This window comes from Podarcis gaigeae, assembly GCF_964106915.1.
Source record: "Podarcis gaigeae genome assembly, chromosome: 6".
NCBI classification, from domain to species: domain Eukaryota; kingdom Metazoa; phylum Chordata; class Lepidosauria; order Squamata; family Lacertidae; genus Podarcis; species Podarcis gaigeae.
In genome coordinates this window covers 54304046-55457478 of record NC_139682.1, presented here as the reverse complement: position 1 = coordinate 55457478, position 1153433 = coordinate 54304046, and the positions used below count along the sequence as shown (strand labels likewise).

General features: G+C 41.2%; 4 protein-coding genes and 5 long non-coding RNA genes across 29 annotated transcripts in view; 4 read left to right on the top strand and 5 right to left on the bottom strand.

Annotated features, from left to right (window-relative positions):
- LOC310846287 overlaps window positions 1-35541 on the bottom strand; it is a 55837-nt gene extending 20296 nt beyond the window's left edge. Inside the window, exons 1-3 of one of the 5 annotated variants that reach the window (XR_014565213.1) lie at window positions 34647-35541; window positions 29413-29460; window positions 19015-19127 (exon numbers count right to left, since the gene is read on the bottom strand). This is a non-coding gene — a long non-coding RNA (uncharacterized lncRNA). Of the gene's footprint in view, window positions 1-19014; window positions 20084-29412; window positions 29461-29684; window positions 29777-34108; window positions 34240-34646 lie in introns of those variants that run through there. The other 4 variants (XR_014565214.1, XR_014565215.1, XR_014565216.1 and 1 more) reach the window with 4 other exon arrangements.
- DMRTA2 (DMRT like family A2) lies at window positions 30517-35543 on the top strand. The gene is made up of 3 exons (XM_083742444.1): window positions 30517-30645; window positions 31182-31666; window positions 33294-35543. The coding sequence occupies exons 1-3, from the start codon at window positions 30617-30619 to the stop codon at window positions 34379-34381; spliced, it is 1602 nt and encodes a 533-aa protein (XP_083598570.1). The 5' UTR covers window positions 30517-30616; the 3' UTR covers window positions 34382-35543.
- Window positions 35544-157384: 121841 nt separating this feature from the next.
- Window positions 157385-247289, top strand: LOC310846293. Of its 4 annotated transcripts, XR_014565226.1 has the most exons (5): window positions 157385-157576; window positions 177345-177442; window positions 224466-224542; window positions 245207-245381; window positions 245799-247289. It is a non-coding gene; the product is annotated as an uncharacterized lncRNA (long non-coding RNA). The 4 variants fall into 4 exon arrangements; XR_014565225.1 differs by lacking the exon at window positions 224466-224542 and having other exon boundaries at window positions 246029-247289; XR_014565227.1 differs by lacking the exons at window positions 157385-157576; window positions 224466-224542 and adding an exon at window positions 173226-173350.
- A 1575-nt stretch (window positions 247290-248864) lies between these two features.
- On the bottom strand, window positions 248865-345088 carry ELAVL4 (ELAV like RNA binding protein 4). Of its 8 annotated transcripts, none has more exons than XM_083742517.1 (7): window positions 344818-345087; window positions 300015-300255; window positions 276857-276960; window positions 259645-259798; window positions 256671-256896; window positions 254714-254752; window positions 248865-249688 (listed from the first exon to the last, which is right to left on the bottom strand). In XM_083742517.1, the coding sequence occupies exons 1-7, from the start codon at window positions 344914-344916 to the stop codon at window positions 249361-249363; spliced, it is 1191 nt and encodes a 396-aa protein (XP_083598643.1). In that variant the 5' UTR covers window positions 344917-345087; the 3' UTR covers window positions 248865-249360. The 8 variants fall into 8 exon arrangements, with proteins under 8 accessions (XP_083598643.1, XP_083598647.1, XP_083598642.1 ...); XM_083742521.1 differs by lacking the exon at window positions 344818-345087 and adding an exon at window positions 330604-330843; XM_083742516.1 differs by lacking the exon at window positions 344818-345087 and adding an exon at window positions 330136-330267.
- An 11667-nt stretch (window positions 345089-356755) lies between these two features.
- Window positions 356756-1093306, top strand: BEND5 (BEN domain containing 5). Of its 5 annotated transcripts, XM_083742456.1 has the most exons (13): window positions 356756-357325; window positions 365155-365277; window positions 389962-390086; window positions 530882-530976; window positions 618134-618350; window positions 714640-714679; window positions 920423-920512; window positions 958248-958362; window positions 983676-983787; window positions 1027166-1027318; window positions 1039916-1040078; window positions 1087096-1087192; window positions 1092090-1093306. In XM_083742456.1, the coding sequence occupies exons 1-13, from the start codon at window positions 357283-357285 to the stop codon at window positions 1092208-1092210; spliced, it is 1494 nt and encodes a 497-aa protein (XP_083598582.1). In that variant the 5' UTR covers window positions 356756-357282; the 3' UTR covers window positions 1092211-1093306. The 5 variants fall into 5 exon arrangements, with proteins under 5 accessions (XP_083598582.1, XP_083598586.1, XP_083598583.1 ...); XM_083742460.1 differs by lacking the exons at window positions 920423-920512; window positions 958248-958362; window positions 983676-983787; ... (2 more) ...; window positions 1087096-1087192; window positions 1092090-1093306 and adding exons at window positions 772199-772332; window positions 779176-779551; window positions 788135-788283; window positions 789075-789288; window positions 796196-796386 and having other exon boundaries at window positions 357151-357325; XM_083742457.1 differs by lacking the exons at window positions 356756-357325; window positions 365155-365277; window positions 389962-390086; ... (8 more) ...; window positions 1087096-1087192; window positions 1092090-1093306 and adding exons at window positions 758249-759397; window positions 772199-772332; window positions 779176-779551; ... (1 more) ...; window positions 789075-789288; window positions 796196-796386.
- Window positions 501316-566174, bottom strand: LOC310846302. The gene is made up of 3 exons (XR_014565240.1): window positions 566104-566174; window positions 562374-562509; window positions 501316-501411 (listed from the first exon to the last, which is right to left on the bottom strand). It is a non-coding gene; the product is annotated as an uncharacterized lncRNA (long non-coding RNA).
- On the bottom strand, window positions 1064437-1073280 carry LOC310846297. 2 transcript variants are annotated; one of them, XR_014565233.1, is made up of 3 exons: window positions 1073215-1073280; window positions 1071004-1071053; window positions 1064437-1065961 (listed from the first exon to the last, which is right to left on the bottom strand). It is a non-coding gene; the product is annotated as an uncharacterized lncRNA (long non-coding RNA). The 2 variants fall into 2 exon arrangements; XR_014565234.1 differs by lacking the exon at window positions 1064437-1065961 and adding an exon at window positions 1069717-1069973.
- Window positions 1093307-1112018: 18712 nt separating the features above from the next.
- On the bottom strand, window positions 1112019-1123094 carry LOC310846294. Its single transcript, XR_014565229.1, has 3 exons — window positions 1122985-1123094; window positions 1114071-1114193; window positions 1112019-1112427 (listed from the first exon to the last, which is right to left on the bottom strand). It is a non-coding gene; the product is annotated as an uncharacterized lncRNA (long non-coding RNA).
- Window positions 1123095-1123146: 52 nt separating this feature from the next.
- SPATA6 (spermatogenesis associated 6) lies at window positions 1123147-1152452 on the top strand. Of its 2 annotated transcripts, XM_083742464.1 has the most exons (14): window positions 1123147-1123401; window positions 1126153-1126290; window positions 1127303-1127351; window positions 1129662-1129703; window positions 1131988-1132112; window positions 1134012-1134092; window positions 1135409-1135684; window positions 1136714-1136801; window positions 1139764-1139804; window positions 1142819-1143000; window positions 1148281-1148380; window positions 1148886-1149010; window positions 1151520-1151710; window positions 1152105-1152452. In XM_083742464.1, the coding sequence occupies exons 1-13, from the start codon at window positions 1123351-1123353 to the stop codon at window positions 1151689-1151691; spliced, it is 1470 nt and encodes a 489-aa protein (XP_083598590.1). In that variant the 5' UTR covers window positions 1123147-1123350; the 3' UTR covers window positions 1151692-1151710; window positions 1152105-1152452. The 2 variants fall into 2 exon arrangements, with proteins under 2 accessions (XP_083598590.1, XP_083598589.1); XM_083742463.1 differs by lacking the exon at window positions 1152105-1152452 and having other exon boundaries at window positions 1151520-1151888.
- The last annotated feature ends 981 nt before the right edge of the window (window positions 1152453-1153433 follow it).

The window sequence follows — 1153433 nt, the reverse complement described above, 5'->3', positions numbered from 1 at the left end:
AGAAAGGCAATAGTAAAAAGATAAGATTTAAAGGCTTTATTGAATACCAAAACTCAGTGGGCCAAGTAAATGTTAACTGGAAGAGAGTTCCATAAAGTGGAGCCACCACTGAGAAAGCCCTGTCTTGTGTGCTCATCGACCATGCTGATTTCACAATAGGCACACATGGCAAGACCTCTAATGCAGATCTTAGATTACAGGCAGGGAGCGATGGATGTAGGCTCTCCTTAGGTAACCAGGTGGCAAACTGCTTTAAGTCTCTAACTGCCAGGAAATGAAGGATGAAAATAGATCAAATCTAAAACCTATCAGCATTGTTTGGGGGCCTTTGTCTTTTAATGAAGGCTTTATAGTCCATGTTCACCCTGAATGTCAATGATATACACCCAACTTGCAGGAACATATTTGTATATTAAGATTTATTTAAATCATTTTGGGAGGTTTTCGTGGAAAGAGCCTGTTGCTTTCAATCTTGCTCAGTTTCATGATGTTACTTTTGTTTATCCATTCAGTGTGGATGTTTCAATTTATATTTGTATCTAAACCAATAGGTTTGGGGCTTACTGTATTTGCTGTGCTTTTTTTAAAGGGTTGGGCTGAATAGAAATTAAGGTGGTATGTCATATGGGTCCCATCTGAATGCTATTAATAATCTTATGAAATGCAGAACTTACTTGTATTTCCTCTAGATGCTCAATGTAACCCCAAAAGTCCATTAGTGAAGAGGCCTGTCCAGACTGCAGGTCATTTATTTCTGTTGGCTAATAATACCAAGTGCCCATTTGAAATCTAAACAGCAATGTTCCATTTTAACTGTGATGGACCTAATCTCAAAAGGTTTCCTCAGTCTCTCAGAAAGGCCAGATGGCTATCTGAACCACACAAGACACCCTTCTCCTTTGGATGAAGTCTGATCAGTCTCCATACCCCAAAGTCTCCATACCCACTGATCTGTCTATTTTTGAACTACCAACACCCTTAGAATTTTAACCTCAGTCTGAAGTACACTCACTCAGGGTGACTCTCCTACAGTTCAAACACCCCCATCCGACTACAGCAAACCTACAAAGTTTGCTACCAAGCCGCACAATCCTGATATTACACTTGGGAACCAGGAAGAAAGGAAATCTGAACTCTACAAACCTGGCTAAATATGTATATGGTAAACAACTAGGGTTGGCCCAAAAGATTTTACTGCCAGAGATGGAATGGCAAATGTAACAGCTACTTCCATTACTAGAAAACATTTCCTCTGAGTTCTTTATCACATAGTAAAAATCAGAGATACCGGTAAGCTCTTCCTGGCCCAATTTGTGTGCCCTTTGAGACATTTGAATAAATTACAATGGTTAATGGTTAAAGTTAATGGTTGATGTGGGGGTCACTAAATAAAATATTTGTTTCCCTACAGTTGCTTAAACAGATAGAGGGGCTTGTGCCAATTTTAAAGATGATACAAATGTATTGTGTGAAACATGCTCTACAAGGGACTGCCCTTGAAGGCTACTGAGAAATTGCAGCTAGTCCAAAATGGAGCAGCCAGATTAATGTCTTACATTAGCTGCAAGGGGCATGTACAATTTACTTACTTGCTTACTTCTTATTGCTTCCAAGCTAAACTCAAAGTGGTAGTGCACACCTTCAAAATCTAGGCTCAGGATAGTTCCTTATGTTAGTTCCCACCCTTTAAGAGCTGGGAATATTAACTAGGGCTCCACAAGGACCACTGTGTTTACCCCCAAATGGACTTGAGCCCTTTTGCATATACTCCTAGCAAGGGTACATGAACATGAATGGGTGCTTGAGCACCTTACCTTGCCCCTCCCCAGTACCTTCTCAAATTTCCTAGGTCAGAAGAAGGGGAAAGTGAAGGCAGTAGAGCTTCCTTTCCTGCCAAGAAGTGCACTGAGACTACCAACTACCATGGAACAGGAAGTTTGATTTTCAAGGTCCCTTCCAATTATACAAGTGGAATTCTAGTAATTATAGCCACCTCTGGCCTCCCAGAGTAGAGGCAGCATGCTTATTGTCAGGGGTTCAGAAGGAGAGACACAGGAGGGGGAGCAAATGGAGAGTGAGGAGGAGGAGTACGAGGGGGGCGCAGGCAGTGACAGTGGCCAGAGTTATTCCACAAGCCTCTCTAGCGAATCGGAGGACTCACAGAAGGGAGCGCCGGTGGCCAGAGCAAGGGAGATTCCAAGGGAGAAACCTCAAGAAGGAGGGGCCAGCGGGGAGTCCCTGAACAGCAGCTGGAGATCAGGGCCAGCGTTTCCACCAGAGCGCAGTGGGGAGGGGGAGTCCCAGGAGTCGGGACCAGTGTCCTCACCACCAGAGGGAGGAGAGGAGTCAGGTTTGGCAACACCCACATCAGGAAGCGGGGAAACGGTCAGAAGGAAAGTCACCGGCTGGGCGCGCGCGCCAAGTTCAAATGTACAGGAGCGCGGCACAGCGGGGAGCCCGGGAAGGGAGCCAGGTCCTAAAGCCCGCCGGAGGGAGGGGCAAGACTCAGGAGGCTCCGCGTCAGAGGAGTCCAGGAAGGAGGGAACCCCAGAGGGCAGAAGGACCCAACGCAGGAAAGAGCAGCGCAAGAGGTGGAGCCGGGCTAGAATCTTAAACTGGTGTGGGTGGAGCAGTGAGTCAGAGGGGACTTAGCCGGTCTAGCGTTAAGACGTGGGCCTGCGCGCCCAGAGCTTGGAAATGGAAACTAAACTTCAATAAAGACTTTTGTATATAATATCCACTGGGCGTTGGTCCTCTGTGAGCTGGGACCTAGCGGCAGTCCTGACAGTAAGTCCCCTCTCCATTTTCACCAATTTTGCAACCTCGTGGAGTGCGGGAAAGCAGCGAGGGGTGAAGATTGGTGCTTCGCGAGCTCACGAAAAACAGGGAAATGACTACCGAAGAGAGGATAGCGAGTTTGCAAAACGCAGTGACGCAGTTGACTGCAGAAATTGCGGCTTCCAGAAAGAAAGAACAGGAAGCAGCTGCTGCCTGCCAGGATCTGCGAACCAGGTTAGAAGTGCTAAGTACACAGAGGCTACCCGCCACCAGACCAGAAGGGATTGGGCTGGGAAACAGAGGAGGGAGCCTGGTATCTCACTTCAATGGGGACCTGCAGGAGTATCCTAACTTCAGAGCAGATGTAATTTATGCATTGCAGCTGCTTGACAAAGACTTTAAAAATGAGGAAGAGAGAGTGGGATTTATTATTTCTCATTTACGGGGGGAGGCAAAATCGTGGCTGCGCAATCTATGGAGAGACAAGGATCCAGCCCTCCAAAATGCGGCTGCCTTCATTAAAGTGATGGATGCGTGTTTTTTATCTGAGATTGATGTGGATATCGCTAGGAGGGAGATTCACGGACTAAGACAAGGTAAAGCCACTGTGAGGCAATATCATTCACGTTTTTTCGGATTGGTGAATGTACTAGCCTGGGAGAAAGAATCGCCTGCCGTCAGAGACCTGTTCTGGGAGGGGTTGAGCGGAGCTGTGAAAGACGAGATCGCAAGGGGGGGAAGACCCCAAACCACCAAGGACGTGGTGGAATGGGCACTCTCCATTGGGGTTCGGTTGGAAGGACGCCCTTGGGGCAAGGAGGAAGGGCATTTGGGAAGCACGCCAGCGAGAGGACTGCCTCCCTTCCCCAAGGAGGCGGCGCGCGCTCGATCCATGCCTCCGCTGGGAGGGGGAGAGGAGCCGATGGAGATAGGTGGTGCTAAGGCTCACTCCACAGTCGGAGCCCTAACTCCGGGAGCAGTCAAGATGAAGCCTCCTAGAGGAACCAGGAAGTGCTACATCTGCGACAGTGCTCAGCATATGGCAAAAGAGTGTCCCCAGCGGTTTCACAAGCATACTGCAGCCGCAGCGACAGTAACAGACGCAATTCAGCAGAGGGAGTCGCAGCAGGAAAACTCCACTGTCTGGCTGGAGATGGCGTCTCTGGGGACCAGCCAGACAAGTCAGTGAAGCAATCCCCAGGGATCTTACAGCCCACCGACCCCCTCCCACCCAAACCAGTAGTGCAGCTCACCGCATCCCTTCAGCTCCCCAATGGGCTACTTGTGGAAATTCCCATCACCATCGACTCGGGGAGCAATGCAGATTTTATAGACATGCAGTTCATCCAGCAACATGGCATAGCCCTTCTGCCAGCGGCGGTACCTCTGAAAGTCGTCACAGTGGACGGCAGGGAGCTACTGGGAGGGCAAGTGCTACAGCAGACGCCGCCAATGGTGATGCGCATTGGAAACCACCGTGAGGTCATCAGCTTCAACGTCACCCGCCTGTCAGACACGCCCATAGTGTTGGGAATGAGTTGGCTGGATAGGCACAGCCCGGCATTAGCTTGGTACCAGCGGCAACTGACCTTCGGTTCCTCTTACTGCGCAGAACACTGCATCCTGGCGGACTTGGAAGATGAGGGGCACGAGGATGGACCACAGCTGAACTTGGGCATGTTGCAAGCGGTGCCTAACAAATACAAGGAGTTTTTGGAGGTCTTCTGCGAGAAAGAGGCGGATAAGCTGCCACCCCACAGACCCTACGACTGCAAGATCGACCTCCTGCCCGGGGCGACGCTCCCGACGGGGAAACTGTACTCCATGTCTGAGGATGAATTGCAAGAGCTCAGGGAGTTCATAGATCACAACCTGAAGCGGGGATTCATCCGGGAGTCCAAGGCGGCAGGAGGCAGTCCCGTGTTCTTTGTAAAGAAGCGGGACACGCCCCAAAAGAGGCTGGTCGTTGATTTCCGCTTCTTGAACCTCAAGACCAAGCCCTCAGCCTTCCCTATGCCCAAGATCGATGACCTGCTGGCGACGGTGAGGAAGGGTCGCATCTTTACCAAGTTGGATCTGCGCGGAGCGTACAATCTCATTCGCGTACGGGAAGGCGACAAGTGGAAAACAACCATGTTTACGCCGCTGGGCACTTATGAATACAGAGTTATGCCTTTTGGATTAAAAAATGGTTCCCACTGCTTTCAAGCCTTCATGCATCATGTCTTGGCGGGTCTCCTCTACAAGAAGTGCGTCTGCTTCCTGGATGACATCCTAATCTTCTCGGAATCGCCGGAGGCTCACGAGAGAGATGTTAGGGAAGTTCTGCAGAGGCTGCGGGAGCACAGGCTGTACGCCAAGCTGGAGAAGTGCCAGTTCGACAAGACGGAGGTGGATTTCTTGGGCTACAAACTGTCCGACAAGGGACTGGCTATGGACGGTGCCAAGGTACGTGCAGTACTGGATTGGAAGAGCCCACGCAATAGGAAGGAAGTACAGAGGTTTGTCGGTTTTGCCAACTTTTATCGCAAGTTCATCAAGGGTTTCGCCATGCAGACAGCGGCCATCACCGACACCCTCAGTTCCAAGAAGAAGAGGTTCATCTGGACGGAGCAGGCAGAGCAGTCCTTTCAGAAGCTCAAGCAGCTCTTCGCTTCCGAAGAGAACCTACTGCACGTAAATCCCAGCAGGCCCATGAGAGTGGAGACGGACGCCTCAGACAGGGCCGTGGGAGCCGTTCTGTTGCAGCAAGACCACCAGGGGGACTAGAGGCCGTGCGCTTTCTACTCCAGAAAACTCAGCAAAGCGGAGCAGAACTACACCATTTGGGACAGGGAGTTGCTGGCCATACATGCAGCCTTCAAGGCGTGGCGGCACTTCCTCGTCGGAGCCAAGCACACGGTGCAGGTCCGCACAGACCATAAGAACTTGGAGTACTGGCGCACGGCGAGGTTCCTGAACCAGCGGCACATCCGCTGGGCGGAGTTCTTTGCAGATTTCGACTTCAGAATTGAGTACATCCCAGGAAACAGCAACGTCTTGGCGGACGCGCTGTCCAGAAAACCGCAGTATCTGGAGGCAGAGGCACCGGCGGCGGCCAAGCACATTTTCACACCACAGGCGTGGGCATGCGCGTCAGCCACGGTGGACCTGGACGCGGTGCGCCGCGCGCTGCAAACGGACTCGTTCGCCCGAGCCAAGATGGAGGAGGTGTGCAGTGGCAAGGCGAGGGGCGACGAATTCCAAGTGCACGACGGCCTGCTCCTACGCAAGGGAGTCCTCTACGTACCAGGAGACACCCTCCGCGCGAAGGTCCTGCAACAGCTGCACGACGCGCCCAGCGCGGGGCACTTCGGCAAGGAGAAGACGGTGGACTTAGTAGCCAGAGACTTTTGGTGGCCTAAGATGCGGGGGGATGTCGCGGACTATGTCAATAGGTGCGACACCTGCCAAAGGGCTAAGCCTGTGCACCAGCCGCCGGCGGACCTGTTGGAACCGCTACAGACACCGTTCGTACCGTGGGAGAGGGTGGCCCTGGACTTTGTCACAGATCTACCCAGCTCAAGGGGCAAGACGGCAGTGCTCGTGGTAGTGGACCTGTTCACCAAGATGGCCCACTTCATTCCGTGCGCGAAGGTGGCCACGGCCGAGCAGACCGCTAAGATGTTCATAGACCACGTGTTCAAGGTGCACGGCCTACCACGGTCTATTTTGTCCGACCGGGGGCGCCAGTTCATCTCCAACTTCTGGCAAAAGCTGATGGGATTCCTGAACGTCAAGGTCAGCCTGGCGTCGGCGAGACACCCGCAAACTAACGGGCAGGCGGAAAGGGTCAACGCCATCATGCAGCAGTACCTGAGATGCTACGCGAACCAGCAGCCATCCACCTGGGTGGACTATCTACCGTTGGCCGAGTTTGCCTACAACAACACGAAGCACGGGTCCACGGGGGTGACACCATTTTTCGCCAACTACGGGAGGCATCCCAGAACCTTCCCGGGTCTGGACACAGTGCGGGAGGGGGAGCCACAGGGAGCAGAGGACGTGGCAGCGGAGTTGCAGGAGATCCACGAGCAGCTCAGGAGGCAGTTAGAGTTGGCAAAACAGGCTTACAAAGTGCAGGCAGATCGACACAGGAGGGTTGGGGAGGACATCCAGGTGGGAGACTGGGTCTGGTTGGCAGCACAAGCAGTTCCAGCCAGATCGTTAGCCAAGAAGAAACTAGGGCACAAGCAGCTAGGGCCTTACCAAGTAGAGGCGCAGATCAACCCAGTGGCCTTCCGGTTGACACTCCCGGAGGGTTCCAGAATGCACCCGGTCTTTCATAGATCAGTGCTCACGCCCTACAGAGAGCCCCACAGGTTTCAAGCACCGGGGAAGGCGCCAGACCCGCTCAGAGAAGCGCCCAAAAAAGGGGGGTCGCCGAAAGGGGAGCCACTTAATGAAGCCACTGAGATTTTAGACTCAAGGTGGGGGGAGGACGGGATTGAATATCTTCTCGCCACAGAGGACACCCCGGCCAGCGCCAACAGGTGGGTGCCGGATTACGCAGTGGAAGAGCAGTTGCTCAAGGAAGAATTCCACACTCTTTTCCCGCACAAGCCTATGCCGGCGGGCTTTTTCGAGGATTGTTTGTTCACACCCACACTCTCGGCCAGCACTTTCCGGGGTTTCTCGTCAGCTGAGGACTCGGCTCCGGGAGGCAGCTCTCCGGAGGGATCACTTTCAGGTTTTGGCACGGGGGGATCTTATTGGTGGGAGGACCAACCCGAAGTGGGCTGGCGCAGAGACATGCCGAAGGGGCCCTGGGAGGTGGACCCCCATCAAGCAACAGGGGGAGGAGGGCTCTTGGGTGATTTGGGGTCGAGCGCAGATTTCGAGCACACCGCGCAGGAGATGGAAGCGGAGGAGGTCGTCGTCGACGAGCCCATGGGGGACTTCCCGGACTTATCTCGATGGTTGCAAGCCTCAGGGGACGAGCTGTATCCTGGACTCACCCCTACAACAATGGAGCACCTGGAACCCGCACCGGAAGAGGGGGAGGGGGGAAGGGGGGGCTTCGAGGGGGGGATGGATGTCAGGGGTTCAGAAGGAGAGACACAGGAGGGGGAGCAAATGGAGAGTGAGGAGGAGGAGTACGAGGGGGGCGCAGGCAGTGACAGTGGCCAGAGTTATTCCACAAGCCTCTCTAGCGAATCGGAGGACTCACAGAAGGGAGCGCCGGTGGCCAGAGCAAGGGAGATTCCAAGGGAGAAACCTCAAGAGGGAGGGGCCAGCGGGGAGTCCCTGAACAGCAGCTGGAGATCAGGGCCAGCGTTTCCACCAGAGCGCAGTGGGGAGGGGGAGTCCCAGGAGTCGGGACCAGTGTCCTCACCACCAGAGGGAGGAGAGGAGTCAGGTTTGGCAACACCCACATCAGGAAGCGGGGAAACGGTCAGAAGGAAAGTCACCGGCTGGGCGCGCGCGCCAAGTTCAAATGTACAGGAGCGCGGCACAGCGGGGAGCCCGGGAAGGGAGCCAGGTCCTAAAGCCCGCCGGAGGGAGGGGCAAGACTCAGGAGGCTCCGCGTCAGAGGAGTCCAGGAAGGAGGGAACCCCAGAGGGCAGAAGGACCCAACGCAGGAAAGAGCAGCGCAAGAGGTGGAGCCGGGCTAGAATCTTAAACTGGTGTGGGTGGAGCAGTGAGTCAGAGGGGACTTAGCCGGTCTAGCGTTAAGACGTGGGCCTGCGCGCCCAGAGCTTGGAAATGGAAACTAAACTTCAATAAAGACTTTTGTATATAATATCCACTGGGCGTTGGTCCTCTGTGAGCTGGGACCTAGCGGCAGTCCTGACGCTTATGAACACCAACTGCTAGGGAGCAATGGTGGGAGAGGGGTTATTGCTCTCTTGTCCTGCTTGTGGGTATCTTGCCATTGTGGAAAAGAGGATGCTGCACTAGACAGGCTTTTGGTCTGATCCAGTAGCACTCATGTTTTTAACACTTTCCTATAGGAATGATGGGATGTGCAGTCCCAACATCTTCCTTAGCAGAAAAGGCCATTCCACTAAGTTGCTAGAGCTGCTTCAACTACCAAGTCTTCTTTCTCCTGCCTCGGGTAAATTGAGACAGCAGCTAAAAGGGGAAGACAATGGGCCCCTGCTTTTAGCTCGATATGAACAAGTCCCTGCTTGACTCATGCTTCCTCTCAAGTAATTGAACAGGCAAAGTTGCCTTTGTGATCTTTTCTTTTCAGTTACTTGCCATATCTCGAATGGGCAGTCTCAGCATCTGTTGGGTTAGAGGCCACTGCCAAACAAGCATTTGGGATAGAAGTTCCTAAGCTTTCAAATCAACTTCCTATCACAGTGTGACAGATCTGGGAACCTAACCCTTTTCAACAAGTGGTTAAATATTATTTAAATCTTATTAAATGATATGAATCTTACTGTGCCCTGCTTTGGGAAATGATATGAATGAAAAATGGGTTCAAAATAAATAAATAAAAGTGGTGTCACTGCAACAAGGAGAAGAAGAAGAAGAAGAAGAGGAGGAGGAGGAGGAGGAGGAGGAGGAGGAGGAAGTAAAACAATAAAAGCAGGAGAGGGAAATGATGTTTATGACAGGTAACAGGTAAATCTGCAAATGATTGCCTGAACATCCCCTGCTCCAGATAATGTAAAACTAACAACTGCTTTGGTTATGTCCTTATTTGAATGCACCATTAAAAATAATTATTATTTGAAAGTCTGACCAATGAGAAAGTCCCTGCAGAACCTGAGCATGAAACCAGCAGCCAGTTTTCTAAGAAATACAGGATTTCAATATGTCATGGGGCATATCTTCTACCAACGAAAGGAGAGAAATATACTAAACATTATTCAGGCTCATGCTTATATTTAAAGTTAGCACAACATGAGGGGATTTTTAAATTGCAAACTCAGTATAGGTCACTCTAAAAAAGGAGGTAATGGACTCTTATTAAAGACTCACTTTGCAACTCTTGGATTTGTGCTAGAAAAAATGTACGTAATTTCAGATCATAACACAACTGGAACCTACAAAAAACATTGAGGTGTAGTTCTCCTGCTCACTATTCCAGTCAGGTGATGCAGCCATGCCCCTCTCTATTATACTCCATTTGATTCCCCTTCTTATCTGGTTCTTCCACACGAAACAAATAGTCTGCATTCCATGGCCACCTCACAGCCCTTTCCCAACAGTTTTGTTGTACTTTGGTGAACCCTAGGACTTGGCTGAGCCTGCTAATACCTCCCTTTTGTGGGGCTGTAGGGCTGTTTTGGCTATGTAAGCATCTGCACTCACACTTGGATGTCAGAAATAGATGTAATGATAAATCTGTCCCTAAACTGTTCAGCAAGAGAGATTTGTTTTTCTTTTGTTTTTATAGCCTTTGCTTTATAGCCATGTAGTTCTGGGAGCTTGACAATGGACTCCCCCTTGACCAACCTGGACCCTGCATTTATCATTTGAGGTCTTCCTCTATGTGCCCTCTCTTGAGGGAGGTGTAGACTGACAACACGAGAATAGGCCTTTTTAGTGGTGGTTCCCTACTTACAAAGTGCTCTCCCCAGGGAAGCATGCCCGGCACCATCAATGGCTGCTTTTAGGCACCAGGAAAAAACATTGCTTTTCAGCCATGCTTTTGGCCTATAACTTGTAAAGTTTTAGATATTGTGGCCTCCTTTAGTTGGTGGGATGTGTTGGACTGCCTTTTATGTATATGTATATGAATATGTTTTGCTTTTCTGTTGTTTTAATTTTAAATTGGATTTTTTTTTTGTATTTTATTGTAAGTCACTTAAGCTTACTTTTTGTAATAAAGAAGGTGACCAGTAAGTGAAGCAAACAAACAAACAAACTTTATTGTTGGAGTATGGCGACTCCATACTTCAGAGCCAGGCTCCAGTATGAAGCTGCCATTTTGGAACTGATTAACAACTTTTACACTGTGGAATTTAGTCTCAAGAGATCCTGAAAATTACTCACTACAGGAAGTCATTATCCTTCGTTTGGTACTTGTTTATACTGTTGATCTTGCTATTCCTATGAAGATGAATCACTACTGGCTGCTAGTTTGGAGTGAGGCCCACCCATGCTGATGGGTTCCTGTTCTTTTGCTTGGATTCTGTATTCTTTCTCATGCACTGTACAGTGGTACCTCGGGTTACATACGCTTCAGGTTACATATGCTTCAGGTTACAGACTCTGCTAACCAAGAAATAGTGCTTTAGGTTAAGATCAGAAATCGTGCTCCGGCAGTGTGAAGGCAGCAGGAGGCCCCATTAGCTAAAGTGGTGCTTCAGGTTAAGAACAGTTTCAGGTTAAGAACAGGCCTCCGGAACGAATGAGTACTTAACCCGAGGTACCACTGTGTAACTGCTGTTTAAAAGAGAGCTACTTGTTTTAGCACTATTTCTCCCATGACAGCCTCAAACTGCAGGCAGTGTGGATATGGCCTGGGTGCTGAGTGGCAGGGGGAAGTGGGACCTTATCAAAGAGACAAAGTTATGCAGGTTATCTTTCAAAAATCAGTCCAGTGTAGGATATCATTCAGGTCCTTGGTATAGATGAACTGCGGCTTCAGGTAGCATGCATTTGTTTAAAACCATTTTTAAAGCTGTACTTCTATATTGCTGTAACCCACCCTTGGATTCTTCAGTGAAGGGCAGGTAAAAGATCTAGTAAGAATAATTGCTACCAACTAGGTCCCTGTGGCTGCTGGGATGAGGGTAGGGAGGCAGAACGCTGAGATCGGGAGAAAGGAATGCTGACCCAGTTGCTCAAGAGCATAACAGACCAAAAGGTGAACGTTTGCCCTCAAATTTTAATATAACACGTAGGAAAGCATGCTGTCTGGCAGCGCCTTGTGTTTATATTTTAGCATGGACTTCTGGTCATGAAATGACACCCTCAGCCTACATGTGCACACATTTTTGATGGGTGGATAAGGAGAGGGATCAGAAAACACCCTGCTTCGTTTTATGCTCTGCTGTGCTAGGAGAGAGCAGGCCTTTCTCTGTGCATTGCACAACTATACAACAAGATGTGCCTTGTTCCTCGCTCCTGGGCAGCCTTCCCTGCTGGAAGAAAAGACTTCTGTCAATTTCTGCTGGGTGGGGGGGTGGGCTGCCCAGCCCTAAAGATAACACACATTTCCAGGGGAAGTGATACGACACCCACCCCCACCCCACCCCCACTTTGTTGGCGGGAAAACCCATAGTCTGGTTCTACCACCCTTCAGCTCTCAGATCCCAGACTAAACTAACCTGGAGGGTCATTCAAAGTTTACTTTCTCAGAGCTATAAGCAGGAGCTCCCAAATGCTTAAAGGGTCTTTACATCTTAAACAGCTGTGCCCCAAATAAGGGTGTCTCATCTTCTCAACTTCTGTTTGTGTTGGGGGGTGAAGGGTGGGAGGGGGGCGGAGAATGCCTCCAGCTCACCCTCTATGCCTCAGGAATGCACAGGACAGCAATCCTCTTAGAAGAGCTGATCTAGAGAGCCACACACCCAATGTGATGATGCTGAGAAACCAAGCTTTCAAACCCCCCCCCCTTTCCTAGAGTATAGGATTACAAATATCCATTTGCTTCAAGGGAGGTCTCATTTAAGAACCTCACCGTTCCACTGAATATAATGGTGCTCCTTAGTTCAGAACGAAATTGCATTACACAGGGAACACTGTTCGGTAGTGTCTGCTATTGTTGCAATGTTGATCTAGCAACTGCTGTCAAAAATTAGGCAAAAACACTGAATTAAGTTACTGAACAATTCATTAGCTTACTGAACAATTATTTAGCTTATCTTTACTTGTATTCTATTTAAGGTTACTGGCATTTATGAGGAACTCTGCACCCAAATTATTATAGTGCTTGCATAACACTTCTTGTAAACTGCAGCCTATCTTGTTTAAGGCACCAGGAGTTAACTGGATATTTCAAATGCCTTCACCCTGGGACTCACATCTGAGGGAACCAAGAAGTTTGTATTCACAAAGAACTAAACTTTCTCAGAAACCAGTGAGTGTGTGTCTGAAAGAGCAAGGAACCCCCAATCAATACTGATGCTAAGCAATCGTTGGATTAGGTAGTGGATTGCCTCGCTCTTTCAGACAATTACCTGTGGCTCCCAGTTTCATTCATTCATATCATGTTTATTCTGCCCATCTATCGAAATTTGCCAAGTTTACAAAGACAATAAGATACAATGCACAATTGTTAAACCCCTTAAACATAAACAACAAAACAAGAGGCAAAGCAGAAAGTCCAACGAACAACTGAAACCAGCATTAAACATAGCAATGGAGAGCATGGTGCAAAAAGTGAAGCACCTAATGGGTTCTAATTAAATAAATAATTCTCCCCCTCCCCCCCCAATATGCACATGTACAGAGCTACAATCTACCTTCTGTAAAGTGGAACCAGATATCTGTGCAGTGGTTTCCTCAACACCACCCCCCACTTGGCATATGAGGATTTTAAAGAGAAGGAGCTACTAATTCTCAGGTGCCCCGAGCCCAAAAGGATTTAGTATAATTGAAAATAAAATGATCAGGGCTGTGGTGTTCTGTATGTTTCTGTGTGCTCCTCTGTTGCACAGAATCTAGACCACAGCACAGAACCTGGCACTTTGCATGAGCCACTGCCCACAAGCAAAGATAGGTGGTGGTGGTGCTGCATCAGCACCACTTGCAAGGCAAATGAAGCAAGCCAGCCTAGCATCCACCCCAACAGCAGCCACACACACACACACACTCCATTGTGCCCCCATCAGATCAAATTTCCCTTTCATTATTGCCTTCAACTTCCCCATCTTTCTGAAAACATTCTCGCTTCTGCCTCCACCCTTGCAAGCAAAATAAACAATCTCCTCTGTTAAAGGACCATCAGATGAGAGTCAGCTATACATGCGATGAACTGGAATGATTTATCTAACTCAGAAAGAACGGGCTTTTCTTAGGGTTTGGGAAAGTATATGCTCAAAAATGATGTTTTACATCTGCATCTTCTAGCAAGAAATTCTTATTTAAGTGCACATGGTGGTGATGTTTATCCATCACATTCCTGGAGAATGTTTAATGCCCTGAGAGTTACTGGGGCAACAATTACTATGTGAGTAGGTGTGCTATGAAGAGACGCGGGTGGCGCTGTGGTCTAAACCACAGAGCCTAGGGCTTGCCGATCAGAAGGTCGGCGGTTCAAATCCCTGCGACGGGGTGAGCTCCCGTTGCACAGTCCCTGCTCCTGCCAACCTAGCAATTCGAAAGCACGTCAAGTGCAAGTACGGTAGATAAATAGGTACCGCTCCGGTGGGAATGTAAACGATGCTTCTGTGCGCTGCTCTTGTTCGCCAGAAGTGGCTTAGCCATGCTGGCCACATGACCCAGAAGCTGTACACTGGCTCCCTCGGCCAGTAAAGCGAGATGAGCGCCACAACCCCGGAGTCATCCGTGACTGGACCTAATGGTCAGGGGTACCTTTACCTTTAGGTGTGTTATGTAGAATAGGAACAAGAGAGGCTCTCAAACTCCCAGTGGAATTGCCTGGAACAAGTTATTATCAGCCCCCTATTTTAGTGAATAGCTTCACCATCACTCTTAAGTTTTCATTCAGAAGTCCCTGATGTACAGGCACTGATAAACATAGGAGGCTGCTTTATAACATCAAACCATTGGCCCATCTTTCCCCAGTCTTCTGACTAGCAGTAAGTAAACCTTCAGGATCTCAGACATAAGCTGCCTGGGTCCCTTTTAAATGGCGATGCCAAGGATCAAACCTGAGACCTTCAACCCTCAGTGTCCACCAAGTTGTATGTGAAATTCAGGTTCCAATTCTACCATCCCAACTTGTCCTTCTCTACTAAGTTTTTTACTTCATAAGATTTATATACTGCTTGGTTATAATAAAACCTCAATGTGGTTTACAAAAAGAGAACTATAAAATTATCCGTAAAATACAGTTTAAAAAAAACTATTTAGAATATTTAAAAACATTATCAACAATAAGCTTAATAAACTGATTAAAACACACATCATCATTCTATATCTCTGGATAGGCTTGCCTAGACAAAAATGTTTTTAACAGACTTCAAAAAGAGCACCTGCCTAATGTCAACAGGCAGGGAGTTCCAAAGTATGTGTGTTGCCACACCAATAGATTTCTTACAACCTTGTTGCCACTGTGAAATCAACTAATTGCTAATGACAAACTGCCCATCCTTCCTTTGCTGCAAATTAAGTAACTGTTGGATTCCATAAATTGAGGTGAACTGTAGTGCCTAGATGCCTGTTAGGATACACCTGCTCCTTCATAAACATTTTAGGATGGAGATACAATCTGGCCTTACTCTTTCAACTTTGAATAATAAGCCCAGTTCCACTGCTGTCACCTGAGTAGTGAGAAAGGCTCACCTTGTCTGTGTGTGTGCGCATGCACACATGCATGCCAAGAGTCAACTGGGGGTGGGGAGTTGCTACTGGCTAGTCATTGCATTGGGAGATGCATTTTGCACATGCCTAGAGTTGCTCTCTTCCTTTCTTAGTGTTGCATCTCCTTCAGGGCTGGCTCATATAAAGTCCTTTCAATCACATTGCCTTGCGAATCCTGTGAAGAATGTCCTTTAAAGGTAGGGTCATTGTCCTTTGGTCAACTTTGACTCAAGCATTGGATCCCACTTCACCCAGTTCCTACCAACAGGCCATGGCCTGGCAATGAAGGGGAAACTTGTGCGTGATGATTCTGCCCTTCACTCCCCTCGATTTTGCTGCCTCCACCCAATTTTTTTTTTTAAGTGAAAGAGACACACTTGGAATTAGAGTGGTTGTGACATTTAGGTGGCAGGCCATTGTGTGAGACCCTGAAAGTTTAAAAAACAAGTGCCATAGAACTCGGAGGGCTTAAAGCAACCTCCTTTGTGGAGCAAAGGACTGAGTTTTGATTCGGGACAATGGTGTTTCTCAAATTTCTTCCAAAAACCTGCACCCCATCTGTGATTTGAATGCAATCGCTTTTCTCTCACCCTGCAATTCATTTGGTAAAGACGAAGCAGATGCAAGAGACGGGGGCTGAATTTTAATGATTGGGTTTTACCTGAAACAAAACAAAACAAGCAAAAACAAAACAAAACAAAAAAAGAGAACCCAGCGGATCCTTTTAAGAAACAAAACAAAACACATGTTTGAAGTTAGCAAGAAGGGTAGGGATAATATAAAATATCATTTAAAAGGGCTCCGTTCATTAGACTCCAAGAAGAGCTCTGCTAATGAGCCTCTCACAAATGAGGGAAGTGCTGCTTTTCCTCCGTTTTCTGCTTGGCTTGCCACAAAATTGCCTACCTGGGGCGGGGAGGTTGAGTTATTACACAGTATGGACTCACATGATAAGATGGAGGTCAGCCGCATTTGGATTTCCCCGTAATGTCAGCACACTAGTATCACAGGATGTTTCAGATCTCTGTCATTAAATATATATATCTAATATACATATGTATTGAGTTCACTAAGGGTGATCTTCCTGTCCTATGCCTGACCACTTACACTACATTGTATCCTGATTTTGAGATATTTGATCTGGCAACAGTGATCCTGTAAAGAGGCATATTGTGGATTTTAGGGTGACTCCTGTTGTCATGAGAGGCAGGCATCCAGTGTCTAAGTGAGTCAGATGATACCAGCTCTCTCAGTCTAGTATTTTATTTTATGGGCGGAGAGGGCAGGATTCAGACTATGTGAACTAATAATAGAAGTACTCGTGAGTATATACAAAACACACACACACAGTGTAACATGCCTCTACTTAGAGTGAAGAAATTCCAGGTGGGTTTCTTACCCTAACCTCTTCTTCTAAGAACCTCCTTTGTCTAATAGCAGAGTGGTTGGGGGAATTGACTTATCACTGCAGTGCAAGTTCAGTAAGCAAATGCCTAGGGGTTTTTTAACCAATGAATTCAAAAGTGGATGGCACAATACTGACACCTGAGAGTTATATAAGGGATAGAGAATGTTGCACTGTCATTTTGCAAATACGTGGTGCATCCACCCACAGAACAATAGTTTCCTGTTCTAGTCTCCCTCGTCTTAAACAGGATACAGCTGTAAAGGCCCAAAATTAATCAGGAATATGGAACTGCTTCAGTACCAACAGAACTAAAAAAATTAAGAATTCTACTCGGACAGCATATACCTAATATGTGTTATCTGGATACGTCGCATAATAGATGCATAAAACCATTAATATGGCACTCCTTGTTGTGTGTGTCTGGATTAAAATAAATTCATGTTTTTTTGTTCGCTTTCAGGAAATATGGACTCAAGTGGACTTACTGTCGCAACATGTGAAGAGATGGCAGACAGTGTTTAAGTTGTTCCTTAAACGGCTGAAGTAACTGACAAAGTGATATTAGAGAATGTGCATTCAACTGAAAAGTTTCAAACACAGCTTAGTCAATATCCGTTGCTTCCTGCTGGAGATCATGCATAGTTACAGGACAGCGAGAAAGATACCCTATTTCCAACTCCCTTTCTTTCACATTTCCTACGCCTTTGCGTGGAATGTGCAAGAATGCCAGTGTTTAGGCACATTTCCCCTCTAGCTGGCATAGACAAGGATCCAAAAGGCTGCTTTCCTATACTGAGTAGGATATTAGTCCACCTCACCCTTTAGGATTAATAACTCTGACAGTGGAGGTGTCCTTCCTTCCCCAGCTACCTAAAACCCTTTAGCCATAGATGCTTGGGAAACCAGGTCCTTCTACTACACAAACAGTAATCTCTCTACTTTCTTCCTCCCTGACTGCCAAACGTTATCTCCTTGCCCAGATGCCTTATTTTTCACACTTCAGTTTACTCTACAGTGTGGGAAGAAGCTCCCTTGCTGCATGTTGCGCCGGCCACTGTTTCAGACCGAAGAGTCGGCATGATGGGCTTGTGGTCTGACCCAGGAAAGTTGTCCTTAATGCCGCCTCTTAGGCTGCTTTGGATGCATCTGAGGCCTTTGCGGAGTAAAAAGAAGAAGAAGGGGGCGGGGGGGGGGGGGGGACGACCAAGGGCACTAAAGCCCACAGCCAATTCCCAGCCTTTGCTGTAATACTTTGTACCCAAACTGTTGCTTCTGTTCCACCTTCAAGCGTGGATAGCTTTGTAGTTCTCCCAAACACACACACTTGATTGTGTTCTCACAGAGCTCTCTCTCCCCTCCCCTCCTCCCCACTCCGCCCTATTCACATCACCTCAAAGTGCATTTAAGCATCAATAAGGTGCGAAGGGAAAATTGTCTGTCACTTTAATCCAGGCCCAAGGGGCTGGGAAATAAAAAGGGAGAGAAAGGGAACGGTTCTTTAAGAGCCTAAAAATCCATACAATAGCTGTGGGAATGCTGGTCAGGCCCTTTCCTAGCCCCTGCCTCCCTGGTGATCCCTCAATTAGCACGCAGGGCCTTATTCTATAGGAGCACTTGTCTTTAAAGGTGAGCCTGTTTGTTTAAAGGGGCTCTTTTAATATTTACCAAGTTGGCCTCCAGGGAAAGCCAATGGAGCCTGGAGACTGCAATGCCTGGAGAGGAATTTGGGGGAGCTCTGTGCAAAGGGCCCTGCAAACTCCACTGTGGCAGGTGGGACTTTTGTCATGGTGGCAAGTCAGAGGCAGAGAAAAGCCTGGAGCTTTCTGAGCCTAATAAAAAAATGGTTGGTTTTAAAAGACACCAGATAAAACTATGCCTGCGTGCAATCCAGCCCAACGCAAATCAATGGGTGTTTCATCACAAACTTCCCAAGATGGGGGTGGTATCCTACACACCTATTGTATTTTAGTCTGGTTTTGCACTGTTGGTGATGAACTTGTGTTCTGGTGCAGCAGAGAGGGGAGGCAAGCCGATTAATTGCTGTAGCTAATCCATTAAATTGTTCACTGCGTATTAATCAGATTGTAACCAGCGGTCCTCTGTGAATGGCTGTGTTAAGCACTGATAGTGCTGTCGGATGCAATCTATGTGCATCTCTTAATGATTTTCTATGTGATAAATGGGTTGCTATTTAATACTACCACCCTCACTACTGCTAATAAAGTTGGCATAATTCTAAAGACATAATACCATTTTGATGGTATTAAAACAGCAATTATCCAAAGAGGTACAGCAACTAAAACTCAATCACTTGACAAACTTTTTTTAAAAAGCAAGAAAAACTAAATGTTAAAGCAATTAATATATTAATAACACACCCAGGTGAATTGTGCCCTTACCTCAAACACTCCAGTGCTTGAGAGCCAGTCTCTGTTGCCTACAGGAAGTGTGCAGGGAAAGATTGTCTCCAGATTTTCGGCTGCGAGTTTATGGAATGAGGAAGGGCTTGCAGCTGGAGGGATATATAGAAGTGCTTCGATTTAAAGGAGCACTTGCTGAGGGAGGGCTGAGTGATCAAGGTCAGCATATGCTTTAGGAAAAAGCCTTACTGTAGGATGGGGAAGAAGGTGGAGTTGGTGGAAACAGGAGGCAGTGGCTGAATAAATAAACAGGCATTCAGGTGGGGAAGAAAATGTACAGGGGATCCTGGGGGAAGGGTGCTGGCGCCTCTATGGGTCAGGAAAGTAGCAAAAAAAAAATTGGGTGGGGGAGAGACGGGCCTTGGCCTGCCTCTTTCCCTCCCTCTCTCCTCTCCTTTTAGGAGGCGGGCGCAATAGGAGGGAGCCCGGGGCCAACTCTTCCCCCATGGCTCTCCATAACCTTTTATTCTGCTCTGCTCAAGGCTTTTTGAGGGGTGGGATGGGGTCAAGATTCACCCCTGACGCCGGGCAACGCGCTCCTCTTGGCCTGGGGGCAGCCGGGCTGGAGTTATACCCGGGCCGCCTGCGCAGGCCGGTTCCTTCGGCGCGAAACTGGAGGCGGCGCTCGCGTGGCCAGGCCAGGAAGCGAGGACGGGGCGAGGGGGCGCTGCCAACTCAGGCCGCGGCCCAGCCGAAGAGGCTGCAGGAAGGGCACGGCCGAAGGCGGGGTCCCCCGCCGAGAAGGGAGGGGGGCGGGAAGGAGAGGCGCCCCCGCCTCCCCGCCGCGGCCGGAGAGCCCAGGAAGGGGGCGCTTCGCCGAGGAGCCGCTGGCTTCTCCGGTTCTGGCTGCGGGGAAGATTTGCGCGCGGCGAGCGGGAGAAGCCCCTCTGCTGAAAACTGTTCCTTAGTCACTTTTAATTAGCCCCCTCGATTTAATTAGCGAAGTTGAAACATGCAATTAAAATTAGCTCAGTTTAGCAGGTCTTCAAGGGAAGGCCGGGGGGGGGGCGGAGGGAGGGAAGCGAGGCCGGGGAGAAGGGAGCGCCGCGGGGGACGGGCGGGCGGGAAGGTGGGGCCGAGAAGGAGCGGGCGGGCGGGAGGCAGGCAGGCGCGGAGGTGCTGCACTGGAGCCTGCCAGAGGGGGCGCAAGGCGGAGGGCACCATGGGGACCCTCTCCCTTCAAGACTTTCTGCCTCCTTTGGGAGCGCCGCAGAAAGAAAAGGCCAGTCTGATTGGCTGTTTCTGGTGACATTTCTTGGAGTAGCGCAGAAAGTTCAAGGGAGGCACCAAACAGTTCCCGACCTAGAGGCTTGTGCGTTGCCCCTGGAGGGAAGAGCGCTTGGCTCCAATGGAAGCCCGAGGCCCGCTGGAGGGAATGGAGGCGCCATCGAGCGATGGGCGCCCCCCCCCCCCGCGCGCTCTCTGCCCAGGTCAGCCCAGGTTCTCGCTTCAAGTGAGCGGAAATCAAACGGGCACGGAAGGAGGCATTTCTGCTGCCACGTTCTGGGAGAACCATCGCCTCTCTTTCCCCATCCCAAGGGGGTTTCTATAGATTGGCAAATGGAGGTAACCGGCTGTGAAGTGTAGGTCTAACATTTCCATTATCCCCAGAAATGGGTCTACGTGACATTGGCCCGAGCCCCGTTGTTGAAACGTTGTTGCCAACAGAGCAATATTTGTCAGAGTTTAGTTTAGTTTTTTAATATAGGAAGAAGGACTAAGTCAAACGTGAAATTGATGAACATGTAACGACCACAAAAAAGCATTCTAACACTAAAACTGGCCGCCTTGCCAGTGAACTGATAATCAAGCTGACGCCGATTTAAAAAAAAAATAGTGGTATGGCAGAGGATTGGGATATTACAGGCCTGCCAGTGTAAACATCTGTTCTTCGGGAAATGATGCGACCCATAATTCAAGATACAGAAGAATAAGCCTTGTGGAGGAAGAATTAGCAAGGCTTCTGCAAAAGAATTATTTGTGTGTGCCAACAAACATGTGAGTGGGAAGTAATCTGATAGAAATTGTGAATTTAGGCATGCAGAGAGAGAGAAAACTTTGGGTCCAGTCTTAGCCATACTTGGAGTAGACTCATTGAATTAAGGGAGTTGGAGATGATCATTTAGGTTTTTCAGTCTCCCGGTACTTCGGAGTAAATTTAGCAGCATGGGATAATAAGCTTGATCATCTCGCGGATTAGTCTCGGTTAAAGAACAGGAAGCGGAGGACTGGAATTAATGGACCGTTTGCACAATGAAGAGATGCGAACATTAGGATCTCTCAGGGATCTGTATTGGAACCGGTGCTATTTAACGTGTACTACAGGATCTGAAGTCAACAACGAGTAACTATTGAGGATCGGGAAAGCGCCGCCTTTTGATTTCTAAAGCAATCGTTAGAAACAGGACAAATGAACAGTAAAAATCGCAAATGAGATTTGCCACTAAATGTAAAGAGATGCACACTGGGGCAAAACCCAAAACTTCAAATATGACATCATATGATGACATCGAAACTGATCGTCACTTTCCAGAAAAAAAATATATTGGAGCTGTGGTGCACTGCTCAGTGAAAATATTAACTAAGCATGCAATGGAGATAGGGAAAAGATAAAATCCATCTCGGAAATGGATTGAAAATAAAGCCACCGGACTTACATAAGACCCTTACATAAAAATCATGCGACCAGGTATTTGATTTATTTCGTACAATTATGAAAAAAGCACATCCCAATTTATCGAGGTGTTAGAAAACATTATCTACAAGGAAAGCGTTTGGCTTTTTTTTTTTAAGAGAGTGCTAAGTGGGCGCATGGCAGAGGTTGATAAAATCATGAATGGTTTTGTAGAAAGTAAGGGAGAATTTCCTCTTCCTCTCTAAGAATGCTAGAACTCGGGGTCAACCAAAGACATGGTTGTTTGACGGTAGAGCAAGACAACGCTTCTTCACACCACACATAATTAGCTGGTGGAATTCGCTGCCACAGGATGTGGCCACAACCTCTGGCTTAGAAGGCGATTGGGCAGAGGCCTGGAGGCCTGCCAAGGTTTTCAGCCAGGACAGTTAAACCCAGTTCAAAGGCAATGTAGCTCGGAATAATGGTTGCAGGGTGGGGTGGGCCAGCTTGTGAACTTCCTTGATGCGCTGGGTGAAAGCAGGTGTTGGACCAGAATGGTTGTTTGCTGTGCTGGGTTCTAGATTAAGTGAAAGGCTAGGCTCTTTGAAGGGCTGAGGCTACCTGCAACTACCCCATAGACTATTTTACGCAGAGCTATTCCGGGTACAGTCAGCCAGTGGATCTGCTTGGGCAAAGATTTCTCAGGGCTGTGCGGGAGAAGCGGATGGCTCTGGGTAGGTTTCATGTTGGAGGGGGGCAGGCTTCATGTTAGGGGTGGCAGAACCTCAGTTAAGTATTTTTACTGATTTACTTGATTTGCTACGGCTCTGGAGCAAACATCCTATCTTGAGTTCCCGATCTAATTGCTCTCCCGTGGGCATCCCAAAACCGATGGGGTTAGCAAACACACCTCACCTGTACGGCTCACCCCCGCCCCAAACATATAGGGAAATGACCTGAGAGGGAGATTTCGAGTTGTGTTTGGGGGGAGGGGCTTGTGACTCCTAAAAGTCAAGGAATCCCCTTTAAAACGGAGGGTTGGCAACCATAAACCATGTCTAACTCAAGTCAAAGGCGACTGGCTATCCCCGTGCGAAGCAACATTTGTCCGGAAGTCTGGCTGGATGAAGAGTTGGAGGGTTCATTCAGAGCCAAGCCACTGAGGGTGCTAAGGTTTCGGCGATCCTACGCATCCCAGTGGAAACGTTTCTAGTCCTCATTGAGATCAGATGGTGTCTGTGGTATTTTGCCAACATCAAGTCCAAGTTTAAGACCGGTTGCCTGCCTATCAGACTAAATAGCACCATTATCTTAATGGCCCTGTGGTCGGGGCTTCTTGAGAAGAAGAGGAACGTCTGGCAGTCAGAAAGGTCATAGAATCATCGAATTGTAGAGTTGGAAGGGACCACGAGGGTCGTCTAGTCCAAACCCTTGCAGTGCCCAGCGTCGTCAGCCGGATTGCAGGGGGGGCACGGGCTCCGCTTCCCACGCTGGTCCCCTCCACACCTGCATGCGCCGATCCCTTCCGAGGTCACCCCCATCTTGCAGTCACCCACCCATTTAGGGCGGAGTAGGTAATGCTTCAGGAACTTGAAAACGGGCTTTTACAAATTAATTAATTAATCCATTTATTTTGCCATATATAGAAATCTAACATTAAACCAAAAATGTTTCCAATCTCATGTCTGTGTTAGATTAACTGAACTTCCAGATTGGAAGAAGCGTCGATGGGAAAGGTTATTTATTTATTTATTTAGAAAGACGCGAGGGAAAGGAGGGGGGCGGGTAGGGTAATTTTCATTCTTGTAATATTGGTTTGGGGATAATTACTTTTAATGTCAAAAAGATTTAGTTTAATATCATCTCTATTAGGCTGCTGGGCGGATAATTAAAAGTGAAGCGGATAGCAGGAGGGAAAACAGATGGGATTTGCTTACTTTGATTCAGTAGGTAAATAATGAAAAAGTCAGTGGCAAAAACCCCTCGAACAATTGAAACCTTAAAGATCACTAACATTATTGGAAGCACTTGCAAAGTGCCTCCTTGAAGAGTAGCCGGATAAATATATACCAAACGAGAACTATATTTCTGTAGAAAGCTCGTTTCTGCTCCCCGCCTCCTGTGGAAGAGATGCCCTCCTCCCCCCACCACGATTAGACAGCAGAAATAATATTTTAATTACGATTTTGTTCTCGTAAATAAGAATTTGGTTCCATGATCGGAAATTCTGTCCAAAATGCTAACTGGTACTTTTTTAAAAAAAGTATTATAATAAATCATAATTTCAGCTTTCTAGGCTCTGTATAATGGAAAGTTCAACAAAAGCACCAAAAAGAAAAAAGAAAAGAAAAAGCAGGACGGCGGAGGATATTTTTAAAAGGGCTGCATCTGTAAGTCCTGGCGAGAAATAATTGGAATGATGACGGCGGCGGCGAAAATCACCACAATAATCATAATCGAATAAGAACCTGGGAACGGCAGTATTTTTGCTCGGCCCTAGTTAAGGCAACCGGCTTGGGCGTCGGCAATGAACAGGACTTCCCTAAAGAAAATATGTATACTAAGCGGACGTTCGATCGTACCCCAGAGAGGGGGAGAATGGAGAAGCATATACATCTGCTTAACGCGATTTATAAAAACATCAGAAACGCACGTGTCTCTCAAGTGCTTTATAAGCGTGATAATGCTTTGCACATCAGCTTAGAGGTATTTGGACCGTGGATAAAAACAAAATAAACCCTAATAATAATCCAGATGTTATTCATGAGTGTGCTTAAAAAACAACAGCAATATGACAACAAATAGAATATTGCATAATACCCCATTTTTATTGTTGACGAATGCGTTCGTCTACGTTCATGTGAAAAGCGAAAAACGTTTTATTTATTTGTTAAAAATGAAATCCAACTCAGTAGCCTGTCTTTTTCAGCTGGCACCCGCCCACCCCAATATCAACGCAAGAGTTATATGTTTGTCTTCCCGACTGGACTTTTCTCCCAGCCCTTTCCGATCCAGTCCACCGGATACCATTTTTTTAATTGCCTGAAATCGGCCCCACTGGCAGGAGCTCCGGAGAGACGCGGAGGCTTCGTTGGGTTTTGTTCTCCCCGAGACCAACCCGCCCCCGTCCGCCCCCGGGGACTCCCCCTCCCTCTTTCACCCGAGGAAGCATAGAGCCGGCCTGTCTGTCCGTCTTTCTGTTTGTTGCCGCCCTGCGAAAGCTCCTGCCTGGATCCGCCAGGGTGCTTTCCGCACCTTCTTGTCAAGTTCAATTAGCTCCCGATCTTTTCAGCTAAAAGGACCAGCTCTGCTGCCCGGCAGGGATCCGGGCGCTGATTCATCCCGAGAGCGAGCGGTGTAGTCGCCTCTGGACCCGCACTTTCTCGGCCTCCCCCTAGCAGTCCAGCCCAGCCCCTGTTCCTTTTGCTCGGGGTCCTCATTGCAGGCATGACCAAGAACGAGCAGATGAGGAGCGGGCAAAGGATGCTCCTAAGGAAATAAGAAGGGTTGAAGGGAGAAAAACTCAGCCACACACCCAGAAGCCAATGATTTTACGCCTCCCCCCGGAAGCTCCTAGTGAAGGAGCGCTCCATCTTTTTTTGCGTAGTGTTGGTGTGTGGAGTGGCTGAAAGAGGGCTGCTTTCAGGCTGAGGGGCAAGATCTGGTGTGGGGCAAAGGAGTCTACGCCTCCTGTGCCTTCTCTAGAGACAGAGATGGTTAGAGAGCCAGCGTTAGTCCTGCTCAGAGCAAACTCGTTGAAATCAATGGGCATGACTGAATGAGGGCCGTCGATTCACGAGGTTCTGCTCTGAGTTGGATGTAACTCATTAGCTGGAAGGATGAGAAACAGCAGTGAGAGCAAAGAACCACAGCGCCAAACCAGCGCCCGGAGAGAAAGGTCAATTTCCTGCGATCCAAAGCGATACTGCCGCCGCCTCCCTGCTTGTAATACTAGCAGATTTCAAACTTTGTGCGCCTGTTCCCAGCTCTGTCACGCGGATTTTTAAGGGACTCGAGCCGCCGAACGATGTCACAGGAGGAGCGTGGCCTGAATTCGACGGTGCTTTGGGAAGTGACACGGGTTAGTAAGACGTTCAGGGTGGTGAAAACAAGCGCGAGAGCCAGCCTTTGTGTAAGAAGACCCAGAAGCGACCCAAACCGGAGTCCCTCTGGTTTAAGCTCGCTGAGGACTTGGCATGCAGTGGTTTGTGGATCGCACCCTAAAGGGGTCACATTTCCTTAGAAGCAGCTCGTTTGTTGGGATATTGAACGATTCGCTGCGTCGCTAAGGTTCTGGGTATTAACGCTCAAGTCAAGCGCTTGAAAACTCTCCTCGCTTGAGTAACTGCAACTAACGACAAGTTTGCATAAGATGGGAAGGACCAATAATGCGTTAAGCTCCTTTTGTGGGGAAGGGGAGGAGGCGTGTGCGTGGAGCAGAGGGAAGAGGCGGGCATCGCTGGTTTGTGCGATAACCTTAGCAGGGTCTCCACGATCCTGACGCCTCGGAGACTAGGAAGGGGGAGGTCGGGGCTCTTTCCACTCCAAGGCGCAGGAAGACTGCACCCGAGGACCAAAGAGACGCCTCGAACTGCTTTTAAGTTTCCTTTAAAAACAACACACACACACAAGCACAGCACGCCAAGTTAGCTGTCACATAAACAGTAGTTGTGTCAGAGTTGGAAACACCCCAGTCCAAGGAAACTGCACACATGCGACCAACATAACAAAAAGCAGCAGGAGCCTGTTCTTGCTTGTTTGCTTGTTTGCTTGGCGTTTATTACAAATTATTTATTGGTGGTCACCATTTCTTCGCTTCCTGAGAGGAAAAAGTTAAAATGCGGGTCGAAGAGACGCGGGACGCACACTTCAGTTAGGTCACTGGTTCCCACGCAGAGCCCACTCCAAGGGACACGCGTGCTGTGGGGCCACAAAGTGGGGAAAAGAACTGAGGGTATCTTGAGAAACAATCAAATCCCTCTGAGCGGTTCCTTCTGGGTATTCCTGAGGATTTCATCGCAAAGTCCCGGTGGTAGAATATTGTGTCAACTCCACTACCCAACCTCGCACCCCTAAAAGCGAGTCTGATTTCAGAGATTTGCATTAAAATCAATGATGCTGACTATTTCGTCTAAAGTATTCGGAGATAAACATTTTTAACACTGAAACATTCAGATTTTATATTGTTCGTGCCTCGGGGCAGGGATCTCTTTTTTCTTTTTCGTTTGTTTGTTGTAAAGTCGTAGCAGCGATAACAAAATGAGACGAAATGAAAAACAGAAAACTGCACGTAGACGACACTGTATCGTCTGGTAACGGTAAAAAACGCGTAAATATATCACACACACCCCAGTTTTGTACCAGTAGGAAGGTGCGCGCGCGTGTGTAGAAAAGCCAATTAAAGTTTTAACGTCTATTCAAGCACGTAAGAGTGATGGGTAAGTATATCAGTGTACATATATGAAAAAGGAAAACACACACGTGCGCCGGCGCGCGCGATCGGTATACTAGTTAAGCGTGGTGCTTTAGCTTCAAAAGTGTCTTAAATCCAAGGCCCTTCCGCCTTTTTGTTTTGGTGGTGGATCGCGTGACAGATCGTTCAGCTTGAGATCTAAAACACTTATTTGGAAACAATTTCAATGTCAATCAGCGTGACTTGTTCCAACCTGACATGTTTAGCACCGGTATGCCATAAAAAAATTTCCCTTCATTATTCTTTCTGGTTAGCATATTGATTTAGTGAAGACATGCATAATTTCTTTCTTTTAATATACCTCATTTCTGTTATAAAATTATATTTCACTACATATAATGCCATGAGCTTTACATTTCTCACAGTCAACAGATCTATACATCTATGTCTTAATAAAGTTAGCTTTTCTGTTGCATGTACTTTTGTGTGCACGTATGGTTTAGCCTAGCTATAATTATAAAACGTATGGTTTAGCCTAGCTATAATTTTAAAAAGCCATGTACACAACTTCTCAAAAACTTCCCGGAAACCATGCACTTAAAAATAAAAAATAAAAATCAAAGTCAGATCCTAACTCCTCTTCTAAACACAAGATAATGAGAAAGTGTGTAAAGTCCCCGAGCAACGGAAACTCTCTTCGCTCTGTAACTGAACCAACCTAGAGGAGCATTGCACAGATTTCAGACGTTGCTTACAAGCCTTAATTAGGAAATTCTTCCCCGGAAACCGCCTCAAGTTTGTACTAGACATCTCCTGAGGGGAAAAACTAGGGAAGCACGCCGTGCATGCGAGAGACTGGCTGCCTGGTCCAACTCAGCAGCTCCCCAGAACAGATCCATTTAACTGATCCACGAATCTTGTCGCTTTCCAAAAAGCGCCGCGCCTTGATGGAGCAGTTAACTCACTCAGGCCCTTGAAATGACAAGTAGGAGGTCAGCAAGAAAGCGCAGCCCCAACTTTGCTCCCCCCGCCACTTCCAACATACACACTTTGGAGGTGCGGGCAAGCAGGGCGCTGAGAACTTCCAGCAAAAGAGAGAGAGACAGAGAGAAATAAATGACGGGACGGGGCGTGAAAAAGACCGCTTTCTCCTGCTGGAGAGGAAACACAATGGGAACTGCCAGTCCTTGCTAGCCAAGCGAATTCTTGCACCGTCCCCAGAAGCCAAGACGTCTCCTTCGGCGGAAACGAAAGAGGAGCTCTGGCTTGAGCAAACGGATCCTGGGCGGAGGGAGGCCTGAAATCGAGACCGAAGGAAGGTGCTCTCAGCAACACCTCTCACCCCGCTCGTGCAACGGGTTGGGGTATTGGTTCCCTAAAACTGGGGGTTGCTTCCCCCCCAAACGGGATTTCAGGGGGAGAGTTTTGCCGTCATCTAATTTAGATCATTCTAAAGCTTCTTGAATGAAGGCAGCAGAAGAGCGGGTTCAGCGTTACAAATGAAAGAGGAGCGCCTGAACCTCATTTTGCCAGGACAGATAGAAACAAACATTGCCTGAAACAAACATGTGCGGGACACCGCGTTTTCCGAAAAGCGGGTGGGGAAAAAGTTCCATCCAAAGCAGTCGGCTCTTTCCCCTTTCTCTTAGTAACTGAACAGGGCTTTAAAAGATACTTCCCAAAGCACGCGAAATGCAGGTTCCCACCCGCCCCACTTTGCAAATATTTCAAAAATATTCAGTTATATCCCGGCGGGATTTTTAAAGGGCGTTGCTGCCAGGCCCACTCTAATGTCTCAAACGGTTTTGGTGGGTGCCTGATTTATTGGAGTTGAGCGTAAAGCAGCAAATGACATAAGGAGTCGGTTCAAGGGACTGGGGTTATTGCTGTGAACGATTCCAAACCCTTCTTCCCCTTGGGATGGCGAGGACCGCTGCCTGGCCTAGCGGAGCCTCGACAGAGATCCAGGTGGGAGCAAGTTGCATGGCTTTCACGCAACTTCCTTCCAGGAACCTCTCTTCAAACCAAGCAGGTCCCAAGGAGTGTGACGTCAGCCACCGTCGCTTAAGTCGACGATATTCGGAAACAAAACAATATTATAAATGCGAACGACTCCGGTGATAGCGGCCTTAATTGCTCACGGATCGATTCCCCGTTTTAATTGTCCCAATGGAAAGTCAGAAATATTTCTGATTGAATTTTTAATTAAACAAACAACCAATAATTGAATCTGAGGAAAGAAAAAAAGAGACCTTCCAGAAATATAAAGTTGCTAGTGTCGCCGGCTCGTCTCACCCCCCAATTTATTTATTTTTGTTTCCCAAGTAATAAAACATAAAAATCGTACCTCTCATATACCTCCTTGCGCTGCAGTCGCCTGGATAAGGAAAGGCACCTGCGAAAGTAGAATGCGCAAGAGAAAACAAAAGTTAGTCTGTGCTCTCAGATAAAATCACCAGCAGGACTATCAATTGAACTGTCAAGTTTCCACAAGCGACTTCCTCCCTCCTCGCCACCTTTGACAAGTGATACGGTGCACCCCTAGAAAACCTGAAGCGCAGAGCGCACGATCGTTTGGCACAGCCAACTACTGCTTTTAAGTGGATTTTAACGAAGTACCAGGCAATGAGGTATCGGGAAAATTTTACACACAGACACAGCACGCGAGAGAGAGAAGGGGAGAGAGAGAGAGAGAGAGAAATGGAAACTATTTGTCGGCGTTTCCCCCCAATGCTACTCCCCACCCCCACTTTTGGACCCTTCTAGCCCTCCCCCCCTCCTTCTTTAAAACAGTTTATTTGAAAGAAGCTTCGGGTGGACACTGTAGACATCCGGCTGGCCAATCAGAAAGGCGCTTTCTTCCCCTGGCCAATAGCGGGCGTCACATTGTTGTCAAATGTTGTCTAATGGAAACGTAAGGAGCAACAATAGAGCGAGCGCTCGCGGGCGGCTCGGCGAAGATTTCTATCTCTTGGCAACTCTCGCCCTCTTTAGTGTCACACATGCAAAGTTGCGGCTAAGGAAGGGGGGGACCTCGCTGGGCTCTGCCGTCTGCAGAAGGCAGCTCTGGCCGACGGGCCGACGGGCTTTTCTTCCAGAGGGAGGGAGAGGCGGAGAGAGGGGACGCGGGGAGGCTGAGCGGCGCTGCTGGGCGCGGGTCGGGAAGTTGGAAGTTGCTGCGCTCGGGAGCGCGATCCCCGGGCGGTTGTGTCTCCCTGGCGCTGCCGGTTGGGGCTGTGGGGCTGCTGCTGCGGCGAGGGAGCCGCCGAGCTCTCCTTGGACAGGGCGCTGGTTTTGTTATGTCTCCAGGGGCTTGTGTACGCTTCAGACGGGACCGTGTTTTGTAACATTGGCAAGCGCTTGGGCGCAGCTGTCTCCTTTCGCACCAAGGCGCCGCCGCCGCCGCCGCCGCCGCCGCCGCTTGTTAGAGGGGGCGCTCGCTGTTGCCATTGTCCTGGCCGAGTCTCAATCGCAACTTTCCGCAGGAGAAGAAACCCGCAAGAACTAGGGGAACAGGGTCCGGCTGCGCTTGGCAGAGAGGCCGAGGAGAGATGGATTGGTTGTCATTTCGGTGGCTCAGGTACTTTAGGGCTTTATCGGAAGCCACGGTTTCCTCCGCCCGGGGATTTTAATTTGTGCTGTGGGGATTACGGCAGAAAAGGGAGGAAGGGCCGCGATCACTTTGTGTTGACGCGCACGAAAAGTAAACTAGATTTACTTTCGCCTAGAGTTAGTTAAGCGGATCATTTACTGGGGGAAGGAAAGGCTGAAAAGTTCCGGGTATTTTAGTTAGGAAACCTGCCTAGACTGTGCAAATTGCCCAGCACTGCATGACAGTTGCTGTCGGAGGGTTTCGTGTCAGGCTGTCTGTGTGGGAGTTATTGAAGGTTATCTGGAGGTTTATAAAACACCCAGGTTTGGTTTTTTGGAGGGGGCAGTGGCGGCGAGAGGGGCGCAATTCTGGAAAGGGCCCGGGTGCTGACAGAGCAGCTAGTCCGAGGGGCGTCCCGTCGCGTGTAACTCCGAGAGAGCCTTTGGGGAGCTGCTGCGCTTTTGCGCGCCTGGGGCTTCCCCGGGAGCCCGTCTCTGAGCGTTTCGGTTCTGCTTCCCCGTCAGGATGGAGCTGAGGTCTGAGATGCCCAGCGTGCCCTCGGCGCCCGCTCCGGTGCCGCCCAGCTCGGTGGCGGCGGCCGCGGCCGCAGCGGCGGCCAGCCTGCCGGTGAGCGTGGCCGGGAGCCTCCTGCGGGCGCCGCCGCTGCTCCTGCGCGCGGCCGAGAAGTACCCCCGCACGCCCAAGTGCGCCCGCTGCCGCAACCACGGCGTGGTCTCGGCGCTCAAGGGCCACAAGCGCTACTGCCGCTGGAAGGACTGCCTGTGCGCCAAGTGCACGCTCATCGCCGAGCGCCAGCGCGTCATGGCCGCCCAGGTGGCGCTGCGCCGGCAGCAGGCGCAGGAGGAGAACGAGGCCCGCGAGCTGCAGCTGCTCTACGGCACCGCCGAGGGGCTGGCCCTGGCCGCCGCCAACGGCATCATCCCGCCGCGGCCCGCCTACGAGGTCTTCGGCTCGGTGTGCAGCGCAGACGGAGGCACGGGGGGCTCAGGTGAGCAGGCACCGAGAGAGCGCACCCCTATCCCGCCACCTTGGGGGCCACGAGCGCCCGTCCCCCGCGGGGCACTAAGGGAGTAAGCCAGGGGCCAGGGAGTAAGTCTCGCTGACCTCAGGGGGGCTTACTTCCCAAGAAAGACGCTCGGAATCTCACTGGTTTACGCGGGGCGGAAAAGGGGAGTCCGCTGAACCTCCATATAATGTCCAGAACACAGCTGACTTCAGCCGAGCGCGCAGAAATATAACTCGGCGCTCATCTCAGCCACTTTCATCTGTCCAGCTACTCAAGCACCATTTCTCAAATCCTTCCATTCTTTGCTGTTCCTTCGCTTTTTCTACCATTGCCTCTACACTTCTCCAAGTCACTCCTGTACATACACGAACAACAGTTCTGAATCTCCCTCCTCCCCTCCCTATTTCCACCACTTAGCACCCTTTGCTCTCATGTCTCCATCCATTCTCACTCCATTTCGCTCTCCACACATCGCACTTATCTGTCCTATGCACCCACGAACAACGCATATTTCAATACTGTACTACTTGTTGGAATTAAGTCCCAGTGATTTCAGTGGGAGACAATTTTACTCAAGCTGTTTATGATAGACAGGATGTTACCAGGTTGCTTATAAATATGGTCCATTGGAAACAACGGGTCTTATTTCCAAGCCAAAACTGAGGCATATATATTCCTCTTGTCTTTTATATACTCTGTCAAGCTCAGAAACTCTTTTAAACTTTCCTTCTCCATACTTATTCCCTGTCTACCCATCTGTACATGTATTTACACCCCACCCACAATTCCTTCCTTCCAGACCCATCTATGACCAGGGGTTACGGTCTCTATTGTGGACCCATTTTATGGCTTGATGCCTCTGTTCATGCAGAAGCAAACAGGGGTCAGTTGGACTTCTTTCCAGGTAAGTAGGTTTAGGATTGCCACATTGTAAGCTCTGGGACAGGGAGCTCCGACAGCAACGCGCATCAGCCTCGCGTTAGTTCTTTGCTCGACTTCTAGGGGAAGGCTCTCCTGCCGCCTCAGCCAAAGGAGATTGCGATAGAGAATGGCGCCCTCTACCGACCCCCCAGCGATCCGACCCTGCTAAAGAGGTGCCAGGTGGTGTGGCGAGCAGGGGCCTGGTTTGCTAAACGGGCTCGGCTAAGGGGGCCAAGGAAGGTGCTTTGGCTGGTCACCAAGCGGCGTCTGGCAAACTGCGGGGTGGGGATGAGGAATAAGAGCTGCAAGATAGGCAGCAATTTATGCACCCACTTCCCCGGGGTGTGGGGTGTGTGAGCCCCACATAACTCAGTGGGGCTTATTTCTATGTTGACACGTATAGGGTTGGCAGGGCAAGTGCTGAAGTGAATTAATCAGGCTGGTGGGCAGATGCCTGGAGACGTGCGTGCCCCCTTGAGGGGTGTGTGTAGTGAGTCCAGTTTGGGCAGGCTGCATACTTCTCCGAATGGAGCTCCCCGGCTGCCGCCAAGCACGAGGAGCGGCTGAGAAGTTCTCGGCCTGACCCCCAAACCCAGCTCCACCCCGTCGAGGCTGAGAGCTTTTCAGGCGATGGTCAGCAGTGGGGCTCACGCGTCTCTCTCTCTCCCTCTCTGTCTCCCCTCTGCAGAGGTCAAGCTGCAGAAGTTCGACCTGTTCCCCAAGACGCTGCTGACCGCCCGGGCCGCCACCCCGCAGCAGGCCAAGCCCTTGTCTCCGGACGGCACGGACGGCGCACCGGGCACCTCGTCCCCGGAGGCAGCCCGCCACGGCTGCGGCTCGGGCTCCGAGAACGGCGACGGCGAGTCCTCGCTCAGCTCGCCCGTCTCGAAGGGCGCCAAGGACGGCTGCGCGGCCGAGGAGGAGAGCCCCGGCTCCATCAGCCCGCTGGGCTCCGACTCGGGCTGCTCTGAGGCGGAGCGCGAAGAAGCGGGCGCCCCTTCGCCCGGGCTGGCGGCGGCCGTAGCGGCGGCCGGAGGCAGCCGGCAGCAGCGGACGCCCTTGGACATCCTGACGCGCGTCTTTCCCGCCCACAAGCGCAGCGTGCTGGAGCTGGTCCTGGCCGGCTGCGGCGGGGACGTGGTGCAGGCCATCGAGCAGATCCTCAACAACCACCACCACCACCGCGGGGCCGGCAGCCCCGGCCAAGGCCTCGCCGTCGCGGCGGCCGCCGCCGCCTCAGGACTGAGCTCGGCGGGGCCCGAAAAGGCGAGCGACGAGAGCTGGGCTCGGGCTGCCGGGGACACGACGACAGGGCCTCTGGGCGGCCTGCAGCCTTCGCCCGCCGGCGCCGCCGCTCACCACCGCCCCCTGCTGGCCGGCGCCATGACGCCCGCCATCGGCGCGCTGGGCAGCCGCTCGGCCTTCTCGCCCCTGCAGCCCAACGCCACCCACTTCGGCGCGGCGGCGGCGGCCGAGGCCAGCGCCTACCCTCTGGGCACGCACCTGGGGTTGAGCCCGCTGCGCCTGGCCTACTCGGCGGCGGCGGCGCACAGCCGGGGCCTGGCCTTCATGACGCCTTACTCCACAGCCGGGCTCATGCCGACGCTGGGCTTCCGGCCGCCCATGGAGTACGCCTTCAGCGACCTCATGAGGGACAGATCCGCCGCCGCCGCCGCTGCAGCCGCCGCTGCTGCCGCCGCCAGTGCGCACAAGGAGCAGGCCTACCCCAACGGGCTCTACGGGCCCTTAGTCAACAGCGCCCCCGAGAAGCAGTAGGCCAGGACAAGGCCGCGCACCCCACACGAACCCCGGGCCTGCTTATTATACACGTGTATATAGACATGCTTCGAAGAAAGAAACACCAACGGAAGGGAGAAGGAGATCCATGCCTTCAGCCGACGGGCTGAGTGACATAGGCCTGACCAAGAGTTTTATATCCCGCAGGGATCGCAGCAGTTCTTAAAATATAATTTACACTCGGATGTTAAACGCATTGCTCAGAAAGTAGTTCTCTGGGAAATAAATCAGCGGAGTTACTTACAGGTTTAAGCTTGGAGGCGAGGCTGCCATAGGAATCCTGGCACGTCCCGTTTCGTCTACGTAGAAGCCAGTATAAAGAAGGCAGTTTGGGGTGGGAGGTTTAGGAAGCGATTTAGAGCAGGTGGGGTTGTTTTCAAAAGATTGGCGGCTGCAAATGCCAGTAAAATGCATACGGACACCAGTTGCTCGGAATTATTTCCATTGCCTTTTCCCCCAAGCCCTGAGTTCCGAGTGGTTTCTGGGTTGTCAGGATTTCGTTTCACCCTGTTCGTTGCAACGAAAACTGGTCAAATATGTGGGAGATACTTCTAGGTGTACTGAAGTTTTTTGTCCCCCCCCCCCTCCAGCGCATTTCCATTGTTATAAAGTTGTCAGCCATTTTTATCTTTTTGCTTATGCCCATAAATAAGCATGGATATTCCTCTTGGTGCGTTGTGAGATTGATATATATATGTATATACATACCGAGATATATACACATATATACCAGCAAGTGTATAGTATAATGTTATCAAATGGAAATCTTAAGTTATTAATGTAATTTGTAGGTGATTTTAGTATTAACGGTAAATTAAAAAGATAGTTTTCAGTTTAAAACACACCAAGCATAGAGATTAAATATATTGTAAATAATCTTAACGCTACTTTTTATTCACTCACTGAGAGGGGAAAGATACGAATTGTAAATAAATAAGGTTGAAAAGTAGATATATTTGCAATTGTTCTTTGGACTCAATCCAAAGCCTGTGCTTGACACCGTTTTAATGTGTGACCCGCAAGAAAAAAGATATTGGTTCCAGTGTAGCAAACTTCTTGCTGTTTCAAAAAGTTTTTGTCTTTTTCGCTGTTTTCATTTCATATAAATCCTAGAAATAAATGTTATTTTGTATTAAAAGTAGCCTTCTCAATAGCTCCTGCTGTTTTATTTTTTATTTATTTTAAGGGTGGTTTTTATTTTATTTTTTTGCAGTATTTTGGTATGCTTTCCTAATGCGAGTCAGTGCAATGTTGTAGTCATTTCTGACCCTTAACTGACCGATTTAAAGCGATTGCCCTGAGCGGACTCCCAGACATTCTTCCAAAACGGTTAACTAACATACCATACTTGCAATAGACGTTCACAGGAAAAGCTGCAAACCTTACACTCCAGTACACAGTTCGGCGGTTAAACACACACGACCAGAAATAATATATTACCTTGGTTCTCCTTTTTAATGGATTTGGGACGAAGTAACGGGTGCTGTTTTGAAAAGGTATTTTAAATTTTATTGATCTGTTTCGAATGCTAAATTCAGAGACTGCGATCCTAAACACACGCGCTGGGAACTGAATCGGATTCAATGGGACCCTCTTAATGTCATTGTCCACGCGCCTTGTGCACCCAACTTCGCGGTGGATTGCGCATAATTTTCCTTTAATCGTATTGCCGATTTCTATAGAAGTTGGTGGTTAAATTCTGCCTGTTAAAAATGCTAATTGGATTGACTGTAGTAAGAGGGTAGATACTCATTGTTTTTATTTACTTTTTAAAAAAATAAATAAATGCGCCTATACTTTTAGTGTGAGAATCTTCCGCAGCTCAAGGAGGAATATCTGCTAGATTTCAGGAGAGAAAGCTTCCCTTTTCTTTGATCGACCAATCGCCTAGTTATTCTTCGGGTGAAATTGACCAACACCGGGTACAAAGCACGCTTAACTTGGAAGTTTATTCAAGTCAGCCGACAGTGTATTTAGTGGGAAGCAAAAGAAGTGTGAAACGAGGAAACGAATTTAGTTTTCAGTCATTTGTTGAGGAGTGGGAGTTTTTGGGAAATATACACAAATCAATCCTAACTGCAGTTCTTGGGAAGTAGATTTAGTATTTTATATGTTCTAAAACTCACGGAGGAATGAGGAGACCTGGAAACCGGACTCTGTTTAACTGGCAGGCAAGGATGACGACGAGCAACAGAGCTCTTAGGAATTTCTTACTGTACCTCTAGAATGGCAATGCTTATATAGGAGGGATTTTCTTTTCTACCCTGGAGAGTGTTTGGCCCAGGAAAACTATTACTCACAAAGAACAAGTTCAGTGCATGGTTGAATTAAGACTGTAAAAGCTCCTAAAATTGGTTGGTATGGAAACCTAATCCCACCCAACTGTTCTGTAGCGCAGCTGGACTGTTTACTTTCTCACTTCAAATATAACTGTGTAAACATTGGCTTAAAACTGACAGCTCTGCTCCTATAACCAGTTAATATATTGGGGTGGAGGGGTGAAAATTTGGATTCCTTAGTGGTTATTGGAAGAAGACATGGTAATAAATAATAGTGATGATGATAATAATAATAATTATTATTAGTGGTAGTAAAAAGGGGGTTAAAAGAAACACACCTCCAGTCAATTGCATTTCTCCCCCTTCTTCCGTGATTTCCTAAACGCGGTTGAACGGCCTTTGTTGTGTATTTAAAAATTATATTCGAGTTAATTCTTTGACCCCTACGCCAACCCTTAACGGCGGCCAAATCAATAGCACAAGGGAAAGGTTTATTTCCCCCTTTTTTAAAAAAAAATAAAGTCTCAGGTTCCGAAAGTGGTTGAAACGTAATATTACTACACCAAAACGGTTTAATAATGAAGGGCTTTAATAGTGAGCTAATTTGATTGAGTTTCCTAATTCCACTTTAATTGGAAAAAAAGGAGTTGTCTGTTCGGTTATAATGTGACAGGGTTATGGGAGGGGATGGGGCGGGCGGGGACCAGAGAGAAAAAGATGGACTTCGCGCGACAGAGTAAATCTCTGCGCGCTCTCTCTCTCTCTCTCTCTCTCTCTCTCTCTCTCTCTCTCTCTCTCTCTCTCTCTCTCTCTCTCTCTCTCTCTCTGTGTGTGTGTATAGGGAGCCGTCTGATTTTTCTGGGGTCTGGGATTAAGAGGAGTAGGGCTAACAGAGGATTTTTCTACTTAAGAAAATGAGGTGGACACAATTGTCACTTTCCAGCTGCGGAGAGCGAGCCCCAGTAGCCGCTCACGATTTAGGAAACTCCTCCCGCCACACACGGCATTCCTTGCAAAGAGAATGAGCTGAATATATTCTTTGAGTTTCTTTCTCCGAAACACTTTTTCCTCAAGTTTCTCAGTGAGGCATCTCTACAAAGTTTCGAAGGGACCTCCGAGGTCATCTAATCAAACCTTTTAAATCTGGGATTTCGTGGGATTAAACTGCCTAGACGTCTATAAATTTACAGCGGTCCCAAGGGGTCAAAAGCCCCTCCAGTAGCCAACGTGGCGCCCTCCGCGCATGGGCGTTTCCAGGATCTTTGTTGGGGGGGCAGAAGCGACGTGATTGGTCAGCTAGTTAAGTATTTCTATTGTTTTACTTTACCCCCGTTGGCTACGCCCATACCTCCGCATGTTGTGGATCCCAACTTCCAACATCTCCAGTCAGCACCTTCGCTACCCCTTATCTATTTATTTGGTACATTTATACCCCATCTTTCTTCCAAGGAGCTCACGATGGTGTGCTTCTCCTCTCCTCCATTTTATCCTAACAACAAGCTTGTGAGGTAGGTCAGGCTAAGCCATAGTGATTGGCCCAAGCAAGGTCACTCAGTGGGCTTCATAGCTGAGGGGAGATTTGAACCCTGGTCTCTCAGGTCCTAGTCCAACACTTTAACCACCACACCTCACTGGTTCTCTGCCCTGCTCTAGTCATACATCCTAGAGCCAGGGGTGTGGCCAACTTGAATAAAATATTGGGGGGGGGGGAGGGACAGGTAAGCCCTGCTTGCATAATCAAATCACAAGATGTGGTGGCATGCACACCATTTGAATGGCAATGCCCATCTGCTTTGGGCAGGGGAGGCTTTGTCAAATATTTTATTGGGGGGGGCAAAGGGGAGTTGGCTCCTATGTCCAGAGTCCCAATACAAGCAGAACCCCACAACAGTGGGCTAGGAGCAGAGAGGCAGCTGCAGGGCAAACACTTCCAATTAGTCAAGAAGGAGCCACTCCACTTGGTGGCGTGAAATACCCTTCCTCACTCTTGAATTTGAAGGGGCGTGAGTGGGATGGGTGACATGACAAAACCCACTCCACACCACAAACATGACAGCCAATCTGATCCTGAACATGAGAACAAACACAGTCCCTGCCCCCAGGCTGCCAAATAAAGGAGACTTTGCTGCCTGGCCTTGCAAAAATCAAGCAAATTAGAAACATTTTCTCTCTGTGTCCAAATTAAAATCCTTGTCCTTCCTTCCAAAGTCTTGCTCAATTGTTGTCCTCTCCATAGTTTGAATGGTTCCATGAGCAACATTAAATAGTAGTCTATTTTCCTCTCGATTGGCCAGTATAAAGAGCAGATGCATTGCTTGTCTCCCCTTGGGATCCCTTGAGTCTCCTAAACTGTAAGGGACATAAGAACATCATTCTAGGGCAACACACTGGGGTAAAGGACAATGTGGTGTTGAGAACCAGGCTATGGCTAGAAGGCAGGAAAAGGGAACCTGTGCCCCTCTCAAGGTTAAAGTAAAGGTAAAGGGACCCCTGACCATTAGGTCCAGTTGTGACCGACTCTGGGGTTGCGGTGCTCATCTCGCTTTACTGGCTGAGGGAGCCGGCGTACAGCTTCCGGGTCATGTGGCCACCATGACTAAGCCACTTCTGGTGAACCAGAGCAGCGCACAGAAACGCCGTTTACCTTCCCACCAGAGCGGTACCTACTTATCTACTTGCACTTTGACGGGCTTTCAAACTGCTAGGTGGGTAGGAGTTGGGACCGAGCAACGGGAGCTCACCCCGCCGCAGGGATTCGAACCGCCAACCTTCTGATTGGCAAGTCCTAGGCTCTGTGGTTTAACCCACAGATCCACCCATGTTCCAGCCTCTCAAGGCTACTGGACTGCAATTCCTATCACCCCTGACCTTTGATGATGCTGGCTGGGGCTGATGGGAGTCCAGCACCATGTAGGGAACAGTTCCCCCATCCCTTGATGGAGGGTATGAGCTATTTCTTTATCACATTTATATACCAGCTTCTCTCCCCCCCCCCCAATGATCTCAAGGTGGTGTACATGGTTCTCCCCTCCCCATTTTATCATCACAATAACCCTGTGGGATGGACTAGGCCGAGAGACAGCGACTGACCCAAGGCCACTGATTGAGCTTCATGGCTGAGTTGGGATTTGAACCCTGGTCTCCAAGGTCACAGTCCATCATTCTATTACATCACACCAGTCATGTCATAGGACCAAACCACGGGTCACATCAGTTGCTTATCTCTCATATTTATCTAGCCAGTAGTTTATGTATATTTCTTCTTGCTCTCCATCTCGGGGGGCAGGGGTGTATCTGAAGGTGTTCTTGGTGGGCAGGGCAGGTCATTTTCCCCAGGGATGTAGTCTAAAAGCTACTAAAATTCCTCCTCTGCTCCCCCCCCTCATAAATAGATTGCTGGCAGTTGAATAAAATTAAACAAAGCAAGTATAAATAATTTGTAAAATGGAGAGGCAGTGTGCCAGCATTTGCAAACTTTCTGTTAATTAAAATCTTAATCCGTTCAGTTGCATTTTCATTGTTTGGCTGTGTATTGAGAGTGGGGCACGTCCAGGAGGTTTATTATCTGCCCTGGTTGCTTAATAGAAATCAACCCTAATCCACAGCATAATAAAGATAACATTATACTAACAATTTAGTGGCAAAACGACATTTCTCACCAAAGCAAACATCTTTCCTCCTCACCCTCAAGTTGGTTAAAGGAGGAAAGGGCAGAGGGTAACCACAGCACAGGTCCCCTTCAGAGGTTAACTTGTACAATGACAAGTTTGGGGAAACCAATTGGCCTGTCCCCAAGCCCAGATTTTTATAGGCTAATTGTTGTTATTTACTAGTGAAAGGCCACAACTCAGCATATGCTCAGAGTCACCCCCCTTTCTATACTTTATTAAACACATGGAGCAGCCCAGTCCAGAACAGAATGGCCTGCTTGTAAGGGATTTCTATATTTGGGCACATTTATTTATGAATACAGGATTTACTCCATGATTTTTAGAAAAGAATTCAGAATAAATGATGTGTGTTTCCTGGTTTAAGGTGTTGTCCTCTCCATAGTTTCATTTTCTTCTGTGAGCAACGTTACAGAGTGCTTTCCTACTGTATTTGCCCTGCAGCTTCATTTTCCATAGGAAAAAGCATTTGCTAACCTTTGAATGCCCCCTCAACCAACACTTTGACTTACTGCTAAAGTATTGCTAAATTTTGAATTTCCATGTCATAGTTTAACAAATGCAATGTAATGCTTTATACTGAAGTGTAGGAAACATGGATAAAACTGCTGATAAACAACAAATACATAATATATGAAGAAGTCCTTGCCCCAAAGAAGTGCTTAAAGGTAAAGGGACCCCTGACCATTAGGTCCAGTCGTGGCTGACTCTGGGGTTGCGGCGCTCATCTCGCGTGCTTAGGAAGAGCTAAAAAGCTACTTATGTGAATATGGCATCTCGTTCTCCCACCTCCTATATAACCAACTCAGCCAATTGAACATCAATATATTCAGCTGCCTGTCTCTGCACAGGCTCTCCAGAGTTTCAGCTGGAGGTCTTTCTCATCATCTGAAGCTCAGGGATGGGGATCCTATTATACTTCAGAGGTTGTTGGGCTCCAACTCCCATCATCCACAGCCCGCATGGGAGTTGTAGTCCAACAATATCTGGCAGGCCACAGGTTCTTAACATCGGCTTTGACTGGAGATGTTAGAGACTGAACCTAGGACATTTTGCATGAAAAGCCTGTGCTCCACCCATGGGGCAACGGTCCCTTCCTCTAGAGCAGGCATGGTCAAACTTGGCCCTCCAAATGTTTTGGGACTACAATTCCCATCATCCCTGACCACTGGTCCTGTGAGCTAGGGATGATGGGAGTTGTAGTCCCAAAACATCTGGAGGGCCAAGTTTCGCCATGCCTGCTCTAGAGCATGGCGGTCCAACTTTTCATACCAAGTGGGACCCAAGAGTACTTCAACATAGAACCTGTGGGCCACACACTGCCTTATTGTGTGGGGTAGGGGGAGCAAGGTCAAAATTTGCGGCACCTCCTCATATTTTGCTGCCTTCCCAAAGCTGGGTAAAGGAGGTGCTGGGCTTTGGGAAGGAGGTGCAAAGCTCTGGTGGGGTCCTCCAGCCCTTCCACCTCATTCCAAAAGCTGAGAAAGTGCTAACTAGTATTAACTAGGCCTTGGAAAGGAAGATAAAGGACTCTAGGTCCTTGCCAGAGCCCTCACATTGTGAGGACTCAGTAGGCCAGTCCAGGGCATGCATACTGCCATCAGCTCTTAGGAGAAAGCATGGGTTATTAATGTAATATTGAATGTAATTTGGACTGTGGTGATTCACTCATGCTCATGATTTACAACACTGATCACCCACAATAAAACTTTAATTTGGAATCACTCTTAGAGAACTGTACCACTGTTGAACAAAGTACAGTTTCAAGTTTTCCATGAGCATATATGTGTGGGAAGAAAGTCTGTTTTTTTACACATTGCTGTAAGCTTTGGTGTGGGTTCTACGGATCAGTCCAGCCTCTGTGAACAAAACTGCTTATTTTTTTTTGGGGGGGGGCACAGTTTGTAATGGCACTAGCAGTTGTCATGCCATCACAAACATTACCGTTAATTCTGATGTAACTGACAATAGTAGACAATTGTAGATGTAGCAATTGTATAATTTTGCATCAAGTAAATTGTAACTCATGATATGTTTTCTAGTTTAGCAAGCTTCTTACTCCTGACCACAGGAGAGAAGGATATATCCATTTTGTAATAAAAAATAGCTCTGTCTAATTAACACTTCAAAGTGTTAATTGTGCGTCCATCTTCTGTGTTTTTCGGGGACATTTATTTTCCAAATGCTGTTGATGAACATGTCAGAAGGAGGTTATAATGTCTGTGACTCCTGCTATGTTAACATTTATAATAGTTGTAGCTATTATAAAAAGATAGATGGCAATCAAAAGAGGATTAAGAAAGATTATACTGTACTATACTGTACCATTTTTAATAAACTTGTATGGTAGTGAACTATGCATCATAATTATACAGAAGAGTACAGTAAAAGCCAGCAAAGCCACTGATGTATTGTGATCCAGTGTGAACACAAACAATACACAAACATTCTGAAATGAAACAAATTAGGACTGTAAATATGTGATGTTCCAGGTTATAAGGTTTCCCACGGCCACAAAGAAACCAAACACAAAATGAATTGGGGGGAAGCCTTTGACTGTAAATATGTGCACATGCTTTCAACCATATCGTGTTCTTTCATGCATTTTCTTTGTTTCTTCTTTGGACATCACTTTACATCAGATTGAAGGTAAATAAAAATCAGCAATGACAATGCAGCCTGATACAAACCTATAAAACCACAGCCTGCCTGACTTTAGGACTGCTTTTTATGTTACAATTCCACATATGCACATTAACACCCATGCATACACATTAATGCATGTATGTATTAATTCTAAAATGCAAATTTTATGCAAATATCTATCTATTTCCATTTATGGGAGAAAAAGCAGAGATCAGCACCAAAATGCATGGGCCTGTTCAAAGTGAGACATGCAGCTATTATCAAATATATGTGTCTGCTGGGGTTGCCAACTTCTTTTTCTGGCAGAATCATACCCTCCAACATTTATCTGATGAAAATAGGGACATCCTATTCAACAACAACAATTTATTAATATTATTAGTATTAGTATTAGTATTAGTATTAGTATTAGTATTAGTATTAGTATTAATATTTTATTTATACCCCACCCATCTGACTGGGTTGCTCCAGCCACCCTGGGCAGCTTTCAACATATATAGAAACATAATAACACATTTAACACTAAAAATACTTCCCTATACAAAGCTGCCTTCAGATGTTTTCTAAAGGTTGTACAGTTACTTATCTCCTTGGCTCGGGGGTTGCATAACTCCATACCATACCATTTATCTGATGAAAATAGAGACATCCTATTGTACCCGTCAACATTACTTCAAAGAAAATAGGGATGTCCTAAGAAGAAGCGGGATATTCTGGGATCAAATCAGAAACTGGGATGGCTTCTGTAAATCCGGGACTGTCCTTGGTAAATATGGACACTTGAAGGTTCTGCAGGGTTCCTCTAAACAACTTTTAAAATGGCTGACTTCAGGCTTAAAGAGGTGTGTAAGTTGCCTGTGTTGGGCTCCCTCTTAGGTTAGTGGCAACAAGAGTAGCAGAAGTCCTGCAACAAATGCCAGGTGACTTGGAGTCACCATTCTAAATTTCTAAGAGTGCTGTTACATCAGGGACATTGTAGGAAATTTAAAATGACAGGCAGCTCAAAGATAATCGGAACAGTGATGGCTGGTGCCCATTAAGACTGGTAGAGTGGGAGCTTCTGTTTCCGGCGGTGAGAAATGGCTGACTCCCACACGATTGGACCTCAGCCGTGCCGGTAATTCAGGGTTGATATGGGGGTAATTAGCCCTGGCAGACTGTACCCAATGGATGAAAGGATATATGATCTCTGATATGATGGAGCATTGCACAGCCAGGGACGGGGAACTTTAAAGCGTTAAGATCGGAATGTGGAAAATATGAGAACAAGAAGAAGAAGGCAGAAATGAAAATATTGGAGATATACTTCAGAGGTCCAGAGTATGGGAAGCTCAAAAAATTAATACAGTGGTACCTTGGGTTACGGGACGCAGGTGGCGCTGTGGGTTAAAGCCTCAGTGCCTAGGACTTGCCGATCGAAAGGTCGGCGGTTCGAATCCCTGCGGCGGGGTGCGCTCCTGCTGCTCGGTCCCAGCGCCTGCCAACCTAGCAGTTCGAAAGCACCTCTGGGTGCAAGTAGATAAATAGGGACCGCTTACCAGCGGGAAGGTAAACGGCGTTTCCGTGTGCGGCTCTGGCTCGCCAGAGCAGCGATGTCACGCTGGCCACGTGACCCGGAAGTGTCTCCGGACAGCGCTGGCCCCTGGCCTCTTAAGTGAGATGGGCGCACAACCCCAGAGTCTGTCAAGACTGGCCCGTACAGGCAGGGGTACCTTTACCTTTACCTTTTACCTTGGGTTACAGACCCTTCGGGTTACAAACTCCGCTAACCAGGAAGTCATTGCTCCAGGTTAAGAACTTTGCCCCAGGATAAGAATGGAAAATGCGCGCCAGCGGCGCAGCGGCAACAGGAGGCCCCATTAGCAAAAGCACGCTTCAGGTTAAGAACTGTTTCAGGTTAAGAACGGACCTCTGGAACGAAGTTCTTAACCCGAAGTACCACTGTAATTAATAATTTGGATTGTAATTTGGCTGTTTTTTTATTTTATTTTCATATTTTTAATTGGATTATGATTTGATGGATTTGTTAATTGCATGTTCTTATTGGAAAACTAATAAAAATGATATCTATCTATCTATCTATCTATCTATCTATCTATCTATCTATCTATCTATCATCTATCTATCATCTATCTAATGAGACTGTTAGGGTGGAAGACAGGAAGATCAACAATAGGTGGATCCAGAACCAATAGCAGGCAGAGCCAATAAATTCCTATTTTCTTCCTATCCCCCTTCCTCCTGCATTCTTTACAGGTAACGCTATAATTAAGGAAGAGGAAGTTTGCAGGCTGTGCCCTTCTGTGGATTTGTTGTAAGTAAGAAGACAGCTGATAAGGGCCGGCTGAGGGTAGACTGAAGTTGGTAGGGCAGTGCCTAATTTGCCATAATGGACCAGCCTCCACTGTAGCCAACTGGTGTCAAGGGAGACATCCCAGGGGTTGTGTCAGCATAATGATGAGCCTTGTTGGGACACTGGAGCCCCAGCAACTGTCCAAGGATATTGTTCAACAGCACTGAGGATGCCTTAGGGAAGCGCATTTGGTAGACTACAAGTCCAATCCCCGTCATGCCCTTGTAGGGCTAGGAGATAACCCTGTTTTGTTGTTGGTGGTGGGGAGGTATAAAAGGAGAATTCCTGGATGCCAAGATCCAAGTTTGGGGCAAGTACTCTTTTGTAAAAGTACCCCAGAATTAAAACCACAAAATATTCAACAAAGTAAGCATGGAAATACAGGCTGTTAGACCTCTAAAAATATGCCCTTCTAAAGTTTCCCTCTTGTCCTTGCAGAGAAAAAGGTCACATGTTTGATAAGTTAAAAATAGTTTACTTACAAACACTCCAAAGGTCAGATTCATGTGCTTTCCCAGACAGCAATCAGAAAACACAGGTAGTAAAACCTGGTTTAATTACAGTGGTGAAAGTTCCTAAATTATTGGTATAGGAACACAAAAAAGGCTTATTAGAGCTATGCAGTCTGAGCTTGCAGCAATCATCTGTGTTGATCTGAAAGGTGAGCTGGTACGGAAGCCTGGTCTGAATCCTGGTACTTGCCCTGGCTGTACAGATATTGTAATTGTTTGCTATTGTCTAATCAACTTTTAAAAGAGGTATTAGTCCAGTGGGACGAATCGTTCCTAAGCTAAGCTGCCATCTGGTGCAAATGACATCGCCCCCTTAATATTCCAGCTCCCTCTTTCACCTAGGAGTTGAAAAACCTATACTTTTCTAAAGTTCAGGCTGCATCAAGAATACTAGATTCCACCAAAAGATATGGGGGGGGCACACAAACCTGGGCCCATGGGCATAAATGCATTGGACACCAATCTTCCATAGTTTGTTGGAAGTCATTAAACTGAACAAGGAATCATCTTGCGCATATCTACTCTAATCATTATTATTAAATATATTATGCATTAAATACATAAATTATTAAAAATCATTTAAAAATTACAGCTTGTGCAAGAGAGTGAAAGATATATATGACGATCTTGGGCTTCTTGTTAACGGGGGAGGATAGCTGAATTTATCTTAAACTCTTCAGCTGGGTGAGGAAGGGAAGGACAGGGGCCTCCAAGTCACCTTCCTGGGCTAAGGCCTAAATAACAGGGTGACCCCATGCAAATGAAGACAAGTCTCTTACACCTTTCATACTGGTGTTGATGAGGGGACTCCGCCTACTTTTTGGAAGCTTCAGCTCAGTGTTTGGGAGGTCTCTTCTCCTTCCTTCCTTCCTTCCTTCCTTCCTTCCTTCCTTCCTTCCTTCCTTCCATTCCATAGTTGAACATAAGAAGATCTTGCTGGATTAGGCCAATGGCCCAACTAACCCAGCTTCCTCATTTCAGAGTATCCAACCAGATGCCTGTGGGAAATTGGTTGCACGTCACCCCAATCTCCAAGAAGTGTATGTTTCCAGGCACTTACCCAGGATTCATGTTTCCTTTTGGAAAACGAGGCACAGTGGTGACTGTGGTGTCTTTATGGTATATGGTTTATTCACACATATATACACCCTGAGCCCATGATGGAAGATTTCACAGCATCAACAATCCCAAAAGGTCTTGTTTCTCTAATAACCACAGCTTTGGATCCGAACTGAAATCAAACATTGCTCTTAAACATTGTTCCAACTCTCTCCAGCTTGATGCTTTACTTTGAGGTCACATCACTGCCAAACTCTGCTCTCAACTCTGGCTTTTTCTGTTGAGGGAGGGCCCCCCACCCATTTGCCATCTCACACCAAGCCACCTAACTCCCAATTCACCTCACCAGGAAGCTATGTTGGCTATTGCCAGGAATTAGAAGTTTTGATTACATTTTAATACTAGGGATTGGAGGGGTCTGGCTCATGGCATAACACCCCAAACTCATAACTCATCACGGCAATGTCCAGTTTCCAATCGACACCAGACTGAAATACTTGGATCCTAAGAGAAGTTAACTACAGTAAAGGCAGGGCATGGAAGGAAAATTTCCTGACCCTCTCATGAGCCACCAGTATCCTTGAAAAGCCTCTACAGAGGGGTGGGGACTGCTACCCAGGGAATTGGGAGGGGGGCTTGGATGCTAAGGTGTTCATAGACTGAAAGCTTCCTATTCCCTCTACATGTGAAAGGGAAACAAAGGCTGGATCTAGACACATCAAAAAACTGTTTCAGGAAAACGCGTTGTAAACCTTGTAACAGGAAATCATGTTGCCGAATGACCAAACTCTACAGCGCCATCTGGTGTCACAGTGTCATAACACATTTAAAACACACACGCACTAATGTAGCTGAGTCCGAAGTTTATCCTTATTCATGATGATATAATATTGTGACCTGGGGTAGGCAGGACTAATATTGTCACAAGCGCTGCTGAAGTGCCTGGGACCCTTGAACACCCGTATCTCACACAACCCTCTGAAGGACAAGAGAGGTGTATGTGGGGGACAAGTGCATTTTCCAATTTCCAGTGTCAAACATTGTGGTTTGAGTGCTTGGAGAACATGACTTCCTTTCAGTGCTTTATGGGGAAACATCTTGGATTCTCTGGAGCAAGAGAGTAACAGAAAGCTAACGGAACACAGTTTGGCAAACCCAAGATTGCTGGGGGAGTGTACACACCAGAGAAGTTCATAGCCATCAGAGTAGTCAATGCACTATATTAAGAATATCTAAGAGGGAATCTCCACAAAATGAAGTTGTGCTCCTTCATGACGATCATCTCTGGTGCGCATACTCCCCCAGCAATATTTTTAAATATCACAAGTAGGAAAGCTTCTCTTTTCCAATATTGCTGACCCCCCCCCGCCATGTTCATAATTCTATAAATTTAATCAGAGTTACGGTAGACCACTGAATATGAATTCCTGGTGAGTCCCTGCTTTCCCATGAGTATTATTATTATTATTATTATTATTATTATTATTATTATCAGTGCTTTTTTCTGGGGGGACACAGGGGTATGCATTTTGTCAATCTAGGTTTGGCCTCATTGAGGGGCAGTATTTCAATATGAGTAGGAAAATGAAAGTACCCATAAACATTTTTCAATAAAAAAGCACTGATGATGATGATGATGATGATGATGATTATTATTTACATTTATATACCACCTTTGACTTCCAAGGATCTCAAGGCGGTATACATGGCACTCCTCCTCCCCATTTCATTCTCACAACAACCCTGTGAGGTAGGTTAGGCTAAGAGGTGGTGACTGAGCCCAAGTCACCCTGTGAGTTTCTCGGCTGAGTGGGGATTTGAACCCTGCTCTCCCAGGTCCTAGTCCAACACTCTAACCATTATGCCACATTGGCTCCCATGTTGTTTGTCACCACGAGAACAGGGTGCTAGACTAGGTGGGACTAGGTGATCCAGTAGGGCTGTTTTTATGACCTTATGATCACGAACAAGAGAGGGCTATTCCACACAAATCCTGCCTCTGGGCTTCCCACAGATACCTGGCTAGTCACCGCTGTGAGAACAGAATGTTGGTCTAGATGGGCCTTTGGTTTGATCCAACTAAGCTCTTCTTAGGCTCTTAAGTGCGGAAACGCAGCAAAAAGCAGCAAAGCAATCCAATAGAGCAATCCAATATCCCCTGCTGTTGCTAGATTGGGGCTTGCAGCTGGGGCACTTCAGTGAGTTTCCAGTTGGGAGATGGTGAGAGAGGCACCCTCCTCAATGACACAACTTGTGGGACTGAGACATAAATAAGCCTAATCAAAGTACTATTGGAATGACGATAAGGTAAAGGGAAGCTGTACAACAGATTTTGGGTTTTGCTGCCACTGTGTGGCTGAATCCTGCCAGTTCTGCCAAGCTGGCTCTGTAGAATGAGAGCCTGAAAACCACATGTTCTTCAATTAGTATAAGTGATCTAAAAATGTATCTTATCTTCCATTTGTATATCCCATGTTTTTGAGAGAAGCCCATTTCTATTCCCTTTCTTGTTTTGTATGGGCCAAGCAGCAATGTGAGATTTATCAGTAGCAGAAAGTGGGGGAAACCTGGGAAAAATATATTTCTTGCTCATTGACAAATCAAGGTGCTTACCAGCGAACTTCAGAGGCATATGGAAGGCATATATTATGGGCAGTGTTTTTAGGCTGCCTTTCAGGGTAAAAACCATCTCACGGCAGCTTGTAATACATAAAATACAAAACAATTCAGAAATAGAATAATAATAATAATAAACTCTATTTAAAATACCACCAACTGACAGTAGCTAAACGCTTATTATAGCAAAAGCTTTAACAATATTTTCTGCAACACCATCCCAGAACTGTCATAAAAATATAAGCTGGAATAAGTGGGTTTTCAAAGCCTAGTTAGAAACCTGAATGCAGGGGGCCAATCATACATAGATGGGCAAAGAGTTCTGAAGACATAAGCAACTATTGAAAAGGTCCCATCTCCCATGCCTGCAAACTTAATTGATCTTTCTAGCAGGCATTTCAGGACCTCTGAAACTGATTTCAATATGTGGGCAGGTTCACAGCAGTGGTGGTGGTTTTCCAAGGAACCGGGTTTCAAGGCACTGAGGACTTTAAAACCAGCACTTTCAACTGGGGCTGGAACCACCCGGGCAACTGTACAACTGCTAGAGGATAAGCGTCATGTGTTTCAACCACCTGGCATCTGGACATCCGCATTCTGTACCAGCTGAAACTGAACCTTCTTTAAAGTAGTCCTAGGCAGAATGCCTTGCAGGAGTCCAGAGTATCAGCATAACAAAGACAAATCCAGGGAAGTAGTGAGTGGTTCAGTTGCCCCGGGTGCAGAGCTGTTGGGGCGCCGCAGCAGGCACCGTAACTATGAAGTCCAACAGAAGGTAAGAGGTGGTGGAGAGGGGTGGATTTTGGCATTGCACAGGGCTCCCCTGACATATGAAATACCAAGGTCTGCTATTGAGCATAAGCTGGTGAAAGACATTCCTAGTCATGGCTGCCACCTGTGCTTGCACAGCTAGTGTAGAGTTCTCCAAACAGCAAACTTGTTTCTTCAGGGCAAATGTGTTCCTTTTTGTTCTTTGCATTTGGAGTTTTTTTTTTTAAGGAAGCCATTTTTTTGCTTCTAATAGCAGTTTTGGCTCTATTCATTAATCCCTCTTGGCCCTCAGGGTATATACACCAGTTGAGCTTCTAATTTTGTGGTTTTTTTCAAAAAAGGTAAAGGACTCCTGACTGTTAAGTCCAGTCATGAATGACTCTGGGGCTCATTTCGTTTTACTGGCCGAGGGAGCCGACATTTGTCCACAGATAGTTTTTCTGGGTCATGTGGCCAGTATGACTAAGCTGCTTCTGGCGAACCAGAGCAGCGCACGGAAACACTGTTTGCCTTCCCATCCAAGTGGTACCTATTTATCTACTTGTTCATGCTTTCAAACTGCTAGGTTGGCAGGAGCTGGGACCGAGCAATGGGAGCTCACTCCATTGCAGGGATTCGAACCGCCGACCTTCCGATTGGCAAGCCCTAGGCTCAGTGGTTTAGCTTTTAACGCACTCTAAAACATTTTGGAGTGAAATGACTCTCTTGAATTTGCCTTTCAACTTTCCTTTTTTGAAGTCAAATGTGACCATGTTGGATTTTCTTGGCAATTGGCTGTTTACATGTATATTTAATTTAATAGCACTATGGTCATGCTTTCAATTGGTTTGACAACACTTACATCCTGCGAAACACTCAAAATTAAATCTAGGGTTGCTGCCCCTCTGTGGTTGGTTCCATGACTGGCTAGGGCATAGTCACTTGGGATACCTAGAAATTTTACCTCTCTACAGTGAATGGAACACATGGGTAGCCAGCATGTGTGAGGGTAGTTGAAGTCACTCATTACTGTAACAGTGCTTTTTAAATAGAAAAATAGGTGCCAGTACTCACCATGAAGTTGTTACACTAAGTGCCACACTTTTTAACAACAACAACAACAACAACAACAAAAAGAGGTGTCGGTACTGCATACGCTTGAGTACCTCTTGAAAAAAAGCACTGACTATAACATTCCCTTTTTGGGGTGCTTCCTTGATTTCATTCTTGATATCAAGATCACACTGAGGATTTTAATCAGGGAGACAATAACACCACCCACAATGATTCTGTGGAGGAGTCTTGCTGGCCCTCTTTGACATAAAGAGTAACATCATTTCTGGTTTCCCCTTCCCTGTCCTTCCTATAGAGTTTATATCCAGAGAACATGGTGTCCCAGTGGTTCTCCTCATTCCAACAGGTTTCTGTTATGTTATCAATGTGGTCTTCTAAGACCAAGCACTCCTGTTCACCCATTTTGGCCCAGAGCCTTCCAATTGAGATTTCCAGTTAGATGGGAGTTTCATGCTATGGAGAAAAATCCTCTACCCCCAGATGCTGGTAGTTATTGACAATGGACTTGGATACTTAGAATCCTCTAAACAGGGGTGCCAACTTGTCCCCCACATTGAGGGGGCTCGGATGCTGCCCAGTGTGTGCCGGGCAGGGTGGGATGCATGGAGGGTGATCTCCATGGTTGCTCATCCCAGTTCCTGCCCAGTTACTGGGCTGCTGGACTACGGCTGAGACAAGTGAAGGAAAGATGGCTGCACTCATCCCAGCCACCGCCTGGCTCCTGAGCTCCTAGACTATGGATAGGCAAACTAAGGCCCAGAGGCTGGATCTGGCCCAATAGCCTTCTAAATCCGGGCTGTGGATGGTCTGGGAACCAGCATGTTTTTACATGAGTAGAATATGTCCATTTATTTAAAATGCATCTCTGGGTTCTTTGTGGGACCTGCCTGGTGTTTTTACATGTGTAGAATGTGTGCTTTTATTTAAAATGCATCTTTGGGTTATTTGTGGGGCATAGGAATTCATTCACCCCCCCCCCCAATATAGTTCGGCCACCCACAAGGTCTGAGGGACAGTGGACTGGCCCCCTGCTGAAAAAGTTTGCTAACCCCTGGTCTAGGCCCCTGGGACAAGTGTGGGTGATCTTTGCTTCACTCGTCCCAGCTGCAGCCCAGTTCCTGGGCTGCTGTGCAGAGGCTGGGGCACGCAGAGGGTGCCCAGCGGCAGCGGGGTGGCGGCAGCCCCTTCAATATTGGGGGGCATTGCCCCATGCCCAAAAATATTGAGGGAGCTGAAGACCCCTCTGCACTCTATACTCGGCGCTGCTGCCTCTAAATATGCAAACATTTTTTTCTATCCTAGTAAAAGGTGGCCCATTATCCCATGAGAGTTTAAAATGCTTCCTTTCCTCTGTGGTTCGAAGCAGTATGTGACACCAATCTCTGTTGAAACAGATCTATGTTCCTTTTAACCACAATACTCTATAGTGCTTTGGATTTAGCCTAGTCCACTTTCGTTCTAATGGTCCTCCAAGCTATCAAGGGCACACTTATCTATCCATTTGTTAAAATATTTAGATACTGCTTTTCCAAAAGGTTCAAAGCAGTTGAACGAAAGTACAATATAAAAAGATCAACAGCATAAAAATGACCTAATATCAGCCGTAGCATAAGCGCAGCCACAGAAAACAATGCTGTCAAGCAAAGACTTGGCAGAAAGAGATGTGCCTTAAATTTAACCACTTCTGAAAAACTGTCAGAGATCCTTTCTCCCCACCTCTGCATTAAGGAGGTTCCGCAACCATGAGGCATTTACCATGAAGACCTGGTGCTTGGCCATCACTGTCCAAACTGAGGCCCCAGTTGTTCTATACTGGCACCCCCCCCCCACTCACACATGCTACTTGCACACAACCGTGTATATATGCTGTGCCGGGAAATAAAGAAATAGAATCATATCAGGAAATGGCAGGACAGCGCTACAGAGTTCTCATGGGTTCTGATGAGGCTCTCCCCACAGCCTGAAGAGGACATCACTGAGGGAGGAGGAAGCTCCAAAGAGACCAGAGGTGCAGTGGAGCTTTGGTTAGGCTGCCCAGCCTCCCTGCCTAACAGCTGACTGGCAAGGTAGCACAGCAGCAGTAGCAGCCCCTTTCCCAAGCATTCTCCAGCAGGCCCCAGAGCTTCATCTCTAGCTGAAGAAAGAATTGTGTGGAGAGAGAGTAGGAGAGCAGGGAAAAATAGGCATTTAGGGACTTTTTAGAGGGTGATTCCCACTTTATGTGATTTCACTTATGTGCACGGGGGCCCAGAATATAACCCCTGTTTAAGGTTGGGGATGCATGTACATTTCATGCAGCATTATATCACTTTAAACCGTCATGGCTTCCCCCAGAGTCCTGGGAGCTTTAGTTTGCTAAAGGTGCTGAGAATTGTTAGGGGACCCCCATTTCCCTCACAGATCTGCAGTTACCAAAATTCCCTGGCAAGAGGTATTGGTTCTTAAACCGCTCGGGATATGAGAAAGGAATAAAGACAGGACTCTATTTAAACCTGAGCTCTGTTGAGTCTTGTGGAGAGTAGTTCGGAAAGCCCTTTAAGAACATGGTTTCAGCTTCTGAGCAGGCGACAGAGGCTTTCTCTCTCTTGAAACTTGCCTCATGAGCATGAAGTCTTATATTATGCCCAACTTAATTCATGGCCACTGGTCCCATCACCTCCTGGCAAATAGAAGGGGAAGAAATGGAGGCAGTGAGAGATTTTACTTTCTTGGGTTCCATGATCACTGCAGATGGTGACAGCAGTCATGAAATTAAAAAACGCCTGCTTCTTGGGGGAAAAGCAATGACAAACCTAGACAGCATCTTAAAAAGCAGAGACATCACCTTGCCAACAAAGGTCCGTATAGTTAAAGCCAGTAGTTATGTATGGAAGTGAGAGCTGGACCATAGAATTGATGCTTTTGCATTATGGTCTGGAGGAAACTCTTGAGAGTCCCATGGACTGCAAGAAGATCAAACCTATCCATTTTGAAGGAAATCAGCCCTGAGTGCTCACTGGAAGGACAGATCCTGAAGCTGAGGCTCCAATACTTTGGTCACCTCATGAGAAGAGAAGATTTCCTGGAAAAGACCCTGGTGCTGGGAAAGATTGAGGGCACAAGGAGAAGGGGATGACAGAGGACGAGGTGGTTGGACAATGTTCTCGAAGCTACCAGCATTAGTTTGACCAAACTGCGGGAGGCAGTGGAAGACAGGAGTGCCTGGCGTGCTCTGGCCCATGGGGTCACAAAGAGTCGGTCAGGATTAAACGACTAAACAACAACAACAATTTAAGCAGCAACAGTATCATATGAATTACCTACCATCCACATTCCTCCTTTTTTAGCTTTTGAATTCAAAACGCTGCTTTGCATCTATATTATGTGAATGCAGTATGTTTTAGTTTGGTCGGGTTACTGTTTCGATCCTGCAAAAAATTGGCTTGAATGATAAATTGACGTATTTTGTTGGATAATTTGCAAGACCACGAGAGGGCAGCAGAGACTGTGTTAAAAGCATGTCTTGAGTTATTAAAGCATTCCTAGACAAGATAAAGCACACTAGTTTCCCTTCTTTGGCCTGCTGTTTCATCACTTCATCACTCTGTTTTGGATGGGGTGCAGCAACCAATGTGCCAGCATAATCTCACAGCCCATTGCACTGCACTGGCATCAGATACCAATCCAGAATAAAGCTGAGACAGTAGGGTGGATTAAGCACAGCTGTTTCTAAGAAAGCACTTAAGATGTACTAATTGCAATTTGATGTTGAGCTGTTGTGCAGCTCAGAAATGAATGGAGACGATGTATAGAAGCAGTGGGGTCAAGAATGTCATGTCTTATGCATTTTATCCAACCCACAATCTTGCATGGCATAAACCTGCATACTGCTTCTTAAATTAGCAAGAGGTTAGATTGATCTGTCCCATTTGATTGCATGGGATTTTGCTCTGCCAAGTTTGCTCTCCACATCATGTGTCAGTCTGCAAGAAATGAAAGCTGTTTCTTTTTAAAGGCTAAGCAGAAGCCCCATTCATTTCTAATGGGGGTCTACTCTAAGCATTACAAAGACTGGATCTAACCCACTGCATTGCATTTTGTACTCTCAGGTTGTTTATTTTAAATGTCACCTATATCTCTTCTGATTAAATGTTTCATTGAAATTTTGTCTGTGGTTATAAAGCAAAAGTCACAATATTTATATAAATTATTATATAATTTATAATTTATATAATATAAATTTTTATATAATTATATAAATTATATAAATATAAATTAGACTGAGGTTTTCTGTGATGAAAGTGCTATTTTAAAAGTTGCCCTTTATAGCCATCTGGGCAATTATCATTGCTCCTCTAAGGTAATTCCTTCCATTCAATTTCAGCAAACCAAATTTATCTAAATGGTAGGAGACAAAGAATCTATTTGGAGGAGGGATATTCACTGTGTATAGCTGAATCAAATAATGTACCTAGCTAGACAAAACCATGAGGTAGTTGGGAAGGACCATGTCACAGTCAGAGACCAGATCACAATAAGCAACAGGGAACCATAGGGCAGTGGCTCCACCCATCAAACAAGTTGCTTCTGCTGCAGCCCATTGTTCTTTTTCACTCTCACCTACTCAACCTCCTCTCCCTGACTATGGAATGTGGGGGTGTCTGTGTGGGAGGAAGACAAGCATGCAGTTATCCCCAAATGACTCTCAACCTTCCAGAAGAGTCTCCAGCTGTTTCCTAGTCATTGCAAGTAATTTATCTGTATTTTCCCCAACAAAGGAGCTGCTTGGCAACATTGAAGGCAGTCTCCAGCAGGACTCCTAGATTCATTAGCCATCTTCTCTTCTCCAAATCTTGCAGAATTGATTCCATCAAGATGGAAAACCTTGTGAAACGTCCCATGCTGACCTCATAAATCTACTCCTCATGTGAGGCATGTAATCTACCGATTACAATCTCAGGGGGAACAGAAGTAAACAAGAGAGAGAGAATGAGTACGAGAGTGCAATACAGTACGTTTCACTAGTGTTCAGATTTCTGAGCTCTATCACAAAGTGCCCTTTGATCTAGAATGGGAAAAACTATATAGATTCTGCCAGTCAAGAAGAACATCAGCTGGTACCATGTAGGGCTCCTACAGAGATATAGAAAGAAAAACCTGGCCACAGCTAATTAAAGCTGCAACCCTATTTACACTTGGAGTAAATCCCACGAAATACACTTTGGTACTTACTTCTGAATAAATGCAGATAGAACTGTCCTGAATTTCAGCCAGTTAATTTTCTGCTCCGACAATGGAAGTCCACTGTCTTTTTAGGGAGCTAGTCACCCCTTTTCTGTTGCTAATGCATACAAGAAGTTGCCTGCAGTCCAGTCCCTCTGTTTCTGAGTTTGGAGACTATTTTGCTCCTACTGTCAGGGTCGTTGTATTTCTGGGGTTGACCGTACCCAATGGCGACTTTGAACTCCACTGTATTTTAACTTGGAAAGGTACGGATCTGCATGCCTTTCAGTGGTCTCGTTCGCACAACACAATAAACCAAACAATGGCTTCCTGGTCCTTTTTGCTCCTGTGCCATGCTGAGCTAAGCCAAGATTTGGTTTAGCCAGACCCTCCAAGTGTCTCTATTTTCCAGGGACACCCCTGATTTAGAGAAGCCATCCCAGTTTCTGATTTGATTCCAGAATGTCCCACTTTTCCTTAGGATGTCCCTATTTTCACTGGAGGAATGTTGGAGGGCATGTCACCTGAGTCCAAATACTGAATTCACAGGATATTAAATTCCAATATCAAATAATTGGTGAGCAGGTGGAAAATATTCAAGTATTGAAAGACATTCTGAAGAATATTCAGAATCAAAGTTTACAGAGGAGAATTCTCTGTAAGTTTAATAGTTTAATCACTTAAAATAATTTCAGGAGCTTTGCTTCTGTTTTATCTCCAAACCACATAAACACCAATAGTAACTCTGAATTCTCTGGACTTACTTGCTTTTCATGATCATGGTTTTCAGCACCAGTACAGGATTTTCAACAGTGCTTAAAACAAAGCAGCTTTTACTGGGAAGAGCTGTTTACAGAATCATTAAAAACAAACCTGTACTGGGAGCAAGTGAGAAAGCAGCACGAGAAGAAAATGATAGAACTTTATATGCTTTATCCAACTGCATCAAAATAAGATCACTCAAGCACAGAGATATATTTGCAGTAAATGCTTCCTTTTCAGCATTTATCTAATCACAAAAAAACCTTATTGCTACAAACACTTCAGTGTTTCAAACATTATCCCTTAATTATTCATCAGCAGTTTATATCTACAGCTAATTTACCAGCTGCACTTTTCTAAAGCCAAAGACTGTTTCTTAGTTACTTGTGGATTGGTCTAGGGGCTTAGCAACCAACATACTATAGGCTAGAAATGCAAGGGAATACACACACACACACACACACACACACACACGGACACTGCTTGGGTCAGTCCTACAAACATCTTCCAAAAGCAATGGGCAGTGTCACCTCTACCAGAGTAAATATGGTTTGCTAACTAACCTATTTTAAATCAATGACATTTTTAAACTAGCTGGATTTTTTTTGGGGTGCTAGAAGTGAACTATCACATTTGTGGGTTGACTGGAGACCTCACAGCAATAATGAGATATCAGAATGGGATTTAATTACATCCTCGCAGACATAGCTCAGAGGATTGTGTCTGTAGTGCAGGGGTGGGGAACCTCAGGCTCAAGGGCCAAATATACCTTTCCAGGCCTCCCAAAGACCTTCCCAGGCTACATCTCCTCCCCAGCCACATGCCATGGACTGGCTGAATGCCAAGAAATGGTGGAAGGAACCAGCTGGGGCACCCCCAACGGAAGAAGACTCAGAGCCAGGGGATTGGTGGTGGGACAACAATGAAGGGTCAGATAGAGAAGAGAAAGCAGACTGGGAGTAGGGGTGTGTGTTGGAAGCTGTAGAGGTAACATGGTTTAGTGAGAGAGGAGATTTTGTGGCAGAAAGTACTCCAGAATCAGAAGCGGAAGCAGGAAAAGAGGGAGACCAAGAAGCAGAAATGAGTCAGGCTGATGAGGTGTCTCCTCCTGTTGCTGCAAGCTCCCCTCATGCTGGACTCCCAAGACCAGGAGAAGGATGAAGTGGGAGGAGCAAAGGCAGGCACACCAACATAGTCTCAGATTGCTTGGGAAAGACCTGGGAGAGAAGGAGACTTAGACATCTGTGGGAAGGTGGGGACTTTCAGTCTCTACAAATGTCTCATAGGGGCAAGACCTATTGAAGAAGTGCTGCTGTGCTCATTAGGCCTGGCACTCCCGAGCAGATCCTGTTTCTTCCAATAAAGAGTTAACTTCACTTACTCTGTGTGATTTATTGCTGGCTTGCTCCTGATACCACACCTTCTCCTTCTCCTCCCCGCAGACCACACTCCTCATTGGCCCTGCTTAGCACCTTCCCTGAGTGGTTTAGCCTGGCTGGAATGTGTCCTTGCATTCTGATTATGTCCCTTACTTAATCAGAAAATTTACAGAATATCTGAAAAATATATGTGATGATCAAATAACGCTAGCGGGGTTTAAAGAAGCTCTGTGAGAGTTTGAAGAGTATTGTAAAAAAGAGAGAAAGATAGGAAGGGTATATTAAAAGGCAATATTAAATTTAGGGAATGCGTAATAAAATTTTTTAATATGGAAGATTGGCAGAGAAGCTGACGGAAGTCCAAAAGTTGAAATTTGTGAAAATGTTTGATATGGTTATATGTGTTTAATGGAAAATTAATAAAAATTATTATTAAAAAAAAAAAGATTATGTCCCTTACTTGCCTGGAAGGACGACAGGGGGAGTGTGTGTAGAAACAAACTTGCTGTACAAAGGTAAGATGAACAATCATTGCTTTCCCCTACCATCTGCAATTGAATTAAAGACTTTCTGAGGGACTGAACACAAATAGTAAGGATTGGGCCTGTTACATCTACCTCTCTGAAGCTCAGCACTGGCACCCCACAGGGATGCGTGCTGAGTCCCTACCGGTACTCGCTGTATACATATGACAGCATTTCACATGATCCATCCACTGCAATTATTAAGTTTGCAGATGATACTACCATAATGGGTCTAATTACAGGTGGAGATGAATCCGCGTATAGGGAGGAGATTCAAAAAGTCTCCACCTGGTGCCTAGAGAACAACTTGCACCTAAATATCAGCAAGACAAAGGAGATGGTGTTGGACTTTTGGAGGAAGAGGGAGGAACTAGCCCCATTGTATATTAGGGGTGTGTGTGTGGAGTCTCTTCCTTGAAATTCCTGGGAGTTTACCTTAGTGAAGACCTCACTTGGAAAATCAATACAACCCAGGTGGTTAGGAAGGCCCAACAGAGACTCTATTTCCTCAGGGTCTTGCGAAAGAACAATGTCAAACAAAAGTTGATGATCTTCTTCTACCGGTCCACAATAGAAAGTGTCATTTCATACTGTATCACAGTGTGGTATGCTGGTTTGACAGCCACGGACAGGAAGTCCCTACAGAGGGTGGCGAATACAGCACGTGACATCATGGGCTGTCCTCGGAGTTAGCTAGATGACATCCCTGCCTCAGGAGAGCGAGGAAAATTCTTAGGGATGACTTACACCCTGGCCAGCACTTCTTTAATCTCCTACTTTCGGGCAGGAGATACAGAAGTACAGTTAGCTGCATCAACAGGTTAAAGAACAGTTTTTATCCATGGGCTGTTGGGCTGCTGAATGGAAAAAAAATAGTGGTGTAATTGACTTCTGACAAACACACAGAGCGAGAACAAGACTGAGTGTGTGTGTGTGGGGGGGGGGGCTCGTTTAATTTCACTGCACACAGGTGGTGTAGTGACAATAAAGGTTTATATTTATTTATTTATTTGCTTGCTTGCTTGCATATTTCTCTGCCCAACATGGGCATGTGGCCCGTGAAAGGCTCCCTAGAAACAAACACAGCCTTTGGTCTGAAAAGGGTTCTCTACCCCTACTTTCATGGCTGCGGGGCCAGCTACAAGGTGTCTTAATCCCTCGGTTCCTCAGGATTCGATTTTATCCCTCATATGCTGTTTAACATATACATGAAACTGCTAAGTGGGGTCATCCAGAGTTTTGGATTATGTTGTCAGCAATATACCAATGGCACACAACTCTTTTTCTCCTTTACATTTGCAGGTGTGGCAGTAGATATGCTGGACCATTGTCTTACCTGAATAATGGACTGGATGAGAGCCAATAAACTAAAGCTCAACCCAGATAAGACTGGGGCGCTGTTAGTGGATGGTTCCCTAGACTGAATGGGTAAGAAGTTGTCTGCTCTACACTCCCTCCACAGGAGGGGATATGCCACTTGGGGGTGCTTCTGGATTCATTGCTGTTGCTTGCGGCTCAGGTGGCCTGAGTGGTGTGGAGTGCCTTCCAATAGCTTTGCCTGGTGCACCCCTGTTTAGACAGGGATAGCCTAATTTCTATTGTCTATGCTCTGCTAACCTCCAGGTTGGATTACTGCAACACATATGTGGGGCTGCCTTGGAAGATGGTTTGGAAAGTTCAGCTGGTGCAGAATTAGACAGTCAGCTTGCTCACTGGGGCAAAACAGTTATGCATGCAACACCAATCCTGGCCTGACCTCACTGGCTGCCAGATAGTTTCTGGGCTCAATTCACAGTGCTGGTTTTGACCTTTATAGTATTAAGTACCTAGTACTGACCCAGACCCAGGGGTGTAGGAAGGGGGGGCGGTGGGCCGCCCCAGGTGCCATCATGGAGTGGGGTGACAAATTATCAAGGAATAATTACTGCCCTACTAAAGGTAAAGGTAAAGGTACCCCTGCCCGTACGGGCCAGTCTTGACAGACTCTGGGGTTGTGCGCCCATCTCACTCAAGAGGCCAGGGGCCAGCGCTGTCCGGAGACACTTCCGGGTCACGTGGCCAGCGTGACGAAGCTGCTCTGGCGAGCCAGAGCTGCACACGGAAACGCCGTTTACCTTCCCGCTAGAAAGCGGTCCCTATTTATCTACTTGCACCCGAGGGTGCTTTCGAACTGCTAGGTTGGCAGGCGCTGGGACCGAGCAACGGGAGCGCACCCCGCTGCGGGGATTCGAACCGCCGACCTTTCGATCGGCAAGTCCTAGGCGCTGAGGCTTTAACCCACAGCGCCACCTGCGTCCCACTGCCCTACTAGGGTGGTTCATAAAAAACTTTTTTTTGAAAATGCCTGCTCCAAAGGTCTTATCTTACTACACTAGGGATTATTTAGCTACATACGAAATTTCATGCATATCTTCACCCTCCTCCTCAGAAATAGCTGTTTATTTGGCCGTTTTCCTATGTCATGAAGGCTGAAATTTCAGCAAAGCATGTTCCTTTGCTAGACTTTTTTTGGGCACCTGCTAAAAGCATTCTTCTTTAGGCAAGCATACCTAGATGCTTAGGAAGTTGAAGTAATTTTAATCTTAATATTTTAGCTTTTCTATATCTTAAAGTAGGATTCTTAATTTTTCTTGATTTTACTGCTGTGGTTTTTTGTGGGTTTTTTTTTTTTTTTTGGTAAACCACTTTGCAGGTTTTTAAAAATAAATTTTATTAAATAAACAATAATATGAATAAAATAACACAAGCTAAAACACAATCCATCCTGTAGATTTAAGTATCTGTCCATAGTCGCCTACTTGTTATCAGAGGCCCAGAATACACATTCCTTTGTAAGAAAATATGAAATAACATAAAACCATTTTTGCAGGGGGGAGAAAAATTAATGTGTGGAGGGGTGACAATAAATTTTCCGCACCGGGTACCACCTGACCTTCCTACTACTCTGCCTAGACCATGCAATAATCATCTGAGGCCCTTCCTTGTGTGCCTGCTCCACAGGAGCTCCAGAACTTAGCAACACAAAAATGGGCCTTTTCTGCAGTGGCTCCTGTCTGTGGAATGCTTTCCCCAGGGAAGCTTGCCTGGTGCCCTCATTAAATATGTTTAGGTGACAATGCTTCACTGCCAGGTGAATATGAATGTGACCAAACACTTGGCTAGCTGCATGGTGGGATTAACCTGAGTGAAACTATTCTTGGAAGCCTTCAAACCCACTTTGTAATTGGCACAAGCTGGTCAATGAAGCGAGGTTTGCAGAAGGCCTCACTTTTGGGGAAATCACCTGGCCTGGGCGTGCTCAAAATGGCTATCCTGGACTAGCAAACTTCCTTTCTGTATTGCACAGCTGTGAGTGACAGTTAGAAGAGACAAGAAAAGAAAGTGGCACTAATTTAATTTACTTTCTGTCAGGAAAATAACAACATAGAACAAAACATCTTTTCTCCTGAGGCACACACCTTGAATTGATGAACCCCTGCAGTGATTTAGACAATGCTAATAATTTGCTTTGCTTTTATTTCCAAATCACATCAACTGTCTGCACTGACATTTAAGTTACATATGTGAAAGGATTGGCATTTTTAGATTGTCAGGAGCATTACTGGAAGGGGGAAAACTGTTTGTGTCACGGGACATCTGTTTTATTGTTAATTAGATGAAATAGGAAAGGCATCACAAGCGTACACTCCGAAACTATTTCATAGTTCCTGTTTAAAATCTTACTTTGATCCCTTGAAATTAATGATGCTTTGCAGATTTTCACATTTTGATGTGAATTTCATTTAGGAAGTTTCAGGAACAAATGAGAAAGGGAGTTGTTATCCATCTGTGCTTCTATCTATACAATTCAATTACTTGCTGCCATCATAACTGTTTCCCCCCCCTTTCAAAATTATTTGGAGAGATAAAACAAGCAAGTAGTTCACTTATCATCCTCCTCCCCCGCCACCCCCACCCAGCTCCGGAAGTGATGTGTATATAGCAACTCATGCCTTACATCCCTTGATTTTGCAAACTGTGAAGCTGAAAATGATCTGAAGTCATCTAATCTCACCCACACTGTTGAGAAAGGATCATTCTTCTATGCGCTATATACCACCTTTAAAAGATATGTTAAAGTGCACATCCATTTTCATATCATAAAGTGATATGAAGTGCACATCCATTTTCATATCATAGAAGAAGGGCTGGTGGGCCTTGGAAGAAATCCATAGACTTAGCTCTGCTCCCCCCCTGCAATTTTAACCAGATTAATGTGCTTTTTATTATTAAATCCCTAGGGCAGAACCCAAGATGTGCAAGCAGATTTCCACTCATACAATGGGACTTAACTGATCTCTTCTTCTCCAGCGGGCCTTCAAAGTCTCTTCAGGAGGGTCTTCCATCCATTTGAAGCAGATTTTGAGAGTGCATGGAGGGCCTCAGGGGAGGAAGAGAGAATGGTGAAGTCCTTTTTTGTATGAGCAGAAGTCCATTCCATGCCCTTCAACAGGTTGCAGCTGAAGACCAGGACATGCTTTTTCTGGGCTGTGCTCCTGCATGTGTCACGTGACCTGCAAGAGAGCACAGAGCCCCAAAATGCGATGTCCTGATTTAATCGGGACAGTTGAAGGGTAGGCTGCTCTGCTCACTCTCAGAGAGCATTACATACAACCTGGTAGCTGCTTGGAACCAAAATATCTCCGCCTAAATGAGCCTCTCTGCATATTGCAGCCCACAGGGAAGTCCCTTTTGCATGTCCTTCTGCCCAGTGAGAAACTGAGGTTTGCAACTCACAATCAGACCATTTCCTTAGCAGCGCTCAGAACTCCCTGCCCAGGAAGATCCAGCAATCCACCTTGTTGGCTCCATTTGCAGTTTTGTTCTGAGGGCGCTTGTTGTGGAGTTGCTCACGGATGACTTTTACTGCTTGAATTTTCTCTGCTGTCACTGCTCTGTCTTTGTCGTTTGCTTTCTTTCAAGTCGTTGCTTTATTGTTGTTTATTTAGACCTGCCGTAAGCTGCTCTGGGGATCCAATTTTGGGTGGAAGAGACGGATACAGAATGTTTGTAAAAACACACAACAAAACAAGTGAGTGACTGTAGAGGATAAAGATTAGAAAGCATGTTATCTGTGGTAGCCAGAAGAATGACTGAAGGTGGCTGATTGAGTTCTGTTCCAGAAGAACTCAAGGGTGGGAAAGCTACCCCTGAGAACTGCATGCAAGCCGTTCTGAGCACTTTTGGGGGAAGACTGAGCTCTATCTGTCTTATGCAGCCCATACTTATTACTTTGTGCCCTATTTCAGTACAAGAACAGCACTGCTATTTCACAAAATTGGTACAATATTCCTAAGTCTTAACACAGGCATTTATTTTGACAAAATGTATTATAACACCTTGCCTCCCAGTCTTTTCCTCATCCATCCTTCACAACTTTATAGATTTTATTTTTAGGTTTGTTTGTTTTTTAAACCTGTTGCTGTATATTCAACAATCTTCATAATGGGAGGCCTTTCCAATATTTGCATGGGTTTGTTTTTCTACTTCTGCACCAATGGCCAGGGCTTTATCAGAAATATTAAATTGGGCATCTCTGGCAGGTGCTAGACTGCATGCTGTACAGGGGCAAAAAGGAAAACATGGATAAAGGAATAGCTACAAAAACATTTACCTAGCAAAAAAAAAAAAAAATTCCTTCCAGTAGCACCTTAAAGACCAACTAAGTCAGTTCTTGGTATGAGCTTTCGTGTGCTGCTGAATTGCAACTTATCACCAAGCTTAAAACCATGGAGAAACCTGGCCTGAACAAAGACCTTGGATTCTTATCTCATTATACATGACAAAACCATTTTTCACCTTTTCACCCCTTGCTTTTTCCTGTAAGACCTATTGCAGTCGTTAAGAGTCGTCAACAGGCTCATCACAGCTATCTGCCAATCACCCATTCCCGCCACCCTTCTGAGTAATACCCCTCCCCACCTTCTCACTATATAGAAGGGTCTGGAAACTTCTGTTTCAGTGTATCTGAAGAAGTGTGCATGCACACGAAAACTCATACCAAGAACTGACTTAGTTGGTCTTTAAGGTGCTACTGGAAGGAATTTTTTTTGTTTTGACTATGGCAGACCAACACGGCTACCTATCTGTAACATTTACCTAGCAGTGAGTCTCACCGAAGTTAATTGGGCATAATTTTGAGTTGACATGTAGAGGATTGCGCACTGCTTGGGTTGTAACAGAAGTATGTCAGGTACACCTAGAAAGCCAATGCAGATGAGCCATGGCTGTGTTTTCCCTGAGTGAAAATCCAAAAGTAGTAGTTGGATAATAACTTCTAAGTAGCCAACTTTTTAATTTCACAGAATAGGTTTTAGAATTCTGGATAACTGCTGGCTTTTATATTTTCAAATCAGAAACAGCTATGATGTCTCATTTTTCAGTAGCATTTGCTGTAATCTGAAACCCATTTTGCATCCAGTATAATATAATTAAGTTTGGGCAGGACCATTTGAACTTCATCTAAAAGACAAAACTACACAATGTGTTACTTGTTATGGATACCATATATGCCCTGTAAGGAAGAAGAAGAAGACTGGGATGAAGGAAGGCACAGACAACATCAGGGCCTGATCCAGTCAGATTGCCTCTTTCTCCCCCTTCCCAATTTTGCATGTTTGCCTTAGTAAATTGTCTTAGTAACTTTAAAATTGAAAACTGCCTTGGGTGCCTTGGCAGAAAAGTGGCATGTAAATGTAATGAACAGTAAAGATAAAGGGACCCAAGAAATGCAGTTTACCTTCCCGCCAGAGCAGTACCTATATTTATCTACTTGCACTTTGACATGCTTTCAAACTGCTAGGTTGGCAGAAGCAGGGACCGAGCAACGGGAGCTCACCCCGTCGCGGGGATTCGAACCACTGACCTTCTGATCGGCAAGCCCAGGCTCTGTGGTTTAACCCACAGCGCCACCCACATCCCAAATGTAATGAATAAATACTAATAATAAATAAACAAGCGCTTAGGTGCTGAGTTTTTCTTTCAAAAATTTTCAGCATGTGACCCCTCACCCAGATTGCAATCTTGCTATGAGGGTTCTAGAGGGTTTTACCTTTTCTTCCCAACTGTGGTCTTGATCTGAATTGGGTCCCCCGTACCTGGGACTTGCATGGGAAAGAAGCTCCACTGTACTGGCTACTTAAAGCAAGCCATGTGTCATTATGTGTCATTTGATCCTAGAACTCTTACAAACATTTGCATCTTAAAATGTGCACATGAACTGCTTTCACTCAAATTGTCTTTGCATCTAGTTTGGTCCTTAAAAACTGTTACTTAGATTCATTGCAATATACTTCTACACATATTCTGTTGCCTTGGGTATTCTGATTATATTCTAACAATGTTCTGTTTGACAGGCTGCCATATTGACAAGCTGGAATGTGTGGAGAGGAGGGTGACCAATATGATAAAGGGTCTGAAAACCAAGCCTTATGAGGAACAGTTGAGGGAGTCAGGTGTGTTTATCCTGAGAGGTGATAAGATAGCCATCTTTGAATATCTGGACTGTCACATGGATGATAAGCAAGCTTGTTTTCTCCTGCTCTAGAGGATAGGACCTGAACAAATTCAAATTACAAGGAGATTCTGTCTAAATGTCAGAAAGAAGTAAGAACTGTTAGACCGTGGAACGAACTATCTCAGAAGGTGGTGGACTCTCCACTGGAAAATTTTAAACTGGATTTGGATGGCCATTTGTCAGGGATTTTTTAGCTATGATTCTTGCATTGCAGGGGGTTCGACGCAATGACCCTTGGGACTTCTTCCAAATCTACAATTCTACGATTCCATTGCACCTTCACAAAGAAGCTACCTGCATGCTCTAAATTTTCTTAACTGAAGGTGCTCTGCACTGTAATAACAGAATGATGTGTTTTCTCATCTTCATTTACCATTCAATATATGTTACAGCAAATATACACATAGTCAGCTCTAAAGGCACAGTGTTTACCAAATGATAATACTACAATTTTCTTTTAGAAATATCTTGGAACTAAAGGCCTGTCCTGGTGATTTAGAAAACTGATCTTATCTTTAGCTATATTCACACAAGCCCTGAGCAATTCCTGTGGCATGATACTTTTTCAAAGGGCATTATTTTCTTCCCTTATCCGTAAAGAAAGACATCTAAGGCCACATTCAGGAGGACCCAGATGTCAGATGCTACTGCTGTCAATTTCAGCTTAACATCCTGCATTTTTACTGCCTTGAATATGAATATTTTTGCTACAGTTCTGTGAAGCATAACATCTGCTTCATAAGACCTGTCTCTTGAGAAGTGCATGCTTACTCAAATATAGACTCCAAGAGGAAAATGAAGACACTTCAGAGCAAGACAGAATGAAATATTAAGGTCCTGACAAAGAATATTGGCTTCTACCAATATTTCACAGCAAGATCCAGTTGTCTTCCTACAAGCCAGGTCTCCCTCCTCAGCTGTGGAAGGAGCAATGCCTTATATCTTCCTTTGACTGAATGCTGTGCGCTTATAGTGTCAATCAAAATTAAGAAGATCCCAGGTCAGCCCACCACACAGTTATGAAACACACTGTGTGACACTGGACTCGTCTCTCTTAGCTCATCATCCCAGGGTTGTTGTACCTGAGAGCAACATGGGGAGCAAGGAAGTGTGTACACTGTTTCGAGATCCTTGGGAGAAGAATGGGATAAACATGTATGCAAATATCTAAATAAAATTGATAGGCACCTCCCAGAGGTAAGGAACAGCAAATTTGCAGCGGCGTAATTCACTGCTCCTTTAGTTGTATTCCAGTCCACTCTTACTTCATATAGCTTGACAAAACGGGTGGTTACCTCAATCTGAAACTTACTAGTTGAAGGCTAAGTTTAGAGAAGTTACTCCAGGTGGTGGGTCTTCAGGCTTTGCCTTGCCTTAAGACTCCAGCTGGAATTTCTGCTGCAGTAACATTTTGATGTTACTGTTCTGCTTTCAGAGATGTCAGTTTTATCTATGATTGAGGGGGCGAAGCATTCCACTGGTATTTCAACAATATATGTTATATAGAAGAATGTATTGTTCATGAGGCTTGGCAATAATCTTCTTGGAATATACATGGGTGTCCACCCCTGGAACATTGGCTAATAACGGGCATGACAAGTGAACATCTAATTTACATGTGTAAATGTCAGGCTAAACAGCTGCGTGTGTATGCAAATACAGATGTCTTTAATTCTCAGAGTTCTTTAAAATGCTATGCAACCAGAATATCTAAAAAAATAATACTGTGTTCCGTCAGAAGTGTAAAATGGAGAATAACTGTGAGCAAAAAATGAATTTGTCTGGACTGGAAGGTTCATCAACAAATTGCCATAATTTAAGACTTATTTTATAATTATGTACACAACCTGTGTTTTCTAGCAGTAGAAGCATGGTGATTTAGAGCGCGTCTCTGACAGGTTACTTTTGAGTGGGCCACCTCTGAGAAAGAGTTTCTTACTTCATGGATTATATAGAAGGGCCAGCTGCATGGGGCCCAAAGGCAATCTATTTCTTCCACACATCTGAGGCAGGTTCCTTCTTATTCATTATTCCACATGGATCAACTCTCATAATCCAGATTATATGCTCTAGTAAAATGAAATGAACCAATCTGTTAAGAGACAGGTGAAGGGGGAAAAAGAAACCCAATTTAAATTTCCTGCTTCATGCGCTACACATTCTAGGTACCGTATATACATAAGATATTTTAACATGCACATTTGTCCAAAAATATGGAATGTGACAAATGTGCATTATATGTTCATTGGGACTGGCCATAGGATCATCCTATGTCTTCACAGGATGGTAAACACATTGCCACTATGCAATGTGTGAAATGGACTTTCCCACTTGCAAGGTATGATGATGAGGTCCATCTAGTGCATGGGTGAGAAATCTGTGGCCCTCCATATGTTATTATAGAAGAAATGGCTGGTGAAAATGGATAAATAAAAACATAAACTATCCAGCTCAGCTCTAGAAATGTTCAGTCGAATCAGTGGTGGACTGTAAGCTTTCAAATTTTAGCAGTGCCCTGTGTGACACTGAAATTCAGCACCTCCTGCTTCTCACCTTCCATTGTTAGTCATTGTTGTGGTGCCCCCTGCAGTGCCCACTGGCTTGGTGCCCAGTGCAGCCAAACCAGCCCCGCTCCCCTAAATCTGCCTCTGGTTTAACTCTCTAGTCCCTTCCAATATGTGTCTTGCTCACACTAAGTCTAAACATACAGATTTGATAGAAATGTAGGTGTTTCCATGCTGCATCAGACCAGTGACCCAAAAGGGTCAGTCAGTATTAAGGCGAAACTATGCAATATTGTGAAAAACAGGAGACTGCATTTCATAGAACTGTTTTTGAAACCAAAATGGTAGTCCAGGTGTGTGAAGAGCAGTGGCCGGTCTTGGTGCCTCAATTTTCAACAGCAAAATTTGGCATCCACAGCCTTTCACCTCCATTGGACGTCATTGCCGAGACGCCTGCTGATGAGCCCCAGAAGCCCTGTGCCTGGTGCAACTGAACTGGTCATGCTCCTCTAGATCCAACCTCGTGAACAGGATGAGGCTGGTGACATATAGAAAGCTGCTCTTTAAACTTTTCCTCCTGTGCTGCAGTTTCAGTGAATACCTATTCCTCCAAAGTTTATTCTATGAGGGGCTAACAGGAGATTCACAGAGTGTGTGTGTGTGTGTGTGGGGGGTTATTCCTTGGAAGGAAACGGTTAATTGACTTCCCTGTGTATCACAGTCATTATGCAGTTTGGGGTCTCCATGGCTGATAAGGAAAATGCAATCACACATTTCCTCTGTTGTCTTATTTGGCCTCCAGACTCTGGGAACGGGGCTTTCTATAGCAGAGTGCAGAAATCCTTCCATGGTAATAGAAAATTGAATCCAGTGACAGTTCTTTTTTGAACTCTGACAGTATTTGCCAGAAGCCCTGAATCATGAGTTTTGTACCCTTCCAAGCTGATTATAATAAACAAGGCATTACTTCTGGCCTAATTAGTATCTGGACCTGCAGGTAATGAATTAGAAGTTTGGAGAAGGACTGTACATCTGTCTCATGACTGACAGTTCTAAGCTTGGGGGCCTCTTTGTGAAATGATGGAAGTGCCATATATATATATTTGTCACTTTTTCAGTCAACTGAGGGTTATTTTTTAAAACGTGTAATACCCTTGCTTGGGTGAAAAGAAAAACAAACAGGGCTGAATTTCTCCTTGCTGTCATATTGACTTACTAGCATTGGCTAACATGGAGGATGAATTTTTGCAAAACGCATTTTATTAGTGAGACTAAGATAAATGTTCACTATGATTCCTTTATGAGAGAGAAAGATTGATATCCTTTCCTAGTTGTATAGAGAGCAATTCCATATCTATTTGCTTGAGAGTTTGTGTTATGGATGGATTGGCAGCTGATTTAATGGAGAGGAAAATGTACACATTTTGGTGGGAGGACACCAAAAAGCAAAGTGAGGAGAAGAAGTAGGATCAATGAATTTGGAGAGAAAACTTTGCTCTCTTCCTCTTCTCTTCCAAGGGAGAGGAAAAAAGAGGAATCAATTACTGTAAAATAGACTTTAAAAGGTACGGGATATTTAGAAATCAATGTGTAAAGCGCATTGGAAGAGCAGGGGGATTACAATATGCCCTTCGGCTCTAATTCTTGAATATTTGATACTGCATCTCTTTTTAGATTCAGGGTTGCACTTCTCTCTGGCCTGTTCATATTTACCAAATTTACTCATAGCCTTGTGATTAAAACAGAACAATACAATGAAATGATTTTGTCTTGCCTTTAAGTGATAACTGCAATGTATACACACACACACACACACACACACACACACACACCAGCAACCTTTATGTTTACCCCAAAGCCTTCTTATAATGGATTGATGAAATGAGTGTAAAAGAAAGCTTTTGTGGGAATATTCCTTCTTTTAATTTCCTGCCTCTTAAGCTGTGGAATCCCCAAATGGCTAGGTAAGGAGAATCTCCCATGACCACCAAGTATTTTACCATTTACAGGTTTTCCTTTAAGTAAAATTTGATTAATCTATGTGGGTTTTTGCTGGAGTTTTAAAAATTATTTTAAATAAGCATTCGGGAAGGTGTAGAAATCTTGAAAGTGTGCTGCTATTTGTGAATAATAATAATATAATCTACTGCAAATTCAGGAGGAAATACACTATAAAACTCATTCTGAAACTGGCATATTTTAATGGATAAATATCAAATGGACTAGGAGCATATTATACATGTAATGGTGGGCATCACTACTAACAACAGAAAGAAAAATAACAGCAAACACTTTTGTTCTTCCCTAAGATGTATAGGAGGCTCTATGAAGAATGAGTAAAACAGCCAGAAGATGCTCATTTTAAAATGCAAATGGTTTTATGTATACTGCACAAATAGCTTCCATATTATCTGTGCAAATTCCACATTTAGCACAGTGAAATCATTTTCTGGCTTGCTAGTGAATTGCACCAAGCCAGTTACTCCCTGGAACTGCCAGTTCATTTTCCTGTGCTTGGAGAGGGAAGTTGAAGAATTGGTTTCTAACGCTGAACCTGTGCAATGATAAAATCATACAAGATCATGCAGGCCAGGAGATAGTCACTTTATGGGAGCTATAGGGCATTCTTTCCCATTTACCAGTGAATGCATCTGTATTCTGAGAAAGGTGTCCAATGGTTCACTTCGGAAAGTGTGAATGCACACTTTTCAAAAGGCAAGCATCGTATATTTCCAGTTGGCCAGGGCCAACCACTGGATTACAGAAGCCCAGTAGCTTGATTTCCATGCCAGAACTACATGTTGAGGGATTACAGAGGATAAGTGGTGGAGGTGAAAGATAGCAAGCTGTCAGAGCTGGCCAGATTCTAAGTCTGTGGGCATAGTCAACCACAGCCAGTCTCTTTAAATCTGCACCCTGATGCCTCTGCTTGTAAGCCATTCCAGTCACATGAAGGATGGATGAGGAGTAAGTATTCTCCTCCACAGGCTTCTCTATGTGTGTTATTAGAAGGATCCCAGCTGGTCCTCTCTGACCTGGCCTTGGATATAAATAGTATACAGTGGTACCTTAGGTTACATACACTTCAGGTTACATACGATTCTGGTTACAGACTCCGCTAACCCAGAAATAGTGCTTCAGGTTAAGAACTTTGCTCCAGGATGAGAACAAAAATCGTGCTCCAGCGGCGCAGCGGTAGCAGGAGGCCCCAGTAGCTAAAGTGGTGCTTCAAGTTAAGAATAGTTTCAGGTTAAGAACGGACCTCCAGAACAAATTAAGTACTTAACCCGAGGTACCACTGTATACTGTAGCCCTGAGAGGGGTAAACATTTTTAAGTGTGTGTGTACTTTATATGTATGCTGTACACACCATCTTAAGTCACCGGGCAATAGGACACCTCAGTTCTACATTACCAACCTGGCGTTATACAACTAACCACACACTTAAGTTTTCTCTTAATCCCTACAAATATTCCTACCAATTTCCTCTCTCTTTACTGAATCTAAAAGAATGTCTTTCTGGCCCATTTTCTCTCAAAGCACAATGGGTTAAAGGATGGATTGCAAATCCAACCGTTCCACAGAGCAAGAAGTCCTGGCATAGATGGATGGCAGCCTTAGCGGAAGATGCAATGGCTGTGTTCCATATTAAATAGAATCTTATGTGGGCAGCTTAAATTTAAACAGAAAGGCTATAAGTCTTTAACGGTAGTCTTGCATAAACATCTAAAACTTATATGCTACGTTTTAAACCCCAGTTTTATCACAATGAAGTTTAACATATATCTTCTATTACCTGCACCAACTTTACAGCTATCTCTCCTTTATGTATCCCCTTAAATATGTATAAGACAGTTTTACTTTTTGTGTTTATGCATATTCTCTCTTTGGGCATTTGTCTCGATCACCACATAGCATGTTTATGGTAATTTACTATAATACATGTATATCAGAGGCAGTTTAAATGACACTTAGCCTTGAATATATTTAAGATGTTTTCCTTGTAGCCACGGAGAAGTCAAAAGATGCATGGAAAGCTATTAATTTTAAGGCGATGGGAGCGTAAACAATATCGGGATGTGCATGTATTGTTGGAACAGCCAGGAAGAAGTATGGCCAACTTTTGGCATTATGTGATCCGTAATTTTTTTTTTAATCTGACAGGAGCATTTTTGTCCATTCAAGCAAACTTTTTAAAATAGCCTTGTGGCTACAGAGTGCGAAGCAATATTTCATGCCCTTTAGGACAAATATTACTAGTCAGAAGGTCTTGGAACTCCAAGTTTTTCATTGAATATTCCTTTTACCTACCTTTGCTTAAAGGTGGAACTGACATATTTCTATTTCCAGTAGTTATATAAAGACTGTGATGTCAACTTTTAGTTATATAAATACTATGATACAGGATCAGGGCCTGATATTCCTAGAAGCGCATTGGACTCAGTAATAAGGGATCCTGCCAAAGCACTCATTGGAAGCAAAATTATAGGAATGTGTTATTTTATTTACTAAAAAATATTTTTATCTTGCCTCTAAAGCTTTAGTTGTCAAGGCAGCTCATAGCAATTAAAAAAAAAACCACATGCAAGAAAACAGTAATAAAAGCAATGGGCAGCATCCAGCAAAGTATTTCCACTAGTGCATGGATTTCCATTGGTATAATGGCACATCCTTGCTCTTCCTCAGTGCTCCTGGACCCCCCAAATCTGCTCTGGAGGCTTCGGGGAGCCATCAGAACAGATTTAGGGCATGTGCATATGGGGCTAGGAAGGGGAGGGGAAGTTGCATTGTGCAGCCCAAAATCCTTGCACTAACCGAACTACAAAATTTTACATGTGTTAGCCTGGTGAGAAAAATTTCTAGTCTCCATGAAAACAGCATTTTAAACATGCTGACAAAATGAACTCGGGAAGGGCATTTTACAACAGAGGTGCCACAGCAGAAAAAGTCCTGTCTTCAGCTACCATCAACCACATTTGTGAAGGAAGGGGGCACTGAACAGGGCCTCAGATGAAGGTCCTAATAGTCAGGCAAAGAAATGAGGTGAGAGGAGGCAAGAAGAGCAAGGCAACAGACGTTCAGGTGTGCTTGACAAATTACAATGCTCCTAAAAATTTGGCTGAGGAGCAAAAAGAGAGCATAAAAGTGCCCTTGTGGCTTGACCAGGCAGTTGAAAGAACAGGGTGGGGTGGAGATGACCACCTACCGGTACATGTAGATTTGCTGGTGGGTAGATGCTCCAGCTTGAAAAAGGGTCAGTGTTCCCCCTAGGATTTTTCCTTGTGTTGTGCTTACATTGTGGGAAGGCTAGTACCTCTTTTATGAGGTAGTGACTTTCCTATTACAAACTCCAGAAGTGGAGCTGTACTCAGGATCAAGAACTGACTTCTGCACCAACAAATAAACTTGGATGCTGCTAAAAGAGGATTGGACAAAGTGGTGGAGGATCTCATTGGCTGCTAACCATGAATCCTGTGTTCTACCTCCACTTCTGCAGGCAGTATGCCTCTGTATTCCAGCGGGGAGGTGCACAAAAATGTCATAAAGGGATTGAACCTCCAGGGATGGGCTGAAAGGCTGTAGTACAACCTGAAATTAGTCAATGGCTATTCCACTGGCTTTTATGGCAACACGAGGTTCAAGTCCCATTGTTCCTAAGGGCTCTTTCCCCTAGATCATCAGATACCAAGGCCATGGATTCTACTTTAAGAAACTTGATGTAAGAAGAAAGTACCTGAGGCAGGTTCTCTTGGATTTAGCAAGGAGGTAGTGGCATTCTCCTCCTCTTTGTTCATTCTCTGTTAAGAATGTAAGTGAGCAGAATATCAACATCTACATTTCCATGCAGCAGAACTCTCCACCAGACCTGATCTACTGATGCATGTAACAGCTCAGTATTGCAAGGTTTACTTTAATTTCCTCCTGCCTTTGTTCTTTTGATTCACTGCTTTGTAACAGGATTCTCCTCTTCAGCTGCTTAAAGGGGTAGAGGGTGGCTAAGAAAGTCATTGTGCTTTTGGCTCTAAAATTAATTCAGAGAAAGTTAAGCGAGTTTACTTCACAGTGGATGTTTAGTGCACATCTAAGTACTCAACTCCCATGGTTTTCAGTGGGGCTGATGCACAGTCTCAGCTGGGTAGACCTGGGGGTGCCTTTCACAAATGTTTGACTGTGTTTCTGTAATTTATGATTAGGGAAGCAATTTGTTCCTTATCATTAGTATTCAAAACTCTGCTGCTGATCCTAAATACACCACGATACTGTTATGCACCACCCCAATCCCTGAGTGCTGTGAGATTCCAGGGATTCCAAGGATACCCAGGATTTGTGTTTCCTTCAGAATGAGGCACAGTGGAGACTGTGGTGTCTTTATGATATATGGTTTGCTTACACATATATACAACCTGAGCCTTTGATGGAGGGGTTCACAACATTAACACCTTACTTCCCCTGTAGTTGCAACCTTGGATTATAACAGCCTAATCTTTTTCACAGGTTTGGTGTTGGAATTTTTTTTTTAAAAAAGAAGAGGGAGCCATGTGCATTGCCTTTAGCTTTTTGGAGGAAAAAAGTCTATACATACCTATAACTTTGTCATAAAAGCCATACAGAAATAGTCATTGATTCATTTCAGTTAGTACTGGAACCCTTCAGTCCAATCATAGACTCACGGTATCTTTGTGCTGCTTTTTTCATCCCAGAATATGTCCCAAGACATATCAGCAATAGTAATACAGTAATACAGTAATAATAGTAATACAGGCAATGGCCGTTTTGCATTGGGTTTGTGTTTCTGACCCATGTGCAGATTGGTGGAGTGTGTCTAAGCCCTCCCTGCCTCCTTTTCTGTCCTCCTCTAGGTTGCAGCGATGCGTGCACGCACACTTTGAATGTGCTCAAAGTGCTCAAAGTTTTGAACGTGCTCAAACATACAGGTTGTTGCCTGTATGTTTAGGACATTCATGCAATGTAATGTGTGTGTGTATGTGTGTGTGTGTGTGTGTGTGTGTGTGTGTGTGTTTGTACCTTTGATAGCTTTAGCAAAGTGGGAAGCCTTGGACTAAATGTGGCCTTATAATGATCTGAAGGACCACAGTGTCATTTGAGACCCACTGCTTTAGTGTAACAGATCATGTGCTATAGGTCAGGTAGCATGTGCATAAATATTCTTCTAAACTGCACCCTCTTTCCTCTTAAACTAAAATGAACAGCTTGTGCTTAGGATAGTAGCGACTATTTCTGCCAAAACCAACATACTGACTAAAATAAATTAATTAACTTTTTCATCAAATCCACTTACATTCCCTGTCTGCTTCACTTCAGATCACCCTCTGGGAATTTTTTTTACCTGCTACTCCTTTATCATCTTCATCTATAAACTAATAAGCTGCTGGCCCCTTTGCTTTTTTGCTTTCTTATGCTGCCGTCTCTCCAACTGTAAATGCACGCCAGCTTGTTATGACAACGACTTTTCCGCAGAGACATCGGAACTCACTCCAGTGCTATGCAATGTGGCTCCATTCCCTTAGGCTACATTTATTTTCTCTGTGCGAAATATATTTCCTCTTTACCTGTATTTTTGTTTGTTTGAAAGCACACCTGAATAGCATTTGTGGGTGAAGAGCTCAGTTGTCATAGGTGGAAACTTGTGGGAATTTTGTGCTTCAGAAACGAACATCAGACATCAAACCCTTTCTGCCCTCCAAGCAGTGCAAACCAGATGACTGACAGCCTCCAGTGTAAACCAAACCATTCCTGCTGCGTAGGCTGGTTGACTAGGGTGAATAGGGCCCCACCAACTTCAGCCTGCCCTCAGCCAGCCCCCAGCTATCTGCCTTTGTACTTAGAACCACTCCAGGGGGCAGTAATGGTTGTCAGCTTCCAGCTCCTTAAGTCTCAGTATTGCCTTATAGGGAGAATGGGGATGGAGGACTAGAATTAGTAGGGTGTGCCTATCGGTGATTCTGACTCCGCCCACCTTTCGCCTTCCTGCCTCCTGCTCTACCAGTTCTAATGAGTTCCAAACACCACTGCATTATTGTGATCTCCTAGCCACCACACCCAATTTGGGTGATTCCACTTTCCCTTTTTTTGAGGAGGATATATCATGTGAGTGTTGCCTCTGTGCAACTGGGGTTGCCTGGCTCACATGGGAGGTGACTTATGTATTGAATAGGAAGAGTCCTGCAGCTCCCTTATGCTATGACACTGCTGGTTGTCTGCCAGGGAATGGACTGCCCCACTGTCCTGGCACATGAGAACATCTCCCAGGTTCTGTCATCTTTGTCACTGTTCCACCCAGAAATGTGAACTTAACTTTAGCGTTTGAATGGACTCAATGCTAAGTTCAAATAACAATTACCTGCATGCCTTGCAGTTCAACCATTGCAAAAACTGAACTGAGCCACCATACTCATTCTGGGTCAAAGATACCTCTCAGATTTGTTGTAATTGCATCACAAATACTGCTAAGCTAGTGTTGCTTTCAACACATATGCTAGTGCTAGTTTGGGTTGTGGGTAAGGTAAAGGGAGGTAAAGGGACCCCGGATCATTAGGTCCAGTCGTAGCCGACTCTGGAGTTGCGGCGCTCATCTCGCTTTATTGGCCGAGGGAGCCGGCATACAGCTTCCGGGTCATGTGGCCAGCATGACTAAGCCACTTCTGGCAAACTAGAGCAGCGCACGGAAACGCCGTTTACCTTCCTGCTGGAGTGGTACCTATTTATCTACTTGCACTTTGATGTGCTTTCGAACTGCTAGGCTGGCAGGCGCAGGGACCGAGCATCGGGAGCTCACCCCGTCACGGGGATTCAAACAACCGACCTTCTGATTGGCAAGTCCTAGGGTCTGTGGTTTAACTCACAGTGCCACCTGTGTCCCTTGGGTTGTGGGTAGTGGGTTGCAAAGGAGATCTTAGGTCAGTTTGGGGCAGCATGTCCTGTTCTGCCACTTGAGGCAAAACAGGAAGTGCCGCCTAGCTCTGCCTCTGCCTCGCCCCTGTCAAACATGCCTTACCTAGGTTGTGTGGAGGTGCAAAGCAGAGCTAATGATGGCAGGTTCCAGCATCATCTCAGTGGAAATCAGCACCAGTGCTTCACCCTGCCTCATGGGTGGGCCAAACGTGGGTCAGTTAGCCTTCAACATACTTCTGGGCATAAGCGCCATTGAACTCAGTGGGACTTACTTCTGAGTAGACCTGCACAGGATTGTGCTTTTAGCTTTTCATTTTACATTTCACATAAGTGGCAGTTGTTCCCGGATGTTTAAGTTGCATTAAATAAGTGGGCTTCAGCTGGAAATCCATCTTTCAGTTTCTTCGTCTCTTTATTAATTCATCCCTTAGGTTTTGCATGCATATCCTTTAGGAATGATGCTTCCAATTTATCCTAGTTTGTTACTTTTCTCCTGAATTTGATTTTCATATTGCAACAGAACCCTTGCACGATTAATCAAAAACAAATCCCACTGTGTCCATTGAGGCTTACTCATAGGAAAGTGTGCAGAAGGTTTCAGCCTTAGGCTGCACTGACAAATAGGGTAGGGCTTTGGGAGGGAGCAGTGGCGTAGCGTGGGGGGTGCAGGGGGGGCGGCTGCACCGGGCGCAACATCTGGGGGTTAGGGTTAGGGGGCGCAAATCCACGGGTTAGGGGGCACAAATTACTTGCCTTGCCCCGGGTGCTGACAACCCACGCTATGCCACTGGGAGGGAGGTGTGAGGCTCTGGCAGGGTCTTAAAGCCTTCCCACCCATTGAGAAGTGTCCCAAAGTAGGGAAAACGCTAAGTAGACTTTGGAAAGGAAGAGGGGGACTCTAGGACCCTGTCAGACCCTCATGCCTCCTTCCCAAAGCCCAGTGTCTCACTTACCCACCTTTGGGAAGGCAGCAGAAGGGTTGTGTGCATGTGGTGGGCATCAAATGTTGCTGAGGGCCACCTAAAAAGGCCTTGACTGCCAGATGTGGCCCCAGGGTTGCATAATGGACCACCTTGGCTTAGAGAAAGAGGGAGGGATAGAAAGCAATGGTCTCTTAGAGAGTAAGCTAGAGTTATAGAAGGGAGTTAACAGGGATGTAAGCTGGAGAGAGGACAGGGCATATGAAATAAGCAGGGACTTTTTGGTGTGCCAATGCTGTGTGTCTGTGTATAAATAAATGTGTGTGTGTGTGTGTGTGTGTGTGTGTGTGTGTGTGTGTGTGGTGTGTAAATAAATCATATATCCTAAAGACACCACAGTCTCCTCTGTGCCTCATTTTCCAAAAGGAAACTCAGACCCTGGGACCCCAGAAATCTCACACACTCCCTCAGTGGGGATTGGGGTGGTGTGTTTTTAAAGGGGGTGTATTTTAAAAGGAGAATCCATTTCCTACTCTATATAATCAATATTCAGATTAGTTGCTCTTCATCCTAGGCCTTAAGAGGAAAGGCTGTACAGAATTTCCTTACAGTACCTTAAATACTTAGCTGAGGAATGTATTTCCGAAAAGCCCCACAGATTCCATTTTCCCTGGCAAACCAAACTGAAATGACCAGGCTTGTTGAGAGAAATCTGCCCTAGTGCAGTTTTGCAGCTCAAATGTTCTGCTCTGCAGCTGTGTAGAGACTCTTTTATGGATTATGAATGCTGCAATTTGCTGGTATACAAGTTTCTTTTCATAGCATTTTCAAAGCTGCTTTACAATTTGCAGCACTGGCAAAGCTGTCCCCCCAACATTTAACAAAAAAACCCTTTTACTTTGAGCTTGTGGATACTAATCCACTTAAAAACAACAACACCCAACTTATATATTTCCTGGAAAAATAATATTCTCCAGCTTCAAAGAAACAGACGTGAGGGAGCTGTACATTGTTCTTGTTTCATTAAGGCCCAATACAACCACCATTCCACAGATGTTTTAGCACATTGCTGAAAAAAAAGACTTCCCCATTCTTGAGTTCCAGGCCCTCAGGTTTTGCACACAACTGAATCATTCATAGTTTAGCTGGTCGGTTCCTTCTGTTTCATAATATGCTGTCCTTTTCTAATAGATTCTTGAAAGATTTTTCATTCATTCCTCCCCATTTTCCCTCAGTTATCCAATCAGTGTAAATGGTAACATTTTGTTTCTGGATTCACACACCGTTTTCCTTACCCTTTTCCGTAAAATGTCCTTTCACTCTTTGATGACTTTTCAAGCTCCTGTCTGCTTTAATTATCCAGCAGCAGTCAACTTTCAGTAGGGAAAACAGCCAAATTGCATGAGCTATGTAGCTTTCTGGCCTTACACCAGGCTAAATTAATTTATATAGATCTAATCCAAAAGACTGTCCAAACCCCTGTTTTCATCACATTTCAAAACTGCCTGATGAATTTCGAATGTATGCGTCTAACTAGTTCAAAACATTTGGTATTGTTCAAAATTCTTCCTGACCAAATTGCCTTGGGATCCCAGGATTGTTGCCTGTTTTTGGAGCCTGCAGTATGGCTCACTTGTCTGAGCCACCTACATTAGCTAATATCTTCACTGTCCTTCAAAACCTCTGCCAAGGAACACTAAATTCTATTTGATGCTATCAGCTTGATGTGCTGCTGTGACTTTGGATTACATGTGCCATCCTTTTAGGATTCTCTTGGTGCTGACAAATGCACTCTTTGTAAAGGAGTTGGACTGAGCAGTAGGCGAAAGTGAGCAGAGCAATGAATGTTAATTTTACCTTTGTACAGTTGACTTCTTTACACCCCCCCCCCCAAACCATCTCTATCCAGGCAAATAAGAAGATTGATTAGAGTTCAAACAAACATTACAGCCAGGCAAAAACACTCAGGGTACAAAGCAAGAGTGGTGAAGAGTCTCAACTGAGAATACGAGGAGTGGCTGGGGAGGGGATGTGGCCTTGGGGGAGCTTTGTGGGCCAGATAGAGAGGTATAGAGGGCCGTATCTGGTTCACCACCCATAGGACGCAGGTGGCGCTGCGGCCTAAACCACTGAATCTCTTGGGCTTGCCAATCAGAAGGTCAGCAATTCGAATCCCCACAACGAGGTAAGCTCCCGTTGCTCTGTCCCAGCTCCTGTCAACCTAGCAATTCGAAAGCATACCAGTGCAAGCAAATAGGTACTGCTGCGGTGGGAAGGTAAACTGTGTTTCCGTGTGCTCTGGTGTTCTGTTGTGCCAGAAGCGGTTTAGTCATGCTGGCCACATGACCTGGAAAGCTGTCTGTGGACAAACACCAGCTCCCTTGGCCTGAAGCGAGATGAGCACTGCATGCCACAGTTTCCTTTGACTGGACTTAACTGTCCTTTAAAGGTAAAGGTACCCCTGCCCGTATGGGCCAGTCGTGTCCGACTCTGGGGTTGCGTGCTTATCTCGCTTAAGAGGCCGGGAGCCAGCACTGTCCAAAGACACTTCCGGGTCACGTGGCCAGCGTCATGAAGCTGCTCTGGCGAGCCAGCACCAGCGCAGCGCACGGAAACGCCATTACCTTCCCGCTATAAAGCGGTACCTATTTATCTACTTGCACTTAGGGGTGCTTTCGAACTGCTAGGTGGGCAGGAGCTGGGACCGAACGACGGGAGCTCACCCTGCCGCGGAGATTCGAACTGCTGACCATACGATCGGCAAGTCCTAGGCACTGAGGTTTTACCCACAGCGCCACCCGTGTCCTAACTGTCCTTTACCTTTACCTTTTACCCCTTTTACCACCCTGTTGATGTAGATTTTCTGTTCTGGCTAGCCAGCTTAGTCTGTGCACTGACAACTGTACAACACAACAAGCTTTGATATTTTACTTCTGTAACAATTCTTGCATCCAATTGCATGTCCTTCTTTGTTTAAAATGCTACATTTAATGGAAGACTCACAAAACGTTCTTTGAAATGGAGTGTCTTCAGGTTCATTTTATCTTTCTGCTCAGCCTAATCATTCTTCTACATTCCTTCCCAAACAAAACAAGTGGCCCAGGCTTTAAGGGAAACTGCTGAAGAAAGTTCTTAACCTTGGCATGGTAACACTTAATCGACATGTGGCTGACACCTTGCAAATATCCCATAATCCACTGCTGGTGTGGCTTTCATTTACTCTGGAATGGGGCAAACAAACCATGTTCAAAGGCGCCTCTCTCATCCAAGTGCCTGTTTCATCCGGGTTTCCTTCTCAAATATTTCCAAATGGATGTAGAAGTGACCAAGGACTTTTATCAAGCCCACCGCATGCTGAGAAAAACCGAAATCCTATTTGTCCTCTGCCAATCTATAGCTCTCTCATCTCTTACCAACCCGAGGAACAGAAACTGCCAGTCGTATCTCCAAAAGCCAAGTAGCAAAATGTTTTGAACTACCAGCCTTCCCATTTGTATAAAGCAGCAGCGAGAGGCAAAAATTATACAGCAGCAAGAAACCTTGTCTCTCTTTTGCCTGGGAAAAGAACCATGCAAATAGTTAGCTTCTTTAGAGCACTATCACTTTACACTTATGATAGCATTTATAACAATTTGCTCTCTATTTTGAACTACCCTGGGTATATCCTTCTTATGCAGCCTCTTCTTCCACTTTCTCCTCTTCCACGGCTGCTATCTGTGGCCTTTGCTTTCACTTCCCAGGTGGTACCAAGGGATATCAATTCTTCAAGTCTACCTTTTTCCTCTCCTCTCCAATAACACTAAAACTCATAGGCATCTGATGAAGTTGGAGGATTCAGAACCGATAAAGTACTTCTTCCCACAGTGCAGTCAAACTGTGGATTTCACTCCTACAGGAGGCAGGGATATCCACCAACTACAATGACTTCAGAAGAGGATAAGACTCTCAATGCTCACTAGCCAGGATGGCTCTGCTTCCATGGTCTGAATATCATACTTCTGAATACCTAGGTGCTAGAAACTGCTGGAGGGGAGAGTGCTGTTGCCTTCAGATCCTGCTTTTGTGCTTCCCATAGGCACCTGGCTGACCTCTATGAGGACAGGATGCTGGACTAGATGGGTCATTGGCCTGATCCAGCAGGGCTCTTATGACTGTTTCCATAGTCTGCAGGATAGGCCAGGTGTGAGGAACATTTGGCTCTCCAGATGTTTTGGACTACTACTTCAATCAAGTCCAGTGAGCATGGCTAATGCACAGGGATTGTGAGAGTTGTAGTCTGGAGGGCATGAGGTCAGGGAGGTATAAAATATGTGTGTGCATCTATAAGAAACGGCAGGTCTTCAATTCCTTTTTCCTTTCTCCAGGCAAAGTTGAATTAAGCCAACCAAACTCAGATTCTCTGTCTCTATGTCTGTCTGAAGAGGGAATCTGTCATTGTGCCAGCAGCCCTGAACCCACAACCCTGCAAGTGAATCCAGCCCTGGTGAATAGCAGCATACCCTCCAACGTTTCTCTGATGAAATTAGGGACTTTCCATTCCTAAGGATAATCTTACTATTTATACCCCACACATCTTACTGGGTTGCCCCAGCCACCCTGGGCAGCTTCCAACATATATAACAACATAATAAAACATTAAACATTAAAAAAGCTTCCCATACAGGATTGCCTTCAGACGACTTGGATAACTCCATACCCTCCAACATTCCTCCAGTGAAAATAGGGACATCCTAAGGAAAAGTGGGACAGTCCAGGATCAAATCAGAAACTAGGACAGCTTCTCTAAATCAGGGACGTCCCTGGAAAATAGGGACACTTGGAGGGTCTGCAGCAGACGAGACAGGAAACCTATAATCTGGGCATTGTTGCCTCAGACTTCAGGTGGGGGTCTCACATATGACTGAATGTGCTCCAACACACAAAAACATTCCCAGCAAAGAGAAGCCAGCATCTGCTTGTTGGAGGAAACTGGGCCTAAGAGTAAAGGACTGGAATAAAAATAGATGTCCTTTTTAAACACAACATGTTGTCATTGGTGCCACGGTTTATGGAGTTCTCTTTCCAAGTGCCAGTTCTCGTTTTCCTGCCTCGTTATCCTGATGGAAAGCTGACATCCCTGCAGATGCATCCAAATGGCAGGCAGACGCTGGGATGGAGGGATAGCGCGGTCCAGCTGAAAGGACCAATTAATAACTGCACCTGCCTTAATGTTTTCTGCTAGCCACAGCTAGGCATTTTGCTCCAACTCCCAGTCCTCAGCACTGTATGTCCAACAGAGTATGTGTCTTTTTAATGAGGGCGTATCAAACATTTAGAATCCTTCCATTTCCTTTCTTTTCTAACGTCTCTGATTTATTCCTCACTCCCTTCCTTTATCCCTAGTAATTTCTGAGAAGTATAATGAAGAGGAAGCCACACACAGGGTGCATAAGAAGCACAACTTTAATGTCAAGCGCTTTATAGAGAGAGAATACCATGCTTTGGGCTGGTGGTTGTTCAATTGTAGAATTGAAACTAGAAGAAACACAAACAGTTCCTGGTATGGCAAGGCAATGTACTGCACTTCCCATGTGAAAACACACACATGAATGGACAGTGTCTAGTACGGTACTTAAGATACTGCCTTGGGACACAGATCTGTTTAGCCCTGAAGTTCACTGGTTGGCTTTTGGCAAATGAGCATTTCTTACCTTAATCTATTTTAAGTGTCCCTTTGCAGGGTGATTAAATATGGTAAAGAAAATTGTATACTTTTAGATGTTCAACCTATGCTGAAAATGTGGAAAAGTAGAAGGAACATTGTTCCATGCTTGGTGGAGCTGCAAAAAGAATCTAAGGCATACTGGGGTATGATTCACAAAGAACTTTAAAAAAATGTTTAAAACGCCTATACAAAAGAAACCAAAGGCATACTTATTAGGCCTGCTGGAGAAAGACATACTACAGAAAAAGAGAGAATTTTTCCTATACGCTACAGCAGCCACCAGGATTGTGTTTGCTAGCAAATGGAAGAGTGAGATAATACCTACAAAAGATGACTGGTTACATAAAGTAAGTGAATTTATAGAAATGGCAAAGCTAACTGCATATATAAGAATGCAGTCAAACCAAAAACTTAGACTAGAATGGCATGTTTTGAAGAATATATGGGTAAACAGTGTTCAAAAAAGAATATGCTGATATGCTTAGACTAAAGGAGGAAAGTGGAAAAGAAAGCATTAATAAGTCACGTTATAAAGAGATTAAAATTTTAAACCTAAAAGATTGGAATGTTTACATTTAAAATATATGGAAGTCGAGGTGTGGTGGAAGGAAGCAGTGGGGTGTGGTGACAGGAAGTCACAGGGGTAGGAAGGATTTTTGTTCATGTAAAGAGTAGTTTATTTTTGTGTGTTTTCTTTTTTCCTTCTGTATCATCAAAACTTTAATATTTTTTTTTAAAAAATAAAATAAAATTGTACACTTTTAAGCATTGTGTAAGCGAATACTTTTAATGTGAATAAAGCAGAGTTGTTCTTGAGGTAGAGAACTTGATCTTACTTAGTTGGTCTTTAAGGTGCTACTGGAAGGAATTTTTTTGTTTTGACTATGGCAGACAAACACGGCTACCTATCTGTAACTTGATCTTAAGGAATAGTCTTGAACTGGGTTCATTGAATAAATGTCTTTAAAGATAATGTATTGAAGATGTGTTTTATCACGGCAAACTCTTCCATCTGGCAGAGTGAAGTGACCATCTCAGGTGGTGGATGCTGAGGGAGCAGCACAAGCTGACCCCTATATATTCCCCCCTGGAGCTATTTCATCCTCCTCAGCTGGAAGTAGCAACGGTGGCTTGTTGCTGACCTGAGCTGTCTGCCTGTCTCAACTAGTCTCCCAAAATGTTGAGAGAGGCCCCTGGCTGATACAAAAGGCAGAGAGGCAGCTAGTTCAGGCCAGATCCTGCAACAGGCGTCATTGCACTAGATCAGTGTTTCCCAACCTTGTGCCTCCAGATGTTTTTGGCCTACAACTCCCATCATCCCTGACCACTGGTCTTGCTAGCTAGGGATGATGGGAGTTGTAGGCCAAAAACATCTGGAGGCACAAGGTTGGGAAACACTGCACTAGATGACCCCCAGGATGCCTTCCAACCCTACAGTTCTGTGATTCTATGACATATAGCTGCTCCTCTGTTAAAAAAACAAAAAAACTCACGAGAGGAGTGTTCTTTTAGGCTGCTGCCAATAGATGTCAGCAGCAGCTTTGGAAACAGCACGTTACACTGCAGGACAAAAGAATACATTTGGTCACTTCCCTTCACACTCAGCATCTGAACGTTTGACCCAAAAACAATGTTTGGAAGCCAAAACTCTGAACATTGCTATCTGGTTCAGTAGCCTCATGTTCTCGGTTCTTCTTAAAAGGATTAACACAAAAAATTAGTTAACTATATTGCTGAGTTTAATTTCCTTTCTTTAGCAAGGTTGCAGTTTCTGGTTGGGATGTTGTAGGCTACTACCTGATATTTAGAAGAATGTGATATATTGATATTTCCTCTTATTTTGAGGTACCTTGGGCAAAGCTCTTATTTCAAAAAGGTTGTACACTATTTCTTTTGTTTAAGCCTTCAGTTTCTCTAGCACCCACAGGTTCCTTTATTTTGTGTTAAATTCAAAAGACTAAAATAGTTTCTGTTTTGGAAGTTGACCCTGCTAGGAAATAAAAATGTTCTAAAGCAAACAGTATCTCTGTATTTTACAGAATGAAGAGCACTTATGTGCATGAGCATGCAAAATAATGAGGCTGGACTCACATGAACACTTAACCATAGCCATAGGCAACTGGGCTGGGCAACCATCAGATTTGTGCAATCTATCTATTTATTTTACTCGAGCACCAAGATCCACCACAGGACTCAAATACCAATGACAACCCTTGGAATTAATGAATTCTGAGCCCAGGAACCTGTCTTGTGTCTCAGAACTAAACTGAACTCACGGTCTTTCTACTCCTGCCAACCTGCACTCCCATTCCAGAAGCAGGGGTCATTTTGTTTTTTCCATTGTAAAACAACAGAGTGAAAAACTCTTGCTCAAAGCCAGTAAATCCCAAATTACTTTCTACCTGTCTCTGTAGTGGGCACTTTTAAATTTTCCATAAGAGATAGGTACATATACACATTTGTAGCCAAAAAACTAGAATACAAAATGTAAAATAACAGAAAGAAAGAAAGAAAGAAAGAAAGAAAGAAAGAAAGAAAGAAAGAAAGAAAGAAAGAAAGATTATCTGTAGGGAACACTTAAAGCTCTTATATCATGGCAGCCTTTACCATTTGGAAAGCTGCCATTTGTAGCACTGAACATGTGAAAATATGAGATGTGATAATCCATGTATTAGTTAGTGTGCTCTTGCATGCACTTGAAATCTGGGGAAGCCAAGGATCCTATACAAACCCAGTTAAGTCCCATTGAACTTAGTGGGATCTGCTTTTGAGTAAACACTCTCAATATCTGTCTGTCGGCCTCTCAAAGTAGTTTTAAAACCCTTGTGCATTCAAAACGTCTATTGAATTCACAGGGCTGTGCACTTTACATGAATGTGGTTTGGAGCTTTTATTCTAGGTACATTTGCTAGATCAAAATCCAATAGATAAAAGGACACAATAGCACTGTGAGGTCTAATTAAATTTAGTGCTGCGGATAGCAGTGCTCTGAAAGATTGGACATCTGTTATATTCTATAGAAAACCATGCTCTGAGCAAAGAGACAATCTTTTAAAAACAAGAGATGTTCCATTAAAAATGGAGGTCTCACAACCCTAAGTATGGGCCTGTATCATCTCTAGGGAGGGATATTTTCATTTGGTTGCCTTGAACAGAACCTAGACTTCTTTCTGGCCAAAAAGACTGACGTTGTTCCTCACTATGCAAATTCAAATATGTGTGGGCATGGACTACTTCAGTCTAATTTGAATGGGGGGGGAGTGGATTAACAGCTAAATACTGCTCAAGTGTGGACAAGCCCATTGCATCAAAGCAAGCATTATCTCACACTTTCTACAGCAGTTCTGTCACTTTCCTTACTGCAAAAAGTTGGATCGTTGGTTTGCTGAATGTCAAATCTGCTTTGATTGTGTAACCTGAATTTGCTAGAGTGTGATTGAATCCTAGCTCCAAATAGTGGCAGTCTAGAAGCACCCTAAGTCTATCAATGGCTACAAGTCATGATAGCTCTATGGAGCATCCATGTTCAGAGGAAGCTCGACACTGACTGCTGAGGAGCAACAGCAATCTCTGTCATACATATGCCATAGTTGTTTTGGTTTCGTATTCTCTTTAATTTTGAGCCCTGTACAATACAATGTTTGAGACGCTTTGTGGTTTCATTTCTAACTTCCTCTCAAACTATTGCTGTTACATTCCACAGAGAATAATTTTATGCTTGGGCAAAGAGAAATGGAAGCCACAATCAGTTCATTTTTTTGCAAAGCTGTTAATAATGGATCCAGGAAGTTCTGGATGAAGTTAGTTATTTGACCTGAAAGCTAGCTGTAACTTCCTACCAATAGATTTGACACCTGCATTTTAAAGGTATTTATTCCTTTTGTTTGTTAATACTATGGGCAGAAGAGCAGGTCAGGGTTGTACACTGCAGTCTGTGTCAGTTTTATCCCTCTATATACATGGGACATGTTTATGGCAATGGAGCTGGCTGTGAAGTGTGTTTCCACAGTGGCTGCCTGGGTGTGTGGGGCTGCCATATCTACGAAACCAGAGATGATATATAATGAAACCAGAGATGATATATAATGAAATAGGGGGGAAATGCTTTAGATAACTTTTGTTAAGAAACAATAAGCCTTTTTATTAGGAATTACAGGTACCAACATAACAAAGGAGCAGAAAAGACTTTTTATGTATGGAACAACAGCTGCCCAGATGTTATTAGTTCAGTCTTGGAAAGCAGACAAAGTCCCTACCAGAGAAGAATGGCAAACCAAGCTGATGGACTATGCTGAGATGGCAAAGCTGACTGGAAAAATCAGAAACCAAGAGGATTTTTTTTTTAAAAAAAAGAATGGAAAAAATTATAAGTTACTTAGGAGACCACTGTAAGCAGATGAAAACAAGAGCAGGATTTTGATTCACTTGTAGGGAAAATATCACTATGGATAATATGGTTTGATATAAAAACTGGAGTACGGATGAATATGCAGTTGTAGATGTTTAAAACGCGACCCCATGGAGAGAATGGAGGGGGGAAGTCTCGAGATTTGGAGAATCTCTTTATATAGATATGTTTTTGAGACTTCCGGAGGCGGCGCAAACGACAATGGCTGCCTTCTTCCAATTGTGAAGGGGGAGCTCCGCAGAAACGGGTCTTCCGCTACGGCGAAGCGGAGACCCACGTTGGAAAACCACAGGCAGCGAAAGCCTGTGGCCGTGGGACTCGGCGGGCACCAGAAGCGCCCCCCGAAACGCAGAAGAGACCCCGTAAAGAGTCTCGGAACGTGGAAGGGTCGGCGCGGTGCTGTGAGTCGATCGCTCTTTCTGAGGAGTGAAGCCACGTAGCTGCTGTCGGTGAGCGCTGACCTTTTTTCCTGGGAACATCCGATTTGAAAACAACAACCCGTGAGTAAGAAAAGAAAGAAAGATTTGGAGACTAAATTACTGCTAATCCGGCTAAAAGCGGGAGACCCAACCAGGAAGTCCGTCTCTCGTCTCTGCTTAAGACTCAAAGCAAAGGACTTTGATGTTTGGAGCCTTTGAAGAGGCGCTAAAAGGCAATCAATCTATACATCTATTGGAGCTGTGTTTAAGGAGACTTAGAACTTAACTCTTTGAGTGATTCACTTCTTAATATGAACTGTGCTTTACCTTTTCTGCTGGAATTACAAATCTACAGAGAAACCCAGGCAGTCGGACTGCCTATTTAACAGAACTGTCAGATTGCAAATTTTGACACTTTGTTGCTTTGTGCTGTTACAAGCTGAGTGCTATTGGAACTGTTATATTGAATCATTTTCTCTGGCACTTGCTGAGACATTGTTATGCTTTTAAGACCAACTCTGCTAACGAGTTGGATGTGGGGCATAACATTATGTTTGCAGACTGGGAAAGGTTATGGAACACCGGTTTGAAATTCACGGCTTGCACGGCCTTGAAGGAAAATATTATGAAAATGGTATACCGGTGGTACATGACCCCAGTCAAGTTAGCTAAGATATATCATCTGTCTGACAACAAATGTTGGAAATGTGGAGAGGCGGAAGGGACATTCTTTCATCTCTGGTGGACCTGCCCGAAAGTGAAGGCCTTCTGGGAAATGATCCATAATGAACTAAAAAAGGTACTGAGATTTACCTTACCTAAAAAACCAGAGGCCTTCCTTCTGGGCATGGTGGACCAGAGAGTGTTTAAGAAGGACAGAATCTTTTTTATGTATGCTACCACAGCAGCAAGGATCCTGATTGCAAAATATTGGAAGACACAAGATTTACCCACGCTGGAGGAATGGCAATCGCAGTTGATGGACTATATGGAACTGGCTGAAATGACTGGCAGAATCCGAGACGCGGGAGAAGAAACAACTGAGGAGGACTGGGAAAAGTTTAAGGACTATTTGAAAAAACATTATAAGCTGTATGAATGTTAAAAAATGCACCTTTCAGGAAATTCTAGCTTCAGCAAATGTAAGTTAATGATATGAAAATTAAGACACAAGAATCCAGAGGTAAAATAATGAAACAACTTTATTGTGTTTAATATAAAACATATAAGAATTGAGCTACAGTAAAATTGAAAATAGGGAACATGATAAAATGGAAGTTACAATAAGTTTTGAAATAAGTTAACAAATTGCTGATGCTTTATAAGACAGAGAACGCAGGGTTCGGAGGATGTGGGGAAGTCCTATAGAATAGATGGAAAAAGAATATGGAAACTTGTTATTTATACCCTATCTTCTTATAACCACTCTTTATTCTTTTTTCTGTATTTTTAAAAAAGCAATAAAAAATGTTTATAAAAAAAAAAAAAAAGACCAACTCTGCTAACTACAGGGAAACTGAAGGTTCTTCGGAAACTAAAGGCTGTATGGACATTGTTTTAGAAACATTGGAATTTGGAAAAGTTTGGAGTTTTAAAACCATTGACTTTAACAATTTGATTTCCTCCCTCAAAACATAATTGGGCTCCCTCTAGAGGATTTTGGATTTACATTTGCATGTGACTTTGCTTTCTTTTTCCTTTCCTTCTATTTGGCTGTTTACCCTCTGGGCTGGTGGTTTCCCATGGGAACATACTCAGTCTGACCTTGACCAGTAGACAGAACTGGAATGAGTGGCACTGGGAGATTAACAAGAGCGGCTAAAGCGAAAGCAAAACAAACAACTCTGACTTTAACTTCACAGCCGCGTAGATCATCTGTCCCTGCTGTTTTGAAAGTGGAAGAAGGAACTGAGCAACCTTTGTTAGAGGATATGGCAGCAGGAGGATCTGCTTCAGTATTAGACAAAATATTTGAAAAACTGGAAGCTCTAGACAAAAAAGCGGATGAGCAAACGGCAAAGATTGATCAAAATACAGCCAGTGTTAATAAATTAACTGAACAAGTCACTTTGAATGCACAATCAATTGGCAAATTATTTGAAGTCACCGCAGAAAACCGGAAATTGGCAGAGGAAGCTAATCAAAAAACTGAAGAACTGAGGCAGGAGGTAAAACCATTGCACAAGCAGGTTGGAGAACAACAGGCCTATCTGTCTATGACTGAACTACGGGCTCGGGAAAATAATTTGAGATTGAGGTCTATACCAGAACTTGAACAAGGGAACTTAATTGAGTTTCTGACAAAGGAATTTTCCAAGTTTTGGCCTTTGGAGAAGAAAGGGACTTTAAAATTGTGACTGCTTTCAGACTTGGAAAACTAACAAGGAAAGATTACTCTGAGAACTAAGGAGGAAAGGGATAAAATATTAGGTCTACATTACGATAAATCACTTGAAATTTCAGATAGAAGAGCAGAGATTTATAAAGACATCCCAAAACAACTTTTGGACCTTAGATCCACCTATACTGAATTAGCAAAACTGTTGAGGAGCAACTCAATCATTTATAGGTGGGAATTTCCCCAAGGATTATCTTTCACATTTAGAGGGAAGAAAGTGAAAATCAAAACAGCCGAGGATAAGGTAAAATTTCTGAGTACCTACGGAGAGGACCTTCAGAAAGGGATCGAAAGACCTTCAGGGTCTGGACCCTCGCCTGCACCTACACCTACACCTTTGGGGTCTGAAGACCAGGAGAAAAAGATACCACCACAAGAGGAATAACAGATTTATCCAGGATGTCTCTGCAACTTCTGAGTTGGAACATTAATGGCGCCAATTCTCCGGAAAAAAGGAGAATAATATTTCATATATTGAAAAAAGAACAATTGGACATTATTTGCTTGCAAGAAACACATGTGACTAGGCTCCACAGAAAAGTGTTAATAAACAAAAGATTAGGCCAAGAATTTACTTCTTCGGACCGAGTCAAGAAAAGAGGAGTGGTGATATATGCAAAGGAGAGCCTGTCACCAAAATTTTTATTTAAAGATGAACAAGGAAGGATTTTAGCAATTGAGATTCAAAACCAAGGAGAAAAGTTTTTGATATTAGGAATTTATGCGCCAAATGAGGGGAAATCGGAATTTTACAAGAAGCTGCATGAGATAATCCTGGACTACTTGAATTATGACAACATCATTATGATGGGAGACATGAATGGGGTGGCATCAACCAACATGGATAAGTCCCATAGCCAAAATGTGACAAAAGATGGCAGACTACCTAAAACATTTTTTGAACTGACTGACAACATGGACTTGATTGACATTTGGAGAACAAAGAACCCCCTGGGAAGAGAAGGACCATTTTTTTCTGAAGCCCAACTGACATGGACAAGAATTGACCAAATATGGATAACTAGAGGTCTGGCACCTAAGACAAAAAAAGTGGAAATCTGCCCAAAGACCTGCTCCGACCATAATGCTGTAAAGATGGATATGAGACTAACTCCAACCGGCTCCTTCAGATGGAAGATGAATGACAATTTGTTCAGAGATCAGGAGATTACCAAAAAGGCCCAAAAAGCTTTGAAGGACTACTTTGAGATAAATTTGAACACTACGGTGGAAAAAAGAACCGTCTGGGACGCAAGTAAAGCGGTTATGAGGGGGTTTCTGATACAACAGAACACCATAAAGAAAAGAGCACAGAACAAGAAAAAAGATAAGATCCTGGAGAAAATTAAAGAATGTGAGAAGAAGTTAAGATCGAGACCGAAGTCAAAGGAGATTTTAAGAGAAATTAAACTCCACCAAGCACAATATTCTAAATTGATAAATCAGGAAGTGGAATGGAAAGTTAAGCTAATGAAACAAAGATCTTTTGAATCGGCAAATAAATGTGGAAAGCTGTTAGCATGGCAGCTGAAAAAGAGACAAAAATTGAATACGGTCACAAATTTAGAGATTGAAGGAAGAAATATTCAGAACCCAGTGGAGATCAGAAAGTGTTTCCAGAGATACTTTAAACAATTATATACACAAGGGCCGCAAAACGAGGTGGAGATAGAACAATTTTTGATAAAGAATGGTCTACCAAGGTTGTCTCAGGAAAATAGAACAATCCTGAACTATAAAATAACACAACAAGAGATTGAAGAAGCCATTCAGAACATGCAACTGGGCAAATCTCCAGGGCCAGATGGGCTTACCTCCAAATACTATAAGACATTGAAAGACTATTTGATACATCCATTAATGGAGGTTTGCAATGAAATCATGGAGGGGAAGAAGGCACCGGAGTCGTGGAAAGAAGCTTTCATCACATTGATACCCAAACTAGAAACCGAAAAGACACAACTTAAGAATTACCGCCCCATCTCCCTCCTAAATGTGGATTACAAAATATTTGCAGACATTTTAGCAAGTAGATTTAAAAAAGTTTTAAATGAAGTAATCCATAAGGACCAGGCAGGCTTTCTCCCAGGTAGACATTTGTTTGCTAATACAAGGAATATTATTGACATTTTGGAGCTTTTGCAAACAAATATTAATACAAAAGCAGTGTTAATATTTATAGACGCGGAGAAGGCCTTTGATAACATCTCATGGAAGTTTATGAAGAAAAATTTGGAAGGGATGGGAGTGGGACGGGGGTTTGAGAATGGGATAGAGGCAATTTATTCGGAACAAAAGGCTAAACTGATAGTGAACAATGTGGTGACGGAAGAGTTCAAAATTGAAAAAGGAACACGACAAGGTTGCCCTATCTCTCCTTTGCTATTTATTTCGGTCCTGGAGGTGCTCTTGAACATGATTAGAGGAGACCGGTTGGTGGAAGGAATTCAGGTCGGAGCGAAACAGTATAAACTTAAAGCATTTGCAGATGACCTAGTTTTGACCCTACAGGAGCCAGAGTCTAGTACGAAAAGGGTATTACAATTGATTCAGGAGTTTGGTCGGGTGGCGGGATTCAAACTTAACAAGCAGAAAACCAAGGTTTTGGAAAAAAACTTGACACCTTTAGAATCAGAAAGGTTTCAGAAAGAGACAGAGTTAAATGTGGTTAAAAAAGTAAGATACCTAGGGGTAAACATAACAGCGAAGAATATGAGTCTATTTAAGGATAACTATGAAAAGTGTTGGTCTGAAATTAAAAGGGATTTAGAAGTTTGGTCAAGATTGAAACTTTCCTTGTCAGGACGAATTGCTGCTATAAAGATGAATGTATTGCGAAAGATGTTGTTTTTATTTCAGACTTTACAGATTGTGGATAAAATGGAGTATTTTGGGAGGTGGCAAAGAGATATCTCCAAATTTGTCTGGCAGGGTGTGGGAAAATGATTGCTTGTACATGAGAGCATAAGCAAGGTTCTTATTGTTACAGGGTGATTTCATAGCTAGAAGCATCCTTGGAGCATGAACAGTGCGTGGACAGCTCGTGCTGTCCTATATGATTGGCTAACGTGGCATGGCCTGATCTAGTGCGAAGGTCCTTATCTGCTTGCTAGAACAAATTGCTTGGCTTGTATTTTGTATCTTTCTGATTTCACACAATAAAAGCTGTGCTGCATGAGCCCTAGCGGCGGCCATATTTCGGAACCTACTATGGTGTGAGACTGATTTTTCCTTGAATGCCGAGCTGCAACTCGACAATTGGTGCCCCGTGTGACTGCCTTCGGACTTCACGTTGTCTTATTCAGCGCTCACCAACACGTCGTTCATCCACGTAGTGGATCCCTGATGAGTGCTCCCGTGTGATTTCTTTCGGACTTCATGCTGTTTTACAACGTTCAGCCTCACCTCGCCTGCCAGGACTGCAGACGCGTCGTTCATCCACGTTGTGGATCCCCGGTGAGAGCTCCCGTGTGAATGTGATTCTGGACTACGTTACGGATTTATCAGCACTTATCTCCGCCCGGACAGGGCAAAAGGCGCCTCCCTCATCCTCCTAAGGATCCCTCCGGTAAGTGCTCCCTGCTCTTTTGCAACTCTTGCAATCATGGGAAAGTCTCTCTCTGCACCACAGAAAAAATTTTATAAAGACCTTAAATTCCTTTTGGCCAGTAACAACCTTGCTGTTCAGAAAGCTGACCTTAAGTCCCTTATAATAGCCCTGGACACTCACTGTCCCTGGTTCCCCCAGGACGGAAATTATGCGTTAGACGATTGGAAAAAAATTGGACACTTCTTTCAAAATCATCCTCAGATTGATGTCAAAGTTTTGCATGCCTGGTCTAACGTCTACAAAGCTATGTCGTGCTTAACTCCTTCAAACATTCTTCTGGCTGCCGCAACAGCTTCTTCGCCTGCCCTCCCAGCTCCCGCTTTGCCTGCCTCAAACCTGCCTCCTAAACCACCGGACATTTGCCCTTCGGCTCCTCCTGTCACTCCCCTGCATTCTTCAAATTCTGCAGCACCCCCCGCTCTTCCACCTCCTCCGCCCAAGGCATCTGGCACCGCTTCCACCCCACTTCAAGAATCTCTTCGCGCCGCTGCTCCGTTGCTAGCTTTTGATTCTACAACTCCTAATCTTTTTCCTGTGATTGCTCCTGCCGCGCCAGGGGGAGGCCCAGCCCGGCACGAACAGTTTGATTTGAGATTCATAAAAGAACTGTATTCCTCTGTCCAGAACAATGGCTTGCAATCTCCTTACACCTTGGGCTTGTTTGCCACTATTTTTCAACAAAATTTGATACCAGAGGATGTTAAGCTGTTGGCCCGCACTGTAATGCAGCCTCATCAAATGATTTTGTTTATACAAGCTTGGCACTGGGCCTGCCAACGTCGTGCAGATGGGATTAGGAATAATCTTAATAATGTTGCATTGGCTAATCATCAGGCTGCTTTGGCTGCTGCCGCTGCTGGTGCCGCACCACCGCAACCCCCCGTCATGTTAACCCAAGCTGATGTCCTCGATGGATTAACGGGAGGAGGCAATTTTCTTACTGCTGCCCAACAACTAACTCTCGATCCTCAATATTGGGAGGCCACTACGGCTGCTGCTCAGGAGGCCTTGGCTTCTGTCCCTGATGACAAAACTGAGCGCGATGGCCGATGGGGGAGCGTTAGACAAGGTCCTACAGAGCCCTATGGACAATTTGTCGATCGCTTGTATAACACCCTTAAACGGCAAGTTCAGGACGTAGCAGCCCAAGCAGTGATTGTCCGCCAGCTTGCGTTTGATAATGCGAATGAGGACTGTAAGCAAGCACTACGCCCTTTGCTGGCAACTCCCAATGTAGCCATTGCAGATATGCTTAAAGCCTGCCAATCGGTGGGGACTGAGATACATAAAGCTCGCTTGCTAGCCGCAGCTCTATCCTCCACTGTGTCCAAAAATCCTGCAAAGGATAAAACCTGCTATGGATGTGGCAAAGTGGGCCATTTTCGTGCACAGTGCAGATCTAATACAGAGCAAAGTCGTCCTAGCACAAAATGCCCCATTTGCAAAAAAGGTTTCCACTGGGCCAATCAGTGTCGCTCCGCCACGCCTCAACAGAACCAGCAAAATCAACCGACGGGAAACCGGCAGTCGGGCCCACCCCGGGCCCAGGCTCAACAATAGGGGATCCAGCGCATTCTCCAGCCATCTCACCTCCGGCCTTGCCCCGCCTCCTTTTAATTCAGGACTTATACCTGCCAGTCCCCTATGTACCACACCAAGTCAGAGTGTCATTAGAGGCTGGTTTTTCTTCTTCAGCACAGTGCCTTGTTTTTCCACTGTCAGAGGTTTTGCAGCATGGGATTCACCTTGTTCCAGATGTTTTACATGGATTACAACAAAATGACCCCTATGTGACTGTATTTTCTGATCGCCAGGCACGTTTGCAATCAGGTTCTCCTATAGCAAAGCTCATATGCGTCCCAGGGCCAACCCAGGACCATGACCCCCTTGTTGCTGCTACCTTCCCAGTCACAGAGAAGCGTCCAAAGATCCAGATGACCCTTGGGGGTCGCACGATTGAAGGGGTTTTGGACACGGGGGCAGACTGTTCTGTGATTGCTATTAAGGATTGGCCCTCCGCCTGGCCACTTGAGCCAGCTTCTTCTGTTATTGGCGTTGGTGGCGCTGCAGCTGCCCGACGCAGCAGGAACCCTATTTTGATTCAAGGCTCACAAGGCTTTGAGATGACTATCTTACCACTGGTTCTGGACATTCCCGTCTCCCTTTGGGGGCGAGATCTGCTTGCTGCAGCGGAAACTACAATTTCTACAAATTTATGCTGAGGGCTGCCCCTGCCATGCCCCGGACTGCGCTTTCTCTCTGCTGGACCACAGACACCCCCGTATGGGTGGATCAGTGGCCCTTGCCTAGACAGAAGCTTGCAGTGGCAGCCCAGTTAATTACGGAACAACTTGAACTGGGGCATATTGAACCTTCCACCAGCCCATGGAATACACCCATCTTTGTCATCAGAAAAAAGGCATCTGGACAATACCGTCTTTTGCACGATTTACGAAGGGTTAACAACCAATTGTGCCCTATGGGGACCTTCCAACCTGGCATCCTAAATCCCAACATGTTGCCACAAGACCATCAGCTTGCAGTCATCGATCTCAAGGACTGTTTTTTTTTCTATCCCTTTGGCACCACAAGACAGACAGCGTTTTGCATTCACCTTGCCGGTCCTGAACAACTCCAAACCAACCAAGCGCTATCAATGGACGGTTCTCCCACAAGGTATGAAAAATTCTCCGACCTTATGCCAGTATTTTGTGGATAAGGCGCTTCAACCATTCCGTGAGCGCCACCTAGCGGTCATCTGTTGTCATTACATGGATGATATTTTGATTTCCTCATCACACATCCCTGACGCTCTTCTCGAGGACTTAATCCATACTTTGATGCAAGCAGGATTGACAGTGGCTAGAGAAAAAATTCAGCGGACCTTACCTATTACGTACCTGGGACACAAGCTGACAGCATCTGCAGCCATCCCAGTTACACCTCAACTACAGTTTCCTGGTCACCTTAGACTGGTGGATTTACAACAACTCCTTGGACAGCTGAATTGGATAAAGAGTTATTTGGACCTGCCCACCTCTACTTTGTCTCCACTATTTTCTGCCCTTAAAGGACATAAGGATCCAGCGGACAAGATCACAGTCACCTCTGCAATGGAAGAGGCTTTAACCTCTGTGAACAACCATCTCCGCAGATGTATGGTGGACAGGATTCCTTCTCTTTCCATGGCGCAATTATCACTTGCAGTATTTGCCACCCCGCTCCTTCCAACAGCTATATTGTACACCACAGGCCAAAAGCCTGGGACTGTGTCTATTGTGGAGTGGCTTCACTTGCCTCATACTCCTCCGCGGAACGTGTACGCTTCACACAACAGCGTCATGGACCTTGTTGTTAAGGGCCGACATCGAGCCCTTGCCCTCTCTGGAATGGACTTACAGTCAGTGTACCTGCCCTTCTCACAGGAAGAATTTCAGCATCTGATGATGACAGCCGTTTCTACCCAAGTAGCTTTTGCTGATTTCTTGGGAAATATCATTCACAATCCTCCTAGAGACCCTCGTTTGTCTTTCCTTACAGGGCTACGTTATGTCCTACGAACTGCCTTGTCCCCCTTACCCTTACCCTCCGCCCTTACTGTGTTCACTGATGGTAATAAATCCAGAGGGGTGGTGGTGTGGGAAGAGGAGGGGGGATGGAAAAGTTTGTATACTACTGAGCAGTCCTCAGCACAACGTGCTGAATTGGCAGCTGTAATTTTGGCATTTCAACAGTTTGCTAATATCCCTTTCAATCTCCTTGTGGATTCTCAGTATGTATATAATCTTTTGAATGTCTTACCATTGTCTTATATCACTCCTGCTATTGACAAAAATTTGTTTACATTGTTTTCCACTTTGCAGAACTTGGTACAAGCTAGAACTTGTCAGTTTTATGTTGCCCATCTCAGATCTCACACTGGCCACCCTGGGTATTTGGCAGAAGGTAATGCCCGGGCAGACCATGCTTTGAAAAATGGTATTTTTTCATTGTTTTCAGACCCATTTGAAAGTCATTCTGTATTTCATCAAAATGCTAAAGTTTTGGCGAAATCTTTCTCGCTGCCCATTTCTCAAGCTCGAGACATTGTGTCACAGTGCGCAGTATGCGCTAAATCTCCCATAGTTATTCCTTTTGATGCAGTTAACCCTAGAGGCCTGCATCCTCTGGCAATTTGGCAAATGGATGTCACCCACACGCCTTCTTTGGCTCCATTTTCTAGGGTACATCTCACTGTGGACACTGCCTCTGGCTATCTCTGGGCCACTCCTCTCAAAGGAGAGACCACTCGACATGTTATTCAACATTTAATGCGCTGTTTTGCTGTTATGGGAAAACCCCATACCTTAAAAACTGACAATGGCCCTGCGTACATTTCTCAGGCCTTTTCTGATTTTTGTTCTTTGTGGGATATACGGTTGACTCATGGCATTCCTTTCAATTCTACAGGGCAGGCGATAGTCGAGCGTTCTCATTTGACCTTTAAGACCCTTCTCAACAAGCAATTGGGAGGTCGATCGCCTACTGTATCTGAAATACCTAATGCTGTACATCAAGTATTGTTTACTTTAAATCATCTCTTGTATCCCCACAATAAAGATTTTACGCCTGCTGAACTTCATTTCCGGAAGGAGGAAGTATTGCAACGCCCTTTAGTGTCTTACAGGTTGCTTCCAGATCCACAGTGGAAGGGTCCAACTTCCTTGATTTCCTGGGGTCGCGGGTTTGCGGCAATTGACGTAGACGGAGTTCCCCGATGGGTTCCAGCCCGCTGCGTTCGACCCTGGCGCTCTTCTGTTGCCTCGTCTTCGCCCAAGGAGACACCAGCACCTTGAAACCGTATTTTACGCTGTTTGCCAGTGATGACCTCTCACCTGACCTCAACCCGCATTGCAGTTGGAGACATCGCCATATTGATGTGCCCTGGATAAAGTCAGCTTCCACAGCGGTTCCAGTGTTTCCTGGCACGTTGAAAGGCCGTCTTCAACCCTATCGCGTTGGCCCCCCTTCCCCCTGGGAAGCCACCGTTTCTACCACTTATCGTTACAGTTTTGCCGCCTCTTGTCTGGGAAATGAACCTGGCTTTGAAGGATGCCCTCGTCAGACCGGCATCGCTTGGGTTTTGCCCCCCAATAGCGACCATCCCATCTGTGTCTCCACGTTTCGTTGGGTTTGGATTTTTGGCTCAACAGTGCACGGAGCAGTACATGAGGCCTATTTACAGCAAATGGGCTCCTGTATCTGCAGGAATGGCTGTGTGGCTTCTCCTGGTTTGTGGTTTTTACATGCCAACAATCGAGCCACGAAATATCACGCAGGTTGCTCGGAAACAGCTATTGGAATAATTTACCATTCTCACCCTTATTGCCCCCCCGAGCAACCAATATGGCATCATCCTGAGTGGCCCCACAATTCCACTTCAAACGGATGGAGCCTCTCCGTGAACTTTGTAAAACGCCGCTTCCGTCGTGCTGCTTTTTTGCAGAAGGCCAGGAGGCCTGAACTTTATCATCAGATTTGGACTAACAATACTTACGTTAGAGACATTAATCATTTTGCTTCTATGCTTAACCTTTCTGATTGTTGGATGTGTATGCATATCCCTCCTCAATCAAAAAGATCTGGCATTCTATTACATGGTATTCCTATAAATGCTTCATATAAGATTAGCAATAATATGAAGGACAATCGCATAAGTTTACCTCCTGTATTTCTATCGCTTGTAGAATTAGCTCCTTATTGTTTTCATTTTAATCACAATAGCAAAAAATTTTTAGGTCATTATCCATATTGTAATTGGACACATGAATACATTAATGGATCTTCTTGTTTTCTTAATGTTACAACCATGAGTGGCAGACCAAAGGTTTTAATTAATAATGTCACAACTTACATGACCTATGAACAACAAGCTGCGTGTAGAGACTTTTATGTTTGGTTCGACTGGATGAGAAAGAGCAGCAGAACTACATGTTTGCTTCAATCTGATTTATGGTTATTTTGTGGCACACGTGCCTACAAAGAAATCCCCTCTGCCTTTTCTGGTACCTGCACGTTAGGTATAGTAGTACCCTTGGTATATAAAATAGATAAGCTCCCAGCGGTCCGTTTGCGTAACAGAAGGGAAGTACTATCACCTATTTCTCAATATACAGGGACGGCCATCTCTAGGTCCCTTCTGCCTTCTTTAGGTGCAGCCATGAATTACCGTGATTTGCATAAATTGGCAAACTGGACAGAAAATTTGTTTAATTCCACCATTTTGGCTTTAAAAATGATTAACAAAGAAATATCAGAAATAAGAAATGTAGTTCTTCAACATCATTATGCTTTAGATGTGATCCTTGCTTCTAAAGGTGGAATTTGTGCCTTAATTCATTCTCATTGCTGCATGTATATAACTGATCAATCAACCAATATCTCTGCTACTATTGATCATATGGAACAAATGATAGCCCATAATCCTTTGAATCCACCTGAAGGTTTTGATCCATGGGAATGGTTGTCTTCTTGGTTACCTAATGGATTATGGTTAAGAAAAATATTATTGATTGTAATTGCATGTGTTGCTGGTTTCATTATGGTGTGTTGTTGCATTCAATGCATACCCTCTTTGATTTCCCAATGCACTGCATGGTGGTACCGACCACGGCCCACCACAGGGATTACAAGAGGAATTTATGTTGCAAAGTGTAGACGTTTAGGCAATGAAGTGTACGAATTGGACTAATGGTCCCTCTTTTCCTCTAATAGTATAAACAAGAAAAGGGGATATGTGGGAAAATGATTGCTTGTACATGAGAGCATAAGCAAGGTTCTTATTGTTACAGGGTGATTTCATAGCTAGAAGCATCCTTGGAGCATGAACAGTGCGTGGACAGCTCGTGCTGTCCTATATGATTGGCTAACGTGGCATGGCCTGATCTAGTGCGAAGGTCCTTATCTGCTTGCTAGAACAAATTGCTTGGCTTGTATTTTGTATCTTTCTGATTTCACACAATAAAAGCTGTGCTGCATGAGCCCTAGCGGCGGCCATATTTCGGAACCTACTATGGTGTGAGACTGATTTTTCCTTGAATGCCGAGCTGCAACTCGACAGCAGGGCAAAAAGCCCAGAATTAAGTTTAAGATACTAACTGATGCTAAAGAAAGAGGGGGCTTTGCCCTGCCAGACTTAAAGCTGTACTATGAATCAGCAGCTTTCTGCTGGTTGAAAGATTGGCTGCTTCTTGAAAACACTGATGTTTTAGATTTGGAAGGATTCAGCAACATTTTTGGATGGCATGCATATTTGTGGTATGACAAGGTTAAAATTCATAAGGCTTTCAAGAACCATATTGTTAGGAAAGCAGTGTTCAATGTCTGGATAAAATATAAAGACTTATTGGAAAATAAGACCCCAAGGTGGTTATCACCAATGGAAGCTAAGGCCCGGAAAAGACTCAATATGGAGGTCAAATGGCCGAAATATTGGGAAATAATAGAAAAAGACAGAGATAATTGGAGGTTGCAGAGTTTGGAGAAATTAAAAGATAAAGTGCGAGATTGGTTACATTATGCTCAGATCAAAGAAGTTTTTAAGTTGGATAAAAAGATAGGATTCCAGGTGGAAAAATCAGAGTTAGAAACGGAATTGTTAGAACCTAAGACTAAGGTACTTTCAAGAATGTATAATTTGCTGCTAAAATGGAATACACAAGATGAAACGGTCAAATCGGCTATGATAAAATGGGCACAGGACATAGGGTATAATATTATGTTTGCTGACTGGGAAAGATTATGGACCACCGGTTTGAAATTCACGGCATGTAATGCCTTGAAAGAAAATATTATGAAAATGATATATAGGTGGTACATGACCCCAGTCAAGCTTGCAAAAATATACCATTTGTCTGATAATAAATGTTGGAAATGTAAAGAAACTGAAGGAACGTTCTTTCACCTCTGGTGGACCTGCCCTAGAGTTAAGGCTTTCGGGGAAATGATATATAATGAGTTGAAAAAGGTATTTAAGTATACCTTCCCTAAGAAACCAGAGGCCTTTCTTCTGGGCATCGTCGGCCAGAGGGTGTTAAAGAAGTACCGAACATTTTTTATGTATGCAACAACAGCAGCAAGGATACTTGTCGCTAAATACTGGAAAACCCAAGATTTGCCCACACTGGAAGAATGGCAGATGCAACTGATAGACTATATGGAGCTTGCAGAAATGACTGGCAGAATCCGAGACCTGGGAGAAGAAGTTGTGGAGGAGGACTGGAAGAAATTCAAGGACTATTTACAAAAACATTGTAAATTGTATGAATGTTAAGAAAGATGTAAGATTATCAACAATATGGCACCAATAAGTTAGTTAAAAGGAATATGAAGATAAATGAAAATATAAGAAAAGATAAATTTTGGATAAATATTATGTTAAAATTAAGCTTTTAAGGTTTGGGTTAAATTATCTAAAATTAGGGATACAATATCAGAAAATTATAATATAAGAATTGAAACAAGGTGATAAATTGCTGGGTAAAGTTCGAAAATTTGGAACGCAGGAACGAGAGATGCGAGGAAGTCCAAAGAAGTGATGAAAATGTGGATATTGGAAAAATTATATGTTATTTTGTTTGTTCTTTCTATTGTTCTAAGAAAATCTTTAATAAATATTTATATAAAAAAATATAGATATGTTTTTACTATTTGTACTTTGTATTTGTAAAACCAATAAAAATGATTTCATTAAAAAAGCAGAAAAAGGCATATGCCCATCCTCCATCAACTGCTCCAACAATGGGGGTGGGGGGTGGGGAAGGCACCTACATGAGCCACTACCACATGTTTGCATCTCTCCTCTGTTCAGAACAGACAGGAGATTGGGCACTCAATATTGGCAACTCATGAAATGCCTTTACATGTTTAAGGAGGCACTTTCAGTGTAGGAAAATCTGGGCCAGTGCAAACGGGATCTGAGCAGGATGGTCAAGTAGCATTGAATTGTATTGCAGATTTCTGAGGGTATATGTACCAAGACCTTCTGCAGGTGCTGTAGGAGGTACTGGTGGGCGCACTGGAACCCGTGGGCACTATGTTGGCAACCCTTAGTGTGACGTGATATTGGTAATGGCCTGTGTGAATTCAGATGCTCCAGCCATGGAATGTTTTTATTACTTCATCTTTTCTTTCAAGCACAACACCTTTTGCCCCGGCGGTTTGTACATGCTTCAAGACATTGAGTGCACACTAATCAAATGATGTTCAGGCACGTGAGAACTAAGGCAGTTCATGATAATCAAAAAGCTGGAGGGCATTTTGTGGTGCATCTGACAACAGAGATAGAGTGAGACCCAAATAAAGTGTGCCTGTGCTTCACAAGGAGCTTAGCCCTAGTGTGGAACTCAACACTTTTAACGCTGGACTGAAAAGGTGACTGCTGCAACACAGCGGCTTTAGAAATGGGCCGTGACAATTCCAAGTCCGTTTTGTGCTTTCAGATATAAGTATTATAAACACAGCCACTGTCATGTGTATCTATCTACACAGTCTATTTTACTCTTTGTGTCCTCTGCCCTCAGCACGACTCCTCCCAGTTCATCTGGGGATCTAGATTAATCAGGATTCTGCCTTTGGATAAAGGGCAGGGAGAGGGAAACTGGGCTCTTCTCGGTTCTTTCTGTGCCTGGCTGAGATAAAAATAAAGGGAACAGGGTTGTTGAACTAAATGGCTTTTTCCATTCTAGCAGTCTTTATGTCCTTGAAATTTCATTTGAAATGGAGCAGCCTGCTATTTCTGCTTCAAAAGGGGAAAAAATCAATACAATCAACACGTTAAAATGTTCTCAGTTACAATGAAAAAGTATCTGGGGAAAGAAGAGATGATGATATGCTTAACAAACATCTGTAAACTTAAAGGCCATCAGCAAAGAGGGCATTATATATAAAAGCTAAGGGGTGGGCAGCAGGAGGCAATCGAAACACGCCACCAAGCCCTTGGCCCCAGCAATGCTCTCTCATGGTTTTAGGCTTGGAAGACAAAATATTAATAGGGTACATTGTGCCTTTGGGTGTATGTAGAGTGTTTTCCACTCTTAAATGGGCACCTGCAGTTCATTCCACAAATCTGGGACCAGAAGCTTCAGACAAGTGAATGGCCTGCCCCCCTTTGATTACAGGAATGAAAATGTGCAGAAGGGGGCTGAGTCTGTAAGAGGCAATGTTTGAAGTCATGCAGGGCAGGGGCAGCCAGTCGGAGGGGATGTTGGTCTATTTTAGTGCTGTGCATTTTTTCAATATATTGGCCAAAATCAGTTTTGATATCACACCGCAATAATGATTTTGACCCAGCAATGCACAGCAATATATCACTCCTCAAGCAAGCGAGAGAAGAGCAGCTGACTTCAAGGCACCGCCGATAGCCATGACTGCTCCTTACCTCATCCCCATGCCTAATCTCCAATTTCAGACATCATGATATACCAGAAATATCACGATGTTTAGCTGATGATATATAATGATGTTGAAAACCAGATATCACTTTGCTCTAGTCCGTTTTTTAGTATACCTAAAATCCTTTGCTTATTTGGGGCCCCACATTTTGTTCAAAAAATGCTTTGCAGAGGTAACTACCATAGTTACCAAAATTTACAGACGTAAGGGGTCCATGGCTTGGCTTTTGAAAAATAGGGGGCCCTCAGTAATTAGCTAATTGGGAACCACTGCTCTAAACTTTAAATACAAGTATATTTCCTCTTATATGGGGCAAATAGTAATTTCAAGAAGAAAGTGTGTGATTTACTTTGGTAAAAGTATACAATGCTGCCCTCCTGATCCATTCATCACCCCTCCCATGGCTGCTTTAAGAGAAAGAGACAGGAGATCCAATAATGGATTTCCAAAGTAGCATTTATTTTTATTTTGCTGCTGCAACACACAATTTCTGATTTCCTTTGTAGGGCTGGGGGGTGGTGGTGGTGGTGGAAGGAAAAGAAAGTATAGCTAACAAAGAAGCAAATATCGATCAAATTTCACTTTCCCAATAAGCAACAAATAATCGATTACAGAAAGTCTGTGTATAAAAAGTCAGCATGGGAAAGACTGCATACTGCAGGGATGTGTAGTAAATCCAGATAGTTCCAGCTAATGTGAACATCTTTTGAGTTCATTAGTTTCATACAAAAAAATAAATAAAATCAATTTGGAGACTTCTAGTAAAGTTGAAAGTATTTATTTTGTTTCATAGACTGTTTGCTGCATACATTGCAGGCAGAACAGAGTGGGGGGGGAGTAATAAACCTATATTTTGCCTTTCCTCCCAAAGGAGCCCATAATAACAGCAGCAGCAGCAGCAGCAGCAGCAGCAGCAACAGACCCAATGGCCCAATCCTTGCTTCAGTTCTTGGTTAATAGAGCAGCACTCACACACAGAAAGTCAAATATTAAGTGCCCTCAAATGGAAAGTTCATAGATTAGACTTGAAGATAGTCAAGGTGAGAAACATTTGAACATGGAATTCGGAAAGTGCCTGCCTCATCAGCCGTAACCTCAACCAATCTCACTGCTTTGGAGGTATGTAAGTAGTGGATGGAGACATCTCCAAGGAGCTGATGGCATTAACCTCTGTCTGATCATTGGTTAAAGGGTCCTAATGCGGCTAAGGTCAATGACTGAATAATGTTCTGATCACATTAATGCACTTCCATAGAGACATCTTTAAGACACAAGTTGACTTGCCCGGGGAAAAAAAGGCTTTCCTATTCTGCTTGGACCTGTAGTTTTCTGGGACACTCCAGTCTCTCCTGTTTTTAAATCATTTTTCCTATTGGTAGTACTTGCATTTCTCCTGAATGATATCAGCTATCATTACCTTACGTTGTTTTTATAAGAGTGTTTGGGATGAATGCTTTCAAAAATGTGTGCCTGTGAATAACTTTTGTATGCCTGCCTTGAAGCATGAGTGCTGGTAAAGGAATGTATTGTATAGGTCAGAGATAATATGGGGCCCTTGTATTTGCTTTGACAAATAGCCCCACGTACAGTAATTCAGTGCTGGCTGCAGTATCAAAAAGTTAACTTAAAAGTTTTCTGCATTGCACTATCAAAGAGTTTGACTCATGTTACCCTCCCTGCCTGGATTGTCCCCAGAGTGAGAAGGTTTGTTATTTCCCTACTCTGTTATCTTTTCTGTGTTGACTTTTGAATGCTGATAATAAGAGAGCTCTATTTGGCTATTGTCAATCAGGCACATATTTTCTGGTTAAGATTGGCTGGATGAAGCTGCCTTTTGTGAGATGTACGAACCTGGTATCAGGATCATATATTTTCAGTCTTAACTTCATGCTGCCTAAAATGCCCATATAAATGCATCAAAGATTTAAAGAAAATATGTTTTGCATCAATCCAATCTCCTCTCTTACAAATTGGCTGCTATGAATTGGCAGAGATACTTTGTCAAGACAGCTTATTTATGGATTTCAGTAATCTAGGGAGAGATCATTGTTCTTCTTAATTTAACCAATTGAGAAAAAAGATGTCCTGCCAGCTCAAGAGTAGGTATTATTTGGCATGAATTACAAACAGCACTGCATCTTCCCTGGAGGAAATTTGGCTGGTGGAGTGCACAGTCCCAGAGTAATAACAACAGGGGGAAATTTATCACGTACAACATCATATGCAGCCATTTTTTTAACTTTACATCAGGATATCTCAGTGTAGACATGAGTGAAAAGCTCACACCTGCAACTAACATATCCATGATTTCATCTTCCCATTTGGCCCAACATATGGGACGCAGGTGGCGCTGTGGGTTAAACCACAGAGCATAGGACTTGCCGATCAGAAGGTCGGCGGTTCGAATCCCTGTGACGGGGTGACCTCCCGTTGCTCGGTACCTGCTCCTGCCAACCTAGCAGTTCGAAAGCACGTCAAGTGCAAGTAGATAAATAGGTATACCGCTGCGGCGGGAAGGTAAATGGCATTTCTGTGCGCTGCTCTGGTTCACCAGAAGTGGCTTAGTCATGCTGGCCACATGACCTGGAAGCTGTACGCTGGCTCCCTCGGCCAATAAAGCGAGATGAGTGCCACAACTCCAGAGTCGGCCACGACTGGACCTAATGGACCTTTACCTTTACCTTATGGCACATGAACACAACAGACAGCCATAAGACAGGGGGAGGGAACCTGTGTCCCTCTAGAGGTTGTTGGGACTCAAATTACCACCTGCACCATCCAACACAACTAACAATCCAGGATGATACGAGTTGTATTTCAGCAACTGGAGGGCTGCAAGTTTCCTCCTGTGACAGAGGAACTGATCTACTGCATTCAACCAATGCTCATATCTCCTAGCACCCTGTCTCTAGCAATAGCTGGCAAGATGCCCCGGGAAGCTTTTAAGTGAGGCATGAAAGCGAAGGCATGGTTTTTTGTTTGTTCTTAACACCTGCACTTCAGAGGTATACAGAGTCTCCATATAGAGGTTCAATTTCACTATCATGACTAATAAAGAGCAGAGCAATTCTAATCCCAGCCAGGCAGTCACAGGGCATAGCCACCAATGCATCCACAGCCCCACCATGTTGGCCAGGGTGGAAAGCAGGGGGCGCCCCTCAGGCTGATTTGTGGGGGTGCCAGGGGAAGAGGGGGAAGCCTCATTGTGCTAGTGGGGCTTGTTGCTCTGGCTCCCACTAGTGCAATTGTTTCATTGAATCTGGACCAATTGTCTCATTGATTTGAATGGGAGAGTTGAGGACAAGTGCTTAACTTTGGTCAGTCATGCCCTTTGTGTTTAAAGTGTGATAAAAACTGAACAAGCAGCAAAGTAATGACTAAATTTGGGAGAATGAAGAAAATCAGCTTCTAAGCTTCCTGTCTGTTCATCTGGATGACATTTCTCTAGAATATACAGCAAATCAATGAAGTAAGTGCAGAGTGATAGAGACAGATAACATTTAATTATATTGACATAAACAAATAAGCATAGCAGTATGAGGGAAGATTATAAACCAGACATCCTTCTGACTTTTAAAACAACTATTCTACATTTTTTATTTACAGCCATTCACATTTTCTCCATACAGTTGCTTTTTGGCTGGGCTGGAGAAAAAAACATTGCTATGAATATTTATAACAAATCCCTTCTACCAGAGGACACATTAAATCTTGCAGCATAACAAAACTGAATTACCATGAAATAAACTTTCTTAATTAAACCAATTAAATTTCTTCCCAGTATGTAATTTAGAAACTCTGATAAACCCTGGTTGAAAAGGTTTGTTTTAGCCTTAAGCTGGCCTAAGAAAGAGTGAACATCTGGCCTGTATATGAAAAGACTCATTCAGGCCTTAGGCGGTTTGTCGAAACATTAGCTGCTGTCCATGGTGCTGATATAGTTTGGATGGCTTCAGGGCTTTGCTAAAGGACACTAGTATCATTATGGTATTATCATGCTTTTGGAAATAAGCTAAATCTCCAATGTGAATCTTCAAACTGCTACCATATCCCCATCTATATAGTAACTTAACTTTTTCCTAAAGTAGAATGTGCATATTTTTACCTCTAGATTTTCTGAAGCCTGGACAAATGTTTTAACCACTTTGCATATATCACACTCATAATTTGAATTTTCTGTTTGTAAATGCCTACAACAAACATCAGGATAAAGTAAACATTATTTTCAAACTTTAGCCTGCTGACACATCTGCAAATAACTGGTGTGGAACAGACTGATGCAAAAGTGTTGCAGGCCTTTTAACAATTAGTTACTTGGGTGCTTTTTTAAGAAGAAAAGCAGTATCTAAAAGTTGTAAGGGGAGTGACAAAGGCAGGCCTTTGATAAAGATGGTACAGTCCTATACATAGAATTGTAAGGGGCCATGAGAGTCATCTAGTCCAACCCCCTGCAACGCAAGAATTTTTTGCCCTATGTAAGGCTTGAACCCATGACTCTGAGATTAAGAATCTCATGCTTTACCAATTGAGCTACCCCAGCTATCTAGAAGTAAGAACCACTGAGCTGAATGGGTTTTCCTCCAAGGTAAGTGTACAGCATTGCATTGTGGGTAAAAAGATAAAGGTATTTTCAAATAGCCAAAAGTAACTCATCCTGTACAGAATATGGTTTATTTTATGCAATTGCAAATTAACTTTGCTTTAGCTCCCTATGAATTATTTGTTATGTCAAACAATTGCTGCTTACACTAATCTTTTGTGCTAAAAATATAAATAACCAATTAAGAAATAAATAAATTGCCAATACTAGCTAAATTTGGTGATTGTTAAAATTCTGTAATTATTAAAATTAAGCTAATGCTTATGTACTTCTGTTATATAGTTAATTCTGCTACACAGGACACTAAACTCTATCCCTTGACTATATTTTACACTTTGACAATATTAAGCTTTCGTCTCGCCTTTCTGCAATTTCACCAGCACAACTTGTTACTCACCAAGCTGAATGAAACTCACAAGCCATATATATTGTGCCTGCCAGGTGCTTAACACACACACACACACACACACCAATTTTTGCAATCCAGGCAGGCAACAAAAACAAGGGTTTATGAAGCCTCTGGTGGGCCACCAGTCATGGCTGATGGAGAGAAAATCTGGACCAGATAGTGTAGCTATTTATTTATTTTTGGCATTCACAGGGGCTAGAGACTTGCTGTTTAAAAATTAATTTGTGACTAGGCTAGTAAGTAGCATATGTCCCTGAACAGAATGTTTCTAGACATTTAATATACACATTAAAAATCAGTTTAAAAAGAAGCCCAATCAAACAAATAGCAAGAAGAGAGAGACAAATGGTATCAAAAATATATTGAAAAGAGAAAGGAATGGCATATGAAGTAAAGCTGAGCCATCACCCCTAATCTGACATTTTAATGTTTGCTTGGGGACAACTTTAGGTCAAGAGTGAGAGCGGAAACTTAAAGGCAAAACCAGGGACATTTGAAAAATATGTTGTCAGCTAAGACTGAAGCATAACAATATGACAACTGGTAGCTCGCTGCCTCAGGATGGAGTTCTGGGAAGATGTAGCTATTTAAAAAATGAAGTATTAATACATGAAAATGCAGTGTGGGCACAATTTATTGTAAAAACAGTTACACAAGCACAGGCACAGCCTGGCCAGATAGTTAACAAAAACAGCTTTTAGAAGAAGCCAGCATTAGTCCATTAGGATATGGTTGTGCTTGGAAAAAACTAGTATGTCAGCATGTCAAAGAATATCAGGGAAAAGCTATGTACTCATGTCTTTTTATTAAACAGGAGAACAAAGAGATGGATCGTATTCTCTCAGCCAGCTGGAGGTTCAGGAAATGCAAATATTTTGTGGATACTATGGAAGCGCTCTGTCAAAGCAGTAAGGGAATAGGCACTCCAGTACCAAGCATTTGCCCTACTTTCGGTGACACTAACAATGGTCTTTGCTGTGACTTGGTTTGCACATAAGGGCTAGGAAACTTTGGTTTATTGGGAATGAGCAAGCATTGCTCAGAATGACGCCACCCTCTCCCTTTGCCACACGGAGCACACTGTCTTGTTCTTCTGGGGATTATTTATTATTATTATTATTATTATTATTATTATTATTATTATTATTATTATATTTTAGTAAACAAGTGTTCACATGTAACACTAAGCCAGTGTTCTGGTTTGTCTCCCCCTGGTGTGGCAAATCAAAGAGAACGGCAGGCACAATTTGAGCAAAACACACCAGTGCACTTGCTTGTTTCTCGTAAATCATCCTTTGTTTAACTCTGGTTTACCATTATGTGCCAAGCAGCCCCAAGGCGGGTAAAGCAGAATTTTACACTTGGCATTTGGGGTGAAAGAGGCTGCAATCCCTACACATTTATATGGAAATAGGCTCCATTGAATTACAGTGGTACCTCAATTTACGAATTTAATCCTTTCCGGAAGTCCGTTCTTAAACCGAAGCTGTTCTGAAACCAAGGCGAGCTTTCCCTAATGAGGCCTCCTGCCGCCGGTGCCCTTCCACCATTCGGATTCCATTCTTAGACTGAGGTAAAGTTCGCAAACCAAGACACTACTTCCGGTTTTGCAGAGTTCGTAAACTGAATAGTTCGTAAACAGGGCTGTTCTTAAGGTACCACTGTATATGGGACTTACACCTGAGTAGCCATGTATAGGGTTGTGCAGTTTATTTCTTTACCGTGTTGCTATCCTGCCTCCCCCCCTGAGAAGCTCAAGATGGCATACATCCTTGTCATTTAATCCCCCCAACTCTGTGAGGTAACTTGGGCTGAGAGGCAGTGAGTGACTGGTCCAAGGTCACCCAGTGAGCTTCATGGTCAAGTGGAGATTCAGTCCTGCTCTTCTAGGTCCTAGTCTGATGCACTGACTTTGTTTGCTGTGTCTCTTGTCAAAAAGGTCTTTCACTTCAAAAAGAAAGCATGACTCAAATACCTGCATATGGGCTGATGCCTCTTCCTGTTTGGCTCATTTAGTACTGCACTGCAAAATGGCCCTTCTGTAAAATGTATGTTTTACAGCATTTTTGCAACAACTCTATTGCCTGTTGTCACTATGACATATGCTGACAAGGTGGGGAAGGCCCATATGACTGCCCTACTCATTTCACTAAAATGTTTCCATACATACCACAGTGGTGTGGTTTTGCATCAAAATGAAACAGCTCCCACACTACTGGCTGTACACGCGAAGGGGACTTTGTATGTACGCAATTTTGCTCTGGATTAGGAACAGTACATACACATGCTAGAGCTGTAGTCCTATGCACAATTAGGAGGAAACGTTGGTCAATTCAGTGGGACTTAATACACACAGGATCAGGCTATGTGGCTGCAAACTTAAGCACCATTATGTGGAAGTCCACTGGATATATTTTTAGCCTTTGCCAGCCAGAGAAGCAAGTGAAATCAAATGAGAAAATTCATATTTTAAAAGAATGCCAAACTGCAATGCCTTTAACAATTACATCATCTTCAATTTGTTTATATGAGCATGAAAGGAAAAGGAGTGGAATTGCTTTCCTATGGGAAAGCAAATGGCACCTCCTGCTGTGGTATCAAATTCAACATTGGCAGCCTCCTGCGCCTCTCTGGTTCCGTGCTTGGAGGCTGGCGTCTGATTTCCTGGCGCCAGCAGGACCGCAAAGGTGTCTGACAGATGTGGACAGAAAGATGAGGATTGCTTACTTAACCTTGCTATGCATCTTTTCCATGGGGTCCTCCACCTGCCCCATGAGAATAGGGGAGACTCCAGAAGCTGCTTAAGGCTTCAATATTTTACATATATCCAATTAATCTTCCTTATATGTAGCTAATTAGCACGGGAGTAAACATCATTCTTTGACTGGGTTTTTTTTTTTTACATCGATCAATTTGTGGGAAAACAATGAGGTCACAGAACGGAGGGGTAAAATCCACATTCTTGCAAAAACAACAACAGGCAAATCATCATTTTTATAAACATCAAGTGGAAATATAGATTACTGAGTACCTGCTGGACCATTTATTTCTACTTTGCTAGATTTTATTTTTTTAAGATACCATAGCACAGCTTTTAGCCCAATGTCTGATATTGATTTGTGCTCATTAAAGACCTAATTCTGCAAAGAGAGACATTCGGACTGAGTGAAGGGCAGGTCTGAACCTGTGACTAAATTTACTCAGGAGAGCATTTGCAAATCTGAGCTCTTAATTGACATGTCGCAAAAATGCCTTTTAAAAATGTTTACTCCCTGGCACCTGTGTGATGGCAGCAGATCCTGTAAGAGCATCATTAGCTACTTAACGTACCAGCTAATGACTGGAACAGTTTAAAGGAAGCAGCTGCATTCTAGGATCTAGGTACATGGAGGGTTAATGACACCAAATGGTTTAAACAGCCTGCAGGAACACTTGCAAAAACTTTAGTGGTGACCAAGATTTTAAGAAGCATTCTGTCACAGTTTTGAAGCAGATATTCATGTACTGTAAAGAAAGGCAAAATAGGCACACATAAATACACACAAACACGCATACAGACAGAGAGAGGCATAAACATATTTAAGTGGAAAGCTGTCCAATTGGCTTGGTGAATCATGCCTAAGTTAAAACAAACCAAAAACTTGCCCTGTAACAGAGAAGGGAAACCTTGGGTCCTTCAGATTTTACTACATCCCAACTCCCACCAGACCCAGCAAGCACCCTCAACATCAGGAATGATGTAATCCTTGTCTTATCAACCTAGTGTGGTACAGTGGTTAGAGTGCCCCAATAGGATGTAGGAGACCAGGGTTCAAACCTTCACTTGGGCATGAAGTTCACTGGGTGACCTTGGGTTAAACACCATCTCTCAGCCTAACCTACCTCAGTGGCTCAGAGTTGTGGTGGGGATGAAATGGAGAAGGGGAGAGGGCCATATATGCCAACTTGAGCTCCTTGGATGAATGATAAATAAATAAATGAATAAATAATTCTGGAGGAACACAAGTTCCTTTACCTGCTATAAAGTGTGAAGAGGGCGCATTTGTGGATGGGAGAAGGGTCATAGCTCAGTGGCAGAGCACACACTTAAGGCAGCATTCTATATTCCTAATTAGGCATGGTTTTCTTAACCCTCCCACCCCCATAAAAGTGGAAGTAGTTTTTGGAAGCACACTCAACCACTGCTGCTGTTTGGGGGTTTTGTTTTGTTAGGTGTCATTCACGTAATTCTACACGAGCAGCATACCCTTCATACTTGGTAGAGCACACAGGTATTTTGTACCTGGGTATACATAGCTGAGTAAGAAAAAGTAAAGTGATGGTTGTTCCAATACACATAGGATCTAAGCCTCTCCCACAAGAGGCAGTGATGGCCAGCAACGTGGATGGGTTAAAAAAGAGAGGGGATTGGACAAATTAATGGAGGATAAGGCTGTCATTGGCTGCTAGCCATGATAGTTATGTTCTGACTCCACCGTGAGAGGCAATATTCCTCTGAATACTAGATGTCAGGAACTGCAAGTAAGTAGAGTTTGATGTTCTCATGTCCTGCTTGCAGGCTTCCTACAGGCACCAGTTTGGCCACTGTAAGAACAGGATGCTGGACTAGGTGGGTCATTGGCCTTGTTTTTTTCCTTCTTCCTGGGGGGTACTCAAGGGTACGCAGGAAAAGCACTGCTCATTGGCCTGAGCCAGCAGGGCTCTCCTAATGTTCTTAAGCAACCACCGCACCTTTAGTAGTATATACAGATACACGTTACCTTGGATTTTCCTACCAACTGAACAAAGAACATCAGACCATTGCTTAAGTGGTGAGCAGTGCAAGTGACACACAGTTTCAGCTTCCAGTTTAAAGAGCTGCCACATTTTTTCAGCAGGGTTCCTGTGCCTTAAAACACTGCAAGACAGCCAAATCTTTTCCTAGATCAGAGATTCCATAAGGGAGAAAGCCTCACCAATTAAAAATTTAGCCCTTTGGGAAGCAGTCAAGATAGGAGAGCACTGCAGGAAAAGCTCAGCATCTTTATTTTTGCTTCTCCCACATTGCAAGGGTTAGAATCCTCCTCCTCCATCTAAAAGCACAATTTCACATGCAACTGTGTGGCAGGTAAGACTTCAAAAGATGAGGTGTGTAGCATATGTTGAATTTCTACCGACAATGCAGTTCTTAAAGGCATCGCTGCAACCTTATATAAAACACACATGATTTGCCCATTTTTACTGTTGTTCACTGAGCTGCAAAGCAGGGAAGGAGTTAAAGGCACAAGTATTTTCTTATTCTGTCTCCCCTGGCAATATAATTAGCATCCAATGTTGTAAAGCCCTTAGTCTAAATATAAACCTTAACTTAAAAAAGGAAGACAGGAAAAGAACAAAACCCCTACACCAGCTACTAACACTATAGATTTTTTAGATGCATATAGAAACATTCCAGTGCTACAGCTCCACTCATCTTCCCTCCGGATGTGAGCACAATGGGATTGTTGGAAGTAAAGGGGGAGGGATGCCATTTGGTAAAGACCTGTGCAGGAAACGGAACACAGTATGTGGAAAACATACTTAAGAAAGAAATTAGGATCAAGTGGCAAGTCTAGCATTTACCACAAAGCACCAAGCTGATTTTTCATAAAATAAAGAAGTCCCCGAATTGAGAAATATGTGTGTCTTTTAGATTGGATTGTGCAGTGAAGAGTATCAAGAACTAAGCAATAATAAATCATTGGGCTGTATGTCAGAGTAAATGGTACAAGATAAACCCCCTGTTGGAATTGTCAAGAAGGTGACCTTAGGAGTTGCAACAGAGGTCCTAAAAAAAAAAAGATAGAAAACAAAAGATCAATGTTTTCTTTTTAAACGCTGAAGGAAATCTATGTAGGCTTTGTCTTCACTCAGTTTTGTTTATTTTCTGTTTTAATTTTCTGTTTATTAAATGAATTATGGCCCTATCTAGGGAACACTGCATGACAAAATTATTGAAGATGCTGGTGGTGTAAAGCTATTTGTAGCAAATGAATTCCTGCTGTGTGCTATTCAGAACATTATATTGAACCGGCTAGAGAGGAGCATTTGAATATAGCTCTGAAGACTTCAGCACTGCCTCAGTTAGCTTGTTTTTCGTATTTTCTCCCCACTCCATGATATTGATTCAGAATGCATCATAAACTGGTGCAGAGACAGAATGACTTTATGGATGCTGGGTTCAGATTTGGAAACAGGTCAAGGAAAAGCAACAGGCATAAAATCTGCTGATTCTTTGAACGTATCAGTTCATCCCAGAAAGAGCTAGCAGAGATGAAGATCTCTCAGCACTAACACTTCCTTGAAATGTGCAGCATAAAGAGAGATACAGTGTATGTACTATAGATTGTGTTTCTTCTGAACAGGGACGAACATATTCATTTATTCAAAGCAGGTTTCCTATCCTATTCCTGAAGCCTTGGGGTAGATAAATATTCAGAACACTAAAATCCACTGGTCATCACTGCCCTGCTCCCCCCAAATCCTTAGGTAAGTGGTTTCTGGAAAGTTAGGCATTTGTGAACTCCTAAAGAGAATGAGTTCCAAAATGGGGTGAGGTCCGAAAAAGAACAACTTTGAGGTGGTATTCGCTTCCTCCCCACATACCAATTTGGTATATAGAGGGCAACACCAGAAGGCTGCTCTTGGCTAACTCTATAGATGGGATACAGGAAAGGAGGTCTTGTTTTATATCTTCTTGTATAATATCTAGAATGCTGCTGCAACATCAGGGGCAACCCCAGTTAAGACAAGAGAGTCTCCTTTGTATACACCGCCAACATTCTGTCAAACTCTAGGGTGACCAAGAAGCATAGAGAGCTACACTGAAATAGAATAAGGAGACCCAGCCCATAGTTTCCTAGTTGCTGATTGAGCTCTCCAGGTTGTAAGTGCAGTATCCACTGAGAACATGTGCAAGAGGGAAGCCTGTATGCAAGAAGGCTATACATGTGGATGTCAGGAACTAAGAAATTGATGTGTGTGACATCAGGAGTGAGACTAGTCAGTACATCCTTGCTCCTCAATCCCACATAGCTTCAATGTATGAGTGGTTCTTCTGGTGGTAGTTATTGTTTCTCCATACAGTCCAATATGGTCTGAAGGTCTTCTGATGATCAGGCAGAAGGTTTTCCTTATCACCTAATACCTGACCCTTTTAACTGGAGATGCTGGGGTCTGAACTAAGGCTTTCTACATGCAAAACATGAGTATTACCACCGAACAGGAGTTCTTCTCAAAGAAGGAGAACCCTGGTTGGGTTCCTGTAGAATAAGAGGTAGGGCTAGTAGCATGCTAGATTCTCAATCGTGAGGGACACTGGAAGCAGGTAGCAGGTTTAGCTTTCATAGCATTGGGTGCCCTGAGAGTGCATCTGTTAAGTATATCACTGTACTTGGTGACACTGTTGTCAGGAGAGCAAAACCTGCCCTCCACCTTCGGCACTGGTGGTCTGGTTAACTGTACACATAGCATGCAGACTTTTCACTTCATACCACATACCGTATTTTTCACTCTATAAGACGCACCAGACCATAAGACGCACATAGTTTTTGGAGGAGGAAAACAAGAAAATTTTATGCTGCTCTTCAAGAAAACCTTTCAAATCAGCTTACCATTTTATATATACTCACACAATAGAAGTATGAAAAAAATTACAAAATTTTCCCATGGAAGAAGACATGACATTTCTTTATAAGAAAATCACTGCTCCTTTAGTTGAAAAACAGCACAAAATGGGTTCTTCTCTTGGCTCCTGGGAAACCTTTGGTATAAAATAACACAATTTCCCAGGGATGGATAAATGTTGTATTTATTTATTTTTGAAAACCAAAACCACCATACAATAGCAGGATCCTTCCTCCAATGAGCTGTCCAAGCTATACAGGAACATGATGCCATACAATACCTGTTCCTTTTGTTGGGGTAAAAAGGTAAAGGTAAAGGGACCCCTGACTGTTAGGTCCAGTCACGAATGACTCTGGGGTTGTGGCGCTCGTCTTGCTTTATTGGCCGAGGGAGCCGGTGTACAGCTTCCAGGTCATGTGGCCAGCATCACTAAGCCGCTTTTGACAAACCAGAGCAGCGCACGGAAACGCCGTTTAAGACAACAATTTGAGCCTGAGAAGATATGATTGGGGGCAGGGGAAAGTTACGTGCAAGACCAACCTAGCAAAGTACATGGACCTCTCCATTAGCTAGTTGTTTCTTGGTTTCAGTAGCTGAGCAGCATGAAGGGACTAAGTGGGAGGGTAGCATATGGCTGATAGAAAGCATTGAGAAGAGAAGGCAGGGGGGACAACAGAAATGTGGAAGGAAATTTCCCTTCTAGTTAGCATCACCATCTTTTCTAACAAAGGCCCTGTGTTGTTAACAACTGCATGCCACACCACAGGCAGAATTTTAGTTGCTATAGCTCTCTCAATTCTGTCTGAAAATACCTTAACCTTGCTCAATGTCTGCCTGTCACACAGCTTTCAAAGACTGCTTCAGTCATGTCAAATTACACCCCGGTCAGTTACACACACACCCTCCAATCATGTGCACACACAATTTTCCTGAGTATTGCAAGTACAAACTCATTTATTGACACACAGTGTCTTTTCGAGTCTCAAAGTACGCTGGATGATTCTTCACTATTAAACAAGGCCCAAAGGATGAGTACTAGGAATGAACTGAGGAATTATAAGTATTTGTCTTACCAAGTGCATTTAATCTGGGGAAAAGAAGAAAGAATAGTCCGGTATTCAGAAAGCATTTGAATAAATGTTTTTAAAGAAACATAGGCCCCATTGCTTTAAAGCAATACTACTGAATGAGTTCTTTTGAAATCCGTACAATATGCGTTCCTCACAGTTTTGTGAAGTTTTTCTACTTGAATAGTAAAGGACTGGCAATTTGGTGAGCTGAAGGGCTCTCCTTCTCTCCAGTCCAGCTGGAGCGGAGACAGGTGCTGTTCAGCCTCTCAAATGGAATCTCTTTTTGGTCTCGTTCCTGTTCTCTCTGCCATGAATGCTCTCCACACCAGCTCACTCCAGCATCACATGACCACACATGTGACAATGCTCACTGCAGCAAAGCCTCTCCATAACCAGTTCATTTTACATTGCAGAGCACACAAAGCAATGGCTGGAATAGGAAAGACACCCAACAAACCTCTTAGCATTTGCACTGTGACTATTCTCTCAACATTGGCTAGTCTCTCAACAGGAAAAAAAAAGATAGATCAGGGAATTATAATTTATGTAATGCTTCCCTTTGCAAGTACTTATGCCAAGCCACACTGTTAGGGTCCTGAACATATACCGTAATCCCACTCAGTAAGCTAAATTTGTTCCCAGTCTGCAAAGAAGAGGAGAATAGGTCCCCTCTGTACTATACATTAAAAGTTGAAACATAGCACTTTAAACAGTCACAGCTTCCCCCAAAGAATTCTGGGAGCTGTAGTTTGTCAAGAGTGCTGGGAATTTTTAGGAGAGTCCTAATCCCCTCACAGATCTACAGCTCTCAGAGTGGTTTAATAACCAATCCTTCTCAGGGAACTCTGAATTGTAGCTCTCTGAAGGGAATAGGGGCCTCCTCATGAATATTGATCAGAATTTTAGTGCAAATTTCTCCTAATAACTACATTTTTACCAATGTACACATTTTTGCAAGCAATTTACTCATATATTGCATTTTTGTATATTTTCACTAGCATCTTCATTTTTATGCACACTTTCTCCTAGTATCTGCACTTTTGTAAACAGTCAATGGATACAACATTGCAAAATTTGGATAAGTGTGTTTTTGAAGGTTAGTGGTTTTGGTTTGCATTTTGATTTGGAACATGTGAATTTGATAGGTTTGACTTTAAATGCATACTGGGTCAAATTTCTCCTTCATCCCTACTCCAAACTGTCTTTAGTTATTCTCTTCAGTGTTTCCTCTAATCTCCTTTTCCCTTCTTCGATTCGTTCTATAAACCTTATCTTCAAAACTATGGACAATGGCACCAACTCGCCTTATGCATAGATCTGAACAATTCCTTTCTGCTATCTCCCCACCAGTCAGTATGCAGTATCTCCTGATATGTTTCCATTTGGTATGGCATAAACATGATAATAATGCCAATGTATTTTCTTTGTAAAGAATGTCATATGCATTTATGTACTTCTCAATAAAATGCACACATTCTCCAATAATGAAAGTGATAAGAATGTTGCTTGGTGTAGTGTGCCATTTAATCTTTTCTGTGTCATTTCTGACCCAAGTTGGTGAACAGCCAGCAAAAAAAGTAATCTACCTTTCATTGTTTAGTTCATTCATCTTTCCACATCAGATTTAAATTGTTTGCATTAATTACTTCTAAACCTCATGGGATCCAAGTTTTTTTTAAAAAAACCTTCTTTGTTAAATACATTATAAATAACTATATAAATAAACCTTTCTTTTCTCATCACCACCTGGATATTGTGTTATCTTGCACTGAATGCTCAGAAAAAGTTTAAACTTCATTGTAGGAAGTGTGAAATCTTTTAGCAATATAATTCCCCATGTATCCTGAAGCTGAATAAAAGCAATTCCTTTGGCTAGAGCAGAAGATACAGATATATTGATTTTTGTTTCCAAACAATGCTAAATATATTTTAACAGACAGTAAGCACGTTTTGTGTTAGTGAAAGACTTAACAAATAAAGTTCATTTGTTTTTAAAGCAATAACACACTCCAGGGTAGCAGAAGTATAAATTAAAGTCAAAGCTATTTTTAAGTCATAGAGGCCATTAGATTGGCTTGGCAGAGGTTTCCCAGGGTCTAAGGCCACTAGCTGAGGCTCCAGTACTTTGGCAACCTCATGAGAAGAGAAGACTCCCTGGAAAAGCCTCTGATGTTGGGAAAGATGGAGGGCACAAGGAGAAGGGGACGACAGTGAACGAGATGGTTGGATAGTGTTCTCAAAGCTACCAACATGATATCTGAAGAAGGTATCTGAACAACAACAAGGTATCTGAAGAAGTGTGCATGCACACGAAAGCTCATACCAAGAACTAACTTAGTTGGTCTTTAAGGTGCTACTGGAAGGAATTTTTTTATTTTGTTTCTACCAACATGAGTTTAACCAAACTGCGGGAGGCAGTGGAAGACAGCTCTGGCGTGCTCTGGTCCATGGAGTCACGAAGAGTCAGACATGACTAAACGACTAAACAACAACAACAAATGTAGTCACATATCTAACCACCTATAACTTCTCCAGAATAAAGGATACAGATGTGTTTGAAGGTGGGTGAGCTACAACAGCGGGCAGTAGGGGTATGCAAGAGTCCCTCCTACCTTTTTATTCCACTTGTTTTCATGATTAAAGACTACTTTCATTTAATTATGTATTAGTTAAATCATATTCCTTTGATTATCCATTCACTCAACTTGTATTTGTTTTGGTACTTACACTTGGTTGTATCCAATGTAGTGTCAAAGTGAAAATTCTGTGAGTGCAATAATTTCTGCCAGCGCAATGGAATTTTATCTGCTTCTCCTCCCCCTGTGTGCCCCTTAAATCAATTCTTGGGGGCCCCCTAATGCTCTGGAGCAAATTGAGGGAGGGCAGGGAGTGTGCACATGGGTGGACAAGAGAGGGGGGAAAGTCCCATTGTGCAAGTGGAAATCCTTGCACTGATGGGATGCATCTGTTGAATACCACCCATTCATTCTCTTTCTCCACTCCTTTCCCCTTTGGTTTCATTGGCGGTGGTTGTTTTGTCCATTTGTCCTTTTGTCACAATTGCAGGATGACTTGGACCTTGTGTTGCACAAGGACACATCTGGGAACAAAGGGCAGCCTCCAGAAAGGATGTTCCTTTTGTGTGTGCGGCACATGTCATCCCACCATGGCAAGCAGTGTAATGTGCAAGAAGTTATGAGAAAACAAAATGGCAGCTGTGAGAAGCTTGGCTGAAATTTGCTCCGCTGCCATCTGAAACAAGGAAGCCCCTTTCCCCAATTTTTTTACTCAATTCATTTCAGAAAGAATAAATCTCAACACACCCGATTTAGTTCTGTTCACTAATTCATTGTGAAATGATTGCAGACATCTATGAGGCAAGAGTTTGCAGAGTCAGGGAACACTTCTTCACACAGCACATAGTCCAAACTATAGAATTTGCTCCCTTAGAAGGTAATGATAGTCACCAACATGGAGAACTTAAAAAAAAAAAAAAGAGGCTAGGACTATCAATGGCCGTAATGGCTATGTTGTCCACTGTCAGAGGCATTATGCATTTGAATACCAGTTGCTGGAATCACAGGTGGGAAGAGTGCCCTTCTGCTCCCTTTGTGCTTGCAGGCTTTCCAAAGGCATCTGGCTGACAACTGTGACAACAGTGCTGTACTAGATGGACCTTTTGCATGAACCAGCAGGACTCTTATGTTCAGTTTCCATCCCACTTTATCAGGCATTCCCCACCCACTTTGAAGCTTATCTTCGGAGCAAAATAATTGCTTTATTTTTAAATGAAAGCTGGCATTTTCAAGGTGCCAAATTATGTGTCCGTTTCCAAATCCAGCACTCAGGCTGTGGCATAGTTAAAAAGCAGGCAGTCCCAGCTTGTAGTAGCCATTCCTTAGTGCTCAATATATTAGATTACTGAGGCTGCAACCCTATACACTCTTATCTGGGGGAAAGTCTCGCTGAATTTATTTCTGGGCAGACATGGATAGGATTGTCAGTCTCAACTTATGCCGTGTTTGCATTTCATCGTGAAAATTAATCTCAATGCAAAGTGGATTTAATCAGGGTTGCTAATGTGGAATAGATGGCAATTTTATTTATTTATTGTTAAATGGTTTCCCAACCAGCCAGCCTAAAAGGTCCTTAAGATGGCTGACAATCATATTAAAGTTGTCTAAAATCCACTTTTAAAAACCACATTAAAATCGCCGATACAAAAGCAGCAAAAAAGAAACCATGCAAGCAGCATTAGTCAGTCAGCTAAATGCTTTATTGAACAGAGAGGTCCTGCCGCCCAGCTTCCTAAATCAGCAAGCTAGCCACCCAGTCTCTTTAGAGCAGGAAGACTGCTCCACAGAAAAAAGGCCCTGTTCCTTCATTGCCCCAAGGCTTCTTTATTTCCAAAGAATGGTCCTTGGAATGTAGCTTTGCTTGATTATCTTAAAGCTGAAGTATGGACACATATGGAGAAGTTGCACCTTCAGGCACTCTGGTCCCAAACCACTTTGTTGGGTCTACACCAAGGAAGCCAACATGGTGCCCTCCAGATGCTGCACACACCAACTCCCAACAGTCCCAGCCAGGATTGGCCAATGGTCAGATGTGACCGATGTTGTTCAGGGTGGGAAATGGTGACTTAGACTCAGTTCTTCAACACAGCAACACCTCCCTAGCAGTGTACACTGCACTGAAGTTAGACAGGCTCTGACATTGTGCATATGGCATCCAACATGAAAAACTTTTTATTTTTATTTTATTTTACAGACTTTCCCAGAAGGATCAGTTGTGGGTTCAGCTCCTCCCTTGGGCACATGGCATAGCACCAATTCCATGCTAAGCATTCTCTTTGCAGTGGTTTTACTTTTCTGCAGTGACTCCCCATTCAAACGTTTGTGAGATACAGCCAGAAGTATTGGGTTCAGAGGAAAATAGAAGGAAACAGAAGCAGGCCTAAAGTTGTAAGCCTTTGATCAGGATTGGAACTGCTAGATTCCCATACATGAGGAAGGTTTCTCCTTAATCCTCCCAACTGCAGCATCATTCAGACCCTATGTGCACATTATGGGGACCAATCGTGTACCATACACCTCCCAGTCTGAACCTCCCAGCCTTATTGACTGACACTAGAAATGCAGCCAAGGAACAAAAATATCCACCAAGTGCTCAAAATAGTCTAAGTGAATCCAGTGTCTGATGCATTCAGAATCACTCTAGTTGTGACAGCTTTGTATTACCTGACAATTTTAGGTGTTTATTTTCATTTTTGTTCTCCCAGTTAGGAGACGGGAAAGAGGCAAACATAGAGGCTTTTGAAGTAAATTACTCCTCTGATTTATTTCTGCCTTGCTTCTACAGGAGGCAATGTTGTTGCTATTTTTCACCGTATTTTGAAACATTAGAGACTTAAACCAAGCATTTTAGCTCCAGAAAGCTTCACTCACAGAGAATCAAGGATTCATTTATTTCCTGGACACTAAACTCCTTTCTTACCTGGCTAAGAATGAATGATCACAAAATACCTCCCAGCTCACATGTGAGGGCTAGGTGGCTAACATTTACCAGAAGATACAAGTGTCCTGAAAGCAAGTGTTTCATTTCTGCAATATAGCGGACTTATTCACACCAACCAAATTGGCAGTTTGACAGCATGTCGACTGAATGAATCTAAGTGGCTTTGCAGAGTACAGTAAGGTTAAGGTGGCATTGCAAGCTGGGTGTGTGGCAGATCAAACCCACACCTGCTTTGCTACATGTTTGAACTCTGCAAGGATCTAGTCAGCCCATATTTTCAACAAGTCGGTTGAGTGGTTGTGTGAATTAGCCAGAGTTGGCCCACCTCAGGCCAGTGGTGTGACAGGGATTTGCACCAGCTTCTCTTGAAGGGAGCAACCAATGCAAAGTGTCACTGGCAGGTAGGAAGTCAGATCCATAAAGGATCTCCTCCCCATGTCCATTGGGGAGACTAATTATGAAATTTGCGGCCACATTGTGTGGTGGCAGCAGGGAGTTTTGCCTCAAGTGCTGAAATGCCTTCCTGGGGAATTGGCTCATACAGCGTGCTAAAAAATACTGCTGTGCTCCTTTCCAGTGTATGAGACCACACCCACACGCAAGCCACATAATTCTAGAAAAATGAAGATGAGACACTAGTTTTAAAAGATGAGAAACCCAGTGATAGGTTCCTAGAACCAGGCCTCCTTGTAGCAGATGGGAAGTCAGTGCAGTGCTCCCAGTATCTACCCAACAGAGCAAGTCTAGCAGGATACAGTGGTAACTCGGGTTAAGTACTTAATTCGTTCTGGAGGTCCGTACTTAACCTGAAACTGTTTTTAACCTGAAGCACCACTTTAGCTAATGGGGCCTCCTCCTGCTGCTGCGCCGCCAAAGCACGATTTCTGTTCTCATCCTGAAGCAAAGTTCTTAACCTGAAGCACTATTTCTGGGTTAGTGGAGTCTGTAACCTGAAGTGTATGTAACCTGAAGTGTATGTAACCTGAGGTACCACTGTACTGTGGTCAACGGCATTGAAAGCTGCCTAGAGATAGAACAGAAGCTGCAAGGCCAACCTCCCCATCTCTTTCCCATCTAGCAGGATGGCTAAGGCTGATTCAGCCCCCCTCACATCTGGAATACTCTGTCCAGTTCTGGGCACCACTATTTAAGAAGGAAATTGACAAACGGGAACATGTGCAAAGGAAGGCAACCAAGATGATCAAGGGTCTGGAAACTGAGTCTTATGAAGAATGGTTGATCAAGTTGGGTATGTTCAGAATGGAAAAGGGAAGACTGAGAAGAGATATGACAGCCATCTTTAAATATCTAAAGGGCTGTCACATGGAAGATGGAGCAAGCTTGTTTTCTCTTGCTCTAGAGAGTAGGACTCAATCCAGTGGATTCAAGTTAAAAGAGATTCCCACTAAACACCAGGAAGAACTTTAAAGGGAAGAACTGTTCAACAGTGGAACAGACTCCTATGAGATGTGGTGGACTCTCCTTCCTTGGAGGTTTTTAAACAGAGGTTGGATGGCCATCTGTCCAGTATGATTTAGTTGAGATTCCTGCACCTCTGAGTCCCTTCCAACTCTACAGTTCTATGGAGAGTATTCTCTGGAGCCATTATGTAGCTCCACATCTCACCATTCAACAGCAAAGCCCTCAGCACTATTCACTGGCTCGTTCTACTGAAAAAATTGACAGATCATTCAGGACTCTTTCAGAATCCCTTAGTCTCTAGAGGTTGGCTATCCTAAGTGGCCCCTCACCACTGCAAGAAGGTCTACCACTACCTTTTGAAAATTGCCACCCTTTCACAGCAATTGGTTCCCCATCAATTCCACGTGTCCTGTTTTTATTTTCACCCTTGTTTGAATTGCACTGCACTGCACTCACAAGCAAGGCCAAACAACTCATGATTCAAGAGACCTGTGATCTGATTTTGGGTGGTTAATCCTACCCCCCCGCATCTTCCCCAGGCCAAACAAACAAACAAACAAACAAACAAACAAACAAACAAACAAATGTTTTATTATTTCTACCCCCCCCACCTGGCTGGGTTGCCCACACTAGGGATGTGCAGGGTGGGGTGGGGGAGGCTAATGGAAGCTTACTTGGGAGGACTCTGATTTAAATCAAGGCTGTGAAATTTGGAAGAGGAGTTAAAACCATTTCCTCCAGCATCATAGCCACAGCCCAATTCAGGCATCCTATAGCTACTTTCAAATCTCAAAAAAGGTGGCTCTCTTGCATTTGGCCCTTGATTATATTGAGATCTCCGCTGCGACTGAGCTGATGAAGCTCATTTTCCTCCAGAATCTCCCCCGACGAATAATTAACGACCTGAGCCTTTGATGAGGCCTCAGGCACATTCCCGTTCAGCAGAGTTTCCAAAGCAGCAAAAGTGATGAGATTTATGGCTACATGCTATGCTTTATTACTAAGCTACGCAGAGAGCAAAGAAAAATACATCCTCTCTCTGTGATAGCAGAGAGGAACTGAACAAAGGAACAGGAAACCACTAACGTCACATCCCGTCTTCCGTGAGACTTCCAACAGCCTGGACTGTCTCTGGAATGTAAACAGAGTCATGTGACTCTAAGCAGCTGCACAGTGGCAAACAGAAACTAACAGGTTACACCATCACTTTTAATGTGTTAATGTTAAGGTATCTGACTGGTTATGTCAACTTCTTCAATATTATTAAATAATGACTGAGGTTGTCATCATGATATACATCACACCTTTACAGGGCAGGTACAGTAGACATTCTATTCAAAAGTAACTCCCACTGAGTTAAATGGAGCTTATTTCTAGGTAAGTAGGTGTAGGATAACAGACTCAATGGCAGCTTGTTTTCTACATGGAATTGGAAGGAGACACCCATGTTACCTGTGGATATTATTGTTAAAGATAGGGAACATTTTATTTTTTAACGGTTTTAAGAAAATTACATTTTTGCATATTTTGACAGCAGGTTAGGGTTTTTTTTTTTAAAAAAATGTACCCTGTAAAAATGTACATTTTGATATGAAAGTCAAGAGCTGCAAAAAATTCAATACAGCTCTAAGGATTAATTATTGAGGTTTTGGAGCTGACTCTCATTTCTCACTCTGCATTTATGTGTTGCTGCATAACCTCATACATATAATGCATTAAGCTGAAAGTAAAATTGTATTACATTATGTGTGACCCGAGTACAAAGGTTCATATCACATTTTTTCTTTAACACTGCATTTGTGATTATGTTTCTGATTATACAGTCTTTTAATAAAAGTCAAATTACTGATATGACACATTCAATGCAAAGGTTAGGTAATTAATTCCCACATCATGCCACTTTCCTTGGCAGCTTTCAAACATTACTATGAGTTTATTATATGTGCTGTTAAATGGCCAGTTCCATGATGACCTTTAAGTTTGTGAATAGTTGCGTTCAATAGGTCAGTATTTTTGTATACTCTAGTACAAATCCTGTTCCAGATTGTGTGGCTTGTGGCATTTTACCTTCTTATTACATATTCTCCCTCTCTCTCTCTGTGTGTGTGTATACACCAGCAATACGTATGTGAATGTAGTGCCTTTTACATAATTCAAAGAGTCAAGGATAAACAACCAAAAGAACAACAAACAACTTATCCTTATTTCCCCCCTGCATTATGAAAACACTTATGAAAGTAAGATGGACCACAAAGAAAATAACATGACAGGATCCAGTGAGGCAGCAATAGAAATAAAATGACTCGAAGATACCAGCAAATAAAATCATACTTGATACATTCACAGAAGGATCGAGTATTGATATATTTAATGAATTTGATATATTTAATGAAAGGCCACCAAATGGTTGCCAAGACTTCCATGTCCATGGCTCCCCAAAGACCTTAAGATGGTGGGCTCCGCTCCCCCACTTCCCAAATAGCAATATACAAGGCTTTCTTCTACCAGCAGTCCAGTGTAATTGGCCCTTCCAGTCTTCAGGTATCCCTAAACAGGCAGTTACAATATATCAATAGATATTTCAAAATAATATCAATAGATATTTCAAAATTAGATTAGCAGTAGCAGCTGAGAATAGTGAGAGAAGACAAAGTGTAGGATCTGATTCTACTTGTCGGCCACTAATTAAGCTGATTTTCTGCAATACTCTCTCCCAAATGTGTGCTTATCTCCCAAAGGCGCCAGTAAGGTCCAATCTCTCTGCACTCCCTCCAACATCGGGTGTTGCCTATGTTGTGAATACGCACCAATCAAATTGGATTATTAAACCATCAATGAGTAGTTCTGAGGGAGTTTTGCCCAATATTGGTGGAAACCAAGGGAAATTACCTGGTGAACCAAAGATTTTTCTACAAAGCTGGCTCCAGCTCCTCACCCAAGTCTCATTCCCAGATCAACCAGACCCACAGAAAAATCTATCATAGTTCATGTCTTCTCAGCTTTCCTGTGCTCATCATAATGATCCACGTGTCTTGGGATGACCTTTCCGTGGCAGCTCATAGGTTTGGGCTGCAGCACTGTGCAGAATTATATTTAGTACGTGTTATATAAAGGGTGTTTACCCTGCATTAACATTGGAATAAATATTTAAACTGTAATGCACACAGCCTGTTGAAAGTGAGCTACACTAGCAAAGTGACCAAAGGGTCACTTAGAACTGGCATTTTTCAAATGCATCTGCAAACAGTTCTGCTATTCTGTTGTCTGCGAATTCAGGAAAGCATTGCTCAGACTCTATATGGTACAACACAAAATATAAAACATTCATTCCTTTCCAAGTCATTCCAATAGTTACCCATTCAACCAGAAGAGCAGAAGTAGACTTTATTTTTAAATGAATATCATTATAATGAGGGAAACAGGCAGCTATAAGGCAGAGCACTGATCAGTAAGACCCACTATTAAATATACATAGGAAATGTATTTCCTGTTTAAATCATTGGTTCAAGGTCAAGCCAGTCACTCTAAGCTACCCTCAAGGTTGTTGTGGGGATAACATACAGGGGAAAACCTTGTAGAGCACCCTGAGCCCTTTGGGGACAGTGCTCCAGGTTATTAAACCTGTATCCACAACAGATTTTGTCTACCCATTGTACAGTGGTTATTGGTAATTATTTGTCTGTTCCAGATCCAGATATGACAATAATAAAAAGCCTGAAACTTCCCAATTCAGAATATTCTAATCTCCTTTGCTCAAGTTCTTCCAAAATCACTACCTGTGACCACCTTATGAAATGAACAAAATGCTCCCTACAATGGATACTTGAAACAGAATTTGGCAGAGGTCAAGGCCTAAACGCATAGGATATTATGCAGTTGACTAATGAGTACACTGGCACACAGTCTGCCAAAACAAATTACTGGAACAAGGGTGTGAACGAAATTATCTGGCGAGTTACAGTATGGTATCTCCTTACACCTACACATTCCCAGTAGTGCTATATGGGGAGCAATATTAGGTTTTGGATCTGTATTTGTATTTGAGTGTTCATGCACTCCAATACAAGCATACATTGTGGAGGTACAGCTGCACATGACACATGGTAAAGAATCAGGTGGCAGTAGGAAAAAGAGGCAGAAACTATATTGAAATGGGACCCAGCAAGAACAGGAATTGACCCACTGGGACTGCATTGAGACTTATCCAAAGCTGTATGTTCAAATCCAGTGCAAAAGCAATTACGAGAGCCTTGTTCCTACAGTAGCATTTGTATTTCATTAGTAGAAGCCCACAGTCAACCAGCCATATGTTACACAAACAAGATGCATAACCCTACAATTATGAATGTCAAACGACAAACTGCTAATCAGGGAACCATATTGCGAGTTCTGAATTTACCAAATACTGAATTAAAAAGTCATAAACACCTCTGCGAAAAGAAACAAGCGTGCCTCTAAAGATAATTTATCAGGTCTGTGAAATTCATTGGTCATTGCAAATATTTGACTCAGCTTTTTGTTTTAACCCTGTTGAACAATGCAAGGTCAAAAACAAGTCATGAATGCCTTTTGGATAAATGTTTAATAATCACCGAGATTAATGATTTTGCTCCAACCTACAGCATCCTTTGTCTACTCAGATTGTTAAAATCAAAAGTCACAACATGTGCTGTTCATCCATGCAATTAGAAATATCTGATGCTACCAGACCCATTTCCTTTGTGATATTTTTATAGAGCTGGAGTTAATGCTGAATATAATCGCCATCCAATCAATGGTATTGTGCTTTGTCCAATGAAAACCACATTCAACATAACTGCTGCTAGTTCCTGTTTAAAGTCCTAATCAGAGATGCTGCCAACATGTAATCACATTGCATAATAAATTGTTATAATATAAAATGAGTAAAGCAGATTCTTCTTTGCACACCAAAAAATGTAGTGCTTTAAACACAGTTATCAAAGGGTTTATTTTTAAATGTCTCAAAGTAAGGGCCAAGTGGCTATAAATGTGAGGGCTGAGGAGAACCAGTAAACCCCACAGAGTCTTTAATGGATTTATATGGTTCATGTTGGGATAGTCTTCATCAGGAAAGAAGAACCAAGGTAGTGTCTGTTGAACTCTGTTACCAGAGATAACTGTTCTTGGTTAACAGCATAAACTCTCTCCTGTTGAAGAAATTATATTGCTTTTCCACCAGTTATAACCAGCAGCATTCTGTGAGGGTAGTGGAGTGGCTAATGGGAAGGGGTAAGGTGGCAGTGAGGTTGGTGGCAATGGTCTGCCACTGCCACTCCACCCTGTCACTCATGTATTCAGAATGTGGTTGCAGATAATCTGGTCAAATAGCTGAGACTGACCTGGGTAGTTGCAGATTATCCTGTCATAGTCTCATTGCTGGGCATCAACGTGCAGAAGTCAGTGGAGTGGGAGGCCAGCCAACCAGAAGAATCACTGAGGTGTATTTGTCTAGAGGCAGATTCAGCATCCAAAGTCAGTTCCAGTCCCAGGGTTGGGCAAACAGCAATTTGCATAACCAGACAGTCCAGGGGTCAGGGAACATGATGATCATGGGGTCAAGATGAGCAGGAAGCAACAAGGTAGAGCCAGGAACTACAAGCATTGTTATCAGCACCTGACTGCTGCTAGAAGCTGTGCTTAAGAAGGCTGAAGCCAGCTGGTTCTCATCAGTGCCTTCTCTGTGTCCTTGAAGGCTGATCAGCTGCAGGTGGAGTCACTCCACCTTCTCGCATTTCAGACTGCTGTTCAGAAGGCAAAGCTGACTCCTGGCTCATATCCTTATTTTCCCACCATGAATTTTAATGTGCATTTTATTTGTTGTATACGGTATACGATCGGATCACTTGGTAGTTCCACCGCCCTCAGAAGTTCAGGAAGTTGTGAGCCAGGAGAGGGCATTGTCTGTGGCAGCCCCTAAGTGGTGCAACTCCTTCCCCACAGAGATGCATCTGTATTCCGCCGAAGGTTTTGTTTGACAAATGCAGCAGTTCTTCTGGATTCAGATAGGCAATGTAGACCAATAAAGTTGCTCTTTAATAGGTTTTATTTACAGGAAGAGGAAAATAAAGAACAGAGAAAACAAATGGCCCCATCCCTTCTTTTTTTGGGCAGGCAACAGGTCAGACCTCCACTCCATCCATCATATGGTCTTACTATAATAAATGCTGATTTTAGCAAACTTATTGACGCCTTTACAGAACTCTAGTGTACAAGCAAGTCTAAGTAAGGCCTGTGACTGAGTACCTTTGAGGGCATCCAAAGGAGTTAACTGCAGAGTATCACTTCTTACTCCTTGTGATACAAATATATTCTGGATTTATTCCCAAACAATCTGACCCCTTCACTATACAGTTATTGTCAAATTCTGAAGACACACTTCTTTAATCTGGCCTTTGACACTTGAGATGCATATTTTTGCGATTTGTTTTAGACTGTTTTTAAAATATATTTTATATTGCTATGTTGTGCTTAAAGTGCTATGTTAGGACTTTAGGGTGAATACTAGTAAATAATACTAATACTAATAGTACCAATTATTATATTTTTATTGTTAGGAGCCAGCCTGAGTGGTGTATTGGCACTGGAATGGCGGGATAGATTTACAAAAGATATAAGTAAGTAAATAAAAATGAAATGTCATAGGACACAGGTTAATATCAAGGATTTGTTTTACAAGGGGAAACTGTAAAACAGGCCACATAGCAGCTGTTGTTTTCCTATTCTTCCCAACAGAGATTCTCTTTTGCATTGCTTGGGGAGGGAATGAAGCTCCCTGCTCATGAGGTGTATGAAGTTTGGGTGAGATTATATTATTCGTTCCCGAAACATCAGGAACAGATGTGGATTTTAGTCCTTATGGGTGGTATCCAACAAAGTCATACTCAGAGCAGACCCACTGATATTATGTAAGTAGACTAATTTCAATGGGTCTACCCTGAATATAATTCAGTCAAATATCATTATATGACTTACTCCAAAAGCCTCATGTTGGCATCCATTTTGAAAATCCAGCTAAAATATATACACATTTCAAGGTGTCTACAATCTAAGTATAACACTGGAGACCACAGGAGGTTTAACAAAGGGACAAGTAGATGTTCATTATGCATTACTTATCCTCCCTGTAAAGAGGTAGAGGCAGATTGTTACAGTCCAGCTCCACTTATGCTAGAAGTCTCTAGTCAGATCTTCAGCACAACTGATAAGATGGCTGCCACCTCACATAAGATAATTTTGAAGCAGCTGTGAACAGTATGATAACCAAGAGCCAGGACATGCCAGTTGCCTAGACACTATTGATTTCATTTCTTAAAACGCACAGCAGTACAGAGAAATCTAACACAAGTTGTTTCACAGAGCGGGGGTGGGGAGATCCTTTCTGAAGCAATTTCAAATCAAACACAGGCAGAAGGATTGACTTTTGCTCAAATAAATTGTAGGACAATCCGATGGTATGGTGAGGCAGTTGTGGCATGGCATGCCTTCTAGAGTGTACTAGGGTGATCTGACTAAGTACTGCCCTGGCCTTTGGCCTGGAGAATGCCAGGCTTTGTAGCTTCTCTGAATTCAGTCACATTAGGGACCTTCCTCTCCTTGTCAACAAGGGGCAGTTGGTGGGAAGTTCTATACATGCTCCTCACCAACCTTCCTTCCATGTTTCCCATTCCTGATCCCATGAATTAACACAGTGAATTAACAGTGCCATTGTCCTGGAGGATGAAAGAGCTTTGAATTCTCCCTGGCATCTGCACCAACTCAAAAAGTCTCTGCAGGATTGAGCACCTTCAGGTAAGAGCTCTAATTAGTTCTGTTTTTGCTCTGCTGACAGGTGATGGAGTCATTAGTCAGCTAGTCTATGAGATGCAGAATCGACGCTATCAGATGAGTCCCATAGTGCAACATTTACTGGGCTGTACCAGTTTAGGCTGGAACTGGGGGCATCCCATGTGTTGATTCTTTCCCATATATAGAGAGATATTAAGAAAACCACCACATGTAAAACTAGCACATTGGATTTGATACCCCCCAGAATCTGGAGTGCTTCTCCCTCTCTCAATCTCTCTCTCCCTTTTCCAATACCTGTTTAGGAAACCATGGAAAATTATGGTCAGCTTCATTTTATATGCCTGTTTCTACGAATACTGGGCCAAAGTATGTGGCTTGGACATTGTCATTGCTTGTCATTGCTTTTGGAGGAAGAGTGAAGCCGTGCAATGAAGATAGATTAATCTTTCAAGGTAGTCATCTTTTCCCAGCAAGAAAGTCCCTTAGAACACCACTGCGTCATGACATGGCATCATTCCCAAGGGACTCTGTCCCAAATTATGAAGGGAATGCCTTTGGGTTGTTGTGTCAGCCAAGCTGTTGCCTGAAGTGGCAGCAAAGACTGTGCCTTTGCCTGTGCCTGTGTCTGTGCCTGTGTCTGTCTGTCTGTCTGTCTGTCTCTCTCTCTCTCCCTCTCTATGTGTAAAAGTCCTTAGCTGCCTCATCTTTAAGGTAAGCCGCCCCCCCACAGTTCTTTGAATTCACCTGTTACCCTGAAAACGACCAATAATCCCCTTTCATTGAAGATGAATTATCCTGTGAAAGTGGTATTTGGCTTAACCTCAATGACAGTCTGAAAAATCATTTAAATAAAACTATGTTTGCCTGAACACCTTTTCTGGATTTGTCTGGGTTGCAGAAGCATCCTACACCAGGAAAAGCAGTTTATGAATTACCCAGTACACTTCAGCTAACTATATAGGGGAGGGGGACTTTTGTAACATACAACCAGCATCCTACTGTAGTCCCATAGCAAAGATGTATTTAGCTCACAGAATCCATTAAATTCTGTAATCATGGCCTCTTAGCATTGCTGCATGCTTGTGTGTACACTAAAAAGTGTGTGAGATTAGGTTTACCATATCACATCCGGCCACACCCCTGTGTGAGGGAAAGCATTTTTAGAGCATTGTTACTAATATGTGGGTCACTAGAAGAATTACCTCCCTTGGAGGTAAGCTATTGCACGATTTTAAAATGAAATTTACAGCCTTTCCCAATCAGTTGTGTCAGCAGATTTAGTTCATCTTTGAGGCCCAGCAAACCTGACAGTCTATTTGTTATTAGGGTAATAAATAAACAAGAAACTTGTCAGAAGCAAAACTGGTCTGTGTGCCTATGTGAGATAAATGCTGCTGTTGAGGAGACAAATATTTATGAACTTGGAGGGCAGTGTTGTCAACCTAGCTAAAAATCTTATATTTGCCATTAAAAGCTAAATACATAAATAAGCTATTTTTGGCTTCCATACCCAAAAGAAGCAGAGATGAGTTGACTAATAAGAATTTATCTGTAAATTTCACAGTAGCAGGTGGAGCATAATTCAAATGCTACAACTCTGTAGTCTTGGCTCCATAATAAAATGCAATATAAATATTCCCGAGTAGATTCCAGCAGAGATTCTGTTTTAGCCGAGCAACTGAACACTGAGTTTTTGCATAAAAATAGGGTTTGTGCTGAATCTTTGAATCAGTATTTCAGGTAATTCTCACTATTCATTCACTACAGCTGCATGATAGGAAGAATAATGTGCACAGTATGAAAAGCCCAAGATGCAGAAGGATATCAGACATAGTGCTATTGCCCTCTCCTTGTCTTCTTATCATTGCTCCTGGACAAAGTACACCCTGGCATCAAGCTTCCAACATTCTCACTATGGTAAGCTCATTGTTAGTTCCCTCTGTATGTTTTGGATTCCAGCCCCCAATATCCTTGCCCATTGTCCATGCTAGCTGGGGTTGATGGTAGTTGGAGTTCAAAACATATACATGGCACAATACTGGGGACAGCTGCTATACACATTTACTAGGAAGTAAGCCCCATTGAGTGGGATGCAGGTGGCGCTGTGTGTTAAACCACAGAGCCTAGGATTTGCCGATCAGAAGGTCGGCGGTTCGAATCCCCACGACGGGGTGAGCTCCCATTGTTCTGTCCCTGCTCCTGCCCACCTAGCAGCTTGAAAGCATGTCAAAGTGCAAGTAGATAAATACGTACCACTCTGGTGGGAAGGTAAACGGCATTTACGTGCACTGCTCTGGTTTGCCAGAAGCGGCTTAGTCATGCTGGCCACATGACCCGGAAGCTGTACACTGGCTCCCTTGGACAATAAAGCGAGATGAGCGCCACAACCCGAGTTGTCCACAACTGGACCTAATGGTCAGGGGTCCCTTTACCTTTACCCTTTAAGCCCCATTGAACATAGTGGAACTCAATTCCAAACAAATGTGCATAGGATTGTAGTGCAGGACATTGCACTGCAATTGCATAATTCACCTAAATTAGTTTGCTGCTATTTTCTCCTTCCTTCCTTCCTTCCTTCCTTCCTTCCTTCCTTCCTTCCTTCCTTCCTTCCTTCCTTTCTCTTCCTACTCATTCCCTTTTCTGAAGAAAATTCTAAAAGCTGAAATGATATTGAGATATCATTACACTGTATATTGAAACATTTTAAATTAAAACATCTTTTGACTTAATATCTCCCTGTTTCTAAAGCTGTTGCTTTTGAGAGAAACCTAAGGAGCTGCTGTATAAATCACTGCTGTCTTCCATATGGGATTGAGACCACCAAGATTAAACACCAAACAATTCTGCTTCTATTCTCACACATGGTAGACAGAACAAGATCTCAAAGGGGTTTGACTGAGCCACTGTCTGGCAGCCTGGGTGGTAGACAATATATTATTTATCATATTCAATGGAATGAGGTGGGCACGGAAGCTACTTAGTCGAGCAGCTGTGAACCTCCAGTCTCCTCCATTTCCCAAACAGGTAATTAACTAGAAAGTCATTTATAATAACTGCTGACATCTCTAGAGATCACAAAATGGTCAGTTAAATTTGCAGCATTGTTGTAGTGGTATGTTTGATGACTACTCATCTTTTGAATTTGTTTGCATTGCAAAAAAACACATATTTTTGTATTTCTGATGTTAAAAGTTTGATATGCAAGAGAAATGATTCATGGCTTGATGGTTTGGGATAAAAATAGGTAATGAAATGTCAGCTTTGGTGGCTGCTAAATGGAGATTATTTTCAAATAGTTTATTGTTCTAGTGAGTGGCCCTCACAGTTCTATAACTTGATCCTCTGAATCTGGGCTTAACTGAATCTTTGCAAATTTGCATGATAACAGGATTTAAAAGAATGCTTGCAGGGCAACCATTGTATCTAACACCATAATAAGAGCCGTTAAAGTATGACCACTCCAGTATACTAAAAATTCTGATTATCTAATTATTTTGGGTGTCCCACTTGATTGCTGATAAAGTTGTGGTATATTCAAATTTCAAAAGCAAAATTTATGTATGTTCTTTCTACAAAACACAGTAACTAGTTTGAATGTAATAATTATTTACAAGAGGAATAGTCAGACCTCTGCTATACTTCAGTGAAGTATTATGTCTTTCAGGGGCGAAGCTAATTTGCTGATGTCAAAAGACACTACCAACTGTAATCTTAATTTTTTTGAAGCATTGGCCTGTTACTATTTCCACAGAATTCACTATTAATAACTTCAACTAGGTCAGCCATTCAACAGTCTGTGCCCACCCACTACCACAGAATTATCAGGAGATCCCACAGCTATTTTCCAGATCTTCCAGATCTTCTAGATCTTCTAGCTTCAAATAACTCCAGAAAGCATAAATGCAACCCTATGCATATTTTCTCAGAAACAGATCCTATTCCATTTAACAGGACTGAGTTGCAGATAAGTAGGTATGGGATTGCATTCTTGATTTTGGTTCAAAACTGGAATAGTGTACTACATTCTGCTATCCTCTTACTTCCCATGATGATCCCACCTTCATCATTCTCACAAAAGCCCCTCCAGCTCACTATGTGCAAGCAGAATGAAGCTCCTAAACTTCTTTTATGTACTAGAACATATTTTTTGTTTCCATGTTTTCAAGTTTGCCTAATTTAATTGGTTTTTGCCTATTGACACAGGAAGCACATCTTCCTTCTTTGCTGAACATAAAATTAGCTTTCACTGCTGATTCGTGTTTGTTTGGCTCTGTATAAACTCTGTCTAAATGAGTTTGTTCTTTCGAAAGCAAATATCGCTCACATATTTTGAAAGTGCAGGAAAAAATGGTAATCTCCTTTCTTCATTCTCCTTAGTATACATTAGCATGTATTTGCATGATTTATTCATTTAAAACTCTATGTGTTTATTTGTATAGTGGCTCAGCAAGCTTTATCACAAAAAGGAAAGACTAAGTTTCAGTACCATTCATGGATTATGGTCTTGGATTTTAGCCACAAAAAAGAAATGATTCTGAGGCTTTGTCATTGCAGTAAGAATGTTTCCAAGCAAGATGTTTTCACTCTTTTAGTAGTACAGAAGCTTAGCCCAATAAAAATGAGTCCCTAAGGTGAAACCACAAGGCAAAGGAACTCCTCCAGAGAGTCTGTGAGTGCTTTCTCTACTAGTGATATGTAGGTCTTTATTTCAAATCAAGGCATGGGCTGAAGGTACATGATTCATGCAACTATTCCACCTGGGAACCCAAAATTTAGTGCCTTCAGCTCCATGGAGAAAGGGATGGAATATAAATAAATAAATAAATAAATAAATACCATCTAATTAAATAAAAAATTATGTCCTATCTACATAAAAACTAACAATAGATTGAAAACCACTAATGCTATACATTACTACAATAGAGATGACTTTTTTTAATTGATTAAGGTAAAGGTAAAGGTACCCCTGCCCGTACGGGCCAGTCTTGACAGACTCTGGGGTTGTGCGCCCATCTCACTTAAGAGGCCAGGGGCCAGCGCTGTCCGGAGACACTTCCGGGTCACGTGGCCAGCGTGACATCGCTGCTCTGGCGAGCCAGAGCCGCACACGGAAACGCCGTTTACCTTCCCGCTGGTAAGCGGTCCCTATTTATCTACTTGCACCTGGGGGTGCTTTCGAACTGCTAGGTTGGCAGGCGCTGGGACCAAGCAGCGGGAGCGCACCCCGCCACAGGGATTCGAACCGCCGACCTTTCGATCGGCAAGTCCTAGGCGCTGAGGCTTTAACCCACAGTGCCACCTGCGTCCCCTCTTTAATTGATTAGATATAACACTAATTATGTTCATAATTTTAATAAAAATGGACGTTGAGGCAAATGAATTAATAAATCTTATATCCATTGTTCTAAAAGCTTTTGTGTGATACTGATACTGTACTATTGTTGATTAGATTGCTTTTCTTCCAATAATGTACACTTAGGAGACTATCTAAAATTGACATTTTGCTCAATTCATCAAAGGGTACAGTCAGGGTAAGTTAGCTCACAAACCTTTCCCCCTCTGTCCCCATCTTCATATTTATGTTTATTTCCTCTTAGAGTTAACCATGCAATTTCTGGACTGATCTGTACATAATCTTTTTATAAATTGTTCAGTTACCCCCACCTCCAGAAAGCTCCAGTGCTTCTATTGGTTCACCACCATTCTTGGCTCAGGACCCAAACACATCTTCCTCTTGTACTGTGTAATCACTGACACATGTATTTGCGAATATGCACTAACAAGATCAATAGTATGACACAATACAAGGCACCTCAGAGCACAATAGCGATCATGTCAGGTCAAACCAGTATCAATCTAGTTAAGTAGACCATGCCTGACAGCGGCCTTGAGACAATTTTGCAATGTCCACTACCTGTCATTCACGACTGAAGTCACAGTTGTTTGGTATTCCATCCAATATTCTGAATTGGAAGAATGCTTTGATTGACGCAGTCATATAGCTACACATTCATATTAATTCTATACATTTTTAGGAGTAGGCTAATGTGCTTATCAGAAGCATATAAGAAGAACCCTGCTACGTCCATCTATCTAGCATCCTGTTCTCACAGTGGCCAACCAGATGCCTATGCAAAGCTTGCAAGCAGGATCTAAGTACAACAGCATTCTCCCCAGCAACTGGTATTCAGAGACATAGTGCCCCTGGCATTGGCTGATTATATATATGTAACAGTTTTTCAGGAGTAAGACCACTATTCTGAATTTTCTCTTGCTAAAATCAGCAAGAGGGTCCTGGCTGGGCTCTCAGATGGCATATAACGTAAATATAAACAAATTTTGCCTCTAAAATGTGATTTTTTTTTAAAAAAAAGGATGTCCACCCAACTTCTTTAGTTTCTGCTCTGCTTTTCCTGCATAAATCTACTCCTCTAATGTGACTAGCGCCATATATTTAATATCCTAAAGAGCTATTACCACCTCAAGTCCATTCTGGAACTTCTTTCAAAGATTTGAAAAAGTGCCAAATGTGACATATACATAGTGAAGTTAAGTGGAAAATGGAAAAATCTGTAGCACTGCATGGCACTGTGTTGAATAATTGACATTAATTGCTGTTTGGAGCAGGAAATCTGTAATTTTCAATTGATGCTAAATGGAAAAAATCACTTAATGACAATTGCTATTAAATTGACACAATGGTAGAGAAATATAGTTTTAGAAAAAGAAAGATTTGGTGCATAGGAAAAATGGCATTAAGAAGGATTTTTCCAGTAAATGAATTGATGATAACCAGACTCACCAATATATCACAGTAGTATCTGATGTAGCTCAATAGCACAGTCATTGTTCTGGCCAATGTTTTAGTCTACTTTCAAAACTGAGCCAAGTGCTACAACAAAAGGTAACACTGGGCAGCTTTAATGGACACAGCACAAATTGCTATGAATCAGCTTTAAAGGATTGGCCTTAATGGATGGAGTACAAGCTGCTGTTTGTACCTTGGGAGCATTCCACCTATAACTGGGTTCAAAGCCAGCCCATCCATGAGGGAGACTGAAGCAGCCACCTCAAGAGGCGGAATCCAAGAGGCACCTCCATGGGCACACACATCCCACCAGAGAAGTGAAGAGAAGCGGCTGTGGTGACTTCTGGAGTCCTCCCCATGACCTTGTAGAGTTCTTGCGAGATCTCACTAGAACCTGGAAGACACACCTGCCCAACCCCAGTAAGCGAGGCCGGCAGGGGCAGTAGCTGGTGGCAGGTATGTGAAGGCCTGTTTTGCTTCAGGTGGTGAAATAGGATGGGTCGCCCCTGACTGGGTCACAGTACTTCAAAATGAGTCTATCATCCCTGTCAATCCCTGAGCATACCTCAGGCTGGAAGAATGAACAATTCATTTTCTATACAGTTGTACCTTGGTTTTTGAACAGAATGTGTTCTGGAAGTCCATTCGACTTCCAAAATGCTCAGAAACCAAGGCGTGACTTTGCGACGTTTGCGTTCCGAATTGTTTGTGAACTAAGTTGTTGAAAATCCAAGGTACAATTGAATACTGTAAGACTTGAAACTGTGACAACTCTTGCTTGGAGGAGGGGCACCTAAAATTAATATGCAAATCTATGGTAACCAAATGCTTGCGGAGAGAACTCCATGTCAGGCTGCATCACCAAGCTTTTTGGGCTTATAGGCACTTTAGAACCACACACATGCTCAAACCAAAACCCTTTTTCAAGACTGATATCAGCAGGAGTGTGGCGAGGTCCCTGTGGGCAGCAGAGGTCCCTCTGTGGATGCATGTGTGCCTACAGCGGCCATGTCGGTGACCCTGCATTAGTGAATGCCCATTGTCTGATTGTGATTATAATATGCTGCAGTGCTCTTAAGTGAAGTCTAGCAGTAAATACTCCCACGCTTTATAGCAGATCTAATTCTCTATGTCAATGTGCTACAATCTGTCTTCTGGCCTGCCTCTTCATAACATCTGCTATAGTTTGTGGTAGCAGTTTGATTTCACTCCCATCTCTCCCCCCCCCACTCTAATACAATATGCAAAAACAATACAAAAAGGTACTTTAAGATCATAATACTACAAGAAGGACATCACAAAGCAAAACTATTTAACTGAGAGATTACAAACGTTTAAATAGAAGGCAAGACAAATGCTTGCCTAAAGAAAAACTTGGAGCTTCTTTACAGAAATCCATGTCCAAAACATATGAATAGCACTAAGTCTGAACTGAACTCTCATTTGCAAAATGGAGGATGGGAATAAGAAAGGCAAGAATGATTTATAAGGATACCAAAAACCAATCTGGTAAATAATACTGGAACTAACGTCTCAAGTTATCCAACAGCACCCCCATATATATTGGGCAGGATGGTAGTGGAGTTGTTACTAGATTTGTTTAGGTACCAAAAAGAAAAAAGAAAAAGGTAAAGGACCCCTGACAGTTAAGTCCAGTCGCAGACAGCTCTGGGGTTGTGGCACTCATCTCGCTTTGCAGGCCGAGGGAGCTGGCGTTTGTCTGCAGACAGTTTTTGCAGGTTATGTGGCCAGCGTGACTAAGCCACTTCTGGTGCAACGGAACACTGAAACCAGAGCAGCGCATGGATACTTACACTTTTTGGCATGCTTTTGAACTGCTAGGTTGACAGGAGTTGGGACCGAGCAACGGGAGCTCACCCTGTCGTGGGGATTCAAACCACTGACCTTCTGATCGGCAAGCGGAAGAGACTCAGTGGTTTAGACCACAGCACCACCCACGTTCCTTTTAGGTACCTATATATGTGTACCTATAAACCTGTATTCTGAGGCGGCACAATCCCATTTTACTGTTTGAGGTGAAACAGGAAGTGCCATGCTCTCACTGCACTGCCACTCTGCCACCTCTGCCACCAGTGGAGAAGCAGCACTGACATTAGTGCCCATTTTGGGTCAGATGGTCCCAATTTCTGGTGCGAGCTCACCAAAATTACACAAGCTCTCATATGACGTTGATGAGATTGCACCCCAAACCAGCATGATCTTACTTCAAATCGGCACCAATTCAAAATCCTATGGAGATCGTGGTTTTGACATGTGGAAGGAAATGGTGAAACCCTGACTAGTCCTTAAACCTAGCTAGGAAAATGTACCGACACATTATGGTGTAAATCCACACAATTGCTTCTTCATGATCATTTTATTTCAGGCTGGATAGCTCAGTTGATTAGAGCGTGGTGCTGATAACACCAAGGGATAGCTGCATATTCCTGTGTTGCAAAGGGTTGGACTAGATGATCCTCAGGATCCCTTCCAACTCTACAAGTCCATGATTCTGTCATTCTAAGACAAATAACCACTGTGTGCCAACCCTTTCACTTTTATTTACATTCCTTATTTTATGGGTCTTGCTCACCTCTTGCTCCCATGAGAATTGGACATTGAACCTCAATGATTTGCACGTGAACTTTTCATCTTCTAATTCTCCTTTCAGTTTTGCTTGGTTTAAATACCAACCCCAGAACGCCATATGAGGCTTGTGTCCACCTATCTTTACCTCTCTATTGGTTCATGTTGAAAGCATGTGGTCCAGACAACCTGAGGTGTGTAGCCTTTGTCAGATGTACAAACTAGCCATGGCCTCTTTCATATTTGTGTAAGTGCAAAACCATCTTATTCTTCGCCAGCCATTTCTTGTGAATAAATATGATACTTATAACTGTGTGTGTGATCATTACAAATTCTACATAACAAATAAGATAGTGTTGGAAGTTATTAGTCATTGCTAAATTCCCCAAAAGTAAACAAGGTAACTTTGGATACTGTCAGGGAACTGCCATCGGTTCCGGGGTGAGAGGGGAAAAGCCGGATGGATTACAGAGAGCCCCCAAAGATCGTGGGAAGCAGCACCTCCTCTGCGGAGAACAGTAACCACGCCTCCAGTGGAGAGTAGCATCAGGGCTCGGAGGAGGTGAGGCAGTGCCAGGACACCTTGCCTTGGCAAAGCGGGGAGGAGAGAGGTCCTCCGTTACCCACGCCCTCCCTGCACAGTAGGCTTCCGCGCCGAGAGGGGAAGCGCAGATTGGGCGTCAAGAAACTACTCTACTGGGGAAGATTTAAGGACCGCCCACTCACAGATTCTGCCAGTGAATGAGCGTGCCACAGAATAGTGGCACTCTGCATGGTGAAGGGTTTTTGGCACCAATAACGAGGCTTTACAGCTGACCAGAGAGGCATTTGCCTGATTGCTCTTGAGTAACCCCCTGATATCCTTACAGGTATGTCCCAAAAAGTAAGTGCTCAAGTTACTTGACAAAATAAATTCTCTCTCTCTCTCTCTCTCTCTCTCTCTCTCTCTCTCTCTCTCACCCCCCCTCTCTCTCACACACACAGTCTTGAATACTGAAGGAAGCTTCAAGAATTTCATTTTAAACTGCACAGCTTGGAGTTCACACATGCCTACTCTCCTCATGCTCTTGATGTTCTGCAAATAAACAAAAGAACTACCCCAGTAGTGAGTGGGTGAACAGAAAGCCTTACATTGCATGGGAGTTATGTAGGCATGGAAACTTGGAAGGGGGTGGTCTGACAACATCTGGAAGATACTAGGTTGTGACAGGCTCACCTACAGGAGCATGGCTCCCATTGTTTTTATGCAGCTGTTTGCCCATGTTCCAACACCTGGAAGGTTTAAAAAATGTTATCTGAAAGAGCCTCTGCTATTTACGGATTTCTGCAAAATACACCCAGGGCTGCAGTCAAGGTTTTGTCTTTATTTTAAAACATTTTTAGGGAGTGATAAAAAAATTCCTGATTAAGCTTTCTAAATAAAATGTAAATGGCAATAGCTCCTGTAGGAACACATGGGGGTTTGTTATTTCGCTTTTAATGTGCTTTCCCCCCACAGCAGAGATGCCACAGCCATTTAGACTGTGCTATGAAACCCCCCCCAACCTAATTTCTGCTTTCTTGTGCCTACATAGAGCTAGGTCTGCCACACCTTTAGATGCTTAATTAGTAATTTCTCCTGACAAGAAAGTGTGAGTTAGCTATACAATATTTCATCTTATATTCCATTTCTGAGAACATAAGGAGAGCCTACTAGATCAAGCCAATGGCCCATCTAGTCCAGCAGAATGCCCCCACAGTTGCCTGTGGGAATACTGAGGGAAACCTGCAAGCAGGACATGCATACAAGAGTACACTTCCCTTCTGTAGTGTCCAGCAACTGGTATTCAGAACCATACTGCCTCTGACTGTGGTAGCAGAGTATATACTTATTTTCTAATTTGGTGGGATTATTACTAACAGTTTCTATCTGATCTTTCCTCTGGTTACCCATTCCTTGGTTACATCCAGATAACGCAATTGTTACGTACCTTCTGTAGGACTGCCTTTGATTATGCTCCAGAAGCAAAACAGGATTGGAAAACAAAACTAATCACAGGAGCTAGCGAATGAATGGAGTCTTAGCTCCAGCCCAAAGCAATGGGAGACAGTGTTTCACTCTTATCATTACCCATTGCTACAAAGTTAAATTAAGTCAGTCCAACTTGGCTCTTGAGTTTCATGAGAAAAGGTGTGTAATGAGGGATGTGATACAGGTGTATAAGATTATGTGTGATGTAAAAGGTAGAAATAGATTTTTCTCCCTAAATAGTAGAACCCGGGGCCATCCCGTGAAGATGACTGCTGGAAGGTTCAGGACAGGCAAAAGAAAATTCTCCATGCAGTTAAGCTATGATATTCACTCCCTCAAGATGCAGTGGTGGCCACAAAGTTAGATGTCTTAAAAGAAGAAGAAGATTTAGACAAATTTATGGAGGATTATAAGGCTATCTGCAGCTACTAACTACAATGGCTATGTTCTGTCTCCACTGTCAGAGGATCTGCGGTCTGTTTGTGAGCTTCCCATATGCATCTGGTTCAGAAGAAAATGCTGGGCCAGATGTGTGGGCCTTTGGCCTGATCCAGGAGGGCTCTTATGATGCTCTTCACTTTTTAAGATTTGGCCATCAACTTCTACCCCTCTTGGGCTTTGCTCCCCACTTTTCTTCCACCTCCGCCCTGGAGATAATCTCTTCTACAGCATTTTCAAGCATTTCCTCCTCCAAATTGATTGAGGTCTCTAGGATCACATGCTAAAAGCTTAGCTCTGTTCAAAGTGCTATAAAATTACCGCAGCAGTAGCAGCAAATGACAACAAAGTGCCTTCCTGTTCTATCTGCTTCACCCTTGGCCCACATCATCCCTCACAGACTCCACCTCCACAATTCCCTGTTTCTGTCTCCATCAACTGGCACGCACTGCCCAAATTTTCTGTTCAATTCACCTTTCACAAGGTTTATCAAAAGTGGCCATGCATTCCCTAGTTACTTTTACACATGACTATGCCAGCCCTAAGAGCTTGATTCTTATTAAGAAATCTAAAAGGGTGGGATTTATGTTCTCAATTTTAACTTTAATAATAAAAAACTGGTCAAAAGCCATTTCAGTCGTTTGTTAAAGCTGCTCAAAACTGTGTCTGCCAGACAGACCCCTTAAAACGACTGCTTCCCTCTTTCTCCCATAATAGTTCCCATTTTCAAAGTTAAATCACGGGGGTATAGTATCATCCCAATGACAGAAGGGACAGTAAAAAGTGGATGATTCCCTCCCCCGCAAGGAGTGCTTCAGAAATGTAAAGTAACTGAAGATCAGTACCTTTTCACTGCTGGCCAGGGCTTTGATTTTGGAAATGCAGCATTTTGCTGCTTCTGTGCCCAGGATCAGAAGCCTAGAGCTTTCTATTTTCTCTGCTCTGACTCAGTGGCTTCCTTTATTTAAACCATGTCAGACTTCAGTTCAACAAATCTAAGATCTCTAGGCACAGGCTACGTGACATACAAGAAATGGAGCAACCTCTCATTGCCATTTTGCACTGAGAACTTTCTGCATGTCCTCTGCTGAGATACCTCCCCAACAGTGGTGTTAGCCTTACTGTGGAGTCACAAATAAGCATATCTTTCCATGAATTTGTAATTGTTGTTTGCCAAACTCCTTTCAGTTTCCTGATGCTCATATATTTTGCAACATACTCTAGTTTGGGATAGATGTTTAATTACTCTATTCTACTATACCTGGGACATTAACCATCATTTTACCCCAAATGACTAATTCTCCTGTTCTGACTACAAAGCATGGGGCCAGTGTGGTTTGATCCATGCCTGCCCCACTTATTATGAACTACAGCACTTCTATATATTCAAAGTTATTATGCAGCCTCAAAATGCCACTTCAGTACAGTGCGCTGTTGAAAAATTAACCTTTTCATTACACTTGGGTCTGAAGCAACCTGCAACCATCGATAGAAAACCTTTATGTCTTTTTAAGTGCATCAGAACTGAACTTTCTCTGGCTGGGATAGTCAAAGTAGTTGCAATTTATTTCCTCATTATCGGATGTAATTGCTCTATTAATATGGAAATAAGGCTGTCCTCTATAGATTCATCAGGGTGTTTAATGCAGTAAAAGTAGGAGAATTGTTTAGGTTAAAGCAGAACAAATGAACATGTTATTCATTATTATATCTAGGGTAAAGATCAAAAGAAGATTTCTATCTGCAAGGGTGAAATTCTGGAAAAAGGGTTCTTTCATCAGCCATGGAAACAAAGGATCCCATTTGTTTTAAATATGGATGGTATAAGTGCAGAAAAAAACATTTAAAAATGGGGTAGGGTTTTATTTTGCTTCATGTACAGTTGGGAAGGGTAATTGTTTCCTAAGATTCTGAGTTGTTTCTTGTGTCCTCTGAGGACTGCCTTATATGTTACTTTTTCTGACAATGAGGCTCAAACCAGTGTTTGAATAACACATGCAATCTGTAATGCATAAAAGGCAGCACACATGCTTCTTCCAGCACTAAACTCTCAACCTCTCTCATGAGCATCACAGAACCATTCTGAGAACTTTCCATGTGTAGACTATGAACAGTTCAGTGAGTGTGAATTTCCTGGTGAATATTATTCATGTCTGCTCTAATGAATAGCAGTTTACCCTGTTGAAAAATCAGATCTCAAAACAAATGCCTGGTTATGAAAAACTTTTTGTCTTGAAGATGAAATGTTATTCAATATTAATGGGTGGAGGATTTGATCCTATATAAATCCTTATACAGGATGATGGATATTACATGGTCACCTTGGAATATAGTCCATGGTGACACCCACACCATACATTTAAAGCACTCTCTTACCACTTTAACAGTCATGCCCCCTCCCCCAGAATCCTGGGAACTGTAGTTTGTTATAGGCGCTGAGAGTTGTTAGAAGACCCTCCACAGGGCTATAATTCCCAGCACCTCCTGTTCCGTCTGGAGATTTCTCTCTCTTTCTGGATAGGATCAACACAACTCCACAAAGCTCTCATACAAAGATTTATTGAAGAAAATCAAGGCACATGTAGAAATATTACTCACATTCCAAATGGCTGTTCTATGACTCTGAATGAAGATTGTTAGAAACTTTTTATGAAGTTCTCTGTGGAGCTCTGTAAGGACAAAGTGAATTCGCCCTTTTTCTTGGGTTTGCCATAACTAGACTGCCACTAGATTGCAAGGGAGGAAGGGAGGTTTCTTTCCGCTCTGGCCAGAGCCAATAGAAGGGAGGTCTTTTCCTGCTATCTGACAGAACCAATAAAAAGTAGAATATTGTGCCTACATTTCCCATTCTGCCTTGGGGTCTAAGAAGGAGGAAAGGCACTATCTTTTCTTAAAGGACCAGCAAGAGGCAGCATTGTGATTCCTTCTACCTAATACTAATACACAGATTTTCTATCACTAAATAACTAAACCCTGTGCGGGCAGAACACCTCCAACAAACTATATTTCCCAGAATTCTTTGGGGGAAGCCGTGACTGTAAAAGTGATATAGGAGTGTTTCAAATGTATGGTGCAGGTGTGATCCACATGATAGGTCCTCCAGTACTTGTAGCACCACTACAAGAAATGTAACATGAATTACCGGAGAGAAGAAGCAAATCCAAATATAGGAGTGCTGCCATTAGGCAGAGTGAGGTGCCCACCATGAAAAGCAGTTGCTTGGGAACAGGAAGTGGCAGTGAGGTGCTGATGAACATAGCTGGGTGTGCAACATAGCCTGTCCTGCAGCCATTAAGCTAGTTGACTACCGTCACCTGCAGTGTGGAACATTGTCCCATCACTAGCGCTGACATAGGATTGGCTTCTTTATGTGGAATAGAGGAGGGAAGCCACCCTGTTCTTTGCCTCAGGCGGCAAAATGCTCTGGTTCACTTTTTTGGTGTTAGATGTACAATATCATTTGCAAAAGCAGAATCTCCCTTACAAAGTATGACATCTACCTAATGGTTGTGTTGCTATAGACTAGGCTTTGATCCACATCAAAAAGGCCTTCCCTTTAGTATTGGTTTCATTAACCAGAGATCCAGAAAGTTGTACTGCAGAAGAGGGATACAAAATCGTACAGGAGAGAGAGAGATTTTCAGCCACAAGGAAATGGCTCATTTGGATTGGATCACATATTGTAGCCTGGCAAGTCTTCTGGTCTGCATTTCGGACTGGGGATGGACACAGTCCTGTGTGGCAGGACAACTGAATCAGCACCCTTTGCCCCCATCTATATTTGGGGAACTGCTTCTGTGCTGACAGCACTTTTAAGCAAGCAGCCACTGCTTACATTTGCACACATCCTGAAGATGTTATATAGGCTCACTCCTGGTTTCACAACAGCAGCTCATACTATTAGCGCATTAACATAACACCAAAGCTGTGAGGCTGGGTGATGAGAATGGCAGAAGTATCAGCTTCACACTACAGCCTTGTTCCTCTGCTTCTTCAACTCTCTGTGACTCACATTTGAGTCCTGAAGTCAGACACATAGCTCTCGGCTGTCACTTTGCACCTATGAACAATCTCTGTGTATAATAATTTGTAAAATGCTTTGGGATTAGGCTGGATCGAATGTGTAATATAAACATCAACTAGAGTTTTTACCTTTGGGACAGCAAAGAAATCTAAAAACAGAAACCTGAGGCCAATAAATTAAAAACCGAGTCAAGCACCTGAGCCTGTATTTAGATACCCAATGGTAATCTGAGAAGTGTTACATTGTGGGCTGGAGCAAAGAACTTCCAAATTTGTCCTTCTCCATCCTGCTGTACAGACAGGTTTTTAATTTGCTAATAAGGGTGATTTTCATCCCCCTCAGCAGCCATAATGCTTGCATGAGTTATCATACAGTGTCCCCAAGGAGCACTGGGAGCTTTTGCTCTCTTTAGAACACTGTACAAAACAGAGCGGGGGTGGGTGGGGAGAAGTTCCTGTGTGATAAAAGGGTAGCTGGAAGAGCAAGGAAATCTATGTATGTGAACAAGGGTAAACAAACCTTTTTGTCATGGTCACCACCTCAAATGCCTACAAAGCTGTATCACCTTGGTGCTGATATTTTTTTTGGGGGGGGGGGGATTGTTCCGATTCAGTAAGGCTGCTCTTACATCCATCATTCTCACTTGTTAGCCAAGCCTGGCTTGGTGTGTGTGTGTGCGCGCATGCCTCCCACTGTGAACCCATAGTTTGCTTACAGGCAACAATGATTTCTTTCTGCCCATCCAATCATCCTTTTGGCATTCCCCACCGTGTTCTCAGCTGCTGTCCCCTTATGACAGCCATGGGGAATTGGATCTGACTGGTGGGCTAGTTACTGGGATCTCCCATTCTTGGCTGGCCTTTCTGGCAGATGGGTGGGGCATTTTCCTCAGGCTTATGGTCTGAACCTTCCTAAATCCCAAGCTCTGCTTTCACCATCTCTGCTAGCCTCTCACTTCCCCAGCTTCCTCAAAGTTATCAATTCCTGATTCCCATTCCCTCCATTTTCCTATCCTCCTTTTACCTTGCTTGTTGTGTCCCGTCTTCTTTCCTCCTTTAGAACAAGGTCTTTCATTCACCATGCACCTTCAGGCAGTCTGGCTGCCCTGCCTTTGTAGTTTTCCCTCTAGGCTTCTCTCATCACCATCTAGACAATTAGCAAGGGGATTTGCTTTATGGGATACCAAGAGAGGCAATCCTCACTTCACAATCCTCACAATCGTCAGTCATATATTCACTCACTCACTCACTCACTCACTCACTCACTCACTCAGGGTAACCATGTGTCCTACTTTACAGAGGTCCTGTTTCCTCCTTCATCATCATCATCACCATCAACTGTTCCTATAGAACCCACATTGTGATACTGTGAAGTGAATTTTTTTTTGACCCTCCCAAGCCCCTTCATTTGCTAGTTTATATATCACTCTAGGCCCCCTGCTGTGATTCTGTGATGAAAAAAGGTATTTGTGGACCTCCCCCAAACTCTGCAAAATGTTCCATGTCTACTTTACACTTGAGCCTCTTCAAGCCTGACCACGAGTCAATGTGGCTCTTGGCCTGAAAGAGGTTAGCCACCCCATGCAAGGTCAGGCACAGCAAAAAGAAATCCCAATGGCCTCCTTTGGAGCCCAGCTCTCCTAGATTTATTTTACTATATTTTGTTGACAGATTGACAGCCAAAGCAATTTTCAACAACAAAAACACACACAATAAAGAGCATCACAGCCACAATAAAACCACCACAAAACAACCATGAAATACTCTCACTGTGTAAACACTTGGTTATTGCAGGGCCAAGAGAGCAGGTTTATTTCTTTTTGGTTCTCTTTTGTACTGTGTTTCCTAGACAGCTGGTATAAAGGGCCCTTTAAGAGTCCTACATGCCTCTTTCAGTGCCATCCACACACCAAACGGTTGGCTGCATAGTTTAATTTGAAGTTCATTTCAGTTCAGTGAAGATCATTATGGATTACTGAAATTCGTGGTCAGCAGGTGCAGGTCAGCAAATGGAGAAACAACAACTGGAGCCATACCAGTGTGGGGAGGGTGGGCAAGCATTGCTTTCTGCTAATATAGAAACATATAGGAAGCTGCTCAGTATGCTAGGTCAGATCCTTAGTCCACCTAGCTCAGTATTTTCTGCAGTGACTGGCTGTGGCTGCCCAGGATTTCAGAGAAGGTCCTCCATGAGGTCTCTGGGAATTGATCTCAAGACTGCCTGAAGGCAAAATTTGCGCTCTGCAAGTGATCTACCACACTTTGCCTGAGCAAAATGTTTCCCGTCCTTTGACCTACAATAGCAGCAGCACATCTAAGCATAGGATAATTAAGGAACATTACTATTATCAGTGCTGTTTATGGGACTACAAATGAGACATTTCACTATGAAGGCATAGATAACTTAAATCAAAAGGATAACCATGGGGGTGGAGACAGTAAGCAGTATAAAAATGTAGGGCTTGAGGGTTTTTTTTTGCGGGGGGACTGGATGTAAAATCAACACAAATAATGTTAACTAATAAATTGATGTAAACAGTGCTTTTTTTCTTAAAAAATGTTTAGGGGTACTCTCATTTTGACTCAAGAAAATCACCGTTTTATAGTTCAAATTGGGGAAAATAAATACAGTAAGTGGACAAAAGTACAAAGATTCATAGAATGTTTAGGGGTACGCGTCCCCCCAGAAAAAAGCACAGGATGCAAAAGCAAATGCCAAACACACCAGGATACCTGGTTGAGAGACAATGGGTTCTATTGTCATTACGGACCCAATAACAACAAAGGGTATTTTGGGTCCTAGTCCTACAATAATATAGCCCTGTTGTCCAATGAAATTGTTGGAGTTTATTGATTTTCACTGGTTGTAACTGGAAGGCTGTTTGGTGGGCAGCACTTGTATCAACTCCAGATTCAATTTAGAGACTGAGCTTAACATGAATAACCCACTGGGTTCGCAACTATAAAGGGACTCAAATATTTACAACAGATAGGGACCCAGAAGTTTAAAGGATGCTTCAAAAGATGGAAATGCATTTTATGTTGTTTGAGATAGAGCCATCTCTGAATTGCACTTCAAAAAAATTGCACGCATCTTTAAGGAGCATTTGCAAGGGCATAGATAATTATGTGCAGTGTTTAAATGTAGACAGTGCATGCTCACTAGTAAACTTTCATCATCTTGAATAATTTAAGACAATATGTGCATTATTATCTCATTGCAAGTTAAAGAGAAAATTTGAGAAATGAGTAGATCCCTGCTTGGGGCTGATGACTGTGTAATGCTCTGAATGATTAGAGGTGTTCTTTGGGGAATCCGTGAGGAGTTATTCTTGTATATTTATCAGAAACTGGGGTTATTAAAGATGCTACTTTCTCTCTCTAGAAAGCTGCAGAAAAACAGGAGCCCCGGAAAACGAATGCAGTAGTATTTGCTAATGTTTCAGAAAATGGAATTATTAACCATGACACACTGACACACAGAGGCTGCTGGATGTTGCCAACTGTTCAGTCCACCTTGAAATTATGTTTATTTGCCTACGTTGTTTTTTTGTTTCATATTCTTTGGAAGAGGGAATTTCTCTATGCTTGAACCCAAAATTAGGCTGTGTCCTTTTTACTGCTGTTTGTGATACCGCGGCAGCGGCAACAGCAGCACACACAGTTGCTAGCTAGGTAGCTTATTATTGTGGTCACACTCCAGCACACAGCTTACTTGTTGGAACTTTCCAGAAATATTGCACTGCAGTCATTTTCCTCGCCGTTATGCTAATGGAATCAGGAAAATCAATTGTCCTTAAGGAACAGGGGAATGAGATGTGCTGTAAATGCCACAGGATGAGTGATTGGTTGATTGCAGGGATGGTGATTCAAACGCGTCTCATCTCTACATTATCCTGATGAATTTTTATGGCCCTGCCTTTTCTCTCTCTTCTTCTTCTATAGCTGTGGAGGAAGGTTTATGGCTTGCAGCTTTTTAGTTGATTGAATGCAGCTGGCATTGTTGCAGTGCAGAACAAATAGGTGCTTTTTCTTTATGGCCTTAAAAAAATAGATGGAAGTAATTGCACACCAACATTTTTGCAACAAAAGCATTATTTTTTCTTTTAAAAAATTGCAGATATTTTATGAAATTATATGGGTTCTCTTTGCTGCTAGGAAAAAAAACATAGCAGAAGAAAAGGTAAAAATTCTAAAGGATCATGACACCATTATATATGGGAAAGATAGCTGATGTTCTTTAATTAATTAATTTTCATGTGTTGTTTTCTATTAACAAAGAAAGGTTCTCCAACCTTATCATGTGTGGCTTTGCCCTTAGTATTTTTCTGTAGCTATTTCAGTCATTATAGGCAAGGTAGTAAAGATATGCGATTCAGCTCAAATCATAATAACCCATATTGCATACTGTACCTGGTATTATAGGGTGGAATTAAATAACACAGGTGATTGACTTTATGAGGGCTCCTGACAGCTTAAGCAGGGCATCCAGGCTCCTTCTATTTGGCTCAAATTAAATTGCTGATAATTTATTCTTCTATTCATTTCTTTGTACACCACATGTGATGCTTGGGCTGCACATAAGAAATCTCTGTTTTTAGGAAGAAGTCCTTATATAAGAGGTCTTCTCTGCTTCACATAGCATTCCTATCTGTAATAGCCTTTTCTTTCTTTTTTTTTTTTTGAGGTGGCAGTATTTTCTGACCCAATTTCCAGCTGTGATGTGTTCATAGCTTTGGACTTCCTGTGGCAATATTTTATCTTCACCTGAATTTATTATTATTTATTAAATTTAAATACTGCCCTTCATCTGAGGATCACAGTAGAAAAACACAAAAATACACAACAGAATAGCAAACAAAACATTTACAATACTTCAGCATTATTGAAGTGAGAATCCAGAGGCTGGCACATTCCAGGATTGCCTCTCATACACACATGTACTGGATTCTAGGGCTTCTGATGGACCAAACTGCTAAGAAAGGTACTTACCACTATGTGGGCTAATATTATCAGTGGTCATTTCTCATAGTGAGGCATACAATGTATTTTCTGTGATCCATGAGCATAGATGTTTGCTTCCTCCCAGATTTAGAGGCATGAAAATCTCATGGCTGTACCCTCCTATAAAGTGAGAGAGCTTCCCGAGAATAAGGAATTATGTGGACACTGTACATCTTCTTTTTGTCAGTTGTTCAATAACAAGCAGAGGGGGTTTGTTTCCAATGGGCCCATCCTGCATATAAATCTTTCTCCCATGCGCCATTAATACATCCATAGCTTTGTGTGAGATAATTCTGGTTTGTGAAAGAGAAACCATTTATTTCTATAACAGTCACATCATGAATGATGATTGCAATGAGCATGGCACTCGGATTTCTGATCGAACCTGCAAATAACACAGTATTTATGTTTAGGTTGGAACTCTTTTTGGTCAACATTTATTCATTCATACATTTATTTATTTCAAATTATTTCTATCTTTTCACCTAAGTAAAACCTCTCTCTTTCTCTTTATACTCCCCCCCCCCATATAGCAAATAAAAACACAGCAGCTCTAAAACTATTTACCTATGAAAAAGGTAGAGATCGTTTTTGTAATTCCTACCAGAACTAAAAGTAAAGAAATAACTAGGTGAGAGCTGTTGCAAGGAAGGCAAAGGATCATGGGAAGAAACCACTTAGGCCTTCTCCAGTCATATTAATCTCCTGCACACCTCTCATTAATTTGGATGAGGCTTGTGCAGGAGACATCTTTGGTGGAATGCTTCTGATATATTGAGTTCCAGTCTTCAACAAAATTCTACTATCATAAAACACGGGGAAGGGGGGAAGAAGCACTGCAATAGCTGTCCTAATTATCTACTCTCTAAATCAGTGGTGGCACCATTGACTTAATTTCCTCCTGGTGGTGGGTGAGAGGAACAGAGAGACACAGACAGGGAAGGTGCGGCCCACACTTTTGGTTCTTACTCTACCCAATTTAGCCCAAGCCCACCCACCTTTGGGTCTAGCAGATTCACCCTAGGGAGTGTGCCCCTTGACAGAAAAAAAAGTTGCCCGCCCCTGTTCTAAATGGTCCCAAAGCCAAATAGATTTGCACCATGATCTCAATTATGTTTACCCAGAAACAAGTCCCAGTAAATTCAGTAAGACTTCCTTCCAAGTAAGTATACAGGATTGCATCCTTAAACTTGTAGAAGCATGCAAACAACAAGGTGTTAGGAGGCCCCCTCTTGCTTTGTCAATTGTTTCTCAATGACTTGTGGGGTTAGTAATTCACTACCTTTATAAATTAATGGTGATATAAGAATGTAAGCACTGCCTTGCTGGTCCATCTAGTTCAGCATATGGTTGCCAACAGCAACCAGAGAGATATTTCTGGAAGCTTAATTTCATAAGCAGATCATGAAGGCAACAGCCACACCGCATTCCTGGTTCCTAGTATCTAGTAACTCCAAAGGCTACAACATTCAAGTCTTGAGTTTTCATTTACCTATTGATGAGCCTATGCTCTATGAATTTGTCACCACTTGTGACATGACTGTGGCTGTATACAATGTTACCCACACCCCAATCTCTGAGGGTCGAGAGACTTATGGAGTACAAGCACATATCCTGAGTTTGGTTTCCTTGAATGAAACTGGTCTCATGCCTGAGAAGGAAAAGCCTGTCCTTTTCTTTTGGAAGCACCACTAGCTAGTCATTTCTCTGGCAACACATCTGCATTGGGTCTTCCTTTTAGCCAAGCAAAAAAGATACTTAACAAACTTGGCCAGAGTTTTGCCATTTCAGTAGTTCCTTCTACTACAGAATTTCATCTTACAAATTAAGCCACAGGCATGGATGAAATGGTTAGAAAAACACTGGGGCCTAATTTGAATAGTAGAATGTTTGGCATCTGGTGGGCGGGGCTTTTGTGTTCTGCTCCAGAATCAGCCCCTCCCTTCAAGTGTTCAGTTAAGTTCAGTTAGAGAGACCAACTGTCATTCTTGCTTCTTGCCTCATGATGTTGTTTTAGTTTTTCTCAGACAGTTTGTTATTGTGTTACAATTTTCTTTATTATTAAAGCTTTGTTTGACATACACATGAGCCACTTACTTTGCTGAAAGAAAAGAAACTCTGCTGAAAAATGGTGGAATATCCTAAACTCGGTAAGTGAGAGCATATTCCTAGTCTGACAGGAAGATTTATTTTTTAAATCACCCCACCCTCCACAACAGAAACCCATGGATGATATCCAGACTAACTGCCCAGGCCTATAAAACTTTTTATTCTCAAGCCTCCCAGGCAGTAGGAAAAAGAAACTCAAATAATTCACATTTGTATATCTGAAAGCTGCAAATGTTTTGGATTGGTTTTACATGCATCGCTCAGATTTAAAACTGTATTCCAAGGACTGGACTTGATTCTTACTTCATAAAACATTTTAACTGTTGGCTTTTAATTTTGTATTATGGTATAATAATAAAAAAATCCCTGGATGTCTAGACCCAGGTTTGGGGTAACAACTCTTTGTTCAGAGAGCCCCAGCAGACATTTAAAATCATAAAACATGCAGCAAAGTAAAGTGTGGAAATATAGGCTGTTAGACCTTTAAAACCTTCCCTTCTAAATTGCTTCCCACTTCCCTTAGCATAGAAAGGGACCACACATTTGATAATTTACTTACAAGCTTTGCTTACAAACTCTTCAAAACAAAAAGACCAACTTAAAGACCTTAAAGACCAACTAAGTTAGTTCTTGGTATGAGCTTTCGTGTGCATGCACACTTCTTCAGATACACTGAAAGGAATTTTTTTGTTTTGACTATGGCAGACCAACACGGCTACCTATCTGTAACTGAAACTCTTCAAAAGTCAGATTAATGTGTTTTTCCATACAGCAGCAAGAAAAGAGAGGCAGTTTAACTTATTTTTAAAAAGATAAGAGTTTCTAAATTACAGTATTTGTATAGAAACACAAAGATGGCTTGCTGAAGCCATGCAGTCTAAACTTGGAGTATCCAGCTTAGACCACCTTACTGGTAGAGTTCATCTTGTGGAAGTGAGAGAACAAAGAGTTTGGTAACCCTTCCTCCCAATGTAATGGGCTGTGACCTAGCTAAGCTTTGAAGGACTGGTTATTCTATGGTCTTAACCCCATTCATGCATTAATTAGGTTAATCATGTTGGTTATACAGGGTGAGTCCTTAAAAAGAGGCCTGTGAATACAGAGTACACATGTTCCATGGGGCCTCTTTTAAAAGACTCACCCTGTATAAGGCTGTATATATCCTACAATAACTTTGAATCATATTTTCTTTGCATAAAACATACACTGGGAAACTATCAACGTAGGTGAAATAAATGGCACACGTAGCTTGTGTTTCTATGATTCTGAACCATCATCAGCAATTCTCTGGAAAGCAGCACAGGTGAATGCTCTTCAGGCTTAGGAGAGACAATAATATCATGCTTTTTATTCTGTCAGATCAGATGACACATAGGATATTGATGACACTAACAGTTGTAAGGATATGGGAAATTATTTGCTCTCTCTTTCATTTTGCTATGCCTTCCTCAACACAGTCTTATGTTTCTTCTGTTTTTTGTCAGAAAATGATGCTAAGGGGAAAACAGTATTTTATATTTTATTTTCTACATATTATTATTTGCTGGTTTTCAACCTGTTGCTGTTTTTGTTGTTATTGTGTGTGTGTGTGTGTGTGTGTGTGTGTGTGTGTGTGTGTGTAAAATCTACTTTGGACTATCAAGAAAAGTTTATGGTGGTGGTGAATTTAAAGAAATAAATATTTTTAAAATGTAAAAAGTTAATTTAGACAAAGGCACCTTTTAAAAACAAAGCACGTTATCTCTCCAAAAGTTATGCACTTTTGTATTTCATCAATTTCAATATTAAGAGTTCAACACGTGAGGAAGATACCTGCATGTGATTAATTTCTTCCATTGAAATATGTAGGTTAGGGCCAAACAACACATTCTGCAGGAGATCTACGGTTGATCTAACTCCTCTGCCCCCAGCTCTCCCTGAAATGCTGTCATGGCAGGCTGTCAATTTGTTCAGAGCAGTGGTAGGCAGGAGGAGGGAAGAGGTATAATCTCTACCTCCAGAGGTGTTTCTCTGAACAAAATGACATCCCTTCACTACTTTACTTTGTCAATGCAGCAAGCTGCTTCCCCTGCAAGTCAGACAGTACCTTAACCTTGGATGGTTTGGACCCATATTTCCTATAGGTAAGACTGAGCAGTTAACCTCCCCCCACCCCACCGGTAAAACAGTGGTTTCTGTACTCTAGGCTGCGGACTTTTGTAGGGATATTGTACCGTACCAATCCTGTGTGATTAAGAATAGAGCAACTGATTATAACTGAGTTGTGCTTGTGCTAGGCAGCATCCCATGACATTTGAAAGTATCTCATTAGCAGTTTATGAGCAGAGGGCTGTATGTATCCAGTGTGCCTACATGGGGTGCCATTCAGCAGAGTATCTGAGAGAAAATCTTGTTTCCCGAGAATCTTTGTTTTCCTTTCTTTTTAAATCAAACATATGTCTGGCCCTCATTCCCATGAACAAAGGTTTTTAACTGTGAAAGACAAACGACACACCATGTGGTAACTTTTTTGTGTGTGTGGGATGCACCACTTCAGACAACAAGTGGAAGCATTGCCTGATCAAATGCTCCACTGTAGGAAAACTCCAAGCAACATCCTGCACAGAGAAAACCCAGCCAGAGGAAAGGAGTCTAGGTAATGAGGTTGACAAAACTCATTATTACTTGGTTCAGAATATGAATTATAGCTCATAATGCTTCCCTTATTGCAAATTGAGCAGCATTTCCCCCAAAAGTTGTCCCAACCTCATGGTTTGGAAGTGTGCAGGGTTCACAGTGGACTTTGGAAGCTTATTCCAATCATCCAAATCTTTATTACGGACATAGATCAGCAGAAGGTAAGAGCACCTCCATATGTAAATAAAACATGTTAGAAGGGCAATAGAGTAACTGCAGAAGTAGAGGGTACACATACTCATATTCTCACAGTAGACAAGCATAAGATAAAAGCACACAAAACATGTAAATCAAACATTCAGTTTTAGAGCTGCTGTGTGGCACATACCACCCTCTGACGTATGTCAACCATAGCAATACAGTGGCGTAGCGTGGGTTGTCAGCACCCGGGGCAAGGCAAGTAATTTGTGCCCCCTAACCTGTGGATTTGCGCCCCTAACCCCCAGATGTTGTGCCCGGTGCGGCTGGCCCCCCCCTGCACCCCCCACGCTACGCCACTGTAGCAATACAATATCTGGCCACTGAATGTGTTATATCAGGATTTATATCTTGGAGCAGTAAGGAGATATTAAGCTTATTGGAGGAAGCATTCGGATCTCATGTTTACAATCATGTAATAAAAAGTGCATTGAACTTTTCAAAGTTTCGAATGGACTCACAAGAAATGGGTTTGTTCATTTTGGAAAACAGCTTAAATTATCCGAGATGATTTTGAACTGAGCTGTGGGGAGTTTTTACCGGTATATATCTAGAACTAAGGCAGCCTCCCCCCCCAAAAAAATCTGAAATGGACAAACATTCAAATATGCAACCCAAATATATATTCATGGTTTACCATGCAATGAGCAAATTGTCTTGCCGAGGCTCACAGTTTAGGGCTAATCTTATAATGTACACAATTGACTCTTTAAAAAGGCATTATTGTTGTGGATTGCCAAGGTCTTGTGTTAGTGAGGTCGGTAAAGTATCAAGCTTGATTTTGCAGACTTTTCATGTGGCTATTTTTATACAGAATACAACCATCGTATCTTGAAAGGCAAATGAACTAGCTTCATGAGAAGGACATTGGGTTTTTTTGGGGGGGGGGTTGGGGGGGTAACTCAAGTTTTAAAATACATCTAAATGCAAAAGATCAGCTAGATATCTGCTTGCTTCTTCTTGTCGCCCAGTATCTGAGATTGTTATGCATACCCTGGTACATTAAATCACAGGAGCAGAGAGAAGCATGGTGATAGAACTTGCTGTGCATATTTAATATAATACACCGTGTCAGCAGAATTTGCATTAATTATCAAGGGGGTGACTGCAACTGATTAGATTTCCTTCCCCCCAAAAGTTGCATAGACTTGGTCAATGTGTGTATTATAAATGTATAATAAACCTGATCATGTGATTTGTTGAATCAGGATTTACCATATGTAAAGCAAGGTGTATATTACTGTGGATGAAGGGAATGTGCATGTGCAGAATCAATGCAATGGACAAAATGAAATGAGATTGGCTTTGCAGTCTTAAGGTGTCTGTTGTGCTCCACTTAGCTGGAAACAATTGGCTTTTGCAATTGTATCCTACTCTTCTTCTCATGAGCTAACAGGGGCATCCATAGGGTGGCCTCCCATCCAGATATAGCAGGTGCCTTCAGACCATTCTTCCAACTACTAGTGCAACTTCATCTCCACTTCTGAAGACATGGATGGGATCAAACTGACATTAAGAACACTACTGCTACTTCATTTTTTTCACCTGTAAATATGGATAATGCATCACAGGGTACAGGAGACAATTCATCCCCCAAAATATGACTCTTTGATTGGAATGTATTTGTGGATCTGCATTTTCCTGTTCTAGCCAGTCATGACCTACATGTGTGAATCATCAGTTGAGGTCACCTTTGCAAGCTTCAGAGGCTGGTTTATACGTGGCCTTTTCAATAGGTTCTGGTATAGCATTTTCCATATACATGAAAACATGGTAAATACATGACAAGTGACATGATCTCAGATTTCCTATGGCTCCTTGTCATGTGTTTATATCATGGAAACCTGTCTGCTGCAGTGACATGTTAGAGACTTCACCATGCACGATGTTACATAACCTCTGTCGTGTTTTTGTGTCTTTCCTTTCTCACTTTTTCTAAACTAAAAAGCCCTGAGCACTGCAATCCTTCCTCACAGGAGAGTTGCTTTAGCCCTTTGATTATTTCCTGGAATCTTTTCCAGCTCTACAATATACTTTCTGAAGTGTAGCAACCAGAACTGTACACAACATTCCCAGTATGACTGCACAGTAGCTTTGTGCAAAGGCACTGTAATCACAATAGTTTTACTTTTGATCCTTTCTCTAAAGATATCTAATATGAAGTTCGTCTTTTGGCCTTTTCCACAACTACTGCATACTGGGCCAACATTTTCACTGAGCTGTTCAAGGTAACCTCATGAACCATCTCCTAGCCAGTCACTGCTAACTCAGACCCCCATTAGCATGTTTGAAATTCGGATTCATGTATTTTTTTAATTTCAGGAGTTGATATATTCTTTTCTATTTCCACTTCTCTTTCACCTTGCCTTCCTAGGAAACCACTTAAATAAAGGACAAATTTAGGTGTGTCAGCTGTGGCTCTGCAAAATGACTTTATTTTTGCTTGCTATATGCAATTCAGTTTTCCTGTGCCATTTCCATTGTCACTGTAGTCCAGCATAAGAGGCCCTGACTTTGGAAGAAAGCTTGAAGAAATTATAAGAGAACAAGCCAGGATTGTCACAAATGGCATAGAATTGATGCACTAAATGGCTGAATCCTTTTATTGCACCATGTGTTCCTTCCCCCCGTTTTTGTCTCTTTTCTTTCTCCTTTGTTATCTTCAGCTGCATCAATTTAATTGCTACTTTTTAAGCTAAAAGTTTGATAAATGGAAGTTTTTTTTAATGAGAGTTCATCCTGTATATATTGCAGATGTCAACCAACATGGCAAAGCATAATAGCCACATGGCAATTAAGAAATAGTGGTGGAATGTTCAGACAAAAGTAAGAACAATTCTTTGTTAAAGTATTTAAAGTGTTGCACATTGAGAGTATGGCAGTGGTTTAACAGACAAAAAAAAGAGGAGATTAAGAAGCAACCTTTCACACCACTGACCACGTATAAAATCCACCAAAGTTAAAAATACACACACCACTTGCTCAAAACCAGTGGCAGGATTGCACCATGAAGCCTCTGAAGAAAAGGTATTTGTATTAATCTAAAGGAATCCACTAGAGGGTGCAAGTGAGTGAATTATATTCTGCATGCAAATATGCTAAAATGAAAAATTGCTTTTTGTCAGAAAGCAGTTTCTAGAGTGAAATATGAAATGTACTAACCTTCTATACCTGAATTGCCTGGGGGATCTCTAACACATTTGGATAATCAGAGGTTCGTGCAAAAGGAAAAGCTGTTTGCCCAGGGTTACATTAACAAGGGTCTGCATAGAAGATGCATTGTGAACACCCCTCTCACCTGTTAGTTCTGCTCACTTGCCAACTTTGGGCTGCAATCCTGCATGCAGCTCAACAACACATCAGTCCCATTGAAATAAATGAATCTTAAGCACATGCAGCTGTGTGGCAATTCCCCACTGGGGGAGGAGGATCTGGCAAAAAAATCAATCAATCAATCAATCAATCAATCAATCAATCAATCACATAAAGCGCAATCTGTACTGTTGCTCATAACATGGATGTCCACAATTGGAAAATGGAGCAGAACCATTGTATTGTGACAAAACCCACACTAGCTGATTTTTTAAAATGTCAGTGCTGGGATGGTGAAATAGCATGTAAGATTTACCCTACAGCGTCAGTGCCATATCACGACAACACTTGCATAATATACTGGAGTCAGTGTGCAAGACTGGCAGAGCTGTAGCAATGCTGGTGCTGTTAGTGGGACTGCCCAAGTTGTGCTCTGAAGATTCAAAATATGTGTTGGTGTTGTTTTAAAAAAAGTATTATATCTGGACAAAGAGAGTTGCACTTAACAACAACAAAAAAAGACCTACTCTAGATAATCAGTAGGCAAGACGCATCGAGGAAGATCATGTTGCCATTTTAACAGCATTCTCCTTTTTTTTGCATTTACTATGCTCAGTTTCTGTGCTATATTCTGATAGTAACTGTAGGTTACGTTTAGATCTTTATTTTAATATAGGGGAAATGATTCAACCGGATACTTCTTAATTAACAATAAAAACCCATCTATGAACAATCACAGTATAATGACATTCTTAGCTGAAGGAAATTTACAGATGTGTGCAGCTTCTGCCAATACAATAACAGCTAGCATTAAGCCAAAGAGTTTACTGTAGGAAGCATTCTAGCAAGAGAAACCATTTTATGTAGAAATGCAGCAGATCACCCCCACCTCCTGCTCCTAAAGCAGAGATGAGCAAACTGTGTCCCTCCAGATGTTCTGTACTACAGCTCCAACAAGTTCCATCCATCATGATCGATGGTCACTGATGATGGGAGTTGTAGTCCAGTAACATCTGGAATGCCACAAGTTCTCCATCTAAAAAACAAAAACAATCCAGTCTTTGAAGAAACCAGGAAGGACACATTCACAATAAATTCACAAAAAATTATTTTGCCTGTATGAAAAGTCCTTGCTTAATGCTGTTTATTATTGTTTTCAATGGACTTAAATGTGCCAAATGCTGTGTGCTGGATTAGGACCAATGAATTATCTTTACCCTCTGATTTAGCTAGCCAATTCCATAATGAAGCATACAGTCATCTGGTCCATAACAAGCAGTCCTTGTTTAGCATAAGCCTTCTACCACTTTAACACCTATGGCTTCTCCCAAAGAATCCCAAAGTTTACCCTTCACAGAGCTACAATTTCCAGCACTCATAACAAACTGCTGTTTCTAAGATTCGTTGGGGGGAAGCTATGACTGTTAAAAATGGTATAAGAGGAATTTAAATATTTGGTGCAGATGCTACCTGCGTCCATAGACAAAAACCTAGCATGTTTACTCAGAAGTAAGCCCTACTGTTTCTAACAGTCCTTACACTCTAGTAAACATGCTTAGTGGGACTTTGGGGGTGTGTATGTTGTGGCTGATTTTATTATGCATGAATCGTGGTATACGGCACAAAGTGCATGGATTTAATTAATATGCTGTTAATACTAAGGCAGGTTTGATTAGTGTCAAGACAGGCTAGAGATGACTATTGGACAAGACACACAACTTTCAGTCTCATGGCAATGCAGTCTGGTGCCTTCCACATGTTTGAGCTCCAACTTTCACAGTCCCAGTCAGTATATGCTGGCTAGGGTTGATGGGAAGGTTACTCACAAGAAATAGAATAGATATTTTCCCTCCTGTGGTCATCTTGATGATGATGCTCAACCACTATGGTCTCATGCTTTAATAATGCATCATCTTAGGCATCTGAGCTACTGAACAACCATTAAGAAGCTTTAAAACTTACAGACATCCCTGCTTGCTCCCCTGAATTGGCAGAGGAACAACAAAGCATAGCTAGCATGTTACATTAATTTTGTGTTATCTTTAGGTATGTGTAGATACTCTAGAGGTAAACTGGCTTTCAGTTACCACAAATAACCTATTCTTTCTCCCTTTGGGCCATCACAAAGGCATGAAAACCATGAGTGGAAAGGTCATGGGTGGAAAAAAGGGGAGAGGGAAGAATGAATGAATGCTTTTATGCCATGTGATGGACCAAAGGAAGAAAGAAGTGGTGGTTATGTTGTGCATTCTAATATCATTTATTCTGTTGCCTTGCTTCCTTCAAGTTAATGAAGTTTCCTCCAAAATATGATAGAAATTTGTTCCTGGTATGCTAATGGTATGGTAATGGTGGGTCAGTGATGCTTCACTGAAATATTTGTTGTAGTGGTTTTGTTCCACCAGCTAATCCATCATGTGGTCCATTTTGGTTAAAATGGTTGAGATCTCTGTGGTTCAAGATAAGCTAGAGACAGGCTGGTCATTTATGGGTCTTTAACCTCCCTTAAATTGATTAGGTGACAGCTACCATATAGACTACTAGCCATTTATAGCACAACTGTTCCCTTCAGTTAACTATAGATTCAAGAAGAAAGATGTAGTGCAGACATTAGATGCCATGATAAGGACAGATCCTGCTCAGTTTTACAAATAGTGACCCATATGCTAGTGAGGCAAAGCAGCTGATAGGCACACCTTCTTCAGGGCTGTGGACTGCAGGGTTTGCACAAAGGAAAATGGCTTCTTTTCAAGCATCAACAGCACCAGATGGTGCCTTTTGTAGCACAGCCAGTATGGCCTGGGCTGAAACAATCAAGAGAATGAAAGCTGCTTGCAGCTCCTGGCACCTCAATTCCATGGTATTTGGATTTGTCTAAAATAAACTGACAATGAGACAAATAGACCCAATATTATGGAACACATTAATAATGTGTTCTGTTAAATAATTTTTTTTGAAAAAGTGAATTGTTAAGCCTATTAATAACTGCTAAATGACAGAAAAAAACCAGCTCCAACTATTATGTGGCCATATGGCTATGTGGAGAAATTAACATTTGCCACCAAAATGTCATATATCTTTTGCCCATCCTGAGGCTAAATTTAATAAACTCACTGTCACCAGCCCTATCACGAAGTTTGTGAAGGAAGAACATGCTGCTTTTCTTTTGGTTGAAACTTGCAGTAGAAATGACTTTGTTGAGTGCTTCCATGTTGACGATCTCAGAGAAGCGCTCAAATGGGACAGGCCCAAGACCCACCAGACTCCACATCCTGTTTCCTACAGTGGACAATCTCTTATACTATTGCTCCCTAGCAGTTGGTATTCGGCGGCATATGCCTTCTAAACCTCAGAGCAGCCTGTCACCACATCTTCTGGTACCAAATTCCACACTTTTATTATGTGTTTTGTGAAGAAATCTTTCCTTTTATCCTTCATCTCCTGCTAAATTATTTCATTTGATGATCCTGAGTTATACGCTTCCCCGAAACTTGCCACATTCCCATCTCAGTGACCACACTGCTGCTGTAGTGACGGGGGCACCACTGCCTCAGAACCTCTCAGAAGCCACCACTGTTCTAAACTAATAATTCCCAAATACATTAGATTGTTCTGGGGTAAATTTTTGAATGCAGAAAACAAAAACAAAAATGAGGAAAATATAGAAATCTGAAACAGTTCAGCCTTTCTTTTTAGAATAATGTCATTCAGTCCTCTGAATAAACTGAGAGCCCCCCTAAACAGACTTAGGACTCAGCTATACAGCTTCAAATAAAAAGTTTTAAGTGTGTTGTGAAGGGCAATATACAAAAGTGACACTAGGTGATGATGGGGAGCTATGGTAAATTCAATATATTTTTCAAAACATTTTTTCAAAAAAGCATTTTCACAGTGTTTCTTTATATGCGTGTAGATTCCACCTTTGTCTTCCCAGTGAAAGTAAACCATATCAGTATCACAGAAAACTGTAAGGGATGTTCTCTGCTTGAATGATAGGGCAACTAAGTTGAACATGATGTCATGTGCTTCTCCTAGAATGGCAGGCATCCTTTGAACAATGGTTCCAGTACAGACTTCCCTAGTTATTGTGGTACACACCTTGTGTCTTATTATATGGATCCAGAATCAATGTTCAGTTTCAAGTCACACAACATGAGATTATGTAATATCTGTCTTGTTATTGGGCCTTTTTGGAGTTCTATTCCTATTTGGTTTGAGCTTCCAGGGACAGCAGAAGACATCTAAGAGCTAACCACTCAACCCTGCAACACCTCATAACATCAGCAGAAGGCAGGGGAAGAAACAAAAGAACAGGAACCTGTGGCCATCCTGATGTTGTTGGACTCCCAACCCCCATCACCGAGCATGCTGGAGAAGGATGATTGAATCCAACAACATCTGGAGTGCTATAGGTTTCACATACCTGTTCTAGAAGATAATATACTAATACTAATACTAATACTACTAATAATAATTTATTATTTATACCCCACCCATCTGGCTGGGTTTCCCCAGCCACTCTGGGCAGCTTCCAACAAAACACTAAAATACAATAACCTATTAAACATTAAAAGCTTCCCTAAACAGGGCTGCCTTAAGATGTGTGCTGATCCCAGGGGGAGGGTGTTACCGTGCGGCGAGGTCCGTGTCCAGTCCAGGGTCGAGGGTGTGGTGTGGAGGCTGTCCGTCAAGGCTGAAGCGGGATCCAAGGCAAGGAGCCAGGCGAGGTCAGGAACTCTGACAGAAGAGCAGGACAGGGTGCTGGCAGGAACAGGTTACCAACAGTGTTGCTCCTGCAATCTGGGACTGGGGCTGACTGGCTTTTATCTGCCCTGAGGCATAGGTCGGCCCCGGTCCACAGGTGACTCGCATCTCCTGGCCTGGAGGCGAGCACTCCTCGTACAGGAGTTTCACTAGAGCAATATCCTGTTATATTCCAGAACACATCATGGATTTATACCAACATCTTCAAATGAGCAGAGCGTTCTGCTGCAGAGCATTGTGTTGCCAAGATACATAGGTTACATTATGTACAATACTGGTGAGAAAAGAAGGGTCATATAGCAGACTCACCCCATTGTAGTGCCTTGCTGAGATGGCATTTCAGAGTAGATGTTCATTGTAGGAGACTGACTGTGATTTTCAGGACAAAACCAACATAGAGATGGGAGACAGATTTTGAACAAAATTCTGAGAATGAAGAAGCCATTTTGTCTGGAGTAAGCTAAGTGGAAAGCTGTTTCTTGTGAGATAGGGCTCTGGAGAAATGGTGATTTTGTACCTTTGGGAACTTTTCTCTCACTTTGGTCTGCCTTTTCCAGTATTATTGAATGCTTTCTAGGCACTTTCCTCTTTAGGTAATGCACTTAGATTTGTAATTAGAAAAGAGAAGTTCATTATCAATTCATATGAAAATATTGTGTTTGTGCTGTTTTTTAAAAAGATATAATCACAGCACAACCATTTAGAGAAAACAAAGGATATGACAGTTCCCCACACAGATTACTCACCTATAAACAGATGGATCCTCATGGATCTTTCCCCCACTCACTAAAGATCAGTAAGAAGACATCAGTTTTTGTATTTGTCACATGCAGAGGTGTTTCCACTCCACTGCGGTTTGCCGTCTGCTGAAAACTTCTGTGTCAAAATTACTTAACTTACATAACTAATTATGTAAATTATGTCAGCATGACTCTATTCCACACTATTCATCTCAGTGTAAAGGAATGGGAAGGTAAAGGGGTGATGCAATCAATTACAAATTGTTTGCAGATGGAAAGCAGGCACATTAGTAAATACTGATCGTATTCCTTGCAATGATTTCTGTTCCAAACAAGGGATAAATAAACGAACACTGGCAATTTCTGCTCCTATTTCTGTTTTCATTTGACTTATCCAAAATACCTACTCTTTACCTCCATGTGTGCACATGAGCACAGGCATCAGCAAGACAGTGTGGAGAATGGATGGTTATGTGCACCTCTGGTATTGCACATCTTTCCCTTGGATGGAGCTTGCATAACTTTACTGAGCAGAAGAAGAGGGTCACATGAGGACTTGGGAAAAAGTGGCAACAGGGTTCAGTTCAGCCCCATGGGGATTGCTCTGTGCAGGGACATGGGACGTACATAGCAATACTGTATTTACTCTAACGTAATGCACACCTTTTCCCCACCAAATCACATCATGAAAATTAGGGTGTGCATTAGATTCGATGGCACATTTACATTCACCAGCAAATCCCTTTTTGGTTTCAAGGTTTTCAAAATGGAAGTGTGCATTAGATTCGATGGGACATTAGATTTGCGTAAATACGGTAGATTGCATCCCTAAATATCCCTTGAATGTAGATTTTTAAAAGAAACATTAGTTAGAACTTTTGAAAAAATAATATTGTCTTACTAATACATTTTAAGAGCATTTGTATATATTTTCCACTTCACCATCTGCACTGTCTCTACCCCCTCCTTGCACAGTGTCCAAATCCAAGCCTAAATTACTCATGCGTTTTCAGATTCTTTTGACAAAGGAGGAAAAACATTTTTGTATGTCAAAAAATGACTTATTTAAGGGCAATTTGTGACACCTACCCACCCCTTGGCATTTCTGTACCTGTTTTGAATCATGAAGCTTGTTCAAGTGACCTTGCCATGCCTCCCATCAGTACATGATGACATACAGTATACTATTTACTATAAAGCATTTTGTTGGCTTTCGCCATCTCATGCATCACAGTGCAACGTCATCCCATTTGCTACATGGCATCTGATTTGGCACAGAGATCCATTTACAGAAGTGTTGCCAAAGATGGAGGCAGAAGCAGCAACAGCTTTGGCAGCTCATGGCCAGCTTGACTGGAAATGTAGTTGGCGATGAGGGAAGGATCTGGCCTTTTTTGATAATTTGCTGAATGTGATCTGATGATGATGAAGTCTACCCAACTGAAATTGCAAATTTTAATATGACAAATGGAACCATGAAAATTTGGCACAGCCTCTTGAGTTTAGGCCACCATTTAAAGATTGTAGAGCATTTTAGAGAGCCGTTTAGAGACTTTAGACTGAGCAACCTTCAGGGAATCTTTGGCTTGTGTGCAATTGGGGAGGCAGAAGTGCTGCAGGAGACTCACCCTCTGAATCAGAGGATAGTTGCAAGACTGTGGCGTCTGGCTGGAAGGGCCCTAACTGAGGTACTGGTGGTTCTCTCCCCACTCCCTGGAAGGATCCTGAACCTCATCCTCATCAGAGTCCTCTGCCATGTACTGCAGGGTCCCCAAATTGTAGATCATGACAGCATAATCTTGTTTACTAGGGACTGCATATCTACAGTGTGTGTTCTGTGTATTTTTATGAATTGAATGTAGTTTTGTATGAATGTGTCAATTTTATCTACGTCAATGATTTTAAATGCAAGGTCACCTGGAGACTTTTGTTTAACAAGCTACTAACAAGTCTATCTAATAATAATAATAATAATAATAATAATAATAATAATAATAATAATGTATAAGAGCAGTTATCCAGCCTTCTGCTGTTCCTGCAACTTTTGAGTTTGGGGCAATTGCCTGTGGCAGTGAAAAGCAAGCACTCTTTATGTTTTTGTTAGCAGGCCTTTGATACTGGGCATTTGTTGTGAAGACTTCCCCTGCTGTCATTTCCCAATGCTAGAATTATCTATTTCCTTTTGCTTTCTCTCATATAGCTTCCATTTTCTCCTTCTAGAATCCTGGATGGTGTTTGGACACATAGACATTTGATAATGCCCTGTAGACTCTTGTAATAAGGGATATATGGTTTATGTCATCAAGACAAAAGAACAAGAAGGAATTAAATTGGATCTAAGAAGTGATTTGTTTTGCCAGAAAGGCAGTGTGAATTGGCAAGCAAAGACAAAGACAGAGTGATTACCTATGAGGTTGGAAACATACTAATCAACCTGAGCAAAGCAGCCTCAGTTCAGGTTGATAATTATCAAGTGTTTGACCTCCTTGTTGACCTGGCCAAGGAAATAAATCTACACAAGTTGAAGGGGTGCAAATAAGGAGATTACAACATGCAGCAGGAAAACAGGGCAGTTTGCAATTCAGAGCCACACAAGTAAAAGTGAATTGTTTAGAATAAATACTCCACAGTTAGAGGAATGAAAAAGTTAGGAATGGAGGGGGAGATGGAAGGAGGCAAAACAAGCAGCGGGAGGCAGGGAGCAGTGAAGGAGAAGTAGCAGTTTATGCACATCTCCTTGAAGACGGGGCTTCTAGTAATGGGGTTCAAACAGAGGAAGGTCTGACAGATAACATTTGAATTAATTCAACATGGAACAAGCAGCTGCACTGAAAGAATATATTGGTCTCATGGAACTGACAGATTTGTCTGGAAACTGGAGGTAAAAAAACCTATCCATTGTGAAAAGATAATGGAATACAAAGCCGTTTCTTCAAAAGTGGCTTCAAAAGCTGCTCAAAAATACTGTTCATTATTATAGACATGCTCCTGTATTGTGAAAGAACAGCCTTTAAAAGACGTGAACTTTTTCTGGGCCAACAGGAGAGAGGAACTGAAAAACAAATGGGACTGTGCCTTTATTTTAAATGTGGACCCCAGGTCTACCTCTGCTTCCTGCTGCTGTTGCAGCTCCTCTTCTTCATGACTGCAAGGGAGTTGCTATTCCTGCCCCTCCCTCTCTTGTCATCACCCCAGGAATTGATCTGGCTGAGTGTAGGTGGCACATGGCAGATGCTCTGCATGGACCCCAAAAGCTTTCTTTTCTGCCTCTGCCAGGCCAGCTGTTCCTTGACTCCAACAAGTCACAACTGGTGACTGAATTGGGCGGCCCCCCAGACTTGGCTACCGGTCCCCGGCGGTCTGGCAGAGTTTCCAAGCACCCAACTTATTTAAAGGACTATGTTGTCGGACATGTAACACTGTTGGTCTAATGGAAGTATGTGAAATGTAACCGATATGCTTTTGTGCCTAATTGAACCATTACGTGTAGTGCTGTATATAAGGAAACTATTACGATTGTAACTAACGCCTTATCTCGGTGGGGAGGGGTGTTATGTATTGAAGTTTTCACCCTGGGACAGCAGGGGGATACTGTAGATAGTTATGCAAATAAGGGATCAAAAGTGACGTTCAGTGATTGGATAGTTTTAGAAAATTGTTACAGTTATGTTGTACTGAAGCTCTATATAAGCAGGCTGACTGAACCCTTCAGTTCAGTTCTGTTCTGGCCTCTGAATAAACAAGAGCTGTTTGAAGAATCGCTGTGTCGTCTGATATGTTCACCCACAACTTAACAGACTTAATAGACAGAAATGCAACCTGGACCATTGCTGCACTATCTCTGACATGGAGATCTCACAGGGAAAGCTATACTCAAAGAAGCTGAATATTTACATGTGCCAGTAAATTATGTTTACAGGGTGCTACAACTCCAGGAAGAGCAGGTGACCCTGCTAGATTCTGTGATGTCTCATGGCTGGAAACTTGAGCAGCTACTAGCATCAGATCTTCCTGTGTCTGTGGGACTGAAGCCCAGGCTGAATTTCTGTGTGTCACCATCCCTAAGGAGATGCCTAATACTCCACATAGCATATGAGCCCAGTGAGAAGGGACAAGATCTTGAAGGTGTGAGGCTCAAAGGTGTAATTGCTCCAGTGCTGAACATTGGAAAGCTTTTCTTTCCAGTTGTTGCACAAATAAGCTTGACAACATGATAAAGTCACTGGTGTTAATCTGGATTTTGAATCCTTTTGAGGTGATGTAGGTGGAGCAGGTTGCTTGTGAATACCTGCTGTGAGAGGGTTTGTGTTGCCTCAGGTGTTGGCCTGTGCTGATCTTAATCCTACAAAGAATCAGCCCCACTCCAGGTCCTCCTGCTGAAGAGATGAAGCCTTTGGGCATGCAAAGGTGGCAGTTGGCAAGCACAGTGCTTTAGGGATGCTCGATCATAGCAGCAGAGTCAGGCCATTGTGCCATCTAGGTCAGTATTGTCTACTTTAGGGATCTGCTTTGAGCATGCCCCAAACTTGGATCTTAGCATGCAGGAATTCTTATTTTATACCATTTTTGTCATGTGACAAAGACACATTAGAGCAGAAGCAGCAAAGCAGGCTGGGAAGTGCTGGGACTGCACAATCATTTGGGCCTCCTAAAGTTATTCAAGCCTAACTGCTAACTGTTGAGTCATTCTGACGTGTGACGTAGTCGCCAGTTTCACTTTGTGCTCTCTGTAAGAGTTCAGTGAGAGTCTGTCTGCCTCAGCTGTGAACAAAGTCAGTATGTAATCTCAGTCAAACTGTTTGGAACCATGTTGTTTATAAAGAAGTTTATTTTAACTCAGTAAAGCTTTCATTCTTTAAAACTCTGCATTATTAATTTACGCTGCGCGTCAATTCCCCCCCCCCCAACCAACAATGAATGCACCAACACATCTCGCATTGGTGGTTTATTCTGTTCTGTGTTCACACTTTCCCCCTCCTGAAGGCATTTTGGTATATAGTTTAGACGTGTAGCCAGAGCCAGCTCTACCATTAGACAGAGTGAGGCAGGTGCATCAGGTGGATGATTCTGAGTGTCATGAAAGGGCAGCAAAAACTTATTAATTCATCATTATTCTGTTTTCTGCCAAGAAGCAGGAGATTTGTTTCATTTTTCATTTTTGGTTTTTTGCCTCAGGTGCCTAAATAACCTGGCTGGCCTTAGGTATTATTATGCAACCTGATTTGTGTGTGACATTTGCTTTTCCACATCAGGTAGCAAAATGTCTTGGGCCAGCTCTGTGAGCAGCATATATTTAAAACGTAGAAATCAGTATCCCAAAGCATTTCCCTCTTGTACCAAAAGGCCTCCAGCAAGGATTGTAAAAGCATAGGTGGAGAATAATATTTTAAAAGCAAAGCCACATATACATTAATTATTAAAAGCAAATTAAAATATGGAACTCTTAAGACCTCAACATCCAGCTCAGCTCTGGCTATCAAGCGCCAGGGTGGAGAGGAAAACAATACTATGGCACCTCTATTGTGGTGCAAGGCAAAATATTATAAAAACCAGAGTTTGGCATCCAGTATTATAAATGCCCCAAAGCAACTGAAACTGTAGAAGAAGCTCCTGGGAAATTGCAATGGCTAAGATACAGCCAGAGTATGTGGAGTATAAATAAGTAAATAAATAACCTTCTAAAATTCACTGGGGTATAGAGTCAAATATTTATTTCAATGATATTTGAAGTGGATATATATATATATATATATATATATATATATATATATGCACGCCTCTAGGGATAAAGCAAATAGCTCCATTTACTCTAACCGTTTGATTAAATTCCCAAAGTAGCAGAGTCACTGGGCAACACTAATAAAGTTTGTAGCTATGTAAGCTAAAATAATGATTAGCGTAATCAAGTCTAATGCTTCAAGGCATAAGTTGATCATCTGTGGAAATCAGGAAGAAAATTTTCTTCCCCCGTTCAGCAATGGATAATTTGCTTGGCATGTTCTGTAGCTTTTAATTTTACCGCCTTCCAAGCACCAGGTATTAGTTACCATTGTATTAATGTGGCTGGCCTCCCACTGATAAGAATAACTACAACAGCAATATGTTGCATCAGAAATCATATTTAGCCTATGCTAATTGTGTTTCTAGAATGGGCAAACCAAAAGCTAACAAATGCTGTTGCTGCAAATGCAAGTAGGAAATAAGGCTCAGTGCACTGGAGGATATGAACAGAATTACCTAGTTAAAGCTATCCTCATCCCCACCCATGACATGCTGATAAGAACTAGTCTTCCCCTGGCTGGTTCTCATACAGTATGCATCAGGGGAGTTGAGCCTGGTGCCTTCCAGACTCCAACTCCCATCATCCCTGACCATTGGCTATGCAAGCTGGGGCTGATAGGATTCCCTTCAGCGTCTGGCAGAGAGCAACAGACACAGTTTGTCACCAGCTGCCTCTCCTTGGCTATCAGAAAGGGTATAAAAGGTAAAGGGACCCCTGACCATTAGGTCCAGTCGTGACCAACTCTGGGGTTGCGGCGCTCATCTCGCTTTATTGGCCGAGGGAGCCGGCCTACAGCTTCCGAGTCATGTGGCCAGCATGACTAAGCCGCTTCTGGCGAACCAGAGCAGTGCACGGAAATGCTGTTTAACTTCTCGCCGGAGCAGTACCTATTTATCTACTTGCTTTCGAACTGCTAGGTTGGCAGGAGCAGGGACCAAGCAACGGGAGCTCACCCCATCATGGGGATTCGAACCACTGACCTTCTGATTAGCAAGTCCTAGGCTCTGTGGTTTAACCCACAGCAGCACCCGCCTCCCTTCAGAAAGGGTATAGCATTTATTAATTTGAAACATCTGCATAGCCATTGTTCAGCTCAGATTTCAGAGCAGTGTACAACAATATGCATGTTCTCACAAAATCAAATAACACTGGCAGCCCCACCAAAGTAGGGGACTGCATCTGATGTGCTTCCCAAAGGGCAGCGGTGTCAGATGGCCCTTTACTGCTTGAAGAGTTTTGGGATCAGATGGTACATCTCCAAAATCTCAGTATCTTTTGCTCCTCCTAAATCAGGCCACATTTAACACATTTGACTTTTGATCTCAAATGTTCATGTTGAATACCAGCTGGGCTGTGTCTCACAGTATTATTTAGCTGACAGTAAAGCTTCTTTTAGCAAAAGGGGGAAGGAATTTTTGGCAGTTTCCCCTTCTGAGCCCTCCTATATCTTTGGCAGAGGGCTGGGAGGTATGGGTGGGAGCTGCAATGGGAGAGGGAATCACTGGCAGTGGCTACCATCCTTCTGCTGACAGAAGCCTTGTTGTCAGCTGAGCAACATGACTGGATATAACCCATTAACTGTAGTATGGATTTTTTTTACAAGGGTACTCAAAATTATTTTAAAATATCAAGTAAACTGGAGCTTGGGTCAGGGGTGGGAGAAATGTGGTTCCTCAATTGTTGAACCCCAGCTCTCAACAGCTACAGCCCAAACAACCCATGGTCAAGGATGACAGGACTTGTAGTCCAACAAAATTTTTAAGGCCACATGCCTGGCTTAGACAATTTAAAGTGTGTAGATAAATAAACTTGCTTTGGAAAGGCAAGGATCTTGCCATCAGGCTTGCCATTGCGAGCCCCTTCCTTGTCATTAGGAAGGGGCTTGCAAAGCTGGGATGCCACTACTGAAAAGCTGTCTCCCTTGTGGGTGAATAACCACAGAGAATGCAATTGTAGAAAGACTTTGACAAAAGGTAATATGACATGGGCATCTGCTGGTAGCGGCCACTGCCATTATTTTCTGAAACCAAGCAGGCAAATTTTGCAGGTATGTTATTCAAGATAATTATTAGAATTGGGGAAAGTGCAATAAACCAGGCAAAAAACACGACGGTGGGAGGAGGAGGATCTGGATTGTGAATCTGCCATAAAGAGAAAGTTTGTATGGCTACATGCTATTTTCAAGATAGAGAAAATATTGTGAATAAACCTTAGTTTCTATAAGGACCTTTGAAAATTTAAATCTTTAGCCCTTTTCTTTTCTTTTCTTTTCTTTTCTTGGAAATACACAACATATGAGGCCAATGGCCCATCTAACCCAGCACCCTGTTTTTACAGTGGGCAACCAGTTGCCGATGTGAAGCCCTCATGAAGGACCCTTGTGGAATGCACACTCCCCACTTGGATTCTAGCAAAATGGTATTCAGAGGCCACTTGTAAGTAAGAAAGGTTGCTTTCATTTTTCAGTGTGCAGAGTTGTTAGACCAAGGTTTGGCAGTAAATATAAAACTGCTGTATAATGATAGAAACAAATACCAGATCCTTCATTTTTTATTCTTATGTATGTGGTGTACACTAATGGACTAAATGCATTCTTAAATACTGCTGCCAATTCCTCCCCCCACTTTCAATGGGACGTTTATGACTGCCCTTTGTTTAAGTGCACATTAGCAAATAATGATGTTTCAAGGGCTATTAAGATAATCATCTAAGTGCAGAAATGGCATTTGAGGCTATCACATCTCAAAATGGCTGAACAGGATGTGATGGGTGCAGGCATCTTTGCACTCTAAAAGTTAGCAAGCATACCCAAAGGAAACAAAATGAGAACATTGGAAGCAATTTGTATGTTGTGCACAGAAGCTATCTACACCCTCCTAAAAGAGAGTGGAAGAAAGGCAGAAGAGTAAAAAGAGCACTGCTTTTAAAAAGAGCAGAAATAAAGAGAAGAAAAGAGTCCAGCTGATCTAAAATGAAAGGTGCAAAATGAAGGGGATGCAGAAATGAACCAGCTTCATAATGAGGCAAACCAAGTTGCTTTCCTCAGGCAACAGCAGAAGAGATGGTGGCAGCAGCCCACCTGCCATTGCCCATCCCACTGCCTCCTGCCCTTCCCTCTCCAAGCTACATTTTAGGGTCAGGGCTGTGCTCAGACTCCGAGCTAAGATGCGCAATGTGTGATCTATCCTTTCCTCCATTTTCTTCCACTGCGCTGCTTTGCCCTTTTCCTGGCTTCTCTCAGTTGTTTGAAAGGAGAGAGGAAAAGGGGGGGGGGAGAGAGAGCAATATGGTGGTAACAAAACTAACAGCATGATTGCTGTGGCAAAAGAAGCATTATTGTTGGTGTGGCGACATCCCCTATCTTGAATTACCTGGGGATGCTAGCTGCAGCAGAAATTGTGTGCCTGACTGCCCATCGTCACCTGCACAGACCACACTGTGTTTTGGGCTGGCCAGCTGCAGTGGCAGGAGCGGTGGTTCTTGTCTAGTATGATTGGTCAGCAGTCACCTGGTGCTAGTAGTAGTATGCTTCGTTGTTCTCCCTGAGCTGATGAGTCAGCCCATTTACACCAGAAGCAGGTTAGCTGGTTAAGCAACATTACTTTGGGTCAAATCAGGCCACAACTTTACTGATTACAGGTGTAAAGGTTTTGGCATAGGCATTGGGTATGACCATTGACAACCATCCCACTTGCTGGATGTACGCCTTGGAGACATCAATCAAAGGTGAGGGGGTCCTATGACATACATCAAGTAAGAACCCCAACTCTTTCCGGACCCCTTTAACATGATACCCCAAAGTCTGGAGGGGCAGGCAACAGCTACAACATTTTGGGGCATTGTGGACAGTGCCAGTGAAAAGGCTCAGCAGCAGCAACCACCAACACTCCCTTTGGAAAAAAGAAATAAGCTGCACTATTGCCACAGCTGAAGGTGAGCATCACCTTTTAAGACACTGTTGGATAATTTTTCTTCCCCAGGATAAATTTGGTGAAACGGTACCTCTCCAACCCCATAATTTCTCTAACCAGAAATAGGTGGCTAATTTTGCAAGGCCACTTGCACAAGCCCTAGTGCCATACGACTTTTGCACAAGGAAGAAACCCCGGGGCCAAATCCATCCTTATTTTGATTGCCAAGCAACAAAAGAGTAAGCATGCAATCGTATAAACAGATAGCTGATAGTAATACTCACTGAAAATAGTGAAACTGAATTTTGAGTAGGCATGTATAGGTAAGATTGCACTGTAGTCCCTCACTTGGCCAATGGTGATCACAAGCACCATTGTAAATGTTGTGTTTTGAGATTCTGATCATAAGATCTCTCTGATCATAAGTTCTCTCTCTCCCTCTATCACACACACACACACACACACACACCTTTCTTTCAACCTTCCACTCTAATATGTATATATTTCTCTCACTTGGTAAGGTACCAGGCACTCACTGCATGCCCCAAATTCTGCCAATGTCTTATTACACGCATTAGGCAGCCCCCCAATACAGTTAGTTGTGATTTTTTAAAAATCGACACAAATACCAGGCATATGATTCTCTTCTTATCCACGGCATTTGTTTATACCATAGGAAATGAGCTGATGTTTTATTTTGTTCCCATAACCCTTCAGTAGTAATCTGTATCAAGCGAAGTAACAAAATTCACAAGAAGCAAGACTGAGCTCAGTCAAAAAGTCATTTATGACTCAATTCAATGCTTCAGCTTTCGAAGGGCAGCAGCAAATGTCAGCATGGTTACAGTCTGGAAACTCATCACTTGACATCAGGAAAGAATGGTGACCTGCCCAATAATGGAAGTTCTTTCTTTCCTTCCTTGATGGAATGGCACAAAGCAATGTGAGGAGTTTACTGGGCTTCACCTTGGCATTTGAAGAAAGAAAAGAAACGGTCTCTGCCCAAACTGTGTTAAATTAGGGGCCCCATGCAGCCCTGCCTGCGAAAAGCAGAAGGTGCAGGAAAAAGGAGCGGCGTTCCTGACATAAAACAGGCCATCTTCTGGAGGGGGAAGGGTTAATGAAACATTGATGCCCTTTGTGGGAAAAGGAGGCCTGAAAGCTGGCAAAGCCACTTGTCAGGAAAACTGAAGAAATGAGAAAAGCTCTCATGGAGTGTGACTTTTTGTCACCATTAACCTCCTACCACATGCTAAAGCAGATGGGATTTCTCTGAGCTTTTGCCAAACACTGAGTTCATAAGAGACTGGAAATAAAAAGCTCAGCACCAAATGCAGCCAATGATAACAGTGAGCTTATTCTCGCACATTTCAGTGCTTGTAAAATAAAGGCAATTGCTCCCAAAGTAACTGCAAGTAGCAAGCCTCATATCAGCTTTGTTCTCACAATCTTTTTTCTTTCTTTCCCCTAGTCCACAATTCAGTTTTTAGCACTGTTCTCCACTGTCTAATGGTGCCCTCCATGTGTGGTTTTTTTTTTTAAAAAAAATGGACTACAATTCCCATCATCCCCAACTATTAAACATGCTGGCTGTGCCTTATAGAAGTTTTTGTCCAATAATTTGTGAAGGGAACCACATCAGCTACCCCTGCAGTAAGGACCCATAGTGGGCTTATATTCAAAGTAGCACAAAGTCACTCATTCCATGTTTCTATACAAATAATTAAGAAACTCTTACCTTTTTGAAACTAAGTTAAACTCCACGGCTTTTCTTGTTGCTGTATGGAAAAGCACAAGAATCTGACCTTCGAAGCATTTGTAAGTAAACAGTTTTAACTTACCACATGTGTGCTCTTTTTTCTATGCTAAAAGAAGAAGAACAAAATGGGAATTTAGGAAAGATATTTGGAAGGCAATATTTTAAATGTCTAACAGCCCATATTTCCACTCTTTGCTGAATGTTTTGTGATTTTAAATCTCTGCTGGAGCTTTCTCTCACTAAGAGAATATTTGCCCCAAACCTAGATCTTAGGGACCCTGGGATTTCTTCTTTTGTTCTTTTAATCCAGTTACAACCAAACATTAAAATAGCAACTAAAAGTGGGATCAAATGCTTGGCCATCTCAGTGGTGAACCACCAGTAAAATCAAGACAGGTAACTGGAACCAAAAATCCACACCTCTTCTAATGTTTCCCCCCAAAACAATTCTCCTAGGTCAATTCAGTCCCTCAGGGTCTCAGGAGGTAGGAACAAAATAGTAAATGTTAGCCATGCTCCCATGGTCAACGGATACTCAAAAGATCCTGTATTCAAGACAGGACACGTCATGTATAGAAGGCAGAGTTGTCTAGGGTACTAAGGATGTGGTAACTTGATATATTATGATATAGGGTTACTTTTCTGAAACCAGTTTGTCATATGAATATAGATGTGGAAAATCATCTTGCCTCAAAATCTTGCCGGAATCTCTATGTACCATAATTGCCTTAATTTAAATATTAAAAACTCAGTTTTTCTGATGTCCTCTCCAAAATCCCAGGGTTTACTTCTCCACAAAGTTTAATTTTACACAGTGTAAAATTAAACTCCTTCTTCTCTCCCATCTTTAGCTGCTGTCTTCATTTCATTCAGTCGCTTCCTGTTAAAAAATATACATATATAGAAAAATATTCACAAATACTTCATCCATGTGAATGCAAATAAAATCAATAAATGTGCTGCTCCATTTAGCTGTCTTTTTTCTGACTCAAAGAACAGAAAGAGGAAGAATATCTAGAAACCCTGACCCAATGAGAATTGGCTGCTATAGAGATATCAGATGACCACTGCAGTCTTCCAGGTATGCAGAGCTCTAATGATGCAATAAGTGGCTTGATTTAGCAACATACTTCGTAGGGCAAACCTGTCCTATCAATCCTAGTATTAAAGCTCACTGCAGGTATACAGATATGTAGGTTCATTTATTTATTCCAGTTCTATACTGCCCAATAACTGGAGTTCTCTGGGCAGTTTACAACACACATTTTAAAACCCAAACTGTAAAACATCTGCATGTTAAATCTAAAACAAAACAGCAATGTTTAAAACTGATATAAAAATGTATGACAGAGGAAATGGCATTAAAAGCACTTTTTCTAAAAGGTCTGGGAGAATAAAAAGGTCTTCGCATGATGTTGAAAAGAATTCAAAATGGGTGCCAGGTGAGAATATCCAGGGAAAGCATTTCACAATGTCCCTCCTTTCATCCGTTCATTTGAAATATTTACAGCCTACCCTTTAGCCTAAGATTTCAAGGTGGGGAACAATAAAACTTTCATTTAAACAGCAAACTATTCCCCAATAAAAGCAGATAAATTCACACTTTAGTAGCCAGTGGCACCCGCTTCACTTCATTTAGTGGTGGCACCCGGAGAAGGACCCTAGAAGATGAATAGATATATGTGAGTAGGTCTATATTGGGAGAGAAATTCCTTCAACTTTTCTGGCCACTAGCCCCTTGTCCCAATCCTTCCTTTATTTTGCTATTCCTACTTTCATGGGCTCTAGTCTGAAAACAGAACATCTTAAAGACTCGGACAAGTGTCTTGCTCGAGGAATCATTGGGTGTATCCACACTTCACTGACCAACTAATGCTGGGTCACAGCAAGTAACAACTTGATTGTTCCTGGACATAAATTTGTCTCATTACAAGAACTCATTGTGTGCAATTGGTTCCCAGAAAATTGTTTCCACAGACTCTCCTCCATCGCTGTTGCCTATCATCTTGGTTCCATTTGTTTGTTAAGAGTGCTGAAAGTTGTTAGGAGACCCCTATTCCCCTCACAGAGCTACAGTGTCTGGCTTTCCCCAAGGTAAGGGTGCTGAGAGTTGTTAGGAGACACCTATTGCCCTCACAGGCCTTCCATTCTTAAAGTGGTTTAACAGTCAATCTCTGGGGAACTCTAGAAATTGTAGCTCTGGGAGGGGAATCATACTTCTCACTGTTTAAAGTGAGATAGTGTATGATACTGTTTTAAATGTACAGTGCAGATGGGGCCTAGTTCTCACTGGTGGCTTGTACTGCTCCAGATTTCAGGTATGACTAACCTGACTGAATCCTCCTCCAGACAAAATGTGTCCGCTTTTACCTATCAGTCCATTTCCACGTAGTTTGCTTCTCAGAATGTAATCACTGTGTAGATGGCAGCTTTATGCTTCTCATCTCCCTAGTAAATATTGCCTTTGGTCTTGTTCCAAAGGAGACATATTCTTGATCTGCTCATCCTAATCTAGCCAAAGCCCCCAACCACTCTGCCCACTTGTCTCCCACATACAGGCTGTATGTGATATCTCTGGTGATGATGGCTGTAATATCTGAAATGGCAAACTGTCCAAAATGACACGAAAGACAACGGAATCATGGAACAAGAACTGACGCTGTGCAACTCTCTCTTTTTTTTTACAAAATGGCTGCACCACTAGGTTTAACTGCCCTGCTGCATGTGCCCATCCACCCAGTCATTAAATCACAATCAGCAGAGTAGTAGCGGTTGGCAGAGAGGTCAAACCATAGTGAGATAATGGGCTAGCTCACAAGGCCACAGCAATGACCTGCTGGTGTCAGGGTCATTGTTCTTCCTCCCAAGTACTGCTTTACAGTACAATGGATAGTAGAATGAGGCTGTAAAACTGAACCTTCAATGGCCTCCATAAACCCATCCCCTTCAGAAGCTAAAATAAAGTGGACTAAATGATCACTTTCTTCCGGGCCTCACCTTATCACATCCCAGAGCAGAGAAAGTACTCTCTATACACAAATAACAATTTATTCACAGTTGTTTGTATAAAGTACAAAATAACCAGAGGAAGCTGATACATTAAAGAGCCCCAAATAAGTGAACAAGGCAGCCAGGCAAATATAGGGCACAAGAGAATATGAAAGTTTTAGCTCCTCCATATAGGCATAAGCCTATGCTCTCACTAAGATAATCATAAATAATAAACTTTTCATTTTAATAAAAAATGTGCTTCCAGAGAGATAAGAATGCATTGATGTTGTTTCTACTAAACAGTGCTTGGAATATTAAGAAACTGTGTTTTATAATTTAACTACAATTGTATTTTACATCCACAGAATGTTCTTAGTTCCTGTTGTTAATTAACACACACACACAAATTGAAATGAACTGCTGAATGAGAATTTGGTAAATTGCTTTGATGCTGATCTCTCACTAGGAAATGATTTAATTCCCAGGTATTTTGCAAATTCAGCCTAGTGCAATAATTCTTGGGAGCACTTAACATTTCTATATAGTTGGCCAAGGCTTCATTGCCAAAAACTCTTTCAGATAGATGGTAATATTGAAACTCCATTAATATTCATTTCAATTATTTGGGAATACAGCTAATAAACTATTCTTCTACCTTGTCCTCAGATCCAGCTGCAGTCAACTATTGGGTAAGGATTTGGCATGGATTAAGGAGTCCACCAGAAAGGCCTGCCCATCTGCGCATAACTCTGCATCCAGCGTTTTGGACTTAAATCAGACAGGTGAATGAATATTAAACCATAGAATCATAGACTCAAAGAACTGTAGAGTTAAAAAAGGCCACAAGGATAATCTAGTTCAGCCCCTGCAATGCAGGAATCTCAACTAGATCATACATGACAGATGGCCATCCAGCCTCTGCTTAAAAATCTCTAGTGGAGGAGACTCCACAACCTCCTGAGGGAGTCCATTCCACTGTTGAACAGCTCTTACTGTGATGATGTTTAGTGGGAATCTTATATTTTGTAAATTGAAGTCATTGGTTTGAGTCCTACCCTCTGGAGCATGAGAAAACAAGCTTGCTTCATCTTCCATGTGGCAACCCTTTTGGGATTTGAAGATGGCTACCATATCTCTTCTCAGTCTCTTCTTTACCAGGCTAAACATACCCAGCTTCCTCAACTGCTCCCCATTAAGGCTTGGTTTCCAGACCCCTGGTCATCTTGGTTGTCCTCCTCTGCACATGGTTCCAGCTTGTCTATATCCTTCTTAAATTGTGGTGCCCGGAACTGGACACAGTATTGCAGGTGTGGTCTGGCCAAGGCAGAATAGAGTGGGACTATTACTTCCCTTGATCTAGACACTATACTTCTGTTGATGCAGCCTAGAATAGCATTAGCCTTTTTTGCTGCTAAAACCTTTAGAACCTTTTCACGTGTACTACTGGCAGTTCTGCTGTCCCCCATCTTATATTTGTGCAGCTGGTTCTTCCTGCCTAAGTGTAGAACTTTGCATTTGTCTCTATTGAATTTATTTTTAATACCTATATACCTGCCAGGACGTAACGCCCATTGAATTTAGACTCACTTTTGAATAAACATACATAGGACTAGGCTACATGTCAGTAGTGGCAACAGGCAGAAATGTCAGTTCCCTTTCCCTTTTTTCTGTGTCATGTTCCTTCATTTCTATCCTTTGAGTTCTCACCTGTGAATTCAGTACTTTTGCATGTATGGTAGCTGATCCAGTCAAAACTCTCCTCCTTGATGAAGCCAAACTGTAAGGCCATTAGCTGAACCCAAATGATATTGGATGCAGTATTTCAAGGCCTGTAGGGCATTATTTTTATATTTAAACACATAATTTCCATATATAGACACATTTCCATGGAGCTAACATGCTCCATGATGGAAAAGTAATTGTTTTTATGGACATAATTTTTCATATGGTGAGCTGGAGTTACATGTAAAATCTGAAGAAAGCCCAAGTGGTTTATTGTATTGCCACAATGAGCAAAGTGAGATCATTTATAGAGCAAGTCACCATGACCTCTTTGGAAATGTACACTTTAGGGAAGAACCCTAACTTTTATTAAAGAACTGTCGTCCTACTCATCCTTATCAAACAATGTGTGTTTTTGCAATGAATCCGCAAACGGAGCTTTGGTGTTTTAATGACTAGAAATCATGAATATTAAACCCAAGAAAAGTTGACAGTATTTAAATGAGCATCATTAAGAGACACATAAATTAACAGGATTTTTAGTTCTTGTGGAACTGCCGTTTCAATGTTAATTAAACAACTGGAGTGCTCTTGTGCATTCCCAGCAAACTGTCCCTAATGTGCACTGCTGAATATCATTATGGGTGGCTGACTTGCTGTTTAATTATTTTCAAACTGATATTTTTCCCCCTGCTGCTGCAGTAGTTTTATGCTTGTCTTGCATTCAGAAGGTGATGGGGCTTATTCCCCAAGGAGTCTGTCAGTTTGATCTACATGTGGTGCTTATAGCGAAATACCCATTTTTGTAACTACTATAACATGCACATATAACATTGCTCCCTAACCCTACTGAAAAAAGGCTTGATTACTGACTGCACTATCTTTGTACATAACAGCCATTTGATGACTTACTGGGATTTAAGCAGACATCCTCCATCACAGTGGCAATCATTACTCATTCCATTCTCAACACGCAGGTGATAAAGAATCTGAATTTAAGAAGTGGGAGGGAGAGGGAGAAGTGAAATAAGCTAGCATCAAACTGATTGATCTCCTCTTGTTATTTCTCACATATGAGCTGAAATGGTATACTGACTGTTGAACCAAACCCAAGTAGCAGAACCCTTCATTGTTTGGATGCTCCCATTCGGTTAGCTATGTTATAAATGTGTATGAACAAACATGTACAATGATCACCCATGTGCGATTTCACACATACTTGTCTGCACTCTTTAGACTTGCTTGCGAGTGATTGTGTACTGTAGGTGAACACATTAGCCTAATTTTGCAGGGGTTGTGGGGATTACCCTCATTTGAAGACCTCTAAAATGGTTGTGGGAATCATATGATTTGAGGGTGTGTATGTCTGTGTGATTTGGTAAGATGACCCAACAAAGCCCACAAGTGACACCATCAGTTTCTATACTGGAATGGAGAGCATGGAGAGTGGAATAGGGGTATTTTAAAATGAAATATAGTTTCAGAAACTGAAACTGATCCCACAAAGTGCATTGGATGCTGTCCCAGACCTATCATAACAATGGTGAAGCTGACCTGGAAATGAGTGGTTTTATCCTCTGAGTGTCTTGCAAATCTGTCACAGCAGGCTTCTGGCTATAGAGTCCCAAATACTAAGCTAAAAAGGTAAAGGCAAAGGTACCCCTGACCGTTATGTCCAGTTGCAGACGACTCTGGGGTTGCATGCTCATCTCGCTCTATAGGCCGAGGGAGCTGGCGTTTGTCCGCAGACAGCTTCTGGGTCATGCGGCTAGCATGATTAAGCCGCTTTTGGTGAACCAGAGCAGTGCATGGAAACACCGTTTACCTTCCCACCGGAGTGGTACCTATTTATCTACTTGCACTTGACGTGCTTTTGAACTGCTAGATTTAATCAATTCTGAATCAATTCTGAACAACGCAGAATTGCTCTACTGGATGTCTTCTTGAGGACTCAAATTACAACTACAAAACTCTCATTTGGGTTAAGCTTTGATGCTAACTTTAAACCTGCTTTCAAACTCTGGTTAGAATAAAAACTCTATTTGGTAACAGCTGTGAGTTATATGCGTTCAGATGCCATGCTAAAGCATAGAGATTCAAATAAAGTTAAGGAAACCAACCAACGTTTCTGGAACCTTGCTATCAAGCTCAAGTTTGTGTGTGTGTATTTTAATATCTATGAATTACTCTCAGAAACATTTAAGTTGGATAAGAAGAGGGTTTTATGTCCAGAAACTTTTACCTACTTATAATTAATATGTTCCTTAAATATAGAAACACCTTGGGTAAAAAGGGCAAATTCGTGGGTGAATTTATGCAGGCTATAGAAGTGTGTAATGGAAAATTAATTACAAACACCTTGAACTAAATGACTCATATTTTTGTTGTGTTATAAGAATTACGGATTTTAATAATATGCAGTCACCCACAACAATCACTTTTATCCTTGAGTAAGCATTATACAAGTAACTCACTGGCTATACTTAGACAAACTATAGTTTAACACAGTTTTAAGGAACCTTTGTGGCCTAGTATATACCACAGAGCAGAATGATAATATTCAGCTGATTGGGGTCTTATTGTGAGTGTGTTGTAATGGATGGATCCTTCCCTAGTAAGGTTTGGGCTGAATTTCGCATTGCAGGGGTGGAGGATGTACTGAAGTGGTCCGCCCTTGGATAATTATGGTATATGATGGATTCCTGAATGCTCTGGGGGATTTTCTGGCTGATATGGATGGTGCTTCTGTTGAGACTGTGGTCATAATGTGAAATAGTAAGCGATAAGTCTTCAACACAATCACTCCTGAGTGTCCTCGTGTTCAATAAAACAGGAAGTTTGACAGGTAGAGTACAAACGGTGTAAATCTTGGTGTAAACCTGGCCAAACACATGTGAGGTTCCAGAATTGTCCCTACCACGCGACAGTGATGGCAAAAACTTACTGCTCCATTACCATTGCATCTGCAGTTAGCAGTCTGGAATAGTTTTTCTGTGTGGTGAATGGGCTTTTGTCACCTGGCCAAGAGAGAGTTGCTCGGATACCCTCAGCAGCTCACAAAAACAATGCTGAGAGGCACTTTGGGACAAAATTGCTCAGATTCAAAGAGTTGGATTTCACAATTAGATCAAATTCAATGGATGTATCCAATATACTGTCTGTTCCATCTGTTCCATTGCACCCTGATAATGCAAACAAATTGCTTGAAGAAGAGCAGCTGACCACTTGCCCCCTTAATCGTTGCCTATGTTGGCTTCTTAAAGCTAACCATTAGGAACTGCCTGAGTAGATCCAGGGAATGATCAATTCTACATTGGAGGGGAGCCGAGGAGGCACCATCTGCCTTTAATGAGGCAGCGGCTATGAGTGTCCATTTCTAGCTATGGCTGGTCTACCAGCTGTAGCTCCTTTTTGACAGAGATGGCTTGACAATGGTACTCCCTGTTGTGATAACTTCCAGATTGGCTTATTGCAATGTGCTCTTCACGGGGCTATCCTTGAAGACAACTTGGAAACCTCAACTGGTTCAAAATACAGCAGCCAGATTATGCCTCTTTATGCTAGCCTTTGAAACCCGAAATGTGCATTTTCAGGACCCACCCTATTCCTGTGACTGTAAATTGTTTTAACTATTTTTAGTATTGATTTTTAAATTGTTGCAACCTGCCCTAGAACCTGATGGCCAAGAGTATATACTGTGGTACCTCGGGTTAAGAACTTAATTAGTTCTGGAGGTCCATTCTTAACCTGAAACTGTTCTTAACCAGAAGCACCACTTTAGCTAATGGGGCCTCCTGCTTCTGCCGCCGCACAATTTCTGTTCTCATCCTGAAGCAAAGTTCTTAACCCGAGGTACTATTTCTGGGTTAGTGGAGTTTGTAACCTGAAGCATCTGTAACCTGAAGCATCTGTAACCTGAGGTACCCCTGTAATAAATATAATGATAATATAATTATCTACGGTAACAACAAAGAAAAGAACAAATCTTTTGTCTGTTGTTCTATGTACTTAATAGAGCTGAGATGCATTTCGCCTAATATATGAAGAATGTATATTGTGTGGATTCAACATATTCTGGTCCTGTGGGCTTCAGGATTATCTTTCACTCAGAAATAAGACTGTGGAAAGTTTTAAAATGGTTGTCAAGGAGACATGATCAAGCATTTGTTGAGATGGGAAAAATGTTTTGCAGCCATACATCAATTTAATTAACTAAAAAGTTGTTCCTGAATGTTCTTCCTTCCTACCTACTCATAGATGCCCATATTAATAGAAACAGTTGATAGATGTCTTTAGGGGAACTTCCTATCTAATTAGTGGATATTTCATACTGCATCTTGCCAATAGAAACAGGATTAAAATAACCTAACAAAACTAATTATGAGATACTATGAAACATCTATCATGTAGCAAAAGCAGTTTTTGCTCTTAATACAATATATTGATTAACATATATTTGCACATCTGTATTGTAGTGCATCAAAGCCTAAAATTATGGCAGAAATAGCATTTTGTATACTTTTTCCTATCTGTGCTTAGGGGAATATTGCTGACCAATTTTGTCTCATAGTTCTAGAACTTCAATTGTTGACTCAAACTAAATTTCATCAAAATGTTGAACGGGTCCTAGAAGTGCTTTTATGTTGGAGGTTCAAATTTTTTCAAATCACAAAGTACCAATGCTCTATACCAGGGGTAGGCAACCTAAGACTCGTGGGCCAGATATGGTCCAATCGCCTTCTCAATCTGGCCCGTGGACAGTCCGGGAATCAGCGTGTTTTTACATGAGTAGAATGTGTCCTTTTGTTTAAAATGCATCCCTGGGTTATTTGTGGAGCCTGCCTGGTGTTTTTACATGAGCAGAATGTGTGCTTTTATTTAAAATGCACCTCTGGGTTATTTGTGAGGCATAGGAATTCATTCATTCTCCCTCCCCCCATATAGTCCGGCCTACCACATGGTCTGAGGGACGGTGGAACGGCCCATGGCTGAAAAAGGTTGCTGACCCCTGCTCTATACAACCAGTTCTAAACTGGGAATTGAGCTGTTCTCGTCTCTGCCATGATGTAGTTCTCATTTCAGCTTTTCCATATGAAACTCATTGACCTTGTTTTTGAACAAAGATTATGAAATTTGGGGAGCCTGTGGTATTAGTTTTCTGGGAATTTGTATATTCCAACACTGCTTTTGCTTTCCAACAAGTATATTTAAGGACCTAAGTAGCTTTAGCAACTTCTCTTTTGTTCCACTGTTCGCTTTTGCCCCTTGTACAGGGATGTGGCCTTACTTGTGAAGCTTGAAGCCTGAATCAGTTGTGTGGCTTGCCCACACTGTCCGTGGTGCTGATCTGTTGCTCAAGGAGCTGCTTGCCTGCAGTCAAAAGTCAACGTTAACTCATTCTGCCCCTGAATGGCAATTAGCTATATGATGGAGTGTGGAATGAAAAGTGCAACCAAGCCACAAATAAGATGGGAGGTGGACGGAGGAGCTCTAACTGGCCAGGCAGTGACTGACTGGCTGGACCCACTTGCTGCAATGGGAAGATTTGAAGTGCACATGAGTAAGAGTAAGAAGTATGTCTCAGTGAGTGACTACCAGCACCAGCTGAGAAGTGCTGGTGCTGAAGAGAAGTTCTGCAGAGAAAAATTAAGAAAGGAAGAAGGAACAGAGCCAACTGATTTGCTGTGCGGTGCTAGTTGGTGTGTAGGATGATGAGACAGGCCTGCAAAAAGGTCTGAGGGATATTATAAGCCTGATAAAGACCTCCAAGAGATACGAATACCTATGAAAGGCTTTAAGGTGCCCTTGGAAAATGGGAGGGGAAAGGAAGACCTCTAGTGGCTTGTGGCCATGAGAGGGGCCTGGGGAAGAGAGGGGAGCAGGTCTGCTAAAGGCCTTGTGTCCTCTTGTGGAGGTAAGGAGCAGAAGATTGCCCAGGAGTGGCGCAATTTGCTGAATACTTAACTGGCCTGGTGACTTAATGGCTTTCCTTTATAGCTTCTCTCTTCCACCTTTTGAATAAGAAGGCAAGGTTGTGTTAAAAAAAATCAAGAAGAAACTGTGTGGAAAACAGACAGACCCCACAGCTCCCCTCCCTATTCTTCCTTTACCAACCTTCCTTTTCCGGGAGTGCAGATGTGGAAGGGACATGGGTTGATGTTGTTGTTTTGGCCACTTTAGTATTTGAAAATCTGAAAGGATTTAGTAAGGTTTACTAAACTAATAGGATTTTTTTTCTGCCTGATTTTTGTGACTGGATCTCTCTGTGATTTTGCCCATTGTGATAGGTCAGGAATTTGAAACAATAGCAAAGCATTATTGTTATTGTTGTTAAACAACTACGAGGGTTTTTGGATGGGTGGATCTGAGATGAGTTTGGCCCATTGGATTTGAACTGATTTCCTAGAATGGAACCTCTGGTTCATGGGCTACTTAGTATACTTGTTCTAATAAGCTGCCATGTCTTGGTCAGTGACTTCTGAAAAACAGGCCTTTGCTTGTTATTGGCTTTGATATCAGTGCCTGCTAAGAGCATGGAATCTTACACCTATAAAGATTTAGGTTGTACTCTCATCTGAGAACGCGGCCTGGCACTGCATGTATATACTCATACATGGAGGAATGAATCAGATGCAGGATAGAACCTAGGTATTTTTAGAGATCATTTGAATGTGATAAAATAGTAGCCATGATTGAAATGCTGACATTGATGAGTCTGAGCTATAAAGGAAAGACTGAGCTAATGATAAGATTGCATTATACATCCAACAACACAACTGTACTGATGATAATAATGTGTGAACAATCAGTCATAATCAGTGTGGCCTAAGATCTCTTGAAGCAAGAATGACAAGAGTGGTTCCAACTGAGTTAAAATTAAGGGTGTGCTATAGACCTGCAATCTTGGACAATATACCAATCTGCATTATGTTATCATGAATGACTTTAATTTTCCTGATATAGATCTGGAAATAAATAAAAGCCACCAACAAAAGAAGACCCCAACTACTCATGTATGTGATAACCAATCCTGTTCTCCATCATCTATCCTCCTACTCAACCAAGATGAGATGCTAAGTCAAATTTGGTTCCAGGAGAACAGCAAAATCACGAGAGAAAAGTGGTAAATTGGACATAACTTTGGCTCACATAATCATGAGTTGATCCAATTTCATTTAATAGAAAGGTCTCCTGGAACAGCTACCCAGTTCAATTTCTTAAAAGATATGCCTTCTGAAATATAAAAAGTCAACAAACAAAGAGAATTTAGATTAAAATCTGACAGAAAAATGGATTTTTAAAGAGTAAATCACTACTGTATATAGCATTCAAAATTTAGATATTGGATTTAAAAGTATCTCCCAGAAAAAACTTCACTTATTGCCAGACCATTGGTCCATCTGGCTATACATTAACTATACTGAGTAACCCTGGCTCTCCAGCATTTCTGACAGGCTACTCTCCTACCTTGTGCTTTTATGATATATAACGCCTCGAGGTGGCTTGCACATAACAGTGTCCAAAGTGTACATTAAAAAAGAGGGGGAAATGCTGTGATGCCTAAAAAAAATATTTTGGCATGATCCTTTGTAGTCAACAACCTATTATCAACAACCTACAGACTCTGAAGATGCTAGGTGCATATAGACTAGACTTCCTCAGCCTTGGCCCTCTAGATGTTTTTGGCCTACAACTCCCATGATCCCTGGCTAGCAGGATCAGTGGTCAGGGATGATGGGAACTATAGTCTCAAAACATCTGGAGGGCCGAGGTTGAGAAAGCCTGAAATAGACATTAGTTGATATACATAGACCCATAAAGTAAGACATGAATGTGAGATTTACCGATAACAGAAATGTCAAGCACATATGCACACACATAGCTGGCATGCTAAAAGTGAATGCAACCTGTTTGTTGGACTATGAAACAAGAATTCTAAACAATTCCCAATTCCCTGAATAATGCCATTTATAACAAATGGGAAATGGTTATTTTGGAGGAGATGTTATTCCATCTTTCCTAAAAGTCATGAGTTAGCTTAGGAAAGAATATGTCAAGGATTGGGAACCTTTGCCACATTCCCTTCTGGGTAACCTTGCAGAGTCAGATACAAATGTAGGTGGAGCAAGAAATGTATAAGACATCAAAGGATGTCAAATACATTCTTCTGGGGATCCTCTGAAAATGGTGTAGTAGGTGCCACTGGAGTTTATAGAGGGTAGGGGTATCAGAAAAGTTGTCTACCCCATCTGCCACAGATCACAGATCACCAAGTACAGAAGAAGACTCTCCATCCATAAAATCTAGATCCAACCCGATGACCAAAAACATTGGAAGCAAAACAACTTGCAAATGACATAATAAAAACAGGCTGGGTGTTGCTCCAAATTATGGTTCATTCTTGATGTTGATAAACTCAGATTTGTATATAATGTCTTGAGTCCACTATTTTAGCTACAGATTAATAACTTACTCCTGAAACATCTATGATATTATAGTCTAGTGTTTTCTGACAAGCCAGTATTTTGATGGCACAGAGTGCTTCTAGACAATTTGATTATTGAGCATTCATCCTGATTTGTTTGCAGACAATGTTGGCTAACAATAACAATATTTAATGAGCAGTCATTTGAATTTGTTGCAGAGAGATTAGATGATGTTGCACCAAAGTGTTACCCCACAATTTGCAGTGCATTTACCTGTCACTTTCCTTACTGCAAAAAATTCCAATGGTTTGGGAAGTGACTTTGTTGCACAAGACCTCTCAATCAACTATAACTGCTAGGGCTGGCCCAAGACATTTTGGCCCCTGTGGTAGACCCCCAAATGGCATCCAACTTCTCACCAAGGAAGAAAGGGGTCAGAGGTGCTCTACATCAGGAACAAGGGGAGGAAAGATTGACATCTGCATCTGCTGCCCCAGTTGCCTCACCTTGCTTCACCTTGTCTCACTGGCAAGGTAGAAATATGTAAAAATAAAGATTTACATTGGGATTTGCTGCCTCTGTGGATTCTGGCACTTGTGGATCCTTGCTGGTCCTGATAATTGCACAACCTCAATATGTTGGTATGTGACTGAATCCCACCCCAAAATAGCAACAGTCTATTGGCTTCTAGACTCATAGACATTTTCCCCAGCTAGTGGTTTCATTTTAAGATGGCTTTTAACCCCCCCACACAAAAAAAACCAATGACTTGTTTTTTGGTATATTTATTTTATACTATTCTGCCATTTGTCTTTTTGGTGTTTGTAATGTGTTTCTCCTCAGACAAATCAATTTCACAAAAATAATAGAAATACAAAAAGCAGCACAGTATAAAATGCATTTTAATCTGTGTTTTATTATTGTAAACCGCCCTTAAACAAAATGAATAATAAATAAAATTTCACATAAAAACCATGAAATAACTATATAACAGATATGTAAAGATGTTTTAATAGCTCTACTGAAGTGATGCTAATAATTTTGTATGGAAGTATCTTCATAATAGCATTTCTGATCACTATAGCTCCCATTGTTTTGCTGTTTTCATAACCACCATTCACTAACTATATGGGTGCTGGTTATAAGAATCCAGTTTTGGTGTATATGCATTAATTATTTCAGCTAGTTATGTAAATATGCTGTTTATGCATTAATTATTTCAGCTAGATGCAGAAATATAGTGCTTGTTGAAAATATATTCCATCATCAAAACTAGAGAATATATCATTCCCTTTAATGCTGTTTTCCTGCCTGTCTGATAGGTATATCTATTAATTTCCATATATGCTTAGTAGAATGTATGAATTTCAAACAATATGCCATTTCACGTATTACTCAGAATTTTCTAGAACAGTGATTTGAGAGAAGAGGACTCTGGGAGTCTTGATTTGTCCTTCTCTGTGACAATGGAAACTCAGTATGACATCTGAAAGTGTCCTAAACTGCTGCTTTCTACAGTTCTGATTCTAGAAAGCAACCACCCACATACCTAAGCAAGCATGTTCATCAGACTCCCAGACATGCAATCAAATGTTGTTTTCAATAACTTTTCTTTCTTTAAATTTTCTAATGTTTGTTTCCCCCTGTTTTTAATGGCAGGTCTAGTTAAAATAATATTGCATCATTTAGCTCAGGTTACCAGATAATTAGGGTGTCTTTAAAAGAGATTTCCACATCTAAGGTAATGGAGACAATTTATAGTAGAACAGATGGTTGGCCTTCATTTGCCTGTTGACAGGTAGCGTGTTGTCAGCATTTCAGGTTGTTATCATACAGAGAACAGCAGTTCAGTATCTTAATTGGGACCCTGAAGAATACACTGTGCAGCTATTGTTGGGCATTTTCAGACATAGGAATCTATGAAAAAGTTTATATATCTGTAAATATATAAATTTAACTTTTAAGATTTCCCCCTTTTCACCTTAGTTTGACTTTGAAGTTAGTAAAATTGCTTGTATTTGCCACAAGCAGCACTGTAGTTCAGATCTAGAAGTGTACAGAGTGCCCTTTGTTCAGATAGTGTGGGATCAGTTTCAGTTTTTGTGGCCTGGTGAAGTGTACAGAGTGCTGGGGGGAGTTTAGCCTACCATATGTGTTCTCAACCCTTGTCTATCTTTGCTGGTACGAGCCAGCTGGAGAGATTCACTTGGTGGGTCCAAAGAACGCTGGCACAGTTCCTCCTCAACAAGCCTTCCATAGTTCTAGAGGTTTGTGACAACTATTGTCAAGTCACAAATATCCCCTTTCTGGCCAAGGTGTCCAACACTGTTGATGGCTATTCAACTTCAGGTGTGCTTGGAGGAAGTTAATTATCTGAACCTATTTCAGTCTGGTCTCCTATAACCTGGTTTTCCTATATCAATGCCTTCAGGAAAAATTGTAACTCCAAAAGGGCACATTAAGGCCTCCTTTACAAATGCAGCAGAATTGGGGGATAACATGAGGCAATATAATTATGGTATGTACCATTTCAAATTTCAGGTGGGAGATACCCTTTTTGAATAGTCCCTGGTGTAAACAAACTCCCTGAAAGTTAAATAAAATAAAGAATTCCACACCAGAGAATAATATACTAAAGACATCTCCCTTATAACATGGTAAGGTAAAGGGACCCCTGACCATTAGGTCCAGTCGTGGCCAACTCTGGGGTTGAGGCGCTCATCTCGCTTTACTGGCCGAGGGAGCCGGCATACAGCTTCTGGGTCATGTGGCCAGCATGACTAAGCCGCTTCTGGCGAACCAGAGCAGCGCACGGAAACGCCGTTTACCTTCCCGCCAGAGCAGTACCTATTTATCTACTTGCACTTTGACGTGCTTTCGAACTGCTAGGTTGGCAGGAGCAGGGACCGAGCAACGGGAGCTCACCCCGTCCTTATAAAATGGGGAAACATTTAAAAATGGGATTCTATGCCTGCCTTCTGACAGTGCGTTCTGCCACCTCAGCAGCTCATTCCCACTTTCTTTTGCTGCTAATGGAGGCCACGCTTTGAGGACCTCATTCTGCTGAAAGAAAACATGAAACTCAAAAGGAGGACTTAATCTGGAAAGGAGCTATATAGCATACTATTCAGTTTTAACTGGCCATAGCAGGGGGAAGGCTATTTGGACATATTTTTGCAACGTGGGTAATAATGTGCATACCACTTGACTCTGACCTTCATCTCCTCTCTTCCCAGACTGGCACATGTGCTGTTTGTGGAGAGGCTTCATGGCTCAATACATGGAAGAGAATGTGCAGTGGATGGTTGTTAAGTGCAATATACAAAAGGCTAGTTTGAAAACGCATACATTTAAATATCATATTAAAGTCAGAGTGTGTTTGTTGTTATTTACTTCACTTATCAAGGTAATTTATACCGACTGGAAAAGACAGAGACAGTGGAGGTTAAATATTCAGGGTGGGGATTAAGCTGCATGAATCCCCATTAAGGTTAATGGGAGTCACACTGCTAAATCCCTAAACATAGCATGTTGAATAGTCTGCCACCCCTGTATGCCAGGATTTGGCAGGAACTAAGAAGTAAACATCAGCGGCAGCACTGGAAAGGCAGCTCATTGGATGAGTTAAATGAAACTGCAATTTTGCAAGACAGTGAGAAACTGGTTTTAATAATGATTACATTTGGAATCTGAGGTACACTGAAAAATATACGAGAGACAGAATCCTTTGCATACATACCTTCTACTGATACAGAACTTCTCTTCCTGCATATCTGTCAGCTTGCTTGTACACCAGTCACTAGAAACAAATTGGCCAAGTGGGTTTAAAACTTTCCGGTTAGTAATTTTAAGTGCTGAGCACCCAATATGAGCTTCGAAGCACCAACAAAACATCATGTAGTTTGAAAGGAAGGGAAAACATTTTACCGACATAGATCATTCAGTTCAGGTTATAGAAAGTTAGTTAAAGAAAAGCAAACATTCCATTTTCATCATTAAACTCAATCCTTGGACTAGGTCAGGTAAAGTAATTGGATTAGAAAGTTGAAGTATGCAAGACTTTGAACAGACCAAGCCCATTGTGTCATTCAAAAGCTTGCACGCTCTTCCCCCAAATTCACAACAAATAGCTCTATCTATTCATAAGCACTCACAGTCTTTTGTCTGTATCACTCGATTCAAATAAAGATAGCATCTTACCAATTTTGTCTCTCGCATTTTCCAGAACCTACATAACCACGACCCTCCAGCTCAGAAATTTGGGCCTTCTGCTTTAGAGCTCAAGTGAGATCTCATTATGAAATAATTAAAGGAACACAAAGACACAAGGGGGTAAAATGATACTTTTTTATTGGACCGGCATCTGTTGGTTAGGGAATGTGCAAGCTTTTAAGTGCTATTCTTCATGCAGAGTTCACTGGGGTGAAAAGCTTGAACTCTCTCACTAACAGATGCTAGACCTATAAAAGCCATTTCCTTACCTTTCTGGTGTCCCTCATCCTCTGGGGTCAATGTAGCAACAGCATTCTATTTGAAGCCATTAAAGAAAGGCTCCTATGGCCCAAAACACACCACTGGATTTCTGCTGCTTTTAAAATGCTATCTTTTTTGCAGCATATAAATGAAAAGAATTTGGAAGTTATGCTGTACTCTATGGAAACAGATCAAATTCTTATTTACTTGAAAATAATCCCCATCTTAAATGGGATTTAGGGCCAAACTATACAATATAATCAATCAATCAATCAATCAATCAATCAATCAATACATACATACATAGTTCGTATTTGCCTTTCTTTCTTTCTTTCTTTCTTTCTTTCTTTCTTTCTTTCTTTCTTTCTTTCTTTCTTTCTTTCTTTGACTGAGCCAGTGTGATGTAGTAGTTAGAGTGTCAGACAAGAATCTGGGAGACCAAGGTTCAAATCCCAACTCAGCTGTGACCTTGGGCCAGCCACAGTGTCTCAGCCTGACTTACCTCACAGAGTTGTTGTGAGGATACAATAGAGAGAGGGATGGCCATTTTGATCTCCTTGGAGGAAAGATGGAATATAAATTTAATAACAAATAAATAAAAAGAGCCACAAAGGAAGCCACTCAGAGTGGGACCACAGTCGGGGTAGAGTGTGGTTCACCACACTCAGAATACTGCGCTTCTAGTCATCACACTTTGGAAAGGATATTGCAGAGCTAGAAAAGGGCAACTAAATTATGACGAAGAGGGAGAGACTCCACAATGAGGAAAGATTATGACACCAGAGGCTTTTCAGTTTAGGAAGCAAGGCAAGTAAATGGAGACATGACAGAAGGATATAACATTATGCATGGGACAAGGGAAGTGGCTAGAGGTCATTTTCTATCTCATAATACACAGGGTCATCAAATAACTAAATATTGGAAGATGCAAGACAGACACTAAGAAAGCACATTTTCACAAAGTGCAGAGTTAAACCATGGCATTCTATCCTATGAGAGGTAGTGCTGGACCCTCAACTGGACAGCTGCAAAAGTCAATAAGACCAATTCACGGAGGATAAGACTATCAGTGGCTGATAGTCATGATGTCTATATTACTTCCAGTACCAGAGAAGGTATGCATCTGTCTATATTACTTCCAGTACCAGAGAAGGTATGCATCTGAATACTAGATACTAGAGATTGTGTGCATGTCCTGTCTTTGGACTTCCCATAAGCTTCTGGTTGGCCACTGTGAGAACTGACCGCAAATGATGCAGCAGGGCTATTCTTATGATCGTAACCTCCCCTACTTCCCCAACTATGGTCTCCACCCAAGTCATTCCCTAGTTGCTCTTTGCCCTGGGAGAAAAACAGCTACTGCATGTGTGATATGCCACTGCTGGTGTGTGTGTGTGGTAATTTTCATTGCTATAATGGCAAGGTGTATCCACACAACCACACCAAGCACACCTACAATCCCTGATTCAGTCAAGATCCAGACCAGGGCTCCTCTCCCTGTGGCAGCTATTTTTTTTAAAGATGCTACATATATTTAACATAACATAAGATGAAGTTATGAATGCAGAAAGGGGGAAAGTGAGCCATTTAAAATATATCAAAACAAAAATAGATATACAGGGTTTTTCACTAAATTTGAGTAAATGTATCAATAGGGGTTGGGGCAGAGAGGTTTGACATAACTTGTGAAAAAATGGCCTTGGTATTCGTAATCTTAAATGAATGATGTCATGTTGGAAATTCACTTCATATGTGAACAAATTCAGGTAGCTGCAGCTGACAAAATAAAATGCCCACAAATTATTTTCATCATTGCCAAATGTTTAAAGGTGCTCTGCTTGTTTTCTCAGAAATGCTCCAAATCCCTAGATCCGTAATGTGTAGTAAGTAAGCTTTCCTTCCTTCCTCCTTTATTTTGCTTTGTGTATTACAGTGCTCAAATATTGTGTTAATATTGATAAAAAGTGACAGCTGAGAAGTAAGTGCTACTCACAATTAGCAAGAAACAAGGAAGAGAATAAGCAACAAAACAAAACCTTGCATTCACCTTTGGCAACATCTTTTTTGATTGATGACTCTGTCACATTAAAGCAAGAAAAAATGACACGTGAGGGAAGTTGAATAAATACGCAGACATGACCCAAGATGACCCAGGGCAACGTAGATGAACATTCTGGAATCTAAATCTGTTACACTTGCATGCTCCGGGATGTTGCATACACCTGTGTAACTTAAATATCTGCCCATTGGTGCCACCGTAAACATCAGGGCTTGCCTGTGACACTTTTCTGGCTGATGAAGAGCTTCAAGCACCCACCCCCCACCCCCAATCAAGGAACATAGCACCCAAGGCCAGCCAAGTTATTTGGCATCTGAAAATTCTGCATGCACCTCTTGCCATGACCTCATACCCCAAGTTCTCACATGCAGAGTCCTCCATGAAGGAAACAGACCAGAACCATACTCAGAACCATACTGAGCAGATCCACTAGCACCAGCTTCTGTACCAAACACTCCAAACCCTGAGGCTGCAGCTTTGCTCCTGATGTACTGAGGAATGGATTGACTTCTCTGATGGTCAAGAAAACACTGTACAACTCTCACACACCAACTCCCCACTGCCAAGAAGAGCCAATGGCTTCACCAATGGCTACCAGCCTTCTAATAGGCAGCCGCCTCGCTCTGCCTAATGGTAGAGCTGGTCCTGTGTGATTTTTGCTTATGGCAAATGACATATTTCCTGCAAACCTAATCTGGAATTTCTCACATCACTGCTCAAACCCACACTGTGAACATAGAGAGGAGTTGTGCTGGTGTACAAAATTCAAGCTTCTGCTCAAGGGAAGCAAGTCAAATGCCTCTTATTCACCATGTGCAAAGAGTCACAGGGAATCACCAGGCATCACTGAGCAGGAATGAAAAAATGCTGCCACTCAGCAACAATGTTTAGGAAAACACACACACGTGCACACACACTTTTCAAACCAGAAATTCTCATATAATTGGATATAAAAATGTGTATATTGGGAGAAATACTTCATGAGGCTTTTAAAAAAATGCAAAGTCATGTGTGAATATGGAGAAATGAGCTTAAGAATGGAAAAATGACAAACCAGAACTGTCAGATTTGCCCATATGAAAAAAGAGAGCTTTTTCAGTAGTATAGCACCCCCATATGGGGTGAAGGGGGGAGAAGCTTGCATCCTCCTTTCGCTGCCTGCTACAGACCCTCCAAGTGTCCCTATTTTCAAGGGATGTCCCTGATTTAGAGAAGCTGTCTTGGTTTCTTATCCCGGAATGTCCCACTTTCCCTTAGGATGTCCCTGTTTTCATTAGAGAAATGTTGGAGGGTAAGGAGTTATCTGACCCCCAAACTGTCTGGAGGCAATCCTGCATAGGGAAGTTTTTTTAAAAGAGTGTTTAATGTTTTATTATGTTTTTTTATATGTTGGAAGTATATATGTGTGGGGTATAATAGTAAAATTATCATTATGGAATGGGACATCCCTATTTTCATTGGAGAAATGTTGGAGGGTATGCTGGTATGCTCTGCTCAAGATCAGAACCAAACATCAGGTGGTGATACAGAAGACCAGCAAACATGGCAAATGCCCCACACAAACCCAATGTGTGGTGCAGATCGAGTTGTAGAATCCTTGGCAACATGCTAACCTTTCTCAGCTGGGGAGCTGATCTCGAAAGGGATCCCTGAAAGTAAAAAGCTATTCATTTCAAATACCCAGGGGCATCTTAGGCATCATGATTTGTGAATATACCCTCAGTGACCTCGAAAAAGAAGCTGTTTTCAGTAAGCAAGAGGAAGACATGAAATCTACAAACATGCACAGCAAACGCCACAGGCTCTGCAAAGAGCAAGCTTGTGACTACCACATGTGTAGATTTTTTACCCCTTTAAGCTAATATGATGTAGCAAAGAAGATGTGAATGAGGGAACTCCGAGCCCAGGTAAATTCAGCTCACGTTTGAAAGGAGGTTTTGCTTGTTGATTAGGTAATCCTTCTCAAGGAAATGTGCGGCACCAACTGCTTTTCATGCTAGATTAGTGCTCCCGTGGTCAATTTGCTTTTACTAATGTCAGGGCCCTACGGTGCAGGTTCATCTGTCGCATAGCAACTGCATCAGCAGCAGTGGAGGTAGCCATGCATAAAAGATTACACATGATGGCAGGGCACAAGTGTGAAGATTTTCAAAATTAGATACAATCTCAGCATGAATATGAACTGCCGAATTGACATGGAAGGTTTTTTTCTCTCTCCAAGTCATCAAGTTTTCCATATTTATCAGTTAAAAGTCATTTAACTGCAGTGCACGTAAAACTGAGAAAATTCAGAGGGCAGTCATTTAGGTGGAGGAAAAACCAATAAGGGAATACAAATAAATGTAAACAGAAAGGGCCTATGCCTCTCCTGTAGCATGCTGTTGACAACAAGGTCTACTTGTGGTGCATTGCATTACAGATCTCCATGGCAGGGAAGATGTTTGAAAACATTTTCTCTCCCCTCCTTCCCCAAGAAGCTTGATCTCTTCAGCTGTTCCCAATGATTAGCAAGAGAGTAAGTTACTTAGATTACTTCAGTTACAAGCGGCACTTGACTTCAGTATGCAACTGCTCACACTGAAAACTGCATTAACATTGCAAGCTTTTTACCAGCATAGCTTTGAATACTCTCTTTTCCATGTTGTTGTTGTTTTTTTTTTGGGGGGGGTGTACATACACACACACACTATTGTTGGACCACTCAGCCACAGATGTTACCTTGTTTATCTGCTGACACAGAGCACAGGATCTTCTTCCACTTGACTTGAAAGAAAAGAAACTATGGAATTGTGGCACAAACACGGATTACGTACTGTAAGTTGAAGCGACCACTTGATCTGGGACTTCTATAGTGTTCAAAGGTACTTCTCTTCAAATGCTGCTTCATTATAAATATATAAAACAGATTGCTTTACTATTTGGGTGGCCACATGTTCAGTACAGTGAACTTTTGGGGTATGCAGCCCACAATTTATGTGTATTCCAGTTCACCAGGATCAAGGATTGCTCCACTCCAGGACTTACAAACTTTAAAGGATAGGTGTTGAGGCAGCTGAGGGCATCGATTTCTGGTGGGCTTTATCTCATGCCGAATGTTTGAGCTTGTTACAAATAATGTATGTTGGCCATTTTACTTTATTCCAAGAGTACATCTTACAAACTATAGCTTTGAGGCCCACCCTTTCTCATTTCTGTTTGCAAAAACAGTTGCTTGAAAAACAGCTACAACTGCAAAAAATGTAATAGTTTTGTGGACTTGGAAAAAAGATATAGAAAAGAGGTTGGCAACCAAAACCAGCAAGGTGCTGGAGTCCTTAGGAGGAAAAGCTGAAGTGTTTCGGGGGACCCTATAGCAGAGATCAGACTGAGGTAATTTTTTTGAACTAGTCACTATGTATGGGGCCATCCAATGGAACTGACTGGCAGGACACTTGTTCATTTGACGTGTCATTTATGTTCTTGCTATCACAAGATGAAGTAATGTCCACTAACTGAGTTGGCTTTAAAATGATTGGATATGTTTATGAAAAATAAATCTGTGAATATTTATTGATGGCTTAATGAAGTTTCCATTTTCAAGAGGAGCATAACTTTGAATAACAGGCCCTGGGGAGAAACAAGAGGAAGGCTGTTTTGGGAAGCCACAAAAAGAAAAAGGGGGGGAAAAGCTTGAAAATGAGGTTGATATCATTTGTATGTATATATATCCTAGCAGATACATATATTGAGTTTATAAGAATATAAATACTACCATATTGTTGTGTCCTTGTTATATGAAAATATTGTGGTCAAATCCTCAACAATGTTATTTACCCTCCCCTTTTAATCATGTAAACTATATTTTAAGACAGCCGTCCTCAAACTGGTGCCCTCCTCCTGATTTGGACTACAACTCCCAACAGCCCAAGTCCCAGTTTGGGGAAGGTTGTTTTGATGGATACAATGGAAAGTCTGCTATTTCATACTAAACCATGAGCTACTGAACTCCTGAGACTTGGTTGTTTTTCTGTAGTAGAAAAATCATTAGAATAGGCTGATTTTTTTTCTAAGAAAAGAATTCAGAATTATAGTGGGGTTGAATTTTAATGAACTTTGAAAAATAATAGAAATTGAATCTGAAAAGGTGGCCTTAAGAATGTGCTAGACCCATCCCCAGTTGTTCTAAAAGAGTCTTATTTTTATTTTGGTGTGTTTGAGTTCCTCTATATTGGCTGCACATATTGCTTTGATTGGAAGGACAAAAGACTCTGATAACTCTGGAGGGAGATTGTGCCTGTTTCTCTCTCACACAAGAGCAGCAGACTGCTGAAAAAAGGAACCTGGGAGGTAAATCAGACTAATGAAGCAGCTCAGGTGGTGCAACTTGCATGGCTTCATTTGTCACAATGCCTTGGAAGCCATGTTGCATATGGCAGTGAGAGTATGGAAGGCTAGGATACGTTGGGCGGGGGAATCTAAGAGAAAGCTGTTTCATCAGTTCCTCTGGGCTTTGGTTTAACTAGTAGTAAGTAATTAACTCCCTTTCTCATGAGTTAGAAAAGTAGCAGCCATTCCTGTCCCTGGACAAACTTGTATTTGGGCGAGAAATTATATTGTGACAGTTGCTGCCTTTTGATGCTAAGGTACTTTTATTAGGACAATTAGAGCTGCTTTTACTCTGGGGTGAGGAAGGCATTGAGACAATGATGCTTGCGCAAAGAAAGCAGTTTGTTAAAAATGGTGTTTTACTGCAAAGAGAGGAGGGCTTTCTAGATTAATTTTTGGATTACACAGATTTCCCAAGGATAAGCAGCTAAACCATTCTCCATCTCAAAGGAGGGCAAGGCAGGATCTGATTTGGCTAATCTAAAACAGCTTTCCCCTGGGAAGGTGTCAGTAATCTTCATGATTGGTAGATAAAATAATTGAAGTTCTCAGGGGTTGTGTTTGAATGCTAGGGACATTTCTCTTACGGAAGCGGTTTATTAAAGTGACAAAGTCGCACTTCAGTGTGGCTCAGTCCAACAGTCTCTCCAGCACAACTAACGAAAACATCATTTTCCCATTTGGATTTGAGCATGGAAAGTAAGTGGGTTGTTTGACAAGGTGGAGGTAGTGTGGAGAGGCAGCAGAAAGGAATGTAAAAGCCACAGTTCTACAGTAAAGGGAAATTGTCTGAGCTAATTTGAAAAATAAGGAAGACACCAATCTGGAGACATGGGTTGGCCATGTGTCCTACTTTGTAGAATAGAGTCTTCCATTTGAACGTCTGGCTAATACAAGTTGGACTTAGGACAGCAGCAGCCTTGAAGTTCCCCATCAACATGTTGCACCTGGAGAACAGAGCAGGCACACAGCTAAGTCTTCCCCACTATGAGGAGAAATACTGTATTTACATTTAAATTATAGTATATAATGTTGCTTCTGTGCATATATTTTAGCATATGCATATCTGTGCTGTTTCTTGTCCTTAAAAGATAACGCATGTGTCCATCCTAGGAAGTACACAAAATACTGTTTCTTTGGTCCAAGTTGGGGGGAAAATAGCCCCCAGGACTACTGCAAAACAAAATACCGTGCTCCCAAAATAAAGCAATTATTTATTTATTTTTGCAGATGAAGAGTCATTTAGGAAAGAGTATTGCTGGGACAGGGCCTCATTTGAAAGAGACTGCTTGCTCTCTGCCTGCTCAACTAAGAGCAGGATGAAAGGTCTAAATATCAATTTGCTCTGAGGAGGTACTGTGTGGAGTTTGCAGAAAAACAATTGTAGAAAATAACTTTTGGGTTGGATCCAAGAAAGTTCTACCAACTGGAATTAATAGACCTAAATTGATCTTGACAAAAAAAAATCCAAAGAAAAAGAAGCAATTATACCATAATTAGTGGTCAGTGTGGAAAGGCCCTAAAATTGACATTGTACCAGAGTGCTGTTTGTTGTGTAGCATTCATATTTCTTGGGATCTCCTAGCTATTCTAATTTCTTGTTTCATTTGTTCTAAGCCCTAGACCAATCATGTTTCTGTGAATGATCTCCTCTTTGGAGGGGGTGTAATTTCCCCCTTTCTTCTCTCTCATGAAAAATGCCCGTGCTCTTGATATTTTCTTACTGCACTCTTAACTTTAACATCCATTGCATATATGGGCTATCAGTTAAGAGAAATTTAAGTAAAAGGAAGTGTAGGGAAATTTTTCCAGTGTAATATGCTAAGGGAAATAAATGATCTCCCCACATGGAAAGCAGCCAGAAGATTGTCCAAGCTCCCAGAATGTCCCCATACTAGTAGGTTTCTGTTTAAAGAGAGAGAGAAAATGACTTGCTATTTTATCCCAAGATACAGCTGCTGCCTTCTGAATTGTACTTTTTAAGAAATAAAGCAAACTTTTAAGTTAACTAGCGCAATAAAGCCTGAATCAGATCTGTCTGAAATTGGGCAGAGTTAATCTCCTCATGATGGGCTACCAAGCTTCCAAATTTCATGCAGCTATGTGTAAAAAAAAAATAAAATGTTATGCCCATTTTGGTTACCCAATGTAAGTCAGTGGGTGGACTGAAGATCAAGATTTCTGAAATTTGATCCAGAAATTGGGGGCCAATCTAAAATGCCACATCCAACTCTGGAGACACCACCAGGTGGCTGAATAGTGGTTTCCCCCCACACCTGTCAGAGTGTACCTGCAGGGTTGGAGAAATCTGGCCCACTGGGCAAAAGGGTTCACCAACACCATGATGATGTCTGCTTTCTTTTCAGTATCTTTCCTAATATTCCCTTAACATTCTATCTTCTGTTTATCCCTGCTATTGAATGCTGAGTAGATGTTTTCAATGAGCTGTCCTTCACATACTCCTAATACCTCTTTCCTCCTGGAGAATCTCAGCCAGTTCAGATCCAATCAGCATGTATATAAAACTGGATCATTTGCTTCTGCGTGCATCCCCTTAGACTTACCCCAGTGATGAGTTGCAGTGAAACTTCACCATATGTTGCATTATTAGCATACCTATATTGGGACTGCGATTCTTATCAAAGTATCTACATTTCAGCGAAGGTGCAGCTTACATGTGGGATTCACCTCACAGCTAGCAGGATTTCATTATGATTTAGAGGGTTTTGTTTTTGGAGTGGAATTCATTTTAATTAAGTCCTCTGTGTCTTTTTCATCTTTTTACTGTGTTTTTCATAACAAATAATGTATTCTAGTTGTGTAATAAGTGGCAGTGGCATTGCTACTGTGATATTTCAAATCTAATGGGATGATTAGTGAATGCCAGTTACACAACCGGAACTGAACCTTGTGCATTTTAGGCAGCAAGCTGAATGCGACAAATGCATTATACTGGCTAAAGCTAAAGTATTTTCTTATGGCTTGTTTGCCATTACAAAGTTTTTCAGATGAGGAACCGTGATGCATGATTGTGCTGCTAGTCTTGGCCCCTGAACTTGTATGATACTGCATACAGGATGATTATGATCCCATGCTTGTTCACGGCAGAAGTAGAAAACCTTTTGTACAGCATTAACATGGAACGCCGGTCCCAGTTTGAGAAAACAATTGTGCTTTCTTGATAGTGCTAGCATCCTTAAATAATATTCCCATCAGAATAGTTCCTAGGATTAGGCTTTATGGCTCAGGTGCTGAACATATGGCAGGCTGTAGAACTGTCACAGATTTCAGAATTCCTACATTTGACCCTCTACATTCAGAATGGAGAACCTGTGATGCTCCAGTTGCTGTTCAACTCCCATTTCCATCATCTCTGAGCAATGGTGCCTGGGACTGATGGGAGGACCACAGATTCACCACCCCTGATCTACAGCCCAGTGGCGTAGCGTGGGTTGTCAGCACCCGGGGCAAGGCAAGTAATTTGCGCCCCCTAACCCTAACCCCCAGATGTTGCGCCCGGTGTGGCCGGCCCCCCCTGCACCCCCCACGCTACGCCACTGCTACAGCCTTATTAACTTCTAAACATGTCATACAATTCCATTTGAGAAACAGGCAAGAGACTATGCAGTGGTCAATTGGCAACTTTTATGAAAGCCACAATTGTCTCTGGATATATGTTTTGTTCAATTCTCTTGGGAAAGACCTACACACTTTTAAAACAAAAAAAATTTCTTCCAGTAGCACCTTAAAGACCAACTAAGTTAGTTCTTGGTATGAGCTTTCGTGTGCATGCACACTTCTTCAGATACACTGCATGCACACGAAAGCTCATACCAAGAACTAACTTAGTTGGTCTTTAAGGTGCTACTGGAAGGAATTTTTTTGTTTTGACTATGGCAGACCAACACGGCTACCTATCTGTAACTACACACTTTTAGACTTTTCTTTTCATCAGAGTGTCCTGGACGAAGCGTGTGCCAAATCAGCTTTCTAGGGAAGGGCCCAGATTTGCCTAACAACAAAAGAATAATCAGCTAGCAGCTTTAATAACACGTACCTGTCTTTCAGGTTAAGCTCTAGTGAACTCTTCCAATGGCAATACCTCTGTTTGCACATAGCACAGAAAATGGCATGTCTTCTTTCTCATGACATTTTTGTTACTTGAAAAATAAATACATTTTCTCTTAGGGTAAAAAGTGATGGTTTTGTGTATTTGGTTAAAAAAAGAAAAAGAGAATTTCGGGCAAGGACTTTGGTGAGAGAGCCCCAGCAGAGATTTAAAATCACAAAACATGCAGCAAAGTAAAGCATGGAAATATAGGCTGTTTGACCTTTAAAATATCCCCTTCTACATCGCTTCCAAAGTTTCCCACCAGCCTTAGCATAGAAAGAGACCACACATTTGATAAGTTAAAAATGGTTTACTTACAAATTCTTCAAAGGTCAAGTTCATGTGCTTTTCCGTACAGGAGCAACCTTTCCTCCCAAGGTGAGAGGGTATGACCTAGCTAAGCCTGGCAGGACAGTTTACTCTATGGTCTTAACTCCATCATACATTAACTAGAGTTAAGCATGTTGGTTATATGAGGCTGGAAATATCCCACAAAAAGTGGGAGATGGACACTTGGTCTAAGTTCTGCTCCTCACCTACCCATTAGAGTCAGTGTCTTGAATTATGAGGTATAGGCTATTCCAATTTATGAAACCACAGAGTAAGATGAAACTTGTGTCCTGGACTTGAGAAAAATCTTATCTCTGGTCAGATTGGCATCTTGAACATTTTAATTCAAAACTTGCCATCTAGCAGGGCTAAATTCCTTTTTAAAAAAGAGAAGAAAGAAAGTTCAGGTTCCAGGCCCCCTTGTAGACATGGGTCCTTGTGAAATTGCTCCAGTTACACCATGGATAATCTGGCGTTGCCCATCACTCCTGACCATTGGCCATGTTGGCTGAGGCTCATGGCACTTTGAGTCCAACATCCTTGCTTGTAAAAATGGTTTGCTAAAGTTATTGGAATTCCATTTTGGTAACAAGGAAATGTGTACTATACTCTGCTTCTTTGCTGTAGTATTTTTCTTATGCTATTTGTGCATCTTCCACATCCTTCCTATAAGAGTGTATCCATTCTGAGTAGATTTCCCCCCTACTTCACTGAATTTCTTGATTTATCCAGCTGAATTGTCCAAATTATAATATATTTCTTTTTGAACTCATATGCAAATAGGAAATGAAACAAGAGCATATTACAGATGCCTTATACAGAGTAGAAAGAAAAATAGCCTTCATTTATTTTTGTCAGGTAATAGCATTTTGCTGCTTGAAAGAACAATCATGCTTCCCTTTTTATCATGTTTTGTGTTTTTTGTCTATCATACCTTTTCAGCATAAGAATACTTTGCTATCTTCTCTTACCACATGATATTTTGCTCTTGCACTGAATATTCCATTGTGCAATTAGCATTTGCTAATTAAACAATACAATTTTTCAGTATTAATAGCTCATATATCTTTTTTCCTCAGTACAGATACCCTAACAGTACAATCCTATGCATGGTTGCTTGGAAGTAAGCCAAAGTGAGTTCAGTTGGATTTACTTCTAGGAAAGTGTATATAGGACTGCAGCCCTAATTTCTCATTAACAATTTCACTTTACACCAATGCAGAGTCCATAGCCTCTCCATCAATTAGATGTGGGAATTCTGATCATTCTGCTGCTAGTTTATGGAACAAAACCAACAAAATCCAGCTGTAATCTCTGACTGTGGCAATTATAAAAGTGTGCAATTTCATTCATCCAAATGGCTGGGACATCTAAAACATTAATATAACATTTTAGATAACAGTGCTTCTAGGGACATAGTCATTTGTGGATACATGGGGAATCACAGAATTATAGAGTTGGAAGGGACCCCAAGGGTCATGTTGTCCAACCCCCTGCAATGCAGGAATCTCAGCTAAAGCATCCATGACAGATGGTCACCCAACCTCTGTTAAAAACCTCCAAGGAAGGAGAGTCCACCACCTTTCGTGGGAGTCTGTTCCACTGCCAAACAGCTCTTACTATCAGAATGTAGAGAGATTCAATCCAGTTTTAGCTACATACAACAAAGACCCCTGAAAGGAAATTCACATTCCCTATGCAGATAAGCATTATGATGCAGATTGACACCTGTTGTTGCCGCCAGGTAAGCGTGCATAGGATTGCAGCCTAAATCACCCAAGATGGTTCTGAATTTGTTTCCTCATCCTACCCTATGCTTTTATGGATTTGTAGATTTGCAGCATTTGGTGTGTGATGTAGATATTAATTTTCTTAGTAAGCGCAAGCTACATCTGTTTTTGAAACGAGATAAGCATAGTTATAACCAGCATAATTTAAGTGGCTGAAACAATGAGTGAATCATTGTGAATACTGCCGCAGCAGAAAAAAAATAAGCAAAGCGGATTCAAATGCACAATTCATGGCAAATTGGTACTACGTAGACTCTCCACTGCATAGTAGTTTTGAAGTTCTCTCTAGTAACCTCTGATAGATTGATATTCCAGCTTGATATGATGGTCAAACTTTTTACATAGTTTGATAAGCTCAGCTCTCAGATCTTATGCTCCCCAACTGACTTTCCCCTCCTCCAGCAAAGGTGCCCCCGTAATCAAAACCATAATGGCAGTAGCTGAAAAAGCCCGATATGTTCTAACCATAACACATGTATAGAGAAAGCAATTGTAACAAACATATTCAAATATCACATAGTATTTTGGCATCAAGGGGCTATTCCATGTTCTCATATAGCAAGGGAAGAATGCACTCCTTCATGCACATGCCTAAATGCACTTATCAAAACCACCACCAAATACCAAGTGCTGAAAGAAGTGTCAATAGAAAAGGCCAAAAACAGAGCAAGGTGCCACAAACCCATCTAAAGACAGGTGGTCTAGCCAAAACTGGCAAAATGAAGAAACAAAAACACAGGGCAGGCAGAATCTTAGGTGTGGTAATCGTGCAAGCAAGCATAGATGCAGAAGACATAATAAGGCACAGTAGGAGCACTGGGTGGCTGAGGGACTCGTGTAGCCAAGGCCCTCTTAATGAGTTTGCAAGGTTTGTACTTATTACAAGTCAATCATATCAAAAGGGTATGATGCAAGTTTAATAAACCAACTCAAATCAAAAGTATTGCAGTTCCTATCTGCCACAAGGTCACCTTTGTTAATTCACGGTTGAATGGTACAGGGTGCCGCAGCAGCAGAGCGAGGGTCCGTGCTCAAGATGTGTAGTGCTGACAAGAAACAACTGCACTTCATAATAACAAGCAATCCTGGCTGGGTAGTCTGAGATTGTTGCAGTCAATAGTGTTCATAAGAGGCCATGGTTACAGGGCCTGAATCGATGAAGGAGACTTGCTCAGCACAAAATAGTGTATGGGAATCAAACTCCTAAAGATTCTTACTGGCAGGAATAGAAAATTTGTAATCTAGACAGAAAATATAAGTACCAGGTGAGCTGATGCTAAAGCAGCTTTTTTAAAAAAAGAGGAAAGAGATCCACAAAGGTATTTAAAATTTCCTGTCTAATGTTTCCAGTCCATTAGACTGTCTAAATCTGTCCATTTAAGGCACCAAGAATATTCTGTAATAAAACAGCTGCACCCTCCTTCATTCTAGCCACTGCAGTGTCATTTCATTATATCATCAGCAAATCTAATATAGTCATGTGTAAATCAAAGCAGGGGATGGAACGATGCAACTGACGTTTAAATTTCAGATGCTGTTAGTACACATACTTCTTGGAAAAATGATCTTAACCTTTAATAACAAGTTGCTATCTGATTAGTTCCAAAGAAAATCCTATTAAAGAGACATATGTACAAACCCCTTTTCTTGTTACAAACTAAAACGATTCTCCCCTTCTAATCAAATTCATGGGCATTTAAGCTTTCAAGGGCTTAATGGGGTCTCATGGCTAGATGGCACATTAGAGAGAGTAGAAGATATGCCATAAATGTATTATGGAAGCTTTTACTGGGAACCTCTCCCATGTCACAAATTAGTGCAGTTTTAATCTTCTCCTAATGCAGATAATAGAATCAAATGCTTTACCAGAAGAACATACAATGCATGTGTAGTATTGAATGACGTTCCACCCATTTCCTATTTTATTGCATTTCCAAAAATAGGAAGTGACTTCTATAATTCGACAATGCAGAAAGAAATATAATAGATGTATATGTCTGCAAGGTAGCAGTCCTACACACACTTGCTTGTAAGTCCCAGTGAACCTGATGGGACTTGCTTCTGAGTAGACCTGCAGTTCCCAGAGTTGCCTGTGACTTGAATGGTTATAAAGGTTTTGGTCTTAAAAACTCTTGGAGTTGGTTTGCACAGTGTGGTGAGTGAAACGATGGCTTAATAAGATTATGTGAACCTGAAGCCTTTGCTCCTCCCTGCTTCTTTTTACTACTGTGCTTTTCTGAGCAAAAGTTGGCTTAGCATGTCTTCTGAACTGGGACTTGTGGTTAAGCTCTCTTCTCACTAACTGCAAGCTGTAGCCAAGAACAAACCTTGGCTACAGCTCACAGCACATGAGAAGAGACCTCAATCACAAGCCTGGGTTCAGTCAACACTGAGTTCAATGTGGCGCAGGAGTGAAAGTGACCAGAGAGGAACAAAGCAGCAATAAGCTCTTCTCATGGTACCAGTAAACCATAGTTTGCATTATTATATCAAGCAAACCAGCTCTTATTAAGGAGTAAGCCCCACTGAACACAGTGGAATTGGTTGGCATGTAAACCTGGACAGGATTGTTCTACACACCAGTTTAACTTTGTGGTATAGGAGAGTATATCCCCTAAGTGATATAAGATTATTTTATTCACTTTATGAACAATAATGAGAAGGGAATTGTGCTAGTAGTTGTTTTTTTTAAGCAGCATTTTAAGATTTTTGTTCTGAATGTGTGAGTCATGAGGCACATTTGAGACTTAATTTTTTTTATTGTAAGGGGGGAAATTCAGGTTTTTGTTTTAAATTAGAACATAAGAACACAAGAGCAGCTCTGCTGGATCAGACCAAAGGTCCATCCAATTCAGGATCTTTTCCCCACAGTGGCCAACCAGATACCTATGGGGAGCCCACAAGCAGACTGCAGCCTACCTCATCTGTTTACCAGAAATCGAGTGACTGTTTCTATAGCCTTGTTGCTATAACTCCATTTTCTGACATCCAATGAAGTAGACTCAACGTGTATGAAATCTTACTGCCTTATAATATGACATTTGTCTCTAAGGAGCCACACAAGCTATACATTTTTTAAATATATACACCACTGCCACAGCTTACTACTAGCATTTTGATTGTGTTCTTAATGTTATATATCCCGAGACTTCAGGGATAAGGCAGAATAAGATTCCATAAATAAATACTGCAATTTTATCCTCTTAAAATTCAATGAACGTTGTACTTTTTAGAGGGCAGGGGGAAAGAGGTGTAAAAATCAAGTCTAGTCCCATTGCATCCCAACAACTGTCATTGAATATGACATTTTAAATTTCAGCAACATTTTTTGAATGTTTGTAATTATTTTTACCTTATTGATTTTTTTTGGGGGGGGAGGGGATTCCTTCTGGGATATTGTAGAAATGGCAAAGTGCTCTCCTTCTACCTTAAACTGCACTAGGACTAAAACTGGGCCTGGTGTCTGGCGTAACTGGAATGAATTTTAGCCTGGCATACCATTGCTCCCTCTCCCACAGAAGAGGGATAGTGGTGGTTAGGCCTAGCTAGAGTGAACTGAGGTTTAGCACATAAGCATAGCAAGCCTGGATAATTGCTGATGACCTATCAAGTTGAAGAGCATACTCTCCTTTCCATGGAGATAGTGGTAGTGCATTGGGCATGGAGTTAACAAGATGTAGCAGGTAAGAAATACTCTAAAACACCAGAGAACATTCAGCAAAACAAAACAATACCCTTAATGCTACAGAGTGAAGTTTAATTTGTATGACCTTTGATGCCTTCTGTCTGTGGGGACACACTGAATAACTGTTTGCAACCATGACAGAGTGCTTTGATAATTGCATTCCCAATGGGCACTTCAGCCAGCCCAGAAAGTAAGTAAACGATGCTGCCAGAGGTCATGTGACTCAGATGTGTATGGTACCTAACCCCCATTGGTAGGTATTCAGTCTTCTTGTGTGCAAACAAACACTGAGGAGAAGCTATGTTGTCACTCTCCAGGTTAGAGCTCTCCACAAGGCCAAATTCTGAAGTGGGGAGCCACCCTGAGTGATTTAAAACCTTGCACAATCAGCAAAGTTGGGGACTGTCCAGGATGGGAATTGGGGACACTGTGCTCCAGCCACCACACTATTATCTAAACAGTCATTTCCATAAGGACTACTAGCTCAGTGATTTGATCCCATGACTCTTATGCTCTGGCGTGCCATCAGTCTCTTTTGTCTTGTAAGCTGTTTTACTGTCTACATGAAATGGCTCTATGAGGTCATCTGGGGAATTTTAGGTGAAGCAGTGTTAAACAGATGTTACTCTGTTCCATCTCTCCTTTTCGTCTGCTTCAAGTGAGATGCTAAGTTTGTGTTTGGAAGCAGTAATGGGCTGGAACAGGACCAAGGAACTGAAGCTTGCACTATAAAAGATTGAGCTATTGTTAATGAGTGGTTTGTCTGATTTGAAAACGTGTTCAGTCTATCCTAGGCAGGACTCAAAGATGAAGCTCATGGATTGCGGGTCCTTTTGATTTAGCCTTATCTGGGGAGTCAAGTGGTTTCAATGGCATGATATACCTTCACTAGCATCAGTCACCTGAGACAGTTTCTGAATAGAGAATGCTAAGGCACATGCTCTGGCAATAGTTAATTTTAATTTAATTTAGATTACTGTAATGCATTGTCTGTGGGCTATCTTTGAAGACCCCTTGATTGAGACGAAGTGCAGAGGCAAGATCACACACTGGGACCAGTTGAAGGAAACATATCTCATCAGTCCTGAAACTAAAACACTGGCTACCACTGCATTTTTGAACGCAAATGTTGGTTAAAGCCCTAAATAGCCCTTTAAAGCTGTAAATAGCTTGAGACCTGGGAGGCCGCCTGCTCTTGATGGGGTATTTCTGGATCTTTTGTTGTCGTTTGAGGCTTAGGTAGCCTCAGTGGCGCAGAGTGCCTTTCACCAGCTTAGGCTGGTGGCCCAGCTGTGCCCCATCTGGATAAGGATGGCCTAACTTCTTTTGTCTATGCTCTGGTAACCTCTAAATTAAACAAGGTAAAAGGTAAAGGACCCAAGGGAGCCGGTGTTTGTCTGCAGACAGTTTTTCCAGGTCATGTGGCCAGCATGACTAAGCTGCTTCTGGTGCAACGGAACACCGAAACCATTTACATTCCCGCTGGAGCGGTACCTACTTATCTACTTGCACTTTGATGTGCTTTCAAACTTCTAGGTTGGCAGGAGCTGGGACTGAGCAACGGGAGCTCACCCCATCTCGGGGATTCGAACCGCCAACCTTCTGATCGGCAAGCCCAAGAGGCTCAGTGGTTTAGGCCACAGCGCCACCCGCGTCCCTTAACCTCTAAATTAGATTACTGCAATGCATTATATGTAGAGCTGCCTCTGAAGATGGTTCAGAAACTTCAGCTGGTGCAGAATTTGGCAGCCAGGTTGCTCAGCTGGGCAACTTGGTTTGAACATATTAAACCAAATTTTTTTCTGGACCCAATTCAAAGAGCTGTTTCTGACCTATAGAGCCTTAAATGGCTCAGGACCACTATACCTCAATGACCGTCTATTCCCATATAAACTGATCCAGACCCTATAATCACAATCTGAGGTCCTTCTTTGTATGCATCCTCCACGAGAGGTCCAGAGGGTGGCAACATGAGAGGGGGCTTTTTCTGCAGTGGCTCCCCAGTTGTGGAATGCTCTCCCCAGGGAGGTTTGTCTGGTACCTTCAATATACATCTTTAGGCACCAGGAAAAAAACATTACTCTTCAACCAGGCCTTGGGCTAATTAATAGTCTATGTCCTTATAAATATATTTGTGGGAGGTGTGATAATAATATTAATGATTATTTTCTATTACTTATACCCTGCCCATCTGCCCCAGCCACTCCAAGCGGCTTCCAACAGACTATAAAAAACATAATGAACCACCAGACATAACAAACGTCCTGATACAAGGCTACCTTCAGATGTCTTCTGAAAGTTGTATAGTGGTTTATCTCTTTGACATCTGATGGGAGGGCATTCCACAGGCTGCGCTCTACTACTGAGAAGTCGTTTGTTTTATTTCTGTCCTTGTTTTTATTATATATTTTGTGGTTTTATTCTGTATTTTAATGCTGGGAACCACCCTGAGATCTTTGGAGGAATTACAAATATTAATAATGTTAATAATGAATAAAGTGTTAAAATCATCACCATAGGCCCTTTTCTCAGCTTCTTAGGTATTTGTTACCATCTCTTTCCTTTGTTTCTTTTTAATATTTGTCAGCTGCTCTGGAAATCTTTTGTCTGAGAAAAAGCTGCAGTAAATAAGGGAGGAGAAATAAAGCAGTCTATTGATTACATTGTCATTTGCTGAGATAGCTTCAGCGTTCGTCCAGCTTTCATTTGACACTCAATAAAAGAAGTTTAAAAATGCATGTTTGCAAGTTTAATTAACTTGTTGTTCATTGAACAGAAATCCTGCAAACACTTTGCTATGTAGCCACCCGCCACACACCTTCACTCAATACTCCCAACAGCTATTCTGGAATTTGAGCCAAATGTCCTCAAATTTTTGATTTTAAATTGTTTTTCTACACTGCACCCGCTCAATTGGAAAGATGACTAAGAAGTGGTCTCAATAAATAAAAGAAAATATATAAAAAACAAGGTCTAGAAGACAATATTAGCGGATGCAGTGTTTTGTGCCTGCTTAGGGGAAATGTTAATAAGGCAGCATGCTTTTTCACTCGTGCCTTGTTTATACTTCCTGCATCTCTAGCTTTAAAAAAGCATAGGCAATTGATCAGGAATATTTTTACCTACAGACATTTACTACCATTATTCATATTTATTTTATACTACATGATTATTATTTTAAACTGCAGAGTATACCCTTTGTGGTCAAATAATAGCATGTATTTGCAATAAAACCAGACAAAGGTAGACAAAGACTCTCAGTACACATGTGATGAGCAAGTGCAATGAAGTGAGCCAACTGAAATTTAGGACATTGCTTACTAATATGAAAAGTCTCTAGGCTGGCTTGATGCTTCTTGGGGTAGCAATATGCATGCCCCCAAATGGTGGTAAGTAGAACTGGTGCTGCACTGGCATAGAGTTTCATATGGGGCTTTCAAGAGGATAAGTGGTGAGTTGCTGAAAAGCAGAGGAAACAGGGCAGCTCTGCTCCAGCCACTGTCCTTCTCACACATGACAAAGTATATACAGTGGTACCTCTAGTTACAGACTTAATTTGTTCTGGAGGTCTGTTCTTAACCTGAAACTGTTCTTAACTAGAGGCACGCTTTCACTAATGGGGCCTCTTGCTGCCACTGCGCCCCCGGCACACGATTTCCCTTCTCATCCTGGGGCAAAGTTCTCAATTCGAGGTAACTCTTCCAGGTTAGCGGAGTTTGTAACCTGAGGCATTTGTAACTGGAGGTACCACTGTATACATACAAGAGTAAATGTGTGTGGCATATGTCTGTCTGTCTCTCTGTGTAAAAGGGTGCATTCAGACACCACACTAAACGGTAAATTAACATGGCATGAACAAGCTGCAACAGGTCTCAAACTCTTTGTGGCGATCACACACAGGCCCCCGGACGTTTGACGGTCTATTGACCCTGTGCCGCCACTGTGATTACTTTTTCCGCTGCCACCACCCCGTATCTCATGGGGACACACAGAGTCCAGTCAGTTGTTAACATAAACAAATAATCAAGTTTATTTTTAAATGCAGGAACAAGCTTATGGTTTCAGTTAGTTTTTCTTGACAGTTAATTAATCATAGTTCCTAACAACTCCAAACTGATTATTCCAACTATCTATCTGACTCCACCTAACAATTCCTCTCACTCCCTCACAATACAACTCTACCAACCCACACCTAAACCTCCCTCTTCCTTCTTCAACTCCCAAACCTCAACTCAACTCAACTCAACTCAACTCAACTTTTATCCCCCCCCCTTGCATTCTCACTGGCCAATCACATCACACCCATTTTAACCCTTTCCTTATGACCCATCCGAGGAGGCAAACACCACACTCTTCTCTGCTTCTAACAATACCACAAGACATTCAGAAGTTTTTACTCCCATTTTTGCTTAACCACCACCTGTCATGTTGTCCAAACTGACAAACCATGGTTAATGGGACACAACCGTGAGCAAGTGTGAAGTGGGATGCGTGTGTTTGCATGTAATGTGTGTGAGAGAAAGAGGGAATGAATAGAGGAATAAGATATTTGCATGGGCTTTGACTTCTCACCATGGATTGCTTGACCTGAAGCTTGCAACTTGGTTCAGTTCCCTGGGAGATCTTCTTTACATAGGTTTTGAGTTCCTCAGTACTGACCAATTGTCCTTCAGACTTGAAATTCTCAGCTCCAGTGTTTCCTGCCTGTGAAATGAGTACATGGATTTCCAGAATTTCCTTTGAATGCTTAATTCCTTGATAACATGCTGCAAATATTTCTGTTATACATGTGGCTATGTAAGCTATGTATGCTTACTGGAGCAATGCAATTTTTGTTCTTGATTTGTTTGTGTGACATTGCTGCAAATGATGAGTGTTACAAACAGTATTTTGACCAGTCCACAAAGCCTGTTTGCAACAATTAAGATCTTTCTAACTTATTTCTGGCTAATATGGAATCACGTGACCTGATTGAACAGCTGTATAGGTCAACTAGATTTTGCCTTTCCATGGATATGCTTCAGCCATTTTGTTTGGTTTGTTCAGTGGTCAGTCATGAGGACCTGATAACGTCATTGGCTGGGTAAGTCTGCAATGTTTGATTGCATTTCTATCAATTCAGATATTTAGTGAAATATTGTGATGGTTGTAGGATAAATGCCTGCTAATAAACTGCTCTTCACAGTGACCAAGAATGGAGCTGCCCAGGGAATAAAAGCTTAGCCGATGTCACTGTAGCAGAAACACATTCTTGAAGCGTTAACAAAGGATTTTTGGGGCCAGTTGCCAGGTTCTTTCAGCTTACACCAAAAATGCGTTTTGTTGTAACGCTTTATATTTGGAAGTCAAACTCACAGCGTGAACTCAGCTATTGCTCTAAGAGATATATGTGATTATCCAGTGTAAGATTAGAAAAGCTGATTTGGGGATTCATAGAAAGGAAGCATGTACCTTCTCTAAAGGTTAACTTTGAGTTATACAAAATGCATTAAAGATGAATGCTCTCTGCCAGTATTAAGACTCTTCAGAATTTCACAATGAATGAGCTACATGTCATCAATTATTTACGGAGGGCTTCATAGTGTAGCCGTTCGAAAGTAATATCGAGATCCATGTATCCTGAAGGTTGCTGGAATGGAAAGAATATTGCCAGTGATATTTGGTGAAATAAGTACAGTAGAAAGGTCATCATGAGGAGGTGTAAAATTACAGGATATCTTGGTCATGAAATTCAGCTGAAACAAGATAAGAAATTATTAATCTGTCCTCGGAGTGAAACCATGCATTGGCAATTCTATGGTGAACTGAATTTCACTTTGGTTTTTGTTTTAAGGGGAAACCTGAAAGGGGAGGAGGATGGACTAAGATTTCAGAATTTCCCCACAGTATAAATATTGTTTTGACAAGGTTTTAAGTTTGATCTGGCAGCAGCTCCTCAAAGAGCACCCCCCCTTTACTTATACAAATACAGAGTTTAGTTTTCTTTCTTGCTCCTTTCCTCTCTGTGTGTGTTTGCCTGGAGCAATCAGAAGTAGTATGTTTTCCTAATAGCTATTCACATTTAGTTTTCATATTATTGCTCTTCAAGGTTTGCAATGGTATTTTAGTTTTAATTTGACAGAAATTAATAAGTAGATGGGGAAAGAAATTGTACATCATGCCTGCATGGCAGTAACTGTCACACTTCCTAATTTGTTAGACAATAGGAATAATCTACCACTTCCAATTTAGGCTCAGCAAAATAAACACATGTATATTAATGATCTTCAAATATTTCTGTGCAGTCAAGCATGTTGCCTTTATATAGAACAGCATCAGATCAATAATTAGTGACCGTACATTTTAATAATTCAAAGTTTTCATTAATATTGTTTTTGTTTTGTGCATTTTGCATTTTAATGTTTCACAAATTCAGGAAACTTATTGGATTTGAAGGGAAAACTATTAATAAATAAAAATCACTTCATTTTGTGTTAATGCCGCTTACCCAGTGTACTATGCAAATACCCGGTAGAACCTCTTTTTATAGTAATGGGAAGAGGCTCACCAAAAGCTTGCAGAAGAAGTCCCATTTAGCACCACTTTGTTCAGCATATTAGTATTCTCTGTGGTACTTAATTATTCACTGTTTTAGATTTTAAATTAAAAATAAATTCTATGCATGAATGATAATTTATGTTGAACAATGGGGATGCTCTCTTCAGTCCAACATAGAGTACATTTCCTTAAGGTGTGAATTCTGGTCAATGATATCTTCTCTTGACATATATTCTGATTGCTAGGGATTAAAATGTATTTCTAGGGATTAAAATGTATTTCTTAAAGCATTAAAACAGGAAAGATGGGGTAGGACAAGCTGCAATGGCTAGACTGTGAAAGTTGGCACAGACATTTTAATTCTAATTACATGTGCGAAAGACTTGTTTCCTTCATTAGGTGGGCAGACAACAGTTCAGAGTTTCCGTGCTGTGTTGTTTGCTTTTTAAAATGGGTTTCTGCCCTGATAGAACATAATGCAAGCAAATTGTTTCACTACATTCTTGAAAACATCACCTGAATTAGCACACAAAGTGTCTCTGTAACACTGAGAGCCATTCATATAACCACTTTTGAGCCGTGTTTTCCATTTGGCAATTAAAGTGACTCTTTATGTCAACTCCGAATTTAAAGGTGAGGTAGTAATGCAATTGTCTGAATGTTTCATCCTGAGTCCAACCCTTAATAGTGCAAACACTTCAAAAATATTGTGTCTAGCACTGCAATAAATCAGTGTTGCATGACCATGCTGAGATATTCAAACCATTGCTTCCACATTTGGACCAGGATGACAAAAGAAATAAGACTACAATCCTATACACATCCAGGAGTAAGCTCAAACAGAACTCAGTGGGGCTTACTTCTGAGCAGACATCTCTATACACTGTAAGTCTTAGAATTAAATATGTGAGTTAGTCCTTATTTTCTGTTTAGTAGAGAATTTTGACACTACCAGATTTCCCCAATAAAGGGCTGTGATTAGTAAATTTAGTGAATTTAACATTTGTTTACAAAGAATAACAAAATATTTCCCAAAATGGGAAATAAACTTTCTAAGAAGTGTAACTATCTACAGCACAGTTTGTTACATAGGAGGCCACACAGATTACCAAGGATGCAATATAGAAAGCAAGTTATGTTCTGCAGCACTCGCCTCTACCCACCCAACATTTTCCTGATGAAAATGGGTACATTCTATTCAACAACACCACCACCCCGCCCTTCTAACTGGGTTGCTCCAGCTACTCTGGGCAGCTTCCAGCATATATCAAAACATAATAAAACATTAAGCACTAAAAGCTTCCCTATACAGGGCTGCCTTCAGATGTCTACTAAAGGTTGTATAGTTGTTTATCTCCTTGGCTCAAGGGTCGCATAACTCCATACCCTCCAATATTTCTCGATGAAATTAGGGACATCCTAAGGAAAAGCAGGACATTCCAGGATCAAATCAGAAATCAGGATGGCTTCTGGAAGATAGGGACACATGGAAGGTATGCACATCTACACACACACACACACACACACACACACACACACACACACCCTATACCTATCTCTCTACCCGATTTCTGTTCAGGTTACTTGGGAGCAATGTTTACTGGACTGCACTGCCGATGACTATTACAATGGCAACAAGGGACAGATTTGACAGAAAACTATGTGCAGGAGCTGTTATGTGATGGTTTCATTCTCTCCGTAAGGACAGCATGGTTGGGTTTATCCCCATTGCTTCACATTCAGAGAGTTTAAATAAAGGGGGGGGAGGGAGGATAAAAATAATTCACTATTATCTCAGTAACATGGTCCTGTTAACTGGGGCACCAAATCTAGTGATCTGGTCTTAAATTAATAGCAGGGAACCAAAAATGTGGGACATTAATAATCCTCTTTATATATTAGGGTCATGGATAGCCTTTTCTCAGTGTCTCCAAAGTTTTATGCAAAGCAGCGAAAAACTTCAGTTGTATTTTTTAAGCTTCCTCCACTTTGAATTTTAAATAGTTTGTAAGCTGGTGATTTGCTAATATGAAAAAGAAATGAACTATAACACTAATAGATTGAAAACAGGGGCTTCTGAGTGAACTCCACATGTGAATATGCTGTTGGCTATTGCTACAACGCTTAGAATCTTGGGCTGCAATCCTCTACCTGTTTACCTGGTTGTAAGCCCGGTTCTTGAACGTGTGTGAGAAATGGTTTTACACTGTATTTCTACTTACTTTGGCACCTTCTTGAGTTCTTTTCCTGCTGTTTACAAGGAAAAACATCTGAACAAGGCTTAAGGCACCTAGTTATTTGAAAATGTGTCATTCTTTGGAAAAGGGAGCAAACTGTATTTCCCCACGAGCTGTATGATTCCGGCCTTGGGTTGGGTGGTGGACCCAAACCCTGAACAGATGTGCTTGGAAGGGAGGGGCCACCAAGTAGCACTTACTACTTCTTGGGAATTTTGCTTGGGATCACTGCACAAGTAACTAGTCCTGAGAATGACAATTGTTCCATCAGGGTTAATATGAAGTAGGCCACTTCTCCAAAGCTCTTCTGCTATTAACAGTGGTGTGACAGCTAGAAGTACACCAAGTGCAGGTTTCCCATTCTCAATAAGCAAAAAAGTATTGCATATCTTTTTGTTCACCTGTAAAAGTTGAAATAACCTCTGCGAGAGACAAAACAGGAATCATTGTGACATTTACCATGCAGAATCCTGAGGAGAATGCAGCTCTTGGTACAAAGGAACGCAGTAAGCACTATTAATCGGGAGAACAGAATTGTCACTTTCCAATACAGAGCTCATTTGCAGAACTTAATTAAGTTACGTACAAATTGTAAATAGCGCTAAGGCTGATTTTTTAAGAAACTACCAATGTAAACAAAAAAATCCCAGTTCAGGTTGGTTTAGAACTGGCCAGGTGGTTCCTAACAACATCTTAATTTCATGCAATCTGTTCCAGTGCCAAATGGTCCAATGTTATATTTATAGGATCAAACACCACACTCGAAAAAGTCCTCATCGTTCTCAAAGCTGAAGTATACTGTGTGTAAAGAATATGAGCAGTAAAATGGGATATTTTTTCCCTTATGAGAAAGTGTTCTCTTGTAATCTTTGCCGATCTGAGAAATGTAACAAGTACATGAAAATTACAAGCTGCTATCAAAATTACTGAGACTAAAACTGCCATTTTATCCTGCATTAGACCCATTTTACCATTGTTAGAGGAATACATCTCAGCAATTTTAAAATTATTTGAGTCATGACAGAAAGACTCATAACTGCAATATTTATCTTTCAATTTCAGATTAGGATGTTCCTTAAGGCTTGGAAAGATGACACATGATGGTGTTTTTTTGTAGGTACTGCAGAAAAGTTTCACTAGTAAGTAATGTATCGAGATTGGAGCTACTGATGATGTAGGATTTAATTTTATCTGTTTTGCATTCATAGTATAATAAATAAAAAAAGACTTTAGCTGTTGCTGAAGAGCTGTGCCAGCTACTAACAGAAATTCAATTTATAGTTGCATATTTTTTAACAGTGAGCTTTAGAATGCATTTGATTAAATTCTGCTTTCCCGTGGACTTAATGAGAATTTTAATTCTCCAGAGATTTTCAGCAGACCCAATGGTAAAATGAGACTATCGAGTCTCAGCAAGTGCAAGTAACTGACTTCTTTGAACATAAATAAAATCCATAAGTGTGCCTGCATATATTACAATATTGCTGTGATACATATTGGCAGAACAATAAATAGCACAAAGATTTACAATCCATTCACTCTTCCCCTTTCTCAGTATAGGAAAAAACTCTATTGTGTATACTCTCCAGAGAGCCAACATGGCTCCCCCCCCCCCCCAGGAATCCATTATTAACAGAGTGGATTAGGTGAATTAGTTGGTTAAAAATATGCAAAAATCATAGAAGTTACTGCCAATGGCCTATCAAATGAGCTATCTCGGGTGCATGTTGTCAAGACTGTTTATCTTGGATTAGTATACCCTTGAATGTGATTTAATCATCATTAGCCATCTTTTGTTCACACAATCTGAGCAATTAAAGTGTGCAAGGAGGCTGATCCTTTCTTGCAAATTCTTTTCATGTATGTCAATTAAAGGATTTTCATATTCCTAGGTTAATCATGGTATTTTGCCAGTGTTGTAGCATTGATTGATGATATTTTGGCATTCTACCAATTTAGGATTCAAATATCTACCTGAGTTCAGTGATTAACTCCGTTTGGTGCACCTGGCCTCGATTGCATCTCAAGTAATTGCCCCCTGCACCCTCAGCTGTACGCAGCTCCAATTTCTCCTCACCACTAAGACACAACAGACATGTTGGTTAACAATTGCTGTGCAAGTGCATGCTGCAATTAGGGTTTCCACCTTTTCCCCCTTATATGAGGAAAGCTTATCTCCATCTCCTTATTCTGCAGTTGTCAAAGGCAGAGAGAGCCACACAAGAAGAGCATAGGCAATCGTGTACAGTTTATGATTGCCAGAAGTAAAAAAAGGAGAGCCTGATTGTGACAGGGTGATCTTTGTTGTTGACTGACATGTGATTTGAACTCTCATTTAGCATGGTGGACCACCACAAAACAGAAAACATGATAAAACCCAGGAGTGCCTGTCTTCTAGCTCCTTTGCTAATTTCCCATAATAAGATAAATCCTTTAGACCAGTCTGCCCCAACCGTTGGTCCTCAGATGTTGGACCGCACACACCACCATCCCTGGCCACTGGCCACGTTAGCTAGATGGGAGTCGGAGTCAAACAGCATCTGGCCACCTGCCAGGAGTGAACTAGCAATAAATCATATGGAGTAAGTGAAGTTAACTCTTTATTAGAAGAAACAGGATCTGCTTGGGAGTGCCAGGCCTAATGAACACAGCAACTCTTCTTCAAGAGGTCTTGCCTCTGTGAGGCAAGTTGTGGAGACCGCCTTCCTACAGCTACCTAAATCTCCTCCTCTAATGGGTTTTCCCCAGCGCAATCAGAGACTACATCATCGTGTCTGCCTTTGCTCTTACCACTTCATACCTCTCCTGGTCCTGGGAGACCAGAAGAGTGGGGAGCTTGTTGCAGCAGGAAGGCGGAGACACCCTTGCTTCTTCACTAGCTTGACTCATCTCTGCTTCTTGGCCTCCATTCTCTTCTGCTTCCACTTCTGATCTCTGCCACAGATTCTCCCTGCTCACTAAACCCTGTTGCCTCTGGTAAGATTCACCTTTTGTTGTGTGGGCAGGGCGGTCCCTCCCCTTACCTGGCCGATCCCCTGGCAACGCCTCCCAGGCGGGATTGGGCGATTGGCTGAGGTAGGCGGAGACCTCCAGATATTCAGCCTGGGGAGGGTGAAGCCAGCCTGAACTACTGGGAGCTGCACTGGGATCTGGGGGGCTGTGCATGACCACGCAAAAGGCCCCCCCATTTCATGGGGTGAGCGGTCATTCCCTCTAAAACTCATTGTCATCCTACCACCAGTCCCTGGGCTCTTGAGTCTTCTTCTCTTCAGCATTCCCCAGCTGGTGCCTCCCACCATTCTTCTGCCCAGCCGGTCCATGACACCACCCAATGTAACCATGTCAGCAAGTTGCCTCAAGCAAGCTCACTTAGTATGGCTCTACACATCATATCCGCCATCCGTGGCATATTTCTCACCCCCCAGCCATGCCGTCTATTAAAACTAATTGTGTGATCTAATATCGTCATGCATAGAGTTTCAGCTGCAGCAGAAAATTAGTGTATAATTTTGTTCCAATAAACAGTGCTTCAGGATCCATCTTCACATGGCTTTAATCAGAAATGTATCAAGCCAGTTCCAAATGGGAGGGCTTTTCCTAAGTGTGCATTTTTAGTTCCTGCAAGAGATTAAAAATAACTTTCCCAAGCAATAAATTGAGCAAGACAGTAACAGGACTACAATCATAGTGAATTCTAGGCAATGAAATATTAATGCTACAATGTTAAGCTGAGGGAAATCATACAAAATCATTTTGCAGAGCTCTGTAAATCAGATTAACTAACATTTTAACTACATTTTAATGGTCAGTGTTTTCACCCACTGTCCTGCTCATGTCTATGTGTACGTTTCTTATTAGGAGCATGGGCTGACAGATTTTCCACCTAAATACATAACAGCTTCCGGAATCAGAGAAAATGAGAGTATATACAGCCATAACTGACTAAAACAAGGAGTCATGTGGAGAACAATGCAAGAGAGCTGCTCTGCTCACATTGGAGTTTTTTGCAGAAATAGATTTATTTATTTCTAAGGTGACAGCATTTCCCAGTGGAAGTGAAGTGAAATAAAAACAGGTGGGAGGGAAGGGATGTTGGCATTACAGTTAGTGCTTGATCTTTGCATGCCCCAAGGACCTACTCCAAGCGTGGGGAATCTTTGGTTTTCCAATGTACTATAGTTCCCATCACCTTTGGCCATTAGCCATGCTGACTGGGGCTGAGGGGAGTTGTAGCTTCTCAACCTGGCCAAAACTATCCAGCGGAAGGGCTTTACTTCAGGCAAGGAAATACACCAAAGTCAGACCCAGTTTAAAATTTCTGTATGCCGTGGCTTAATATAGGCTGTATGAAAGCTTGCTTGGTAAACAGGGAATGTATTTATAGATTTGTTATATTTTTATCTCTTCCTTTCCCCAAAGCATCCATAGTAGCATAGACTGCCCCCCCCCCCCCCATTTATCTTTACAACAGACTTGTTAGGCTGAGATATGGAGATCAGCCCCAGTTAACCTTCAGAGAGCCTTATGGCCTAGCAGGGATTTGAACACAGGTCTCCCCAGTGAAACTCCAAAATGTCTGCGCAGCTCAATTTTGTAGAGCTGGGTCAAATCAAATGTTAACAGGACAAAACATAGTTGTAACTGAAATACAAATTATGAACCTTAACGTTGACGCTGCTCAATGTGCACTTTGGAACTTTAACTTTGCCTACTAATCAATCCGGATAGGGTATCTAGAGTATAAACAGTGTCTGTGAATGATATTGTCTTTTTACATATGTGATTACATGTGTGGTTTTATGATTGCAAGCCACTTGGTGGTCATGTTTTTGTTAGGAAGCAGATGTACATATGGCATATTTAAGAAATGTTACGTTTATTGAAGGCCTGACCTAATTGGGTGCTTCTTCATAATTATAATGGAGCAGTAGTGACATCTCAAAGAAACCACATGGGGTTAGTTGTTGCTGTTGTTTCTGCACAACATTTAATGGCATAACTACAATATTGACTCAACACCTGCATTGTCTGACTTACACATCCCCTTTATATTGACAGACAACCAGTGCCGTTATTTAAGCCCTGGGTTTAAATGCTTCATGCTTCTGGTCTCAGTTTGTAACCTCACAGCTGTATTCTGATCTAAGTGACATTTCTGGGCACTCTTCAGTTTTTGCTCAATGTGTGAAGCATGCATGTTTTTATAACATATGTAAATATAGTTATGATTGGGCTCATAGTTGGCAGGAATTGCCAACATGTGAGCTCCTCATCTCTCTAATGGATTCCTAAACTTTGCAAGGAGAACTCTTATCATTTGTAGATGTTAGATTATCTACAAATAGTCTGGTTATTCTGCTTGATTGGTGGTGGAGGGTTGCTCTAAGCAAGTCTAGTCTGTCTTTTGGTCCCTTCCAAATCTATAATTCCCTGAAAACAATTCTTTATTCAGTATGTGTCTAGTGCTGCCTCCAAAAGGACTTGTGCAGATTTTGATGGAGCAATTTTAGCATAATCAATCTTAATGGGCACAAGCTACATCCAGAAATATATTATAATAGGAAAGTGTCATCTCACTTTCAAAGTTATAAAACTTCCTCATGCAGTTTCAATTACCCAAGATCCTGCTCTGCTCATACTTAGTTAAAAGTGACACTAATAGCAGCACCGTAAATTAATCCAGTTGGGAAATCTGAGTTTGAATTACAGAAAAGCTGTGTCGTACATAAATCTTTGTCTTCAATGCCATTGTCTTCAATGTTCTATATAATGGTGAATTTGGGGGTTTGTGAAAATGGAATGTAGAGTGTATCTCAGCTGCAAGTGTCACCTTTCAGGAAACTATGTTAGCTGGCAGTGCTTTAAAAATAAAACAATTTTATGAATAAGTGGACAAATTATGACCTTGTCCTCCAGAATGCCTTCACTGGGCCAATCCTATGGTCCTGAGCCCCAGAGGCAGTGATGCTTGTTGCTGGATTTGGCTTGCAGGTTACCTTACCATGTTGCCTTCTCCCAGTGTGTTACATACTTTGAAAGGCTCCTAAATCCTGACCGAGTGAGCAGGCAGAGAGCCTGCCAACTCTGGTCACACACTCCAGCAGCCGACGTGTGTGTGCATGTTCCACTCTGCTCACACAACGTGTTTGAGTAGGCAGCAAGCAGGTGTCAGGTGAAGCAGTGAGCAAAGCAAGTGTTGGGAGGATAGAGAGCTGTGTGTGCCATGGGGCCTGCTCTGCACCACTGAAGCTGCAGCTACCTTGCTGCCTTCAGGTGTTGGGGAGGGCACTGTCCTGCTGCACATGTTAAAATAGGATCCAGCTGCCAATCCAGTTGCCTTCTATATGTAGAATGTGGTGGTGGCAGGGGGTACTGACTATCCTTCACTTCAGGCAGCAAAAAGCCTTGCCCATTTCTGCCTGCAGCAGTGGGGCAGAAGAGACCCGCCCCCCTCCAAATATCTGGTTAGGTTGGCCTGACAGAACACACATTTCTGAAAGGCTGAGAAACAGGTGGGTAGATCTTGATGCATGGCACCTCATACTAAGAGATGAGAGCCTGAATCCCATGTGAGGGCACTTTGGATTTGAGTATCTTGAACCACGGAGCCTCATGCTGCAAGTCAATTTGCTGTTGAAACTTAGGAGAATTTTACAAGTAATTGACACATGTGTTTGTGTGTGTGTGTATGTAAGAGAAAGTTTCAGAAACACAAGCTTTTTTTGCGCCTAAAATAAGCTCTTTGTATCTCGCTGTAGATATTGTGTAAATTTGAAATGCCTATAAGAAAAAAGAGCAGTTGCACAAAACTTGGTGGGGAGAGGCCTGTTAAAAAAGCTCTGCTCCGGATGCATTTCAAGAGCAAACAGTTCCCTCAAATTGTGTGTAATAAATAAACCAAACATCCGAAGGACACACAGTGTGCTTGCTTGTTCCTGCTCTAGAGTGCTTGGCACTTTCAGAAAATGCTTGCTCAGTGTTTGCCTTTGAATAATGAAACAAAAACCTGATGGTCAGCAAAGTGAAGTCATTAAGAATAAATCAGCTCTGTTTCCATCCAGAAACAGCTTAACGTTACACTTTGCAGTACACCATTGCACCCGTTCTCAGCTCTCATATTGATTCCCCCCCACCCCTCCACAGCAGTGAACATACAGAATCAGCAGGCTCTCTCCTGCACTCAGCCACATTAAAAAAACCAAACAAAGAAGCCCTCCACAACTCCCCCATCTCCTGGCTTCCGGTATGTGTACGTGCAGCTATGACACCTGGTCCTGACCAATGCATAAACATGCACAAGGAAGGCAGGAGCTTGCTGATTCTGCATGTTCACTGTGGGGAAGATAAAATCAGCAGGGAGCAATGACCCGCATCCTTTCTGCAATGCACAGTTGTACAGAATCCCAGTAGAGATTAAAAAAAAAAAAATCTCGATTTTTTTTTTTTTTTTTGCCAAGTACACATTGAAACTGGAAGGTCTGAATCCATCTCTGAAATTAAAAACAACCTCTCCATATTTTAAAATTAGCTGAAGTCGGAGAAAAGCATCTGTTTCCCAGAAAAATGCTGCTTTGGCTTTTTAGATTGATATATTTTGTGGCATTTCTGAGAAAATTCCTATGTAGATTCTGCAGTGCCTAATTTCCATTCAGTCTAATTTTGTTTGCCATGACTGAAGACTAGTGGTAATTCCATTTGCATTTGAGATTTCTGATAGACATAATCCATTAGGGTTTCAAATGTTTGAAAAGAGTCTTTACTTTCACACCTCTCAGCCAGCAGTGTTTTAACAGCAAATGACAATTCCTCTATCACTCCTTTAATTAGACACTCCAAAAAGTGAGGAATAGCAGTAATGAATGTGAAAGTCCCACTATTAATAACTCAGCAACTAGCTGTATATTTAGACACTTTTAAATCTTACTAAGTTAAAGATCAGTAACAAGTGCTTTTCACAGCCAATGGTTTCTTCAGATTCCCAAGTAAGCTGGCAGCCTGGTATCTATAAGTGTTATGCTGACACAAATGCCTTTTAGAACTTTGCTAGTTCATAAACTCCAGATTAATATGCATTCTAGGGACTCAGCTACATTGGTAAAGAAAAAGTGCTTGATATGTCTTGTTTATGCATTCTAACACTGTGACACCAGATGGTGCTTTGGAGTTCCGTTTTTGCTAACCCGATTTCTCATACAAAGTTTGCAACGCGTTTAACTGGAATGCTTCTTTGATGTGTCTAGATCCACCCTAGGTTACAGATGGAGCTCAAAAATTTAGAGCTCTTTCCTGCAATACTCTGAAAATTTTGCCCTTTAAAAAGTAAATCACCATACATATACTCAAATCTGCAACCAGATTATTTGACTAGTCATTTCAAATCAAGGAACCAAATTCATCCTTCCTTTGGTCTCTTTTCCCCCCGTGTTCCAGACCTATGAATCTGTGTGATTTATCTGCTCTGCTTCAGTCAAAAAGCACATCTATCTCTGTTTCTAAGCACTGTGTGGAATTGTTCCTCCTACACAACATTTTCAACAACTCATCCTTCCTACAATTCCCTGCCTCCTCCTCACTATTTCTTCATTCCTTCTCCATTGATTCTCCCATTTGGTTCCTGCTTCAAAATTCAAATGTCTATGTTTGTCTCATTTTATTGATCTATGGGGTGATCTGGGCCCTTGCTCCTCAGGTACCTTCCTCCAAGCTTTCCAGGTATGTGTTTCCACACATTTCTGCATCCTGCCTGTGTCCCCACATTTTCCCCTACAATGAATTGCCAGTCTTCTGCGTCCAGTTTTGCCAGCCAAACTGATATACATTGTTTGCTTCATAATTTCCAAAGGAACTGGAAATTCCTTCCTTCATAGAATCTGTTCTGCTTGCTGATGTTCTGTGATGGAACCTTTCCCCTTAGCAGTTAAAATGTTTGTGAACATTTCGGGACACCAGAAATTCAGAGACTGGCTGGATGGGTTTTACATGGGACAAGCAGCTTTGAGCCAATTATGCAGAAGATTAATTGTGTATCATAAAGAATTATGATGCAGCTGTGGATAAGAGGCAGGATCCTCCTGCTGCCATCAGTAGCTCAACATTATAGTGTGCTCCTGGCAACATATACGATGCTGGAGGACAAAGGATTACCGTGAACAATTAATTAAGGGAAAAAAGACTGGATGGGTTAAGCAAATGAACTGTTCCATAATATTAATTCTCAGAGTCAGGGAAGCATAGTGCCCTCCCCAAATAGAATGCATTTCCAATATATTTCAAGATTCTTTCAAGGCCCATGCATCAGACAATATGGTTCAGTATGAATCTTCTAAGTTTAAGGTGGAAAACATTTGTCATGTAAAAAAGAAGCTCACAGTGTTGTAAACATGCTGTGAGATCTCTCTTTAGCATTAATATCCATCTCTAGCAACCCAGAGAATCAAACAAACTTGCCATTGGCACTCCTCACTCACTCTTTTACCCAGTTGCTGCTACTGGTATCACCCTCCATCTGGGTAGCAGGGCACCCGTCAGCTGAATGCCTCTGACTGCAGGAGGCTGCACTACTCCCATCTTTGTCCCCTAATTGCTTTATTTCCCAGCTGGATGAGGAGGTGGACAGCAGTAGGAGATGGGTGGGGCAAAAATGACATAGTATTTGACTGGCTGATACACTAGACAGGTTTGGGGGAGTCCTTTGTCAATATGTCCTCAGTAGGTCCCTTTCTTGTTTGTCACAGTGACAACTGCTCATTTGTTTGTCCTCTCCCAAAGGGCCCAATTTGCACCAGCATTCAAAGGGCAAGGCAAGTAGAAGCTGCTTCTCCTTGATGTCACTGTTGCTCCCTCCCTCAGAGAAAGGCTGACAAACTGGCTGCAGTATCAGGGGCAGCAGTCCAGAAGTTGGCTGCCCTGCTGTGGACTGGGCCTCGGTAGGTGCCCAATGATTCTGACCTCTGATAGCAGCACAGATGCTCGAGGCAAAGCTGGCAGTGTGTTCACAGCACAACAAGCTCTCCTTTTTTTGTATTTCAATTGTCTTCTGATACTTCTCTATGCATAAAAAATGTTTCAGCAGCAGCAGCTTGCTGGATGAGGTGGAACTACTATGCTAACTTCCTGGCAGGTGGGTTACTTACCAGGAGAGCAGGGAGACATCAGGCAATGCAGAGAGGCCACCGTGGTGCAAATGTGGCAGCAGAGGCAATCAGACACTCCTTGCACTGAGCCAACCTCCCCACCACCTCTCCCTTTCAGCAGGCAACAAGGACCCACCTGCTTAGAGGTTACCATACTGGCCCTACATCACCGCTCCACCCTCAGGAAGCTATGTCTGGCATCAGGTAACAACTTGAAGGAGCCAATGCTCCACCAGTTTGAAGACAACTTTTGTGATCTCCATCAGTTTGAGGACAATGAACTTCATTGTCAGTGCACAATGTCAGGTTCTTATTGACTTGTGTATCCTAGTTTGATTTCTCTGTCTATTTATTTTACAAGATTTATCTACCACTTGATTGTAATAAGACCTTGGGGTGGCTCACAAAAAGGGGGGGGCAATAAAAATTTCAGTAAAAGTAATTCTTTACAACATTTGAAGCATAACAGTGTATGTCCTAGTACCCCACACTGGCAGCTGTTGCTTTGACCATAACTTTAGAATCAGTCATTTGGTTGTTTTATCATGTCCGCTTGAAAATATACTGGAACTCTCTAACCTTTGAACTAACAGCACTCTTCCGACATGCTTGATACTTGAATGGCAATGTTCATGCCACACCATTGTGATTAAACCAACTGAAGGGTGTCATAAGGTTTTGATACTAAGAATAGGCTCTAGCTGCTCTCAGTAAATTTCACTATCCTTTTTTTTTTTTTTAATAACAACTTCAGAATAGTTTGACTGAAGCTAAAGGGACTACCCAAGTAAGGAATCCACTCATCCTGGGAATGCTCTCATTTGGTAGAGCACGATACTCTTCAGGGTCTTTGGTTCAAGCCCCACACTGGATGAAAGATTCCTGTATTGCAGGGGTTGGATTATAATCCTTGTGGCCCCTTCCAACTCGACAAATCTATGATTCTATGAATGCCCATAAGATTATGTTGTCCCATATAGGCTTAGCTTTCATGTCTCACAGTGCTTCTTGAATGTGGGTCCCCAGTTGCCATTGCACTACAACCCCCACCATCCCTAGCTAGCAGGACCAGTGGCAGGGATGATGTCCAACAACAGCTGGGGACCCGTGTGAGAAACACTGCCAGCCTTCCCCCAGAAATAATCCTGCAAAAGCTCTTCACATTTGATACTTTGGTTCTATCACTTGTGCTATGCATGTATCCTCTACTGTGTGACCTAGTAAACATATTTTTCTTTTTCCAATTGTATATCGTGTGTACCTGCATGAGTTCCACTGCAGTCCTGTGTAGTGTGTACACATTGCGTAAACATGGAGGAAAAGCAGCAAGAAATCTTCTCATGTGTTACAAGATAGTTCACACAGTGAACCTGCTAACTTTTGAATATGTGAAGAGGCTCTGCGATTATTCTAGGGCAATGGACTTGTTGACGTCAATCTTCATTTGCTTAAGTGGCTTAGTTTGAGATGGATACTATTCTTCTTCATAATGGTGCTGGAGAGCTAGTACTATTTCAACAGCTCCAATCTCTCAGCACTAGCTAAATCAGCACAATGGCCCTGTATAGAGGCCAACTTAGAGTAAGAACTCATCAATACTTGTCCCATGCCTAGAAAGCATGGGTCCAAGTGGTTTTCTGCTTGACCCACAGTTTCTAGGCACAGGTCTGAGTGATTTTTCCCTTGCCTGTTCCTTTGCCATGGAGAACCCACTCTTTAGTGCTAAATTGGAGCAAATGTGAATCTGGAAAAAACCTGTATTACTGTTTGCTCCTATTGAGTGTTAAAGAGCAGTTTTCCCTGGGCGGAAGCAGTGGGACAAGAGGAAGTGTGGATGAGCCCTTAGCAGATATTTTTGACCAGAGTGGAAGGACAGAAGGCTGTTGAGTTGAAAACTAGGTCTAAGACTTTAAGATTCTTTAAGAATCTAGTGAGAAAACACAGTACACATTTATTGAGTTTTTTAAATTGCACCTCCTATTTCCACTCAAGGCAGTTTACAATATGCAATTTAAATCCCATATATAAGCCAGAGAACACAGATGATGTTAAGAGTATAGGAGGAATAGAGAAGCATTAGTTAATCCTACATGGAAAAAGGTTTATGCATTTGCTTACTATTTTTGTGAGGTGTTCTGTTTATTGCTGCTTTGCATTTATTTTGAAGCTGTCTTAAATAGTCACCCACACCATTCATTTTTGAAACTAAAACAGGTGAGATCATGAAGTGTTTAGAATTATGCCTGTCTTGGGATATCTAAGAAATTAAACCATATTTCCATACATACTTTCAAACTGGCTACAACTTGTATTAGAATCTAAAATTTTTGAAACACATAATTTCATTTTATGATGTCCTTTTGCTAAGCTTATAAAAACATACACATACATACACATGCATAACCCCCATAATCTTATTTATAATAATGTTAGAGAAGTAATCTTTAGCTGGAATTCTGTTTATACCTCAAAAATTTCCCCTTTAATATTTTTCCACCCCCTCATCTGTCCGCATTCCTAATCAAACAGTTGCTTGACTATATTTATTTCCTGTGCAGTCAGAGCAAATATAAGTCCAGGATGATTTGGCATTGTGCAAGAAACTGAACTGTCTGATTCTGATTAATGATGCTATCCATCTCAGAAGATAGTAATTCTCTCCTTCAGAGCTTAAGGGGGTGGGGGTGGGGAATGAGAAAACCATAGAATTCATACTTCACTGTTTTTCTGGGGCATTTTTAGCATTTCATAAGCTGCCGGACTGTCACTGTGACTGTGCCTTTTGTGCTAGAATACTTGGTGGCCATCCCCCAATGTTACTCCGGTCACCAAGAGCAATGAAGAAGAAACAATTCCAGACAACCGTAAGCAAGTCTCAAAATGTCTACGAAACTCTTAGAACAGCGAGAGGCCGTCTAACTGCATGCCACATAAATACCTATTATTGTTCCTTCTTGCCTGCTCTATTATTGTTCCATACTGTCTGCTTGGATTGGCAGAAGCTCTCCAAGGTCTCAAGCAGGGGTCTTTCCCAGCCTTCCTACCAGAGATTGTGGAAACTGTATAAAGTCTTAGGCTACTGAATCTGGAACTCAGGGCAGGGGGGGGGGGGAAACCCATGTACTCTACCATTCGGCTTCAACCCTTCCTGGATCTGATTGCAATTTCCCCCCTAAAGAAAAGATTGCTGACATGTCCAAGCCAAACCACATGACACACAGCCCATAGATTCAGTCTGTGTGGGCTATCTGCCTCTCCTCCTGATAGGAGCAGGAACGCATCGTCATATCCACACAATTTGAAAACAGTGACCCTGGCCACCTCTGTTGCCAATTCTGGTTATTCATAGTATTATAGAGTTAGGAGAGATATTGGGAGATCATCTGTTGCTTGAATATCTTCATCTGAGAACTTACCACCTCACAAAGCTGTTTGTCCCACTCCTTTAACAGTAGTCACTGCCAAAGGTTTCTTTTAAACAGCTTTAAACAAGGTGTTGGACACTTGGGCCCTCCAAATGCTGCTGAACTACAACTCCCATCAGTCTCAGCAAGCATGGCCAACATCAGGGGAGAGCTGTATTTCAGTGACATCTGGTGGGCCAAAGGTTCCCCATGTCAACTTTAAACAATCTGAGTCTCATGTACCCTAGGGATTGCCCTTTTCCATCTGGCCATTCCTCAATGTTACTTCGGTCACCTAACCTTTAAAATATGGGAAGAGGGCAGCAAATAAAAAGGGGCAGGTTGGCAGGGACTTGAGATATGGACTTCTCTATTGTTCCGCCACTATGCAAAACAGATTACCTGCTGAGATCTGTGAAAGTTATTGCCTGTTATTTGTAAAGCATTTCAGTTTAGGCATGCTGTTAAACTCAGTTTTAATTAACATGTTTGATTTGGGGTAGCTTCAGATTTATTATTTTTTTGGTATGTTGGGAGTTAAGTTTTTCCCCCCTTTTAAAGAAATTAGTTGAGTTAAAAATGCTACAGACTCTGTCCATGTTGTCAGCTCTGGGCTGCTCACCACTGTTGTTGTTTAGGCTCTCTCCCCCATCCATGCTTCAGTTTGTGGTGTATGTGGACATGTATTTGCAGGTACTAGTCACACTTCCCATCATTTATCTCAAATGCAGAAAAGCAAAAGTAAAAGTACATGGCAAAGTCTAGGAATATTCGAGACAGAATCCTATGTTCTTTAACCAGTCTAAAAGGCATGTTCAGGGATGATAACAGAATCAAAATAACTAAATCAGTTCTAATGGAAGTGTCTTCGCAGAAGACAAATATTTCTAAAGCAGGTGTTTTTACAGCAACCTTCTTAAAAATGTGGAGAATAGAACTCTTAGGCTCCACAAGAAATTTTAATTGTTCTGAGCTTGTAGCCTTACCTATTGCACTGTGGAGGCTACTAGTCTGGCTGGATGTTTTCATGTTTGTGTCTGTGGAGCACAGCAGTTGTCTCTGTGTTGCTCTAAGACTTTTATGATAGTGGTTATTTTAATTCATTTGGTTTGCTACGCTGTGGCTAAAAATGAGGTGTGGCATGCATAGGAAACTAAAATGAAGGTGGATTGCTGGAAATAGTCACCTTTTTTCGCAGTCAGGGGACAAGATCAAAACAGAAAGGATGAAGAAAAGCAGGCCTGCTGTTCCCTGTCTCTCTGTCATCTTTGGGACTGTTGGCTACCACTATTGGCAAGCAGTGATTGAGGTTTAGCTCTGAAATGCATTGACTTATAGTTCCACTGTTTTCTGGTCCAAACCGGCAGAGTAAGGAGTTGCATTTCTTCGAGGAAGCCTATCTCACTTGGGAAACAATTGCCCTTGAGAAAAATAAAAGCTAAACTTAAAAGCTTCACCCCCAGTGCTTGTGTAACCATAGAACCCTGAAGCCAGTGTAGTTTTGCACTGCTTTATATTTAACTTCCCTAAGCGCCTAAAACTAAATGGAGCAAGTTCATGGCTGGCACATCACATTGAATTACCTGTTTGGTTTATCTGGTCAAAAGAGCAGCAGAAATCCCTCTACACCATTTGAAGGAATCTGTCAGCATTTCCGTTATGAAAAGTCCTGCCTCTCCTGTGCTTTTAATTACGCTGAAAGAATTTGCATCTGCATATAAATGCAGTTTAATATATAGCACAAGAACATTTTATTTCTAATAATGAAAAGGAACAGTTTTGCAAGCTCAAACTTATGCTTGTTGCAACCACATTCATTTGAATGCCCAGGGGGTGAGGGGTGGAAACTCAAAACACTTGGATAATCTATGGTTCTTCTCTCTCTCAGGAGGACCACTGAAAATGAGAATTCATTAAAACGTTGGCAAATATTTAAAATTCCCATTGACTAGCTCTGAGGGAGAGCTGCAGTAAAGACTGTCTAGGGGGGCAAAAGAATCTTTCAAACTAGTTTAAAAATCAGCAGAGTAGTAACCATACAACTGTAAGATGTATGTACATCCAGTATTATTTACATCAATGCTTACATTACTGAAACAGAATGTGAACTCAGCAGAGGTTAGTGTATCTTTATTAACATTTATGAGCAGTCCATGGTGCAGTGCCATGGGCTGGTGTGGTTGGGCACAGGTTGAGACCCAGGTTCCTGACTGAGGGCCAGCACAAGAACCCTGTCCAGGGTCTGATCCTTTACAACATGGCTGCCTGCGTTCTGGTCCAGAGGAGGCAAATGAGTGACCAACAGAGCAAGCAAGGCACGTGTTGCTAGGGATGATGGGAGTTGTAGTCCAAAACATCAGGAGGGCACCAGATTGGCAAAGGCTGAACTACACCATGCCTTCCTATCACCATTATTCATATAACTTGTCTTGGCCTTAGGAATACAATGAAGACACTTTTTTGATACCTGTGCAAATGTTCCTAGACCAAGGTCATCTCCAATGATCAGCCAACTGTTGCTGAGCAGGAGGCATTTCAGGTACCACCAAACAGCTGATTGGTGGTACCTGCAAACGCAGCCAAGTGGCACTTTTATGCTTCCCCATACTGGCAATTAAGTGTGGCTGGGCCAAAATTGTCTGACAGGATCAATTAAGCCTGTGGGTCAGAGATGCTTTAAAATAAACATCCACAATTAAAACGTACAACAAACAATTCCATTAAAACAGTATAATAATCAAAACAGTTAATTAAAGCAGTTTCAAGTCATGAGATCAGTAGAATGGAGTTACAAGAGCCCCTGCTTAAGGGTGTGTTGGATTTTTTAACTTTTCAAATTCCGAAAATGAGGACTGCTAAAAAGTTGTAACATGATTTGGGAATCCGAAACATATATTGGTTGATATAATTTACTTTTGCTTGTAAAATTGCATAGAAATCATTAAAAATGATTTCCAGGTAATTGCTGTTATATTATGTATATTAATATTTGTTGTTATTGTTCAGCATTACCTGAGGTTTTCATAAGGTAAAATTAAACTTCTTTGCTTGTCTCAAAGCAGTTTATGTGCTTTTTTATCCAATGTAGACTTACCAAGATAAATGTCCAATCACAAAAAAAGCAAATGTGACTTCATCACACCCAGAAACATATTTTGAAGACCGCCTCACTGAAATTTGCAAAAAAAGGTCCCACCCTTTAAAATAACACACCCTACCTGCAAGAACTAAATTGCCCTCCCCCACTATTGCTGTTAATCCGACCTTGGCAAGGCAGGGCGGGGGGGGGGGGAGGAAAGTATTGGAGGCAGGTTGAGGGCAATTTCCCCTTGCAAACTGAGCCCATCCAAGGGCAGTCTGAGCAGCAATACCCATATTTCTCCTATTACCTGTACTTATGCAGCCAAAATGGTACTCTCCATGCAAAATAGGAAACAAGCAGGCCTGGGGAGACCACAATGTTTGCAGACCTGCAGATCTAGGAGGGAATTCCACCAAATAGTGCAAACTGGACTGATCATACCAAATGGGCAAAGAATGCAGACTGTTTGGAAGGAACAGAAAATGGAGTGGGTGGAAATATTCAGAAGCACCCTGCCTTCTACTGTGGAATCAGGGTTAGTAGCCATTGGTAGCGCTATGCTCCATCCATTTGTCTAATCCTCTTGTAAAGCCATCCAAGTTGGTGACCATTATGCCCCTAGTTTAACTACGCATTGTGTGGAAGTACTTTCTTTTGCCTGTACAGTCTCCCAACATTCAGCTTCATTGGCGGTCTATGAATTCTAGTGTTGTAACAGATGGAGACAAGCATTCTCTCCATCTACTTTCCCTATACCATATATAATTTATACTTTTACCATCTCTTACTTGCGTTTTCTCTGAACTTAAAAGCTCTAAAGACTGCTAACAGTCCCATTTAGTGGCATAGTGTGGGATGGGCCGTGGGGGCTGTGGCCCCGGGTAGAAAATCGGGGGGGGGGGGAGGCATGAACCAGGCACACCCTTGAGACCCTCTCACACCCTGCTGGCAGCAGGGGCTGGAGAGCACAGAGGGTGAAGATCACCCTCTGCGTGTCCTTCCATGCCTGGCACACCCAGCTGCCGCGCCTGGCTGCAACTCGAGTGTGGCTGTGGTGTGCCCGGCTGAGGCTCCTCCTTCCCTGGGGGCGGAGAGCGCCTGCCACCCACTCTCCTGGACTGGGGCACTCCTGCACAGGTGCCACAGCAAGCTCCTCCTCCCAACCCAGGCACTATTTAGATATGCTCCGCCACTGGTCCCAATGAGCATTCTGGCAGCCCTTTTCTGACCCCTTTCCAACCCTACAATATCCTTTTTGAGGTGAGGTGACAAGAACTGTTCATATAGTATTCCAAATGCAGTCACACCATAGATTTGCATAATTGCACTATATTGGCGGCCTTATTTTCAACTCTTTTCCTAATGGTCCCTAGCACAGAATTTTGCTTTTCCACAGCTGCCACACATGGAGCAACATCTTCATGGAGCTATCCACTACGACTCCAAGTTGTTGTTCCTAGTCAGTCACCACCAGTTCAGACCCCATGAATGTAGATGTGAAATTAAGTTTACATTTAATTGCACTTGCCATTTTACTGCCCAGTTTGGAGAAGCCCATTTGGAGCTCTTCACAAACTCTTGTTTAAGCCACCCTGAACATTTTATGAAAAAGTTAAAAATCACAGGTCTTAATACTTACCTTGGAAGAATCCCCTTTCTACATCCTTGTTGGAAGAATTGTCCATTCATTCCTATTCCCCGCTTCCTGTTTACTTAACCGGTTCCTGATCCACAAGATGACCTCTCCTCTTATTCCTTAACTTACTTGGGAGTCTTTGGGGAGGTACCTAGTCAAAAGCTTTTTGAAAGTCCTAGTGTACTATGCCAGCTGGATCACGTCTGCTTGCTGACACTATTGAAGAACTCTGAACAGATTTGTGAGACAGGATTTACAATTTCCACATCTGCCAAATTTTCAAATGGACAATCTCAACTTTAAAATTTGACAAGATGTTTCATTGATAATGTCTAATCCAGCTTAAATTGATCTAATAGGCACAGGTACGGAAATGAAATAATACCCAGGTAACACTCAGAAGAATGGTTTAAAAATGACAACTTGGTTTTATGGTAAATAACTTTATTACTTTCTTAACTCTTGCTTACATTGCTGGGCTAATCATAGACTTAATATGTTTGAAAGCTTTGGCAAAAGCAAGGCAGTACAATCAGAAGCTGAAGCAAGAATTTTGCATATGGAAAATTAGCATCAAGTGCAAATGTTCTTGCAACAGAACCAGTATATGAAAAACCACTGTGAGAATGACTCACTGATGGACACATTTGTTGTTGTTTTCATGATCTTTTGCAATGTGTTTGCTGGTTTCCACAGCCTTGTTTAAATTCAAGCAAAGACCTTTTTGCACCAGCTCTGTAGGATTTCATTTGCGAGTTGTACATTTAATTCTCCACAGCAGATGGTGTTGAGTGGGTGAAGTGCTGTATATTTGCGACAGATTCCTTATCCTACAAAATTAATTAAGTGCTTCATACTGAGACTTAAAATCAGAATTGTATTATTTGTTAAAAGCTAATTCATGCTTGTGGGTTTTAAGGATGTACACAACACAAGATTTGGTGTTTTGAGTATTTCCTTTAATTAGTCAGTAAATGCAGCCATGTCTTCTAGACTGAAATGCTACTGCTGTTGTAAATTTGAAATTCACTTGTAAATAAGTGTCATATTTTTGGCTGGAGTATTAGTTTTTCCAGATGTTGCTATGCAGAAGGTTGCTAAGGAAATCAATCAGTGTTCAATTATATGCAGTACAATGGAGCTCTCAGAATGCTTGTTTTCCACAAGCTTCCATATCCTACAGAGTTCTTTGAAATAAGAAATGAAAATGTAAAAAGATAACTTCTTGCTTTTTACAGAGAACTTAAGTGTGCTTGAAAATGTTTGGAAACGGTCAATACCAAATACGTGGTTAAAGCACCACCATACTATTAGGCAAACAGGCAACTCATCTAGCCAAATGTATTGCCTACAATAGTGACAAATGCCGAATCTCAGAAAAAGTTTAGGAACATGAAAAAGTAGCAGGATTTAGTTTTCATCACCCATTCCAATCTCTCCTCATCCTTAAACATTAGCAAGATATCCTCATGCTCAAGATGGGACTATAGTAATCTTGGCTAACCATTCTTGGGAAATACACACACACACGCACCCCTGGGTGCAGAGCTTCATATTAAATATACATTTTGGACAATCCTGCTCTAATAGCTGAAGTAAATTATAGGCACTCACATTACTGCAAATATTTATTATAAATGTAGCAATTTATGTCAGAAATAAAGCACCAAAAACTGACATCAGGGCCATCAGATGAAACGGGTAGGCAGGAAGCACTGAATGAAGACAGGGAAGAGCTGATTGCAGAAAAAACTGGTGGATGTGAAGTACTCTTATATTCACTGCAGAAGTTGTTGGAAGGATGCCCATATCCAAACTATTTTTTTTCTGGTAGTGCAACTGAAGCTGTGTATCAAATACAAGTGTCAGGATGAAATATCTGACAAGTTAACAGTATCCATTTTCTAGAGCTCTGTGGTCATGCAGATGTTGTTATTGAACTATGAACATACCTATGCATCATCACAATTAAAATCAGTCTCCTTACCTAAGGAAAGTGTCAGCACCAGGCTGTAACACGAGCAGGTATCAACAGAAATCCAGCGGAGGGGAAGTCTAGAGTAGGCTAGTTATCACAAAGGAGTCTGCCTACATGAATTCTTGACAGCTCAGTCATAGTAGTCATCAGAGAGCAATACCTAGATCTGTTCCGATGCAATGGAAACTGGGACCACCAAGCAGCACTGATTAGACTGGAAGTTAAGCAAGGTTGGGAAGTAAAAGAGAATAGCGATGGGTACCTGTTCTCTGTCACATTTCTATATCTAATGCTGGAAACTTCTAGACACTGAGGGTCAACAGGAAACAGTGAGTTTTCATGAGACTAGCCAGATTTGATGTCCCCTCAGGAGGCTGTCTTCAGTGAAAGGTATCTATGTCTCTGAGCAACTATTGCAGCAATTCTTTTTTTAAAAGATTGGAGAATGAGACAAAGCTGACTAGAATTGGGGATTCCAGTAGTCATAGTCCAGAGGGCACACAGTTATGTCTTCTTCATAAGGAAAAAAGATCAACATTTGGGGACAATATTGCAGTTCCCAACCTCTGGTGGACATGTTTCCACTAATTAGAACCCATAAAATACATGGATAAAGAGTTTCTATATTCCACTCTCCCTGGAATACAAGCAACCTCCTTCCACACATAATCCACAATCATCATTTGATCAGTGATCTACAATGCACACATAAAGAAACTTGATGATCTTGCAATGTTAAAATGAATACTCAAATTTATTTAAGACGGCTGTAAGCTGCAAAAACTCATCCCACAGCATGAAACTAATTATTGTCACCATTGTTAATCTCTTGCAAAAAAGAAATATTTGTTATTAGTAAAAGTCCTGTAGAACTGCACACCATCAAGCAGATAGCTGATATATTATTCCAAAGCTTGGACATGAAGAGCAGTGCTGCAGTTTTATGTATTTCCAATTAGCAACAGAACCTGAAGAAAAGATAAATGTGGAGCAAATTTTTGTATTTATGAGATTCATATAAACCTCTAGGAGGCTGTCCGGGCTATAAACAAAATGGAGAAATCTGTTTAAACTGCAAATGAATGTCAAAATATTGTGCTACTCTTTAAAGCAAAGGGGAACCTGTGATACTCCATGTTGCTAGAATCCAACTTCAGTCGCCCCCAACAGTTGGTCAGCTGATAGAAGTGGGAGCCCAAGCATACTTTGAGGGCCACAGGTTCCTCATCTCTACTTTAAAGGTATACATGGGAAAGTGCAGAAATCTAGGACAACCTAGAGGATCATAATTCAGCAGACACTACTGCTATGCAAGTTCCAGTAGGGTTTAGAAGTATGAGGGAAATGAACTGATTTCATGCAGCCACAGCGTCCAATTATTTATGCACATTAGAAGCAAACAAAGGTTGCTGAAGACAGTACTGTAGCAGAGATGCTGAACAGAGCGACTTCTCTCTGGACTCCAGATGCTTACAAAATATACAAAAACTTGGGGATTCAAAATGGATGGCCAACTGGTCATTTAAACTATTTCATGCTATTTGAAGTGATTCATTGCTTCTTTACACAGGTTAGAGATTATCACTGGACGGTTAAGATGACTACATCATTTGAAACAGGAGTTCCAGGTGTTCCAGATTCAACCTGCTTTGGCTTGTTTGTTTTCTAGATCCCTTTACCAGTTTCTGTATACTAGAGCCAATGCGTCTTGTGTGTATGGCCACTTAATCAAGGATACAAGGCAGGTGAGTCAAAAGTCTAAATGTTACCAAGTGCTCTTGATTCTTTCTGAAGAATTCTTTCTTGATTCTATCTGAAGAAGTGTGCATACACACAAAAGCTCATACCAATAACAAACTTAGTTGGTCTCTAAGGTGCTACTGGAAAGAATTTTTTTATTTTGTTTTGATTCTCTCACTAAGCTTAGAGACTGATTCACTCTTGAAATTCTAATTCCAGGCCATTTAAGGTGCTATGATTATAGGTTGGTTGATCACTTAAGTGAGTTCTCTGATGCCATTCAAATCGCCAGGTTTACTAAATCCTGTGAAATTGTTATCAGCAACATCTTCATTGAGCTATCCACTACGACTCCCAAGTTGTTGTTCCTAGTTAGTCAGTCAGTCAGTTATCAGATTTATGTTGTGGTTTCTCATTGTCAGGATATATACAAAGGAGGTAATAATCATAAGGGGCTCAGCCTGTATTCTGTTCAGCTTTGATTAAAAGAGAGAACTGCAGGAAAACCAGTGAGGTGGGGAAGAATCCATTCAAGAGGCCCAAGTGGATCATGGATACTCGCTGATCCCTACAAACACTTAAAGGTTAGGAACAAGATTTGGTTGCTATGATTCCATTTTCACTGTTGTCCCTCCCACATTTTATTTTCCAGCTGCCACACAGTATATTTGTTTCTTCTGACTGGATTATTCAGCGGCACTCTCTCCAAAACTGTGATTACTAAGTAGGAAGTAGTATTTTTCTATTCTGCACTAGCAATGTAGTTAATCATTAACAAAAGCCATGAGAAATGCCTTTCACTGCTAGGGCTTCTATGGTTATGACCCATAGAAGCATCACTCAGACAATAAAGACTTACAGCTACATCATCACAGCTCCTGAGGAACTGACACTGTTCCACCTTATCCCAAAGAGAATCTGGTTTTGGTTGGCAGCTTATAATTATGAGACAAAAATGTATACATTCTAGATGAGGAAGAGAGACTTGGGCATTATGTAGGAAACCGGCTCTCTTTTAATTCCTATAAAAACATCCCTGGAACTATTTGTCTACAATTTGGGAGGCTAAGGCCACTCTTGAGAGACTTCCCTGTACCTGTAAATTTCATTCACTTTTTTTTTAAAAAATGGTAAATTTGTTTAGATGTTTTTAGATTCTTGCATTACAGTTAATGGGAAAACACACAACTTTGTTTTATACAGAATGGTTTGGGACTCAAAACACAGATTGAAGCAGAGCAAGTACAGAAACAGACAGATTCAAGGCAAATCTTGGTGCCTGCATACACCCCTAGTAAGTGCATTGTTAACTGCATGCATGGAAAAGATATAAGGGCTGGAAAGATGAAACCAGAATTTTAAAAATGGGATCTACAGGATTAAAAACTATTAAGATATATGGATGAAGCTGTGGTTATGAAAACAGCTGAACACTTTTTAAAATATGGCAAGTCCATAGCCATTCTACACACTTTCATTTATTGTCTGGACAATTTAAATACAAATAATTCAAACACAACAAGGTTATGAAAAAAAACATTTACAATACTTTCCCTCAGAAATGATCTAAACTAGCAAGTTAAACATGAAGTAATACATTATAACTAAAATATACAACTGCCTGGTCCTAAGAAATATTTTTTTATTTTAAATTTCAGATAGTAAAACACATTGTAGAGAAAAGATTCTGACATGCCTTCCCCACTAATGCTTAGAAATTGCATCAAAACTTTCCCAGCAAACTGCGCTCATTCACAGCAGATGGTGTAGAAAGGTTTTCCCCAAACATTGAATGAGGGCATTTTCTGTTTTTTTTTGTTTTGTTTTGTTTGAAATTTAAAATCATTTCAAAATGTAAATGAACTGATGACATTTAGGATGCACAGCCTTTGCTGTTGAATTATTCTTGTACTACAAAATGTTTGCTGCTTCAGTGTGGAAAATAAATAAATGAAATAAAACCAGTATGTGGTTTACATGCAGTTAGTGGGTATAAGCATGGGGCGGGGGGGGGGGGAATGCACAAAATAAGCACAAGTTATAAAGAACCATAACGTTTTATTACCATTAAGACTAAACTGGTATTGAAAAAATTGTATATAACAAGACAAGAAAAGCAATAGCAAATTTAACTATCAACTAGATTATGCATAGCGAGTAACTGTTTCTAGTACTCAGGGAAGAGCATGACCTTTTTTTTCCTTTTAAATATATAACCATACAAAGCACAAACATACGAAAAGGATCAGTGCACTGAACATGGGAGAGGACTCCCTCAGTCATTTTGTTCCCTTAGCTCTGTTTTCCCCAATCTGAATTACATTAAAATAAAGACCCAGTTGTTGTTGTTTTCTACTGTGCAGTAAGAAAAAAATAAAATATTCACGACAAACATGACAATATATCAAACAATATTTCTACACAGGTTACCTTGATACCTCTTGCCACTTAAGTATCATTAAGAAAACATTTTAAGACATATACAAACGAAACTAGCAAAGTGTTACAACTTAGAATAAGTTAACCAAAAGGAAAAAAATAACTTCTTTATATATATATATATATATATATTTATATTATATATACACATACACACACAACAAAATGACACAATAATATGCTTCTTCCCATAGTTTAAGTAAACAAATAAGTAGACTAGCCAAACTAGCAATATTTGATTTTGGCATATGCGTCACATCAGCAATTAAATAAATAAGTGTTTCAAGCAACGTAAAGAGTGTTTCAAATGTGCCAACACAGCCCAATTTATATCAGTATGGGCTAGAAAGTGAATCTGAAAATTCTTAACAAATTTAAAGCAAATGTACTTTTCCCCCCTCTAAACACATTACATTTAACTATGATACTAAGATATGTAAATAATTTTGTAGCACCTACTGCTCAAAGAAAGGAACTTTTTGATTCAAATTAATTTTTTTCCAAAACTTTTGTTCTGCTGATATCCCATACTGATGACTTAAAGAAAAACCATCCTGCAACTCATCTCCTTGCTTTTGGGTTTTGACTGTGGGTAACTGTGTGCCTGGGAAGAACACTCTCCCGTTCTGTATTTAATATTTTTATTACATGCTATGAAAAGATACGAAGATCATCTGTTTGTAGCCCATCCTTCAAAAAACAATCTACTTAATCCAGTTTAAAACACACATCTTGATCTCTAAAAAGTTACCAGTGCAGTATGAACATGACAAAGTTGTCAATTTCCCCTAAATTAGCCAGTCAAAATATTTTTTCTCAAATCCAGATTCTCTTGTAAAAATTCTTTATATTTTATAAAAATAGATTTTTCTTGAAACCCATTTTCAGCAAAGAGACCACCTCTTTGGCAACATTGTTAATGTTATTTAAACTGTTATGTCATCAGGTATCCCCCCCTTTTACCCTATCCCTAACAGAAGACTGTTTAGTTCACATGATATAAAATAAAAAAGGAAAAATAAAAAAGTTGCAAAATTATGTTTCTCATTTTTTTCATTTTGCAATTTTTATTGTTCCTCTTTAATTTATGTTGGGGGTTTACCAATCTGATTGGATCAAACATTTTGGAAAAAAAGAGAGCAAAATCTGCTAATCCCATTAGTCTGTAAAAATGGTTTTAGATTTTTTTCATTTATTTATTTATTTTTCAAATGAGTGAATGGTCATCTTAAAAAGACCCACCTTCAAGGAAGGTAGTAAAACTAGCTGGCCGGGTAAAAATCCCTGCACATTGTTATCTATGTATATTATATTCAACAACGACAGCTATGAAAGAACATTCAATGCATCAAAGGTTTTTTGTTTTTTTTTTCTAAGCATTATAAAATCCTTTCCTGTTCACAGGATATCAACGTTTTAATACTTAGGCAACACTGGCTTATAAAAGTCCATGGTTGAGTATAAGCCTTGAAAGTTTTTTGTTTGTTTGTTCGTATATATATTTATATATATATATATTTATAATAATTATTAAGGATATGAAATTCAGGATTTATGGGTTTTATTGGTTTTAAAGGAAACTTGCAATACTCTGTCTCCTAAGCGATATCCGTTAAGGCTGGCAATTGCCATGGCAGCTTCATCGTAGTTGGTCATGGTGACAAAGCCAAATCCCTTGCACTTGTTGGTGTTGAAGTCGCGAATCACCTTGACGTTATTGACTGCCCCAAAGGGGCCAAAGAGCTGCCACAAGACACTTTCGTCGGAGTCAGGGGACAAGTTGTAGACAAAGATGCACCACCCAGTCCCAGTATGGCCAGGGATGTTCATTCCTACAAGGCTCGTCATCCCATCAATTGTGATCGGAGAAAACCTATCGGATTAACAAAGACAAAAGACAAAAAAAGAGAGGGCTAATCTACAGATCAGTTTTCAAGCATACGTTACATAAAACCAAGACTAAGAAAAGAAAGAGAGCCTGTTAAATTCTCTGCAGTGAAGAACGCACATTCAGCACACGGCGTAACGTTCAGTTTAAAAAGCACTACTAAATGCCTCTGAAATAACAGCTGCTGAGCTCAATATAAGGAACTGAAATTGAGTGTGTATTAGTGGTTCCCTTGGAGAACTTGGCTGCACCCTGCAATCACATGAAGTCTCCTTTATGTTGTGATCTAGTACATGGTTTTATCTGAGTAGGTTGTAGCTACTACCTTTATTGCCTGATGAAAGCTTAATTGGTTCGATCAAAGTTATCTAAAGGGCTGCCACATGGCAGATGGAGCAAGCTTGTTTCCTCCTGCTCCAGAGGCTGGGACCCAAAGCAATGGCTTCAAGTTACAAGAAAAAAGATTCTGACTAAACATCAGGAAAAACTTTCTGACAGCAAGAGCTGTTCAACGGTGGAACGAACTCCTTCGGAAGGCAGTGGGCTCTCCTTCCTTGGAGATTTTTAAGCCAAGGTTGGACGGCCATCTGTTATGGATACTTTAGATGAGATTCCTGCATTGCAGGAATCTAGACAAAATGACCCTCAGGGTCCCTTCCAACTCTACAATTCTATTGTATTTACACAGGCATCAGTGAATTACCAAGTACCTTTATTTGAAACTACTGAGGCCCAAGAAAAAGCATTGCTATCCTGTCTGAGATGTTGTGTGCAATATCAATGTGTATTACATGTGTGAGTTCTGTCTCTTTACATAGATATATTTAAATCTGTGTGGGGCTAGCTTAGCTGAACCACAACTATTGACCCCCACAGAGGGCAGCAAGCACTTTTGTTTTCTGTAATTTACTAGACTTATTACTTACTATACCAGGGGTCTGCAACCTTTAAGACAAAAAGAGCCACTTGGACCCGTTTCCGAAGGAAAAAAAAGCTGGGAGCCGCAAAACCATTTAGACATTTAAAACAAATATATCTCTGGAGCCGCGATCTGACAGCGGGCGGGAAGGTGACGTCAGGACGGTGCATGACTAACGCACGCACCGCCCCCATGCAACGTCACAGCCAGTACAGCGCCCGCCACAGTGGGGAGTGTAGGGGTGCACAATGCGCCTCCTCCCCTCGCTAGTATCCGCCCCGGAGCCACGGCAAAGGTGTAAAAGAGCCACATGCGGCTCCGGAGCCGCGGGTTGCAGACCCCTGTATTATACCATTAACATGACAAGTTATGAAAACTAAAGACTGCTTCATGCAAATCTTTGTCCTACATGGATATAATATCTAGGTCCTGGTAGTCAGCAGGACACCCTCCAGTTGTTGTGGACTCTAGTATTTGGGAGGCCCAGCCATGGTGGTGAATGGTCAGGGATGATGGGAGTTTTAGTTCACATTAGCACCCTGATCTAGATGGATTCCAGTGTCCAGAAACTATATGGTAGCTGCTTAAAAACTTACCACATGGTCACCTGAAATCACATGGGGAGGTAGTATTCAGTAGCATGCAATTTAAGCCGATTGTAACTGGTGCGCCACAACCACCCCAGAAATCAAGGGAAGCGGGGAGGTAAAAAGGAACAAAGTTTAACACTGAGATTATTCAAGCAAAATTGCTTAACCACCCTAGTTTAAGTTCATCCTTTCAAGCACCAGGTGGTAAGTTCTGAAGTGACCACTCTCAACTGAATCTGTGCAGGGAAAAATAGGTACTGTTACTTCTATTTTTTAAAAAATAATTTTTATTAAGATTTTCCAAATTAAAACAAATTAAATCCAATTTATACACTTCTTCCAATAACCAGGACTTCCCCCTCCCCCCCTCTTGTGTTCCACATCTTCTAAATAAACAATTAAATTCAACAAGTTCTTATCCCCAAATTACACTCATCGTCAATAACCCAGTTTTTTCAAATTCCCATCCCCTAAGATCTGTCTTCCCTTCCACGAGTTCCCCCTTTTCAGATATAGTGCAGATGAAAAGAAAATACAAAAAAAAAAAGAAAAAATAATTTTACAGCCTTTGGATTCCAAATTTCCCTCCCCTCTTTCCCTGTTGCGTTCCTTATATCCCTCCAATTCTAATATCTTCCTGGTGTTCCCACATTTCACTAAACCCATATCTCTCTGATTCTTTACCAGTCATTTTTAATCACAAGTGTCCAATCTTAGAAGGAGTCTATCTCAAAAAGGGGCTCATTTCTTCTATCCAGATTTTTGTATCCAGGAGTAAAAACTCCAATTTTATTTCCATAAGCTTGTCAAATCTGGATATCCCAAATGTCCCCACTACCAGTTTTGTCCAGTTCTTATTGTTTTCTTATTCTTGTCGATCACTCTCCACCTTTTTGTTTCCCTGTTCTCCCGCAGAAGGGTTCTTTTTCCAAAAGCTTCTAATTCCTCTGCAGAGGCTTGTTATTCAGGAGCAAAACATTACGTCATGTCCCTTTCATTTTCCAACAGATAAATCCATTGTTTCTTGTAGTATGTAGACCTCTGTAGACAAAATAATGTTCCATTTCTGCAGTTTCCCAGGAGGTTGAAAGTTCTGTTCAACTGTTCAAGTTTCCTAGCAAAAACACATGCAATATCCCTCAGCTCCTCTAGATGGATTACAGTAACTGAGTTCCCTTCCAGATCACATCCACCAGTCCAAATAGCTTGTTAATCCTTATTTGAAACAATTTGTATCCAATTTATATCCAAATGTAACTGGCAAAGTCCTCAAAACACCGTCTCTATTTTGTTCTTCCGTTTTGACAGCTCTTTGACAGCTGTCAAAACCTCCATTACTCTTCTCCAGGTATTCTCACAGATCGCTCCAGGGATTCCGGGGGGGGGGGGGGTTGCTTTTTAATACAAATTCTCCTTTTCTCCTCCAGCTCAAACTTATAATTTTCCCTCGCGAAGTTGTTAGTTCATCAAGATAGGGTTACACTCAATCTTAGTTGTCAAGTCCTTTGTTTTGTCTTTTCTACAATAAAGGGGGGGCTGACTTCCTTTTTCCACCTCCCCCGTTCGCATCAAATTTTAAAAAATTTATCCCTCTTTTTAATCCATAGTCCAATTACTCACGGGTTTTTCTTTTGGATCCAAATTTTCAATAGAAGAAGCTAGCGCTCTCCACCGAATGGCATGCGGCTTCGCTCGGCAGGGGAAGCGGCGGACTCAAAGCACCACCCCCCCCAGGCGCCCGTTCCTTAGCCTTTAAAAAGGCTCTTTCGCGGGCCGGGGAGGGGCGCAAAGGTGCCAGCCGAGTCACCATGTCCATGGGGCTCCGTGCCCATGGCTTTTGAGGGTCCCCGCGTCGCCGGCGCGGTAGACCCCGACCCCTGCCGAGCCGGCTCCCTCCGGAGCACGGAGGGAGCCCGCCATTCGGCGATGGCGCCAACCCGGAAGTCGGTACTGTTACTTCTAAAGTGCAGTAGGAATGTTTTTTACTCTGCCAGGAGTGGGGAATGTATAAAACAGCTGAAAATCTCTATATGATGGGGAGCATGGCTGCCCCACCCTGTTTGATTTCATAAGGCAGACCAAGTGCTGGTTCAAAGCTACAATCCAGAAATATTGTGTGTGTGTGGCTGCACCTACACTGTACATACAGTATTGACAGCATGAAATATTATACCTGCAGTCTGTGGGTGGCATTCTATATTTCTGATACCTACACCCTGTAATAAAAAGCTAGCCCCCAACCCACCTCATGCTGTCCCTTTAAGAAAATATCTGCAGAAAATATCTGCACCCAGAAATTTTCTTGTCATTAACTAGGAGAGATCAATTCACATCAAAGGAAGTCAAAATTTTATGTTATTTATCCCCCCCCAGTTTTATTGTTGTTCTGATGTATCAATAAAATCTATTTTTTAAAAAAGCAAAAGCACATCCAAAGCATCTCCCTCCTTGGGCATGTCCCCTCCCGTGTCTGCCATCTGGAGGAGAATGGCCCCATTCACACCTCGCAGGAATGTTGGCAAATGCTAATGATCAAATTCTCTTCTGTGGATGTGACAAATGTGGTGTCAAGGAGAGGGGGCTTCCCCACTGGTGAATTTCTGTCCTACTTGGAAATCCACAGAGTGCCTTGCAGCCCACCCCATCTCAAAGACTGGAGTGGGCGGGCCTGTTTTGTCACACCCTACTTTTTCAACATGGATGGATCACAATTGGACATGTGTGCACACAGCTGTGTATGTTCCATGTCATGATACGGTGAGAGGCTATACATACAGCATTTTTGGATTATAAATGTAAGAAACAGTCCTTTAACCTCTGTGCTGATGTATGTGGATTATTAACAGAGAAGTCATACAAATGTAACAGTTTCATGCCATCAGGACAGTATTTTCAAATTTCCAGTAGTGACACTATGAAATAAAAATCAGAACAAGCAATTTAACTTAAAAGAAGGCAAACCACAAGCTCCAAATTACTGGAAACACTTGTCAAACCTGCAACAAAGAAAATAAGAGGCCTGATTAAGGTGCACACAGTTACAGCGTTTTATGAAACTTGGGCAGCTCCCTTACATTTCTAAACAATACTGGGTTTGAGTCACATTTTCAGTGACAATTTCACACTATAAGCCCAGTGACACCAAATCTTTGTTATAATAAACTCTGATTGAGTGAGACTTTTAAAGAGTCATTTAACAATACACTTGGGAAACCAGAATGCTTGTAGCTGTTGCACCTAAACCATCTTAGAAGACCTGTAACAAAAGAAAAAGTAGAACATGCACACAAAAATCACACACTATTTGTGTGTGTGTGTTTGTGCATGGTGTTAAAGAAAACGAACTGAAGTCCAAACGAAAAGACAGAAAACATTTGGCATGCTGGTGGGGGGAAAAAAAGGAAAGAATTAAAAACAAAATAAAGTTAGTGATTAAAAAAAAAATTATAGCACCAATCTGTGCCAACATGGACATCTGGCAATCTGTTCAATTCTAATTACCTCTTTACGCCATAGGCCATATTAAGCAAATTGTCCAGCCTGAAAAGAGAAGGAGGGTCTCTGGGTTAATGTCTCACAGATGGCAAGATTGCTCAATGGAACTTTTATTAATAATGCTCCATTTTCAAAGAAGAAATTCGTAACATCAACTCCTGTACATCTAGCGGGTCTAATGAATCAGCAGCCAGAGCTGTTTTTACTTCCACAATAAACAAATGACATTTAAAAATGTGCTGGTAATGAAGAAAGGTAACATTCCACCATCTTACAATTTGATTCATCACAGAAGAATTCCCTTGCAGTTTTGCACACACTATATTAGCCTGAAATTGTAACTATTGCTATGATTTCCACTATTTACCTTTCCATTGTCATTAAACCTGTAAATAGAAATAATAATAAAAAATACGCTGGTGGTAGCCGTTTAGGATTGTACTAGTATTGTGAATTGTAGACATTTTTCTTTTGTTGGGAGAAATTATTTTTGATGCCTAAAAGCCAGAGCAGATTATCCTAACATTTTTCAGATCAGATCATTAAACAAAGTTGACAATGTTTAGTATGATGGGCAGTCACAATGTAGCATGTATAAAGGCCTCCCCAACTTTAAAAATACGGAACATTCCATATTAATGTATTAGGCAAATGGGTTTTTGTTTCCCAAGGGGTCAGGGTTGTTGGCAATAAATAACGAACTGAAATTAGCTACATTGTTCAGAAGAATTAATTTTAAAATAAAAATGTAACATCCATCACACTTCATCAGAAAAACCAGGAAGTGTTCTGTAAATGCTTTCAATGTGAAACAATTTGTGAATATTCTGTTCAGAAATCTGTATCTGCACAGAATGCTAAACTGTGGTTCTGTTTTAACCTTGGTTAGTTTAAGCAGATATCAATTTGTCTCAACTGACAAGTAAACAAGGCATGGCTTGTTTCCCCAGAACTTGGGTTTACATTCCAGCTGCTCTTGCCGCCACAGTTCGGCAAGCATCTAGGAAAGGTGGCCAAACAAACCATCATTAGGCAAGACTGTTGAGAGAGAGAGAGAGGACATAACATTGAACCACAGTTAAAACAACCTAGGATTTGTGTAGTCAACAACAAACCATGGCTTCACATTGTGATGGTACCAGAAAAAAACCATGGGCTGACACTCAAACACATCCCACTTTGGTTAAACTAACCATGGTTTAGTATTATGTGTGAGGGAGGCCACTTTATATTTATTTCTATCTACATATGTATTATACTGAATGAACAGATACTGAAATAAAGCTGTGTGTTCTTTGCACTTTATCTGAGCACTTCAAAAGGAGGCATTTAATGCCAATAGGCACTAATGCTTTCTCTATGGAAACCAATCCAAATGTAGAAACAAGTTTACGCAAAAGGCTGCCATGAATAGGGAAAGTCCCCATAACGGTAGTTCATAAGCAGGGCAACTATACTGTGTTAGAGACATCTAACAGGTGATCAGTACTGTCAACTTTGATTGCCAGAGGAAAAGATCTAGTATATAACCTGCTTCCTGCACCTTTTGCTTAACAAGGGATTGCTGCAAGCTAATCATATCCTGGGGCACATGGCAACAATTATATAGTTTATATATATATATATATACTGTATCTCTAGTTCCCTCGACTGGGGCTTTTATTTTTAATTACCCTACTGCTATGTTAATCTTTTGTATCTTTTTGTATCAATGCACCATGTATAAATGAAAAATGAATTTTGTTTCTCATTTTTATGTGGGGTAATAATTCACACATATTCCCTTTCTTCTTTACATGATCGGCCTATCATTCCTTTGCCTCACAAAATCTGGTCAAACCACAGTTCTGTCAACTCAGGAACCTGCAAAAAGATGGCCCACCAAACTCCCAGTCATAAGATACTGAAAAGTAACCTGTAACTTGGTACACAACAATAAAATAAATTATTTGGAGAATGTTACCTGAATCTCTGAGCTTGGTGGTGGAGAGGTCCCGGATAGCGTCTGTTGGGAGACTGGTACAGCTGGGAAAGGAGGGCTTGGCTTGTTTTCTGACTGGGGTTATTAGCAAACTTCACAGTAATCGGTTCTGTAGCACCACTAGGCTTCTGGCCATTTAGTCCCTTTATGGCTTCTTCTGCCTCTATTCTCTTATCAAAACGGATAAATCCTACACCACGAGAAACACCTGGGAAAAGAATATTGCATTTAAATAACCAGAAGAAGAAAGGGGGAAAAGTTTCAAGAACCTACTACACAAGGCCACAGGAAGTTACGTAACACCACAGGAAATAAAGTGTTGCATACACTGTTGTTGTTTAGTCGTGTCCGACTCTTCGTGACCCCATGGACCAGAGCATGCCTGTCTTCCACTGCCTCCCCCAGTTTGGTCAAACTCATGTTCGTAGCTTCGAGAACACTGTCCAACCCTCTTGTCCTCTGTCGTCCCCTTCTCCTTGTGCCCTCCATCTTTCCCAACATCAGGGTCTTTTCCAGGGAATCTTCTCTTCTCATGAGGTGGCCAAAGTATTGGAGCCTCAGCTTCACGATCTGTCCTTCCAGGGAGCACTCAGGGCTGATTTCCTTAAGAATGGATAGGTTTGATCTTCTTGCAGTCCATGGGACTCTCAAGAGTCTCCTCCAGCACCATAATTCAAAAGCATCAATTCTATGGTCCAGCTCTCACTTCCATACATCACTACTGGGAAAACCATAGCTTTAACTATACGGACCTTTGTTGGCAAGGTGATCTGTCTGCATTTTAAGATGCTGTCTAGGTTTGTCATCACTTTTCTCCCAAAAAGCAGGTGTCTTTCATGACTGCTGTCACCACCTGCAGTTGTCATGGAATCCAAGAAAGTAACATCTCTCACTGCCTCCATTTCTTCCCCTTTTTATGTGCCAGGAGGTGATGTATTATATATATATATAAATAAATAAATAAATAAATAAATAAATAAATAAATAAATAAATAAAAAAGGTACATCACGGCTGGCATTTGTGACAGTTACAGCCACTGGAGCAATCTTCTCCCTCCACCCCCAGCACATATTTACCGGTTGACAAAGCCCCTGGTTCAGCATTAGCTGAGTAGGAAAAGGAAGATGGCAAGAAAGCATGAAGGATCCAGAGGATCTGTGGTGGCAGAGGAATAAGAAGGAGCAAGGGTTATGATCCCAGCCTCAAGCTTGGAGTCAGTCAGTGTATTTAACTATACGGACCTTTGTCGGCAAGGTGATGTCTCTGCTTTAAAAATGCTGTCTAGGTTTGCCATCGCCTTTCTCCCAAGGAGCAGGCGTCTTTTAATTTCATGACTGCTGTCGCCATCTGCAGTAATCATGGAACCCAAGAAAGTAAAATCTCTCACTGCCTCCATTTCTTCCCCTTCTATTTACCAGGAGGTGATGGGACCAGTGGCCATGATCTTAGTTTTTTTGATGTTGAGCTTCAGACCATATTTTGCGCTCTCCTCTTTCACCCTCATTAAAAGGTTATTTAATTCCTCCTCACTTTCTGCCATCAAGGTTGTGGCTTCAGGACATCTGAGGTTGTTGATATTTCTTCCGGCAATTTTGATTCCGGCTTGGGATTCATCCAGTCCAGCCTTTCGCATGATGAATTCTGCATATAAGTTAAATAAGCAGGGAGACAATATACAGCCTTGTCATACTTGAGCCCATCCATATCCAGGTCTAACTGTAGCTTCTTGTCCCACATAGAGATTTCTCAGGAGACAGATGAGGTGATCAGGCACTCCCATTTCTTTGAGAACTTGCCATAGTTTGCTGTGGTAGACACAGTCAAAGGCTTTTGCGTAGTCAATGAAGTAGAAGTAGATGTTTTTCTGGAACTCTCTAGCTTTCTCCATAATCCAGCACATGTTTGCAATTTGGTCAGCACTTGAGTGCAATTGTGCGGTAGTTGGAGCATTCTTTGGTATTGGGATGTAGACTGATCTTCTCCAATCCTCTGGCCACTGCTGAGTTTTCCAAACTTGCTGGCATAATGAGTAGCACCTTAACAGCATCATCTTTTAAAATTTTAAATAGTTCAGCTGGAATACCATCACTTCCACTGGCCTTGTTATTTGCAGTGCTTTCTAAGGCCCATTTGACTTCACTTTCCAGGATGTCTGGCTCAAGGTCAGCAACCACACTACCTGGGGTATACGAGACATCCATTTCTTTCTGGTATAATTCCTCTGTGTATTCTCACCACCTCTTCTTGATGTCTTCTGCTTCTGTTAGGTCCTTACCATTTTTGTCCTTTATGATGGTAATCTTTGTACGAAATGTTCCTTTCATATCTCCAATTTTCTTGAACAGATCTCTGGTTTTTTCATTCTGTTGTTTTCCTCTATTTCTTTGCATGCATTAAGTTGGGCTTTAAAGAAACCTATTGCAATTGCAACCCTTTTATTTTATTTAAATAATTCATACACTATTTAATTATGTAATCTCTGTGCTGTTTACAAAGATACAGCCTTAATAACTCCACCTATATACGAACATTTATGGTCCTATACACAGTTAGGTTAAAAAAAAAGTTTAAAAATTGATATAGAGTTGTAAACATATGGCTGTTTTCCCTCTTATAAATGTGGAATATCATATTTGTCCAAATGTTTTTTCTGATGAAACCATGTTTATTTCAGCCTGAACCAGAATTCCCTGCCCCCATTCCAACTGATCACACATTTACAAGACTTCCCCAAATTACTGATTTGTCCCCAACCCACCATTTGGAAATTACAGCTGATTATCAACCTACCCTCCCTTTGTCAGCAAATCTAAATATGCAATTTCCTTTATATATATTCCTGTGTAGAAAAAGTAGAGCGAAAGCACTTGAGAGCTTTAATTAAAACAGCAATTGAAGGACCTTCCAAACAAATTCAAGTTTAGAAATGTGCTTATAAATAAAACGTTTTTCAACCTGTGACTTGATCAACCAGAATTCTTGAGGTGATGATGCGCCCATATTGCGAGAAAAGCTGCTCTAGCTCTTTCTGGGTCATCGTTTTTGGAAGGCCGCTGACATACAGATTAGCATCTCTGATTGATGCCGAACTTGGACGGGCATAGGAAACCTAGGAGTTAAACAACACGTGGTTAAATAATGTATTATGTTTTAAACATAATAAGAGCCTGCTGATCAGACCAGTGGCCCATCTAGTCAAGCATCCTGTTCTAACAGTGGCCAAAAACAGATGCCTGAAAGCAGACAAAAACACAACAGCACTCTGCCCATTCTCAGCAAGTGGTATTCAGAAGCACTGCCTCCGACAGTGAGGGAGGAACATCACCATAGTCCTCCATGAATATGTCTAATCCCGATTTAAAACCATCCAAGTTGGCCATTAAATGTGGGAACGAGTTCCATAGTTTATGTGCTTCATGAAGAAGCATTTTCTTTTGTCTGTCCTGAGCTTCCCAACATTACTGGATGTCCTAAGTTCTGGTACTATGAAAGAGGAAGAAAAAAAAAACTCCTCTCGACCCATCTTCTCCATGCCATAATTTTATAAACTCCAGCCATGTCACCTCTTAAATGCCGTTCCTCTAAACTAAAGGCTATAACCTTTCTTCATAGAGGAGTTGCTCGAACCCCTGAATAATTCTGGCTGCCCTTTCCTGAACTTTTTCCAACTCTACAATATCCTTTTTGAGGTGAGGAACCAGAACCGTTCACCGTCTTCCAAACGCAGTTGCACCAGGGATTAGTGCTTTTTCAAAGCTGCCACACACAGGTCGACTATCCACCATGACCCCAAGGTCTTGTACCTGGTCAGTCACTGAGTTTCTCATGAGTTTTAAGAGAAATTAAGACCTTTTTGTCCCAACACGCATCACTTCACACTTGCTTACACTGAACTGCACTTGTTATTTTGCCACCCATCTTTTTTGTTTTAATGACCTCGAACAATTTACTGTTATTGGCAAACGTGGCTGCCTCACTACTCACCCCAATCCTAGATCATATGTGGACAAGCTTAAAAGCACAAATCCCACAAAGACCTTTACATCACACACTTGGTTAACAGACTGTTTTCAACCTTTTGAGTTCCGACAGCTTGTTTAAAATAACCTTCTCACTTGATTCTACCTGCTCTTACTATAGAAACTGAGAAGTAGAAAAAATGTTGAGAACAAAAGGAAAGCTGGAAATAATTTTAAAACACATGCAAGGATAAGGTCCTTAAATGCAGGAATAAAAACAGTGACTGAAGATAGGCAGATTAATGTGCAGCCTCCCACACATCAGCTTTGTAAATTTACCCCTTTGGGCTGTGGGTGTATAAAATGATTTACTGTATCCAGCACAATCTGAACGAACCTGGTATGTACAGGTTCAGTGTTGTTTTGCTTTAATGGTTAGAAACAGATGAGGCTTTCTACAGAGAGATATTTTCTCTTTATGTATTCATACTAAACTGGCAGGATCTGCCCTGATTGCATTACAGAATAACTAACGAAACATCTGCTTAGTGAACCCATTCTCAACATCATGCTATTTTCAACTCAGTTCTAACTGCCCCTCAAACTGGAAAAACATCCAGCTGATGCCAGTCAATACATATTAAAATATTATGCAAAATTCTAATAATGCTTTAGCAAAATACAACACATTTCGGTGAAAGAATGATTTAATATTCATTTTAATAACTGCAGTCAACATACAATGTATGATTTATATATAGAGGTCTGTTTGATTTGTCAATATTGTTTCTTATTTCCACCAGCTCCAGTTTGAAAATATGTATTTTTCATCTTACAAAAAGCCATTTTGCCAACCCATTCCTTGAACTGCTAGCAATTCCACACAGAGTATAAAGAGATTAAGCTTTCCAGCACACTATAATACTCGAATATACAAACCCAACAACTTTGTGAAGCTTTTCACTTTTGTCTAAAACCAAGTATTTAAAGTCTAGCTTATCCATAAAATGCTGTATTACATTCACGCAACAGCATGTGTGGAGGGGGATCAAGTCAGTAACATGACAAGCAACACCTATCTCTCAAAAAGGCAACTGATAGATGTATGTATTTTCTCCACTTCTAAAAACAGATGAGTCAACAAAGAAAATATCAGAGAAAACTAATATCTGCCTCCACAATCTTCATTAGAAGAAGATAAACACGTTACACATGTTTACACTTTCAATATTTAGGAGTCAGACATAACTTATTTTCTAAAGTATCCCAGTGCATATAAATATAAATGTTAAAAAGAATTGTGATAAAAAGGGAACAAACAATTAGAGGGACTGGTTATAGTGTATGACAGTGGTTTTCAAATTTTAGGTTCAGGGAAGATTGAGTCTTTCACAAAACTCTACAGAGGCATAGGATACTGAGACACAGTGTCTTCAAGCCCCATCAGCTATCATTCGTCATCAGCAAAGCCTGTGATGTGGCAAATGTACACTTATCCACAATGGGTTTGTGAAGATAACATTTCCTTACTTACACCTCATCCCAAATTGTTTTGGGGAAAGAGCTACTGCTCTCTTCTTTTATTTCCCCATGCAAGGTTGTAGGTGGATGTCAAAGATATATTGGCTATTCCTCTTGTAATACTTGCACAATATTATTACCCCAGTCAACAAGTCCTCATATGCTGGAAATGGGCATATCTGCATGTGAAACAGATTATAAGAGTTTGGGTTGAGGGGCCATTAGGTAGCAAAGGTTTGGAAGTCTGCCTAACTTCAGCATTTTAAAAACACCTGTGTATGTATAAAACTAGCTGCAATAAACATATAAACATAGCTTGTCAAAAACATGTTTATTTTTATCAAGTTAATTCCTATTTTGTTTCTGCAGCGATTACAATTTTTTTAAAGAGGCTTACATACAAAATACAGCTATCAGTTCTATTCCTTTGTGGGATGTAATCAAAAAATCCCAATATTTAGTCGGGCATCAGACATATGGAAGACTGCCTGCAGTGATCCTGTAACTGCCTACTCACTGGATTTTCTTCCTCTAATATCACATGATCTTGCAGATAAGCAAAAAAATGTACTAGGCCATGTATTGTGAAGAAGGATTGGGGAGCAAAAGGAGAATTAAAAACATACTGGTAAGGCGTATTAGCAGCAAAGTACTCACTATATTTCTTCTGGCAATAAAACAAATGAGCCTGGCTACTCACCACCACCACCAATGTAGGAATATTGCCAGGGTACTATGATTTGCAACCTAGAGGCAATGGAGTGCCCAGGTAGAGTTTGATTTTATCTTGAAAAAATTTGATTCGTCATAGCAATGTAGCAAACACCTACTGTTATCCCCTAACTGTAATGACTTTCTGGCTCTACTATATACAGACTTTTTCACTTCTTCTCAGCACTTGTGTGAATGTAGGATTACATGGCATGCATCTGATAAAGTGTGTTGTAATTCACAAAAACCAATGTCACAATAACATTGTGTAAGGAGGCAAAGGTTCTTTTTTATTTTAACTATACCATACCAACACAGGTGCCACTCAAAATTTCATAGCCTAAATAATACATGCTATTTTTTTAAGTCCTAGTGTTTCTATATAAACTGTGTTTGTGAACATAATTTCATGCATTCATCTGTATATAGTAAAACTACTTGTTGCCATTGTAGTGTCTTCAAAATATGTGGATCATAAAGGTAATGGTACCCATGACCGTTAGGTCCAGTCGCGGACGACTCTGGGGTTGCGGTGCTCATCTCGCTCTATAGGCCGAGGGAGCCGGCGTTTGTCCGCAGACAGCTTCTGGGTCATGTGGCCAGAATGACAGAACTGCTTCTGGCAAACCAGAGCAGTGCACATAAATGCCGTTTACCTTCCCGTCAAAGTCTACTTGCACTCTGACATGCTTTCAAACTGCTAGGTGGTCAGGAGCAGGGACTGAACAACGGGAGCTCACCCTGTCGCGGGGATTCGAAACGCCGACCTTCTGATTGGCAAGTCCTAGGCTCTGTGGTTTAGACCACAGCGCCACCCGCATCCCTATATGTGGCTCATAGGTTTGTCCTAATTCTGACTCCTAAGACACATATAAGACCGCAAGGAGTGAAAGGGGGGGGGGGGAATGGAAAGTACTCATTCAGGTGACATGCACAAATACATCAGATGTAAGACTTGGAGAATGAAAACTTCAATACCCAAGCAACCTGAGCCTTAACTTTCTTGGAAGCTGTCCTCCAAGTCTAATATTCTAATAATTATATGAAGCAGCTAATGCCTCTTTTACATTCAATGTTACTAGCCTCATGGTACTCTTCCTTTTCTCGTTTACCAAGACAAGTTGAACACTGGAAAAACAGGAAACCGGGAGAAAGCAAAATGGACAAATTTTGTTTATGGTGGGTAAGCACCTTCCTATTCACATAACAAGATAATTGTAATGGCTAAAGTCAGGCATGGGCAAACTCAGGCCCTCCAGAAGTTTGGGACTACAATTCCCATCATCCCTAGCTAACAGGACTAGTGGTCAGGGATGATGGGAATTGTAGTCCCAAACATCTGGAGGGCCTGAGTTTGCCTATGCCTGGCTTAAGTGTTAAGTTACTACAGGAAAAGTGAAGGAGGCAGTAGCTCTGTCTCTTTTGGCCATACTGGTCACCATCCAACTTGTGGAGGGTGAATGTCTCAATTGCATAGCTTCCTATACTCATTGGGGTTCCCTGTTTGTTTCAGTACCCTGGAAAGTCAGGGTCCTAGAATGTGCAGGACAGTGTCGGATAAAGTGGTGGAAGCAGCAGCAGCAGCACGCAGAGCTGCGTGAATGTTTCTTGCTGCTCCCTTCACTTACTTGAAATGGGGGGGGGGGGAACATAACTGTGGAATTTAAACACAGTGGTAACTGGGTAGTTGTGTAGATCATATTAAAGGATGCAGATAAGAAACAGGGCTTCAAATAAGAGCAGGGTAGGTCAGAAGACCGCACTGTAGTTCAGCTGCAGAGACAGCAAAGAGAAAGGACTCAGGAGACAGCTGCAAATAAAATGTTTCACTCCAAAGAGAGGTGGGAATTATTTTCTAAGCCTTGTAGCCATGCAGCGTCTGTGTGTTTTGCGGCACCGGAAGACAGGGATAAACCTCCTCTCCCCACATGCTGCAATCCCAATAACAGAGCCCCCTGAGCATGCAGTTAAGGACAAACAAGCAATGTAGCTGCACACTATGTATTAAGCGCTAACATGCAGTTTGACCAATACATCACAACTGGAAAGAAAAGCCTAGAGTAGTAGTTTGACAAATCCTAAAATGAAGGCCAAAACACACATTTATTTACTAAGTGCGGTTAGCAACTGCATATTTTTTTTTTAAAAAAAATAGATACCAGGTGTGACGGTCATTTCCAAAAGGAGGGAAGATTTAGCCCTCCCTTCCCGAACCATGATTCCCAATGATAACCAGCCCCTCTTGCCCACAGAGTTACAAGACATAGAAAAGTACAGTGGGAGCTGTTTTTCAGACAGAGCAATCCAAATACCTTTATGCTGGCATAGAGCGCTCACTACTGCCCAGTGAATTTGTGTGTGTTAACGTCCTGCTGGAAGGATCCAAAATGAAGTGTTGCAGGGAGGGGCTCAGTAAGTAGTGCATTAAACTTTTAATCTTAGGATTGTGGGTTCAAGCCCCATGTTGGGCAAAAAGATTCCCACATTGCAGGGGGTTGGACTAGATGACCCTCGTGATCCTTTCCAACTCTACAATTCTTTGATTCCCTCCCGCATATATTGAAGCTTCTATATTTATAAAGCCACTTTTTAAGGCTCATTTTCAGTGGTCACTCTAGATGGCACAATTACTTCTGATCGTCATTCAATTTTCTGCCATTTTCTTATAACATCTATGCTCTATTCCAGATGTGGGAGGGATATATAGATACGTGGGTGTACTATTTAGTTAGAATCATGGGTCTGGAAAGTTTGTTGAAATGTCTTTTAAAAAACAAGAGGGATCCCTGGGAATGCACGCAGCCGGAGCCTTTTCAGGATCTGCCCTAAATCCCTCCACAATCCATCCAGCAAGAACACAAATTATATAAGCTGTAGGGATCGGAACATATTTGGTTCAGGTCACATTTAAAGGCGAATCTATCAAACCTGCGCTTTCCAAAACAATATGAGAACCAAAACACAACCATCCCTTGAAATTCACTTAACCAAATTTTGTGATATAGGTACCCAATGAAACAATGGGTAGAAATCAATATAGTGCTAAAGAGACTATTCAGCTCAACTATTTCTGCTTTCTTGACAAAGCTAACTCCCCTCTCCTCTCCCTATACAGTATGCTGTTCTGGGGCTTCCTCTCTCTTCCCCTTCCCAAGCAATGGCTATTAGTTACACCCTTTGTATATTTATTCTGTATCTGTTAACTCTGAACTTCCACAGAGCGTAAGTACTAAGTATGTTGGAGCTTAGTAAGTGTCTTGCTGTGGTACCCATGGTACCCATGGAGGCAGCACAGAAAAAAACCGAATTCATGTGCAGACAGTACTTTCCAGAATGCTTTGTTTACCTTTCATAACAAGCTGCACAGGGGGATTATGTAATTCAAGTGAAATAGGAGCATCAATAACTATTAAGTCAAGATGTTCTAGGGGATACAGATAATGCTTCAGGATATACCTAAACCAGGAAGTTCAATGAAAAGGAAAAGAAATAGATCACTCCATTTGTCACCATTTGCTCTTGGGTTTCATCAACTGCTTGAGGTGAAATATGCTGCAGGAGTTGGGCCATTTGATCACGTCACCTTTATCCTAATGTAATGTTTATTACCATGTTCATTATTAATATTTAAGTTGTGCCAGTCAGTAGCACAAATAGGTAATTTAATATGGAGGTGACTAAGTAGCTTCTGAGGGTGCACATTAAGGAGTGTAGGTAAGATGCAAGTGAGAGAGAAAGATTAGACTTGATGAAAAAGCAACAAGGAAGGAAGAAGGGAATGTGAAGCATTATGTACCTAAATGAATGGATGCACAACAGTTCAGGAAGGGTTCTACAGGGGAACACAGAGAAACCTAAAGAGATCTGCTCATGTTATGCATATTTTCGGGATTAAAGAACCCTAAAACCCAGGTGCTTGTTTTCATGCCTGAAACACAAAACTGGATGTGGCATTTATATAATACACCATGAATATTCCTTCTTGTACAGCATCTTTTTGGTAACACCGTTAACAAATGGGGAAATGTTATTGTTGGGGAAGCAAAGAATTCCCCACTTACCAAAGAGCTACTTTTGAGAAAAGTGAAGAAAAATGTGCTCTTAGCAATTTAAAAAAATGTGTGAATCCAAATATATGTGAGAAGCAAGATAATAATCAACTCACTCCTTTCCTAAGGAGAAAAAAAAACCAAATTGGATCCTATTAGGAACATCATTATCAGTATTATTTATTGCTAGGGGCTGTGTCCCTGCTTGCTTCGTTCATCACCCCCCCCCTCAAGACCTCACCAACCCCCTACACTAACCCCTTTAGGTCCACAAAGAAGGTCCTCAGATGATGAACACAGGGTCTGGGTAGGTTCATGTGTGAGGAGCTGGTCCTTAAGGTACTGGAATCTTGACCAGCACTTTGAACTGAGTTTGGAACTTAATTAGCAGCTAACTGTGCCAGGAGTAGTATGGTATCACCAGATCACCTAGCCTGCCCTCTGAATCCTGCACTATGTGCCGTTTCTGAACTGTATTCAAATGCAGCCCGAAGTATAACACATTGCAGTAAGCTAAAGCAAGAAGTTAGTACAGTGTTTATAATAGAAGTTAGGCTACCCCTGTCAAGACAGCGTCATAACTGTGCCACCAGTGAAAGCTGATGGAAGGTACTCTGTGCCACTGACGTCACTTGTGTCTCCACAGACACCTGCTGTGTCCCTAAGCACCCCCAAACTGTATTCTTGCTCCATTAGGAGAAGCTCAACTCTATCCAGAACAGGTAATGAAAAACAGATTTGTGTCTCATCTGATTATTGATGACAACACAGTCCAAATCCCTGGATGAGCCCAGCCAGTGGTTTCATGTAGATGCTAAACAGCCTGGGGGGACAAATCTGGTCCGTGTGGCGTCCCACACTGGAGAATCCATGGGGCCAAGCAGCATCTCCCAACACCACTCTCTGGAGATGGGCATCTAAGTAGGGTAGGAACTATTTTAAAGTGGAACCACCCACTCCCAAATTGGACAGCCACTCTAAAAGAATACCATGGTCAATCAACACTCTCCCTGTTTCTCATCCATCCCTAACCCAACAAATACAGAGCGACCAAGGCAGTTTCTGTGTCAAAACAAGGCCTAAACCCCAATTTAAATGGATCTAGAAAACCAGACGGGATCCAATAGAACCTGATTCTGGTTAGCAACCACCCGCTTAAGGACTTTGCTCAGTAACATCAGATGATTAGCTTTATATTGCTATTTTCAAATTAATTTGCTATTCTAATTCAACATCAAATGGATTAGAATAACTGCTTGGCTGAAGTTATTCAGTTGGTCTGCCATCTGGTAATTCAGTCCTAGGGCTTAGAACATAGTAAGGAGGAGGCAAGAATTACATGAAGCCCTAAAGCAGGTGTGTCTGGGCTGAATTTATTTTAAGCTAGATATAAAACTATGATGCAGGATACTAGCATTATAATTATTTAGACATCGCAACTGTTTATAGGTTAAGAGATCACACTATCTTCAGGAGGGGCAGTTAACACTAATTCACATGGACCTCACACTGAGCCAGTGTAGTGTAGTGTATTAAATGCTGGTTTTGGCCCAGATCACTCTCAGGCTACCTACTTCACAGTAATGGTGTGAAGATGAAATGGGGAAACCCCATGTATGCTGCACTGCACTGAGATCCTCAAAGGAAGGATAGTGTGTTATTACTAGGATTGTTTTCATGTAAGAATCATTTACCACGAAACATGCCAAAGCAGTTAACAATAAATAAAAACAAACATACATCAACTATAAAAAGATATATAAATACAATTTCCAGTTCAATGCAGATAAAGATTAGGTAAAAACCTTCACTTGAAAGGCTTGTGACAAGAGGAATGTCTTTATTAGGCACCCAAACCACACTAAAGGTATGATTCCTATATCATACCTCCTGATGAGAAGACATGCGCAGGGTATAGTGTTCAATTGGGTATGTGTGGGTGAGTTAATCTTTTAGATACCCTAGCCTTAAAATCTCCCAGTGTTCGAAACTCCTACTGTTCTAGGCACATTTTGTGACTGGGAATTTCATTAGTGTGAGCAGTTTCTGAGCTCTGGGCGCAGTACTGCACCAAAGGTATCAGATTAAAACTGCAGAGTGGAAGGAAAGGAGGACCATTTTCTGCCTCCCCACTTCTAGCTACTCTTTGAAGACTGGAAGAGACCCTCCTAAAAATTTAAGAGGGGTGGGCAGGAGAAGGACTAGACCATGTGAAAAATGAACACAGTATTTTAGCTGCAGTTCATTCATTTTCAGCTTTGCATTCTTGTTATTAAAAAAGTGCACCTAGACATTCTGTTGTTGCACCCATAACCTAGGTTTAAGGTGCCATTTAGCTCCTAGCTTTCATGTCTCAGTTTCTAACACTGAAATCTCCTAATGATAGCTCCCAATGGCTTCATACACGCTAAATGACACCGGGGGGAGGGGGCAGGATGGTACCTTGCAGCACCCCACGGCCAGGGGGCTGAAAAACCACCAGTCTATTCTCTGAAACTGACCTCAAAGAAAGGATCAGAACCACCGTAAAATAGTAATAATTTATTATTTATATGCTGCCTATCTGACTGGGTTTTCCCAGCCACTCTGGGCAGCTTCCAACAAATTAAAACAAATTAAAACACAATACAACATCAAACACTAAAAACACTGCTCATCTCATCAGTTCCAGACCACATCGTGTTCAATGGTATCACACACCATTACAGGGTCACACATCCCTTGTACTCCTGATAAAAGCCATACGCTAGGGTGCTCACTGTTGATTCAGTCCCCAAACCAAGCTTGATTCTTGACTGGAATATGTCAATAACTCATATCACTCAATAATACTTGTTACTGTCCTGTCATAGCCCCCTCAATCACCTTCCCTCAAGAATTGGTATTTGTGAAAGGGCAGTGATTGTCACAAACGAGGGGGTCCAATGTAGGCTTTTCCAGGAGTGGTTGAATCAAAGCATCTTCCAAAACTGCCAGGACCATTCCATCCTGCAAGGATGTGTTGGCCACACCCAGGGCCCACCCGGTCAACCTCGCTTGGCGTGCTTTAATAAGCCAAGAGGGAACAAGGGCTGAGGAAGCAAATGGTTGGGTGCATTGTTCCAAGCATCTTGCACACATCTTTAGGTGACATCAGCTGAAACCTATCCATGTCACAGCAGCCACTGCACTGGATGCCTCACTGGAGGCTGAAATAAATGCGGTGTGAAGATTGTGACAGAAGTGACAAATGTGATAGTTATATAGATCTCTGAGTACAAGGTGGACGACAACTTCGGGCATGCTGTTATTTTTCAGTGCATGGTTGGCACCTGACAGTTAAACTGTGAGACCTGACTTTGCAATCAGCTCCTCGTGTGCACAATGGACATCTATCACGGCAGCAAAACAGACAGGTGCCAACGGTCTCACATTGTGGACTCAGCCCCCCCCCCACTCCAAAAGCTACAGCTTCCTCTCTGACAAAACTGTGTTTTAAGAAAATTTGAATTAATGCATTTCTTCCCTGGCCTGATCTCCCCGAGCCACTGCTTTTATACTGGTCAAAAATTCTGTCTGTGTTCAAACAAAAGGTTGATAACTTCTCCACTTGTTACGCCTCCAAAGAGGAAGACCAAAAATTTAAATGTTGCCCAATGGCCAAGATGTTTGAAATTTGATGGGCATAACAGGGTGACCAACACCATGACACACACTATACGATGTCAAAATAATTTCTGTAACAAGGGTATTTGAAATTTGTGTTGTCTCATGGGAATGTTCTTATATATGGTGATCATTATTCCATTAAATGTGTGATTATTTGCTAGCATCTTCCTTTTTCTTAAATGCTTGTCATTGCAAGAGCTAGGGCTGCAGATAGATGCTCTGGTCATCTACAGTGGTCTCTGACATCATGTCAAAGATGACACATGAGAGAGTTTAAAAACCTAATTATACCGGACACTAGCAATGTATTTCCTTTTAATGACAACCATTTATGTGACAAAATTTAACTACTTGCCCTCATGCAATTACTTGGCCTGCTGCTGAAGTGGAAGGAACAAAATCACTCACTTAGGTCACCCAAAAGCAGTCACTTAAAAAAAAAAGCAACAATACTGTTGACAGGCCAATGACTTTAACTAATGCTAAAAATGTCAAGAATATTTATATAACTAAGCATCATAGCAACTATTACTGATTGTAAAAGCAACTGTGGTCCTGACAAGCAAAACTTACACAGTAACTTATTTTGGCAATACCATGGGAATAAAATTCGCAAGTGGGTTAAAGCACCACAGCCAACAGAACGCTTCCCATTGGTTACTGTAAGGCGGCAAATTAACTTTGCCATTAACTTCAGTGGGATGTGAATCACACCTCTAAATCTGCAATTTTCTACTTCCACATCCTGAGACAAGTATGGTAGAACAGCTATGGTATTCAAACAGCAAAATAATAAAATTTATTTCCCTGCCCTCTCCCTTTAATAATAGGAAATGTTTGAGAAAGAGGATTCCCTCCTTCCCCCGACACTTTCTACCAATTACTTTTCCTTACAGAAGTTTCTAGGGCTACAGTATGTCTCAAAAATTCAATTTTGTTTCCCCCCTGCTCCCAAGCCTTGTACTTCCCATGTATTTTCTCACTTGACTGTTTGTGAACATTATTTCATTATTTCAAGTTTGATCTCTCTGCAATCACATCCCAATGCATTCCTGTTTGTGGTCTTTGCTCTTCAAGCTCCACCCATGTCAAGTGTGCAAACATCTTCTGCTCCCTCAAATGCTGTGCCCCTTTATCCACTGCTGCCCCTGAAGCCCAGAATGGTGCTAAATCCACTCTACTTCCCAGTGGGGAGGGGTTGCAGTGGATCACATGGGGGCGGGGGGCGAAGTCCCATGTCACTCAGAGGTTACCGGCCATCACTCAGAGGTTACCAGCCAGCCAATCTGTTGGCTGGGGGGGGGCATGGGACGTGGCCGGGCCACATTTAAACTGGAGAGCTTCCTCTTGTCTCGCTTCCTCGATCTTCCTCCTGCCCTCCCTAGTTTCAGGTTTCAAAATTGGCCTTGCTATGGACATCGGTTGGTTGCCGTTGAGGGGCCTGGTAGGAATTTTTCCACTTGGCAAATTGGCATGGGTCATTTGGTTTTTGCCTACCTTGTAGCAATCGTCACAACTTTGTTAGGGTTGCGGTTAGGCATTGGTTGGTCTTATGATGGGGGAGGTGAGGTGTGGCCATCACCCGCCCCTCTAAGCTTAAGGGTATTCTGTTAAAGGAATTCGGGGGTGTGGATCTTGTCCAAAGCCCGGGGCAGGGCTAGGGCCATGCCATGACCCTGTCGGGAACCCAGGGGGAGCTTGAGTTGGTTTGCATCAACAGGGCTCCTCCTACCAGTGGTTGACCCTTACAGACTCCCTGCGTGACGGGTAGGAGTCAGATATAGTCGGGTAAATTCCAATGCCTAAACCAATACCGCTCACATTCTGTAACCAATAAAGCTGTGGCCTAAATTTGCCCAATAACCATTAACCGAATATACATGTTCTTGTGTCTTATTCATCAACGAGGGGGTGGTTTTGGGGTCTCAACATGCAACATCTCATCTCCTTCAAATGACTTCTCGAAACCCAGCTTTTCCATTAAGCCTTCAGTGCAATATCCTACTGTACAGTGGTGCCCCGCAAGACGAATGCCTTGCAAGATGAAAAACCCGCTAGACGAAAGGGTTTTCCGTTTTTCGATGCGCTTTGCAAGACGAATTTCCCTATGGGCTTGCTTCGCAAGACGAAAACGTCTTGCGATTTTTTTCGCCCCCCCCCTTTTTCTAAGCCGCTAATAGCCTTTTAGCCGCTAAGCCGCTAAGCCTTTAATAGCCGCTAAAAGCACTAATCCGCTAATAGGGTTGCTTCGCAAGACAAAAAACCGCTAGACGAAGAGACTTGCGGAACGGATTATTTTCGTCTTGCGAGGCACCACTGTAATTAAGACTAAGCATGTGCCACTGAAATGTAGACCCATTCCTTCTCTCTCTCTCTGCAGCTTGACCAGCATCAGATTTCACACCTTGGAGTAGAAACCTATCCTCTTATACTTAGAAGTGTTATGCACACTGTCAGTGCAATAAAATAAAAATAAAGATTTCAGATTCGTTGATGCCATTTGCGTTGTTTCATCTTCTAGCCAATCAACTTTGTAATTCAGTACCAGAAGTATGATAAAATGTAAACTTTATTAAAACTAAATAAACTGTCAGAAAACAGTGACAGTTGTGTAATTACACTTTTTATCGTGGTCATGGATGGACAGAAGGAGCCATCTTAAAACTAGACAATATTGTTCAGTGGCTGTATTTCTTCAGGAAGTATTTTCATTCATTCATTCATTCATTCATTCATTCATAATTTTACATGAAGTTCAAAATTATGAGGACACTAAACTTACAGCACTGAAATGCCTCTGAATACCAGTTGCTAGGAACCAGAGGTGGGCAGAGGGCTCTTGTGCTCAGATGCTGTTTGTGGGCTGCCCACAGGCATCTGGTTGGCTGCTGTGAGAACAGGATGCTGGGTTACAATGACCGCTCCCCGCTTAAAACGGGGGGCGCCCTTTGCGTGGACGCGTGCAGCCCCTAGATCTGGAGCGGCTCCAACAGCATAGGCTAGGCTTTGCCTTCCCTCAGGTGGGATACATGGAGGTCTCCGCCTACCTCAGTCAGTTGTCCAATCCCACCTGGGGGAAGAGTTGCCAAGGAGACCAGGCCAGGTAGGGGAGGGATTACCTGCCCACACAAAGGAGGGAGGATCTTACCTGTGAATTCTCACTTGGCTCCAGAGCTTCTCCCACCCTACCCACCCTCAGTTAATGTCTTCTTTTGCAGGTTAACTTTTCTTCATAGGTTTTGCAGGTTAACCTGTCTCCACAGGTATGCGGGCGCTGCTACGTTAAGGTCGCTGTTAAAGGGCCGGAAAGGAATTTCCCTGCATTGGCAGGTTTCGCCTTTCCCGTAGCAAAACGTCACAACTTTGGCGGTATCAGGCCTTGGGCGGAATCCTTTTGTCCATCTTCCTCTTTGCGGCGGCGATACCAGGGTTCCCCGTTAAAGGGGTTTTCTGAAGGGAGGCTTTGACCGTACGCCGGAAGGTCGTCATTGCTCTCCCCTGCGGCGGCGGCGTTACGGGGGCGGCTATCTCTGCTTGAACGTATGTTCTCCAGAGCCGGCCCATCCCCCCCCCCACACTGGATAACCCTGATGCTCCCTAGGTCCCCGGCTGGGGACTGGGGAGGGAGAACGCCCAATGCCTGAGCCAAGGTCTACCCACATTTGAAATTTAATAAAGTTGTGGCCAATTTAATCCCATAGCACGTTGTCTTGAGTCGTTATTCCACATGACGGGGGGACCGCGCGGGATCTGGGGACTCCGCCTGTCCACGCAAAGGCCACTGGCCTGATCCAGCAATCTGTTCTTATGTACTATGATTATAACAAGATGACTAACTGTTATCTCATTATCTAGCACAATTTACATACAGATGTTTTATCCTGGTTCTGTAATTCTACATGCAGATCACTAACTACCCTTGTTTTGAGAGTAACTTTAGTTAATCAAACCCCACCATAGTTTAATCAAGCATTCTACCAATCAGAAGGAATTAAGCAAGCTCTATGTCCTTATTTCACGCATCTATGGTGTTTTAAGTACTGGTAATTGTGGTGGTGTCCGTCCCCCCCCCCTTTTTTGATTATATGATAACAAATATAATTCTTTAACATGATCTTTATAAAATTGTGTCACTCCAAACTGCAGTTAGGTGATCCTGTTGTCCCTTTTTTTATTAAAAAAAAAAAAAAACACAACCCTGCCCACAGAGTGTTAGTTTTTGAGGGAATTCTAGCATTCTTCACAATATATTTTTTCCCCATGTGCAGAGAGAGAGTTTAGGCTTTCTTTCATGTGAAGAAATGCGAAAACAAATCCCTGTCTATTTATTGTTTTCCATATTCAGTGCACATGTGTGGGAGGCACTTTAGTGTAGGAAACAAGAAGGTTTAAAACAAAGAAGCAGTAACATTTCTAGGCCATAATAATAAAATAAGTAATTGTTAAATTATTAAATTTCAAGGTGAAGGTGTCCCATTTAACACCAAGGAGATCAGCCTGTCATTTTACAAAGCAGATACTAAGAAGAAAAGAAAACCTTCAATGCTATAGGAAAAATTACGGATGAACATAATCCTCTCTAGTGTGTTTACACAGATCAGAACATATCACAATCGAAAAATAAACAAGGACACAGTACGAGTTATACATAAACAAATGAGTTGAAATGGCTGAACATTCTCTTTTACTTTCACACCCTAACCAGCAAAACAAACCTTTAGGGAAGAGATAGGATGCATATTATTTCATACCTTTGCATAGCACAGTTCTATTGGGTTTTTCCTTTATTATTTCTTCGCTAACCACCTTGATGTACCCTAGACCAAAATCATACCCATAATCTTTAAAAAACAATAACTATCCAAATTTGATATGGTAGACATATTTGAATTAAAAGAAGTTTAGCCTTTAGATCAAGACCACCCCTGCCCCTCAAAATACACACTTTACTTTAAAGAGTAAAACTAGAGATAAACACCATTAAAATATAATGGTTTTTTAGTCATTAACTGGTTAAGTATGAAAACCTATTTAAATGCGTGCATCTAAAAGTGGATACTAGAGTCCTAGTCAATAAATTCTGGGTTTCTAGGATCCTACTTATCATGGTTTCTCCCCACCCCGAATTTGAGTCTATAGCACTATGATAATAACACGAGAAAGCAACTTATAAAACAGCAAAGATGACCAAGCTTTCAAGCAGAAAAATAATACAGAAAGTGAACACGGCACTAAAAATCTCTACCTTGAGGATAAATTTAATGCAAGTTGGACTATTTAAGACACATACAATCTATTTTTCTTTCTTAAAAAAGTGAAGCCCCCCCCCTTTTTTTTGCTTATGGGCTTTCAGGTGAAGCCAGCAATTTCTTCCTTTAATTTGGAAGCAGACAAGGAAGCTGCTGACTCAGTACTACACTGTAACGATAAGAATATTTTTGTTTTGTTTCCTCATATTAACTCACTGAAGCAAAATGTGTAGTAATTGCAGGGAATCCTATAGTAAGCATTTTCTTAGTGTAAAAGATATCAAATTTGATACTATGTTAAGTGGATTTAGAAGGAGTATGCTAAAAATAGAATATATATTAAATTACTACAACGTACATGTAGCTATATTATGAAAGAATTTGCATGGAGTTTTTCCTCTCTGAAATCAGGAAGACGTTACAGCCCAGTACTCTAGTTCCCCCCATAAAGAACTACAGTACCAAAAATGCTAACAGAATGCAGACAAATGCTTTAAGATCACTTGATCTTGAGTTTCCTTCAGAATGTTCTGCTTTCTGGAAAACAAACTTAATGCTAAAAACTGGTACCTGATCACCATTTACTCTAGGGTAACTACAGGTGCATCTTGACAAGAGCATCAGTCGTATGCCCAGTTATCTCATGGCAAGATAATGATAGCCGAAATAAGCAACCAAACCCCATGTAGTAGCCATTTCGTAAAAAGCCAATTTCCCCCCCTAATTTGCTGCTATGATTTTTGTGGATGACTCTCTAAACGCTGTGCTTTTGATATGCTGACTTGAAATCCTGTAATAGTCATTTAAAGATTTTCTGCTTGTTTTTTTTCCCTTTTTATAAACAAAAACAATAGGCAGTTTGAAAAGAAGAAGAAAGTGCCATCTGCTATACACCTTTCCTTTGTTCCAAAGTAAGAGCTAGTTGCACCCTTTGGGCTGTGAAGAATGCAACATTGATGAGATAGCCAGACACTGTCTTAACTACACTCTTCCTCCTGAATTTAGCAAAATACTCTTTGTATTCTCTTACCTTTATGGTTTTGGTCTGGAGTCTGAGTCCATTTAAAGTGTTAATGGCTTTCTCTGCATCCTTTGGATCAATATAGTTAACAAATCCATACCCTAAACTCTGCCCTGTTGAAACATAAGAAACAAAAAAAAAGGACTCAGTATTCTTTGCAGCACACGTGTACGATTTCCAAATGGGGGAATGAAATCCTTTTTCTCTGATAAACTTTTTCACCTAACACTTCCATTCCAATCCAGAAAGCATACCCATACAGCCAACACAGCTTTCAGGAGGACTGCTTAGAAATATTTTTATCCTGAGAGTCTGTCATTAACAGGTGCTGATTCTTCTAGATTCCATAGTGCCCTTAAAACTAGGAAAACTAAACGGATATATTAAGAATTTACTAGTGGCCACACTTACTGAAGCTTTTCCCTACAGGAATCACATTAAGAGAATAAAAGACAAGAGAGAGGTAGCAGCAGCATTACATGCAGAATTTATAAACGATTTGTGTTATTTTAATCAACAGACAGAATTAAAAAAATAAAAATTAGTTGTACAAGCAACTCAACTGCAATTTAAAGTGAAATAAATGAAATGCTTAAACTAAAACACATATCAGTAGCTAACCAAATTCTTACAAATAAGAAACCTTTCTTACAAATAAGAAACCCTGCATTTATTTTACCTGATTTGGTTGAAAATAGTATTTATTTACAATATTTATATACTGCATTTCAGCAGGGAAGGGCTCTTATTAATAAGAAGCTTAAAGAAACAGAAAGATTATCTAAAAATCAGGATGAACTCTAAAAATGAACATGTAAAAGCCAATAAGTTAGCATCTATGTTACTGCCTTATCTGTGACAGCACATACACCATCGGAAATGACATAATATCATATGGCAGGATAAATGATTACTTTGTGCTCTTTGCACTGTGCTCATGTGGTGATGCTAAGAAGAACAAAACAGTAAATCTGCTTCTGCATTCGGATGGCAGGAGCCCATTTTAGCAGCCAAAATTTCAACAGCTTCTGTTTTATTGTCGTGTTTCGTGTTTACGTTTCACAGATCAACTTTATCCAGTACAAACAGCTTAGCTTTTTAACATGGTGCTAACTACATACCATAGGGATTCACACAGGTCAGGGATAATCTTGGCCTTGCAACGCAGTAAGAACATTTGACCAAGCAAAACCTTTGTCACACCCCCCCCTATAATCTATCAGAACCCACCCCTCGTTAATTCAAAGGTAATGAGTATAATTACAGTAAAAATGACAACCAACGCCAATCAACACCATGCACATGCAGCTTACAGGTTTGCCCAAGTTCATATTCAGTTCTTCTGCCTCAATATATCAAGTTTTTCATTGTTTTACATATGCTATGTCCCCCCACAGGAGGCACACACCATCCAATTAAAGCGTACCCCCCTTGGTCAAAAAATATATCATGGGAACTGCAGTTTAACCCTTATAGCTCCCATAACAAACTACAGTTCCCAAGGTTCTTGGGAGCAGTGGTGGCAAAGCTTTTAAATGTAGGGTGTGTACACAGACTAAATGCCCCTTTATCTCTATATAGCATCTTCCCCATTTGATTTGATTCAACAGCTTTTAATACACACAACTGATTTTAATGTACATGGAGAAACTGGTTGACTAAACGATAAGCGGAGGCAGCTTTCCTACATCTAGTGGGAGATCTCCATCTTTTTCCATTATGAGGCAAGAGAATGAGAGACTGAAATTCAGAAGGAGATGCCATGTTTTCTGCCTGTCTTAACACCCTGAATTTACAAAATGCCTGACTACCCACTGGGGACTAGATGCGGACAAGGCAGTGAAAACTGCACCCAGGCAAGATGAAAGGGCGAGTTTTCAGGTTCAAACTGAATTCGGACAGGGAACTTTAAAGCATGAACGAAAGGTAAGTGTGAAACAGCCATGAGTTACAACCAAGGAAACCTAGATCAAATCTCACTAGGTGGCTAAACGGCTCTCTCTCTCCCCAGCTTACTTCCTGCAATATGGAGTTAATACTAACCTACCTTGCAAGATTGTTTTAAAGGCTGCAACAAGATAATTTACGTGATTGACTCACTGCTAGGATTTCTAAGCACTGCCACCGTCATGGGATGCATCACTGTCTCTTAGCAACGGGTCTCATCATGCACCACAGATTCCCAGCTGATAACCACAATCAAGGTGTGAAGAACTTGAAGAACAAATTCAGAGGAAAGTAATCATGGTTAGAAAGTCCTGTCAATGGGAACGTCAGCAGCCAAAGCACTCTACATGCAGTGGAATGAAATTCAGTGATCTATTTCCTTTGCTACTGCCGTCTCGGCGCAAGCAAAGAGGAACAGAAGTGCTGGTTCAACTTCCAATCAGCTGCAACATTTCTGCTGCAGCGGAAGGCAAATGACATTTCCCCTACAGTGACAGCTACTTAACTAATCTTTTAATTAAACTACGAAGTGAAGAATTTGTCACCTGCCTCCTTTAGAACATCTGTAGCATTCAGTAAAGGGTGAAGAAATAGTTTTCACACTTCTATGCACTCATGCCATAATTTCCAGTGCAATGCTGTGTAGCAGAGAAGGGAAGTTGGAAACATGGCAATTTTGCTGCCCATGAATCGGAAATGGTCAAACAAGCAGTGCACAACAGCTCAGTCCTCCATTAGTGTTCTCTATCACCAAACTTCAAACTTATTTTTAAGCATGCTCTCTCATAAACTCCCAGGAAGAGAGAATGAACATGGGGAAGAATTGATTGTCCAAGAAAACAGAAATAATGAGTGCCTGCCATTTGGTTTCGCATCTCCCCCAGCCTAATGAACTCACATGGAAATCAAACAATAGTGTTTATGCTTAAAATGGGCTTGAAAAGGCTTGGCTTTTGTTTTTCTTTTAAAATAAAGGAGTATTTTTTTTGTTTGCAAAGGTACAATTAAAATTATTTAAAAATTGCCTGCCCTTCAATATTAATCCAATGGGGGGGGGAGAGTGGGCAGCTTCAAAATATCTTGGACCAGCACTGGTCTCAATGAAATGTCCAAAAATTCCCAACCGGTGCTACAATGTAAACTCTCAAGAAGAAAGAATAGGAAGAGTAATAGAAATAGCAAGAAAGGTCTTCTCAATATCTTGTGATATATTCCAACGTTTCTGCAGTTGGAACAATTTGGACAGTGCAATATTGAAGGAGTGTGAATACCAAAAAAAATGGCTGCTTTCAGGAATAAAGTACATGTTAAGGTGAAGCCCACATTTTTAAAGCAAAATCAGCTTAGACAAGCTGTGTAATAGGGAAAGGAAGCTTGCTTAATTCTTTCCCCTCTGGCTACTCTGTTTAAAATCACCGATTTCCTGGTGCTTTTCACCTACAAGAGGGGTGGGCAACCTGTGACCACCTAGATGTTGTTGAACTACAACCTCCATCACCCCCAGCTCTCTCACAGTCATATGAACAAAAAGATCAATTTGGAAAGGGTGATTTTGAGCTGAATTATCAATAAGTATAAGTAGGCCTATATTTTCACTGCCTTGCAGCCCGATTCCTGAAAGTATCTTGTTTTAAAAAGACATATAAAATTGCCAATGAAGTAGAGGCAGCAACCATTTTGCACGAGGGTTCTGTTCCTGACTCCTGTGCGCATGGGCAAAATAAGCCCACAATGTTTTGGGGCCTCTTCTAGGTCGGCAGCAAGGAGCATGCGCACGATCAGACACACGTTAGATGGTCTCTGCCTGTAATATGTACCATATTTTTTGCTCTATAAGACTCACTTTTTCCCTCCTACAAAGTAAGGGAAAATGTGTGTGCGTCTTATGGAGCAAATGCAGGCTGTGCAGCTATCCCAGAAGCCAGAAAAGCAAGAGGGATCGCTGCTTTCACTGCGCAGCAATCCCTCTTGTTCTGGCTTCTGAGATTCAGAATATATTTTTTGTTTGTTTTCCTCCTCCAAAAACTAGGTGCGTCTTATGGTCTGGTGCATCTTATAGAGCGAAAAAAACGGTAATTTGAGCCTCAGTCCAACTTGGTCCACTTGGTTGCTATCTTAGATGACTAGTAATTTTTCTTTGGTGGTGAGTGAGCAAGAAAGCCGAAGTGGGATCAAGTTTCCAGTCCCTTCTCCAGGTACTTCCAGCATTTTTATGCTGGGTGTGGAGGAAAGTACTTTGACTCCTCCATGCCTGATGCAGAAAATGAAAGGCCCCCAAAGGGAGGATGAAACAATTGTGGCCTTCTGTGGGTGGAATTCAATGTTGCACTGTAAAAATCATCCTGTCTGTGCAAGCATTTCAGCTTGCAGATGGAATGATTCCCCCTCTCCTCCCTGCCCCCTAGCTGCTCTGGGGGTTCCCCTGACCTCCCCAGAGCCATTTTTGCAGGAGTGGTGGAAAGCCCTGTTGCACAAGACGAGGTCCTTGCATGGGGCTTCCGCTGATAGGGCTCATTGGGTGAATCCTGCCCTGTGTTTTGAGAATGGAAAGATCCATGCTTTCTACCCAGCCTAGAAACCAACCAGGCTGCTGGTGGAGCTATGAATCGTTCCATCCTTCTGCTGGCAGCCCTTTAATGCTTCTATACTGAAGACAGAAGAGGTGAAGCTCTTTCTTGTGTGATAAGAACAGAAAGCAAGAGGAAAAGAATGCTCTTTCGCTCCCCTGCCGGCTTGCTGTTTTCCTACGAAACCCAGAGGACCTACTGTGCATCTAGCCTAGAAACCCTGCGGTCTGGGTGTGCAGGAAAGTTTCGCTTCCTGCATATCCAGCACATAAATGCCAACTTAGGTGGATAGCAAAGGGATTGAGTGGTTTTGTGCCACCACTTGCCACATGAATGGTTTCTATGCTGGATGTACATCTAGCACAGGTGCACAGTGGGTGAAGGGGTACAGTAATCTATGCAGAGTTTTTTGTGCTGAATGTGCGAGAGCTGAAGCCCTCTCCCATAGAAATAAAATGGCATGGATCACTTCACCTCTCATCTGCTTCAAGGCTGGATGTGCAGGAAGCAAAGCCTCTTTCTGCACGGTCAGCACAGAAACCAAGTGGGCTGTCAAAAGAGGCACAGAGTGCTCATTTCTAGCTTACAAAATGTTTTATTCATCCACTATTTACTCATAAGAGGGACTGGCAAAGGAGGAACAGAGTGATCTGTCCACCCTCCTCTGCCCTGTTATATAAAAAGCAGATGAGTAAAACATTTTGTTGGCTAGTAAACCTTAATAGAGGTTATTTTCCAAGGCTACCTTAGCTTCATACGACATGTCACAGGATCGACTGCCTTTAAGTATTACCAACTGTAAGGATGACCAGACACAGCCATGTTTGGATCAGAAGTAAACAACTCGATTAAAAAGAGACCATATACTGAAACTTAAGTACATTAAGAAGAGCCTGCTAGATCAGGAAAGTGGCCCATCTGACGAAGCATCCTGTTCTCACAGTGGCCAGCCAAGACCCCTATGAGAAGCCTGAAAACTCCCCTGTGAGGAAAGGTTACAGCAATTGAGGTTTTCAAGCTGAGAGAAAAGGCAACCAAGAGGCAACACAATAACTTGTGGTTGCTCTTTTCTGAACCTTTTCCAACTCTACAATATCCTTTTTGAGGTGAAGCAACCAGAAGTGTGTACAGTATTCCAAGTGTGGCCATACCATAGATTTGCATAATGGCATTATGACATTGGCAGTTTTATTTTCAATTCCTTTCCTAATGATCCCTTAGCATTGAATTTGCCTTTTGACATCTCCTGCTCCAGAGGGTAGGACCCAAACCAGTGTATCCAAGTTACAGGAAGGGAGAATCAGACGAAACATCAAGAAGACAGCAAGAGCTGTTCAACAGTGGAACAGATTCCCTACGTAGGAAGGTGGTGGTGCAATCTCCTTCATTGGAGGTTTATTAGCAGAGGTTGAATGGCCATCTGCCATGGATGCTTTAGTAGAGATTTCTGCACTGCATTGGACTACAATTCTAGGCACTCATTTCTAATCAGTAGTGCCAGTTCAGACCCCAGGAATGTACATGTAAAATTAATACATTTTTGTCCTGACGTACATCACTTTATGGTTGTTTACACTGAATTGAATTTTCAATTTTACCACCCATTCATTCAGCTTAGAAAAATCTTCTTGGGGCTCTTAGCAATCCCTTTTTGTTCTAACCATGTAGCCTCAACAGAAAACTTGGCTACCTCATTGCTCACCTCCAACTCTAAATCATTTTAAAAGCCCAGGTCCCAATCCCCCCGCCCCCCCGTGACTGACTCCACTTTTTACACCCCTCCATTTGGATAACTCTCCATACAGTCCTACTCCACAAGAGGGCCTCTCCTCTTAGTCTATGACTGTTAAACTTAGTCATGGGTCTATGGTGATGCTGAAAGTTTTTTGAAAGTCCAAGTACACTATGTCAACTGGATCATTTGTACAACTACGACAGCATTAGTTTAAGAGGTAATATTGTTTGGGAGAGTCCTAGGGTGCAAATAGATAAGAATGTAGGAGTCCCCAGCTTTTCAAAAGAAAACACAGCTGGGGGAAATTAGACTGAAGCTTCCCTCCATCACTCCCCCATCTAAACTGCCCCTTACAAAGGTATTTGCTGCAAGTAAGAAAACATATTTTTTTTGCAAGTAGCACGGCACATTTTCCAGTTTGATAACAGCTGCGGATGTGGGGAAATTAGCCACTCCTCCCACACCAAAATGACCCCTCACACAGCAGTTCAACTATCACACAAAAAGAGATAGGCCCCTTTAAAGTCATTTGGCTACTACAATTTAAGTGAATGTTAAATCTTTTCCTTGCCTAATTCCTTCCCCTCTACTATTTCCCCTGTGTGAAGACTAAGTTCCTCATGGTGGAAGGCAATATAGAAATAGCCAAACAAGCTAACAGCTGATGTGGAAGAATCCAACCATAATAGCTGATGTGGAATGAATTGAGTTAGCTTCACTAGGAGCTCAATTTATATTCTTCACATAAAATTAAAACAGTATGGAGCTTGCTTCATGAAAAAAGGACCTCTCAGTTGTTATCACTGAAGTGTTTCCACAACAGCTAAAGTAACTACAGAATTTCAGCAAAATATTGCCATCCTTATGTTGCAGAACACTGTATCCTGCTAATTTTGATAAATGGAGTGGGGATCTTGAAATACATGACAGCATGAAGTGTGCACAGTATTCCCCTGAAGTGGGAAGCACCCTACCTTAAGCAAGGCAGGCTGACAGCTACAGGAAGTCAGCAAACATCAGTGATGATGACTAATAACTGATGATTCCCTATAAGAATTAGGGAAAAAATCTTAGGACAAAAATTGTAGTAAACTGTAAGTAAGATGGGAAAATATATTTAAGCTTTAAATGCAAGGAAATGTACTCCGGAAAGTTGCTTTTTGGCTGCCGAAAAACATTTCCTTCAGTAAATGAGAAAGGTCAGTAACAAATCTATAACAAATGCACCAACATTATCTTGCGAGTATAATGCCATTTACAGTTTCTGGTCCTGGGCTCTTCTCTCAAATCTGTTTTCCAGCCACAGCCCTAAACTGCTTTTGTAATATTCAAAAAACCAATAATGGATTGTGCTACCAAACTTGGCAGGTCTAGTGATGAGAGCAAATTGGTTTATATGGATATGTCATATCACTGAAATGCTGGAGTACTGGAGTGTTAATTGTGCTAGCAGGTGTAAAAACTGCCATTAAATACTTACGCCAAGGCTTGAAAATATCATTGGGTATTTGAAGATGATTTAGGTTTTGGCTAGGAACAATTCTGCAGGACTGGTTACTAAGCCATGATTTAAAAGGACATCCTAATCCCGTGGTTCTCAAAGGGTATGGCAGGATAGAATGGCAAGTGTGGTGGGAAGATTCAAGGACAATCAAAGAAACAGTTAAACATTTCAGTGTAGTGTAGTATAATATATTTTTAGAATTATTATTTGCAGGATATATATTATCAAAACAAGTGCAAGAGAATCACGTGATACTGCAAATTCACACCTCTCATTGAGTTTGTATACATACCTAAGGTACATATGTAAGAGGTTCATTTATAATTATATTTTGGGAATGATTCATGTTATTATGTAGCTGCATTGTTTTATACTTTCTGGATGTCCCATGATCGTAATATAAAGTAGCCGTGCTCCACATTATAAATCAAACACTGCTAGTTGTTGTTTCTTTTTGTTTTCCAATGCGGAACGAGCAAATTTCTATTCTTAAAGTGTGGCCCAGAGAAAAAAGTTTGAGAACCACTGTCCTAGCCAATATAGGAGTATGTATCAAAACAGCTTTCCAGATACAAGAAAAGAATGTCCCTTAGTTAAAGCATATTTTGTGAGATCTACAGATGAAGGGCGGTATACAAATTTAGCTAACAACAACAACAACAACAACAACAACAACCAGCTTATGTAGATATCTGGGCATTAAGTGGTAAATTAATAAATAATAATTAGTTGCGTGGTCAGCTGGAGACTACGAGTGGCCAACTTCTGACAACAAGAGTCTCAAGTTAACACACTGCACTCCATGTAACACTATGCAGACAGTCGAAGAAAATGTAAAAAATATGTTTGGGGGAATGGTCTGTTTTGCAAAAACAGGATTGCTTCTGACCAATATAATAAAAGAACAGCATTGTAAGAGAAAGAAAACTTTGAAAATAGAACGGGCCAGAGGACTCTAAGGGTAGCATTCAATGTTAGTTTAAAGTAAGCTGAACCCACTTATTTCAATGGGTCTGCTCTGAATTAGCTCTTACAGTGGGGCAGAGTCATCTATAAATAAGGAAAACAATGTTGGAAATTCTGAATACAACTATATAAATTATATATTTTGCTCCATTTGTTATAAACATTTAGAATGTACCATAATGCATGCCCTAGAAAAACATCAACAGATTTCCCCGCCCCATATCTTTGTAGCAAAGTAACAGCCAGAAAAAGTTGCCTCCCTACACATCCAACTTCTTTCATGAAACCAGTGAGCTAGAAAGACCTATCCTTGCCAGATGTTATTACTCCTAATCGCTTCTCCTTCTTACTAAGAAACTAGACTGCAATTCTATACACATTTACTACGGAACAAGTTCCACTGAAATTAAATCATACTGTTGGGTAAACATGCACAGGACTGTGTTCCATATCTGCATCTAGGAATGCAGGAATTCTCTTTGAGAACCCACCATGGCACTCCTACAATATAGCAGTATTATACAGAGAAAACAAGCGGGACAGGCTTGATATGTCAAACAAATTGTAGTAACGAACTGATGCTTTTAAACATCATGCAGGAATTCAACTGTTCATTTTCTTCTATCTGGACAGCCCATGAATAGAAGAAAATACAATGAGAAGAATCATGCAAACAATTCATGGTTGGAAGAGATAGCAAAACATCTCAGGACCGCAGCTCCCTATATGAACTGACCCAGACCCTGTGCTCATCAACTGAGGACTGTCTTCAGATGCCCCCTCCATGAGAGGTCTGGAGGGTGGCAACACAAGAGCAGGCCTTTTCTGTGGTGGCTCCCTGCTTGTAGAATGCTCACCCCAGGGAGGCTCGCCTGACGCGTTCTTTACATCTATTTAGGCACCAGGCAAAAACATTCCTCTTCTTCCAGGTCTTTGGCTATTTAAATAACCTATGGTTTTTGAAACTGTGAGAAGGGTATGTTATGTATATGTTATGTAAAATACCATTTTATGTATTTTTATGTTTTTATATTGTAATAATAATAATAATTTATTTGTACCACACCCATCTGGCTGGGTTTCCCCAGCCACTTTGGGCGGCTTCCAACAAAGACTAAAAATACATTAAAATGTCACACATTAAACACTGCCTTCAGATGTCTTCTAAATGTCAGGTAGTTGTTTATTGCTTTGACATCTGATGGGAGGGTGTTCCACAGGGTGGGCGCCACTACCGAGAAGGCCCTCTACCTGGTTCCCTGTAGCTTTGCTTCTCACAGTGAGGGAACCGCCAGAAGGCCCTCAGCACTGGACCTCAGCGTCCGGGAAGAATGATGGGGGTGAATACGCTCCTTTAGGTATACTGGGCCGAGGCTGTTTAGGGCTTTAAAGGTCAACACCAACACTTTGAATTGTGCTTGGAAACGTACTGGGAGCCAATGTAGGTCGTTCAAGACCAGTGTTATGTGGTCTCGGCGGCCGCCCCCAGTCACCAGTCTAGCTGCCGCATCCTGGATTAGTTGTAATCCGCCCTGTGATCCTTGGATGAAGGGAGGTATAGAAATTTAATACACAAATAAATTACATAAATTGCCCACTCAAATGTTGATATTCTGAATACAAGAAATAGATCAGCAAATACCAAATATGTTGGATTATGCACTTACTGAAAACACACTCAGTCATCTATCTTACACACATACACAGGCAACTCCTAACTAGTGCAGGAGTTCCGTTCCTGGCCCCTATGCACATCAGCAGAACATACATAAGCCCACCCTGGTCATCTTCTGGGTCAAAAATGACCTGTGGGTCAGTGGTTATGTGTGAACTGAACACAAACAAAATGGTCGCCACCTGGACTCACGTTTATACTGAACCAAAAAATCAGGACAGTAAGACTGCAATCCTAACCTCCCTTACCTGGGAGCAAGCCCAAATGTAAGTCTCAGAAGTAAACTTGCTTCTAAGTAGAGATGGTTAGGATTGCAGCAACCAATGGTTTTGTAATGGGCCATCAGCCCCTTCATAAACGTTGTCCGTAAGATGCCACAAACTCTTGTTTTTGCTGCAAAATAGTAACAGGGCTACCCCTCTGGAAATGCATCAACTTTGAAAGGGGATACAGTGGTGCCTCGCAAGACGAAATTAATTCGTTCTGCAAGTTTTTTCTTCTTGCGAGTTTTTCGTCTTGCGAATGTCTGCCCCACGCGAGGGGCGCTCTGCTTAAGAGCGCCCCTCGCGCAGGGCAGCAGGCTGCTATCCGCAGCCTAGGCGGGAACTCTTCTGAAGGCTGGCGGGGGAGAAGGGCTTTTCTTCCCACTGCCAGCCTTCAGAACAGCCTTCTGAATGTTGGCGGTGGGGAGGAAAACCTTCCTCCCACCGCAAGTCTTCAAGATAGGTCCGGGAACAGAGGAGAAGCGCTGCGCACCTTCCCCTCTGTTCCCGGACCCGTCCTGAAGACTTGCGGTGGGAGGAAGGCTTTCCTCCCCACCGCCAACATTCAGAATGCTGTTCTGAATGTTGGCAGTGGGGAGGAAAAACCCTCCTCCCACCGCAAGCCCCGGGAACAGAGGAGAAGCCCTTCGCGCCTTCTCCTCTGTTCCCGGACCTGTCCTGAAGACTTGCGGTGGGAGGAAGGCTTTCCTCCCCACCGCCAACATTCAGAATGCTGTTCTGAATGTTGGCGGTGGGGAGGAAAAACCCTCCTCCCACCGCAAGCCCCGGGAACAGAGGAGAAGCCCTTCGCGCCTTCTCCTCTGTTCCTGGACCTCCCAGCGCAAGCCTTAGGACAGGTCCGGGAACAGAGGAGAAGGCGCGCTGCGCTTCCCCGCTGTCCCCGGAGATTTCCCTATTGGCTTTCGTCTTGCGAAGCAATCCCATAGGGAAATTCGTCTTGCGAAGCCGCTAAAAATCGGAAAACCCTTTCGTCTTGCGGGTTTTTCGTTTAGCAAGGCATTCGTCTTGCGGGGCACCACTGTCACCACTGTACAGTGGACGATGAAAAAGAAGAAAAAGTTGTACAAAATAAACCAATTGCAGGGGAACAGAAAATGCCAGGTGAAAGTGCAAAATGTCGGAATGGATTGAGGAATATTCACACATCCTTAATACGTACACACACATGCGAGAGGCTACAGAATTATTTTTGGGAATATACTAAAAGTCATAGCAGTCTACGTGTACTTGAATTCTGCAAATACTAATGGGGAACAATAGCAATTATTCTACACTATAACTGGATATAGAAGACATAAGGATTCAAGTGGCATTTCTAATGGGAACTCTCCTCTTTGGGTTGCTTTTGCCAGCTACTTAAATTCTCTATAAACATCTGATCCATTTTGTGCATCGTGTGCTGAACAAACAAAATGCAACCATTTATAAAATATAAGCAACTTGCAGAAGAGAAATTAGAAGGCAAGCTCCCTCTTCATCAAATGCTATAAAAGCACTCTTTATGTAGACATCATGAATTGAAAGGTAAAAGCTGAACATGTCTTTGTGCCCTATCTACTTCTACAACTTAAATGGACACAGTCCCCAAATTGGAAAAAGTAACTGGGGTGGGTTGGAAGCAATGCAAACTCTACAGATACCTAAAAATAACTGATAAGAGAAATCACATCTATCAATAATACACCATCTTAACAGAAATAAAACTGCTATTTAGATGTCATTAAAAATTATTAAACTGCAGAACTTTAAGCAGTGCATGTTTCGAAAAACAGTGTTTATGTTTGTAGGAAGGGCAAGATGCATTTGCAGAAATTAATAGGGGAAAAAATGAGGGCAACAGCAAAAGACACATTTATTTTGAAACATGAACAAAACCAAGTGCAAGCACTTGGCTTTCTTGAAGTCCATAGAGCTAGGTGTGATCTCACACTCTGGTGCTTAGATTTTAAGAAAAGTGTTTGCAATTTGATCGTTTGACAAAATCAAAATCATTTCACAAAATACAAACTACCTTGTACACAAGCATTTATGCCCCACCCAAGCAATCCACCACTGAGATTTCTTCTCATCCCCAATACTAGCAGACATGCAACCATGTACATATCCTTAGATGGAATATGCAATATGGGCATTGCATGTGGGGTCCCCCTCTCAGTCACTTAGCATCCATTGCTTAGGAAATGGAAACACACTTAAAAAGCTAAGCTTCCACTGATGTTGTTCAAAAGAAAAAAGGTGTCTTCCCTTCCAAACTAGTGATCAGACAGATTTCAGCCTTTTAAAAGGGTTCATTGTGAGCTCCATTGGGACTGAAGAGGTGTCATTTGAACCATGTTTCAAGACAGACTTCTTAAGGGCAAAGTCCTACTTAATTTTTAAAAAATAAAAAATGGTGCAAGCTCAAGAAGCTAGTTTAATTCAGAAGCACCCAGTAGGATGTATTCAGTACAGGCAGCCCCCCGTTTACGCACGTTCAGTATGTGCATGACAGTGAATACATGTATTGCGCTGAGCCCATAAAAATGTCACTAAAAGGGTAGAATGAAGGAGGGGGATATAACGGGCTGTTTGCAGGCTTTTTCAATGGGATACAGTGGTACCTCAGGTTACATACGCTTCAGGTTACAGATGCTTCAGGTTACAGACTCCACTAACCCATAAATATTACCTCGGGTTAAGAACTTTGCTTCAGGATAAGAACAGAAATCGTGCTCCGGCGGCAGGCCCCATTAGCTAAAGTGGTACCTCAGGTTAAGAACAGTTTCAGTTTAAGAACGGACCTCCAGAACGAATTAAGTTCTTAACCCAATGTACCACTGTACAAGTATATGCGATTTCACTGATGGGCATGGTGCCTTGGAATGTAATACCTGTGTAAACAGGGGGCTGCCTGTACTTCAATTCACCTACTCAAGACATCAATTAAAGGCAAACCTAGGTAATATATATTAAACTCCTAAAACGTTACCCTTGGATAGATTTCCAAAGGGCAAATCCCCAACCCTAATTCCCCCCTGCCAGAATCCACCCTTCTTAAACTCAAGCCAAGTTAGTACCTCAAATAACTATCGATGTATTTCAAGATATTTGTTTTATAGTATACATTATTTGAAAACCTTCACAAGATACCTCAAGCCAAAAAGAGCCGCAAAATAATTTAAAAAGAAGTAGCTTCTGAAATTTATTTTTTATGTCCAGGAAGCTGAATCTACAAATTCAAATTTGTAAAGGATCTCATACTTGGAGCACTTTGAAAAACCTTTAAAGCTGTGCTGGTTGGTGGAGAGGGGGGAAATCAGCTGAGGAACCCAATTCATAGAGCTAAGTAAAAAGGACACCAACAATTCCTCTTGCGTGGCTAGGTACAATAAAGAATCAGTTCATTTTAAACTACAGGCACCTGCCCTCAAAACTGTCGGGAGAAATCAAATGAGGAGAGCTAGTGGAAAATGTAACTTTCTGAATACTTATTCATCCCCAGTCCACAGATTTTAATGTGCAACTGCAGATGTGGAATTTTATACATTAATCTGCCCAACGGGTGAATGATGGTGGATGGGCAGAGAGGATATGGAAGATAATGGGATTTCCTAAGGAGAGCCCAAGTTCAAAAAGTGAACTTTGTGACCAAAAGGTAACAGATCACAACTGTCAATGGCTCAGGACTGCCATTGAGTCAACTATATCTGAAAGGTCTCCATGTACATGGAGCATGAGGTTCAGTGAAATTTCTGGAAGGGTCGGCTATCCTTTTGAAGACAGCATTCACTTGTATTTAATACTGTTGTAGAAAATTAATGTTTAAGTACTTGGCTATTATTTGGTAATATTTCTCTAAGGTTTTTTGGGTTGTTTTTTATACTGCTTAAATGCCAATCTTAGAAACACTATATGCCGAGCAGTATGTGAAGGCCATATGGGGTTGGCACGAGCACAAAATCTCTCTCTAGCAAATCTACAAATGGGAAGAAAAAAACCCATAAAAGGGGTATTTTTATATTTCCTGGTCCTCGTTTATAACACATTTTATTCTTATGAGCACACCTGGTATGCAGTCAGAGCTACATTTAATTACTTCCAAAAACAAAAAGAAGTGAGTTTCTAGGTGCATGTATTTGGCAAATATCTGGTATTTCTAGTATCTTGTTTACAAAATTGGGAGATGGGGAATGACACATGTAATGTGCCTAATAGTGATCAATTTGAAAGGGATTCAAGTTTCTATTTCCTAACTAGTCCCTGAGGAGAAGATAGCATGAGAGATAACCATCTGTATTTCAAAATGAGGCATTTAATCACTTCCTGCTAGTTCACATCAAATCTTACCCTTCTAAAAAAAGACAAGGGGAAAAAAGACTGTGTACAGCAGTTCAAAGTCTTAAGTATTCTTCCTCAATAAAGCTGACCAGAGCAACTGGCAGTGAAATGACAGGGTGCAGGCAAAGGTGACAGAGAGATCCTCTTTTCAATCAAGCCCCTTTAGGAAAGTATTCCATAGAAAAGGGGCTACTACTGAAAAGGCTGATTACCTTGTTGCCACTGTCTGAACAGCCGCAATTCAGAACACAAACATAAAGGCCTCTGATGCTAATCGTTGGGCTTGGGAAATGGGGTCCTGAGTTGTAACAGGCTTTATCAGCACAACTTAGAAACAAATTGACAGCCAGGTTTTCTTGATGGCATTAATTGATAAAATAAATGAGGACTGCACGGATTCTTTCTGATTAGAGGTTAGGATACATCATCTTATCTGCTCAAAACACAAGGCACACGTTAAAAGGAAATGATAAAACAAATACTAGAAGGGCACTTAAAAGACTTCCACAAAGCTGAGCCTAAGCACCGCTAAAAACCTCTTCCTGTGAATGAAATACCTCTTACCCCCCAATAACTCTTACCCCCCAAAAAACAAAAACAACAGTGGATTAAGTAGCAAAAATAATGCACCAAGCTAAAAACATATTTAGTAACTCTAAGCTTCACAGAACCAACATATCCATATTTCAGTGTCTCTTTGAATTTCTGCTTCATGGCTATAGTGCAGCAAAAGGCAGGCACTGTTAAGAATGTAATAGCAGCCTGCTAGATCAGACCAGTGGTATGTATCTAACAGTAGGTGGCCGGATGCCTTTGTGAAATCTACAAGTAGAGTAAAAGCGACATCACTCCCCAATTGTTTTGCTCCCTGGCAACTGGTATTCAAAGTTACGCTACCTCCAAACAGGGAGGTTCCGATTAATTATTATGGTTAGCAGCCACTGAAAGAACTAAGAAATTTGTCTCAATTCCCCTTAAAAGCTATTAAAGCCAGTGGTAGTCACAGTATCTTGTAGCAGCAAATTCCAGGAGGCTTTCCTTTTCTCATCCTGACTCCACTGCTCATCAATTTAACTGGGTGACTCTGACTTCTATTATTACGCAAGAGAACAAGAAATCAGATATGCTCACTTCCTCCATGCATTCTTTAAAGGCCTCCTCTATCATGACCCCTCCTTAGATATAATTTCTAAAGTGAAAAGCTTCCAAGTGCTTTAGAAACCCCCGTGATAATTTTGGTTCTACAACATCCCCTTTGTGTTGGATGTCTTTCTGGCAGACATTTATCTGGTTGGTGGGACAAGGGAAAGGCATTTTTCAACACAGCATCTGAATTATGGAATACTCCCTTCAGAGAGACTTGCCTCACCTTTGCTCACTTTTAAGCAGTGATGAAAACCTTATAGTTCTTGTTTATTTCCTTCTCTCTCTTGAGGTTTGACGACATTACTAAATATAAATTTTAAGATAATATTGTACACAATAGTCCAGATGTAGCTACACCATCCGTTTGTTTTAATGTTTGACGCTTTATTATGTTTTTATATGTGTTGCAAACCACCCAGAGTGGCTGGGAAAACTCAGCCATATGGGTAGGGTATAAATAATAAAATTATTATTATTATTATTATTATTATTATTATTATTATTATTAACAGCAGCACTACAATACAGGTAGTATTAACTTCCATCCCTAACATGGAAATTTCCTAATTCACTAAGTACGTATTTTCACTGAGCTATCTACCATGAACTCATAATCTACCGTATTTTTCGCTCTATAAGACGCACAAGACGCACCTAGTCTTTGGAGGAAGAAAACAAGAAAAAAAATATTCTGAATCTCAGAAGCCAGAACAGCAAGAGGGATCGCTCCGCAGTGAAAGCAGCAATCCCTCTTGCTGTTCTGGCTTCTGGGATAGCTGTGCAGCCTACATTCGCTCCATAAGACGCACACACATTTCCCCTTACTTTTTAGGAGGGAAAAAGTGATTCTTATAGAGCAAAAAATACGGTATTTTCCCATGCAGTTAATTATTTAATTTAATTTACACAAATGAATTAATTCCTCACAATGACTCTTCGTGGCATTCTAACATCCAGTTACATAATGGGAAAATGTCCTTGTAGAACTCTTTACAATAGGACTGGGAGTCCTGGCCAGCGACTCAAACCATTAAAAAAGAAAAAGAAAAAAAACTACCCACTGCTAGATGGAAGCTACTTCATTACATCATTCAGAATAAAATGGGCTCTCCCCCACAGTTGAGGAAACCAGATGAAAACCAAAGCAGATATACCACTTTAGCCAAGAGTTTGAGAGAACCACGTGGTGCTGAGCTCCAGACAAAGAATCACGTTGTACTTTTATGTGCAGCATACAGCTCTCTGTCTCTTGTTTTTCTTAAATTAAGTACAGCTGCGGGAGCCCAATGTTATTAGGTTGCAGTTTACCCCTACCTTCCCCACCACAACCCCCTGCAAACCGGTGCCTATTGGAACATTTTTTTATAAGCCTGATATCCATGCTGAGGAAGAAGGATTTTCAGGTGTGCATGTGTGCCATGTCCAGAGAGGTCAGGGATCCATGCACTGTGACCTCAGCAATACTCTCCCTTCCCCCATGGCTGTAATTAATTTAAAACAACAACACCACAAGAGACCTATCTGGATGCTGTGCATTAAGCACCATGCTTGGTTTCAAATTATTCAAGTATGTACACAGGCTATTGGAGAAAGTAAGGTGCACAGTTACACAGATTTCCCCCTCTAATTCATGCCTCAGCCCTGTGTTTAAGCACTAGCCTGGTAGTTACAGGCAACTAGGAATTACATGTAGGTGACTGAGTGGACTGACAGCAGAGGAATGGTGCACTCTGTTCCTCTTCTGTGCCCAGCACGGAACAAAGAACTATCTCCTATATGTTCAGTATAAAAAGGGAAAGGAATATTACCAGAAGGATGAAACTTTCTTTCTGTCTGTCCCTCTTCTGCCAGCCTCCAGCAGGCTATGGCTATTTATTTACTACAGGCCAGCAACTGTCTTGGGTTTATCTACAAGGCTTCCATAGGTTTTCAATTGTTAAGATGGTACTACTTCGCAACTGCTGCTTCAAGTTTATATGGAAAAAATTAAAAAGTCCTGAATATAAGGAAACTAGATCAAAACAGGCATAATATACTTCTTAGGAATGCACAGAAAACTGACTTGTATTTTAATTATTGGCCAAAATACTCTGGCACTATTGCTTATCTGTAGGAAGAATCATATCTTGTTTATCATACATGAAGAGTAATATAATTTAGGAAAATAATTTGCTTCAATTAAGTCTCAATTTAAAGCCCTAGGTTTCAAACCACACCCTACCCAAATGAGAAAAGTATTTCCTCTTTCTGATATTGTACCTTCTCTGTGCAAGATAGTTCACTGACTCAAGGTTCCACTGTTTTGTTTTTGTTTTGGAAGAGCAGCTGATTAAAACTCACAACTGGGTTATTGGGCAAAATATGCTGCAGCTTTGAAATGATACAGCAGGGACCAGTTTCAGTGTTAATTTAAAATGCTAGAATTAATTAGGTAGTGTAAATGAAGAATTTAATAAGCACACTTTACAACTAGAAGTTATGCTTTTATTAAACATCTCTGCCAAACAAAGCTAAACATCTTTGGCCTATCCTGCCTTCCTTTTCTTATGGGCTCATTAAAAACTCTGAAATTAAGGCATTTCCCCTATTGCAAACTCTGTCACAATTAAAGTTTGTCCTAAGTTATAGCAAATATAGATCACTAGCATTTTATGCCTGCTCTAGGAAGCTACTAAACACAACTGAAGTTTACAATTTTGGTTTTGAAGTCCAAATTAAAGGCTGTCTCAGAAGCTGTCATTCCCAGTCAACTTGGTTTGATATACTACCAAATTAGCATTTTTTCTGTAAAAGAATATGCTTGTTTAAAAGCATATTCAAAAGCAATGTGCAACATTATGAATCAGATTCTAAAGTCTACCTACCTAAAAGCCAGCATGAAGACTCTGAACATTATTATTAAGTTAACTGAAAGCTGGAAAAATATTTTAAATTCTGTTGTGTTAGCACCCCCATTTTAGGTACTCCAGCAGGTAGATATCTGGGATTTATTCAGCCCTACAATAGCCATTTAAATACTTGTCTAAAATATCAGAACTGCACACACCCTGAATTTATCATCAAATTATTTTGGATGTTAAGTGTTAGCCTATTAAAATCTACTTCCTTTGTAGCAGTGGAAGTACTGAGGTTTTCATTATGCCAGTCACTCTAGACTATAAATACTGTGGGTTATAAATATGAACAGTTTCATATAGTACAGGTGTGAAACCCACAATATAAACTAATTCCTCAAAGGGAATGCACATGGCCATTCCAACATAAAAGCCACTGCAAGTTGTTTTGACATAAGAAAGAAGTTACATGAATGCTTCCAGCACCTATCAATACATAACTTCAACACCTATCAATATATTACCCAAACATGTCAAACTGTGTAATGCAAATCAGTCACAATTTATGAAACTGAACTAGAACTCAACAGCATCCTGGAAACCAAGTTTTGGGGTATATAGGAATCTGGGTCAATACCTGCCCTGGAATGTCCCAATCTCCAGATACTGCAGACAGCAATCCCAAAGTATAGGGGATCTCTATGGATAAAGGCCAGCAGGTGCTTGCCTCAAAGCCAGAATGAAATCTAAGGCAATGCAGAACATTGTAAGACCGGGGATTCTCTCAAAAAGAGAACGAAAATGTACAGCTCCACGAACTCAGTTACAGCCCAAGACCTATCATTCCCTCTAAATTGCTGGCAGAGAAGAGAGAACGCTCACATGGAGACTAGCAGGCAATGCTTGAGCATAGCTGTCAACGTTTTCCCCTTTTTAAGGGAAATTCCCTTATTCTGAATAGGATTCCTCACAAGAAAAGGGAAAAGTTGACAGCTATGTGCTTGAGTGAAAGGCTCTACCCGATTCATTGTCTGGTGGCTCTTCGCCAAAGAGAATGGATCTTGGGGCTCATGAGGCTGCTTTGCCGTTTAGATTATGAGCTTAGCCCCCCCGCCAAAACAATGCCTGCTGACTCTTCCAGAATCTTGAGCTTTCCATGCTATATGGAATTGGCTCCCAAGAATGTTGCTCAATGCCCCCTAATTGATACCATGCAACTCCAGCTCCAGCTGAACCTTGCTTGGCTCTTAGTACAGTTGGGACAGGATAAGCATGGGCCAACAAGGACCAAAAAACAAAATTCTTATGAAGGCTCACTATATCAAGAGCAGCAATGCAACTTAATAATTAGCAACTTGAGTCTACCTTGAATCTCTTCAGATTTATTCTGTCCACTGCTGCATTGCCTGAAATGTAGTGCAGCTGGTGACAGCGTCACAGCTCAGTGGTACAGCACTTGAGATGCACACGAAAGATCCCAAAGCTCAATCTCTGACTTTGCCTGGTAGACAATACTAAGCTAGATGAACCGATGGTCTGATTTGAGATATAGCAGCTTCTTGTGTTCCTTCCAACAAAGTATCATTCACAAGGGTGAGAATTCATATATAGCTCATATATGTAGAAGTAAACATCCTACCAGGAAGGATGCTGATGTTGCAACCAATGTGATTTCTCAAGCCATCTCTCTGTCCACAGAACTGCACAGCGACTAACAAATGCAGTTCTTTCACTAAGATGCTGATGAGAAGGCCAGGTGCCATACCGCTTGTGCTGCATATTATACTTTTTTGAATTCAGCACATTATATGGCAGGGCTTATTTGCTAAAATATATACGAAGCATTTAACATCAGAATCTCAATAGAAATACAAATGAGCACTGTTCACCTACTAGACCCATAAATTCATCTTCCATATAACATAAAACTTCCCCTTAACCCACAGGAAATGTTGTAGCCAAGCAGAAGTGTACACAATCCAGTTAAAATTTCTATCTACTGTACATTCTCCAATCCTCCAGATGATCTTCTTCGGTCTCTATTTTCCAGCTTTTCCAGCTCTGAATCAGCTTCAGTTCCATTACCTGCATCCCATCTCCTTTGGAGTTTTTTCAGCTTCAATTTTCTCATCTACTTGCCTTCAGCCTTTTCTACTTACTTCTTGTTAGCATGTCTACAGGTAGATGATATTCATTCTCATTGCTTTTCCCACTAACTGTATACAGATATTTTTGGTCACTCTTTGAGATACCAGTTATTCCTTGACTCCTTCTGTTTTTTTTCCTTTTCTTACACTCAAGCAGCCTCTAAATCTCTTTCAATGTCCTGTATTCAATTTCCTATTTATCGCTGGGATGGAGATTCCCACGGATAACCCCAATAAATTTTTGGCTCCAGCTTCAGTTTTTCACGGTATATATATAGGGTGACACTCTGGAGAGTCTCATGAGTTTTGGAATTGGGTTTTGAAATGATGTACAGGTGATACAGGGAGGTTTAAGCTCCAGTGTGCACATCTAAATTCCACACACAGCTATTTAGTCTCTAATTGTTCTTCATTCTCTGGTCACCTCTCAGATAACCAAACTTCCCCTTTCCTAGTCCTCTTCAGCCACTTCTACTCTCTTCAACCAAGTCAAAATGTGTCACTTCAAGCCTTTACATTGGTTCCTTATCATGTTCTATGCTTCCTAGTTCTTACTTTTAAATGTTCTCAATTACTGCACTCTCAACTAGCTCTTCTCATCTGCATTTTCTTGCCTTCTCCATGATCATCTGAGCCACCACTGTTCCCCTCTGCAGTCTCATCATTATTCCCTGTCTACAGGTCTTCTGTGTTTCCCCTGAACCTTCATCACTGTTCCCTATGTCTACAAGTCTTCCCTCTTCTTCAAGCCATATCCATACCTGCTTCAGCTGATTTTATAATACCCTTCTTTCACCAAACCCTTTCCTGAACCTCCCAAACTTACCAGCCCCTCCCAAGACACCATTCATCCTTGACCACATGCTCCTGCATCTGTCAATCTAATACAGTTCCTAAACCCTCTGGATTACAAGGCTTGCTTCTTTACAATGTGTTGTATATTATTGTTGTTACCATGAAATAAATGGATCAGTAAAGAAATTAAAGCAGGAAGTTTGTAAACTCCTCTGCACATTTTGGCAGCAGTCATCTCCTCTCAATAACGAATGAAGCAAACAAGATGAGCTGCTTTACCAAGCTAATTGGGCAACCCTAGCTTGTTAACCCCAACAAACTATGCCCAGAATACACCAAATTTAGTCAACCTTTCTGGTACTGGGAAAACGTTGATTACCATACTAAGCTAAGCTGTACCAAACTGTCTATAGAAAACAATCCATAATGATGAACTAAACTGAACCAACCTAAGAACCATATTTTATTTATAAAGTGGAGGGGAGGGGAGAGGAACAGGATGATAACTTAAAAGAGAATACATATTTTGATTACCGTAAAATAAACTAAAATGGTCCTAATTTTGAAAGGGAGCTGAAATTATGAGTTAGTTGTGTGACCTACTTGCAAACAGGTTCACCTCCATGGCTCCAGCCCTTCCTGTGTTGATTTAGAAATTCAGTCCCCATGAGAACCCCTGCATCTACTTCCACCACCTAGGCCTCAAGGTACTACATTCACAGTAAGCATCTATATGTATTCATCAGGCAGTCTGTAGGCGTGTTGGTGGGAGGGCTGGACTGGCTCCACCGCTATATCCACATATTGCTGACATCCCCACTGTCTTACCCCTCACCCCCTTGGTAAGTTACAGTGTAGCCTGGAGGTGAGATGTGCAGCAGCGCCCCTCCTTGTGTGTTACATCAAAGCTATAGTTAATGCCTGGTCATATGGATGATAGTACTTTCATCTAGCTCTAAGGCATCTCAGCTTCCTCATCCTGTAACTTCACACACAGGCGCTTGTGCGATTTCCTCTTCTTCAGAATATCTAGCATAACTCATGCCACTGGTGTTGGATGACTGAGGGAAGTATCGTAATGAAACATGGACACGTGATTTCTATATTGCTGGGCAATGTAAAGTGTTTCTATAAAAAAGATGTAGTAAACTTTGGCAACTTGTAAAGACCTTGTCAGAAGTCAAAGAAAAAGAACCCCACGGCATGCAAGTCCCAATCTCAAGAAATAAGAAAACAATGAAGCACTTTACCTGTAATTTTGTCTCTCACAAGCTTGCAGGACTCTATTTCACCAATGCTCCCAAAAAGGCTCCTGAACTCTTCCTGGGTCATATTCTGGGGTAAATAGTTGACTATGAGGTTTGTTTTGCTGTCATCTGTAGCAGCCCCCGTCTGCATAGGGGAAGGGCAGTTCCTACTGTTACTGGCAGGTCCATTGGTTGTATTGGATGTTGGGCCATTTGACACCTGAGGCTCCATGGTGCTAATTATCTAGAACAGAAAGGAAAAGGGAGGGAAATACCATCTTAAAAGTCTGAGATACAGTTGCTATTTTTAAAAAGATACTTACAAATGAATACGTAGGTAACATTCATGGCCAATTTAAGACAGTTAACAAAAAAACCCAGCTTGATTCTTCTGCTATTGTTGTAAAGTAGGTCATGCTAGTCTTTGGCAGAGAGCACATACTAAGATGCAGAGGCAAATAAAACCTCCCCGTCTATTTTTTCTCCTCCTTTTTTTGTTAATGAAAAGCTAATTTCTCTTTTCCTGGTGTAACCTTTTTCACAAATGTGTATTTACACCACACCAATTTAATTGATTTAAGGTATAATGACTATGATTAAAATCATAGTTCCGTTTAAGTGGAAGAGTCCCATATAGAGGTAGAAACTGAAAAGGTAAAAATACATTAGCTATTTAATTACTGTAACACCCAGCGCTGTGACAGGTTTATCTAGGGCATTCAAGCTACAGAAAGATGTGACTGTGATCAGCTTGAAGCAATAACCTCTCAAGTCTCTACCGAACACACTTACTTGTATCACTGAAAGGCCTGGATTCTTCAGTTACATTTATCACCAAGGGCTTCTTTTGATTTATTCTTACACTAAAGGCCTGAAACTGCAAATACATATATATTTGAGCTAATGTTCCACAAGTAAACAGCCCCACTTTAGCTGAAACTGGAAGAACCTCTTCATTTTCTTTGTTTGTTTGTTTGTTTAAAAAGGGGGTACAAGATAAGGAATGTAAACTCTTATTAAGCCAACTTCTTTTAAGGCTACGTGAGCTTTAAAATCATACAGAATTATTCAACATGATTCATTAAGACATAAGAAATTACCTGTTAGATCAGACCAAAGGCCTACCTAACTCAGAATTCTGTTTCCCAGTGGCCATCCAGAAGCCTCTGGGAGCTATGCAAGCAAGACATGTGTGCACTAGCCCTCTGAATAAAATAGGCGGCGTGAAAAAGTACTTCTTGCTGTCTGTCCTGAATCTTCTATCATACACTTATGCTGATTGTGATCTAGGGATGTTTGCTTTTCTTAACTTGAAAGAGGTGGGGATTGGAAAATGCTATCGTTATTAGGGAAATGCTATCGTTATTTCCTTTTACCAACTGCAAAACCTGTGTCCTATCTTCCACAGCAGATACGAGACAAAGATGAGCAAAGGAACTGAAAGAGGAGGGCAGAAAAGTTGTGCCCTCTTTCAGAGTCTTAAAACGATTCAAATGGAGAGCTACCACCTCTAGACCTAGTGTCCCCACCTGGTCCTAAAGATGCTTTAACTTTATTTCTGAGAACAATCTCTCACTGTTCCATTACACTATTATTGGGTATGTCATAGTGAGTTATGAAAGCAAACTGATGCATTTAACATTTCTATTCTTATCCTAGAAGAGAAAAAACAAAAACGTGGTTCTGAGCATAACCTACAATTTTCAAATGCTATAGATTTCAGAGTTGTCTTCTTACATAAGGCCAATAGTAATGAAACTTCAGAAATAAATTTTACATATGAATAAATGAAAGGAAATTAGTTAGGCTTTAATTACGCAAGATATTGTGCAAAAGGAACATAAAATAATTGGGGGCAAACTATTGATGACACAAACTACTCTGCAACAACCAATTAACAAATTGTATTTGTTCATAGACAGGTTTGTGAATGCTGCCTTATGTGAAATTCTCACAAATATTCACCAGGACTGCAAATGTTAGGAAGCAGGAAGCCACAGCAGTGTCATCATCATCTTTTGATGCATGCATAGACACATCCTTTGCCGCATCAGAATCTTCTTGATGCATAGGAGTAGGAGAAAAATCGTAATACTTATTGGTTCCCAAGGAATCCTTAGTCATCAATGGATGGTTACCCTTTGAACTGGACGGCCACTTTACAGGAAGGTTCACTGCATCTTTTGAAATACAGAACTACCATCAGGAAGATGACACTTCCTCTTGCAAAAATGGCTAGGAGAACAATTTTCTTACAAGCCTCGGAAAAACTATCTTAGGGTCTTTTTGGGGGGGACTTGCAGACTTGGTAGAAAAAGTAAAGACACAGGGGTGGGGAAGTTAGGCAAGGCATGGGTCCCAATCTGCCCCTCCAAAATATACACACCTGCCTAATATGATATCATATGTGACATCAGGTGTGGGGCAGAGGCACGAGTTCCCTGTGGGGAACTTTATCATGCAGCCAGTATATGCACAAAGCAGGGTTGAAGTCACCACCTACCAGCTGGTGGGCAATGTCTTCAAGTCTGCCGGATAAAATATGCAAACTAGTTCCCTGTAGGAAACTCTAGCACAGCTGATCCTTGCAGAAAGTAGCTCTGCCAGCCGTGTGTTCAGCACTTGGAAAATGCCAAGCACAGGGCTGGCACAAACCCTTACACTGTCATTCCCAAGTGCCTGGCAACCAGCTGGCTGTTGGATGCTTGGGAAGCACTGGGCAAGGGACTTGGGCAGGTGGGTAAGCTGCCTCGCAGGGGCGGAGACCAATGTATAGTTATGGCAAACTCATTCTCAACCTGCCAACTGTTACACAGCCAAAGCAACACCATTCATGCAAATAACATTGCCTAATGTCAATGGCTCAGCAGGCATGGAATGCTGACTGGCAGGGCGAGGATGGAAAAGGGGAAGGGGCTGAAACTGGGTGAGGGCACAGCTGGCTGTGATCTTAGGCAGAAGCACTCCACATTGCAGTATTTTGTTTCATGCACCACTTGTAATCAAAAGCTTTTCTCAAGAGCTTTCTTGTTTCAGAAAGACCACATACATGATATTGGAAGTTGTGGAAGTAAGGGCGGATTTAGCCTACTGCTTAATACTCTGCTTCAAATTCTAAGAGTGCTAGCAAAATCAAAATACGATTATTCTCGGTGTTTAACTCGATGTTGGTTTTTGAATTTCTGGAATGCAATCTTTGCTTTAGTATTCTAGATATAAACACAGGAAGCACATATATCTCAAAGTGCAGTTCTGAGAACCAATTTGTAAAGACCACTTTGCAGACCTAAGCACAGTGGAGCTGGCGGTGCAGGAGCAGGTGGCAAATAATGAGAGACATAAACTGTTATTGGATTAAATTGGGCCACAACTTCATGGACTACAGAGGAATCCTGGTTATGCAGGGGAGTCTGTTCCTGGACATGCGCAAGTCCACTCTGCCCCCACCTCCCTTTTGGCACTGAAAACAACGCATGTGTCAGCAGTCACACATGTGCTGATCATGTGCAAGTGGGGAGATGCCTATACAGTGCAACAGGTATAGCAAAGGCACTGGACATATAGCCTTATGATCTAGCAGTGCACGTTGTAATAGCTGCAACAGGCATAAAAAACATTAAGTGCTCCACCAAGACCCTCAGTAATTTTCAAGCCATTTCTTGGTGGTGGTGGTGTTTGTGTTGGGAGCCACTGATGTAGAAGATCGAGGTAATGGCTCCATATTACTGCCAGTACACAACCGAAATACATAACCAACGTGAATAAATTTCCACATAAATCAGAACAAGATCTAAAATAAAGACAAAGCCAACAGCAAGAACCTCCCTCAACAGAAAACGCCTCCCAAACATAAGCCCAGCCCAAGAGTCTGTTCAGCAGCTTCAGTTTTTGCAGCTGGAATCAGTCAGGGTCCCACCCTCCCAAGTCAGGTAAGAAAAGACCTGAAAGGCAGGAAACAGGTCTCCCAGGTCTCTCATAGCCATTCAGGAAATTTCTGCCTTGGCTCTTTCTCCTACAACTGTATGTTCATGGAACATGGAAGATTCAGAAAAAGGCTATGGCAATATGAGTGGCTGCTAAAGCAACATTCCCCTTCTGCTCCCACCCACATTTCAAACCTTAAATCTCCATTTGTATTCTAGAGTCCCAATTCAACTGAACATATCCCCCCCCCACTACACAGTGCTCACACAGCTGCATCAAGCAGATTTCAAATCTAAATACTGATGGATGCTGTGGACCAGCAAAACAATTCAAGAAGCAAAAATCCGCATTCCTTTAAATAAGACAGACAAGTCAACAGTCAGCCTGTATATACTTCATGTAGAGTTGCCACTTTTTGACCCATGTTTAAAGAGCTATCTGTGCAGAACAGTTCCTCTCCTATCCCCTGACCATCAACAAAAAGTTTGGACTAAAAGGTGAGAAGAGGAAATGGAGCTCCATTTGCCTTATGCAAGTGCTGCACCTAAGCATTAGCCTCTAAATCTCTGCCCTTTCCTGGAACACCCTTCCTTTTTCTTCAAGCAACGCTCAGCAATAAAATGGTGGGGCAGAGGCAGCATGCTGTTCCACAGAGCATTAAGCTCTCCCCAGACCAAAATATTGTAATTCAAAGCCTAACACCCAGACACACATAGAGCTCCTGAAAAGTGGGCTTTCCTATTCCCGTACATCATGTTGCACACTTGGTAGAGCCTATCCCTCTCTATTTAAGTTATCAGGAAAGCCTTCAGGATGCACAAGCAACATGTGCATATTGGAGTTTCCAAACCTAGATGTAATAATAAAAAAATAATAATATTTTATTATTTATACCCCACCCATCTGGCTGAGTTTTCCCAGCCACTCTGGGCGGCTTCTAACCAAGTGTTAAAAACAATACAGAATTAAATATTAAAAACTTCCCTAAACAGGGCTGCCTTCAGATGTATTTTAAAGAGAAGATAGCTGCTTATTTCCTTCACATCTGAAGGGAGGGTGTTCCACAGGGCGGGCGCCACTACCGAGAAGGCCCTCTGTCTGGTTTCCTGTAACCTCACTTCTCGCAATGAGGGAACCGCCAGAAGGCCCTCGGTGCTGTATCTCAGTGTCTGGGCTGAACAATGGGGATGGAGACGCTCCTTCAGGTATACAGGAGTGAGGCCGTTTAGGGCTTGGTGGAGCTGAATTGGGGCACTGCCGTAAACTTTGCAGTAGATGGAATCTTTCAGAGACAACACACCATTGCAAATATGCCTGAAATCTCACAGGATATACAACTATATGTCTGGAACCCTGCAAGGGAAGAGTGGCTTGAGGAACAATCACTTGGAATAGTATAATGGCAGGTGGATAGGTGGTTCTCCCTGTTACTCTATATCCACCCTGTTACTCTTGCCTCTTCTGTTTACATTCCCTCTTCCCGTTATCTCCACTTATTTGGCAAAGTGGTGGTATCAACAAGGACAACTTAAATTACAATAACCTTTATTGTAGCTTCTAAACTCAGTTGCCCCAAAGCCTAAAGAAGAGGTTGCCAACGTGGCTTATTCCAGACGTTATTGGACTACAACTCCCACTGCCTTTGATCAATACAGGGAAATGTTCATTTTCTTAAAAAAATGTTAATATTCCCAGATGTCAAGCAACATCTGGGTATTGAACTGGAAAGAACCTCACATTGTAGAAATAAAATCTTTTAAATCCCAATCTGACTAGTGCAAGTACATGAAAACATCTATTTTCAATAGGGAAATATGTTTGAATGAGCAACAAAGTTAAAAAAACAAAAACACCCAAATTATTAAAACAAGTTTGACCAGCATTCACAAACTAGCAATTTCTAAGTGAGCAAAGGGAACTGGGAAATATGGTAATAAAATGGAATCACTTTCAAATTGGTTGGATGGGTTCTGAAACTAAAAGCGAGGGGAAATACTCAAAGGGACTGTGAAAGTTTATACTGGCAAAGAAAGTCGCTGTGGTAAAATACAACTTATCAAAAATTCATTAACTATAATTTCATATTATTTCTAAATGTTAATTAATGAACAGAATTAGAAAATTATTTCATAAAATAAACACTGATAAATAATGCAGCATTCTGTTGTCAAAGGCAATTCTTTCATTATCATTCCAACATGCTTTTGCATGTCACAACAAAGTGTCAGAGGGGACCCATTGCAAACTTAAGACTTGTAGAAACGCACTCCTTTAAAATAATTATTTTCAACACTGTGCTCTATTCTGCAATTGCAAACTACAGCATGTATAGCATCCATGTTTCAGAACCTGACTTGTTGCTGACAGATTATGGTAGCTAGTCTATGCATCTAAAACAAAATACAAAACAGTTATACTCCAAAATATTTTTTAAAATATATAAAAAATTGTCCAGTAGCACCTTAGAGACAAACTAAGTTTGTTCTTGTTATCAGCTTTTGTGTGCATGCACACGATACCATGCACACAAAAGCTTATACCAAGAACAAACTTAGTTGGTCTCTAAGGTGCTACTGGACACAATTTTTATTATTATTATTTATATATTCTGACTGTGTCAGACCAACACGGCTACCTACCTGAATCTACAGTTATACTCCTTTCTTGATTATCTGAATCCAGTCTGAATCCCTATATTAATTCAGTCCAAGTTACAGCTAATAGACAGAAAACCCATGTCCAATTAATCAAGTATTTTAAACACACACTAAGTAATTAAGTTAATATGATAAACTCAATCTAGGGGTATTAGTTCCACCCATCATGACTTTAGTAGTGTCAACTGCCAAACTGTGGTCCCTTGCATGCTCCTTTTACAAACAAACAAACAAACAAACAAACAAACTCCCTTCTTGTTTATACAACACCTGGCATCATAGAGGTCTCACTCCGAATATACTTCTAAAAAGCTGAAATGAACTTTGCCAATAATATTGCACTGGGAGATTGTATTCTTGATTCCCCTCCCCCCAAAGTCTTCAGATTCCAATAAATTAGGTGGTGAGATACTCCTAACTTTTTGTGCCACACACTTTGGCAGCTTCTTGATTCTTCCTTTGTGGCTGATAGGGATGTGGGAGAAAATGGATTCAGTTTGCATTTAAAAGCAAATTTTCCCAATTCACACTTTTTGAAATAATATGCAAACAATAACACAGCCATCCTCCACAATTCACATCTCCAATGTTTGCAATATTGTTCTCCAGCCGTGTAATATGTAAAATATCCCTACAGTGGTGTACAGTGTGCATATAAATGCATTTATTAGTGGAAAATACAAATACTTTGCAAAAAAATGTGCATGTTAAAAAGAATCCATGCAAAAAATTGTATATTAGGAGAAATTTGCATTTTAAAAATCACAACCTGATTTGAAAATGTGAAGAATCGAACTGAATATTGCAAAAAAAAAAAAGCCAAAAATTAACATAGTCACCCATCCTCAGTTGCTGGTTTAGCATTACTACTCCAGGAAATGAAGAATTAAAATGTGAGGCCCCAAATCCTTCATCTTGTGCAGACATGATAAACCCATATTTCCACTAGCCAAAATGTTAGAAGAATACTAGAAGAAAGCAAGAGGATATACTGATGATCCTTGTGATCAAATCACACCAGTTAATGTCTTCTCTCTTACTTCCAGCCTATCTCTCATGTCACACTTGGACCAAGACAGAAATGCCCCTCAAGTATAAGGGAAATCCAAATCCAAGGTTTTCACAAGTGTTGATTTGAAAGGGTGAGTCACAACACAATCTCATACATGCAAACTCAAAAGGAAGTCTCAATAAGATGATTGGAGCTTATTCCTAGAGAAGTGGACATAAGGTTACAGCTTTCAACAAATACTTAATTTCTTCTATTTAAAACATTGGGATAAATGCTTAAATTTGTTTAGATTGTGCATTCAATGTCTTCTTGATATGTGTTAGCTATTGCATAGTTTTAGTATTTTATTGGAGGTAATCATGATAATGTGCTTCAAGGACAGGGCATAATCTCTTAATATATCAATCAATAAACTTATTCTTGTTTAAGTAGGCTGGTATCTGAAAAAACGCCGTGGAAATAATATAAAAGCTTATCTGTGGGACCTTCAAAAGTGTATTTGCTTCTCAATAACACAACTGCCAAGTTTCAATGTCAATTACTATTTTTATTAAAACTTCTGTACTGCACAACAAGACTTGCTATTATTTACTTAATAAATACATTTTGAACTCAAAATAAAAGAGGAAAACTAAGTTTCAGAGTATCTCTGCCTCAAGGCAAATCCAATATCCCCGAAATAAATCTTTAACCCTCTGCATTTTGACACAACAACCTGCAAAAATGTATGAGGGTATCATCAACATTTTTCCAAAGAACCTTGGCGAAAAACAGACCTTCTTAGTTGCAGAAATAACTTGTCAAGAAAAATTAAAAGCTTCTGGTCTAATGGATGCTTATCAATGTCTAAATTTTTGAGTGACAAAACGTTACAACTTTTATATAAAATGTAAGATTCAGCCTGTAACATGAGTAAGTTAGAAATTGGCACTTTTATGGTTTCATACTACTGGGCACCGTAACAGGCAAAATACCTGCATAATAACTGAACTATAAATAACAAAAATATATTGAAGTTTATGTTTTAAACGTTTACAGGGTTTTATATTGTATTTTATGGGGAAGTATGCCTTCATATAATTGTAAATTGCTTTCTAAAATCATATATAATAGTGTCAAAGGCCATGGCAAATAGGTGCATCTTCAGCCATGATATACACTGTGTAACAGATGCACATATGCTAGGCAGAAATTCCACAATTTCAGGGATGCTAGAGAGAATCTTCTCTCCTGGGCTAACAACCCCCAAGATTTTGAGGGCATATGAACCACTTAAAATCCAAGAAGATCTGTAGGGAAAGAGGCCATCTTTCAGCTATTGGGACCTAAGTCATTTAGGGGTTTAAACATTAGCATGAGCATCTTAAACTGGGCCAGGAAACAGGCAATCAATGCAGCTGTTCTAAAATAGGGTTTATAAGCTCCAAATGGAAACCGAGCCAGTAATCTGGCTGCTGCATTTTAGACCAACTGAAGTTTCCAGGTCATCTTCAAAGGCAGCCCAAAGTAGGTAATAACAAGTGCCTTGAATTGGAGCAAGAAACAAAGTGGAAGCCAGTGTAATTTAAGCAAGACCAAAGTAATATGGTCAGGAAAGTGAGCAGTAGAAATTATTCTGGCCAAAATGTTTTGTACCAGCTGGAGTTTCTGAACACTTTTCAAGGACAACCCCACATGTAGTGTGTTTCCGTAATCTAATATGGATATGATTAATGGCTGTGTAACAATGGATGATCTGCTTTCTTCAGGAATGTGTGCGCTTGTATGCTACCCAAAGCTGGGAAAAGGCATTCCTAGATATTGCAGCTGCCTTTACATCCAGAAACCCCTCTAAACTGATCCTTTAGAAAAAGTACCAGAACAGGTTGTAATTCTGAACACGGACTCGCATTTCTACCTTTGCATTTCTACTTCTGTCTCAGTTACATTAGTTGGTTTTTGACATACTGCATGAGAGAAATGGACTGGTTTGCACATCATATTAAATCAAGAACAAACTGTATCTTAATGTACATGCTTCTGAAAAGTTATTGCTCTGCTTCTGCTGCGCTGCCAGAAACAAGCCAGAGTCTGGTTTGTTACAACAATCCAAATCCAGGCTCTTGGTTTGTTTCCATCAAACCGTTGGGTTATCACTTTTGGTTTGTGAGTCTGCCTGGCTTCAGATGCAACAAGCCAAGACAACAAGAGTAGGGTCCAGAGCAGAATGAGTGTGTTCCAGCAGCAGACCGCACGGTCACATGAAATGACCATTTGTTTTTACTATACTTTAGTGTGGTGCATGAAATTAGGCCAGTGATGGCCAAACTTTGCCCTCCAGCTGTTTTGGAACTACAATTCCCATCATCCCTGGCCACTGGTCCTGTTAGCTAGGGATGATGGGACTTGTAGTCCAAAAACAGCTGGAGGGCAAAGTTTGGCCATCACTGAATTAGGCCAGTGTCAATTCCCAAAAAGAGAGAAGCATGTGCTAATGGCTACGACTTTCTTTAAAAAGAATCTTAGCATAATGTTAGGGCCAAAGAAGACTTGATGAGATCTCCTTCTGGTTTTTATTTTTCCATAGTATAACAGAAGTCATTGAAAAGGGAGAATCCAATCAGAGGGGCAGTAGCTCAATGGTATAGCCTGTGTTCTGCATTCAGAAAGTCCCAGAATTTTAAATGATGGCTGTGCTTCAGTTTGAAAAGTGCAAATTAGGTAGGTCTGCCTTTAAAAGAGACTCATAGAACAGTGTCCCAAGAGTCATTGGACTGCAGGTATCACAACTAAGAACTGAATCAGACATAAGAATTGAATAAAACTTCTGCTCCATCCCTATCTCACACGATATTACATTTGCTTTAGCCCTTGCTCTGCTACTGAGCCACCCAGACAGGAGCGGCTCTATCTGATGGACAAAGCCATATTAGCCAGTAGCTGCCTACAAGGTAACAGCATGGTTACTGCTGCATGGGCACACCGGTGAGAGCACCAAATTGGCTCCGCTGGTGAACCAGCAGAGACACAACCTTACCAGGAGGGCGAGACAAATGGAAGCAATGTAGATGCTGTGAAGCTATTGCTGCAGTCGTGGTCACAGAGCAAGTCGAGACTGGGACTAGTGAGTCCTGAGGGACATGTTGGAAACAAAGCAGAGCAGGAAGTGTACAAGTACCATATTTTTCGTTTCATAGGACGCACCTAGTTTTTTAGGGGGGAAATAAAGGAATTTCCCCCCCAAAACCAGGTCGGGGAATCCAAAGCAGGTCGGGGAACAGCGGGATGGCGCCGCTCCACCTCCCCGCTGTCCCCCGAGCTTGTGGGGCTGGCCGATGTCTGTCCAAAGCGCGGGGCACTGTGCTTCAACGCTCCCCGCGCTCCGTGCAGCAGGCTGCTATCCGCAGCCTAAGGAGCCCTGCAGGAACTCCCGCGGGTTCCCCAGGCTTGCTGATAGCTTCCTGAAGCCTGGAGAGCGAGAGGGGTCGGTGCGCACCGACCCCTCTCGCTCTCCAAGCTTCAGCGAAAGCCTGCATTCGCCCCATAGGACGCACACAGATTTCCCCTTCATTTTTGGAAGGGGAAAAGTGCGTCCTATAGGGTAAAAAATACAGTAATTTACTTATATACAAGCTTCATTTACTCATCATTTTCATTATCTAGAAAGATACAAGACTATATCTGTAAGGTATGCCCAACTTACTGTATGCTGTTAGGGGCCTGCAACTATTACCTTCCAAGTGTGAAAAATCCAAGATGGCTCTTAATGTGTAAAATTTGTGAGAATTAGAAAGCAAAAATTATGTGCCTTCTGATAATCACCAGTGCTCCATAGCCATATGCAACCTATCCTTACATAAATGTTTCTGAGCACAATAAACTTATTTTAGTCAAAATGCTGACAAAATTCACAATAAAAGCCTGTTTTCACCAAGGTGTCACTCACAGAAAAAGAATTATCCCAGAAACTACGACAAAGATATATTTGCCAAATTTACTCCAATATTTATTCTAATTAAACAGTGTTAGCTATAAACCTCTACATAAATTGCACTCTTGAGCTAGTTCTAGCATAACCACAGAGCTATGGCTTTTAAAGAGTTTGTTCCAAGACAAAAATAGCACATATATTTTTAATTAACCACAGCAAAATGACCACTGTCTGTATAGTCTCTGTTCACATTAGCAAACAGGTATTCTTGTGCTGTTGAGTTTGCTGCACTCATCATAGGTCAGGAACCCTTTTCTGTCCAAGGTTAACATTCCCTGGTGATTAACTTCTTGGGGGACACATGCCAATGATGAGTGGAACAATCTATCTCTCTCTCACACACACACACACACACACAGTCATGGGCTGGTCAGATCAGGACGATGCAGTTACAGTGGTACCTCGGGTTAAGAACTTAATTCGTTCTGGAGGTCTGTTCTTAACCTGAAACTGTTCTTAACCTGAAGTACCATTTTAGCTAATGGGGCCTCCCGCTACCGCCGCCCGATTTCTGTTCTCATCCTGAAGCAAAGTTCTTAACCTGAGGTACTATTTCTGGGTTAGTGGAGTCTGTAACCTGAAGTGTCTGTAACCCAGGGTACCACTGTAGATGGTTTGTAGGGACCCTGGGGAGGTGCCCAACTTGGGGGAGCCCGACAGTGAGGATACTGGAAAGGAGCCAAGTGGAGGATCCCTCAACCTGCTCGCCTTGCCTGTCTCTGCAACAAGAACCCCACGCCCTTCCTCCCTCTTCAGCCCTGCTTTCATCTCCAACACTTCCTCTGTGCCTCTAATGCCACCCATCTCAGAGCTGTCAGTCACTGGGTTGAGCTCTGCCTCTCTAGAGAGGTTAGACACACCCATCACCTAGGTTCTGAAAGTGGCCCAAGGAGGCATGAACAGATAGAGCAGAACCTGTCTGCCAAAAACCTATCCCAGAACTTCAGGCTTGGGGTGGGGATGGAGAGGACACCACAGAATGCAGGAAGAGTAAAATCTTCTCTTACTATCTACTCCCTCAGAAATTCCAGTAGCAATTAAGTTTTTAAAACTGCCTGCCAATGGCAGCGTAAATGCCATGAGGGGGCGAAGCCAAGAAAGATACAGTGCAGGCATTAGCAATTGTGCCATTACTCTCTCAATGTGGCTGCCCTGCATGTGCTAGAAGCTGCTGGGAGTGTGCATGGGGTGAACCTTCTCACAGCTCACATACCTTTCTGCTGTTATCTAGTTTGCATTCGAAAATAAACTTGCTTTCTAGCAAAGAAATTCATTTTCTGTTTAAAATTACAGTGGTACCTCAGGTTAAGAATTTAATTCGTTCTGGAGGTCTGTTCTTAACCTGAGGCACCACTTTAGAGTTAATGGGACCTCCCGCTGCCACTGGAGCACAATTTCTGTTCTAATCCTGAAGCAAAGTTCTTAACCCGAGGCACTATTACTGGGTTAGTGGAGTCTGTAACCTGAAGCGTATGTAACCTGAAGTGCCTGTAACCCGGGGTACCACTGTATTAAGCATTCTTTTGCTGTTTTTGTTTTGTTTAACTACAGTGTTCCTTATACTTGAAGCAAGTATCTGCAGAGATGAGAGAGGCTGAAGAATGACATATACGAACAGCATCACAATGCTGAGAACGTCTATCTTTAAAAATAGGATTTTATGCTTTGCTTCCAGTTTGAGGCAGTAATGCTTCTGAATACCAGTGGCTTGAAATCACAGGAGGGGAGAGTGGTCCTGCGCTTGAATCTTGCTTGCTGGCATCCTATTGGCCCCTGGTTGGCCACTGTGAGAACAGGATGCTGGACTACATGGCCCACTGGTCTGATCCAACAAGCTCTTCTTACGTTCTTATGATCACATCTCTCATTGCTTTAACTCCTGAAATCTCTCCAACAAACTATGCACAATGGGAAGGCGAGCTTTCAATTTCCGCCACCTATCTAAAAAAAATATAAAAATTTAAATTTCAGAAATGTATGAATACATAGGCCATCTCTGCAAACATTTTGCAAATGGCTTAGCCCGTGACCAGCTAGAAAATGCTGAGGTTGCTAAGGACGCAAGAGGCAATCTCGGTTGTGAGTCTTGGGGTTTTATTAAGTTATTTTTCGTTTTATATCTTTATGTTACTATCTTCAGATAGATAGAAAAGAGCAAGTAAGTAAGTTAATTTTATAATGGTTGCACCATAACCTATCCTCATACAGGGTCAGTGTTGCTTTCCTAAGTACTTGGGGGATGATAATTTAACTATCTGTTGTAATCTTCTACTGCTAGGAAATAAAGGACATAAGGGTCATAGTTCAATGACAAACAGTTTAATAGCAGAACATGTCATTCATATATTTAGATTTCAGATTTAATTCCTCCAGTGTAGTAGGCCAGGGGGAACACCTCCCTCCCACCTCCACCAGAATAACAACCCAACAAAATTCACCGTCACAGAATAAAGTGATGATTACGAGGCTAAATATGTTTCAGAGGACATAATCAAGGGATATTTGCCGTCAAAGTCAGAAAAAAAATATACATGTGCCAAGGTGATAAACCTCTACTGCCAGTTGCTGGGGACAAATAAGAGGTTGACAATCATTCTGTCCTGTTTGCAAACATCTTTGTGACACGAGACTGGCCACCATCACAGACAATGCTATTCTAAACAGACCTCTAGTCCAATTAAACAAGACCATTTTTATCGGAGAAAATGGGTTTTCTTTATCCACAGTCAAGTATGAATGGGTGGTGAGCCCATGGATTGTATCCAAGTAAACTATGCTCAGAGAAGGCCATTACTTTCAATGGGTGTATTCTGAGTAGGACTGGATACAACCTTGAGGCAGTACACATCCACAAAGCAATGGGCAATGCTAATGATCTATTTCTGCTCCCCCGTTACCCAGTCCTAAAACACACTTTCATTTGATGACACTGAAAACAGTGTGATTAATGATAATGTATTTGATTCTGTACAAGTAACTATCTTGAGAGAGAAAAAGAAAAAGTAGCGCAGAACAACATCAGCAGTGATTTCTTAGGAAGGGAATTGGGGCTAGAGTAAAATTTGCAGAAAGCAGTGCAAGCGTATAATGTACGGCCATCTAATGTTTGAGTCGCTCCTTTAGTGGGTACTTAATACTAAAAGCTGGAAATAAAAACATATAATCCTGTCTCACCAAATACATATCTTTTTATCTCCTATATCCAACCTTAGAATGGATTGTGGCCTTTAACAGGCAGGCACCAATTACCAGTTTGCAACAGAATAACAAACCGTTCCTTGGGAAAGTATTTACAACCAGCTTATCTGGCAGATCTAGGATGAAGATAGAAAGTATTTTAGTGTTTCCTACTTGTGGAAGAGGCATGGCCATCTAAAGTGCTAATTCACTGTAAAATAAATAAAGTCTCATGTATGGACTGATGTGAGCATGGTTGGAAGGGAATGAACAACTTTGCTGAAGCAGCATCTGATGAATGCTCTGGGTGGGAGCTCACTTGAGACTCCCTTCAGTGCCACGATGAAAGGAAGGTAGGACATAAAAATATATATTATTAAAATAGATCCTTAGAAATGAAACATTTGATAATACTGAAATGTTTGTTTTACAGGTATGATTCTTTGGATATACAAGGGTGCACACTTTGACATGTAATCTAGGTGTGAAATAGGGGTCAGCAAACTTTTCCAGCAGGGGGCCGGTCCACTGTCCCTCAGAGCTTGTGGGAGGCCAGACTATATTTTGAAAAAAGAAGAAGAAGAAGAACGAATTCCTATGCCCCACAAATAACCCATTTTAAATAAGAGCACACATTCTACTCATGTAAAAACACCAGGCAGACCCCCCAAAATAACCCAGAGATGTATTTTAAATAAAGGGGCACATTCTACTCATGTAAAAACACGTTAATTCATCTGCAGGTTGGATTTAGAAGGCGACTGGGCCGGATCCAGGCCCCGGGCCTTAGTTTACCTACCCATGGACTGAAACATATTCACAACTATTTTTAAAGGGGGTGGGGAGAGCTGAAATGATGGAAAGTTTAGAAATCAAAATTTAGAGGGAAAAGGTGTGCCAAAATGTTAAATTGTGGAAGAAGCTGAGAAGAGGGCACAAATGACACTAAATACTTCATGTAGTCAGATATTACTATCACTGATATTACCACTACCTGGATGAATACAAGGAGTATTTATTTTCTACTTCTATCAGTTGAACATCATGGCACTGTTACTCAAGTTCCCCCAGCAAAACTATACTACTAAATCAGTTTACATGTTTTGTTTACAATTAAGTAGTATTTTTTTGTTTTGTTTCTAAATGTATTTTTATTAAAGATTTATTAGTTTACAAAAGTATGTGCAATGTCTCTTTCCAAGTTACATTTTCTACAGATCAGTTGATATGCTTTGCCTTTGAAAACATTTCTGGTGATATATGGTTATATTTAGAAGTTTTAAACCTGTAATTACAGCTGCTCACTAAAATTCCAGCAATATTTATTTAATAGATGACATTTTTAAAATACAGTGCCTCAACTCCTTGAACAGAAAAACTAACAGTGACAAAAACCCCTTTGGGGAATGTGGTGGAGAGTGTTGTGATAGGGCAAGCTGCAAGCATTCTGGGATAGCACTTCTATTGAAATCCATTTCTATTTGGGTCATGGTCTGTCCATGGAACCTTTACAGAGAACACAACCGGGGGGTGGGGGTGGGATTGCGACCTGGTTCTCACTTCTGGACCTTGCTGTGGTGTTTGATTTCACTGAGCATGGTATCCGCAGCTTGGCTAGAGTAGCTGACAGAATGAGGCGTACAAGGACCATCCAACCATCTTAGGGACTCTACTGTGGATTTGTGTAGGCTTCACTCCTTAGCCTTTTCGTCTCCCAAAGATATCCCGCAAGGCAGAGGAGTTTTAGGATTAGTTTTCCTTCTCCTAGGTGAGCTACCTTGCCAGGTTGACATCTGCCACTCACTTCCATCTACAGCACATGCGGAAACTGCTCTGAAGGGATTTTATCAAACTTGACTGTCTCATTTTTACCTCTGAATCTAGTCTCAATACTACTTTTTATTTCTTTATTAGATGTATCAAATAAATGCATCTACCCTCCAATATTAAAACACAAGATCTAACACTTTTTTTAAAAGGAAAACCCTCACATTAAATTTTAAAAAAAGAACTGCCAGCAAATAAAGGAAACTTTAAAACCAGGGATCAGTGCGCTAATATTATATTATACTGCTTGGCAAATGCCTGCGGGGAAAGAACTGTCTTCAGCTGGTGGCACAAGACCAATAAAAAGAGGCTAAGGTAAGGAGTTCTGCTATTTAGGTACACAAATGGAGAAGGATCTTTTCCATGTCCCATTGCAACCAACTGTGCCTAGGTCATTGCTGCGACATGGAGAATCCACTCTAGAAGGTCTGAAGGAATAGGCAGGATGGTATGGCAGGAGAAAACCTTTAGGTAACCAACAATCAAGTCACTTGGGGCTTTTAAAAGGTCATCATCAAGACTCTGAATTGCAGTTGCAGCAAAATGAAAACCACATGTCCCAACAACAAACTCCTCCAATAAGTTTAGCTGCTGCATTTGAACAAATTGGAGCTTCTGTAGACTCTTTAAAGACAGCCCCATTTAAGGATGTGGCAGCTATCTAGTCCCGAGGTAACTAAGGCATTTCTCAGCAGTCTGAGATGCTCAGGAGCAGGTGCAGCTGAATAAAAGAACAATACATTTTTGGTGCTTTGAGGTGCACCATGTACCACGGTGAAAAGAACACTAACCAAAGCAAAGGCATGGTATACACATGGTCTAAGGGTCATGACTCCAGCATAGCTCTAGGTATGAAAAGTATATTCCAAGGGCAAAAAATGCACAAGATCTGCACAGAGATACCAAACACCTACTGCTGCAACTTTTCAGTTATTCTAAAGCTTTTGAAAGACAGACAAGATGCTATATTGCTAAACAAGCAAGTTTTGCAAATATGAACTTAAGTTTGCACGTGAATAAAATACTTCATTGCTGTCAAATGTGAGCATCATGTAACAACACAGGCGAATGCTACACTGAAGAACAAACAGCAGATGACATATTACAAATGGAATATACTTCCTGCATAAAACTCTAAATGACCAGTTACAGTCAGCTGGACATTTAAAGGAAGTAATAAAGCCTTCTAATATATACGTTGACAGAGGAAAATAGGAGCACTGTTGTTATGTTATGTTATGTTATGTTATGTTATGTTATGTTATGTTATGTTATGTTATGTTATGTTATGTTATGTTTTATGTTGTTATGCAAACAAGGTTTCATCATTGTGAACAAGTCAAGCCAATAAACTATTTTCAAATATAGGTTATAAATGTGTATAGTAATTGTCATGCAAAATTTCACCCTGAAAATATTAAAGTATACAAAATTCATTATATTCTATCAAAGCCAATATCTGATTCCCAAGACAGCTGAGGTTGTGACAGTCAAATAGGAAAACTTGAGATATTCAAGTTTAAACTACAGTTGTATCCAATATAACCATACAATATAAACAGTGTTTCCTTTCTTTCTATGTGCAACTCATCCTACAAAGAAATCTCAGATTAAAATGGTAAAATATAGATTATAGGATTATTATTGTTTTTTAAAAAAACACAAATTGGTTACCCTAAATTAACTGAAGTTTCCTCACCTGAAGTTGAGCATGGCACTGCATACCATAACAAAATAATTGTGTAGAGAACAATTGAGATTAAATTCTGGTTACAAAACAGCTCTGCCCCTACAGGATTTGTAACACCTCGCAAATGGTGCATGATGTTCAATTACTGTCCACCTGCATTCATACTGTCTCCTACTTTGTTCACAAATTGAGAATAATCTATCAGTTCATTTCAAGTGTATAGGACATGACAATGAAGTGATAATACAGGGAGCTAGCTATGTTGTTATGTTCAACCTACAGCCGCAGAAGGGCAGTTTAGGTCTGGCCTGCATATTCAGCAAAACGAGGCGACAGAGACAGGTCACAGGAGGGGCTGCAGGCATAAATCATTTTTTTTTTTAAATATTAAAAAATCCCCCTATGCAGAAGTTTCTCTAGGAGTGGAAAACTAGCATCTTAGGGCCTGGCACTCCCTATCACCTGCAGGTTTAAGTGGGTACTGCCTCATTCTACCATCTCATTCTGTTGCATGCGTATACCAGGACTTGGACCGCTGGGATCCAGACTGAAGCCTTTTAAAGACCAAAACTGTGGTGGAAAAATATTGTTTCCTCCTCCTTCACTAAAATGTGTTGCTAACTCACACCTCATGATTTCCACACCTAACTAAACTTCCAACTAAAGTTGTATAAGAAACACAGTGTTAATTTCAGCTTTTATTTTCCACTTCATCAAATATTCAACTTACAAATATTTTTTTCAGATCTAGTGCTGGCAAAGAAAAGATACTAAAAATATACTCATTTTACGGAAATAGCAGTTCTACTGTTAAATATATACCACACTTTCTGAATGATCAAACATGATGTCAACTCATTAACCACATTCAAGATTCTCTGAGTAGGTTAAACTCGCAGTAAAGTTTTTGAAGTGTTCCAAACACATATGCTACTATGCAGAGCTACTGAATTGGTTCCTTCAAATGGGCACATTCAAAGCCGTTTTAGTTGCTATACTAACACTGCAATCCTAAATACACTTACCTAGGAGTAAAGATGTAATCTAAACCCCTCTTAATTGGGACTAAGCCCCACTGAATTCAGTAGAATGTGTATTGATGTAGCCATGGCCAGGATTGTGCTGCAGGTCAAAATGATTTCAATGAAGCTTACTTCTGTATAGATATGACTAGGATTGCATTATAAGTTTGCCTTTACAATGCATGAATCTGTCTAGACCTGGCTAATTCGCTACAATAGCTGTTCTTACAGAAAGAACAACTGATGCTCCACAGCTGTAGCCCTCCTTAAGTAGGATTAAGCCTCAATGAATTCAGTGGAGCTTGCTTCTTAAAAGACTCCTGCAATGTGGCACTGTAAAAGCTGCACCTTAACAGCACACCTGGCACACATTAGAAAGAGATATGGATATTTGTGTAATAAAAAATACATGCATTTCAACAGCAGCACAGATCAATACAGGCCAAAAGAAAAAGGGGGTAAGAGAGACATCACTGTATATGTTAATTATAAAATATAAATTATAAAATCTACAAGTTCAAAGTTGACACTGAAAATGAGCTGTTAAAAACTGCTCACTGCATTCAAGCAACATTTTATCTGGATCCCATTTCTATTTCTGAAATACCACGTTTGTTTCAGAATAAATGTAAGACCAAAACCTGTAGATAAAGTTGGACCAATATGTTATACCATTGCTTCCCATGCCTTTTGTGCAGGATGCCGCTGTCTGGTGGATCAGCAGCCGCCAGGCTGCGGCCTCCCCAGCCAGTTCTTGCAAGGTCCTACAGGCTCTGGCAAGAGTACTAGGTGGGCAGGATGGTCAAGGTCACTCTGTTACGCATTCTATACTTTGTGATGACCTTGGGTGGAATGGCATTGGGCAGGATCTAAACATAATGAGAACCTCCATAAGAGGTCTTGGGATGGGGGGGGGGGGGGGATAATCAAGCCACACCCCTAGATCAAAAGGGGCCCGGCCTCCCTCCCCCAGCTGCCCAGTGGGAACCCAGATGCCTGGTCTACACCACATCAGAGTCTAATGCTGGCCCACTCTCATAGGTGCTTCCCAACTGCCTGTCAGCAGTATTTATTCCAACACTGATTCAAATGAAGACCAGCTCCTGGCCCGACTGCCACGCCAACACCGCTTATCTGCTGAACAATCCAAAATAAATAAGTGGCCTGCTTCATCCCAAAAGTATGTATTTGTTGCGCTCATTCCCACTGCACTAATGAACCGCAACTGCTGCACTAGGATTCCCTTCAGTTCAATAACTAATTCAGTACTAAGAAATGCTTATAGTTGGAGCATACATTGATGGCAGCACCAGAAAAGTGCCAGTGTTAGATGGATGGTGGCAGAAGAAAAGACCACGAATGCTTCTTCTTTGACTTTATGAGCAGACAGTTAATGTAACACATTTTAGATGGCGGTTCAACCTTCAAAACACATGTCTCTTTCAACTCCCAATAGCTGGTGGGCATACCCTGTTCTAGCTTTTTTATTTTATATGGTTCAACCTTCTCCCTTTGTATTCTACTTGAAGGTTTCACCTTAGCTCAACTACTAGCACCTTTCAAAATATCCTAAAGGTTGCAGAAGATTTTGGAAAAGGTATCTGAATGTTTCAGTGGGCATTTCTATCTGACTCCAGAGGGAATTAAAATCTAGAGTCTAGGTCTGCAGGTAAACAGAATACTGTAATTCAACTGTCTTTAGGCCCAGATTTTGAGAGGAAATTCTGCAGTTAGGCTTCTTAAATTTCATTGAGGTCACTAAGATTTAAGCAGCTTGAATGCAGAATCACAGCCTTTGTCTTTTAAGCTTGTGATAAACACCAGACTGATTTCCATTTTTATATGCACTGACAGGAAGCTTTCAAGGCCAAATGTATGTTAACACTATTCTCATATGAAATATGTCTAATCTTAATTATCAGTGTGCTTTAGTGATGATAAACATTAACAGAATAAGAATACCCTTGTATTCCACAAAAAGTAGAACACAAGTGTAGGGTGTTGTTTTTAATGGAAAAGCTGTTTTAGGGTTAGGTTTTTCTTACGACAACCAATATGTCTTGAAATCCGTGGGGCAGAGGCTTCTGTAATTCTTATGTAAGCTGATAATACACTAGGGTCTTAGCCATTAAAAGGCCAGCTCCAGTTAGAACTAACTGGTGGGGAAATTTGCCCCATTACTACTTACTTCTATGTTAATTCCAAAATACCTTTGTTAGAGAAAGCGATGGAAAAGACAACACTCCTTTATTAACTATAATTCAGCTTGGAGAGTTTTTAAACAAGTTTGACTGCTACACTTCATTTTTCACAGCTCTTTCCCACTGCTAAGTCTGCTTACAGAGGGCACTTTATGAAGATGGAGCCAGTCTGCTATTTTTCAGGTGCAACCTGGAGAATAAATACACTAACCAGCAGAGTGAATATCAAAAAGGCTATTCTGCAAGGCCAACTTACATTACCAGCCAGAGTGAAGTACTGCTTATTGTTAAAATACAAGTGAATTTCTAACATTGCCTATAAAACTTCTAGGTTACAACGCAGGTGTATTTCTGGTCAATATTCCAATCTACAGGGAGTTAGAAATAACAAGTGTCTACGTATCATATCAATCAAAAAGCAAATATGCCAAGGGCAATGCAAAAGTGATCAGAATTTAAAGATGCTATCTACTGGAAAGGATCCAGTGGTATCACAGTCCAAAGCCAACACTCAGAAACACTTAAGCACGCACAGAAGCGCTTTGCAAGGATTTTCCTTGAAGTGTTACAAATGACTACAACTTCTACATTCATGTGCATCAGTTTCAAGTAAACAGGCAAACAGAATGTCCCCTGTAACATCAAGGTTTAGGATCACTGAAATGACACACAACACATTGGATCAACACCCAATCCAGTGCTCCTGCATGTGCAGATAACCACATATACCCACAGCATTGTCTCTGCTGGTTTTAATGATACAAGCTAATTCAAAATTAAAGTACCTCTTAAGAGGCCAGGCCAAGGACATCTCATCTGCCCATCACGGTAGAGTACTGGGCATAATTGTGTTCACCTTAGCAACAAAGGAACATTTCAGCATTTTATATATGTTCTCATTCCCAAATATAGCCCCAGCCAGCCTTGCATAGAGCATTTCTAAAAAGCATGTTCAGCCTTTAACTGACCTTGTTTCTTCAATGTTCTCTCTGCCTTTTTATCCAATTTAATTAAGGGTTTCTCGCTGCTTCTTGGTATTTCCTGGCTCTTCTAGATTACTACTTCATATTAAAAGGTACAGTTAAGGGAAGAATAATGGATGGGAATTATTCTCAGTTTCCTCTTTACTTCTACAGGGCCCCATGGGCACAAAAGCTGTGCCATGGCTAAAGCAAACTAATGTAGTTATTAGAGAAAATAAATAGCCCTGGCCATGGAGGTAATTCTTAATGAATTAATACATAAATGATTTCTAGTTGTGGGAACCCCATCAAATTATTACAAATATTAAATATATGTTCGCCATATACAGCTACACGGCTTTTTAAAAACACTGCTGCTCCAAAACTATTGTCAAAACAATTAATAAGGGGATGTTTTTGCTGCCCCATGCTATCATTTAAGAAGAAACATAGATAATAATTAAAGCAAAAAGCATACGAAGTCAAGCTATTGACACTTCTACTACACGAATTCAAAATTTGTCCATTATCTCTCATACTGGATTGGTACATTCCCTCCTCTGTTTATCCCTTCATTTTCCCTTGACAGCTTAGTTTACACAATTTTTGCAATGGCATATAAATTTACTACCTCTGCTTTCTTTTCTTCAACTCTAAGCTAGTGACCTATAAGTCTTCTACACTTTAAGGTGTTTAGGAGATCGCCTGAAGGAATACCTAAGTAAATTTTGAACATTGCTGATAGCTCTACTGTACATAGTAAATCTGTGTTTAATGTAAACGAACATATTCTTCACTGGTTATAATAAACTAAAAATATAGGATAAGTTTAGCCAAAGTACTTTTTAGAAAGGGATGAAAAGAACAAATGTTTTCACTGAATTATGTATTTTTCTACCATAGGATTATGTACATCTCATGCATCCTTGTCTGTTCTCACAGAAGACCAAATGTGTTTAGCTTAACTAAACCAAAGCAATAGAAGCATAAGTGCGCACATGCTCACATGCATAAACACGCAGACACATACATCCCACACACTCATCTACCTCTGAGAGAAGAGCAGAAATGGCAGAAGATGGGCAATTGCCTTTCCAAAAGGTACTGGCCAATTTTACAAAATCTGATGCCATCAGTGATTCAGCCCTGCATAAAATTTCTTGCAATTCTTTTCTCCCTAAACCCCAATGACATTGAAAAAAATACTGCATTGCAGTATTTGCCAGTGTATCAGAGGGTATTCTGTCAGATGCCCCAAAGTCAAACCAAATAAGAAGGCATATAATCACATATAGTAAATGCCACACAACAGAGAAACTGAAAAGTGTGACAACGCTGCGAGTGCAATTAAATATTCAAGCTGTACTCCATGCCCACTCTGTATCTTAAGGTCCTGGATTATGTACAAAAATATCAAGGATTTATATACTCCTGAAGTTACTTTATGTGGGTAATCATGCGCAGCCTAGAACCATAACCTCTCCACAAGGTCATGCATACACAAGACTTAATATTACATATGTAGTAACTCCTAACAAGCTTTCCCAGCGACATACTAGGCATTCAAAAGTTTTTAAAACATAACTTATGGGGCAAAGCATGTGGAAGATTGAAAAAAGAAAAAAAAGAAAAGGTATTACCAAAAAATAATTTATGAAGATTCCATAACACTAAAAAAAATAATCCATTGAAGTTTGAACTCTTCTATGCCTATTAAGAACAGAATATAACCAAGCCCACCACTGGAAGCATCCTTTTGTTGTCATTCTTTTCTTGGTCACCCTTTTGTTGTGATTCTCTAATACAACATGTTAGTTCTTCCTTTACCAACGCAGCCAAAAGAGGCAACAAAAAGAAAGGAGCCAAAGGAAAGATGTCCACCTTAGAAGAGCATCTTTCTACGTAACGTGCCAGTTTCATTAGTTATTTGCACTGCAATAAGAATAATTATAAATTAAAGGATGGAGTCAATATTTAAGCAATCCATAAATTGGACTATTTGTCCTGATAGAATTTTGTAAACTATAGATATTTAAATAAAATGCTTCACACATCTCACCTGCTTTAGGTATCCAATTAAAGGTTCAGTGCAGAAACAATCATAAATAATCTGCTGGTTTTAAATATTTTCTTCTACAAAGGTTCTATTCATAAGCTTTCATGTTATCCAAGAAAATCTTATGTGTATAAGCTAACAGTAAATAAAGAGCCACATATACATAGAAGCTATGGATATTACATCCATCTCTGGCACCAAAAATCTAATAGCTCAATGCCAATGAGATATATGTAAGGAGGAAATGAAAATCTACACTAAAATTGTGCAGAGTAGATGAAAGGAGAACCCTAAAAAAAACCTACCAAAATGATTCAAGAAAACAATAGAGCTGTATGCCGATACTCTTTGAGAATGGGGAGGGAGACACTCAAGTCTGAATGTGGAATGAAGATTATGAACATAATATTGCATCTGAAAATGATTTTTTAAAATTCATCAGAGTTTCCATATATGAACCCATACAACTTTCTTTTTCTATATAGTGACATGGTCAATTTCGTCTACCCTGAAGTCTCCAAAAGAATTAGTTAAGGAATGAAATCCAAGCAGACTTGATTTCTCGTCTTTTAATCCTTCTAAACACTAGCATTATCATTCTAACTGATCATTCAAATTATGTGCCAAAGAAAGGGAATGCGAAATTTGGCAAGTATAAAAGGTGTGCCCCTGTATTTCTGGTATGCTTCTCTTTTATCCTTGCCATACATTCCGGGCATGTGCATCCTTAGCCTTCTGTATTATATTTACCATCACCTGCCAACCAACAAAGTCTTCTAATGCTTTACATGCCTATTACCTTCTTTTAAGAGGTGCTATGCTATTATATTGTGCCCGACAACATATGGCACCATAAAAATTAGCAACAGATACTTAAGTTTGTTCTTAACAGCACCTAGCTTATATTTTTGTATTTTAAGTACTGCTTCACAAAAGACAGATAACGTATTGCGATAAAAGATCTGTAAGACTGTGGAAATTAAGTTGGGTAGGAAAAAGAATAGTTTCATTATATTTGAAATCTGTGATTCCATGCATAAACTAAATGGTAGGCTGTATTTGCATTAAATAATGATTCCACTACAGAACCATGGCATTTCATAAAACACACAACAAACAGCACTTCCACATAAAAACCTTTACTTAGGGTAAGTTTGTGCACAGTTCTCACCCTGACATTTGATGAATACTCTAAGAGAGCATTTGCAAGTCTGCTAGTTCCATTCAGCATCCTGTATCCTTATAGTGTTCTGCTTCCCTTGCGCCTTGTACTTTCTTGCACATGCAATTTCACATCAGAAATAAAATGGTTAAAGAGCCCCCACCCACCATATGCAGAAAAAGAACAGATGCAGGAAAAAAAAGGATTCTAGAAATCACTGTAAGCTTGAGCCAGAAATGTAATTAACACTTATTTATAAAGAATAATTAAAGTTGTGACTGCCACAAAGAACACCAAAGATAATTGAGGTAGCCCCAGAATTTTTTTACGCTGTTTGCAGAATTCCCACATGACTGCCACCTGCTCCCCCACTCAGCTTCCCCAATGCTCGTTTCCCCGGCAACCTTTCATTGGCTTTTCCTCCCAGCTATCGCTTTCAGTTCGGCTGCTCAGTCTAATCTTATTTGTTTTACACCCATCAAAACAAGCAGCTAGACAAAGAAATCCTATAAGAATAGGGAAAAGACCATAGCTTTGTTTCCCAGTTTATAATAAATATCCAGAGAGAGAAGAGGGAACGCCTGCAAAATGTTTAATTGAAACAAAAGTAGGAAGAATGAGGTGAATGTTAATGCCTTTTCCCTCCCTCCTGCTGCCCCCCACCTCCGTGATTTGCTCTGTTCTGAAAGATTCAAAAGTCCATATTTGATAGAGCCATTTTGCACAATCTATAAGGAAAGCACAAGAAACAGCGAGGGGGGTGGTGGGGAGAATGGGGGGGGGGGGTTAGAGAGAACAAGTCATGTAGTTTCTGATTTTTCTCTGCTGGAAGAATGCTCCAAAAATAGAAATACTACTATCACACCAATGGATTTAACTTCCTTCGGCAGAAAAGAAAGCACCCTTGTTTCACAATAGCGTTCGGATTCTACGGCAACAGTACATGCAGTCATTAGATTTCAACTTAGCAATCGTGTAGCACAAATGAAGATTAAAAGGCGTCTTGTGCTGGGGACACACTACAAAAGCACCGCGACTGTCAGCGGAGATCATCCAAATGCATGCTCACTGGATGAAACACTCAGTGCCACGACACTTGACTATATTTATATAATAGTTGTACATACACATTACATACACAGGTGCCCCCATTAAAAGCCAAAACGACCTGTAATTTTATTTATGGCTCACAATCTGCCACCCTAAACAAGCATAATTCACAAGGCATAACAACTGCACCAAGCCTATATGGACAGTTTGCTGCCGGCATCCACTTACCATTTTCAAGCCATTCCACTCCATCTGTGATCACAAAGATGGACCCTTACAGCCCCGCACAGTGTCAAAAGCAAAAAGAACGTTATGTAAAAGCTGACATTCCTTCTTACAGAACTCCTGCCCAACGATGCAACAAATCGGCATATACTAGGCGCTGGTACACATACAAGCCGCCTCCTCTTTTTATGAGGTCATGACAGGAAACTCTTTGAAATACAATATGCAGCATTTACTGAAGCTCCTATAAATCACTCTCTTAGAAAAAAAGGAAGGAAGGAAGAAATACCATGCCTACTGCGCAATACACCAAACCAAAAAGTATCAGTCCCAAGGCAATTGCCTCCTTATTTTATTTTTTTCAAGGATTCCATTTTGCGTGTGTGATGCCCGTGTGTGAATGTGGGGGAAATAACCACCCCAACCCCCGCCTTCAGCATTTCTGTTGGCCACACGCAGCCTCGTGCTGGAAACCAGCCTTTTCTTTATTCCAAAAGAGAAATGATAATGACCTTAAAATGGCAAAGTACATTGCGGCTGCCCTTTATTAAAAGCGAGGCAAGTATATCAATGCGAGAGAGAGCAGGAGAGAGCGAGAAGGAAGATAAATGAAGGGAGAAAGACATTTAACAAGCGAGCCAGCGGGAGCAAACTAAACTCATGTGACAACACAGACTGATCAAAATGCAGACTTGGGGAAAGCTATATGTTCTATACACAGACTATGAAAGACTGCTGTAACAAACAGATTTTAAAAACTACTAATACCTACCATAACCATTCTTAATGGCAAATAATAGGTCTTGCAAGGCTTCAATTCCTCTAAGGATTTGATATGGTTTCAGGGAACTAAATGTGTTAGAATGGTATCTTTTTTTATAAATTAAAAATCAAAATCAAAAATCCACAAAACACACAGTGCGGTTGTAGGGTGCAGCAAAATGAGGAAAACAAAACAAAAACCCAAGCACTGTGATGAAGCCCCCTGATTTTAAAACGTAACTAACAACTGAATAGAGCCTTGATGAAATTGGCTAGCAGCTTCTCCTTTTTACATCCATTTATGGGACCATCTGTCAGCTGAAAGCAAGATCCGATTGGCTAGGGAAACTAAAGGAGGCGTTGCAACATCAGGTGCTATTGAAATTAGCTACTGCCAGATTGACAATGTTAATGATTTGGTGACCTCTACAACAACAGAGACCAGATTTCTGAACTGCTGCTTGTGTCTAGTAATTAAGGGCCAGTTTAGGAACATCACACATGCATGGATTTTACCCACACCTCTTTCCCCCTTCCTCCATCAGTCACTCAGAGAGAGGGGCAGTTTCAGGCCACACCTTAGAGTTTCCAGCACTTTGACACTCAAGTGTTACACCTCAGCCATGCTCCACTGACTCCATCCTCTCACCTCTTCCATGCAAGGCTGTGAAGTCTAGACCATTTAAACCACCTTATCTTTCTCGACAGTTGCTTTCCAGAGAAATGCATATTTAATGATCTGCCTCTAGGCTTAAAAGATATGACAAAAACACTTTAATGCGCATCTTAACTGTATTTATTCATTGGTGCTATAGTGTTTAGTCTCTACGTAATTCCCGAAGATCTGCCCATAATAAAGGACGTTCGTGTATTTTGTAAATTTGATTTACAAAATTACAGTCACGGGATATTTCTCAGGACAAAAATTTACTCAGAATGTTTAGGTAGAAAATGGGGAGGGAAGATTTTAGGGATTTGTTTTAGGGACTGTTCTGTTCTGGTTTAAGACAAAAGACAGTAATGCTTTTCTACACTATACAAGAGAGTATTTTTAAGTCTTGCTATGGTTGTGGAAATTTCTTTGCTTATTTGCATCTGAGAAAATAAAAATCACAAATGTCACACAAAATGTCACAAACTTTTCACTGTCCACCCACTTAGTGAAAACACTTTCGATAAGGATATTTTCATTTACATTTGCAATAGAAAAAGAGTTTGTTTCCAAACGCATTCACTATTCTTATGTTTGCTTCAAGAAGCCTAGTCTATAAACTAGAACCTGCTCATACTATAGCCAACTCAGATTAACAATTTTACACACACACAAAATATGCTCTCACTGAATGTTCTGAGCAAAACTATTCTGTGTGCCATCTGAAATTAGTTAAAACATTTCCAAGCTATTAGAAACTGATTTGTTTGTCAGTTTCTAATGCAGCCACATCTGAGTAAAACACTACCATGGGCCATACAGCATACACATCTTCCACTGAGAGCACAATATTACTATACAAAGAGCAAACATAACCCATAACGAAAATAAAGAAGTGAAAACTGAAATAAAAGCAACTCACTGAAAAAGAAAATTGTACACTGTTTAAATAACTGTAAGCTTTCCTTTTGCTTCTGGATCAGATTGCTGTCTACTTAAAACTAAGAGATTCCACTAACCCATTTCAAAACTTAAAAACATCAAGTAGTACGACGGTAGAGTAAATGGCTGGGCAAGAGGATGGTGAACCCCAACTGTAACATGCGAGTTTCATTTGTAATAGTGATTTTGAATTAATATCTGAGAGGTTAAAAAAAATGAAACAGAGTAAAGAAATCCTTTCTCCATCATTTTCTCCGTATCAACGCACTTCATTAGCCACCGTTTTTTAAATGTCCAGAATCATTATTCAGCTCTTTGTCTTAAAATACAATTGCAGATACAAGCATAAATTGGCTGTCTTGCCAACCTAAAAATCCATGCATTTTGTACAATGTGCACCAACACTGAGAACCACACAAGAAAAATATTTAAGAGAATTGAAATAAATAAATAATAAAGCAAGTGGGGGGAAAAACCACAAGGCAAATACACCAATGTCCACAGAGGCCTCTCTCTATAGACAAAGGCAGAATCCTATTGTTGGGGCTGGGGGAAACAGTCTTATTATCAGATTTCCAATAGGACCATTCATCTTTCGGGGGTGGTGGGGGCGGCTGACCAGTGCATCACCAGCAGTGACACAATTTGTAAAGCATCAAAATTTTCAATAAAGTCTCTCAACCATAAACTGAGAGAAGCCTCCAAGTGGAGATGCTATTTTCATGAAACCCCCTTTATCTCCCCCTCCCCCCAAAAACTTGACTCAAAATGCAGCTAATCCATTTTCAAAATGAAACCACACGAGTCCTTTTGCCCTCCCTCTTCTTCCTTACCATAAATGAGCAGTTTCTTGACTCATTAATGACAGTTTCCCTTAAAAGAAGTGATCTCATAGCACTGTGTCCCTCTCCACCATGCATACATCCCAAAGGTTGCGGGTATCTTAGCATCAGGAACCGCCAGCAAGCTTTCTCATACAGAGTCCAGATGGACTATACTAGAAGCCAATTCAGCGTTAATAACTACCTACACTGTGCAGTTAAGAAGGCTTGCGTGGCATAATGTCCTAGGCAACAGCAGCTGATTAAAACCACAAATAAAAGAGAATCCTGTTATCCAAAATGATTGATGGGAGGTGTTGTTTAAAAAAAGAAAAAAGAAAAATAAAGCGAAGGATTTCTATTCCCCCCCTCTTTTTTCCCCTTTTAAATCTCTCACTTTTGAGGATGGAATCTTTTCTAAACATATGGAGAAGAAGAAGAAAAACCAAACACTGCCCAGAAGATGTGACAAAATATTACCTCATTATTTAACAAAGCAGCACTAAGCGTCCTGGTGATTTCAAACATCTTGCCACAGATTTTGGTTTTAGAGAAACGGAAAAGAGAATCCTTTGCAAATCCAGTCCTCTATCAGCACAGGGGAAGTCAAATTTCCTGCACACAACAATGTTTTCTCCCTAGATTTAACACATTAAAACACCTAGTCAGTGAGCTGCATTTTCCCTCTTCGCATACAGAGCAGACTCACTCCTGTAACATGTACTGCTCTCTTTTGCCTGCTACTCCAAAGCATGGTTGTTACTTAAACTGTTCTTTAAAGTAACAGTTCACTCTCTAGCCACCAGGTGGGCAGCGTGGAATGATTCAAAATGAACATCTTGAGATTGCAACTGAACAGCTCCTAACTGTGGCTCCTTATACAAATAAAATGCCAAGTATTTATAAGGGACAAAGGTGTGGCTTGCATGATTGTATCATCTGCTTTGTCAAAGAATCATGCACAGCTTTTGTGGGGGGGGGGGGGAAATAAATGAGTGATTTCAAAAATTACTTACCAGGGTCCCCCCCCCCATAAGAAAACAAGGCATCTTAAATGAAAAGCCCTAATTACCACAATTGAAAGGGTTTAGTAAAATGTTCATTAAACTTCAGCACTGTCCCCTTTGCTCAGTTTAGCGGAATTCTACAACAATCCCATTTAACTCGTCTAGTTGCTTGGAGTACAGTAACCCTGCAACTTATGTGCATTTTACCTTGTGCGCATTCAGCTGTACATGGTTGGTAAATAAATAAATAAATAAATAGGGAGGGAGGGAGCGGAAAGGGGGTGGACTTCCAGGAAAACAGACTTTGGCAATCCACCCACCACTGAATCCAATGTATTTTGACTACACACGATTTTGGCTTTAGATGCGATCGCTGGAAAATGACCCCCACGTAAATTGCAGGTTTAGTGTAATGTTTGGATGAAAAATTTACAATGCCTACAGAAAAGCTGAGCATCCTAGCTTTTATCCCACTTGCAAGTTCTTGCTTGATGTTTATAGTCCTTGTGACTGAACGGATAAGCTAAAAGTGATGATTAAAAGTGATGATTAAAAAGCACCCTTGATTTAAGATTGTGGTACTGGGAACAAAACAGTACCTTTTCTAAACAACTGCAAGGCCCCGTTCAGCTATCTACAATTCAGATTTGTGTATGACATTTCATGGAGAATATAAAGAAGATACAGAAGACTACACGGATACTATATTTATTAGTAGCAGTAGTTGTTGTAGTAGTAGCAGTAGTAGTACTCCATAAAGTTTAAAAGGACTGCTCTCCGTCCCAAGGAGCTTAAAATCTAAACATGAGCTCAGAAAGACAGCAGATGGAATGAAGAGATATTGAGAATAATGTATGTTCATTCAGTTGCATATACTTCACCTTATGCTGTGTGCACATGCAACCCATTTGTAGCACCATCTCATTTTTCTCAATCCATAATTGTCCTCAACATGCTGTTTTTGATCTACATTAGTCCTGCCTTCCACAAGAGTGGGTGTGGTTACTTGATACACATTGGTACCCATTTGAAAATCCACCATTGTATACGCCCACCCACAACATCACTAGGTAAGTGTGGATACAATCCCAGTGATGCAGAATCAATGATATTTTAATTTGGGCATGAAACAAGTTTTTCAAGAAGAGCTTTTCAAGGGCAAAAAATATGCAGTGGATCTAGACAGCATGTGGACTACCATCTCCATTAATTCTAGAATGTCATGTGTATGCAGCCTTAAGTTTCAGTAGGGGCTGGAGATTTCAGGAATTCTGTCAAAAGCTTAACAGAAAACATTATTTTTGGGGAAAGGACTAGGTAAGATTCAATACGAGAGAGTGCTGTAATGATCCAGTCCATATGCACTAGCAGACTCAACTGTGTGCTGTAATCTACACTTGGACAATTCATAGGAAGACAGCTTCTGAGTCCAATGAATGATTGCAGGACCTAGGGGACTGCTGAGCAAAAAAGTCTACAGGGCCTCTTCTTGATACCTTAGGGATGCAGGAGTATGTGGCTTATTGCATCTAAACTATACCCCCTTAAGGAGAGACACTCCCCTTCCCTACTCAGCTATAACGAAGATTTCCATTTCCACCCCCATTCAGCAGGCACCTACCTAAGATGTAGCCTAGGAGGTTGCCAATTTTAGAATGTGGCTTAATAAGCTGCGATATGAATGAGCCTCACACATATGCATCCACTTTGCTGCTTCTTTTGTGCAAGCAAGAAAACAAGACAGGGCGTATATATATATATATATATATATTGCCCATATGTCCACCTCTGCACTTACACTGATTCACCAATATGGAGGTCCATATGGAACTCCTTGCCATATTGATTTGGCTTTTCACTTTCCTGAATCATTTGGTGTCATCTGTAAACTTGGCCACATTGCTGATCACCGCTGACTACAGTGCATTTATAAATTAATTAAATAATTCTTAATCAGATAGGTCAAACAGGCAAGTCCTTGTTTGTTTCTGTATTTCTCAAACATTAATATTGTTGTATGTAATAAAACAAAACAAGCAAAAATAACAATGGTCCTAATATAGATCATTGCGCAACCTTACCACTAATCAAGTTACCTACATTATAAAAACTATCCCCATTTTCTCCTATTTTCTGCCTCTGGAAAACCAGCAACACAATGGCAATCTAAATTGGGCTACTGCTCTTTTCTCAATACTAATAAATCTACTCAGGTGACTTCGATTTTGAAAGCCTAAATATGAAGGTACAGAACATTGAAATCCAGGTATATAAAAGGCTGCATCCAATTAATTGTCCAAGCAGAACAACTTTCACTTGTGCAAGAGGATGTGCACTCACTCTTCCTGCCCCTGAGCCCCCACACTCATCCAGATCTGCTCTGGGTTTCTCTTCAATCCTCCAGAGGAGAAGGCAAAGGTCCACTGTGCAAGCAAATTTAACTCCCCTCACATAGTGACTTAGTTAGATTCAACACAGAGAATTCCAGACTCAACTGTGGTGGTTGAAGAATATGTCTCCTAATGTTATTAAAATGTAGTGCAGTTTCCTTTGAGAGGCATACCCTCACCTGACACAATTAGTATTTCCCAATGAAATAAATGATGATCCCAATCATTTTTTCTTCACATAAACATCACATTTCTTCCGGCCTGCTGTTACTATTTCCCCATATTTACATTGAAAATAAATATATCCCTTTTCCAAGGAAGTATTGATATACACATTTTCTTCTGTTCAATTAGGTCCCTCTGTTAATCTCCCAAACATTAATTTTAAAGTGTAACTTCAAAGCATAATTACTGTTTTGAATAAAATATTCATGGCTTCCTAGATTTTCAAGATTTTTATTATCCTGTTTGTTAAGAGCACTGTTTTATAATGGAGCCAAACAGCAAAGGGAAAGTGGAGGTGAGCAGACATAAGACACATTTTTAAGAAGCCGAAATCCCCAGAGCGAAACGCAGCCAATCAATATCAAACAACTGACATACCACCATATGCCGTACTGCACACCAGACCAATGTGACTGAAACAGATCTCCAACAAAAAGAGCAGTACTCTCATTTTCAATCTATTAATGAGGGAAGAAAGCTTTCATGTGCAAGGAGTCAACACTACAGATCAGAATACGACCACACACCTTTCTCAAACCCAATTCAGATGTTATAGGGACCCATCAAATAGATCCTCAGCTTCAAAATATGCAGGCAAGTATGTGAACACACCTAAGGCGGGGGAAGGAAGGAATGTGTCAAATGCCATACTGTACCCCATTATGAAATAGAAATCCTGTTAAGATTCCAAGCTAATTGTAAGTTATTTTAAAGATGTACTGAAAACTATGAAAACCACTTTGAAACGACAAAATTATGCAGCAACCACATACACTAGTACAGTGGACACTCGGGTTGTGAACGTGATCCGTGCTGGAGGCACGTTCGCAACTCGCAGTGCCACGTCTGCGCACACGCGGGTTGCGATTCAGCACTTCTGCGCATGCGCAAAGCGCGATTTAGTGCTTCTGTGCCGAAACCCGGAAGTAACCTGTTCCAGTACTTCCAGGTTTGGTGCAATGCGCAACTCAAAAACACACAACCTGAAGCGTCTGTAAGCTGAGGTATGACTGTACAGTGGTACCTCCGGTTGCGGAAGAAGAGGAGGAGTTTGGACTTGATATCCCGCCCTTCACGCCCCTTAAGGAGTCGCAAAGCGGCTCACAATCTCCTTGCTCTTTCTTCCCTCAGAAAGGGATCCGTTCCGGAGCTCCTGTTGGATCCCAAAGTTTCTGCAACCGGAGGGACTGCTTCTGCGCATGCGGCAGTAGAGCACTTCTGCGCATGGCGAAACCTGGAAAAATACTTCCAGGTTTGCCACGTTCGCATCCTGAAGGATACGCAAGCGGAGGTGTGCATATCCAGAGGTGCCACTGTACAATTAACGGACACTACTACAGAGCAGTCATTTGGAAGAGAAATATTTTTTAAGGCAAAGATCTAGGTACAAAAAGTGGCTCAGAGGACCTCTTGTGTAACCAAAGTTTGTGACATAACACTATTAAAGCTTTAATTGTATAGTAAAGAGGCCTTTGAAGAAATTCTGCAACTTCCCTGCATCTCTGTTCCTCAGGAGTTCCAAGCTGGTTCTGCTCTAAATCTGGGACTCACACTCACATAACAGGACATAAAACTCAAATGGGAAGTCTTTTTCAAAACCCCTGAGAAGGATGAGCCTTTACCCTCGTGGAAACAATACCATTTGGGTCAGAAGAAAGCAAGCAAGCTAGCTGTGATTTTCTTTTATCCTCCATTTATTGAAGTCGTTTTTATTCCGCCTTGAATAATAATTCTTTTCAAAGGCAGCTTACACAATTAAAACAATGGAACAGTAATAAAACTACGATTAAAACTGTATCGAGTAAAAATAATAAAGAAATCAAACACATATATCAACATTAAAAATTTATAGAGTCAATCACAAGTCACTCATTAAAAACCTTATGAAATAAAAATGTTGCCAGAGCCCTTCAAATGCAGAAGATAGTGGGCGTGGTAGATCTCCCTAAAAAAGGGAATTCCTAAGCTCACCTTCCTTTCTCCACCTCCCCTCCCCGAGTATAAACATTTCACATTTTCAAACCAAGAGGTTTCTTAGAATATTCTAGCAATGAAAGACAATTGACATTAACTGCAGAAAAACTAGCAGCACAGAGATCTACACTGCCATATGCTACTAACTTCCAATGTAACATATTCCAACCCAGAAACAGATTTATGGTTCTCCCCACCTGGCACTTCCCCTCACGTTTTTTAAGGATTCTTCAACGCAACAAGCGCTCTCTCTTAATATCACTACGTGCTTTGTTTACCTGTGTCTAGAGACACCCTGCTCTGTTCAGATAAAACTTAATTGTTCTTCTGACACTGGACAATAAGGGACCTTTAAACTACCCTAATAAACTAGCAGTGCTTTGTTTTTAGAGTTGTTCCGGAACAAAAACAATTACACCAGATTACCTGCTCCTACACTGCACCGGGTGAAAAATGTGGTATTTTTAAAATCCTGCCAATTTATAGTATGACAAGCATTAAGGAAATAAACATTCAGTGGTACCTCAGGTTACATACGCTTCAGGTTGCATACGCTTCTGGTTACAGACTCCGCTAACCCAGAAATTGTGCTTCAGGTTAAGAACCTTGCTTCAGGATGAGAACAGAAATCGTGCTCCGGCGGCGCGGCGGCAGCAGGAGGCCCCATTAGCTAAAGTGGTACCTCAGGTTAAGAACAGTTTCAGTTTAAGTACAGACCTCCAGAACGAATTAAATACTTAACCCGAGGTACCACTGTATACTTTAGGCGAGGCAATCCTAACTGGCAGATTCACGGGCAGGAGGGGGTTAGGAAGAAACACAGCTGCTGGCAGAAAACCTTTGCTAGCAGAGGAGTCTATCAGGTATGAAAGAGCAAGACCTACTCACAGATAGGTCTGCAGTACAGATCTATTGCTGGCTTTCCTTTCACTGGGGCTTCCTAGTGTTAGGCCTTGAAACAGGCCTTTCCAGAAAAGGGATAGGATCCCTTGGACCCAAGGCCCCTTCATTCATTGCAGAAGCCCTAGGATAAGGTTCCTCCCTCTACAACACCTTGGAGTTGGCATAAAAAATAATGCCTGCCCCCACACCACTGGAGCCAATGTGGGAGGGGAATTAAAGAAAGAAAAATCGGCATAAAAGAAGGAAGTTAAGTGCTGTTAGACGAACACTATCCCTGAGGCAAATTTTTAGTTGCTGTTTTTAAATTAGGTCTCACTGTTCTAAAAACCAGTGAAAAATAAAAATAATTCAGTAATCCCAGGAAAATCCCATTTCAATTACACTCACATATATTACTACAAATCCTACTAAATGTGAGCCATTCTATTCTGATCCTGAATTACTGAGTTGCGTATAGCATGTAGTGATTTTAGCTCTAGTGAAGGGAAATTTGGAATGTTCATTTACACAACCCAACTGACTAAATTATAATCCTAAACAGTGACGTGGACTTTTAAGAAGTATTTGAAACGGAAAATGTTATGATTTACATAATGATCTAATTTAAAATGTTTATTTTACCTGTATTTAATCAACAAAGCAAAAAAGCTCAGTCAGTAGGGCTATGAGGCTCGTAATCTCAGGGTTGTGGGTTTGAGCCCCACAATGGGCATCGCAGGAGGTTGGACTAGATGACCCTCAGGCCCCTTCCAACTCTACCATTCTGATTCCATGAACTTTGCAACTGCCAGATATTTATCAGCAATTGGCATCCATTTCCCACAAAACAAAGCACTGGAAGAAGGATCATCTCCACATCACTGAAAAATTCAAAAATAGCAAATATAACAACAGGAATTAGAAATGAATTCACCATAATTTCATTCCAGATACTCAGCAACTCCTTTTTTTAAACAATTATGCTTTTTTTACATTATCACTACAGTCGAACCTCCGTTTATGTAACCCTCTGGTTACATAAACTTTGAGATGCGCGCGCGACAAACCCGGAAGTATTTTACCAGGTTTCACTGTGCATGCGCACAAGCAGTCCTCAGGTTGCGGAAACCTCGGGATCCGACCCGACCTCCAGAACGGATCCAGTCCGCAACTGGAGGTACCACTGTATACAACAATCTTGTTCAAAAAAACTTAAAATCAAAGTTGTAAAAAACTTGCTTTAAGTCGTTCTCTCTAGGAAACACATACATTTGTTGCACAGGTCCTCAGGCATGCGAAAACTGGTATGTATGTTTTCAGTGCCTTTATATTCCTACCAACATCTGAATAATAGAAGGGATCTATATGCTATTGAATGATCTTGTCTTCAAATATTTACAAGTAATCCAATAAAAATAATTTCCAAGTAAAGCTTTGAATTTCTTATAATACATTTTTTATACCACTTTAAATGTGCTTCATTGATTTTTCCTAGTCTAATATTTCAGATCAACTACTTCTGGCTTTTGGGGAAAAATGAGATATTTATACAGCACATAAAAAACAAAGATGGCATACTTTTTTTGTTTTGTTTGCTAAGGCTTCAATAGTACACACATGTAATAGGAATAAGCTCCATGGTGCTCAATGGGACATACTTCTGAATAGACATGCATAGGGTTGCACTGTCTGCTTAACTTCATTACATGTTAAATCAGATCTCAATCTATTTACTGTAAAACTGTATTAGCATCTTTATTTGCTGTCTCCTCCATTTTTAAACTCTGTTTTCAATCATTTTATGGTTTTGCTTTTTACTGTTATTTGATGTAAGTGCTGATGAATGTCTCCTTTGAGACAAAATGTGGGCCATAATTAATATAAATGAATTAGAGACAACGAAAACTTTCCAGTTTCAGTATTTTCTGGAAAACTTTCAAAGCTGGAAAAAAGCATGTTTGATGCAAAGTCCCGTGAAAACAACCAATCTCAAATACTGTATGTGATAAATGCACACATGGACAGGAGGCAACTGCAAAGTGTGGATAACTCAAACTCTGGATTATGGCATCACAATAAATCTCCTGACTTTTTAAGAGAAGTAACAGAGAAACCACTAAAAGCCATACAAAGATTACTTTTAGGCCATATTTTTAAACATATGTTTTATTTTGTGAACCGCCCTGAGATCTACAGGTATAGGGTGGTATACTACCGTATTGGCCCGAATATAAGCCACACCAGAATGTAAGACTCACCTTTAAAATTGGAGGGGGGGTAGAGACAGAGAATATAAGCCACTCCCTTCCTCGCTACTCCCGGCTGCATATTTTTTTGGGGGGGCACCGTGCTGTGTTGCTGGTGGCCTTTCCCTTTCCTCGCTCTCTCCCTTCCCAGCCTTGGGGGAGGGGACGATGGACCTGGCGTGGGCTGGGCGCCGCTTTGTCACACGCCTGCCACTGTTTGCCCCACGCTCCTGCTGCATACTGTAAGGTCGCGAATATAAGCCGCACTTTAACTTTTCAGTCAGAATTTGGGGGGGGGATGTGGCTTTTGGGGGGGCCAATACGGTACTACTACTACTACCTTATCCATAAAACTATATTGTATTTTAAAGGACATTTCAAAACAACAGTGAAAATTTAAAATGTTGGACTAAAATGTGGAAGGATTTCAAAATTGCCTGATGGCTGGAGGTCTGTCATTATAACCGCTCCCAATTCACCACCCCCACCCCATAATTGCTGGCCTTTGGTGGACCACTTAATTTGGGGGGGGATTGCTGCTATAGCAATTGTGATGCACTGTACTAGATACTGTATGATTCTTAATTGCATTTTATTTCTTCTTTTATTTCTTATATTCTATTGTACTGCATGACAATTTGCATTCCCTTGAGTGTTATAAGATTAAGGGGTCAGTCTGGATAACATCCATGTGTCGCTTCCAGGACTGTGATGCTGTGTCTATGTTTGGAATCTAATAGAAGCTTATGAAATAAGTGCATGAGAAAGACGACTAGGGAAGAACAAAGCAGCCACAATCTGCTCTCCTGCACACCCACTGCTAAGCCATGATTTAACATGCAAACTAAGCCTCAGTTTAATTTTGGTCAAATAAATATATTGGGCTAAATCCAATGGTCTCTCCAGGGACAATTCAGGGAAGATTTAGGGGAGACACGGGGGGGGGAGGGGGGAGGCTGGGGAATTACCTCCCTCCACTTTCCGCTGACAGAAGGCTTCCACCAGCAAAACGACACAGCTGGGCACAATCCATTTACAGTGGAACCTCTACTTACAGACGTAATCAGTTCCGGAGGTCCGTCCGTCCGGGTCACTGGTAGAAGCACTGCTGTGCGCAGACGCATTTGGCAGCAGTGCACTTCTGCACATGTGTAGACGGTGGCAGCCGCATCTCATAACTTGGATCGGGACCAAGTAGAGGCAGTCGTAAGTAGAGGTTCTACTGTACTTCCATTCAAGTATTTCAAAGAATAGCATTCATTTATTTCTACTCAACCATACAGTGGTACCTCGGGTTAAGTACTTAATTCGTTCCGGAGGTCCGTTCTTAACCTGAAGCTGTTCTTAACCTGAAGCACTACTTTAGCTAATGGGGCCTCCCGCTGCCGGAGCACGATTACTGTTCTCATCCTGAAGCAAAGTTCTTAATCCGAGGTACTATTTCTGGGTTAGCGGAGTCTGTAACCTGAAGCGTATGTAACCCGAGGTACCACTGTACTTATAAATATACCGTATTTTGCGCCCCATAGGACGTACCGGCCCATAGGACGCACCAGTTTTTTTTTGGGGGGGGGGGGGAAATAAAGAAAAAAAACTTATCTCCCCCCCCCCCGGTGCGGGGCTGGAAGAACCAGGTCGGGGAACAGCGGGAAGGCGCGCTCCGCCTCCCCGGTGTCCCCTGAGCTTGTGGGGCTGGCGATGGGGAGAAGTGCGCTGAGCCCGGGACTGGAGGCAGCTCTGCGCAGCCATCAGAGCTGGTCTCCCGAGGTTTGCGCAGAGCTTCCTGAAGCCTGGATTCGCCCCATAGGACGCACACACATTTCCCCTTCATTTTTGGAGGGGAAAAGTGCATCCTATAGGGCGAAAAATACGGTACTTACTTTCATAAGAGAAGCCTGTAGAAAAAGCAGAAATAACTCAATAGCATTTAACTCAATTTTTAAATACATGATACTCATATAAACACAACATCTCCGTTTCACCTTTTAGAAGAAAACTGCAAAATATTTTGCATAGCACCGTGGTGAAGGTAAGTAATCCAGAAGACTAATAGCTTGCCTCTGAGCAGCAAGGGAAGTAAAAGCTTTTTTCAGGGTTGTTATTCTGAGGCCTTCCATCCTCACTTTATCTGGCTGCAGAGGTTGCAATCCCAGGGTTATCATGAATTAGCACCTGTCTACATACACAAGGGTGTTTCAGCCACACTTCCTCTCTAACATTCTTGGGTCACTGACTTCACATTTTATAGTACTGTACAAGCAAGGTATTAATTAACACTTGCTCTGTATGCACTTATATCCTGTAACATATGAGTAAGTCACATACCTCCTATTATGAGAAAAAATGTGGAAAAACTTAGAAATGTAGCCACGCCACATGTTAGAGTAGAAGTGGGCATGCATGACTTTAAACACCCTGCAAAAAATCTTCTAGAAACTCCAGTCCTGGGATTACTTTCAGACACACAAATGCCCTTAAAAGCATTGCAGAAGAGACCGGATGGAGCAGCAATGGAAACACCAACTTTGCTGAAATGTATGACAAACTGGGGAACTGATCTTGTGAGGAACTGATTGATGATCCACTTTCAACTCATGTCAACTTTAGTCCCTGAATGTCCAAGTAAGTCAGAGATTCAGCGAATGCACTCAATCTGACCTCAGCATTTTTTAAAGGAAATCAGCTACAAAGAGAAAAGAGAGCTCCAATTCTCTGTCCGCTTTAATTTTTATTACAAAATCAGAATGTTTTACAAACATCATCATCAACATTTATAATAGCAAATATGAGAAACAAACTTGGGTGTCTCCATGGATATGTTTTTCTGAGTCCTCTATGGACTCAGTTCTGTCTACTTTCCAAGGCACAATGGGGAACAAAATCTAGTCTACTGTATAAAACAAGCAAGTTTCAGATAAGAAGTCAGCTTCTATGTTTTTATCCAATCTCATACTCCCTCCTCAGACATTCAAAAAGAATGTGAAAGGGCTCAAACTGAGGAAGGAGATGTACACTCTGCCACTGCTCCCACTGTTCCTGCACATGGCAGACTTGCCTGCTCCATGCTCTACCTTCCTATGTTGAGCTTCTAAACAGGTTCAGCTAAACACACTTGGTAGCTTCCCTAAGATCTGAAACCCTATACTCTAAGTGTTTCATATTGTGAAAAGCCTTTCTACTTCATTTGGGGAGGCTGAGAGTGGAACAGGTACCTATGGTCTGAGACCCATAAGACGACAGATATTCTCAAAAGCGTTATGGGTTAAAGCATTTGAAGAGAAATTTAAACGTGCCAATTTTATAGAAAAATTAATGGTGAATAGCATGGAGAAAGTGAAATTATTCATCACTTATTGTAATACCAGAGCTAAGATCACCTAATAACACTGACTGAAATCTATCAACAGCTTTAAATTATGATAACTAAAAGGAACTTTCCCTATATATACAGTTTCTAACATTTCCTAAATTAAAATATTAAGGTGAGGAACCTGAGGCCATCCCAATGTTCTTTAAGTCCAAATCCCATCATAAGAGACAACTTTGGGATTGGATCTTCTGGACAGAACCCAGAAGGGATTTTCATTTAATTAGGAAATCCAGATTCTTACCATGGCTCTCATTTCTGAAAACAGCATTTCAGAGCATATTATTTGACCCAACTCATCCCTGGTGCCTTAAGAAACGCATTTATAGAGCTAAGATTCAAGGTGATGCCCATAGCGGTCTTGGATAGCAGCTATCATAGGGTTCCAAATGACAGACTCAGCATATGTGGTCAACCACAGGTGGAAGACATCAATACAATACAGTGGTACCTTGGGTTAAGTACTTAATTCGTTCCGGAGGTCCGTTCTTAACCTGAAACACCACTTTAGTTAATGGGGCCTCCTGCTGCCGCCGCGCCGCAAGAGTCCGATTTCTGTTCTTATCCTGAAGCAAAGTTCTTAACCTAAAGCACTATTTCTGGGTTAGTGGAGTGTGTAACTTGAAGCGACTGTAACCTGAAGCGTATGTAACCCGAGGTACCACTGTATGTTAATCTGCCCTTTGTATAGGGATCGAAGAGATCGATTCCTGAAACTTTTGCTAATTCCTGGAAGCAGGTTTACTATGTCAGAAATGGTTCACTTTCTTTTGAGTGACACTTACAGATTTGTGACACATAAAGTGACTGCAAGAAATATAGGAAAGGGAGAGAAGGACAATATTGCAATAAGTTACATTGGAGATTTGGAGGTCTAACGGAAAGTAAGATAGGTATGAGCTAGCACATGACACTAATGAACTCTTGACTCCCTTTCCTTAAATCCTTGATGCCTTCTATTAGGTAATTGATGTATGCTGTATGTTATGGTTTGTAGTTTGGCAAATTGTAATGAAATTGTTATTGCCTTTGGCTAATAAAATAAATTCTTTGGTTGGTTGCTATCTAGGGTAGTAATTTGTCTTACTACAGTCCAAAAATGAATGCTGCAATAGACAGACTGATCTAATCCAGTAGGACAGTTCTTATGTGCTTAAGTACTGTATTATCAACAAAATGTTAAGGTTTCATTCCTCAGCTGATCCACGTACTGTACAGATATATCCAATAACATAAGCGTGGGTTCAGGTTTGCAGTGGAAACTCTCATCTACTTCTAATGAAAGCAGTACTCTCACTACTACTTTTAATCGGCAATTAGGGGTAACTAGAAAATTGTAAGCTTCCATTAAACTGCAATTTGCAAAAGGAAAAACACTTTGTATGGGAACATATTTTGTAAAAGTAGAAAAAAATATTTTGCAAATGTTTATAAAGCGTGTATGCAGCTGCCCTTTTTTATACAATTGACTTGCAAATTATTCTTCCTTTAGATGTGTTATCTGTAACATTTTTCTGCGCCTTTTGTAAAGAGTGGGGGGGGGGTAAGTAGCAGCTTCCAAATAAATATATATTATTGGGAAACTGTCAATTGCATTTTGATAGGTTTGTTGCTCTTTCATAGACAGAAGCTGTGTGCCTTCAGCAGGTGAAGTTGTTCCCTTCACTGCAACAAGGAGCAGCTCCATCAGTTGATTTCCGGTATGCAGCTTTTAAAGGCACTGAGAAATTGTCCATAAACAGCAGTCCCTGATATTACCATCTATATTGCATATACTTGAAAACATCTGACATATATTAATTTAGTGAACATTTTAAGGATCTTGTAATGCAGATCTTGCAGATGGGAGGCCGAGACAGCATTTCCATTTGCAAAGGCCCCTGAAAATGCGATTCTAACCTGCTCAAATTCTTAGCCACCACACTACACTGAGATTTTCATTATCCACCCAGCATTGACAGAAACTTCAACAAAACAAAAACCAGTGCTAAGCTGAAGAGCAGGGGAGGAATGGAGACCACAGAACTATCTATACCCCAAGCAGCAAATGTGGAGATTTCAAATGCTATGTTGTGCAACAGCAATGCCTTTATTTTAAAAGGGGGAACGGGACTAACTAGGAAACTATTATTAAATACTTGGATTGAATTGTTTTCATATTTGATCTTGAAGTAAACTTTACACTGAATATTTCAGAGAGTTGTCTGAACTTCCCTCAGGACCTGGGAAACACTGATTTACTCAGAAGGCCAGAATCCCAAACACACTTCCAGTGGTCTAAGCCACAACGTGCAGTGGAGTTTACCTGAGAGTAAACATGCTCTCACTTTAATATTGTAATCCTACGCTTACTTTCATTGAAGCAAGCCTCACTAAATTCAATTCACGGTGTTATAAACTTGAAATAAATCTTATATCCGCCTAGGGAGTAACCTCCACTGAATTCAAACGGGACTTACTTTTGAGTAAGATACTTATGCTAAGGTTATCTCCAAAAGCAAAGGAAATCGTCAGCATGGGGCCCCTTCTGCCCCTGGCAGAATTTTTTTTTGGGGGGGGGGGGTCCCCGACCTACAAAAGGGGCTTTTCTAATCCGCAAATACCTGAGCGGATGAGATCCTGGCCGCATTCTGATCCCGGCAGAATCGGCCCTGCTGCACGAGGCGTGGAGGGGTGGCCGTTACTTTGCCTTTCAGGCGCATTTTCCTCTCTTGGAGCAACGGCCAGGAGAAAGAAAGCGATGGACGCGCTCTCCCGCCCAGGAGAAGGCAACCCGCCCTGGGAAGAAGAAGCTGAGCTCCGAAGCCTCGGCGTCTCAGCAGCAACGCCTGAGCACGACGGAACGCTCCTTCGAAGGCGGCAGAACTTTCCAAAACGCGCCACGTGACGGCGGCGTGCCAGTAAAGGGCAACGCAACGTTCCACGCGCGCGCGGCTCGCCCAATGGGAACGCAGCGCTGAGCCTGGGGAAGCGGGAATCGCTAACACGAGGCAGAACAGGCGGGCGTTGCAAGCGCTTACGTATCTTCGGCAGGCGTTCCGAGCAATTCCTTTGGGCGTTAGATTTCTCCTTCAGGGGGCTGGATGCAGCGCGGGGCCTGTCTTTCTTTGTTTAGCTGGAACCAAAAGCCTACAGCAATATTATTATTTTTTATTAATTATTAAATTTATATATTACTCTTCGCCCGAAGATCATAGGGCGCTTTGCAATATTAAAAAATGTTAGAAACAGCAACTACTGCCCCGTGTTCCATCGTGCCATTGCCACGCTGCTCAGAGGCACGGTATGGGCGTGGAACTAAGGGTGTGGACGGAAGAACATCGGTCCCAATAAAGCAAGGAACTTATGTTGGCGAGGAGCCCAATCGGGGCGTGTTGTGAATTAACCCTGAAGGATCTACCAGAAAGCACGATCGGGGCAAAGCGGGTGGGAATGGGTGACTAGGGCTGCGCACTCAAGCAGACAGGATCTCGCGCAGGACAGTCCTGCGACCAAAGCCTAAACATACAACGCAATTCAGGGATTTCGCCCCCGTTGCCGCCACGTAGATCGGCGATTGTGCAGAACTCCCAAAGAAGGCCAGACATTTCCCGCGCTCCCCTGACACCTTTACTCCTGCTTGTGCGCTAAGAGGGATGGGGGAGTTTTCAAGCCAATCCAGAGGCTTTGCTTCTAGGTTTCTATAAATACTAGAACGTGGCTTTTGGGGAGGAGCTCCTCATAACCGCAAAATACGAAATAAGCCCTTAAAATTCTCTCCCAGCAGCCGGAGCGCTTATATAGCACCGATGGGAGGGCTTTCACACATGCAAAACGCGGGGTTCTTGCATTTACAACAATTGGACAGATACTGTACTAGATAGTGGGGATAGAAAACGTTTGAATGCTATTAGAACTTGTGCATTTGGAAAACAACATATTTGCATATGGCACTCAAGGTGTGTGCTCGCTTACTTGGGTAACAAACGTCACTGAACACGCAGGAACTTATTTCTAACTAATTTTGCCCAAGTACATTTGGGCTTGTCAGAAAATGCACGTGTAGAAGGTGATTAAAGCAAAACGTACCGAAGCCCCAGCTGTCAAGACAGCCTGTAATTCTAGCTGTTATGCTTGAACAGAAAATATGGCTGCAATATACAGTATAGCCAGAACAAATAAGAATGGACAATATAAATATTTTCTTAAGTAAAGAAATGAAAAAAAAAATTATAAATTACGTTTGGAAACAGGTTGCAGCCCTCAATTTTACCATGCAGAAACAAAATGCGATTCAAAGTTTCTGCAACAGAAGAACTCTCACAATCTTTTTATCTTCATTTGAAACCTATGAAAATAGTAAGAGTGGTGGATTCCCTACCCTTCTTCATTTTTCCTTAGACTTGAATATCTCTGTCCAACAATCAACAATATTGTAAAATGGAAAGTTGAGGTGTTAGAAGCTTAGGCCTTCCCTAACAATTCCCAGAGAGTCTCGCTGGAACCAGAAGCATATACTGTACTAAAATACATGGCACTTATCCTATTAATATTTTCTTCTGAAGCCATTCTTTAGTTTTTCAACATTTACAAATACCAGATACTCCTGTGATTTCAATGTCTTTAACAGAACTCTGCTAGTACAGTACAAGTGATCTCTGAATTGTCTCTGAATGCTAGAAAGTGGTAGAATTATCTCTACCAGTGTACCAATACTAAATTGCTACTTTGAGTGTTGCTGTAATTCGTTTTAGTGGGGTTTCTATCACAAAGTGAAAATAATCTAACATTCATTAAGCTGTTTAAGATTTCCACAGGAAATTTCAACATTGATCTGATCTGTCTGGATGGGATTAGGTGGCACTACTGACACTTGATTCTGTTAATTGACTTTCACACTGCTCTGTATTATCATTGAAACTAAGGAAGGTACTAAAGACATTTTTACTCCCTATGCCCTGTACTTGAACAAAGGCAGATTAGCATTGAATTACACTCAGTGTGTATAATATGAAAACCCATCTGTTTCTAATATTAGCATATGGAAGTCTGATATCTGCCAAATCTGTTCAGTCCAAATGGACTCAGCTTTATATATATATATGAATAATCCTGGTTGCATATGATTTATATGATGATAAAATACAAAAAGCTTCCAATTCATTACGTAGGCTGTTTTCAGTTCATTAATAAACACTTAAATACAAAAACTGGATTGTTATTAATAATATGGTTCTGATTGCTTAAGTGTGTACAAATAAAATACTTGCTAAAAGTTTCTAACATATGCAGGGCTGTTCAGTCAGTTTGAAGGGAATGTTCATTTCCTCTAGCTCTGTGAGAACTTCTAATAACTTTTTAAATATACAAATACTCCCCAAAAGAAAGAAAGTGTCTAGAAGTGATATAAAGCATAATCTTTGTCACCAGAACTGATGAACAGTCATCATAAAGCAATCTAAAACAATACTAAAAATAAGAAAAGGTAAAATGAGTTGTAAAAAAACAAGTAAAAATATCAAGAGTATCAACCTCCCATCACAACACCTTCCGGAACAGCCAGGTTTGTCCTGCTGAAGATACATCCCCAACCAATCACTGCTCTGCAGGAGAGAGCATCCTGCAGATATCAAAAGTGTATCAAGCCATGTGTTATGATATTGGAGTTGGGCTTTTAGTGTGATGACACCTGCCCTTTGGAACTCCCTCCCATTACATATCAGGCAGGTACTATTTCTAGTATTTTCAATGCCTGTTGAAGACTGCCCTTTCAACAAGTCGAGCTGTTTATCCCCGTTTAACCATGTTTATCCCAGTTAAGCTATGTTGCAATTTTTTTTGTTAAATATGTAATGGTTTTAGCTGTTTGTATGTAAGGTAAGCAATTGTTTTACACATGTTTTTTATTGTATTGTGAAATTGCTTTGAGATGCCCATAAGAAGTTGTTCATAACTTAAATAAATAAATAAATGACAAAACCCAACAGAGATTGAGCTCGCTAAATTGAGATGGGTGTTGACTGCCAGATGGGTGTTCCTCACGCATTCACATTTAATCAATTTAATCTGAATTCCATCATTTTGTTTTTTAAAAAAACACCTTGTTGGTAATTTCCTGTTTGCAATATCTTATTAAGCCCCTGAAACAAATATACTTCAGTGACCAAAGCATTTCAGCATGTGGGCACCACTACTCTTAGCAGTTTTAATGACAGACATCAGACAGACACAGAAAACACATGCATCTTCCTATGTTTTAGGGTAAGTGAAACAGAAATTTCAATGATATGTAATTTTGTATACATTCAGTGTGGTTAGGATTTTAGACAACACTTTCTGCCATGAGTCTGATATTAATTTTCCAGTCTAAAACCATTCCCACTCATAGTGTGTCTCACATGTAGGAATCTGATAGTTACCATTTCCCCCAGCCTTTCACTTGCTGAAACTATTTTTTAAAATTTAATATAGATTTGATGCTTTCACATTTCATTTCTTCTAGTACAGTAGTGTTTTACATTCAAAACAATAATAACCACACACACCAATTATTAATAGAGCAACTCTTTCTATATAACCTATTTTGAAATATGTCCAATTCAGGATACATCCCTTTGACAATGCATCCTTCATATTTACTGCCTGAGCCATAATCCAGTTAAACCAAGGTTCATTGATTTGGGATTATAATGCGTCAAAAACTGTTGTTATTCTCAAACATCATTTCTGCAATAACCTATTTAAAATTAGTAAGAAAGTATATCATACCAAAGTTGTTCACTGTTTAGAAATCAGCTACTATTCAAGCAGTAAACACTCATATTAGCCCTCTGAATATAGTTATAAATTTCATTTAAAACAGAACAGATTATGAGCTGTTGCTGCAAATTGAATGCTTCATATTAATAATTTCAGAAAATTAATGATTTTAATGTTAGAATAATTTTGCCACAAACAAAATAGCAATCTTCTTAAAATTAGTAGTAGAATGAAAACTTACATTGTTCGCAGGAAAAAGTCTTGTATGTGTTGTATGAAATTCTTAATCAATTGCAAAGGTTCATTGTATGTATGAACTGAAAAAAACACCTGTTCTTACTTTGTCTATATAGCGTCCTCTGTACCTGAGCATGTAATTTGTGTTACTCCGCCCACAGACCGCCCTGTTTCTTTGTCCTCCAACAATAACAACCTCTGGAAGAAATGGATATGAATAGACCTGGCCCAATTTATAGAAAACTGCACACTCAGAACAAAAATCCAAAAGCAAAATAATGAACTTTTGCTAATAGTGTCTCCTGACTAAGTGTAGAATCTGAAATTTGACAGTGCTGTTAGAGTACAGCAGGCAAATTATTTTGTGAACTTACACCCCAAATCATTTTGTCATTTAGATCTACTTCACATTTTTTAAAATTGAGACTAGACAACGGAGTCTTAAAATAGCTGTTTGGTAAGAAGAGAAAGAATACTATGCACATTTTTAAGATGTGCTAGGGAAGCTTTTATAATACTCTTTTTTAGACGACAACGATAGTACCATTACTGAATAAAAGGGATGGCAACACCTGTCTTTAAACATTCAGAATTTCCATTGATTCTGGTGTGGGTGCATTCATTTTTAGATAGCAGATCAAAACATATTTATTTGATCGGGTCTTTGGGCATGAGAGATGTTGAAATGTTGCAGTACAGTGGTACCTTGGGTTAAGAACTTAATTTGTTCTGGAGGTCCGTTCTTAACCTGAAACTGTTCTTAACCTGAAGCACCACTTCCTGCTGCTGCCGGAACACAATTTCTGTTCTCATCCTGAAGCAAAGTTCTTAACCTGAGGTACTATTTCTGGGTTAGCAGAGTCTGTAACCTGAAGCGTCTGTAACCTGAAGCGTCTGTAACCCGAGGTACCACTGTATGGATTTTAACTCCTGCTGTTTCACATGTGGCTATGGTTTTTATAGTTTTAAAATGTTTTATTGGTTTTTTTAAATAATATTTTAGCCCTGAGATTCTCCAGCAGTTTGGCTTCACTCTATTGTCTCTCGAGAAAGACAGATGTTAACCACTGTTGTGAGTTTAGGTGGGGAAGGTAGACTGTATTCCTGATTCCCTTCTAATTCCTGGATCCATCAAGGGTTAAAATCTAATGGGGGATCCCATGTTGAAGTAGGCAGGCCAGCTTCTTGGTAGTGTCCTTAAAGCATGGGTTGTTAGTTTAATATAGGAAGTTGCCAAAGGACAAATGGGTGGGCCCCTTCCCTCACCTGTCTGGTAGTGAGAAGATGAATAATGAGAGCTGAACTAAACTAGAAGCAGACTTCAGGAAGGAGCTTGAGAGTGAGAGCAGATTGATTTCTGCTTGAATCCAAGGCTGTGGCTATGGGGAAACAAGATCTTCTGAGGTGTTAAAATTGTGAGCCCTTAGGCAGTGGCGGAGCTTCATGCTCTGGCACTGGGGGTGGGGTGGGGAGAGCAGACGGGGGCGGGGCTGGCGCGCATCCTGGGGGCGTGCTGTGTCTCCTGCAGGGGCGTGGCGCCCAGCGCAGGCAGGGGCAGCCATGATGGCACCCCACCAGGATTGTGTTGCCAGGAGTGTTGAGCTCCCCGCCCCCCCCGCACTCCTCTTCCGCCTGTATATACAGTGATACCTCACTTTTCGAACATAATGTGTTCCGGAAAACTGTTCGACTTCCAAAACGTTCAAAAGCCGAAGCATTTACTTCCGGAAGCATTTACTTACAGAAAACTCAATACGGAAGCCGCGTGGCATGTTTGACTTCCAAAAAGCGTTTGAAAACCAGTTTTCGGTGTTCGAAAACTGAAGCGTTCGGCTTCCGAGACGTTTGAAAACCGAGGTACCACTATATGTGTAAATAACCACATATCAAAAAGACACCACAGTTTCTGCTGTCCCTCATCCCAAGGAAACCAAATCCTGGGTAAGTACTTGGAATCCCTGGAATCTCATACCGCTCTGAGATTGGGATAATGTACAACAATGCACATAAATAGCATCATAGTGAGAAACTATATCATGAAGGGGCGTAGACCCTTTACCTCTAAATACTCACCTGGGATTAAGTTCTGCTGAACTCAGTTGAGCTTACTTCAGGGTAACTGCATAGGATTACATTGTTAGACTCGTATGACGATCTGATTCTCAAGAGCAGTTACCCGTCTATAAGATGGGAGCAACAGGGTTGTTGGGAGCAAAGCCAATACAGACCGAATGAATCTTTGCGGATTAAAACACTTTTAAACAACTGAAGGGGATAGCTTTTATTGGACATACTAGATTACTTTATCTTCTAATGCCTCTTCTTTCAGACACATGCAACAATGCTTCGGTGGAAGATACTACCATTTTCTATATTTATAGTCTTCACATCAGGAAACAGGAAACTAAATTTATCAATAGCTTTTATTAAATTGGCCCAGAAAATGAAATCCCTTTTATTGACAGCATTCTTCAAATTGCTCTACTAACACACCACCCTTTCATATAAATTAGTACCTTCAGTAGCTGTCCCATTGCTGCTTCTGTCCATGCTGTGAAAAAGCCTGGCTGAATAGTTCTCAAGTAGCAAGTGAGTCAGTCTGCGGCTGCAGTGATGCTTGTAATGAGCATCTGAACATATCTTAGAATAGCTGCAGAGGCACTTTCAGTTTGTGGCAGAGATAGCATTCTCTCCCCACATGTGATTATTCCTCTGAAATAACAATGCTTCTAGTCTCTCAGTTCTACACACAGAATAGCTAACCTGTGGTTGCTGTTCTCCAACTCCCATGATCTCTAACACCATGCTGGCTGGGGCTGATGGGAGGTGGAGCTGAACCTCATCTGGAGGACTTCAAGTTCCCCCTCCTGTTCTACACACTTACTATTGATATAAATTTAATAGGCATATGAATGCAAGAGCAATAATCCATGCTTTTAAAGTGTGAGCTATTTGGCATGTGTTGATTAACACTGATATAGTTATTATGAATTACAAGAGAGTGTCTTCAAACCTTGATGAGAATCTGTGCCTGCCCTTTCACACTGAAATAGCAAAAATGGTTTTTAGGCATACTAATTTGGAACTAGACTGAACAAAAAACTATTAGTGAGTGAAAATAAAAATAATGGGACGGAATTTTGCCAATATAAGTTTTTCATTCTTTCTAGCAATATGATAAAAAAGGAACTGCGGAGGTAAGAATCATTCGAAACCTTTTGTGTGGTTGTGAAGCCTGATATTTAAGCTGTTCCTAATCAAACAGTATAACACCTGCTGAATGCTGCAAGACAGATTGTACTTAGTAGAAAATAAGCAGTTATTTGAAGTATAGGTGTGAAAGGTATCATAAGAATTGAATAGGGACCATATGTGAAATGTGTGCTAAAATGTCAACATAGCAAAAACCATTCTAATCTGCTATTATAGGATCATGCATTTTAGTTGTTCAACAGAAGTAGGTCAAAATCCTTAGCAGATAAATGTCTAATCCAAGATAAACATTAATAAATCCAAAAATAAGATTAAGTCTTTACCTTAAATACCCAACAATCCAACTGAAGCGAAAACCTTTGTCATTTCATAGTGCGCCACTGGCGCAAATATTTGGACCACTCTTTCAAAATATAGAAAATAGGTGTTGTAGAAATGAATTATGTTATGAAGACAGCCATTGAAAGACAAGCAACAGGAAAACAAGTCTGGCACAACAGGTTTCACTAGACACCAGCCAGGATTGCTTTAGGTTTGTTCCAAAGTTATCTTCAGTCTCTGCAGAGTCACAATATGTGGTGACTGACTGTGCATGTCGTTGGTGTTAAGAGATGTATGCAGGCTCCCTTAGCCCCACAGATATGTCTGCCAATAACCTATCGGTCATGGTTATAATGTATGCAATAATAACACTTATGTTCTTTAGAGCATCCTTTGCCCTCCTGGTGGCTTCAGATATTTAGGATTACAACTCCCACCAGCCCCAGCCAGGAGTTGGTGAAGGTTCCTTTAAAGCAAGGGTAAGCAATCTAAGGCTCGGGGGCCGGATCCGGCCCAATTGCCTTCTAAATCCGGCCCGTGGGCGGTCTGGGAATCAGTGTGTTTTTACATGAGTAGAATGTGCCCTTTTATTTAAAATGCCGCTCTGGGTTATTTGTGGGGCATAGGAATTCGTTCATCCCCCCCATATAGTCTGTCACCCCACAGTGGGGGTGGACCGGCCCCCTGCTGAAAAAGTTTGCTGACCCTTGTTTTAAAGCATTGGTTGCTTCTTTTGAAACCTGGCCTTTTGCCTATATTGGACTACTACCTGCCAGTGGCTGCTTGTTTGCAGTGTCTGGATCTATGCCTGCCCTGGATTCATTCAGTCATCTCTAGTTCTTTGGACTGACAGCCAGTATCCCAATGCAGCACACACACACCAGGTTGCAACATCTGACCACTTGTGGTTATAACCACAATGGGAATACTAATACTAATACTAATACTAATAATAATAATACTGCAATAATAATACACCAAATCATAGTTTGGACTATTCCACTAGAGGCACAACCACTTCTGTTGTGTTGTTAATGTGAAAAGATGAACAGGAGATACACTGGGCAGTTATATGGACTTTTGTGTATATATTCAGGCTAGATACCAACACCTCAACCAAGTGTCATTTTGTTGGAAACTCTTATAAAACATAAGACTGTTGTTTATATAGTTGTCCTGTTGTACTGCCTGGGATGAATTACTTTTTTGTATAACTGCAATCAGATTAAACCACTGATTCCAAAGAGAGAATGGTAATTTCTGTGCTTACCCAGCCATGAATTTATATTTTTCTGACTTGTTTGGAGGCAATCTATATCTGGAGACCATTTGGCTGTTAGAGAGGAGCCACTAGAGAGGGTGTTCGTTTAATGTATCCATGCAGGTCGTACATAGCACCTCCCCTGTGTACACAGTTTACTTGGTTTTAATAATTTTTATCTTGGAAGGTTATGATCAGTCTATGATTTTTGGAAGTTTATTTAGACTCTAAACATTAGAGTCTGACTCTTCAGAGTAAATATTTTTACAGTATTATTCTCTCAGAAGAAAATAAATGCAAAGGTAATCCTGGAATTTTTCGTTTTTTTTGTTCCCTTTTGTGAAAATGCAGATTGTAGGTTGCTTCAAATACAGTAACATAGGAATATACAAAGCCATCTTATACCAAATCAGGCCATTGGTCCAGACACTACATTGTGTGGTAGCAGCTCTCCAGGTTTCAGGCAAGAACACTTTCCCAGTCCTACCTGGAGATGGTGGGGCTTGAATGAACCTGAGACCTTTTGCCTGCAGAGTAGATGCTCTACCACAGGGGTAGGCAACCTAAGGCCCATGGGCCACAAGTGGCCCACAGGGGTCGTTTAACTGGCCCACGAACCACCCATGAACTGAGCCGCCTGCTCGGCGAGTCCCCATGCTCTGCGCTAAACCGGCGCAGCACAGCGTGGTGCGGGGACTCGCTTCCGTGGCACCGGAAATCGCATCTGCGCAGATACCAGAAATTGCGGGTGGGCGCACTCACACACACATGATCCACCCCATGGAGGGATTTCCGCTGGAGTGAACCAGCCCAGGCGAGGTATACCTTGCCGACCCCTGCTCTACCAGTCTTTCCCACATGTCAGAACTGCTCTCTTTACCACAATACACTCCTACAGAAACATGATGCTGTATGATAATCTAAATTAATGGTGCTCTTGTTGTTGGTTTTAAAAAAGTGAACAGTGGACTCTCCTTCATTGGAGGTTTTTGAACAGAGGTTGGATGGCTACCTGTCAGGGATTCTTTAGTTGTGGTTCCTGGATTGCTAGGGGGATTGGACTAGATGACGTTTTGAGTCCCTTCCAACTTTATGATTCTTTGTTTATTGACCACTTTTGTAACTATACACAAATACTATTTCAAATAAGGATTCTTTTATAATCAATGAATCTATTTTAGTGCTTTTGATTTGCCTCTGAACAGAGCAATGTGTTTGTTTTTTCTTGTTTAGCCGTAAGATTCATGCTTGAAATCCTTCAACTCACTTGACCCACATGCTAAAATCCCAGCAGAGCTGACTCAGCTGTTCATCTTCCCCACATGGACGTCACTTTTATTGTGTGTGGAAATGTTTGTCAGATAAAAATCTAAAAAGAGAAGACCTACATGATCAGCAAGAAAATAAAATGCACGGTTTTGATGTTTAAGGCCACATGCCATGTTAAAATTTACTTTCTAGAAGGCTCACTCTCCAATAGGACATTCCAACTGTGAGCTACGTGTGACAGAGCAGGAACAGGATAGGATAGCGTCTAGGCACTCTTGAGACAGTGGAGCACAGCGCTACACAGGTGGGGGAGATTAACATTAGAGGAGTTATATTCTTGTGCTACCAGAATGCCCACGAAGCATTCCCAATGCCAAAGCCAAAAAGGGCAAGAGCAGGGCAAGAATAGAGCTTAAGAAAAATCATTGGCTGAATTAAAGCTTGTTTCCAAGCTCCGCAGTGTGTAATATTACACTTGCAAAGGAGACAGTATTAAAACATTCCTATTGGAGTCAAAGGACAGGCCAAGATGGCTTCCCTCTACCCACTTTCTGCCCTCACATCGTGCAACAGAGGATGGGATCTTGGATAACTCTGCAGCCAATAAACTCTCAAAGTAGTATAATTCAATAAGGTATACAGAAAGGGTCTACATCTGTCAGTCCACTCGTCCACAAACTTAGAGCACATAAGCAGAAACCAGTTTAAGGGCATTTTGTACAAACAGCCAAGACTTCCAACAAAGAGGGAAGGACAGATTATCAAGATTTGTTATGTCAATTGTGCATAGCATATTCCTGCACCATGATTGCTAATCATAACTATGTGACAGATATATAAGTATATAAATATTGAATGGCAATGCCCATCAACTTTGGCTGGGGAGCGACGTTGGCGATGGCAGGTGTGAGCAGGTGGGGGTGGCAGCATGGTGGGAGAGGTGCCCTGGATTTAGGGGGCCCCCAATGTGAGTCATGTGCATGACTGTCGTGCTCGGCCTCCTCTGCCCCCTCAAGAATGGGGGCTCAGCTCTGTCCCAACAGAAATGGGGGGGCTCATGGGAAGGGCTGAAGACACCTCAGCCCTATAGAGCTGGTGCCTATGACTGGAGTTTAGTCCTCTAAACCCAGGGCCAGATTTAGGTTTCATGAGACCCAAAGCTACTGAAGGTAATGGGGCCCTTTATATGTCCAGCTGTCCTTTGTCAACAACAAATTGTCATTGTTTTTTGTGTTGAATATATGCTATATGGTAACTTATGGACCTAACAGGTATCTAAAGCCATTTGCACCTGCAGAATGTAGGCACCCTAATACATATATAAAAACGAGCAAACCAGTGGTATTTTTAGGGAGCAGGCTAGCAGGCAGGGCCCATTACTAACATCATAGGAGCCTACACAACACAAAACACTGTTACTGTATGTAGGTTTTATTTTGTTTTTTACCTTATATTTTGGAAATGTACATCCAGGTTTTTTTTTCCTTTAAATTTTTTTGGGGCCCCCAAGAGAGCAGAGCCCTAAGCTGTAGCTTGCTTAGCTTATACATAAATCCGGATTCCTCAGCCCTATAGAGTTGGCGGGTATGGCTGGAGTTTCGCCTCTTAAACCCCAAGCACAGGGTATATTCGGAAAGGGTTATCGTGCAGTTCGGGTGATGCGTGCGAAATTCCTGTTGAACTCGGTAGGGCTTAACGTCCGAGTAAGCGCGGCAAAGCTTAGGCACAGATATTTAGCCATGCGGCTCGAACCTGTGGCATGTTTACTTGGAAGCAACCTCCACTGTGCTTAACGGGGCTTATTCGTTCCCGTGCCAGCGTGCCTTTGGACATGAGCCTTCCTCAGAGAGTCGCCTGGAACTGGTCGCCGTCGCCTCTCTGGGCTCTGGCTAACCCCTTTCCCCTCCCTCGCGCCGCTCAGCTTTCCAGGAGGAGCAAAAGAAAAGGGGGACTCCCCTGGCTGTGACGTGCGTTGCCATGGTGACGTCCGGACAGCGTCTCGCGGAGGGAGGGGGAGGGAAATGAAGGGATGAAAACAAACATGGCGGAGAGGAGCAAGACGGCAGAAACGGGTCAGTTATTATTCTAGCGGCAGTCCCGGGCGGCGTGGGGTTGGGGGGCGAGGGAGGCGAAGGCAGGAAGAGCTGGCTGGAGTCTATGGAAGCGAGCGACGGGCGGTGGAAACAGCCCTGGTTTAGGCGGCAGGGGGGTGCGGCCTTGGCAGAGGGAACCACCGAGGGAATTTGGGGCCCCGCTGAGGCTTTGGCGGGGGACGACCTTGTGGGGGGACAGAAGGAGCTGTGTGAGGAAGCCCTGCCCAGAAGGCAAGGGAAGCGTCGCCCTGCTGGAATGCGGGGGTCGGAAGGAAGCCTGCTCATAAAGGGGATATCTGAGGGGTCAGACCCCCCACTTTGGTGAGGCAGAAAAGGAGGCCCCCGCTAGCTTAGGCACAAACACCCCGCTGAGGAGAACGGAGGTTTAGGGCACAGGGAGGTTTAGGGCACATTTCACAAGGTATGAGGTAATGGTGGTGGGGAGTCGACGAGGGCCGGAAAACAGCCAGAAAAGCAATTCGGGGATCCACTTGGATTGCAATCCTGTGCAGACGTACAGGGGAGCTGAGTAAACATGTTTAGGGTTGCTCTGTCCTTCAGAAATCGCAGCCCAGTCTGGAGGAGTTTGATTATGTTTAACCCCAGAGGAAAGCATTGCTGAAGGACTTGCTCCATATAGATGTGCATCGGATTGCAGTCGTTTTTAAAAGGGATCATGCTGACAGTTCAAATATGTAAGAGGAAGGAGGTACAGAGAGATTAAGGTTTGCCCTCCGAAGGTAACATACTGATGTATAAATTTATAAATATCCTACTGATGGGGATTAAGTTGCTTGCTATTAAGTAGGGTGTGAAGTTGCAAACTTTTATAGCCTCAGACTAAGGCATTTTGAATGAGAGAAATACATCTTGCTCTGTTGGGTGATGTATATAAATATGCAGAGAGGTGTGAAAATTAGTAAAAGCATGAGAGGGAGGAGAGCTGTTCACACAATTTTGTAAATCTCATATTTAGCATCAGAACTATTTTGCACCATCTTCACGCTTTGGGAGCAGTGCCTAATCATAGCTATGCCACCATGAATAAAATGCATTTTGACCCTCCTGAATTCTAGTTTTTCTCGAAGGCCCCACGTATTTCACTAATTTAGTACAGTTTACATTTCTAGATGTATACTGTATTAGAATGTCAAACTGGCAGACACCGCAATCCTTGACATGTCTATTTAGAAATAAGTCCTGCTTTGTTCAAAGGTTAATGTCTGCGGGACTGCACCCTAAAGAGCTTTGTTCAGATCTTACCTCACTGTACATAAAATGGATTTTCATTTTTTGTAAAAAAAAAATCTGAAGCAAGGGGGGAGAGTTGGGCCCTTAAAAAAATTATATTGACATGTGCAGTAAAAGTAGAGAGAGTCCCATATTCCAAGAGGATCTAATCTATTTTATCAAGATAACACTTCTTTTGTGGGGGTATTGCATTTTCCTTGCAACAGAATATTGTGTTTTGTGTGCGGGAATTATAGAGGTTTTTCCCCAATACCATGTAAATTGTGAAAGCTGTATATAGAATGCAGTTGTATGAGTGTCACTGGGACCTCTTTGACTGTGTCTAGGCCATTATTGTAGTGCAGTTTCCCCATTCATTGCTATTATGTGCTTTTAAATAATTTCCTTCTCATTCTACTGAGGTAAACATTGCCCTACAGTGCCAATTAAGCCTAGCAGTGTTAACATGACGCTTTGGCACTTTTTGTAGTTGCTATATATCAGGGCTATTCTCCTTCACATCTGGAGGAATGTCTTAGAATTTCATTAACTTGAAGTGGGGGCAGAAGTTTAGTTATCTGCAGTTTCTTTGGATTAAAAAAAAAATTAAAGCGGAGAACACAGTCTACCTGCAGTGAGGTCATACTCCACCTCAGTTATGCAGGGATGAGTTTCATGATGCTGTCTTTTAAAAGAGACTTGTGGGAGTACTGCTTGAAGCCTAAGTTTTTGGTAGCAGCTCACTTTCTTTTATCATATGGAAGAGGATTGACATTTTGCTTGTGGAATCAAGACTTTTATTTATTTATCTGAAGCATTTTTAACCTGCTGTTCAGCCAAAAAAGGTTCCCAGATAGACTTACAAAGATCAGTCATATGACAGTCCCTCCACTCAGGCTTATCATCCTAATGACATGACACAAATGTGTTTGGAAGGGAGGAGGAAAAAAGCAAAAGTCAGGCAGAAGGTTTTGTAAGGACCACTTGAAATGGAGATAATGTGAGGAGTGGGAAACCTATAGTTTCTGGTCCCTCAGAGCAGAGCTAATGTGAACCTTTTCATTTCTTTTGCATCATGGTGAAATGTCTGCTGCTAGATGACAATTGATAGAAATAGGAGCTGGCTTGTCAGCAGAGATGGTGGTGGTGTGCTTTCACTCCTCTCCGTCTCTGCTGCAGCCTTTATAGCAAGAATAGTGAATCTATGACTCTAGATGTGGTTGCACATCAACTCTCATCAGCACCAGCCAGCATAGCTAATGGTCAAGGGTGGTGGGAGTTGTAATCCAACAACATTGGGGAGCCATAGGTTCTCCATCATTTCAGGAAGATCTAAAGAAGATCTTCTTGGTTTGATACCTTGTTAGGGGAGTCACCTTCTTTGTATATTACTACTCTCAATGTCTACTACTGGTAGTCTCCTGGACACATGTCTCCTTATGTGAAATTGTACCTTGTTACCTTCCTTAGATTTTGTGTCCATGTATTTTATAGTGTCCATGCATCACACAGAAACACAATACTAGCTCGTATCTGTATTGGAAATTGATTTTAAGTATATGCTGTTTTTATTTTAAACTAGATAGATAGATAGATAGACAGACACACAATTGTTTTTAACTATTTTTATATATGTATCTGTTTAAAATATTTATATATATGTAAATATACTTTATTATAGTGTAAATTTCTTTGAAATACCACATAGAAAGCATATAAGGAAATAAATAACAATAAAATGATAGCCAGAACTAGGATTTTGGAAACTAGTAGTGTAAACAGCACAGTGTGCAGGGATTATAGACTGGTGAGAAGAAGGGACAAAGTCTGGATTGTTGCCTATAGGGACTGACATTCTTATTTATCCCTTTCTTACTCAAAACAAAAAAGGCCTCTTGTGAGGCCAGTAACAGTCTGGGGATCTAATTTTCACCAAGTAAGTAACTTTTAAAACCATCTGATTTTTGTAGTTGTAATAGGGGTAGTAACAACCATAGGAAATGTGGATTTCAAAGTAACTGACATCTGTCCTCTTGTCTGGCTATCATTTGAGATGCTTTCCAAACCTGTTGGAACTTTTCAAGCCACACATTTGCCCTCCCTTATCTTAACGTTTCATTGTTTCTTTGAAGTGGTAAATTCTGCTGGCTAGATTGTTTTGTGTATAAAAACAACAGCAAAGAGTCTTGTGGCACATTTAGGACTAACAAATTTATTAAGGCATAAACTTTTATGGGTTGAAGTACACTTCATCAGCTGCATCAAATGTTATCTTTAGTTGGTAGGTTCTGTCCACATGGGTGTAGAAAAAAGCAACAAAACTTATACCACCATATTCAAGTGATATAATATAAATTATTGAATTTGGCTATTCAACAGTGGGATCCTAAACTGGAGGAAAAGGATTTTATACTACCTGAAGATTCTATTTTATTCTCAGAGGAACATTTTCTCCAACTTCTAGATAAAGTTACTGAATTCAGTTTTCATTTATGTACCGGTATGTGTTGTTCCACGCCACCCCAATTGCTGAGTGGTGCAAGATTCCAGGGGTTCTCCGCCCTTACCCAGGGTTTGTGTTTCCTTTTGGAAATGAGGCACAGCAGAGACCATGGATCTTTATGATGGAGGTGTTCACAGCATTAACACCCCAAATGGGTCTTATTTCTTCCTTAGTCACAGCATGGCTTGCTCTCTGTGCTTGCTGCTTTGCTTCTGGCCCACATCACTGCAAACTCATCTCTAAACTCTGCCTTTTGTCACTAACTTCAGTCTGGGGGAGCAGCCCCACCCATTTGCTGTCTCTCATGGAGCTCCTTTCCTTTGTTTCCCTTGTTGACCCATCCCCCAGGCAGTCACCTCATGAGGAAGCTAACCTGGCTTGTATTTTAACACTTGCTGGATTCAGGGGTTCAGGAAGCTAGCCTAACTTGATTATCTTTTAACACTTGCGGGGTTCCAGGGATTAGAGGGGTCTGGCTCATAGGCATAGGATTTTTGTTAGGATTTATTATTTTTTTTTAATCACAGGTAAAGATACCACCAAAGCGGTGACATTACAAGGGGCACGCTTGGGTTGGGAGGCTGGCTTCTGCTGTGGGGGGGGCACAGAACCTCAGTTAACTGAGTACTTTCAATGCTTTTCAATACTTTTTTTTTTGCTCGGGGGAGAGGGAAGCTGCCCCGCTGCCCTCCCTTGGTTATGCCCATCATCCGGCACCCACAAACTCATAGCAATACACCCACCCACAAACACACACACACACACACACACACCCCTTTGTATATTTACCTGCCAACTGAGAACAGCATTACATGCATCTGATAAAGTGGGCTCTGATCCACAAAAGTATATGCCATAAAATTTAGCCTTTAATGTGAACTAACAAAATTGTTGTTGTGGCTACACTAATGCAGTTAGCCTGCTGGAAGTAATGTTATAAAGGAATCTAAACTGGATAATGCTTTGTACCTACTGTTAACATATTAAGGTTGAGATCATATTCATTGTACATGCGAGTAAGTTAAGTTGACCTCTGGGATTTACTTCTGCTTGTATTGTTATCATTTGCTGATCCTAAACAACATCTTAAATTAGCTTAGGGCAAATACTAATTTCCTCCTTCCCTTGAAACCCTTCTCTTGAAAATATGACTATGGAAAAGGGAAGTGGACCTTCTTGCTGCTGGAAAGCAGGCCCTTACAGATTACCCAAAGGGAATACAGTGGTACCTCGGGTTAAGAACTTAATTCGTTCTGGAGGTCCGTTCATAACCTGAAACTGTTCTTAACCTGAGGTACCACTTTAGCTAATGGGGCCACCCACTGAAGAAGAAGAAGAGTTTGGATTTGATATCCCGCCTTTCACTCCCCTCCAGGAGTCTCAAAGCGGCTAACATTCTCCTTTCCCTTCCTCCCCCACAACAAACACTCTGTGAGGTGAGTGGGGCTGAGAGACTTCAGAGAAGTGTGACTAGCCCAAGGTCACCCAGCAGCTGCATGTGGAGGAGCGGAGACGCGAACCCGGTTCCCCAGATTAGGAGACTACCGCTCTTAACCACTACACCACACTGGCTCTCACTGCTGCCACGCCACTGGAGCACAATTTCTGTTCTCATCCTGAAGCAAAGTTCTTAACCCGAGGTACTATTTCTGGGTTAGCAGAGTCTGTAACCTGAAGCGTCTGTAACCCAAGGTGCCACTGTATAGTCCTTTACAGAAAAAAGATCTCCCACCCTTGAGTTAGATGTGGGATGGTTCATAAGTCCTGCCCAGAAAAAATAACCTCTTCAACCATCTCTCCAATAGCCTTTTCTTTCCACTTTACTTTACAAGGATAGGTAGTCTACACAGGATTGGTGCTAGGTCTTAACCTCTGAGGCACAATCTGGAGGAATAGTGTTGGGTCAGACCCTGTAAAAAATATGAAGGGTTAACTTACTCAGAGGAACAGTACAACAACTGGCCCTTGAAACAGTTTCGTTCAGATTGTTAAAGAACACAGTGTTTCAAGCTCTGTTCCTGAATACCATGCAGACTTAAGCACTTCTCAGTGTTTTCAGTAAAGTACATTTTAGGATAATTTGCCCTGTCTTTTTGCTATTTTAAACCACTTTTCTTTTCCAAAGATTAAGGAAAAGACTGGCGATTGCAGACTTTGGCAAGAGTAATAGTTTAGCAATAGCAGTTCTTTCTGATTTAGTCCTATTAAAGTCTACTTTGCTGTACACTCTCTGTAGAAGGAAATGTTACATTCTTTGTCAGATTAGACTACTGTAGTTTGGATCTTTCTTTTACAGAAAAGTGCAGTGATGTTATAATAAGTATGAACTAGATAAAATAAAACACAAATGACCAATTTCTCATTAAAGAGGTGCTAGGTTTGTTGCAAAGAAACCATGCATTATATTTAACTAACTTGGTTAAACAAAAACTAACAGATATCAAAGTCTTTCCAAATTCTAATTTGAAGAGGATATAAAAGTAATCAGTCTCAGAAGTATTGAAAGTAATTGTGCTACACTCTTGTTTTTACTGATGTTGAAAAATAATTTTTGGTAGAGCAATTGATGTTGGCATCTGTGCATCAGGTTTGGTATTTGAGAGCAAGCAAGTAGGAAAATCACCACAGTTTTCTTAAAGGAAATGCTGTGCTTTCCATAGATATGAACTCCCAGATAATTTGCCTGGATTTAGGGATGCTTTCAGAATTGTCTTCATTTGGAGTTAGTTGTGGTAGCAAAGTGGAGCCAATGCATTAGAAATCCTGCTCTGTTTTGTTTGTTTCTATTCTATTTTTTTTACAGTACTTTTTTTACAAGCAACTGCTATGCATGCACTGTTTGCTGCAGCTTTCAGTTCCTTCATTGTTTTATTACTGCTGTGCACACATGTACTGATAAAATATTGTGTGATTGTGTATATGATTAAACCAAGATTCTAGTTGTATAGTGTTTTACCTATGCACATGTGCACAAGGAGCATTTGTGAAACATTAGAGAAATGAATTAGGTAATCCTCTAATTTCTAACCAAAAGCGTATGTGTTCATTTTAAATTAACAGTTGATTTTCCCACGTAATTGAATATAAATGTAACTATATATTTACACGATAAAAGCAGTGTGTCAAATTAACCTAATATATGCTTTTCTGAAATCAACATTCTTAGTTAGGACACGGAATCATTTGAGAATGTGAGCTCTTGATTACAAAGGGAGAAGAAAATAGTAATCAATGTAAGTAAGCAGAGGGCTGCATGCTGCAGCCATAGGATGGCTGACCAGCAGATGGAAAAAGAGGTCTCCCATGGCCTTACTTATTTGACCATGATTTGAATTTTAGCAATTTTATGCAGTGATATGGATGAACCCTATGTGTATTATTCCATTATCAGTGCATTTGGTTAGAACAAAATTTATAGGATTCCAGCATAGGGGTGCACAAATGCTTGGATCTATTCCCTTATTACAGTACACTAGCCACCATCAGCAGTCCATTGAAGCTACTGTGCATGGCAGCTGTGAATTTTAAAGCCCATTGTAGGAGCTCTGTTTTAATGTTTGTGTACCACCTTAATCTAGTGCACAATTCACTGGTTGAATTTGCTGGCCATCTGATCTGGGAGATGGTGATCAGGTTACCACAGTGTCTTGCTGTGGAAAATGTTTATAATATATGATGTGACTGTCTCTTTAGGGAAAGCTCTGAACTTCATGCTCTGCAGTGCAACTGTGGGTCTATTCTAAATAATAATTAGCCTCACACATGCTGATGGGGTCCTATGCAAAATACAGTATCTAATAAGGCCTTGTTTCTAGACCACCTGTTATTGGGGGGTGTTGAGGGAAGGTAATTGCCATTGCCAGATCATTAGCTCCTGAAATCTCATTGCTACTGGGAAATGCTGTTTATCAGATACTATTAAAGAATATACTTGGAAAACATCATAGCATATGAGTGAGTATTATGTTTCATCACCTGTACAAACTATTAAAATTGCAAAGGAAGATAATCTCTGTGTTCTATTTTGGTATCAAGTTTACAATAATATCTAATTAACTTATTTTTATTCCAACAGGTAGTGACATAGGAATAGATGAAATTATCACAGGAAACTTAAACAAATGCACCGCTGTTCCACCAGGGTATTTTGGACAACCAAAAAAGGGACATCTCATATTTGATGCCTGCTTTGAGAGTGGTAAGTAGAATGTTATTTATAAAACAATAAGAAGTTGCAGACATCTATGAACTTGCCAGCTTAGACCACAAAACGTTTATAAACAGTGATAACCAAGAATGTCATACTTTGTGAATTGATTTCAATTAGTCTATGTTTTGGATGTTGCCAATGTATACATCATGTGTTGAATGTTGCTTCAACATGCATAGACAGACTTGTACTACTGTGAACATAATCTAGAGATATGGAACACTGATGAATTATTCTGGCCGCTGTCATCATCATTTCATTTCTATATACTTTTCTCTATATGTTACTCTTAGGCCATGACAAAATTTCAAGAGAATAAATACATCAGCAATGCATTGCTATCCTTCATATGTCCATGTATATACAATTTAAAACAGTTTCATAATCACAAATAATACAATAACTTCAACATAATTCTTTCATAATTCATTACTAACAGGAAGAAAGTGAGATGCCATGTCACCCAGCAGGTTGTAGCAGCAGAGTAAATCTTTTTAAAGACCCACAGAAAAGGATGGGTCAATCCTTAGTCCTAGATGTTGGCAGGAACAAGATAAAATTGGTTTTGTTCAGAATGGTTTTATCCAGTCTTTTCTATATAAATATTCACAGGACAAGGAAAGTCCTAGGTTCAATCCATTATATTGTTGGTTTAAAAAAATCAGAGGTGAACTCTCTTTCCAGTTGCAGTACTCATTAGTGGTCTAGAATGACAAGTATAGTATAGGACAGATTTCTATGTCCACAGGGAGTAGTGTAGTTGACTGTTCTTCAGTTCTCTAGGTGTTATTTTGCAAGGTGTTTTCCATTTTGACTTCAGTTGACATCTTTGAGAGATATATGACTAAAATGTTTTGCAACTCTGAACACTTATTAGTGTTTTACTTGTGAGGTAGAGGTTTCATGAAATTATTTTTCTGACATTTAGTTTATTTCTTCCAGAAAACTCTTGCAGTTTTTAAAGTGGAATGTTGTCTCTTTGCCCTATTTGAACATAATGGATTGGGGGTCATAAATAAGTATTGGTTAGGTCATAAGTTTTAGTTTTGATACTTCTGCTCAGAACAAAGTGCTTTCAAAATACTCCATAATGATGTTGAAAATAGTTGGCCTTTGTAAAGGTTCATTTTTTTCCAGCTTGTTAACTTTAAAATGGTAAGTAACCTTCAATCATCTTCTAACTTGTATTTATCCATTTTATCTATATAATAGTAAAGTGATAAACAATGTTGCACATTTAAACTAGTTAATACAGCTAGGTGCTGGTATAATCTCTAGAATATTTTTTGTTGGGCAGTACACATGACAAAGTTAACTAGCTATATTTTTGTTTTGAAAGCAATTATAATAGAAGCAAAGAAACTGAGGAACCAACAACAGCAAGTAAATGTTCAAAGTGCACCCTTTCCTCACCCATTGTGGGCAACAAAAATGTTATCCACTCCCCTTTTTGTACTTGCTCTAGATATCATTTGGTTCCTATCCTTTTTGAGAAGTAGCATTCTGTTACATGTGTTTGCATGCAATTTTTAGTCAGTATTAGAACTGCGGATTCTAGAATTGTGGGGTGTCTCTTGTTCATAGCTTTAAGCTCACTAGGTATCTCTAGACAATTTCAAGCACAGCCTTCCCACCGAGCATATGCAGAATTATTGCAGCTGGTTGAGCGTTTATATAAATTATCCTGAGCACTCAGAAATACTGTATAAACATCATATGTTGTTTGAAATTTTCATGTAGGCACTACCCTCCATCTTAGTGGGCAACACTCGAAAAATAGTTTTGGACAAAATTGGTTATTTAGGTCTGAATAACTGCATAGACTTTTCTATGTATATATTCACACACGTTGTTGTTTAATCGTTTAGTCGTGTCCGACTCTTCGTGACCCCATGGACCAGAGCACACCAGGCACTTCTGTCTTCCACTGCCTCCCGCAGTTTAGTCAAACTCATGCTGGTAGCTTCGAGAACACTGTCCAACCATCTCGTCCTCTGTCGTCCCCTTCTCCTTGTGCCCTCCATCTTTCCCAACATCAGGGCCTTTTCCAGGGAGATATTCACACATACACACATGAAAAAGAAGCTTATTGTGGGTAGCGTCACATCATTTTGACTGAGTGTGTCCTAACAATAATCATTTTTAGCTTAAAATGTTACATCAATGCCTTTGATAGATATCCTTATAGTAGTATGTTGAAGAAATTGTTATAATGGTTCACAAATATTGCAACCGCTACTCAAGGAAATTGTTTTATAACTACTTTTTTGTGGCATCTCATCCTGTTTCCAGATGCCTGATGTTTTATTATTTCAGTGTAAGATAGAACTTACACTGTTGTTATATAATCTCACTTTGTGTGTATCATAGAATCATAGAATTGTAGAGTTGGAAGCAATCTTAACTAAAGTATCTATGGCAGATGGACATCCAACCACCTGCTTAAAAACCTTCAATGAAGGAGATTCTACCATCTTCTGGGGGTGTCCATTCCACAGTCAAATAGCAGGATAGCATGTGGAGGATATAGATCTAAACTAAATATTTGTCATAGCCTGGTTCAATAAAATTTGAGACCAATGAAATTTAAAAGAGATTCCAACTAAACATTAGGAAAAACTTTCTGACAGTAAGAGATGTTCAAGAGTGGAATGGGCTACCTCAGAAGGTGGTGGACACTCCTGCGTTGGAGGTTTCAAAACAGAGTTTGCATGGTCATTTGCCAGGGATCTTAATCTTTGATTCCTGCATTTTAGGGGGTTGGGTTATATGGCCTTTGGGGGTCCTAAGTAATTCAAAATAGAGATTGAACATCTCTTAAAAACTTTTTATGTTGATAGGTCTAAGTGGCTATTTAAAATTTACTTAAGTAGCTAGTCATTTTAATGATTGTTATGTTTTTATTCAAAATAAACACTGCTATATTTATTGGAATATTCACCATCAATATATACACAAACCACTTAAGAGTTTAACTATAAGTAACTTAACTTAAGAGTTTAACTATAAATAGAGTTTTTAAGAGATGTTCAAAAGTCAAAAGTGAGTAATTGGGACCCGTAGCATGACTTAGCTGTCTGCAGTCTACAGATACATTTTGGGCAGGTTTAATGAAATAAACAATCGTCCATATTTTCTATTTCTTTAAATTATATTGGTTAGAGAACCTATTTAGGAAGATTTGTTGCTGCAAAATCAGCAATTTTACTCTATTTCAAGATGAACATGCACTGTAATGAGACTCAGAGGGAAATAATTTATTAACATCTTTCCTGAGAAGCTCAAAATTCATTTGAATACAAAATGTTACCTTTGAAGCATAATATTCCACTGGTTAAGCACATAAAATTCCTCTGATTAGGCACATAACTCTTCACGTTTGCCTTTATTGATTCTGTTCAGTGGTCTAATTGCATTCTAGGTTTAGCCTTTACCATGCTAATTTTGATTTAGGGTTTGTATTTCTTAAAAACAAACTGGGTGCACACCATCTATTATAGCTGCATGGTCTTGCTAAAGCTAGTGGGAACTTTGGGATCAACTATAATGACACAAAGTGGAGGTAAATTACTACAATATATAAAGGTGTTTTTTTATATGGTAGCATTTTGCAACAGATTAATAGTCTGAATTGCACCTAGGAAGAATTATTTGTTTTCTGTGGTGTCTGGTGTAATTGGACTTTTGGCATCACAAACACTGTGTATTTTAAAGAATTGTTTTTAGTGTGAATGTATTTACTTGGTAGTCAATCCACCATTCCTTCTCCCTGGAAGTACAGTTGGAAGCTTGCTCATGTTGAAGGTATTTTGTGTCCAAATTAAACATTATTATCACACTTGTTCATAAACCACAAGGTAATTTGTGTCATGCCCATTTCATTGTTGTGGTTTCATCTGCTATTGCACCATCAAGAACATTCTTTTTCTCTTCTTCAGTGCAAGTGTCATTCCATACTCCAACATTTCTCCGATGAAAATAGGGACATCCTATTCAATAATGATGATGATGATGATGACAATATTTATACCCTGCCCTTCTGACGGGGTTGCCCTAGCCGCTCTGGGTGGCTTTCAACGCATATAAAAACATAATAAAACATTAAACATTAAAAAAACTTCCCTGTACAGGGCTGCTTTCAGGTATCTTCTAAAAGTTGTATAGTTCCTTATCTCCATTCCCTCCAACATTTCTCTGATGAAAAAGGGATGTCCTACCATACCCACCAATATTTCTCCACTGAAAATAGGGACATCCTAAAGAAAAGCATGACATTCTGGGATCAAATCAGAAACCAGGATAGCTTCCAGAAATCTGGGATTGACCCTAGAAAATAGGGAAACTTGGAGGATCTGCCATTCATGGGACTCAAGCAAAGCCATTCTTCGCATTAGTAACTGAGTCTTGTTATTTTTTTATCAACAGCTGCTAAGCCTCTTTGCTGTTTCTCTGTAATTTCTCAGCAAATATGTTTGAAGTGTACAATCCATTTCCCATTTCCCATCACAGGTACTTATTCTTACAGCTTTTTAGTATAAAGGTGTTTTAGTGAACAGATTCACAATATGAGTCTGGGGTTTTCTTGCAACTTGACAATTAAAAATAGTGCAGGAAGTGACCACACATCGATTCCTGCACGATTCAATGCACAAAAGGGGTCTTGGGAGTGGGGGCGATGTGTGTTTGTGTGTGTGGCTTTGTGTTTGCAAGTATATAGGAAGTGCGGTAATTTTCTGCACCATTTAAAAATGCATTTTTACTTAATGTTGTGGAGGTACCATACTTTGAAGTTGTATGGTATTTACTTTGTTAAAGCAAGATAGCAGTATTTAGTTCACCGTATAAGTGCTACGTGTAGTCAAACTAGCTTTCTTGATAGCTCTGTAGAATAAACCACAAATCTAGGTTTTTTCCTGAGGTCTGGTTCAATTGGACAAATGAAAGTGCACTTCAGCAAATTGTGAACTGGACTGAAATCCGCTGACATTTCTACATGTGAGTGTTTAAACCATTAATATGTATTTATGGATGACACGATTAAACAAACATATAGGCACTTTGCAGTTAATAATAATAATAATAATAATAATACTTTATACCCTGCCCATCTGGCTCCAAGTGTCCCTATATTCCTGGGACATCCCTGATTTAGAGAAGACATTCTGGTTTCTGATTTGATCCCAAAATGTCCCGCTTTTCCTTAGGACGTTCCTATTTTCACCAGAGAAATATTGGAGGGTATGGAGTGATTTAACTCCCAAGCTGTCTGAAGGCAATCTTGTATAGGGAAGTTTTTTTTTAAAAAATGTTTAATGTTTTATTATGTTATTATATATGTGGGAAGCTGCCCAGAGTGACTGGGGCAACCCAGTAAGATATGTGGGGTATAAATAAAAATTATCATTATGGAGCGGGATGTCCCTATTTTCATGGGAGAAATGTTGGAGGGTATGATAAGTAGGCCCCAGAAGCTGCTGCACAGTGATGGAATTCTATAAAGTTCTACCCTAGGCAAGTTTTGAAAGTGTTCTAAATTGAAAGTTGGTATTTAGGATTTCTGTTTAGCAAGATTTTGAAGCTAACATTGTAGCTGTTAAAAGACTGTTTATTTATCATTTTTAATTGGATTTTATATTTGTTTTATTATATTATTAGGCATCACAAGAATTTGGGGCAGGCTTTGCAGTAAATATGAACAGATTATTTTACCACTGTTGTTGTTGTTGTGCCCCCACCTTTTCCCTTGACAGGCTGCTTCCTTGAACTTTTTTTTTGAAATCTGTAATAATTTCCTGAAGATAGAAGTCAAGTTATATGTAATCCCCTGTCTCCATGTTGTTGTTGTTAAAATATAGGCACTCTGTTTTTCCCTTTGCTATCCTTACATAATCTTGCCAGTCTTTCAGTATTTTCAGATATAATTCCTGTGTGCTCAGAATTGTTTGCATTTTTTTCTTTGAGCAAATGTGGGTGCTTTTATCTTATCCTACCATGCTATCCCCTCTTTTCCTGTCTTACATTTGGGATCAGCTGATGATAACAATGTTTTTCCTTCAAATACTAATGTACAGGATATATTGTGTTTCATTTTCTTTGTAAGAGCTTGTGTTCTCTGTTGATTATGTTACTAGCTGCTATGCCAGTTCCCTACATGAGGTTGGTCAGCTCAGGTAACCTCATAACATAAATCTACAGTTCTCAGAATGATATAAACCTCATATGATATAAATCCATGGTCAAGACAGCCAAAACTGCTGCTGACATCAGCAAGGAACTCCATCAAGGTAGGAAGAGGATAACTAATTCAAGACTCTACCAGTTGCTATCAAGTCAGCTGTCTGTGCAAAGAAATATATGGCAGCTCTCAACATTACTACCTGCTCTTTTCCTAATTCTGAAATCACCCAAACTCAAGCACTTTATGCATAATTTTCTTAAAGTGAAATAATTAAATGGGGGTGGGGTGGGGGCTTGCCATGTAGCTCTGTATCCTGGCCCAACTGCACTGACTGCCAATTACTGGTAGTTTCTGGGCCCAATTCAAAGTGCTCATGTTGACCTATAAAGTCTTACATGGCTCAGGACTTCAATACATTAAGGACCACCTCTTTCCATACAAAACGACCTGTACCCTGCACACAAGTTTGAGGCCCTTCTCAATGTTCCCCCTCCCCAAGAGGTTCGGAGGGTGGCAACACAAGAGAGCCTGATTTCTGTTCTTATCCTGAAGCAAAGTTCTTAACCTGAAGCAGTATTTCAGGTTAGCGGAGTGTGTAACCTGAAGCGTATGTAACCTGAAGTGTATGTAACCCGAGCTACCACTGTAGTGCTAAGGCCAGAAGGGGTTCAAATTGACTAATGACCTGCCAAGTGATAGGAACATGGCAAAAGATTTTAAAATCTGCATAAGTAGCTTGTGGGAGACTGGCAAGTAATGTTATCACCATTAGATAATAAATTGTCAAGTAGTTGAATCACAGGTGGCAGGGATAGGAAACCAGCTAGTGAAGCTCTTGACTTCAGTCTCTACCATCATTTGAAAATGGTGACGAGGTGCAGATTCTTTGGGAGCAGCAGTAGAATAAATCCCACAGAGTCAATATTTGGGTCCAAGAGGTGCCTCTTCTCTTGGGCTGAAGGATACTAAAGGGGCTTACAGATGTAATCTCAGAGCCTCTGTCTATAATCCTGGAGAATTCTTGGAGAACAGGTGAGGTCCCTCATGATATTCTTGCAAGGAAGCTGGTAAAATGTGGGCTGGACAAGGTAACTGTTAGTAGTTGGTTCACTGACTGAACTCAAAGAGTACTCATTAATGTTTCCTAATCATCCTGTAAAAAAGTTACAAGTGAAGTGCTGCAAGGTTCTGTCCTGGGCCTGTTGTTCAATGCCTTTATAAATGATTTGGACAAAGAAATTGAGGAGATGCTCATCAAATTTGCAGATGACACCAAACTGGGAAGAGTATCCAATGCTGCAGAAGACAGATTCAGGATTCAATATGACCTTAACAGATTGGAGAACTGGGCCCAAACTAACAAAATGAATTTCAATAGGGAGAAATGTAGGTTCTGTACTAAGGCAGGAGGAATCAGCTGCACAAATATAAGATGGGGAACACCTAAGCTTACTAGTAGCACATGTGAAAAGGATCTATGGGTCTTATCAGATCACAAGTTTAACATAAGTCAACAGTGTGATGCAGCAGGAAAAAAAGCTAATGATATTCTAGACTGCATTAATAAAAGTATAGTGTCCAGATCGAGGGAAGTAATAAAAGGTAAAGGGACCCCTGACCATTACGTCCAGTCACGGACGACTCTGTGGTTGCGGTGCTCATCTCGCTTTATTGGCCGAGGGAGCCGGCGTACAGCTTCTAGGTCATGTGGCCAGCATAACTAAGCTGCTTCTGGCGAACCAGAGCAGTGCATGGAAATGCCGTTTACCTTCCTGCTGGAGCAGTACCATTTTATCTACTTGCACTTTGACCTCCAGTGGTTCTCGGCTCAAGTGATGGGGCTAGGCAAGGAGACACAGACATTCTTGTGGGTGGACTGGTTCTACTTGCATCCTTGGATATTTCTGATGGGGATCATCCCATCTTGCAAGCTGAAATGCTTGCACTGACAGATCAATTGCCATTGCACTACATTAAACTTCTCCCAGTGGGTTCTGCTTCCAACTAAATACAGCTATGGGATGTTTTATAAGTATTAATGTGAGATTTACATGTATTTTATGACTTATTGCTATTATATGCTTTGTTCCATGGTCAGTGCAATTAAATAAAAATAAAATGTAAATTTATTTTGACTTTGCTTTGCTAAAGTTCATAGTACTACTTTCATAGCCTTTTGCCTTACTGTGTTGTCCTTGGTGCTGAAGCTGCTTTTGCATCTAAACAGCAAATTGTATTTATAGGCCAACTAAGTCAGTTCTTGGTATGAGCTTTCGTGTGCATGCACACTTCTTCAGATGTATCTGAAGAAGTGTGCATGCACACGAAAGCTCATACCAAGAACTGACTTAGTTGGTCTTTAAGGTGCTACTGGAAGGAATTTTTTTTGTTTTGACTATGGCAGACCAACACGGCTACCTATCTGTAACTGTATTTATAGGGCTATAGAATATGAGATAAATCTAGCCGGTCAAAGAAATTGGAAAGGAAGGTGGAGGTTACATAATTTTTTAAAAAATGATTATGACTACTAGGCTTCTATTCTAAGCCTTGTGTATTTTTTGACTGTTTGCAGATCTGTATATGAAGCTACTTCTGTTTTGATATATGACCTTGCTTGTATAGATTGTAGATCAGATTTTTTCCCCTCATTTAGTACAACAGCAACTAATTATGAGAATGACAATGTGTCTTTCATTATTTTAAAGCAGTCACTGAATTACAAAAAAGAAGGTTTAAATTAAAGTGAACTTTACTAAGGCAATTTTGCTGTGAAAGTGATACATTCAATGTGGAAGCGAGACAGAATTTCACTTTTCTCCTTTCATGATATGAACACAGTTTTCTAAGACTGGCATTTCTTTCTTTCTTTCTTTTCTTTTCTGTTTTTTAACCTTTCATGCTAATGTGGACTGGATGGTAGACCAATGATTTTTTTTCCTATGGAACTGTTTTGACATTCTTAGTATTTTTGTAAATATCAAAGAAAGGACAAAAACTGCAATTTTATTGCATTAATATTAATAATAATTTATCTGCCAGGAAAACATTTAAATACCACTTGACATTTACAGAGAAAGATTAATGTTTAATTTGCCACAAACCCTGAAATACATTGAAATAAAAGAAACTGCTTCTGTATTTGGTAAAAGGAAATAACAGAAAAAAGCTAGTCACTTGAAAATAGTCTAATCATAAGGGAGGACCAAAATATCTTTCAAAATGTCAGTATTTTAAAAGTATATGGGTGGGATGGAGGGAAAGAGGATCTCACTAATGTGATAAGCATTTAGAAATAATGAAAAATATCACATAAGACCAAAGGGGATACAACTAAGGAAATAAATTGTAAATATGATCTTTTATGTAAAGAAACCAGCCAAATGTGACTATTCCAATGCTATATGATATTTTAAACTACAATGCAATATATCAAGCATCTAAACAAATTTAGCAACACCAGCAAGAAAATATTCCATTGTAATCTCCTGGAACAGAGACTAGGGTGCAGATAAAAAGAAGGGTCCCTTATGCGTCTGTTATTTAGTCTGTGCTATGACACTCCACCCCTAGGTCACCTCATCAAATCCCATGGCTCTCTGTACCACCTGATACTTGGTACGCCCAGAACTTTAGTCTAATTCAGTTCTGTGTCTCTAGCTGCCTATTGGATAATTTTCCTTAGATGTTTCATCACTTTGTCAAGTTCACTATGTTCAACAATGAAATTCTTATCTTTTCTCCCAAGCCTCCCTTCTTTTTATACTCTGTGAATCAATTAATATCATGACCCACTCAGCTAAACATGCACAAAGCCTTGGCTTTGCCCACAGTTCCTTTCTCTTCTTTGTTTGTTATATTCATATAGTCATGTCACATCTTCCTTTTCAGCACTGCAAAAATACAGCCTCATGCACATGTCATCTTTCACATTGACTGGTGTCCTTCTGCTTTCTTCAGAGGAATCTTGTCAGATGGTCAATGGGTGCCCCCATGTCCTGTGCACACCCAGCCAAGGAAGGGAAATGGCAGATAGTTAATTCTTTCTTGACAAAAACATGCACACCTATACAGCAGCTTCTAAGGTCTACCACATGCGTACACAATTTTAATGTCTATGTAGCTGTTTTCCAGGTTTGTGCCTGCTAGAGCAGTTGAAGCAACAGTGGGACCCTGCCCCTCCTGCCCCAGGCTTCTGTACCCTTGTCTGATGGAGTGCTCTTCAAGCCCCTCCTGGTTCTAAGAAACAACTGTCATGATCTATTCCAGATAAGGAAGACATACATCTGATAGTTAACTCTTTATTAGCAAGAGAAACACTGCAGCTTCCATGGTGCTCTGGATACACACACTCACATGCTTCTAGCCTGAATGCAGCTGTCCACAGGTCTGGGCCCTGTGAAGCAGTTGCAGCAACAGTGTGGCACCACCTCCCCTCCTCTGGCTTATATACCCTTCTCTGAAAGGCTGTGTGTCCACAACCTGAGACTTACCCTGCATTGAAGTCATCCATGCTCTTCCCTTTTCCAGTCCTTTCTGTTTATAGGAGACAGTGGGGTGAGCGAAAATCTACTGATCCTTGCCTGAACCATCCCTTCTTTCTCTGCTACATCCTGTGTGCCTTCCTCTGCCTCAGACTGCCCTGATTCTCTCTCCTTCCCCAGGCTCTTGTCTTGCGGGTTGTGTGACACCCCATAAATCACTGGTCTCCTCTCCTGGGTCACTCCCCTGGTCCCCTGTCTCCACCACACTCTCTTTAGAACCCTGCCAGTCCCTGATAACAGTGGGGCCGGATACAGTTGAGATTTGACCAGCCTGCCCCTCACCTGAATGGCCTCTTCCTCTGCTTCCAACCCACCCTGTGCCCCTAGCTCCATCTTTGACTGCTTGACCTTTCCCCTTCCCCTTCACTTTCCCCTTCCCCAAGGGCATGAAATGGGAAAGCAAGAATGGTGGGAGGCATGTTGAATGTCAGGGATGAGGGGGTAGTCCTACCCCTGCTTTGATGGTTGGGGTGAATAAGCAGTAGAGCTAAATCAGGGACCAAAAAGACAAATGAACTGACACCTGCTTTGCTTTCCTTGGTTGCTGCAGCCACAATTCTGTGGATCCATCCTTTCACATGTTTAATTTCCATTTGTAAGGATCATGGGCAGTGGGAACAGGGCTCCAGGAGGCAGTTGATGGTTTGGAGAGCTGGCAGAGAGAATGGGCTACCCCATTTGTATAAAAGTCAGGGAACAACATTCTTTTTTAAAAGTACCTCATTTATAATTCTCATCAAACAGTAAGAACAATATTAGTGTAAGATAAAAACCACGGGCCTTCAGCCATTTTCTCCAAAGGCCTTTGAAAACAGATAAATTTTAACTTGACAGAATCCCCAAATTATAGTTGCTCCCTATACCTTCTGGCTGGGTGCCACAATTTTATTCATTTATTTATATAACAAATATACTGCCTATAGTGAAAATCTTCAAGCAATTTACATGAAAACAGTCTGTTTTATCACACAATTGCAGCATTTGGAACAACTGGTCCTTTTTTTCAGCAACTTAGATGCATGTTCTGTGAATACTTACTAATGTTTCCCCTCCCTTTTGAAGGAGTGTTGGTGGTGAAGCAGTTAGGCTTTTACTGGGAAAACAACACTTTGTAGGACCCCAGAGGGGGAAACAAAGTGGGATAGGAGCTTTTAGATGTTTATCTGGATCTATGACTTTCAAGATTTTGTCTCCATTACAGACTTGGCTGTACTTGGTTCATAAGAATGTTTTGTGACTTAAGAGCAACAGAAAGCTCCAAATATACTCTATGCATCTCAAGAGAGCATGGTGATAATGGTGACAGTATCTGCATCCCCATAGGGGACAATGTCATCTACTTACGTACACCAATAATAGCTTCTTCTTTTTTTACAGGTGCTTTCTGAATAGTGGTGTATATGGTGAATATGATTTTTAAAAAAATATTTATTCCTTTTTGTGATTTTGTTGTCTGAAAAAATGGATTTGACTGCTTCCCATCACTGTATTTATCTTTTTTCATGAGTAAAAAAATGAAATGTGTTACATGGTTCGCTGGGAAAATATTTTTAAAGACTTTTTTGAGAAGTTTCCGCTTTCACTTAGAATATAATCTATATAATTGCTTCATTTTATCACCTCAGTTTTGTTATCTTTTCAGTAGCATTCAGCTGATGGCCCATTCTAGAATGAATATTAAAGTTCAATGCTTTTTTTAAAAGTTTATTTGAAAACATAGATTAATTCTGCTTGGCTATCTTGAGCACAATTTCAGACTCCGAGCTCTGTAAATGATGTATGTATTATGCAATTCTGCACATTTGTTCCCAGGTTGTTTTTATTTAAGGGTTTTGTATAGATTGAAATGCAGCTGCAAGTGTATTAATGATTTTCTATTGCCATCTTGTCCAGATTTTTATTGTTCAGATGAAAAATAGTATTTTGAGGCCTAGCAATGTATTGACAAAAACAGAGGAGTACTTTATATATTTCTTTTGAAAAACTACTCAAAATTGCCTTGGCTACTTCTATTCACGTGTATTTTAAAGAATGGGTTAACTGTGAGCTTTCAGTTAAGGTTTAATTATTTTTTCTTCTGTTCACCATGGTGCTCACTTTTCTCTATTTAGTCAAACCAGAATTATATTCCTGCAAGCAAGGCACACAATAGCCAAATGTTCTAGGTGCAAAAGAGGGCATCTGACCTTTTGTTACTAAGCATTGACAGGTGCAACCTATTTTCGTCCAAATGGTGTTAATTTGCGTGTGCAAATTCATCCCCTGAAATCTGTATTCTGTATAGCAACCACAGGGGAATTGATCATAATCATGAATAGTGTAATGGACAGCTGAGAGAGATAATTACTGATATTTCAACACATTCATGCCTGTATGTTGGGTTTTTGAGTACACTCCTGTTTTCATTGCTTGTTAGGGAAGCTGAAGTTAGTTATTCATTGCTGGACAAAAAAAAAGGTGTCTGCAAAAGTTCATGTGCAAGGAATAGCACATTGTTACAAATTAGTTTCCTTTACCATTTCTGGCAAACTCATTACAAAGTAATCGTGACCTGTGTTGAAGTGCACTTCCTCTGGGACCAATAACTGTAAATAAGCAGGGCTGCAAGCTGGCTGATAAGTTGTTGTTCTGAAGATAACAGTCCTTTTTAGCAGTGTGTTTGACCTTTTTCCTTTATATTGCCTGAGGCTTGTCAAAGACCCTCAAGGTCTATTTTTCATCTTAAAATTCTCTGTAGAAAAGCACAATGTGTGGTTTAAGAAGATTTTAGGATTGCTTAACATATCTCTGTTTTCTTGCATTTTTATAATAATTGTTGGCATACTTAAAAACTCCAGCTAGCATTTACTGGAACAGGATTTCTTTTGTCCTGAAATGCAGCCTTTCTTATTGATCTAGGATGCACCATGTTTTAGTATTTGATGAAGAGTTAAGTTCATATTGTAGGTTAAATAAAGTGGTAGTGACATTCATCTTTAGAATTAGTTTACAGTGTTTGTATTTTAAATATGTTACAGGACATAGTTTTAAAAATCCCACTATATGCTAAACAAGATTTTATTTAAAAACTACTTTCTAAGTTTCTATCATAAGCTTAGTATAGGTATTTGTGATCCTTTCAGTTAATTAATCTAAAGTTATTGGCCACTCTATTTCTGCGACCAGGAGAGTGATTCTTTATTACGGGTGATGTTTATGGGCGCAACCAAGGCGGGACATAGGGCAATCAAGTAAAAGAACAAACAAACTTTACTGAGGCTCTGCCCCCCAACATAAATCCTGCCTCCCCCCCCCCCCCAACTTAAATCCTGGCTATGCCCATGGCAATGTGCTTTGTCATTACTTTTCTTTTGAATATGAATTTACCTACCATAATGCTCAGATGTACTACAAATTAAATGTCATTTCCTGCAAAAGTAGATCTGCTGCCCAGAATGTAAGACAAGGTTCAGCATGTATACAGAATGTGCTTTTAGTTCATCTATCTTGTCCAACTCTTGGACAGTAATAATAGTCTAAGCAAAACTAAGCACCAAATGATACTTTTATGACTGTGAAAATGTGAGTCAAATCCAGAGAATAAGGAAGAAGGGAACCAGGCAGAGGGCCTTCTCGGTAGTGGCGCCCGCCCTGTGGAACACCCTCCCAGCAGATGTCAAAGCGATAAACAACTACCTGACATTCAGAAGACATCTTAAGGGAAGTTCAGGGAAGTTTTTAACGTGTGATATTTTACTGTATTTTTGGTTTCTATGGAAGCCGCCTAGAGTGGCTGGGGAGACCCAGCTAGATGGGCGGGGTATAAATAATAAATTATAATTACGCCTTAGCTTATGTGAAGATGGAATAATTTTTTAAACCTTGTAGCTGACATGACTTCTAAAGCTTTCCTCCCACAAGCCACCATGTTAAATGCCAAGTAGCTAACTATTTCAAGTGATATTGGAATTGGAATTGCCGACCCAATTCTAAATCAGACTATGGGGAATTATCATTACAATTTATTATTGGGCATTCTGGAAACATTCTGGCACAAATGGTAGCTTATTATTTTTATTTTTACTTTTTTTTTACCATATGTCAGAAAGAGATGGTGCCCCAAGGATCCAAGCCTTCACATTTTGTTCTGTTAGTGGCATGTCCAGCCAAGGGAGGTGGATATCCTTTGCTCAAGAGAGTAGACCAGAAATAGCCCCAACTTTTGTTCACACCTATGCTCTGCCTTTCTTTCATATTCAAATCCAAACAGTGGCACTCCTGCCATTATCAAGAGTGAATTTACTTTGTTGTTGTTTAGTCGTTTAGTCGTGTCCAACTCTTCGTGACCCCATGGACCAGAGAACGCCAGGCACCTCTGTCCTCCACTGCCTCCCGCAGTTTGGTCAAACTCATGCTGGTAACCTCGAAAATACTATCCAACCATCTCGTCCTCTGCCGTCCCCTTCTCCTTGTGCCCTCCATCTTTCCCAACATCAGGGTCTTCTCCAGGGAGTCTTCTCTTCTCATGAGGTGGCCAAAGTACTGGAGCCTCAGCTTCACAATCTGTCCTTCCAGTGAGCACTCAGGGTTGATTTCCTTCAGTATGGAGAGGTTTGATCTTCTTGCAGTCCATGGGACTCTCAAGAGTCTCCTCCAGCACCATAATTCAAAAGCATCAATTCTTCGGCGATCAGCCTTCTTTATGGTCCAGCTCTCACTTCCATACATCACTACTGGGAAAACCATAGCTTTAACTATACGAACCTTTGTTGGCAAGGTGATGTCTCTACTTCTCAAGATGCTGTCTAGGCCTGTCATTGCCCTTCTCCCAAGAAGCAGGCGTCTTTTAATTTCGTGGCTGCTGTCACCATCTGCAGTGATCATTGAGCCCAAGAAAGTAAAATCTCTCACTACCTCCATTTTTTCCCCTTCTATTTGCCAGGAGGTGATGGGACCAGTGGCCATGATCTTCGTTTTTTTGATGTTGAGCTTCAGACCATATTTTGCGCTCTCCTCTTTCACCCTAATTAAAAGGTTCCGGAGGCGGCGCGAACGGTAATGGCTGCCCTTTCCTAACCGGGAGAGGGAAGCTACGCTGGAAAAGGGTCGTCCGCTACGGCGAAGCGGAGACCCATTCTGGAAAACCGCAGGCAGCGGAAGCCTGCGGTCTCGGGACCCGGCGGGCGCCAGGAGCTACCCCCGAAACGTTGAGGGAACCCCGTAAGGGGCTCCGGATCGCAGAGGGGGTAGCGGCGCTGTGGGTCTATGCGCATTCAGCGGAGCGAAGCCGCGTTGCCGTTGCCGGTGAGCGTCGACCTTTCTTCCTTCAACACAAGATTCTAAAACGTAACAACCCGTGAGTAATTGAGGACTTTACTAAATTTCGGGACCAAAAATATTGAAAATAAGCTGAAAGCGGAGAGACGAGGAAAAGGAAGTCCGTCCTCCGCAGCCATTGACTTTTAAAGCAAAGAGCAGGAGGAGTGGAGGCATAGAGAGAACTTTTGACAGCTCAGATTGAGCACCCGCAGAAATTACTTTTCCCTTTAAAGACTGTAAGCAATTGATTTTTGGACTTTTATTAGGACTTATACACTCCTTTCTTTGTGGATTACAATTCTGTTTAAGAAGCCCAGGTGTCAGAACTGCCTGAGCAGTAGAACTGTCAGACTGCAAATTTGGATACATTCTATTTAAACTTTGAGACAGTCTGAGGGAGTTCAGAATGGTTACGTTCTTGCAGTAAGCACAACTTGAAATATTGTGGCAAACCTAAAACCAACTCTGCTAAAACTACTTTTGTGAAGATCCCTAAGTATTGGTTCAGATTTCGTATGTGGAATGGACTCTTCTTCCTAGGACATTTTATGCTCCCCCTAGAGGATTGAGGATTTACAACAAAAACATTGTTTTACTTTCTATTTCCCGGCCCTTTGTTTGACTGCTACCATCTGGGCCGTAGCTTTCCCATGGGAATAACTCAGCTTGACCTTGACTGCTAGATAACTTTGGAATGAGTGGCGCAAAAAGAAAGGGATTAAGAACCAGACAAACAACTCTGACAACCGTAACTGCAGCCTCACAAGCACGCAGATCATCTGTGCCCACTTTGCCCTCGGAGGAAAAAGTTACCTCCCTGTCACAGGCAGGGGAGGAAGAAACTGAGGATTTACAACTAGAAGAGATGGCCTCAGGAGGATCTGGTTCTGTACTAGAGAGAATTCTTGAGAAATTGGAGTCTTTGGAGAGGAAAGTTGACCAACAAACTGCGAAAATTGACCTTAATACAGAAACTTTAAACAAATTATCTGGGCAAGTTGCACAGAATGCACAAGCAATCGGACAACTGAAGGAGGCTGCAGGTGAAAATCAGAAACTGGCCGAAGAGACCAGCCAAAGAGTGGGAGAGTTGGAAAAAGAAGTAAGGCCGCTCAGTAAGCAGGTTGGGGAACACCAGACCTATCTCTCCATGTTGGAACTTCGGAACAGGGAGATTAATTTAAGGATAAGATCGATACCAGAAGTGGAAGTAGGTAATCTAGCTGAGTTTCTGACCAAAGAATTCTCCAAGTTCTGGGGTCTAGAGGAGGAAGATTTTAAAATTGTGTCAGCCTTCAGACTTGGAAGACTCACAAAGAGAGAAAGGCCCAGAGACTGTTTGATTACGTTGAGATCAAAGGAGGAAAGGGACAAGATTTTGGGCCTGCACTACGGAAGCTCTTTGAACATTTCGGACAAAAGAATTGAGATTTTTAAGGACATTCCTAAACAGCTGTTGGATCTTAGATCTGAATATTTGGATTTAGTAAAACTGCTGAGAAGCAACTCAATCATCTTTAGGTGGGACTTTCCCCAAGGACTATCTTTTACCTTTAGAGGGAAGAAGATTAAAATTAGAACTTTGGAAGATAGGGATAAGTTTTTGACTGCCTACGGAGAGGACCTTCACAAAGGACTTGAACTACCCTCAGGGCCTGAACCACCACAGGTGCCTGTACCTCAGAACCCTGAAGACTTACAGAACAAAATACCATCCCAAGGAAACTAAACAGATCTATCCAGGATGTCTCTGCAACTTTTAAGTTGGAATATAAATGGCTGCAACAGCCCGGAAAAAAGGAAGAAAATCTTTCACATATTAAAAAAGGAGCAACTAGACATTACTTGTTTACAAGAAACACATGTGACCAGGCTCCACAGGAAAATATTGGTAAACAAAAGGTTAGGCCAAGAATTTATATCTTCGGACTTAGTTAAGAAGAGAGGAGTGGTGATATATGCAAAGGAGAGCCTCTCACCAAAATTTCTATTTAAAGATGAACATGGAAGAATTTTGGCAATTGAAATACAGCACCAAGGAGAGAAAATTTTGATATTAGGAATCTACGCTCCAAATGAAGGGAAATCAGAATTCTACAAGAAGTTGCATGAGATTATGCTGGATTATCTGGACTATGATAACATCATTATGATGGGAGATATGAATGGGATCGTTTCTACAAACATGGATAGGTCACAAAGCCAAAAGGTTACTAAAGAAGGCAGACTACCAAAGACCTTTTTTGAAATGACAGACAACATGGACTGGATTGATATATGGAGGACAAAGAACCCCTTAGGGAAAGAAGGAACATTTTTCTCTGAAGCCCAACTGACTTGGACAAGAATTGACCAAATATGGATTTCTAGAGGTCTGGCTCCTAAGGTGAAGAAAGTGGAAATCTGCCCAAAGACCTGCTCCGATCATAATGCGTTGAAAATGGACATGACATTATTACCAACCGGCTCCTTTAGATGGAAGATGAATGACAACTTGTTTAGAGATCAGGAGATTATCAAGAAGGCCAAAAAAACAATAAAGGACTATTTTGAGATAAATTTGAACACTGCTGTGGAAAAAAGAACAATCTGGGACGCAAGCAAAGCTGTGATGAGAGGGTTCTTGATACAACAGAACGCCATAAAGAAAAGACTACAAAATGAGAAAAAGGACAAGATTTTGGGGAAAATTAAAGAGTTAGAGAAGAAACTAAGAGTAAACCCGAAGTCACAGCCGATTTTGAGAGAAATTAAACTTCATCAGGCACAATATTCCAAACTGATAAATCAGGAAATAGAATGGAAGATTAAATCAATGAAACAAAAAACATTTGAATCGGCTAATAAATGTGGGAAACTGCTGGCATGGCAGTTGAAGAAGAGACAAAAGCTGAACATAGTAACAAATTTGGAAATAGAAGGAAGGAATATTCAGAACCCGGTGGAAATTAGAAAATGTTTCCAGAAATATTTTAAGAAATTATACACTCAAGGGCCACAAAAGGAGGAAGAGATTGCAAAATTTTTGGAGAAAAATGGACTTAAAAAACTATCACAAGAAAATAGATCACTCCTGAATAGTAAAATAACACGACTAGAGATAGAACAGGCCATTCAGAATATGAAGTTGGGCAAGTCTCCAGGGCCAGATGGCTTGACCTCCAAGTACTATAAGACATTAAGTGACTATTTGATTCAACCATTGATGGAGGTCAGCAATGAAATTATGGAGGGAAAGAAGGCGCCTGAATCGTGGAAGGAAGCTTTTATCACATTGATACCAAAATCAGAAACTGAAAAGACACAACTTAAGAACTACCGCCCCATTTCCCTTTTAAACGTGGATTACAAAATATTTGCTGACGTTTTGGCAGGAAGACTCAAAAGAGTTTTAAATGAGATAATTCATAAAGACCAGGCAGGCTTTCTCCCAGGAAGACATTTATTTGCTAATACAAGGAACATTATTGACATTTTGGAACTTTTGCAAACAAATATTAACACTAAAGCAGTTCTAATTTTTATAGACGCGGAGAAGGCCTTCGATAATATTTCTTGGAAATTTATGAAGGGGAATTTAAAAGAAATGGGAGTGGGGCGGGGTTTTGAAAATGGGATTGACGCGATTTATTCAGAACAAAAGGCAAAACTGATAGTTAACAATGTGGTTACAGAAGAGTTTAAGATTGAAAAAGGGACACGACAAGGCTGCCCGATTTCCCCCTTGCTGTTTATTTCTGTCCTGGAGGTGCTCTTGAACTTGATTAGAGGGGACCGGTTGGTGCAAGGGATTCAGATCGGAGTGAAACAATTTAAACTTAAAGCTTTTGCAGATGACCTTGTTTTGACATTGCAAGAGCCAGAATCTAGTACAAAAAGAGTGTTACAATTGATTCAGGACTTTGGTCGGGTAGCGGGCTTTAAATTAAACAAACAGAAAACTAAGGTGTTGGGAAAAAACTTGACAGATGCAGAGTCAGAACGGTTTCAGAGAGAAACAGAACTAGCTGTGGTTAAAAAAGTAAAGTACCTAGGGGTAAACATAACAGCAAAAAATCTGAGTCTATTTAAGGATAATTATGAAAAATGTTGGTCTGAAATTAAGAGAGACTTGGACAGTTGGTCAAAATTGAAGCTTTCTTTGTTAGGCCGAATTGCTGCTATTAAGATGAATGTATTGCCTAAGATGCTGTTTTTATTTCAAACATTGCAAATTGTGGATAAGACGGAGTGCTTCAGGAAGTGGCAGAGAGATATTTCTAAATTTGTCTGGCAGGGCAAAAAGCCCAGAATTAAGTTTAAGATATTAACTGATGCGAAAGAAAGAGGGGGCTTTGCCCTGCCAGACTTAAGGTTGTACTACGAAGCCGCAGCTTTCTGCTGGCTAAAAGACTGGCTACTTCTAGAGGACACTGATGTGTTAGATTTAGAAGGTTTTAACAATGCATTTGGCTGGCATGCATACTTATGGTATGACAAAGTTAAGATCAATAAGGCCTTTAAGAACCATATTGTCAGGAAAGCAGTGTTTAATGTCTGGACAAAATACAAAGACCTATTGGAAAATAAAACTCCAAGATGGCTATCACCTCTGGAGGCTAAGGCCCGAAAAAGACCCAATATGGAGGCCAAATGGCCGAAATATTGGGAAATAATAGAGAAAGAGGGCAACAATTGGAAATTGCAGAGTTTGGAAAAAATGAAAGACAAAGTGCGAGACTGGTTACATTACGCTCAGATTCAAGAAATTTTTAAAAAGGATAAAAAGTTAGGATTCCAGGTGGAGAAATCGAAGTTGGAAACAGAATTGTTAGAACCTAAGACTAAAGTACTTTCAAGAATGTATAACTTGCTGTTGAAATGGAATACACAAGATGAAATGGTTAAGTCGGCCATGATAAAGTGGGCACAGGATATTGGGCATAACATTATGTTTGAGGATTGGGAAAGGTTGTGGACCACGGGGATGAACTTCACGGCATGTAATGCTCTGAAGGAAAATGTAATGAAAATGATATATAGGTGGTACATGACCCCAGTTAAACTAGCCAAAATATGCCATGTGCCAGACAACAAATGTTGGAAATGTAAGGAAAATGAAGGAACATTCTTTCACCTCTGGTGGACTTGTCCCAGGGTGAAGGTCTTCTGGGAAATGATATATAATGAGCTGAAAAAGGTATTTAAGTATACCTTCCTTAAGAAACCAGAGGCCTTCCTCCTGGGCATTGTCGGCCAGATGGTGCCAAGGAAGGACCGAACATTCTTTTTGTACGCAACAGCAGCAGCAAGGATACTTATCGCCAAGAAGTGGAAAACTCAAGATTTACCCACTCTGGAAGAATGGCAGATGCAGCTGATGGACTATATGCAACTGGCTGAGATGACTGGCAGAATTCGAGACCTGGGAGAAGAGAGGGTTGAAGAAGATTGGAGGAAATTTAAGATTTATTTACAAAAATATTGTGATTTGGTGGAAAGTTAAGTAGGATGTTTGATCATAAATAATTGGCCACCACAAAATCGGATCGAAATGGGATGTAAAGTGAGATTAAGGGAAATTAATTTACAGAGGATTATATTTAAATAAGTGGTTATAAAATTTGCAAATTAGATGATAAATTGCTGGGAAAAATTTATGATGATGAAAATGGCAGCGGGAGATGTGAGGAAGTCCAAAGAAGTCATGAAACTCTGTTGAGATAAAAGAAAGGTTGTTTATTTTTGTACTTTATTTTGTAAAAACCCCTAATAAAAATTTATTAAAAAAAAAATAAATAAAAGGTTCTTTAATTCCTCCTCACTTTCTGCCATCAAGGTTGTGTCATCTGCATATCTGAGGTTGTTGATATTTCTTCCGGCAATCTTAATTCCGGCTAGGGATTCATCCAGCCCAGCCTTTCACATGATGAATTCTGCATATAAGTTAAATAAGCAGGGAGACAAAATACAGCCTTGTCGTACTCCTTTCCCAATTTTGAACCAATCAGCTGTTCCATATCCAGTTCTAACTGTAGCTTCTTGTCCCACATAGAGATTTCTCAGGAGACAGATGAGGTGATCTGGCACTCCCATTTCTTTAAGAACTTGCCATAGTTTGCAGTGGTCGACACAGTCAAAGGCTTTTGCATAGTCAATGAAGCAGAAGTAGATGTCTTTCTGGAACTCTCTAGCTTTCTCCATAATCCAGCGCATGTTTGCAATTTGGTCTCTGGTTCCTCTGCCTCTTCTAAATCCAGCTTGCACTTCTGGGAGTTCTCGGTCCACATACTGCTTGAGCCTTCCTTGTAGAATTTTAAGCATAACCTTGCTAGCGTGTGAAATGAGTGCAATTGTGCGGTAGTTGGAGCATTCTTTGGCACTGCCCTTCTTTGGGATTGGGATGTAGGCTGATCTTCTCCAATCTTCTGGCCACTGCTGAGTTTTCCAAACTTGCTGGCATATTGAGTGTAGCACCTTAACAGCATCATCTTTTAAAATTTTAAATAGTTCAGCTGGAATACCATCACTTCCACTGGCCTTGTTATTTGCAGTGCTTTCTAAGGCCCATTTGACTTCACTTTCCAGGATGTCTGGCTCAAGGTCAGCAACCACACTACCTGGGGTATACGAGACATCCATTTCTTTCTGGTATAATTCCTCTGTGTATTCTTGCCACCTCTTCTTGATGTCTTCTGCTTCTGTTAGGTCCTTTCCACTTTTGTCCTTTATTATGGAAATCTTTGTATGAAATGTTCCTTTCATATCTCCAATTTTCTTGAACAGATCTCTGTTCTTCCCATTCTATTGCTTTCCTCTATTTCTTTGCATTGCTTGTTTAAGAAGGTCTTCTTGTCTCTCCTTGCTATTCTTTGGAAATCTGCATTCAATTTCCTGTATCTTTCACCATCTCCCTCGCATTTTGCTTGCCTTCTCTCCCCCGCTATTTGTAAGGCTTCATTGGACAGCCACTTTGCTTTCTTGCATTTCCTTTTCATTGGGATGGTTTTCGTTGCTGCCTCCTGTATAATGTTACGAGCCTCCATCCATAGTTCTTCAGGCATTCTGTCCACCAAATCTAAATCCTTAAACCTGTTCCTCGCTTCCACTGTGTATTCATAAGGGATTTGACTTAGATTGTATCTTACCGGCCCAGTGGTTTTTCCTACTTTCTTCAGTTTAAGCTTGAATTTTGCTATAAGAAGCTGATGATCTGAGCCACAGTCAGCTCCAGGTCTTGTTTTTGCTGACTGTATAGAGCTTCTCCATCTTTGGCTGCAGAGAATATAATCAATCTGATTTCGATGCTGCCCATCTGGTGATGTCCATGTGTAGAGTCGTCTCTTGTGTGGTTGGAAAAGCGTGTTTGTGATGACCAGCTTGTTCTCTTGACAGAACTCTATTAGCCTTTGCCCTGCTTCGTTTTGATCTCCAAGGCCAAACTTGCCAGTTGTTCCTTTTATCTGTTGACTCCCTACTTTAGCATTCCAATCCCCTATAATGAGAAGAACATCCTTCTTTGGTGTCACTTCTATAAGGTCTTGTAAGTCTTCATAGAATTGGTCAATTTCAGTTTCTTCAGCACAAGTAGTTGGTGCATAAACTTGGATTACTGTGATGTTAAAAGGTCTGCCTTGGATTCGTATCGAGATCATTCTATCATTTTTGAGATTGCATCCCAGTACAGCTTTCGCCACTCTTTTGTTGACTATGAGGGCCACTCCATTTCTTTTATGGGTTTCTTGCCCACAGTAGTAGATATGATGGTCATCCGAACTGAATTCACCCATTCCCGTCCATTTTAGTTCACTGATGCCCAGGATGTCAATATTTATTCTTGCCATCTCATTTTTGACCACCTCCAACTTACCCAGGTTCATGGTTCTTACATTCCAGGTTCCTATGCAATATTTTTCTTTACAGCATTGGACTTTCCTTTCGCTTCCAGGCATATCCGCAACTGAGTGTCCTTTCGGCTTTGGCCCAGCCGCTTCATCTACTTTACCTATTTACTTTACCTATTCTTTACTTTACTTTACCTATTCATTACTTGAATTTACTTTACCTATTCATTACTTGAAGGAGACCCAGCAGGAATTCCCAAAGAAGAGGGGACAAGGAGGTTACCAGGGTATAAGTGACCAATCACAGGGAGTGGCCCTGGGTGAACGCTTTGCTGCAGGGTCATGGTCTACATGTTCAGCCCCACCCCCAATACCCCAAAGGATGGGGGAGAAGTACACCCAATCATTGGCTAGGAAACTACTATGTGAAGCAGCTGACATGGCCAGGAGGTGCTCCCCTGTATACAATGAATAAACTCATCTGCCCTCACTTATTAATTGGCTCTTGATTTGCTGATCTTATATTTCAATAAATATTACCATTCTGCCAATATGTTGGCTCTAGAGGCTTCTTCAGGAATGTGTGGGCTGCCCTGAGTAAGGCATTGTGAACATTGTTATATCATAAACAGCTCATCTGGAAAGACAAATACACTTTATTTTATTTTTTGGAAATGAAATGTGCTCACAGCCAACAGTTGTGGATTAGAATTTTCCATACAACTTTATTGAGGCTTTTGGTAGAATATTTCTCTAAGAGAGGTATCACTGATCAAAGGGCTTTTCTGGAATGTGTTAACATAGCATTCTGTTTCTAATATATTTTTAGGTAACCTTGGACGTGTGGACTATATTACTGAATTTGAGTATGACCTGTTTATCAGACCAGATACATGTAATCCCCGTTTTCGAGTCTGGTTCAATTTCACAGTTGAAAATGTGAAAGAATCTCAGGTAAGTGCAATTTAAATGAGAATGAAGTAAACTTTTGCTTGACAACTAGAAATGTTCTGAATATTTAGATAGCTGTTATTTTCTGGCTGCTCTGTAGCTGGAGTAGAGATGGCCTGTACTATATTGTTGCTATTTAGACATGTTAATTTGACAAGAAACTTGTTTCCCAGGTGGTAAAATGTGTCTCTCTCATATATCCTGGGCTGAGTAAGATATTTGGCTAAAATATCTGAAGATCTGGGTCTGAAGATCTCATGCTATGGTTACTGCTAATCTGTCACTCCTAGCTGCTTGCCTCAAACCAGTGTACCAGCTGTCTAGGAGATAGGTTAACTGATCTACTTTTAAACCAGTTTTCCCTATTTATACTTCTGTCTGTTGGTAACTAGCTTGTTGTACTCCAATACACATTATAATGGGATGTAGGATGCATTCTCAGCTTCCTTTTATGGTTCACCTCTTATCTCTGCCTTGGTTGTCCCCTAAGGAACAGATATGTGCATTCACAATGAGCTGTATTCAGTTCCTTTGTGGGCGTGTTTGTGCTTGCCTGCAAGAGAGTTTTCATTTTGCTATGTTTAAGAATTAAGACACCATTTTAGCAGAGCACCTAGTTGAGCACTTTGCCATTTCTTATTGAGCAATTTTTAGAAAGGAACTGTCAGGGGTTCAGAAGGAGAGACACAGGAGGGGGAGCAAATGGAGAGTGAGGAGGAGGAGTACGAGGGGGGCGCAGGCAGTGACAGTGGCCAGAGTTATTCCACAAGCCTCTCTAGCGAATCGGAGGACTCACAGAAGGGAGCGCCGGTGGCCAGAGCAAGGGAGATTCCAAGGGAGAAACCTCAAGAGGGAGGGGCCAGCGGGGAGTCTCTGAACAGCAGCTGGAGATCAGGGCCAGCGTCTCCACCAGAGCGCAGTGGGGAGGGGGAGTCCCAGGAGTCGGGACCAGTGTCCTCACCACCAGAGGGAGGAGAGGAGTCAGGTTTGGCAACACCCACATCAGGAAGCGGGGAAACGGTCAGAAGGAAAGTCACCGGCTGGGCGCGCGCGCCAAGTTCAAATGTACAGGAGCGCGGCACAGCGGGGAGCCCGGGAAGGGAGCCAGGTCCTAAAGCCCGCCGGAGGGAGGGGCAAGACTCAGGAGGCTCCGCGTCAGAGGAGTCCAGGAAGGAGGGAACCCCAGAGGGCAGAAGGACCCAACGCAGGAAAGAGCAGCGCAAGAGGTGGAGCCGGGCTAGAATCTTAAACTGGTGTGGGTGGAGCAGTGAGTCAGAGGGGACTTAGCCGGTCTAGCGTTAAGACGTGGGCCTGCGCGCCCAGAGCTTGGAAATGGAAACTAAACTTCAATAAAGACTTTTGTATATAATATCCACTGGGCGTTGGTCCTCTGTGAGCTGGGACCTAGCGGCAGTCCTGACAGTAAGTCCCCTCTCCTTTTTCACCAATTTTGCAACCTCGTGGAGTGCGGGAAAGCAGCGAGGGGTGAAGATTGGTGCTTCGCGAGCTCACGAAAAACAGGGAAATGACTACCGAAGAGAGGATAGCGAGTTTGCAAAACGCAGTGATGCAGTTGACTGCAGAAATTGCGGCTTCCAGAAAGAAAGAACAGGAAGCAGCTGCTGCCTGCCAGGATCTGCGAACCAGGTTAGAAGTGCTAAGTACACAGAGGCTACCAGCCACCAGACCAGAAGGGATTGGGCTGGGAAACAGAGGAGGGAGCCTGGTATCTCACTTCAATGGGGACCTGCAGGAGTATCCTAACTTCAGAGCAGATGTGATTTATACATTGCAGCTGCTTGACAAAGACTTTAAAAATGAGGGAGAGAAAGTGGGATTTATTATTTCGCATTTGCGGGGGGAGGCAAAATCGTGGCTGCGCAATCTATGGAGAGACAAGGATCCAGCCCTCCAAAATGCGGCTGCCTTCATTAAAGTGATGGATGCGTGTTTTTTATCTGAGATTGATGTGGATATCGCTAGGAGGGAGATTCACGGACTAAGACAAGGTAAAGCCACTGTGAGGCAATATCATGCACGTTTTTTCGGATTGGTGAATGTACTAGCCTGGGAGAAAGAATCGCCTGCCGTCAGAGACCTGTTCTGGGAGGGGTTGAGCGGAGCTGTGAAAGATGAGATCGCAAGGGGGGGAAGACCCCAAACCACCAAGGAAGTGGTGGAACGGGCACTCTCCATTGGGGTTCGGTTGGAAGGACGCCCTTGGGGCAGGGAGGAAGGGCATTTGGGACGCACGCCAGCGAAAGGACTGCCTCCCTTCCCCAAGGAGGCGGCGCGCGCTCGATCCATGCCTCCGCTGGGAGGGGGAGAGGAGCCGATGGAGATAGGTGGTGCTAAGGCTCACTCCACAGTCGGAGCCCTAACTCCGGGAGCAGTCAAGATGAAGCCTCCTAGAGGAACCAGGAAGTGCTACATCTGCGACAGTGCTCAGCATATGGCAAAAGAGTGTCCCCAGCGGTTTCACAAGCATACTGCAGCCGCAGCGACAGTAACAGACGCAATTCAGCAGAGGGAGTCGCAGCGGGAAAACTCCACTGTCTGGCTGGAGATGGCGTCTCTGGGGACCAGCCAGACAAGTCAGTGAAGCAATCCCCAGGGATCTTACAGCCCACCGACCCCCTCCCACCCAAACCAGTAGTGCAGCTCACCGCATCCCTTCAGCTCCCCAATGGGCTACTGGTGGAAATTCCCATCACCGTAGACTCGGGGAGCAATGCAGATTTTATAGACATGCAGTTCCTCCAGCAACATGGCATAGCCCTTCTGCCAGCGGCGGTACCTCTGAAAGTCGTCACAGTGGACGGCAGGGAGCTACTGGGAGGGCAAGTGCTACAGCAGACGCCGCCAATGGTGATGCGCATTGGAAACCACCGTGAGGTCATCAGCTTCAACGTCACCCGCCTGTCAGACACGCCCATAGTGTTGGGAATGAGTTGGCTGGATAGGCACAGCCCGGCATTAGCTTGGTACCAGCGGCAACTGACCTTCGGCTCCTCTTACTGCGCAGAACACTGCATCCTGGCGGACTTGGAAGATGAGGGGCACGAGGATGGACCACAGCTGAACTTGGGCATGTTGCAAGCGGTGCCTAACAAATACAAGGAGTTTTTGGAGGTCTTCTGCGAGAAAGAGGCGGATAAGCTGCCACCCCACAGACCCTACGACTGCAAGATCGACCTCCTGCCCGGGGCGACGCTCCCGACGGGGAAACTGTACTCCATGTCTGAGGATGAATTGCAAGAGCTCAGGGAGTTCATAGATCACAACCTGAAGCGGGGATTCATCCGGGAGTCCAAGGCGGCAGGAGGCAGTCCCGTGTTCTTTGTAAAGAAGCGGGACACGCCCCAAAAGAGGCTGGTCGTTGATTTCCGCTTCTTGAACCTCAAGACCAAGCCCTCAGCATTCCCTATGCCCAAGATCGATGACCTGCTGGCGACGGTGAGGAAGGGTCGCATCTTTACCAAGTTGGATCTGCGCGGAGCGTACAATCTCATTCGCGTACGGGAAGGCGACGAGTGGAAAACAACCATGTTTACGCCGCTGGGCACTTATGAATACAGAGTTATGCCTTTTGGATTAAAAAATGGTTCCCACTGCTTTCAAGCCTTCATGCATCATGTCTTGGCGGGTCTCCTCTACAAGAAGTGCGTCTGCTTCCTGGATGACATCCTAATCTTCTCGGAATCGCCGGAGGCTCACGAGAGAGATGTTAGGGAAGTTCTGCAGAGGCTGCGGGAGCACAGGCTGTACGCCAAGCTGGAGAAGTGCCAGTTCGACAAGACGGAGGTGGATTTCTTGGGCTACAAACTGTCCGACAAGGGACTGGCTATGGACGGTGCCAAGGTACGTGCAGTACTGGATTGGAAGAGCCCACGCAATAGGAAGGAAGTACAGAGGTTTGTCGGTTTTGCCAACTTTTATCGCAAGTTCATCAAGGGTTTCGCCATGCAGACAGCGGCCATCACCGACACCCTCAGTTCCAAGAAGAAGAGGTTCATCTGGACGGAGCAGGCAGAGCAGTCCTTTCAGAAGCTCAAGCAGCTCTTCGCTTCCGAAGAGAACCTACTGCACGTAAATCCCAGCAGGCCCATGAGAGTGGAGACGGACGCCTCAGACAGGGCCGTGGGAGCCGTTCTGTTGCAGCAAGACCACCAGGGGGACTGGAGGCCGTGCGCTTTCTACTCCAGAAAACTCAGCAAAGCGGAGCAGAACTACACCATTTGGGACAGGGAGTTGCTGGCCATACATGCAGCCTTCAAGGCGTGGCGGCACTTCCTCGTCGGAGCCAAGCACACGGTGCAGGTCCGCACAGACCATAAGAACTTGGAGTACTGGCGCACGGCGAGGTTCCTGAACCAGCGACACATCCGCTGGGCGGAGTTCTTTGCAGATTTCGACTTCAGAATTGAGTACATCCCAGGAAACAGCAACGTCTTGGCGGACGCGCTGTCCAGAAAACCGCAGTATCTGGAGGCAGAGGCACCGGCGGCGGCCAAGCACATTTTCACACCACAGGCGTGGGCATGCGCGTCAGCCACGGTGGACCTGGACGCGGTGCGCCGCGCGCTGCGAACAGACTCGTTCGCCCGAGCCAAGATGGAGGAGGTGTGCAGTGGCAAGGCGAGGGGCGACGAATTCCAAGTGCGAGACGGCCTGCTCCTACGCAAGGGAGTCCTCTACGTACCAGGAGACAGCCTCCGCGCGAAGGTCCTGCAACAGCTGCACGACGCGCCCAGCGCGGGGCACTTCGGCAAGGAGAAGACGGTGGACTTAGTAGCCAGAGACTTTTGGTGGCCTAAGATGCGGGGGGATGTCGCGGACTATGTCAATAGGTGCGACACCTGCCAAAGGGCTAAGCCTGTGCACCAGCCGCCGGCGGGCCTGTTGGAACCGCTACAGACACCGTTCGTACCGTGGGAGAGGGTAGCCCTGGACTTTGTCACAGATCTACCCAGCTCAAGGGGCAAGACGGCAGTGCTCGTGGTAGTGGACCTGTTCACCAAGATGGCCCACTTCATTCCGTGCGCGAAGGTGGCCACGGCCGAGCAGACCGCTAAGATGTTCATAGACCACGTGTTCAAGGTGCACGGCCTACCACGGTCTATTTTGTCCGACCGGGGGCGCCAGTTCATCTCCAACTTCTGGCAAAAGCTGATGGGATTCCTGAACGTCAAGGTCAGCCTGGCGTCGGCGAGACACCCGCAAACTAACGGGCAGGCGGAAAGGGTCAACGCCATCATGCAGCAGTACCTGAGATGCTACACGAACCAGCAGCCATCGACCTGGGTGGACTATCTACCGTTGGCCGAGTTTGCCTACAACAACACGAAGCACGGGTCCACGGGGGTGACCCCATTTTTTGCCAACTACGGGAGGCATCCCAGAACCTTCCCGGGTCTGGACACAGTGCGGGAGGGGGAGCCACAGGGAGCAGAGGAAGTGGCAGCGGAGTTGCAGGAGATCCACGAGCAGCTCAGGAGGCAGTTAGAGTTGGCAAAACAGGCTTACAAAGTGCAGGCAGATCGACACAGGAGGGTTGGGGAGGACATCCAGGTGGGAGACTGGGTCTGGTTGGCAGCACAAGCAGTTCCAGCCAGATCGTTAGCCAAGAAGAAACTAGGGCACAAGCAGCTAGGGCCTTACCAAGTAGAGGCGCAGATCAACCCAGTGGCCTTCCGGTTGACACTCCCGGAGGGTTCCAGAATGCACCCGGTCTTTCATAGATCAGTGCTCACGCCCTACAGAGAGCCCCACAGGTTTCAAGCACCGGGGAAGGCGCCAGACCCGCTCAGAGAAGCGCCCAAAAAAGGGGGGTCGCCGAAAGGGGAGCCACTTAATGAAGCCACTGAGATTTTAGACTCAAGGTGGGGGGAGGACGGGATTGAATATCTTCTCGCCACGGAGGACACCCCGGCCAGCGCCAACAGGTGGGTGCCGGATTACGCAGTGGAAGAGCAGTTGCTCAAGGAAGAATTCCACACACTTTTCCCGCACAAGCCTATGCCGGCGGGCTTTTTCGAGGATTGTTTGTTCACACCCACACTCTCGGCCAGCACTTTCCGGGGTTTCTCGTCAGCTGAGGACTCGGCTCCGGGAGGCAGCTCTCCGGAGGGATCACTTTCAGGTTTTGGCACGGGGGGATCTTATTGGTGGGAGGACCAACCCGAGGTGGGCTGGCGCAGAGACATGCCGAAGGGGCCCTGGGAGGTGGACCCCCATCAAACAACAGGGGGAGGAGGGCTCTTGGGTGATTTGGGGTCGAGCGCAGATTTCGAGCACACCGCGCAGGAGATGGAAGCGGAGGAGGTCGTCGTCGACGAGCCCATGGGGGACTTCCCGGACTTATCTCGATGGTTGCAAGCCTCAGGGGACGAGCTGTATCCTGGACTCACCCCTACAACAATGGAGCACCCGGAACCCGCACCGGAAGAGGGGGAGGGGGGAAGGGGGGGCTTCGAGGGGGGGATGGATGTCAGGGGTTCAGAAGGAGAGACACAGGAGGGGGAGCAAATGGAGAGTGAGGAGGAGGAGTACGAGGGGGGCGCAGGCAGTGACAGTGGCCAGAGTTATTCCACAAGCCTCTCTAGCGAATCGGAGGACTCACAGAAGGGAGCGCCGGTGGCCAGAGCAAGGGAGATTCCAAGGGAGAAACCTCAAGAGGGAGGGGCCAGCGGGGAGTCTCTGAACAGCAGCTGGAGATCAGGGCCAGCGTCTCCACCAGAGCGCAGTGGGGAGGGGGAGTCCCAGGAGTCGGGACCAGTGTCCTCACCACCAGAGGGAGGAGAGGAGTCAGGTTTGGCAACACCCACATCAGGAAGCGGGGAAACGGTCAGAAGGAAAGTCACCGGCTGGGCGCGCGCGCCAAGTTCAAATGTACAGGAGCGCGGCACAGCGGGGAGCCCGGGAAGGGAGCCAGGTCCTAAAGCCCGCCGGAGGGAGGGGCAAGACTCAGGAGGCTCCGCGTCAGAGGAGTCCAGGAAGGAGGGAACCCCAGAGGGCAGAAGGACCCAACGCAGGAAAGAGCAGCGCAAGAGGTGGAGCCGGGCTAGAATCTTAAACTGGTGTGGGTGGAGCAGTGAGTCAGAGGGGACTTAGCCGGTCTAGCGTTAAGACGTGGGCCTGCGCGCCCAGAGCTTGGAAATGGAAACTAAACTTCAATAAAGACTTTTGTATATAATATCCACTGGGCGTTGGTCCTCTGTGAGCTGGGACCTAGCGGCAGTCCTGACAGGAACTATAAACAATTTACATATGGATGCATTTGTGACCTTTTTCTATAATGTTTTCTTTTTGTACAGTTACTGGTTGATTTAGCTTGGGTTTTAAACACACACACAATATTTTAATAGAAAGACACCATTTTCCTTAAGCTTCCAAGAAGTGTAAGACTATCCTTGCACAAATTCTTATGAAAGATCAATTGCATGTGGACAACCTTGCCTTCATGCTCATCTAGTAGCTGTATGTTATAGAAAGTGTGTCTGTGGATAGTGGTGGAGGCAGATCATAGGGCACATGAGTTAAGGTTAAGAAATGTCTCCTTGGACTGCACAAGAGCCAAATGATTAATCACAATGTTGGCAAGACAACCTGCAAAATGTTTTGTTCCTGATGGACAACTAATTGTAAGGGGTGAAAATGGGAGAAAGATGTTTGATTAGAGAACAAGAGCAACACAGTGTGTTAGTATGTATGTATGTATGTATGTATGTATGTATGTATGTATAAATAAATAAATAAATAAATAAATAAAGATCTTAAATATTGTCTGTCTGCTTGGCATGTAGAGGTCCTTCATTTGGGAAAAATTCCTCCCTGGGCCTGAATGCATCAACTATAGAACCATAGCAAAGTCAAGCAAAGCCCAACACAAGTAAAAGGGGTGCCAACCATGAGATAAGGGAGGGTGGGCGGAAGATCCTAAAAGCCCATTGCGGTCCCTAGCAAAGGTCAGGGCAATTTTTATGCCCAGGGAGCAGACCTGAATGAAGTCTTCTAGGAGTCTTTGTCAGACCTGCCCCCAGGCTCCACCCCTTCACCCACCTGTGATTGTCCAGTTGTGCCCAGTGGGCAAATTTGAATCCAATAGCTGGTGGGAGAGGTTGCTGCTTCTCCCATCAGCTGTTGGAGCCTGGGGCTGAAGAGCCTGGGACCACTGGATGGCAGTGGGGCTGTGCCAGGCCATATATACCACTTCACCTTCAAGCAGGTGAGTGGATGTTGTCCAGATTTAACCCAGTGATACTACTTTGCTTTTATTCCACAGTTCTTTCCTTAATGTACATTTTGTCAGTACTAATATGGCCCAGCTGTTCACAATATGTAGGTCTGTATACATGTATGTCTGTGCATGATTTTGTATCATTATGTCTTGCCTGAAAAAATCCCATAACTAAAATAGCATTTTAATGGAAGAATTATTTAATAATAATTCCTCTTTTATATGACTATCCTATGTTACAAGAAAAAACACACGAAATGTGTTATCAAAATTTGTGGTACTGCATAGATGATTGGTCCTATTTCCCTGTTTTGTTCCTTAGTCAACAATGATGAGATTGTAAAGCCATGAGATGATTGAGTACCTGTCTCGATGAGCACCAAGATCTCATGTAGAGATACAATATATATCTAGAGTTCACAGGATATTTGTTTTCATGGTTGTATACATGAAAAAGAATGGGTTCACTATTAATTTTGACTTGTGAGGTCTGTTTTTATAATATGTCTTCCTGCAATCTGCTTTTTTTATCTCTCAAATTTCCGTTAAAATGAGTCCTACATGAATATAATGAAATCTTAAGCATCTCTCAGACTGGGCACCACCAGACACTGCAACCTTAGTGTATTAAATAAATGCTACAAATTGTTGTATCAAATGTATGTGGTGTGTTTTTTATTAACTATATTGTGTCATATAAGAAACATATTGTAAAAGTCTCTTTGTTGTATTCTGAACAGGTTGTAAAATCATTTTAAGTGATTTATTTAAGATTATAAAATATAATTGCACCTTCTTCATAACCCCTCCTTAATGGCATTAGAGCTGCAGCCCAGTTCATAGTTAAGCATGTTTAAATGTCATTATTTCAGTGTAGTAGGTCTTGATTAACTTGATATAACATACTTACAATAAGCTTACTTATTGATGTTACATTTATTATTGAGAATGTAAAGAAAGCAAACTATGTTTTCAATATCATTAATCCACCTGTGATACCCGTATACAATTGTATGGCCTGCTACAGTGATTTGATGAGACTCTATCATGAGGAGTTTGCAGTCCTTTGACAAGGATAGCTTTGCATAGATTTTTGTTTGTTTCAAAGGGCTGAACTCCACAAGATCCCTTTACAGCTCCAAGTCTATAATTGTTTAATTGCAAAATTAAACCTACAAAGAGATTACTTAAAAGAAAAACTTTTTCACAAATATACTGCCCTGGGTTTTAACATAAGGAAGTTTCCTGCCCCCTCCTCCCCTCTGCATCTATTTGTGCCCTTGAAACAGCTGATAAACAAAGGTCTCTGTGCCTAAGCTGACTTTTACAGTTATTCCTGGTGTGGCTAGAGAAAAGCTTTTCTCCCTCTCCCACAACAGTAGAACATGTGGACATCCAGTGAAGCAGAATGTTAGAAGACCTGAGACGGTCAATCCAGAGCATCATCTACTCTGATTGCCCATCACCAGCATGTGTCCTGACAGATTGCTCTAGATTTGTTTGCTTTGTTTTCTTACCAAAAATTTAAGCTGTTTCTAGCTGAAATTGAAAAGTGTTTGGGAATAGTTTCTGTATATTACATTCCCATGTTTTGAAAAACTGTCCTTTTATTACGTCTCAACACTGGAGGATGGACAAACAAACAAACAAATGAATGAATGAATGTAATTAGGTGTTCATTATGAGCAGTTTTGTCCTTTGTAACCTTCTATTCCTGAATTGATAAATGTTGTATATGATTGCATTATTTGTTTGCTACTCTGTGTGAAATGTAAATTAAATGCAGAATGAAGCAGTGATATCTAAGAATCTTAGACATGCCTCATATTTTATACAGAAATATCAGTTCCATACATACACCATTATTCTAAAATGAGTAACTTTGCAGTTGTTGAAACTTTTGCAGATTAATATTCTTCCAAGTAGGATTCTTTCAAGTAGAGACGTTTATTTTGAATCATTACAATGTAATGCACAGTAAGCATTTTATGTAATGCTTCCTTAACATGTTCCAGCTTTTAGAATATAATTAATATGGATTGACATAGATAAAATTGTGTTAAATTTATACACTTAATTTCTAATGTCTATGAAAACATCTTAGTTGCCAATTTTTTGAAATTACAGCAAGCATATTCATACTTTTGATTGTTATACTGATGTTTCTTGAGTAGAATCTAAATAGCCAGGTGTGTTTACTTACTTAATATGATGACATCTGTCAATCAGAATGTCAAAATTCTAAATAGTACAAACAAGAAGGATGCTTTGTTGTAATTATCATGATATTAGTGATGTGACACATTAGGAACTTATTTGTAGCATGCTTTTCAAGTCACACTTGTTTTTGGCAACTGGCAGACCTCAGGACAAATCCAGCATACAGAAAATACTGCTGCAATATCCCACTTTAAGTATTCACCATTTCTCTTTCTCTTTTCTTACTACTTCTCTCATATTCTTCTTTTAGGGGTTGGGACCACCTATGTATGAGTTTTAGAGTCTTAATAATGGCTAAAGTTTTCTGAAGCATTGACCTTAACTATGGTTAGTTCTAACCAGGCTTCATTATTATTCAGAGTTTGAAATCATGTTTGAAGAATAGAGAGTGGGAGTATGTAGCTATTACTCGTAAGTGCCTTACATTCACTTTGGATCAGAGGACAATTTTTAGTGGTGGGGAACCTTTCCTTTCCTTTCCTTTCCTTTTCCCCCTTGAATCTGCATTCGACTTTGGACAAGTCTCTGAGGGCTGTGAGCCAGCAGTGGGTAGAAGTGGGGCATATTCCAGGGGAAATTGCCTTGTGGGCCAAATTGGGACCCATACTAAGCTTAATTTGGCGCACTGGCCAAAGTTTTCTACACTTAGCAGATAGATCTGCTGGGTCAAAAGTCCTTGCAATCATGGAAGGGCACTATTTGGATACAAGTCAGTGACTTTTCTTTTTGGGGTACAGCCCTCAGAAGAGGTTGTCTATTTATCAGCATAATTTTCAGTTCCCAAATGTATAATATTACTTCTGAAATATTTAGTTTATTTAAAATGTAAAGTTTCTTACTATTTTAGAAGGATAACAGCTATCATGAATATATATGCATTATTCTTATGCTGTCATACACTTTCAAGTAACGCCTCTCCTAATGTACATATAGTCACAATATTCTAACTTTAAAATAACGTGGAGAAGGTTTCCCCTTTTTGGTAAATTGCAAGGGCTTATACAAAAGGGATGTATTTTATTGCAGAAAACTTAACATGGTATCACCACAGGGTTTTTATTAATTTTTTTTTTAATCATTTCTTTGACATTTTTGGCTTACACAACAGGGTGCCAAACATTCATGACAGCTTACAGTGGAAAAACAATATTGCTTTTAGTTAACAACGTTAGCTATGAATATATATTGACAGCATTTTCACTACAGATTTGTTACCAACATAATACAAAGCAAATAGCATTCAATATGTTGGAATACTCAAGGGAATTAAAGAGTTTCAAAAACAAATTTATGGTATTAGGTGCTGAATGTTGAAATCTAATGAAAATGGAAATCTAGAAGCATCAGCAGAACATACTTTATGCAAAGGAATGTAGTCTATCCAACTGATAAAATTAAGATTAAGCTGAAAAGAATAACTTTAGAATATCTCTACTTGTTTTAGTAAACTAAAGAGTGAAAATCAGCATCAATGTCTGAAACTTTATTGCTGACTTTTTAAAAAGCCAAATCCAGGTGAAATGAGAACAACAGTCAAAACAGCCCTCCCCCATTTTGTTTTCAAGGTCTTGCATCCCCCCTCATTAATACCATAGGGCAGGCTTCCTCAACCTCGGCCCTCCAGATGTTTTGAGACTACAATTCCCATCATCCCTGACCACTGGTCCTGCTAGCTAGTGATCATGGCAGTTGTAGGCCAAAAACATCTGAAGGGCCGAGGTTGAGGAAGCCTGCCATAGGGGAAGCAAAGCAACTACAGAGAGCCTAAAACACTGAGTACTAGCCAAACATTCTGAATGATGCTCTGCCGAGGCATGGAATCCAAATGTGGTACTGCACAAAGAAGGATACTGTGCTGCATCATACAGTATGTGGTGTGGTCTTAATTCTAAACTATCAAGTGATCTGTTCAAGATAGACCTTTTTCCAGACCCAAATATCAATATGACCATTAAGAAAAGCAGAAATTAATAGTTTCATAAATCAACATGTTATTTGCCGGATAAAGTCCAAAGATATTCTGTTTACAGGATAATGCCTCCCTCTAGACTTGATTGGCAGGGTCTTTTATCTCCTCTTCCAGGGGATAGTAGTGGTGCAGGGTATTTGTCCAGATATACCTTGCTTATGTGGGACGCGTTTGGCGCTGTGGGTTAAACCACAGAGCCTAGGACTTGCTGATCAGAAGGTCGGCAGTTCAAATCCCCGCAACGGGGTGAGTTCCCGTTGCTCTGTCCCCTGGAAAGTCTTTTTAGAGGATGCAAATGAAAAGGTGAGAAGAGAAATACCATATGTTTGTGCAAATTGCTTTCCACTTGCACAACTGCTGGATGCAAACATTAAAGTTTAAAATGTCTGGATCAATATCTATTTGGACACCCCAGTCTCCCCAATTATAGTTAATCAGAGACCTATCATGGAGCTTTCCTAATTTTGTTTGTGTTTGTTCAAAACACTGTCCTCATATATATGGTACTTTACCAAGTAACATAAGCAAAATGCCATGTATTTGCCAACCTAAATACAGACCAGGGAAAAGGCAAGAGGAAAAAGGAGGAGGATCAGAAGCAAAAGTAAGAAGGGATTATGGAAGGGAAGGTTTAAAACACATCTGCTTGTGATTCCTCCACTCTGCTGCTTATCCAACAGGAGAACAGCTGACACTGAGGAAAAGGAGTCTGGGGTGCAGAAAAAAGTTAATATTTTTACCTGAAGCCCCACCTCTACACCCTGCTGCTCAGTGGGAAGGTATGTGGTGGATCACATAAGATTAGGCTGGTCAGAAGCAGCCTTCAGAATGCAGATTGAACATTTCTAAATGACAGATAGAAAATGGGCATATTTCCTGAAGGCTATGTATACTGAGTGTAGAATGTATAAAGCTCAAATGAGATACATTGGTACCTCGGGTTAAGTACTTAATTCGTTCCAGAGGTTCGTTCTTAACCTGAAACTGTTCTTAACCTGAAGCACCACTTTAGCTAATGGGGCCTCTTGCTGCCGCCGTGCCGCCAGAGCACGATTTCTGTTCTCATCCTGAAGCAAAGTTCTTAACCCGAGGTACTATTTCTGGGTTAGCGGAGTCTGTAACCTGAAGCATATGTAACCTGAAGCGTATGTAACCCGAGGTACCACTGTATACATACTCTCTAAAACCTGCTAACGATTGTGCATATTGACTGGAGAATGTACAAAATGCAGTTGCGATATTCACATTACTCAAGGCTTGTTGGAAATTATGTATATTGACTGAGAAATGTGACAAAATTCCTTCTTCATGGACAGATTATATTCATATTCTCTATGAGGCCTTGTGAATATGAGGCCTAGTTCATAAAATTCCTTAGTTCTGTTTAGTTCTGTGAGTTTTGGTACAGTAAGGTGATTTCTTTGTGAGCTACCCATAGAGAAATTAATATTTTTTTTAATAGTAAAACCATTTAATAATCCAACATCGAGAACTGGAATTAGGGCTGTTTGGGAAGTTCCACTGCACAGGTTGCCAAGCCAAGTGGGTGCAAAATAATAAAAACAAAAACACAAAACCCTGTATTTATACAGGTAGCTACTGAGAAGATCCATAAAAAACTGTACTTAAAGGAATTATTGTGAAAATAAGAAATATTTAGGGAAGGGCACCAAATTTTGTTATCGCTCAGGGCTCCATATTATCAAAGTCTGCCCTTGCAACATAGTCACTATAGTTTTCTGGTACTATCCTCCCCCCACATACCATACTATGAACTACATTGGTGTCTTCCTTTGTTTATGCTTCAAAACGTTAAGTTTATAAGTGAGGGAGGCTCTTTTTTCCTTGGAAGAATGAAGTCACAGAATTCAATAGGACTTTTGAGAAGGCTGTTTCTAGACTGTTGGAATTAAACTATTGGTACCGAGAAATATGCACTTAGGAAAGGCCTCCTCCCTGATGAGTTATCCCCCTTTTCAGCAGAAAACAATTACTTGGAATTGTCCCATGAGTGACTAATACAGAGGCTGAGAAGTGAATATAGTAAATAAGAAAGATAGTAAATATAGATCAAAACATCCTCATTTACTGTCAGAAATAAGATAGGAGCAGTATTAAGGCACATCGATGAAACAAACCAGCACTTATTCACGGTAAAATCTGTAAAGTGTCTTCGATTGCTCAAGGGATCTTTAGATATAGCATTATTTTCTCTGTCTTATGGATGACTTGACCACCTTTGCTATGAATTTTTCATGATTTTCCTGACCCAGCATCTCTTGCCTGTGGAGAGAGTAATACAGTATTGATTTGGGTGTTAGATTTCTACCTTTTTCTTTTCTTTTGCGACAACAAGATTTTGTAGCCTAGAAACCTCAATCCCTGATTACTCATTAGAGAATTGAGCAGTTCTTTTTAGATCTAGAATGAAAAAGAGAGGTTTGAGTGCTTGTGTTGTAGGCAGTCTTTACTGGAATTTCAGATGATCTCCGTGCTAAGGTTTAATGTTGTTAAAAGCTTCCTTAATTGAACCAGGAGTGCAAGGAATACAGATTAAAGAGACAAGACCTCTATCTGACAATTAGAATGTTGTGGGTGATGTTTGTGAACATGCTCATTTAAAAGCATACCACAAGCTAGAAAACTAGGGGGGAAAGGCTCAACTGCTGCATTTTTTCCAGTCAATGACTTCTGCTGGCTTATTTTCTGTGCCTCTCAGGCATATTAGAAAATTGAAAAGAGTCCATGATGCTGCCACTTTTCAGCTAAATTGTTTTGTAAGAGAAAAGGGAAAAAGCCGTATCTTACATCCCATGCAAACTTACTGTCAGCATTGCCATGGAAACAAGATTTTTAAAAAGGAGTTAACTGAAATTTAGCAGCATTTTCATTTCTTTGTGATTCATACTTCATAAAAATGCAAATCTCACACTAATACATGTTTTACCTTAATATTTTATACTACCGTTTAGATTTAACTGATCTAATGTTTTGCTTAATTAAATTTTGAGCTTCTTTGAATGCTTTACATTTATATTTTTAAAAAGTACTCTGGTCCTATCAAGCTTCAGATTTTGACAGTGTGACACACTATTTAAAATACTGCCATTGAGAAAATCATTCGTTTCAACCTGTAATCATAAGCAGAACAAAGTATTGTAAAAGCATGACTGATTTTTTTTTGCCATTATAGTCTTTATTTTTGCTGCTTTATCAGATTAGAAAGTATTGTATTACTTCAGTTTCTTTCTCTTTTGTTTCATTACATGCTAAAGAAGAAGAAAAATAGTCAAACTTATTTTTCTTTTCTAGCAATCAAACCGTGTGTGTGTGTGTGTGTGTGTGTGTGTTTGTGGGTGTGAATATTTGGGTGGGCACATAACGACTCTAGCAGATTGATAATATTTTGAACTGTTTTCTGATATCTTTTTTCCACAGTGTGGCTGCTTGGTTTACCAGATGCTGTTCAAGGACATTCCTCATCTGTAAACAGATTATCACAAATAAGGCAAACTCCATTTTTAATCATTGCCTTTGTGGTTATCTATAAATGGTGCCTTCAGGTGGATTGATGCTTCTGTTAAGCCTGTAAAACAAGGGTGGGCTGTATTTAGCCCTTCAGATGTTGGAATACAACTCCCACCAGCCACAGCAAGCATGGCCGGAGATCAGGGATGGTGAGGGTTGCAGCCCAAGAAATACTGGAGGGTCATAGTTTCCCAGTCTTGGTGTAAAAAATGTTGACCAAATGTAATTTCCAACATCCTAAACTAGCCTAGCCAAACATTTTCTTTATGTGCTTTACTATTGTATGGAATGACCAAGGAATACTAGGGAAAGGTTGGGTTTGGTATCTAGAAAGATATAGTTTCATTGTTATGGCTCATATAGTCCCAGTGCAAGAGCATGAAGAATGACAGCAGAGTCCATTATTTTAAAAGAGTAGTTATTCAGATAATTTCTTTTTAATGAATAATATAAACAGACAATTGGGAGCCCTTTAGTTCCATTACCTAACATCTTTACACTGTAGTAGCAATTTGGCAGCATTGATTCAAATATCATGTATAGACAGAGTGTTTATTTTGTATTATATTTTTCTAACCTCTTCTACAGAAAATATTCATCATGTTTTGTTGTGTATTTTATGCATTGTAATAATAATTTTCAAAGTCTGTCTGCAGAACAAACTACCAGACTCCATCCTTCCTTTAAAAAACCCAAACCAATTATTCTGCCAAAAATGAAATTCAGAACTCAGGATCCAGTTAGATAGTGGCAGGGTACCCAACATATTGCACTCCAGATGTTGCTAACTACAACTTCCATCATCCCTGATAATTGAACGTACTGGCTGGAGCTGATGGGAGTTGCAGTTTAACAACATGTGAAGACACAACACTTCTTACATCTGTTCTATGGCATTCAGACTTGAGATAAATAGATTAAAAAATGTCAGATAGGCAGGCGAGAACATGGTTAGCATTGCACTGTTATACAGTCATACTTTGGAAGTCGAACGGAATCGGTTCCAGAAGTCTGTTTGACTTCCAGAACGTTCGGAAACCAAAGAGCGGCTTCTGATTGGCTTCAGGAAGCTCCTGAAGCCAATCAGAAGCCATGGAAGCCCCGCTGGATTCTCAGGTTCTAAAGAACATTTGCAAACTGGCACACTCTATTCTGGGTTTGCGGTGTTTGGGAGCCAAAGCATCTGAGTACCAAGACGTTTGGGTTCCAAAGTATGACTGTATATCTAAGGAGAAGTGCTTCTTTTCTTAAAAAAAATGTTTAGGGGTATTCTCATTTTCCTACTCATATTGAAATACTGCCCCTCAATGAGGCCAAACTTAGATTCACAAAATGTTTAGGGGTATGCATCCCCTCATCCCCCCAGAGAAAAGCACTGCTAAGGAGTAAATACAAATAACTCCAGTGTATTTTATCAAACGCTTTATGAGCATCTAGTGAAGCAATCACACATGGATTCCACAACAGTTTTCCATAATATACTGCATTTAGCATCTTCTGTATGAGATCTGCTATATGTCTATGTTTAACAAAACCTACTTGTTCTGCATGGATTATACTAGGTAATATATTTGCCAGTTGATATTAGCTAGAATGCTAGTAAATGTTTTAGCACCCTGCCCAATGCATGAAATGTGTCCAGAGTCTCTGAATCTTTACGTGGTTTCAATATTACCACTATTCTAGACTCTTTCCAGGATCTCAGGACAATTGCCCCATTGGAATGCTGTTAAACATCCTGCCCATATTGGGGTTCCCCCTGCCCCAATATTTCAGAATTTTTTTAAAATAAAATTTATCTGTCAGATGATCTATACCAGGGGCTTTATGCAGTTTTCCATTATATTTTCTAGTTGTATACTAGCTTTCACAGAAATTAAAAACTCTTTAAACATGGCTGCACTGTACATTTATATAATGACACTAAAAAAATATATTTCTAGCCCGTTTCCTAATCATTTGCAAAACTGAATTTTCCTGTTTCACTGGTATTGCAGTGAGCTCTGCACTACGCCTGCAACCTCTGTTTCTTTGTGTAGTAACGGCAAATTTAGACCTTATCAGTGTATATGTGAAGAAGGGAAATTTTCTTGTCCCATGTGCATCACTCTTTATTTAAGGAAGGAAGAAGGCTGAAGCGTGTGATAGAAATTATGTAGATTAGCCACCATAATTAGCTCAGCATATTTGCATGTTATGCTAGTTATCTTGATTTAGGGGTTGGGTTATGGCAACCCTACTTCAGCTGATTAAATAGTGGTTCTTGCTTGAATAAAGAAGGCAACCATTTTGAAGTCTTGAACTAATTTAAATAAAATTACACTGTTTTACAATGTTTATCTTCCTAGTTTCTTTTCCTCTGAACATGTAAATTACGGCTCCTTTGGCAAAGTCTTCGTTGTTTTTGCTTTTATAAAGAAATGGGTAGGAGGAAGAAGAGTTAATTATTGGGTTATGTCCTCTTACTGAAAGGTTAAAAATTGTTCCTCACTTTCATTGGAATGACAGATTATAGAGCATGAGAACAGAAGACAATAATTTTAGCTAGGGTTTGTAATTCTCAGGAGAATGTAATTCCCAACACAGAAGGAAAACAAATTAGGATAATATTACAGTTGTGTGTATATTTTTGGGATCTTAGTAGCCATTCTCAACATTCACACCTCTCTCATATTGCTGAAAACAGAAACAAAGAAGATTTGACTATATCCTATATACTCCTACAAAGTTCCTAGCAGTAGTATTTATAGTTTTTGTGGTTTTTAAATTATCCACTAATATTCCTAAAACTGGGAGTCTAAATGTTTCCAAACTGAGCCTCTACTTTAAGAATGCACAGACTGATGGAGACCTAAGCACTATGCCACTCATCTGAAAATCCTATAGCTAATCTACAAAGAGTTTTCTGGGTCCTTGGGAGAAGAGGTGGGAAAAAGCATGAAATGAAATGAATTGGCTGCTGTTGGTGACCCGATATATTTTGCCTTTGATACACCTCCATTATTTTCTTATTTAAAATATTTTTATGCCACTCTTCTTCAAAGGTATGAGGGTTTCCCCCAATAGGCACGAAGAAACAACCATATCAAAAGTAAAATACAGTGAATCACTTAAACTACATTATTAAAATCCTATAGAGAGGCAGCTAAAAGAAGTGAATGCCTCTCTAAATGCCTGGACAAAAAAAAAAGTTTGGATCTGGCACAACAATGATTCTTAACATTGGTTCTAGCCATAATCCTTTGGGAAGGGCATCCCAGAGAATGGGCAGCAGCATAGTACAAGCTTCCTCTAACACATGGGAAAGTGTTTCCATTTAATTCACAGGTAGGTTGGTGTAGAGAAGGCACTTCTTCAGATATCTGAGTTCTTTTAAAGGTTGTAATAGTAAGTACCAAGAGATTAAGAGTCCCTACCGATGATCCCATCCCATACATACAATCTTGTGAATGATGAAAGAAATGGTTTGAGTTTGATTCTAAAGTTACACACTGGGGCTTTTCTATAATTCCTCTCCCATTTTTGTTGGTGAAAACAAGTCATAAACTTGCTTATAATTTTATTAATTGGATTGGTCCTATAAAAATAGTCTTCTGTTACAAGCGAGCCAGCAATAAATCGCACGGAATAAGTGAAGTTATCACTTTATTAGAAGAAGCAGGATCTGCTCAAGAAGAAGAAGAAAAGAGTTTGGATTTGATATCTTGCCTTTCACTCCCTTTAAGGAGTCTCAAAGCGGCTAACATTCTCCTTTCCCTTCCTCCCCCACAACAAACACTCTGTGAGTGGGGCTGAGAGACTTCAGAGAAGTGTGACTAGCCCAAGGTCACCCAGCAGCTGCATGTGGAGGAGTGGAGACGCGAACCCGGTTCCCCAGATTACGAAACTACCGCTCTTAACCACTATACCTCACTGGCTCAAGAATGCCAGACCTAATGAGCACAGTATCTCTCTTCGGTAGGTCTTGTGCCTATGAGGCAGTTGTGAAGACTGAAGGTTCCTGCCTCTTCTTCTGGGTCTTTTCCAAGCAATCCAAGGCTACATCAACATGTCTGCCTTTGCTCCTCCTGCTTCATACCAGGGAGACGTGAGGGAGGGGAGTTTGGTGCAGCAGAGCAGAGAAGACACTCGTGTTTCTTCATCTCTGCCTCATAACCTCCCTCCTCTCCTGCTTCCATTTCTGATTCTGATTCTGGACTTCTCTCTGCCACAGATCGCTCTTCACTAAAACCTGTTACCTCTTCAGGTTTTGACACCTCTTCCTCCCAGTCTTCTCTCTGACCGCTCATCTTTGTCCCACCACCAATCCCTGGGCTCTAAGCCTTCCTTTGAGAAGAATGGGGGTGCCTCCCACTATTCCTCTGTGTCCAGGCAGTCTGTGACATCTTCTAATGGACTGACATGGCTGCAAACATTTGCTAAATAAACTAGTTCTCTTTAAAGCTTTTTTTCTAGGTGTTTTCATTGCAAAGTCACGAGTTAGCTCCCCAAAGTCAATTTCTTATGAAAGTTCAACTCAATAGACAATACAATGATGAAGATGAAGATGATTTATATCACCTTCTCCCCAGGCCAGAACTCGACTTTCAGATAAAATAAAAACAACTAATAACATAGAAAATAATAATTAAAAAGCAATTAAATATGAATAGAATTAAAACAATATATACTTATTACAATAAAAACATAACAGTACCATCCCTTTCCTTCACAACCATTAGTTCCCAAAATAACTACTATAGTTGGCTTAGTAGTTCTTTCCCCATAGTAAACTCCTGCAGTTTTTACAAGGAAACTTATCAGAAAAATCTGTAGGATACTTGTGAAGCTTCTTTCAGTTCTTCTGGAACATAAAACAAATGTTATTGATTACTCTGAATCTTTGCAACATCTTTCTTTCCATTTGTGATTTCCACCAACTGGTATAAATAGATCGTTTTGGTTTCTCAGTAGCCCATGCTTTTTTGCAAATATTTCGTTTTGTATTCTTTACTTTTCAAATTCTCTGTTGGTTGTTTACAATGTAATCTGTTCTTATTTGAACACATTGAAAAACAGATGGTTTGCTCTCTATATCATGTATGGCTTGCTCATATGTTTTAAGTCATACCTAATTTTGATACAGATATAACCTGCTGGTTATCTATGTCTGAAAATTTCCTAGTTGTCCATTTAACTTAGGTTTCTTATTGTTAATTACTGATGCTATTTTGTTAATTTCTAGTTATAAAACTTTCTTATATCTCTCTCAGGTTTTAAACATATATTGATCACGTAACTGTGCCCATTTTAATGTTGTTTTCCTGGTGAGGTTAGACAACCATAATAAATTCCTGGTGTAGTTCTCAATATAGACCCTTCTGTTGGTCTAAAATATTTATTTTCTTCTTTGAACAACTGATATTCACTGCAGGACTCCAGCAATGTAGTAGATAAATTAATCGGGAATGCCCAACCCCCTTTCTTTTCATGTCTTGTAACTTATATTCTTGTCAGCTTTAGCTCTTTTCTCATCCCAAATGAATGAATTTGTTTCTGGTATTCCTCCGTATCTGTTTATGTCAGACATGTATATTACTATAGTATCTGCATATAGTCTCAACTTGTGTTCAGTATTCTGACTTGCTATTTCTGTAATGCCTTCATGTTACCTTATAACAGTAGTCACTGGTTGTAATGCACCCTTTCTGTGTGCCTCTTTTAAGTGTAGTTTCCTGGAAATTCTTCCATTAATTAGTAACCTGGCAGTTGGTTCCACATACATTAACATTATCTATATGCACAAACTGCTGCCAAACATCCGGGTTTGCCATACATCTGGGTTTTCCTTGACATTTTGCCGATTCAGCAAATTTCCCCCCATATACCATTTTTGAACCCCCAAACCAGGACATGTCAGGAATTTTCCTGATGTATGGTAAGCCTATTAATAACACAAGGGTTTACATAGCCCTTTATACCTGGGGACCAGTATACCTTAAAAAATATTCTCATACCTTAACTTATATAGACTTTATAATCTCTATCACTGCAATCTGCAGGATACTATGTTATCAGGAGTTCCATTGCATATGATATAGCAGTCGATCCCATAGGGTGGTGGCACCTATCCATTGGAATTCACTCTTGTTACATATTGGACAGACACTATCTCTGTTGTCTTTTTGGCACCTACTGAAGAGCTTCCTCTTTCAACAAGCCTTCTAAGTTTGTGTTTGTATTCAAATTGTTTTTAGATGTTCTGATTGTCTTATTGCTTGTATGTTTGCCACACTGGACTCCTTTAGAAAGAAGGGCAGAAAATAAATAAATAAATAAATAGTTTTAGTCTTGCTGATTGTTGTATTTCCTCCCTTAAAGAACAAATAGACAAAAATTCATTGTTCTCCCAATGTGGTCCTTGTGTTTTATATAATTTATATATTCACAGAGCTCATCCCACTCTGTCAGGTTAATTAACCTATCTTCTTAGTAATCAACATATTTTTGTACATTTTATTTATATGTATCTATACTATTTAGTTTATTCCATGTTTCTTTCACTTTAAATTTTACTTCCTATGATCACTTATCCTTACAAATCTTTTCTAATTTGCTTAGAAAATGTATCTAAAACTTAATCTGGGTTGCACATAAACCTATATTAGATGCAGGAGTTAGGAGGAATTGCATCTCATTTGATAACATACTAATGTCCTTGTATTTCTGTTGCTGCCAAACATTTTGGATGTCTAAGTGCAAGCAGATAAAAGTTTTTGGCTTTGAGGGAACTGGAGTTTGTTTTCTTGGAAGGATAGGGGTATGGGTAATCTATTTTACTAACAGATAAATAAAATTTCTGCTAATTAAATTAGTATCTTTTTAGATCACTCAAGCAATTCATTGGATGTAATAAATTCTGTATTGTTTTTGAACAAAACCATCAGCCCAAAGTTGTAATTGATGTTCAAGGACATAACTTTATATTTTAAATTCTAAGCACTTTGTCATATTCTGCAGAACTTGTCTTTTTGCCATTTTCTTTGGAAATTTATTTCCCTCAATGGAAGAGGCATTTGATTAATTGAGATGTCCAGGGTTGTTGTTGTTGTTGTTATGAAAGCTAAGGATCTACCTCCTGCTTGGTGTGTGTGGTGTGAACATGAAGATAGAAATTATTCAAATTGAATGATATAACTCAGTTCACCTTTAGTTCACCTGGGAACTTATGGGAACTTCTTTCTGGTGCAATTCAGAGATTTTTCAAAACAGTTCAGTGCACTTCATTCAACTGAACTAGTTTGTTCCACTGTAAATATTTACCAGCCCTACTCAGAGTAGATCTCACTGAAATTAATGAACCTTAGATAGTAATGTACATTAATTACAATGGGGCTTTTCTGAGTAGGACTAGGATTGGATACAACTTTTAATGAACCGTTGTGAACCATGCATATACAATAGATGACAATATAAAGTAGCAGAGGGATATCTGCATTTATAAAAACACATAGCATTAGTTTCATTCACATGCATTTTTTGCTATTGAATTTCCACATTACATTGATAAAGCACAAGATTGTACATGCTACTATGTTAGAAGAAAGATAAAGTTTGCAACCATGCCTGCATATGTGTCAATTGAAATAGGCAATACAATTGAATTTGTCAGTATGGTAATAGAGTAGCTCAGTAATAAAAAGTCAGTCCAAGGAGAATGGGACAAATTTTGTAATAAGTAAGCTGGTTTTAGTATTAGAGATTTATTTTTCTAAATGGTGAATGTGGAAAACACACTTTCTTGGTGTGTGCTTGGTGGCTGAATTTCTATACTCATGGGGATTTCTTTTATCAGACCTTCAGCACTTTGCTGCTGGGATCAGGTTTAAAGCAAAATTATTCCATCTATACGGTAATGTATTCCAAACCAACATTAAAAATAAATTAAACTGAGACAAGCAAACCCCTTGGGTAAGTTTTCTTCTAAGTCTAATGTCCCTTTCTACAGTCAACTTATGCCCTTCGGTAGCTGTACACACTTCCTGCACTGCTAGATGCGACTGTGCCCTCCCCATTTTTCCATTACACAGACTGCCGAGCTTAGCAGTTTGTGTTGACTCTGAAGTAACTTCGATCACCAATTGCATCTCTGCTTTGTGTTAACATTTTGACTGTGTGTGTTCGTCAATTTCTATACTATGTGTGCGTTAGCAGGTTACACAGCTTTTAAAACTGCAGTGCGGTGGAACATAATTGGATTCTTCATAAATAGTGAAGAAAGAAAGTTCTAAGAAAAACTAGTTACCTTTGAACTACATTTTTTAAAACTTGAGTTATGTTATTGCTCACACAAAAATAGTGCAATCTTAGTGTATCATTTTTACCACTAGAGTGGAACTATTTTTATAACCTTTTTGTCTCCACTTTCCCCTTAAACTAAGATTTTGTTCTTACTGCATGGAACTGAAAGTATTAAACTACCATTGCCCTTGATTTAGTTTGCTGCTTCTTCATGGCAGAAATTGCCCTTCATGCATAGCTGAGCTTGTAATGTGTGCCCTAGATGCTGAGTAAACGCTTTTGCTGTCTGTCCCTGGCTTACTTACTCAGGCAGTCTGAGTCACCTTCAAAGCATCAAGATTATGTGTGTATACACTGTAATAAATAACCACCTGTGCCAGACTAATGCAAATTGAATTCATTGAAATATAGCCTCTTACACAAAAATTTATGTTTCTATTATAATTTTTATTATATAAAACAAGTTGAGCAGTAAAAATAGAGATCTAATTTCATGTTTCAAAAACTGTTAAACAATATAATCCTACTAATCCTGTCTTTTTAACACACACATTTTTTTAAATTTTAAATACAAGTTGTAGAACATTTGCAGAACTGCGAAGGGTATTCTTAAACATAATAGTTTAAGTATGTTCCAATAAACTGAGAGAAGATTGCTATCACATTTCTGCTTCTGTAACTTCAGATTTTTTTATTTTAAGTACCGTATTTTTCTGTGTATAAGACTAGGGGTTTTTTTACCAGAAAAATAGGGGCTAGTCTTATACATGGGTAGTGCTGAGGGGTGTTTTCTTAATTTGGAGTTCCTCAAAATAGTCTTATATATGGGGGTATCTTATACACAAAAAAATATGGTAGTTATTATTTGTTAAACTTTTATATTGTCTATCTAACTGTGTTGTCTAGGCAGTTCATGAATTATTTAATAAGCACAAAGACTAAGGTAAACAGAACTATAGAGTATGGGATGGTTCAGTGGACTTCTACTTCCAAGTGAATAGATGTGGGCTAAAGTAAAGGTCTTTGTTTGCATCTCAATATTTTGGTAAATGCAGGGGGAAAATAATTAGAGATTTTATGAATTTTCTATAGATTTTCTCTGCTCCACAAACTCCATCTGTCTTCCAACTTTACATAGACAGTTTCCGTAATTAATATTAGAAATCATGCATGTTCAGCTTTGATCTGAATCTTGCTGCACTTTCTGCTGTGTGATTTACTACTTTTGTTACATTTAGCTAAGCAATGTGCTGAAGCAATTTTGTTTATGGGGTATCCCCCCTCCTCTCGCATTATGCAGTGATTTGCACAATTGCATTAACAACATCCATTTTGGTTAATGAAAAGGTCCCCAACTGTAAGTAGTTAGGTGTCTGTATATACTTTTATTTTAAATTGAATTTACTTGTTCTGATTCTAAGGAGCAGATTAGAAAATTTCTAAACTATAATATAAATAACACAGCAAAATGATACAACAAAGACAGGCATTAAACATGTTTTAAATACAGTGGTAAATATGCAGGCTTTGAATTAACCTTCATTTCATGCTAGTTCAGGATTATTGAATTAAACTACTCTTTAAAAAGCTGTTTCTCCTGTTCAAAGTAATATACAGTATATCCCAATTAGCATTCTTCCATTTTGGCTGTGAGAGTAAAGCCGAAAAGATGATCAAAAGCAGTGGAACAAAAATGCTCAGAATCATAGAATTAAAGAATTGTAGAGTTGGGACAAACCCCAGGTGCCATCTAGTCCAACCCCCTGCAATGCAAGAATCTCAACTAAAGCATTCATGACAAATGGCCATCCAGTCTCTACAATTTATTATAAAATACGAATGCACTTCCATGTGTGAACAGTGCTGACTTTTCCCCTATAAATCTCAGACATTTCCCATCTTCCCTGCATCTTATTGTGATCACCAATCCTGAGAATGAATGACAAAGGTATTCCCAACCATGGTGAAGGGGATGCAGCCTAGACCAGTGAGATAGGTATATTGATTGCTGAATAATATCCTCCATGCATAAATCCTAACTTCCTGTCATTTTATTTATTTATGTTGCTGATGATATGATGCAAGATTGCCATTTTATTTTGCCTTTACAATCTAATTTCCACATACCAGTGGGGATGTGAAAGGTCATGCTTCCATTTCTCTCTTAAGAGTTCGCTTATGAAAACTGCATGGGCATAAAAAAATGTATCCCTTTCATTTCCTACTGTCTTTTAGATGCCTAGAAGTCACAAAAGACAGTTTCAGTTACACTCCCAAAGCAGGTAGTACAGTCTGTATTATGCTGTGCCCTTTGCTAGTATGCAAATATTTATTTTATTCAGTTCTCAGGGATAAGCATGTTAATGGATAAATTAATGATGAAGAATATTTCCACCAGAGTAACGTACACAGAAATACAAATGTGCACACCTCCTTTCCTTTGAGCTGGTGTTACAGACACCTTTTGGAAAGCAAGGGCCTTCCAAGCCTTTGGCATATATAGATTTCTCTGCACCTGCAAAGGGACTGCTCATAGCGCCCAACAGCTAATCAGAGAGCAAACCCATTTAAAATCTGATTGCAGGCATGGTTTGGATTCACTTCCTGCCTGTAAAGACACATTTATTTTCCTTCTGCACAGCAGCAGTTTGAATCAGCATCCTGCACTCCATCCCAGCCATGCCTTTGCCTGTCCCGTACCTGACATCACATATGACAGGTGGGCATGCTTTGGGGAGTGGGGAGAAGCTTCAGGAGCCTAATTATGTAAGTTCCCCACTTCTGATTTAAAGCCCTGAACATATTGAGACCAAGTTGCCTAAGGATTGCCCCGCTCAGCTTGGATGGGGCACTGCTAAGAGTACCACATGCCCCAGAGGTACATTCGGTATGTACTAGAGCCTGGGATTTTGGTGTTGCATCTTCGGAAGCAGTTACCAGCCAAGACAAGTGCCTACTGTTTTCACATTTAGGCAGCCATTTAATATAGTTTTGTTTAAGAAGGCTTATTATTATGGAATAATAATTGAACAATTGTAGAAATGGTTTTAGTGCTTTAGTTTACTGTGTATGTAATCTTATTATTTTGTTTGTATTTTGTTTTACTGTATAGCACTTCAGAAACTTTTGATTGTGAAGCAGTTTATATATCTGCAAATAAATAATATTTATTTAGTTAGAAATATAGAGGGCTGCTCTCTTTCCCTCCTTTGCCAACCCCCAGTGGTAATCTTTGTGTGCTTATTTATAAGACTGACAATAAGCATGAGCCTATGACTTGCATTTTGGCATGGATGATCTGGTTCAGATCTGAACAAGCACATAGAAGTTTCTGCACAACTTCAGTGATTGGATGTGGCAAACTGGGCTTTCTTCCAGCTTACTCTTTTCTGTTTGTGAATCAAGATCAGTATCACAAGACACAGCAGCTGCATAGCCATGGTCTTAAAGAAATGGGCACTATTTGAAAGAACTCTTTGGTTTACCACTCCTTGGATTTTTCACTGACAATATACACAATTATCTTAAACTAGTTTTTAGGATTTAACAATTTATAATCCAGATGTTGACTTCTGGATTTTTATTTAACCACCTCAGATTATTTCAACGAAAGTAATTTGCAATTCTTAACTGCTACCATTTATTACTCTTCCAAAATAATTATCTCAAACTCTCATTAGTCCAAGTACCAAACGCTTAATCAGGAGCCCTAAAAGAAATCCTAAAATCATAAAAGAAGTAAATTGTACGCTTGAGAAGTATTATACACTTCTTGTGTTTCAGCCCAACATTAGCCCTATGCAGGTGTTACCAGTAGGTAGTATGGATGCATGAGGGGAGGATGGCATAGACAAGTGTGCAAGTCATGGAAAATTACTGAAGTGAGTTAAAATATGTCACACTGATGCGGGGTGGAACCCTTCACCTATTTATATCTTTCCTATTGGTAATGCTTGCATAGGGCTGTGATCTGGGATAAAAAAAATTATAATATATTGCTACAAGATTATCACCTAAATGAGCAAAGGAAGCACCCTGTAATGCAGTCTTTCAACTATTTCACATGGTTATTGATGGTTTTCATATGCGGAATTTTAGAATTATGCTTAGACAATATATTGTCATGAATTAATTTTAATGAACATAGTAGAGTGTGCTTATTTTAGATCCAAGTGGGGCATCACTTTAAGGCAAGCAATGCTCTGATAGTCCTTTTCAGAATGACTGACACCCATATGCCCCCTGCTAAGAGAGTTTGTTCCTCAGTTTAGGAAGGTTTCAGGGCACTCTGACACTTGAAACTTATTGATGTAAACTCTGTGTTGAATTGTGGATGTTGTGTCAAAGATGTGGGTTGGTTATTTCAGTTCATGATGAGTGCTGTTGTTTAGTTTAATGTTGTTATTTGTTTATTAATTTATATTCTGCCTTATCAACAAGTGCTAAGACAACCTACATTCAGTCACATTATAACCATGTGTGAAGCAGGCTGGGCTAACCTTGGGCAGGCTGCCCAAGGCTGCTAACTCAAGTATCAGAAGCATTAATTGTCCACATGCTTTAATTATTTTAATGTTGCTGAAAATGACAGCATGCATGTTGCGATATTTTCAAGGTTTTTCTATGTAGACCATGCCCTTTTTAAAACACAGCTTGTTCTTTCAGGCTATTGCTTTAAGTATACCTTAACAACCACAATACCATCCTTCAGTTCCTTGAGAATGGTGCTTGTTGACTCACACAAGTATGAGGAGTTTATATCAATATAGTATGATAAAAGCATATTCTTTATGGATGACATCTGCTGTTACCTCATCTTCTTTCATTAGGAGTGGGTATTCATTTAAAAGATCAGATACAAGCATTCAGGCTTATCAAAGAAAGTGTGTATAATTTCCTATTGAACTGCATCCTTTAGCTAAACATTCTACTAAATCATTCTAAATTTCATGTGATCATTCCCACTTAAAAGCTCAAACCTTAGTTTCATACTTAGATGTCTCAGCTATTGTTACCTTTTGATATTACTATCTCCATTGTGGTCATCTTCCAAAGGAAGTGTTTTAGTTCTGACCACTCTTGTCAAGTGGCAAAATAAATAATATCCTAGTGTTTTCTGTTTATCTTTTTTTTGCCAAGGCCTTGAGAAGCATACTCTCAGAGTTAACATGAAAGGAAGATTTACCAAACAATTTTTCACTCTGGCATTTGGTCCAATCTAAATTTTGATGAGAATCTTTTCCAGGCTTTTTGTGGCAGTGCAGGCAAATTATGGCACGTTTCCCACCAAGAGCACACAATTTGAGGCTACATTTTAATATTTTAATGTTCCATTATTTTAATGTATTTTATTTTTGTTTTTAAGTTGTAACCATTCATCTTGTTTTTATTATTGCTTGTAAGGCGCTCTGAGCCCGGCCTTGGCTGGGGAGGGCGGGGTATAAATAAAAAAATATTATTATTATTAATTTCTTTTTGTGATCCTTGAATCTAATTTTTCTTATAGTCTAGTAAATACCAATGAAACATCATGGAGGTAAATTTTTATTATAGGTTGTTAGATTTGTTGTAGATGAAAGTTTTAGGCAGAATATAAGGAAGAAGCACAGTGTACTCTGATTGAGGAGGGGCTCACTCAGATTGAGGTGGGTTCATCAGCCGCATTACTTCCACGGTCCTTAATACATACTTCTTGCTAGTTTTCTCAGTGTCTGGAAAGCACATGGGAAAGTGGGTTACATATCAGGGTATGAGAATCGCTGGTGCCCAAGTACTGACACTGGCTGTGGGATAATAATTTGTTTGTTGTAATCTGACCATTTCCTAGACACAAAAGCATTTAAGGTGGATATAAACCAACTAACTAACTATTTATTTTAAAACCACCCCATAAGGTTGAAGCTGGTCAGTAAATTTGATTAATTGCATTTAAATTAAATCAGTTTTCCTGGAAGCTCAGTTTCTATAAAAACTGGATTCTGTAAAACAATAGCATCAGATCCAAAGAAAATAGAGATAGTTCAGTATGGAAGATATGGAGTACAATTGCTAATATTCTGTTGTCAAATCTAATAATACCTGGTAATTCAGCCTTCTTGTTTCTTGTACCTTAGTTTTGTGGTCCATAGATGGAAAGCCAGTTAATATGTAGCCAAGGTATGAACGCTATACATAAAGCAATATGCAGAAGCAAACCCACCCTACATATACTCTTCAGTGTCAATGACCTATGCAAATAAATGCCCACATGAGAATGCTTTACTCATGCAGTCTATCCATTTTTTTTCTTGTTTCCTGGACTAACTCTTTAAAAGTCATTAATAGTTTTGATGGACTCAGCAACCATGGAAATTGCTTTCTCATTCGAGAAATGAATTATCTCATTTTAGATGTCAATACTATCTTCTTTTGCTGTGCTGACTTATCATCAATGACCACTAGGGAGTGTGTCACACCAAGTCATCTTTTCACTGCACCTATGCATCCCCTTATGCAATACAAAATTAAAGTTAGCATCCCAGGTTTCCTTACAAGGGCATAAATAACACTGAACTTAATGGGGTTTACTTCTGAGCAAACATGCATAGGAATGGGCTGTAAGGCTACACTGTTTTAAGTATAAGCCCGACTGAACGCTGTGGACTTCTGGGTAAACATATGAGGGCCATGCCACATCAACTGGTGGATATTAGCAGTAAGGCCTAAAAGGTTTAAAGTACAAACATGTATTTTTAAAACAACCTTCGAGGGGGGAAATCCCCTGAACCGTTCAACAAGGAGTGAACATGCTCAGTAGGCAAAGAAAACTGAATCAGTTGGAAAAGAAAAAGGGGGATTGGCGTCAGCTGTCTGTCTGTCTGTCTGGCAGTGGCTGATGAGGAGGAGAATATTGCTACAGCAACCTCAGAGACTTCAGAACACTGGCTGGAGAGGCTGGCTGGCTAGAGAAGCTATCTGACAGGAAAACATAGTCAAGGAGTATGTTGGTGGTAAGGATGAGAGAAGGTCAGTGGTATCTCTTGTCTCTTCCTCTGCCTCTTGTTCCATTTTCTTCTTCCTCTTTTTCCTCCTCCAAGAGGAAAAGTAATTTGAGAGCAAAAGAGAATGATTACTGTAGTTTACATTATACTGTATGAGGTCCAGACTCTGAGTGATTTACAGCAACCCATGCAGTGTTGTCCAGAGGTACTAAACCCATGTTGCAGGTTGGAGGCTGGGCTGAATCTGATAGAATAGCTTCCCACAATTCTGCACTGCACCATGTTGCAGGTCGGACTAAGAGAATAGTATGCTACAATCCTGCAGTGTAGTTCACAGTTTTAGCCCTGGAGAGAGGGGAGGGGAGAGGGAGAGACTCCACTGTTGATCTTTGCTGGTCACAGGTGGTCCTGTATCTGGCCACGGGTGTATGGGGGGGGGGTGATGGAAAAGTTGGTTCCACAAGTGTTTCTTTTTACTTTTTTCTCTTGCCAGCAAATGGTTAAAGAACGGCAACCTCTGATTGGCTATGGTTCCAGGAGGGAGAGTTTAAAAGGAGAGGTTCTGTAGGGAGATAGAGTTAGTTGGGGAGTTTAAGGTGGTTGAGTTGAGGTGGTTGAGGAGGGATGTTGGGAGTTAGGTAGGGAGATAGGATAGGAGTCAGGTTGGAATACAGAGTGTTAAGGAGGGAGAGTTGGTTCTGGAGAAAACATCCACTCCGAGTGTACAGTGAAGGACTGCAGGAGTAATAGGACCGGATCTTGCTGGGAGACTGAGGGTGAGACAGGAAAAGTAGGAGCTGAAAAAGATCAGTCTACTTAGGCCTCAAAACTAGTCTGGAGGGGAGAGACTTCTGAGGAAAGAAGAGACTCCCAAAACTCATTGAAGGAAGGGGTGTGTGGTGAGCCCTTAAGACTGTTACTGAAAGTACCTCAGGAGCTGGATTTGTTAAAGGGGTTGGTGGTGAAGGAAAGTACCGCCTTGGAAAGGAACCAACCTATAAAGTCGAAACCTTTGAGAACGAATTGAACTGAACTAGCATATTACAATGGTACCTTGAGTTACAAACGCCACAGGTTACAAACGCCACAGGTTACAAACTCCGCTAACCTGGAACAGTTACCTTGAGTTGAGAACTTTGCCCCAGGGTGAGAATGGAAGTCGTGTGCCAGCGGCACAGCAGCAGCAAGAGGTCCTATTAGTGAAAGCAAACCTCTAGTTAAGAACAGTTTCAGGTTCGTAACTAGAGGTACCACATTATTATTGAAGTAACCTAAGTTTCTCCACTTGTATTATACTACTTTGCTTTAAAAATAAATATTTATTGTTTATTTAAAGAACACCTGCTTGAGACTCCCAACTTATTGGTTATCCCCCTCACAAAGATCCCCCACAGGATACTCTGGGATAGTTAGGTTTTGTTTTTAAGCCTTCGGGTAAAAGGTTGTTCAGTGAGGTGGGGGCAATATATTTAAGTGAGAGCGGGCACATCAGTGTGAGTGGTAAGTGAGATGCCGAGCCTGTTGCAGGGGGTGGTCTGCCCCGGGTGCCACCCTGGGGGGGGGGTGAAAATATCGCCTGCTGCCTCCCCCCCAGCTGTAGAGTGGCCGAGGGTGCGCGGCGCCCATACGGGCTGCCACTCAAGCACTGTCTGTACAGGCACTGTGTGCGAGCTGCCAGGCTGTTTGCCCCACCCCTCGGTGCCTCCACCTTGGGTGCAGGAGAGGCTTCCTTCGCCACTCTGTCTGGCTTCTGTGCCCAGTCAAAAATTTCCCACATCCTTTGTGTTGCAGTAAAGGTCAATCTAATTAAACTGGTCCCTCAGACCCCTCAGAGGACTCAGTTGTATGCACCACTGACCTATGTTTAAACTGGTTGTACCTTAAATGTCCAAAAACAAATAGTAATTAAAGTTTGCACATAAAGTTTGACCTGAGTTAGAGCATCCTGGCTTTGATGTCAAAGTTTGTTTTTTCAGCTTTTTATCACTGGTTCAAGAGGCACATGCTCACCAGGGATATACTGCAGTGAAGGTGGAAAGAATGCAGTTTTTTTCATTTAAACTCTCTATTCTTTTTCTTCTTCTTCTTCAATATATCTTAACTTCTGTTTTAATGTCTCTGAGGCATTCATTTGTGACAGCCACAGAAGCATGCACCCCGATACCCACAAGTGCAGGTAAATCTGCTGTAGTGATATATTTTAATTACAGATGGTGAATCAGAAGTAATTAATGTTTTTTGTTCAAAGGATGGTGCAGAAATTCAAAATATGTGATTTTAGGCTTTTGGAGTGCAGAGTTTGTGACATGTTGCTGTGCAAGATAACACTATACCCTTGGTGTTAGATAAATTAATACAAAGAAAATGAACTTAATGGGGCTGGAAAGGGGGGAAATGTGTGCCCCTCCCTTGTATATCACACAGATGGAATGATCATCCTGGGATTGTGATGGGGGACAGTAATTGCATTTTAATTACAATGCTGATGGCTTGTGCTTCCTACCAGATGGAAGGCCCTTCTAAAATAGCAACACAATAGCAACCCTCTGCTTATTTTCTCCTCTGATGCTGGCTAACATATACTGACACAGGACAAAAGCTATTATGTTATTATTTGATCAGAGAGACTGTCAAACTTCTAATACATTTCGTTTTGAAGCAAATATATTCTCAGCATAGATATTAAAAGGGCATTTCTTCAATTTTCAGATTTTTTTTAATCTAGGAATTATCTATTTCTTTTATTAGCAGCATCCCTATTTAATTACACTAGTTCCAGGTTGGTAATTTTTTTTTAGATGGCAAGATTGATGATGGGGACTGCCTTTTTGAATGGAAAAGTAGTTTAATTATTCCAGTATACTGAGCAAGGTGATTATACTGGCTCAGAATTTTAACAAATGCCAAGTTTACTCATATAGCTGTGGTTTTGGGTGGTTTCATAATACCATTTAGTTTATGTTTTTTTTCATAATAAATGTGCATTTATTTCTTACATTCCACATATCTTTGTTTAACTGATTATTTGGATGTAGGAATGCACACTTTTTGAAGAGCCATGGTAAAGTAAGAGTAGCCATTAAAAAAAGCATTATATTTCATTCAAGTCTCCAAACTGAAAAGTGGGAGTAAAAATAACCTGGCTATCACAGATCATGTGAGGATAAAAAAGGGAGGGATTATGATTATGTGCCCTTTTTAGTAAGCTTTATTACCTACGTCTTCCTTCTGGGAACCTGTTATTTAGTCCAAAGTAGCCTTTCGTCACAGTCTCTTTACTTCTGAATTGCCTGTTCCTTAATTTCCCTAAGTTTCAGATCCTATTTTCATTCATCAGCTGTGTGAGCTTTTAATCCTAGCAAACAACTTTTCTTAAGTGAAGCTAGACTAGTTTTGTTCCCTGGGCATTGATCCAAGTGGGAGAAACTTGGATGCCACCACAACGGCTTAGCCAGTTGGTGCCAGAGGCTTCACAGCTGCAAATGCAATATCATAGAGATTTGGAGGTGGCAAGAAGAAGATATTTCACATGAAAGTTTGGTGTCCTAAAATAAGGCCTAGTACAATGTGGAAAGTAAGATATGATGTGGCTTTATGTGTCTGCAAGCAAACTATGTGTGCCCAACTGCTGATGCTCTGGTGAAATTACCACCCAATTCTTAGGAACAATGTTCAGGTGGACTTTTCCAACCATGCCACTATTGCACAACATGCTTAGACATCTCAGTGTTGTGCTCTATGCTTAGCAGTCTCAGCTACAGCAATGATTTTGTGCTTTCTGGATTCCATCAGGAATGATAAGATCATGGCCTAAATTTCTGTATTATATACAAATTTGTTAGCTAGGAACAGAAGAATATTGATTTTCCAGGAATGACCTTTCAGTCAAAATAAATTATAGTAGCAAGTACATTTATTTGCTTGTATACTTATTAGATTTGTATGTGGTTCAATAGTGTGATTCACACTAAGTAATATTATTGACATGAAAACAACACTTGTAGATGGAAACAAAAAAAGCTAGCTTTTCAGTATTAGGATGGTACTTGACAGAAAGGTAAGAGTTAAGATTATTAAAGCAAATTAATGGAACACATGATTCACTGAACATTTCTCTAAACATTCATGTTCAAATTGTTGAACTGTTGAAAGGTAGTCTGTTTATTTCATTGAATATTGAATATCTTGTTTGTGTAGAAAACCATTTATATCTTGATTCACTATGCACTGAAGAAAAATGTTTTAGGATTTATTGATTATTTTAAAAAGCACCAGCAAATTTCTAGGTAAATTTAGAGTATTGACTTTTCACAATAAAAATGGCAATTACCCAGTTAAAATAGAACTCATCCGTTTTGCAGCTTTGTGCAGTTGAAGAAGGCATGAGTAGAATGATGATATGCATATAAAATAAATATCACTATCTACATGCTCCTGAGGTTAACACAAACAACCTTTCCCAGACAGCTTATATATGTTAATGAATTTATTCAAGTAAAAACCAATGATAAAGAGAACAGATGACTCAATTGTTAAGAAAGCTTTTGGTTCTTTAAATTAAGTGTGCACAACATATGGCACAGACTTGCATGGTGGCCCACCAAGTGCTGGATAACCCTTGCCTATGCCTGTGTCATAGTGTGGGTTGTCAGCGCCCAGAGCAAGGCAAGTATTGTGCCTCCTCTGCGGCAACTCCCCCAACACACAAACACATCCCTCACACATCCCTACATATTGGGGTAGGGGGAAAGCCAGGCTCCCTTAAGGCTGCACACAAAGTTCTGGAGTTGTGGTGCTTCCCCTGCAAAAGTGCTGAAGGGATTTTTCTAGCCACATTGCTGGGGGATGGCCGAAGGGTGGGGGGAGAGGAGGGGTTGGGGCAAGCATAAACTTGCCTCCACAAGAGGGTGTGAGAAGAGAAGAGGAAGTTAAAAAGGGGGGAGTTTCCTTCTGCGCCACCTTATATGCCGTGCGGGTGCCACCGCACAACTTCAATTCTGAGGCAGAAGCAGGTCTCTGTGGCCAGGGTAGGGCAGAGGGGAAGGGAGCAGCAGGAGCCCCCTCACCAGAGAAGGAGGGTGTTGAGTGGCTTCTCTCTCCCCTCAACCCCTGCTCAGTTCATTAACTCCCCCCTCCAAAGAGAGTGAGGGGGCAATGGCTCCTACACCCCGCACCCCTTCAGCTAACTGAATGGGTGCCACAGCCTCTTCCATCTCTTACGGATGGCAGTTTTGAGCGGGAGAAGCATAGCCTCAGTTCTCACCAGTCACTGCCACTGTCACCAGCTAATATCTCCCCCACTCTCCTCTCCACTTTTATATAAGCATAAGGCAAGGAGAACAAAACGAAAGATGGAGAAACAGAATGAATTGGCTGCGGTAAGCAAGGGCACATCTCTCTGTCACGAGCCCCTTTTGTTCTGTCCCCTATCCTTCTGAGCCCAACTAGCAGCTGCTTCCATTATAGTAGAACCTGCAGTCCCTTGCTTACAAGCACAAACCCAGTTCTAGGTCCTGGTCTTTCTGCCCTGCCATTGGCTGTTGGAGCCAGTACTCTGCAGAACTGGCTGTGGGTACTGCTGAGAAAATTTCTGAGGTGCAGCTGCAGTTCAGGGGCTTTGAGGGCTCAGATGAGTGAGGAACAGAAATTTTGCACCCCTAAGAATTTTGTAACCGCGTCTGTGCCCCTCCCATGCTCTGCATGGAATGAGCAGTCTACATAGAACAGAGGAAATACTAATGCCTTGCACACAATCATACTTCTTGATATTCACAATTTTTTTTTAAAAAAATTAGTTCCTGAAATTTTAGGTAATTGTGTTTGCTAATTGCTCTTGGGGGATTCTTAGAGGCAGTAAATCAGAAGTAGATAACCTTTGTTCTATGAAATCAATCAAGGGCTGGAATCAATGCCAGAGTTGTTGATCAGCAAAGCTACTCTCCTCCTCCTCCTCTTCTTCTTTTTATAATAAAGTTTTATTAACCACAGTTTTGCCAATTATACAGATTCCAATTAATATCAAAATAATTCCAATTATTTCCAAATTTATACAATTTAATCAAAGTGGTTTCCTGTGCTCCTTGATCAATGTTTTTTCCAGTTCTTATATTGCTGCAGCATATTTTTTATTAATATCTAATTACCTTTCAGTTGGTATATTAATCATTTAGATAACAGCTGCATTTTAATGATTACTATTCATGTTAATACATGTCCAATTATCAAGTCCTTGGACTTTGTCTGCTGTCCCATTCTTGAAATTCCTCCAGCTTAGGAATTCTTAGCTTAGGAATGAGAGGTGGGGCTATAATCTTGGAGAATTCTCAAAATATCTCATTAGCTCCCTCCTATCATGCTCTCATCTTGCTTGGTGTTTCCAAACAACAACACACGCCACCAGTCCACTCTTTCTCACTACTCATTTAACATTTAGAAATTTTGACAGCCCAAGAAAGTGGGATCCAGCTTCCATTCCATGGGATATTGGAGTACTTTCATTTTAATTAATCACCAATTAACAGGAGAACCTCTGCTTCTTAATGATGGTGTAGGATGGTTTTCACTAGGTGAAGTGCTTTTACACTCAGTGCCTCCCTGACCCGCACATTCAATGCCGGGTACTGAGACAGACTGCAAGTGAAGCCTGTTCCTCCCTTCCCTGGGAGGAATTTCCAAGAATGATTTACCCTCTATCATTCTTTTTTTTTTCTGCCTTTGATCCCTGTGATGTTGTGGGGGCTGCCTCAACTAAGGCAGATAGGCACCGGAAACCCTCCTCTCCCTCATTCTTCAACCCTCATTTCTCTGTGAGGTATTTTTTGCCTTCCCTCCTTCTCCAGGTTCCTTAACATTCCTCTGCATTGCCTCATTTCTTGGAACTTCAGAAAGTGGTTGGGTTCTTGCTGTCTGTATGGAGCTTGAAAAAAATAGGGTTTTGATTATTAGGAGCGTGTCAGAATTCAAATGTTCACAGGCAGACTGCAGGCCCCCCCCTTTCTGACGGGAGGTATGACCTAAGGGGACAAGTGCTTCCCCCTTCATTCCTTCCCTGGTTTTGTGCCTTTCCTTCACCTTCTCCCCAGCCTTCCTTCTCCTCTCTAGAACTTCTATTCATCTTTCTCTGTCTCAGCTTCTTCAGGAGCATCCCCTATTCCTCTGGCTACCTTCCTAGAATTCCAGCTAGCTGGGAAGTTACGACAAGGTGCCTATATATATATATATAGAGAGAGAGAGAGAGAGAGAGACCTCATTCCCCTTCCTGTTTCACTCTTATTGCCATTTAGTAGTCTGAAAGAAGGGCATATGACTGAAAACAATGAATATAAAAATAATGTCTCGGTTACGTAAGAGGAGGATAGTATTTAAGCAGTTCAAAGCTGACAGATCCCTTAATCAAAACAAATGGATTATTTTTATCCTGCAACTGCTCATCTAGGACAAATAGACTTTTCTTAGTTGTGAATGTTAATTCATTATCTTTCTTTTCAAACTGTACATTGTAAGGAATGTTTGGAGAAGTTTCCATAGTACAATGAAAATAAATATTTTAAGGAGAAGGCAATTGTTTCCATTAATAGCATAAATATTATTATTATTATTATTATTATTATTATTATTATGTAGCCCCTGATAACCTGAATCATCAGCAATAGTTTATTTAGGCTATAATTCTGTATTATCCTAAGAGTAAGTCTTATTCTTTGTTAAGAGTACACTCTTTACACAGTTTTTTTTTTAGTCTGTAGTATATATGCATGCATATGGACAAGCAGGTATGTTTAACAGTTTACTGAACTGAAAAAAACTGTGATTCAGACAGCAATGATAAATCTGTGAGTAAGTGGAATAATATTCTTGGTAGGCTTGTATTTCCAAGCAGACATATAACATATTTGGAATTTTGACTTCCTGAGGATTTAAAAAGGCCTTTATTTTATTTTATTTTCTAGTCACGTTTCTTACACTATGGAACCAAGACTACCTTGTGCTTCTAAGCAGGCAGGGGAAGCAATCTCAAAGGCTTACAATCACCATTAACTCCCATAGCCATTGCTGATATTAAATGTAGAAAATTCAGATTTTACTTTATTAGGATATAGCTACACTTCTTCGTCAGTGAAATTACGTAAAAAATCCTATACCTTTTAAAAGAACAGATTTCCATCTTTTGAGTAAGTTTTTAAAATACCCCGCTTCTGTGCATATTTTATGTTGTATTGCTTAACACCACATAATAATGGATTGCTTTCTGTTGAGTATAATTTGTTTCTTCCATACTTTAGGAAATCTTGAGACAAATAGGAAATGATGGGAAACAGTAAAGATACCCTTGCAGTAAACTGATGTGTATTCTTACACCTAAAGTATTTTGTTTTACAGTAGGTTGGATTTGTTTATGGTAAGTAACATTGATATCATAAATTTGAAAGGGTATAAATCTAAATAATAATCAAATAGTAAAATACATCTAGGGGAATGGGGAAATGGATACATTTATATTGACTAGAGATACCTGATATGCTAAAATGGTTTTAATTGGGCTGTCTGCACTACTACATGTGCCACATAACACCTGTTTTGCATTTGTGAGAAACCAATCATTCAATGTGGCAGCACCTACGCTTTGGAACTCACTTCCTATTGATATCCAGCAGGTGTCTTCACTGTAATTTTTGGTACCTGCTAAAAACATTATTGTATAGACAAGTCTACCCAGATGCTTAGTATTTTCAATCAAGCGTTGTATAATTTTTATGGAATAAATAACTAATATCAGGTTATGCTGAGTTCACTGATGCCATGAACTACAGAAATAAAGCATGTAAAATGGCACCATCTTCACAGTACCACTGCCTTTAGCCATGCCGTTTCTTTTTGAATCTGTATATATATATGCATTTAAACACTTTAAATGGTTGGCATCCATTCTCTAAGAACAATCTCCTCCCAGGTTTAATGGAAAGGCCCTATTACCTCCTTCTGCTGGCAACAGTATGATTATATTTCAATCACAGCCTTTCCTAAAGCCTTGTAGCTTTCACAACCTGTTATAAACTCTCAAACACTGAGCCCCAGAGATTCTTGTTCTGAAGGTCGTTCCCTAAAGACAAATTTGTAGGACCCAAGTCACTAAACCTATGAAAGAAAGGCTCTCTGTCTTCCATATACAGCAAACAATCCCATAGAACATAATCAACCATTTAGAGTAAATTCTGCTTACCCTGTAACAAGCCACTCCAAGGAGCACTATGCTTCCTCAAAACTGAACAGACTAACTTGTCTGTTTAGAAAATCAAAAATCCTCCAGTTGTGAACAAAAGAAGAGTATCATCCTACCTGTAGACCCTATCGCCCCCTGTCTTTGTTTTTCATCCGAGTCTGTTTAACACAACTTTTAATATTCAAACAGGACAGTGACACCACAAGAAAAATGTCCCTCTGTCCAGAGACTTCCTGGCCAGAATAATCTGAACTATATTTCCATTTTACATTTGTCACAGAATTGTTTACATTCAGTTATAAATTTCTGTTGCTAGCTATTTCAGCTAGGAGGAGCCCAGATTGTTGAAAAGATGCCATTTTGTGTTTGCCTGGCTGTGAACTAGAGCAGTCATAATTTTAGTTGTAAAAAGGACAAATTGGTGCTAAAAAGCATTGAGAGATAATAAACATTAGCTCCACAATTCTGTGTTGCTGTCATATTCTTAAAAATTGGTTATAGTTTGAAAATGCAGAACAAACTGATATGAATAAATAGTAGATACTAATCATTCATATACATGATGCATCTTATATTGCAGATACGTTTTAAATATTCAGCTCTTTCATTCTGTGAACAGAGTGGGTGGGAAGAAAGACAAAGTTTGTGTTGCTTCAAGTAGATTTCATAAAATGTCACATTTCAAATATATCAAACTGAAAAATATGTCACCAGTGGAAATAGAGGTAGCTGATTCTAAAGAGCTCCTCATAAATCATAGGACTGGAAAGAATCAACAGCAATCTGTTCTAGATAAAGGTTTACCAAAAATGGCTCCCGGTTTTGCAGTCTATTCCTCACACAACATGGGGGGTGGCATTTTCCCCACATACACTTTTGTATGGAAGGAAACTAGGAATGAGAGACTTTAATATCAGTTCATACACAGACGGCTTAGCACTATTTATGCATGGTCCCAAGACCTCATGTGGAAGCTTATTCATATATAGCATGAAGAACATGTTGGCGAAGCACACCCCTGCACCCACAGCCAAACTGAGCAGGGTTGCATTGTTCACTTACCAGCTGGTGAATGGAGGGTTCAGTCCTGCAGGGTTCTGCTTCACCAGTGCATTCCATGTGAGGAGCAAAGTAGTGAAGTAGCTCCCTGCAACAAGCTGGTGAGCAGAGCATTCAATCCTGCTCAGTTTGACCATGTGTGCAGTTTCCCTGCTGGGAAGAGGCATGTACAGCTAAAGGGCTGCTAGAAAGCCTATTGTAAACAGTTTCATGCTGCTTTTTCTGCAGACTCCATGTGTCTCTCTTCCTTCCTGCTCACTGCCCTGCCCCTTGACTCTGGATTGTTCCTCGCTGTTGATCAGGGGCAATCTGGCGAGGCACTTAAATAATATTTACATTGAAAAATTAAGTACCTTCATTATGTATTGGTGCAATAAATGGCAAGAAAACGTAGAACTATCTACACTTTTAAGAATGCTGAAAACAAAAGAGGACAACAAATCTGTATTATGAAAATACCATAAATATATTTTTTTAAAACAATATTAATTGTAGCACATAAATGATCACATCACCTGATTACGGTAATCTGTGGGGTGTATTTGTATTACCAGCACTGCTGGAAACTTTGACACATATATATATATGAACAAGTTGTGATACTAAAAGAAGAAAACAAATGAGCAATTTTAGATCAAAACTGATGCATTTGAGAAAGAGAACAAACAGAAAGAACAAATATTCTGCAAAAATGAATTGATTGTTCCCTCCAATATCACCACTAGGATGGAAGCCAGCAATAACATTGATTTGTTTAATCTGGTCAGTCCCCTGTTATTCAGGATAAACCAGTTTTATTTCAGTGCATGTTGTTATTATTATTTTATGAGTTGCTCTTAATGTTTTAGACTGTGCAGAGACCATGAAATCAAGAACAATAGCCATGATTATGACTGTCAAGCTTTCCCTTTTTTACTATATTCTTTTTCATTTTATTATTGCACTTTGACTGAGTTCCATATCAGTGATCTCACCTGTAACAATGGACTTTCTTCACTGGGTTTCAAAATACGGAGAAAGATAATGGGTGAAAAATTACTGTGGCAAAGCAGTAGTAGTGGCTTGTAAAATAGTAAAACAAATGCCTACGGCTCACAATCCAGATGTTTTGATTGTAACAAGGTTATGCACATGAATTCATCAATGGTAAAGTTTGTTAAATTCTCATTAAATTATGGCATACTGTTCCGTTAAGGCTGATACATTATTCCCCCCCCCCAAAAAAAACACCTTTTATATGCCTAGTTATATAAATAAAAAATACAAATAAAATGGGTGAAACCACTATATAATAATGGAGGGGGGAGAAGGAAGTTATGAGGCAGGGCCCCGCAGCTCTGCATGGATTCATGTGTTTGCCTTCCTCATTCTCCACTTGTGGGCCTTTGAAAGGTGAAAGGCATGCTTTCACTCAATTTTCATGCCTCTCTGTGAAAAACTTGATATTCAGTAAGTGCTACAGTAGGGACTGATCATTGCTCTCTTTGCACATGTAAAATCCAATAAATGGAATTCCCCAGGCAAGCGCTCAAGGAGTAACATTTACAGGTAAGTGGAATCCTGCTTATTACATTACAGGGAAGAGTATTTTATCTGTCTGTTTGGACAGTTTGAGTTCCATAAATAAAAGAGACCTGCTTCACAAAAAGAATGCATTTTTATTGCATTCTAAATGCCAGATCCAAAGTTCATGTTTGTTTGCACATCTTGATTCTGGGCATATTGTTCATTGTGTAATATACTGTGATGAGAGTCATATGCCTGTTCAGCACAGGTGCAGAGGTAGGCCAAAATGTTTTTTTTTAAGAGACATAAACGATATAACAACTTACAGACCAATTCTTAAGACATTTAGTCAAAAAGAAACTCCATTGCATTCTCTTTTTCTGTGGTAAGTATATTTCACATTATTCAGCTATTTTAGATGAGCCCAGCCTTGGCTGGGGAGGGCGGGGTATAAATAAATAATAATAATAATAATAATAATAATAATAATAATAATAATAATTATTATTATTATTATTAATGAACTATTTTCATCTGGCAATACCTGTATTCAGAAAACCTTGTTCACACTCATTAATGACATAAATGGGAACTAAAATACATATTTTTGTCCCGCTTTACATGTTAATAGTGTGTCATCACATAATTCTTGCAATAGGTATACAGAGATGGGGTGGTTTGAACTTTCAACTAACATTAAACATGTTTATATTTCTAGTTATCATACATTGAGCAAATTCAGCAGAAGATTTTTTAGTTACCAAGTCAATAGGCAGTCTAATAATAATAATAATAATAATAATAATAATAACAATAACAGCTACAATAGTTGCAATAAGTGTCACATTTTGGCCAGTGTGTCTTTATTCATTTTAGATTAGCATTTTACCTTTCAGTTTGCAATTCTGTATGTTTACTTGAGTACAAGTACCACTGAAATAAGTGAAATTACTTTTGAGGAAATGAGGATCAGGCTACATGCATGTGAATGTAATTCTCATTCTATCAATTCTGTATTCATTTTTAAGAAAAGAATTATTTTTTTTATGAGAGCTCCCACAGATAATCTGTTCTTGCTGTACTTTGCTGTAGAATCATTAGATATTTGTTAGGAGAACAACAGAGAGCCACATAAGGCTGCATGTGTGTGTTGCAGAAGGTAGAATGTTTGTTCATTTGTTAAGCAAAACAATGCCTTTCCTGCCAGATGAACTATAATGCACACTCCCAGATTATTATTTTTTAAAAATACTTTTCTAGCATTTGTAAATCTAATATATGAAACAAAATGTATACTCCCTATTTGCTTTGCAACAAATTAGCTTGTACCAGCCTTTGAGTGTTTTTGCCATTAAATGAAGTTTACTATATAGCTAAAGACTGCAGAAAGCTGAAAACAAGCACTTTTGCATTTCCCCCCTAGAGGCAGCAAATTGTTTCTGACATGGGGCTGTCGAGTGATTAGTCAAAGAATCTGGCTGCAGCTGTATCAGAGATGTTCTCCTGTCTTGTTGACACTTTGTGTTGCCTCAGGCTGGTGATTCTTTGCAGCTTTTCCATCATCTCCCACACTTCATTTAGGGAGGAAGCACTCAATTATTTCTGCTTTGTGCTTAGCATCTCCAGTCTCCATGTCTATTAACTCCTGGTGACAGCAGGAGCAATTCTAAGCAGTGACTGCATGGTTAGTTGCTGCAAAAGGAGTTGAAAATGTATTTTGCACTGCCGTGTGAAAACAACTTAAGAACAACATACCCACATGGCTTTTGGGCTCATTAGACACATACTTTCTCGGGGGTATACTACCACAGAGGCTAACTTCATAATAAGGAAATATTATTGCCGCTGAAAACTTAATTTTCATCATTTTTGTTAAATTCCATTCCAGTCAAAGCAATTTAAGTTAACTCATTTAGATAAATTTCACATGGAATTCTATAGAACTGGTAAGGATTTTGAAGGTCAACTAGTGCAATGTCCTGCTTGATGCAGGACCTGCAATACAACGTGCAACTACAGTATCCCTGACAAATGTCCACCCAGCCCCTATGGAAAAATACCTCTGGCAAAGGATTGCCCACCATATCCTGGAACTGTTTGCATATTAGTTTACTTGGCTTGGCAAGGAATGGGAGATTCTGATTCAAATTCCTGGTCATCTAATGGAGTAGTTTGGAAATGTCAGTATCTCTTTTTAATACCACATATATAGCAATGGGAATAACTAGATAAGTTTGTGGGGCTTAGATTGTACCAAGTGGAGACCTATGAAATTGGCTGGAAGTCTGTAAAGTTGAAGAAATAGAGCTCTTGTATTTATACTTCCTAAATATTGGGCGCCATGTCCTTCAGACAGTTCTAATGAGAGGATTTGGAGCGAAAATAACCATTCTGGTTTGATTTCCCAGAGTTTGAAAAAGGATATAGATGTGTGAAATTTTCTGCAAAATGTTCTGTCTGTAGAGAATATTGTTATGGGCTACTCTAATCTCTGCCAAGCTGTAGCAAAATTCCAGGGGTCTTGGAACTTAACCAGGGTTTGCATTTCTTTGAAATAAAGCACAGCAGAGACTACTTTCTATAAGAAATAAGGTTTATTTTGCATGTATTCTCCTTTTTTATTTTTATTTTCTCAATTTACAAATATTTTAACAAAGAAAAAAGAAATTACACAATCAATCCAAAAACATTTTTCGAACCCTCTTTCTGCAGTTACTTATGTTATATCTTTTACCACTGTATATCCAGTTCAAGCCTATTTACTAATTTTCCTTTTATATTCCTTTTAATTTATTTATACTGCACCTTCCATGATTTCCTCACCCCATTCTATATTAAATCATCTTTCTTCTTGATTTTTTATTCTTCCAGTAAGTTTCATCATTTCTGCGTACTCCATCAGTTTTAATTGCTAGTCCTTAGTTAGAACTGCTGCTTCTTTCCATTTCTGGGCAGATATCATTTGGGCAGCAGTAGTAGCATATATAAACAATGTTTTCCTAATAGAAAACCTTGTTTTTTAAAACAAAAGTTATCTTCAACATTATTTTCAACTCATAAATCATTTCCCAGAATGCTTTTGTTACCCTACATGATCACCACATATGGAAAAAGGTATCCTCCTTCTCTTTACACTTCCAGCAGGTATCTGATTCTGACTTAAACATTTTTGCTAATTTAGTAGGTGTCAGATACCATCTATAGATCATTTTCATATAGTTTTCTTTTCTCTCATAACATGCTGTCAATTTCAAATCCACATTCAGCAATCGTTCCCACACAGCCATTTCAGTATTATGTCCTATATCTATTGCCCAGTGTGTCATTGATTATTTCACCTGTTGGTCTTTTGTTTGCCATTCTAATAGCATCTTATACATTTTAAGCATTACTTTTTTATTATTCTCTAGCAGGTCTCTTTCTAGCTGAGAGATTGATTCGTAAGAGCCGATTCTTTTTAAACAAATTAAATAGCTCATTAAACTGATAATATTGTAAACAACTTGTTACTGTTCCTGCTACCTCCTCAAACCTCTTTAGTTTAATCTCACACTCCACCCCTGTTAACAAATCTCTATATGTTGCCCAATCATCTCTCATATTTCTTTTTTTCAACGATATGGTTTCTGTGAGTGAAATCCATAATGGTATTCTCCTTTCCAGCAAGTTTTTGTATTTATCCCACACTATATCCCCCCCATGCATGATTTATGAAACCTTTATGCATTCTAGTTTCCCCATACCACAGATATGTATGCCAGCCAAATTACCTGTGTATTTTTCAATGTTAACCACTCATTTAACCAACAAAGATGATGCCTCATAGTATAATCTTAAATCTGGCAAGGATAAAATAGAAAATCTATTTAAATTTTATATTTTATCCTTGGCTTCTTCCCCTGCCAGATAAACCTAGACAGAAATGCCCTTTCGCCACTCTTTGAAGCGTCCTACATTGCCGATCACCGGAGCTGTTCAGAATAAGAAAAGCATCTTTGGTAATACATTTTTATGACTGACATCCTTCCCATTGACAAAAGTTTCATCCTTCCACATATTTCAAGATATTTCTTAATTTCTCTTCAGGTTTTAACATATTTGTCTTGAAATAGGTTAATATTTCTTGCTGTTAACCATATTCCTAGGTATTTAACCTTTTTCTCTTCCATTAGTCCAGTACTTATCTGTAAATCATTCTTTACATTAGCTTTCTCATTCTTCACCAACATTTTAGTTTAACTCTTATTTATTCTGAAACCTGCTGCTTCTCCAGATTTCTTAATATCTTCCAGTGCCTTTGGGATAGATTCCAATGGTTCCTCCACAGATTGCATCACGTCATCTGCAAGAGCCTTCAGTTTGTAGGCTCGTTGCCCCACTGTTATCCCTATTTTACACATATTTACATCCTGGATTTGGAGTGAGTGAATTCAGAACAGTACACCCCAAGATAGTCTCTTGTTGCTCCTCTCATAGCTTCAGCAAGCTTGGGTGCAAAGCAGCTGCCTATCATGCCCCCCCCCCCCCCGATCTCTTGGTGCAGCCTCTTCCAACTACTGTGCATGTAGTTCTGGCTTTAAAAGCCTCAGACACACTTTTCCTGTGGTGACATCACACCCCCTGTTACCCTGGCATCCACCTCCTCCATGCCAGGATCCTGTTTGACTGATGGCTCCCATTATCAAACAAAGCAAGACATCATAAGCCTTTCCGAGCCATCACCTGGATGAACTCATGAGGAAGCCGGTTGGTGTTATTTCATGAATTTAAGAGTTCAAATTCTGACCCTTCACTGAATGTAGAGATTATGGGGGGGTCTGCCCCCCAACTTATAACCAGTGCTATTTTTCTAGAAAAATGAACACCTCCCTTGTTCTCTTATAATAGCAATGGCACCCACCGGAGAGGTGCCAGAACTGAGTTCCAGTGAGTTCTGGCTGGAAAAAAGCCCTGCTTATAGCAATATAATATGCATGTGCTGTAAGTGTGGTTCATGAAAGGATGCACTGAAAGCAGGAGAATTATATGGATCACTGACAGAAGGAACCAGAATATCCAACCTGGTTTATTTAAAATTTAGGCAACATTTCTGCTGTTGAAATAAAAACACAGTGGTTCTGTTGTGGATAACCAGAAAGTGCTTCTTCACCCAAAAGGTCTGTATGAACTTTAATGTGCTTTGACAATGCTGCTGGTTTTAAAGCACTACCTACTATCCTGTCAAAGGAAATGGAGGAGTTCATACATGAGTATCTTCCAGAACAAAGCACTATATTCCTCATGCTTTGGATCAGTTAAATTTTCTTACACCTTTTCTTTGTATAAATAAAACATTTCAGATGTTCAATTAAGATAAGTACCCTTGATTTAAAACCTCAGCCAGTTATGTGCTATAATTATTCAGAGCACTGTGTTTGATATTTCTCACAATTACTTTCCTTTTGTGCTCCAAGTGAAATTACTGGTAATTTCTGGTTTCCCATTTATTAACAGGACAAAAGCACTGCTTTGCAAAGCTGCCTTATAAAGAGACTAATGCTTTTACTTATTAACAACCACCTCCTGTTGAGTCCTCTGTTTGAGAATTGGAAAAAAGCACAAGACTTGTGTATCATTCATGTGATAAGCAGCACAAATGGGAAACGGTAGTATTTTGGTAGCCCATTCTGCATTAATTCTGACCAATTCACAAATAGTGCATTTGCATAAAGATTGACTGATATTTTACTTTAAAAAAAGGAAAAAGAATTAGCCATAGGAGCCTTTATTGATACAATTTCTTGCACTAGAACTAAAAAACCAGTAGAGGTTATTGCTGTGTCTAAGTGTTGCAGAAATGCACATTATGATTTCAAGATATACATTTATGTAATAAAAGAGAGTGATATGGCTGGCCCCATGAAGTCCAAATCACCTGGATTGCTATTACAATGATTGTTTGGATTAAATGTGCTGCCTTTTATCTGGGGTAGGGTAGGAAGAGAATTGCTGGATATCCAGCTCCCATAATCAGCAGGGGAAGTTAGTCTTTTTGAAGAGTTTTTATTTTGTATTTTATATTATTCATTTTTTAAAAAACCTTTATCTTATATATATTTAATTTAAAGTGCAGTAGCAGGGTATTGCATCATGCCACATATAATAAATATATGTGGATATGTACTTAACAGAAGAGTTTGAAATCAGAGAACTTGTAGAGACACAAATAAGATTTTTCTTTCTCTCATATACTGCCTTTTGGCTCAGGGAGGCCCTCAAGGTGGTATTCAGATATAAAGCAGTGTCATGTCTAATACAAGCAACACCCATAATTCACTGTCCACTGTTCCCTTGTTAGTAAATTGTTCCCAACTGTCAAGTACATGCTGTGCTAATTAAATGAAGTATCTTCTTTCTTTCTTTTTGCATTTCATGAGAATTCTTAAGTTTACCTCACTTAGAAGGCAAGAACATCTTGCCAAAAATATAGATTGAAATGCCACCATTTCGAACAGTGTTTAAGCTCTAGCCCTGCAGTGGGATAATTAACTTGATCACTGATGTTACAGAAACTCATGCCTATGTTATTGTGTTCTGTAATGGCACTGTTTAGTGGGAGGTGCCGGGGGTTTGGTGGGAGGTGCCAGGGGACGCAGCCAAAGTAGAGGGCAGAGACATGAAGAGGATTGGAGGCAGTGGCTAAAAACTTTCATATCAGCCCATCAGTTAATTAAGGACAATCAACTCAGTCCGACTGTAAATCTGGAGAGGAATGGGAGAGGAAAAAATCCCTGAATTTCATGCTGGAGAAGATGTTTGCGCATATTTGAATTGCTTTGAAGTGACTTGTGAAAGATACAATGTGCTTGAAAGGGAGTACAACCAGATCCTTCGCTTGCATATGTCAGGAGAGCTTGCAGAAGTTCTGGGTGAGTTACCCCAAGAGGATGTGCAAAACTATCACAAGTTTAAGCAGTTGGTGTTACATCAATTTGCTTTAGTCAAAGACCAACTTAAGTTCAAACTTTGAAGAGCATTCCCTAAGCTAAAAGAACCTATTACTGCCTATAAGGCAAGGATTAGAAAGACTGTGAATCTATGGACTCATACAGCTGGTGTAACAATTCTAGCTGAATTTCATGATTTGATAGTTAGAACAATTCTGTCAATCACTCCCAGAGGAGGTGGGTGAGTTAGTCCAGGCTCAAAACCCCCACGATTTAGAGGAATTGGCCATTTTTACTGAGCAGATTATGGCCAAAAGGAGCAGAGAATACAAGTCTTGTTTTAGTAAATTCACAAGTGAAAGTTATACTCCTCAAAAGGACATCTGGGAGCTAAGCCAAAAAACTGCTTGGATGAGACCTGGTCCAGGGGCAGAGTTGGAAACTCTTCTTGCGGGGAAGAAAGGTTTTTAGCCGGTCCTTCTTCAGGTCCGGTGTGTTTTTATTGCTGTCAGATCAATCATATAAAGAGAGACTGCCTTAAATTACAGCAGAGACAATTAATAAGGCCAAGAGTGTAACTCACAATGGAGGTGGTAGAGCTCAGAGTCCTGTTAATTCCCCAGGCAGCTTCGAAAGCTAGGAAGATGACTATTAAAGAGAAGAGCCTAATAATATGGTGATGAGAAAAATCACTGAACAGTCCCATATACAGTGATCTGATTGGGCTACAACGGCAGCAAGAACAAGGGTAAACTATGCATCTGGTACCGAAGTGGCCTAGCCTAATGCAGATGGGGGAGTGTTAGAATTGCTTCAGCTGGAGTAATGAATCAAATGGATTGTGTGGATGTTTCACAACTTATTTCTCCTGAGCAGCAGGCCTGGCTTGATAAATTAAGAACTGAATCTGTTATTTTGGGCAGAAGTGTGATCATTAGGGGTTCTATGGACTCTGGGGCTGATATCAGCTTGGTTAATTGCAAAGTGCTTGAGGGTTTAAAGTGGGAACCAGCCGGCTTTATTAAAGTCGAGCCCTACAAAGGCCAACTTAAATGGGTGGCTCTTGGTAAAGTGCATGTGAAATTTAGAAATTGGGAGGGTGATCTCGTACTCTTGGTTCATCAGAAGTATGGATATGATTTTGTCATGGGGCAGATTTGTTAAAAGTTAGTAAAGTGATGCCAATTTGAACGTATTCACGAGTCAAAGCGTCTCGGGGAATTCGGCAATAACTTAAAAGGGAGCAGATACTCGGCCACCATCAAGAGTTACCTGTAATCAGATTGTAACTTCTGAATTGTTTAAAGTTGCAGAGCAAGAGGATCTCAGTCCGATGACATGTAGAGAAAGGGCTGATGTGATATTCCCTATTTCAATCCAAATTGGAAATAAAGAAGAACTTTCTGGATTGGTTCTACTGGTGAATGGTGGGGATGATATTGGTGAAATTTAAATGTCTGATAGCTGATTGTTTAACACCAAGGGGAATTTGGAAGGGAGTTATGATGTTTTAGTTATTATTTGCCACTGTGCCAGATAAATCCAATTTGATTCCACATTATATTGGTAATTATCCTTCCATTAGAATGGCTGTCTTTCTCTTTAAAAGAATTGGCAGTTTTGATCCTGTATAAAGCTATAATCGTGTCTATTGCCACTAATTATAGCCTTTAAAAAGGGGGAGGGGCTTGTGGTGATATCACCCCTTTAAGACTGGTTTATGGGAATAGGTTAGAACAGGCATAGGCAACCTTGGCCCTCCAGATGTTTTGGGACTACAACTCCCATGATCCCTAGCTAACAGGACCAGTGGTCAGGGATGATGGGAATTGTAGTCCCGAAACACCTGGAGGGCCATGGTTGCCCATGCCTGGGCTAGAACCTCAGAAATAATGAGCTTACATGCAGCTGTGTCCCCTTAAGGCTTCAAAGCCGGTGTCACAATGTAATTTAGGTGAAAGAGGTTCATGCCCATGGTCTGTATTCCCATAAAACCTGGGTTGGTGGGAGCTCTCAGCAGCCAGCCAACTGAAATGTCTATTTGGGCTTTTGACAACATTTTGTTCCATTGCTCAGCCTACTGAGATTTAAGTATAAGCGTTTATGTTAATTAGCGGGATAATTTAGTGTTTGTTGTTTTCTTACCTTCTGAGCCATTTTAATCTGTGTAATTATTGGGAATTTTTCTCTCTTGTAGAGTTTTGCTTTAGTAAAGTCTGTGTATGATTTTATACAATGTGGTTTGGTTCGAGTTCTTGAATGCTTTAATTTTCAGATCAAGGTTCATCCACCACACACCGTTTCAGCATGCCCCGCCTCCATGGAACAGTGCACACCTGCCCCAGTGGCAACCAGGGCTCCCTACGCCACTGCCTCCAGATATAGACATAGTTGAAACATTGGTCAACTAAGTGACGAGTGAAAGAACTCTGGATTCTGTCTTTCTGGTCACCTCACTCCCAAAGCATCACCATTAGTTATAAGATTGAGCATCAAAGGAAAGAATTACTGAATCAGTGTTTTGGCATGATGAGGAGTTAATAAATTCTGTCTTTTCTCAGACATAGAGAACTGTGCTGACTTGACATGTGCATTGCATGCAAGATGGACACAAAGTAAAGGAAAAGTAGTATGATGAGATGGCCAGATCTATGTGTTCCAGGGGTCATTCAAAGTTTTACTATAAGGACATTTGTAAACTTGATTTAAGAGACTTTCACATGAACAAATGGGAAATTCTGGCACGTAGAAGGGACATCTGGTGTTACAGACTCTAGGCTGGCAGACAAACCTATGATGAGAAATGAGTTCGTACAGCTCCACAAGAACTATGAGCATAAGAAGTAGAATGCTTTTGAACTTCCTAGTGAAGTTTATAAATACCATACTATAGCAGTTCCTGCACATCCGACATTAACTCTTTCAGCCACACGTGGAAATATGATACAAAAACTATCCAAAAAGGATGGTTGTCTTACATACCTGCCCCAGAGTGCCTGGGGCAACCCAGGCAGATGGGCAGGGTACAAATCATCATCACCATCATCTATGCAGTCCTAAAAACTGGACACTTACTGTGCAATCATATGCATGTTTATTCAAAAGCAAATACTATTTAGTTCCGTGGAGATCATTTCCAATTACCGTATTTTTCGCCCTATAGGGTGCAGAGGCCCATAGGACGCACCTCGTTTTTTTGTGGGGGAAATGATTTTTTTAAAAAAAATCTCCCCCCCAGCCCCCAGAACAGGCTGCTATCCGCAAGCCTTGCGAGCCCAGCGGCAACTCCTGCCGGGCTTGAGGATAGCTTCCTGAAGCCTGGAGAGTGAGAGGGGTCAGTGCGCACCGACCCCTCTCGCTCTCCAGGCTTCAGCGAAAGCATGCATTCACCCCATAGGATGCCCACACATTTCCCCTTCATTTTTGGAGGGGGAAAAGTGCGTCCTATAGGGCGAAAAATATGGTAAGTGTGTTTAAGGCTGTAGGTTTAGTTAAGATAGTTTCCCAAGTCTAAATTTACTTTGACCCTCATTTATGTATATAGCTTTGTAGTGTGTACCTCCCCAGTATGTTCCCAATTAGCCTACTTCCACCATATAGCCATCCTATTTTCACCATATACTATGAATTCTAATGTGAATTAATATGTGCTTCTATGAATCACATATGGAGGGTAAGGCTTCTATTGGCTTTTTGTCATAATGACTGTGTTCTGGCTCTATCATCGGGGCAGTATATTTCTGAATAACAGTTGCTGGGGATCATAAGTGGGGAGAGTGCAGTTGCACTTAGCTTCTGCTTGTGTGCTTCCTATAGGCATCTGATTGGCAAGTACTACCACCTTACTGTACACTTGTGAAACATGGACCCCTTACAAACAGCATCTCCAACTCCTTGAAAGATTACATCAATGGTGTCTCCCAAAAAATTTATGTATCTTTTGGGAAGACATGTGAACAAATGCCAGTGTACTGGAAGAAGCAAAGATCACCAGTGTCGAAGCAATGATTCCTCAACATCAGCTTTATCGGACTGGTCATGTTGTTCGGGTGCCTGATTATCGTCTTCCAAAGCAACTACTCTATTCCAAACTTAAAAATGGAAAGCGTAATGCTGGTGGTCAACAAAAGAGGTTTAAAGACTCTCAAGACAAATCTAAAAAAAAGTAGTATAAACACCGACAATTGGGAAACACTGGACTGTGAGTGCTCCAGTTGGAGAACTTTTACCAAAGGTGTCATGGACTTTGAAGACACTCAGACTCAGGATGAAAGGGAGAAGTGTGCTAAGAGGAAGGCAAGTTTGGCAAACCCTCACTATGATTAACTCCTGCCTGGAAACCTATGTCCCCACTGTGGAAGAATGTGTGGATCCACAGAACTGGCCTCCACAGTCACTTATGGACTCACTGTTAAGACTGTGTTCATGGAAGACGATCTTACTTGGCAACGAGTGATCGCCAAAGGAGGAGGAGGATTGGCCACTGGGAAAGCAGATTGTTGGACTAGGTGGGCCTTTGGCCTTGCACAGCATGGCTTTTTTATGTTCTTATAAAAATGTGCCATGAAAATTATGCCTTGAAAATGTGATAAAATGTTTTGTTTTAAAAGCTTCCTCTTTGGAGAGCACTCCCTTTTTCTTAAAAGCCTAATAACTAATGAAATTGAAAACTATTGGGAGATTATTATTTTCTTGAGACTTCTGCAGAAGAATATTGTAGCTTTAATTTCTTAATATAAATTGTGCAGACTATAAATAGATGAATATTAATTAGTCTTATAGCACCCTAAATACTTCTATGGTATTGGAGATTTTAATAAAGGAGATTTTTTTATAGAAAAGGCAAAGTAACAAAGCTTCTTTAACAAATTATCCTTGGGAGATTGCTAGAGTTTTAATCGGTTTCTTCTACTTAAACTCATTTTCCCAGCATGATGTACACTATCTGTGGGAGCTTTTTATAAGAAACTCACACTATGATTACAGCACCAGTTATTTCAAGTGAAAACATTGTGAAATGTTACCATTGTTTGGGCAGTTGGAACTGAAATGATTGAGTGAAGGATGATCGTTATGCTGTAGGCTAATTACATGGCTAATGTCTTTGCTTTACATATCAATAGATACTTTCAGAGACAAGCAATATCTGTGGCTCCATTATCAGTCAAATACAATACACTTAAATTAGCTACCATTTAAGAACACTTAAAATAAGAGCTGGCTACTACTTAGTGATGATGTTGCACTTGACATGTTTTTTTTTGTTCTTGTTGTTGGTCTATAGATATAACATATGGGATATGGAACAGTTTTGACATAAATAGAGGAAATACTTTAAAATATTTTGTGATTAGTTCAGTCTTTAGTTTTCTATAATAAAAATAATCATTCCTGGGTATAAGTAGATATAAAAAGGTACCTAATATATATTCTGACCTTTCCTAATTAATTTTTGTATAATCTGTAAGGTTTATATCCAAATATACAATGAAATATACTGGAGATGTGTCGGAGATGTTCAGTAGTTAGTTTTACTAGATATATGCTTTTTGTTTTAGCCAAGTAAACTCATACTAAAGGTATGAAAAAGGTAATATTTAGAGCCTTGTCCTAGTGTACATTCAGTTCCAGTACCATTTCCTTCATGGAGCTGCACTCATGTGATGCTCTTAACAGTTGATAATTAATTTGCAAAACACAAGAATATAAATTACCCCAGTTCAATGTATCAGTTCTCTGAGGAACAAACATCCAGATTATGTCAGAAGAGCAGTGATCACAGGCTACCGTTAAGATTGCAGTCCTGTGCTCACTTAAATGGGAATAAGTCCTATTAAACACAGTTGGGCCTACTATTGACCAGGGATGCTGTTAGGTATTCTAAAGACTCAGAATATAGGCCCACAAATATGCATAAAATTTGCATATGCCAAAGTAAACATAGAGATACAAATTAGGCTGACTTTCGGGGAGAAAAGCATTAGCTCTTAATATCAGGGCTTACTCTGAGCCGAGGGTCAGCCACCTTTTTCAGCCATGGGCTGGTCCACTGCCCCTCAGAACATGTGGAGGGCCAGACTATATTTTGAAAAATAATAATAAACAAATTCCTATTCCCCACAAATAATCCAGAGATGCATTTTAAATAAAAGGACACATTCTACTCATGTAAAAGCCACACTGATTCCAGGACCATCCGTGGGCCGGATTGAGAAGGCAATTGGGCCACATCCGGCCCATGGGCCTTAGGTTGCCTACCCCTGCTGAGCTTGGGGTGCCAACAGGATTTTATGGGCCCAATACACTGTGTGTGGAATGGGCCCTTCACCCAATCTTATGGCAATAATTTTATGTACATATTAAAAGTAAGTATCTTACTTAAGAACAGCCTTGTCGGATCGGACCAGTAGTGTCCAATTTTTTTCCAAAGAGGGCCAGATTTGATGAAGTGAAGTCAGACCAAATATCATTTAGTATCTTATTCTCAGTGGCCAGCCAGAAGTCTGAGTGGAAGAGCACTCACTGCATTTGTGATTTCCCACAACTGGTATACAGAGGCATTGTACCTTTAACAGTGGAGGTAGAACAAAGCCTAATGGTTACTAGCCATTTATAGACCTATCTGGCATGAATTAGTCTAATGCTGTTTTAAAGCAATACAAGTTGGTGGCCATCAAATCTTGTGTAAGCAAATTCCAAAGTTTAGCTATGCACTGTGTGAAGAAGTACTTTCTTTTGTTTGTCTTGAATCTTCCAACATTCTGTTCTAGTATTATACTACCATGCATTATTTCATAAAATGTTTCTCTATAACTAGGTCTTTGGCTGATTAAACAATCTTTGACTTTTAAAATGTGTTTGTGGGAGTGTGGTTATTGGTTTGTTTGTGAGGTCTTTTTGGTTATGTGTTTTGTGTTCTCATTTTGTATTTTTATGTTGTGAACCACCTTGTGATATTGATATGAGGGGTGGTACAATCAATCAATCAATCAATCAATCAATTTCCTACATTATCATATCCCCCCCTTATTCCCCCCCCATACCTGCCAGCCAGGATCACTTATGATACAGCTTAATTTACACAGGGGATACAGTGGCATATCTGCCTGTTGTCAGTTATCCCAACATTGCTTTCTGTTTTCAGCTGTTAATGCTTCTTTCAGCAGTTTATCCTGCTTCTAGAAGTTGCATTGTCTTCACTTTGGCAAGTACCACTTTCATAACAATAATCTGAGGCTGCTTTTTTAGGACTACTCCAGAAGACTGTGCTATCATGATTACAATACCTCAATTACCTTTCAGATTGCAGTGTTGGTATTCTTTATAGCAATGTGGGTTATGCTAGCTGGGTTACAAAGTTTCACAAAGAGCTCTTGTGTTATAAATGAATGAGTAAATTTCTACAATAGTTTTTGTCATATTTGTTTCAATATCAGTACTAGCAAGAAACAGAAACTTGTTTATGCTTCGCCTTAATATTGCCTCTTGTTGCATCCTATCTGGGCTGTTTGTCGTGTTTATTTACTTATTCATTTTATTATATTTCGTCTATTAAAACCAAGGTCCTTAGAGCATGAATGTTCTTTTAGAAGTGTGTAATAATATATAAATTGCTGCTGTGAACAGATTTCACTGTAGCAGCAGCAAAAATAAATAAATAAAGGCTTAGTTTTCAGACAGACTGCTCTGAAAGATAGTATCTTTCTTTTCAAGCACATAAACACACTTAAAATACTTGACCATATGCCATTGACTATATTCTTCTAATTTTAAATGCCACATCTTCCCTCTTTACCTGTAAAGTGTGTAGTCCCCAGAGGTTCTCAAGCAGATAAATGTTTCTCTTCACTCTGTGCACGTAATGAAATGCTGAGGTAATATCCTCAAAGATTAAAGTTTCCTCAGTGAGTAACTGTTAGTTTAGAAGACTATAGAATTGCTGCAAACACACTTTTACTCCAAGTTTTGTCCGAGTGTGGCAAAGCATTTTCTTCTTTACTTTGTAGCAAGCTTAAATAGGAAAAGATTGGGATCTTGCTGCAAACCTCTAACAGGTTATTTTTTTTGTCTGATCAGTACCAAAGGGGATTCATTACTTAACTTTGAGGATTTCAACAAAATAAAAGCAATTATCCATTTAGTTTCCCCTTCACATAGGTCAAAGATGTTGGGTTGTCTTTTAAGTCTAATTTGATTTTGTTTTTATTCATTCAGCCAATTTAAAGTCCCCAATGACCCCAGGAGTTATTGGGAATTTGTATGTTAGTATTTTTGACAGAAAACACATTATTGATTTTCTGTTTCACAGCTGTTTTTCTCTAACACTCTTATATATTTGCCATCACCAGCACCAATATTTTAGAATTCAAGCCTGTATTCAGGGCAATGCTTGATTTTTATTCCTGAATCACATCCAGTAAATTTCAGCACCTAAAAAATAATAGATAATTATGCAACTATCTTTATTGCATTATACCATTACTAATAATTGAAACAAGCATAGGCCATAGTTAAGTCATGGCAGCATTTTCTGTGTAATTTAGTTGTATATTTGAATATCTGATCATGTGAAAAAATGGTTAAAATCATTTTTCACTATTTTGTTTTGCATTAAGATGACCTTACAGTATAAATATCTTTAGTCGGTGCTATCCTGACCATTCAAAGCAATAACCTATATCCATAAATAACAATGTGACTAATTTGCATGTATTTATTCTCTGCTATACAGTATTACTGTTAGTATTGATTTGCCTGAATAGCAATATTCACATTGTCTGGAATGTTGGTTATTTTCAAAAACTTGAGAATAGTTCTGGTTATGTTTCAAGCCAAGCCAATGATTCTCCCCAAACCCCCTTCCTGTTAAAGACTTACTGGCCATTTTTAGTAGAGAAGTAGAGAGGCATGTTGTGTAGTTGGGAGATGTGGTCCTCCTGGGCAAATTCAATGGTACTTCTGGCAGCTGGTAAGTCCCCTCGCCCCATCCTCCATTTTTGACCTGCCTCTCTCCAAAAAGGTTAAAAACTTTTACTTTCCTCCCTAAAAAAAGCTCAACAATGGTGACCTGAGCCCCCACCCCAAGGGGTGGATCACTGCCAGTTTTTTATTTTGTGAGTAGACCGCAGTCTCTTGGGAGTTGGATGTCCCTGTTCCAGACACACTGCTTCTCTTTTTTCCAACCGTCTGGCCTCTTTTTCTAGTCCTCAACTGCTCTGCAAAACTACTTTATATTGTTAAGGAATGTTTGTGTTCCTTTCATCAAAGAAGTGAGACTGCAAAAAAAATACTGACAGCTTTGTGTTTTCTTCATTTATTATGTTTATGAAAATTCCATTCTATCTCAGTAACTTATTACAAGTGTAACACAATATAGATATTTTAGTTCCAAGGATGAAGTGTGATTAATAATTATATGGCTGTACTATTCTTTTAAATGATCAATTTACTTTATATTATTTTTAACACTATACTCTGGATTGCTTAAATTATTATTTTTTATCTTGCATTAAAGAAAAATAATATGTATAGCAACATGTATGTACTACTGAAAAGTATTTATTTCTGCCTATAAAATTCTGAAGTAGTGATAATGCTAAGACCCAGGTCCCTATCAGCCATTGCACAGATATATAGCTCTTCCACCAGACTTACTGCTAAGAAAACAAAATTCATCATAGATTTCATACATTGTTTTACACTAGCTGTATGATTGCCTGTGGGAGCCCTGAAGCTACTCACCCCCAAAATTCACCGTTTCTACTGATTTGCTGAGGAATCTTGGGCATTAGACTGACTGCTATCTCATGAGCTTTACTGGTGAAAATAACATGCTTTAGAAAGCAGGAAGACTCTAAGACCTTTAGAGATAGTCAGTAAGTATTATTTTAAAAGTTGATTCAAATGTTTACTTACACAATTGCAGACATGCAGAGGTATATATAAGCAACTTTCCGTCACTGTTTTGCAAACTGATTTTAGTATATATGCTGCTGAAGCTAGCACTTGCAAACTGATTTCATAGAAACTCATTATCAAGAAATGAAGGACTGTGTTCAACCAGTGGCAGAGAAAGCCTCTCGGGCACCGGGGGCGGAGTGCCCAGGGTGGGGCGAAGCACCCATAGGGGCGGGGCGAACAGCCAATGGGGTAGGGCGTGGTGCCCATAGGGGCAGGGTGCGCGGTGCCCATAGGGACAGAATGGGGCACCGCATGCACTGTGTTGTGCCATCATGTGCTGTTCCTTTGGGTGCTGAGTGCCATCCCTATGGGTGCTGCACACCATGGGGCGCACAGCGCCCATAGTGATGAGACTCCTAGGGACGAGACGCTGCACACGGCACCCATAGGGACAGGGCATACAGCGGGGCCTCAGCTGCCCTAGAGCTGGGGGGGGGGGGAGGCAGCGGGCAGACAGTGCAGAGCCTACGGGCTTCGAGATGCGTGGCGCAAGTCCTGTGGTGACAAGTGCCGCCTGCCATTTTTTCACACACACCCGTCACGGTGGTACCCAGGGCGAAGTGGACCCCCTGCACCCCACTTCCTATGTCCCTGTATTCAACTAACTTTTACTATGAGTAAACCCATTAAAATTAATTATCATGAGTAACTTAGGTCCATTAATTTCAATGAGTGTACTCTTAGTAATAGCTTAATATAACCTGAAAAGTTTTAGCCTGGTCTAGAATTGTTTTTGTTAAGAAACATAGCAAATAATGATTCATGCTTGGAATAAAGTTGAAGCATTCTTGATACCTTTAAAGTATCTTTAAAGTATTTAAAGTATTTATACCTTTAAAGTATTTACCACTTCTGGAACTAGAGCAGCAAAAGACAAGGCCTCCAACTCTGATTGACAAGAAAGAGGCTAACCAGGGACAAGCAGAAAGTTTGGTTGGTATTCAACTAACACACTCTATCAGTGCAAGAATTTCTGTTTGCACAACAAAATTTTCCACCCTCCTCTCCCTGTATGCATCCCATAAGCTCCTGCAATCTGCTCTGGCATGTTACATAGGTAACATACTTTGTCTGGGTAATATGAAAAATGCTGGTAGTGTCATCAACTGCATATGATTTTCTGTCAAAGAGTTACTAGGCTATTGTGAGTACAGAGCAGCAAATAGGTTTAGGTTGGTTTGCAGATAAATCATATAATGGATGCAAAACAAATAAAACATGCTCACATTTGGTCCCCAAGTAAAAAGGTAGAGAGTCACAAGTATATAGAATGATTAATGATAATGACAGTTTTATAAACTAGATGGCCACATTTTTGCATCTGCATTTTCCATCTTTAACATATTCACTTCTAGTGCAGGATATATTTTGTACCAGCCAGTGGCGTAGCGTGGGGGGTGCAGGGGGGGCCGGCCGCACCGGGCGCAACATCTGGGGGTTAGGGTTAGGGGGCGCAAATCCACGGGTTAGGGGGTGCAAATTACTTGCCTTGCCCCGGGTGCTGACAACCCACGCTACGCCACTGGTACCAGCTGTTACATTGCAACTGAAATCATGCAAGTTTTTAAATATATATATATATATATTTAAGATATTTTAGTGACAGATTAACTGTTTTCATTTTGCTCGTATAAAATGTGCATCTTACTTCTGATAAAGTACTTAGTTTTAATAAAAAGAACTTAACAATCACATTGAAATGTGGATAATATTTAAAAAGGACTTATTTTCCTTGCATAATTCCTTCTTCCATCCTGGCAAAAATATTGAGGCAGATAGTCTTTATACTCCTTTTTACTATTAAAAATCCCTGAAGAGGACTCATCTATATTTTATACAGAAGCACAGAGAAACAAAGTGCTCACAATGAAGCACGAGTCAAAGAAAAACTGTTTGGGAAAATAAGTCAGCCCATAAGGTCCACCAGCAGCCTTGACCCTAAGGCACTCCCAGAGGCAATTGTGAAGATGCTAACTGCTCTGGAGCCAGTACACATTCAGCTAGAGACATAGTTTAGAAAGCCCCTAGAGACACAACTACCCTTGCTGCTAGGGAAATATTTTCCAGGTGTTAATTCTGTAAAAGAAAAAAGACTATTAAAGCTGCAGTGTTCAGTGCGAGAATATGCCAAAACAAGATCTATACTCAATTTGTAGGCTTGTACTAATTTACCTTGTGCCTGTCAAGCTATTTCAAAAGGGTTCTGCATTCCAGTGCATGCCCATAGCTTTTATTGAGCTCAGATTTCTGTAGCTGTGGTTTGAATGTTCACTGAGCAGCAATATGTAGTGCTTAAATTAGACATTTTTCCATACTACTAAATATGTTTCAACGGTGTATATTTGTTTGAATATAAATAATAATTTCCTCTGTGTGAAAACTGTTTGACTTGTGTTGGAAAACTAGAAATTATTTTATTTGTTGCCTTTAAGATGAATCTGGAAGTCATCTATCAGGGGTATTTTAAGTTTTAAGTTTGTAACTTTTCAAGTCTTTCCTTGGAAGAAATGCCTTCCTTTCTCTTCAGTTGCTCTCAGTTCACTGCTGGCATCTAGTGTCTCCCTACAAGGTTTATTGAACCTCCCATGGCCTGGCACACACACTTCAGACTCCATCAATTTCACAGTTTCAGCTGTTCATTATGTAGTATTTCCATTTTTCATGCACTTCTGTATTTGGTATGCTGCAGTTCTTTAGGTGTAAAAGATTTTATGTCTACACAATGACCTCTGCACATATAATAGGATTTTGCACTCACTTCAATGTTGATGTGAGATCTTGGGATGAATGACCCATACTTACATGAAATTGTTCTCTCCCCCTGCCTCCCGTAGCAAAGACTATCCAGGAGTTCCTATATCTATGTTAGCAAATATCTAGCTATAGCTGATAATGCATAGAGTGATTTTCAGTCTTGTATTTTCTTTTTATTACATAGCCTGTAAACACTAGGACTAGTTGAGAACTGACAGTGGAAGAGAGGGTATAAATACAGATGACCAACATCCTCAGTATTGGGAATGTATGCTGGTCCACTCCATTGGTGCAACTGAGACCAGCAACTTTTGGCCTCTCTTTGAACTATTCCATTCTACCTGGTCATTCAAGCAACTTGTAATTTAAAACTTGTATTTGCTTATTTTTTCTCTGTCCCAATCCATTTTTCTTTTACATCATGCCCTTTATTAGTGTAAGCCTGGAGGGAAAGACTATCTTGTTGGTAGGGATCTGGGAACCCTTTTTGTCTGAAAAGCTGGATAAATATCATTATTTTTTAGATTAAATTAAAAAAACACACAATGTGGTAAGCTTTCTGTAGTTGCTAGGTCATCTGCATTAATACACATTTGGTGTGATTATTCATTTACTTTTTTATTTATTGCCCCATATTCTAGTGAGTAGTATAGGGTTGCCATATTTCCAAAAGTAAAGCCCCCAAAATTGTTGAGCTTTATTATTTTTTTTACAAAAATGCCAAAAAAACCCTGTAATTTTTTGATTCACTTGCCTAAAGTCCAGGACAAAGCGCTGGAAATCCCCCCCCCCCCGTCAATTCTGCCATCGATCCCGGTGATGTCCGGGGAAATCCGGACGTATGGCAGCCCTAGAATAGTAAAGATTGGGCTTTACCAAGTGATAAAACTTTCCTACATTATTCAATGACATCTGTGTTAGTGAGCATTGGCTGATGATGTTGAGTCCCCTACGTTACAAAATTTCATAGCTAGATTCATCTTTTAAGAAACAGCTTGTCTTTCCTGGGTTTTCTCCATGGTTTTTAGATTTCATAATAGCAAAAGTTTCTTTTTTTGAAAAATACAAATACTTTTTGTTTTTGTGAGATGTTCCAAAATTGTTTTTGTTTTTGTGCATTACTAAGAAACTATACAGTGATGTCTCTAAGCCTATTAGTTCACGTGGTGTGTGATGAAGCTGCTGGGTGGAGCATGGGTATCCAACTCAATTTGTATATTTAAATGCTTTCTGTCAAACACAGGTGTCTTAACTTAATTACCAAGGGGGAAAGAAGAAAGGGATCATCTATAAACTCCCAACCAGACAATCCCTTCAGGGAATGTATATAAATTCTATATAATACAGAATAAAAACATCTCCTCCTTGAGACCCTGAGGGGCCACCATTTTTAACTTCAAGATCCATTATATTTCTTTTCTGAGTAGAGTTATGTGTGTGTATCAATAAACACCTTTTTGTCCTGGGTCTACAAAGTGAGCAACCTTGCCTTAGATTAAATAAGAACTTAACAACAAGAAAGGGCCCTCTGCCTTATTCCAGAATTCTGATTTTGAACCACTCCACACTTGACAAAATCCAATGCTCTGGGCCCTCTGAAATATTTATAGAGTGGAACCAAGCTCCATTTAAACTTTCAGATCCGTCAGTGTTCCTACACTGGGTTTATATATTGACTTGACATTCAAAACACTCAACTTTTAATGATATTAATTTTTTGCATGTTAAATAGCTCCTATTTTGTCTGTCTCATTTGTAAAGTGAAAGCAGTTACAATTGTTAATGAGTAATATGAGCCTAGGCTGGTATCATGAGTATTACATTACTAACTAGTGAAAATGTTTAGAGCATTTAAGAATTTCTCTAATTAGTTCCCAAGTAGCCAATTCCATTGTGAATTAGTGCTGAAACACAGGAAGATACAGCTTTGCTGTTGTGTAATCGACACAGTGAAGTGTAAATTTTTAAAAATGTAAATCCCATGAAGAAGAGCTGAAATATTCCTCTGTAATCCTGAAGAATGTAGTTAAAAGATTTTGTCAGATAAAAGTTTCCAAAACCAATGTCAGTGGCATTTGGTGACAGGATAAATAAATTCCTATATGTGATGGTGAATAATATATGTTCATGGTTCATTTCACTAGTGTATCTTTTGTGAATTGCATCCTAAAAATTATATCTAAAAACTAAAGAGAATCCAGTATTGAACAATTTCTTGTCAACCAAGTATTTGAGCTAGAAAATGAAATTCGGTATTACATTACCATCTACATTTTGATGTAACAGAAGCCAGGAATGTGTTGCTACTGTTTTCAAATCATGAAAACCTTTATAATGTTTTATATAACTGATATTCTCTGGAATATCAGTTGCCATTTACAAAGACTAAGTAGAGTAGGAACAATAAATATTACACAGTGATGGTAAACATTTTATTTTGAAGTATGATTTGTAATGTTTACAAGGGAAGTTTTAATGCCCCCACCCCATGAATGGCATTTAGGACACAAGTAAGTAGTATTTTTCACTGAAGCTCATTTTCAGTAGGAAAAACATTATACAACATAAAATATATTACAGACATAGTATATCCACCTGCAGATATCTACTGTACCTAACTGTGGATAAGGCAGAGTAGGCGAGGGTCTCCACTGATTATAAATACTCCTGCTCTTACAAATTAGGTTGGAATTATTAGACTAATTAGGTTGGAATTATCACTGCCTCCTTCAAACCTCTCAAACTGGTATGGGTCAAAGACTGTGGATGTGTGTAGTCCTTGTGTTGATAGGGGTAGCCTTCATAGCAAAAGGAGCCAGGTAGATGAGCAGTTCATTTCCCTTCAGTCTGGAATCTAATGGTGGTGGGAGGATGTGGTGAGGCCTTACACCCCATCCAACAAATTTCCAAGGACTCTTTCAGCATGAAGCAGAGCTGGTTGTTCATTCATGGGTAATTTCTTGTAAGAATATATTGTCCTGATGGTTTTACCTTCATTCATGATATACATAAATGTACTTTGTGTTTTTATATTGTGTTTTTATGTTGTAGCTGCCCTGAGACCTGCGGTTATATGGCGGAATACAAATTTAATAAATTTAATAGTAAGAATAAGAATAATAGCAACAGCATTACATTTAAAGAGACTGTTAAATGCTTGCTGGATAAAACAAGAACAAAAAATTATAGGTAATTATAAATCAGCTAAGTGGACCAGAATTCCTTGCAAGTCGCATACATCAAATAAAATAGGAATTAGTTGTTCCTTTGTTTTGTTAAGATACTGCTCCAAACCAGTGTACACTGTCTTTAAGATTAATAGCCTAATCAGATCTGTGTTTACATTAGTCTCATTTATTTAAATGCAACATCTTCAGCAAAGTGAACTTAGTCATAGTAAAGGTAAAGGTACCCCTGCCCGTGCGGGCCAGTCTTGACAGACTCTGGGGTTGGTGCGCCCATCTCACTCAAGAGGCCGGGGGCCAGCGCTGTCCGGAGACACTTCCGGGTCACGTGGCCAGCGTGACAAAGCTGCATCTGGCGAGCCAGCGCAGCACACAGAAACGCCGTTTACCTTCCCGCTGGTAAGCGGTCCCTATTTATCTACTTGCACCCGGGGGTGCTTTCGAACTGCTAGGTTGGCAGGCGCTGGGACCGAGCAGCGGGAGCGCACCCCACCGCGGGGATTTGAACTGCCGACCTTTCGATCGGCAAGCCCTAGGCGCTGAGGCTTTTACCCACAGCGCCACCCGCGTCCCTTGAACTCAGTCATACTTGGAACTTTATTGAATAGATACCTGCGTTATCATTACCCCCATGTTTAGTTTCATGTTGTTTCTTTTTCTTTTGCCTATTGTTTGTACTGCTTTTGGTTCATTTCATTGTGCTTCTTCAGATACCATTCAAGTATTAAAGGGGAAATGAAAAATAAATGTACTGGTTCAAAAAACAAGATGGGACACTTACAAATAAATTTACAGTACTTATGGATAGGCACTTCAATCAACTGTCTATCCAAAAATGGGCTTATTTACTGCAAGGTAAATGGGGGTGCTGGAGCATGGACTCCAGTACTTGCACCTGTCACAGGTACTTGCATGTGGGAGCTGTAGCCTGCCACATGTGAGTGAAAAGAAGTGACAAACATATTGAATCAATGGTGCACTTCCTTACGTGTTGTACTGATGTTGAAGCAAGTAGAAAGAGGAGTCTTGCATCAGATCTTCCATAGAATGAAGGCTAAGTGTTGTCTGTGGCCCCAAACATTGGATTTTTCAATATGATGCTCAATTTTATCAATGATGCTCAATTATGATGCTCAATTTTATCAATATGATGCTCAGAATAGGAATGCCTAATGCCCCTGATATTCTTCCTTAATTTCTCATACTTCCCTCCCCTCCCATTCTCTCTTAACTATTATATGCTAGGAAAAGACTGCATAAATGACCTCGTTGCAACATGTATGAGGTGCCAAAGTGGTTTAAATCATTGTATGTTAATCTTACAGCCATTGCATGGGAGTGTTCCCAGACTGTTGTGCTCTACTCCATTCTATGATACTATATACTGTAAAATACAAACTTTTCTTGTTGCCATAAATTTGCAGACTGTTGACACTTTTTAATGAAATGTTACTAAGTACCATAATAAATGGACCATAACAGTTTAATGAATAAAAGCTAATTATAATTTTGATTCCTTTGTGAGGGGAGGGTATTTTAGACTATCTGAAAGCAAATCAAGCTCTGAATACCTTTTACTTCACATAGAGTAACTATATGAAGAAAAATCTATCTGGGCAGGCTGGAGTCACTTGAGCCTTCCCCCACTCTTACATATTTTTGTCTGTCATTGTAGTAGCAGTGACTTTTCACAGTGACATCCAACCATCTTTGCACACTGTAGCTGTCTGCAGTCACTGAAGTGTGCCTTGTCTGCTTTTCATGGCTTGATTTAAGAACTGACATACCTGAGTATTGTATTGATTTTAGCAGTCTACTTTAGTCTATATTTGGAACTTAAATACGTTCAAATATCTTTCTTCTTTGATTACAATAATACTGAGTAAGTGCAAATTTGGGCAGTGGGGAGGAACATAAAATGCAAAGCAGAAGCTAACATTCTATCATTAATTCACCCAATTTGTTTTCTTACAAAGTGTCAAATTCAGCTTCCTGGCTTTTGTCAGTGTCTGTCACAACTCTTTTGGATTCTCTTCTTGGAAATTCAATGCAAAAATAGAAAGCCAAAAGACTTGTCTAATCCCAAAGTGTTTTTGTAATTCAATGGAATTTATATATTACACTGGATATAGATAAGTCTTTATTGCCTTGAGGAAACTTTCAAAATGAGGATATAATATTGAATGGAAAGACAACCAAATTAAACTTATTCTGCACCATTAAACTCTAATGATTAAGGCTGCAGTCTTAATCCCATTTACCTGGGAGAAAGCCCTATTGAATTCAGTGGGACTTACATCTGAGAAAACATTTTTAGGATTGCAGCCTTAGATGTCACTTTTTCAATGAATCATTCCAGAGAAGGATCCAAAATACTGCCTAACCTGGTTTTGGGGAATGTGTTTCAGTTGTGACCTGAGGATGTGGATAAAGTGCTGTGGGAGTTTGGCGCACTAGTTGCGACTTCATAACTTCTTTTGTCTAGTGAGAGGGACTGACTGGCTGAGTTTCAGAGGTAACAAGTGCGCTGTTCCCAGAGTGGGGAGTCCAAGTCACTTCAAAGGAAATAGTTGTAGGACCCCTCATGAAAAAAGCTTCCTTGGACCTTCAGAATATTTTAAAAATAATTTTTAAAATATTTTTTCAAATTATTACAGATTAAACCAGATTTAATTTAATATAATTTCTTAATAAAACTGGTTTCCTGCCCCATTACCAAATATGCCCAAGATTTTTCCCAATTTGCTGAGTCCATTGTCACTTCAGTCTCTAGGTGACATCATTTCACTTGCCGTTGTTTTCCATTCTTCAGCTGTCCTTTTTATCACCTTACAAACAGCAACTTCCATTTAATCCTTAATATATATAATCCATCATGCATGTGCAATCCTTTATTTTTTCCAGACATGGTGTGTTTTTACAAGTTCAGTTCCTTGTCCCATACATCCTTCCCTGGTTAGAGGTTTCACTGCAGTGTTATCTCTTCAAGGCTGCATTCCAGTCCGGTAATAGCAAACAAGCAGGCAAAACCGAATATAGAGTGAATTTTTCCAGGCTCTGTCTCTGCCATTAATTTCCCTTCTGTTCTTCATTCTCAGTCTTTCTCAGATTCAACTTTTTTTGCAGGTCCATACCAGTCCAGCTGGTGGTCATTTTACCACTGCATTTTTCCTCCGCCAGCACCATGTCTGGAGATGGGGATAACTAACATCCATTCACCTTCAGTTGGGGGGGGGTAGGCATAGCAAAACTATAGTAAATTCCTTGTAAAAACTTAAATCTGAAGCCCATCCCCCCTCTTTTTCAAAGTACCAGGTAAAATAGAAACTGCACACGTCTCTTCATTATGTTGTTGTATAGGGGAGGGCAAAGGAAAATTGAACCATCCCGATAAGAAAAACACAAAGCACCCTGCCTTCCCCCTTTCCTTCATGGCTGTTGTAAGGATTTTAGAGCTTAGAAAAACCATTCGAGAATCCATCCAAATACCTTTACAAGTCCCAATTCTGTTGGCATCTGATTTATTGCAGCCTATTTGTATATCTTGCTTTGGGGCACCTCTAAGTTAATGCCAATTATCCAAATTGTGGAGGAACCTTCCACAAGTCATGCTGGTAATGGAGGCTTATCCACTGCAGGAGCCCAGGTCACTCCCGTCCTGCCTTCTGAAGTGACAGACACAGGATTGCATGGTGCTGCAGGATGTGGACTTCCCAGAACCCCTGGAGAGTTTAACAGGAGGATTTATGCCTCATTTCCTCCCTTCTTCCCTGCCTGAACTCTGGGATGAATTGGGGTTTTTAGCCGTAAATGGACCTTCAGAATTCTAACAACAATTGACTGGATGCCAGTGTCCCTTTACTAGGCAATATGGTGGGGTGAGTGCTTGCCAGCCAACTCCAAGCACTAATGAAACTGACTTATTTGAGCCATTTCAGTCAGGATTTGGAACTAGAACTGCCTTGATTGCCCTGATTATCTGATGTCCTGATGAATGACATGTACCAGGGAGGAGAGAATGGTAATTTAACTCCATGATTTCTGCTGGATCTCTTGGCAGCATTCAGTACCACTGACAATGCTATTCCATTGAATAAAGACTGTTTGGAATAGGGGCACAATTTTCCAGTGCTCTACTCCTACCTGGAAAGCAAATTCCAAAAGGTAGAATCTGGATACTTTACTTCTGCCCCATGACATTTATATTATTTTGTCCACCACATTGCTAAAAACTTATATGAAGCTTCTAAATGTGCTTCTCAGAGGATTTGCTATGGAGTGTCATCAGTATACAGCCAGTTCATTCTCTTGCAGCAGAGTCAGGCCATCCAGTGTTTTTCTATATAGAACCTGTATACAATTTGTTTTATGAAGGGTCAATTATATCTGTGCAGATGGAAGCCATTATAAATTGCCACATTAGTTGGAAGCTTCACATCTTTTCATCCAGTGGCCTTATGTACACACTGAACATTGAGGGGGAAACAAAATGGATTTTTTTTAGAAGAAGATGAAATATGTGTGATCAGTGTGTATAAGAACTGCCTGCCAGGAAGTAATGGCATACCAGCCAAGTCCTGCATCAGATTGCTTGCATTGTGATGTAATAGTTTATGAGCATAAATGTAGAAGAGGAGATTATAAGAGGCAGTGGAAGACAGATTATTTTATTAAATGACCCTTTATACGGTTGGTCTATAGCAAAATCATAAGGTCATTGTGAATTTGAGCATGTATATTTGCGCTGACACAGTGTTAAACTGTTTTATCCCATAATAGCTAAGGTGGGCAAAATTCAGTGTTGATTTGTTCTGTGTCTCAGGAAATCCTGTTGGTTTCAACAGGAGTCCCACAAGTTGTAAATCAATGCCAAATTTGGAGTAATTGGATGATTAAATAACTACTTGGAGTAACGTGTCATAGAGCCCCTTGTGCAGTCTTTCATGCAATGGCAAATTCCACGCATCTTGATTTATAACCATGGAAGACGCAGCAAGTTTATGGCAATGTGCATGCAGTAACAACAACATTTTATCCAAAGTGATGATCACTGCAGTATTAGGTATACTGTTGGTTGTTGTTTTTTATTTAAAAAAATCTGATGTGCACTGAAATAAATTAGAAGAGCTTTTAAAATGGAACAAAATTACATTTGTGAAAAACGGGTAAAAATATAATCAAGCACAGTAAAAGCCATAGGAAGTTGGAAGTTTTAAACCTTCCCTTTTACAATCATGATGGAAATCACCCCCTTAGGAAAAAACCTATTAGCAGCAAAGGGGCAATCATCACTGAAATCCCAGGAGAGGGAAGAATGAACCAAGTGAGGGAGCATAACCCAGCAGGAGAAAGAAAGGGAAGGAGAAGGGAAGAGTATAAAGAACCTCTGGTCCCACCCATTGCCATTTGTGGCCTGGTTCACAGCTGGTAGATTACCACCAAGAGAATTTTGCTCATAATAGGAAAAGGTTCCCCAATCCTGCTGTCACTGCTGTAGTCTTTCCAAGGCTCTAGAAGTGGGTGTTGGCAGGTCAGAAACACAGGTTACATGTACAGTCCAGACCCTGACTGAGGAGCATTATGGCTTAACAAGGCAGTAGGGCCACAGCCTTATTTCTGCTGCTCACACGAGCTGGGGCGGAAGGTGAGTGGACAGACAAATGGCTGCATGTGCATGTAGACCTATTGGGCCTGATGGCATCATGTGGTGGCAGTGAGGCTGGCTATGCTCCTTCCACGCACCCATCCCTAGGGATTTGCCTGCACCAGCTGGCACTGAATGTTCTCGGATTCACTAAAGTGGTGTGGGAGTTAGTTACTATCTGTTAGTTTTTTCACAGTGGGATGTAAGCCATAAATCTATAATATTTTGCCATTTTTAATCTGGATGTTAGAAATGTTCTCATATTGACTGGAAGATGAATTTTCCTTCTATCACATGACTTCAGAGATTAGGTATAGGGCCTGTGTCATTTTCTGGCAAGGCCATTGTTACATTTGCAGCCCTCCTGCTCATGCCAGCTGGGCAAAAGCTGACAGTGGGGGAAGCAGTTTGCTTTGAGGGTAGGGCTGAGCTGACTCCATTGCTGCCACATGATGGCCTCAGATTTAAATGGGACAAGGAAACCTTGATAACGTAATAACATTTGAACCCTTACAAACCAAATTCACCAAATATTTTCACCAGTATAGGCTTTGCTTTGCAAGAATATTTTTTTTATATGTCAGTAGTTTTCACCAAAATTGGAAAGAAATATATGACTTGCTGTCTTAATAACTTGAAAATAAGGGGTCAAAGTGTTAATTTTCAGCAGTTTTAAATTTGATGTATCTGTGACGATTCTTATATGCAGCAAAAAGCTCAGTGGCCATGATGGAGCAAACAGTTCAACTCCTCTGCAGAGTGATCAAACTGTTGGACTGGCAGCTCCAAGAGCTTGCTTTGCCTTACATTGGCAAATATAAGCATCTCCCAGAAACAGAAGCAGGAATGAGGGGATACAATGCATGTATTCACTAATTAAAAAATAATAATGGGCAGGGCAGTTCAAACCTCTTGCTGGGAGCAGTGAAGCAGCATATTCAAAATCCTGCTGCTCACAGCCAAGGTGAAAGTTTCAGTGTGAGTCCCCCCCCCTTTTTTTTGCAGCATCAGCACCAAGACCACACTCTTAACCTCTGTGGTGGCTTTCAGTTGGGCTTGTGGGGTGCTGCATTACATACCTGGAAGGAAATGGCTCCCATGGATCTAAAGTTTCTGGTGTCCAACCCTGCCCTGAAACACCCCAGGTTGGGAGGAGTTTCCACTGATATCATCATCAGCAGAATCCTTGGTGGTAGATTCCTATCTGTGTGATTGGGGTCTCTGCTGTAGTGGAGCATCCCCCCCCACCCCACCATGGTACTTCTCTCTGCTGGGCAAGGTCAGCAAAGAGGGCCTGTACACTAACCTCTCAGCGAGGAGTGAGGGGTTAATTATCTGCCCTTCATGCCAAGGCCCCAGGTTGGGGTGCAACATTAAATCACAGTATTAAAAATAGTTTAGAAATCATTTTAAACAACTTAATATCACATAAATAAAGTGGGTCCTGAAAATATACATGTCAAGTGTCAAAGGCCAGGTTTTTAAAAAATGTGGCTTCAACATTTGATGTACTCTGTATAATGAAGGTACCAGATGCACATCTGTGGCGAGAGAATTCCACAACTTAGGAGCTGCGACAGATAATGCCCTCTCTCAGGCCACACACCCCAACCTCAGCTTCTGAGGGCAGTGGTGGAATAAACCCCTCTGCCAGTCTTAGCACCCAAGTGGAACTGTAGGGAAGGAGGAAGTCTTTCAGGTATTTGGGGCATGAGTTGCTTAGGGCTATAGGCACTAACATGAGCACCTTGAATTGCGCCTGGAAATGAACTGTGTGTACAAGTCCTGTGGGTGTTTGGAGAAGCTAGATTATATAAATGATCTTTCTTTGGGCAGAGAGCATAATTTGGCCTTCAATAAACCTCAATCAGGTGCTGATTTAACTGATGTTATTCTTCAGCAAAATTTTAATTTCTGGTATTATTATGCTTGATACAACTGTCAGAGCAAATGACAATGCTATCCAGCTTTCCTTTGCACAAAATGCAACTAATTTCTGTATGAAAACAGCAGATGATACTTTCAATGCTGAAAAATATAGGATAAAACAAAGCCATTTTCTCTGTGTAAAGTAGTAATTATGACCTCTTTGACTTAGCACTTACTCTACAGAAATAAGCAATTGCCATTTGGCTCTATTCATTTTGTACTTGTTTCACACTTTCATAAGATGTATCAGCAGGCTTTTAATTATCCTGCAAATGATTCTATTAAGAATTCTCCTTGCATATTAAATGCAGGAGACATTGTTTTAAGCCTCCATTACCTCCTGTGAGTATAATGTGTGCAGACACAGAAAAATGAAATTATTTTGCTAAATGAAAACAACCTAAGCAGAAGAAATCATTTTGAATAATGACAATTTGGGTTATGGTGTCACCATTCCCTATCTGTTTGCTCTGATGGAATGTTTTAAAAAATGTGTCTATTAAAAATAAGCAGCGACACTGTCTAAGTAAATGAAATAAATCAGGAAGATTTTCAAAGGGAATAAAAAGTGTCATTTATGATGGTTACAGCTTATACGCCCACTATGATTCTTGTACTGGTACATTAATATTCTCTCATGGTGGATAACATTATTACTTGATCTGTCAAAATGGAGTGACAGAATTTCTGAGTTTAGACAGCTTATTTAAGAACAGTAAAATTCTATTGTGTGTTTACTAGCTTGCCTCAAAGTACTATTAGTAAGAAAACAAGAAATGAATAAAACCAGTAATTGTCCAGAACGTTGTTTTATGAAACTGAAAACAGAAAGCACTAGCAAAGAAAACTGAAAATCATAGTGTTACCCACAGGAATTTTCCAGCAAAGCAAACACACATTTTTATTTGAAGTGATATTATTTCAGTGGCCCCTGAGATCTAAATTATAACACTTTTCCTGTGGTTGTAATGAATTTGTTAATACTTGATGTATTTTTTTAAAAACAACCACATTCTCTGGGTTATGATATATCTACAAGATCATCAAGAAAAAGAGCCTAAAGTTGGGTATCTCTTGACTGGACCCGATTAACAGTTGACGTGATTAGTCCCAAGAGCATGCCTCTGCTGAGCACAGCCCATGCAACTTCTTGGGTATACACTTGAGTTCAGGGCAATGAAGCAAAGTGTGTGGGTGGTGGGTAGGAGAAGTCTCTAATGCAGATGGAGGAAAATGTATGATGAATGCAGTCAAGCTGAAATTAGACCCCAGTATCAGCCTACACTGTGATGTACAAAGGAGGAAAAATACTAATAATGATATTTCTCCTTCACCGTTACATTATTTCAGGTTGGTGCAGCGGAGCATTTCTGAGTGGTCACAGAGGAGCATTCTTTGAGGGTTAAGGAAAGCAAGTGGCCTGTCACTTGCTTTCCTTTTGTCTGAGACCTTAATGGGTGGGTGGGTGGGTGTGATTAGCCTTTAAGGACATGTGTCTTGAACCTAACCCCCCCCCCCGCCCCCATGAATCCTTTACTTCATGAGGTGGACTGCCCTCTAGCACTCAGAAGTTAGTTTACTGAGTTCAAGTGAGGTGTACTGCTAGGTAACTGGGAATAGGATTTTAACCTAAAATACTATGGAGAACCTGAGAGGACTCGGGGTACTTGCACCATCAGGCATTTGACCTCTAAGGTAATTTCCCTTCCCTACAAAGATGCTGCTGGGTTTCCTTCATAAGCAGGAAATTTAGCAGCATCTTCAACAGTTGGCCTCTGGAAGAAGAACATGGAACAGGAAAGAATGCTAGGCAAGTTGAAGTGGGAGGAGAAAATGTGAAGGTAGGGCATGCTGAATTTTTCAACTTTCACATTCCAAAACTGGGGGGTCCTTAAAAGTTGCAACATGAGTTGGGAATTCAAAAGATATTTTGGGTAAATTTATATAATTAGTTTTGCCTGGTAGGTAAAATGTGTAATGTGTGTAAAATTGCATAGAAATAATTAAAAGTGATTGCCAAGTACTTGCAGTTATATATTAGCATTTCCTGACATTTTCAGAAAGTAAAATTAGAACCAAAATTCTTTGTGCTTCTTCATCAGATGTAGACCTACAAAGCTAAATATTGCCCAATCACCAAAATAATAGCAGATTCGAATTCCTCATACCCAAAAACATATTTTAAGACCCCTCACTGAAGAAATCTTCTAAACTTAAGTTTCACACTCTAAAGCAACATGCCCACATTGCGGGGGTGGGGGTGGGGAGTGTTTGTTGAAGGTATGAGTGAAGAAGGAGGGAAGATGAACAAGGGAGAAAATGAAGGTATGAGCTCTCAATCCAGTTCCTAAGTATACGTTGTGACGGCGTAAGAAAGCAGCCTTTCCATGAATTACATGAATTTGTCCAATACTCTTTTAAAGCCATCCAAGTTGGTGTCCATCACTGCCTTGTGTAGAATCAAGTTCCATAGTTTGATTATGGGCTCCTAGTTGGTATTCCACAACTTCAAGAGGGACCTATGAATCTGCATTAGCTTACTTAGCCCCACATGTTGGGAACTAGGAGACATCAACAAAAAATAGTAGTACTTTGCATTTGCTAGTGACATATCGGTTGCCTCATGTAATGGAACAAGCATGAAGTCAAACAGACCTCTGCTATATTGAGTGAAGGCTAAAGTATATGCCACATTGTGCAGATTCACTGAGTCCTCTCAGACAATATGGTTACAAACAAAGCTGACCCCACTATGCATCACGGTGAAGCAATTTGTTTTGGGTAGCATCATGGGTGTGTATGGGTATAACACAGTGGCGTAGCGTGGGGGGTGCAGGGGGGGCCGGCCGCACCGGGTGCAACATCTGGGGGTTAGGGGGCACAAATCCACGGGTTAGGGGCGCAAATCCACGGGTTAGGGGCCGCAAATTACTTGCCTTGCCCCGGGTGCTGACAACCCACGCTACGCCACTGGTATAACAGACAAAGTATCTGTGGCAGCAGGGCTTTTTAAAATGTTAGGCCAAGTTGCAGGAGGCAGGTAGTGCAATCTAGGCTCTGGTTAGGTTAATGTGTACCTCTCTCAGGTTGCTTTATCTGCATTGGTTTATCTGTATCTGACTCAGCTTGCTTTACACACTGCAGTATGGGTCATTCTTGTAAAGCTTATGTAAAGATTGTGTATGTTGCTTTCCACAGAATGTGCTAGAAATATAAAAGAATAAATAGAATCACGAGGACTCTTACGTTTTCAAACAACCATATCCTTTTGGTTTGTTGAGTGTAGTTTATTGAAACTTTCACTTCCTGGATTAGTCAACTATGTGCATCATTCAATCACTGTTATCTGAGGAAAAGTGCCAGGGAAACAGTTAAGTCCACAATTTTGAAATCACTGTGTGGGATAAGCCAAAAGGTCATAACAGAGGAAAATGTTTTCCTGAGCTTTTACCCTGGCTCTGCTTCTGTTAGAATTCAGAATGTTTGTTTTTTTAGCTTTGATGATTAGCTTGTTGTTGTTTATGGCAACTGTGCACAGACCTTGCCTTCTGTCCTTGAAATAATGGACATTCTAAGGAAATGGGGGGGGGGGAATCCAGTATCCATTAGCACAGCAGATAGTCTTACTTGGCGAATAACAGAATTCATGGTAAAAGTAAGCGACATCAAACATAGTATAGACTTCCTTTTTAAAAGCAGTGTCTTCTAAATATAGATTATAGTAATTTACTTTCAAACAACTCATTTTAAGCATGTGACATGTTCATTAACCCCAGGTAGAAAAATTATTGTGGTGCATTAATTTTTCACCAATGAAGACATTAGTCATATTTGCAAGTATCATTAGTGTCTGCCACCGAGGTGGAAAAGTCTTACTGTCTCGGTCCAAATGAAGGAAGCATTTGAATGTTAATGAGAATCTGTTAAGTTCTGTGGGTTATCAGCTCTTGCACACTTTTATGCTTTGAATCTTAATTAGAGACCTCTAAAGCACATCATTAAAGGTATTATAAAGAACAAGGATAAATATGTAATCCTTTAGTGAAATAACATTAAAAAAATTAAAGGATTTGGTGCAGCCGTTCTTCTGTCCTTGTGACCATATTCAAAGTGGGGGTATGTCGATTTCTTCATGGAACAAATGTATTCTGCAGGTTTTTTATAAAAATAATAATCTGCCTCTCTTAGTTTTGATGGTGACTCCATCTGCAAAAGTAATCCAGGAAAAAGCAGAAGCATCATCTGGCAGTAGTTTCTGACCCAGCCTGTTACTTGGAAGAAAGAAGAACCAAAATACTCATTGGCTAATGCCATCAGAATGTAAACACACACAAATGGTCAGATGCCCTTCTTGCTCTCACAACTAATTTAGCAGTGCCTCTGGTTATGGGAAGGATTCAGGAAGCTTTTAAAGCCCCTGTGAAATCCAACAGATCAAGGAGTTAATTTCTTTAAGTAGATTAGGGAATATTTAACCTGAATACTACAACAAACTTATGCCAAAACATTCCTAATGTCTAGTACTACGCTGTGTCCTCAGTTTTAAGTTGCTTTAGTTTTTCCAAAAGCAAGTAAAAGATCTAGAGAGAATTCATCACAATCACTTCAAAATACAAAAAGAGCAATGTGATAAATTAAAATATACAGAATTATATTCAGCATGATTATGTAGTTTAGTTTTGCACTTAACTGAGCCACACATTTGTTGGGGGAAGGAGGTATCAACTAAAAACTCCTAGATACTATAGTCTTTCCTAGTCGGTACTCCAGGTTCTTGACTATTTTGCCAGGTGTTCACAATGGTTCTCAAACTTAATCCATTCCAAAAGTCCGTTCCAAGACCAAAGTGTTCCAAAACCAAGGGGCGCTTTCCCATAGAAAGTAATGCAAAATGGATTAACCCATTGCAGACTTTTAAAAACAACCCCTGAAACAGCAATTTAACATGAATTTTTCTAACTAACGAGACCATTGTTCCATAAAATGAAAGCAATAAACAATGTACTGCAGTCACACAATCAATCAATCAATCAATCAATCAATAGCTAAACTGGGTTCCACACAGTCACAAAAACAAAAAAAGAGCCACAAAAATGCAAAATAAATAGCAAAAACAGACAGACCTCAGCGTAACACTCAAAATGGGAGTGTAGCACTCAAATTGGAAGCACAACACTCAAAACGGAGCACGTTCGGCTTCCAAAAAAAATTCACAAACCGGAACACTTACTTCTGGGTTTGCAGCGTTTGGGTTCCAAGTTGTTTTAGTACCAAGGCGTTTGAGAACCAAGGTACCACTGTATTGGGTAATCATTGATAGCAGGGCAGCTGGTATACTAGCAGAGTTCCCAGTCTGTCCCTCATTCCCAATGTTACAAACATGTGTTAAAAATTGGGCATAGTTTGCACAAGATAGTGGGTGAAGGAAAAAATGGTCTTGCTGAAGTTATAGAATAGGAATTAAAAATGGAAGGTTGTTTGCTGGATAGGGGCTTTCCAACAGTGCTCAGGCAAACATAGCTAAATGTTAAGTGAGGAGCCCACCATCGTGTATGAGACAGTGTTACTTCTTGTTGTAATCTTTGCCTTGTTTCATTAATTACATGCATAAACACATTTTTTCCATTCTATTTGCATTGCCTTTTAAAAGAATTAACTAAATTAAAACATATTTTCCATGAACTTTCCACTATATCAGCCAAGTAAGTTTTTTAAGAAGCAAAACCTTAGCTATAAATTTGCAACAATAATCTTGTTTAGTAGCAAATAATGTTTTACTGATATTTACACAACACAAAAGTTATGTATATCACTTTCATTTGTTTGCCTTTCAGTTCGGATGAAAAAATTATACCTCTCTCTAGACAGTTTTGTTGTATTATTTAGGCACTTTTTGTTTTGCTGAAAATTACTTTGGTAGGATGAAATTTACCGCTTTGACTGTGATCAGGGCCACAGCTCAGTCTGTAGCATTCAGTGCTGACATGCCTATTTCCTACCTGTCAGAATGAAATACTAATGGTAGGTCCTATCAATTCTGACATTGCCTTCTTATATTTTATATCCAAGGTCACTTTCTTCATGTTTACATTTGACATGGAAATAGAAATGAAACTATACAAAATTTTAAAGCAGTGTTATCCTGGTAGTTCTTATTGCAACAATTGCTGTTGTAGGGGATACAACCTTTGGAGAATACAGTGAAACTTTTGCTTGTAGGAAAACAACAGAAAACTTGAAGGATTTTAAAACATTATTATTTAATAGATATCCAATACTGGACTTCTCCATCTATCATAGTATGTCAATAGCTAAATAAAATATTTGAATAATAATAATAATAATAATAATACCGCCCTATATCCAGAGGTCTCAGGGAGGTTCACAGAATAAAATCAAAATATAAAAAACACAAAATAAACAATCAAAATAAAAACAATCCAATAACACCCCCCCAAAAAAACAGACCCCACATTTTAAAAGGGCATAGGATGCCAATCAAATGCTGAAAAGCATTTCCCAAGTAACGCCCTCTGGGAATGACCATCCAAGTAGGACTGGAACCACTGCAAAGCAGTGCCACCCACACCTAGTTCGGATAGTCATTCCAGAAGGATACCATGGTTAATGGTATTGAAAGCTGCTAAGAGGTCGAGAAGAATTAACAGGGACATGTTTCCCTTCTCTCTCTCTCTCTCTCTCTCTCTCTCTCTCTCTCTCATCGGAGATCATCATACAGGGTGGCCAAAGCAGTTTCTGTGCCAAAACTGGGCCTAAACCCCACTTGAAATGGATCCAGAAAACCAGTTTCTTCCAAAAACACATGGATCTGGACTGTGACCACTTGCTCCAGAACCTTGCTCAGGAAAGGGAGATTAGCAACTGACCAGAAGTTAGTTCGGTTTTCCAAATCCAGGGAAGGTTCCTTAAGGAATGTTTTTACCACTGTCTCCTTCAAACAGGCAGGGACCGCCCCCTCTTGTAAAGAGGCATTGATGACCTCCCTGGCCCAGCCAACTGTTCCCTCCCTGCTGATTTTTATCCAGTGTATTGTGTTTTAAGTCCTCTAACAACAAATTATGCAAATATGAAGATGCTATATTTTTTTAGGTATAGAGAGGTCAGCCTCAGATATCTGAGATCTCAGAACCTTTGCTGTTTAATCATTTTTCATTATTGTTGTTTATCATGTAATATTTATTCTACATTTGGCCCAAATAAGGATGCATGTTTAACAGGAACAGCACAATTTCTTTCCTTTGCCTACTCAGGGGTATTACACAGAAAGCATTCTAACATTATACTATCAATAACCTTAGTCCTAAATTACAATGTCTTCCTCCTTTGCAGATCAAGATGTAATTTAGCATGGTTGCCAAGTTAGCCAAATCGTATTTGGGAAATGCCTAATAAGAATTGTTATTTGTTATGCATTTATTTAGTTTTGACATGAATTGACTGTCACTAGTGTTGGCTGAACCCACAGGGTATTGAGCATTGAACCCCAAATTTTCCCCAACACTAGCATTAAATTATTCCAAAACAGCATGAAAACCTAGCCAAGAATAATTTGTTCCAAGGACTAAAAAATACCAAAGCATAATTTTAATAAACCTGGAATAATTAAAAGATCTTCACATAAAACCTAAAATATTTTAAGTGCCATGTAATCTTCAGTGGGGAGGGCATTCCATAACCAGGGTGCCAACACCAAAAAGGATCTCAGCTTAGCTACCTGGCTCACCATACTTGGCAGGTGAATATAGAACAGGACCTCTGATTAAGATCTTAATGTTGACAGATGTACGTAGGAGGAGGTGACCTTTCAGGTAACCTAGCGTCAAGTCATTTAGAGCAGTGTTTCCCAACCTTGGGCCTTCAGCTGTTTTTGGACTACAACTCCCATCATCCCTAGCTAGCAAGACCAGTGGTCAGGTATGATGGGAATTGTAGTTCAAAAACAGCTGGAGGCCCAAGGTTGGGAAACACTGATTTAGAGCATTAAAGGTTAATAACAACACTTTGAAATGGGCCCAGAAATTGATTGGAAGCCAATGCAGATAACAAAGGTTGAATCTGGCTAGTGCTGTTGTGTTTTAATCAAAATTATTTGCATGTTTTTAATAGATCGTATAATTAATGTGTGTGTGTGTGTGTGTTTAGTTGTTGTTTTTATTGCCTCCCCCCCCCCCATGTTTTAGCTGTTCTTATTTTATCTAAGTTGCGTTGAGTCCCAGACAGGGGAAAATGTGGGGCATAAATTCTTCTTCTTCTTCTTCTTCTTCTTCTTCTTCTTCTTCTTCTTCTTCTTCTTCTTCTTCTTCTTCTTTGATACATTAAACCAGTAGTATGATTCAGTGGGGTTCCTTCAGTGGGGTAAAGGAATAACATTCAGGAGATCAAGTCTTCCAAGTGTTTATATAGAATTATTGAGACCAAGATATTCCATCCCTTCACACATTGCTTCTTTGTTTTCTTTCTAATACACATCTTCCTTAACTTCGTATTCACAACTCAGTTTCTCCCTTCTCCCTCAATTCTACAGGCAAATCATGGTTCTCCCAATCATGCCATATGGGTTCACAGTCTAAGCTGAATGAGTGTAAAGACTGAGACAGTACCTTCACAGAAGCATGGATCGTATTGCAGTGCACGTGCATGGAGTCTGTCCAAAGCAGCACGATTGTAGGTCTTCTAATAATAGCCTACAGTTATGGATCAGATTTTTAATAGCCATACTGTATTTTTTTTTTTAGTATAGGTCCTACTTAAACTCCCATCACTCCTATTTCAGTTATTCATGGTTTTCATTCAATTGTTCTTTTATGACACTAATTTTGAGAAGGCTCTAATTATAGCTACTATTCTTCTTTTCCTTTTCTTTTTTTAAAGAAATGCCTAAATGCATACTCAAAGGGGCTTTGGAAGTGCACAAATGAGAATTAGTGATGTGATAAGCAGGCATCAAAAGCCTGCTGGGGCTTTTTCACTCACCAAATCTCAAATGAGAATTAGAATATTCAGATGCTAACTAGAGACCTGGGAAAGAAAATCAAATGAATAGGATTTTATATAAATAAAAGATAATAGAGATATTTAATTGTGTGGATCGATGCACTGTGTCAAGTTATGCCACATTTTATCTTTGTTTCAACAGAGCTGTGCTTTACTTGGAAACACTGTTTTTTATAGCGCAAGGAGACTGGAAAATAAAAACGAGGAAGTGCTAATAATAGAATGTGTAGGAGTTAAATTGGTGAAGGTGCTGCAGAGAACTGCTTTGTTTTAAAACACACGCATACAAACACACAGTTTCGACCCTTGTTATATTGTAAAATAGTTACATTATAACAAATTACACTAACAATGTATTTATTAATTAAAGCAGTACAGATTATAGACACACACAGTATATAAAAAGCCTGTTCTTTTCAAGCCTTGGTTTTCTTTTTCCTTTTTAAAACTTTTCAGTCTGCTGTATATTTTTAGTAGCTGCCTCATATTATTGTTAATGCTTTGATTTTATTGCATTAAAATAGATTAAAAAATAGTGTGGCAGTGATTCATGAGTGGCATTAATACACACACTTCATTTGAGTGGAATTGTGCAGGGCATACCTGTCTGTGCTTCAAGATGAGAGAGCTGGCAGGGTCTCAAGGTAAAGTTAGCTGTGGTTGCAGAATGTCTAACCTCTTAAGGGCAAACTCATTACCCTTGCCATTTCTGCACAAGCCTTCTTAAGGACCAGATATGTCACTGCTGTAGCGATTTTCAAGGCTAAGAATTTGCTGTAGGATGCTTTAAATCCCTGCCTGATAAAACATTTAAAGACTTAGATGCTTTTTTTTTTTTTTTGCTTCTTTGCTCCCTATAAAAGCATTTGTCCAATTCCCATTGTTTACTATCCCTGTAATCTTTTTAATGCATTTTATGTGTTAGCATCACTTTCTACAACAGTATGAATAACGCCCTGTTTAGAGTGGCCTTAGGGCCAAACTACATATTACCTTAAGTGGGGCTAGCAGTGTCCTGGGGACAGGGTGCAGCAAATTTGCTTCAGGAGAAAATAACTTAGGGGAGGATTTTGGACAGAAAAACACAATCCTCATGGTGTGGTCCTGATCTGGAACACACACACACTCATCCTCAAAGCTGGAATTTAGGAATGAGGCATGGTGGGTCTTAATTGTGTTTTTAACATACAATATTCTTTGTACCATCAATGTAGTCAGGATTTGGGGGAGGGGGGCAGAACCAAGTTATCTGTGACGCAATCGGTCAGTTAGTTAAACATTTTTATTTATTTTCTTGATGTGGGGGCAGCTCCCTCTGTGCGGCCCCCTGGCTATGCCCATGTTTTGTCCCTGAAGTTTGCATGTCTTAGGAACAGCACTCATCTTCTACTTTAAATTTGTTTTTAAAAGTTGAGTATGTTAATTAAGGAAAGGAGAATACTGCTAAATTAAGTGCAAAAAACAGTGTTCAATAAAAGTTCCTAAAATTAAGTAAAGGAAGAAAACTGTATAAAAATGAGGAATGTTTTTAGAAGTACTTAAAGGTGGTGCTGTGGTCTAAACCACTGAGCTTCTTGGGCTTGCCAATCAGAAGGTCGGCGGTTCGAATCCCCGCGATGGGGTGAGCTCCCATTGCTCAGTCCCAGCCCCTGCCAATCTAGCAGTTCGAAAGCACGCCAAAAAGTGCAAGTAGATAAACAGGTACCACTCTGGCGGGAAGGTAAACAGCGTTTCCATGCACTGCTCTGGTTTCGCCAGAAACGGCTTAGTCATGCTGGCCACATGACCCAGAAAAACTGTCTGCGGACAAACGCTGGCTCCCTTGGCCTGTAAAGCAAGATGAGTGACGCAACCCCAGATTCATCTGCGACTGGACTTAAGTGTCAGGGGTCCTTTACCTTTATCCTTTTAAAGGTCATTACTTTCTCTGCCTGATGTATTTCCAAGTAAGAGGATTTCTCCCCTTCTCCCCACTATAGGGCATAATGTCTTCAGGCAAATGCCTGAATAGGGCTTGTGTTGAGTGGGATTTGTTTCTAAGTAGGTGTGCATAGGATTGCAGCTTTAGCCATATAACTTTTTTCCTCCTTGCCTTTCCATATCACAAACATTTACACTCACATAGTTCCTTATCTTTCTTTATCTTCTTTTTAGGTCAGTGACCTCTGCTTTTCTTATCCCAGTGCACCTAATTTCCTCCTCCTTCTTATAACAATAATAATAATTTATTATTTATACCCCGCCCATCTGTCTGGGTTTCCCAACAGTATTAAAAACTGTTTCCCTTCATTGTTCTTTATGTTTGAAATGCTTTGTACTGAGAAAACCCATCAGATATTTTGTTTATTTCTCCCTTAGTAATTTATGTGAATTGCTTGCAAAATGGTTACATCATTTATGATTGCACTAGCAGGGCTTTTTATCCATATATTTTAGGGCTTACCCCAATTCATTTTTGGTTTGTCTTGAGAAAAGTGGTTGCAATTCTCTATGGTAAATTTCTCTCAGATTTAGCTTATTAGAGAAAATAACCATTTTGTACATTCTCTTGTAACCATGAAAGTAGCTATTATGTAGACCAATATTATACTCAGCTGACTATCAGACAGAATTTGCAGTACTTGGTTGCTTACATATTAAAAGATTAAATCTGCAATACCTAAAATGTTGTGCTGATATCTTTGGACATAGTTTTCACTGGGACAGTTTGTTTGATGCCACAGCCTTAGGGTGATATCTGACTAAATCATACTTGGAGTAAACATGAGTAACCATCGTATGCAACCCTTAGTGTTAAATTAAACATAGGTCTTCATTGACAATTGCTGTGAAAGCTTCCTGTCAAGCAATCTGTGTGTACCAAATTATTATTTAAGTGTTCCTGCCCTATGTACTGATTTAAAAGCATGGAGCATTAGTGTCACATAGCCCAGGGGGTAGCTCACACCAATGTGAAACTGTTCAGATGCTAAACTGGCACATGCTGAAGAGGCATTTAAGCATTATCCTTGCTAAATGGATTGCATGGACAGGGAAGAGGTTTTTGGTGGGAGTCATGGTGGGAGTAGCATCTTATGTGTCTCTTTGTTACATCAAGCAGGCAGTGGCCTAATTACAAAATCTTTAGCACTTCAAACATCTAGAATTCAATACATTAAGCAGCAGGTAGTGACAGACTGCTGCAGTGATCCAAGATGCGATCATCACTTACAAGCAACAAGGGCTTGAAGTTTAACTCTTGGCCACTTCTTTGAAAGTGTTTCAGGACAAAGTCTTTATAGTAGGATGAACAGTTAGTAATGTTGGGAGAAAAGGTCCACCCTGTGTAGTCTTGTCTATACTAATGCTTTTGTATAATCATATAGCTATATAATATAATTTGAAATCAATTCACTATTACTCACATATTTGCCATTGGGATACAGTAATGGCTTGCAAAATGTATTTCTTTGTAAGTAGCCATACTCCTAAAACAGAAGGCTGCAATTTAAAAATAAATTATCATCAGTTGCCTGATGTGGGGAGTTGCTGCTATATAAACATTTTAAAATACAAATATTTAAGTGGTTGGGTTTATGGATGGTCTTAGTAGCCTGTCTTCATATGCTTCAGAATGTTTTGGAAAATAAAAACACCTTTTATTCCAGGCAGAGGACTCTATTGTTCATAATGCATTTTAAATGCACATATAGTGTGCCTTCTACTACTTTTTACAATGAGACCCATGTGTAATTCAATGGCTATCAGAGCCAATGACTGTAATCAGTGGCTCAGCCAAGCCTCACAACAGAAAAGGATATAATGGGGAACAAAATATATTGAAAACATGGTTATTACATGTTTTCCACTGCCCCCCTGGCTAAAATTCACTTGCTAAAAGAGTTCTTCTTTGATTTATAGTGATTAGATACAATTTAAGTTGTTTGGGATTAAGGATTCCCCTTCCCCCCACTTCCTAGATTGACCTACGATTTGCCCATTCTAAAGGAAATGATAAGGATTTAATATTGCTCTCTTGCATATGACATGATAGCCTATATTCATTATGTGAATGATTAAAATTCATCCAGGTATACAATTTAAGACAGGGTAAGCTGACTTTTCCTGTGTACTATAATCATATGAAGACATTGTGCATACTTGGGAGCAGTGCCACAACGATAGAAGCTCAGTGCAACTTGTAAGTCGGTGTCTTGAGCTAGCAACTGATGTGTGTGTGTGTGTGGGGGGGTGTTTGGGTGTAAAAGGATCTAAGTAACTGGTATCCCTGTAAAACAATTAGGAAGCTGGAATTTGAGAGGTGTCCGTCTTCCAAGAGGGAAGGCATACATGCTGGGGCACTTAAGAGGGCATGAGGCTTCCAAGAGAATTGAGTAGTTTAACCGAAAAGTAGTTCAATTGACTATTTAATTACTATTAAATTGACTTATTTGTTTATTTAACAGCATTAAGGTGCATGTTGCATTACAGGGTACAAGAAAAAACAAAAAAAATTTCCTTCCAGTAGCACCTTAAAGACCAACTAAGTCAGTTCTTGGTATGAGCTTTCGTGTGCATGCACACTTCTTCAGATACACAGAATGTGTATCTGAAGAAGTGTGCATGCACATGAAAGCTCATACCAAGAACTGACTTAGTTGGTCTTTAAGGTGCTACTGGAAGGAATTTTTTTTGTTTTGACTATGGCAGACCAACACGGCTACCTATCTGTAAAGGGTACAAGAAGTTAGATCTCTGCCTTGTGGAGCTTAAAATTTTAAAAAGTTCACTGGGTAAACAACAGAGGAAGAGGAAGGAAGGAAGTTGAGGCAGAAACAAACGAAAAAAGTATGTGATGGTTTTGTTTATATATTGTTATAGGCTATCCCAATCTCTGCCGAGTGGTGCAAAATTCCAGGGGTCTTGGCACTTTACTAGGTGTTGCATTTCCTTTGGAATGAGGCACAGTGTAGACTGTGGTGTCTTTAAGATATATGGTTTCATTTACACATCTGATTCTACTGTGCAGACAGGTCAGAACATTAACATCTCAAGAGGGAGTGCAGTATTAGATTCCAGAGTAGCCAGAATGCCACCTCAGTGTCTCTGACCCAGCTTGTCTCAGCCAGCCATTCCAAGAGTTCTGCCTTACCCCCACTTTCCAAGCCTCTTGCCATGATTTTTCCTGCAGACTACATCACTGTCCACTGCCAACCTGAAACTCCCCCTCCCAATTTACACCATCCAACACTGAAATCCTAATCCCGGCTGTGGTATCTGCTCAGCATTCCCTCATCGGAGGAGGGACTCACATTCCTCTGCTGCCCAACACAGGGTAACTGTTTTGCGCATTATCTTTCTTTGTACTAGATGATTCTCTCCAGCTCTTCTTCTCAGCCTGCATTTTTACACTGTTAACCTGTCTGGCACCCAGGTGAAGACACCCAGCATTTAGTAATTCTAAATATTTAGTAATCTTTGCCATTTGCTAATTATGGATGCCTTTGCACCCACGGACTTCACAACCAAGCATCAAGGGCAGCAAGGGACAAAGGACTGTGTCTTTTGAGAGAGAAGGAGGTGCTGAGGGTGGTGCAGCTGAAGCAGGGAAGGCTATGTGCAAATAAATATTGGCAATTCAAGACCAGAGAGATAAAGGAAACAAGGCCATGGAGCGATTTGAAGGTAACAAGGAGCTTGTGTTGAATTCTAGGAGTGCACAAGAAGTCAGTGTAGGAGTTTTATTGGAATAAAGTGTTCCAGTTTTATGTTTCGTTTATCTGTGTAAGCCACTTTGAGCAAAAAGGTGGCACACAATTTCTTACATACACACTTTACTAAGATTTTGTTAAATGCTCTCTTATGTAATGGTAATTCTTTTCTAGAGGCTTCTATCCTCCTCTTCCTTCTGTGGGAAGAGATGGAGGGAGTGAATGCTTACTTCCCCCACTACTCTCCATGATGGAGGTGGCCTAACAACCATTCTGTGCAGATCGCAGCACAATGAGAGGCTAAGTCTCTGTCATTCCTCACCACTTTTCTGAAGTCTGGGGAGAAGAGGAATAATAGCTTAGCTGAACACCCATCTGCTCAAGACACAAATGAGCCTCTAGGACCTCTCAGAAAACAGACAGAAAACATCCCCATCCCCATAAAACACCTTACTAAAAAAGAAGAAGAAAAGCGAAACTGTACTTTTCCCTTGCAGACTTTAGTATGTGGTAACTGAGCAACTGAAAATTCTGTGACAACATCCTGGGGTTTTCTTTCCTCCATTATAAGACTGGTTATAATTTGCCACCAAACTACAGTTTTAGCTACAAAGCACACTTTCTAGCATCATTATCTGAAAGCTAATAGCCTAGTTCACAAAAAGGAGACCAGCGATATAAGTTTTCTTAGCCATTAAAGTGCAACTCGCAATCCTTTCAGAAATCACTATTTTATTTTCAGAGTGATACAATATTAATGCCTATCCGCAGAATGAAGAGAGCAATCCCAATTCACACAGAAACAATTTGTTTCATTAAATCTATATTACATAACTATGTGGAGGAAGGAGATGCACCAAGTTTCCATATCTACCTATACTACCTATGTCTACTTACTGGCATGCTCCTATTTATTTACTGTGTCTGACCTTGAAGAAAGAGGCCAGTGAGTTGTCCAATATACACTGAAGTAAATTTGATTCTTGAATCAAAGGAAATAGCTTCCTGCCTGGAAGGCACTCATAAGATTAATTATGAATGAAAGTAAGAGATTCAAATGGTTCCTCTCTCACATGGGAAAGGATTTATGCCACTGCTGAATAGTAAATGATAATTATTGACTGACTTCACAACTGAGGTCAAAATCTTGAATAATATAATCCTTTTTTCAATCAACTATGCAAGGAAGTGGATGCTATCTTAATATTTCCTGAGAGACGTGATACAGCTAAATATTTCTGAGCCATATAAAAAGGTAGAAAGAATTGCAGAATTATCTAGGATACTTTGGGTTCATTCTTGCCTAATCAATTGTAATTTTGCAAGAATCACATGCCAAGGAGAGCAAAGTATGATTTATAGTTGTTTCTGTTTGACGATATGCAGGCAATTTGTTTGCTAGTGCACATGCTTTGTATTCAGAAGGTCTTAAATTCAATCCATGGAGAGTCACTACCAGTCAATGCAGACAGTACTGAGTTGGACGGATCAATGGTCTGATTCAGTGTTAGGCAGCTTTGTATGTCCCTATGTAATTATAATCCCATCTCCATCCATACCTCAGTTTCCCAACAACTTGAACATGCATTGCTTTCTTTGCATACTCTTTTGTTCTTTTCTTTATCCTCTCTGGTCTTATCCAGTCTGGTTTCCAACTTTTCTGAATAAAACTGTTGTTTACTCAGGTTTCCAGCTATCATCTTCTGAATATGGAATAGTTCTTACTAAAAGAACTAACCCCTTTTTTGTTTTGGCAAGCCTACTCAGGCATGTAATTTTATTATGTATAATCGTTTTTAAATTGTATTTTGTATTTATTTCTATTTTGATATAATTGTATGTCAACCTGCTTTTAATGTTTGCTTTAATCTGTATCTTAAAAAAATTGAAAATTTGTTTATTTTTATCTGTATTTTTAATTAATATTTTAAATTTGTTATTTGTAAACCACTTGGAGGTTTTCTATCAAGTGAGCAATATAAAAATGTAATTTAAAAATAAATGAAATAGTAAACCACCTGTGGTCTGCACCACTTCAGACAGCTGTAGGGGCTGCAATTGCACATACCGAATGTTCTTCATGCAAAAATAATAATGAAAACCTGACACACGAAGAGCTAGATTTCAGGGGAAAGGTAAGTGTCATGTACTTATAAAATAAGTTCTTTTTAAAGTTATCTCACTCACACCATGCAGCACAGATAATCAGTTGCTGGAAACTGATTTACTAAAATAACAATTGTATCCAACTGAATCATTGCATGTACAAAGTGACTTCTGCAAGTGCAACAGAACTTCCCCTCTCTCTCCTCCTTTCACATGCCCCCCCCCAACTACTCTGGTTTCTTCCCAAGCAGATATGGGGACAGTGCGGGGGGCATAGGGGGTGGGGAATAAAGGAGAGGAAATTCTGTGGGGCTTTTGGAAATTGCTCCCCACACAGAACAATTCAGTTCAGGAGTCCTCAAACTAGGGTCTGCGGGCCAAATCCGGCCTGCCAGGGTCCTGAACCCAGCCCGCCCAGCAATTGCAGAGCCCGCTGCTGTCTAATGGGTCTATGGCGAAAGGAAGTATGGCGTCCTGGGCACGAGCGCGACCTCTGCATCTGGTGTCCGGTGATACCATGAGTGGTTGGTTCATTGGTTGCGGGGTGGGGGGGCGATGCATGCGCAAGAGGAGGGATGATGTGATCCTGCACACGTGCAGCAGGTGGGCTGGTGCTTTTGCGTTCTCATCTCTATGGTCCATGGTTGAGAGTTCCTTCAGCTGCACTGCGTAAGGTGAGTGACTCGGGTGAGGCAGCCGCAGAGGAGGGGGGAAGGTTGGCTGCTCCCCGCTTTCTCTTTTCAGCTGACAGGGAAGTGGCCATTTTGGGGCCAGGGAGCCTCATTCTACCGCCCAGCAGAGGAGGAGGCCCCGCCTCAGGATTGAGACTGGCAGCTGCTGAGGCATCTCTCCTCCAGTCTCCTTGGTCGGGGGTCATGCAGCAGTTGCAGGAAAAACCAGCAGTTGCATTCCTAAACAAAACATGTTGATTTACTAGAAATGTTGCAAAAGGAGTTTCAAATCAGATTAAAGAGCTTCATCTCCATGAACAGGACATACAGCTTTTCCGGAACCCATGTTCTGTTGATATTGAAATTGTTGATCCGATTTACCAAATGGAATTGGCCGAACTACAGAATTGTGACTCTCTGAAAGACACATTCAAATCAAGCAGCCTCACTAATTTCTATGCATCTCTTCGCTCTTGAGACATAATCTCAATTCTTAATTTCAGGAACCATGCCCTCAAAATTGCAACCATCTTTGGCAGCACCTATGTCTGTGAACAGACTTTTTCCCGAATGAAACATCTGAAATCTCCAACCACATCCAGACTAACTGGTGAACACTTGCATCACTTGCCATGACTAGCAGTGACAAATATGGAACTGGATATTGACCATCTCATTAGCCAAAAGCAGACATATACTTCCGATTGAAATACTTATAAGTTTATGTTGATTAAAATTGTTTTTCAATTTAAATATTGTATTGTTTTCCCTGTTTTTTTGTGCACCACAAATAAAATATGTGCAGTGTGCATAGGAATTCATTCATATTTTTTTCAAACTATAGTCAAGGCTCCAACAGTGTCAGAGGGACAGTGAACTGGCCCCTTTTTAAAGAGTTTGAGGACCCCTGATTTAGTTGGATACAACCCATTGTTTGTACAAGCAGGGCTGGCAAACAAATGTGTGAAGGGTTTTAGCCACTTCGCTCCACTCCCCCCCTTGTTTTATGCCCTTCCCAATATTCAGTCAGCATTCTATGCCAACTGAACATGCTCTCTGTTTTTAGGGGATGGGGTACATTCTTTGGGTTTCTCTCTGAAATTTTCTTTTACTTTTTGGTGCTTCCAGAAACCTTGGGGTTCCCCCAAGCTCGCTGCTATCTTCATCTCGTGTGTGGTGCCATTTTAGGTACAGAGGGACCAGTACTCAGAGAACTTAGCTCTCTGTTAGTGAAGTATACACGATGAATCCACTTACTTCACATTGCCAGCTCTCCATTAAGAACAACATTTTGACATAATATTATTTAATTTAACTGCTTTCAGTGGGCAGTAGTTCTCTGATTCCAGTCACCAGAAATATTGTTAATAGCTGCTTCTACTGATATGTTTCTGGTCTGTGGTCAGAGAGCTTCACTTTTTTGGTGGTGGTGGGAGACCTAAAGCATTTTGAAATGATACTGAAAATAATTTGCTGAGCAATAAGAATTTTTCCTATCTATAGCCTGCCCATATAGAAAATTCTGTAATTGTACTAGACATACTTTGGAAACTTTCCCAGAGGAATAATAGATAAGTTAACAGAGCACTTTTTAATTCTGCAAAGTGCACTCTTCCTTATAATTTACTTAATATAAAAATTTAATGTACTGCAGTTTACTGAACAAATTGCATTTAAAGTATTTTAGAGTTAGCAAGGGAGTTCTGCTTTGGTGCCCAGTTGGACTTTATGATTTGATTATCCAGATAACAACAAGCAGTAACAGAGTTCTCTCAATAAGTGGGTATGGAGATTGTCTCTCAGTGATGTTACTACTAAAGCAGAATTAGAATCCATAAAAGCAGGAAGAAAATTGTGCATGTCATGTGTGATTTCACACACTTTGGCTTAGATTCCTAAGGGAAATTCCATATGACAAAAGTCTTTTAGAGATATTCCCTTTGTTACCTCTTCCTGATCCTGGGACCAGATTTGAGGGAGGGGTTTCAGCAGTAGTAATATATATAGTTTCATGCAGAGTGTGATATTCCAGTTCAGTCCCTGGCATCTCCATCTAAAATGCTCCCAGGTACCATAGCAGGCTAGGGGAGACCTCAGCCAGAGATTTTGAAACACTACTAACAATCAGTTAATGTATAGGCTAAGTAGATCAATGGGTGGAATTGGTATTAGACAGTTTCAAATATTTAAATAAATTGGTCAGTGATTAGGCACTTTGGCAATGTTTAAGACAGGGAAAGTACTGTAGGTTGTTGCATTATGAATGGATAAACCAGTTTTTCCCCACTGGTAATAACTATATTACTTAATACTTCATTCAGTGAGTATACTAGTATAATGTTGAATTTACTCCAGGGCAATGTTTCCCAACCTGTGGGCCATATTCCAATGCGGGTTGTGAAGCCTGTCCAAATGGCTCACAGGCTTTAGAAGTAAACCCCAAATAATTATTGGTTAGAATCCTTAACTGGTATGATAAATACCAACTTTGTTTTGTGGCATATTATAAAGCTGTATTGACACTTGTAACTGATCATCAAAAAGTCTGAATTTTAACATTTGCAAACTGTTCTCTAGAGGCTGGCAGCAGAGCTGGTCATAGTTCACCGCAAGTTGCTTACCATCAGAACTGAGCTGTAGTAGTAATTCAGAACAATACCCTGTACAAGCACCTTGTGGTGAACCATCACTGGATCTGCCAACGAGATTAGTTAATAGTTAAGCCAAGGGTGATAGAGGTTTGCTTAGTTGAAATAAGGAATAATATATCAACATTACATATCAATAATTATGTGAGACTATCTCTGACAACCATCAAATCCTGCATTGACTTCCCTATTGGCAAAATACAAGTTCAGGCACCCCATTGATACTTGCTAAAATGACTTTATCATGAATTAAACTATAAAAGATAGCCACAGTTAATTATATCTAACACTGATTGTTTAAGCATTTGTTTTTTGAATACATTGTTATAGCTTATGAAGCAATATTCTGCAGTCATATGGTTGGTGTACTTACATTCCCATAAACAAAACTGTGAATAACTTTGTAAGTACTATAAATATTTCAACAAATTCCACATGAATAGGGATGTTAAGTATTTTTTTGTTTGGATGGCTCATGTAATGGCTGTGAAATAGGTAGACACATAGTTAAAAATTAAATGCAATGTCTACCAGAGACCCATGTTCCAAAATTCATGTGTCAATAAAGTGATGAATCATCATACCAAGTACATCTAGACTTGTGGGTCACCATCAAAAAAAGTTGGGAACTCTTGCTCTACAGAATGCCTTTGACAAAATAATTATTGGTGTTTGTGGCATTTGTCAAGTGTAAAAGGCCTCTACAAAGTACATGTGTGTCTTCGTTGACACTCAAATAACAGCAGTTCCATGTACAGACAGTTGTTTCAATGTCTGTCATTTCCACTCCTAGTCACATAGTCTCCATCCTACATCAGACCTGTTCCTAATGCACATGCCCTAAACTGGTGGTTTAAGCATAACTGTAGGTCAAGAGCCCAACTTTGTATCCTCTTTCTTTCCCCCATATTCTATTCCCTTCCTTTCACTTGTCATTCATTCTCTGACATCATTGATGTATAGAAATAGGCATTTGCACTTACCTCATTAACTGTAATAGATGGCCAAGGGATCTTTAGGCTGTTAAAACTTTAGGAAAGTCCTGTGCTCATTTGCAGCACAGGGTTCTCTCCTGCAGATTCCCAGCTTGGCAGCATTTCCAGGAATGTGCATGACATCACATGTTACTGTCTGGTCCCATAGGCATGTCAGGAAGTTCTGCCACACTGGAGAGCCTCAGGCCACTTGAGCACTCATGGGGTTTTTCTAAAGTTTCAAGAGCCATAAAGACCTCTCAGTCACTTCATACACTTAATAGGCTAATTAACTCATATTAAATAAGTTAATTAATCTACAGTTAATAAGGCAAGCACAAGCCTACCCTCTTCAAGGACATCTTCAATATCCCCCCATCCCAGTCCTGATCCAAAGGAAATTGATTGCCTATGCAAGATGTAAATCAGTAGGCCTAGAGTTTCGGAACAGGGCTTATCCACAATTGCTATTTGTTGCGCTTCAGCTTTAAAGAGTGGGTTTTTGTGGGGAAAGCTCTGGGGTGGAAAAAAAGGTGTTCAGGCAGGAAAAAAAGGTGTTCAGGCAGGTGTTTTGCCCAGAACCTGCAGGGCAAAAGCTAAGCCCTAAGGCAAAGAGAGGCTATGGTCCTTGTCCAAGGTGCTGAATGCTTGTTCAGGACTGTAGTTAGCAGAAGATAAAATTTGTCAGCTGAGTCTTGCAGCAATTTGCAGAGCTATACAGTCTAGTTTGGGTAGTCAGGATGGAAGACCCATCCCTGAGTGTTGCAACTGGCCATTTTCTAATAGTTCTCGACTGTTTTCTAGGCTCTGGCAACTGGTTTGAGGGACACTCATCAAAGTTTTTTTTTATCCTTCAAGACAAGGAGTCTATGACCGAGTCATAGAATCATTGAGTTGGAAGGTGCCCTGAGGATCATCTACATATTATTAATATGAATATTTCATATTCCACCCTTTCTACCAAAGGAGTTCAGTGGCATAGATTTTTCCTCAGACTTCAAGAGACAAGATGCAGGCTTTTTTTTGTCAGTGGATCCACATGGGAAGGACAGCAGAGTGGATTCATCTTCTCAGGGCTGCCATCATAGGATTCTGTAGCTGATGAATTCCTGTTTGGGGATCACGACCACCCCTTTCAAATGGGTGAAAAACATTAGTTGAAAGATTTGGCTGTGCACTAGTTTTGTGAGTGTTCCTATTATCGGGCCCAAACACGGTGCATAGGGGCTGTCATCTCCTAAACACCCCATCTGCTATTCACAAGCCTGGCAGTTATGGGGTTAACTTAAAACTGCTAAATGTCTGTTCCATAAGTGGTAGTTATCTTGGATGGCTCCATAGTCTAATAGGTTTTGCTTTCAGAGTGGGATGTGGTTTGTCCTAGTTTTCAGCAAGCCTAAATGGTCTCTGTCTACCTAGGTATGCCTGAGCTCTCCACAATCTTCATGTGAAATGTGTGCTCCAGAATCAAATTTAGATGTTATAACTCTTTTTTAATGTATGGGTTCTTAGTGATTATGAAAATTCTTGATTCAAATTAGATGCATTTATTATTTTTTAGCACATATTGTGCTGATTGAGCAGTGTGCATTTGATTTCCAGAGGGCGCGTATAGCAGCCTTTACCAAATAAATAGCTGCATCAGGTTTAGAAATGGTTTCAGCTGTCCTCCAATGAGCAGCAGGATGGATAGCACTGAAGTGGGGCAAATTGCTTAAAATTCTTAAAAGTGACATTTCATAAAAGTTCTGTTCATAAAAGTTCAGGGTAGTGTGATGCAATTTTGCTGATATGGTAAAAGTTTGACAACCTGCTGGTTTCATAGAATGCATCATTAATATACATTAAATTCTTCTGAAATGCATTTTAAACACTTTCTCTCTTTTCTATACAGCTGCTTACTAACTGCAATGCATCCTACTTTGCCCTCCTCCTTCCTTCCCCAGCCAATATTTTTCTCACTTATCTCCATTGGGAAATTAATATTTCTCAACTTCTGTACATTGAAGACAGCGCTCTGAAAAAAGACTTTCAGATGTTTAGAAATGTCATCCATTGCAAGAGCCTTTTGAATTAATATCTACGCAAAAGGTGGTGGAGTGAAGGGTGAACAGATTGGAGAGATCACAGCCCAGTAAATTCTAAAAACCTGTTCTCCCTTTGTTTTAATGGAAATTTCAAAGACTGGATAGCAGATCAACTGTGAGATAAATGTGAGGTGTGAGCTAGCTCAGTCTCTCCCCCACCCCATCCGTGCTTTTCTGCACATCTTCTGTACGTTATTCAGGTACCATTGCAGAGAAGCCTCTTATCAAATTTATGCTTACAGTTGAAAATGACACACCTGCCCAGTATCTATGGTAACAAAGGTTCTCTTCAGTCTCAGCTTTCTTATTCCTCTTTCATTAAAAAAAAAAATATCTCCAGAAATAGTAGCATTTAATAGCAGTTTTAAATCTGTTTTCATATTTTTTTTAAAAAGTATTGCCATTTCTTAGTATCACTTCAAAAAGGATGGGATAATCTTTTCACTTAGAAGCATTTCAGTGCTGCTTAAAGAAGTTTGCATTTATCATCTAGATTGTTACAAAACAGAAATGTGCTCAGACATGCTCACCAATGCAAAACCTAGAGAATAAACCAAAATCTTTATAGGCCACCATAATAAAAAAATCCATTAGAAATTGAACTTTTCTGCATAGTAGAAGCAACTTGAGTTGCTGCGAAATTTTGCCAACAGCAAAATTGGAGATTTCTGCTTAGGCAAGGAATTTCAAGGAATGTAAAGGGTTGTTTTTAAATACAGTGTGAACCTTTCTGGGGAATCCTGATAAACCCTGGTAGGTGCAAGCTATCATTGCAATACCAGCTTCTGGGGAACAGTGCAGTTACATTTATTTATTTATTTATTTATTTTAAATATATTTATTAGGTTTTTACAAAAGGAAAAACACATAACAGCCACAAAAGTGAAAACAAAAAAAACCAAAACATAATCAAAGATATAGAACAGATCAGAACAACAAAATATAGAAAAATAAGATTCCACCCAACAAATTGAAAAATAAAATTCCAGCTTTTAAAATCATACTTAATTAACTTTCTTTCTTGACTTCCTCACACCTCCCTTTTTTGTGTTCCTCTTTGCCCAATCAGATACAGCAAATCCTTGACCTCTTTCAAAGCTCCTTTCTAATTGTTAGGTTCATTCTGTTATGTCTCCAATTTTTCCTCCTTATACTTAAACTCCTTTAAACTATTATTTACTTTCGACATAATATAACTTTAGTCTTTCACCCTTTTCTGTTACATTTTTGCATACCCTTTTAAACTGTATCGCTAATGCCAAATTATTTTCATATCCAACATCGTTTTAACATTCATAAACTTTGCAGTATTTCTGCAAATAATCTTTAAACTTCTTCCAGTCCTCTTCCACTGATTCTTCTCCCAGGTCTCGGATTCTGCCAGTCATTTCTGCCAACTCCATATAGTCTATTACTTGCGTCTGCCATTCTTCCAAGGTGGGCAAATCTTGTGTCTTCCAATACTTTGCGATAAGTATTCTTGCTGCTGTTGTCGCATACATAAAAAACGTTCTATCTTTCTTTAACCCCCCATTGGCCGACTATGCCCAAGAGAAAGGCCTCTGGTTTCTTCAGTGCAGTTACATTTATGTTCCGCTTATGGTCTTCCAAAGGGCATCTGGTTGGCCACAGTGGGAAAAGAATGCTGGACTAGATGGGGCGTTTGGTTTTGTCCAGCTGGACTCTTCTTATGTGTCTCTCTCCTGCGAGTCAGGAAGTAATCCTAAAAACAGTTCCTTGGCAAAAATTGTAATTGTGTTGTTATTGTTCTTTTTTTGCAATACACTCTTTCAATGATTTTTGTTATAAAGCTTAATATTCTTTAGTTCTGTAGTGGTTTTTTACCAGAAACAAAAGCTTTTAAATGGTTTGATGTATGTTCCAAAAGGGAAGCAGATATAAAATATTAGGGCAAAACAGAAACCTAAAGCATATCCTTATGATGATGGAGAGTGCTTCTGTCTTTGCTGTACATAGCTCCATTTCCATTAAATAACTGCAATTCTTGTTCTTCAGTAAACCCATTTCTTGGCACAGTCTTTGAGCGTAGAGTTAGAGCCAGGGGAAATAATGTCATATACTGATTCCTCCTGATGATGTAAGAGTCCTTGTAACTTTGCCTAGAATCTCTTTTTAAGGGGGGATGTAAATGGTCAATAATCAATTTTCACCCCTGAGGTGTGGCATAATAGTTGTTCCAAGAATTTATTTATTTATTTATTTATTTATTTTATTTGTAAGTGCCTCAAAGTAACATACACTAAAACCAATTAAAACAAATTCAACCAGTAAAAGTCTCAAACAACATTTATACTGATAAAAGATGAGTCTTACTGATCTTGCCCAATATTATTCTTCTCACCTGTTACTTAAAGGGGGTTAATTCTTCACTTTGACAAAATGGTCTTTAGCCCAGATAAGGTCCTTGTCCACAACATGATTTTTTTTTCTTCCATAGTGATCAGGAAATAGTTTTACCCTCATTTGGCACTTATAAATTTATTTATTTACGGCTATTAGCCCATAAAATATGTACAAACATGAAAGCACAGAAACATAAAAACCAATACATCTAACAACAGAAGGGGAACACCACGATGCAAGGGTGGGTCATTGAGCAGTGACAAATAACAGCTTGGGGCCCGGAAAGATCCAAGGGACGGTTCACAGAAAAAGGAGAACTGGAGACGAGATCCGTCATGCACTCTCATCATAACTGTCCGATTAGTTATTGTTGTTGATGTTGTTTTTTAGTGGTTTTTGTGTGTGAGATAACCGCATTCAGGAATCTCGCCACCTGCAGAGTTACAGAAGGATCTGCATCCTGCAAAAGCAGTGCGGCATGTGACTCAACAGGCCTGCCAACCAAGCGCAGTAAAGCAGGACCTAGGAATTTAGTCCTGGCTATGCTATGTAAGGGACAGTTGAACATTATATGTGGAAGAGATTCAACTGTTTTCCCGTCACACTCGCATAGCGGAGACACCAAACCCTTGGAAAATCTGTGGCTCAGCAGGTTCGATGGAAAAACATTGAACCTTGCACGAATAAATGCAAGTCGGTGTGGTACAGATGAAAGAGATGACATATATGATGGAAGGCCAAGTGGTGGGGTTATTCCATGATACCTGGGGGAGCAGACACCCCCACCCCTGGAGAGGTTGTGTTGATTTTCAATGTCTGCTAATCTTTGCTCGATAAGGCTTTTGGCTGAGCGTAGGTTCATCTTTAAGGAGTCCGCTGGGGAAATTCCGATGCTCAGAAGTTTGGCATGGATTTTTCCTACCCATGGATTAACAAAGTCATCCCGCCAGAGGCACTGAAAGAGGTAATGGTCGGGAAGCCTATGCCAGCTGGACAGCCAGTAGCCAAAGACTCGCTTCCAGATGACAGTCTCCAATGATGCAATCCTTAGCTCCAGATGTATGGCTGCATTGCTCACACACATGGGGAGTTTCAGGAGGCGACGGAGAAACTGATTCTGCAATGTCCCCAGCGATGTTAAATTGGACCCTGGGGCCCAGAGCGGGGCAGCATAACAGAGGGTGGAAACCACTTTTGCGTAGTACACCTTCAATGCAGAAGGGATGTGGGAGGCTCCGTCGACCGCAAAAAATTGGAGTAGAGTGTAAAGTATTGTTTTCCCTTTGTTCAGTAAATACTGTATCTGTGGCTTCCAGCTTAGGTTGTAGTGAAAAAAGACTCCCAGGTATTTAAATTTGAAAACCTGTTCTAATTGGACTCCATCTAACTTCCAGCTGTAAGTTTTCCGAGACCTGGTAAAGACCAGTACTTTAGATTTTCCATGATTAATTGTCAGATGGTTGAGTTTGCAATAAGCCGCAAAAATCTTTAGAGCTCTGCATAAACCGACTCTAGAGTAGGAAAGGATCGCTGCATCGTCAACATATAGGAGCAGAGGGCAGCGAAAATCAGCTAGGCGGGGGTCATGAATGTTGGCTTGAGACTCACTCAGAAAGAGCTTCATGTCGCTAATAAACAAGTTGAAGAGGAGTGGGGCCAAAATGCAGCCTTGGCGCACTCCTCTATTTATTGGGACCTCATTGGATAGGTTTCCCGCCGGTGTGAGTCTCACTCTAGCCGACGACCCGTGGTGTAATTGGGTTATAAGCCATAACAGCCTTCTATCTATGCCCCATCTCTCTAATTTCTTCCATAGACAGTTTCTTGGGATACTGTCGAAGGCGGCCTTTAAGTCTATGAAAGCGACACATAGGCGCCCCCGACTCGGGGCAGAATATTTTCTGGCAAGATGATACATAATTACCATATGGTCAGTGGTCAAATAATTGTTCCTAAAGCCCGCTTGCTCATGGCCAATCAAATTTGAGTCGTATGCCCAATGGGACAGCTTAGACAGCAAAAATTTTGCATAGATTTTCCCGATGATAGACAAAAGGCTGATGTTCCGGTCGTTCTCTGGGTCAGCAGGGGGACCCTTTTTATGGACTGGAACGATCACGGCCTCCTTCCATGACCTAGGGATAAGCCCCGTAGAATTAATTGCATCAAAGACTTTGGCCAGAATTTCAGCCCACCACCTCGGTTGCGCAACAATAGCCTCAGCAGGGACTAGATCCGGCCCAGGGGCTTTGCCCGTTTTCAGATCTAGTATCAAGTCCATTATCAGCTCTGGGTCGGTAGAGGGCCACAAAGGTAGATGGTCGGCTCGGAATTCCGTGGATGAGTTGGATTCCTCTGCCAAAGAGAAATATTTACTCAAGAATTGTTCCCATGTGGGCGCAGGGATAATCGCCAGTGGGTACTTCCTTCCTCTTTTGTTTATCAGAGCCCAAAATTCCTGTGGTCTGCGGGATCTAGAGGCCGCAATCAAGGCTCACCAACGCTTTTGGTACCACTCGCGTTTGGCCAGCTTTAAAGTCTGTTTGTATGCTCTTTTGGCTTGTAAATAGGAGGGTGGTAGAGCCTGGGCATTAGAGTTTTTGTATTCATTATAGATAGAATGAAGACGGGATCTTGCTTGTTTGCAAGAGGTGTTAAACCAAGGGGCCCCAGTACTGCAATGCACCACTTTCGCCTTTTGAGGAGGTGATGTAAAAAAAGTGGTAAGCTTTGTTATAAGAAGGTTAAAAAGTTTCAAAACCGAATTGAAGTCTTGTAAATCAGTAGTTATTTGAGGTAGATAAGCAATGATTTCCCTATGAAAAAATTCCTGGTATTGGTCGATGCTGAGGTTTCCAGAAGGACTGAGTGTTTATAGTCCTTCTGGCACCGGAACAATGACAAAGTGGTCACTATTGGGAGGTGATCACTGAAATGTTGGTTTTCAACTTGGAAGGAAAGTACATTAACGGCCAAATTTGCAGAGATCAAGAAGTAATCGATAACACTGTTAGATGCTAGTCCCAGGTGAGTGAACTCCCCTGGTATGTCGGGGGGGGGGGAAGGTGCCGTTCAAGAAGACTAGATTCAGGCGAATGGCCATTTGGTAAAGGGTCACTCCTGCTTTGTTTACTCTGTTGTCCTTTGAAGTTCTAATTCTGGCATGTTCCAAGTCAAAGTTGTCCAAGCATGGGGGAGTCCACCGTTTGGACTTGGTTAGTAGGTCCCAATTTGTGGCAATACAAGCATTAAAGTCTCCCCCAATTAAGGAGTACGAGTTAGGGCATTTGGTATGACATGACAATAGGTGATTTTCAAATGATTCCCATCTCCAATCAAAATCAGGTGCAGAGCCTTCAGGGGGGAGATAGACATTAGTAATTAGTAATGAGGACTTCCCTTCTGCGATCAGTCCAGATAGAGCAAAAGGCGGGGAAGCCCGTACCAGAGTGAATTTGGCGTGAAGTTGGAGTGAGATCCCAATCAAAAGACCCCCTTTGGGGCGACCACCTTTCAAGGAAGGGGAGGCCGGAAGTGTTAGAAGATCGAAGCCGTCTATGGTAATCTCTTCCTCATCCCATGTTTCTTGGAATAGAATGATATTAAATGAATTTATGTACTTCCTGAATTCGGGATCTGATTTTTTGGTTCTCCAACCAGCAATGTTCCAGCTAAGTATTGATAATGTCAGATCCTTGTGCTGTCCCGGTAATTGTCACTTTGAGTTGTTTAATAGGTTCTTGGAGGTAGGAGGAGGACCCATAAAGAAATCAGTAATTTTAGTTTGTGCGGATAAGGTCTTCTTCTGTGTTGATCGAATCCATGATTTGGTAACATTAACAGGCAGGGAGGGCTTTGCCGGGGAGGAAGAATTAGGCAAAGTTGGTGAGGTCGGATGCTGTTCATTGAGGTGAGTAGTAGTAGGTCTTTGATGGGCTATACTAGTAGATCCATCAGAGTTGTCAGTCTTAACCAGGGTAGCGCTAAGAGGTGTTCCAGCCATCACTTGTAGTTGCTGCGCAGATGAAGAAGAATTATCATGCAGATGTATAGAAGGACGTGAGCGTGGGGATGGTGCATGCATAATCATTTCCTGGTGATCTTAAGACAGGGTAGATTCTAGCTCTGGCATTGAAGCAAAGGATTCATCAACTTCCATATTTTGATTGGACATAAGGTCAGAGACGGGAGTGTTGAGTTTATCGACTTCCTCCACGGTAGAATGGTGCTGTTGGTCAACAGGTGACTGCTGATTCAGATCAGTAGGGGGTAACAAAGTAGCAGGTTGAAAGCTTATCAAGGCATTTGATGGAGATGCCTTGTGGGATGTGGAGCGCCTGCTCTCCTCTCTCGTCGGCATAGAGGGGTCCCCTTGCGATAGGAGTCTTTGTTTGAGTAGATCCAATCTGTCGAGAATAGCCTGCTGTTCTTCTGAAGGGAGTTTTCCATAAGAGGAGATAAGATTTCTCTCTTCAGGGATATTCCAATCTCCGCTTGCAATTGGATCATTTCTCAGCGTAACTAGATGGGCACTTGGGATCGCAGGTGGAACAGGGGGTACCCGACTAGGTGTTTTTTCCTTTATTATAGGAACAGAAGAAGGTAACGAGCATTCATTGCCGGTTAAGAAGTTGGCAAAAAGAGGTTTGACACTCGTGTCCATAAAGACTCTTGTTGTTACAATCTCCCAGGCTGCCAGCCGGTCTTTTTGTCTTGCAAGAAGATGTGGGACCCTTGCAGACTGGAAGGAGAGCATAAATTTCCTTGGCCAGGGCGTGGCATTTAGGGGTACTACAGATATAAGATCTATCTGGAAAAAAGGGATATTTAGCAAATCACGTAGGTACCCTTTAGCCATCCTCAGGTTATTCCACCTAAGTCTGGGGGCGTCACGGGAAAAAATGGATAGACATATTTTATTAGGTTGAAAAATCAAGGATTGCTTGTTCCTTTGGGGCAGTGGCAGCCTGCTTCTAGAACCCTTAAGGTGAGATTTCTGGTCATGTTGTCTCTTTAAGGCACTTACAAGCTGCACAGGAGATTGATGCAAATTAGATAGCTCAGTTGAGGAAGATGGATGCGTCAGAAGGGCTTGTGAAAGTTTATTCAAAGATAAAGAAATCCCTTCCAATTGCTTGAAAATGAAGCTTAAAGTCCTGATTACTAGTTGTATTTGATCAGGTACTGATTCATGGGCAGTTTGCCCTGATGCGTCCTGTTTTAGTGACGACGAAGGTGTAATTAAGGTGTCAGGAAGGGGGGCTTCCCTATGGCTTCCATCCCCCCCTGGATCAACTGGCTTTTCCAGCTCCCCTTGACCATACAGAGGCCAAAAGCGGTTGTATGTTTTGACCGCAGAAACAATTACTTGCTCTGTTTGGCTGTTATTGTTAGTAGGTGGTGAGGGAGATTCAAGCTTTGACTGCTTTGCTCTTGGAGGTGAACAACCTTTCTCAGCAGATCTTGGTCGCTTGCCATGACCCATTTGTCACTGTCTCACTGACTACGGAGGTTAAAAGTAGAGATAAACGGCGATAAAAAGAGAACTTATCTTTTGTGGACACAACTCCTCTGCTACTCCTCCTCCACTGCTCAGCATAACCCAGTCTTCAAGGCGGCGTTTCTAATCAGCAGCAGGCTTTCTCAGCAGAAGGTTTGAATATCCTTGTTAATACGTATATTGGCCACGACTGGCCAACAGTAGAGATAAAACGGTTAAAACTTCTAACAGAGGTAAAATAATTAAAAGTCTAATAAAAACAGCTATAAAAACGGCTATAAAAGGCTGTAAAAGGCTATAAAAGGTTTGTAATCCAGGAGGGTTCACGGAGGAGAAGTTGTTACAGCCGCCATCTTCTTCAACATCCTCATTCTTAGTTATTCTACTCATCCTCAAGAACACCGTTGGTATAGCTTAGATATTTGTAGAGCACTTGGCTTTTATTTAGTTTGCAGGAAGTCTGGGGTCCATTTATTTGTTTGGATGCAAATGTATTGGAAACAAATTTTCTAAAACAGGGAGTTGGACACCCCTGCTCTAAAACTACCATTTCTAGCTGGTTAAATGAGTGCATGTTTCAGATAGCATAGGCAACCAGCTGCCAGGAAGTTACAACCCATAACAGGAAAGCCATCTAGAAGTCTTGGAGAACAGAAATTCATGGTAAAGCAGTTTCCATCTTGGGAACAACTGCAGTAGTTTTTTCAAATTCTATCCTCATTTTCTGTTTTGTTTTAGCAAGAATAATGGTACCTTGTCCACATTAAACACAATGGGAGTGTTTGCCCATGACTTCATTGGAGACTAAAATGAAAGTTATATTATAAAGTAGAGGAAGCTTTTGTGTGGTGTTGTAATATGAACAGCTGTTTAGATTGAAGATAATTTAGGTCAACTGTTCTGTGGTGGGTTTTTGTTTGTTTGTTTGTTTGTTGATAGTGCAACACTTTTCTCCCACTGCAGAAATTTGTCAGAGAAATATATAATCTGTAAGTAAAAGTGTTATTTTGCTTGTTTGTCAAATTACATATTATGCTTAGCTATAATATTTCTTAGTAAAATTAACTTGAAGAGATACAATTAATTCTGTTTGGAAAATCCCCTAGGAAAAAGCTGTACACAGTTAACTATGATTTTTGATGAAGGTGACATCCTTATCAAATTTTGTTATTGCACACTATATTAAATGTCTGCAGCTTTATAGGTATGTGTTTCAAATATTTAATTATCACCCTTAAAGTGAAGAATAGTACAAACCAACAGTTCCATAAATATGGAGCCTGTTCTGATGTACTTCGTTTTGATATTGTTTTTTACTTAATAATCATAATAGCACATTTGTGATCAAAAGAAAGTTAAAGCTCCTGCTGTTACTTTATTTTTTAATTGTAGGCTCACATTCTTCTAAGACCTGTGTTGCTTTGGTCCTTTGTTTATCTTGTTCGTCCCTATTTTTCCATCCTAGGCACTAAAAGGCTATTTATATAAATCTGAGCATGCTTTCAGAGCATAGACTAAAAGCAATTTTGAACTTAAAATAATTTATTGCTTTGACACTGGCCTGGTTCACATGTAACATAAAGCTGAAATATGCCTTGGGCAAATGAGCAACTTGTGTGCATTCCTGGAGTGAAGATCATGACCAAAGTGCTTCTTTCCTAATCCTGCTCCTGCTATGTTATCCTGGGCTAAGTTAAAGTTTGGCCTTGCATGGCATATGAACCCAGGTTCATGGTTTGTCTCGCTCTGGACGAGGTTTGTTCTTGGCTTAATGTGTGTGGTATATTGAAGGGAGACAAATCACAAGAAAAAACCTGAACCATTGTAGAACTGTGCTCCAAGCCCCGTGGAAGTAAAACAAGGAACTGTAGCCACCTTGGAGGTTGTATTAACAGAATAGGGACTGCGGGACATAAAGATTTTGATAACGAAATAATACTACTTCAAGGAAGTATGAGGAAACAGGAAAAGGCACTTCTGTTGAGGAGCAGAGGATCTATTGTTGTTTCTCAGTAGCCATCTCAGTTCAAGAAAAATGTAAATGGCAAACCTTCACATATGAAAACAACAACTGCATGAGAATGACGTTATAAAATGAACATGAACAATGTGCTAATAAGGATGGTATGAGCAATAATATTGGAGGTGTAAAAGTTATTTAACTACATATTATGAAAAATAAAAATTCACATCGGCACTTAAATGACTGAAAGTGCACATGGTTCAACAATGTACAAAAATACACAACCTTGTTTTTCTTCTTCTTTCCTTTGCTTTGCCAGCAGACCTTCTTTCACCATGGGAAGAGAGGAGGAGACTGGGCAGCACAGACAGAAGGCACACCGCCAAATTGATACTCTGGAGGAGCTAAGCAAAGGATCTGGCTCTTAGGATGGGCTAAGTGGAATAGACATTTGTTTCTAAAGAAAGAATGTCAAAAGATAATTCTTTATTTTTGCTAAAGGGAAGCACAACTTTTGTTGGCCAACTTTTGGCTGAAATGATAAGCATATTACAGATGTTTACTTTCTCATTTTTGTTTTCATGGTCAAAAATAAAGGTCTCTCCTATTGATATTCTTCATTTTCTCATGTGGTTATTTTTAAAACTAACATACAATAAAAAAAATAGGCAAACAATGTCTATTTGTGGAAATCTTCATGGGACACATCTTCTTCAATGTCTTTTTCCTCAGGATTCTGTTCATGCTATTCTACACCTGAGACCTCTTCCAAACCCTACTCTTCCTCCTGCATTGCAGGTGAGAAAAGAGACTGGGCATTTTATTTTTATTTATTTATCTATTAAATTTCTATAACACCCTTCATCTGAGGATCACAGGGCAGCTTACAATATAACAACTGAGTGAGACCAACGTCACCCTTCTCATGCATGCAGGTCTCAGTGACATGGACCAGATCAGCCTCCTCATCCAAAATGAGATTGGGGGTGGGGGGAGGGCTCTTATTCAAATCCAACCTGGCATTCAACAGCTGCAGCTGCCAACTGGAGGGCTGACTGATAGGACAACCACAGTTTCCCAGGTTGGAGGAGGGGCTGACACATGGCACAGTCACTAACTACCCTCGCCATGTGCCCTTTACCTGGCCTGCTCCACCTCCTACCTCCTCATACCCTGGACCATTACAGCTGGGCCTCCCCTGCTTTCCCCAGCTCTTCTCATCCCAGGCACATCTCCTCTCCCTCAATTAAAACAAACATAAAACATTCCCAACAAAACCTCACACAAATTAAAAACAGATAAAACAGAGGTCAGGGTCATGTCATGCTACTGTTTCTTGAAGGCAACAGACAAGTTTTCCTGGTACCAACAACAAACCCAACTCTGCCAAGCAGCCTCTCTGAAGAGAGTCTTGTTGGTAGGCAAGACAAATGGTAAATTTATAAAGACGTGAGCTGGCTTATTATCATTATTTTAAAACTTTTAAACTCTAGCATATCCAGATATGCTACAGCTCCATTTCATGTACCTTAACATTGAATAGACCTTTCACTTTTCCCTCCAAACCAGAGTGTAAAAGGTCAGAGACTTCAAACTGTGTCACCCCACTCCACTCTTTTCAGGCTTCCTGGGACTTCTTTTTTCATTTTCATAACTGCATTTTCAAGATTTCTTGTCAAGAGTGATAATATACGTAGTCCCTTATCCTTCTTGCTTTTCCTACAATGTCTCCAGGTGAGGAGACATCAAAGATGGTCTCTGAAGGATAAGGGATGGGTCAAGAAATGCAGCTGTGCAGTAGCTCAGACTCAGTCTGAATTATTGAAGGTGTTTTTGTTGAGGGTGTATGTAAGCAGTATATTAAGGCCCACATCTTTGTTGACCACCTCAAGCCTTGCAGCACTGTCTCTTACCTTGTGCTCTGTCAGGAGCAGAGTAATTTCCCCCACTGCTGTGCCGTCTCAAATAGCATAGCTGGCTGATCAGCACACATGCTATAATTATAGCTTGGATCTTCATATATGATACATGAAGGAAATTTATGGAAGGAAAGTTTTGTATCCTTTTCTAGATCCAGCAAAACCCCTATTCCCAAAAAGCTGCTCTGAAAAGTTGGTTAGGCCTTCTTCAGCAATGTTGGATGGGTGCAGGAAGCTGTTGGGGGATAGATAGAGTTATCCAAAATTGGACTTCGGTCCTAATGATAATTAAACTCCCAGGCAGCATCTTACACCTCATTTCAGAACTACCCTTTGACTTCCTGGGGAGACCTTTTAAGGGGTCACAGGGAGCTACAGGGAAACAAGAGATTGAAAACTTTCATTCCTTGAATTTGCTTAAGTTACCTTATCCATTCCTGTACCTGCTTTTTTCTTGCATTATTCATTACTTGCTAGATGCTGGCTGTGTAGCCTCGCAATCATATACAATTATCGTTCCAATGGGTAGTTTTGTCTTGTAGAATTTCAGAGTAAGGCAAGTTCATGCTGTTCTGCAAGTATTTTGGGTCCTATGGTGCTTTTGCAGACCATCTGAACTGGGCACAGAGGTTACTTGCTGTTGTGATACTGTGCCTAGCTTTGCACCAGCTGTCCTAAGGAAGGGGCTCGCTGCTGGGTATATGTGGTACAAGATGTGGCATCTGTTGAAGACCTAGATCCTGAAGTGTATTGTCACTTGGCTATAACGTAACCCAACTATTGTCAGCCATTTTCAAATTATCAAATGACTCCCAGTGTGTCCTGCTATGTTAGTCCTTGGAGATGTTGAGAGGGACAAGACGGCTTCCTCACTTACAATCCTTGAGCCATGATCTGAGTCCATGTTTATGACCACTGACTAAATTCACTATTTGTGGGCTGGGCTACATGTAAGCTGTGATCTGCACTTCATTGGTCTTCAGTCAGGTCTTCAAGCCACCACAAAGGCCAGCTTAGCACAGTTTTCCTGGAAAGGTAACAATGGGAAAATACCTTCAAGGAAGATAGTGATAAACCAATGAAAGTCAGAAACCTTCTCCTTCAATATACAAGCATGGGAGAATATCCACTGCATTGGAAGCATAGTGCATTGAGAATCTTCACTTTCCTGTCAAGTGGTTGCCACTCTCATGGCTGTTTCCAGTCTACCAATTTCTCCTGGTTATTGATATGTGGCTTTTTTCTCCTTCATCAGCTGAACAATAGCCCTCAGGCATTGACCAGCAAATATAAAGGCATCAAAACTACCAACCAAAGGATAACAGCAAATATAAAGAAGGAACTATAACACAACTGCAAGGAAGAAATATGTCAAAGGAGCATTAAAATACATCAGTATGCATAACTCTGCATAATTTATCAGCGGCTGTTAAATCAGCTGGACAAAACTACTCAAGTTACACCTTCAAAGGTTAATCGAAAGACAGTATTTTAGTATTTTAAAAGTAAACACTTTGAACTAATCAAAGTTTTCAACAGACTTCAAAGGCAGCCTCATCAACTCCAGCCTGGAGGTTGCCAAGACCTGAATGCCAGTGACCAATTTGACCTTCTCCAGGAGCAGCCTCAGACTCACCAGTATATGTTGCTGAAAGGCATTCCTTGTGATAGATGCCAGCCAGGTTTCAGGAACAGAGTTTAGGTCTAGGAGCAGCTCAAGAGTGTATATGGGAATACAACCTTCTACTGAGCCTTCATCTTCTCCTGTGTTAACTGGAAGAACTGTCGTCAACATCTCTATTTTGTCTGGATCAAACCTTACTCATTCAGCTCCTCCCTGATTCCAAACTCTTGCAATTTCAAAATTGCAGTATGTATAAAACTGAGAAGTTCTGAACAGAACTCCACAAGTTCCTTGATTCCCCATAGCTGCACTAAAATAGAGCATGGTCTGTTGTAAATAGGATTTAATAAACCGATGAGATGTCAACAATTCAAAGTTAGACTGCCTAAACTTCTTCTGAGGGCAAGATTTTGGTGTTCATAATGCACAGCCTTAGAACATAAGCAGTATCATTGCAAAGAAAGGATATTCTCTAGTTCCCTGTAAATGTTTTGCTACCCACTGTATACATATGCCCTTCTTTATCCAGATATGCTCGCTTAAAACCTATTTAACTGAGTGCGTGATTGCAAACCTTAGGTTATACTGTCATGAACTCAAAATTATATGCCTCTGCTAGCTTTTAATAATAGCTGTTATGTGAATCTCAACTAATATTGTGTGTGTAAATGTATTGCTTCGTCTTTCTTCAGCTCTCCTTCATTCACCATACGTTTTTTCAGGCAGACTTGCACAGATAAGATCACTTTCATTCTCCCTTTCTAAGCATTCTTAAAACAGTACGATTGTTGTCATAGTGATACTGTAATATCATGAGAATGGGGATGAGTATTGTAGGAGGAGGAAGAAAGGAAGTGACTGACTTGTATTTAAATGCATACACAAACAGGATTACTGACAATTTCTAAATAAAGTAAGATAACTTATGAACACATTAATGGTAAATTAATGTTTGATTAAATGTGGTTTTAATTTTTTCTCTTATGAGAAAATTATTCTCTAGATAAAATGACATAAATCCTTATCTCTATGTGAAGACAGTGTGGTAATTTCCAATTAGAAGCGTGCATGAGCTGCAGACAAACTCAGAAGCTTCTATAATGCCTTGTTAAATCTCTTCCACTGTAGTTATAGTTGTAATATCAATAGAGATAACATTTACAGGGCTAAAAGGTAAAGCAGGAAGCAGCTGGTTTATGTTTGGTAAATGCAGCCACAACAGTTGGGATCTATGGAGACATGCAATTCCTTCTGCCCACGAGCCAGAACTTCCTCATTTTTTGACCGCATCAGAGACTGTTGAATGTCACCTTTGAAACCTTATTGTTATCTTGCAAAGTTCCTTGAGCAATCTTTTGGAGCCCCACCCTAAAAAAAGAAAGAAAGGTCATTTAATTTTCATTCTAGAACATCTGCTGTTAATTCAAAACAGGTACAGAATATTTCAGGGGCTACACATGTAGGGGTTTCATAGCCAAGTACAGTGGTACCTCGGGTTAAGAACTTAATTTGTTCTGGAGGTCCGTTGTTAACCTGAAACTATTCTTAACCTGAGGTACCACTTTAGCTAATGGGGCCTTCTGCTGCCACTGCCGCGCGATTTCTGTTCTCATCCTGAAGCAAAGTTTTTAACCTGAGGTACTATTTCTGGGTTAGCGGAGACTGTAACCTGAAGTGTCTGTAACCTGAAGCGTCTGTAACCCGAGGTAACACTGTATTAGATTGTATAAGTGGGGAAGAAGCTAAGTGACCTATATACACTTGTTTATTTGTTGCATTTGTTCATGGCTTTTTTTACAAAAATGTAAGGATGCAGTGTACATTTTGGCTACTGCCCAGCATGGCTTAACAGAATAACAGAGCCTCCACCACAAGCTGGGGCAGCTTAGCACCTGTTTGCTCCTGGAATGCCTGATTCCAGAACTTTCCACTGTCTCCTTCATTGGGGAACACACTGGTCGCACTTCCACTCACCTTCATATTGGGTGCATGGAAGCAGAGCTATGTGTTATCAGAGTGACTCTGGCATCTCAGAGGCCAGTGGAGGGAAACCTTCACCCAATGCTGCAGTACCCCCAAACAACCTAGCACAAAGTGGGGTGGATTGTTCTGTAAACCATTGAGATGATCGGTCTATATTTTTCTGTTGATAAATACTTCTAATCTTGGATAAACCAGTAAATTTACCAAAGTACTTACGTATCTGTTACATGCAGATGTTTACTGTTTTCATTTTTTTGTCCATTAAAATATATATATTCCATTGTTGATGAACAAAGGTTTGAAAGTGAACAAATAAGTATATTGCATCACAGATACTATTCATTCTTTTTATGGAAAGATGAGACAAGGAGCATCATGGAATTGGCTTCTGCAGGGGGTGTTCTACAATGCAATAGCCATGAATTTTCATTATAAACATTAATACATTTTTACCAGTTTTCATGTCTTAAGCCACCAAGGGGCAGCATGGTGCAGTGAATACTGTGTTTGGATTGGGTGTGAGAAATTTAGGTTCAAATACCTGATCAGAATATAGATGAGCAGATTACTATGGTCACAATCCAGAGTTGCATTACTGGTTTTACATGCCCACTGGAGTTGGGGGCTTGTGTTTCTCAGCAGCTAAATAGCAAACTGTGTTTTTAAAATTTGAGATGAGAATTGCAAATTACTTTGCATTTTTAATATTTTGTTGGGAGCTGCCCAGAGTGGCTGGGGCAACCCAGTTAGATGGAAGGCATATACATAATCCATTATTATTATTATTATTATTATTATTATTAGTAGTAGTAGTAGAAATGGCATGTCTTGAAAATATTATCTGTTGCATATCCGCATAGTACTGAGGCAGTGTAACTGCTGTACCTTTACCTAAGTAGGCATAGTTTGTTGTATAACAGTACATTCTACTCTGATTGGCAACAGCTTTCCAAAGACTCAGACAACATTCTGTTCTAGTCCTACTATCTGAGATTTTTTTTAATCAAGTTTGAACTTGGGATCTTCTCCATGTGACATATACGCTGCATCACTGAGCTGTAAACCTTCCTTCTTCTTCAGCTTATTTAGTCATTTTAACTGCATCAACGTAAGTATAGTGTCCAGATCTAGGAAAATAATAGTATCATTCTATTTTGCCTTGGTCAGGTTTGAGCAGGACTTCCCTGAATTACATTCTGATTGGATCCCAGAATGTCCCGGTTTTTTGTCCAGTGCTCTGGCATGAGTTAGCTGGTTCACACCAGAGTACAAGACCAAATGACACACATTTTTTGGTCTTGCACTCCTGCAAGAGCTCAGGACACCCCCCCCCCTCCAAAGAGTGTCCTGATATTGATAAATGGGATGATGGAGGATAAGCAATTCTGTGAGATTGGGATTTAATCTGAGACCTCTATGCAGAGCATGCACTCTATCTACCACAGAGCTACAACCTTTCTGAAACAGCTATGCTTACATTCCAGTCTACCATTCTGCATATGGGAATGCATATCGAAAATCTGTTGCAGCTCATGGACCTTGGGAAACACAGATAAAAAGGAAAACATAGAACTGTAAAGGGCAGAAACAAAAGAGCAACATGAGGCTCTGCAAGGGCCCTAATCCAATGTAGGCAGTTTGACACTGTGCTTCAGTGTGATGGGAGAGGAAGAAAATGCATCAAGTCACCCTGCTTTACCTCATTATACAGACCACACACTGAACTGCTGTACACCTTTATGTAGTTTGTTCTGGAACAACAGAGTAACTTTTTTATTTTTTCCTGACAAATACAGATGTGGTCTTTTACTCTGCCCCGTGTTACAAATGCTGTACAACTTAATTGGGCATTGGCAGAACGCTTGCTTAAACCATTATACATTGCAAGAAATTAGTAGAAATCTACAGGTTAAGAACAGTGAGAAATGAGAAGGCAATGTTTTATGTGAAAATTAGATACAAATAAATAAACTGTGTGAACATTGGTATAAAAGCAGGAAGCGATATCATTACTAATCAATCTTGAACATTCTGTCTCTTGCAGATGTCGATACAAAGTTATGTGCTACAATAATTGTAGTGTAGGCTCTCTGGTAATTACTGTTGTTCATTTGGCATGTTTGGTAAAAAGAAAGAACGAAAGAAAAGAGTCTTGCAGTCAGCAGCTGCAAATCTCTAAGGAACAAGCAAAAAGATAGCAGAAGGGTGATAGTCATCCATCATTCCTGACAATTTCACAGCCTAGAATAACTTGACAGAGACCCAGAACAAAATGTTATTGAGAATTGAATGCTGCTAAGCTGAGTGAATTGACTTTCTGATGACGAAGTGGGACTTGTTTAAAGTGGCTGGTCACGTTTTTGTTTTATTTATTTATTCTGCGCTATACCTGTTCCTCTGTAGTGGACATTCTGGAATCGCTGGCCCAGGGTCATTTTGGGATGCCACATCTTTGCAGGGAATTACCTTCTTAAAAAAAAGTAGGGCTATCATGCTTAACGAATTGCATAGTTGATTAATGATCTCATTTCCACCAATTAATCATTCAATTAAATCTAAATAAATATGCATGTTCACACAAGCTTCCATTCACTGTTAGAAAGAAAAGCCTATACTGATTCTTAATACAACAGGAAACTGAAATAGACTCAAAAATAGAAAAAAGTGTTCTTAATTCATATCTTCACTGATTAACATTGACCCCACAACTCAGACAAACAACTCAGACAAACTATAATATGCTAGCCATCATTATTAGAACAACATAGCCTAAATCTAAGACAGAAGTTAAGCATGATTAAGGCTAAACATTTCAATCAGTTAAGCAAGTTTAAGTCTGGGTTGAATTCACTGCAGTTGTTGTTGTTGTTGTTTGCCATAATGGATAACCCTGGCTATTATTTGAAAAACACGTTAACGCAAGTATGAATATCCACTTTAGCCTTAGTTCTCCACTGGTAAAAGGAAAATGGAGATTCTCAGGAAGATTATAAGGATAAAGTGGAATTACAAGGCACTCTGTACCTTTAACTTGTATCTGTTAGTGCTATTGCAGTAGTGGAATTTTAGTCCACTACAGGTGTTAATCACTTTGCCAATGCGTAATCGTATTTGCGTAATCAGCAACACTGCTTTGTGAATGGTCACTGCAATTATTCTACATACATTTATGCTTTAACACAGTATCACTGTATTTCTTTCATTTCTCTCTGGCATCACTGCTAGCATTTTTCTCTTTCACTGCCAAGTGTACCTGTTGTGTACCAGCTGAGGATAATGCTGCATCAGATGAAGTGGACGATAATACACAAACGCTTATGCCATAATAAATCAGTTAGTCTTTAAGGCTTGAAAAGACTTTCTGTTGTTTTCACTTTGAGAGACTGACAAAGATAGCCCTTTGGAAATTGCTTTCGAAACTTGTTTATTTCAGGCTTGGCCAACTTTCAAATTCTTGAGGGCCACTCTAGACCAGGTGGTGGAACAATCCAAATCCCTCACAGATGGTCAGGCTTTATAGCAACATTGGTTTGCTTGGTAGTAAGTGCTTCACAGGTATGTGCTCAGATAGCATTAAGTCATTGAAGGGATGGTAGCTGCAAATCAATGAATTTAGCAAAATACACTTTCAAAAGGCAGAATTGACAGTGCTCTTTGCCCTTCATAATATGCATGAGAGGAAAACAATGGGTGGTATCCACTGTTACTCATACTTAGAGTAAACCCATTGAAGTCAATGTATTTATTGAAATGCATTTATAAACCACTTAATATTTCGAAAATCTCCTAACAGTAGTTATTTTATTTTAGTAACTCAACTCTGGTTATGATTTAGTAGGCTATCACCCAAAAATGTAAAAAAATACATTGATCCATTGATTTTTGTACCATTGAAGCTGCTTAAAAAACCCCCAACTACTACTATATCTTGATTTGAAATTTGTTAGCATTACTTAGAGCCATATACATTTGTTTTAGGGGTTAGATCCAATGTAAGGCTCACCACCTGTCCATCTCTGATTTATTTAATACCAATAAGATGTTAGGTGCAGTGTTGTTGTTGTTGTTTAGTTGTTTAGTTGTGTCCGACTCTTCGTGACCCCATGGACCAGAGCACGCCAGGCACTCCTGTCTTTCACTGCCTCCCGCAGTTTGGTCAAACTCATGCTGGTAGCTTCGAGAACACTGTCTAACCATCTCGTCCTCTGTTGTCCCCTTCTCCTTGTGCCCTCCATCTTTCCCAACATCAGGGTCTTTTCCAGGGAGTCTTCTTTTCTCATGAGGTGGCCAAAGTATTGGAGCCTCAGCTTCACGATCTGTCCTTCCAGTGAGCACTCAGGGCTGATTTCCTTAAGAATGGAGAGGTTTGATCTTTTTGCAGTCCATGGGACTCTCAAGAGTCTCCTCCAACACCATAATTCAAAAGCATTAGGTGCAGTATAAAACATATAAATCCCTAGCTACAGTGATCATCATCTAACACACAGGACATTGTGTTTATATACACAATATGTGTATTGGCACGTATATACATCATCAATACAGTTTTCTTCATATGTTTTAAATTCATTTTAGGAGGAAAGCACCTGCCTCAGATGCAATAAAGTTACTTTTGTGTTCATGCAGGTTTTAGGAAAGTTTACTGTTAAAAACTGCCATTCGTTCAGAAGCTCATGGTAGCTACACACATTTGTTTGAAGGCAATAACACATTTACTTATCATACCTCCAATAAAAGTGCACATTATTTTTATTACCCATCTATCTGAATGACTGGAAAATTTATGCCAAGCACTGCCCTATCTGAAATGACATATTTCATGAGTTTATAGTTCAAAAACTTGCACTGTAAAAAAACTATTGTCTATTACACTGGTCAACAACAAATTTGTTGTCTGCATTTTTTCAGTTGATTTAGGATGAATCTGATGTGCTGAATCCAAAAATCACATTGGTTTTGCTCAATCAGGTCAAGTTTTTGAGCTATGGCCACATGTCATTTTTTTACGTTTTTGTTCACATGTATGCTTGTGTTAGGACGCAGGTGGCGCTGTGGGTTAAAGCCTCAGCGCCTAGGACTTGCCGATCGAAAGGTCGGCGGTTCGAATCCCTGCGGCGGGGTGCGCTCCCGCTGCTCGGTCCCAGCGCCTGCCAACCTAGCAGTTCGAAAGCACCTCCGGGTGCAAGTAGATAAATAGGGACCGCTTACCAGCGGGAAGGTAAACGGCGTTTCCGTGTGCGGCTCTGGCTCGCCAGATGCAGCTTTTTCACGCTGGCCATGTGACCCGGAAGTGTCTCCGGACAGCGCTGGCCCCTGGCCTCTTGAGTGAGATGGGCGCACAACCCCAGAGTCTGTCAAGACTGGCCCGTACGGGCAGGGGTACCTTTACCTTTACCTTTATGCTTGTGTGGAGTATTTTAGAAGAAGTTGGTGGGGGTAAAATGCCATGTTGAATAATTGTTTTGATTGGAAATGATTATTTTAATGACAAGAAGTATTCACGTCCGATAGTTCTGGGTGATTATGTCGAAAAGGGATCAGTTTGAAGTCATAAAACCTCGAAATCTTCCATAAATTGGTGCTGAAAAGCATAAAGTTGCTTACCATGCTTATTTTGGTATTAAACTTGGTGACCAGGATAAAGCTTGGGCGCCACACATGGTGTGCAAGGCATGCACCGAGACTCTACGTGGGTGGACTAATGGCAAGAGGAGTCTGAACTTTGGAATTCCCATGGTTTGGAGGGAGCCGACTGACTGCTACTTCTGCGCTGTTGATGTGACTGGGTTCAACAGAAAGAACCGGAGCAGCCTCAAGTATCCTGATCTTCAATCAGCACGTCATCCTGTAGCTCATTGTGATGAAATTCCAGTGCCTATCTTCGGAGAACTTCCTGACATTAGTGACGAAGATGCCTCCAGTGTTGAAGGACATGAAAAAGAAGAAGTGGTTCTTGAAGATGATGCTCCACATCCATTTTCCCAAAAGAAGTTGAATGATCTAGTTTGCGACCTCAGCTTGTCAAATGACTCTGCCAAACTGTTGGCATCCAGATTGAAGGAAAAAAACCTCCTCTCTGACAGTGCTCACATCAGCTTCTTCCTCAACAGGCATCCAGAGTACCTCCGTTTTTTCTCGGAAGAGAAAGACTTGGAGTTCTGTGCAGATATTGCGCAGCTTCTGCTCAAGCTTGGAGTGCCACAGTACGAACCCAAAGTTTGGAGACTGTTCATTAACAGCAGCAAGCGATCACTGAAATGTGTTCTGCTACACAGCGGCAACCAGTTTGCCTCTATACCCCTGGCTCACTCGAGTACACTGAAGGAGAACTATGAAGCGGTGAAGTATGTGCTGGAGAAAATTGGTTATGATCAGCATAAGTGGTTTATTTGTGTTGACCTGAAGATAATAATAATAATAATAATAATAATAATAATAATAATAATAATAATTTTTTATTTATACCCCGCCCTCCCCAGCCAAGGCCGGGCTCAGAGCGGCTTACAAGCAATAATAAAAACAAGATGAATGATTACAACTTAAAAACAAAAATAAAATACAACATTAAAATAATGGAACATTAAAATATTAAAATGTAGTCTCATCGCAGGAGGAGAAGGAAAAGAAAGGAAAAATAAATAAATAAATAAACAAATAAATAAATAAATAAGAGAGAGGGAGGGAATCAAATTGGCTCCAAGCCAAAGGCCAGGCGGAACAACTCTGTCTAACAGGCCCTGCGGAAAGAAATCAGATCCTGCAGGGCCCTGGTCTCATGAGGCAGAGCGTTCCACCAGGCCGGAGCCAGAGTTGAAAAGGCCCTGGCTCTGGATGAAGCCAATCTAACGTCTTTAGGGCCTGGGACCACTAGGGTGTTGTTATTTATGGACCTTGAGGCTCTCCGTGGGGCATACCAGGAGAGGCAGTCCCATAGGTACGAGGGTCCTAGGCCGTGAAGGGCTTGGTGAACTTTTTGTTGGGACAACAGTCTGGCTTCACCAAGTACCCATGTTTTCTGTGTATGTGGGATAGTAGGGACCGTGCTCAGCATTACATGAAGAAGGTCTGTCCTGTGCGGGAGGAATTGGTGCCTTGCAAAGAAAGGAACGTCATCAACGACCCTCTGGTGGACAGAGACAGAATACTCTTCCCACCGCTGCACATCAAGCTCGGCTTAATCAAGCAGTTCACCAAGGCTCTAGACAAGCATGGTGACTGCTTCACTTACTTGTGCCAGGCTTTTCCAGGATTGACCATGGAGAAGTTGAAAGCTGGCATCTTTGACAGTCCTCAGATCTGTCAGCTCATCAGAGATCCAGAGTTCGGAAACTCAATGAACAAAGTGGAACTGGAAGAGTGGAAGGCATTTGTTCTGGTAGTGAAGAACTTTCTTGGCAACAATAAGGCCAGAAACTACACAGAACTTGTCGACAACATGCTGACTGCTTTCAGAAACCTGGGCTGCAACATGAGCGTCAAGATGCACTATCTATTTTCACATATGGACCGGTTTCCTGAGAACCTGGGCTCAATGAGTGACGAGCAGGGGGAGAGATTCCATCAGGACATGAAAGAGATGGAGACCAGGTATCAGGGTTGCTGGGATGCAGTCATGATGGCTGACTACTGTTGGACTCTGAAGAGAGACCTCCCTGCCGCTGAGCATTCTAGGAGTTCCAAGAAACGGAAGTTCAAGCCCTGAAGTTTGAAAAATGGTGAAGCAACATGCAATTTACGTGTACTTACCTTCATCAACGCCCACCATTCAGTTTACAGTAATCAATGTTTCTATCAGGTAATCAATATATGTTGTTGGAAAAACATTTTTTCTCTCTTAAAAACATATTTAGGATGATATGTGTTGACAAAAATCAGCTGATAATGCCACAAAAATGTAATCAATTTTGTCACAAGATCTGGTTTTTTTCAAATCAACATAGCACAAAAACCTGACCTGATGGAGAGAAACGGATGCCATTTCCTGATTCAGCAGTGCAGAAATACCCTAAATCAATTGTAGAAATCTAGACAACATTCAAAAAGTAAAAAATTGTTGCCCAGTGTTATAAATATATGGGAAAATATGGAATTTGATCAGGATGAATGGCAACTTAAGCTAAAATCCAAAGGACCGCAAGCAGAGTTATGCTCATTCAGTGGGCATTTCCTACCTTCTTCCCACTATTGAAGGTTGTGGAACCTTTTCTAACTGTGCATGACACATTGCAGGGGGCTGCAGGTGGTGGAGGAAATTGGCAGAAGTGGTCACACAAATGCATAAGTGGGATCGGTATCACAAGTTGCTCTTTGGATCCAAGTTGGAGGAAGCCTTGTGTTTAGCTGAATGTATTTATCAATATGCCTTTACACATTAGATTAGCAGCAAATGACTATGGAATGTGTATACTGTGTCAGAAATGTTCCCCAAAGCTCAGCTGAAAGTTTGTGTTTTTGTTTTCTTCAAAAAGGTTACTGAAATACATGAGATGTTGCCCTAACAGACTTTGACAACAGCAAGCTTTGAGACTGGTTCATTAAGTCCTTGACAAAGGCATTTGTGGCCAAAACGAGCTGGGCTTGTTACAAAAATAAAGAGCCCATCCTTTTTCTTGGCATCTGTGAGAGATGTATTTCTTTTTTTGTATGCTACTCTTCAATGCTTCCCTTTTTCGGCACGTTTTACTAAAATGTGTGTGCCTGATAAGTGTCCTAATCCAACTCTAGGCATATTGTAAAGATGTATTTATATATGACTAGTTGTACCAGAATGTGGATGGCTATTAAAATTAAAATATATACTCAGCTGAAAGCAATGCAGTATGGATGAACAACATCCATATTCAGATGCATATGCCAATGCACACTTGAATCTGAATCAGATTGAGGCCCCTAGTTCCTGATCCAGCAAGTGAAAAGCATATTGATTTCCTTAGCAGGATTGGGGTAAAGGGCTGCAATTTGCTGTAAACTCCTCTTGTGTACCCCCTGTGGAAATGAGTTGTAAATTGTGTGAGAATGTAACTTGTTCTTCTTGAGACATGTTCAAGAGGACTGTAGAATATGAAAAATGCCTTGATTCAGCAGAAGTGTCTCATACATGCATAGGTCCTAATCTGGCTTCACACATTCATTTCTGGCCACATAATTGACAAGGGTGGAGATGAGATGTTAAGGGGAAACAGAATGGGGGAGGTCTAAACAGTTACCTCACTAGGGCTATGCACATGCAACTGGTTGCTGGACTGAGCTAGGGAAACTGTGCGAAATACCTACATATAGTTCCTCATACAATTGGAGGGGTGTATATATGGAAACGTCATTCTGCGCTTACACAGACATGCCCCTTTCTGGACCATGTACACAACCTAATTCTAACATACTTTCAAAATTTGGATTTAAATACTCCCATAAAAGGTAATCAGCATTTCAAACTGACATATAAACTAAAATTACAGATTAAATTGAGACATGAACATTATTTTCAGAATGCCATTGCAAAACAGAACCCCGCCCCCCCAAAAAAAACCCAGCCAAAGGGTTATAATATATACAGTACTGCTTGCAAACCATAGTTGTCAAATATCTCTGTTGAGGAAAATATAAACTGGTAATATAGAGTCAAAGATTAAGTGACCACATTTAATTTAAATTTCAAAAGTAAGTTTAGAATCCACTACATTTAAGTGTGAGTTTTTTATTTTTGCTTGTGTTTGTATGAAAATAGTAAAATACACTGGAGTTTGGGCCAATAAGAGTTAGGTTTTTGAAGCTGATAACAGTTTTGTGCTGTATGCAGTGCAATGTGATTACAAAGATAACTGTGTAAGTTGCCTCTACCCAGTTTCTCCCACTGCAGTTCCCTGTCCCACATCCCAGGCTTCTCTCCATGACCCTCCAACTCTGTTTGGGAGTGCATTGGCTGGAGTGGAGAGGAGCAACTGGGGAATTCCCCTTATGTGAACATCCTTATGCTGCACAGCACTGGGTACCTTGCTATATTTGTGGAATGAATACAGTGATTTGAAGTATGGCACTAAGTGTCATTCTACCTCAATACACTGAAATGGAAAAGACCTAGACATCCTCATGGTATTTTGCAGTATTCTGCCTGTAAAGAATAGAAAACATAAGAATGGCCAAACCTGTCCTCAGATATACATTATATTTGACAAATATGGCTATACGTTTTCATTTTTCAAAATGAAATCAAAATTAATTAATTCCAAGGCTGATACATATCAAACACTGACACAAGCAAAGTTCCAAAAGAGCTCTACATTGCATACACATTTTTATCCTAGCAAAGAACAAGGGCAATTCAGTTGTCTTTGCTTCTTTACCCCTTGGGATGACCTTTCACAATAAGAATTGTCAGTGCCTTATTTATAATGGCAGATCTCAAGTTTGATTCTGGCAGGTTTTGATCACTTGATGGCCCAAAAGCTTTCAAACACAGAAGAATCTGATGCTTTTTTGGCATCCTGCAGTGTGTTTAAACCTCAAAAGCAACTTTTAGTCCCAGAAGTGAATTACTGAAGTGGTGTAAACAAAACACGAACGTCACAAAATGATGAAAATCTCATACAAAATATCTTTGTCAGATGGATGACAATTCCACATTGCCTGAAAGGCATCTGCAACAAATGTATATTCTGTAAATAAAATTCTGATTTACCAAAGAAAGCTGAAAACAAACAAGCAGAAACATCAATAATTTAAATGATTATTTGTTTATGAAACACAGAAAGCTGCACAAAACATCAAATATCAATTATTTATCGCTGCTCGTTGTTCTGTGACAGCAGAATTTTAGAAACATACTCTTGGGTCACATTAACATATGCAATATAACAGGTCACCTAGAATGACAGACTGCTTTCACAAGACTTGCTTGAGTTTGTTCTTAAATTCCCTGCACCTGCATTAAGCTTATTCAAACATTAATGTTCTGTTTCGCTTTTTAACAAAAGGTTATGCCTGCAATTATATACACTGATATTGCTCAAATACTGTGCCCCTTTGTGTTCTGTTGCGTGTAAGGTTGTGCTGAATGTTCTCCACAAAGTATTTTCAGCACGAAAGGGAGGCTTTCCAGGACATTGGAAAAGTTTCTCAGAATACAAAGCCCCATCCCCATGCAGAATACAGAGCTCCCCTCCTCCTTTCAGGCCTTTTCTCTCTAGCCATGACTTGACCAGCAGCACCAATTTTGACATGAAGGCATTTTGCCCGTTTGCTATTCTTCCAAGTGAGATTGTCATTGTAGCAGCTCAGATGTGTTTACATGACAGCATTGCCGAGGGCAAACAAAGCTAGTTCAGAATGATGACAATGTTTATTTATTTATGGTATCACAAATGAGAAATGGGGTGTTGAGCAGGGACAAACATTTGATCACCTTGTCGGACAAAGAATGCCAATTGAGATCATGTCCGTCAAGAATGCCATTCTACCTATCCTGTGCTGAGGACAGGGCTTAACATACTTTTAAAATGTATTGACTAGTAACTTCCACCACTTCCTTGATTCTATGTAGGTCTGGGTGAGGAAGTTTATTTACCTGAGAGGAGGGAATAGCTTTTAGCAAGCTCTCTGGTTGCTGCCCACACAGGTCCTGAGCCTGTTCACTTTTTCTCTCCTTCTTAGCTTGTAAAGGTACCCCTGCCCGTATGGGCCAGTCTTGACAGACTCTAGGGTTGTGCGCTCATCTCACTCTAGAGGCCGAGAGGCAGCGCTGTCCGCAGACACTTCCGGGTCACGTGGCCAGCGTGACAAGCTGCATCTGGCGAGCCAGCGCAGCACACGGAAAACGGCGTTTACCTTCCCGCTGGTAAGCGGTCCCTATTTATCTACTTGCACTCGGGGGTGCTTTCAAACTGCTAGGTTAGCAGGCGCTGGGTCCGAACGACGGAGGCGCACCCCGCCGCGGGGATTCGAACCGCCGACCATGCGATCGGCAAGTCCTAGGCACTGACGTTTTACCCACAGCGCCACCCGCGTCCCTAGCTTCTTAGCTTGTAGCAGGCACCAAACAACTTGGCACATAGAGGGGACTATCAGCTAGATAAAATACTGTACCGTGTCAATTCCAGAACTCAAATCAAAAGATTTCACGTTGTCAAAATAAGAAATAGCAAATAAAGCGAATAAAACAGTTCTAAATAATTCTATCCTAGGCAGTCCTACAGACTATCGACAACTTGCCATGCTAGGCAAAGACACAGATCAACCTAGTAACCTTTATTTCCCTATGGTCAGGAGAAATAGATTGATGTGGGGCCAGGCAACTACAGATTAGCCTTGGGTGGACTTCTCTGGCAAGAGGTCCTTGATTTGTATATCTTTGTGTTTGGAAGTAAATATATTGGGAGATAGTAGGAATATTTCCTCATTCCTTCCTGCTAGACTGAACTTTGATTGTGTACTTTGGGTGTGACCAGCCAACTCTTGTGGAATGGAGTTCATAGTTTATTGACTCCATTCCACATATGGAAATAACATTAAAGAGGCAAGTCCTGTATCTCCACAATGACCAGTGATCAAAGCTTCTGAAAGCTGAATGGAAGTATCTGAGCTGGCAAGCACTTCCTCTCTTGCAGATTATTATAGTCTTCTATTTTGGTCATGAAACATTAACACTCCCTTTAGAGATCTGCCATCCTTTTTATTCTGCAAAAGTGTTAAAAACGCACAACAGATTGATCCTGCTCACACACAATTACACAATACTAGCGTCCTCATTAAGCTGGTGGAGCAGGGGCACAGAAACACCTCCTTGCCAGCATAATAATAATAATAATAATAATAATAATTACCTGTCTTTTAAATCAGAACCAGTGAGGGCAGTGAAGGTCCTGTGTGTCTGGAGGCGGTTGGAGGATGGATGGCGGCTAACAGATTGAGGTTGAATCCTGACAAGACAGAAGTACTGTTTCTGGGGGACAGGAGGCGGGCAGTTGTGGAGGATTCCCTGGTCCTGAATGGGGTAACTGTGCCCCTGAAGGACCAGGTGTGCAGCCTGGGAGTAATTTTGGGCTGAGGGCCTTCTGGCGGTTCCCTCATTGCGAGAAGCAAAGCTACAGGGAACCAGGCAGAGGGCCTTCTCGGTAGTGGCGCCCGCCCTGTGGAACGCCCTTCCAGCAGATGTCAAAGCGATAAACAACTACCTGACATTCAGAAGACATCTTAAGGCAGCCCTGTTCAAGGAAGTTTTTAATGTGTGATATTTTACTGTATTTTTGGTTTTTATGGAAGCCGCCCAGAGTGGCTGGGGAGGCCCAGCCAGATGGGTGGGGTATAAATAATAATAATAATAATAATAATAATAATAATAATAATAATAATAAATATTTATACCTCATGCCACTACCGAGAAGGCCCTCTGCCTGGTTCCCTGTAACTTGGCTTCTCGCAGGGAGCGAACCACCAGAAGGCCCTCGGCACTGGACCTCAGTGTCTGGGCAGAATGATGGAGGTGGAGACGCTCCTTCAAGTATACTGGACTGAGGCCGTTTAGGGCTTTAAAGGTCAGCACCAACACTTTGAATTGTGCTTGGAAACATACTGGGAGCCAGTCTAGGTCTTTCAAGATCGGTGTTATGTGGTCTCGGCGGCCAGTCACCAGTCTAGCTGCCGCATTCTCGATTAGTTGTAGTTTCCGGGTCACCTTCAAAGGTAGCCCCACATAGAGCGCATTGCAGTAGTCCAAGCGAGAGATAACTAGAGCATGCCCGTAAGACAGTCTGCAGGCAGGTAGGGTCTCAGCCTGCTTACCAGATGGAGCTGATAAACAGCTGCCCTGGACACAGAATTGACCTGCGCCTCCATGGACAGCTGTGAGTCCAGAATTCAGCATCTTGGGTGCTTACTGGAGCCAGGCAGACCAGTAAGGTTGGGGGTACTTGTGCACACTGGCAAGAGCACCAGACTGGCTTCACTCATGTGTTCACGGAGTCCTGACCTCACCTCACTGCTACCTGTCCCACCCCCATAGTGCAATCCTGCTGCCAGATGGCTGGCTCTGCACTCTCACCTCACTGCACCAGCCACTCCTGCCACTTGGCTTCCACATTAAGAGTCCTAAAATGGTGCTTACAGTACTACTTTTTTCAGACTTGAATGCATTATGCACACGTCTTTTTCCCTGGGTGGGTGCTTTCTCCCTGGAACTCTTTTCCTTGGAAATCCCACCAAATATATCCCTTCAGAACTATAGTAAGTTGAGGTTGACTTCATTGACTCAAAACTGGTTTTGGTGTGTTGATGCTGCGTTTGTGGCTTTCATACTGCGAATTCATCATTTGGGACTTCCTTTATTGCTTTGTTTTATCTAGTGTTGTACTTTACATTTTGCTGTTGTCATTGGCTGTATTGAAACCTTTTGGAAGGCCAAATAGCAGGTTACAAATATTTAAAATAATTCATTTAGCAGTCAAGCTTAAAGAATCAGATATCCACATTTCTCTTATTTTCTTCTGAGCAGATGCATGCTCAAGACGGAAATTTTGCCAAAAAACCCACCCAGTAGTGACATTACAGTACATAAGAGATTTTAATTTTAGCACTTAGAAAGAATAAAATTGGCTCAATGCAGTTAGATTTTCCATTTTTATAAATCCCAGGGCTGCTCTAAGGTTACAACAGATACTATAAAGTACTGATTCTATGCCTTAATATAATAGGTATCATTTATTATTTGGGTGACAGATAGTGGGAGGGAATGGTATGGACAAATTGCTTGATGCTATAATATTTTTATAAGGCTATAACTACATTAATATTCAAATTACAACTGGTATAATAGCATCATTTGGTGCTTAGGAGTTCTGAATATGTCAGCTTCACTTGCCAGTTTACTTTGGAAGCAAATTAGTAGTCAAGTTGAGCATCAATCAGTACCTATCGTCGCAATGCCTCCTTTCATCAGAAAAATATGGAAAACAGGGATATAAGAATAAACATTGACAGGTTGGGGGACATCATCAAAATCAATTTGGTATGAACTTGGGTATCACAGGTGTGAAAATGAATGTGTGAAGCTTCTTATATTTAGAAATTCTGGTCATATGCTATATGTTTTACCTTATTTAAATACCAAATCTGAAAGGGGATAAATCTTTTGCTACACATTGACTGTGAGAGGGCATACTATTACCTTAGCCGTTTGCTCACCCACTGCCCCCTGCTTAAGCAAATGGACAAGTCGCATTGGTTCCTTTCCTGCTGCCTGGTGAGAGGAGTACAGTGGTACCTCAGGCTAAGTACTTAATTCGTTCCGGAGGTCCGTACTTAACCTGAAACTGTTCTTAACCTGAAGCACCACTTTAGCAAATGGGGCCTCCCGCTGCTGCTGCGACGCCGGAGCATAATTTCTGTTCTCATCCTGAAGCAAAGTTCTTAACCTGAAGCACTATTTCTGGGTTAGCGGAGTCTGTAACCTGAAGCGTATGTAACCTGAAGCGTATGTAACCTGAGGTACCACTGTACAGGGGAAGAACGGGTACTCTTTTTTTCTTTAAAAATCAGGACGGCTGTACAAATGCCTGGTCATAGGAAACTAACCAGCTAATTAATACTACAATTATGCAGATAAAAAACTGTTGCTTTGTGACACCAGCTTCAATATCACCATTTATTACCAGCATTTTTGTCTCCAATTAACAAAGCAGATGGAACCTGCTACTATCAATGGGAGCGAGGACTGTAGAGACAGGCAGGCAGGGTAGCCGAGTGTCTATCACCATAACACCCTTTCTGAGGGTGACTTGGAGCGGATGTTGTGGTGGGTGGGTTTTTTATTTTTATTTTGCCACCATCATCGCCCCAGATAAAGGTCTGTGATAAGCTATAGCTGGTGTTCGACCATATTTGTCACAAATCTGCCACTATCACTTGAGTACTCTTCCCTGTCATTTCTTTGCCAGCATTCCTCAAATCGCCTAATAATTAACTTGGCTGAGCTCCACTTCCATGGAGAGAATGTTCAGGAGCAATCATGTAAATGTCCCTGGCTATTTCTCTGTTCCAGAGTCAACTGCAGGTTTGACAGGATCAGCAGCTGGTGTGACAGGGAAATCCGCAAGAACAATCAGAAAATCATTCTGATCCTTTAGTCTTTTGGGTGGGGCCATCAGAACAGATCCCCTGCAAAGTTTTGGGATGCCAGTGATCCTAATTCTGACCAGATAACAGAACTGTATCTAAGCCTGTATCTAGATCACCCTCATCTTATCCAGCATCAAAAACCTAGTCCAGCCTGTGTCCAGCTGAATGTGTGGGGCCAGAAATCACCAATGTTGGCAAATCAGCAACAATGAAAACAACTTTGTTGTTGATCTTACAACTGAAACTAGTTTTCTGATATTAGAATAGTAATGCTATACAACAACAAACATGCATTGTTCCACTACCATTATCAATGAAATTTGAAATTAAATCTTACTTTTTTTACTATTCTGTAGTATGAAAGATTACGAGAGACCTAAACTTGGATAGCAAAGCCTGTGATTAACCTTGTAATAGCAATAAAAGCCACTCAAAATACAACGAAATATCACCAAAGGCCTTCTTGTCTACTGCTGAATTAAACCCAATCCTGTGTTTAATTATTGGAGACTCTCTTATTTCTTTTTTCTTTTTAACAGAAAGACATAATCCCTGTGATGCTACCAGTAATTTAGCTAATTTGCTTTTCTGGAGACCATCTGTTTTCCCCACATTCGGCAATATAGTAATAATTTTTTGTTTCTTCCTTATGTATCAAGTCTTCCTACTTCCTTCTTTCAACATTACACTATGTATTGCTCAGTTTCTCAGCAGTCATGCAATGAAATGTCCATTGGCACCTTAAAAGCTAACACATTTATGATGGCATAAGCTTTTTTGAGATAGAGCCTACAGCATCAGATGCATCTTATAGGAGGAGATGTGAAAAACCAGAGGATGTAGAGAGTCAAAGTTATAGCCTACTCATATGATCAGGGCAAAAAGTAGATAGGATCAAATGTAAGGGCCATAGCATTAGTGCCCTGTTGCAAATCTTGGTGTTGCATGATGACTAAGGAGGCTGCATTTTCATTGCAAAAAGGCTTTCACTAGTCAAATGGGGAAACAGTAGGAGAACAGGAACCATAAGAGCAAATCTATTCTCATCACTATGTCTTGTTGTAGTATAGTCATCTTGGTTGTGTTCGACTCTCCCTGACCCCATGAACCAGAGCATGTCTTGGAAACTTTCACTTTCTTCTCAAAGCTTCTCCTTTTTTATGTCCATGGAGTTTTCTTGGCAGAATACTGGAGTGGTTTGCCAGTTCCTTCTCCAGGTGGATCACATTTAGTCTAAACTCTTGGCATAGCTCATACCTTCTCTGAATTATTTAAGCCCCTTCACCACAACAAGGCAGGGATCCATGAAGGGGTCACTATGTCTAAGGGGCCACAAAACATTAACTGAAAAATACGTGTAAGCTCCAAGGCTGGCAGCCCAATTATTTTCACACAACACAGGTAGATGCACAAATGACTAATTTTGTAGCACACACCAACCATGTCACAAACAGACACAATTGGGTATTGTCAGATTCTATTTCCTTACTTTGATTTGCGTATCACAGGCATAGGCAACCTCGAACCTCCAGATGTTTTGGTACTACAACTCCCATGATCCCTAGCTAACAGGACCAGTGGTCAGGGATGATGGGAAGTGTAGTCCCAAAACATCTGGAGGGCCGAGGTTGCCTATGCTTGACATATCACATCTGGTAACCTACCATAAAAGCATTGCTTCATTGGTAAAAAGACCAAAACTGTGAAACCTTGACTGATAAGAAGTAAATAGAGAGACTGCTGTTACAGTGTTGTCACTCAGTTGTAACAAGGGAACAGTTGTGAAGAATTCAAAGGGTTTGGCAGTTTTTATTGCATCAGATTATTATAAGAAACAAGGTTAGACCACTACAAATTCTCTGTAGGCCATGGATTTTCAGTTTGCAAATGAAGGTCCTGTAGCTAGAGGGCAAAATTGCATAGGATGACATTATCACACTGTTCCAATAACTTCATGTGAAGAAGCACTACAGATTGCCTTATGGAACAATCCCCCTTCTCCTCCCACAGCACAGTGTTCTGGAGGTTCTCCTGACCCCACTCCCTAGCCTATTTCAGGGTTGGGGTGCCAGGGTTAAAGTCCCACTGCACAAGGAGAAAGCCTTGCACACGGCTTCCATTGACAGGGCTGGCTAGGTGAATCCTGCCCATGCATTGAAAACTCTGTTTTTGTGCACAGAATTGATCTGGACTTCCTTTGTTGTATCTCTGCACACAGTGGCACTGCACACATAGATATTGTCATGTATTAGCAGCACATTATTTTTTCCTAATACTTTTGGAACAGGACTCCCCTGACGCTGGTTATTGTGAAGGAAGGAGAATTTCATCAAAGACATATTAAAGCAATATTATAAAGAGGGGGGAAATGCCCGTGATGAAACTTTCTGTCTGTACAACAGTTAATGCAACAGAAGTTCTGTCCCATGGAAGGTGAATCATGGAACCCTACCCAGTATACAGTTTCAATTGCAATGTTAACACTCCTGAATCTGTGGTAATTTCTTGCTAAACCTCATAGTGTTGCTTCTTTCTGCATAATAATGCTTACCCTTAAGAATGGAAACTTGAATCACTCAGCTGCCTTCTCTTGAGGATTAAGATATCAGCAGATTTTGCAAGTAAACTTCTAAAGCAGCCAGCTGTTACCACCCACCTGCAGCCATAATAGTGATTGAAAAGAACATGGATGCCTAAACATGGATAGCTTCTCTAATTATGTGGAAACTGAGAAGTTTAATGCATAACCATACTTAAAATACTACCAAGGTTTCTTCTTTTTTTCCTTTTTGGAATTATTGGAATCTTTGGGAACTTTTTTTCTTAAACCACCAGAAATTGGACTGCTTCGTTGGACCGCCGAAGTTTTGAAGTCTCCGAAATTTCTCTACCTCTTTTTCCCCTTCCCCTTTCCCCCCTTCCCCCTCCCTCCCTCTCACTCTCCTATCTTTATACATGCACACATAATTGATCTGGATTAAGCCAACCAAGTGGCTGAAGAATGAACAAAGAGGGAAAATAAATAAATGAACTATCCCTATTTAAAACAAAGTTGAACACAGATTAGACTCATATTTACTCAATTCTCCCCTCTATCTTTCCCCTCTTTTGACCACCCCTTTTCTCCTACCCTCTTCTTTGCATAAGGTTTGTCATACTCTAATGGACTTTAGTATAGGATTTATACCCTCACACTCCTATACTGAATCTAAAGAATCTAGTTGAACAATATTTGCATTTGTCAAGAGAAATCTTAAGGTTAGAGGAAACCTGAAGGTCTGAATTTGTAAAATCGCACTAATTAGCAATACTTTGATTTTATAATTTATATGGAAATTTATGTATATAATTTTTTGATAATTGGAATTTGTTAAGATTGTGCGCCCTTTAAGGGAGAGCATAAATAATTTAAGAAGCTAAATCTGGGTTAAATCTGGGGTGAAAACTAAGGGTAAAGCAGGAGAGGAGTAGAAATGGAAAAATGGCTGGGAAAAATGGAAAAAAGATAGGAGGAACACCATCAGAGAGGAAAACATCTTGACAAGAAGAGATTAAAGACCTAGATATCCTATGGCTGAAGATAAAAGAGGAGTTTAAGCAGAACGAAACCCATTTGGAAAGAAAATTAGGAGAGATGCATGAATTGATTGATAAAAAGATAGAGGGAGCGGTGGACGAACTGTCAAACAAAATAAAAGACTTAACGGTCCGATCCAAGGCCTTAGAAGACTCAAACAAAAAAACACAAAGAGAGATGAAAGAACAGAGGAAGGAGACAGATAGACTAAGGGAGAATTTCGGAGAATTGAGTAGGAGCCAAGACCAGGTTTTGGATAACTTGGCAATGATGGAAATGAAACAAAAACAGTTAAACCTAAAGTTTAGAGGGGTAGGAGAAGAGACTAACGAGAATATTTTTAAAAAAATGATTAAAGAACTGGCGAAATGGCTAGAATGGAAAGAAGAGGAAATTGCACGAACGATAGACAATGCCTTTAGAATAAAAACAAGGTCTAAACAAGCAAAACAGAAAAAGGTTATAGGAGACTGCTTAGTGATATTTAATTCGATAGAAATGAGAAACATAATTCTAAGAGAAAGTTATCAAAGGAAGTTAACAATTGAAGGCAGACCAATAATTATCTTTAAAGAAATACCAACCAGGCTTTTACGCAAAAGAGAAGCTTACAAACAGTTAGTAAATGCTTTGAAAAAGAATGGCATACAACATAGATGGGAATTCCCAGAAGGGATTTCCTTTTTCTACAAAGACAAAAGATTTAAGATTACGGAAAGCCAGGAAGTGGGTAAATTTCTGCGTAGATATGAAAAAGAGCTCGGGAAAGTGGAGGAGAGATATAGAGGGAGAAATGGAGAGCCAGAGGAAAAAGGAAATACAAGAGAAAGGGGAAGAAAACATGAGGAGGGAGGAGGGGGGAGGGGAGGAGGGGGAGGAGGGAGAGGACGAAACAGGAGAGGAAAAGGCGGAGGAGGAGGAAGAAGAGGAATCGGAGAGCAAAACTACTCGAATCTAAAGTGATAATTTTGTTGGCTTGAAGGAAAATAAACGTAACAATGAACTTGAAAGTTCTATCATGGAACGTGAATGGCATGAATGAAAAAACTAAAAGGAATAAAATTGTAAATATCCTGAAAAAGAAAGAACTTGATTTAATCTGCATACAAGAGACACACGTGACTAAGAGACATAAACACATCTTGCTGAATAAAAAATTGGGAATAGAATTTATAAACTCCACGGCGGAAAAGAAAAGAGGAGTAGCAACATACGTAAGTGAGAAATGGGAACCTAAATTGATTTATAAGGATGAGGAAGGAAGGATATTGGGTGTACAAATTAATTTCCAGGGGGAAAAACTCAATGTGATAAACATATATGCCCCAAACTCAAATAAATTGGAATTCTTCATAAAGTTGGAGCAAGTTCTATTAGAGCTAGAAAACAACAGGACGATATTATTGGGAGACTTTAATGCAGTGCCAGCACCAGAAGTTGATAGGCAAATGGAAAAGAAAAAGTGCAACCAAGGGAAATTACCAAGATCATTTAAAGATTTGGAGGAAAACTTAGATTTGATAGACATCTGGAGACATAAACATCCAAGAGAGAAACAATTTATTTTTTTCTCGGAAGTACACAAAAGCTGGGGTAGAATCGACCAAATCTGGATCTCAAGAGAACTTAAGAACTGTAAAATGTGAAATCCAACCGAGAACCCTCTCAGACCATAATTCGATAACGTTAGAGATTAAAGGGGTAACACAGGGGGGGTTCAGATGGAGATTGAATGAATATCTGTTAGACAATGGAGAAATTATTGAAAAGGCCAAAGTAACTCTAAAAGATTATTTTGATCTGAACCTGAATACAGAAACAAGCATAGAGACGGTTTGGGATGCCAGTAAGGCAGTTTTAAGAGGGTTCTTCATTCAACAAAACAATTATAAGAGGAAAATAAGAGAACATAAGAAAGAAGAAATCCTCAACCAGTTAAGAATCTGCGAGAAAAAACTAATAGAAAATTCGAGAGATGAACAAAATCTACAAATGATAAAAATATTACAAACACAATACTCAATGTTGACAAACCAAGAAGTTGAATGGAAAATCAAACTAATGAAACAAAAATATTTCGAATCAGCAAATAAAACGGGTAAATTACTGGCTTGGCAATTGAGAAGAAGGCAAAAACAAAATGAGATAAATAAGATAAAAATAGAGGGAGAATTGATAGAAGATCCAAAAAGAATAAAAGAAAATTTCCTCAAATTTTACGAGAAATTGTATAAAAAAGAAGATGAAGATTTAGTTCAAATTGAAAAATACCTAGAAGATTGTAGTGGGAAGACCATAACAGAAGAAGAAAAAATTCAATTAAATAAACCTATAAGAATAGAAGAGATCCAGAATGCGATAAGAAAAATGAAACTAGCGAAGGCCCCAGGACCAGACGGTCTGTCTGCCAAATACTATAAAGTTTTGGAGAATCAACTAGCACCAGTGCTTTGTGACACCATGAATAACATCTTAAGAGGAGGAAAAGTACCTGAATCTTGGAGAGAGGCTCATATTACGCTAATTCCCAAACCGGACACGGATACTTTAAATATTAAGAATTATAGGCCAATATCATTGTTAAATAATGACTATAAAATTTATGCAGAGGTTATGGCGAATAGATTGAAAAAATGTTTAGTAAATTTAATCCATAAAGATCAAGCAGGATTCCTTCCAAGCAGATTTTTGAAAGATAATGTAAGACATGTTATAAATATAATTGAATATCTAGAAGTTAAAAATGAAGTACCTGCGGCCCTGATATTCATAGACGCAGAGAAGGCGTTTGATAATGTTTCTTGGGCGAACCTACTAAAAAGCATGGGAAAAGCGGGGATAGAGGGCGAATTCTTGAAAGGTATAGAGGCAATATATAAGAACCAATCTGCTAAATTGATTATAAACAACAACTTTACAAATACATTTAGAATTGAAAAAGGGACAAGACAAGGATGCCCTCTCTCCCCACTTTTGTTTATCATGGCATTAGAGGTAATAGCGAACAAAATAAGAACAACACCAGAGATACAAGGGATTAAGGTAGGAATAAAGGAATACAAATTAAAAGCTTATGCAGATGACTTGATGTTGTCTCTGGAAGAGCCGCAAAAAAGTCTCAGCAAAACGCTGGAAATATTAGAAGAATACGGTAAACTATCTGGCTTCAAATTGAATAGATTAAAGACAAAAATGATGATCAAAAATCTGGGAAAGGACGAAAGAGAAAAATTAGAAGGACAACATGGAATCAAGGTCACAAAAAAAATTAAATATTTGGGAATTTGGATTACACCAAAAAATATAAACCTAATTCAAGACAATTATTTAACAACGTGGAAAGAAATTAAAAAAGATTTGGACGTCTGGAATAGAGTTAAACTTTCGTGGATAGGAAGAATGGAGGCAATAAAAATGAATGTACTCCCAAGGATGTTGTTCCTGTTTCAAAACATACCAGTTCTTAAAGGCTCCAAAATATTTAAAGATTGGCAGAAAACACTTTCGAAATTTATATGGCAAGGGAGAAGGCCAAGAATTAGATTTAAACTACTTACGGATCGAAAAGAATGAGGGGGTTTTTCGGTCCCGAATTTAAAATTATATTTTGAAGCCGCCTGCCTTTGTTGGGTCAAAGATTGGATAACTTTGGAAAACACCGACCTATTAGATTTAGAAGGATTCAACAATAGGTACGGCTGGCACGCCTACCTATGGCCAAATAAAGAAAAAATACACAAAGGGTTTTCAAGCCATATTATTAGAGGACCACTATATGATGTTTGGGAGAAAAACAAAAAAATGTTAGAATGGAAAACACCGTGGTGGTTGTCCCCAACAGATATTTTAATAATTAAAAAAGTAAACATGGAAGGACAAAGACTGACTTATGAAGACCTACTGATAAGATCCGAAGGCGGCTGGACATTAAGACCATATGAAGAACTGAAAGGAAAATTAACAGGCTGGCTACAATATCATCAAATAAATGCAAGATGGACGGAAGATAAAAAAGTAGGAATGAATGAAAAGAAGTCCAAATTTCAAATAGAAATAATAGAGAGCAAAACCAAGCTGTTATCCAAAATGTATGATATATTATTGGAGTGGGACACCAAAGACGAGGAAATTAAGGAGGTTATGATAAAATGGGCAATGGACCTGGGGTATAATATAGAATATGAAAAATGGTCAAAATTATGGAATAACGGAATAAAATTTACGGCGAGCGCTATAATAAGAGAAAATTTAGAAAAGATGATATATAGGTGGTATATAACACCAGCAAAATTAAATAAGATGTACAAAACAGGAAATAAGGCCTGCTGGAAGTGTAAAACAAAAGAGGGCAATTTCTTTCACATGTGGTGGACGTGTGAGGAGGTGAAGAAATTTTGGGACTCAATTTACAATGAGTTAAAAAAAATATTTAAATACACTTTCGTTAAAAGACCAGAAGCTTTCTTACTAGGTATTATTGGAGATGAAATAAGAAAAGAAGATAAAACCTTATTCCAATATTCGACAGCAGCGGCCAGAATACTAATTGCCCAAAATTGGAAAAGTACAAACATACCAACGGTGAGGGAGTGGCAAGCTAAATTATTTGAATTTGTTGAATTAGCTAAAATGACACAAAAAATTAGAAACCAAAAAAATACAAAGTTTACTGACGACTGGAATAAATTCATGACATATACAGAAAGAAATCATAAAAACTTAACAACTATAGCAGGTCTGTTATAAAACTTACGATGTTTAACCCAGTAACAATACCAGCTGCAGAAAATGGAGTTTTTAATTAAGAAACCCGAATCCAGCAGGGAAGGAAGTCAACTTGTATGTCGGATATGGTTTTTGTTATGTATATCTGTTTTTTATGTTGTGTTTTCCCCCTGTTTTTGTGCCTTGTTGATCCTATTTTTTTTGTTTGTTTTTTGTTTTTGGATTTGTTTAATGTCTTTGTTAGTTGTAATGGAAATTCAATAAAAAAGATTTAAAATAAATAAATAAATAAAATACTACCAAGGTACGGAATGTGCATTGTGGAATTTAAAAGTTATAAACCAAAACAAACCACACATGGATTTTATACCAAGTATCTTTTAATTATTGCCAGAACAAAATAATCATTTCCAAATACTAATTGTCAAAAGTTTATTCATAAGAATGCACAAAATACAACCATCTGGCTATATTATGTTAAAGGAAAGATAGCTGCTTTTTGCCATGTTTACGTTATAATGTATTCAGCTAAATACAGTCATTCTTCTCTGTCTTATTTTTGGGTTTTTTCTCCTCTTAAAGCATCTTTAATAGGTAGTCCAAGAAGTAGGGGAAAACATGCAAATATGTAAGCTCTCCTCTTCATTGCCATTTTAAATGAGTTCAGTAGCTACCTGTGCTTTGACAACTTAAACATAACAAGGCACAGGTGCTCCTGATTAACAAATCAGCTAGGGCTCTGTACAGTTCCCTCCACAGGTGGGAATGAATTTTCTTGCCCTGACAGCAGACAGGCTTTAAATATTTGTTAACTGGTAGGGGAGGACTAAATGCCATAAATATTTAATTTTTTTAAAAAAGAAGCAGCAGTTATGTATTATGTGAAAGGAGTGATTCAACTGGAGATTTAAAACTGTAAATATTGCTGGCTGAACTAAAACTGAAAGATGTATGGGTATGTTTACCAGTCTTTCTTGGCAGGTTTGTACAGAAGTTTGATTTATTTGCACAGTCACAAGTGGTACAAAAATTGGTTAGTGGCTGTTATTATTAGTAGGCACCATGCTTTGAACACCCAGAAAGTACAGTAAGCCCGTAACCTATGCGGGGGTTATATTGCAGGGATCGTTCCTAAAGCCAAAATTATGTATAGTCAAAGCACATTGGTTAATGGTGGGTAAGATTGCCAACGTCATTTTTCCTGGGCATCTGCCCCCTTTCCATTTTAAAAAAAATTTTTGAAGGTCAAAAATCCAAATGCATCCAAGTGAAATGTGCCTAAGTTGCAGGCTGTATAAAAATAGTATTATCTACCTTTGACAAATGTTCACATGAAATTTAACACATACAGGATTACGTTAATAGCTCAGTTGCAGAGCACTTGCTTTTCACAGCATATCCAAACAAGACTGGAGAGCACTCCTTTCTTAAACCCTGAGGAATCAATGCTAATTCATGCAGAATAGGGTGAGAGAATCATTTGTCCTCCAGATGTTGTGGAACTACAACTCCCATCTGCCTTAGTCAGCATGACTAATGACTGAGGATGATGGGAGATGCAGTTCAGCAACATTCAGAGGGCCAAAGGTTCCCCACACCTGAAATCAAGGGCTTTAACGTCCCTCTGCCCTCAAACATGAAATAATGTAGCACATGAACACTATCTGCACTGCTTGGAATGGGATGGTGGTGCTTATCCTGGAAGATAGGGTAAGTAGTTGTTGGTACAGGGCAGGGGGGTTAATTCAGGAAGTTTGAGACATGCTACTTTATAACAGAATGTTTCATTATGTTTTTATATATGTTGGAAGTTGCCCAGAGTGACTGGGGCAACCCAATTCAATGGGTGGGGCATTGTTGTTGTTGTTAAGCTGGTTAGTATCACCAATATGATGCAAGTAGTGTATTGCTGAAATAAATGGCAACTTTGAATTGCATGATTTAGTATCAGACTGTCACAATTAACCCAAAAAAATGTAAAGAAGAAAAAAGCGCTTACATAAAGCCAGCAGGAATATTTAAATTGCCTGCAAAAGGTGTGTTTGTGTGTGTGTGTGTGTGTGTGTGTGTGTCAAATCTAGCAGCTATTTATTTTATTAATGTCAGCAAATGTTTCCTTACTATATCACAAACTTGTATTACACTATTTCACTTCAGGATATATTTGTATACTTTAGTGAGTAAGCTGCATATTTTCTGTTTCTGTTAAGATGTGCTTTGACGTTATTACATTTTATATACTTCACTTGGTGGACTATCTAGTAGAGTTTTACATGTACTGATAATATGCCAAAGCTCCCTATTTAATTTTAAAACTGGGATTTATATGTTACATTAGACTAGGGGCATAGTTTGATAAAGTTAATCACTGCTATGAAATGATTTTAGGTAGCATAGCTTCCTGAAAGGACTGAAACTGCTTGCTAACTGCACTTTGAGAAAAAGTGGTTATACTTTTTCAAATATTTATATATTTACTGCTTAACCTAGTTGGTTAAATTTACCCAAAACTAGTAGCAGAGATGGGTGGGGACCCACTTGGTTGGGATGAGACCATTCTTAGTGTCTGCCACCTGTCCTGTGTTAGTCATTATCCACTTCGTAGAATTAGAAAGTTCCTTCCTGCCGACCTCAGCATAATTGCATTAAAGTAATAGAGGCACTTTGTTAGTTTAGATTATTCACCATGAACATCAGGTTTAACTAACCAATTTGCTCCAGCTTAATTTGGTTTTATAAACAGAAGTCAAATTAAACAGCTTCTATTTTATTTAAAATGCTTCTAGTTTACAGTTTGGAATGAACACATTTTTACTATTGAATATTAATATCACAAACTGCCATATTGCTATTTTGGGAATGTAAACAGCAGAAACACAGCAATTGTACTACATGGACATCCTGCCCATTAAAAAGTCAGCTTGAATATAGCAAATTGAAAACCACAATTAGTACATACATAATTAGTACATACATCAACCATAGGGAACCTGTCGCCCTCCTATGATGTTGGATTTCTAGTATCCCTAACCATTTGACATGCTGGATGAAACTGATTGGGAGTTGGAGTCTAACATCATCTGGGTATATATGCTGGCTGTCCTCATCAGCAGTAAACAAACCTGTCCACTTGGGAAGGTGGAGCAAGAATTCCAGGTGTATGTGAATACTTAATTCAACAGACCCCCCAAGAGCCCCAATTTTGCCCTATTGGCAGTCCTTGTTTTTGGTCAGGTGCCCCAGGGTTTTGTTTGAATTTGGGGCACCCTGCTTTTGGCCTGCGACAGCAGCATCGGAAGGCGGCATGAGGGTTTATTCCCAAAGCTTCATTAGTGCTTAATAACCTTTGGGATGGTGAAGGCTGGATTTTAGCACCCTGCAGAGCCCTCTAGCTTACTGCCCTGTTGGTCTCTCCTCTTCCCTCTCCTGAGGCCACAAATGAACAAGGTTGCTTTGCTTTACTGACAATGCCAACATAGCCCCTTCACCTGGAGCCTTATTAGAAATGGACTAGAATAAACTTTGGGGAATGAGTGCGCTTCCTATTTTTTTCTTATTCATAGCTTGAGACAGTTGTTGGAATTTAGCATATTCTCCATGGGCCATAGATACCGGTACTTCATATTCTTCATCTTCTGGTTAGAACCAGCACACCTGACACAATATCTATGCCATCAGGTGTAAGGCAAATGGCCATGGTTTGCCCAAAATGGCCTGGTGGGCCTAATTAGGCCCATGGGCTGGAAGTTCCTCACCCCTGGTGTCAGGAGATTCATCCAGGCCCCATCTGGTGATTTCAGAGTGCAAGGCGATAAAATTTACCACTTGTTATTAAATATTAAGAAATTGCTTACTTTTTAAATTAAAAACCATTTCCAGTAATGGCTACTTTCTCAAATTCATTAGCCAGTTCTTAATCTGGTTCAGGTGTTCCACAAATACATTGCTATGATTTGTTTTTTAACTGGAATGTCACACTGTGCCTGACATAGCCTGTGGTGTCTTATTAGGTAGGAAAGACTCCCCTCCCCCCCAACTGGTGTTTTGGTTTTGTGGTAGATAGTCCCATGGGTTTTCTTTCATATCTTGTTTCTGTCAAGAAATACACTAGAGGCCGAGTAATAATAAATGTTCTATTTTTTTTGCAGGTTTGCTCATAGCTCCTTTCTTGTCTTTCCGTTTTCTTTCTTTCTTTTTTCTTTCTTTCTTTTCCCAACTGCAATGATTACCAGTAGAATACAATTAGCAACTTTCAGCCATGCAACGAGAATGCTGGGAAAATTAAATATATAAGCAAAAGCATTCCACATGCTCCTGAAGGATTTTTTAAATGATTGTCTTGTTTATATTTCAAAATTTGGCATCTGATTACACAGCTCTGACATTGGTGATCTATGTGAAATATATTTAATAAACAACTGAGATTCTCCCTCACCTTGTGTCTTTCAGAGAGTCATTTTCAACATTGTAAACTTCAGTAAAACAAAAAGCCTCTATCGGGATGGAATGGCTCCAATGGTGAAATCCACAAGCAGGCCAAAATGGTAAGTTACCACACCAGTAAATAATTGTGGTTTTGGAAAAAGCTTTGGCCACAATATATCTTGGAACTGCTGCTCTTTGTTTTATTTGGTTAAACTTGGATAATATTTGTTTTCTTTGTATATACTTCAGCTATTGTGCTATTTCTCTCTCCACAACAGAAGCTAGTTGTTTTTATATTATGGCTTAACCTTGTGAGTGGCAGATTTGGCATAGGAAGGTAGTTATACAGCCCATACCAGAGTCAGAGACAAAAACAGTTTTCCTTTGCACTTTTGCATATTATTTGGATGCTTTGCTGGTAAAGGTTGTTGCAAATTTTCACCAGTAGTCTCTTATAGTAAGATACAGTGGTGCCTCGCAAGACGAAAAGAATCCATTCCGTGATTCTCTTCGTCTAGTGGTTTTTTCATCTTGCGAAGCAAGCCCATTGACAGCTTAGCGGATTAGCGCTAGAGCGGTCTAGCGGCTTCTAGCGATCAGCTGTTAAGCGGCTTATCAGCAGATCAGCTGTTAAGCGGCTTAGCGGCTTAGGAAAAGGGGGGGGGAGCGGAAAAAACCCGCGGGGACTCGCAAGATTTTTTCGTCTTGCGAAGCAACCCCATAGGGAAATTCGTTTTGCGAAGCGCGTCCAAAACGGAAAACCCTTTCGTCTAGCGGGTTTTCCATCTTGCGAGGCGTTCGTCTTGCGGGGCACTACTGTATGTGTATACAATTTACCTGATAAATGTGGAGGAGGCATTTGAGAGGTTAGACACAACAGAACAAGCCTGGAAAGCTAGATAAGATCAGGCTGCCTTGTTTTTGTTTTACTTCATGCCACCCAAGAAGAGCCCAATTAATTGGGATTTTAGATGTTGAGATCTTGCTAGCAAAGATGTCCTTTGTAAATTATCCTCTTAGAACTATGAAACTACTAATTTTAGATGGAGTAAGACCAGTAAAGTACCACATATACAGGCATATGAACTATTATTGTTCTCTCGTCCATTCTGTTCCCCAAAATCTTATTTGTAACAGTTTCAAGCCAAATACATCAAGTACACCAAGCACCTTCTGAATCTTTCTATTTACAGAATTAATTTCTAATTTTTGCTGTTAATTAAGTACCACTAATTTCCTCTTCATTATTCCCCTGATATGGTTTCACATTGAAAGATCAAACTGTAAAAATCTATGTAAAATAGGCCTACAAATATACAGACATTTCTGTTGTTTTAAGTGATATTCTTTCACATATTCTCCAGTAACTTAAATATTTCAGTGTTTCAAATTGTTGTTCATATGTACATTAAAACAAAGATTGCTGTGCTCCTGAGAAGGAACTTTTCCTTGTTCTTCTTCTTTGCCTTCAGGCATCTTTCCTACTATATACAAACAAGCTGACTAAATCAGACCAGTTACAATTTCATCAAACAGTGACAAGTATCAAATACTGCAGGGGAAAATAAAAATAAAAGGCAGAAGGGGTACCACTCAAATAAATAAAGCTATTTCTGCATGCACACAGAATGGCATAGCTTCATTTGGCAGCTATGTTGACTGTAATCTGTCTATAGACGCCATGTGCAGAATTTATTTTATTTCCTATATGGAAAGGGGTATGGCCATTTTCCTTGATTTGTCTGGAAATTGTTGTAGCATAAGTAATGCCCCTACACTTCAACAGTCATGGAATATAAGATACATTTTAGAACTAGATTAAAGCATCTAGAATTATGTTATTATTTACTTACATAAAATATTTTAAAGCCACACTTTCATATAAACATCACAAGGGGGTATACAGACTAAAGACACACTATTATGATAAAAACATTGAGCTTCCAGTGGTTCCACTCCTATAGGCATAGGAGCCAACTCCTAGGGGCTGAGGGGTTTTCGTCTTCCCCAATAAAATATTTAAGGGGGCTGGACTCCCTCCCAAGAGTTGATTAGCATTGCCATTCAAATGGTGTGCATTCACCACATAATATGATCAGTTATGTGGGGCAGGGCTTATCTGCACTCCTTACTCCAAAATTCAGGTTGGCACCCCTACCTCTGGGAGAGCTGTTTGCAATATTTAAAGCAGAGCTTTCCAAACTTGTAATGCTGGCGACACACCTTTTATACATGCATCATTTCATGACAGAGTAATTCAGTTTTACTAGCAAACCGGGGGTTAAGCAAACTCCTTTCCAGCCCCGGCGGGGAGCATTCGTGTGACACACCTACACGCTGCAGCCGACACACACAGTTTGGAAAACTCTGATTTAAAGAGCCTGTACTGTAACCTATTCTACAGTTGCAGTTTCCTGTGTGGTTATGGAGAATGAAAAGGTACAGTGGAATCGTCCTCAGATTCTGAGGCGGATGGAAGAGCCATGTCAAAAGACTCCCATCAGGTTGAGGGGCTCCCTCAAGTTGGGGTGACTGCTGTAACATCTGTATCAGAGTCCTTCTTAGACCAAGAGGGGACATGACAGCCCCAGGAACTTCTGTGATCTCCTTGTGGTTGCTGGTTGCTTGTGTGGAGGTTGTATATGAGAAGCACAGGCTCAAGCTGTTTGACTTGTTGGCATCTATTGTTAGAAATATATGAAATATATTGCAAGTTGTTAAGTGACAAATACTAAATATCATTGTATGTTATCAGATGCCATCATATATATTCTGAAAACTCATTGTTAGGGGTTTTATGTCAATTATGTCAGTCAGAACTCATGGCACTAAACTTCTGTGAAGTAACGTAGTGTTGTGTCATATCAAGCTATATTGGTTGCATTTCACAGCAGACAGGAAAGGCACAATGAAACGGGAAAGATGCTAATTTAAACCAATGAGATGTGATGTAACTTGTCAGGTGAAATTGATCAGAATGATTTGCTCGTTATATGGCAAAACCTCAGGTCTATTTTTCTTGATGATTCCGCTTACAATTGTCAACAACTCTTATTTTTCCTTTTTAAAGATGTGAATATGTTTTTTGGGGAAATGTGCTTATGCTTTTGTGGATCTCTTTTGTGAGTTGATACAATAGACTTATGTATACTGCCCTTATTAGTGATGTGTGAGCTCACACTAGCTTACCATAGAAGGCACTCCATTGTTCTTTCTAGGAAAATTATCAGAAAACTGTTAGGGTCTTACAGCACTTAATTTTTTTTAAAAAAGAAAACTAGAAATTGGGAGATCAGCCCCAGTCCTCTATGCCATCTCCACACTTCCCAAGCGAGCTTGCTTTGCAAATGAGTTGAGAACTGGGAGTGGAGATAAAAAATTAATGAATAGTCCAGTAGCACTTCTGAAGAAGTGTGCATGCACACGAAAGCTTATACAGTTGTACCTCAGCTTAAGACCTTAATTTGTTCTGGAGGTCCGTTCTTAACCTGAAGCACCACTTTAGCTAATGGGGCCTCCTACTGCTGCCGTGCTGCCGGAGCATGATTTCTTTTCTCATCCTGAAGCAAAGTTCTTAACCCGAGGTACTATTTCTGGGTTAGCGGAGTCTGTAACCTGAAGCATCTGTAACCTGAAGCGTATGTAACCCGAGGTACCACTGTACCCAGAACAAACTTAATTGGTCTCTAAGGTGCTACGGGTCTATTTTTTATTTTTTTATTTTGACTGCATCAGACCAACACGACTACCTACCTGAATCTGGGGGTGGAGAGAATTTGCTGAAGATAGGAAATGTCTTAATAGTTCTCCTTTTAACTAGCCATGTTGCTCCTGAGCTTGCTTAGGATCATTAGTTCCTACTAGGATGCGTGCAACATGTAATTTTCAATGCTTTCTGTATGAATTGGGCAGAGACACATTCTGAACCAACAGTGTTCACATTTGCTGCCACTGCTAGTTACTGTTGGGTGTGGTTTTCCCGACTCACCTAAGTAGTTTGGCTTGTCTGAGCTTTCTCAAGAGAATTTTCAGAAGGAGGTGGGGACTTTCACACAAGTTCCCTGAGAATGCTTGGAAGGCCACGTTGATGGGCAAGAGCTTGAGCCTAACGTCTTCTGCCATCTTCCACCCAAGGAAGCATACCATTGTGTGGAGTGCGGGGCAGTGGGTTGATTGTACAGAGATGAGAGAGATGGCAGTAAGAAACAAGCTGGGAACCAGGAGCTGCACCAGAAGATCAGAGTCAAGAGACAGAGCCAATAGTCAGGACCAAGGCATAAGTAGCAGCAAGGAGAAAGTCAGAGGCTAGGATCAAAGGACAAACCAGGAGGCAGAATCAAAGGGCCCAAAGAATACAGGATAACAGTGTTGCTCGGGCAAGGCTCAACTAGAACTGTCACATATTCCTTCCTGTCCAGAAGAATCCAATGGCCAGCCTTGGCAGACAGTTCAGGGCTTGAGGGCACTTTGCTGCCTAGGTAGATGCTGAATTTGATGGCTCATCTCTTGAGGAAGCTGCACACAGCTCTAGCTTAAGTCCCAGTAGCTCTTCCGACAGGAGAATTGGCCAGTTTAAGAAAAATTGGATATTCCTGAGCATGTTCAGGAGCATCTTTTTGCACTTGCAATGCATAGGATTTAAAATTTTAGTTTCTTAAACCCCCAGCCCAATTCATTTGGCTGAGATGTATTAGAAACTACAACTGCTATACAACCTGGTGACAAAGGATGCTCCTAAGCATATTCAGGAACACATAGGATTTAAGAATAGGCCTACAATATGCATCCCTTATATTATCCCGTTTCCCCTCCCTTGTTCTTCCGCCTTGTTTCAACACTCCCTCCTTCCCCCCTTGTTCATTTTAGTGTTTGTTGTTGCTCCCTAATTTCATATACTAGTCTCCACTCTTCCAAACCATTAGTTTTACTTCTTAGGCTCTAATACATTAAATTTTATGCGTTGCACACACATGCATTGCCATTCCCCTGATTCCACAAGGTTTTGCAACTTTTCAAAGTGAAACGGAAAAGTGACTTGTTCAGTAAGCAGCAGATTTTCTAAATGATGAAGTGAGCAAGCACTCTCTTTGGGTAGGCTAGCTATAACTCTTGATTATTCAGCAAGAGCATTGCCTCATTGGGGACATTAGTTTTCAAATTGCGCTAATCTTTTTAAAGTAACAACTGGCCACTCATCACCTTAGGTATTCCAGCAAAGATCCTGTGCAAAACTCTAATTAGTATTTATGAAACAGCAGCTCGTCCCTGTAGAATAATAGCTGTAGCTGGCAAATATCTATTTGACACCTGTTAAGTCTTCAAACATTCTGCATCTTAATGAGGAGAGAGTGCTAGGTGAAGTCCAGACAATTCAGAGGTAAGTGATAACAAAGAACAAATCAGCAGCGGTGATGGTTATTCTCTGCAGGTGACAATCTTGTAACAAGCCTAGCATTAGCAAGTGACATAGGCATATGCTGAGGCCCATTGACCAGTGGGGCCTCACAACTGCTTAGAGATGAGGATAAACTCCAATCTGCTGCCATGTTCTGCATGCTGTGGCCAGGCTAAACTTTCTATGTGCTTCAGAAGCAGTGTGTGAAAATTGCTTCTCATGCAGCTGTTGTGTACCTATACAACTAGGAAACGGGAACTCATTCTAGAAGCATCTGCAAAGTGTAAGAGAATGAGGAATTTCCCTAGTGGAACGTGCAATGACATGAGGGCCACTGAGGCAATATCCAGTTTTCTGTTGGGAAAGCTGACCAGCTCAACTGTGGGCCACGTATGTTCACCTGAACGTCCTCTTAGGGGAAGGAGGCAGTGACTAAAGTCACCTCTGTACCTGCAGTATGACAAGGAAGGCAAAGGAGGGCCCTGCAGTTCTCTTGCCCAGGGTATTCAACTCTCTGAGAAGGTTCTCAGGTGTACATTTGTCAATAGTTATATCAGTCAGCAAATAATAGGACATTAACTGCCTGAAGAGAGAATTTATAACTCTCTACTCTTTATATATAACGTCAGGTTCCAGGCTTCTGGCCTTGACAAAATTGTCACTAGTGTTCCTTTTTTATATTTCATTCTTCAAAATGGCTGTTAAACGTGGACTTGTCTTTCTAGTCAAGCAGTACTTTGACATCTATTACATCTACTACAAAATTATTTTAGACTCTGCTGTAGCATTTCTCCCTGTAGTGGTCTGGGTGCTGGAGAGCTTCCTGTGGAGTAACTTAAATGTTAATTTATATAGATGTCAGTAAACTTGTTTTCCTTTCACATCAGGAGGGTTACTGTTTGCATTGCTTTTCTATAAATCTATCAAATAAAATGCAAATGTAAAGAGCTGTATTTCATGTTTTATTGATCAGGAGAAGGCAGAGTTGTTGTGACAGCATCTGAATTTTGATTAGCTGTAACTTGCCTGTTTTAAAGTTTATTTTTGGGTTAGACTGTAGTCACCTCAGTTTCGTGGGCAGGTATGCCTTTGTCACTTGCATTCTGTAGAAGATGTTATTGGAGGTTAGGTCATTGTGCGTGGGAAAGTGAGAAGAAATCTAGTAGTTAGTGACCATTATGTTAGGGGGGAGAGGGGTTTCTTAACCATAGGGGTCTTCTGGCTTTCTCTTCTTCCTTCCACAACTCCCGTGCTCACACCAGCCAATGGAGTGAATGGGCAAAGAGGCCTGTACTCCCTTCTTCCTCAGTATGTGGAATATACTAGAGTAGAATGCACAGTGAACCCTGGGAGATGTGATTTCTGCAAGGCATTTGACGTTTCTCAGCCACTGGGGAGAAACAGCATCTCCCAAGATTCCATACATATACCTCCCTAGTAGCATTTCAGCTGCTGAGGAGGGAAAGAGACTGAAAAAGGGGAAACTAGGACCTCTTCTTCCCATTACAGCTGTTGCTAGAGCAGAAGCCTAGCAAGGTGGGTGGAGGAAAGAAGAGTGGGATGGAGGATTAAAATGAGAATTGTAGTGTTCATCTTCAGATTGAATACGCATTCCTACCTCTCATTCTTCCCAAACTCTTTGAAAAAAAATACAATTGTGAAAACTGGTTATTTGTATAATTAGCATTTGGTAACATAAGGGATTTTTCTCTAATAAATAAGAGGGATTCATAAAAGAATCACTGCCAAATTTCTGGGATGACTGATATGTGTTGGCAAAAGTTACTTCCTCTGATAGTGAAGTGGAAAAAGATAATAGGAATTTTTAAACTGCAGCAGTTTTTAATCACATTTTAATCACATGCCTAGGTACACAACCCTGTGAAAGTTAAGTATGTGCTTGGTTAAAGTGCAGGACCTTTAGCTAGAACCTGCCCTTATATTCTATTTTAAGTGAATGATTAAGTGTTCTTACCTGGGGGAACTGACCACTATGATTACTTCACCTGCTAGTTTCTGGAAATGGAAAAGTGGATGAATGTTAACAGTCTGGAATGATGAATGCAGTTCATTTAATTCAGTGGTCCTTCAATGTTTTTATTTGGATATTTTTTGTGGACCGTAGAGCAGGAAGTACGCAGTCCAGTGTGGGGCCAGCCAAGATAAAAATAATACACAGAATCAATATTGGATTGAAATAGCCCACAACTTTTATTGTTTACAGATGTAAGTAGGCTTAGAGGAAGGCGTTAGGTATGCATCAGGTGTCAGTCAGCCCATCTGCTGACTGATAAGAGGTTAGGTCAACCCTGGGTAGAGGGTCACCCTGTGATGCATCACATTGGGGTGAGCCCAGCAGGGTTGCCACTTGGAAGGGTGCTATCAGCCCCTGTGTGGACTCCCAGACAGAGATACCGCTTCCAGGATCCCTTTAGCGGGGTCCCTAGTAAGCTAAATATGCAACTCAATGCTTTACTCACCCAAAGTTATGATGATTGCTATGAGGTAGGCGATGAACCTGTAGAGCAGCCCATTTGTCTAGAGGGAATGCGGCAACTGAGGCTAAGGTCTGCCCACTGTTTGCCCACTCGCCTTTGGGCAGGACCTATAAGAAACAGGGCAAATGATCTGAGTGGGCCATGACCAGGCACGGCATGGCTTTAAAGGAGATAGGCAGTGGTTTGTGCAACGTATGTATATGAGAGGTAAGGAGCATGAGTGAATATGGATGTCAAAATGGTATGTGTTTGCATGAAGAATGTGAGTGGTGTTTATTCATGAAAGAAATGTGTGAGTACTGTGCTCACATGTGTGTAAATGTATACAGACTACGTATGACAAACAAAACATTTTCAGAGCCCTCTTCCTTCAAAATCTTCACATCCATTAAGTTGCACAAGGCATGATTTATAATAAGTGTAAGCTGGGATACTGAACAAAAACCCCCACAATGCTCCCCGTATATAATTTGTGCCTTCCAGATAGATATGAATGAATAGCTGAAATAATAGGAACTGTATGAGTAGGTTAAAAATACTATTTTGCTAGTAATTGCAGTTGGCAACAGTGAGTGCAGAGCCAGTGCCCATGAATATACAAAAGGGGAGATCATATATGTTCAAGGAAACATTGTCTACTCAAGCCTTCCATTAGCTTCCCACTGGAGCATGAAATAAGGACATTCTCTGCAGTAACATTGCAGCACATCCCTAGTTAACAAGGGCACCCCCCTTAAGATTACAGAAATGTGCATTAAGACTAGAAAAGTCTCGGGGTAAGTGAAGGCAAGATACAGAGAACACACCTTCGTTTTCACTAATATCAGTTTCATATCCTGCCTTGTAGCATGAATCATATGCTTGGGAAATTTCTAAAAGCTGCTTTTGTCTTTATCACTTATTTTCTTAAGCAACTGTTCTTCTAAGTAGTACTCAAATATCCTGGTGCTTCCCTCAGTCTGTCCCCATATTCACTGTGCAGATTGATAGCAATAGAATTTTTGGCAGGGATTCTAGAACTTGACAATGATGTTCTAATTATCTAATCCAATATTTGTTTTTAACTCTCTTTTTTAAACCGATAGTTTTATTCTTTTTGTAAACTGCTTTGAGATTTTACTACAGTCAAGCAGTATATAAATCTTGTGAAATGATAAAAATCTCTGCTGTTCACTTTAACAGCCTTACTTGGGGGCCAGAATCCTTCTTTTTGTGCATGGGTCCTGAATATGTTATGGCTCAGTCTGGGTGTGGTGATCACTTCTGTACTCCTGGTGTCTGGATTCCATCAGTGACTTGTGACTAAGTGAGGTTGGGGAGCCTGTAATCATGTGCCAGAGAGGAAGTTTAGCCAGGTTCAAAATGGCTCTTCAAAATACCATGGCCATGAACTTGTGACACTGGGCCTCAAGCAACTGTAGGTTGGCCCAGCTACCTGCTTCTGCCTACCTACTGCCTCCACAGCTGCAAGGGCCCGACTAATCCATTCCTTTGACTGTGGTGAAAGTCTAGGTCACTGGAGACAGGGCTGCCATGTGCCTTACTGTACAGAGAGCTGTTTAGGTTATCAGGTCCATGGTTATGTTTAAAGAACCATAATATTGGAGAGCAGAGGCCTTGAGTTTGCCCATCACCAACACCTGGACAGCAGACTGAGCAAGCTTACAGGTCTCCTGCACATAGTCTTGTGAGGCCAGCCTTTGTTGCACTGCAGTGCAATGGCAGGCAGGAGTGCTTTTGTATTACGCTGGGGGACTAGATTTGGGTTGATACCAGAGGATATGTTATGCTTGTATGCACAGAGCACCAAGCCTTTGTTGATATGTAATATTCCATACCATCCAATTTTTCTGATTGAAAACCAAGATGCATATCTTCTGGGACGTGCTTCCAGGAGAATCACATGACCTTCACCAGACTCTTGCCCCTCCACTTAAAATGCTTTTTTCGGGACACAATCTCACATTGTGCCCCCAAACAAGCATTTTGGGGTGCTGCATGAGATTGCGGCTACCCAAAAGTGCTTATTTCAGGGTCAGAGCGCAGTGCATGAGCATGTGAGATCGTAGCACCCAAAATGGCTGCCACAATCTTGTGTGAAAAATCAGGCAATTGGCAGGTATGATATTCTATTATTATTATTTTTCACTGCTTATTTAGCTGATGATTTACTTGTTTTATGCTTTCATTATTCTAGTTATTGTTTAATTGCATGTGATTTATTTTGACAATGTTTTAATAAACTGCTCTGAGGGTTGTTGTTTTACAATCAAGCTGTATATGATTTGTATGAAATAAATAAATCAGTATAGTATTTGTTGGTAGACAACTCTGGAGATCAGTTGCTGGATAAACAAGGTGTAGTATTTTAAAACAAATCATCCTAATACAAAACAGGAATAATCAAGATTATGTAGTAGCACAGACTAAAACATTTACATGGGTGGCTGAAAAACCATATAAAAGTTAGCAAAAATGCATGATGAGGAGCCAGCAGAATATGCGGTAGTCTCTTATGGTAGATCTTTTTCTTAATTTTTTAAAATCCTGCTTGCATTCTTTGATGGGAAATAGTCCTAAAGCATGCCTGTAGTGAGAAGCATTAGATCAATGTAGTTCAGGTGTGATGGACGTAGCACCAAGTGCATTGCTCTCAGTGGACAGTATTTCTGAGATCTAGAACTGCTGTATCCTGAAATCCTCCTCTCCCCAATTAAAGCGTCTGAAATGTGGATTTTAAACTTTACAAGAACAAGAGAATCTGATCCATTGTTCATGCAATCCCCAAGGCCACCATTTCTCAAAAATGCCTGCATACATTTTACTTCCTCAACAACAATAAAAAAATCTATATAATTACCCAGCATATGAGTGAGGCAGGCTCAGAAAACCAAGCAACATGGGACCTACTTTATGCAAACACTGCATATTAATCATCTTAATATTTATAAGCAATTTAATTTGATATAAAATTGCAATTGTGATATATTCTGTATACAAACAAATGAGTCATTTCTACTGCTCAACTGAAGAACTATAGGCTTTACATACCAGAGAACAGTCACGGTGTGCAGGGAAATAATGACTTGTTTGGGAGAGTAAAACAAAATACATAAATCTATGCTGGTGCTCTCACAAAAAAGTGAAGAAGAAAGAAGGAGGAACAGAAATACTAAACTGGAAGAGGAAAAAAATATTTTTAATTATAAGCTGCCAGCACCTCAAATAATGCCAACATATCCTTTTCCTCCTCTTCCTCCTCCTCCTCCTCCTCCCATCTGACTGGTTGCCCCAGCCACTCTGGGTGGCTTCCTACAGAATAAAAACACAGCAAAACATTAAACTTAAACAACTTTCTGAAGACATCTGAAGGGACATTTTTTAATCTCCTTGACATCTGATGGGAGGGCATTCCATAGAGCGTGTGCCACAACCGAGAAGGCCCTCTGCCTGGTTCCCTGTAACTTCACTTCTCACAGTGAGGGAACTGCCCAAAGGCGCTTGGAGCTGGACCTCAGTGTCCAGGCTGAATGATGGAGAGGCTCCTTCAGGTATACAGAATTGCAGCTTTGTATATCTGCTACATAGATAGCATTTCAAAATTGCTACATGGGACAACAGTTACTAGACGGTGAGCTAGTTCTGTAAAGTGACTCATGACTTGGATGGGTGCCGCAGTATGAAGCTCCACCACTTTATAGATCCATGTCATTATTTTATTTATTTTTTATTAAAAACTGCAGGTCGATGCACCACTTGAGATGTGGGCGGCATTGCTTTGCTGCTCCATCCTTGCATCAAGTAAGGCTGGTAGCGGCTAGAACAAAAGTATTTATGGTAGTGACCCCTAAACTGTGGAGCCTTCCGCACAGCTACATAGATTAATATCCCTGCCAGGATTCAGAAGGGAATGTGAGACTTTGCTTTTCCAGCAAGATTTGGATTGGTATTGTCTCATTTTCTCTGGTGACTATATTGCTTTCTTGTATGGTGCCTGTGTGTTTTCATCTCTTTGGTTAAGAACAGCTCCAGGAATGGGACAATGTCTGTGAGGGAAAGGATGGAAATCATTTCACTCTCAAACCCCTGCACCATGGCCATGATCCATATCGCCCCCTCCTCATTTGCTTTAAGGGAATGATGACATCCAGCCACTGATCTTGCAGTTTGTTCCCATGCACCAGATGTCAAACTTTTTATGAAAAATCTTGACTTGCTTTTGAGACCTTTAGGAAGCTATGGATGTCCTACCTTCAGGTTCACCATTTAGGGAAGATGGAGTGTAGTCACTGTCCCTGTGTTTCAAGCCATGATTGATTATTTCTCCAGCACCCATATTTTCAGCCAGCCTACCTGTTTCTTGTATCATACAGCCAACGGCACAAATTCCTTTGCTTTATTTTTAAACAAGGGAAGTTCCTTTTGCTCTGGCTTCAAAACACTGTTTCTGAATCAGTGATTTAACTTTTCATCCTCTGAAGCATTTGCATCTGCTTTACAATGTGACTGTGGCCTCTTGCTCCTATTCCTCCAGTTCTCTCTTACACACATTCAATGTTAAGTCTTCTGTTGTAAGTAAATGAGGTTAGTACTGGGTTTAACACTTCTTGGAAACACTTTACTATTCTCTCTTTCCCTGTATAGAATGAAAAAAATAACAAGAAGGAAAGACTGCTTGCCTCATCAATTTATATTTGAAAATAAGATAGTAATATGACAGAAGTTCATGTCCTGCAAATGTCATATTAAATTTGTTTCTGTGACATTGTGATTTGCTCTTTTAACTATTCTGAAAGCAAAGAGCTTAGCTTGCTTATGGATTCAGATACACAGAAGCTTTCTTATGTAATTTAAAGAACCTCTTTACATCTTTTCCTATATAGCAGCATCATCCACTGGTAACCATGGGCCACACTTAGATCAGAGTATTTTCTGATTATTTGATTTTCATACTTTCATGAATGCACTGCAAGTGTGTTATTCGCCTGTTCTGTAAATGTCTTAGTCTGGGTTTGGCCATTTGAGTACTTTCCACAATTGCTCATAATAGCAAATGTCCATTACAAACACATAATATGGGGTGCAGGACCTGATATTGGTGTAATTGTGCCCCTTCCTTTTATCGTCCATGTATTATTGTCAAATTGTGATATAGATCATCACTGTGAATTTCTATGGCCACAACAAATGAATACAGTAAAAATCAGACTAAATGAATACTTTTAAACAAGTCAGAGCACATTGTTTAGCCAAAGGTTTGACTAAACAAATAGGCCTTGTGATGATGAACATGAATACTTGATCAGAGCTTTAGAAGGCCTAAAGTTGCAATCCTGGTATCTTCTACCAGCGAGTAAACCTCATGAAATTCATTAGGACTTATTTATAAGCAGTCATTTCTGAGCCATTCTCAGTTAACTTTCCCCATCAAAGAGGTCACCAAGGCAAATGTTTCTTACTGCTTTTCGTAGTTTTGTTCTTTCTTTGAAGAGTTGCAGCCTGCAAAGCTGCTGCTCTGGGGCAAAAGAACATTACACTCCTGCTTCAGAAGGTGAGCTTCTGCATGCCCATCCAATAGCACTTTTAGCAAGAACAGCTCTTCAGTGTAGCACTTCAGCCCACAATCTTCTTTGGCTCCTATTTTAATCTGAGCTGGAAGAACTGGCTGTTTTCTAATGCTGGCTTCTGCTTTGAGGTAAATATTAGCAAGCCTCCACCCCCAACTCCTCACTAGGCCCTGAAGCCAGTGACCTTCACCAGCATCTTTAATTGACATGAATGTGAGCAAAACACTCAGTGTCCCTATGTATTTAACAGTCTAAAAACCACTGTGCTGTAGAGGGAAATGAGAGGACCTACTGGGAAGGAGCTATTCAGACAATAGTTAGCCTTGAGAATCCACTAGGGATGTAATTTACTTTAACGGGAGAGAAATGTTCCTCTTCTATTGTTTATTTGCCAATTCAGCAAAGGCTCCTAATTGAACATGTCTATGTTTTGTTGCATGTTTATGATATGATGATCATTATTTGGTTTGACCTAGTAAAGTACTTAATAAAGAATAGCCATGAGCTCAAATTATATTCTCTAGTCCAGATGCAGCAAACAGAGAGAAAAGTGTGGATTTTTTTTTTAATTAAGCTGTGAGCATATCCACAAAGAATGAGAGGGGTGGCAAGAACAAGAAGAAAAAAAGGGGGGATTTTAACATTCAATCTTTTCCATTTAGGGGTGGTGGGTGGGTGGGTTTGCTTGGATTCATTGCAACAAACTCTCAGCTTCTGAGACTGGATGGGCTAAAATCCTAGAAAAATCAAATCAGGGATCACAGTCAAGTTTTTAAGCAGAAATTATGATCTCTTTTAGCTGTGAAGGCTCCTATTTTTCTATTTAGGATAGTACAGATTTCATGTGAGCAGAAATGAGAAGAAAGAATACATTCTTATTACAGAAAATTGAGGGTATACTAAAGCTGGTAATGATCTTTTATGAGGCATTTTTTCTATATGTAAAAAAAATGAAAAATACACATGCTTTCATAAATATTCAGACAGAGGGTACTACAAAGATTTAACTATAAAAATATAATGCTCAAGATACTATTCAAAAACTTTAATAGTATAGGAGAACTGGAACTGGCTGAGAGTAGCTCTGAGGCAAGTGCAAAGTTTTCCAGGAATGAAGCCAGACCATATTTGTCTCATAATTAATATCTAGTTCCACAAGACAACAGAATTCTCACTCACTTTTACATCATCTCTTTTTATGTTGATCTAGATTTCAATGGTGTTATCACATTACAGAAAGTGTTATCCCCACAATCACTAATGGGTTACCAAATCAAATGTGAGCTTTTCTGAAGCATTCTCCATGGCTATTTCACAGTGCTTGGCTTATTCCATCCATTCTGTGGTGGGTGCAAGCAAGATAATTCACTCATATTTAAATTCTGGACTGGTTTTCTGCCAGGAGGTGCTCAATTTTAGTTTACAATAGATAATTAAGATCATCAAACACAATTCAATTTAAACAATTTCATTCTGAAACCAGCAGTCCAAAACAACAATAGAAAATATCTTACATTCTTCCCCAACCCTAAATATTGGCATTCCCCAGAGCCCATTTTAATGTTCTCCCTTGAGCTCTGTTAGAGGGCAGATATCATGACATCCCAGTTGAACAAAGATTATGCCCATGCAACTCTAATGACAGGCATAGGCAATCTTGGCCCTCCAGATGTTTTGAGACTACAATTCGCATTATCCCTGACCACTGGTCCTGTTAGCTAGGAATGATAGGGGTTGTAGTCCCATAACATCTAGAGAGCTGAGTTTGCCTATGCCTGTCTAATGAGATTGAATCCATTGGGCACGTTCTTCTATACTGCCCGTTGTGATACCCAAAGAGAACTAATTCAACCATTATCAAGGAAATTACCTAGCCGTTTAGAGGAAACTTACATTAAATACCTTCTTGCTAATAAAGTTCTGGATATCATCAGGCATGTTGTGAAATTCTGTTTTATGGCAACAAGGACAATACAGGCTGTGGTGGGACAAACTCCTTTAAGCTCATTAAAATTTCCATAGCCATAAGAGATTGCTGCATTCATATATGTTGCCAAACTACATGTTGTCCACGTTTGCCAAATTTTGTCTGCAGTATTTCTTGTGCATATATACACTATTAACTGTACATTCATACCCATGGGGAGCATCTATATTTATTGCACAAGAACAGACCTTCTGCTCATGATTTGGGAGGAGTTTAAAATGATTAATGCAACTTAAAGTAGCTAGGTGATAGGAATTTTCTTATATGAATCTAATAAGCCCTCTAGGGGAGGCAGGAGCTGATGATGCATAGAAAAATCGAGTTATTAAAATATGCTTACTTTAGTAGCTTATTTTCATTTGTCCCAATCCAGAGATAAACCTGCATAAGAGTGGGTTGTCCACACTCTATTGTGATATTGAAAATGTGTACTTAGCCACCAACTGATGGTAAATTCCCATTTGGAAAGTTTCTGAGTCCAAGCTTCATTTCATCTTTCCCATTCTAACCCACTCCATAAAGTCTTGATCTCTATCATCCTCCATTTTAAACCATGGGACCTTGTTGATCCTTGTAAAATCAAAATAATATTGTGTGAGCAGAGTCTTTATACTATTTTAGGTTAGGTATTGCTATTGCTATACCCCCTTCTTTCTTGAACCTATAAAGGGTTTTATGAAGTAGCCAAGTTCTCTTGTTTGCATGAATAAAATTTAGTAGATCCCTCCCCCCCCCATTTATTAACATGAGAAATGGCTATGCTTATTGGTGAGACTCTGAATAAGTAAAGAAGGTGTAGTAATAGCATCATTTTTGTTATAGAAATTGTCCAACCATGAGGATGTTAGCTTTGATAATTTTTTAATCTTAGTTGTTCAATCTTTTATCGAGGGAGTAAAGTTCCATTTTTCTAGTTTGGATAGATTCTTAGGTATATTCACTCCCATGTATTAAAAGTAGGCATTACAAAGTTTCAGGCCAGATGTTTTGTGCCAATGCAGTTCTAGGTTTGACAGGGTGAAGTTGACAGTGAATCCAAATACCTTGCCATCTATAGCAAGTTGGTGCATTAACAGCAGGTAACGAGGTTTCAGAAAGGAATACTCAGCATCATCTGTGAACATATTGATGAGTTTTCCCAAATAATTCAAAACCTTTTACATCACCACCTGCTTTTAATACCTCAGCTAAGGGTTCCATGGCCAGGGGTCGTGGTGGGGGTGGAGCAACAGAGGAAACGATGATCCCCCAGCCAATGGGAAATGCCGAAGAGTGTTCCTCATTCACCAGAACTTACTCCAGTGTTCCATAGTATAAATTATACAGCATATCAACCCAGGATGCACTAATACCAAAGGAACATAGAATTGTAAAGAGATAATTGCCAGTTTAAATGATCAGATTCCTTGACTGTGTCCAGCATCAGGAGAACAGTAGGTTCTAGATGTGATTGCCTCCAAAAAATTGTATTGATAACCCTTCTAATAGGGAAGGCTATTAGATCTTTGCTTTATGAATCCAACTAGGTCATGGTGGACATAGTTTGGCAAGGTTTTTGAAAGCCTACTGGCCAGTATGCCTGTAAATAATTTAGTATCCACATTAATCAATGGACAGATCTATGATGGGTTTTCACCCCAACTGTTTGGCATATTCTTCTCCCTGTTGCTCTCATTTGCCTTCAGCATGACTGAAGACAGGGTGTATATCCATTCAAGGAGTGACAGGGGGTCTGCTCAACTGTGGCAGGGCAAAAGTGTAGTGAGTCCTTATCAGAGAGATACAGTTTGTAGATTATGCAGCCTTAATAGTGCACTCTGGGGAAGCCCAACAGAGGCTCATCAACTGTTTTGCCCAAGTCTGCAGGGCATTTGGACTTGCTATCAGCCTTATTAAGACTAACATCCTGGGTCAGAACATCACCAGCACTCCACACATCAAAATTGGTGATCGCATGCTTGAGTTGATGGATGATTTTGTCTACCTGGGTTCTATCATAATCAGCAACCTCTCCATCAATGCTGAACAGGACAATTGTATTGGCAAGGCAGCTATAGCAATGGCTTGACTCTCTAAAAGTGTATGGGAGAATGCCTTGATGATGCCTTGATGGCGTCGCCATTACTGCTTTATTTCATTTTTAAAGGCTGTGAGCTGAAGCATCATGAAGACAAACTGAACTTTGCATTCTGTAGTTGCCAAAGCAGGTGAGAAATTAAACAAATATCCTAATGTATCTACTTGCTTTACAAACTGAATGGTTTTTCTATTGAGGGGCACTGTAGAACTGATGAGCCAAATAGAAAATTTAATTTCAGTTTGAGTATCTTAAAGAGGTTGCGGTAGTACTCTACACCACCTTGTGAAAAAAGCAGGTCAAATATTTTTGCCTTTTTGCTACAAGCTTCCATAAGATCCAAGGTGAATGGTTTTAAATAAATTATGTGAAATATTTTCTTTTAAAGTTGAGTGGCTATGAGGGCACTTAAATAAAAAATGTTTGAATAATGTTTTTGAAATGTTGGATCTTATGGAAACTTGTAGCAAAAGGCAAAAATATTTGACCTGCTTTTTCTTCAGGTTGTGTAGATTACTATAGTAACCACAGAAATTAATTTTTATCTCTGACTCTTCAGTTGTACAGTTAAATCTGGCCATCCTAAATCTTCCTTTCAGTTGGAAAAACCACTCAGTTTGTAATAAGTTTAAACTGATACATTGAGGACACATATGAGCCAATTTTACTTTACTACTATAACTTCAAATATAGAGTTTATATGTAATTATGAAAAATCAGATAGCATTGTCACATTTGATTGGTTTTCCTATGAAGATTTATTTTTATCCTAGCAAAGGAAGGATTTCTATTAAAACGAGGAGAGAGACTTACAATGAATAACTGTTATAGCTCCATTTGGTCTAGAACAATGAGTGTCTAATTCAAACTAGCAAGGAATGAGTGTTAACATTTTCAAAAGCACTTTAGTGACTTTGAAGTCTAAGTTCCATTGAAGTTCTGGCTTTCTGTCACACACTGAAAGCACTTTTGTTCTCTCAATATTTACTTGAGGGTCAGGAGAGGAAATATAAGCAGTGCTTTTAATACTTCAAAATGAAAATGCCTCTTAATGCTTTCAATAAATAAAAGGAATGGACTGGTAAAGTGGTGGTATTCTTGTTGAGCCAAATTACAAAAGGCTCAACAATGTTCACTGTGGTTGTAAATGAGTAATATCACACATTCTGTTGTTGCTTTCAGCATTATTCATAGTGTATACCCTTCTGTGCTCACTACCCTTTTCAACACAGCTGTGACATGCAGCTGTTACTAGAAAAAGTATAATATGACAGCTGTGTAGGCAGATGTTGAGATGTGAAGGAAACATCTCAAATTCTTCAGGGCTCATCCTGGAAAGAATTGATATCTTTAGAGAGGATACATCAGAAAAGAGTGTGATTATTTAAAATGTTCAGGATTTTTAAAAATTCAGTATTAATGCAAATTATGGTTTCCAAATAAATAGTCAAATGAGTCACAGCATGAATCTCTCTCTACAACTAGTAACCTTTTAAATATTACTATTACTTGACTTCTCTTTCATTGTGTGGTTTGACTTGTACTTTCTTCGGCATTCTTGTTTGCTTTATTCTCTGGTCAGGAGTACCTTATTCACTCTTTGCAGTCTCCTTGTGATACATGGTCCCCAAAACATGTAACAAAAACCTCCACATAGATGGCACAATGTGAAAAGCTTTTGCCTTCAGGCAGTTGGCATCGATTATTGTGCTTTCTGATCCCTGAAAGTTCTCTGATCATATGATTTATAAACGTTTAACATTAAAAAGTAAAATCTCATCTTTTCAACTTGTATCCCATTTCTCTCCCCTATCTGGTGACCCAAAGCAGTTAATACATTACATAAAATATGTGAAATAACCATAAAACTAACAAAATAGAATTATATAAGATCAGCAATTATGGCCTATGCAAAATCCAGTATGCTTCTACGCATGTTCCAAACCCTCGCAAATCTCGCTTTGAGCTAGGTAGAATAGGAATCGGAGCTTTGCCTGATGATCTCAGAGAGCAAGGAAATTAATACAATATGACTCAGAGATAAAAGTGGATCTGTGTGAATTTGTTGACCTCATAAAAGGTGAGTCACATAAAACCTATAGTGTGAGATTCACCCTAGGAACCCTGTGGGTGGAAGTCCTACACAAAAACTTTCACATATGCAGTGGGGGCTCTCTCTACTGCCCCTACCCCCACATGTCTTCCCAAAATGGGATTGGGGAGGTTGAGAGAGCCCTCAGAATAGTGCACAGTGGGAGATGAGGGAGACCGTTCCATTTGATAAGCTGAAATGCTTGCGCAGGCACAATGTTTGTAACAGCATGAAGTTGAGTTCCACGGATTGCTGTTCTTTGACTCAAGCTTTCTTGCTCCAGTGAGCAACTTGCCACTGAATTCTACCCCAGTTGACATTTCTGAATCATCTTCTGAGGCAGCCTCGCGTAAAATGTGTTGCCATAATCTAACCTAGAGGTTATCAGAGCATAGACAACATAAGTTAGGCTAGCTCTGTCCAGATAGGGGCCCAGTTGGGCCATCAGACAAAGCTGATGGAAGGCACTCCATACCACTGAGGCCACCTGAGCCTCACGTAACAGCAAAGAATCCAGAAGTAGCCCTAAGCTCCTTCAGAGGGAGGGTAACCCTATCAAGAGCAAGCAACCTCCCATCCATCCAATCTAGGGAACCACCCACTAACAGCACCCCATACTTATCTGGATTCAGCTTCAGTTTATTGCCCCTCATCCAGTCCATTGGTGAGGCAAGACAATGGTCTAGCATATCCACTGCCACATCAGCAGTTGTAAAGGAGAAGTAGAACTGTTTCCTTCAAAAGCCCCTTGATCTGGTCTGCAACCACCCACTCAAGAAGCTCCCAAGAAGGGGAGATTGCCCGAAAAGGCAAGACTTTCCAGTTCCAGGGAGGGCTTCTGCAGTGGAGAAAAAGTGCCAAGAGCCTAAATCTCAACAGGAAGTGATCTGGCCATGACACGGGACAGAAGTCAATATCCCCCGCTTTCAGATCACTATATTCCTCCTCAGCTGAGGAAACAATGTCCAAAGTATTACCTGCATTGGGTTGATGACACGTTGGGACCGCCCTATGGTTGTCATGGTGGCCATGAAGTCCTGAGCCACCCCAGAGCTGGTCCCCTTGGCATGGAAGTTGAAGTCCCCGAAACCAGTAGTCTGAGAGTCCTCAACATTGCCTTTGAGAATAGCTCTGTCACCTCAGGCCGGGAGGCTACTGGACAGTGAGGCAGCTGCTAAACCAGCAGAATCCCTAATATGTCCTGAATACACAACTCCAGGAACACTCTAGACCCCCACTCAACTGGTCAGAGAGCCTGCTGCAATCTCACAATGTATCCTTCTTTGAGTCCAATTCTAATCCCTGCCACCTTACTCCCAACACAGTCATTATCTATATCTTCCTGGAGTCCTGGTTGTCTATTAACCCTGCATTATATGGTACCTCCTCCCGTCCCGTGACCCCTATAACTGCCACCCTAGTTTTCTCACACAATGGATAAACTGCTTTGAGAGAGGTCATACTTTCCTGCTTATTTAGTTTGTAAGGGATAGCATCTGCAACAACATCCATTTCTTGCCAAAGGGCAGCAGTGTGATTTTTCCCATATAGCTTTAATACGAACAAGACTGACACGATGGAATCCCTATTTGTAGAGTTAGTATGTCCTGCTGTGCTGAGAATTGCAAACGTTGTGTAGCATTGCGAGAATATATTAAAAGACATATTGTACACTGTCTTTGAAATGTATCTGAGATTATGCATGACTCATCTTCCCGAGTTTTAAAAATAAGAACAGGAATAAATTATAACGACATATGGTGCAAATGGATTTTGTAGTCCATAAGGGAAAGCTCAAGATCACAATGAACGAAAACAGTAGCATTCAAAGTGTGTCGTTAAAAAAATGACTGCAAGTTAAATATAATTTCTCACTAAGTATATGAGAACCATACAAGCACAATATTGTGTCCTGTTGCTTATCTTGCCTGTTTTGCGGCTAAAGAATGCAATGGAGAAAACTTATTTTTTATCACAGTTGTATTCTATTGTCCTCTTAGAAGCAAAATGTGGTGTGAGGGAATGGTCTCCCATTTTACCTGATGGTGGGTAGAGCACTTCGTTGCTTGGTTTTTCTTTTGACAGGCTGGCTTTGATTTCTCTCCGATTTACTTTCCTATTTGTTGAAGTTACCTGCTAAATTGTTAAATTGCAGTGGGAAACTTTGTCTGCATTTTACAAATTCCCAGGCACTCTGCTTAAATACAGTTTTCACCCACACAGTTTCATTTGCACAAAAGTCATAATGGCAGAATATCAGCAGTTCCTACGTAGCTGACAATCCAAACTTGTAGTTCATAACTGGTGGCATTTCCCGAGAGAATGTCAGCAATTGGCATATATATCTTTTGGTCTCACCCACTGCCACCCATTTTAACCTCTTAGTACAGATGATTGCTTGTAGGACTTTAATAACTTGTTGATTTTTGTGAAAGCGGAACAAGAGAAACTATTCTAGAAGAGTATGGTGGAAATTAACCTGCAAATTTAACTAATCCGTGTACGAAAGCAGCAGGGAATAATGAATCCCCAGTAAAAACATCTGAAGAATATGTAATTGAAAAGCAGGGTTACAGAATTAGATTTACCACTGAACATTCAAATGAATAGTGTTTCAAGTTTTTTGGGGGGTGGGGGTGGGTAGGGCGAATGCCTGGGCCCCTTCTAATTACTGGGAAAGCGAGTTAAGTTCCTGCTAAGGTGATGGGCCATTAAGGAAGGAGCTCTGTGCAAGACAGAAAATGGGTGGGGCCCCCTCCCTCAACTTGTGGGTAGTTAGACATAAAAAGCCAGAGTTGTGAGCAGATAGTGAAGTGATATAAGCTAGAAGAAAAGTAGCAAGCTAGGAGAAGAGAGAGACAGAGTGATGTAGATTTTTGTTTGAATCCAGGGGAGCAAAGCTATTGGGGAAGCAAGGCGCTCTGGGGGTATTAATGTTGTGATCTCCCCCCCTTCATTGTTGGTTCAGGTTATATATATATGTGTAAGTAAAGCATATATCATAAAGACACCACAGTTTCCACTGTGCCTCATTCTGAAGGAAACATGAAACCTGGGTGCCTGGAACCCCTGGAACAAACTGCTCAGAGATTGGGGTGGCATGCAACAGTATTCTTGGGCAAATGATGGTAGTGGCTTCTTCAATGCTATTTCATTCTTCCTATTGCTGCTTTGTCCTGGAACAGCACTGCATTTAAACTTATCCAAAGACATATGTAATTGCTTATTTGTCTTAGCACATATGTTTTCATGCTTCAGAAAAGGCAGATTTTTTTTATAGCAGTGCTGCTAGTCCTTGGAGAAGTTTGATTGACAGTTAGAAAAATGAAAGACTTTTTGGAGAAAATCAAAGAATTTTTGGTCCAGTTTGCACACAGCATTAAACCAAACCACAGCTTACTTCAGACAAACCACGAACTGTAACCAAAGTTAGTTCTTGGTTTACTACTTGTGTTATGTCCAAATGTGGGTTCGTGGTTTGTTTCCCCCAAATAAATCATGAGCCCACATTTAGACACAACACATTTGCACTAAGCCATGGTTTGGTTTAGTGTTATATGTGAATCAGACCTTTGCAACATTTGCTTGTGTTTGTAACTACTCCCACCCTGAACCTGCCATACCATTTAAAGATCAACTAAGGTTTCCCCACCCCACCCCATTTAGTTAAGCAAAGGGAACCATATACTCAACTCTTTTAGCTGTTACTTTCTTTTTATTTATTTATTTATAAATAATTTTTATTAGGTTTTCAAATTTTACACACAGAAATAATCAAAAACAGAACATATATAATTTCATAACTTTCTTAACCCCCCTCCCTGACTTCCCCCCACCCCCCTTCATACATCCCACTTCCAACAATTAACTCAGCAAATTCTTATCTCTCATCTTTAACATATATTGTTATTTTTTAAAATCAATTCTTATTACTTGGCCAAATTTTACTTATCCAATTTTCTTATAAATATTAAATTCTTTTCTAAGGTCGACCCAAATTCCCTTCCACGAATTCCCTTTCACATATTAGATATAGATCATAATAGACAAGCATAAAAAACATAAGTTTTAAAATTCTATTCCCCCCCCCCCTCCCTGCCCCGGTTTCTGTCCCTTCCCAACTAAATGTCCGCAAAACAGTTCCTAGCCTGGATTCCTCACATCAGAGGCCTTTAAATCTCTGTCAGTCTCTCTCTGCCGATTTTGTTGGTAGCCCTCTTTGTTGATCCTCGGGTCTCGAAGGAGCTCTGACACAGTCTCATCCAATTTTCTCCCATCCAAAAAACTTGGTAACAACTGCTGCAAAAGGTCAACTGATCTCCCATACACAAAGAGGAGGCCCCAATCATATTTCTTATTTCTTTTAAGTTCCAGTATTCCAAGTGTTCCAGGGGCTTCCTCTTTCCTCTTTCTCATCTTTCGCAGATTGGTGATCCCAACGTCTTCTTCTTTGTGTTCTAACAATGTAGACTTGGAGTTAGTACTCTCCTGTACTTTCTTAGCTCCTTCTTCCCTCTCCCCCAGTTCCAAAGATGTCTCTTCTTGTTCAGCTGCAGCTTCTGTTTCAGTCAAATCCTTTGTGCATTCAGCCGAGTTGCTTATTTTAGAGTTCAAGGTTATAAGTTGTTTGTTCATAGCCATTCTCTGCTCCTGCAGTTTTCCCACGAGAAAAAACATTCTATCTATCTCTGCCTGTAATTTTCCATCTGTAGCCATTGCAATGTTTCAAAGTTTCCCCTAGGGGGATTCTGGTTACTTAATAATCCTTTCCCCACAGTCTAATACTTTGTTGTTTATAACTTCTTTGTTCCCAAACACTTTAATTCAAATATAACAAATTTAGTCCAGAGAGATGTTAAACAATAAAATTTTTAACTTTAACTGCCCGTTTGACAGCTCTTTTGACAGCTGTCAAACTCCTTGTTCCTTTTCCTCCAGCTCACACACAGGGCACTCCCGGGTCTGGGGGGGGGGGGTTAGACAAAAGCTTCTAAAATTCGACTCTCGCTCTCTAGCACAAATCTTCTTCTGTCAAATTCATGGAATTAATGTCTTTTAACTCATACCAAGAAAGAAATCTCTCCACCTTAGTTCTCCGATCTTTGCTTTAAATCTTTTTGTAGATAGAGGGGGTGCGGACTTCCCTTTAGCACATCCCCCGGTCGTACCGAATTCAAAGGTGAAAATTTTTAAAATCCAAATTCCATTCTACTCACGGGTTGTTTCAAGTCCAAATTTCAGGGGAAAAAGTCAGCGCTCTCCGGCCATGGCTTGCGGCTTCGCTTCACTGCAGTAGCGGTCTACTCACAGCACCACGCCACTCTCCGTACCCTCTCCATAGCCTTTAAAAAGGCTCTTCGTGGGTCGGGGGGCGCTTGAGGTGCCCACCGAATCACCAAGTCCGCAGGCTTCCGCGCCTGCGGTTTCTGAGGGTCCCCGCTTCGCCGTCGCGGTAAGACCCGTCTGCAGTAAAGCCGATTCCCTCCGGAGCTCGGAGGGAATCCGCCATTAGCCGATCGCGCTGACCCGGAAGTCCTTTTAGCTGTTACTTTCAAAATAATCCAGAAAGGTTTGGCCCCAAAGCATTGGCTTATTAAGAAGGCATTTGAGATCCACTCAGTGACTATTTTCTGGTGTGCCTGCCAGATGCATGTTGAGTTTGTTTTCTTAAGCTTTTGGTGTATACCAGTGACGGTGTACACAAAATAGGGCTGTTAATTGTACAGTATGATCTTATTTAGCATGCTTGAGATGTAGTGATCTGAATTACGCTGCATTTATTAAACATTTTGTGTTTTATACTCTGCACTCTGAATGCTGCACTATCAATGTCATACATAGCCCTATGCCTGGATTAGATCAGGATAGGAGAATCTTCGGCCATCCATGTGGTGTTGCACTACCAGTCTCTTCATTCTTCTGTTATTGTATCTGTTCATATAGTATACATTTGTTTAATCCATTTTTGATTGGTTAAGGGGCCTTGAAACACCAACTTAGTCACGTGGCAGCTGCTTTTTATTACCACGGAGGCTTGTAGAGGCTGCTGCCTATTGGGACTGTTACAGTAAAAGGCAGAGAGATTGACAGTAGGGAGAACTAGAGCCAATGGCAAATGGAGCTTCAGATGACTTGTTAAGCCAATCCTTGGCTTGGTTTAGCATGGCAGACAAAAAAGGACCATGGAGGAGTAAGGTAGGTATAAGCTCCTTTTCAGGAGTCTGCACATTCATGCAACCCGACTAAACTGAAGTTTGGCTTCTGCATGTCATGTGAACCAACACAGTAATGTGTTTCTTCATCTGGCTTAGTTTTGTTCATTCTTAACAAAAAAAAGCAGCTGGGTGGTGGAGGATGGGGATTTTTAAAAAATGCTTTAAACCCCTCCTCCAATGCAGAGTTCCTTCTTAAAATCACTCTGTTCTCTCCCAAAGAAGTTGTTTGCAGCCCATTTTGGCATTTTTTGATGGCAAAACAGCATGGGAGGAAGGGGTTAGCCTCAACACTGCAGTCCTCATGTGGATTCCTCCTCACCCCCACTGCCGTTGGTTAAGTAATAATGAGCTAAACATGTAAGACGTGCTACAATTAGTTTGGCCCAAAGGCACAACAGTGGTGCTGATCATCTAATTTGTTCTAAATAAAGCTACAGCTTGACTAAAAATATCCTTTTTTCCTGAAGAATCATAATAATATACACATCTCTCAACCAAATCCACAGTTTTAATTCCTAAAAATAAAGGGTAGCTCGCTGTTCATAACATAATCCATTAAATAGGTCTTGAACAATTTATTTTCATAAATGTTTAACTTCTTAAAATTATTGCCAATAGACAATGGTACATATATGAAAAGCTATATTCAGAATAACATTTTTTAATTAATTTCCATGAATGAGGCCCTATTAGATATTCATTCTTACAATGTTGTATTGTGTTGTGATGCACTTTGGCGAAATTAACTTGAAGAACTGCTCTTTGCAATTTTAATATTCCACTGGGTTTTCCATTCTAGAAAAACTCATTATTATACATGTACAAAGCTGAAAAGAAACAAGAGTGAGGCATATTGTGTGAATAACAGTCAAGGAAAAGAGACAGCTGGCATGATAATTTTCTAATAAAGCTTAGAAAAGGCTGCTGTGTCTTGGAGAAAAAAATGAAAGAGCTTTAATTTGAGTGTTCTCTTTGTTTGGATTTGCTTTGTACTAAAAAGTTTAGAATCTTATTCACACCTTTTATGAATGCTAACAAAAAACAAATATACCTTGTCAAAACTTTCCAGCAGGCGTGTATACAGAAAAAAGGGTGGCGGCAAGATAAAACAAGTGTCTCTCTTTGTTTGTTTGTGTACATGCAGGGGATGGGGCCTTCCTTGTACTGTTTGGCTTTTAAAAGAAAGATATCTTCTTTAACTCATGTCTGTATCATGAAAGCCCTGTGCAGATGGCCCAAAAGGTAGAGAGGTCTGAAATGAGACCATGTTGATTGGAACTTATGCATAGGGGCCTCTATACATACCACCCAGGCTCTAGTACAAACAAACAATCAGTGCTTTGCCAAATGACTGGGAGTTCAGAACTTACCGGTAGGTTTGTAGGCACACATTTTCTGACCAATGAATGGAGATTAGGGGCGAAGCCAATCCAAACTGTGTGTGTCCCCATTTGTGTTTTGGGCTTTGGTGGCAGGTTTGTGGTCCCACTCTCCACTTTTTGTAGTCTTTCATTTGACTGCTTGTTCCCGAAACATAGCTAGAATGCAGCCTCCTCACCAAGGAATAGGCTGTGCAATGATGTTAAGGTTCTGGAACCAGGATGTAAAACGACACACACAGGCCTAATAAAATACAATCACTGCCAAAAAGAAGGGCAAGCATCTGGATGGCACCATGTTGGCTACCCCTGCATTAGAGGTTGGTGCTTCCTCATTGCCACCTTCTCCCCCCACCCACCCTGAATGAAGACATATGCCAGTATTTGGATGCAAGGTCCTTAACTTTACATTATTATTTTTTAATTCAGTGAATTTATTATTTTATAAATACAATAGAATGTTATAAGAATGCAAAAAGCCCCAGATATAAATTAAGTCATACTTGCAACTTTATTAATCAGTAAAGATCTGCAACAAGCATTGAATAACCAACATTCTCCACAACCGCACAGGTACCCTGTAACTCACTGGTAGCCAAGAGGTTTCACTTCAGATGCTGTGGACTCCATCTCCCATAAGCTTTAGCCAGCATAGCCATTGGTAATAGACAGTGCTTTTCCCCAGGGAGTACTCAACAGTACACAGTACCAGCACCTCTTTTTGTTAAAAAGAGTGGCGCTTACTGTAACAACCTCATGGTGAGTACTGACACCTATTCTAGGAAAAAACGCTGGTCATGGACAGTGGGAGTCAAGAGTGCAAAGCATCTCAAGGCACACATGGACTGCCGCTGCTGTAACTTGAGGAGATATGCCACTCTCCCTCAATGTACTGGATCACACTTTATTGATCCATGCTTTTCATCATTTGCTCACCTTAAAGGTGAGCTGAGGGGGCACTTGGCTGCTCCCCCTCCCCCCTGCTGGCCAGCAATTGAGATGTGAACTTTGCATCATGCCATCAGACAAAATCCGAGGTACATGTGGGAGTCTCTTTTACATTTTCAAACATACAGCTTCAGCCTTAAGATTTGTAAATGAAATCTGGGCTTCTCTGGATTTCATAATGGGAGCTGATGAACTAAACATGGAGCCTAAATGCTGTCCATGGCCACATGCAGTCCATGGCCACAGTTTTATGTATAGCATCCAGTTGTTTGTGTGTGTGTGTGTGCGTGCGTGCGTGCGTGCACTTTTTGGCATCCACGGATATGCCAACACTTTGCTTTGTACGTTTGTACCTTCTGCTGATAGAGCTTTTATATCCTTCAGCATCCAAATAGTTAAATGATTTTTTTCTATTATTCCTGTTCAAAAAAATACGGTGGTTATTTTAAAATGATAACATAATGCTAATTATTGTGCGGTTGGGAGTGCACCTCACAATGTTCACTTGTTTAATAGATAATAAATTGTAACATGTGAACCACAAACCATTAGTGGATTCAATAGATTGTGAAGTGCAGTTTAGAACCTTGTATTTACAAAATAGTGGTAGTTTCTATGGACCTTTTCAACACGATAACTTTGTAAAGAACATCTGAATTCCAGAAACTGCATTAAAGCATGCAGCCATCTGTGGAAGGAACCAGGACACTCAATTGAGGAGACAAATTAACCCATTAGTCCTAGTTTGATTTCCTGGAGTGTATTTGAGCAAAAAAACAGTGGAACTGACATTATCTCTGAGCCATCTCCTAGTGATGAATCTAATGAACCATCTTACACAGGAAGCTAAAATACACAGTTGGTATTGTATTGTCTTCTGTGACATCTAAAGTTTGAGTCATTTTTGTTACTGTAACTGTTTTCCTGAATTTCCTGAAATGATGGAACAAGACTGTGAGATCAAGTCATTTATTTGAAATATGGGGGCTTCTAGCCTGAGGGATTCTGAATTCAGAAATATCTTTGACAAACTACAAGCATTCATCTGTCTTAAGGTTCTACTTCAATAGAAGTGCATTGGCCTGGGCCTGAAAGAGGCAAGTGATGTTCAGACATGAAATTGGGTTTGACGTTTCACAGAAACCACTTTTACTTGGAATAATAGCACAAATCCTTTCCCTGCACCTTTACTTTTTGCCGCTTTCCTAAAATTTGTGCAGCTGTTACTGTGTTGTACACTGCTAAATCAATACTGTATATTTTTGCATCCAATTTTGAACTTTGACTTTGAATTGCTCTTATGTTCAAGGCACAATCAAGTGAAAGCACTGCACTGACCGTAGACACTCTACCACTTGTTACAGTAACCTGCATGCTGGTAGCTGAGCTAAAAGGTCTAGCAGCCTGAGTCACTGAGTGAGAAAATTGGCTTGATTCCTGCTTCTCAAGATTTTTATGAATTTTAGTTATTTATTTAATGTGTGTGTACACACACACGCATCACTTCATTGCTTTTTATAAAAAAACCTCCAAGGTAGTTTACAAAAAGATAAAACAATAACATCACTATTGTAATTTTTAATGAGAGAACTCCTCCCATTTACATGAAATGTGAACCTTAAAATATGCAACATAATACAGAACACAAGCCATTTAAATAGTTTTACAACATGTTTAAGACAGAAATTATGTACTTAAAGTGAAAGTGACTGGCAGTCCCCTTCACTTTTGTGTAAGCCAGCCTTTCTCAACCTTTGGTTCCCAGGTGTTGTTGGACTACAATTCCATCATTCCTAGCCAGCATGGCCAGTGGTCAGAGATGACGGGAGTTGTAGTTCAAGAATATCTGGGAACTCAACGTTGAGAGATGCTTCTCTATGGCTTGAATTATTAAACTGTAAAATTTTCATCATATCACACAAGATTCCAGATTCTATTTTAAATTCTACATGTTGTTACTGCTGTAACACGCTATAAACGTTTGCATACATGATGACCACTATCTTAAATAAAGCTGAATACATAAGTTTGCATTTGCAGGTGTTGTTATTCCAAGAAGACAGTGGCTATGAGACATGGTGGCCCCTTTGTGTTTCAGCTGCCATGTTGTGGGTGGACAACACTCTCATTTTGCAATGCCACATCTCACAAGTTGCATCAGTGTAGAGAGAATCAAAGTCCCCACCCCCACCCTGGCATAAAGAAAACTATTCAGCCCATACAGACCACTGTACAGTGGTACCTTGGGTTACATACGCTTCAGGTTACATACGCTTCAAGTTACAGACTCTGTTAACCCAGAAATAGTGCTTCAGGTTAAGAACTTTGCTTCAGGATGAGAACAGAAATAGTGCTCTGGCAGCACAGCGGCAGTGGGTGCTTCAAGTTAGCTAAATTGGTGCTTCAGGTTAAGAACAGTTTCAGGTTAAGTACGGACCTCCGGAATGAATTAAATACTTAACCCGAGGTACCACTGTACATGAATGGCATACTGTATGGTAATAGCTTTCATGTGGAGTGATCTGAGAAATCCGAAGTGTGTGCTCATATGTTTTAGTTACTGGCTGCAAGCTGTGTTGAGTACCTTGCGGCAGAAAAACAGGATATACATAGAAACATAAACTATATACATTTAAAATGTCTCTCATGTGATGATTGTAATGTGGGTATGTGACCATATGTGCTCTTTGTGCCTGATGAGTTAGTTTCCTATGCTTTTGATGGCTGCTGCTTCTGCATGAGGTTGTACTAGTATTATTAAAACTCTCTTGGCTTCTGTACAAATTACTCCGATGTTTCACTTGAGGAAGAGCCCCCTCTTTTGCTTTGAATTTAATTTTACACAGGATTTCAGTGGCAATTCTAATCTATATCCATATATCCCCATCACTTTGAACCTTGTGTACCAAGACCAGGTAAGAACTAGTTGAGAGCTGCAATTTGTCTGCTGCAGCCAGGTACTATGCCTCTTAAAATACGCTTTCAGGCCTCCCCTGCCCCCATCCGCAAACACCTTGTTTTGCTTCTGAGCCAGATATCTATGCAAGCGAAAGCTACAGCTTCATGACTGATAGAAAAAGTGGCAAAGATTAATAAACTTCATGGATGGCTTGCAGTATATCAAAAGAAAAATGTATACAGAACTGCACCCATATTTTATCGTTGTTTGAAGGTATCCTTTCCTTAAAATGGTTACAAATGATGTAATTTGCACCATTACTGCTGAAACTGCTACTCCAGATATGTTTCTTGTGCATTAGATTTTTGAAACTGGCATATCAGGAATTTTGTTATTATCATTCTCAGGTAATACTAAGCATCAGTCACATCACAGTAAGGTATTGATAAAAATTGGAACCTGAAAATAGAATGTGGGGTTCTGCTTTGCTGGCTTTGATGGTAGATGTAGCGTTTCTCCGACAGATTATATAGTCAATTTTACTGCGCTGGATGAGATGATTCAGTCACTCACAGCCACAGGCTTAATAGCATTTCTGTGGTGAAGGCAAACAATAACTGTTTTGAACTGGCGCTGGTAACATATATTAAAAAGCTCTGACATTTTTATCCTAAGAGGACTTATTAATAATTTAATGCATATTTCATACAAAATGGACAATGGCTATGAAAATGCTTTCCCCATCAGTGATTGTATTTTGATTACATGCCATGTCATGGTTGACTTGAATAATATTTGGTTACGTTGTTTCTTCTGGATTTTAGCTTTAAAAATACTGCATCTTTTAGTTACATATAAGGGACCCAATATAAAACAATATAAACTTCAATAGCTAAGGACGGCACACCAATAAAGGATAGCGGAGGTGCAATAAAACAAGGATTATTTAAGATGCCTGAACACCTTTGCATTATGACTTGACAGAAGCCCTGGGCTCTTCAGCAAAGCTGTGAAGATCTGAAGGTAGCTAGTGCAAGGGTGGGGAAACTGGGATCCTCTCGATGTTGCTAAACTACATTTTTCATCACCCAAGACCATTTGCCAGGTTGTCTGGGGCTGATGGGAGCTGGAGTCTGTTAACATCTGGAGAATGACAAAGTTTCCATTTCTGAACCAGTTTTTTTTCAAGTAAACATTCCACACCAGCAACAGAAGGCATGGTTTCTGCCTTTTCCCTCAACTCTCCCTCTCTTGCTCTGCTTGCTATTGCTGTAAGAAGACCCAGCGATTATGTTGTCAAACTGGTTACCATTTTGCATGTTCTGCCTTGCCCCTGACTTAGCATCATTACAGGGCACTGTGAGGGAAAAATGGTGGCCATCATGGGAGCCAACTCCTAGGGGCCATGGGGGCTTCAGTCCCCACAACAAGATATTTGAGGGGGCAGGGCCCCCACAAAGTTGATGGGCATTCCTATTTAAATGGTGTGTGCGCACTGCGTCATGAGATCGATTATGTGGGGCTGGGCTTACCTGGTCCCCCACAATATTTTATTCAAGTTGGCACCCCTTGTGGCAATCACCAAAGTGAGCAGGCCAGGGGGAGGCAAAAATATTTTATTTTTTCAGCATTTGATGGCACACCATAAAATGAAACTCTCTGGACAACTTACAATCAAACAAACAATGCTACTTAAATGCAGCAGAAACAAACAAAACCAAATGAAAATACTTTGCAAAATGATCTTTTTTTCAGATGTGGGGTATAAAATTCTCAGAAATAGTATAAGAAAATATCTTCTCTGGCAAATTTCAGCTTAGTTCTAATCGGAGCATTCATTTATGATCATTTTAAGAATAGCATAAGATGCATAACTGAGAAAAGGCAAGAATATTCAATAGAAATAGTAGTATAGCGAAACCCTACCCTTTCCCTCACCACAACCAACCAACCAACCAACCAACCAACCAACCAACCAACCAACCAATAAAGCCAGCCATAGTTGTTAAAGAGCATTGAAGCCGGGACTGGGGAACTTGCGGCCCTCCCAAAGCTCACTGGACTCCAACTTCATCAGCTCCAGCTAGCATAGCCAATGGTCAGGGATGATTGAAGTTGTAGTCCAGCTACAACTTGGGAGCCACAGATTCCTTATCCCTGATCTAAGCAAACACAAAAAGCAAAGGATGTAGGTTCTTAAGAAAAACGGCAAAATCTATCATTGGGTCATGCCTTTGTTTGATGTCACAAAGTAGTAAGCAAGCCTTTGAGTTCTCTAGAAAAATTCCTCATGTTGGATGCTTAGCAACTGTGTGGGCAGAGGTGAAAATGGTTTGATATTGAAACTATAGCTTTTTTGTTTTTTTGTTACAGTCCTAAAATGAAGTGTACAAGAGAATAGCAAACCTGACTAGGTGAAACTTTAGTAGGTCATATGCAGATTCCAGGTTTCATCTAGCATTCATGATACAGAGAAATATGGTCATTTTTATATTGACAAATCTGGAGATTAACTTATTAGGTGGTGAATTAGTTAAAAAAAAGTCAGTGAAAGCCAAATTGGATAGCATTACCTAGTGGATAGGGAAACTATAACCATAGCGTTGCCATATTTCAAAAAGTAAAATTTCTGACACCCATTTTTACACCCCCAAACCAGGACATGTTAGGAATTTTCCTGACGTATGGCAAGCCTACTATAACCATCAGAAAACAAAGCCCATTTTCAAATGGCAAAAATTAATTTTCCTCCGGTTAGCAAAATTTCTCTGCCCACAATCACCTGTAAAAGGTTGTATATTATGTAATTGCCAGGAAGTTGGTCATAGATTAGGAGATTTGAATGTTCATTTTAGATTATATTGCACTGCAATGTTTGATTAAGAGTATGCAAGTGCTTACATGGTACAAGTTGAATTTTACTACAAAGCAGTATTGTTAAATACAGCTAGAACCAAACTTAATATGATTGCATTCCGAAGTAATTCTGTACTCAGTGAATATAACAAGAGTTTAAAAATTGGACTGTAAAACACATTTAGCTACATTTTAATTAATGCCAGTCTGCATAACACTAAGCAGTACTTGCTATGGTTTACACTGGCCAAAGAATGAAAGCAAATTGGTGCACATAAAAAATACCCTGTTTTGCTTCGGGAGCAGGAAGGTAAGAGTACTGGGGAAAAAATTCTTTTAAATTAATTGCACTCTTCACATATCAGTCTCTGTTTGAAGAGTGGAATACACATTTAAATAGGAGATTTTTAAAATACCTTGTTATGAAGGCTCTTCTATGGTTAAGAAATATGCATAGATACTCCTAGAGGAGTTGGTGGTGATCAAATGTAGTTTGTATGTGTAGCTTGCCTAATGAGACTAGTGCTTGTAGGATCCATTTCAAAATTGTCCCCCTTTTCCTGAAGGCCTTTCTGGGTTTTAATTACAGTATCACATATTTAGAAATTGAGTTTGTAAGTGCTGAAACACTCGGAGTGAAACATTTTTTGTGGCATACAACTGTTTCCTTGAATGATAATGAATGTGTTGTATATAATTTTTTTAAGTGTCTTAATCTTACACTTTCTTACACTTGCATTTATACCTTGTAGGGGGTATAATCAAACTTTATGAAAACTGGGATAATTTAAAAGAATACATACAGCTTTCTACTCCCCCACCTCTGTTTTTATACATTAAGCCTTTTTAATGAATTCCCATGGCATTTGTAGCTCTATAAAAATAAACCTTTCAATTTTGCCATACAAAGATATTTAATATAATGGCCTCAAAGTATATAATATACTTAACATTAAGAGAACTCTTACTGTAAACTGTCATCATAGAACTGTATGCCAAGAACCCAGCTGGGCTCTGTTCCAGAGTAGACAAACTGGAAATAATGTTAGCAGGACAGGAGTAAGATAGTTTAGGCATTTTGGTGAGGAGCACTTTGGTTAGGGGCTTGATGCATATAGTTGTGTTGAATTGTCAGAGCCCTGAGTAAAATTTGTGAGGCTCATGGGAAACTTGAGAAGATCTAGCTTTTAAACACTTCTCAGTGCAGTTTACGGAGACATCTACAGTCTGCAACTGTATTCATTTTAGATGCAAAAGAGTTATGTTAGTAAAGGAACCTGCTGAGAATCACTTCCTGAGTCCCTCCAAATTGTGCCTGATGACAGCAGCTCACCTTTCTTCTCACTGCTTTGGCTCAAAGAGGAACCAGTCTGGTGGTAGCAAGGGAGTTGCTGTGGCTACATTTGCTCACTAGCTTACTGCAGAAGCAACTTGCCTTGTAGGGTGGAATCACCACAATAGTCTCCTGGCAACAGGGTCGCTGCCCCTTACAGACAGTGGGGGTGGAGCTGCACATGGAGCTGGACTGGCTCACCCACATAGCCCTGATCTTACCCCTCCCAGTATGTGGCTGCAACACTGCTGAAGGGAAGCTATTGCTATGGCTCCGCCATACTGGCCAAGTCCCTCTTGACTCACCCTCTAGCATTTGTTTCCCATTGCATGGCAGTTTCTGCTATGATGGAGCCAAAAGTTTTTTCCCAGAACTTTTTTTTAATTGAAGTTGGGAGCTTCACAAAACTGCTCCTCACAAGTATTTTTCAGTAGCTACCACTCAAATGTGTGCACTCCCAAGTACTGTCTGTGCTGTGTTTTTTTCTTCTTTTGAGACCCCCGAGTACGGGCAGGAAGCACTGCTCTCAACTGGATTTAACCTCACAATGATGGCTCCCACCAGCAACCAAGGGTTTTCTTTCTTTACTTTCATTCCTTTTATGGTTCTCCCTTTCTAAATCACTGTATCCCCAACTCTGCATTTAGTAAACAAGGTGGTGTTTTGGCATGGTGGGTTTTAGATCGTCCCTAGTTCGTGCTCATCCTCCTTGCTTCTGCTATGCCATTGACTCTAGGAGGTGGAAGCAGGCAGATAAAGCAGCAATGATAGCAATTGCTTCTACTCCTCAGTGCCACTAGTGTGGGTCCAAGGAGCAAGTAAGTAAATGTAGGAAGCTGCCTTATACTGACTCAGACTTGGTCCCTATAGCTCAGTATTGCCTGCACTGACTAGCCATGACTCTCCAAGGTTTCAGACAGGGTTCTCCCTCTGCCCTACCTGGAGATGCCAGGGATTGAATCTGGGACCTTCTGAGTGCAAGGTAGATGCTCTACCAATGAACCCTTCCATGTAAAGTGGAAATGGTGAAGTGGAGCAGGAGCAGCAATCACTGCCAACATAGGAGAGAAGACCATCTCACCCATTCAGTTGCCCCAGTGTGTGTAACAGTGTATGTTCAGGATCTACAATAACCTGAAATTGGGCCTGTCATTTTGCTAGTCAAGTTTATCACAGAGTTTATGAATATATGACATTTCAGGGCTGGGAGCCAACGAAATAGACCCAAAGAGTCCCCTGAATATATGTCACCTTAACAATTATATAGCAGTCCCTTCTGCTATTATTATTATAATTTCTCTGAGGAGGAGAGCTGACCTTGCATAGCTAGGGAATAATTTCAGATTCAGGATGTCAAGTGTAGTAAATTCCACACAGGTGATTTTGGTTCAAAGACTTAAAGCACTGATGTGAGTTTTCCAAGTCCCCATAGTAGTTCTCTGTCAGAAGTGATCTGGTGATTGCTACTAACCCATCATACAGTATTTCTCAGTCTGGAATCAGTGTAAAATTTATGTCCAGTTACTTCCTAGTGATATCCAGATGCAAAAAATAATAGACACTCAGATGTGATTCATTTTCTCTACATCCCTACATGAATTTAAAAACACTTTCATAATAAAGTTGAACTAATGCTGTTAGGCAGCTCTGCGATTCTCATCTTCTCTGCTTCCTTCTTCCTGTTATCCTTTATGCTGCATTGGCAAGGTTACGCTTGCATATAAAAGGACAAATTCTCACCTTGACAGCACAGTACCTACTGAGGGATGCTTGAGGAATTGAATCTTTGCAAATTCCTATATGAAATAAGACCTGACTCACAGCTTTTGGACTACTGTGCAGTTCAGACCACAGCTATTCACTGTTTTTCACACTTTGAATATTTATAAACCATCAAAACTTGCAAATTACCATAGTGTTGTACGACAACAGATAAAAACAGTTTTCCAAAGAAAAATATAAGATTGTCAACTTATCCTTCTGGTAAAGCCTGTAGAAAATAGGAGAGTTTTAAAACATCCAGCAAAATTTGTGAAATGGTGGGGCCTATCTAACTTCAAGGGGCAGCATGTTCCACAAGGCAGATGACACGGCAATCCAGTTCTCAGCAGTTTAAACATATCAAAATACATATCTAAAATACATCTTTTGAGAGAGAATATACATTTAAATATATATTGGCAGGGTGGTGGGGTTTTTTTAAAATCACAGATCAGTACTGAATGGTTGCAACTGCTCTACCAGCTAGAACTAATAAAAGGTGCTTCTAGCCACTGGGGGCACCTGACCGCCCAGTGACAAATTTGGACCCTTAGGCTGCATACCTGCTGCTTTACTAGAAGTGAAACTTCTTTAAAAGTTCTTTAGGCTTCTTTATGAGTAGCCGTACCACCACTTATTTCAGGGTGGAAGGGTCCACCCCCTCACACAATGAAAAATTAGCCATGCTCAGGACCCAACCACTCAAAACTCTTCTGCTAGGCTTAATAAGGCCAAATGGACATAGATTGATGGAGCATGTGGTGAGCCATAGGGATTCAAGCACCTTATTCACATAATCAGGTTGCATAAACTGAAAGTGATCCCATAGCACATCACAGGCGGTGGCATTAGATCCTGGTGGGGACATCAGTAACAAGGTCTCTCAGTGTGCCGCCAGTTGGTCATAGTGGGTCTTCAAGGGCTCCAGGGGTCATTTCCTCACAGTCAGAATTGAGCAGGTTGTCTTGTCAGTTCTACTTGCATGCATACACCTACCTCTTGATTTATTTCTTAAGAATATAATCTTTACCTTGGGGACCAGGCAAGGGCCTAGAGCCAGGGACCCCTGAACCAGGTTCTCTGAAACCTGTGTCCTTGTCCCTTGCACCCCCAGAAAAAAACTGTTGGTCAGGCAATGGGAATCCTGCACAACCAGGATCAGTGCCAGGCCTCTAACCAGCAGCCTTTCTACATGTCCTGCACTTTTTGATGAAGCAATTTGTTCCCTCAGAGCTCTCTCCACTCCTGCCTTGTGCCTGTGGACTTCTTTCTCATCAGGAGCAACACACACTTTTCCCTCTTGGGCACTGAGGGGGAAGGGATGTTGATGATGTTCTGAAACTCTCAACGGGGCCGGATCCCCACCCCCAGGTTATTCATTAATTACTAGTCCAGAGATGCTTACTTTCTCCCTGCTGAAATAGCACTTCAACTCACATTCTGAAACAATAGAACTGCTATGGATGCTTTAATCAGAGTGGTATGGTACAATGAGTATATGCAAAACCTTGTTGCAGTTAGATGAGTTGCGTTTCAGCCTCTCCCTTTTAAAACTTTCCCCAAATATATACCATCTGTTCCACACTAGATACATACTAGTTTGATCAAATTAAAAGGCATGCCGAAAAGGAAAATAAAGGTTTCTTCAAGCTGCAGCACTGCTGTATTATGCTGTGAGTATTATCACCAGTTAAGTACTATGAGGGTGAAGGTGAATATAGTGAAGAAAATATCATATAAAAATTCAAATTAAGGGTGAGGAAAGCACTTGAAGCAGGTGTGCTCAACTATGAAATCCAAGCAGGGCTTCTCACAGAGAACAGAATCAAAACAGGCATGGCCCTGGCTTTGGGGAGTAGCAGATTTTAACCCTTCATTCCCCACTGTTGGCCAAATATAAAACTCCCAAAGAAAAAAAAATACAGATTAATTATTGTATATAGAGATAAAAATGTAGCTTTCTGTCTTCAAAATGGATTATTTAGGAATGGAAGAGGTATAAAATCACAGAATCATAGAACTGTAGAGTCAGAAGGGAGCGATAGAGTAATCTAGTCCAACCCCCAACAATGCAGGGATCTCTTCTAAATCATCCACAGTAGATCACCATCCTCTGCTTAAAAACCTCCAAGGGAGGAGAGACCATCGCCTTCCATGGGAGTCTGTTCCACTTATAAACAGCTCTTACTGTCAGAAAGTTCTTTCTGATGTTTCATTGGAATCTTCTTTTTGTAGCATGAATCCTTTGATTCAGGTCCTATCCTCTGGAGTAGGAGAAGCCAAGCTTACTCCGTCCTCCATACAACAGCCTTTTAAATATTTGAAGGTGGGCATAATATCTGCTATCGTCTTCTCTTTTCCAGGCTAAACATACTCAGCCATTCCTAATAAACCATGATTTTCAGACTCTTTAAATAATCTTGGTCACCCTCCTTTGCACACATTCCAGCTTGTCAATACCCTTCTTAAATTGTGGTACCCAGAATTGGGCACAATACTCCACATGTGCTGTGACTAAGGTAGAATAGAGCAGCACTATTATTTCTCTTGATCTGGACACTTATGGTAGTGTCCAGGTCAAGGTAGCTTATGCCTACTTGCGCCTCTTTGTGCACCTATTAGTTCTGGCAATGCATTTTGTTAACAGGCAAGTCTAATCATAGTTACTATCTCCTTGAGTTTAGAACAAGTACAAAATTCAACATGTAATGTGAGAAAATATCCTAACCTTTAGTTTGAATATGGTAGGATTATTTTAGATTCTACACCTCAGGCATACTTCTTAACAACATATGCTCCAAACTATCTTGTTTTCAAGTCGATTTTTTAAGGACCAATCTAACATAGAGCTTTAGGCATATGAAACATTGTCAAACTAATGGGAGAGGCTATGAATATTGTTACCAAGACACCTAAAAACAGGGTCTACTGGAAAAGCTAAAGCTTCATTGCAGTTTTCTCTATAAACATGTTGCATGCCATATCTAACTTAGATTCTACTTCCTGTTAATTTCTGTGCTAATGGAATTCTCCACATATTTCAGTTGGATAAGAAATTCCTGACCTAATATACCATAGGTATACTGAGAACATAATTCCTCCTTGCCATCTACGTGATTGTATTTTCAGTGGTCTCATCTTGGTTTAGTCCACAGTATCTAAATGCAGGAGAATGGATTGGCAAGGAAATGGAAACATCTGTCAAATTTTTATCTATGCCTTGAATTATTTTTGTGTTAATCATTCTTCTAATCTTGAGACAGCTTGCTTGAGGCTAAAGTCTTTACCTTTAAAAATTCCATCTGCCTTACCTCAGGACTTTTATATCAATTGACATTCTTAGAGAAAAGCACAGTTTTGGAAGATTTTGTCAGGAGCTTCAACAATAAGGAGCTATAATTACATAAATTCAGTGTCACTGTATTCTGAGTGATGGGCAGAGCAATTGTAAGCATATTTACTCAGAAGTAAGTTACAGGGATGCAGGTGGTGCTGTGGTCTAAACCAGTGTTTCCCAACCTTGGGCCTCCAGCTGTTTTTGGACTACAACTCCCATCAACCTTAGCTAGCAAGACCAGTGGTCAGGGATGATGGGAATTGTAGTCCGAAAACAGCTGGAGGCCCAAGGTTTGGGAAACACTGGTCTAAACCACTAAGCCTAGGGCTTGCCGATCAGAAGGTTGAAGATTCAAATCCCCGCGACGGGGTGAGCTCCCGTTGTTCGGTCCCAGCTCTTGCCAACCTAGCAGTTCGAAAGCACGTCAAAGTGCAAGTAGATAAATAGGTACCACTCCAGCAGGAAGGTAAATTGTGTTTCCGTGCACTGTTCTGGTTTGCCAGAAGCAGCTTAGTCATGCTGGCCACATGACCCGGAATCTGTATGCCGGCTTCCTCGGCAAATAAAGCGAGATGAGCGCCGCAACCCCAGAGTCGTCCACGACTGGGCTTAACAGTCAGGGGTCCTTTTACCTTTACCTTTAAGTTACATTACATTCAATAGGATTTCTCCACTAGTAAGTGTGCTAAGGATTATTGGCATCCGTCTTTCGGGAGACAAGGGAGGCATGCGCATTTTGGGGGTGAAGTCAAACTGTTGAAAGATTGCAGTGCCTGCTGTGACTGTAGAGACCAATACGAGAGAGACATGTTTTATTGCAGGTGGGGCAGATGAAGGCATCTGGTTGTGCTGATGCAGATGCACCATGACATGTTTTCTCTCTGCGCTCCTGGAGAGGATAGGTCGCCTAGGTGCTGCAAATGCAGTAAGAATTCTAGCCATAATAATTAAATAATTTCCATTCAAGAACAGGAAATATTTAAGCCTGAAGAGAACCTCACCCCCAACTTGGGAAACAGTCATTAAGCCTCCAGTAGTTGGCCATTTGTGAAGTAATACCTCTGAAGCAATTTTTAAAATACTGTATGTTTTATGCAAAACAATAATATATACAGTTGCCACCTTTTGTATCTTTCGAGAAGCATATGGGCACAAAACTGGACATGACTTGAGAAAAGTGTGATTGGAATCTCTGGTGTCAGATCCCCTAAACCAGGCTTCCTCAACCCCGGCCCTCCAGATGTTTTTGGCCTACAACTCCCATGGTCCCTAGCTAGCAGGACCAGTGGTCAGGGATGATGGGAGCTGTAGTCCCAAAACATCTGGAGGGCTGAGGTTGAGGAAGCCTGCCCTAAACCATCACTATAACCTAGGATTCAAATGAACTGCAGATCCAGAAGCACCCAATGACTATAAGCATGGGAGGTCTGTCTTTGGGGGTAAACTCCCAATCTACAATGGAAGTGTCAAGCTCTTCCAGGTCAAATAGCCAGTTGACCACCATTACTTTTGTCTTGTAAAGATTTAGCTTCAGCCAGCTCGCTATGAACATACATTGGATAAAATATCAGTGCCTGAATCATGAAAAAATAGAAGCACAGTTAAGAGTCATCAGCATTTGGGTGAAAACTAACCGCATACCTTGTAGGAATTTCACAGGCAGTTTGTAAAAGAGAAGGGACAAGGTGGATCTTTTGCGGGACCAAGAGGGAATTTTATAGGAAGATGGCAAGCCATTTGGGACCTGCTCGCAATGAACAAGTAGTGTCAAGAGCCATCCAAGAGCCTCAAGCTCCTGCAGTTATAACACCCATACATGAGGAATCAACAACACCAAGAGCAACAAAATGGTTTGGGAAGATTGGTTGGCATTAAAATAAAATAAAATAAATAAGACAAGACAAGCAGCCAGTAGTGCAGTATCCATTCCATGTCTGAGACACCTGTAGAATTTGATCTTTACAAGTTCTAATGTCAACTGATCTGATTTGCACCTCAGGGAATGATTTGCAGGACAGAACTTAAAGTACAATCCTAGCCTAAAGTGTATTGTCTACTCAGAAGTAAGCCCTAATTAATTCAGTGGGCCTTAATCCCAGGTAAGTGAAGGTGGGAATGCAGTCTTAGTTAATCACTGCATTTCTCAGTTGTTCTCATTTATTTCTCAGCTCATAGTCTAAATACAGGGGGATAAAATAATATAAGTATTTTAAGGTGGATTTTCATGCTTTTATGTGTATGTTTCAATAAACAGTAGATTATTACAAAAATGGAACAGAATGAAATCATGGCTGAGCACAAGCACTAGTGACACAGACTGAAAAAGGACTGATTCAGCCATGGCTAGGTTGAAAGCTAGACTGGTTGATTTATAGCAGGGATGTCCAACAGGTAGATCGCGATCTACTGGTAGATTGCTGTGAGGTTTTGGTCGATCTCTTGCTCCCTTTCCTTAGTGCTCCATCACCCCGCCCTCCATTGTTGTTTGATCTGTTTTCATCCATAGTGATCTTTTTGTGAGTGACTTTACCCCTTTGTCCCTTGCCTTTAACTCCCCCCCCAAATGAAAGTCCCCCAAGTTTTTTTCCCACGCTACAAAAGCTCAACAACTTTGAGCTGATCCCCAAATCGGGGGTAGAAAGTAGTTCACAGTCTCTCCCCTGATTTATAGATTATCTATGAATGCCTAAAGCTGCTAGGCAGCCACCTGCTAAACTACTTTGCCCCAAAAAGGAAGTTTGGGAATTGACAATATCTGACTAGGGAATCCATATCCAAGTTCAATTTTTAAAAAATAAAAAATAAAAAGAACAGAAGCTGAACAAATAAATGGGAGTGTTTTCCTATCAAAATATACAGACAAATGTCACTCAATCTTGACCCTACCTGCTATTTCAAAGAGGAGATGCATTCCATCAGTCAGAGCATATCTCTAAGCAGGAGACAGACTGGAAACCAAGTCCAAATTTCATTCCCTCTTCACAGTGCACAGTATAGAATATTGTAGTTCAGAATAGAAATCAGGTTTTTTCTTTCTTTCTTTCTAGACTTTGGCTAGTTCATAAAATATGTTTTTGAAAGTTAACCCACCTATTGAGTGGCATATGCTGCTTGGGTTTTGAAAGAAGTGCCTATCACTGGAATTGTCACATATATTAGTGTTAGTTGGCATGATGTTCATACATATCTTATTAAGCTCTTTGCTTAAAGTCTTTAGATTTCAGGGATATACTTGACAGCCCCCAACTGTTGGACATTCTTGAGGGTTTCACATCAGTGGAGAACATAGTGTTACTTGACAGCTGCATCTGACTAGGAAATTTAAAAGTAGTTTACTCTCCTTGCCTCTTTTGTAATGGCCACTGCTGGGTGGCTTTTGTGAATGCCGGGATATATAATTTTCCAAAAAGTCGGCAAATATTTATATTCGTTAACCTGAATGATGCTTAAATGTTTTTCTTTTTCCTCTTTCCTGCTGTTTGACAGCCAAAATCCTAATAAATAATATTTGGCTATAATGTAAAGCATGAATTGTTGACTTGAAAGTAGTGTGCTGTGCTAAGTTAAGCCTTCTGCCCCACTCTCAATAGTAAAATTTGAATCAAGAATGGAAACATTGTATATTCCTTCCTTAAAGTTGTAGCTAGTTGGTTGCAGTGTGTCCTCAAATTTCCCAGAGGTCCGTCCCCACAGTTGGAGTCAGTAAGCTCTGGGGCAATCAAAATAACTTTGCTGGCGGACTACTAGAGGTTGCAAGATAAATTGCAATATTAACCTCCATTGCGGCTTGCACTCCTTTGCGGCTTGCAATTATATGTGCTAACCAGTGTTCTGTTGGCTTTGTCGGTGTGAGACTTGCACCATTTATGCTTTAGTCTTCATCTAGCTTGCATCATATCCCAAAGCTCACCAGAATACCAAGGAGCCAATCTCAATCCACAATGCTGGAGAACAGACTGGAAGCAATCTTTATCACTTGCCTGCTTCATCTTGCTATTTCCAAGCAAAACCAGATCAGATCATCAGCTTTCTCTGCTGGAAAATACCCAGAGCATTCAGGAACACATTATTTTCCCTCAATCTCCAAGAGAAGGCTATTCAAATGGGCCCACCACCCTTACAGGGTATTTATTCAGGATGTCTTCCAGCTCATCCTGAAACTGGTCCATCAATGTAGCCTCACTGAGACATGTAGGTGACACTTATTAATAACATAGTGACCAGCCTTTAAAGCTTGAGAGCCAATAAATTAGAGTGGGGAAGTTTTTATAGAATTCCCAGCTTATGGTGTATCTATTTTTCAGTCTGATATATTGTATGTATTTTAAACATTCCAAGACAGAAAACGTAACACCCAAAGAATTATTTAATTATTCTCACAAACACATGACTATTTCAGAATATCACTAAATCAAATATGCTTGCCATTCAAAAGAGAAAATCTGAAAAGGCTACGGAATTATGTATATAGACATGATTTTTGTTTAACTTAAAGTATGAAGTCTGTTTGAAAGGAAATCCCGATAACAAGGCACCCTAATTGTTTGCATCTTGTGGACTTTAAAAGTGTCAGAGCAATTTAGCCTTTAAAGAACTGCATAAAATATTTTATCACATCTTTGCCTCAGTAAGTTTAATAAACTACACAGCCTTCAGGGACTAAGCTCCTTATAAATTAACTGCCTTCAGCTTACTGAACAAGGGTCTTTATCTCCTGTCAGCTTAATTATGTGTTTAATTTTATTTTTAACATTTTTAAAAATGACCCACACAAAGAGAAGCCTAGATTGTTTAATTAAACAAATGAATATAGTTATATCTAGCATGATCAAGGTACTAATTTGTCATAGCTATGTTTTATTCAAAGCTGAAATGCCAGCCCATCCTATCCTGTCCTATCCAGTTCACCCAGTCCAGTCCAGAGTGGCTACACCAGTCCATTGTAAAGTTTATCTATGCTCCTTTACAACAGTATGTTAGAATTTTAAATTAATTTCATGGCCTTCTTAATGATAATTATCTGCAGGTTTTTCCATATGACTTTACATTATGTTTTACATATGACTTTACATTTTGGTTATTTCAGATTACCACATCAGTTTAGTGTTATTTTTTAAAAAGGTCCTCATCAAACTTCATCATAATTTTATTGCATGTTTCTTCCAATAAACACATTTTATGCAATTTTGCCACTATATATTTTAAAAGCGATTTCCTCCCAATAATTGTTATTTTCATTAATACATGTCTTTTAGATACCCATATTTAAACACATATTTTGGTTGGACAATTGCATCACTAAATTCCGATTGCTCTATACTTCCCTTGACACAAGGTAAAGGGACCCCTGACCGTTAGGTTCAGTCGCGGATGATTCTGGGGTTGCGGCGCTTATCTCACTTTATTGGCCGGGGGAGCTTCCGGGTCATGTGGCCAGCATGACTAAGCCGCTTCTGGCAAACCAGAGCAGCGCACGGAAACGCCGTTTACCTTCCTGCCGGAGTGGTACCTATTTATCTACTTGCACTTTGACGTGCTTTTGAACTGCTAGGTTGGCAGGAGCAGGGACCCAGCTATAGGAGCTCACCCCATTGCGGGGATCCGAATCGCTGACCTTTTGATCAGCAAGTCCTAGGCTCTGTGGTTTAGACCACAGCGCCACCCGCGTCCCTTGACACAAGGTAGTTTACAGCAAAATAAGGCAATCCAAAAACATGATCCACAATAAGGAATAATATTAACAAAAGTGCTTAAATAATAAGTGAAATTTAGTGGCACACTGTTACAGGTGTTCTGTCTGCGCAAGCATTGCAGCTTGCCAGATGGGATGAATCTCTCCTCTCCTCCCCTGTGTGCTGTTCTGCGGGTTCTCCTGATCCCCCTCCCCCGAGACAAATTCTGGAAAAGAGGAGGGGGAAGCCCCATCACACAAGCTTATGTCCTTGCATAGGGCTCCTGGTGCTGGCGCTGGTTATGTGATTCCTGCCCAATATAGTTAGTAGTATCAAAACTTAAAAATGACCTCCCACCAACTTCTAATAACCTGATATGAAAGATCTGGGTTTATCCCATGTAGAGCCAGCAGGGCTCTGCTGCTGTGGTGGGACTTCTGCTTCTTCTCCCTTTCCCATTTCTCCCACATCTGTTCCAGACGCTTTCTTAACTCTCCAGAATTGCTTTTGAATGTGTCCAGGTGGCTGAAGGGGAAAGAAGAGGACAAGGGAGCCTTGTTGCATGCACGGAAGTCCATTGTACCAGTGGAACTCCAATGCTGGATAGCTCCATTGATTACAGCATAGTGCTGATAATGCCAAGGTTGCATACACCCCAGGTTTTTACCTAGCATCCCGGTAAAGAGGCTCTTTCATGGAGCCTCACACCAAGCTCTTCATTTAACCCAGGAACCAGCAGGACAACCTCATCTGCTGATCTTAATATATGCACAAGTTTGTATGAGAGAAGCTGCTTTCTCAGATATTGGGGTGTCAGGTAATTGAGGGCTTTAGAGATCAATAGAAACTCATTGAATAAGGCCAGGAAGATAAGTAGCAACCAATGCAGCGGTTTTAGAATAGGAGTTATAATGTGAACCGAACCTAGTTTATCCCCCATCCCTAACTGTAGACCAGCTAAGTGACTGGCTTAGAAAGCCTTACAAGTCCCAAGTAATCTGCTCAGCACTTTTACAACATGTTTAAGGCAAAAATTATGTACTGAAAGTGAAAGTGTCTGGCAGTCCCAAATAATCTGCTCAGCACTTTCCAGAGGAAGGGGGTATGCAGATATAATAAATAATAGTACTTATGAAGTAACAAAATGGGCATGAGGAGGTCACATGTTGTTGGAATCAAGATCTCATCTACAAATAACTAATTTCATTCCTTTGTCTCTGGTCCAAAGCAGACTGCTTATTGTACTTAAAATATTTATGTGCTTTTGAATTATTAATTTCACCAAGGACATCTGCATTTTTTAGCTGCTAAAATAAGTACTTTATCTCAACAGAACAGAGTATTATAATAAATCTATAATGTAAATAATGTTTGACTGAGGAGAGCAGGGATATTGGTGTGAACAAAGACCTCAGCCATTATTCCTTTCTCAGAAAGTGTGTGACTGAAGAATAGAGATCAAACTGCAATTGTTTCAATCCTGCTTCTTTCCTTTTTAATCATTATATTATTATCGTCTGTTGTTAAAATAAGGTAGAATATGACTTAGATAATTTCCCCAACGCCCACCTTAGGAAAAGCTGCTGCTGCTGCATCATCATCACTGTTGTCATATTTTCCTCTTTGTTTAAATTAGACTTTTTTTTTTGTTTGGTTGCTGAAATTAGACCACCTTCTTTGTCTTTTCCTCTGCATGGGAGTCTTTGGTGTATGTGACCTTGAAGCTGTCATCCAGCCTTAGTATGCATAGAAAATCTGTAGGTAGCAGCTATTTTATTTCCCAAACAGAAAGATAATCAGAAGCAGTCAAGTGCATAGCATTTAGGCATTCCTTACTAGAGACAGAAGCTAAAAAGAGGCTGATGTCCCCATGAATAAACTAGAGAACAAAAGAATTAAGATTATTCTGAATTGCAGACAATGAAATATATAAACACAAAATAATAAATATGATCAAGTATAAAGCAAATAAGTTCAAAAATATGAAAAATCTAGAATGACTATATAGCCTTTCTTTCTGTCTAATATGGTTGCATATGCGTCCATAGGGATACTGCAGATCCTGTATAATGAAAGATGCAGTTGATTCAATCTGGCTTGGTTTCTTGGGGATATGATGGATTCTCTAAAGTAGTAAACAACTGACAAAAATAAAAGCATCTCATTGGTTTTGAATATATTTGTTCTCAGTGACCACAGAAACTGTGGCGGGATTTTCCTATCAATTGATTTTTGTAACTTTGTGGCTTTGGTACGTTTGGAAATATTGCCATTTTTCAATCACCCTGAAATAGAATTGGGAATTAATTATAAGAATGGGATATATTGCCTCTGTTTATTGACTTATGAACACACTGATATCCTGTGTTTCCATCTTGTATTTTTGGTAGTGGTTAGAATGTTGGACTAGGACCAGGGAGACACAAATTCAAAAATCTTTCTTAGGTGACCTTGAATCAGTCACTATCTCTTAACCCAGCCTACCTTACAGGATTGTTGTGAGAGTACAAATGTGTGAGGAGGGGAGAAGAACCATGTAGCCACCTGAGATAAGGCTTTTGAGGGGTGTGGTGTTTTTTTTTAAAAAAATAACTTTTATTACATTTATAAATCCTGATTATTATATGTTGATATATTGTTTGCTTTTCAGAGTGATCCTAATTTTTGTTCCCTAGTTGCTTCTTACTATTTATCACCATTTTTAATTTACTAATCACCTTCTACATAATTATCTCAAGGTAATATACAATAAAAACAGCAAAAATACAGTTAAAAACATAAAAAGCAGATATATTTAAAACAATAAAAAATAGACACTCGTGGCAAAGACCCAGTTATCCAGTAGGAACAAAAATGTCTCCAATTGTTTCTGGAAAGTGCAGGCCGTGGGTGCCTGTTGTATCTTAAAAGATATGCAGAACACAGAACAGAGACAGCCACCCAGAAAGCCCTACTCCAGGTAGGTTTCTGAGATTTTTGGACCTTAAGGAGAAACTCTCTTGCAGACTACAGTGATTTACTGGCTATATAAGAAACCTGGTTTCTATCCTCTTGGGTTAATTGCTGCTGGAGGCCATGTGTAGAATCATTGTAGACAATAAGTAGTCAATGTGGTATGTATGGTGGATGGTGGAGCTGCCACCCAAACACCAGCATTGCTGACTTTGCTGGGTGGTTTCACCAGCAGAAGAAGTGGTTTGGCTCCATCAGTGCTTCTGGAAAGCCCCAACCTCACTGCCCTCCTACCCCACCCAGGTAATCTGTAGTGACACCTGTGTCAGGGCTCAAGAGAACAGCTCTGCCCAACCACTCTACTTGTTACTGATCATAGAGATTCCTAAAGACAATGGGCCTGCTTGTTTCTCAAATTGTAATCATTTGTTTTAAATTATTTTCCTATCTTGCTGCCGTTTTACATTCACTATGCCAACAATAAGGGACTGGATTATGGATTTCCAGTAGAGGCTTCCGATTTAGAACTCTTCTCACTGCCTTGTTGTTGGTTGTTACAGTCATTACATTGCTTTCTCTCATTAATTTTATGTTTGATTTACACATGTCAGTATCTTGGGCACCTGTCACAAACTTTATTGCTGGACTGTCTGCCAACAGTTGGACTTATTATCCCTTTCCTTGCAGATGTTCACTGCCTTTACATGACCTTCTCATGGTTGTGCTATATACAAAAGCAAACTCATTCTCTGAGTGTGGATCCTTATGTAGCCAAAAGAGCATCATCCACATACAAAAGAGTGCAAGAAACATTTAGAAAAAGAAAAGAAAACCTGAAGGGGAGGAGAAAAACCAATGGTGACTGAAGATGCTTGGTGGCCATAGGAAAACAACTGGATGTCAGGGAGATGGAAGAGTAAAGGAAACCGGAAATGTAATAGAATATCTTCAAAAAGGGCATGGCTGGCTTACTGAACCACTAAACAATAGCACTTCACACTGCAACAGTTTGCTGTGCGTCCCCCTTGTTGTATCTATCTAAATTATTTCATTCATCTTGTTTTACCCACTTTCTACTACTGCCTCAACTCTGGCCCAATTTCATCCACATCTTCTCTTCTTTTTGCTTCCATGCATTTGGGGAGGCTGTCCTAAAGGCCAGTCAGGGACTCAAGGAACCCTTTGCATTAGGCTCACTCATGCACTTCAGTTTTGCTACTTTCCCATTGCAGACCAAGGGATTGGGGCTCATCCTCATGGTTATATGGGGGAAATATACTCTGACCTCAACTAGAAACGCTTTTAAAAAGTCTGCCAGGAATATGTGTAATGTCTTTGTGGAAGAAATTTAGCAAAAGTGGTGATTATGATAATTGTTACGCAGGTTTGGGAGATGTTTTTGTTTAAATTGAAAAATGATTTATGTCCTAAATGGATTAGCATATAATGAAACAAAATTAGCTTTCTGTTTAGCATCTACAGTAATTGTGTGTGTGTTTAAAATGTGAATGTCAATATTGTTTGTATAATATCGGACACATCTTAGACCATATTGGTTAGATTTGTCATATCAAGTTATGCTCACGATGTGAAAGAAATAGTAGTTTACTTCTTGCTTGTAGGTAGGAAGCTATATTACTTTCTTTGCTATGCCGCATACTCCCATTCTTTTAGCAATGAGAGACTAATGTTGAAATTCTATTTGTACATATGTGACAGCCAGCCAAATTGAATCCATTGGAGCTTGCTTTTGAGCAAACATGCACAATATCAAGTTGCACTCCTGCCACTTGCTGTTGATTGTAAATATTTAAGCTCTTTTTACCTGGTTTGAAAACATGTGTAAGGAATACATGGAAGATGAACAGAGTCACATGTGTCTGCTGCCCCTGTCTTCCATATGTTGGTCAGTTCCATGTTCACAAAACCAATAAGTCCATGGAAATCAAAAGTAAGGCAAGGATGTTACCTTGTTCTTTCTGCATGCATTCTGTATACATAATTTCACAAGCTGTGAAAAGTTTTGAAGATTCAGATATGAGCACTCAAAAAGTGAGTATTCCTACTGGAATGCTCACAGTTGTGTGAGAAGAACAGATAGGACCGTTAGCCCAAATCCTGGAAGCACCAACAGCCTTTAGGGCACAGAAATGTGTAGGTATCTTTGAGCACCCACAAGCCTAAATAGTAGGGATGGGCTCTCTGCTATGTGTCTGCCTGTTTGCAGGTCTGCTTGTTGTCATCATGCAGGTTCAGTTCTTGTCAATACTTAGTCGGTATAGGCTCGGCCCATATTGGAAATGTTGACCATGAACTTGACTTGTCAAGATTTAGACCATTGAACCAAAAATGTTGATCTCTAGCTCAAAAAAGGCTTGACTGATGTTGACTCTAATGCAAATCATTTGCCCCCAAGGCACACAAGAGCGACACAGAGAAAAATGGTGTGTTTTGAAACTTCTTTCTGTCTACTATATATTTTGGAAAGTGCTTTGTCTGTTTGTCCATCTGTTCAGCTGCCTCTTGAGATGTCATTGCCCAGGGGTCAGCAATTTTTTCAGCAGGGGGCTGGTCCACTGTCCCTCAGATCTTGTGCGGGGTCAGACTATATATTTTTTTAGGGGGTGTGTGTGAACGAATCCCTATGCCCCATGAATAACCCAGAAATGCATTTTAAATAAAAGGACACATCCTACTCATGCAAAAACACCAGGCAGGCCCCACAAATAACCCAGAGATGCATTTTAAATAAAAGGACACATTCTACTCATGTAAAAACACGCTGATTCCTGGACTGCCCATGGGCCGGATTTAGAAGGCAATTGGGCTGGATCCAGCCCCTGGGCCTTAGTTTGCCTACCCATGTCATTGCCAAACACTGCACATGTGTTTCTGAGGTGGAGGCAGCAGTCACCATTAATGTCTGGATGGCGGCTGTCATTCTGAAACAAGGTGGTGGACCAAAACATCATTTTGGCATGACTTTGCCTCATTGTTTTTTTGGCATAGGTTTGATTACTTCTCAAGATGTTGCCAAACTCTGCTTGAGGGTTCCTGAGGTGGGGGCAGCAATCTTCATTGATGTTTGGTGGCTGCAGGCCAGTTTGATTCAAGATCAAGTGATTCAAAAGTTCCTGGGTGGGAGCAGTCTTCAGTGGCGTTTTGATGCTAGCTGCCATTTTGAGCCAAGATCATGACTTTGGCATGGCTTTATCTTATATTTGGTGTGAGGGGTCTAAACTCATAAATTACACTATCTATTTAAAAATCACAATATTTTTTGCTTTGAACAAATTTCTGGGCCACCCCAGGCACTTACTACTAGTACTGTATATTCTATAATATGATATGCACTGTACTTGCTTTAACTCTATTAATGTCACCTCCACAAAATAAATAGTATTGCTCCCCCATAGTTCCGCCATATCTGCATTATTATAAACATTTGTTCACCCTCCAGTCCTCTTCACTTCAACCAGCCACCTCCTCAGCACCCACTTCTTTGTTTGCCTGCAGGGCAGAGACAGCCAAACAAGCAGCATTCATTGTTCTTCAACTTAGCCTTCTATTATTTGAAAGGATTACCTAAAGTACCAACTACATCCACTGCCCCATCAACTGCCCATGCCTCATTTCCCCTGCTCAGAGGTGCACACTTAACCCTTTAATTGTTGGATCACTTCTGTAAAAAAATATTTTATTGTCTTGGACTGCAACTGTGTCTGGCTGGCTTTCCAAGTCTGCATCCGCCATCTCCTTCCTGCTGCACTGAAAGTGTTCCATCCCACCAGAAATACAATATTTCTAAGCAGATTTAATGTTAGTGTAACATTTTTAGTTTACCAAGCTGCACTGACAAAACAACCGCGTCCCAAAAACAAAGTGTATTCAGTTATTTCCTCTTTTTTTTTTTTTTTTTTGCTTTGGCAAATGCATCTTGCTGATGGCTGACAGTCACATCAGCAGTGGAGAGAATCTGCATTAAAAGAAACAGAACAGACAGTTTCCAATACACATTGTAATCACGTCAGATCCAGCGGGAACCACAAGAACAATGACAGCAAGTCATGCATAATTGTGAGCTTAGGCTTGGCTATTGAGAACAGCAACAACAGCTTTGGGGTGAAAAGTATATCTGAAGATTGGTATCAAATCATGAGGTATTGTGTGTGAGGTATGAAACCAGTTTGTGTATAAGTGTGCAAGCTTTGATGGAGCTTACTCTTCTGCTCACCTGCTAAGTACTCACAAAGGGTGTGAGCTTCCGTGAGTGCTCAGTAATATGCTTGCAAAAACTCAACTATTTGGGGGTCATACATCAGGCAGCTTGCGTATCCATAATGAGAAGGGCTTTAGGGAACCAGAAAGCTTGTTCACCAAGCAAGGAGCATATGAACTTGGCTTTAACTGCTATCTCTATGTTAGTGGGACTCCCTGTGTTCTTATAGACAAATTCCTGGAGCATAAGTACTGGTCATGATGGCTGTATTACCTTCAGTATCAGAGCTGGCATGCAGCTAAATGCCAGTTGCTAGGGATCACAAGCTAGAGTGCTACTATACTTACGTCCGACTGTGGGCTCCCATAGGCATCTGGTTGGCCACTTTGAAAACTGAGTTTTAGACTTGAAGGCAGGAGAGCTTTGGCTGTTCTTAACACCACCAGTCCACTGCTATACCACAGTAAAAGGCTGCTTACTATTGTTTACTGTCAAAAAGGCCTTTTGAATAATGAATTTTGGAAAGGACCCTATTTTTCTTTAAAGGAAGACTGGACCTTCTTTAGATAACAGGGTATGTGAATGGTGCTGAAGGAGAAATTTGGACCCAGGGGTCAACTGGTCCTATTGGCCTTTTGTCATTGTAAAAGAACCCCAAAACTTTTAGAAACACCAATAAAAAAATAGTTACCATCAAATGCAATATTAGCAAAGAAACCAGCATACTCTGCACCCAATGCTCACACCAAATCTCTTTTTTAACATTATAGATTTAACCATCAAAACCTTGTGGGTTTGATGAAGCAAAACTGATAGTCTGAAATACGTTATCCCTTTTAGATTTGAATTCTTATAAAGACCAAAGGGATTCTGAGCTCCACATCGATTTCAGAACAGCAAGGCCACCTGGAGCTTCTAATTAACCAGTCCTGTTGGGGACTAAATTTGGGAGACGAGGAACCTGCTCAGCAATGGCCTGGGTGGGATATACCAATGTACAGTACTGATGCATTTCTGCCGGGCATCTCAAGCATACTTAAGTTTAACAGATACCAATGTATATTTTCCAGTTGTTAATAAGAACAAGAAGCAAGGAACCTTGGAGCAGTGGGAGTTATTTGTCAGGATCTATTAACAAGAGCTGAGACTTTATAGAGAAATCATTTGAGAAGGAAGCCATTGGTCCCCTGCAGAGAGGCCAATTATAGAACACCACAGCAGCAGCAGAATAACAGGGGAAAAGAACACGGAGTCCAGAATCCATCATTGTTGTTAACATTACGGTTAAGTGTTGCTCCTATTAACAAATGTAAAATACATGTGAGTGTTAAGGGCTGCCAGCAGGGTGCCAAGCACTGGGAGAAAAAAGATGCAATGTCACCTGTATTTTCAAATACATTTTCTCCAAAGTGCAAGTAGAGTTATGCATCAAGTCATGTTAATAGGCAACTATGATGGATTTGTGATAATCTTTGCTGGAATGCACTGTGTACAGCCATCATATATTTTTTTCAGAATTTCAAACAGACTTCCATTGAGTCGTTCACTTTCCCATTAGCTGAAGGCTTTGTGTCTATGAGATTTCATCTGAAGTTTGCTAGACCTGGTAGTGGATTAGTAGCTCTGTATTTAAAAACATGGAGATGAGCATAGTAGCTGCATCTTTACATTAGTTTTACTCAAGAAAACTAACCCATTTCCCCTGTTCAAAAAATAATATGAGTTGGTTCATATTAGTTGGTTCATATCAAAAGACCCTAGTCTTTTTCTTGGCTTCACTGCTGATTTTATTTTAATGTATTCAGCATAAAGCATTTTTTGGGCCACATTAAAATAGAAGATGTCCAAAGCGACATTTAAAATAATAAAAACACATCAAATCCATTAAGGAAGAAAATTTGGTGGATGCGGACAATTTGGATCCCTTCCAATTGGGATTCAGGCCTCATCATGGGACTGAAACTATCTTGGTCATGCTGGTCGATGATCTCCGGCGGGCTAGGGACAAAGGTGAAAGCTGTTTCCTAGTTCTGCTGGATCTCTCAGTGGCTTTTGATAACATCAATCATGACATCCTTTTGGACCATCTAGAGGAGCCGGGAGCACTATTATACAGTGGTTCTGCTCCTTTCTCCTGGGCTGTATCCAGAAAGTGGTGGTGAGGGATGAGTGTTCAGACCCCTGGGCTCTCACTTGTGGGGTGCTTCAGCATTCCATCCTCTCCCTCATGCTTTTTAACATCTATATGAAGCCACTGGGAGAGATCATTAGGGGGCTTGGGCTGGGTGTTCATCAGTATGCAGATGAAACCTAGCTCTACTTCTCTTTCAAATCAGAACCAGTGAAGGTGGTGAAGGTCCTGTGTGAGTGCCTGGAGGTGGTTGGAGGATGGATGGCGGCTAACAGATCGAGGTTGAATCCTGACAAGACAGAAGTACTGTTTTGGGGGACAGGGGGTGGGTGGGTGTGGGGGACTCCCTGTTCCTGAATGGGGCAACTGTGCCCCTGAAGGAGCAGGTGCACAGCCTGAGAGTCATTTTGGACTCACAGCTGTCCATGGAGGTGCAGGTCACTTCCAGGGTAGCTGTCTACCAGCTCCATTTGGTACGCAGGCTGAGACCCTACCTGCCTGCAGACTGTCTTTCCAGAGTGGTGCATGCTCTAGTTATCTCCTGCTTGGACTTATGCAACACACTCTACATGGGGCTACTTTGAAGGTGACCTGGAAACTGCAGCTAACCCAGAATGTGGCAGCTAGACTGGTGAATGGGTGTGACCGCCAAGACCACATAACACTAGTCCTGAAAGACCTACATTGGCTCCCAGTACGTTTCCGAGCACACTTCAAAGTGTTGTTGCTGACCTTTAAAGCCCTAAATGGTCTCGGTCCTGTATACCTGAAGGAGCATCTCCACCCCCACTGAGGTCCAGGGCCAAGGGCCTTCTGACAGTTCCCTAACTGCGAGAAGTGAGGTTACAGGGAACTAGGCAGAGGGCCTTCTCGGTAGTGGCACCCTCCCCGTGGAATGCCCTCCCATCAGATGTCAAGGAAATAAACAACTACCTGACTTTTAGAAGACATCTGAAGGCAGCCCTGTTTAGAGAAGTTTTTAATGTTTGAAGTTTTATTTTGTTTTTAATGTTCTGTTGAAAGCCGCCCAGAGTGGCTGGAGAAATCCAGCTAGTTGGGCGGGCTAGAAATAATAAATTATTATTGTTGTTATTACTATTAGCGACAGTAGTAAAAGTAATGTTTTTCTTACTCTGAAATTTATTGATGGCTCCAATTATTTCTTGACTATCTGTTACCACAGATTTGATGGTTCAGAGTTTCCAGCCAGTATGTTGCCACATTCCAAGCTAGCATGAAACCAAAAGAGATGTGTGATTTCCAGTGAGCGGCTATTTCTAATCTCTCAGCTACTGAGAGCAAGACAATAAATCCTTATGCAATACTTCTTCTGCAGAGTTCTCAAATACTGAGGAGGGTAATTTAGAACTGTGAATTGCTCATAGCTTTGCTCTGAAAACTCCTGCACAAATAGGCACCATACCATATTCAGTAATATGATCATGTGAAGTTCAAATATACGAGAAAAATATTGATGGTTAGTCTTAAAGAATTCAGGAGAGTGTGGCACAAAAGTATTTTCAAATTGTCTCTATCTGAGTGCCAATATCTATGATTTGGGGGAAAACTCTTTAGATCAAGTTTACAGTTAAATACAGCAGAATGGGAATATTTAATCTTCATAAAGTTTTTGAAAATCAGAACTCTCATTGCACATCACTTTACTCCACATTGATTTTAGACACATTGCCTTCTTTAAGTCTCTCTCTGTCTCTGTCCCCCCCCCCCCCAATTTATTCTATTAAAATAAAAACCAACTAACAACAAAGTTAGTGCCTGAAGTGTGCCAATCTAACTGTGGCTTGGGGGCAACTCTTTCCACCAATAAGCATCATATCTATATATTCATTTCATGGTATTGTTTTTATTCTTCTTGATGGATCTAAATTATCTCACTTATATATATTAGATGTAAATAATATTAGCAAAAGGAGTACTGCTTTTTTGTTTTAATCCTAGAATATTGCATGCAAACATGGCGTCCTATTTTTATTTCCATTTTATCCCATTTTTGCTTGATGGTGAATATTGCTTGATGAGGAATATTAATATTTTCCTATTTTTGATTGATGGTGAATTGGATTTGTAAGATCCATTTGTATATATGCCTAACCCAGTGCTTTTTTTCTTAAAAAACCCATTTTGACTCAAGAAAACCACCGTTTTATAGTTCAAATTGGGAAAAATAAATTCAGTAAATGGAGAAAAGTACAAAGATTCACAAAATGTTTAGGAGTATGCGTACCCCTGCGTACCTCCCAGAAAAAAAGCACCAGCTTAGCCTATGGCAATTTTATCCATGTTGGGGGAATGCATGGAAAATATACCTTGATTTTTAAACATGCTATTTCTTACGTTTAACAGAATCAGCTCTCTGAAAATTAGACTACCTGTTCCCTAACATAACTGCTGGCACATTACTGAGTCACTCAACCTTCTTACCTTGGACTCTTTGATATGCCTCCACCCTCCAATATTATGCATCAATGAGCTAACTAAAAGACTAAAGGGCTATTTCTGATCTTTGAATATATTGAATATAAAGTTGCCTGTTTAGCATAGAATGAAATGAGGAAAATGTCGAAGAAAGGCCACATCAGATCAGTTTAAACCATAACTCTGGCACCACAGCCGTCTTAGCAGTACAATCCCTGCTTCCTGGTTTAATAAATATGTTTGCAGTTCTTCTGTTCTCCAGGTCACTCATGCCTAGATATTTGGTCCCTCATGCTATTCCAGGTTCCATAGCTACAGTGTGGGACTTTGAAGAAACTGCATATTGGCTCAGAAGGCCACGAAAGGTCTTTGATTCTTCTACTGAACAGCAAAGACCGAATCACAGTCTTTCTCCCCAATAGCTGTCAGATGTTGGAAGTGCTTAGCTACATTCTTCCTTACTTTGAAAAGCTAGTCTATGCCTTGCTAATGCAACTACTGAGTTCTTGCTTTCTGGCCCAGGCTCTTACATTGATTTTACCATGACCTGCTTCCCCTTGGTTTACAAAGCAAAAATGCTCCCTAAATGGGGTTTTTCAAAAGCCCCAAGCTCTTTGTAACTATAATTGCCTCATAATATAATTAATGTAACTTAATTGTTCTGAATGTTCTTGAGCACATAGTCATCTTTTGAATCTCTAATGCATTGAGTCACAATGCTGATTTCACAGGAAATCATTCTTTGTCTAATAATAGACAGGTGGGGGGTGAAGGATTCCATGCTTTACAGGGAGATGGAAAACTGTGCCTCTTCATGTCTACCCAAATGATTAGATTGGTGTCTGCTGTAAATTAAGCAAAAACAGATTTTCATTCATTGGCTCCAGTCTGAGCTATATCTGGCAGACAAATTCCAGAGACTACCATTACTTTCTATCTATAAAGACTGCGATAAAGACCGGATATTGTCCTATTAGCACACAGTAGCATGTTTGTGATACCAGTAAAGTGCTGATATAGTCAATTTAGATTTGTATTATTGTAATAATAGAACTTTGCTCCACCTTTCTTATTTTTATATATCATTGTGGTCTTTTCTTTTTAGATTTATAAAGCACCTATTCTCAGGGCAAATTGCAACCCTACCCAAACCAATTTACAGCTTAAAATATCACAAAACATAACCTTCGCATGAAAAAAAGATACATCTTTTTACGTACAGATTCTTCCATATTCATCCATTAAATGCTTATTCAAATAAAAGAAGCATCACTGCCAGCAGATGCTCCGATCACACATCATGCAACAGTGAGGTTTTAAATACACATTTGGAAAATGAGAAACTAATGTATGTTGCAAGAGACTTTTCAGGGAAAATGGTGAGAGTAAATATATCATCATAAGGAGCATGGTGCATGATGGGGAACCTTATAAGTTACGAAGCCAACAAATGCTTTCTCCCTCACACCCACCAGCAACACAGATTATTACAGGGATATGGGAGCTGGCATTTTAGCAAGAATGTAGATGTGGAATTTATCATTTTAAGTGTAAAGCATGATATGCCATTCGGTACTTAAATGCAAAGCTGGGCATTGATGGCATCGTACCAGATTACTCTGTGCATCCTTCTTTATATACACTTTAATTACATAAGAGACAAAGAAAAGTTCTTTGGAGATTAGGTAACTTGTCTTCTGTTCAGTGTACAATGCTAGCAAATTTCAAATGCTACAGTTTTAGGTTTGTGAATTTCATGGCTTTTGAAAGAAGGAACATAGTTATGTGAACGAGCACATGTTTTGCATGGAGAAGATCCCATAGTTAACCACTGGCATTTTCAGCTAAAAGAAACTCCAAAGTGCCAGTTCAACAGACCTCTGTGTGAAACCTTTGAGAGCCACTGCCAGGGCCGGATTAAACCCTGTGGAGGCCCTTAGGCAGTCAAAATCTTGGGGTGGGGGGCTCACAGATTATCTCCTAATCTGTTTTTGACTTTACCAACCAACAATTTTAATAAACCAAGTGGTGGGGGCCCTAAAAGGCATGGGGCCCGTAGGCTGGCACCTACTTTGCCTACTGTATTTGGCAATCTGTCACTGGCCACTGCCAGTTGGAATAGCCCATACTCTGCTGGCTAGAATTGATCAGGTTCTTTGTATTCAGATAATAAAATATATTTAACTGATCAGCTTCTGTGCATTCTGGGTTATCATTCGGTTTTCAAATACTGAGTCAGTGATCAAATACTAGATCATTGCAATGCTTGATTTAGCTGAGTTACCATATGCCTTACCTGGAGATCCTGAAAGAATGTTAGGTGAGAGCCTTCCACAGGAATAGTTAGTTTCTCTTAGAAGATTATGACCACTAGTCACCAGTTTTCTCTTGCTAGAGTTTGAGATCTTGGTTGTGATGTGTCAGTCGCCAGTTAATTGTATAGTTCTGAAGTGACAACCCAGGGCTTAAGAGATGTTGCTATTTACTAAGTCCAAATCTTAGAAGTAGTTGCTAGAGATGAAAGTATATTTGGGTTATGTAGTGAGCTTCTTCCATAAAGAAGGCTGATCGCCGAAGAATTGATGCTTTTGAATTATGGTGCTGGAGGAGATGCTTGAGAGTCCCATGGACTGCAAGAAGATCAAACCTATCCATTCTTAAGGAAATCAGCCCTGAGTGCTCACTGGAACGACAGATCCTGAAGCTGAGGCTCCAATACTTTGGTCACCTCATGAGAAGAGAAGACTCTCTGGAAAAGACCCTGATGACAAGGAGAAGGGGATGACAGAGGACGAGATGGTTGGATAGTGTTCTCGAAGCAACCAGAATGAGTTTGACCAAACTGCAGGAGGCAGTGGAAGACAGGAGTGCCTGGCCTGCTCTGGTCCATGGGGTCACGAAGAGTTGGACACAACTAAACGACTAAACAACAACAACAACAACAGGGAGCTTCTTGGTTTGCACTCTAATAAATCCCAAATAGTCTTGTACTTCTGTTAATAATGTATTTAACGTACTACTCTTTTGTAGTACCTAGTTTACCTCTTGACAATTTGACCCTCTATTGGACTCTCTCTTCAAAGTTGTTTTAAACTTTCCCTTATGGTACTTGTTGACTATCGGTCTCATGCTGGTATTTAGCCTTAGGTGAAGTTTACCACTTGCTTTGGACTGCATGATATAATATATATACCGTATTTTTTGCTCCTTAAGGCGCACCTGCCCATAAGGTGCACCTAATTTTTAGAGGGGGAATTCAAGAAAAAAAAAATTTAAAGGGAATGCTGAGCAGAGCCTGTATGCATCCCAGGTTCTGCTCAGTGCTCCCTTTCACGAGCTGTGTGGAGCGTGTGTGCGGCACTTGCAGGCTTTTCCCCGAGGAGGGAGAAGGGCAGCCAAACTTAATCCATTCTGGAAGTCCGTTTCACTTCCAAAATGTTCAAAAACCAAGGCACAGGTTCTGATTGGTGCAGGTGCCCTGGAAACAGTAGCCGACAGCGGCATCGGATGTTCAGCTTCCGAAAAACGTTCGAAAACTGGAACACTTAGTTCCGGGTTTTCGGCGTTTGAGAACCAAGACGTTTGAGAACCAAGGTACCACTGTACATAATCTGAAAGTATGTTAATTTATTTCATGGTCTGGCTATCAGTAGTATTTGAGCAAAGAACTACTATCCCAGAAATGTATAGAACTTCACTGAAACTAAATTTTGATTGTTTCCTTTATCTACCATTTTTGTTCAAACAGACTAAATAGAATTTTGTGTCTATAGACAACTTGGGTATCACATCAGCCATCAGTAATGAGGCATCTGAGTAAAATAGCTGAAAATATATTAGATTCACTTGCTGATGTATTTCTATTTACAGTCTGCTAACGTCAATAGGAAGGTTGTAGCTGTTTCTGTCCACTCCCTGGTGAGCATTAGTGAAGCAAATTTGCTACCTTAGTTTGACACACAAGATTTTCCTTGATGCACAGTTGACTATTTTATTTTATTTAATAATTGTGAAGTTTAAAGGGTATATATATTTACTTTCTCCCCTACTCTTCACAGACCCTAGGTATACATATAGGCATGGCATTGCACCAGAAACTTTAAGGAGGGTTTTTGGTGGAAATACTTCCACTACTACTCATGCAGGATGAGAATGATGACAGGCAACTGCTCTGACTAAAGAAATACATTCAGTGTACAGTAGTAGTTGTTTTTTTTTATAAAAAAAAACCTTGTAAGGTTCTATCCTGTAAAATCAGAAAGAAAGCAATTTTCCATTATTAACTTAGTAAACACTTGCAGTATTGCAGTATCACAGTATAATCTTATTAAGATAGTATCTGATTTAATTATAAGCACACCATAAATATGTAAAGCACAGTGTAACCTTTACTAGAGCAGATGTCTGCTGTTTTTAACAGTAATTTAATCGAACGGCACGTGCTTGCCCATTGTTCTGTATGTGGTCTAATAACACAGAAGGTCACACCACAAATTCCCTTAACCCCGAGGAACAGATGGCTTGAAGGGAAGTCCTTTCTCTTAGCCTGACAAAACCTTGCATTGAGTAGTTTCCATTGTCTGATTTCCTGTCCTTGATCCATTCATCTGAATACTCTTATATGTCCAGATTTAATTGACTGAATTGATGGGGCTTTTACTATATGTGTGAGCAAAAACATCTAGTATTGGAACAATTGTGCACTCTAATGGTGCTTACATATAGGAAGGTTTTGGCTTGTCTATTTGTCTTCTTTGTTCCTTAAGTTGGGGTTTTTGAAATTTTAAGATCTTTCATGACTCTAGGCTATAGTTACAGCATGACAGTACTGGTACACATAAACAAATATCACAAATAGTATTATTTTTACTATAATTCAAGAACATATAGATTACAGGGCAGTGTCCATTAGAACTTTATTTCTCTATTTATTTATATGTTGGCTATGCAAGAAGCCTCTAGACTGCTTACAATGAAAACAAAACATGTAGAACACCATTTTAAAAAATACCTAAATTGAAACATCAACCAACAGCAAACCCCTCCTTTAAGGACAAGTTTGAATAAAACACAGGATTGCCTTTCAGAAATAAACAATGTGGAATAAACACTAATAACTGTTAATAGCTGCTAAAAGCCTGGAGGAGAAGAAAAGTCTTTGCCTAATGCCAAATGAACTTCTCTGGGGTGGGAGTGAGGAGAGCATTACAGAGGCAAGGTGCCATTGTTGCTGTTTTACAAATTGCAGCAGTAGAGGGCAATCTGAAGAGACCCTCTATAGATGATCTCAAGGCCCAAGTAAGCTCAAATTGGAAAAGCCCCTCTGTTAGCTACTGGAGTCCCAAGTAATGTAAGGCATTGAAGGTTAGAAATCCTCTTTGAAACCATCCAGGTTGGTGGCCAACATTGCCTCCCATGGGAGTGTATTCCATAGTTCCACTATGCACTGTGTGACTTCTTTTTGTATCTTGCTTTGCTGCTCAGGAGCCCTTTATATTTGCAACAGCCCCGTGAGGTAGGCTTGGCTAAATTAATTAACCTATAGGACGGGTTATTCAAGTAGGTGCAAAATCATCCTGTCCCTAATTTGGACATCTATCCCAGAAATATTAAGTGATTGATGATAATGAAAGCCACTGAGAGATCTAGGAAAACCAATAGGTCACAGTCCCTTTGTCTCTGTCCTGACACAATTATCCTACTGAGCAACTAAGCTGGTCTGAAATCCCAGTTGGAATGGATCCCAAAAATAAAGTTTCATTCGAAATCACATGTATCTGATCTGCAACCACACACTTCAGAACTATTGCTAGGAAGGAAATATTTGCTATTTGTTTATCATTTCTTTTCTGGGTCCAAGGAAAAGTTATTTAGTAGTGGCCTTAACACCCCAACTATGAAGCAACATCAGACCAATACCACTCACAGTGAGGCATTTAAAACCACATTGGCCCAATGAGCTGTTCCTTCACTGCTAGATTTCATAAGCCAAAAGGGACAAGAATTCAGAACACATGCATTTCTTTCTTTCTTTCTTTCTTTCTTTCTTTAATTAATTCATTTCCTGCCCTTCCTCAGAAAGGAGCCCATGGCAGGAAAAAAAAGTGGTGAAACAATAAAAATACATTTAAAACAATTCCAATACAGATGCTGACTGGGAAAGATCTCAAGTTAAAAGGCTTGCTGGAAGAGGAAGATCTTTACTAGGCACCAAAAAGACAACAGATGGTAATTGTCTAGTATTTAAGGGGAGGGCATTCCAGAGGGTAGGTGCTACAACAAACGGACTGATTTCTGTATTGTGTGGAATGGACCTTCTGAATAAAATTTTATCTGCAAGAGGACCTCATCTGCAGAATACAGTGATTGACTGGGTATGTAAGGGCTTAGGCCAGTGGTTTTCAACCAGTGTGCTGTGGCACCCTGGGGTGATTTGAGTGATGGTCAGGAGTGCCGTGGGCAGCACTGGCCTCCATCCCTTTTCCTTCCCTGCTTCTTCTGATGCCATGGCGGTGTCAGCGGCTGCCCAGAGGACTACCCAGGAGAGGAGAGGAAGCCTCTCCTCAAGGGAGGGTGTTTGAAAGGGGATGAGGGGTTGCTGGCTCTACAGGCAAGGGGTGACATAACTGGGCTGCTAAAGCTTGGAGCACTTTTCCCCACAGGGGAAGCACAGAAAAAAAGTAGTTGGTCAAGGGAACCATGGACTCAAAAAGGTTCAAAACCTCTATCTTAGACAGTCCTGGTCCCAAGCTGTATAGGGTTTTATATACCCAAACTAGCAACCTGAATTTAGCTTGATAGCTAATTGGCAGTCACACACACATACACTTTAAATTTATTCTATGCTGCATCTCATTCTTGAGATTTATTATGACGGTAGTATGTGTGTGTTTTATGTGTTTAAATACACATGCTTGTGAACAATACAGGGAATCATTCAAACCTACAACATTTGCCATTTAGATATGCATTTGGTACAAACATAAATTCCAGAACTGTTTGCAAATAGCAAACAGTAGTGCACAAGCTATTAAACACAGCAGAACTATAACAGCAGCATACACTTACTAGGAAACAGCATCTAAAACAATAAACTTCATTCAATAAATTAGTTTGTAATATCTCTAAGCACTAGAATATTTAATTTCCATGTTGGTGTTTTGATGGGGGAAAGTAAATTAACTTGTGGAATTAATCATTTTATGTTTAATGAAAAAATATAAATACAGAAACACTGCTGTACCTATAATATGACTAGAGAAGATAATGATTCATATTGAAAATATGATTTTACTGGAATTTATTCTGCTATTTGAGATAATTTAATTTGTGTGATTTCCATATGAAAATAGGCAGAACCTAGCAACCAGATAGACCCTTTCACAATTCTACTGCACTATAACATACAGGACATTACACCTATTGGTAAGATTAAAAGTACACATTAATTTTACAAAGAAAACATTTAAAGTTTAGGTATCATAATCTTATCCATGCATTATAGTGTGCAGTATATTTTGTATGTGGCTTATTCTGTGTGCTCTCTTTTAGTATTGATGCAAAATTGCATATACTATTTTTATGCACAGACTCAGTGGTTTTGCAACTGCAAATATCTTATTGGTTAGAAACCTCTATGGATGGACAAAAAACACATAAGCTGAAATTTAGCAAAGTAAGAGTGACATTTATATATTAGGTGACTTTTGCTATGAGGTTTGTGTTGGAAACTGCCTATGGATGTCAGGACTAACAGCATCATCCCATGTGCATAGGAATGACACTTACTGTAGGTGGGAATTAGCCTGACTGAATACAGTAGGATTTACGTCCATACAACCACACATGGTGTAATGCTAATAGAATCAGCTCCATGTTTTACGTGTTCCAGTTCACCAGGAGGAGTTCCATTCCAGGTGTTGTTGTCAGTGGCGTAATGTGGGTTGTCAGCACCCGGGACAAGGCAAGTAATTTGCGCCCCCTAACCCGTGGATTTTAGCACTCGAGTGCGAGCGCCCCCCAGATGTTGTGCCCTGTGCGGTCGGCCCCTCCTGCACCCCCCACGCTACGTCACTGGTTGTTGTTGTTGTTGTTGTTAAGAGCTCTAGAGAGGACTTTTTTTTCAGCCGGAACTCACCAGAACACTGCCATATTTTGTTGCAAGTCTCATTTGTCAATCTTTATTTTTATCAATGGTGTACCTTGGAGCCTCAAATTTCAGTGGCACCCTGTGCGATGCCAAAATTCAGTGCCCCCTGTCTCTTGTCTTCCATTCTACACCATACTTGTGGCACCCCCAAGGCTCCGCTCCCAGTGCAGCCAAACCAGTCATGCACCCCTAAATCAACCTCTGGTTTTTTAATATCTCTCCCTCTGTCTGAGAATCATCTGATTTTGCATACACTCTTTATAGGCCCTGTGATGGAAACTACTATGAGAAAATAGCCTCCTAATTAAATTGCAGATAGTGGATAGTATTCAACTAAGTTTTAATCAGAGCAGACCCATTGAAATTAATGGACCTAACTTAGTCATGTTCATTCATTTCAACAGATCTACTCTGAGTAAAGCTTAGTTGAATGCCACCCAGTATCCCTACAGTTAGCAGTTTATGAATGGTTAATTAATTCAACAATTCTCCCTGTTGGCCTATCACTGGTTCGTTTAGGCTGCCTGTACTAACTTTCTGCAGCCTGAATCTTATGAACAGAATGAATTATTCTGGCCATCTGTATTTATTTACGCCCGTGCCATAATCTGTCCTCTGCAAGCTCTTGTACTGCTTACACATGCAGTTCTTTAATGTGGGCATTTGCCAAGCCAGTTTTTAATGAACTACATTCCCCGTATTTAAATGAGTAAGATACTAATAGCAGTTAAAAAAAAAAAAAGCCTCTGTGAATACCACTTTTGCAAATAGCACATCAACATAGAGCAGAAGCTAATTTCATTAAACTACTTGTTAGTTCAGATGTCTTCCCATACCTACCATAAGTGTATGTTTAATTTATCTCTAAAGTATGTGATTTGTTTCTTGGCATTGTCTTTAAGTAAAAAAAAAGAGTTGCTTTTCTTTTTTTGCAGCTGTTCGAAGTAAGAGCAAGTAGCTTGTATGATGCGGCAAGGGGCTTTTGCTTTTAATTCTCAGATTGATTGGGACAATTGAATGATAATGAAAAACAGCTTGTTCCTCTGTTCCAGAGGTGACACTTTCCACATAATACTACAGAATATAACAAGAAGGATTTCTTGGACATGACTTAAAGTTAATTGACAACATCTGGCATTTGGAAAAGCTAGTAAGAAATGCCCCTTTTTGACCTGAAATATTGTTGCACATTACCCTAATCTCCAAGCATTGCAAGATTCCAGGGGTTCTGGTGCTTACCTTGCGTTTGTGTTTCCTTTTGGAAATGAGGCACAGTGGAGGCTGTGGTGTCTTTAGGATCTATGGTTTATTTACACACATATACAACCCAAGCCTACAATGGAGGGGTTCACAACATCAGCACCCCTAAAGTGTCTGCATTATTTATACATGGTGTCAAATTGAAACAGGTTATCCAGTCCCCGGCTGTCATGTTACAGCTTCAGTGCAAGCACAGACTTGATATTCAAAAGCAAGCAGTCACTCTCATGTGAGGCATCCATGCAATTTTGCCTCGTTTGCCATTTCATAGCCCTTGCTGCCTCTCTAGTCCCTTATTACAGTATTTTACTGGGGTGGTGTTATAGCAGTGCTAGGGACACAGAACTGCTCCATTGCTCTTGGGAGGCAATACAAAATACATTTAATACATTACCACGAGTTACATGACTCGGATCTTCTCCTGATATGGTCCAGGGTTCTTGTCCCTTTGCATTGGTTAATGCTAACACTGCTTCTGCATAGCCAAACATAACTAGTTTCTAAATAAAATGGCATGCTTGAGACAGAATATATCATTGCTTTGAAGAAAACCGATAAAGCATCCTTGTATACTGGTCAGTTCTACACGAATCATGGGTGTCTGATGGTTTCATCTTTTGCAAATCTACTGCCTTCGTTGCTGATTTTTAATCAAGTGCGCATTTTTTTTATTTAATATTTTCTTTTTTTAAGTTATTGATAAACTGTTCAGTGTGTGTGTGTGTGGGGGGGAATAAATCAATAGAAGTTTTTGATTGGCTGAAATGACTGGCAGTTGCTGCAGCAGGTTGCAGAGAAAAACGATTAGAATGGTAGCTCCTCCTGCCCCATTGTTATAAAGAGGCATCTCTTAGATTTGACATTGTCTATAATATGAGCAGGTAAGACTTAAAAGTGCTGTTTTAAAATGATGAGTACATATGGTACTGCACAAATCTACATAATTTGTTTCCTTTGGAATTTTACCACAAAGGGTATATACATAAATTAAAAGTGCTTATCTTGGAATTCAAAGGTGGAGTCCGTGTGTGAGATGCTTTTATGATACAAAATCTTGCCATTAAGATTAATGTTGAGATCAACTGATTATCAATTAATGCATCTTAATCCACTCATTTATTCTTGCAATTTTGATGGCTTTCATTATATTAATGAAATATTAATCATGAATACATTTGATAGTTTAGAAATTGAGAATAATCATTGACACTTGAAATATTTAACATTGATTTATATGCTGCAAATGCAAATGATTTTGTTTGAAGGGGGAAATGTATTAGGAGCTGCTTTTCCTCTTATGTTACAAATAATTATTAGCTATGTATATTTTAACCTGTATTTTGAATAGTAAAAGATTTCAGGTGAAACAGTGAAAGACCTGAGAAAGGTCTTCGATTTGTGCAACAGGGCTTTACTTAGATAGCTTTAAAAGAGGATTAGCCAAATTATGGAAGTTAAGGCTACAGATCTGCGTTCTACCTCCAACGTCAGAGGCAGGGTGTTTCTGAAAACCAGTTGCTGGAAACTGCAGGTGCTGTTGTGCTCAGGCTTCTGTAGGCCTCTAGTTGGCCACTATGAGTGCAGGATGCTGGAGTAGATGGGTAGTGACTCTAATGCAGCAGACCTTTTACCCCTCTTCTTCCCTTGCATGTCCTACCCCGCCAACTGGCTGGGGGTGGAGCTGTCAGGAGAACCTTAAGAGCTGCCAGGCAGCAGAGGAAGCAACCCCCACCTCAGGTTGCCAGGAATAGACAAGACAAGGGAAAAGTCCTTACCATAGGCTTTTATTCAATATTCACAGAAAGAGGCTTGGGAATGTGGCCCCTCTGAATAATGGTGTTGCTCTGAGTAAGTCTACACCCCCTCCCTCTCTCCTCTTCATGTGTCATCACTGAGCAGTGCCTTCTGCATCTGAGCTATCTGCTCTCCTACTTTCAATGCTTGCCGGGTTCTGGGAGGGGGGGTCTGGAATGCTTTCTAAGGACACTGTGCCCCTCTGGTGCTTTTTCTTCCACCTCTCTCATTATTTTCCAGCTTTTCCCCTCATCTGCCCCTGAGCTGTGACCTCCCTCATACCCCTGTTGTAATTCTGAACTGTCTTCTTCTTCTATGGAAGGGTCAGGCTGGGGAGGCAGGGTCTCCACCATTACCCCTCTGCCCAGTCCCTGACAATAGCAGTGCATAGAGGAATGAGAAGGGGTATCATTCCATCTGACAAGCTGTAATTTTTGTGTAAACAGGATGGATGGAAGAGTGCTACACTGAATTCTACCCTTAAGTTTAATATCCAGTGTGGTGTAGTGGTTAAGAGTGGTAGACTCGTAATCTGGTGAACTGGGTTTGTGTCTCCGCTCCTCCACATGCAGCTGCTGGGTGACCTTGGGCCAGTCACACTTCTTTGAAGTCTCTCAGCCCCACTCACCTCACAGAGAGTTTGTTATGGGGGAGAAAGGGAAAGGAGAATGTTAGCCGCTTTGAGACTCCTTCAAGTAGTGATGAAGCGGGATATCAAATCCAAACTCCTCCTCCTCCTCCTCCTTCTCTTCTTCTTCTTCTTCTTCTTCTTCTTCTTCTTCTTCTTCTTCTTCTATCCTATAGAATACATATTCAATAGTATCTCTAATTTGTTGTTTATTTTTCATTCCCTTTAAATACCTGTATGCTGTATGCAAGTCATTGTGAAAATGTGTGTTCAGGAATTAGAAGTATGTCATTCAGTGTATCATCACCACAAATTTTATATATATGTATTATTTACGTGATAAAGGACTTCTAAAAATACAGCATTGCTCTTGGCCTTTAGCTTTTGAGTATAGGATGGGGCAAAATCTACACACTGTACATGCATAAATAATACTACCTCAGAATTTAATTTAAAGGAAAGTCTCTCACAGATTAAATTCAACGCACATTTACTTGAAAGTAAGTTTGGTTATAATTTGTGGACTTGCTTCCAAGTGAACATGTGTAGGATTGGACTGCATTCACTCTGTGGAGTTATTACCCAAAGTTCTTGTTAAGGTACAAGCCAATATACCATATTTCTACTCAGAAATAAGCTGCATTGTGTTCAGTGGCTCTTAACTTCCAGGTAAGTTTGTATAGATCTGCAGCCTACAACCATGAGTTCCGAAATCATGCCATTAATATCAACTAGATTGTGGCAGTTAAGGTAATGTAAAACGATGCAGTAATATATATGAAAAACCATCAAGATCTTAAATATTAATGCAATGCAAATCATACTATGAAAATTGTTCCATGGCACATATTTAGGGCGATGCGATTTTAAAAGAACTTCTTAATGTTATTGTAATACATTAAAAGCCTGCTTCTATATATACTAACACAGGAGTTCAGGAAATCCATCCGTCCCATAATATTTTTTCTGTTCCCTTCTGGATTGGTTAGGGCTGATCTCAGCAGTGTCAGTAATTATTATTCTGATGACTTGCCCCTGAAAGGCACTAGCTTGTACCTGTGGGGACAGCAAATCCATTTGCCTGGCGCCGGGGAGTCGGAGGCACAGGCTGGCGCCAGAGAAGAGAAGGGAAAGATGATTAATATGTCTTATAGATTCACTGCCTCTTCACTTGTCCTAGACCTGCCAGTAATTCCACTCCCCTGTGGTTCCACCTTGATCACAGATAATGGAGGCAGATTGAAAGTTTGAAGACAGAAGCCTCTCTCTTTTCCTGAACTGACATTACTCACCCAGGCTAAATGAGCTGTACAGCCACCTGCACCTGCCTATGGGAAGGCATCTCAGCACACTTCACTGTAATGCTACAATAAAGCAGCAACTGCGCTCTAATTAAACAGTGTTTTCTTTTCCCCCCCCCTTTTGAAACCGGATAGCAGGCTGCCATTAGCAAACATATGATAATGCCGCAGAGAAAAGTAACTTAGGGTGACTGGGTTTCCCCCCTGTTTTTCTTTTTGACCTTTCTCATTTCTTTCTACCTTTCTCTGGCAATGATATTCTCCAAGGTTATTTTGAAGCAGTGCTGTAGTTATTACATATTTAAAGATACAAGTGGCAACTATAAATAAAACAGTAGAAGAAAACGTTATTTAAGTATGCCTATAGTTATGTCCTTAAAAAGATATTTGTTTTTGAAAAAAGTTTGACTGAAGCAGATCTCAGTCAGTACATCAAAGACAAATAGTCTTGGGACTCACTTTGTAAAACAAATCTTAACAGTCACTCTGAGCATATAAATTAAGATGATATGAAACAAGGCAAGAAAGTGCTATTTACTTGTTATTTATTGTGTGTAAAAGGAAAACAGTGTATGTGAATGCAACAATAGACACAGAATGGTAAAATATCTATTTTGCATCTATCAGTGAACCACCTGAAAGGAAAAATAAGCTTTAAAGGAACAGAAAACTGTTCTGAATGCTGAGTCAGACCACTGGTCTGCGTAGCTGAGTAGTGCCTGCACTGATTGACTGATGTTATCCAGGGTCTTAGGCAGGGCTGTCTTTCCCAGCCCTCCCTGAAGATGTGACATGGGATACAATGACTACCCAGGGTTGTGTCCAATGCTAGTCAACAGGTGCAGCTTTCCCCTTAATTGTACTTTTATTCTTGAAAAGGCTTACCCCACTTAATTTCTGCCTGCCCCAGGGTTGCTGGGTTGCTCAACCCCCCCCCCCCCAATGCCAACCACAAACCATGTAAAGAACGAAAAGCAACAACAGCACATTAAGAGTAAAAACAACAGTTGGGCAACCCTCTTGTGTGGATCAGGGTAGGGGTGGGAGCCTAACTTTGGGTTGCATTGGGGAAGGGGACCGTGTTACTCTGGCTTGCTCCTGGCTCAGGACCCCTGTCTCCTTCCCTGCCATTTCCTAGCTGGGCATTTCTCCCCCTCCTTTCCCTCATCTCCTCCCTCCCCCTTGAGATAGAGCAGGGGTCAGGAAACTTTTTCAGCAGGGGGCCGGTCTACTGTCCCTCAGACCTTGTGGGGGGCCAGATTATATTTTGAAGAGAAAAAAAAATGAACGAATTCATATTCCCCACAAATAGCCCAGAGATGCATTTTAAATAAAAGCACACACCAGGCAGGCCCCATAAATAACCCAGAGATGCATTTTAAATAAAAGGACACATTCTACTCATGTAAAAACATGCTGAGTCCTAGACCGTCCACAGGCCAGATTTAGAAGGCGATTGGGCCGGATCTGGCCCACGGGCCTTAGTTTGCCTACCCATGAGATAGAGGATAGAGGGCAGGACAGGAAGGCAGATCAGATATCTCCCTCCTTCCCCTTCTCTCTGAACCCTTCCAAGGCCAAGCAGCATCTTTACTGTCCTCCAGGCAGGAGCTCAGGGAGGGAAAACTTGGATCGGCATGATGCCAGTGGGGGCAGGTCCTTATTTGGGGGAGGGGAAACTCTGAAATTTATCTACTGTGATGCAGACAAAGGGATAAAGTCTGGGGTTTTTGTTCTTCTTTTTTGCCACCCTTTCTTTCTGCAACTTTCCTTCTCTGCCACCCACTTTCCCCCTCCCTTTTTCTCTCTGCCACCCCCTTTTTACACCTCCCTCTTTGCAGGTTCCTTCTTTCCCCTCTTCCTCCTCCCCCCTCCACTCACACTGGTGCTACTGTAATGCACACAAACACAAGCTCCTCCTCCTCTTTTAAATATCTCTCATAGCAATCCTCCATAACTTATTGACACACTGGAATGTCAACTGAAAACTGCCCTTCCTTCTTTTGCCCCCCTTCCTGCCCCACCCCCCTGATCCAAATAGCACGATAACATTTATTTTCCTGGCGGAGTAGAATCTTGAACAAGAGCACTCCTAGTATTCCACTTGGAGTTTAATCCTAATTTGCTTTTACGTTTATTAAGTTGCTTCATATATGATAAGACCTGGTTGGGGCAAGAGGTCTCATTAAATTCAGGTTGCATATTTTAGATGATATTAATTATTTTAGTGAGTGGTTGTTGACTTCGGCTGAAGTGAAAAGTAAAGAGCAACTGCTGAGTTATTTGGAACATAATAAAAGCACTAGGAAAATACAACATTTGGAAATCAAGTCAGCTGATGAGATAGAACGGTGGGGGGTGGGATAAATGTATGTTGTGCAAAGATATTAAATCACAAATTTCTGTACCTGACTCAGAAATGAATAACTGTGTTCTATTTTTGAAATAAGGTATGATTGCAATAAAGGCCAAGCTGCCTACGCTGAGTGTCATGTTTGAAGCTCAAGGAAGCATAAATCCCCAACCGTTGTGAATAAAGGTAGATTTTGAAGGTCAGGACCTTCTGTGTATTTGGCAATTAAATCAACCTTTTGAACTTCATTGTCCCTCCATACTGTTTCTGCTATAGCACTCATGGTCTGGAACTGAGGGTGATAACAGGTGTAACATTTATTTCAGGACAGCAAATGTGTGTTAAAACCACACCTAACACTGTTAAATTGTGGTCTTTACCAGAGAAAACAATTTATTTATTTATTTATTTAGCATAGTAGCTTAATATCTAAGAGACAGCTAACTTTCACACTCTTTCTGTCCATACGTTTTATGGAGAAGGGGAACATATGGCCTGTCTCCCCTATGCATTAGGAGATGAATATTAAAACTGAAAATGTAAGCTGTTTCAAGTCATAGCCTTTCATAATATAAGGTTTTTTGTTTTAAATTCCTTGCTGGTATAATGTGTGTGTTCTCTCTCTCTTTCTGTGTGTGTTTAGTGTATTTGGCTGTTACATTCTAGAGTGGTGACATTTATGGGAAGCGAATCTATTAAATTCTTTATAATGAATAGCATGTAACAGTGAAACATATACGTTTTACTCATTTTACCTTCCTCTGGGAGACTAAGGCAACATTTTGGCAAGTAGGAGTAAACAGCTTTGTGTTGGCATGCAGTAAATTAAACCGAGTAATTAAAATCAATAGCAAAACAGTAGCTAGGCAGAAAGGTCATATAGTGCAGCAGAAAATGTTGGGTAGCATATTGCTCCAAAATCAAAATAAATTCCTCAACTTTTCATTTTGCTTTACATGTCTAAAATAATTCTTAAGATTCATGAGGGAAATTGACACATCACAGGGCTTCCTTTCTAAATCCACACTGCCCATATGAGTGCCCTTTCTGTGGTGGCACCCTGGTTTTGAGTAGTATCACTATAGATGACTTGTGTAGTAACCAGCGTTGTAGCTAGCCACTCGGGTGCCCAGTGTGTGCGCATCCTGCAGCCAGGGGTAGGGCAAGCTACCCATGGGGGTGGGGCAAGCTGCTCATGGGGGCGGGGCGAGCCAACACAGGGTGCGCTGTGTGGAGCCCCTCCGCAGCCTCCCCCTCAGCTATAGGGTGGCTGAGGCGGTGGGCAGACGCAAACCCCACGCTGCTTGAAAAAGCAGCTGACTCCGAGTATATTTCAGCGCAGAGCTTGCAGGCAGTCCGCCTGCTACCTCCCCTCAGGAGAGACGCGTGGCTCAGGCACGCTGCAGGTGTGGTGCCTGCTGCCTCACCTAGCTACCAGTGATGTAGGAAGGGGGGGTACAGTGGGTGCGGGAGTTGTTGTTTTTTTAAAGTGTCATGAGCACTTTTTTTAAACCTTTAAAACACATATTTTTGCCATTTTGTCACCCCCTCAGTGATGACACCCGGGGCGATCCGCACCCACCGCACCTCTATTCCTACACCACTGGTGGTAAACACTTGTCTTTTCAGTGTCAGATGAAGGCCTTTTTCTTTTCAGATAAAATCTTTTGTTGATGGTTTTACCTGAAACCCACAGAAGGGGCTTCCATCCTGCCAATTCCATCGAATTCAGGATTACCAATGATGTGCTTTACAGGGAGCTGGATTTAGGTACTGGGCCTATTGGCAGACCAACTCTGCTTTCTAAAAATGTCTGCAAACATAACATGAAGGCTGGAAACGTTAACCCTTCTGCGTGGGAATCCTCACCTGGAGACAGTCAGGTTGTGTATCCACAGCAGTGACCAGAGGAGAATTGACTGCTGGGAGGAGCGCAGAGAGAAGAAACACCATGATGCACCTATAGCATCAAAGCAGGATGCCTTGATCTGCCACAGTTGCAACAAAACATGTCTCTCCCATATTGGTCTCCACAGCCACAGCAGGTGCTGTAACTCTCCAACAGTTTGACTTTAGCCCTGATGGCACACTCTTCCCTTGTCTCTCCGAAGAGGCGGATGCCAACATGGGATAGCAAAGAAAGCAACTAGAGTACTGCATTTTAAACCTGTGTAGCCATCATTGAAATTCCATCTTGGTAGTTAGCACAGAAAATATTTCAACAAAATCTTGTCACAATACAAGACTGAGAGAACATTTGATATACACAGTGTAGCCCACAACAGCAACAAATATGGAACTTTGTATGGTGTTGGAAGCTTTCACATACATATATTACAGCCCACATTTTAGACATTTGTATATTTAACTTGATAGCTGCATGAATTATACATCAGGTACTTTCTCAAACATTTTATGTAAGTGTATTGACAAATGTCCTTTAGTTCTTGATGAGATGCATGGTAGTGTTGCAACATTTTAAGACAATTTGCTTATAAGTTTTCTCCCATATGTTGCTTTTCCTTGATTACATCTGCCTCTTTATTTGGTTAAACAAAAACAGCTATGGATCTTTCCCACAATCCTACAGAACAATATTGAAATGCTCTCTTTACTACTCATAGAATTGCTGTATCAGTACAGTTCGGAAACGGGCCAGCAGGATGCATATGGTCTCTGAAATGCTTGTTTTCAACCCATAGAATGTCAGCTTCTGAGTGAGACTGATTTCATTCCATTTTCTGAGGATCCAAAGATAGGCCAGCAGAAGAAATTCTGTTGAGAGCTAGCAGAATACTTTGTACAGCATAGACTTAGCACAAATTAATATACTGAGACATTGTGGAAGAACCTCTGCATGCCTTTTGACTTGCAGAAGAAGCCGTCCCCTTTCCTGCCCCCAACCCCTGGGCAAGCAGTGGAATGGGAAAAGCTCCCATCAGGTGTCACAGAGCATGCTGGTCAGCAATCACACAGTTCAGAGTTGGAGTTAACTATGTGCAAAAACACAGTCTCCACAGTCTTGACTGCCAGGCCTAATGAGCACAGCAGGTCCTGCTCCATGAAATCAGTTGCCGAGATTGAAAGTCTCCACCTCCCCGCAGGGGTCTAAGTCCCCTCCTCTCCAGGGCTTCCCCTAAGCAGTTGGAGACTTTGCCTGCATGCAGCCTATTGCTGCTCTGCTTGTTTCTGGGACATGGGAGGGGAAGGGGAGCTTGTTGCAGCAGGAGGGGGAGACACCCATGACTCTTCACCATCTCTGCCTCTTGGCCTTCCTCCCCCAATCACCTACTTCAGGTTCTGCCTCTTATTCTGGACTTCTGTCTGCCATAGACCGTCTCAGCTTGCTAAACCCTGTTACCTCTTCAGCTTCTGACACCTCCTCTTCCCTCTCTCCCTTTGACCACTCATCATTTCCCCACCACCACTGCCTGGGCTCTGAGCCTTCTTCCCTTGGTGGTTCCCCAGTTGGCACCTCCCACAGTCATCCACGTCCAACCATCAGGTTGCCAAGGAAAGATAAGGGCGACAAATGCAGTGCTGAGCTGAAAGAGGTCACAATCTTATTGTTTCCAGGTTCCATGGAATTTGGCATAAAGCATGTAGGAATACTGCATTGTAGTTGACAATCGAACTGCTTGTAGGGGGCACTAAACTGACTCTTCCTGCTGGGTAACCCTGGGCATTTATGCTGTGGGGTATTGCAAGGTTCCATTGTATTCCTCATACTTTTAAACTTTATATAAAGTCATTGGGAGAGATCATCTGAGATCTGGAATGAGGCTCTCAGTTAAGAATTTAAGAAGAGCCTGCAGGATTACGCCAGTGGTCTATTTAGTCCAGCATCCTGTTTTCACAGTGGCCAACCAGATCCGTATAGGAAAGCCTGAGTAAGACCTGAGTACAAGAGCATGCTGCCACTTGTGATTCTTAGCAAGTGTTATTCACCGCCTATGGCAGTGGAGGCAGAACATAGTCATCATGGCTAGTAGTCCATGATAGCCGTATCCCCCATGAATTTGCCTAATCCTCTTTTAAAGGCATCCAAGTTGGTGGTCTTCACTACTTCTTGTGGAGCAAACTCCATAGTTTAATAGTACACTGTGTGAAAGAAGTACTTTTTTTTGTCAGTTCTGAATCTTCCAGCATTCAACTTTATTGGATATTCCTGAGTTCTAGTGTTACAAGAGAGGGTGAAACTTTCCTCTGTTAACTTTCTCAGCAACATGAATAATTTTATACATCTCTTATGCCTTCTCTTAGACACTCCCCCCCCCCAAACTAACGCCCCCCGCCATTGTTGCAATGTTTCCTTATAAGGGTGTTGCTCCACCTTGCTTTATAATTTTGCTTGCTCTTTTATGAACTGCTTCCAGTTCTACAGTAGCTCTGGCATGGCTGGCAACCAGTGCCTATAGTATTCTGCCCTAGTTAGTACTCACAGTTCATTGAGGCTACTTAAAGAGTTCTAAGAACTATGTAAATAATACTGCTCCTGCTTACTCCTGCATGGAGCTTTGCCCATATTAAAACTCTAGGCACAGGCTGCAGAGGAGCAATTTTCATCTTGGTAGCCCTGCTCCTTAGCTATCCAGTTCTAAGATGATGGGTGCAGTGGGCCTCTCCAGCTGCAGGCAGAACCAGCCACAAGCCCTATAGCAAAGTAAATATATGAAGACACTGAGTGAGCATGCTACCTTCTAAGTATTTGCCATTTGAGGCCTGAATATATAGAGCAGTGTTTAAACATTAACAAATAACAAGTTTCTCATGTAAATGCTCTTTCTAATCAAGGTCCTTTGCTAGTAACAGAGAACTGTTAATTGTGGTGGGAGTAAGATTTGGCCATAACTCTGGGAGACAAATAAAAAATGTATGTTAAGTACAATGCAGGGCAATTCTTGTTTAACTAAAAAGCCCATGGGAACATCCAAATTGAAAAGTGAGAATAAGTTAAGAGAATGGCAGGTAATTGCATCCCCGTCTCCCTCTGCAATGTTTTATCACTGTATGAAAGGGAATCTGATGGAGCGAGAGATTGTTTTACATGCTAGAGGGAAATGTGAATCTGTAAAACAGGATGCATCAGTAAATATTCATGCAACATCTTTGCTTTTGTGAAGCTGTTAATACAGAAGAAAATCTCCCTTCTAAACTGTTGTGCTCTTGTTTTACAAATTACCAACCTCTTGATGTTAATGGGCTTGGATGGGGGGGTTATTATGCAGTGTAAGTACCTCTTTGTCACCCTCCACTGACAGAGAATATGTTGGTGGTAGAGGTTGTTCTGTGCTGTGATGGAGGTCCAAGTTGCACCCAATCAGGTGGGTAGCTATCACTGGTGATCCTTTTGTCAGCAGTAGCCCTGAAGTGGTGTGGTACTGTGCGGCAGGTGAGGGCAGGTGGATACACTTGCTCCAGGCCTCAGAGGGCTAAACTGGCCCCACCAGAGACAGGCTGTTTTTTGTTTGTTTGTTTGTTTTTGTTTTGTTTTTTCATTTAATACTATATTCTAACAAGACATCTACCCTGGGCCTCAGACAAACTCTGCATGGGCCTAAGTTGTACCAACGAATCCAGAGCTCTGTTGATCCTCCAAGAGACCCAGTTCTCAGATCCCTTGGCTGTGTCAGTCCTATTGCTGGTGCAGGAAGAAGCAACAAAAAAACACCACCTCACCTTCCATCCTGACTGGAACGAGCTAGCAGGGTTTTGAATACAGTGGTGATTCTGCTCCTCTGATATTCCCTCATCCAGTTACGATTGTTCTGCTCTATTTTGTTTAAAATCTTTTTAGTCTTTTTGGTACAAGGTTATAGGGCAGCATACAAATGTCATAAACATCATATCCGGTTAATACCACATCTACCAGTTTGAAGAGCAATGCAAACTTATCATTATGGACAATTTAGACTGGAATCCTAAGCACACACAAACTGTGGTCATTTGTTTGCTCTGGGGTACTTTTTACCTTTGCTAGAGGATAGTGTCAGGTTATTTGTGAACCATATTCTACTCTAGATCAGTGTTTCCCAGATTTGGGTCTCCAGCTGTTTTTTTGGACTACAACTCCCATCATCCCTGATCCAAGTCTATGAAAGCTCGTCTAGTTGAAGGGAACTGGAGGGGGGACAACAAGAATCAGAGCAGTCTGAAAGACACCCTCCATCACTTATAGTTTTGTCATTTCGTCCCATTTCAGTACAGTGGTACCTCGGGTTAAGTACTTAATTTGTTCCGGGGGTCCGTTCCTAACCTGAAACTGTTCTTAACCTGAAGCACCACTTTAGATAATGGGCCTCCTGCTGCCGCCACGCCGCTGGAGCACAATTTCTGTTCTCATCCTGAAGCAAAGTTCTTAACCCGAGGTACTATTTCTGGGTTAGCGGAGTCTGTAACCTGAAGCGTTTGTAACCTGAAGCGTATGTAACCCGAGGTACCACTGTATACCCTTTCATTTTGCATTGCTTTCAATGGGAGACCCTGCTGCATTTCTGCTGTCTATACTTCTGCATGAATTTTTCAAATCAGCATGAATTTTTCAGGCATTCTTGTTCCTCCTAGGAATCATACTTGCCAAATTTCAAATCAATAGGGAAAAGGGGTCCATTTTAAAGCAGTGTTCAGATCAGTGTAACTAATAAATCAGAGTTGATCAGAGTAACTAATATTGCTCTCTCAAGTACGAACTACAAGTAATTAACTAAAGGGAATGTGAAAGTTAGGCTAGCACAAAGTGGAATGGTTTGAAATTGCTTGAATAAATGCAAGAAGCATTTGAGTGTGAACTCTTCTTTCACAAAGACAAAAAGCAGACGAGAGAAACCTGTAAACGCTCACTCTCCAAGAAGAAAGAGTTCACAGAAATCAAAGCCAACCTCCTCACCTCTTGTTTATACTTTCCCAAGTTCTCCCCCACTCACAACTGTGATTCAAGGTTTCCATATGGAAATAAGGTATATCAGAATGTTGGACACTTGTTAAAATGTGTTCCAAATTACATTGTTAATCTTCCTTTCCCCAAATATGCTTTCTCCCCAGTCCCTGTATAATAGATTCATCTGACCTATTCTTGATGAGGGGATGACTTTGAATGAGTATAAAATGAGCAATGAATGAATATATGGCATTAGTTACAGATAGGTAGCCGTGTTGGTCTGCCATAGTCAAAACAAAAAAAATTCCTTCCAGTAGCACCTTAAAGACCAACTAAGTTAGTTCTTGGTATGAGCTTTCGTGTGCATGCAGTGTATCTGAAGAAGTGTGCATGCACACGAAAGCTCATACCAAGAACTAACTTAGTTGGTCTTTAAGGTGCTACTGGAAGGAATTTTTTTTGTTTTGTATATGGCATTAAATAATCATAGAATACATCCAATTGTGCACCACCAGAAAGAGGTATTGGGTGATGGGGTCAGCGTGCTCATCTGCAGAACATCTGGGGTCAATGGAAGTCACGGGAGTGGCAGGGATACAGTTCAGCAAGGGCTACAAGATGGTAGGGGGTTTACAGAGTCCAATGTCTTATCGAGAATCTTTTTTTAAAAAATGCATGTGCTGTCAGAAAATCTTTTCTTGGGAAAAGAAAGTGGTGAGAATTCAAAGCTCTTAAACACAGAGAAACATATTGTAAATGTTTTCTATTGAGATTATGCAGTTTAGTTTATTCTGAAAGTGCATCTGAAAATGTTTGCCCACTTGAATCACACATTCCACAGTAAAAATAAAAATCAACGAATATATGCAATACTATTATAAACCCAAAGATGACTCAACAAATTCTGTTTGATATTCTGTCTACATCAAATTTGTATTGCAGCTACTTTAATTTCATATTAATAACTTACGTTGTGACCAAACAACAAAACAACAAAAACCCATTATGTTTGTAGTTTGGATGCAGATGTGTGTGAAAACAGCATCTGAAATTCAGACATCACCAAATTACTGCTGTAGTTTTTTGTATTCTTGGGAGGTTTTTATAGTTAGTCTTGTGTGCAAGATATGCCACCCAAGAGTACCCTAAATGAAGTTCACATGGATTTTAAAAATTATTTCTGCAGAAAGGAGGGGAATGGGAATAGATGAACAGATGGGAAAGGGAGATGGGAAATAGAGGAAAAGTCTAATTGGCTAATTGAAGCTAAGAGGCTATTAAAGCTGACCGTGTGGTCTACTGACAATGTACCATAGAGACTGGGGTGTGAGATTTAGGCTGGTTTCTTGTTCCCAGGCTGCTATGGACTGCAAAAAATAAAGTCAAAACATTCTATACCATAATGATAAGTTCTAGTCAATTAGACTGAAAACTGAAGAATAACATAAAGTGAAAAGACTAAAGGAGGAAAGGACAAGGAATCTTCTCTTACCCTTCTTTTTAACTAAAAGCAGCCTTGTGAAGCTATGAGTTGAAGAGGAAGAATGGCAGGGTAGGAGGAGTGCTTAGCTTTTTCACTTCCAGCCATGTTGTTGCTCAAAACCCACCCTACAACCTGCTTTTCTAGCTATGGGTGGTATCAGGATTCCTGCCTGGTGCAACAACCTGGGCTCTGATGAGGAGGGTCCAGTCACATTCAGCAGCACACAGATGCAGAGACAGTTATCCAGGCCTCCAATTTCAGAAGCAGCCAAGGTTTTGGTTTGGAGGGGCTGGCCCAGACCTTCAGCATAGCAGCACCAGAGAACAACCCAGGCGACATCATGGCTAGGCCTGAGCCACAGCCCAAGCCCAAGTGGACCATGGGCTCTTCATCCAAATTGGGACTTTTTAAGTTCTTACTCATGGAGCATGCAATCCTCACAGAACTGGATTCATCCACTGTAGGGACTCATGTCTCCATCTCAACCTGGCAACATGCTCAAATGAATTTCCCAGACTGGAGGAATGTTAGGCTCCAAGCCAGAGATTTTACTCTTTAAGCCTTTTATTCCTCGAGGAAGAGGTAGAGCCTGAGGGCAGGGGGTGGATTTGTTTCCAGAAGCCTAAAAGTGGCTTGTTTTGCCCAATCCTGCACTGTACATATAACACTCATATTATTCCTATACAAAAAAAAGAGATCTTTTAGCAGGTACCAGAAACAGTACAGTGAAAACAGTAAGTTTCAAAGTGTAGATACTGCCACGCTGAAGGATTGATCCATTACAAGTGTGGAATGGATGTTGTATGGCACTTGTGCTAGTTCTGCAGACGAAACTGGTCAAGCAGCCATGTATGGGGTAATGTGGTTAGACCACACCTGGAATACTGTGTCCAGTTCTGGGCACCACAATTTAAGAAAGATATTGACAAGCTGGAGCATGTGCAGAGGTGGGAGACGAAGGTGATAAAGGGTCTGGAAACCAAGCCTTATGAAGAACAGTTGAAGGGATTGGGCTTAGTAAAGAGGAGACTAAGAGGAGATATGATAGGCATCTTCAGATATCTAAACGGCTGTCGCATGGAGGATGGAGCAAGATTGTTTTCTCCTGCTCTGGAGGTTGAGACCCGAACCAACGGCTTCAAGTTACAAGAACGGAGATTCCAACTAAACATCAGGAAAAACTTTATGGCACTAATAGCTGATTGACAGTGGAACAGACTCCTGTGAGAGGTGTTAGACATATAAGTAGAGGCTGGATGTCCCTCTGTCCTGTATCATCTTGCAGTTGAGATTCCTGCATTCCAAGGGGTTCAACTATATGTCCCTTGGGATCCCTTCCAACTCTATCATTCTACGATTCTATGAGACTGAATTGTGTTTTGAGAGGTTGTTTATAAGTCAGATTGGCAGGCAAAGAAGCACTGTCTTTGCAGTGTGTGTTCCCCCTTTTCCTAATTAGCACACAATGTAAATGTACATTGCATTATTCCAGTTACCAAGAAATCTGTGTACAGCATATGCTTTGGGTGCATAAGGTCCCAGGTTCAGTCCCTGGCATCTCAGGGCAGGGTAGGGAAAGAGTCTTGCCTGGCACTCTGGAGAACTGCTGCCAGTCAGTATAGAACAATAGTGAGCTTGATGGACCAATGGTCTGCCTCAGTGTAAGGCAGCTTCTTATGTTCATATCACAGTCAACATATTCATGAAAGGTGATCAATATTCGTATTCAATAATAAATATGTTTAGAGTGCCGATTTCTTAACTTTTAACTAAAACACTGAAGGTTATGATATTTCACTTTATTTTTCTTCTGTGCAGAGAGAAACAGCCAGATGTTCTAAAAGCTATAAAAGCTATGGGGACTGCAATCAGGTGGTTAAAGAGGAGAGATATATGCAGAAGTGTTTCTAATTAATTGCATCTAGAATAAAAGCAATTATATCGCAGTATCTGAAACTGCTTTGGAAAATGGTTTCAAAATGTTTTTGTGGTTACCCTTCCGCCTGGTAAGGGCTGTTCAGTTCCATGTCAAACAGGCAACCCCTTCTTAACTCTAAATTCTTTGGGCAGTGTTAGGTAAAGTGTTGGTCAGCGTCATGTTTCCATTTCTAGAAGGAAACAACAGCAATGTTGATTGAAAGCTGCCATCTCTCGAGTGACTTCAAGGCAGCAGTCCTGAGTGAGGGAAGGCCAATTTATTTATTTATTTTGTGACGATTCATGTAAATGTGGTCATGCATGAGTGGAATGCATGTAAAGGTGTCTGTACATCATATGGTTAAAATCTATTCAGGGGACAGGAGTGTTGCTTGTCTAGACAGGAAATTGCTGCTTCCAAACATTTTACACCTTGCCCCTCAATGTCCTCCATCAAGAAATTGTGTACAAGCTTTCCCATCAGTTTGTGCGACTGGTTTGTGCATGTGTGTTTTGAAATCCAAACAGCCAACACTAGTTAGGAATACCTAACTAGTGTTGTTTCAGTATCATGCTGAAGCCAATGGAGTGGGAGATGATGGCTGTTGTTATGAATGGACTTTGGACATATTTTCATCAAATCGCCATTCAGAACTTTAGTTAGTTTGACAGTGCACATAAGTATTAATTAGCAATGTACATTTGTAGTCCTAACTAAGGCTCTTGGAGGATATATGTAACTGGAAATATGCTCCAGTATGGCTTCCTCGCTTTAGCTGTCACGTACTGCATGGCCTATAGCATGAAAGGGTGGAGCATTTCTGCAGATCTGTGATAAGATATATATTTCCCCCTCTCTATTTAGAAATGCAGCTAAATTTCACATTCTGAATCTGTTCCTGCCAGGCCTAGGTCACATTAGTATTCTACTGGCAGCTGCCTATAGGTAGTAATATTGTTTTGTCCATAACCAGAGGGAACAATCAGACTCAGCCATTCTCCGGCTATAAACCAGCCAAAGTAATTGGGTTTAATTTTAATTTTTGTAATAGCTTTAAATTAATAGAAGCAGCTGCTGCTACAGTGTGTGGGTGTCCTTTTCCAGCAGGCGTAGAACAAAAAGAGGGAAAGACTAAACAATGGTATGTCTAGGACACAGAGGTTAATGCAAGAACTGAGCAATGTCTTTTTCTTATCAAAACCCCCGATTGGCCATATCTAGCACCTTGTCTCTTGTGCTCCTCTGTCTCTCTCCCTTCCTCCCTTTTTAATTCCCAGATAAAATCTAATCTGATTAGGCTCCTGTATGTAAAGATGTTTTGTTGGTATTGAAACACCCAGTCTCCTTTTCCCTTTGACATGGGAACAGATTAGCACTGACAAAGTGTTAAAAGTGATAAGAATAGATTAACAGCCCCATGAGTCCCATTACAATTATATTTAGGGGGGACATGCTTTGTATTAAGAGTTTGAACCTTTTCTGAGACTTTGGATTTTTATCGCTCAAGTAAGGGTAGGTTTTCCTCCAGTGAAAGGCACTGGGTTGTGAAATTGACTTATGACTTATCCTAAATTATAAATTTCACTATAATATCCAAGCATATAGATAAATAATTTTCGTTAAAACTGTTGACACGCAGATGTTTGACTTCTTCGGACCAGAATGGAAGACAGCAATAACACCAAAGCATGATTGCAGAAACACACAAGCATGTTAGATTAAGAGATTAAAAATAAAATAAAATAGAAGCAACCTGTGCTGTGTGCCATCTGAACTAGTAGCAAACTAGTATCAAACAAATCTCAAGTAGCTTTTCCTAGCATTATGAATTGTTTCATTATAATGAATGCAGCTTCTCTTGTTGCCAGCGTAGAAACAAAGGTTCTGCACTTGCCAATGCACTGTTTGAACTTGCATTGTATTTTGAGGTCTGGGGGCTTCAGTTTATTTACTCACAACTGTATAATCTGTTTGATCTTATATACAGTGAGAGATACCTGATAGCATACCAGAGTAATGTTGGATGATAGAAATATGTTAAGATATTTCAGGAAGCTATTTGCTTAGCTGGTTGTATTCTAAACCACTGAGCCTCTTGGGCTTGTTCAAATTCGTGCAACAGGGTGAACTCCTGTTGCTCTGTCCCAGCTTCTGCCAACCTAGCAATTCAAAAGCACACCAGTGCAAGTAGATAAATAGGTACTGTTGTGGCAGGAAGGTAAACGGCGTTACCGTGCGCTCTGGCACTCGTCACGGTGTCCTGTTGTGCCAGAAGTGGTTTAGTCACACGACCCAGAAATCTGTCTGTAGACAAACGCCGGCTCTCTCGGCTGAAGCGAGATGAGCACCACAACCCCATAGTTGCCTTTGACTGGACTTAACCGTCCAGGGGTCATTTACCTTTACCTTTGCCTATTCCCCCACCTTCACTGCTATTTATATCAGATTGAAAACTATAACCCTCTGCCATTTTGTCTTTTACCGTAGTCTGTAAATAATAATAATAATAGTTTGTGGCTGGTTAACATCAGGATCTTTAGTCAGCACAATGTAAATAAAACAAAGAGCAACAATCAAGAGTGGTCCCCTTTATTCACTGGAGTTTAAAAGCCAAAGCAATACGAAGGACAAATAATTTTTATGTCATCTCTAATTAACTGCATCACTGAGACTTCATTGTATTTTGCCAGGAAGATGTCCGTTTTTCTTTGCATACTCCTTAACAGCCGCTAATTGGAAAGACTCTTCTATCATGAGAACTTTCTGTCCTCCGTTTCATATTAACAATGAAAGGCCAAAACTGATCCTCTCCAGTTGTCTCATTTCTCAGAACTATTACCGTAGGACCCATTACTACTGCTATGTCTGTAAATCATATTACGTTTTCTTCGCCATCATTGCCTGACGGTAGCTGACTTCTGCTACAAGCATTAGATGGGACCTGTTTATGATATTCCTTAATTGAATAAGCTACTGTCTGCGGGATGATAGTATGCTTTTGCCAAATAGGATTGGAAAATTTGTTGTATTTAATTGCAAGACCCTTGTGGAGTCTGTCCAGGCAGATAAAGGTGTACAGCCAGTACCCACATCCTGCCTGCCTAGGGAATGGGTCTTTTACTCACCCTTCCAAGATTGCTACATAATCATATTGAAGTATTGTGCTACTGCATAGATGCTGCACAGTACAAGGTTCTCTCATTCAAATTAAATAAAAAATCTACTGTGTTCCCCCCCTTACTTCCAGAGCCAACACCTGCATTGCCTTATGATGTGGTTTTATTCTATTTATTCTGACTATTAAGATTTATCATATAATATTGACAATAAATGCAAAAAAAAACCAAGAAGGAACAGCAGTGATATAGAAGGAAAGGCTGCAGTCCGATAGCCACTTGACTTAATACCCCACTGAAGACCCCACTGAACTTAATGGGTCTGTCTTCTGAGTAGACATACCTAGAATTGTGACGTATGGTAAAGCAGAGGTGAAGTTTTTCAAAGAACTAGAATGATCCAGATCTCAGTTGTCAGAGTTTTAACCTCCTCTGCATTAAGCTTGGAAGGTGGTGGGTGATTACGTGGAAAATGGAGGTGGATTATCTACATACCTGATTCAGATTTGTTCCTCTGCAGTCAGAGCCATAGAGCCATTATGTCAGGGAAGAGAGACTCCCCATTCTCCATATATGTACAACTTCACTGTTGCATTTAATTTAGCCAATGGATTTTGATTGTGGCATTTGTCTTATCTTTTAGGCAAAGGCTGCCACCCAAAAATGTGTATTATTATCGCTGCCCTGATCACAGGAAGAACTACGTTATGTCATTTGCTTTCTGCTTTGATCGAGAAGACGACATATACCAGTTCGCTTACTGCTACCCCTACACTTACACACGGCTTCAGCATTATCTTGATAATTTACAGAAGAGGAGCATGGACTACTACTGCAGAGAACTTCTGGGACTTAGTGTGGTAAGTAATAAATGCATTTGCCACTTGTAATATTGCCTTATCAAACTCTGGACCATAATGGCAATACAGTAGCATTCATCATCTAAGCTGATGTACCAACACATATTTTTGTTTTGTTGCTATCAAGGACACAACAGAGCTTAGCTGCACTGTGAAATATAGGCAAATACAGGTTCATATAAAGCAGGGGTGTCAAACTCAAATTCATCGGGGGCCGCATCAGCAGTTTGGTCACCCTCAAAGGGCCAGTTGTATCTATAGGACTATGTGTCCACTCTTTATTATCATAAATTATTGTCACCATCGCTAGAGGGCAGACGTTCTCTGGCTTGTAGGCTGCCGCGCATGCGCTGAAGAGGCGGCTTTCTTGTGTCAAAAAAAAAAGCGAGAATAAAAGGTGAAGGCTGGCGGCCGGCGGCTACATGGGCCACATGACGAGGTCTGGCGGGCCGGATTTGGCCCGCGGGCCTTGTGTTTGACACCCGTGATATAAAGCATTATGATTGTGACATGGAGAAATTGCCACATAGTTTGAATTTGCCTCCAAAGATATTAAAATAAAAATTTAAACAAGAAGAAAAACATTCTGACATGGATTTTATTGCTAACACCTTTACTCTCCCATCCTCTCCCTCCACATTCACCATGATTCTGTTCCCAAAGTAATGTGCTTCTCCAAAATGGGATGTCACTTTGTGTGGGCATATGTAAAACATGCCCATGTTGTGTCCAGCATTTATACTTCCTGTTGCAACTACCGCTGTTATTAACAACAAAACTATTTAGGGTGGCCTCTGCTTAGTTTTGCCAGAGCTAGCTACATAATTCTAGTATCAAAAAGTATGGCCTGCATTACTACTGGTGGCCACCAAGATCAGGCACTGATCTGTACCAAGACTGGTTAGGGCCAACCAATGAGGTGCAGAGGACTCTGGAAGTATGGTATTACAATTGAACTGTCAAGTCAAAGGGAGGGAGCCCATTGATGATATTCCACTCAGGTTCCCATGAAACCCGAAGTTGGGTCTGAATAAGGAAAACCCCAGGCATACATATGGATGTGAACATTACCCGTCATGAATCCTGTCCAGTCTGTTCCTTTTCCACGTCAAAATGGTACTTCTCTTACTATAAAGTAATGCAGGACTTGTATTAGGTAGGATTGGTCAAGTTGAAGATCATCTTTGTCCAAAAGGTGTAAATGCTATAAAGGGTCCTTTTATAAATTCTAGAGTTTATACTACAAGTTTATCAGCTGCTTCCTTGATTAATAAAAAAGTGCAAAAAGTAGAATATAGTTTCAAGTTTATCTCTGTTCTATGCTTCCCTACATGAGAATCAAAATTTAAAAGGGGGAGGGAAGGAGAGGGCAAATTACATAAAAGGAAAATGAAGTTGCTATTGTGATACTGACAATGTTTAAATGTCCATCTTGGAGGATGCATAGATCTGTAGTCTTTGTCTTGTCTTTTCTTTTTTTTCTTTCTTGATTGAGCACAAACATTGGCATAATGTTCAAAACAATCATGAAACTCCTTATAATGGAGGCACAAATATTTTATTTTTTCTCTTTCTACATAGCTACATATGTTGAAATAATGGCTTTAGAGTACATTTGGTCGTACCCAATTATTTGTGATATAGCTACAATGCAAAAATACTGTACTTTGTGTTCAAAATATGGTATAAGAATTTACTAAGTTATCATTCTAAATATTGACTTCGAGTCAGATATGTTTAAGCTTATGCAGTGGGCTTCTGCTAGGCTAGTGGATTTTTTTTTTAAAAAAAAACTTTTGTTCTTCAAGCAGGTTTCCCCCCCCCCCCCATCATATCGCAAACATCTTTTTAAGCTTGCTTTTTCTTAGCAGTTGGCCATATGGCATTGTGGAGTGGGGAGTTATATGGTAGATTTTTAATTGTGGACTTATAGAGCTAATTTCACGGTTCTTTGGGTTATGGTCATTATAGCTTGGTTTTTCTGTAACAGGCATATTGAGTGATGGAGGATTTGCAACAGAGCTACTCCATTTTTTATCACACAAAAAACCAACATCTACTACTGCACAACTGTTGAACCTTGCTCTCTGTCAAAGCTTGGCAAATAATGTAGTACTTTTTAAATAATCCTAGCTTTTCTTCATGTGACATTTTCCTAGAAAGCTTGAAAATGTGAGTTAAAGATTTTACAGTGTTTGTTGCTCATGCTCAGTTTTAAGAGGTTGAGAAAAGGTGAGCTCCCCACCCACTCCCTTGGTTATCTTGAACAACTTAAATTATCAGTGTTTGAGAGAGTTCACTGAAAGCAGATGCTTTCTGTTGGGTAATAGATTAAAGTCGCAGCATATAAAGGAGACAGAATAAGGTTATTATACCCAGAGATTGGTGAGTCACTCATCATGCTGCATTAATATTTTGACACTAATCACATTTATACTTTTTCTCCTCTGAAAACTTCCACAATTAAATCCATAAATGCTTCCTGAAATTCTTTGAAAATTAAAAATGGAACAGCAGTACAGGACATGCAATTTCCATTAGATTACCAAAGTTCACAGTGGTTGTAGAGCCAAATGGCACATGCTCTTTTTGCATGAAGCAGATCTGATTCTACTTTTTATGTCTGAGAGCTTTTGAACATTAAAATTCTGTGAAATGATATCAAGAATATGCAGTCCTACAAGCTTAGTACCATGGCAGATACCCATTTGGTACCATTTCTACTGACATGATTGTTCTGCCTTAGAGTGGTTGGTTTTTTTAAAAAAGATAAAAAATCAGCCAGGTAATTAGTGGCAAATCAGTTATTATAGCCAAATGATTTAGTTTTTTTAACAATATTTATATAGAGCTTGGTTGTTAAAAACCTATGGACTTCCAGATATTGTTGGGTAACAACTCCCATCATCCCAGAGGATTGGCTTTGCTGGCGGTGACTAAAGGGAGTTGTAGTCCAATATCTGGATGGTCACATTTTCCCCATCCTTCCTTTAAATCCTTCCACCATTTGGTTTTGTGATTGCTAAATACATAAGTGCATACTGTTAATTAATTCTTGTACTGTGCATGAACATAAGATTGCTCTATCCATTGAAGCAGCTCAGTCGGTAGAGCGTGAGACTCTTAATGTCAGGTTCATGGTTCAAACCCCACATTGGGCAAAAGATTCCTGCATTGCAGGGGGTTGGACTAGATGACCCTCATGGTCCCTTCCAACTTTATAGTTCTATGAACTATAGAAACACATACATCTGTATGCACTACAACATCATTGGAGCTCTGGCTTGGTGCAGACTTCCTCCTCCTTCTTCACAAACTCTTCACCATAAGGTTCCAGGCAGGGCAACTTACAACATTAAAGCATAATATTAAAAACAGTTTAAAACAGCTTAAAATCATAAAAAAATAAAATATCCCCTTATCCTAACTTTTTTAAAAAAATGAAATTATGTTTTATAGGAATTAGGGGAATGGAAGGTTGTTTAAATTTTGATTTTACCCTATGCAGGGTAAAGAACTATCTAAGCATATATTGGGGATATTGACCTATCTGGTGATTTCTACCTATGTTTTTCTGTAGTCATAAAAATGGGAGAATTACTAAATGTTCGAGTAGAGCCTACCATTCTTTCATTATCCCAATAAATAAATAAATAAATAAAAATTGGGTGATCAAAGGTGTAACAAAATTACAAGAACTGTGTCATGTTTCTTCAAGTGATAGTCTTATGCCAAATGATCACAGAATGAAGTCTGTTTTGTGACTTCTCCTTTCCCCCCAGTAGGCTTTGTTGTACAGAGATCAGAGTGAAGAAATTGTATACAGTGGAACCTTGTGTTATGTACTGTCCTCCTTACAAACGCTGCAGGTTACGAGGTCCGCTAACCCGGAAGTAGATGCTCCTGGTTGCGAACTTTGCCCTGGATGTGAGCGGAAGTTGAGTGCCGGCAGCGCAGCAGCAGCGGGAGGTGCCATTAGCGAAAGCGCACCTCATGTTACAAGCGGTTTCGGCTTAAGAATGGACCTCCGGAACGAATTACCGTATTTTTCGCTACATAAGATGCATCTGACCTTAAGACACACCTAGTTTTTAGAGGGGGAATGCAAGAAAAAAAAATTCTTTAAAGGGAGCACTGAGCAGAGCCTGTATGCATCCCAGGCTCTGCTCAGCGCTCCCTTTCACAAGCCGCATGGAGCGTGTGTGCGACGCTTGCAGGCTTTTCCCCGAGGAGGGAGAAGGGCAACCCGTCCCTTTTCCGGGAGATGGGGGAAGGGACAGAGCGCGGCTAAGCCAGAAGCTAGAACAGTGAGAGGGACCACAGCGATCTCTCTCACTGTTGTGGCTTCTGGGATAGCTGCGCAGCCTCTTCAGGGCAGTGGGATGAAGGCTCCCCGCTGCCCTGAAGAGGCTGCGCAGTGCTCCCTCTCACTGTTCTGGCTTCTGGCTTAGCTGCACAGCCTGCATTTGCTCCATAAGACGCACACACGTCCCCTTACTTTTTAGGAGGGGAAAAGTGCAACTTATAGAGCGAATAATATGGTAAATTTGTAACTGGAGGTAGCACTGTATTGCTAATACCCCCAAAGCACTTCCAGGTTTGTTACCACTAACTCCTGGTGCTCTGTAAACATCATCAAAGTGGCTATAAAGAAATAATATGGCCACAGTCTGTCATTCGCAAAACCTTGGGTTATTTTATATATGAAAATCACTCCTCTAGGGATTGTTCTGTGTTTGATTGGCTATAGTATAAAAAAACAAAAAGTCATTCAGTCACAATTTATGGTTCGTTTAGAAACACAGGTTATTGTTTTATTTAATAAAATAAAATAAAATTATCAGTAAAGTTTGCAGGTCATCCCTGCCCCTTCCCTCAAATTTGTACTTTCCCTGTTCTGAACTCATTGGAAAAAAGCATGGAACTGGGTGAAGTTTCAGGGAAGTTTGAACTTAATGGCTCTGCTGGGATGAGAAAGCAGAATCAACTGCAGATTGTTATAACCCATTTTATGGCAGGAAAACCTGCTGGAGGGAATAATGATCAATGGACTGTGTGTTATGCTGTTTACTGTCAATCTATACAAGCCTATTTTGTATAAGCCTATTAAAAGAACCGGCTGTGATGCTGTTTCTACATTAGTATAAGATAGTTAACTACATCTTTCTTTCGCTTACTATTGCTTGACTGTACTCAAGGACAGACAAAAGATGCACGGTTGATAAAGAAAACAATGAGCAACAGATGCAGTGTCCTAGAATGCCTTGAAACCATCTAAACTGCACCTTTCAGGAATTTGATATCCATGTTTTTCTCTTGAATATTGAGAAATAATTTGTTGACTATCAGATCGGAAAGAAAGGTTAAATCAAAATTTCAGATGTAATGGGCATTGCAAAATTTTGCTAATTCAGATTACTTTGATCTATTTTTCCTCCTTGGAAATATTGAACTGTTATTGTCTGTGGGATTGTGATATTCTGGAACTAGGAACCATTATATAAACTATCAGTACAGGACTCCTGACATGCTAGGACTGAGCAAACAAGTTCACCTTTGATTTGCCAGATGTCCTCTATTTGTGAGGTGCATTTGGGAATGGATTATAGAATTTGGACTAATGATGCGGGTGGAGAAGGTTTGACGTGGGAACTTGAAGTATGAAAAGTCTTACTCCACTATGAGTAAGTTCAGGCCCTCCAGAATTTTGGTTTGGGCTTGATTTTTTTCATGGTTCACATTCCCCAACCATCACTGCCTGCAAGTCAGCTATCCCTTTCTGGTTTCCTTTCCCCAAACTTACTTGGAAAACACTCCCTAGCAAGGGCGGTGGCAACAGCAAACTCTCCCCCCCCCCGGTCAATCTTTCTCCATCTACCAAAGCACAACTGGATTCAGGAGCCATAGAGAACTATGTTTCTCAGTCTAGGAAGCTGTTCTTGCATCTTTCTGTTAAGTATCCTAGCAGAATGAGATAAAAAGAGAAGAGAAAGTTGCTGGTGTTCTTGCCACTCTCCCTTTGCCAAGTGAGTTCATAAAAATGAAAGGGGAATTTGTAGGGTCTCAGTGTTCATGGGGTGGGATGATCGTGGAGGGTTAGTACAAGGCGCATCCACATGCTTTTGCAAGCCTTTGTGTGGGGTTTCAGTTCTTCAGAAAAAGCTAATCCACTGAAGTGAGTCAGGAAAAGTTTGCCCACCAGTGAGCAGTAATCCATGTCCCAGTGCATATATTTGTATGCCATTCGTGCTTTCTTCTAAAGGATTGCAGGGTAGATGTTACCAAAAACATGAAGGAGATGTTTGTTTGTTCAGCTTGGTACTATTTTTATTAGTAAAGAAGGCCACCTCCAGTGATATCTGTGATCTTAATTCAATCTTTCACTCTGCAAACTATTAGGGAGATGATTCTTTTGGGTAGTGACTGAAAGACTACCTGGTTACATTTGGTGTTAAAAGTTCTATGTGACCTGAATAATTTCTGTGTAGAAGGCAAGTTAATAAGAGCTAAAGACCTGGTGGTTTAGAAGTGAGAGGATTATCTCTGAGTGTAGCACAGTCTGGTTTCAGGTTAGGTGCAGCCTTGAAATATCAGAACAGCATATGATCTGTTAAATTGAATGGAACTCCACTGCCTTCCACATGTGCTTTAATGATTATGCTACCATTTTAAGCAGCAGTCTTGCCAACCCTAAATATTTAAAACAAATCACTGACTCCATGTTTCCATTATACCAATGTTACCCTTGCAGCAGTCACTCTCATCCTGAAAACTAGAAATCTTTTTTATTTGTAAGAAAAACATGATTCTCAGGCTTTTGTTAGCTGATGATTGAGATAAAATAGCCCCCCAAAGCAAGGCGCGAGTTACATTTTACAAGAGAAAGATAGTACAAATGGAATTTTATTAGAGCATTTTTTCTTACTTTAAGAAAGTATGTTTTTTATTTCTTATACATTTCTCAGGTTCACATTTTACAAAGTGCTTAATAAAATGTTATTTGCTTTATAATATTCTAAAGGTTGTTTTATAGCTTATAAATTTCTACTTGACCTCGATTTCCTGTATGTAAGTAGATTATACTACTGCCTTAATATACATCGTGCAGTTTTAAAAGGAAATCTGTTTCAGCTACAGTTCCACATAGCTGAGGATGACATTTAAATATTAATCAGCTTTGTTTATAACAGTACAAGCTGTATAGTTTTACAGTATACAAACTATTATTTTTTATAATTTTAAAAATGATAGAATCTTCTATTTGGTGCCCAGAAAGTATCTGATAAACATTCATAACCTCAGAGCTAAACAAGTTTCAGGCTTGTGTTGAATGTAAATAGCAACTGTGGGGGATTGGGGCTAGCAGTATTGGAACCATGGAGATGGGAGAGAGGATTAACCATTTCCTTACCTGCTATGGCCCCAATGAAAATCAGGCCCATTAGCACTAATGGGGGTATCACTCTTAATGCAAATAGTAGCTCTGCTAGAGGATTTTATCAGAACCACAGCTGGGGACAAGAGTTAAATTCTTCTACCCATTGCATGGTGTGATATTGTGTGATAGTCCTTTAAGAAACACACAGCTCCTGAGTTAATAGCAGGTCTAGCTGTCCTTGGGTGAGTTCCAGCAATTGTCTGCCACACTGACCTGTCCAGGCTCCTGTGCCTTGTCTTGCTTTCTGTGATCTGTTATAGCCTTCCTATGTATGCTCATCCAGTAAGGATGACTGCTTCAACCTGACCACCAGGACACGGGTGGCGCTGTGGTCTAAACCATAGAGCCTAGGGCTTGCCAATCAGAAGGTCGGCGGTTCGAAACCCCGCGATGGGGTGAGCTCCCATTGTTCGGTCCCAGCTCCTGCCCACCTAGCAGTTCGAAAGCACATCAAAGTGCAAGTAGATAAAAGGTACAGCTCCGGCGGGAAGAAAAACAGCGTTTCCATGCACTGCTCTGGTTCGCCAGAAGCAGATTAGTCATGCTGGCCACATGACCCGGAAGCTGTCTGTGGACAAACACTGGCTCCCTCTGCCTATAGAGTGAGATGAGTGCCTCAACCCCAGAGTTGTCCATGACTGAACCTAACAGTCAGGGGTACCATTACCTTTATGTCTGCTCATCCAGTAAGGGTGACTGCTTCAACCTGATCACAGGAGCTTAGTTGAGACAGAATACCTGAGCAGTAGTGGGAGAAGAGTAGCTACAAATCTTTCAGTGTGCTGATTGTTTATAAGCTATATAGGATTGACATTATAGAAAATTGACATTATAGAAGATTGACATTATAGAAAATTGTTGATTCTACTAGCTTTTTTAAAAAATGCAATGCCAGAAAAGTAGAGAAGTTGAAAGTTTATTTTAAATTAATATTTATAGTAGATAATGATATGTGGGTGAACTCAAAAATTCCATTGTGGGCAGAGAGAAACAGACAGTGATGCAATTAGGTCACACAGAAACACGCCAGATTTCAAAGGTTGCTGCCAGACGAAGGAGACAAACCTTTCGGTCTGATTCAAGAACAATATTTCTCACTGTGCAATCAGCATGGATTTGAGTTTTGGCATGTATGACAAGTGCTTCAACATGTGTCTGATCATGACTTATAGGACTTCTATGCATGTTTAGTCAGAAGTAAGCTTCACAGGACTTACTAAATAGTGTGTTTAGGATTATAGCCATGGATAGGTTGGATCCAAAGGTACCCTTCTGTTTACTGCTGAGGCTCTCACTAATTGAAAGGGGGAGGCATCTCCCCCCCCAATTCTCAATTTCAGACCAACCCCTGTCTTGAATGGGTCCATGTTAATCTCAAATAGGTAGACAAATTACTACATTTTTGCCTTGCCACTGCCCAGTTAGGCTGCAACTTCATAACTTGTCCAAGGATTAAGCACACTACACCACACTGACTCATTCCCATTGAATTGACACTTGAAGGAATTTATTCTCACATTCATGAAAGTGCAGAAAGAATTCCCTCAATATGAGTTACACAGATGCAGCAATTAGAAGACATCCATTTGTATCAACAAACTTGTGTAGGTCTTCATTCAATATAATATCCCACAGTGAAACACATTCAATGTCCTCTTTTCCCCTTTTGCAATTTCAAGATCCTGGAATGATTGACTGGATAAGGACTAAATAATTAATGTGTGGAGTTACGTTAACTGGGTCTTTTATCTGAACCTTCTCAAAAGCATCTTAAAAGCTCTTCAAAAACTAGTTTGTATTTCATTCTAGTCACCTAAAATGGATCTATTTTATAAAAGCATTCTGTCAGAAAGCAAAGATCTATGATTAAAACCTATAGCCTTTTGACCAGACTGTCTCAATTGGTCAACCACCACGGGTGGGCAGTGGGAAATTCCCCTGCATTGCTTCTGTTATCCTCTCCAACGTATTCTGGTTCCACATCCTTTTCCCTACAAAGAAGCCCACAAACAGGAAATGAGGGCAGTAGCCTTCTGCCACTGTTGATCCCCATTGACTGGTATTCAGAGGCAGGCTGCCTTGAGGTGGCGTATATGTACCATGACAAGTGCCTACTAACAGTTTTTTTCCACTATGATTTAGTCTAATACCCTTTTAAAGCCATCTAAGTTGGTGGCCATTGCTACATATTGTGGCGGTAAGTTTCATAGTTTTAACTATGTGCTTCTTTTCTTTGTCCTGAAACCCCCACCATTCAGCTTCTCTTGTTATGAAAGGGGGCAAAAATGTTGCTCTTTTCCATTTTTCCACACCGTGTAATTTTATACACCTCTGCAATGCATGCATTTTATTTTCATAAAACAAATAATGTTTCTAGCCAGATCTTCGTCTGATTAAATAAGCTATATGACCTTTTATGGGGTGGCAGTGGCTTGTTTGTTTGGTTGTGTATTTTGTCGTCTCATTTTGTATTTTTATGTTGTGAACTGCCCTGTGATCTTTGGATGAAGGGTGGTATAAAAATAAAATAAAATCTGTAGCTAAGCATTATAATATTAGTAGGGTTTAGAAAACAAAACAAAACATTCCTAGCATGAAATTCCTACCATGAAATTCACCTTTTTCACAGCTGCCACACATGAGTCCATGGATCATAAAATCGGTCAGTTTGTACCAGAATTCGAAAAATTAACCCCCTCAATTTCCTTATCATGTGTCTACATATAGACAAAGCATCTCCTCTCAATCTGCAGGAAATGGGTTGGGAAGGGTGGAATCTGACTTGAGTTAAAAATGCAGACTAATCACTCTAAAGGGGGAAAAAAAGAAAAGCATTTTAGTGGCTGCTAAGAAATTGTTCCTTCTGCTCCAAGGTTGTCCTCAGGCTCTCAGACTCTGCTGGCCATATATATACCACAGAGGAAAATGGAACTCATCCCTCAAATGTGACTTCCTGTGCAGTAGCGTGGGTCTCTGTTAAATTAGGAGCCCACTGGAATCTGCCTATTACCAGCATATAATAATAGCTCAGTCTGATGTCATTTATAAATCAACAATCACCACTCTGGAACGAAAATGAAAATGACTTAGTTTGAATGTGTACATATAAGAGTCTCTCTCTCTCTCTCTCTCTCTCTCTCTCTCTGTGTGTGTGTGTGTGTGTGTGTATGTGATCTCTTCCATGATATTAGTGAGAGAAATATGACTAAACTCTCATGCGCTACTTTGGAAATGTATCTCCCAGTTCTGAAAGGGAATTCTCTTCTGTCAGTGCTTAGCTTGTGTCAAGAGCCGTTTGCATATAAAAGGGCTTGGGGATGGAATCTAGTTATATAAAGCAAGACTTCTTTGTGTGGAGTCCTTTTGTAGTACCAACATTAAAAGGCTTTTTATAAATAAAAGTGGAATATAATTATAAATGCCCTTCTAGGGGAAAATCCTTGATTACCTTTGAATTTTTCTGCCCTTTGAAAAGGTTATACTTAACGGGTTCAGTTTCTTACTTGATGTTGCTGTTCCCAAGGGAAATCAGCCTCCCATACAAACTGTTTCAATTGGGTTACATGGCTTTACTTTGTGTCATGAATTTGTTAACTGACAGGTTATATAACACTGCAGGCTAAATATATTTTTCTCTGTATTCAGGTACTGTTGCTGTCCTGTATTTGAGGATTAACCTGAATTGGTGATAAGGTGGGTGTAGAGGCAGGAAGACTAGCTCTCAGAGGGTGATTTTGTGTGTGAAAATCACGTTGCAAGATTATGCCTCCTGAAAAATTACTTATATCTTCTACTGAGGAGCTGAAGTAAATCCAAAACTAATGTGGAAAGATCCATCTAACATGTATGCGACATCAGCTCAGAATCATACATGCTGCACTGGTTTCAATCTGAAGAAATTGGGAAGTTAGATTCCCAGCACTTTAACATTCACAGAAAGCAAGAATCTCAGTGGAATTTCAGGGACTGAATTTCTAAGTAATTTTCTATCTTGTTACTTTAAAATGCCTTTAGGATTATTTAGCTAGTTAAATCACCTGCCCTCCCGATGAGGGAAAAAGGTGAGAAACTGTTATCATAAAGCACCAATGCAGCAGCAAGCAAAGGCTGTAGCAGCTCAGTCAGCTGCTTGTGGCTGGAAAGCCAGACAGGATGTTTGTGACTGTTGCCATGGGAAGAAAGGGGCAGTCCATTCTGTACTGAGCACCGGATGTTAGCTCAGTGTGTGTCATATGACCCGTACTGGAAGTACATGGGTGGAGTTTATTCTTACTGCTGTTGAGTGCAGACATGTTTCTCTGTACTGATGTAAGAGACAGAAATAAAGGATGTAAATAGTTTTCTGTCTGCTTCTTTCCCCTCCCTGGGGACACCAAAGGGGAGAGAGAAGGAACGGTGTGTTCTTCTCACACTTCTGGAAAGAATCGCCGAGACCTCGCCTGCTTATCTGCCGGGAGTAGCAGCGGGGAGGTCGCCAAGGAATATCTGCCGGTGCCTACGCTGTGGCACATTCCTCTGACCCAGGCAGAATTCCAACAGAAACATCTCCCTCAAGTTAAAAATGAAACTTTCAGCCCAGAACTGTGTCCTTGGAGAGAACAAGCTAGAAAGATTCTTATCTAATTAGCAAGGGGGGGGGGGGGGACCCTGTACCAGTGTTTTGTGATATCACAGGGAAACATTTATACAGACTAATATTATACACAATAAGACACTTTAACCCCTTGTCTTTTTTGCTGCATCAATTTTCCTGCTGAATACAGGTTTCAAAGACAAGTTCAGCTTGATTTACGATTGTGTAATAGAAATTGGATGCAGACCAGATAAAAATATCAATGAAAAATGTTATGTGAATCCTGGCCACAATCCTGTGCATGCTTTCTTAGGTATAAACTTGATTACACACAGTGAGGCTATCAGCGGGATCTTACTTGGAAGTGATGTGTATGCCTCTCCCACTTTAAGTAACACATATAAAGAATCCACAGTAGTTCTTACTGTGCACTCAGTTTGAGAGCGCCTTGGGCAAGGTGCCCTCCAGGCCTTCCTGTACCATCTTGGTGGCCCACCCAGAAAATCAAGTGCTTTTCTGGTTGTTGCCAAGCTAACTGCCAGCACCCATCCCTGCCTGCAGCTTGTCCTCCCTTAATAGTTTTTTTTACTTGTGTCCAGACTTCTGCAGTGAGGTGGATGGGTACATTTTTTTAAATATAGAACCGGAGGCATATAGACAATGACCAATTTAGGCATGGCCAAATGATGTGTGATCACACACACATGCATGGTGCCGAACCTGGTAGTAGCCCTAAAAAGTCATTAGTATGTCATGAAAAGGGGTGGAATGGGCTTACAGATGCTCCACTGGCAAGCACAGGGTTCTGGAACAGAACCCCTGTGCAAAACAAGGATTGACTGTGCTACAGATAGCATGGGTATGCTGAGAAGTTTGAAACAAATATATTAGCTATTCTCCCCAAAAGCAACTTTTAAGGCATGGGTGGTATTATGATCGTTGGATTTCTTTTGATTTTTTTAATTAAAAAAATAACAGGGTGGTTTTTTTGGTAAAAACATTTCACCTCATGCGAAAGGCTGGGTTGGATGAATCCCAAACCGGAATTAAGATTGCCGGAAGAAATATCAACAACCTCAGATATGCAGATGACACAACCTTGATGGCAGAAAGTGAGGAGAAATTAAAGAACCATTTAATGAGGGTGAAAGAGGAGAGCGCAAAATATGGTCTGAAGCTCAACATCAAAAAAACGAAGATCATGGCCACTGGTCCCATCACCTCCTGGCAAATAGAAGGGGAGGAAATGGAGGCAGTGAGAGATTTTACTTTCTTGGGCTCAATGATCACTGCAGATGGTGACAGCAGCCACGAAATTAAAAGACGCCTGCTTCTTGGGAGAAGGGCAATGACAAGCCTAGACAGCATCTTGAGAAGTAGAGACATCACCTTGCCAACAAAGGTCCGTATAGTTAAAGCCATGGTTTTCCCAGTAGTGATGTATGGAAGTGAGAGCTGGACCATAAAGAAGGCTGATTGCCGAAGAATTGATGCTTTTGAATTATGGTGCTGCAGGAGACTCTTGAGAGTCCCATGGACTGCAAGAAGATCAAATCTCTCCATTCTTAAGGAAATCAGCCCTGAGTGCTCACTGGAAGGACAGATCATGAAGCTGAGGCTCCAATACTTTGGCCACCTCATAAGAAGAGAAGACTCCCTGGAAAAGACCCTGATTTTAGGAAAGATTGAGGGCACAAGGAGAAGGGGATGACAGAGGACGAGATGGTTGGATAGTGTTCTTGAAGCTACCAGCATGAGTATGACCAAACTGCAGGAGGCAGTGGAAGACAGGAGTGCCTGGCGTGCTCTGGTCCATGGGGTCACGAAGAGTCGGACACGACTAAACAACAACAGCAACATCATAATGTGTGTGACATCTTAAGGGTCAGGGGATTTTGCTCCCTGTAATCACTTGGTCAGCTGGCAGACAGAGGGAACTGCTGGCCTCCATTCTTTGCAGTGTCACTTCTGCAGATGGTCAGAGGGCAGAAGATACTTTTCTCTCCTGGTCAGGCAGCTGTTTGAGAAGCCAATAGGCTCCCGTTTGGCTCTATAAAACACTGTTTCTGGCATGTGCTCCTCAATCTAAGCATGCGACTTCTTGGTGAAGTTTGAGGTACCACAGATTGCTCGGACCACCATCAGTCTCGACATTGTAAAAGCTCTTGAATGCAGCGTCTGCATCTTACAGTCCCTTAAATTCTGTCATGAAATCTCTGATGCGTCTTTCCTCCAGTCTCTTAAAATGCGTGTATACAATAAATTTGCCTAGATTATGTGTGAAATAGTCATTATTGATTATGGAATCCATTCAACTGTATAAGAGCTAAACTCTGCCTCTAGAAAATGTTCCCTATCTTAGCCTATTTTTTGCATAGATGTTTTAATCAATAGCTGAATAATGGCAATTCCCGAAGCTTCACATTTCTAGCAGGGATCCTTTATTTATAGAAACACTTTGTGATCTACCATACTTGCAAGGGCCCTGAAGTTCAGCAGCAGCATCCAGAATCCATCCAACTAAATCATTGCCATGAACACCCAGTCAGACCACCTGCCCAAAATGTTTATTGTACAGTTGCTGAAGCCAGCATCCTCCCAGCTAATTTTAAGCCCTTCTCTTGCTGTTTTGATTCTCCACTAAGATGTGAAGAAACTGTTGATCTAACTAGGTAAAATATTTCATTTTTACCTTCCATTTTTCTCTTGAAACCTTCTCTTTATTTTTAGATCATTATAGTTATCCTTGGAAACAGGTAATATGTATTCAGTAGTTCTGTAATGGAAGTTGTAAAATGTTACTGTCACTTTTCATTACTCCATGCTGTCATAGCCAAAACAGCTATTAAAATGAGGTCCTGTTTCTCGTACAAGATCCAGTTTCTCACAACCTTCATTAATTCTTCAGCTGCTATTAACCACAATTGACAAATGTACAGTTGGCACTGTAAAGTCAATGTCTTCATGAGAAGTTCTGCCACTTTTTTATTGAGGTAAACAGATGCTAAATGTATGCTGTACATTGAACTCACACAATTCATGCTTCTTGGAAGAAAACGTACAACTATTAGAGAGCACTCAGGTCTGGCTGGATTCTGTACCAAGTTATTCTGCATTCTTTGCTTAGAATAAATGATAGATTCACAGAATTGTAAAGTTGGGAGGGACACTGAGGGTCATCTTGTCCAACCCCCTGCAATGCAGGAATCTCTACTAGAGCATACAGGACAAATGGCCATCCAACCTCTGATTAAAAATGAACTTGATGTGCTTAAGTTTGCATGTTGGATAAGATCACCAAATTTAAGTTGGGAGTGCAATGAAGAAAAAGCAGACATGGGACAGGGACAAATGTCTGTGAGAAGAAATGGGGTAGTTGACCTCCAGACCCTGAAGCATTGGCCAATGTTCCCCTTTGATTTCAAGCCCTTCACCCTACTCCATGAATGGCTTACATTAGAGGGCTAGTAGGATCATCTCCCCATCCCCAGGTTCTTGCATTACCTTTCTTCTGGTCTTCTAAAATAAAAGGTTTTATACAACCATTAATTAAAGCATTGAAATGTAGAGTTATTCAATGCTCCTAGGTGAATGCTGATTAACTTGAATTTTGTGATTCTTTTTGTGGAATTTTGGGGGAATTTGACTGAAATGCCTAACAAATCTATTGACATCTCAAAGATCTTTAAAAGAAGCATGAAATATTAGTCAGTGACATTGATGGGAGTTTGCAATGGTATTTCCATGATCTCTAATGAAACCAGTATTTTATTAAAATCTGGCAAATAAAGATGTTTCACTTATTAGGAAGGAGAGCTAAGGGGGTACACATAAAGAAAACACAGATGATAATTAAAAATCTGATATTATTTGTAGTTTGCATAATGCCATGAATTTTTTTCTATGTTTTGAATTTGTAATAACTTAGTGCTGGATTCTAGATCTGGTTTGTATTCCAGCAGAAAGACAGGAATGCAAGAATCAAGGAATTACGGTCACTGTATCTGCTTGGGACCACTGCCGTGTTGCCTCAGTGAATTAGGTGTTATATATTTTATTACCTTTGTTATGGATCAAAAAGTGGTATGACATGAAAATGCCATGGACTCCTTTAGGAGGAAAGATAAAATTTAACAAAATAAACAAAAAACCTAATACACCAAATAAATGTTGGTGCAGTTATTATTTTAAAAGTATTCAGTTATTGTTTTCCTTGACATTTTCACTTTTATTATAGGTGTTTCTTTCCCCTTCACCAAAGGGATGCAGTGCATTTTGAATGCAGTATTTTTCATATTAAATAATGGAGAATGGTCAAAAAGGCAAAAAAGATTTTCAACACAGCACTATTCTAGATTGTGAGAAAGAAAGGCAGATTTTCTGGCAAGCGTCTCCCTTTGTTTCTTGCAAGAAACATTATTTAGAGAGTGACATGAATGTGTCTGTTGTCATGTTTTATTATTTTAGATTTTACTTTGTTTCACTTCATGCAGCTACAAGACTGCTTCTGCAATAAATTTATTGACTATTGATTACACTGCATTAGTAAGACAAAAGGTGTGTTTGTGTCTGTGTGCATACGCACACATATGCTGTTGGTACTACTATAAAAATATTATCCTCTGTCAGTAAAATAATACATGCTGTGGTATATAGATAATGTCTAAAAGGTCTCCTTTTCCCTAAGAGTCTCTTAGTCCATCAGCCAAATGAAATGAAAAATTGCTGCACTTGAGTGAAATTTCCCTTGGGAGAGTAAATTATAGACAAACTTCCAAGGACACCCCCCCCCCAAAAAAGAAAGTGGATTGATGCTCATTCAACCTCTCACATGCTCTCTTTTATCCCACAAGGAAGCACTCCTATTACAGCCTCCTTGCAAAATTGAATCTTCCTCCTTATTGTTTTTCTATGTATTGCAAGCCTGAATTTTTTATATCAATAACTGGCACTAGTTTTGTTTCCCCCCAAGTGCTACCCAGAATAGAATGAGGTTGAGAACCCTCACTTAAATACAGATTACTCATTTTAATGTCCAGTATGTTTTCTTCATTTTTTTAAAAAAGGAAACACCTGCTATATTGTTGTTGTTGTTGTTGTTGTTGTTGTTATACTGGACCCATCCAGCTGACATATAGAAGGTAAAATTCTTTGTAAAAGGCCTGATTTAAATGGCTGATTAATTAGAAAACCTGTTTAGCTTCACATTCAATGTCATGTCGTCACATTATTCCTGGCACATCCGAAATCTTGAAGTTTTTCAAAAAACATCTAAACATGGCGTTTCTTGTGTATTTGTGTTTTTAATACTTGTTTATGGCAATCTTTGCACTGATTTGTACTTCCATGGAAGATGGAGCCCATAGTACTCAGCATATGAATCAAAAAGAATCTGCAAGCTGCTAAAAGGTTGAGATAAAATGTGGCAAATCATTACTGTCAGGTTGCCTAAAAGCACCCTTTTGAAGTGCTTTAGCCCTTTCAAGTCACATATGTAAAGTGCATAGTGTACAAATGAACAAGACAAAATCTTGTTTATATTCTAGCCCCCTCATGTGATGAGGGTAAAATGGGGACATCTCCCTGGTCCGTGCATTGCCTCCCCATTGCCTGGCCCTACCACCCTCCGTGCATTGGAGGGAGTCTTTTCTAGGCATGCAGTCTCCCTGCACAAGTTAGAACCCTGCACAAAGACTCTCCTCCCTACAAGAGAGGGGAGTGGTTGTGGCCGGGAGCCGGACTCTGCCTCAAGCAGGGGGCGTTTGCCCCCTGCCTCCCACTCACCTGGCTGGCGCCCAACCAGGTGCCTTCAAGGGGGGGCGTGTACAGCAGCCTAAATTGCTGCGGCGCCAGCCTCCAGCCCTCACTTTTCGTCGTCCCGTCGGTTGCTACGCGGTAGGCGAAAAAACCAAAAAGCCTAATGCCAAATGGAAAAATTCCTACCAGGCTCCCTGGACAACCAGGGCGACCAACCTAAGGTCCATAGCAAGGCCAAGGAAAACTAAGACCCTGAGCTCAAAGGGAGTGGAGGGTGGGTGAATCACGACGGGACGACGAAGAGTGAGGCCGAGGAGGGGCTGGCGCCACAGTATTAAGGCTGCTGTACACGCCCCCTCGGAGGCACCTGGTTGGGTGCCTGCCGATGGGCGTGGGCGCCAGCCAGGTGAGTGGGAGGCAGGGGGCTAACGCCCCCTGCTAGAGGCGGGGCTCAGGCTCCCGCCCACAACCACTCCCCTCTCTTCAGGAGGAGATGGTTCGAGGACCTGATCTCCCCCCCCCCCAAGTGGAATGAATACACAAGGACACGTGATATAAGGTTGGAAGTCACTGCACAGATCAGAGGAAAACGTAGGGGATTTCGTATAGACAGGCTGCTTCTGCCCCTCGGAGCTTATTTTATTTGAAAATCCTGTGGACTTGTCGTGGCACATAAAAAGAGATTTGGATGAGATTGCTGCCTTGTGTCCCAGAACAACGGTGTTCTGGTCCTCCTTCCTGAAGAGTATTGTGTGGCACGGTGCGCAGAACTGTATGGCCATTGAAAAATCCAGGAAACTCTTAAATCGTGCAATAGCCCGTTGGGTGCGCTTTATGTATGGCCGAGTCATCTCTCATGGCCGTATCCGGATTGGCGACCAAGCCTTGTACCGGAATGATGGGGTTCATCTTTCAGACCAAGGGAATGACTTTTGGTTAACTAGCATCAACATCAGCATCGGGGATTGGTTACAGCTGTGAGGGTATTGGTGGTGAGCCCCTTTTGGGCTCGGGTGGCGGTTACGCATTGGAATAATGTGTTGTGGTGTCGAAGGGCTAGGTGTGGCCATCGCCTGCGCCTTCAGTTTTTGGGTATTCCGTTCAAGGAATTCTAAGTTACATGGGGAGCATGCATGCATAGAACAGACTGCCTGCTGCATACCACTGCCCTCCAGTGTGGATGCTATGGAGGGGAGAGGCCCAGTCTGTGCATCCCCAGTCTTCCCTTGTTGCATGAGGGCTGAACAGGTCTAAACAGAGCAATTTTTAAAAGACCTTTTAAAATAAATAGACATATGGCAGTTGTGATTTGTTACTTTTATCTAGGCAGCTCCTGTGCTTCTTGCTGTAATGCCATAGTAACAGGAGATAACTTCAAGGCTTCCTTAGGACAGAACTTCTAAGAAAAGATCCACATTGCACAGTAAAGGTCAGGTGTTGGGCAAGAAATGAGGCACTGCTACTGCCTTCTCTGCCACTCACTCTGCTATATCATCGTATAACAACTGGGGGCTTACAGTAGTTTCTTTAAAAATTTGCATTAGTGAAAAGAAGTGAACTCTCCTATTCTCTGTGAAAATCATAATACTGGAAACATAAATAATAGCTTTCTAATTTGTGCTCCCATGTAGTTATTTTGGTGTAACATCTGCATGCAATTGGCAGTATCTTGTCAAGAATGTATCCTGAACCCCCGTCAGGAGAAAACTGGGAGAATATAATCATACATATATTGCTCATGTTGTGGGAAAAGAAGACCTAGCAGACTGCCAATTAAAATATAGGGGAAGAATATTCTCCAGTCCTTAAGCATGTGCATGGGGGTTGGAGAGTGTAGGAGGGAAAGCTGTTAGAAGATTTTCTAGACTACAAACTAATGCAGTGGGCTAATGATATCTCTCCAGGAAACTTGTTTTTGCTCCTGCTTGCCAAGACATCTTTCCTTCACAGCTCCCTGCCAAAGCTCAGTTCTGGCCTTTCAACAGAGTAGCGGAGGTGGAGTTGCAATTCTACATACATTAGATGATGCACAGTCAGAGCCCAAGCTGGCAGCAGTAAGAACAGCCTCCCAGTAGCCAGGGATGCTATCAGGCTGGGCTGTCTTCTGGTGGTTCGCCTTTGTTTCTGAGCGGCAGCAGGCTGGGCCCGCATGGCTTATAATCAGCAGAAGCCTTTTAGAAAATAATCTCTGATCCCATGCTTGAATTGCATTGTCTTCTTGCCTTTTTATTAAGGCAATTTCAAACATTTTCATTTCTCAGGCCATTCCATAAGCATAACCTTATTTGTTTCTCTATTTCTTCTATTCAAATTCCTTTCAACCCTTCAGGCAGGGTGGTATATGGTAGGCCATTTCTGGCAATATTTTTCTCGGAGACTTTCTCCTGCATGAAAAGCATTCCCTCAGAACCCTTATCAGAGTTCTTGCTCTTCTCTCTCTGCAGGAGCATATCTGCATGGAGCTCTCCTTATATGGGTTTTTGGATGGTGACTGATCCAATTCAGTAAACTCTTTGAAGCTGTTCATACAGATTTCTGCAGGCCCATTAATGCACTGACTGTGAAAGCTGCTGGCCATTCTGATCTTCCAGCACAAAGATGCAGTCAAAATGTGGAAGAAACCCAGGGTGGCTACACTTTTAGGAAACAGTCTAGCAGCACACTTTGGGATCTCCATGTTAATGCTGTTAGGATGCTTCTTTTGGCTAGTCTGCTATCAGCGCCTTACACAAATTTTCAGGCACCTAACAGTTTGAGACATACGGGTGTGCTGGCAAAAGGACCCAGGTCTCTACTCTTTTCCAATTGACACATGAAGGTTCTCAACAGTTTTCTCAAGTAAGTGAAAATATTCTCTTGGAGCACATACTACGAATATTACCTATGCATAACTGTTCCATAATAAATAACTACATTTAACCACCAGTGAAATGAAAGCACACAAGCTTTCTATGAAATAGTTTCACATAGTTTTCTATTTAAAAAAATGCTTCATGTTTGGTAGACTATGCCAGGAGGACACAGAGGCCTAGAGACTGACGGTTTTTAAACCGCAATGTAACTCCAGGTCAAAGGGGTGCTTGAATCACAGCGACAGATCATTAATAGTAATTTCCTCTCTTATACCTTTCTGCTGTAAATGATGACTTCTTCATATTTGGATCACATCCCCCACTTTTTTTCTGAATGAAGCAATTTTTTCTGCATGGCTTCAAGACACATTTTAAATTTAACTTCATTTGACATTTATAGAAGAGGTCTAATTAGACTGTTAGCTCTTCACAGGCACAGGTAGTTACTGATTTATATTATTTACATTTGCAGTGTTGTGATAAAATTAAGAGGATTTTAATTCATTTTTGTTTCAGTGTATAATGTAAATAGGGTCCAATATTAAATAATAACTTACCCAGTAATATGCACTCAAAAAAAGTGTGCACTTGCCTTTCTCGTACACTCACCCAGTAGTGCTGTCGCTGCTGCTCACTGGAAAGGGCAAGACGACAATGAGTTTGGGGTTGTGTAGGAGCACCAGCAAAACTAATCTGGTACTCCTGCAGGTGCACCCACATAGGCCTGACCTTGCCACTGCCTCACACCTCCTGGTAATAACCTCCACTGCCGGGTTGGGTATTGCTGTGGCTCCACCTCATTAGGTGAGGCATTCTTGCAGTGCACATGTTCAGCGGGCTTCAGAAAAGTAAACCTAAGCTTATGCCATGTTAGCCCTGAGCATCTTGTATTCTTCCTTCATCCTTTTAGGTAAGCTTCAGTTGGTAAAATACATTCCAATGATAATCTCGGTCTGCAGTGGCACATGTAAAAGCACAAATATGATCATCCCAAAGTGTCACGACAGTAATGGAAGAGGTGTCATCTGCATTCGTTTACTTTGATGCTATTATGGTCTTGTTCTCAGCAACTTTTTTAAAAATCTGACTTGAAAATTATGCTCCACACAGTAACCCATAGGGGCAGCCTTACAACGAAGCAATGTGAAACTGTCACTTTGAGCAGACACAACACACAGGAGCTATTTTCCTCCCTTCAGCCTCATCTCTGATTGTCACTAAAAATAGGAAATGGGGGCGAGACATCATTTTGACTTTGCTTCAAAGACTACACTAGCTTGCTCTTCTTTATGAGACACATTCACACAATCAGACAGTGTGTCGCAACTTTAAAAAAGCATAACCCTGAGTTCCTTTTAAAATATTTAATAAATTGACCATAACACAATTAATCCATCATAGTGAAATATTCAGCAGAAATTGTCATTTCTTATTCAAGGACCTAAGTTTACTGTATAGCTGTGATGGCATATTACAACTGTTAACTTTTTGGCTAGATAATATATCTGGTTCCTAAAGAATCACAATTTTAAGTTTTTTAAACACACCCACATTTATATCCCTCACAACTGGAAGATGCATTTAAAATGTGACATACAGGGAAATAGGGATTCATAAATGTGTGTGTAAAAGTATAGATTGAAACAGAGATAAGGACACATTTCAATGATCTTTTTAGCACATTCTTGCTCAAAGGAGCTCAGAGTGGCATACATAGGTTTCCTGTCCACATTTTATTCGCACAGCAACTCTGTGTGGGAGGTTCAAGTGAGAAATAGTGACTGGCCAAACGTGACCTTGTGAGTTTCATAGCTACACAGAGATTTGACATTAGCTAATGTCACTCATAGTTCTACACTCTATTTACTTACAACATATGGGATGTTTTACAATGTTAGTGATAAGAGATATATTATTATTGTTATAATTTTAAATAAAACATCATAAAGCACCTTAGAAAATATTAAAATACAGAACAGTGTATCAAATATTTAAAATCCAAAACACAGAATAAAACATAAGAATAATAAGCGTTCCTCCATCAACAAGAATGAAAGGACAAATCCTACCGTATCCCCTCTAAAAAAGGGACAACAAAACAGTCCAGTATCAAAATAGAGATCAGGGATCAGCTGGAACTTTATTTAAATTTTGTTTCTTCAAAAAGAGATGCCAGGGTTCAAACACACCTATGAGCCCTGAGGGCTAATTCCAGATGTGTAGAGGCTGGCTGTGGTTCCATATGGGTGATATAAGTTCACTATTTCATTTACTGTTAATATGAAGTGCTCCAGGACTGAGCCAGGAAACAGCTCCCTTATATTAGCCACTGCAAATCTGCTGCCTTATTAGTCAATACCTAGGCAGGCTCTTTCTGTGACTGCTGCACAGCAAGGGGGTTATGGAAGAGCAAACCAACTGTTTGCAAATGGAGTATAATATTCTCCTCAATTCAACAATTTATGAAAAGACTATATTTGCAAAATCCATTGGGGATTTTGTCTTAGTGTTTGTTTTTGCCTTAAGGATCCAAATTCAGATTTCTGATTGGTCATCAATTAAATGATGGAGGATTTATATCCAACTGCTCTCCTCAATCCTCACCCAAATGTTTTGCTTCAGGGCACGCTTGGCATGCATAGCCGATCAATGGCAAAAAAGATCAATTTTAATTAAGCACTATGCCAATGGTATGCCAGTGGTATTAAACATTCATTGTCATAGGATAATGGCCCCCTGCTGCTGCATAAATGTTGGTGGGGGGGAGGGAGCTGTGACATTTATGAAATGTAAATGTGGAAGCAAAGCAAGAAATAGCATTTTATTTTAAAGGTGGAGAAATTGATCCTACGGCAATGTCCTTGCAAAATAATTATATGGTTCTTATACTATTAAGCGAAATATCAATTCACATGACCACTGGAGTTTTATTAGGCGCTTGCAGTTCATAGACATGGACTGCTGGATTTGGGCAGCTACTGGCACATGCAAGATTGCGTATTCCACTTGGTACCACAGTTTAGACCCTGGATATCTGCTTACCCCATGATGACAGCAGGGTGGAGAGCAAGATGGATCCTCCTCCAGGTGTGGTCAGCAGATTACTGAGTGTATGTGTAGGCCAGACCCCATCCCAGGAGGCAACCTCCTGATTCTGATGGCTTCTGGCGATGGGCTGGGATGTTGCTGGGTGAGAAAAGGAGGTCCTGACTCTTGGCTTTGGCATTTGACTGCCCCCACATCCGGACCTCTGGTTATTTCTTACCTGACCACAGATGAAAGTTTGCCACCTTGGGGCTATGAATGTTTATCCACAGTTGCGACTGTCCTCTGAGATGCTGGTTCTCCCCACCCCCTGCATAGAATATTTATAGAAACATTTCTAAAACAGCATTGTATAGAAGAATTTATTTGCCTTTCTGTGACAACATTTCATATCAGGTGTTGAAGGCATACATAGCAGGGATACATAGCAGGGTTAATGTTGTGGCTCCTCATGCCTCACTGAGGATTCCATTAACATATCTTGGAGGTCTCTATTGGAAGGAGTAATAATTGTGCCATTTCTTTCCATCAGAACAGGATCAGGGCCTTAAGAAATATAATTTTGCAGTTCTTTCAAGAACATCGCATGTGAATTGATAATTACTCTTTTCTCTGGCTGGTTGACACTGTACATTCTAACCATCAGCAAAGAATGAAATTATATTCCTTCAGATATTCATTAAGGACAAGAATATCAAGTGCAATTTGCTGAGATGCTCAGAGAATGTATCCTCATGCTTGAGATTTTAATTAGATTACCGGTAACTTGGAGTGATTAGTAAGGAATAGAGGAAACCATTGTTCTTGTTTTCCATTATGCATATTGATTCTGATGCACAGCCCCATGCACCCATGGGGATCCCACATGTGTTACAGCAGATGGAGTTCCACAAATGTACAGGTGCTTTTCTTTGTCATCACCTACAGTGGGAGATTCCAGCTTGTATACACACCGGGACAAATCACTGGTGCATGGTCTTTTCTGTAGCATTTGACTCAAGGCGCTGTAATTGATAAAGGGCTGATATTGGTGAATTTTAGGTCTGACCAATAAGGGGTTCACACTTCATACATTATTAGATCACTTTGTTTCAATGGAAGTCACAGTGTCACAGTGCTCCATGCAAATCTGAGGGCTTTGGGGGAAGGGTTGTCAGGGGAAAATGGTGCAAGGCTCTCTCCAGTTTCCTGCTGACGGCATTTCCTGGTGAGACCCTGTAAAGCAATTGGCAAAATGCTCCCGGAGCTTTTGGAGAAATACCTCCTTCCTCAGCAAAGCTGCATCAAATCAGCCTCTGTTTTTGAAGGGGAGAATATTTTCAGGAAACCCAAGGAGGGGGAAATTTGGACCAGCCTTTGAACTGGCCCCCATTCCACATGCAAGCAAAATAGGCCAATCTTAATAGATTTGGGGAAAGAGGAGGGATATAAAACTGGCGCCCAGAAGGGAACAAATCTAATAACCATTCAAATATATGTGTTGCTCCTCTAAAATTCTAATCCTAGAGAATCCCTGGGGTCTTGCATCACTTCTAGAAAGAGAATTGATGGCTAGTTTTACAATAGTCTGATTAACCTACAGGGATTCTAGTTGGCACTTGCTTCTGTTTGATTGGGAGCCATAATAGCTGTATTTCAGACATATTCATAAATAAGGGTGATTCACTTCCCTATCATTTCTGTGAGACCTCTTGAGAAAAATCACTTGTCATGATTTGTATACACATTTATTTCTCTATTCTCCCCCCCCCAAAAAAAATCTGTATCAGGACAAAAGGCCAGCGTTTAGCCTCTAGATGGTTAGATATTTAATGGCTATTCTATAAAGCCCCTAACTAATAGTAATTTCCACAATATTTCTTTGTCCTTAGTCTGTGCTCTGTTTTAATTCCAGTAAATCACTGGGTGGAAGTGAAATGAATTACAAAAATCAGCCACTGCTGATACTTTTATTCTCTGACGTCCAAGTTATTATAACTTTGTTTGGTTTTCTTGCACAGCAGGCAATTTGTCAACCCCAGTAGCATTAATAGATTGTGGTTTTAAGACATTTCTGATTGTAATCCATTTGGCTAGAGTTGGGGAAAAGTTTTAAATTGCCAGTTTGTGCTGACTGTAATTTTAATATTCAAAATTGGAAAGTGTACTGTAAAGGAAAGAAATTCAGTCAATGGGGAAGCTTGTACAGTCTGGCTTGCGAAAGGAGAGAAATGAAAAGATGGAACTTGAGCCAAGGGTGAAAGGTGTGAAACTAGTCAAGCTTGATAGGATTAACCCCCCCCCCATTTCACCTGTTCTCTCCAGTGCCCCTGTTTTAGTACTTTGATTATTCTTGTTTTTATGATGTGCATATTTTGAATCTCTAGACATTCTTGACATCTAAATTGCCAGTCCATCCCAGCATTGATTCTTCACTCAATAGAGATAGATCTATTTGGGTGGTATCCATGGGTGACCATCCCCTGGTCGAAGGAAATCTGCCAGCAGAACAGGTATAGAGGCAATTTCAGTTACGCCCGTTTTCTCCCTCTGGAGCAAATTTGGTGGAGAAACTTGTGACTCCAGGTGCTATCATACTCGAGTTCTCATCAATCCAAGGCAGCATGGCCAATAGTAATGAATGATCGGAATTGGTAGTCCAACAACACTTGAGGGCCACAGGTTTCCCGGTCCCTGGCAAATACCTTTCTCTCACCTACAATACATAGAAATTTGAAGTGATCAAAAACATTTAGAACTTTTTACTCAGATCAGTGAATTAGCTGCTCATTTTTGGTAGGCAGTGGCTGTCAAGTGTGAGAATGACTCTAAGCCACAACATTCCCTGATATACGTAGCTGCCCTGCTTAGATGTTATGCCGATTAGCTATATAACGTGGTGAAAAAGCCACAGGCTTCGTTTTTGCATCTAAATTTGGACCTCCCACAGTCCTTGCTTCATTGAAAACTGATCTGGTCTATTGCCACTCTTGAAACTGGAAAATCATGGCAATTTTTTTTCTAGTTTCTTTGTACTGTGAACAAAGTGGAATATTTGGAAGCCAATTCTTCCCTCTGAGCAAGCCCTTTGCTGGTCATGTGTTTAATTTTACTGAGGTGAATCCAAAGCTCTTCAAACTCTATAGCATATTGTGTGTATGGTATTCTGCATAACCTGGCAAATTTTTGTGAGTTCAGTAACAGTAATGACATGTAACCATCTGTGATTTTGCACCTGCAGAAGCCCGTGTCAGCTGTTGAAGTTCAGCATCCCTCACTTTGTGTCAATTCAATGCCAAAAAATTGCTCACTAACCTTGAAAAGAGTTTAACTCTTTCAAGGCAATTAGAAGAAAGCTGTTTCTTTAAAATAAATTAATCTACAAAAATTTTCTCTATATATGAAATGCATTGTAGTATTTTAAGTGCTCTAAATCACATATTTTGAGTAAATAGCATGCAATGCTTTGTGTTGCAAGCTAAAACCCAGTACTGTTCTGTGCTGCACTTTCCACACAGTTGATGCTAAATGCTGAATTGTAAAACAGAAATTATCCTTGGCATCATGCGATCATATATGTGGCAGTTTAGAGCAGTTGTCCTCTAGAGTGCATAGGGCCAGCTCTTTATTTTGCTCATCACACAATGGCTCATCAGCTGATTCCAAACCAATCAGAAGCAAGCAAGCTTGGCATGAATGTTTCAAAATGTTGAATGTAATGATTCATTAATCAGGAGAAATGAAGCCAATGGGTTGAATCCAACCAAATTATGGTGCAATTGGAATAACTTCAAGTTGTGCAACAGAACCCCCTCCATTGTTTGATGTCACTGTACTGGAGCAGTTAAGTGCATGTACACAGTTTCTGAGAAGTTCAGTGGAGTCATCATGTTCCAAATGATTTATCTATTTCTGAAAGCTTACTGTTGTTAAAAGTGGGATCTGCAAATCTTCCTCATCAGGATTCTAGCCAGCAATACTCTTTTCCTCGATAATGTGATCCATTTCTCTCCTCCTGCCCCAGGTTTTTTTCTTTTTTCTTTTCCTAACAACCAGTCATCATTCTAAGTCCTAGGTCCTCATTGGGCTATTTTGTATCCCCTCTTATAATACTATTCCCTAAAGATTTCTTGCATCTGCATATCTTGGGGTTCCTCTGAGCCTGTAGCTATCTGCCTCTTCTCATGGGTGGTACTGCTTTGGCTACATAAGAAGCCACACACTGAATATGAAATCACTTTTTCTCTTTATAATTTACATTTAAATCACCTTCTTTCAAGGAGTTCAGAATAGTATACATGAATCATTCTATTTTATTCTCCAAACAACCATGCAAGTGATCTGGCTGAGAGATAATGGATGGTCTAATGTGACAGAATGAACTTCATAGCCAACTTGGTATCTGCAGAGGTGCTCTCCTAGCAGAGGTGCATCCATATGCCAAGACAGGGACAGGATGGGGTGAGTTGGTGGCAAGGTAAATGGATTTCCAGGTTGGTGTGCACCTGCTGGGCTGCCAATGCTGCCAACCCATACCCCTCCTGACCTTTCTGCTGCCCAGCAAGCACAGCAGGATCCCTCTGCTCCTCATGCACCGCTGCTGGGTATTTGAGCCCACATCCCCAGGCTCAATGCTTTATCTGCTATATCAACATTCCTCAGAGATGTATACTGAAAGAGCTTAATTTCTAGAATGCCATAAACCCTTATTTCATCTGGAGGGTGAAATAAGGAGTCAACACACAGTGGCTGGGTTGAAGTATACCACTTTGGTACCACCTTCCTGGAATTTTGCATTGCCATGTGTGTACCGCACCATTCACAATGACCCCAGTGCAGACTACCGGGGATAAGAGTTGGACACTACTGGCTTTTGCTTGGCTTTCAGTGAATGGATGCACTGAATCAGCATACCCACTTCTCAAAAAATCCTCTGTGAACATACCCTCTTCTGCCTGTAGTAAACCAATGAGAAGACTAGAGAAAAGTGAAGAAGCCAGAAGACTGCTAAGAGGAGTTAAGATTTTCCTCATTGCTTGTGGATTCCCTTCCACACTGATTGGTATGTAGATAGGATATTACCAAAGGTTTATGTCCATAACATGGGATTTTTCCCTTAGCCATTCTTTTAAAACTACTGCTTGCACATTTCTGGTTTACAACTGTGAGAGCAGGATATTGGACTTAATGGGTCTTTGGTCTGACCCAAAAGGGCTTTTCTTATGTTCTTACCCAGCATTCCCTGGAGACAATATCATCCATCTGGATATTGTACCAAGTTAATAACTGTAAGGCCACCTATGGCTTGATAAGTGTGTTGCACATTATCAGTAGTGTGTTCTGCGTTCAACTCAGTTTTGTTTGCTGTTTTTTGGTAAATATTTGCCAAAAGGTTTTCTAAGTTCCTAGCAAAGACATATGATTCAAATCAGCCACAAAAACCACCCCCACAGAAAAATGCTTTCTTCCACTATACTGTCAACATGCACATCCAATGAGATCCAAAATAAATAGTTTTCTGAAACCTTTCAATTTTTTAATAAGTCAAAATACACTTTTCTGACAGCATAATTGCTTTTCATAGTGGGTCCTAAATCTGCAGCACTATAAAAGAATAATGCTACAGTAGATCATTTGTGAAAACTTAATGAAAACTGAGTTAGTGAACCTCGGAGTCGCTAGACCTTGAAATTCACTTTCAAAAACTAATTTGCAGTAAATGTATGAGAAACATATTTAGACATGATAAACTTTCAGTCCTGTGTTCGCCAGGTGCAGAAGTTTATCTTGATTAACTCTTTTTTCCTTTTAATTAATCACATGCAAAAAAAAAGAGAGAGAGAGAAAGCCTGGTCGTTGTTACTTCCCACTGTGTTGACAACAGTAATCTAACCATAGTGGAATTATTTATTTTTTCCCTAGCTTGTGAATGCAATATAATATATCAAAATGTAATGTTTCTCCTGCATTAACCAAGGACATCTTATCTTGTGGGAGATGCATACTTCACTTTTTTATATATAATTGGCCAATGGGAGAAAATCTATGAAAGCTATAATAGTTTTATATACCCTAGAAGCATTATGTAATACTCTAATATTACATAATACCCATGTGTCTGAAAGCACATGACGCGCACACCTTACCGAGGTTAAGCAGGATTTGGGCTAGTTAGTGCCTGGATGGGTGACCACCTGGAACTACATCTACACTCGCTAGAGTTACATGATGAAAGAAAAGTAGGATATAAATATAAGAACATAAACTCAATAATAATAATAACAATATATGCATGTAATCAGGAAGTAGCCAGAGTGGAGAAGTTTGTTAGCTATGGAGTAATTTTATTTGCACTAGCACTGAGAAAGTTACGAGTTATCATTTTTACCCCAAACAGTGTAGACTTCCAAGGAGTTGTTTTATTTAATCTAATTAATTTAGGGAGGCTTTACCATTGTAGCATTAGACAACTTGCATTTCTGAAAATGTATATGTTTAACATACTCTTGGCGTGTGCTTTTTATAAGTTGTATTATAATAATCATTGGTTACAAACAATAAATCAGGAAGTACCTTATGGAACTCTTTTTTATTTTTTTAGAATTAATATTATTTTGACAGGGCCATATCAAATCTGCACTGTCATTTAAATATTTGGCCCATTTACTGTTTTGCTTTGTGATATGTGCTGGTCACCTTATGTCAAAAATTTTGTTGTAGAACTAGAAAATTATGGAAAAATGCTAAAAAAAAAAAAAGATCAGAAGTGTGGAACATTTTCTATGTGAGGAGTTTGAACACAGGATACTTAGACTTAGAAAGGAGATGTCTGAAAGGAGATGTGGTGGACATTTAAAAACAAAAAAGGATGGGAAACTTAAAGGAAACATTTCTGTTACTGGAAGATATTGACTTGGTAAGCCAGGGGTATCCAAATGGAAGCCATCCAAATGTTGTTGGACAGTGACCATAGCATGGTCCATTGGTCAGGGATGATGGGAGTTATAGTCAAACGACATCCAGAGCGCAACACATTGGCTACTCTCATAGTAAGTAGCACGTTTAAATGAACATGACAAAAATATATGTATGACTGCTGATTAAGTAGAAACTGGGATTAAGGAACCAAACAATTGCATAGTCTTTATTGACAATGGCATTTTCTTTACTATTCATTTACTGGCTCCTCATTCAGATATGACCACTGTTGTCCTTCGTACATATTTTCTGTATCTCCTTCATCTCTCACGGGGTATCAACATATGCTACACTATCAGAGGGTAATTTAGAATTTCTGAAAAGGCAGAACTTAAGATCACCCCAAAATATATCTTTTTGCTAAAAGTAGCTATCCCAAGACAATATGCTGTTGAAAGCTGGAATTTTCTAAAACATTCCGAACTGGCCACTGTCAAAAGGTAAACTATTGAGTATGATTGATTGCTCGTGTGACCCAGTAAGACTCTTCATATGAAGGAGATAATTGCATTCTCTGGTCTACTTTTTCAATATATTTGACCTAATTTCATCCAAGTATTCCTCTGTGGAGAAAAGTACAGAGTCACAGAACTTTTATCTGAACATACTTTGATTGAAATGCGGGAAGGGTAGATAAGAGTGGGGGATGCCTGGCTCATAATATAGCATATGCTTTGCAAACAGAAAGGTAAAATATTCAATCCGAGTCATCTCCCATGGACCCCATGGAGCAGGGCTGGAAAGGTATCTGCATGAGACCCTAGTGGTCTCACACAGTCCAAGGCAGTGTTGGAGTTGTGGTGCATTGTGGCGTCTCTAGTTAGCTAACCTATTGGGTTAATTTTTCAAAGATTTCCAAAATATACCGTGCACAAAATTCTTAGGCCTTAAAGCCCCTGCAATCAATCTTTCTTAGAGACACTCTGCACTTATTAAAAATGGACTATTTTTAAAACCTGGGTCTGAAGTATTAATAGAATGAAAACTCTGAGAATGTGTTCATTAATTCAACATCACTGGAAATTTCATGCATTGTGCCTCTAGTGTTCCAGACTGCTTTGTATTTAGACTTTGGCCATTGTCTCACAATATGACAAATTTCTTCTGGAGCTGAAGGTCTGTAAGACCCACTCCAAATGCAACAAAAACAATGGTGAATGTCACTAGGCTTCTCTTTCCCTCTCCTTTCATATGTCAGAGGAGGAGACTGGAAGCATCCATTTTTTTTAATCTAGCAGGTTCTCTATGCTGTCCCAAGTTGTGGTTTATGCACAGTCAAGCAGTCCCTCGGTCTCTTCTCACCCCTTTCCTTTAAGCTGTGTTTTGCAGCACAGTGGTAGCAGGAGTAGGAGCACTCCAGCTTTGCTGAGAGGAAAAGAAGGTCTCTTCCTAGCTCTCATCTTTGGCTGGTGCCTGGTGCTAATGTGTAATTGGGAGCTTGAAGCTCTCCAGATGCTGCTGGACTCCAGTCCCCATCAGCTCCAGCTAGTGTGCCCAGCAGTTTGGGATGATTAGAGTCAGATGACCACAGGTTAGGATTCTAGCACTAAAATATACCTCCCAGCTCTGGACCTGTATATAGGTGCCTTCATATATTATGGTAGTTGTATGGTGGATGCTTCCATGTAACTGTGGCTGTAGATTGGGGCTGTAATGTTTGAAACCTGTGGACCGGTTGTTTAATATGTACAGCTACCACCAGCACCAGTGGCATAGACAGCAATCAGGCTGGTTGAGTGTCTTATACCCACCCTGCAGCAGCATTTCTTTCCTAACATGTGAAGCAGTCATAAAGGTGCTTATCTGAGGACCCAGCATTGCTGATGCTTTCAAGGGACCTGCTTTGTCATGTAGGTATGATAACAACCATACTAAGTGTTTTAGGACTAAAAGGTAGAATTATGCCACATCATATTTTCCCAGTGGGTGGTTTTAGGTATAGTAATCATCACCATCAGAATTTGATACGTGTAACAAATGCTATCATTTAATATGTCCGATATATTAGTTTGAACCTAAATTCCTGCTGTAAGGCTGGGCTAGTAAATGGTTGTTCTGCCTCTTGACTTCTGTGAGGATGCTGTTGAGCTATTTTAGCATTTAAGTTATCAGTCCTGTCAGATAAAAGTCAACAATAAAGCCCAGTGGAGTTCTCCTGAATATTTAGACTTTCAGCAAATAATCTGTTTGGCATAGCTTTTGAATATTTGCAGAGGCAAGGCAGAACTTACCTGTGAGCAGAAAGACCTGTGTATATATACCTGCACTATGAATGTAGAGTGGAAGCCCCAAGTATTAACTGGCTTGCTGTAGTATATATTATATCATCTGGCTGATGGCTTTTAAAAAAAGTTTATGTAGCCCTGTCAGTAGCTATTAGCCATGATGGCTAAATGGAACCTACTTCTTCAGACAGAGACAGTAAATGTGGACAAAAGAAGATCCTGGATGAGAAGGCTCCTTAATCAGAAAACACAGGAGTCATTATGTGATGAATATAAGGATCAATTAATGCCCTTAGGGCTGCAATCCTCTATCTGCTTATGCTCTGAACTGCTGCATAACTTGCAGGGCAGTATTGTTGTGGATGTTAACACCAAGATGTTCAGTTTGGTGTTATTTACCAATGTTCAGTTTGGTGTTATCTACCAATGTTGACTGAGGAAACAAACCAGTGAATATTTTTGCATATGGACTAGATTACAGCAGAAACCTGAGAGCCAACCCAGTTTTGACATGCAAATTGCATCTGGGTGTGTTGGTGTGGGTATGAAAAGTTCAACAAGTGTGGGGAGGGAATTTAACCTTTCCTCCCCTCCCCTGCTGCAGTCCTGAAGCAAGTATTGCTTGGCAATGGGGATTTCACCCCCTTTATGAATTAGCCCCTTACCTAATGTGCAGTTTGGCCTTGAATCTCAGGCTCTTATGACTGCTCTGATCGCTAAGGAAACAAAATTCAGTATTTTTGATATGGAAGGTTTTCTGTTAGTAATTCAGTACCTACATGGTGACTAATTGTTTTTAAGCCTAAAATCCTACTCAGAAGTAAATCTTATTGCATAAACTGGCATATTTTATCTCCCATTATAACTCATGGAAGGCAGGAGAAACAGTGTTAAAAAGGGAACCAAATTTAGTAAGTCCTAGTTCCTGCACCATGGAATCTTCCTACTCCCACACACACCCCATATACTTGATCTGCCCATAACAAAGAAAACAGCAATAAATTTAGAGGGGAGGAGGATTAATAATTTACTGTCAATGGTGGTAAATAATATTGTCTCTAGACTGAGTATATGACTTGCAAAGATCCTTTATTTTTACAGTTGCTATTTCCTTCATAAGGATGTCAGTAAACATAGACTGTTAGTTAATCTGTGATACAGTGGCCTCTAAGTGGGCCACTGGATGTATGACCGAAAATGCTAATATTATTTTATGCCGCTCCATGATTATTTTATGCTGATTTTGTGTTGGTGTAGTTATTGCATTTATATTGACCGTGCTTTAGTTTTGTTTGTATTTTATTAATTTTCAAAATTTGGTGCACTGTCCAGAAGGCCTGCTAAATTGGCTGATATTTATTTGTTAAATAAATAAATAAAGTCAGTCCAATCTAGGAAAGCAAACTCACATTAAGAGATTTAGACTGCAGTCCTGTACATTTCAAGTTAAGTAAGACTTAATTCAGAATAAACATCTTTTTAAGGGCAGGCTAGTATCCATCTGGGACGCGGGTAGCGCTGTGGGTTAAACCACAGAGCCTAGAGCTTGCTGATCAGAAGGTCTGAATCCCAATGACGGGGTGAGCTCCCATTGCTCGGTCCCTGCTCCTGCCAACCTAGCAGTTCGAAAGCACGTCAAAGTGCAAGTAGATAAATAGGTACCGCTCCAGCGGGAAGGTAAATGGTGTTTCTGTGCACTGCTCTGGTTCGCCAGAAGCGGCTTAGTCATGCTGGCCACATGACCCGGAAGCTGTACGCCGGCTCCCCCAGCCAATAAAGCGAGGTGAGCGCCGCAACCCCAGAGTCGGTCACGACTGGACCTAATGGTCCGGGGTCCCTTTACCTTTACCTAGTATCCATCTGACCACAAATGGAAACATTTTTGAATCAGAAATTTGGGTTTGTTTCATCACAATGGTTTGGCTACCCCTATCCTCATAAAAGTTACATAAGCAGGGCAAACTTGTTATTGAGATTCCGTTTGATTGACAGATGGCTCCTTTCTAGTGTCTTTCTGATAAAAGAGATGGAGGCAGGGAGAGAAAAAAATAGGAGGGTGAGAAGAAGAGGAAGCTAAGTGGCTGCTATGGTCTGGTGGCTCGATGTTACCTTGTGATTGCCAGCATATTGATTGAACTGGATGTCTTTGCCAACTAGGAGGTAGACAGAACAGAGAAAGGGCAAGCTTTTAGATCTTGTAGCTTCAAGGCAAAGAAATAGTGTTGTGATAATTTGATGGGGATAAAAAAAGATAACACTGCATAACTGACTCTGGGCTACTGATGTAGACATTCAAAGAAACACATCTGGATTCCCACTTGCTTATCTTCTTTTCTTTAGTACCATAGAGATTCTGTAATGAGAAATAAATCTTCAAACTAGGTAAGTGTTAAAATTAATAAATTTACAGGCACACAAATTACTGTGGATATTACTGGTGGTGTCGGAATTCATTTACACATGTGTTCCTGATGATCATGTTCAATTTAAGTTTGCGTCTTAACATGCCTTTCTATGTAAGGGCCAGTTATCTGGTTGCAACAGCCACAGATCACACCATATTATGAAAACAGCTTCTGCTCTGATGGACCCAAAATGGTCTTTGAACTCTGAATTACATTTCAGACAGCAGTTATTATAAAATACCAGCCTGTGTGCATGGAAGTTGGAAAGGCACTGTTACACACACACACGCACACCCCTCTGACTCATTTATCCTTTAGTCAGCTCTCATTTCATATACGTATATATCTAAAGAAGCTTTCAAATTATAAGATTCTAGATGACTGAAAAAACTGACATTTGCCCAGAAAGCTCAATTTGACACAAAATAGTTTAACTGTTTGTAACTGTATTAATGAAAGGAAATTTAGTTATGTTCTGTTTTTAAAGACTGATGTATTAGTTCACTTGACACAATGCCATCACTACTAGCTTACATCTTATAATTGAGCCTGGCAACATGCTGCAAAAAATTTGGGCTGCTATTCAAATGTCTGCCCTTGGATTTCATTCCCATCAGGGTCAGTCCTGTGCCCCTAACTTCTGCTAGTTGACTGTATCTGTCTAGTATGGATGCCAGATTCTGTGAACCAGAAAACAGCTCATACTTATCTCTCATGCTGTTATGGGTGGGAATGGCGGTGGCCAAATATTCTTAGGCTGCATCTAGATAGCAGATTCTCACAATATAATGTAACAGAGAAAGAAAGAGAAAGTTCAAAGTTGCATAGGGATTTGTTCAACTGTCTTGACATAATCTGTTATTTACCTGTGTTTACTCATTTATCCCATGGTGTTGAAACTGTGTGTTGCCATCAGAAAAAATTATTCCATCTGGAATACACTAATGTATCACATGCATTGAATCATATACTGTACTGCTGTGCAATTAAACTTTTTAGCTGTATTTTGCCTAAATCAAGAACACACTGGGTCAAACAAAGGGTCCATCTAGTCCAGCATCCTATATACATCCATGATCAGCCAGATGCCTCCAGAAGACCCACAAGAAAGGCATGAAAGTGATGTCCTTCCCATATCACTTGTATGGTAATAATATAGTCTGCATAGAGATTGAGGGAGACTTGAGGTTTGTCAGGGAATGGTGAGAACCAACTGCTGTCATGCTTCCAAAGACATCAAGGGCCCTGCTCATTTTATTTCTAATTCCTTTATAATAATCTCTAGCATTGAATCTACCTTTTTCACTGCCACTTCAGTCATACATTCAATTATTTCATTAAACTATTCACACAAATTCTTACCAAGGTCACTTTCTTGGACAATCACAGCCAGTATACACACATGAAGTTAGGATTCTGTGCCTAACATTGTAACATCCCTTACTTTCACTTCCTTACATTCAATCTCATTTGCTATTTTGTTGCCCATTCGCCAGGTCTGTTTAGGTTTTACCTAATTCCATTGATTTTAGTGGGTCTAAGAGCAGATAACTAATGTTGGATATCACAAATGTTTACCATATTGTTTCTGTTCATATATTTGTTGGCCCTGATGACTGGAGGTTGGTGAAGTAAGCTTGAGTTTCTATTTGTTTGATCATCCAAACTTGAATCATGGTGCCTACTAATCTGTTTGGCAATCAAGTTGCAGGCTGAGCTATTATACTCACCAATTACCCTGGGTGGAGCGGGGTGGGTGGAAGATGCTGCTAACTGTGCCTGGCGTGCTCTGGTCCATGGGGTCACGAAGAGTCAGACACGACTAAACAACAACATGCCAGGATAATGTCCATCAAATCCTATATGCACCCAGAACAGGAGGAAGAAAACACACCGCTCCAAACAGCACACAGCAGAGCAAAAATGACAGGCACCACCCAACACTCATGGCAACACTTGTGGTACCACTCAAGCACAGGCCTTTGCAGCAATGATGCCCCTATGCCCCTTAGACATGGAAGGAGCCAGTACACTGGCACTGATGTGAGTTCACTCCCATGCCAACTTCCTGCCTTAACTTATTTCATGACTATGTACAGAAGGAAATATAACACAGTTAGTTGGAACCCTATGGTGATGGCTGATGCAGGAGTACCCCAACCTGCCCTTCTGTGCTACAAAGGCCATGATGCATGTTGTAGCTTGATTGGATCTAAGTTACAGCATACAGTAAGCATAATTGCATATCACTAGCCTTCCCTTAAAATGAGCTGGCAATTTTCATATAAAGAAACATACATTCCATTATTTCTTTAAATAAGGAGATTGAACTCTCAACAGAAGTGAAAACAGACCATATGCCTTCTCTTTGAGTATCCCTTGGCACTGAGGTTCTGGCATTGCACTACTTGGCATCAGAGCCAGCAAAAGATGTTTAATGGCTTTCAGACTCCAAAATGAGCTCTGCAGCCATGTGTGTCCCTCTCCAGTTGTCGGAGGAGATGAGCTTGAATTACAGCTCAGCCTCTGCTGCCAAATGCTCTCCATTATTCCAGCAGACCAGGTTGCCAAGGAGGATTTATGGTCCTTTTAACTCAATATCTGTTGATGGAGCAGCAGCGGATGATCCAGACTGTATACCAGAGATTCTTATCAATGGAGCAAGGCTCTTGAAAATTAGGAAGATAATCAAGTCTGTGACTAATTCATTGGTAATTGGCATCACTTGGAACATAGTTAAACAGAAAAATATGAACTGTATAGTTGGAAGAAATGGCTTTCTTTCCCATGTAGATTAATACTTCCCACTGATCAGAAACTTATTTTCTCATTCAGATTTTGCTCTTAATTCTAGGGTATCTGCCCCCCATTTGAAATATTTTTGCAGTACAATAGTTCTTACAGTTGGGGATGGTACAGCTAATTACAATTTAGTATTTTATAAATCAGTTGCTAGCTGAAATGAAGTGGATTTGCCTGTTGCCAATAGCAATGAACTAGCTCTTGAATATATTAGGCTTTATATTCTTGTGTGTAAAGGGAAGTAAACATTTTAATTCCCATTGAACATAACCACTCTTTTACATAGTGGCAGGGGACACAGTATTTTTTTCATTTTAACATTTAGTGAAGAAATGTAGTGTGTCAGCATAATGGGGCAACCAAGATTCACATTCAAAAAGATTTCTTCTTCTTCTTCCAGTGCTTTAGTTATACCCAGTGAAAGAAGCTTGATTTTTAGGGGGGGAATGATTATGTGGAGCAACCCACTAATGAATGCATAATTCCAGGTGGAAGTCTATTTGCTAGCCTTTTATTACTCCCTGTGCCATTCCCACTTCTTGGCATAATTAGATCATTTGTAATCACCTTTAGCCATTGATTTCTTTGAGTATTGATTGCACCTCAAGCAATTCTAAGGCCACCTCAGCCTGGTTTTGTAGTCATTTGTGAAGCAGGACTGTCCCATATGAGCAGTTAGTGCATCCAGGAGGAATACTTGCACCATGGGAGAGAAAGCTGTGCATCCTCAGCCCAGCTCATGTGGAGAATCAGACATGCCAGAAGCAGAGCCCAGAGAACTTCAAGTGAGGGAGGTGGTCTTTCAGTTATGCTAGACAGCTGTTTGGCCTCCTGCAATTAAGTACATTTTGCTACATGCCAGTGTAGTCAATCAGAGCCCTTGTGATATGAATGAAAACATGTTATGGAACTATGGGCAGATGCTCAGTTCACTTCTGGTACTCATGTTTTATGTTTGAGGCTGACATTGAAAGGTTGCCATGAGAAGGCTTGGAAAGTACAGATTGTACAGTCATATATAGTAGTATAATCTCTTGCCCACGTTTGTCATTACTGGTTTTACTGAAACAAATGAATGAATAAACAAATAAGTTGAGTTTTCAAAACCTATCGATGGATTTATCAGCAGCATCACCCCATCCCAAGTGCAACTGGGCAAATCTCTGCCTGTATTTTTAGATCCAAAGGCATGTAAGTAGAACTAGAACAGGGAAAGTTGCAATACAGAGGTAAGGATGTCACTTTTGGGAAGGAATACCACCAAAAGCAGCAGCATTAATTTGTGTTGCCAGATTAAATGAAGGATTGTGGTATAAAGATACAAATAGTCCTGCTGACCTTTAACCAAAGGACAAACATGATCGTAATAAAATAATAATAGGGAAATGACAGCATTGCCTATGTTAGTGTGTTATTTACAATTCAGTAAAAAGATAGGTAAAGGTAAAGGGACCCCTGACTATTAGGTCCAGTCATGACCGACTTTGGGGTTGCGGTGCTCATCTCGCTTTATTGGCCAAGGGAGCCGGCGTACAGCTTCTGGGTCATACAGCCAGCATGACTAACAGCTTCTGGCGAACCAGAGCAGCACACGGAAACACAGTTTACCTTCCCGCTGGAGCGGTACCTATTTATCTACTTACACTTTGACGCGCTTTCAAGCTGCTAGGTTGGCAGGAGCAGGGACCGAACAACAGGAGCTCACCCTGTCGCGGGGATTTGAACCACCGACCTTCTGATCGGCAAGTCCTAGGCTCTGTGGTTTAACCCACAGTGCCACATGCGCGTCCCTTCAGTGAAAAGATAGAAAGTAATAAAATTGAGCTCTGTATTCATTTGTCTTTACCCACCCACAAGAGAGTCTCAAGAATTAAAAAAAATATTCCTCTGAGTAAGGGTGACTGGAGATACCTGAACACTAGTTTCAATATCAGCAATTGCTCTAAATAACTGATTGTTTAACATGCATGATTCCTAGTAAAACGGATGTCCCAACCTTTGTAAGAAGAAAACAACAACTATTCATGTGGAAAGATGTTTGTAGCCAGATCTGTTTGTGTGCTGTTGTTGCTGTTTTAAGAAAACACTCTGAAGTCTTAGGGAAGCGACATTGCTTTCAAGGTATGAGGAATCCTATCACAGAATATGTGCGCTTTTTCTTAGCAATCTAATAAAGTCACATAGGGAATTTGCATTCATACTTCCTGTTCCTACTAGAGTTTTGAATGCTTCAGAGAGTCCTTTATGATGCTGAAATAATGACATATTCGATCCCCTTCTGCTTTTCTGTGATTTAATAATGGCAGCCTTGTAAGAAGGCGTCGTTTATAAACAATTCAGCATCACCATGAAAAATGTATTTTAATCCAAACTTGATTGTTTGATAATAGGAGCATCATTATAGGAGCAACATACAACAACTTTAAAGTATATCTTAATTGGGGGCTCATGTGAGCTTGGAAGGCCAAAGGAGAACCAGCAAAGGTCTGCAGTTGGGCTGGGGTAGTGGAGCAGAGACTTTGCAAATCAGAGGGAGCTGTCCAGTGCAAGGCACACAACTGTCCTCTCCAGATGCACAGACTGTAGGTGAGAATTCGTATAGCAGAGTTCACTGCAAAAATCACAAAGGTGTTGGAACAGCAGCAATGAGATCCAGACCGAGCCATTTTACATCTGGCTGCAGGACCATATCTCTGACCTTCTCTTTCTGAAGCACTTTCTGCTAGTGATGAGTGAAGTCCCCTTAGCTTGAATTGGATGGTGGTTGATTTGTGAGTGTTTGGGGAGAAGTTCAGCTGTCTCTCCAGAGTTCTCGGGATAATGGTGCTTGAATCACAGTAGAGCTTAGCATTTCCAGTCTGGAAAGATACATATTTCAGCTGAGGCAAATGATTTTTTGGCAGCCAGGAATGGAGGAGAAATTCAGTTTGGCTTTTATTTCATGGCTAATCTTTCAAATTTGCACATTCTGAAACAATTTGAGATCCAAAACACAGCCATCCCAATTTTTCAATGCAGTTTTGCAACCAAACAGGTTTTTTTTTAAAAAAAAATGCATATATGAGGGGAAAGGATGCATAAATATGAATATATTGGTGAAATGGAACATACAAAAATCCATTATACGTGGGGAAATTGTTTCCAACTGCATTTTAAAATATGTTATTAGGAGATATTTGCACTAAAATGCTGATGGGTTTTCATGAGGATTAAAAAAAACAAAACACTTCACAAATTGTGGAGAACTAAATTTAACATTGGAAAAATGAGAAGATGAGAGAACTCAAACTGGCAAATAAGCCTGCACAGCACTAGAGTTATTCTCCCTGGGGAACATCACAGCCATAGACTGATCAATTTGTCTTTGCTGTTCCTTGGCATACAAAGGGGTGAGTCTGGATCTTGGCGGCAGTGTCACCCTAGGAAAGGTGGGAGTGTTTGGATTAGAACTCTTGTTGGCAAACTAGGCTCATTCTGGGCTAAGCGTATTAGCAGTACCTCATTATCGTTATCAAGGAAAGGTTGGTGGATACTGCTCTGGGGCGGAGGGGGGTGGGGACAGAGAATCCTGCAGGGCTGTTGAGTTGACTAGTGGCTTCCCTAAGCTTGTTAAAATGTTGGCTCTTAAATGCAGAAGTTTCTCCAGCTCTTCATGAAAAACTCTGAATATTATTTAGACACAGAAGATGTGCCCACACATTTTATTATTCCTTTGGTATGTTCTGAATTTGTATAACTTTACAAACTATTGAACTACAATCTATTTATACTTTTTCTTTTTTTAAAAAACCCCCACAATCCAAGTGCTAAGCATTAAAAAGGCACGTTTACATGGTTCCAAATTTCCATAATACATTATAATATTATTTGACTGTAGTTTTGTTATTATGAATCCATTAACACATATTAATAAATGCCATTGTTAATAATCATTTGCAACGTATAGAGTTTTTACTCCAGTTTACAGCATGCTGTGACTGTATATGAAAAAACAGTACAGAAACCGAATTTTAACTGCTGTGAATGTATATACATAATATCAGCTGTGAAGTAACCCTCATGGCATATGAATGACAACCTGAATAACTGATTAACATACAATCTTTAACACTGCCTGAGTCTGTGTGCTATTTAGTGGGCACCACTTTGTGTCAGCAGTTCAACTGCATTTTGCATTTAAGGTGAAACCTTGGCTTCCTAGGTACTGTATTTAACAGGTTGAGCAACATTCAGCACTCAGGACACACTGAAACCATATTTCAAGCTGCAGTTCTCAAGATAACATGCTCATCCAAATGTACATATGATTAACCTAACTTGCATACAGTTTGCATGTATTTAGTCAAAATGCCAGAAGAATCTAACTTCTATTTTTCCTGTGTTCACTTTGTTGCTGTGGCTCAGAAGGTATCCTTGTTCACAACTTGCTTGTATGCCCATTCTGGAAAGACTGACAATCTTTTAGAATGGTATTTTTGCTTTGGCAATCATGAGTAGTAATTCTATCCCCATTCCCAGAAATCTAGCAGTTGTGCAGGTGTACCTGGGTGATTGTTTTAAGAAGCTCGCCGTGCTTCCTGATTTCACCAGCGTTGGTAAACAAAACAACAACATATCCCAAACACCAGAGCTTTGTTGCTGGTGTGTTTTTCAGTAGAGTGTTGTTGTTGTTTCTGCAACACAGCAGCAGCAAAACACAGGCTGGACATATGGTGGACAGGCAACAATGGATGAGGGAAGGAGGCTGCTTGGCCGACGACAGGTAGTGAAAGCAGCTCCTCTACTGGAGGTGTGCGACCAGGATTTGAAACAAGGTGTCTGTGGCTATCAGCCCCTCTGTACCTGCATATTGTCAAACACTAAATGCAATTACTGCAACCAATCTCATTCATGCAAAAGCAACAGTAGTGATCTTCTGCCTCTAAGTTATCTGACCCAAACTGCATAGAAAGTTCTGAGAAGTGGTTACCACAAATTGAGAACTTTTTCTATGTGAGTACAGAGTTGTCCTGGGAGGAAAGTGGCAGCTATACTGGGGGCTGCCATTTTTTGTAGGGCTGCTATTTTAACCAAGGATATCCTGGAATTATACAACATCTGTACCAATTGTGTGTGTGTGTGTGGGGGGTGCTGGCTGACTTTTAGCAGCCGCTGATAGGAGTTCTGTTGTGGTTGTTAAACAATGCCTCAATGACAATGATGAGGCGAACCCCAAACTCTTTAAAGATTTTCCTTCTGAAAAATCCCCTCAATTTGTTGCCTGCAAATGGGATGGCAAATCATGGGCACATTTTTTTAGTTAGTCCTCGTTGAGTAGCAACCACAGGGAACCATTCACATTCAATAAATTGTTCATAATGTTATGTGATGAGATTTAAATTTGTAGGATTTAACAAATGGCATCTGCAACAAAATATTCCTCTTCATGATTAGCTGGCTGGAATCCTGCCCCTTTTCAGGATACCTCATTCCACTCCTCCCCCCATTTTTCTTTAATCTTCCATCAGTTCTGTAGTCACTGAACATGTTCAGTCCTCATTGGGCTTTGTTTTGTTTTCATCCTCCTCCGAAGACTTTTCTTTCTAAAGATTATTATTTTTTGTCATTCTGCAAACCTTGGGTTTCCCTTGAGCCCTCTGATATGTCTCCTTTTGCGTACAAATGGATGGCACCATTTTGGCTATATACGAACTAACACTTGGAGAATCAAATCACTATTGGTTTCTATGATTAATGATTGATAAATTAGCAAAATAATAATAATATATTCTATCATCCTAGATGATTATTTGCAAAGATGGGAAACCTATACTGAGAAAAGAAATCCTTCACTGTATAATATATCTGAAACTTGGGAATCATTTCATGCCTCTGAAATCCTACATGATAGCTATGTGGCAAATTTGTTCTTAGTGAACTATCCATTAGATCAATAGTGCAGTAAAAGTTGTCTCAATACACCCTTTCAATTCCATATAAAAGTGTCAAAAACTATTCCCCCAGTGTTCAGTGTGGCAGTAAATATTATAGGAGGCATAAAGATTTATTCTCCTGCCCAGCACAATACTGTATTAGTATTACACATGGTGATCATTGAAGGAAGTGAGAGAGTTGAGATTCCACTCATATGAATCCACTCAGTCTGGGCCAACCATGGCAGTCTGGAAAGAAACTTTATTATCACCACTTTTGTCTCCAACAATTCTTATCCATTGTGGCAATGGGGTAGTTTTGCACCAAGCATCTGGCTTAGACCCAATGCAGCATCCTTCTGCTGCAAAGCACAAGGGCAAGCACACTGCCCGAGAAGCACCATGTCACCCTCTTGGGCCAAGTAAAGTACTCTAGATGAGTGGGTTGCAGGTAAGTTGGGGCTGTGAGTATTTGCTTAAGGAATTGATGGTTTACTGGTGGTACAGATAAAGGCGGTATTGGAATGGGTGTATATATTTGGACTGTCTTTCCATGGATATGGTCGTATCCAGCTTCCAACAAGAACCAAATGGTTCAGCTTAGTAAGATGAAGTATGGTGGTTTGTGCCTTAGAGGCCAACTGCCCTTAAAAGGAACTTTTCCAGCTCTCTTAATATATTCCCCTCAATTAATAGCTGAAGTGTGGAGAGAGGACAGCCAATTATCTCTAGTAGAAACTAAAATTCCAAAATCTTTAAACTGCATTTATAGCACTAGCATGGTAGAGAAAAGGAAATAGAGAATGCTCGATCAGCAGGATCCAGTGGATCACTTCAAAAATGTAAGGGAGGCCAGTTAGGAACATTGGTGCATCTTGCTCAGGATTGTCTACAAGAACTACCGGTATTTGTGGCTCTCCAGAGTTCCAGAAGGGGCCTTTTCCATCGCTGCCTGGAGATACCTGGGATAAAACCTGGATGTTTCTGCTTCTAGTGGTCTACCACTGAACTATACTGTAGGCTTTCTCCAGATAGTTCATTCTTACAATGCATTACAGTGGAGGAATATTACTGTTTTGGTGTTTTTTTTAGCTTTGCCTTCCATGTGTTTGCCAAGTGAAAATTAATAATTTTTCTTACAGGGTGCCATCCTTGTCTCTCAAGACGTAATATCTGTAGTTTCTTTTTACATTCCTTTTCTAAGTAAGCAGTTTTAACCAGTATGGTTTTCTTGACAAATAGCAAGGTAGTATCACTGCCTCTTTGAATTATGGGGTACTTTTAATTGTTTCTTGTCTTCAAACAAGCTTTCCTTGAAAGAAGCTAGCAATTGCTTAAATGTTTATTTTTAAAGCCCATCACCTTTAATTAGGTCCTGTACACTTCTTTTTCTTTTATACCACCTCTAAATTGTATTCTAAATTGTCAGCACTTTTCAAGTGGAGAGATGCAACCCCTTTGGAATGCTACTTTCTTGTTTGAATTAGATTTATTGTTCCTCTAAAAAAACCCAGAATTAAATAATGCAATTATGGTCTGTGCTGGTGGTGTGTATAGAATAGGGATGAGATTCCAGAAACAGACTTGGAAAAAGATAGTTCTGGTTATCCTGTTGCAGGGGCTTATTTTGCACACAACAGCTCACATGAATAGTCTAGAATGTAGCATCGAAGGAAGGAGCTCACAGAATATTGTAGAAGCAACTTCTGTGAACAATCATTTCTGTTTTTCTAGGCTATGCTGGTGTTAGTTCTCTCCTAATGCATAAGACTGCTCATACAACTAGACTGCTTATGGGAGCTATTAAATTTGCAAATGCATGTGAATCAGTGTGAATCAGCTATAGAGTTTCTTTCTTTTATTTCTTTCTGCAGTTTATATTAAGAGGCGCAGCTGCAGAATGCCTAGCAAGAAACACAATATTTTCGCTATTTTTTGTAGTTGACTTTTTTTTAAGGAAAGGTACTCTAGAACTGGCTCTTATTTCTTGTCACAGTTCCCATCTAGGCTCCTTGGAATATCCATAAAACACAGTTGACTGCCAGCTGACCAAATATCCAGAGCACCAGATAAAGAGCCTTGACTCTTGGATTCAAGTCCCAGCTAAAAAAAAGTCTTAATTGGTCTGAGGGCCAGTTTCTTTTTACATCCTTAGTTCTTTATCATAGGGATTTTGATGTTTGAGGATGAAAAGATAAAAGATATCCTTAATTCCTGCATTCAAAGACCTGTATAAATGATCCACAATAACTGTAGGTGAATAAACCCATAATCAAATCTGCAAACTGGTACTGGTTCCTAGAGTTCTTCACATTTATCAGTAAAATATCACAACTCTCAACTAGGTAAACATAAGAACAATAGGTGGAAAACATATCAGTCACTTTGAACCAGGGTTCAGCTTTCAAAATATTTATTTGCACTGCAACAAAATATTTTGAAAACTACACCCTATGTGTTCTCCCTATTGTTATTATGTCAGAATACAAGCTAGCTATCTGCACTCTTTTTGTTCCTTCAGGCTCCCTTCTTGCAAGCAAAGAAGGTGGTACAATGATGCCTGCGATAGTACTGACACATTTCCAGCCTTGTAACATGACTGTGCCCTTCAGATATCTGGAAGTGCAGCATTCCATAAAAGGAAGTTGAAGAAAATTAATGCTGTGACTGCTCCCTGTTTTATAGTGGCTAAGAAGGATGACAAGGCACACACCTTTTTGCAACTAGCAAGTACAGTGTTTGTTCAGAATCAGAAGAGCTCCATATAATAATTGTGCAAGGGGTTTAGCTTTAAACACAGTTTGTTTATTTTCTCAGCCATACTCATGAAGATGCTATCAACATACCAGAGTGTTCAAAACCTTTAATTTATTGTCTCCATGGATCTGCTTGGGGCTTTATTATGCTCTCTGACTTAACTGGTGTAAGTTTCATAGCGGTGTGTTGCAGCAAGTTCCTATTGGGCATATAAACTACTGGATTTGTCTCCTGATTCCCAAACATCCAAGCTCTTATTTCCATTAACTATTTATTCATATAATTTAAAAACTTAATGTCCAGATGAGATAGATATCCCCTCAGAGCAAGTTAATTCATGCAAGATTATATCCTCCATTTCTAGTATCTAAGATACATTTCTTTGCAAAATTTAGCAGGTATTGCTATGGGAGCAAGAAGTTGAGCTACTGCAATAATTCAGCACAGCCAAATTTTGGATTTTAGTCTTTTTGACATTTGAGTGTAAAAGTCCCCCGCACAACCCCTTCTTTGCCTACCGAACTCTGTAGCTTTGGAGGGCAGACACAGATGTGAGTTTTGCTAGAGAACCATTGAGGTGTGTGTGTGTGTGTATATATGTATATATTGCTCACAATATTTTTTTCCTTAGTAGCGTGATTCTGAATACTTTTTGTTGCTTTGCATGAGGCTGTATTTTTGCAAGGATTTGTACCAAAACTGTAACAGTTCTCTCACAATTATATTTCTGTGTTAGCTGGTACCTTGTATAGGATTGAAGCTTTTGGAGTTTGTGCCTAAACAAATGAATACTGGATTGCATTGCTCACGTGGAAATCTATGAAATGATTGTGTTGTCACATATTTATGGACTGTTCAGTAAACTCTTGGATTTATATTTTAAACCTCAAATGATAATATTAAGAAGTTTCAATTACAAGGGGAACATTGCATTAGAACTTCTACTAGGGCCATTTCACTGAGCAGATTTTGTAATTAAGAACCAGATTCTAAGTTCAAAATGCATGTGGCATGGCAACATTAGTTGTTAAAGGTGCTCCTGTATAAAGGAAGTGCTGGAGTACATGCTTTGGATGAAGAAGGTATAAGTTTCAGTCTGCGGCATCTCCATTTAAGAAGATCTCAAGTAGCCAGCCTGGGGAAGACCTGCTGCCTGAGTCCTTAGACAAAGGCCACAGTTAAGTGATAGAACACATGGTTTGCATGCAGGAGGTCTCAAGCTTAATCCCTGGCATCTCCTGGTAGGACTGGTGGCCAAAACCCTGGAAACTTACTGCCAGTCAGTGGGTTGCTGTCTTGCAGATAGAAAGACTCTTTAAATTCATGGTAGGTAATGGCATCCAGTAGACATTCCCCACTGCAGGAAAGGGGTGTCATTTTTTTGTTGATCCCCTGCTTTTTCCTGTAGGCTCCTACACCACCTCTCTAGTTGCTCCTAACATGGGCATCTTCCAACCTTCCAAAGCATATTTGCAGTGGCCACAGGGCTATAGGGGAATGTTGAGTAGGTAAAATTTGGTGGAAGTCACCCTCAACCTACTACTTCCTCCAGTGTGAGCAGAGGATAGGTTCAGCATTCTTTTATTTCATTCCAGATTTGGGAAAAAGCAGACTCTTCTTGTCAGTTCTACCATTCTTTGAGACTTTCAATAGCAGAGTCTAAGCACTGTGGTTTTCTTAAGAGCAAGCTCAAAACAATGTCCTTGTTGATTAGCACAGTAGCATCATGACATTTAATTGGGTAATGATCTCTGTTCAGTGAATGTTCCAAATAGCAGACCGCTTAGAAAAGAGGTACAGCAGTAATCATGTTTCCATTGATATTGTCAACTGAAAATCACAAGCGATAAACATTAGATCCCAATATGTAAACTATTTTCTCCCCATGGAGTTTGGTCTCAGACCAATCACTTGTCTCTTTTAATATGATTTATCCTGACTATTCAAAAGAAGAGCTCCTCCCTCTCTCCATATCTCTGCTAATGTAATTAACATCTAGTCAATAATGTTCAGCATTTCATTTTACCACTTTAATTAACAAATTCAATTTGTTCAAACCGCTGTGAAAACAAATTAAAAGCCCACTGAAAAAAACAAACAAACCTCCTGTGCTTTTGAACTATCAAAAATGCTCACCCAGTCTACTCTTTTCTTTCTGATAAAAAATTCACATTTTGAACCATTGAGTACATCTCTGTTACACTGTGGTACAAACCTAGAGAAATACTATTGGATCAGTAAAATGTATATTGTTTGTATTCATGATTATCTTACTCAGGTGAATGGGCAGGGAATACCAAATCCTATAGCACAGGAAAAAGAATTATGGACCTCATCAATACCTCAATGGGAGAAGTATAATAAAGAATTGGAAAGAAGAATATAATATTTTCACTTTGGTGTTTCTACTGATAAAGTATGTTTTTAATTATGATCTCTGGCCTGCAGAAATAAAAACATTTAGCATCCATTTTCAAACAAATTCTCATATTTAGGATATGCTTACTGAATTCCTTTTTGAAAAAGACTTTTTCCAAGAAATGGTTGCCACTGCAGCCTCTCCCCACACACAAAATGCAGCCATAAAACTGTTAGCTCAGCACTGATCATGGACATCACCAATGATATCATAATCTAGGGTGGAAATAGCAACTGGGAATAAAACTTCCCCTGGATGTTATTTTCTGTTCACAGGGGATCATCTCCCTTTAGCTATTTGTGCTATATCTGATATAATAATTAACTGCTTAAATTATCATAATTCCTGAGGTTTTCCCTCAGGATTTTAGTGATTTTGTCTAATTACAGTTTTTTTTCTGTGATTTTCTTCCCTTACCCGAAAGCCTTTCAATCGCTTATCAAAATAATAATAATTAATAATGATGGGCGAGATTTGCCTCATGACTCAATTTGCAGTTTAAGAAACCTTCATTTCCCTTTTTGTCTTATGTCCCTTTTGAACATCTATGCCTCACATATTCCCTAGCCTCTCTGTTCATGAATTGTCACCGAGAATCAAATGCTAATTGAAACGGAATCTGTTTGTCAGTGCCTCACAACTGTGGCACCCTCTGGTCTCATTAGCTGGCTGGTTCCTAAGAGGGAAACTTTAGTATTTAGTTTAGGAGCTCAAAGGTATATGTACCGGCCCTGCAGCAGCATATTCTTTTTTTATTCTGAGCTGCTGGATAGCCAAGCACCAATGGGAACCATCCAAAACAACATGGATGTTCAGCTGCACTTTCCCAGGTGTCTTCTCCTTTCATTGGTACATACAAATGCTGCTTCAGAGGTAGTTGTTTTTAACACAGATTTCAGGGCTAGTGCCCTAGATCAGTGCCAATGGGTGGTTAAACAGTTAGATTTGTGCCAGTTTCTGCTGTCCTTTTATCCGGTAACGGTCAGTAGGGCAGTGTGGCAGCGCTCACCTGACCTCCTGTTGCCCATGTTGCTGGGTGGGGTCAATGATCTCTGTGCGCCCATCCTAACTTTGTCAATTTATTGAAGAACTGATAGATAAGTCTATGAAATGCATAAAGCATACAGGTTCACATCGTGCTTAGAAAAATATATATGGGATACTCATAGCTGTAACATTAGTTCAGTTTGCATAGAATTATAGAGTTGCGACACTGAGGGTCATCTAGTCCAACACTCAACCAGATCGTACATGACAGGTGGTCACCCAACATGTGCTAAAAAACCTCCAAGGAAGGACAGTTCACCACCTCCCAAGGGAGTCCGTTCCACTGTCAAATAGCTTTTACTGTCAGAAAGTTCTTCCTGATGTTAAGTCGAAATCTCCTTTCTTGAAGCCATAGAAACCATAATCATGGAAATTTTGAAACTCAAGTTTCTTTTATATTTATTGCAGAAATTGTAGGAGAAAGCTCACCTTTCAGTTGAAGAATTCTGTTACATTAAGGTCACTATGTTTTCCTATGGATGATCTCTATTCTGAATCACTTTTGATGCCAATTTAAGAATTCACTTTTAGCACATGTACCTACATTAACTTTGGTACTTGGTTGTCCTGGCAACAATGCAATTGCATGAAACAATAGCTTTCTCCTGTGTAACATTTATGTCAAGTTTAAAAACACGCACACACCAAACAAAAAACACATGCAAAACCCCCTTCCTGTCATCAAAGCAGAATATGTACTCTTTTGACAGCTGAGGGAATGTTTGGGGCCATTATTCATTTCCATTTCCCCTTGTAATTTTAATAGGTTACCATCACCTTTCATTTTATTGGCATTCTTTCCCCCCTCCCCTCCTTCTATAATACCAGCTGTTTTACATGAAAATTCTAGAGCAGGCAGGGAAAGCTGGTTGTTTTTTGTTGGTTTTTTTTGGGAAAAAAATAGCTGAAGGAAAATGCTCCAAGCCCCATTCTTCCCGCTTGTAGTCTGTGAAATTGCCAGCATTTAATTGATCTTCTATAAGCTTATCTTTCCAGTGAGATGTACCATTATTGTACATTAATCAGTGCCTCCAGACATTATCACTGTGGTAACCAAGAGCTAATCAAGCAAGAATGGAGCTGGCAGGCGCCAAGATGTCACGGATGCCTTGCTGTGTGCAAAGTCTGTCAGAGCCTGTGCTTCCAAAGGATCCTGTTCTTGCAGGGCAGCAGACTTTGTATAACCTTGTGATGACAATCGAATGGGGAGAGGCCTCCTGAACGTCATGTTGGTGGGCCACACAGGGAGCTCACAGTCCAAGAGCAAATGATAGCAGCAACAATATAATATAATAATAATATAATAAAATGAGACCAATATTGTTGACAAGTTATGCCATTTTTACTAAATAGCCCTTTTTCACACAGAGGTACTAAGAATAGGTGGAAACCATTTTAACTGGCCACAGTAATTGCTTCCAAAGATGGTTGTGGAATTATTTTTTCCATGCAGCAAGTGTTGTGCATTTTCTTCACTCCCTGCTGACCAGGAACCCTTTAATGATATATGATCTGCATGTTCAGTAAACATGCATGGGCAGCAGGATATATATGCTTTAATCAAGCTCCTGAATGGGGCTCCCATAAGTATAAGCAGGGTTCTTTTCAGATGTTCAGTTAATGTATATAGATCAGTAGAGTGGGTGCTGGTTGCTGCTCCAGTGATGCTGCCGTATTTATTGATTGCATGGATTATATTGCATGGGGAGGGGAATATCATCCTTGGGATATATATGAATTGCCTATTTATGGAAGTAGGTGATCTTTCTACCAAACCAAGAGCTGTGCAGTTAATAAAGCCACAAGGACTCCAAGCTAAAACATTATGTGAACATGGAAAAGTAACGTTGGCTGCCGCTCCTGACTCCCAAAGAGTTAGTGTAGCCTGTTGGTTATGAATGTTAACTCTATGAGCTAGATACCAACTTGCCTTTCATATCCAAGCCCAGCCATGAACTCACTGTCCCTCAGTCCAATCTCATTTCCTGATCTGTGATTCAGTTATATGGATTACTGGGAATATATGTGAATGGCATCATTCTATGAGTCAACATTACTCACTTTTTCAATTAAAAAACTGCAGTAAAGAAATAAAAAACTGATTTTCTCCTTTCCAGTTATTGCCCTGTGGACTGGCTCTGTCCTGAGTTCTATTCCTCCGGAACTACAATTTAATGGTGTGAATTTCTAAAATGATTCCAGAATTGGAGCATGAAGTTTACTTCAGATTTCATTTCCTTCTATTTCTTCATATCTTCTCCTTATGCTTTGTTTCTGGTGCTCATTAACAAACTCAGACTCAGAACTTGACCTGTTGCCACAACTTGAAGTTTAAAAAGCTTCTGATGAAATCAGAACAGTGTCCCAACATGAGGTTATAGGTTAGACAGCTAAAGCACAATAGATCACTCTGAGGCCTGGCTAGCCTCAGCTAAGACATTGTTCCAACAATTGACATGTCCCCTGTGCTCTCCTTTTGAAGAGCATGACAGACACAGCTATTTGCATGGGTCATATCCAAACAAGTGGGCAATGCTCTGTAGATGCTGGGTATGCATGACTTGCTTGTGCTGGAGCTATTGCCTCCATGTCCTTGGAGACAGAGGGAGTCAACAAACCTGGGTTACTGTCAGATTTATTCTTAGATGCCTCCCCTAAAGGGAAGGGCTCTTCAATGACAGGGAACTGTAGAGCCATCTCTGACAACTGATGATACAGCACTTGAGGTGTCCAGTATCCCAGAGGTAGGCTGCTCCTCTAAGAGGCCACTAGACCTCAAATCCATCTCCCTCTTATCTACTGGGACCCTCATCCAGATCACATGCCTCCTGGAGTCCCAATTTCTCATCCCCCAACCCACTAGGACCTCCTCCCCAAGTCTCCGAGCTCCTCCTAACCATCATCATCTGACCACCCTCTCCACAATATCTCCATGGGATATCACTTAATGTGATTACATGCTTCAAGTTTTCTTTTGCAAGTCACCTTTTTTGACTGCACAAACTAGAAAACCCTTTGTCCATTTGGCCATTGGCTACCTTAACCTTCTCCCTATACAAGGCACTTAGGAGTGAATAACAAAGCCTCTGACCAACGTTTTCCCAAACAACCCATGCTTTTACTTGTGAGAATTAGTAAAGAAACAAGACAAACATTTTTTGAGAACATTATTATAGACAAAATATATAATATTACAGTTTTGGTCATCACCCGCAAGAGCAAATAAAGACATACAGCTATACCTATTCTAGATAGTTTACATAATCAAGCCAATACTTGTCCATTTGCATTCCTCAGTTCAGCTTCTGGGATCTTTGGAGCTTTCTCTTAGTCCTTTTCTGTATACTTTAACCTTCCTGAAAACTTTTACCCTCCTTTGTAAAAAAAAAGGCTCTAAAACAAATAGCAATCACTGCAAAATACAAGATGGTGGAACATTTTCATTTCTTCACAATTTTCAAAGAGAATCTTGATATAATCATATCATGATAACTGTTTGTGATGTTTTATCAATGTGCTTATTTGTGTAAGTAAGAAAGAGCGCAGTGAAATGTGACAGAACTGAAAGCTGTCGCAAACCACATGATTGGCACTCTATATGAGATTCAGAAAGTAGAACAATGGAGGATTTCTAATGCATAATTTTCACTTAGGAATTTAGAATTCCAACGTCCATGTATAAATGTAGATGAAGAGAATTTTGGCAGCATTTCTACAATAACTGAATCCAGGGTATCACAAATGCATTTAGCTTAAGCTTCTGCATATCTGAATCCAACAGGTATTCCCAAGGATATTGAGGCAGTATGTAAAAAGCCCGTCAGTTTTTCTGAACTGAATGCCCAAATGATTTTCATTCCATGGTGGCCAATCTACTATATTAATATGTATGCTAGTGAACACTGAGTTTCTCCTTTATTTCAACCATAATTTAGTATAAAAGAAAAAGGCAAAATCAAGTCTGCTAAATGAGAAACATTTCTGCTAAAAATGTAAACAACAACAAACATGACACACAGCAAACTGATGAAAGAAATTTAAAACAAAAATACCGCTATTAGAAAAAAACCAAAACATTTTCCCATTTGGAACATCTTGGCAACACCTCACTATTTACTTTCACAAACCACGTAAGTTTTGCTTCTGCATTTATCTCACAGCAGGAGTTCATTATCCTGTGACAAAGTTCTATTCCACTGATATATCTCTTAATTAGAATCCATTCTTTTCTGGTGTTACATTGCCATGCTATAAATCTCTACAGTCTCATAAACCAATGTACATTTTCAAAGAAGAGATGATGGGTGAGGGGGGGGTTACTAAAGCATATAGAGATCAGTCTAATTAATTATTTCTCTTGTATCTCCCTCCCCTTTTAGCCTTTTAACCTTTCTTTTTCTGTTTACTTTCTCTTCGGGCTTTTCTCCATTGCTTTTCCCTGTTTGTTGGAATAGGATCAGTAGTTTAGACACAATAAAAGGTTGAGTTTTGCTAAAGAGAGGATAAATTGGGATAACCATCCCTTTTTGAGAAGGCTGGGTTTTGCTAAATAAAAATATGAAATTGGGAGAACAGTTTTTCACATTCTCTCCCTCTCTCATGTATGTATTTCTCTCATGTATGTATTTATGTATTACTGCATTCATATTCATACATAGCTGTCAAGTGTCCCTTATTTGAAGGGACAGTCCTTTATTCCAGCGCAATGTCCCGCTGCTGTCCCTTATTGATGGATGTCCCTTAAATGTCCCTTAAATGATGTCCCTTAAATTTCAAAGGAAACAGCTCCTCTCCCTCCCTCCCTGCCGGCCAGGGAGGAGGGAGGCTCCAATTGTGTTGCTTGGCTGTGTTGCTCACCCAATAAGAAGTCTAAGAACGACTGGGGGGTGGAGCTTGCATGCCTTGTTTGTGGCTAGTTAATGCAAGCTGAGGGGTTTTTTGAATGCTGGACGCCATTTTGTTGCACGTGCTGCTGCAAACTTTGCAGTGCAAGGCCAGGCCGGGGAGCCATTTAAGTTGAGGCTGCATAGGTCTTGTGGTGCATGTGATTCAGATTCTATTCAGTTGAACCTCTGGTTACAAAGTTTGTTGGACAGTGTTCTCGAAGCTACCCAGCATGAGTTTGACCAGACTGCAGGAGGACAGGAAGATTGGAGTGCCTGGAACAGGTGTGGCTGCAGGTCCCTTATTTTGGCTGCTGGTTCCTTATTTTCAAATCTGTAGGTTGACAGCTATGTATTCATATTCCACCTTTTTTGTGCATGGAGCTCAAGGTTCTCCCTATCTCATTCAATCTCCACAACAACCAGGTGAGATAGGTTAGGCTGAGAGGCAGTCAGTAAAGAAAAAGATGGAATTCGGTTGCCCTTTCTCACATTGTCTCTCTCCTCTGAGTATTGCTCACTTCACACAGAAGGCTTTTCTGCTGGGTGAGCAGATTTGCTTCATCGTGGCCTTTGCTAAAGGCTACACTAGTATATTTTGAGCCTATTTTGTGTTTGTGTGTTTTATTACCTAAACGTTATCTCAATGGCTCTAAAGGTGAATCCAAAGGAACATTCTTATACTTGGAGGGAAATCTGAACAAAATATTGAAGAATGCATACTGATCATGGAACTTACCACATATGACAACCTTGCACAACCTATAACTTACCTGGTTGAATGCAGCCCCATCAGTCATCTGACCCAGGCAACTGGGCATTTGATAAACCTTCTGCTTGGGATTACTTGGTTGGCTAAAGGGCTGATGGTGCTGTGTCACAGCTATATAGAAACTACTGATTTGTTTTTAGTATTTTTTCTTGCTTTTTTGGCAAATCAGCAGGGCTTTGCTATTTGGGAGATTAAATTATCTGACAGGCTTTACATGAGGAAAAACCTGAGTTCCTGATTTATTATGATAGTTGTACCCACTTGAGAAGTACAAAGAAATTGGTCTTGTACGCCACAGAAGTGTTGGCCAAGGCTTGCGTTCTGCTATACAAAGTCTTCCAGTAATGGTAATTTAACCAGATAATCTAGATGTACATTTGTACAAAATTCTGTTTGTAATGAATGACCCCATGGTCCTCTATACACACAAAGAGAATTTATATGTTCATATCTGTTACCCCAAGAGAACAAGACTATTTTTAAATGACTTGCAAGCAGTGAGGTTGTGTTGACCTGGAGAAACAAATAGGAACTTCAGCTTTGCCATTCATATATTCTTGTCAATCCTTCTTCCATACTGAGCTAGGAAACCTCAGTAGGTAGTAAGCAATGGTTTCATAGGCTCCCATTACTTCATATAAGATTGCAAAGATTCCTCAATGTGCCAGCTGTGAGTTAATAAAGTTCACAGTTTTAATTGCATCACCAAGGACACTCCTGAGTTTCTGGAGAATCTTCTTGGCAGCCATACCTGTCTCTGTAGCATGTAATGACTCCACCACAATGCTCTGGATGGCACAGGCTTGTTGCAAGATAGCTATGTTGTTGTGCCCCAGCCTTCATCATAACAAATTCCAAAGCAATGTGGCCAATCAAATCTCCCCTTTTTAATATAATTATTTTATAATATGAAAACAACTCTTTTCCAGTTGTTTGCACTGGCAGCAAAGATAGATAAATGTACTTGTTTTCTCTCTCTCTGTTTCTCTCCAACCCTGACAATCTTATATGAAATTAAGATTTTTCATGCTTGGGTAGATCAAAGGGCATGGACTTATTATCCAGTTTAACCAGGCCCCTTCTTTTTCACTACCAAGTAAGGAGGATATGTATTTTTATTTCATAGTTTTTAACTACTGAGACATGATGTGAATGGGGTTTAGGCAGCTGTGGCTCTTGTAGTTACAGCGTTTTTTATAATTCTAGTTTATTTAACTTTTGTCTCTTTTCAGTTTAGATTTATGTGTGATCACATGGTCTGAAATCCTCCCCTCTCTATACACAACTCCAGGTACATCCTCTACATCCCCCCAGTGTTTCATACCAATTGGAGACAGGCCTATCTGTTTCAGACATCCCATTCCAATGCTCATGATCCTTAAATGTTCTCTCTCTCTCTCTCTCTCTCTCTTTCTCTTGGTAAAGTGCACATGTTTTGTTTAAAAATATCCAAAGCAGCTATTAGGTATATAAAGTGGTTTCTAATTGAAAAGTTGGTCAGGTTTACATTATAAAATGCAGCTATTAGAGCTGTTAAAACTTTATTGTACTGAATTATGCAACATTGTCCTCCATTGCAGAATGATTCCTTGGCTCTCATTAAGTGCTTGATTCATTTTACCATTACATCATTTAGACAGGATCCTCAAACATTATTTTATTTGCTAATTTATAGAGTGTAGCTTCAGTGTAATATGGCACTTCATTATACTAAAGCAATATAACATATTAAGCAATCTAAACAAACACTGATATATAAGGAGATCTTATAGATAATATAAATGAAGTAAATGTGCTAGCACTGATTAGGGTTGTGCTGAACTTTTATGAGGCTTTATTTTTTGAACAACAAAAACTCGCTTTTGAATGATGTAAAATGTTGCTCAAAGCCTCTTCTTCTTTTTCTTTAGATAATCTTTATTGAATTTTAAGTTACATACTATACATACACAAACATTATATTGCAGTAGGCTTTCAGTCCTCTTTACAAGCCAGGTAGGGTGCTGCTTCAGTGCTATTTTAAATTTTTTGTTTCTTCTGTGCTGTACAGTCCCAACCAATAAAGGACCACTTAAGCGTTATGACATCATGATGCCATGTAACCAATTAGATATGATTATTTGATACAGTGGTACTGTAAGGGCAAGTCTTTGAGACAGGGCCTACTCAATAGAATGAGGAAGAAGACCCCCAAGTGCAGTAGGGCTAGCTTGCTGTAATTTGAGGCAGGTGGTTACATGAATGTCACTGATAAAAGTGTGGTGCACAGAGCATCCAACTGATTATATGACAAAATATATTTTACTTTATCACGAGACTGCATGTTTAGGCTTAATGGTGGAAATGTACATAGTGCAGAAAGCAGTACCTCTTCTGATGTGTGTTTGATTGCATGTGGTTTCATGCATTTTAGACTAAAAATCACATAAGGTATTACAGGTGATTGTATAATGAAAAATATTACTCCTATATATCCAAAGCACTGTTCAATTTCCTCTGAAATCTAAGCATCTCCAGTATTTAAAATTTCATGAAAATCCTCCTATTATCTGGATGCTTGCTGGCTTTTTTTCAGATCTCTTTCAGATTTTAGGAAGGACTAACAGGACTAGCCATTCAAAACCCCAGAGTTTTTCCACTGTTCTCAGGTTCTCCATTAGTGGTCATTATTTTCTTGCCTTTGTCCTTTTTTCTCCCTCTTACAATTCTGCTGTGTGAGTGATTCTCTCTGTCATCTTGCTATAAATTGATTAATACTGCCCACTGATGCAGTGCACCACATGGCTAATATATCAGTTAAATGGAAACAGCAAACACCACCTGCTCCTTCAGGCAAATGGCACTTTGGAAATGGAATGTGTAATCAATAGAATTAAACCTTAAGCAAAGCGCTGCAAACAAATCCAGGGGCAAGGTCTTCCAAGCTGGTACAGTAAATTAGATTTCTCTTTTCTCTTAAAGCAAATCTCTTTGACTGTGTACCAACAAAGTGTCTATTCCGTATATAATATTGGATATTCACACTTCTCTGTGCAACTTTTGTTTAATATTAAAAGTTGCATTGATAATATGGACTTACAGAATTGGATAAATGCCACATATGGATGACTCAATTTTTAAATTTTTGCTTTTCAACTGCGTTAGAAAATCGTGAGCATTCAGAAATTTGCCTGGTTAAACATTTTAACAGAATTATGCTTTACTCCAGTGTACAGTTATGTACATTTAAATAACATGAAAGCAAATAAGTCTTATTGAGCAGTGCACCAAACTGTAGCCAGGGTAAGCAGTTCTATAAACCAATTATGCTGGGAGTGAAATATGCTGTAGCTATGGGAACCAGGAGGTGTAATTTCCAAATGCACCAGGGGCAAGTGAGTGGGAACAGCCACACTTTTTGCAGGCCTGGCCAACAGTAGTCAGGCCCAGGAGAGTTTTCTCTGCAAATACCACAATGCAGTTTAGCCACAGCAACAGATAGGCAGCACACACATCATGGGGCATTTGCCTTCCCACCCACAACCCACTCCCTCCCTCAAGATCCAATTCTATATTCCTGGATCGTGTGGGCAACAATAGGAGCACTAGCTTGGCAGAACATCCAATGTTCGTCATGCTGGGGAGACCACATTTTGCCATTCCGCTAAGCATGTTTTCTCTGGTGTAGCAGGAACACTGGTGGAGTGTTCTGCAGCTGTATCCAATAAGCTGGGCCAGCATATCTAGCATTGCACTGGCTTATAACACTTTCCACTGTTGCCCTTCAGCTAGCATATCTTCATAAAATGGTTGCTTCCAGAGGTTCTTAAGAAAGTATGACTGGTAACAATATATATATGGTTGTTAAATGATATTGGGCCAATCTGGTGGGAGTTGTGTTGGTAATTAAATGAAATGTGTTGGATAGCTCACATGTCTTGACCTCAAAGCAGACCAGCAGTGTCCAGGACACCAGTATTCAGGATGTTGTTCGTTTAAAAATATGCAGACTTTGGTAAAAACAAACAAACCAAAAATCCATTTGTCATATGGATGCTCTAAAAAGATAATGAAAAGAATCTCTCTTTCTCTCTCTCCCCCCCTCCCTCTATCTTTCTGGAACATCAAAGATTACTACACACACTGTGTGTGTGTGTGTGTGTGTGTGTGTGTGGTTTGATGTTCTAAAAAGATAAAAAGACACTATGCACACACGTGTAAATATATATTGGACAGAGTTTAATGTATATATAGTGTAATATGTCAAGTGTTTCAGAAGCATCATTTTTCAGACTGGGTGCTGCTTTAAAACTTGGCTGGTGGCTCTGAATTCATCATAAATCTATACATAAGGATACATTTGTTAAAAAATAAAATCCTGGACATAAATAGTTACAAGTGCTATCTCTGGCAGATCTGTGAGGTTTGTTTGGAAGTACATTTTGCACCTGATAAACCTTGTTAAAAATGAATGAGCTTCATCATTAATATCTACCAACCAACAAGTACCGGTAACTGGCCAGCTACAGTTGCAGGAAAATAGCAAGGGTCTCTCTTCATTTCTGTTTCTAACAACTCACAGCAGACTCCGTCCCCTGTTTGCAACGTACTAGTAATTATGGTCTTGCTGGCAGGATTTAGAGTTTGGTTGCCAGGGCTCAAGCACTATGTAGCAAGTGTTTTGGTAATGAATAAAGACGGCAATCAGCAGCAACCTGAGAGTTAGCTGAATGAGACAGTCTGGCGGGCACTGGGGGGGGGGGGATCCTGCTGGCTTGCTCAGATGGGCAGCAGGCAGAGATGAGATAATTGACAGGAAAGGGTAAAGAAAGGAAAAGAATAGCGGTGTAGAGAGTAGGAACAGAAAACTGAAAATGATACTGATCGTCTAGGTAATATGCTACTTAGGCTAATACCTTCTAACGATCAGAATAGCAATAGAATGTCAGAATAAAACTAAACCTATATGATTGTAGAAAATCCCCATGTGCAGATTTAGATTTGTTCTGAGACGATGGCTTGTAATAACGGAAAAGTCTCTCTCCTTCAAAGGCTGCATCGCACCACTGAGAGAAATGGGCTGCAATCCTAAGCGCACTTACCAAGGAGTCAGGCCCATTCAGTTCTGTGGGACTTAATTTTGAGTGAATATATTTTGGATTGCAATGATGGTGATCTCTCTGTCTGTTTGTCTCTGTCTTCAGGATGCAAGCAATCATGCACAGAAACACATCTGCATATAAGCCCTATTCAGGCACTCAATCTCATGTGTAAATAGACACATAAGAATTAGGGGGTGCTGCTATGTCCCACCTTCTCCAGTGCAGAATCTCTACACACTTAGAATATGAGGGTGAAGATCAAAGCAGGGAGCTTCCTCTAATCACTGAGACTCCCAGCATCTAGTGTAGAGCTTTAAACCACACAGAAAGACTCCACCAATGGAGGAGGTTTCCCACTTCAGCCCTTCACCTTCAAACTCATGGAGGGTTCTGAATTGTGTAGAGATGACACCCTGGCTTGGTAGCACACTTCCATTCTTCCTCTTGTGTTTGTTTGCCACCAAAAGCCCTAATGGAGCTGTAGATATATGTGGATGAGTGCTAGACAAAAAAGAATCTTGAAATTGCTTCGTTGAACATTCAGCAGTGACATATTTGCATTTCAAACAAGTTACAGTCATATCTCAGGTTACGAACGCTGTGGGTTGCACGTTTTCTGGTTGCGGACCGCGCCGAACCCGGAAGTACTGGAACGGGTTACTTCCAGGTTTCAGCGCTCATGCATGTGCAGAAGCACAAAATGACATCATGTGCATGCGCAGAAGCGCTGAATCGCAGCACGTGTGTGCACAGATGTGGCGCTGCGAGTTACGAACACTGCGGGTTGTGAACGTGCCTCCTGCACGGATCACGTCCACAAACTGAGGTATGAATGTACTGAGAGAGCAGTTGACCATTCTAAGAAAGCTGAGGAAGTATTCCTCCCCCCCACAGCCCAAAGGGGCCACGTGGTCAGGGGGGGGAGGCCAAAGGCCCCAAGCCTACTTTATCCACCGAGGAAGTCCAGCGATGTCTTCTCTGTAGAAGCTCTGGAGCCAACTGATGCTTCGCAGGTAAGATTCACCTTCTGTTGTGTGGGCAGGGTGGTCACTCCCATTGCGTGGACAGGCAGAGTCCCCAGATCCCGAGTGGTCCCCCCCGTCATGTGGAATAACGACTCTAGACAACGTGCTATGAGATTAAATTGGCCACAACTTTATTAAATTTCAAATGTGGGTAGACCTTGGCTCAGGCATTGGGCGTTCTCCCTCCCTAGTCCCCAGCCGGGGACCTAGGGAGCATCAGGGTTATCCAGTGTGTGTGTGGGGGATGGGCCGGCTCTGGAGAACATACGTTCAAGCTGCCCCCGTAACGCCGCCGCCGCAGGGGAGAGCAATGACGACCTTCCGGCGTACGGTCAAAGCCTCCCTTCAAAAACCCCTTTAACGGGGAACCCTGGTATCGCCGCCGCAAAGAGGAAGATGGACTAAAGGATGATACCGCCAAAGTTGTGACGTTTTGCTACGGGAAAGGCGAAACCTGCCAATGCAGGGAAATTTCTTTCCGGCCCTTTAACAGCGACCTTATCGTAGCAGCGCCCGCATACCTGTGGAGACAGGTTAACCTGCAAAACCTATGAAGAAAAGTTAACCTGCAAAAGAAGACATTAACTGAGGGTGGGTAGGGTGGGAGAAGCTCTGGAGCCAAGTGAGGATTACCAATTAAGATCCACCCTCTATTGTGTGGGCAGGTAATCCCTCCCCTTACCTGGCCTGGTTTCCCTGGCAACGCTTCCCCCAGGTGGGATTGGACAACTCACTGGGGTAGGCGGGGACCTCCAGGTATCCCACCTGAGGGAAGGCAAAGCCTATGCTGATGGGGCCACTCCAGATCCAGGGCTGCACGCGTCCACGCAAAAGGCGCCCCCCGTTTTAAGTGGGGAGCGGTCATTACCTGGCCAATCCCCTGACAATGCCTCCCTAGGCGGGATTGGGCGATTGGTTGAGGTAGGTGGAGACTTCCAGGTATCCAGCCTGGGGAAGATGAAGCCAGGCTGAACTGCCAGGAGCCTCACTGGGATCTGGGGGGCTGTGCGCGACCACGCAAAAGGCACCCCCCATTTGATGTGGGGAGCGGTCATTCTAAGAAAGCTGAGGAAGAATTCTCAAGAAGGTGGCATTAGCTATGTATAAGTACACTAGGTAAAAGTTAAGTCTAAATAGTGTTTGGGGGTATGTACAATTTGCTTTGTATATCCTTGTATATCCTGAAGTTTTCTCTTGCTTCTTATACCCCAAAATTGGATCCCTCTGCTTACTGGAAATCATTCCAAATTGGAAAGATGGTGGCTATTTAAATAAAATGTATTGAGCAGGTATGTGGGCACTGATATGTCTTTGGTGGCTTTCTGGCAGCAACTGGTTCATATTTTTGTTGGGTTTTATTACTGATGTTTGTTGACGACCTTTTAAATAATAGATAAAATAAAAAAATAAATAAAAAGCCTATCAGCATTCGCAACCCCACCATCGAGGGGTCCAAACTCACAAATTATATTACATTGAAACCCAGGTGCAAGATGTCTTCTAACACCAGAGAGATAATGTATAAGATAAGAGTTTCCTTTCTGTACAAAAGCCAGAACTGGATTTAGATAAAATATTACTTTGTTTCCACAGAATTTTCTGTAATATTTCATAATTCTGGTTTTGGTGGTTAGCGAAACTTTGAATGGTTTCTGACGTCCAAAGGCATCAGAAATCCTACATATCAGTTGGGTAATTTGCCTTTTCCAGCGCTGCGTACACAAGAGGATGCTTGGAGTTTGGGGGCTGCAGGGGCACCCCAGGGCGTTTTCCAACATCCCTGACTCTGAGGATCGTAGGAGTATCTCAAATATTTACTGTTCACCATCTTGATGAAATATTTTGGCTTCTCACGAAGTTGGTGGATATTTGTATAATGTCTTGGGTTCTGACTTCACAACATAGTGGTTTTCTTCCCTTAAATTTTCTGTGCATTTTCCTTGCATTTTATCAGCTTCTCAGGATGTTCATATGCAGTGTTCATTTTGTATCTATTTATGGTTTGGAGCAGAGAGGGAAGCAGACCTAAGCGGTGTGCATTCTTGATGTTTGGCTTTTTATTTGCTTCTCTTTGAGTTTGTTCTCTTAATGGACTTCCATAGTGCACTGACGTCTTCTTTACCATTAGTTTATCGGGTAATTTTAGAAATGAATTTGAAGGCTTGTCTGTGGATAGCCTTTTGGAAAACAGTGATTCCATCTTCCCTAAATCATTGGGGTGACTCATGCTAAGCACTGAGTCATTTTTATTGAAGTACTAGATGATTATTAATTGTCTATTCGGAAGAAGTCATGTTCTGATCGTCAATCTTGGAATGTCATTTTTTGTGATTGAATCATCTGTATTAGATAGAAATTTGAACATACAGGTGATATTATAAATTCAAGGAAACACGTCTTCTTTGCAGAGCTTCTAGCTAACAACTAAAAAGCAAAATATTCAATCAAATGGCATTTAGTGCTTGTTTGGGTCACTGTGACTCTTCATAGAAAATAACAAATGTGGAGTGGCAATAGTGCACAGAGTGCTTTGCCGTGATGTCAATAGATGTGTCTTCTGAAATCCTCCATATACCTCAGATCCATCCTGTTATGATACATGTACATTGTAGCCCTTTTTTTACCATTTATTTCCTTTTGGGGGGTGGCTAGGTTGTTGCCAAAATCATAGTCAGCCATGCTATGCATTTCTTTAGATTGTTGCTGGATTGTCTGGCAAATGTTGATGTTTTCTATTTAGATGCGTTAGACATGGCCTTGAAAGAAAATCTGATAGAATTCAGATTAATAAATGAGAAGGACAAATAGAATCAAAGCACAGTTGAAAGTGTTTGGTGTACCAGACCACACTAGAAAGAATCCTCCTGGCCTATTCTGAAATTCTCCTTACCAGGGTCTGTAGGCCTCTGTGGGATTTTCAGCCCTTTAGATACTGTTCTGAAATTCTTAGTGGTGTTCTGCTCAAAGAAGCAAAGTCTCCCTCCTTTCCTGTGTGATCACAGTCATTTTCTCCACTGAAGAGCACCATAGGAGGAATACCTGGGAGAAAGTCTGTGGCAGTCTGTTGTCAAGTGTGGAGAGGGCTTGACAGTTTCCACCATAGTCTCTCTATTAAGCATTGTAGTACAGCATTTTGAAAGTGATATTGATTTGGGTAGTTAAAAGACAGGAGACTGAATGCCTAGATTAGCCTCCTTATTCTCCAATTTGATTCCCTTGGATTTTGAGACCTGGGCAACAGGAATAAACATTTAAAAATATGTATGTCACTTTGACTGTTATCTTAGAGAACACCTTTTCCACATGTTCCTTGTGATTTAAAATAATCCGATGAAACAGCTCTTCAGGTGCCACTCTTATCAGTTGTGAGGCTCTCTTAACTATGAACATGGCTTTTTCCAACAGTGGCACTCTTTTCAAGTTAGATCTGTCCAACCCAATCATAACTTTTAAATGACACAGGGGACCTGCAACAAATGTTGCTGTGTGAAGTGCTCTATTTCAGTTTACTAAACAGCCAGGAAACATGTTTCCTGTTATCCCTACACAAAGAATACTCAATTCCAGTCCCCACCAATGCACTGAGCTGATTCGGAGGGTCTCCCTGCCCCCCCCCCGCCAAAAAAATGAGTTCTGCTTCTTCAAACCTGGGGGTTCTTTAAGCTTACCGACACCTCCCTTGTTTGTGTATGCCACCATTTTGGCTACATTAAGATTAGTGCTTGGAGAATGAGCTCATGATTTGTGAACCTGGAGCTGGTCTAGAAAGACGAGGTGAGGAATCTCACCAGACAGTTTACCAGTCAGCTGCAGTGATAACGTAAAAGAGCAGTTGCCTAGCAGGACCAGAGGATACAATTTAGAAGCATAAAGAGGAAGAGGTGATATAATCATTCCTGAAGAAAATGCCTCGGTAGCAAAACTCTGTGTGTGTGTGTGTGTGTGTGTGTGTGTGTGTGGCCGGCTAGGATCTGACAACATAAAGTTGGGATGATGGGATTCTGGTGATAGATGTCTTATTAATTTATTAATTAATGCACTGCATTTATAGTCCACCTTTTCTCCAAGGAGCTCAAGGTGTACATGGTCTTCCCCTTTTCCCATTCAGTCTCCACAACCGCCCTGTGAGGCTGGTTAGCCTGAGAGACAGTGACTGGCCCAAGGTCACCCAGTGAGCTTCATGGCTGAATGAGAATTTGAATCCTGGTCTCCCAAGGTTCGTCCCCCAGTTCCCCATTGTGTCAGAGGTCACCCTGAATAGTTCAAACCTGTATGATATGGATGACAATTAGACATCACCCTGTCTAAGCCTGTGTCAAAGAAACCCAGAGCCAGCTTTTTATAGATAAAAAAAAGCAGCGCAATATAATGCTTACAAAGAATCTGACTCACCAGGGTACTGGACTCTTTTGGCAATCATAAATGGCCCAGTGAAACTGTTGCAGCTACCACTTCCTTCTTTAGTGGCTTTTAATCCAACTGCTAAAACAAACAAACAAACAAAAAAATTGTTGGGCTGAGTGAGGAGGCCCATGGTACAGAGACCCCTTGTATGCCCCCTTGGCAAGTGTCACAGTGGGCTCTAGTGGCTGCAAGGAACAACTGCAAAGTTGAGAATAGAGTGCTTTGTAAGTGCTACTGTGCCATATAAAACCAGAATTATGAGCAGGCTTGATTTGCCCAGTTTCAGAATGTCATTTGGAAGCATGTTTTGGCTTAAAGAGAAAATAAAATTTGAAAATACACATGAGAAAATATTAAGATGGAAATTTGTTTTTACAAAAGTTATTCAAGTAGGTCCGAGTGTGGGTAGCATCTAGCATATACAAATATAATTTTAATCTGATTTGCTGTAGATCAGGGATACTAGCACAAAACTCTCATAGTGGCCACTAAAGCTGCACAAAGAGCTAGTCAAAAGCAGCCAATACTCATATTTTACAGGAAAGGTACACTGAGGTTAAAGACATAAGTGATTAGCACAGAGCCAGCCATGGCAGAGATTTTTCTATTTTACTTGCTATAGTTAAACTATTGGGAGTAGGAGAACCTTGCCAATCTACTGAAAACCACTCAGAGATTATTTTTTATTTATTTTTAAAACTTATACCCTGCTTCTCCCCCCCCCCATCTGAGATCTGCCAGTAGCTTCCGAATCTGCTGTCCCTGGATATACTTAATAAGGATAACATTTTTTTAGTAATGTGAATTTTTAATGTACAAGTATTTTTTTAAAAAAAATCACAGTGTGCTGACAAAACAGATACAGATAAGCAAAAGATAGTAAGAATTAAAAACTATATAAATGAGCACCAGTGTTTTGTAGATTGCTGGAAGAAAGTCCACAGGAATTCACTATATAACAGAACAATCCATGGACTTAATGATTAGCCACTGACTGCTCAAATAAGACATCTTTGTGATCATGGGCACCCACTTTACAGTTTTTGAGGTGTGTTGTGGAAGGGGCTGGCACCCATGCCCATTATGCAACAGTAGCTGCTGCCTCCCACCTGAGCTCATATAGGTGAAACATTGCCAGGAGAGAGATAGACAGAGACAGAGGAGGGTCAGGGATGTGAGGGTGAGACCCCAAATAAGAACAGATTGTGTATACTGGAATGTACCAGCCTTAACATTGCTGCAGGCTTCTGGTATTTGTGTTGTTGTTCCATATTCCTTGTGGTTCAATTGCTTTGCCTCTCGGTATGTTGTGCATCAGTTCTAATAGGACACGATGAAGGCAGATGCTAGTTTTTAAAAATTCAAATCCTTCCATGCTTCCACATGCTTCTGTGTTGAGATATTATCTCCTGTTTTCCTTAGGATGCAAGTATTGTTGTAAATTGTATTTTCTTCAGTCTTTCCTAGATGGTTATATCTGTGGCCAAAATAGATGGACATTTCCATTAGTGTCTATTGTTAGAAAGTCACAAGGCCTCCACATGACAATGATTGTGTCTGAGCTGTCCTTGAAGGTTGATTGGATTTTGAAATTAAATTCATTCATGTGGCTTCCAAAGAAAAGAGCAGCCTTTTCTTTTTGTTGGGTGGGGGGGGGGGGCAAAACAAAGTAGGAGAGCACTGCATTTGTGTGCACATATACAGAATATATAGTGTATACAGGGATGTGAGAATATCTTAATTTTTTTCTTTATCTGTAATATACGGCTAATAGGTTTCCCTCAATGTAAACATCAGCATATATATTTGCAACTCAACAGAGTATTCTATCTGAGTTATAATTTTAAAATTAGTGGTTGGAGGGAGAGATAAGCACCATCAATAAATTAAACTGTAACCCAGCAGTTTAGTCATGAAAGGTTAAAATAAACTTGCTTGATTGATTATGAATTTTAAACAGTTTTTCTTCATGGTAATCAGTGCTCCACCAATGTCATTTCTCATTAAAGAAAAGATTTTCATTCCAACATTTGATTGAGGATGTTATTTCTCATTTGCATTTTGCTTTCTACCGAGTAAGCATCTTGCCTTCAGAATTATTAGGTCCCCCCCCCCCCCCGCTTTCCTTCATCTGGCTATAAAAACCATACACTAGGAGAGAGAGCAGTGATTTAGAGGGACAGTACATAAAGATTAAATGAAGATATTGACTGCTGGGTCCTAATGCAAATAGTTGCTGCCTGATGGACTGCCTTTGACAGGATGATGGAAAGGGGCCTTGTGGCCTACTTAGCTGCCCTTCTAATTGGCCTTTATGAATATTTAATGAAATCAAGATGAAATTCAATCAGAGCTTTTACCTGCTGGATCTTCGCGTAAAAGCAGCCTATTATTAGATTCAACCCCCCCCCCCCCGCAAGCCTTTCCACTTCCATACAATAAAACTGTTCCGAAATGTCTTTGTGTTAGTGAGCTGGCTGAGAAGGGCTTCTGATGCAGAGACTTGGTTTCTTACGATGGAATTTTGCCTTTGTTTATCAGGGGAAAGGAGTGTACCTATCACTGCCACATCCACACACATTTGCATGTATCAGTGGCACATTATGAACAACATAACAGAGATGGTTATGTGGCCTTAGCCTGGCTTAATGTCATTTAAGAAAGCTGTGTCTTTACCAAACAGTAAGTCTAGTGCGATTGTGAAGATCTTTTCAGCATCCCCAGCCACCTAGGTGTGCTTCAGGCGAACCTTATAATATTTCGTGTTTTCAATCATGTTGGTTGGCTTATGATGAGATCTATTCAAGAATTTGTTTCCCTTCCAAATATAATCTGGGTTGTATCCATGTCCTTATGCTTTCACAACAACAGGGCCTGATATACAGTAGTAGTCTTTTACATCCATTTAAATATAGATAGGGTGGGGGTCTACTTACTCCCTGGCAGAATGCTGCAAAAGGTTTCCATTGAAGGATAATGGACAGATTAATCTATAAGTGGCAAATTCAGCAGCAAAGGTTTCTCCTTCCTTAATGTTGTCCATTTTATCTTTCTCTCCCAAGATAAGCTGTTTATTTACACTATATTCCTTTTATGTTTGCCTGATATTCTTTTTTTGTATACAAAGGGGTTTGGAATTTAGAGATCATAGAATCATAGAATCATAGTTGGAATAGACCACAAGGGCCATCGAGTCCAACCCCCTGCCAAGCAGGAAACATCATCAGAGCACTTCTGACATGGTTGTCAAGCCTCTGCTTAAAGACCTCCAAAGAAGGAGACTCCACCACACTCCTTGGCAGCAAATTCCACTGTCGAACAGCTCTTACTGTCAGGAAGTTCTTCCTAATGCTTAGGTGTAGTTTGGATCCATTGCTCCGTGTCCGCTTCTCTGGAGCAGCAGAAAACCTTTCTCCCTCCTCTATGTGACATCCTTTTATATATTTGAACATGGCTATCATATCACCACTTAACCTCCTCTTCTCCAGGCTAAACATGCCCAGCTCCCTTAGCCGTTCCTCATAGGGCATCGTTTCCAGGCCTTTGACCATTTTGGTTGCCCTCCTCTGGACACGTTCCAGTTTGTCAGTGTCCTTCTTGAACTGTGGTGCCCAGAACTGGACACAGTACTCCAGGTGAGGTCTGACCAGAGCAGAATACAGTGGCACTATTACTTCCCTTGATCTAGATGCTATACTCCTATTGATGCAGCCCAGAATTGCATTGGCTTTTTTAGCTGCCGCGTCACACTATTGGCTCATGTCAAGTTTGTGGTCAACCAAGACTCCTAGATCCTTTTCACATGTACTGCTCTCAAGCCAGGTGTCACCCATCTTGTATTTGTGCCTCTCATTTTTTTTGCCCAAGTGCAATACTTTACATTTCTCCCTGTTAAAGTTCCACTTGAGAATCATAAAACATATTGGTAAAGATAAATTGCAGCATGTTATTATTAAGCAGTGCATGAGTAAAACCTTCACATTACTGCCTGAACCAGGAGAATTCTGTGCCATTTTAAAGGTTTGATTTATTTCCTTAAAAAAAATTCTGTGTAGTTGTCAGTAAGTATCCCATAGGTCTTTAGCACTACATCTAAAGCAGTTTGGATCAGGTCTCATCTGATCATTGTAGCCACCCTTGGTTATGGACAGTTTATGATTATCCACGAAATGGCAGCGTAGTACTGGTGGCTCCTTTCAAACATACAATACTTGTACGTATGTACCTGGGAACATGTGTTTGGGAACCTTGGCCCAGTTGGCTTCTCCAAATTCGTGCATAATTGTACTTGGGTATTTAAAAGTATACACATATGCACCACATAAGATGTGTTTCCTGCAGAAACCATGGCTCACTAAGCTGGTTGCTCATTAGTTCTTCAAGAATTTTCTTTTTTAATGTCAAGGGAGACACTGTATAGCCAATTTTTTAAAAAGGGTGGCACATGGGATTTGGTTCCTCTCACTTTCTTGTTTTCCCAGTCTTAAATTCAGTTTGTCACTTTTCCACATCAGTTTGTGATTCTTCTTAAGTCCTCATGAAAAATAACCACATTTCTCCTAATTCACACATTTTATATGCAATTTTGCCTAATTTACAGAAGTTTGCAAGCTGGGAGAGAGAAGTCAGTAGAAGATTGGTGGGGAGGGGCATGCTGTTAATTTTGTAGGGAGACATTCCAAAAGCATTTTCAGCAAATTGACTGTTGTGATACACAAAAACCCAAAGCAGCTGCGCTTTGATGAGCATCAGACTAATTCTTCCACCGGTGCTGATGCCCCATAAGCCCAGAGTTCATTTCCTACTACCAATATGTTTTATGATTCTCAAGTGGAACACAAGTATCGTTCTTCTTTCTCCCAGAGCACATAAATAGGCCAAGACCAATACTAACACAAGCTTGTTGCTGCCCTTGCTCTGCACTAGATTTATTGGCGTCATATCTTTCAAAATAATGGAAGGTGGCACAAAGCTGCCCTTTCTATCTGCTGCTGTATGAAACTTCTTTCCTGCGTTTGCCTTCCTATTTTTAATCCCTTATCAGCTCAATTGGGAGGAAGAACACTGAAGAAAATAGAGAATCCCATAGACAGCACTGGGATGGAGAGCCAATTAAATGCCCTTCATCTATAGTCGATACTATTGACATTTTGTCTAAAGCTATCACAACTCCAATTCTCTGCCTCCTTCCCAAGCTAAATCCTCATTTAATTTTTCAAATGCACCCGTGGATCCAGCACTATAACACATTCTGATATTCTGTCCCAAAGGATTCATATTGTGAGTGAGTGAGAGTGCTGCCATTAATTGTCTTGAAGAATTATAATCCTGTTTTCAGAGTGCTATTCCAGGTGAATGGAAAAGACTCCTTTGGAGGCCTGACTTCAGTGTATTTAAAACATTAATTATAGTACTATCTCTCTTTTCCTGATTCAGCTCTAAACTGTGAGTTTTCCCAGGGGAAACCAGCTGGGCAGATGGAAGTGTGGAGGAGCCCTCAGTTTGGCACCACATTATGCCACCCACTACTGTAAGACTGCTACACATACTTATGTGAGAGTAAGTCTCACTGAACTCAGGGGCTTATTTCTGGGTAGGAATTTGTTTATCTTTAAACTATTTGCTGTTGATATTTCTGTATCATAAATTTTCTCAATGTCCCGAGCTAACTAGATTTTTGTCATTTTCCCCATATCTACTATATTAGGATTATACACCCTCACCCCAAATCACACTATCATCCACATAATAGTTGGGATAATTATATTGTTATGGAGTTCTCATCAGTAATATCAAATGTACAGGTATTTGAATTACTGGTGTTTAAGATATATATTTTTTTGAATTCTACTCTAAATAGTGGGATGGAATAAAAGAAAAAATAATAATTATATGAACTTCCATTGAATACATTTTTCTGTATGGCAGTCTTCCCTTTTCCTTTATACATCCTTAACTGGTTTGTTTGCTTGTTTTTTGGCTTTTCCCACAACACTTGTTTTCTTAGGGTGGGGCAAGTGAAAAATGAATGGCATCCTCTTTATTGCTCAAGAGATTCACATGTCTGATCTTTTCAAGAATTCAATAGCATCTTCTCCAGCCAAATAAGACCTATGAAGGAAGCAGAAGAAAACCGTCAAATCCTATTTCTTCACACAGAGCTTCAAAGTTGCCCTGACAAATCCATAACTACATCTTGGTATCCAAAGGACACAACATCAGACAGGATATGTTGTTTTTATCTGTTCAGGCAGTATCCGATTAGAGCCTGGTGGATGACTTCATTAAATAGATGGAACTTTCCCCCCTCCCCCACCCCTCAAAAATAGCTCAAGCAACATGAAAGGTTTGGCTTAAGCCTATAAAGGCAAAGAAATTTGGGCATAAATGTGATAGCTGTCCTTGACAAATGGAACTTTGATTCTAGGGGCTTCTGCTTGTAGCTATGATTTAATGACCAAACTAAGCATCAACCAAATACGTGGTTAGAATCCCATGCATTTGGAAAATAACTGATCAGTAGGGAAGAGGACAATTGAATCAAGTCTATTGTCCCCTTAGATGACAAATAGTAGGAAGAGCCTACTGAATGGTTCACCTAGGCCAGCATCCTGTTTTCTCATTGGCCAACCAGGTGCCTATGGAAAGCATGCAAGAAGGACCTGAGTGCCTCAGTACTCTTCCCTCCTGTGGGTTCCAGCAACTGGTACTCAGATGCATAAAGCCTAGCAGAAGATACTGAAACATTAACAACAAGCTTATTCTCTGTGAAGGTATCCCAAACCCTAAGCTCCTTTAGCAAATGTCTGGCTCTTGGATCCATGGATTTGATTAATTGTGTCCAGTTTACTCTCTGTATTTCAGTAAACATACAGGAGTACAGAGCAGAATATTTCTGTTCTGATCATTGGATTTCATTTTGACAGTCAATCATAAACAGAATTGTTTTGCTGCCTGGAGATAGAGAGTGAAAAATGAAGCGACGCCCACAGAAAATCAAAGATTGATGAACTGGACCCTAATAGTCACAACTATTATTGTCAGATTAATTTAAGGAGAGCTTTTCTCTTGTCTGAAAGGTGTGCACATCAAGGACTAATTTGTTAAAATGTATAGGTGACAAGCTCTGAGGCTTGTAACTGAATTTAACTTTTGATAAATATTTTGCAATTGTTACTAAGGCAACTTTTCATCAGCTCTAACACTGTTAGTCTGAGATTCTCTGCTCAACAACACAGAGACACCAGTCAATGTATGTGCCATTCTTGAGATTTATTTGAGATTTATTAAATGCATAATTCTCAGACATATTAGGAATGTAGTTCAGGCAGAGGGCAGTTTGCAATCAAATGCCACAGTGTTGGCAGGTAATAAACATTCAAGGAAGGAAAAGAAGTATGCCTGAAGGCACTTATTGTTTCTTTTTAATGCTCTTTTTAGATTATTAGGATGCATGTACACTGTTGCCTATCACTAAAAATGTTAATTTACGTTGAAAATGAAGAGTGAAAAGATTTCCCAAGATACTGTCCGGTTGGCAATATATTTTCATTTTGTTCCAAGGAAAATAAGGATGGTATGTTTTCTGAGGGAAGGGGTGGGGAATGTGTAACCCTCCAGATGTTGGACTACAACTCCCATCATCCCTGACCTCTGGTCATGCTGATTGGGGTTGATGAGAGTTGGAGTCCAGGAACACCTGGAGGTCCATAGGTTCTTTAAATTTGTCTTAGAGTAAGCATGTCTGCTGGAGGCTTTTCAACCAAATGCCAGGCTCAGTGATTCAGTAATATTGACTTGGAGCACAAGGACAGGACAAACAACAGAATGCTGAAGTTTGATTTAAATGTGCTGACCCAGTTATAGCATGCCCTCCCCAGGGAAGCTCACCTGGTGCTGGCACTATCCCCTTTTCAGTGCCAAGTGAAGACACATTTATTTCCAAGTGTGAAACAAAGGCTGTTTGTGAGCTTCAATTAAATTTCCATTGCTTTTTAATGGTTACTCATACAGTTTTACAAGGTCATTACTTATGACTAAACTTCCCTTCATCATCCATGCTGTCATGTATCAGAGCCCACACATCCTTCAAAAACAAAATAAAAAGAACAAAATAAAAATAACAACTTCTTCATCTAGTCAATACATTTCTCTATATAAAGTCTCTTTCTCATCTCCTTGTGAATTGTATTTTCCCTCTTCTTTGTTGTTTCTCTTTATATCACCTTTTTATTTTATGAGCACACTACATAGGCTACTTTGTGCTATGCTGAATGTGTGTGCATGGGTATATTTGTTTTGCCAACTTAGGCCTTATATCTGAGCTGAAATAAAGGAATCAGTACCATCTTCCTTATTAACCAACTAAGAAACATCCAAATAAAAAATGTTTTAGCTGGGAAAACTTGTTACCTTTTTATTTAAGAGCTGTTACCAAATTGCACTCATTTGGATACTAAGCTTTGTTTGTTTCTCCAAAGTTTACTCCAAAATAGCTGTATAAAACAGTTGGCAATCTAGCTTCACCTTGTTACTTGTTTCTACACAAACTATGTGTCAAAATTGAGAATTCAAGGGGAAAGTTGATCATTCCATCAGGGCAAGCATCTCAGCTTGGCTCTTCTCCCCCTGTGCTTTGTTCTGCTAGTTCTCCCCTGCCCCATAGCTGTCAACCTTCCCTTTTTTTGCAGGAAATTCCCTTATTCCAGCACCGTTTCCCGCTGCTATCCTGGATTGCTAGATATCCCGTAGACTGTCCCCGGGACAGGTGAGGCTGCTGATCCCTTATTTTCAAATCTGAAAGTTGACAGCTATGCCTGTCCCCATAAGCCAGTTTTGGAGGGCGTGGGGGCACATGGGGGAAGGAGCGGAGGGAAAGCCTCATTGATCAAGCAGACGTGCTTACATAATCTCCTACTGATGGGACTCATTCGTTGATGCTCACCCTCAGTTTATTCATCCTGTTCTATTCATCCTATAGAAAATATTCTGTTCTATTCATCCTATAGAAAATATCTGTACAATGAAGTGTTTAAAGGTTGCTGTTCTGTTGTATTTTTATTATTTTATTGGGAGCTGCCCAGAGTGGCTGGGGCAACCCAGTAAGATGTGTGGCTTCTTCTTCTTCTTCTTCTTCTTCTTCTTCTTCTTCTTCTTCTTCTTCTTCTTCTTCTTCTTAGACTAGGTTTTCTGTTTCACATCGATCTCTTCAGATCAGCTTCTCTTTCTATTCTTTCTTAGCTCTTGGATAGCTCAGTTGGAAAAGCATGATGTTATTAATCTTAGCATCAGGAGTTCAAGCCCCACATTGAACAAAAGATTGCCGAGGGTTAGACTCGATGATCCCAGTAGCAGCGGCGGAGCATATGCCTGTGCTGCCCAGGACGAGCGCACTTCCAATGGGGGCATGCCATGGAGGGTGCCCTCCCAGGCCTGGGATAGCCGCTCGGGTGCCCGTGACTCCCAAGCCTCCCCCAAGCTGTCAAAACGAAGGGGGATGGGCGGAACAGCACCAGCAAAGCGGCGCAACTCCCCTCTTACCCTGAGGGCTTGGGGTAGGCTTGGGAGTCGTGGGTGGGCGGTGCGCCAAATGTTACTATCCTCAGTGAGGGCCCTTGGGGTGGTCTGCCCCCACCGCACCCCTTCCTCCACCCCTGTCTAGTAGTCCCTTCCAACTCTACAGTTCTATGGTTCTATGATTCTACATACATGATCATTCCTGAGACAACTTTAAGTCAGAAAAAATGAAACGCTGTAGTGAGGGATATAATAAAAGTCCTGCTAGCTCAGGGATCAGTCCATCCAGTTCAATCTGCTATTTTCCATGGTGGACAGCCAGATGTTTCTGTGAACTCCACAGCAGGGCATGAAGGCAGCAGCCCCCAGAGGCAAAATGCCTTTGCATTGCATTATCATGGCTAATATTACGGCAGTATCTTCCAAATATTGTTTAGCTGTCTTCTACATGAGTTTGACCAAACTGCGGGAGGCAATGGAAGACAGGAGTGCCTGGCATGCTCTGGTCCATAGGGTCACGAAGAGTCGGACACAACTAAATGACTAAACAACAACATCCCTCCAAGCCAGTGCCAATTGCCACAGCCTGTGGCACAAGTTTATACATTAATTACTAGATTTTTCCGATTGGGCCCAGTCTGAGGATATCTAGTTTTCTGCCTCTTAGACATCCCCCCCCCCCCCGCTCCTTTCTAATACAAGCGCTTTAGCAGCCAAGGTCTTGTGTGAGGGAAGGTTCAGCTGTTGAAAGGTTGTAGTGGCTAATGACTAAACAATAAAAAACAACTGAACTGAAGAGCTATTTCGGAAGTGCTGACAGAGAACGCACCAGTGATTTCTGCTTCTTCTTTTGGGCTGCTTGTGTAACATGCAGTACAATAACCTGTAAGGTGCTTGGCCAATTCAGATATGTGGAGTTCACATGCCTCATTGCTGAGGAAATGTGCCTACCATGTAAATTACAACAGAAGGGGGGGGGGGAGAGTTTGTTGTGCTTCTTTCGGTGTTCAGACCTGCATCAGCTGCAGTGAAAAAAGGGCCACATTCACACTATACATTTAAAGACACCATGTTAAACTTCCCAGAGTTCCCTGGGGAGAGGGAATGAGTGTTAAATGACTCTGGGAATTGTAGTTCTGTGAGGAGAAGATAGGTATCTCCAAACAACCCTTGGCACCCTTAACAAACTACAGCTCCCAGAATTCTTTGGGAGAAGCCACAATAGTTTAAAGGGTAATCGTGGTGCTTTAAATGTGTGATGTGAATGTGACAATAAGGCAGCTTCCTGTGTTCTCATGTGGAACAGAGGCACAGAGGAATTCTGTACACTGCTTTCTTCAGCTTCCAGAAAAAGATTAGTGCGATTTCTACGATCAACGGCTTTTCCTTTCTCTGCAAAGGGTTTCTTTAATATCTGAGGTTCAGAAATCAGGGAAGTGGTGCCAGAATTTCTGAAGAAAGAAAGGGAGAACCATATGCAATCCTACTATCTTTTTCTACAAGCTTTATCAAAACTGACGGTCTCTGCTGTATTTATTCCACAAGATCAAAAAGAACCCCTGATTAGCTTCAGTTAAGATTGTGAAACATTTTTTGTTGTTGTCAAAATGGGGAGTCTTAATAGAATTCTGTATATTCAGTTGAATACTTCTCTGGTAATTATTTCTCCATAAGACAAACAAAAGAGTTTAACTGAACATGCTGTCATTCCTTTATTTACAGTAGTGCCTTAATAGCTTTTTTAGGGCGCAAAACATTTGAGATGCAAAATTGCTTGAGAAGAGAGTATTGTGATATGATTCTCAGAAATGTTAATTGGGGTGAAGCTTAGTGCCAAAAGCAATACTGATGATAGCAAGGCAGCCAGACATATCTATGGACCCCCTTAACTAGGAAGGGATATAGACAGGGGAATAGGGGCAGCATTGCTTGTTGTTGATGCCAATTCAGTATATTTTGTCATATTTTTTTTATCGCAGGTGCTAGAGCTTGTGGCTGGATCCACAGCATGGATAAGGCAAGCCATACAGGGCTGGCCAAGGAAATTTGTACTTCAGGCAAAACAGAAAATGCCGGCCACCGCAAAGCACTTGCTGCCTCTGTGCCTGACCACCTCCTCTGCCACAGCCCTCAGCCGCCACGCCCTCCTGCCACTGCCTCCTCTGTGCCTTCCCAGTGCCATGGCTAAGTGCAGACTAGGTGGCCTGGTGGGTGTGGTGGCTGGATACAGAGGAAGCTGGATCTGCCACCTAAAGTTACTGCCTCACCTTGCCTCATGGGCGGGGCGGCCCTGATACCATTTCACATTTGGGGATGTTGTTTCAAGGTCTCAGCCTCAGCTTGGGGGACTGGCATGGCCACCACATGCCCAAGTTGCTTGATATATATCGGTTCTATTCATGGTGGGCCTGAGGTTCATGCAACTCTGAGAAACTCAGGTTGGCTGGTGTATTGGGCAAAAGGCAAGTAGTCCAAGGAGCGGATCTCTGTCCTATGCCAAGCCAAACTCTCTGAGATATAACTAATAAAAGTTGTGAACATTTTAACTCCTCCTCAGCCTATGCATAATTATTTGCTCCTTTACCCAACGCCACCACTCTGTGCTGCAGACACAATGTCCTCTTCTAGAAAGTCTGGCCAAGTTATATTGGAGTGGATGAGTTGAATGATGCTTATATATATAGCTGACAAATGAAGAATTGGAAGTTACTTGGTTTCTTAACTTTCTTTTCTCTCACTTTGAAACCTTTGTCTATCTCTCCCTCTCTTTCTCTCTCCTTTTTTCTTCCTTGCTTTCTTTTTCTTTCTCCCCCCTTCTTTTTCTCTTCTTTTCCTTGGGATCAATGTTTTTATTTTATCTAGATTATCTAGATTCTATATTAAAAGAATATTAATCTTTGTAACTCTTTATTAATATATAATATATAAAAATATATTTATTTTATAAAAAAATAGAAAGTTTTGCCAAGGCCGAGGTGACTCAGCCTTGGAGCGTAAGCATAAGTCCTGTTTGGATAGTCTTCCCTTCCTCAGTGAGCAGCATGGAAACAAGGAGCAGTGCTTTCTTGAGTAGACCTAACCCTGGTGTCCATGTGTACAAAGTAAAGACCTGCAGCAAGGGGGCATTTGCACATATAAGTTGTGCAGATGAAAGTTTCCCCAAAATTTGCAGTCATAAAGAAGGCCACTTGGGAAAATTTTCTCTTGAGTATTTGCTATCAGTTTGTTTGTTTGTTTGTTTGTTTTGTGGCACCCACGATTTAACACACGATGTATCAGAATGATGCTAGATCTGGGGCAAGGTGAAGAATACAAAATGTTCCAATCTGCACCCATTTGTGGGCCTGCCTTCACTTGGAGCAGTGAAAAAAGAAAAAGAAAAAAACAATAGGGGGGAAAAGGAGATGTGCTATTCCTGGTGGTGAGTCCCACACCCATACACCCTGAGAAATTCAATTCAATGGTTTTCCCTCCCCAATTTCTCTCCTTAAATAAGGTGGCAAATTTTGAGAGTCCATTTGCACAAACCTTTAGTGTGCAATTATTTTGTTGAAGACAAACACATAGGCAACACACCCCAACACAACACACATAATAAATCTATATCTATTTGCTAGCATTTGACACTCGTGGCTTCCTGGAAATCATACTCACATAAAAAAACTTGTCATGTGTCAATCAGCCTGTAGGTTGACTTCAATTAAACTGGCTCATCCTGCTTATGCTGGAGTGGGTGATAAGGAGAAGGCAGAGCTCCCCTCAGTGGATGCTAGGGTCCTTGCAGTTGCCAGACCAAACATCTGCCCTGGGAAATGTCTGCCATGTCATTTACCTCTGGGAGAGTAGCCAGAGAAACTATGAATAGCTCGGCACTTTGCTCTTGAATATTTTTAGCTAATAACAAATGTATATATAAGTAGTCATCATTCTTTCCTGAATGATATTCATCAAAAAATCAGTTCCCATGTTGACCATTCTGCAAACTAGATAACTGGATGGTGCTTCATGGTTATGGACTCATAAATCATTGCTGGTTTCGCGTGACCACAAAGTTTCTATGTTTGGACTCATAACTTCTCAGCAGCATTCTGTATAAAACCACCCTGGTGAAAGTCGCTTGCAGGAGTCCAATCATGCTTGTGTGAAGATATTCATATATTTTAGAAAGTTTCTAATTCTTCATGGTTATCATTTGTGGTGATATTACTGTACTACTGCTGTGACATTGTCAATAGAAGGGGCAGACTTTCCAGTAATCTCTGAAACACAGCCTAGTGATTTTGATGTTCTTATTCCTTTAGTCTATGACATTAATGCATTGACCCTTGTTTCCAGCACCCAGAATTTATAGCCTAAAGTAGTACGCTGGAGCTACATTTCACAAGAAAATCAATCTTTCTCTTTAGTACCCAGAAGAGCAATTTAAGCTTGATGGGGAGACAAAGAAATCTGATACTTATTTTTATCCTATAAATTGAAACATTTACATTTGTGTTCCTGTGTTCTTATGTGCTACCTCTCCCTCCCTTCCATAAAACCCCAAATATAGCTGTCTGGTATAATGGAATTCACGATCAGAATGAGGATAAATTTTCCTTGCTCATTCACGTATGGAAACTTTGTTCACCTTTCCTGCAACTGTGAAATTGGTTTGAAACAATGGACTGATATTTCTTCATGAGTTACTCTTTACATACCAGAGCCATTCAAATGACTACAAAAATGTGTTATCCGCAGGGAAACAAAGACAGGCATTTCCTGTATAAAATTATGAATGTTGGTGTTGCTAAATATGCAAGGAGAGCAGAATTCTGTGCTGAGAATTTACAGGATCCTAGCTTAGCGCTTAGAAACATAAACAATTATGAACAGAGATGTTTTGGTTTTGAACCATTTTAGCCTAAGATGCTAGACTTTCGTAGCAGGACACATTTAATTTTGTGATTAAATGCATCTTGACTTGCCCACTTCAATGATTGGCTTGGAAACATAAAAATCTATTAAGGGTAAATATTTTATGTTTTCTATCTCCTTTGAGATCTGGTACTGACAAAGGAAGAAGCCTTTAGAGCTTAGGGAAACACTTCCCTTAGAACTTGATTGTCCATAGTATATATTTACATAAAGACTACTGTCTGACATGGTTTCCTATAAATATGAACCATGAGATGTTTGTGAGAATCTGAAAGGCTAGATGTTTCTTATTTTCAAGTGGGCCTACAGGGTGTACTGCTTTAATTATCAATCAGTGCAGCAAAATGTTTTGAACACATGACCAATTTGCTGATGCAAACATTTAAACTCTGAACCAGATTTTTCTTTTCTTTTTGGCTTTCCTTTGACTCATGTTGTAGATGGAGCTGTTGTGTTTCTGGCTTATTTTGTCCCAACCATACTATGAATAATGTACTAAGCTGTGACGCATTTCCCCGAGAATGAATTCTGTGGGAGCATTTAAGTATGAACATGAGAAATCTAACCCAGCTTTAAGAACAATATGTTCGGTCTAATTTGGGTATAACTTCCAGAGCGCAGCTGCCGGGATTATTTAATTATGTTGATATTTAATTTGTAATAAAAGAACTGAATATTAGAATTTGAAAGGTTAGAGTGTGCTTTAAAAACAACTGGAATACAATGATATAACACATCTAGGGCAGCAATTGGGGCTAATGCAACTGATCTCCAGGAAACATTTTCAGCATGTGAAGGGGCTGGTGTGTGTGATAAAGTATTTATTCAGGCTCCTCATGGTGTATATTTCCACCTACTGGTTAATTGCCCCATCCCAGTCATCTAGAACATTGGCATTTTTTGTTAGATGAAGAGAGAAAAATGCATTTCTAGCAGCAATGATAACCTCATTCAGTTACCCAGATTTTACTTCATGGTGATGTACATCACTAAGAACAAACGAAGCTATTGTTGAGCAAAGGCATTGCTCTCACTTTGAATTTGCTTTATTTGCCCCGTGGTTTTATCTTGAAGCCAAATCTTGTTTGACGGCATGTTGATGCCACCGCTATTCAAGAAGAGGACCTGTTTTGAACAAAACAAAAATAGCACTGAAGCTGCCAAAACTAAAATGGTAGTGGTGGTTGTGGGGTTGGTTACCTCAGAGCAGGTTTTGGATGCACCTTTCCTCTGTAGTGGCTTTTGTGAAAAATCTTGCCTTAAAGTTCCCTTTAAAGGAGGAGCTGAATTTCACAGGGAAGACTGTTTACAAAAGCCACCTAATCCCAAATTTACTGTCTCATAGTTTTGGAAGTATCCTCATGGTATCATAATCAGTTACAGTAATTTCAGGATTATGAAGTATACACACAACCATTTGTACTGATTGTGAAACCATAATAATGCAATCTCTGCTAGGATCTTAGCGGTTATGACTATGATTTCCAAATGGCACTTTTAGAACAGAAACTTCAAGTTGAAATTAGTATTAGCTAAGATCGTAGAAAATAATAAAACATAGAAAGCTCCCTCATACCAATACAGACCATTGGTTCAACACAGTATTGTTGACACTAACTTGACAGTGACTCTCCAGGGTTTCAGGCAGAGAATATTTCCCAGCCCTGCCTGGGATCAAACCTAGGACTTTGTACATGAAAAGCATATACTCCATCACTGACCTGCAGCACTTTCCCAGTGTCATACATTTGTCCATAAACCTTGGTTTGTATCATAAGAACCACAAGTGGGTTTTTACTCATTGACTAGTGCTTTTTTGCCTTCTCCCTACTGCAACTCACTGAGCTCCCAAAAAGCAACTCCTGTGGGTCAAAGCAGGCTGCAGCTACAGGAGGAATAAAAATATATATCAGAGAGTCACTCCACAAGTACCTTCTATTGCTGGGCTCTGTTGGATCAAAGCCATTATATTTTCTTTTGTGGTTATTTTGAGCACGTCATCATCCACACAGATTAGAAGCTACGCATGGAGTGAATAAATGTCATGACAAAATGGTACAAGGAAAGATTGCTCAATAGATTAATCCCTCAAAATTAAAAAGCAGGAACACTATGTAGTGTTCCCTTTGAGGCATCCTGATTAACTGGATACATTGTTACCTTTTAGAGCAAATTACTGAAAGGAGGCTTGGAGAGATTGAACTAGCTGCCCCCTTTCTGTCAAGACACAAATGTTTGCTTCCTCCTTTTTCATTAAACTGTATCTACTGGGATCTGTTATTTTCCCATCTGTTTATTCCGTTTTGAATAATTTAAATAGAATGGAGATTTCTGTTTGACACATGCATATGATTTTCAGAAAGTTAAATGGTGACATCAAGATAGGTCAAATTAAAACCTGTCAGATACCAAATGTACCAAATTCATGATGCAATTATTGAAGCGTGGAATATACACAGCCTTGTCAGTAGGCACTGGACACACAAACAGACCCCTTGAGACAAATGTTTTGATGGCCTTTATCTCAACAATGATGCCATTAAAATGGAAACACCAAGCAAGAAAGCAGGTTGGTACTGCACAGGATGGAGCAAAACCTGATTTTGATGAAGATTTTGAATTTATTATAGGTACGCAAAGGATAAGTTGGCTGAATAGCACCCCAAAATTACAATGAAAATTGGTATGGGGAAAATAGGTATTACAACTTTTAGTTTAAAAATGGTTCAACAGACTGATTTTATAGCATGAGGCTCTTAATCTCACATAAGGCAAAAGATTTCTGCATTGCAGGGGTTGAACTAGATGTGGTCACTTCCAACTCTACAATTCTATGAAACTTGGCAGTGTATGAGAGGTTAGGATGAGTATGGTCCATACCACATTTGAGGTGGAAAGGATAATAAATGGTGTCTTATGAAGGAGCTAAATGTGTGGTGATCAAGTTTGAGAAGTATGCTGATTTCTTACACAAATTTTGCTGGAGTAGTTTTGAAGGAAAAATTCTCTATTTATACTGTGTCCTTTTGGAAATCGTGCTAGGTCAAGGGGAACATCTAGAATGTGTCATTGCCCATGAATTGTGAAACATGTTTGCAGTTTTAAAGGCATTTTTTGTGGCCACTGTTATTAAATGGGGGTTTATAAGAAAAGACCCTGCAAGTGCCTGTTGTGACAGAAGGTTATGTTCAGGGGAGAGGGATGAATGATATCTTGAGTGAATGACAAGCAGAGAGGGTTGGTTGGAAAATGACCATTAGTGTAGCTCTTTGAAGGACAGAAAAACACTGGTGGGGAGAGGGACAGATGAGAGAGAGAGAGAGATGGAAATATTCACAGACTAGGCCTATCAGCCTTGAAGTGTTTACAGCTCAGGTAGTCAAGAGGTTAGAAATTACAGGTGTGAAAATATATTGGGTGAAGAAACCACAGGTGATAAGTAAAAAATAGTTTGTAAGGCAAGAGAGGAGTGGAAAATATAACTGAGATGCACTACAGCTGCATTCCTGACAGCAGCTTTTGAAGGGACAGAAAAGCCTTTAAACTAAAATGGAGGGAAGGGAGATTTAGGGGGTCAACTGTGTGGCTCTGTATATGTACATGCTGAATATCCTCTTTTTCGAGTGCAACCTCTAAGGTTAGGTGTGACAATTGACCTAAACAAGAACAACAACCACCTAGCCACCGTGCTCCTGGACTTTTCTCATTCATAGAAGGTGCACAAATCTGCCTGGATGATTGCAAGGCACATGAACCTGCATGGCCCCTTGCCCAGTGAACTAATTGTTACTGGTAGAGAAGTAGCAGCCTGTAAAAGTTGGCAACCCCAATAAAGACATAGGAGCCTAGTTAAGAAAAAATATTGGCAACTCTTATTTATAACTTCTTCTTTAAAAAATGAGCTTGTTGTTACAGGCAGAAAGGCAGCCGGAGTCATTAGTGGTTTGCAGCCCATTACACATAGGAGGCTGGTGGGGATGGGGGAAGTTGGCAACCCATATTTCCAACCTTTCCCCCTTGCAGCTGTTATAGGTGGAGAAGCAGTGGCAACCAGTAAAAGCTGAAGCACCTTTAAAGAACTAATCACATGATGCGATACCATACAGTACCATAACAGTATTGCCTAAATAATACATCTGTTAACAGCTGTCTTTTCGCAGCATTTTGGGAAGTGAACACGAAAAGCCCTTAATACGACGTGTTAAACTGAAAGGTTTTTTGTTAATTGAATTTATCCATTGCCTCTGCTGTTCTTTCTGACAGCAGCAAAGTAAGAGATTAACAGAGTCATTCTAAACTTGAATTCTGCCAGCTGAATGGTTGTAGGTTTTAGCAGAAGTCCTGTTATAGAGGCTGAGGAGCAGATAAACTGTCTCCACACAAAAAATGTGGTGATATGCTCCTGGCATGGTTGTTCTGCAAGCAAAGATAAAGTGAAACAGGATGGATTTGAGGGCAGGATGTGGACAGCACAGGGTAGGAGCACACTCACACTGCATCAATGGTACCAGGAAATGGTGGAGGAACTGTGTGAATTTGAGCTAGCAATCTCCTCTCTACGCTGTGTCCGCTTTGCAGACTATACCACAGAGCTCTCTTGCTGCTGCTTTTGCCTAGTTTGAAGGTGGCTTATTGTGAAATTTACTTGAGCTTGTTTGAAACCATAACCTCTGATTCATATATAATGATAAGCCAGGTTTTGTTAAAAGTGTAACTAAATTTGCTAAAGCCCTCTTTCTGGCCATTTGGGAGAAGAGTTGGGCAGGGGAGGATGTGAGCCTAAGACTTTCAGCAGCTATTTGCTGTTTGTGTTTATAGCACTACTAAACCATGGTTTCATAGCTCCTTTATGGACAGGGAATTGTTCTAGGAATGTAATTTGATGGTTATTGTAGGCCTGAGGCCTACAATATCCAACATCTATGAGCCAAGGCACTTCAGTTGATTCTTCCAGGTCCTCAGTTATGCTGGATTTCTTCACAGGGTCCCAAGCCTCTTCCTCAGAGGAAGTCTTTTCAAAGTCTGGGTTAGGTGGGAACTGGACTGTTGGAAGCCATTTGGAATCCTACAACATTTGAAAGGCCATAGGTTCCCCTTCCCTGTCTTAGAGTAGGAATATCCCATTTGACACAATTCCCCCCCCCCCCAAAAAAGTTATTTCCATGGCTTGACACTAATTTCCAACACAAGAAAAGGATTGCCCTACCCTGGATGAAGAAAACACCCAATTGGTATTAGATAAATTGATCTGTGTTTTTGGTTTGAAAATTGTGTAAACCTTATTTCTGCTATCAATAATACTCCCATAAACAAACAGTGGTTGATCAATATCCTATTACTGCTATAGGCAGATGCACTTTGTTTCTAATTAGAAATTCATTGAATTGCAAAGCCCACCTTCCCAACAAATCGCAGGCCCTAAATGTTAATAATTGCTTTCCCTAATCTATACTTTTTTCTGTCCGAATGCTTTTCCTGTTATTTAGTATTACTTAATATTACACACAGGCTAAGTCTGACAACGAAGAAGCAGTTCTTCCAGGCTGAAGTTGTGATCCATATCCTATATAGATTCTTTTTTTCTAATGTTAATAGCACCACATGTGGCCCTTATTGTTTTTATTCTGTTTATTCTTTCTTTGAAATAAATAGCTGTTTAACACAGATTTTATTAGCTCCTGCTGCTTATTTCTCACATTCAGGCCTAATTCTCTGTTTGTGGCACTAGGGTGATCTGTATTGGTATTATAGTAATTGATGTCACAAACACAGCAATAAGGCTATGGCTTTGTAATTTTACCAAATAAAAACTCCAGGCCACAGGAAAATCTCCATTTTATATGTGCACCAAAACAAAGCTTTTAACATTTTTAAAGCAACTTCAGGAGGAGTAGAACTTCAATTTGCACAGGCCTGCCAGATGGTTAAAGGTTGTTTCTAAATGGATGGCCTTGATTTTAACTCAGTTCAGTTAATATTTGAGATCTCTTAAGGGAAGTAACATTTTTTTATTGATCAAGTAGTATAGAGAGGAAGATACGGAAGCCATTTTACACATATTGAGTCCAATTGGGGAACTGAAATTCAATTTAGTTCATATTTAAAGGCGAACCTACCCAATTTTTGCTTTTCAAAACAAGATGAGGCCTGAAACCTATCCATCCTTCAAAATTCACATTTATCCAAATTTAGCAATACCATTCTCTAGGGAAATAATGTGTATGAAATGCATATACTAGGGTAAACTGTACATAAGCTGCATATGCTAGTAAAAAAATAGCATACAAAAATGGACAATGTAGGAGAAATTGTTCTGCAGGATAGATAAAACTGCATACAAACATGTGTTAGGAGAAAATCACATTAAAATGCTGGTGAATTTTCAAGTCTTCAATTTTTATTTACAGACTGATGAGGTAGTGTGGGGAGCTGAACTTTAGATTGGAAAAATGAGAAACAGAGAGACAAAAACTGACACATTTGCCCATGCCCAGTGCTTTTTTCCAGGGAGTACTAAGGGTACGCAGTACAGGCACCTCTTTTTTGTTGTTGTTAAAAAGTGTGGCACTTACTGTAACAATTTCATGGTGACTACTGCCACCTTTTTTTTTTTTTAAAGCACTACCCTTGCCTAGGTCCAATCTCATGACAGGAGTGTGCTTAGTCCTCTTGAAAACATCCATGCGTTGGACTGCAGTCCTATACCTATGGCACATACCTGGAAGTAAACTCTGTTGTAATCAATGAAGCTTGCTTCTGAATAGATATACATAGGATTGTATTGTAACAGTGTCTTTCCCCCCTGATATCAGTGGGAGTTCGCTAGCCTTCTCCAGACTGTGCCAACTCTGTAATGCAAGAGATGTAGAAACCTTACCTTCTACATTACCATCAGCATGAAATAGTCTTTCCCAAGATAATGCACCAGTTTAAATGCAATTACAACCCCAGTTTTAATATTTTCTAATGTTGAATGATGCAATTAATCATACTCACCAGTTCTCCTTTTTTTATATATATATAAATTTTTATTAAAGTTTCAAAAGTTTTTTTATAACAACAAAAACAAAACAAAACAATACAATAAAAACGACAAACAAAAAATATAAAAAACATATAATTTCAACCCTTATTTTCTTATAACTTACTTCCCCGACTTCCTCTTGCCTCCCCTTCCTGTATTCCAGTTTCCAAATTATTCTTCAGCAAATCCTTCCCTTATTTTTCACTTAATTTTAACCTTTCTTTTTCTTTTAAACTTATCCATTACTGCTAATAACCACATATTTTCTAATCCAGCGTCATTCTAACATTCATTAATTTTGCAGTATTTCTTTAGATAGTCCTTAAATTTTTTCCAATCTTCTTCCGCTGTTTCCCTTCCCTGGTTTTGGATTCTGCTCGTCATCTGTGCCAGTCCCATATAGTCTATCACCTTCATCTGCCATTCTTCCAAGGTGGGTAGGTCTTGTGTCTTCCAATACTTTGCGATAAGTATTCTTGCTGCTGTTGTAGCATACATAAAAAAATGTTCTGTCCTTCTTTGGCACCACTTGGCCGACAATACCCAAGAGAAAGGCCTCTGGTTTCTTCAGGAAGGTATATTTAAATACCTTTTTCAATTCATTATAAATCATTTCCCAGAACGCCTTAATCTTTGGGCACGTCCACCAGAGGTGAAAGAATGTACCTTCATTTTCTTTGCATTTCCAACATTTGTTATCAGGCAAGTGATAAATTTTTGCAAGCTTGACTGGGGTCATGTACCACCTATAAATCATTTTCATAATGTTTTCTCTTAAGGCATTACATGCCGTAAATTTCATCCCGGTGGTCCACAACTTTTCCCAGTCAGCAAACATAATGTTATGACCAATATCCTGTTTCCACTTATCATTGCTGAATTAACCGTTTCATCTTGTGTATTCCATTTCAACAGCAAGTTATACATTTTGGACAAATTTTTAGTACCGGATTCTAGCAATTCTGTCTCTAATTTTGATTTTTCCACCTGGAAGCCAATTTTCCTGTCCATCTTGAAAACCTCCATTATTTGATAATAGTGGAGCCAATCTCTCACTTTATCTTTTAATTTCTCAAAACTCTGCAATTTCAATGTGTCCCCTTCTTGTTCCAAAATTTCCCAATATCTCGGCCATTTGGACTCCATATTAAGCTTTCATACTCACCAGTTTTCCAAACATTTTGATTCCTGAATAACTGGACCACTATCCTACTCTAAATGAATAAAATGAGAGTCAGGATTACTAAACCACAGAGGTTACAGGGTATAGTCAGGTTTTCTTTCCCTAGGTAAAGCAGGAGTGGCCTCACAGTACATATTTAATCAGGTAGCAAGAATCATTAAAAGAAGTGTGGCTTTCAAAGCCTTAAGAGCACAGTTTCTTGTTCTGTACTGCCTGTCTGAGAAATAAAGTGTTGAATTTGATAGTGATATTTCTTTTCATTTAAGCTCCATCCATTATTCCTGGTAGCGGACTTGTAGGACTGTGCATTTATGTTTGAACTAAAAAAAACCCACCAGTCTTCCTTGGGGGAGTAAGTACCATTCAGATTTGAGAAGTCTGCTTTTATGATTTCCTATTCCCTTAATCATTTCTTTGCCAACTTGCACTTCCTCAGCTATTTTAATCTTTCTTCTTGAATTGATCTTGTAGCACCTGATACCTTTCAACACTTTTCACTGAACTGATTTCTAATTTGTCATATTGGAATCGATTTAAGTGTTTTCCTGTGCTCTTAACAAGTAGTTAGAGTCACCATCTTCCTCCAGTTCAGGGTCATCACAGCAGAGGAAGCCTTTAAACATTTGCTACTGCTCTCAAGAGAAAAAAAACTGAAGAGTTTTCTCTTAATGTGCTTATGAGATAAATCAGATTATCACAGCTCCACATTCCACGATATGTCCAAAAATTACTATTATTGCTTGAAAAACTTGCCTTGTGAATATTCAGGGCCTCCACCATGGTAATCATTCCCAGTTTGACCTTACTTCAGATATGCTGTCCCAGCCAAGGGGTTTCATAAATTGGATTTCTTCCATGTTGTTTATTTTTATCTTGACCTTACTGTTGGGTTGACCAGAAAAGAAAGTAGTCATATACAACGGATACATGGATGGTGAGTCTATGGCCCTTCAGATGTGGGATCAACTCCCTTCAGTCAGGAATGATGCAAGTTGTGTGATAAGAGTGATAAATTGTTTTTCAACATTACACCCTGAGCAAGTGGGTGAAATTTTGAGCATGGGGAGACATCACTGGTTTTGCTGTTTGGCTGTTCTGAAAAACAAGATCTCATTCTGCAAATGGAAGCTGTTGTGTCACAAATTAGAATGCCTTTAAAAAACCCAAAAACTTTATTAGGGAGGATAAGTCGTTGCATAGGCATGCTAGCACATCCACTGTTTCAACCATGGTTTTGACCCTGAAATACTAAAACTAAGACTACAGCCACATGCAAATAGCATCTTGAAATGTTGTATTGTATTTGTGGGCAGAAAAAGTAGGAGAGGGCATTTCTCTTGTGGGGGAGTAATCCAACAATTTCTTGCGGGTTTGGGTGCCTACCAGTAGCAGCAGCACAGCTTCTTATTTGTTTCTGAGTTTTTTTAGTTGCTACTATTTTTGCTGCCATTGTAAATGGCAGGAGGAGCACCAACTATGTTGGCTGCCAAACCACAACCTTGCATCTGCCACAATGTCCTAGGTCTAGCATCCTTCTGGGGTATTGTGGGGTGGTGGTGGTGGCTGCCACCCCCCCCCCAAAATGGTGGTGAATTTCCAGAGAAAATTCTGCAAAGTGTTTTTTTGGGGGGTGAGCAAAAGGAAAATGACCGAGAAATTTCAGCTCAACTCTAAGACCAACCTTCTGATGCGCAAAATTTGCAAGGGTGAGCAGGGATGGAGGCAGAGTATAAGTAAAGAATGGGAGAAAGAGGAGATCATTTCATTTTTATGTGCTTCCAAAACTCAGTCATTGCCCAATTGTTGTTTTCTACCTTGCTAATGGATATTATACATTAAAGAATTGGTGATAAGAATCTTTATAATCAGGATTAATCCTATCATCGGCCACACTGAGCCACATGGCTCAGATGGTGGGCTCTGCACCTCTTACCTGCTGCCTGCAGGGACAAATACTACCTGGCTGGACAACTAGCCACTGGCACTACTGCCACCAATGATTCTTCCTTCCTCCCAGCTGCTACTCTTCCCTCCTACCTACCCACTGTTGCTGCTGCCCACAACCCAATTCTCTCTGGGGTGTCTATCTTATGCATTTCTCTGAGTGCACAGGCCTTCCTCAGAGTGATGCATTGTTGATGAGGTCGCACCAGAGACTGCTATGCTGCCGCCATATTGCAACGATGCTAAAAAGTGTCTGTTAGTTCATCTCTGATTTTAACATTTTTGTATGGTTTTTGTTGTATGGCTTTATATATGATTGCTTCAAACCACTCTGATATATTTTATGGATAGTGCTATATAAATACTTACATAAATAAATAAATAAATAAATCGTACCGCTTTATGTATCTTTGCATTTTAAACTTAAAGTAACTTTAAACAGTATTTGCTGCCATCCTGGCAAAGTGACAGTGGTGAAGGCCCACTCTGGAGTGACTTCACCCATAATGCTTTGCCTTGAGGAAAGACATCTTTCCCAAGTGAGGCATTGAGTTCACCCTGTGCTCCAATTCCTTATTCATCAGCAAAAGGGAAGCAATAAGAAAGAGCTGGGATTCTGCCACATGTAGAGTTTGACTTTTATATTGCATGTTTGTGCGAGCTTTGCCATTATACTATGGAAATAGCAGGAATGTATAGGGATAGTTTTGTTTCCATGCATGATACTCTCCCCCCCCCCATACCTTTGCAATAGTCATTAAACTGCCCATATGTGTTCTTTTGTATTATTCATATTGGCCTCTGCTTTTGAACCACGACTGGAAATACAAAGATATAGAAAGTGTATAGGAAGATGACTGACCAGATGCTTCTGGAAATTCACAAAAGCTCCTACAGAGAGTGTTCACATTTTATTGGAGTCCACCTACACACCTGCATTATTGATAATAAAATCCACACAGAGTAATAGGCATGGGCAGTTGAGTTTTACTAAGATCCCTGCCAAGTGTCAACAAGATGAGTGGCACATTTTATCATGATCCAATGATACATTTGCAACTAATAATAGAGGGCAGAGGAAGTATGAGACTGTGAAGTATTACATGTATAAAGATCTGTTGGAGGGGTTAGTTGAAAGAATTTATTATTTAGTGCTTGAGTGTGATAACATTTTATGTTTTTAATTATCAGATTATCTGCTTTAAAAGGAACAGAAATAGCATTTTTGTCTTGATCAGAGGGTATATCCAAATTGTATTGCAGGGTGTTGTGGCACTCCAACTAAGGAATATCCAATCAGAGAAAAACTGTAGAAACTTCATCAAGAGAACTTAATTTCTCTGAGTTTGATAGCTTAACATTTTGGAGAAAACATGCCACACTTCCTTGTCTGGATCAAGAACTGATTGCAGTCAGATGGAATTTGATGATGGTGTTAATGAGGAAACAGTTCTAGGTGTCAGTATCACTAGGCATCTTTGTACTGGGCTTCTTTTCACAAAATGTATAATCATAGAATCATAGAGTTGGAAGAGACCACAAGGGCCATCGAGTCCAATGATAAAGGAAAGAACTGAACGATCTGTGGTACCTTTACACGTGGCTAGTGAGAGTTGGGTAATGTACCAAGAAGAAATAAGAGTGGTACAGGAGAACATCTTGCAGATAATCTAGCCTTAAATGAATTAGTTAATTTACACAAATAATAATTCCTTCTTTGCACTCTTCCAACTCACCCTGAGTTAATTAAGGTTAGAATTAAATAGAAAAAAGTCAGCAAATATCTCCAAGGGCATCAATACTAAGGAAAAGAAGTAAGTGCTGAGAGAGAGAAAGAGAGGGAATATATGCCAGTATAAAAGGTTAAAAGAACGCTGAAAGTTTAAAGTCTTAAGTCAGGAAAAGTTAGTGAAGAAGTAAGCAATGAAGAAATTTTAAGGTCAGCTTAGAATTGCAATTTAGAACTATTCAGCGACAAATCTAATAAAGACAGTTTTAGAGCCTAATAAAAATTTGGCTACCATACTGAAATGAACAGTGCTCGATGGCATGTGTTGGTGGGTTGTGTCTGTATAATGGGTTCAACTCATACATTCTGAGGGGTTAGAACAGCTCAACATTCTGGCTCAATTGGAGAAAGGTGGTTCCCATGGTAGCAGAAAGATAAATTGAAGTGTTGAGGAGATTTGTTTTAGTTTTTGTTCTAAATGCTGGTTCATATGGAGTGAGAATAAAAAAAAAGTGCATGATACAACGTGAATTATTTTGGCTCTAAAAACGTCCCTTTAGGCAACCACCTAATTTTCCACATGATAAGAGTCTGGGGGTGTCATATCATAGCCCATATAACTCATTATGATTAAAAAATAGTTCAGTTCTTTCTTAATAGGTATGTTTTGATTTAGGAATGTATTTGTAAGAAGAAGTCAGATAGCTTGGCATCTTATGATTCTGGCCTCCCACCCCTAGGTATCTTGGGTTTAAATATTGTTGTACCCTGAGTCCTGCAGTGGGAGGGGACCTGTTGGAAGACATAGAAAAAGGCTGACCTAAGTAAACCAATGCTCAGAGTTGTCCACAATGCTCTTCTTCTTGTACAATAACACTCCCAAGGAAACAGGAGATGGCCAACATTGCCCCATTAGTGCCCTTTCATGGACATGAATTATATCTTATGTTCAGCTGCAAGTAGGAACTAAACACACCTGACTGTCAGTAAAGTTCATATACCATCGAATGAATTTCATTCAGCATTTCGACTGCACAGACATAAGTTTCAATCTTTTAGATGAGGCCTTGAAAGAGCAAGATTTTGGGAAAGGCAAACTTTTCAGTTTAGTGTTCATGCAGGCGTGCTTCCATTTTCAAGGACTTCCAAGTGTCACCAAAAGAATAGAGACAGCGTAATGATGAGAATTAGATTAGAAGTGGATCAATAGGCCTGACAATAAATGAAAGCAACACAGACATTATTGAGCAGATTAGGAGAGATAAATTAAAGTGGACAGTATATTCTGCAATGCCAGTGCTACACAAATGTTGGACGAAGAGAGTTTAGAAGAATAACAACTATTAGGAAGTGTAAGGAAAAAGAAGTAAATGGCTGTAACATTTGAATGATGAAGGGGGAAAAACACTCTGTGCTGTAGTGAATGTCAAATGAATGCTGGATGCACCAAAATAAATGAATTGTCAATGTGAATAGCATTAGTACTTTCTTAGAATTTAGTTACCTACCATTGATGGGTGACGAGTGCACAGTGACATGCTTAAAGATTAAAATAATTATAAGATAACTTGTTCAGAATATACTTAGTCTAAACACCTTTGTTAGTGATTCTGCAAACCAGAAATATGAGGATTTGCAAAACTTTTTAAACAAAAAATTATATGTATGTGAGATCTGCAGAAATAAAGGCTTATCTTTTCAGAGCTCCATAGTTGTTCTACTGTGAGTTCCAGATCCAGACTACTCATTTTTCAAATTCATTGTACTGTTTTTATAATGTTTCGCCTGAGCCAACCTATTCTGAACAAATTCTGTAAATGGTTTTGGACAGGTAAGCTCACCTTTCAGATGTGTGGGTAGATCATCACATCACAGTGGCATGTGCACTCTTAAGTACACAATTATACAAATATGCTTGGAATTCATATCAAATATATGCAAGCAAAGCCAATATTGCAGCTTCTTAACCAAGATATCAAAACTGTACTGTATTTTAGTCAGTATTTAGTCAGTGGAAGAGGATAAAATATTGTAGGAATTTCTACTTTCCCTAATCACAGTACAGCTCCAATGCCTTTTTGAAGAAATGATCACATTCATTTACTTATACAGATGAAGTTACAGGTAGGTAGTTATGTTGGTCTGCTGTAGTCAAAACAAAATAAAAAAATTCCTTCCAGTAGCACCTTAGAGACCAACTAAGTCTCTAAGGTGCTGCTGGAATGAATTTTTTTATTCTACAGATGAAGACAGTGGAAAGTTTCCAAGTGATTTGACTAGAGAGCAGTGGACTTCAAAGTGTGTTCCTACAACCCTGGCCGGCTTGCAAACTATTACTTATTTCTCCCTCATCTGACATTTGCACCAGCAAGGGGGAGTAGGGGACATTTTAGGGCAGTTTGTCAATTTGCCAGGGATGCCAAACAGGTAAGCCACCATGCCTTGCTGGTGGCCAAGGCAAACCGAGAAGCCCTGTAGAGCAAATATGCCCCACTCCAATTATCAGGTTTTAACAGTACATCGCACCATGACTGTCAAATCAATGTGGAAAGGGTTCCCTGAATGTAGGATATCTGAAATTCACTGAACCATCTAACAAAGTTTTGGAAAACTGTATCTCAGAAAAGCATTGAAGCAATTCTTGCTTTTACTCACTGAAAATTTGTGCATATATTTCCTGAATCCAAGGGCTGACATTTTCAGAGGTGATGTGAGAACAGCTTCCATGTGGTTGGATTCCACACCTCTCTAAAACCATGTGACTTAATTCCTGCCATCTTTTCTTCTCCAAGCTTTCCCAATTGGATGAATAGGTCTCTGCTGTTTGGTGTCTGTTTTTATTGTTTCTTAACACTAAACACGACTGTTTTAGTTTATTATGTTTTGTACATTGCCTTGAGATATACGGTATATGTGAAAGGTGATTGATTGATAGATTGATAGATTGATAGATATATGTTGCCAGAATGGTAATGGGAGCCATGCAAAGGAAACTTCAGTGCTGTTCTGGTCATGAAGTGGGCCTCAATGTTTATAGTTCTGTTTCCTGGTTCTCTGTATTGTTTTCCTTCACATGCTGGTATTGTGTCCAGTGGCATCAAGCTTCTGGAAGTATAGTTACAGGATCAGTTATTTGTGGTAACAACAAAGCGCTTGATTATCCAAGGCTTATTTCTCTCACTTTTATTTAACTTTTATATAACTTCTATCTCATTTACTCCTCCACTGTGAAAATAAGGTGTTGTTTTATTTTAATAAAAAAAACAAGGATAGTAATTTGTGCCACAGAATCCTGCACATCAATATCACACTTTAAATCATATAATAGCCTTTGCCGTTGTGTTAAATGCTTCCTTGGTTTGACAAAGGTTGTTAAACCTAAGCAGACATGCATATGTGCATTTTTACCACTAAATTAATTACCAACACTCTAAAAGAGTGCAAGAGAGAAGGCATTCAAAGGGCTGGGCACGGTGCACATGGCTTCCATCCAAAAGAATAACATTGAGCCATGTAAGTCATAATTAATTCTATTGCAAATGTCAGAACACTTGCTTGGCATGTCTAAGCTGACCTACGAAAATTAGTCATCTTTCAGCAACTCCTTTTATCATTTGTTTTTCAGCAACAGCGGCAACTTGACCTCTTGACTATAACCAACCCTGGTGAGTAAGCCACAAGGCTCAGCTCTTTTTATGTTTTCTTAAAGAGATGGTTGTCTGAATGTGTCTCTTTCTCCCCTCCCTGACATGCAAAATGAAAAACACTGTTCACCAGAAAATCTTTAACATAATAACAACTGACAGCTATATTGTGCTTGGTAAAGCCGCGGGCAGTTATCCGTTCACAGAGCTGCCTCTTCAGACCTTTACTCTGTGAATTTGAGTGCTGATATTTCTTTAAGCCTCCTGGGGTTACTGTTAGTGGTATGTCTGCAGGGTAGATATGCTATAATTCACAATGTATGTTCAAGTATCACAGAAGCATTCCATTTAACTCTCTGCAGTGGTAAACTTAGATATTTACTAAAGAACAGAGGAAGCCGATATTATCATTGCTCACTGCTGGAGAGAGAGAATGTGTTTGTCATCTTGAAAAATATATTATTAAAAAATACTACATTAAAATAAAATATTTCTGAAAACCACTTTCTGAAGAACATACTAGCATGGCTATTATTAAGTGCTACTTGTCTGTTTAGTACGGTGGCGATTAATCATGCCAATAATGTTCATACTAGTTTTGTTTGTTTCCTGCTAAGTGCTCAAAACAACAGAATTGGCTGTGTGGGGTGAAGGCTGGATGACTCTGCTTAGCAGACACGGGATATTGCAGTAGCTGCATGGCACACCCCATTCTGTGTCGTCGTAGCTAAGCATTGGAGTAAGTCTGAGTTGTGGATAATAAATAGAAAAAAACTGAAAGCTAATACCATGTAGCATTAATGGCAAGGATCCAAATCTAAAGCATTTGGCTTCTTCTGATCTCCTCTGAGAGCATGGTGATCATGGTGCATTGGAGGATTAGAGCTGAAGAAGACTAATGTAGCCCAAGGGAGATCCCTTGAGACCTTGTATTGTCTTGTGCAAAGCTTCTGACATATATTGCTGCCACCTCACCAAAAAGAAAACTCCAGCAGAGAACACAGAGGCAGTGTGATGTTACCAAGCCTACACATATCTCAAGTTATGCCTTATGTTTTAACACATCACTATATAGGTGTAATACTTTGAGATCTTGGGTCTAGAGAGATAGTGTGTCATGAAGTTGTACTGTAGTCCTATTACTAGGGGGAATTAGCAAGGACCACTGAATACCAATTCAGGTTTTTTAAAAAGTTTATTATAACAAGTACCAAAAGAATCAGAAGGTAAAATGCTGATGCTGCTTGAGACTCCAAAATGGGATAATCACAAAACTTAAAATGGTAACAGGGCTATATACAGACTGAACAACTCCCATGTAGGCTGGGTCAACAGCTTATTTGCTGCTATAAATGAGATAGATGGAGGCATGGAGCATTATGGTTGACGTGTGAGAGTGGAGAGTGGTACTAGGGGTCTTGCAAACTGCATGGGAGCCCTAGATGTACCAGACTGAACAAAAATGATGGTGGTTTGGGCCTCATGAGGGAAGAATAATCAGTGTCATTTGTGAAATAGAAGAGAGAGAAGTAAACAAGAGTTACAGATACAACTACAATTGCAAATGGCCCCATCCAAGCCTGTATGTCGGGGGGAGGGATAGCTCATTGCACTCAAAAACTTGAACATACAAAATTGCCTTGGTATATCCAATACTCTATGCTCTCTCTCTTTAAAAACTCATTTAAACATGAAAATGTAAGATTATCTCCATTTCATTAATTTGTGACTCACACATGGATAATTTTCAGGTGGCTTTCATTTCTGCTAGAGCTGTTTTATTGTGTCAAATTATAGATGCAGTTCTGCATTGCTCAGTTAATTTTTCACTGGTTAGAAAATAATATGTTAACCTTCCTAGAGTTAAATGGGATGATATGTGAGATTTACTGTATTTCTCCTTTGATTGAGGCTTGCTTTCCTCCATACCACTGCCTAGGAAACTGCCGTGCAAAATTAGATGGAAAGAAAAGCTTCAAGACGTATTTTTGGGGGAAAGTTGCTTAAGAACAAATTCCACTATTAAAACTCTCTGAAAAGCCATTCCTATTACAGTCCTGAACATTCTGGACGCTTCTGACTAATTGAAGCATGAAAATAATATGAACTCAAAGTCATGAAGCTATAATACACCTATTAGTAAAAATGATACAGGGTAATAAAATGTGACAGAAAGTTGTTCACCACTGAAACTCATGCTCCAACTATTCTTAATAGGCCATGCTAATTATTACTACATTGATTCTGATCAAAGTACATGTCAAGGGATCCTGGCTGAGTTTTCAAACAACCACACATAATTACTCTTCATGTTTGTTGGTGAGAGCTTCATAGGCTGTTGTATTTTAAAATGAATTATTACATATCTTCCTATTAATGACAGTCTGTGCTGAAGAAAATATAATACTGCTCAGAAGAAGAGGGCAAATAAATTAGCAGGTAGGGAAGTATGTTAATCTGTTTGCGAGGTTAAATAGTAATTCTGGAGATAATGTTTACACAACTCTATGGAAACTGGGAAGAGGGATTAGTTTTCAAGGCTAGTAGATGAGACCTTGGTCTTACGCATATTTTCTCGAACATACATTCCACCAATATCAAGGGGATTGCAGACTGCTCATGTAATCATTACATCTTAGTTTTCCTGTTTTTAATCAGCAATGGTCTGCTTTGCACAAACCGCTGCTGGGGTGGTAGACCTGTTTTTGGACTATACCAATTCAGACTGCTGGTGAGGAGCTGAATGTTTCTTTACTGGGGTGGGGATAATCCCTACACTTAGAAAGTCTAGCCTTCTCCCTGACATTCTACATTTCTTTGGGTAGTGTGTGTGTGTATGCGTGAATATGAGAGCATTTTATAAAATTAGCTCCCACTTGCAGTCTGAAATGGTATTGTCCAGCTATAGATTTACAATGGGTTCTCCCAGCTTTGCATTCTACAGTTACTACAGTACTGACGTGTTGGATTTGCACATCCAGTGCACTCAATTGCAACATTCTCTAATCTCCCAGCCAGCATGGCCAATGGGCAGGAGGATTATGGGAATTGTAATCTAAAACATCTTGAGGGCATCAGTTTCGGGAGGGCTGCTCCATTGGTTCTTGGTCTGTGCAGGTCTCATATAGCACGAATGGCACAGCTGGAACAGCTGGGATAATGCCATCATGGAGTTTTCTAATATCATATAATTTCTGAGATAGCAAAAGTAACTTCTGATACTGTGCCTCATCCGATTTACCTAATTGCATGACCAGATAAAGTAGTAGCAGTGGGACATGGAGAAGTAAAGTAGTAGCAGTGGGACATGGAGAAGTATCCTAATAAATCCCAACAGACTACAAAAATAGCATCTCAGTAACTTAGTTCAGCAAAATACTTAAACCTGCTCTGAAATATTGATTCTGATTACAACCATGTAAGAGAATTCACAATAGTATTTATTTATTTATTTATTTATTGCGTTAATATCCTGCCTTTCCTCCACAGAGCCCAAGGCAGCATACATGAGTCCTCCACACACACCTTCCCATTCATTCTCATAATAACCCTGTGATATATGCTAGGCTGAGAGATATCAACTGGTTCAGAGACATGGCTGAGGAACAAGATACAGCAATCCCAGTTCTTCTTTTTCCAAGCTTGCCTCCTATCATGATCCAATATTTGTGTGTCCTTCAAATGAATCCTGGCTGCCTGCTGAAGAATATTTTCACAGTAGAAAATCAGCAGGCAGGTGTACAGAGGGGGTGGAACAGCAATACCTGGGGAGCAGAGGTTAGGCTTCTTTTTTAAAGCCATATACAGAATGATTTATTGTGTGACAGCTTCCCAGTTTCAGGTGCAGAAATGGCCTTTTCAATCCTTGTAGCCTCTGTTCCTCATAGCTTTGCATCACTTTGTATATGTCCACCTAAACTTCTAAAACTGCTGCCAAATTAAAAGTGTACTCTGTTTACACAGCAGAGAAATATCCCATGTGAAAAGAGCTGCGTGGGGGCTATTGTCAGGTTCTCCTATGCCATTGCTTGTTTGTCCCCTCATGCAGGATATTCATATAAATTCTCCTCCTAGCAGCCATTCCGTTCTGTCACAATCAATTGAGCAAAATGGAGATCCAACAGCTATGGACTCCCACCCTATTCTTCCATCTTGTTTGTGCTCTACTGCATTATCATGCTTCATTGCCTCTGTTCTTCAGACCAGCTTTTGCATCTTCCAAATGATGATTCCAGAATAAGTCTTTGCTGTTTACATAAGCTCCCTTCACTGGACTCTCATTCGAAACAGGCGTTTTATTTTATTTGGGGTCTGAGGCTGAAACCTGACATTATGTTGTATGAATATTCACATCTTGAAGTACGTGACCTTCATCTACTTTTGTCTATCCAGCCTAAATTATCTTTTCTCTTGTGTCATCAGTCTTTCTCCAAAATAATTTGTATGCTTAGATGACTGGATGATACTTACAATTTTGCAGCAGTTTTAAAAACTAGATGGTCATATACTAAGTGATGCAAGCCTTGCTAACGATACAATCCAGTATTTTGCTGTGGTAGGCAGACAAATCAGCTACTCCGGAAAGGAGCTTCTATGCATCCCCACAGAATATATAGGGATATTATATTTTCACCTCAGCCCCCCCCCCCATCTTTGTTTTCTGACTAAATATGGGACTCTTCTTTAACCCAATTTCTAGCATAGCGACTTTCGTTGCTAGGTGTTATTTTAAAAATAGGAATTATAACAGAGCTGCTTGTAACACTGCAAGATTGGTCTTTTTGCTTGCTTAACATTTAGTTTTGGTGCACACACACAGTATATAGGAAACCTGAATATTAAGTGTGTGTGAGTGTGTTTTTTTCTGTCGGGAAATGGTTTTTCATCAAGTTAAATAAAAACCATAGAGAAGGCATTTGAAAAGCTAACACCATTACTTTTGAAATCTTTCTGCAACACCTTATTATTATTCTAGGTCACTGTGATGTTTCCATGCACCTTGGCATGTCCCTTTAATTGGATCCTTGCCTACGAAGGTCCAGCATAGTTGCATTGAAAGCTGACATTTCCAACTAACTGACCTTTTCAGGCCCAGTGATACTTCTATAATGATTATCCCCTTGCATTGTTTGGACACAATACCACATACTTCACAGCACATAAAGAATATGGTCTTTGAAAACTATTCAAAATTTCCAATCTCAAGTTAGCAAAATGAGAAAATTGGGTACAAACATTCATCAGAAGTGTTATTGTGCAGGTATCGATTTGAATGCCCTTTCATTTCTCTGGGAAAAAGTGTTGTAGTATAGAGTTCTAAATTAACTTTTGTTCTGTTTTTTTTTCTCCCATTAACTATAAAAAGGTCAAATTCATTCATAAGCCTGAATAGATTTGCTGGATATAAGCAATAAGATAACAATCAACCTTCAAATAACCTTTAAAGAGACAGTATCTTCCTCTATGAACAATAATTGATCTACTCATTAAGCAGGAGGGGATTCTTTCAGGCTCACCTAAGCAAAAAAAATGTATAGGAAAAGGACACTATCTAAAACAACAAGGAAATGAAGTTTTAATATCAGAAATGGTTTAATTCTGCACATGTCAGTGATGTCAAAGGCCTGTTCAGACCTTTACATATTAGAAATGAAAGCCTATATTGCTGGGTCATAGATGGAGATATTACATGTTGAGGAAATATAGAATCTCTTAGTATATAAATAGTTGTTACTGTCTACACACATCATGAAAGACCAAAGGAATGCATAAGCCCTTGACTCATTCCCTGATCTGAATATGGCTCCAGGGGAAGAAATGGTATCTGAACAGGCCACTAAACAACACGCTTGTTGTGGTGCACATACTGCCTTTTCAATAGGACAACAAAATAATGAGAATCCTCTGACTATCAAGTGTTTTGGAGACAGAAATGGGCTCATTTCTCCTTTCATTCAGGTCCGTGGTGGCAGGAAGGTGCTAAGATAGTGGCACATTGTCACTTTCTTTTCACACTTAATGGCTAACTTTTAAAAGTGATCACTCATTTCTTCTGATAGTACTCACCTTTGTCTAGTCATGGTAGATCAAAACTCCTTAAGCTTTGTAGACATCAAATCAGTGATACCATGATAGGATCTCATGAAGCTTCTTTGATAGAATACATTGTGTTCATCTAGTCCAGTATTGCCTCCACTGTCAGTGACTCTTCAGGGTCGTGGGTCTCTAATGTATTTTTACTGAAGCATTGTAACAGCCCACAGCCATTATTTCAGGATTTCTGTTTTAATGTTCGGCTTAATGTTTTACTGTATTTTTATCACATTTGGATGCTATGTACTGACTGACCTTTTGCTTACGTTTCTATTGTTATAATTTGTCTGAACCACTTAGAGATTTTGTTATATTAAGCAGTATATGAATTATTAAAATGAATGCAGATAAGCTGGTAATGGAACAAATGAAGAACTGCATTTTGGGGGGCAAAGGCAGCTAAAGGTAGCTGAGATGGATGGATTAATGTGGGCAGCTGTGGCTCTGCTACATTATCTTTTCCAAACACACGGTATGGCAAGTTCTGATCACTGTTCTGATCACTAGGTCCATGAAAGCTACTCTTCTTACTATTTTGTATCCTTCATAAGTAAAAGGACCATTTTTAACCTCATAAAGGAATAAGATGACTAAAATGTTCCCGTTCCTTGATGAAGTATATTTATGCATTTGCAAGGCTCTCTATAAAGTACTAATAATTAATATAAAAGCTTTAGTGTCCACTTATAAATTTTGCCAGGAAATTTTAAGAATTATGCTCTGTCAGCCCTTTCTTCTTTTTTTTACAAAATGAATACTTAGCATTACCATATTCCATCTTCGACAAATAAGTGTGACATTTTTAATGATTCATTTAAGTTGCCGGCGGGGGTGGGGTGGAGAGAAAATGAAACCTTTGAGGTACCAAGAGATGTAAATGTTGTTTTTCCACATTTTATGATTCCCAGATGCCTCCTCTAATTGCTTTGCTAACCCCAAGTTTATGAAGTTATTTTCCAGAGTCAAACTCATTTGTATACATGTCAGAATATAAGCTGAATTTTAAAAATAAGACCTCTGGATTAGAATTCAGGAATGATAAACAAATTCATTTTGAATGTATTTGCATGCAATTTACATGTGACAAAATGTACCAATATGCGCCTTTCACATACAGGTCCAGCATCTGTTTAACATGATGGAATAGAATGAGGGGATTTTGTGTTGCTTTATAAAATCAAATAAAATGATAGATGCTAAAATTCAATGAGTAAAAAAGACTGGTGTGGGTAGATAAGAGTGTAGGGAATCTAGTTGCATCATCCTCAGCTTTCAGAATAGAGATTTTTGTACCAGTTCTGTACCTCTCTATTGGCATAGAATCACAAGGCACTTATTATTTATTTCCTAGAAGTAAATAATACTTCTCATGCCTCATGCACTTTTAAAAATGGGCCTCTTTTTCTCTTTGAAATTATATATATGAAAAGATGAAATGATGGCTTCTGTTTGAAATAGCTCTAGAAATCTACAAACTTTGGGATAGATGGATAGACAGAATTTACTCTTTGCAAAATAGGATTAAAATGCATCATGTGCTTAAAATAGGGTTGCCATATTTCAAAAAGTGAAAATCCATACAGAAAAGTTTTTTGGGGGGTTTTGGGGGGGAGCTTTTTTTAGTTTTGCGCTAGCTTCACTTAATTTTTAAATACCATTGTGTGCCTTTGAAATGTTTAGATAGTGCAGATCCAAAAGCAATTTGAGATTATTTTCTCCGTACTGAAACTCTACAAGGTCCAAATGTAAATTGATGGTACTTTAAGAAATAAAGAATTATAAAGAACTAATAATCACAAGTGACAGTGGGGATTTGGATACAGATTTTGTAGGCCCATAGAATTTATATAAAGGGACGCGGGTGGCGCTGTGGGTAAAACCTCAGTGCCTAGGACTTGCCGATCGCATGGTCGGCGGTTTGAATCCCCACGGCAGGGTGAGCTCCCGTGAGCTCCCACCTAGCAGTTCGAAAGCACCCCCAAGTGCAAGTAGATAAATAGGTACTGCTTTATAGCGGGAAGGTAAACGGCGTTTCCGTGTGCTGCGCTGGTTCTGGCTCGCCAGAACAGCTTCGTCACGCTGGCCACGTGACCCGGAAGTGTCTCCGGACAGCGCTGGCCCCCGGCCACTTAAGTGAGATGGGCGCACAACCCTGGAGTCGGACACGACTGGCCCGTATGGGCAGGGGTACCTTTACCTTTACCTAGAATTTATATGCCTAGAAACTAGTCTGCTAAAGCAGACTTCGCATAAACAAAGTTTAAAAATAATTATTTCCTATTCTCCCCACCAAATATGTCTCATGCTCAATTCACTCAATTCAGGTCAGGTGACATAAGTACAGCTACATAGTTTTCTTCAAAGCTGTATTTAACCAGTTGATTGGTCACATAATATCAGTAAGTTACCAGGTTGTGAAGAGATTCACAGGTTCTAACCCCAAAGGCTGAGGCAATTTATGCTTCATGTTTCATTCAGTGCCACACCAACACAGTTTGAAGCCTGCGTAGTGCCTTCCCTTCCTGCTAGGGCCATCACTTTAAAATAATAATAATAATTAGTAATTATTTTATTATGTTTTCAATTTTTTTTTTCCTTTTCTGATAAGATTCCATATCAACAAAATATGAACAAAAATAATACACTAAAGAAAAAAATTTGAAATAAAGAAAAGAGATCTTTCTTTTTTTAAAAAAGATTTCTAAGAATAGACAAAAAATCAGAAAACATTCCTTGACCGATCAGCTTCCTAACCTCTCCTTCCATGGTTCTGTTTATCCCCTCTTTCCCCCGTGTTTTCTTAGTTCACCCTATCGCAACAACTTTTATATACTTTTATTTCTTACTCTGCTGAAAATCTTACCATCCTGCTAGGTAAATTGTTTGCTTATAGTACTTCTCCATATATTCTATAAACAATATCCAGTCCTCTTTATATCTTTCGTCATTTTGGTTTCTTCTTCTAGTAGTCATCCCTGCTAGGTTCACATATTCTAACAGTTTAATAAGCCATTCTTCTTTTGTTGGTGCTTTAGCGGTTTTCCATTTTTGGGCTAATAGAACACTGGCAGCTGTTGTTATGTATAGGAACAAATTTCTCTCTCTTTTTTTGAGACTACTGTTGTTATTAATTCCAGGAGCAATGCTTCTGGATTTTTAGAAAATGATTTTTTAAACTTTTTTTTAGTTCAGTATAAAATCATTTCCCAATAATTTTTGATTATGCCACATGACCGCCACATGCAGTAGAAGGTTCCTTCTGCTATTTTACATTTCTAAGAGTTACTCTTTATTGATTTTGATCTGTTAAGTGTCAAATGCCACCTATGTTGCATCTTCATAAAATTTTAAAACGTGTAGTATGCTGTAAATCTTATATTTACTCTCCAAAGTTGTTCCCATAATATAAAATCAATATTGTGTCCAATGTCTCTAGCCCAATTTATCACTGAAGACTTTACTATTTCCTCTGTTGCCTCCCACTCAAGCAATAAATTGCATATTTTTGATAATTTTTTGACCTTGGATCCTAACAGCTCCTTTTCAAACTGAGTTTTTTTTCAGCAAATCCATATTTTTTGTCCAACTTAAATGCCCCCCTCAACTGGTAGTAACGAAACCAGTCTGTCACTTGGTATTTTATCTTTTCATACTCTTTCTATTTACATTCCTCCGCAGTGATGTTTAGAAAGTCTTTGTATGTACTCCAGTTTGTCTCTATGTTAATTTTTTTTCATGCCAGGGTTTCTGTTGGTGATAACCACATTTGTGTTTTCCTTTACAGTAGTTTTCTATATTTCCCCCATACCTTATAAAGATTTTTTTCTGATTATATGGTTTGAAAAGCTCTCATATACCCTTACCTTTCTGTACCACAGGCACACATGGCATCCAAATTTTAAATCATGCCCTTCCTGGTCTAACAGATGGCTGTTCTTTAGTAAAATCCAGTCTTTCAACCAACGTAAGCATGATGCTTCAAAATATAATTGTAGGTCAGGGAGAACAAAATGACCTCTCTCTTGGGTATCACTCATAATTTTATGTTTTATCCTGGGTTTTCTCCCCTGCCAAATAAACTTAGAAAGATCTTTCTGCAATGTGGCTTTTGATGTGAGCCTGTCATGGTAGACTGCAAGTGTGTTTTGATGAGCTTCAGTTTTGAAAAGACAGGCTCACCAATGGCAACTGTCACTTGAAGTATCAGGGCAACTTGTAGCGCTATCCAGACATTTTGGAAGCCACATAGATGTACTGCAGGGTGTCTTGTGGTGAGCCTTTTCCATGAGCTAAAATGTGAAAGAGGTAGCTTCACTGAACACAAAGATCTGTACCACCAATGTCAGAGTGGTGGCCATCGGTGATGGCTAAGGATAGATCAATACCTTGGGTGTTAAGCATCTGTTGTGGAAGGTTTTCAAGGCTGTATGAAAATCCTCATATATTCCTGTGAGATTCAAGCTGCTCAAATAACACTGCTACACTGTTAGTCTGTAATCCAATGTTGTTTACTTGGAAACAAGTCTATATAATGTTTACTCCCAATTAAATTTGGGGTAGGGTTGTTAGACTTCAATTTACAATCACTTGCTGTAGCAAAGCCTAATAGATCAGTAAGGTGATGCTAAAATAAGTTGGCTGTAAATTTCTGCTGTATTTAAGTTAATTTTAAACAATACTATTTTGCATAAAATAAAGTTATGCCCTTTGTCAGGCACACTTATTGTTCTAGCTCCATAACATTCACACATTTAGGGTAAATGAACCACCTTGAGATCTTTGGCCTTCTGGAGTGTGTCAGATTAGTTCATGCTTATTGAACAGTGTCTTTGACTCTTGTGAATTGCAGTAATACCATTGGATGTAGTCCATTAATAACAACACAAGTGAGACCTGCAATTTACATTAAAAGCATAAGAAGTAAAGGTAAAAGTCAATTATATTTAGAGATGGGATAAAATTACTATATATGTATGGAATCCAGAGTTGATTATCTATCTTTGTGGTTGTTGTTGTTGTTGTTGTTGTTTAGTTGTTTAGTCGTGTCCGACTCTTCGTGACCCCATGGACCAGAGAACGCCAGGCACCTCTGTCCTCCACTGCCTCCCGCAGTTTGGTCAAACTCATGCTGGTAACCGCGAAAACACTATCCAACCATCTCGTCCTCTGCCGTCCCCTTCTCCTTGTGCCCTCCATCTTTCCCAACATCAGGGTCTTCTCCAGGGAGTCTTCTCTTCTCATGAGGTGGCCAAAGTACTGGAGCTTCAGCTTCACAATCTGTCCTTCCAGTGAGCACTCAGGGTTGATTTCCTTCAGTATGGAGAGGTTTGATCTTCTTGCAGTCCATGGGACTCTCAAGAGTCTCCTCCAGCACCATAATTCAAAAGCATCAATTCTTCGGCGATCAGCCTTCTTTATGGTCCAGCTCTCACTTCCATACATCACTACTGGGAAAACCATAGCTTTAACTATACGAACCTTTGTTGGCAAGGTGATGTCTCTACTTCTCAAGATGCTGTCTAGGCCTGTCATTGCCCTTCTCCCAAGAAGCAGGCGTCTTTTAATTTCGTGGCTGCTGTCACCATCTGCAGTGATCATTGAGCCCAAGAAAGTAAAATCTCTCACTACCTCCATTTCTTCCCCTTCTATTTGCCAGGAGGTGATGGGACCAGTGGCCATGATCTTCGTTTTTTTGATGTTGAGCTTCAGACCATATTTTGCGCTCTCCTCTTTCACCCTCATTAAAAGGTTCTTTAATTCCTCCTCACTTTCTGCCATCAAGGTTGTGTCATCTGCATATCTGAGGTTGTTGATATTTCTTCCGGCAATCTTAATTCCGGCTAGGGATTCATCCAGCCCAGCCTTTCGCATGATGAATTCTGCATATAAGTTAAATAAGCAGGGAGACAAAATACAGCCTTGTCGTACTCCTTTCCCAATTTTGAACCAATCAGTTGTTCCATATCCAATTCTAACTGTAGCTTCTTGTCCCACATAGAGATTTCTCAGGAGACAGATGAGGTGATCTGGCACTCCCATTTCTTTAAGAACTTGCCATAGTTTGCCGTGGTCGACACAGTCAAAGGCTTTTGCATAGTCAATGAAGCAGAAGTAGATGTCTTTCTGGAACTCTCTAGCTTTCTCCATAATCCAGCGCATGTTTGCAATTTGGTCTCTGGTTCCTCTGCCTCTTCTAAATCCAGCTTGCACTTCTGGGAGTTCTCGGTCCACATACTGCTTGAGCCTTCCTTGTAGAATTTTAAGCATAACCTTGCTAGCGTGTGAAATGAGTGCAATTGTGCGGTAGTTGGAGCATTCTTTGGCACTGCCCTTCTTTGGGATTGGGATGTAGACTGATCTTCTCCAATCTTCTGGCCACTGCTGAGTTTTCCAAACTTGCTGGCATATTGAGTGTAGCACCTTAACAGCATCATCTTTTAAAATTTTAAATAGTTCAGCTGGAATACCATCACTTCCACTGGCCTTGTTATTTGCAGTGCTTTCTAAGGCCCATTTGACTTCACTTTCCAGGATGTCTGGCTCAAGGTCAGCAACCACACTACCTGGGGTATACGAGACATCCATTTCTTTCTGGTATAATTCCTCTGTGTATTCTTGCCACCTCTTCTTGATGTCTTCTGCTTCTGTTAGGTCCTTTCCACTTTTGTCCTTTATTATGGAAATCTTTGTACAAAATGTTCGTTTCATATCTCCAATTTTCTTGAACAGATCTCTGGTTCTTCCCATTCTATTGCTTTCCTCTATTTCTTTGCATTGCTCGTTTAAGAAGGTCTTCTTGTCTCTCCTTGCTATTCTTTGGAAATCTGCATTCAATTTCCTGTATCTTTCACCATCTCCCTCGCATTTTGCTTGCCTTCTCTCCCCCGCTATTTGTAAGGCCTCATTGGACAGCCACTTTGCTTTCTTGCATTTCCTTTTCATTGGGATGGTTTTCGTTGCTGCCTCCTGTATCATGTTACGAGCCTCCATCCATAGTTCTTCAGGCACTCTGTCCACCAAATCTAAATCCTTAAACCTGTTCCTCACTTCCACTGTGTATTCATAAGGGATTTGACTTAGATTGTATCTTACCGGCCCAGTGGTTTTTCCTACTTTCTTCAGTTTAAGCTTGAATTTTGCTATAAGAAGCTGATGATCTGAGCCACAGTCAGCTCCAGGTCTTGTTTTTGCTGACTGTATAGAGCTTCTCCATCTTTGGTTGCAGAGAATATAATCAATCTGATTTCGATGCTGCCCATCTGGTGATGTCCATGTGTAGAGTCGTCTCTTGTGTTGTTGGAAAAGCGTGTTTGTGATGACCAGCTTGTTCTCTTGACAGAACTCTATTAGCCTTTGCCCTGCTTCGTTTTGATCTCCAAGGCCAAACTTGCCAGTTGTTCCTTTTATCTCTTGACTCCCTACTTTAGCATTCCAATCCCCTATAATGAGAAGAACATCCTTCTTTGGTGTCACTTCTATAAGGTCTTGTAAGTCTTCATAGAATTGGTCAATTTCAGTTTCTTCAGCACAAGTAGTTGGTGCATAAACTTGGATTACTGTGATGTTAAAAGGTCTGCCTTGGATTCGTATCGAAATCATTCTATCATTTTTGAGATTGCATCCCAGTACAGCTTTCGCCACTCTTTTGTTGACTATGAGGGCCACTCCATTTCTTTTACGGGTTTCTTGCCCACAGTAGTAGATATGATGGTCATCCGAACTGAATTCACCCATTCCCGTCCATTTTAGTTCACTGATGCCCAGGATGTCAATATTTATTCTTGCCATCTCATTTTTGACCACCTCCAACTTACCCAGGTTCATGGTTCTTACATTCCAGGTTCCTATGCAATATTTTTCTTTACAGCATTGGACTTTCCTTTCGCTTCCAGGCATATCCGCAACTGAGCGTCCTTTCGGCTTTGGCCCAGCCGCTTCATCAGCTCTGGATCTACTTGTACTTGCCCTCCGCTCTTCCCCAGTAGCATGTTGGATGCCTTCCGACCTGAGGGGCTCATCTTCCAGCGTCATATCTTTTATATGCCTGTTGTCTTTGTCCATGGAGTTTTCTTGGCAGGGATACTGGAGTGGCTTGCCGGTTCCTCCTCCAGGTGGATCACGTTATCTTTGTGGTAACTTGTTACAAAAGACATTTTCCATAAAATATTTAGCCGGCTGGCCCTCAATTTCTGTTGCAATTGGCTTTCCTTCATAGCATATATGCCTACATATATAATTGCTCTTGCCTGGCAACAAATGCTACTTCCAGTTATCTGTTTTTAGATACTTGGGTTATAGTCTTATACACACTATATAGTCCCATACACATTTAGTTGAGAAGCTTTTAGGCCATAGTGGGACAAAAGTCTGAGCAGGCTCAAGGTGAAGTGTGTGGATAACCAAAATAAATTGTTCCCAATTAAGCACAAGAGTGTCTTAGAAAGTTCTGCGCCTCTCAAAATGCAAAAAACTTTCATATGGTTTTCTCTGGAAGCAATTTGTTGTCAGACCCATTATACCTCACTTTAGAAACTTCTTCCCAGTTTCCTTTCTATCTTTACTTCTTCCAAATAATATTGCTGTAACTAGAGTTAGTGACACTGCCTAGTTCCAGGTATGAGGCCAAGGCATTTAAGCACCTTTGAGAGTGAATGCTAAGGCTTGAACCTAAAACATTTGAAAGAAAAGGGAAAGACTGTATATCCTTACCTGGTGTCAAATGAACTTTGCTCTCCTGTCACCACAATGGATGAGTTTAGAGCAAATGATCCCACTTGCCCACGATGTCCCACTTTGGTGATCTCCCTCCCTCTGTAGCTCTCCTGTGCCCCTGAAACAAGAAAATGATCATTGGTACAAGCAAGTGAAAACTTGGGTCTAAATCATGGTTTGTTTGTTAGTTTGTTACATTTCTACCCTACCTTTCTTCAGGGAGCTCGAGGTGATGTGCATAGTTCTCTGTCTCCCCATTTTATCCTCAAAGCAACCCTGTGAAATAGGTTAGGTTAAGATAGTGACTGGAGAACCAGTGGGCTTCATGGTTGAGCAGGGACTAGAATCCCCATCTCCCACATCTTAGTCCAACACTCTAACCACTACAACACACTGGCTCACACTGTATTAGGGGAAAGGAGTTGCGATGAGAGGGTGTATAATGAGTAATGCCAAATTTACACGTTTATACATCTTGTCATTCCCTGTTTCTGGTTGTTGTTGTTTTAAATACAAATCCTGATCAGAATGAAGTTCACTTATCCCTATAACAAGACAAGAAGCCATTATTAAGCTCTGTATTATTTTAGATATAAGCTGTTTGAGTGCCTTTAGTCTTACTTGATGAGAAAAGTGACATCTTGAGGAAATATACAACAAATTAAAAACAAAAGTCTTATTAGTCTTGGCAGTTACCTATGTAGCACAATTGATTTAGAATCCCCTGGATGGGCAGCATTCTCCTCAAGCAGCTAACTTGACAAAGGGAATGCATTTATTATTATTTTTTAGAATTAATGTTTGGATTTCTTTGGTGGTAATAGCATTTTGCTCTTGAATGCAAAACAATTAAATCAAGACACTCTCACTACACTGAGATTTAAAGTGCTTCACTCAGGCTGCAATCCTCAGTGCCACAAAGTCACTGGCCAAAATCCAACACAGAGTTAAGTGTGTTTAAGCCCTTTAAAATGAGAAGCAAGCCACACATTACATTAAATGTGTATTCATCACATTTGCATGTTTATGCATTTTTAGTAGCAGCCAAGGGAGCACAGTAGCAGTTCCCCTCCTGGGCCAATAACAGATTTAGAGGTAGTGATTTTTGCTGCAGTTGTGATATGGAAGAAGTGGGTTAAACTACCCTCCACCTGTTCTATAGTACTGATTCTGTCTGAAACCTGCACAGCTGCTATTTTAAAATAGACACACTCACCTGAATGTGAATGTGGTTTTACCATAATATGTGGTTTGGCATTAAATGGATTTAAATATGCTGGATTGTGGCCAAGGTGTTACTTACATCTTGGTTTTAATCCAGCAGCCTGCATACATTTTCCTCTAGGTATGTATGATACAATTATTGGGCTTGCATCTGGGAAGCACACTTGTGGAGATACCATTTGTATGAACTGCAGCTGTAAATAATTCACACAATTGTCATAGCGGCTGCATGGACAGCCCCCATTTGCAGGTTCATAAAAACTTGCCTCCATATTAATAGGCTCATCCGTCAAAGCCTATAAATATACAAAGCAACTCTATGCATATCTTGAAGTAAAATGAATTACAGACAATGCTGTGTAGCTAGAGATGCTAAGAGTCACACTCTCTCCTTAAGAGTTGGTGGATTGCATGCTCTTGTGTATACCACCCTGATTTTACAATCCGTGCATTTCAGAATCCATGAGGTAAAACTCTCCCGTTAAAAATATATCTGATGATGGGATGTGTCAGCACAATGTTACAAGCCAGGATGTCAGGTTGTTCTGGTATCACAATGTGTACTTTTCATTGTAGTACCATACTATGTTGCTACATCTGTATCTAAAGCAGCCACCACCGTATCACAATCAGGATCTAATTAGACAGAGGTAGGATGAGTCAGCTGCTAGGCACAATTTCAAGATGATTTCTGCCACTAAAGGTTACATTACTTCTGCATCATTGTACGCCTTTAGGTCTGGTACAGAACTGTAAGCCTGAGAGTGACCCTTGCTAGAGCCTTCCCTCAAAGCAAAGAATGAGTGGGAACAACTTTTTAAAATCCTCTGCTGTTGTGCTCTGATGTTGTGCATAGCCCGGGAGTCATTTTGGATTCACAGCTGTCCATGGAGGCACTGGTCAATTCTGTGTCCAGAGTGGCTGTCTATCAGCTCCATCTGGTACGCAGGCTGAGACCCTACCTGTCCACAGACTGTCTTGCCAGTGTGGTGCATGCTGTAGTCATCTCCCACTTGGACTACTGCAACATGCTCTACGTGGGGCTACCTTTGAAGGTGACCCAGAAACTACAACTAATCCAGAATGTGGCAGCTAGACTGGTGACTGGGAGCTGCCGCTGACACCACATAATACCGGTCTTGATAGACCTACATTGGCTCTCAGTATGTTCCAAGCACAATTCAAAGTGTTGGTGCTGACCTTTAAAGCCCTAAACAGCCTCGGCCCAGTATACCTAAAGGCTCATCTCCACCCCCATCATTCAACCAGGACACTGAGGTCCAGTGCTGAGAGCCTTCTGGCAGTTTCCTCACTGTGACAAGTGAAGTTACAGGGAACCAGGCAGAGGGCCTTCTTGGTAGTGGCGCCAGCCCTGTGGAATGCCCTCCCATCAGATGTCAAAGAAATAAAGAACTATATGACATTTAGAAGACATCTGAAGGCAGCCCTGTTTAGGGAAGTTTTTAATGACGGATGTTTTAATGTATTTTAAATCTTTTGTTGGAAGCCGCCCAGAGTGGCTGGGGAAACCCAGCCAGATGGGCAGGGTAGAAATATGTTGTTGTTGTTTGGCTGAACAGTGTAAGAGATTCACAGTTCCATGTCTGAAGAAGTTGATCAACTATAACTTGCAGCTGAGTAGGCACAACTCTCAAATTTTAACCTTAAGCCTCTGCATCTTGATGAAGAAAGCAAAATGTCAGCCCATTAGTCATACTTGGAGTGCCATTTCCCTACTTTATGTGTAGAAAACATGGTTTACTTTCATCTCAAGGAGTGGAAGTTGAGGTCTGCAGCTCTTTAGAAATCTCGTATTTTGGCACACTGAAGGTATCTAGTTACATAGAGGGCAGGTGTGGCCCTGGGGCAGTTCATCACATCAACCTGACAGTGTGTCTCAACTCTCATTTGGGCAAAATGAACAAGTAGGTAATTTAATCTCATCAATGGCATTTCATAGATCAAGTAACAGTTGTAGCAGTTCAGTTTGCAAAGGAAAAAGAAATGAAATATTGCACATAGTTGATAACAATGGTCCTATTTTAAGCTTCTAGAGGACAAATGGCGTGCTTAAGCCTTACTTACATTTGACCTGTGCAATGCCCATTTTCTTCTCATGCTGGTGTGTTGAGTTAGTGTACCTATGTGAAATCAAATTATTAATTCATAAGCATCAAAGGAACTATTTATATAACAGAGGCAAACATCAAAGTGAGATGCTCTAAGGGCAACTTGTGTGCATCCACTCAGCCTTTCATTCTCTTCACAAATGCACTTGATAGAGCTGAATTCCTCACACTTGTGTAAGGGTCAAGAGACACTGTAACTAGAAGGCAAACAGACTAACCTCGGCAAAGCAAAACTGACCCAGACAAAACAGGGAGGTCTGCCAAGAACCTTTAGACTCAGACCTCAAAATGCCTCTGCTGGAAAACAGGAGGGGGAAAGCTTTGCATCTGTCTAGTTCAGTTGCCAAATGCATCTCAAGAGCAAGAGAGGAAAACAATGAGAAGGAATGCCAAGGGTGGAGGATATATTTCTGCCATAGAAAGATGCTCAGGCTGTCATATCTGCATCTTTGAAAACGGGAGGATTGCTTATGAAAGTTCTGGACTGCAGAAAAGGAGTCCTTGGATGAGCATCAGTTTTTACAACTTGCCAGACATTGATTCAAAGTGACTGGAGCTACAAGAGATGCAGAGGTAAGCTCTGCCCCTGCCAGCTCATCAAATGGAGTCAAGTCAAATTTGCAGTAGAACCAGTGAGGGTCCAAGTTTCATCACTTGGGATCGACGGCTGCCATTTAAACAGGTGGCAAATGGAGTAATCAGAATCCACAGAGCCATCTAAATTGGAAGCCAAAGAGTTTTGGGGTGATTATGACATGGGGAAAGATGTGTGGACAATCAAAAGCTGGGAGAGAGCATAAAAATTTGAAATGATTGGGGATTCGGCTCATATAATAGGCAGTTATACAGTATTTAGAGGAATCTCCTTGTGAAAAATCAGTGTGGTTTTAACTTACCTACAACTGAGATATTATGGATATAACTTCTTTGAGGCATGTGACATGGTGTACATCTGAGCTTCAACAATAAGTGACAATTTAGAAGGTGCATCTAAAACAAAGAGCCAGTGGCACTTCTGTGACAGGAGTTGGCCCATAACTTGAAACTGAATCCTGATTGGACAGAGGTTTTAGTTTTCTGAAGTCTTGGGCCCAAGAGATGGTAGAAGCTACCTATTCTGGAAGGGGCTACACTTCCCTGGAAGGAGCAGGTCTGTAACTTGGGGGGTATTCCCAGATCCAGCATTGCCACTGAGAGCTCTGGAGACCTTGTGGCTAGGAGTGACACTTCTAGTTCCAGCTGGTTTGCCAACTATGAACCCTTTTGGAAAGAGATGACTTGGCCACAGTATTCCATGTGCTGTATAACTACCAGACTGGATTACTGCAATATGCCATACAGGGACTGCCCTAGAAGCACAACTTGGAAGCTTTAATGATCCAAAACTGAGCAGTCCTATTATGGGCTGGAGTTTCATTTAGAATGCATGTAACCCCTGTTTTGAACCAGCTGCATTGGTTGCCAGTTCATTTCTGGACCCAGTTCAAAGTGCTCACATTAGTGTTTAAAGCCCTAAATGACTTAGGCCCCAAATCCATGACTCCCTCTCCTCTACAGATCCTCAGTGTTGAGATCAGCAAAAGGGCCCCCCTTGAGAGTTCTACCACCATCAGAATTATGGAGTGTGTAGCTCTGAAGAGAGCATTCTCTGTGGCAGCACCCTAACTGTGGAATTTCTTCCCCACAGAGGTGTGTCTGGCACCTTCTTTGTATACCGTTTATCACACACTGAAGATGCACCTCTTTACACTGTCTTTTGACACCTGGATGCAGGTGGCACTGTGGTCTAAACCACAGAGCCTGGGGCTTGCTGATCAGAAGGTAGGCGGTTCGCATCCCCATGATGGGGTGAGCTCCCGTTGTTCGGTCCTAGCTCCTGCCCACCTAGCAGTTCGAAAGCACGTCACAGTGCAAGTAGATAAATAGGTACCGCTCCAGCGGGAAGGTAAACAGCGCTTCCGTGCTCTGCTCTGGTTCACCAGAAGCGGCTTATTCATGCTGGCCACATGACCTGGAAGCTGTCTGCGGACAAACGCTGGCTCCCTTGGCCTATAGAGCGAGTTGAGCGCGCAACCCCAGAGTCTTCCACGACTTAACAGTCAGGGGCCCCTTTACCTTTATATATGTTTTAGAACCCCCTTCTTCCACCTCTTTATTGTAGATTGTTTCAATCGAGTTTAATGTTGTATTTTTACATTGCTGTAACCCACCCTGGGACATTATGGTGAAGAGCGGGTAAGAAATAATAAATCATAATGCAATATACTAGGCAATTGGGAATAGAAATGCTCTTTTCTTTGTGTGCCAAACTTGATATGTGATCAAACATAACTCACTGTTTTCCATATACTTCAAATAAGACTCCCTTAAACATATCTTGGTTAATAGTATGGAGTATATATGGATATAGTTTTCTTTCACTAGTAAAAAGATTAAAAAATACCTGGGGGTTCTTGGGAAATTCTTGAACAAACTGAAGGATTTTGTGGCTTGGATCTTTTGCTTCAGGCCATTAATTCATAATTAAGTAAGTGGAGGTGGGGAGGAATACTGGCTTCACTTATTATTGGTATGAATATGGAATTGAACTATGGGAGGTTAAAATGTATCTTGTGAAGAACTCCATAAACAGAGTTGCCTTGTACGGTCTTTTACCATAAGGCAACTTCTTAACTTGTTTCACCTTCGATTTCTGCACCATCAAGAGGCATGTCTCAGGTTGAAGCAAGGTAGATATGAGCACTTGAATAATGTAGACTTTTCTCCTTCTGCCATTTATATTTATAGACTGTACTATTCAAATGGCCTAGAGAAGGTTCTGTAGGTTTCTGCATTTGCATTCTAACAGGGTATGTCTGTTCCAAAGCACCCACAAATCCTAAAAATTTCTAGTTCGGTGGCTGAGATGCTCAAGATTTCTTCTTTCCATTTCCTCGGTGCATTTAGTCCTTTTCTTTCATCCCTTAAGAACCATGTTCACTACTTTAAGAAACTCATCTAATCTGCTGAGGATAATTATGTTTCTGCACTTAGTATATATGGACTGACTGAACAAAAAAGACCACCTCGGCACTCTGTAGAGTTTTTCTCTTAACCTGCTCACTGTCAGTTAGTTCCACTGATGTAGTTAACCCAGGATGTTCATAGAGCAGATTTGTTTGTTTGTTTGTTTGTTTGTTTGTTTGTTTTGATTATACCTTACCTTTTATCTATATAAGACACCCAACTTGTGTTAAAGCTGTTGGTTTTGAAGCCTCTCACAACCTTGGGCCACTCAAGCATATAAACAAACTTTTTCTTTAGTTCTATAGAGTTGTACCAACAGCCTAGAAAGAAAGCTGTACCACAGCAGCCTGACGTTGAGATTATTGACAAGGGGTGTATCTAAAATCTCGACCTTCAGTTCACCTCTGCAACTACACTTTCTGTCACAGACAGCTCAGAGAACAGGCACCATTTTCTTTTTTCCATCAGTTCAAAGTATGTTTTCTGTGCCATTTCACCAGGGCAGCTATTTATTAAGTCACGCATAATACATACTGAAATGGGGGGGGGCGGGATTCTGGTCACTTGGCTTTGTTTTTACTAAATGTGGCAGAAGTGGTACCATGTATTACTTACACTAGTGTTGCACCATTAACTTCAGTGCAATTACATTATTGTAGGTAGTCCATGAATTGTCCCCTATGGTGGTTCAAAACTAGTAGACCAGGTCTGTCCCAGGTCTGAAGAACTAGCAGATTCAGTTTAGATATATAGCATCATAATAAAGGATTTGTATAAAGAGTATGAAATGGACTGTCACTGATTTTTTACTTTCTGTTTATTCTGTCAGTTGTTAGACTGAGTTGGGATGAGGGAGATAGGACCAGCTGTCCCTAGACTTGTAGAGTTGGAAGGGACCCAAGGGTCATCTAGTCCAACCCCCTGCAAAGCTATTGCAACTGGAAGAACCATTATGGCTATTTTACGTGTTTCCCTCCAACTTCTACTACAAGAATACCTTTGAGTTCTTACCTCTTTCTGTTTCTTTGCCCCTGTAGAGGGTACTTTTAGTTGGAGGAATTAAGAGATATGAACATAATATGTATTATTCATCCTTTTGAGTGGAACTGGTGGAATACTGGGGCTTATAGCCACATCAGATGTACTTTCACAAAAGTGGGAATTGATAGGCACAGTTGTACCAGTAAAAGGTAAAAAGAACTGTTGTACCTAAATATGAACTGGTTAATGAATTTATTTTTTTTTTAAAAATTTTTGCCTGTAACCAAAGACCACCACAGTAATGAATTAGTTTGCTGCAGAATAATCGATCACATGATGCAGTGTATGTACACCATTTGAATGGCAATGCCCATCAACTTGGGGGGCGTATTTTATTGAGGGGGCTGTAGACCCCTCGGGCCCAAGGAATTAGCTCCTATGCCAGTGCCCTTCCTCTGATCTGACTTTAGATATGCTTAGTGATTTGCCCTATGTGATCCTGTTCATCCTACATGGATTATAGTATGATGTTACCTAGTGGCATGAGATGGAGCCAAGGAGAACTGACAATCACACCACTGTCACAGTGAAAGCATTGACCCACATTATTATGTGTGTAAAACACAAGTAATATATATGGGTCATATTCAACTAACCCATTCTTCTAGCAGAAACCAACAGAAGGACTTTCTTTAGAGCAGTGGGTCTTTGCCTTTCCTCTCTTACCCCCACGCCCCTGTGCCTCCCTCCTATCTGGAGCAGACTGTAGATTTTTTCCATTGGGCAAGCAGAAATAGCTGCATTGAAGCAACAATTTCCTTAGCACTGGAATTCCACCTGATATTTCCAGAAAATAAGAAAAAGCAACAACCCCAGTACAATACAGTATTCTTATTCTGTGCTTCTACACGATCCTTTCATTTCTATAGTTTGCTATAAGGCTTACAAAGTTCTTGTATTTCCCATAGTAATGAAGATTTAAATTGCTCTTTGCATGCTCGGCATCCTCTCTGTGCCTATACTGCTCTATTACTGTTGGCAGCCTAATGCAGAATAACACTTGATTCCCTCTCCTTGCCTCTCTCTCAAATGCCTCTCTGTCTCTCAAAATATTTGAGTAACAATTTCTAGATTTATTTTGTGATCTATTCTTGCTCCCTTTTATGCAGCAAATGGTGGGTATCATTCAGCAGGGACAGCTTAGAAAATGATAGCAGCCAAGTAAATCTCACTCAGAATTAAACACTGTAGATCAAATGGGATTTGTTCCAGATCTTCCCACTGGATTTAATGTAAGACTTTGACCCTTATGATTTTACAAAAGTGGGTCAAATTTCCTCTTCATGTTTGCCTGGTCTTCTGACATTTTGCCCAATGCCTGTAGTAGCAAGCAAGGTTTTATCAGCTGCTGCCAAAGAGATAACTACAGCTTTTGAATTCCAATAAAGAGTGTAATTGAATGGACTGTGTCTCCAGAAAATAACATTTCATGCCAGCTGCTCTGTTTTGTAGTACTGGAACCCTGAACTTTCCCTGTAAAACAGGCTTGGCTCAGAGAAAGCACACCTTTAAAACCTTTTGACAAACCACCAGTCAGTGTATGTGTGCCCTAAACACATTGTTTTCCTTTAGCTATCTCCACTTTCAGAATGACAGATGCAGAATTCTGTTCAAGATCTATACTTTCATACATCAAATTTATCTCATGTCAGTACCATAATAAATTACCTCATCATGTTCACTTCATGTTAACTCCTCCCCTTCTTTATAGCTGACATGAACCCCTTTTAATCTGGTGGATATTGTTGTGCAGGAGCTGGGGATAGCTAGCTAGCAAGTGTCTATGCACCAACACCTGTCTTCTGCAAGTGAATTTTTCCTCAGAACTTCTTCCTTTGCTGGTTCTGGTACATTTGCCTGTTTTCCCCAGAAAGTGTTACTTGTTTATATGGCTGTCTCCACACTGAGCAGCTGTTCTCTGCAGGTACAAGTCATATCTAGTGCTGGAAGAGTGAATTGTGTCGGTGGCTAGACACACAAATTCGCTGTGTGTGAGAGGAGAATGGGTTTTAAATTAATGTCATGACTGCCAATGCCTTAAAGCCACTGCAGCCTCACAATATTCAAAGCTAGTTGCAACTCAGCTGTAAGTGGCAGAAAAGTTAATTGTTGCTTTAAATGCTTTTTACAAGTAACATCAGAAAACACATAAATAAACAGTACAGTAAAGTTTGCCAACAGAGGCTGGTAATTAATTAATTAGGGATAATTTGTTTTCAGATACATGTTTTGTAATTTCAAGGTTGTTTTTTTGAAAAAAGCAAGATAAATTGTCTGAGAGATTTAGGATGTGTATTCTATGCTGACTGATTGCCCCAAATTTGGGTTTACCTCATCCAGTTTGAGGGTTTGAAAACAGATTAAATGGAGATAATGAAGCACTTATTTGTGCTCTAGCTGTATTTTTAAGACAGGTGCTTCCCCCTCTTCTCTCTCCTACAAAACCTGGGCTGCTGCCACAGATCAGATCTTGACCTTTTCAAAAGAGAAATGTCTTTGAGAATTGCAAATTCTTGTCAAAAGTTAATGAACAAATTGCAGTGCTAATCGAAGGCTGGCCTCTTCCAGGCCTTTGCCTGATAGTCACGCCACAAAGGTCACTGTCTAACTAATGAGGGCTTTGGGTGATACTGACACAACATGTGGGCATTTGTGAAAGGCCAAAATTTATGGGTGCCACTTGGGGACCATCCTGCTCTTGCAGGCATCTTAGAACTACAAGAACGGATGACCCATCCATCACCCCTCCTTGATGATTAGACTTAAACACTCAGTTCATATGCATAATTGCTAGACCTTAAGCTCCTCCAAAGGCCCCAATGTCATTATGATAGATCCTCCTCCATGTTTATCAAGAAGAATGAACATTAGATGGCCCATTCTGACATTTAGCATTTCAGCCTATCAAGGTTTTAGGGTGATTTGCAGATATCAAGTCACAGAGTGGGTGATTTAAATGGATGGAACATTTGCAGAACCATAAATTTACCCGATGAAATCTCTTATGCTGGTGCTATTTTGCAGTTGGCAAATGGGGAAAAAATATGTCTTAGGCTTACATTTTCTCCCAATTTTATGCTCACCTTTTGTATTTAAAGATTTTTTTTAAAAAAAAATTAAAGTTATTATTTAAACCAGCATGTCCTCTAGCTGCCAAAGACTCTTCAAATTACCAAAAGTAACTTCCAGGCTCCCATTTTGATTTTCTATAGTACTATTTACCTGTTGCTGTTGTTTTAAAAAACACTTTCATGTGATTGCAATACATAAGCAGTAAGATAACTACTTCCTTGTGTAGTTATGAAGATAGGACAAGATGGTATTTCAGGCAATCAGAACAAAACCTGTTTTTTGTGATTCTACAGTAACAACTAATAAAGATAGGTAGGATGCTGCTTATTGTATAATGCAAATTGCTCTCTGCAATTTGATTTGTTTATAAAACCATATAAACCCAAAATGAAAAAACCCTGTAAGTGGTATCTCTAAAACAGTTATCAAAACAACGCGCATAAAAGCATAATGCCTGCATTCATTTTCACTATAGCTTTGTAAGGTATATCACTTATTATTCACATTTTACATCTGTAAAACTGAGGCTGAGATAGGGTAAGATATGTCCAAAGGTCATATAGAGAGACCACAGCAGCTGTGGGGCTTGAACCCATATCTTCAAGATTCAAGACCAACTGTGCATTCAGTGGACATCACTGTTTCTAGATACCAGATTTCTCCTTAGCCTTCTTCAGGCATTCTTCCATTCCACTTCCTGCAAGCAAATCCAGTCATTTCTTGAGGGGAGAGCATGAGTGCATTCCATGCCCCCACATTACTGTCACAGTTCAGAGCCACGTGTTGTTGTTGTTTATTGGACTTACAACCCACCCTTCATCATAAGGACCCAAGTCAGTTTACAACAATATTAAAATACAATATTAAAATCAATTACAACAATTTACAGTCAGCTCTCTCTCTCTCTCTCTCTCTCTCTCTCTCTCTCACCACAAGTGTCAAAGGCCAGGTAAAGAGAGGTGTCTTCAGCATACAGTGGAAGCTATACAATGCTGATGCTAGATGCATTTCTGAGGGAGAGAATTCCATTATTTAGGGGTTGCCACAAAGCACTGGGGGTTGTATTTACAGAGATAGGGAATCAGCCATTATGTGTTTTCTCCTTCCTCTGATGCCTAGATGTAATCTGGCTCTTGCAAAGAACCTGGAAGAGTCTCATTTAAATGTCTGCTTATTTCTCCCATACTCCATCTTAAGACTCTTACAAGCATTCTTAGAGAAACCAAAGACTGGAACTGAGGGAAGTCAGGGTGGGGTGGGGGGGTGGGTTTTGTGTGGGAGGGGGGAGGGAGGAAAAATGGGGGGGGGGGACAAGGATGATATGGTTTTGGATCATATGTCTTGTTATAATTTTGAATAATTTTTTTTTTAAAAAAAAGACTCTTACAAGATACAAACAAGGGTGGCTTGAATACTGCCCCTTGACCCAGACATAGACAGGATTTATGTGGTTTTTTTGGGGGGGCAGAACCGAGCTATCTGTAATTGAGATTGGTCAGTTAAGTATTTTTATTTATTTACTTGATTTTGGGGGGTAGCTGCCCCCACTTGGCTATACCCACCCCAAGTTTTTAACTATCTAACCTAATGCAGAATTCCAGGGAACTCAAAAACTTGTGCACATTTTGGTTGGCATAATAAAAGCTTTGCCCTAACATGTATTTTGGAATGTTACATTATGTTTTTAAAGAGCTTTTTTTGACAGCTGTGTTATTTAGTGGCTGAGATTTAATTACCTCAAAGTGTCATTTATTCAAAGGAGGAGACATGAAACCCTTATATTAAAAACAACATAGGAGACCCTAAAAGGTGAAAAACTTCATAGTTAAAAAGGTAAAAAAAAGAAAGAAATTATAAGCTAAGAGGCTGATAATGTTAGTAGGAAACTGTACGTGTGAGTTTTGCTGAAACACCATCTCAGGTTTCTCACTCTTCTGCCACTATGTGGTTATTTGATCCTGGTTTAAATGTATTTCTAAATGCTGCAAACCAAATAGAGCCTTGCTTATGACCCAAGTTACCTCCTCGCCTTTAGCTTACCTGTACTTCGGATGGTGTTGAATGGAATAGATCTAGTAATAATAACATAGCATGAAATTGGCATTGGCACTGAGAGAATATCAAAAGTAATCTTATTCCCTTATATTTGCTTGTGTTCTTTTGGGGTCCTTTTCTTTATCCTATCTTTATGATAAATGATTTTCATACAGTGTAATTTTTATGATAGGCATGAAAACTGAGAACCTCTGGGTTTATCAGTTTCAGGAACCAAAAGTATATCACATTTCATGAATAGAGTACATGCATTTTGCCTGTTTGTAGTTATGAATATAAATGAAACCACATTTTATCTACATCCCCTAATGGCAGAGTGGGAAATTATTGTTATGAGATGGAATCTACCTTCACACTTCAAGCATGGTTATCTGTTGCTGCAAAGCACCAAAGGATACCTGCGAACTCTCACCATATCAAGGTGTTAAGCCTCATCAAATGGACTGTTCTTTGGCCTCTTAGAATCCTGCTGGTATCCATTATAGCAGAAATAATTTCCATCTGGTTTTTCAGAGCACTGGAGAGCTTGTTAACATTGCCTGCTGATCATATGTCACCTCTCCTTTTCTTCCATTTTTAGCTGCGCTGAAGAGCCACAGTCTATATAGTTTCAGAAAGTTGAGTTTTATCAGCTGATTAGTTTTTGCACAACTTTGAGTACCTCACTTACAAACTAAACTCAAAGTGTTGCTGTTCATACACACACACACACACACACACACACACACACACACACACACCAACCACTGCCAATAGTGGATTATTTATTTACATAGACAGTTGTACACTTGCAAATGTAGTGAAAAAGGTAATCGGTCTTTTCCATTAGGGCTGAATGGAAACATCCAAACAAATCAGCAATTGGATATCATGAAGATTTCAGAATAAAGTTTCCACTTGTTTGGTATGAGTGATGTTGAGATGCCCCAGTTCAAATATATACAAATCTTTTATTTGTGCATTTATTCATTTATTGCAATTTATCATTGCTCATATCTGCTTCATAAATACTGCATTGATTTTTTAAAAACTCAGCATTGATACTTGAATGTTGGTCAATCTTTGTGTTGTCTAGAATTTTCGGGGTTTCTGTTATATTTCTGCATGTCTCAATCTTTGGCTTGGTTGCTTCTCTCTCTCTCTCTCTCTCTCTCTCTCTGTGTGTGTGTGTGTGTGTGTGTGTGTGTGTGTTTGTTAGTGTGTGTGTGTGTGTGTGTGTGTGTGTGTGTGTGTGTGTGTGTGTCTTTCACAAACACACACCACTCCCCTCTAAAGTGCCAGTGGTTCTATTCCTGATGCAAGATGGCTGGAGCTCTGCTATCACTATGGATATTGTGATAGACTACTAGTATAGTTGTTCTTATCATGGAGGCATTATAAGATCTGGGGAGGGATTTGCATTTATCTTAACTGGATGTAGAATGAAGTATTTCTGTCAACTTAATTTCCACTGTAAATTTTAAAACTCTTCTTTGGAAGTAGGCTTGACATCTACTTATGTGCTAATAACTTTTAAGGCCGCAGACATGGCACAACATGAACAATATGGTCTATGTAAATACAGTGGTACCTCGGGTTACAGACTCCGCTAACTCAGAAATAGTACCTCAGGTTAAGAACTTTGCTTCAGGATGAGAACAGAAATCATGTGGCGGCGGCACCAGGAGGCCCCATTAGCTAAAGTGGTACCTCAGGTTAAGAACAGCTTCAGGTTAAGAACAGACCTCCAGAACGAATTAAGTTCTTAACCCGAGGTGACACTATATAGGGTTTGGTATTCTGCCATTCCTTATAGAGGGAGTTGGGACTATCTTCAGCTTGATACTTTTAAGGAATCATAGATCTCCCTGTTTCCTCTTTCTTGTAATAAAAATATTGTGCCAGCCATTCAGTTTCAAATTCATGGTTTTTCCTTTAGGCTTCCTCGATCGTTCTACAGTGGTCTTACATGATTATTCTCATAGATAAGACATCATGTTGAAAGGTGATTATAATAACAATTACCCCTACTTTGACCACTAAAGCCTAATCTTCATCTTAATATAAAAAAGCTAAAAAGGACAAAAAAAAATACCACAAACCGTTACAAAGTTCTGCTTGAGTTACTTTTCAATTACAGTGGGTGAAGCAGAACGAAATTGTTACAGCCACTTATTGATTGTGTTGCTATCCGTTAAGGTACAACAGAAGAAGTCCATCATATTGTGTAACAACTCAACTATTTAAAATAACAAAGACTTCCTTTTGTTTTACTTTCTTTTGCCTTTCTTTTGCCATTATCCTGACAAATACATTTTGCTTCAGTGCCACAATCAAATTCAAGAATCATAATGAAGAAATTTTGTATTATAGTTGACATTTCTTCTTCTTACTTAGCTGACAAAATCCTTCTGTGTTTGCATTCAATTTGAGCAGCTGAAGCAGAACAAAGGTAATGAAATATATTAATTACATTAATGATGTTTTAGTGAAACTGGCTGCCTCCTAAAGAGACTGCATATATGAACTATAAGTGCAGATCATATCTGTAGGCAAGTGATTAAAAGCCACCATGTTGTAGTTATAATTATAGCTTCTCTTAATAGTTAAACTATGTCACTGGGATCCTTGAAGATTTGATAACAAAGAGCAAAATCTCAGCCCTTGAGCTGGGGAAATGTTCAACCTCTGTGAAACTTCAGGGTTGCACTGAGTGAGATCTGAGCTATATAGAATTAAACATACCCTTTGACTTCCAGTTGCTTAGGACTCATTGCCTGCATTCTTCATTAGATCTCTTACTCATATGGGGCACTATATATATAAAAAAAATCATTGTGAACTGGGCTGTCCATGGATACAGTCCATTAAAGTCAGCAAATGCTGTCATAGATATTGATATCTAGCATGCTTAATCTTGAAGTGATGTGGGAGACACACACAAATTGAACATATCAACTGGCGTGCTTTCAAGCTGCTAGGTTGGCAGGGGACATATCAGCAGTAGAGCTGTTCACCAGATTCACCCAACGTCCAAGTTATATAGGGCATATTCAGACAGCATTAGACGAGATGGGTATACAGAGACATAGACTGCTGAAAGTCAGGTTTGATTGGCCCAGAGCAATCCATGGCTGTCAGGGGTGAGGGTGGAGGTGCATCTGTGAGACAGAAGAATCAGGCAAGATGGCGGGGGCGGTGAGACCTGCCAGACCAATGACTGTGTCTTCCCAGGAGAAACAAGGCCCAATCGATCCCATGGGATGCGGGTACTGGGATACAAGTGGATTGCGGTGGCCAGCACCATACAGGATTGGATCCTCTCATTTTTATAGAGCAGGATTCAATATTTTGTTGTGCCAGTACACCACACGCTTTTAAAAACCCTATTTTAACTGTATGTTGAGTCTCCATCTGCAGATTATGTATATTTGCCAGGAAATGTATGAAAGAAGTCGATGAATTTATATTCTCCAGCATTTGAAATATTTATATACTGTCCTTCATCAGAAATTTATTCCAGGCTGGTTCACAATAATGCTGCAGTTGAAAATGCCCAGATATTGATTGGACTATGCACAAAAATCCCTATTTATGGTTTCTATTTTGTATACCTATTCTTCATGCCTTAATGTAAATGTGCACAATTGCTGGTGTTAGTGCATTTTTCTCAATTCAATTCACAAACACAGTAGGTTTGCACAGCTTGTGAAATCAATGACCAGCTGAATACACATAACCCCCCAAAAGTCTTAGGTATGAGCTTGTTTGACACATACAATGATATGTTCATTGGAAATGATTACTAAGTGCCCTGATTCCTAAAATATTTGGGTTCATATTCTGTTTTCACTTTTATGTCCACATATCTTATTTTTGAGTCATTTAAATAAGAGACATATTATGGAGCTCTGTCATTTAAGCAAAATTGCTATTCTGCCATCCATAAAATTGCTTGCATCTCATGGACACCTCTGACTTATTCCAATTGGTTATTACATATGTTTGCTTTTGTTTCAAAAAATATGAAAGTGGGAAAAATGCTTTAAAATTCAGGTCACAGAATCTGGCAGAGAAACACATTTTCAAAATGATGTTTTACTTACTCTGTCTCTCAATTATTGGCTGAGTAACAAAAAATACTTGACAATTCTTCACCAATCTCTGGGACAATTCAGATGCTTGAATTAGCCAGTAGGTTAAAAAGGGGGGGGGGGGGAGAGATTAAGCATCAAGGCTTCTCTGTTAATCTAGCCATTTGAATATATTTTCATAGCAGCCAATGCCAGAGCTGCCAATATACAGAAATGGAACTAGGGAAAAAATTGACAGAACTCCAAAATCTAAAATTACAGTTGCACAGTCTGATTTACATTTCAAATGCAAATAAAAAAGACCCAAGCAATTGAACACCTATTGCTCTTACTGTTATAAGTTTAAACAGAATAATTAACTATCTGATAAATGTTGCTAACTTATGGAATTCAGTGTCAATATAAAATCATATGTTTGGAAACAGTGGGTGATATCCCGCTAAACCATACTTACAGTTGACCCATTGAAAATAATTAACTTAAATTGGTCAAGTCTATTCATCTCAATGAATACTCTGAGTACAACTTAGTTGGATTTTTAGGCTGCAATCCTATGCAAGTTTGCCAGAGAGCACACACCATTGAACATAATGGGACTTCTTCTGATTGAAACAAGCATAGGATTGCACTGTAACTCAGTAAAATCATAAAATTTAAATCTCTAGAAACAAAGCTTTCCAAACATTTCATGTTGGTGACACCCTTTATAGACATGCATCATTTCACAACACAGTAATTCAGTTTTATTAGCAAACTGGAGGTTAAACTAACCCATTTCCAGCCTCTGGAAGAGTGCGGGGAGTGTTTGCATGACAAACCTACACACTGCACCCAACATAATAACGAGTCACGACACACAGTTTAGAAAACTCTGCTCTAGTATGAAATCTCTAAGCATTTTTGCTGTCGCCTCATAGGACCAAAATCAGCTCCAGTTCTGCGTAATATAGGCCATAGTATATTTTATTTATTTACAAAATATGTTTATATACCATGATCTGACTCTGGTTTTTAGCTTGAAAGAAATGCAGACAGAGTTGAAAGATAAATAAATAGCTAGTCCAGCTTTTTCACTCTGCAATTATTAAACAGTATGTCTATGTCCTGTGTCCTTTATGATCCACCCTTATTTTCTCAACAGTTTACTGGCTCTTGACCAAAATGAATGGGAGCATATGTATCTGTACAGATTCTGTATGTTAACATATATTTAGTTGTTGAGCCTTTGGCATTTAGTTGCATTCTTTCCCTCATTTGTAGTATCAAATTTCTCTAGGTAGCATGGTTACTATTGTACCCGAGGAAGTGCAGCTAGCAATTGAGTTTATTTCAGAACACTTCCTTGCGTGTTCTTGAAAATAGGTCATTTTTCTCCAGTGGGAATTGCAGTAGGTTTCTCTAACACGGCAAACATTCAGCACATGGTCTACAGGCAGAAAGAAAGATGTTTCTGCTAGCTTTTCCTCTGATTAAAATGTGTCCCAAGTTGGGGGTCAGCCAAGTTGCTAAACTTGTCAGAAGAGTATTTCTCAGATGAAACTACAGTTTTTTAAAAATCATAAACTATGATTATGATGCCCATGTCATAAAGACTTTGCCTACAACCAAGCATGTAATTATTCAGAACTGTCTGTCACATTGAAGAGACCATAGATTGCTCCATTGCCTGGCTTTCTGAACAGATATTAGTTCTAAACCATTGAGTACTATCACAAATTAACCACTGTACCAGAAGGGCAAAGTTAAGAGATGTTGATCCCAATGGGAAAAGATTGACTAGTTTCTGTGTTGATGTGGAATGTTAGCCTTCTGCTTTTTAGCCAGAAAGCAGAGTGGGAATAACTTTCTACTTGAAAGTCAGAAAGGAACTTGAGTATGAACAGGAGAGTCTTGTATACTTATGTTATGCCTAGTTCGATGATTTTTAGATATTTGCTGGGGGGGGGGGATGTGTGCCCCTTTGTGAATAAAACCCTGGGATAGAGTGGAACAGACTGTCAGATTTTGTCCAACCACCCCTAGGTTGCTGTCCACCAACCCCCTTTCTCTCATTCAAATAAACTTCTAAGCTTGTCAATTATGCTGAGTTAATTCTAATATTTGGAAGAAATAGTCAAAAGGTTGGATACAACCAAGTTCTACATGCAGTAGGCCAATTGAAATTAATGGACTTGAATACCTCAGGTCCATTAATTTCAATGGGTCTACATCTAGTAGAACACAGCCCAACGTGCACAATGCTTAAATACAAAAGTATTACAAAAATGGAGAATGTGTAAGTCAGGGATAGCCAGCATGCTTCCCTCCAGAGGTTGTTGGACCCCAAATCCCAGCATCCTCTGCCAGCATGGTCATGGAGCAGTTCTCAAACAATATCTGGAGGGCACTACATTGACTACCTCTAGTGTAAGTCATTAACAGAGACTTCAATACCACTCATATTCTCTTTTGTACAGTTTATTTCCTTCCTAGTCCCACCTGCCTATTTTTGTATTCATAGCAGTCTTCCCCAACCAAGTGGTAAAACTTGAATTCATGCTAATTTTTAAAGATCAGATTTGAAATTCAGAATACGAAGTCATATAACAGTTAGTTCCACCCATTTTAAATGAATGTTGGGTTCATTAAGGAAAATCTTTGGGTACCATTTACTTGTCCTAATTTTGTTTACAATGAATAGGATTTTGTTTGTTTATTGTTGATAGCAATTGTAGAGCTTTAATCTTCCAAGCTGATGTTCCTGTACCTCTTATTTCATATGGGGTGTTGAGATATAGTAGTTTTCATTAAAATAAAATTGTTGACAGACGTTGCCTGTAATTTAAGTTAGGAAGGGTATGTAGGCTTTTTGTACCGCCTAAATAAACTTTATTTTGTATCTGTACTCTAAAATATGAAATGACAGGCAACACATGGTCTGTAAATTATAGGACACAATGGTGCAAGGACATATGGTGATAAAATTGAAGCAATTTCAAAGTACAGCCATATCAACCATTTCCCAATTCACCCTTGTAATCACAAGCATGTTGCTTGCTTTGGAATGGCATCCTTAGTTATATTGCTTTCACATGCTTCATGTGGTCTCTGTTAAAAATCTGTCTATGCGGGAGACTCACTATATTAATTTGCTTTGTTTTAAATCTTTATTTTTATTTCATGTCTTGTCTCTAGAGAGAGATTATTCTGTGCCTTGATCCTCCAGCGATTTAAATATGTGTAATGCAGGGCATGTACTACCATCCTTAGGAAGCTTAAACCACATTTATTACTCTTCCCTTAATAACAGTAATGTCAAATGCAAAGTTCTGTAGCATGCCTGTGGGTATTCTAGGTGCTGTGACACTTCCCTTGAATTTTGCTTAGATCCTAATGAAGTCTTTTCAAGTTTTTCTCCTATGTGTGTTCTAATTATTGGATGTTTCATAAGGGATCAAAAAACTTGCACAGAAAGATCATTTGTTGCAAAGTAGCTTTGTGTGTGTGTGTGGGAGGGGTGTATTTTCACTTCTTTGGGAGATTTAATTTAATCAGGATAAAGGCACTCGCATCTTCTAGCTATCCAGAGACCCTAAAGTTTCAGCTATTCATGGTAAATTCAGATGAGCTGCCATTAATCCCCGTTGTTATTTCCTATCAGAAACATGTATTTCCACTCACTTTTGTGATACTGCAAGAACATCATTCAGTTGTCTCCTATTTTTTCTGCCATTTGACCTCTGTCTACTTTCCTAGTCATTAGGTCTTATTCACAATTAGAGAGAAGAGAGAGGTGCTTCTTAAACACCTCTCTCTTCTCTCTAATTGGTAATCATGATAACAAGTTAGGTGTATAGGTACAAAAGCTACTGTATTTTATATTATCCCAATAGGATGGTTTCGTCAAAGAATCAGATGAACAGCTCAAATAGCTGTACCAATAATTTATATTGTTCATGCTGTTAACTCTAGGATAGTGTCAGAGTATCCTTGATCCATATATCTTAATTTGCATAATATAAAGACTGATTCTTCTGAGAGTATTTTCACAACAGAAGGTCACCTGGAAATATATAAAAGCTTCACAACCTGCTTCTTTTACAACACTCTGTGCAACTTTCACAGCCTTGAAGGATTGATGAACAGAACTCGAAATGTATTAAAATTAAAATTCCATCAAGGTATTCTACCTAATTATATATGAAGTATCACCTTGATTGATTGATTGATTGACAAGTGGTAAATGAGCACAGAAGAAAGCCCAGAGACATTTCCCCCTGGAAAACATAATGTGAACTAATATATCAGCTGGTGGCATTAGTTTTACTCGTTTTTTTTCCTGATCATTTCATTTGCTTCTGCCAGAATTCTGGGATCTTTATAGTACAGACTGTTCAGTTTATTTTCATAATAGTTCTTTCAAAGTCTTTTGAATGATCAAAAGAAATAAGGAAGGTCAAACTGCATTAAGTCACAACTATGAAAGGGAAAAGATAGGATGTGAAGCTAGGAAAACTTCATCACCTAATCCTGTGAATTACGGTGTTTGGGTTCCAGTGTACCAGTAAAGGCAGTTGTTACCAATGGCACTGCTGTACAAGGTTACATCCATAACTTTTGCAAATTGAAGCTGAGATTTAGGATGGGACAAGGGACATTTAGCACAAGGATGGTCCAGCAGCACCAGGTAATGCTAGAAAGAGACAACAGAAGGTACAACATCTAAAATAAGAAAGGAGAGAGATAGAGCACAGTAGTTGAAACCTGAAAGGGGAGGAAAGGTAGAGCAGGGAATGTATGCTCATGTGTGGGTATGCGTGTGCATATACCGTGGCAGAACATTTGTCCATCTAGCTCTGTATTATCTACATAGGTAAACTGATGTAATACAACTCCCATCAGCCTCAGGTAGCATAGCCCAGTAGTCAGGGCTGCTAGTTGTTGTAGTCCAGCCTATATGGAGGATACCAGGTTGCCTACTCCTGGTCTACACTGACTGGCAACAGCTTTCCAAGGTTCCACAGTCTTTCCTGACCCCAGCTGGAGATACAAGAGATTGAACATGCAATCTCTTGCATATGAAACATGTACACTATAACTGAGCTCTGTCCACAACCGACACCATTTATTTGCACTCAGTACAATTGTGAAATGCCATTATTTATTATGATTTTCACTACACAATTTTACTAAAAAGTAGAGGTAAGCTACCCTGCTTTGGGCAGCAAAACGCCTTGCATTGGCCCAAGTGCAATACTGTGGAAGGAATTAGACAACTGAATTGTACAATGCCTGGCCCTAAAATAGGATGTCAGTATATCCAACAGATCTTTGGCACCTGTTATTTAGAGGAGTAGATGCATTCTAGAGTACAACTAAGATTTACTGCCATGCCAATTTGCAAAGCCTGGAATCTGCAGTTCAGAATGATCTGGTTAGCTGGTGTCACTAAAGGTTCAACATTGTATCCTAATTAGGTTAGAAATAGGATGTCTGCATCAAACCTTACTCCTACACATGCTTATTAAGATTCTATTCACACACCTACAGAGATGATTCCATAATTTGCTATAACAAAAATTTACACAGCCCTTCTGCTTTCTGGAGTGACAGTGGTGTGTCTGTGACTGAGCTTTTGCTGGCCAACTTAATCTGCCTGGTTGCAGTTTAAAGCTGTATTTTTGTTTTGGTTTTTTCCTTTAGTAGACCTGATAAAGTACTGTTCTGCCTCCTCTTACAGCTAAACTACATGTGTCACCAGTGCATCACTGCAAGTACTAGGAATCTTTAAATACAAACAAAAAACCTATCCATCAATCCACATGAAGCTGACACAAAAACTCCGTACAAACACTATGCAAAAGAATGAAAGATCATTCCCCCCTTCTTTCTCCCACCTCTTTCTCCCCACTTCTTCCTCCCCCCAACCTAATAATACCTATGATAGCAGTGTCTCACACCCAGTGTAACTGACCTGTAGAAAGGACTCTATGAACTGAAAACAGAGACGTTTGTATGTTCCCTTTCATTCTCTTCATTCTTCTGGCAACTGTCTCCTTATTAAGCCAACCACACTGTGCACTTTCTCATTTCCCCTTTTTGTTATCAATTTGTAACTCCTTAAATTATCTTCTTACTGATGTTTGTTCTGCCACTTCTTTATTTATGCTCACATAACTTATTTTCCCCCTCAGGCTTTCTCTGACTTATTTGCTCTTTTGTTGCTGTGCTTTGCAACTTCCTGCTCCTCCCATTACCCACTGAAAGACAAACCTAGATGGGAGTTAAGCCTGTTACACTGTCCGTAGCTACCAGCGCAGTCCTTTAGAATCAAGTCTGCTCCTATCTGCATTGTTTCATTCTGGACTCTGTTTCTTGGTCAAGCTTTTGCATGGTAGGCTGTTGAAAGACTAAGGCAGAATTATTATTTCAGTGTATTATCTGCCCTTCACTGTAAGGTCCCATGGCAGATGACAACCATTTAAAACAGAATATATCAACACAACAGATTGTGGTTTGGAGTCATGGTCTCACCAGCAAGATAGGGGAGCTGTCCAGCTGAGAATGAAGGCAAGCGCCAGATCTTAGTACAAGACATGACTGCTGAAACACAGCAGTGGTGTTGTCCATAAGACAGCTATAACAAGGAGCTGAGGGGTACATAGAATCATAGAGTTGGAAGGGAGCCTGAGGATCATCAAGGCAGGAATATGCAGTTTCCCATATGGGGATCAAACCTGCAACCTTGGCATTATCAGCACCATGCCCTAACCAACTGAGCTACTCATGTATTGCACCAGCCAGGTGGAAACTGAGGGCTCTTTTATAGATTTTGTGGAGCCACATTTTCTGCATCAGTGTAAACTATGCTCTGGAAGCACTTAACTCTCCAGGAACTAAGTTTGAAAAGGGGAAACTTTTTGCTGCAAAGTGAGCACCCCCAATTTGTAACTGGTTATTTCTGGGTTCACAGCTTCCTTTGCCTTTGGTGTGTGGGACACCCTCTGACAAAAGAAAGTCCCAAGTTATGGCAATTATGTACCTGAGTGCATGTTTTTGACCAAGTCCAATGGCAGGCCATTCTTCATAAGGGCTGACCTGGAGACCTGGCTAGTAAAATCACACTGCTCCTGGTACCAGCACATAACCCAGTCTGGGCTGGTGGGGCTCACCGTCCTTTTCTAAGGTTTGTCCTATATGACTCAGGCTCTAGGAGCTGACACATCCTGAAAGGAACTTTTATTTTTAGAGAGAAGTGATCAGTCCTTAAACAGTTGCATCAACTCACTCATAAAAGATAGTAATTAGCATGAGTCTTATACTTGATACTCTGGTTTCCATGAATTTGTTGGGATGATGTATGCTGCACAGTGTGTTTCATGTTAAGATTGTATAATACATTTCTTACATTATGTAGGATTGTATGTATTGAAGTACACTGCCCTGAAATTGTCAGATGAAGAGTAGCTTAGAAATAAAATGACAATAAGAATAAAAGTTTAGATGAGAGAAACTAGAAATTAGAAAATGCAAGCCATCAATAAATACTTCACACATCAGAATATTCCAAGATTTAAATAAGTCATCAGCAAACAACTAGGAACCAACGTGTAAATTTATATTGAATTTAAATACTCAGCCTCTCTTCACACTTCAGCTGTTACAGTGAAAAAGGTAATACACTATCTCCTTTCTCAAAATCATGAAGATGGCAAGGATGCCTTTCACAGAGTCAACATGTCTGCAACAGTGCCTTCCTCCCCTGCCCTCCTCATTGAGTCTTATTTTCTCACCAGTTTGGACAAAGCTGTAGCTGAAGACTGTATGTGCTTCAAAATATCTGAGTGCTGTGTTTTGCATACAACATTATAAAGGAATGGTTATACCAAGAGTGTGTGTAGAGGCATCAGAATTTGATTATATGTAGAATGTAATCTCAGTACTGCACTATCCTCACAGAACAGTGTATTGCAAGAATATTCCAATTGATATTCTGAGTGGTGTATTTCTCTTCAATCATCCTCCTGAATACTATTCCAACCAGGAGATGATCAGAATACTGAACTGAATCAAAATGTATACATTAAATTGCTTATTCAAATGTCTGGCTTTGATGTTTGTAGAGAATTTAAATAGCGGGCAGCATATTCTGAGTTTTGTTTGATGAGTAAGAGATGCTACTAACAGCAGAGATTACAAACGCACATAACATGCTGCAAATGTGGAAAAATGCAGATTTTTGCTATTAGTTTTCACAGCTGCATTTGCATAATATCACTCTAAAGGCTGCATGCCATCCCATGTAGGAGCCATCATAAAACATATTAATGTTAGTATCACTTTTAAAATATATCTTTAAAAATTCTGTTTTGGGTTTGTAAAAAAATAAATGCCACAGTTATTAAAAACTTGCAGAGGGCCCCCCCTTCTTTTAGAAACCAATAAAGGCACACAATAATGCTCAATTTTTGAAAAGGCGATGCTGGGTCTGTATAAATCACACCCTTCTACCTATAAATTATTTTCTCAATCCTAGTAATGTGGCTATTTGCAATTCAGTACTGAACAAAAGGCTCCCCTTTCTTTATTGTTACTGCACATTTTCCAGAGTTGAGCTCTATAACTGAAAACAGGATTTAATAGAAATTGGTCCTGGTGATCTCTGACTCATGTTAAGATTTTTCATGGACCTAATTTTAGTGTCACTTCAAGAATTGCTGGTAGCCCCTCAGAGTGGTGATCCTAAAAGCACCTTGAACTTGGCTTGCCTGCTTCTGCCTGTCCAAGCACCTCCCCAGCCTCTGAGCTCTGTCTATCATAAGAGTGACTGGCTAATCAATGTAAACATCTGCAAAGGCCTGCCAGCATAAAAATGTCAAGAGACACCTGGAAGTCAAGAGTGAGGATGCCTGCCAAATCCCTGCTGGCAGAGTGTTCCATGGCATGGGACTGGTGAGAGTAAATGCTCAACTTCTCCTGGAGGCTCTGTAACATGGAGTACAACTCCAGAGAGAATGCATGCCAACAATAAATTCTCTGTAGGGATGAGCAGTTTTGCTCTGTCCTGTTCTGTGTTTTATTGTCATTTAGTCATTCAGTCGTGTCCGACTCTTCGTGACCCCATGGACCAGAGCACGCCAGGCACTCCTGTCTTCCACTGCCTCCTGCAGTTTGGTCAAACTCATGCTGGTAGCTTTGAGAACACTGTCCAACCATCTCATCCTCTGTCGTCCCCTTCTCCTTGTGCCCTCCATCTTTCCCAACATCAGGCTCTTTTGCAGGGAGTCTTTGAGGTATTCTCTAGTCCAATCTCCTGCAATGCAGGAATCTCAATACATGGTCCCCCATCTAATTTGAAACCATACACAACCCTTAGCTTTGCATTGTGCTAGCAGTTTTATTGCTGCACCACTAGGAGGACTTTTTAAATTTCTTGTTGCTTGCCATCCTGGGCTCCTGTGTGAGGAAGTGCAGGATATACATTTAATAAACAAGAATATTCTTCCTTCCTTTTTTTTTTAAACGAGATTGCTGCCGCTGGGTGACTGTGGAAAAATAAGAGGCCTGATGGAGCTGGTCTTTCAGCACTGTTGTGTTGGTTAGTGTGTAAGGCATTTTGCAAGAAAAGTAGGAAACATTTTTCTAAATAAATCTTTATTGCTCCGTGTCCCCTCTTAATGGTATGAATTGCATTTCAACATGGAGTGCTTGTTCAGTCAGATTGCATTTGATAGCTCTTTGAGTCATGTACAAGGGACCACTCTCTCTCTGCTTGCTGTGTATCCTGAAACAGGCTGCCTGAAGCAGTTTCCCAATGCAGGTGTGTGAAGTAGCTGCCACTGGATGGGATTTGGGGTGGGTGGGTCAGATCTTAGTGGCAAACAGCTCAGAGCAGTAAATGTGTTAGTGTTTGCTTCCTTTCTTCCTTACACTTTCCCTGACCTGCAAAGGTTTTTTGACTTCACATTCACTATCACAGTAAATCCATGCAATGTTTGGATGGGTGGTATTTTTTGGTATGTGTTGGTATTTAAGTGTAACCGACTGTAGTGTATAGGATTGCACTGTAAAGTAGCCAGAGCAGGTGCAATCCTTTTATTAAAATTAATAAGAAAACTCTCATTTACTTTAAGATGGTAGCATCTTGCAACCCTTAATCATGCAGCTGAACATACAGTATCTACCATTTCAGAATTTACTATGTTACCTATTGCCACAATTGCACAAACCCAGATGTCCCCCCTCTGCTTTTCCATATGCTGTATATGTATATTGTCTTCCTTAGACCTGTAAAGTATGTTTGCTTAAATTATGTGGTGCAAGTCTACTATGAAACATTACTTTATTACATATGGCTGCAGGAATGCTTTAGGATGGGAATGATTCTGCACAATGTCTTGCATTAGTTTTTTGCTATATCCATGTTGAATAATTCTGAGGCACACTAGTATAGCCTCCCCCAACCCCTACAGCCATAGGAATGTGCATTGTTACTATTTCTTGTTCTGAATGGCCATGATGATTTTGCCTATGTTCATAAATTGTATTCCTTTTATATTGTATCCATTTTGCAGATACACAGAGTATTACAAAGCTTTGTTTGCAGAGCTGATACTGGATGGTTACAATGCATATCCATCCAGGCATTCATATGGGCAAGAATGATAGATCCAAGTGTATTCCTATGACCTTGAAGCCCACTATCATTATACAGTACTAGAGAATAAATCCTATTGAACTCATAGGGAGTTACATCCAAGTAAAAGTTCTTCTGCACTTCTACAGTAGAAATGTATTACTCATTTCATAGAATCTCATCCCTTCCCCAAGGAGCCCAGAGCAAGATCCCTAGGGTGTGTGATAGGTTAGCCTGAGAAAACGTGACTGGCCAAAGGTCGCACAGTGAGCAGTGATTTGAATCCAGATCTCCCAAGTCTGAGACCAAGACTGTTAAATACTTTACCACACTAGTTATAGCCATATAACTAGTGTGGTCTCTCTCTCTCTCTCTCTCTCTCTCTCTCTCTCTAAATAATACACCCACTAGCATAATCAGAGAGAGTTACAAGCATATTCTATGTAATACAGAGAATGGAGGTTTTAAAATGGTTGGTGCATTCATAACACAAAAAGGTGTCAGGAAATTGCAAGAGCAAAAGGCCCTTCTCTATCAAATACCCACAGGGAAAATGGTACTCAAGGGTCTGTGTGGCAGCTCAAGGTGCTGACATGTTGTGAAGACTTCATAGCAGAATGTCCCAAAGGGTTCATATTATCACTGCGTAATAATACATACCTATGACCATTTGGAAGATACACTATTTTCCAAAGGCAATTCTGAATCAATTTGTACATTTCTGTGATCACTCAAGAGTTGCTTTCTTGGTGCTGTCTTCTCTGTGTAAGTGGGAGGGGTGTTGAGGGAACTTCAAGATTCCCATGCCTTGAAGAGCTGCCTCAGGGAGGAGTGAAGAATGCTGAAGTGCCTGGAGGGGTTACAGGAGCGTGTCACCTGTGAGGGCAGCATTAGCACTTCCTCCTCTCTCCTCTCAGAGGGCACCACATAGCTGCTGCCTGCTCTTCCACCAAGATGGGCAAGTGATAGGAATTGCTATTGCTGCCTCCATGCCACTCACTCATCTCTAGCTGGTGGAATAAGGCGGCTGGGGACCCAGAGAGCACTGGCTCCCTCTCTGAACTCCAAAGTCCACAGCTGGGCAATACAGTACCTTGCGGCCAACTGAAGCCTGCATGTGTCATGCCATTTGACTGGGACAAGCAAGACTACTAAGAGAGCAAGATCGAACAAGAAGAGAGAACAGTGTTTGATCCCTACAGGAGCAGCTGCTCCTAACCTGTGCTCTTCAGTGGCGTAGAGTGGGGGGTGCAGGGGGGGCCGGCCGCACCGGGCGCAACATGGGGGGGGGGCGCTCGCACTCGCAGCTCTCTGCCCCTACCTGGCTCCAAGGGTTAGGGGGCACAAATTACTTGCCTTGCCCCGGGTGCTGACAACCCACGCTACGCCACTGGTGCTCTTAACCGGATAGAGCACAATCGGGAACCCCCGGGCCCTTGCACGAGCAGCCAGGGTGACTCTCCTTTTCCAAGTATCTCCTGGGCCCAATCTTCCATGCTACGTCTCTGAGACGAAGCGTGGGAGGCAGCTCTTTCCGGGGGTGCCGCGACAGGAAGGATCCGCCAGGGCGGCCGGTCGGGCCTTGCGAGAGGAAGCGGCTGCTGCTACTTGTGCAGGGACCTGCCGCCTTTGCACGCTCTTCTATAGCCCTCTGGGAGCTGGAGGGCGTGCAAGGCGCAGCTCGCTTCCCCTCGCCTCGGGGGTGGGGGAGAGAGAGAGGCCAAGCTAGCAACAGGCACTGGCCCGCTCGCCTATCCCCTCTGGGTGGCTCACAAGCTTCCCACCGGGAGAGGAAGCAGCCGCCGCCGAGGGGGCATCCAGCGGGCCGCCGGGGGAGACGTCTAAACTGTGGCTGAACTTTACCAAGGGCAACCCCCCGCTTGCTCGCCTCCTCATGGGGATCGGCGATGGGGAGCCTGCGGGAAAGGCGCTTCCTCCGCAGCACACGTGCGATCTCGTTGGGCAGCCCCGCCTGCGAGCCCCCAGCTTCCCCCGCCGCGCGTGGCACGGAGGATCGGGGCCGCCGCGCCCCAGTCCCCGCAGAGAGCGCGGACCCGCAGCTGGCATCTCACACGCTCTCTCTCTCTCTCTCTAGCTGATGGGAGGCATGCTCCCGAAAGTCGCCCATCACTTGGGAATTCCCTCTTCCCCCTCCGCCATCCCCTGGCAGGGAGCGAGCGGCACTTTCCCCCGCCGCACGCGCCGGGCCGATTCTCTCTGAGACGCGTGCCAGGCTGAGGTTCGCTCCGCTCGGCGCTCGACTCGTGCTGCTTGCTCGCAGCCCGAGCCCGAGGCTGCCTTGGCAAAGAGAACCCTGTGCAGCCTAGACCGGCTCAGCCGAGCGCCGAGCCGGATTTTCAGGAACAATAACAGAAAGCGCTGGGGCTGAGGGAGCCGAGCCGCGCGGCCCCCTCCCTCCCTCGCTCGCCCGCCCGCCCCGCCAGCTCGTCGCCGGGCCGCCTCCCCCCCCCCCACTCGCCCCCCGCTCGCGCCACAATAATGTACGCCTTCGTGCGGTTTCTGGAGGACAACGTGTGCTATGCGCTGCCCGTGTCGTGCGTGCAGGGCTTCAGCCCCAAATCCCGGCTCGACTTCGACAACCAGAAGGTCTACACCGTCTACCGCAGCCCTGCCCACGACCCCGAGGACGGCGACGAGAGCCCCCGCGAGCTGGGCGAGCGGCCGCTGCTGCACAAGGCCCAGATCCTGGCGCTGGCAGGTGAGGCAACCGGGGGGCGCGCGGGGACGGCGGGCGGAGGGGAGGGGTGCAATCCGGAGGCCAGACCAGTTAAAAAACCTCCCTGCTCCTTGAAGGAAAGGGTCGGGGAGAAGCTGCTGCTCCTGCTGCTGCTCCTGCTCCCCCACCCAGGGAAATGGGTGGGAGGGAAGAGGCCCGACTGCAGCCCCGCTATTTGTAGGGCCTGCCCGTCTCCGTGTGTGTGTGTTGCTGAGGGAGGGGTTTCATGCGTCTCCAGGGGTCTCTGCTGCAGAGGCCTAGGATGGGGCTTCTCAGAGGCACAGGGATGCTCATTCGTATGAGAATGGCAACAGTAATAATCTGGGGTTTTGTTTTTTTGTTTATTTTTAAGAGAGTATTTTCCTAAGGTGCTCAAGAGTGCTTGAATGAATGTTTCTGGCCGAAGAAGGAATGGCTACAGGAAAGGATGGGGGCGTTTGGGTCAGGGGTAGCATGCTGAAATGGACATAATGGCAAGGACTGGGAAGTTTGTGAGATCCTAGAAAACGAGGGTCCAGAAGGAACTGTTGCAGCGATTCTGTGCATGGAATGAGGAGGCCTTTGGTTATTTGGCCACGTGTGATAGGCATGGAAACCAAAGGATGAACATGGGCAGATTGGTCATGAGGAAGTTGAGGATGTAGTTACCACAGAAAAAGTCATAAAAAGGGCCCTGCTGAATAAAACAGAAGCATCACCCTGCTTTCAAAAGTAGTGTGCCAGATGATTCCAGGAATCTCACAAGCAAAGTATGAATGCAACAGTCCTCTGTTGTTTGCAGCCAAGCAGCTGCTATTCAAAGAAATGCTGCTCTTGAATGTGGATGATCTAGTGAACTACCATGGCTAAAGTCATTGATCAATCGGTTTTTGTTTACATCATCATTACATCTTGGAGCAGTGAGTTCCATAAGTTAGCTATATTACAGGGTGGGATATTTTCCCCTGTATTCTGTACCTGTTCTCATTCAATTCCATTGAGCAAATGTAATAGCATTTTGTGAGAATTAGTTCTAGTATTAAGTGAGCTTGTATGGACTTTCTTCAAAATGTGTGTCATCTTAAAAACCTCCATGAGGAGTAGCATATAGAGGCCATATTATTACAAGAATTGCTCCTTCCTGTGATCCATTAGCAAAGGTGACCTACATGCATAATAGCACAGCTTACCAAAAAATCAGAGGCTGAAGAAGATAGATGGTAGCAAATACATTTTCTTGGCAGTATATACCAGGCTAGAAATACAGTGAGTCCCAGCCCCCAGATTTCAGACAAATGAACTGTCATTAGCCATGAGTGCTAAATGGAACTTTCATATTCAGAAACCATATACTTCTGAGTACCAGATATTGTTGACAATAACTATGGCTAACCATAGTTTTCTGTCCTTTCTGCTCATGAACTGCCAGATGCGGTGCAACAAGGTTTTTCATATGGCTGGTATTTTTACAAATTAGCAGTGTAGTCCTATAAACGTTTACTGCTAGGTGAGTATGTATAGGATCGCACTCTTAAATCCACAGAAGTACACACAGGAAGTATGCCTCACTGCACATAATGGGCACCTTCTTTTATTCACAGAGTCCCTCTCCCCCCCCCTCCCCATCCACATGAATTAAGGGAGCCATGCTGGAGATAGGTGGACTTTATCCCAGGTAATCTTATCCCCTTCTAGCCCCAGCATATAGATACAGCTTCACTATTTGAACCTAAATTCTGGCTAATACTGCCATACATTGTTTCAACAGTTCACAAGGAGAAGTAGGCCCCTAGGCATATACCTCTCTCCTTTCCTACTGAGGTGTGGAGAGCAATTCAGACCTCTGGTCTGCAGCAACATGGCTTAACAGAGCAGAGCAACAAGTTTCACTCATCCACACCTCTTGTATCAGCCTGGTTCATTTTGTTAGCCAACACCTAAGCTGCTGCACCGAAGAGGCCCAGATCGTGTCCATTGCTGTCATGTGACAGAAGTAGGGCCTGCTGAAGAGCCAGTGATTCATTTACTTGCTCCCTCTCCACCCTCCAGAATGTCCCATTTTGTAGGTTTATGTTTACCACCAGTGAGTGGGGTAACTGCTGGTGATGGCTCAAAGTGTTCTGTGGCTTAAAGTGTTGTGTGCCAGTGGAGCCACACAAGGCTGGGCAGAGGTACACCTCTGCTGCATACACACACACACACACACACACACACATCCTGACAGTTCAGAGAGTTGGATCACAGTGATATTTCACGTGTCACATTGCAGACCTGTTAAGATGGCCGCAGAGGCTGATGGATTCTGAATAATTCCTGAGAGTCTTTGAGATTTTGTTCTTGTAGCTGCTGGTCCTGTTGAAGCCCTGATCACATTATAGAGTTCTGAAATGATGTGGACTCCTCTTATTATTGAGCTGAGGCTGTACAGTGCCTTAAAGGTAAAGGTACCCCTGCCCGTACGGGCCAGTCTTGACAGACTCTGGGGTTGTGCGCCCATCTCACTTAAGAGGCCAGGGGCCAGCGCTGTCCGGAGACACTCCGGGTCACGTGGCCAGCGTGACATCACTGCTCTGGCGAGCCAGAGCCGCACACGGAAACGCCGTTTACCTTCCCGCTGGTAAGCGGTCCCTATTTATCTACTTGCACCCGTAGGTGCTTTCGAACTGCTAGGTTGGCAGGCGCTGGGACTGAGCAGCGGGAGCTCACTCCGCCGCAGGGATTCGAACCGCCGACCTTTCGATCGGCAAGTCCTAGGCGCTGAGGCTTTAACCCACAGTGCCACCTGCGTCCCTCCTGTACAGTGCCTTAGCTTATCCAATAGCTGATGAAGAAGGTGGGGGCAATGTCTAGAATACAAATATGACTGGACAAAGGTGAGAGCTCATATTTGAGACCACTCTCTGGCAGTGATACTACCCAACGAGTATACTGTTCTACCACTATTGTATCATCTCAGTGCCATATACTGATGTGTCTTTGAATGATGAGATGTCCCCAAATGAGTCCACAGAAATATCTTAAGGAAACCTTGAAGGCCTATTGTGACTTACTTGGGGATAAAATTGCTGACATTCATCACAGCCTGAACAGCACAATTAAAACAATTAGTCACAGATTTAGGGTGTTGCCTAATTATTTTCATAGTACATGCACAGGAAGTGGTTATTAGTGTCAACTACTGGCTGGTCATGGGAAGCGGGTGGCGCTGTGGGTTAAACCACAGAGCCTAGGACTTGCCGATCAGAAGGTTGGCGGTTCAAATCCCCGTGACGGGGTGACCTCCCATTCCTCGGTCCCTGCTCCTGCCAACCTAGCAGTTTGAAAGCACGTCAAAGTGCAAGTAGATAAATAGGTACTGCTCTGGCGGGAAGGTAAACAGCGTTTCCGTCCGCTGCTCTGGTTCGCCAGAAGTGGCTTAGTCATGCTAGCCACATGACCTGGAAGCTGTATGCCGGCTCCCCGGCCAATAAAGCGAGATGAGCGCTGCAACCCCAGAGTTGGTCACAACTCGACCTAATGGTCAGGGGTCCCTTTACCTTACTGGCTGGTCACTAATATTACTTCCAGTACCAGATATCAGTCAGATGGTAGCTGGACAATTACACATTCCTAAATAATGTTGATTATTTAGATCAGGGTTTATGCTTAGGTTTGTCACAGAAACTGATTTGTTGGTTCTGATGACCTGCTGTGGAAGGACAGAAGAAGTGTGATACTGATAATTTTCTCGATACCTCAGTGGCATTTGATACTATCAGCCACACCATCCTGGACCAGGTTATTGGAATGTAAGCACTTGGTGGATTCCAGAAGGTTGTCCTGGGGTCCTTTAGCTTTGGTTAAGGACAAAGGTCCAGCTGTAAAATGGAGCCCAGTCCAAACAAGATGGGATTTTTATTCATTTAAATATTTTAAAGTTACACTTCAAGGTGGGATGCAACCTAAAGCAGGTTTTGTAGGTAAGTAGTCTGCCTGACTGAGGATCTGTTCTGCTTAGAGTTGCATGCCCTCTTAAGTCTGCAGTACTGTTAGACCCATCCTTTGCTATGAACACCCAAGTCGTGTTGGTGGCATGCAGCACTTTTCACAAAGTGCTTCAGACTAGAGTGCCAGTTGCTACTCCTTCTGAGCAGACGTAGCGTGGCCATGTTTATCCTTGTACCATTCAGGCTTGACAACTACAATACATTAGGAACTATACACTAGGAACATAGGAAACTGCCTTATACCAAGTCATGTTATTGGTCCATCTTGCTTAGTACTGTCTGTATTGACTGGCAGATGCTCACCACCATTTCAGGTAGGGAACCTTGCATCCCTACCTGAAGATTCCAGGGATTGAACCTGCATTCAAGGCAGGTGCTCAACTACAGAGCTACAGTTCTTTTTCAGAAGTGTCTCATATTGAGAACATATCTACCATGATGATGATGGGCAAGCGTTATCTTGCCATCTTAATTGACTTCCTGTATGTTTCCAGGTGGGACGCAGGTGGCGCTGTGGGTTAAAGCCTCAGCGCCTAGGACTTGCCGATCGACAGGTCGGCGGTTCGAATCCCTGCGGCGGGGTGCGCTCCCGCTGCTCGGTCCCAGCGCCTGCCAACCTAGCAGTTCGAGAGCACCTCCGGGTGCAAGTAGATAAATAGGGACCGCTTACCAGCGGGAAGGTAAACGGCGTTTCCGTGTGCGGCTCTGGCTCGTCAGAGCAGCGATGTCACGCTGGCCACGTGACCCGGAAGTGTCTCCGGACAGCGCTGGCCCCTGGCCTCTTGAGTGAGATGGGCGCACAACCCCAGAGTCTGGCAAGACTGGCCCGTACGGGCAGGGGTACCTTTACCTTTATGTTTCCAGGTGTTGCCTTGATCCCAGGATTTATAGGTATGCCAAAGATCACCGGTTCTGATTATCTGTTAAGAGATTTTTTCCAGTCTTTTGCTTGTTGAGGTTAGGTGATGTGCCTTTTCTGTAGTAGTTTCCAGTCTGTGGAATGATTTCCACTAGGTACATGCTGGATGATTATTTTATTTTATTTTTTACTAATTTCTTCTATGCCATGCAAAAATGGCTTTAGTTTATTGTTGCTTTTTCAGTTCTGCTGCTTTTATATCTGAAATTTCAACTTGATTGCTTCCTGTGCTGCCACATGTAATTTTGAACTTGCTTATTCATATTAGTTTGTTTTGTTTTTATTGTTAAGCTACATGTTGCTAGAAAATACCTTTCTGAAGTGGGATAATACAAGTCCATCAGATAAATAAACAAATCCTTTCTATATGTGCTGTGTAAAATCACAATCTTCTGTCTGCGAAACAGCACCCCCCGCCCACTGCCATACACGTCTTGCAGAATTATAGAAAAGTGCTTACATCAAGAATAAGAAGGAAGGCAAAAGGGGGGGGGGGAGCTAGCCTTTAAAAGGCCTGAGCTACTGAACTATGATTCAAAGACTGGAAAAAGTAAATTAATGTCATCACTGCTCCTTAGTTAGTTGTCCCCCCCCCATGCAAGTTTGTTTGTAGCTTTAAAATATTATTTTTTAGTATATCTCCAGAGTGAGAAAACTATTTGCAGCACACAAGAATCCCAAGGGCATTGTTATCTGAGAAAGGTACACGTTGAGCATAACATTCTGGGGCCTCTTCTTTCTAAGTATCCATTCTCAAGTTTGGGCATTATGAGCTGGCAGTTGAGGTGCCATTTAAAAAAAGGGGGAAAAAACCCAAACACCTCTGTTTTACAGAGTTCAAAACCAAAATGTTCTTTACCCTTTTAGGATTGTTTGATCCCAAAGACATGCTGAAAGTTGGGGGTGTGGTGACCCTGTTGGCAGGACTGAGAATTAACAATCCTCTGTGTCGCGAGAGGAAAACCTTATATAATCTAGAATAACGCTCTGTATTCAAAATGCCAAACAGCAGGATTTGTGCTAAACACACTTAGGGGGCAAGAAGCATTTCAGGTCACAGGATTATTTATGCAATCAGTAACATTAAAAATCCCCATATCTGTGTTAAAATATGAGGTGAATATCATATCTGTTGCAAGACGGGGAGTGAAGCTGTAGCTTGTAACATGTACCTGTTGTTCTATAAATCATTATATATGCTGAGTACAACATACCTAGATGCTAAGTTCAATCAGTGCAGAACAAATGGTAGTTAACAACAGTGACAATTCCTGATTAGTATCAATTATTTAATCAGGGTGGCCCACTGCAAAGTTTTCACTGCCAGTCTGTAGTTCAAACATTTGCTGTAATTTCCCCCAGGGTTGTGACTTTGATTTTATCATGTATATTTTACTGAAAGAACAACACCCTTCTATGACTACAGCATAACAATTAATTATTCGTATCCAAAATATAGGAAATTCAGTGGTGATATTGAGGCAAAATTTAGGTTTTTTATTGTCAGAAACTTCAAGCAAGTGCTTCATACAGTCTTTTAAAAACTCTTCCCTTCCTGGTTGGCTGGAGGTCATTTTTACCTGCTGCATGCCTGGTTACAAACGTGATGTAGGAAAATAAGAATTCTCAGTATGGGGAATGATGACTCTCAATTGAGAATGCCTGATTTGGGGAAGACCCTACTCTTCTGAGGGGTTCCCCACCTCAAAAGCAGTAATACAGAATTTCCAACATTCATTAGACTCATAGAATTGTAGGGACCCTGAGCGTTCATTTTGTCCAATTCCCTGCAATACAGGAATGACAAGGATGACAGCAGTTTGGACTAGTGAAGTGAAGGTTCTTGGAGTAGGCTGAGTTAGCTGTCTACCACTTGCTCATAATCTTGCTCTTCATTCATTTATTTCATGATTGTAAATATTGAACTTGTACAAGGTGTGGTCCATTCTGGCTGAGTTTTGTGAGCTAGGAAATTACATATTGCAATGTGCATTTGAATTTCTTGATAGGTATTCTGCCTGTGACTGAGGTGGGTAATCTGTGGCTCTTAGATGTTATTGGACTCCCAACCCCAGTCACATTGGTCAGTGATCAGAAATGATACACTGATGGGGTTTGAACTTAGAATGGCTGACAAAGAAAGAGAGGTGGGGCAGCTTATGAAAAGGATGAATTTCATGTGATGGATCATTAGGAGTGAAATATGCCTTTATATATATATATATATATATATATATATATATATATATAGTACAACTGTGCTTGGAATACTTTATCTAGTTCTGGTTGTCACATTCAAAAATTTGGAGCCAGAAAATCACAGCTAAAATTATTGAGGGAAAATATTGGAATGTTTTGATGAATAAAGGGGGACATGATAATCAAAAAAACCATGCATGGCGTGAAGAAAGTGAATATGGAGCTCCCCCCAATATATATATATATATATATTTGCTTTCGTAGATTTTCACGGGTACAGGAATGCAGGTTTTGGTGTCCTCGGGTGTCTTCCCGTGTAAAAGTTGGGGTGTCTAGGCGACGTTTCGACGAGGTCTCACTCGTCATCTTCAGGCTGGTGCTTTCGGCTTCTTGTTACTGGAACAGAGCGGGATCTCAATGTTTGAGTTCCTATAAATACTGTAGAGGGGGTGTGGTGTCTAGCCTCCAATGTTCTGGGCAGAGAGGAAGTTCCCAGGCTAGTGTGCCTTTTCTTCTTTTGTTCCTTAATTACTTGAGGTCAAGACACAAAGACTTTAGCAACTAATCCACACCTAATGACCCACCTAAGTGGTACTCAGGATATCACTCAAGAAATCACTCAAGGTATCTCTCAAGTAATTAAGGAACAAAAGAAGAAAAGGCACACTAGCCTGGGAACTTCCTCTCTGCCCAGAACATTGGAGGCTAGACACCACACCCCCTCTACAGTATTTATAGGAACTCAAACATTGAGATCCCGCTCTGTTCCAGTAACAAGAAGCCGAAAGCACCAGCCTGAAGATGACGAGTGAGACCTCGTCGAAACGTCGCCTAGACACCCCAACTTTTACACGGGAAGACACCCGAGGACACCAAAACCTGCATATATATATATATATATATATGAATTGTTGTCACTCAGTGAAGCTGAATGGTGCGAGATTCAGGACAGGCAAGAGGAAGTATAGCACAGAGTTAAACTATGGAAGTTGCTACTACAAGATGTAGTGATGACCAACTTGGATGGATTTAGACATATTCATGCAGGATAAGACTATCATTGGCTACTAGACACCACAGCTGTTATTACTCTTTCAAATCAGAAACAGGATGCCTCTCTATACAACTTGCTGGGTAACATGAGCGGGAGAGTAATTTTGTGCTAATGTCCTGCTTGTGGAGCTTCATAGGCACCTGGGAACAAAATGCTGACTTGATGGGTCTTTGGAATGATCCAGCAGACCAGGTCTTGCGTTATTATAATTGGAGTTGTAGTCCAACAACATCTGGAGGACCACAGCTTTCCAACCCTAGTTCCTAGCCTACAAGGTTTGGATTTGCTGATGTGATCCAGCTGATACGTTTAAGTTGTCCTGTGTAAAAATTGGCATACAGTAAAGTCTTGAGATTGCTTCATCATCTGTCTGTTACAATGCACTTCATGCTTGTTATTCTATTGCCCTACCTGCTTTTGACAGCTTTATGATAATATGCTAGCTTGATTATCAGCTGTCTATTTTGCTTTGCCATGTATTGGGCTGTGCATGAATCCACACATATCTAATTGAACATGGAGAACCTGCTTCCTTCTGTTTTCTTCTTTTAGTATTAGTAATACTTTCTTTGGGTTTCAGAAGGATTTCAGGAGCTATCAGATACCAAAGAAGGCTACAAGCACCAACAGATTCTTGAAACATCCCTGTGTGGAGTGTTCATGGGAAGCTGACAAAGAAAAATAGGGTGTTGTTGAGCAGTTATAGTAACAGCCAGCTTAAAAATTCTCTGAAGTTCAGTAGACCATGATGTTCTGCATCTTCATTTTCTCTAATATCAGGTTCTCTTAATTTGTTTGTTTGTAAGGCTTAGTAGGTGTTGACGGGAATGGGTTGGTTAACGATAATATAGATTGAGCCATTGCTTTCTTCTGATGTTATTTGACAACATTTTGCTTTCAACATTATCCAAAGCAACCAAAATAAATAAAACAAATCAGTTTTAACACTTGTAGGATCTTTATATGGTCCCAGAATACTTGTACTTCCTTGGCTTGTGCTCCATGTTGCAAAAATCTCCCAATAGTTGCTTGCCTGTCAGAACTGCTTCCAGGTGCCCAGACAAAGAAATCTTTAAATTTGAGGGATTTCTTTACCTTCCTTTCCAGCTGTTGAAAACATGACTGACACTTTTACATATAGATAGACAGGTTCGTGAAAATTTTGAGAGCCAGTAACTCTTTTTACATCAATCCAAGGCGTAATAAAGCTGACTTGCACTTCTGCTTCATCACTATTTGCTTTCAGGATCAATAGAAAATCAATGAGAATTATGTTATTAATATTTATTTAAAGTCTTTTTCATAAATCTATTTTGAATTACCCTTTTTTTTCTTACATCCGTAAGCCAGGACTGGACATGTCAACAGGGATTATCTCCACCTCCCCAACGTTAAACCACAGATATTCCTCTTCCCTCATCACAAACTGCTCTTGATTTTTCTTTCTTTTAAAGGCAGTTTTCCTTGCAAAACCCAGGGTTACCTGGTGTTTGAGAAATACATCCAAGGCTTATGTGGGTTTGCAGAAGAAGTCACACACTTATTTCAAACCTAACCTATTTTGTGTCATAGAATGTAGCTATGTTGTGTTGCAAGAATGTATTTGTTGATACAACAAAGACTGGAGATTGGGCATTAGCTTCCAACACTCTTTAAAATTCAGAAGCTGAAAGGTTGTCCAGTTTTTTGCCAGTTAAGCAGTATTTTTCCAAGACATGCCATGCCTAATATAGTCTAATGCAGCCTTCCCCCAACCTGGTGCCCTCCAGATGTTTTGGTTTACAGCCCCCCTCAGCTGCAACTAATCAGGCGTGATGGGAGTTGTAGTTCAAAACATCTGGAGCACACCAGTTGGGGAAGACTGGTTTAGTGGACATAAAATTTCAAAGCATAAAAGATGCTATATTACTGATAAAGTGAGGTTAGAATGTTTGTGCTGTAAGAGATGCTGGTTTTTCCACAACATATTGTAAACACATGATTGAATACATCTTTAGGAGTTGCTGATTAGGAAAAGAACTTGCACGGACACACTGTGTTCTAAGAAAAAATTCCATGAAGCTCTCTGAAACACTTCCATGTGGATGCTGCTAGTACCGTATGTACTCAGTTTCATTTTCCTGAAGCAGCAGCTTTCAGTGGGCTCACAAATGGTTAGTGTTGACAGTGCAGAAAAGGAAAACAAAGGTAAATCAGGGTTTAATGAGGAGCACAGCATTCATTAGGGATGAGTTACACAGATGAATGCAATTCCTTTTTGTCAAAGACAGAAATGGATCTCTCAACTAGTGAAATTGTATCCTGAGGCAGAGTAAAGAAAATACATACAAAAGATGCAAAAAAAGGGAACCGAGACAAGCTAAAATGAACTGCAGATAGTCATAAGAAATACCAAGCCAGATGCAAGAAGTAGTGATGAAATAAAATTCTAAACAGCAATCCTCAGAGTCCTCTTCTTAGTGCATTTTATAAGTCTGCCATTTTTAACAACACATCAGTCTGACTGCTAGGTCTGGATAATCGCATTTTCATTTCCACAGAGAAAAAATGTAAAGGAGTCATCAGATTGATGTTGTCATAAGGAGCAGGAGATTAAAAATGAGAGAGTGGGGGTGGGAAAGTTAGGTTTACATAGAAGAAAGGAAATTACAGATAAATATTGATCAGAATTTTAAGTTTGTCTCACTCATATATTACGAAATAATCATAGGTAAATATATTAAAATTTGCAGGGGTACACCAAAGCAAACTTCCTTTCTTTACAAGATTTATTAGACACATTTCAAAAGATCAAAGATGCATACAATAAAAACATTGTCAAGTAAAGTCAGCCCATTAAAAAATAATAATAATTAGAATTGATCCAAAAATCAAGAGCAGCAGAGCAATAGATAATGTAATCCCATGATAAATGCTGAAAGAGCATGAGAACAAAAAAGCATTAACAAATGAAAATATATTAACCATCTTGCAGAAAGCAGAGGGAGATTATGCATCTCAGTAAGCAGAAACATCAACCCTGTTTGATTTCTTGGATGTCTTGATAATATCTGCCTTGGTCCCAAATTATGTGTTGCTTGCCAGGAGCTGAGTGACAAATGAAAGGTATAGGAAGGAAACTATCAGGGGTGATGCGGGTTCTGAACAGGCTGCCTGGAAATTGCACCTGAAGGCTCCAGAGTTCTGCAAATAAACATGCACACTCCTGTCTTGGTTCTCAAGCCACTGGACTCCAGTGGTGGCCTCTGCTTCAAAAAGCAGTAAACATAGATAGGATTGGAAGTTCCCATTCTGGTCTCTGCCTGTCCCTGGGATCCAGAAAGGACAGTGCTGCTTGTTGTTGCCACTTAATCTTTTCCTTAATCTTGCCAGAGCAAAGGAAATGGCATATTTATATATAATGAAAATTTTGACAGTTTTATTTTGAATTGGGCACAGTAAAACAAGGTCTAACTCCTTTCCACAGCAAGCCCATTTGCCTGGATATTTATCAGTTTGTTATATATTCACGAAATGGCTCGTCCTCCTATTGGAAGACCGGACAAATGCTAGAACATTAGCAGTGGCCAAGTTTTTATTGGTGGTTGCAAGAACCAATGATCCCTATATTCTGAACGAAATGCTTGTTTAACCTGGAAGTAGGCTGTATGAATTGTGTATTGCTTTGTAACGATTTATTGGGTCTCTGGACCATAATAAAGGTTGATGATAATGGTTCAGTTTGTATGGCACATTAAACCAAAGTGTAATACACACTGCACAGACATTCCCACAGCACCTTTCCCTTGCACTTCCTGCTGCCACACGGCAGATAAAACAACCCAGAGTCTGTGTTGTCATGTCATCTGAACCTAGGCTCATGGTTTTTCCTCCAAACAAACCATGAGTTGTAAGCCAGTTACAAACCTTAGTTACGGTTCATGGTTTGTTTGGAGGAAACACATCACAATCCAGACTCTGGCTTGCTTTGTCCACAGTGCAGCGGGGGAGAAGAAGAGTGCTGTAGGAGCACTATGCACTAGTACATTAATGTAGAGAGCAAACTGGGCAAGTGACAGTGACAGCTTTTTTTTTTTTTTTAGCAATGCCATAGTGGTAATGTTGGGAGAGTGGTCTCTGTTTTTCTCCACCTGACTCTTGTAAGTTGAGCTGCTACCTGCTGCAGGTGTCAACAGTGCTGAAAGAACTTCATTTCACAGTATGCCAGCTGCTTGGGAATTTGCTATAACTGTTCTGAGAGATAGGGGAGGGGTATTCTTAATGCATATATGCTGGAGGAACGCCAGCATATCTTCTTTAAACATTGCCTCTTCCTCTTTTTTTTTGGTAAAAGAATTGTCCTTTTGTAATAGGAAGTTTAAAATTTTCATACATTTAAATGAAACAACACAAATACAAATGTGGTGATTGTATTTTTTCTGTCTTGGAAAATACAGAATTAAAAAAATGTAGAATTATATGTGGCACTCTTCATTTTGGTGTCAATGTTTAGAGTCTGTGGAGCAATTGAATTCCACTGCACACTGAAGACAGTTGAGCATGGGAAACTTTAAGTGGTCTGGCCTCAGTGATACAGCATTTGAATGATAAGTTTGATGAAAAGTTTGATGAATTTGACTATTTTTATTTTTATGTAAATTTTACAGAAGATAAAACTGATCTTGAAAACAGTGTGATGCAGAAGAAAATTAAAATCCCCAAGCTTTCTCTCAATCACCTAGAAGAAATAGGAGAAATTACAGATTATGGGGATGAAGATATGGAACTTAGACACTGTAAGGTATTGGAAGTTTTTTTGTTGCTCTTTTTTAAAACTTTGTGGCTTCAGACCTTAAAGGAAAGCATACAAAGCATTGTATTACTGGCTATGACTGATGGGAGTGTGAATGTGATCAAGACTCCTGAATTGCTTTAAATGTCTCTCTTGTAAATGCATGGGGCTTTTTCATTCTATTTGCTCAAGTTCCTTTCTTTAGTCATTGTTGGACACTGTTTCACTTTGACCCAAAGAGTTGTTTTGCTAGTTTTTTAATTGAAGGTCAGCTACAAGGTTTTGTGAATATGAGTTTTCAGCGTTGTTACTCATTTTGTGTTGTAAATTTAAAAGAAAGTTTTACGACACTTCATGAAAGAAACTTCTCTTTCACATTCATGTCTGTTGCAGAACTCCTTCACTGGTTGCCTTTTCTTCCCTTTGGGTACTGGTGTTAACACCAGTAAATAACTTCATAGTGGACTGGCATTCTCTAAAGTGTGGCCTGTGGATGAAGTATGATACATGTATAATCCATGTGTTTATGGGTTTGAGAGTATCAGCACCTGCCTTTTCTAGATATTTAAAAGGTCTAACACACACAAAAAACACCCCACAATGAAATATATACAGCATAATTCATTCTGCTATTGAAGGAGAACATCCAACTCCCTCATCCTATCAGAAAAGGATTTCCGCTCATGCAACGGGCCTCTCCCCTCTCTCCTCCCTCAATATGCTGTGGCCAAATCTGCTCTAGAGAGTTGGGGGAATCCCCCAGAACAGATTTAGAGTGTGCATGAGGGTGGGAAATATTAAACCACTCAGGGTTGTTAAAGGAGCATCGAAGAGCCACAAAAGGACCTCTCCAGACTGTGTATTCACCCAGTGTGGCAAAATGGCAAATGCATTTAAGTGCAAACTAGTGTAAGGTGATGCATGTAGGGACAAAAAAAAGCGTAATTCCACATATATACTCTGAACTGGAGGTGATTGACCAGGAGCGAGAGACTTTGGAGTTGTAGTAGATAGCTAAGTGAAGATGCTGACCCAGTGTACAACAGCTGTGAGAAAGGCAAATTCCATGCTGGGGATCATTAGGGAAGGAATTGATAATAAAAGTGCTGATACCCAAATTCATGTGATCGATGAGGTTACCGTGACAGCTTTGGGGCTTCATCCTATGTTTTCGTTGCTAGATGGAACTTATAGTAGCCTACTTCTCAAGAAGCACATGGTAAACTGAAAGTGTCACATAAAAATATCACTATGAAACATAAAACAATACACAGTGTGCTTGTCTTTTTAAGTGACTGGCTGAGCAGGAAAATGTGCTCAGTGATTTTAGTCTCACCATCTGGAAACTATTTTTTCCTCAGTGGATTTAGGTAACGAAATACACTGACCTTGAGCTAAAAGTTCTCCGGAAAATTCCTTCCTGATTTTTGTCAGGATGCATCTAAAGACATGTACCCTACAAACAGTTCTCGAACTCATCTGGTTTAAAAGTAAATGGAGTGAATAAATGCTCAAAATGAAAAGATCTGTGATGCATTGAAGAAGCATCATACAAAAAGTACACAACAGACATGCAAAAATGGTCTAATATATGTTTGTATTCCAGGTTTTGCTTATGTGATAAAATGGTTTGTGGGACACATAGTTCTGGGTCATATTATTTGCCAAAGCTTTCCCTCTTTAGCCTGCTACCAGGTACTGTGTAGTAATCAGCCTTTTATATACTGAAAAAAACATTACCTGGCTCTCCTTTGCCAATACATACCAGTACTCAAGCCTGCTTGTGGAGGTGTACTTCATTTTAATTCTAGGAAAATCAGATAGGGAGCATATTCATGCGCATTTTGACTATTTTAGATTCATGATGACTGCCAATGTTTTCATTAGAGTCAGGGAATAGGTGTTTGGCTTAGTGACAACGTTATAGAGAAACAGCATATACAAAAGCTATTACGTGCGTATGCCACAGGCATACTGTTTGTGTTTTAATGTTGCAGTGTAAGTTTATTTTATTTGTTTAACAAGAAAAAATGGTAGAAGCATGATAACCACACCATATGATCAATGTATAAGAATTGTAGATTGGTATGATGTGATGCACACATGCAAGCAACTATTAATTTACTGCTGGGTTACTTTCTGGGAATAGCTCATGCTATTCCCATGCTAAGGCAAAACCGTGTGAGATTGCCAGTGTATTTTTTCCTCAATGCCTGTCCCCGTCCCTCACCCTTTTTATTTTTTATTTTTTAAGTTTGCCAAGCACATAAAGCTGAATGCGCACAAGTTAAATGTGCGCAAGTTGCGAGTTCCCTGTATTTATATTCTGCTTTTACATTGGACTTCATGGAGTAACCAGGTCTCCGATCTTATTGCCACCAATACTGCCACATGCCAGGCCCAGGAAAGCACATTTTGATTCCCTTCAACCAAACTCAAAAGGCAATCTCACCAGATATGTATTTTTCTGAATTATGGGAACAGTTGCTGCTCATTCATTCTCTCACACACATTTCTTAAATCTATATGTAGGATAATCCAATAGCAATACATGGAAAGTTCCATGCTAGTTAGTTCATTTGCTTGTTGCTGTAGTACACAGTATTCAGTGTGCTATGAAATGCTATACCTCCAGGTATGGCAAGTACTGTATTGGCCTGAATATAAGCCGCACCTGAATATAAGCCACACCTTTAAAATTGAAAGGGGGGGGGAATACCCAAATATAAGCCACTCCATTCCTTGCTGCTCCTGGCTGCATACTTGGGGGGAGGGGGGAGGCACACTGCGTTGCCAGCGGCTTTTCCCTTTCCTCACTCTTTCCCTTCCCGGCCTTGGGGAAGAGGATGGGGGACTACACACAGGGCAGACGCAGCTTTGCTGCGCTCCTGCCACTGTTTGCCCCACGCTCCTGACTGCATACGGTAAGGTCACGTTTATAAGCTGCACTTTAACTTTTCATGGTCGGAATTTGGGGGAAAAGTGAGGCTTATATTCAGGCCAATATGGTATGTTTTCTCATAAATGCTAGCTATAGTCAACATGGGAAGGAACACACCCAGTTACCCAGACTGTCAAGCTGTTTTGAAAATAGCTTAGTGGCTTGGTTTTGTCAAGATCTTGCTGCAATCTCATCTCTCAGAGTCCAAATGCCTGCAAGTTCACAGTAAGATTTTGCTTGATTTAGAGTGACTTTCGAACCCAGCCAATATCTGCCTGTCTTTTAAGGCAAAAGGTTATTTTCAATCTGTACAGCATTCTGCTGTATTATTTTATTACTGCTCCATAATGTGTTTCATGTACAGTTATGGTAGTTATTTTGTCATCATTGTTGTAGCACTTGTTTTTGTTGCTTATTTTATGATTAAGTTGTAAATTAGTTTTGTCAACAGCTTAGGTATGTAGGATATGTTGTATTTCTTATTTTGGACATCTTGATGTGAAAAAAATTAAGGTCTTATACATAAAAAGTTTAAGCTTGATTTGGTGTGGCAGGTATAATGATGACCTTTTCTGCATAAATAGTATTCTTAAAAGTTTGAGGTGCTTGATGCCCATGAAGCACTGTCCTTATATCACATTTGTCATGGTTGCATCTTAGTTCTGGTTGTCAGTGAAAACTGATGCAGCAATATGGTAGACTATAGCCTGCAAACTTTCATCCTTCCATGCAGTAAAGTTTGCTGAAGTGATTCTTTATTTTTGCCATAAAAGAGAAACATTTTCCTCTGAATTGTAGTTTTGTGCTCCATTCCAAATATTTTAATAAGATGAGAATGACCAGCTGCTCAGTGGCACTATTTCACATACTGTGCTGTGCCCACAATCCCGATAGGTATAGTTATATTTTGCTGAAAGTTGAGACCTTGTCATTAAATTGTGCCAATGAGCTCAACAGCCATTAAAGGAACATCCTATAGTTCTTAGATATAAACTGTGCCATTGAATATTTTTACACCATTTCCTATATCAACCGGGCAACATTTCAAGAAAGTCAAGAGATGTTGTGATCCACCAGAGAACTTTAGAGCACTATCAAGAGGATTCAAACAACCCCCAAATAACAGGATAAGATTGCCTTCAAATAATTCTCCCCCTGTGGCCTATTAAAAGTATTGGCAGAGAATTTCTGGATGCAGTGAAGAACAGTGTATTATCACTGTTTTTCTTTTGATTAGATCAGTGGATGTTCTGGCATTTGGGCTTTTTGATTAGAGGGGCTGACTCCTTTAAGCATTCAGCACACTTATTATTCAGCAGATAGTTAATAATTTTGGAAATGCACTTGAGCAAATACCTGGACTTAAATACACTGGACCATCTGAAAGAACTGATAATGCTTTCAGTAGCGGACAAAAATGTTAATTATGGCTCTTCATCTTTCAGAATTAATATGCTGTCAATATCTTTCTATTTGCATGCACTTGGAGTCACACCTGCTATTTTCTTAGACTCATCATCATGGTTTCCTCTTGTTGTGACAAGATCAACTGTGGAACAGTAGAAGAATCATTCCAGTCGATGCATGTTTCAGTTTTGAATTTTGCACGATTCTTCAAATTCTATAGCTAATTGGAATTCAGACCTGGAATTTCTACCCTTTTCAGAAACTGATCTCCTTGTTAAATCCTGGATTTTATACTTCACAATTACATTCTTATTTCTATTTTACAAAAATAATTACCCACTCTTCATTACTGCAGGCACTGCCAGAGTGGAACTACAAGACTTGAAATAAGACAAGTCCCCCCCTCCCCTCCCTCCCCCTCCTCTCTCCCTAACTCTCCCTCCCCCCACCACCATTTTAAACTTGCAAGAGAAGTTACAAAATTCTAAAACAATAGGCAAAACACTATTGTTTGGTATACACTTGTGTAAAAAGATATGTCTTCAGAAAACATTTGAAGTTCAGAGCTGTAGGTGTGACATTCAGAAAAAATGCACTATGGCTTTTGAACAGGTTTGCTGTTTTTATGTTGCAAGTATACTCAGAGTTCCCATATTTCATACAGTGAAAAACGACATAAAAGTTGTTGAGCTTTCCCCCCCCCCCCAAAAAAAATCACAAAAATGAAGTTATTGAGCTTTTTTAAAAAGGAAAATTGTATGGGTTGCCCTACGTCCGGATTCTGACTGCAGTGTTCTGGATATGTCCAGGAAATTCCAGACGTAGGGCAACCCTAGGTATGAGTATAGTTTGTCATACTTGAGTATTTCTCATTTAAGTTCAGGCTGGTCTTCTGTATGTTTTCTTTCAGAATTTTAGATCTCTGTTGGTGATGACTAGAAAATAAGGAAAAGTAAATTTTGCAGCCCTGACATGCTTCTCACTCCAGAACTGTGCACTGACCATTACTGTTAACATGTATAAAAACGTGCAGTTTATTGTTCATGCACATACTATATCCAAATACAAATTTAACATTTGATACATCCATGATTTATGATACTGATAAACTCTTTAGTGCTATTGTGACAGTATATTGACATTGTTGTTATTCTGCATTTATTGCCACATTCTCATTTTGTTATGAATTTACAATAAACGTCTAATTCAACATGAAAACATGGGCTATTTGATATTTTTGCATTTATTAGCTACATATGTAGTGTTTCTCTATAATGTTGCCCTAAGCCAAAATAATGCAGTTTTATCATGAAAACAGTTATTATTTTAAAGCAAACTATTTCAGTTACACATCTGCTTTGCTTGATGCTAAAATGGGGCACAAAGTAGCTGTACCTAAGTACTAATACTGAGAGTCAAAGGAAGGGCAGATAAATTTGCCTTGGAGACATTACCTCAGTTGAGATATGGCTGATTATTGCACAGTACTGGATAGCCTGATGCCGAATGAAATTATTTCATTAATAATTTTGTTATATTTGTTATATTAATAATTTTGTTATATTCCACTCAGTCACTTGGTTTGAGCTTTGATGTCCCCCAAATAGGTTAATGGTGTGAAAGTTGTGGCCACACCAGTAGTGTACAAAAAATTCTTTTAAGTATGTATGTATGTATGTATGTATGTATGTATGTTTGTATGTATTTCCCACCTTTTACTCCAAGGAACTCAAGCTGGTATACATGCTTCTTTCTCCCAATTTTTCCCCTCACAACAACCCTGTGAGGTAGGATTGAGAAACAGTGACTGGACCAAGGTCACCCAGTGAACTTCATGGCTGAGTGGGGATTTGAACTGTGCTCTCCCAAGTCCTAGTCTGACACTAACCATTACATAAATGCATACTGCCAGGAAATTTTGCAGAGAACTATTAGCTAACCTTCAGCAAATCTGTTTTGTCACCTCAGTGCACTGAGAAAAATATAGTTTTCAGCTGATGGAATGAAAGAACACAATATCTATGCCTATTTTTCCCCCTGGGAGCACTCAACAGTTAATAGTGTTGTTGAAAAATATCTAGGTGCTAACAACTTTCTTAGTTTGTGTGTTGAAAAAATAAATTTCATACAAAAGGCACAATTGCAAACCTGCAAAGGAGTTCATGTAAACCAGTGTGCTCCCATTCTCTTCAGCATACTAAGGACTCTCTTTGCATTGTGGAGAATTCCCACTGCCAATTGTCCGCAACTTTTGACTAGCTTTGGTAGGCAGCCCAAATTGGGGTTACCATCAGCCCTGCCTTCTCCAAGTGCTAACTTGAAAAGATTGTGATTATTTATTATTATTATGGTTCAATAAAAAAGAATGACTTCATGTTTAGTATAGTTCATTGTAAGCATATTGTTTACTTGAGGACTCTGGTGAATTCCTGTTTTAATTAACTATAGATCTCTGTAGCGTGCTACGTATTGTATGTTAACACAATGTTTGTTGTAACACACAGAGACAAGATGGAAGGAAACAAAATGAAGGTACGCACAAAAGCATTGAAGCAGTTGTTGCGCGCCTTGAGAAACAAAATGGAATGAGTCTCAGTAGCAATTCCAGTCCTGAAGCAACATTTATAGAAACTTCTGAAAGGATGAACAATATGGACGATGCTGTAGTTCCTCGAGTTCTTTATGAAGAATTGCTGCGAAGCTATCAGCAGCAGCAGGAAGAAATGAGACACATTCAACAAGAACTTGAGCGAACAAGAAGGCAGCTTGTTCAGCAAGCAAAAAAGCTAAAGGAGTATGGGACATTAGTGTCAGAAATGAAGGAGCTCAGAGACTTGAACAGACGGCTACAGGATGTACTGCTTCTCAGACTAGGCAGTGGTAAGTACTTGGATATATGTGGGACAAGTTCTTAAATAATTTAATTTTAAATTAGAATGGCTGAAATAATCACAATATAATCTGCTTCTTTTTTTTATTTTTATTAATCTGTTTATTGAGTTTTATACAAATCACCAAACAGTCATCTAAAACAATAACATAACATACATGAAAAAAAGAAAAGAAGAAAGAAAGAACAAGAAGAGCAGAAAGAGAAGGAAAAAAAAAGGAAAAAAAAGTATTACAAACATAGTGACTTCCAACCATCCCGGTTTGGGTTACAAAATCCTTATAACTTACTCGCTAATTACGTTACCAATAAAATTATTCAAACATTGCAGGTGTTAGATTCCATCCGCCGAGACGTTCTTCACTCCGAAGATTGCTTTGACATAACCTAAGAATTTACTCCAATCGTTTTTTAATTTGGTGTTATTTTGGTGCCTGATTCTTTGTGTCAATCTCGCTAGTTCTATGTATTGGAATAGTTTCAGCTGCCACTCTTTAATTGTGGGGGTGTTAGGCGTTTTCCAATTCTGCGCCAGTGAGATCCTGGCCGCAGCCATAGCATATTGAAAGAGGTTTTCATCTTCTTTTCTAATCTCATTTCCTACCATTCCTAAAAGGAACGCCTCCGGTATCTTAGGGAAGTTATATTTTAATATTTTCTTTAATTCATCATAGATTTGATCCCAGAATCCTTTCACCACCTCACAGGTCCACCACATATGGAAGAAGTTTCCCACCTTGTTCTTACATCTCCAACAGGTGCTGTCTCCGGTTTTGTACATCTTCCCCAGCCTTGCCGGGGTGATGTACCAGCGATACATCATCTTCTCTAAATTTTCTCGGAGAGCAGCACATGCCGTGAACTTCATTCCATTCTTCCATAATTTCTGCCACTTCTCCTGTTCCAAATTATGTCCCAAATCTCTGGCCCATTTAACCATAACCCCTTTGACTACCTCGTCCTTAGTTTCCCAGATTAACAGTTGCTTATACATTTTAGAGAGGAGTTTACTGTTAGATTCCAGTATTTCTACCTGGAATATCGATTTTTTTTCACTCATCCCAGTTTTTTTATGTTCAAGCCACAACGCATTAATCTGGTGATATTGAAGCCAGCTAATTAGTTTTCCTTTTAACTCATCATAGGGTCTGACCCTCCAGCCTCCTTCCCGTTTAACTAAAAGATCTTCATAGGTCCATCTTCCTCCTTCTTGATTTGTTTTTTTAATTGTTATAATATCAATTGGGGAAAGCCACCAGGGCGTACTGCTTTCAATCACTTTTTTATTCCTGTTTCAGGCTTCAAGTAGGGGACCTCTAAAAATATGACTTGAGAAGCTTTTATGGGCTTTTCCTTTATCCTGCCATAAGTAGGCATGCCAGCCAAACCTGGCGTCGAAACCTTCAAGATCCAGTAGATCTGGGTTTTTTAAGGTCGCCCAGTCCTTTACCCAGCAAAGGCAGGCAGCATCGTAGTAAAGCCTTAGATCTGGGACTGCGAAGCCTCCCCTCTCTCTCGCATCCGTCAGGAGTTTAAACTTAATTCTAGCCCTTTTCCCTTGCCATATGAATTTCGCCAAAGTTTTCTGCCAGGTCTTAAAGCATGATATTCCTCTAATTACTGGAATGTTCTGGAAAAGAAACAGTAATTTTGGTTATATGTGGGACAAGTTCTTAAATAATTTAATTTTAAATTAGAATGGCTGAAATAATCACAATATAATCTGCTTCATTGCATATGCCAATCATTTATGGCAGCTTAAGTATTGTGGCCAAAGTTCTTGCTAGAATGAGAAAAGGAATCCAATAAATATCTTGAATAAATATAAGAGTTCCATCTTACAGCATGATCCTTTGCATGTGTACTTGGAATCTCACTATTTAGCAGGACTTGCTTTCAGATAAGTGTTCATAGGATTGGAGCACCATAAGCCAAACTTTCAAAGTGCTCTTCTTGAGCAAACAACATTTGCTCCAATTTATTTTTCAGTTCCATATCTGTAAATTCCATTGATTTTTAAAATTCAATTTAGATTTTCTCAAAATGTATACTATCTAAAACTTTGTTTGGTTTACACAAAACCAAGGAGACTTTTGCCACATTTCGACAATCAGGTACTGGCTTGACAAACAAGGCTTGTGGCACTATTATGAGTGTGTTTCCAATGTTTCAAAGTCTCCAGATAGGGGTACAGTCATACCTTGGTTCTCAAACGCAATCCATTCCTGAAGTCCGTTTGACTTCCGAAAATCTTTGAAAACCAAGGCGTGGCTTCCAATTAGCTGCAGGAGTTTCCCGCACTCAGTCGGAAGCTGCGTTGGATGTTCGGCTGTTCGCAAACTGGAACACGCACTTCCGGGTTTGCAGTGTTTGGAAGCCAAAACGGACGAGTACCAAGGCGTTTTAGAACCAAGGTGCGACTGTATAAGGAAAGGTGCTCCTTTAGGTGCTCCTCATCTCAAGATGTCCAGGGCTTTATATGCCAATAGCAAGACCTAAAACCTGGCTCAATAGCAAAATGGCAGCAAGAGGGATTGCTCCTTTCACTGCGCAGCGATCCCTCTTGCTGTTCTGGCTTCTGAGATTCAGATTTTTTTTTCTTGTTTTCCTCCTCCAAAAACTAGGTGCGTCTTGTGGTCTGGTGCATCCTATAGAGCGAAAAATACGGTACTTGTTCCTTCAGAGAGTGAAACCCTATTTAGAACAGTCAGTTGATCTGTTCCTGGGCATGGGAAGTGCTCCTAAACAGAACTTTAATCCTAACCAGAATTCAAGCTCAGTTTATTGACCCTCATTCAGCCCATCATGGTACCTAAGCACTTACCCAATTCTTGCATAGTCACTTGATTCAGAAAAAGAGTTGAGTTATGTTTTATCTCTCACGTAATGTGACAGAAAATACACAACAAAAGCAAAAACAACCCAATAACGCCCCCCCACACATCATATTTTAAAAGGGCATCAGATGTCCTGGTTAAAGGGGTGTGTTTTCACCTGGTGCCTTAAAGGAGTATAATGAAAGTGCCAGCTGAACCTCCCTGGGTAGAGCATTCCGCAAATGGGGAGCCACTGCAGAAAAGGCCCATTCTCGTGTTGCCACCCTCCGGACCTGCCATGGAGGTGACACAAAGAAGAGCATCAGAGGGTGATCTCAGGGTCTGGGTAGGTTCATATGGAGAGAAGCAGTCCAATAAACTGTTTAATCTATAGGCTTTCTGCTAGACCACTGCTAAGCCACTGCCACAACATATTGGATCTGTGCATACATATGCCATGCTCATCTTTCAGTCGTGTTACTCTACAAATGCCTCTTATTGTCAGTGTTCAGTCCTTCTCTGTGCAACTTTTTTTGGTTACTTTTCTGTTTTGGAAGTTGTGACAAATCTCTTTCTTAGCATCTGACATCTTTTCCACTGGGAAGTATTATGAAAAGGTTCTGTTCAGTTCCCTCTTCTAAGCATGATGTCGTAATTTTTTACTTGATATTCCCCTGCTTATTCTTCTTTGAAATTTCATTTAGCTCATTGAAATATAGGGATGGCTGGGTGGCTTCTCTTACATTCTCCAGTACTCTGTGAATGGGTATTTGAAGAAAATATGAAAGTGTTAGATTATTTTTTTCCTCCAGTGTCTTGGAGTGTGCTGTCACTGAAGATGTGATAGCCCTATATTTTGACAAATCGGATTTCTTAATTATAGTAGCCAGTTACATTTAAAACAAGGAAGATAAATGTTGTGTTTCTTGGTAAGAGATAAGATGCAGTAATAAACAATATTTAGACTTGAAGTTTAATATTTAAAGAAAGTGATTACAGTTTTTTCAGATATTTAATTAGCTACAATTTTTTTCTTCTTTTATTAAGCTGGTTTTCATGCACTCAAAGTAAGCTGAACTCTCAAAATGTTTGCACTTCCCTTCAGATTACCCTTCTAAATACCATCATGCATTTTATTTTATTTTTACTATCCCACTAAGAGGCTAGTGGCCATTGAAATGCAGTTTGTTAGCAGGCTGGTAAAAACTGCCCTACCAAATAGGCTGGCACAGGAGGGGCAGAGCTGAGGGATGAGTTTCCCTTCCTCCACAGCTAGCCTGCAAACTGAATGGGCAGGCGGAAGAGGGACGGAGATACCTGTCCATTCTCTGCCAGTTTACTGACCTTCATGGTCACCTATGGCTATTCGGCTAAATACAGGTCTGATTTAGGAAAAGGACTGGCGAGAAGGTACTTTTCTATTTTTACTACAAATACCGTTCAGAATCAAAGCGTTGAGAAGCAAACATACTTCCTTATGTGAGTGCATAGGTAGTACTCTTTCCCTAAGTGATCTAATGTCAAGTGTGTCAGGAGATAAAAACTAGTTTCTATAAATTTTTAGAAGGCATAAGCAGGCACAGGTGAAGCAGGGAAGCAGAAAGGATTAATTTCTGCATATTTCATTTTGTTTCCTTTTGATAGAGAAACATTCTAAGAGCTGAGAAGCCCAGATCTTATTTTTTGCACACACTCTAAAATCCCAAGCCTGTGCTCTTTTGATCTCTTAAATATTGTATGTTGGACTCTTACCACTTCAAATACATCTCAGAAAGTGAGAATCTACATTCAAGGCTTTCCCCGCTATCTTTTTGAAAGAAAACTTAGGCTGTGCTGTTATGTTGTAGTGTGTACTGGAATTAAAGCAGCAAATCAGTGGGTCCCTGTCCACGCAGAAGTCCCAGTTGTGCCTGCTGCCTGGGAAGGCAGCAGAAGAGCAAAGCATTGGCAGCAGCTGGATTGTAGTCTGGCTCACCCACCATCTGGCTGTGCTGCAGCCCAGGGCCTACCATGGGAGCTGTAAGTCTAATTAAAGGCCTGGCCCAGACTTTGATGATGCTGTTTTCAACTGCTGGTGAAACTGCCATCGCACTCTGCCCCGCCAGAGGGAGAATTGAGCTGAATCGGCAAGGGGCTGATACTGCTCGTTCCTTCCTCCGCTTCTTTAAACTGCTTGGCTGAGGAGTGAGCTGCTGCCCTCGCCTTAAGGAACCCCTGACCCATCACCTGTGGGATGGGAGCTCCGGTAAAGTGCTCCCCCTCCCCAGCTGAGAGAGCCCCGCCCCAACTCCTGCTTGCACATGAGTAGGAGCAGGATTGGGGCTGCTCAGCTGGGGAGCCCAAAGCCTCTTCTTCCCAGCTGAGAGATCCCTGACCCTTCTGCTGTTTGCACCCGAGTAGGAGTGGGATTGGGGCTGCTCAGCTGAGAAGCCTGAAGCCCGCCCTTCCCAACTGAGAACGCCAACCGTGCTTGGCTGCCTTCTCTGGGAGGGTGTGCTTCACCTTTCCTCCCAGAAAGATGGAGCCCACCATGGAAGGCAGGCCAGGCAGTGTAGGGGTTCTTTGATGCTGCTGGCGGGCCCAGCGCTCACCAGCAGCCTCCAGCAGCCCTTCCCCACAAGGCACGGATACGGTAGCTTTGCACCCCGCGCCTTGCAGACTTCACCCAGGAGTGTGGGCTGCATCATTCCTCCTGGGCTGAACGGCCTCCCACCAGAGGAGAGAGACAGCGCACCCGCACAGGTAAAGGCGGTCAAACACATGGAGCCTGACAGGTTCTGTGTGCTTGGCTACTGCCACTTGGTCTGACTTCGGGGAGTGGGGGGCAAGCTGGCAAGGTAGCTGCCCCCCCCCCGAAGTCATAAGGCCCTTGCTGCTCCAGTGTGAGCGCAGGGGACTTGGGGCTGGCTCCGCTGGGAGCAGGAGCTCTCCCGCCGTCAGCGGAGCCTGGCCAAGGGATCTTGGGGCTTGCTTAGTTGGGCGCAGGAGCCTTCCCGCCCCCCAGCTGAGCAGCAGGCTTGGGCCAGCTGTATTGGCCATAGCCCGTGAGGCACTGGGGTGAAAGCACCTGAGCTCCCACGATGAGAGCTGCAGGAGTTTCACCCAGTATCTTGCCAGCTGGGGCCAATGCAGCTCTTTTCAACATTGCTGTATATGGTCAAACCGCGATGTCTGGCTGGCGATACACCATGATGTTGAAAACCCAACATCGTCCAGCCCTTGTGTGAGGTACAGTCTTATATGCAGTGGCCTTATATGCAGGCACCAGCTTTTAGGTGCCTCTGGGCAGAAATGTGGCTGCATTGTGAAAAACAGTCTGCTACTAGTCCCCTCCCTTTAGCCAATAGGTTTATATATCTGCCTTGGCTGTCTGTTGGTGATGGTAGCCAAGAATATCAGTTTGCAGTGTCCCACAGGGCCAATGCTAGACACGGTCTTTGCCATGAGTTAAATGTATCATCTGAAAGTTATCTTACTGTATAACCTGGTAATATTTTATCCCAGAATGCTACCCTTGGGGACTTTGAAATAACAAAAATGATGCACAAGAAAATTAGGAAGCAAAACTATGGAAAAAAATATCTAACACTGTTGTATTTATTTTCTAATTCTAGTTCTGGATGTTCTACACCTCACAAATGAAAAGATTTTTTCACTGATACAGGGATTTTCCTTACTCCACACTTGTGTTTGCTAGGTTAAGATAATTTTGTTGACTTTCAGAAACCTCCCATTACTGCACAATTTCTTTCTTGCTTACCGAAGCACAAAAGCCACAAAGAGAGAGAAACTTTAAAAGTAGGCATGGTGCATGGCAAATTAGGCACGCAACACCAATTAGCAAAAACACAGTAAAAGGAATTGCATGTCTAATTCACAACACGCTGTGCTGTAAATGCAACTCTTAGTAGTTTGTGAAATCACTGTGAAGTTTATCTAGTTAGAAGAGGCTTTGATTTTGGAAATAAAACTATCCAGAGATATAGACTCTTAATTTTACTGCTTTCTGTCAGTGGCTCCTAAGTAATAGAACCTCATTTATATATTTATTTTCTAGTGGTACTGTGGACTGCTGTTTTGGTAGAGGTTACTAGTCATGCTATGTTAGGAAGAGTTTAATTTCATACGTACAAATATATAGATTATCAGCAAACAGCAGAAGGCCACCAAATAGAAATAGCATAATAGTTTCTGGTGAGGTAACCTTTTCTTTTTACAAATAAATATTTAGTGTCCGCATTTTTTGGTTGTTCTCTGTATTATTTCTCCATGCTGCAAGAATTGTATGTAGCTAAGGGGAATGCTGTTCACACTCCTGTTACGAGATAGAAATAGGTCTTGCCCGTCCCTTGAATTGTTGATACAGGAGTGAGCTATTCTCTTCTCAGGTTCTCCAGTTACGGAATTTCTAGATTCAGCCAAGGAAGGATTGAAGAGAAAGCCCTGGCTTAGCATCATTGCGGTAGCTGAGTTGGAAGCAAGCACTTCCTGCTCAGCTTACAGAAAGGGATAGGCAGGACAACTCTGCAGAAGCTGCTGTTGTGTCCAAGAGTTCTTGGCTGCAGTGCAGACTTCCTCAAGGTTCTCCTGTGCACCCAGTCTCCTGCCCTAAAACCACTTGCTCTTTGGGGGGCAAAGGGAGACTCAATCTTGCCCTCTGCTTTTGAAGCAACCAGGATAAGTGAAGGGGAATTGGGCCTGGAGATAGCAGGGCCCATTTTCTACCCTCCCCACCATACATGGCTTTGGAGATACATTGTGTTTCCTTCCCTTCCTTCCCTCTGCACTGCAGAGAGCAGGAAGGTTCAATCCTGCTGCATGCTGCTTCACCAGCACATTCCATGTAGGGAACACACTAGTGAAGCGGACCCCTTGCAGTCAGCAGTATTGAACCCTCCACTTGCTACCACCCCTTTGGGGAATATGCTTATGAAGCAGCACCCAGCAAGATTGCAAGCTAGGTTCTATCCTGCTAGCTGCAAGGTGCTGCTTTGCAAGCATGTTCCCCGCAGGGAAGGGACTTGCAAAGCAGCACCCAGCAACATTGCGCACTCTGGTTGTTTAAGCCTGCCGGGTACAGGGCAAATCACTCAGCTGGATCAAACCTTCCTGTTCTCCACAGTGTGATCAGGGGCAGTGGAAGGAGGAGGCACAGTGTCTCCTCCTTTCCTCACCCTCACTCCTGACCAGGGGTCAGCAGACCTTTTTAGCCGTGGGCCGGTCCACCGTCCCTCAGACCTTGTGGGGGAGAGAGACTCTCTCTCTCTCTCTCTCTCTCTCTCTCTCTCTCTCTCTCTCCCTCTCCCTCTCCCTCTCCCTCTCCCTCTCCCTCTCTCTCTCTCTCTCTAATGAACGAATTCCTATGCCCCACAAATAACCCAGAGGATGTATTTTAAATAAAAGCACACATTCTACTCATGTAAAAACATGCTGATTCCAGGACCGTCCGCGGGCCGGATTGAGAAGGCGATTGGGCTGCACCCGGCCCCCGGGCCTTAGTTTGCCTACCCATGCTCCTGACCATATGTTGACTTTACCCTCCATTGTCTCTCAAGACAGACCGATGCCAACAACAATTGGATGTTGCCCATATCTGGATTAATCTGGGAAAGAGTTGTGCTTTCCTTGTACTGAATGTGGATTACATGTTTTGAGCCCTGGGATTTTGAGTTAGATCCAGTTTTTTATAGAATCAGTGTAATCTGTTTAAATTAATGCTGCCTGATATACTCAAATGCTGTTTTCTGGACTGTGTAGGTCCTGCGCTAGACCTTGAAAAAGTTCAGCCAGAATCCATTGAGCCTGAGCCTGAAGTACAGAATGCTTTCAGTGAGGAAGCAAATACATCAACATACTATCCTGCTGCTGTTCCAGTAATGGACAAATATATTCTTGAAAATGGAAAGGTAATTTAGGAGGCTACTTCATAAATATTTGTCATGTGAAATTTAGGTGGATTTCATGTCACTTATATCAGGCCAAGAGAAATCTAGAAGCCCTTTTCTTGAGTTGTGGTTTCCTTTCCTGGTGGTTTTTGCATTTGTTCAGCAAAATGTACTCACAGACCACACACCTGATGGAAATCATAGCTTTAGAAGAGCTAGAATGTCTTCCCATGTGTTAGACACAGTTATGTGAGAGATTTTGAAAGCAACTCGGAACTCCTAGATCTGATTCATAGATATCTATGTGTGTACAGTGGTACCTCGCAAGACGAATGCCTCGCAAGACGAAAAACGCGCAAGACGAAAGGGTTTTTCGTTTTTTGCGTTGCTTCGCAAGACAATTTTCCCTATGGGCTTGCTTCGCAAGACGAAAACGTCTTCCTTTTCTTAAAGCAGCGAGTCCGCGCTCCGCAAGACGAAAAAATCGCAAGACGACACAACTCGCGGAACGAATTAATTTCGTCTTGCGAGGCACCACTGTATATGTCTTTGGGAGACTAGTATTTCAATCATCGTTGAGCCTATATGGTTGTATGAATTCACTTTCTGATATAACTTGCTTTCAGTTTACATGAATGTACACAGAACTCAGTTTCAAGTTAATTCTAACATTTCATACCTTGAGATATTGCAGGAGTATTATTTTTTAAGATCAGTGGCTGGTTCTTATGAAATATTAAACAAATCACCACTAATCTGTATGCTCTTTGCTTTTTGAAAACTGACTGCATTTCCCTCCCTTTACACTTCAGGTCCATCTTGGCAGCGGCATCTGGGTAGATGAGGAGAAATGGCACCAACTGCAAGTAACGCAAGGGGATTCAAAGTATACAAAAAACTTAGCGGTTATGATCTGGGGAACAGATGTTCTTAAGAACAGAAGCGTCACAGGAGTCGCCACCAAAAAAAAGAAAGACGCCGTTCCCAAACCTCCTCTGTCCCCTCACAAATTAAGCATTGTCAGAGGTACGTGACTTGGAGCATGCAATACTGCTGTGATGAAATGGGAGAATCTTTCTTCCTCTTTTTTTTTTTTTTAATTACTCAAATATGCGCCACAATTCCACATTCCAGTTACACTGTTGTGGGCAGGAGAGATATGCTATTGCTACACCAACAGAAAAACCCATATATCCTAAGCATGCTCAACCCAGGTGAAGAGGCAGGAAACGCATAACCAGTTTTTTATTTAATGGTGGGAAAGCAACAGACATGCCCCTAGCATACATTGAAAACTGACCATTGCTATCCCTACTCACAAATGGAGAGAGTCAGTGAACTCACAATGCCAGGGTTGTACCCCAACACACAACGTTAGAGCACCTCACTCCACCAGCCCCATTGGCATAGCCATCAATGACCACAATACTGCAAGTCCCCAGGTATCTCCTGGCAGGGGTTTGACTTGAGTTATTGTCTTCACAACCACCATTTGGAGCATCACACACAGAAGAAAAGGAGAGTCCAGATAATGCTGCCCCCATCCACCATACGCAGCCATAGATACCAGGAGTATAAGGAATGGAGGAGGAGCCATAGCTGGGTGGAACAGCCAGTTTAAAATTCAGGGTATAACTAGGAAAGATGGGAAGCCCCCCTCCTCCCGCTTGACACACCTTAGCAAATCAGGAGGAGCACTGCATGAAGCAATAGCCTGGCTGCTGCGTGGGCCAACCAGACCATTTGGCCCACTCTTTCCCCTAGCAACCCATGTGACCAGTCACCTTCCTTGCGATCTTGCCTGATAGTCCAGTGCTGCTGAGTAGAATCTCAGTAGGCTTCTGCCTCTCTCTTTTCCTTCTTCCTTGCCAACTGCACGCTGTCACCATCGAACTTGTGCAACCTGATAGGCCTGCCCACTCATGAGTGAACAACCATTGAAAGCACCACGTCAGGCTTCCTTCCTTCCCTTCTCAGAGTCACATCCTGAGGCCAGATCCTACTTGAATATGACCCTACCAACAGCAACAACAAAAAAAACATGTTGCAGGTAAAGAAAAATAGGTAAAGGTACCCCTGCCCGTTTTCGGGCCAGTCGTGTCCGACTTTAGGGTTGTGCGCCCATCTCACTTAAGAGGCCGGGGGCCAGTGCTGTCCGGAGATACTTCCGGGTCACGTGGCCAGCGTGATGAAGCTGCTCTGGAGAGCCGGCACCAGCACAGCACACAGAAACGCTGTTTACCTTCCCGCTATAAAGCGGTACCTATTTATCTACTTGCACTTAGGGGTGCTTTCGAACTGCTAGGTGGGCAGGAGCTGGGACCGAAAGACGGGAGCTCACCCCGCCACGGGGATTCGAACCACCGACCATGCGATCGGCAAGTCCTAGGCACTGAGGTTTTACCCACAGCGCCACCCGCGTCCCTATGTTGCAGAATAATTGCCTTTATTCAGTTCAGTGCATCTGGGATAGAGTGGACCCTGAAAGAGAAAAACACTTTTCTGGGATGGCCAATCATTCACCCTAGCAGGTTCTTTATGACAGTTGCTCAATAGACAGAAGAACAGGTTCTCCTTGTGGCACCTGCTGCATCCTAGGGACACCTTCATCTGTTTTGTGTCTGTGATGAATCTTCCAAGGATGTATTCACATGCTTGGAACAAGTAGGATGCTTTGAGCAAAAGCTGGAAATGTCCTAGTCTCTACTGCTTGTCATGTGTTGGACCTTTCTCATGGTCTGTGCAGAATGAGGTTTCAAGTGGATCCTGTATCTTTTAAGAGAAGGGAGTCACTGACAGGGAAGAATGAGCAATAGTCAGCAGCCCATGGCCACTGAAGCTGGAGCAGGTGTTTTGGGGTGAGTGAGAAGGCAGGGTCTCATGACGTCTGTATGATGTCCTACATGCCCAGTCATAGAACACTTGAATTGTAGAGTTGGAAGGGACCCTGACGGTTATCTAGTCAAACCCCCTGTGATGCAGGAATCTCATCTAAATCATACATGACAGATGGCTATTCAACCTCTGCTTTAAAACCTTCAAGGACGAAAAGTCCATCACTTTTCATTGGAGTCTGTTCCACTGTGGGACAGCTCTTACTGTCAGAAAGTTCTTCCTGATGTTTAGTCGGAATCTCCTTTCTTGTAACTTGGAAGTTATTGGTTTGAGTCCTCTGGAGCAGGAGAAAAGAAGCTTGCTGCATCTGCCATGTGACATCTGTTCAGATATTTGAAGATGGCTATCATGTCTCCTCTTTAGCAGGCTAAACATACCCAATTCCCTCAACCATTCCTCCTAAGGCTTGGTTTCCAGACCAAGTTGTGCTCCCCCTGTGTTGGGTTTATATGCTAGTGGTAGTGTGCTGTGATTGGGTGCTGAGTTACACTGTGTCATATGGCCTGTCATATGACGACAAAAGGGATGCAGGTAGCACTGTGGTCTAAACCACTGAGCCTCTTGGGCTTGCCGATCAGAAAGTTGGCAGTTCGAATCCTTGTGATTGGGTGAGTTCCCGTTGCTCTGTCCCAGCTCCTGTTAACCTAGCAGTTCGAAAGGATGCCAGTGCAAGTAGATAAATAGGTACTACTGCGGCGGGAAGGAAAACTGCGTTTCCATGCGCTCTGGCACTCGTCACGGTCCTCCGGGCGCCAGTAGCTGTTTAGTTATGCTGTCTGTGGACAAACACTGGCTCCCTCGGCCTGAAAGTGAGATGAGCGCCTCAACCCCATAGTTGCCTTTGACTGGACTTAACCGTGCAGGGTCCTTTACCTTACCTTTACCTTCATGGACTATTTTTCGTTTCCCACCCCTTCCCATCTAAGTCAGTGGGGAGGAAAATTGCATCATGGCTGGGCATGATATAATGTTCAGCTGTTAATGGGGCCATGTCTGTAGTCTGGAGAATTGTAGGTTGTAGTGTCTCCTGCCCATGGCTCTGCCCTGTTTTAGCCATTCTGTTGATGTATTTGATATTTTCACTAGGGTGTCTGTCATGGCAGTGATGTGTTCTACTAGCACTTGTACCATCTTCTCTGGCCCTCAACCAGTGGATCTTGAGCGTATGAGGACACCTTTAATCAATCATTGCATTGAGACTTTGTTAAGATATTCTCTCACACACAAAAAAGAGTATAGCTACATACATACAAAAATATATGTCGATATAAAGCCTTCCACTTCTCTAATCTCCAAATTTTCATTCAAAATGCAGACAGAGGATCTACAATCCATTTTAAAGAGGAAAATAGACACCTTAAGGCAGTTTGATAAGTAGAAAGGCATTGCCATAATTAATCTGGCATTTGAATGAAAATCCCTGCTTCTGAAAATAAAACTAATATGAAATTTTGTTTGACAGCACCTTTAGAAATGGTAAAAGAGTATGCATGTCTGACTATCTTTTTCAATCAAGGAACTATGTTTCAAAGCTTCTTCAAATTTGGTTGCAATCCAGAAAAAATAAACCCAGTTAAAAATGCTTTGAAATAGATGCAACTTAAGTACTTAATTAATGTTCTTAATTGTATGATTAATGTGCTTAATTGTACAATCCTATGTATGCTTACTGAGAAGCAAAATCTATTGTATTCAATGAAGTTTACTCCTTAAAACGCATGCCTAGGATTGAATATGTAGGCTCTAATTTCAGTGGGATTTAGGTGTACCTTATATATTCTGGCCTGCATACTTTATATTAGGGATAGGAAACCTGTGACCCTCCAGATGTTGCTGGACTTCAGCTCCCATCATCTCTGACCATTGATCACACTGCCTATCATGGAACTCGTAGTCTGGCAACATTTGGAGGGCATCTCTACTAAATGTATTCAGATTTCTCCTTGGCCGTGCCAAATTGACTTTTTATGTCAGCCTTGTTCCCACGTACCATGTCTTGATGTGTATCCATGTATAGCACGATCACTTCTTTATATCACTGAAAGAGAATACATAATCACAAGGAACCCTCAAACATTCTTTTCACATCATCTAAGTCTGGTACTATCTAAATGATGCATAAGGATATAAATATCAGTTCTCCGTAGCTTAAGAAAACAAGTGGATTCACTAAGTATTATGCACATCCAATTCAATGCATAGTACAAGAGAGGGTAAGCCCCACTTCATCTGTTAACCAGGGACACAGATATATGTGCATGGCAACTCCTTGTAGCACTTGAAGAAACCACGTGGACAAGGCTGGTCCTCACACCAGCACTGCAAGACTGTAAGCCAGGTTATCATTGGCATGGATGCTACTGGAGCAGCTCTTATGAATAGGAAGCTAACTTGGAGTGGTGCAGAAACTGCTTTCAATCAAGGAAAGAAAAAAATTGAGATGCTCCAAGTGCTACTGAGAAGGAGCAGAAATGAGCAGGGAGAAGGGCTGTAGCTCAGTGGCATAGCAAATGCTTTGAACGCAGGTTGAAGAGCCCAGGTTGACTCTCTGCTGTCTCGGGGTAGGGCTGGAAAAGACACCCGTCTGACTGGCAGCAGCTCAGCAGTGTTCACTGTGAAGAGTACTGAGCTATATGAACCCACTGTCTCACTCGGTAGACTATAAGACATTTTCCTGTGCTGCTAGAGATAATCCTGTTGTGCCCAATATCTAGGAGCTCTTTCCTTTCTCCCAAAATATTTTTAGTTATGGGGCGGCATCAGGCTTAGTTAATCAGCTGTCTTGTGTTTCTGGACTCTCGAGCCAATGTTCTGGGAATGAGTAAAATTAGTAGTGTTCAGGGAAGCTGACTTTGTGGCTCCTTAAACCCTAGTAACAGCTGAAGTCTGCAGAGTAAGCTGAGTTGTCGCTCAACATTCTGCAACAGCTTAACAACTCCATTCTAAATTTATAATCCTGCACAGGCTATTTTGTGTCTAGGAAATTTTAGTGAAATCAGTGGAACTTTCACACTCATTGCTTATCATCAGGGTTATGTCTGCAGGCAGTGATGCAACAATGCACTTAGACCAGATCTGTGTGCACATCAAGGTTTATTGTACTGGTTTTCCCCCCTCACTGGCAAGACTGTGAGATGGAATTTAACATTGGGATGATGGTTCATCTGGGAATCATGCTGGAAATAAAACAGCAACAGCCAGCATGGGTAGATTTCAATAATGCACAGTAATAACTTGAATTTCCCTCTCTGTGTCTTTGTGCCTTGTTTTTCAGTTCAAATATTCAGTGTTCTGGTACTGAAGAAGGGGTGGGAGGTAGTTTTCCTTGATCACAGTTCATCCATCAGTGTTTAAATTAGAACACCATTTTTAGCCACAGTTCTTCCCCCAGCTCTTTCAGACCTCATTTTAATGCTTATTGGCAGCTACCCTTTTCAGCTTAGATTATAACTAGGATTTTAAATATATTTTTCATTGTCCAATAATTTTTGCTTTTCAAGATGAGAGCTCATAAAATCCATGTTTGATGTGGTTTTTACTTTTATTCTCTGGTCCTAGAATAGCTTCCTTAAAATACATCTTTTTAAAAAATGGAGTAAAGCCTTAATGGGGCTAATATGTCTTGCTCTTTAGTAGTCCCTGTTGTGTAGTTTATTTTAAGGAAGTTATTAAAAAGTATGGTATGCAAACGTTGTAAACCCTGTCACTGAAAAATAACCTTTTCTAAAACTTCTGAAAGGTGTCAGAGGAAACTGAAAAGGGTATAGAATATTTAATTGTCATAACTTTAATATGGTACATTAACAATGCTATAAAACTTGTTAATTAAGTGAATCTCTGTGGTTTTCTACCATATGAAGCAATAAATTGCTGGTGGGGAAAATACTAGGCAAAGCAGAAGTTGTTTAATCAGTTTGGAAGCCATTAAAGCAATAGTAAGGACCAGCAGGCACAGTGGCTATATTTTTTTGCCACTTTGTCACCATGGTCTGTGTGTGTGTGTTTAGAGAGAGAGCGAGTATATGGAGTTCTAAGAGTAGCAGGGCTCGCCCTCTTAAAGTTGTGCCTTTGTAACCAGGCTATTCACAACCCATTTATTCCTTCCAAAATCTGGAACAAAGATTACAATGACTTTATAGTTTCTGGATTATATCCTCATCTCTTTCAGTCTGCTGCCTTCAACTATCCTTGGGCATTAAAGATGCTTGGAAGTATCTCTTGACTACACCTTTCTTGTGTGCTCTTTTTCCAATAGAATATGTTGCCAATGTAACCCTACTTCAATTAATGCTTTTAGAGCACCTCAAAAGTCCACCAGAGGAGGCTTCATAGTTCTTTGTCTGTCAGAGAAGTGTGCTGCCACTGGAATAATGCATCACTTATATGTTCAGCATAGGTCAGCTTCCACTTCTTCGGCCTACCAGTGTTAGTGTGATTCAGGAAAACAAAATTTGAAAAAGTGGGAACGTTTGTTGGAAATGACTAGGGAACCTGCTATCTGCAGCAGCAAAGGGAACATTGAGAAACAGACTTTTCTCTGGAGTTTGTGACCATGGTTGTGTGATATGGTGGAAATGTTTAGCCTAGAAAACAAGACTTCAGAGCTAGAAAGTGTAAATATGTGCTAGATAATAGTCAAATAATGCTATATGCATTCCTTTTTGGTGTAATCCTAAACCTGTTTACTCAAAAGTGTTCTATGGAGAAGTGTGCATATGATTATAGCCTTTAATTTTAATGGAGTTAAATGTTGGGTTGTGATTAGTAGCCTATGATCCAAACTACAAATCAATCAGAAACATTTCACACTGCAGTATTAAAATGTAGCCGAAAGTATTATTGTACATTATTTTGTTCATGATCCAGAGATCTGCATGCACAAAACCATGTGCATAAGCCAAATTTTTTGAAGTCTGTCAACAAACTGTTGCCATCTTGCTATCTCTTGCATATGCCTGTTACCTTGCTCAATCACATCAGCTGTGTTTTACATTTGTTGAGGTGTCATTCTTAATGCCATTTTTTTTTTCCATTTCAGAATGTTTGTATGACAGGATAGCACAAGAAACTGTGGACGAAACTGAAATTGCACAGAGACTCTCCAAAGTCAACAAGTACATTTGTGAAAAAATCATGGATATCAATAAATCATGTAAAAATGAAGAAAGGAGAGAAGCAAAATATAATTTGCAATAAATTTTGAATTTTTAATAAAGTATTAGTGTTTTACTCTGGTGGTAGTCTTGATTTCATGGTGTTGGGGTGATGGGCTAAAGTGACCTTTTGGTGTGGATTGTATTATGAAATACTGGCTTATTTTTAAACAGTTTTGAGAAACTACTCATCCAAGTACTACAGCAAAATAGAATCAATTTCCCTAGTTTTTCAAGGAAAGTGACATGCTGACTGGTTCAGCCTGTGGCAGATCATTTTGCAAGTTCCAGACCTATATACTACATTGTCATTCTATTGCTCATAGATGGTATATGGATTATTAGTTGATCAAAAAAGTTAAAGGGACCCATGACCATTAGGTCCAGTCGTGGACAACTCTGGAGTTGCGGTGCTCATCTCGCTTTACTGGCCGAGGGAGCCGGCGTACAGCTTCCGGGTCATGTGGCCAGCATGACTAAGCCGCTTCTGGCGAACCAGAGCAGCGGATGGAAATGCCGTTTACCTTCCCGCCAGAGCGGTACCTATTAATCTACTTGCACTTTGATGTGTTTTCGAACTGCTAGGTTGGCAGGAGCAGGGACCAAGCAACTGGAGGTTACCCTGTCGTGGGGATTCGAACCGCCAACCTTCTGATTGGCAAGCCCTAGGCTCTGTGGTTTAGACCACAGCACCACCCGTGTCCCTAAGTCTTTAAATACCTCGTCCTTATTTTCCAGTCAGCAGGGTCATGGGGAGCACATCAGAAATATGCAAAGGAAAAACCATCTCAAAGTGCCAACTTTTTGTATGGAAGAAGCATGACAGAAAGTGGCAATCACATACCGTCAGCACTTGTGTTTAAAACTAAACTGAGAGCCAGTGTGGTGTAGTGGTTAAGAGCGGTAGTCACGTAATCTGGTGAACCGGGTTCATGTCTCCACTCCTCCACATGCAGCTGCTGGGTGACCTTGGGCTAGTCACACTTCTCTGAAGTCTCTCAGCCCCACTCACCTCACAGAGTGTTTGTTGTGGGGGAGGAAGGGAAAGGAGAATGTTAGCCGCTTTGAGACTCCTTCGGGTACTGATAAAGCGGGATATCAAATCCAAACTACTCTTCTTCTTCTTCTTCTAAACCCCTAGCACAGTTATTATAATTTAGTTTAAAAGTAAACCCCTAGCACAGTTATTATATGGGGCTGAGATTTGGACAGGCACTTGCCTTGTATCTACAGAAGCTGTTCAATCTAAGTTCCTAAGGCAATTCCCCCCCCCCCCTCTTATATCCTGTGTTCCAAATGCTTCATTGTGCTTAGAGGCTAATCTCCCCTCTGTTGAATTACAGATTTTGTGTAGGACGTTTAATTATTGGCTTCACCTAAATTTAAACCCCACTGGTATACTATCCTTAGTATTGCAAGATTGCCATGAGAGCACTTGGACTAAAATTGTCAACCAAAAGCTTTACTTTTCTGGTTTATCACAACAGTTATTAACACTGGGCTTCAGTAAAGCAAATAATTTAATTAGACAGTGCCTATATGATATCGAATGACAGAATAATTTGGCCACAATAAGGACATTTTGTCCATAGTATGATTATTTTCCACTTAGTCATTTTGACACTTTGGCACCCTGTTTGCAAAATGTAACAATTGTAAAATACAGTTACGCTTTCACTTTCGCAAGATTGAATATACTGCCTTCAGCTGTACTTGAGCGTCTGTTTCAAAAAATTCCACTGGAAAAATGGTTCTGTCCATGTGGAGATGGCAGTATTGAATCAGTGGCTCATGTCTTCTGGCTTGCACTCTTTATAAAGATTTGAGGAGTGAGGTTACTACCCCTGTATTATTGTCCATGCTGGGTCACTCAACCATTGCTACTGTGTCCTTTCTTTTAGCAGATCAAGATGATCAGGTGACAGCAAAAACTGCAAGGTTTTTAGTGGAGGCAATTACAATAAGATCTATTATTTTATTATTGATGTAAAACTCTAAAATGTATTTTGTATAGTTAAGTTTTTACCTCTATCTTCAGTACATTTTATTTTATTTTATTGCTATGGCTAGTGGCTGATGCAAATAAATATTCTTCTGATTCTGATTCTAATGTAGTGTAATAGAAAAAGCTAAGATGTGGTACTATTAGTCTCTATAAATCAACTATGGAACTATAAGCGATGGAAACACTGGCTTTCTCAGAGCTTTAGAAAAGTGAAGGAGTGTGTGTTGGTCCTATTTGTCATTGATGAAAGCATCATTTTTTAAAACTTCTGTGTCTTATTTTATAAAGCAACTATTAACAATACAACCCTAGGCATATCGACTGAAAAGTGAGTCCTGTCAACTTTGGTAAGACAGTCATAGTTAAGTGTGTATAAGAACAGGATTTCCACAGGAGGACATACTCATTCTAAATTTGTAAAACTAGGCAATTCAAATTATTTGATAACTAACATATAGATCACTTTTCTTTATTGTGTATATTTTACAAAGAAGGTTTGAGTAAGCATCTTTCTTTTCTCATCTATTGTACTTCCAAGTTGTGTGCGCTCCGCATTTTTTAAGATTATCTTTGGGGAAGGTGTGCATTTTCATAATAGTGTAAACAAAACTACATGATTGGGATGGAATAATTTGATGGGCAGAGAGAGAAGCAAACAAATCCCTTTAATGAGGGCACTGGACTATACTCGTATATAATCTGCATTTAATCTATTTGAAAAACAATCCAAACTCTGATAATTTTTTGTATTAAAAAATGTGTTGAAAATACAAGTTGAATCTATTGCAAGGAGAATGAGTGAGTTGCTTTGCCTTCCATTTCTGTTAGCAAAGGCGTCATCTGAAGCAAATAAATCCACAACTGGACTTAACCCATTGGGTTACATTAATAGTCTATGGCAGCTATCTTAAGTACACTTACTATAGAGTAAGCCCTGTAAGTGGAGCTTCTTGTAAATAACCTTCCATAGGATTGTATATACTTTTTCCATATACTAGGGACTGAAAATGAGAATTTGTGGGTCAGGAGATTAAACCACAGTTTCCTGGATTCACTAGAACAGAAAACCACAGTAGAACTACTGAAGTCCATGCAGCTGGAGCGCGCGGGCCCCACACTAATTTGTGGCTTAATACACCACTCATAATTCATGATTTAACTTGTGTGTTGTTGTCTGTGAATGTATTTACCTTCTTGATTTCTGCCGCCTGCAACAGTACAAACAATACAAAGAGTGGTTTTGAGGTATCAACAGTGCAACCTTATGCAAGTTTGTCTGCTTCCAGGAAATTGTTTGCAGGGTTGAGCACCTTAAAATTCCGAGAAATGGCCTGCCCTGGACAGGGTTGCACTTCCCCGAAGCAGCAGGCGCACAGTTTGGGGGTGCTCTGGATCTAGTGCCATAATTAGAGGCCCCAGTAGCCTCGATAGTTAGGAGCACCTTTTTTCAGCTTTGGTTTGTACGACAGTTGCAGCCACTTCTGGACTAGAATAGCTTGGTCACAGTGGTCTAGGAACTGGTCACTAGATTGGATTGGGCACCTGCTACAGATTCATGTGAGCCAACCCAAACAAGTAATGTTTACATATAATTTCTAACAACTGCCGGTTTTATATTTTGATAGATTTTTCAGTTAACTTGGTTTTGATGTTCAGTTCATCAACATTTTTGATACAATGAATGAATCTTTTTATATTCCATGTAAGCAGCTTAGAGCTTATGAATGATTAAGCAGTATATAAATCTTATTAAATAAGTAAAACAAGTCATTTTTGTGAAAGTCATTTAGAAATGTATTTTAGATTAATGTGTAAAAGTTTAGACATGTTGAGATACACATTCCTGCTCTTCCTGTCCCCACTCGCCACCCCTACATCCTTATTTCTAGATGATCAGAGCATGTGGAAGAATAGAAAGTGTGCAATGAAATAGAATTTCTGATATGTCTTTGTCCATAGTCGCTGTCATTCCGGTTCCAACAGGCAGCATACCCACTGGAGAATGCTTTCTGTCAACTAGATGGCGCAATCAGGTTCTTTTTTTTAAAAAAAAAATGCCTATTTGGGCAACTGGTAGCTGATGGTCTGGGTGCTTGACTTTGCAGCTGGCATTTACTATGAAATAAAAACCCTGTGAAGTTTTGTCCAGATTGAAGTTGGGCCATCTTCAAGGTTGGCCACCTTCTATTATGATAAATTTTCCATATTGTGTTTACTTTCTGGACCTAGTTGTCCCTACTATATGCCTCATGTGCATTAAAACTGTCGCATATACAGTAGTACCTGTGTGTGGATGGTGAAATATACAAAGAAGCTTTTCTTAATAGGTTTGGTCAGGATTCATCGGTATCTTTCTCAGTTATTACAGGCAAATGTTTTAGTTGAATGTAGGGGACGCAGGTGGCGCTGTGGGTTAAAGCCTCAGAGCCTAGGACTTGCCGATCAAAAGGTCGGCGGTTCGAATCCCTGCGGCGGGGTGCGCTCCCGCTGCTCGGTCCCAGCGCCTGCCAACCTAGCAGTTCGAAAGCACCTCCGGGTGCAAGTAGATAAATAGGGACCGCTTACCAGCGGGAAGGTAAACGGCGTTTCCGTGTGCGGATCTGGCTCGCCAGATGCAGCTTTGTCACGCTGGCCACGTGACCCGGAAGTGTCTCCGGACAGCGCTGGCCCCTGGCCTCTTAAGTGAGATGGGCGCACAACCCCAGAGTCTGTCAAGACTGGCCCGTACGGGCAGGGGTACCTTTACCTTTACCTTTAGGGAAGTTAGGATAATGTTAATTTATTTTGATACTGATTTTCTAAAAGTTGCTATATGTTGGAAGTTCCTTGCTGGAAGACTGGTCTGGGTTGACTGGATTTCTGCAAAATGTTCAAGCTTTTCTGAAGTTTATATAAGCCTATTAAAATTAGTGTGCTGCATTTTGCTTCAGCACTTGGAATAAAAGTACAGTTGTGTCTTGCTTAGTCACCTACATCTTATCTCTTTAAAAGGAAAGCAAATGTTTTAACCAAGCTTTCTGAATGCATAGAATTACCTTAATCATCTTTGCCACAATTCTGTAAGTTCAATGGGAAAATAATGCTTAGATTGGTGGTGGCACGAAGTGATTTTTAGCAGAGCAGGAACATTGAATGTGGGCTTCTCATGTCCCAAATATTAGACAACACCCGTTCTTCAAAAGCTTGACTAGTTCCGGCTCAATTTCATATATTTACTTTAAAGATTTATATGCCACCACTTAGGGTGTTACCTTCCCGAGATAACTTGGGATTACAATGCTGCAAATGTGTGATTTACAGTCAGGGAATGGGCCTGTGGAATCCCACATCCCAGTGGCAAATAACCTGTCCTGTTTAGGCTGGGAATCATATGGGCTTATGCAAGTGCTGAGTTGATTTTTCAAAATGCAAGTCCGGATCTGTTAATATGTAAGGAAAGAGATATTGCTGGATATCAGTGGGGTACTAGATGTCAGATATACTGGATATCATTGGGGTCTCTTTATTTCCCATGAACATGAGGAGCATTATGGTTGCAGAAGAGTTGTTGAGCCTGATATTTTAAACATTGTTGCTATAATTCGTAATATCCATGGCCTGATTCAAAATAAACTACTTCTGGCACACGTGGTTTATTTCCTGGTGGTGGGTGGTGATATAGGAAATTGCAAAAAGGGCTTCTTTAGACTATGATGTTGCTGGTATAGTTGGTGGATTTCTGGCATGGGGTAGATATCTTCACTTTCACACCATGGACATTAATCATTATAACATTGAATTTCCATTTGGTGTCTTCGTTTTTCTCCCATTTGGGTGTGCATTTATAAGAAAGAGGAACTGTGAAAGAACTAGAGAGAAATACAACCTAACAATGAGTCTTTCCGTAAACAATGATGCTAATATATATTTTGCCATTGGAGCTATTCAGGGTTGTATCTTGGTTCCTATTTGTAAGTGGTAGTACAGTATGTTGTTTCTCATGCTTCTATACAGGGATAAGCCACATGACCCCTGGACCACATTGGATTCCTGGTACGCCTTTCAGTACAGTGCAATGGCTCTTTAGAGTGTCAGCTTGCATATTTTTTAATACTGTAGTCTATGAGAAGTCCATAATCAAAACACTCCTGGAAGTAATGTGTGTAGGCAGGCATTAGGATCCTGTGTGTGTGTGTGTGTGTGTGTGTGTACACACTCCTCTAGCAAAGTGGGAGCCACTTCCCAGTCATTTCTTTACTCTCATGCCCCTGAATTGACCTCATGTTGAGAGCTGTGTGAATTTCTTACCCATAATTAATATATGTTAAATAAGTATTTAAGAATTCATTAACTGTTTTTTGTGTGGCAAAGATTCAGTGTTTACTTTCAGTAAGAACAACATCTTAGAAGCAAAGTAATTCTTAAAACTCAAACTGCATATATAATGGCACGCAAAATCATAGGATGTATGGATTTCGATGTGGGCATAACCACTTGCCCAAAACACCCTGGTAAATGAAATGCGTGGGTATCATTATTGCTATGAATTAAGAAGAAATGTCATGAAAAATGGTTTTACTTTGGCATGCCTCTGATTTTCATAGTCTTAAAGTGATAAAATCTTAACATCAATCACACATACTTTATTGATACCATTTTTTTCATCGTAATGGCACAGCGCAGTTTAAAGCAATAATTCAAAGAATGTAGAGGCAATAAAAATGTTATGAAGAGCAATTATTGCATACTTCATGCTCAGTAGCTAATTTTTAAATTTTACCATCTCAGATATTTCAAAAGACTCTTCTCCCCAGGCTTTCTAATAGGAAGAAAAATGACTTAGATTTTAAAATTGGAACAATTATTCAACAAGAAATTTTACATGGCTGGTCACTGACTTCTTTCCTTTGAGAAATGGATGTGCCGCTTGCTTTGAATGAGAGTTTTCCTTCTACTTGATCAAATTCTACTTCCGCTTAACTCTGCAGAGGACACAATCCTACAGAGAGGCTGCTGCTATGGCATCCTTTTGATTAGTGTGTCACAGCAAAATTGTGGTAGTTCTTTCCACTCTTCAGTGAAATTCCACATAGACACTGCTACACATACCCAAATTTCCAGGAGCTGGAATTTGCTGTGTGATGATACTTAGAGTGAGCAGGATGTACTCTTAGGCTACTTACATATGTAGGTCTGATCTTTGCGTAGATGGTGAGATGTGATGGAGGACTAGGTGCTTCTTACAGTTTTATTTATTGTATTTTTGTCTGGCCCTTCAATTATCTTTCCGTCACAGTTTAGAAAAAAATGTAAAAGCAAAAATATAAAAACCTAAAAGCCACAGAAGTATAAAAAGGATAAAACAATAGGATGAATGTAAATTTTTGTTTGACCAAGCTGCGGGAGGCAGTAGAAGACAGGAGTGCCTGGCGTGCTCTGGTCCATGGGGTCATGAAGAGTCGGACTCGACTAAATGACTAAACAACAACAATGTAAATTTAAAGTTATTTGTAAGCTGTGGAAACACATCAACGCCGCCACCACCTCTTTCTAGGAACCACTTCCTTCACACCAGAAGGTGGGGATACCCCAGGAAACCCTCTATGGAAGATAGTCTCTAGTAGCTACCCAAGGAGGCAAATGTTTCATCAATTACCTTAGTCTTAAGCTATAAAGGGCTTTAAAAATCAAAATGAGCATTTTTTAATTAGACGTGGAAACAGACTGGAAGCTAGTGCAGTTGAAGTAGCACTTTCCAGCAGTACCTCCGCCTTGTCTAGATTTGAGTTTCAGTTTGTTCGTCTCCATGCAATTGGTAACCATGATGAAGCAGTAATTATAGCACTGCCACTGAAACAGAGTTGTGTTTGATCCACGTATCAATAACACTTCTCCCTAAAGTTGCATGATCTCAAACAGCGGTTTCATATAGATATTAAATAGCATGGGGGATAAAATAGAGCCCTGTAGCAAAAATTCTATAGCAAAAATGCTAGGGATTCTAGCAGGTAAAAATGGAATTGCTGTTTCAGTGCCAGAGAATGCTCTGAACTCAGTCTTAACTATCTAAGAGTGTAAAGTTGTATGCTGCAGTGCAGTTGTGTCCTTCGTCTTTGTAATTTTAAAATGTCATTCTCACAGACTGGCTACGACTTAAATCTTTAGTTAGTTAAACTTCTATCAGAACTGTATTATTTATTGATTAATTCCTTTTTATATAAGAGCTTTTACCCTGCTTTCTATTGTGTATGCCCTCTCAAGGCAGCCTAATATCAGCTGTCGGGTTTAATCCAATCTAGACTTAACTGCAGAGATGTGCCGGCTTGCGCTTTGCTCAAAGCTGAAACAAACTTTTGGGGCACGGTCTGAGGGCACATGCTGGAGCTACCTTGTTGAAGCTAAGCAGGTCTTTGCTTGGCCAATACCTGGATGGTAAGATGCAAATGTACTAAAATAAGTAAGACTCCAAGCAGGTATCTGTTCCTCAGCACAGCACCTATATACCCACCCTCTCCTTTCAAGCCAAGTGACTTTTAAGTACAAAACAATAGCAACAGAATGGTCTATGACTGCTGAAGCTGTTCTTTGACCTCAATGAAACGTTTTGCATGTTCGAACTGATTATGACTTGACAGTGTTGGTTGATTTCCTATCTCTGAGGAATTATGCTAATTGAGGAGAATTCATTTTGGAATGATTTGCTAAAATTCTGAAGGAGAAAGTTGATCTAAATATGTAGATGGGGGAAAACCTAAACTTGTAATCCTTTTTCATTAAAAAAAGGGAAGAAAATGAAGTATTTCCTTAGAGATTACTGAATGATGTCAAAGAAAGATGCCTTCATCTTCTCTGTGATGATTGACTGTTAATTAATTTAGCAATTTAGAAACATGGTGAAACCACTGTCTCAGCTTGTTCCTATTTGTAAGGGCATCAGAAAATTAATTATGAATGTTGCTTTTTGAAATGTAATTAATGTCCCTTTGCTGGATGCCTGATTATTATTTTCCCTTTAATTTGTAATTTGTTGCCATCATCCATCTTCCCAAGTTGATTTTCCTCATTCTTCTTGCATTGGGTCACACAGCTGCTGTTGTAGAAAGCAGTTCTGGGTGATTCATCCCAAAACTGGGGGTGCAGTAATCCCTGTTCATCCTGTCCAGTCCCACCACACTTCCCTTACAGCTCCACCCATCTCTTCTCTGTTCCATCCCAGACTTGTCACTGGAAGCCTCTCCTGTTAGTCATGCTATCTAAATTAAACTTCCATGTTCAGAGACATTGTCTCGGAATTCTAGATGCTCAGGACTGCATCAGTGGTATATTGGTGACCTCATGCCTACCTCATAAGCTTGCCAGGTAAATTTGGCTGGCCTCTTTTGTACTGGAAACAAAATGTTGGCCTAGATGAAGACATGCTGCTTGATCAAGGCAACAAACTTGGAAGGTAAAAAAATGGATCTAAGCACCAAACACAATTGCCCAAAGCAACTAAATGAATACAGAGCAGAAGTGGGATCTGAACCCCCAAACCTATTAGTTCAAAGCTAACATGAGGAACCTGTGGTCCTCCAGATGTGGTTAGACTCCAGTGTCCACCAACCCCAGCCAACTTGGCTAATGGTCAGTGATGATGCGAGCTGTAGTTTATTGACACCTGCAGGGCCACATATCCCCCCTCTGTCCTTTAAGTCAACATTAAGCAATGCCCTGCTCTGCATTGCTCCCTTCCCTGAGTCTCGTTTGCAGAGATAAAAATAAATCCAAGGAGCCTCACAAGGCAAAGCTACACATAACCTAATTATGAGTTGGGTGAAAGTAGTAATCTAATTCATTTGTTGTGATGACATTTTGTTAAAGGATTAGAGAAATTTAGGGAACTTAGATCTGCCAACAGCTATTAGCTATGAGAGCTAATAATTACCCCCTCCCAAATGTTTTGGCGCACTTTACCTCTGAGCTGCAGTTGCCGAGGGGTGGTGGGAAACAATGGGAAATGCTATCATGCTCATACCCTGCTTGTGAGCTGACAGAGGCACTTGGAGATGGAATGCTAGAACAGATGGAAGTTGGGACTGACTCAGCAAGGATCATATCAAATTCTTACAAAACAACTGCACCCAGTCTGTCCTCTGCCCCACATGCATTGAAATAAAAACACTTTCTACAATTCCCCCAATCACTCATTGGTGCAAATGCAAATAGCAGCTTCACAGTAGTGATTATTGTCACGGCCACCATAGGGAAGGAAATGGAAATGGTAACCCCCCCCCTTCTCCTACTACTGTGGTCCTGAAAATTGCTAGCTTTCTCCCAGTCAGCAGCTATTTGTATCCCCCCCCCAAAAAAATGCGTGTTAAGTGCAAAGACACACTTGAAGTTGTTGTTTAGTCATTTAGTCGTGTCCGACTCTTCGTGACCCCATGGACCAGAGCACGCCAGGCACTCCTGTCTTCCACTGCCTGCCGCAGTTTGGTCAAACTCATGTTAGTAGCTTCGAGAACACTGTCCAACCATCTCGTCCTCTGTCGTCCCCTTCTCCTTGTGCCCTCCATCTTTCCCAACATCAGGGTCTTCTCCAGGGAGTCTTCTCTTCTCATGAGGTGGCCAAAGTATTGGAGCCTCAGCTTCACGATCTGTCCTTCCAGTGAGCACTCAGGGCTGATTTCCTTAAGAATGGATAGGTTTAATCTTCTTGCAGTCCATGGGACTCTCAAGAGTCTCCTCCAGCACCATAATTCAAAAGCATCAATTCTTCTACGATCAGCCTTCTTTATGGTCCAGCTCTCACTTCCATACATCACTACTGGGAAAACCATGGCTTTAACTATACGGACCTTTGTTGGCAAGGTGATGTCTCTGCTTGTTAGGATGCTGTCTAGGTTTGTCATCGCCTTTCTCCCAAGGAGCAGGCATCTTTTAATTTTGTGACTGCTGTCACCGTTTGCAGTGATCATGGAGCCCAAGAAAGTAAAATCTCTCACTGCCTCCATTTCTTCCCCTTCTATTTGCCAGGAGGTGATGGGCCCAGACTTGGTCAGACTTGAAGTTATGTTCAGGTAAATGAAGCTGCCTTAGAAGAGCATGAGGCCACTGATGTGCCTCTTCACCATGCTGCAATATTGCGGTTATAGGATTACATCCCTCAGCAGGGGATTTGAGGGCACCGCTTGCCCTGAATAACTTTTAAGGTTTGGTTCTCTCTCTTTCTGCCAGTCACTTGCCAGCTAAGCAATTATTCCTGAAGCTAAAAAGGTAAAAGATCCACTAGATAACACCCACCATGCATGTCTTATATGAGAGTTGGTGGCAGCAGGTATCTATCCTTATGGTAATGCAATCATAGGCCAGCTCCAGGTTTGCAGGGCTGCTTGGCCTGGCTCTTCCACCCTGCCAAGCTTCTCTTGTGTTCTTTTTTTTTTTTTAAAACATTTTTTTATTGCTTTTTTAAAAATACAGAAATACAGAAAAAAGAATAAAGAGTGGTTATAAGAAAAAAAGATATAAATAACAAATTTCCATATTCTTTTTCCATCTAACCTATAGGACTTCCCCACATCCTCCGAACCCTGCGTTCTCTGTCTTATAAAGCATCAGCAATTTGTTAACTTATTTCAAAACTTATTGTAACTTCCATTTTATCATGTTCCCTATTTTCAATTTTACTATCGCTCAATTCTTATATGTTTTATATTAAACACAATAAAGTTATTTCATTATTTTACCTCTGAATTCTTGTGTCTTAATTTTCATTTCATTAACTTACATTTGCTGAAGCTAGAATTTCCTGAAAGGTGCATTTTTTTAACATTCATACAGCTTATAGTGTTTTTTCAAATAGCCCTTAAACTTTTCCCAGTCCTCCTCAGTTGTTTCTTCTCCCACGTCTCGGATTCTGCCAGTCATTTCAGCCAGTTCCATATAGTCCATCAACTGCGATTGCCATTCCTCCAGCGTGGGTAAATCTTGTGTCTTCCAGTATTTTGCAATCAGGATCCTTGCTGCTGTGGTAGCATACATGAAAAAGGTTCTGTCCTTCTTAAGCACTCTCTGGTCCACCATGCCCAGAAGGAAGGCCTCTGGTTTTTTAGGTAAGGTAAATCTCAATACCTTTTTTAGTTCATTATGGATCATTTCCCAGAAGGCCTTCACTTTCGGGCAGGTCCACCAGAGATGAAAGAATGTCCCTTCCGCCTCTCCACATTTCCAACATTTGTTGTCAGACAGATGATATATCTTGGCTAACTTGACTGGGGTCATGTACCACCGGTATACCATTTTCATAATATTTTCCTTCAAGGCAGTGCATGCCGTGAATTTCAAACCGGTGTTCCATAACCTTTCCCAGTCTGCAAACATAATGTTATGCCCCACATCCTGAGCCCATTTTATCATAGCGGATTTGACTGTCTCATCCTGTGTATTCCACTTGAGCAGCAAGTTATACATTCTCGAAAGTAGTTTACTTTTTGGCTCTAACAATTCAGTCTCTAGTTTCGATTTTTCCACCTGGAATCCAACTTTTTTATCTATTTTAAATACCTCTTGAATTTGCGCATAGTGCAGCCAATCTCGTACCTTAGTTTTCAATTTCTCCAAGCTTAGCAACCTCCAATTGTCTCCAGTTTTTTCAATTATTTCCCAATATTTAGGCCAATGGGCCTCCATGTTGGGTCTCTTACGTGCCTTGGCCTCCACCGGTGAGAGCCACCTCGGAGTTTTACTCTCCAATAAGTCTTTGTATTTTATCCAGACCCTCCAAATTGCTCTTCTGACAATATGGTTTTTAAACAATTTGTGCACTTTAGCCTTGTCATACCACAAATATGCATGCCACCCAAACGCATTGTCAAACCCTTCCAGATCCAGGACGTCAGTGTTCTCCAATAAAATCCAATCTTTCAACCAGCAAAAGGCTGCAGATTCATAATATAGCCTCAAGTCTGGCAGGGCAAATCCCCCTCTTTCTTTCGCATCAGTTAATATTTTAAACTTTATTCGGGGCTTTTTGCCCTGCCAAACGAACTTAGAAATATCCTTCTGCCACTTTCCAAAACATTCCACCTTGTCCACGATCTGTAGGGCCTGAAACAAAAATAACATTTTCGGCAATACATTCATCTTTACAGCAGCTATTCGGCCTAACAAGGAAAGTTTCAATCTTGACCATATTTCTAAGTCTCTTTTGATTTCTGACCAGCATTTCTCATAATTATCTTTAAACAAATTCAAATTTTTGGAGGTCAAGTACACCCCTAAGTATTTTACTTTTTTAACCACATTCAGCTCCGTTTCTTTGGAGAACTCATCTGTTTCTGTAACTGTCAAATTTTTTGCTAAAACCTTGGTTTTTTGCTTATTTAACTTAAACCCCGCCACCCGACCAAAATCAGAAATTAATTCTAACACTCTTTTAGTGCTGGAGACTGGTTCCTGAAGTGTTAATACCAAGTCATCTGCAAATGCTTTCAATTTATATTGTTTCACTCCGACCTCAATTCCCTGGACCAACCGGTCCTTTCTAATCATATTTAGCAACACCTCCAGAACTGAAATGAACAATAGGGGGGATAGAGGGCACCCCTGGCGTGTCCCTTTTTCAATTTTAAACTCCTCTGTCACCACATTGTTTACTATCAATTTAGCTTTTTGTTCTGTATAGATTGCTTCTATACCATTTTCGAACCCCCGCCCCACTCCCATCCCTTCCAAATTTTTCTTCATAAACATCCAAGAAATATTATCAAAGGCCTTCTCTGCATCAACAAAAATCAAAACCGCTCTGGTGTTCAGATTTGTTTGTAGAAGTTCCAAAATGTCAATAATGTTTCTTGTGTTATCAAACAAATGCCTACCAGGGAGAAAGCCAGCCTGGTCCTTGTGAATCACTTCATTTAGTACTTTTTTAAGTCTATTTGCCAAAATATCTGCAAAAATTTTATAATTCACATTTAGGAGTGAAATGGGGCGGTAGTTCTTAAGTTGGGTCTTTTCAGTCTCTGATTTAGGTATCAATGTGATGAAAGCTTCTTTCCACGTTTCCGGTGCCTTCCTTCCCTCCATTATCTGGTTGCAAACCTCCATCAAAGGTTGTATCAAATAGTCCTTTAAAACTTTATAATATTTGGAGGTTAGGCCGTCCGGGCCTGGGGACTTGCCAAGTTGAAGATTTTGAATGGCACTTTCAATTTCTTGCTGTGTAATATTACAGTTCAGGTTTGTTCTCATTTCCAGGGGTATTTTTTGTAATCCATTAGTTTTAAGAAATTGATCCACCTCTGAGGCTTTTTGCGGCCCTTGTGTATAAAGTTCTTTGAAGTACCTCTGGAAGCACTTTCTGATTTCCTCGGGTTTCTGAACCATTCTCCCTTCGATCTCTAGATTTGTAACCGTATTAAGCTTTTGTCTCTTTTTCAACTGCCAAGCTAGCAGTTTCCCACACTTATTCGCCGATTCGAAGGATCTTTGTTTCATTTGTTTAATTTTCCATTCCACCTCTTGGTTTATCAGTTTTGAATATTGCGCCTGGAAGAATTTCACTTCTCTTAACACGTCCTTCGACTTAGGCCTAGATCTTAATTTTTTCTCTCCTTCTCTTATTTTCTCCAATATCTTCTCCTTCTTTTCATTCCAGAGCCTTTTCTTAATCGTGTTTTGTTGTATTAGAAACCCTCTCATGACTGCCTTACTTGCGTCCCAGATTGTTCTTTTTTCCCAGTAGTATTCAAATTTATCTCAAAATAGTCCTTTAAAGTTTTTTGGGCCTTCTTCACAATCTCCTGATCTCTTAATAAAGTGTCATTCATTTTCCATCTAAAAGAACCGGTTGTGTTAAGTCTCAATTCCACTTTCAAAGCACTATGGTCGGAGCAGGTTTTTGGGCAGATTTCCACTTTTCTAGTCTTAGGTGCCAGTCCTCTAGTTGTCCAGATTTGGTCGATTCGTGTCCATGTCAGATGAGCTTCAGAAAAGAAAGTCCCTTCTTTCCCTAGAGGGTTCTTAACCCTCCAAATGTCGACTAAGTCCATATTGTCTGTCATTTCAAAAAAAGTTTTGGGTAGTCTGCCGTCTTTCGATATGTTGGCACTTTGTGACTTATCCATATTTACAGACACAACCCCATTCATATCACCCAGCATAATGATGTTACTATAGTCCAAATAATCCAGCATAGTCTCATGCAGCTTCCTGAAGAATTCCGACTTTCCCTCATTTGGAGCATATATTCCTAATATCAAAATTTTTTCTCCTTGTGTCTGTATTTCAATCGCCAAAATTCGGCCATATTCATCTTTGAATAAAAATTTCGGTGACAGGCTCTCCTTTGCGTAAATCACCACTCCTCTCTTCTTAACTTTGTCCGAAGAAATAAATTCTTGGCCTAGTCTTTTGTTAATTAACACTTTTCTATGGAGCCTTGTCACATGTGTTTCCTGTAGGCAGATAACGTCCAGTTGTTCCTTTTTCAAAATGTGAAAGACTTTCCTTCTTTTTTCCGGGGAGTTTCCGCCGTTTATGTTCCAACTAAGAAGCTGTAGAGACATCCTGAATCAATTGACGGGTTCTACAATGGGGTATCTAAGCTTCCTCCCGATCCCGGGGGAGGTAATGCTGGTCCTGATCCTGGTGGTATAACTTTTGGAGATGGTCCCGGTGGTGGTGGAGGCCAAGAAGCTGCAGCTCCTTTTTGCAGGTCCTCCTCGTGGTCGTGCAGGAACTTCTGCTGGTCTTCAGGTGATTTAATCTTTATTTTCCTTCCTTTGTAAGTAAATGAAAGTCCTTGTGGAAACTCCCACCTGTAAGGGATTCCGTTGTGTCTCAACAATTTGGTCAAATCTATATAGGTAGTCCTAAGTTCCAAGAGATATTTGGGTATATCTCTGTAAATTTCGGCCCTTTTGCCTTCTATCTCCAAAGATTTCTTAAAATGTAGGCCTAATATCTTATCCCTTTCTTCTCTTGATCTCAGAGCAACCAAACAGTCTCTGGGCTTGTCTTTCTTTACTGATTTTCCCAGTCTAAAGGCTGTCACAATTTTAAAGTCCTTTTCTTCCTCAATTCCCCAGAATTTGGAGAACAAAAGTGTCAAAAATCCCTCTAAATTATTTTGTTCCAATTCCGGGATAGCCCTTATCCTGAGATTACTATCTTTACTTTTCAATTCAACCAATGCCAGGTAGGCTTGTTGTTCCCCTACCTGCCTTCTCAGAGGTCTTACCTCTCCTTTAATTTCATCCACCTTTAAGTTCGCCTGTTCTGCTTTTTGGTTGGCTTCCACAGCTAATTTGTAGTTTTCTGCCGTAGCTCCTTGCAATTTCTCAATTGCCTGAGTGTGCTGCGAAACCTGTTCAGTTAATTTGCCAATAGAGGATGTAGCTTGGTCAATCTTTGATGTTTGATTGTCCACTTTTTGGTTTAAAACTGCCAATTGTTCCAAAATTTGTTTTAAAACTGTTTCAGATCCTCCAGTTGCCATGTCTTCTGCAGCAGGCTGCACTAGTTCCACCTCCTGTGCTGTCAGCACAGTTGGGACAGATGATCTGCGGTGATGAGTTAAGGTTGTTTGCAAAAGTTGCCCAGATTTTTTCTCTTTTTCTTTATCTTTAGCTTTAGCTGCTCTTGTTCTCCCTGTGCCGCTCATTCCACACCTGCCTCTGTTCAAGGTCAAATGGTCTTTTGTCCCATGGGAAAAGCAAGTCCCAAATATAAACAAAAAGAACCACAAAAAATTTCAATAAAGCTCAGTTCCCATGCCACTATATTTCCACAGTCCTATAGGGGGAGTATTTCAAAGTTTCAAAAAAGAAAGGAACTATTTTCCGCCATTGAAGTTCCTCAATTCCCCATATTGAGTTTTGTAATTCCCAAACACAAAAGGAAGGTTTCCAGAACTTCTAATCTCTTAAAATCCAGCCATAAAGTATCGATACAGGTCCATGCAACAATGTTTAATGTTAGTATCTCAGTCTATGCAACAATTTCGATCTCTGCAACAATGTCGTCAGTTTGACAGCAGTTTGACAGTTCTTTTTCTATGCACTGGCAGCCCGGTGACGGGGTTATCTCTTTCAGCCCCGTTTAGCCCAGAAATTGGAGGATAGTTCTAAAGAATAAAAGTCTATACAACACACAGTTCTTTCCTTTTTATCTTCAAAATGCAGAGTCTCTCAATGCACCCTTTCTTCCACTTTTACAATCCCTTTTTAAATACTTCAGCTCGTTTCCGAGCCCTTGCTTTGATCTAATTAGCAGAGTCGGGAGGCGGACTTCCTGTTACTCGCCTCCCGCTTTCAGCCGAATTTCTTCAATTTAAGTTAGAAAATTTAGGTCCCTTACTCACGGGTATGTTGCTCCAATTCCAATAATTTCAAGAAGAAAGGTCAGCGCTCATCAGCAGCAGCAGCGCGGCTTTGCTTCCACGAAAAGAGCGATGAACTCACAGCGCCGCTCCCCCTTTCACGTTCCGGAGCCTCTTACGAGGCTCCTTCCCCGCTTCTGGGGGGGCTCCAGGCGCCCGCCGAGTCCCACGGCCGCAGGCTCGCTCTGCCTGCGGTTTTTCTTAATGGGTCTCCGCTTTGCCGCAGCGGACGACCCTTTTTCGCGGAGCCCCTCTTCACAACGCAAAGAGGACCGCCATTGCTGTTTCGCGCCGCCTCCGGAAGTCCCAAGCTTCTCTTGTGTTCTTGCATCCTGCACAGTAGAAAGGAAGAGGAAGAGCAAGTGGCAGGAAGAGGGGGCAGTGGCAAGCAAGCAGCACCAGCAATAGGGGGGTTGAGAGCCAGTGTGGTGTAGTGGTTAAGAGCAGTAGTCTCGTAATCTGGGGAACCGGGTTCGCGTCTCCGCTCCTCCACATGCAGCTGCTGGGTGACCTTGGGCTAGTCACACTTCTTTGAAGTCTCTCAGCCCCACTCACCTCACAGAGTGTTTGTTGTGGGGGAGGAAGGGAAAGGAGAATGTTAGCCGCTTTGAGACTCCTTCAGGTAGTGATAAAGTGGGATTTCAAATCCAAACTCTTCTTCTGCTGCTGCTCAATACCATTGGGCCTGTACTGGGCTGACTAGCCTTGCTTTTTTTAGGGGGAGAAGCAGGTGAATTATGATGAGCATTGTTTTTACCTTGTATGGAAGAGAATAGTTCAAGGCAACTAAAATTGACGTGATCATGGTCCTGCTGTGGTTGTTTGACGAGATTACAAAACCTCAGCTCCTAACTTTCTCTGTGGCACAGCTGGCCAACCACCATAGCAGGATGGGCAAGAAAAGAAGTCGTGGTCAGCAGCATTACCTTATAGTTATGGAAAGGCTGGTTTAATAGAAGCACTTTCCCCCACAGTAGGATGCTTATATCATTGTGCTTGTAAGGCCCAGTGCTGCAACCCTGGAGGCTGTTACAGGCCCATTTGGCCAGGGTTGGGCAACACTGGTTTTTCAAGAGAGATAAGAACAGCTCTGGATTTCTGCCTCCTCTTGCTGTGTTCTGAGCAAATACACCATATTCTCCCTCCATGTATCCTATGAGTGGATGTATGGCAGGTGCCAAAAAAACTAAGGCAGTAATCTTTATAAGCTGCTTAATGGACTTCCACAGCTTTTATCCAACTTGGCGCTTGGATGCTGTCCCTCTTGCAGTGTACTGAACCACACACAAGAAACGATGGATTTTGACTTTAATAATCAAAACAAACTTAAATTGCATCAGGCCATTCCTATTTGCCTGGATTTGTTGTTCAAGTACCTACTTACCTTGAGTATACTCTTGGCATGTTTTCTGCAGGAACTGTACACACCTCAGACTGCATACCTAACATCTGCAAAACAAGCATCCATGCAAAAGCTCTTTCACCCTCCCCCTCTTTTCCTTCTGCTATGGTGCTAATTTTATGCGCAGATTAAATTTCAATCTTGCTGTAATGGTTGTTAAGTTTAAGTAATAACTCAGGGAGAAATCTCCTAAGCAACATAGGTATCGAATAGGCAGCCAAGCAGAAACCACCATTGCTCTTCGCTTCCTGGCTATTTAACCTGGCATCTCTGTGGCAGATGGGATTAGCAAAGCTGGAACTCTCTGGCCTTGGCAATGACTTTAGTTTATAACTTTTTCTCTGCTTACAGAATCCAGAGCCACTGCCCCCACCCCTTCAGCAGGTGCTTCAGGGACCATCTCACCTAGGAAAGAAGGTTAAACAAGTGAAGTAGAATGATTCCTTATGAGACAGGCTGGGGAAAGTTTCCTCTCTCCTTTATTTCTTACAGATATTTGCTAAACAAACTGCATACAGTCGACTCGCAACTTGCACACGTTTAGCTTGTGTGCGATCGCAGCCTTATGCGCTTGGCAGCTGGCTGGCACGCAATCACGAAAAGGAAGTGCACACAAGGCGGAGAGCTCAAAAGCTTTTCATGCAGTGGGGAGACATAGAATGGAAAGAGCTTCTCAGTTCTCTTCTTGCTTACCAGGCTCTGGGACAGTCTTTTGACCTAATAGGCAGCATTGTGCCTTGGAGTGTGTCCCAATATCTGGGGAGAACAATGACTTTGTGGCACTTCACAGTTGGGGCCGGCCTTAGGGGTGGGTGAGCCTGGCTGTTGGATCAGAGCCTTGAGCTGGGGGAGGCACCAACCTGAGCTCAGTCTTTGGAATGTACTTGTAGCAGGGAGCTGGGGTGGCAAAAAATATGTGCTGTAACCCTTTATTCAACAGAATGTTCAGGTGCTAACTATAAATATCTTCAGTTAGAGTCAAAATAGGTTCCTTTTTCAGTTTTTCCACTCTGATGTCCTATGTTCTTTACTGTGAGACAATGTTTCCGAATGTTTAGCACTTCAAATCCTATAAACACTGCAAGCACTATAAAAAATAAAGTCATAAGCTGTAAGAGGTCAGCTGGATACCTTTTTTATTCATAACTTTTATTTTTAAAGGAAAAAATAATTGTTGCTTTAAAATAAAGTGTGCTTGCTGAAAGACAGGAACTGTTACGAAACAAAACAAAAATATTAAAAGTAAAAGCTGTGATAATGGAGGGGTGTGTGTGTGTGTGTGTGTGTGTGTGTTTTGAAGGCATGTCTCGCCCAGGGCACTAGTTATCCTAGGGGAGGCCCTGTTCACAGTGCATGTCATAGAAGCTTTAAAGGACATACTGTACCAGAGTTTTATTTTTCTCGCTTAAGCAAGAACAAAACAGTAACAATAACTAACTCACATTCTCTCTGGATACAACTTAGTTCATTGCTAGCTGATGGCTAAACTAGTCCATATAGTGCACATGGTATATAATTACGATGGCATTCAGATACACTGTCTTGCTTAAAGAGTGCAGAACAATTATTTTGGCATAAAGAACAGTGTTTGGATGGAGTCGGGTTTGCTCAGAGTCTTCCCTCTTATGCACATGCATAAGAGAAAGTTATTTGAAATATATGAATGTGAAATTTTAGGATGGTGACTGTTGAAATGATTACATATAGGAGTAACAAATACGTTTGGTCTATTATCGCTTTTGTTCACTGGAATGATTTTGTTAGAAGTTTTGTGAGATATATTCTTAGAAGCTGCAAAGAAAAGTATAAGAAAGCCTAGCTGCCGAAAATAAGAGGCACTATGAATTTGCAAATGTTCAAGAGGTCAAATAATTAGCCAGTAAAATAATTTACCAAGGGCTACTGGATTTTCCAACCACTGAGAGTTCTTAAATCAAGACTGGATGTCTTTCCAATAGACAAGCTCAAGCTCAGACAAAAGTTTATGGCCTTCAATTATTCAGGCTATCTCCGTGGGATCTTTTATGCTGGAAGCCAGAGTGGGGATTATAATGACCCCTTTTGGCATTGGAAATCTATCTGTCTGTAAATCATGATGGAAGTTAATTTGTCTTCTATCTGAAATTAATATTCCTGAGTAGGGGAGATCATTGGGCTTAGATCCTGATAATAAACTTTCCTGCAAATATGCTATAAGCTCTGGACAGTTTATTAACAAAAGAAGAATTATGTTGTTGTTGGTTTGGGGCTAGATGTTTTTGCTCAGTTTATGGCAATTCCATCCAGAACACAATTCTCCTGGAGTGGATGACCCAGAAAGCAAAATGCTGCTGTTCTGACAAATAGAAAAGAGAGCACAAAGGCTGAGAGATCACAGAACATGGAAGGACCTCCAAGCGCATGATAGACCAATGCAAGAAGAAATAGAATAAGGCATCTTTTGCTGGATGTGGCTCCCATGTCTTGCTGTAAACCATGTATGAAAAGTGTCAATTACTTCCTTGAACAATTTCTCTCTTGCTCAAGCAATGTTAGATTTTCTTAATATTGAAAACATCTCTACATTGTGGCACTTTAAGTTGCCTTGGTACAGATTTGGAAGCACGGTGTGCACTCGGTTCAGGAACGGGGGCTGGAGTCTTCAGAGGGTGGCTGTAGGTGCATTATGCATGACACCTAACTGAGCTGCTGTGGCTTCTTGTGCTTGTGATAGTAGCAAGCTCCACGCAGATCTCTCTGGCACTTGTTCAGGGTAACTGCCTCCTGCTCTGTTAAGGTGCAGACTGGCTAGGGCAGAGAGCTTGGCTCGAAGACAGAACTTCATATATTCAATATGTTGATCTTCCTCATGGCAGTATTTAAACATTGTGCTTATCCGTGTTTTTCCTTCCTCCTCATTTTCTGCAAATAAATATAGTTACTCCTCCCTTTCTTCATGACGTCATGTTAACACTTGGACTATATACACATCAGACATTTAATGCACATGTCTTCCTCAAACGAATTATGGAAACTGTAGCTTCTCACAGAGCTGCAATTTCCAACTATAATTTATATTTTAGTCATGGTTTGTTTGAACTTTTTCTTTTTTTTTAGCAAGCAGTTTATAAATTTTCTAAATAAATAATAAAATAAATACTGTGTAAGTATGCCCTAACACGACTGATTGTAATTCAATAGAAGGTCCAGGAGCAGTCTTTAATGGATTGCTCCCTCTCATCTTTTTTGGCTACTGATCAGAGAATAGTGCCTGCTCATCACATTACCATGGAGTGACACTCTGACCTTTGTGAATGGGTGGCTCTGGAAGGACACTGTGGCAGCAATGGATTAATATTTGTTCACCTGCCTAAAGTTCCACACCATCCCTCTGTGACTGGGGGGGGGGGTGTTACTTTAATATCCTTCTCTTTTAATAAACTCTGATGTTATTGCAAACACATCTGAGGAAATTTGTTGGCTTTTATATGATTTTAATCTCAGTTGTCGCCCCTTTGAAACAAGTCTTCTTTAGTTGTGAAGATAGGAATTCATCTGCCGATTATCAGATCATGGAAGGACAATGCCGTTATGTTTGCCATTTTAAACAAGTCTAAACAAAGATACGGGATGGGGGGAGCTCTTACCTTTTGATCTTTGTGTATCCTCTTTGTTATTAGCTCCTGACGTATTCAGCTGCCATTTCTTTGGGTGTTATCTGCTTTGTATGTGCCATTTTAATCTCTTTTGTATATGACAACAGAGGAAGGCTTTTGTTGTATATCTTTCTTTTTCTTTTTAATGAAAAATGAAAGGTTCCTCCTGTTTTTTGTTTTTTTAAAAATTAGAAACTAAAGCGGATATTACTTTTCTCCCGGAACCTGCATTTCTTTTTAAGGGCCTGGTTCCCAGAGTCTAAGCACGTTTGTTTGGAAGTAGTCCTTTGCAAGTGATTGATGCTTTGAATCCCCAACACCAGTCTCTTGGAATGATCTGTACATGCTAATTCCAATGCTGATTGCTGCCCATCTGGATCAAATGACAAAATCAGCACCATACTGCTGCCATATGCAAGAGCAAGAAAGAGTCACTCTGATGTTCTTGTTTTGCTGCAACACTTCTAAGCCCACAACAGATCCTGAACCCATGTTCTGAAGGACACCAGGAAGGGACTTAACCTGTGCACCTATTCAGTTCTAACTAAAGGATTAACCTGTCAAGGATGAGCCCCATCAGTCTAAAGTGATGGTTGTTGACCTATAGATGAGATGATGATCCAGTATTACTCAACTTTGCTTCCCTCTATCTTGGCTGCATAGGAACTCAGCCACATATTCCATACTGGACGTGAGGTGTGGAAATGTCCTTAGTTTAAGATAGGTAGCTCTCAATAGGTGCTTCACCCAGTAACATGAATCATAACCCAACATCTTTTCATAAAGGTCTTGCTGAAGATAAGCCAGTCTGGTCTGGTCAATGACTTGATGGGAATCGCAAGAATGCCGCCTTGGATTTAATTTTGAAGAAAGACAGACTGTAAATTTGAGAAAATAAATAAAGGCAATGATACCCTTTCAACTAGACAGCACAGTTGCTGAAAGAATTGTCCATAAAAATGTTTTCTTTACTTCAGCATAGGAGCTTAAATATTGAGGTAGTAACATTGATTGGCCTATATCCATAGAGAGCTTTGGAATTTTATTTATGTATTCAGTGCTTTTTTTCTAGAAAATAGGTGTCGGTGCTCACCATGAAGTTGTTACAATAAGTGCCACAATTTTAACCAGTGCTTTTTTTCTAGAAAAAAACAAAATCTGCCAGTACTCCATACCCTTGAATACCCCCAGAAAAAAAGCCCTTTGTACTGAACTGCAAAGGATCAGCACAAAATACTACATTAGGGAGCAAAGGTAGGTCCTGCTGTAAAATAGTTTTATACTATTTACCTGCAAAATTACTGCAGAGAAATGCTGTGCACATTCACTTATTAAGAACCTTTGGAGGTGTGATGTGCTGAATATTGTTACATTTTTATCTAAAAATGCTTTATGCCATAAACTTTAGAGAAGGATCTGCATAAATTAGCTCTTCTGTAGATTGTGTTCTATCTTCCCTTTTAATCTGGCTGTATTAAAAGGGGCCGTATGAATTTGTAATCTAATTTGAACATCAAAAACAAAGGCAAATTTTCTTTCTACTCCACCCTGCAGATCATTCCACATCAGAGAGAGATTTCTTGCATGTCTCTAGTTCAAGTAATGAAGTTGCATATGTAGATTTAAAGGAAACTTTGATTTATTTTTTAAAATGCACATTTCCCTAAAGCAGAAAATGAAATGCAAAAACTCAATTAAAAGACACTGGGACACAAATATAAAAGTTTAGAAGACAGATGTTGGAAATAAGAGTCAATGAGTGTGTATGGTGTTTTATTTTCTGCAGGAAGCCAATACTTGATTCATCTATAATACACACATACATATCTATCTGTTAAACTCCTAGTAAGAGGGAAATAAGAAAAGTGATAGTGGTTAGGCAAAGATGACTATCTGTATTATCCTGTTCTACCTCTTTATTATCCTGTTCATCCCCAACTCTCCAAACCAACAAATGCCAGCTCTAAAATGGTGTTAGTGCCAATGACCTTTGCTTAACTTCATTGGTTCATTTTTTAAAAAGAGAAAACTTGCCAAGAGAACAGTAAACATCAATAACATTCTATCTGCTCTGCTAAGTGGAAGGTCACACCATGAGCATGCGCTCAAATAGAGCATTTTCTGTGAAGAAATCAACACATCCGTTTGGCTGAGGGGCAATCTCACCCTGATCTGTGTTCCAGGAAGCCTACTGTTCTGTTGGCAGGAAGTGAGGAGCGAGGCGAGAAAGCTGAGCTAAAAAAGCCTGTAACTGCGAAGTGAACCCAGAAACAGAGGGCTGAAGGAAAGGGGAGAGAATAGAAGGAGAGAGAGAAAGCGTGTGGAGGGACTAAGGCCAAGAGTATAGGAGGGGGCAAGGGGAAATTGGCGGAGGGATGGCAAAGAAGTGGGAAAGTAAGGGCACTGTGGATGTAGAAGATGTAGGGTGCAAGTGTTTGTGTTCTCTGCCTTTCTGAGAGAGACACAGAGATGAAGGGGAGCAATTCAATTCAGTTTAAAGGCAAACCGGTTTAGTTCAGACTTTCTGAAACATAACTATCCCAGTGGCTTGTGAAGGTGGTTTTCTTGGTGGTTTTCTGGATTCTCTTTCCCTCCCTTTCGCTGTTCTTTATATTTGCTGGTCATCACTGAAGGTAAAGAAGTTAAATATACTGGCAGTGTGAATACTGTTGCAGGACGATTCATTTCACGGGAAACTGGTACTGTATGCTCCTGCCAGCTCCTGTCAAGGCCTTCCCTTTAGCCAGAAATGGAGTCAGTATTACACCATGGAGTCTGGGTTTGTAATGCTGATTCTTGGCAGCAATAATTGCTCTATTGGGTTCTAGAGTGCCCCCCTGCCACGACCCTGAGGTCAGAGATCCCTTCATCAGGGCATGTACTTGAGGGCTTGGGATCAGAAGGGGGATGGCACCCAGGGTCAGCCTCAGAAGCACTTCCACCAGGCAAGTCTGTGATGCTAGTGCCCCTCCCACCCAAATATATCACATTTCCACCCTCTAACTAAGAGGACTCCCATTGCAGGAGCCCTGGGTAACCAGAATCTCTTCCACTCTTTCAGAACAGAAGACTTATGGAGAGGGCTTGGCCCTTGTAACTGGAGAGGCACATATTAGTGAAGGCAGATCTTGCAACTGGTTCAGAACTGTTGCTCAGGCAATGTTCGCTGTTGCTACAGCAACATCCGAGCGATGTTCTCCTTTAGCAATCCACCATAGCCCCCTGCACAAGGCAATTTAGCCTTGGCTTCAAGGTCCCCACCATCCTTGAGGCCAGAAGCAGATTTAGGGCAGTGTGACCGCTTCCCCTGTACAGGGTGCAGGGGCCAAGGCGGTGCCTTCCTGCCTCCTTTCCAAAGCCTTGGCTTTGGGAAGGAGGGATGAGGAATCTAGCAGGGTCCTGAAGTCATCCCATTGCCTTTCCAAAGCCTAGTTAGTGTTTGCCCAGCTTTGGGAAGGAGGTGGGAGGGCTCTAGGTCCCTGCCAGAGCTTTGCGCTTCCTCCCCAAAGCCCAGTGCTTCCCTTTCCTGGCTTTGGGGAGGTGACTTTGAGCTAGGGGGAGGTGTCCAATTTTGGCCTTGCACAGGGTGCCACCCACCTCTGCTTGAGGCCCTTGCTTTGCTGGAGATCAGCACCTGCAGTAGCATCTTCTGCCCTGCCTCTGTGTTCCCTTGTCTCATGGTAAGCTGCTTGTTCTTGGAGAAGGCAGCACAAACTTTTATAATGCACCCGAGCCTTTTCAAATGTCTGCTTGGAACATAGGCAAAGCGTTAAGCCATTGTGAGTAGCGGGATGCAATATTTCCACCCACCAAAAGTGGTATTACTCCCCACCCCCCCAAAATAAACTATGCTTCAGTGGACAAGTGGAAATGGAATGCTTGCACTCATACGAAGAGGAATCTTGGGTGCCCTATCCCCTTTTGTAAGGAAGTGGAGGAATCCCCAGTAGCCACCAGAGGAGTCTGATACTTTTAAGCCCTTCTATTAGTCACATTTCTGTCTGCAAGTAATTAAAGAGGCTGGATACCAAATATCCTGTATACCTGGAGCCTTGCCAAGTGCTTTGTCCCATCTCTTATCATGCTTGTCCATTTGGGATTCTTCCGTAAGCTTTGTTATATTCATCATGTAGATTAACAGCGCTTAACTGCGAACACCAAACTTTGATGCTACAAAGTGGGAATTGCTTGAGTAAACAAAATCAAAAGTAAATGGAGCCACGGCATTGAATCAAAGTGCACTCCAAACTTGTTTTAATTTACAAAGGTTAAAAGCAAATGCGGCTGTTGCCTGGGGACAGAACTTCGGGAAGGCATTGTACACTGATTTATAACAAAGGGAAGAAGGATAACTGGGGAGAGGGAAATTTGATTTCCTACTGCTGCATTCAGCTTTTTTAATTGACTTCAATTTCTCCATCCCTAACAAGATGGCTGTGCCACAAAGGTGGCAAGTTATTAGAGGAAGGGTCTTTCCAGGTGATAACAGAGTTCCGGTTTTTCTGTGAATGTGTGTGCTCATGTCCATATTCTTACATGTTACCCTGTCACTACTAGAGTGAAATGGGGGTAGCTTTGCCCCAGGAGCTAGCCTTGCTGCTGTGGGGGAATTGCATTATCCTTTTTTTGCTTCTTTGAAAAAAAAATGAGAGGGGGACATCATGGTTAAAATTACATAGGAAACATAGTGGTGAAATATGCAAAAATAGGCTACTACTGTAGAAGCAGGAGGGTAAAGGATAGTAATCTCACTTGTGTTTACCCCACTTTGTATGTTTAAGTATGCATGTGTTACCTTTTAGTCTGAGAGCTCTCAGAATGGCTCACAAATAAAAAGTGCCCTGCAACAAGAAAAAGTCAATTAGAATAATAAATATGGAATCAGTTACCAGCTGAAATTAGAGAAACACCTAATGCCTTGATACTTAGGCAGCTATTGATGGTATTTTTGGTTAAAGAGGCCTTTCCCTGGTGTTTGATCCAGTCATTATATGGCATAATAATTGTAGAAATGCACCAATAATTATATAAACTAAACACAACAAAGGATTGTTTTATTCAGATTGATAAAAGCCAGCAGAGACCTGTAAAAGGGTGGCAGCAGCTACCCAGACCCAGGCTGTATCTGTTGTACTGGGAAAACATCAAGTTTGATACCAGAGAGCTTTTCAGAGAAGGGCACTGACCATATGGAGAGACACAAGTCGAAAGGCCTGTCTGATTATCACTGGCCCAACTTCAGAAGGTGCAGGGCAGAGAAGGATCTCCAATTATAAATGTAACATTGGTGCAGGCTTACATTAGAGAGGGTATCCCCGATACCCAGGCCCCAAGCTATTGAGGGCTTTAAAAATAAGCATGTGCACTTTGAATTGTGGCGAGAAATGGACTGTCAGTCAATGAAATTGTCTAAGAACTAGCAGTGTATAGCAGGCCCCTGAGAGTAGCCTAGAAGCTGCATTCTGCACAAACAGAAAATTCTGAGAAGTCTTTGAAACATGCAACATCTGTTTTGTTTTAAGGGCTGCAACTGAGCATTCCCATATTTGATTGTTTTAGCAGAGGAGACTTCAGCATCTAAGGGATTTTAAAACATTCAGTTTTTTAAAATGGCTTGTGTGTGTAGTGTGTGCATGTTGCAGGAAAGGAAGCCTTGTAGCTCATCAGTGGGGATGTCATAGGCACTGAACAATAGGTGCCTGTGATCCCTGGCTAATTCCACAGAACACTCACTAACACAATGAAAGTATTCCGGGGGGGGGGGGGGGAGAATGATCAGCTCATCCTAGTGATAGATTATTTCATTTTGAGCAATGTAATAGAGCATCAGTAGAATTGTCTTTGGAGCAACTTTAACAACTAACAGCTGTGCATTTGTCTGTGTGGGAAAGCCATACAGAAATATTTTATGTCTAAGCAAAGGTCTGCATGGGATAGCAACAAAAGAACATTTCTGTAGCTAGCGTGGGTACTTTTTTACTAATTCAAATCCGCCCAATATGGATTCATTGGCTGCCCATTCTCATCCCCAATAGAATAAGCAGGTTTCAGATCACTTATAAAAAACAACTTGCTCTGGTGTTTCAAAGCTGATACTTAGTTTGGGATTTTACTAATCCCTGGGTTGTTTCATGTTCAACAAAAAAATCCAGGAGTGTAGCAAAGACTGGGAAACCTCAGGGCAAGCTGGGAATGGGGAAGGAGACATTGGTGTAGGAAATACTCATGGGGTGGTGGAGGAGGAGGAGGATGGGGCAGGGGTCAGTGCACAGGAACCAGAGCAGCAGGACCCATCACCAGAACCAGAAGGGCCCCTGTCCCCATGAACACAGCAGGCTCTGAGGCATAGGGAGCAGTGGGAGAGGTGCTCTAGGAGGCTGAGGCAGGCAAGAGCCCGCAGACCAGCTCCCTAGCTGGCCAGGTGGGGCTCGCTATCTCTGGGAGAAAGCATTGATTCCTCAGCTAGAGTAGACTTGGAACAGGTGAGGGTCGCCTGCCTCATCAAGCCCAGGTGCTGCAATCAGCATGCAAAGTCCAAAAGGGAAGCAGAGCAGAGGTGCTGTGTCTGCTCAACTGCCCATGTTAATGGACCTCAGCTTGGATGTTCCAGGATCTCTACGGGACACTGCTTTGGTTTGGATTTTGGACACATGGATTGATCCTCGACTGGAGACTTGGCACACTCACTTGCTGCCAGGTAGGCCAGGTGTTCAGGGCACCATTTAAGAAATCCAATCCCCCATGCTACAAAAGTATTAGAGAGTCACATGGAAGTTACAGGTTTCATGTTGCTGTACTCCACTGCTTTTGGTAGGAAATCAAAGCTACAGTTTGTACAAGCTGTTTATTTTTTGCAGATAGGGATCCTCTCTGTGTATCCTCAGTGTCACTTATTCCGAGATCAATTAAGTGTCCTAAGAAAGGGGTGTGGTGCTGTGTTAGTGATTGCAGGCTGATTTCTGAATGAGGAGTGAAGTGTAGTATATGCTTTTTGTCTGAGTAATTAAGGGAAATACAGAGGAAGGGAAGCACCCAGTTTTCTTTAAGTCTGTGCACATAATCAAAACACGAAGGGCTTGTTCTATGCTACAGCACTCACAGCTTCAGGTGTTTGCTTAATATTCAGCCTTTGTAGGCTGCAGAAGCCAGTACATGCATTAAAATGTCACACTATGGCTGTGTATCATTGCACATTTTTTTAAAGCCCTGACAGATGGCAATGCTTGTTTAAAACTATTTCTCTATTAAATCAAGCCCCGTGTTGTCAATAACTTTTAATATGAGTATAGTTTATTGTAATAGGAGATTTGCATCATTGGAATGCATGGGGAAGATGACCAGGAGCTGAGCAGACATACAGATTTGCCTAGTCCCACTCTTCTAAATTCTATTTAAATTGCAGCTATTTCAAAAGTTGCAACTCTGTGTAAATTAGTCTGGTGAGGGGAGACATTGTGGATGGGTGATCAATAAGGATTGCCATGGAACAGCCCGACTGGTGTTACTAGGGCAACGGAGCCATAATGGAGCCATCCATCTTTGCATCCTCCTTGTGGAATACTTGGCAAACATGTCAGGGCGGGGCCAGGTTTTAGGAGAAGTTTCTTGACACCCAGGACTTGCATAAAGAGTGGGTATTGGCGGGTGGGGTTAAAACTGGCTCAGAGTGGTACAGGATGGGCTTGGAAGCAAAGAGGCTACATTAGGAAGGATGCTGTGAGATAGATTAGGAAAGGGGAAGTTAGTCTTACAGGATGTAACACTGGGGAGAGATACAAAAGGACTGGAGATGGATATAGAAGACAGTGGAGACAAACCTTTACAGAAAACTGGTCAAGAAGCCTAGTGGTGAGCCAGAACTTACACAAATTGCAAGAGGTGTGCAAGGAGTCCTATGATGAGACAGACCTCTGGGCTACTGAGGGCAAGGAGACCTAGAGAAAGGCTTCTGATTATTGGAATGAAGCAACTGATTTGTATGGGAGAAGACAGACCTTCAAATCTCCTTATGAATTCATAGATTAAAACTAGCACTTTGAATTGAACTTAGAAACAGTCCGGAAGCCGCTGTAAATCTTGTGAAAACCACATTATCACGGTGTGACTGAGACTAAGTGGTGAAAAGAAAATCAGATATATTATTTAGTTGCTGAAAAACCTGTCTTTCTGGTTCTCCGTATTTTTAAGAGCTCTCACAGGAACTTCAAAAACTGAATATATGCTTTCTGAAAAATTATTTGGCTCTTGGGATCACACTTTAATCAAAACAGTAGCTGCCTTTGGGAGGAAAAATAAAACTTCTTTAATGGCTAAACAAACCTAAATGGTCTGTTTTGAACTGTGTGGTCTCACCTGCCATTTGTTTCATAATGTGTCCAAATAAAATTTCGTGATAGGGGTACTCTCCATTAAAATGTCATTTATCATAAATAGAATAAAGTCACATTCTTTCTCTCCACCCCCACCCCAAAATTGTGGCAGAGGAAATAGTATCATTAACTGCTTTCAACTAAATGGAAAGCTCTCTTTTCAAACTAACTCTAAAATATTTAAATAAATTTATTTTGGATTTATTACGCTGCCAACCAGCACGAATAAAAGCCCATTAAATTATCCTAAATGCACATGATAGAGAGGAATTTGTTTTGGTTTTTAATATCTTTTGCAGATGAAGAACGAGGTCATTTAAATGTAACATTTTAATGCAGGCCTGAAATTATGTCACAAAAAAATCCTAGTTTAATTTCAGATACAAATGGAGGGCATGATCCAACCAAAGTCAAGCACTTTCCTCTGAGTAATTTCAACGACAAAGTTAAAAATGTGCTTAGCTCTCTTCCACTGGATTCACTAGGACATAACAGTGCTTATTTTTGCTCTAGTTTGTTAAGGTGCATGATCAAGGTTTAATTAAAGAACTTGAAGCTTAACCAGTATTGGGTTCTTAGATCACTTTTGTAGTAATGGATATCTGAAAACTATGTGTGAAATGCAGGATGTGTATTCATAATGTTATATAACATAGTTATATATATTCTAGAGCATAATTTTAAATTGACAGCATTAGATTTTCCTGGGAAAGTTAGTCTACGCTCTCCTCCTGTATTCTTTTTCTGGCACAGATGGGAGAGGTACCAACTGAAAGCTGAAAAAGATGAGAGTTTCCCCCTTGAAGACTTTCCCCCTTGAAGAGAGTCCCAAATAACATTTCTCACTCGAAACTATAGATGCCCACTCTGTTTGCTTAAGGTGCCTTTGTGACCTCAGAAACCATTGCACCTGCTCTTATGTCAGTCTTGGAATGAGTTCTTGAATTCTGATAATGCCTCATGCTTGTCTGCTTGGAGGGAAGATAGAGAGAATATGTAGAAAGCATCCTTCGGTATAAAGGCAACGTTTTAATTTGGCGCTCCTCCCACTTTTGCCTCTGAACCCACTCACAACTAACATTTGTCCCTCAGAAGGTTGGCATTGGTGGAAACTGGTTCCCGACTCCAGCATATGGCTGACTAGGCAGGTGCCTTAAGCCAAGATAAAATGATTACACCCAGAGGCTGCCTGATTCATAGCTCAGTCTCTTAGCCACTATGCTGCACTAGCTCTGCGCTGTTTCAGCACTTTAATTCCTTCAGCATGCATTTCCAGCACAGAGAGTTCATGTACAGCGACAGACTGGTAAGAATGGTGCAGGTACCACTACTGTCTGCCCCCCCCCCCAGCTTCTGTGTTTTGAGGGCCTCCACCTTTCAATAACAATAGGCACTTTCCCTTGTATGCCACGTTACCTCAGCCATGAGCACAAGGAGTTGCCATGCCTACATCTGTGAGGCTGGTATTGTTTTATGGCTGGCTATAGCTCCAGGCTAGAAAAAAAATCGTCTCCCCCCTTTATAAAAATCCTTATTTAGAAAATCTGCATGCGAAAATGACCTTTAGATCAGCCCAGCTTTTTCACAGCTGCCACAAGAGGCGGACCAGTGAGCTTTATAGTCCGACATAGTCTTAAACTGTCAATGGGCAATACTGGAGCATTCATTCAATACTAGAACAGAATCATTTGGAGATGATGCACTGTGTAGTTGTAAATAGTAATCATTTTCAGCTTTGGGGTAAGTGCTGAGTGGAGACAGTAGGATGAAAATTAGATTTGGTATAACTTTCCTGGTGGTAGATTTCTACAGACATCTTAAAATGTGGATGTTCATTTTCTGGTCACATCTGCAGTGTACATTAAAAACACTCTTATGCCACTTATGTCATTGCTACTGCCCTCCCCCCCATATAAAGATAAGTCCTGGGAGCTGTAGTTTGTTAAGGGTGTTGGGAACTGTAGCTCTGTGAAGGGCATACTAACAGCTCTTGGCACCCCTACTAACTCTCAGCATAGAATCATAGACGCGTAGAGTTGGAAGGGACTACAAGGGTCATCTAGTCCCAAGATACAGTGAATGGGTATAATGTGGTCTTTACAGTTCTGCTGACTTATTCTGGTTTGGTCTGGGAGGAAGAAAGACTCATGAAGCTGTAACTCAGGCTTCCTCAACCTTGGCCCTCCAGATGTTTTGAGACTACAATTCCCATCATCCCTGACCACTGGTCCTGCTAGCTAGGGATCATGGGAGTTGTAGGCCAAAAACATCTGGAGGGCTGAGGTTGAGGAAGCTTGTTGTAACTGAAATGAATGTGCCCTAAGGCTACAACCTTACACTACTAGCTTAATTTTTCCCCCAATAAGCACATTGAACTTCATGGGACTCATGTCTGAGTAGATATGTTCAGGAATATGCTGTAAATGGAATATTTTGCATGCATGCAGAATTTGCAGTGTGTACTGCTAGATCTCCATTAGTTGTGATTTTCTTTCTCTTGTTTTCCATGTATACAAAGCATATTAATATAGATACAGTATATAAACTTAGAAGGGAGGGCCTGAGGAAGAGAGGCCAAGTGAGAGAACATCCTGGAAGCTGCACTCATTTACAAGTATGCGCTTCAGTCAGACAGAAAGAACACACTACTTTTGCAGGAATAGTGCTGAGCTGATGGATTCTGAATGGTGGTTGCTTCTGAACTCAGAATGAGTCTTGTAAATAAGAAAGGCTGGTAAAAATGATAATATGATCAAGTGGACAGCGTGTCCCAGACTCAAATGTCTTGAATGCTATTAGCTACACTTGCAAGTGTGAAGGCAGGGTCATTACAAAGACGAAGCAATAATTTGATTCGTGTTTTAACATGCACCTTGTTCTCCAGTGCCACTGGCACTCCAAGAGCAATTGGCACCCACACAAAAAGGGGTGGGTGGGTCTCTAAGCTTCGTGCAGGTATAATCAGAAGTGCAGATGCAGCGCTGGGTTGTTTGTTGTCTTTGTTTCTATCCATTCTAGAATGACACAACAACAATAATTCAACTTGGGTAGGGTTGTGCAAATGAAAGAGTGGAATTACACAAACAGGGCATGTATGGGTAAACACTGGCTCTCCAGATGTTGCTGGACTCCAGTTTCCATCATCTCTGACCCCTGGCCATGCTTGCTGAGGATTATGGGAGCTGGGGTCCAGGACTATCTGGACACAGGTCCCCCATCTCTGAAACTGGGTTAGTTCCATTCTCAAGGTTATGAGACAAAGTAAATAGCTTGCAATATAGGACACAGCTGAATGTCAGCCTGTCCCAGACATGGAGTGGCATGGCTTTCATTGCCAGAGGTCCCATGAGGGAAGCAATGTGTCTGCTGGCACAGAGCAATCAAAGACAAATTGCACCCCATATGCAGGCTCCTGTTATAATGCCAGCCATTTCTTGCATATTTAATTCCCCATGACTATTCTTTTCAGATGTAGGATTCCTGTAATGACAGGTGCCTTACAGAGTGATTTGTAGTAGATCTATGAGGGTCCCCCCCCCCCCGTCAAGGTTTCTGAGAACTAGGGCTCTTTCTTAATGTGAGGAACTGCTGCTAGCATTTGTGTGTTTTATACATTGTTTTGGAAACCCTTGCTTCTGGCATTTTGAGGTGTTTTGTTAGGATTTGATTGGAAGCTGCTTTTGAGAGCAACTTGAGGCCAAAAGGTGGCCCCTAAATTTAAATAAAATAAAGACCATGGCTAAGGAGATAAACAAGTCAATGCAAACTATCAAACATTCTTCCCTCCTTCAATGTGTGGAACCAGCTAAATGTATTTTCTCAAAAGCAAAGAACCCTTTACAGCTGAATGCCTGTCTTGCCACAAGTTGTACGTTTAGAAACTTAAAAGGGAAATGTTTTACTTGATGAAGATTTTTTGCTATAATAGTTAGAATAACAAAAATAAAATAAAAACCACCCCATATTCCCCTGATGAAATCATTCTGGACTGAATCAAGGTGGTGTTGATATTTTATCTGAAATCACTTTAATTTGGGTGACTGACAGATACAGAACACTAAGTGACAGTGGATTGCTTTGTGATGTAGTTTAAGAGGCATCAGGTTGGATTGTACACAATCATTTCCTTCTAAATTGGAAGTAGTTCCCTTTCAAATTGTCAGAAAAGCTTTCTTCTGCCTGGTTGCTCTTGAGAAACAGGTGGATGGCAAACTGCTCAACCTTGTTTGATCCGCATGCTTCTGTTCAATGGCTATGGCAAATCAAACTTGAAAACCACTTTGATACAGTTGTAATGTTGGCCATCTCAGTGGCCAAATTAACAAGAAAAGTTCCTTGGAATTTGAACAGAAGGAATATATTCACCAGTGCCATCTTACGTTGCCTCAGACAAGTGAATTGTAAAGGTAATTTTGAGAGGCACAAAAGCCTTGGATATTTACCATGGCACCAGTTGAAAAAAGCACACTGCAGCTGAGCCTTAAACACCTTGCTTTGAAGAAATCCTCCTTGATTTCAGAAGCTGTTTCCTAGTAAGTGTTCATAAGTTCACAACATAAAAGCCAAAGCAAGAGACACACCGGTGCTGCTACTCCATGTCCCTCCTTCTGCTCTTCCTTGTAACATCTAGCAGTGGCTCCTCATTTGTGCAATGCTTTTCACAGGGAGGTTTGGCTGGCACCTTCATTATATATCTTTAGATGCTAGGCAAAAATGTTCCTCTTCAACCAGGCCTCTTGCTGTTTAATATTCTACACCCTTTTAAATGTATTTGTGGGAGGGTTTTTGTTGTTGTTTTGTTTCTGTTCTAACTACTTATTTGTATTTTTATCTTGTGAACTGCCCTGAAATCTTTTGATGAAGGGCAGTAGATAAATTTAATAAGTAATAATAATAATAATAATAATAATAATAATAATAATAATAAACAATAAAGGCATGGGCTGCCAGCAACTTCCTGATGGTGCCAACTGCTGACACCAGCTTATACCCATAGACTTTGCTAAGTTCATGATAACTTAACTCTGAACAGGATCAATCGTTTAGTCTGCTGTTAAACATTGTTGCAGGCTTGGGAGTAGTCTTCTAAATTTTCATAAAGTTCTCATATATGCCCCCCCCCCAATGCTATCTAATAATATACAGTGTTTAATTCCAATAGTTAGAAAGAAGCTATTCTTAGAGGTAATGTTTGGACTGAAGGAAAGAAGGTAGTTGAGAATGAAGTCAGATGTGTGAGCTTGATTGACAACATCATTGAGGATAATCAGCATAAATTGGAGCACTTGCTTGGTTTTCTAATTGACAACTCCTGTTTCTGAGATCAGTGTATAGAGACTCATATGTGAAGCAGGCATAGCTTTAAATCTGTCTATGGAAGAACTGTCCATTAGGGAAACCATCACTCAGTTTTCCCTGTGGCAACAGCGCTGAACGTCAGAGGAATGAATCGTTGATAGGAAAGGCCTGGAGCTCAGACTAAAGAGAAAAGGAGACATGGAAGAGATTGGAGAAAGCACAGGAAGTGATAGAGAAAGTATGAACCAACCCCCCCCCCCCCGAAATTTCATAAGAAACCCTGAAGACTAGTACATGAAAGGCAGCCTTAAAATGCAATAATTTCCTTGCTGATTTGTTTTATGGCTTTTTGTTTGAGCCAAGTGTAAGTAGGTTTAAGGAATAAGATTCAGTGTAATGTTGAAATTAGTCTTTTCCTGGTATCTTTGCTTGAAGTTGATGTTTCTCTAGGCTAAATAGAAATGTACAATAGGAAAACCCAAAAAGTGACACACAGGTATTGACACCAAATAGGAGGTGGCTTAATTTTATTTTAAAACCCTCTTACCCACAGATACTGTGACTTGGGATGGCATAAAATTGCTGTACATTTGGGAAGCCTCAGTTCACAGAAAAATATTGGCTAGCCAGTTATTGTATAGCATTGTATATGTATAGCATGCTTGATACCAGTGCCTCTCTTTGGAACTCACCCCTTCTGCAATCACATGAGCTAAGATTCCAAAGAAAAGCCAAGAGTGTCAGACAACGTAGCCTTTTCACCTGCAACTTAAATAACTTACAAAGAGAAAGACAAAAAAAGAAGAGGAAAATGCTTTTCTGCCTTGACTATTAGGGGGTTATATATTGTACATTGGCAACCGTTCCCCTACTTCTCTGTCCTTTCTCGTTATTTCAAAAATATTGTCTCTCATGAAAAAGAACAAGAAAAGGGAGAAAGAAGCTTGAGAAATGGGGGGACATCTTGTGATTTTAGGCCCACCTTGATGTTTCCTGCCATGTTGGGATGAATATTTTTTAAAAGCCACATTCACAGACATGAATAGTATAGCATGGCAACAAAGTTGGCTTGTGAAGACAGAGGGTGGGATTCAGACTGATTTAGTCCTTCCAAAACCTGAGAAACATCATCTGCTATCTGCTGAGAAAGATTAGTATTCCAACCCTGCTGTTTTTTAATTAAAAAAGCCATTTAAATACAAGAGTTAGGGAATCTGCCAGCAACCATTAAAAATACCTGTCTTGTAATTATCCCCCAAACTCTCTTTCCATTAAATTCTTTCCTTCTGTGTTTTCTGCCTATGCAGTCTCTTGACAGATTCCTCCCCCCGCCATCCCCGGTTTCATCTACCTGCAGTGGTGACATTGTACCTCCTCTTAGGGTTAGCAGCTGGCTGTTTATCTCCTGCCAGCTCTGCTGGATGCAGCTGTCGGGAAGTGCTGGGAAAGAATGTGCTCGGCATTGGATTACTGAGGACACACCTAGGTAGTTTTGTACAAGTTCACTTCCAGGTTTTGGAGACGAGGGATTCTGGGGTGGATGCCTCTACAGGGATGTGGGTGCACTTTGTCAGGCTGTAATGAGAGCTTTGAATAATTTGGAGCAGAATCATGGTTTATAAAAGAGTCCATTGGCATAGAAAAGTCTCACTGGCTTCAACTAAGCTTGGGGGGGGGGTAGAATAATAGAATCATGGAATTGTAGTGTTAGAAGGGACCATACCTTAAATATCAAGGTACGGTAATTTTGTCAGTGCTTTAAACAAAACCCATGTTTCCATCATGCTTCAGCATTCCCACAGATCTGGACATTTTGCTGGTCTATTTTTGTGTTGGTATTGATTTTATATATGAATGTTCTGGGAGAAACTGGGATTGTTCTGCTCAAGGCTATATAAGCCTTCTTTGTTGTTGCTCTTCTTGGCTTCATAAATTGCCTCAAGACTATTCTTAGTAGGAGGTCTAACACAGGCTTCCTCAACCTTGGCCCTCAAGATGTTTTTTGCCTACAACTCCCATGATCCCTAGCTAGCAGGACAGGGATAATGGGAATTGTAGTCTCAAAACATCTGGAGGGCCGAGGTTGAGGAAGCCTGGTCTAACAAATGTAATTAATAATTTCATAAACCACATACCCTTTTGCTAAAAAGAGGGGAGAGAGCCCACGAGAGGAGTATGAATTTGGGCTTATGTAGGAAATTGTTAAGATTCCTGCTCCGTGATTGCAATCATGAGATTGTTGTCTATCACATGATGGTGTATGTTTTCATTCCACAGAGTGGGAAGTGACAGAGACAGGATGTTTTGTATTGCTGTGTTCTGTGAAGTGGGACTATTGTCCTTAGCTCCTTCCTCTTTCTCATCAGCAAAGAGAGAGAACAAAGTCAGAATGCTCCAAGTGTTTTATATGTAAATAAAGTAGATTAGCCATAATGCTGAGTTGCTGAGGTCTGTTACGCAAGCTGTGAAGACTCTGCGGATGCCTGAGTGTGCCAATGTCTGTTGGAATCGGTCGCTGTGATGTTTGGGCAGAATAAAACTTTTGAAGCTCCTGAACGATCGACCAAGAGGGAGAGAACATGCCAGTCGGGCATGTGTCTCTACTAAAGTCCTACTTGAGAGTAGGATGGCTCCTGACAGAAGCTTTGGCCGTCTAGATGTTGCTGAACTACCCCTCCTTTCAGTCCCAGCCAGCATGCCCAATGGGCAGTGATAATAGCAGGTGTAGTTCAGCAACATGTGGAGGGTCAAAGATTGCCCACACCTGGGATTGGGGAATACTTTCTAGATGTTTGAAGTAATTTCTACAGTGCAACTAGGGAGACTTCAGTCAATACAATGTAGTGTGCAAGATGAGGGATCTATAAATTGTGTTGGCTGAATGGTCCTTCAACTGTGATTCACTGGCAACTAGAGATCCACAACACACCTTGAGATAGTGCCAAAACCAGCGGTTCAGTGTACAGATTCAGTGGCAAGATTGTTGGCTAGGGTTTGGGAGACCTGGGTTCAAAACCTCACTCAGTCACAAAGCTCACTACATGACACTGGGGTAATTGCCATAATTTTATTTTGGCAAATGATATATACTGCCTGCAGTCATCTGTCCATTTGCATGATAGTATGTTGCATTGAGCTCCTCCCTTAAAAAAAAAAAGGAAACAGGCTGCCAAGTGGTTGACTTAGTATCACAACATCCTCCCCACAAGGGAGGAGGGTGGGGACCTACGCACCCACCACATCTAGGTTTCACCAGCTTCCACTGTTCTCATCACCATCCCCCTCTAAGTTGGAGGGATAACTTCTGAAATGTGAAGTCTCTTCTATTTACTTAACTTCCTGTGGGATTAAGAAGTATCTCCTTCCAGGGTCCTATACCAGGCTTTCTCAACCTCGGCCCTCCAGATGTTTTGAGACTACAATTCCCATCATCCCTGACCACTGGTCCTGCTAGCTAGGGATCATGGGAGTTGTAGGCCAAAAACATCTGGAGGGCCGACGTTGAGGAAGCCTGCTCTATACCATTCATGTAGCCTACACAATTAGAGCAGGGTCTCCATTGCAGACATTTCCCTCCAACTCGTGAAAGGTGCTAAGGACGCTCAAACAGGGCTCTTGTGTATTCTGGTACACCTGCATGAGACACACTTAAGGACACTTTAATATAGAAGAAACGGGGGTTTACTTTGAAAGCCTTTCAAGTGGTCTCCTCTGGTGCACATAATGTAAGTGTGTGGGTCTGCAATGAACCAGTAAACCAGAATTGTGCTTTCAAGCACCATAAAGTTTAAAAATATGTCACATATCTCATAGGTCAGGATAGTCACTGTGGTGCCCTCCAGATGTTGGTGGACTACAACTCCCATCATCCCTGACTGCTAGCCATGTTGGCTGGGGCTGATGGGGAGGCCAACAACATCTGGCACTGATAAGAATTGTTTTGTTGGCCATGTGCAACAGACAGCTCTGGAAGATTGCCAGTGTTTTTAATATGTGCATTTTCAGAGAAGGTTTATATTTAATTCTATGTGCAGACTGATTTGAAACCTTATGTTCTTTTGAGCTGAGACAGAAAAGGGAAAGAGGGAAAATGGAATTCTTCAGAAAAGCTTTATTGAATAATATTTTTCAAAGAATGAAAACATAACTGGCATAATATTTTCAGCAGTAGAATTCCAACGGAAGCTGGGAACAGTGGTGCAGTCTGCTAAGGATTCCCTTGTCACTGTCAAAATAGTTTCAGAAGGCAAAATTAATGCACAACGCTGCATTTATTAAAATGTGAAATAATCATAAATTTTTCATTCTTTGTACACTTAAGCTAATTTTCACATAAATGAAGCACTGTCAGTTGAAATTCACATATAGTTGACACTGATGTTTGATGTCAGAACAATGCCCTGAGCTCCATGCAAATTAAACATATTTTAATTATTCCGATGATCCATTCTTCTTGCACTGTGTATCGTAGTGGAATATTAATAGGAATTCTAAGTGCAACATAGCGGCGCTAAGTTCCTCAGCTTGAATGACTGGTCTTGTAGTGTGGCACTGACTTTTAAAATAGTTCATTATTATCCAAACAATTGCAAACTTTTCTCAGTTTTCAGATGAAGCTGAAGCGCAAGCTAACATCAGCTCCAACTCCTGCAATGGAATACCTTCCCCATTCTGGTGAATTAAACTCTCAAGGAAGACATCAAAATAAATGTTGTCACTCTTATTACAGTTAGTTCATGAGGAATGTAAACGAGAGCACTTGCAATTCCTCCCCATGTATTCAACCATTTTATCGTTTCATTTTGAAAATGATACAAATATCATTTCTGAAGCAGTCACCACCTCTAATCTTGCTTCCAGCACTGCTTATGGCATATGCTGTTTTAGGGTTGACCCTGTTATCTGGCTTGGCTGCTGGAATCTGCACCCTACTTTTCATTCTTTCTCATGTGCATGCGCACACAAACACGGCTGATTTTATACCATTTAGTGCACTGCTTCTATGTCCAATAAATTATTTGCAGTTTTATTGTTTGCAGTGTGTCTTCCATATATTTGTTTTATTCATTTATAGAGGCATTTATATACCACCCACTCACATAAAATATCAAAGTGATGCACAATATAAAATATTGTTAACCAACACAAAATAACAAAAGCATGACTGGCTCATCTAAAAGAGAAAACTAAGCAAGCAAATAGGCCTGTCACCATTAAAAGATATTCATGAGTTGTCTGAAGCTTGACACCCAGGATGTCTACTGAATTTCCACTGGAGGGTGTTCGACAGCATGGGACCAGCTACATTAAATGCCCAATTCTAGGTGAGCCAGTCAGACTTCTGAGACACAGGGGACAACTTATAGCATTTCTCCTGATAATCTCAGTGATGGGGCTTAAGTGGGCCCTTAAGGTATTCTGGGCCCAAGTTATTCAAGACATTGTATATTAATACAAAAACCTTGAACCTGGCCTGGTAACATGCTGACTGCCCCCATCAGCAGCCTAGCTGCTGCATTCTGCACCATTTGGGATTTCTAGACCATGCCCAAGGGCAGCCCTACAGAGAATCTAGTCTTGAGGTTACCAGTGCATGGACTGCAGTGTCCAGTCTCTCCCATTCCAGATGTAGCTGGCACACCAGATGTTAAAATGCACTCCTACCCATGGAGGTCACTTGGGCCTCTAATAAAAGACGTATCAGGAAGTACCATGAAGCTATGCACTGGGAGTAACATAGGGCAGAGGAATAGCATCTGAATTCAAATGTGCCCTCAGAAATACATTAGAATGCAGATTTCCATTTCATTGTCATTTGTATACCAGGTTTCTGTATTGCTATACAGCACACAAGGTAGATTACAAGCTGACAAAACCACAAAATACATAGCAAAGATCACACTTTACTGGATCCAATACAAATAAGTCATAATAAAATAAACAACTTGTATCAAATAAATATTCGATAATAGTTCACAATAAGATTAACTCTCAAAATATCAGCAAATAATAATTAAACAGAAAATCACTCACAATATTTACAATAAATCATGACTAAACTATAATCTGCCCCCCTCTTGAGATCTTTTATATCGACTTGGTGACAGGATTCACCATTTTGGACCTCATGCTTCAACCATAGCAAAGTCCAAAGAGAATGTTAATGTGTGGGCTTTGGGGGTTTGTTTTCTTTGCAATCTGAAAACTCATTGTAGGTGAACCAGAGTGGAAATGCTCCTTCTCACACCTTGTGTCAAAAAGACTTGCTTCAGGTTTCAGATCCGGTCTGTAGGCGCTCCTGACTGGAAATTTTATATCGGCTTGGGAATGGCCACTTGTTCAGTATTGGCAAGTAAAAAATGGATGAGTTTTTTCTTCCTCACCAAGCCCCTTTTAGACTACATTTCACTTAGGATTGTAATTTTTGGGACTTTTCTCAGGACTGGATTGCTGTGTGGCAGTAATGTGGTACTCGTTACACAAATCTGAGGAAAAGTTAAGGCTTGTGAATTTAGATCTGAATCAAAAGGAAAAGAAAACCTGAACCAGGATGCCAGTTGAGAAGGACTTAAAAGGCACTAGAAAACCCTAGCTCGCTTGGTCAAGCGATCATCAGATTTTCAGGTTGTACATAAACCATCCTCCTTCAACTCTGCACATAGCTGTAGCAGGATTAGCAAGAGACAGGGTTTGGGAAGGTATTTATTTCTTACAGCAAAATTCACTTCCACAGTGTTATCAGTGAAATCCAGAGTAGACACTTAAGCAAATAAAATGTCCCTCCACTGTGCATAGAGGTTAATAAGGTTAATGCAGAAAAACAATGGAATCCAAGAAAAATAGGTTTGCATCGATTGGCTACCGTGTAGGTTTGTGACAAGTCGCTTTCTGCAATGAGTTGGGAGGGCAGAGTACTGCTGGCTGTTACTTAGTAGATTACATCAGTGTAATGAATCAGTAGCAGCAGCAGATGTTGAGGTGGTGGAATGTTTAAGATGGATGGTGCTGAATCAGCAGATGTCCATGGCTCCAATTATTTTCTCTCTCTCCTCTCCACCTTCTTTCTTTGCCATGTTATCATTTGTTTCATTAACATGCAAGAATACACCCTTGAAATAAAAATGTGCATAAATGTGGCAAAATGAAATAATTCTGTGCCATAGGTTTTTATGATGAAAACTGGTAGAGGTGTTGAGAAAGTATCTTCCCCCAAATGGATTTATTTATTTATTTATACCCCACCCCACTCTGGGTGGCTCCCAACAGAATATTAAAAACACGATAAAACATCAAATATTAAAAACTTCCCAAAACAGGGCTGCCTTCAGATGTCTTCTAAAAGTCAGATAGTTGTTTATTTCTTTGACATCTGATGGGAGGGCGTTCCACAGGGCAGGTGCCACTACCGAGAAGGCCCTCTGCCTGGTTATGTCAGACTTTAACCTGACACTCCTGAATGGAGCCTGAAATAAAATTATTACATATCGAAGACACTGAAGGCTGTAATCTGTTGTCCATCTGTGTCAGCTTGGGGGGGGGATGTGGTTGCTTGCTTGGAAACTACAATAAAGCTTATGATTCAACAAATACTGTATGTTATTTTGTGCACTCTGTTATCCAAACTTCATTTCTGTGTGCCCTAAGTAATTGTTAAACTTCCCCTTTCATTTTCTTATTGCTATTATTTCTAATCCCGAGATGTCATGTTTATATGAAACCAATCTTAGTTGTTGTTATTTTTTTGTTCTGTCCCAGTTAGTTAAATGCTGCCTACCTCCCTTTACTCCAGTTGCTGTCTGAAAAGCTCTGACTGGTTATAGATCCACATGAGCTTACATGTATTTATTTATTTTTATTTTCAAGATTTCTGTGCCAGCTTTTAGTAAAAACCTCCAGGGTAAAGAGGATCAATAATAAGCTTATGATAAGCCTAGTTTTACATGTGAATGTTAAAGTAACAGCGAAGCAATTTTTAATGACATGTGCACCAGAGGATCAGGATAGCTTAATGGGATTTTGCAAATTTATTATCCTAATGAATGCATTCCTCTTCACATTATTCCAGTCACACCAATGGGGAGAATGGAACTGCACTTGCTGGTATTGGCCCACGGTCAGGTTGTAAGCTGCCTTGAGCATGGATTTAACTGGGGGAAGGCGACATACAAATAGAAGTGTGTCCCCACCACAATGCCCATTGTCCTCTTAGTGTTGAAGGGCTAACCATCTGCAGCAGCAGTAGTGGTTTTACTTGTGGAATCTTCCTGTGGAGTTTAGAACCTTGGTTGTGTCATTTTCTAAATCTCGCGGGGAACCTCTATGGGCAAAGATGCAGATTTTCAGCCTCGTATATAGAGTCTGGCTGTGCCAGAAACTCACCACAGGGAACTGCTATCTCTGTTCACTTGCATTAAACACTGCATTATAACTAATAATTGGTTGTTTTTTAAAAAAACAAAACAAAACATCATTTTAACTGCTGAAATAATCTAAAGAAAAATCTATAGCTGTTTGTTAATTTAGTCCAATGTCTTGAGAGTAAATAGAAAGTCCTAAATAAAATTGCTTTTGAAAGCCCGATGATGTTTATAGTGCACTTGGGATTTTTCCAGTCCTGACTTCATAACTGTTTCAACATTTGAGACTGGCAAACTTGAATATAGGTAAATTCAAATTGACGGCCTCCTGAAGCTTTAAGAATGGGCTTACATTACATGAGACAAATTCCTTTTGATTATTCCCATTTTAAGAACCCTTTAGAGATCAGTAAAGGGATTATTAACATACAGGAGAGCAGTGCCTACAGGTTCAACTCCAAAGTGCCTGAAAGGTCATTGGAGGATTTCATCTGGCTCCAGTGTGTTTGGATTAGACCAAATTTGAAACTGACTGTTGAATAGTAAAGGAGGATGAACCAACAATATTGGCTATGTTGAGTTAGCAATGAAATAATAAAGCTTATTTCTTGAACTTCCACATTTCAAAATGTGCTTGCCGATATTACTATATTTGTATAGTTAAACAAACATTTCTTCCTATCCTCTTCACACAATATGTATGTTACAAAATCAACCTCATTGTCATTGGTATTTGGTCAGACCAGTGCTGAAAACAAGCACAGAATCAAATCTTCCTATTTAAGGAAGCCATAGCAGATTGTGACTATTCTAGTCCTATAATTAACAGGAATGTATAATAGGAAAGTGTTTTCTTCCCATTTTGAGATTTTCAGTTTTGTCTTTATGCAGAGAATTTAAGTCAGCCTTTCTGCTAGCTTTTAATGTTCCACCTAGGAAATGTAAGGCATGTACAAAACATTAACATGTTATTAGAATGCCAAAGAACCAAGCATCATTAATCATAGCATGATGCACAAAATATCCATGCCTGTGGTATTCAGAGCTCCATGTGTGCTGTGATATATAATTTCAGAGTTGACTTTGATGTAATGTACAATTTGCAAAGGCCTCTGTAATTAAATAAGTCAGCATTCAATTAGTAAAAAATACAATCAATAAGTATACAATGAAACCTAACCAGTAAGAAAACAATTAAGACAGTGTAGTTAGAGCAATGACCAGTGCTAAATCTATTTTCTTAGATAGTATTGCATGTTAATCATAAGAGGGACTTTGGATATAGGCTGTTGGTTGTCTTTTCCTATGGCCCACCCCTTTGCCATCCATAAAGGTTGTTGGTTCTGAACTGCTATCAAAGGCAACTCCCTCTCCAGTGAAACCAGGTGGTTGTCATTGTCCTCCCAGCTATATTGAGTTGCAAGCCAGAATCTCACCTGTTTGTCCTTTGGGGTATGACTGGTGTTAAGCAAGTACATCCTCATTTAGCAATGAGGATCTGTTTGATGTTTTAAATGTTGTTATACTTAATGTATTGTCTGATTTTTTTCACTGCCTATGCTCCCTTTTTGGAAGAAGGGCACAATATAAAAATGACAAAAAAAAACCCATGAGTTTTACCTCCTGGGGTTGCTCAACAGGTCTGTACAACTACACTAGAATGCTATGGTATTTGCAGACTACACCAGTTTTAGTAAACAATGCTTTACTGGGGACTGTTGTGGAAAATACCTGCTGGGCTGCTCCACTTTCCTCTACTAAGCAGTGTCTACTATGCATAGCATGCATTTACAATCCCTCTTCGAGCATCATTAAATTGTGTGTAGGAGGGGAAAGACTGCATGCTTGGCCAACCCCTTCCGCCCCTCATCTTGCCGCATTGAACAAGGTCTGAAAGGGATTTGTCAATATGCCCACAGGGAGGCTTGTAAGTACGTTTGCATACTTGTCAACCTTGAAGGGGGCTACAGTTTTTGTCATTCCATTTTGAGTCCTACATCTGATCATTAAAAGTGATTGACCCTGCAAAAATGTGGAGCTATTCCCGTGGCTTGTTCTCTATGGTTAGTAGGCACCTGCAAAGTACATTCTGGGATACTGTCCAAGTATTTGTGTTTGGAGATAAATGTGCTTTCCAATAAATGACTGCCAGATTATCATTGGATTAAAACAAAACAAAAAACCCCTGAGATTAAACCCCCTTTCACTTAGCATCATAACCCTACCAAATCAGCCCCTCCCTATGGTTGCATTAAGGAGAAGAAAAGTATGCAAGGAAATCCAATCATAGTTTACCTGTGCAATGGCTGGGTTGTCCAGGTAGGGATGAATCTTATCATATCTTCAGGAACGCGACCAAATTTTAGAGAAGGGAAGCTAGTGGTTCACAGCCCATATGTAGTTTCCCTATGTGGAAGGTGATTTTCTTTTTGCTGCTGAAGAAAGGAAAGAATTAGCATGACCGCAAAGCAGCAGAAGATTGAACTGATGCAAATACATGAGCAGGAAGCAGTGTGTTGGAAATTTTGTTCAGTCCATATTGTTAAGCAGGTTGACCTCATTTGCAGTTCCCTGAGTAATGTTGGGGTTGTTATCCTTGGGGTTGCACATGTCTCTGAATTTTGCTGTGCCATTCTCAGTTCATCAAAAGGATACAAAATGCATGTTTTAGGGGAAACTGTACAATGATGCATATTTTGCAGGGAAATGTGTACAATTTGATTTTTTTTTTTAATCATAGAAAATGAGAAAGAACAGACTTATGCCTTATCCATCCCTATGTAGGAAGGTATCTGTAAATGGAGTGTCGTGTGTGTGTATCCATATATGTATGTGTGTGTCCAGTTTTTAGTAGGACGTGGGCTTGAAATACTGCTTTTTCCTACACGGGAATTAATGAGCATCGGAGGTGGGGGGTGGAGAGAGATGTATTTTGTAATGTTTGCGTGGTATCACAAGCCGCTTTTGGTTGTGCGAACATAGATTAGAAAAGCAGTCTGCACAGCAGCTGCCTTGATGGAAAAAGTAATATGTAAAGCATGATACTCACATGAGGTTTTCCAGTGCTGTCAGAAACAAGCACCTTCACATATGTGTACAAGTCATGGTTGTGGCTGGACATTATTTGAATGTGTGACATGTAAAAATTTGGTCCAATGTTTTTGTTGTATTATAGAGACCTAGCCTTATGCCCATTTCATGCGATGGACAGAGGCTTATCACTGAATTTTGTGCAACCATTGGTTAAAACAGGAAAAGTGAGTAGGGAACCAGAGCTGAAGACCCCTTGCATTTGAGGGAAATCAGCATTGAAGTCCTGGGAACATTATGTTAATGGCATTGCTCAATTTCTGGAAGCAATGCTGATTAAATATTCATTGACTTTGATTATACTGAAATTAGGATGAAAGCGTGAACTCAAATTGAGTGGAATAATGGCAGTGTAAATAATGCATAGTTTCTAAATTGAAAACACCAGCTTGCAGAGTTCTCTCCCACCTCCCTCGCCGGTTTGTCATTGTGCCATTTGTTTAGGAGAAGACTACACTTGTGCACACATCTAGTTTTTAGTTTTACCAGCTTGGGGGGGGGGGAATGTGAAATTAAAGGTTTTCTGCATTGTTTGCTTTCCCTTTAGTATAGGGAAAAGCAGGCGTGGCATACTACAGCATAGTTGTTTTAGGTTTGCTTCACAAATGAAGGCTAAAAGTGATTAAAGGTTCTTAATTATATTGCTTTTAACTGGGCAATTGAGCAAAATAAATCATACCATATTTCACTATCAAATGGTATTTTTATGGATTCTCTGATTAGGACCATATCCAAGAGAGTAACCCCCCCTTTAGAAAAAAAATACACAAATAGAGAGATGCAAATAGATGGGTTAAAATAATGCTGTTCCCAGGACAGCTCAGATTTTGAATCCATTATTAAATGTCTGATTGTTTAATCGATCCATCACATTGATTACATTAATGCTTTCAGTCCTAGTTAGAAACTTTAAAAGGCATGAAAGAGCTGTCTGTAACATTTAGAGGCTGAGGTTCTACCTCACTGACAGCTCCTATGATACAAATATAGTACCATGTCTTGGGTCTTACATAGCCTTTGTATTTTAAAGGATTTTAAATATATATTTTAAAATCTATTTTTTTATTACTGTTTTATGTTTTATATAAACTGCCCTGACAATGTTTTTAACTTTAAAGGTATTTTTTTAAAGAAAATATTAATAATAAAGGCCTTCAAAGGTAGACTTTACATGGTTTAATTGCATTGTATGGTGAAGGGTGGCTGTAATTGTAAATAATGCATTCTAATAATGTAGCCAGTCCTTTCAGAGGGCTTTCTAGAGCAGAATTTTACTTATATGCTCTCTGGAGTTCATTTTAATAGGGTTCTGTGGTACAATATGTTGAATAACAAGAACATTTGCAGTGAGGTATGTTGCTTAAAATCAGGGGCATTAGCCAGATCTACTGCTTCGTAACCTTATCATGTGGCTATAGGATAATAGGCTAGATGCTGTAGGAAAATACTTCTTTGAGGTCATACAACATGTGCTGCCTCCTGTCTCTAAACCAAACCAAAGCTCACCTGCTGATTCACAGATGAAAAGCTTATTAAAGAGCAAATTGTTTAAGGCTCAAGATTCTTTTCAAACCCCAGGAAGCTTGTTCCTTTGACAGGGTGATGAAAGGGTTTCTTATTCATACTCCTCTGTTGCTTTATACACATCAGGGCTTTCTTGCTGTTTCTAGTTTACTCTACCATGAATCTCATGCTGGAAGATGGAAAAGAATACCCTCCAATCCTGACCTTTTTAATGCTATTTTTCCAGCCCCACAGAGCGGTGCCTCAGAAAAACTGTGGTATGTACACAATGGCCTATGTCAGTGGCAGTTCTACAAGCCAATCCTCCTTAGGGCATATATTTACCCACAAGACTTAAAACATCTCAAGTGTCATCCAAGCCTTCCTCATGAGAAAGGCATTTCTCTGTTTGAGTGACAGGTAAAGGTTGCTTTGTGGACAATACAAATAAGTCACATAATGGTACATTATGTCATTCACATACCCATCAAAAGTCCTGATTTGACTGGGACATCCCAGAATTACAGAAGCCATCTTGGCTTCTTGTTGGATTTACCATTTTTGGTGCCAAGCTCTTGTGTGAGTCAGCTGGCTCCAACGAGAGCTCGCCACCCAAAGACGTGTGTCTTTGATGTGAAAGAAGGCACTTGAGCTGGAGCCCATGGAAGAGAAGGAGGGGGCTGGGAGAAGGTTGGGATGAGAACAATGGGGAAGAGGAGGATGAGGAGCTGGAGGTGCCAGTGTGACCCTTGCTGTGGGAGCTTCTTCCTGTAATGGGGACGGATGAGTGGGGTGGGGAAGCCCCAGCTGGCTCATTTGGGACTGTGGCCCCGAAAGACTTGGGGCCCAATTTTAATTGGCAGGATGTTGGAGGGATTGCATTCACAATGTTTAATAGAACTGCAAGGAATTTCTAAGTCTGCTGTAGGAAAATATGACCAAGGCTTTCAAATTGAACTCCGCCGCCCACTCAGACGCTGAGAAAGTGTCTTTGTGGTTCACAGGAGTTGCATTACAGTATAAATCTTTGAATGCACATCAACACATTTCCACATGAACTGTGGTCATTCTAAAGTTTAAATACTGATGTGAATGTATCTGGCAAAGCAAGTAAACTGTAGTATATCCTTTTGTGCATATTACTTGACTATAGGCTAGTAGGCCAGTACAGTGGTACCTCGGGATGCATACGCTTCAGGTTACGGACGCTTCAGCTTACAGACTCCGCTAACCCAGAAATAGTACCTCAGGTTAAGAACTTTGTTTCAGGATGAGAACAGAAATCATGCTCCGGCGGCGCAGCGGCAGCGGGAGGCCCCATTAGCTAAAGTGGTGCTTCAGGTTAAGAACAGTTTCAGGTTAAGAATGGACCTCCGAAACAAATTAAGTATTTAAACCAAGGTACCACTGTAGCATGTTGAATTGTTGGTGGAGGAACCTCTGCTATAGTGCCTGCTTCCTGTAACAACCATGCAACATGCTCATGTTGGGGCAATCATGAGATTGGGGCAGCTCACAACCAGGTGGAGCCCCTACACATGAGCAGGGACTCACCTGTTGGCAATTGGCTGACGTGTGTGGTTGCTGCAAGAAGCAGACATGACACCGAGGGCAGGGCTTAAAAACATGACCTCACCTCTGACTCAACATGCCGCTTCACGACATGTGACTGACGCATGCATAGGTCTAATAAGTAGATCCAGGTCCAATTAATGTCACCATTTCTAGCATGAAATGAGTTGACCTTGCCACAGAACCAACATATCCACAAGTATATGTGGGGGCCATGAAAATGTATAGGCAGGTAATTATTGGGGAGAGGGGGACTCAGAGGAAGCAAGTTCTTTGGGACCCATGACCTTTTGTGAATCATGTCTGTGCCACCAAAAGAATCCTTGGCAATGTCTGAGGAAATGACCTTGAAAGATCAACACTACACAAGAAACAAAAGGTGCACTCCCACCACCCGGGATGTGTGATGGGAGCATGCTTTGCTTGGGGTGGGGGTGGGGTGGGGAGAGGTTTCCATTGAAACTATTGTTCAAATGGAGGAGGGAATATTCATTTTATTTACTGTTTCAATTCCCACCACAACTCTGTGAGCTTCTGAAAAGCGGGGGTTCAAAGAACAACATGAGGCTGTTTACAAAAGGGCTTTCGAATAGCCCTGTGCTGCTCTTTGAAACCCTGGTTTTCATTCTAGTAACTCAGGTGAAATGCCTCAAAATGTAATGGAATCGCTGTTCTATTCGGTTTTCAATGAATCGGCAGAAGCATCTGTCAGAAATGCTTTAGACATACATTATTATTGTTGTTATTTGTTTATTTACTTATACCCTGCCTTTTTACGTGACAGGGACTCATGATCTTGCCCTATATCTGGAAGTTGGAATAAGTGATCTATTCTCCTTTGTTACTGGGCAGTATTTCCATATTGATATTTCTTTCCAGAGCTTTAATTTCTGTGTTTTCCACATACTTTTCTCTCATCTTTGCTCTCTGCAATACAGCGGGGCTCACAGATACTTAATAACCCAGGCTTGTCTCTGTGTAAATAATTAATCAGAAAGAGAAAATAATATAAATCCCAGCTTTCATACTGCTATTAAAATTGCAGAAGCATTAATGCAGCCAATAAGTTGTTGTTTTTTTTGGTTTGTTTTTAGTAATTAGATAACTTTCATGGTGTTGTGGAAGCACACAGGAAGAAAAAGAAATCACAGGATAGGCAGCTGGCAGAAACTAACGTGACTTCCGCTGTGAAAGAGAAGTGTCTGTTAACTTATTTTCAGTTCTGTAATCATAATATATAGCATTCTTGTACAGTTAATAGGATCCAGAGAGAACTGCCTATATTGACATTGACCTGTGAACATACTACCGATTCTGAAACAGGCTGCAACATTAGGTGACTAACAAATTTAGATTATAGCAACAGTAATCCATGCGCTATGTTTATTTATTTTATTTTATGAATATAAAAGACTTGCGTGCCACCCTTCAGCAGAGCTTCCAGGGTAGTTTATTCAAACAACTGACAAGATAAAATACAAATAAAACAACATTTTTAAAATGTTAATATATTAAAATACATTAAAATTCCCGGGAGGAAATAATGCCTTCACCTACTAGCACCAAAAAGATAAAAATGCTGGTGCTTTTCTGGGGAGAAAATAATAATAATAATAATAATAATAATAATAATAATAATAATAATAATTTATTATTTGTACCCCGCCCATCTGGCTGGGTTTCCCCAGCCACTCTGGGCGGCTTCCATAGAAACCAAAAATACACTAAAATATCACAGATTAAAAACTTCCCTGAACAGGGCTGCCTTAAGATGTCTTCTGAATGTCAGGTAGTTATTTATCGCATTGACATCTGTTGGGAGGGCGTTCCACAGGGCAGGCGCCACTACCGAGAAGGCCCTCTGCCTGGTACCCTGTAGCTTTGCTTCTTGCAATGAGGGAACCGCCAGAAGGCCCTCGGCGCTGGACCTCAGCATCCGGGCAGAACGATGGGGGTGGAGACGCTCCTTCAGGTATACTGGGCCGAGGCCGTTTAGGGCTTTAAAGGTCAACACCAGCACTTTGAATTGTGCTCGGAAACGTACTGGGAGCCAATGTAGGTATTTCAAGACCGGTGTTATGTGGTCTCGGTGGCCGCCCCCAGTCACCAGTCTAGCTGCCGCATTCTGGATTAGTTGTAGTTTCCGAGTCACCTTCAAAGGTAGCCCCACGTAGAGCGCATTGCAGTAGTCCAAGCGGGAGATAACCAGAGCATGCACCACTCTGGTGAGACAGTCCGCGGGCAGGTAGGGTCTCAGCCTGCATTCCAGGTGGAGTTGGTAGACAGCTGCCCTGGATACAGAATTGACCTGCGCCTCCATGGACAGCTGTGAGTCCAAAATGACTCCCAGGCTGTGCACCTGGTCCTTCAGGGGCACAGTTACCCTATTCAGGACCAGGGAGTCCTCCACACCAGCCCGCCCCCTGTCTCCCAAAAACAGTACTTCTGTCTTGTCAGGATTCAACCTCAATCCATTAGCCGCCATCCATCCTCCAACTGCCTCCAGGCACTCACACAGGACCTTCACCGCCTTCACTGGTTCTGATTTGAAAGAGAGGTAGAGCTGGGTATCATCTGCATATTGATGGACACCCAGTCCAAACCCCCTGATGATCTCTCCCAGCGGCTTCATATAGATGTTAAAAAGCATGGGGGAGAAAATACAACAAATGGGGTCCCATTGCTGAGAAGGCTCTCTGTGTGGTCAAAAGAGAGTTTCAAATGGTGTGGGAGCAGGCATTCCTCTCAGATACCTGGGCCCTAAGCTGTGCTGGGCTTTGAAGGTAAGCAACCACAGTTTGAATTGTGCCCAGAAATAAACCAGAATCTAGTAACATTCTTTCGTTCTGCCATAGGCTCCTCTGAGAGGAGGGATGGGATACAAATTGAGATAAAAATATGAATAGACCCTCTCCTTTCCTCTGCCCTTTGTCCAGTCTTCCTGAAGCCCAGTTTAACCAGGTGGATGTCTAAAAATAAATTATGGAATTGCCTCATGCTCAGTTTGCAGTAGTTTTCAATTCCTTCAGTTCATTTGCATCTCTTCTCCTTGGCCCACCCCAAACTTACCAATGAGTGCACTGGGATTTCCCAGTGTTTTATCACAGCAGTCTAGGGGTGATTGTATCTAGATTCTTTTTTATTCAGCATAAAACGGTGCAGTCCTGCACAATACATAAACATCACATGAAAGAATTGTATGTTTAATGACATAACGGCATGTGATATGAAATGTGACATTTGCTATAAGACCCCCTCATTTTTATTATTTAATGGTATTTTTATTATTTTTATTATTTAATGGTACAGGCAGGACCATCTCTTCAGGGGCATAGCATGGGTATGGCTGGGGGGGGGGCATTGCCCCTGGCAGTTTGGGGGGGCTGGGGGCATATTCCTCCTGATGCCCTGCCAGCCCACTGGAGGGTGGCTTGACAAGGACACAACAGGCATTTACTTCTTTTGCCCCTCCAGCTTGCAAAACTGATTCCTTCCCCACCTGCTCACTTACCTCATCGCCCACTGCAATTCTGCCTCTCCCTCCTGAAACTCTGACCTTTTTTTCCTGTAAACTATCTCTCACCTCAGGGAGGAGCTTTCCTCATTTTCTGTCCAGACCAGAGAGTCTCTGTTAATAGCCTTTTTAATGGGTTAATGACACAGCCATTGCAGTGATTACCTACTGATGCTTCTTCCTCAGGCAGTTTTCTGGACATGGAAAAACTGGTTTAAATTCCAGCCCCACTAGGCTCCCTAGTACCAGTAATTTAGGGGTTTGCTCAAATTCCAACCTTTTACTGAATCCAGATATTTTAGAGGAGTCTTGCACCCAAAAAACCCGTATGACAATATAATTATTTTGTTATTTTAAATCTTGGTTTCAAAATGTAACAATTCACTTGTAGAAATAGTAGCCTAGCTATTAAAAGCAAAACACTTTCTTTTAGAAATTTAGAGTTATGCCCTCTCGTAGAGAGAAGGAAGCCACTTTGTTTTTATTTCTTCCTTGTACTTCTTCCAAAGCCTTTTACATGATCAGACAAAAGAGTGCAAATGAGAAAGCAGCTAAGAATGAAAGTAAATTCACAGGAAAAAGGAGAAAAATGACAATTTTGAATAATTTATGTTTATGAAATAAGTGCCTGGCATCTGGAATTACACTTTTAGAGATAAAATGTCTGAAAAATGATTTCTCCACTCAGAGTTAATGTTCAAATTTGTGGTCTTAAATGTAAGGACAATCCATGTAATGTTTTAAGATTCCTCAGTGCAGTAGATTTGCAGCTGGCACATCTGCATCTTGGACATTTTAACTTGCCCATCTTTTGCCTGAAAAAACCTCTCCATCTTCTATTTTTTAAATTGTTCTAAATATTACTTAAAGGTAAAGGACCCCTGGCAGTTAAGTCCAGTCGCAGACAACTCTGGGGTTGCGGCGCTCATCTCACTTTACTGGCCAAGGGAGCCGACGTTTGTCCACAGACAGTTTTTCCGGATCATGTGGCCAGCATGACAAAGCTACTTCTGGCAAAACCATAGCAGCGCATGGAAACGCCATTTACCTTCCTGCCGGAGTGGTACCTATTTATCTACTTGCACTTTGACGTGCTTTCAAACTGCTAGGTGGGCAAGAGCTCGGACCGAGCAATGGGAGCTCACTCCGTCATGGGGATTCGAACCACCGACCTTCTGATCAGCAAGCCCTAGGCTCAGTGGTTTATACCACAGTGCCACCCGTGTCCCAAAATATTACTTACTGTGGTCTAAACCATGGAGCCTCTTGGGCTTGCTGATTGAAAGGTCGGAAGTTTGAATCCCCATGATTGGGTGAGCTCCTGTTCCTCTATCTCAGCTTCTGTCAGCCTAGCAGTTTGAAAGCATACCAGTGCAAGTAGATAAATAGGTACCACTGCAGTGGGAAGGTAAACAGCATTTCCATGCACTCTTACTTCCATCATGGTGTTCTGTTGCGCCAGAAATGGTTTAGTCATGCTGGCCACATGACCCGGAAAGCTGTCTGTGGACAAACGCTAGCTCCTTCGGCCTGAAAATAAGATAAGTGCCGCACCCCATAGTTGCCTTTGACTGGACTTAACCATCCAGCGGTCCTTTACCTTTTACCTTACCTTTACATATTTTATTAATGCTATATTTTTAATAATAAAGTGGTGAGCCTTCAAATTCAAATAATTTCTCTTCCATTCAGGAACCTGAATTAGGGGTGTGTTTCCAGTAGGAATCCAGATTGAATGGTCTCACCCAGGATATTGTAGGAGCTGCTGATTTCTCTTTATTTCTGGCTGATTTGTGGAACAGCAGGCTGCACCCAGTCCTTCATCTGGTTGCCCCTGGGTGACCTCCACTGTTACCTGTTTTTACCACACTGCACAATCCCCCTTTGAGAGTATATGGAGAGAGAGAAAAAAGTTTTCAGTTCTCAGAACACTAAAGCTGACAGAATACTAAAGTGATGCCATGGCAGTGGCAGCAAAGAATATGTCGTTTTTCTCAGCGGTAATAGCACCTGCAAAGTACCATCTAGTGTCTGTTGCTCGTTGCAGCTTATTTGACATCTACTTTTCAGGTAAAATCATTCATCAGCATGGAAACCTTAGCTATCACAGAATCTGAGATATCAAAAGTTCAATTTGTTCTCCCTATGTATGGTTGCGGCCATCCATAGTAGATCACAGCAAGGCATGAGATGGTTTCTTTTGATGGTAAAAGTGGGAAGAGGGAGTCCTGTCCAAAGTTAGTCATCCTCAGAGCTGACCCATTGATTTTAAAGGAAGTTACTAATTTAAATCAATTGGTTTCAATGGGCCTACTCTGTGTGTCTTAGTCGTGTCAAATTGACACCCCCATCTTGAAAGTGCATTCCAAATTGGTGGGACCTGTAATTTGCACATATGTTATATCCTTATGCTGATAGAGAGAAGTGTGCTAGAGCTATGTGTGCTAGACTGGGAGTTTGTGTGGCTAAAGGGAAGCAAGCCCTCTGCCTCTTGATTCCCTGCAGCCTAGGCCCAAAGAGAGGTTTAGTCATTTTCTCAGAAAGGAGACATTTCCCCCTAAACCATACTTTGATGTTGCCACATTGCATGAGGGTTGTTGTTTTCTCAACACGTAACTGAATGGAAATTTTGAAATGCCATCAAATACAATACCTAATTTGTTTTTGGATGCCCTCTTTTCATAGTTCAAACCATCCTCATGGTGGCTTACAACATGAAAAAAAAAGGCATAACAAAAGTAGTCATAAACATATGATGCAATTGTTGGTTTCTGCTTCCTTCACTGTGCAGCGAAGTGCTTGTCACGAGACAGGTGTTTACATTCCACAGTCAGCGTACTGTTGGGCTTCCCACGGGAAAGGGAGACTGGATGTGACGTACACTGGTTTCCTGTTTTTTCTCAGTTCTCTCTGTGTTTCCGAAGAGAGAAGATGCTTCTCTGCTCACAGCAGAAGCAAGATGCATGTATGTAATCTCTCAGCTTTGAAGTGTAAATAAAGTAATGTAGAGTATGTGGCACGTACTGCTCATTATTCCACTGCGTAAAAGACTCTGCAAAAACAACAGCAATGTGGTCCATGTGCTGCTTCAGTAGAATCTCTACTCTATTTACCTGTGTGCCTTGACTGATGGGGAAAGACTCTCCTCCCTGAAAGAGAGGGGAGTGGTTGTGGGCGGGAGCCCGAGCACCGCCCAGCAAGGGGGCATTTGCCCCCTGCCTCCAGCTCACCTGGCTGGTGCTCACGCCCCCTCCTGTGGCCATCCAACCAGGTGCCACAGAGGGGGCGTGTTCAGCAGCCTTTTGCTGCAGCACTAGCCTCTCCCTGGCCTCATTCCTCATCGTCGCCCCGTGGCGAGTCATCTCATCAGGATCTCCTCTTCCACGTGCCCAGCTGAGCGACCACGTGGAGCCTGTACTTTGAAGAGGACTTTTTTGAAAGGGAGTTTTCGCCATGTGGTTGCTGTAGTCCAAGCTAACCCCCCTTGCCTGTACCTTGCATTTCCCTAATGCTTCCCCCTCATTCTTCCTTATTTTCTCATTTAGATTTCCAAAGCCTATTCTCATTGTTTCCGTCTGCTGAGCTTATTTAGTTCCGGAAATTCTACGTTACCCTTTAAGACTTTACTTCTAGTGTTCTCTCCAACTATACTGCCTAAAGTCCTCCTTTTCTTTTGGGTACTTGTTGCTGGGTTAGCGACTTTGTTTTTTGCCACAGTGCAGTATTCTTCACTGCCTGGTTACTTTCCTTTTATTTGTATTATTTAGCTGTCTCCTCCGACCTGTGGATAGCCACTCTGTGTGTGCATGTGTGTGTGCTGTTCCTCAGCGCCCTGGCGATCTAAGGAGGGACAGTGTGTGTGTGCGCCTGTGTGCTTGCAGTATCGCTGTGCTTGCTGTATTTAAATTTTCCTGCCTGTGAATGTATGGAGCTGTGAAACGTCTTTTGAATCTCAGCTGCTAGTCAGCTGTTATGGGGCACCGCTGCCGACCTGGGGTTTGTCACGGCGTGTGTGTGTTTGTGGTGGGGTCAATTATATCAACTAATACATAGCATCGAGGCTAGCTCTGATCCTTACTTTGCCATTGCTGCACCATTTATAGTTGTTAAAGTGGTTTGTGCGTGGTTGTGAACAACGATGCTTATCCTCTCCCAGTTTCTCCAGCTGCATTTCTGCCGCTCCTCCTCCTTTTGCCTGCCGACTCTGTGTGTTTAAACCCAGCCTCTCTTTGCCTTTTAAATAGTATTTTGTTGACGGGCTTTGCCTGGCAAAGCTGCTTCTGCCCCTTGGGGTTTATTTAACTAAAATCCTGTTGTTGCACCATTTTGCTTCTTTATTGCTTTAGCTGTAATCCTTCCCTTTTGTTTGTCCTTAAGATGGTCGTGGTGTGTATTCTGCTGGTGTCTGTGTGTTTGCTTTGAGTGTCTGCAGGCAGGAGGGTCCATCTTAACTCATCCTCCTCTACTGGTCTATTGGTGTTTTGGAACACGTGGCCAGGGCATTTTCTGGGGGGCAACGTTTCACCTTTCTGCCTTAACAGACTTTATGCTGCGCTCCTCCCCTCTCCCACGCATCCACAATTTCAGGGGCCGGCTGCTCCTTCCAAACCTCCTTGCTGACCACTGTTATTACCTCCATTTTTGGGAACATGATGGGGAACATGAAGTAAAGGGAGGCTACAAGGCAAGAGAAACAAAGATTTGATGGAATATGAAAGATCAATTTACTGCATAGCTGTCAACTTACAGATTTGAAAATAAGGGACCAGCAGCCTTGAAAATAAGGGACCAGCAGCCAAAATAAGGGACCTGCAGACTCACCTGTTCCAGGCACTCCAGTCTTCCTGTCCTCCTGCAGTCTGGTCAAACTCATGCTGGTAGCTTCGAGAACACTGTCCAACCAACTTTGTAATCAGAGGTTCAACTCAATAGAATCTGAATCACATGCACCACAAGGCCTATGCAGCCTCAGCTTAAGATGGCTCCCTGGTCTGGCTTTGCACTGCAAAGTTTGCAGCAGCACGTGCAACAAAATGCCGTCCAGCATTCAAAAAACCTCTCAGCTTGCATTAACTAGCCACACACAAGGCATGCAAGCTCCACCCCCCAGTCGTTCTTAGACTTCTTATTGGGTGAGCAACACAGCCAAGCAACACAGTTGGAGCCTCCCTCCTCCCTGGCTGGCAGGGAGGGAGGGAGAGGAGCTGCTTCCTTTGAAATTTAAGGGACATAATTTAAGGGACATTTCAGGGACATCTATCTATCAATAAGGGACAGCAGCGGGACATGGCGCTGAAATAAGGGACTCTCCCTTCAAATAAGGGACACTTGACAGCTATGATTTACTGGAAGTATTCAAAACCCCAGTCTCCAGGCTAATTCTAAAATAAATACAGGCGAACTGAACTTCAGGCTTGGTTTGTATTCACCACTGCTACTGTAACTTCCTTACATTTCTCTTAAAGCTACCATTTGCCAGCTGCATTGAACAGATCTTGCTGTGGAGCTCCCACTGAAATTGTCGGAACAGTGTCTGAATGCAAGGATGACAAGGAACCGTCATTCTCATAGTTCCTGATTTACCAGTATTCAGAGGGAGCATAATTCCCATGGATCTTTCACCTAAGACTGTTGTAAATATGCACAGCACTGTCCTGGGTGCAAAGGTCATTGGAATGAGCACCTAAAATGAAATAAATTATTTACCATTTTTTTGAAAAATATTTACATACATTGTTACCTGAGCCTATTCCAAATTGGGTTAGAGAGGGCTCACCTACCACCATTATTTTTATTTGCAGCTTTTAGAATCTTATCAATTCTGTTTTCTCTCAGTTTCTGATGTTTTTATCTTAAGTTTAGTTCTCGACGTTTCCACATGTTTGCAGTTTTTAAAAGGGTCTCATAAGAATTCATCAGCATTTTTGTGTGACTTGCTCCTAATTGTACACATTGTTTTCATATGCAGTTTTGCATAATATATACATGTTTGCAAGACAATTTCCCCCTCGTATATGCATTTCTGTACACGTTGCTGGACTGGATTGCAAAATTTTGAGAAATGTGGATTTCAAAGAATAGCTATGTTTCAGTTCACATTATTCTGAAGGTGTAAATTATGTATGTATACCTATAAATGTGAACCAACTTGAATTTCTCCCCCATCTCAAGCAACTATGTGAGAAAGGGCTGAGAAAAACACATGTCTTTTATGGGTCAGAGGAAGGAGAGATTACTGGATATGGTTGAGCCAAAGACTGTTTTGAATCGCACTCTGCACACTTAGACTAAAATTATATTTCTGTATAACATCATTAAATGTATATCAGTAAACATATTTTTAAAGTTAGATACAGAAGTTGGTAGTACCTTTCTACCTTATGTTTTTCCTGATAAATATTCTTGCTGCAAATACATAAAGAAGAATTTTATTTTTTTTGATGAAAGATACAATAATAGGAAGTGTTATCAACAAGAGAAATGTGCTACTTTGCTCCGCACCTTCTTTGCTACAAATTCACTCTCTATCTGTGGGAAGGAAAAGAAAAGAAAGGCTGTACATTTTCAAATATGGCTTTAAAGAAAAGGTTTCTGTTTTAATGTGGACCAGTGCATATCTCTCTGTAAAGCAGCCAAACTGTTGACAAACACACTGTGATGTTCAGCTTCTTTGTGAAATTTATTTCTGAAAATCCTGTTGCTCTCAGATAAATGTGTTGTTGTGTTTCTTGTTCTTTATCTTTTAATGCACTGGATGGTGCACAGTTTAAATTCTAGGGGGGATTGTGAAGAGTAATTCTTTTAACTATTTGAAGTGTGTAGAAGAATGGCAGGTTTGTAGCAGGGACAGGGCAGAGCTGTTCCATGGCTAAAGTCACCGAAACTATTCAGATACTTTTTTGTGTGTGTGTGTTTGAAGAATTCAGCCAGGTGCTTCCTCCGATAACTTAGAAAACCATTGCCAAAGGTTTCTTCCCCACATAGATAATGAGCAATCAATTCTACTTTATTGAGCTAGCTCTAAATTACCCTTGTGGGCTAGATCTTAAGGTTTTCATTGATACCCTAACACTGAAATAACTGAAAAACCTCTTTTGTATTGGGGCCTATCTAATTATTTAAGTTCATGAGAGTACATGATGTTTTATAGAGGAACTTGCAATTTTATAGAGGAACTTACCATTTGATTTTCAACAGCAGGCAAAACAATAAAGGGCTGAGATGGAGGCTAAAGCAAGACTAACAGAAAGAGAAAAGATGAATAAAAGAGAGGCAAGGGTAATAATGTAACGGTAAAGATAAAGGATCCCTGGATGGTTAAGTCCAGTTGAATTTGACTATGGAGTGTGGCACTCATCCCCGCTTTTAGGCCACGGGAGCTGGCATTTGTCCGCAGACAGCTTTCCAGGTTATGTGACCAGCATGACTATACTGATTCTGGTACACGGAACACGATGATGAGTGCCAGAGTGCACGGAAATGCTATTTACCTTACCACCACAGCGGTACCTATTTATCTAGTCGCGCTGGTATGCCTTTGAACTGCTAGGTTGGCAGGAGCTGGGGAAGAGCAACAGGAGCTCACCTCACCACACAGATTTGAACTGCTGACCTTACAATTGTCAAGCCCAAGAGGCTCAGTGGTTTAGACCACAGTGCTACCTGCATCCCTCTGGTAACAATGTAGTTACACCTACGTAGCTGTAGTTTTTCAGATAGGGATAGGATGAAGGGGTTAATCCACCCAAAAGGTGGATTTTGAAAAGGAATTTTGGACAGAATTTCCATGCACAACAGTCAGCAAAAAAAGAATGTAGTCAGAGCCTTTTAGCAGATCAAGAGATTTTGGGGACACAAATTGTAGCCTTTGAAGTGTGATGTACCATAGGCAGGCATATATTTGAGATATAATGGCAGAAATATAGGCTTGGCAAAGTTGTATAAGACTTCACATGCAAGGGCATGACATTGACACTGGATGTGGAAGGGTATGGAAAGATGGTTTGAGAACATTTAGGAAGCAGAGGTGAATGGTTTTGGTAGTAAAGACTAATTTTTTCAATGATGATGGTGGTGGTGGTGGTGTTAGTCACTTTTCTTACAAAGTGTTCCAAAGTGACTTACATCATCAATCATCATTATTAATTTATTTATTAAAAGAACTATAGGACCTAAAAATACAGCTATACAAATAGAAGATGGGACCTACAAATCCTGCCCTGTTAAGAGAGGCCACAATGCCACCCTTCGGATTGAGGGCCAATAGCCTGCATAAAGAGAAGTCTTTACCTGGCACCTAAAGATAGATGGAGAGAGCATTTCACAGGCCTGGGGGCCACCACCAAAAAGGCCCCTTCTCTTGCTGCCATCCTTCAAACCTCACATGGAGGGGAACACACAAAGAAAGGCTTCAAAGATTTTCAGATAGAGTTTTAATTTGTGTTCTTTCATTGGATTGCACCCTGAGGTGTCCTGAAGAACTGTTGTTTCAGGACATCATGAAAACATGTATGGCAAAGTCACATCACTTGTGATTACTCTTGGTTTTGTTCCATCTCTTGACAATCCAACCACATGAGCCTTGCAGGCAGCTTTAGTTTTCCAGTGAACAGCCTCCCACCCACTCCTAGTCTTGCGTCTGCAAACTGGCCAAGGGATTCCTTGGACAATATACTTCACCCTGCAGCTGCCTCAGTGAAATCATGATGTGATGCCTTTGTATCACATGATACAAGAGTGAAGGCATCAAAAGCTATTTTGCTAAGGCTCAAAGCTGCACATCATATGTTGCTGGCGGGGGCAGGCCAGTAGGCGGGCAAGTGTAGCACAACCTGAATTCCTGGTTCAGAATTCAGTTTATCAGAATCCATATTATATAGTACTCACAATGTACTGGATCATATTGCAGTTGTAGATTTAATCTTTTGTTGTACTTTTGAGATCAGAGTCCATTTTGAAGAAATAATGGGATGGAAGCATAAAACCAGCACAAAACACTCTCTGTAGATTCCCCCCACCCCCGACCCAAAATTGTTGCCATCTCTTTTTGAGAAGAGAGCCAAAGAGTAAAATTATGGTGTGAAGTTATAGCCTCTCTTTTAAAAGTCATGACCAGGCTAGTACTTCCCAAAGCTGCTCTCTGATTTACTGTTGCTCCTTTGAATGTGAAATACACACTTGTAATACTGGAAACATTAACCAAACTTGTTTTGGATTTCCTTTTTGGGCACTGCACAGTGCATAGTTATCCAAGTTGGTCCCAATATCCCTGTAACGTTCAGCTAGATTTCCCCCCACCCCACCCCACCCCTGTTTATCAGATCACAGGCATACTAGGCTCTTTGGGTGGTTTTTTATTTTTTGGCTAAATGTTGTGATTTGTGCAAGTGGCATTAAAGCACTTTTGATCTTTCAATTAAAAAAAGGGAGCTATTTGAAGGGATAGGCCCGGCTGCTATTTCTTGATAAGGAATGAAAAGATTTGCAATTCAACATCAAGCTCTCTTTTTCCTTCTCCCACACATTACACTGCTGCCAAAAGTAAAGAGAAATGCAGAAAGAAAAAGGAAAAAAAACCCCCCAGCAGTTTTTGCCTTTTTAAAGTTATCTTGTCTGGCAGTGTGTCTTTTGAAGATAGATGTTCTCAACCTGCAAAGCTCACCTCAGATGGCTAATGTGACTTTGCTGCTGTTCTGGGTCTTCACCGTGACTCCTGGCGTGGTCTTATGGCCTAAAATCCCCTCTGTGGTGGTTTACTAAAACCTGCAGGCTGAATAGGAAATAAAGTCCCAAAGCCTACAACTTTCCCTGTTAATCCCAAACATTTCTGTGTTTGGGCATCAAAAAGCTTAATCATCTATCATGTATGCGACTGCTGGGAGAACACAGTGCGTAAGTTGGCAGCGGCGGACTAATTCCTACAGATGTTCTAGCGTTTGTTTCCTTAACGTAAGCATTTGGCTTGAGAGAAAATAACTGCCTAAAGGTTAGGGGGAAGGTGGTGTTGGTGGTGGGGAACCAAACTTCTTCAAAGCCCCAGGGATTGGTATGTGAACAGCAATGTGTCTAATCAGCTGAAATAGAAAGAAGAACATTGTAGGATTATTTTAGGTAATGAACATTATGTTTGGCGATAACACTGATTTCTCACTGATTAAATTGTTGCTGGAAGATGTGTCTGAGGAAATTATTTCTCTCCTTGAGTGTTTTGTTCAGAACAGAATTTGTGCTAAGCCTTCTTTTAAGCTGTTGGTTATCCTTTAAGAATGGTGTTCATTGACAGAAAGGGAGGGTATTGATGTGCTTTTCACCGAAAGCAAAGGAAGGAAGTGCTGGTGTTAAAACAGCTTCCCCAGCTTCCCCAAGGGGGTATTTGTGTGTATGCTTTATAGGCAAAGCAGCAGTAAGGTTGCCAAACACCTTTCAATATGAGATATAAAAAGAAATGGCCATTTCTTCTCCCGTATTGTCCTTTTCACAGAACATTAACTCTCAGCTACACTTGTGCATTTGTGCCCTTCAGGTCAGAACCATAATAGTCACTTATTTCTTTAATTCTTTATTGATGTTTACTCCACCAAGGAATCCACAACAGACACATGAAAATATTGTTTCTATATCCCAGCCTCCTCCAACAGATTCGAAAATGCAGTCAACTCCTGCTAATCAGAAAAACCTTGGAGGATACATTTTTGGCATGCTACATTTTTACCCTTGGGTACCTGTAACTAAGTTCAAAACTTGTATACTGTATCTGTTTGGAAGTGTGGGCATATGTATGGATTGCTGCTTTGCTCTTTAAAATACCATATTTTTCCATGTATAAGACTACGTTCTCCCCCTAAAAAAAATGTCCAAAATTAGAGAGCGGTCTTATACACAGATAGTGCCAAGGGTGGATTTTCTTAAATCTGAGTCTTATAGATGGAAAAATATGGTGGTAATAATAATAATAATAATAATAATAATAATAATAAATTATACCTCACACATCTGGCTGGGCTTCCCCAGCCACTCTGGACAGCTTCCAACAAAATATTAAAATACAGTAATGCATCAAACATTAAAAGCTTCCCTAAACAGGGCTGCCTTCAGATGTCTTCTAAAAGTCTGGTAGTGGTTGTTCTCTTTGACATCTGGTGGGAGGGTGTTCCACAGGGCAGGTGCCACTACTGTAAAGGCCCTCTGCCCTGGTTCCCTGTAACTTGGCTTCTCGCAGTGAGGGAACTGCCAGAAGGCCCTCATCACTGGACCTCAGTGTCCGGGTAGAATGATGGGGTTGGAGATGCTCCTTCAGAAAGAATGGAAGATAGCAGAAACAATGCATGTTTAAAAATGCTTGTTACCTTTCAGAGTATAAAAATATGGAACTTTTGTTGTTGCTGTTGTTCTAACCCTATTCTCATGTTGTATTTTCATTATCCTTGCTCTTATAGCTATCTTTGTTTTTGTTTTTTTGTTAGATCGTTTATTAACTATCTTTGTGATATATTTTAGTTTGCTGTTTTATGGTATTTGTATTTTTTCAAGTGTGTTTTTTTAAGCAAGATAAAATATTTGAAAATATTTAAAGTTATGTACTTTGTCTTGTTTCCTATAAATACTGTAATCTGTCATAGTACCATTAAGTGTTTTTTCCCTCAATAATAGGAAAAGTGTTTATTTTTTATTTTTTTATCAATGGAGCTGTTATGAGCTGTTATGGAACAAGATACTCAAGAAACAGGAACAATTTTTGTCTTCAGAAGGCTTTCGGTCAAGGGCTATCCAGTGGGCTGCAAAGAGAGGGTATCATGGCTGATTTAAAGGGATATTGTAGAGATTTTTTTCTGATTTTCTTTCCCTATTTCTTAGAAATACATACAAGAAGAGTTAACTTGGCCAAGGTCAAAGACAACGTCTGAGGACAGAAATGGAACATTTGTCCCTTGCATCTCAGCCTCTTCCTCTGTTTCCTACAGCAGCCAGATCCCTTTCTCTGAGCAGTGTGATGGGACTAATTTTATTAATGCCTGCAAGGGAATCAGTTATTACACTGTGGAATGCCTGCAAATAAGCCAGCTCTCCCTCCATTCTCTTCTCTGTGTGGCTGGTTTTTAATAATCTCAGCTACCAATTCACAATGCCTGACCCACTGCACAGATGTTGATTTCTTTGAGCAGCTGGGAAGTACAGGGTTGTTTCTGCCAAGTAAATATCTCCTGCTTTTACATCCTCAAAGATGAGAAGAAGAGACTCATTTTCTTGAAGTCATTAGACATTTATCTCCCCCTGCCTTTCTTCAGCTATTGTCATTTCTGGTGTTTGTTTGGAGAAGCAGCCAGGGCTGCCTGTCATTGTGTGTGTTGAATGCCTTGTATTTTTGTGCCAGCTTATATTTTGAAGAACGGCAAAGTGGCACTGGCTCTGCCTGTCTCACAGCAGGCATATATCATATTTATTGACACATGGAGAGTGACTGACTTATACTAACATAAAAACAATCCTGACAGAACCAAGGGCTTGATGTAAGGAGAGGGGAGAAATCTATATCTATACTATATCTCTATCATCTATCTATGTATCTATCTGAAAACAGAATGTATTCTACAGATGTGAAAGCCTTTGAGGGAAAGGTTTTCATTTGTGATAAATATTCATTTTTAAATGTTTGTTTTGACTGAAGTATAAAAATGAACAGAGCAGAATTTAAAAAGCAGCATGGACAAATAGTATCTACTAGAACTCCCAGCTTCCCATTAACAAAGATCTCAAAGAGTGACTCACTCATTATTAGTGGGGCAGTAGACCTAGAGCAAACTGATGAAAGATAACAATAGTATTCACAAAGATATAAAATTTGGTGATGAAATATGGGAGACCAACATCTCACACCTAGGGAATGCTACCAAGCATGTACTTCTGGGTTTGGAAGCATGAGTTTTAGGCAGATTGTAATGCTTGACTCAATGAAGAGCCAAGCATTTGTACATCCACATTCTTCCCCAGTTCAGCTTTTAATATGAGCCAGAGAAGAATTCACCTCCCACACCTTTTCACAGCCAACAGTACTCCAAACCCCATCTTTTCCCCTCTCCTGTTTCATGTGGGCAAGACACTTAAGGAAGCGAGGAAATATCTAATTCTTCAACAGCTGGCACTTTGCAATGGAGTACAGTAGTTAATGGTTAAGTAGCCCCTGGAAATAGGGGTCTACTTGGGGTTGAAGGGATTTGCTTTTCATTTTGTGAGTTTCTATAGAATTGTGATGCTCTAAAATTAAAAGTACTACATACTACATTTCTGAGAGCCAGTGTGGTGTAGTGGTTAAGAGCGGTAGACTCGTAATCTGGTGAACTGGGTTTGCGTCTCTGCTCCTCCACATGCAACTGCTGGGTGACCTTGGGCCAGTCACACTTCTTTGAAGTCTCTCAGCCCCCTCACCTCACAGAGTGTTTGTTGTGGAGGAGGAAGGGAAAGGAGAATGTTAGCCGCTTTGAGACTCCTGAAGGGGAGTGATAAGGCGGGATATCAAATCCAAACTCCTCCTCCTCCTCCTGTAAATAGTTTGCATCAATTTCACCTCTCTTATAGTTCTCTAGTGAGGTATTTTAGTTATAAGTTTTGGTTATAAACATTGTATATCACTGACCGGGCTTGAATCATGAGCAAACTTGAGTCATATCAGCTTCGATCTTCAGGACTGCTGAATTCTGTAAGTGCATGAGAAGGGGAAACCAGAATAAGAATACTGGGCTGAATCCATAGTTTATTTCTTCCAGTGGTACTATCCTGAGTTTTGCTTAGGACAGTCCTGCTGGTGGAAGAGCAGGATGCATTTTTTCCAATTTCATCTTTTCCCTGCAGCCTCCAGCACCACCCCAGTGCTTTTTGGAAGGTTTTCCAACCCTAAAGAGCAGATTTTGAAGGGTTTAGGGGCTGCAGGAGAATGTGGCAATCGGTGACCACCACCTTCCTCTTTTCCTTCCACAAACAGAAGGGCTCCTTCCATTCCAGCAGAGGAAAAGTCAGAATCCAACCCAAAATGTTTACTTTTAAATCTTAAGGGGTTTGAGTACTAAACTGGGAGTGAAGCATCTGTCCATTCTAAATCTTGCTCTTAGTGAAGTTAATAACTTTTTTTTTTTGAAGTTTGGATCTTTTTAAGTGTCGATAGTTGCTTTGTTCTTTTGAAAGGGATCAGTAGTCTGTTTATAAGCAGATTTTATTCATTCAACTAGCAGAATCAGAGACAAATGCAGAAAAGAGAATTATTATCTGTATATCTCAGCTATTCATTCTTCCAGCTGCCTTTATCTCCCAGAATGTTCTCTTTCCTTAAAGCAATATTTAATGTAAAAATAAAAACCTTCCTGGCTGGTGCACACTTTGTCAGTATATCAGGCTGCTGGCGTTCCCTATGACAGATGGAGTTGTCTTTCTTGTTAAAATTTGGGGCTTTAATACAGCAGGTACCCCCCTCCCCACTTATTGTTTATGTCCTGGCAGAAAGACGCCACACAAAGAACTGCAAGTAGAGAAAACTGCTGGGTCAAAATACCAGCTCTGGGAAATGCCAGCTTTGGGTTCTGTAATCCTTACGTGATTTCCTACATCTGTATCTTGCCCTTCCTCCAAGGAAGTTAGCATGCCATTTTTGCACTGTATCATTCCTGAGAGATAAGTTCTGCAAACTGAAACTGATTTGTCCAAGGCTATCCACTGAGCACCATTGCAGAGCACCATTGCATTGTCTACATTCTGAATACTTGCCACATCACATTCTCTCCCCCTGCCCCCGTCTTTATTGTATTTCCAGTTTCAAAATAAAGAAACTGTATGTTCTAGGAAGGCAACTTTCTCTAACATAACAGTCTTCTCAAAGTCATCATGCATGCAAGGGAGCAGGATGTTGACAGCAGTCTCCTCCCGTACTAGCTAGACTTGTTGCATGGTCCCAGCACATGTACAAACTGCACACATGTAGACCCTGTATGCCCGCAAGCTTGTCGCAAGTACTGTATATTTCTAAAGTGGCTGATCTGCAGAAAATGCAAAATTGTTCCAAGCATAGATCCATAAAATATAAAGTTCAGGTAAATGATTCCTCTTCCCTGGATAAGTTAAAGTCTTAACTTTTAGTTGATAATGGACATTTCAAGTGATGTTTTTGGAGAACTTTAAGACAGCATAATGAGCTATAGAAATGATAGCAGCTGCTTCAGTTTAGGAAGCTGCAGTTTGTGGAGGGGACTTATAATATTACACAGGGGATTCCTACCTTCTTTAACCTTAAAAGAAACCATGTTTTTAATAGCTTCTGGGTTCTAGCAGCATAGCTGCCAACATTATTCTATTCCAGTCACTGGAAAAGAAGGAAATATCATAGTGGTAGCCAGAGCAGTGGTGCCACACTACTGAAGCCACTGGCAGTGCTAGCAACCTCAAAAAAGGGGTTGGTTTTGTTTTTAAGAGAAAAGATAAGAAGCCTTTGTTATTGTTGCAGTGGAATAAATCAGGGATCACCAACCTCTTCCCTGCATTGCCCTGTTTTGGGATTTGCACAAATACTTTCCCCCAAAAATCAGCCAAATCCAAAAACAGGGAGAAAGGAAGCAATCTTATAATGAACATAATACAGCTGAAAGCATGGCATATTCCCAAGGGGGAGAGAGTTATTTTTTCATTACTAAAAGTTAAAAAGGCCATTTTCTTCAAGTGGAGAGAAAGATGAAATACTTGCCAATTGTATTTGTTCTTGTTAAGATTGTTCTTGTTAAACACACATACACCTTCTGCAGTTTTATTACCACCCACAAGTGGTTCACCAGAATCTTAGTTTTTGGACTGTTACATTATTCTTATTACCTATAGCTGGTTGATGCACCAAGCCATTAGCACAATCAGAGGTAATTATGCCATTCATAGAACCGTTCTTACTGCATCTAGTTTTTCCTTCAAGTCCTGTACTTTGTTCAGGTAGCCCTCAAGTGTTTTGCCTCCGAGGTCTAACAAGCTAACAGGCTGGAATACTTTTGATGGTAAAGGAGAACAAGCACATTGAATGTTAGTTTTTCACAAAGCAGATCTTGCCATTGTAGATAATTAAACAGGACTTGTCTGTGCTTATTCCAGAATGGTGAGTTGCAGAGAAGCACTTCATATTGCCCCTAATTGTGTATTGGACTGATGAGAATGAAAACCCTGGCAGATTGGTTGCTCAGAGGCCATCTTGAAAATAACAAAAAAACAAAAAAAGTTATATAAAAAAGCGTGATTCACACTGATTACACCAAATTCTTAAAAGTAAGAACACTGGAGTGGACTATTAAACTTTCACCTCTATGGAAATGAAGCTATCTGTGTAAAGTCGAGGGTCTGACAAATGATTATTACTTTCTGTGCCTATGTAATGGCACTGAAGTACAAATGGGAAAAAGCTAATGCTCCGTTAGATCTAATGGGACATGTTAAGTGCTTCCATAAGAATATCTACATGTTGTTGGCTAGCTCATAATCATTCTATTTTGCATTAGCAATAGTTTATGCAAAAGATAGGAACCATTGCAGTAACCATTGTAAATGGTATTTTGTGAAATTAGACATGACATCCTGTTGTGTATCTTTCCCCTTACTTTAAAAAATAAATGAATAAAAAGTAGCCTCAGAAGGTTGTGAGTGGATTGGGGGAGGGGCTTGACCCTTTAATCTCTGGGTGTTTTCACACTCAAAATTGCACGCACACTCATTTTTTCTCTCCATAGCAGAAAAGATGCTGGGGAATTTTTAAGTGGGGAAGTGAACAAAGGGGTTAAACAGTCCCTCCATTCCTCCACTCAAAACCATTGCCTTCTGTAGCTGTGTTTGATAATGGGGGGGGGGGGGAATTGGACACCACCTCCAAGTGAGGCAGAGTCCATGGGGTTCCAGGCATACACCCAGGGTCTGTGTTCTTTTGGAGAACGGAGTCACAGCTGACATTATCATAGCTTTAAGAAATGTGTTTTATTCACCTATTTACACCTTCAGTCTGCGTGGAGGGAGTCCAGATCTTATAGCATGGCAATTCCAAGATGAAGTTGTCCCCCACAGCAGTGCATCCCTGGAGTCAAAGGCATCTCTCCTAGCCAGTCTTCGGCTTGCCTGCCCAAGATCAATCCCAGTCTTCATTCTTTCCCTTCTTCTTCCCAGCACACCTTGCTGAAAAGCACTGTAACCGCAAACACACACTCATCACCTTGGCAACTTTTGTCTGCAAAGGCCCAGGATTCCACTTAAATGGGCCAATAACACCTTTTGTCATGTTAATGCCTGTATCCCAGGTGAGGCCCTGGCTTAGAAAGAAAAGAGCCTGTATTTTTCCACTGACTTCCAAGCTTCCCTTTAATACCCCAAATAATCAAAATCCTACAATTTATTAATTTCTAGGGTTTAGGAGGGGTCCCCACCAAAATCTGTTAACATTAAGTAATGTCTAGTTGGAATTTATAGACAGAGGGCGGTATCCAACTAACTAGGTCCTCTAGTACAAGGATTTCAATTTTCACAATGGCACTTTCCCTCCCTCTTCCCTGCCTGTGTGCTCCCTGTGTCCCCACCAAACCTGCTCTGGAAGGTTGGTGATTCCAGAGGCCATGGGGCGTGGGCAGGGAGAGGAATGGAAGGGGAAGTTCCTTTGTGCAGCCAAAAGTCCTTGCACCAGCATACCTATTTAGCTGGATACTGACCAGTGTTCAAGTCTTTAGTCTAGCATCTTAACTGGTAGACAAGAATACCAATTCTGAGCTTTAGCCAGCCTGACATTTCCCCTGCAACTGTTGGCTACTCGTGTATACTCCTCCTTTGTGACTTCCCCTTTCTTCCATTTCTTATATATGCCCTTCTTAACTTTCAGCCACACCGGTTTCCTTAGATGCCTCCTACTTTTCTTTTTGTCTGCATTTCTCCTTTTAGAAACTCCCATCCTTCTTGGGCTACTTTCTCATCGAGTAATTCTGACCACGGGATCACACCCAGTAGCTTTTCGAAATTGGCCTTCTTAAAGTTCAGAATGTGTGTCTGACTACACCCAATTTTCCCTTCCCTCTGTATCCTGAAACCCGGGAGAACATGATCACTTCCTCCCAAGTCTCCAAGCACTTCCACTTCATCAATCACTTCCTCCTTATTGGTGAGGACCAGGTCCAAGACAGATGACCCCCTTGTTGGTTCTTCCACCTTCTGGGAAATGAAATTGTCAGCAAGGCAATGGAGGAATTTGTCAGACCTTACACTCTTGGCAGAGTTTGAGTCCTAACTTGGGAGAATGTGACTGCTGTTCATTATGGCAAAGTGCTGAACTTCCTTTCTGCTATCGTAAGGTGATACTATAATAAGGTTCCAGACCAACAAAGCAAGGAGTTCATAAGACCAGATGTGAGGGCTTTTTGTTTTCGCTTTGCTTTTTAACATTTCTGACACTAAGCCCAGGTCATTGGCAGTGGCTTGAAGTAACAAGCTCTGCTGTAAATACATGGTCCCCAGCTGTCTGCTTCTGTTAGACGGTCCTGGGTATTTTATAGCAAATTAATCATGCATTCTGACAGTTGCTAGAGTGGCATTTTCTGCTAAACTTATCCCTTTAATTAAATGTGGATGCTCCATCTTTAGGCTGACAATCTCTGGACACCTGTTTAATTTTTTAATTGAGGCCGTGGGTTTGCTTGCTCACTGTGCCTTTACTTTTTTACATCTTCCCCTCCCTGCACATGTTCACATAATGTTCCAAGCTGAGCTGCGGATATTGAAGAGGACAGCCTATGCTGACAGCTAAGGTCAATTCAATGCAAAACTTGAGCACTCGTGGGCTTGAACTGAGTAGGTTGCTGTGTTTGCTAAATGCAGATTGACAGAAGTGTCCAAGGGACAACCTCTCCCCTCTATACAAAAAGCATCTAATTACTGCTGTGCTTAGCAACTTCTCTCCATTTATTCCCCATCCTGGTTCAGGAGAGTATGTATATATATATATATATATATATATATATGCATAAAACATTGTAAAATTACACACACACACACACACACACACACACGGTTTGGAACATTAAAAAAAAAACCAAAAATACAACGTTTACAAACTGCATTCTAATATATTTGTAATTCATATTTCATCACACAGAGCAGCAGCTTTTCCCACAATGAAAATGGATACTTTCATGTTTTGATATTAGGTTTTACCTTTTTCATAATAGGCTTGCCAGCCCCACAAGATCCAAAGCTTCTATGCATACATAATTCTAGGCTGCTTCAAATGTGCACAAACCACATCCAAGTCTGTAGCTCTTTTTTCTGTCATTTCTGACATTTTTTCTGTTACTGGATGCAAATTAATGGATGCAAATGTTGCATAGTGAGCATCACACATACAGCTATGGTATGGCACAGTGATGGTTGAAGAAGCCCTCATGTACCTGATTTTCTCCATTTTCTTGTTACGGGTGGTCAGTTCATTTTGGAGAGAAATGGAATTGCTTGGGGGGTGGGAGGCAAGGAAGGTAAAAGTGATACCTATAAACCAGTAGAGACAGGATAGTGGACTGAGTAGACCTTTTGGACTTCTGCTGTTGGTTTACACTTATCTGAAATGTAAAATAGGTATTTGTCTGATTTTGTTGACTACGTCTAACTTCAGTTTGAGAAAGATGCTGCAATTGAATGTAGCATGTCTGACAGATAGACTAGTAAGTTTCTTGAGCCTAATTGTTATTGTTGTCTCCTCTTACTGATCTTCACCCTTTTTGTGAGTGGTGCCCTACAGAGCTATATACCACTGTGCAGTACAGTTCACACTAAGAGGGAGGCTTTCAAACACTATTTTATACGTTAGTGTGTGCCCCCTAGGTAGAAAATGTGCTACTAACCTCCTGGGGTATGTGATACCCTTTTTACACTGTGCAGTGCCAGGCCTAATTTATTTATAGTTGGCATATATGGGAAGATGGAAAGGGTTGCCCTGTAAGTTTGTTTCGTTAAAACTGTCAACTGCTCTGAAATTTGGGCTGGGTGTTATGCCTTCCAGAAAGATGCTTGACAAGGAAACTGAGTTTATTTTACCAACATTTAACTTACCACATACATGGATTCCTCCGTTTCTCCTTTTAGACTATGGCCTGAGATGGCTTTTTGGAGAGGTGGTTGCAGGTAACAGCCCTGGAAATAGCATCTTTTGTGTTCTCCTAATGCTTTAATCTGATTTATCAACATTGTTATGGGGATTGAAACTTGAGCAGCAGAGAGTAATAGCAAAATGAAGTGTTTCAATCTGTAGGTTACTAGGTTAATTCTAGAAGTAACAGAGTGAGATTGGGTTGCATTTAGGCAATTTCTGCTGCATGGAGGAAAGACAGTTGATATTAGGAGTGTGCACCAGCCACAATATTCAGCTTCTTTTTGTATCTTTGGTTTTGGAAAGCAGCCCAGACTATTTTGGAGCTGCTCTGTGTCTTTCTAATTCAACTCAGTATAAATTGGGACCAAATTAAATTCGTGAAGCTCTGTCCTTCCCCCCTTTCCCAATTTAAAGTAAAGGTAAAGGTACCCCTGCCCGTACGGGCCAGTCTTGACAGACTCTGGGGTTAGTGCGCCCATCTCACTCAAGAGGCCGGGGGCCAGCGCTGTCCGGAGACACTTCCGGGTCACGTGGCCAGCGTGACAAAGCTGCATCTGGCGAGCCAGAGCTGCACACGGAAACGCCGTTTACCTTCCCGCTGGTAAGCGGTCCCTATTTATCTACTTGCACCCGGAGGTGCTTTCGAACTGCTAGGTTGGCAGGCGCTGGGACCGAGCAGCGGGAGCGCACCCCGCCGCAGGGATTCGAACCGCCGACCTTTCGATCGGCAAGTCCTAGGCGCTGAGGCTTTAACCCACAGCGCCACCTGCGTCCCTTTCCCAATTTACTATAGTGCAAAACCTAAAAATAGCTGTACTTCTCCCCCAACAGAAATGGGTGAAATTTGCAGGCATAGCAGCTCCTTCAGAGAGGATTAAACCTGCAACATTGTGGGAAGATACATCCAGGGAATTTCATGCAGGGCATTTGTGGGATTTCTTGAAACAAATAAATGAATATTACTTTTCATTTTCTGCAGCTTGGATGCAATTTTCAAGCATGATCTGAGGGTATGAGGCATGGTAAATTTCAGAATACTACCTACAGTGGTTCTCCCTCAACGGCAGACTATAACAATTTGGGATGGATACTATAGGAAACATAGAGGGGTTAGAGGTGGTGGTGGAAAAAAGAGAATACATACCCAGGAAAGACTGGTGTGGGGAAAATGCCACCCCTCCAACAAAGAACCCTGTTACTGCAAGCATTGTTGGTAGCAGTGGACATTTCCTTGCCTACCCATGAAATTATAGGGATACAGCATATCCCTGGGAAAGAGTTCTCCATTCACTTGTATCAGGGAAGAGGGTAGTGAAGAAAATAGTATAAAATCCTAGGAAAGACAGGGGTGGAAAAATTTCATTCACATGCCCAGCAAGAATCATGTTACCTCAAGGGTCATTGGTGGAGTGGAGCTTATCCCCCACCAATTTATTTCTGTGGATACAATGGAGATATCTTCATTGACTTACCTGGAGAAGACAAAAATCCATGTGTAAAACAATATCTCTCCCCCAGCTCCAAATCGCTGAGATTTGGAATGTAATTCATTGTGATTAAAAGCTAGAGCTGCCTGTCAAAATGAGAGTTCATCCCACCTCTCCATCCATACTGCTCTTGAACTCTGCCAAAACTCCAGTGACAGTTTTGTTTCTTAGGGGCAGAGGTATTTCTTTTAAAAACCACACACACACACACACACACACACACACACACACACACACAGCTGAGAGGCCATAGAGCCACCCAGAAGCTCATCTGACTTGAGCTTCCTTTTGTTAACTGCTTGATATGAGTCAGAAATGTGAGGACCTTCCATTAGATCCCTGTAATTTTCCTCATAAATTGGGGCACAAATGAAGTAAATGCACACCTCTAGTTAATACCATTGAGAGATTTTATGACTCGAAATAACCATACATTTAATAGAAGTGAATTAAAATTTAAAAGTCCCAAGATGTGTTCCCTTTATCTTTGCTTATGTTTTGATTCGTTTATATTGGCTGAGTTTCCTTTGCGCATTTCCAAATTTGTATTTCTATTGCATCTTTAACACAGCTATAAGCAGTGTCTGTTAACAGCAATCTCTTCTTATATAAATCTAACAATGGCCTTTTGCATTTCCCCCTTCTGCCTTGCGTCAACTCATGCTTTCCAAAGATGCAATTTGAAATCCGTTTCTTCCCTATTTATTCTCCATCAGTGACTTCCATATCAGATTTGTTCAGTTTTAAAGTCAAAACAAGGTTTTTGTACCTGCCAGCCAGCCCTGCAAGCTCATTGTGGCATCTCAAATTCAAGCTGTGTTCTTTATGCTTCATGCACCAGCATCATCATCAACAGTTAAGATTCTGGGACTGGAATTTAGCAGGCAGGTTTGTTGGGGAAACATGAGATGGAACATAATTTTGATCCTTTATGTATAATTTTATTGCTGACAGTAAACTCAGCACACATGAAACTTGATTCTCTACACTGGAATTCAGCTGTGTAACTTGAACTCATATTGCTGTGAAGAGGAACCAGTCTTGTACATGATACATGGGGAGCAGTTAAGGATTGTAGCAAGATGATCCTTTGTATAATCTCATGTTTGTCCTGAAAATCCACTTTAATGGGTAGTTTCCTCCCTCCACTTGGTAAATCCTATTTAGAATAACAGATATATATTTTTTTTATGACAGCCCAGAATGTGGTTCAAAATGTCATCTGTGGCTGACAGATTGACAACTTCCTATGTGTGCAGACTTATTTTTAAAGTCCAGTTCTCTTGTGTCTTCCATATGACTGCACAAGTGTAAACACTGACCTCCTTTTCTCAATTTCTCAACATTTAGATTCAACGTTTTTCAGCAGATCAGGGTTTGTTCTCCCAAAAAGATTGCTAGTGCAAACTGATTAGTATTAATGCAAGTGACACTCTGAAAACTTAATCAGAGTGGGATGCACGCAAGGCAGTTCTTAGAGGCTATTTTATTCAGCAAAGTGCATATCAGAGGAAAGTAAGGGAAGGTAAGAAACTGGAAATATCTAACGAATTAATAAAGAAAAAGAAAGAATTGGTTTTAAAAGTAAAATCAAGAAATACTACAAGAGATAGTCATTACAGATACAATACTCAGTGCTTCTAAACCAAGAAATAGAGAGGAAATTAAGGTTATATAACAAATAAACTTTGAATGTGCAAATAAACCAGGGAAGTTGCTGGCTTGGCAACTTAAAAAAGAGAGTAGACAAAGAGTAATTAACAAACTGATAAAGGATGGATTACATATAAATAGCCTAAAGGAAATAAGACAAGAATTTGTGAAGTTCTATACAGATTTGTATAGAAAAGAGAAGGAAACTAATAGAGAATTACACAGAGGAAAGTAAAATGGGTAAAATTTTGAGAGAAAGTGTAGCGCTACTAAATATGCCAATTTCAGTGATGGAAATCCAACAGGTGATAAATCTGGGAAAATCTGGGAAATCCCCAGGACCAAATGGCCTCTAGGTGGGCTACTATAAAAAAATATCCAGGATGAACTAGCCTCCCCCCTAAAAGATATTATGAACAAAGTGTTTGAAACAGGACAAGCACCAGAAACCTGGAAAGAGGCATATATCACTTTGATACCCAAACAAGATAATGACATAACAAAGCCCAAAAACTTTCATCTGATTTCACTATTAAACTGTGACTATAAACTATTCGCAGCAATATTAGCAAACAGACCTAAGGTTATGAGTGATTTAATACACAAGGACCAAGCAAGCTTTCTTTCCGATAGACAGTTAAATGATAATGTTAGAAATATAATAAACGTAATAGAATATCTAGAAGTACATAACAAAAAACAGGCAGTATTGATCTTTCTGGACATGGAGAAAGCATTTGACAACATCTCTTGGCAATTTAGGAAAAGAGTCTTGGGGAAATGAATCTGGGGGAAGCATTTTTAAAGGGTATAGAAGCAATATACACAGAACAACAGGCAAATATTATTGTAAATAACACTATATCTGAAGGGTGCAGAATCATGAAAGGAACCAGACAAGGGTTCCCACTGACTCCATTATTGTTTATTTTGATTTTGGAAGTATTGGCACAAAAGTGCCAATAATGATAAAGTAAGGGAATAAGAGTGGGCCAGCAAAATTATAAGTTAAAAGCATATGCCAATGACGTAGTCTTGACTGTGGAAAACCCACTAGAAAGTGTACCAGTGGTATTGGAAGAAATAATGGGGTTTGGTAATTTGGCAGGTTTTAAATTGAAGAAACAAAAAACAACGATAGTCAAAAACATGGATGGTCAACTCATGAAAGATTTAGAAAGAGTTAGTGGTATGAAGAGTGAAAAGAAAGTGAAGTACCTGGGGATATGGTTAATGGTGCATAATCATAACATCTTTAATGATAACGATGTAATTTGGAAAGAAATAAAAAAAAATCTGCAAATTTGGAGTAGAATGCAATTGTCGTTGATGGGGGGAAATTTGGTCATAAAAATGAATACACTCCCAAAGATGCTATTCCTATTTCAGACAGTACCTAGAGATAATGACATCCAAAATTTTAATGAATGGCAAAAAGATCTATCTAAGTCTATTTGGCAGGGGAGAAACCCAGGATAAAACACTAAAGAGAGAGGTGCCTTCCCCCCTCCCGACTTACAATTATATTTTGATGCATCATGCTTAAGTTGGTTGAAAGAATGGGTTTTACTAAAGAACAGTTACCTATTGGACTTGGAAAGGCATGACCTAAAATTTGGGTGGCATGTGTGCCTGTGGTATGGGAAGGCCAAATATATAAGTTTCTCAAACCACATAAATAAGAAAAACCTTTATAGGGTATGGGGGAAATGCAAAAAACTTATTAGAAAGGAAAACACTGATGTAGCATGCTGACATCACACAGTTCTGGCTTCGGCCCCCTCAATCATGGTGACAAGGTGGCTCTAAATAGAGCATCGTCCTACTGCCATGGTAATGCTGATTCAAGCCCAAACTTTACTGTGGCAATAATAGGGTCTGAGGATGTTGCTCCAACCTCTTTCAAATATCATGATATATTAACAACACAGGTATGTTGGCCCAAGACTGTTTCTTTCTCATGCTAGAAATATGCTACTCCCATGCCCAAGAGATAATAAATAAAAGGATAACAGCTCTAAATTTGCATACTTTCTCCCAAGGTGATATCTTATAATTCCAGTCAAAGGAAAATGTGAAAATAATCATATTAAGCCAGAGACACGTTTAGGCGAATAGCTGACTAAGTTCTGTTTATCTGTAAAAATGTTACCTAACTTGTCTTCTGCTAGCCACACAATTTTGTTTTAAAGTAAGATTTTCCATCCAATTACATTCAACCCAAAGTTGTTTAAAACTGGCAACCCAGCACATACAGTACTTTTTTTTTTAATCCTTTTGTTTTATTGTCAGACAGGACAAAGTGTGATTTATTTTTTTTAATTTGGAGAATGTATCAATCACTAGCTTTACTGGTGTTTGGAATTCATGGCAAAGCCAAGAGGGAGACTGTCCTGTTTCTATGAGCTGCCTATCAACGGTGACATTACATGCTCTTAGTCTGTACATTTTCAAAAGTGTTGTGAAATTTCTCAAAGTGAATGGCAACAGGTGATTCCTTTGTTTCCTGAACTGTGTGCATGCCAAAATCTTGACAAGGTGAAGCCCTTTATAGCAAGGTTGATGACATATTTTCCTGCCTTTCAAACGTCTGCTTTGATTTTGTTGCTTCTCTGTTTAAGTTCTGTTATCTACACTTCAGCTTTAAAAATATATAAAAATCTTCAGCAAAACTACCATCACCACAGGGAGATATTTACACATGTCCTGGTTTTCTTAGAAGAATAGCTTTAAAAGAATCGTATACTTTCCTCCTCATCTATTAGACTTGCGCTTTATTCCACAGGCATTTTTGTTCACAGTAGTTTAATGTCAGATCTACAGGAGATTGCACCAGAGACATGCTCTCTGTTCCCATCCCTATCCCAGATCAGGCTATTATGCCAAGGCCCAAACAGACAGTTTCTAGGGAGATAAGGTGTGAATCTTCCAAGTGCAAGTATAAAATTGGAGTCTGCTAGCTGAGCTGTGGATGACGAGCACAGGCTCTGCATATGAGGAGGCAAGCAGGATGGGTTTAACTCCTCCACATGAGCTCATTGAAAATAAACAGAAAATGAGCAATTTGGGATGCAAGCATATATCTGCATTGCAGACCTATGGTTCTGTTTTATGGTTTTATTTGGCTGTTCAGTTGGGGTTCCTTGGCAAGTTGCAAAGCCCAGGCAGCAAGCCAGTGAAGTGAGCATGAGCAAACTGTGCATGCTGACTCTGCTGTACTTACGCAGGAAGGGAAACAAGTTATTATTGCTGAGTGTTCTGTTCTCGAATGGAAAGGGAGCCAATTGCTGTTGGCCCACCCAGATGAGTGTTCTCCTAGGAACACTCAGAAGAGCTTAAAGTAGACTGCATTTAGGGAATGGATCTAATTCCTCGTGAGAGATGCCTGGTTTTACACAGGAGAGGCATACTTTTAGGCACAAGTCCTGAAAGCTTATTGCAGGCACAGCAAGTGGATATCTTGGGAATTCTCTTCAAGGTTCATTGAGGGAGAACAGGAAAGAAGCTGGATGTCTTACTGGTTGTGACTGGAACCCAGAGGAACAAAGGGAAAATAGGACTTAGCTAGTGAAAAAACTAGTATTCTGTCTGAGGTACAGAAAATGGTAACTGTACCTCAGTAACAGCTATGGTAGGACCCTGTTATATGAGCCGTAATATTTAAAACATTAGAATTAGTCTATATATGACTAGCACACTCCTTCTTTGTGTTGATGCTTACGTAGCACAAACTGCACCATTCGTGCACAAGAGAGATACATTAACAGGATGAGGGCAACCCATGAGGCACAGAATGACAAAAAAGACAACAAATCCTAAGTGGTGGAACCATGTCCTAAAGCAGCCCAGTGAGGACTCAGCATGATTAGTTGCCATGGGGTGCTGAGGGACTATTGGGGGTGGGAAGGGGCAAGAAATGGATGGAAAAGAATCCTGGAAGTGGGCTCACATAGTCAGCTTGAACCCTGAGCAAGAGCACCTCACACTGTAACACTTCGTTGTAGGTCCCATTTACCTCCAAGTTACTCAGTGATTTTATTTGATCCTGGTTTCCTTACAATACCCCATTATTCATATTTGTCTTGTTAGATGCAGAGTGGTATTTAACTACTTTTTTTTGGTAGCGCAAGGGGGGGTTGCCCCTCTCCTCCCCCTGCCTGCACCCATGCCATCCCCAAATCTGCTCCAGAGGATTGGGGGGAAACCCCCAAACAGATTTAGAGGGTGTGCAGGGGGAGGAGAGGAGGAGATAATTCAGTTGTGTGAGGAAAAATCTGATACACTTTATGTTGTCGAATGCATTCTAGTTTCATTACGGGCTGTGTAACTGACATGCTGCAGGTGGCGTTGGACTCAGACTCCTATCATCCCAAGCCAATGTGGTCAATGGTCAGGGATGATGGGAATTGTAATCCTACAACTAGGGGTCAATGCTATCCATCCCTGCTGTATATGGTTCAGGGAACTAGCAAATAGCCCTGCTTCTCAAGGTTCTGGTGTGAGAACCCATAACACCTGCCAGCAATCTTGACACAATGGCTTTACAAAGTTCTCCACCCCAAACTTCAAATGTTCCTCCTCATGCTTTTTTGGGGGCGGGCGGGGGGTATGTTGTCTGTATTTAAAAAATTTAAATACAAAGGTTGGATCCAAATCGAGTCAAGCTTAGATCAGGTCCACTGAAATCAATGGGATTTAAGTTTTCAGGGACTCAGTCTGGATTAGTGTTTTCTCCTTCCCAACCCAACCAGAGTCCCAAACCACAGTCCTAATGAAGAACAATATTTTCCTAATAATGTAGGCCAAAATATCCTTGGTATGACAACTGAACTTCTAATTTTTAGTCAGTGTCATGTTTTAGAAGTAATTTAGTGTGAAGATGATTACTGCCATATCTCCTTGGAGATACTTCAAAGACCTTTACACAAGTAATCCATCCCTTTCATTTAGGTAACTTGTTCATTTTTCACTTGGACATTACAGAAGCAGTCACTAGAAGTGAACCATAATATAATGTTGGCATGTTTGCCCATGACACAAAAATGATAATATCTGGACGTCATATTTTTTCTTGATTTGTCCAGGCTATTTGTAATGAGAGTCTGGATTGTATTGGACAAAATGATATAACATGTAATGAAGCTTTTCAGATTATTTCACGTTGCAACTTTCCCATGAGTCACAAAGCACTTTAAAGGCAGGTACAGCAGAGGATTTCTGTTTCAGGCAGAATGTGGGATTATAAGGAGAATGACGTTCCTGTTAAGCAACACTTGTTGTCTCTGATCTTCAGCTCTTGCCATTTGGCATGGCCGTTTGGATCTAGGAGACACTGAGTAGTCATAGAAGATGAAATAAAGTTTTCAGTTTTTACAGTGTGATGAGCACCTCTGTCCCCAAACTCGAGAGATGAAAAGCCCCTGAGTGAAAAATGTTGACAAAAGTGAGATGAGCAGGCACTTGGGGCCAAATGACATGTTACATTAATTGCATTATAGCATTTAATATAAATGTAGTTAAAAAAATAATTGCTGCTCCAGGGTGGTGGTGATGGCAGATGTGTGGTTCAGCTGGTAACTTTTCCCTCCCCTGTTGAGATCATAACAAAAATCAATTTGATTTTTTTGTTCTCAGCATCTGACATGGCATAGAGCTGCTTTTAAATTCAACTGCCCCAACTACCAGAGCAAAAGCACCTTTATGCAAAAGCATAAAGAGGATTTTGAGACCTGGATGAAGGACAGCAGCCACATAAGCATTTACAGGAGAGAATTAAGGGAACTGACTAAATTGGGCTCCTTTGGTATAAAATTGGAGAAGGTGCCCACAATTAAAAAGCTATTGGGTCAGATCACATGGTTCACAGCAACCAGTGAGTTTTGAGAGTAAGGGGTTAATGTTAAGGTCTGCATAGTACAGGGTAAAGGACCCCTGACAGTTAAGTCCAGTTGTGAACAACTCTGGGGTTGCGGCGCTCATCTCGCTTTACTGGCCGAGGGAGCTGGCGTTCGTCCACAAACAGTTTTTCCAGGTCATGTGGCCAGCATAACTAAGCCATTTCTGGCGAAACCAGAGCAGTGCACGGAAACGGTACCTACCGGAGCGGTACCTGTTTATTTACTTGCACTTTTTGGTGTGCTTTCGAATTGCTATGTTGGCAGGAGCTGGGACCGAGCCACTGGAGCTCACCCCATCATGGGGATTCGAACCACTGACCTTCTGATTGGCAAGCCCAAGAGGCTCAGTGGTTTAGACCACAGTGCCACCTGCGTCTGCCTATCCGCCTACAAATCACTTATGTCATGCCTTTCCACAAAGTTCCAGATGGCTCCCAAGAAAGGTAAACCAAGAGAAAATTAAAAATACAATAAGAACATATAAAACACTGAAATACAGTTACTTACAAAAGAAACATAAAACCAGAAAGATAAAATCACATGAAAACCATCACTACAAACACATCAGCTAAAGTTCACTAAAATCAGTGTTGGTTGGCATCCGTCTGTCTCAGGAAACAATGGAAGAGTGCATCTTCAGAGTTGAAGGCAAACTGTTGGAAGTTACAGGGCCTGCTGTGGCTGTAGAAACTGATACAGGAGAGACACTTTTACTGCCAAAGCAGTCAAAAAAACAAAGTTCTCTATACTGCTCTGAAAGACCATCAGGGAAGGAGTGAAGTGGGTCTCTCTGGGCTGAGAATTCCAATGTCTAGGTGAAGCCACTGAAAAGGCCACTGAGAGCTTATCATCCACAACTCCTAAAATAACGCTCCCTGTTCAGACTTAGCACACGGTTGTCATGTTATGTTTCTTAACACTATTCCTGTTGTTTGTTCTGCCTCACATTTGCCTTTCCTCATTTGCTTCTCACTTGGCAGGGGTCATGTCTGGCAAAACATTGAGTTTTGATTGGACCTGTTTGCATAAAGTCAACACCAAACCTGTTTGTTGCCATGACACATACATGGTCTCACCACAATGCGGGAACCTTGGAAGTTGCTTTATAGTGAGTCTGATCAATGATCCCTCTAGCTCAAGGATCGCTGCTGAAGCATCTCTCCCAGCACTACTCGGAGATGCTGGTGAATGAACCTGGGACCTTGTGTGTGCAAAATGCTGGCTGTTTGGAAGTCAGTTTATGAAGAATTTTCCTGTGGCTGTCACATTCACACACGGTGATGTGGCTTTGAAGAAGAGGCCCTGAATCTTTGAACAATGCCTAACGCGTCTGTCATTCTTGAGGGAGACTAAAATATCTATTCATCTCCAGGGATCAAGGGCACTTGTCGAATTGCTAGCTATTGTTATAGCCCAGATAGTTGGAGTAAATCTTTAGTTTATGACTAAACAGTAAATGTAGTATAGCCATAAATCAGCACTATGAACACTGGCACAGTGCATGCTGGAATATGCTTCCAGCTCCCCTCAGAACACATCATTTTCTTTTGTTAACACCAGAGATGCCTTTTCTTCACATAACTCTGTCTTTTAGGAGTTGCTAACACTTTCTGCACTTAGTGTAACTGAGAGGCATCCACAGGGAAGAGATGTTGAGATTATTGCAGAAACATGTACAGTCCTTCACACTGCAAATCTCTCTCTGTGTCTGCAAGTCTCTCCCTGTGTGTTTCCAACACATTTTTTGTTCAGTAAACAAGAAGTCTGGAGTAGAAGTTTTAATATTTCTTCATGTTTTGTTGGCAAATAAAGCCCATAAGCTACCTAATAAAACAAAAGTGCATTTAACCAAATATTCAAGCAATCCAAACACTAAATAATAATAATAATAATAATAATAATAATAATAATAATAATAATAATAATAATAATAATAGTAATAATTTGTTATTTATACCCCACCCATCCTGCTGGGTTTCCCCAGCCACTCTGGGCAGCTCCCAACAGATTAAAAACAGAATAAAACATCAAACATTAAAAACTTCCCTAAACAGAGCTGCCTTCCGATGGCTTCTAAAAAATCAGATAGTTGTTTATTTCCTTGACATCTGATGGGAGGGCGTTCTACAGGGCGGGCGCCACCACTGAGAAGACCCTCTGCCTGGTTCCCTGCAACCTCACTTCTTGCAGTGAGGGAACTGCCAGAAGGCCCTCGGCGCTGGACCTCAGTGTCTGGGCAGAATGATGGGGGTGGAGACATGCTTTCAGATACACTGGGCTGAGGCCGTTTAGGGCTTTCAAGGTCAGCACTAACACTTTGAATTGTGCCTGGAAACATACTGGGAGCCAATGTAGGTCTTTCAGGACCAGTGTTATATGTTCTCGGCGGCCACTCCCAGTCACCAGTCTAGCTGCCGCATTCTGGATTAGTTGTAGTTTCCGGGTCACCTTCAAAGGTAGCCAGACGTGGAGCGTGTTGCAGTACTCCAAGCGGGAGATAACTAGAGCATGCACCACTTGCAGAATGGGCCTTTTAATTCCAGTGCTTCTGCTTATGAAAACTAATGTATTAACTAACTAGTAAATAAATTAGTTTTTAATGTCCCTCTGAATCCTACTGTCACCCATTTTACTCTTCTGGAAAACAACAACTTGAAAGTGTCTTCCATTTGTACAGATTAGAAATTAACTCCTTTCTCATAATAGATTTCCACAAGGCATTTTGTAGTAAAAGAACTTTCCACCTGTTGACTAAAGTCATGATGAATTCCTGAGTGACTTTCATGGTTTACATTCATTGCTGCCATATATTGTTTGCCATCAGCATCACATGCTTAATGCATGCTATTTGCAAAACACTGATTTCATAAAGGATTCCTCTTGATCATTGTGGTTTTTAGAGCCTATTTTTCACATATTAGCCCTGAAGGCCTCTGACAATAACTTTGAATGCAAACCCCTAGATATATGAATTCAAAGCAAAAACCGAAATGCTCTTTTGTTCTTCTTTAGCATCAAATTGCAGCATCAAGTGCTTTGTCTCACATTAATGGAATACCCGCAGTGGAAATTTAAAATTTGGGTTCTAATAAAAAAAGGCAACCTTGCTGCAGCCTTGCTTACCAATTTGGATAGCAAGTGTCATTACTTAAATTCTGCTGCAGCCAATTTTGGCCACAGTTCATGACTTGGATAAATAGTTTTCTACGTATTACAGCCAGGAATTCTGCCTCTTAAAATTAATCACATGGAAATTGGAGGTGGAATCTTAGCTGATATCACACTTGTTGGAATTCATAATTTCATTGGATAGGCTACTTTAATTGTCATTTATGTAGAGCTCCCAAAGTGCTGGACTGTGCTTGCAAATAGCCAACAGCGGTCAGGAGGGAATTTAACTTAAAGGTAAAGGTACCCCTGCCTGTACGGGCCAGTCTTGACAGACTCTGGGGTTGTGCGCCCATCTCACTTAAGAGGCCAGGGGCCAGCGCTGTCCGGAGACACTTCCGGGTCACGTGGCCAGCGTGACAAAGCTGCATCTGGCGAGCCAGAGCCACACACGGAAACGCCGTTTACCTTCCCGCTGGTAAGCGGTCCCTATTTATCTACTTGCACCCGGAGGTGCTTTCGAACTGCTAGGTTGGCAGGCGCTGGGACCGAGCAGCGGGAGCGCACCCCGCCGCAGGGATTCGAACCGCCGACCTTTCGATCGGCAAGTCCTAGGCGCTGAGGCTTTAACCCACAGCGCCACCTGCGTCCAAAGTGCTGGACTGTGCTTGCAAATAGCCAACAGCGGTCAGGAGGGAATTTAACTTATGATCTCATTAATCTTCTGCCAGGCAGCATACAATCCAGTTGAGCTAAAGTACCTGGAATTAAGCTGATTTAATAATGCTTAAATCTCTCTTAATACCATTTTAAGTTAATGGAACTAATATCCCATGCTGTAAAGCATGTTGCAAAAGGCAAAAAAAATGGATAAGGTTGAATGCAAGAGTCATTGCACGAACGCAGCACTGTGAGTTATGAGTTCACTAGTTGGGAAAATCGCCCAGAAATTTCCATGCAGTGAAGTTACACTGTGCATGGGCGGTCTGGTTGAGCCAGATGTGGGTAGAGAGGGGCAATGACAAGCCCAGGCGAGGGTGTGGTGACCCTAAGCACAAGGCTGCTTACATGCAAATTGAAAGTGGGAGTCAGATTGTTAGCCCCGCCCCCTCCTGCATGTGAGCATAGCCTTTCTGGCAACACTCCATGTGTTTGGGCTCTGAATTTCTTCTGAGTACAGAAAGTAGTGTCCTCATTCAATTTGTTTGTTGTTGTTGCTTAGTCGTTTAGTCGTGTCCAACTCTTCATGACCCCATGGACCAGAGCACGCCAGGCACTCCTGTCTTCCACTGCCTCCCGCAGTTTGGTCAAACTCATGCTGGTAGCTTTGAGAACACTATCCAACCATCTCATCCTCTGTCGTCCCCTTCTCCTTGTGCCTTCCATCTTTTCAGCATCAGGGTCTTTTCCAGGGAGTCTTCTCTTCTCATGAGGTGGCCAAAGTATTGGAGTCTCAGCTTCAGGATCTGTCATTCCAGGGAGCACTCAGGGCTGATTTCCTTAAGAATGGATATGTTTGATCTTCTTGCAGTCCATGGGACTCTCAAGAGTCTCCTCCAGCACCATAATTCAAAAGCATCAATTCTTTGGCAATTGGCCTTCTTTATGGTCCAGCTCTCACTTCCATACATCACTGCTGGGGAAACCATAGCTTTAACTATACGGACCTTTGTCGGGAAGGTGATGTCTCTGCTTTTAAAGATGCTGTCTAGGTTTGTTATTGCTTTTCTCCCAAGATGCAGGTGCCTTTTAATTTCATGACTGCTGTCACCATCTGCAGTGATCATGGAGCCCAAGAAAGTAAAATCTCTCACTGCCTCCATTTCTTCCCCTTCCATTTGCCAGGAGGTGATGGGCCCAGTGGCCATGATCTTCGTTTTTTTTGATGTTGAGTTTCAGACCATATTTTGCGCTCTCTTCTTTCACCCTCATTAAAAGGTTCTTTAATTCCTCCTCACTTTCTGCCATCAAGGTTGTGTCATCTGCATATCTGAGGTTGTTGATATTTCTTCTGGCAATCTTAATTCCGACTAGGGATTCATCCAGCACAGCCTTTTGCATGATGAGCATACTCAAATATGGGAGGAGCGTTTTTAGGACTAAAGTGAAACTATGAACTCCCTTTTTATTTTTGCTATTGGATGTTGCATGTTGTTTAATCTTGTTATATTTATAGTATTGAAATGTAGCTTCTTGCATACCCTCCAACATTTCTCTGATGAAAATGAGGACATCCCATCATCATGATGATGATATTTATACCTCACCCATCTAATTGGGTTGCCCCAGCCACTATGGGTGACTTCCAACATATATAAAAGCTTAATAAAGCATTAGACATTAAAAAGCTTCCCTCTACAGGGCTGCCTTCTAAAGGTTATATAATTACTTATCTCCTTGGCTCAGTGGTCACATAACTCCATACCCTCCAATATTTCTCCAATGAAAATAGGGTCGTCCTAAGGAAAAGCAGGACATTCTGGGATCAAATCAGAAACTGGAATGTCTTCTGTAAATCTGGAGGGTCTGTTTCTGTGTGTTACACTTGGAGGGTCTGTTTCTGTGTGTTATTATATTTTTGTTATGAAATTGTTTTTGTAATGTTTGCTTGCAATGCATCCTTGTTTCTTGGTTGTATTTGTGTGTGTGTGGAAAAGTGGCATCTAAAGAGAATGAATGATTGAACAAAATGTAAATAAAGCAGGCTCTTCGGTGCAGATGTTCATCCCCCAACACATGGGAGGCTGCAGGAACAGCAACAGGTGTGGCCAGTGGGTTCCTCCCCACTCCCCATCCTGTCCACATGATGGAAATCATGTCAGGAGGCAGAATGGCTGAGCAGAGCTCATAAAAAGAAGTAGACGGAGACCCAGGGAACAGAAATAATTTTTAACAAAGGACCAACCATAGGATTGAGTTGCAGATCATTTGAGCAGCCATCATATTGATGCTTCTGGTTTCCACATTCAAAATTTTTGCATACGCTGCTCTCATTTAGATTTCTTCTTTCATGGAGAACAATTATGGAACTGGTTATTGTATTCCAATTTGAGGGTAATGGAGTGAGAACATGTTCTTCCAAACATTTTGTTTTCGCTAAAATAATTTTATTAGTTTAATGTTTCCCACTTTTAAAACAAAAACATAAATGGCACATACAGTGGAACCTCGGTTTTTGAGTGTCTTGGAAGCTGGACATTTTCGTTTTCGAACGTGCCTCAAAAGTTGAATGGCTTCTGAGGCATGTTTCTCCATTATCCCAAATGATTTTGCTGAGAGCCCATTGCACCTTGGTTGTCGAACGTTTCAGAAGTCAAACAGTCTTCTGGAATGGATTACGTTCGACAACCGAGGTTCCACTGTACTTACCAAAAATACAGTACCTCAAAGGGGGTTTTCCATTTCACAGATGTAATTTGTGATCTCACAATAAAGGCTGCAATCCTGTAGCTGCTTACCTGATAGTAATGCCAACTAAGCTTCCTTCTGCATAAAAATATATAGGATTCTGCTGCACAATACTTAAAAAAAAATGTTTCTGACTCTTAGAATCTGTTTCCAATTTTTCTAGAAAAAACAAAATTGCCTGAAAACAAATTGAAAGCAGCAGTTATATACCATGCCTTCCTTGAAGACAACACTAAAACTAATAGACACATCACACACAGGGGCGGGGGAAAAGAGAGAGAGAGAGAGAGAGGAAATGTAGTCATGTACTTGCATCAGTACTCTAAAAGCTATACTAGAGAAGTCAAGCATGGAGAATGATCTTTTATTTGCAATGGCCGCAGTAAATGATTGATAAATAAAATATAGGGAGTGAGAGAAAGAGAAGAACATATCTGTCAACTACTGGAGAAAAACCTACTTGAATTTAAACCCTTGGAGAATTTGTTCAGGAACACTGTAGTTCAGCTGTGTGAAAATATGCCCCTCAGATGTTGCCAAGGTCAGTGCAACCCGTGGAGCATTGGGAGAGATGTGCTGGTCACACAACATAAACCAGGCAAGGAATTTCTGTCTGCTGATTTCATGCCATTCACCCCTCTGGCTTTTGCAGTCATTGAGTGATCCAAGCATGTGATCCGGGGCATGTGATTTGGGGTACTGAGGTTTCCTTGTTTTACCTTTTTGTAAACCACTTTGAGGTTTGTTTGTTTTTTATTTTTTTGAAAAAGAACAACAATCAAGCCGAGTGTAAGTTTTATGAAATAATAATTTAAAAAAAATCATCATAACTCCATGTAACTAATTCATAGCGAGGGCAATATTTTTGTCCTCATTCTGAATGGGCAATTTATACAGGCAATTTGATTTGGTTACCTGACAACATCCTTAGCTAATTCAGAATAAAGGCAGCTTTTACCTATTCAGAGTGAAAATAGGAAACCTTTGCTACCCCTCTACCTTATCCTCACAAAGAGAGCAGGACTTTTCATAGCTGAAAACAGCTTGGCAAAAAGTCTCTTGGCGGGGCAGTCCTAATTCGGGTTCCTCAGATGTTACATCTAATTTGATCATGCTGTGGATAAGAAAGTGGCAAACTGGCTAACAATATACTCTGGTGGGGTTTGTTTTGAATTGTAAGCTTGCAAAGTTTGAGATCAGCCATTATGGTTTCTTCTATTTTTGTTTCAGAAGTGTAGTTATTCTGATTTGCAGTTAGTCCAGCATTAAGGATCAGTTTACATGATGACTGGCTAGAATTCTTTAACTTCAAGACTGCTCTTCCGCTGCACATAGAGGGCTGAATCCAATGAAATAATACTCTGAGGAGAAGTGTTGAAAGCATAGTGTTAGTTGAATACAACCCATGGTGTTTCTATTTAACAGCTGTGTGTGAATAATTTTTTCTGTGGAACCCATAGTTCTGTAGTAGAGTACATACCTTGTATGCTGATGTCTGATTAAGATCCCGGAGAGCCACTGCAAGCCACCATAAACAACACTGGACTAGTTGGGCAAGTAGTATGACCTGGCATAAAAGAGCTTCCTAATGTAACATGCCACCCCATCGCCACAGCAGTGCACAATTCTAGGGGTCCAGGTGCTTACCCAGGCTTTGTGTTTCCTTCATAAATGAGGCACAGCAGAGACTGTGGTGTCTTTATGATATATGGTTTCATTTATGCATACATACAACCTGAATCTAGGATGGAGGAGGGCACAGCATTACACCCCAATATGGTCCCTTGAGTCTAAAGACAGAGATATCCACCATGTTGTCAGCCTCTTTGTTATAGCTTTTAAACCAGCCCACATGGTGTTCTCCTCTCCCTTTCCTCCAACTTGCCACTCTTAGACTGGAAATATTTTTGCACATTATAGTTGGCACATCAGGTCAACTATAATCCTACACCCAAATCTACTGGGTTTGTCTTTAATAACTACCCCCCCCCCATTTGCTGATGGCAAGTCTTGATGGGTTAACGACTTGTCCACCATCTTCTTTGGTTCTCTTAACAACCCACACTCAGTGAGCTCTGCCAGGCTGGCCTAGCTCATTAGGATTTCTGTGTTTCGCACAGTTTAATCAAACCCTGATTAATCCAAGAATCATGGGTGACTGACACTCACAAACTCTGGCACTCAGTACTTATAACATGATGCTCCTTTAGCCTGGTGAAAAACACAATATGCTTATATAATCTCATTATAGGAAACATCTGTTTCAATCCAAAATTGTGAATTCTTATATGATGAGCCTTTGTGCAAGAACTTTCTTTTGTCTGAATGGAAGTCACTGATCCATGCACAGAGTAGAACCATTGCAATCAATGGACTTGTTAGTCCATTTATTTCAATGGGTCTTCTCTTAGTACGACTTACCAGTAGTTGGATGCCACCATATGAAGGAATGTGCCCATGAGTTGACTCATTGCATTTAAATTAGGAGGGAAGCCACTGTGGTTGAAAGAGGTCTTGTTCATATTAATTCTCCTGTGTCTGGAATAGATAATTGAATTATGGTGCACCATGCATTTTGAAAAGAGCTAACCGACATGATCTCAATTTCTTGCTAAGCAGCTTTAGCACATGTAATTGGTTACAGCCTGATATTTGCACACAAACCACCTAGGGCTCTCAGTAGATGTTATACATGGCATACTTCTAGAATCAAGGCAGCACATGCATCCACATTTGCCTTCGTTGCACAATTCCTATTACAGTACTTTGTGCAAAACTACAGTCATGTGATTTCCCCCCTCAAAAAAAAATTCAAAGGGATTTCCTTTTTGTGTGTGCTGAGATCACTTTTTAAAAAGTGTGATCATTTAAAGAATATCAAAATTATATTTTCATTGATTTTCAAAGCTTTTATGTTTTGTTTTCCATTAGCTAGATCAATGGTAAAAATAGTTTTTAAGCAATTTTTAGAAGTAGTGGAATATATCTACCAAAAACAGGAAAGGACAACTAGACATTATAACCCTCACTTGTCCTTCAAAAGGCTAATTTTAATCTTGACATCACTAATAACAGTCCCCTTCATCTATAAGGAGAAATATAGTATGGTCTTGAAAGTTTCTCTCTCTCTCTCTCTCTCTCTCTCTCTCTCTCTCTCTCTCTCTAAAAACAAAAATAAAACCCTTGATTGAACTGGCAGAATATGTGTTTATAGCTTTTCTATCACTGCTGTAATCTACATTCATTTCTCCCTAGCTGCAAAGCATTCTACACCCTTCTCTTAAAAGCATTTGAATGATTACTTGCCCATGTCAGAGTGTACACTGGAGCAAAAGAAAACTTTCCTTTACTAAATAATATCCCTTGAGAGTAAATATTGCTTAAAATATCTGCTGCTTTCCATGATCTACTTCATGCATGTATAATAATTTCTTTAGATCTATGGATGGGTGATCTCCTTTTAAATCTTCTTAGCAACCCCACAGTGAATTTATGAGTTGGGTATAGTTCACAAAGGTGCAAAAGAACTTTATATTTGGTTATTTCCTATTAGATTATTTTTGAAGTGTGTAGGAGTATGCCTTGTTACAGGAATATGCCTATTTGGAGAAGTTGCTCAAAGACCTTTATTCTTAAAAGATGTTAGCTTTCATTTGAAAGTAAAAAAAGAGATATCATAGTAATACTTGATCTGCAACATTGAAGCTCTTATCTAGCGTGCAGTAGAGTCTTTCCATGTTTAAGAAGAATGTTGACAAATTCAAGAATAGTCATGTTCAATCAAAACATTAAGAATACTGGAATCATAGAAAAGAAACTTCAGAAGTTAGGATGATGGCAGGTCCAGTTCAGGCTAACAAACAGAATTGTAGGATTGAGGCATACAAGCAGTCTTCAGATTCTCTGTTTAAAATTAGAGGTCACATCTTGCATTAAAGACTACAGTGGGTTTGTTGTTTGAAGATTGTTTAACATACTATCTACAGCTTTTAGTGGCTCGTCATAAATACAGATATTTATTCAAATAAAATAAACACACAGTAGCAGTTTAGTCAGGTCTAGCTTCGATGTTCAACGCTGGTAGTTTTGTCTGAATTCTTAAGAATTGCAAAAGTGAACAAAAACACTTAAAAACCCTCCATCGTTATCTAGATAATTCCTTAGAAGCAAACATCTTATTTAATCAGGGAGACATGAACTATGTATCTGTCAAGAAGTGGGAAATCCAAGTATTCAAAAACAGGCCAACCCATTTGAAAGCCATACCCTTTTTTAAAAAAAGAAACCTCCTTGATCCAGACTGATATCATAGCTTCCATGTTGGAGAGTGCTGCTTTAATTCAAATTATCCAACTTGGCCGACATTGAATTCTCCTTCCATTGCAAATAGCAGGTCATGAGGGGATGCTTCTGACTGAGTGCAAAGGGCTAAAGCTCTCATCCCTCACTTCAGGATCCTAATTCAACTCCTGTTCTCCACACCAACAATTTCTTTTAAATAAGTCAGCCATGAATGGGCCCTAGTTTGACCCTTAGAATGACTTGTATTAGGCGAGCATTCCATCTAACACTTATATTCCCAGTCCTTGTCAGAGATGTCAAACTCTTGCTTTTCTTTGTATGAGATGTTCAGGATTACTCTCTTAATACTCCATTGGCTGGCTGTTAAAGAGGCATTGAATTATGCTGAAAGAGCTGAGCTATCTTCCCATTAAATAAGCAATGCCAAATATAGATTAAGCAGAGGAGGAATATAAAGTAAACAATGAATAACAAATTGAATTATTGTACTTTTATTCTTCTTGGACATATTTTTTTAGACATCTACTAAAATGCTTCAGATGTTACAAAAGAAATTGTTCTCTCTCTTTCTTTCTTTTCTTTTTTGCTGAATTGGGATGACAAGGGGAGTCCATGGAGTGTTCCAATTAAGAAACCACCACAGCATCTGTTTAAACAAACTCTGTTTTGAGTTACCACAAGGAATAATTATGTCCCCACTAATTTCCCCCCTGAAGATTTCTTTTTATTACTTGCTATAACTAAATCATGCAGCAACCTAGCTAGGCACTTTAAAATTAATCTAAATCTGATCAACTGTCAAAATACACGATGATGAAAACAGAAAAATGGGTTGGAGAATCTGAACACAGAAAGAAAGCAACAGAAGGAAATATTTTTGGCAAACACTTTAAATTTCCCTAAGACTTTGTCATTACTGACAAAGCACCTCTCTTTGATGTTCTAGGTCTGTCCTTCAATATTTTCTTATATAATCGTGAAACTCTTGAAGTTCCATGATTATATGAGTTTGTAAAGTTTCATCCCTTTCCTCCTCCCATTTGCTTGTGTCCATGTAAGCTGACATAGCTCAGTTGGTTAGAGTGTGGTGCTGATAATGCCAAGTTTGCAGGTTTGATCCCTGCATGGGACAGCTCCTCAGGTCCCTTCCAACTTTCCAATTCCATGATTCTATATTTTGCACTACTTCTTTGGCACAACATTCATGCATGTGGCAAAGGCATTATAACTTAATAAAGTTTCATTAGGTAATGGCTCTTTTTGCATTCTAAATAGTGCTATTATAAGTTGGCCCTTACAAGTCAATGAGAGTGTGGCTGCTCCTTTGTACACAACACACCCTACTTTCTTTTACAGCTCCTACTGTCTCTGGAACCTGAGTTTCTCTTCTTAGTTTCTACAGTCATACCTTGGAAGTTGAACGGAATCCGTTCCGGAAGTCAGTTTGACTTCCAAAGTGTTCCCTTTCCAAAGTGTGGCTTCTGATTGGTTGCAGGAAGCTCCTGCAGCCAATCAGAAGCTGTGGAAGCCCCGTTGGATGTTCGGCTTACCAAAGAACATTCGAAAACCGGAACAGTCACTTCCAGATTTTGATCATTTGGGAAGCCAAAACGTTCGAGAACTAGGCTGTTTGAAAACCAAGATACGACTGTATAGTCCTGAAAGAGCATGATCTATATCCTTGACCCTTATGTTGGGGTGAAAATGGTCACCTTTTATGGGACTATTTGTCTCCTGAAAAAGTGTGTTTGTGTGTGTGAATACAAACCGATTAGTAGGGTGTGAATTATGCTGTGTTTAGCAACATTAGCTTTGGACCATTCTGTTTGCAATGAGGAATGCCACCACGTTGCTGCTTTTTATGACTCAACTGCTGTTGGAAGTAGCAGAAAGCTTCTTTCAAAAAAGAAAGGATGCAATACTCTGCCACCTTGGCTCTCTCTTTAGTGAGCAACCATGCTGTTGAAAAACATTAGTTTTGTCCTAACCTGCTAAACTAATCTTGTCTGTCTTTGTATAGAAAAGGCAGCTATTTGGGATTTCTGAATATGGCAGTTTTCACTTGAAATAGCAATAGAAGAAAGCCTGCCCACATGGATTTCTAGCTATACTAGTATGTGGCATGAGACTGTGTGCACCCTACTGGTATGTACATGCTTTCCTTGAGTTGTTTTTTGGTTCACTCCCATACAGTGCTATTTGTGGGTAGGTTGTGTCAGGTTGGAAACAAAAGACTTGAAGGGGTGATAATATGACCAAGTGATTAAACATGTTCCCCAAAATTACAGAATCACTAGCTTCTGGCAGAGTATCCAAGATGATGATGATGATGATGATAATAATAATAATGTTCCCGTGTTGCACATGCACCGAAATGAATCAATGGCCACCTCCATTATGGAGTAAAAAAGGTGATACAGTTACCATTGATTTGAATGCCTTTGTGTCTGCAAGTATACTCATGTACCATAACCTAGCTTTAGAACAGGAGCAGGAGCAAAGTGATTGCAGTTAGTGATGCCTTAGCTTATTTCTACATTGCCACTCAGATGGATCCATGAACTAGATTCCTGTTTGCTTCTACAAGAAAAAAACAAGTTCTTAAGCAAGCAATACACTTTGTGTTAAATAAGAAAAAACAAAGTATTTTCAGAAATGGTGCTTGCCATCTGCAGTTTTTTTTACAAGCACTTGTATTTATTTATTTATTTATTTATTTTTTAAAAAGAATCTGCTACTCTGTTTATTAGGGTCATGATGAGCAAATATTTGACAATTCTGGATTTAAATCATCATTCTTTTGATTGCTGTTAATTAGTTGTTTCGATACATGAAAAGCAGATAAATCTAACTTTATCTTTGGGAAGTCAAAATTAGTAGGAGTTTGGAAAGAACACTGGGAGGGTTTTCATTAGTACTTTTGAATGCTTCTCTGTTCTTGATTTTCTTTTCTTTTCTATGCACTGCTGTGATTGCTGATGACAACATTCTTCTTGAAGCCTCCTGTGTGAGTAATCAGCACAGGAGTCAATGGTACACAGTTGACTGTGCTTTCCAGCAGAGATCTGTGAAACATTATTGTCTACAAATTATTGAATTGCTGTAGACAAAATGCAGCCAGGCCAACATCATTTGTGATCATTTGTAGGGGGAGACGGTCCTAGGAGATGAAAGGAAACTTGCTTGAAACCACCTAACTGCCAAAGTTCTTGTTATCACTGCAGACAATTCAGGGTGATAACATATGGAAATTTAGTCTGGATTCATTGCTATTCATGCAAATTTTTTTGCTATGTCCGCATGATGCCGTCATACTAATTTACAAAATCTGGAACAACCTAGGTGCAGGGTACCTTAGGGACTGCCTGAACTCCTATATCCTCACTAAATCTCTGAGAACATCCGCAGGAGCACCATTGGCCGTTCCCCTTATTAGTGAGGCTCATTTGATCACAACGAGAAAGCGAGCCTTCAGGGTCGTCAGCCCAGTCCTGTGGATACTCTGGCAACAGAGTTTCAGCAGGTGCCTTTTGTGTCAACTTTTAAACACCTGCTCAAAACTTCTGTATCCTGCCAGGCCTATGCAGGCAATTAATGCATCTTTCCACAATATTTAATTGATGTCTGGGTTTTAACTTTTTAATATGGTTTTTACTGTATGATTTTATGTATTTTTGTGGTAAACTGCTGTGATATTGTTATGAAATAGCAGTTTACAACAAAAATACATTAAAAATAAATAAATTTTCATTGAAATGCAGTTTAATACTACTACTACTACTACTACTACTACTGAAGCTCAACATCAAAAAAACTAAGATCATGGCCACTGGTCCCATCACCTCCTGGCAAATAGAAGGGGAAGAAATGGAGGCAGTGAGAGATTTTACTTTCTTGGGCTCCATGATCACTGCAGATGGTGACAGCAGTCGCGAAATTAAAAGACGCCTGCTCCTTGGGAGAAAGGCGATGGCAAACCTAGACAGGATCATTAAAAGCAGAGACATCATCTTACCAACAAAGGTCAGTGTAGTTAAAGCCATGGTTTTCCCAGTAGTGATGTATGGAAGTGAGAGCTGGACCATAAAGAAGGCTGATCGCCGAAGAATTGATGCTTTTGAATTATGGTGCTAGAGGAGACTCTTGAGAGTCCCATGGACTGCAAGAAGATCAAACCTCTCCATTCTTAAGGAAATCAGCCCTGAGTGCTCCCTGGAAGGACAGATCGTGAAGCTGAGGCTCCAATACTTTGGCCACCTCATTAGAAGAGAAGACTCCCTGGAAAAGACCCTGATGCTGGGAAAGATTGAGGACACAAGGAGAAGGGGACGACAGAGGACGAGATGGTTGGACAGTGTTTTCGAAGCTACAAACGTGAGTCTGACCAACCTGCGGGAGGTAGTGGAAGATAGGAGTGCCTGGCGTGCTCTGGTCCATGGGGTCACGAAGAGTCGGACATGACTAAATGACTAAACTACTACTACTACTACTACTACTACTACTTTGTTATTTATACCCCACCCATCTGGTTGGGCTTCCCCAGCCACTCTGGGTGGCTCCCAACAGAATTAATAATAATAATAACAACGTGATATAGCATCAAACATTAAAACCTCCCTAAACAGAGCTGCCTTCAGATGTCTTCTAAAAGCCTTTCCTTGACATCTGATGGGAGGGCGTACCACAGGGCAGGCGCCACTACTGAAAAGGCCTCCCTTCCTATAGTTTAATCTGGATTTACAATTTGTGTAGAAATACCCCCACCCCGGGCACAGTTCCAGGTCTGGGAACAATGGAAAAGCTTGTCCTTTCTGGATTGCTTGATGATCATGTCAAGTATCTCTAAAAGCACCTCTAGGTAAAATTTGACCAGGAGGAAAAGTGACCATGTGTCACCTAAAGTCAGGATCTAGCACAGCACCTTCTGCATCAATGGGGCTTAATAGCAAACCTATCCTATCCAGCTGGAATTACTGGAGGATGAATTCATGCTGTGAGTATTGTTCGCCTCCCAAAATGTGATAAACTTCCAACTTCTCTAGACATGAAATGCTGGATAATTTTTCAGTAGTGATCTTTTATAACGTATTTATTCTTGAATGAATAAATAGCAAATATACTTCACCTGAACATATTTAAGGAATACATATCTAGAGGTACTTGGGATGTGTCCTTAATTCTTTGCTAAATTGCAAGTCTCCCTGCTGATGTGTGGCATAGGTGACTCATCAAACAAGACTCCCATCTGACAGGTAACATAATGCAGTGTGACTAATTTAGCCAGCTCTGATGCACTGAGGTGAGAAGTTAAATCTTCAAACTTCAGATGCAAGAACTTCCCACTGAATAGCCACAAAACCAAGTTCTAAACACTTCAGAGCTTAAAATCTTGTCTTTAATGCAGAGTTTGACTTTTGTGTTTTTGTAAGAAAGAGGCCTGTGTTCAATAATTATGGCTAAGGGTTGACATTTTTAACTTAACCTATCTTTCAGAAAACATTGCCACGTAGGATCCCTTTATGGCATCACAATTTTTAGGAAATAACAACAAACATTTCTGTCACCTCAGAATCCTGCAAACAGAAGCCCACTGAAAATGGGCAAAGACCTCTGTCATTTAAAGGGTAGACATTACATTGTGCTCTCAAAAAGCAATTTGTGATAAATGAGGTTCTCTTTATGTGGATTATTCTGCCATCTTTATTGGCAAAGGGCCAGGTATTTTTGTATTCTCGGTGAAAATATGTCAGTGCAAAAATGTATTCATTTAACAAGTTCTTCCACAGCCACCATTATTTCAGAAAATACTCATGATTTATATTATTATATTCATGTGGTGAATACTTCTTAAGCTGGTGATGGCTGGAAGTTACCACATCAGGGATAAATTTTGTAAGATAAGAAGCTCTCTGATGTGGTTCACATTTGCTGTTTGGAGGTATAGTCATGGAATACATTTGCTATATCAACAAAAGGAGGCAAAGTTGACTTTCTGTACCTTCACCATGTTAATAAGTACCGTGTGTATTGGTCCTTAGTTAGCTAATATAGGTACAATGCACAAAGTAAGCACAAGTTGCACTGGGAAAATTAACAAGACTGAAATTACAGTGAATACTGTTGAATCTCCCAACCAACGTCATACTTTTTGGTAGACCAGGCAAGGTCACATGACTGTTGCACTGTTCTATTGTCATGTACACAATCCTCTTTTCTAGAGCAAGCAATATTTCTATCATGGTATCTGGATGTTGAAGTTGGAGGTGTCACCTTTGTTCAAAGACAAATCTTACATATATTTATTCCCCATCTACTAACACTTTTCAGAGAAGTGAAGGAACCCATAGAATCTGCATGTTCATATTTGTTCTACTAGTCAGTCTTTCCAGTGTGTATGTGAAGGATGGGAGGCAAAGATCATTTGCTAATGTGCATAAATATTCTATTGACAAAGGAAGACTATATTACTCACGTTGTGACTTCTATTTAATATGCATATAGCACCCAACAAACCCGTGCAGAAATATCACTGTTCTACAAGAAGTGGATGAATATCAGATATGTGCATACACTCAGGAATGGGGGTGACTTGGGTAAAATCATGTGACGTATGGCTATTCAGGAAAGGCATTGCCTAAACATCAGGCTTTGAGAAGGAATTTGTGGGAAGAAACTTAGCAACTGAAAAAGAGGGAAAGCTATTCTGGACAAAGGGGTGGGCATACCTGAAAGGAACCAGAATTACGCTGAAGCTCTCATGTTAATCCAAAGGGGCCCATTCCATTATTCTTTCAGTTTTCAGACCTAAGAGAGACTCTGAGGGTGAATTTGAGAAGTAAGACACCTTTGCAGTATGCATGGTTTGCTGAGGTCTAGATATGAATTGGTTGATTTGTGGGAGGCTTGTGGATGGACAGATGAACCTCCTATCTAAATGAGTGGACTTTGGTCCTTTCAACTATTTTATTCCATTTATTTTAGCCTCACAGATGAACCAGAAACCAGAGAGTTTTCCCCCCAATCAGTAAAATATGTCAATCCCTCTTTTTTTTACCATTAAGAAAGCTCAGTAGCATCACCCTTCGTTCTCCTGGTAGTTTAACTCTCATTCATTTTGACACTTCTCTATAAATAAGTTTTCCCTCTAGCTTATCTGTGATTAGAGCGAATGGCTGATTTAGGAGCTTCTTACTATGGATTGTATTTTTGCTGTCATTCTTTTGATCGCATTGCAAGGGTAGTCCCTGTATATATTTTTCTGCTCTTAAGGAAAGAGACACAATGAAGGAAATAGCTTGGCTTGGCTATTGCTTTCAATATATTCTGACTGTGATCTGTTTCTGAAGCTAAAAAATCAATCCCCATCCCCAGGCCCAACAGAGAACATCCTAAGAGACTGCAGCTGATTTTCAGTTTTCTAATATTGCCAGGAGTTTTGATTTGAAGCAGGATATTTCATCCTCAAAGACTTAGGTAAGAATTGTATTTCACCAAGAAAATCATCGCTTTTCATACACAGGAAAGAGGAAAACTGCATTAAACTCATGTAGAACTTTTTAATATTTTCTGTTTGAATGATACATCTGTTTACTTTCACTTCTCCCTCAAACACATCATTTTAAAAAAGAAGTCTCTTTCCTTATGCTGCACTGAAAGAAGTAAGTGCACAGTTTCTGATGTTTTCGAGTAGGTTGTAAACCGCTTTGAGATTTCCCCCCTTATTCATAGCATTGAAATGAATAATAATATTAATATTACTAGTAACACTGCTCTGTGGTTTTAAAGTGTGTGCCGAAAGAGCTACTGCTTTTACTTACTTAAGCAAGAAGAGAATATAAAGGCTGATAGTATGACTGTTGTGCTCTTCTGGTCTTAAGAGCAACTGCTCCTTATGAATCATGGGTAACCATCTCCAGTCAGTCCAAGATACTCTGCTACCCTAAGTCGTTTCAGCACATGATTCTAGAGTTGCATTCCGACATCCTCTACAATGTTGCAGGAGACCGTGCACCTCACATGCTCTACATAAATGTCACCTTAATTGATCCCTTGAGTGCCCAAGCAGTCATGGCACCTAATAATTATTGCAATGTCAGTTTTGCTGAAAAATCAAATGTGATGTGGAAAACTTTCCTGTTTCCAAGAAAGTGTTTCTTTCACCATTAACTCACAGCAGTCCCAGGATGGAATTATACACATGAATGTATGTAGCAAAATCGTGACAGCTTCTTCTTCAGTAGCTTTGGGAAGAGGTAATTTGAGCAGAGAAGCAGATGGAGAGAGGAGTATTTCCTGGCTTTCCTCCCCCCGCCCCCTTCAATTACCCCACATGGTATTAGATGTGTGATTAAGAGTATCTGGAACCCTTAAGGAGAACAGCAATTTGGGGAAACCTACAGCACAAAATGGTCAGTAGGTAAGCACCCCTTCCCTCCTCAGTGGCGAATTCTGGGGTCTCCAATTTCAGTGGCAACCTGGTTCTACACCAAAATTCGTCACCCCCACCTCTCACCTTCCATCCTACAACATAGCTGTGGCACCCCCGGGGGTCCACACTCAGTGCAACCAAACCAGTTGTGCTCTCCTAAATCCACCTCTGCTCCCCCCCCACTTACTTTGTCTTCTCCTGGAGCTGCTTCTCCTTAGAGAAAAGTAGCTCCTGCCATTTAATTACATGTGTAGCAAAATCCCTTTTGTTTTGCCTAGTAGAATACATTTTTCCATGAAACATTTAGTTTTCTAGCTAAATAAATAAATGGCACGTTCCAGTTTGATGCCAATACAAAGCACTGTGTCTTGTGAAGGAGGTGGAGATCACATTTACTGTCAAAATACTTTGCAAACAATCCACAGTGGGCTGCCATAGGGCCCACCATCTCCTTTGGGCTAAAGTGTAAAAGATCCCTTTTAGATAAGCTCCACTAAATGGAACAATGAGGATAATGGAGCGGCAAAGGAGGTAGGAACATTGTAGGGAAAGCTGTATTACTATGTAGCTTTTATCTGTGCAATGTGTATGTGCACACACACACTCTTTTGTAGAACCTTCCTTGAAGGAAGTCTGTAGTGCTTGCAGATCGTTCCCACTCGGCAAACCTAAACTGCTTGCTACAAGAGTCTTTGCATGCAGTATTCATTTAAAGGGAGTGCAAGGTCCTCTTGACTGTAATGCCATACTAGGTTCTTCTAGCAGTACTGCTAGTCATAAAGTATGTAACATAATTTCCAAGATGCTTTACAGTCTTTATTGTGCTCACCCTCAATGGTGATTCATTTAAATACATTTTGCCTTCCTTTTGCCATTCATTGCCATTTACTCTCATTTTCTATGCACACTGTATGCCGGCTGCCTGCTAACTGCTCTTCAATGTCTCTGCCGCATAGCAGTGCTGGAAAAGGACGTCTTTTTAATTTGGTGATGCCAGTATGATTGAGGAGTCCTTTGAGTATTATGCAGTTTGAACTTGGGTTGCTCCAAGCATCTGGATAATAGATGGTGAAAGATTTCAGGTACAATAGGGTAAATGGCCCGGAGGTGCATCATATTGAAATGAAAGACTACAACAGACATCAAATATTCAGCAGCAAGTATTTTCACAGCATAATGGCTTCCCCAAGCCTTGTTAACACTTTCTTTTTTACTCACTCCACTTCTCATTAAGGCCTGCGCCCACTGCCTATTCAGGATGATGATGATGATCGGACTAGACAGGACCTATTGCTCTGAATATAGAAAGGCTTGCAGGAACCAAGTGTGAATGGTCCTGTCAGTGAATAAAAGTTGCTATGGTGGACTTTGGAGTAGTGTTGCAATGGCTGACTGTAAAAGCACATATAGGGTGCTTTGACAACATGCTAAAATAACTTTCCTCCCATTGCAAATAGCAGGCTCAGAAGGAGAGTGGTTTCAGTTGGGGGAATCTGGCTAGTTGTTCAAAATAAATCAGCCAAGCAAGGCAAAATCATGTGATTAAGATCACATCTAGTTAGTAGTGTGGCCCTTCCATTGCTTTAAAATGGGGGCTAGAGGAATTCATGGAGGACAGGGTCCATCAGTTATTCTTGCAGCACACAAATCCATGTCTGCCAAGAACTAAGTCCAAGGGCAAGTGTGTATAGGATTCCAGCCTTAGTTGTCACGGCTTTGTGAGTGGAGGCAGTATGATTTGAAGGATAACTTGTTTCAGGTATACCTTGTATGCTTCCTGGGTGCGTCTGACTGGTTATTGTGGGAAGCGGAGGTTTCAAATCAAGCAGAATTAGTCCTCTGTGCATGCAGCTGTATGTGGATGTCTCTACATGTAATCATCAAGCACATCTTGACCTCTTTACACATTTATTATCTCTTAAGAGGGCTTTGGTAGCAATACTGTGGCTCCTCTGTGAAATGTGAGGAATACCCCAAAATACCCATTTGGAGAAAAGTAATTTGATACCCTTAAAAAACCCATACAAGCCTTTGGGAGGAAAATAAGATTGGTTGTGCCTATTTATCTGTATTAATCAATACATTTTTCTCTGATGCTTTGATATGCAAGAGAGAAACTTCAGTCTGATGGATTTTGACAGCTTTTTTACATTCATAGGGCATCTAAAAGCTCTTCTCCTGTCTGATTTGAACTCTGTGACCAGCACGCAAGGCTTCCTGTAAGGGAAAGAAAGTCATTCCATACAGAGAATTCAGGGGTTGTGAGCAAAGATCCTGATATTGCTTTCCTTTTCTTTGAGCCTTTTCACAGCTTGACAGTTTTCTGACTAGAGATTATTCCCTTTATAGCTAGCATGACTCATAAAATTAAGATCCGACTTCCAGCTACCACACTGTTTTAGAGAAGAATCTAGGACTGTGAAAATGCCCCCCACGCCACCCCAGAGATGCCACCTCATTCACAGGGAGTGAATTTTAGGGTTTATTTTAGTTGGATGAGATACCACTCTCTCTCACACACACATTCATGAGACCATTTGTGCCTTGTGAGTTAGTATTTTTTAAAAAAATGAAACTAAAGCTTTGGCCTGCCTTGAGCAACCTAGTGTTACTTTTTTCTAAATGGAAAAGAATGGCCCAATGGAAAAAACAATACTGGTTGGCTGGCACTGCCTAGATACAGACAAAGTGGATTCGACCCACACTGAGGGAGTGTTTCAGGATGGAGAGAGAAAAGCCATGTATGCTTCAAGCAATGTGCTGCCCCATGATGGGCCACTGTTAGGGGAGTCTCCTTGACAGGGAGATACCATAGAGAATTACTCCTCTGGTGTCTCCCACTCTGGGCTGCCATTGGGAGCCAAGGGCTTCATCCACTAAGAAGTGGCTGATAGTTTGTGGAAGGACCTTGAGTGAAAGAAAAGGAAGTAAAGATCTGCCAGGTAAGAACTGGGAAGGTCCATCATTTTCCGTCGGTGGACAGAATTAAGTGATACTTTTGAGAGATGGTTCTGTATTTATGCACTATCTGTTTATTTTAGATACCCTGAAGCTGATTTTCTGTTTATGCTGTTGCTGTTACCAGAATCTGTGTCTTATTCTGCATTCCTTATCATAATTATATTCATTGGGGTTTTGGTTACGTTTGTTTTTAAGTTATGTTCTGGCATCTGGGCTGTACGTTGTAAGCTGCCCTGTGGTCTTTTGATGAAGAGTGCTATATAAATTTTAATAATAATTATTATACAGAATCTTTTCAAACTGAATTTTGAAGTTCAGTCCAGCAATGTGGTGTCTTCTAGGAGCTTCAACATATTTAACTATCATATTATAACCTGAAGACTAGTTTTAGAAAGTGTTCTTTGGAATGTTGCTAAATATAAATATGAACACACAAACAAATTCACAAGTCACTTTCGTAATAGGAAAATATCTAGGAGAAACTGCCACATGGATGATTTGAGGTTCATAATAAGGCAAAACATATACACGCTTCATTGTTATTTTTGCCCATTGGAAAAGAATTATCAACAGCCAGGATGTGCACAATTTGAGCATGCCCTGTCATAATGAAAGTGAAGGCAGTCTGTGGTTACATTTCCATTTTCTTTGAATGGGAAATCTATAAGGAGAAGGAAAGGCAGAGCAGAAGTTATGACCCAGACCATCGGGAAGAGGAAGGAACAGTGGCTACAGAAAGCAATCATTATGAATCGGGGCTGGTTTTTGTCCACCTTTGGTTAGAAAATCTTGGCAGTTATAATAATTGCACCAATGAAGCTTTTATTAATTTTTTAAAAAACTTTTGACTATTGTATACACAGACCTAAAGGCATGGAGGGAAGACCAAATCTATTTTTAGACACCAATTAAGTAGTGTTTGCACACAGCTTTGAAAAACAGGAGCACTTTCCAGTCCATGCATTCTAGGGTCTTAATAAGAAGTGATTAAAACACACACACACACACACACACACACACACACACACACCAGGCTTGCTTTTCTCTTTGAGTTTTGCTGCTTACCACGGTGTCAGCTGCTTCAATTATTTCTATTTAATTACATCCTAGCATTTGAACTATCCTCATTAACCTTCATCAGAGAGTCATCCAGGATAACACAGTTCATGGAGCCAACATCTTGTGTGAATCTCCCCCCGCCCCCTTCCTCCCTTTCCCTTTCCCTGTATCCCTCAGATTCATTAGCTGAATGTTAGAGCACTGGACCACTTAGGTATTCAAATCATGAAGCAATGTGAGTAGTGGGAGGCTGCAATGGCTCAGTAGCCCTCACGTTCTCTTCTTCATGGTTCATTTGCATTTTGCAGAAGAGACTACAGAAAAGGAGGCGCTGAGAAAAACGCTTCAGCTAACATCAGCAGGACGTGAAGGACAAATGTTTACTCTGAGCAAGTTGTTAATATGTCACTGTTATTCTGCCAGTTGAAGTGGTAGCATTTGGGACAGATGAATAGCAAAGAGACAGACACTAGCCTTCCCGGTATCACAGTCAACCACTGTGATATCTGTTTATGCAATGATATGCAGCAATCGTACACTTTCAGGGCAAATATAGATTTGACTAAGGTTTAGAGTGGTAGAGAATTGTGAACTTGTGACCCTACAACTGCAGCTTCCAGTTTCCTTGACCATTAGCCATTCTAGCTGCGGTTGATGGCAGTTCTGGTTCCCCATTGCTGGATGAGAGCGTCAAATGAGTGCTAGAATGAGTTTCTAGAAAAGAGGTGCCAGAACTCACCATGAATGCCTCCCTCTTTCTCTTAGAATGGCAATGGCACTCACCTCAGAGATGCCAGAACTCATCTGAGAGGTGTTGGAACAGAGTTCCAGAGAGTTCCCCCTGAAAAAAGCCATGGACCTAACCAACCTTACAGAGTATTAAAATTGGGCATGTGTGGAACAACAATGTATCTTGGCATGTGGTCCTTGAAGGACAGGTGGGATATAAATACAGTAGTAGTAATGCCCATTCAGAAATATATGCAGGGGTGTACTGAGTGGTTGGGCACAGGACCAGGGGTGCAGAACCAGGATGGTGGTGCAAAAATCACCCCAGAAAGTACTCAAACTCCAGGCAGGACTTAACAGATACGCCTCTCTGTGCATGCCTTCCTCTTCCCCACTGGTCTCAGCCACTCAGCATCACCCTGGTGCCAGGGAAGGAAGCACTTGTCGCCTATGGAAGCCCAGCCAGAGAAGGATTCAACTGTGCAGGCTTTCGCTGGGGTTGCCCCTGCCAGCTGCCTGATTCCAAGGGAAGGCTGGTCAATTTGGGGGCAGCAGCGAGGGTCAAAGAGAGAAGCACATCCCTAGCGCCTCCTGGTTCGCTGAGGAGAGGAGGCAGCTGCAGAGTCTGTGCGGGGTGGTGAGCGGGCAGAGCAGGGCCACTGCAGGTGGCAGCACTGCTGTGGCCATGGTGGCATGTGTGAGAGAGTGGGGATAAGAAAATGGGAACAAAGAAAGTTGACTGAAATAGTGGGGGGGGGGGCAGGAGAAGGAAGTGGGGACAGAGAAGAGGATAGAGGAGAGAACTAGCCACAAAAAAGAGGTATGCAAAAAAAAAAAAAAAGGCAGTGAAACAGAAAATGGGCCTCTGGGAAAGTTGGCAGGGCAGAAGCTTTCTTGGACTCGAGTTACCACGTGATGCTCCTTTATTTAATTTTTTTAGACATGAATCTGTTAAATTTTCCAGTGGTGCAGTGATTTTAGAACCTGGACTTAATATTCTTAATACCCCGCCAATGGCTGCATGTATTGTTTTAGTTGTGCAGTGAAGTGCAGAAGTAACACTTCTCGTCTTCTCCTCCCCCCGCCTTGTGATTCCAGGCTTTATAACTGCTTTGACATTCCTGATATGCCACAACAAACATATGTTTGCCAAACCAGAATAAAGGGGGGGGGGGGAGAAATACTCTGTGGCTCCTTTGCAAGGGAGCAAGAGATGGGGAGGGCACTGATGCAGCTCCTTAGCAAGAGCACAATATATCATATATTGTGAAAAGATTTTTCAGGGAACCTGGAGAAGCCTAATAAAGTACCGTATTTTTTGCTCTATAGGACGCACCCGGCGCTGTGCAGAGAGGGGGAGAATCCCCCCCTTGTTTTCCCCCTCTAAAACAAGGTGCCGTTCAAGGTGCGTTCGGGCGGCTAATTTGGAAGCCTGGAGAGCTAGAGGGGTCGGTGCACACCGAACCCTCTTGCTCTCCAGGCTTCAGGTTCCTTTCGACCTGCTCTTTGGGGCTGGTGGGAGGAAGCCCAAAGCCAGCCACAAAGAGCAGGTCGGGGAGCAGTGGAAAGGCACGCAGCCTTCCCGTTGCTCCGCGAGCTTCTCGGGGCTGCCAGGGAAGCCCAGGGCTATGGCTTCTTTAGCCCCGTGCACGCTCTCCCGGCTGGCGAGGTGGCACACGGCTAAAGAGGCTGCTGCCCCCCACCTCCCACAAAAGCCCGCAAGAGCCGTGCGGCTTTTGGGGGCTTTTCCTGCCTGCCTTCCTCCCTGCATTCGCTCCATAGGATGCACACATAGGTGCGTCCTATAGAGCGAAAAATATGGATTCATGGTCACACCATGGTTTTGGTAGAACCAAATATATGGAAGAAGCAGGCTGGCTAGAATCTCACATGGCTTAAGCAGGTGTAGCATGGTGAAAGAGAAGTTGAGTCTTGGATTATAACTGGTCCAGATTCTGGTGTTGAAAAGCATGGGGTGGACTTCTAGACACCTGATGGAACAATCCCATCTCTTCTCCTGTGCTCTGTTCTGGGGCTTCTCCTGACTCTCCAGAGAAGATTGGGGGAAAGAGTGGAATGTGCTTGGCGGTTGGGAGCTCCATTGCGCAGGTGGAGTCTTTGCCCTGGTTTCCCCAAGTGGAACAGGTTAGTTGAATCTGACCCTTGATATGACTGAACTTAAAAGCAGCCCAAAGCCATAGGTCTTCTAATGCAAACATTATTGCCTAGAGCTTGTGCACACGAACAGGCTTTACACAGTGTTTTTGAACTACAGTTTTAATTTGCCTGCCACTGTTATCTCTACGAGGTTTGCTGTATGGTACAATATGGCTCATGCGGTCGCTCTCCTATCTCCTCCTATTATAGGGTGCTATTTTTCTCTTGTCACGTTTTGATGGCAAAGTCTTTTATAACCCGATCATCAGAGAAAAATGGTTTTGTCATTCTCCTCAACATTTGAAAAAGTGAAGTAGATAATATCTGCAATTCTGAAGCTATGTGCTCTGGTGTAAAGCCATTGAACCCAATGTAACTACTCTGGGTAAATGGGTAAACAATGGCAGACTGTCACCTGAGATGGGGGAGTCATTCCTTCTGTAGATTACATTACACTCTCTGCTGCACACTTCTGTATGTTTCATTTTGGCTTCTGCACAAGTGAAGTGTAACCTGTGACCCTTCCTCTATGCAAAGCCTTTGGACAATTTCAAGTGGCTAAATCAAAGCTGTCTTCGCCACCTTTCTCCCCTTCTTCCCTTTCTGGTGTTGAGAACTGGTGTCATTTCTCTCTCTCTCTCACACACACACACACCAACCCCCGCATCAGAAACTATCAGAAAATAGTTATTCTTGCAGTTGGAAGCAAAAGTGGCAAGGAGAAATGAAGGAGCCGTAAATAGTGTAAAGAAAATGACAGCCTGCTTTGTGTCACTAACGTTGGAAAACAGGTCACCAGTCTGAGACGCTTCTTGCGTCTTTATTGCTGCTGCTCAGTATTTCATACTTTTGATTTGTGTTTACCTTGATTTAGCTGATGTAGCAACACCCCCCTCCCCCAGCAATCACCGTCCAATAATGCCACATTTATCTGAGAGAAAATGAGATAATCATCATATGGCTCAGTATTATAGGAAGGGTAAATTAGATTTGCTCTTACCCAATGGCATTTTATTGCTACTTTTTATGCTCTGTAAATAGAAAAGGGGCAGATTGGAGCGATTACTTTACAAAAATAAAACCTTCTACCACCAAATGCAATTTTAAGTCACTGGGGAAGTAGGTAACCTTGAAAACTGAACTTTGCATAAGAATGCAGTGGAAAAACAGGGAAGCATCAAGATTTCTTACTGAAGAATGTAATTACCCATGCCTTTTCCTCTGTCACATTCATTCTCCACCTTGGTCACATGGCTCCTCTCTTAAATATGATTCTGTGCACATCTACTTAGACTCACATTTCATTTGAATGTGTTGTTTTATTTACTCATGTATTCAGATTAGTTGTCCTGCCTGCCCTGTGCCAAAGGCTCAGGGTAGGTTTACAGCACTTTTCAATCAAACACATAAAATCCCTCTAAAAACAAGATTGATAAAATGCCGTGATACAAATATGCTCAGGCTTTGCCTTAAACAAGCACACATGGTAACAACTCAAGGCCAGCTTATCCGCCACAAAGACAGATTGTCTGTCGGGGCACTTAGTTCATGCAGGTACCAAATAGCCTTTTGCTGGTAGGATGGGAAAGGAAGCTGGCATATTTTCAGAGAGGGGAAAAAGGAGGATGGAAACAAGGGGAAAGGATAAGGGAACGGGTCAGAGCTCAAGTTTGTAAGGACTGTGATATAAGAGAGCGTGAAGATTCACACCAAGGGGAAAGGTTCACGTACAAGTTATTTCTAACCACTTCACCTACTTGAGATGCTAAGGAGAAGCAGCTGCATCTCCTCAGTATATTGATAATGCACTCAAAAGCACCAGCTGACACCACTCAGCAGTTTTGTGTCAATGTTAAACACAACCAGGGACAAAATCAACCTCTGAGGAACCCCACATTGGAAGCTCCACAAGACTGAGGAGCACTCTTCAAGCACCACCTTCTGGGGGCAGCTATCCGAGTAGAATGGAAGCCACCTTCCCCCAAGAAAACTTCCACAATGCCATGGTTGATGGTGTCAAAAACTGCTGAGAGAGCAAAGAGAACCAACCTGGTCACAATCCCTCTGTCTCTCCTCAGAAAGCAGCAGAGTGGCCAAGGCAGTTTCTGAGTCTTAACCCCAATTGAAATGGACACAGAAAATAAATCTCATTCAGAAGAGTCCAGCGTCGCTATTCAGTGACCACCAGCCCAGGAAAGGGAACACTAGTGACTAGACAATAGATTTTCAGATCTTTCTGGTCCAGGGAGGATTTCTTAATGAGCGGCTTTACCACCATCTCCATCAGGAAGAGCTGAAAGTAGCAAGAGTTGATCCTGTAGACATTTCAACTTACCCTGATCTACCCAAAATCAGGCTGGTAAAAGAAAAGATTTAATTATGGTATTTGTTTCTTTTAAAAAAGCGGGCTCTAAATCAGGCTGTGAAATATTCGGAATGAATTCTATATTCGTGGTCAACTACCAATAAGAAGCCCTCTCTTACCTATCCTCAGTTCTCAGTTAAAAGTCAGGCATGTACGAAACTTGCAGGAAGAACTGTAACTTATGATTCTGTTCTCAAATACTTTGCAGAAGATTTTTTGCAGAAAAACTGACCGCCTGTCTGAATTTTGAGTGATTCCATATTTGTAGCCATTTCTTCAGGCAATGTAGCTTCTCAATATGATGTCCCACATGCTTTCACAAATGTTTCACTCATCCATGGTTGAACTGTATCATGGGCTTTGTACTCCTAAGGGTACTTAAGCAGTTAGTTTTTCATATGTGTGCATGTTTTGCATGTTTATACAGAGATGGATTCCAAGTGAATGATATTGTGAGATTAGAGATTGTTTAGCATGGTTGTTCACACTCTTGGTACATGCTTGTAGGAGTAGTGCTGGCACAACTAGTCCAGATCTTATGCTGTCAGCTATATAATTGCTATAAGGAAAGAGCACTTTCCTTTGTTCTGTTCCCAAACTTCCTCATCTTCTTTGTATGGATACATGCAGTCAAACATCAGGAAATGAGCCACTAGAAAGTCTCTAGTGCAGTGAGGCTCTAAAAAAAAATGAGGCAGGGCTTCTTCAGAAGCAAAAGCTTGGCATTTTTAGCAATTCATCTGGATTTGAAGGTCCCTTATCCTGCACCTTGCAGGCCCAGCCCCTGTTAAGCTTTCTTTGTGAAGAAGCAGCTCTGAAAGGACACAGGGTAGCCAGTTTTTGAAAACTTGAAATAATCCCAGTTTCTCTGGCTTCTCTAAAGATGTTGTGTTGTTGAAAAAAAATATATACACTTTAATAGAAATACTTTTCCTTCATTAAATTAAATCTCTAAAGCCCAATAGCATTTCTAGTGCTTATATGAAAATGCCAGTGGGGATTGGAGATTAAAAGCGGTGTTTTTATACAAGCCAATGAAGATCTCAATAGGAAAGAACACTCTTCAAATATAAATTGCTCCAGTGTTGGAAAAGATAGCTTTTTATATACTTAGCTCCTTGATAATGCAGTTCCCAGCTTTGTTATGATAATGTCTGTTTACATGTATCTGATAGGAGAGTGTTACACATTAGCTCTCCATTTAATGATATCTTATTAATTGTGCCAGTTTTATTACACAGATATGCCGATATACTCGGATTTCAGAATAATCATGAGCTGTTGACCTATTTGCATGCAGCTCAAGAGCTTTATTCTCAGCTGAAGGATAGGAAAGTGGAATGTTTTTCATGCACTGTTTTATGTAGACTTCATTCTATGACATACTGGCACCAAATCATCAAAAGCATATTTTTTCCCCTTTTGGCATGACCTTCAGGGAGTAACCCAGCATCATTTATGTGGAAAACAATGGGACTTGTCTCCTCAGCAAACATATGTTCTTTTCTCTAATGCCTCCTGTCTTCTCAGGGAACAAATCTTGATGTCTGATTTTTAAAGCTAACTCTACAACAGGAAGGTTGTCATAGGAATATGAATAGATACTTAGTGTTCATACCTTCCTCTTAATCAGATTAAGAAAAGTTTCAAAAATATATATTTTTTAAAATCAAGTTACACACTATATACATTTATGTCCCCTTGGTTATGATTGTTGCATTTGCAATATTCAGCTCCTTATGGGTGAATTTAATTGCATTCTGCGTCTCTCAAGGTTTCATTAGCTTTCCTGTTCCTCTTCTGCGTTGTACTTATTCCCTTCTTTCTCTTCCCCACTACACATGCACTACCCTCCTCAGATCTGTACATGGTCAAAGAGCTTTACGGTGATCTTCTAATGTAATGTGTTCTTTATAGAAAGAATTAAACTGGTTGATTGCTAAAGCTGCAGTGGACCTGAGGTTGGCTGTTATGTCTGACTGTGAAAAGGGAAGCTTTTCATGGATTTAAGCTGTGCTGAGAAACCATTAACATTCTTCTGCTGTATTGTATTGCATGCAGATCTCCTTAGCTCACAAGAACAGCTTTACAAAGTGAGAACAAAATTAACAAGACGAGTAACACTTATGTCCACACAGCTGAAGTGTAATAGATTTATTAGAAGGTCTATATATGTAGGCACAATAGGACAATGGATTCTGCAAGCCAAAGACAATGCTAAACTAAATCAATATTCCTTTGGCTATTATTTCAGATTTGTAGTCTTAGTTCATTAAAGCCAATTGGTATCAGAAAAGAAAATTGGTATAGAAATGTAGGATGACCATTATTTTTTTTATTTCACACTTTCTCCAAGGAGCCCAGGACAGCATACATGGCTCTTCCCCTCCCCATTCATTTTATCCTTAAAACAGCCCAGTGAGCTAGTTTAGTTCAAGAGTGAGATGGACTCACAATCACCCATTGAGCTTCATGGGTAATTGGTGAGTTGAACCCTGGTCCCCAGGGTCCTAGTCCAACATTTTAACCCCTACACCATGGCTCTTGGGATCTCCTGAAAATGCTTCCATATCAGCACAACATAAACCAAGACAGTTTTATGCTGTCCCTGGTGTTTTAAAATGAACTCTGCCAAAAATTCCAACTAAGAATCTGTCCTAGGATAACACATCATGGGCAATGTCTTCGGCTGTCTGCTGGTCAACATACAACAGCTGCCCCAACACACACACACACACACACACACACACACACACACACACAGACACTGAATGAGACACAAGCAGCAGAAGCATAGATTGGAATAAAAGCCACAGCCTTAGCTAGGGTGGCCATATGCCCAGCTTCTGGAGGGCTGTCAGAGAACAGTCCTTTATTTAGAGATATAGTTTGGTTTAAAGATAACCATAAGAAGGGAGAGCAGGAGGAGGGGCTCTTGAAATTGCCCGTCAATATTTATCACTGGGACAGCAGACTGAGCAGGTGCACAGGTCACTTTGTCAGCCTTCCACACTATGGTGAGATGTATTGTATTTCTGCTTAAATTATAGCAATTACTTTTATGCTTGAATCAATGTATGGAAAGTGCAAATTTAATGCAAAACTGTCTTTCCCCTCTTTTCTGGTGATGCATTTCCTTTGTGTGTGCGATACTTAAATGGCCACTCTATCGTTAGCTAGACAGCTAGGTTTATTATATGTTGCTGGTCCTTAACTTGCACCAGGAAAAAAGTTCCTCTCGTGGTCAAGAGCAGTAGTAGTGGCAGGGTAGGAACATGAAGTGGCCTTGTATGCTAATAGCATATTACTACTTTTGTCACAAACCCAGAGAGAGTCATCCCTGATTTGACATTAGAACATACGATCTGGTCTTGTCCTGTGGTGGTTCTCTGAAATTTTTGGATGTTCGCCTCACACTCCATTATATCCTAATATCCTGGAATTTGAAGGAGGGGCACCACAGTGGGACCCTGCATGCTTTAACGGGGGCCAAATGACTGTGGGTGTTTGTTTAGTTGTTTTTCCAAAACTGGAAAGACTGAACAGCTCCCCTGATACCTCCTTGTTTGGAGGGCCTTTCCTCTCTTGCCTATGAAAAAGCTACTTTGTCCCAGAGGTGCAAAGAACAAAACTATTCTGAGATCTGGGAACCCTTTAGAGCTATTTGCATGAAATGTCATATGAGCTCTGCCAGAGGCTCCCCCCCCCTTCCCCTTCTGTATCTAACCCTCCTCTGTCATTTTCTCTTTTCCCCCCTCTTGGCGTTGACCACATGTGCCTGATTTTGGAAAATGGTATTATGAATGGTCGTGTTCTGCTAATGTGTTTTCTTTTTCCTTTATTTATTGCTTATTATAGGTTTTTATAAAACAAACAAACAAACAAACAAACAACCAATAAACTATGCATTAAAAAAGAGAATACTAGTGCTAGTGCTAGTAAATATGCCTGTCTAGATTCTGCCTTGACAAAATCAGGCAACCAGTTTTCCATCGCTTTTTTTCTCCTTCTTTCTTTCACAGCATCTCTCCACTGACATATCCCATCCTTTAAATAAATGATGGCTGTGAACAAGGCCCTTGGGCTTCAGCATGCTGCATTTATTTTATTAATTTAGTTCTTGCTGTGCTAGATTATTTCCCCCTCAGACTATTAAAGCTGCCTTTGACGTTAATTAAAAGCTCTCCCTAGGCTGGTAGACTTGGGTTTTTCCTTTCCCTTTTTTAAACACATTTTGCTGGGTAGGCTTTTTAAAATATTTTTTTTAGACACATAATTTAATATTCTGCGTAGCCTGTTTTCGTGTGTTGTGTGTTTGTGAGTGATAGAGTGTGCACAATAATCTGCATTTTTATAGCCTCATTTATCTGGACATTCGTCCTGTAATTATAACCCCCTGACATTTTGTATTGGATTTTACTATATGACCAAACTCTAAGGCTGAAATGAATTTAAAATAAAAAAGAGCTCCAGAGTAATCAAAATTTCATTGCTTGTTCATGTTGTCATTGCATAGTAATAGTTATTTAGGTAGGTCACTATTATTTAGGCAGTGACAGCATTAGGCATGCTATAAAGGCAAAAGAGATGTTCCTAGTGAATTGATGCCCTTTATTATCTTTCTTGATGACCACTCAGAAGACCACAGGACACCAGTAAGAAGATCCATGAAGTCCAGGATCCTGTGACCCACAGTGGCTCATCCATATGCCTACAGGCTTAACCTGAAGGCAATTGTCATCTTCTATGTTTGCTTTCCATCATCCGGGATTCAGTAGCAAATTGCCTCTGGGTGTGGAGGTTCCATCTAGCTATCCTGTGTGCTAATAGTGAACTCATTCTCTCAGTTTCAATCTCTGTGGAGCCGAATTGTCATCATCCATGCACAAGAGGGAGGTATCGGCAGGCTCCAGGAAGCCATAAGGTTTGCATCAGTGGTCAGTGCAAAAAAGAGTCACCATGGCTATTGGAGGGGGGGGGGACAGAAAGGGGAATTGGGAATGGAGTCTCCCTGAAAAGAGCCTGGTTGACTGACACCTGAAACAGAAGCATTCCCCAATGCAACATTTTCTGACAGATTTCTTGGTATGAAATTGTCTAAACCCAATTTTCCTGGCACAACTCATACCTGGCAATGTATTTCTTCTGCCTGCATTTTCCCCATGTACAATTACTGGCAAAACTGTTGTTTTTGCCCCAGACTGCACTGCAAACTCCCCCAGGGCTGATCTTCCCTCATAGCACCTTGCACTCCCTATTGGTATGATACACTATCAGGGAAAACCTATTATAATAACGCGACGTATGCTGTGCATTAGCAAGCACTGCATACTTGGCTGGAATATAAATCCTCTGCCCCCTTGCAGGACCATGTTTCATCTTCAATATTTCATTAAGTGTGTGCCCTGCAAAAGTTCAAGCCATTCAACATGATCAGATTGATCTCTGAAACACAACTGATAGTGGCAGTGAGAGGAAAATCTAGTTATGTTAGTGTAACTGCAGCAGAATGAAAATATGCTGCTGTGCCATAGCTTCTGTGATGTCATTTTTAGGGTTGCCATATGTCCTCTTTTTTCAGGACACACCTTCTTTTTCATGGGTCTGTAAAGTGAGAGTCGTCATAGAGATTCATAGTTAAAAGTAGAAGTCGGAAAATGTGTCCTCTTTTTTGCTCTTCAAAATATGGCAACCCTAATTTATCTAGATAAAACCAGTACAGCTTACGACCTTCTAAGCTGAAGGAAGGGGCTGGACAACTGCCCCATAATTGCAGTTCTAGGTGACCGGGCACACAAGGAGGGGGGGGGGAGAAGAGCTTTATCAAATCTTTGATTCATGCAATCCAACTGGATGGGTTTTCATATAGGACTGGTCTAGACCAGGTATCAAATTTTTGTTAGTGTCAGACTATTAAGATTATCAAAATCTGATTAAATTGAGCATCTGTCCTGGAAATGAAAGCCTTTTGTACTGCATGACAAGCCCTAGTACCAGCTGGTGAACCCATGGTGACCCACCTATCAATATAATAAAACCTACTAATTGGGGGATCATAATGCAAATGGAATAATACTTGTACATGGAACACACATTGATTATTTATGTATTGTAACTGGTGCCTACGGTACTTTCTTGAAATTCCAGATGTGCCCACTGCTCCAAAAAGGTTGACGACCCTTGCAAGTTAGGAACCCCTTATTATGTATTGGCTGGGAAAGCTCACAGGGCTTCATCAAGTCGCTCTGCATTAGGCAGAGCATGGCTGACAATAAAGCCCAATGTTGCTCAGTGCTGGGGAGAAACTCTGGGATCTAGTCCTCCTTCTTTTCTTGGTGCTGCAGTCGAATTTTCTCCTGTTTCCAATAGTACCAAACTACAATGATCGAGGCTGGAGAAGAAAGCACAAGACAGATCAGTCACCCTTCAGACCTGTCACTGCAAATGTTGGGGATACCTGATTCCAGAATTCATCCTTATTATGTGGTGTTAAGTGTGCCAATGCTATGTGACATGATGTGGAGGCCAACTAGACTCAACAGTTTTCTTGGGGTGGTGGTGGTAAAGTTAAGTTAATCTGAAGTCAAATCGGCCTAGTAGTAGATATTGCTGCCCCATCTGTGCTTACCGATCCATATTTTAATCACATATAACAACTAGTTGCCCAAGATGGTGATGCACATCTGCATCCAAAAATGAGCACAGATACTTTCATGGGTCTTGAGCGAGCATTATGATGCAGATCTGCACCCATATGCACACCATATGTGGACTTGGCATCCATGTTGATGGCACATGCAAAAGCCTGATTCCACAACATAATCCCTTTGCTGGAATAGACCATGGTATTCAAGGGAACAGACGACACATACCCAAAACACCTTTCTTCGGAAAATATCATCTAAATAATTATGCTGTGGAAAAGAAATGGCTTGAATTGTGTGTCCTAAATATTATTTCCCCTCCCACTCTTGCTCTAGTACTACATCAGATGACATTTTGAGGATATTGGGATTGTTGTTTTTTTTTTTTGGAATTTTGGGATTATACATCAAATGCAAGCAGATGATCTATGCCTTTGAGGAGGCATGTTTTTAATGTACCACTTATCTTTAGCATCAGAAGCTGCCTTTCTTTCATCTCTGAGGGGCAGGGGGGTTTATCTGTTCTATGGTCTTATAAATAGCAAAGCTGGAAAGGGGGAAAGAGAGCAAGCAAAGGACTTGCCTGCTGAACTATTATGCTTACAGTGAGGATGCAGGCAGGTGACAATAAATGCTATGTGCTGCACCCTTAATTGCACATTACTATAATCTTGGCTGTTAGAATAAAATAACATGCCACTCAAACTCCTCTTTTTTCTATTCCATTCCATGGGAAACTACATTCCAAAAATGCAGATGCTTGTGAATAATCTAAATGCAAAATCCTGTCCAGAGGAAGAGGCGGGTGGGAGGAAAAGCATAAACCTAGCAGCTTTTGTGTGCTAGTTAATTTCCTTTCCTTGCAGGGGCGTTGAGCATGACAGTGTCAGAAAGCACAGATGCAGAAATGTTTGCTTCCAAGACTTCATGCAGATTAAAAACAAACAAATAAGAAGTGGGGAGGGCAAAAATCCCCTCTCTCAAAATTGCTTTGCCATTTCTGACTTTCTGTATTTGGAAATAATTTTACCAGAAGATATTGCTGGCCTTTTGCTTGACAAGAACATTCCCTTGCTGGGCTATTAAGTTGAAAACGCAGTCAAGTATTAACACTGAAACAGTTTGCATAATTTCGCCCTCTGCACAGAACACCTTCAATGAGGAAAGTGTGAGGGAGAAGTACACTATTTCCATTAAAGGGGGTGGGGGGAATGGGGGGAGGAAATGGTATTGAGTAGTTCAAGGGCTGGCTTGTTCCTCTTGGATCTAAGAAGATCAGCTGATTTTGGTCTAGAGATCTCAGGCTGCTGATCGGCTGCCTGCCAAAACTGCCATCGCAGTTCACTTTTTCGCAATCCATTGGAAACTCTTATCTTTCAGATGGTGCAAAAAGAAAGAAGAAAAATAACAGCTAAGTAAAGAGATCACACATAATATATCTACACTTCCAAAATCCCAGTGTCACAAAGATTAGTGGCAAGTGGTTTCAGCCTTTGACTTCCAAATGTCTTTATAAGATTTATTTGTGTTTACCTGTCCCTAGTGGATTCTCTCTCTCTCTCTCTCTCTCTCTCTCTCTCTCTCTCTCTCTCTAATTTAGTGGGACTTACTTCTGAGTAAGCAGGTCTAGGACAGCACTGTAAATGCTCCATTTCTCTTGTTTGATCATGTTTGTCTCTATGCTTTTCCTCTGACCGCTCACCAGGGCTTTAATAAACTGCATATGTGGATGGGAATGAGGCAACAGATGTGCTAATTTCCTGTCACTCTGTCTTAGAAATGCTGCACTACATTAAAGTGATTTTGCAAATGAAAGCTAAAAGCTAAGCAAAAGCCCCTATCTATTTTCCCTAAAGATGATTATAGCGTTCTTTATGTTCCCCTAAATGACAAACCAATTTGTTACCTGCCTGCATAAACATTTCCTTGCATTAGGACCAGAAATGTTTTATTTTTATTAGCCCAAACTTTACCTTTTTATGAAGACACAAGGGCGCAATAAAATTAGCGTGCAAATATAATGCCCAATTTGCATTTCCCCCCTATGGTCAGCAGAAAAAAGTGAAAGAAAATCAATTGTCTATTAGGTCAACAGCATACACATCAAGAGCTCAAATTAGATCATTGTAATGGCTCTAATTTTCAGACTGCCAGATTAATATGAAATGGTTGGAATCCACCTCACTTTCACAGGAACATTTGAATTTCAGCAGGGAACACAAACCGCCATGGGTTTTCTGTTTTGAATGCCTATCCTCAAATATCTGGGATGGCAGATTCAATGACATGTTCTGAATGCATAATGAGTATTAGCATTGTTAGTGCAACCAGACAATATTATTTTTCTGATTGGATTGAAAGCCCGTCAGCTCTATCTTTTGGCTAGCTCTCAGCGTGATAACAACACAGCAGAGAAATGAAACTAAATGAAAACAAACACCCGGTAATTCTACATATTTCTATCTGTAATGAAAGGTCATTTCTGCAACTGTGTCACCATTTCACTTTGGCAGATGGACAACCCGATCTTCTCAGTACATCTGCATAGCATGGGTTGCCAGTGCCCGGGGCTGTGCAGTGGGTGGGGAGGGAAATGGTGTGTGCACATTCAACAGCCTAACGGGCATCTGCGTCACTCAGGAAATTACAACCACAGAGATAAGAAAAGAAGAGCTGTTACGTTGTCTAGAGAGGTCACTTCCTGGTTTGCATGGAGAAGCTGTTTTCAACGGACCCCAGCAACAGAAGCGTGCAGCTGCATTGAGGCAGCACCGGGTGTTACGCCCCTAACAATGTTGGGGCCCCTAACAATGTTGCACCCAGGGCAGCCACCCCTGTGCCCCTCCCCCATGCTATTGCATCTGAAGGCCCCATGGCATGAAGGAGGCAGATTCAGGCAGTCAGCAGAGCAGTCTGAGGGTCAATCTGTTATTGATGTGTCATCTTTCTTGAATAGCGGAGCTGAAGTGTGTGTGTGTGTGTGTGTGTGTGTGTTGTTCTGTACTGACAAGTGGCACAAAACAAAAACATTTCCTTTCTGTCTTTTCTCTCTCGTCCACATCTCCTTCCACGTTTTATAAATATCTTGTACATTCCAGCATCTACCTATCACATTTCTTATCTTCCTTCATTTTCTCGCAGCCTGGCTACTGTCCCAAAATAGAAAGGATGTGTTATCTTACACTGAAGTCAATAAAAGAGACGATTCCCCCACCTGCCCCAACAGATATACCACTAACAGTAAAGACAAGACTATATACAGTATCATTTATTTTATCCTGAGTTCTGTTTCTTGGTAGCAACATTGTCGCTTCCTCATTTTTTTCATTTAAAGGTGTTATAGCCAGTGAGAAATGTTATTGCTTCATATATAAGAATAGTGAATACACACACACACACACACACACACTTTTGACATTTAAGACACATGGTGGAGGAAAAGGTTAGAGAAGATACATAACATGCTAAAACATTTCAATACTTGGAAATGTGTATAACTGGGCGTGAAGTTGTAAAATATGTTTTATTAACTGAGTGACTGATTTCCAAAAAAAATATCTGGTAGTGTGTATTCGCTAATGCTACTTGAACTGCCCCACCATGTTAATGAGGGAAAACATGCATAAACTTCATACCTGATATTTTCTAGTTTCAAAATTTCTGTTTATTTTTACATGTTTTTTGGCCTTGAATGTTCCCGCCACACTTGCCATACCCCTCCTGCCACACCACTGTGGTGTGCCACACCCTTTGAGAACCACTGCTTGTCTACCCTGGTGCAGCACTGAAAGCCAGGTGGGCACAGTTGGGTAAGGTCAGGCCCACCCAGTTCACCCACCCAAGTCTCAGTAATGCAAGCCAGATCCCATATCTATCCAAGTGTGGTAAAATTTGTCTTCCCTGGTTGCTATTTTCTTCCATCTTATATTGTGTAAGAAGAGCAGATATTTCCCCTTTTAAAGTTACCGTTAAAGGGGATGTGCTAAAGGAAATGTGTTTTGAGAAATCCATTATTAGACTGCCCCAGTTCTTTCCTGCTCCCCCCCCCCCCGCAAACAAGGCTGCAAAGCAGAGATCCGATCCGATCACTAGAGCAGTGCCAATGGCAGGGTCCATGCCCCTACACCATTTTCCTGATCACATAGGTCTCATCTTATTAGCCCTGTATTACAGTTTGGCAGCTATATAATGCACACCTATGTCACGGTTTCCATACTAAGTGTAAATTAATAGAATGTAGAATGATATACATTATTTAATGGAGCACAGCAGAAAACATAATAAAAAGTAAGAGAAACAAAAACTGTGGCACATGTTACCAACTGATTGTTATTTAACATAATTCTCTCTCTCTCCTCTCTCTCTCTCTCTCTCTCTCTCTCTCTCTCTCTCTCTCTCTCTCTCTCTCTTTAACAGTTTGTAGCTTCAGAAACTACAGTTTCTACCTCTCACCTTGTATAGTTCATGGCTAATTCATCTCCACCCTTCTTCATCACTCTGTGCTAATCCTGATGGCACTGGTTGATCATCAGTTTTTTGCTGATATTATTATGTTCCTTTCTGCTGCTTCTCATTTTTCTTCTAGAGACAGGGTTGACCCCACCAGCTGCTGCTTTTGTCAGAAACATTCTCTTGAAAGATTTCTCTGCCTCTAGGGCTCAAATTTGCACCAGAGATGTGTGATGTTAGCACATCAAAGACCAAATAAATGGTTGGACTACAGGCTAAGCAGTTGTAGGACTTCCTAAGAGACTAAAAGAATACAAGAGAAGAGAGTATTTCCAGGGCTGTTTGGCTAATTTCTTCTGGAGAAGAACTGAAAATGTATTGATAAGTGTTGTTGTTTTCTTTCGGATTTTCAGGCTTCTGACTGACAGAGGCTGGAACAACCATTTCTATTAAAAATAAAAACAATTAAATATGACTTTCCTTTCATAGTTCTGTGAATACGACTATCCAGTAGGTTGCCTTGCGGCAATATCTGGCCAGAGCCTGGGACTTAACAGAAGAGTGTTAATAGCCCACAAAATGTTTCTATGAGAACTAATTGTTAGCTAGGGCTTGCTTTCTTTTTTCCACCTGGAACTCAGTTCTGCCACCTCTCAGGTGGGCACCATTACCATTATAAGAGAACATGCGAGGTGAGTCCCGGCTCCTCTTTTTCTAGAAAAATAGTGCTGTTGTTAGCCATTCTCTTTTTAATGGCTTAGAAATATCTGGATTTTTTTCTACTCACATTTATTGCCCAGCAGCTAAAATCATGTTTGAATTGGTAAAAACAGAATATAAGGCCAGTGCAATTATTTGATGTACACTATGTGCTGTAACTCTCCAATGGTTTAACTTTACCGCCACCCCCCCCCCCCGCGCACCATGGCACACTCTTCTATTGTCTCTTGAGACAGAAGGATGCCAACTCAGTATGCATGGAGGAAAAGGGGGATAATTGGCATGTCTGCCTGTGCCCCCCCACTTCATCTCCATCAATTAGTGACCTATGTGTGTAGACTCCAACTGTGCAAGAAAAAAATAGGGACAGTCAAGATTTTTCTTTACAAATTTGAATCTCTTACATATCTGACGGTTCTGAAACTCCAATTCATTAAGATAAAATAAATAATGGGGGGAAACTATGCCCTGCATACAAGTACAAAATTTCAGAGTTGTTACTATCAATTTTTTGTCTCTTTGTTTTCCTCAACAGTAAACCTTCGTCCTGGAACAGAGCAGAAAGTTGTGTTTATTACAGCCCGTGTGCACCCTGGCGAAACTCCATCATCTTTTGTGTGCCAAGGTAAGTAGCTTCATATGATGGTGTTTGAAATGAAAGCTAGGAATGGGAACTTCTCATCTCTGCATTTGATACATCCATGGCCTTTAAGGTTCTTAGAGCATCTCCAACCCCTAATGCAGGTGTTCCTTGATTTTAAATTTTAAACAAAGTCTTAATAAGCACATTAATTAGCCGGAGGAATGATAAAACTCACATTTGTTCATACTTGAGAGCTTCCAGAAGCATCTGGCTGTCTGGATCTGCATGTAAACCAGCAAGGCTGTTATAATCTAGCACTGAATATTAACTGGAATGAAATAATGAAACATGTAAAAGGATAACCTGACCAAAAGGCCCCGAAGGAAGCTATGGTCTGTTTTTCAAGTTTTGACTCCGAAAGCATCAAAACTCTTTGTAACACAATAAAAGAACGAGAGCTGGAAATGTATATTGGAAATTTTCCTGTCTGCAGTTATGGTACATGCTTGACTTATTTGGGAATTCATGGATTGGAACTTGGTGAATTTCTATGTTCACTGAGCCATTCTGCTTAATGCCCCTTGCGAAACTGCCTCTTGTGTACCATTAGTATTGTAAGGGCTGATAAGGAATCAGAGTACCCCAACCCCTCTGGAAAAGTAGACTTAGATGCTGCTGTACCATTGATCACACAAAATGAAGGGCACAGCTGTATATTCAGAGGACTCAGTGACATACGTCTGAGAGCCTGTGACTGAAATGACATTGAACTGAATGAGAATTTCTACTGATTGCATTTTCAACTTTGCTTTGGGTTTAACTGATATAACGACAGAGGTTTTGCCATATCCATTCTATGTCTTACAATTGATTAGAGATGCACACAAAATTACCTGAGAACTGTAATAGATCTGATCTATAGATCATCTCTTCTCTGAGCAAATCTGGCTGAACAGCTGCCCAGTTATTATTGGTTACATACACCTAACAAATTAGACTCTCTCTCACACAGCCTCAGCATAATTAGGAGAGAGCTTTAGCCTGCTATCCTAGGCACATTTTCTTGTAAGCAAACCCTGTTGAGGGGTGTATGGGGTGTTAGGGAAGGGATAGTATCTCTGGCGGGGACTTGTCGTGGTCCCTCTGGGGTAGTTGGTCCACCTTTGATCCCTACCCAGCACTCAAGCTCTCACCTGTGGCTCCTAGAAGCTGTCAAAATGTGACAGCAGTCACACCCTGAGAATGGCTTCAACTGGCTTGCTAAACCAAGTGAGGGTTGCAGATGGATCTCAAGCCCTCAAACCCCTGCATGCGAAGACAGGCTCTGGCAGACGAGACCAGAAGTGGGTCCAGTGGTCAAGAAGGTGGTTACTGCATGTGCTATAGAAGTAAATGAGGGGCAGATGGGGCTCATCAACCTGGGAAGGTAGCATATCTGGGAGAAGGAAAACTCTTACGCTAAACCTCCACTGTCATTCAGGAGAAAGGCTTTGGGAGTAAATCCCAAGGAATAATTCATACCTGCTGCTTGCTTTGCAGGACATCTTGAAGAGAACAAAAGGCTAAGGATATTTATTTATTTATACATACATACATACATACATACATACATACATACATACATACCCCACCCATCTGGCTGGGTTTCCCCAGCCACTCTGGGAGGCTTCCAACAGAACACTAAAAGACAATAACCTATTAAACATTAAAAGCTTCCCTAAACAGGGCTGCCTTCAGATGTCTTCTAAAAGTCTGGTAGTGGTTGTTCTCTTTGACATCTGGTGGGAGGGTGTTCCACAGGGCGGCTGCCACTACTGTAAAGGCCCTCTGCCCTGGTTCCCTGTAACTTGGCTTCTCGCAGCGAGGGAACCACCAGAAGGCCCTCAGCGCTAGACCTCAGTGTCCAAGCAGAACGATGGAGGTGGAGACACTCCTTCAAGTATACCGGACTGAGTAAACCCTGCACAAATCCAGAGTGGAGTCAGTTGGATGGTATCTTGTACGCCTCCTTCCGAGAACCAAGCTGGTACCAAATGTATTGCTCTGCTTTCCTTTGGACTACATCAGTCAGGCTGAGGGTGTGTGTGTGTGTGTGTGTGTGTGTGTGTGTTGTTTTCTGGGCAGCCCAGGACCTCCACATACACACTTCCCAGGCTTGCGCTCTAAAGAGATGTCTTTACTAATGCAATAGATTACCCAGCATCGGATGAAGTCTGCCTCTAAATGCCTGTTGCTGTGAAGCACAACCAGGAGAGGGCTACTGCACTCCTGTACTGCTGGTGGACATAGGAATCTGGGAGATGAGTGCTGGATTAGATGGGTCTTTTGTCTGATCCAGCAGGACTCTTCTTACATTCTCTGTATTTTTATTCCAATATTTAACACCCAATTTCCAATACTAACCCAGGTTACACCCAGGTATGTTCTCTGTGATGTTCGTTTCTCCATTGCCTGACCTTAAGTGAAGTAGTCACATAGGAAATGTCCTCAGTTATCTTGATATTTGACCCGTGGATGATCTCCTTGCCTTGAGATCACTGCAATTTTTTATTTACTTCTTTCTTGTGTAAACAAAGCTCAGTCAGGAGTTAAAGATCTGATTGTATAATAAGTCCACTCTTTGGCTGTGTTCTTAAAGGCTTCTGTTTCTTCACATTTTCATGGCATGTAAATGAGGTCTCAACCCTTGTAAATCACAGCCTGCAGAAGAGCTTCATAGAATTACTAAATCTACTTTAGCAATTTCCCATTTCTAGTTTCATTGTTCCAGGCATTTTGTGTGTGAGAGAGAATACCACCTTTGCACCCTGGTCTTTTTACTGTAATGTATTCTGCATGGTTGTAATGCCCTCCCTACAACCTTGGAACATTTCTTTATCTGGGGGCGGAGGGGACAGAATATCCAATGGCTAGACACATATAGTTCATCTTCAGCTAAGCATAGTTTGACCTCCAAGAGACCTTGACGTTTTGTAAACTGCAAAATGAGCATGTATTCGGATGAGCAAGAGGGCAACAGCAAAACTGACATCTGGGATTGTAATATCTTAAAAGAGTGGAGCCAAAACGTGGCTTTTAGATCTCTTCTCATTACACAATTTAAGTGAATGTTCTCTCTCGCCAAACCAAGTTAAATCAAGTGGCGTGAAATGAAAATCTATTCAGTGCCAAACAGCAGGTTGAGCCTAATGTCTTTACTTTTAGTACATATCCTCTTTCCATTATGGTGGAGAAAGAACCTGAAACTTTCTAAGTAAGTTTGGATCCACTGGGGCTATGGATTTGGGAGGTGGGCACAGCATCTATTTAATGCATCTCATGCTAGGTGACCTGGATGTTCCATCATATACAGATGCTCACTCTTCCAACATGTAATGAAACGTCTAGTGATTACAATGTTTCTTTGTGTTCTGATGGTCTTGGGAATTTATTCCCTGGAAGAGTCCAATGTAGCCCCTCGAATGGGTGATGGTTTTCCAGCTCACTTCTCAGGGACTTAACCAATAAAATGATATTCCCATGAGCATAAATATAAGAGACCATTACTTTTCTCTACTATAGTCGCAAGAGATCTTTCTCTCTCTCAGCCCCCAATAATGTGACCTTTGGGAAATTGTAATACATGCAACTATGAACCATAGTTGCATGTGCCTGAGTTTGGGAACTTAGGAAACTTGTTCTGTGCTACAGTAGTGAAAATAGCAAATTTCTTTAAAATGCCATTTTGCATTTTTGTTCAGGTAATTTGAATGGTCTTTAATTACCTGTTTATTCTCCAATAAATTTTCAGGCAATATACATATATGGATATATAAAAAAACACTAGCTTGAATTTGAATTTAATTTTAGAGTTGAATTTAATTTTAGGGAGTAATTAAGGAGCAGAGATGCCCAGAGGTTTTTTCACTTGTGTGTGTGTGTGTGTGTGTGTGTGTGTGTGTGTGTATGTACATACATACACATCTATATGATCAATCCAATCACAGTCTGTCGTTCTATTTCCTCCACCTTTAGCTACTTAAAAAAAAAAGTCTTTTATCTGTGTTCAGCAGCAGGAATAGCACTAGGATTTAATAGTAAGTTCTAAAACAGACCAATAGCTTCCTATCTATGAGTAAACCCAGCAAATAGGCCAGACAAAAGATGGCAATAGGTGATGGGGCCTTGACTGAAGAGATAGGATCATTGCAGATTTAGATTTCATTTTTTGTGAAACATTTCCATTTCTCTAGCGGATTAGACAGTCCCCTATGGGGAAAAAGAACTGAATTAACTATTTTTCTACCTGTGGGCCTGCTGTAATCTTAAAATGATGGTATCTGCGGATTGAGATATGAAAGTAAATTTGGCTCAATACCCTCTGTGCAGCTCTCTGACCTGAAACGCCCACAAAGATGCAGACACTATGCTTCTTGCTATAATCCAGTGATACCACCACCGGGAGATGTTGCTTAAACAGCATTTCAAATATTCAGTAGCAGATAAGTCTACGTACTGTTCACCCGTATGAACTCCTGCTATGAAAGTTTGTTAGAACTGTTCCATGATCCTTCATTTCCAACTATAAGAGACCCAACTGAAGTAACCTCTACTGTTGCATGGCAATGTGTTCCAGCATGCGTACTCGATAGCAAGACATTGTAAAGCCATTTTCAACAATATTAGATTCACACAATATTAGCATTAAAAACCAGTATAGCAGCCTCCTTAATTGTGCTCAACAGCCTGATAGTCCAGGTAAATTTGTTGGGAAGGTAGATAGCAGAGCTACTTGGGAAAGGTACTTTATATTCATGGCACCGTCACTTAAAAGGCTGTCTCTGAGACCTCATGATATATGGTATACCACCCTATATAGGATGAGACCTGGAGCAAGTCTTCTCCAGGTGAATTCAACTGCTAGGAGGGATGTTTGGGACAAGGTGTTTGCTAAGGTATGCTGTAGTATCACCATGTATGAGGGTAATCATTGAAGGCCCATATTCTCAGTATTCTCATGACCTTTAGAACACCATACCAGGGGCGCCCAAACTTTTTCAAAGAGGGCCAGATTTGATGAAGTCAATGTCTGTGAGGGCCGACCGAAGTTGTTGAACTTTTTTTTAAAGATTGAGCTTGTTGAGATTTTTGACCCCAATAAATAAACTGCCACAGTGGCCAGATAAAACCAGCCAGGGGGCTGAATTAGGCCCCCAAAACAGACTTTCGACATGCCTGCTACCATACACCTGGGAGCAAAAGACTTGAGATTCATTTCACATGCTCCTTTGATGTAGTAAAAGTATCATGCCTCCATGATAGCATACCAAATTTGCATGGTGAATATGTTTGAATGCAGCCTCGCTGGTGAGAGCAGATATTAGCCACATCACTTCAGATGTTCCAGATTTTCACCATGGGGCATGCCCCCAATTCTGGTGTAAGATATTTTGCTGCTGGAAGTAACACCCAAAATGGCGCACACACACACACACACCCGCCTCCAGGCTGCTGGGGCAAATATTAAATAAAACCTTCCTACCCCATTCTTGCATTAGTTTGTGCCCATTGGGAGGGGGCATTTGTTTGGAGACTGTAGCATGCAACCTTTTTACCTAAAGGGGGGGGGGATCAGCTTCCCGGTAGATATTTCAAGCTCATGGCACCCTACCTCTCAGCTGCCATGATTATGAGACTTGCTTCTGGGAAGCTGTAGTTATCTCCATGGAAACCACACTTTACACTTTCCATGGGAATGCCACCTGATGACATTCACAGAAGACCTTGAATGTCTGAACCAGCAAGATATGTCAGTACTGTGGCATACTAAGATTTTATTTTTGCGCTAAAGATTAGGAACTTTCCCTTTCTTTGGATTAGTCCAAGCTATTTATTTGGCCTCACAAAGAAAAAAATGGTCCCCCCCCCTCTTTGTGAGGTCAAAGTTTGCACCATTCAGCATGCCCACTTGGTGTTTGTCCACTGTGGTACCCCTTAAATTGGTATATATTCTTGATTTTCTTTTACCACAACAGCTGATGCACAACTTTAAAAGCTGCCATTGGTTCCTTCTTTCTTTATTTTTTGAAGCAACTGATATAAATAATGCTAATTTCCACAGTAGCTATCATTAATATGAGCTCAGTTTCATAATGAGAAAATGGTTTCAGGGTGGGGTTGTTCCCAGATTTCACATATGGTGGGGTAGAGTGATATGAGCTGGGTTAATGATTTTGGTGTCCAGCCATGGTTACCTTCTGAAAAAGCATTTTTTCCATTTACCTTCAATAGTTTTTGAGATTTCCCCCGCAACTGATATTAATCTTGCTAGTCTATAGTTTCCTGCTTTGTCTGTTGACCCTTTGTTCTTTGCCTGCCCTGGCACAGTTCAGCTGAATTGATTTTTATTTTTATTTGGTTTCAGTTCTTTTCTTTCTAAATTGCCCTCCACTTGCTTCCTGCTCTCCCTGGATATCTCCACACAGTGCTGTGAGAAGTGGCATTCATGTGTGACTGTGACCCAGCCACTGGAAACGGTTCCTTGTTGGGAGGCCATAGCTGTGTAATGTCTCCATTTATAAACTGGTAAAGAACTCTTGTAACAGCAGTGATGAAAACAGCCTTACAGACAGGCAGCCTTGAGTTGCTGTCTGGCACAAATGGTGTATATATCAGGCATGGAGTTATGCTTCGCTTGAGTGTTCCTAGTCTTTTATATTTCCTTACATCATCATTATCATCGTTTTATTATTTATATGCTGCCCATCTGACTGGGTTGCCCTAGCCACCCTGAGCAGCTTCCAACAAAATACTAAAAGCACAAAAAACCTCAAACATTAAAAACATCCCTAGCCTTCAGATACCTTCTAAAAGTCAGGTAGTTATTTCCTTGACACCTGATGGGAGGGCATTACACAAGGCAGGCGTCAATACCGAGAAGGATAGATCTGATTTCTCATTCATCATTGTGTTCCTACTTTCTTTCTTCTTTGCCCTCGCTCATCGGTTTTTAGCCTTCTTTGCTCCTTTCTAAGACCAAACCAGACCTAATACTAAATGTGTAACTTGCTGGTGCATGTTTTGTTTTTCAGTTGTCAGTAGCAGCCATAGGGTTTTATCAAAGTTGCAGCATTTGATCTTTTCTTGTTTTACTGTTGTATTAACTGTTTTGATTAATTGTATGGATTACATACCACTTTGTGATGTGACTGCCCCCTAAATGATGCAGAAGTCTTTTGAATAAAGAAAAAGAGGTGAGAGTCAGGTGTAACCTGAGGTTCAGTTAAAATTATCCTTGTGGCTGCTTTAATAACACATATTTGTGAAATAGCACTGAAATGAAAGCACTTTAATGCAAATTTTAAAATTTGATTTAAAATAGGCATTCTACTAAGTCTATTTACTTTATTAGATATATATACCACCCTTCCTCAAAATATTTCAGGGTGGTTCACAAGATAAAAATACAATATAAAACCACAAATAAGTAATCAAACCAAAAACACCGAAACAATAGGCCCCCCACATATTTAAAAGGCTGTAGAATATTAATCAGCCCCGAGTGCTCACTGGAAGGACAGATCGTGAAGCTGAGGCTCCAGTACTTTGGCCACCTCATGAGAAGAGAAGACTCCCTGGAAAAGACCCTGATGTTGGGAAAGATGGAGGGCACAAGGAGAAGGGGACGGCAGAGGGCAAGATGGTTGGACAGTGCTCTCAAAGCTACCAGCATGAGTTTGACCAAACTGCGGGAGGCAGTGGAAGACAGGAGTGCCTGGCGTGCTCTGGTCCATGGGGTCATGAAGAGTCGGACACGACTAAATGACTAAACAACAACAACAGAATATTAATCACCCAAATATTAATCATGTTGAAGAGGAACATTTTTGCCTGGTGCCTAAAGATATATAACGAAGGTGCCAGATGAACCACCTTGGGGAGAGCATTCCACAAAAACACTAAATGATGTGGTATAGTGCATCACAACTCACCCACTTGACTCACTATGTGTGTGGAACACAGCAGGCTGCATACACACAAAAAGAGCTGCACCCAAAAGTGTGGGAAGCCTGGTACAATTCTGCCTGTTGCTTACAGTGGAAGACAAATGGCTGGATAGTACTAAAACAATCTGGACCCACCTCTGGCCTGCTGAAGTGAGAAAGCAGCAGCTGCGCAACATGCAAGATGTGACAGAATTGTAAGCTTGCTGTTTTTTTACTTTAAAGGTTTTTTAGATCACCTTTCAGGTGACACTTCCAAGGTAGCTAACGATCACTGCAACAGTTAAAAATAAAAAATAAAATTCACACTCACAATTAAACTATAGCTAACAAACACATATAAAAGCATTAATAAAGCAAGATAGATAGAAATGAATGTATTAATTCAAACCCCATGAGAATAAAATCACCTTGAGCAGGTGCTGAAAAGTTAATAAAGTCAGCACCAGCTAAGTCTCACTGGAGCTATTCTGTTACAGCCAGGCCTGGGGGTCAAATCAAATCAAATCAAATCAAATCCCTTTATTGGCATCACAATATAAAACATTTCAAGTCACTGGGATAATTAAAACAACAAGGGTGAAGCTGTCGAGGGTCATATCGGGGGTCTTTCTTGCCCCTGTCCACTTTTAGCATCCATGTACTGGATTGACTTCTCAAGACATAAGCACAAGGAAACATCTGTTGCTATATATTGTGTGAGACAAGGCCATTTTGTAAAGCAAACAAACAAAACCTCTATTTTCTCCACCAGTTATTATCATGAGCTTTACAGTCCCTGACATACCAATGCTTCTACAGTGATATATATATATATATATATATATTTGCTTTCGTAGATTTTCACGGGTACAGGAATGCAGGTTTTGGTGTCCTCGGGTGTCTTCCCGTGTAAAAGTTGGGGTGTCTAGGCGACGTTTCGACGAGGTCTCACTCGTCATCTTCAGGCTGGTGCTTTCGGCTTCTTGTTACTGGAACAGAGCGGGATCTCAATGTTTGAGTTCCTATAAATACTGTAGAGGGGGTGTGGTGTCTAGCCTCCAATGTTCTGGGCAGAGAGGAAGTTCCCAGGCTAGTGTGCCTTTTCTTCTTTTGTTCCTTAATTACTTGAGAGATACCTTGAGTGATTTCTTGAGTGATATCCTGAGTACCACTTAGGTGGGTCATTAGGTGTGGATTAGTTGCTAAAGTCTTTGTGTCTTGACCTCTTGAACTTTGTGAAGAGTTTTCCTGAGAAGATGGCTGTATTGCACTTAGTTGTGCTTTGGCTTGGCTTCGTGTATAGGGGCGAGCTGTGGTTTTGTGGCTTGTGTCAGCCAGATCTGTGTAGGGATTGCAGGGGGGTGCAGCATCCGGAGGTGCCACCATGGATTGGCTACTGGATGGTGTCAGTAATTCATCTGTGGAGAGGGTCTGGGTTTGGGTCTGGTGTGGTTGATTGGTGTTGGCGTTCTGTGTGCCTCTGGATCTGGTGTCAGTTTTTGTGGGGAGGGCTAATTTCCAGATGTCTGGCAAGCGGGATGTGTCGTCACGCTTGTTCATGTTGTGAGGGTGTTTCTCTATCTCGATGGCTTCCATGATTATTCTCTTGTGGTGAAACACATGTGGTGAAACACATGAAAGAAACAGGACACGAAATTAATTTTGCAGATTCCAAATTGCTCTTTAACACGGAACATCACCACAAGAGAATAATCATGGAAGCCATCGAGATAGAGAAACACCCTCACAACATGAACAAGCGTGACGACACATCCCGCTTGCCAGACATCTGGAAATTAGCCCTCCCCACAAAAACTGACACCAGATCCAGAGGCACACAGAACGCCAACACCAATCAACCACACCAGACCCAAAATATATATATGCAGGTTTTGGTGTCCTCGGGTGTCTTCCCGTGTAAAAGTTGGGGTGTCTAGGCGACGTTTCGACGAGGTCTCACTCGTCATCTTCAGGCTGGTGCTTTCGGCTTCTTGTTACTGGAACAGAGCGGGATCTCAATGTTTGAGTTCCTATAAATACTGTAGAGGGGGTGTGGTGTCTAGCCTCCAATGTTCTGGGCAGAGAGGAAGTTCCCAGGCTAGTGTGCCTTTTCTTCTTTTGTTCCTTAATTACTTGAGAGATACCTTGAGTGATTTCTTGAGTGATATCCTGAGTACCACTTAGGTGGGTCATTAGGTGTGGATTAGTTGCTAAAGTCTTTGTGTCTTGACCTCTTGAACTTTGTGAAGAGTTTTCCTGAGAAGATGGCTGTATTGCACTTAGTTGTGCTTTGGCTTGGCTTCGTGTATAGGGGCGAGCTGTGGTTTTGTGGCTTGTGTCAGCCAGATCTGTGTAGGGATTGCAGGGGGGTGCAGCATCCGGAGGTGCCACCATGGATTGGCTACTGGATGGTGTCAGTAATTCATCTGTGGAGAGGGTCTGGGTTTGGGTCTGGTGTGGTTGATTGGTGTTGGCGTTCTGTGTGCCTCTGGATCTGGTGTCAGTCTTTGTGGGGAGGGCTAATTTCCAGATGTCTGGCAAGCGGGATGTGTCGTCACGCTTGTTCATGTTGTGAGGGTGTTTCTCTATCTCGATGGCTTCCATGATTATTCTCTTGTGGTGATGTTCCGTGTTAAAGAGCAATTTGGAATCTGCAAAATTAATTTCGTGTCCTGTTTCTTTCATGTGTTGGAAAAGAGAGGAAGTTTTTTCTTCTTTTTTGACGGCATTCTTGTGTTCTGCGATACGTGCATTTATTCGTCTGTTTGTTTGTCCAATGTACGTGGCTGGGCAGACTTTGCAGGGTATTTCATAGATCCCTTGGTTTTCCAACTGGATTTTATCCTTGGGGTTTCTGAGGATATTGGCTATTTTTTGGTTGGTGCAAAAGGCTGTTTTGATATTGTGTTTATGGAGGATTTTGCTAATTTTATCTGTAGTGCCCTTGATATAAGGAAGGAGGGCCATGCCATTGTTTTCTTCTGTGTCTTGGTTTTTGGGGGGTGTTTCCTTTTGGATTAGCTTCGTAATCCTGTTTTGCTGGTATCCATTGGCAATTAACACATTTGAGAGATTCTGTAACTCAGTTGTCAAGTGGTCTTTGTCAGCCAGGCGTTTGGTTCTGGAGATGAGAGTCTTGGCTACGGAGTTTATTTGTGCAGGGTGGTGGTGTGATTGTGCATGTAAGTAGCGGTTGGTGTGTGTTTTTTTCTGGTAGATAGTGTGTCCTAGGGAGCCATCAGGTTTTTTGTAGATTAGGACGTCAAGGAAGGGAAGTTGGTTGTTGGCTTCTATTTCCATAGTGAATTGTATTTTGGGGTGTAAGTTGTTGAGATGTGTGAGGAAGCTATCCAGTTTTTCTTTCCCGTGTGGCCAAATTACAAAGGTGTCGTCAACATATCTGAGCCAAAGTTTGGGTTTGTGTTCTGACTTGTCTAAAGCATTGGTTTCAAAGTGTTCCATGTACAGGTTTGCGATGACCGGTGAGAGGGGTGATCCCATAGGTGCTCCTTCTATCTGTTTGTATCTTTGTCCATTGTCGATGAAGTACGTGTTGGTTAGGCAGTGGTTGGTCAGGTCCAAGATGTATTCGGGGGGATTGTATTTGTTTTGAATAGCTGTCAAGGCTTCATTAATGGGCACTTGTGTGAAGAGAGATACAACATCGAAGCTCACAAGTAGGTCATTAGGATGTAGGTTTTGCTTCTTTATTGTTTCTATGAACTGGAAGGAGTTTGGTACGTGTGAAGAGATGGATTCTGCATAGGGCTGAAGTTGCTTGGCGAGAAATTTAGCGAGATTTTGTAGAGGTGAGCCTATGGAGCTGACTATTGGTCTGAGTGGTGTTCCTTCTTTGTGTATCTTGGGGAGGCCGTAGAGTTTGGGGCATCTGGATGATTTTTCTCTGGGGATGATTCTTAGCTGGATTTCTTCACTGATAGGAGAGGCTTTTATTTTGGATTTGGTGGTTTTTTCCAGATAGGTGGTGGGATCTGTTTTTATAGGTTTGTAGGCAGGATCTTGGAGTAGCTTTGATAGTTTTGCTTGGTAGTCCGATGTGTTCATCACCACTGTGGCATTACCTTTGTCTGCTGGGAGAATGATTATGTTGTTGTCTTTCCTCAGGTTGGTGAGTGCTTTCTGTTCTTCTTTGTGTAAATTGCTTCTGGGTGGTTTGCTGGAGCAGAGGATGTTGGTGACTTCAAGTCTGATTTTATTGGCTTCATCTGGGTTGAATTTGGTTAGGCTAGCTTCGACTCCGCATATGATGTTTTCCGTGGGGATGCGTCTCGGGGCGACTGCAAAGTTGAAACCTTTGGAGAGTACTTTGGTTTCAGTTGTGGTGAGGATCCTGTCTGATATGTTATGTACTGTTTGTTTCATGGGTTGCTGTGGAGGGTGGCCGGGCTTCTGGCGTTTCTCTAGTTTGTGGAGTTTGTTGGTGTGTGTGTCTGTCTTATGTGAGGTCTCCGTTTCAGCTCTCCAGACGGCTAGTTGTTTGCATTTGTCCCAGAGTGCAGGGTGGATTTTGTTACAGAGTTTGAGGTGAAGAGTGAGTAGATCTTTGTTGGTTTGGTCTAGTAGGTATCTTTTCTTGTGTAGTTCGTTTCTGATTAGGGATAGTTCAGTTCGTTTCAGGATCCTTTCGGTGGCTGGGGTTTTAGAATGGAATTTAAGTTGGAAGCATGTGGGAATTAATTTGTTGTCTCGGCAGTTGCGTAGGAACAAGAGATCACATAAGATGGTGGCTCTTCGGACTTCTAGTTTCTCGTAGGTTCTTGTCAGCTGGAAGGTTTCCTCCCCGTAGAGGTAAGATATTTGCTTTCGTAGATTTTCACGGGTACAGGAATGCAGGTTTTGGTGTCCTCGGGTGTCTTCCCGTGTAAAAGTTGGGGTGTCTAGGCGACGTTTCGACGAGGTCTCACTCGTCATCTTCAGGCTGGTGCTTTCGGCTTCTTGTTACTGGAACAGAGCGGGATCTCAATGTTTGAGTTCCTATAAATACTGTAGAGGGGGTGTGGTGTCTAGCCTCCAATGTTCTGGGCAGAGAGGAAGTTCCCAGGCTAGTGTGCCTTTTCTTCTTTTGTTCCTTAATTACTTGAGAGATACCTTGAGTGATTTCTTGAGTGATATCCTGAGTACCACTTAGGTGGGTCATTAGGTGTGGATTAGTTGCTAAAGTCTTTGTGTCTTGACCTCTTGAACTTTGTGAAGAGTTTTCCTGAGAAGATGGCTGTATTGCACTTAGTTGTGCTTTGGCTTGGCTTCGTGTATAGGGGCGAGCTGTGGTTTTGTGGCTTGTGTCAGCCAGATCTGTGTAGGGATTGCAGGGGGGTGCAGCATCCGGAGGTGCCACCATGGATTGGCTACTGGATGGTGTCAGTAATTCATCTGTGGAGAGGGTCTGGGTTTGGGTCTGGTGTGGTTGATTGGTGTTGGCGTTCTGTGTGCCTCTGGATCTGGTGTCAGTCTTTGTGGGGAGGGCTAATTTCCAGATGTCTGGCAAGCGGGATGTGTCGTCACGCTTGTTCATGTTGTGAGGGTGTTTCTCTATCTCGATGGCTTCCATGATTATTCTCTTGTGGTGATGTTCCGTGTTAAAGAGCAATTTGGAATCTGCAAAATTAATTTCGTGTCCTGTTTCTTTCATGTGTTGGAAAAGAGAGGAAGTTTTTTCTTCTTTTTTGACGGCATTCTTGTGTTCTGCGATACGTGCATTTATTCGTCTGTTTGTTTGTCCAATGTACGTGGCTGGGCAGACTTTGCAGGGTATTTCATAGATCCCTTGGTTTTCCAACTGGATTTTATCCTTGGGGTTTCTGAGGATATTGGCTATTTTTTGGTTGGTGCAAAAGGCTGTTTTGATATTGTGTTTATGGAGGATTTTGCTAATTTTATCTGTAGTGCCCTTGATATAAGGAAGGAGGGCCATGCCATTGTTTTCTTCTGTGTCTTGGTTTTTGGGGGGTGTTTCCTTTTGGATTAGCTTCGTAATCCTGTTTTGCTGGTATCCATTGGCAATTAACACATTTGAGAGATTCTGTAACTCAGTTGTCAAGTGGTCTTTGTCAGCCAGGCGTTTGGTTCTGGAGATGAGAGTCTTGGCTACGGAGTTTATTTGTGCAGGGTGGTGGTGTGATTGTGCATGTAAGTAGCGGTTGGTGTGTGTTTTTTTCTGGTAGATAGTGTGTCCTAGGGAGCCATCAGGTTTTTTGTAGATTAGGACGTCAAGGAAGGGAAGTTGGTTGTTGGCTTCTATTTCCATAGTGAATTGTATTTTGGGGTGTAAGTTGTTGAGATGTGTGAGGAAGCTATCCAGTTTTTCTTTCCCGTGTGGCCAAATTACAAAGGTGTCGTCAACATATCTGAGCCAAAGTTTGGGTTTGTGTTCTGACTTGTCTAAAGCATTGGTTTCAAAGTGTTCCATGTACAGGTTTGCGATGACCGGTGAGAGGGGTGATCCCATAGGTGCTCCTTCTATCTGTTTGTATCTTTGTCCATTGTGGATGAAGTACGTGTTGGTTAGGCAGTGGTTGGTCAGGTCCAAGATGTATTCGGGGGGATTGTATTTGTTTTGAATAGCTGTCAAGGCTTCATTAATGGGCACTTGTGTGAAGAGAGATACAACATCCAGAACCAAACGCCTGGCTGACAAAGACCACTTGACAACTGAGTTACAGAATCTCTCAAATGTGTTAATTGCCAATGGATACCAGCAAAACAGGATTACGAAGCTAATCCAAAAGGAAACACCCCCCAAAAACCAAGACACAGAAGAAAACAATGGCATGGCCCTCCTTCCTTATATCAAGGGCACTACAGATAAAATTAGCAAAATCCTCCATAAACACAATATCAAAACAGCCTTTTGCACCAACCAAAAAATAGCCAATATCCTCAGAAACCCCAAGGATAAAATCCAGTTGGAAAACCAAGGGATCTATGAAATACCCTGCAAAGTCTGCCCAGCCACGTACATTGGACAAACAAACAGACGAATAAATGCACGTATCGCAGAACACAAGAATGCCGTCAAAAAAGAAGAAAAAACTTCCTCTCTTTTCCAACACATGAAAGAAACAGGACACGAAATTAATTTTGCAGATTCCAAATTGCTCTTTAACACGGAACATCACCACAAGAGAATAATCATGGAAGCCATCGAGATAGAGAAACACCCTCACAACATGAACAAGCGTGACGACACATCCCGCTTGCCAGACATCTGGAAATTAGCCCTCCCCACAAAGACTGACACCAGATCCAGAGGCACACAGAACGCCAACACCAATCAACCACACCAGACCCAAACCCAGACCCTCTCCACAGATGAATTACTGACACCATCCAGTAGCCAATCCATGGTGGCACCTCCGGATGCTGCACCCCCCTGCAATCCCTACACAGATCTGGCTGACACAAGCCACAAAACCACAGCTCGCCCCTATACACGAAGCCAAGCCAAAGCACAACTAAGTGCAATACAGCCATCTTCTCAGGAAAACTCTTCACAAAGTTCAAGAGGTCAAGACACAAAGACTTTAGCAACTAATCCACACCTAATGACCCACCTAAGTGGTACTCAGGATATCACTCAAGAAATCACTCAAGGTATCTCTCAAGTAATTAAGGAACAAAAGAAGAAAAGGCACACTAGCCTGGGAACTTCCTCTCTGCCCAGAACATTGGAGGCTAGACACCACACCCCCTCTACAGTATTTATAGGAACTCAAACATTGAGATCCCGCTCTGTTCCAGTAACAAGAAGCCGAAAGCACCAGCCTGAAGATGACGAGTGAGACCTCGTCGAAACGTCGCCTAGACACCCCAACTTTTACACGGGAAGACACCCGAGGACACCAAAACCTGCATTCCTGTACCCGTGAAAATCTACGAAAGCATATATATATATATATATATATGCAGGTTTTGGTGTCCTCGGGTGTCTTCCCGTGTAAAAGTTGGGGTGTCTAGGCGACGTTTCGACGAGGTCTCACTCGTCATCTTCAGGCTGGTGCTTTCGGCTTCTTGTTACTGGAACAGAGCGGGATCTCAATGTTTGAGTTCCTATAAATACTGTAGAGGGGGTGTGGTGTCTAGCCTCCAATGTTCTGGGCAGAGAGGAAGTTCCCAGGCTAGTGTGCCTTTTCTTCTTTTGTTCCTTAATTACTTGAGAGATACCTTGAGTGATTTCTTGAGTGATATCCTGAGTACCACTTAGGTGGGTCATTAGGTGTGGATTAGTTGCTAAAGTCTTTGTGTCTTGACCTCTTGAACTTTGTGAAGAGTTTTCCTGAGAAGATGGCTGTATTGCACTGCCAGACATCTGGAAATTAGCCCTCTCCACAAAAACTGACACCAGATCCAGAGGCACACAGAACGCCAACACCAATCAACCACACCAGACCCAAACCCAGACCCTCTCCACAGATGAATTACTGACACCATCCAGTAGCCAATCCATGGTGGCACCTCCGGATGCTGCACCCCCCTGCAATCCCTACACAGATCTGGCTGACACAAGCCACAAAACCACAGCTCGCCCCTATACACGAAGCCAAGCCAAAGCACAACTAAGTGCAATACAGCCATCTTCTCAGGAAAACTCTTCACAAAGTTCAAGAGGTCAAGACACAAAGACTTTAGCAACTAATCCACACCTAATGACCCACCTAAGTGGTACTCAGGATATCACTCAAGAAATCACTCAAGGTATCTCTCAAGTAATTAAGGAACAAAAGAAGAAAAGGCACACTAGCCTGGGAACTTCCTCTCTGCCCAGAACATTGGAGGCTAGACACCACACCCCCTCTACAGTATTTATAGGAACTCAAACATTGAGATCCCGCTCTGTTCCAGTAACAAGAAGCCGAAAGCACCAGCCTGAAGATGACGAGTGAGACCTCGTCGAAACGTCGCCTAGACACCCCAACTTTTACACGGGAAGACACCCGAGGACACCAAAACCTGCATTCCTGTACCCGTGAAAATCTACGAAAGCATATATATATATATATATATATTTGCTATATAAAGCTTGTAGCATAATATTTGTGCTCCGTTGCAGCCATCAGAAATGGGCAACCAAGTCTTCATTTCAATGAAACTCAGTCGGGCCATGTGAATAAAAGAACAAACTCAACCTTGCTGATAAGGGGCATAGCTGATCGGCAGCAGTACTTTATTCTAATGCACATCTTAGACTGGGGCGGAGGGTGGCTGGAAACCTTTCCTATGTAGGAGTCCAGTTGATATGGCAACCAGCACACTCTCTCAGCAGCAGAGTAACCTCCGTGTGTGACTTTCATCTCAAATTCAGAGATTTCTGAATTTGAAGAGATTTCTGATGCATGCAGGATTCTGTGGACATAGGATTCCCCAGGAGGTTTAGCCTTTCATCATATAAATCACTTCTTCTTTTCTTCTTCTCTTGTCTGAAATACTCGTGATCCATCCTGAAGAATTGTGGGCTCTTCCACTCTCATTGATTGCCAGATATTCATTATCAGACTTTGTCAGGCAATTTCGGCATTTTCTGCTCACTGTGCTCTGGAGCTTTTTTTTCAGGAGCCAAACTCACTCACCCCCAGGATGATAACGTCCAGAGGTTCATATTTCTCCAAGAATCAGCAGGATTTCTGGAAGCAGCATTTTGTAAGGCACAAACCTAGATATTTAATTAATGTACTTGCCATGCTGTCATTTTTAGCTTACCAAACATGTGCTCACTTTTCTATGCTGGAGAAAGAGGGAAGATTTGTAACTCACTTTAAAGGGCACATTGTAAGGCTTTGCAGCCTATATTTCTTTGCTTTATTTCATAGCAAAAGTTGTGATTTTAAATCTCCGCTGGGGTTCTCTCACCAAAGAGTACTTGTCCCAAACTTGGATCTTGGCATCCAGGAATCCTCCTTTTATACATATCTGTTCCTTAAACCAACACTATCGTCAAAATATATAAACTGAAAATGAAATTTTATTTAGTGAACTTTCCAAATAAAGTCATCCATAGGTCATATCCCCACCTACAGTGACTCAGTATGGCACATTACTTTGCAAAAAAGGCCCAGCAGTATTTTGGCAAAGATGGATGAGAAGCATTCAGAACACACTTAAAAGCTATAGGTTGTTGACATTGTTCTTTGCACAATATTTGATGTTTTTGATTCTTTACTTCTAAGGTCATTGTTGGGGAGGAAAAGGTCTCACATTGTGGGGTCAGCTATAGTGCTTACATTAATTCTGCCCATAATTGTGTCAATTTAACTATTGTCCTTTCACTCAGAACTTATGTCTCACCCCTGAAATGCAGTAATCAATTTTTTCAAGGTTGTGACCCTTTCATATTAGACATCACAAAAAGCCATATTCTTATTCATTTCTACGGTGTTAACATTTCGGCTGCATTTAACACTAGCTAATTCTCTTAAAATGAGCACCATAATCCGGCAAAAATTTACTGCTGTCTGAAGCACACCAAGTCACAAGAGGGACTAACTTTGAATAATAATGAACAAGCTTGCCATTCTTTTGCAGAACGTCTTCAAAATGATTCAGATAAATCCAGCATCGTTCATTAAGAAAACCTATATCATATGGTCCCGGCATGGTCCTCCGGGGATCCCTCTTTTGTTTGCTCTGCAGTGAGAAAAGACAAGCTACCTCACGGAAAGGGCAGCAACAGATTTCATTTGGGGGGCAAGAAATTCTCTAAGTGCCTTACTGTGTGCATTAGGAAAATTAAAGAAAACAAAAGCCAAGCAACAAAACCACCCACTCAGCTCAGGATACGCAAGTGAATTTATGAATCCCTGGGGCAATGTGAGAGCAGCTGCACTATCCCTCAGATATGTCCTCTTACTGATGGGTCTGACACGATCTTCCAAACTATAATTTTACAGGCTGTTCCTGTAGCATAAATTAAACTCCTGTAGATAATTTTTATAGCTCCTAAAACGTTTGGTTGCTAAGCAAGTTAAATGAGCTGCAAGGGTGATCCGTTACCAAGTGCTGGAGCTGTGGGTTAAACCACAGAGCCTAGGACTTGCTGATCAGAAGGTCGGCGGTTCGAATCCCTATGATGGGGTGAGCTCCTGTTGCTCAGTCCCTGCTCCTGCCAACCTAGCAGTTTGAAAGCATGTCAAAGTGCAAGTAGAGAAATAGGTACCGCTCTGGCGGGAAGGTAAACGGCGTTTCCGTGCACTGCTCTGGTTCGCCGGCAGTGGCTTAGTCATGCTGCCCACATCACCTGGAAGCTGTACGCCGGCTCCCTCGGCCAATAAAGCGAGATGAGTGCCGCAACCCCAGAGTCGGTCATGACTGGACCTAATGTTCAGGGGTCCCTTTACCTTTACCTATGTATACAGTATTTAACTCTATTGTCTGTTCCATCCTAAGGATTTTTACTAAGGGAATATTTAGTAAGAGAATAAAAAAATACATGTTAATTTGTTTAAAATCCAGGACAAACCCCAGCCCCGATTGATTGGGACCTAGCTCCAAAAAGGCATTCTTTCAATAGGATCTTTCAAAGGAAACCAGGGACTCAGCTATACAGCTGCAAATAAAGCGTTTTAAGTGTGTTTTAAGTGCAATACACAATGTGATGCTAGATGGCGATGGTGAGCCTTATGGAAAATTTTGTGTATTTTTTTAAAACGCTTTTTAAAAAAGCATTTTCAGAATGTTTTTAATATGTGTGCAGATTCCACCCAGGTGTCTTGGGAGCAGGGTGCAATAGTGGAGTAATCTAACTACAAATACCTTATGCAGATTTTGTGTGTGTGTGTGTGTGTGTGTGTGTGTGTGTGTGTGTGTGGACCCTTCTGTTTTGAACCTGGTACATGGATAAAGGATATTTATCCTTTAAAACATGTTAAAAGGATGATCTGAGTTTATCTTGGAGTTCATCAACTCACTGGAACAACGTTATATTGGGTTCAAATCATTTACAGGTCACAAACGAGATCCTTAAATGGTAATTTGAAGACAATTTTGTATTGTATGAAATGCTAGAACATGAATGTATGACATAAGAAAAACTAGAATTAATAAGATACAGCAAAGGATGACTTTGTCTATGGTTTATGGTGAATATGCTTGTGTATGCCTTACCTCTAGTTCCAGAGAGCCCAGAAAATCCAATAAAACATATTTAAATATGAAATTCTAAATAAGATATTGGCAAGTGATAAATGCCCTTAAAAAAAGAAAAGAAGAAGCCCAAAATGAATTTTGTTTCGGCTTACTCCATCTAGATACTGCCAGCAGCTTCATATCATATCATATCATATCATATCATATCATATCATATCATATCATATCATATCATATCATATATCCTATCATCATATTATATCATAATCATAATCATTTCATTTCATCATATCATATCTCTAATATAATATTCCTGACTATCAGATGATACATATGAGGAATCTTCTGTCACAGCATTTCAGCCACAGTTTTTGCAGACACCGTACTGTTGCTGTATTTTGTTACTGGAATTGCTGCTCATAATCTTATTTCCCAAACCAGGAGCTTTTTTTACAGCTTGAGGTTTTTTCCTACTACAAGTCTACATACATCGCATCAAAATGGGGCCTGAGGCTATGATTTGATGGTTTGCAGCAAAATGAGTGATAGAAGTTCAAACCACCATGTTTCTAGAAATCTTGGAAGATAACTGGTCACCCAGACAACAGAGTGAGCTGGAAGAAATGCCAGGAGACTATTTTATTTTTACCACATTACATAAAATCACACGCACAGAGTCAAGATCTGGTGTGATTCTGCAGCAGCTCTTTTATTCTTGAGTCACTGCTTCTCGTGCTCTGTTTGCCAATCTCATTTTCAAGGTAATCCCAGTAAAATAAAAAGAAGGCTTCCAAGCAGCCAGCAGAAGTATCTTCTATTGCTTAGGATTACTCTGCATTTCAAAACCTCAAGATATAGTTGCCTAGTAGTTATGCCAGTTGTGTTGATACTGTGGAGCTGTTTTCACATCTCCAGACCTGTCTCTGTGCTCTGTGTGGGGCTGTCCTGAGGTTGGCCAGGAAGTTGTGCAAAATGCAGCAGCTCAACTACTCACCAGGGGCAGACTATTGCCGTATGTTATCATGTTGCTAAAGGAACTGCACTGGTTGCCAATTAGCTACCGAGCCAAGTTTCTGTTGGTAAGAGTGTACAAAACCCCACACAGCTTGGCATTAGGTTATCTAAACTTTAATCTCACCATTTAAATTATGGTTACCAGACGTCCCCGTTTTCCGGGGACAGTCACCAGATTTACAGATCTGTCCCCGGACAAAATCCGTCCCTGGAATGTCCCCAGATTTCATTTAATGTCCCTGGATTTATGTTTTAAGTGTTGTAGATTTATTAGTAGGGATTGAATGTTGCATGATTGGTTCAACGGCACAAGACACGCCACATGGGGACCTCTGACGATGCAAAATGGTGGATGCCATGGCAGCGAGCAGCTCCTAAAACCAGCCAGAGCCAACTGCGCTACCAGGCTGGCTCTGGGCTGCTGAGACTGCCGCTGCCACCGCCACTGCCAAGGGGGAACTGGGGACGCCTGGCCCATCAACTGGGGCAACTGCTGATCCCCCCTACATGACCCAAATTGAGCCAGAAGCGAGAAGAAGAGGAGGAGGAGTTTGGATTTGATATCCTGCTTTATCACTACCCAAAGGTGTCTCAAAGCGGCTAACAATCTCCTTTCCCTTCCTCCCCCACAACAAACACTCTGTGAGGTGAGTGGGGCTGAGAGACTTCAAAGAAGTGTGACTAGCCCAGGGTCACCCAGCAGCTGCATGTGGAGGAGCGGGGAAGCGAACCCGGTTCAACAAATTACGAGTATACTTCTCTTAACCACTACACCACACTAGCTCTCCAGCCATCCTGCCGACTGCCCAGCAGGTTCCAGGGCCAGGAAAACCCCGGAGCTGACACAGGGAGAAGGAGGAGAGGCGAAGGAGAAGGAATAGAGAGAAAGAGGAAGGAGGAAAAAGAGGGGAGCCCTGACATTGCCACACTGTTGCGGCCGCTGAGGACAAGAGGTAGGAGAGCACTGGGACAGCAAGGACATGTGGCCAATCCCAAGCCCAATCCGACCTTACTGCACAGCAGCTAGCACTCCAAGAGAGCAGTCTGGGGCCCAGAGGAAGGCTGCGTGACAGACGAGACCACAGAAGAGATTACTTCTTAATTATTAATTTTTAAATTTAATTTTAAAAATTCTCTTTTTTTTAAAAAAAAGTGTCCCTGGATTCTTTGAAAAAAATCTGGTAACCTTAATTTAAATGCCCAGCTAATCACTGGGCTCTTCAGGGGAGGGTCTCTTGCAGATGTCAACTTATCAGCATGTCAGGATCCCTGTCACGAGTATCCACTCTGACTCAACTTGGATAGGGTGGTCAAATCATTCATTCATTTTCTGTACTGCCCTTCATCTGAAGTTCACAAGGCAGTGTACAATACAAACACACCAAAATACATGCCATAATAGCAAACAAAAACAACAGCGCCTCCCCCCAACACACACAGATTAAAAGCTCATAGATGAAGCAGCAAAAATTGACTTGGAACCTTTGGGCCAGGGCAGTGAACTTGGTGCCATTCAGATGTTGTTGGGACTCCAGTTCCCACTGGTCCAAGCCAACGTGGCTTACGGTTGGGAATGATGGTGAGTCACAGTTCAACAATATCTGGAGGGCATCAGGGTAGCTCTTGCTGTATTAGGCAAAGTGAGGCAGCTGATTCTGGGTGTCATGAAAAGGCAGTAAACTGTGAGTTACTTGAGTTGCTGTCGTTGCATTGCTACTGCTTGGAAGAGGGAGAGGCAGTTGTAGAATATTCTGATTCAGGTGCCAAAATAACTTGAGCAGCCTTGGGTACTATATACCATGATTGGATTGCTGCCTCAGGCAGCAAAAAGTGTTAGGCTGGCATTGGAACCAAACCTGTAATGCTGAGTGCTTTTAGGCATCTGTGTGTTTACTCTCATGTTGTTCTATTAGACAACAGGGCTGTATTGACTGGTGTGACACACTGCAGAATATGCGAACTGCTGATTTGAGAATGTGGGCATTTTCTCATTTTAGTGGAGCACCAAATTACCAAGATGCCTTGCATTTTCTAGTGGAATCCACTCTGTTCCATCCACTGTAATCTAATTCAATCACTTATTTTTTACACACTCGTTTTATCCCATTATTTGAGATTTCCTTTGCTTTTAATCCTGTACTTCAGGGAGCCCCTTAGTTCCACTGGAAATGCAGAGAACTCCGATATGGTAAATAAAAGAACAAATCTGCTGTAATAAAGCTCAGCATTCCTCTAAATCAATCAGCTTTCTTTCCCCCAGTGGACAGCATAAAGCCAGGCAAGTGACTCTTCTTTCATCTGTTGATTAAAAATGGTTCCTTCAGCTTAGCTAAAATTGGAGCCCATGCAGGTAATGCTTTCCATAGGGCTGCCATTCTAGAAGCACATTAACCAAAAGGAGTACATCAAAAGACACATTAGATATCTGTGAACTGAAGAAGAGGTTAATTTCATTCTATCTCTCTAACTGCCCACCCCCATAAGAAAGCAAAGAAGAAATTGCACATTATGCATTGTCCATAGGAATTAACGGGGGGGAGGGACTTTTCTGAACACATCTTGTAATTGGAGTATATAGCTGGATTTTTATGTATTCAAAATATTTATAATGTTTAATTGACCAGGTTTTTAAAGCTGAAGAAGCAATGAGGAACCAGCCCCAGCCATCATGACCAATGATCAGGGACAACAGGAGTTTGGAATGCAATGATTTATAGAGGGCACCATGTTAGCTTCTCCTCTTTAGCTTCTGCCCAGATTTAGCATGTTTGAGTCATATGGGATTCAGTAGAAGAAATCTGAAATGTGTTTAACTTTTCCATTCAGGTTAGTGACTCAGTTTTGACTGGGCCATGTTTATGATAATCATGTCGTATTTCATAATGGTATAAGGTTTCCTGCTAGTTAGTCATTGTTTTTTATTTTTTCTATTTTTGTTTTTGAAATGTGTACCTTTTAAAGAGTTATACAAAGGGTCCCCAGGGCAGCTTATCTTTCATCATGCTAATCACTAAGATAGCACATAGGATCTATAAAATCAAACCCTAAATTTTAAGCACAGTTGCTGAAGAATGCTATGACAGCAACCAATAGCATCTGCATTTGTTTTTATTTTGTGTTATTCTTCACAAAATAAGTGATGCCCAACCTGGTGATAACAGAATAAATGATGTAAGAAGGGAGCTGCAGCCCAAGATAGGAAAAGGGGTGGTAAGGTCCATGAGCATTTAGAAAAGGATGCTGTGATTACTAAGACCCAGCATGGGTTTCTCAAAAATAAGTCATGCCAGACCTATTTGATTCCTTTTTTTGATGGAATTACAAACTTGGTAGATCAGGGAAATGCTGTGGGCATCGTGTATCTTGATTTCAGTAAGGCTATTGACAAAGTCCCCCATAGTATTCTCACGAGGAAACTGGTAAAATGTGGGTTGAACAAGGTAACTGTTAGGTGGATTTGTAGCCAGTTGACCAAATCCAAAGAGTGCTCATTAATGGTTCCTCGTCATCCTGGAAAAAAGAGACAAGTGGGGTGCCGCAGGGTTCTGACCTGAGCCCATTGTTGTTCAGTGCCTACCAAGTTATGTGTCCAAATGTATTATAAGAAAACAGCATCAGCATGTAAATGAACAAAATTTGAGGAAAGCATTTTATTAATATTTATCTTAAAATATAAGCATTGGGAGACACTTGAGAGTCCCATGGACTGCAAGAAGGTCAAACCTCTCCATTCTTAAGGAAATCAGCCCTGAGTGCTCACTGGAAGGACAGATCATGAAGCTGAGGCTCCAATACTTTGGCCACCTCAAGACTCCCTGGAAAAGACCCTGATGCTGGGAAAGATTGAGGGCATAAGGAGAAGGGGACGACAGAGGACGAGATGGTTGGACAGTGTTCTCGAAGCTACCAGCGTGAGTTTGACCAAACTGTGGGAGGCAGTGGAAGACAGGAGTGCCTGGTGTGCTCTGGTCCATGGGGCCACGAAGAGTCGGACATGACTAAATGACTAAACAACAACAACAACATAAGCATTGGGATTTTTATTAAGCTGCCTTTTAGTTAAGAGATAAGTAGTGCACCATGCATAGCAGTAAGTCTTCTAACAGTTTCAGTTGGTTCATGTTTCTTTTTTTTTTAAAAAAAATAATCATTAAGTTGAAATTAAGTCATGAGTGTCTATATATCATGAAGCATATGTACCTGTTTTTGCTGCTCGATATGCCCTTGATTGACTGCCATCCTTTCTGTCATATGTAATTATCTTATCCAGCTGGTTTTCTCTTGCCGTGAGATTAAAACTCTTTAAGATACTTATTTGCTGTGGGCTTAGAAGAGTTCTCTCTCCAGTACTGAAAGTTTGTCTACCACCTGTCACTACTGAAGTAGTGCGAGAGTTAAATGTGATTCCTGCTTCTGAGAATTGTGCATTTAAAGGCAAGATGCAGTCAAGGTAGATACATGTCATTAGCTTCAGGGAACTCAAGTTCAGTATCCAGTGTGGTGGCTTAAGGCTCAGGATGTATTTATTTATTATTTATATTTTAGGTTAGTTTTCTGCCTTCATCAAAATCATCTGATAAGGACAGGGGAGACTGCTGGATCAGGCCAATGGCCCATCCAGTACAGCATACTGTTTTTCACAATTGCTGACCAGATGCCTGTATCCAGAACAACGTGTGTGCAATGGCACCCCATCAGAATACCCCAAAATAATGCCAGTCAATAACAGTTAAAGGCACAAGAGTAGCAAAAAGCTCCAAACTGCAGCTGCAGAATTTTGAAACAGCTAAAAGGTAAAGGGACCCCTGACCATTAGGTCCAGTTGTGGCCGACTCTGGGGTTGCGGCGCTCATCTCGCTTTATTGGCCAAGGGAGCCGGCGTACAGCTTCCAGGTCATGTGGCCAGCATGACTAAGCCACTTCTGGCAAACCAGAGCAGCGCACGGAAACACCGTTTACCTTCCCGCTGGAGCGGTACCTATTTATCTACTTGCACTTTGATGTGCTTTCGAACTGCTAGGTTGGCAGGAGCAGGGACTGAGCAACAGGAGCTCACCCCGTTGCTGGGATTCGAACCGCCAACCTTTTGATCAGCAAGTCCTAGGTGTTGGGATACTGCCAGGGAGACAGAGTCCATCATGACCCCACGTCGTCTCCGTTGCAATCCATCAATCTTCCGTAGACACGCAGTATCATTCAATTAGCGACACAAGCTCCAGAAATAGCTTGCCACATTCCAGAGCTGGTGCACGCTCTAACAGCAGATAATGCACAGCGAAAGATCCACGCAGGAGAGCATTATTTACAATTTTATTCAGCGTTGGTCAGAACAAAGAAAACATGACTGCCTGCTTCAATGTCTCAGGCACACAGAGAGAAACGAAAGCAAAGACAAAACATAAACTTCCTGTGAACAGGAAATACGCAGACTCTGTGACTCACAAAGCCTGCTCCCTCTTAAGCTGGAACGGAAATATCCTAACACTAGGCTCTGTGGTTTAACCAACAGCGCCACCCGTATCCCTTGAAACAGCTCAACCATGTGAAACACAAGATCATCTACGGTATGGAATGAATGGTCCTCCAAGGAAACAGATATACAGCTTACCCTATACCTACCTCCCATGAATTGATATGATGAAATACAGACACTGCCCCTGAAAGTAATGTGCAGGCATCCCACCCCCCTCACACAGAGGTAATGTTCCTGTGCACATAGGGGATGTCATCTAAAGTTCGGGAGCACCCAGATTTAATGGGGAGGGTGCGCAGGGAGGAGAGAGGGAGAAAGAGAGAGACTTTCCCTGGAAATCGCTTGTGGCCACTGCCCAGCCTTTCCCTGTCTGCCTTAGGGGAGACAGTGCACACAGCTGGCCACAGAGGGTGAGAAGGTGCCCAGCAGAAATGGTGCCAGGATGGAGCGCGGATACACGGCTGAGCAGCGGGGGGGGGGGAAGGGCCCCCCCACATTACTGGTCAATCGAAGTCTACCTTTCCTCACTTGGGCAGCAGCTCAGAGTGAGGGAAGGTCTGTCTGTCTATCATCTATCTATCTATCATCTATCTATCTATCATCTATCATCTATCTATCATCTATCGTCTATCTCTATCTATCTATCTATCTATCTAATCTATCATCTATCTATCTATCTATCATCTATATCTATCATCTATCTATATATATCTATCTATATCTATCATCTATCTATCTATCATCTATCTATCATCTATCTATCTATCTATCTATCATCTATCTATCTATCTATCATCTATCATCTATCTATCTATCATCATCTAGCTAGCTAGCTCTAGCTAGCTCTAGCTAGCTATATCTAGCTATCTAGCTATCTATCATCTATCTATCTATCTATTTTGCGGTGACCTACGTAAATGCAGTCACACATGACACATGGGCCTTACTTTCTTTGTCTGCGAGTGCACTAAACACTTACAGTGATTTTGTGATAATTGCTTCCCCGCCCCCAGCAAATATAGAAGCAGAGTATAAGTGGAAGCAAATACCAGGTACTCCTATAAAGCAACAAAGCAGTTACCCAACATCGGATCCTGAGGTATGCACTGCACACACCCCCAAAATATGTTTAAGCTTCAAACCAATATGCACTACAGTATCCTCCAAATTATTTCCACTCCTCCCTCATACACCCCTCTATTCAGCTGGAGGAGTGTCATCTTCCTAAGCTCTGGTTGCTATCTCCTTAAAAACGCTTAGAGAGAGAGAGAATACCACTTGTGAAAAGACCCATTCATTTGATTACCTTCCATCAAGAAATCATCAACCAGCCATCATGGGCTATGTAGCCTAAAACCAGATCTGTCATCCATGTAACAGCCCAGCTGTAGAGTAAGTAGCTTCCTAGAAAATCAGTGTGGTGTGGGGATCAGAACGTTGGACTAGGATTGGGAAAACTCAGCTTCAAATATCACATTAAGCTATGAAGCTGATTGGGTGTCCTTTGTCCAGTCACCACCTTTCAGCCAAATCTACCTCAATACATGAACAGGGGGAATAGGAGTATGCACACCACTCTGCACTCCTTGGATATAACCACTGGGCAATCCCTTGATCATTTGATGGAAGAATGTTTTTAACTGTAATTAAGCTAATCTTTCAAACTCTAATAAGGATTGAAGTTGGAGCTTTTCAATTAATAGAGTCCTCTCACTCTGCTTTTCTGCTCTTTTCTTCTAGGTTCTCTAGTTTATTGATGCCTTTGATCTAGCACTGGCAACTTACATTAGTTTAACCCAAAGGATGTATCGCAATACGACACATCATGCGGTTTATATAATGGACTTAGGGCTATTGCCTGAATAAAGAAATCTATAGCCAATTGATCACATGGGTTTTAATCAATTAGTCTGTGCATTTGAGTAAAAATATTAGTTCTGAAGGGACTGCTTTATCCTACCTTGTTCAGATGATGTGCACATGGGCAACTGCAATCACCACCTTAGAAAATAGATTTCCTTCTGTGTGGCAAATAAGAGGGAGATACCTCTTCTAAGATGGCACCTGACATCTACCGGTTTTGTAAATGCTGTTGTTAAAAAGTAATTAACTTTTTTTAAAAAAGAAAAAGAAAAGCCTTCTCCTTGATTAATTTTAACTGTTCAAAAGTTTTTAATTAAATCTAACTGACTAATTGATTAAATGTTATAGCCTTAAATGAACTTGATGACCTTAGAGGTCACATTCCTGTGATCCCACAATGTTGGCTTGGTAATTATTGAATTTGTCTAATGCTATTGTTCACTGCATACCTGCTTTGGCAGAGGAACCACAAAACCAGAACACAGCTGATAGCTTGACTGGCGTGCAGATTCTATTTTTGTGAGAGTTTTCTGAATGTAGAATACATGATGATGACATAAATCAAGACTTTGCTTTCCTCACGGGGTGGACTGAATTTACTATCTTCTTCCTTCTTTCCAGTGCATAGTCAGTTCTGTCAGTGGCTTATCTGAAAAGGTATTAAAGATTTCTTCTGTATACTGTATACTGATGATAATTTTGCTTAAAGAATGGGAGGCCTTGACCCAAGGAGATTACGATTTGAAAACAGATGCATGTTTATATTAATTTTGCATGTCAGCAAAAACCTACTAATAGAAAGGCAGGCTAGACAACACATGTCCTCTGAAATATTAAATAGTAGTGTTGTGTGTGCTAAATAAAACAACCCTTGGTAAAATATTTAAAAATAAACATTGAACTTCACCTTTCCTCACAAATTTTTCTACAACTTGTCTCTCACACAACTTAACTATTTTTAAAAAAATAAAAACTTGGTAGCAGGACCCCCCCATGCCTAAAATAAGTAGTGTTAGCATTCACATTGACCTTCCATTATGGATTCTTTGGGGCAATCATCCTTTCTAGAGAAAATTCCCATGACAGCACAATGCTTGATCTTGTCGATATCTATTATACTAGCCAACATGGGTCATTTATCAACATTCGTTTTGAATGTATATCAGAAAAACCTCAGGACAGGGACTTCAATGAGTAATTCTAGTGAACAGCGCTGTGGTGAATATGCATTGTGCACAGAAATGTGTTTAATACTGGCATTACCCATATATTTGGTTTTGATTTTCCAAATAATTAAGGCGAAAATAGAGGATGTTGTTATTGTAGTGGTTCACACATGGAACATTTATTTATATTTATTTATTTATATTTCTTAAATTTGTATGCCGCCCTTCATCCAAAGATCACAGTGCACAACATAAAAATACAAAATGAGAACACAAAATGCATAAGGAAACAAAAACAAAACAATAAACTCCCCTCCCACAAACACATTTTAAAAAACATTTAGAATGTTAATCAGCCGAAGGTTCTATATGAACTAAGAACATGGTCTCTATCCTGAGAAATGTACTGTGTACACTTGAGCACAGTTAAAGTACCTCAGTTAGGAACAAAGCAGAAAGAAAATATAATAGCTGAAGCATATATACCGCATTTTTCGCTCTATAAGACACACCAGACCACAAGATGCACCTAGTTTTTGGAGGAGGAAAACAAGAAAAAAAATATTCTGAATCTCAGAAGCCAGAACAGCAAGAGGGATCGCTGCACAGTGAAAGCAGCAATCCCTCTTGCTGTTCTGGCTCCTGTGATAGCTGTGCAGCCTGCATTCGCTCCATAAGACGCAGAAACATTTCCCCTTACTTTTTAGGAGGGAAAAAGTGAGTCTTATAGAGCAAAAAATATGGTATATGAAGAAATGCTCCTATCCACAGCACATAGCTTAAGTGCAGTGTATGAAAAGTTTTCTGGAATATTTTAAGAGGCACTTGAAAGAGAGGGCATGCCAGCATTATATTTTTATTTATTAAAGATTTTCTTGTTTTACAGAAGTATGTGTAATGTCTCTCGTATTTTTGCCATGTAACATTTTTACAAATCAGTTTCATTTGATGAGACATTAGGAAGAAAAGGGGTGGAGGGGGGAAGATGGGTGGGGGTGGGGTCGGGCGGTGATGTTTCAATTTTGCTGAATGTATGTAGGGTTTGGTGTCAGTGTTGCTTGTGCAGGTTCTCTGCTGTTCACTTGTGTTCCTTGGTGGTGAGAGAGGTGGGGGTTGGCCAAGGGTGTGGTTGTTTGTTTGTGATTGGCTTTGGCGATCTTTGTTTTCATGTGTGAGTGGGGTGGGTGGGTGGTCATGCCAGCATTATATGAAGGAATTCAATGTGTTAGGAGCCTACAGAAGGAATGGTGAAACCATGGGATACTGTCAGGCAACTGCCATCAGTGCTGGAGGGAGAGAGCAAAAGCCAGAGGGATTATAGGGAGCGTCCAGGGATTGGGAGAAGCAGCCCATCTTCTGGGGAAGAAAATCAGCATAGCACCAGTGGAGGGGGGGGGCAGGAGTCGGAAGTGGCGAGGCTGTCCCATGACTCCTTGCCTGGGACCAGCGGGGAGAGTAGGGGTCCTCCGTTGCCCATGCCCTCTTTGCGCAGAAGGCTTTCGTGCAGAGAGGGAAGGCGGAGACTGGGCGTCAAAGAGCTTATTTGCTGGAAGAAGTTTAAGAAACGCCCACTCACGGATTCTGCCAGCGACTGAGTCAGCCACAGGTGAGTGGTGCTCCGGACAGATAAAGTTTACTTTGGCAGCCCAGCCAGGTGTTTGCACCCAGCCAGGGAGATATTTGCCTGCTTGTGCACGAGCAACCCCTAGAAAACATTACAGATACATTTAGTGTGAGCAACCTGAATAGGTAAGATGTATAATTTTTACAACAAAGTTTTGGTCGTAGATCAAGGAAGCTTAAAGGAACACTACAAAGGGAAATACAAGAGATCAACAGGCGATATCACATGTCTGACACCAAAGTTGTAGAGAAGCCTGAATCTGTTCGAAGCATTAGGAGGGTAAAACTATGTCTGTGTGTCTCTCCCTCCGCACACACTTTTTTGTGTACAGTTAGTAGACTGTGTTTGAAGAAGGAGGGCAGCAAAGAAATAAAGCGTATTCATTTTGGTACTGCCCATTGCCTCTGTAATAAATCAGACTATTGGCTTACAAAATTTGCAAAGCTTGCTGTGAATTTGACTGAAATACCACTTCTGTGTTGGCGCTAATAAATTATTCTATGTATATTTATTTATTACAGTAACAATGGAATCTGAAGCTGCATTTGAATCTGTGCCTATATTATTACTATTGTATGTTGTGCCAGCCTATAACACAATATGGTTTTCAGTAGTTGTGGCTCAAGCATATCTAATACGCTCACTTTTTGCTTCCAAACCTTTTTCTGAGTCCATGGATTTGGGATAGGCATGAGTGTGATGTGGAGGTGCCCTAAAAAAAGACTGTATTGAGCACTCCTTTGAAAATCCTCACTATTTAATTCTGGTCTTAGGTAAATCTCCTAGAAGACTAGCTGGCTATCCACAACATTTTTCAGTATCTTACCGTATCTTATAGTTCTTATGCAATAAGAAGAGGGCTTGAATTTAGTACCGGCAGTAACTTGATGTCCTGAGAAGCAACTCGTGCATTCTTTTGCATATGCAACCAGACAGTAATATATTTCAGATTATCCTAATTGATCCTGTCTGAGCTGAAAGAATGATGGTTATTTATGCTTGAGTCTAGCAATGCAATGGAGAGCTGTTTTCTTTTTGAATTTCCATTGGTTTCTTCCAAGTTTTATTTGGATACTACCAAAAGAACAGCTGTGGTGTTATTATATTTTATTTTTGCATGTGATTTTCCATTCAGTCCAATGGAGGAAGCAAATATATGTTCACAAAATTATGTGAGTTATAGCCAGTTATGTCTCCCTGCAAGTGGAATAGATATCCATGAGTGGAATGACCTCCCTCTCAGTTCCTTTCCTTTCCCCTCCAGCTGCCCATGTGCCCCCCAAATATTCTTTGGGGGGTTGGGAAATGCTCCTGAGCAGATGTGGGGCACATGGGGGAGGAGTGAAAAGAGGTCCAGTAACCTGAGTGGAAGTCCATTCGAGTGATGTTGGATATCACATTCTGCATATAGATACAGTTCTTTTACTGACATAAATAAAGAAGTATCCAGCAGAGCTATGCATATGTATCAGAGCAGTACAAGCCCAATACATTTTCTTCCCATAAGCAGAGCCCAAATAGTGCTCTCAATCCATACTGGGGCCACCATTTTGTTTTACCCAAACAACAGTTCCCACCCCCATGGCACTACCTGAAGCAGGGCACTCAACCCAGCTGTATGGGAGGGCTGGACCTGTATAAATTCATCCAGAACTGAATGGTAGTTTGAGGAATTGATCTTTTAGCCATCAAGACATCTTTTCCCCCTCCTTCTTTCAAAACTAACTTACTTATATATCATGTTTGGTTTGCTGATTCAAATTGGATCACACCATTTGACCAGGAGCGCGTAATAATTCCAAAATCCAAACAAATATATGGGAATACATTTATATATATTTTTAAAAAAATAGGGCACTAATTGGCAACCCAATTAATCTGCTCATCTGTGAAGAGAAAATATATTGCAACAAGTAGTTCCATTTCCAGAAGTCATTCTCAGAGGTAACATTATAGTGGTCTTGTTTTCTTCCAGCACTGCAACACGGTCCAACGCCTCAACAGTAGCATAGGTCAATTAGTGGACAAATTAAGCAATTATTAGCCACTAACAAGGGTGACTGGCATCATTAGTCTTCCTGTTTACCAGCAAACTGTTATTCTAATAGAAGGACCAACAAATAAATTAGGGCATCTGTTCTATCACAGTGTCTGTCTTCAAGTAAATTATATTAAATGGACCTGGTTTCTGCCAGATTCTTCACCTTGGTTTAACGAAATACAAGATATGTCTCTTGCTGATTATAGAAGATGTAAGTTTTAGTTTGCATTTATTAATTAACACAACAAGCAAATTATTTTAGTTTTAAACCTTCTTGATCTGAAGGCTATCATCTTCATCTGAAAGAGAAGCTTTGAGATAATAATACTGACTGAGTCCTCACTATAATTTGATTGTGGGGTATTTACATACATATAAGGAAGGTTTCATTTGCATCTTTGTCATGATGATCAATAGACCATTTCTTTCTTGTCTTTAGAACTGAGATTTGCCTTTGACTTTTGCTATAAAGGTTTTAAGATACAATCTTCACTGAAGGCTGTCATAATGTTTGTTTTTGTTTTTCTTGAAGCTGGAGATATATGCCTATTTCCCCATCCTCTCAGCAATTTCTTTTGTCTCAAAACCTTTCAGTGAAAAAGGAAAACATAATGGGGAAAACATTTGGGAAATGTAGTTCAAATAAGGCAGATGTATATGGTCCCAGTTTTTAACGCAGAATAATTGGAAACACAGAAACAGCATGTTTTATGGATACTTGTATTGTTGAGGAAAGTGATGCATCTGTAACATCATCTTTACCCCACAATACTTGCACTGAAATGGTTTTCTCCATTTCTGCTACTGTAACCGCTTAGATCTGTTGTGTATAAAGCAAACACTCATTATGCCAAAATTGGTCAGTTTTGAGAGAGCATTGCTTTGAATCCTTCCCATCGCCATGTGCCTCAGTTCTGCCAAATGGATTTTTAATGTTCTTTCATGCAGTGCATATTAGTTTAACACCAAATGTTGACTGTATTATAAAAAACAAGAGAGAGAGAAGGCTTTCCAAGGCATCCAATTAGTCTATGCCCAACCCATTTTGGAGGTACAGTGGGAAGTTATATTTCTTTCGTATTCCATAGATCTTTTTCCTCTCCTATTTTAAACTATTCATATGCCTTTCTTTACTTCCCAGGAGAGATTATTCCAAAGTGTAACATCACATTAGAGAAGTTATGCTGATCAGATTTGATTCTCATTTCCAGTTTGCTTTAATCCAACCTGTTACAGAAATTAAACGACAGACATGTTGGTAGGTGACAATTCATTACAAGTGTTCAGCTTCACAGAGTAGCCTTTGCAATATATAGAGTAATTTGCCACATTTTCACTGCACTTTCCCTCTAAATAGCCCAGGGCAGCTTACATGGGGTTATCTGATTTTATCATTGCATAAAACCTCTATGGTAAGTTAGGATGAGAGATTGTGATAGGCACAAATCTACTCACTTTGTGAGATACATGGCAGAACGAAAATTTAGTTTCCCTGGTTCAAGTTCAGTATTAGAGACACAAGACTGCATTTGCTCTTGATTAGAAAACTTCTGTGCCTTTAATGAATTATATTGAAATTCCACATTCTCATTTAGGACCAAACTAGATGTGATACTAATTGCGTGAATGTAATTCATAGGTATTCTAGTGTAACTATATCCAGGGCCCCATACAAAGTGGCCTTGCAGTATACAATTGGAATACCTGTTGAAGAATTTACTATAGCGAAGCACAACTTGCTGCCTTGCAGATGCCCTAGACTGGGGCATTCACAAGAGGTCCTGTGTAGGCCATCCCACCGCACCACCCTGAGCTTATGAGTCATCTTGCCAACTATAGCTATATGGCTCAGTAGATCCTCCCAGCAGTGAATCTACAAGACATGACAACCTAGAGTCCCCTAGCAAACACAAAGGAACTCATATCATCGCAAATCCTATTTGTAGAGAAGTTCCCTTCTGCTTAGTTGGTAGGAAAGCAGGAAAACCTTCTTGAGAGCTGAAGAATTCAGTGGTGGGAGGTATGGCTTGTGTTTGCACAGCTCTCCTACCTTCTAGGAGACCTCCTGTGTTTATCAGCTTTCTGCTTTTCTTATTCATTTCTTTCTTTCCTTCCCTATGGTGACATTCTCTTGCAGTTAGTTTTAGCTGCTAAATTGTTCTCCAAGAAATGAGAGCGTAAGTAGAGCCTGCTGCCTCAGGCCAATGGCCCATTTAGTCAGGCATCTTGTTCTCACAATGACCACCTTGGACCTGAGCACAAGAGCACTCTCCTCTCCTGCAACTGCTATTCAAAATAATAATAATAAAAAGTGCCTTCGACTATGGAGACCAAACATAGGTGCTCCTCTCTGTAAGTTTTTCTAGAAGTTTAATTTGTGCTTTCAGAGCAACTAAACAAAAAGGATAGTGTGACTAACTTCCCTTGATATCAAATGATGATGATGATTTTATTTGTATCCCATCCATCAGACTGGGTTGCTCCAGCAACTATGGGTTGCTTCCAACATATATAAAAACATAATAAAACATCACACATCAAAAAAGCAGAATATAAATGCTAGATAGCAGACTCCCTCAGACCCTGAGCAAGTTCTAATTTTTGCAGAATGGAATGGAAAAGGCAATGAAAATTTCATAGCCCACATGACTCCACCCATAGCTCTCTGGAGTGCTTAAGGACCAACAGTGGCAAAAGCAGGCGGCCCCATGTGGGCAGATGCAGACAGTGGGTGGGCTGAATAAGTCTCTTCAGTGGGAAACTTCTGGCCATGGCCTAGCCCTACCTCTGCAATATCAAGTTAGCTATGTCAAACTAGGTTAAGATGAATATTTTGAGTATCAACACTATCTAGTCTTTGACAAGATTTCAGTTGCCTTCATTATTGGGCTTACTGGATTGTATAGGCTACAAAAGAGTATTTTTGAGCTAAGTAATGCCTAAGTAACTCCTAAGTAACTTAAATTTATTTGATTCAAGAAACATATCTCTTCTGTACCAACTTCAGTAAGTAGTACAAAGCTTTTAGAGAGGCAGTGACCATAAAGCACCCTTGTTGACTCATGCATACAGCATGTGGAAGAAATCTATATTGTTGTCAGATATGTGCATACTGATTTTTGTACTGCTGAAATGTTTAATTGCATTTTATGTTTAATGTATTTTTATATCTTTTCATTGGATTGATTTTGATGTCTTATAAGCTGTGGTGTGACCATATTGAAATTGAAATACTTTATTATCACTTGTACAATTTGTATACAGTGAGATTACATGAGCACCCCCCACTCAGCTCTCTTAGTCTTAATTCCCCTCGTTTACTGACACACACACACCAAACCCAAAAGTCAGTTGCCCTGTTGTTATCTTTTCATTCAGCAGCCTAACAGCCCATGGATAGAAGCTGTTCTTTACCCTGTTGGTCCGACTAATCATGCTTCTATATCTTCTGCCTGAGGGCAGGAGATCAAGAAAGTGCCGGCCAGGGTGTGAATCATCCCTGAGACTTTTCCTTTCTTCTGAGGCAACGTTCTTCCGCTATTTCATCCAGCAGATTCACGGGACAGCCCATAATATCTTGTGCTGTATTCACCACCCTCTGTAGGCACTTCCTATCAGATGATGTCAAACTTGCATACAACAATGTGATGCAGTATGAAAGGACACTTTCTATTGTTGACTGGTAGAAGGAGATCATCAGATGTTGATTGACATCGTTCTTCCGCGATACTCTGAGGAGATGGAGTCTCTGTTGGGCTTTCTTAACCACCTGGGTTGTATTTAGTTTCCAAGTAAGGTCTTCACTGAGATAAACTTCTAGGAATTTAAAGGAAGAGATTCTCTCCACACAGCCCTCCCCGATGTACAGCGGGGCTAGTTCTCCTCTCTTCCTCCGAAAGTCCAACACCATCTCCTTTGTCTTGCTGATATTAAGGTGCAAGTTGTTCCCTAGGCACCATGTAGATATTTTTTGGACCTCCCCTCTATACGCTGATTCGTCTCCACCTGTTATTAAACTCATTATAGTGGTGTCATCTGCAGACTTAATAACTGCAGTAGATGAAATTATCTGTTGTCCATTCAGAGCAGCATCCTGGGTATTCTGTTTTAATTTTAGAATTTTAGTTTTAGTATAATGCAACAATTTTCATGTAAATATTTATTATGTAATTTGGAATATGTTTTTGTTTTTTTAGTCTAGATAGGAAAACCTGCCTTGAGACATTTAACTTTGGGTTGAATGAGAAGGATGGTGTGTAAACTGTACATAGGAAGGGGATGGGAACTGAAGCAGTACTAATCACCATTTCTACACATGTACAATCAAACCAAAGTCTACTCATTTCTTTCATTACTTCGTATTAACATTATGATATGCGGAATCTATGTTCTTATTAAATTAGTGTGTGGGTAATGGAAAGCCTTTGTGAAATCTAGTCAGCCAAATGCCAGAATTAAATATATATTGTATAACATATTTTGAATTTCTGATTTATAATAATGGCAAATTAATATTCTTTTCCCTGTTTCTCTCAGGTATCATTGATTTTCTTGTGAGTCCGCATCCAATTGCCAAAGTGTTGCGTGATCATTTGGTCTTCAAGATTGCGCCGATGCTTAATCCAGATGGAGTTTATCTTGGCAATTACAGGTATGAGTTTTCATTCCAAGACTGTGGAAGTTTGCTGATAATGTGCATTGTAATTAAAGCAAATTTTGTATGTTGCCAGAAAATAGGGGTGAGAGGTTAAAATGGCGGCACGAGGTACCATCAGTTCAGCTTTATTCAGAATAATAGATTGATGATGAAATGATGTTTTTAATACTGCATACTTTCTTGAATGCAGGAGTCAAATTTCACTATACTTTGTTCAGCTTTGTTTCATTTTGCCAAAAACTAAATAAAAAATATCCCAACCAGCCAACCTTTACACAATTTAACTGGAGTTTTCCTTCCTCTTTTGGAGTTACTCAACAATAACTGAGTGCATTTCTCCCAATTAATACTTTACTTTTATAGCTCTGGATGCTCTGAGGAAAGTAGTAATGTCATCCTGTGTTACTTTTGCTCCGTTTTTCATACCTGAAATTCCTCTTACCCTTCTCAGTAACTCTCAGGCCAAATCAGGTGTTCAACCAAAGCACATGGTATGTCCTGGGACCATACCACTTAAGAATCCAGGGTGGAAGAATAATGTTGTAAGCCTCCCTGCATTTTGAAATCAAACAATTCAGGGAGAAGCTTTCAATATGAAAGCATTCATGTGAAGCATCATTCAGGCTTCCATTTTGAAGTATCATGAAGCCTTCTGTGGGGAAGGAGAGATTAATGCTCAGAAATTGGTGCCATAGGTCAGATTTTCTATCTGTGAAGCACACAAGTTCTGTTGTAAATGCTTGGATGCGGCTGAGAAGGCCCCATGATTCAAGAATTGTTTTGCCTCTGTAGTAGAAATTTGAGGTAGGGGTAAGATTATGTTGTAGCAATAACTGTAATAACTACAGCGAAGTAACTTTTGTTACCTGCATGCATTCCTCCATCCTTCATTGATTTTTTTTTTATTTTGATTTTTTTTGTGAGCAGGGTTATGATAATTTATGGTGACTACAACTGAGGTGCCCAATATTTCTTAGACACATCTGGCCCATCATTTTCAGTGTCCCCTGAGAAGCTAGGTATTATTGCAAAAAGAAAATTATATTTCGTTCCTTAATTGCTGAACTGATAGCACATTATAATTTTAGCCTTTTCATCAGATGCAGGAAATTTAGCTATTCTGAAGTAAAAGGACTGCTAATGAGGTGGATGGAAAAACATTAGATTTGCTTGCATTTCACCACGCCATTTACAAAAATGCCTAATGTAACTAATAACTTAAAAATGAATATAGTAAGCAGAATGCTGCCTATTATTGGAAGAAGGATATTAAAATCTTGATAATGTGAATACTTGATGGCTATTGAATAATTCACAGCAAGAGTTTCATTTGCTGAAGTTTACTGAATGACCTTTTATCAGTCCCATTTGAAATCTGAGTTCTGGTACTCCAGTAAAATGTAGTTTCAGTGTGATCCACCAATTAATTAAGTCAGTGTTTCTGGACTTAAGTTAATTTTGCTGAGAGAAGTAACCTGCCTAAACTGAATTACACTCCACACCAGTAGCTGCCTGTGACAAGGTACTTAGTACCTTCTTTCTAGCAGTTGTGGGATGTATAAAATATCCTTTAAATGTTAGACTGGCATGGTCAGCATTAATCAATGTCATTTATTGTTGGGCGGCAAACCAGAATAGTTTCCCTATGTTGCCACTATGCTGTTGAAGATAAGGCTGTATCGGCCTCATTAGCCATTTTGCCAGGTCTTAGATAGAAGCAGTATGCTGGCTCTATGCATCCTGTGCTCTTTACCCTGAATATATTTGTTTGAATACTTCATACCATGCTGATTTGTTGCTGCTGCTGTTATATTTATAACCCACCCTTTATTAGCAGGTCCCAGATACATTTCCCAATGCAAACTAATTATCCCACTTCCTAAACATCTATTACTTATCTGTATTGTTTGATCTGTATTGTTGGGATGCGGGTGGCGCTGTGGGTTAAACCACAGAGCCTAGAACTTGCTGATCAGAAGGTTGGCGGTTCAAATCTCTGCGACAGGGTGAGCTCCCGTTGCTTGGTCCCTGCTCCTGCCAACCTAGCAGTTCGAAAGCATGTCAAAGTGCAAGTAGATAAATAGGTACAGCTCCAGCAGGAAGGTAAATGGCATTTCCGTGTGCTGCTCTGGTTCGCCAGAAGCAGCTTAGTCATGCTGGCCACATGACCCGGAAGCTGTACGCCGGCTCCCTCGGCCAGTAAAGCGAGATGAGCGCCGCAACCCCAGAGTCGGTCATGACTGGACCTAATGGTCAGGGGTCCCTTTACCTTTACCTATTGTTTGATCAAATTGTACAAAGTGCAATCCACAGGAGCTTAGACAATACTAGTAGTAGCTAGAACTGGTTGATGCCCAGACACTTTGTTGTTCAAGAGGATGCAGCAGAAAGCTTGTGATTTTGTTACCCAGTCAACATAGTTCTGTCCTGTTTCTACATCCATGTACAACCTTTCTGAAAAGCACAAAAATCTTTTAAACATTTATTTCTCTTCACAAAATACACTGTTTCCTACAAATTTTCCTAAAGCATACATTTTTATACTCATTTTATCTTCTCTATACCTTTCACCCTAAAGTATGCTTCAGGGGGTGATTTTTTTGAGCCAATAAATATTTCACAAGATTTTGCAGTGTGAAACCAAAGGATAAATGCATTCTGATATACATACTCATCCTGAAAGTGAGAATCAGGTCCGTTTGCTTAACCATGTGGACCAAATGAAATCTTCGCACATTCTCCCTGAGAAACATTCAGATAAATAAGATCCCATAATCTTTAATGCTTGGCAACTTCTGAGCAAGATCCTTTTTTGGATTTTGGATATGTCTTTCCGTCTTTCCCAGCAGTTTACCATTAACACCTTCTGGATATATTCCGATACCTACGGCAACAATAGACAGGCCAAGGAAAGGCAACATAGTACTCTTGATTTAAAAGCTGCACCTCCTGAGGCCTCTGCTGAACTTTCCTTTATCCCAAGCTTGCTCTAAACTTGTCACTGTGTAGCTGAACGAGTGAAATCTGTTCCTGCAGGCGAGACGGCTGTAATTGTGCCATCTTCAGCTTAGATTAGTTCCAATTTGTCATTCTCACCTTGCCGAGATGAGAGACCCCAAGATGGCATGGAAGGGAATATGTTTTTTAATAGTGGCAGATCTCTGCTGAAGCACCCTTGAAATGCAGTGACAAGGCAGCGTCAAAAGATGCCTACACTCCCTCCGAAAGCTTTGTAGTCTATGAATCGGGAGCTAGCAGGTAGCAGCTGCTGTTCTCTATTCCACACCCTTTCATTATTGCTTTCACTTATTTGCTGTGACAGTGACACACATTGGGCAAGGAAAGTATACATGCTAATTATAACATGCAGACCTGTCACATCTCAAACCTGAAATCTTTGCAGTGTCTGTGCTGGTAGGGAAAGGTCTTTCTGCTGCTCTCTCTCTATACTAGCATGGTGTTAAGGGTCAGTGGTGATAGAGAGCTGTCTAACTTTTATAAGCGCCTTCCTATTTCACTTCAGCGCTTCCCATAGGATGTTCTGAAGCCCAAACAGAACATTACATACAAATGTCTGTAACAATAACCCCATAAGCATTTAATAATAATAATAATAATTTATTATTTATACCCAGCCACTCTAGGCGGCTTCCAACAGAATATTAAAATACAATGGTCTGTTAAACATTAAAAGCTTCCCTAAACAAGGCTGCCTTCAGATGTCTTCTAAAGGTCTGGTAGATGTTTTTCTCTTTGACATCTGGTGGGAGGGCGTTCCACGGGGTGGGTGCCACTACTGAGAAGGCCCTCTGCCTGGTTCCCTGTAACTTGACTTCTCGCAGTGAGTGAACCGCCAGAAGGCCCTTGGCACTGGACCTCAGTGTCCGGGCAGAACGATGGAGGTGGAGACGCTCTTTCAGGTATACCGGACCGAGGCCGATTAGAATTTTAGAATTGGGCATCCTACCTCTCAGCTCCTATCTGAAATCCAGCAGTGAGGAAAAAGCCTCTGAGTCGGGGGGGGGGGGGCAATTTGAAGCAGGGAAGTGGTGGTGAGCATAGGAGCCAACTCCTAGGGGCCCAGTTCCCTTTGGCTCCCCAATAAAATATTCAAGCTCCCCCCCAAAGTTGATGGACATTGCCTTTCAAATGGTGTACATGTGCCACATCATGTGATCGCTTCTGCAGGGCAATGCTTACCTGCTTCCTCCCCCCCTAATATTTTATTCAAGTTGGCACCCCTGGTGATGAGCAACATGGTTAGAGGATCCCTCCCCACTGCTTTTCCATTCCTGATCACCCTCACCTCACTGGAAGATATGAGATGGATGGGATCTTCTCGGTGATCTAGTCATTCACAAATGTGTAGGTATGCATTATGAGGATGTGGAAACAAGTATATATTATTATTATCTCAGCACATCAGTTCACTCCCTCTAGAATCCAAAATGTTTTGCTTCTCAGCTCTGCTTGATGTTCAACTCTTTTGGACAGGATTGACTCCAACAGACAGGAAGGGATCGTGGAGGGGTGTCATTTCCCCCATTCATTTCCCTTAGCTTTCAGTCATCATATATTCATATTTAATGTATATATTTCTTCTTTCCCCCAGAAGAATTGACCTTACTACTCCTTCACACCCCCAAACTAGTTTTTTTTCCTATGGAGTCACTCTTGTTTTTCACTCCAACTCATGTCATCCCCCTCCCACCCAATGTATATTGAGGAACACCCATTGGCAGATCAATGTTCCTCAAAATGCATTCTGAACTGGCTTTAGGAAAAGAGCAATATAATTGCCCATTAGTATTCCTAGTATCCTACTAATAATGAGGCCGTGCAAAGCCCAAAGGGAGGCTTTTAATAATAGGACAGGATGACTTACACCAATAGCATTTCGGCATGGCAATTCCTTCCCCTGCATTTATTGAATTTTGTGTTGCATAACCCTAAAATGTTTAAATCTGAATTTAATGCAATTACAGTTTAAAACTGTATATAAAGCTGCACCTGCCACCATTTTAAAACAAAGGAAGTCTGGTGGCAACTTAAAGCCTTACAAATTTGTTATGTAGTTTGCAAACTAGTCTGCTTCATAAAATGCAAGTTCCTGAAAGTATATGCCTTCATAAATTTGTTAATTTTGTTACTAAGCTGCCAAGATTCTAAGCCTCAAGAAGCTAACATAGCTACTCCTCTCTAAATTTTGAAACAGAACAAATTGAGTTGGATCCAAAGTTGTGCAAGCAGGAAGTGCTTTTTTGTATAACTGTCTCGCACGATGACACCACCCACCAAATAGGCTTTTCTGAGAGTGCAAGGGACTTCAGTGAAGCAAAAGCAACAGAAAATATTCGTTACATGAGCGGTCTTCTACTTGTGCAATTTTAGATCCTACCAATTAATGTTATTAACTTCAGACTAGTACGTTTTTGCCAGGTAAGAAAAAAAAACTAGCTTTTCCCAAGGTAGCAAAACAAAACAAAAACCATTCTAGCCATGCATGGGAGATAAGCTGGTAAATAAATCTTTCAAACCCAAGAGTACACACTAGCATGCAATGGTTACTTAGAGATTTGTTCCTCGGAAGGCCATCTCACAAAGGGAGAATAATAGTGTCCCCAGTGGATGCTGTCCAACCTGAAATCATCACTCAGTGCAAAAACCAAAAAGCCCAAACTTTCTCCTTCCCAGCTGGCATCGAACTGAAATTATACTAAGACCTGCTAGGAAGAGATAATAAGGAATCACAATCTTGTTGTTTATATGTGGAAGTAGCACAATCCTTAGGTGAGGAATCTGCAAGAAAGATGGCAAAAAGAAAACCTTCTGTGGAGTTGAGAGCCTTTCCTTTCTTTCTGAGTCACTATTCCCCCTTTTATCTCCTCTTCACATGCTCCTGGGAGAATGTGCTTTTCCCCTCCTTTGCACTCTGGTGAAGATAGTGAATGCTGATGAGAGAATGCCCTGCTAGGGGGATGCTCCAGGCAGTCATTTGCTAGACTTATTCTTAGGAAGTTCGCAATGTGCCCAATTAGTTGGGGGAAGCGATGGGGAGCCAGCGTTAACAAATTCAGTTACACCCACCTACTTTAGAAGAGGAATGCCACAAAGCGCCACTCTTTCTCTGTTTTCACCTCTGTTGAATGGAGCTGGATACATTTTTATTTTTGTTATTTGCAAAATATAGTGCCTGTGATACCTGAAAGAGGATTCAGTATTATTTCTACTTTCAAATGGAATAACGTGGGGAAATGTGAGGACTGCCTACTCTATTGTCCTATTTCCCCTAACCATCCACAGCATTTTTTTAATCGGGTCTCATTGTTGGTTGATTTATCTGCCCCTCTAGGATATTATTGTAAAAATTATGGCATTCATATCTGTATAACCTGCCTTGGAATTTAGGATGAGATAGATTTTTTAAAATAAAAAAACAAAACACACAAAGATCATGATTGGGTGAATGGGAACATGGGAATGGCTTGTATATTTCATTATCCCCCCCCCCCCCCAATTCCCCTCTACCTTTCCTCTAAAGTTAGCATTGTATCTACATGGGCCTTGCCACCAACCATTGTTAGCTCCAAACCAAACTCCCTGTTCTTTATTGTTTCACCTACTAAATGACTGGCCCTGATGCTGAAAACAAGTTTCAGGATTGAGACCAAACATTTGAGGGCTGAATGCTGCCTCAAGGCAAGAGCCCCTGTCCCCTAGTCCATACCCAGTGTTACACCTACTATTACCAAAGCATTCGGGAGTGCCGTCTCAATGCACCACCAGATGAACATGACATGTTAGCATTGCAACAGTGGTTTCCCACCGCCATCTTCCTTTGGCTTGAAGAAGAATTTACTCTCACATGGAAACTTGTTTCCACATTTACAGTATAATCCTATACATTTCTACTCAAAAGTAAGTTCATGTGAATTCAATGTGGCTTGCTTCCAGGCACATGGGTGCAACCTAAGTAGCACATTAAAGGTTCTGTATGACACCCCAGTCCTCCTCAGGGATTCAGACTGAAAACATAAAGGCAAACGTGTGTAGGGGGCAAGGGGCAGGCATTTTGCCAAACACACCCCCAGCAGTGTTTTTTTCCAGGGGGTACTCAAGGGTACACAGTACCAGCAATGCCCCCCCAGAAGAAAAGCACTGGTATGGCACTTACTGTAACAAATTTATGGTAAGTACCAGCAATGACCCCAGCCGTGTTCCCATACTTACTAGGCTCATCCCTAGGGCTGCCATACGTCCAGATTTTCCTGGACAAAAACTGGAATTCCAAAGGCAGAATTGATGTCCAGGGGGTTTCCTTAAAAAAGCTCAACAACAACTTTTGGGATGTTGAAATATGGTGACCCTACTCATCCCTGACCTCCTGACTTTTTCATGTTTAGTAGGGCAGTCTGGAGGGGACTTGTGAGCAGGGCCGTCTTAAGCATATCCAGCGCCGTGGTGCGAAGCTCCCTCCAGCGCCCACCCACCCCGTTTCCCAGAGTTGTCCACCTTTTTCTAGGGAGGATGGCACTGTCAGCTGGAGGAGGTGGGCAGTGGCTGGAGGGTGGCTCCTCTGTCGGGGAAGAGGCAGAGGCTGGACACGGCGCCTCCCGGCTCAGCTGGACGCTTCATGCTGTGGTGGCCACAGCAGATGAAGGTGCCGGGCGTGGCGCTGCTTCGGTGCAGCATGGCTGAGGCGGGTGAGGGTGGCGAGGTGCCACGGCCAGCCTTCGCCTCTTCCCTTGCGTGCTCCAGAACTTGGTGCCCTGGCACCCCGCGGCACTAGCCTCTATGGGTAAGACGCCCCTGCTTGTGAGCATATCTGGCTGAACATTCTTAGGATCTTCCTAAAACTGAGAGCTCTGATTTAATGTGAGCTCCCAGTCAGGGCCAGCCCACCCATGAAGCCCACCCACTTCAGATAGCAGAATCCCATGAGGCGCCACTCCACCTTCTAAACTCATTAATCCAAATGTATTAAGAAACCCCTTCAGACTTTCCTGCTGAATGTGGGGATTTGGGAGCCCCTGCATCACTGAGAGTGGGCTGGTGCATGTGCTCCTTTGTGTTCCTAATTCAATCCCAGACACATTCATTCTCATGAGATCAACACTCACTATCATGTCGTAAGGGCAGATTTGATAGTTTTGTAATAAACACACTGCCTCTTTCTCTGTTGAGCCCAAGTCTTAGTTTTAGTTTCATTTCATGTATGTGTAATTTATAAATTACTTCAAGTTGTAACGGGGAATATCCATCTCAGGATGACAAAACAAAGCTCTTCATGGGGCTTATTTTTCCTAATTAGGCATTTGTCATTGCAAGTGCTATATAGTATCATTATTATTTATATAGCACCTAAAAGTGTATATAAGTAAACAATCATAAACCTACGAATAAATGTATTGGTTTATTTATGTTTCTAGGCGTAAAAAAATCTATAATTACCAGGTACAGCCACAGCATAACTGCTATTTAATGACAATTCCTTTTTGTTACCATAGAAATGGGTCTGGAATAGTTACCTATAATTTCTCATTCCGATACCTCACACATGTTGTATTGCAGAATTACCATAGTAATTGCCTATTAGTCATCATAAAATAAGCAGTTATCCTAAAGATATCTGGATACTGTGAAATTTCTCTTCAGTTTCTTCAAAACTTACCACTGCATGCATTCATTTTCCTCTTGCAGAGTCTGAATGACAAAATCAACAGTACAATTATCTCAGTGAAAGGCAAAGCTGTGGGGGCATCTCTATGGGCAGAGCATTGTGTTCAGATGTGGGAAGCGCAGTAACGGGATTCCACTCAGTCATGAAATTTGGATTGCTCCCTGTTTCTCATCCTAATCTCTCTACATCATACCCTTGTGGTTATGTCTATAAACTAATAATTGAACAGTATTCTGTCTATTAAAATGTATTTACTTACATATTTTAAATATTTCTTAACTGCCCTTTGGAAGAAGATTCTAGGGCAGTGAACAAAAGTGCAAAAGCAATTCACACAGTATAGATACAATCTTTTTAAAAAACCTAAACAACAATAAATAATAAACTAAAAATACTAAAGCTAAGTAACAAAAGCATAGACTCACAGAATTGTAGAGTTGGAAGGGACCACCAGGGTCATCTAGTCCAACCCCCCCGCAGTGCAGGAATCTTTTGCCCAACATGAGGCGCGAACCGATGATCATGCAATTAAGAGTCTGATGCTATAGTGTCACAGCAGTTCTAAGCAAAATTCCATCTCAAAATGCCCAGACAAACAGGAAAGGCTTAACTTCGCTCCAGAAAGATTGTAATGTTGCCACTAGACATGTCTTTTTAGGGAGGACATTCCAAAGTTGGGCTGCCACCACAGAAAAGGCCCTCTCCTGTGTGACAGTATCAACAACCTTTGTCCTTGAGAAAGCACAGAGTACAGTATCTTCTACCTTTGTACCTCTGCAAAAGATCATAAGACATAAGCAGACTGGAATGGGAAGAGACACTCCCTCAGATACTGGGTCCCAAGTGGATTATTGTTTATTTGATTTCTATACTGCCCTTATTCATAAGTGATCTCAGCACCTACACAAATATTTATACATTAAAATTGTAAAAGAGAGTATAAAAAATTAAAACCAAATCTGAACTCCATACCAAATCAACAGCAGAAAGGTAGTCCTCAATTACAAACGGGCAACACTGGCTTTGCCTTCAGCTGGCACTAAAACTCATACAGTATTGGTGCCAGCCATATTTCTGGCAGGAGAGTGTTCCACAATTGGCATGCCATTACAGACAATGCTCTGTCTTGAGTCACCATCCACTGTACCACAGTTCCTGATGGGACTTCCAAAAAGACCTCCCCTGCAGATCTAAGGACCCAGGCAGGTTGATATAGGGAGAGATGTTCCTTCACATATTTGTCCCCCAATTTATTCACAGCTTTACATGTCAGCAGCAACCTTGAAGTAGACTGGTAGCATATAGGCAACCAATGTAGATTTTACAGGTCTCTGCCATTCAAAGCAACAACCAATGTGACCTCTGTTGCATTGGTAAGATTGGCAGGGTATGCAACCAATGTCTTTCTTTTGGGGTGGTACAGCTGATCAGGGCAGCGGTGTATCATGGGGGCCACAGGGGTGGTTGCCCCAGGTGCAAAATCATTAGGGATGCAAAATTTCAACAACCAGGGCTGCCTCAATACAACTGCACACTTCTGTTGCAGGGCTCCATTGAAAACCGCTTCTCCATGCAAACCAGAAAGCGACCTCTCCAGAAAACAGAATGGCTCTCCCCCGCTCCCCTTATTTCTGTGCTTAAATGCATAAGCCATCTGTTTTCCTCCCTCCCTTCCACTAACCCACTCCATGCAGCCCCAGGCACTGGCAACCCACTCTATGTCACTGGATGAGGAACAGGTAGTTTTTCTCTTACTGTGAAAAATTATCAGAAATTCACTCCCCAGGACACCCAAAGATTAAAACAAAAACAAACAAACAAACAAAAATCCCACATGTTTTAAAGAGCTTTGGCACAACCCTAAATTATATGTAAGAAGCCATTCCCTTACTTGTAATTAGTTACATTAAAGGGGCTGAGAATGAGGTAAAGAACTCCTTGACTTGTTTTATCACCCTTTGGTCAAGGTGTACTAACAGGAACTGCCTTAGAGATAAGTACCATCTTTTGCATGAAAATTGTGGTTCAAACATGTGTGTATCATACACATGTTTATGCATATATATGCCTGTATATATTTCCATTCTGATTTCACTGTTCATTTTGATGACAGTTTTAAGACAGTTTTTCAGTCATTTTGAGATTTTTCTTGCCGTTGCTTTAAAAAACTTGCTTGTAAAATGGTTGTCATCTCTTATCTTAAAACAAATACCAGCTTGCAAAAGGGTTTCTACTGCCTGATGCTGAAAATGCTCTTTATATTGATGTGGTAACTGCTCATTTAAACCATATTACAGCTCCTGAGTATTTTTCAGTTGCTATTGATGTGACAAATTCTCTTGCACAGAGGATTGCACCAATCAATAGCGTGTGCGTAAGCGCTTTAGCAACAAAACCTCACACTTTGGGATGTCAATTGAATCTGAACCTTTTTAGCAACATTAAATAAAGCATCCTTTACTTTTCTTTTGGTGCAGAAATGTCTAATTTAATCCGGCATGTATAAAAGGCTGGGCAATTTTGTGGTGGCAGTCTTAATAATGTGTCATATTGTAGCTAGTTTGAGTGTGACGGCTCTGTCCTTCACCTTCTAGTAACATTGATCTGAAAATACAAAGTAACCCATTTCCTCTCTTGAGAAGATGGCAAAAGGAGACCTAATGTGAGAGAATTGAAACCATAGTTCTTTTTATAACTGCCATTATTCCTCCAGGAATGAGCCGTGCCCCCTTAAAGCAACAAATCTATTTATTTTCCATTTAAACAGCCTTGATCCTGATTGCTGCTTTAGTCATAGCCAATTTCTAATCAACTGAAACTGGAGGTTTATTTTGCTTAAACTCCATTGAAATATGGAAATACATTTTTAGATTTCCTTCTTGGTCTTTCCTTGACCTTTTTCTGGGCTTGTTTCCACTTTTGAATGGCTTACAGCTCCTCTTTGTATTAATTAAAGGATATGTGTTTTAATGAACCTTTGTTAGGTTTTCTTTTGTTCTGATACTTGTGCATTCATCTTAGATATGGAGCTCAGCTCTCTCTGGGCTTCATAGTGGCAAAGCCTAGTCCAGAGCCAAGCCATTTTATAGGCCCTTTCTCCATCTAGCAAAACTTGCAGCTATTTACCTATCATGCCCAGGCACTGGTTCCTATCCCATCATTGCTTGTCTACCAAATATAACTCTCTAGATCAGTTGCTATACAGTAAATTCATTTCTGCCATGATAGATAGCCTCACTGCTGTTATCCATGCTCTGGTGGTTAATTCCCAGGCTGGCATTTGTGGGGCTACCTTTGAAGAGAGGCTGGAAGCTCCAAATAGTTCAAAATGTAACTTTCAGACTGCTAACAGGTACCAAGAGTTGGAAGAGTTTATTACCCCAGTTTTGAAACAACATTATTGTCTTCCCTGTTCTCTTCTGAGTTCAGTTCAGTGTGCTGATACTTGACTTTAAGGTTCCATATGGCCCTTCGTTTGTGTAAGGTAAACTATACCCTCCTGCCCACAAAACCATTCATTGAGGTTTGCCCACTCTCTCCCACCTTAGGATCTCCAGGTAGTGTCTAACCAGAGAAAAAAAGCTTGGATCCTTGCCTATGAAATGCCCACCCCAGAGATGCTCACCTGGTGCCTTCTTTGCTTTCATTCCAGTGCCAGATGAGGCTCTTACTGTTTTTCCAGACTTTTAAAAAATGGTTAATTTTCAAAATATTACCTCTTGTGAGTCCTTATGAACTGGAGTTTTGCTCTGCTGTTGTATTATTGTTTGTTGTTGTTGTTGTTGCCGTCGTCAATACTTGCATTGATCACTTTTGAAAGATGTCCACTGACCACTGGAGGGCAGGGTAAAAAGTTTTGCTAATTCAATCACCATCTTCTAAATTCCATAATTACAAAAAAAATAAATTGTATTGAATCCTCATTGGACAAGGAGCTTGCCCTTTTCACTCCACTCTGTTGTTACATACAAATAGAAATCATGGCCATCAAATGGGCATGATTAGAAATTGCAGACAAATTTGCCCAAATTAAAATGCTCTTGGATTCATCTAGGATGTGTCTTAGGGGTCCCCCCCCCAGTGCCATGGTAACAAGCATTATTTTCTCTCACAGTTTCCGTAGTCTTGCTCCAACTGAGGTGAGATTAGATACTGCATCAATATGAGTTTGTTGGATTTCTCAATGTGACTGGAGGAACTTCCTATTCAGGGTTTCTGATAGTGTGGGCATGCATAGGCTATTTCATATATTCCTCTGAATGCTTGTAGGGCTAGAACCAGTGTATGTGGATGGACATGCTCCTCCTCTGTCTTTTAAGCATGTTGTTGTTGTTGTTTAGTCGTTTAGTAGTGTCCAACCCTTCGTGACCCAATGGACCAGAGAACGCCAGGCACTCCTGTCTTCCACTGCCTCCCGCAGTTTGGTCAGAATCATGTTTGTAGCTTCGAGAACACTGTCCAAACATCTCGTCCTCTGTCGTCCCCTTCTCCTTGTGCCCTCAATCTTTCCCAACATCAGGGTCTTTTCCAGGGAGTCTTCTCTTCTCATGAGGTGGCCAAAGTATTGGTGCCTCAGCTTCACGATCTGTCCTTCCAGTGAGCATGTTAGGGGTAATATTACTCAGAATCTTCTTTGGTTGTTTTGTTGTTGATTATTATTATTTCTCACATTTCCTCCAAAAGGAACCCAGGGTAGCTAAAAATGATCTGGAATTTGATAGCTAGGATTCTTACTTATTCCTTGAAAGACATTAGGCAAAATACATGCATGCATACATAATTTTATTTTTATGCCGCCTTTCAACAGTTCAAACCACATTCTAGGCAGCTTACAACCTGAGAAAATTACATCACTACAACATAACATAAGTGGTCATAAAAATAAATAAAGCATGGGAAAAGACAGAAACAAACTGAACAATTTCCACATAAATCACAAAAAGATCTGAAATAAAGATGCAACCGAACAACACCCCCTCAAAACAAACACACACACACACACACACACACACACACACACAAACACACACAAAAAACCCAACCCAAGAGTCTGTTCAGCTGCTTCAGCTTTTGTAGCTGGAGTCAGTCAGGGCCTCACCTTTACAGGCCAGGTGGAAATAAAGCCTGAAATGCGGGGAGTAGGTCCTCCCTGACTCACAGCCAATATGGACTCACAGCCAAACATCACAGCAGCAGCTTTTGGTTATTTAATTTGTATTTTTTAGGTGTTAGGGCAGTGTCAGTAGCAGAACATGAAAGCAACCCCATTATAGTCCCCGCACAGCTCCATCTGCAGCACAACTGTACAATCAAATCAAACGAAAGTGAATAGTAAAAGTTGATCACTTTTAAGAGACAGCAGAAAAGTGACTAGACCGTGCTTCATCTTTTTGTCATTTATTATAGCCTGTGGTGCTTAGGACTAGCAGGGCAGGTCCACCCCATCAAAATGCGGAACTGGGGCAAAACTTGGAACTAGCAGAAGAGATGTGGGATTCTGATCAGGGCAAAGGTCCTGCCTGGTGTCCATTTTTGCACAGATTTAAATTTGGGCAACATTTCTATTTGTGTCTTATGAAAGAGCTGAGATGGTTTGTGATGGATTGTTGGATTGCATAGAAACATTGGAAGCTGCCTTCTGCTGCCCATTGGTCCATTCAACTAAGTATTGTGTATACAGTGACTGGCAGTGGTTTTCCAGGATTTCAGAAAGGGGTGGATCCCATTCCTACCTGGAGGTGCTAGGGATTGAACCTGGGACCTTCTGATGGCAAAGAAGATGCTCTGCCATGGGGGAAAAGCTTCCCCAATGGAAAACGATGCAACCATATTAGTGAAAGGTCGGTAAAGAGAAAATAAGCAAATAATAGATAAACAATAATAATCTGCTAAGAGATCAATGGACAATAAGTCAGTTTATTTAATCTTGCAGGTGAGCTCTTGCAAGAGCAGATCACTTTGATTTCTGCTCATTTGTTTGATCTTGCAACTGAACTCTTCTTACATTGGCAGCCACTTAGCTTTCGCTGCTTTGCTTAAGGTTGTTCCCGATCTGCTCTTGCAACATGGCAGTTCAGATTGCTTTTCCAAATGTGATGTACTGAGATTCTGACCATGTTTATAAAACAGGTGAGAACTTATCTTTTGATTCAATACAATTTAACTTAAGCCTAGCTATAAGCTGTGTGTAAAGCGATTACTTGACCTAGGACAAAGAGACACGCTTGAAAGTGGTCCCCAAATCACTGAGAGGAATAGCACATTAGAAACTGTTGGTATGCAGAAGATGTGGGATAACTATGGATCCAGGAGAGGGAAGCATTTTATTTTATGTCTCCCTCATCCTCCTGACAAGCCGGAAGGGATGTGTATTAATAAAACCGTAAGCGAATTAACTTGCAGCTACTCAGTGTTAACCTAAGTCCCCAGGGAAAAAGAAGAAGCATTTATTTCAGGTTGTGCAGATCATAAACCTTCTGCCTTGTATAACATCCGTGCTCTGGTTACTAATGGACTCTTCCCCCTTTCATTCCTGATGTGGCCATTGAGCTGATGAATTGCACAGATTATACAGTGATAATGGATGAGGAAGGGGGATTTCAGCAGTCACTTTAAGCAAAACACGAACAGTAAATTTTGCTGATTCCCTCAAGCGCACCTGGAGGAGTAATGCTGTGTTGATGCAGAGGTGAGAGGAATTCAGGCATTTTAGGGGAAACGTGCTTTATGTGTGGGTCCTGCTTGAACCTGTTGAAGAAGCATTTAGTTCTGGCCTCATCAGCTGAGCTGCAATGGTTCCTCTTTCTACAAACCGTTCTCATAAATGTGTGTGTGCAAAATAAACGAGCAGTTACTTACTAATTTATTGCATGGGATCCAGGCATCTTCCCTCAAGACAGAACTACGGTTGTAGGGATTTTGAGTTTTCTGAACATTGCAATGTAGAGAAGGTGCTTGTCAACATTTCTGAGCACCACAGTGGGGAGAAGGTGGCTATCAATGATGCATGCCTTTCTAGTGAGTGGAAGGTGTTTTTTCTTAAAGGTTTCTACATGTTGTTTGCTCCAGTATACCTGGTGAAGAAGATTTCAAAGAGCAATCAAAGCCTGTAACGCTTGCTTACCAAAGACAGATAGGTGGATGAGTATTCATATCACAGGAACTGCTGTCTCAGACATCTACTTCTGACATCCTTCTTGACATCTTCTCCAAGAAGCGGACACGGAGCAATGGATCCAAACTACAAGAAAGAAGATTCCACCTAAACATTAGGAAGAACTTCCTGACAGTAAGAGCTGTTTGACAGTGGAATTTGCTGCCAAGGAGTGTGGTGGAGTCTCCTTCTTTGGAGGTCTTTAAGCAGAGGCTTGACAACCATATGTCAGCAGTGCTCTGATGGTGTTTCCTGCTTGGCAGGGGGTTGGACTCAATGGCCCTTGTGGTCTCTTCCAACTCTATGATTCTATGATTCTTGCACCATTGCTATTATGACTGGAGTGTTTTTGAGTGAGCATCACAAGAATGTATTTTTTATAGAGGCACATGTCAGAAATCCAGAGGGAGAGCTTCAGTGGTGGGGTCTGACCAGGAACTTGACCAGGAGGGCTCTGATCCATGGCCTCTTCCTCCCCCTCATCATCCTTTTCAAGGTCCTCAGTGTTGGAGGTCCTATGATACATAAGGGAAAAGACCTGAAAAACACTGAAGTTATCTGAACCAGCAGCCAGTCACCTCAGAAGAACACCCGTGTCATTTAGAACTGTGCCAATTGGATACAGCATTTTCTGAAGTTATGAATTTCACGTCATGACAAATATCTGGCTCATCTTTCAACAAAAGCTTAAACAGAACAATGCAAATGAATGCTGAGAATCGAATATCTGTTGGGAATATACGAGTTTATGTATTTATTAGCTAAGCTCTTGCATAACAGGGGAACGAATAACAAGGCAAATATTGATATTTATGTCTACTTGATGCAACAAAATAAAAGCAGGATTAATAAATTATGTTAAAATAAATTCACGTACATGTTGCACAGTGGCACCTTACAGTGATGTACTCAGTCTGGGAGAACAACAACCCCCAAATGCACATAATCATTATTGGTTCAGATATAATATCAAGTGTGCTGCTGGGCAACTGCATTGTAGCTTTCTGGATTAGAGATTTCATTAAACTCTTTTGTCGGAAGTCTTTTCATGCAAAGTATTTCTCCCCCCTTTTCTCCTGTAACTTTCATTCCATCCAATTAATTTTCCCACATCTTTGAAGCTGAGCCAGGACCACTGAGACTTTGCCTGGACTCTCTGAGAAGCCACTGATAGTGGTACAGACGTCACAGTGGGCAACAGGGCTCCTTTAACTGCAGCAGGAAAAGGCAGGAAGGATTTGAGAGCCCTTAAGCTCTTGGAGTTCATTGATTAGAATTGAAGAACTGGGAGAGACGATTGATGCAGGCCTTTCATTTCCATTCCATCCCCACACACCCTGGGAACACCCCATAAGCACATACATTTATTCAGCAGCTCTGCACATATTAATATCTGTTTGCTGTGTAGCTGATGCCTAAATAAAATGAAGGAAAAGATTGCAGAAGAACAACCATTCTCCCCTGCTGATTGGTGGCTATTGTACAAAAGACGGGGAGAAAGTACGGCAGCAAAACTTTTACCCAGTAGCATGAAAATAATATTGCAAAGGATGGGCAAAGCAGGAATATCATACAGCTAATATCTGTTTTGCAGGCTACAACAAATGCCCTAGAAGCTGAAATTAGAGTTTGTTTTGGGTTTCTTCTTCTTGTGTGTGTGATGACACAAAACTGCATTGTATGGACGCATCTGACACTTGGAGCTGGTTTGCCTGCAACGTTAAACTACATTTTAAAAGGTGCTATGGTTTAGTGAGCATGAGCTGCTGCTCCCTCACTCCTGACTGTTCCTTGTGGGAGAGGGGGAAAAAAGACAAACATGCCAGAGTCTGGTGTGGCTTAACATGTGGGTCCAGGATCATGGTTTGTTACACTCAAACAAATCATGAGTGGTAATCATAGCTTGACTTCTGCCCATGATTTGTTTCAAGAGAAACAAACCATAAGCCCAGGTTTTCACATCACAGCATGCCCACAGGCAGATTTAGGAGAACGTGCCCAGTTTTGGTTGCACTGGGTGGAGAGCCTTTCGGGTACTGCAGGGGACGCCACAACTGTGATGTGGAATGGAAGGCAAGAGCAGGGGGGTGCCAAACTTTGGCATTGTGCAGGGCACCGCTGAAATTTCAGACCCCAGGGTCTACCACTGGCATGCCAGGTGCTGGCTTGTTTGGACTTGTTTACGCTGGCCAGAGAACCCCTCCAGAAACCAGCTGCTTTTTTTGTTTGAGTTTATAACAATGAGATGCTGAGAGAAACCAAAATCATCAGATCTGCCCATCCCTATTACTTGTTGATTGAACCATGGTATTTTGGCTTCAGCCAGCACCATATGGGTCATCTGTTTTTTGAAGCAAGCAAAATCCATTTTAATTTCAACATCCCTGTTTCATCTGCTAGTTCCAAAAGTGAAACATTAAACTCTGTTCCTGCAGCAGCACTTTTGAAAGATTCCTGCTGGGAGAGTCCCGACAGCCTAATCAGAGACACTGTTAATGAGGTTCACCCTTAAGCAAACTGTGATTACACATGCAGCTTTTCCGGAGACTGTCTTGATAGCTGCTCTTCACTATTTTTTTAAATATTTTTTTTGCATCACCTTGCATGGTGTTAGACCATTCAATGACTTTGAATATTTCTGCTTATCTGCAGTTTATAAGCCACCTCTCCAAATTATTTTAAGGTGTGGGTTTGCTGACTGGTGAAAGCAAAGTACCTTTTCTAATTAAGATTTCATTCTTCCACCACCTAATCTGAGGACTAAATCTTTCCTCTACCCACAATATGCCAATCTGAAACATCCTTAAAGATGCCCCCACTTTCTTTAAATACTATTCTTTCCTGGTTTTCTCTCCTCCCCACCCCTGATAGCCTAATATATATTTAATGTTGCTTTCTGTCACTTAATATTGAATATTAAAGATGACTTTAACGAAAACCTTTGGGGCATCTATTTGCAAAATGCACATGCATCTGCCTCTTAATTAAGGTTTGGATAGCCAATCTGGGAGGGCAGACTGCATCACCACTGTGATAGTGGTGCATATATGCAGAAACAGATAGGCAGAACTGTCCTGCTGATCTTCATCAGATTCTCCTGATATCTTTATGCACTTATGGAAGACGTGTTACATTGTTTCTTTTATGGAACTGTGCCAATGTCTAACAGTTTTTCCTAATGTGCATCATCATTATTGTTCACAGATTAAGACTGCTGGATTGGGTCAATTTCCTTTTCCCTTGGTAGAAAGGAGAAAAAGTTGTTCTTCATGTTCTGGTAGATTTTCAAGCATTTAAGAATACTCTTCATGCTAGCTCAGTATTCTTTTGCTTAAGACATACAGCTTTTTTTAAAAAAAAAATCATATATGCCGATCTGTCTCCTGTGCTGTTCTATTCCATGCTTGACTGGAAATAGGAAAATCAGTAGTAGCATTGTTTTTCAGCAACTCCTCCAACAAAGACAATTGCAACAAAAGCAAGAAAAATAAATTTTATTGAATTATTTTGAAACCATGCTGCTTGGTATTGAAAATGTCAGCATTTCCCCTTCTCCTAAACAGTTCAACCATCTCCGTTTTCTATCCATTGCAAATACTATGTTTGGTGTCACAAAGTCAGCTCTAGCACATGCTTATCTGAATGAGCAATCTGTGTGAAATGAATAAGATCTCTTTCTCCAGATATAAATGATTCAGTCTTGCTGCTGCATCTCAAATGCTGTTCCCTCCTTCTTTTGTTTTTAAAGGACTCTATCAATGTTCTCTTCCTATGCCCTGTATTTCTATATTTTTTAAAAAATGCTTTTTTATGTTATGCCCTTGGAAGCTTGAAATTGAAATCTGTTCCTTACTTACCCAGAAATATATTTTGACTTTTCCGTCAGCAGACAGTGATAGTGGTTGGCTGTAATTCAGTAACTCATGAGAGCCCAGTTGTGGAGAGACTGTGCAAATTGTTATGAAAATAGCAAATAGAAGTTAGGTGTTGTGCTGGCTTTCCTCCAATGAGATACAAAATAGGCAATACCTTTTATTGATCAGATGTCAGTTGGCAATAGGGTACGCGTTTTCAGGATCACAAATCCACACTGAGCATAACTGAACTATATTCAAGGGATGCCCGAAAATTATGCAGGGCATTCTTAACATTCAAAATAGTCCTTGGGGTATCTGTATTCATTGAAATATTGTTGTGTGAATGTGTGTCTTATGCATCTCTGCTACCACCACCAGTTTCAGTGCTCTGAATACATGTATAAAATAGGATAGGAGAAATTGCTGCTGCTGAGATCTGGGGTGTTTTGGTTGACATATGCACTGCTCATGCATATACAGATATCAGACTGACTACTGTGAGTGCAAAAAGCACCCCAATGTGATCAGAATCAACTAGATAGAAGAAAAGGTTTTTTATCAATGCAGAGACCTCTTGCTATGTAATATAGATACTGGCCTGATATTTAAATATATTTATGTGTGTGTGAAAAGAAAAGAAAGTGCAGTAGTGTCCTCCAAATGTTATGTTTGTACTGTGCAACACTGTGATATGCAGCCCCGATCCTATGTTTGTCTGTTGGGATGTAAGTCCTAATGATTTCAGTGGTAGGGTTGAGGGTGGGACTAGCACACTAGTGGTGCCTAGCTTGTTAACAGCATTCCAACTATTTTTGGGATTGAGTATGAAAATAGTTGCCTGATATTTTTTAATCCCAGTATTTATTTTTGTGTATATTAAGTGATTAATTAATGGATTTGAATCCCACCCCCTTTTTCAGGGCATAGCTCTCCAGAGGTAGCTTATTGACATCAGGATAAAACAATTAAGTACAAAATAAGCAACCCCGCCTCACACTAAAACAGCAGCAGCTAAAATGTCCAGCATGCAGCATTTCGGCAAAAAAACAGTTTGAAACAGAAATATCTTCATGTTTAAAGGCTAATGCAGATGCCACATGTGCCTTTCAAAGGAGACGGTTTGAAACATATAGAGCCATCAGTGAAAAGTTCTTGTCTATGGGGACTAGCTACCAGTTGGGTGGATCTTACTGCCAGACCAGAGAGCAGGACTGAAGACTCTGGCAGGCTCGTATGGGTGCAAAAATCTGGCAAACAACTTTGGGACTTCTCTCAATCAACTGTGCAAGGTTCCCAATTGCACAGAGTTCCAACACACATACAGTGGTACCTCGGGTTACAAACACTTCAGGTTACAGACTCTGCTAACCCGGGAGTAGTACCTTGGGTTAAGAACTTTACCTCAGGATGAGAACAGAAATTGTGCAGCAGCGGCATGGCGGCAGCAGGAGGCCCCATTAACTAAAGTGGTACCTCAGGTTAAGAATGGTTTCAGCTTAAGAACAGACCTCCGGAACAAATTAAGTTCATAACCAGAGATACCACTGTACAGCTATATGTATGTGAATGCCTCTTTGCAGACATCCAGCTGCATAGGCAGGCATGGTTCTCTTCCCACCTCCAGAATGAGGAATGCAGGTCTATATTAGAAAATAAGACTAGTGTCTCTTAACTAGTGATTTACATAGCCAGTGGAAGAATGTTTGATAACTATTAAAATCAGGCTACTTTTAAAAATAGCTGTATGTGTGATGAAGACTACTTAGGTCCCCCCCTCCCAAAAAAATCTCAGCCATTGGTGCATTTTCTTTTTCATTTCATTTCTTGCCCACTTAGCTATTTATAGTGGAGGCTTGTGTTAGTTAGGCAAAGCACCATTATACATTGTGTATATTTAAATGAAACCACACATGCAGCTATGCACAGACTGGTGCTTTCTCCCTCTGGCCTTACTGAGATTTGTGTGAAAGAGAAGAAAATAAACATTGAATCAAGGTATTTCTTGCTGATCTTAGAGGAATGCAGTGCATGCTGTGGAATGCCCCAGTTCTTCCTTGATGTTCGTGCCAGGAAGTAGCACTCCCACAAGTTAGGAGGGGGGAATGGGTGGGCACATGAGAAGGGGACATGTATCACTGCACATTTATTTTTATTTAACAAGAGAAAATGGAGGAGTGCTTTGTTAACTATCACTCCCTGTTTAAAATTGTGTCACTCATTCTATAAACGTCGACTCCACCATGTGGCCTTCAGCAGCTAATGCTGATCTGCCCACTCTGTCTGTGCTAAGAAACTCATTATTAAATATTCTTTTGTGAGTTCTCTTAGAGCTATAAGTCCACATAAGCAAAACGGTGCAGAAAGCTGGCTGGGTGGAAATGCAGCCAAATGGAATGCCTCATTACCAAATTGCCCTGTGGGTTTGGAATGAATAAAAGCAAAATGAGAAATCTAATCAGGATGCCCTGCTCCTGCAAAGCCACTAACTGCTGTGGTGCAAACTGCTGTTCATGCCATATCTGCTAACCCAGAATCCTGCATTGGCATGTGGAGCCGAGCTAACGAACTTGTATCACTTGCCATTTTAAAAGCCCTTAGCAATGCACTAGGTTTTGCTAATGATGTTGGCTCCTTTGGGGCCTTAGATGGCCTTGAGGATGCCACATAATGTTGGCACCATCTGGCCCACTTCTGCAAGTGGAACTCAAGCATTTTTGCACCGAAAGCATAAGACACAAGCATTGGCATAGCAACAGAAGTGGCTGTCACTGGAGTCAGGTCCCAATAGTGTCAGGCCACCAGAAAAGACCTTCCTCAAGCACTGTGATCCAGTCCTATATATAACTTGCATTGACATGAATGCTACAATTTCATGGCCAAAGTATAAAATAAAAAGACACTGCATGGAGAGGGAAATGACATTTGAATTTTACCTAAGGAAAAAAAATAGCACGTCAAGCCCTGTTCTGGAGTGCCATCAGGGGGGGTCCCATTCACAACTTTCCTAATTTATGCTTCCAAAATTTTCATGAGAACTTTTTAATTATTTTTAATGCAAACCAATGTGGAAAAGTAGCAAACTGAATTTAAGATTGGGGAAATTGGGAATTTTCCCCCACCCCTAAGTGCAGCTGATTTTGAAATCTGACAACCTCAGATAAGTTAAGTAGTGCTTAAATAATTCTTTTAATATAGGAAGCAAAGTGTTGATGTACCGTTTTAAGACTTTGGTTTTGTGGCTGTTGCATGCACAAGACTTTTCCTGCTACAGACTCAGAAGAGTTCCAGCCAGCATTCATGCCTTCAAGTAAAGTGGCAACACAGTCCAATTATGCCCGCTCTCAACTCTCATGGGGAGGGGCAGAGAGAGAGAGAGAGATGGTACTTTTATGCTCCCCTTCCCTTTTTCATTTTCAAATCCTGACCCTTCCCACTAGTGCCATTTGTGGATTTGCACTGGCAGGCTTTGTGTGGGGTATTATCTGTACATTCACCCAGTACTGATTCAGTGAACCAGCATTTCCTCACAAAGCAGACGGGAAGTGTGTGCAGTTCTTTTTGTAATAAATCATGGGCATGAAAAAGGATTTCTTTAACTCCTTTAGCCCATTCTTCTCCATTTCTCTCACCTTCTGGGAATAGGCCTGTAAGAGACTCTGCAGGCATATAGTGGGTGCAGGAAATAAAAGACAGGGGAAATCAAAGGAAGAAAAGTCAGAGGTCCCAGCGATTTTCTATAGATTGAACACTCTTGAAAGCAAGGAAGGACTGTAAGAAAAATAAGCAAACCAAAAATAACACACATCTTCAGGCATGTTATTAAATCTTCCTTGACAATAGCAGGCAGCCAAGAGCTCTTTCAAGGGATAAATTATATGCCCAGGGTGAATCAGAGCTGCTTCTCACAAGATTTTTTCCCTAAGTACAAATCATACATGCATCACATCAGGGTGCATGCTTGTTTCAAACACAACCTCCAAAATACTTGAAAGTGGGGGTCCAGTCTTTTCTTGGCAACTTGCAAGTATTTGAAGGGAATCCCCCCCCTCCCCATCTGAAGCAACTGTATATCTGAGTGAGGAAGGGAGGTTAGATTTTTCAATTGGAAAAGGACAGCCTTTCAGCTTGCTCAGGCCAAGATACCTGGGGAGAGGGGGACTGAAGAAACTGTTGGGTTCCCTACAGTGTGTTTTGCCGTGGGCTGATTCTCTCTCATCTTAATGCTGTCCCATTAGTCCCTTCCAAAAGACCAAGAAATGGTCTGATTTAAAGGCAAGGATTTTGGCACATGGGCCACAGTTAAAATCTAGAATATGGACAGAGCCATTCTGGTGGCATTCCAGTACAGAATGCATTCCCCACTTCCAGTGCTTTGACGTGGCATCTTGCAGTTCTGGAGAGCTAAGCTGGAGTGTTGCCCTGACTGTCTACCACATGCCACAGCTGGGCTTCATGGCCTCCCAGCTCCTTTCAGGGTTACCAGATGGATATCTGTGCTGCTTATGACATTTATACTACAGATTGGCCCCCCATGTTTTAAAATGCTAATATGCAATCTTACATATGCCTCCTCAAAAGTAAGTCCCATTCAGTTCAATGGAGCTCCCTCCCTTACAACACTGCAGCCCTAAGACAACTGAATAGGAAATAAACTATTGTGCAAAACACATTTAGTTCAGGATCTACAGCTTAATTAGTTTGTGGATTACAAACTGTTTAATTTTCTATTTCAGCTTCCCTCTCCTTTACTTTCTCCCCATTTTTAGCTGGAGAATGTGTGGCTTAGTATTTATGAATGTTCTTTCTCTCTCCTTATTCCTTCTCAGACATTGGGGATTTTCATCAGACAGCTTTACAAGAACAAATCTCAGCTGTTTCCATAGATATGTTTAAATAATAGATTGTAATAGCCATTCACCTAGTATCAAGTGAAAGCTCTTTGCTTCTCTAGAAACTCTAGAGTATAGTAGCAAAATGGCTTTTTTATTGTTTCATTTTACATATAACAAAAGTTGTGACTTTGTGTGGTTTCTCCTTATTTTCAGGAATTTCTATATTGTACCCTTTGATATAAAACCCAAATCCATAATTAGGGCAGTACTTTTATTAAAGGATACAAAACAGTGGGCAAGCTTTCGTGCCCCCAGATCTCTGCATAGGGATGTTAAAACCACAAGGTGGGACAGAGAGAGAGGCTGCTGGTGTTAATCAAACTATCTTCGTCTTCCTTTACTGAAAGTCTTGATGCAGTGTCTGGGAGTAGGTAGAAGACAATCAGAAGAGACCCTTTGGGGCATATTAGGTTTCAAGTTGCGCACCAGCCTTATGGGAAGGAGAAGCACAAAATGTGCACCTATTACAACCAAAGTTGATTATCTTTGTTAGAAGCCTTTAGTGTGATTCCCCCTATCCATCCCAAGAACACAGAGATACATGGAGTGAGATGAGTGATGGACTTTCAGCCTGCAATTGGTGTCAGTTTGGCAAGGCAGGAGTTCACCTGGAGTGGTGGGCGGCTGAAAGAAAAGTAGGTAGTGTGAGAAACCAAACTTCCATCACCACACACTCAAACTGGCCTCTTGAGTCCTGACGACTTGTCCTGTCTTTGTTTTTACAGGTGCTCCCTAATGGGCTTTGATTTAAACAGGCACTGGGCAGATCCCTCGCCTTGGGCTCATCCCACTCTCCACGGTGTCAAGCAGCTCATTGTTCAGATGTACAACAATCCGGTGAGTGAGCAACCTCACACTGAAATAGTAGCTAAGCATCTATCTAAAACTGTTCTTTTATCTTCCGCATGCACCATCACACAGTGTCTTGATGATTCAAGAGCACATTGAGACATTGTGGCAATAATCCAGCACGGGCAATAATTCAGTAGGGTTGTGTTTTTTACTCAAACATTCTCCTACAGCGCCCTGTCTTCTACTTCCTTGGTTCTTCTGCATATAACCTTTAGCTGCATGACCAGTTCCACATTGCACAGGTCTGATCAAGTCTCTATTGCAATTCATCTGCTGTCTGGGAGACTATCTATTGCAGCCTTTCCCAAGTTGGTGTCCTCCAGATGTTTGGGGCTACACATCTCATCAGGGTGACTTTTTTAGTCCAAAATTACTGTAGGGTACCAGGTTTGTGAAGGCTGATCTGTTGGAAAACACCTCCTGTGATTAGCATTGTAAAACTTCTGAAATGTCTCTTTCTATGGGACTATCAATGGTAATAAAGCCAAAGAACCTACCTATTTCATCAAGAGATTGAAGCAACCTTTGTGATCACTCTATGCTGAATACATGGTCTGAATTGAACATGCTTGCTTTTGTAATGTTCTAGCTGCAAAAAGGGAGTGTTGCTCTAATAGACATAGCCCCAAATGCAAATTTTGAAGTGGTGTTGCTGTTTAATGCAGTGCGGAGGCAGGTGTTGCTATGTGAAACTCGGAGTAGAAAGGAAATAACATTTGCAAATGTTACATAAACAGAAAATCAGTCAGATGCTTGGCCGGAGAAACAGGGGTGTTTTGAAGGTGAAATTGCTGCTAATCAGGGGAGATGGATTAAGGAGCAAAGAAGAGTGGAAGACAGACAATTATTGAATATGTGACATCAAAGTGTGGAAGGATTATTGAGTATGTGACCTAAGAAAAACCTCTCAGCACAGATGGAGGTGGATTTGAAAATATAAAATAAATAACAGGCATTTTCTGAGAAGTGTAATGGGATTTTATAGATGGCTCTTGTTGAGTAAAATTCCTGATGCTCCATCTCACACTGACAGCTTCCCTTTCAGGGAATAGTAGTGTATTAAAGCAAATATTGCTACCATTCCTTTTTGTGGGGTGGGGGGGTAGGTTGTATCAGATCACACATATATCCCTTCCTTCAAGGACTGAAAGCAGCCACTGGATCACTATTACAATTCATTGACTAATTCCTCATTTGCTCCAACATGGGATGGATTAACATGACAACATATTTGGGATTGAAATGGCCACAACTTGAAACTATGAAAAATAGTGAAAAAAATGTGGTCACATGAGTCCACTGTTGGCTACGAATCCCCACCTTGGTATACAAAAAATAGTCTTAGCTGGAAGGTAGCTTTACATATTTATTCTATGAAACATTGCAAGGTGGCTCTGCTTTATCTGATTAAAAAAGAGAGAGGAAAGGTCTTATTTTCAGGAGACACATTACATTCTATTGGAAAAAAACTAATCCACTAACTTGCATTCAAGTGGTCTGCAGTTTGCAGCCAATCCATATCTCACAACCTGAGCCCATTTCAAATGATAGCATTGCTTAAATTACCTCCCACTTTTGCACCACTTCTGTGATTCCTGTTCATCACCAAATAACTCATATGCAAGAATAACACTCTGGTCTCATGAATGCACAGACCCTGCTGGTGCCTGACATAAATTTCCCTTTTGTCAGGGCAGCAAATTGTGTCCATTTTCAGGCTCTGCTTCCACTCTTGAAATGATGCTATTAGCATAGTCATCAATGTGAAACTGTGCAGTGGACGAATAAAATATAATAATAGACTTGGCAGGGGTTTGTGTCTAAATTGCACACTTGAGCTCTCTATACTATGAGTCTACAAGTGGTATCATCTCATCTAACATTTGGATGGTTGGAAGCAATTGTTTTCTGCTCAGTATACCTCCTCCCCCTCCCCCATTTCCACTCCAAATAATTCCATATCTCTCAATAGTAAAGATCTTGTGGCCATTTTGAATATGAATAAATGAAGCAGACTAGGTTTGCATTTTGCCCTAGATAACCATTAAATAGATGGTGTCTCCTTTTTTTCTGAGGGCCTTAACCACACATGACACTGATGATGTGACTAGCAATTATGTTTTAAAATTAAATACCAGATGTGGGAGAGAGCCATTGTTACCAAGTCTGCTGTGTATGTAGTTGTGTATCTGCAGGCAATCAAACATTTGGATGGTAATGAAGGTGGAGGTTGCAGGTGCCTTCCCCTGCCCATGACTGGCAACCCTTTACATTTCTCCACATGTTCTTGGCAGCCATGATGCCAGATTCCCTGCAAAGCAAGTAGTACTGGGGGCTGGAAGCTAGTGGTGGCATTTCCCCACCCTCCAGAGGGACCAGTGCTCCTGAGTGCTGCAGGGCAGCTTAGAGTGCTCTGCCAGCCTCTGTTAGGTGTGTTTGTGGCTGCTGCTGGTCCTCCACATATGAGATGGGGGTATTATTGGGGCTTCTAACCCTCCCAAACTGACTCTGTGGCTGCTTCTTCCTGTGGGTCAATGCTGCTACTGCTCCTTATTTTCCAGGGTGCAGCTCCTACTGTGTTCACATTGGTTTTGACTCAGACAGCTGAGCCCCGAGCTGAGTTGGGATGGGGAGCCTATGATGGGGAGCTAGGTTTGAGGCCACTGTGTGGCCCAGATCCAGCTGGCTGAGCCAGAGATCTGCTTACGATTGTGCCCTAAGTTAGTTGTGTTGAATTTCCACTGAAATCAGTGGGCCAAGTTGTGTCTTGAGTAGTTTACCCCATTGCTTTTAATGGCATCTAAGTCTGGATCCAACCCATAGTGCACCTCCTTTCCTTTCCTTTCCTTTCCTTTCCTTTCCTTTCCTTTCCTTTCCTCTGCTTTCCTTTCCTCTGCTTTCCTTTCCTTTCCTTTCAAGATAAACAAATGTGACAACAATAAGCAAGCGTTCAACAATTGTTCATACAAATTGTGTTTCTCATTTGACTGTCTGCTAATCACACAATGTATGCATACAAAATAGGTTCATGAAAAAGTAACTATCAAAGCACATATAAATTTATACTTAAAAAGGTAAAGGACCCCAGGCAAAGGCGACTATGGGGTTGTGGCATTCCTCTCACTTTTCAGGCTGAGGGAGCTGGTGTTTGTCCACAGACAGCTTTCCAGGTCGTGTGGCCAGCATGACTAAACCACTTCTGGCGCAACGGGACATAGTGATGAGTTCCAGAATGCATGGAAATCGCTGTTTACCTTCCCACCGCAGTGGTACTTATTTATCTACTCACACTGGTATGCTTTCGAACTGCTAGGTTGACAGAAGCTGGGACAGAGCAACAGGAGCTCACCCTGTTGTGCAGATTCAAACTGCTGACATTGTAATTTGCAAGCCCAAGTGGCTCAGCGCCACCCACATCCCTTACCTTTTACCTATACTTAAATAACCCCCCCCCCAAGGTAGAAGTCTTCTAGGTTGGAATTAAACAATGAAAGAAAGGGCACCCGAATTTCTTGAAATGTGTCATGCTTAATGTCTTCCCTAGCTAGACTGTATTGGTACATAAGCTTGTCAGCCACTGCCAGCTGCCAGAACCTTTAGGAGAAATCCTCATCACCTTTCCAATATCATGCTATTTCCACGCGGGCAGCTATAACAAAGTAAGCGGTTAATTCCTTGTGGGGTAAGGATTTATTTTGACCACAGAGCAAATAAAACAGAGCAAAATCTGAATCCATATTCTTGGTACACTGCATTCTGTACAACCATGAAACTAGTTTGCCAAAATTCTCTCACACTAGATATATAATAACAACCCTCATTCATGGCATTTTAAATGTGGCTAACACAAAAAAGAGTAATACCCAAGTGGATGAAAGCATGACAACAGAAGGTTGTAGCTATAGAGGGGCTGTATATGAAAGGGGAATGGCTACAAGGCAGTTAATATATTTAACTTTTTTTTCCAATACACCTTGTCTCTAGATGTGCCCTGTTCTCACAGTATGTTCCCCTATATGCAAATAGCTCTTAAGAGCCATCCTTTGAACACATTCATAGGGAGAAATGTAACTTTGAAGTGGACTGTGCACCTACCTACATAGCTATGTTAGATATTGTTATGATGTTGTTATTGTGTTCTTTGGGTGGGGGGTTAGGCTGTAGGTCAAGACCCTTCTTTGCAAGTACAGTGATGCTTCAGGTTACAGACGCTTCAGGTTACAAACTCTGCTAACCCAGAAATAATACCAGAGGTTAAGAACGTTGCTTCAGGATGAGAACAGAAATCGTGAGGCGGTGGCGGCCCGGCGGCTTTGGGAGGCCCCATTAGCTAAAGTGGTACCTCAGGTTAGGAACAATTTCAGGTTAAGAACGGACCTTCAGTTCTTAACCTGAGGTACCACTGTAGTGATTTTTTATTCTATAAATGTGAGATAACTTTCTTTCGAGACTAATGGTTCAATAGTAGAACAGGAATTCAACATCTTGAAACTGCCAATGAAAGATTTATATTTCATTTACATATCTGGTGGATATATCATTTTGCTAAAAAGTATTGAGGTAGAATTATGGAATATGATCCTGTATTGTTTTTATTGACAACTAAATCCAGACATATGGCAACCCCACTTAAACCAAGTCAGCGGCAGTCTCAGACATGGGCGGTCTTATACAATTCTGTTGAGTTCCTTTCTAGGTACCACAAAACTAAACACAAAGAAGCCAACCCATCACAGAGTAACAGAGTGGCACCAATCTGTTGTAGACCATTTCATTTCTGGCATCTACAGGAGCCCCACTGCACATTTTTAGTATCACTATAGCTTCGTAGGAGTGTCATGTCCTTTCCTGATCCTGATCTTGAGCAGAAGCCCACAGGGCATCGGGGAACAAGACAGGCTGAAATTGCAGTAACACAGAGAGCTCTGTTTAAGCGAGTGAGTGTGACTGAACTGATGCCTTTTATCCCTACGGGGTCAGATCTTAACCTGCTTTGGACAAATTAATTTCTGATACACTGTCTCCAGTGTATCCAAAAAACACACCTTTGTGGCAAAAGGCAATCTAATAGAAGCTTAGTGTAACAATTAGAAATCCCCCCCCCCCAATTCTTGTACTTCTCTTGCTGAGAGAAAACTACTTGAATTAATATATTTCTGGGGCAAGGTCTGAATGCAAAGAATCATAAAATGTATTATTATATCAGCCACAGTGTATCAGGAATTGTATTACTGTATAGCATAAGAAGTATGGCGAGTAAGGAAATAGATACTATAACATAAAAACATTGGTAGGGTATAAACTGGAGCTGTGCACCAGATTCATCCAAGCTCCAAGTCATATCGGGCATATTCAGAGGGGCTCAGGAGTTGGACAAGTCAGGTACAGACATCCATGGTTTGCTACAAGTCAGGTTGGATGGCCCAGAGCTATCCATGGCTATCAACAGGTGGGGTATCAGACAGGAAGGAGAGGCAGGCATTGGGCAGGAAGCCCCAGCACAAGGGGTTAAAGCTACCCTGACTACCAGCTGCATGTTCCCTGGAGAAGGTAGGAACTGCATGAATCTAACTCTCCTTCCTGCTCTAGAACAGCATCATGCAGAATGTCAACAGAGGCATCAGTCCTGTCAGGTGCAGGGTGGCTTCCCATTCAGCAAAATTGACCCTCCTCTCTACTCTTGGTTGGGAGCCAGAGGAAAGGAGATGCAACATCTATTTCCCCCTTCCCTTCCCAGGCTATATGTTTAATTAGGAGTTTTTGTAATTTAAACAATCTTATTAAACATTAGCCATTCCGTCAGACTAATTCAGGATGGGATCCATGGTGGGGCAGGTTGTTCACAGGTTGCGTCAACCTGTTAGCCCCCCACCCCGGATCAGGGCCACAAGGCAGATAACAGCTTGCACAATTCAAAAAGTTCATCTGGATCTCTGGCCACTTTCCCATATAGTAGAGGTGCCATATTTCAAATAGTAAAAAGTTGTTGAGCTTATTTGACAAATACAGTAAATGGACAAAAGTACAAAGATTCACAATTTTTTTAGGGGTATGCGTACCCCTATGTCCCCCCAGAAAAAAGCACTATGTCTGGGAAATTCTAGGCATATGGCTCTTCCACTAGATCAGAAACAAGCCTTCCATAAGTGGAAAACATATTCTGCCAATGGAGACAAGCTACATTGCTCACATAGCCGGAATGTATAGGTGGCAAGGGGTTCTTTACTCCCCTCTCCCTCCCCACCCCCAACACCACTGATTCTTCCCTACAAATCTCAAACTCTGCAATTTTAAGGCTTTCCTGCTTCCTGGATTCTGAACCAAAAGGTAGCCCAAGTGGGGAGAAATACATCACCCTTTGCACCTGCCAGCCCCCCTTCAGAAATGTCACCTCACCTCTGTGTTCCCTATTGCCTCAGCAAATGTGGGGCTGGGACCATATTACCAAGATAATGCCTGGCTTGGCTTTTAGACAGTGAAGAGTTTGATCTTCTGCGTCTTGAAATCGCTTCTATACCCCAATCCCAGATGGTCACCATGCTTTCTAACAAATGGGTTCTCTGCTATTGCAGTGGTTTTAAATCATAAAGCAGAAATGGTCTTTTTATGTTGTTTACATCCCTTTGATAAGAACTCTATTGATCTGGCTGCAGTTGAGCTGGAGTTCAGCATTTACCAAATATTGTTAAGGGCACCAAGCTTTCATTGCAAGTGGTAGGCATATTCTGTCAAGAGTTGGCATGAAAACTAAAGTCAAAAACCAAGCCGCCAGATCACCTCCTCTTGGAACGCGCCCCCCCCCCAATTCTAATTATCTAATTCAGGAAGAACAGGTAACAACTGATATAACAACAGGGTTATCACTTGACAACAGTTTGTTTTTTAAAGTCAAATATCATGAGACCTTTTAAAGAAATAGTGTTAATTTTTAGGATGTAATTGAGAGTGGCTATCCATACACCCTGGACAGTGAGAAGCCCCTCTTAGTATTGGTGCTTTGTGTGTTCATTTTACCCTGGTACTTTGAACAGATTAAGTAGAATGTGGTATTATATTGTGTGCAACTGCTGGATATCCCTTCCATCACTCCTCTCCCGTGGCGGCCCCCAAATGTTTCCAAGAGATCAATCCAGCTCATGTTGTTTGTGCAGAGTTATAAGCAGAGAATATGTACATAATGTACCAGTTAGAATGAATACATTTATAGTACAACCCCATGCAGGTTTGCTCGGAAGAATGTCATATCATGGTCAAGGGGGCTTACTCCCTCCTAGTAAGTGTGTATAGCTTTGCAGTATTAGACTGCACAGTGGGACTGACCTTTTAGTAAGCACCCGTGGGGTTGCATGGTTGGGCTGCAGCAGAGGGTTTTGGTTCTAAATAAACATGCATGGAATTGCACTGCATGTTAATCAAAAAGGTATCCACAGGATGGGCAGTCAGAAGCTGTAGCAAGTCAGATGCATCTGTACTAGGCCCTATATTTCCAAAGGTCCAGTCCCCAAAACCTCCTAGCAAGGTGCCCAGATGCTACTGACAACTGAAGGAAGAAAAGATGAGGCCTAACCTTAGTCCTTAGTTCCCTGTAGCAATCCTAAAACTCTTTCTGCCAGAATTTAAAAAGTATCTGGCTGGGGCACAAGGACATATGCATCTTTATTCTCCGTGTTATCTTATTACACTTCCATATACAGCATGATACAAAAGCACGTCCATGTCCTTAATGGAAATGTTTGTTTTTCTGACAGTAGCTGAACAGACCAATATGAGAATGTTGATCACCCCCCCAGATATTCTGTTGGAGAAAAAGAGCCAACTGCATATTCAGCTCCAGGGACCATGGTGCGCCAAGTAGTCTTTTGGGTATCCAGACCAATTGCCAACTTCCTCATCTCTCTGCTCTTGAAGGAAAGTTAGGATTATGTGCAAAAGATAGATAAGAGTGCTGAGAAAGAAATGGCATTTATTCTATACAAAGCTGGATCTACAGCTTCCCTAGTGAGATATAATCCTCTCAATGCTGGGGTTATTTTAATCAACCTTAAAAGGCCCCCTATAAATCTGGCTACCATTCAAATTGATTCACCAACAGAAGCAGCAAAAGTTGAGAAAATTAAATCCAGGAGATTCTTGATACCCTGCCGGAAAAGGATGTGATTCACCATTTGCTGTTTAATAATCAGCTAAGACTCAATGTGGGGTGTACATGGGGTGGAATGCTGCTCCTCTTATTCCGCGGGCAGTGGGTGGTTAAGGCAAGCAAGACTGGGTGGAGAGGCCCCAATCCATCTGTCCCCTTCCAGTGCAAAGGAGAGGGTTGAATTGTAGCCATAGCCGCCAAGCATTTTCTTACATTTGACTTTAAGGATGTGGGCGCGCAGCTATTTTTGATGGATGTCAGTGTGGTGTTTTCACATATCAAATCATCATCACAGTGCACAAACAAAATGCCCATATGCCGTCTTGGAGTGTTTGGAGAATGGAATCTTTGTGAAACTGCACACAAAATGGGTTACTCCACACCTTTTAGCGCAGATCGGAATTTAGCAATCCGTCAGATTTCACACTTCCCTGCATGTTGCAAAACAGTTCTCGACAGTTTAAACATATAAAATAATGCATTTGCATATGTATTTTGAGAGGATTTTTTTAAAAAAGAAAAATCTCAGATTGATGCAGGAAAGGAACTGCTATGGGTAAAACCAGGGGCAGGGATGCCATAGACTAGAAATAGATTTGTCCACCCCCTGCTCAACTACGGAGCAAACAGGGATAATCTGCAGTCCCTTTGGCTAACTTCCCACTTCTGATCCAATAAGGAAAACTGACAGGGTAATAGTACCTGCTTTTTCCCAAAGTCTTGGCTATGTTCTGCAGTAGATAACTAGGAGTGAAGGAAGCCACTAGATAAACATGTCATAAGAGTCATGGTTTAAGAGAATTGAAAAATTCAGTGGATATATTCCCCTAAGGAATATTCTGGGGCCATAAATGACTTCAACTCTTACAACATAGCTGTATGCCAGACCTTGACTTCAACCATAGAATCTGAATGAACAGATGTCTAATTAGTGTAATATTTACCACAGTTGACTTTACTGAATTTATTATGATTCTGTGATTATTAGGCTGACTTTAATAATTGATTCTTGACATGAAGTACTAAGCTGCTTAACTTGTGATAAATAAAATTCTCCCTGTATTCTCAGTTGTAAATGTTGACAACTGTCCTCTTTCTGATCACTCAGTGAAGCGCTCTCTTTTGAACTGAATCTTGGAGCCCAGAGTTGTGGTTTTTCCCTTAGTCCTGAAAGTGTGCTTAATATTACATGGCTGGAGTTAGGAGTGTATATATTCTTACATACCCCCCAGTGCATTTTAGTAATTTGTAGACCAGGCTAGATGGACACAGCAGTAGATGTTACTCTTAAGATTTGGAGGGCCATTTTGGCTTTTGCCTTGGGCGTTTTGAATCCGAGTAACTAAGCTGGAAACCTCATAAGAACAGGCTTACAAGATTTCCTCTGCTTCCTGTCTGCAGCTGAGCCTGGATTATTGCTAAACCTAGCTACTCGTGCTGCGAACCTACTTCTTCTGGAAATATATATATTTTTTAACTCTAACGTTTCTGTTTTTCCACTCTTCTGAACACCTTATTCCTGAAATGTTCTGCAATATAGCAGCCAGCAGATTCCATAATGTTACTTGCACCAGGGATAGTCTGGGCATGTGGGGACTGAGCAAACTACTCTTGGGTGGTTTCCTCCTTCAGCACTGGGCTCTGGTGGTTTACCTCGTGGTGTGGCTAGGTTGCAGCAGTGCTTTGAACAGCACTGGGCAACAGGGGCTAGTTTCCATTTATATTTCTTACAGTGTCCAGAAAAATACCATGCCAGGTGCATTTGTGGAAAATTAAAATGCTGGCTAGACTCAGCCCACTGGGGCTGATTAGAGATGCCTGCCTCTTGCAATAACTTAAGCATCTTGGGTTGGAATTTTTTTTGGTCAAATTTGAGCCCCGGGGCAGGTGTCAGTCATGGCCCTGCTATAATACTGGAGCTCCAGCAGCTGCCCAAGGATAACAAATGCTGAGGCTAGCCCTTCTTGCACTAGATATCCTTCCAAATCACATGTCCTTTCTCCTCCTGTGATGAGGCTGCATTTTAATATTTTAATGTTTCAATATTTTAATGTTGTATTTTAATCTTGTTTTTAAGTTGTATTCATTCAACTTGTTTTTATTATTGCTTGTTAGCCGCCCTGAACCCGGCCTTGGCTGGGGAGGGCGGGGTATAAATAAAAATTATTATTATTATTATTATTATTATTATTATATCACTTAAAAGTCTATATGGCACCCTGTGAAGGCAAAAACTCTTCACAATAGAACAGTTGGAATAGGCAGCAACCTCTCTTGAGGGCAGAGGACGATTGTACCATGAGTGAGATCTTAAGGCTTTGGACCCTATTTCATTGCTGTTTGATTTGTTTGTAATGTTATGGGCCGGCCACCCCAAGTGAGGCATGGCAGTGTCTGCAGTGTCTTTGAAATACGATTGAAATATGATTTATTTGCACAGGTTTACACCGGAAGCTTTCAGCAGAGAGAGATTTCACAGCATTCACATCTCAGGAGAAGCTCGTCCTTTCAGTGGCGTAGCGTGGGGGTGCGGGGGGGGGGGCGGCCGCACCAGGCGCAACATCTGGGGGGTAGGGTTAGGGGGTGCAAATCCACGGGTTAGGGGGCGCAAATCCATGGGTTAGGGGGCGCAAATTACTTGCCTTGCCCCGGGTGCTGACAACCCACGCTACGCCACTGTGTCCTTTATAGCAGCCCACCACTGGATTCCTAGACATCTCTGTGCTTCTCTCCCTGCCTTGCCTTCATCCTACCTGCCATGATAGTTCTGCCCTCAGCCTGGAGTTCTGGCTCCACCCTTCTCATTCCCAAGAATCCTTGCTCCAAGCAGCTTCTCCCCATCAGTCTACTCACCCCCCTTATCCAGACCTGCAAAAGGGCCACATTTTTCCTGTGTGACATCATGCTTCCTCTAACCTCCCCCTCCCAACTCTGTTGTTTCTTCTGCTAACTAGCACACCGCTGAGGGAGAACAGCATCTGCATGGTCAGTTGCTCTTTAATGGCCTGGAATTGAAGAATTGGAAGGGACCATGAGTAGGGCTATCAAAGGTGGAATTGATGTTTGGGGTGGGGATTTCTGAAAGGCGGTGCTTTGTCCTGGATTTTAGGCAAGTCAATCAATTGTTATTTTTTGGAGTTTTTGTTAAAAAAGGGGGGGAGCTCAAAAATTTTGGTGGTTTTGTTAAAAAAAAACCCTCAACAATTTTGGTCTCTTCCTCTTTCGGGGTGTCCTGGTTTTTTCTTTTGGAAATATGGCAACCCTAACCATGAGGGTTATCTGATGGTTCTCCTTGTGTTCTTAATGGCAACTCTATCAGTGATCTCTTGAACAGGATCACTGCTTCAGCCTGTCTTTTAAATCTAGTGTCTGGCAACTTCCCATCAATACTCCAAATATTATCTAAATTCTATCATTTCTTAATTTCTAATATCCACTGACTCTAGCAGTTACGAGTGCCCTGGTAACCCCGAACTCTGTTACCCCAGATCTGTTACAATAATATTGGTCTAGCATGCTTATATCTGTATATCAAATACCACATTCAGAAGCAGCCTTGATATTATATATTCATGTGCTGCCCTTCTGCTGTGCCTGATTTGTTCCATTTCTGGATTTGGGCCCTATGCTTTGCATAGGTAGGTTACTAGCTTCTCAGGTATCCATCAGTACCATATTTGGCCAGTGATGCTTGAGAATGCGGCTTTTTGATGAGCTTTGTTTTGTTTCTGTGGCTACTAACCATGATGGCGTGATCTACCTCCCCTGTCAGAGGCAATATGTTTCTGAATACCTGTTGCTGGAAATGGCAGGAAGGGAAAGTGCTGCTGTGCTCAGGTGCTGCTTAGAGGCTTCCTGCAGACATCTGCTCGACCACTGTAAAAACAGAATGGTGGACTAGATGGGTCATTTCTCCACAAAATAAATCATTATGACTCAAATTGGCTTTTTAAAAGAAAAGCCAGGTTAGGGAGGACTGTAGATATTGAATGGAATTAGAGGGGAGAGGCTGTTGTGGTTGTGAGCTGGAAAATTCCGGTTATGAATTACTTCCATACTTACTGAGATGCAGTTGCTTTCCTGTGGGACATAACTCAGACAAAGAGCAACTAGGCAAGTTTATTTAGTTGTAGCACATGTATCCTAAGATTTTGTGTGTGTTATATTGCAAGGATTTTCAATGTGATATAGACTTTTGCTAGAGGGTATGGGAAATTCTCAGGGAAGGTGCAAGCATCCTTCCCTATCAGTCTCTCGAATGTGTTTCATGACTAAGCCAGACGTACAGCCTACTTTCTCAGTGTAAAATTGTGTTGTTGATAACAATGTACACAATATATCCTAAGTCATTCTAGAGACATCATTGTTGTTTTCACACACACACACACACACACACACACACACACACTGTCGTACCTTGGTTCTCGAATGGAATCCGTTCCAGAAGTCCATTCGACTTCCGAAAACATTTTAAAACCAAGGCGCAGCTTCCGATTGGCTGCAGGAGCTTTCTGCACTCAATTGGAAGCTGCATAAGTTGCATCGGACATTCGGCTTCCAAAAAAAGTTTGAAAACTGGAACACTTCCGGGTTTGTGGCATTCAGGAGCCAAAATGGACAAGTAGTAAGGCGTTCGAGAACCAAGGTACAACTGTATATAAATGCTTTGTCGCCAGCCCTGGAACCTTCGGGTGAAGGCTGGAAAACACTTTTCAAAACTAAATAAATATATTAAAATCATATTCATGGACCTGGTTTTATTCATTTATTTAGAACTGTTGTAATCTAACCTTCACCCAAAGATCTCAGGGCAGCAAATACATACAATATTAAAATAAAATAGTAATACATTAAAAATAACACTACACTGACAATATAATTCATCATGAAAAGCAGTAAATAGCAGTAGCAAAAATATACACTTAGCTTGATCTTCTGAGAGTGAGTTTTACCCTCTTTTTCCTAGGATCTTTGCTGGGTTTTATCTCACCTACTAATAGATACACCATCACATTTAGAATAGTGTAAGTGTTTTTCCCCCTAACATCACATGTAAGAGCATTTGTATTACTTTGCAGCACTCTGCAGTACCAAACCCCAAAGCTGCATTAAGTTGGCTTCACATCTTCCCCCACCTTTTATGAATGCATTATATTCTGCCTTCTTTTCTAATTAGACGTCAATAGGATACTAACAGCCTTGCCCATTCATGATTAGCATGTTCCATAAGATCTTCAGATTCTGCAGCTACAAATGGACTGGGATTTGGGGCAGCTAGATGGACTGGAGTTTGGGAAAGGAATGTTATTGTGTTCCTGTCTACTACCATGTGGATCTGAGGACTTTTATCTGTGGTTTAGCTCTCAAAGAAACTGACCTTGCAGGAAGTGCAAAACATCATTAAGAAGCTACTTTAGTTTGTTTTTATTGTTAAGAGATCTGTGTGGTTGTTTGAGAAAGCAGAGAGAGTAAGAAACAGTGGAGGTTGGTCTCTTAGGGTATGTGGGGCACTGACCCACCGAGCTCAGTCTGCCTTGGCCAGTCCCCACTTTCCTGCCTTCCCCCCTTAAATCTAGCCCAGGGGTGGCACTGCCTATCATCTTCCTCCTCCCTCAGTGTTGCCCTTACAAAACTTGGCAGAGAAGAGGATAGGAAGAAAACCAGAGTTAGTTGGCTCTGACTTTCCTTGTTTCTTGCTCCACCAGCCATTTGCTCTGCTCCATCTACTCTTGGCCTTCTGCCCCACCGGTTCCGATGGGCTTCAGCCTCCATCAGTGCCAATATGGGGTGGGCTGAGGGGGCTGGGGAAGACCAGAAACAGCTGCAGACCCATACCTTGCAAGTGTCCCGGAAAAACTGGGAGGGACATACCTTTTTATCATGAGAGAATGACAGTCATTTTGGTTGACATGATCTCTAATGATTTTGTGGCATGATCCCCCCAGGAAAAGCACTTTTAAGGGGAGAAACCATGACGTGTAATCACGGCAACCATGATAAATAAAAGGGAAGATGGCACCCCAGTTTTTGCTTCAAAGTGTTAGAAGGTATGCAGACCTCACCCTGTTGAGGCATCTTTGATGTTCTTAGATGTCCATTTTGTTTGCAGCAAGAAAAAAAACCCCTGCAGGTGTTATTTTATCTACAGACACAAAATCCTTGTAGATGTGTTTCATGTCATGTATTTCATGCTGTTTCCTGTCATAATCATGTCTACACCTATGTAATCCACCACACCTCACTGCCTGCCTCTTGGAGTAACCATCTGTGCCTATAGCATATAATAACATCATAAACCAGTGAAGTGATCAACTAGAAGCAGTCAGTGGCAAATTAGCAACTGAGTAACCTGAGAATACCTGAGTAGTATCCAAAAGCAGAATAACTCTTGAAGTTTTGTGCTTTTCAGGGCTATGGGAGGATGTTGTGGTTTGCTCTTTGTTCTGTATGATAAATGGCATATTCTGTGTAATGCCGATGATGGATGTTGCATTGAAAGGTCAGGAGGAATTCCCAGCACAGAGCCTGACCTTTGTTTAACTCACTTCTACACTATGGATTTGGAATAATTTCACCAAGTTGTGAGAACCTCTCTTTTCCTTGTGTTTCTAAATTATTTTTTTCACTTTAAACTTTTTTAAAACATGGGAATGAAATTTACCCTGGGCCGTTTTCTTGGTTGAACAAAGAAGAGATTATTTTTATTGTTGATTACAAACCGATCACATTCTTATGGACAGGCTGATTTCTTTGTCCTTTTAGGCTCTTTTTGAGTTGACTTAGTGTTTCTGCCTCCATTTTCTCAATGAGATTTCTGGGCCATGAAAATTATAGGAGCAGGGTTGGGCATTTTGAGATGCAGAGGGTAGAGGAGGAAGTAGAAGGGCTTCATTCTTCTCCTTCAGACCCCTTTTAGCAGCACCCAAAAGAGAGCATAAGCATCTTATTCTCATGTGTGAAGCTTTCACCACACTGGAAACTCACACTTTTATTGTGAGGAAAAAAATGTGAAAGTTAAGCATGGACAGCATACAATCTAAAACATGTGCTTTCCTCTCCCCAACTCTGAACATCCAAAACCATGATCGGACTATGGCTTCCACCACTGCTAATACTGTGTACTTTATTGTACTGCTTGGGTTCACAATGGGAACTATTACTGAAACATAAAGCCTATAATTGAGAGAGCCTGGGATCCAGTAGTTAGAATGCTAAACTTGGACAAGGAAGCTTTGGGTTTAGTTTCATATTCAGCCAGAATCCAACTATGGCCTTTGGCAAAGCATTGTCTCTCAGTCCCAGTTCGCCATCCACACAACTGCAGAATATAGAAAAATAAATGTTGCCCAAAACCGAAATGGAATGAATCTTGTTTTATTTGCCTTTTTAAAAATTTGAAAAGAGACATGGTCTCATCTCATTAACTGACAATTGTTTCTCTTTCCTAGAACTTGTCTGTCAAAATAGATTTCTATCCACAGACCGTTTAAGCCACATTACTGATATGAGACGTTTGGTCTCATTCCATCTAATTGATGTCAGCCTCCCAAAACACAACCCTGTAAATCTGGTTGCAAAAAGGCCAAACTGCAAATAAGTGAGGGGGGGATTAAATCAATGGATCTGTGCCTTCCAGATATATCCACTTCCTGGAAAGAATTAACTTTGACCAGCTAGTAAGTATGAACATTTATTACTCAAAATGTTATCCCTTCTGATCTGACAGAGCTGTTTTGGATAATTTGTTAAAGATGACAAAAAGGCTCATATTGCTCTAGTTCATTTTTGACCTTTCTTACTATTACAAAATTAATTTAAGGAATGAAACAAATGTATTAGTGTTGTCATAAAAAGAAGATGAATACCTTACCTTCAAGCTGTTTCTTCATATTTATCCATCACACCTTGTAACATGATTGCTTTTTGAAACATAACATCTTGCAAAGATATTTTCTACCGTCACACCAACTTTTATTAAATATTGCTCATGCATTTCTGTTTTTTAAAAGTTATGGATGGAATGAATTACTAAAGCCATTGAAACTGCAAATACATTTCTCTCGTCCACCGTTTTGGCAAAGTTCTACCAGTGGACATAGTTAGGAGATTAGCTAGTAAAAAAAAGAGAAAGAAACCCAAGCAAATCCTCAGGGTTTTTTATCCTTCTGTTATGTAGCTAAAAAAAACCTCCACCTCTCATAAGTATATGTAGTTTGCTGGCAATTTATTTGCCTGGTTTTGTACCTTGTTCCTTCAGGTTTTCTTAGGTGGGATATGTCAAAAGATAGAACACAGCAATATTCTGCTACTATGGCAGATGTGTCTGTTTTAAAAATAATATTTGAAACATTCACTGAAAAATGCCCAGCCCTGATATTGTCAAGTGCCTCCAACTCCTATACCAGGATAGCCAACATGGTGCACTTCAGATGTTGCTAGACCACAGCTCCGTCCCATGCTATTTATGTCCCTGGTCTCAAATGCATGTTGTCTGCCTTAACTTGTAGGTCCCGGTGAAACCTTTTAAACAGAGCTGCCACCGAATGTATCCTTAGGTGAAAATTGGTGTTTTGTGCTTGGGAAAACACAAATGAGGAAGGGAAGTTAAGAGAAATTAAGGTTATGATGAAATCAGCAAAATATATTGAACTCACTACTGCCAAATTTCACTTAGAATTCAAGGACTGGTGCTTTCTGTTTAGACAGAATATCAAAAGAATTTCAAGACCCGTAAATGCTGACACCTGCAATCCTAAACACACTTATTACCGAGTAAGTCCATTCATAAACAATGGGTGATACTAGGCCCAGAAGAAAGCCATTGAAATCAGTGGACCCAAGTTAGGTTACTGATTTCAGTGAGTCTGCTCTGAGTATGACTGAGTTGGCTACCAACCAATGGAACTTGCTTCCAAGTAGGTATAGGCTTGCATACTTATGTTGGAGTGGGGTTTGCACCCTGCCACTCTAAAGGCACGAAAGGCCTGGCACCCACGTTGATGGCCCTCTATTCCAATCCCAGCATATATTTGAAAGAATGTTTAAAAAAAAAAACAACCCTGAAAACTCTGAGACTGTAGAATCCTCTCTAACAGACCAAAAAAGGGCCAGGGAGTTGAAGGCAGACAAATTGCCTTGTCCTGTGCCTTACCAGGCATGCACCAACAGAACACAATGCATTTTTCTGTTCTTCTCTGTCTCACTACCATTGGAGTCAATGCGATGCAAATGAACTGTATTTGTCCCATTCCAGGGGTATGTTAGGGAGCTGGGAGGACTCTCAAATGTAGACACACCATACACACACACCTCAGTATGTCTCCTTTTTGTTCTCTCCAAGTTAGAGGAACGCCTGCTGAGGACCTTTCTGCAGCTTCACATAGGGAGCAGAGGAGGTCAGATCTCTCTGGGTGCGGGCCTGTCACTCCACAAGTGGCAGAGAGATCCAGTGACTCCAGGGGACCCTCTCCTACAACCCGAAAAGTGTTTGGTCTATAGCATCTTCCATAGTGAAATTTGTGTTTGGGGGACTGGAAAGAAATATGAGTGTTGTCTCCTGGCTTCCTGCTCCCAACCTACTGCCTGCTGTGCACTCAGGCAGAGAAAATGGGAAGCTGCAAATATTTCTTGAATTGTATTTGAGCTGCAAGGCAGCATTTGAGAAACGCATTAGAAAATCACATTAAATCATGAAGACACACAATAGGAAGTGTATCCAAATAGGTGTCTACAAATAATATTGGCTGTGCACACAGCTTGCATTGTGAGGGCATAAATTAAATCACAAAAGACAGTGATAGTTACAAAGTTAAAGCTGGAGAGAGATTTTTACTGTTTCGGGTTGCAGGGCGAGAGATTGATCAGTGCATTCAGAGACAATGGAAGGGAAGGCAGGCATCTGAACTCTCCCACTCCGGCCTAGAATCTCCCTGAAAACAAATAATATTCAGGTTTTGTCACCAGCTCCAGATCATCCAGCTCCAACAGTTTGGCTTTGCATTTAGGCTTTAAACAGGGTGCTCTGCTCCTGTTTTTCAGCAGATTAAATGGTGCCTAGTGCTGATTAGAACATTAGTTTTTAGAGTGCTAGAATATGAATATCTTGATTACCCTCTGCATTTTCACATAGAGAGACAAGCTAGAGGAAACCCAGATAGAAAGTACAGTGGTACCTTAGGTTACATACGTTTCAGGTTACAGACTCCGCTAACCCAGAAATAGTACCTCAGGTTAAGAATTTTGCTTCAGGATGAGAACAGAAATCGTGCTCCAGCAGCGCGGTGGCAGCAGGAGGCCCGATTAGCTAAAGTGGTGCTTGAGGTTAAGAACAGTTTCAGGCTAAGAACGGACCTCTGGAACGAATTAAGTTCTTAACCCAAGGTACCACTGTACTGGATTGGAGCAGCATCTGAATGGAGACAGGATGTTGGGGCTGCCTGCCTTTAACTATCAGTGCAGCGGAAAAAAGAAGATTGGCAGGTGGATCTGAAGGTTAAAGCCCTGAGCAGATAACCCAGTGTGGGAATTCAAGTCCCAGGGCATAGTTTCAGCATGATGAGGCAACCTTGTGAGATGCAGCATTGTACCAGAAGAATCCTGCTGGGATAGCTCAGCTGGTTAAGCAATAGACTCTAAATCTCAGGGTTGTGGGTTGGAGTTCCATGTTGAGCAAAAAGATTCCTGCATTGCAGGGGGTGGGCTAGATGAACCTTGTGGTCCCTTCCAACTCTACAATTCTATGATTCTATAAAATGTAACCAACTGTAATAATAAAGGGGATTGCTCCAGCTGGTCCTAATCCCACCTCACCCTCCACCCCCTAGTTCAGCTCCTCTGCACAGAGCCATTGGTCAGGCCTGGTGCCAGCACACAGCTCTGGTTAAGCATGGTGCATCTTAAACTTCTTTATTACACTGCTATGATTATGGACATCTGGGCAGGGGTGGGGGCTGATGTACTTAAACTGGCAATGCTAGCAAGATCACTTGTGGGAGTCCTGAGCACTGCTCAGCAGCATTTCCAGGCCAGAACCACTGTGCAGCTAAGGGCAGCCCAGTGGTTACACTGAGGAGGATTCCAGGGCTGCATGCATTCTCCACCCCACCCCATGGTGCTGTCCTTGTCTTGATGTATGTTGCATCATGCAAGCCTGGAGGCCTGCTCAGTGCTGCCACCATTGGTGGGCAGGAAGGCAGGGAGCCTGACCAATAAGTGGTGAGGGATCTGGGCCTGGCAGACAGCCCACTGTGCCAGCAGGGGTGGTCCATTGAGGGCAATGTATCTGGGAGACCCATAACCTGTAACTGGGTGTGCCTACATGCTCTTTGTTTAATAGCCACCCGCATGTGAATGTTGGGGTGGGACCAGTGCTCCTTCCCCAGGCCTTGATGACTCCATACTAGCAGTTTGCAAAGGGCTATAGGATGGACTGTCAAAGCCCCTGTCCCAGATCCTTCTCGGCTGAAAGCAAAGAGTCATAACTATTATAGACAGCTGCAAAAACAAACAAGCCCCATAGAAAAGTTGTGTTTTCCCATCAAAAAATCTGCTCAGGGAACCTTTCTTTTGTGGCAAGCAAATAAAGCCCCTGGATGCTGCTATTTTCTTAACAAGGGAGTAGTTACCAAATGAATTGTTATCATTCTTTCTGGCAGTGACTCGGCTGACAGCTCTGTCTGTATGTAAATTAACTTTTTTTTTTCTCCAGGAGCCTTTCATTTTGGCAGCCTCATCAAAAAATCATATTCTACTTTAAATTATTCCCGCTTCTCCAAAATATCTCCCCTGCCACCCTTAAAAATCATTCTTTCTATCTCTGATTGGGAATTTCTGCTGCACTGAAGTCTTAAAATAAATGGGTTGTTTGTAGCTGGATTCTGTCCCATGTGAATGTGTTAGCAATGCTTATTTATTTGCTTATTTATTTATTTGATTTCCCATGTAAAAAAAAATGTACACTATCTACAGTGCGAAACACAAAAGCTTTGTCAAGACACGGTGTGGAAAGTCTTTTTAATACACTTTGCATTCATTTGGCAGTGATCCAGGGCCATTTATTTATCGTAAATTGTCATCCTCATCAGATTTTTATAGTAGCCGATTAATCAACAGGAATGGATAGGGATGTATTCTGGGCTTTTGAAAGGAAGGCAGAAATCTAAGAAGCCATCTATGCTCCCCACATATAGATGTTCTGCCCAGTGCTTAGATCCATGCTTTGTTATCTGTTCTTTAAAAAACAAACAAACAAAAAACCTTATTTGCATACCATGGAGCAAATTTAGTGGGTATAAGGCTTGGTGCTTATTGTAATGTTGGTAGCAGCAAAGTATCAGGATGTAAAACTCAGAGGACCCTTACAGCCTATTGATCAGCAATCTGACTCCAAAGGATCAAGGTTGAGGGACTTCTTTCATACATAGCATCCTACAGACCTTTACAGCCCACAACAGAAAGAGAAGCAAACTGGCTGCAGTTGTAATTAATCACTACTTGTACTGCACTGGTGGCCAGTAACTCCAGTATGAAGAACGGGATCTTCCCTTTTTAAAGAAATTAGGGACCCCATCCCACTGCATTCTTAGCCCTTCCCCTAAGGAGCTTTTTAGGATGACTAACGCCCTTTCAGACTGAAGGATCCATAGAGGACCCCTGCTTTCTACTCTTAAGTGTGCTTTTTTGTTTTGCAATTTGTATTTGTAGAAGAACTTTGGTGTCTCTTTTGCTGTCTGAACTCTGCATTGAGGTGGGTGGTAAGCAGGGAGAAGGGCTTTTCAGTGGTGGCACCTGCTTGTTCTCTCAAGTCAGGCTTTTTCATTACAATAAATCTGGTGCATCTGTTTCTCCATGTTGGTTTATTCTGACTTTAACTGGTTTTGACTACAGTGTATTATTCTGGTTTTAGTTTTTGCTGTGCCCCCCCCCCCTGTTGCGGTCTCTTTTGTTCTGGTTTTAGTGTTTTATTATGAATTTTTATCTTATACGTTAGGGGTTTTTGGACACCACCCAGAGAACTTATTACAAATATAATACATAAAAAATTAAATTTGGGGAGACCAAAAAAAAATGCAAATCAGTCATGTCAGTTTAAATCCATTGTTCATTGCTAGTGGTAGGGGCTGTTGCATGAAGGGAGATGAAATGTGAGGCCCTTGGCCTCAGGCTGACAAACTGGAAGATAAGACAAGCAAAGAAACTGAAGTTGAGGATAAAGGTGCAGGAGAGAGTTCAGTTTGACAAGAGCTAGACTGAAACAAAGTGGTGAGTTTTTAACAGGGATTATATGCAGTTGGAGCCAGGTTGCTCTCTCCTGGCTGGTTCTCATGCCCTTAGTCTTCTGGTTGGTGAAAGAGTGACCTTGTTACTGAAGTCGCAGGACAAGTGATGACTGGAGCAGAGTTCCTTCTGATAAGGAAGAGAAAAGCAATGGAGCCACTTCCCAGGCTCTGAACCAGACTGGTCTTCTGCTCGCTACAACAGTCTTCCTGGAGAAAACTGGTGCAGGCAAATGTATAGAGATGGTGTACGTCAGAATGTCCTCCCCTCATTGCTGGAGGAGGTGGTGGAGGTGGGAGACCTAACCCTGCCCTATAGGGTTTCTGCAAGGAATAATTAGATAATGTACATGAATGGCTTTCAACAATGTTTGTTTTTATAGCCCATTCTAAAATAGGTTTAGCCCACCTGAAGGAAGAAAAATGGTGTGGGGTTGATATGTGGTAAGAATTCGAGTGCAGAAACATACCATATACATATATGTCCATGGAACAAGGAAAGAGCATGAGAGAGAGAGAGAGAGAGATTGGCTTTCCCCCTCCTTGCATTGTGTTCCTAGCTCAGGTCTTTCATCCCCATCCCTTTTATTTCCTTGGCAATCGCAGCTGGAAATTTTGTCCGATTAGTAGAGAGTTTTCCCTCTATTAAGCCCCTGAATCTCCTTCAAGAGGCTGATAGACTGGGCCCTAACGGCAGCCGCTTTACTTCTTTTCAGGCGCCATCCATCAGGCTGACAGTGGCTGCCGATGGGCCAGTCATATTGTCTATATTTCATACACAAACATCAGGCCTGCTGACAGCACTTTGCACACTCGGAAATTGCTTTTGCTGTGAGTTGAATTTCAACGAGAGCATTTCCTCCAGCTCCCCCCCCCCTTCTCTCCCTGGCTCCGTCTCTCTGTGTTTATGACCCTCAGGAGGAGGAGAGCTGTTGTGAATAGATAATGCTGAAAGCGCTCTTGTATCGCGCAGAAGGTTTTGTGTCTGAAGTATTTAATGTTTACAGCAAATTTGGTGTTTGTTAATTTGCACTTTGATTCATTCTTTAAAAGAACTGTCATTCCACTCTTCCACTTGTCCTTTGTACAGATGTGCAATGACTCCTGCTGTGGTGTGTGTGTGTGTGCTGAATGAGCAGGATGGTAGGGGGCTGGGGCAGAAAGAAGACTGTGCAGAATTCCACTGTGCCCCGTGGCCTAAACAGCAACTGTGAGCAGCCGGCTGAAATTACTCTGCTAGGAAGGATGTAAAATATAGGCTTGCAATTGGAGAAAAGCTGCCCCTTTGGCTTGGAGGCTGAGCAGATATGTAAGATTGTATGTGAGGCATATTGGGAGTCTTGTGCATGACTAGGTACAAGGCGAGGGAAAGAGGACCGCCAAAGACCAGACGAATCGCTTTTGGCCCAGTCCATTGCACTGCACTAATAGCAGGGTCACTGCTTGAAAACAGAATCGTGAAAAAGAGGTTTTGCCAGCAGGAAATCAGCCAAACCACACAGGAAGTTGTCTTGCATTTAATAGCTCCCCATGTGGCATGGTGTTCATCTGGCGCAATTTACAACTGGATACATTGCTGCTCGGATTATATACAGATCAAGCCTAGTCCTCAAGGACAGGAAAACGTTGCATAATAACCAATCATTCCCATTCCTAATGGTTGCACCTGGGCAAAGAGAAAGAGGGATGCTGCCCTTCTGCCTTTTCCAATGATTCTCTGAGATACCACTTAAGTTGTTTTCCTGCAAGCCCTGGAGAAAATGGATGTAGGAAAACAAAGGTAAGCACAAAAGGTTTTGTTTCTGGATGGATTTTTGGGTGCCAGAACACTCCAGGTTCATGCATAGATACCAATCTGGAACCCCTCTCTGAAACCCCTCATTTAGGCACATGGTACAATCTTTCTTTGTCATGAGTAAACACCAGTCCAGGCAGGTGTACACTCAGTCAAGCACCATAAAGGTGCTCCTCAGTGCATGGAACAGAAGTGGGACCACCCATGCTGGCCTGCCACCAATCCTATGTGCCCTATATGACCAGCCACCTACTGTTCCCCCAGTGGGGCATCTGCAAAGGGGAAGCTGTGTGCACGCAGCTGTAGGTATAGCAACCTTGCATGACTGAAGCTCTCACTTGCAAGCAACACCTGCCTGCCTTTGCCTGCAGGTCCTTTGCAGATGTCCTGCTGAACACATGGATGTTTGTAACAGGGTCGGGGGAATGGTCCCCCTCCCCCTGCATATATACATGTGGGGGTAACGTCTAAATATGTCTCCTTGGACAATATGAAGTCGCACTCGGCCAGCCTTCATAAAACAATGGAATGTTTTCAGCCGTATTGGACCATTTTTCTGATGTATTTAAAATGTTAAATGGCTGGTGATTAATTACGCCACTTGATATCTGAAGTGATTAGCACTCTGGTCCTATAGATCCATGCAACTGTGACTGGCCCTTAAGTGCTATCTGCCTGTGATGCATCTTCAGAGGCATCCTAGTTGAAGCAAATAGCGCAGATCCTTCTTGCTAGGCTGAAATCCCAGCCCAGCCAGTCACTAATTGTGAGGTATAGAATCTGATATTCAAGCAGTGTTTCAAAGAAATAATGCAATATATACAGAAAGACAGATTCGTTTCCTCTGCTCTCAGTGCCAACATTTATAGATGAGTGAAACGGAAAAAAACGTTTAAGCTCAAACATTAAGCTTCTTAATGCTTTTTTATATTGTTTTTGTTTTACAGTTTTGCCAGCTGAGTAAGTGAATATATTTGCATAAAGTTGTTCAGCTGTTTGTAATCTTGAATTTTTCAAAACCTTATCATGAGCTTCATGCTTCTTTCGTCAAGTGTCAGCTGCACAGTTAGAACCTTCTTATTTTATGAGAAACTCTGCATGATTTTTCTCCCCAGTGAAGTTGCCTATTTTTGTGTGTTTTGTGGTGAAGCAGAATGTCAGTTAAGCAGTACATTTTGTGTGACAACAATTATTACAAATAATCTGACAGAAATAAAGTTCTGCTGAAATATCTGTAACCTTATCCCCAATCATTCTGATATCCTGTTGTATATGTACTTTCTAAGGAGTATCTCTTTTAACTGGATAGTAAAAAGCTCAGATTGAGTTGAATGAGTTTGCCCTACAGTGCATAATAGGATTCTGTATTAGCATCAATTTTACCTTTAGAAATCTTCTCTTTAAATGCCAGCATTTCAAAAGGTAAATGGGTAATGCTGATAACATAAGCAGCTTGTTTTGAGTAAACTGTTTGGTTATTTGATTTGAGAACAAAAAAACAAACAAGCTGGTGGATAATAAGACTCTGTTTTAATCCTAAAACTTTTTCATTGTTTCCCAGTTTGTGCTAGGTTATCTCTTCTGTTGAGATTGACATTATTGACTCCCCTCATTTAGAGATCTCCTGACTTCATGAATTTGCAGGTCTTTCTTGCTTTGAGGTTTTTCATCTGTTTCTAAATTCCTAAACTGTAACTGTGAAATGGTTTGTTTGATGATCATTTGCTGCACACTGGCTAGTGGTTTACGGTTTCTAATCTAACAGGCTGTGAGACAACGACTTTTGAAAAACACACACACCTAGGGCATGATGCATGAATATCTCCAAGAGGATTTCTTTCAAAATGTAAATATCTAATTATCTGCTCCTGGTGCCACTGGTATAGATTTGGAAACCAACTGAAATCTTGGAAGACAAGGCTGGACATCAACCATTTACAATTAGGCTGGTAGCCATTCAAAGCAATTGGATTAGCCTGCTGGCTTTCTCTTTTCAAATGGTTGTCTTAATTAAATGTTTGAGATAATGCTTGAATAATGAGAGACTCAAGTCAAACAGCCTCACACTATTTCACTGTAATTTTGTTGTGATTAGATACTTACATTCTAAACTATACAACTTTAGCAATATATGAGTTGCACTAATTATTCTGTTTATAAGGAATCATTTTTTAAAAAAAAATAATTTGGATATTAAGCACTAGGAAGAGTCCATTAACTTATGCAGCAATGAAACAGGATGCCTGGGGTGGTTGGAGAATTTCCATCTTTGGAGATTGTAGGGGAAGGTTGGCCGGGCATGTGTCAAGATGCTTAGTCTACAAAATGTTTGGCTTCAGGGTAAAGACTTGAACTGAGACAGGTCACCTATTGCTTCCCTTCCAAGTATTGAATTCTGTAGCAACTGGTAATCCATTTTTTTGCATTGGCTGCAGTTCCCAGACTGATTAATCCAAAGTAGCAGGCCTGATAGTTAAGAGAGGAACCAATAGCCAAACTGTATAGGCCAGATGGGTCATGGGTGATCAGATTTTACATTCCCTCTGCTCTGACGTACCACCATGTTTCTCTCCTGCCAGACTCCCTGTAACATACCTGTTGATATGGAAACATAGTTTAAGAAATGTAATTCATAGGAGAAGCCTAATTATATGTGACATTTCATACATCATGGACAAAGCTTCTCCCGAGGAAAGTAGCAATGTTCTGTCTCCTTGACAGCAAAGAAACATGACACCCTGATGAACCAGAGGTAGCAAACATATATATTCTGCTATACTTCAAACAACAGCATTGTAGTGTAAAAGAGCAAATACAAAAGAGCAAGATCTGACATGAGTAGGAATTGAAGCTTGGAGAGCTTCCTAAAAGCTCTTTTCAGTTAAAAAACAAATTGTCCTTCAGGAAAAAAAAAAGATTTTAAAAATAGCAGTACTCTGCCAAGCAATTCATTACATAGATGTTGTAGCAACAATGCTTAACCCCAGTGGCTCCTTCTCTACTTTGCTTCTTCCACAAGTAAAAATGTTATTTCCAGGTGCAGGCTTTCTGGTGCATTCCAACAGGGAATAAGAGAGGCTGATTTTGTTTCATCCCTCTCTTTTGTTCCCTCTTTTGCTCTCTTTCGGATTCTCCCTAAATTTTCATTTGTAAACTTATGACGTCTGCTTGTGCATAGCAAGTTGGTTTCAGAAGGACTCATTCTGTTTTTGGAAGGACTTGAAATCCAGTGAAGGCTGGAAGATACAGAGTAGTATTCCGTGCTAGTCCTTCTCAGAGTAGACCCACTGAAGTTAATAAACATGAGTAAGGTTTGCTCATTTCATTGCATCTATACTGAGTAAAAGCTTATTTGAACCCTGGAGCCTATTCTGAAGGGTCCCAAATCTGTTGCGAGCTGGTAGAGTATAGTGTTTAAAATGTATGAGCTGTGATGTCCTTGATTCAAAACATACATCAAATGTGAATCTAACAGTTCTCCAGCTTCAACCTCCCAGCTGCAATGTTGAGATAACAATATTGACTTATTTTGCAGGGCTGTTGTAAGAATTGTTCAGATAGTGTCTGTAGAGCACTTTGAATACTCTAAATGAATGCTAAAACATTTTGTTGTAACTGAATAAATTCCCACTCATTAGTGGAAATGTGCATGGAAATGGTGTCATAAAGATGGACTATTAACTTAGTGGATTGGCAAGTCTTTGTTGCTGCTCAACACTCTATTGCCACACTCAGTGCTTTTTTTCTGGGGGGATGCAGGGGTATGCATACCCATAAACATTTCGTGAATCTTTGTACTTTTGTCCATTTACTGTATTTATTTTTCCTGATTTGAACTATAAAATGGTGATCTTCTTGAGTCAAAATGAGAGTACTCTTAAACATTTTTTTGGGGGGGAGCACTGGCCACACTCATTCCTGACTCTTCATTTTCAAGCCTTTTCAGCATGGCAAAATATATTTTACCTGAATTCTGATTAAAGGTTACAATAAGAACTTTGATAGCTACAAGGACATAGTGAACATTACCGTGCTAGGTGGGAGAAACACTTCTTTTTCTTCCAGACTTGGTTTGGCTTATTACTCACCATGGTTTGTCTTATTATTATTATTATTATTATTATTATTATTATTATTATTATTTTGCGGCATGATGGAAAGTGATCTGAAATCATCTGGAATTTGTCACCCTGGGCTCCTTTGGGAGAAAGGTCTAGGTAGGATATAAATTTAATAAATAAATGTGAAGATTTAGGCTGTTTTCACAAGTAATGCTTAACATTTTTGTGTGTGTGTTCACTAAATGTCTGATTTGAATGTGACTCTTACATTTGCTAGAATGTGTTGCATGTGATTTAAAAATGGCTCCCATTTTATTCTGCGCTACTAGAACAGATGCTACACCCCAACCCAGCAGGAGAAAACTGATGCACAATTGGAGATTGTGTGCATATTTCCCTGGCTGAAAAGCTGGAACAGGAGCTTCACGCATGCAGCCCGCAATAAAATAGTGTCAATCATTTGCAAGGAATGGCAAAGACTAAATCCAGACCTCTGCACCCAAACATGTAATCTTCTCTACCAAGGGCTGTGCTTGGCTTCTGGAAACATTCTCACAGTTTCTACTTAAGGATGTGAGCTTTCTTTTGTTGAATCAGAGCATTAGCATCACTTGCAAAATCTGACATTTAAGCAAAGAATATAGCATGCATTTGAACAGTTTAGGCTTCTGCCATTGTGTGTCAGATACCAAGCCATCATTACCTCCCACTCCAGAAACTCATCAAGGGTGTATGCTGCCTCTGCTGAAAGCTTGTGACACTTTAAATAGCTGTTTGGTCCAATAAAAGATATTGTTTGATAAATTCTACGGTCCTCTGAGATAACGTATCACATGATCACCTTGTGCTGGGTGTCAGTCAGACTTCCAGCTTCAATCATTGAATCAAACAGGCTTAAGTTAAAAATGCACACACTAAAATACCCAAATGGCAGATCAATTGATCTTTCTTATTTCCCCACCCCTGAATATCTTATCCAGAATGCCAGTGAAAGAAGAAATGTTGGCACTTTCTAACTGCTTTCCCTCCTCTTGACCTTTTAGTCAGGAAGCGGCTGGAGTGGAATGAAATGCTGAGGCACATTTTCTTTTATTGTTTTCTATTTTGTAAACAAACAAACAAACAAACAATCTGTCATTATCTGAGAACACTTCCTGGTCACAGTGGTGTGCAAAACTGCAGGTTTGGTTCTGCAGTTCCTTATCACGTGTAGCTCTGCCCCCTCTTTTTGCTAATCACACACATAATCCCAGAAACATACATCATAAGCAACGTGGTATCTTGCGTTTCTTTTCTATCAGGTTACCAATAGTAATGGTGTGAGAAGAAGTGAAGCGTTATGTAAAATCCTGCATTGCAGATCTTGAGGCTGATGCAAAGAACTCAATAAAGTCTTCTACTTTAATCATGGAGATAAAAATCACAAAAGTGGTTTCCAAGATGCAGAGCCTTAAAGACAAAATAGAAGGGGAAGAGATAAGATGATGGAGGAGGGGCAGGACAGAAGCACTTTGTTCCACAAAGTTAACAAAGAAAACAGAGCTGGGGGTGGGGATCTTTCTTTTCCACTGCAGCTTCCTTTTAGACTTTGTATTCATGGAAGGAAGGCTCAAACTTGGTTGCACATGAATCTTTTCCTACACTTTAAAAGACCCAAATGCCATAGCTTTATGAATGAATCAATGACATTTACAAGGACTTGGGTAGCTACTAATAAAATCAGCAGGGTGCTACAGTAGCTGCTTCTAAAGTGTGCACAGGCGCACAACATTTATCACACTGTGCTTACCCTGACAACTGATCCCATATGACTGTCAGCATTGGTGTCTAGTGTGGGCTGATCAGGGCAGAGTGTGATCAGAGCTAGTCTACATCAGAGGCAGAGCTGAGGGATCGTTAACCGGGGGGCGGGGAATCTAAGCAATGGGACTCGATGAAAAAAGCATCAAGATTTGGGATAAGAGTGGAGAAGGTGATTCTGAGCACAGAACAGAAAGCATGAAGCTCGTGCAGGGCAATTCGTCCACTATCTTATGCCGCACTACATCAGAGCACTACAAGCACTGACGTGTAGCGTTTTGTGAGAAGGATTACACTGCGTTGCAGAGGGCCTTCGCACAGCATAGGAGATGCAGACAGACCACCAGTGTGGAATGTGTGTGGATTGCAAATAGTTTGCCACTGGGTTGCAATCTGAACATGTACCAGTGTGTATGGAGGATCATGTGATTGCAGGGGGTGAGGCAGTCATGGGGGTAATGATATTGAAGATGGGAACAGAGAAACAGCCATAGGCAAAGAAACAAGAGGCTAGTTAGCTCTAGGACATGGCTCAACCCAAACTTAAGCTCTAGAGTCTCAAGGCCGCTGAGGCAAGAAGAGGATGTAGAACGAAACTGGATGCAATGTCTTCTCTAGCAGTGGATAAGCTCCCTCAAACTTGATTTGAGCTGGCAGTTACAAAGAAAAATGGAGAATGCTCAGAAAAATGCCCCACTTCCCAAGTTCTAAGTGTGACTATAATTGTTCTCCCTTCTCATGAGTCCCAATGCCTCTTGTCTGGGGTCACTCCTACTCCCTCTCCAGCTGCCCATCTCTCTCTTTCAAATATTGTGGGAAGTGGAATCTGAAGTAGAACGGAGGGGTAGGAATAGGCTCAGGGTGCATGAGACACACAAATGGACGAAAGTTCAGAAATCCCCACCCCCATAATCTGTTGATTGGTGACGATGGTGAGGTGTATGAACCTATTTGATTTAGTGATTTGATTCGTACCCTGCACCTTCCTCCAAAATAACCTAGGACAGCAAACATACACAATTAAAAGTTTCTTTAAAAAACAAAAACAAATTGAAACAGTTTAAAACAGCTTTCTCAAAAACATTTTAGAACTCCTAAAAGCAATCACCTACTCTCAAACTAATAATTTCAGGGTTGGCAGGGACAGAACTTTCAGCCATCAAATGCCTGGGTAAACAGGAATGTTTTTAAATTTCACCTAAAAGTTAATAGTGAGGGAGACAGATGCACTTCACTGGTTGCAGGCCTCTGGTGAAAATAAATATAAAAATAAATGTTGGTTTGTTTGTTTGTTTGTTTGTTTGTTTGCTTATTTGTAAATGTTTATTTATTTTTAAAAAAGAAGTCCACATCATTTTTTGACCAGAAGCAATCTCTTCCAAACCTTGTTCCCATAAATTTGTAAGCTTTGCCTTCAATGGGGCTTGTTCTGTGAAAATTGTAGAATACTTACACAAAAGCTTAATTTTAAAGACAAGCATTCTCCAATTTAAGTATATGTTAGATTGCAGTGAGACTTAGCAGGCTTTATGTTATAAGGCAGCAATTTCAGTTTCTTGCATTAACTTCTTGCATCTGTGCATGCAGCTTGTTTTCTTTTTAAAAACATCTGAACCAACTTCAGAATTGGATGAATTGCAATTGCAGAATTGGATGAATTGCAAAATAAAAAAATAGGTTGGTTGGAAGCATTTATTGAGGCATATTTAAATCTGATGAGGAAAGTACCTTCATTCCTTCCATGCTGTTAAATATCTACTGTGTATTTGTATATTTCAAACTGAGAGCTTTTAAAAATCATATCTAATATTACTGGCTGGTGATTTAAATTAATATTCTCATGCTTCACACTGCAGTGCTCTCTCTCTCTCTCACACACACCTGTATTCTGTAGATATCTTCGGAGAGGATAGCAAACACAATAGCACAATGGAATGCTCAAAAGATTTCTTGTTGACTATGTGGACACAGTCTTAGCTGCAGATAAGCATACCATTGCTCCATTTATTGTCAAATGATTAAAGAGACTGTAAACAATGAGAAGGCTGGAACTTCCAAAATATTGAGGGGGAAATGCTATATATATTCATGTTCTTTTTTAAAATAACAAACCCAGAAAGCTTCTAGACAACAGAAAGGGTCTGGAGAGGCATGCAGGAACTATTGTGTTCTCAAGCTTGGAGGACAAACTACCACACTGCATACATACATCAATCCATCTGACCAACAATCATCAGCTTTCTAGGTTTTTTTTAAAGTAGCTGTGCTCTGCTACTCTGGAAAAAAACTACTCTCCTGTAACACAGAAAAGCGGCTGCCTTCTGAGAAAACACAGAACGGCAGTTTTCCAAAAGCTAGTTGCTATGGCTGCCAGATTAGAATGAATCTATGTGTGTGGAAGGGATGCACAACTTCCCCATATCTTGCCCCAGTGGAAGATTCACAAAGCACCCACCCCTGCCGTCGCCCTTTCTCTGTCCCAAGGTCAAAAACCTACATGGAGGCAAGTGGACCCCAGATCCCAGTAGAGCATATTTTACCACCAGGAACTGGAACTTTCTGGAAGCACTGTTGTTTGCGCATGACACCTCTAGAGTGCAATGGGGATTAATTCTGCTGGTCTTCAGTGTGGAATGAACTGGAATATCCTGGAAGAGGGCATGGCTGGCTTGTTCCCTGAACAAGGGCACTCCGCACTACAGCATTTTGTTGCAGTCCCTGTTGCAATATATTGCTATCAGTTTGTGGGTGCCAGGCTCCCCTAAATTCCTGGACGCAGTAAGTGTTCGGATTTAATCAAACCTCTTGAACCCCTGGATTTAGCAAGGGTTAAAAAACAAGACAGGCTAGTTTCCTCATGAGGTAATTGCCTGAGAGATGAGCCATTAAGAGAGAACAAAGGGGAAGGTGATGGACCATTAACAAAGCTAAAGAGAGGAGACTCTGGGCCAGATGGTAAATGGATGGGGCCTTCCTACAGCTCTCAGATAGTTAGTTAGAAGACACAGCCAGAGTCTGAATTAGAGCCTTTAGGGTTGGCTGTGATGTTACTTAGAGGAAGAAAAGTTTGCAGACTGGTAAAGGCAGCAAGCTTGAGAGAGAGTCAGAGCATGATGGTTGCCTTTGAATCCAAGGCTGCAGCTATGAGAAAAACAAACCCTTTTGGGGTGTTGATGCGGTGAACCCCTTCATCATAGGCTCAGGTTGTACATATGTGTGAATAAACCATATATCCTAAAGACACTACAGTCTCCACTTTGCCTCATGTCCAAAAGGAAAAACAAACCCCTGGGTAGGTGCATGCAACCCCTGGAATCTCACACTGCTTGGAGATTGGGATGGTATGCAACAATATTATTCCTAATATCCTTTATTTATCCAGTAGAAAATTCATGCAAGCCAGCATAGGAGTTGGTTGTCGTTTTTTGTTTTTTTACTGCAATATCTCCATTGGGCTGATGCGTACCATCATTTTTGTTGCAGTGAACATGACATTTATCATGGTTGTATTGGGGTCCATTCAGGAGAAATGATTACCACATGAAAACAACAGAGCAAGCCAACTCATTGAGAAGGTCATTGTGTCCTAGGGGGCCCTTCCAAATAATGATCAGCATAGTATCTTCATAAACTTTATTCTACTCCTGTTTTAAGGGTGATTTTGTTTCATTTCTATTCAAGCATCAGCTCTTACATAAAGTAATATTAAACACTGGACAACTGACAAAGCACAAAGTCATTTTGCAAGGAGATCAACGGCACTGCCAGGCTTGAGGGGATTCTGGGTGTGTATTCATTCCTATACCCCATCACCTGGTCCAGAAGGAGCTGAATAGATGGGGCTAAGGAAGAAGGTTTTCTAAGGCCAGATTCATTGGTAGCTTAAGATTCTGGCAGGGTCTGGCTTGCATGCCAAACTGCACTGCTTTGTTTTATTAAAAGATTTACCTTTTGCAGTGGATACTTTTGCCATGGGTGTGATGCTCTCTCTTGCTTTCTGAACATGGCACACATGTTTGTTGGCCAGGGACACTTTTTTGAGCATCAGGATTGTACTTCATTATGGTAGGTTTTGATTGGTGATCTTTATGTTCCCCCATCTCTAAGGTTCTGAGAGGCATTCAGAAACAGTGCTGTTGGGTTTACAGATCACAAAATTTTGGGGAGAGGAGATGAGGGAGTACTATTTAAACCCTCAATAACATACTAAAATCAAAGTGAAGTCTTTCCAGCTATTGTTGTTGTGATCTGCCTGTTTGTTTCCTCCTCCCAAATAGAAGCCATCTCATAGTACTAGCAAGGGTTGACTTGAGGCTGTGTTGGCCCCTAGGCACTGGCTAGGGAAGCAACATACTTGTGGGGAAAATGTTCACAGCAGTTGCTAGACCAGAAACTGTCACATTCAATCAAACACCACCACAAGTTAGCATTGCACAATGCAGAACACTCTTCGGAATAATATGGACATTTTTCTGAAAGTACCAATAGCAGAGTCTGTTATCAGTTACCTAAATCACTGGAAACATCAGTCTCAGTTGACAATGTAGCTACCAATTTATATTTTTGTACAGGGGACTTAATAGCAATTAGATGGTGCACTTTTTGTTTCAGTCTTGGCTGATCCCAACTTAGTAAACTAATAATGCAACCCTATGCATGCAGGACGCGGGTGGTGTTATGGTGTAAACCACTGAGCCTTGGGCTTGCTGACTGGGATCCCCGCGACGGGGTGAGGTCCCATTGCTTGGTCCCAGCTCCTGCCAACCTAGCAGTTCGAAAGCACATCAAAGTGCAAGTAGATAAATAGGTACTGCTCTGGCAGGAAGGTAAATGGCGTTTCTGTGCACTGCTCTGGTTTCACCAAGAGGAAGCAGCTTAAGTCATGCTGGCCACATGACCCGGAAAAACTGTCTGTGGACAAACGTCGGCTCCCTCAGCCAGCAAAGTGAGACGAGCGTCGCAACCCAGAGTCATTTGTGACTGGTCTTGACTGTCAGGGGTCCTTTACCTTTACCTTTATGCATGTCTACCTGAAAATAAAAGCTCTTTCTCCCCCCTCCCCCGTGCAATTCCCCTTGGGAGTGACAGAATATCATCATCCCATCACTCTCAGGGGGACCAGTTCTATGTGCATTGAAAGTGTGTGTGCAGCAAGAAAACTGTAATGTGCTCCTTTTCCTCTATGGCCATCTGCGGCATCAGCCATTTTGCTGCCTTACTTTTAGAAAAAAACACACACATATACTTGGAGAAAGACATGAGGAGGCACTTCAATTAGCTGCATCTTTTAAAAGTCAAAGCATGTGGTAACATTGTTCTTGTTTTCCAGCTGAAGGCACAGTTCTGGGAAGCGTGCCACTGTCTGTCTATAGGCCTTGTTTGTTTTATGAAGGTTACAGGCACCTGGAAGGGTTGGTAGAACTGTCTCCTTAATAACATACACAAATAAAAACAAGGTTCAGATGCTGTAATAAACCCAGCAGCCGACTGACAGCAGAGCTTTCTTGGCAGCTTGGGATAGGAAGAAGTTTCAGAAAGGATATAAGAAAAGATGCCAGGAAGGTGTGGAGTTGTCAGGGCGATAATTGGACTGGCGTGGTTACTTCCATCCCGGGTTAAAAGGTTGGAAAACCCACAATTTTACTCAGCAGCTGCAAACTTGCCTCAGAATTGTTATTCAGTGGTCAAAACACAGTCTGGTTTAAGACCTGGGTTAAAGCTATCTCACGTTGGCTCATGATCCAAACAGCCTGGAAATTAGAAGCTGAGGCTGATGCCTTTACAGAAACACACTCTGATCAGTAATGATATTGTGCAAGGTCACAAATTGTGCTTGCTGACAATTTACCTTCCATGCACCCACAATTTCCCTTGGCCTTTCAGATCCAAATCCAGGTCAGGAGGAAGTGCCTGGGACCAGCAAAGATGCCTCATGTTGTTCTGGACCTGTAATGTCTTACAATGTCTCTGAGCCTTATTGTGTTGCTAGAGAAATCTTCCTGTTGTGGATGGGCACAGCGGCAGTATGTGCAGAATTAGAGTCCCCCTGTGGTTGAGGGACCCTCAAGTTATTCATTTGCATTGTTAACTGAGTCGAAACATTGGAAACAGGACTGCAAACAATTGCCATTGTTGCCATCCTAGTGTTTCACTTTCAGCTTTTTCAAGTTGCTGCACTTGTGGCAGTTTTCATCCTATTGTTGCCTGCCAGCCCAATCTCTGAGTGCTACAAGGTTCCAGGAGCTCCAGGCACTTACCCTGGGGTTCATGATTCTGTTGGAATGATGCACATTGGAGACTGTGATGTCTTTAGGATATATGGTTTATTTACACATATATACATCCTAAGCCTACTTTTTCCACTTGAAGATATTTTGGACCATGAGGCCCCAACTATCAGGCCTCATTTAATAGGTTCACAGCATTAACACTTAAAGAGATGTTAATTCCAGCAGAATTCCAGCAGAAATTGGGCATGGTTCTGTCTCTTAGCTGCCCGGTCTGTATCTTTTCTTCCCCTGAAGACATGCCGCAAGGCAGCAGAGGTTTAGGACCAGAGGTTTCCTTCTCCTAGATGGGCTACCTTCCCAGGTGGATAAGCCCCACCTGCCCCTCACTTCTCTCTACAGCAAAGCTGTCAGAACCTCATGTTGGTGACACATTTTTTAGACATGCATCATTTCATGGCACACTAATTCAGTGTTACTAGCAAACTGAAGGTTAAACTTACCCCTTATAAGAGATACGGACACATGTCATGCAACACACCTACACGCTGCAGCCAACACATTTCCATGTCTCAACCTACAGTTTGGAAGCTCTACTCTACAGCATCTGCAGAAACCGCCTTCTTGACCACTTGCCCCACTATTGGTCTTGTCTGCTCAATCCTCTGGAGCTTGTCTTCACGCGCAGGGTACCTTCACCTGGTTTAGCCAGCCAATGAAAGCCATCTCCTATGGTGTGGCCACTGTTACATGCTAACGGCTTCTAGTTGCCACAGGTGAGAGCTGAGTGCAGGGTGGGGACCAAAGGTGGACAGCATGAGGTGTCCCTCATTGGAGGTACTACCCCTCCCCTAACACCCTGGTGGAGGTTATGCAAGTGATTTCTAGCTAGGAAGAGGCTTAGACTGGTCGGTGTTGGAGTTCAACAACATCTGAAGGGCCACAGTTTCCCCATCCCTGCTCCTGAGCCTGGTCTGATGGATGTAGATCAGGTCATCTGATATGGGAAATCCAGACAAACTGGATTCTGCAGATCATTGTAAGGATGCCTGCAGAATCCAGTCTGTGTGCGTTCCTATATTAAATGACCTGATCTTAATCTCTCAGACTCGTGTGGATTGGAACTTAGCTATAAAATACCAGATTCTGCACTTTCCTGCCATGCAGTTCTTGGTAGTTTAAATGTATAAAAATATTCATTGAAATACCGTAATATTTTGAGGGAAAATATGCATTTATATACTTGCTTTGAGAGGAAATGAACATTTACATATTTAAATATGTATTTAAATGCATAGTTTGAAAGAGGCTTTTTATTTTAAAAATGCAGATTAATGCAGATATGGAACAGAACTATGAGTGAAAACCATGCAGAAGTGATATGGATAGAAATAGACAGATTTCCCATCCCTATCTGAGAGTTTTCAGCATCATGAAATGTCTGTTGAAACAGGTTAGCAACTGTTAAGTAGCCTGTGAATCATCTGGGCACTTCTTATGCTTGCCAGTTTGAACCCTATGTGTAGTTAGTGAAAGGCGAACCTCTCTGCTGTACTTCCATTTGTGAGAATTGAGAGATCTAGTAGTTTGTGTTCTGCACTTGAGAGAGAAGTGATGGGGTGGGTAGGTAGCCCAAATTACCTCAATTTAAATGCAAATTTTGACTTTTCACGTCTGACTAGAATGTCTATTTGTTTTTGTTTTTTAAAGACTCAAACCTGAAGCAATGAAAAAAATCAAATCTCTTTCTTGCTGATATTGATATATTTTCCACACAGTAATCTTTGCTTTCCTTGTGTTTCCCCCTCTCCACTTAAAAATTAATTTTCTTGAGAGAAAAAGGTCATTAGGAGAAGGTACTCCATTCTAAGCAAAACAGAGAAAAGATGCTGTCTGCTTAATATGTTTCATCATTTCTTAGTTGAAGATTTCCTATTTGGGGATTTTAAACCCCAGTCACTAACTTACAAAGGGACACTTGAGGGATGGCATAATAGTAAGTTAAGGGTTTCAAATTGTTTTTAGAATTTTAGATCAGTCACCTATAACCGAAGGGAATAATATATACATCAGAGCCCCTGAGATTTTTAATGGCATTGGTTCCCCTCCTAAACACCCCTGTTAAACACGTCCTGTTAAAAACCTCCCAAACTCAAACTGAATCAAAATAGGAACAGCTCCATTGTGGAACTAGTTGTTACAAGAACCATGAAGCTATCCTTATGTCACATTTCTGCCTCATGATATAGTATACCAAGCCATGTGACGTCACCCTTCTCTGTGTCCCTTCCATGCATTGAGCCGTTATTTATATGAAGTGGGAGCACAAAACCCACAGATCATGTCACGTATGAATTATATTACAGAGGTCACATGAAGAGAGTAGAATATAGAGCAGTGGGAAAGTGCTGTTTTCCTTTATAACATTAGGTTACACCATGGTATACCAAAGCTGTGATCCAGCAAGCCCCTTTGTGTGTACTGTACATACACACGCTTACAACAGCCCTTGTCAGTCATTCTTCCTCCTGCCCCTATAATAACCAACATGTGAGGGGGGAAGCCGCGACAGTCCTGTTCATCTTGTTGCCTCTCTGTCACCAGCTTCAGCACATTCTGTAATGATTTTGCCATGACTTCCATTTTGTATATTTCTTGTGAAGCATCCTGAATTTTTTCCCAGCTTATCTGAGTTTTACAGCTTTGACCACAGCCTTTTGAAATGATGTATATACAATATGGGCTTGTGCAGGGTAAACTAGCCATAATTTGTCATACGGTCTGCAATAAAAACTTTTACTTATTTTTTTATTGACACAGAAAATACTTACAGTTGCCTCATGAGATTCATCTAAGGACACCCCCACCACTGAAAAACAAATACTCAACCTGAATTTTGTAGATAACTTGTTTTCATTGAGAGAGAGAGAGAGAGAGAATCTCAAAAGTTTTTTTTCCCAATGTTGATAATAAAAATAATGAATGCTGGGCTTTTGAAACTGGTGTCTGGAGACATAGACAGTTGTGGGATTTGAAGGGCTAAGAGCTGAAAATCTCTCGGCAGGTAGTTTCTGTGAAATGACTAGCCAAGCCGCCTTCTGCCGTACAACTGCGTTGGCACAGGAAAAGTATCTCTTTGGAAGTAATGATGACAGAATCAGACTCAAAATATCAGCAAAACCTCTTGCCTCACTTCTGATAAGTGCAAAGGTAAAGGAAAGCAATCTGAGGGATAGGTTTTTATATATCATCATGAAGCTCTTGGCATTTTCAAAACTTGGAAATTTAAGTTGCAGGGGCCGCTGCCTGCAAGTGTATGATGACATGCTCCAGGGATCATTGGGTAGATGAAAATTACAATTAAAACACACACACACACACACACACACACACACACACACACCTTTTTAAAAAAAGCATTATAGTGTCTTCTTTTTGTTTTTTAAAGAAACTGACATAAAATGAAGCTGTATCTCCAGCTGACATTAGGGCTCCAGGGCTGGTAGGGCCAGGGCTGCAGAGGCTTTTGTGGTGATGAGGCATGGGGCAGGGTACAACAACAGATCTCCTCTCGAAGACTGGGGCTCTTGTCTGAGAGGGCGATCCAATGGGATGCCTCCAGATTCCTTAAAATTGAATGGTAAGTATCAAATAGATTATGTTCAAAGTAGTGCTGCGTTCAGCACTCTTCTCCCACATTGTGGACCCCTATGCCATGGCAGATGGTCTTTGGGTTAGGTTGGCCCACTCAAAATGGCAACCTTCTAAGGCTGCACTTCATTTTAGAAACAGATGAACAATGCTCCTAGCTCTGGCATTGCTGTTGCTTACTGAGAGGCTGAGGGGAGAGACTTTAGTGAGGATGGGGCTGCATAAGTGCATTGGCAGGAGGGCCAGGTTGGCTGCACTGGTGCCCCCACAGAGCTTGACCACACTACAGCCTCATCTCACTTACTCCTGGTAAGTGACAGGGATGCTGGTGCTGGGAGGCTATTGCTGCTGACTGCTCTTAAGAAGAAGCATGGGAAGGCATAATTCTAAAAAAAGAAATACACAACCGTATTTAGCTCTGAGCTTCTGTTCTGCAGCAAAGTCCTTGGGAGAAAAAGAAGAAATACTTTCAAATGAGCACTGGTGTTAACTCCATGAATTAAATCCTCCATAAAGTAAAGTGGGAGTGATGATTCCATTCTTTTCTTGTACAATATCTGAGTAAAGGAAGCCCTTCAATTCCTTCTTAGTTCAGGGTTATAGCAGAAAATTAATAAAATCTATATTGAAGTGACAGCTGGTTTCCAGCACTACCTTTTCCCTGCATTGCTTTCCTCTCCAGTGACTTGTGTTTGGGGCTAAATACACATTTATCCCTTTTTGTTTTATAGCTTTTATTGATTTTTTTAAAAAAAGAAATCTCTGTGCTTAAGAATCATAATTGCATTGGGATATCAAATGTGGTCCTAGCAGCCCAGGCTGTTCATATCATTTTTCCTTGGGCTGTTTAATTAATGGTCTTCCAAAGTCATCAAGATTATGAAATGAAAATGCAGAATGAACACACTTTCCTCCAATACTTCATGGAATGCACAAGGAAAGGTTGGGAAAGTATGAAGGATGATTATTGGGTTTTGTAACATCTCAAAATTCAACATTTTTGTTGTTGTTTCTAGATTGCTGCCTTCGATAATTAATTCTTGATCCCCATCCTCCTTTGGTTGAGGATAGTTATAAGAACAGACATGCTCAAAGAGACTTTGGCTTGGAAAAAACTGGCTTATAATAATGAAATGAAATATACCTTTAATTATCTAGGAAATCTGGAACATCTATGCAACCAATGTTTACTTTATCTTGATAATACCTGTAAGGTATTGTTATTATGGCTAAACATTGCATAGTGTTTTCTATTATCATTTGTTGGTTGATTTTAAATTCAAAGCTTCACGGTTTGATTTGCTTCCACATATTTTTGGCTTTTAGTTACAGAAAGCTCCAGGCAGTGTGATTTTGGCAACTAATGTTTCTTCAAGTGCTGGAGAATTCTAAAACTTTTTTTTTTTAAGCATAATTATCAGCAAAATTGTGTGTCAGTGAAATGTGGTCTAGCAATCTTTAAGCTGTGAGAGTACACACCTGCCACTCAGTGCAAGAGGCAGGAAGGGGCGGGGTGTCAAATGGCTGAAGGGGAATGTGCAGGACACACCATGGTGGTTTCATTTCCTGTTTCTTAGATTGGGTTAAAGGGACAATTTGCAACTTGGCAATTGAGGTTACATTTCATCAGTCAATTAAGACATGGTATTTTGAGTGCTTTGAGGAGGGGTTTTTATTACAGGATCGCTGCTGCTTATGCATGCAAATCCTTCACAGCATCCACACAATGCCATCAGCACCAAAGTGCTAGCCACATTCCCCTCTGCATTTAATCCAGATCTATCCTTTCTGAGCAAAATCTAAAGAGTAAAAAACACCTTAAGAAACCTTTGATGATAACCTGTTTATAATATCTGAATCAGCCTTTTGGAATATTAAGCCCTGCCTGGAAGCCCCTTTGAGCCAACATACCTTTGACTTTGGGCCAGGTACTCAGTTTTATTTGGTTGGAGTTTGGCATTAATATTCCGTATATATCAACAGCCCAATGTCAAGGCACATTCACAAAGATACTGTGTTGTATCCAGAGGTGTCCTTCATTTCTGAAAGGTTGTCTGATCCAGTGGAGGGATCAGTGAAGGGAGGGGATACTAACAAATTTCCCTTTCCCATGCAACTTCCTCTGTCACCCCCACACATATCCTTTTCAATTCTGCAAACAACTGGAGCAGACTGGGGCATGCAGAGTACTGCAGAGGGAAAGGCACCTTCCATTCAGGGAAGCTGTCACCCGATCAGAGACATTTCCATGAACAGAAGGGAATTTGTGGACCTTGGAACAGGGTTACCAATCCTTTGTGATAATTAGACCTGGCAAATCACCATGCTTTCTATAAATCACTGCCATATTTTCTTCTCTGCTATCTTCATCCTTTGCCATAAAGACTTAATTCTTCATTACTGTGGCATGATTGAATATGGCATTTGCCAGGTTTTGAGCTTGTTGGGTTCTTCCCCACCCATGAAAGTCTATAAACTAGAGAGTAATTCCTGTGATTAACTTTGGCAGCAGACAAATGTAGCTGACATGCCATTGGATCTTGCGCCCTCCATTTTGAGTAACGTTGCTGTAGCCTTTATTTCCTTTTGTATCATAGATGCCTTTTATTCCAGAAAAATTTATACAAGAAACAATTGCATTATGAAGTGAGATTGTTGTTTTCTTTGAAAAAATAGAGTATGTACCTTAATTCAACTGTGGTACCATGCTCCAAAACAGCTCTCCATAGTCATATTCCGTAACACACTGAATACCAGCAAAATGAAGTGGAAAGCTGAAGTATAGCAGTAGAATAACTCTGCAAGTGCTGGCCATTATAAGGCCAGGAAGCCTTCTTTGTAGTTCCAAACAAAGAGAATCTTTCTGCTACGAATATTTGTGTTACATTAACAATGAATCCATTGCTGGGCAAATGAATGGGAAGGATGTTTCATTTTTTTTATCATCATCAAATGTGACTCATAAAAAAAGAACATGTATAATACTAAAATGCCATTCTCCTAACTGGTAGAGCTGCCCGGCAACTGGCCCTCTAAGAGGTAATTACGAGTGCAAAGTCGGCCATGTTACTGAGAGGGGTTGGGCTACTGTGTAATGAGAAGTGAAGGGGTATTTGATTGTTGGTTGATTTTCACTCTTGTAATTGAGTTCTGACTACAGCTTACAAAGCATTGAAAATATACTCTAAGACAGCCTTCCCCAACCTAGTACCATACAGATGTTCTTGGACTACAGTTCCCATTGGTCAACATGGCCAATTGTCAAGGGTGATGGGGGTTGTAATTTTTGTTCAGTATGCAAATGGACACCTCTTGAGATACTGTGAGCAAATTTTGCACGATGGTTCCCGAGATTCAACAACAACACCATTTGGATTCAAGGTAGTGGACTGAAGCTTTCAAAACTGCATTGATTTTAACCAAATATTTCATGATGGTTCCAGGGATCAAGGTGCAGGTTTTCACCTGTGTTTGGACACAATTAGATGCTATTTTGACTCAAGATGGAAGGCTCACCCTTTAATACTGCATTGATTTTAACCATCAGTTTTAATCTTCTTTCCCATGCTTTTGTTTTATACTCTTAATGTGTTTTATTCATTTATTTATAAGGTACATATCCTGCTTCTTAATTACAAGGATTTCCAAGGCCTTCAGAATCTTCACTGTAGCTTATAAAATTTGGCAGTGCAATCCTATACGTGTCTACTTAGAAATAAGTCCCATTGAGTTTAATGAGGCTTACTCCCAGGTGAGCAGGTATAGGATTACAGCCTAAAATATTTTTCTCACTCTCTTTACATGTCCATCTACCAGATTTCACCTTTTCAAGTGCTCAGAATGTCTTTTGTATAAGGGAATGTCACCATGAGGTGAAAAATTCCTACAAGCATTCACTACACAAGGAAACAGTTTTAGGTACAAATGTACAGAAGCTTTATAATGATTTATCACCCGTAGTGACTTCTTCCTGAAAAAATGACTGTATGAAATAACCTGTAGACTGTTTGTAATTGTTTGGCATGGATAATCAATGAACTCCACCATTCTCTTTTTCTTACAGAGATGTAAACTGAATACTTCTTTTTCTCTTCGGTTCAGATCTTTAGGTCTGGGTAAAACCAGCAATTTCCATATGGATGAGTGGAAAATTTCCATTCAAGAGTGGGCCGAGATGTGTGAGCATCTTAAAGAGAAACATCTGCACAGGAATGTCAGCTTTAGGGCTGTGTGTGCCACTTTGGAAAAGACCTGAAGCAGCCCTAATTGGTACACTGTCTTCATTCTGGCACAACACTTCCTACTGCTATATGTTTTGATTTTCAGGGATGACATTGTTGCTTTTATAGCTGAGTTCCCTTTTGAAATATGTTTTCAATTTATCTTTTGTGTGCATGTATATATTTTCTATACAGAAAGTTACCCTGGAATTCTATATCGACATCCATGCTCACTCCACGATGATGAATGGCTTTATGTATGGGAACATTTTTGAAGACGAGGAAAGATTTCAGAGACAGGCTATTTTCCCCAAGCTACTCTGCCAGAATGCTGAAGACTTCTCCTTTGTAAGCAACTCTCTCTCTCTCTCTCTTTTCTACTGTATTTCCTTCCCCCTTCCCTTCCCTTCATTTTTGTATTATTAAATAGGTGTCTATTCATACAACTCATTCAGCCTTTGGCAGTGCCAGAGTCTTCAGGCAGCCCATGCTCCATTCAAGCCATGATGGCTGAGATATGTGTGTGTTGCTGCTACTTGGTAGATTCACTTTTGTTGTGGCAGCATTCTCACAACCAGTAGAGACTGGTCACATTTGCAACTGACTGCATACTGGGTTTATGAGACGGGCGAGGAACATATGCCTTCAGACAGGGCCAGATTTAGATTTGATGAGGCCCTAAGCTACTGAAGGTAATGGGGCCCTTTATATGCCCAGCTGTCCTTTGTCAACAACAAATTGCCACTGTTTTTTTTGCTATATGGTAATTTATGGACCTAATAGGTATCTAAAGCCATTTGCACATAACAAAATATGTATTTTATCAAAGTAATTTGTTTTTTATCTTATATTTTGGAAATGTACATCCACATTTTTCTTTAAACTTTTTTGGGACCCCCAAAAAGGTGGTGCCCTAAGCTATAGCTTGTTTAGCTTATACGTAATTACAGCACTGCCTTCAGATGTTGCTAGACTGGAACTGCCATCATTGCTGACCCTTCAGTCATGCTGGCTGGGGCTGATGGCAGAGGACAGAGTTAGAATAGATTTTTGGCCTCAATGGAAGTGCCATGTTCAGAGGCAATATAGCTTATCCTTCACTACCAGGAGTTGGACTTCAGGGGGAGGCTGGGAGCTGCCAGAGACATATGGCAAGTCACTTTTGGAAGTATTGTGCTGAACTAGATGGAACAGTGGTCTGATCCAGCAAGGTGGTTAACTGAAAAATGTACTTGATACAAAAACTTTTGTTTGTTTGTCAAAATGGGATGTTATGTTGTATCCCTTAAATACTATATTGGATAGATATTTCTCTCCCCTCCCCTCCCACCCCCACCCCACCCCCCGCAACCTGACCTGGTCTTTATTTTTTCCCCTTTTCCTTTCTCCTCAGTGCTTTATTTTTTTTCTGAGGCCAGCCAGCCAGCCAGAATATGCCATCAATGGATGTTCCAGCTGCTGAGTTGTGTTTAATCTTGCATTATTCCAGTCACAGCCAATATCATCCTAATAACCCATATTTTGAAGGTGCAGGAAGAGGGAACATGCTATAAAGGGCCTCCCTGGCTTTTCCTGCACAGAAACAACGTAAAGCAGCTGAGTCTGCATATTGGAAACAAAGCAATCAACAGAGAGTCCCATTTGTCTACTAGCAATAATGCTAGCCTGAAGGGCTTTCCCCACCTCACAGTACTGTATAGAAATTGTTTGCATCTCATGGTTTCACTTAATAAAAATGGCCAAAAAAAAAGAAAAAAGAAAAGACTTTGCAATGCAGAGCTGATAAACAAACTAAGGCAAGACATGCACTTGGATTTGTGACAGTGCTTGGGTAGGGATGTGTGCACATTAAAGCCGTAATTTAATTGTCCAGGGATCAAATCTCTTTGATTCTTTTGATGGCCTACCCTGAGTCAGAATCTTAGAAAATGATGGAGGAATCCAGGATTCTAGTATAGTTTTGACTGGGAAGCAGTGTGCCCAGTCCCAAACACACACAAAAAAGCATCTTGGTCTTTTTAGGGGTCCAAATAGATGTGAAGTCAGTAGAATGATTGCAATTAGTATGTCTGGTTTTAAACTTTTAAATAGCACCTGCAGTGCCTTTGGGGGTAGAAGCAAGATGGTGCCATTGAGGGTGGGAGTTTGAACAATGGTCACTTAAATAATGATGCATTGTGGGGAAAATAGCAGCTCTAAAGAGGGAGGTTTTCATTGTGAACTTAGCCCAAGGGAGATGGTGGGTTTTACAAAAAGGCTACCCATGTTCTGCAGTTCTAATGCTGTGGTTTCATATTTACTTGTAAAGCTGCCAGTCTGTGTGGCCAATATTGCATTAACAAGATTGCTATATTTTATCCTTGTGGAAATTTACCAAATTATGTGCATATGGCTGATTGTGGTCAAATCAGTGCAGGCAAACATATTGTCTTATATGACAAAGATAAAACAGGCTTGCAGATTGTGCATTGAAATAATGAACTAGGTTACAAATGTAAAAAATGAAAAAAAGCAAGTTTTTAAAAACAAATGGAGTGGGAGCCAAACATTTTCCTTGCCTAGATCACCATTTGGTTCAGGACTAGCTGGGACAACTTACTCGACCCTTTAAGACTGTTATTATATGCCAGGCTTGAATTGTTAAACTGCTGCTACTATGTATCTTCTCATATTGGATAAAATACAAACTAAATTAATTCTATTTTGGAAGGAAGGGTGCATATCCTTGTCATTTGGTAGTGATGGTTGTTGTTGTTGTTTATAGAGGAAGAGAAGCCTTTTAGGAAGAGAGAAAGTAGGTGCCAACAATCAAATAAACATTGTTTGCCTCCTGCTCCAGGTCACTTCCAGAGGCAACTGGCAGGCTTCAGCACATGCTGGCAGCCAGCGTATTTGAGATTATTCTGGGAGCTGCTGGCTCACAGCTTCTCACACTGACTCAGCAGTTTTGGTGTGTGACCTTGTACAGGGAGGAATTCACTTGGAACAAGACTCAAATGCCAGTTATCGTTGGACAAAATAGCAGGCCCCAAACTAATAGCCTCACTGTCTTGTTGATCCACATGTTTAAACTGGCACCTCACATTCCTTCTGTTGTACTTGGATGTGTTTGTTTTTTTAAAAAAGAAATCTTGTTTAAAAATAGAGATCTGCAAATGTTTAACCAGAGGGGTGCAAAATCCGTGGCATGCTTTATTATGGATACCCCTTCTCCACCAGGTACTACTGGTGGCCCTTACTGTTCTCTATTGCTGACATTGGATGACATGAGCTAATCTTTGGGCACTTCCCAACATGTAACAGGGATGCCCCTGTTGCATATCTCTGCCTTAGTGTCAGAAACCCTTGTCATGTTGAGGTCTTTACAATCCTGTGACCGTCCCACATGGTTGCAAAACTCTCGACTCTTTCTAAATAAACAAGCCCTAGTAGTGTCTTGAGCTATAGTAGTAAGAACAGCAAGGAATACAGTTGGCCAGGCTACCAGGATTTCTTTGTTAAGAGATATGTGCAGATATGACACTCTCGATATAAGCCTTTGTGGGTGTGAGGAACAAAGCGGTGACAATTAGAAAGCTGTGTATATAAATACACAGCAGGCACCGAACGCTCCAGAAGGACGGAAAACTGCACAGTAAACGTTATCATGCCCATGTTCGAGAAGTGTGGGAATGGGCCACTGTTGTAGCTAATTATTTTTCTGAAGCTTCAGGAGGTCTCATTTACATTGTATGCTACAGCAGACATTTGTAAGGATTAGAATACTTCCCTAGAATTGCTTCAAGTGAAAGCTGGCGGCTGCATGAAGTGTTGTCTGTAATTGACTAGCTTCATGTCTTCACACAGCATCAAGACAATGTTCCATTATGTTATCCATTGACAGTATCATTGAAAAGATTACTCTCCTTAAAGTATCTGTCAAGCTTGATTGATTTACAAGGGACAAAAGCACCGAGAGGACTTGAAATGCAGGTCCTTCTTTTCTCTCACACCACCGTTTAGCATACATAATGGATCCCCTTTGATGTCAAAAGCTCATATTCCATTAATAATGAACAGGCTTTTTGAATGCAGGCTCCTTGTACAGAGTCCCACACTAATAACCTGTTTGCTGCAAAATGGGAATCACTGGCAAAGCAACCATTTGTCTGGATTTTACATGCTATCTGTGAGTCTACACTCAAAGGGATTTCTTTCAGCACTCTGCATGACTGAAGCTCAGGAAAATCCTAGTCTTCCGCTTCAAAAACAACATCCTGAAGATGGTCACTTGAATGGTTTACTTTAATTAGGCTGGGAAAAATTAGCATTGCTATATTGTGGAATGTATTTCATGCATAAGGAGCTTATTCCCATTGGTGAGTGATACTCTAAATATCTGGTTGTGCAAATGCTCCATCTACATGTTTGATATGGTGAGACCCCAGATACAGCTATTGCTGCCTTGGGTGATTCTTATAAATAAAATGGGGCATTCTTCAATCAGTGGGGAAATGGCTGTTCTGTCTAGGGATGTGCTTGGTCAGAAGCTACTCCCTCCAAACAGCTGGGTCTCCGGGGAAGTTTTAGAACAACTTTGTAAATCCCTGAACTGTTCTTTTGCAAATTTCATCTGCTATTTTTTTCTACCACAAACTAAGTCTGATGAATTCAGGATCCATCCTACATAAGAACACACAATCCCCTTTTCAAAGCCATCCAGGTTAGTGGTCATCATTACATCCTTTAGATTCTCTATCTCAAGATCACCGCAGGCATTTTTGTGAGGGGGACCATAGTAGCAGTCAATTAAATGAAGGACAAAACAAATGACATATGACGTGTTTTCTAATTTGGACACAGCCTTACTTTCTTTATAACCAGAATGATTCTCATCTTGAAACTCAAAGTTTTACCTGCAAACATTTTTCAGTAAATGATCATACCTTACTTATTTATAGTTTCATGGACAAAAGTTAAAAGTCACTAGTACAAAGGCTGAGTCACCAGATTTTGAGTATCTGCTGATTTAATTACCAGTGTCATTCATAATATAAAGCTAAAGCTGGATTTGGAGTGTGCTGCTTTGCTAGGCATCACTTATTTTACTTAGCAGATTAGTCATCAAGAGCAGCTGAGCATTTCAAGAAGCCATTAGAGCTTGGGGATGAGTAATTGTGCTCTTTGCAATGGGATCAGAGAGGCCTATTTGCTCTTCTTTTTCCAGGAAAAGGAAATAGACAAAGTCAGTCAGAGAGGGCTTCATTCCCCATCCATCCACCCACCTCAGGTGGATGCTAAGTCTAGCTGTAATCATTGAGCTGTCTTGATTAGGCCCCATATTGCTGACCCCTTCCTTTTACTCTTTTCACCCAAAGTGGGCCAAGTGTTGACTCCTGCAGTTTTTCAACCAAGTTCAGATGACAGACGCATTCAGTCAACAACCAGCTCCTGGAACAACCAGTTCCTTCTGCCAAGGGTAGTAATCTTAAAGAGACAGGTTGGGCAGAGCACAACTGTGCCACAGGCATTTTCTCACCTTCCTTTTGTCCAGGTTGTTGCTTTGTTTAGTCGTTTAGTCGTGTCCCACTCTTTGTGACCCCATGGACCAGAGCACGCTAGGCACTTCTGTCTTCCACTGCCTCCCTCAGTTTGGTCAAACTCATGCTGGTAGCTTTGAGAACACTGTCCAACCATCTCGTCCTCTGTCATCCCCTTCTCCTTGTGCCCTCAATCTTTCCCAACATCAGGGTCTTTTCCAGGGAGTCTTCTCTTCTCATGAGGTGGCCAAAGTATTGGAGCCTCAGCTTCATGATCTGTCCTTCCAGTGAGCACTCAGGGCTGATTTCCTTAAGAATGGATAGGTTTGATCTTCTTGCAGTCCATGGGAGTCTCAAGAGTCTCCTCCAGCACCATAATTCACAAGCATCAATTTTTCGGCAGTCAGCCTTCTTTATGGTCCAGCTCTCACTTCCATAATTCCATACATCACTACTGGTTGTCCAGGTTAGCTGACTGGTACTTTCTCAGAATCGTGCCTAGAAATGCTACTGTCCAGTCATGGATCTTGGATAGTCTACCAAATGTCTTCTCTTTGCCTATTGTGCTGCATTCCTTGCAATTCTTCATAGAAACCATGCAGAATAAAACTTTGCAAAGGCTTGAAAGACTTTGACATAGCTGATCTGTTGGGAAACTATTTTTGGCTACTTACATTAATCCTCTGAATCCCTAACAATTATGGACACTTATTATTTCTGAGAAAATGTCACTCGGTTTGAAATACCACCACTTTCCAATCTAGGTATTTATATAATTTCTTATCAGAAATCCCTAGCATATGTAAGCAGGGCTGGGAAAGGTCCATATCTGAAATTCGAGAGAGCCACTGCCCACCAGTACTGTATAATAAACAGTGCTGAGTTAGATGGATAAGTCAGTTAAGTCTGCCTCAGTTTATGACAACTTCCCATACTCCTACCTAAATTTCAGAGAATTGCCATGTCTTCAAATTAGCCATGGAATTAGCCCAAAGCAATCTCTGTAATTGATTTCAATGGGAGAGAAAGTTAAGTACATAATTAAATATCCCTCCTTTGAAATAATGGGACTTAAGCTCTTTGAATCCACTCATCCTTATTCACAGATACAGATTCTCAAACTGACCACTGGGTCTTCATGTGGAAGAAGGAGTATAAAATTCTTTATGTTTCAGTTAAGTCTTGCTTGAGCAGCAAGATCTTTCCAAGCACTGTATTCCTGTATCCTGATTTGCTCTTTGGCCCCAGATAATCCTTTAGTCCTGAATACTGGTTTTCCTGGAGTTCATGGCTCCTCTCAACGTACTGGCTCTGACCCTGACACTACCATAGCAAATTTGATAGTGACACTTAAAGTTGAGATAGCTGGGATTAAAACCAGCTACGTTTTCCTCATCATCACAAAACCGGATTCTGCTTGCATGTAAAATAACAGATAAATTTATTGCAGTAGCTCTGCAATAGAAGCTCTCCTATTCCCCTTTTTTTTCTAAGAAGACAAATGGAACTATTGTTTTATTTTTGTTCTTTGGAATACATTTCTGTACATTGGACATGCCATAGGAATTTTGGTGTTCATTTTGAAGGCAAACAAAAAAAAAAATAGGATGGGAACTGTATGTGTTTTAAGACTGCAAATGCTGGTTGCTCAGGAACGAGGACCCTCTGGATATTCCTGGCTAAATGAAACCAATCTGTCACATAATGTTAAACCAATCTGCTCGTGTTAGCCACAGGGCCATCTTCAAATTAATTTATAGCCCCCAAAAATAGCAGAAAGGAAGAAATATCCACACAACTGTTTCTTGTTTTCTTCTTGCCACTTCTTGTCCACATACATTGTTTTAAAGGCCCAGGGGGAAGAAATCCCATGTGCTTAGGGATGAAACCAATTTTCTAAGCAAACATACCAGTAAAAGTTACACTCATAAAAACCACCAGCAGGGACCTAGTTTTTGTTATATTTATATAGGAGGAGGTTTCTGGAGAACTTGGCAGTTTTACTGATACGAGAGGAATGATGAAAGTACTTTTGCCCCCAGAACTTGCAAGGGTTGACTATACAAAAGAGTTTGGGCTTGTTGTAGTAGTACTTAGTTCTTCTCTAGCTCAGTAAACAAAAACAAAGTACCTCTTGAAAAGGACCTAACATGGAAAGTGTTATCTCAGTGCAAATATATGTATCTTATTGATCCTGATATCCAACTTCTTGCTTCTCACCCCCCAAGGTAACAGGGACCTATAGAAAACTATGGTAAAATAATACTGGAAATGACCACCAAGATTATCACCTTCCAACCTGGAAACCAGTTCCATTTCCTGATGAATGACTGCTGCAGAATACCTTGCTTCACTCAGTGCAAACACAGCATTAACCGTGTGGTGATGTAGAACCCACCTATAATCTCTTTTTGTGTATGTCTGGGTAGGAGGCATTGGAAGAGATTAAAAGGGTATTGCAATGGGGTCTGAGGCCTTCCTGACCTGTCTCTACTTCCATGCCTCAAAGTCCAAGTTCATCGATGTAGGTCTGGTTGTTAGATTTTACTCTTAATCAAATCTGATGCAGGAAACTAGATATTCTTATGGTGTGGCCATTTCAGGGTGTTCTGAGCTCTACTGTGCCTCCTTTAGAAGGCTTCTGCCACTTATCACAGCTGTTGGAAATGTGGCAAAACAGTAGCTTGACCTACCTGAGTTTTTCATCTCATATGGGTCTCCATTCACCAGTTACACTGTATGGAATGTGAATAAGACTCCTTCTTTCATCAGAAGATGATGTGAGATTGCATGTGGTGAGTTTTGCCTATGATCCATTGGGCAATTAGATCTGTGTGCCTGCGGCTTTTATTGGTGCTTGTTTGTACCTCGAGCCTCAAATGAAAATCCTCTCTTAAAATTAGCTCTCCTACATGTTCCTGCACATATGATTCAGAGCCATCTACTCAGTACAAAAGAAAGGAGTAATGGAAATTCATAGGTTTAACTGTTGCTTGCCTTCATTGGTAAGGAGCTGATAGGATATATAACAGATTTATTTCTTCCTAATCCTCTATTTTCTGTTCTGCTTAGGGAACATATAAATGTAGTGAACTATAGATGGAAATGGGGTATATTGGCTTCTACCCTTGCTATATCTGTGAGATGTTTTTGTTTGTGCATAATCCTTCATAACATGAGAATAGTTTGGCTTGTGTCTATTACATAAAACTGGCAAAATCCCTCAAAGCAGGAGTCAAACCCCTTTTCAGCCCAAGGACCACTTTCCATCATGGGCAACCTTCCCAGGCTGGGTAACAATACTGGACAGAGCAATATATGTTGCTCTTTTAAGAGGAGGCTATACTCCAGCCATACAGCAGCCTCCACATGCACCTTTCCATCCAGGCAAGCACTTCAGTGATACATTCCACCACAGCAAAGACACTTAAGGAGGGCACAGAATAGATCCAGTAGGGTGTGTGGTCTGGTGAGAGTCCTGAAGGCTGAATAGAGAGACCTGGAGGGTTGCATGCAGCCTGCAGTCTTGGTCACTTGCAAGATTAGAGGACATTCAAAATTATTATGCTCCTCCCACAGTTGCCAGCATAAATCAGACAGACACTTAAGGCTTTGAGAAGATTGTTTCATGACCGCACCATGAGCTTTTGCCCTGGGCTCAGGCTCTGACCTACATGGGGAGGAGCCAGCCAATTTAGAGGGGAGGACAGGGGACTACTGGCTAGGGTTGCAGAGGGTTTAGACTGAGATACAAGCCTAAACCTCTCAGCCATGAACAGGGATCCCAGAGACTGCAACCTGCGAGCCTGATGTTCCTAAGGGAACATCTACCCACCTGGGGCCCCAAGTTCTCCATTGCTAGTTCACAAGAGCAGGCTATGAACCAGGGAAAACTAATGGAGAAGAGATAGGATTCTATGTTCTGGGCCAGGAGACAAGCTCTTTCAGCTCGTTCATTTCCAAGACAGAGCCTGAGCCTGAGAGGAGTAGTAGGAACTGAGAAGTAAGAAAGGTCTCATTTGGATTTTTAGGCCTTGTTGGAGCAAGTGTGCAATTGTCTTGCTTGGAGCTCTCCAAGGTCCTGCAACTCAGGTTATAAATTAAGCTGTGTTCTGTCAAGCAATCTGACTACAGCTTGAACTATTTTTTATTTCCAACATGTAGAACTTTGTTTCCTGTACCCATGTCTGATTGTCTATAGTGTAGCAGTTCCCTTTACCTGCCTTTGCTATTCTGCAATTTTCACTTACTTGTGCTGCACGACTTAATTTCCCTCCTTTCTCACTCTAACTGAAGCCACTTCAATTTATTTCTATCTTCCTTGGTCTTGCCCTTTTCCCTCTTCCAGTGTCTGTTCTCCACCATTAATAAATTTCCTGGGACCTCTATCCAAATACTCCCACACTTTGCCTTTTATGCAGCTACCCTGGGTATCTGATTAATGTTCTGCAGCTGCTGACCTCCAGCTGTCCCTCCCCTGGCTCACCTGTGTTTTCATTTGAGTGAGCCAGGATAGGAATGTTGTGGGAGGCAGCTGAAGCTCCTGTGTCCTCCGGACACCAGGATGTGGTTTTGTGTGTGTGTGTGTGTGTGTGTGTGTGTGTGTGTGTGTGTGTGGCTGCTGGTGGTAGTCGTAGCAAACTAGGATGACAGGAGAGAGTTTTCTGTTGAAGATAAAATGTGGAGCTTCTCATATGACACTGCAGCCATTTCATTACAGAAGTATTACTTAGGGCAGTGGTGAGGAACATCCAGATTACAATGGAACTACAACATCCATCATCCCTGACAATTGACAATGCTGGCTAAAACTAATGGGAGTTGGAATCCAACATCATCTTAGAAGACCACAGTTTTTCCTATCCCTGGCATTTGCCACATTATTTTTGAGATTTCATCTGCAATCTTAAGGACTAAGAACTTGCCTTTTATAGATAAGTATTCTCGGGAGACTATGGATTTGTATCTCTACTTTAAGGAAGCACTACTCCATGCCAAATTGGTGATAATTTCACAGTTATATCTGTACATAGACATTCTTCTATCTGCATTCCTTCCTTATGGACATTTTAAGAGCATAAATGCATATGATGCATAGTCTCTGGACTTGGAAATCTCTAAGGCTTGGATTTCCAAATGGTGAGTTTCACCATTAGCAGCCACAGAAGGTAGAAGATGTGGCGACTCTACTGATTCCAGCCATACATGGCCAGTGGAGCAAACCTGCAGTTGCCATTGCTGCAGGGAATTTGATATGCGGCCCATTGCCAGTTCTAACCAGTGGTTGACACAGCAGGACTTCCAATGCTGAACTTCAGGTTCATATGGGTGCAGGTAGTTGCTCTGAGAGTCTGATCCAAAACCATTTTCTGCTTTAAAGGTTAATAATCAGTCCATTAAATTGGGCCTGGAAACAGATTGTCACCAGATAAGTATAATCTGAATGCCTAGCTGCTACAGTTAAGGCATTGAAGGACCGCCATGTGTACCTCATAAGTTGCTAGTGAAAGCCTTTCTAAAATGAAGCCTTCTCCAATAGTTCCTATTTCTGCTGCTTCACCATTTCTACAGCCCTGCCCTACTTTTCTCTTCTTTAAGGTTCCACTTGTCAACCCTTCTTTCATAATAAGATGGTCCACTCTGCTGCTACAGAGACTGAAAAACAGTACTTTGGATCTCATTAGAGAGGATGCATTGGAGTACTGCTTGGCACAAAACAGTGGGAATGTTACTATCATAAAACATTAGTGAAACAGCTAAAGCTTCCTACATTTAATGCTAATAGGAAACTGGGTTCCATCTACTTCTAATTAGCCGCAAGACTTGCCTTTTTATAACATGAGAAGCTTTAAAACATATCAAATGCTGATAGAGCAGCAGGTATTTTTTGAACTGCAGTCTCCCTGTATACCTCATTTATCATGAGTTGCCACGAATTCCTACGTATCTGTTAGCTCTCAAGTCCTAGTTACAAGGAGCTAAGGAAATCAAGCAGCGGGATGTGTGTGTGTGTTTTTTAAAAAAATCATTTTTGTACTCTCATTTTCTGAGGTACTGGTTCCTGGCAGTCCTGGTATTGCATGGAGTGAATGAGCATATGTTCTAAGCTGACAAGACAGCTGGCTTCTGGGGCTTGTGGTGGGCATGGGAAGTCTTTTATTGCTTTGTCAGTAGCTCACCTGCAGTCTAGGCAAAGACTTTGCTCCACCTAGTGGCTGTTACACTTTCACGGTAGGATACAAATTCATTCCGGATTTTGTGACAGAACACTGAATTGCCCAAGGTTGAGCGCAGAAAAGAAGGGTTAGATGTTGCACACATTTGTTGACCAACAAAGAGACTTTGCTGCTGCAGTAAATTAAAATGGCTACTCAGGGGAAATAGTTCTAGCTGTAAAATAAGATGTTGTCCCACCCTGCAGAACACAGAGCACTGCATGAAAATAAGAGAGGAATGGGGTGGGAAAGAAGATTCTGGCAGCACTGGGACAGGGATAAAAAAAAATTATCTTTGCAATCTCTCAGGGTAGTGAAGCCCATCCAGAGAGCCAGATGCGTAGGAACATCTACAGAAACAGCCCCCCAGAGTTCTTCTCTGCATAGAGAAAATAAAATTTATTTAAAATTCATATGGTGATGCTGAGCATTAAAGCAGAAGTGAGATGTGAACTTGCAGTATCCCAGGATACAGTTCAACCTTTTGACCAGTGTGGTGTGCTTGAACTTCCTGTCTACATACACGTACATTGGGGTGAGGGGATCTGAACATTCCAAGAACTATGGGAACGCCTATATATGTGAACGTGTGAATAAAATTGTGTTTTGAATAGACTGTGTTTTAGTGAATTCTCTCTTTAGAACCAGACCTAACTAGATAAGATGACAGAGATCTCTGATTACATCTCCTGTTTCTTTAAAATTTAGGGAAGAGCAGATTTTGGGGGCAGGGGAGAGATTTAGATGTAAGTAGAGCCCTTCTGGATCAAACCAAAGGCCCATTTAGATCTGTATCCTGTTTTCACAGTAGCCAACCAAGCAAGGCAGGAGCCCACAGTAATTTTCTCCCCAGCAACTGGTATCCAGAGGCAGACTGCATCATTCGGTTTGGATTGAGACTGAAGTGCTGGGGTAGAGGAACTTAACCCTTTCCTCAAGTGTTGAATTCTCAAGGCAAAGCTTCCACCCTCTAGTTGATAGCTGCCATATTATGGGAAACTTACAAACAGCAGCTTCTTCATTCTACTGAGGTAACGTGCATATACACGAGAACAACTGGCACTGGTGTTCTCTTTAGATGCAGGAGTTTGGACTCAAATATGTGGTTTGCATGTGCATGGACTTTTTCTGGTAAATACCTTTCCAGTTGTGTTTCAGTAGTATGGCCTCAGCCCTGCTCCAGTTGATTTCTCACCTTCTCTTTCTTACAGTCAAGCACCTCCTTCAACCGAGATGCTGTTAAGGCAGGGACAGGCCGTCGGTTCCTTGGCGGGCTACTTGATGACACCTCTTACTGCTACACCCTGGAAGTCTCCTTCTACAGTTACATAGTTGGAGGGACTACTTCTACAGTCCCGTACACAGAAGAAACATGTATCCTTTGTGATGCTTTAGCTTTTGTTTTCGCTCTACCATGACCTGGGAATCTAAGGTAAGCAAAGACTTGGAATAACAGCAGCTCAAAAAAATACCTTCTTTGCTCAACCACACTGTTATATCATCTTTTCAAGGTTTCTCAGAAGTTTCTGTTAGGATATGGCTTGGATCCTGAAGTAATTTAGTATCAGAAAATTCATGAGAGGAACATTTCCCATGCCCTCAGTCTCCCTGCAGCATTTGTGTCACATTTGCCAGAGTATCTAGGAATGTGGGATGGGACATGAGGGAGCTGTTGGGTGAGAAGAGAACCAGGCTAAATTGGGTAGTTTTCTGCCTGAACTTGGGTTGAACCCCCCCATTTCCCCACCAGTCTTTTGTTCCCCATCACATGCTGTTCTGGGGGCCCTTCTATACTCTTGAGGTTTTATGAGGGGTGCAGGTGGCTGCAGGATGGAGGAGGCGATAGCAAGCTTTCCCTTCTTTTTCAAGTAAAATAACCGTAGAATCAAAGACTATGTCTATATACCTGTTTTCTCCCCCCCTCTTTTAGGGCTGTATATTCAGTGGCGTAGCGTGAGGGGTGCAAGGGGGGCCGGCCGCACCGGGCACAACATCTGGGGGTTAGGGTTAGGGGGCGCAAATCCACGGGTTAGGGGGCGCAAATTACTTGCCTTGCCCCGGGTGCTGACAACCCACGCTACGCCACTGTGTATATTGTATAACCTCATTGATGTGCACCTTTTCTGTTTATTCATACTATTCTATAATATTCCAAAGGTTTGCCAGAAGTTTCTATTAGCTTTTATATCCAATGGCAAGTGTTAAATGTGTTCTGTCATCAACCTCTTCTGAATCCTGGTCTAAGCTGTCAAAAGCAATTTTAGCCCCTGTGAGAAAATGCCAGTCACTATTCAAAAAAGACTGTGCTGTCCTTGATTATGCATTCCCTCCGTGATTTACATCTCCCACTTCCTCAGCTTCCTGCTAAAAGTCATCCTTCCTTTTTATTTCCCTTTTTGGGAAATGGAGGGGGGGTGTTGGTGCTCTTTATATCTCTGCAGGATCAACTTGTCTTATGCAGATGGAGCTATATCACTCTTGCTTCATACATCATTGCCATCAGCCAGCCAGAGCAGAAAATAAGTTGTAGATAGCAGTGATTATCTTTGGTGATGAGGTACAGAAAAGCTGAGACTGCAGTTTGATTTCCATAAGCATGGCTGACCCTGCTGTGCTAAAAGTAGCACAAGCTGGTTTGAACAGGCAAACATGGAAAATGTTAGCATAACCTGTGTATTAATGTGGAAAATCTTGCAATGCTTGGATGTAACTTCCTCTCCTTCCTCCTTTGCTGATGTTAGATCTCTCAAAGAAGAGAAGCCCTACCTTTCCCTGATTTCCATTGCACTCATTCCCTGCCACCTTCTGATGTTACATTTCACTTTCTGTGACCCTGGCCAAGAATGACTGTGGTTGGGAAGTTAGAAGCAGGGCTAGCAAGCTTCTTGAAAATCATCACTGCAGAAGCTAAATTAATTGGCACAAGAATGATTAATTGAATACTATTTCATTATAATTGAAATACTGTTTCATTATAAATTCCACGATCCTTTAGAGTGCCCAAGCTTGGATATAAAGAAATTTGTTGAAGATTATGTTGTGGAGCTATTGAGGCATGTTAGGAAAGCATAAAAAGACAGCCTTATCATGGGAATGGGGATAAGAGTTCCTGTCTCTGCCAGGGATTGTACTCAAAACATCAGCTTTTTATCTAAGAAATCACTCTTGTCAAATCATCCTAATTTACCAGAGAGACTCTGTGATTGTGATTTCTAGTTAGTTGCATTTCTTAAGTAGAAGACAAAGCAGAGTTCTTTAATGTATTGTGTGGAGCACTGTTTTTCTAATTTATAAATGATCAAGCTTAAGAAGACAACACGTCAGCGTTGAAAATCACCCTCTTTAATGTCAAGATGTGTCCTGGTAACCGACGTATTTGCAGCTAAAATGAAACCATGCTAGTTAGGTTGCAGCAGCTCTTTATGGGCATGTTTGCAAATTGGTAATTAAATAACATGGTTGAGGTTTATTTTAATGACCTTGGAGTTCATTAATGACTGCAGGGAAAACATTTTTTTCTACTGAACTGTGTTGAGATGAACCCTTCTGTAGCTAATTGTACTTTTTAAGAGGAGAATTTAAAAGTGTAATTTGATTATGTTAATTCAAACAATATGTTAATTTTATTTATATGGCCCACAGTGAAATCTGTGGATTGGATCCAGAACAAGTTGGTAGCACTTAAGTTCGATTGAAAGTAATATGAAATATTAGTTACGACTAATGGATGTCCAATTAATTTCAATAGGACCTGGTCAAACCTGGGCTGGATCCAACCCAATTGCATGTATTCTCCTGAAGATGCTGGAAGAGGAAGCAGTAACCATTTCTGGTAGCAGTGGACAGGGATAGCCAATGTGATACCCTCCATGTGTTGTTGGACTAGAATTCCCATCAGCCCCAGCATCTCCAGTTATTAGGAATGATGGGAGTTGTAGTCCAGCAACATCTGGAAAGTACCACAGTGACTACACATGTACTGACTATGGGCTACAAAACAGGACCACAATATTTATTAAGGCTGTGGTGTACATTTCTGTATTTCACCATTGAGGCTGAAAATAGCTTTCCTCTGTCTGATACTATTTCAGCGTATTTTTTTCCTTTAAGTGATGTCATCACACAGTCAAATCTGATTGGCTACATTGCACCTGGATGTCATCACGCTTACTACATGACTTTTGACTGATAGATCTCTCTTAAGAAAGTGAAGAAAACCCTAAAGGAAACAAAGCCAACTAACAGAGCTTGCTACATTAGGCACGTGAAGAATTCCAACCAGTTGTATCATTCATTGCCCTCGCTCTGTATGGGCAAGCATTTTTACACTCCCTTTTATGTTGTCCTCTCAAAGTGCTAAAAGGGTAGCTTTTGGTGCTGCTGGAAATGTTGCAAAAATGCCTCACCTCTGATGCATGTATAACCCTTGTGCCACCCATGTGATGTGCTCATAAATTTCAATGGGGTTTCACTAGTGTCAGGGTGGAAGTTCAGCCCAGGTTGGGGGGTTTTTTGGGGGGGAGGAGGAGGAGAGGAATCCGCATGCAAAACAGGAGCTGAAAATGTCTCCTATGCTTTACATTTCAATAAGAGCACAGAATAAATCAACTCTGTGCCCCCCCCCCCCAGTTCACTGCTTTCAACTTCTTAGTTTGGTTATGTAAACAGAAATGGACAATGGTTATGATTTATGGTGCTTGTACAGAGAAACAAAAAACTTACAAGGAGAAAAGTGTTTAAATGGGAAACATATTTAAATGGGAGCACCACAATTTATTTTCCTTCTTTAAGCTTGTCCTTATTCCTTTCTCTTACATATAAGCAAATTGGAAGGAAGCGAAGCAGATGGAACTGATAGCTAAACTCTTGGCTGTTCAGAGAACCATAAAAATGCTATTAAACCTATAGTTGAAATAATTCTTTGGTAAATGTTAAATTCCTATTAGTTATACTTGCAAAACTTAGGTGCAACAGAAAGGGCAATACTAAGCTGAAAGGCAGTGGAGGCATTGAAGAGCTTAAAAACTATGAACAGTCTACAAAAATTATCTGAAGAGAGTAAAGTTGATAGCAACCATGTCAGATTGGAGATTTAGCTGGGCAACTGACTTGGTGCCTCTGTTTGTGTGTGTGTGTGTGTGTGTGTGTGTGTGTGTATCTGTCTGAAGTACAAATAAGACAGGGCAATGAACACTTTGAATGACCCCTGGGGCATAGATTAATTACAAAAATCTGTATATCACTGGGGGTTTTTGAGATGTTCTGCCATGTTTCATGTTTGTGAGTGTGGCCTCTAAACAAAAAGTATTAATACACCGGGGGGGGGGTGTGTGTGTGCAGGTGTGTGGACTGCTCAGATTAAAGGATAATATAGATACAAACAGATGCATGTATGGTGCATATTGCTAAATTTAAAATAAGATTTATTTCTATTACCTGAATAGAAATTCTGAGAATGTCTTCTCTAGAGCTGCCATGTTGCTAGTCTTCAAACTGAATGCATTTTTAACTTCACACCCCACCTTGATGTCAAATTCTATGTGTGCGTATGGCACAATGAATGTGCTAAACATGTTGGATCTCATCCATTTGCTTCCTCCTTGGTTGGCCTTGCCTCCACAAAATTGACCTAACATCCACACATCCCTGATCTTTCCCACCCAATTGTGTGGGATAACTATTGCATATTATTGGGCTGGACTTTATGGGTTGAATCCAACTAAGTCATGCTCAGAGCAAACCCACTGAAATAAATGAAAGCAACTAGTTTAAGTTCCTTCCAGTAGCACCTTAGAGACCAACTAAGTTAGTTATTGGTATGAGCTTTCGTGTGCATGCAAACTTCTTCAGATACTCTCTAAGGTGCTACTGGAAGGAATTTTTTTTTGTTTCGACTACAGCAGACCAACACGCCTACCTACCTGTAACTAGTTTAAGTTCGTTACAGTGATTTTAGTGGTTCTATTCTAACACTGCTGGGTACAGCCTTGTATACACACATGTACCACTTACAGATTATGCAGAGCAAGGCAGAAGCTGACCCATGTTCCTAATTTTACAGTCTTCTGTTTGAAAGGCTATCGGAAGACAGCCCTCTGTTTGAAGATGTGTCCAGTCTAAGAGTAGTATTCAACTAAGACCACTCAGAGATGACTCACTGAAATTAATGAGCCTAAGTTAGTCAAGCCTGTTCCCTTCAGTGAGTCTACTCTGAGTTGGACTAGCTTTGGATGTGGTGATGCATATCCTTCTTTTCAGCAATATTTGAAAGCAGGTTTCCGCTGTTCCACCATGCACTGCCATACTCTTTTCCCTTGCCTTCTCCATTAGCAATATTTGTTTTAACTCAGAACTCAGCTCCCTGGCCCCTGCCTCCTCCCAAGTTCTTTTTCTTCACATTCAAATGTGCTTGGTATCAAGAGGTAGATTTTTTTTTTTTAAGTGTGCTCCTTTATAATGAGAAAATGAAATGCTAGTTGCATATCTTCTGCCAGTTCTCTTCTGGAAAAAAGTAAGTGTCAGCAGGAATCTAGTTATCAATTAATTGCAGCCAAAGCAAATGCTACAGTACACTAGTAGCTTCCACATGCACCATTTGCCAAGTTTATAATAGTATCAGCCTAGCAAGCCATTAGTAAGATCCTGGTCCTCGGTACCATCTGAGAAATACTGCTTTATCGCCACACTAAAACAAAAGCTATTTTCAATTATTGCACACATACTTCCTCGATCCATATGAGTTCCTGTTTGCCTGCAATAAGCTTACAAGTTCACTGTACTGTATTGTGCTTCTAGACTTCTTGCAGGAATGTCTCTGGGAAATTCCTTTTCTAGCCAGAGATTCAATGGGGCTCTTTACAATAGCAGTGGAGCTTCTACATTTCATAGAATTGTAGAGTTGGAAGGGACCCTGAGGATCAGCTGGTCCAACCCCTGGCAATATAGGAATTGCAACTAAATCATACATGATATATGACCATCCAACCTCTACTTAAAAACTTCCAAGGAAGGAGAGTCCACACAATACTCCTGGTGTGGTCTGACCAAGGCACAATCAGTGTGTGTGTGTGTGTGTGTGTGTGTGTGTGTAAGTAATACAGTCATCAGACCCTATCTGATATATCCCAATGCCACAAATGGTATACAGGGAAGCCAGAGAGATTGTTTTGATGGGCAATGCAAGGAGGCAAAGAAAGACCTTTTAAGAGCTATTAGGATTTTTTTTTTGGAGGGGGACCCTCTGTAATTAATAAGGGGGATATGAATAGGGTTAGAGTAACATATAAGAAAATCCTTAAGAATAAAATAGCGAATTTTGTAAAATAGCGAATGTTGTGAGATGACAGTGGCAAGAACTAGGGCTGGCGGTGTCTGAGCAAAGGGAAGATAAATTCTGGGACCTGGCAGCTTGGAGCATGAACAAAACAAGATCAACAAAACAAGATGCCACCATATTGGGGCAAAGCTGGGTGGAATATAAAAATTAATAATTATTAATTATAAGAATTTGCACCTTGCCCATCTGACTGGATTGACCCAGCTTCCAGCATATATAAAAATATAATAAATCCTTAAACCTTAAATGCTTCCCTATACAGGATTGCCTTCAGATATTTCCTAAATGTTACATAATTACTCATCTCCTTAATATCGGATGAGAGGGCATTCCGCAGGGTGGGTGTCACTACCAAGAAGGCCCTCTACCTGATTCCCTGTAGTAGTAATAATAATAAGGGCAACCAGCAGCTGCTGAAGTGACCACTGATTGGTCAAAACTACTTGAATGGTAGTATCCCCTATGGCATCCCCTACAAAAATAAAATCTCTCATAGACTACTACATCTCACCTTTTTGAATGATTGGTAATCTGCTCTAGGAAGGCATCATATTATTTATGCCACTCAAATTCCAGAGACCATGGGAAGCCTGCATGCCTATTTTGTATTTATGTCACAAGAGAATGCAGCCAATATTGATTTAATTTAGCAAGAATACTCTCATTTTTTGCTTTTGCCTTTGTACTCTCTAGAGACTTTAATTAATGACAATGCACAGCATCCTGCTAGGTACGGATTTTTTTCTCCCTGCCCTACATTTTAAAAAAGTGACTGGAGAAGCTAAGAAACAAATTGAATCCACCTTTAGTATAGCAAACAAAGTTCCAGTGAATTCAGCAAATCTGGCACACTTTCCTGTTGCTGAACATCCCTAAGACCTTTGTTACAGGCATCTTTGTTTCTGTGTTAAATGTAGTTTGTTTTTTACTTTGGCTGCCATGTACAAAAATGGCATGATTTGTCCTAAGGAGTAGAATCTAGCCCTCCTCATAAACAATGAACACCCACTCTTCAAATCTTATTTAAGCAGTTTCTAAGATAGCACGGGTCACCACCACTACTACTCAAAAGCTATTTTTTCTAGAAAAAGAGGTGCCAGAACTCACCATGGACACCTCCCTTGTTCACTTACAATGGCAATGGCGCCCACCTGAGAGGTGCTGAAACTGAGTTCCAGTGAGTTCTGGCTGGAAAAAAAGCCCTGGCAGTGACAGATCTTGGATTTGGGTGTGTGTATGGAAATGAATGCCCATTGCTTAGAATTCCCTGGTCCTTGTATCTGGGACATTGTTGTGGCAGCATCCTCAGGCATAATTAGGAGAACAGTACCAGCCCTTCTCAAGAGTTCCCCGTGTTGTGGTAGTGCTGCTGCCACCGCCAAATATGTTTTGGGAACAGGAAAGAGGCTGTGCGTGTGTTGTCTTACAAGCACAGTCTCATTCCTGTTGATGTCTGCAGGACCATGTTGAAGCTTAAAATTTGGAATGGACTTAGAAATGAGATATTTTTCCAAGAGGTGGTTTTTTTTAACACTTACTTTAGATGACCCCATTCTGTATTGCAACTGCGGCGTCAGCTATCCATATTCATTTGTGTTGCTGATGCTTTTATATTAACAAATTCTGTGCTATTTCTCAGCTCGCTTTACCAATAATTTAAGTGGAACTATCTTCCAGGGTTGATCATTTCTTCACATGTAAGAGAACTCCACACTCTACACGCTTGCCAGGTGTCCTGCATATCTGCATATGTCCGCAGAGTTAAAATGGACATGTGTGGGATATGTGGCAAGAGATGACTTAGGCCAATGGAATATGCTTGTGTGGGACCCTACCATTTTAAAAGACCAAGGAGACAGCCACCTATGTGATGAGTGCATGCAGTAGGCCTTATGTGGGTGCAGGAAGCAACCAACCAACCAACCAACCAGCCGAGAACACTGGAGAGGTGTATATCCAAAGATGGATGTGAGATGCTGAATAATAATAATAATAATAATAAATTTTATTTATATCCCGCCCTCCCCAGCCGAAGCCGGGCTCAGGGCGGCTAACAACACTAAAACAGTACAAGAAGAAGAAGAAGAAGAAGAAGAAGAAGAAGAAGAAGAAGAAGAAGAAGAAGAAGAAGAAGAAGAAGAAGAAGAAGTGGTGCAGGATCTGTCTATCATTGCTCCATCTCATACTTGTCACCAACCAGAACTCATGGTATCAATGTGATTGTATATTTTCTGTCTTGCGCCTTAATCCCCTGGACACGAGATTTAAAAGCTGACCCAGAGAACAAGCAGCAGTAAGGTGGAGATACAACTAGATCTCTCAGGCTCCTTAGAAATCCTTGCCTTTCAGCAGAATAACAAATCCTTGACTAACTACAGTTCTTGCTTTTCTTCTCCTTCACATACAATCCACTCTGCCATACTTAAGCAAGTCAGCAAAGAAACAGTTGTGGATACACTTCCCCACAAATTTAACTACTAACTACTACCTATAACTAGCATATATGTTTCTCCATTCACAGTGACTCAGTACTTCTCAGCTGGGCATGGCTAGTTCTCGCTTTATGATTTCCACCCCTCATCATGGGTAAGCCAGCACCATCCAGAGGCAATAGGGAAGGGCACAGGAAATTGCTAGGGAACCCAAATGTGCATCCTCACCCACTTGCCCTCTTATGCCAAGGGTGAGATCTTAAACCCAGCTTGATGTGTCACTTTAGCAGGAGCCCTGCTCAGAACTCCTTGCCACTGACCAGTGGCCACACAAACCAGGAACACAGCACTCATAACGTTCCATTCTTGGCCTTTGCCCTTAAGTTATTGGTTTAAGAAAGGCTAGACAAACAGTGTGCTAAAATCCTTTTCTGAGACATACAGCTTATTTCTGAGCCCACCATCCTGGAATGACATTAGTTAAGTTGTGGCACAGGTGTGCGTTGTCCACAGATCTACATTTACAGGAGCAAAGACATAATGGTTCGGCTATTGTCCGAAGCAACTTCTGCATATGCAGCTACTAGAGATGAATGAATGAATGAATCTTTATTTGCATCAGCCACCAGCCATAGCAATAAAACAACAATACAATATACAAAGAATAAAGATAAAAAGTCAATTATATAAAATACATTTTTGGGTTTTGAATCAATAGTCAAATAGTGGATCTTATTCTAATTGCCCCAGCTAAAAACCCTGCAATCTTTGCTGTCACCTGCTCATCTTGATCTGCCAAAAGAAAGGACACTGTGACAGTGGCTGGGTGACCCAGAATGGACAATAAAAGAGGGGTGATAACCTCATTTCTCAAGTCTTTATAAAGAGTGCAAGCCAGAAGGGCATGCACCACCAAGTTGAGATGGGTAGGTGGAAAATAGTTGTACCATGGACAAAATTTCCTTATTATGGCCAAGTTGTTCTCTCGCTTAATATCATTTAGGCGCTGACTAATTAGACTGTTTGCTTTACTAAAATCCAGTGTGAGTAGCTGTTGTGGTGATAAACCACAAGAGGGAAGTTTTTGATAGACAATTTTAGTCCAGGTGTTCTTGTGACAATCTTGCAGCACTAGGGATATTAGACCAGGGGGATTTCAGTTTAGGCGAAGCCAATAGTTAAGTGTCCTATGCCATATCTGTAATTGTACCGAGGGAAGATTAGCCTCTAGGCGCAATGAGGTGGTACAGAGAAAATTTGCCTTAAGAACTTTGATTGGACAGCTTCCATTGATCCAAGCTGAGTGCCTGTCCAAATCTGAGCCCCATATAATAACTGTGCTAGGGGTTTAGCTTGGAACACTTCCAGGGCTGATGGTATATGTTTCCCACCTTTTGTGTAGAAAAAGCGTGTCAGAATTTTGGCACTTTGGGATGCTTTTTCTTTTGTACATTTCTGGTGTGCTCCCCATGACCCCGTAGACTGGAAAATAAGGCTGAGATATTTGAAAACTTTGACCTGTTCAGTGAGCTGGTTGTCCATGCTCCATCTATGGGCTCTATAGTTTCTTGAGAAAACCATGACTTGGGTTTTCTTGTAATTCATGGCCAGCTGTTCTCTCTGGCAATATCCTGAAAATTCCCTCATCAGTCTTTTTAGGCCTACTTTTGTTGGGATAGTAGAATGGAATCTACTAGAAATGTATTCCCAGTGGCTGGCACCAGTGTTATGCTTTTGTAGCCAGCTTTTCACACAAGAAGTCTTCCTGCTTTCCTCTGCTTGCTTAATAAAATGCCCTCCCTTTCTTTTTGAGGCTCAGTTCCTTGATTTGGTTCCATTTTCAAAGCCTTCCTGGAAGACAGCATTTCTTCAGCCCAGGGCCAGGGCAAGTGTGAATCTTGTGAACCGTCAATATTTTTCTTGAGATGATAAATGGCCTGCCGATAAACGAAGGCAGCTGCCAGCTCTGTCTGAGAAACACACCTTCATCCCCAGTTTGTCCGTGCCTGGCTTATTTATGTGCCTGCTAACTTTAAACACTTACACCAGACAAACTTAAAACAGCCTTCTGAGTTATACCAAAACCGTAATCGCCATTGTGTGTGAGGCAGATACCAGTCACAAGATTTCAGCAGCTCCAGTGCACACAGAAAGACTCATGTTCACATGGAGCTCTGTGAAATCAGGTAGCTGTGCAGGTAAGGGGCTGCAAATGGGGAGTTTATTTGGGAGGGGTTAGCTTTCAGGCCTCAAATGGGCATGATTTCACCATATAAAAATGTGTTCTGCTAGTAAAGTTTGTGGATATATCTGCAAAGGCGCCCTAAAGGTTTCCCTCTCCACACAGAGTGCAAGTAAAGAGAAAGATACCTAGAAAGGGCATCAGAAATAGTATGGAGAGTTAAGGAGCACCTATAGTGACAGGCCAGCCCAACTTGTGACCACCAAGCCAGATTTAGCTTCCCATCCCTGTATTGTGGCATCCCATATATATGCATAGCAATCTCTGCATTCTGTTTGGCAGTTCCAGGCAAAGTGCAAAAGAAAGGATCCCCATAGGTTTCTCAAGCCCCGATGAACAGTTCTGTCCTGCATGGCTGGCGATCTGCACTTGGGTTGGTGGGTCATGCATGTCCGATCTAGGAGACTGATTTGGACCCATGGGCTTTGACGTTCTTGTGGCTTTTCATTTGAAAAGCAATGCCATGTGTCCTGCATCTGGTCAATACGATCTTCGTTTTTCCTTACAGTTTGCCCCTTTTGCAATATATATGGGTTAGCCCATATGACTTTAAAAAAGAAAAAGAAAACAACAACAACAACAACAACAACAACAGGCAAATTGGGAATTCTGTTGCAAACTACTGGCTTGGTGCATCTTTCTGTATCTCTGCAGTCAAATTCCATCATCCTATAACCCAGGAGATAACTAAGCAGTTTTCCACTTCCTCCATCACCTTCTTTCCTGGGTGATTCCTAAATAGCATAGATTGCATTTGTCTGTAGTTAAAGTGCCCTCTTGTGGCACAAATGAGATTTTCCTCCTTCCTCCAAATGTCCTTACAGGAGAAATATTTGGATGTTTTCTTTGTTGCTGTGAAATAAAGTCAAGCCACTGCCCCTGCTTTTAAAATCTTTATAGCTTCAGTTTCACTTGGCAGGCAGCGATGGTGGCCAGTAGTTATCATCATGGTGATTCAAGCATTTCTGTAATAGCTGGGGGAAAGAAATTATCCACATTGTAGCTATAATAGGTTGAGATTCATCCTTTTCTTACATACAGAAGACAGCAAATAATCATATTTAGGGTTACAGATGCTGCTGTAAATAGATGAAAGACATTTGTCTCTGCTCCATTCTTCTCTTTGGGTTATATCCTCATCAGGCGTAAACTGGAGCACTAGCCTGTCAGACCATGCCAGGATCAGCCTAGTATGTGCATCAGCCTCAATTCATCCCCTTACTGCAGTGTGCTATGCCAAACCATCCCCCGTTAACATCAAGAGTAATTTTGCCAATGATTTCAGTAGCTTCACGGTTTATTGGTTAGGAAAGAGGTGACTGAAGAACAGGCAGGCATTTGTCTTAAACGTTCTCAAAAGTGATCCACACAGAAAGCCAGTTGCGGACACACTTGCCAATGTGAATTCAAGGTTAGCAGTCACTGTGGAAGTATGTAGCTGGATTTAAACGAGGCTTTAATAAAAGGAAGGAGTTAATTGCTTGCTGTTGCAGGTGTTTTCGCATTCTCACAATATTTATGGAACGTTTCACACTGCCATTGATTGTAGCTGAAGTTTGTGAGTCAAGTTAGGGATCAGTTGATCTGGACATTTACTTTGTTGTTGTTATAGGCGGCAAAGCTTGGTTTACATTTGGGTTTTTGTTGTATCGAAGAAGGGCATTCTTAAAAGATAGCTTCATACTACAAAGTTGTTCTGCAAACCTGATGCAATATTTCTTTCAGTGTCATCATCTCATTATAGTGGGAAGTTCAGGAACAATCTTTACGGGGTGTGTTTCTGCCATAGGAGGTACAAGGGTTATAGGGCATTTTTAAAAAAACAACAACCCATTTGTTTATAAATGTGCATCATGAACCACCACCTGTACATATGAGGGTGCAGGGACAAGTGCATAGGCCGCAACAGATGATGTTAATCAACTCCCAGGCCAGCCTAGCTCTTGTCACATCAAAATAAAAAAATGAAAAAACTGCTGCTGCTTCCCAATCAGCATGTTGAGGGAAAACTGGATGGTGACTCAACTCAGGCAGGTGTTTTTGTCCTCAGCTTTTGCATTGCAGCCAGGTTCCTATTGGAGTCTGTTTTAGGGAAACAGGGTATATCATACCAAATGTCTCTCCACCTTGTATAGTTGGGAAGCGTGATTCCCAACAATATTGTTGAATATTGCATTAGTTTACATTCCAGGAACATTCTTTAGATTGGTATAATAGGATCATGTTTACAGATGACCTGATTGCCACTCAGACTTGTTTACATTTGAACAAGTCCACGACGAGATCAGGGAGTCTTCTCTTTCATCTGCCTGTGGCTTGTGAGCAGGTATAGCATATGGAAACAAGCCACCAGCACTAAGTCACAACCTTGGGGGAGCGGGGAGCAAGGGCAGAGGTGGATCTGAACCAACAACATTCTGGTGTGGAGTTGCTGACAGAGCACCCATCAGACTGGAGATTTCACAGAGAAATACAAGGATCTGTGACTGGTCTAGGGATTTTAAACTGGTAAATCATATTTAAAGATTAACATTCCTAGGATGAAACCTGGGCATGGCAACCTCTAAATCTCAATGCTGTGAATAGGCATTGAGTCTTTATGCAGCATGGATATATGTTTCCTTGTATCCTATAGGGAATATATGTTCGTCATCACCCAGTGCAGCACACATGTAATGGACATACTGTCTGTCAGTCCTTGGAGAAATGGTCCGCCCTTTTTTTTGTATTCTCTGTTTCAAAATCCTCCAGTGCTGCAATCTGTTCAGTAACTCCCTTCTGGGATTATTTATTGTCAAAACAGCAATCAACAGAGTTTTAAAACCGGCTCAAAAGCTCTCTTGGCGTCCCTTTAGGATAGTTTCCAGGCACCACATTTGTTTGATACCTAAGCTGTTGTAAATCACTCCAAAATGTTCACTGATGTCATCTATTCATCCATAGGTGTTCTTTGGGCCTCCTTCTAACATTGCAGGAGTTGTTTAGGATTTTGTGTGGAAGTGTAACTGAGGTGCCAGTGGTGGGTCTCACGATCGTTAGGTGCCAGGAGCTATGTCGATAGATGATCGTGTTGCAGGGGCATTTCTGGAACACTGCAGAACAAAAAAAGAAAAGGGGGGGGGGAGCAACATTGTAGAGCATAAAATAGTTGAGCGTGGAATACTGAAGAACCGATCCCTCCAAGTCATTCTTAGGCAAGACATTTGTCCCTCAGTCTAACAAGGTTGAGTGGTTAAATAAAATAGGATATTTTGCCAACTGCTTTGAAAATAGGGTGCAAAAGAAACCTAAGAAATTGAGGGAATGTTTATTCTTGGCTATGGTCTTTACACTGTAGTAGAGGGAAAGGTTATACAGTATTCTTTCACAGAGCTGATAGGCCAACAAAGAACTGCTACAGTTAAATAGGCTAATTCACCTGGGATTGGTTCTGCTGTCTGTTGTGGTTGCTTTTCTACCAGTGGGGCAATGTTAATTAGCCAGAGTACAACACGAGATCAGCATGTCATTTCATTTCTAGATAACAGTTCAGTGGAAAAGTAGCCCCCCCCCCCCGCTACTGCCCTGCTGTAGGTTAATGGGCAAATTCATTTCAACCGCCTTCCACCTCTTGTTTAGTCTTTTCTACTTAGGGCCGCACCTCAACTGTTACATACCCATTGTGCTTTCAGTGCATTCACTGGGATGAGTCTCCCTTTCATTTGGTATGGTGTTCTTTGTGACAGACATGCTGAAATCATGTTGTCTGTGCAAAGTGTTAAACAGCCCTTTGGCAGTCAGCATCCGTACCACAGAAGCACTGGCAAAACAGGATGCTGGGAGAGTGACACAAACCCCTCCCTTCTTCCACGTAGAAAACTCTTGCCTGTGTGAGCTCAGTCTCATGGTGGTCCAGTTCACAGACCACCTTCCCTGAAAGAATCAAGTGAAGCAGGCCTCTGCATCTTCCAGGCATTCCCCCATAGGGCCTGGCTCAGATGGGAGGTTATTTGCAAAGAGGGACCCTATGCCCCACTATTTCATGCAAATGTATGAACCAGAGCTGAGTTGCTTACATACCCTGTTTCCTCACAACGCAGACATAAGGTGTGAATAATAATAATAATAATAAATCGGTTGGGTGAGATGTGAGCAGGTGAACTATGCAAGCATATTGTCAAACCAATAGGAGTCCTTCATTTTTAGAAGCTACTCCTGCTGGTGCCATTTTTAATAAAGGAAACTTACTGGAATAGAACATAAATCAATGGGCCTCTTACTGGGATGGCTCCTTTCAAACACCTGCTTGTAAATTAAAAATGAATAGAAACAAAATGCAGCCACCCAGTGTCAGGAAACCAAAAGCAGCCACACAGTTTAGATGTGTTGTTTCTCGAAAGAGTAAAACCAGAGAATGCTGTAGAAATGTAGCAATAATGATATTTTTAAAAACCCACCAAAAACCAGAGCTCAGGCCAATGTTTTAAGAATGCCGAGCGCATGTTGTTTTTGTGAGCCTGTAATAGCACCACTTATATCTAAAACAGTATGTGTTCCATAAAAAGAGCTGAGTAAATACTGATATAAAGCAGTGCATGGTAAGCTCCAGCCAAAGAAGGGAACCGGGGAATGTGAGCAAGCAGTAGGCTACTTTTCAGATAGTCTGCTCTTGGAACCCCATGGAGCCAATCACTAGTGCCTGGCACATGTTAAATCTATATTAAAATTCTGATGAAGAAAATTGGGTTGGGGTTCATCCATAACACATTTGTACCCTGTGGGGACAGACCTTTATCATTGCTGGTGCAGTCCCCCCCCCCTCAAATGATGTCTAAATTGATATCCATGCATGCTGTAACTAGTGGAGTAGGAGGGTCATTCCCCAATTGTGGTTCCAGGGTATGGTGTGAAATCTTGCTGCCTCTCCTTCTTGCATGGAAAGAAGATGGGATGTAAATTGTTTTAAAAAAATTTATAATGACACATATTCCTATAGGCTTGGAGGTTGATCTGAGCCTGTTGAGACAGAAGGTTGCATAACACCTTCTGCCAAAATTAAGGTTTCTTCCTCTTCCGCTCCATCAAAAATTGGCAAAACTTCTTTCTGGTATTCTCTTAAAAGTATCCTGCTAAATTTACGCAAATAGATGTCCTTTTCAGAAAAAAGTGGTCCCATCATCATTTTCAAACGGAGTTATTTTAGATTTCTTCATTGAGTAGGAGGGTAAATGGTTATGTGCTCCTGGGGGCAAATGCAATCATATCTAATAGGTTTAAAGGGGTGTGTGTGTGTCATGCTGAATAATGAAGTTAACAGTCACCATGTTTCCATCTTGAACTGCACAGTGCTTTGTCCATCTTAAACTGTTTCCTGAAAGTCCCAGCTTCTGTTTAATGCAATCACTTTTATGCTTTATGTTCTGTTCTGAAGCAGTTTAAGAATTACAACTTCATAGATATTGGCAGTGAGCTGAGGCTTCCTCATACCAACTCACTTAATGGCCAGTTGTATTTCTTGACATGATCTAGTCATTTGGCCTGTTAAAAACAAAACACCCCCCCCCCACCTCAACCCACTGCAGGGAACAAAGTTTTCCCTGTTGGTAAAACTGAGAACAATCCCTAGGGCTGTTTTTATTTATGATTGCCTTAGCTGGGCTGACGAGATCAAGATGTCCTGATCTGCTGAGATCTCTGGACCATCTTGCTCGGCTCAACGAGAGTCTAAATAGTGTCGCTTCAATGAATTACCTGTGCTCTTTCACGGTGGCAAGAACTTTTCTGCAGCTGCTGGTCACACTTTTGCGACTGTGTGGTATAAACTAGGCCTCATCGTGGAATTGTAATAAATCGCCTGCATGTTGAGCTGGCAATGTAACCCTTTCAGGAGCCAACTGTTCATTGCAAACTGGACAGCAAGCAGTGATAAAAGGAAATCGGTTAGGGGGAAGAGACATTCCTTTTCCCCCTGCTGGGTCTGCCCGTTAACCCTGCCAGGAACCAGAAAACCAGGCTAGAGGTGTCAATGGAAAATGAGCTAGAGGAGGAGGGAAAACATTGCAGAAGTCAGAACAGTTTCCTAGCAAATCTACTTGACTTCTGCTCTGACTGGGGATGAGGACCCTCAACAGCCTGAGCTGCATTAACAGGAACAGCATGATACAATTTGCAAACTCTTCTACACTTTGGAAACTGCTGGGGGGGGGGGAGAGACACACAAATACAGAACAGCCTCTGATGGAATCTGGATTGTATTTTATATGGATGTGGTGTTTGTTTCTTAAGAGTCACGTGGATTTATGTGGCATGTTTATAAGAAACTAAGGATCTGTGTGTCGGTGCTACTCAAGTGGGGTCAGAATGTAAGCAAAATCCCTGCTCTTCCTTATCACAACCTGCAAAAAAGATTTGTGCATCCTCTTCCCTCCTCATTCTGGTACTTGTTTCTTTCTGGAATTATCCTTGTTTCTAACAGGTGTTGTTTCTAGCTTCATACCGCAAAGTGTTCAACGTATTACCACTTCCCATCACAGAAGTGTGTGAATGGCATGCTTATTTGTTGGGATGTAGTACAGTGGGTTTGTCACATGAGAGAACTTTTGCTTTGATTTCCCCTTAATTTGGAACTGGGTCCATCAGGGCCTATGGGGAGTCCATGGGAAGTGCAGGGGAAGTGCTGTACAAGATATTTGTGTTTGACCATGATATTTAAAAGGGCATGCATCTCTAGCCTGTATGAAGTATCTCAGATGCAGCCCACAAGCATGTGTGAAATGGGCTAGGGCTAATGTACAGATTTAACATAAAAAGCCCTAAGACGTACTACTGTGTTTCACTGTGTTTAAAGAATATAACGAACCTGGTCCCTAATATTCTGTTAGTATGTTTCCTGTTAATCTATAGGACAAGTAATTATAGGCCTGTAACCAGGGCTTCCAGAAAACTCTTATTCTTAGGTGGCATTCCATCATATCTCCCTAAAACATAAAGAGCAGCTCTTGTTTCAAAGCACCTCGGGCCCATTAAACTACCTGGAACTAATGCTGCTGCTACAGGGTGATTTGTTTCTGAGATTTTCTTCTGACAGGCCCCTAACTTGGATCATATACTGGCTGATCTTGATGACCTTTGATGCAAAGACTCCAGATCTAAAGAGCAGTGAAAGCCCAGAGCGAAGTACACCTTCAGACTCCAGCCATAGACAGTTAATGTTCCTTCTAGGAGGCCGTGAAATCAATCTTCCAGGTCAATATGTGGCCTGCCTCAGCATTATGTTTATGCATTTCTGACAGAGCTGGTTGCAGCCTCACTTGCATTGGTGAACCTTTCATTGCTTTAGCTGATTTCAGCTCATACCTCTTTGAACATTTCATTGCCAATATGCAGTCTTCTGTCACTCAGCTGCAACAGTGAAACCAACACTCTCTTCTACAGATTTCAAGGGCACAATGTTCTACTGCTTACTCTTAGACCAGAAAAGGAGTAGTAACTATCAATCTGTCTTTCTTCCCTGTAGTGCACTAGGAAATTATCACAGTGTTTGTTAAGCACAATGACTCAAATGAATCAGGAAGCTCAGCCCTTAACAGCCTGTGGCTTCATCTGGTATCCTCTGCCTCACCCACAGTAGTGGTCCAGCCTTCATCATGTCCTCCACAATTGCTAGTCTGCTACACTACCTCATATTAATGAGAAGCTGCATTTGTGCCCCAGAGTTAAGGGGGCAGTAGGAAGCCAGGCATTTTGAACCACCAAAAGTTTGGTTGCTGGTCAGAACCAGAAATACAGACATTCATCAAGATGTTGCTAATTGTCAACCACTGCATTTTGAGCTTCCAAATTGTTGAAAGAGAAGGTGGTTCTATCTTTTTTTATCTAGTGTTTCCGAGAACTCAGTTAAACTGAATCTCTGCACTTGCTCGGAGACTGTGTGTGCATTTTAGCTTTGCTCTGAGCAGCGCACCTGGTGCCATTGTGGTGAATCAGGGAAAGTGATTATTGTTCAAATTTAAGCACATCCCAGTTTAGCAGTAAGCTAAAGAAAGTCCCCAACAACAACAGTACTTGAGATTGAACTGTGCAAGGGTCTGAAAGACATATGCTCAAGCCTAATTAGTTCCTGGAACTTTTGCCACTCAACTCTTATTCAATTATCAATTAACTCTAGGAAAGTAACAATAGGGCATCCTCCAGCAAGCATCTTCTCCCACTAATTGGATTATATTCCTTTGCAAACATCCCCACCTTTCCCAATGAGGGACATCTCAGTCACCTGGCTGTGAGTTTTGATTAACCAGAGCTCTCTCATGACCTCCCTGCCTCTCTCTGGAAGGAAAATTGTATTGTGATGTTTATTGACAGCTATATCCTTGGCATTCAATGCCCCTTCCTTCCAGCCCTGTCCTTAATGAGATCACTCTTTGTGTTACAGCTCATGCCCATCAAGAAGTTTCTTTCTTACAACTAACTGGACACTTCTCATTCTCCACTATGACCAATTTTTCTCCACTGAAGCTGTCCCATGTCTCTCTCCTATTCATTCAGCTTTTTGAAATTCTCCAGGATGCTCTTCCACAACATCCTGTTCCAACTCTCTGACACCATGGATGCCATTGGGAGTCAGACTACTTCTTCAGCTTACCTGGATCACAAATCTTGCCTCCTTTCTGCTTCCCTGCTTCTTAGCCATGCCCATTTCCTCCTCTTACATTAGTTAAGACCCTTGCAGGAAGCACAAGCCAGTGTTACCCTGAAAGGAAGCCTTTTCATGGAACCTGGGGTAGGGAGAGGATTTATCTCAGTGGGAATTTATGAAACCTAGCCTACCTTGAGCCACCCCATCAACACTTGAGACTAGAAAATATTTTCTGCTTGTTTTCTGAAAGCTCACAAGCTTGCTGTTAATGATGTCCAGGCGGATTAGCCTCAAATAATTTGTGCTTAGTTTTTGCCGAGAGTCCGAGACCCAGCCCTGACCTTGCACCCGCAGGTCACAGTAAAACTCTGAAAGCAATAAAACTCTTTACTCCCCCTTCCTTGGGACAGGTAATTATTAATGTCTTCCTACTACCTCTATCTTGCTCATTCCCATAATCTTGCTGCTCTAAAGTCCTGTGATTTGCATTTGAGCTTTTCCCCATAGCACCTTTTCCCTGCTCATCTTTACCTGATATAAGGCACTTTATCTGCTTCTTTTTAGCTTTGTAACAGGAAATGTTTGCACTTATGGTTTGGGCAATGAGAGTTTGAGTTGCTTCTGTGACAACATGGATAAGATACAGGTTTGTGAGTTGTATGTATGTATAGGAACATGAGCAAATCTAGTAGCACAAGTGTTTGCTTGAATCTTGTCATGATTTTGATCTTGCGAGTGTCATGAATTTGGTCCCAAAAGTTAAATACGATGTATACAATTAATATTGTAATGATTTAAGAGGTGACTTTCAATGTGACTGTCAGTCCTCTCTCTCTCTCTCTCTTAAATTTCCTATGAACTCCACCAGAGGGGTCCACTATCATTAGCAATCAAACTTTAATAATCAGGCGATAATTTCCTAAATACCTTCTTATTAGTTATAGTTAACGGGTACTGAAAATAACCACCATGAGATTGCCTTGCAAAGTGAAAATTTAATATTTGTAGTTGTAGATGTGTGTGAGGAATAAATAGAGGATTAAATAGACTCATAGATATACAGGTTCAGTTCCAGACCAGCACAATAAAGTGAATATTGTACTAAAGTGAGTTACAATGGTTTCCCAGTGCATTTAGAAGTTATGTTGACACTATAGAGTTGCTTATTAAGCCATGACCCGCAAACTGCAGGAATGGGAAGGGAAAACCCACCTCCAGGCCTAGCCAGCTCCACTCCTGTGGCAAGAAGAGGGACGGCAGAAGCAGGGGGCTTCCTTCTCCTGGAAGCAGCTGAGCTGCCTGCAGCTGCACCTGCAACCTCCTCCTAAGCAGCAATGTAGGTGAAATACAATAAAACAGGGTGTTCCTATAATAAGTTTCCAAGCAGTTATTGCTGATTCAAATACGCAAAAGAAGTGATGACTTGTCCAAAGTATTGACAGTTAAACCAATTGCATGGAATGAGGCATGATGGGGAAGAATATGTTCTGATTACAGAGTAGTTAAACCAGAATGCAAATGACCTTTGCAGCAATGGTATGACATATAACTCTAATGAACATAATCACCCTGGGCATGCAATATCACTAGATATATCCATAGAAACGGGAAGGTTTCATACATCCCTGATTTTAAATACCTTAAACTTTCATTGTATAATTTGGATAAAACTGAAGATAGTTCCCCCCCCCCCATGCTAGCATAGAAACCACTTGTGCTATTTACCGCCTGCTCTCTAGGTGTACTTTCCATTGTTTCTTTCTTTAGCAAGATGTTTAGCAAGTCTCTTGAAATCTGCCAATGGCCACCTGCCCTTGGACTAGTAGGATTACTGGGGGTGGGAATTCAACACTGTGGTCTTGCAGAGATCTCTACTATTTGACTTGTGCTTCAAGTGGTTTAATGCACAGAGAAGGTCTGAAAGCTTGAGTTGATTTGTTTTTAAAGGGGTCACGCACTGGGATTTTATTTGATACAGTACATCTGTGTCTAGCCCTTTATATTACCTTTCCTTTCACAGGTCTTCTTTACAGTGGCTTAGGACTTTTTATTCATTTAGTCACTCTAATGCTGGTGTCAACAGATGCTTCTTGCTTCACTGGAAGTTATAGAACGATTGTTGTTTTAATTGTGCTATAAAGTTGGTGGTCAAGGTAGGACCTTGCATTTTATCCTCAATGTCCTCCTTTTTTACTCAGTTTAGACATTGCTTTTTCTCCTATTGTAGTTGCAACTATTCCTTTTGGCTTCTATGGTAATTCTGGTGTGTGTTGTACTTCCCAATGTCTGGATCATTAACCTGGACCCGGGATGAAGAACTACAGGCCTGCAGGGCTTCTCTATCCGGCCCTTTGTACTCCCAGGACACAAACCCCTCCCCAACCTTGCTTTCCATTCTTCTTGAGTGTTTGTGCTTTCCTGAATGGATGGAGAGGGTGTTGCTGTGTGTGTGTGTGTGTGTGTGTGTGTGTGTGTGTGTGTGTAGAAACTAGCCTACAGAACACAGGTAAAATTCATATTCATTCCTCTGCCCACCTTTGCCTTTGGCTCTACCCACCCGTGGCATTTAGCTTCTGGAAGGTTCCTCAGAAAGAAAAGAAGGTCTTGGGCTTAAAAACATTCCCACTCCTTTTCTATACCATGCTGTTATGGATGCTGTCTGGTCAAACCTTTTTTGCTTGACATTGCTTGCTAATGTGCCGAATGTCTGACATGTGTTTCCTAATGGAGCCAATGGCTAGGAAGCAGGGCCAGCCCAAGGCATTCACTGTTTAGAGCAGAAGCAGATGGTGCCCCTGTCCCCTCCATTCACACAAACAAATGGAGACAGCAGGTAACAATAATAGGAAGACGAATGCCAACTTTAGCTTCCCCAACTCTTCTTTACTGCATCTGCTTCTGCACCTGTGGAGAACAGCAGCCTGTTGAGGAGCCAGAAGGTGGAGCCATCTAGCCTCACCTGTGGAGAGCAAAAGTGAGAACTTGGCCACACCTTAGCTAAGGAGAAGTCTGTTTAATTGGAGGTGTCTGTGGGCTGATTGAGGCAGCACTAAAGGGGGAGCTGATGCTAAAGGTGAAGGTTACTCTTTGAGTTGGTCCTTTGGGTTAGGATGAGGGCGAGGAAACTCCCCATTGGCAATTGTTTGTGAATGGGCTTGCTCCTAGGTCAAAGATGGAGAGGTGAGTCAACCTGACTTCTAAGTGAGAGGTAGATGCTGGGGAACTGCCTTTGTGGTGAGAGCATGAATGCAGCTCACTAGTGCACAAAGTGTGGATGATACTTGCTATTTTATATTATATTTGCTTTTGTATTAATCTGTTCACTGCTTGGGGGACCATTGAGCCAAAAAGTGGCATATAGACAAACCAATGAATGAATGAAAGCCAAAGTGTGTAATAACCAAGGCCAGCCAAGTTATTTAGTACCTGAGTCAGAAAATCCCGCAAGCACCTCCTTCCCTCCCTGGTAGTAAAAGTAAAATAGAAACAAATTAAATAGCAAACCATTTATTGCCCTTTCATGATGCCTGAAATCAGATGTCTGACATGGCTCTCTCACTCAGCCTAATGGTAGTGATTCTTGTTTTGCATTCTGAACGGGAAAGATTACTCTGGAATGTATGGTATATGAAAAGCATCAGAGTTCAGGGGAAATGACACCTACACACGGCCCAGCTAAGGAGACCCAATTAACTGGCAGACCTGTAGGTTATACTTTCCCTTTCCCACCTCTAAGCCATGTAGATACATGCTGAATGAACCCAGAAGCATAAATTAAGACAAAGGCCCATAAATGTAGGCATACCCATACTGAAAGGATACTTTCAATGTATATCCATCCATCAGCAATCATCATGGTAGGAATGAAAACCCCTCAACCTGGTCTCCAGCTAATCTCTGGCTATTCTTGCCATTTCATTTAGGGGTCCCCAGCATGGAACCCATGGGCACCGTAACACCCTCAGACATTCTCCTTGACACCCACCAAGGCATCCTGTCACTTCCTCCCCCCCCCCCCTTTTAGTTGAGGCTTATGGGCTTTTTATTGTTGCTTGTTTGGCGGTGCTGTCTGCTTTTTAAAAATTGTGTGACATTTGTCTGGGGGAGGTATAAGTATTTTGCCTGTTTACAGGAGGGGCCAGTTTTGAGCAGGATAGTAATGGAGTTTTTACTATTCAAATACATCTATTTGCAAATATATTTTTCAATTCATTCCTTTTTACTTAGAAGAAAAGTTGAGCAGGTGAAAGTTATTTCTGCAGTTCTGCTTTCTTATTCCTTATGTGAAAATGCACCTTTTGGTTGTGCTATGTGAAGAAAGAGCCTCTTCCCCTCCTTCCCCCGTTATCTGCTCTGGATGTTGCAAACTTACTCCTGCTGAGATCCCAGGAAAGTCCTATTCTGTCATCTGCTTTTGTTAAGAAATAAAATGCATTGCTTTTGCATTTGTCAACATTAAGCCTCATTTGCTGCGCATCAGCCAAGCAACATGGCTGGGAGAAAGAGACTCTAACATTTCTATGCTGGCTTTTCTTTCTTCTTCTGGTCTCCCCCCTCCTGCTGCATCCACTCGGATGCCCAATTCCATGTTGTCAGCAGACTTAACCAGTTTTCAGTCAGCTTCTCAGAGCCATTTATATAAATTAGGCCTAGCAGGGGATCCCAGAGTCGCACAGCAACAAACATTACTTTGCATTTGTTGACTTTAATTTTCACATTGCCGTATGTTGACCCAATTCCGGAGTAGCTGTAAATCGTGGGTTGCTTTTTGGCTGTGTTTTCTCAGCCCTGCCAGTGAATTTGGGAAGCCTAAAAATTCTGTCTCCCCGAGTCATTTGCATAACCTAAAAACGGCAGCGGGAAAGTCATATGCACTGACCTAATTTAGCTACTTCGGCCATTTCATCTCCTTTCTGTTCCACTGCCTGATCTGTAGCCATTCTTATTTTGTAACCCTGACTCATTGCTGCTTTCCACTAAATTTGTCACTTTCTCTGGGGAATTTAGCTAAGCTGCCTACAAAACCTGGCTGGGTTGCTATAAGGGCAAATAGTACTTTAGCAGTTTAAATGGAATAGAAGGAACAGAGACAACAGAATTTCTGGAATATTTGCTTTATTTACAAATCTACAAGTAGATAAAGGGAGGCAAAGAGGCAAGCGGGAGATCTCCCAGAGTGGATCAGGACAACCCTCTAGTTTTGTTCTTCCTCCAAGCACCTTGGTTATGGATCATTCATCATGATTTGTTTTCAGGAAGATTAGATGACGCTGGTTACTTACTAAGAATTGATTCTGATTTGTTTTCAGGGAGGGTAGATGATATTGTGTCAAGCAAATGTTATTCCACACTTTCCAGTGCATCACCTTTCTTATCGCCAAAAGTCTGATTTTTTTGAGGTGTGTAGGTTGCTCTCCCCCACCCCATATCCATTTTAATTGCACAGCCTTAATTTTCCAGTATGTGATTAAATCCCACTTGAAAATAGTAGCAGTTTGGAATCACTCTTGTTAGTAACTCCCATTTCTCTCTCCCCCCCCCATTTCCAATAGCAAATATTACTGTTTCTCTTAGATTTATTAATATTTTCTTTTTTAAAAAAATATACATCGCCTTACTGCAAACCAAACATCAAGTGGGGGTATGGGGTGGATGTGTATGCATGCTGAATACTAATCTCTGCCTCCCCTACCCCTTGGGTTTGTTTGTATAGAGGGTTTTATTTTTGCTATTTCTGCAAACCCAGGGGTACACACAAGCTTGCTGATACCTCTTGGACATGTCTTGTGCCATTACATAAGCTTTGACAGTCACCTCTGTCAAATATCAGAAAGATCTCTGCCATAGATCATGTATGTGTGTGTGCACATATACAAAGTGCTTCTATGTTTTAGGGAGAGGTCCTGAGATTTTTTTCTCCCCCACACTCCTCCACTGTTTTCCCCAATGCTTCACTCAAATTAAAGCTTTGATTTGGAGCTGGGTTTCTGCGATTCAGTTTGACTAGTTCATTTCTCCTGGGAAAGGCAGGTTTGGTTGCCTTTCAGTACAGGAGAAAAGGTGAGGTCTTTTCTGTTAGCGTGAATATGAAAGAAAAGCCTAAAGAGAAGAAATGCCCATTCGAAGGGCAGAAAGTCACAGCATTTCTGCTGCTACTTTCCGGGAACAAAAATAGCAAGAGCAGGTCCCAGCTGCTGGCCACTGTGGGTTTGAAAAGGTTATCAAGACATTATAGCATATAAACAGCAGAGCTATTAGCTCTGAGCTGTGAAAAGTTTCTAACCTTCACAGCGAAAACCTTAAATTATTTTTGAAGTGTTAATGAAAGTCAGCTCTCCAAAGATGGATGTGGAGCAAGGAATTGCATCAGACAAATGGCAAGTAATGTATTAATAGTTATTGCTTCAGAAGGCCCTGAGGGGGGGTGGGGTCTGAGGTGGCTGAAAGTCAGCCCCCTTCATATGAATCTCTCCCATGAAAAAAAGAAAATCCTGGGTGTAATATTGATCATGCCCAATCCACTAGGAGGTATTCCTTCTCCAATGGTTCCGGGCAAGGAAATCATAAAAGAGCTCCAACTTTCTGGCTGTAATGTTACATTATGTCCCGTGGTGTCTTGGCTCCTCCTGCAAGCTGCAGCCAAAGGGGGAGGAGGGCAGAAGAAGAAGGAGTTCAGCACAGTCAAAGGAAAAACAAGATTGACTCAATTTCTCTTCACTGGAAACCACACATTCAGATTTCATTTCTCCACAGGATTGGTCTCAACGAAAAATCATACATGGGGGGGGTTATTCCCCCAGGGTTAGGGGAGACTTCATGTTCCAATAACTACAGTGGTACCTCGGGTTACAGACGCTTCTCTGCTTCTTCCCCCAAAGAGCTTGGAACTGCTTAAATATTGTTCCCATGCTGTTTGTCAGTGATGCAGCTTACATGGCCAGGCCAGACCTGCTTAACTTCATCAGCAGAATTCTGTCATGTGCTTTTCACATGTTCTTTCAATGTATGAATGGACAGGGACTGGGATAGTGCCTGCTGATCTCACTCCTGACCTCCAGTTGTCCATCAGAAATGTGAATAAGGCAGTGGAAATTCAAATTGTCCATGTGTAATATGTCTCTGCTCAGTTGAGAAGTTTGAGGGAGTAGAGGGGGAGGGACAATGGTGGTGCGAACACACTGGGAGAGCAAATCTAGCTCTCCAGCCCATGTATTTGCACTATGCTAATCTGCCCACTGCTTCATCTCCTAGCTCTGCCTCTCAGAAAGCAGTAGTATCATGGCCAGCCAGAGGTTGAGTGACTGGTGTTGCCCCACCAAGCCATCCACTACTGGAAATGATGCATTTGAACATCTGTCCTAAAGTGAAACCCCTGTTTGAACATGCATCTAAAGAGCAACATTTTTTAAAGTGGAAAATTCATGAGCTATTATGTGGTCTGAAGATACTGGCTGTGCCGAAATGACTTCTTAATTTAACTGACTCAATAGTGTGTGGCTTTACTTCACCTAAAGTGGTTTCTGCACTGTTAATTAACTACTTCCAGTTCACATTACTTATATTCTCTTGGATTTTAACCAGTACTGTTATTTTTATGGCTTTGTAGGGGGGCAGCTTTGGCCTGCCCAGTTACTGTTGTTCAATTAATATTAGCTCTAAGAAGCAACTCGTTTTCTCTGTTTATTTGGTTGCACCTACCATTATTGCCTTACCTGGTGGGAACCATAAACGGATGTAATTATGCTTCATTAAAATGGTGATTGATAATGGCCTGACTCTACAAGGTGCATTATGAGACTTCCTTTCCCCCCTGCTAGCTGGGCTTATTAATTGTAATGTATAGCATTTTGCATATCCATTAAGTCACAATTAAAATGCACACAAATGAAGTTCAGATTAAGTTTAGTCATTGGTGTAAATTCACGAAAGGTAGACTTTGTGGAACTTGGGTGAAGGCTGCAATGCTTGATGTGAAACTAAAACTTTGTTCTCACAGAGATAAGCTCTCCAGAATAAAACATAGTTGGAGCCCAAAGATGTTCTTTACAGTGCTAGCTGAAACCACTAGAACAGAACAGCACTATTTTCTATGGTTAATGACTCTAAGTAAGTGAACAATAAGTAAATAACTATGGATGACTCAGACAGCATCCTCCTGACTTGTCTGACTGGCAGATTTTGCACAGAAATACTTTTAGAACTAAAGGATAAACAGGGCAAAACACAGCAGTCTTCATGCTGTAAGATGCGGCTTTGAGTCCCTAAGTTGGCTAAACAAGTACATTGTGTTGAATCTCATGTTCTGGGAGGTGGGAGATGAGCTACATCAGATACATAATAAATAGGATGATTGTTGGGCCTTCAGCTTCATCTTGTTGATTACGATCTGACCTTTACATCTGCCTCTGTCTTTCACTACCAGAATTGATAGCACATCCACATAAAGCACATGACTTTTAATAAATGCCCATTATTTAGGCATTTTATCAAAAATCTGCAACATGATATGAAAATCTCTTTCTATATAGGATGAAAGAAGCAGCTAATGCACTCCTTTATGCTAAGGATGATTGAGTGGGCAAGAGCGGCCAGAGCTTAATAAAAAGGAGGCAGGGATTCAAACCGTGACTTCGGGAGATTGAGTCTATAGATCTTCATTAGAGCTTTATGCCTTAAAAAGTGGTAATAGTCCCAAGGATTTACAGAAAACCACTCTGAGCTGCATGTTAACTTTTTTCACCACTGTTTCTCTGTATAATAGAAAGAGAACCATGATTATTGTTGCTGTTGCTGTCTGTTAATAATATAATATTATCCATGTACTTTGCACTTTACAACCTAGTGAATGAAAAACCAGTTTCCTGACTGAGGAGCTTATTATCTAAAATTGGAGGAAGGGAAGCGGGGACACCGGTATCAAGGAGACAATGCATTCAGTTGAGCAACCAGTATGGTGGAAGACAGCCATGTCTCTACAGTTTACTTGGATGGGATTGGAGAAGAGCAGGGTAGTTGTGGTGACAAGGTTGTGGGGGCTCACTGGCAGTAATGGCAAATGGCCATGGTGGAAGTTTCCATGCAGCCCCGTTTCCATCTTGATAAGCTATAACACTGCCAGCATTGGCAAAGTGATTCTGCAGCTCTGCCCCCACCAGACTGCCTGCCACTGGCAACCAGGCTTGGGTTTGGTTAAGCAGAGTACAGTCGTACCTTGGAAGTCAAACGGAATTCATCCCAGAAGTCCGTTCGACTTCCAAAACGTTCGGAAACCAAAGCGCAGCTTCTGATTGGCTGCATGAAGCTCCTGCTACCAAAAGGAAGCCATGCTGGACGTTTGGCTTCTGAAAATTGTTCAAAAACCAGAACACTCACTTCCAGGTTTCGATAGTTTGGAAGCCAATTTGTTTGGGAGCCAAGGCGTTAGAGATCCAAGATACGACTGTATAAGAAACTGGTAAAAGTTCTCCAACCTCAGACTTAGAAGGAAATTCTAGAAACTCAGCGAAGTCCACTTCAAAAAAAAAGAAGGAAGGAAGGAAAGAAAAGATGATCTAGGAGAATAGTTTACTGGAAGAGAGGAATAAACTTGTCAAGTGTTGAGGACAGGGATGGGTTGCTGGTAGAATCTTCAAAATCTAAGGAGTAGGCAGTTGTGACAGAAAACACAAGAAATGGCTGTTTTTAAGCAAGATGGCAGCACCAGTGCACTGTGCGCATGGAAGAAGCAAAGAGTGTCTGGATGATGAGGATGTGTGCAGTGTTGAAAGCAATGGCAAGAGAGAATTTCACAACAGAAGTTACAATATCCTTTCCTGGATATTCTTGGCCATGTTCACTACAGGCATTTTGTGTCCAAAAGATACCAAGATGCTAGGGGCAAATCATGATATCCTCTGACAGTCTTTATTTTGCTAGTAATTTGCAATTCTGTACACACCTACTTGGGAGTAAGTTCCATTGAACTCAGTGGGATTTACATCTGAGCAGACATGTCTGGGGCTGTGCTGCAAACTTCTTAAGGAATGATTTCCAAAATGTCCTATGATTCTTTGACCCTGTTGTGCCATATTTCATATTCTGAACACCCTAGAGGGAAGAAAAACAAACTCTGTATGCCAGTACACTTTAAAGAAGGACAATTTGTTCTTCACAATCATTTCCAGCTACGGTATAAATTATTTGGAAAAATTGATACTGCATACATTAAGGAGTGTTATTTCTCCCCCTCTCTTTTTCGTCCCTTTTTTTGTTCTGATTAGACAAATGAATCATGCGAGTGAGCATTCCCTGTGATGCTGCTAATTGATGGTACACTATAAAATTGTATTGCAATAAGCAAACACTTTCAGCCTCCCTGTGCTTAGCTGCATTGGCCCACGATCAGCAAAGCTTTGAAATCCTGAATTTAAATTACCATTCTTTTGACTGCTGTTCATGACGTTAATTAGCTGTGTTAATTGGTTGTTTTGATACATGAAGAGCAGAATAATCCAACTTTATTTTTTATTTTTTGGAAAGCCAAAATTATTAGGAGTTTGGCAAGAGCACGGGGAGGGTTTTCTTTAGTACTTTTGAATGCTTCCATCTTCCTGTTTTCTGTGTGCACTGTTGTGTTTGCTGATGACTGCATTCTTTTTTAAGCCCCCTGTGTGAGTAATCAACACAGGAGTCAATGGTACATGTTTGAATATGCTTTCCAGCAGAGATCTGTGAGACATTGTTGTCTCCAAATTATTGAATTGCTGTAGACAAAATGCAGCCATGCCAACATCATTTGTATTGTAGGGGGGTCTGGCAGATGAAAGGATACGTGCTTCAAACCATTTAGCTGCCAAAGTTGCTGCTATAGCCACACAGCAGGTGACTCAGAATTGAGATAATGGTTCTGAAGTCATGATGCGCCAACTCATCAGAACAGGGCAGGCTCTCGGTTATATCACACTAAAGCAAGCAGGAGGAAGTGGTGCTCACGGACACATGACCTTTAGCATTCCAGCTTATAGGTGGTGTCCAGCTCTGCGAGATAAATGGTAGGTAGCTATCTGCTTTTGTAAACAGTTGCTAGGGAATGTGCTTGCTGTTGTTTTGCCCTATGCTGCGCACACTTCACAATATCAACATGTGGGGTCACTTAAATAGGCAACTACTCCATATCTTGTGGACCTCCTATATTCCAGCTCCACCTTTTATTGCTCCTTTTGCCTTTCTCCACTCTGAATTTGCCCGTGGGTGAGGTGGAAAGGAGACAGGGAAAAGGAAGTTCTGGGAAACTGCAGGTCAAGTTTATATTTGATACAAGGGGAGACACTACAACAGATTATAAAAAAGAGTTCATTTGTGTTTTGTTTAAAATGGAATGATTAGTATGAGCCAGCATGACTTTGTCAAGAATAAATCCTGCCGGGCTAATTTTATCTCTCCCTCTTTTACTTCGGTGACTAGCTTAATGGGTTGTGGGAATGCCGCACATGTAATTTATCTTGATTTCAGCAAAGCATTTGACAAAGTTGTCCATGTTTTTTTTGGTTAGCAAACGAGTTAAATGTGGGCAATACTCTCAAGTGGATTCACAATTGGTTGGAAAGCCATACTCAAAAGAGTGCTCATAAATAGTTACACATCAAACTAGGGCTGGTCCAAAACGAGAAGAAGCCGTTCATTTCTATTTCACCCACCTTAACATTTGCTGTCTGGATTCATCTTTCTTTCCTGAGGATGGCGAATGCTGCAAAATCAGAGCTAAAAGGAAAAGGCAGCCACAATGAGCCATTGCTGCTCACTGGAAAGTGGGGGCGGTGAGCTGGGTTTCACCCTGATTCTATCCATGCCACCCACTGCCTGTTTCTACCATTCATTAGCTTGGAGTCCTTGTGCCCTTGGAGAGGGCCTCCATGGAGGACACTGCAAAAGATCTTGTTTCTTGAACTCTCCTGTGCAAAGAGAAGCAGTAAGGACACTGAGCGGAATAGAAACAGAGGAAAACAATGGCATAAAACAAATAGTGAAATGAAAGTAGGTCTGAAATTACAGATTATTCTGATTTACTATATGTTACTTATATATAATGACAGTCAAAGGGCTACAGCTTTTTGTCCTGTTCAGTTGCATTTCCCTTTATACATTTAAAAGGAAAAGAAGCAGTCAAGTGGTGGGTGTTTGCAAAATGCATCTACTTTGGCTGCAGCCCTAAACCTGCTTACCTGGGGACCATCAATTCAATGGGCTTATATCCGAGTAGATCTATATAGAATTTCACTATGTGTTTGTGCACATGTGTGGCACACTCTTCTCTGTGGAATTTTATTGATTTGCAGAGCAGGGCTTTTTTGCTGTCAAGATTGTGGAGGCTTTAGCCTGTAAATTTTATTTCCAGCGAAGTGTCAAGCAATGTAATCCAGCAAAGCTACCATGATGACTGCCATTGGAGGAAAGTGACAGTTTCTCTGCCATTTTCCAAGCTCTTCCCATCCTCCAAACACTTTCTGTTTTACCGTGTGGGCGGATTGATTGGCAGGTACCTCAGTAAATAGGTTGTGAAAATATCACTTAAATGACTTGATATTGCAGGTGACTTGAAGGACTTGTGAAAACAGCGTCAATTAAGCTATGTGCATGTGTGTATGTGTGTGCTTGAATATGGCTTCTGAATGCTTTTGAAAGTAAAAGCACCTATCATTCAAAGTGTTACGCAAGAGGCACTTAACAGGTGAAGCAACACACTGAAAGTGCAGTGTAATCAGTTGCTACTGAGAATCCTCACTTGAAAAGGAGAAACTGCCAGGTGCTGATCTCTTTAACTCCATGTGGTTAGTCTGTCCAAGTTGAGAAGTGATCTGAACACAATCTGGTGTGTGGCTTGCTGCCATATTTAAACCAAGGCAGGGAGGAGAACCTCACACTTTCTAGATGTTGTTGGATTCCTTCTCCTATCCGCTCCAGCCAGCTTGGCCTATTCTTAAGGATGCTGTGAGTTGTAGTCCAGCAACATCTGCATGCCCAAAGCTTCCCCGTCATATTTCGGCTTTAAAAAATGAAAGTGGTTTGGGGTTTCTGTTTCTGTTCTGTTTCATTACTGCAACCCAGTGGATCAGGCAACTGACTCTGTGCATTCTAAAGGATAGCTAAGCCATGGAATCTGCTACAAGAAGATGTAGTAGTGATGGCCACTAACTTGGATGGCTTTAAAATGGGCTTAGATAAAGTCAAAGCTAAGGCTATCATTGGCTACTAATGGCTACCTATTATCTACGCTATCAGGCGCAGAATGCCTCTGGATTCCAGTTTGTTGGGATCATGAGGAGGGAGTGCTATCACACAGATATCTGGTTAGCCACTGCGGGAACAGGATGCTGGACTAGTTGGTGCTGTGTGTGATGCAGCAGAGCTCTTATGTTCTTGTAGGAAATGAATCACATGTGAACTGGCCCTACAGCCCTTAGACCTCAGGTCCAAGTAGCTAAAACTACTCTGCTGCTTAAGTACAGTCTGATATTAATCTTCCCATTGCCACCACTACACTAAGTTTAGCTGCTGCAATATTTGCTCTTAAAGAGTGCTGGGCTGGCATAGCCTGATTACCGACTCTTATGAGATCCTGCAGTTTTTCTGGGTATGTCTCTTTTCTTTCATTTGTTCTTTAAAAAGAAAAGAAAGGACTTGATAAGAAAATCCAATTCTAGATGCAATATCAGTCCTGGTCCAATCTTACCTCGGTAGCCTAAGCTTGCTTCAGACACCGGTGGACAGTTGACTCATCCCAGGAAATGTAACACAATTTAGTGCAATTTTCCACAGTTGACATATGTTGATCAATATAGGACTTAGAATTTAACAAGCGTGGCATTTCAATTAAATTGAATTACTGAAGAGTATAGTCATCATCGTACCAGGAGAAAGGTGTTTTAGCAAATGAAACGGCCAACCCCCCACTCTCTCCTCATGCTGTGTTGCAGCTGGTCTGTGAATTAAAAAGTAAGCTTTAGCTTTCAACTTTCATCAACACTTAATTCTTAAGCAAACCATGTCATTAAGGTAAATTGTTTCTCTTCCCTCCCCTCTTTCCCTCGGGCTACTGCTACATTTTTATTTTTTTTGAAAGCATAAAAGAAGGATGCTTGCTCCAGAACAGGCACATATACTGTCCATTAGATGATGCATTACTAAACACCCAGGTCCGCTGTCCTCAATTAATAATTCCACATTGTTCATATAATGGCTGAACTGCAATGCAAAAACTCTTCTACACACAACCATATTCTCAAAGAACAGCTACTGTGTTTGTGTAACATATGATCTATTTACCTACAAGCCTGCCTTACCCCATACACGCCCACACAACTACTTCTGGCGGAAATGGCACTGTTATAGGTGTTTCATAATACCCATTGCAAGAACCTTGATCTTTTAGTGTGGCAGCACCTACACTTTGGAAAGCCCTGCCGATTGACATCAGGCAAGCACCTTCCCTGTGCTCTCTTCAGTGCCTGTTAAAAACTTCTTATTTAGACAAGCCTACCCAGATGTTTTGGGATGCGAGTGGCGCTGTGGGTTAAACCACAGAGCCTAGGACTTGCTGATCAGAAGGTCGGCGGTTCGAATCCCCGCAACGGGGTAAGCTCCCGTTGCTCAGTCCCTGCTCCTGCCAACCTAGCAGTTCAAAAGCACCTCAAAGTGCAAGTAGATAAATAGGAACCGCTCCGGCAGGAAGGTAAACGGCATTTCCGTGCGCTGCTCTGGTTCACCAGAAGCGGCTTAGTCATGCTGGCCACATGACCTGGAAGCTGTACGCCGGCTCCCTTGGCCAATAAAGTGAGATGAGTGCCGCAACCCCAGAGTCGGTCACGACTGGACCTAATGGTCGGGGGTCCCTTTACCTTTACCCAGATGTTTAGAAAGTTGATGTGAGTTTTAATCAGTTTTTAGTCTATTGTTATTTCAACTTCTTGAAAGTTTTAAATTGTTGTTAATTTTTATAATGGAAATTTTATTGTTTTATCTTTTTTTGTAAACTGCTTTGAGGGATTTTTTTTTTACAGTGTATAAATTTTATGAAATAAAATCAAAATCAGGGAGGGAGGGAAACGTTTTCATCCCAAAGGCCATGTTGTCTCTTGGCTACACACCAGTGACAAGCACAGCTAGATGCAGCCAGTGAGTGTAGTCAGAGGCAAAAGTGGGTGAATAAACAGATGTGGAAAAGATCAGCCATATAAAAACCAGAGGTTTCTCCACACACATATCTTTGCATCCTCCATCTAGGTAATCAAGAGACACTTTCACAATTCGGATATACTTCTAATATAAAATATGCCCCTTGCAATTATATCCCATCCCTTGTCCAAGGATTTCAGAACAGTGTACATGGAAGGGGTTATCTCACTTTGTCTTCATTACAACAACCCTAGGCTAAAAAACAGTGTTTGGCTCAAAGCAACCCACTGATCTTCATGGTCCAAGTGGGGTTTTGACCACAGGGCTCCTAAATCCAAATCTTCTAACCCAGTATTAATCCACGTGTAGCCAATGCAGTGCCCTCTGATATTGTTTGCCTCCAGCCCCAGGATCCTTGACCATTGCCCATGCTGCCTGGGGCTGATGTCCAACAATAGCTGGAAAGCAACAGACTGACTCCCTGTACATCCACCATGTGAAGAATGAGTGCCTTCTCACCTGTTTTAAACTGATCTAGCCTAGGAGGGCTAGTGGATGAACACTGCACACATTAGCACCTGCATATGAAACCACGTATGTGGGTGAATGTTAGGCAGATTTTTTTTTTTACTTCACTTGAAGCCAAGTTTGTTTGCAGTCCCTTCTGCTCTTCCTTTTCCCGTGCTAACAGACACTGTAAATTCAAGTGTGAAGGAACCATGCCTGCACAATTATCTTCTGTCACAGGAGTTGCAATCTGCATCATTAGCCAGGCATTAATGTTGGCAGAAGAACAAGACAGGAAGAGGCAGTGTTTAATATAAACACCAGTAAATGACAGCAAGCCTGCGTGCACAGTTTAACATCCTTTGGTTTTTTTTATCATTTCCACATTGGGCTTTACTTATTACAGTTAAATAAAACATGTAGCACAATTAGAGGAATGTAATAAAGATCACTCTATCTATCTTATAAGTGCATATGTCTGTTGCGGTATAAGCATATAGGATGCAAGCTTTTTTAGATAAGCGTGTTGAAGGTGGTTTAATACAGGTGCTATTTCCTGTGGAGCATACAGTCAACTGGCTTATGAAGGTTTTTTAAAAACAACAACAACAACAAAATAAAATAAGTACTGCAAAAATCTGAGAATGACAATGGGGTTGTATTGGGAAAACACATACAACACCTCTATCATTTTATTCTCAGCTATCTGAAAAGAACTGAAAATGGCAATTATAGGATTGGAGTATGTTTCTCTTTTTAGGAAATCTGAAATTCCTGGTTACCATAGTGTGGGAGGTTGATTGGAGGCAGACTTTGGTAATCTTTCAAAATATGGCACCCTTTGCAAGGCCAACATTTGGCACCCCAAAATCTTCACCATTATGGATCATCTCACTTGTGTGCCCCCATGGCTCAGCTCCCAGTATGGCAGAATGGCTCACACCACCTTAAATCCTGCACTGGGTTGATATTAAAGTAATGAGAAGATCAGTTCTGCAGCAGTATATCTTTGTCACTGCCACCCTTGTCACACACACCCTTCTTTCCCAAGCAAAAATGCTAGGGAATCTGGAATAGGGTACTCTACATTAATGACACATTGTTGACATGTTCTACAAGAATTTGGCTCTTATTTAATGTGCAGACATAGAGACGGCACTCATGTGGCATCTGAATTTTGTACCTACTTTAAAAGTTGCAGTGGATACGTCTGTTAGCTGGGAAAGCCATAGAGGGGGCAACTAAGTAACAGTGCAGTCAATTACCTGCCCAGATGCGTTGGGTGCAAAGCATTTTCCAAGTCAAAGAAAATGTTTGATGAGATAAAGGGAAGCAGTTCATGGCAAATGGCAAATGTGTGGTGGAGGTGGAGGAGGAGAGAGATTAATTCCCCTCTTGAATGAGAAGTGTGTTTGAGACTGACAGATGGGCTGTAAATACTCAGAACCAAGGACAGGAGCTGAGAAAGAGACAGTCTGGTGATTGAAGTGTGATTGTGATTGAGGTAGTATGTTTCCTAGCCAAGGTGACAGGTTTTTTGTGTGCTGGGGTTGAAGCGAGGAAGGGGAAAGAACTCAAGCCAAGGGTGCTGCACTTCACATCAGCCTAGACTAGGGCACAATCTTTAGACTCGATAAGTGATATCCGGGTCCCATAGGGGTTATCCTTGCAGGTCAAATTCACTGCCTGCTTTTTAAGTGAGTTGTTGAAGGTGCAAGAAAGGTGAAAAAGCTCTTTGTTCCCTGCTACAATCATTGAGCTCTCTAGCAGCGTTGACTGTGGCAGCCATGTGACTGGAAGTTAATCACGCAGTGGTGAAATGTGGCCAATGTTGATCATGAGAACAGCCACTACACATCAGTAGCAATTCGGCCCCAAAAGTAGGCATAACCTAAGAAAGAGAAAGTGGGAGGGGCATTTCAGATCTAGAAGAATTTCTGTACATATTCCCTCCATATGTGTTGCTTTGCTGTGCAGATGTAAACTTATCATAATGGCTTTGTTCAACACCATACATCATTCATTCATTCTACTACTACTACTTCTACTACCTGGCACACCCTCTATTGTTACTTTTAATACATATTATAAAATGTTTGAAATGCTAATTCACCAGTTCAGGATTTGAGAAATGGCTACACAGGTTTATCTCAGCCATTTAAATAAGATTCTGGGCAAACCCCTGTAAATATAACCCATGGGTCAAAGAGCAGGGACAGGTTCAGCATTTAGAGATTTTCTTCTTTTATATTTGGTTCTAGCTTGAAGACACCCCCCCCCAAAAAAAAACCAACAACCTAGAACCCCAATCTGGATGTCTGGATAGCTGCTTCTGCATCCTCTCTCTCACACCTGAGAGATGGCCAAACAACCATATTTTTAAAAAGTTCTTAAAAAACCCAGCAGTATTTGCAGCCAGAAGATTGTAGATACATAGATATTCTGAACTTCAAAACTTCCCATTTCCTCCCAAGGTCTAAATGCACAGTTGAAAGTCTATTTCCTTTGGCCCGTTTCATGGAGTTGGAGTCCCTTGCTTGCTCTGCCAATATGCAAAAATTGAGAGTGTATAATGGGGGTGGCTGGGAATCAAGAGCATTGGAAAATGGAAACATTTGGAGCACTGCAATCGATCCTGGTCCAGCAGGTGGCAGCAGAAGGCTCTAAGAATTCCTACAATTTTTTTTTAGAAACTTGCAGTTCCTGATTTTGCCAATAGAAAATTGAGAAAATGAATCCAGCTGCTAGGATATCTCAACACTTCCCTTCCGGCCTGAATAGTCTTGGGTTTCAGTGTATGTGATTCCCAAAGGAGAACTATTAATCATGTGAGTATTCATCACGTTAATGGGAAATTGTGCCCGGTGGAAGCCAGTCCCCTTCTTAAGACAGAGTTTAACTTGGACCTATGGCAAACTAAGCTCCATTTCTTATGCACCTGTTGAAGGGAGCCAAACATAAATTTATCTAGATACGTTTCCACCTTCTTCATGCTTCTGAACCAAATATTTCAGAGGATCAAGCTGGGAAAGTGGACTGGAGACAAAGCAAAGAATTTTCATTTCCCAACAGGAGTTCAGAGTCCCAGAAACACTTAGCCTCTTTCAACCTTGGTTCCCTCTATGTTGTTGGACTGCAACTCCCATCACTCTGGAACACTGGTCCTGCTAGCTAAGGATGATGGGAGTTGTAAAAGGTTGAGAAAGGCTGTTCTAAATGGTGCTGTTTATCCTACAGGGATTATACTCTCTGTATTAACTCCCTGTACATAGAGCAATGAAAGATGCTCACCTATCAGCAGCACACTCCCTCCCCATACACACACACCTTAGAAAAGTCAACCCAGAATTCCCATTAAATCTCCCTATAGTCGTGGCCCAGCAAAAGCTCCCTGTTTCCTGACACTGAGCAACTTAGTGACCTGGAATGTCTGCCTGATATCTTGCTAGACTTTCTACTGCATCTATCATATCATATGGTTTATTTATTTTATGCATTGTACCTCACTCTGGTATCTGTACAGGTGGGGGCAGTATATTTATATTTTCAAGACAATTGTGTAGGCTTTGTCCTACTTGCCATGTCTATAATTCTGCATCAGCTGCAGGACTGCAAACTGACTCTCTCACTCTGGCTTTTATTCCTCTCCCAATCCAGCTCAAAACAGTACTTTAGTTCAGCTTGCTTATGCTTCTTCCTTCCCCTTGATTGCTTTCTGCACTTTCTTTATTTGCCCATACTGGCTTGCTTTGCCGCAAAGTGTATTTATTGCTAGCTAGCACACATAAATGCTCAGACATACATTCAATTACCTTTGAACAATTTCCATTTACTTTCTATTTTTTGCTTTCCCCCTGTTCAATTTCACCAAGCTCCTGCATTCTCCTGAGTGTGTTCAACTGACATGCACTCTTCTTCTAGTTCTTCTTTAATTAAGGGCTTGCACTAAATTCTCATCAGTGGGATTCAGTGGCTATCTTGTTTATACATCTTGGGCTGGGAATGTAAGCTTACCCCCCAAAACAGAGCAAGCGGTGATGGTGTTTTGGTTTGGTTTTTTCCATCTACCATTGCAAATTATGCATAAAATCACTTTCCTGCCATGCATCTTCAGAATTGTTTTTGTCCAGACATGATTTCCAGTAGTAGGGTCTAGGAAACACACTATTTTGGCAATGTTTTCTCGCCCATGTATTTGCTCCAGCACTCCTTTCCTTCTTCACTCATTCAGTCTAGGCCTAGACCTCAAAATATCCTTGCCGGTGGATATGACAACACTGTTTTGATCATTTGCTCTTGACTATATCTGAACTCTGTCCATAGTCACATCTTCCTTAAGGCAGATGGTGGCCCAGGAATTCCTCGGGAGACTACACAATTTGAGAGGAGCAAGAGGATTCCTGGAAAGAATGAACTATAAAAATATTACTGGCCAGGAAATTATAACTACTTGGGGTGGGGGAGACAGGATTTAACAACTGCTTAGGAAGTCTATAAGGTTATGACAGGGGTGGGAATATAAGGGGTGGGGCTGAATCAGAACATCGGTTTGTTTAGCTTATTCTGAGTGAGGGCATGACAACTTGCACAACTTGTGATCTACCAAACTGAACGCAGCTGATCTGCAATGTACTTTAGTCTGCATTTGGTGACAGTTAGTACTGATACCTCACAACCGATTACTGTGCTGTTTATTTTTGTTGTTTGATACTATTTTATTTAACTCGTTGATTTTAATAGGATTTTGTATAGTTTTAATACACTGGAAACCATTTTGGTATTTTCCTATAAATGAAAAGTGGTGCGGTAGGTATACATATTCTCTCTCTCTCTCTCTCTCTCTCTCTCTCTCTCTCTCTCTCTTGTGTTATAGTCTGCCTCTCAAACCCATGCTGCATCTTTCCTTGTTAATGGGCACAATCAGAACTACAATTGTGCTTGGTCAATATGTAGCTCTTCAGATTGCTTACTTGGCAGGTGCCCAGGATCTAAGCAGGGAATGGAAGCTGAGGCTGGGGAAATCTATGGGCCTTGAGGGATTGGAGCTGACAGTGTTACTACTTCTCCTCCAGTCAATTATTTTCCTCCAGCCCCTTCTAATACCCCATTTTTATAATAAATTATGGATTACTTACATAAAAGCTTTTTAGAAAAAACAGTGCTGTTGTACCAGGATTTTGTCGTATAAAATTCTAATCTGCCATAACTCATGGGGCAAGCATCCCTCAGCAGGTTCTTTCTCTCTTCTTAGCAACGCAATGCATTTAGGGTGGGGGGAACCAACACACCTGAGGACAAAAACAACACCTAGAACCCATTGGTAGATATGGTTACAGTGCTTTAACATTTGCAGCTGGATCTTAATCAAAACTAAATCATGCTGCAGTCTTATATACCAATACCTGTATGATCTATGAGCTGCATGGGTATCTTCAGGAATTTTTCCAGGGGTGAGCAAAGTGAAAACCGGGGGGGGGGGGGTTCCCAGGGATGCACAGGGTAGTTTTCATGGCTGGGAAGCTTCAGTCCCAGAAGCCAAATGTGCCCCTTCAGGCCTCTACTTTTGTCTTTGGCTACACTCTCCATTGGCATTCAGGTCCCATAAACTTGCCCACGCGAAAATGTGGCCCTCAGACCCTCAGAGGACTAAAGCCCCTTGGTTTAATCCTCTGACTTTTTCATTATTGCCTCTTCCTCATTTTGCTCGTCTCCTCTTTCCCCAATAACTCTACTCTGACTAACCTTGCAGATCACCCCATGTAATTTCTCCATTTGCCCTTTGCCCATTCTAGTTTGAACATCATGAATACTGCTGTCTATGCCCCTCTTCACCTTTAAAGGTGTCTAGAGTAATATTTTAACCTACTGCAGTCCTGATAAGCACCTAATAATTTTGTTCGGGGCTATAAAATAGGTTTTGCCAAGTTCCCATTTGCTTCTTAATTCATTGGAACTGTGTTGAGTAGAACTTTCAGCTGAATTCCAGCTATCCATTGCATACAGAAGCACTACATTTATGTAAGTGATTAAGATGCAATATCAGTTGTTGTTGTTGTTGTTTTAAAAAAAATCTAAACTGGCACTATTACTGAGATGCCTGAATGCAACTAATGTTCCTAAAAAACGCTGAACTCCCTCAGATAAAAGATGCAGCACCTTAAATTAGGCTGAAAAATCCTGACCTCTGCAAACCTTGTTTTCATCCCCCTCATCACATACATTGATGCTATATGAATAATATCACTAGATCTCATTCAGATGCAACGTATGGTGCTGTGGACTGAAACAGCTCTCTGATTGTAATTAATCCCCAGAACAATTCCTTGCTCCCAATAAATATTAACAGACATCAGAGATAAACGAGGAGAGATAACATGAATGTTGTGAAGGAGAGAACAGTAATGCTGGTAGGTTCTCCCCCATTGTAATTTTGACCTTCCCTTGAAAAATAAAGTTTCCTTAGTCCCCCTTCCCTTTGGCCCCTATTTGCAGCCAGAGAATTACCAGAGCTTCTGCCTCTTTGAGTTATTTTCTTCTCACTGATAAAACCTTAAATCTTTTTAAAAGACTGCTTGTTTTAATTGAAAAATTTCAATCAATCTACACCCCCCCATCCTAAATAGCCCCACATGCAGTAAATAATCCGTAGTGAGGCTTTCTGCAGTAAAGAAATAAATAATTCTGAATCTGCTGTATCCTACTTGATCTCCAAGCTTTAAATCACTGTGGTTTGCACTGAGCTCAGCCAAAATACTAAACACACTGGAGCATGACTATTACTTAGGGACTGCAAGTCTTTTTTTAAAGGTACAGCATCAGAGGCTGTCAACCTTTCCCCCAGGGGAGCTCTATCATGATAGAGCCTGCTGGTTCTGTGCAAGCAAATTGGCTTCCATGCCACTTCATCTGCTCTTAACGTTAGGGGTGAAGAAAATGCTTTAGACATAAGAACAGGTGGGCTGTAGAGCAAATACCTCTGGGAAGTTGCAGAACAGCCTTCCCAAAAGGTCTCTAAGAAGAGAATGGATGGCTGTTAATCAGGTATTGTACAGTATAAGGCTGGGAATCCTGATTTGGCAGGGGGTCAAACGGGATAAATTATGGGAGCCCTTCCCTTGTTGTGATTGCATGACAGCAATATCCAACATCCAACGAGAAGACTGAAAACCTTTCTACTTAATTCAGCCCAGGTCCTCGGACATCAGATTTCCTTACTCTTTTCCAGCAAATCTGATCCATTTCAATTTGGTGTGCCAAGTAGCGTTTACTACGGTAATTCTTCTCGTTTCTTTGTGATGCATTGTACCAGGCAAGGCATTTGAACATTGCCCCTGGTTTGCATGGATTGTTCGTATTTGTTTCTTCTGTGTTCAGAGTGTGGTTGCATGAAGCTGCACCCAAACTGACATGTGCAATATGAGTTCTGCTTAAGGTAATATCCAAGTCCCTCATCCTGTCAGTGCAAGGATTTCCACATGAGCATTAGGGCTCCCCTCCCCGCTGCATGTAACCTGCATGCTCTCTATATCTGTTCTGGAGCATTGGAGAAAACCCCATAACAGATTAGTGGACATGCTGATCTGAGAGTAAATCCTATTAAATTCAATGGGATGGTCTTCTAAACAGGTACAGTATGTATAGGAATGTGCTGTAAAGGGATCCATTTCTGATTCAGCTTGTAGACAGGTAGTTGGAAAGCAGTCTGTGCCATCATCTTGACAGAACATAATTTTTGAAGTACAATTTATAACCCTTTAAAATACGTTGTGGGAACAGCTTATATTCTTTTAGAAAGAATCTGTATTAAATCACTGGGCAGTGAATTGTATCTCCTTTCACATAGATATAGAGCTATTGATGCTGGCAGTGCTTTTTCTGGGGGGTACTCAAAGGTACACAGTGCTGGCACCTTCATACCCCCCCCCCCATGTTAAAAGTGTGTCACTCCCTATAGCAACTTCATGGTGAGTACTAGTACCTTTTTCTAAAAAAGAAAGAAAGAGAGAAAGCACTTGATGTTCCTGAGTTTTCTCAGCTTGCTAATGTACATGCTGAGAAGAAGAATAAAGTAGTCTTTCTTGGATAGCACCACTGCAGACTACAGGTGCAGGACCACATGTTTGAATACAGCCCACTATTGAAAACAAACAAGCTATATCTGGACACTTCTGTTGTTCTCCATATCAGTTGCAAATTTCCTTTCTTTAAAGGGTCACTGTGAAAATTCATTAGCATTTATGTAATGCATTGATGTTGTCTTCACAAATCTATGCATTTTGATGCACACTTTACTCAAATAGATGCATTTTTTTGTACACATTGTCTGGCGAACTGCATTGCAAAATTCAGAAAAGTGCAGATAGCTGTCCTCCAGTTCACTTTTTGCTTCAGGCAGAGCAAGTTACGGTAGGCAGGTTCACCTTCAAATGTGAACTCAACCAATTTTGTCCCCCATCCCTACAAACAACTATCTGCAAAGAAAAAATTAGCACTACACAGAGAAGGCTAAGCTCATTCACAAAACTAGCACATTAGGAAGTTGACTAGCTTGGACCATTCTCTTTGATATTCTAATTTTCTACCTGCATTCCCAAGTGTAGGTGACCATTAAGGGGGGGGGGGATTGCATTTTGAAGCTGAGAAAATATTCAGCCAGATAGTGGGAAGAATTGTTTGGTTTGCTAGATGGGGTGTGTGAGAGGAGAGGATGATTTATAATGCTCATTTAGTGCAACTGTGATGAAAGAGACGTACAAGACAGAGTTTCAACTCAGGAAAAGCTTCCATAGTCTTGAACATCAGTACCCACACACCTAAGGACCTATTTCTTAATGAAACCGACAAAAATATATTCCTAGGCCATAGTTGCATGAAAGAGAGGAAATTCTCTTCTTGATAAACGCCACAATTTCTGTAATGGAAAACTGACTTTCTAGCAAAGTTGGCATACTCAGCAGAGCTGTATCTTGTTGTTGGCTTTTTCCTCTGTATGCATCTCCCTCCCTCTTCCTCCTCTTTTTTCATAATTTAACTGCTTGCATAAAACAAAGAAGCACACAGGTCTGTCAAATGATACCTCCAGTCTAGAAGGTCATAGTTCTTAATCCTCTTAGGGGGATAGACTTGGATGAGTTCCATAACTAATAACCCAGCCAATAGCATTTCAGGCTGATGGAGGTGCTGTCCTCTAGAAGAGACATAAAAGTTAAGATCCAATCCGTTTGATGGAGACCCCCAAAGGACTTATCAAATATTGAACGGCGCTGCTAACTGGCTTTGCCCTTGTCAAATCCTTATCGCGGCAGAAGCCTCACTCACTGTAGCATAGAAATGACACAACAGATCTTATTAAAATGAGATTGTGGCTTTGAAAGGAGTCTTATTATTTCCAATAATTGCCACTGCTTTGCAAAACGGGGGGGTGGAAAGTCAACCCACAATCTTGAAAGCAAAATGACCCCACATTTTAAGAAGTAAAACAAGCGCAAGGATGGATCATAGTGTGACTGGTCTCTGCAGTGGCAACATTATTAAATGATCAGTGAGCTATTAAAGCTACAGTGCTTAGTATCTCCCCTAAAGACTCATAGCGCTAACAGGTTTCCAAATTGAGGTTTTTATTGCTGGAAGAAGGCTCTGTGTGCAGTTCTTGAAGCTGCGATTACAGGGAATGGTTGTGAGCAGACTGACACTAAACAGGAGCAACAAATCTTCTTGAGTGAAAACTGGCAATGGATGACTCCCCAAAGTGTTTCAATATGACAGCAAAGAGGACTACAGAAGTGGAAAGGATACTGCATAATAAGAAACTGAAACTAATCAGAAATATGGTGTTTTACTTGGATTTAAATAAAGAGCAAGGTTTTACGCGCCTTTATCTGACCAGTTGGGATGGGTAAAAATGGGTAATTGATAGCGTTACAGGAAATTTCACCCACCATTAACTTCAAATGATATCCTTTCCTAGGGGGCTAAGGTTTCTTATATTCCTTCCAAAGGTATTGAAATGTAGCCACTAGCAGAGGAGAAACTGCTGCCACTTCTGTTTTTCCAAGAGCTGGTCTTTCACCATGTCTTCTGGGCCAGAAAAGAGGAAGGAATACTAATCCAATAGCCATCACGAGGATGGTAATGACAGCAGGAACCAATGTTCTGGGGAACACCTCTGGAAAATTGAAATCCAGGAAAGCAGCCATTGTTAGTTCCATTGAAGGAAGCACTGCATTGGGTCAAGTAAGGTTCTCTCTCTCTCTCTCTCTCTCTCTCTCTCTCTCTCTCTCCTGTGGCATAATTTCATAGATTGCAAATGCAGGATAGTGTAAGAGGAAAAACTGAAAAGTCAAGCAAAAGAAAGAAAAAGGAACCAGTTGAAGACATTGCTGCGATTATAGTGGACAAAGAGTCCCTGTACAGTGGATTTTAAGAACCATCCTGCCTTTTTCAGCACCCTTATTTCATTTGTTACCACCTCAACTGATTAGAGGACAGAGACACGTGAGCGCATCTGAAGTTGAGATAAGAGAATCATTACATTAGTAAAGGTCCAAAGCCTTTATCTCCTTTGCATGTGAGAGATGCATTTGTCTGCAAAAAGTGACTGAGAAACATCCCAAGATCAAGTTTTTTCAGACTACCAATGCAGCTTTCTGCAGGAGATCTATGAAGTACTAAATACCTGGAGCCAATGATAGATGAAACAATTGACATCTCATATGCACCTACATCAAATGTAGTTAAGCTGAAATCCGGAAAAAGAATAAATGAAACAGGTGCTGCACAGTGTATCTGCAGGACTTTAGAAAAGGTTTTGGTCACGGAGACTTGTGCTACATTAAGAAGCAGAGTAATAATAATAATAAATACCTTCTGAATGATATCATGAATGTTTTCTTTCTTTTTAAAAAACTTTCCCATCAGCCCCAGCAAGCATATTCAAGGATGATGGAAAATCTGGAGGGCCACAGGTTCTCTACCCCTGCCTAGATCTTGGGTTAGGTCCCTCATGACAAACAGTGGTTGGTTCTGAGCTGACATCAAACATTACTTGAAGTGATTAGTGTCCTTGTTTTAAATGAAAGCTCAGTTATTTCCAAAAGTGTGAAGTCTTGTTCTTACAGATTTCCATGATGTGATTCCCCCACCTACAGTCAGAAGTGGTACAATCCAGACTCAGGTTTACCCCCCTTATGAGAAATAGCTTGATTCAAGGTGAAACCCGGCACATTCGTGCTAATAAAAGTTGATTCTGAATATATATATAAAAATGTATTTCTACTACTTTGTCTCCCTTTGCCCCAGTTGAATAATAATCCTGCATGGGCTTCAGGGTCATTTCTACAATTAGACTGTAGCTCATTTACAAACCTCTTGGATTAGTTTCTCTGTATAATACTTCCAGCTTTCAGCCACAGAGCTAAGACTTTACATGATTTCACATTAGTCATCTTCTCCATTTGAAGAAAAAATAATGAGCAGAGATATTTCCCCCCACAGAGTGTGAACTCTGCATCTTAAATTCATTTGTTTTGATATCCCTAATGTGAGTAGGCGGGTAATAACAAATGCTTCATTTAGAAGTTGGCATCTTTACATAAGATGCCTGGAAACCCTGAAATGTTATACTTCTGGAATTTCCCACTACTGGAAATTGCATCAGGTAATTACTGATAACTGCATTTGTACAAGACACAAATAGATTTAAGTTTCAGAATGGCCGAAAAGCTAATAATATAATGTATGTGTGCATAAAATGGAAGTGCATACAAAATCATGGACAATCATTGGTGTTTGCTGAAGGGTGATACATAATCAAGCTGTACGTAACATTCCCTTTCAGGAGTTGAGAATCCTCTTTAGAGTAGCCAAGTCACATGAGTGTGCGTGAGGTAATTCAAGTGGGAGCATATGTTACAATTTTAGCAACATATTATTGTTTGGTTTGAACAACCCAGTTATGACACTTGTAAATCTGTTAATAAATATTAAGGTCAGATCTATTGGAGTATTAAACTCAAATTTGCTTATGCATCGTATCTCTGTAATTTACCTTTGCAGCTGGTTTGGATTTTAAAAAACCCTTTTAAGCATTCTCCTTAATTAGACACTCACAGATATGAAACTAGGAAGGAATGTGGCCAGAACCTTTTTGGATTACTACAGGCTAAACAGCATCACAGAGAGACCATTGGCACCAATCTCAAGTACATGGTAGGTTTCAAAATGCATCTGGCTGCTTTTTTGAAAAAGAATTCTTTACCTTTTTTAATGTAATTACAGTAAACTTGGTCAGTTGTGTACCTAGCAAAGCCATCCTGATATAGCATGAAATCTCCAGAATGTGGTATCTATGTTCCTGAATGGCAGTGATACAGTGGTGTGTATGTGATGGAATAAATGATGAGCTTGCTTTCCAAAACTTTTTAAAAAAATCTTGCTAGTATTATTAAAAACTCAGTTTGACTCCCTGGGTAACAGCTTCTTCAGGAAGAGCTCCTTAAAAACCTCCAGGGATACATGCACCTGCCTCCCTAATAACAAATTACTTTCCTAAGCTTTTTGAGTTCAGTAAAAGGTAAAGGGACCCCTGAGCATTAGGTCCAGTTGTGGACGACTCTGGAGTTGCGGCACTCATCTCGTTTTATTGGCCGAGGGAGCTGGTGTACAGCTTCCGGGTCATGTGGCCAGCATGACTAAGCCGCTTCTGGAGAACCAGAACAGCACATGGAAATGCTGTTTACCTTCCCGCCGGAGCGGTACCTATTTATCTACTTGCACTTTGACGTGCTTTCGAACTGCTAGGTTGGCAGGAACAGGGACCGAGCAACGGGAGCTCACCCCATCGTGGGGATTCGAACCATCGACCTTCTGATCAGCAAGCCCTAGTATGTGTATTAAAATGACATAACTGAGAGGGTGAAGGCTATGCTCTCACACATGCACTAATGATTTAAAAGCATTATTGGGAAGTGGTAGGCCAGGGGTGGGCAATCAGTAGAGCCACATTTCATGCATGGTCAGGGATGATGTTCTCTAGCAACGTATGGAGTGCCACAAGTTCTCCACCCCTGAAGTCATGTAGACAAATAAGAATGAAGGTATCTCACTTGAAATAAGTAGATCTGGATCTGGAAACCCCACCTACACCACCATGAGCTCAATGATGGAAGAAATGCAAAATATAAACATTTATTATTCATATGAATATAAATAATAAGTGTTTCTTTGCTACTACAATTTAGACCCTGCTTTTCTGTAAGCTGATATCTGAGGAAGTTTGCCATAAAAAGACTCTACTCCTGCAAAGAGGGGAGGGGTTGTGGGCGGGAGCCGATCTCCGTCTCAAGCAGGGGGCGTTAGCCCCCTGCCACCCACTCACCTGGCTGGCGCACCAAGCCCACGGGCAAGCACCCAACCAGGTGGCTTGGAAGGGGCGTGGATGGCAGCTTAACTTGCTGCTGCACCAGCCACACGAACTCGCTTGCCATAAAACTATAAAACAGTACAAAAACACATCTTCCAAGAAAAAACTGCAACAGACAGAAACAGTGACATAAGGTCACAATTGCTTACAAATTTGCTGGAATGATGTAAGCTTGACTGCCTACCTAAAAGAGGGCTGTGATGGGGCAGGAATACCATTCTTGGGGCACTGTTCCACAGTCTAGGCACCATATAAAAAGATCTTGTCTCTTGTGCACCCTCACCACACCTCTGAAGACAGCAGGTCACACAGAAGGGGCTCTACCATTGAGAGGGATTCACAGACAAACTCATATGGAATGAGGTGATTATTGAGACTGATGAAACAAAACTACCAGAGTGCGAGAATGTGGGGTGGATTATTGAATCTCCAGCTTTTGTGCATTTTCACGATGCCACTATCGTTTCTTTCACTGAACCTGCACTCGGGCTGCAACACCTCTGCACCTTTTACTTTGCCCCACCTCACAGCCCAGAGTGATCACAGATGCATTGTGAAGCAGTAGAATTTGACAAAACAAAATACATTTCTCTCGGCTACACAATCTTTGATGTGTTTGTATTACATGCAGCTCATAGTCCATCCATATGCAGTCAGCGACTACAGAAATACTGAGCAAATCATATTTCGCCTGTAAACAGATAATTCTGAAATCTTTCAGTGATTACATCAGCTGTATTTCTTACACTAGAATCGGCAAGATAAGATCAGAACATGTCCCTCTTTCTATTTTAGCACAGTGCTTTGAGAAGGGCCTGGCCCTGGTAAATCTTTGAGCCTGAGCACCATGCCTGCGCTGTTAAGACACCACAGCAGGTAGAGAAATAGCCTGCCTGTGAAACGCTTCAGTTAATTGGAAAACAGGCTTTCTGAACCATTTAGTAAATCCAATTTAATTAAATGTCATCACAGACTGAGAGTATTTTCATAAAATACACATTCTTCTACTTCTGATGATAAGGCAGTGACTCGAGTATTAAGGTTTACATTTCAGCAGCATAAGATGCCACACATATTTTTTTAAGAAGCTATTTGTGTGAGGTAGAAAGGGGAAAGTCTATTGCTTGAGTGTCATAATTTTGTCATTTTGCCCCTAGTTAGTCAATACGAAGTGATACCAGCGTGTGAGATCAAGGGAAATATTTGGGCTTTGGGGGAACCTTCCTTCAGATTCCATAACCTGGATCTGAAACCCATTCCCCACATCACAAGTGCCATGTCCTGTGAAAAACATCTGTACATTCCTCTAGGACCATCATGAGTGCCTTTTTAACAATATCTGTGATATCACTGAGGAATAGGCACAATCCTGTGACCCATCTCCATAGCTACAGTTTATATCAGTGAGTGAGTGCTGACTTGATTTATCACACAAGTTCTCATGCAGTCTTTTAAAAACAAAGAAGGGCAAAATCAAGAGCAATGCTGTATCATTTCGGGGATTTTAAAAAATCTGTTCATTGTAAGATATGCACTGCACCCTCACATTACCAACAGAGCCATCCTCAGGTCCATCACCATTCTTTGTTCCTAAGCATTTCTTCTGTTGAAAGGTTATCCCTCTATCCCTCTATTACATGTATTAAATTTACATTGCATTTTTTTAACATTACATTTGTACAGCAATTGCACTGCTCTTGCAGGAGTGAGGCCCGTGCCATTCAGCACGACGAGAAAAGCTGTTCCAATTGATCTAACACACACACACACACACACACACACACACAACAAGCCTATAGGAAGCTGCCTCACACACATGGCACTGTCCCCCCACCCTATTCAAAGCAAGTGTTGCTATCTGAGATGCTCTCTTGCATTGCATTATCCCACCCCTCCAGAACAGATTATCAGAAACCTTTGGGGCTGCAGGGGGGAGAGGTAATTGTCAGATACTTTCCCTTCACCCCCATTAGCAGATTCTCCAGTTACAACACTACTATGACCACCAGTTGGATTGCACCCATAGCCTTTGCTGTCTGCTATCTTTGCATTTTCATATACTGTCCACTGACATCCACTTGAAAGCCCACATCACACTCCCATAGGTCAATGTAATTTGGGGCAGGGGAGAGATGCTGGAATCCCAAACAACTTAAGTCTGATTTTGTCGAGCAGTAAATTGCATGAGGAATGGAATAGCTATTACCGTTTAAAGGCAAATTATATGTTTTGCCTCAGAAATTAATTTTTGTTTCCCCCCTTGTCTATTGATAATTATAATCTGTCAGTTTTACTCCTACATGCGTCTGCACATTTTAATTGCAGATCTCAATGCTTGTAGCTGCTGCTGGAGGCAGAAAAATAAAACCCTTTCAGTTTTAAACTGTGACACATTTGCGTGGGCTCGGTGAAAGGGATCCATTTACAGAAATCAGAGAGATTTGCATTGCTTGGACAGCCTCAAGCAGAGGGCTCACCAAAATACCCTATTACAACAATTACCCTGTCAAGGGCTTTAGAAATCAAAATGCCGTCTGGAACAATGCAGCCCCATATTTTGCGCACAGGCTGCATGGATGCAGATGCAGCAAACACACAAATTGAGGCTGTGCCTTTCGGCAGAAGCACAAGAGAAGGAAAAGTTGGGCAGTTAACCTCTTCATCTCAGCAGGAGGAGCACCAGGAACTGTTCCGACCCATGCACAGCCCTCTATGTAATGACAATGCCTCTCTCTTTGAGATGAATAATCTTTGGCTAACAGGCAATGAAATCTCTGCTTTGCATCGTACGGCTAAAGTTTCAGGTGTCTCAGTTTAGCAGGGATAACCTACATGTTCTGATCTCTTCCCCAAGAAAATTTCCACCCACCCATCAACTTGATTTTAAATAAGTCACTGTGTTTTCCCCTCTTCTTTCATACTCCGCATACCTATGTTATCTGATGCTGCGAGATCATACATAATGAAGGAGCAACCTTTTAGAAAGTGTGCTTCATGTGTTTATCTTAAGCCATAAGGCTTATGGTGCTGCCAATAAATATCACCTCACTAATCATATTACTTTAAGTTCTTACTGTGGCAAGCAAAGAAACTGGTACAAAATATTGGTACAAGGCCAATGAGGGGTGTGGTCTGGAGAGAGTCTCAGATTCTAAATATAGAAGCCTGGAAGGCCGTTCCCTGCCCCTCTTCAGGATGGAATCAATATAAACTGGGAGGATTTCATTTGCAATATTACAGAAGTTAAAGCTGCCCTTTGGGAATCTAAGTCACGGTTAGCAGACTAGGTGCATCCTTTACGGGTGTTGATTTGCTTCTAGCTTGCTGTGGTATTCCATTTGCAAATAAGACAAGTATTACAAAGACACCACAAGTCTTCTGTGTTGTGCTGTCCTGTGTTGTCTTGTTAAAAGAAAACTGTGAGTGCTATCCCTGTAACAAGAGACAGAAGGAATAAATTGTATAGCTAGAATAGCTTTCTCTCTGTGTTTGTTCAGTGCCTGAATAGGACTCATTTTGAGCTTTTTAAACAAATTATATCTTTCTTTGGGATTTTCCTGGCAGCAAATAATTGTGCTCTGAGATTCTTCCCAAGTATTTTCATAGGATCATTCCACATATGCAGCATTGTCAACACTGGAATTTATTTTACCAGTATATCTTCTTGTCTTCACTTGTTGGCAGGAAGGACAAAGCATCTTCCAATAGATGTTCCTACCATCGGGCTCAAGGGAATAATCAACCTTCCACTAAGACCGAGAAGAGAACTCAGCCAACTCTTAAGGAACCCACGCACTCATCATAAAGCGATAAACCCTTCAGAGAAGCTGGAACAACAGAACTGGATTCAAAATGGCTTCCCTTTCTCTTTCCAGCCAATCATTTTTGAAAGGGGGGGGGGAGATGCTACTTTACTTGCAAATGCTACTGTTGATTTTGTTATTGGTTGATTAATCACTAGCCTTTTCCCTCAAAAGCAAACCAACAGATTACTTCCTGCCATGTTAAGAGCTTTTCGAAGCACTCAGCAAACCGAAGAAAGCTTTCCATGATGCCGGGTAATTTCTACATTTATTGCATAAGACATATATCATTTGCAAGTGTTAAAGGGGTTAATTCACATGGATACAGGTCCTGGCAATATTCCCTAGGACACTGTGATGTGTCATCTTTAATATCTAAAGAGCGGATGATATCCAAGCTTGTGTGGACAGGAGTAAATGAATCCCTCCCCTCCTTTCCTGTTCCTTTCAGTACCAGCACCATGCCCCTTTGATCTGCTCTGGAGCATCCCTGAAACCTCCAGAAAAGACTGAGGAATCAGGTGCAGAATTTTCAGGGGGAATAGGGGAGAGAGAAATCCTTGTGGGAAAAGGGAAACTCCTGTAATACATTCACTGAATGCCAATGTATCTACTCTTGGCTCCTCTGGAATATACGCAAAGTAATGACTCGCAAAGACAGATTGATAATCAAAATGACCTCTTACCAGTATGGATTAAAAAGCAGGCAGAGGGAGCCCTGTGCGTGAAACTACTGATACTATGTTTGAGTTTTGTAAGGTTTCAGTTGAATATTTTCAAAGTTGTTTGATGTGTGTCCATTCAACATGTTGATGGAATCAAAATACTTGCAAAGTTTGCTGCTGCTGCTTTCTGAATGGAGTATGTTATGTTATGTTACTTATGTTATGGTATGTTATGCAATGTCATGTCAGTCTTCAATTTGGTGCCCTACAAATGTTTTGGATTAAAACAATTGTACTGTCTCAAGCTGATGGGAGTTGCAATACAAAGCATTTGGAAGACACCAGGTTGAGGAAATCTGTGTTATGTTATATACAAGACCAGGTGAAATCTGGTCACTTGCTCTTGGATAATTTAATAAAGAGTTAAATGCAACTGTTGCTTTTATTTTTTTATTTTGGTCCATGCTCATGTTTCTTCACTGACAGGCTTACTTAGTTACGAAAGGCAAATAAGAGCTTTACTGCTGCTGCTTTTCACTTGGTTAGATTAGATTTATTCAATGTATGTATGACTTCACACGAAAGCAGTCCCAAAATAATTTACAGAGAATATCCATAATATACAATAAAAAATCCACTAAAACCAAACAAATATGCTACAAGTGTTCACCCCAAAAATCACCCAGCAGCATAAAATAACTTCCCAGCCACATTAAGGATGAACACCAGAAGAAATGGCCAAACCATCGATGCTGTCCAAATGCCCAAGAAAATAAAACTGGGTTTTCCAGGTGCCAGGAGGACAACACCGTCGATGCCAGGTGAGTCTCCTTGGGGAGGGAATTCCAGAATCAAGGGGCCACCACAGAGAAGGCCTGTTCTCTCATTTTCACTCTCTGCACATCTCTTCGGAGGTGGACACAGAGAAGGGCCTCAGATGTTGATCTCAAGGTCCAGGTTGGTTCATATGGGGGAAAGGGATCCTAAGGGTCTGATTATAGGTCAGACCCCACACCATAACCTCAGCTAAATTGTACACAGAAGCCATGTTGTGTAATGTCTTCTTATCTGCTTCATTAACCCACCTTTGTTATTCTGTCTTAATATATTTAGAATCACTTAATGCCAGCTTTAATTTACCATAGCCATGTCTGCTTTGTTGAAAAACCAGCTCCATCAGGCTCTTCCCTCAATTGTCATTTGCAGTCATTCCTACAGGCTAGCAAGAGTAGTAGTACCTTAGGGCCTCTGAGCCAGCTCTTCTCTTTCAACGCTGTGTCTTTTAGATTATTAACCTGAGGTAGAATCTGAGTCTTGCAAGCCACTTTGGAGACTCTTGGTGTGCAAGAGCATTTTAAAATGCTTTAAATACCGTAAATAAAATTGTATTTTTTCTTCTTCCTTTGTATCTTCTACCCTAACTTGTTTGCATGTAACCACCATCCCTCCTCATTACTGGCTGGGTGCCATTTTTCAGTTTTCTTCTCCTTCATACCTTCAAAATTCTTCTTTCAATCAATTGAAATGCTTCCACCTCTTCTAACTTCTTCTTTACATCAAGGGAACAGCACAGATTGAGATCTGTGGGAACTACTGTACTACATCTCCACTCCACAGAACTTTATTTCCTTCCCCCAACTGTTTTTGCAGTCCTCTTCGCAAATGTTTCTACTAACATTTTGCCTTGAAAATATACTATACAGAATCTGCTTCTTGCTCTGAGTGTGGGCTCCTGAGAAATATTGAAAGTTGGATTTCATTATTATTTTTTCAAAAAAAATTCTAGTCCTCATCAGTGTTAAAAGTTGCAGGTGATCATATAGCATCTACTGGAAAAGTAAAAGAAGCGTGGGACAGGAAATTCATTGCTTATAGAGAATGACTTCTATATGCACAGTTCTTTACCATGGCTCTGTGCTGTTTGCTCCAGACTTTGTCCATGTTCAGAGACCTAGACTTTTTTTTTTAATAACAGTAATGGCAAAAGATGCTGAACTTCCAACAAAGCCCAAATAGTCCATTCAAAATAAGTGATGCAAAATAAGCAAGGTTATGCTATATAGCAGCATAATTTGTTAAATTGCATAGGGGTCAATAGCACTGGTAAACTCAGGACTCAATTTGAGCCAACCCTTGGCCCTGGAAGGAACTTCCCATTTGTAGTAGCATGCCATGACGCCTATCCAAACTTTCAAAGTGCCTCTGGATATAGGCAGAGCTGCTAGATTTAATTTCAGACAACAGCTCTGAGTCCTGGAATTAGTTTTCAGTACTACTGCTGAACATGTGTTGTGAAGCAAAAAAAAAAAAAAGACTCTCTGAACATGTGCAGGACTACTTTCCCTCATTACTGAATGAATTCATGGGTCACCTTGCAACGAAAGCAGATCCCTGGACTGTCAACAACTGCAATATAGGCAAAAGCATGATTTCCTGAACGAGTATGCAGTTCCCTTTACATCTTCTGATCGACAAGCTCTGCAGGAAGTTTCAACTCTATACAGGCAACGTAGGTAAGCCCATTATTTCATTTTTCCTTGATGCATGTATTGAGTTGTTTCCCAGCATATGCCACTAGAACTTGAAACTCACTGTCAGAAATAGTAACACTGTGTGCATGTGAAAACAACTGTATTTAAGTGTAATACAGGCCATATGGTGGGGAATTTTATGGAAATGTAGCTTCAAAGCAGGGCTGTAGTTGATTGCTCCCTCCTTTCTTTCTGAAGTCCCTTGGCTCTTCTTGCTCTGAGTACCTTTGGGTCCTCTCCTCTGCACCCTTCCCTCATTCCCATTTCTCCCTTGTATCCTGTGCCTTCAGTCATGCTATCGCACAACTTCTGAGCTTTATCATGGTCTGTTTCTTGGTTGTTAAAGCAGCTCACCATTTGCAGTGAAGACTGCAGATCACTCATAGCAAAACCGTCCAAAAATGCAAAAAGGAACTTTGCTGTCTACCAACTGGCATTAATTTGCAGTGTGGGCTAGCTTCTTATTTAAATGGGACATTTCCAGGTGGAAGATCACAAGTCCCTCAAAATCAATATTCTTCCATCCATCTCTTTCGGCTTCCTGGTGGTACCATGCTTGCTGGTGAAAGATCTCACAAAAAGGAAAGCTGATTAAGGTGCTCTGACATGTACGTGTGCGGCACTGTGTTACAAAGGCCTGACTGGCCACAACTAGAAGATGGGCATTTAGTTCCCATGCTGTGGAATGCTGTTCCAGAAGAGATTCTGCAAACAGACTCGCTTTTGACTTTCAGGTATCTCTTGAACACTTTTTCATGCCAACAGGCCTTGGCAGCTTTTAAATTCACAACTTGCTTTCATGATTATTCATATTGTTTTTAATTGTGTGCTTGTGTTTTTAATTGTGTTGTACATTGCTCTGATATTTTGTGAGATAGGTAAAGGTAAAGGGACCCCTGACCATTAGGTCCAGTCGTGACCGACTCTGAGGTTGCAGCGCTCATCTCGCTTTATTGGCTGAGGGAGCCTGCGTACAGCTTCCGGGTCATGTGGCCTGCATGACTAAGCAGCTTCTGGCGAACCAGAGCAGCGCATGGAAACGCCGTTTACCTTCCCGCCGGAGCGGTACCTATTTATCTACTTGCACTTTGATGTGCTTTAAAACTGCTAGGTTGGCAGGAGCAGGGACCGAGCAACGGGAGCTCACCCCATCGCAGGGATTCAAATCGTCGACCTTCTGATCGGCAAGTCCTAGGCTCTGTGGTTTAACCCACAGTGCCACCCGTGTCCCATTTTGTGAGATGGTGGTACAGAAATACACATTTTCTCTTAGGTACTGTTATGAGTTGGGGGTGGGCTTAATCTGGAAGGAACCCTGGTTCCCCTTTCTGAGCCTGCAATCCTCTATCTGTGAGCGTAAAATATACAAAGGGAACTTTGCCAAATCAGTTCCTTTGTCAAGGTAATGGCTTCGGCTGGCTAGCTAAGGATCTGGATTTTGCATAACCAAACAAGTTGCTCTGTGCCATAGAACTAATGGGTGGGCCTTTCCTCACCCCACCCCACCCAACCTAGCTGCTACATAGGGGAACAAAAGGCAGAGTGTTAGGGGTTATATTTGGGCAGTAAAATGAGGTACCTAGCAAGGCTGTGGAATCTTCACCAATAAAGAGTTTCTAAGAAAAAGCAAGAGACATTTTAGGAACAGTATAGGGGGTAAATAAATAAGCATCTGAGGTCCCTCTTAATTTTACAACTTGATTGCTCCACTGGTGTTATTATTGATGAAGGGGTTAAGCAAACCCTGAACCACTAAAGATGACCTTTCACCATAATTTTTTTTATAAAAAAGAATAAAATTACTTTGTTTTCTGCGCATTCTGCTCTTCTGACAAAAAATCCTACCATAACCCCCAAACACAGATAGTCTTAGGTTGAATTGGACTCTCTCTGGTGGTGGAATTAGGCACTTTTCAATGACAGGGTGGGGTGGACTTCATTTAAAATTATTCTTTTTGTCCTGTCACACCATCAAGCACCTTTACCGCCAAGCTGCAAACCTGTTACAGAAACACAAAATGAGTTGACTCTTTTGCTAGGGGAACATTAATGCAATCTCAGGTTGTGTCCATTACGGCTCCGACAATATTGTATATGGAATTCCCGGGAGAAGGTTCTGCAGACAGAAAAGGAATCTTTCTATAACCATTTTATGAAATTTACTGGTGTGGATAAAATGAACAGTTTCAAATTGCCAGTCTGGCTATCTCTAAAAGACAGGTGAAGTCTTCTGGCTATCACTGCTCCATACTATTACAAATGGAAAAGCCCTGAAGTAATTGAATAGTTCATCTGCTGGAAACCACTGTGAACTGCTATAACCTAAAAAGAAACAATATATATACAGCTGCAAGTTCAGAAATAAAAAAGCATGCCTGCTGCCTTACCTGGAGATAGTGCAAACACAACATTGTTCAGAGATCGTTTTCTCTCACTCGCTCGTTCCAGATGTAATGGGAAACTATGGCTTTCTACTATGTGAGCAAGCTGCTGCAAATCTACTGTTCGTTAATGAGAACAAGCCAGGATTAAACCATGTTTTCAGGACCTGACTTGATTCTCAAACCATAGTTCAAAGAAGCCAGTCTCCCCAGTTCAGATGTCACAGGGAGTTTTAGTTACCTTAAAATATGAAAGACACCCATTCCTTCTATGATGGATATGGCTGATGAAGAAGATGATTAAATGGGATCCAGGATGGTTATATTTTTCTCAGAGTTGAAGGCAGTTTGGAAGATTTGTGTTATAAACAGATGCTGTGGTTGAGTGTTGGGTTTTTAGTTTGGGTTTTTGGTTTGACAAGGGGCAACAGTAGGACAAGAACCAGGAATCAAAAAAAATCATAGGCAGCCAACTAGGGACACCGATATCTGGACCAGAGAAAGCTAGGTTTCATTTTCCTCTTTTGATCAACTAACCTAGGCATTACTGAAACCTGGTGGGATGAGACCCATGACTGGAATCTAGAAATTGAGAAAAGTCTCTAGATCAAGGGAAGTAGTAGTCCCACTCTATTCTGCCTTGGCCAGACCATACCTGCAATACTGTGTCCAGTTCTGGGCACCACAGTTTAAGAAGGATATAGACAAGCTGGAACCATGTGCAAAGGAGGACAACCAAGATGACCAGGGGTCTGGAAACCAAGCCTTAATGGGGAGCAGTTGAGGAAGCTGGATATGTTTAGCCTGTTAAAGAGGAGACTGAAGAGATATGGTAGCCATCTTCAAATATGTAAAGGGCTGCCGCATGGAAAATGAAGCAAACTTGGATGGGTTCAAGTTACAAGAAAGGAGATTCTGACTGGACATCAGAAAGAACTTTCTGACAGTAAGAGCTATGAGACTGTGGAACAGATTCCCTTGGGAGGTTGTGGATTCTCCTTCCTTGGAAGTTCTTGAGGGCCATCTGTCGTGTATGATCCAGTTGAGATTCCTGCTTTGCACGGGGTTTGACTAGATCACCCTTGGGGTAGACTCCAACTGTACAATTCTATTATTCTAAGATTTGTAGAATTTTCTCATTCTAATTCACTGGGTTGAACATTGCAACACTGTGCAATAAACTGATGATCTTTTAAATCAGTTCACTCTTTTGCATTTTATCTTTTTAATTGGGCAAATTGACTGCACAATCAAGATTACAGCATCTCTTATTTGCAACCCTGCCCAACATTTCAACATGTGGCTATGTGTAACTGATAGCAGAACAGGATTCTCTTAGTGTAGATTAGTTTACCTTTACTTAAATAACCCTGGCAGCTCCTTGTTTGGAACATCATCAAAACACATGGCTTAATTCAAGAGATCACAGATTCATCACAATGATGCTATCAGCACTGCAACCCCTGGGGATAGCTCTCATTGAAAAGGCTCCTTGAATTTGTGATTAATCAACTGGTTAATCACATGGACTAATCAATGAAGGCTTTCAGCTTTCCCTAACATGTCAATACTATCAGCAGCTGAATGGAGACCCAGATCGTTAATACTTGACTTTGCATAGTTTGATGATGTTGTGATTTATAATACTGTTTGAGTGTGCATCTGAATAAAATACCTGATATTTGTTGAATTTCATATTTCTGGCTAATAAAAGCAATATGCTTGCCACTCTTTGGGGGTCTGTATGTGAGCTGCATTTGTATGAAAAGCAGGAAGCAGGCAGTGACCATTTTAAGATTGATTAATCACAGACATGTCTCTTTCTTTCTTCTCATCTTTATTTCTTATTTATGGATGATATAGCAGGATGAATTTTAATCAGCTCTTACCCTCTTGCTGTGTTCATCACGTTTCTTTCTCTGGAAACCGCAGATGTTAACCATTTAGGGACACCTGGTGGAAACAAATCAGCTAAAGTAATATCAGGATCAGAAGCTGACTGACTTTGTGCTCGGACTGATTTATTTAATGCCTGTAGGGTGTGGGGGGGTAGGGAGCTGAGCAAAGGTCACACCCTGAAGGGCTGTGGGGAGTGATGATGTATGTTTGATTAATGATATTGCAAGAGTGGAATGGATTTCCTAACTACGTTTACTGGCCGTTTCTCCAAAAATCTATATCTTTGAAAGAAGTGAAGACACCATAAAGTGCACGTCACGATGCCATTAGTGGAAATGAAATGGAAGGAACCAAAGTGAGCTTTAGACTGATGCAAACTATCTACCTACCTTGCAAAGATCATAATCGAGCATGACCAGCTATGCAGCTAAAGGACCTGAGCTATGGAAATACTCCCTGCTCCTTATTGCCACTGCAGTGACAGGACCGGTTTGGATTGAGGTGCAAAGGCTGAAAAGGTAAGGAAGACACCCTGTGTTGGCAAATGAAGCTGTTGCCACATTAGCTGAGCCATCCAAATCTCCCACTTCTACTCCTGAGAATAGGAGTGAGGAATACACCCATTTTGAAGATGTACATGGTATTGTCAAAACCTCTCCTTCAATATAAATAGCCTCAGAATGATTTACACAATGAAAAACGCAATAAATAAATAAATATGAAAGCCAAACCAGTAGGCAAGCAACTGGAAGTAATAATATTTTGGTTTTAAAATTAAGACCATGGAGAATGTTTAATGGTCTTCACTTGGTGACAGAACGATAGCAAGAATAGGCACCGGGCAATCCTCTCTGGGGAAAGCATTCCATAAACAGGGCCCACCACCAAAAAGGCCCTCTCCCAGTCTTAGGGATTGTGTGTCCAACACTTCATGCAGGATGTCGCCTTGTCCACGTGCCTGATCCACTCTTTTGCTCTCCCTCACCTGTTAACCCTTTCCCCAAAGCAACATTTCCCTCCTGTGGAAGATGGGGGGGCTGGCAGGAAGGGTGGGAAAGGCAGATGCAAGAGTAAGGTAAAAGGTAAAGGAACCCTGAATGGTTAAGTCCAGTCAAAGGTGACTATGGGGTTGCAGCACTCATCTTGCTTTCAGGCCGAGGGAGCCGGTATTTGTCCACAGACAGCTTTCCAGGTGTGTGGCCAGAATGACTAAACCGCTTCTGGTGCAATGGAACACCGTGAAGGAAACCAGAGTGCACGAAAACGCCGTTTACCTTCCCGCCACAACGGTACCTATTTATCTACCTGCACTGGCATGCTGTCAAACTGCTAGGTTGGCAGGAGCTGAGACCAAGCAACGGGAGCTCACCCCATTGTGGGGATTCGAACCGTCAACCTTTTGATCATCAAGCCCAAGAGGCTCAGTGGTTTAGACCACAGCACCATCTGCATCCTTACGCAAGAGTAAGACCTCGGGATGACAAGCAGTAGCATGCATGTTGAACATTTTAATAAATGCACTTAACCTGAATACTGCTCAGTTAATGTTTGCGACCTTTAGGAGAGTGCTTTCCTATATTTAAATATATGTGAACTACTCTGAATACTCCAAAGTGGCCAAGCTTTATTATTTTCAAATTCTTGTTCAATTCCTCCTCACAATTAATTTGTACTGTAGGCCAATGTTGGCTGCTATTTCTTCACCCAGGGAATATTTTTCATATTGTGAGCACTTTGAAGGTATATAATGGAAAACAAGATAGCTGTATAAATTGGAGTGTGTGTGTTTCTATATACTCCCAGAAGAACTGGAACTCTAGGAAGGCAGGTTGCTCCTCAAATTAAAAAATGAAGGGGAAAATGGTTTCCTGTGCACAAAATGCAGTTGTGCAGCACAACGAGAAGGGAGATTGTTAACATCTCGGGTCATCTCAGAAACTGGTGCTGGAAAATGACTTGGCAGCCTTGGATTAGATGACCTACCTGAGGACCAGCGTATGATGAGATACTTTTCCAGGCATTTAAGACTTTGCTGGCCTAGCCTAAAATAGGAGATCAAATGAAAGGCATTACTTTATAGTAGATAACGCTGCCATTTCCAGATAGCTGCACTTCAGTTAAACCCACTGAACCAAAATCCTCTGTGCATTTCAGCCTGGAAAATTAGCCTGCTGAAAGATATGATACAGGACAAGCAAAGTGACTGGACTGCATACGTTTTACGCTCATTACCATAGATGCAGCCAGCTGATCCATTTTCTAACCATGCTTCTTTTTAATTTGAGAGGCTGATTTTGAAGCGGCAGAGATTCTCCGGCTCAAATAACAATCCCTCCCACCCCCCCAGAAAGGATACAGAAAGAAAGAAAAAATGCTAGGATTTGGGATCAGTGGCATGTGCTCCCCTGTATCCATGTGCCTGTTTTATTGAGAGTCCCTGTGGAACGCCCTCCCATCAGATGTCAAGGAGACAGATAACTATACAACTTTTAGAAGGCATCTGAAGGCAGTCTTGTATAAGAAAGTTTTTAATCTTCGATGTTTTATCATGCTTTTATATTTGTTGGAAGCCGCCCAGAGTGGGATAGAGATAGGTGGGATACAAATAATAAAATCATCATCATCTTCACATATTTGGAACCAACTACCTGCAGGTGGCGCTGTGGGTTAAACCACAGAGCCTAGGATTTGCTGATCAGAAGGTTGGTGGCTCGAATCCCTGCGACGAAGGGGGTGAGCTCCCGTTGCTTGGTCCCTGCTCCTGCAAATCTAGCAGTTCAAAAGCACGCCAAAGTGCAAGTAGATAAATAGGTACCGCTCTGGTGGGAAGGTAAACGGAGTTTCCATGCGCTGCTCTGGTTCGCCAGAAGCGACTTAGTCATGCTGGCCACATGACCCAGAAGCTGTACGCTGGCTCCCTTGGCCAATAAAGCAAGATGAGCGCCGCAACCCGAGTCGGCCACGACTGGACCTAATGGTCAGGGGTCCCTTTACCTTTACCTTTTACCTGCTACCCAATGCAAGTGCCTTCTGATTCTGCCTCCCCTTGACCTCCCAGCCACCACCATGTTTCATTTCTGCTATGAGCATTTTTAGGTTTGATCTTCTGAACAGAGCCTGATATGCATAAATTAAAAATGGCATCAACAGTTAGCAAGTGAGTACAGGCACTTTGGCAATGGCAAAGTGTACAGTGACTGTAGGGATGGAAACAGCTCAGTGGCACAGCACACACTCTGCATGCAGAAAACCCCAGCTTTGATCCCTGACGTCTCCAGCTATCAAATAGCAAGTGATGGGAAATGGAACTCATAAGAGATTTCTGAGTCTGTCTTGAGTTATTTAGAGGTTTCTGAAAGTATAAGCAACGTTTTAGCCTAATCTAAGCAATAGTCACTAGCCCTTTGGAACCTACTGCGACAGGATCCCTGATAAGACTGTCCAGACTCTGCTTAGAAACTTCTAATGAAAGAGAGTTAGCTTATTTATTGGTTTAATTTCAACAGCTTGCATACTGCTTAATTATAGTCAGTGTGCAGGAGACTAAAAATGAGTTAAAACTATAAAATCAGTTCAAATACCTGCTGCAATAAAAGGCCCAGGAAATTCAACAGGGAGAGGGTCTGTCTGACCTCAGCTGGAAAAAAGTTCCATCAAACTGGGCCCACAACACCGAACACAAGCAACTGGTGGATATAAACTGTGCATCCAAGCCATGGGGGACCACTAACAGGCAGTCCCAAGTTGGACCCAAGTTGGTAAGGGCCTTGTAAAATAATATAAGAGCCTTGAATTTGGCCCAGCAGCATATGTGCAGCCAGTGGAAGCTTTTGAGCACCTGACTTATCAGCTGGCAATAGTCTGTCTCCATCAACAGCTTAGCTGCAGCATTTTGCCCCAGCTGGAGCCTCTGGATCAGGCCTTCTGGGATTAATAAATATTGGCTTGCCTGTGAAAATTTCAAGGTTTGCTGAGAATATGTATGCAAAGCACTATGAAGTGCAATATAAATGCTAAGTTTTCACTCTTCATAGAGAGTTTCTTCATAAAGTCCCACAGTTCTCTCGACTACTGCTCAGTGGGCTCCGTCAGTGGCCCAGAAAACATTCAGCGCTTAACTCTATCGACCACCAAAAAAATTAAGGAATGAAATTAACAACTCCACTGAAATTGCACAGGAGTTTGCTGCACACGAAGAGTCATATTACGAAAGTTGAAACATCTCATTGTAACCATTCATTGCAAACCACTTGATATTGAGGCTACATATAAAGGCAGTGCTTATGCAACTTAAACTCTACTGGCACAATCGTACTTCAGTAATACTTGTTTATTAGCCAAATGCATCTGATCTCAGAGGCCTGCATGACAAGTTCATTACATATCAATTTAATTAGCCAATTTACATTTAATTTACATTTCAATTAATGTCTTTAGCAACAAAACGTTGCATTAATAGGGTAATTGCCTGTTAGGCAATATGTAAAAGAATAAATAGCCACATTCTGAGGAAGCATTCCTATTTTCTACATTTTATTACCATAAATAACCTAAATAATTATTGCTCTTAAGGGGCCATGTCCCAGTTCCCTTCTGGGCCTAATTATAAAGACTTAGTACCTCATTAAGCAAAATGGTTTTGAAGTCACAGAAAAGCATTACTCTAATCGTGACTCATTAGTTTCAACAAAAGGGGGTGTAGAAACTGCAAAACAGCACATTTAGACATAGTATATTTGGTGGTAGAGAAGCAGAAACCCACTTATGAGGTGGCTTTCAGAGTTTTGCAGGTGTTTCCATTGAAACCCAGCTTTCCAAAGGCTTTGTGCAACTTTGATGAATGAAAAAGATAAGCCCAGAAGAAAAATTAGGTCAGACGAAGCCCTGGCATGGCAAGGTCTATCGTGTTCCAATAGCTTTGTTCCCATAAAGCTGCAGTCAGTCTGTTTGAGCTTCAAATTACTATAGACTTAAAACACATCAAAGATCAATTCTGCTTCCGAAACTTAAAAGTTAGACAAAGCAGAGCAGCAATAATCTTATGTTAAAGTAATCTCCTGCAGACTTAAGAGGCATGATCAATAATAGATGGGCTGAAAACCTAGTTAGCCACCAAACTCTGTGGGCAGGATCAGTTCAAAGGAATGTTACAGCATATATTTAGAAAACATTCTAGAACCCGCTATCACAGAGAATCCCATTGGTGCAGCCAATGCTCTATAGCAGCAAGAGAACCAGATCCATGTACTGTCCCAGCATGCTGGCTTCCCACAGGAAATGGGCAACCTACCACATAATCCGCTTTTGTGGCATTACAGGGAGTTGTGAAGCACCCTTTCAGCTTACACAGGTTGCTGGTTATACTGAAAGAACTGCAAAAATCTGCAGTTGCATGCTGATTCTGACATACTGAATGGTCCTTGAATTGTCCTCTTCCTATATGGTTGATCCAGCCAGTTCTCCTTGTGGAATAAGGTGGAGAACATGTTGAGATTCACCAAGGAGGAACCAAGAGGTAATGGTTAGTGTGAGTCAGCGGTGTAGCGTGGGCAGGGTAGTGGGGGGGGGCATTGCTTTGGGGATGATTGGAAGGGCTTGTGCCTGCCCTGTTGCATCCTCCTCATGTCACCTTGCAGGCCACTCTGGGCACTGGGAAGATACACTCCACCGCTGGTTGAAGGAAGCATCATAGGCCACCTACTCCACGCACACACATACTCTAATCTCAAAACAGGAAATCCAGAACTGGAGCATCTGCAAAAGTTGACTGTCCAGTTCCTTCTCTGAAGACCTTCAACAAGGGAGGACTACCATCAATTTGTTCCACTGTCAGACCATTTGCTTGTCTCCAGCTCATTCGCCAGGATTTCTCGCAGTTTATGGATAGAACTTGTAAAAGCAGGCAGAACTGATTTCAATCAAGGTAATTTAAAGAAATGTTTTAAATTGGCAGGGGAAGTGAAAAACCTATTTAAATCAAGTTTCTCATGGAAACTTCTTCATATGCTTGATGAACAATGGTACGAATTTGAGCCATGACTTGTGTTTAGTTGCAAGTAAATGGTGCATTTTTTACACTGTTGTTTCATTTTTACAACTAGGTGTAGCATTTATTTGTTGCACTGAATGTGTTTTCCTTTTTTACCTACCTATATATTCCCATATATAGGGCCTGCCTTATGACTATCTGCCATGGTATTTGTGAAGCTCAGTGTGAGTATATAAGAAACCTGCACACAGCACATTGCCTCCTTTTCTTTCCAGTGTTGCTCCTTTCTGCTTTACTCGGCTTTGGACCAGCCCCACACTCACAAAAACAAAATAGCAAAAAGGAAAAGCTCATTAACTGACAGGTTGAAGAAAAGTGTGATAATTACTGGATGAACTGGAGCAGTTTATTTTCACTATAAAGTGAATATGAAGTGCCTGTGCTTGGTAGGTAGAGTGGAAAAGAATCCTGAGAAATGATCAAATTGGTTCATTTACATAGAAGAGCCTCCTTTAGCTCAATGTATCTGGTAGGAGGCATTAATTCAGTTCTGAAATTAAGTGTAAGGCTTGCATACTTGTACTCACTCAGATTAATTACTATTAAATAAGTTATTATTCTAGAGAAACTTGGTGTTTACTTTAAAAAAAGTTTTCTTTTATTATTTTATAAATCACATTTTTTAATTCACTCTGTATGAGAGTATGTCCAGCAGGGCACTATTGCACCCCCAATGAGGTATTTCCATGCGCTCTGGCACTCTTCACAGTATCCTGTTGTGCCAGAAGCGGTTTAGTCATTCTGGCCACATAACCCGGAAAGCTGTCTGTGGACAAACGCCAGCTCCCTTGGCCTGAAGCAAGATGAGGGCTGCACCCCCTAGTCAAGTTTGACTGGACTTAACTGCCCAGGAGTCCTTTACCTTTAATGTGTATATGATGCTGTCGGGAATAGTCATTAGGCTTGGGGCACAATGATGACACCCAACTTTTAAGCTGGTGCCTGGATGCAGTGCTAGGACTGGTTGGTTTGAGGCTGGAGAGAAAGGTATATGCTAATGTTAGCTGGGAAAGCCTTTCTTAATTTAGTGTGTACTGGTTCTATACTCCAAGGGTCCCTGAACTTCTAATTTGTTTTACTAATTAATATTGCATTGGGCTACAGGATCTTTTTCAGTTGTTACTTAAATAACCCCAGTAAAGTTTGCTTCTATAAAGAATTGATTTGTGTCATTAAGGAGAACTCAGATTCTAAATTCAGTGCCTAGGCTGCACTGAATGAATGAATGAATGAATGAATGAATGCAGTGCCTAGGCTGCAGAGTTACTGAGGCTGCTGGGTCCTCACCAGTCATGTTACTTATGTGAGACAGTGTTATGTATAATGTAGGGGAGGGGGTGCTGTGGTTCAATGTTAGTGCTCTTGACCACATGAGTTCCCTTAGTTGTTTCCTGCAGTGCCTCACAGGTGGAATTTCTCCCAAATGTGTTATATGTGGGAATAAAGGGCAGCTATGTTTGGAATTGGGACGCGGGTGGCGCTGTGAGTTAAACCACAGAGCCTAGGGCTTGCCGATCAGAAGATCAGTGGTTCGAATCCCCGTGACGGGGTGAGCTCCCGTTGCTCGGTCCCTGCTCCTGCCAACCTAGCAGTTCGAAAGGACGTCAAAGTGCAAGTAGATAAATAGGTATCACTCCGGCGGGAAGGTAAACGGTGTTTCCGTGTGCTGCTCTGGTTCACCAGAAGCGGCTTAGTCATGCTGGCCACATGGTGTACATGCTGTACACCGGCTCCCTCGGCCAATAAAGCGAAATGAGCGCCGCAACCCCAGAGTTAGCCACGACTGGACCTAATGGTCAGGGGTCCCTTTACCTTTATGTTTGGAAGGGCCTGATTAATGCCTGTTTTCCTGCTATCCCCACACAAAAGAAGACTTAGTAATACCTGTCCACTGTAAAGAGTTCCATCTCTGCTTTGTGTGGCAGCCCCAATCCCTTCTCCTGCTCCTTCTCCATTATCTCCATTCTGGCCCTGATGTCTACCTCTGCTTTCAGTTTTCATCTCTTACTGCTATTGATACTGAGCATATTATGATTTAGAATATTTGCTAAAGCAATTCACTTGTTTAAGTCATTTCCTATATTTGTCTCTACTTTTGTTCCTGACTCTTGCTTCCTAGTAGCAGCAGCAGCAGCAGTAGCAGCAGCAGCTGGATAAGGTTTACTCTGGGATTTCTGAAAATTCACCATTGTCCAGAGCTAAACTGTACAGCAAAGGGCTAGTCCTATTGACTGCTTGAATGTGGAATAATTTCAGGGAAGATTTTACCAAAAATCAAAGAATATATTGCAACCAAAGTTGTTGCTTTTTCATTTCCTCACTATCCATACTCTGGATGGTGCCTTAGCCAGTCCAACAATGTCTTTCCCCCTGCTTTTCAAATACAAAATGGTGCATACATAAGAAATAAAAAGCTCTAATTTATTCTACAAAAGTGTTCATCAAGTAATAGATGGGACTCGAGGAAAAGATTAAGAGCTTACATTTTTCATTTGACTTATTTCACATAAAATTTTATAGAGGATAAAATGATGGGAGGCAAAGAAGCAATGATATTTCTGTTTTATCTCCGTCTGAGGCCCATAAATCTTCCTGAAGTATCATTAATTATAGCAGCGTCTTTCATGACGCTATTGTTAAAGGTCTAGCTGCCTTCGCATTATAAGCCCCCTATTTTCATGGGTTTATAATGTGAATAGAAGAATTGTTTTAGGCTAAACTTTGCTTAGGCAGCATAGCTGCTGAGGAAAATTATTAATTTTATATAGAGAGACTGAGCTTTTGAACAAAAGCAATCACCTACTGGGCATTCTAATTTAATACAATAGCACACACGTACTGTTTCAGTGCAGGGAACTAAGCACAGTTTTGATGTGTTTAGCAGCATCATTTCATGTGTCTCTGGGATAAATTTGCTTGAAGCACCTGATCTACAACGTTGGAAGATGTGAATCAGTAACAGAAACAATGACGTCTTAGGCTGGAAACACTGATCTGGATCTCTGCTATCATAAACCTAGATTGGCTATATAAAGACAGTGCAGCTTGTTCAGGCTCACCTGCCACTTTCAAGACTGGTCCACGTACTTCTGGGTAACTTCCAATGATGTACCCCCACTTGCGTAACAATATAGTAGTACCTTGGTTCTCAAACGCCTTGGTACTCAAACAACTTGGAACCCAAACACTGAAAACCTAGAAGTAAGTGTTCCAGTTTGCGAACTTTTTTTGGAAGTCGAACATGCTCCGTTTTGAGTGTTACGCTGAGGTCTGTCTATTTTTGCTATTTTGTGTTTTTGTGGCTCTTTTTGTTTTATTTTTATGACTGTGTGGAACCCAGTTCAGCTACTGAGTGTTGATTGTGTGACTGCAGTACATTGTTTATTGCTTTCATTTTCTGGATCAATAGTCTTGTTCGATAGTAAAATTAATGTTAAATTGCTGTTTTAGGGGTTGTTTTTAAAAGTCTGGAACAGATTAATCCATTTTGCATTACTTACTATGGGAAAGCGCACTTTGGTTTTGGAACGGACTTCCGGAACAGATTAAGTTAAGAACCAAGGTACCACTGTACTTCCATTACAAGTCCCATTGCACAAGAAGATGCCCTCTCACATTACCTTTGATCTCACACATCAAGTCAACATGTGCTTTTTCTACTTCTCTCATATTTTGCCTCACAATGTCCTCAACTCCTGGTTCACTCATGACCTGATTTTCCTTCTTTTAACTGCTGCTCATCCACTGAATGACATTACACAGTAACAAGTAATATGGTCAAGCTACATATTACCATAGAGGAAAGGGCAGTGGAAGGCATCTCAACAGTACAGTGGTGCCCCGCAAGACGAACGCCTCGCAAGACGAAAAACCCGCTAGACGAAAGGGTTTTCCGTTTTGGAGGCGCTTCGTAAAACGAATTTCCCTATGGGGTTGCTTCGCAAGACGAAAAAAATCTTGCACCCCCCTGCGGTTTTTTTTCGCTTTTTTTGCCCTTTTCTTAAGCCGCTAAGCCGCTTATCAGCTGTTCCGTTGATAAGCCGCTTAACAGCTGATCGCTAGAAGCCGCTTGACAGCTGTAGCGCTAATCCGCTAAGCTGTCAATGGGCTTGCTTCGCAAGATGAAAAAAACCGCTAGACGAAGAGAATCGCGGAACGGATTCTTTTCGTCTAGCGAGGCACCACTGTACAGAGGTTCAACATAGATGTGGAGAGAAAATATTTCTGTTCTACTAATTTTGCAAGCTGTTTCTTGAGCGGTTAAGATTTTAAGAATAAGATGTTTGGGGGATTTTTAAGAACTCACAAGCTTTTCAGGCCCCTGTAGAAGTGTTTTACTCTGAAACACACTGAGGCACAAAGGGTTTTGCATCAGTGAGCACTGGAGCCTGCTCTCTTTTATTTCAAACTACGCATTATGCAAGAGAAAAACAACTGAGCATTTTTATTCCTACTTTAAAGCAGCTGTAAATAAGTCTGAATTTTATTAGAACAGTGCTTAGCCCTTCCCCCTTTGTCTTTTACTATTCTAAATCTCCTTTCCTAAGGCCTCTTGTGAAGTAGGGAAAGAACAAGCATACTTCAGAATACCACTTTCATCCCCTACAGTTTTCTCCCCATGGGGAAAGGCTATAGCTCATTGGCAGAGCATCCATTTTCCACGCAGAAGGTCTCTGGTTCATTTCCCGCCATCTCCATATGGGCTGGGAATATTGTCTGAAATCATGGCAATCCACTGCTGGCCAGTGTAAACAATAGTATAAGGCAGCTTTTATACGTTTCAAATCTAAAAAGCTTCTAGTCCACCCTTGAAGATTCTCGAAATGACACATGGTGGTGGAATTATAAAGGGTGGGAAAGAAATACCATAAACAAACAAATAAATAAATCTTCCACAGCTGTTGGGCAGTATACTTGCCCTTCCTTATTGCAATGCCAATTCTGTTCCCTTAACTACTTTAGTACACCAGGGAATTTGCATGGAAACAAAAATGCTTGTTTATAAAGCTGTTGTGCTACCAACTTTACTGTGAAACATGGACCATTTATAAACACCTCCAACTCATCAAAAAATTCTATCAACAGTTTCTCTGAAAAAAATTACATCTCACTTGGGAAGACAGGCAAATTAATGTTAGCATACTGGAAGAAGCAAAGATCACCACTGTGGAAGCAATGATTCTTCAACATCAACTTCATTGGACTGGTCATGTGGTTTGGATGCCTGATTATCGTCTTCCAAAGCAACTACTGTATTCCCAACTTAAGAATGTAAAGTGTAATGTCAGTGGATAACAAAAGAGGTTTAAAGATGCTCTCAAGGCCAAAATAATAATAATACAGTAGTATAAACACCAGCAACTGGGAAACACTAGCCTCCGAGCGCTCCAATTGAGAACAGCCTTCACCAAAGGCATCATGGACTTTGAAGAAGCATGAACTCAGGAAGAGCTAAGAGGAAGGCACATTTGGCAAATCTTCACTGTGATCAACTCCCACCCAGAAACCTATGACCCCACTGTGGAAGGATGTGGGGATCCAGCACTGGCCTCCAAAGTCACTTACAGACACACTGTTAAGACTACATTCATGGAAGACAATCTTACATGGCTACAAGTGATCACCAAAGAAGAAAGGAGTACCACCAGAGGACCAGGCACCATCAGATAATATTGAGGGCTCATTTGCCTAAACATCTTCTAATGGCATGAAGAAGCCATTGTCCAACAATCTCCTTTTCCTATTTAAACAAGCCAGGAATAGGAAACTGTGATCCTCCAGATGTTGTACGCCTGTGACTCCCATCATCCTGACTATTGACCATATTGTCTGGCGCTGGTGGGAGTTAGGACCTGCCAACAGGTTCCATTCCCTGACATAGGTTGGGTCAAGTTCCCATTGATAACATACGTCAAAGGCATTTAAAATAGAAACACTCAGGAATAAGTGAAGTCCAACTTTCCTGGACATTTGTAACAGACTTTATAATCACTTTTCTCCAACATTTTCCCTATCTGCCCCCCCCCCCCCCGCTTCAACATGAATCTGCTGAATTGGAATTAATAAACAAATTTGATATTATAGTATCTGGTCTCTAGCTGACTGCAGAAAGTAATTTCCCCTCTTTAGGCGTTTGTATACATTATCGATCTCGTTCTTTCTAGCTGGAAATGGGTCTCTACTGTAGCACACCTACTACTGTCTTTTGCATTGCTTCACTGTTGTTGTTTTAACCCACTTCTCCTCCCCCCCCCCCCCCGCCACCTTCCTGATATGGAAATTGGTAAGAAGATATATTAGTTATATTTAAAACTCTAGAGACCCACGTGTGTGGATGAACACAAAGGAAAACGGCTGGTCCCTGTTTTCAAAATACAGGGCTTTGCAATTTTTCTGGTGGGAGAAAGCCCACAGCAGAATTTAATTCCCATCATTAAGCAGTTTAGTGAAGTGTAGGAATACAGGTTATTAAAACTTACTTATTGTGTTCAGCTGTGTGAAGCAGCTAACCCCCCCCCCCCTTTTATGCCCTTTTCAATAAACAAACCACATACCAACAAAGTAAGTTTAAAATACTTACAGTTTCTGGCATGCATTTTCCTTCTGCAGCAGCAATAAAATAATGCAGGTAAGATACTTGGGAAGAACTACAACAATGTGCCTGAGGTTGGGAACCAAGATGAGACCCACCCACCTGCACGACACACAGTGAAGAGAGATGAGAAGGAAGGGACAGGAAACAGCCTTTACTTCCTCCCTTTCAGGAGAAAAGGGGGCGTGACCTAACTAGCCTACTCTATCAATTAGAACCCTGTGGTCCTTAACCCCTTCATATAAGGTAAAGGTAAAGTGACCCCTGACCATTAGATCCAGTCGTGGCCCTTCATATACCAGCTAGCAAATATGCATTGTTAGGTTTGACTGCTTAAATCTCCCACACTTTCTTCTCTTTATACTCAGTGTATATTCAGTGCCCTAGGCACACCAGTCCAAACCCTCAGTCTGCCATACTGGAAGGGGCTGGATGCAGCAGAGGCACCCCACTGCTTAGCCTTGTCTGGATCCACCATTTGCTGCCATCAAGGGAGCTCTGTCCCATGAGAACTGGGTCTCTCTGTGATTTTATTGTAATATTTTCAACCCAGTACCTTCATTCATTCCCCACCCCAAAGCTGGTCTTAAAATGCATTTGAAACTATGTATGCTAAAGTCCATATATCACTGGACCAGTCTACCAATAGGTATGATGAAGAGACACTAACATAAAAACAAGACTAATAAAAAAGAGATCTGTGGTGTCATAAAGGCAAGCAGATATATTATGGTGAACTAGAGCTCGCTTCAGAATAAACCTGTTAGTTTCCAAGGTGCCACATGACTCCCATTATGGGTAATTTTAAATGGAACTTCTCTACCCCCACCCCATTGTAGCAAGAAAACTGCTTTGCACTAATAGAGTATGCACATTTGAAAGCTGATTGGCAGGGGGAACGTGCCTTCAAAGACACATGCTCCGTTCGTGTGGTTTGCTTTGAAAATGTTTGCTGAAATTAATATATTTTTCCTTTGCAGAGTTTCTGATGTAGCAAGCACTTTCAATGCAAATTGCTTCAAAACAGAGCTCTCTCAATTGCACTGGGGAATTCCCAAGCAGGAATTCACTAGTGCAGCTGATCCATGTGCGTCTCTCTGTCGGAGCTGATCAGCTGATTGGCACTGACATGGAGCCCCTCTTGCAAAGGGACCATTGGGAGCTCACATAGGCTCCTGATCGTTCCACTGTACCTGCCCCACATATGGTGGAATGAGGCTACTAAGCATGTTTTGGTAAAAATAGTTTGCAGGCTAAATTAGGGCCTCTGCTGGGCCAAATTACCGTAAGCCTGCCAGTCAGAGTTTTATGACCCTCACTATTACAGGGGGACCACATCCTAATGGTGTGTCCTTGAGTTCACCTCTTTACTTTTTTGCATGCAAGTGAAAAGCTGCTATGTCTATGGAGAAAAGGAAAAGTAGTAAAATAGATTCAATATTCTTGACACATGTGATTGAGTTCTCTCTAACAAGGGTCCTGCAGTAGGCTCCAATATGTCTTTGTGGCGAGTCTGTACAGATGACAATTATATATAATAAAATCCAGAGAAACATCACCCATCATAACGTTGAGCATTTGGCAAGTATAAAGTCAATCCAGGAATGATTTGCCTGTGCAGAGCAGAACCCCCATTGCAAAAAAAAAAAAAAAGGTTATCTGATAAGTTCATATACTCTACTTTTAGAGGGAAATACTGTAATATCATGAGGTGACATTTCCCTGATATTGTTCCATAAACTCACAAATGCATTCCAAGTGGCAAAACCAAGATGCAACCATAGGAAGCGACAGCTCAATCTCAGTGATTGAACTTTCATTGGTGGTGTCTTGATTTTGCCTTGCCTGGCTCACTTAACGAGGAACCACTGAAAAATTACAGGGAAATGTCATATTGTGATGAATCTTCTGTTAGTTTCAATTTACTGTCTGTCCTCCAAGAACCTTCATCTGAATATAAATAGGACTCAAATTTCCAGATATGTGATGATCAAAATATTGAATGCTTTTGTCTCTTTCCCTCCCCTTCTCCATTATACTATATTATGTAAATGCAGTAAATAGATGACAGATAGTGCAAATGAGTGATAATGGCTGAGTAACTGTGTTTTTCATTAATTCACACAGTATGTGTGATTACCCAGCCAACACACATTCATGTCTCATGTTTATGGCTTCGATGCTTTACAACAGAAAAGGGGAACCTGTGGACCTCTGGGTTTTGCTGAACTATAACACCTATCAGCTGCAGTCACCATGGCCAAAGGTAAGGGCTTCTTGGAATTGGAGTCCAATAACATCTGGAGGGCCACATCTGGATTGCTTTATAATATTAATCACCCTCACGGTTGAATACACTCTGCTGAACCTGAAGCATTTATGAAGTGAAAATATGTGCATAGACTGCTGCTCACAACAGTTTTAAGATATACGTAGTCCAATATGGGGGGCTGATGTCCCTTCAGCCGGGTGATGAATGTATAATATAATATGTGAATGTGGAACACAACGTGAACATGGTCTCTATGTGAGCAAAGAATATCAGTGTATTCTAAAACATGAGTTCTTTCCTTTTGTGCTGAAGCAAAAAGATTGTGTAAAAATACAGTTTGTGAATTCTTCTAAAACCCTTAGGTAATCTCCGTCCTCTAATCTCATCTATAATCTATCATTCTACCTTCCCTGTTTCATTACGCTTTGATAATGTGATTCATTTTGCTCCCACTAGAGCTAGTTATAATCTCTTTTCTTATAACATTCTGCCTGTCTTTGTTGGATTGTTTCATTTTAATGTTTTTGGCTTCTTCCCTTGACTAAACAAATTTGTACAAATTGCAGTTTGGTTACTGTGAAATGTACTATTAATCCGGTAATTAATTAATCAGGGATGAACAGATGAAATGCCATCCAAGATAAGATAAATGGTCCATCAAGTCTCATAGATTTTTGCTTTCTGTTGAGGGCTTTAGCACTTACAAAGAAATGTACTAAACTACAAGTAAACAGGCAAACATGGAGTTTAAACCGACAGGAATAATTTTTCACTTTTGTACCAGCATCTAAGGAAAATTGATATGCACATTTTTGCTTACATCAGGCTTCCACAACTTGATGCCCTCCAGTTGTTGTTGGACTCCCTATCTAGCAGCAGCCCCAGTATGGCCAATGGTCAGGGATGATGGCAGTTGTCCAAAACCTCTGGAGAGTATCAGGTTTAGGAATGTTGGATTATACAAATAATCCTACAAAATGTAGGATGTAGTGGATGATCAGCACTCAGCTAAATCTCATTGAGTGCAGTATTCACTATTAGTAAAGACAGCAGTATGTAGGGCACAATAATTAACGTATTCTCCACTACTGCATTTCTTATTATTTAGACCAACCTCCAGATGCGTTGGAATGCAACTCTCATAAGCCAGCATTGCCAATGGTCAAGAATGTCAATTTATTTATTTATTGTATTTATATCCCACCTTCTTCTCCAAGCTCACAGTGGTGGTTCTCCCCCTCCTCATATAATTCTCACAACAATCCTGTGTGGTTGTTGTTGTTGTTGTTGAGTCGTTTAGTCATGTCCGACTCTTCGTGACCCCATGGACCAGAGAACGCCAGGCACCTCTGTCCTCCACTGCCTCCCGCAGTTTGGTCAAACTCATGCTGGTAACCTCGAAAACACTATCCAACCATCTCGTCCTCTGCCGTCCCCTTCTCCTTGTGCCCTCCATCTTTCCCAACATCAGGGTCTTTTCCAGGGAGTCTTCTCTTCTCATGAGGTGGCCAAAGTACTGGAGCCTCAGCTTCACAATCTGTCCTTCCAGTGAGCACTCAGGGTTGATTTCCTTCAGTATGGAGAGGTTTGATCTTCTTGCAGTCCATGGGACTCTCAAGATTCTCCTCCAGCACCATAATTCAAAAACATCAATTCTTCGGCGATCAGCCTTCTTTATAGTCCAGCTCTCACTTCCATACATCACTACTGGGAAAACCATAGCTTTAACTATACGAACCTTTGTTGGCAAGGTGATGTCTCTACTTCTCAAGATGCTGTCTAGGCCTGTCATTGCCCTTCTCCCAAGAAGCAGGCGTCTTTTAATTTCGTGGCTGCTGTCACCATCTGCAGTGATCATTGAGCCCAAGAAAGTAAAATCTCTCACTACCTCCATTTCTTCCCCTTCTATTTGCCAGGAGGTGATGGGACCAGTGGCCATGATCTTCGTTTTTTTGATGTTGAGCTTCAGACCATATTTTGCGCTCTCCTCTTTCACCCTCATTAAAAGGTTCTTTAATTCCTCCTCACTTTCTCCCATCAAGGTTGTGTCATCTGCATATCTGAGGTTGTTGATATTTCTTCCGGCAATCTTAATTCCGGCTAGGGATTCATCCAGCCCAGCCTTTCGCATGATGAATTCTGCATATAAGTTAAATAAGCAGGGAGACAAAATACAGCCTTGTCGTACTCCTTTCCCAATTTTGAACCAATCAGTTGTTCCATATCCAGTTCTAACTGTAGCTTCTTGTCCCACATAGAGATTTCTCAGGAGACAGATGAGGTGATCTGGCACTCCCATTTCTTTAAGAACTTGCCATAGTTTGCCGTGGTCGACACAGTCAAAGGCTTTTGCATAGTCAATGAAGCAGAAGTAGATGTCTTTCTGGAACTCTCTAGCTTTCTCCATAATCCAGCGCATGTTTGCAATTTGGTCTCTGGTTCCTCTGCCTCTTCTAAATCCAGCTTGCACTTCTGGGAGTTCTCGGTCCACATACTGCTTGAGCCTTCCTTGTAGAATTTTAAGCATAACCTTGCTAGCGTGTGAAATGAGTGCAATTGTGTGGTAGTTGGAGCATTCTTTGGCACTGCCCTTCTTTGGGATTGGGATGTAGACTGATCTTCTCCAATCTTCTGGCCACTGCTGAGTTTTCCAAACTTGCTGGCATATTGAATGTAGCACCTTAACAGCATCATCTTTTAAAATTTTAAATAGTTCAGCTGGAATACCATCACTTCCACTGGCCTTGTTATTTGCAGTGCTTTCTAAGGCCCATTTGACTTCACTTTCCAGGATGTCTGGCTCAAGGTCAGCAACCACACTACCTGGGGTATACAAGACATCCATTTCTTTCTGGTATAATTCCTCTGTGTATTCTTGCCACCTCTTCTTGATGTCTTCTGCTTCTGTTAGGTCCTTTCCACTTTTGTCCTTTATTATGGAAATCTTTGTACGAAATGTTCCTTTCATATCTCCAATTTTCTTGAACAGATCTCTGGTTCTTCCCATTCTATTGCTTTCCTCTATTTCTTTGCATTGCTCGTTTAAGAAGGTCTTCTTGTCTCTCCTTGCTATTCTTTGGAAATCTGCATTCAATTTCCTGTATCTTTCACCATCTCCCTCGCATTTTGCTTGCCTTCTCTCCCCCGCTATTTGTAAGGCCTCATTGGACAGCCACTTTGCTTTCTTGCATTTCCTTTTCATTGGGATGGTTTTCGTTGCTGCCTCCTGTATAATGTTACGAGCCTCCATCCATAGTTCTTCAGGCATTCTGTCCACCAAATCTAAATCCTTAAACCTGTTCCTCACTTCCACTGTGTATTCATAAGGGATTTGACTTAGATTGTATCTTACCGGCCCAGTGGTTTTTCCTACTTTCTTCAGTTTAAGCTTGAATTTTGCTATAAGAAGCTGATGATCTGAGCCACAGTCAGCTTCAGGTCTTGTTTTTGCTGACTGTATAGAGCTTCTCCATCTTTGGCTGCAGAGAATATAATCAATCTGATTTCGATGCTGCCCATCTGGTGATGTCCATGTGTAGAGTCGTCTCTTGTGTTGTTGGAAAAGCGTGTTTGTGATGACCAGCTTGTTCTCTTGACAGAACTCTATTAGCCTTTGCCCTGCTTCGTTTTGATCTCCAAGGCCAAACTTGCCAGTTGTTCCTTTTATCTCTTGACTCCCTACTTTAGCATTCCAATCCCCTATAATGAGAAGAACATCCTTCTTTGGTGTCACTTCTATAAGGTCTTGTAAGTCTTCATAGAATTGGTCAATTTCAGTTTCTTCAGCACAAGTAGTTGGTGCATAAACTTGGATTACTGTGATGTTAAAAGGTCTGCCTTGGATTCGTATCGAGATCATTCTATCATTTTTGAGATTGCATCCCAGTACAGCTTTCGCCACTCTTTTGTTGACTATGAGGGCCACTCCATTTCTTTTACGGGTTTATTGCCCACAGTAGTAGATATGATGGTCATCCGAACTGAATTCACCCATTCCCGTCCATTTTAGTTCACTGATGCCCAGGATGTCAATATTTATTCTTGCCATCTCATTTTTGACCACCTCCAACTTACCCAGGTTCATGGTTCTTACATTCCAGGTTCCTATGCAATATTTTTCTTTACAGCATTGGACTTTCCTTTCGCTTCCAGGCATATCCGCAACTGAGCGTCCTTTCAGCTTTGGCCCAGCCACTTCATCAGCTCTGGATCTACTTGTACTTGTCCTCCGCTCTTCCCCAGTAGCATGTTGGACGCCTTCCGACCTGAGGGGCTCATCTTCCAGCGTCATATCTTTTATATGCCTGTTGTCTTCGTCCATGGAGTTTTCTTGGCAGGGATACTGGAGTGGCTTGCCGGTTCCTCCTCCAGGTGGATCACGTTTGGTCAAAACTCTCCACTATGACCTGTTCATCTTGGGTGCCCTGCTCGGCATAGTTCATAGCTTCTCTGAGTTCTTCAAGCCCCTTCGCCACGGCAAGGCAGTGATCCATGAAGGGGATCCTGTGTGGTAGGTTAGGCTGAAAGGCAGTCACTGGTCCAAGGTCACTGGCCCAAGTGACCTTCATGACCAAGTGGGGATTTGAATGCTGGTCCACCAGGTCCTAGTTCAATAATGGGGAGTTGTAGTCCAAACATCTGGAGGACTTTGGTTTGGGGAAAAGCTGATTTAGCCACTTGATGGAACATAAGAGCACAGTTTATTTGCAAGATATGAATAAACAGAATGGAGCTCAAACTCAGTGCAAGGTAGTGAGGAACAGGCAGCAGCAATATTGAGGCTTTCAGCAGCCATCATTGCCAGATATTACACAGTAGTGGCACACAAAGCATAGGTGTAAAAGAAATGCATGGACAGGTGTGGGAGAAGAAATGTTGACAACTTACTTCTTATATAAAAGGTGTTTTTGGCACCAGAGGCTGCTTCATTTGAAAATAGTGAAGTATTTCTGTTTCAACTAGTGCAGTAAGCAGTTTTCATGAGAATGCTAATGAGTAATGGGAAATAGAGGGCTGGACCTGGGCTCCACAATTGCTACCATGTCAGTATAGTAAGGTACACATCATGTTTTGTGCTTACCTGACCTGTGAGGTTACTTCCCCTAAAACACGGTTAAGGAACTATTGGTCCTCCTCATGTTTTTGATCTCCTACTCCCATCAACCCCAGGCAATGATGAGAGTCCAATTCCCCTAAAGGATCCAGTTTGCAGCTTAAGGGTGCAGTTTAGAGCTACCTCTCTCTTGATTACCAATATGCATCTGAGGCACCATGTGCCCTTTGCCAACATCAGCCCTGACCCCTTGGCAAGTTATCCCAGACAACATCCAGATTAGTCTGCTCCAATGTGTTGTATGTAGGGATGCCTCTGATATTTCAAAGAAATTTCAGTTGGCCCAAATGCAGCTGTTAATCCACCCAAAAGACTCCCTGCTCCCACACCAACCTGTTTGACTATTAAGGTAATAATCTGAGGCTCTTGGGTACTACTGCCCTTAGGCTAGGTGAGCAATCTGGGGAAAGGGTCTTTGCAGTTGCGATTCGAAGGCACTAAAATGTGACAGAGGTTGGATGGCCACCTGTCATGGATGCTTTAGCTGAGATTCCTGCATTGCAAGAGTTTGGATTAGATGACCCCTGAGATCCCTTCCAACTCTACAATTAGAGATTTTATTTGTAAATTTATGTTTTTTTCTGATATCTTCCTTGTTTCCTGGTTGTATTTTATGACCTTTTAAAATATAATTTATCTATTGTGAGTGTAGGATACTTTGAAAATTCATATTCGGAGACGGAATAATTACTTTGATAATTAAAAGCCCAAAGTGTTGTGCCAACTCCAAGAGATTTCTTCCTGCATATGTAGCGCCTCTACCTCAGCATCTGCCACACAGCAAGAGTGCCAGCTGTTTGTAACGCAGGTCTGCATAACTCAGCGGATAGATTTGATTAACGACCGGTGAGTGGCAGTTTTTGTGAGGTCTGCAAGCTTATTTATTTATTGACATCCCACCGGAACTCCATCTCTTTAATGATTTTTAATCCCTGCTTTTAACTGGTTTTATAATCATTAATTTTAATAATAATAATAATAATAATAATAATAATAATAATAATTTTTATACCCCGCCCTCCCCAGCCAAGGCCGGGTTCAGAGCGGCTTACAAGCAATAATAAAAACAAGTTGAATGATTACAATTTAAAAACAAAATTAAAATACAACATTAAAATATTACAACATTAAAATAAAATGTAGCCTCAACGCAGGAGGAGAAGGAAAGAAAAAAAGAAAGAGGGAGGGAATCAAATTGGCTCCAAGCCAAAGGCCAGGCGGAACAACTCTGTCTTACAGGCCCTGCGGAAAGAAATCAGATCCTGCAGGGCCCTGGTCTCATGAGGCAGAGCGTTCCACCAGACCGGAGCCAGAGTTGAAGAGGCCCTGGCTTTGGTTGAAGCCAATCTAACTTCCTTAGGGCCCAGGACCACTAGGGTGTTGCTATTTATGGACCTTGAGGCTTTCCGTGGGGCATACTGGGAGAGGCGGTCTCGTAGGTACGAGGGTCCTAGGCCGTGAAGGGCTTTAAAGGTCAAAAGCAGCACCTTAAATCTGACCCTGTACTCTACCGGGAGCCAGTGCAGTTTGAAAAGCACTGGATGAATATGCTCCCATGGCAGAGACCCCGTGAGGAGCCTCGCTGCAACATTCTGCACCCGCTGGAGTTTCTGGGACAGCTTCAAGGGCAGCCCCGCGTAGAGCGAATTACAGTAGTCAAGCCTGGAGATGACCGTCGCACGGATCACTGTGGTCAGGTCGGGGTGGGAAAGGTAAGGGACCAACTGCTTGATGCGGAAGGTGGAAAAATGTCGCCTTGGCTGTTGCTGTAACTTGCGCCTCCATGGAAAGGGATGTGTCAAGGATTACACCCAAACTCTTAACAGAAGGCAATGGAACTAATTGGGCCCCTGCAAGAGAAGGGAGTTGGTCCCTCATCCCCATGCCATCCCGACCCAGCAATAGGACCTCTGTCTTTGAAGGATTTAGTTTCAATCGGCTCCCACGAAACCATCCAGCCACAGCTTCCAAGCATCTGGTCAGTGTGTTTGGGGCCGAGTCTGTGTGGCCATCCATCAGCAGATAGAGCTGAGTGTCATCAGCATACTGGTGACAGCCCAGCCCAAAGCTCCGGATAATCTGTGCAAGGGGGCGCATAAAGATGTTAAAAAGCATCGGGGAGAGAATTGCGCCCTGCGGCACTCCACACACCAAGGAATGGAGCGACGACATTTCCCTCCCTAGTGCCACCCTCTGTCCCCGACCAGAAATAAAAGAGCACAGCCAGTTACGGGCTATGCCCTGTATCCCCACGTCTGCGAGGCGGTGGTCCAGAAGATCATGATCAACCATGTCAAAGGCCGCTGACAAATCTAAAAGGATCAGCAGTCCTGACCCACCTTGATCCAGTTGTCTACGGAGATCATCTGTTAGGGCAACCAGAGCCATCTCGGTCCCAAAACCAGGACGGAAACCGGACTGAAATGGTTCTAAAGCCGATGTTTCCTCCAGAAACCTACCAAGCTGTTCAGCAACCACTCTCTCAATTACCTTACCCAGATATGGAAGATTTGAAACTGGGCGGTAATTGGATAGGTCTAAGGGATCTAATGAAGTTTTCCTTAAGAGTGGACACACTACTGCTTCCTTCAGTTCCCCTGGAAATGTCCCCGTGTCAAGGGACAAATTGATAATTTCAACCAGGGGGTCCGCGCAACATCTGGACACTCCCTAATCAGCCAAGATGGGCACGGATCAAGGAGGCAGGTGGTGGGCCTACCAACTTGGAGGAATCTATCCACATTTTAGTACTTTTATTTTATATTCCTGTAGTCCACTTAGAGGTTTTATTACAAGCAAGTTGTATACTAATTTTGTTAAATAAATGAAATAAAGAAGTAAAACAGTGGGGGCTACAGGACAACCCTGTAGAGGTTGCTGGCCATGGACTGTGCTGGATGGGCAAGATGGGAGTTGGTTTAGAAGCCACAGGTTAGCCACGGGATTAGGCACAATTTTCTGGTCCACCTCAGGTTTTTTTTTTAAAAAAAGAAGGTTCTGCACAGGCCCTGCAGAAGATTCACTACGCAAAACGTTTTAAAGCGCTTCTATGTAGGGGAACCCAATAAACTGATCAATCTCGGCCTTTGTTTCCTTCGGGTATTTACAATTCTTCCATTACCCAAAAGTCCCAAGACAGTTACAAGAACACACGTTTAATAGGTAGATAATGGATTCAAAAATGAAATACAGGTGTTTCGACCTTCCCTTGTCACACACATCTGCCATGGGAGCTTTCCCTTAAAAATAATAATAATAAATAATCCCTCTTTACTTCACCACTCTCGCCCCCTACATGGAGGAAGCCAAGCGCTGCAATCGGAACCGGAAGTGACGGTCGCCGGGGGCTCTGAATTAATTATTTTTTCCTTTTCAAAATCCCTCTTTGCTTTTCAAAGCAGCGAGGGTTCCGTTAGCCACGCCCCCTCCCCACCCTCAGGGGCCCCGTTAGCGTTCCGGCTGCCATAGTTACCGAGTCCGTCCAGGGCGGGCGGCGGGCCGGCGGGCGGGGCCTAGTTGTGCAGCACGTCCTGTGTGGGGACCGAAAGGTCCCCTTCTCCGACCTCTCCACCCCGTGCCTCCCCACCCGGCGGGTGGGACAGTGGGGCCGCCGCCTCCGCCCTCCTCTTCCTTCCCCATAATGTCGCCAAGCAAGGGCTTCCTCTGCGTTCTGGAGCTGCAAATCCGCTCGGTGAGGCGAAATAGGCGGCGGGGAAAGGGTTAAGCGCGCGCGGCGGGGGCAAGATGGTGGCCTCTGGGTGGGACACGGGGGGATGCGAGAGGGGAAAGGGGGCAGGGAACGGGGGCCAAGATGCCAGGGCGGAGGGGGCGCCTCGGTGTCTACGGGAGAGACCTGGAGGAAGCGATTTGGGGGAGTCTTCAAAGTTTTCTTCCTTTGTGGGGCTGCTCTTTCGCCTTCAGGTTCTTCCACTCTTGCTTTAAAACTAAATAAAAACCCTCCCCCCAATAATGAAAGTGGGGCGCACTCTTGACTTAATCCTGGCAGGGGTTTTTTAATTCCTCCTAACGGTGTTGGCGGAAATCAGGAGGGTGGTGGACTCGGTGCATGAATCTTTGTTAAGACTGATGCGCCTGGTCTGTGACCCACTTGCTGCCGCTGATGGATTTGTTACAAGCATAGCTGCCGAATCAGAAAACGTGATTTTATTTGATTTGTTTCTAAAATACTGGCCCATCCAACTTTTTCTTTCCCCCTTTCTACTGACTGACGTTCTCGAGTACATCTGGAAACTTCATTTTGCCTCTTCTCCCCTCCCCACCCCCCAAACTTCCTGAAATGCTTCAGTAACCGTTAGATTAAATCTCCGCCTCTCCATTTCCTCCTGACCAATTAGACGCCAACGTTTTGCCTTGTTCGCAAACTCTGCACCAATCCCTGTGTGGAATGTGAGTTGGGCACATCTGGTGCTGAATTCAGTTAATCAGCTGCTAAAATACTTGCAGGAGTGACAAGTTTTGCATGTAACACTTGGGTAAAAAACGGCTTAGTGTGAACATGCAGGTCTCCAGAGAAAAGATCATGCTTGCTTTGCTCTTTCTCCTGTCCTCCAGCGGTTGTACTGCTGTGAGCTAAGCCATCGTTTGACTTAGTGTGCTGTTCAAACCTGGGCATGTGGCTTGTCACAAGCTGTAACTTCGTTCATGATGATGGTTACTTGTTTCCTGTTCTTTATTTGCTGGAAAGTTTGGAACACGAAAAAAAAGGGGGGAGTTCATCTTTCTCTGAACTCCAAAGTAAAGTTTATATGACCCTGAATCCCCAAATAAATGTTGGGATGCCCCATGTCATAGAATCATGTAATTGGAAGAGACCACAAGGGCCATCGAGTCCAACCCCCTGCCAAGCAGGAAACACCATCAGAGCACTCCTGACATATGGTTGTAAAGCCTCTGATTAAAGACCTCCAAAGAAGGAGACTCTACCACACTCCTTGGCAGCAAATTCCACTGTCGAACAGCTTTTACTGTCAGGAAGCTCTTCCTAATGTTTAGGTGGAATCTTCTTTCTTGTAGTTTGGATCCATTGCTCCGTGTCCGCTTCTCTGGAGCAGCAGAAAACAACCTTTCTCCCTCCTCTATGTGACATCCTTTTATATATTTGAACATGGCTATCATATCACCCCTTAACCTCCTCTTCTCCAGGCTCATATGTCTCCATGATATCTTCTCCAGGCTCATATGTCTCCATGATCCTGGGGGACTTTCCCCCTTCAAGCCCAACAATAATGGTTTTCATGTCTGAGAACTGGGGAGAGAACCAGTTCTAGATGGAGTCTCTTTTTACCTGAAGCAGCAGGTACTAACTTCAGGCCCAGGTGGCTTTAGTTCTTAGGAGTATCAGGGATAGGCTGACCACAGTGACCTGTACTCTGATACGATGCCATTTGAACCACTGTAATATGCTATTTGTGGGACTTCCTCTGGGGACAATGTGGAAGCTGCAGCTAGCACAAAATGTGACTGCATGGTTGGGAGTTGTTTGTGGATAAACAATCATTTAACACTCTAGTACCAGCTCCCTTTCTGCCAGTCAGCCCAATTCAAGGTGTTGACTCTAATGTGTAGAGCCCTAAATAGGTTAGGGCCCAATCACTTGATGGAACATCTCACCCATATCTACTAAGTTGAGTTCTGCAATTTGGTGGTGTAGGATCTTGCAGTTTCACTGGCTGAAAGGGCCTTTTTACAGTGATGCAGGGGGGATCCACAGCATTCTTTGTGGTGCAATCTGCTGGTGGAACTTCCACACCTCCCCAGCATACAGCTGTCCCCATCCTGACCCCCCCACCCCCTGTAATTGATGACTTTTAAAAAACTGCTTAAAACACTTCTTTTCACCCAGTCATTTGAAAGGTCTGTGAGTGGAATTGATGATTCTAATGGAGCTGCTGAGCTGTTGTATTGGTGTAATGTGATGCTTTAATTATGCTGAAATTGTTTTATTGTTTTATCTTGTGTGTTCATTGCCCTGGGATCCTATTGGATGAAGGGTAATCTATAAATGTAAATAATAAATAAACACGCATTTCAATATTGGTTTCATTTTTCTCTTAGCTTGAACTAAAAATTCAATACAGACTGCATTCTTTGATACAGGGCTGCTCCTGAAAATGGCATCGCCATATCTAGTTTTCCCCCTCTCCTGTAACATGTAGAAATATGCTTTTCTTTCTTTTTTAACTGAAACAAAACTATATGAAATTACTGCATTATCATATCGTTAGAAGTTTGTGTAGACATACTTAATGTTGTGACATTATGATATGCTTCATTTCCTTGCCTGTGGCAGCTGCAGCCAAAGATGCTAAGCAGGGGCAGACAGAGAATTCAATATAGGGATGCAGTTTTTTTAGCAGCAACTCCATGTTGGCATCAAGTAACTATACAAATTTTGTGACATAATTGAACATTGATCTTCCAGATAACATGTCCTGGAGTTACCCTGAAAGCCAAAGATGACCTTTACATCAGTGCCCGCATTCTAGGACAATATAAGAAGACATCGTCTGTTCGTGCAATATTTCCCCTTCTATTTAATGAAAAACTGATATTTGAAAAGGTAAATGTTCACCGTGTCCTGGGTATGACATTCAGTGCATTACTGGCATTTTGATCTAAGCACTACTTACATGGATGGAAAATGCAATGTACATACAGTCGCATGAACAAAGGTTTCCTCTTTGCCTTAACTGTTTATTGTTAGCCCTGTGCACAGTTTCCTGCTATTCATACATGTCTGACCTCACATTGAAGTCAACAGGGAAGCCCACCCACATGGGAACTCAGTTCCTGTGTTCAAGTGTTAATTGATATTTAGGTTGGAAACTGCGTTTTTTACAGTTAATAAGTTGATTCAAGAATGGTTGTAGGGCAGGAGTGTGACCCCTACATGTTCTTGAGGTGCAACTTCCAACATTGCCAGCTAGCATGACCAAGTGACCAGGGATGATGAGAGTTGTAGTCCAACATCAGAAGAGCTGCAAGTTCACAACTCTGTTGTAGGGTGCATATGTGAGTCCTTCCCAGTCTTGCATTATCCATAGTCTCCTGGCCTGTTTGCTGTTCAGTGTGGGCTTATGGCACCACCCGCCCACACGGGTCTTTGTAGCCCATACAGCCTAGCTTGCTAGAATTAACACCACTTTCAGTCAGTTCTCACAAGTGTATCTTATCATGCACTCTAAAAGTGAGTTGATACTCTCATTACTCTTTATTAGTAAGTGCCTAATAAAGTAACCAATAAAGAATACCAGCTCCCATTTGGTAGTAAGCAGTGGGCTTTTCCATTGTGTTGAAAGCAACACATATTTACATTCCTGTTATTTATGGTTGAATATATAACTAAAGTAATACTGGAAAGGGCAAAAATCAGAGAAGAAAATGGGTTATTTCTGTGAAAAAGCTTTTGTCTCTGTGCCAAATTATGAATCTTGGTTTTTGCTTTCTTTTTGAAAGAAATGAGTGCAGTTTTCCTTTTCCTTTCCTTTTAAAATTATGGTGGCCATATTCTATGTCCTTGTTATAGCTGAGGCCAACTTGTTCCATTTCATTTTCTTAAATTTTCATTTTAGGTATATACTGATGTAGTTGACCCAGGAGACCTTGTTGAACTATTTGAACGTAGGTTTTAAATTTTTTTTTACCTCTATTCTTTGCATGAAATTACTTTTAAGTGTAGAATATGAAAAGCCAATGGGAGATTAGGAAAAAAGCCAGAATACACTGGTACCTCAGGTTAAGTACTTAATTCGTTCCAGAGGTCCGTTCTTAACCTGAAAATATTCTTAACCTGAAACACCACTTTAGCTAATGGGTCCTCCTGCTGCTGCCGTGCCGCCGGAGCACGATTTCTGTTCTCATCCTGAAGCAAAGTTATTAACCCAATGTACTATTTCTGGGTTAGTGAAGTCTGTAACCTGAAACGTATGTAACCTGAAGCGTATGTAACCTGAGGTACCACTGTATGGTTTTTTTTATGAATGACGAGAAAACGACGGTTGCAATATACTATAAAGTCACCTTCACTTTCTCAAAAAATAAAATAAAATAAAGTTTCAAAGTAAGGTGTGCCAAGGAAACAAAAAGCACCCTTTAAGATGAGAATGTGTTTGTGTTCATTGGAATATCTCACTAAGTTTTAGATGAAAACCCATAGAATTAGTTTAATTATGGATTGCTATGTATTCAGTTGGGAATATTTTTGATAATCTTTTGAATAACTGGTGCTTTTGTAATTTTAAAATTCAGTGAACCTTTGCTCATTATCACACTTGCAGAGATTTGTCATAAGTCTAATCTCTGCCCCCTCCCCTGAAAAACACAAAATATTACTAGTCACTATTGAATATGAGAGAGAAAGAGAGTGAAAATAAGATAGCAAAGAGATTAAAGACAATACAAGAAAGCAAGTTAACAAAAGCTCAAGTTATCTTTTAATTCTGGGGAAACATAAAATGGTCATTTTGATGAAGCTGTGCAGATCATGGTCTGACCCATACCTGGGCCAAGACCACCTAGGAAACCCATGTATGCTTCATTAAGTTTCATAGAATCTTAGAATTGTAGAGTAGGAAGGGATCCAGAGGATCATCTAGCCCAACCCCCTGCAATGCAGGAATATGCAATCCCATATGGCAGAGCTTTCCAAACTGTGTGTCGGGACCTGTTAGTGTATCGGCTGCAGTGTGTAGGTGTGCCATTTGAACGTTCTCCACGCTCCTCCCGGGGTTGGGAAGGGGTTAGTTTAACCTCCGGTTTGCTAATAGAACTGAATTATTGTGTCACGAACTGATGCATGATGTGTCACCAACATGAAAAGTTTGGAGAGCTCTGCCATACGGGGATCAAACCTGCAACCTTGGTGTTATCAGCACCACACTCTAACCAACTGAGCTATCCATGATTGAAGAAAGGTGGGGTATGTTAAATAAACAAGGGAGAAAGATTTAGGCTAAATCTTGACTTGAAGGCTGCAATTTAATACTACTACTTGGTAGCTCTGTCTTAGCTTCTGCCAACCTAGCAGTTCAAAAGCACACCAGTACAAGTAGATAAATAGCTACTGCTGTGGTGGGAAGGTAAATGGCATTTCCGTGCGCTCTGGCACTTGACACGGTGCCTCGTTGTGCCAGCAGTTTAGTCATGCTGGCCACATGACCCAGAAAGCTGTCTGTGGACAAATGCTGGCTCCCTCAGCCTGAAAAGCAAGATGAGCGCTGCAACCCCATAGTCACCTTTGACTGGACTTAACTGTCCAGGGGTCCTTTACCTTTACTTTTAATTGAGCAGGTGTCAACTTTATGAATTAAATGTCACTAAATATGGAAATTATCTATGCCATATGCTTATGATAGCAAAACATATTGTAATCAGAACACTAGAGGATTTGAGCCTACCTTCACACTTCAAGGTTGTTATACTGTCACAGTGTCTCAAATATTAGTCTTAGGGATGCAGGAGGTTTTGACTGTCTGCCACATACCATGACATCTACATATGTTATTCTTCAGGTAGTGCATGTCCAGTGTCTGCTTCAGTACTGTATAACTGGTGGAAAACAGCAGCCAACTGAACAACCAGCAAAGGGCATTCTTCCTGTTACCCCTCCAAAATGGCAGGAATAAAGATTTCGCTTAAACAACCTCAGGAAGCAGCTGTTGTACCATATGTATCTGGATTATCTGATGTATGATAAGCTCTAAAAGTATATTAAGTGTCAGAGCAGTCAACCCATCTGCTCTTACAACCAAAAACTAGTATCTTCACTACTATTTCCCCCTTAATGTGTCCAATATCCATCTCTGCTAATCATTGCCTCATCAAAATTGTTCAAACCTTTTCTGTTCAGGTTAGAGAAAGTTAAATTGGTGTAAAGCTTTTCGTTTGCATCTCAAAACAACTTCTGACTATAGTTTTCTTCCTTTTTCCTAGGTGACACAACAGTACTTGAATTAATACAAACTGTTCCTCCAGGTATTGATAAATTCATGAATTATGGAGCTTTTTAGAGAAATTTTCATGAATGCCTAACATATCGCAGAGGACTCTGCTTCTCAGGTTGCAAACAGCATAGTTCTCAACTAATTGGAGTCAGCGTAATAAACCTTCCTTATCTGTGGATCTTCCACTGTTGCATAGAATCACAATACACACTATCCTTATGCCAGGGAAGATGATGGCCTCTTCCCTGCTACCTCCCTGTGTTTGTCCATATGATAGCTCAGTTAGAGCGTAGTGCTGATAACGCCAAGGTTGCAGGTTTGATCCCCATATAGGATAGTTGCAACTCTATCATTCTATGATTTTCACTCTGCAGTTTCCTCATGTGCAGAGCCTACACAGGTGCATTTATATTTTAGTCCTCAGATATACTAGAAACTGCCTTTCTAAACCACTTTTGTAAAATGTCTGATGAATCTCCATACTGAGTGTCTTGACCATCTGAGCCTTGGCACGTGGGCAAGGGGGAGCAGAGTCTAATGTTCTCCCTCATAAGATCCCTATGGCTAATACTCTCCAGGGTTTCAGGAAGGCAAGAAGAAGAGGAGTTTGGATTTGATATCCCGCCTTTCACTCCCTTTAAGGAGTCTCAAAACGGCTAAAAATCTCCTTTCCCTTCCTCCCCCACAACAAACACTCTGTGGGTGGGGCTGAGAGACTTCAAAGAAGTGTGACTGGCCCAAGGTCACCCAGCAGCTGCATGTGGAGGAGCGGAGACGCAAACCCGGTTCCCCAGATTACGAGACTACCGCTCTTAACCACTACACCACACTGGATCTCAAAAGTCTGTTTTGTTGGTGGGCTAAATTTTTTAGGGCAATCACTAGTTTACATTTGGTTGGATCCAGAATATTTTCAGTGGAACCCAATATCTAAATGTTCCCATGAGGTGCAGCCCTCTATGTCCAGGTGGATGGAGGATTCTCTTGTGGGACCTGGTGCAGGGGGGTAGAGATTGAAAAAGGGACCCTGAAAATCTCCTTGCCCTTCTGCCTCTGGTAGAATTAAATTAGCAGACTAGGAGCCTGTGGTTGACAAACAGGAGTCGCTTCGATTTTCAGATGTCTGAGCTGTCATTCTGCTGCATCTGGGTTATTTTTATTGGCACTTTTGATTGAAAGATTGTTTCAAACTTGATTTATTGTGGAATTTTGTATTGTATTTTAAATTCTTGATAGTCTATTTTGTAGTTGTAAGGTTGGTTAAACTGATAAAAATAAATTTTACATAGATAACTGAACTGCCAATCACGCAGCTGTTGTCTATTTATGTAATTATCCAATCATGCACTGGGAATTAATCTTATTTTTCAGTATCTACTTACAAGCAACATTCCTTCTCAGGCACAGACATTGCTAATAACCAATTATGTTCAATACACAACATAACCTTCTATTACTTTTGCTCTGGATTGTTTTGACAAGGTGCTCTTTTTTGCTGATGTGTTAAAATTTGAGACCATAAATTTTAAACGGAGCTTTCTTGAATGGATTAAAAAAAAATTAGTTTAGATTTATATTTTTTGCTTTTTCCTGATAGCTCTGATCTGCTTTTTAAAATGCCATTATCAGCCGGAAAACCTATATGCCTATGTAAATCTATGTGTTTATATGTGTAATATGTTTTGAAGGCCTGTATCTTTGCAAAGAAAAAAACACCACACCTGATTTTTATATGATTCTTTTCTCTTATGAGGTCTCACAGTGTTCATTTCTAGAATTTAATTTTTTGCAATATAGTAACTTAAACTTAAACCCCATCCCTAAATCTGACTTACCGGTATACCCCCAGCACACAAACACACACACACACAGAGCTCAGGCTCTGGAAAGAATCAAGTTTCTAATACTGTTCCCAACCCATCATCTAGAAACTTTGCTGCAACAGGTTTTCCAGTTCTTGTATGATGTTGCTGTTGTATCGGCTCAGAAGGCAAATGCACAACTAGTAGAATTGCTTAAATAGTCTTTAGGATAATTTTCCATGTCAATCATATTGGGAGTAGACCTATTGGAGGCAGAACTTGATAATCCATTGATTTCAGTGGGTATGTATAAAGTTGAATATAACCCATTGGTTTTAGTTGGAAAAAATAGGTCTGTATTTAATTCTTCAATTGAAATTAGCAGGATTAAAAAATGCTTAACTTTGATTGGGTTATCCTTTTTGTATACAGTCTGGCCTGCCTATATTTGATAAAAAAGAGAAAGCAGGTGATATCTACCCCCCCAATCATATGTATAACTATTATTTTCAGTGGGAGAAATTCTAGCCACTTATGAGGAAAACACAAGAGATTTCCTTTTCCCTGCTCCTAAATCAATCACTGGACAACGAGGGTCAGTTCGTGAAATTTTAATGAAGAAGGCCTTTGGTTTTACAGTAAGTGATGAAATTGTTCTTTACTCTGAAATATTGCTCAATACTTTGATATGCTCCATATACAATGTGGATTATTTAAGATCCACATTATCACAATATATGATACAGTGTCCAGGCTTTGGGGATATTTGTTTAAGAGATGCGCTGAATTAAGGCCTGATCCATTTGTACTGTTCTATGCAGTACATTTTGTTTCACAGAGCATAAACTTCCTCTTGCTTATTTGAATTGAATTTTTCTGACATTTTGTTGCTGTGCGACTTGGTTGGGTGATATGCTTTTGACTATTGCCACCACATGCTATAAACAAGAATGGTCTTCTGTGAAGGAATCATAGTTCAGTTGCAGAATGCATGCTTTAGATTCATCTGGTATCTCCAGTTAAAAGGTTCTCGGTATAGAAAGTCCCTCTGCCCAAGACCCTGGAAAGCTTCTGTTGGTCAAATATTTTATTTGTTTATCTATCTAATAAATTTATTGGCTGCCATTTGAAAGATGGTATTTTCCCATGACAGCTTACAATGTTGAAATGTATTTAAAACTGTATAAAATAACAGCATAATCACAGTTATGTCAACATTTCATTCAATGTACCACAGCAAGCCATAGCAGTATATAAGACTATATTCAACACACTAATTAAAAGCAATCCTGAACAAAAATATTTTCAAAACCCACCTAAACACTAAGGAGTGGACAGTACTGAGCTAGATGAATAAGTAGTTGGAAGCAGTATGAACTTCCCATAATAGTGAGGAATGACTCCTATTATAGAAGCCAAGCTGCTGCTGCTTAACAAAACTTGTTTTTCTCTATTCCATTCCTACCTTTTGCAATTATTTCCATTACTGTATTTGGAACAAAATATATCTTGACAGATCTATAATTACATAGATTTCACTTTATTGTATCTTTTTTAAAATGGCATTTCATTGGCTACCTACAGATCCTTTGGTGAATGGCTGCTTTTAGCAAACATTTTTATTAGTTCAGCAGATTCCTATTTGAGTTGTGAGTGTGCTACGAAATTCCATGTTAACACCCATTTCTTCATATGGGGTCATTTGGTGCAGTTCGTTTCATATGATATCAGTGCAAGTTGCCTGCAATAAGTCTAGTTAGGGCAAGGACACAATATAGGCTGAGGATAAAGACTGGACACAAATAACAGGAACGGAATAGGAGGAAACATTTCCCCCACATATGGCAAATCCTATGCTACTTCCCCTGTATTTCTTGTGCCACATATTTCTTCCAGTGGCTACACCCTCTGCCTGCTACAGGGAGGAAAATGCAAAAATCTGCAGCTTGTCATTCTGGTTGACAGGCATTGCCTGATATTCTCTTTTATAACCATGATGTTGCCCTCACTGCTGGTGGGGCGGGGTGTTTACTTTTGGAAAATGTAAAAGGAGTTTGTTATAATTTGTTTTCCTTTGTCCAGCATTAAGATGTGGCAAACAAACATAGGGGAAATGTAGGTTTTGTGTAAACAAAGCATATCATAATGTCTCCATTGTCCATATCAAAAAGTTTGAAAGTGATGTGAGTAAAGGTTGTACAGCAATACTTGACTTTTAATTAGTGATATGTAACATGCCATGAAAATCTTTCTAAATGCTTTTGACAAAGCAATGTGTTGAAATAAACGGCAGACCTTAATTGTAGTACAAAAGCAATATAATCATCAGTAATTGAATTGTCAGAAATGCAAATGTTATCTTCTTGACATTTACCATTGCTGTTCTGTCTTTTCTAATTATCTTTATTAAAGGCTGAAATTAACAAAGGAAACTGTTAAAATTAGGAATGGTTTGTTGCAGTAGGTGACATTTACTTCTTTGATACCCTTTATCTCTCTAGTTGGAGCTTGATGTTCAATTATTGTCTCTCTTCTAGGGAATTGCACCAAAATTGAAGTTTTTCACAAGTTGTCTTATTTCTGAAAACCTGTTACGTTCAGAAAAAGCTCAAAAGCAGGTTAGCATAACTTAATTATCTGCACTTTAATTTTTAGATTGAGTATTGATAGCTAGATTGTTTCTTTTGGTGAAATTCCTCTTATGAAAGTTTCTCAGAAATTTTGATTTGCATCTTCAATCAAGTTCAGTAAAAGGCAGCCTGAACATTGCAAATAAGTGAATCTAAAAGTGGCTGCTACAAGAATCTGTGTTTACCCAAGAATTTAGTATTTAGCAATGAAAGATAGGCAAGTAATATTTTAGAGGAATGATAATAATAATAGATAAAAGGCGTTAGACACTCTCTACTCCAAGGGTAACCTGCTGGCACTAGTACCCCCAATGGTGCCTGCAAAAGATCCTGGGTATCGTATGCCTCCTCAAAAGTCCACCATTCACAAGACACTGTTTGCTGTTCCTGCTCACTTCTTGTTGGCACTGCCTTAACTTCTTCTGCATTGAACATGTTGCCTTGAACATGCTCATATTTCATAGATAGGAAGGACTGGACATCCACTTTTCCATTTGTTCTGAACAGAGGAGAGATGCAAATAGGTTCTCTCAGAGTGAGTGCAGCAGTGGTTGATTCGGTTGCTTTTTTAACCCATTAATGAAGTGGCATGCTCTCACCATTCTGTGGTCTAGTCTCTTTATCTGCAATTTTTAGGTCCCCAAAATGTTTGACAACTCCTGTGTATGCAACCCCTCTATATGCAAGCAAGGCAAAATACTCCTTGGACCACCACCCTTTGGACCACCACCAATACACTGTTCTTGATTGAGTAGGCCAATGTCAGTACAGTGGTACCTTGGGTTACATACACTTCAGGTTACATACGCTTCAGGTTACAGAATCTGCTAACCCAGAAATAGTGCTTCACGTTAAGAACTTCGCTTCAGGATAAGAACAAAAATTGTGCTTCGGCGGCACGACGGCAGCAGGAGGCCCCATTAGCTAAAGTGGTGCTTCAGGTTAAGAATAGTTTCAGGTTAAGAACGGAACTCCGGAACGAGTTAAGTACTTAACCCGAGGTACCACTGTAATGGTGGAGGAAACTCCTCTGAAAGGAGCATCAGAGTGTTTCTTTTTTCTAGGCGGTGGAAGATGGTTCAATGTTCTTGTAGGGCAGGTGAACTAAGAATAGAAGAGAAGCAGAGAGTGGGAAGAATGAGACACCTCCAAGAATGAAGCTGTGTGTGATCTTGCGGTTTTGAAGTTTGTTCTGGAGACTTTGTGTGTTAAAAGCAATATAATTATTGAATGCTGTGTTATTGATAGTGCGGACATATTCTCTGAAGCCGTTCATTCTTTCTTATTGACTCTCTTCAATTCAGGATAACTTAGACCAGCAGCAACGTTCATCCAAAGATGGAATGCCACAGATAAGGTCACCAAAAAAGAATCCTCCCTCACTTGAGAGAAACAGGCAGGGCCTAGCAGCAAAAACGTATGAGCAGCCCACAGTAGCCTCTCTTTCTCGATCTCCATCTCCTTACACCAAAAGGCGAATGTGTGAGCTTCAGCAACTTAGACAACGCCTGGCCCATCTAGACCTAGGACCTTTTGATTTCAGAAAAGAATCGGATAGACCTCCATTTGTAGTTCGACGTGTATGTATGCCCTACAGCAATTCCAATTTAAGCCAGGAGCAAATCTTGCTGTTCACAGTTACTCTAAGAAGCCTTTCATTCAGCTCTTTCTCTTTGTGGCTGCTTATTTTCTCCTAAGCGCTCTAAATGTAAAATAAAGCACTACTCAAGTTCTTTTGTTGATGCTGGCAGTTGACAAAGAACCTGTTATTTCATGAGTGCCATGTTGAATTATTTGTGTGTCTATTTCCCCACTGCACTAGATAGCACAATGGTTGTATAAATTCTACTTGATAGTAGCTGAAAGTTCTAAAAGGGCTAAAGCCCTTATGTTTATGTGTGTGTGTTTTAATTAGGCTACTTTTGTAAAACAAGGAAAACTAAAAAAAAAAAAAAATATTCTGGAGAAATGTCTAATGTCATGATTTTGTTGACCAGGAGTATGATGTGCATGGCCAAATGAAGGCCTCAGGCCACACATATTTCTGGGTTTGAAAGTGTATCCAATGGATTTCCAACTATTTTTCCCCTAAATATCATGTAATGTGTAAATTGTAATGTCTTTGATTCTTTCAATAGACACTTTAAAAAGGCATTATTCAGACATAATGACAAACAAGTGTGTATGACAAACTGAGGTAATGATAATTTGGCAGGGCTGGGAATTTGGAAGTCTAATAGCTTGCACCTCTGTTTTTAGCTAATCTTAATTACGTGATATGTCTGAACCTAGACAAACTGTGGTTGGTCTTAACTGCAGCTTATGGAAACAAGCCAACTTCAAACCAGGAAGCTGGCTTGTTTCCATAAACCATACCTTAGATTAATCATAGTTTAGGATTCAGATGTAAAACTAAGCTGCAATTAAACAGCAATGGAAGCATAAGCGACTAACCTTATGGCAAGGCTGTGGGGTAGGGAGGAGTGCATGAGTCCAGCACTTATGCATGGAACAATAAACCATTGTTTGTATGCCCAAACTGGGTCACTGCATACAGGCACACATTTTGAACTATAAATAAAACACTTAAGAAATTATTTAATTTTCAGCCAGAACAGCTGTCTGCTTCACCTGATGTTTTTACTTGGTGCCGTCCTAAAGACAATATAAAAGATGCTTGGCCTGAGACAACCTATGGTAAGTACTTTTTTGTATACAAAAGATGTGTGCAATTATAGACATAAACATGTTTATATTTTACAATGTGTAATTGCTACAGTGGCCTGAATTTTGTCTGTGTTCTACTTCGTAAAAAATTTCGGTATTTAACACAGTATCTGATTCCTTACATTCTTGGTAACAGCATAGCACATTTTTGTAAATATTGCTAGTGATGAGATAATTCTAAAAGATCTTAGTGTTTTAACAGGAACAAATACTACTTGTGTATTCCTTGCTGACATGTACCATCTTCCTGACTGGGGAGTCTACAAGTCTTTTTGCCTCATTCCTTACAATCTAGACATTTTGTGTTTCATATCTCTCACTTGACTTTAAAAATACAACCCCATACTCCTATAAAGTCAGCCTTCACTGCTGACTGTGTTTTCAGGAAGTCTCACTGAGCTTATGATCTCTTATTTCCCATTTACACCCTTTGGATTATCTGCTCTGTTGCTTCCAGTAATCCATGGATTAGAGTTGGAACCTGTTAGAGAAAAGCCGTGTTGAAAGCCATTGCAATTCCATATAGCGTTCTCTTGCAGTGTTACCACCTGTCATGTTCATTTGCAATTAAGGCACTATACTGCTTTGAAACATTTTTGTTAGGTTTTTGGCATTTGTGCATACTTTTATATGGATTTTTGTTTGTGTGTCATAGTCTCTAGGGATCAAAAACGAGGTCTCAATTATTGTTTAAGAGTCTCAGGGTAGAGCATCAGATAAGAGAGCCCTTTTCTTTGTAGATCATCCCCGGGGTGGAACGCAATTTCCCTCTGTGAACTGTTCCGCTTGAGAGAAGAACTTTTCCACGTAAGATAATATTATCCACATCCTTGTTTGCAGTGTGGCTTGAACTTTGGTGTATCACATCATTCTCATGTTAACTCTCCTAGTACCCAGAATTTCTCTCCCTGTTCTCTCCCTGTTCTGCTGAGTGGCATGGAGGCTGCCCAGCAAGGCTTTTTCCCATGTCACAAGCTTGCAGTCATGCCAGAGGAGTTCATGCAGCAAGGTTTATATCTTTTAAAAATGTCAGAGTTACTTTATTGTATACCGGTTGCTGGGACAGGAATTTCTCCCACACGTCCACAGGCTTTCAGTGTTAACCTAGTGGCCCATGAACCTAACAGTTACATGAAAAAGAGGTCCTATGTAATTCTTTTTGCTGTGCAGTCCTTTACAGCAGTGGTTCCCAACCTTTTTTGTTTGTTGATCCACAAGTCCAAATTTACTTGATATGGTGACCCATTATTTTATTGATACATACATTTCAGACCTTAGGACTAAGGCAGCCAATTAGTTTCATGCATTTTAACTGCAAGTTTGCCTTTTCTATCCAAGTCAATTAATACCACCTATTAATTTGGGGGCGGGGAGTGTGGTGTTGATACAGTCCCAAGGATCAGAGGTTCCCTACCTCAGGTGTATAGAATTGCAGCCTAATACTGTGACTCCTGTTAATAGGTGTTACAGTAGAGACCCAATCCATTGCTATTTGTTGTGAACTTACTTCTTTACCTCTGTGCTGTGTTAAGTAATAATTACCAATGAATGAGGTTTTTTTAATTAAAAAAAATGAACATTGTTTCTAATATTCTTGTATATGTGGTTTTATACCTGTAAGCAGCATTTTGGTCAGAAAATTGGATGGAAATACATATAAATGCTAATTTTAATGTAAGCTAATAAATAAAGCTGTTGTTGATTGTTAGTACTGTATTGGCTTTAGGTTGCTTCCAGCGAGATTTTAGTAATATGTTGCTGATGTCTTATAGCAGGCATAGGCAAACTCAGCCCTCCAGATGTTTGGGGACTACAACTCCCATCATCCCTAGCCAACAGGACCAGTGGTCAGGGATGATGGGAGTTGTAATCCCAAAACATCTGGAGGGCCGAGTTTGCCTATACCTGTCTTATAGGGCCGGCTCATTTCTGCTGCTGCCTCCCAGCTGCTCCAGTGTGGAGGCTCAGTTGTGGCTCCTGGTGTTAACAAATGAGGTCACCTAGAAGTTGGGGGACCTGGGGGAAAAGAAGGAGAATAAATCTGTGGATTTTTAGGAGGCCTGGAGAGAGTTGGTGAGGCTAGGGGAATAGAAATCGATTCTCTCTCTGCATGTACATGCAGAAGAGTGGGACTTGACCTTCCAGTGGGACTATAAGGGAGAAGGGTTGTTACTTAAAAGGACCCAGAGTGGGAAAGAAATGATGACAGGGTTTTTTTTCCCCTTCTGTAAGGGAATAGAGATGACAACAGCCTGTAGGAGAGCATGGAGCAGGGGGGAAAGAAGACAGAATCCTTCTTTCCACTGGGAAGACAGACCTGCCATGGGGTGAAAAACTCTTAACAAGATCCCATGACAGTAAAAGGGAAGGCTTAGATACTAGAACAAACATTATTGTGCTTATTTTTCCTATTAATTTTCTGGGACCCTTTTGTGGAGTTGCTTCCTGTTGGTCCTGAAAAATCCTTATAAGAGAATATTTAGTCCATTTCCCAAATGATGCTCTCTTGTAAGGAGCTTCATTTGAAGAATGGAAGGAAGATTAACACATCCCAGAAAAATTGAACCAGAAAAGCAGTTGTCTTATGTGGAAAATCTATTCAGCAGAGATAATTTCAATGGAAGTATCTTGTTTTATCCCAAGTGTTTTACACTGCTGAAGCATTCACGCATCCAGAGACTGACACATTGGTTTGAATAACTAATTATGTCCCAAACTCTAAATTATTTCACTGTCCAAACAGTTTATGTGCTCCGTTACCATTAATACTGTGTGGTAATCAAACAAGCCACTGTTTTCAGAGGTTGCAGTTGAAGGTGGTGCAGTAGGACTAATACTTTGGGGACTTTTTGAACATTGGTATTATAAATGTGCACTCTAAAAGCAAAGACTCGAATTTGCAAATTAGACATTATCTTATTTTATTTTTTAGATCCTACCCTACTTGGCAGTTATAGACCCAAGAATCGAAAAGTAAGTACTGAAAAGGACGTTGCATAATTAAAGCTGAATGTGATGAGCTGAGTGGCTTCCTGCTGTATAATGTTATTTCCTTACCATTGACAATTCTATATTTTGCGTTGTTAAAATATGACAGCCTCACAAATTTTGAGGAAAAAATGACTGCTACAATGAACACGTAAAATCTGAAGCTGCCTAGATGAATCTTTCTAGCCAAGTATTGTCAGCTGCAACTTTCCAAGTCCTAACTCAAAGAACTGTCCCAGCTCTTCTCAAGATAAATGTCATTGCATACATTGATTGTTGGACACTGACTTATGCCAGTGTCAGTGACCTCTTTATAAATGAGGATTCAGGTGATGATTCACAACTAAGGCTGCAATCCTAACTCTACTTGTTGGGGACTAAGCCGCAATGAATTCAGTAGGAGTTACTTCTGAGTAGACTTGGTTAGGCTTGCTAATGATCTATTAGACACAATCAATTCACCATCATGGATAGTGGCTCTTAGGACAGCCTTGTGAATAAGCCTGCAAAAATATTTACTCCCTGGTTTATCACTTGTGTTTCCATGGTGGCATTGGAGGACGAGAAGTCCTATTCTCTATGACCAGCATGAAAACACAGGTTACTAGCCCTCTAACAGACTAATAAAAACAAAAACCCCTGTGCCTTCTACCAAGTGGACAAGCACAAAAGTGATGGACTGATCCTTCCTCCTGCTATCCTGCTGCATTTCCATGCTGGTTTTGGAGAACTGCTCCATCAACTGCAGTTTGAGAAGGTGTCGTGAAAGCTACTCCCCTCATTTATTGTGAAAATATTGTGTAGTTGGAGGAGTTTGGCAGGGATGATTGGAGTAAAGTAAATCTGCCTAAACTTCAATCTCCTTGACAGTTAAGTCATTTCTGTGCTCAATTTTAAGGGTCGGTTATCACCTCTAAAGACCTGAGCAGCTTGGACCCAAAATATTTAAGAAACTGTATCTTCCCATACGTTCTTGTGGAAGAGGCCATTTTACTGTGTTCCAGTGCCATCCAAATTTCAGTAGGCAGTGACACAGGCAAGGGGCTTCACTTCCGTAGGGCTGTGGAACTTTGGGAGATCCTTCTGTCTGGCTTCCTCTCTGATGGATGCCAGCTCAAAATGTTTACATTCTGGCATGCCTGTGGCTTGAGAGGTTTCTGCTTTGTTTTTGCTTTTTCTAAACTGTTTTTATAATGTGTTTATTTTAGATATATGTTGAAGTTAGGCACCTTGAGACAAGCACACTGTTTTAAAATTTATACAGTGGTGCCCCGCAAGACGAACGCCTCGCAAGACGGAAAACCCGCTAGACGAAAGGGTTTTCCATTTTGGAGGCGCTTCGCAAAACGAATTTCCCTATGGGTTTCCTTCGCAAGACGAAAGCCCATAAGGAAATCTCCGGGACAGCGGGGAAGCGCAGCGCGTCTTCCCCACTGTCCTCGGACCTCCTCCGAAGGCTGGCAGTGGGGCGCAGAGACCTTCTCCCCGCGCCAGCCTTCGGATGGCTGTCCTGAAGACTTGCGGTGGGAGGAGGGTTTTCCTTCCCACCGCCAACATTCAGAATGCTGTTCTGAATGTTGGCGGTGGGGAGGAAAAACCCTCCTCCCACCGCAAGCCCCGGGAACAGAGGAGAAGCGCTGCGCACCTTCCCCTCTGTTCCCGTACCTGTCCGAAGGCTGCCGGTGGGGCGGAGAGACCTCCTCCCCCCGCCAGGCTTCGGAAGGCTGCTCCGAAGGCTGGCGGTGGGACGGAGAGCCCTTCTTCCCCCGCCAGGCTTCGGAAGGCTGCTCCGAAGGCTGGCGGTGGGGCGGAGAGACCTCCTCCCCCCGCCAGGCTTCGGAAGGCTGCTCCGAAGGCTGGCGGTGGGGCGGAGAGCCCTTCTCCCCCCGCCAGGCTTCGGAAGGCTCTCCATAGGCTGGCGGTGGGGCGGAGAGCCCTTCTCCCCCCCGCCAGCCTTGGGATGGCTGCTCTGAAGGCTGGCGGTGGGGCGGAGAGACCTTCTCCCCCCACCAGCCTTGGGATGGCTGTCCTGAAGACTTGCGGTGGGAGGAGGGTTTTCCTTCCCACCGCCAACATCCAGAATGCTGTTCTGAATGTTGGCGCTGGGGAGGAAAAACCCTCTTCCCACCGCAAGCCCCGGGAACAGAGGAGAAGCGCTGCGTGCCTTCCCCTCTGTTCCCATACCTGTCCTGAAGGCTTGCGGTGGGGAGAAAAGCCCTTCTCCGCACCGCCAGCCTGGCAAGCAGTCTCCATAGGAACGCATTAATTGATTTTCAATGCATTCCTATGGGAAACCGTGCTTTGCAAGACGAAAAACTCGCTAGAAGAAAAAACTTGCGGAACAAATTAATTTCGTCTTGCGAGGCACCACTGTATTCTATCTTGACTTGGGCAATCCTGCCATTCATTGCTTAAATCTCAAAAAAGGATTTTATTTGAAGGCATGTTATTTCATTTTCATTGCATCTAAATCTTGGTAGAATCTCATTTACTGTGACATTTTACTAAATATGGCCAACACTTTTGTCTTAGGGTTGTATCCAACAGTCATCCCATTAGCACAATTCTGCCTATGCAGTGGAACTTCCCCTCTCTCTTCTATCCCTGCTTGCTCTCAATTTGCAAAGGGAGAAGAGAGGAAGGCCTGTTGTGCAAATGGAAGTCCTTGCACTAATAAGACAAATATGCTGGGAACAACCCCTTACCTTGAAGAAATTAAATAAAACATCCTTCAGGCAGTCACCAGAATTTTCAAAATCTGAAGTGGAAATTTCAGATACGTGGATGACCTGAGAAATGGCATTTAGGATGCAAAGGACTGTGATTCCTTTCTTGTAGTATTCTAGCTATTTCTGCTGCTTCAGAGTTTTAATATACAAAAACAATGTTTTCATTGTACTACGATACTCAGTACTGTAGTACTCAAGTATAGCCAAGATGTTAAACATACTATCTATCGTTATTAAAAATTATGCTCCTCTTTTTTTTGTTTCCGGCAGGCTACCAGGTCACATTCTGATAAAGACCTTCATAGTTTTTCTCACAGTTACGATGAGCACTTGATTTCGAGTATAGCTGGTAGACAGCTCCATTCAACTCAACCGCTAATGCATTCAGCACCTCCACAACTGCAGAAGTATTACTCAACTCCTATGTTTAATTGCTTGTCTCTTAGAGAAAGGTAATGTCATTTATCCACAAAATCTAAACAAATGTGCTGTCTTCTCAGTGTTACCTGTATTTTTAGTATTTCAGGTGGTTGGTTCTTTTACCGATAGGTTAACAACTTAAGGTTTGTTGGCGTATTGGCACATTTCTGGTATGGTGATAATTAAAATCTTAGGATGAAGTGTCTCTAGCAGTATGCCCGTGTAGTGATATATAAGCCATGCGGCAACATTGGCATCTAATTGGCATATTAAGTTGGCATTGAAGGCAGATATTCCAGAGTTGAGATGCAAAGCAGCTGACCCTATTCAAGTACTCCTACTGGTACAGTCCAGCTGGGGAACTTTGTTACCTTCATTTCATAAATGCCTTTAATTCCCATTGTATGTACAGTACTATTCAGTTCAGTGTTGAGGGTTAAAACAGTCAGCCACTTTCAGCAGGTCAATTATATGTCATCTGTCACATTCCAAATTTCCCCTCAGCTTTGTCAGTGACTTGCATTTCTGACTGCAAGAGGCTGGTGGGGAGGGTAGACCAAGGGGAAACACCTTGACACTGGAAGCTGTGTTTGCCTGTCTTGCCTCTCCCACCTTGCAGGTATTTTATTCACTTGAGAGCTACTTGAGCTAGGGGCTTGAGCCAAAGTGCTCTTGTTCTGTGACTCTTTCCCTGTTGTTGATGCTATGGCACCAAGGTCTGCAGTGTCAGTTACAGTCGTATTAATCCTGACTCTTTGGAGTGGATGGCAATGTGCTCTCTATGGAAGTGGTCTGAGTGGCATGGGCACCTTGTTGTGAGTGGGCAGATTCCATTGGATAGTGGAATGTTTGTTTTGCATTTGGTCTCTGGCGTTTTGTATTATTGTATTTTTGCTGGTGTTGTCTTGGTTGTTTGTAACAGATGAGGTGACATTACGTATGTTACATTGTGGATATTATCTTACATGCAAAACAGATTCTTTAGTTTTGTTTTTAAAAATTGTCGTTCCGTAACCATTCAAAATATTACAATGTGACTCTTTCTGTACATTTTGTCATTTCTATGGTTGTAAAGTGCCGTGGGCACTGTAATGTAGAAAGGTGTTATATAAGTTAATCTGAATTGAATTGCTATGATTGTGTTGCAGATATCTGACACAGACTGCAGAGGAATTAGGAATGGTGGAAGCACTTGGTTCTGTTCCAAAATGGTTTTGCAGAATTTATTCATTTCTCTTTGTCAAAACTCCTGAATGATTGTGAGATTTAAAATAGATTCTGCTATTCATTCTGGACATGTATGCATGTCTGGAGCTTCAGATGTGGCAAATGAAAGGTGACAGTGCTACTTCTTCATCACTCCTGAGGTGTCATGGTGAGTGTTGTGCTTCCTGGGGAAGTGTCTACACTGCCTGCAGTGTGCCTCATGCCAATTTTGGAACAGGCCCAGACCCCACTGCAAAGAGACATATCCTGGAGACATTTTAGAAATGTTTCCATCTCAGTTGGTACCTGAGGTTCTGGCTGAGACTATGGGTTGGAACATAACTTCTACCAAGAATGGACAACTACCCCCAGCTCACCTGTAAAAATACAAAATCTTTTTTCCCCCAAGCTCTCCACCAGCACAAAGCAGAACAAAGCAGGAAGGTAACTAGCAACAGGAAACACTTTTCTTGCATCTCCATTAACTAGAAATGACTTGGAAGCATTGGCTTTTTTGTCAGGGATAGTGAAACTTGTAGGTTTTTTTTTTGTTTTTTTTTTTGCTTCCTGAACTAAACTAAGAGACGGGAAAAATGACAAACGAAATCCCACATTCCTTGACCTCTGAGTCATTTCTAGTTAAGGAGAGGCTAGAAAGGTCCCTACTGATGAATCTGGACTGTGTTTGAAATGGGACTAAGAGGAGTCCTGCCTCAAGATTTTCCCACAACAAGCATGTAATGCTCTTCTTTGTTTCATGCTGATTCTGAATAGCAGCAACTGAGGTGAAGACGTGGCCTTAGAAGACAATAAGAGTCTGAGCTAGAAATAAGGCAGTCTGATACAGATATCCATCTTGCGTATAGACATCTCAGTAAGCTAGAAAATGGATTCTCTCGGCTACAGATCTCAGTCATTGAGATGGAGCTGTGAGCAGAGTGCCAATGATTCTACGAGGTGATACAGGCATAGAGAAAGGCTTACAGTTTCCTGTCGTTATAGGGACTGCATATCTTGGGGATTGATTCACCCAGCGTGATGTGACCTTGTCTGTTCTGCAGTTGACAGGTATCAAAAACTGCCTGGCTGGCCTAGAGAAACAGAAAGGTGCAGCTCATCACGAGCAGTTACTCTTGGCCTCTGTAACTTGTCTGATATGGTTCATCAAGACTTGATCTTGTCTGCTGTAGGTCAGAACAATAGATTTCCAAAGTGTTTCTTGAGAAGGTTGGTTATTGTAATGCTCACCACATCATTCTTTGTATGCCAGATGCTCTAACCTACTTCCTTTCATATTCAGACTACTGTGAAATATTTGTCAAAACAGATGGAGTGATTTTACTTGAAATGGCAGTAGGTTTGGCAGCCTCCATTTCTGTTTTTAATGCTTTCCAGAGGTGATCTGTTCATACAACTTTCCAAGAGCTGGTTTGGTAGCGCAGGATATCCACAAGCACTTGGGAACATTTTTTCCATCATAGTGTCCATTGTTCTGTGGCAAGGGGAGGCACTGGCTATCTTCCTCCTCACTGGGTGTGGTGTGGCAGTGCCTTCTGGATGAATAGTTTGGTGGGGAGGCCCAGTATCTGAGCCATGAGCAACTCTTTTAAATACAGGTGTTCAGGCTGGTATGTAAACATTTTGTACTTAACTTGGAAAGCTGTAGTGTGCTTTTGATAGGGAGATAGAAAGCTGCAAAAAAGCTTTTCTTTTTAGCAGCACTCTTTCCCCCACACACCCAACTGCATTTACCTCCAGAAAGAAAATTACAAACAGACATCCCTTTTTCTGGCAAGAATGACCAGGGTGAACCTGAAAGGGTATCTGAATCTTTTTCCTTTCTAGGATTATGGGACAAAGTGAAGGATGGGAGAGCAGACATAGGGAGTCTTCATTTCCTGTGTTCACTCCTTAAGCCCAGCCTAATGTGTAAATGAGGGCTAAATTCACTGGGAGGGGGAATCATGAGCAACCTCATTTTATCTAATCTCTGTTTGATCTAATTAATTCTTGTTGCATTGTTTCTGATTTCATATGGTTTGTCTTCTGTTGGATTATTCTAGGGCTAATTTCTTGGCATCTAAAAGTACTCATTGTGTACTGAATGACTCTTGCTAGGCCATATTACGTTTAAATTAAATTTGGTTTTGTTAATGAGCATAATTGCATTGGTAAGCTCTCAGAGATTCACTTTTGCAGTTGTAGTTATCCATGGACCAATTTCTCCCCTTCTCTCCCCCACCCTTTCTACAATAGTTGCTTGCTCAGTAGATATGCATCTGCTACTATAGTACTTTATTGATTTTTACCCTGTGATAGTTTGTCCTTGTATGTTTTTTCCTCCTTCTCCTCTCAGCACAAATCCTCTGCCTTTTGAAACTGATAAATTCTTCATGGAAGCCACAGAAGTGCAATTGCACTTCTTGTTGTGATACACTATGGGAGGGGGAAAGCACTACATTAAGAGCCACAAATGATTTTTGCAGAATGTTCCCATAATAACTTTGTTGATATGAGATACATTAGTATTCCTTGCAAATAGAGGATTTGAGCATTTATTGCTAGAAATGCTGTCTCTGAAAATACATACCCATTGCAAACTATAGAGTGGTAAGCTTCTATTTAAACAGTCCATGTGGACAAATCTTATTTTTTGTACATCTGAGGCTGCAGTCATATGGGCACTTACCTGCAAGTAAGACTCATTTTGAATTTACTTCAGAGTAGACATGAATAGGATTTCACTTAAATTGTCTACTTTATCCGTATGAATATGTAAAATTTAGATTGGCCACATTGATAAGATTTCTGGATTTGTTCTTTGATTCTTTTTGCTGAAAAATACAACTCTGCTTAGCATTTTTAAAAAGTCCTTATAAAAGAGGGAAAATGCTTTTAGCTACATTACAACAGAAAATAGTTTGTTCTGTTGATTGCTCTCGACATAGCATCTTTGAAATGAATTATGAGTAGTTCTATATTGATCTGGCTTACTCTAGGTCACCGAGCTATATATCCAAAGTGTTTATACAATCTATTGGAATCGATAAACAATTTAAACTGATGTAACTGCAGAATGTTTGCTAGTCCCGAGGAAAATTGGAAGTATGACAAAGAATACAGTTGTAGAAGTTTATTTGGTTTTGTCAGAGTAAAATAATACGACCATTCTGGCAGCACTGCAAGAAACTACCAACACCTTAATCCCATATGTAAGAAGTTGGTGGTTTTGCACAAGCATTATTTGAGTCTTTATGCTTTAGAAATTCTGTTTATTTATATTTTTAAGAAATTGCTTTTTGAAAATGAGCTTCAGAGAATAACTCCAGTAGGAGTTGCACATCATAAAATGGTTTCAATTTAGATTATGGGTGTTAAATTTTAGCTTTAGCTTTGTTGTATGGTGACTTTGGGTGGTGTAAATATTAATGTAATGGCTTAAAGTGTGGATTAGGTTTTATAGTTATGTCTAAAATTAGACAATTAAAAAGGAGCTGATACTGTTTTTATTAATACCTAAATTTTTGAATGTAGAAAATTGAGGTGTGTGAACATTTCTTATGCCACAGCGCACACTAGTGGATTATTTTGTCATTTCACTAAAGAAATGTCCATAGGGATTTACAGGGGTTTTTTTGTTTTAAGGGGCGATATTAGTCCTCACTTTGTCCCTCTCGGGGCTAATATTGTGACAATTACAGGAAGCTTCAGTTTGTGACAAATACAATGCATCAGATAATTGGAAAATGAAGCACACTTGGCTTCAAAGTCATGTTGAAATCATGCTTCGTAACCATGTTTAGCATTGTGCTGTACATCTCTTTGCCCCATCATGTAGTAAACATCAATACTTATATATATTTTCTTTTTTGAGTATTTTAGAAATTTAGATAATGAATATGCAGAAATCAATATTTGCTTAATATATTCCTCTAATGTAGCATATATTGCAGAATATATACTATACGTTACTGGAATTAACAGTAAGTTTTACACTTGATAAAATGAGGCCATCGTAAGAGAGAACCATTTGACCTTGTATCCATTTCTAAAGATCAAACAGTGCCCATAACTTAAAATCTTCCCTTTTTCTCTTTTGATTATAGGTTTCGTTCTGGCTGGAGTGCAACAGTAAATGGAGAAGAGATCCATAAACGAGTGAGAAATATTTTAAGGACTCACAGTGCAAGGCAAAGGCTAACTTTTGTACGTTTTCCCCTAAAGTGTTATAGAGAAAATACCCACCCACCCCCGCTTTTTTAAAAAAATGTTTCCTTTCGTTAGTACATGGGGAGAACTTTTATAACATATATGAACAATTTTTGCCATTGAACATTGTAACTGTCATGGAACTATTCATGACATTATGTCTTTATGTACAAATAGCTTTGTGAAACCCATTGTATCTTTGGGTCCTCAACAGGATCACATCGTAACCTCTGGCCACCCATTTCCAGATGCTCCCTTTTCTTCCTTACCTTTCTTTTTTCTCGTTCCCATCCCTTCCTCACATGTCAGTGGAAGAGCCAGTAATTTGCTTACCTTACGCTGCATTGCCACTGTTTTCATGTCTCTGATGGCTGTTAAGTGTTCATTTTGATCAAGATTTAATTTTTTTAATGAAATAAAAATACATATAATTGTGTTTCTTTTTTTAAAGGACTACATTTTTCAGTCACATGAGATTATCATCTTTGTATTGATTCCTTAGGACGAGAGTTGTTTGTCAAAAGATGATTCTGCTAAGTCAAGAGACTCTAGTAAGACAGAAGATTCCAATAAGAAGAAAGACATTTCAGACAGAGACCGTTTAAGCCACAGTGATCTTCAGAGCAGGTAAAGCTCCTATTCCTATTATACCCCCTTGTTCTAGTCCACACTTAGCTTTACCATTCACTGCTGTCACTGCAATTGTTACCAAAATACTCCTTATCTATGCCTGTTGCAGTTGGAATAAATTATACAAGTGAACTAGACTCGTATAACTTTCTAAACCAATCCATGCACAGAATTGGTTTACACTTGAAGCACAGCCCATCATAACCTTAGGCACTCTTAAGTCTGTTAATTTAATCTGCCGATATTCTCTTCCTTTTCATGTTGCCAGAATAATATGAGAAGCCAGGGCTGCTTCTCTTACTATCCTGTCAACACCTCCCCTGCCTCTCATACTCTAAGCCTCGTCTTGTCAGCTGGTACAAGCAAAGCTATGCGCATATGTCTGGTGATAGTTTGGGACACGGGGATCATTTTGGGACCTACAGGCATGAATAAAGAATCTGCAACAACTACTGCCACAGCATTAGCGAAAACGATGGACTTTGAAATGTCATATGCAAGTAGGGTCTGGGCATTGATGGGTTCATCACATTCTGTAGAGCAGTCGTGAGAGTTGGGGATAAAAAAAGGGACTCAAGGACATTCTGACAGCTTGAAGTCTGCCAGCGTCCTCATAAATAACCGTACCAAGGCATAGTTCAGAGGAGAATGTAGTTTTGCTGACCAAATGTTCACACTAAAGTAAATGATTGAAAACCATTGGGACTGCACAGAAGGTCCGTGATGCTGAAATATTTAAAGTGCAAGTGACTTTGAAAGGAACTTGTGGGACTCTAAAGGAGATGGAACAAAAGCATGTGACAGGTATATGACAGGTATTTCCGAAAGTGGAGCTGAGTGCAGCTACCCTGCTCTTAATATGATTTGTGCATGTAATCCCCAGTTCACTTCAGCTCAGCTTGTCAGGATAGTTTCCAGTTAAGGCAGCAGACTGACGTTTTTCTAACATGGATGTAGCTATGTCCGTTCCACTGTTGAATTTCTTATGAGGATGGGATGACTAATGGCCATGCACCAAAAGTGAGCACACTCAAAAAGTGTGACATTGTCAGTATGTTGACGTGGAAATCACAGGAAGTGCTGCCGCTTTTCATGAGCCTATCTCAGACTGTCATGATGACTGTGGTTCTAGGTGAAAAAGTCTGGATTTTATGGAACCAGAGTTATGGGTGCTATTCCTCATACTGTGCTCCAGCTCTGCCTTCATTCACTGCATTTTACCTTACAAATAAGTAGTACATGGTCAGCTGGGCTTCAAATATAAAGCTAAAGTCAGGGAGTTCTATCATGGTCTTCTTTAAAAGGACCATTACATGGCTATATAGCACTGATAAACAGTTCCTTTTTCTCATCCACTTTAGCATCCACGAAATATGCATATATGTGTGTGTTTGTTTTATTTATTTATGGTATTAATATGCCTTAAATAGGTGGACCTTACATAAGATTATTGGCACAATAAGCAACAATTAAAAGGTTACAATAAAATAGACAATACAACAGTTTAGAAGCAGCTGTATCGGCTTCTTCTCTGCTCCCCTCAGGGCAAAATGAAACTAATCTGCTGGTCAATCCAGTTGTCTCTCATCTAAAGGATAAATCATATGCTGCCTGCTGTGATGCAAGTTATCACCTACATTTAAAAATTATCTGCATTCAGCCTGACTTAAGTTCCAAGCTGCTGCTTAGATTAGAGGTCAGGACAGAATTATGGAAAACTTGGTATTTGAATCAAGCAGTGGGTCTTGCACTCAAATGCTGACAAGGTTCTTAGGGCACAATCAACTCTCAAGCAGGTATGATATTTATCTTGACCAGTGAAAGCCATCCAGGAGATGAGCCAGCATCTAATTGAAATGACCAGTTGAAATGACCAGTTTCTCTTTTTATGAGAAAAGTGTAGAAAACTGTGACTTGGGAGCCACTATTCGCAAGGTAGCATTCCATACTATTAGGGTAGGTGACTATAGCAGGCATGTGGCTAGGGTCTATCAGAGTGCTTGTTGTGGAAAACCAATATAATCGGCCCTGTCCAAATAGTAACTTAATTCAGTGGTGCTGTATTTCACCATGAAGAGAAAGCTCAGAAGCCACCAGGTGCATGTTGGAGACTGGGTGGATCAAAACCTATAAAAATAATCTTGGGCTCATAGATATTGAGGTGATTGACAAAGTGACTGTATCAGAAACTAAACAAGTGAATACAAACATATCTGCACATAGAAAGAAACGACACTGAACAGTCACTTTCCATATTTATGAAACTATAGAAGTATATTTCTGAGGTGAAACATCTGTAGAGTATACTCAGAAAGTGCAGTCAGGACAGGTCTTCTTTAATACTGTCTATTTTGGAAATAGCTGTGTAAACAAACCTTGTAGGCTTCACTCAAGTGCCTATGCTACTTAAAGAGTAATCAAATAATAAATGTCATTCACTCTTTTCCTTTTTCAAAAGATCACATTTTAATTGATGTGTGTTTGGGGTTTTTTTTGGTATTGCTAGTTCATCTATACGGCAGAGCATCATGGTTCAACTGGATGATGACGACTATTGGACTAGTCAAGCTGCAGAATATAAAAGCAAACCCCACAGAGCAATCTTTGAAGACAGTCTGCAGAAAATCTATCGAAATATGTACCGAAAAGCTTCTGGATCAAAATCAAAGAATAAATAAATTCCTGATAGTGATGCAGGTGAAAATGAACAGTATAAAAAATCAATATTTTTAATGAAAATGTTGTGTGTCTAACAAATGTTTCTCTCTCTCTCTCTCTCTCTCTCTCTCTCTCTCTCTCTGTTTTTATATGAGTTTGTGAAATTCTGAGGCTGGGACTCTCAACAGGATAATAAATAAAATCTGGAGGGCTTTAAGTAGGGTACATTGTTTGTTTACGGGATTTATAGGCATGTTAGTAGTTTTGGCTCCCCATTTCTAAAGCATCTGGCTTCCAATTGAATTAGGATAAATTGCACACATCTCCACTACATTGCTGTCCATGTAGGTATGTGTCTTACCTAGAGCACTGATAGAGGCACATGTGGAAACAGTTGTTCTATGGTTGCAATGTGTTTCCAATACTTTTTCAGGGGTGTTATATCATTCAGCATGTCACTGAAAATCTGTGGATCTTGCAAGGGTATCTGGGCAAGTGGTGGGGAAGCCATGGACCTTTGTGTACTGGATGATTGTGTAAGTTCACTGTTGTGAATAGTGAGGAAGTTGCTATCGGGAACAGAGATTGCATTCATTATCAATACAAACAGCCAATAATAATGATAATGCCTACTTGGAATCACCACCACCACATATAGGACTTATGAGAGTTGGGGATGAGGGAGAGTGAACATAAGAAGCCTAATACAGTATTCAGAATTGTTTTATAAGACCTGAAATATTGTCATGTGAACAATAGACCTTCCATATTTTGTTGTAAATATCATGTGGTTTTTGTGTTTGTTTTTGTCTGCGAAATTGTTGTTATTGTTGTTGTCAGGCATGGGTAAAGTAAGCCAACTGTGGCAGTCTTCTGCACACTGATGGACTACATCTTCCTCTGCTATTTTTTAATCATTATGCTTCTATTTGTAATCCTCTTTTAGCTTAATTAGGTTAGCAGTATATCACTTCCCTTATATTTGCTCCCAATCACCCCTTAATCAAACAGGACCCAGTTTCCTTTCAGACTGCATCAGAGATATATCAGTGCATTGTTGGATATGAAAAAGAGCAAGGCTTCCAGCACATCAGCTAGTGCACCCACCCAAATGCAAACATTATGAATGTTCTGCACCTCAAACTGATCAAATTTGGAGTCTGTTCTTACAGGCTCAAGGGATGTATTGGCAGAGCGGCATTGGCAGAGCGGGCATCTCTCTTCTAAAGGCCACCAAATGTTCACCAGCAGTTTTGAAACATCCCCTGAGAAGAAACCTTTCCAGCCTTCCACTGAGTATATCCCATGCTAACAAATAAGGGCAGGCTGCTTGCTCTTTAGGCATTCAGAAATTTATAGAGGCAGGGGTGTTTGGCTTCTGCTTCTTTTCAGAAAGGAAAGAAGTAAACATACTCCTTTTGGAATACTGATATCATTAGAGCATAGAAATAATAGATGCCCAAAGGTGGTTTCAGATGTACTGTATCTGAAAACAGTGTGAGAGGTACGCAATGCACAAGATTACCGCCTGCCTATCTCCATTTTATATTGTGTCTTTCAGAAAGTCTCCTATCTCTGCCAGCTCTGTACAGACATCTACATTTTGTCAGATGTCGATTTATTTATTTAAAGCATGGGCAGGTAACTTACAGGCCTGAAAGTGTTGTTGGATTGGAACTCTCATCATTCTCGACCATTGGCCAGCCAGCGGAGTCCAACCCGTTAGAAGTATTTTTATACCACCCCTCAGCAAAACTGACAG

Bases quoted from the DNA above. Each gene is read 5' to 3' on its own strand.
- DMRTA2 (XM_083742444.1), top strand. From the start codon at position 30,617: ATGGATTGGTTGTCATTTCGGTGGCTCAG. The intron at 30,646-31,181 runs GTACTTTAGGGC...CTTCCCCGTCAG, and splicing joins TTGTCATTTCGGTGGCTCAG to GATGGAGCTGAGGTCTGAGA. The intron at 31,667-33,293 runs GTGAGCAGGCAC...TCCCCTCTGCAG, and splicing joins CGGAGGCACGGGGGGCTCAG to AGGTCAAGCTGCAGAAGTTC.
- SPATA6 (XM_083742464.1), top strand. From the start codon at position 1,123,351: ATGTCGCCAAGCAAGGGCTTCCTCTGCGTTCTGGAGCTGCAAATCCGC. The intron at 1,127,352-1,129,661 runs GTAGGTTTTAAA...CCTTTTTCCTAG, and splicing joins CCTTGTTGAACTATTTGAAC to GTGACACAACAGTACTTGAA. The intron at 1,149,011-1,151,519 runs GTAAAGCTCCTA...TGGTATTGCTAG, and splicing joins CACAGTGATCTTCAGAGCAG to TTCATCTATACGGCAGAGCA.
- ELAVL4 (XM_083742516.1), bottom strand. From the start codon at position 330,252: ATGCTAAGATACCCGCAACCTTTGGGATGTATGCATGGTGGAGAGGGA. The intron at 259,799-276,856 runs GTAAGAGAATAC...TTTAACTCCTAG, and splicing joins TCCAGACCAAAACCATAAAG to GTTTCCTATGCCCGTCCAAG. The intron at 249,689-254,713 runs GTAATTAGAATT...TTAATCCGATAG, and splicing joins ATGGCCTATGGCGTAAAGAG to GTTTTCTCCGATCACAATTG.
- BEND5 (XM_083742460.1), top strand. From the start codon at position 357,283: ATGAAAACAAACATGGCGGAGAGGAGCAAGACGGCAGAAACGG. The intron at 618,351-714,639 runs GTAAGTAATAAA...TTTGTTTTTCAG, and splicing joins AACTTCTGGGACTTAGTGTG to CAACAGCGGCAACTTGACCT. The intron at 714,680-772,198 runs GTGAGTAAGCCA...TAAATTTTACAG, and splicing joins CTTGACTATAACCAACCCTG to AAGATAAAACTGATCTTGAA.